This window comes from Prionailurus viverrinus, chromosome D1, assembly GCF_022837055.1.
Source record: "Prionailurus viverrinus isolate Anna chromosome D1, UM_Priviv_1.0, whole genome shotgun sequence".
Lineage (NCBI taxonomy): Eukaryota > Metazoa > Chordata > Mammalia > Carnivora > Felidae > Prionailurus > Prionailurus viverrinus.
In genome coordinates this window covers 33,415,703-34,569,135 of record NC_062570.1, presented here as the reverse complement: position 1 = coordinate 34,569,135, position 1,153,433 = coordinate 33,415,703, and the positions used below count along the sequence as shown (strand labels likewise).

Below are 1,153,433 nucleotides of genomic sequence, written 5' to 3'. Positions count from 1 at the left end.
ACAACTCATCATTTCATCAAATTTTTATAGATACTTCAGGGTTGAACATGTTCTCTAAGGTTTTGTAATCCAACTAATACATGAACTCCTTCTATAACAATACTACCAAAGTCCAGCAGTCAGAGACTCGATTTGAATCCTAATTGATTGTAATGGTGGCAGTCATTTTGATTACTACATATTGAGTTCTGTGCTGGGGATTGTGATAAGCACTTTGTGAATATTGCTTTAATTACTCCTACTGAGAACACTAGGAGGTAGGTAATATAATTATTCCCATTTCACATATGAATAAGTGGAGACCCAGAGAGATTTTATTATTTGTGTTGAGATTCACAAGGAGAGTGGTAGGACATTATGGTCTTTGCTGTAACTGTGCTTGAGTGTCCTGGCCACTAATTAGTTTCCTGACATCTTGTGCAGCTTATTTTACTTTTCTTAGTCACTCCACAATATTTGTTCAGGATGTTATGCTAAGGTACATTTTTTCCATCTTGTATCTATTTTTTTTATAGTGATTGGTATTCTTCTCATGATTGTGTTTCTCACTGGCAAACATCACCTGGCTAGACTTGGCTGATGTAGGTCATCGGGTCCATTATCTGAAAAACATTTCTGACAATATGCCTCTTCCTTATTAATGAAGGTGATATTAATATTTACAGAGTACTCACACATTCAACATTTTATTATCTCCTCACAATAATCCTTATAAAATGGGTGCCAGTGACTGAGTCTTGATTTCAGCTGAGGTCATGATATGGTGGTAAATCAAGCCCCATGTTGGACTCTGTGCTGAGCACGGAGCCTGTTTGAAATTCTCTCTTTCTCCTTCTCTCCCTCTTTCTGCTTCCTCTCTCTCTCTATCTCTCTCTCAGTAAAAAATAATCATAATCCTCCTAACAATTCCCTTCACCCCCTCTGTTTTCCTCCCACTTCACTAGTCACTCACTCTTTCTTATTTGCAAGCTCTTCTTCACTTACTCAACTTCTAGATGTTTGAATATCTGAAGACTTCATCCCGGGCTCCTTTTTCATTTCTATTTATAACCTCTTCCTAACAGATTTTCTCTATCTCCAGGGTGTTAATTCCATTGATACGCTAGAGACTTTCAAATTTGCTTCTTTAGTACTGATCTGTCCACTGAGTTCACTTCCTACACTCAGCTTCTTATTCAACCTTGGATTTTGGGTGCCTAATAGGTATCTCATAATTACAATGTCCAAAAGTGAAGCTTGAGTGTTCCCTCTAAACATTTCACAAATTCCTTAGGTAGGTAATTGAAAATAAAAATTTTTATAGCTTACATACTCCCAGAAATCTAGTACTTAACATGACAAAGACTAGTCACTCTTAGCATGCTAGATAAATGTTAGTGATCTTCAATGATAAAAATATGTGATTTTGTTAAAGTCACAAAGCTAGCAAAGGGGATATGGGAATTCCAGGTGGGTTTGTTGCTGTGTGTTTCTAAGATGGTTCTTCCTTTACATAATCATTTAAAATTGGATTTCATACATTATTATGTTTAATAAATACATGTTTTATGATAAAGTTAATTGTGAAAACTAATCCAAAATATTCTGATTAAACTGCATAAAATCAACTGTAACATCAATAATATAAAATGTTTAAGCACTATTTTTCATTTTATATAGCTTTTTCATAAAACTGATAATAAAGTATACCCAAAGGAATGAATTTAAAAAATTATAATCCTACAGAAAATTACAAAATCTCCCAAATTTCTATCACTGTGAGGCAATCACAGTTTATTTCCTACTTTACTTTCTTGCTTATTTTTTACCTACTTTTCTCTATTTTTTATAGATGAGATAATGTTTGATATACAGTATGGCATTAGGCATTATGTTTTTGTTACTTAACATAAGTGTTTACATATCAAATGTTTATAAATAGTCATTTTTGTGCTACATTAAATTAACAAGTAGGATTTAGTTATGTTAGAAGATTAATAACAAAAATGATTTATTTTCGGTCCCCTTTAGATATACCTCAACTTCAAAAATTCTCGTTGATTCAATAAATATTTAATGAAAAAGAATGAAATTACTAAATAATAATTTCTTTCATATTTCAGGACTTTTTTGTAAAATGAAAATTTTGAATGATAAATGAGAACGTTCATTGATATTCACTATAGGTTTGAATCTACTAGAAAGAAGTATTAATATTTACCAGTTAAGATGCTAAACTAGAAAGGGAATGTGTCACATGCTTAAAGTCTGATAGGCAGTAATTGCTGGACAAGAGTTGGGACCTGGCACTCTGACTTCAGAAGCTGGGCTCCTATTCCATGTCCCCTAAAGGATCCTCAAATATCTTCTCACCATTCTTTTATTTTCCTTTATTTTTCCTCCTATTCTCTCCATCTCCCTCTCCTCTTTTGCTCTCACATACACACAAATATAAATTTTAAAAATTCATTTCATTTATTCATTTCTGAGCATATTATACATTAGCATGCTTTAAAATCAAAATATTTAAAAATGTATATTCTGCTATATTTTCTTTTGAAACTCTGATTCCTTGTCCATTGAAACTCCACACTCAATGTTATAGTTAACTGCTCATTAATTTATATAGATCAATCCAGAATTAATATGGTATATAAAGAAATATATATGTATAATAAATAAATTAATAATAGATAAATATAAATGTATAATAAAATATATAAATAAAAATATACATAATGTGTCTAACATTTTTTATACTAAATCAATATTATACATTTACTCTTATGTTTGAGGTCTATAACATCTCTTAAGCACCATGTCAAAATATAGTGTGTGAGTGCATTTTTTTTTTAATTAAAAAATATATAGGGGCATCTGGGTGGCTTAGTCTGTTAAGTGTCCAGCTTCAGCTCAGGTCATGATCTCACGGTCGTTGGATTTGAAACCCATGTCGGGCTCTGTGCTGACAGTTTGCAGCCTGAAGCCTGCTTCAGATTCTGTGTCTCCCCCTCTTTCTGCTCCTCCCCACATGTGTCTCTGTCTCTGTCTCTGTCTCAAAAGTAAATAAATGTCAAAAAAATAATATATATATATATATATATATATATATATATATATAGTGGCATTGATATATAACATTTTATTATTTTTAGGTGCAAAACATAATGATTCTATATTGCATGTATATACTGCAAATGATAACCATAACAGTCTAGTTACCATATGTCATACAATTACAACTTTTTTTTCTTATGAGAACTCTTCAAATTTAATCTCTTAGCAACTTTCAAATATGCAATACAGTATTATTAACTATAGTTACCCTGTGACTATGCATGAGTTATTTATTTTATAACTGGAGGTTTGTACCTTTTGACCCTCTTCACTTATCTTGCCAATCACCACTCCCCTTCCCACCAGTAACCACCAATTGATTTTTGTCTCTATGAGCTTGCTTTTTGGTTGTTTTTTTTGTTTTTTATTTCTTTATTGTTTTGGTTCCATGTATATATGCCCATCAGTGGATACTTTAGAAGACATACAGATGGCCAAAAGCCACATGGAAGGATGCTCAAAATCACCAATCATTAGAGAAATCCAAACCAAAACCACAACAGCACATCACCTCACACCAGCCAAAATGACTAGCATTGAAAAGACAAGAAACAAGTTTCAGCAAGCATGTGGAGCAAAGGGAACACCTGTGCACTGCTGACAACAATGTAAACCAACACAACCACTATGAAAAACACCATGCAGGTCCCTCAAAAAATAAAAAAACAAAACTACCATATGATCTAGCAATTCTATCCCTGGGAATCCATCTGAAGAAAATGAAAACACTGTGAGGTCTTAATTGTATTGAAACTCCACAGAACCAACGATAGGTAGTGAAGCAATGATAGTAGTGGACAATATAAGCAATAAACATATGCATCATAAGTTAAATAATTCATAAAATAATTAAGGATTGTAATATGCACTATGAAATACAAATATATATAGAAAATGGGATAGATGGTGATAGAATAGATGTCTGTATTTTACATGGAGTAACTTAAATGATAAGGAAGATTGGACACCTAACATTTGCATAAAGTATATCCAAGGGGGAGAGATTACCCGCATTAAGAGTCCAAAGGCCAAAACAAGTTCTATGAACTCAAGAAACTAAAATACCGGTATGGCTATAGCAAAGAATGTTGCAAGAGAAGAGATGAAATCAGGAGTCAGGTTAGAGCTAGCTCATGTAGATGTAAGTGGAGATGTAAGGTCTGAATATGCACCTTCAATTTATAGAAATGTTAAGATAAAATTTTAGGGTCTCAATATATAATTATACCTGTTTGTGTCAAATATTTAACATGTAGTAACATCATACATTTGTATCTAAATCTAAATATGTGTTTATATATATTTAGGTATACATAAGATATATGCATCTTGCTCCTGTCCAACAGTTAAGATTTTAAAATCAAAGCATACAACAAAATACACTAGCATTTGGAATAGAATTTTTAAAATACACAAAATATCTCAATCAATGCAGATGTGGGTAGAATGAAAAATAAAACATATATAACAATGTAGATAATTCAAATAAATTAGAAAAATAGCAAATGTTAGGGCATTAAAATGATTGAATACAACAAGGAATGTATTCATTTATTCATGGTTATGCTGAGGATCTAATTCTCTTCAACATATTTCCTTCAGTTAAAAAAAAGTTTCCACATTTTTCCCCCGTAACTTTTAATAAATGAGGATAATTACATCTAGAAGTGATTCATCTTGATAAGTGCTCTTATAAATTACAGCAGATAATTTTTAGTGAATTAGGTTTATTGGGAGACTGCTGAGTTAAAAGAGCTATGTTTTTCTGTTGAAATTCCTTATCAAGTTAATGACTTCTTGTGCAACTAAAATGACAACTGAAATTATTGCTAACATTTAAAATCTAAACTATTTTGTTTGAACATAAAACACAATTTCTTGTTTCCTTGGTTTGGACCCCTATAACTGAGAAATCTATGTATTTAAAAATATTGTTAAGGAAATATTTGTATACCATTACACCTAACACGAGTAGGCAACTTAGTTTTGCTGATCCACTGTGCTTCCTCCATAGGTGTTCACAGATGCTTGTCATAGACCTGTTTGGTCAAATAACGCACTACTTTGGCTGGATAATTTAAACCTACAAACTTAATTTTCTTTTCTGCCTCCTTCATATTTTGTAAAGTGAAGTGAGAATCTTGGAAAGATCAAGAAAAAGGAGAAAAACTTGGAGAAGCAAATTTGGGAGTAAGATGGCCTAGATATGGCTAGACCTGGAAATCGTATTCCATTGGCTAGAGTTTGATCACATGATCACCACAACTAATTGCAAAGGAGGCTGGAAAATGTAGTTAGCTATGGGCTCAAAGGGAGAGAAACAGAATGCAGATTATGGTGAATCACTTGTAGCCTCTCGTACTACCTAGGTTAAGATTATGGTACAGCAAGTAAGGAAGTATTTTGTATTTGAGAAGTTATTCTAAGTTGTGTAACCCTTGTACTTTCTTTTTGACGATCAATCTATAAATGGTGTTTTTTACTGCTTCTCCCAAAAGGGCATCAAAATGTAGAGTAGCTTCCAGTTAGATCAACTCAGTCTAGTTATTTTTTTAACATCGTTTAAACACTTATGTGTGGAGTCTGCCTCTTAATTTTTTTTTAACCAGAACTTTATACAAAAAATAAAATGAACTCTAGCATCAAGCAAAGTTGAGTTTGTCCTAATCTTTGAGTAGGCTTCCCTAGAACCTTCTAGCAGATGTCAACTATGAAGCTCTTACACTAATGTGTAGTATCTAATATTGTCTCTTACTTCTTTCACTGGATATGTGAATAATGTTCTGGCATAGCCCATAATTTTTCCAGCTTGAAACTGCCAAATTGTCAGCTCCTGTTTAAAGGGCACTTTAAACTAACATCTTCCTATTGCCACTGCTAATTGGATTCAGGTGAGCCAAAGTAACATATCAGAGCTTGACACAAAATGTGAGTTGAGTCACTCAGAGTGTCTTCTCAAGAAATTAAATTGTAAAATTTAGAGCAAATCAAACAATTGAGTATCAGCAGAAGAAATCTTAACTCCATTAGCAACTATGAAACACTGATAATTTTACATCTTGACTCAGAACTCTGAATTATTTTATGCATTGCCAGGAAAAGACTGAAATCTTTTAAAAAAATATTTTTGAGATACTGAGAGAGACAGAGCATGCGTGGGGAAGGGGCAAAGAGAGAGGAAGACACAGAATCCAAAGCTGGCTCCAGGCTGTGAGCTGTCAGCACAGAGCTCGACATGAGGCTTGAACTCGTGAACCACAAGATCATGACCTGAGCTGAAGTCTGATGCCTAACCAACTGAGCCACCCAGGCACCCTAAGGCTAAGATCTTTAAAGTCCTTTTTAATTTCTTTTGAAAGCTGACCCCACATACTTTTCCATAAATACCCCACCCAAATGGACTATCAAACTGAGCTTTGGTCTAGCTGGCGCCTACTTTTCTTTCTGGTTGGAGTGAGGAGTTGATTTCAGGAAAATACTCTGTGCTATCTCTCCATCAAATTGTAGGTCAGCTACCTATCTCCCCTAGAATTATTACCTGATCATCCTAGGTAGAACATGTGTCCTTTGATGACATTTTCACATTTTCTTCTTTTTTAAGTTAGGTATGTGCATGCCTTGCTAGCTTTGTTCTGTGGCAAGTTTTGAACTCATTTAGGCTACTCATAGCTGTTGGTGTTATTGTTTAAGTATACCCATGTCAGAATTTTTGTGAATATTATTGGGGCAAAGTTCAATGGGTTCCTCTATTTTTCCCTTTTACTTCAATCTCTATTATTTGATATGATGCTGTTAGTGTGTACTTATGTGTACTTATTATATGACTATGATACCTAAAATAAAGGATAGGCCAGAGATATTCATTATCATTTTTTATTTGTAAAATTTAAAATTTAGTTTCTTCCCTTTTACCTATCCCTACTCTTTTTTAGGTTTATTTATTTATTTTGAGAGAGACAGAGACAGAATGAGTGGGGGAAGGGCAGAGAGAGAGAGAGAACCCCAAGCAGGTTCTGCACTGTCAGCATAGAGCCTGCCATGGAGCTCAAATCCATAAAACCTGAGATCATGACCTGAGCCGAAACCAAGAGTTGGACACAACCAACTGAGCCACTCAGGTGCCCCCTACCTATTCTTACTCGAAAGGAAAGGAAAGGAAAGGAAAGGAAAGGAAAGGAAAGGAAAGAAAAAAGAAAAAAGCCAACTCCTGCATTTCAAATCTCTATAGTAAAGGAAAAAGGAAGCAGAAGAAAGATAATGTAACCAGTAGTGATGAAAAATCATTGGCTGGGGACCAAGTCTGTGAACCAAGTAGTATAATCATGACTTCTTGAGATTGGTCAGAAGTTGAGGTGGCAGGAAAGGCAACATTCCTAGGAAGTGGTTCACCAGTCTTACATATGTCTCATTGTCTATATAAGATGTTAAGACTTCTCCCAAATTTTATTCCTTAATAGTGTCTAGGACTGTGCCACAAATACAGTAAATGTTCAAAAATAGTTGAATGAACTGTTAAAATGATTCATAAAGGAATTAATGTACAAGTGTGAAAGTAAAAAATGTAAATAAAAAAAGTAGACACAGGTAATAAATGGGAAAAAAGAAAGGTGATGATTAGGGTCCCTAGTAACTTTTGGGACCAAAAAAAGTCTCATCTCCTCATCAAAATACTCAAATGAAAACATGGAAATATTTACTGGTGGATCTGAATTACAAGTTATTAAAGAAAGATTAACTGCTAACCTTTTCCCGTTTTACCTCAGTATGCAATTATGGTGAACTATTCAAAAAGATACTGCATAATCTCAAGCAAATTGTTATTGACGCTTTATTATGTAAATATTTAAAAATTGATTTTAATAATGTAGATTTTGATGGCATTTAACAAAAAATTTACAATAATGTCACAAGTCAGTTTTTGTTGACAGTCAAAATCAGAACTCCAAGATAAACACAAATAGATGTCACTTCTCATTTGTAAGAGACTTGACAATTATAAATTTATAAAATGGGAATTTGTTCTTCCCATTACAGTTTATGTTTATGTATGCATGTAGTATACATACAGAAGTTTATGAGTGAGCTCTAAATAGATTAAAAAATTAGAAAAAGGATAATATTAGGTGGTTTTCTAGGAAGTGGGACATTATCTGGTGACCTAAATATTGTACTTAAAGTTCTTGTTTATGGATCATTAATTTTCTCAGTCTGAAACAGATAGGACTGCCAGCAATATTAAATTTTATCCAATTTGGAACATGAAAGAGAGTGACTATTTAGGAGCTTTTATATTCAGACTTTAAATAACTTTATTAAAATACTTTGTTTTTTCACTACAGAGCATTTCTTGTAAAGTTATATCAAGTTAGAAGTTATCTATTTGTTAGAAATCAGTATCGAGAATGAAGAAAATAATAAAGAAACAAGTTATACAGACCTTAATAATATTGTAGAGTTTAACAAGTAGTTTTAATAGCCTGTTTTCTCCTCTTTTCTCTTTGTTCATTTTTTTTTTGATTCTTACATTCCAAATGAGTGAAATCATACGGTATTTTTCTTTCTCTAACTTATTTCACTTAACATTATAGCCTCTATAATCTACTCATGTTGCAAATAGCAAGATATCATTCCTTCTCATGCTGAGTAAGATTCCATTATTATACATCTATAATGGCACATCACACCTTTATCCATCCATCTATCGATGAACAACACGTGTGTTGCTTCCATATTATGGCTATTGTAAAAAAAAATGATGCAATAAATGTAAGGTTGCATATATCTTTTCAAGTTGGTGTTTTCATTTTCTTTGGGTAAATGCCTAGTAGTGGAATTACTGGGTCATATGCTAATTCAATTTAAGTTGAGGAAACTACATACAACTTTCCACAATGACTGCACCAGTTAGCTTTCCCATTGACAGGGTGCAAGGGGACACTTGCACACACTTCTTTTTTCTTTTTTTCTACTTCAAATTTTGACTTAAATTTTAGTTAACGTACAGTGCAATATTGAATTTAGGAATAGAATTCAGTGATTCATCACTTACATACAATACCCACTGCTTACCATAACAAGTGCCTTCCTTAATAGCCATCACCCATGCAGCCTATCTCCTACCCACCTCCCTCTATCAACTATCATCTTGTTCTCTATCTTTAAGAGTCTCTCATGGTTCGTTTCCTTTGCTCTTTTCCCCCTTCCCCTAAGTTCATCTGTTTTATTTCTTAAATTCCACATATGAGTGAAACCATATGGTATTGTCTTTCTCTGAGTTAATTCACTTAGCTTAATACACTCTAGCTCCACCCATGTCCTTGCAAATGGCAAGATTTCATTCTTTTTGATGGCTGAGTAACATTCCATTTTATATATATGCTGCATCTTTTTTTTTAATTCATTCATTATTCAGTGAACATTTGGGGTCTCTCTGTAGGTTGGCTATTGTTGATAACGCTGCAATAAACATCAGGGTGCATGTACCCCCTTTGAATATGTATATTTGTATTCTCTGGGAAAATGCCTAGATTTGTAATTGCTGGATCTTAGGGTAGTTCTTTTTTTAACTTTTTCAGGAAACTCCATACTATTCTTCAGAGTGGCTGCACCAGTTTCCATTCCCATCAACAGTGCATGAAGTTTCCCTTTTCTCCACATCCTCACTAACACCTGTTGTCTTGTGTTGTTAATTTTAGCAATTCTGACAGGTGTGAGGTAGTATCTCATTGTGGTTTTGATTTGTATTTCCCTGATAATAAGTGATGTTGAGCATCTCTTCATGTGTCTGTTAGCCATCTGGATGTCTTCTTTGGGAAAGTGTCTATTCATGTTTTCTGTTCATTTCTTCACTGGATTATTATTATTATTTTTTTGAGTGTTGAGCTTGCCAAGTTCTTTATAGATTTTGGATACTAATACTTTATCAGGTATGTTACTTGCAAATATCTTCTCCCATAAGATTCCTTCTTATCCATATTCTTGCCAACACTTGTTATTTCTTGTTTTTGATTTTAAGTATTCTGACAGGTGTGAGGTGATATCTCATTGTGGTTTTGATTTTCATTTCTCTGATGATTAGTGGTGTTGAGCATCTTTTTTATGTGTCTATTGACCATCTGTATATATTCTTTGGGAAAATGTATATTTATGTTTTCTGATAATTTTTATAATTGAATTATTATTTTTTTGGCATTGAGTTGTACAGAAGAGTAGATTCTTTTTATTTTTTGAAAACAAACAAACAAACAAAAAACCCAACAACAACAGATTCTTAAATATACAGAACAAACTTGTGGTTACCAGAGGGGAGGTAGGTGAGGGGATGAGTGAAGTAGGTGAAGCAGATTAAAAGTGCCCTTATCATGATGAGCACTGGGTAATATACACAATTGTTTAATCATTGCACCCCTAAAACTCATATGACACTATATATTAATTATATTTTAACTAAAAAATAAATAAATAGACTAGCACTTTTTATAGTTATAAAGGGTAACACTTGTGTGGGCAGTGAAGCACTGAAATGCTTAATCTTACCATTTCACATTTCCAATGCCCTTATTAGTGAGAAAGTATGTAAAAAGATCTAATATGCTTCTCTTCAATGATTTTTTTAGCTTATATTCTTTTATGAGCAGATATGAAACTTACCGTTTTCTTATCTCCACATTACTTTAGAGGGAGAGAAAATTTAAATGGATCTTTCTCTTTTTTTAATTAATTTATTTATTTTTGAGAGAGAGAAACAGAGCATGAGTGGGGGAGCGACAGCTTTAAGAGCTGTCAGCACAGAGCCAAGGCGGGACTTAAACCCACAAACTGTGAGATCAAGACCTGAGCTGAACTCAGACATTTAACTGAGTGAGTCACCCAGGCGCCCCTAAGTGTACTTTTCTAAATGCATCACCTTTACCTTATTCTGAGTAAACATTTCAAAAGGCTGAGCTACATACATCCGTATATTTGGTTTGTGTATATATATTTACCTATATCAACATATGTGTTGTGTATATTTATATATGAAACATTAAGATCTTTTAAAAACTCATAAATATTTTAATCCTTTGATTTGATTTTTAAAGTTTTATTGAATATTCAACCTAAAAAATAGAATACTATTTAAGATGAACTTATACCTAAGGTTTAAAGAGTATACAGCAAAAAAAAAAAAAAGTGAGAGGTTTGGGTCATCTTAATAACTTTTATAAATTGCTTAGAAATTCAAAGTATCTTGAAACAAAATGGGGTAAAATTTAGTTTTATTCTTTCCAGAGGAATGTGTGTGTGGGGGGGGGAGGGGTGTGTATGTGTGTTTAAAGTTCAGGTATATCTTTGGAATCTCTAATATAATCTTTTATTTTTATTTTTTTTAATTTTTTTTAACGTTTATTTATTTTTGAGACAGAGAGGGACAGAGCATGAACAGGGGAGGGGCAGAGAGAGAGGGAGACACAGAATCTGAAACAGGCTCCAGGCTCTGAGCAGTCAGCACAGAGCCCGACGCGGGGCTCAAACTCACAGACCGCAAGATCATGACCTGGGCCAAAGTCAGAAGTCAGACGCTTAACTGACTGAGCCACCCAGGCGCCCCTCTAATATAATCTTTTAAAAACACTTCTTTTTACACATGATCAAGTCTAGTTCCTCTTCTTTTCCCCTCTAAATATTCATAAAGCAAGAATATCACTATGGACACTTGATAATTAATAGTTTTTTCTTCATTTTATGTATGTGTCTGAATATTAATATGATCAATAACTTTCAGAAAATAATTAGTTAATTTGCTTTACAGTTCATAGCTCAGTTGTCCAACTTGCAGGGTGATAATTTTATATATATATATATGTATATATATATATATATATTCCCCCTATTTTATTATTAACAGTTCAGTTTTCCTGCAGCTAATGAGGTATAGTGTTAGTCATAACATTATAGGAATACATTTTTAATAAATACTACTTTATATTTCCCAAGCAAATTTTCAAAAATGTTCATGGTGCCTAAAATATAGTCCTTCCTCAATAAAGATTGGTTTCCTTCATTTTTTTTTTCTTTTTCTTCTTCTTTTTTGTAATGTTTATCCATTTATCTTGAGAGAGAGAGAGAGAGAGAGAGAGAGAGAGAAACCCAAGCAGGCTCCGACCTGTCAACACAGCCAGATACAGGGCTCAATCTCACTGGGACACCATGACCTGAGCTGAAATCAAAAGTCAGATGCTTAACCAACTGAGCCACCCAGGCTCCCTGTCATCATCTTCTTCTTCTTCTCCTTCTTCTTCTTCTCCTTCTTCTTCTTCTTCTTCTTCTTCTTCTTCTTCTTTTTTCCTGTAATGAGTTTCTTTTTTTATATTAGATCTTCAGTAGCAAATGTTTTCTAAGTACTTAAAACCTAGGCATGTATGTACACTTATCATATTAAACTATATTTCCAAAATGCAAAAGATAATTTTTGATCCTTTATATTACATCTGCTGTCTTGGTCTTTTATCTTCAAAGAATCAGTATGTTGCTTGTTGAAGCACAGTCATGTTAACTAAAAAAAAAATCAACATTGCTTTCTATTCTCCATCCATTCAATTTTTTTCCACTTTCAGAAGAATTAAAGTTATTTAGTTGATGTGTAATTCAAGTAATTTTCCTTCTTCTTTAAAATACTCCCTAGAATTTGTATAAGCTTCATGTTCCTCATTCCTATACCCTATCCAGATTTCCTCCTTGCCTCTCAGATTTTTCTTACTCAATTTCGTTGACTTCCCACATTTTAGCTGTGGACATTTCTGAAGTTTGGGGGCATATTATTCTCCATCTATAGCATTTTTTTTCTTAAGACATCAACTATGGAGGAGGTGCTATGGATCCTATTATTTAGGTTCTTCCTGCTTTCCTGGATCTGGTTAAATGTCCCTATTTATACTTTTAACTTAGTTATCTCAATATCATCTAAATCTCAATAACTTTACCATGAATTTTATTACCACTTTTACTCACAAGTTATTTTCTCCTTCCAATTTCTCTATTTCAGTCAGTGAAACTACCAACTTGTATGTAACAAATATTTAAAATTAACTTGAAATAATCCAAGTTTATTATTTTCTTTCATTTTTATATTGTCAGCCAATCTTGTCTGTATACTATATGAATATGCATTTGGAAAGTTCTTTATCTTTTTACATTTATTTATTGATTTTGGGAGAGACAAAGAGAGTATGAGTTGGGGAGGGGGATGCAGAGAGAGGGGGAGAGAAAGAGAATCCCAAACAGGCTATGCACTGCCAATGCAGAACCCCATGTGGGGCTCAACCTTAAAAACTGTGAGATAATGACCTGAGCTGAAACCAAGAGTCAGAGGTTGAACCAACCGAGCCACCCAGGGTGCCCCAGAAAGTGCTTTACTGAAGTAAGATTTTATAAAGATGAATACAATTTTTTATGTTTTTTTATTTTTTTATATTTCTATTTCTGTCACCAAAGATCTTTTGACTCTTAAGTCACTAGGTTAGTATTTTATCTGACTTTCTAGGGCAAATACAGTTAATGTATTCTAGGCTAGTCTGTTTTATAAAACTCTAATTGATCCTTTTCCCTCTTTTAACAAATCTCCAGTACCCATCTCTACTCCTCACCCTGGCTTTTTTTTTTTATATGAAATTTATTGTCAAATTGGTTTCCATACACCACCCAGTGCTCATCCCAAAAGGTGCCCTCCTGAATACCCATCACCCACCCTCCCCTCCCTCCCACCCCCCATCAACCCTCAGTTTGTTCTCAGTTTTTAACAGTCTCTTATGCTTTGGCTCTCTCCCACTCTAACCTCTTTTTTTTTTTTTCCTTCCCCTCCCCCATGGGTTCCTGTTAAGTTTCTCAGGATCCACATAAGAGTGAAACCATATGGTATCTATCTTTCTCTGTGTGGCTTATTTCACTTAGCATCACACTCTCCAGTTCCATCTACGTTGCTACAAAAGTCCATATTTCATTTTTTCTCATTGCCACGTAGTATTCCATTGTGTATATAAACCACAATTTCTTTATTCATTCATCAGTTGATGGACATTTAGGCTCTTTCCATAATTTGGCTATTGTTGAGAGTGCTGCTATGAACATTGGGGTACAAGTGCCCCTATGCATCAGCACTCCTGTATCCCTTGGATAAATTCCTAGCAGTGCTATTGCTGGGTCATAGGGTAGGTCTATTTTTAATTTTCTGAGGAACCTCCACACTGCTTTCCAGAGCATCAGCCTGGCTTTCAAAAACTATTTTATCCAGGGTGTTTTCCCCTATATTCTGGAAATTTTTCTCTCTTTTGAATCTATTATGAACTTTTCCATGTTTTAAGACCAAGGAAAAGTCCCAACCCTTCCTTCACTAGACCCACTTTTATTATGTTCCTCTCTTCTGTGTGCTATAACTAGGGAACATATACCCTGAGGCACACAGACACCAGCTTAGACACCAAATATCATCTTTTACTGACTGTTTAGCCCTGGGTAAATTATTTAAACTTCAAACTTCAATTTATTCACTTATTAAAAGTTTATAATTTTATCAAATCATGGGATTGTTATAGGCATTAATGTTCATATATGCAAAAGAAATGCTGTTGCTTAGTTCTGATGAGAATAAGTTGCTATACTCTCTACCCCACATCCTGGCATTAAATTTAATGCTTTCTTTTATGTATGTTATTTTTAATTTTCATTAAGTACTTCTCAGCTGCTTGTATCCCTGACCATTTAAACATAAAAACTATTATGCAGTTCAGGGTGCCTGGGTGACTCAGTGGGTTAAGCATCTGACTTCAGCTCAGATCAGGATCTCACAGGTTCAGGGTGGTGAGTTTGAGCCCTGTGTTGGGCTCTGTGCTGACAGCTCAGATCCTGGAGCCTGCTTCAGAGTCTGCATCTCCCTCTCTCTCTACCTCTCCCCCACTCTCACTCTGTCTCTGCTTCTCTCTCAAAAATAAACATTATAAAAAAATTAGAAAGTATCTTGCAGTTCTCCTCTATCTCCCTGAGCATTTACCACAATGTTGAAAACATTGAAGACAACTCAAGTTGCCTGGGTTCAATTTCAATTTACTTCTTAACAGCCCTATATCTTTGAAGAGGTTACATAAATTCCCTGTGTCATAGTTTTTTCATTTGTAAAATAGGAATAATACATTTCCTAATCAAAGGTTGTTGTGAAGGTTAAATTAATCAACATAAGTAAAGTATTTTTTAATGTTTATTTATTTTTGAGAGAGAGAGAGAGAGACAGAGAGAGAGAGAGAGAGAGAGAGAGAGAAAGACCATGAGTGGGGTAAGGGCAGAAAGAGAGGGAGACACAGAATCTGAAGCAGGCTCCAGGCTCTGAGCTGTCAGTACAAAGCTCGATGCAGTGCTTGAACTCATGAACCGCGAGATCATGACCTGAACTGAAGTCGGTCACTTAACCGACTGAGCCAGCTAGGCTCCCCAAGTATTTATAAAATACTGGTTATGTGGAAATTGCAAAGTAAGTATGAGCTCTTATTATCATATTTACAGATAAGCATAAGCTGCTTGAATAGATGATTCTAATGATTTTACACATTTATTGGAAAATTTTAAAACTATGAATATATATATAAATTTGCTACATTTATGATTAAATGTGTTAGAGAAGGCATACGTATGCAAAGCATGAGGATGAGGGACTTTAAAAAATTATCCCATGTTGGAAAAAACTGACTGGAAAACATCATTCAGGTTCCTCTAGTGTATTACTATAAGAGATTCAAAAAATGATAAATACAATTTCCATTTACTCTACCTACAGAAAAAACAAATTTATTTGACTACATTAGTAAATAATAAGTTTAGTTGACATAAGCTGTGAAGGGCTAACATCTGTAAATGTGTGCTACTGCTAATTGCTAATGAGTACATCATAAATACGTGCAATTTATCAATTTTTAAACTAACTTGCAGAAAAATAGTTTAAAAAAGAAAAAGAAAAAAGAAGTGAAACTAGTAAGAGCCTAGAGACCTTTCAATTTTATAACATTATATCATTTATCAAGTTAAAAGTAATCAAATATTACTACATTATATTTGCCTATCCAGAGTGAGCCTCTATTCTAAACACTTGCATTGTTTGGTTTCATGAAATTCTGCACATGAAAGTTCCTAGGGTTGATACTTACTCTTGTTATGTCATACAATTCCTCGCTATCTAACATGAGTTTGTCAATATACTAGTGGACACAAAAAGGAACAAAAATTTTCCTGTTCCTTCAAGAGGCTTCCAGTTGTTCAAAAGACTTTTCAGTGAGTTTTCACAGCTTTCAGAATTATGTTGAACATTTTTGAATTTTACTAACTGCACTGAAAGTTCATGGAAAATGATCTTGAACATCAATTTTAATGCTTAAATGAAAGTCATTAGCTAAATAGAAATTATTGAATTTTTGTTGTTCTTCTGCAATCTGTTCCTTCGAACAAAAGTTGAAAATGTTAGAACTAATTGCTTCTTCAAGACTTACACTGTTGGTATGGTTTGAAAATTAGTAACAATATTTGAAATGTCCTTTCCAAACTATCAAATAATGTTCAAGGAATTTGCTGCATTTGTTTTTAATTGCTTATTTCTGTTAGCCTTTCCTATATGACAATTCACCCCAAAACTTAGCGGTTTAAAACTATAATCTATTATTTCTCACAATTCTGTGTGTTAGTTTGAGTTCTGCATTTCACACATCAACTTTTGCCTGTGATTGCCTTCAGTTGTGAGCTTAACTGAGAAGTGGCTCATCTGGGATAGATGGCTTATCTGCATCTTTCTTTATCTCTCTGATTTCTCTCTCTCAAGGTGGCCACACTGTGTTTCCACAGTGGTGGCAGCAACATTCCAGAAGGCAATATCCCAAGCACTTCTCAAACTTCTACTGGTGTCACTTGAGTTCATGTCCAATTGCCCAAAATGGAGGTTTATTTTAGAAATCTTCAAAATCTGAAATGATAATCTTTTATATATTTTGTTACTGAGAATGACTTTTTTTAGACTTTTTTATCTTGGGCTCATAGGAAGATTAAGAGGAAGGTACGAAGATTACCCACAGGCCCTTTGCCTTGACACATGCATAGCTTCGCCAGTGTTAACATCCCCCACATAAGTGTTATATCTGTTACAATCAATGAATCTACTTTGACATATTATAATCTTCCAAAGTCTATGTTTATATCAGAGGTCACTCTTGGTGTTGCATATTCTATGACTTTGGACAAATAAATATCTAATGATATTTATTCATCATTATAGTATCATATAGAGTATTTTCACTGTGCTCAAAAATCCTCGCTCTCTCACTATTCATCACTGCTTACCACCTCCATCTCTGGCAAGCACTGATCTTTTTACTGTCTCCATAGTTTTATGTTTTCCAGAATGTCATCGAGTTGAAATAATGTGGTATGCAGACTTTACAGATTGGCCTTTTTACTTAGTAACATGCATTTAAACTTTCTCTGTGTCTTTTCATGATGACTGCTTTCTTTCTGGTAATTAATTTCACTGAAGTGTCTACTTTGTAGTAAAATTATTTATGAAACTCATCATCTGATAGAGTAGATATGGAATTATTTTTTTTTAATTTTTTTTTCAACATTTATTTATTTTTTGGGACAGAGAGAGACAGAGCATGAACGGGGGAGGGGCAGAGAGAGAGGGAGACACAGAATCGGAAACAGGCTCCAGGCTCTGAGCCATCAGCCCAGAGCCCGACGCGGGGCTCAAACTCACGGACCGCGAGATCGTGACCTGGCTGAAGTCAGACGCTTAACCGACTGCGCCACCCAGGAGCCCCTGGAATTATTTTTTTAAATATTATTTAAATTTAAAATGAATCCCTTCATCCAGACAAGTATTCCAAGAAAAATCAAGATAACTAACCCTATGCTAATGTAAAAAAAAACACTTATACAAAAAAATAGCCATAATTAAGAGAAACAATTCCATATTAGGTAAAAATCCAGAATTAGATTTTTAAAGTTAATGTTAAAATTTTAATTTAAAAGTATGAAGAGAGGCAGCCTAACCTAGCATGGCAGAAAGAATGTGACTACCAGAATCAAAGCATTGAGATTCTCCCTTACTTACTTGCTATGTGTATTTGGGCAAGAACAACCTCTCTTATTTGTATATTTACATTTTCAGAGAACTCTATATATTGTACTCCTATGGTACATAGCACACTCTAAAAATTTACATTTAATTAGCTGATCTATTGTTTAATATCTTTATTTCCCACTAAGCAATAAGATCCCAAATTGTAAGGGAGTACTTGGTTTCACACTACATTACCAATATTTAGTATAAAGTTAAGAACAAGCAGGTGCTGAATAAATAAACAATAACTTAACTAAGAACGGATCTAATGGAGAGTGTAGTGAAGAAAGCTAGTGATTCAAGATGGAAGATAACCAGTGGTTTGAACACAGACTGGTTTTGGCATGAGTTTTCAACAAATGACTCATAATTTTTAAATATAACTATGCTTAATATAAATAATATAATATAATACATAATATAATTATAAATGTATAAAATATAAACATATAATATGTAAATATATATAATTATATAATAATATAATCTGATTAGAATTTTAATATAATTTAATTATTATATAACTCATTTACAGAAGCTTCTCCTTTGTTGCATTTTTTTTTACCTGCCTTAATTTCTTGGGTAAATCACCCATGTGATTAATTTAGATAACTACAACAGTAACAATGGTTAGTGACTGCTAACACACCCTTAGCCACTCTATAGATATTAAACTTGTATAATTCACACAGCAATATTTAAACAAAAATGTATCTGATGAATTAAGAAACTAAAACATGGAAAATTAACTTTATCCTCTGTCAATACCAACTGAGATATACAATGTGGCAGGCATTGTGTGTAATGTTGTATATAAAATAAATATCACAGATAGTAGATGGAAAAGCAGGGCTAAATTCAAATACATTCAGTCCAGTGTTATTCTGCAAAGTTCCTATTCTACTATATCATAAGAACAGTAGAAGAAAATATTTAAATATTTCCATGGAAAACTATATACTGAACTGGAGTGATGTGTAGATTGGTATAGACAGATTTTTTTTTTAGAAAGCTACAGTTATTTTTTTAATTTTTACTCAATTTATTTAAAGTAACAGACCCACAAAACCAGTTAGCTCATTTCTCCCATTCCCCCTCTACCCCCAGCACTAACCAATCTGTTTTCTATAGACTTGATTTTTAATATTTTTAAGATGTTTTATTTATTTATTTATTTATTGGATTTGACATATAAGAGAGATCATATGTTATTTGTGTTTCTCTGTCTGACTTATTTTACTTAGCAAAATGCTCACCAGGTCCATCTATGTTGTTACAAAAGGCAGAATTGCCTTTTTAAAATTTTATTTTATGGCTGACTAATATTCCATTGTGTGTATATATGTACATTTTCTTTATCCATTTACCTATTGATGGACACTTAGGTCATTTCCTATCTTGCATTTTTGTAAATAATTCTGCACATATCTTTTTGAATTAGCATTTTTGTTTTCTTTAAACAAATACCCAGAAGCGAAATTGCTGGATCATAGGATACTTCTATTTTTAATTTTTTGAAGAAGCCCCATACTGTTTCCCATAATATTTGCACCAATTTACATTTCCATCAACAGTATATTTAAAAGGAATAATAAGATTCAGTATGTCTTTGGCACTCTATAATTTTTTATACATATTACTCTATTAATATTCATACACACATAATCACATAGAACAAAACTCTAAATTTGCTACTTCCTTTTTTTTTAAGGATGTGGCAGTGGGATTTTTTAAATGTTTATTTATTTTCGAGAGAGAGAAAGACAGAACATGAGTGGCGGGGGGACAGAGAGAGGGAGACACAGAATCTGAAGCAGGCTCCAGGCTCTGAGCTGTCCGAACAGAGCCCAGTGTGGGGTTTGTACTCATGAACTGTGAGTTCGTGACCTGAGCTGAAGTTGGACACTTAACCAACTGAGCCACCCAGGCACCCAAAGTTTGCTACTTCTATTAGTACTTATATCTCTATCCCATGTACTATGTCTATAGTAACCTAAGATGAGGTTACTAATGAGCAGAGAGTTCATGTAACCAGCCCAAAATTATACTGTTAATAAGCGGAAGTGCCAGGACCCTGCCACAAAGCTGTTTATGTCCATTTCTATTTTCCAGGATATTAAGCACTGTGCTTAGTTTTATAGTTTAGATAGGTAGAGACTAAACAATTAAGTTTGTTGAAAAATAAACAATGCTTAAAAACTTGGCAGTGTCTTAACTCTAGATTTTGATATGAAAATCCATGAAGTTCTTGTAAGACATTCAGGTAAAAGTGTCCAATAGGTGGTAAGAATTACAGAGATGATCCTAGGTGAGAAGTCAAGGCAGGTAATATAAAACTTATAGTGTTATACTTAGAAAAGCTTTAAATGTTTCTTGACAGATTATTGAACAGTGACTCTTGAAGAAAATCAGAGAATAGATATTTCTCACTGACAAAAAGTATTCATGTTGGAAATGTATATATGTAATACATATAGCATACATATGTAATATGTGTATATATAATACATTTACATGTAATGTGTATATATGTAAGTATATACAGTCAATTCTCATTATAAATGATAATGTTCTACAAAGTCACCATAAACACTGAGTTAGTGAATGCTGAATTACTCATTGCTTCTAGAGTAATATATGTATGTCTCAAATGTATTACAATCTTAAATCCTACAAACAATTCATTCTAGCAGATTCTAGTTCTTTATTTTTCAAAAGAGAAAACATAGTTCAGAGGTGTTAAGTGACTTGCCCGAGGTAACCCCATTAACAGGTGCCAGAGGAGGGATTCAAATACCATCCAACTAACCCAAAGACGCAGATCTTCTTCCACTGTACTGAATTACAATCTGTATCTTCAGGTCATCTCTGTATGAGTGTTGAAACAACAAGGCAAAGCATCACCGTGCTTAACCTCAGCTGAGATCATGGTCATGGGGTGACTCAAAATATTTGCCATTCTGCACACGTCTGTGAATGATTGGGAAGGCACTTTATGAGTATTGATTTTAGGATTACAAATAAATTTTAGTGAGCAGGAAAATTCTTAAATACAGAGTTTATGAATAATGAGGATAGACTACATCTAGATAATAATGGTTGTTTGATCATGAATAAATTCAACGGAGCAGAGATAATAAGTGTTAAGGTAACAATAACAGGGAAGTCATAAGCATATGTTATACTTTTCCCTAACATAGTCTCAGAGATTTGTCTCTGCTTTCCCTACCCTAATCCATAAAGTAGTATTAATATATGGAACAAGTCACTTGTAGGGAAAGATGTGCATTATTCTCAGTGAAACCTCAGATCGTAGCCTAAAATCAAGGGGAATGATAAGCAAATTTAAAAGTAATTGAATTACTATATAATCACCTGGAACTATTCCTTGTTGGAATACCTAGTTGTTTACACCACAGTATTTTCTTAGGATAAAACTGAGCCAGAGCATAGCATTCAAACAGAATAAAGTAAATAAAGATTATTCCATGTTACATTACAAAAAATTATAAGGTAAAATTTAGGTTAGCATACTCTAAGAATATAAGGATATCTTCAAAATCTACAATTAGTCTACCATTATTTAAAATTTAAAATTCTTGAGCTATAGAGGGTGGTTGGGTGGCTCAGTTAATTAAGCATCTGACTGTTGGTTTCAGCTCAGGTCATGATCTCATGGTTTGTGAGTCCGACCCCTGTGTTGGGCTCTGTATTGACAGCAAGGAGTTTCCTTGGGATTCTCTCATTTTCTCTTTCTCTGCCTGTTCCCTGCTCACACACACACACACACACACTCTCTCTCTCTCTCTCTCTCTCTCAAAATAAATAAAAGTAAACTTAAAAAAATTTTTGGGGGCTATGCAACGGTTGACAGTTCTATTTAAAAAATTATCTTAAGTTGATTCTCAAATTTCAAACATTCCAAATAAATTCTATCAAATGGCAAATATGTTAGTATTGACTACAAATCAGATTTTATCACATATCACAGTTTTTTTCTTAATTGAAATTATTTTTATATATTAGAAAACATTATAATGGCATAATTATTTTGTTGTTCTGCCTGAAGTACTCGGTGATATATATAAGAAATGAGAGTAGGCTCGGATTTGATGTAAGATATTTATGAATAATATTTTATTTATCTTTTAGACACAGTACCTAGATAAAAGCCTAACATACTATACATACTCAATTTTTTAATTTGAACTAAATTAGTTTCGGAGCCATAATCTCCCTTTGTTTTAATCATTCTATGTAATAAATTTTGCAATTCTAATGACACATCATTAAGTCCCTAGACTCTTTCCATTTACCTTGAAAGAGTAATTCAATAAATGGAGCCCTACCAGACAAACAGAATCAATTTCTTTCTAAACATGCAATTTATTTATTTTCAGGTTTTGCTCCAAAGTAAAAATTGCTATGTGCTGAAACTTCATAGTAATGTTCTAATGCAATTTCATAATATTAAGTATCAATTTTTTAAAGACTAAAGTTAGGATCAAATGGCACTTTAAGGATTATGTAATTCAAAATTTTTGAATTTAAAATCATGAAGCCAAAGACCAGAGACATTTGTTGACTTAAGTAATTGTTATAAAATAGATTAGAAAACAAATTGAAAATGGTAAAATACTATATAAAACTGAAATAATATAATTAATATTTTTGAAATTTACCCAAATATTCAGTGGCTGTCAGAACTAATAAAATACTGTCAATTCTTAGTCCAAAATCCTATACCAGACCAAATCTTCTTTGCATAAAAAAAAAAAAAGGAAAGGAGTTTTATATTCAAACAAAAGTTTTAAAGTAATGAATATAAAGTAATGAAAATAGGGTATTATTTTCCCATTTTGAAAATAAAAATAAGAAATATCTTGCAATTTTGCCAATGTAATCAGCTAAGAAGTGAAGGCCTGGATTTGAAGATGTTATGATATAGTCAGTAATTTCCTATACCAACTATCAGATTCAAAGCAGTTTGTATCCATTTTTTTCTTATTTGAATTAGAACATAAAAGTAGCAAGAAAAAGAAATTGTGTAACAATGTGGGAAAGGAAAGCCTTGGAGAAAGGAAGGAAACTGCAGACGATGGAGAACAATGATTTAGAAATTACTTGAAGCAGTTCCTCTATAATTCATCACTGAAGTCACTTCCTGTAAATTTCCAATAATAGAGACAGTTCATTAAGACATGAACATTTGATTTAATAAATGGAAGATTGAGTCTTTATTTAAAAATTTGTTTTCCTTAATACCTAAACAAAAAGCCAGAACAAACAATATAAAAACAATTAAAAATAATTTAATAACAGTAGCAAATACAAGTATAACCTAAACCCAAATTTCAAAACTTGTGAGCAAAGAAAGAAACAGAAGAATCTGAAGCAAAATGAAATAACAAAATATTGAAAATTATTTGTATTATTCCAAACCTGGAGAGAAGCTAATTTTATATACTTAGACTTCTTTCTTTATAATGGAGCATAATAGGAATGGCTCTGAGAAAGACATGAAAGAAATACGAAGGGACCAAAGAGAATGTCTCTGGTATAAGTGGACGTTGCAGGGTTACCCACTGAATTAATTGAACAAATCTTGAGTATTTCTGTTTGGGAATGGAATAGACCTCCAAGTGTGGATCCTAGTGTGGGACAACTAGGAATTTCTCAGGAAAGGTAAAACAGTTCAAGTACTCTGTAAAAGTTTGTAGTCTTCAGTTGCTATAGTACCCTGACATTCACTTAAGCTATACAAGGACAGACAGTATGAAATACCCAGTTCTAAAACTTAGCTTAAAGGGCTAAGATGTATAGATAACACAAGAAATTATCCATAAGATATTTGATCAAAAGAGATATTTGAACAGAGTTTCTGGGGACACCTGATAAAAAGCAAATTACATTGAACGGTCAAAATATACCATGTGGAGAGAGGAGAAGACAAATGAAAATAGAATATAAAAATATAAACATTCCAAGCTACAAAATAAGAAAATAGCCAAAAGGAAATTACCACAATTGTTTCATTTTATGGAACTACCTGATAAAATAAATAGTCCTAGGTTCATAGTGTTTTTTGGCTCAGGCAGAGGGAAATGCAAATCTTTTTTAGAGAAAAGTAACCCTAAATTTAGCTCTACAGTTTTTCACAAATAAAGATCAATGAAATATGACCCCATGGCCCTCAAGACAAAAAGCCACTAAGATTAAGAGTTGGTAAAAAAAAATATTCAAAGATTTCATTTAGTTCCCAATCTCAAAGACCTTTAGATATTGGAATAACTGAAATAGTATATGAAATGTTCACTTTCCCTAGGTAACTAGTAATAAAAGATAATAATCTAGGAGACAAGACTGCATGAGTAATAATGATTTTTATTTTTCTGGAAGACATCCAGGATTAAAAGAAAAACATAAGAAATAAGTGCTCCCACAAAAGGGGGGGGGAAACAAGTAAAGCTAAGGCAGAGATTGGGGGAATAATCAAGAAAATATAGTGCTGCTGAAATCAAGGAATTTCAAGAGGCAAGAAACAGTCAATACTGTCATAAAACAGGAACCCAAGAACACTGAAAGGCCACTGGATTTAGTACTGAAGTTAATTTAACCTTCTTCCCTTGTGTGAATTTTGCAAAGACTCCTGTATTGCCAGCAAATTCAGCCACATAGGAAAGTATGGGGATGGGGAAGATTTAATTTTCCTCTTAAATTATTGATACCAAGAAAACATAAAAAATACATGAAACATTACCCAAATGAATATTATTTCAAGTCACTAGAGGAAATTTTGATGTTATTTGTTAAGCATCATATTGCTTTGCTTTGCAAATGTGATTTATCTCTATTTGTCCTATAGCCTTTTTGGGGGGGCAGTGTTCTTTGCTTGTTTGTTTGTTTTAATTCTCAAAGGATGATATTGACTCTGCCCATTGCTCATAGCGGGAGGAATTACCATGGCAACCCAGGACTCTGTCAACACAGAACATTTTTTGCTTAAAAGTCCATTTAATTCAGGTGGTGTCTGGGCGGTTCCCTCAGTTAAGCAGTTAACTGTCTACCGGCTGAAGTAGTCAAAAAGATCAAGGTCAGGCTCTGCACAGAAATGGGTTAGGAGTCTCTCTCTCTCTGCGCCCCTCCCCCACTGGCACACATACTATGTCTCTTAAAATAAATAAACACACTTTTTAAAAAAGTCCATTTAGGGACGCCTGGGTCGCTCAGTCGGTTAAGCGCCGACTTTGGCTCAGGTCATGATCTCGCGGTCTGTGAGTTCGAGGCCCGCCTCGGGCTCTGTGCTGACAGCTCAGAGCCTGAAGCCTATTTCAGATTCTGTGTCTCCCTCTTTCTGACCCTCCCCTGTTCATGCTCTGTCTGTCTGTCTCAAAAATAAATAAACGTTAAAAATAAATTTTAAAAAAAGTCCATTTAATTCAGAAAGTAAGTTCTCTAGTTTCTAAAGATAATTTTCATTGCTTTGCTATTATTGACTTTTCTTAAGTTTTTTTCATCCAGATAGTTTCTGAAAATCTTTTATCTCAGAACTCTTGAAACAGTTACATTAGTTTGGATGCAAATTTTTCTAAAACAAAAAGGAGAGTGAATATGAAAAGAAAAGTCAACTGAGAGTACGCTTTCAATGATCATTATGCCACCCACAGAATAGGTGCTTCTCAGAGGAATAACGGGATAGTTTTATGCAGTTCATTCTGATAAAAAATGAAGAGAAATATATATTGCCAATCTATTACTCTTGAATGTAATTTCTGGAATATGAATGAATGCTCAATATCCAAAAGTGAAGCACATTTGAAATATTAAGAACACTTTTTCCAACTATTTGTTCTTTAGTATTTGAGATTGAAAGTACACATTTTTTTAATACCTACTGAACATAATAAAAGCTGCCACAGTATTAAATCACATCAAGTGAATGAATCAATATTCCTAATTATTAATCTATAGCAATAATCCCTCTGAGTTATTTATTATTATTTTAAAGTTGATAACACTGTGTTAAGACATTCTCAAGAGCATTGCTGGATATTTTAATTTAAATATTTTAATAAAATACTTATTGGGTCATTTTATATATTCAACAAATGTTTGAGTAGCTGCTGTACATGATAGGTAACTTTAATAGGATGGAAAAAAGAGACAGTCAAAGCCCTTGCTCTAATGGAATTTAAATTCTAATCAATATGAGATAATACATTTTCTGTGGATTTGCCAACTTATTTGATACTAGTAGGCAATATTAATAGTGTGAAAGGATGATTGAGTACATCAATGTGTACGTAAATAATGCAAAATTCAGCTCTGGTGAGACAAAGTAAATAGTAGTGAGACAAGATGGATACTGTATTATCCAGAAGTAAAGTAAATAATAGTGAACAACAGAGTTTAAAGGAGAGAGGTATTGTCTTACTTGAGGTGATCAGAGGTAGTTTAAAAAAGAAAGATTTGATATGGCTTTAAGAATGGGTAGAATTAGGGCTGCCTGGGTTGCTCAGTGGGTTGAGCGTCCAACTTCAGCTCAGGTCAGCATCTCACGGTTTGTGAGTTCGAGCCCCACTTCAGGCTCTGGGCTGATGGCTCAGAGCCTGGAGCCTGCTTCTGATTCTGTGTCTCCCTCTCTCTCTGCCCCTCCCCCATTCATGCTCTGTCTCTCTCTGTCTCAAAAATAAATACACATTACAAAAAATTAAAAAAAAAAAAGAATGGGTAGAATTAAAGTAATTGGGGAAAAATAACAACTGAAAAGAGCAACTGTATAGGGATAACAAGGTACAGGAATGAAAATCTATTACCTCTGCCTCTAATAGTTTTACTGTTTTGTGGAGAAGGCAAAAATTAAACAAATACTAAAAGATTTTGTAAAATTGTATTCTTGCTTGAATATATCTAAACTGGAATATGCTTTTTATCATGTTTACATAGTTTCAAGAAGTATCCTTTTCAAAGATTGTATGTATTGTTGTTATTAAGTGAAACTGCAGTATCATCTAGAAATTATGGCCAGTGGAATTCAAATATATTAACACTTTAATATTGTTATTTATTTAAAAAATAAATGTTCAAGCTGTCTTTAATAGTTACAAATTGTTAATAATTTATTTTTCACTTTAAATAAAATTTTCATTTAGATGAATATAACATATTTTATTCTTGAAATTCTTCTATTGATGATATTATCTTAGATCTCAGTAACTCTTTATTTCAATATTTCTATATTTATTAATTATTTCTATAAATTATTTATATATTTATTATTGTTGTGACCATTCGTCCCTAAATGTTTTTATGAATTGAGCAATCATTACAATGATATTAGTGCATAATCAATAAAATATATAAATATATGAAATTTATGATAAATTATTAATAATCAAATATTATTTACAATGGATCTCTTAAGGAGATGAATATGGATACGTTTAAGTGGTTTCAGTATCCATGGGTAAGTATTAATTACTCTAGAAAAAAGCAAGTTTCGCTATTAATTCTATCCTTATTTTTAATAGATTTAAGTGTTGAGAAAAGTTATATAAATATGTATGTGAAAAAGGGAATTTTGAAATGTCAATACCACTTAATTCTTCAAAACCCTTCATGTTATATATTAAAAATCAGATAGAGATCTGAGAAAGTCAGAGAAAGACAAATGATTTCACTCCCATGTGAAAGATAACAAACAAAACAAAACAAACAAACAAACAAACAAAAGAGACAAATAAAACACAGACTCTTAAATACATAGAACAACCTTGTGATTTCCAGAGACAAGGTAAATGAGAGGACTGGTGAAATACATAAAGGGTATTAAGAATACAATTATCCTATGAAATAAATTTATATCAGAAGTTTTCATCTAGTTCTTTTGCAGTATATATATGTATATGCAAATATACATATATAGTTTTGCCTTTCAAGAAGAGTTTTTGTGGAAGAAAGGAGCATATGGACAATGGACTCTATGCTAAGTTACTTGAAATCATGTATCTGTTCTCTGTGTAAACATGTTTCAGATAAATAAGTTTAATTAAAGATATTAAAGACAAAAAAAGAGAGTACACTTAATCTGATGAAAACACTGCATAGAATTATTTATCATTATAATGTACACTTGAAACTAATATAACACTCTCTGCTAATTATACTTCAGTAAAAAAGACAAAAAATCAGAGATATATAATAAAAAATCATTTTAATAAGCAGATTACACTCAGCTTATATAAGTTGTTTGCTTTAAAGAAAATTCAAGATGATGAGAGGTAATGCACTTCTTTCAAAAGGAAGAAAAAAGTGAATGTAAGAGAAAGTTAATTGTAAATTGAGAAATGGTGAAGGAAAGTCTATATCTCCATTATTGCTGTGTTGTGTGGACCAAATTGAGTAGAAACTGTACTTGTAACTTGAGGTTCTAAATACTGATTTTCTCAAAACTATCTGTGTGAGCATTCCTGGGTGGCTCAGTCAGTTGAGCCTCTGACTCTTGATTTTGGCTCAAGTCATGGTAATGGTTTATGAGTTTAAGCCCCTTGTGATGCTGTGCTGACAGGGCAGAGTCTGCTTGGGATTCTCTCTCTTCCTCTTTTTGCCCCTGCCCCACTCTCTCTCTAAATAAATAAATAAACTTAAAAAAAAAGCTATCTGTGTGAATACCACATACTCCTTAAATATTTTTGCAAACTTGTAAGGGTACCCATAGATGAATTTGTAAACCATGAGTGGCAAATAGCTTGAGCAGCAAATAATTCCAAGAGAAAGTTAATGAAAAGAAGACTTGAAGTATCTGAGGGATTGACCAAATAAACTTGGGTTGAGGGATGGGTAATGTAGTACACAGTGGATATTGCATTTGTAAGTCTAGAAATTGAGTGAAAACATAATATACTGTAAGAAAGAAGTATAAGAAATCCCATGTCGGGGCACCTGGGTGGCTCAGAGGGTTGAGTGACTGACTTCGGCTCAGGTGATGATCTCACAGTTTGTGAGTTTGAGCCCTGCATCAGGCTCTGTGCTGACAGCTCAGAGCCTGGAGCCTGCTTCTGCTTCTGTGTCTCCCTCTCTCTCTGCCCCTCCCTGACTCATGCTCTGTCTCTCTGTCTGTCTCAGAAATAAATTAACATTAAAAAAAAAAAAGAAATCCATGTCATCTGAGGTAGAATACTGAGTCGAGTAATATAGCCAGAGAGGTATTTGAGACCAGATGATAATAAGGTTTATATGTCAAGCTGTGATATATACTGACTTACCCTGAGGACAATGGTGAACTACTAAAAGGTTTTTAACACAGGAAATAGTTATGTGTTTTTGTCTGTTAGCTTTAAGATTCTCTAGGGGCAATAAGGAAAATATATACAAGTGAGTATTGGGTAATAGGGAGATATCTTAGCAGGTGCTTGGCATTATCAAGAAAAAAATGATAGTTGCTTGAAATGAGCTGATTGCAAAGAAATTGGAGAGGAACAGTTAAATTTGAGAGATACCAAAGAATATAAAATTGGCCAAACTGACGATTAATTGTGGAGGGAGAGGAAAGTGTATTTTTGTCACTAGGTATTATTGAGATATTAGAATGAAAGCAGATTATGGAGTTTGCGGATGCAAGTCAAATGAATGGTGATTCTGTTCCCTAGATATTTGAAAACTTAAGCAGTAAGAGTAACATAATAGAAATCACATTTTAGAAGCATTAATATTTTTGGAATATTCAATTAAAATTTGACTTGAAGAATATGTGGGTAAATGAGCATACTTTTAAGTGGTACCAGCCTGAACTATGTTAGGTTAGGGGAATGAAAAAGATAGTTTTAATTCAAAAAGTGTTACAAAGTAAAGCATGAAATAATATGATGAATCCAACCCTTCAGCATTTTTTTCTTGTATCTTAATTATGTGCTGGTCACTGTGTTCAGACAGAATAATGAACAAGGAAGAGTTTGTACCCTACCTGAGCTTAAGGTCTAGTAGAGAAGAAAACAATGAAATACACGTTTGGATATACTTACAATGGTGATGTGTCTTAGAAAAGAAGTACTAATAAAGTTTCCATGAGAATTGATAGCAAAAAGAAATAAATATTTTGGAGATGTGAGAAGGGTAATTAAGGAAGTTAAATAATGTGATAGATATTGTGAGATATCTATTTGAGATACGGACTCAAAGTTGTCTTGAATTCGATCACAAAAAGGAGGTAATATTACTAGGAAAGGGGGATTTAAAGGAAAAATGGTGTATTTATTTTTGTTCTGTGTGAAGTAGTGTTAGTGCGTCAAAGTAAAAATATTTATTAGATTGTTGGATATGTAGGACAAGATTTTGAAAGCTAAGTGCAGTTACATTCCAAATTAAAAGATGTTGTGTAAAACTAGAGGGAAAACTGGAATTTTCATAATGTGCTTGTGGAACTGTAAAGTGTTAGAAATTTGTATTATGTTCAGTGAGAAAATGAGGAAGAAAAAAGAGCCAGAAAAAAGTGAAGATTTTCTTTTCCATTTCTTTATTTCACATTTGCAAACTACCCAACAAGATAATAAAAATTTCAAGAGAAACATCGTTAGTTCTTTAACTGACATGAATAAGCATTGCACTGATGTACCCTGGAAGAAACACTGATCTACCAGGTTTCACTACAGTAAGTTAATTCTTACTAGCCCCAAGGAGTATTGTGATCTGCAGAGTATAACTATTTGAATTTTACTCTTCTTTCTGAAGAACAAAATTGTAATAATGTCATTGTTACTCAGTGAAGAGAAGACTAGAGTTAATGTCATCCATTACCCTGCTAGGAATTTACCCAAGGGATACAGGAATACTGATGCATAGGGGCACTTGTACCCCAATGTTTATAGCAGCATTCTCAACAATAGCCAAATTATGGAAAGAGCCTAAATGTCCATCAACTGATGGATGGATAAAGAAATTGTGGTTTATATACACAATGGAGTACTATGTGGCAATGAGAAACAATGAAATATGGCCCTTTGTAGCAACATGGACGGAACTGGAGAGTGTTATGCTACGTGAAATAAGCCATAAATATCAGTTTTTAAAATAAAAGTAGATTTATTGATTTTTCTGATCATAAAAATGATTCTGCCCATTGGAATGCAATTAAATAAAAAGTAAAACGAGTTGCGGCAAGATGGCGGCTTAGGAGGACGCTGGGCTCACCGCACGTGCTACTGATCACTTAGATTCCATCTACACCTGCCTAACTAACCCAGAAAACCGCCAGAGGATTAGCAGAACAGAGTCGCCGGAGCCAAACGCAGACGAGAGGCCCACAGAAGAGGGTAGGAAGGGCGGCGAGGCGGTGCGCGCTCCACGGACTGGCGGGAGGGAGCCGGGGCGGAGGGGCGGCTCGCCGGCCAAGCAGAGCCCCCGAGTCTGGCTTGCAAAAGCGGAGGGGCCGGGCGGACTGTGTTCCGACAGCAAGCGCGACTTATCGTCTGGGAGGTCATAAATTAACAGCTCTGCTCAGAAAGCGGGAAGGCTGGAGGACAACCAGAGGGAGAGCTGCTGAGCCCCCTCACAACAGAGCTCAGTTTGGTGGGGAACAAAGGCGCTCGCCAGCGCCATTTTCCCCGCCCATCCCCCAGCCGAAATCCCAAAGGGAACTGGTTCCTGCCAGGGAACTTGCTCGCTCCGCTCAAACACCCAACTCTGCTCTTCAGCGGAGCCAAACCTCCGGCAGTGGATCTGACTCCCTCCCGCTGCCACAGGGCCCCTCCTGAAGTGGATCACCTAAGGAGAAGCGATCTAAGCCTGCCCCTCCTGCCCCCGAGCAACTTGCCTACCCACCCCAGCTAATATGACAGATCCCCAGCATCACAAGCCTGGCAGGGTGCAAGTAGCCCAGATGAGCCACACCACCTCACAGTGAATCCCACCCCTAGGAGAGGGGAAGAGAAGGCACACACCAGTCTGACTGTGGCCCCAGCGGTGGACTGGGGGCAGACATCAGGTCTGACTGCGGCCCCGCCCACCAACTCCAGTTATACACCACAGCACAGGGGAAGTGCCCTGCAGGTCCTCACCACGCCAGGGACTATCCAAAATGACCAAGCGGAAGAACTCCCTCAGAAGAATCTCTAGGAAATAACAACAGCTAATGAGCTGATCAAAAAGGATTTAAATAATATAACAGAAAGTGAACTTAGAATAATAGTCATAAAATTAATCGCTGGGCTTGAAAACAGTATACAGGACAGCAGAGAATCTCTTGCTACAGAGATCAAGGGACTAAGGAACAGTCACGAGGAGCTGAAAAACGCTTTAAACGAAATGCATAACAAAATGGAAACCACCACAGCTCGGCTTGAAGAGGCAGAGGAGAGAATAGGTGAACTAGAAGATAAAGTTATGGAAAAAGAGGAAGATGAGAAAAAGAGAGATAAAAAAATCCAGGAGTATGAGGGGAAAATTAGAGAATTAAGTGATACACTAAAAAGAAATAATATACACATAATTGGTATCCCAGAGGAGGAGAGAGGGAAAGGTGCTGAAGGGGTACTTGAAGAAATAATAGCTGAGAACTTCCCTGAACTGGGGAAGGAAAAAGGCATTGAAATCCAAGAGGCACAGAGAACTCCCTTCAGACGTAACTTGAATCGATCTTCTGCACGACATATCATAGTGAAACTGGCAAAATACAAGGATAAAGAGAAAATTCTGAAAGCAGCAAGGGGTAAACGTGCCCTCACATATAAAGGGAGACCTATAAGACTCGTGACTGATCTCTCTTTTGAAACTTGGCAGGCCAGAAAGAATTGGCACGAGATTTTCAGGGTGCTAGACAGAAAAAATATGCAGCCAAGAATCCTTTATCCAGCAAGTCTGTCATTTAGAATTGAAGGAGAGATAAAGGTCTTCCCAAACAAACAAAAACTGAAGGAATTTGTCACCACTAAACCAGCCCTACAAGAGATCCTAAGGGGGACCCTGTGAGACAAAGTCCCAGAGACATCACTACAAGCATAAAACATACAGACATCACAATGACTCTAAACCCGTATCTTTCTATAATAACACTGAATGTAAATGGATTAAATGTGCCAACCAAAAGACATAGGGTATCAGAATGGATAAAAAAACAAGACCCATCTATTTGCTGTCTACAAGAGACTCAGTTTAGACCTGAGGACACCTTTAGATTGAGAGTGAGGGGATGGAGAACTATTTATCATGCGACTGGAAGCCAAAAGAAAGCTGGAGTAGCCATACTTATATCAGACAAACTAGACTTTAAATTAAAGGCTGTAACAAGAGATGAAGAAGGACTATATATAATAGTTACAGGGTCTATCCATCAGGAAGAGCTAACAATTATAAATGTCTATGCGCCGAATACCGCAGCCCCCAAATATATAAAACAATTACTCATAAACATAAGCAACCTTATTGATAAGAATGTGGTAATTGCAGGGGACTTTAACACCCCACTTACAGAAATGGATAGATCATCTAGACACACGGTCAATAAAGAAACAAGGGCCCTGAATGAGACATTGGATCAGATGGACTTGACAGATATATTTAGAACTCTGCATCCCAAAGCAACAGAATATACTTTCTTCTCGAGTGCACATGGAACATTCTCCAAGATAGATCATATACTGGGTCACAAAACAGCCCTTCATAAGTTTACAAGAATTGAAATTATACCATGCTTACTTTCAGACCACAATGCTATGAAGCTTGAAATCAACCACAGAAAAAAGTCTGGAAAACCTCCAAAAGCATGGAGGTTAAAGAACACCCTACTAACGAATGAGTGGGTCAACCAGGCAATTAGAGAAGAAATTAAAAAATATATGGAAACAAACGAAAATGAAAATACAACAATCCAAACGCTTTGGGACGCAGCAAAGGCAGTCCTGAGAGGAAAATACATTGCCATCCAGGCCTATCTCAAGAAACAAGAAAAATCCCAAATACAAAATCTAACAGCACACCTAAAGGAACTAGAAGCAGAACAGCAAAGGCAGCCTAAGCCCAGCAGAAGAAGAGAAATAATAAAGATCAGAGCAGAAATAAACAATATAGAAACTAAAAAAACTGTAGAGCAGATCAACGAAACCAAGAGTTGGTTTTTTGAAAAAATAAACAAAATTGACAAACCTCTAGCCAGGCTTCTCAAAAAGAAAAGGGAGATGACCCAAATAGATAAAATCATGAATGAAAATGGAATTATTACAACCAATCCCTCAGAGATACAAACAATTATCAGGGAATACTATGAAAAATTATATGCCAACAAATTGGATAACCTGGAAGAAATGGACAAATTCCTGAACACCCACACTCTTCCAAAACTCAATCAGGAGGAAATAGAAAGCTTGAACAGACCCATAACCAGCGAAGAAATTGAATCGGTTATCAAAAATCTCCCAACAAATAAGAGTCCAGGACCAGATGGCTTCCCAGGGGAGTTCTACCAGACGTTTAAAGCAGAGATAATACCTATCCTTCTCAAGCTATTCCAAGAAATAGAAAGGGAAGGAAAACTTCCAGACTCATTCTATGAAGCCAGTATTACTTTGATTCCTAAACCAGACAGAGACCCAGTAAAAAAAGAGAACTACAGGCCAATATCCCTGATGAATATGGATGCAAAAATTCTCAATAAGATACTAGCAAATCGAATTCAATGGCATATAAAAAAAATTATTCACCATGATCAAGTGGGATTCATTCCTGGGATGCAGGGCTGTTTCAACATTCGCAAATCAATCAACGTGATACATCACATTAACAAAAAAAGAGAGAAGAACCATATGATCCTGTCAATCGATGCAGAAAAGGCCTTCGACAAAATCCAGCACCCTTTCTTAATAAAAACCCTTGAGAAAGTCGGGATAGAAGGAACATACTTAAAGATCATAAAAGCCATTTATGAAAAGCCCACAGCTAACATCATCCTCAACGGGGAAAAACTGAAAGCTTTTTCCCTGAGATCAGGAACACGACAAGGATGCCCACTCTCACCGCTGCTGTTTAACATAGTGCTGGAAGTTCTAGCATCAGCAATCAGACAACAAAAGGAAATCAAAGGCATCAAAATTGGCAAAGATGAAGTCAAGCTTTCGCTTTTTGCAGATGACATGATATTATACATGGAAAACCCGATAGACTCCACCAAAAGTCTGCTAGAACTGATACAGGAATTCAGCAAAGCTGCAGGATACAAAATCAATGTACAGAAAGCAGTTGCATTCTTATACACTAACAATGAAGCAACAGAAAGACAAATAAAGAAACGGATCCCATTCACAATTGCACCAAGAAGCATAAAATACCTAGGAATAAATCTAACCAAAGATGTAAAGGATCTGTATGCTGAAAACTATAGAAAGCCTATGAAGGAAATTGAAGAAGATTTAAAGAAATGGAAAGACATTCCCTGCTCATGGATTGGAAAAATAAATATTGTCAAAATGTCAATACTACCCAAAGCTATCTACACATTCAATGCAATCCCAATCAAAATTGCACCAGCATTCTTCTTGAAACTAGAACAAGCAATCCTAAAATTCATATGGAACCACAAAAGGCCCTGAATAGCCAAAGGAATTTTGAAGAAGAAGACCAAAGCAGGAGGCATCGCAATCCCAGACTTTAGCCTCTACTACAAAGCTGTCATCATCAAGACAGCATGGTATTGGCACAAAAACAGACACATAGACCAATGGAATAGAATAGAAACCCCAGAACTAGACCCACAAACGTATGGCCAACTCATCTTTGACAAAGCAGGAAAGAACATCCAATGGAAAAAAGACAGCCTCTTTAACAAATGGTGCTGGGAGAACTGGACAGCAACATGCAGAAGGTTGAAACTAGACCAGTTTCTCACACCATTCACAAAAATAAACTCAAAATGGATAAAGGACCTAAATGTGAGACAGGAAACCATCAAAACCTTAGAGGAGAAAGCAGGAAAAGACCTCTCTGACCTCAGCCGTAGCAATCTCTTACTCGACACATCCCCAAAGGCAAGGGAATTAAAAGCAAAAGTGAATTACTGGGACCTTATGAAGATAAAAAGCTTCTGCACAGCAAAGGAAACAACCAACAAAACTAAAAGGCAACCAACGGAATCGGAAAAGATATTCGCAAATGACATATCGGACAAAGGGCTAGTATCCAAAATCTATAAAGAACTCACCAAACTCCACACCCGAAAAGCAAATAACCCAGTGAAGAAATGGGCAGAAAACATGAATAGACACTTCTCTAAAGAAGACATCCGGATGGCCAACAGGCACATGAAAAGATGTTCAGCGTCACTCCTTATCAGGGAAATACAAATCAAAACCACACTCAGGTATCACCTCACGCCAGTCAGAGTGGCCAAAATGAACAAATCAGGAGACTATAGATGCTGGAGAGGATGTGGAGAAACGGGAACCCTCTTGCACTGTTGGTGGGAATGCAAAGTGGTGCAGCCGCCCTGGAAAGCAGTGTGGAGGTTCCTCAGAAAATTAAAAATAGACCTACCCTATGACCCAGCAATAGCACTGCTAGGAATTTATCCAAGGGATACAGGAGTACTGATGCATAGGGCCACTTGTACCCCAATGTTCATAGCAGCACTCTCAACAATAGCCAAATTATGGAAAGAGCCTAAATGTCCATCAACTGATGAATGGATAAAGAAATTGTGGTTTATATACACAATGGAATATTACGTGGCAATGAGAAAAAATGAAATATGGCCTTTTGTAGCCACGTGGATGGAACTGGAGAGTGTGATGCTAAGTGAAATAAGCCATACAGAGAAAGACAGACACCATATGGTTTCACTCTTATGTGGATCCTGAGAAACTTAACAGGAACCCATGGGGGAGGGGAAAGAAAAAAAAAAAAAGAGGTTAGAATGGGAGAGAGCCAAAGCATAAGAGACTGTTAAAAACTGAGAACAAACTGAGGGTTGATGGGGGGTGGGAGGGAGGAGAGGGTGGGTGATGGGTATTGAGGGGGGCACCTTTTGGGATGAGCACTGGGTGTTGTATGGAAACCAATTTGTCAATAAATTTCAGAAAAAAAAAAAAAGTAAAACCATGTATCCCCTCAAGTTATAACATTGTGGTGAACATAGTGCAGATTTAATGTTGTCTTTACTAATTTCTTAACCAGGCTTGTAATTTTCCTCAACATTATAGCCGACAGATGCAGCTGTTGAAAGAAGACTTGGAAAAACATTGTGGCTTAACTGTTTAAGAGAGTCCACTAAGCGTTTCTCGTACTCTCAGTGTTTTCTGTATTCAGTATATACATTTGGGGAGTATCATATTCTGCCTTTGAGCATAATCACAGTTTTTTTGAAGTGTGTTCATTTTATAAAACTAAACAGCTATTCCATCTGAGGGAATTGGAGATAAACGAGCACATTTCTGCATTGGAAGTAGTTGATATAGTCCTTACATATTCATCTTTTCTTATGAGATGGCAGACTTTCATTTTAAATCACAAATCTACTCATCAAACATTTTCATTGATGGTCTGCTTTCAAGGTATTCAACAAGAACATGTGTCAAAATGAGCAAATAGATTAAATATTTATAACTCAAGATGAGCATAAAAAAAAACAAAACTAAGTTCTTCATGTATTGTGGCTATGACTTCTTGGTCCCTTGAAATATAATGGAAAAGAAGGTAGTTTCCTTAAGTTATAAGCATTGAAATCCAATCTTATACTCTTGCATGTTTTAAAACCTTGACTGAAGTTTATTTATATAGTTTTACTATTACTAACCTATAGGCCGGATATGGAAATTGAAACTATATAAATTTGGATTTATGTGATAAGGCTGGGTTGAAATATGGAATGTTTTTCTCCCGAAACAAATAGTAACCTATGGGAAGTATGTCATAATATTTGTTTAAAAATAGTTAAATAGGGGCGCCTGGGTGGCGCAGTCGGTTAAGCGTCCGACTTCAACCAGGTCACGATCTCGCGGTCCGTGAGTTCGAGCCCCGCATCGGGCTCTGGGCTGATGGCTCGGAGCCTGGAGCCTGTTTCCGATTCTGTGTCTCCCTCTCTCTCTGCCCCTCCCCCATTCATGCTCTGTCTCTCTCTGTCCCAAAAATAAATAAACGTTGAAAAAAAAATTTAAAAAACAAAAATAGTTAAATAAATTGTTAATACTGGAGTTGGTCACTACCTCATTTTATCTCAAAAGTCAAACTCTTAGATGACAAAGTGCACAGCAGTGACCATGGAAACTGTAGTAGTTTACTATTTCATTATGGTAAAATTTGCATTTACAGAGTTTTACTTTCTTTATTTGTCTTATTTGGGATATTTGGAAATAAACACAGAGCTATGCTTAAGATAACTCAAATGTTTTGTTAGAAGATCTTAAAAATAAATCATGATATTGTTTGAGGAACAGAAGACATGCAGAAAATGGATGCAAGACAAAGGAAATATGAACGTAAGACAAGTCAAGGCTTTTAGGAAACTACAGAGAAGTCCTGTCCCAAAGTAGTGAATCTGTGGGCCAAGTTGAAATCTGCCTCACATATGCTTTGTTTTTCTTATCACAGCTCATCTGTGCTCTTCAGTTAATGTTGGCCCTTCAGTTTCTTTTTCTCTCTTCAACACTGTAGCCAACTAATATTGCCATTTAGTGTGCTTAACTTGTTGTTTTTACTTAAAGAAAAAAATATTTTTCTAAACCCTATGAAATAATATGATGATACTGAGCACATTAAGTACTTCCCATGCAGCATATATTTTTAATATTTACATATTAACTTGTACATATATTTTATCTATTAATTTCACTATATTTAACTTCTGAGTTCCAAATAATGTATTAGACTATTATTTCTAGAATTTAAAGCTGATGCATTGTGTCCTTCCACAGATTTAATTCTGTTGTGCTACATGTTATATGACTAGTTTCTAGAATATTGCTTGGTACATAGCAGAAAATCAGCACATTTTTATTAAATACAAGAGTTATTTTGGAAGTAGCACAACTCCTGGAGGCTTCTGGATTTTATTGTCCTGGAAATTCACTTTACCTCTTTCATAGGTTTGGGATCTTTTTTCAGAACTCCATGTTGTATTCTTTCTTGGCATGGTCATCTTTCTTTCATTTTATTATCATTTCATCTTATATAGCTTCCTGAGAAAGACTGCAAAGGGAGGTAATTTTTTCATTAGAGCAGTCTTTGCTACCCTGAAATAAAAAATAAATCCTTACATCTTACAATATCGCAATAAAAGTTTATTGTCCCTGCCATTGTCTAATGCTAAAGGGCTAGGGGGACACAGGGCTCTTTTCTAAACAGTCACTAAAGAACCTATATGCTCCCTCTGATGGTGCCACTGCAATTATGGTCTTCAAAACCACTATTAAAGGGGAAGAGAAAGCTTGGACAATCACAAAGGTCATTTTATTTGTTTGTTTGTTTGTTTGACACAGGAATTTTATATCTAGGCAAGGAAGTGACATGCACATCATTGCCAGTATATTCCATTGGCCAGAACCCAATTACTTGACCTTGCTTAACTGCAAGGAGGAATGAGAAATAAAGATTTCCTATATGCCTGGAGGAAAATGAATGTCTGTTGAACACATAGCATTATCTATGCCACACTCAGTTCTCTGACAATATCTTTAGTCTTCTCACACCTGATGAATAGTTTGGTTAAGTATAGAATTTTAATTTAGAAATGATTTTTCCTCAGAATTTTGAAGGTTATTCCATTCTTCTGTCAAGTGTAGTGCCATTCTTATATTTATCCCTTGTGAACTCTTTGACCTCCCATTGCTTCCACAAAGCATTTTTTAAAATTATTTTTAGCTGGTATGCCAAAATCTCATGATGATATGCGTATTGTGGGTCGGTATAAATTTATTATAAAAGGATTTTTGTGGACAATTGCATTCTGGAAAGACATCATTTCTAGAAATGTTTCTCATTTTTTCTTCTTCTTATATTTTCTTATTTTGGACTCTAACCATTGAGAATTGAGATACTGAACTGCTAAGTTCATGAAAGCGCCTAACGACTGACCCATAGCAAAACTCTCTCATTTTTATTTTGTTATGTTTTCCTTTAAGCTCCATAACCTAATGCATTTGATATACTTCTTTATGTGTTTATGCATTCTTTGTTTCATTAGGTTTTGAGTCAGGATTAGGGTTCTGGTTAGAGTTCTAATATCAACAAAGATTTTATCGTGGAACTCATTTTTTTTATTTGTTAAAACAAAGATAATTTGAATTTACAATATATTTACTGCTCTGTAATTACCTGGCATTCAACTGCTAGTTATTTCTCAGCATGCATTCTGCATATTCTAGTGATATCTATTTCATCACCATAATATCAAAAGCGATGCATCCTTGAGTAATTTTAGACATACCAAATTATGGATCTATGCAAGATTTTCTCTCTAGTCTTCACCGAGGAGGCAATTACAAGCTTTAACTTTGATATAATCATGTCCAAATAATTTTAGTCCTATATCTGTGATTTTTTTCAGATCTTGCACAGTAATTTTTACCTGTTAAAAATGATAAAAATGTTCTTTAGAGGCACCTGGGTGGCTCAGTTTGTTGAGCATCCAACTCTTGATTTCAGCTCAGGTCATGATCCCAGGGTCATAGGATCGAGTCTTGTGTCAGGCTTTGCACTGAATGACAGCTAAGGGGACTTAAGTTCAATAGAGAATGAAATTAATTGACCCTAAATCTTCTTCCCCCCATTCCTAAAAAATCTATTTCTAAGTCAACACTGTGAACATTAGCTTCCTCAAAACAACCGTAATTACTGGTGTCTATGATGGATGGTTCCCAAAGTAACATATATAACCACAGCAATGTTTGTTTACCTTCTTTCCAACTACATTCTTTTTATCGTCTGGATTGTATATTTACCTTACTTTAAATGAAAGTATAAGGTTTCATCTTCTTTTTTTGTATTCTTATAAATAATTTAGTGGAGATATTGAAGAGGATGAATTAAGTGTTTATTGCTAGAAACCATTTCACTTAAATATTTTGTTGGTATTTTTAAGAAAAACTGTTAGGAATCTCATGATATTTATTTGTGATAAGTTGGACAAATGGAGGGAAGAGATGTGAAATTCAAAATTACTTTTGCTTTTCTTTTTTTTTAATTAAAAAAAATTATTTATTTTTGAGACACAGAGAGACAGAGCATGAGCACGGGTGGGGCAGAGAGAGAGGAAGACACAGAATCCGAATCAGGTTCCCGGCTCTGAGCTGTCAGCACAGAGCCCGATGTGGGGCTCAAACTCACAGACAGAGATCATGACCTGAGCCAAAGTCAGATGCTTAACCGACTGAGCCACCCGGCACCCCACTTTTTCTTTTCTTTGATATTTATTCTCTGGCTTTCTCAGCATTGCTGCTATGCTATTTATATGAGAATTATAAAGTTTAAAATTAGTTACTAGTGAACAATTATTTTATTTATCTTTTTTTTTTCAATTTATGTTCCCCACGTAAACTTTTCCAAATTCTTCAACCAAGCTCTCAACTATTCTGACCACCATGGGTCCCACTCTAAGGAAATTAGAATGTGGAGGCCTCAATTATGTCTCAAAATTCAAATATTTGTCTGTATATTTATACTTGTGCTTTTTTTCTTTTCCTCACCTCAATCAAAATACTGTTTCCCTTCTTTCCAATGTGATTGTTCATTTATACTCATAATTCCACCCATCCAAATCATTTTATGTATTTATTTTGTTAAAGGTGAAAGAATGAAAAGACAAGTCTTCAATTTATTTCATATTCTTAGTCTTTCTCTCCATTCGTTTATTTTCCATGTAGAAAATTTTAAAAGTCCTGGGGCACCTGGGTGGCTCAGTCGGTTAAACCTCTGACTTCAGCTCAGGTCATGATCTCACAGTTTGTGAGTTTGAGCCCCACGTCAGGCTGACAGCTCAGAGCTGGAGCCTGCTTTGGATTCTGTCTGCCTCGCTCTCTGCCTGCTCCCCCCCCCCCCCACCTCGTGCTCTGTCTCTCTCAAAAAATAAATAAAAAACAACAAAAAATTTAAAAAAAGAGAAAATTTTAAAAGTCCTCTCATGTACCACTTTGTATAATACATATTTGAGGATGTATTTTATCTCTATCAGCCACAAATAGTACTCACTTCAGGTCTTTGCCCATAGGAGGCACCCAAATTGATTTATTTTAAAAAAATGTGTTCAGAGGCGCCTGGGTGGCGCAGTTGGTTAAGCGTCCGACTTCAGCCAGGTCTCGATCTCGCGGTCGGTCGGTTGGGGAGTTCGAGCCCCACGTCAGGCTCTGGGCTGATGGCTCAGAGCCTGGAGCCTGTTTCCGATTCTGTGTCTCCCTCTCTCTCTGCCCCTCCCCCGTTCATGCTCTGTCTCTCTCTGTCCCCAAAATAAATAAACGTTGAAAAAAAATGTGTTCAAATTATGGATATGAATCTGAACATCCACAATATATAAGTCCATTCTTGGAAATGTGCTTATTACTTTTTTTTTAAATAGGCTCCATGCCCCATGTGGGGCTTGAACTCATGACTCTGAGATCAAGAGTTGCATGCTCTACCAACTGAGCCAGCCAGGTGCCCCGTGCTTAAATTTTTAATTAAAATTTGAAGTATAGAAGAAAAACCAAGGGTTTAAAAGGTTTTTTTTTTTATCATTAACATTATATCTAAATTTTAAAACACTTTCAGAAGTATAGAACACTTCAGAATTTGAAATAAGTAAAAGGTTGGGTAGATCTAATTTGTTGCTCTATGTTTCCATGGGTCAAAGACCCTTGGCATTGCAGAAAGAGCTATCATTGACACATTCAGGTCTGGGTTCAAATTGACAGCTATACACACTGTTAAGATGAGGCATACTGAAATCACAGAGACTTCCCATTCTGATTTTATAAACTCTTCAGATATATTTTTTGGAACCACAACAGCAAGAAATGCATTTTATATTTACAGTAACATTGTTAACAAAAATGTAAAAAAAAAAGATAAATAAATAACATTGTCAAACTTCAATGAAGTAACATAATAATAACTTACAATGATATCCCTCCATAAAATACCCATCTGCTTTCAGAATATAAAATATCTTCTAAACCCAATCAAATTATACAAGCAATCTGCATATCCTAAATTTTGAATCACAGGTGTATTTTAATCTTGTTAGAAATAAAGTCAGTTTTTACTTTTATGCATTTTCTGTGTGAATCCTACTCCCACCACTTTCCTTTTTGCTTGACTAGATACCACCTATCTTTCATGTTTTACTTACTTTGCAAGAAGTTCCTTTCCTGGGATAAATAAGCCATTTCATCAACTAAGAGATTGAGTACAAACTACTCTTTCCTCCAACTCTGCATTTTAGAAGTTATGGCACTTTGGGCAAGTTGTTTAACATCTCAATATCTCATTTTCCTATCCTTAAATGTAAATGATTATGTACTTCATGAGAATTTTTCTGAGGATTACACTATTTAATGTACAACATGCACTTAGAACAGTGCCTTGAAATGTATGTTGTGTGCTAGTAATAAATAATTATGTTCTTCTACAGCACCCTGTACTTCCCTGTCATGTCACTAACTTCTCTATATTTACTGCTTGTTCAATTGTCCCATTGTCCAGAATGGTGATAAATTCCTACAATTCTGGTGGGAACTGTATCTCTATTTGCTGCAGTATCCCCAGTGCCTATTATAGTGCCTAAGACACAGTAAACTGATACATGTTTGTTGAATGAATTAAATCCCTACTATGTTATAGGGACTGAGATAGGAGTTTTACATACATTACCCTTATGAAATTTTAAAATAACCAAGCAACAAAATAGTATTATATTCTATAGGTGAAAAACTGACCCTTAGTCTTCATGGTCATAACACAGGTTTAAATTAGTCACACTCCATATGACAATTTCTCTCTTGCATCTCATTATTTGTTTATTTTACAAAACTCCATGAAGACACAAAGTCAAAGCAACCGAAAGAGAAGGGAAATTTAGAAATCAAGTGTGTTATGTGAGTTTGTGGATTACCAAAATAATGGCTGCCTCATCATTTTCCAGGAATGACAGTTACCTTGAAGATGCTGTAACAATCACCCCTATATTCTAACTTTGTATATGAGATTTTCATAATGTCATCTCCTTTATCTCATCTTGGCACTTTCTTGTCTTAGTATTTATTGAGAATTTTGTGTAGTCTGCTTCACATTATTATAAACTTGCTTCTGTGCCACCTGATAATATATTTCTATGATTATGCTATGTTTTGCACCATACTTACCTCTATCTTTGATCACTACCATTTTTTCTCTTTGTTCCCTGCTTTTAGTTGTGCTTCTATAATACTTCATCTGAAATATTCTTGCAATGACCAAGTTTACAATGAAAATTTTCACTCAAGTGATATCTACATATTGAAAATAGAAACATCATCATATATTAACATATGTCTGAAACCAAATTGCTGTAATACTATAACTAATATGTGTAAACTTTCACTTTCTAAAAAATATATATTACAAATATTGGTTTCAAATGTGTGTACATACATATACATTTTTGAAAATAATTAGAATATATATTTATTTGAATAAATTTACATAATATAGAAAATATTGCATACATTTAAATATATACATGTATATAATTTTTAAAATAGTTTTAAATATTTCAGTGACTATCAATATATATACCTGAGTTGACTGATTTTCTCTATATATGACACAGCTAATGATACATACCTAATCATCAAAAGTTTCCCTGATTTGAAATTCATAGCTCTTTTCACAATTCCACATTGACTCACCAATTAACAATTTGAGGAAGTATACTGCTCCTGAATTAATCCATTTACATATTGTTCACTAGCTCCTCTCAGTGGTTCTCAGTGCCAGCTACCAATTAGAATCACATGGAAAACTTTTAAAAAGTACCTATTGTACTTTTTTTTTTTTTATGTTTATTCAGTTTTTGAGAGACAGAGACAGAGCGGGAGCGGGGAGGGGCAGAGAGAGAGGGAGGCACAGAATCTGAAGCAGGCTCCAGGTTCTGAGCTGTCAGTCCAGATCCTGATGCGAGGCTGGAACTCATGAAACACAAGATCATGACCTGAGCTGAAGTCGAATGCTTAACTGACTGAGCCATCCAGCGCCCCACCCCCCCAATCGTACTTTTTAAACGGAAGCAAAAGGAGAGAGAGAGAGAAAGAAAGAAAGAAAGAGAAAGAGAAAGAGAAACAGAGAGAAAGAGAGCGAGAGAAACCAAGAAACAGACTCTTAACTATCGAGAACAAACTGATGCTTACCAGAGGGGAGGTGGGTAATAGGATGGGTTAAATAGGTGACGCAGGTTAAGGCGTGCACTTGGGTGATGGGGATTAAGGAGTACTCTGTGATGAGCACTCTGTGTTGTATGGAAGTGTTGAACACTATATTGTACACCTGAAACTAATATTACACTGTATGTTAACTAACTGGAATGTAAACTTTTAAAAAAAAATACCCATTTTAGGGCTTAAACTTAACAAGATTTTGACCGAATTAGTCTTGAGTGTTCACCATCCCCCATTGCATTTGTTTTTAAAGCTCCCCAAATAATTTTAATATAAAGGCCAGTGTTGAGAATCCCTGAGCTATTTATAGATAAATCTTAAATAATTTTTGCTAATTAAAATTTCATTTAAAATTTTCATAAGCGAGTATCTAACTTTCAATTACACATCTCTAATGAGGATTTTAAACCATAAGTTTAATTGATGATTCTTTGCCTCAGGAAAGATTGTGAAATCAAGTCAATTGTATCTAGTGATTATTTCAAATATACTTCCTGTATTTACTGGGTTTTGTTGTTGTTGTTGTTGCAAAAGTTACCACAAACATAATGGCTTAAAACAGCACATTTATTTTCTCACTGTTTCTGTGGGTCAAGAGTTTGGGCAAGGCTGAGGTTACCCTCTGTTTTATAATCTTTCACAAGGCTGCATTCACGGTATCAGCCAGGACTGGGTTCTCATGTGAAGAGTGAGCTAGACATGCCCCACTTCTAACCTCATTTTCATGGTTGTTGGCAGGGATCAGTTCCTTCTAGGCTGTTGGATTGAGAGCCTTTGGCTAGAGGCCACCCACAGTCTCTTATCACATGGGTCTCCTCTACAGGATAATTTGCTTCATCATAGCCAGCAAGAGTCTACTAGCAAAATAAGTTACATTCTCTCTTTATATAATCACAGAAGTAGCATCCTATTATGTCTGCTGTATTCTATTGGTTTTAAGCGTGTTTCTAGGCCAGTCCAACTTTCAAAAGGAAGAGATTGCAAAAGGGTATGAATATCAGGAGGAAGGGATCATTTGGAGTCACCTTAGAGTTAACCTGCCACAATTTTCTTTCTTCTCTGCTCCCCTCTCTCCAAAATGGGGATTTCCAACAGTGTGAATATATGGATCATCTTTTCTGAAATGGTTATTCATCCAAAGCAAAATGTAAAATGCATAGTGAAGGTAGTAAAAATATTTTTAAAATTCAAAATAATCCAAAATCATTGAAGATAAACTATTTCAGGAAAGTTTCATGGCTTACTTCAGCCATAGAGTTATGATTTCATGTTTTTAAAAATAGGTATTTCAATGTGTCTGTGTAAGAAAAACCATTATATTTCACAGAGCTGATTTAATCCACACATTATTGTACATCTAAACTGAAAAGATTTTCTATCAAATGTTTTAAATCCCTTTGGTTGGTATAGAATTGTGTTTGGGATTTCTTTTATCCCCTAACACTAAATTGTTTGGATGAGTATAGATAGAGACTATTACCCATATATCATAATGGGTATCATAATGATATCAATATATCATAATTTAATTTAATTTATTAATAATTTAATAATTTAATAATAATTTACAACTTCTATTCCTAGTAAACCTAAATGTACTAGACTTATGGAAAGGAGAAGCTCATTGATTTGTTTTCTATTATTTTATTTCATTCTGGATAATCTTTTATTCTAAGCTTAACAATGTAAAACTTTTGATGGGGTGTCTGGGTGGCTCAGTTGGTTAAATAGCCAACTGTTGATTTCAGCCCAGGTCATGATTTCTTTCATAGATTCATGAGTTAGAGCCTCATGTTGGGCTCCATGCTGACAGTGTGAAGCCTGCTTGGAATTCTGTCTCTCTCCCTCTCTCTCTGCTCCTCCCCCCTTTTTCTTTCTGTCAAAATAAATAAATAAACTTTAAAAAAGTATAAACATGTTGAAAGTAGGAAAAGGAATGATTTTTTCTTAGAGTGAAATTTGAAGGTATAAGCAATTTAAATAATTTAATTAGAAATAAGTAACGGCCATATTTTCCTTGCCTTTAAAATTTAAATCTAGAAATATATAATATTCAACATGCCACTTGGCATAAAGATACTTTTTTTAAAAAAGCAGTTTTGATTTTTTATGTGTTTTATATTTCTAAACATGTCTTTAAATTTTAAGTAATGGAACAGATTCTGTTTCTCAAATTATGCATACTAATACCTTGCCTATTTATATCTACAAAATGAAATTTTATAAATTATGACCTTCATTAAAGATGTATCTTTTTTTTTTGAGATACAGGAAAATAATCATGAATAGTCTGTACAATATTTTAGTTATGTCACTTTAAATTTTCACAGCAATTGACTTTTTTGTCTAGCTCAGTTTACCTTATTAGCCTGAGTTCATTCCCAGAGGCAAAAAGCAAGCTAAGCCCTTTATTACAGGGCACAAAACTTTCATTTGGTTAAAAGGAGAAATACAGCCTAAGGTGTAGAATATAGATAACACATGACATTTAAAGCTGTTAATACTCACCCCTAATCAGATTTGGGATATCTTTGACCTTGACTGTAGATTGGAGCCATGATTTTTCCAGAACACATTAATTACATAATGAAATATGAATTGTTTATGGAAGTATGCCTGTTGATATAAAAAATGCTCTACACAAGTTTAAGTGCTTGCTCTCTGTTGTTTTATCTTTTCCATGCCTTTGCTATACCATTTTCACTATCTGAAATGGTGAACCTTCTCTTCTATAAAACTGCCAATCACTATCAAACATCTGCCTGGTAAAGGGTGTAGACTCTGGAACCAATCATCTGTTTCACATGCATTCAGAGCCATCTTTGGAAGTCTATTTGACCTCTCTCAACATTAGTTCTCTCATCTGTAAAAGGGAGACAGCAAAAGTATTAAGTTCATAGAATTCTTGTAAGGCTTAGGTGATTTAATGTCTGTAAAACATATACAGCAATGGCTGGCATGATTATAAGTATTGTATAGACTTTTGCTAGAAATTTTACACAATTCTTGAACTTTTGCTTATTCTTGAGATTCACTATATGTTTATTCTTTTACCCTTTCTTTACAACCTTGTTTCCCTAACATCTAAAGTGTGTCTAATCTCTGTTATCATCCAAAGCTATAATTTCTAATATATAGTCATTTCTATATATTTCTACCTTTGAACTCACTCTGACCTATTTGACTCTGCCCTATTTCCATTCATGACCTGATACGTCACATGTAATGAAGTTATTCCTATGACTTACCTAACTAATGATCAACAGTGTTAGTGCAATTCCAAGATATTCTTTACTCCACTAAATTCTGAAAGAATCCATGGAAAGTAGCGAATGATTTTGGACTCAATAAGTATTTATCAGGAATACTGTGAAAATAGGCAGCTATGAAATTCATTTGCATGGGTTCTTCAAACCTATGAGGAGAATATTTTGTGTGCACTTAAGAACAATATGTATTCTGCTGCTATTAGGTTGAATGCTCTGTATATGACTGTTAGGTTCATCTGGTCTTTGTGTTATTCATACCTGCTGTTTTATTGATTTTCTGTCTGGATGATCCATCCATTTTTGGAAAGTGTGATATCAAAGTCTCCTGCTACCATTGCACTTATTTCTCCCTTCAGATCTGCAATGTTTGGTTCATATATTTAGGTGTTCTGTTGTTGGGTTTATATATATTTTATTATATCTTCCTGTGGAATTAATCCTTTTATCTTTATGTAATGACCTTCTTTCTCTCCTGTGATAGTTTTGACTGAAAGTCTATTTTGTCTGAAATAAATATAGCCACCCCTGCTCTTGGTTGGTTACCATTTGCATGAAATTTTATTTTGTCACTTCATTTTTATCATATATATGTTCTTAAATCTCAAATGAATCTTTTATAGATAGCACACAGTTTTGTTTTGTTTTGTTTTTTTTAATTAGTGGCCAGCATTCTATATTTTTTGTTTGATGATTTTCATCCATGTATATTTAAAGTACCTAATTAGGTAAGGACACAATTGCCATTTTGTTCATTGCTTTCTTTATGCTTGTTCTTCTGTTCTTCTCTCCTCTTGCTATCTTTCTTGTAGTTTGATCATTTTTTGTAATGATATACTTTGATTCTTTTCTCATTATCTTTTCTGTGTCCACTATAAGTTTTTCTTTGTGTATACCACAGAGTTTGTATAAAACTTCTTTTAGTTATTATAGAGTGTTTTAAGCTGATAAAAATTAACTTCCAATTGCATACACACACAACAAAAAACCTCTACAATTTTACTCTCCATATACACACTTTATGTTACTGTTGTCAGAATTTACTTTGGTTTTATTGGAATATATCTGTTAAGAATTTTTTGTGGTTATTGTTTATTCTTAATAATGTCGTGTTTTATATGAGGTTTAAAAGTGACTGATGCACCACATTGCAGTTTCACTTTTTTGTAGTTGTCTGTGTATTTACCTTTACCAGTGATATTTATACTTTATAAGCGTTTATATTATTGTTAGCATCCTTTTGTTTTCACTTGAAGAACTCCCTTTAACATTTCTTGCAAAGCTAGAAATTTCTTGTAGTGGTGATGAACTTTCTCAGTTTTTGTTTGGAAATTATTTCTGTCTCCTACATTTCCGAAGGACAGTTTTGTCAGTATATTATTCTTGGAAGTTTTTGTTTGTTTGTTTGCTTGCTTAAGCTTTTGGAAATAGCATCTCACTTTCTCCTGGCCTGCAAGGTATTTTTTGAGAAGTTTGCTTATGGCTTTAAGAGAGTTTCCTCGCATATGATAAGTCACTTTTCTCTTGCTGTTCAAAATTCTCTTTATCTTTGAATTTTGACAATTTAATTATGACATGTCACAGTGTATACTTCATTAAGTTCAAACTATTTGGGATATTTTGTGCTTCATGAGTCTGGATGTCTATTCCCCCCCCCCCCCAGATTTGGGAAGTTTTCAGCCATTTTTCTCTAGATGAACTTACTGCTTCTTTCTCGTCTCCTTTTGGAACTTTTATAATGAGTATATTGGTTTATTGTTGTTGTTGTTGTTGTTTTTGATGATGTACAATAAGTCCCTTAGGATTTCTTCACTTTTTTTTTTTTTTTTTACTTTTTACTCTTCTGACAGTATAATTTCAAATGATTAGTCTTTGAGTTTGCTCGTTCTTCTGCTTGATCAAATCTGTTGTTGAAGTTATCTACTGAATTTTTCAGTTCAGTCATTGTATAATTCAGCTCAAGTATTTTTGTTTGGTTCTTTTTTATGGTGTCTCTTTCTTGAACTATTCATTGTGCTCATATGTTGTTTTCTTAATTTTGTTTAGTCATTTGTCTCTTGTAGCTCACAGAACTTCTTTAAAATGATTATCTTAAATTATCTGCCAGGAAGTTTGTAGATCTCCATTTCTTTAAGCTTTATTTTGTCCTTTGCTAATATCATTTTCCCCTGAGTTTTCATGATTATTTTTTATTTACTTTGGTGCATTTGAAAAAAACAGTCATCTCTTCTGGTCTTTACAAACGCTCTGGCAGGGCAAGTCCTTCACCAGTCAGCTTTGCTGGAGGTTCTTGGTGGGCAGGTTGGTGAGATCTATATATGAGCCATCTGCACTGCTTTTGGGATCTGTGGGTAAACTTGCTACTGCGGGAAGCAGGCCATGTGCTGAAATTAGGGAACTGATCATTGAGAGCCTCTGCTAATTTTCTTTGTTCTTAGCTACTTCTAAACAACAGAACTAATTCCTCCATGCATATAGCATGACAAAAGCAGGTTTCTCAGGTAGGAAAAGTCATGTGTCACTTCACTCTCTCTTTCTCCCATAGGAAAATTTATATGCTGAGAGGATCTCTCTTGGTGTTGCGCTGTGCTAACTTGGGTGAGGGGTGACATGGATGAAGTGAAACTATTCTTTTTACTCTTTTCAATGCTTCTGTTCTCATTTATGTACTCTACTGGGATGCTGTAACTTCTCTACTGGATTCCAGAATTCTCATGAAGGTATTGTTATCAATGGATAGTTGTTAAATCAGTGCCTTTGTGGAGATAGGAGCTGAAAGTTTCTATTTAACTATCTTGCTGTCATTGCTAGCATCTTGTGCCTTTTTGATAAATTATTTTTTATGTTTATGTATTATATAACAATTATCGACATCTTCTGATGCCAATCAAACTCTGCCACCATAAATTTCTAAATATTTGCTTTTTTTATCATGGCCATCTTTCTTAGATTACCAAGTTTTACACAAATTATCTTAGATTGTTTCTTCTTAGATTGATATATTCTGATATTTCTAATCTTTTTGTTCAAATTCTGTTTTTCATCTAATTATAGGCCTTTTGCCTTTTTCAGTATTGTATTCCTAGTACCTGGCACTAGACAACAGTAAAATACATTGAACTTAAATTAATGCATTTAGATTATTATTCGCGAAATCTTTTAAAATGCAAAGCCTGATGTTGTTATTCCTCTGTGTAAAATATTAAAACAATTTAATTAGTCAGTATTGCCTACAAATTCATTATGTTGGCATAAAAGACTCTATGAGCTGGCCCTGATTATTGCTCCAAGCTCCCCAATGATTTCCTCCTCTAAGTGTTGACAATCTATCTCACCTCTTCTCAACCTGAATGACTATATTTGGTTTTCAAGACTCATCTCAAATACCTTGTTAATTCATACAAGAGCTAATTATTTTCTCTGTGCTACAGGTATAATCTGCAGCTAACCCTATTATCATCATAGTTCTCTAAAACTGCCATTGTTATATATCTATATCTCCCCTGAAGTGATCATTCATATAGGAAAGAGATTTAATTTCCTTAAATCTTATGTGTTGAAAACATAATCAATGCTCAATAAATGTTATATGACTAAATCAGGAATAAATGAATAAATTGATATACTGGAAAGGTTTGACATCCTTAAGAAATTGTAGGTGATTACATGTAAGAGAAAAGACAATTTTAGAGGATTTTAAGAAGAATAAAAAATCAATAAAAAAGTACTGTTAGCTTCCATGTGAACTGAAAATTTAGTAAAATTAAATTTAAACATGATTATTATAAAAATTATATTAGTATAAAATTTAATTTAAATATTAATGATTACAGTATAGCTTAGGTTTTCTTTTATATACCAAGGAAAATGATATAATAAGAAATAATTGTTATTAAACACATAACTAAGCCTCTTAATAAAAATGCCATTTTTAATAAAAAGTTTTTTAGTTTCTAACAAAGTTACATATTTTAAAGTTTCAAAGAACAACAAAACAATCTTAGGTCTAGTTCTTTAAACTTAGCTTCTTGACCATCACTATCATTTAGAATCTGCATCTATTGTGTGTCTTTATCATAGCTGAGTATTAACTGATATATATAAATGTAAGTTTTTTCAGAAAACCAGAAGAGTTATTTTATTGTTTTCAATAAAATTATATATATTTAAAGTATACAACATGATGTGTGTATATGTGTATGATTACAGCAAAAGATTAGTCAAGTTAGTTAACATATTCATCTTACAGTTGCCTTGTTTTTTTATTTTTATTTTCTTGTGGTAAGAAGACCTGAGATCTACTCTTAGTAAATATCTGGTATACAATACAGTGTTATTGATTATAATCACCATGCTGTACATTCGATCTCTAGAATTTATTCATCCTACATAACTGAGACTTTGTACTCTATGAGCAATATCTTTCCATTTCCTCTACTTTTCTGCCTCTAGTAACCACCTGGAGAGTTATTTTAGAATACTTTAGAATTTAGATTGTGACTTTAATCTGTTGCTTTCCTTTGTTAGAATTATTGATGTGAATTAAAGATGCAAAAATGTAAAACTCATGGAAGATAACATAAGAGAAAAACTAGATGACCCTGGGTATAATGATAAATTTCTAAATATAATACCAAAGGCATCATTAATAAAAAAATAATTGATAGGCTGGACTTCATTAAAATTAAACTTTGCAAAAGACAATCTCAAAATAATGAGAAGGCAAATCACAGATTGGGAGAAAACACAAAAGATATAACTTATAAAAGACTGTTATCTAAAATATAAAATAACTCTGATAACTCAATAATAAGAAAACATACAACCCTATTAAAAAAATGAACAAAAGACCTGAAAAGACACCTCATGGAAAAAAAAATGTAGATGGCAGGTAAGCATATGAAAACATCTTCAGCATCTTATGCTATTGGGGAATTGCAAATTAAAACAACAATAACGTACTACCACACAACTATCAGAATGGCCAAAAAATGAACACTGACAACATTAAATGCTTACAAAGATGTAGACTAACAGGATTTTCATTATTTGCTTGTGGGAAGACAAAATTGTACTGCCACTTTGTAAGACAGTTTAGTAGTTTCTTACAAGACAAAACATACTCTTCAATACATAATCCAGTAATTGTGCTTCTTGGAATTTACCAAAATAAAATAAAAAGGTATGTTCGCATAATAAATTGTGCACATGTATTTATAGCAGTTTTATTTATAATTTACAAAGTCTAGAAATAATCAAGATGCTTCCAGTAGGTAAATGGATAAATAAACCATGGTATACCCTGACAATGAAATATTATCAGTTTTTATAAACAAATCAGCAATCAAGCCATTAAAAATCATGGAGCAATTTTAAATGCATATTACCAAGTGAAAAAAATCAGTCTGAAAATGCTACATACTGTATGAATGCAACTATCTGACATTCTGAAAAAGATGGTAAAAATATCAGTGATCAGAGGTTGCCAAGTGTTAGGAGGTAATGTAGTAGGATTCTTGCATGGAGAGACATGACACCAAGGCTATTCTTTCCAGGAAGCAACTTCATTCCTGCTGGCACCATTCAGTTGGTCTCATACCCAAAGAACTGAGTCCTGAACACCACGTGGCACAGTTTTTTTTATATATTTTTTACTTCTTTGTCTCCCATATATGGTAACCCTCGACAAACATGTAGTCTGATTAAGTGGTCTCTTACAAGGTTGTGAAGGATGTTGTCACCTATGTGTATTGCCCCGTTGCCTTAAGGTTTTTTTCTTTTCTTTTTTTTTTCTTTCCTTAGGGAGGGGACCCTACCACAATGGGAAATATTAATAGGAAGAGCAGAGAAACAACACCCCCCCCCCCCAAATGTCCCCACCGCCCAACAAAAAATGAGTTCCTATCTTGTTTGGTCCAAATTATACATTGTTTGGACAGCTATACAGCCATGAAATTGCCTGCTGTATTCTTTCTTTGCACTTTAAAATCATGGAGGTTTGGGGCGCCTGGGTGGCTCAGTCGGTTGAGTGGCCGACTTCGGCTCAGGTCATGATCTCGCAGTCCATGAACTCGGAGCCCGCATGGGCTCTGTGCTGACAGCCCGGAGCCCGGAGCCTTCTTCAGATTCTGTGTCTCCCTCTCTCTGGCCCTCCCCCATTCATGCTATGTCTCTCTCTGTCTCAAAAAAATAAATAAACATTAAAAAAAAATAAAATAAATAAAATCATGGAGGTTTAATGAATAGAGAATTAACTGTATTTACCCATAGTAAATCATAACATAATCATTTTTCATTTACTTAGTTTGGAAAAACTATAAATATTCTTTCTTTCTTTGTAATAATTAATAATTACACAAGTTGTTTTATCCTTGATTCTATATCTTAGCCTTGTACTTAATATAAATCTTCAGGTTCAGTTACCCCACCGCTGATTATAAGTACTGTCTACTATTTCCCCCAAAAGTTTATTGTTACTGTGTCATATTTTTAGGGAGCATTTGATTTAATTCCTGCAGTTCATTTGGACTTTCTGGCTTGCATGAGCCAAATTCAGTTAATAGCATTTTTTAAATACCCATTGTCATCTTTTTCAGAAGTCTAACCAAATTATTTGTCCTACATTTAACATCATATAAACTTTTTTTGGGTTTTTGTTAGTTAATGTGAACTACAATGATGATGCATTATTTTTCTGTTAACAATGTGTAAAATTGGAACATAAGAGCACAAATTAATTCACTGAATATAAAAAGTAAAAAAAAAAGTTTGATTTTCAAAACAAGTCTTAAAAACTATGACTTTCAAATGCAAAAACTGGACAGTTGACTTTTTTGTGTGTGTTGTTTTAATTTTTAAAACTTTACTTTTTTTATATATTAGTAGAGATCAGAATTTAACCAAAAATTATAGAGTGGGGAAAGAATAGGATACATAGAACTATTTTCTTACTATACAGAGAAAATACTTAAACACAATACTTAATTGGCTGTAAAATGATGGAAAAGAGGGGAGCTACATTAGAGAATCCTTAGATAATGTCAGAGAAGCCAAGGGAACAGAAAAACTGTGTTGGTCTTTCAATCTGGAATTCTGGGAAACGTCAGCCTTAACAAATAACACTACAGCAACATGAGGTGGCCATTAAAGTGAAAATGGCAGCAGACCAGATATTGACAGCAAGATCAAGAAAGTAACTCATTTCTTCTGGGATCTGATATATAATAACGATGCTTAGTTTTTGATTCTGCATATGTAAATGGGAGTGTTCCCACTGTATATCCACTGTGTATTAAGTCAACATGATGATACAGCAAATATTGATGGATTAACAAAATAGATGTAGATGAGAACATGAAGACCATCAGAGGGAGAGATACCCAGTAGGGGAACCTATTCAACAAAGTTGGAAATTATAGCACTCCTAGGAGCCATCTGTATTCATAGTTTCTGCATAGTGTCAAGTTATTTTATGTAGCAGATGCCTGTAAAACAACAACAACAACAACAACAACAACAACAAACGATCACAGAGAAGATGCTTATGATTATATGATTAGATACCAATATCTTATTGGCCAATAATTATTGGATTATTGTGGTGATGAGGCAAATATTCACCCATAACTTGAGAAGCTAGGTGTCCCTGTAGAAGAGTTTATACAATTAGGTAGTTATGCTTTTGAAAGGGGAATGTGATTTTTTTGTGTAAAGGATCCTCATGAAGATTCTTTTTCTTTCTTCATCTTGTTTTTGCTTTTGGTGTCCCTAATTACTGCTTGCTGGTATACAGCACTTGGATCATCTCCAATCTTCATGAAAACAAAATCTAATAACACTAAATATCTGGAATATCTTCATCTCTTTCCAATCAGGATACTCCTTGGATCTTATGAAAATTTGCTTACTACCTCTCCAAAAACTAGCTTCTTATAACAAAATATATTTAAAAAGGCAACTACTAATGAGTTAAAAATATTTGTTGCTCTTCTATTTATCTCAACCAAGAGGGCTCACTAAAATGTCACACAAAAGTGGGACAATATCTCCTCACACTGATCACCTGTCCACCTATGTTTCCACCTACATTCAGAAGTTAGAGGTTTCTAAATGCGCCATGTTTTGGCTTGTCAGGCAGCTTGCTTTCTATTCAGTACTTTCTACAACTATTTTTCTACCCAGTACTTTCTACTACTGTTTTCTTTAAGTCTTTTTTTCTCTTCTCTTGCCATTTCCATCTCTTGTTAGGAAAACAAAGAAAAAAGAAGTAAAACATGCGTATAGTTATAAAAATAAGCACCAAAAACCATAATAAAAAACAAAAGTCTGTTGTCAAATTTCCCCATACTTGGAAAGAAACAGATTTAACTATCTATTTCCTCTTCTTGGTTACCCAATAATGTTAAATAGCATACCTATGCTACAATTTCTTGCATTAATTCTGGACATTATCTATTGACTCTTAGCTATGAAAGATGAAGCTGTGAACCCCTTACATTATTTCCAATATTATTCTATCAACTTCCCCTTATAACTATTAACCTCTTAATTATCCAGTATCACTTGATTCATCTCTATATAAATATGAAAATATTAGTAATACTATCCTTGACTCTACGTCTACTCCTCCCTTTTACATCCCAATGTAAAACTATATCTTTAGTTTTTTAAAACTATATCTTTATTTTCACATCATCCAGGTTAAAAACACTGGTAATATTTTTGTCTTCTGCATGTTATATTATAGCTTAATTCTAAAGGTGAAACGTCTTCTTTTTAAATTCCATAAATTACTGAAATAATTACACATTTTACCTTGCTTCAAATGTTTTCTGCAACTTTCTTGTATATTATCTTTACATTCCCTCCGGAATGCTTAATTGCTTTTCTTTTTTTATTTCAAAAAATATATCTTGCTTTTAGTATATCATTAATATTTTCAGTGTATCCCCATACTGAGTGTTAAAAATACATTTTCTCATAAAAATCACCATCTTTATTTTTCAACATCTTTATTATAAATAAACAATATAAATCAACATTTTTATTATAAATAGTTGGAAATTGAAGCTCTAGGAAGACAACTGGGCAGAGTCGTAGTGGAAGACAGAGGTAACATATTGCCTCCTGAGAGATAAATGACCTTAATTACATTTCTAGGATTGGAAATTAGAGAAGAAACTGGGTTTCAGGTCCCGGTAGGGATTATGATTTTCCATAACTCACATGTTCAGATTGTCACAGAACTCATCAATCAGAGTCAATTATCCCATTTCTATTCAATAGAGCTTCATTAGGTGAATGTATCTGAGATGATTGAAATTAAATGAGGAGTAACATATATCCACTTGTTCTTGTAGTAAAACTTTGGGATCACTGTATTGGATTCTATATTGGCTGCTAAAATGAGCAGTTTCTAAATTTCAGTGGATTAACCAAACACAGGATTACTTTTTAAATTTTTTCCCCTAATTTAACTGTCTAATGCTAGTGAGGAATGTTTCTTGAAACTTTTATCTAGTAGTTATTCTTTTTTTTTAATATTTATTTATTTATTTTTGAGAGAGAGAGAGAGAGAGAGAGACAGAGAGAGAGCAAGTTGGGGAGGGGCAGAGAGAGAGGGAGACAGAAAATCCCAAGTAGACTCCACACTGTCAGCACAGAGCCCATTGTGGGGCTCAAACTCATGAACTGTGAGATCCTGACCTGAGCTGAACTCATGTCAGACGCTTAACCAACTGAGCCATCCAGGTGCCCTCATATAGTATTTATTCTGGATACCAGGATCCTTCTACTATGTGACTTCAACATCTGAAATCCTTTACTTATAGTCATCAGGATGAGGTTCAGCTCCTAGCCAAGGCTCTCACAGGAAATGTTAGGGACCAGGACAAAGTAAGGTATACACTACTGCCCACATCCTGTTATCCAGAACTAGTCATAAGGTACTAATTTAATTACATACAATTGTGGAAAATGTAGTCCCTCTGTGCACTAAATGATGAAACAGGATTGGTGAGAATCAATACAGTCATGTTACCAAAACTCCACACATCCTGATTGTTGCTAAATGCCATGCTGGAAGGATTTTTCTCCTGGAGAATCTGTAATGTAATTAAAAAAAAAAAGACATGTAGGAATTAGTTGACATATATTGATAAATTAGAAAATTAACATTTTTCTGAGGCTTAAAATTCTTTATTATAGAAAAATAATATGTTATAATATCATTTGCAAATATGAATAGAATACCATGTGATACAGACTTTATCATACAAGAGCAGAGAGCTATGATAAGCCTATCTTATGACTTGGCAAGGATAAAATCATATTTTATTTAATCTTTTGTCTAAATATATTTTATTGTCCTTTTTCTTTCTTTTTAAATGCATTGCCACAATTGACTACTTTCTTTTTGTTTTGATTTCTTTGAATTTAGAGACATTTTTGTTGGAGCATGTATGTGACAATCAAATAGCTATTCTTTGTATGCTACTTACTAAACTCTAGGTAACTCAGCCAAGAAGTGGGTTAAATGATGTTTAGGTGAGTTTTCATTACTCTAGAGAATCATGTAACTGGATAAAAATCAGCTCTCAAATGTAATAGAACGTTATTTATTCTGGTGTGTAAGCATGTAAACATGACAAAGTGAAGCTGTTAAAACAATGAAATATTATCCCTCTAAAGATTTCTAGCACAATTTAATATTTTACAACATCAGGTTTACTCTTAATATCTGATTTTGTCATATATATCTTTTAACTTTCCCTCCTCTCTAGTGGTTTCTGTTTTAGGGAATGTCAGTGTTCCTTTGTTTACTAATATTGACATCTATGACTAATGAAAGCTTATCATCTGAGATAGTTTGCTCCCACTGGAACTCCCTACAATATTGTAAAGCATATATATACTTTATGACATGTATTATTTTAACACAAGAATTCAGGTAAGATAATATTTTTATGAATTATGGAGCCAGACATCCATTCTGTAATAAGGAGTCTGCCAAGAGATGATACCACCACAGAAGGAATTTAGGAAAATTCTAGTTCTACTGCAGACCCTTTGCCAGAGAGTGTGGTCGTAGGAAAGGATCAAAGAGCAAGAGTGAGAGCAAGAGCAGGTGAGAGAGGAAAGAGGGATTCATTTTAAATAGAAAAACCTAGAGGTGTCTGGGTGGTTCAGTAGGTTGAGTGTCTGGCTCTTGGTTTTAGCTCAGGCCATGATCTCCAAGTTCATGAGTTCAAGCCCTGAGTTGAGGTCCATGCTGATTGTGTAGAGCATACTTGGGATTCTCTTTCTCTCTGTCTCTCTGCTCCTCCCTTGTGCTTTCTCTCTGTCTCATTCTCTCTCTCTCTCAAAATAAGTAAACTTACATATAAAATAAAATAAAATAAAATAAAATAAAATAAAATAAAAACCTGAAAAAAGGAGGATAGATATTTTTTTTTTATGGTATGAAGGGATTGAAACAAGTTCTGCTCTTAAATTTAAAAATTTAACCTGCATTTAAATCTTTTGTTATATCTGGGCATATTCACCACAGAATTCAGACATATTTTTTTTCACTTCTTAGATTTATTTCTTATAATGGATGGCACATGAAGAGAATTAATAAGGATTTCTTTAAAAAAATTAGTGGGAAATTATATTTAGTATGCTCATAACATTCTAAATAATAACAAATTATTCCATGATGTTATTCTTAAAAATATTATAAAATATGTGCTAAATATGACCATAATTCACAGATTTTGATCAACAATAGATGCCTACTATTTGGGTCTTAAATTATTACATAAAGTAATAAAGTTAGAAAAATCAGTATGATCTATTTAAAAGCAGAATGGTGTTCTAAACATAAAGTCCATACATAATCATTTAGTAGAGAATACCAGTGCTATTTCTGTTCACAGTTTTTACATCTTCAAATTACACTTTCCTTACTTTATTCTTACTTGAGAAATGATGCAATTCAAAAAGGGATTTTTATCTTAGCCTGTGGTGTCTAGAAAGCAAGTCTGAGGCAGAGTGCTTAATTGCTATTGTTTTATTAGGTAGTTCCATCCCAGGGAGTAGAAGTGAGGGACAGGAAAGTAAAATAGGTTAGAGAATATTTTAGTGAATTGACTGCTGCTAAATTATTCTTTTTATCCTTTAGGATGCTCTGATAGAATTCAAATATACTACTTCTCAGTTCTCATAGGCCTGACTATCATGGGATGAGAAAGGCAGAAGAGCTTACCCATGGTTTCACATCTCCTATTAATAAAAGTGTTGCTCAGTGAAGTGTTAGCACAAGACTACTTTTAGGCTGTGCATATATAAAAACCAAGAAGAAGCCCATGAAATACTCCTTAGGAAATCCCCTGGGTAGGAAATGCAAGCAGGAGGCAAGGAGTTGTAAAGATGTCCTTATATGGAGTATGTGAGATCCCACACAGGTCAAATTACCATAGTGGCAGCTACAACAAATCACTGGTAAAGCCTGGAAGATCTGAAGTGGAGAATGTGGGAAGAATGATACATTCCAACTCTAGCACTACAGAGATATACTACTACCCTTCATATCTGGCTTTCATATTATAATATGGGGTCTCCATAATTATGAGGACAATATACCCTCGTTTCTTTTCTGGGCAGAGCAGGGGACGGCTGAGGTAAAATTCAGTTATTTCTAATCTCCCTCAAGGTGCTAGCTTGCTTAATGTCTGAAAGATTTAAGGAACAAGGATCTGTAAAGCAAACTACAGCCTCTGCTGCTTCATCTGATTTGCCCTGACACCAATATCAATATTCACTGCTGCTCTATTCTATTACTCTTCGACATTTCCCTTACTTTTATGCAGTATTTGACTAGTCTTTATGCTTTATTAATGGAATGACCCCACACCTTTATTCTTAGAGTTCTAAAACTTTAGTAGTCTTGTCTTTACCAGGCCATGGTTGCTGTCATTAGCATATGCTGGTTCAATGGGCCAGGCAAAGCAGGAGGTATTGCCACAGTGAACCCCTTGGCTTCCAGGCAGAATCCTCCCTACTTTTATTGTCCTGTCTCCAGAGCAACAAGCCTAGTGTCTCATAGTAATGTGACCATTATCTTACTATCATAGGGGATCCAAAGTGAATCAGTTATATTTGTAACTTCATGCTAAAGGGATCCCTACTAAAATCCTTATTGGAAGTGTTTCTCCCCTAGTAACTAGGCTTTCAACATAGCAAAGTCTGAGTTGGTGAGAATGTGACAACACTTGAAGTTAAGGTGGAGGAATCAATCCTACAAACCTCTTATTTCCAATACTCAATGTTTTTTTTTTTATGAAATTTATTGACAAATTGGTTTCCATACAACACCCAGTGCTCATCCCAAAAGGTGCCCTCCTCAATACATCACCCACCCTCTCCTCCCTCCCACCCCCCATCAACCCTCACTTTGTTCTCAGTTTTTAACAGTCTCTTATGCTTTGGCTCTCTCCCATTCTAACCTCTTTTTTTTTTTTTTCCTTCCCCTCCCCCATGGGTTCCTGTTAAGTTTCTCAGGATCCACATAAGAGTGAAACCATATGGTATCTGTCTTTCTCTGTATGGCTTATTTCACTTAGCATCACACTCTCCAGTTCCATCCACGTTGGTTCAAAAGGCCATATTTCATTTTTTCTCATTGCCACGTAATATTCCATTGTGTATATAAACCACAATTTCTTTATCCATTCCTCAGTTGATGGACATTTAGGCTCTTTCCATAATTTGGCTATTGTTGAGAGTGCTGCTATGAACATTGGGGTACAAGTGGCCCTATGCATCAGTACTCCTGTATCCCTTGGATAGATTCCTAGCAGTGCTATTGCTAGGTCATAGGGTAGGTCTATTTTTAATTTTCTGAGGAACCTCCACACTGCTTTCCAGAGCGGCTGCACCACTTTGCATTCCCACCAACAGTGCAAGAGGGTTCCCGTTTCTCCACATCCTCTCCAGCTTCTATAGTCTCCTGATTTGTTCATTTTGGCCACTCTGACTGGCGTGAGGTGATACCTGAGTGTGGTTTTGATTTGTATTTCCCTGATAAGGAGCGACGCTGAACATCTTTTCATGTGCCTGTTGGCCATCCGGATGTCTTCTTTAGAGAAGTGTCTATTCATGTTTTCTGCCCATTTCTTCACTGGGTTATTTGCTTTTCGGGTGTGGAGTTTGGTGAGCTCTTTATAGATTTTGGATACTAGCCCTTTGTCTGATATGTCATTTGTGAATATCTTTTCCCATTCCGTTGGTTGCCTTTTAGTTTTGTTGGTTGTTTCCTTTGCTGTGCAGAAGCTTTTTATCTTCATAAGGTCCCAGTAATTCACTTTTGCTTTTAATTCCCTTGCCTTTGGGGATGTGTCGAGTAAGAGATTGCTACGGCTGAGGTCAGAGAGGTCTTTTCCTGCTTTCTCCTCTAAGGCTTTGATGGTTTCCTGTCTCACATTTAGGTCCTTTATCCATTTTGAGTTTATTTTTGTGAATGGTGTGAGAAAGTGGTCTAGTTTCAACCTTCTGCATGTTGCTGTCCAGTTCTCCCAGCACCATTTGTTAAAGAGGCTGTCTTTTTTTACCATTGAATGTTCTTTCCTGCTTTGTCAAAGATGAGTTGGCCATATGTTTGTGGGTCTAGTTCTGGGGTTTCTATTCTATTCCATTGGTCTATGTGTCTGTTTTTGTGCCAATACCATGCTGTCTTGATGATGACAGCTTTGTATAGCGGCTAAAGTCTGGGATTGTGATGCCTCCTGCTTTGGTCTTTTTCTTCAAAATTCCTTTGGCTATTCGGGGCCTTTTGTGGTTCCATATGAGTTTCAGGATTGCTTGTTCTAGTTTCGAGAAGAATGCTGGTGCAATTTTGATTGGGATTGCATTGAATGTGTAGATAGCTTTGGGTAGTATTGACATTTTGACAATATTTATTTTTCCAATCCATGAGCAGGGAATGTCTTTCCATTTCTTTAAATCTTCTTCAATTTCCTTCATAAGCTTTCTATAGTTTTCAGCATACAGATCCTTTACATCTTTGGTTAGATTTATTCCTAGGTATTTTATGCTTCTTGGTGCAATTGTGAATGGGATCAGTTTCTTTATTTGTCTTTCTGTTGCTTCATTGTTAGTGTATAAGAATGCAACTGCTTTCTGTACATTGATTTTGTATCCTGCAACTTTGCTGAATTCCTGTATCAGTTCTAGCAGACTTTTGGTGGAGTCTATCGGGTTTTCCATGTATAATATCATGTCATCTGCAAAAAGCGAAAGCTTGACTTCATCTTTGCCAATTTTGATGCCTTTGATTTCCTTTTGTTGTCTAATTGCTGATGCTAGAACTTCCAGCACTATGTTAAACAGCAGCGGTGAGAGTGGGCATCCTTGTGTTCCTGATCTCAGGGAAAAAGCTCTCAGTTTTTCCCCGTTGAGGATGATGTTAGCTGTGGGCTTTTCATAAATGGCTTTTATGATCTTTAAGTATGTTCCTTCTATCCCGACTTTCTCAAGGGTTTTTATTAAGAAAGGGTGCTGGATTTTATCGAAGGCCTTTTCTGCATCAATTGACAGGATCATATGGTTCTTCTCTTTTTTTTTTTTAATGTGATGTATCACGTTGATTGATTTGCGAATGTTGAACCAGCCCTGCATCCCAGGAATGAATCCCACTTGATCATGGTGAATAATTCTTTTTATATGCCGTTGAATTCGATTTGCTAGTATCTTACTGAGAATTTTTGCATCCATATTCATCAGGAATATTGGCCTGTAGTTCTCTTTTTTTACTGGGTCTCTGTCTGGTTTAGGAATCAAAGTAATACTGGCTTCATAGAATGAGTCTGGAAGTTTTCCTTCCCTTTCTATTTCTTGGAAGAGCTTGAGAAGGATAGGTATTATCTCTGCTTTAAACGTCTGGTAGAACTCCCCTGGGAAGCCATCTGGTCCTGGACTCTTATTTGTTGGGAGATTTTTGATAACCGATTCAATTTCTTCACTGGTTATGGGTCTGTTCAAGCTTTCTATTTCCTCTTGATTGAGTTTTGGAAGAGTGTGGGTGTTCAGGAGTTTGCCATTTCTTCCAGGTTGTCCAATTTGTTGGCATATAATTTTTCATAGTATTCCCTGATAATTGTTTGTATCTCTGTGGGATTGGTTGTAATAATTCCATTTTCATTCATGATTTTATCTATTTGGGTCATCTCCCTTTTCTTTTTGAGAAGCCTGGCTAGAGGTTTGTCAATTTTGTTTATTTTTTCAAAAAACCAACTCTTGGTTTCGTTGATCTGCTCTACAGTTTTTTTAGTTTCTATATTGTTTATTTCTGCTCTGATCTTTATTATTTCTCTTCTTCTGCTGGGCTTAGGCTGCCTTTGCTGTTCTGCTTCTAGTTCCTTTAGGTGTGCTGTTAGATTTTGTATTTGGGATTTTTCTTGTTTCTTGAGATAGGCCTGGATTGCAATGTATTTTCCTCTCAGGACTGCCTTTGCTGCATCCCAAAGCGTTTGGATTGTTGTATTTTCATTTTCGTTTGTTTCCATATATTTTTTAATTTCTTCTCTAATTGCCTGGTTGACCCACTCATTCGTTAGTAGGGTGTTCTTTAACCTCCATGCTTTTGGAGGTTTTCCAGACTTTTTTCTGTGGTTGATTTCAAGCTTCATAGCATTGTGGTCTGAAAGTAAGCATGGTATAATTTCAATTCTTGTAAACTTATGAAGGGCTGTTTTGTGACCCAGTATATGATCTATCTTGGAGAATGTTCCATGTGCACTCGAGAAGAAAGTATATTCTGTTGCTTTGGGATGCAGAGTTCTAAATATATCTGTCAAGTCCATCTGATCCAATGTCTCATTCAGGGCCCTTGTTTCTTTATTGACTGTGTGTCTAGATGATCTATCCATTTCTGTAAGTGGGGTGTTAAAGTCCCCTGCAATTACCACATTCTTATCGATAAGGTTGCTTATGTTTATGAGTAATTGTTTTATATATTTGGGGGCTCCGGTATTCGGCGCATAGACATTTATAATTGTTAGCTCTTCCTGATGGATAGACCCTGTAACTATTATATAATGTCCTTCTTCATCTCTTGTTACAGCCTTTAATTTAAAGTCTAGTTTGTCTGATATAAGTATGGCTACTCCAGCTTTCTTTTGGCTTCCGGTAGCATGATAAATAGTTCTCCATCCCCTCACTCTCAATCTAAAGGTGTCCTCAGGTCTAAACTGAGTCTCTTGTAGACAGCAAATAGATGGGTCTTGTTTTTTTATCCATTCTGATACCCCATGTCTTTTGGTTGGCACATTTAATCCATTTACATTCAGTGTTATTATAGAAAGATACGGGTTTAGAGTCATTGTGATGTCTGTATGTTTTATGCTTGTAGTGATGTCTCTGGGACTTTGTCTCACAGGGTCCCCCTTAGGATCTCTTGTAGGGCTGGTTTAGTGGTGACAAATTCCTTCAGTTTTTGTTTGTTGGGAAGACCTTTATCTCTCCTTCAATTCTAAATGACAGACTTGCTGGATAAAGGATTCTTGGCTGCATATTTTTTCTGTCTAGTACCCTGAAAATCTCGTGCCAATTCTTTCTGGCCTGCCAAGTTTCAAAAGAGAGATCAGTCACAAGTCTTATAGGTCTCCCTTTATATGTGAGGGCACGTTTACCCCTTGCTGCTTTCAGAATCTTCTCTTTCTCCTTGTATTTTGCCAGTTTCACTATGATATGTCGTGCAGAAGATTGATTCAAGTTACGTCTGAAGGGAGTTCTCTGTGCCTCTTGGATTTCAATGCCTTTTTCCTTCCCCAGTTCAGGGAAGTTCTCAGCTATTATTTCTTCAAGTACCCCTTCAGCACCTTTCCCTCTCTCTTCCTCCTCTGGGATACCAATTATGCGTATATTATTTCTTTTTAGTGTATCACTTAGTTCTCTAATTTTCCCCTCATACTCCTGGATTTTTTTATCTCTCTTTTTCTCAGCTTCCTCTTTTTCCATAACTTTATCTTCTAGTTCACCTATTCTCTCCTCTGCCTCTTCAAGCCGAGCTGTGGTGGTTTCCATTTTGTTATGCATTTCGTTTAAAGCGTTTTTCAGCTCCTCGTGACTGTTCCTTAGTCCCTTGATCTCTGTAGCAAGAGATTCTCTGCTGTCCTGTATACTGTTTTCAAGCCCAGCGATTAATTTTATGACTATTATTCTAAGTTCACTTTCTGTTATATTATTTAAATCCTTTTTGATCAGCTCATTAGCTGTTGTTATTTCCTGGAGATTCTTCTGAGGGGAATTCTTCCGCTTGGTCATTTTGGATAGTCCCTGGCGTGGTGAGGACCTGCAGGGCACTTCCCCTGTGCTGTGGTGTATAACTGGAGTTGGTGGGCGGGGCCGCAGTCCGACCTGATGTCTGCCCCCAGCCCACCTCTGGGGCCACAGTCAGACTGGTGTGTGCCTTCTCTTCCCCTCTCCTAGGGGTGGAATTCACTGTGGGGTGGTGTGGCTTGTCTGGGCTACTTGCCCCCTGCCAGGCTTGTGATGCTGGTGATCTGGCGTATTAGCTGGGGTGGGTAGGCAAGGTGCACGGGGGCAGGAGGGGCAGGCTTAGATCGCTTCTCCTTAGGTGATCCACTTCAGGAGGGGCCCTGTGGCAGCGGGAGGGAGTCAGATCCGCTGCCGGAGGTTTGGCTCCGCAGAAGCGCAGAGTTGGGTGTTTGTGTGGAGCCAGCAAGTTCCCTGACAGGAACTGGTTCTCTTTGGGATTTTGGCTGGGGGATGGGCAGGGGAGATGGCTCTGGCGAGCGCCTTTGTTTCCCACCAAACTGAGCTCTGTTGTCAGGGGGCTCAGCAGCTCTCCCTCCCTTTGTCCTCCAGCCTTCCCACTTTCCGAGCAGAGCTGTTAACTTATGACCTCCCAGACGCTAAGTCTGGCTTGTTTGGGAACACAGTCCGTCAGGCCCCTCCGCTTTTGCAAGCCAGACTCGGGGGCTCTGCTTGGCCGGCGAGCCGCCCCTCCACCCCGTCTCCCTCCCGCCCGTCCGTGGAGCGGGCACCACCTCGCTGCCCTTCCTACCCTCTTCCGTGGGCCTCTCATCTGCGTTTGGCTCCGGCGACTCCGTTCTGCTAATCCTCTGGCGGTTTTCTGGGTTATTTAGGCAGGTGTAGATGGAATCTAAGTGATCAGCAGGAGGATGTGCGGTGAGCCCAGCGTCCTCCTAAGTCGCCATCTTGCCTCCTCCTGTATACTGAATGTGTTATAAGAGTTATGTTAATCAATGATTGGGCAAATATATTGGGCCAGTCATGCAAAATGGGGATGAGGAAGCTACAGATAGAAATCAGCTGACATTGGGATGCATAGGTAGCTCAGGAGGTAGAGCTTCCACCTCTTGATTTCAGCTCAGATCATGATCTCCTGGTTCGTGGGTTTGAGCCCAGGGTCAGGCTCTGTGTTGGTAGTGTGGTGCCTGCTTGGTATTCGTTGTCTCCATCTCTCTCTTCCCCACCCCTGCTCTCTCTCTCTCAAAAATAAATAAATAGATATTTTAAAAAAAGAAGCTGAAATCTATGGGATGGGTCATGTACATTCATTACTGAAAATTTTCTCTCTGAATAATTCTCTGTAATGAACATTACAATGAAAAACAAAGATTTACATGTTTTGTGACCATACACTTAGGTACATTAATTATCTTTTCTATACATCCTTTGAACCCAATACTCTATTCTTTTTTTCTTCAGGCATCTAAACTGGTAGAGCATTCTTTATAACTCAAGAATCCATGTTTACAACTAATTCAGCAGTCTATTTTTTTCTGGCTTCTTTTGATGATTACTATAACATATAACATTATATATGTATATATATTTTTTCATATATATTTATAAAATGAATCTTTAGTAAATATATGCCTATAAGGAAAATGATTAGTGCTATAGAAATGTGATAGAGTCCAATTTTTAAATCTTTTCCAGTCTATTGTTTATTTATAAGTTTAGTTACATAGTTGATATATGAATTGAATAAAGATGATCTGAGGCAGTTAAGTTTGTTTCCTCCTTTTGGAAGACAAATTAAAGAATATGATCAAATTTGAGGTTAGTTTAAGTCACTGATTCAAAAAATAAAGTCAGAGTGATGATAATGATAACAATCTTAGTAAATTCGAGCACTGTGTAGAGTACTCTCTTTTAGGCTCATTTGATATATTCAACCAACAACCATAGTAAACAACATTATTAATATTTTTTTATTTTATAAATAAAATAGGTTATTTTAACCTATTATAAAATAGGTTATTGAGTATGAGTAATCCTTCACCTTTGTCATTATTAAAGATCACTTCAACCAAAGTTGTCTAATACAGGGCTCCTGAAAATACTATGAGTTTATACATTTAGATAACAAATATTGACTGAGAAATTTAAGTACTAGAGATACAGTAGTAACTAAGTTTTGTTCTAGTGAGATTCAGAATAAACTTGTTAACATGTAATATATCATCAGTAAAAATAAGCATTGAAAAGAAAATTAAGGCAGGATAAAGGGATAGACAATGACAAAGAAGGGTAGCTGGGTGTTCAGAGAAGTTCCCTCTGAGGAAATGATATTTGAAGAAATGTTTGGCCTATATATTTTTTTAGCAAATAGGGAGATAAAAGATTCACTTTTCTTATATGTGACTTAAACTTCTCATTATTGTGATCATGGATTATAATGCAATATTTAAATTCCATAAGATTTCAATAACATTTACTAAATATAGTAAAATTTAAAATAATGCATATGACCATATGAAATTTTATACTCATTCTGATATTGCTGGCTATGCATTACTTACAGGAAGTTTATTACAAGTCATTTATTATGGGAAAAAGAAATATTGCAGGAAGTTATTTTCCTGAGAATCAAAATCTACAGAGGTGCCTACACATTAACTTGATTTGCATGTAGCACCATTCGGAGACATTCAAATCAAAGCTTTAGAGTTCTCCCCTGGAACTGAAGAGACTCACTCCATGATATTCTATCAAATTTAGAAGTAATCAAATCCATGTGGCAAGTCAAGGACTAAATGAAATGTTTCTTAATCTTTAGTGGAATGTGTGTGCTCAATATTTAAGATTTAACTCCAAAATAATGGAATTGTGGTACCCCTTTGCTTTCCTGCCAGGCTATATCATGCTAGTAGAACTAAATAGATTTAATCCTAAACTATATCCATTTGTCTAACAAATTTAATGGCAACACTAAATTCTTGAATCTTTTATCTTAACGGGAATAAATAATTGCTTCACAATACGCTAACATTCTTTATATCTTGAGTTTAAAAGGTGAAGCAAATCTTGTTACCTTCTGGTAATAGGGTCTAATAAGCTGATGTAACTTTAATAGCTTAAAGAAAAACACTTCAGGGGTTCTGGGGGGAAAAAGTCTATGGAAAATAAAGTTTTATACAAAGTTTTCCAGTCTGTTAGTCTGAGATAGTCTGTGAGAATTGGGTTATCACAGATGACTATGGTGAAGTCACATACTTTTTTATATTATTTTTTTTGTGTGTGGATAAACGAATGCAGGCTGAGTTGATGGGCTTGTTCCCACTTCCATCACCAGGTAAAGGTATTACTTAATTTTCTAGTACTTTATATTTATCTTTTTTCACCCATGATATTCATCTCAACCTTAAGGAACTAGGAAATGTAAATAAAAGCCTATTTTTAAGAGTGAAACAATGAATACTTAATAAATGCTTTCACACATTTAGGGGCACCTCAGTGGCTCAGTTTGTTATGCATCTGAGTCTTCGTTTCAGCTCAGTTCATGATCCATGGTTCTTGGGATCCAACCCACATCAGGTTCTGTACTGACAACATGGGAGCCTGCTTAGGGTTCTCTCTCTCTCTCTCTCTCTCTCTCACACACACACACACACACACACACAAAATGAATAAATAAAAACGTAAAAATTTTTTCACACATTTAAAAGAGATGTCCAGTGTTTGTTTATATGGTTATAATTAATCTTAATTAGCACAGAGATAAACATTTTGCAATTTAATGTCTTACAGATAAAATATAAAATAATTGACTCAAGTTCTTAGTAAGTTAAAATTATCATATATGTTATATAATTCCTTTATTGAAATCATGACTTCATTTGTCTCATCTATGCTACAAATAAGCCTTTTGCCATGTATATATCTCATGAAATATGGTGTTTTCTGGAATGTCCATATACAACCATTCTGAATGTGTTATTCACCTAGCACATCAGAGAGAAAGCTAACAGCTAGGACATAAAGACCATGTTACATTATGCTATGAAGTTTGTGTTTTGTCCTGAAGACAATGAAGGATTTCTAACAGTAGAAATCTAGTCAATTAATCCTTTAGAAACAACATTCTCAAACAGGATGGATTGGAGAAGGGATAATATTTCAATTCTGTTAAGCAATTAGAGGATAATGTACCAATCTAGGAAAGAAATAACAAAGGCTTGATCTTGTTTCTTTTCATCTTCTCATTCTTTTTAAAAAATTTTTTTAATCTTTACTTTTGAGAGAGACAGTGTATGAGCAGGAGAGGAGCAGAGAGAGAAGGAGACAGAGAATCTGAAGCAGGCTCCAGGCTCTGAGCTGTCAGCACAGAGCCCAACACGTGGCTAGAACTCACGAACCTTGAGATCAAGACCTGAGCCAAAGTTGGACGCTCAACCGACTGAGCCACCCAGGTGCCCCATCATCTTCTCATTCTTAATATTTAGTATTTTACTGGATACATTAAAAGTGCTCTACATGTCATTAAAGAAGAAATCCAACTTCAACAGTCATGTCTTACTCATTGCAGGTTTCCTATGAGGTATATGGGAACAGGGAATGAATTAACATTTGCAAAGGCATAAAGATAATTCTTAAGATTAGGCTAATGGCTGACTAGCAAGATGCTGAGGAAGTAAAATGCAAGCATTAAACACATTCTGCCTCCCTGTATGTAATCATACAGGATACTCTAGATGAGATATTGAATGATGGATTTGCGGCAATCTTTGTGACGTTGTTGGGAAAATGCCATCGATAACTCAGGCTAGATATAGTGAAAACACTTCCTGCTCATCAATAACTATGGAGTTTAATGTATATTCATCCAAAGTTTGAAAGCAAGAACCCTAACTTTGGGCCCTGCTAATCACAATCAAAAAAAGAAAACAGAGGGGAAGCAGAATATAGTGATTACATATATGAGATTTGTAGTCTTAAAAAGGCCAGAATGCAAGTATAGATTCCAACACTTTGGTTTTGGGTATATTACCCTTGTGGAGCTCAATTTATTCATCTGCAGATGCGAATGTTAGTGCTCTCTACATCACAGACATGGAGAATGAAAAAGAAAATTTTTGTAAAATGCCTTATACAGAGCATGGCGCATGTAAGAACTCAGACTAAGTAGGATATACCAATATTTAGAAACTCACTAGAGAAGAGTATATCAGTCCCAGATAGAGTGATATTAACTTGATATTGATCAATTAATTTTTATGGAAACTGGTTAAGTTTTAATAAACCTATACATTTTCTAAAAATAGAATAGAGAAAACTAGGGAGAAATTAAAATGTTTTGAGAAAATTATTTTATTATATTAATTTAATTTGTTTTATCAAAATAATTGGAGTTAGAAAGCATGGAGTTAAAAAAAACTGAGATATTCAGGAAAGATTGGTCAGAATCCATTTTTGAAAAAAATACAAGAGAACACTGCCTTTCATGGAAGTTCTGGCTGTTAAGAGAAAACATGGTTATAGTTGAAATCAAGAAAAAAACTAGTGAATACAGATAGAAAATTAATCTTTTTCTCCAAGGATGTAGTAGTAGCAAAACCCAGAAAGGAATTAACCCTAGCTCTCTAAGTAAAGGTAATAATGACATGAGTCAGGGCATGAAAACAAAATTAGCTAATGAAGAAGGAGTAAACAAAGAAAAACCTAAAATATCCAAGAAGAGTTGGAATGACATGCATATAACCTAACATATCATACAGTATTAAGATTGTGAGCATGGAAATAAATTCAACTAAATGTTCATTGTTTGATATTACAGATTTCTTTATATAGCTATAAAAAGTGGGATGCACCTGATATGTTATAACTATAGCAAAAAGATGAGGAAAGTTCAAGGTATGTTCCAAATGGTTTCAAAGGCAACAGAACTCTAATAATCTGACAAATTTTCCTGTAGTTGATTGTGATCAGGGATTTCATTTCCACATTGCTAGCTATTGTGCATTTAGGTTCATAGTCTTGGCCATTTTATACTAGTTGCCCTTGTAATATCTTTATATTTACCTAATGGGTCCCCATACAACATAGGGGGTTTAGAGTTAAGAGACTAGGTCCCATTTTCAATGTCTTTTTGATATTTTTGTTCCTTTTCTGTAGTTCTTCTTAAGATCATGCCCTGTAACAGGATAAATTTTTATAATAAGGCATAATGTATAAAAATTATACCGCATTTTCTTCTTATAGCTCTTAATAGCATTATTGAAATTCAGAGTAGAGTCATTGTGCCATTTGTTGTTATAGTTTTAGGCCTCCTATATCTGTTTACCTCTTCATTACTACAGCTCACTTCTTGCTCAAAGCTTTTATTATCTCGAGTATCAGTTATTGCAGTTCTTACCTAATTTTCTTTATTCTAATTCACCATAATCAGAGGTAATTTTTCTTAAGCAAGTCTCCTTATGTTCTACTGCCCTCCATCTAGCTAGCAATATTTTCTACTTTTCAGTTTCCAAAGGAAACTCTACCCTCCACAGTATTCAGACATGAGATCTGTATAAGCTTGACTTCCTGCCAAATGTATGAAAGTAGGCTATGATTTTCTGAAGCCCCCATTGTACTTCATCGCTGTGTCTCCAGTGATAGGCTTAAGAATGTATACATAACACAGTAGGAGACACTGAAGTGTCAGGAGTTTTTAGGGCTTCTCGAGAAAAATGTATTTTTTCTCCTTGCAGGGAGGTGAAAGAAACACGATTTTTCTTCCCGTGGACATTACAGTGAGCGTTGTGAGGCCTGAAACCATTGCAGCCATCTTTATCTATTATCAGGGGAACTAATTTTAGGATTAAACTGACATGTTAGAGTGAGTAGAGCCAAAGATGGAGCTTTGATTGGTATAACAAACTTCCAGTGATGCCATGATTAAAGCCATTCCTACCTCTGATTTTTGCAATCACGTAAACCAATAAATTCCCTTGTTGCCTTAAAGCAGTATTGACTTTCTGCCTTCCTTCCCCATCAAAATCATTTTATCAGATAGAAGATCTTTTGTCAATAATACTACATCCATATTTTTCCAATGCTGAATTTTGTTTGAATTTTGTTTCTACTAAAACAGTTAACACTCAATATTCCAGAATTTGAACTTGGACTACTACCTAGCAATTGATTTTTCTCTTGAATTTTTAACAAAAGTATTAAACCTCCTTAGTATCAATATTGTCTTATATAAAATCTTTACAGGATAGGTTGATGAAAAGTTTTTTATTCTAACAACTAATTAATCCCTGGTAAAAAATTAAATCAACCCAGTTCTGTATCTATTTGACACACTTGTCATATTTTCTTTTGTTTACAATGATATTTTTCTGTTTTATTGACATACAATTGACATATAGAATTGTATAAGTTTAGGGTATATTGCATACAGATTTGATGTATGCTATATTGTGAAATGATTACTACAATAAGTTTATGTAACATCCATCAGCTCACATGACTACATTTTTTATGTGATGAGAACTTTCAAGATTTATGTCTTAGAAACTTTCAAATATGCAATAGGATGTCTTTAGCTATGGTTGCCATGCTGCACATTACATCCCCAGAACTTACTTATCTAATAGCTGGAAGTTTGTAATTTTTGATTACCTTTATCTACCCCCTCACCTGTAGCAACAAACAATCTGTTCTCTGTTTCTGTAAGTTTAGGTGTTTTTTTTTTTTAATAAGTGAAATCATATAGTATTTGTCTTTTTCTTTCTGATTTATTTCACTTAGTATAATGCCCTCAGGTATTATCCATGTTGTCACAAATGGTAGGCAGAGTTGGGGGGGGGAGGAGGGAGGGAAGGAGACAGGAAGGGAGAAAGACAGAGAGAGAGTGCACATTTTTTTGCTCCATTTATCCATTAATGGACACAGATTGTTTGCAAGTCTTGGCTATTGTAAATAATACTGTAATGAACATAGGGGTCCCAATATCTCTTCAAGATAGTGATTTTGTTTCCTTTAGATATAACTATGTTGAATAAAAGTGTTAAGAAAAGACATGCTTGTCCTGTTCCTGACTTTACAGGAAAGGTTCTCAGTTTTTCCCCATTGAAAATGATGTTAGCTACGGTTTTTCATAAATGGCCTTTATTATGTTGAGGTGTTTCCTCCAAACCTACTTTGTTGAGGTTTTTATAAGGAATGCAGGTTGCACTTTGTCACATGTTGTTTCTGCCTTTATTGAAATGTTCATATGGTTCTTATGCTTTTTCTTATTGATGTGATGTATCACTTTGATTGATTTGCAAATACTGAGCCACACTTGCAACCCAGGAGTAATCCTACTTGATTGTGGTGACTGTTTTTTTTTTTTTTTAAGTTTTAATGTTTATTTATTTTTGAGAGAGAGGAAGAGAAAGAGCGTAAGCAGGGGAGGGACAGAGAGAGAAGGAGACACAGAATCTGAAGCAGGCTCCAGGCTCTGAGCTGCCAGCACAGAGCCCAATGTGGGATTTGAACTCACGAACCACGAGATCATGACCTGAACCAAAGTTGGACGCTCAGCCGACTGAGCCACCAGATGCCCCCCCCCCTTTTTTTTTAACAAATTGTTTTGTTGTGAATTTTTGCATTGGTGTTCATCAGGGATATTGGCCTGTAGTTCTTTTTTAGTGGAGTCTTTATCTGGTTTTGGTATCAGGGCTGGCTTCTTCATAGAATGAATTTGGAAGTTTTCCTTGCTGTTTTATTTTTTGGAATAGTTTGAGAGGAATAGTATTAACTATTCTGCAAATATTTAATTGATTTCACTGGACTTTTGTTTCTTGGCAGTTTCTTGATTATAGGTTTAATTTCTTTGCTAGTTCTTTGTTTAAATTTTCTTTTCCTCCCTGTTTTAGTTTTGGTAGGTTATATGTGTCTAGGAATCTATCCATTTGTTCCAGGTCGTCCAATTTGTTGGCATATGTTTTTTCATAATATTCTTTTACATTTCTTTGTATTTCTGTGGTTTTGGTTGTTATTTCTCCTCTCTAATTTGATATTTTACTAATTTGAGTCGATTTTTTTTTAATTGATAAGTCTGGCTACAGGTTTATCAATTGTACTTATTTTTTCAACGAACCAGTTCCTGGTTTTATTCATCTGTTATATTGTTTTTTGTTTTGTTTTGTTTTTAGTTTCCACATCATTTATTTCTACTCTAATATTTATTATTTTCTCTCTTCTGCTGATTTTAGGTTGTGTTTGTTTTGCTTTTTCTATCTTCTTTAGGTGTAAAGATTTGTTGTTTATTTGAGATTTTTCTTGCTTTTTAAAATGGAGCTGTATTGCTATACTTCCCTCTTAGGACCACTTTTGTTGCATCCCAACTATGTTGGATCATCATCTTTTCATTTTTGTTTGTTTCAATATATTTTTTAATTTCTTAATTTATTTCCTGGTTGACCCATTCATTGTTTAGTAACATGCTATTTAGCCTCTACGTATTTTGATCTTTCCAGATTTTTTTCTTGTGTTTGACTTCTGGTTTCATAGCTTGTGCTTAGAAAAGATGCATGATATGTCTTCAATCTTCTTGAATTTGTTGAGACTTGTTTTGGGGGGTAATATGTGATCTATTCTGGAGATTGTTCCATGTGAACTTGAAAAGAATGTGTATTCTGTTGTTTTAGAGAAATGTTCTGAATATACCTAGCAAGTCTATCTGGTCCAGTATGTCATTCAAATCCATTGTCTCCTTCTTGATTTTCTGTTTAGATGATCTGTCCATTGATGAAATGAGGTGTTAATCTCCCCTACTAGTACTGTATTATTATCACTTAGTTCCTTTATGCTTATAATGAATTGTTTTATGTATTTTCAGTGTTCCTATTTTGGGTTCATAAATATTTACAATTATTCTATATTCTTGTTGGATTGTCCATTTTTTATTATTATATAATTTTTTTTATCTCTTGCTATAGTCGGTGTTAAATTTTACTTTGTCTGATATAAGTATTGTTACTCCAACTTTCTTTTGACATCTATTTTCAGGATATATGTTTCTCCTTTACCTCACTTTCAATTTTCAGGTGGCTTTAGGTCTAAAATGAGTCTATTGTAGGCAGCATATAGATGGCTTTTTAAAAATCCATTCTCTCACTTTATGTCTTTTGATTGGGGCTTTTAGTCCAGTTTCATTCAAAGTAATTATTGAAAGATATGTGTCTCGTCATTTTATAGTTTGTTTAGGGGTTGTATCTGAAGATTTTCTCTGATTCTTTCTTGTCTTTCATGATTTGCTGATTTTCTTTAGTGACATATTTATATTTCGTTCTCTTTATTATTTGTGTATTTATTAGTGGTTTTGGATATATGCTTCTGTTAGGTTTGTATATAATGTCTTCTGCATATAGCAGTCTATATTAAGTTGATGGTCATTTAAGTTTGAATCTACTCCTTACTCCTCTCCTTCCCATGTTGTGGGTATATGCTGTTATATTTTACATCTTTCTCTTTTGTGAGTTCCTTACCTCATTTATTACTGAAATATTCATTTTTACTGCTTTTTTGTTTCTTATCTTTATACTGTCACTTTTGCACTCTACTTTCCAAAGAGTTCCCTTTAACATTTCTGGTAGGGCTGGTTTACTGATCATTAATGCCTTCCTTTTTTTTTTTTTTTTTGTCTGGGAAACTCTTTATCTCTCCTTCTATTCTGAATGATAGCCTTGCTAGATAGAGTATTCTTGGAAGGTTTTTCCCATTCAGAACTTTGAATGTATCAAGCCACTCCCTTCTGGCTTAGAAAGTTTCTGGTGAGAAATCTCCTACTAGTATTATGGGTTTTCCTTTGTAAGTTACTGTCTTCTTCTGTCTCGTTGATTTAATTTTTTATCACTGTATTTGCCAATTTAATTACAACATGTTTTGGTGTGGATCTGCTTTTATTGATTTTTATGGGAATTATCTGTGCCTCCTGTCTCTGGATATCTGTTTCTTTCCCTCAGGTTAGGGAAGTCCTCAGGTATTATCTCTTCAAATAAATTTTCTTCCTTTTTTCTCTCTTCTTATTCTGGGATTCCTATATAATGTGAATGTTATTACAGTTGATGGAATCACTGATTTCCTTACATCTATTATAGTTTTGCATATTTTTACCCTTTTGTTCAGCCTGCTTACTTTCGATTACTCTGTCTTCTAGGTCATTAATTTGTTCCTCTCCTTTTACCCTGCTGTTCATTCCATCCAATGTGTTTCATAATTCATTTATTGAGCCCTTTGGCTGTTCCATCGTATTCCTTATCTCTATGTATAGTGGTCTCATTCATGTATTCCACTCTTTTCTCAAGTCCATTGAGTATCCTCATGATCATTATTTTAAATTCTCAGGCATGTTAGTTATATATGTTTCACTTAGATCTCTGGCCAAAGCCTTGTCTTATTCTTTCATTTGGGATAAATATCTCTGTCTTCTCATTTGGTCCAAGGATCTGTGACTGCTTCTATATGTTACGGAAGTTAGCTGTGTCTTCTTTTCTTGATAGTAATGGCCTTATGAAGAAGAGGTCCTGCACTGTCCTGCCATATAGTGTTCTCTATTCCCCAGGGTCTGTGACTTTTGGGAATGTCTCCAATGCATGTTGCATGTGTTCTGCTGTTTTGTCCCGGCCACTTTACCCTTCATGTTAGTCATCTTCCGAGGTTCTCTGCTTATTGTGGGCAGTGTCGTGGGTAGTGTTTGCTTGGCTTAAATGTGTATGTTTAACTAGGTGTGCTGTGCTCTGTTTGTGAAATGTGATCTGTTGTCAACACTGCTGAAACTGAGGCTCTGCAAAATTCTCAGGTTTGGAGACAAGGTGTGGGCAGGGGTTTGGGCTGGCCTTCCTGGGGATAGTGCCTGCTGTGCAGGGACTGAGACAGGTATGAATGGGAAGGATGGTTCCACTGAGTGGGGTGGGGCAGAACTTGGGGTATGTAAGTTAGGTAGTGAGTGTCCATGCTGTGCTGGTTCCCACAGGTCATCCTGTGTTATGCTGAGGGGAAGGAGGAGGAAATGTCACCAACCAGTTCCTTTGTTCTCAGTGGGGGTGTTTCCATGAATGCTGTCTCTCTGGGATGATCTCTGAAATAAGCAAATAACCTCCCCACTGTGGGATGCAGGTGCTCTTCAGATCATTGTTTCCATGCTGTATGTTCACAGAGTGTTGTCTGCCTTCTCTCCAAGAGCAGTCCTAGTATCCTCTGGCTCTTCCCAAGCCAAGCCCACTGCCTTTAAAACTTTAGGCTTTAAGCCCTTCTGGCTGCAAGAACTCATGAAAGTTGGTCCCTCTTGCTTTCCATGGCTATTTCTATGGTATTTGTTTTCCCCATGTGCCCCCCTGTGTGCTAGTTTTTCATCATTCACAACCACAACTGCATCCCCACTGCAGCAACCACAATCTGTTTCTCTCCTAAACCTCATTTCTTCACTTCCTACCTTCTTCAATATGGCCTCTGCTCTACGTTTAGTTGTGGACTTTGTTCTTCCTGTCTTCAGATAAAGTTTTGGGAAATTGAGGATGATTCAATAGTTATCTAGTTGTATTCATGGGATGAGATTAGCCTAGGAGCCTCCTATTTCACCATCTTCCAACTGACCTCTTTGTCCACTTTTAATTAAACTTTTGTATTTTACTTGCTATTGAGTTATATGTGTTCCTTACTATTTTAGATATTAACCCCTTATCATATTGTGTAGTTTGCAAACATATTCTTCATTTTTGTAGATTATCATTTCATTTTACTGATTGTTTATTTTGCTGTAGACAAGCTTTTTAGTTTGATGTAATCTCATCTGTTTATATTTGTTTTTGTTGCTACACACAAAAATCATTGCCAACAACAATGTCAAGGAATTTTGTCTCTATGTTTTCTTCTAAAAATCAGTAGCATTTATTTACATTACAATAACTTATATGGAAAATAAATACATACATACATACATACATAAAATAATACTATTTACAATAGTATCAAAAACAATAAGATAATTATGAATAAATTTAACCAGGAAGGTGAAAAGTCTGTATACTGAAAACTAAGATTTTGATGAAAAAAATAAATGGAAAATTATCTCATGATCATGGATTGGAAGAATTAATATTGTTTTAGTATCCATATTACCCAAAGTGATCTACAGATTAAATGCAACATTTATTAAGATCCCAATGTCATTTATATAGAAATAGGAATAACCAATTCTAATACTTTTTTTTTTTGGAAACACAGAAGACCTCATATAGCCAAAGCAATCCTGAGAAAGAAAACCAAAGGCATTATACTTTCTGATTTCAAACTTTATTACAAACCTGTAGTAATTGAAAAAATATTTGCTGGCATAAAAACAGACACATAGATCAATAGAATAAAATGAAGAACCCCAAAATAAACTCATGCATATATGGTCAACTCATATTTGTTGGAGGGAGGGCAAAAATACCCAACAGAGAAAAGATAGTCGCTTCAATAAATGGTGCTGGGAAAAAAATGGATATTCACATGCAAATGAGTTAAACTACACCTGTATTTTATACTGCTTGTAAAAGTTAACTCAAAATGGATTAAAGCTGAAATATAAGACCTGAAACTATAAACCTCTTAGAAAATGATGAGATTTTTATAATCTTTTAAATTAATACTACAATCAGATAGTTGCAGTTTTCAAATCACATCATTTTTGTTTCAATATCTTTCCTGTGAAATTTAAATTACAACCTAACCAAAATCATACTTTCTTCTTTATGGTTTAGCTGTGATTTAAAAAAAAAAGTTAGGTTTATCTAATACTATAGGATAGGTCAAGAGTATGTGTGACTACCCTTTTCTTTTATGTGCTTATTTTTGACGTAAGAATGGCAAAACTAGCTGATGACAAATATTTTACCATGTCAAGCCCTGGATTTCACTTTCTAATAAAATGAGGAATCTGGGAGTTAAATAAAAGAGAAAATAGGGCAATGAATATAGCAATAGATTTTTTGATAATGAAAGAAACAGTGGCAGAGCATATTCAGTTGTTACCAATTATTTCTGAGTAAAATTACTTTCTACATTCATTTAGAATGCTAACAATATCCCTTAGAAATAGGGCTGTCAGATTTAGTAAATGAACATACAGGACTCTCAGTAAATTTGAATTTCAAAGAAACAACAAATGATGTTGTAGAATTATGAATGTTACAATACACAGTGTACTGTATTTTATCTTGTAACCATAATTGCCACTTAAGTTCTATTAAACATTCTCATAGCTTTTGAACAATGTTTATTTATTTTGAGAGAGAGAAAGAGAGAGTGTGCATGAGTGGGGAAGGGGAAGAGAGAGAGGGAGAGAGAATTCCAAGCAGGCTCAGTGCTGTCAGCACAGAGCCCAACATGGGGCTTGAACTTACCTGAGCTGAAATCAAGAGCCGCTGAGCCATCCATGTGACCCATTCTCATTTTTAAAAAATGTTTAATGTTTATTTATTTATTTGTGACAGAAACAGAGAGGGAGAGAGCATGAGTAGCGGAAAGGCAGAGACAGAGGGAGAGAGAATCTCAAGCAGGCCCCACACTGTCAGCACAAAACCTGACATGAAGCTAGAACTCACAATCCGTGAGATCATTACCTGAGTGAAAATCAAATCAGACACTTAAACTACTGTGCCACCCAGGTGCCCCAATTCTCTTATTTTTTTTAAAAAAAATTAATGCTTATTTAATTTTCAGAATGGGGGAAAGGGACAGAGAGAGAGGGAGACACAGAATCTAATGTAGTCCCAGGCTCTGAGCTATCATCACTGAGCCAGATGGGGCTCAAACTCATGAACTGAAAGATCATGCCTGAGCCAAAGTTGGACTCTTAACTGACTAAGCCATTGAGGCTCCCCCAATTCTCATATTAAAAAAAATACTGGATATTTTTAAAAGTTGTAAATTACTATTTTATTTTTATAACCAAAGGAGCATAAAAATAAAATTATTAATGAAAATGCAAACTCTGGGAATTACAAAATGTATGCTAATATGTTGAGCCTTCATTATTTTAGCATGCTAAAAGAATAAACAGAACAGAACATATAAAAATATGTACTCAAATGATGAAATCCTTCATGGGACAAAAACAGACTTCTTTAATTTAGGTTGTTTGGAGTTTATTCAATTCAAATACCATGATAAGTACTAGACAGTCTGACACAGATGCATAGCTGAACACAAAAGTCTGTTCTCATCTGCCATAGTATTCCATTTGATGTAGGAGATGGTAATTGAACCAGGGACTACATTTTCTATCCCCTTCATAGTGTGATCATTTGAATGAGTGGAGGAGTGTGTGCCACTTCTTGGCCAAGTTCATAAAAGCAAAGAAGCCTCTCCCATTCTCTTTCCTCCTATACCCAATGGATGCAGAATATAACAAGATGTTGGGAGGTACAGTGTGCATCTTGTCCTCAGGGAAATGGTGCCTTTACCCAGAAGTACTAACCACTATCAATTTCCCATATTTAAATATCTATGTGTGATTATAGCAACCTTATTTGAAACCAATAAGAACATACATTTCTGAATAATTTGTGAGAATACTAATAACCAAACATTTTTTGTGTAAATATTATTGTAATTATAATTGAAGAAAGATTGTTGTAAAAATTGGCTCTAATTTGAAACATACTAATAACCTTGAAAATTGTGCTTCAGGAGTTAAAGATCTTCACCTTTAGAAACATTATGCCCTCTTCAGTGGAAGCATTTTCTTTAGGATAATATAGTATTAGTAAGGGGGAAATCAAAGGCTTAACTTGTCAATGTTACCAGTCAAAACTTTTACTGTAGTTTAATTCAAGAGACAAACTAGATAGATTGCTGTGGCACCTAAATATCTTCCAGGAGGAAAAGACATTGGTGAAAGAAAGTTGAAAGTTAAATAAAAGTAGAGACAAAACTATGTGTATTGGTTTTTATCCAGCTGCAAAAGAGCTATTGTATTCAGCCATCACTTTTTTTATTTTCTTTTTGAGAAGACCACTAAAACTGAAACTGCTAGTGACTATTAAAAAAAAAAAAAGAAAAAAATCTTTGTGACCTAACCCACTGAGTTGAAGAACAGTAGTGTGTGTGTGTGTGTGTGTGTGTGTGTGTGTGTGACAGAGAGAGAAAGAGCTCACCTTATGACAAATTCAGAGGTGAAAATAGCATTACAGGGTAAGTTTACTAATATTTTGCAGGCCAAACTATCAAAAAAAAAGGCAACCAAAGAGGTCATTGTTTGAACTTATATCAAAAGCTAAGTTTGTTCACCTGCAGTGATAGTAACTTGAAGCATATACACATATACATTAAACTCCCTTTTAAGTCACTTAGGTAATATTGATGATACCTTCTTAAAAAATATTATAAAACTAACATGCTCATTGAAGTTAAATATAAATAAAATAAAGTGGTCTGAAGAGTTTAAAACAGAAAAAAGAAATCCCTTTTTTCCACAACTCTTATTTTTGCTTCCCAGGAAATTTTCAGTAAAATGTTTATGTATACAGAAAAGAACACACATGTATCTTCTCTTTCTCTCATTCAATATTTCTCTCAAGATGCCTGGATGGCTCAGTCAGTTAAATACCAACTCTTGACTTTGGCTCAGGTCATGACTATATTTTGTGAATTTGAGTCCTGCATCAGGGTGTGAGCTAACAGCACAGAGCCTGCTTGAGATTCTCTGTCTGCCTCTTTCTTTGTCCCTACCCTCTCAAAATAAATAAATAAACTTTTAAAAATATGTCTTTTATTAAATCATTCTCTCTCCCTTTCTTTCTTTCTTTCTTTCTTTTTTCTTTCTTTTTTTCTTTCCTCTCTCTCTCTCTCTCTCTCTCTCTCTCTATATATATATATACAGATAGATAGATAGATAGAGATAGCTACTAAAATCTATCTATATCTATATCATCTATATCTATATGTATTCAATGTGAAACTTGCTATATTGTATAAGAATATATTTAAGATATTATGTGATATCAGTATATGCCATTACTTTTAATGGCTACATAATATTTTGTAATATATAAGCACCACACTTATTTATTTAAGCATATTTTTGTTATTTCCAGAATTGTTTTCATACAAACATAATATCAATGAATATATTCCCATTAAAAGTGTCTTCACACTTATGCTACTCTATTTTTGTGTAGATCACTGAGCTGAAATTGTCAGTATATTCACTTAAATGTTTTAAATATAAACAAATTCCCATCAAAATGTTGAATAAATGTTTAATTGAAACAAAGCCATGTTATACTACCTTTTCCCTACATGCTAATCTGTGCCTTTTGGAAGACAAAAACTTCAGAGATTTTTGTGCATCATTACAATGGTTTATACATATATGCATTATATATATATATATATATACATACACATGTGTTCACGTGTCTGTAAGTATATGTACACACATGCATGCACACACTCATTATACACACAAGTGCACATGCACACACATTATTTTTCTATGGTGTTCATAGAAAAGAAAGCAGAAGTTCTTTCTTGAATCTATTATTCAGCTGGATTATAATTGGAGCACTCAGTGACAAGCTTCTCCTGAGCAATTTTCTTTTCTAGTAATGATGGTTCTCCTGCTCCTTCATGAAATGAATAAGGTCCAGGTCAAGTCAATTATGAAGGGGAAAATATTAAAATTAATGCAAATCACTCAGAATAAGTTTAAATAACCCTAGATTTGTTTAACTAACACTTAATTTAAAGAACACTTGAAGTCTTACTTCCTGAATGAGTCCTTTTCCAAGTAAGCAAACCTGAAAAAAAAAGCAGCCTTCCAGAAACCACTGACAAAGCAATACCTTCTCCTAGCAACTAACCAAACACTGCAGTTGCAAAATAACTGATTTGCATCTGCAACAGCAAGGGGACCCATTCTTAGACTAACAAAAACTTCTGAATTTTATAGGCAGGTAAAAGATATTCTTATTACTAAGAGAATCAGTAATTCAATCACTCATTGAATCTTCCACTTGGCAAGCATTTTTAGTGTGTTATTTCTAGGAGAGCACCATCACCCTTTCTTTGAAATTTGGTCCACCTTATCTCTGGCTGTCTTACTTTCGAGACATCATTCAAGTTCTCAGAGATAAGACCTTCATCTATAAAATGGGGACCCATGACCCGTCCACTTGAAGTACTTTTGTATATAACAAGAAAACATGTAAAAGGCCTGATGAATAGGCACTTAGTAATTACTCTGATCTTTTCCTTTATGTTGCTCATCAGTGCAAATAATTTTCCTGATAATTTGGTTCTCAGCCAGAGATCTCTGCTTTAGAAGTATCCATAGACACAACATTGATACCTGTTCTGAAATTGCTCGTTCATAGTTTCTTTAAAAATATACTTTATTGTCAAATTGGTTTCCATACGACACCAAGTGCTCATCCCAACAAGTGCCCTCCTCCATGCCAATCACTCACTTTCCCCTCTCCCCCACCCCTCATCAACCCTCAGTTTGTTCTCAGTCCTTAAGAGTCTCTTATGGTTTAATCCACAAACTGCAAATGTAGCTGCTTTCCCAATTTGTAACACTACGCTCCCTGAGCACTTTAATCTTGCCTCTATACTTCTATATATACAACAGGAGATCTAATTATATTTTTCTGTCCATTGCTAACAACCAAGTTTGATGGTTTTCATAAGCAGTATATGTCATAAGAGTGAAAAATGGTACACGCTGTAGTGTTCTTTTATCTCATTTTTATTTCTTTAGAACTCTGCTTTTAACAAATATTACTGTTCTTTCTTGTATTCTAATGTCTTACCAATTATTTCTCTAAAACAAACACATAATTCCACTTTAGGCTTCTTATCTTCTTATGGTCCCAATCCGTTCAACTTCCTAGAGGTGAAGAAAAGACATATATATGTCTTACTTTGCAACTCCAACTATGTTTGCCCAAAGTACTTCAAGCTCATCTGTGCTTTATTTAACGCATCATCTCCTTCTTCCCAAAATTGTTTCCTTGAATTTCAGTTCATATTTCAGTCAATGACACTAAAGTGTACTCTGATGGCAAACATGGGAAACTGGGAGTCACCTTGAATTCCCTTTCTCTGATTTTTTTTTTTGAGAAATTATTTAACAGGTTTACATCCTAAATATCTACTATCTATCCTATCCTCTCTGTCATTACTTTTTGCACTTGTTTTCAAGTCCTTTTTAATTTTTACCTGAATTTAACAAGCATGGTTCTTACCAGGGTTATTATAGACATATTCCTTCATAACCTCTCCTCTTTGTAACTCTCCATCTTTCTTCCTTCATACCTTTCACTGCCTCAATATATTTTATTATTCCATGCCTGCAGTGTTTGCACACACTAAGCCCTAGAATGTGAGGAAACCCGAATCCTGTCACCGCTTTCGTTTGTCAGAACTGGCTGACTCATTCTTATTCATTGCTATACAAGCAATGCTTATTACCAGAAAAGATACTGATTTACCCAGGTAAAAGAGGGCAGTTTTTTCTGTTAAGGTGATGATAGGATCCCCAGCCTCCAAAGATCATGCCTCCTTACACACCTAGAAGCTATTATTTTTTCCAAAATTCAGTTCATACATAATCTAGTAACACCCAGGAAGCTTTCCAAGCTTCTATGAATGTGAAATAAGACCCTCTATTGATGTGTCCTAATGTAGTATCAGTCATAGCACAATTGTGGATTTGTCTTTCACCTTTGCTAAACTGCAAGCTACTACAGGACAGAAACTGAATCTTTTATTTTGTTTTCCTCAGCTTCGACTAATACTGTGCCTGGCATTTAACGGATATTTGATATATAGACATACAGATCACTATAATATATAGTTTCTACTTTCCTTGGTATAATCCATTTTAGTTAATAACTTCAATAAATATGAAATGAATTGAGTTAAATTAAGTAATTATTATGGTTTGAATTATAATGCATCTGTAACAAAGACTTAGTTTAATAGGATGACTTATATGTTCCTTTTCTGTATTCATTCTTTGCTTAATATTTATGTGTTAATTTCTATATTAGTTGTATGGCTCACAAGTTTTTCTGCACTGACATTCAAGTTAATGGTTTTGATTCTAAATCTGTATCAAACAGGGGCTGATCAGTTCAAGATAATTTTAAAATGAGCAAGCAACTAAGATTTTTCAAAAAGATTTTTGCTATAACCTAATATTTTGATGAAAATCCTACCACTTAGAGGTTTAGAAAAGTACCTTTTCTCTCATGTGGTCCGAAAGAAATTAAAAGATGGTTATACAATAAGTGACCTATTAACAGTTCAGAACTTTGCTTCAATATTTTTACTGTTTTGTTTTCATGGAAGTCTCTATTTTGAATGGAACTTTGAATTTTAAATAAGTTACTATGAGATCAAATAAAATTTGGGGAAGGTATTATTCAATCTCCGAGTAAAATGTTTTCTGCTTTGTGATACTTCTCTTTGCTGACTCCATAAATTTAACTACTTATTTCTAGGGGCTTCCATGATATTGAGATTGGATTATAGTTTGTTGCCTTTGATGCTGCTTTCCTTAATCAACCATGAACTCCTTGAGTGCAAAGAATGCTGTTTGTTGCTCTAAAAATTCTGAGAAAGGAAAGATGTAAAAATGTAGGGAAGCAAAAAAGGAGGCAACAATAAAATAGTCTCTGAATATTTTTGCAGCCACTTAGTAAATTTTTATCTCAAATCCTATTTCTCCCTTTATTGACCTCTGATTGGCTTTGTATCTACCAGGATAACATCCTATCTGTACTTTTTGTGTCACAATAGTTTTCAATCTTTACAACCATTGATCTATCATTTCCCTCAAGCAGTTCTGCGAACTAGCTGTTTGTAAGGAAGCATTTGATTTAATTAATTCACATTAGGACAGATAACTATTAGCTGTTTTTACATGGTATTCTATTAAAGTTTTAGCATATAACAGAAACACATATTAATACAAAGCAATGAATCTCTATCTTCGCCCATTCAGACTTCTATAACAAAATACCATAGATTGAGAGGTTTATAAACAACAGAAACTTGTTGCTCACAGTTCTGGAGGCTGGAAGTCCAAGATCAGGGTGTCAGTATGGTCTAGTTCTGGTGGGGACCCTCCTCTGGGTTGCAGATTGCCAACTTCTCTTTGTATCCTACATTATGCAGAATGGGCTAGGGAGATCTGTATAAGGGCATTGTTCCCTATCATGAAGGCTCTGCCCTCTTGACCTAATCACCTCCAAAAGACCCACCTCCTAATACTATCACCTTCAGGTTAGGATTTCAGTATATGAATTTGGGAGGTGTAGCAGAATCCAAACATTCAGAGGATACTAATCTCTGTGGAAATTAGCTGTGTAATTATGGGCTAAAGGGCATTGATTATCAGTACCTGTCACTGTCATGCTCTGATTAATATTTTCAGAAGAGAGAGAGAGTATGCTCACTAATTTTAGAAGGTAGTATTACATGGACAGAATAGAATTTTGAGAGATCAAAGGATTTTTTTTCAGCGTAATTTTTGAATAATTCACCTTGGTCATATAAATGGTAGGCCCAAACAGAAAGCAAGCAAAAATTTTGCAATGCAGGATAAACCCAGATTTGGGGACATATTATGGGCCTCCTAGCTGTCTGTTTCTTTATGTATGCAAGTCTTGGAGGCTAGAAGATAACACAATTATATCCTCCCCTCTCTCTAAATAATACAGACATTCCAGTTTAGGGTTTAAAAAATATGTATTATAAAACCTTTGCATTCTTTAAGCCAGTGGAACTACAGGCCTCATTGCATTGCTGAAGGATCTTTCTCCTATCCTCACTTAAAATTTTCTGAACCTGATCAGCAAGAAGAATTTTACCAGGCTCATGGTCATTGGTCCATAAATGAATGACACTTTCCAGACCAAGGGCTAACTAATCACCAAGTCCGAATGCTGTGTGGGTTTACTGTGTGTGTGCGTGTGTGTGTGTGTGTTTACTTTTCAAAGTCGTAACAGATCAGGTGTAGTGGCTCTGCCTTCATATTTGAGCTGCTTGACTAAACAAGAGGTAATCCCTCACCTGAGGCTATCACATTATGCATTCCAGCTTGTTGCTCTGAGTACTTTTGACAGCATTAACATTTGGTAGTGGTGCTTGATCTTGGGCTTTTTGATCTGAGTGGCATGGCTTGTCTTCATGCTCATCATTCCTTGGTCAGCAAAATAGTTTGGGAGTCTTGTTCAGGAAATGGGCCAAAAAATGAACATCTCCCCCCCCAAATTATTTCAATGTTTGTGAATAATCGTGTTTAAGAAGTCAAAATGCTCTCTCAATGTGGGGGCACAAGGTAGTGATTCTTCAATGTTGTAACTGTCTTGTCCTCCCTTTAAAATGTGAATGTTATACAGATTTTTATACATAAAGTCTTTATCTTTTTGAAGTGAAGGCTGGTTCACACCCCTCTCATGCATCCATATTTCCAAGTATCACTGCCTCCTATTTTTCTTAGTATTCTGTGTTGCTATTTGTTTTAGATAGGTACTTTGTATTTTAAATAATAGTCATTGAAAATGTAAGTAAATATATATCAAAAATGAAATAAATATATATATAAAAATATCAAATATATCAAAAATGAAACCTAGCAATAGTGTTTGTGTAGGAAGATTAAAAGTGTTGTTTTCTCATCTGAACTTTCTTTAATAAATCATATTTTATTTGTAGAACTATGAATTTTAATGCAGCAAATAAATATGATTATATAAATAATATTTATAAATGCCATTTTAAAGTTTTCATCTGTTGACTTCATAATAGTAATTCTAGGAATCTACTTGAAGAAAATAAACAGAAAACCCAGCAAAATCATTGGATTATTTAGTATGGTGAAAATTTAAATAATCAAATGCCCCAAGATGAAGTAATTGATAACATCATAGTAGAGAAACCTGAGGAAATATTCTATGGTCATGGAAAATTGTGTTTAGTAAAAGTATCTAAGGAGATAAATGTGCTATTTATATAGAAAGGCAGAATATAACTACTGCCATATGAAATGCTCTAAAATAATTTTATTCAAATATTTTGATCCCCAATTTCAGCAGGAAATACATTGCACATATGACCCTCATATACAGATAAATAAACATAAAAATTAAAAAAAATCAAAGCAGGGCACCTCGGTGGCTCAGTTGGTTAAGTGTCCAACTCTTGATTTCGGCTCACATCATGATCTCGTGGTTTATGAGTTGAGCCCTGCATCAGGTTCTGCACTGACAGTACAGAGCCTGCTTGGGATTCTCTCTCTCCCCTCTCTCTCTGTCCCTATCCTGCTCATGCTCTCTGTCTCTCAAAATAAATAAATAAACTTAACAAAATTCACATCAATCATCATACTAATGCATATAATGCACACTGACATTTTCTTTTATCCTTCTCTTTTAATTTTTTAAAGAATTTTTGTGTTCCATTAAATTGATTTCTTAACCAACAAATGAGTTATGACATGTAAATAACCCAATACTGATCTAAACTATGTAAATGATATATTCTGAAACTATTCTAGAAGGCAATAAGACATGATATTAAAATTTTTATATCTGAGCACCTGGATTTGGTATATTTTAATTTTTTCCTCATTCTGTTCTGAATTTTTAAAAATACAATACTGGTGAAAACAGCATAATGTACATAGTTGTTTAATCACTCTATTGTAAACCTGAAACTAATGTATCATTTTATGTCAACTATATTTGAATTTAAAAAATAATAATAAATATGATAAATAAAATTGCCAAAAATATTGACAATACATGACTCATTTTTCACTTACCATATTTTTTCATCAAGTGTAAATATGTTTTACATTTTAAAGTTGCATTTCCTCCCAGTTTTCAGTAGGGCAGGGAGCTACTAATTCCCATAGTATTTTCTTGGACATAGTAAATTTGAGGTAAATCACTAATACATAAATGAATGAGTGGATGAGTAAGTGGATGAATGGCATTTGTAACAACTTAAATATCTTTTATAATGTAAATATAATATAAATTTTAATTTTTCCATTATTTACCTCATTACAGAGCACCATAAGTTCTACTAATATGGGAATTAATGTAGACAAAAATCCTTGACATTTTCTTGTTCAAAATGAACTGTTGCCCAAAATATGTGTTCAGTGTTAAGACAGAGTTATATTCTGTTGCTACTGTATAAAATGCCATATTCTTATTACTGAAGAACACAGGTGCTGAAATCCAGGCTAACCATAGTGTGAATCTTGGCTATATGACTGTCTAAATATGTCACTGGAGAGTTTATTGGTTTCAGTGAGAGTAGTGTGCTTCTTCTGTTGTAGAATGAAAATAAAATTTGCCTTATAACTTTTTTGAATAATCAAGGAATTAATATATGCAAAATGCCTAGGTTTATGGCTGGCACATATGTTAAATGCCTTATTTTCCTCTTCCTCAACTGCTTAAAGAGCATTTAAAAACATTTCTAATAAAAAAAATTGCTGACATCCAATTTTAAAATATATGAAACCATAGGTTTTAAAAATGTAGGCTTTTAGGTCAACCCATGAATTAGTTGCAGCAATACACAAGGTGAAATTTTAATATAAAAACAGGAGGTGTAAAAATAAAGTGGAAAAAAAAGAAAAAAAACTGCAGCCAATACAAAAACATGTGGGAGATGTTTGTTTACATGATGCGGGGTAAAATTCTCTTAGAAGCAAAAGTAGTTGGTTGAATATAAACCATCATACAGTTACACTTACAAAAAACTGAATGCTCACATATACCTCAGAAATTTAGCTAACGAGAATAGACAGTATTATGTGAGTTCAGTCATAGATTCCCTAAAATCCTCATTTGAAAGTAAGATTGTTGTCATTATTGTATTTTGTTTGTTCTTTTGTTCATTTTTAGTTTCATAAGAAACTGAAAGTCCTTTTTCCAGAGTACATGAAAATTGTTAAAATTTTTGTGAATATTAAAAATATAGCACTTAGTAAAAGAAGAAACTAGGGTTAATATAATACAGATCCCTATGCACTTCCAATATAGAAATGGAAAATTGCTCCTTGTGTTCACTGAAAAAATATATAAGAATATTGGTTATTTTAGCAAAAGGGAAAAAAGTGCTGTTTTATTAATTTTAAAGAAGAAATGAGCAAAATATGTGATAAAAATATTTGGCTGATGTTTTTGAAATCTCATAAATTAATATCATAACGTCCAGAGTTTTAATATATTCTTGAATAATACTCTTTTGTGCGAACAACCAAATATAAACAAAAAGTCAAGAAACCAATGAAAAAATTAAAAAAAATATTATAGATCATTGAATTTTTCTTAATATATTAGGTTATATATTAATTTCATGAGTTAATGTCTTAATGTAGAAAAAGTATTTCCATGATAATATAAAAAACTTGAACAACTTAATAATGAGAGACAACACTGCCCAACAGGTAAGCTCAGAAACACCAGGCATGGGTTCAAATGCTGCTCCATCTGTTACTAGATCCAGGATTCTATATGCAATTTTGCTTAAAATCTCTTTGCCTCAACATTTTTTGAAATGGAGATTAAAATAATACCTGTTTATTTTGTAAGGCTTAAACCAGTCAATATATGCATATTACATAAAATAATATTTGGCACTTGGTAAGTTCTTAATACATTTCAACTGTTATAATTACTAGAGAAAAATAGAGGATGAGCAACGAGTGTGCTCAAAAAGGAATGTAAATGGGACAAAAGTATATAAACTCTAGCCAACCATGCTCATAAACAAATAAATGTAACAATGAAACACCATCTTTGACACACTGATTTAATGACTTCTGTTGATATAAGTATGGGGGAGAGGGACTCACACTCTAGGTAAGAGTGTAAATTGATATAACCTTTCTTGAGGGCAATTTAGAAATTACAACCAAACTAAAGCTCACATGTCTTTCAATCTAGAAATTTTACTTCTAAGATTACTGATATTTAAAATTTCTACAATATTGTTAATGTAAAACTAATGGATGTAATATTGTAATTATAGTATGAGTTGTATATGCTTCAAATACGTATATATACACACTCATACATTATATATATAACATATATATAACATATACATATCATATATATATATATGTTTATATATGCAATGAAATTTACTGGAAAGGTAAACTAAACATTTTAGATAATGATTACTCAGAAAGAGTGGAACCATGGAGGGTGGACCAGCTGTGGTGACAGGAAGGGAGACACAATATTTTCATTTTACAGCTTTAAAAAAATTAACTTGTGCAATTTTCACAGTATAAATAATTACATTTAAACAATTTCAACTATAAATTATCATCACACTGGCTAAGCAAAATAGAAATAAATAATTGAACAAAAAGGACATTTAGAAAACTCTACTTATCTTCAACTTTCTTTTGCTTCAATTTTTATGCTTATATATATTTGTGGAACAAATTATTTTACGTTTTTTCATTAAAAAAGCAATGGAGAGAGGATAACACTGCTAAATGTGGGTCCAGCCCACAATAATTTTATAAAAAAATAATAGTGGTCAAAATTCTTGAGGTTTAGATAATTTTTGGTAAATGTACACAAAACTAGAATTCATATTAACAGCCTGAATGGATTTCACTGAGTTCTGATTAAAAAAAAAATTACCTTGCTTTCTTGAAATCCTCTATAGCTCTACACAGGAGCTCTAGGATCAGAGGAAAAATGTATTTTTGTAGTTTTATGTAAACACTTGATCAAGTGACCAGGATATTGTCTGTGTTTTTCATCATTACATTTTTTGTCTATATTGACATTAGTATTTTATTTATGATGGTATATAATTAATAAAACATAAAATTCACTTAGAGAAAATGGATGCAGTTTTTAAGGTTCAAAGTGGGAAGGAATATCTTAAAAATATGAAAGCTTAAATTTAATCTTCTCCTTCAGTAATCAGTCTGTTAAAATTCTGATTTGCATATTAGGGATCAGCAGTAAGCCATAAATGGCATGCATCTCCTATATGTAATGATGTTGTATTAAAAATATCTTTAAACATAATATGGAACCTTAAAATTAGCTCATCATGTGGTGAATATTTTATATTAATTACTATTATCCTTATACAAACTGGATAATTAACTATGCTTTAGAAGATATTTATTTTTAACTACATTGTAGAAAGTCATGTACTTAAGTCAACACAAATGTGTAGGTTTGTAATTTTTTTAAAGACAATAGAACAAAATTATATCAATATATTGTGCTAAATTGAATGTTTTCTGGTCAGCTAGGTTTTTCTGGCAATTTCCCTATAAAAGAAAATGATTCACATATAATGGATTGTGGTATGCACAGAGCAGTTATTACACAATTTGAGATATCATAAGTAAGAGAATAAAAATAAAAAACACTAACTGATGAGAAAATGGTTAATTTAGCAATGTACAAGTCATAACTCCTATTTGTCTTTTATTCATAAGTTAAAAGTAAAGCTGTAAACAGCAAGACATAACAATGAAAAATTATTTTTATCATTCTCATGGTCTTTCTTATATCACTGTTCTAAACTATAGAATTTTATCAAATTAATAGATATTAAACAATATGTTATATTTGTGAAAATTTCCCTTTATAACCTTGGGCAATAAAATTAATATTTGTCTCAATTTTGAAAAATATTTATTATTTATTTTGAGAAAGCCAGAGTGCAAGCAGGGGAGGGGAAAAAAAGCAAGGGAGAGAGAGAATCCCAAGCGAGCTCCACACTCAGCATGGAGCCGGATGCGGGGCTCAAACCCAAAATGTGAGATAACAAACCCTGAGATCATGACCTGAGCTGAAATCAGGAGTCTGATGCTTAACCTACTGAGACACCCAGATGCCCCTATTAGGCTCAAATTGTTTGCCAAGAAAAGGTCAACTTCATACAGATACTCTAATCTCTGAGATAAACATATTCTTTCAGTTTTGTCTCCTTTTGAAAAGTTGAATGGTGAACAAAATAAAGAATAAGAATCACAGACACCTATACACAAACATACACACATACAGACCTACACATGCCCCTGTCATCCAAACTGTTAACATGAAGCCAATGACCCCAATGAAATAGTGACTCAAAAATGAGAATTTCTTGGGGCACCTGGATGGCTCAGCTAGTTAAGTGTCCAACTTTGGCTTACGTCATGATCTCACACTCTGTGAGTTCAAGCCCTGTGTTGGGCCTTGTGCTGTAGCTTGGATCCTGCTTCAGATTTTGTCTCCCTCTCTCTGTGCCCCTCCCCTGCTTGTGCTCTGTCTCTCTCTCAAAAGTAAATACACATCAAAAAAAAATTTTAATGATAATTTTTCTTTGCTGTTGATAGAATTTTAAAGACATGTGCTTTTAGAATAATGTAAAAATTCCACTTTTAACTGAATCCTGGATTTGAAAAAAAATTTGGCAATTTGTTTTATTTTTTAACAAAATTTAATCTCATGTGCAAAATTTTTGATATTAAAAGATGTAAGAACCTGCATTTTTCCCATTTCATTTGGAATGCACATAAAAATTACACTGTGAGTTACTTGTGTTAGATGGCATTTTGTAAGGGATTTGGTTTAATCAAACAAGCAATATGATTAGCAGTTTATACAATGAAATATGAATTGTCACTAATGTAATTGACATTAAGAGTTTCTCTGATTCTTTTAAATTATCTGATAATTAGAAGAAAAGGGTGAAGGAAGCTAAATCTGAATTTCTCCTACTAGCCTAAACAATGATGGAATCTCTGTAAACACTATCTAAATTTATTCCTTTTAACACCTTAGAACATTTTTCAATCTCTATTTTAAAGATAAAGTATTTAAAAGCAAGGAGGTTAAGTACCAAGTCAGAAATATGAGAGGTATCCCACATTTATCTGTTTCTTTACCCACAAATGCAATTAGTCACCAAGCTCTATTAAATTTTCCTTCTTAGCATCATTTTTATCAAATCCCTTTTTCTATATTTCCTCTATTATTGCCTTTGACCTTCATCACCTCTTGCCTTCATTCCTGCAACAGTCCCCAGGAAATGCAGGCGATTTTCCTCCACTGCCTCTCTATTCCTGCAGTGTAAAACTAATCACATGAATTCTTTGCTTAATGTCCTTCAGTGTGTCTCCATTTTTCATAGATGTATTTTGAAGCTCTTGCCAACCTCTACGAGATTCTCTACATTCTGGTCCCTGCTCATCACTCAAGGTTTATTTTCACAGACTGTGCTGTGATTTTTCTCCTAGACTTCTCAGCCATCCCAAGGTAATTGCATTTCTAAATCTACTTTCTCCTGCTTTACATCTGAGTATTTTCTCACCTGTCTCTGTCTGATGTGAGCTCTCCACCCCCGCCATCCTAATTTATACCTAATAAATTCTGTAAGTTAATGATAATGTTACCTCCTACATGAAGCATACTCTCATCTCTGAGATATCACAAGTCTCTGACCTATCTTACAAGTAAATTGACAACTCCTACCACACACATAATTTTATTGAGGCCACCTAACTTTTGTTTAAGTATTAACTTACATGATTTTCCCCGATTATTAAACTGTGATTTCCTGAGGGCAGACCCATGTTATATTTTGTAGTCAACTGTGATAACCAGCACAGTTCTTGTGACATAGCAGACACTATTGTTTTGCCTGTAAAAGAATATTGTTGGAGGATATGGAGAATAGTACTTTAGATCAAGGGAAGGGCTGATAGTCACTAACACAGAAGGAAATGAATTAGGAGTCATTTAAGGCTACCCCAACAGGAATCAATTATGGACTTTCTTTCAGAGTTTTGTAATTAGTGTGACTTAACCTTAATTGTTCAATATCTGCATGTGTCTCTGTGGTGTGTGTGTGTGTGTGTGTGTGTGCGCGCGCGCATGTGTGTATTACACATTCCAAATTTTCAGGGAACTAAGTCAGGCATGTACAACTGAAATAATAACGATAATTTAGGTTACTCTAATTAACTATGGTCAATATGTGCCATTCACAGGAAAAGAGGATAGTTGAGAGAAAGGCCACCACCTTATGAAGTGTCCACTAAGGCATTCAGTGGATTTTAGCTGAGGCATTCAGTGGATTTAGTGGTTAATAGGAAAAAGGAGCAGGCACATATATAAAATGTTTATCAGCTGAAAACCTGTGTATCCAGAAGTATAAAATCACTGAAACTTCTGCGACTTTAAGCGCCAAAACCACTAGAGACAAACCATCGACTAGCTCTTCAAAATTTTTCAAGACTCCTTGATCCTAAATTATGCATAAAACAATTATGGAAAAATGTTTACTTCCAAAGAAAAATAGCAACAACAAGGTTCATATTTTTATAGCAAAAATAATCTTTCTCAAGGGCAAGATGGCAACAATGGATATATTAAGTATTTGTTCAAATGTAGTATAGACATCTGGTCTTTTTCTTGTCTTATTTTGTTTTTTAAAAGTTTTTATTTAAGTTCTAGTTAGCATACAGTGGAATATTAGATTCAGGTGTATAATATAGTGATTCAGCACTTCCATACAACAGCCAGTGCTCATCACAAGTCCCCTCCTTCATCCCTGTCACCTACTTCACCATTCCCCCCACCCTGCTATTGTTTCTTCTTAGTTTTTTTTTATTGTAGTGAATGACATTGTTTTCCATTTTGTTTACAATTCGAAAAATTTGAAGTCAAACTTGGTATCTTCTTTCTCCCTCCACCACATATATTTTTTTTAAATACGAAATTTATTGTCCAGTTGGTTTCCATACAACACCCGGTGCTCATCCCAACAGGTGCCCTCCTCAGTACCCATCACCCACCCTCCCCTCCCTCCCCTCCCTCCTACCCCCCATCAACCCCCAGTTTGTTCTCAGTTTTTAAGAGTCTCCTATGTTTTGGCTCCCTCCCTCTCTAATCTCTTTTTTTTTCCTTCCTCTCCCCCATGGTCTTCTGTTAAGTTTCTCAGGATCCACACAGGAGTGAAAACATGTGGTATCTGTCTTTCTCTGTATGACTTATTTCACTTAGCATAACACTCTCCAGTTCCATCCACGTTGCTACAAAAGGCCATATTTCATCCTTTCTCATTGCCACGTAGTATTCCATTGCCTCCACCACATATTTAATTCTTCACCAATTTTAATAATCAAGCCTGTATAATAGCTCTAAATATTTCTACTTTGTCCACTTCCACTGTACTTCAAATTGCCATTACCTTTCATCTGCACTAGCGAACTAGCCTCCTAACTTATAATTAACTCGTTTAAATGTATCTACTCTGCCAATCTGAATCTTTTCAATTTTTTTTCATATTTCATCTAGAGTGAAGTTTTGAAAACACAAATTTAACATATTATTATCCCATCTGAAATATTTCAGAGGGGTTCCATAGCTCCTAGAATAGAAACAGAATTCCGTATAACTTGGTTCACTAGCACTCCCACATTACCTAACACCTGACTCTGCCCAATCAAACTAGTCTTGTTGCTTGCCCTGTGTACTCATTATTTTAATACTTTTAACAATAATTTTAATAAATAATTTAATAATAATTTAATAATGGTTTAAATAATGTACCTCTCATTATTTTAGGTGTTCTCTGCATCTGAGATTCTCTTTAATTACTGTTTCAATTCATTAATTTCTATTCATCCTTATCTTCTCAGTTCAAACTAACTTCCTTTTTGAAAAATTTCTTAATGTTAATTTTTGAGAAAGAGATAGACAAAGCTCAAGTTGGGGAGGGGCAGAGAAAGGGAGGGAGACACAGAATCGGAAGCAGGCTCCAGGCTCCAGGCTGTCAGCGCAGAGTCTTATATAGAGCTCAAACCCACGAACCATGAGATCATGACCTGAGCCAAAGTTAGACGCTTAACCAACTGAGCCACCCAGGCGCCCCTAAGCTAACTTCCTAATAGAATACTTTCTTGATCTCCCTGCTAGGTCAAATTGTGATACTATACTTATTCTTACATTATTCTTACATTACCCTTATTTTTTAGCTCATGCTGCTTTCCCAAGAATCTGTCACAGAACCAGTTTTATTTCTTTTAAATGTGATTATTGGGTTACCATCTATATATTACACTATATTTTAAAGTCTGTGAAGGCAGGAGTATGTGTGTTTCTGTTCCTAAGTTATCTAATTCATGACGATAATAAGTATGTGTTGAATGCATGTTTAAATGAATGGGTATTCACTGAAATTTTAGAGATTTCTGAATTGTAAGATATTACTTTTTTATGGTTCATGTATTTAAAAAAAATTTTTTAACGTTTATTTATTTTTGAGAGAGACAGAAAGAGACAGAGTGCGAGCGGGGGAGGGGCAGAGAGAGAGGGAGACGCAGAATCCGAAGCAAGCTCCAGGGTCCGGGCTGTCAACACAGAGCCCCATACAGGCCAGAACACACGAACTGTGAGATCATGACCCAACAGGAAGTTGGTCACCCAACCGACTGAGCCACCCAGGCACCCCTGGTTCATGTATTTTTAAATAATGTATTTATTATATAAATTTTTAAATACAAACAAAGAAAAAAGTTATTTTTAAGATGATTTGAATGAGTCATCATCTTTCTATGAATTTTCTTGTTTGTAATATATGTTCAAAGTAATACACCTACTTTTTATATTCATTAAAAACAGTTATTGACTGATAATGCTAAGTTCTGGATTTAATTCATAAATAGACAAACTTCTGTTTCTTTAAGTGAATAAAAATATGGATTTCTTATTTGGTGTCTATTCAAACTGGTCTAGGAACACACTCTTATAGTTTATGGGGGAAAAATTAGTACTCTGTGTTGTCAATAAAGTTGATATGCTCTAATTCTTACCCTAACTAGGCAGCAAGTTTCTCTGTTAGAGATCATGCATTGAATATGTTGTACCCACCCCCCGCCCCCAAGAACCTGGAGAATTCCAGACTCTAAGTAGATAGTCAATAAATAATTTACTGTATTTTTCTTCCCACATTCATGCTCCCTTAGCTGCTTTAGATTACTTATCTGTCATTTCTGCAACAACCTTTTGTGCCAGTTCACTGAACCAGAATATTTAAATGTTTCCAAGTAGCATTTATTTTATGCTTGCCCTGGTTCTCACAGCGTATGAGAATTCAGTACAACCAGAAAAGTATTTGCTGAATTGAATATCAAAGCATTTATGTTAGATTCTTTTCTTTGGATTTATATAAAGATATTAAAATACCATAAATGTAATATGAGAGTGCTTTCAGCTTTTAAGTAACTCAGAAAATATCTAAACACAGCAGAAACAATTAATAACACTAAATGTTTTGGGTCTCTTCTAGATAACTGCTTTTAGTAAACTGTCATTTCTCATCTTTATTCCCTTTTCACTCCCTCCAACCTCTGCCAATGATGCTAAGGTGATCTTACATGCTTTATGCACAATCACCCTTTTCTCCTACTTCTCTTCCTCCTCCTCTTTCTCCACTCTACAACAATATCATTTATACTTAGAATTCATAGCATGAATGGAGCTTGGGAAAAGATTTGGTTGAGGGTGGACAACATCATTCCTTCAAGCCCCTTTCAGCTTCTTGATGTTGCACTTTCCAGTTAACTTGCTATATGTGTGTCTTTAGCTTTTCTGACAGTACGTTTCTACATGTAAAAAACAGACGCATTACTTCTCATATATAACTCTCAATCTTCATCTTAAGCTTGATACCAAAAAATGCATGTGAAAATACTTTGTAAGCTCTAAAATTACATATGTTTCAGGGGATTTATTTTAATCTTATTAACATTTATGAAGAAAATCATTGTAATATTAATTGTATTCAGTATGTAAAAATTCCAAATAATGAATAAAAAGGTGGTTCATTGTTTCCTTTAGAGGAGAAATATTGAAGCTAGTAAAAAAGAGCACTTTTCAAGAATAAAGTTTACTTAAAGGTAGCTTACTATTTATTTCCTACTATCACCATAGTCCTCCTTCTTACTCCTTAAGTACTGAATCCAGAATATACCTGTTACTTTGGGGGCTATAGATGGTAATGGGTGGCCATAGTCTTTCCTAACTTGTGCAAGAAGAACTCCAGTGAGTATTAGTAACCAATTTTCTCCTTGCATCTTGCTTCCCTTGGCTAGTACCTAACAGTTGCTTTAGAAAATTCACTCAAATACATTTCCCTAGGAATTAGCTTGGGATGAGTTTCTCTGTTACTAGGAAGAAGAATAAGCAACATGTAGAAGCAATTGCTATCTCCTTTACCTTTGTAATAAGTTTCCTTCTATGAGTAGCTTCCTGATATTTAGGATATGAGGATTTGGAACTTGGGTAATGAAGTGAAAGAATAGAAAGTACCGTTTGATGATACTCCCAACCATGAGGCCATCGAGACCCAGGTCACATCATGAGAAATCATCTTGGGGAAACTGAAATATTATGGAGAAGTTTGCTTCTTGTTTTATCTTATGAATTAGAGGCAACAGAAAGAGAAGTTAAAATACAGCACAGAGAAAGAACTTTTCCTGCCAAAACAAACAAACAAGACGTCACTGTGCGACAGACATGTGTAGAAAACATCTATATAGGTAGTCATTGACTTTAGCGCAAATCTATTGTTCTAGAACTTTTGTTACTAGTTAGGATGCTCATCCTAACTCATATAAGCTTTCCTTAATCATACAAAGAACTTCCTGAATTAAATCTAATAGGAACTTTTTGAGTAGAGCATGTCTTTAATCAAAACATCTTCTCCTCTAAATTATAGATATAATTGTGAAGTTAATAGATATTAAAAGTGGATTATTTTTACCAAATTGATAGATTTTCATTAATTGAGACTACCCAATCTGATTTGAAATACCTGAAACTAAGTAGTTATTTAATAACAATACTGGAGAACAAGATGTTAAATATTGTTTGCAAATATGTCAAGTAATGATATTTTAAGAAAGTTTTGCTCTCATTTATGGAAAGGGAGTTTGAAAAAGAAAGAAAAAAGATGTTTCTTGTGAGAAAGAAATTCTCTAGAGGAATTCACTAAAAAAGTTACATTATTTGAAAAATGTAAGTGAATGTTTAATACTTTATAATGCTATCACTGACCTTTTCAAGTTGTTTGGGTATTCTGCTTTTTTTAGAGTCAAAGGATCATATAATTAATATAGTAATAATGCAGGGGCGCCTAAGTGACTCAGTAAGGCAAGTGGCTGACATCGCTCAGGTTATGATCTCACTGTTCCTGGGTTCAAGCCCCATGTCAGGCTCTGTGCTGGCAGCTCAGAGATTGGATCCTGCTTCAGATTCTGTGACTCCCTCTCTCTCTGCCCCTCCCCCATTCACAGTCTGTCTCTGTCTCTCTCTCAAAAATAAATAAACATTAAAAAAATTTAAAAGGTATATATATGCATATATATATATATATATATATATATATATCTTAATAATGCAAAGAAGATTTTTAAAGTCATACTTCCCAGCTGCTAATTTTTCAGGGACACTCATATTTTAAAAACTGACATACATATTTCTCTACTGATATTTTTAAAAGTACTTGAGTATTCATGTAAAGTTTCTTAACTCCTCTCCTGTCAGTAATCTCTGCCCCATTGATTCCATCATTTATATGCTATAATAATCACCTTTCTACATGAATCTGTTTAAGTCACAGTCCTGCTAATTACCATTTAATGACCCTTCCCTGTTTACACAATAAGTTATAATGAAGTCTAAGGCATTTATGATCTAGGTCATAATCAAAATTTTTTCTTATTTCTTTATTCACATTATGTTCCATCAAGAGCAAACCATATGCAATTGCTCACATTCTTTTATACTTTCATATTTTTGTTCTCGTTTCAATACCTGAGATTACTTTCCCTCCTTGGTCTCTTAAAGTCTTTCTTGTCTTTCAAAGCCTACAACACTCAAACATTGACATTCCTCCTGTTTGCATTATGACATATGAATATTGTGTTTACTCATATAATTGCTTTTATTACACTGTACTTAAACATATTGGTAGATTTCTGTCTACACTCTGAAAATTTGGAATGAGAATAGTTGTTTATATTTGTATCCCAAGTACTGCCTACTACAATTCTTGGCATATATTTAGGAAGCACAATTTAGAAAAGAAAAAGCAGAACATATATGGAGTAAGACAGACCCAACAAAAGGTTAATATGCTGTTGCTGTTGAATTATGCTATTGTTTTCCAGAATTTATTTGGAAGTTAGACAAGGATAGACCATTACTAATTTACAAAAGCCAATATTCTCTGAATAGCCCATGGTCTGTTTGTAACTACTTGTCTCCAGAGCTCTACTGAGCCAAAGATAAAGGCTTGGTTTTGTTAGGATTAAAGACATAAAAAGTAACAGAAAAAAAAAATAAAGAAAATAAGGCAGTCAAGTGTTCCTGCTCAATAATTTCAACACTGAAAATATTGAATAAAAATAATTGTCCAAAATATTCTTTGGTAACAGATGTTTTATGATCCTACATGCTATAGCAACAAGTAGAAAATGGTGAGTCATACCCTTTGGTTTGTGTCATTTGTGACTGTGCTTTAACCTGGTCTGCCAGGTGGCTATTTGGGGAAGTTTCGCTGACTAGGTTATTAAATCTTCTGATTCTGCAAGTTTATTTTATATTTCCATAAGATGATCATTTTAAATTAATGTTGTAATGGCATCCTATTTCTTATTTAGAAAGAAAGAAAGAAAGAAAGAAAGAAAGAAAGAAGAAAGAAAGAAAGAAAGAAAAGAAAAGAAAGAAAGAAAGAAAAGGAAGAAAAGGAAGGAAAAAAGAAAGGGAGAAAGGGAAAAAGAATGAAATGGGCATCTGGGTGACTCAGTAGGTTAAGCATCCGACTCTTCATTTCAGCTCAGGTCATGATTTCAGGGTTCCTGAGGTCAGGCTGTATACTGACAGCTCAGCACAACCTCTGTCTCTTTTTCCAAATAAGTAAATAATAAACAAACAAACAAACTTTACAAAAAATACTAAAAAAAAAAAGGGTAGATTAGTGTAGATAGATTTTGTGTAGATTTTTCATCAAGTGTGTCAAATTAAAACTAAATCTCAAAGGTACTGATTAGTAACAGACCATCAAAACTTTTGCAGTATTGGTACAGATAAATCATGAGATAGTGCCTCCATCAATTAGGTATATTTATACCTTTATTTACTCCCCATAAAAAACATACTAAGCTATAAAAATACTAAAACATTTCCATCTTCATATCCTAATTTTAGTCTTTATATTTCTATGATTACATGGCTTTTAGAATGTATTAATCAGACCTCCTTAAAACTAAAATTTTCCGAAGAAATAGTCTTGTTTGAATCATTTAGAGTATAGGGCAAACATGAAAGGGATATTAGTTGATATGACTCAGTCCTCATTGAAATTGTATATAATGAAGTATATATAATATTTATTCCTGTGTTATCTTCATTTATCACAAAAATTTAATTTATAAGGGAAGTTTGTACTTTTTTTCATCAGGAAGACGTTGTCTGTCTATTAGCAAGAAGTTATAACAGGAAGAAAGCAAAATTGAAAACAATAGTTAATGCATCAAAAAGTGAAAGCCAAATGTGACTTTGTAGAGCAATTTGTAATTTAAAAAAATTCACAGGTTGTTTAGAAAGGCCTCCAAATGCTGCTATATTTTTAGAAGTTTTGAATATTTTTAGGTACCTAAGAAGTACAATAGTCACTATTCCCAAGGAGCTTTTAATGCACATATAAAAAGATAACAATACAAGGCTGCAACTGATGTGCTCATATATGGTTGAGATAAGTAGTATAGAAATTTTGAAGAAGTAGAATATACTTTGAATTAGGAAGATATGGGACCACTTACAGGATAAATAGACTTGAGTGAGGTGATACAAATGAGGCAACTGAGGGTGTTCTTGAACTGGCATAAGGAGAATTAAGGTAGAGCTACAAGTTACAACTATTTGAAGGAATGCCAAGACCCTTTAGACTAGAGTAGTAGCGGGTCCACTTTACAAAAGCAAAAAGAAAAATGTAATTTTAGTCAGGAAGAGACAAGTGAAGTCAACAGAGACTTGAATATGAATTTCTGATCAGAAACACAATGACTGACCTGGTATTTTTTTTTTCCCAAAGGCATCCTTAACTAGATTATAAAGAGGGTGATTATTAATCTGATTGCTCTGAAAGGCCCAGAAACACTAGCATGAAACAAACAAAAAAACAAACAAAAATCTACCTTAATTATATTAAAGCCATACTACCTTTAAAAGCCATTAAACTTTTATTTTTAATGTTGTTAAATGTAAATAGCATTTTTCCTTTGAGGTAAAGAGTTCAGCTTACTAGATTTTCAATTAAAAGAATGATAACCTGAAATTCTTTTTAAGCAATGATAAAGGCTACATTAGAGCTTCTTGGTATGTTAACATTCAGTGAGGTCTGTTTCTGCTAAGCCAATAATTTGACTTAATAATAAAAAATAGAAATATATGGAAAGAAAGAAATGTAAAAGAAGAAAAGAAATAGTGTGGTTTCCTCTCAAATGCTTCAAAATAAACCTCTTCCCACTAACATATATCAGACTGTGGGGACCAAACCTGCCAGGTGCTGTGTGGTCTCCTTTGATACTTAGAACTGCCCAAAATACCTCATTCAATTCATTAGATGACTTCATTTCAAAATCATGCTTTTTACTGAAATCTGAAAGCAGAAAGCTCCGGAACTGCTTTACAAAGAGATGAAATGGTTTATGCAAGAATAGCTCAAAAGGAATCCAGAGGCTTCTGGATTGCTTGTGGCTTCAGTGACAGTGATGCATAGATAGTTTGGGGGTATATCTCCCTAGATTAGAGCTGATCTACAAATGAGAAACTTCAACAAATTGCCCCAATTCATAATCATTGGTGTTTGAAGTATGATGATACTTTATTAAGACAAATCAATGGACATTTATTTAGCACCTACTACCTACAAGGCATGACATCATATGTATTAAGGTGTAAATCTGTGTTTACTCTTATTTCTTTACAATAGACACCTATATATTCATCATGGTTGCATTAGTCCCATTCCAAAATGAACTTGATGCTGCATGAATATATAGTGTATAAAATTTAGCCAACATACAGAGAAACACACTGCTGCCGCAATGTCTATTTTCGAGATCATAAAATTCTGCTCTGATGTTTTGGTCACAGAGAGAAACTTTTACACCATTTCCACAATTGGGCCTGATTAAACACACAGGCCATGCATTTGTAATTAAACATGTACAGAGAAAACACAAAGTACCCAATTACCTATGTGCTCATTGTAAGTCTGTTAACATCTCATATGCCTCCTGAGATCCATTGCCCTTTTAACTAAGAGTGAAGCCACCTGTCTCCCCTGGGAAAGCTGGCATGTCTGAAAAAGCTGATTGTTTGCTTTTGAGCTAAATGCCTCTTCTGTTCGCTGCTTTATCTATTGATTGTACTTTAGCTTATGACTGCTTTGCCCTGAGATTTCCCCCAAGGATTATAATCTATCTAACATTTATTTAGCAGAACCAACCCTAACCCTTAGGATTTCCTGGGAGGCTTCTGACTGACCTTTTCTTTCTTTAAGAAATTACCAGAGTATATGCACCAGGGATATGAATACTGTCCCTAGTTTAAATATCCTTCCAATCCCTTTGTGCAACTTCTGTCTTAAAATAAATGACCTGTTAGACAATAAGTGACATTATGCCTTTAAGATACAGTTTCTTTAAAGTTACAAAATAAGTTTTGATCACTTGCAACAAATTTAACAGTATGAAATAATGTAGGGGAAAACAATCCCAAGATTTCCAGTCTGAATATGGCAGAGACACATAGTAATTTTCTCTTTTTTCTACATATCACACAAAAGCAAGAAAGTAAACAGGCAAACAAACAAATAAAATATTCTCTCCATTTTCACTGAAATTTAAAGGTATGTATCATTCATAGACTGGCCTAACAAAAGCAAGTGTGACTTACCAAAGCTATCTATATGGAGTGAGGTGCAACAGAAGCCTTGAAAGGGGAGGTGAACAGAATGACCTTACAACTGCCCAGGAAAAGCTGGTATAATGCAAACCCAGAATTGAAAAATCCCATAATTTTCACCAAATAAGGTCTGCAGGATCTATAGGGAGCAGATAGAGATCAAGCAGAAGCTGCATAGACAGTCGGTGGAAGAAAGACCCACCAACAATGATCAAACAGCCTTGGGGTACAGATGGCAGCAAAGGCAACATAACGTATATTCCTTGGAGGAAACTCCTACAAATAACTGGGCCAGCAAACCCAACTCATCTTCTGATGAACAATATAGAAGAAGTTGAAAAAGAATCAGTATAAAAATATTAAATGAAAGCTTTGCCAGAACAATGATGGCATGAAACAGAAATTATACCAAACATTCTTTTAATTTAATTTAATTTTTTTTAATTTACATCCAAATTAGCATATAGTGAAACAATGATTTCAGGAGTAGATTCCTTAATGCACCTTACACATTTAGCCCATCCCCCCTCCCACAACCCCTCCAGCAACCCTCAGTTTGTTCCTCATATTTATGAGTCTCTTCTGTTTTGTCCCCCTCTCTGTTTTTATATTATTTTTATTTCCCTTCCCTTATGTTCATCTGTTTTGTCTCTTAAAGTCTCATATGAGTCAAGTCATATGATTTTTGTCTTACTCTGACTGGCTAATTTCACTTAGCATAATACTCTCCAGTTCCATCCAAGTAGTTGCAAATGGCAAGATTTCATTCCTTTTGATTGCTGAGTAATACTCCATTGTGTGTGTGTGTGTGTGTGTGTGTATATATATATATATATATATACACACACATCTTCTTTATCCAATTATCCACCAATGGACATTTGGTCTCTTTTGATTGCTGGTCCTTTTGATTGCTGAGTAATACTCCATTGTGTGTGTGTGTGTGTGTGTGTGTGTGTGTGTGTGTGTATATATATATATATACACACACATCTTCTTTATCCATTTATCCACCAATGGACATTTGGTCTCTTTCCATACTTTGGCTATTATTGATAGTGCTGCTATAAACATGGAGGTGCATGGGTCCCTTCAAAACAGCACACCTGTATCCCGTGGATAAATGCCTAGTAGTGCAATTGCTGGGTTGTAGGGTATACCATTTTACCACGACATAGAAAAAGTAACAAAACAATTGTTTCAATGCAGAAATACGAACAAATTTGAAATGCCAGAACTTGAAAAAGATGGTAAGACATTAGTTTACTAAAATGATCTTACAGAACTCAGTACAGGAGAAAAGTTTTAAATAATGAAAAAGAACAAGGACAGTAGAATGGACAATATGAAAAGCACCACAATTACCATGGAGTGTAGAAATAGAAAGGAAAGGGGTGCCTGGGTGGTTCAGTCATTTGAGCATCTGACTCTTGATTTTGGCTCATGTCATGAACCCAGGGTCCTAAGATCAAGCCCTGGGTCAGGCTTTTACTGAGTGTGGAACCTGCTTAAGATTCTCACTCTGTCCCTCTGCCTCTCCCCTCCCTGCTCATGTTCTCTTTCTTTCAAAAAAAAAGAAAAGAAAAAAAACAATTTAAAAAAAGAAAGAGAAAGGAAAATAAAAATGAAAAGAAAAAAGTAAAATAGGATTAGAAAATGTTAAACACATAACATTTACATAATTGGAGTTTCCTATAAAGCTAAAGAAGCCAAAGTATTTAAATATATTTAAAAACTATTAGAGGAATAAACACAAAATGGATTAAAGACCTAAATGTGAGCTCTGAAACCATAAAATTCCTAGAAAAAAATGGGCAATAATTTGTTTGACATCTGCTATAGAAATATTTTTCTAGATATGTCTCCTCTGGCAAGGGAAATAAAGGAAAATTAAACTATTGAATCTATACCAAATTAAACCTTCTGCACATGGAAGGAAACCATGAACAAAACAAAAAGGCAGCCTACTGAATGGGAGAATAGATTGGCAAATGACATATCTGATAAGGGGTTAATATCCAAAATATATAAAAAACTTCTATAACCCAAAACACACACACACACACACACACACACACACACACACACACACCAAAAACAACAGCAACAATAATCTGATCAAAATGGGTAGAGGACCTGAATAGACATTTTTTCCCCAGAGAACATATAGAAAACTAACCAACACAGGAAAATATGCTCAATATCACTAATCACCAGGGAAATGCAAATTAAAACCATAATGAGATATCACTGTAGACCTATTAGAATAACATAATCAAAAACACAAGAAATAACAATTTTTGGCAAGGACATGAAGAGGTGGGAACCCTCACACACTGTTGTTGGGTAAGTATTTGGTGCAACCACTGTATGGAGGTTCCTCAAAAAACCCAAAAACAGAAATACCATATTTTCCATTAATTCCACTACTGATTATTTACCCAAAGAATACAAAAACACTAAATTATAGGGATACATGCATCCTATGTTTATGGAAGCATTATTTACAATGGCCAAGAAACGGAAGCAGTCCAAGTGTCCATCAATAGATGAAAGGGTAAAGAAGTAGTATAAATATACAATGGAATATTACCCAACTATAAAAAAGAATTAAATCTTGCCATTTGCAAAAATATGGATGGACCAAGAAGGTATAGTGCTAAGTGAAAAAAGCCAGTCATAGAAAATAAATGCAATATAATTTCACTCATATGTGCAATTTAAGAAACCAAACAAATGAACAAAGAGAAAAAGAGACAAACCAAAAAAATAGACTTAAATACAGAGAACTAACTGGTGGTTGCCAAAGAGAAGGTTGGGGGTGGGGGGATGGATAAAATAGATAAAGGAGATTAAGAGTACACACACACACACACACACAAATGCACACACACACATACACATTGTTAGAGGAGTATGAGACATTTAATAAAAGCTTTTCTGGATTTTGGGTTCTTGGTATTTATCACTTTATATGCACAATGTGTTGAGGCATTTTTCTCTGACCATATAAACATTTACTCTGTACCTAATTAGGTATTCATAATTGTATAATTGTCTTTTCCTAAAGAACTTGAAATTTTATAAACTCAAGGTCTCCTAACTTCTTGACATGTCCCTAAAGAGTTATACTCCCCTACCTCAAAAGAATATAAATAAAAACTAATGGTCTATTTCTCATCATTTCTAATCACTATTTTGAAATCAGTCTGCAATGAAAAGCTGCAAGTTAGTTGCAATCTAATTTCACAAGGTAAAATGGTTTTAGCATGAAACCAAGAAGGGATTTTCAGATTTTATGGGAATGATTACGGTTTACCTTTACTGAGTCCATAATAACAAACATTTATTAAAGGTCTGCTATGTCATATGGCTTTAAACTAGACAATGTGCAAGAAAAGAGGAGCCAAACTATCCATGACCTTGAACCTTTAGTAGGAGGTTGAAATCAAAAGAATAATTACACAAGTCTGATATTTAACTGGGATACACACTGACAGGATTAAACTAATTGATACTTACAAAGGGGTATCAACTCCTCCTTCTCTGCCCTTCTGTTATGCAGCAGTTTAAGTTCAATACCAGTAATAATAAGCTGTTCAATACCAGGCACAGAATGGGGTCTTTGGTAACCAGCTCCAGTTCTACCCACTTCTATTTTGATTGTTCAGTGTCAATACCACTCAGAACCCCTAAATTCTTCCTCTTTGGCTCTATCATTGGATCTAAGGCTGGTAAAAGAGGGCAGACATTCCACTTTTTGGTATCCAGCCTTGCTCCAAAGAATGGTGAGTGTGCATGTTTGAGGGCTGGGGTCACCACAGGAGCAGGCTGGTGCCTGTAGGCCTAAAAGCTAGCACTCTTCCATTCATCCACCCATAACTTATACTTAGGCCAGTATTTTGGGGTGACAAAAAGAAAGATACCCCTGGGTACTGGTGAGGGCACTGGAAACCCAATGTCTGAAAGTCAATGCTCATGTAGCCCCAAAGGTCTATGCACAGCCATTGCCATCCAGCACTCTAACCATTCCCTTCCTTGTAGAGAAACCATAGCTTCCTTAAAATACTAGCTTTAAGAAGACCCAAGAGAGACAAAGAGAGCAGGGGGTTGATGTTAATGGGAACAGCTGAACATCTAGAAAGCACTTCAGGCTTTGTACACATTGAAAGAGTTCCCTAGGGTTTGATTTAGGGGAGATTAGAACTGGGAATATTGAGAAGGCACTCTTTTCATAATCACTACTAATTCTACCTTTAATGAAATACTTTGTTAAAACCTATCGAATGCCTGCTTTTTTTGACGAATAACAAAATAAATTTGCAAACATAAATGAAAGCTAACTGCTACACTGCTCTCACATATTTGGCCTAAAGGATTAGGTTGAACTTAATTAAATGGATTGTTCCAATAAGTGATTTTGTAGCATAGTCAATAATATAAATTTTGAATATGTTAAAAATATTTTATATAGGATATAGGGGTTAAAACAAATTAAATGTAATATCTATTAATTTGGCAGTAGTTGATTTAGTTCCACGCATACAATTGTTGATATAAAGAGAAACTCTCTGCTTATTGATATTGTCACCTAATGGCTATCATTTTAGTAAAAGCATGGGAATCTCTTAAAAGTTCCCCAACTGATTTTAATGGACAGCTGGACTAAGAATCATTGATTTATTGAGAGATGAGGTTTGGCTGAATTAGGAAGATATAGAAGTGAAATAGCAGGCAAATTAGAGATATTATATAGGTGGTGAGAAATGTTACAAATTCTTTGTAAAACTACTTTTTACCTCTCTCCCTTCCTCCATCAATAACCTGTCTAGATTATAATCAGTTTTTCTTTGGAATAAAAACCCTTCCATATGTGGTAGAGTATGCAATTTAAAATTGTTTTTAATTCACTAAAATTGTGCTTCTTATGTGATTCCCTCTTTTTCTCTTTTTTATTTTTAATTTTAGAGTAACAATGAGAAAAATCAATTAGATGAATTCTAATTAGGGAAGTGTTAGTATACATGTGTGTCAGTAGTTGTCACTTAACCTTTCAAAAACAATATTATGAGCCACACTCTAAGCTATCTTGTAACTTAGATGTTATGTGGAGATCAGGGAAAATGTATGTAGATGTGTTGTGTATGTGAGGGACAGAGAGAGAGACTGAGGCAATCTAGATGAATCTTTTTATTAGTAAGAATTTAACTAGAGTGGAGTGCCTGGGTGGCTGAGTTGGTTAAGCATCTGACTCTTGGTTTCAGCTCAGGTCATGATCTCATGGTTCAGGAGTTCGAGCCCTGCATTGGGCTCTGCACTGAAGGCATGGAGCCTGCTTAGGATTCTGTCTCCTTCTCTCTGCTCCTTTCCTGCTCCTTCTCTATCTCTCTAAATAAATAAATAAATATCTAAAAAATATTTGAAAAATTTAACTAGAGTGACTCTCTGGAATATCTTTCTTTTAGTCTCAGAAGCTAAGTATTTTAAAGTGACATTTATTCAGGTAATGATGCCATTTATCAATTTATGCTCTATATTTGGGGGCATCATTTGAATAGATGACATGGTATCAGCCTTCAATCATAAGCAACTCTTTTCACTGAAATTGCCAACTACTTATGGTTAGTAAATATTTGGTAACTATAGAATCTGTAACAATAAACATGTAAATATTAATTATCTGATAATAGCTAAAAATACAAAGCCCTGTCCTGGAGATGAGAAGATAATAACTCACATTCTCTGCTCTCACAAATCTTAAAAATAAAGAAAGATAGACTGGTTAATAAATAAACTCAATAAAACATTAAATTTATGGAGTGGAATGTAACATAGAAAATCTACAGATAACCAGTACAGCCTTGTGCATCTTAGTCTAAGCATATGAACCAAATAAATGCATCATGCAGAACATCACAATTTAGGGAAACTTGCTCTCCACCTCACATGAAGAAAGAAAAAAAAAACAATACTGTGTTCTAAGCATTAGAAAAAATTGGTATTTATACATGATATCATTAATACTCATAGAAACTCTTTGGAGATTATACTATTATAAACTCTGTTTTGCAGATGAGCAAAATAAAAATAACGCTTAGAGAAGCATTGTCTGAGAGAAATACAAAGTGAATCACAAAATCAAGCAATGTATGGAAATTTAAATTTTCTAGCAGTCATATTTTTAAAACAGTGAAAAGAAATAAGTGAAATATAAAGTAAAATTTAATATATGTGATCTAAAATCGAATCTGTTCAACACACAATAAATATAAAACAAATTACTGTAATATTTTTTTGAAATCCAATGTGTATTTTACACTTAAGTATCTCAATATGTAGTAACCACAATGTAAGGGCTTAATTGCCACATAAGGTTAGAGGCCACCCCAGCTCAGACTTAGAGATTTTAAATAAATTACCCAAGGTTTAGTTACTCAAAAAGTGCAGAGCTGAAATTCAAACCCATAACATGAGTTCTTAAATACTATCTTGTGCTAATTAGGAAGGTATGATCCCAGATTCATAAATGTAACTTGAAATTGTCTTATTAATATAAGATTTTAAAAAACATTCAAAGAATTGTATGTATATTTTTAAATCATCTTTTTTTTTTAAGTTTATTTATTTATTTTGAGAGAAAGTGAGTGCGAGTGTGTGCACTGAGCAGAGGAGGGGCAGAGAGAGAGGGAGAAGGAAAATCCCAAGCAGGCTCTGTGCTGTCAGCTTGAGCCCCATACGGGGCTCAAACTCATGAACTATGAGATCATGACCTGAGCACAAATCAAGAGTCAATCACTCAGGGCATCTGGGTGGCTCAGTCGTTGAGCATCTGACTTCGGCTCAGGTCAAGATCTTGCGGTTTATGGGTTTGAGCCCCCCGTCAGGCTCTGTGCTGACAGCTCAGAGCCTGGAGCCTGCTTCGGATTCTGTGTCTCGTTCTCCCTCTGTCCCTCCTCTGCTCACACTCTCTCTGTCTCTCTCTCAAAAATAAATAAAGATTTAAAAAATTAATAAAAATATTTTTTAATTAAAAAAAAAAGTCAGTCACTCAATGAGCTGAACCATCCAGGAAACCCTCAAAGAATTATGTGTATCTTTATTCACACACAAAAAATAGTCTTGAAGAGGTTATGTAAAATTCTGAAGGAGTCACAATTAATAGATAATATAATAGGTATTGGGTCAACATCTATCTAGTTTCAAATACCATATTTCAGCTATATCATAATCATAAATAACTAGATCCACTGAAGGAGTTTACAGGAAAATTAGGCTCCCTTTGGGTCTAATAGATGGTAATTACAAACAAAGCAGGGTGTTCCTATAATCAAGCATTCCAATATTATTTTTAAAAATTGCCTATGTCTTTTCATTCACTTTAAATATAAAGCATAATCACTATAACCACTACCACCATAACAACAACAAAAAATTCAATTAATAGCTTACTGCCTACAGAGCTCATGCTGTCTTAGGTTTTCTGTTGACAAGCAACTATAAGAGATGTGTAACTAAGCATCTAAGAACCATGCCCAGTATTCAGATTATACATGTGCATTAGGAACACACTACCCAATGAGCATGATGCTGCAGTACTGACACAGCCTTCTGGGAAATGCTAGAGGTAACCTCAGGCAACAAGGAAATGGGAGGATACCTTAATGCTTTATCATTAATGACCTAGAAGATTTCATGTTATGGTGTCTTGGGTTTTAAATTAAATGTCAAATATAATTTGTCACTGAAAATGTGAAGTGTAGAACTGCCCTTAGAGACTCTGAGAACTCAGTCCTCTAATTGGTGTCTGCCTAAAACTGAGTGAAAATAGAGATCATTTGGTAAATTGTCACACTATTCTACAGAAATGTGTGGATTTTTATCTCTTACACTTTAAATCTGTAGTAAATTCTTGAGATAGTATTTAAAATGTGCAGTATTCAGTGCAGTATTAAATACAGTGGAACTGATAAACTCTTCTCTTTGGGATCATGCCACCGTTTATGTCCTGGTCTTTATGACATTTAGTCTATAACATCAAGAATTTTGTGCAAGAAACTGAAGTAACACATAGTCCACGGATACTATTTATGTATTTGTGGGTTTTTCCCCCCCGCTGGCAAGGGTTTATGTTAATAATAGGGCTAATAATAGGATATCCAATCCACTTTAATATGTTAGCATTATATCTTTCTGAACTATCTGTATATTAGGGCTAATTATGAGGTATCTTTAAGTCTAAGAATGCAGCTTAACTTGAAGACATCATTTTTACTGCCGGTTTTAATTAGAAATCTAAAGAAACAAGTACAATTAAATATGCCCATAAAAATAATAGATACATTCCTATAATACTAGTCAATTTGTTGCACCATTAATATCATTCAGTGTGACAGTTTTTAAAACATATTGGAATAATTCAAGTGGAAAATGGCTAAGAACAAAACTACTGGCATTTAACCACCATAACAGTTTTAGAACAGTGAGTACCACTCAGTATCTGAATCAATAGCTATTTTTCTTTGAAGCCACATTGTAAAGTTAACTAGTTGTCTATATCATTATACCCATTGTTTCTAAGAACAATTAATCTTGTTTTGAAAGTATACCGCTTCAGAAGAAAATTAATTTAACTTTAGAAATTCATAGTTGCAAACATAATTTGTAAAGGGAATATTAATGTATCTAAATTTTCCTAATGCCAAGGGAGTGATTTATTTTACTTTCAGAAATATACTCCTTGGCAAGTCTCCTCCTCCATGAAACAGGTAAACACAGGTTACCCTGAAAAATCTTTGCAGATGTCTAATGGGCCATGGAGTAGGCCACACACGCTAGGTCACAGACACTTGACAGCAAACCTAACTGACAGGATGACATAATGAGGTGTACAGTCAGGAATCACTTTTTTCATTTTAATATCAATTTTCTGAATATAACAATGACAAGCTTTCGTATGTACTATATTTCTAAAATATTATCACATTCATAATTTTATTTAATCCTATCAAAAACCTTATGAAGTAGAATATTATAATGCCACTTTATAGGTGAAAGATGCCTTCTTTAATGATTATTTATTTATTCTGAGAAAGACAGAGCACACACAAGTGGGGGAGGGGAAGACAGGGAAAGAGAGAATCCTAAGCAGTCTCCAGGCTGTCAGACCAGAGCCCAACATGGGGTTTGATCTCACGATCTATGAGATAGATCATGACCTAAGTGGAAATCAAGAGTTGGATGCTTAACCAACTAAGCCACCCTGGGACCCCAAGATGAAAAATGTCATATGTCTTATCTAGCACCACAGTACTTACAGTAAGAGAGTATTTTGACATCTGCTAGTTTTGTTCATAGATAACATAGACTTCATACTTTGGTCTGGTCTAAATGATCATAAATTCTTAACTCATAAATGTGAAATTCAGTTTTATCATAATGTTACTGTTCATTGCAAAGTGAAAAAAATTGGTGTTGCTGGTATTATGAGACTGTTCATGACATAATTTTATGTTAAACACCATTTGGTAAATTTAAAAGAAAAATAATCTAAGACTACAAACTTCTATTAAACTGAAATAGTACATTTGAAGTAAAAGCCAAGTCTTCTTATTTTCTCTCTTCTGGACCAAATTATGGTTATATCATGCATTGCTTTGGGCTATTGGCCTCAATCCTCTAAACATTACTAACTGTTCTTTTATACTTAAAGCTTAAGTGAAAAGCAGGAAGCTAGATTAGGGTCAATAAACACTTGTCAAATGCCTACTATATTGTTAATTTTCATTTATGTCATTTAAGTTTAATAAAAGGTATGCAATATCTATTAATAGTAGTTATTATATTTTATATTTATATGAGGAAGCTAGGTGTCAGACTGATTAAAAGTTTTCAATAATATCATACAACAAGCTGAGATTTAAAACTCATGTCTATTCTCTCAAAATCTTATGTTTTTTCAATAATATTACAAATGCTAAAGTCACCTTAGTGAGACTTAAACTGTCTTTAAAAACTTTCTAAATTCTTATAGGAAGTTGTATAACATGGAAGAACTTGCACCATACATTCTATCATTTTTCTCACCTGTAACTCCACTATTTTAATCATCAATTAAACCTGTTAATTTGGAAATCTGACCTAGTATTCTCATTTTTGCAACATATTTTAAATCTTAGATGCTTCCTTTTTCATAAAAGCATGTAACTAATTACACACAATATATCTGAAGCTGGAGAATTTGCCTTGGTTACAGATTCTTTATTCTCCCACCTGAGAAAAGCACATACTTTTCAGTGTGCTTTGCCATTGAGTAAAGTGGCCTGCTTTAATGGATGTTAGGAAAAACAAATTACACAGACTAGGTGTCCATAAAGGAAGAATCTTCTATGTTGGGCAAATTAAAGAAGAGTAAACATAGCACAGAGAAATGCCCAAGATCTAATGATGGCTAAACATAGGCAGAGTTTTCAAGACCCAAAGTGAAGAAATACATGTTTGGCATTAGGGTTTTGCTAATGTTTGAACTGTTGACAATTTGATGATAAATACAATATCAAACATGATCATTTATTGAGTGTCTAACTAAGTCAAGCACTTTGCTGGGTGCTTGGGAAGCAAGTATAGATAAGATATGGCTTATGCCTTCAAAGCATTCACAAGTTTAGATCAGGAGACAAATTTATCTTTGGTAAACTATTATAGGTGAGAACTGTGCTATAAACAAAGTGTTACAAAAGCACAACAAAGTAAAGTGAAGGTCTAGGAAAAACTTTTGAAAGATACCAGACTTGAAATATAGAGAAGAAATTATCAGACTAAGGAAATCTAAAGGGAGTTTAATCATGGGAAGGACATGGACAAAGAAGAAGCATAATAAGCTTAGGAAGGGCAAGTAATACTTAATGACTGTAAGCAACCTAAACACGGAGACTGTGTCCATCTTGTTCACTATGAAATGAACACTGCCCAGCTCAGAACCCTAGCATGTGAGAGATGCTCAGGTGCTCAGTAAGGAATGAATGAAAATTGAGCGTGAGTATGGGAAATATATATAACTTTAGTCTTGAAAGGCACATTATAGCTGATTTGGAAAGATCTTGAAAAGCATGTAAAACAGTATGAGACCCATGGGATGCCATCAATCTATTTTAAAAATAAATAATCAGTTTTGTTTTTTAGCAAAAGCAATGACTATATGTAGAATAATATCAGGGTCTCCCTACCCCTTATCTGCTTACAGATGATACCTGATTCCATATGAAAAATCATGTCAATTCCATGGTCTAAGAGTAATTATGTCCTTAAACTGGATGATTTAAGGACCACAAGTTAACAGTGAAATACTTCCTGACTAAATTCCATGATGTGCACTGCATGCATTCCTGTACCTTCCAATAATGCAGAACTTCCACTGCATTTTACTATAATATTTATTATGTTTTATGTCATGTAATTTTTATCTGCTAAAGCATGAGTTTCTTGAGATAAAGTTCATATTTTGTTTACATGTCTATCTTAGCACCTTGTAAGGTCACTGGAGCATTGTGGATGATTACTAAATATTTACTAAAAAATGTCAGAAATCAAGTCCTTTCAGAAATCAGATTCTTGGCCTGACTTAGAAATTCCAGAAGTTAACACCTGGAAAGACAAAGAAGATATGGGGAAATAGGAATAGGAAAAGAAATGGAATAGGAAAGGAAGGGAAATGGAATAGGAAAGCCCCTGGACCACAGAGCAGCTCTGATGTCCGAAAAGAAAGAGAGGAGGAAGTGGACTGAGCATGAAGATCTTCAGGGAGATCCTTGATAGGATCAAATCTAGGTTAGAGTTTCCCAACATCCACACTACTGAAATTTTGGTCTTGATAACTGTTGCAGAGGGCTGTCCTATGAATTTTATGATCTTTGCTAGCTTACCTGGCCTTTACGACTACATGCCAGTAGCATATCCACTACTTGTGACAATGGAAAGTATCTCCCAAATGTTTCCAAATGGCATTTGGGGGTGCACAGTTACCTCTGGTTGAGAGTCAGTGGCCTTGAGTGTATCCCAGAACAAAGATTGCCTCAGAGGAGTTTCTCATTAGTCATCAATGGCAAGGCCCTTTTTCTCCTACCATGCTCAGTCTTTGTGCCAAGGGTTTCCTGGGAAGCACATGACCTCAGCTCCAACACTGAGCCATATTCTAAAGGTGATCACATCTGGATGCTGTCAGCTAACTGCTCTCCTTGAAGTTGAACAGAAAATGATTTATTGAAAGGAGCTAAGAGCAGCATATCTACATAACTGCCACATAAAGGCCAGCGGATTCTCCTTTGCATTTAATGGCCTCAATTGTGACATGTTTAATTGGGTCTTATTTTATTATTTCTATTAAACTTCTCCAAGACTGGAAATATTTGTTTTGTTACATATTCAAGGAATAACATTCTTTTTGTTTGGTATTTCCCCTGCAACTTTAGCTAGTTCTAGGTTATTACAACCTCACTCTGACTCAACAGAATCATTTGTCTCTGCATTCAAAAGTTGAAATATATAGTTCTTAGACTATGGAAATAAAGTCAGTCCTTCAATTGGATAATAGCAAAATAAAAGAGGACTGTAGTCTCCATTAGTTTTATATAGTGTATTTAGGTCACTGCTCAATTTACACTAGTCACCTATTTCTTGTACTTTCTATTTTTATGATATGCTTCTGGAAAACATTCAAGATATCTGTTAAGTGCATCTTCCTGATGGATGGCCATGCTGACCATCACATCTACTTTCATTACTAACAACAAGTTCAGTTTGATTTTAACTTTGCTAGACTTACTTTCTGAATCTGGTATGACATTTCTCAGAGACTAGGTACATTTCAAAAATTATGTAAGTCATTCACACTGGTGTTAAAATATGAATGCACAATGAACTTATATAAACAATATATATTTATTCAACATTGCTTTACTGGATGTCATATAAGTGAAATAGGTATAATATTAAATTTTAAAACTTTCCAAAAATACTCTGAGGTCATCAGCTATTAAAATAAGAGTATTTAAAAACATTAAAATTAAATGTGCTATTTATGCAGTGTAGAACTTTTGCTGTATATTATGTAAGCACTGTTCTGAGAATATAATGAAATTATGATCTGCTTGTGGAGATGTGCTGGGGATTGGAAAAATCAATACCTTATTTTTTTAAGTATACAAGGAGTTGCAAATAGATGGATAATATCAACAGACTTGGTTGCATAAAACACATATCTAATTAACTTTGAGGTATGATATATTTTGGAAATTGCTTTTTAAGAAGCAGAGTTTGCATAAGCAGAGAAAAGTGAAATAGACATAAATTGTTTAGCTCACAGATGAAAATAATTTAAAAAAAATTAATGTTTATTTATTTTTGAGAGAAAGAGAGACAGAGTGTGAGTGGGGTAGAGACAGAGAGAGAGGGAGACACAGAATCTGAAGCAGGCTTCAAGCTCTGAGCTGTCATCACAGGTGCCCCATCCACATGCCCCACCAATGAATATACTTTTAATTCTCACAACCTATTTGAGCCACCCAAGTGCCCCACCAATGAATATACTTTCAATTCTCACAACTTATTTGAAGTGAATGACACATTATACTAAATATAAGAAAAGCTTCTCTTAGATGACTATGTTATTAGTCAGGTTTATCCAGAGAAACAGATATATATATTATATATTATATATATATATATATATATATATATATATATATACACACACATACATACATATACTCGGAGAGAGAGAGAGATGATAAGAAATTGGCTTATATGATTATAGAGGCTAAGGAATCCCAAGACTTGCAGTCAGCAAGCTAGACTTAGGAAAGCTACTGGTGCATTTCCAGTCCAAATCTGAAGGCCTCAGAATCAGCAGAGCTGATGGCATAGTTCCAATCAAAGCTGGCACGTTTGAGACTAGTCACCTCATATTTCTATGTGAGCCCAAAGGCAGGAAAAAAATTACGTCCTTGCTTGAAGGCAGTTAAACAGGAGGAATTATCTCTTACTTGTGTGAATTATCAGACAATGGTCAGGTTTTTTGTTTTATTGAGACCTTCAAATGATTGAATGAGGACATTCACATTAGGAAAATGAATCTCCTTTAATCAGTCTACTGATTCAAATGTTAATCTATTTGACCAAATGTTTGGGTAAACTGTGGCCTAGTCAAAATGGCATATAAAATTAATCATTACAATTCTCAAACACTATCCTAATTAATTTCTACATATAACTTGGCACTTCTACAAAGGACTTCAAGTTGCAGGGTTTATTCCCATTTCTGAACATGGCAATTGAAGCTTAGGAAGCTTATGTGAATTGTCCCAGCTTCCATAGGTGATGTGTTACTGAACTAGAATTCAAACCCAAAATTATCAACTTTATATATGAATTTATGTTCTTTTAATAAATATTAGGTTGATGTTTCATTTACTCTCTTTTATTAAAAAAAAATGCTTGGACTTTGAGTGTCAGAAAAGGTGGTAAAGACTTAATTTTCCCTGTAGCACTCCTCTAAATACAAGTAAATACCTGGAAATAATTCAACAATCATAAAAGGATTCTGGCATCTAGAAAGAAGAAAGTGAACTGGCTAAGGATCTTAGAGTTTGAGAAAATACTGCAGTGAGTTCCCAGGGATTTCTTTTTAGTTCTAATATATCCTGGTCTGAGAGCCAGAGAAGCATGCAATCTGAACTACCAATTGCCATGGAAAGAAAGAAAGAAAGAAAGAAAGAAAGAAAGAAAGAAAGAGGAAGAAAAAAGAAAGAAAGAAAGCAAAAGAAAAGGCTATTCTTTCCAACTTAAGGACCTGGAAAGGGATATGTTTCTTGCCATATCAAGAACCAGAAAAATCACAATATCAATTGATGTCTATACAGACATGATTCAATTGCTGGAATTTTCTGATGTGGGTAAATCAACCATCATAAACATGCTTTTATAAACAATGATGGATTCTCTTGAAATGAGTGAAAAAAGAAATAGAATATTTCATCAAAGAAAGAGAGGCTGTAAGAAATATCCAACTGGGAATTCTAGCACTGGATGGACTCAATAGTACAAAGGAGATGAGAAAGCTGGGAATCAACGAACTTAAGGATAGACCAGTAGAATTTACAGAATCTTAGCAGACAGAAGTAACCTGAAAGGGAAAAAACAAAACAAAACAAACAAACAAAAAACCAAAAAAACAGAGCCTTGGGGATCTGTCGGACAGTAACAAAGTATCTAGAATTTGTATCATCTGAGTCACAGAAGGATAGAAGAAAGAGTAGGACTGAAAAATCATTCAAAGAGATAATGGTTGAAAAATTCTCAAATCTGACAAAAAGAATAAACCTACAGACTGAAGAGGCTGAATGAACCTCAATTAGGTAAAATCGAAAGAAATTCATGGCAAGGCACATCATAAGTACATTTTTAAAAATTAAAGAAAAAGAATGTCAGGAGTAACTAGAAACAATACACTACCTATAGGGGAATCCCAACTCATCTGAAACCATGCAAGAAGTGGCAAAATATTTTTCCAAGTGCTGAAAACAAAACAAAAACAAATAAAAAAACACGTAGTATTCCATTGTGTATATAAACCAAATACTACATAGCAATGAGAAAGAATGAAATATGGCCTTTTGTAGCAAAATGGATGAAACTGGAGATTGTCATGCTAAGCAAAATAAGTCATACAGAGAAAGATACCATATGTTTTCACTCTTATGTGGATTCCGAGAAACTTAACAGAAGACCATGGGGGAGGGGAAGGAAGAAAAATGGTTGGAGAGGGAAGGAGCCAAAACATAAGAGACTCTTAAAAACTGAGAACAAACTGAGGGTTGATGGGGGGTGGGAGGGAAGGGAGGGCAAGTGATGGGTATTGAGGAGGGCACCTGTTGGGATGAGCACTGGGTGTTGTATGGAAAGCAATTTGACAATTGATTTCATATTAAAAACAAAACAAAACAAAACAAAACAAAACACAACAAACTCTCCCCAAACACTATTGACTGTGAGTCTGTGAGCTCTATATCATTAAAACCTATCTATTAAGAATTCTCAAACAAAGTAAAATTAGGGGAATCTGATAACAGAATATTTACCCTAAAAAAATGGCTGAAAGTCCCTCTATAAACAGAAAATGAAGCAGAAAGATAGGAACTTCAGTAAAGAAAGAACATTCTATGAAAGGGTAAAATAGGATTAAATATAATTGTTAATTTCTTCTCAAGTTCCTTAAATGATATTTGATATTTAAATTAAAAAAATGTAACAAGGGTGCCTGGGTGGCTCAGTAGTTAAGTGTCTGACTTCGGCTCTAGTCAAAATCTCACTGTGAGTCCTAGCCCTACATTAAGCTGTCTGCTTGTCAGCACAAAGCCTGCTTTGGATCCTCTGCCCCCGCCCCACTGCCCCTACCCCACTTGAGCTCTCTCTCTGTCAAAATACATAAATAAACTTAAAAAAAAAAGTAACAGGATTTATGCTGGTTTTCAATGTATTTAGAGAAAACACTTAAGATAATCATATATAAAAGGTAAGAAAAGTAAAGGTGCCTCAATGGAAATAAGATTTTAATATTCCATCACTGTGGTAAAAGATTACATAAGTAGGAAGAAATAAGGCAAAAAGGAATACTGTAAACTACGTAAATCATGAAGCAAATGATATGAATAAATATACTCAAAAATACGTAAGTAAATAAAATTGGAATTAGTAAGTAAAAGAAAGTAAAAATAATTTTTAAATAAAGTAAAAATTATTTTAGTAACTCAAATAAGGCAAAGGAATCAGAGGAGTACAGAACAGAAGAAACAAACAGAAAACACATAATAAAATGTAAATTTAAGCCATATCATATTAGTAATTATTTTAAATATAATCTAAATTCACCAATTAAAACACAAAGATTAGCAGAGTTGATTTTTTAAAAACTGACACAACCATATGTTGTCCACAAGCAACTTACTTCAAACATGGTATAGGTTAAAAATAAAAGTATGAAAGTAGATATATTATGCAAACATTAATCAGAAAAAGCAAGAGTGATATACATATAATATATATTGGATGATGTATGCTACATAACAAAGAAAATTACTAGGAACATAAAATGAATATTACTTAATGTTAAAAGTATCAATCCATCATGAGTACATAGTGATTCTAAATATGGTTGCAAAAAACAAAAAAGACTCAAAATACATAAAGTGAACATTAGTAAAACTAAAAAAAAAATAGAATAACCCACAATTATAGCTGAGAATTCCAACATTTCATTCCAAGAAAATATATAAAATATAAATATATAGAAGAATTGAGAATGATCAAATAACACAACCTAATTGACATTTTAGAACAATTCAACCAACAGCAGAATATATATTCTTTTCAGCTGTCCATGGAACATTCATTAAGATAGAAAATATTTGTGTCATAAAACAAACCTTCTCAGATTTAAAGAATTTAAATAATACAGAGTGTCTGATGATAATGGAGTTGAACTAGAAATCAATACAGAAAGACAACAGGAAAAACTTCAAATACTTGAAAATTAATTAATATACTTTTTATTTTTTTTTTAATTTGTTTAACGTTTATTTGTTTTTGAGACAGAGAGAGACAGAGCATGAACAGGGGAGGGGCAGAGAAAGAGAGGGAGACACAGAATCTGAAACAGGCTCCAGGCTCTGAGCTGTCAGCACAGAGCCTGACGCGGGGCTTGAACTCACGGACCGTGAGATCATGACCTGAGCCGAAGTCAGATGCTTAACCGACCGAGCCACCCAGGTGCCCCAATATACTTTTACATAATTCATGTATCAAAGAATAAGTCTCAAAGGAAATAAAAATACAGAAAGCCATGTTGAGAGGGAAATTTATGCCAATGGATACTTATATTAGAAAAAAAATCTCAAAACAATATTCTAAGTTCTTTGGTCAAGAATTCAGAAAGGATAAGAGAAGATAAATCCTAAAGCAAACAGAAGGAAGGAAATAATAAACATGAGATAAGTTAAAAAAAAATTAAAGCAGGGAAATAGAAAAGTATCAATAAAACAAAAGGCTGATTCCTGAGTGAATGAATGAATGAATGAATGAATAAAACAATAAAAATAAAATAATATAATATAAAATAAGTGATGTACTTCCAGTAAATTTGACAAGATTAAAAGAGATGGCACAATTCACTAATATCAGTAACAAAATAAGAGATATTGTAACAGATACAGTAGCAATTAAGAGATTAATAAGAGAATGCTACGAACAACTTCACATTTATGAATTTAACAACATAAAAATGAGCCAATTTCTCAAAAACCAAAAACTACTAAGCAAAGCACAACCAACATGAAATAGACAACTGAACCAGTGCTACAACTATTAAAGAAATTGAATTTGTAATTAAAAATTTCCCCTAAAATAAATCTTCATGTCAAGATTGTATCGCCATGAAATTTTACAAAACATTTACAGAATAAGCACACATTTTACACAATCTTTTCCAAAAGTAGAAAATGAGGAAACCTTTCTCATCTTATTATATGGGATCAGTATTACCTTGACACCAAGTCAGACAAAGAAAGTAAAAAGCACAAAACAAAATAAGACCAAGGTCCCTCATAAAAATGTAAAGATTCTCAATAAAACATTAGCAAATTGAATAGAACAATATAAAAAGAATTATATATATGGCCAAGTGAAATTGATTCCAGATATGCAAGGTTGGTTCAATATTCTTTTTTTTTTAATTTTATTTATTTATTTTGAGAGAGACAGAGACAACCAGAGCAAGGGAGGGGCAGAGAGAGAGAGAGAGAGAGAGGGAGGGAAAACAAACAAACAAACAAACAAACAAGCAGGATCTGCACTGCTATTGCAGAGCCAGACACAGAGTTTGAACTCACAAAACTGTGAGATCATGACCTGAGCCAAAACCAAGAGTCAGACACTCAACCAACAGCCACCCAGGCATGCCAGTTGGTCCAATATTCTAAAACCAATCAATGCAACCCATTATACCAACAAGCTAAGAAGAAAACCTGTTTGAGCATATCAATTAACCCAGAAGAAGAATTTGACAACATCCAAAATATACTCATTGTAATAACTCTCAACATTGTGGGACTAGAGAGAAATTAACATTAACTTGATAAAGAGCATTCATAACAAAATAAATTATTATCTAACATCATACTTACTGGTGAAAAACTGAAAGCTTTCCTCCTAAGTTGAAGAATAAGGCAAGGATGTCTGCTTTCACTGTTATTCAGCATGGTACTGTAAGTCCTAGCAAATGTAATAAAGCAATAAAAACGTGAATAGGGGAGTAAAAATTGGAAAAGAATAAGCAGAAGTGCCCCATTCACAGATGACATGATTGTGCATGTAGAAAAATCTCCAACAGTGTACTCCTCAAATTCCTAGAATTAACAAGTGAGTTCATCAAAGTCACAGGATGTAAGATTAATTACACTCCTATATACTTAAAATGAATATGTGGAAACCAAAATTAAAAACACAAGGCCATTTACAGTGGCTAAAAAATGAAACACTTACTTATAACTAACAAAATGTGTTAGGATTTGTATGCTGAAAATGTTGTCATATGATGAAAGACACCGAGGAAGAAATCAAAGAAAACATAAATAAAAGGGACATGCCATGATTATTGTGCATACAACTCTAGACACATACACAAAGGCACACATACAAATGAGAGCATGTAAAGTGATAAAACCAGAATAAGCTCTGTAGATTGTACCAACACCAAGTTCGTGGTGTTTATTCTATTCTGTAGCTATCTAAGATGCTAACATTGAAGAGAGGTAAAAGTTTCACAGGACCTTCCTGTACAGTTTTTTGCAACTACCTATGAATTATAACTATCTCAAAATAAATAATATACTACAACCAATTGTAATATATGATATGCCACTTACTTTAGATTATGAAATTAAGTAAGCAATTTGTTTAATTTTTCCCTTTCTGAATTTCTTTACTTCACATACATGAAAACTCAATTTAAGGATGTTTTCCTCAAGCAACGAAGTGGTATCTTGTTAGTGAAAGAAAAAATCTTGATTTAATGCATTAAAGGATTTGGAATAGCCTAGAATAGCATAAATGTCTCAAATGCAAACTAAGGCTAGTATATTAATTCCATGAAAAAGTTACAGTTACATAACCTGATCTTACACTTTCCAGTTCTCTCAGTTACCAGATTATGGTAACCCATTTTTATTCATTTGACTGAAACTGAAATGATGATGGCTCTTGGGACCTCTGTCAGATGGCATGCTGTTCTGAATATCATAGTCCTGGCAAGTTCAAGGCACATGTATAAATTCTCATCTGAATTATTTGGTGGTGAGGAGTAGAATTAATTGAAGTACATCTCTTCCTTAATAACTTACCTGTATCTGCAACTCTATGAATTATCTTGAATGCTTGATTCTGAAACAAAAAATTGAAAATTAACAATTTTCAATGATATTTAACAGATTAAGAGAAACAATATGGGGAAATTACAATGTCCATTGTGGATTTTTAGGGTTTTTTTTATCTGTGATGTTGCAAAGAACTTAACAAAATCAAGTAACTTGCTGAAAGTCAATAAAGACTGGTGCCATCATAATACAAACTGAAGAGGCTAAGGCAGAGAGAGGCAGTTTATCAGGCACATAGTTTTGCCCAGAATTTAGTTTTTCCTATTTGTTTTTTACTAGTCTCAATTGACTTGATCATATTACCTCTCAGTACTTACTGTTTGGAGAAAAAAAAATTGATAGTAGTCATTTGGATTAAAGTTTGGGGTATAAAACATCCCACTGCACATCCCCGTAGTCTCTCTTCTTCATTTCTCATTTTTTTACAACTCCTTTGTCAACAACATAGAAAACCACACTTACAGGTCCTTGTCATACTACTATAAAATTCCACCAAAGGAGCTACCTAATATTTTATAACAACACCATATAAATATATGGGCTTGTTCTCAAGTTTTTGTCTGTTTCTTTTCTTGGTGTAGTACTTTTTTGTGTCTTTTACCATCCCTGTTTTCCTTGGCTTTAGCAAATATAAATATTTCAGGAAAAAGGGTTTATTTAATATGGAAATGAAGAAAAATGTATATGATTCCTGTGAGAATGGATATTAGCAATTTCAAACATTGCCTTGGAACTATCTACTCTTCCAAATTTAACCATGTCCCTACAACAAGACATTGTCTAAATGCATTTTAGCCCTATGGCATTAACTGCCAGATGAAGATAATGATTCAAAATGACAAATTTCTGGGGAGATATAGGTTAAATTTTAGGTAAATCATGAAAAACCCAATTTACCCAAGATGAAGAGAACACAATGACTCTAATTTTAACTGTCTTCAAAAGATTCTGGACTTCTGAAGAAAATAGCAGAGTAAGATGATGCTAGGCTCACCTTACCCCATGGATATAACTAGATGACACTCACATCAGTGTAAATAACCCAGAGAATTACCTGAAGACTGTCAAAATAAAATCCACAACTAAATGTAGAGAAGAGGCCACACTGAAGAGAGTTGGAAGGGTGGAGACATGGTCAGGAACTAAATGGACTCCTCAGACTGTCCATGGGAGAGAGGCACACTGCAGGCATCGAGAGGGGAGACCCCCATACCAAGAAACCTTCACAGGGAAGACAAATTTTCATAATATATGGCTTTGAAAATCAGAGGAGCTGAATTTTGTGAGTTCTTACAACTAGCAGGACTTAAAATGTGGAATTAAAAAAAAAACAGTTGGCTTTTCTCTGAGATAGCTAGGAGGGCAAGAGGAAACTGAGTCCCTGCCATTAAAAAGATAGCAGAATAAACAGCCCACAGAGATAGAAGCATATCTCTGCAGCACAGAAGCAGCAGTTTGAAATGTGCCTGGGGCATATGAGTGGGAGAATTATTTACTAATCTCAAAGCATGTTCTGAGGGACAGAAACCCCAGGGACATTCCTTCAGGGATAAAGGAACTTAAAGGGGCCATTGTCCATCCCAGCTCCCCAGTGTAAACCTAGGATCACCTGTGGAACTCTCTAAGTAACTTGTTAACACTGCTGCTCTGGTCCCCTCCCCCACCAATGCTGTGCTTCCACCAATCTACCCCTTTGGATAGCCTGCCTCAGTCCCAGCACTATAGGGCCCCACCCCCAGAAGACAGGGACATATAAAGCTTGCTAGCACCATTGCCCTGTCACAATGCCCTCCCCAACTGTACTTTGGGGAGCTGCCCTAATAGGCTTTTGGCCAGGGCCCATACAGGACAATACCACAAGACTGGCAGTGTGCAAGCAGTCCCTATAGTTCCCAGCACCATTCCAAAATGACTTTCTCCAGAGAGAGGGAAAGAAAATCACACCCAGAAGTCAGACAGAGACGTAGCAGTGGACTGGATGCAGACAGTTGGTCTGACCACAGGTATCACCCACCAAGGAAAACTCTAGGGACACAAAGGAAAATCACCCTGCAGTTTTGTGCTACTGTATCTCTGCTCTGACTCAACCTAAGCTCCAGGCATCTCAAGACTAGCCCACTAAGCCACAGGGACCAAAAACTGTCCACAACAGGAAAAGAGAACCTCTACAGACAACTGGACTAAAAGGCTCACCACAAGAGAAGAGTGGATACATCAGGCATAGGAGACAACCCTGAAGTGTCAAGTTCTGTTGAACTTGATACACTGTTGAACTGCACACTAGGGCTATAGGACCTCTTCTTCACAAGACCATTACTTTCAAGTGCAGGAGACATAGATGTCTTTCCTAGTAAAGAGAAACAGACACAGAGAGTTAGAGAAAATGAGGAGACAGAGGAATATGTCCTAAATGAAATAAAAGACAAAATTACAAGGAATATAATAAGCAAACAGGAGATAAGTAATAGAGATGACAGAAAATTTAAGATTTAAGTAATATTCATAAAGCTACACACTGAACTTAAAAAAAGAGTGGAAATCATCAATGAGACCCTTAGCAATGAGATAAAAAAGGAGAAATCAGAAATGAAGAGCACAATCAATGAAATTAAAAATACCTAGATGGGGACACATTGGTGGCTCAGTTGTTGAACATCCCACTTTTGATTTCGGCTTAGGTAGTGATGTCATGACTCATGAGACTGACCTCCATGTCCAGCTCTGTGCTGACAGTGCAGAGTCTGCTGGGGATTCTCCGTCTCCCTCTCTCCCTGCCCTTCTCCTGCTCATGTGCTCTCTCACTCTTTTTTTCAATATAAATTAACATACATACATATATACATACATAACAAGCCTAGATGGAGTAAATACTAGATTAGTCAAAGCAGAAGAATAAATCAGTAACCTGGAGAAAAAAAAATGCAAAATGAGGGGCACCTGGTTGGCTCAGTCAGTTAAGCAACCAGACCTTGATTTCACCTCAGGTCATGATCTGAGTTTCATGAGTTCCAGCCCCACATCAGACTGCACTGAGAGCATGGGGCCTGCTTGAGATTCTCCCTCTCTCTTTGCCCTTCACCCCAATTGTACTCTCTCTGTATCAAAATAAATAAATAAACTTAAAACAAAATTTAAATGTAAAATGAGAATAGACTGAGGGAACTCAGCAACACTTCAAATGTAATAACACTCACAATATAGGATCTCAGAAGAAGAAGAAAAAGAAAAGGGAGCAGAAAATGTATTTGAAGAAATAATAACTGAGCACTTCCCTAACCTGAGAAAGAAAGAAGAAATCCAGATTCAGAAGACACAGAGATCCCCCAACAAAATCAACCCATGGAGGTCCACACCAAAACACATAGTAATTAAAATGGAAAAAAAATAATGGTAAAGAGAGAATTTTAAAAGCAGCAAGAGAAAATAAAACAGTTACACCCAATGGAAATTCATAAGGCTATTAGCATATTTTTCAGGAGAAACTTTGCAGGCCAGAAGGGAGTGGCATGATATATTCAAACTGCTTAAAGGGAAAAATCTGCAACCTAGATTATTCTATCTAGCAAGGCTATCATTCACAATAGAAGGAGAAATTAATAATTTCCCAGAAAAACTAAAACTAAAGGAGTTGTGATCAATAAACAGCCCTACAAGAAATGTTATAGGGGACCCTTTGAGTGGAAAAGAAAGACCATAAGCAAGAGTAAGGAAAATAGGAAGCACAAAAGTAGTAAAAATAAGTATATCTGTAAAAATCAATCAAGGTATCCAAAATAAAAATATGTAAAGTATTACACCATATACCAAAAATGTGTGGAGCAGAGGAGTAAAGAATGGTTTCAAACTCAAGTGACTATCAACTTTATATAAACTGCTATATGCAGAAGATGATATATACAAACCAAATGGTAACCAAAAATCAAATACCAGTAATAGATATGCAAAAAAGTGAAAGGAATCTAAATATATCACTAAAGAAGGTCAACTAATGTAAGTGAAGAGAGCAAGGAAAGAAAGGAATAGAGAAGAATTACAAAACAACCATAAAAACAAGTAATAAAATGGCAATAAATACATACCTATCAATAGTTACTCTGTATTTAAATGGACTATATGCTCCATTCAAAAGATATAGGGTGATGGAATATTAAAAAGAAAAAAAAAGACCCATGTATATGCTGTCTAAAACAGACTCATTTCAGAACTAAAAACACATACACAGTGAAAGTGAAGGGATACAGAAACATCTATCATGCAAATGGATGCGAAAAGAAACCTGGGTAGCAACACTTATATGAGACAAAATAGACTTTAAAACAAAGACTGTAACAAGAGTCAAAGAAGGATACTATATAATCATTCAGAGGACAATCCAACAAGGTATATATAAAAATTATAAATATTTATGCACCCATTACAAGGACACCCAAATACTTAATGCAGTTAAGTATCCTACTTATATCAATGGACAGATCATCCAAACAAAATCAACAAAGAAAGTGTGGCTTTGAATGAGACACTGGACCAGATGTATTTAACAAATGTATTCAGAACATTCCATTCTAAAACAGCAGAATACACTCTTTTCAAGTTCACATATAACATTCTCTAGAAGAGACCACATATTAGCCCAAAAAACAAGTCGCAACAAATTAAAAAAAAAGAAATCAAAGTAATTCCATGCTTCTTTCTGACAATAATGCTATGAAACTAGAAATCAATCTCAAGAATATATCTGGGAAGAGCATAAATACATGGAGGTTAAATAATGTGCTACTAAACAATAAATGGATCAACCAAGAAATCAATGAGGAATAAAAAAAAATACATGGAGACAAATGAAAATGAAACCAAACTGTCCAAAATCTTTGATATGTGGTGAAAGTGATTCTAAGAGGGAATTTTATAGGAATATAGGCCTACCTCAAAAAGCAATACACAACCTAACCTTACACCTTAAGGAACCAGAAAAAAAGAAAAAGAACAACAACAAAACCCAAAACTAGTAGAATAAAGGAACTAATAAAGATTAAAACAGAAATTGTGGCACCTGGGTGACTCAGTCAATCATCTGACTTTGACTCAGGTCATAACCTTGCAGTTTGTGAGTTTGAGCCCTGCGTTGGGCTCTCTGCTGTCAGTGCAGAACCTGCTTTGGATCCTCTGTCTCCCTCTCTCTCTCTGCCTCTCTCCATCTCCCATGCACGTTCTTTCTCTCTCCCTCTCTTTCTCTCTCAAAAATAAATAAACATTTAACAAAAAAGATTAGAGCAGAAATAAACCAAATGGAAACTAAAAATGCCAATAGAACAGATCACTGAAACAAGGAGCTGGTACTTTGAAAAGATTAACAAAATTGAAAACCTTTGGCCAGACTCATCAAAAAGAGAGAGAGAGAGAGAGAATGAAAATAAACAAAATTCAAAAGGAAAAGGGAGAAATAACAATTCACACCACAGAAATACAGAGGATTTTTAGAGAATATTATGAAAAGTTATATGCCAACAAATTGGAGAGCCTAGAAGATATGGATAAATTTCTAGAAACATGTAACCTGCCAAAATAGAATCAGGAAGAAATAGGAAATTTGAACAGACCAATTACCAACAATAAAATTAAATATGTAATAAAAAAAACTTTGAACAAACAAAATTCCAAGAGGAGATGGCCTCACAGGTGAATTCTATTAAATAATCAAAGAAGTATTAATATCTATTTTTCTCAAACTATAACCAAAAAAATAGAAGAGGAAGGAAAACTTCCAAATTTATTTTGCAAGGCATGATTTATTCTGGTACCCAAACCAGATAAACACAGTACGAAAATAATATAACTATCGGCCAATATCTCTGATGAACATAGATGCAAAAATCTTCAACAAAATATTATCAAGGGTACCTGGGAGGCTCAGTCGTTAAGCATCTGACATTGTTGGCTCAGGTCACTATCTCAAGGTTCATGAGTTCAAGGTCCACATTGGGTGAGCTGAAGCCCTGCTTCTGGTAAAACAGGAGCCCTGCTTTGGTTAAAAACATGAGCCCTGATTCAGATCAGCCCCATTTCTCTCTCGCGCTCTCTGTCTCTCTCTCTCTCTCTCTCTTGCTCTTTCTCTCTGTCTCTCTCTCTTTCTTCTGTTCTTCCTCTGTCTCTCCTGGGATTCTCTCTTTTTCTTCTCCTCACTCACTTGCACTCTCTCTCTCTCTCTAAAAAAAATATCAAAAGGTATCCAACAATACATTTAAGAAAACCATTCACCACAATCAAGTGGAATTTATTCTTGGGATGCCAAAGTGAGTCAATATTCACAAATCAATCAATGTGATCCATCACAACAACAAGACAAAGAATAAAATCCATATGATCACATCAATAGGAGTACAACATCCATTCATGATAAAAATTCTCAGCAATGTATAGTTAGAGGGAACATACCTCAGCATAATAAAGGCCTTATACGAAAACCCACAGCTGACATCATAGTCAATAGCAAAAAAACAAAAAAATGAGTTTTTTTCCTCTAAAGTCAGGGATATCCACTCTCATCACTTTTATATTACATAGTACTGAAGTCATAGACATAACCATCAGACAACAAAAAGAAATGAAATGCATTCAAATTGGTAAGGAAGAAGTAAAAAACTTACACTATTTGCAGATGTCATGATACTACAATAGAAAACCCAAAAGAATCCACCAAGAAAGTACTAGAACTGATAAATGAATTTATCAGTCACAGGATACAAAATCAATGTACAGAAATCGATTGCATTTCTATTAATGAATAATGAAGGAGTGCAAAGAGAAATTAAGAAAATAATCCCATTTACAATAGAAGCAAAAATAATATAATATTTAGGAATAAAAATAACCAAAGAGGTGAAAGATCTGTACAATGTAAGCAATAAAACAAAATCTAATCATGGATTAGAAAAACAAATGTTAAAATAACCATACTACCCAAAGCAAGTTACAGATGTAATGCAATCCTTATCAAAATGTCAACAGCATTTTTCACAGAATTAGAACAAATGATCCTAAAATTTGTATAGATCCAGAATAGCCAAAACAATGTTGAAAAAGAAAAATATAAATGGAGGTATTACAATTCTGGACTTCAAGTCATACTGCAAAGCTGTAGTAATCAAACATGGTACTGGCACAAAAATAGACACATCAATCAACGGAGCAGATTAGAAAACCCAGAAACAAACCCCCAATAGTTTGGTCAATTAATATTCCAGAAAAGAAGCAGAATATACATTGTGAAAAGGTATTGTCAACAAATTGTGTTGGGAAAAATGGAAAGCTAGATGCATTACAGTATACAAAAATATAAAATAAAAATGGATTAAAGACCTAAATGTGAGACCTGAAACTATAAAAATCCAGAAGAAAATACAGGAAGCAATTTCTCTGACATCAGCCATAGCAACATCTGTCTACATATGTCTCCTGAGGCAAGGGAAATCAAAGGAAAAATAAACTATTGGGATTTCATTAAAACAAAAAGCTTTTGCACAGTGAAGAGAACAATCATAAAAACTAAAAGGCAAACTACTGAGTGGAGAAGATGTTTGAAAAGGACATATCTGTTAAAGGGTTAGTATCTGAAATATATGAAGAACTTATCCAACTCAATACACACACAAAAAAACAAATAATCCAATTTAAAAATGATTAGAAGACACGAACAGACATATCTCTAAGACATACAGATGGTCAACAGACACATGTAAAGATGCTTAACAACACTCATCATGAAAGAAATCTAAATCAAAACTACAATGAAATATCACCTCACACTTGTCAGAATGGCCAATATCAAAAACTCAAGAAACAGTAGTGTTGGCAAGAATGTGGAGAAAAAGAAATCCTTGTGCACTGTTGCTAGGAATATAAACAGGTACGGCGACTGTGGAAGACAGTATGAAGGCTCCTCAAAAAGTTAAAAATAAAACTACCATATGATCTACTAATCACTACACTGGGTATTTACCCAAAGAATGCAAAACACTAATTTGAAAATATATATGAATCCCTATCTTTATTGCATCGTTATTTGCAATAGCCAAATTATGGAAGAGCACAAATGTCCATTCACAGATAAATGGATAAGGAAAATGTGGTATGTGTATACAATGGAACGTTATTCAGTCATTAAAAAAAAGGAATGAGATCTTGCCATTTTCAATGATGTGAATTGAGCTAGAATGTATTGATGTAAGTGAAATAAGTCAGTCAGAGAAATACAAATACCATACAATTTCATTCGTATGTGGAACTTAATAAACAGGGACACCTGGGTGGCTCATTTGGTTGAGCATATGACTCTTCATTTTAGCTCAGGCCATGATCCCATGGTTTGCTGAGAGCACAGAGCTTACTTGGAATCCTTTATTGCCAGGGCTTTCTGCCTCTCCCCTGTGCACATTCTCTCTCTCTCTCTCTCTCTCTCTCTCTCTCTCTCTGTCAAAATAAATAAATAAACTTTGTGGGGAAAAAAGAAACAAAACAAATGAACAAAGTTAAAGAGAGAGAGAGAGATAAACCATGAAACAGACTCTTCACTATAGAGAAGAAACTTAATGGTTACCAGAGGGAAGGTGGTTGGGGGATGGGTTAAATAGGTGATGGGGATGAAGGAGTGCACTTATGATGAGCACTGGGTGATGTATGGAATTGTTGAATCACTTCATTGTACACCTGAAACTAATATAACACTGTATGTTAGCTACACTAGAATTAAAATTAAAAAAAAAAACTTAACGGATTCTTGTTTCCATATTTGAATTAATTAAAAGAAAATTAAATATCAGGATTAATATGAATTCCATCTTTCTTGTTAGAGATCATGAGTCTAAAATCTTATTAATATCACATATGATACAAAAGAAATCTCTGGGACTCAAAAATCCTTTGGGTTTCCTACGTGTTTTCTTGTATTGTTCTACCTGTTGAGCTGTTGGAAGTCCCTCTGACACTAACTTTAATTCATCAGAAAACAAATATATTCTCATCCTGAATTTTTACTACCTCTTACTGTTCAGTATATAAGAAATATATACCTGAAATTATACATATAAAACTCTTTTACACAGAATTTAGTTAATTTACTTGCTCATGTGGAACCCTGGGCACATGCCCTCATTGGTTTGTTTTCCAGAATGCAATAACCCACGTGTCCTTTTTCATTATTTACACATATTGCCCTTCACTGAGACCCTCTTATTGCAAGAAACCAGGCTTAATGTCACAAGTCATTCCTCTCTTTCAGAAGAATCTTTCCTAAAACATGTGAAAATGTCTTCTTAATTCTCCATGTCTCAGTGTAGAATATTTTCTCATCAGTAGAAAATGGTAAAGGCAGTTTGCAGATATTGTTTAGCTCTCTACACCAGGGATCAGCTGGAAGGAAAGCTAATCCTGATGCTGACAGTGAGGTATGTGAGGTGTTAGGCAAGCCCATCACTTTTTATATGTTTGTCCAATCTGTAAAAAATGGAGAGTTGCATGTTTCTATTTAATTTTTTAAGTTTATTTATTTATTTTGAGAGAGAGAGAGAGAGAATCCCAATTAGGCTCCCTGCTGTCAGCACACAGCCAAGGTGGGGCTGGATTTCAGAAACATGAGACCATGACCTGAGCCGAAATCACGAGTCAGATGCTTAACCAACTGAGCCACCCAGGTGTCACTCTGTGTACGTTATATGGCAAAATTAAACATTACTGAAAAATATCCGAGAACTTTAGAAATTGATTTATATTGTAGGAATAATTTATTTGTATTACTATGATGTATATAAAAAAAAATCAAGCTCCTTTCTCAGGCCCATGTATCCTTTAAAATCTAAATATATGCAATTCACAGACTGGATTTCCTATTTCTCCCATCTGGGCATTGGCTTGCAGCCATGCTGGCATCTTGCAGCTTGGATACTCCAAATCCATTCTTGAATTAAGATTTTGCATTTGCCTTTAATCAGGAAATTTAATAATTTGTTTTATTTGTTTCACAACTAGGTATTTTCAAATAAGGAATTTTATTCTGATGGATGAGAGAGTGAGCATTTCTTAGAAAATATACAATATGGAGTAGTTTTGTAGATTAGGTTTGATATTTCATGTATCTGGGCTCCAAACTCTTTGAGGTGGAGCAGTAGATGTGACAACATGCATAGTTCGAATCAAAATCTGATGAGTCTCTAAAGTTAGACTAAAAATTAGATTTCTGTTTTATAGGACATGCCGGAAGTTCTGTATGTGTTATATTCTGTGTAAAGAAGTTTTAAATATATAATTTCTTTTCATCACCAAAAAGTGGGCAGTGGTAAATATTTATGATGAATAGATTTGTTTTCCAACAAATTTCTATTTATTCATCAGTTAACCTAGGAAGACATAGATATTTTATAAAAATTTAAATTTAATATCTTTCTGAATATATATGAACTGTTAAACTATTTAATTTCAGTCACTTATTTCCTTATATATTTGCTACTAGTTTAATATATTTTAACTGTATATTAGCTTTAATTTTTACCATTCAAGATACGATTATTATAGTTTTATTAACAATGTTTTTTATTTCAAACTTTTTCTTCCAGTTTTACTGAGAAATAATTGATATATTCCACTGTATAAGTTTAAGATACAGCATAATGGTTTGAATTGCATATATTGTGAAATAATTACCACAATATGTTAAGCTAAAAATAAAAGAAAAAGAAAATAATTTTCCTTTTGAAGATAATTCTCAAATTAACTCTCTTAACTTTTCTATATACCATACATCAGTGTTAACTTTAGTAACCATGATGTACAAACACCCCTAGTAGTTATTTATCATATAACTAGAAGTTTGTACCGTTGACCACCTTCCTCTAATTTCTCCTTCCCCCATCCTCCACCTGTGGTAACCATAAGTCTGATCTCTTTTTCTATGAGTTTTTTTGCTATTTGTTCTTTTTTTTCTTAGATTCCATATATGAGGCTATACAGTATTTGTCTTTCTCCGACTTATTTCACTTAGCATTAATGCCTTCCATCAATGTTGTAAGATTTCCTCATTTTTATGGTCAAATGCTACTTCATTGTGTATATATATCACATTTCCTTCTTCTATTCATCTATTGATGGACACTAAGATTGTTTCTACGTCTTGGCTATCGTAAATAATGCTGCTATGAACATGAGGATGCAGATATCTTTCCTTTTTGAGTTAGTGTTTTTGTTTCTGTTGTATATATTCCCAGAAGTGAAATTTCTGCCTCATGAGATAGTTGTATTTTCACTTTTTGAAAGGTGCTTACTATTTTTCATAGTAGCTATATTAATTTACAGTCCCACCAACAGTGAATAAAGGTTCCCTTTTCTTCACATCCATGCCAGAATTTGATCTTTCTTGTCTTTTTCAGGATGGTCATTCTAAAAGGTGTAAGATGATATCTTATTGTAGTTTTAATTTTCATTTCCCAAATGACAAGTGAATGCTGAGCATCTTTTCATGTAGCTGTTTGTCTCTCATATATCTTCTTTGGAAAAATGTCTACTCAGATCTTTTGCCCACTTTTTTTTTTCTTTTTGGCTATTGAGTTGTGTGAGTTCTTTATGTATTTGGATATTAACCACTTATCAGATATATGGTTTGCAAATCTTTTTCCCCATGTTGTAGGTTGTCTTTTCACTTTGTTGATGGTTTCTTTTGCTGTGCAGAGCTTTTTAGTTTGATGTAGTCTCATTTATTTGTTTTTTATTTTGTTATTTGTAGTTTAGGTGTGATATTCAAAAAACCTTTACTAACATCCATTAAAACAATCTTTTCATAAATTTGCCCTCATACTGTATTTTTCTGTTTATTTTTTTTTTCCAGACAGTATAGTGTGTTGTTTAAATTCATGTTCATTGAATGGGGTGCTGGGTCAGTTAAGCATCGGACTTTGGCTCAGGTCATGATCTCACAGTTAGTGAATTGAAGCTCAGAGACTGGCTCTGTGCTGACAGGTCTGAGCCTGGAGCCTCCTTAGAATTCTTTGTCTCCTTCTCTCTCTCTTTGTCTTCCCCCTCTCACACTCTGTCTCTCTCTCTCTCAAAAATAAATAAACATTAAAAAAAGTCATAGTCTCTGTACCCATACTGTCTAGATATAAATCTCAAGTTTACTCAACAGCTGTTCAGTCTTAGAAAATTTACCTAACCTCTCTATACCTCATATTTCTCATCTTTAAAATAAGAATATTAGTTTTTTCTCAAAGAGTTATATGTGTTAAATATATCTCCAAAGCAACAATTCCTGGCATATATTAAACATCATGATTCAGCTTTTGTTATGTTCCTTTTTTTTATTTCAGAAATCTCTCTGCAATTATTCTTTTCTTCTATTTTATAATTACTATTTTATAGTATTTTTCTTAGTAAAGATTTATTTTTGACAAACTCTGTTTTTTCCCAGCTTTATTAAGATAAAATTGACCTCTTAGTTTTTGAATAAGTGTCCCTGAAATAAATTTTCACAAGGTTTATAATTATATATTGACTTATTTTTACCAGCTCATTATTCCAATATTTTTGAATCCCATTATTGCTATTATTAAGTCACTGAGAGTCTGATTTTCCTACCTGAACAATTAATGCCTTTTTTTCTCTCTGGATGTTGTCTTTGATGGTCAGCATTTTCATTATGACTTTATCAGTTGTTTATTCTTCTTGCTTTTTTACTGTCTTTCTGAGAGTTAATATTGGTCAATTTCAGAAGTTTTGGTAAATTTTAACAACTATCTCTCTCTTCATATATTTCTTAATCCCAGTCTCTTTCTCTTTCTGAAAATATGATTATGTATATATAAGATATTCTTAGTATGTCCTCCATTTTGTTTACCTTCCTTTCACATTTTCCATCCATTTGCTTTTCTGGGCTGCATTCTAAACATTTTTAATTTTTTTTCTTCTTTTTCATAACACAATTCTTTAGTTTAAAACAAAATATATATATGTACAATTCATGCCTGAAAAGTCAAATATCTAAAGTCTTTTCAGGTCTGATTCTGACTTTTATTATTTCTATTGACTATCACTCATAGTGATTTGTTTTCCTGTACATATTATGAATATTGACTATGAGATTTTCCTTTTTGTTATAGCCTCATGGTTTAAGAATAAAATTTTTCTTTTACTATTCTGTTGGTGGAGTGTCTTTCTGGAGGGGTGTTTTTAGTTCATCCTATGATTTGGAAACCCTTTGTGCTCCTAGATATATGGAATTTCCTATTTAAACATCCACATTTGTGGGCTCTAGGCTTTAATTTTTTGATCTCATACTCTCAGAGAAGCCATGAACACCAACATAAAGTTCACTGAGATTTGATAAATGACCCAACAGTGAAACTTAGCTTCACTTCTCTGCTTGCTGCTTTTATCTCATTTTGCTCTTCAGTAAGTTTTTCCTCCTGAATTAATTCATTAAGGCACTTAAAAGTATTTTATACTTTGTATTATTTTAAGAAGGAAGCTTTGTCATGGTGTCTAGTTTCCAAATTATCAGAAAGGGAAATCTTCTGTTACCTGGCCATAGGATGGTACTCAAGATCCCAGCAAAAGTCCTGTCAGAATTCACATGGAGGCTAGTGTCAGGTGCAATAAGTTAGGGTTCTGTCTTCACAATTTCCTTATACCAGTCACCAGGTAATAAGAATCATGGAATATTTCTGGCACGAGTTTCTTAGAGTTGTCTTTTTCTCTTTTCTGATTCCCATCTCCATTAAGTGCACCCTGTATTATTACATAGTCTTGAGCTGTATTTTCCTCTACTCTTCTGTTTTAAATAAAATTATAAAGTTGGCTTGAGGTCTCAGATGACTAGTGCTGCTGCTTCTTAAATTGTTACTGTATCCCTTTTCATGAGGCAGGTTCTATTGAAGTCAAAATAAGTTTTTGGATTTAAAAGGATGAGAAAACTAGACCAGAACCATGTTTAACTACACACTATAGAAAATCATACCTCAAAATTTATGTAAACACTATGAACTCCATCTTTGATCTACAACCCATAATCCTTTGTCCAGGAAACAAAAGTGTAATTTATTTTCTTGTGACTCTCAATATCATAACTCACTCTGGTTGTGTTTGAGAGCAAGAAGTCTCTCTTCCTGGCATTGCTGCTTGGTCCTCAAAAGATAAATTATAGCAAACCTAACAAGACCAACACATATACTTTTATTTTTTATTCACTTTTTTCTGCTAGATCTTCTGTTGCATCTTATTATCTGTTGTTTTGTCCAGGTGCCACTTCAAGGACATCTAAAATTATAATTCCCCATAAAATATTCTTAATATTTTTTCTTTTTTTCAATGAGTTCTGTCCTGTCCTTGTTCAGCTTAAAAATATATATATTCCAAGCAAAAGTGCCACTAGCTCAATTTTTGGCAGAGTCATGGTTGATATGGAGAATAAGGTACACAGAAAAATGTATACTTGATTATTTTATTGTTTTACCAAAATGTACATCCAGGTCCCTCATATTGTAGCCCTGTCACATGCTAATTAGAGTAGAAAAACTTTTACTCTACTGTACTACTTTGCCAAGTAACACCCTTTATTGTGTCTATAAATAAAAATAATTCATAATAAGTTAGATGCTGACGGTTAAGTAGGCTCATTCCTAGTTTACTCACTGCTGCTGTGTAAGTTGCATGCTTAACAATATTCAGTTGTATTTACACTGTTTATGGAGGTTGTACTTATTGATGTAACTAGGTAATTAAAATAAACATTATGCAGATTAATGACATATGAGTGCACCAGCAGTGGGAGCATTTGGTTCTATGACAACAAAACAAAAGATTTTTTAAAACCACAAAACCTAATAGTCTTGAACAAACAATAAAATAACTGACTTAGGAAATGTTATAAAAGTGGGTGTGTATGAAGCAACTGTATAAAAATAATAAAAATCTTCAAAGAGGCTGTCATCAAGACACTTCACACATCCTTACACCACTTCAAAAAATTAAAAATTATATATGATGTATTACAGGCAGGACTTATGTATAAAAACTCACTATGTTGAGATAAAGAAAATATTTTGTCCATCAGAATATTCATAATCAGAAGAAAACATCTCCTTTCTATATAATAAGATTGGCCAGAAATATAAAGTCAAATCATATTAGTTAAATTATAATGTTTCAGGTATGTCTGTATGATTTTTTTAAATTATTGTTTTAAATGAACTTAGTACCAGTTCCAATTATGTCAGATAAGAGGGCTTCTTGAAATTTTTGTAGAGATTGCTATGAAGTTTTGTAAGAGATGATGTAGCTTAAAAGTCAACATTATTCTTACCCCAGTTATGACTTTTACCAGCTGTGTGATGTTGGGAAAGTTTTCTTCATCAATAAAAGGTGTCAAGTTAATTTTTAGAGGTTGTGTAGGTAGAGTGCATAGGATAATGTCTAGCACATAGAATTTTATAAGTGGTAGTGGTTGCCATGATTAATTTCTTCTTATGTTACTTTGTGCCAAATAATGTATTTACCAGAGATTTCAGTTTATTCAATAATTACTGTTCAAAAATAGCAAGTGTATAGCTACTAAAACCAAACCTGTTCTGTTCTATATGAGGAGTCTACAAAGATACACAAGACAAAACTACTGCTTTTATGGATATCACATCCCACTAGGAGAAAAAGATAATTAAAAATAAAATAAACAAATAGCATAACCTCAGGCACTGATAAATGCAAAGAATAAAAATAAGGCAGGGACAATGCATGGAAAACCAGTGGCAGGGCTAACAGGAAGAAGGTTGGGAAGGGACTTCTTATTTAAGGAGAAGAATTAAGAAAAGCCTGAAGAGCAGGGTCTTCAGGGTTTAAGGTTATCTGTTTGGGAAGAACTGACGATGGAGGGGTCCTGGCAAAGGAAACAATGAGTGCTAGGCATACCTGAGAAGCAGCAAGAAAATCAGTGTGGTGTGAATAGAGTCTAGAGTGCTGGAAGATGAAGTCAGAAAGTTAGGCAGGGACTAGACTATATATCATTTTGCAGACTATATAAGGAATTTAGATTTTAAGAATAAACTAGTGAAACAGGGAAATGATATAGCCTGATTTATGTTTTAAAATGCAATTATGTTTTAAAATAGATTGTAAGGGGTCAAACAGTAGGAAATAATTTCTAGAGAACTGGAAAGAGAGATCAACAGGCAATAATAGAAATCTTTCTTTATATACACTCACATATGAATATCAGTCATAAGGCAGTTTAATATATGCATTAAAAAAACTAACTTCTATTCCAATGCCAGCAATTATCCTTTAATCAATTTTATACAACAAATGTTAGTATTTCTTTTTTTTTTACATTTTTTAAATGTTTTTATTTTACTTTTGAGAGAGAGACAGAGTGTGAGTGGGGGAAGGGCAGAAAGAAAGGGAGACACAGAATCTGAAGCAGGCTCCAGGCTCTGAGCTGCTAGCACAGAGCCCAACACGGGGCTTGAACTCACAAACTGGGAGAGCATGACCTGAGCAGAAGTCGGATGCTTAACGACTGAGCCAGTCAGGCACCACCATGCAACATATGTTAGCATTTCTACTTAAAATTCAACTTAAGATGTGATGCCTTTAAGTAATTATCTACATGATCAACTGTGCAATGCATTTAGTATTTATGATTTATAACTTAATACAAAGATCTAATTTTACTTCAATTGCAAATATATGCAATATTCAAGTAAAAATTTGCAAACTAATATGATTTCATTTCACATATTTTTCTTTAACTATCACAGGTGATAATAGTGACTACTACTAATTGTTACTATCACTAACAGTGATAGTATTTTAAACATTGAAATAAGTTCTTTTAAAAAGTGAGGTTTTTAATGCATTTTTAATTAATGTGATAATATTCTAAACATTGAAATAAGTTATCTTAAAATGTGAGGTTTTTTAAAAAATGTATCCAATTAGTAGTTTCCCAATTAGAATTTATTACTTTTCCAATATTTTGATGAACAACACTCTATTCTACAGCTGCCAGTCTCCATTAGAGCATTTCTAAAAATACATCCTGATGTTCTTTAGTAAAATTTATTAACTGATTATAACTTAATCTGGCTTGTAATAGGGACTTAATATACTGTAATCCATAAAATAATGTAGTTTTATATTATTTTATTAATCTGATACAAGTATTTTATTCAAGTCATGAAAATAATTGTGTTTTCAAGAAAGGCATATAAAAAAGTTTACAAAACTAAAAGACAACAGAATGGAGAAGATATTTGCAAATGACATATCTGATAAATGGTTAGTATCCAAAATATATAAAGAACGTATAGAACTCAACACACACAAAGCAAATAATCCAATTAAAAATGGGCTGAAAACATGAATGGATTTTCTCCAAAGAAGACACAGATGGCCAACAGACACATGAAAAGATGCTCAACGACACTCATCATCAAAGAAATACAAATCAAACTACAATGAGATGTCACCTTACACCTGTCAGAATAGCTAAAATCAACCACACAAGAAACAGCAAGTCTTGGCAAGGACATGGGAAAAAGGAACCCTCTTGCACTGTTGGTGGGAATGCAAACTGGTGCAGCCACTGTGGAAGACAGTATGGAGGTTCCTTAAAAAGTTAAAAATAGAACTATCATATGATGCAGTAATCACAGTACTGAGTATTTACCCATAGAATACGAAATACTAATTGGTAAGGATGTATGCAACACCATGTTTATCACGGTATTACTACAATAGCCAAATTATGGAAGCAGCCCAAGTATCTATAAATATATGAATAGAGACAGAGTGATATTTATATACAATGTGGCATCATTCAGCCATACAAAAGATGAAATCTTGCCATTTTCTACAAACTGGATTGAGCTAGAGAGTATAGTGCTAAGTGAAACAAGTCAGTCCAGAAAAAGCAGATACCATATGATTTCACTCATATGTGGAATTTAAGAAACAAATGAACAAAGGAAGAAAGAGTGAAAAGCCAATAAATAGACTATTAACTATAGAGAACAAACTGATGGGTACTAGAGAGGAAGTGAGGGTGGATAGGTGAAATAGGTGATAAGGATTAAAGAGTACACTTACCATGATGAGCACCGAGTAAGGTACACTACATTGCACACCTAAACTAATGTCACTGTATGTTAACTGTAGTGGAATTAAAATAAAAACAATAAAGAAAAGGAAAAAAAAACATTTTCTTAGTATCTATGTTATTAAGGACTGTTGGGATTTTTTCTTTGTTTACCATAAAAAAAAAGTTTATATATTTCAGAACCTAAAGATGATTTCTCTTACTTTTTATTTGAAAAAAAATAAAGAGAGAGAGAGAGAGAGAGAGAATAAAAAAAGAAGGAAAGCAAAACAAATGTCTTTAGATGTCTTAAAAGAATTATTTTTAAAGATCTATGATTTTTTTGTGTTTTAGCCTCATTAAACAAGCATTGATGCTTGAAAATGAACACACACACACACACAATTTTTATTTGAAGAAATCTTAACATGAAATGGTTTCTTTTAGTAATAAAATCCAGTGTACTATTTTTGAGAATTGAAAAAATGTACCTGGAATATATATATGTATATATGGGATATATACGCATTGAAAAATATATGGAATTGAAAAAATGTACCTGGAATATATATATATATATATATATATATATATATATATATATATATGTATATATGGGATATATACGCATATATATGGGATATATACATATTATTCTATAATGGCATGTTGAAAACATGAGTACTCATCCTCAATTCCTAAATGTCGTCTTATCAGAAATTGCTTCTGTGAACCCCTACTAAAGTAGCCCCTTCTATCCCCTCATTGTCCCTTGATGTGTTAATTACATCATAGTATGGATCACTCTCTGATACTGATTTATTTATTCATGTCCTCATTGTTAGTCTCCCTGCATTATCCCATTCATTCATTTTTAAGATCAATGTGTTCTTGAAATTTTACTGAAGAACCATCTGTTGTATTTACAACTTCTGCCAATTATATGAATAAATCCCTTTTTTGATAGCTCTATATTAATAATATACTTACAGTATCTTGCTTATTTGGCTCATAGCCTGTGATTAACATCCATGTATATGTGTGCATATGTGTAGGTGTGTGTCCTTGTGTGTCTTTGACATTCACAGCTTACAGCATTTAAGTGCTCCGAAAGCATTTGCATTTGTTGATGAAGAATGTTTAACGTAATAGCACACTGTAAATATACAGGGGAAATACCCGTTTGAGAGACAGGGACTGAGCAGAAGCTCATTAAAACAAGTGAAATAAAACTACATTAATATCTCAGAAATAATCTGAGAAAGGCCCATTTCAACACAGATTGAAAATTAACTGATTCAAATTTGCAGTTCTCATAAATCATAATTGTAGTTCTAGCAACTTTAAGTCTCTCTAATGTTTGTGTGTCAAGTGCTAATTTTCTCCTTTTCCTTTCTGGCAAAAAACCAAAACAGTATAAAAATAATAAAAGTGTTTTAAAATGTAAAAAATTGTGATAAGGTCATTTGTGGTGCTTCAAATTGTCTTTGTTTCTGATGAAAAAAATGAAAAGTATTTTTTTAAGTAGATGACTATAATCAACTATTATTAGGTATTATTAACTTTATTCTCCACTCATGATATCTAACCATGTAATTCAAATAGAGTATCAAAAATTAGATTTGAACATACAAGTGAAATGGGACTAACATTAATCAGGTAAAGGATTCACTAACAGATTTCCCTGTTTGGACATGACTATATCAAATTATTACCTAACTAAAGAGGGGAAATACTTGTCTAATTTTTAAGATGTTTTCTAAAAGATAGAGATAACTTGAACCGTTAAGTCTCTAGGAAGGAACCAGTTTACAAGAAGAAATTGCTATTTAAAAATTATTATTACATTACAATTATTTTAATTTAATAACTTTGGGCTAAGAAGGACACCATTAACTGACACCTGAAAATTCAAAAGTTACTTGTCTATTATAGGAATTTCTAATGTACAATTGTCAAGTTCTTGCAGGAAGTTTCATGGTAGAATTTTATGGGGTTTTTTTTTAATCTTTATCATATCTTTCAGTACAAATAATAGAACCAAAGGATATTAATGTGCTACACTAGTCATCTTATCAAAATTCCATTAGACAAAAAATGTTAAATATTCACAAAAAAATTTCCTTTAGATTCTGACTAGTAAAAGACGCTGAGAGAAATATCTCTTCAAAGGAGGGAGCTATAACACAGTGCAGATAATCACAGGAGTTATAAACAAAGGCAGTTGACATTAATAATTAAGTAAAAAATTTTCCTGTGGAGATTTAGATGAGCTACAGGCAGAATGTGTGAAATCACTTGGCTAAGTGATCATTAGTTATGTTCTAGACTAGAGGAATATATATTAATATAACTGTTTTTTCTACCCAATTTTTCTATTCCAATAATTTGTCTAATGTACTAAATAAAGCTATTATACATTCCCTGTGAGGAAAAATCATCCCCATTAGAACCTGATGTTTTTATTATCTGTAGAGGAGTATTCAATATAAATAAATGTGTTAAGGAAAGTTTATCACTTCTCTGAATTTTTTGTATTGTGCATTATTAATTTTAATGGAGATTTTATTATTGTCAATACAAATATATATTAACCTGACCTTTGCAATAAAAGGTGTTTGTCATTTTACTTTCAGATTTTTGGGTTGGTTTGTATTTGTCTACCTTTTTTTTTGTTAGTTTTTTAAAATTGTTATTTATTTCAACAGGGCATTCTTTAATGAAGAAACATCACAGCTGCTAAACACAGTAGGTGGGACACAGGATATCCTAGTAACCAAGGATGGCTTCCTCTTGGAAACTAATTTTGTTTCTGTCAGTAGCCGGGTATCTTTCAGGTAAGAATCCTGCTGTATGTATCAAATAATAAAAATATATTAAAGTCTTCATTACAAAATATCCTCAGGTATTCATTTAAATTTATATCAGAATTCATACTTTTCAACAAAAGAAAGAGAAAACAATTCTTAAACCTTTGTTAGCATTGCAAGAAGTCATGCACAATTCAATATAATAAGGTAGTTAGAAAAATACTATATAAATGTTAATAAAATTAGTATCCATCCCACCTCACTGACTTTAATTTGCAATCTAAAACATTATTAGCCTTTAGAAGATTTATATATATATATATATATATATATAATTTATAACAAGTAATTGTAAAAATGTCTCCTTATAATGCTAAATTTCATGACATAAAGACAGAATCATCCTGGATTTATTACACACACACACACACACACACACACACACAGTCATTTAAAGCTATCTATAGCGCGCTGAATTTTTTTGGTTGCCTCAGTGTTTCTCACTTTGTTTTGATCAATCTTATTGTTCTATATCTTAGACCTAAAGTGATATCTTTTATTCTACAAAAGTAGTTTATATTCTTTGGATTAATAGTATCATACTGCTAAAAATTAATTATGTCACAGTTTTTGTTTTAAGTGTTTAGAAATTAAATTGTAGTGAGGATTTAAATGTTTATACACATAACATTTATAGCTTGATTCAATTGAAGTTGGTGGCTATATTGTGCTATTAAGTGTTATCAGTATAACTGATATATCAACAGTATATTAACTATGTATAATGGATGAGTCCTCTTTTAAAACCAAAGAGGTAGTCCTCAATTTATGCTAATAAAGTTTGAAATTCAAAAAAATGTTTTTATATACAAAGATAAGTTTATTATTTCAGTTATAAATGTCTATTTTATGTTTAAATGTATCTGAATGCTTTGGGAAGATATATAAAAGCCTCTTCTTTTTTGGAATACTAGTAATTAACGGCAAAAACAACAAAACAATAGTTTATTATTATTATGTGTTGAACACCACTGCTTACAGAAAAAATGATTTAAGAAGAGACAGAAAAGGTGGGATTAACCCTGTATAAAATGGTGGTAGAGACATCTGTGAAAACATGAAAAGGAGCATTAAGAGTTAAATGAAAACCCAGGCTCATCAATATTATCATTACTTTAAAAAGAAGTAAAGAGCATTCGAATATTTTATTCTATTTTAGGTACTTTCTGTGCAGTATTAGCATCTTCCCTGCTGATCCAGTTTATTTCTCTTTTATTGTCTCAATATCATCTCTTCTGGAACTAACTAACTGAAGGGAATAGAGATAGGCTTGCAAGATGAAAGAAAGGAAGCACAGTTAAGTTTGAACTTTAAATAAACAATAAATGTTTTAGTTCTACTATGTTCCATGAAGTATTTTATTTTATCCAAAATTAAATTTAACTGGAGTCTAGTGTTTTTATTTCTTAATTTGACAATGATGATTGGTGGAAGGAGAATGGTAGTTTGTAATATCACTCAAAAGTTTTTTTTTTCTTCTACTGGCACAACATAATCCAAATAAACCATAACTTCAAATGAGGTATTCTACTCTGGTTGTGGAAACATGAAAATACTCAGTCTGATATGGAGTCCACAATTGCTAGATTTCCAGATCATAGGGTAATCAAGGTGTTGCTTTTCCCATAGAGTAGAATAAAACATTGAAAAATACGAGTAACAAGGATGAGTCTGGAGGTAAGTTACTATCCAGATATTACAGACAATGCCAAAAAAAGTTGAAAACAAAGGACATTATCATTTTTACATGAGATTCAATTTTTAATTATCTGCATTTAATGTAAAACATCTATGTGTATTACTTTTTAAAACAGACTAAATTCTTCTATACTGCATATATCTGCTTAAAAATTGATTAGATACTTTAAGGATCAGTTATCAAGGATAATTACATTCAAAAACTTTCTCTCACCTTTACATTATTTTAACAAATTATTTTAACAAATTATTATTTTGCTTTTGTTAATGTGTAATATATTCAATATTTTATTCACTATTTTATTATTTGGTATTTTATTCTTTAGTTTTTCTCTGGATATTGCTTTTATTTGTTTTTGAATACCACATTAAATGACCTATTGGCATAGTAACTTGATTATTATTATAGAAAAGGAAGGTATAATTACCTTATATTATCAGCTATGGGTGATAAACACATTTTATATTATTGCTGTATTTGAACCAGCAAACTGATGGAAGAAACAAGAGAAGTCCAAGACTGTATTCTCTCTTTGCTTTATTTATTAATTTTTTAATGGATAATCTTGGGTGTGTTTCATTGAGAAATATAGCACTCTTATACCACCCTATATTTAAAAACTGACTATTGAAAGCAATGGAAGATTTATGACTTGTATAGGATCTACAGTCATATTTAAAAAGGATTGATAATTAAAACAACAGTGAGATACCACCACACATATCAAAATGGTTAAGATCCAGGGAGACACAAGAAGTAAAAGCAATATCAATTGTTGGTGAGGATACAGGAAACAGTAAATTTATTCATTGCTGGTAGAAAAACAAAATGGTCCAACTACCTTGGAAGACAATGTAGCTGTGTTTACAAAGCTAAATAGTCTTACCATATAATCAAACAATTGGACTCCTAGGCATGTCCCTAACTGATTTTAAAATGTATGCTTGTACAAAATACCTGCACAAAAAGAGTTTACCGGAGTCTTATTAATAATAATAAAAAATGTGAAACAACTAAGATGCCCTTAAATAAGTGAATGGATAAACAAACTGTACATTTCATATAATGTAATACTATTCAGTGATAAAAATAAATGATCAAGCCTTGCAAACACATGGATGAATCTTATATGTATATTGCTAACTGAAAGAAGCCAGTCTGAACAGGCTAGATTTTGCATGATATCATTTATAAGACCTTTTTAGTAAGGGAAAACTATAGAGATTGTACAGATTACTGATTGGCAGAAGTTGGGACAGAGAAATGACTAAATGAGTGAATGAAGCATAAAGGTACTTTTTAGGGTGATGAAACTGCTCTATATGATATTGTAATGGTGGACAAATATCATTGTATATTTATCAAAACCAATAGAACTATATGGCAGAACATTAATGTATACAAAATTGAAAACAAAAATTTAAGTGGTTAGAGGATCCCAGGATTTAAAGGCAGAAAGTGACAAACTATGCCACAAATGTATGAAGTAACTTCACTTAGGGGAGTGGGGGACAGAGGTACTGATCTAAGTAACTATGGAAATGAATCTTTAAGACTAAAGCAAAAACAAAGCAAAACAAAACAAAAAAACCTGTATTTTGGTAATATACTGTAGTTAACAATATCATTATTAGCAGTTCAAAAAACACTATACATGGAAATGAACAATTAAGTCAATGGAAGGTGGATGGTGGAATCCAGGTTCCTCACTGTTGGAGTGAGAGGTTGCAGATAAGCAAGAGAAGGATGGAATGATTTACATGGTAATGGATTAGATTGAAGACGTCAGTTGGAACCATGTTTAGCTTCATGTAGATACAGATGGTTATATATAAAAAGTATTTATGAATATGTCTGTATACATAGTTAGGTATATACACATATGCCTTGTGTTGTCATCTGAGAAGGCCTAAAAGCAAAGTACCATAATGGAAACCAACACACAAAGTATCAAGATCTTCATTTCTAATACTTTTCTCCAATTGAAAAGATCAGTATTATTTGCAGAAGGATTAACTCTAGGACTGTGGCAGGAAATGTACTTGACCAGCCTAGAGTATCTTGTAGTACCAGAAAGTAAGGAAGTGCTAAAACAAACAAAGCAGCAAACAAAAACACAATGAGGAAGGTAGGTCAAAAGGACAATGGGAACCAACTGAAAGAGTTCCCAATGGCCCAAATTGGACAAAAAAAAATTTGAGCAAGAATAAAAAGAAGCATGAATTATAACCCAAAGAATAAAATAATTACCCATAAGTCCATATTGATGTAATAAGTAATTAATCAAAAGAATAGACAAATTCACCATGTAGGTTGAACATCAAATAGTTTATAAAATACTTTTTTACTCAAGGAAGTGGAATATAACTCCTCCTTCCTTGAAATGTGGGCTGTCCACAGTAACTTGTTTCCAAAGAGTACAGATTTGGAAAGTGGGGATAAAATAAAGTAACTTGATAGTGAAGGAAAGTGATAAACTTTCTTCAACCCAGCGATGATCAAGGTCAGCATCAGCAGAGATAGCATTTACCCTTGATATGATGTGATGAGAATGGCACCTAACCTCCGTGATTTTCCTCACTAAAACCTATATTCCCAGTCTAATCATAAGAAAAATATGAGACAAATCCCAAATGAAAGACATTTTATGAAATGTCTGGCCATACTCCTCAAAAATTTGAAGGTCATCAAAAACTAGGAATATTGGAGAAATTGTCAAAGGAAGAGGAAACTAAGGAGACACAAAAACTAAATGTAATGTGTGACTCTGGATAGGATCCTGCAATAGAAAAACATTATATAAAAACTGAAAGAATCTGAATAAGTATATACTTTATGTAAAAAGTAGTGGAAACATCAATCTTACAATAGTGAGTTAAGAAATGGTTAGGAGAGTAGGACAATTAGACAAATACTGTAAATTTTGTTTTCTGAGAAGTTGAGCTGAAGAAAAGAGAGAGAAAGAATGGAAGATAACTTTGAAAATATAGAAATTCAAAAGTGTATGTGTCTGTACATTTTCAGATGTGTGTGTTTAAGCATGGAGAAACTACTGTTTAAAGAAATTCAATTCACAGAACATAATACACATGTTAACTGTCTATTGCACTGGTTAGTTGTTACTGCATAGTAAACCACCCTCAAGTTTAGTAATAAACAAACAAACAAGCAAGCGAAAAAAACCATATTATTTCTCACAATTCTGAGTGTGAGGCTGGTGGTTCTTCTGGTTTTGGCAGGTTGAGCTGATCTTTGCAATTCCCGTGAAGTTTGAAAGGGTAGAATTGGATAGAGTATTTAGCCTTACACTGATGGTAATTGGCTCCTGTTAGCAAAGGCAATGGGAATGGATTGATCATGTCTCTGATTTTCTAGTAATCTAGCCCAAGTTATTAAACAGTTACTCAGCTAGGTGAAGCAATAAAAGGGATATGCCCCAATTTGTAAATACTTTTCAAGCCTCTGTGTCATTTGGCTAATGTCTAATGTCTCATGTCTCATTCACCATGGCAAATCACATAGGCCAAGACAAGATTTAAGGGGCAGAAAAGTAGATTCCATCTCTTGAAGAGATAGTTTGCAAAAGCACACTGTAAAAATATGCAAGGCAGTATTATTAACTATAAGCAGTATGCTACACAGTAGATCTCTAGGACTTACACATTTTGCGTAAGTGAAACATTGTACCCTTTGAATAATACCTTCTTGTTCCTTCCTCTGTCGGAGCTCCTTGGCACCCACCATTCTACTCTCTGCCTTTATGAGTTTGACTACTTTAGATTATTTATAGATTCTTTATATAAGAGGCATACTTAAAAATTTGTCAAGAGGGTAAATCTTAAGTGTTCTTATACAACATAAAATAAAATAAAATAAAATAAATAATAATAAAATAAAAAGGGCAGGAAAAAACAATTGGAGATGATGGATATGTTTGTGGAATAGATTGTGGTGATAGTTTCACAGATGTATACTTATTCCAAACTCATCAAGTTGTATATATTAAATATGTACAGCCTATTGTATATCAATCATACCTCAACAAAGTGGCTTAAATAAAGTGTGCATACAGTAATAAGAAATACCCATGTGCACTTTTGAACTCTACTACATATTTATTTATATCTATAAGTATTTTATATCCAAATAATAATTTTGTTTTGGTTAACAATAAAGAAGATGCAAGATTTCTTTGTATCTTTACTTCAGATACAGTGACATTGAGAGCACTGTGACCTAACTTCAAGCTGAGCTTTTTTTTTTTTTAGAGTTTCTTTATTTATTTTGAGAGAGAAAGAGGGAGATAGAGAGGCAGAGAGAGAGAGAGACAGAGACAGAGAGAGAATCCCAAGCAGGCTATACGCTGTCAGCAAAGGAAATTCAATTCTCAGAGTTACCCTGAATTTCTTCCTACCTAAGTACATCTAGTTACTTTCTCCTGAATTACTTTCCGATGCTTCTGATGTAAGCTGTACTGCTTTAAAAACAACCCCCAAAATACATTTTCTTCTCCATCTTCACCTCATTCTGCTTCGTTGGGTTAAATTCATTTTATTGGACAGGTGACAGTTTGTTCCTTCTGCCAAGAAGATGATATACTACTGAACAGAGAATGTCTGTCATTGATAAGCTTATACAAATACTCTCCTTCTTCTTGGCAGCAGTGGGGTAAATAGCACAGAACTTTGTCACTGACAGCCAGTGCTTCCTAAGAACTATAAAAGAAAATGAAAAGAGAAGTGCTACACAAAACAAGCCCTGATAGTATTAAGTCTGACTGGCCTGCTGCAGTTGAGAAAGAGAAATGGATTATGGCTCCTCTGTGATCATTTTGAAATTATATATGTGCACATTGTATTGGTCCCCCAGGAAGTCATGATGATAATAGAGGCTACCTCAGTGCAAAAAAACAAGTTGACTCTTATCAGCTCTGCACTGGTGATATTAGACATGTAATTAATCAGAAGACAATTTAATTTCTTCTTGTCAGTGGAGGTGGGGGCAGATGGAGAAGTGTACATGAATTTAGTTTTATTTATTTTTATCTTAAAGGCAAAGAAAATTTTAAAGGTAACTATACTTGTCAACAAATTCTAGAGTGATATAAAAAGGAAACTATCACCTGAAGAGAGCCAGATTCAACATCCCAGAGAAATGAGAGTAAATATGTTTTCTCAGTGTTTTGGAAAGCAAAGACAAAATTAACTGATTTATTAGGTCATCTAAATTTTGTTTCTCTTATACTAAAAAAATATTTAAAATATTTTCCACTGACTGTTGGCTAAGGAATAAGCAAAACATATCAAAGTGTTTTATAATCAAGAAAGTGCCATGAAAGTTATCTCATGCTTTTTCAACCGGACTGACTCACTGAGATTATCATTTCCAATAATGATAAATCTTTGCTGATAAAAAATTAATCATGCACATTAGTTTTTTTTGTTATTATAAAATAATTCTCATAAAATCCATACTTTATCAAGTGTCCACAAGAACTTGTTAACAAATGTTCACAATATCATTTGTTATGTAATGATAAATTTCTATTATAGTAATAAAACAACAAAATATATCTGTTTATGGTGAAGATTATTTTATTGCTTATCATGAACTTCTGAGGACCTGCTCCTATGTAGTAATTTGAATAGTTTGTCAGCAAGAAAACAGCTACTTTTTCTACATCCCATTAATTCAATACAGGTCTATTCTGCCTATAAAATGTAGAGACAGTTACATTCTGGAGAACCCAAACAAGCTGGCCACAGCTGACATGCAGAGAAATACAGGAAAAAAGTCCTGTTTTACTTGAATTTAAGTAAAATTTATAGGCTTATCAGGACCCAAATATTTAAAATATATCATGTGTAAAATAAATCCTATTTTGTAAGAATAAAGAGGGTTAAGTTTATTTTAGCTCTTCTGGAAAATGTTACTTTGCTAAAAATCAGTCAAGCCAACTACATATTTCTTGAAACTGTCGATTTCTATATTTGGTGATTTTTATTTGATTCAGGTGTCAACCACAATGTTTTTTTCTAGCATTTAAAAAAATGCTTTCCATTCTTATTCTCATTGTAGCTTTAAGACAGAAATTTGACAGGGAACTTAGCTATCTTATGATGTGTTTATAATGGTGTTACAATGCTTACAGGATGACCTTACCCTCCCTGTGGATTTAGACTGTGGTGGAACCATCTAAATGGCCCAGATCAGGGATAAATACAGTTTTAATTGATGATCTTTCCTTTCTTAGTACTTGAATATTTTGCAGTTATAATTTTTAGTTGCTTACATAAAAAATACAGGACTATCTGCTCTATAAAAACAGAGGCAATGTGTGCTTTGTTTGATGTTTCTTATACAAGATTTAAGACAATAATTTCTATAAAGATAGGTATATATATATTAACATTTATTCATTTTTGAGAGACAGAACATTAGCAGGGGAGGGACAGAGAGAGGGAGACACAGAATCTGAAGCAGGCTCCAGGGGCTCTGAGCTGTCAGTACACAGCCTCATGTGGAGCTCAAACTCATGAACCATGAGATTATGATCTGAGCCAAAGTCAGACACTTAATAACTGCACCATCCAGGTGCCCCAATAGGTATTTACTTTTAAATAAATGAAAATAAATTATTACTTACTTGTTTGATTATTTTCTTCTATGAAGAGAAGCATAATCTGTGTTTTTGATTATAACAATTTCTGGTCAGAAAACATCCATAAAGACTAATTTTGGATTTTCTAATCAGATCATTGAAACATCTTTTAATACCGTGAACTAAACTGAGGAATTTTTTTTTTTTGGCATCCTTGAAGTTCTGGGTTAAAGAACTTAGGTTAATTCAGGAGATTGTGAAAGTAGCAATCAAAAATGAAAAAGAAAGAGATGAGAGAGAGAGAGAGAGAGAGAGAGAGAAAAGAAAGCTAAAAAAGTAAGATCTTTGAATCACTAATGTCCTCGATCAGGTCTCTGAAGTATCATGCCACATATTTTCACTCAGCATGCATGTCTGGCAGATTTTGTTTCAAGACTTTCTAAAGGTCTCCAAGAGAACACCATATATGCCTGTATACTTGCTCTTCTGTAATAATTCAGAGAGATGCACTAGCTGATAATGCCTGTGCTAGCCTAGAGCTATTTTTGTTTAATGCCTAAACTAAACAAGAACTATTTCAACCTGGCCCCTGGCTCCATAATCCTGAAGGAATGGGTTGATTTTTGTTTGTTTGGTTGATGGTTTGTTTAAGGAATTCAGCAGAACCCAAGATGGAATATTTGTTTCATTTATAAGTCTATTTCCATAAAGATATCATAGCTGTGGCTAAAAAGTTCCAAGTGGGTATGGCATAAGTAATTTGTCAAAGATGTTTTGTAATAGGGATGAAGATTACAGAGCTAAAAGGAATTTAGACAAAAATATTCTCATTCCTGGTCCTAGTGGCCTAACAAATTTCAAGTATCTTTTAGCTCAAATCATTTGCTATCTGCTAATTTAACAAATATTAATTTAGTGCTTATTATATATTTTGCTAGTAACTAAGAATACAGCAGTGAACAAAACAGACAGATTCTGCATCTTTGAGGAACTCATAGTCTAGGAAAAAAAGAGACAATTTAGTAAGAAAAAATAGTACAAGGTCTGCACAGATAATTCCCACAAATAAATTAAGTAAAGAGATAGTAAGTGATGTATATGGTGATGGGGTTCCAAGATGTTTCTTTGCATAAGATGGCAAAAATATCACGCTGAATAGGTCTCTAAGGAAAGATCTAATGAGTGTACAAAGGCAAGCCATGTAAATTCCTGAAAGTGTCAGTGGCAGAGGAAGGCAAATGTCAAAACCCTCAGGAGGAAACACTTGCTGTGATTGAGGAAGTACCAATATAGAAAAAGATGGAAGAATCTGTATGGATAAAGAGAATGTATGACAAGAAGAGTCATAAGGAGAGAAATTAATAGATAGGCAATGACCAGATCATGTTTTAAGTAGAGATGTAACTTGATAACCTGTTAAAAGATCATGCTAGATGCTTTATGAAGAATAGATTATAGAGTTTAGGCAAGAATGTAATCAGGTTGCTATGTCAAAAGTCTGCAAGAGAGAAGATGGCAACAGGTATCAATAGCTAATTATTGATTTGATTGTGAGTCAGCACTGGTATGTGCTTACCAAAAACAAAAACAAAACCCTAATATTATCTTCAGCTGTATTAACAATGTCAAGAACAAACAAGAGGTTACTTTGCATCTATCATGCTAACAATGGTTGTGATTATTATGTTCAGTTCCGGGCTCAATCATACAATGGAAACATAGATAAACAACAATGCATTTAATGGAGGGAAAGCAAAATGATGAGGAAAAACTTGAAACCATATTATTATGGAAATGATCAAAGGAACTTAAGGAATGAGAACTAAATTAAATATTAGAGCTGATGTTTAAGGAAGTATTGATAGAAGATTCAGGGGAGACCTTCTTCTTGCAAGGTCTTCCCTGAATCAATTAATTGTTGCTTTTTATAAGCCAATGAGTAAAGTATTCAGGGAACTCCAATATACAAATGTCTTAGGGGGTCAGGCAAAAAGAGTTTTTGTAGTTGAACTCTGGGCATGCATTCTGCTCGTATGTAATAGAGTGATTTGACCTGCCTCTCTTAACTCCAGATTAACAGTAGTGACTTTCAATTGCAGACTGTCTTTATTTGTAACATTAAGATGTGGCCTTTGTGTATTGTCTAATAACAAGCAAATATAATTGTTCATGGAATAAAACAAGATATAAAGACTTTGAAAAAATAACCTTTTTTTCTTAACTATCATATAGAAATATCCTTTTCAGTGTCCTGATCTCTTAGTGAGATACAAAAGCATATTATTTCCCATAGCAAAAAAGTATTATCACATGGCAAATAGGCAGGAATCCTGGCTCAAAAGTCAGTATTCCTAAGCTTAATACTACATAAAACTGTTCTCTTTAAATAGTTGAAAGTTTTTCATATATAAGCAGCTTAGACTTATTCTAAAATATCCAAAGGGACAAATCAGTCAAAATACAGAAAAGTGAGAGGTAGAATTAATTTTAGAAAAAGATCATTCTAAGAAGTCAGAGTTGCTCAGTGGGAGTATTAACTCTATCTCAAGAAAGTCTGTCTGTTCTCTATAGAATTCAAGCATGAACTAAATGACCATTATGTGAAGATAATATTAGCATCAAAGAGCTTGATCAATCAGATGATATAAATGTTTTTCCAATTCTTAGATCTATGATTCTGTAAGTTAGACTTTAAGAAATAGTTATGCATTTTCTATTTTATTTTTATCATATTTTAGTAACAAAAGATGTTTAATAATAGAGGATTACTAAATAAGAGAAAGTTATAAATAAGTTATAAATAAGTGAATAGTTATAGGTGGAAGAGCTGAAAATGCAAAGAATGGGTGAGAGGTTAAAAACAATATATAGATACATATAGTAGAGTTGACACTTATTTGATAAAAAGGATAAGAGAGGAGAGAGTAAAACAAGCATGTGAGAGAAGAGTAGAGCCATCAGTAGAAATAGAGACAAAAAAATAGATTAGTTTGAAATTAAAGATGACAAAATATGATGGAATATTGAATTTAAGAAACAAATGGTTATCATCAAATGTAATCCAATGGATTAGGGAGAAAAATTAATACAATGGAAACTTTTTTTCATTATTGAGCATAAATTGGCAAGAACCTAATATGCTTTGGATTCCATCAAAAGAAATTTATTGTTTAAAGTAATAAAATAGATGATCAGTTCTATAATCATATAAAATGGCCTTTTCATGAATTCAGATAATTCCTTTCTGCGAATTTATTCTATCTGATCAGAGCATTGTTTTAAGTATAACTATACTAATATAATTTTAAGTATAACTATCTTAATAAGCTTCCAGAAATGATTCCTTTCAGAAAGAAAACTAGCATATTTGGGGGAAACTAGCATAGAAATTGGAGGGCTATATACTAAATTCAACTTTGCAACAGATTTTGGGACTGTGGATAAGTTATCATCTCCTCTGTAACACAGTGGCTTAGACTATATTATTTTAAATTTTCTTCCATATTCTAACAGTTTTCCAATTGTCTAAGAACTTTTACTAAAGCCTTAAAGTTGAGAAAAATAAATACTAAATATCCTCATATCTGAAGCAATGATACTACACATGTCCATGTGTTATTTACTAAAAAATGTCAATGTATGTTAACTCTACTGGAATTTAAATTAAATTAAATTTTAAAAATGTTGAATATGGTCCAGCGTAAATAATTGAATAATTAGAAATTCAAAGAAAGTCAAGAGAATTGTAAATAAATAAATAAATAATAAATAAATAAATAAATAAATAATACATACATATATACATACATAAGTCAGTCAGTCAGTCATCAAACTATATAAAGCTCATGGAAGCAAACTGAGCTTTTATTTCCTAACCCTCAGGGGAAACTGAAGTCATGAGGTAGATAAGAGGTATCCTTGATGGCCAAAAGAGATTACAAGATCATAGAGAATACACTAAATCCCAGCATTTGTAAGAGCAAAGGTTCATATGGGAACAGAAGTTAATCCTGAAGAAGTAGCCAGGCTTGAGCCATCTTGATGGATTCTAGCCAAAGCTACTTAACAGAAGGAAATAAGCCCAAGGGGGGAAAAAGGAGGGTAGACTCCTAAGGGCTAGAACTGGGAGAGGAATATAACATGATCTATCAATCAGAGGGTAGAAACTGGGTAGCATGATGCATTATAAGGAGCCTCCAAATAACCATCATGTGTTACCCACTAGAGAATCAACATTTGAGCTAGTCTGCTATGCAGATAGTCTTGCCAAATTACAACATTGCCAGTCAACTAGGTCTATTAAGACTTTTGGCCTTTATCTTTCCAGCAGCACCTACAAGATTCATCAAGAATAGGAAGAGGAGAAAAGAAATGCCCCTTTTCTCCTACCACAGGTTTCCTAGCATAGTATAAACCCAATCTAAGGAAAAGAAGAATGACTGATAGAAGTTTTGGTCTTGGCAGGGCTGGATATGTATTACTATCCTAAAAAGCAATCACAGTTACCAAAAAAAAAAAAAAAAAAAAAAAAACCTTGTTCTAATAACTTGAAGTGTACAGAAAGCTGGAGGCCTACTGAGAATGTCATCTAGGACAGGAAAAGGGAAATCTGGCAGGAGATATTTAAAGGTAGTAATTGGAGAAAAATAAAACTTTTCAGTGTCTATCATTAACTTATTACATACGCTTGGATGACCTCTCCTTATTGACATATAAATCTCCTGGTAGCCTTTTGTTGGTGTTTTTCTTTTAATGAAAATGTATTGAATGCCCCTCTGAGTCAGGAACTGTACTGTACTAGATGGGGTGAATAAACGAGACAGAAACGCAAGGCCACACAGTCTTCATTCACAGAAATGATAGCTATTTGGACTGATTAACAAATCTTGAGCTACATCGATGGAGAAAAAATTCCCAGGAGTCTCTATTGTATATAATATACCTTACATTAATCTTAGTTTCAACAGAGAAATTTTTTTGGACTCTCTTCTAGCACATTTATTAAGTAATTCATGCCAAAACTTCAAAGAAAAGACAAGGATTAAGTGGATGGTGAGGTATTGACTGTGTTTGAATAAGAAAAGAAAAGAGGATTAAAATAGAGAGAAATGCACTGGCATATTGCACAGACAGTTCTAGCTCTGCCTGCTTATATTTTTAACATTACAAAGATTCTTGCTCAGTTCCCCTCCCTTTCTGTCAAGCACTCATATTCCATAACTGCATGCTCTAAATGGACTCTTCACATTTAGGAAAATAAATTGAGAGTATACAACTTGTGTATCTGCAAATGATTAATCTTAATTTTGGAGAAAGCATGGAATCCAGAAAAAGAATAGATCTTTGTAATGGATTAATGTGCAGAAGTTATGATATGTATGTTTCTACTAACCATTTTGCTGTACCTTATGTCAATATAGTAGTTTCTTACAGATATTTTGATTTTCACTTAATAAAATGTGAGTGGCAGATAACACAGAACACAGAAAAATCTACTCTCAATGTGATAAATAAAATAGAACAAAATAGCCCATGAAAAGATCACATGATAATTACTATAGACATATATATTCAAAACAAGTTTGGGCAGTCCATCAATTGTACCTTCTAAAATATTTAAAGATGGAGATTAGGGGAAAGATGGAGATTAGGGGAAAGAAAGAGGACCTTAAACTCACGTCATTTGATGGATGCAACTCAATAACCCATCAGCATAAATAACCCAGAAAATGAGCAGAAGACAGGCAGAAAAACACACAACTAAAGGTAGAGAAGAGGCCTTATAGCAGAAGGTGGGAAAGGTGGAGACACCATTTGGGGTGAAACAGATCATGGCTGTCCATAGTCGGGAAGAAGCTGGAGGTGCAAAAAAGGGTAAGAAACTGACTGTCACATCAGGGGCTCCTATACAGGGAAAACAAATCCAGATAATATTTGGCTTGAAAGTGAGAGGGGCCAAATTTCATGAGCACTTACAACAAGTGGAATTTAAAGTCTGGAATTTTAAAAATCAGCAGGCTCAGCTCTGGGAGACCAAGGAAGGCATTAGGAAATGGAGTCCCTGCCCTTAAAGAGACAGCACAGCAAACAGCCTGTGCAGATACAGCATAAAACCAGCAGTTTGAAAAACGCCTGGAACATACAGAAATGAGAGTTATTTGCTCATCTCAGAGCTTGTTCCAGAGAGGCATGGATCACAGGGAGACCCCTTTAGGAACACAGGAGTTGGTAGGCACTATTTCTCTCCCCCAAACCTCACCCCAGCATAAAAAAGGAGCTACCTGAAAGAAATAGCATTGTTCTGACACTTCCTACCTAACTTACTTACACCAAGTGCCTGCACCCCCTCACTTCAGCAGTTCTGCCCTTTCCAGTCATACTTGCCTCAGTTTCCTTGCTACAAGGGCCCTTTCCACAAAAGATGGGCGCAAACTCCCTCCAACAATGCATCTCCTAACCCACATCTTTTAAGGTCTCTGTTGTGGCAGCAGCAATAGTGGCGGTGGCGGCAATTCTCATTTCACAAATAGATCAGCATGCACCTTGTTAAAACATGCCCCATCCCTATGGGGCACCAACACTGCCCACAATAGGCAAAGAGAGACTCAGCAGTTAACCAGCCAAAAGGTAAAAGCATCCAGGACACAACAACAAAGTGCACCCAACACACATAGGAGACACTCACAGAAGTGCTGGGACCTAGGAAACAGGGGACAGTGCACTGCACGGTGCTACAGGACCACTTCTTCATAAAGCCATTACCTCCAAGAACAGGAAACATGAGTTAACTTGCCTAACACACAGAAACAGATGCAGAGAGTTAGAAAAAATGGGGAGAGAGAGGAATAAATCCCAAATGAAAGAACAGGATAAAACCACAGGAAAAGACCTAAGCAAAATGGAGATAAGAAATATGCCTGATAGAGAATTTAAAATAATAATCATAAAGATCCTAACCAGTTTTGAGAAAAAAGTGAAAAACATCAGTGAGAACCTTAAAATGAGATAAAAATAACCAACCAGAAATGGAAAAGACAATAAATGAAATTAAAAATATACTTGATGGAATAAATAGCAGGTTAGAAGAAGCAGAGCGATGAATTAATGACCTGGAAGACAGAGTACTGGAAATTAAACAAGCTGAGCAAATGAAAGAAAAAAAAATAATTGCAAAACAAGAATAGACTTAGGGAACTAAGTGACTCTAGCAAATGTAATGAACATTTATTTGCATTATAGGGACTCCAAAAGAAGAAAGAAGAAAGGGAGCAGAACATTTATCTTAAGAAATAATAGCTGATAATTTCCCTTATCTGGGGAAGGAAAGAGATATCCAAATCCAGGAGTCACAGAGATTCCCTAACAAACTCAACCTAAGGAGGTCCATGCTAAGACACATAGTAATTAAAATGACACAAAGTAGTGATACAGATAAATAAATAAATAAATAAATAAATAAATAAATAAATACATAAATAAATAAATACATAAATAAATAAATACATAAATAAATAAATACATAAATAAATACATAAATAAATAAATAAAAGCAAGAGAAAAGAAAGAAGTTACATAAAGGAAACTCCATAAAACTATCAGCAGGTTTTTCAGTGCAAACTGCAGACCAGAAGGGAATGGCATGATGTATTCAAAGTGCTAAAATGGAAAAATCTGCAGCCAAGAATACTGTACCCAGAAAGCCTATAATTCAGAATAGGAGAGATAAAGAGTTTCCCAGACAAAAACTAAAGGAGTTCTTGGGGCACCTGGGTGGCTCAGTCTGTTGAACGTCCAACTTTGGCTCAGGTCATGATCTCGTGGTCTGTGAGTTTGAGCCCCGTGTCGGGCTCTGTGCTGACAGCTCAGAGCCTGGAGCCTGCTTCCGCTTCTGTCTCCCTCTCTCTCTGCCCCTCCCCTGCTCATGCTCTGTCTCTCTCTCTCTCTCTCTGTCAAAAATAAATAAACATTAAAAAAAAAGAGAGAGTTCATTACCAACAAAACAGCTCTACAAGAAGCAAACCATAAGAGACTTTGAACTAGAGAACAAACTGAGGGTTTAAGGAAGGGAGGTGAGCATTAGATGGACTAAATGAGTGATGGATATTAACGAACACATTTGTTATGTTCAGCATTGGTGGTATATGAGAGTGCTGAATCACTGCATTCTACTCCTGAAACCAATATTACACTATATGTTAACTAACTAGAATTTAAATAAAATTTTTAAAGAGAAAAAAACACAGCCCTAAAAGAAATATAAAAAGACCCTCTTTGAATGGAAAGGGAAAAACCATAAATGAGAGTATGAAAGCTAAGTATGTTTGCAAAAATAAGTCACAGGACTTATAAAATTTTTTTAAAAAATGTATTTTTGGCACCATACACCTAAAACCTGGGGGAAAGATGAGTTTCAAACTTAAGTGACTATCAATTTAATATAGACTGCCATATGCAGAAGATGTTATATACAACACAAATGGTAACCACAAGTCAAAAACCACTAATAGATATGCAGATCATAAAGAGAAGGGTATCCAAATATATCACTAAAGAAAACAAGAAAACCATGAAAAAGCAAGAGAAGAAAAGATGAGAGAAAAACTACAAACACAAGCACAAAACAAGTAACAACATGACAATAAACACATATCTATCAATAATTACTTTGAATGCAAATGGACTAAATGCTCCAATCAAAGAATATAAGATGACAGAAGGATGAAAACAGAACAAAACAAAACAAAACAAAACAAGACCCATTTATATCCTGCCTACAAGAGACTCATTTCAGACCTAAAGAAATATGCAGATCGACAGTGAGGGCATGGAGAAATATTTATCATGCAAATGAATTTCAAAAGAAAGCCAGGGTAGCAGTGCTTATATCAAATAAACTAGACTTTGAAACAAAGACTGCAACAAGAGACAAAGAAGGACACTATATAATAATAAAAGAGACTATCCAACAAGAAGAAATAACACTTGTATTATGCACCTAACATGAAAGCAGCCAAATACATAAAACAGTTAATAACAAACATAAAGGAATTAATCAGTAGTAATACAATAATAGTGGGGGCCTTAAAACTGCACTTACATCAATGGGTGGATCTTCCAAAAGAAAATCAACATGGAAACAGTGGCTTTGAATGACACAGTAGATTACATAGATTTAACAGATATAGTCAGAATATTCCATCCTAGAACAGCAAAATACACATTCTTTTTAAGTTCATATGGAACATCCTCCAGAATAGATCACATATTAAGTCACAAAACAAGTCTAAATAAATTCAAAAAGATTGAAGTCATATCATGCATCTTTCCTGGCCACAATGCTATGAAACTAGAAGTTAAACACAAGAAAAAATCTGGAAAGGACACAAATACATGGAGGTTAAATAACATGTCACTAAACAATCAATGGGCCAACTAAGAAATCAAAGAAGAATTCAAAAAGCACATGGAAACAAATGAAAATGAAACCAAAATTGTGTGAAGTCTTTAGGATGCAGCAAAAGCAGTTCTAAAAGGGAAGAACATAGCAATATAGGCCTACATCAAGAAGAAAGAAAAATTCCAAATAAAAAACCTAAACTTATACCTAAAGGAGCTAGAAAAAGAAAAAAAAATCCACAAAACAACAGAAAGAAAGAAATACTAAAGCTTAGAGCAGAAATAAACCAAATAGAAACTAAAACAAACACAGAAAACAAAACACTAGAACAAATCAATGAAAACAAGAGCTGTTTCTTATAAAAGATCAACAAAATTGATAAACCTTTAGTCAGACTCGCAAAGAGAGAGAGAGAGAGAGAGAGAGAGAGAGAGAGAGAGAATGGGGGGGGAGAGGGAGAGAGTAGACTCAAACAAAATCACATATGAGAGAGGAGAAATAACTACTGACCCCACAGAAATGTAAACAAATATATGACAGCACTATGAAAAATCATATACCATTTAATTGGACAACCTAGAAGAGTTAATAAATTCCTAGAAACATATGACCCACCAAAACTGAAGCAGGAAAAAATAGAATACTTGAACAGACCAATTACCAGCAATGAAATTCAATCAGTAATCAAAAACCTCTCAACAAACAGAAATCCAGGACCAGACAGCTTCACATATTAATTCTAAAAAGCATTTAAACAAGAGGTAATACCTATTCTTCTCAAGCTTTTCCAAAAAACAAAAGAATAGAACAGGAAGGAAAACTTCCAAAATTATTCTATGTGGCCAGAATTACCCTAATACCAAAACCAGATAAAGACTCCATTAAAAAAATTATAGGCTAACATCTCCAATGAACATATTCATAAATTCTCAATAAAATACTAGCAAACTGAATCCAACAATACATGTAAAAAACGTCATTTACAACAATCAATTTTGATGTATTTACTCCTGGGATGCAAACGTGGCTCAATATTCACAAATCAATCAATGTGATACATCACATCAATAAGAGAAAGGATAAAAAATTATATGGTCATTTCAAAATATGTTCAATAAACATTTGACAAAGTACAATATCCATTCATGATAAAAAACTTTCAACAAAGTAGGTTTAGGGGAAACATACCTTCATATAATAAAGGCCTTATATGAAATACCTACAGCTGACATTATTCTTAATAGGGAAAAACAGAATTTTTCCCCTAAGAAATTTCCCCTTATCAGAAACAAGAAAAGGATGGCCACTCTCACCAGTTTTATTCAACATACTACTGGAAGTCCTAGTCACAGGAATTCTACAACAAAAACAAATAAAAGGCATCCAAAGTGGGAAGGAAGAAGCAAAACTTCTACTATTTGCAAATAACATGATATATATACAGAAAACCATAAAAACTCCATGAAACAAAAACCACTAGAACTGGTAAAGGAATTCAGTAAAGTCATAGGATATAAAACCAATGTACAGAGCTTTGTTGCATTTTTATACACTAATAATGAAGCAGTAGAAAGACAAATTAAGAAAACAATCACATTGAGGCACCTGGGTAGCTTAGTTGGTTAGCTGTCTGACTCTTGATTTTGGCTCAGGTCATGATCTCATGGTTCATAGGTTTGAGCCCCACATCAGGCTCTGTGCTGATTCTCACCACCTCCTCCGCCCTCCACCCTTTGTATTCTCTCTCTCTCAAAATTCAATAGGTAAACATTTTTTAAAAATCCCATTTACAATTGATTCCAAAATAATGAAATGTCTAAGAATAAACTTAACCCAAAGAGGAGAGGGACCTATACTCTGTAAACAATAAAACAGCAATGAAAGAAATTGAACACAACAAAAGAAATGGAAAGACATTTCACGCACATGGATTGGAAGAACAAGTGTTGTTAAAATATCTATACTATGTAAAACCAGCTACCAGATTTAATGCAATCCTTATTTAAACATCAATAGCAGCTGCACAATAATAGAACAAATAATCCTAAAATTTGTATTGAATCACCAAAGACCTTGAATAGCCAAAGTAATCTTAAAAAAGAACAATAAAACTGGAGATATCACAAATCCAGACTTGAAGTTATACTACAAAACTGTAGTAATCAAAACAATATGGACTGGCATGTGTGACACAGACATAGACACACAGATCAATAGAACAGAATAGAAAACCTAGAAACAAACTCACAACTACACACTCAATTAATTCGTGACAAAGGTATAAAGATTATCCAATGGGAAAAAACAGTCTCTTCAACAAATGGTGTTGGAAAGATTGGACACCTACATACAAAAGATTGAAACTGGATCAGTTTATTTCACCATACAGAAAACTAAATTCAAAATGGATTAAAATCTAAATGTGCAACCTTAAACCATAAAAATACTAGAAGAGAGAACAGGCAGTAATTTCTTTGACATCAATGACAACATCTTTCTAAATATGTCTCCCAAGTCAAGGGAAATACAAGCAAAAATAAACTATTGAGACTGCATCAAAATAAAAACCTGCACAGTGAAGGAAAAAAATCAAAACTAAAAGGCAATCAACTGAATGGGAGAAGATATTTGCAAATGATATATCTGATAAAGGGTTAGTATACAAAATTTATAAAGAAATTATACAACTCCACACCCCAGAAACAAATAATTTAATTAAAAATGGGCAAAAGACTTGAACAGACATTTCTACAAAGAAGACATAGCGATGGTCAGCAGACATATGAAAAGATGCTCAACATCAGTCATCATCAGGGAAATGCAAATTGAAACTACAATGAGATATCATGTCACAGCTGTCAAAATGGCTAAAATCAACAACACAAGAAACAATACGTATGCCTAAGGATTTGGAGAAATAGGAGTTGTCATGCACTATTGGTAGGAATGCAAACTGGTGTAGCCACTATGGGAAACAATATGGAGTTTCCTCAAAAAATTAAAAATTTTACTATCCTATCATGCAATAATTGCACCAATGGGTATTTACTCAAAAAATACCAAAACAGCAATTCAAAAAGATACATGCACACCTATGTTTATTGCATCATTATTTACATTATCCAAATCATGGGAGCAAACATATGTGTGTGTGTGTGTGTGTGTGTGTGTGTGTACACTGTAATATAATTCATCAATACAAAGAATGAAATCTTGCCATTTGCAACAATATGGATGGAGCTAGAGATTATAATGCTAAGTGAAATGTCAGTAAGAGAAAGACGAATACTATATGATTTCACTCATGTGGAAGTTAAGAAACAAAGCAAACAAGCAAAGGGAAAAAAAAGAGAGAGAGAAACCAAGAATTATATTCTTAACTATAGAGAACAAACTGATAGTTACCTGAGGGGAGGTAGGTGGGGATGGATGAAATAGATGATGGGAATTAAAGAGTATACTTATGGTGATAAATACTGAGTGGTGTCTAGAATGTTGAATCACTATATTGTACACCTGAAACTAATATAGCACTATGTGTTAACTATACTGGAGTTAAAATGCTTCATATAAAAAATAAAATATTTAAAGATGATTCTGCATTCTTGAAGACTTTTATAGTGAAGAATTATTTCCAAATATTTCCATTGTGTTTATTTATTTTTGGCTATGAATTGTAGTCATTAAAATAAAATTAATTTGGTGAAATAGGTCAGAGAATTATTTATTAGTGTTAAAGGTATTAATAAGATGGGGTGCCTGGGTGACTCAGTCGGTTAAGCGTTCTACTTCAGCCCAGGTCATGATCTTGCAGTTTGTGAGTTTGAGCCCTGTGTCAGGCTCTGTGCTGACAGCTCAGAGCCTGAAGCCTGCTTTGGATTCTTTGTCTCTCCCTCTCTCGGCCCCTCCTGTGCTCAAGCTCTTTCTCTGTCTCTCAATAATGAATAAGAATTAAAAAAAATAAAGGTATTAATAAGAAAGATATGATTTCTATTCCAAGATTGGTACACCAAGTTTCTCAAACTAATACTTTTGTTTTAATTTGCAACTCTTAACTTTCAAATTAAATGTTTAAAATTTTCAACTTTGTACAATGCTTTGGGAAAACTATATAGTGTGTTACCAGATTATGAACATTCAGTACTAAAATTGCCTTAATATTATCCAACCTGAAAAATAATTTTACCGCTTTACCTATAGCTTGCCATGCTTCAGTCACACTGGCTTTGGTTATTATTTTATTCTGGTATAGAACTCCTCAAAATATGGGCTGCAGACTTCAGGAACTTACAGATACCTCAGGGTAGTCCATAAAATCAAAACTATTTACATTATAATATAAACATGTTGTGGGACTTTTTACTACCTTGATATTTTTGCTAATGGAGCAAAAACAGTGGTGGCAAACCTTCTACAGCCATGGCTCAACTGAGGCAGTGGCACCAAACAATATTAAATAAAATTTAGAATCTAGTCTCACTCAATAATCCCCTTGATTAAACCATAAAAGATATTAATTTTATTAAATAAGACCCTTGAATTGTAAGGCAAATTAGCCACCCATTTTTTTTTTCATGGAGCACTGTTTTTACTTGAAAGAAACAATGAAAGACCAACTGTTATTCAAGGTTGTATACTTAAGCAGATAATTTGTTATAAATGAATTAAGTAAGTCTGCCATTTCAAGGAAAATAACTGATAGTATTTCTTTCCAATAACAAAATTTATTGTGGGTTTATTATAGTTGTTTAAAATAAATTAATCCATATGTATGTATTTAATTTTGCAATTTTGTTATCTAATATAGTAAAAAGGTAGATAATATAATTCACCTAAAGAAACAAAACAAACAAGCAAAGGAGGAAGAAAGAGATAGAGACAAACCAAGAATCAGACTCTTAACTATAGTGAACAAATTATTGGTTACCAGAGGGGAGGTTGGTGGGGTGGGGAGATGGGAACCTGAATATTTTTTCAAATTGTAAATGAGTACTAAGGGCAAAGGTTTGAGAACAACTTTGCTATAAAGCTGAATGAGTGACAGACACTCAAATATATCTGTTCTTTGAAATGGGAGCAGGAAAGTCTGGCGAAATAATCATTTGTAAGGTCATGAAGGTCATATCTGAAGAACCTTATAATCCATGATAAAGAATTTAGACCTTATCCTATGTGTATCAATAATATATTAAGTAAATTATTAGAAATTAAGATTTCCAAGCTGAAGCAAATGAATGACAGTGACAATGACAAGATGTGGCTATAAAATAAATTCTTCATCATTTCCTTCCTTCTCAACCTCCTCCCTCTGAAAATAGTCATATATCAAGTTAGTTTTCTTATTATATCTCACATAATTTATCCCATCCTTTCTATTTCTACTTGCTTAAGTCTGTCCAGCCCCAAATCATCTAGTCTGCTAATTTCTATCTGGTTTCTGTGCCATCAATATTTTGCTCTTTCAACCCATGAAATCTGCTGACTGAGTAACCCACTTAAAGCACTTAAACTCAGTCAGATATAAAATAAACATTAGTGTTAACCATTAGTGAGATGATATATCTTAAACTTCTCAACATAATTTCTAAAAGCCTAGTAACCTCTCTGAGTATATATTTTAATCTTTCTCTAAATAAAAACTACTCTAATGAAAGCAGTTTATTCATTTTCTCTTTTAAGTATGTCAATCCGTTTCAACCCTAGTACCTTTCTTTATATCAAATTGGCAGCCTGTAAGTAACATCCATAGTCTTAGCCTCATGATATTATTATAGATTGATGCAGATAATTCTTATAAAGCAATTAGTATAGTGACTAAAATGTCAGTTATTTTATTATTTTTTAATGTTTCATTTATTTCTGAGAAAGAAAGAGTGAGTGGGGGGAGGGTAAAGGAGAGAAGGAGACAGAGGATCTGAAGTGGACTCTGTGGTCACAGCAGAGAGACAATGCAAGGCTGGAACTAACAAATCATGAGATCATGACCTGAACCCGAAGTGGGGTGCTCAACTGACTGAGCCACCCAGTTACCCCATTTATTTTTATTCTTAATATTACTACTATAGTGTAAGCTCCTGGAGGGCAGAGACTATGTCCTACATATTTTTTTGAATCTCCATTATATTTATTCATATAGCACAGGTTTATAAAATGTACATGATTTATAATAATGGTTACCTATAGGTTGGCTGAGTTTCTTTAAAGTTTGAGAGAAGAACCACTCAAACAAATCTGCTTAACAGAGTATACAATTTTAGGAAAAAAAATAAAAGTAAAGTATACTCAAATTTAGGGCAACATAAAGTGCTAGCCATGTAAGTCTCTCCAGGAATATTGTATATCTTCATCACCTAGGCAAAGAATCATCAACAATAGGATAGTAATTTTCAAAAGTCTCAACTAACCTAGACAAATGAAGTTCAATCAGTTTAACTTAACAATTTATAAAGTTATTACCATATATTGAGAACTAGGTAGTATCATAAACAAGAAGGTTACATTAGCTGTTGAGAAATAGTGGCTCAGAATTAGAGAACTTTTGTGGTATGGATAATTCTCCTGATGTTGTTCCTCTAACACTAGTTCAGGGTAATCATATGTGTAGTTCCAGTAGATGATATGCTTCATCTCTTTTGAAATACCACTGAGAAAATGTAAAATTTGTGTGGGGGAGAGGGTGTATGTTCTCAAGTTGGAAGCCATTTGCAGATAAAAGAATTATTTTGTGAAAGGAAAACTGTAGATGGAATTTTAAAAAAGAAGGATCTGTTTAGAAACTGGTAGTTGCAATTTCTCTTAACAAAATGGGTAAAGGTGAGACACAGAAAGAATAGAATGGTTCTGCTTAGTAAGGTAGAAGTCGTTTTTTGTCTTGTAGCCAATTTAAGGAAGGAAGAAGCAGAGAGGAGGAATAAAGGAAGAGAACGAGAGTGTATGGAAAGTACTTGGCCAGTGAGAAAGTCCCAAGACTTCTATCTTTTGCCCACTTTCAGTCCAAAATCTATGGTTTAAGATTGTATACCATAAGAGGATGGGGTGAGGGAAAGGTTAAATATGTGATGGGGATGAAAAAGTGCACTTTGTGATGAGCACAGGGTGATGTAACGAAGAGTTGAATTACTATATTGTACACCTGAAACTAATATAACACAGTATGTTAACTAACTGGAATTAAAATTAAAAAAATAAAAGAAAACATATACCATATAAAATCACTCTATGTAAATGATATTTTGTAGAAGTCAAGGAAAAATTATGGTGATCCATGTTTTTGTTATTTTAGGATTAAGTAAAGGAAAAGAAAATATTACTGGGTGAAATTAGGAATTTGGGGGGAAGTAGAACCTTAAGGCAAGATGTAATAAAGAGACATTAAACCCCTAATGAGGTCTCAGAGACATTGTGCATGGCAGGTGGTGGAGGCAGAATGTGAACTTCCCACCCTTTGTTTTTTTTTTTCAATATATGAAGTTTATTGTCAAATTGGTTTCCATACAACACCCAGTGCTCATTCCAAAAGATGCCCTCCTCAATACTCATCACCCATCCTCCCCTCCCTCCCACCCCCCATCAACCCTCAGTTTGTTCTCAGTTTTTAAGAGTCTCTTCTGATTTGGCTCTCTCCCACTCTAACCTCTTTTTTTTTTCTTCCCCTCCCCCATGGGTTTCTGTTAAGTTTCTCAGGATCCACATAAGAGTGAAATCATATGGTACCCGTCTTTCTCTGTATGGCTTATTTCACTTAGCATAACACTTTCCAGTTCCATCCATGTTGCTACAAAGGGCCATATTGCATTATTTCTCATTGCCACGTAGTATTCCATTGTGTATATAAACCACAATTTCTTTATCCATTCATCAGTTGATGGACATTTAGGCTCTTTCCATAATTTGGCTATTGTTGAGAGTGCTGCTATAAACATTGGGGTACAAGTGCCCCTATGCATCAGTACTCCTGTATCCCTTGGGTAAATTCCTAGCAGTGCTACTGCTGGGTCATAGGGTAGGTCTATTTTTTAATTTTCAGAGGAATCTCCACACTGTTTTCCAGAGTGGCTGCACCAATTTGCATTCCCACCAACAGTGCAAGAGGGTTCCCGTTTTTCCACATCCTCTCCAGCATCTATAGTCTCCTGATTTGTTCATTTTGGCCACTCTGACTGGCGTGAGGTGATATCTGAGTGTGGTTTTGATTTGTATTTCCCTGATGAGGAGCGACATTGAGCATCTTTTCATGTGCCTGTTGGCCATCCAGATGTCTTCTTTAGAGAAGTGTCTATTCATGTTTTCTTCCCATTTCTTCACTGGGTTATTTGTTTTTTGGGTGTGGAGTTTGGTGAGCTCTTTATAGATTTTGGATACTAGCCCTCTGTCCGATATGTCATTTGCAAATATCTTTTCCCATTCCGTTGGTTGCCTTTTAGTTTTGTTGGTTGTTTCCTTTGCTGTGCAGAGCTTTTTATCTTCATAAGATCCCAGTAGTTCATTTTTCTTTTAATTCCCTTGCCTTTGGAGATGTGTCAAGTAATAAATTGATACGGCTGAGGTCAGAGAGGTATTTTCCTGCTTTCTCCTCTAGGATTTTCATGGTTTCCTGTCTCACATTCAGGTCCTTTACCCATTTTGAGTTTATTTTTGTGAATGGTGTGAGAAAGTGGTCTAGTTTCAATCTTCTACATGTTGCTGTCCAGTTCTCCCAGCACCATTTGTTAAAGAGACTGTCTTTTTTCCATTGGATATTCTTTCCTGCTTTGTCAAAGATGAGTTGGCCATACGTTTGTGGGTCTAGTTCTGGAGTTTCTATTCTCTTCCATTGGTCTATGTGTCTGTTTTTGTGCCAATACCATGCTGTCTTGATGACTACAGCTTTGTAGTAGAGGCTAAAGTCTGGGATTGTGATGCCTCCTGCTTTGGTCTCCTTCTTCAAAATTCCTTTGGCTATTTGGGGCCTTTTGTGGTTCCATATGAATTTTAGGATTGCTTGTTCTAGTTTCGAGAAGAATGCTGGTGCAATTTTGATTGGGATTGCATTGAATGTGTAGATAGCTTTGGGTAGTATTGACTTTTTGACAATATTTATTCTTCCAATCCATGAGCATGGAATGTTTTTCCATTTCTTTATATCTTCTTCAATTTCCTTCATAAGCTTTGTATAGTTTTCAGCATACACATCTTTTACATTTTTGGTTAGATTTATTCCTAGGTATTTTATGCTTCTTGGTGCAAATGTGAATGGGATCAGTTTCTTTATTTGTTTTTCTGTGTATAAGAATGCAACTGATTTCTGTACATTGATTTTGTATCCTGCAACTTTGCTAAATTCATGTATCAGTTCTAGCAGACTTTTGGTGGAGTCTATCAGATTTTCCATGTATAATATCATGTCATCTGCAAAAAGTGAAAGCTTAACTTCATCTTTGCCAATTTTGATGCCTTTGATTTCCTTTTGTTGTCTAATTGCTGATGCTAGAACTTCCAACACTATGTTATTTTTTTAATGTTTATTTTTGAGACAGAGAGAGACAGAGTGTGAACGGGGGAGGGGTAGAGAGAGAGGGAGACACAGAAACAGAAGCAGGCTCCAGGCTCTGAGCCATCAGCCCAGAGCCCGACGTGGGGCTCGAACTCACGGACTGTGAGATCGTGACCTGAGCTGAGGTCAGAGGTTTAACCGACTGAGCCACCCAGGCGCCCCTCAACACTATGTTAAACAACAGCGGTGAGACTGGGCATCCCTGTCGTGTTCTGATCTCAGGGGAAAAGCTCTCAGTTTTTCCCCATTGAGGATGATGTTATCCGGGGCTTTTCATAAAGGGCTTTTATGATCTTTCAGTATGTTCCTTCTATCCCAACTTTCTCGAGGGTTTTTATTAAGAAAGGGTGCTGGATTTTGTCAAAGGCCTTTTCTGCATCAATTGACAGGATCATATGGTTCTTATCTTTTATTAATGTGATGTATCACATTGATTGATTTGTAAATGTTGAACCAGCCCTGCATCCCAGGAATGAATCCCACTTGATCATGGTGAATAATTCTTTTTATATGCTGTTGAATTCAATTTGCTAGTATCTTATTGAGAATTTTTGCATCCATATTCATCAGGGATATTGGCCTGTAGTTCTCTTTTTTTTACTGGGTCTCTGTCTGGTTTAGGAATCAAAGTAATACTGGCTTCATAGAATGAGTCTGGAAGTTTTCCTTCCCTTTCTATTTCTTGGAAGAGCTTGAGAAGGATAGGTATTATCTCTGCTTTAAACATCTGGTAGAACTCCCCTGGGAAGCCATCTGGTCCTGGACTCTTATTTGTTGGGAGATTTTTGATAACTGATTCAATTTCTTCACTGGTTATAGGTCTGTTCAAGCTTTCTATTTCCTCCTGATTGAGTTTAGGAAGCGTGTGGGTGTTTAGGAATTTGTCCATTTCTTCCAGGTTGTCCATTTGTTGGCATATAATTTTTCATAGTATTCCCTGATAATTGCTTGTATCTCTGAGGGATTAGTTGTAATAATTCCATTTTCATTCATGATTTTATCTATTGGGTCATCTGCCTTTTCTTTGTGAGAAGGCTGGCTAGAGGTTTAGCAATTTTGTTTATTTTTTCAAAAAACCAACTCTTGGTTTCATTGATCTGCTCTACAGTTTTTTAGATTCTATATTGTTTATTTCTGCTCTGATATGTATTATTTCTCTTCTACTGGGTTTAGGCTGCCTTTGCTGTTCTGCTTCTATTTCTTTTAGGTGTGCTGTTAGATTTTGTATTTGGGATTTTTCTTGTTTCTTGAGATAGGCCTGGATTTCAATGTATTTTCCTCTCAGGACTGCCTTCGCTGCATCGCAAAGCATTTGGATTGTTGTATTTTCATTTTCATTTGTTTCCATTTTTTTTTTAAATTTCTTCTCTAATTGCCTGGTTGACCCATTCATTCTTTAGTAGGGTGTTCTTTAACTTCCATGCTTTTGGAGGTTTTCCAGACTTTTTCCTGTGGTTGATTTCAAGCTTCATAGCATTGTGGTCTGGAAGTATGCATGGTATGATTTCATTTCTTCTGTACTTATGAAGGGCTGTTTTGTGACCCAGTATGTGATCTATCTTGGAGAATGTTCCATGTGCACTCGAGAAGAAAGTATATTCTGTTGCTTTGGGATGCAGAGTTCTAAATATATCTGTCAAGTCCATCTGATCCAATGTATCATTCAGGGCCCTTGTTTCTTTATTGACCATGTGTCTAGATGATCTATCCATTTCTGTAAGTGGAGTGTTAAAGTCCCCTGCAATTACCACATTCTTATCAATAAGGTTGCTTATGTTTGTGAGTAATTGTTTTATATATTTGGGGGCTCCGGTATTCGGCGCATAGACATTTATAATTGTTAGGTCTTCCTGATGGATAGACTCTGTGATTATTGTATAATGCCCTTTTTCATCTCTTGTTACAGCCTTTAATTTAAAGTCTAGTTTGTCTGATATAAGTATGGCTACTCTAGCTTTCTTTTGACATCCCGTGGCATGATAAATAGTTCTCCATCCCCTCCCTCTCAATCTGAAGGTGTCCTCAAGTCTAAAATGAGTCTCTTGTAGACAGCAAATAGATGGGTCTTGTTGTTTTATCCATTCTGATACCCTATGTCTTTTGGTTGGCGCATTTAGTCCATTTACATTCAGTGTTATTATAGAAAGATATGGGTTTAGAGTCATTGTGATGCCTGTAGGTTTCATGCTTGTAACGATGTTTCTGGTACTTTGTCTCACAGGATCCCCCTTAGGATCTCTTGTAGGGCTGGTTTAGTGGTGACAAATTCCTTCAGTTTTTGTTTGTTTGGGAAGACCTTTATCTCTCCTTCTATTCTAAATGACAGACTTGCTGGATAAAGGATTCTCGGCTGCATATTTTTTCTGTCTAGCACCCTGAAAATCTCGTGCCAATTCTTTCTGGCCTGCCAAGTTTCAAAAGAGAGATCAGTCACGAGTCTTATAGGTCTCCCTTTATATGTGAGGGCACGTTTACCCCTTGCTGCTTTCAGAATTTTCTCTTTATCCTTGTATTTTGCCAGTTCCACTGTGATATGTGATGCAGAAGATCGATTCAAGTTACGTCTGAAGGGAGTTCTCTGTGCCTCTTGGATTTCAATGCCTTTTTCCTTCCCCAGATCCGGGAAGTTCTCAGCTATTATTTCTTCAAGTACACCTTCAGCACCTTTCTCTCTCTCTTTCTCCTCTGGAATACCAATTATGCGTATATTATTTTTCTTTAGTGCATCACTTAGTTCTCTAATTTTCCCCTCATACTCCTGGATTTTTTTATCTCTCTTTTTCTCATCTTCTTCTTTTTCCATAATTTCATCTTCTAGTTCACCTATTCTCTCCTCTGCCTCCTCAATCCAAGCCGTAGTTGTCTCCATTTTATTCTGCAGTTCATTGATAGCATTGTTTAGCTTCTCCTGGCTGTTCCTTAGTCCCTTGATCTCTATAGCAAGAGATTCTCTGTTGTCCTTTATACTGTTTTCAAGCCCAGCGATTAATTTTATGACTATTATTCTAAATTCACTTTCTGTTCTATTGTTTAAATCATTTTTGATCAGTTCGTTAGCAGTTGTTTTTCCTGGACGTTTTTCTGAGGAGAATTCTTCCATTTTGTCATTTTGGATAGGCTCTGGAGTGGTTCGGGACTGTGTGGCACTTCCCCTGTGCTGTCTTGAATAACTTGCGTTGGTGGGCGGAGCTGTAGTCAGACCTGATGTTTGACCCCAGCCCACCACTGGGGCCACAGTCAGACTGGTGTGTGCCTTCTCTTCCCCTCTCCTAGGGGCAGGATTCACTGTGGGGTGGCATGGCCCATCTGGGCTACTTGCACAAAGCCAGGCTTGTGGTGTTGGGGATCTGGCGTACTAGCTGGGGTGGATCGACAAGGTACACAGGGGCGGGAGGGGCAGGTTCAGCTCACTTTTCCTTCAGAGATCCGCTTTGGGAGGTGTCCTGAGGCACCGGGAGGGAGTCAGAGCCGCTGGAGGGATGGATACGCAGAAGCACAGCGTTGGGTGTTTGCACAGTGCAAGCAAGTTCCCTGGCAGGAACAGGTGCCCTTTGGGATTTTGGCTGGGGTTGGGTGAGGGAGATGGTGCTGGCAAGCACCTTTGTTCCCAGCCAAGCTGAGCTCTGTCCTCCGGGGCTCAACAACTCTCCCTCCCATTGTCCTCCAGCCCTCCCATTCTCTGAGCAGAGCTGTTATATTATAACCTTCCAGATGTCAATTCCCTCTTGCTGTCGGGACACACTCCGTCTGGTCCCTCCGCTTTTGCAAGCCAGACTCGAGGGCTCTGCTTGGCCGGCGGGCTGCCCCTCTGCCCCAGTTCCTTCCCGCCAGTCTGTGGAGCGCGCATTGCCTCTCCGCCCTTCCTACCCTGTTCCGTGGGCCTCTCGTCTGCACTTGGTTCTGGAGACTCCATTCTGCTAGTCTTCTGGCGGTTTTCTGGGTTATTTAGGCAGGTGTAGGTGGAATCTAAGTGATCAGCAGGACGTGCAGTGAGCCCAGCATCCTCCTAGGCCACCATCTTCCCCCAGCTATTCCTTTCCACCCTTTGTAGTGTGGGCCTTTAAGCCATTTTATTCAACACATTAAACAGAGAGGAAATTTTCTAAAGCTATAGGACTTAGAGGAACCCAGCAGTTGACATCTGGGCTAGTGCTGACCTCAGTTTAGTTTAAAAAATTAAGAAATCTAGTATGGTAAAAATGGCAACAGTAGATACAACCAAGCAGATCTCAATACAGACCAACCTTGTAGCAATTTTCCTGATTGTGTTGAGAGCTAAGTAACCAGAACAAATTTCTGTAATGTGATTAGGCTTGCTTAGAATGAATAATTGTCACAGTTGCTGTTGTGGAAAAGTAATTAATTTTATGAAGTAATTATAGTTTTCCCTCAAGTATACTTAGGTTTGACTTTTTTCCTAGAAATTAAAAAAGGAGTATTGGTTGTATCTTGGTAGGTAGTTACGTTGTTCGGGGCCAGAATTGCAGGGTAGAAATAGGCACTGACAGAATATGAAACATGTTGATGAACTGAAGAAGTCTACAAAAATGTTAACATAAACAATGTCTTATTTCAGGGGAATGACCTTGACAGAGTGGGTTTAAAAGTGAGTATCCTTTTGGGGCGCCTGGGTGGCTTAGTCAGTTGAGTGTCTGACTTCAGCTCAGGTCATGATCTCGCGGTCTGTGAGTTCGAGCCCCACGTCGGGCTCTGGGCTGATGGCTCAGAGCCTGGAGCCTGCTTCCGATTCTGTGTCTCCCTCTCTCTCTGCCCCTCCCCCACTCATGCTCTGTCTCTCTCTGTGTCAGAAATAAATAAACCTTAATTTAAAAAAAAAGTGAGTATCCTTTTTGGTACAGGGAAATGCGTTATACACACTTTGCCTGAAGAACAAAGAGGACAGAATGAATCGAAGTCATATCACCTGTGATTTTGCAATTTCAGAGGAAATCACCATGAATAAGATGCATAAATGCATTAATTTGGAACTATGTTCAATGTACATAGTGAAGTCTTTTGATTAATTTCAGCTTAGAATTCAATAAATTCCACTCTGATCATTCAGTATTCATACATTCAACATTCTAAACCACTAAAATCAGAAAAAAAAATGCTTCTATAGTAAAAGGATCTGAAATAAATCACATGTATATTTAGAATATTTAAAAAGTCATATTTCCTTGAATAAATGTTTTAATACAAAGTAAATTAGAGGTGATTGTGGTGATGTTGTCTATGGTAAATTTCTCACCTATTATTTGGAATCACAAATTCCTCTTTACAGAAATGTTTGGAAAGTGCATCTATATTAATAAATCATTATATTTTAAAACTATTTAAAGAAAATATATTTGAGTAGAAAGATAATTCAAACATACATAAGTTTCATGTTAATGTCAACTTAAATATTAATAACTATTAATTATCAGTCAAGTATATACAAAATACATACCATGTCTCCTGTTATGGAACACAATGTTTACAAAGATATAAAACAAGCTTCCTGTCCTCATACTATCCTTAAAATATTCTTGGAGGTGGGGGAACATTAATGAGCAGGAAAATCAAGGTGAATAGTACAAGATAAGTCATATAGTAGGAAATTCACACACTATATAAATGGTCAAGAAAGAAGATTTTATAGAAAAAAGTAATTAAAGAAAGACTCACTGGGATAGTCCTTGAAAGATAACTTTGAAGTATGGAGGAGGGAGGATCATTTATATGAAGGAAAGTATCGTGAGCAAAGACATATGAATCTATACTTAAATGGAAGGGAATCCAGTTAAGGATATGGTGGGGTGAAGTAGAAAAGAGAAAAGCAATGATCATATAAGTCAAGAAAAGTATAAAAAGTATAAAAAGTTATAAAGCATAATTTCAAAAGCTTTGATTAATAATGATAAAAATAAAAGAGAAAAGTCTGATGGATACAGAAATGAGAAAATCATGAATAACCTCAGAGGTTAATAAAAGGAGATTTAGAATTAGAAACCCTGGGTTTAAACTTTGGCATTGTTGCTTACCTGCTATACGACTTTGTACAAGACACTAAACCACCTTGAATTTCCTCAACTTTGAAATGGAATCAGGGTTGCCTGGGTGGCTCAGTCAGTTAAGCATCCGACTTCAGTTCAGGTCATGATCTCACAGTTTGTGGTTCAAACCCCATGTCGGGCTCTGTGCTGACAGCTCAGAGCCTGGAGCCTGCTTCGGATTCTGTGTCTCCCTCTCTCTCTGCCCCTCCCCTGCTCATGCTCAATCTCTCTCTGTCTCAAAAATAAATAAAAACATTAACAAAAAAATTTATTTTTTAAAAAAAATTAATGTTTATTTATTTATAAATAAACATTAACAAAAAATTTATTTAAAATATTGTTTTAATGTTTATTTATTTTTGAGACAGAGAGAGACAGAGTATGAACAGGGGAGGGGCAGAGAGAGAGGGAGACACAGAATCCGAAGCAGGCTCCAGGCTCTGAGCTGTCAGCACAGAGCCTGACACGGGGCTCGAACTCACGGACAGTGAGATCATGACCTGAGCCGAAGTCAGACACTTAACTGACTGAGCCACCCAGGCGCCCCAACAAAAAAATTAAAAAAAAAAATAAATGGAATTATAACAGTTTATTCACAAAGTGGTGAGGTTAAAATAGGATAACACTTCTCGGATTGAATGAAATCCAGAAAAAATTTTTCAGACCTATGTACAAAATGTGTGTTGTAAGTATATGTTAGTGAAAAAAATGGAGTAATATTCAGGAGCTCATGACATTTGTTTGATGATTTGGTTTATTTGTTTCCTAAACTATAAAAACCAGGCATGTGTGAAATGAGCAAAAAGCCTTTTGGAGAAAGTGAGAGGGTTTAAAGTAAGAGCAAGGGAGAAAGAGAGGAAAGACAGAAAAATTAGAATACAATGAAAAATTCTTCAAAAGCTGGAAAGGAACAAGATTGAGGGCATGTTTGTAGTATGGAATATAATTTTCTTTGATATAGAAAGAAAACATATGTAGATGGGATAAAGTACAGATAATTCAAAGTTCAGTGGTTGTTGTTGTTGTTGTTGTTTTCAAATGCTTTCAGTCTTAATGTCTTGGAGTTACCTATTCAGAATCCAGATAGTGGAGATGAAATAGGAGTATCCAAAATTGCCACTGATGAGTTTGCTTGCTGTCAACAGTAGGTGATTGACAGGACCACTGAGCAGTGGCAAATACACTATTCAGATATATGCCAAATTGTTGCTTATATTATGCATATTTTAGATATATGCTAAGCTTAGATTGCTTGATTTCCTTTTCTATAATCTAAGTGTGTGTAATATTGGTATGGACCTGAGTGTCACTTCATCCACAAGGCTTTCCTTGACCATATTATCTAAAATAATATAGCTTAAAAATTAAAATAAAATAATATGATTTTCCTCAATACTCTTTATTGCTTACTACCTAAATGTTCTCATTGTATTTATTTCCAAATGACTTGTTTACTTGTTTTGAACCTTAGCTCCCCCACCTCTACTAATTTATAAAATCTACAGGAACTTAGATTTTGTCGATATTGCTCACTGTCATATACAACACACTGAGAAAATTGAGATGGAGAGGTCACTTAATGTATAATGTTGACTGAATGAATGCCTACTATTTTCATTATTTTATTCAGAAATATTTATTGTGATAATACTATGTGCCAGATGCCACTCTAATATTTGGGGGATATGATAGTGAGCAAAAAAGTCTAGATCTCCATATTTCTATTTAGTGCTAGAAGATTATGAATAAGTACACAAACAAACAACAAAATAAACATATTTCAAAGAGTTATAGGGTGATGGTAGGGGTCTGGGAAGCACTGCTTAAACCAGGGAGATGACATTTTGGAGAGATGAAACCTAAAAAACACAATGCAGCCACTACACAATGAGTCAGGGCAAGAACATTCCAGAGGGACCTGCAAATGAAAAGGCTGAGGTAGGAAAGAGTTTAGAGTAAGAAACAAAAAGGAGGTGAACATGAAAAGAGTATAGTGGGGTAAGAGGAGAGTGGCTTGAGATAATTGTAGAATAAGACAAGTATCAATCATCTTATTGCTAATCTATTCTGTAAAATACCATAGCATTTATTTTGTAAAATACCATAGAACCAATAATTCTGGTATATGGTATATATAATGTATGGGATACATTAAGAAAAGGTGTTCAAAATTCAGTTTTCAAAATGCCTATAAAATATTTACTATATTTCGTATAAAATATAAGCATGTTACAAAACATTAAGTAGAAAAGAAACTAATCTATAAACAGAAAGAATATCTCTTTTCATTCATACATTATGAAATTCTAATGTTTCTATTCTTTTTTGATTTCAGTCCTCTATGCCTAGGGATTACTCTGAAATACTGCCTCTGATATAACTTCTCCACGTTTTCTCATGTCTTCCTGCTCTGGCTGGGGCTCCCAAGAGGACCTTAGTAGATCTCCTCCACTAAGGAACTCATCACTGGCCACGAAATTTGATTTAAACTCTTGTTAATCCTAGCAGGAAGGGAGCTCCATTTATGATGGATCTACCCATTCCCCTCTCTACCAGACATCTGCTTATTTCAAAATGTTCTTCCTACATTACTCAGCAAAACCTTTTCTTTTGGGATGGAGCAGGGGGAAGACAGATAATAGGATGGATGACAAGTTTAATTGGAGTTGTAGGAGTTAATAGAGTATAATGAGAGGCTGGGGGGCTTGTGATGAAGATTTCAAGGATGAAGGTAAAATAAAGGTATAAAAGGAAAGGGTGAGAAAATTATTGAGAGGGCCAGAAACTTGATAATAAATATCCAAAATAAACTATTACACAAACAGAAGTACCCATATTTTGACACTTAAAAATTACTTAATATAATATTGTAATGAAAATCACTATTAAAATCACAAAGAGAGAGGGGGAAAGATGATACATTTAGTTCAAATTTTGTAGATGGATCTGAGAATAAGGAAACAAGAGAAAATATTGATGTGTTAAGTTTTTGCTTTAAGTAGTTTAGCATAATAAAAATTACTTACCAAATTTGTCAAAAAATAGGAAAGTATGAAATTTAGTAAAAACTAAGAGTTCTGTTTGAAATATTTTAAGTTTGTGATGCTTCCATATAGAGGTTGATTAGGTGGTTGGAAATAGAAGTCTCGAGTCTCAGGGAAGTCAGGGCTAGAGATATAAAGTTGAGAATCATTGACATATCTTTTCCTTTAAAGCCATGGAACTTGATGAGATTACCTAGAAGACAGTTAGTAGGTGAGAAAGAATGGAAATTCTAGTAAAACCTGGAGGTTAGGGGAATGGGCAGAAAGAGAAACTCAGGAAAAAATAGGAAGTAGTGAAGTAGGAAGAGAGTGAGGGGAGTATAACTCAGAGAAACCAAAAGAAGAAAGTGACCTAAAAAAAAGGAGATCAATGTATGAAATACTGCTATGATGACAAATATGGTGGAGATAAGGACATGCTCATTGGGGCTTGATAACATGGGAAGACACTAGGCTAATGTTGCTAACAGAGTGAAATGGGAGTGAAGGACTGGAGCTGATGGGAATTCTCAGAAATTTTGGGTTGAGAGTGACAATAGAGAAAGGAGAGAGAAAGCAAGAAAGCAAAGAAGGAAGGAAGGAAGGAAGGAAGGAAGGAAGGAAGGAAAGAAGGAAGGAAGGAAGAAAAACAAAGGGAGAAAAGAAGAAAGAAAAAGAGAAGTGAAGAACGAGAGATTAAATGGAGAAGAATGTGAAGCATAGGATAGTTTTGTTTTACTTTTTTTAATTGAATTAGAATAAGATCATATTTTTGTGTTAATTGATGTGGTCCAGTAGAAAAAGACAAACTGATAAAATGCAGAAAAGTAAGTGAAAAAGTACAGGAGTAATGTTCTTTATGGCTTTGACAAAGAGAACAATGTAAGATCCAACAGATAAGTAGAAGAGCTCACATAGAGTAAAAACAAGGGCTTCTCTTGAATTGTAAAAAGAATGAGAAAATAATACTAATAGAATGACATGGGTTTGCAGATGTGTTGGAGTATGATATAACTAATTATGAGTAGAGGCATCCAATAAAGTACAAACAGTGTAAAGAAAGTGTATGTGTGCAATTTAAGGAGATTGAAAAATATTCACAATAGACATTTTGGAGAGTGTAATAACATATATAAATATTTGAGAATAAATTTGAATTTTAAGTTCTTAAATTTAAAAGGAAATCAAGCAGTACAGTTTTGTAGCTTTCTCTAGCATTTCCCAGCTAGTTGGAGGTAGATGTAACATAAGCAGTTATTTGAATTAACAGGAGCTGAAAATTAATGGACAAGTACAATGGAGTGGAAGTGAGGAGCACAAGGAAATGGATGTCCTCAAGACTGCAGAATTTAGTTTTTTTTTTTTTTTAAAGAGGAAATTAAGGGAGAATGAGGGGGCATGCATATTAAAAAAAAAAGTGGGTTTGATGAAGTAGAGGCTAAAAATTCTTGGTCCCAGGGTTCCAAAGCAACTTTCTTGGAAGGATAGAAGGTAGCTGTTAGAAGGATGTTGCTTGAAATTGATATTTTGGTAGGAAGTTACTAATCATAAGTTTCTGACGTGCAACTGTGAAAACATATTGCTGATTTAGTATTGAAGAGTAAACAACACTTACACATCTTTTCTTGAATATTTGTCCTGGTTGAAGCTATCACCATTAGGTCTTTGTTCTTTATACCTGACTCTTCCCTGATTACTCTAGCTTTCTTTATCAACTAGAATATCTTTTTGACTGTCTACAAAATATGTCATTTGCATTCCCACATCTACCACTTGGAACATTCCAGTACTTCTCCCTGACATGACTTCTATTTTGTTCTACCTCTTCAATCCTTATATGTTCTTCAAGAACATTGGCTATCATTAAAATGAAGATTCTCCTAAATCATCCAACCTGGAGTAATATTTCCCCCCTTTTAATCCCACTGAATATGTAGCACCATTCATTTGGCACAAATCAGATATTCACTTTCAAAATACCTTGTATTACCCTGATATATCATGGTGATTTGTTCAGGGTAATCTAACTACCGAAATCACCACCAAATATCCCAATAACTTAATCAGATGAAGTTTATTTGTCATTCAGGTTACCATTCCATCAATGTTGTTGTGGTAGATAAAAGGGAAGGAAGGCATCAGGGACTTATATTTCCTTAGCCTAGTGGCTAGCGGCTTTGCAGTCTTTTAGGGCCTGGGGAATCCTCCAGAGAATCGTGGCCATCTGTCCTAGCCTTCTAAAGCACAAGATGAGAAATCAAGGAAAACTGTGTCCAAACCTAATTGTGTAGGACATTTAAGTCACTGTAACGATTTCAGTTTTCATTCTGAAATATGGATTCATTGCAATATTCTGACAAAGAAGGAACACAATTAAACTTACACTTTACAAGGAACTTTAAGGAGCACCTGGGTGGTTCAGTCAGTTAAGTGTCTGATCTCATGATCTCATGGTCTGTGAGTTCGAGTCCTGCTTGGGATTCTCTCTCTTCCTCTCTCTCTGTCCCTCCCTTGCTCGTGCACAGTCTCTCTCTCTCTCTCTCTCTCTCTCTCTCTGTGTGTGTGTGTGTGTGTGTCTGTCTCTTCCACCCTTCCAAAATAAAAATAAAAACTTAAAAAATTCATTTAAAAATAAATAAATAAATAAATAAATAAATAAATGGAACTTGAGAAGGTAAGTGGGGAACAGTAAGGAGGCTAATATGGTAGTCCAGGTAAGAAACAATGGTGGGTTAGAACAGCATGGTAACAGAGGAGGTGATGATAGTTTCTGAGCATATTTTACTGTATTTTATTGTATTTAAAAAAATTTTAACCCCTGTTTATTCATTTTTTGAGAGACAGAGACAGACAGAGCATGAGCGGGAGAGGGGCAGAGAGAGAGGGAGACACAGAATCTGAATTAGGTTCCAGGCTCTGAACTGACAGCACAGAGCCCAACGTGGGGTTCAAACTCACGGACCAACCGGATGTGAGATCATGACCTGAGAAGTCAGACACTAAACCCAGCCACCCAGGCAACCCCTGGGTATATTTAAAGTTACAGCCAACATTGCTCAATGATTTGCATGTGCAGTGTGAGAGATGAAAAAGGAATCAAGGGTAATAGGAATGATGACACCCAGAATCTGACAGATAAGTTTAAAAAAAGAGTGAGTAAATATGTATATACATTTTTTTCCCTACCAAGTGTAGCTTTTACAACTAATTTAGATATCTCTCCAACTTCTGGCACTAGATTTTCTTGCATCAGTGGGGAGTACTTTCTCCTGCTTGAGAACCCTTAAACCCAAATGCATATTTTATGTATTTATGGATTAAGAGCATAAAGATTTTTGATATTCTCTTGTAATATCCACCTGATTGATAGAATGCCCAGAGGATACATAATCAAAAGACAGCTTTTTGTTACAGGCCAACAAGGATAAGACATAAAAATTGATTGTAAACCTTTGTTACTAGTATGAAAGGGACTGTGAGTTGTTTACAGATTTTATAAGTGATTCTGTCAGACACTGGAGATCCCCATCATTGCAATTTCAACCTTTAACTGCCTTTGTTAAATGTACATATCATAATGTGGCCACAAAAGCATGATAGAACATAATTTTATTTTATTCTTTTATCTGCACTGTCTTCATCATAGAAAATAGTTGTATTTCTTTGGCTGCAGGAACTAATTAATTCTTAATGAAGCAGAAGGAAGAATAGAGACTTATTTAGATATGGTTAAAACAAAATTAATGTTTTAACATATTTTTATGTTGTTTCATTCTTCTCATCAAAAAAATCCCACCATATAAAAGCTGTTCATATACTATTGTTTTCAACCTCATGTGTTCTCATCTATCTATGTTTACAGAGGATCTGGAGCAGAATATGCAGCTTCTGCCAGATCTCCATGATTTGGATTATGCTCATCCCTACTTTTGAGTGTTTTCCAGAGTCTTTCTTCTATTCCCAGTATCATGCCAAGATGAGGTCAATCACTGGAGTGTATTAATTAACTTAGTATATATCTTTGTCAGGCATTCGTAAGGTGAAGTGCAATCTCTCTTTTATGTGTTTAAGCACTTTAACTAGAGTTTGCTACACATATATCTGATGATTATAATTACTACTCATACTGGATTGTTGATCTACCCAGAATAGTCTCTATTATATATGATTAATATATCTAGTATCATAGTATACTTTTCAGTGGATTCAGCAGACAACTTTATTGTGAAGAAGCATTTTAGTCTCAAACTTATATGATCTACCCTTGTAGATAGTGCTCTAGCACTGTGGAAAGTAGTGTTTATTTTATTTGTTACGAGTCTTTGATTGGTAACAACATTCCTGAGTGGGGTGCTTTGGTTGGTAGCTTTTTCCATTAAGTAAGGTAGTGTGAAAAGCTCCAGTTAATGCAGACAAGTGTGGCTTTAAAACTCTGCCTGTCTAGGGGATGTTGTTGATATCTAAACAAAGCTTTCACTCAGAAGATAGCCTTGATCTATTTTTTTCGTATTTATGTCATTTTGTAAACTCAATTCCTATTGCTGTTCTTTATCTGTGCACTGTTAGGAAGAGCTGTGCACTTTAGGAGCAGGTAAAGATTAACTATAGTGATGTGGTCACTTTATAATAGGATATAGAGGGATAGGAGGTTTGCCTTGGCCTGTTCTATCAATATGAACTCTTAACTTGGAATGCAACTGTGAAAAGAAGCGCTTTAGTTACAAAGCAATAGGTAACATCAATTTTGCCCAGCACAAAACTGTAGGTGGTTAAAGTTGGCTTGCCACACCGCTGCTAATGGTAGCACTTTAGATCAGTACAACTCTGTAAGTGGTAACATTTAAACTCAGCATAATAATGTAAAAGGTGGTACTTTCATCTCATTAAAAAGATTCTGGTATGATTATCCTCACTTTCCAGTTGATTTTTGATAAGACACATAATTGATAATGTAAACTATTTCCATTACGTTTCTTCTCAAGTCATAGGATATTAAATTAATATTAAGTAAAAATATTTGTAGAAGTTTCCTCACTATCAATGATTTTCTTAAATACATGACTCACTCTTTGTTTTAAAATAAGTAAACTCCACATGAAAATAATATAAACCTCTCAAACATGTTTCTTTTAAACAAATGTTAACAAAATATTAGTGAAAGTAATAGGTAGAGTGCAATTTTCAGAAGCAATCTGTAGAAGGGAAAAATTAAATATACGTTAGGAATCAGGAGCCTAGAAGCTATAGAGTAAATAGATGTATGAAATACCAATGTTTTTCTCTAAAATACATTCTTCTAAATAAATTATAACTAGTAACACTGTGTCTATGATGCTATGAATATCAATTTTTAAAGCTTCATTGAATTTCTCCTTTTTCTTCCGAATATGTACTACTACATTGTATATTTACTATTAGTTTCAGATGACATTATGTTTTTTCTCAGTAAAATCAATAAATATTGAACTTCAGTGTAGTACAACCCATGCCTGAAAAGTCTCTTTAGCCTTTAAAACCTTTAGGTCTTAGCCCAGCCGCGTCAGTATCACTTGAGATTTGTAGGAAATGCAGAATCTTACTCCCAAACTACTAACACAAAATCTGCATTTTAACAAGATACCCCTGGGGCGCCTGGGTGGCGCAGTCGGTTAAGCGTCCGACTTCAGCCAGGTCACGATCTCGGGGTCCGTGAGTTCGAGCCCCGCGTCGGGCTCTGGGCTGACGGCTCGGAGCCTGGAGCCTGTTTCCAATGCTGTGTCTCCCTCTCTCTCTGCCCCTCCCCTGTTCATGCTCTGTCTCTCTCTGTCCCAAAAATAAATAAACGTTGAAAAAAAAATTAAAAAAAAAAAAAAAGATACCCTTGACTTATACATGCTTTAAAGTTGGGAAAACTGTGGGCTAAATGACCTAGATAATCTTTAGGTTCTTGCCTTATGAAGATTCTGTCCAGGACCCAAGCATCACAATCAAAATTAGAGCTTCTGTAGGATAGATCAAAGAGCTATTAGCGAATTATGCCAAAGACATGATTTCGCCTTTGTTTCACTTTTTTGAGCCACTTCAGGACTTTTATAAAATTTCCAGAAGTCACCCACTTCATGGCTGAGAAATGCTGCCTTCTACCAAAAGATAGGATTAGGATATCATCAGTTCCATAACCTGGAATCCTACTAGAGGATCTGAATTCAGTCACTGACTATCGTACAGTTAGAACAGTAAGATCAGGAGGTTCTCATGTAAACTCAGAAAAATGGAGAGATTTCTGTTCTCGTACATGAAATATCAACAAAGGATCACAGCAAACTACCAAAGTTTATCTCTTGTATGAATCTTTCATTTAAAATACATACATTCAACTAATATTTTAATAACTAATATACATGCACCAAAAATTTTTAATTTGGGGAAAACTCATACACTTTAATAGGTATGATGCTAAAGAAGCCTAAAGAAAATTATCTTAAGTCAAATAAAAGTCTTATTATGTCATTGCTTCAAAATTAAAATTAGCATTGCATGCTTATTAGTATATTTATGAACTATGGAGATAAATACTAAATAAACTTGCAAGGGGGAAGAAAAGAACTGTTTCAATTGGGTTTTTAGTATTAGTTTATAGCTAATTCTCTGTTCAGATTTTCCCTATGGAAATGATAGAAGTTGACTGATTATTCCCATGCATTTACAAAATATAAATTTCTGGGCAACTATGTGGCTGAGTTGGTTAAGTATTGGACTCTTGGTTTCCACTCAGATCATGATCTTATGGTTCATGAGATCAAGCTCTGCGAATGCTCCAAGAATGCTTGGCATTATCTCTCACTCTCATTCGCTCTCTCTGCCCTTCCCCAACGTGTGCTCTCTCTCTCAAAATAAATAAACTATATATATATATATATATACATATATATATATTTCAATATATGTGTGTGGGGGGCGCCTGGGTGGCTCAGTTGGCTGAGCGACCCACTTCGGCTCAGGTCATGATCTCACAGTTTGTGAGTTCAAGCCCCACATCAGGCTCTGTGCTGACAGCTCAGAGCCTGCAGCCTGCTTCAGATTCTGTGTCTCCCCCTCTCTCTGCCCCTCCCCCACTTATGCTCTCTCTCTCAGAAATAAATAAACATTATAAAAATTAAAATATATATATGTGTGTGTATATAGTTTCCCATGTTGTGGAAGCAACATTTCATCAATATAAAAGGACTATTGTTTGCCAAAACTGAAGCTGCTTATCAGACAAAATAATTAAAAATTTTGTAAATGAACAAATCATAATAATCACAATTAATTATATTGTGTTGAAATTGTCACCTTTATAAAGCTAATATAATTGAAAAAATATTACATGCTCGGGTCCATTATCGATTCTGTCATAAGTGAGAAGTTTTCTTAAACCAACAAGCAGCAGAAAAAATATATAATGTTTAGTTCTTGAGAGAACTTTTCTCTATATATCTCAATTTTGAAATAATAAACACAGTATTTTTTATAGCTCAACCACATGATGATGCATTAGAGTTAAGAAATGATTTCTCATCTAGAAGCTTCTCCCATTGTATATATTTTTTAAAATACAATTTACATGATTAATTTGAGTAACAAGTAGAATTGAGCATCTACAGTCAGATATAGGCAAATGTAAAACTTGAGTGTCATGAACTGTTCTTACCTCTGAAGCTTTGATCTTCTCATATAGCAAGTGGTTGATTCCAACCAAATCAGTTCAATTCAGTCTACTCCAGCAATATTTTCAGTCACTTCAGGTTTGAACAGTCTTATATAGAATAGAGATTTGGAATATCTAACTATTTGTAATCTTTCCCCTTCCAATGTTAATGACTTCCAAAAGACTTCAAGCTCACCCAAAAATAGGACAGTGAAGACAGCTTGTAGGGAGTGAAGCCTGTGTTTATGTTTAGGACTCTCTGAGGAAAAACAGTGTTGTCTTGGTTTGTGCTCAGTTACCTACTGGTAATCAATTACCAACTCCTAGTATCGTCACCCGTCTGTTTTCTGGCACTAGTGTTATCCGGCTGCTTATTGTCACATGCTTGGCTTTGCAGCTCACATAATATCTTATCCTGGCCCTTCTGTGTGGCACGAGTGCTCCTCAAGTGCCCAGCTGGCCACTCCCTCATGGCTGACTAGAATTCTATGGATAAATGACCAATTTTTTCCCTAGGTCCTCAGTGGGTGATTTGCCCCACAGCTTTTTGGGGATTTTTCACTTCTGGATGTCTTCTTGGAGTGAGGCAGGGCAGTGGCAACCCAGTGATTGCCCTAGCATCTACCCTTAGTTCTCTGAGTCTCTAGGCCACTGATTCCTTCCTAAGCCACCTCAGTGCTTCAGGCATAAGAAGCTCTCCCTGATGTCTTTCTCATTGTTATGGCAATCTGCTGTCTCTTTATGGTATTTACCAAAAATTCTGAGCCATTAAGATGTGTCTGGAAATTATATTGGTGACATGAATCTATGCAGGGAATATGATGTCGGTCTTTCTTCCAGATATTCTTGCTTATTGTGGGAGTTATGCCAAGAATCACAATTTCAGACTCTCCAATTATTGCTCTCTAAAGCTATTTATGCTACTTCTATTCTGCAGACCCTTTTCATAGTGTGTGTGTGTGTGTGTGTGTGTGTGTGTGGGTGGGTGTGTGTGTGGGTGTGTGTGTGTGTCTGAGAGAGAGAGAGAGAGAGAGAGAGAGAAAGAGAAACTTTTGGTTCTTTAATACCTTAGTGGAAGATTAGAAAAGTGTGACGTTTGGAAAGGCATTATTCTTTTTTAATTTAGAATAAAAAAAAAACTTTTATTTTTCTTAGGTGTGGCTAAAAGTCCAGCACTTCTTACGTAGCAGTCAGACTGAAAGAGAGTTGATAACCTCCTGGAACAGGGAAGGACATGTCTAGGTGATACTTCACATCATCACATTATATGTGATCATAAAATATTACTAATATTACTGTAGAACTTTAAGACTTTCACATTAGGGAACAATTCACATTTTAATATACATGGAAAACATCATTTTTACTGACAACCAATGATATATTTCATTTTTACCCATGATAAATGTTAGTTAAAGTCAATTATTAAATGCTATAAAACTCAAACTGATGCCTGTGATATATATGCCATTAAGTGTCCTTTATTAATCAAATATGATTATGGAAGTTGAATACAATTAAGTTATGAAAAGTAACATTTAAGAAAATTAAAACTATATCATAGTTGCACTTTGAATTTATTTCTGAAATGCTGCAAAATAGATAGTTAATTATTTTCAAAGAAGGAGAACATTGTATCCTCCTAATAAAGACTATATTTAAGTAAATATCCTTAAATCTCAATTGGTCATTTTGAGATTTTTTTTATGTAAATAAGACATCTACAGTCTGGAGGCATTGAGAGTTGGAATTTTTTCAGATAACCATAGCAACCCTCTATAATCATTTTACTTTAAAAAGTGTTTTTACTTTTATAATCTACATATCAACATGTAACTTTAGAAGAGAACGGCTTTTTGACAGGTTTTTAACATTTATTCACCCATGTAAGAAATCAATTTTGACCTGCCATTAATTTGCCTATTATTTTACTTATTATAAGATAACAAAAACTGAACTTGCTTTAAAGATTTTAGTTGCCCATTAAATGACATTTCAATTTGAGATTGTTTGGGGGTTTTTTTTGTTTGTTTGTTTGGTTTTTGATTTTTTTTTTCCTGTGCAAAAAGGTATTTTTATTAAAGCACAAGGACAGTACCTGTGGGCAGAAAGAGCTGCCAAGATTGTTTTGATGTTATTTCCAAATACAGTGTTTTGTGCTAAAAGGCACAGATGTTATTCCATTATATATTTTATGGTAAAGAAAGATGGGTTATACTTATTATATAGAAAGCATGTTTAATCTCATATTAAACTGCTCATTTTCCCACCAAATACCAATGTTGATATGCTTACATCCAGACCAAGCCCTATGTGCAAAATATTTCTCACAATCCATAGGTGGCCATCTCTAATGCCTCAATCACACAAGATTTAATTGAACGTTTACAGCATATTTAATGGTGTGTTGATTTATAAGCAGACACTCTGACAAAAGTTTAAAATCCAAAAGGTTAAAATTACAGACTTACAAAACATTTAGAAATCAATAAAAATAAATAATAAATAAGAAAACTCAATGAGGGTTATACTACTTTAAAATTAGGGAGAAAAAAATCTTCCTAATTATGGCAGGACTTAAGATTGACAATTTTTGAGGTTAACTTTTAAGAACTGATAAAAAAACATAATGTCTCTAAATTTTGAAAGTTTAACAAATTACTTTCTATGTGAGTAAATTAAGACCAGCATAGAAGGTTCATGTCTCCTTCTTAAATAGAATGTCATGATACCATACCATGATACTGTATACCACAAATTAAGGTACTATATTAAATTATTTGCATAGTCTTTATTATACTTTATGTTAATTAGGTTTAAATTGTAAGGGAAAGGCCGGTGACTAACTTTGCCCCGTTCAAATGTTTCTGAGCACAAGTTGGCTAAGGATCCAGTCACTACACATAATTTATCCCAATTTTCTGGGACAAACTGTCCCTCCTCACACCCAGAGTGAGTGGTCAACCCAGGAGGATTAAGGGTACCTTATTCTGGATCACCTGCCAGCTTTCTGCAACTATAGAATCAGCTCAAGAGGGAGATAAGCAGAAGCCAAAGTTTTCAAGGATTCTCATAGAAAGAGTTCTCCACCAGTGTTGAAACATCTAGCCGACTCGAAGGATGGTTCTCCATCTCAGAAAGATGGATAAAAATGGTACATTACTTACATTGTAGAAAATCAAGTCAGAGTTTTTATGCCCTGTGTCATTCCACTTGGTTGCCTCATGAAACGTGGGACAAAAGAGAGACTATTAAAATGAGCTCAATGAGAAAGTCTTCATTGCCTTTGGGAAAAAGCTGTGATCTCTAATAAGGAATTTTAGCTTCTCTTTTCCCAACTCTTCATATTAAAGGAAAATTCTGTTTCACATAGAAATAAATAAACTAAACTAAGCTGAAAACAACCCAGAATGGCATGTTTTCAGGAAGCTCAAAGGTTTTGGTTGTTGTTTTCCCAGTTGATCATTTTTGATCATCAAGATACTCTTCACATTGTTTCCTTGACACTGAACTTCTGCTATATGGTCACAATGTAACCAGCTTAGTGCCCTTTTCTCTATATCTTCTCTCAAATACTTTTTTATTTAGTTTTTGTGTGTCTGTCTTCCCCACTAAACTAAACAACCAGAGATCATGTCTATCTTATTTCCCATTTTATCTCCAATTATTTTGGCACTTGATAGATATTTGATACATATTTGTTAAACAAACTTCTGACTTTATTTGCCAACTGTCGGTGATTTATTCCCAAATTTATATCCTTAGTTTTTATTTTATCCAACATGTTGAAATGGGACTTATCGATTCTTATATTTTCTACTTTATAATGTCAAAGTAAACTTAGTCAACCTTCAAGTTTTATACACACACACACACACACACACACACACATATATATTTTTCTTTTGACTCTCTTCTGTATACTTCCTTTTCTTTCTGTTATCAACTCCTGCCAATAGCTTGTTGAGCCTCAAGTATCTTCTATATATTAATAATAGAAAAGGTCCTCAAAATGTCTCCTTCTAAACTGTGTCCAAAAATGTTTCTTGCTGCTAAGAAAGGAATTTAAATTCACTTGATATTTAAAGTATTCCACGGAAATTTCTGCCACAATCTTTTGAAATCTACTATACATTAGCTCTTTGCCAAAACACTTTGTTAAACAATCTGTATTTCCCCTTTGCTAATGCCACACCCTAAAATTTCTCTCTCCTTTAAGTCTCATCCTGCTGAGATTAATCACTCCCATTTTCTCTGTGGAACTCTTCCAGATCTTCTTCAGTATAGTGCTGCCTTCCTCTCTGAACTGCCATGTTGTTTTCTCTCTGTGCCAGCCATTGGGCAAGGCTGAATATGATATTTACATTTATATGCAAACTTCACACTTCTACACTTAAAGTTAATTTACTCAAAGAGAGGGAGCATGTGCTATACCCTTTTAGGCATATAATATTATGTACTAGCTTATATCTACAAAACGCATAGTTGTTTAATCTATACACTAATAAGTGTTTTAAATATGACAAATTCCAAATTTGTTAGATAAAATATGAGTTATTAAGAATATAATAGATATAAGTGATATAGATAAATAAGAAGATGCAGATAAAAGAATTACCATCAGTTAGAGAAAAATTCTTATAGGAATATATATCACATTATGTTTAGTAAATAGGAAAGTCTCATTTTGTATGTTCACTTCTAGTTTCTATTATGATTACTTTATTGAGCAATAGTAATCAAAAGAGAAATACATTTTTATTGAAGAATAGAGATAGGCATAGTTGATAGAAATATAATTTGTTAACTTATTGAATTCGTGGGAAATATTTAAAGGGAAAATTCAGTATTCATACTCAAGCCCTCAAGAATGAGGCAAGCCAAGAACCCTGCTAAGATTTCAATAAAAGGAGCAAATGATCCAGTGGAGATTATACTGATCAGGCACCATTTCTGGTTATACACCAGCTGAGAACCCTATCCATATATTAATGATATTATAGGGGAAAAAATCTAGCTCAAATTAACTATAGATAAGTAAGGTAGAGCTACCATCTAACTACCATCGTACTATGAGAGGGTTTGGGGAGGGGGTTTGTGCAATGTAATGAAATGATCTCAAAAGTTTATGTGAATTCAAAAATTTATTTATTTATTTATTTATTTAATTTTATTTTTTAAATTTACATCCAAATTAGTTAGCATATACTGCAACAATGATTTCAGGAGTAGATTCCTTAATGTCCCTTACCGATTTAGCCCATCCCCCCTACCACAACCCCTCCAGTAATCCTCTGTTTTTTCTCCATATTTGAGTCTCTTATGTTTTGTAGCACTCCCTGTTTTAATTTTTTTTTCAACGTTTATTTATTTTTGGGACAGAGAGAGACAGAGCATGAACGGGGGAGGGGCAGAGAGAGAGGGAGACACAGAATCGGAAACAGGCTCCAGGCTCTGAGCCATCAGCCCAGAGACTGACGCGGGGCTCGAACTCACGGACTGCGAGATCGTGACCTGACTGAAGTCGGACGCTTAACCGAATGCGCCACCCAGGCGCCCCTGCCCTCCCTGTTTTTATATTATTTTTGCTTCCCTTGCCTTATGTTCATCTCAGAACTTCTTTATCCTACAAACTATTATATTATCTGCTGAAAATAGTCTTAATTTTTAATAAAATGTTTAATGAATCCACGTTACCATACCTAATAGCTAAGCCACATTCTAGGAGTTGGAAATCTTTTTTGGTTGCTGGTAATTGCTGCAAGCTGATCGTTCCTTGCTTGTTCAGCAAATTTTCTCAGCAAGGAGAAAAGGCATACCAAAACAACAGGGTTAGAAGAAGAGGTATGGATAGTGACTCGGGTTGGATTGTGTGCCCCCCAAAAAACTATGTTGAAGTCCTAATACCCAGTATATTGGAATGTAATCTTATTTAAATATGTTTTTATGGAAGTAATCAAGTTAAAATAGTTCATTAAGGTGATCCCCAATCCCAATATGATTCGTGTCCTTAAAAAAGAGGAAATTTGGACACAGAAACAGACATACATAGGGGAAGACATAGTGAAGACACAGAGAGAAGACAGCCATCTACAAGTCAAGGAGAAAGCCCTGGAACAGATACTTCTCTCACAGCCTTCAGAAAGGACCAACCAGTAAACACTTTTATTTTAGATTTCTAGCCTCCAGAACAGCAACACACTAAATTTCTATTTTTTAAGCCACCAGTTTATAGTTCTTTGTTACGGTAGCCCTAGAAAACTGGTAACAGGCAGTAAATTTACCCAACTAAGCTTTTCATTTTTTATGCATATATATATGCAGATTATTACAACTGGAACAGTGTATTTCTATGTGAGTGTTAAGTCTCAAGGTAATAGTCATGAATATTTATTAAGTGGAGATCATAGAATTGTAGGAGTATTGTAATTTTGCAATGGTAATAAACATTAATTATGACCTGTTAAAATTTGTTTCAATGCTATTCTCCTTTCTCACTGATGAATCTGGAGCTCCATTTCTTAAGCCTGTCCTTAATCTTCCCATGTCAGTTTCACATGATTATTCCAAAATGTCCACCTTTCTTCCTGGAATTGACATTGGTATGACAAATGATGCAAATAGCTTAGAATGGATGTTTTTAGATCAATCAATATATAAAAATCCAGGTAGCATTCAAATTTCTGTCCTCTTGCTCTTTGCTTATTCATAATTATAGTTATATAAACTAGCCTTATGTTAAAATACTGATATCTATCTTTAAGGCATCCATTCTGTGTGATTTTTCAGTCTAAGGGTTTTTTTTTTCCTCCTAAAATTCTCAGCTATCTATAAAGAAATAAAGATATGGGGAAGATGTATTTTTTTAAAAAAAAGGAGCGTTAAAACACATGGAAAAATTTAAAGGAAATATTTAATAGCTAGTTTTGTTTCAATAGAAGCATATCCTATTAGCTCAGAAGTGAAAAAAATACGTCCACTTGAAAATGTTAATTATGTACTTTCTACATGAGAATCTAATACAGAAATTTTACTCAATGCAGTTAAAGTTGATTAGTTGGAATTTAGGAATACTTTTGTTAAAGGAAAGATCTTGGACACAGAGCTCTCCATAGTAATGGTTATTAAAAGATATTGTATTTTCCAGAAATACTGATTTCTGATAGGCCATTTGTCACCTCTATATGTGTGCCTGTTATAGTTCTACATTCCCAAGATTTCCCATGTTTATTCCTTAGATATTATGCATATAGCTGTGGGATTATATATAGAGACTATTGGTGACCTGTCCTTTGATAACAACAAATTATATTTGAGTGCTTAATCTGGGATTTGAGAGTATTGAATCATAATTCAACACTGGCTCAGGCAGTATTTGGATAAAGTTATATCAGAGAAAAGAAAAATCAGGAGTTCAGAAATGCTGACAAGATTATGCAAAATTCTAAAACTTCAAGATTAGGCTAGGGCAAAATAAAATATGAGTATCACTATTAAAATACCCAAACCAAATCAAGCACCCAAAAAAAAGGAGAGTGCATGAACATCACCAAAAAAGTATGCATTGCTTATCTTCACTAATGCCAGGCATCATTAAAGGTATACTGCACGCTAGGTACATATTAGGTAGTTCACATATATCTTGTAATGCATAGTCTTAGAAACACCAATATAGGACTTACCCATATTCAAACCATGGAGAAGGCTCTTTAAATAAAGTTCTGCCCAACTTCAAGGTGGATGTTTTTCATGATAACAGAAGGGAATCAAGTGATCAGTAGTCATACAAATGGCAGGTAATCAGGTCTAGATAAATGTCTTGCTACAGGTTTGGGCACACAGTAAGACAGGGGCAGAAATCTTGTAATAAATGGAGATTAAGGAAGGCAGTCATTGGTTGTGGGTCCAATGATTAGCTGTGCAACATTTAGGTTAGATATTCTGTCACTGATTTACCTGGAATGGTACATGATGAAGAATCCACCCTCTTTGTATTTGGTAATGAACCACAAAGTCAGTATAGAGAAACAGGGATACATGGACCCAAAGAGATAGTGATAAGCATCTGGACTGAGCATATGACTAAAGGCTTTTCATAATTTCATAAGACGTGATTATAAGTAACATCTGTACATATCAGAAAGACATTCCCAAATAGGTATTTTTTCCTTTCATTAGGTTATAGCTGCTGCATAGTATGATTATAATTATATTCAGGGGACTGTGGAATTTATAGAAAAGTTCAGGAGGGACTGAATTTGATTGTTAGATTGTTATCCTCTTTCAAGTTGATGCAGCAAATAGAATTTAGGGACGTATTTTGAAGGTCATTCACTTAAGAACTCTAGATTGTTGAAACAAGGTGTGTATCACCATCTCTCAGAGTTGTTGTAGAGGTGATGTCTCTATAAGATAGAAGATTATAGTGAAAAGATAATGAGCTCTAAAAACAGAAAAAAATATTAATATTCTGGCTTCACTGCTTAATACTTGTCTTTCTTCATGTTCTTAATTTTACTGATGGCATTTTCCTTTTCTTGGAGTATTGGAAAGAATAAGTAAGATAAGATTTAATAGTTACACATCATGTACTATGTACCAACACTGTGTATAGTAGCTAACATATGTTGTTTTATTTAATCCTCATAACATACTTATATGGCTGGCTGTACTGTTATCTATTTTATACAAATGAGGACATTGAGACTTGGTTCAATACTATAAAAATAGTAAGTGGGAAACTTTGGCAATCTTATTCTAAGGTCCAAATATTAATTCTTCTCTCTACATTGTCCACTCCACTTAGCATGATAGTTGACACACTGAAGCATTAAACAAATATTAAAGTTCTTTAACTAACTCTAAAATATTAAGATGGTGGTATCTTGTTAATAATTATTTTAATCTGTCAACAGGAAAATTTCACTTATGTAATGGTCTGATTCTGGGGTTGATATATCCTATTCTTGGTAGCTGTTTATTATTTCTGATCCATGTATAGATTCTCAGTCCCACACTAAAATTTAGGACCAGTTTTGGACATAGATTTGATGATAAAGAATAATGAGAATAAAAGCTGAATTTATGGAGGAAGGTGGAAATGATGTCTACAACATATTTTATTTTACTATACAGGTCTAACATCAGATTCAAAAACTAAAGGATAAATTTAAACATGGTGGGAGCTTTGGTTTAGAAGTTAAACTGGTATATAAGACTTGGAGTTTCCATTATTTGGGGAAGTGGGTTTCTGTAAGACACCTGTTTAATATCAACTGAAAGTTTAATTCCTGCAAGGAGGTAAGAAGAACTACAAAGAAACATATTGTAACACCTGACATTAAAGGAAGCAGGAATTCCAGTGGCTGCATGTAAGGAGATAATGGAAGGCAGATGCAGAGGTCTAACGAAAGGCAGAGGGTTTAGTTTAGATGGCTTTAATTAAATATTCCAGGTAATAGCAGCAGGTCTAAGAGGTTTTCCCAAGGTAAGTGTATATCAGGGACAGGGGCGCAATGGTTTGTGAAACAAAGTACAAACAATTGTTAAAGAGAGCAACAATAAAGCAGGGCCCCATACCTAGAGAAAAGCAGTGAATAGGAAAACAATTGTCAGTGCACAAGTATGCACAAATAAGCACGTGATTGAAACTGCTCATAGATGTAGTTAAGCCTCCATAGTTAACAGTAAAAATAATAATAATAATAATAAATAAGCTTCTCACTGCTTTCTTTAAGGTGATGCAGACTATTTTATATCTTTATTTTTCATGGTGCTGGCAAACACAATGCATGCAGATGTTCATTTTATTATAGATACTGCCATAGCTTCATACATCAAAATTTCTATTGGAATATTTACGTCTCATCAACGTTATGAAATAAAACATCTGCTTCTTCATATCCATGGTATTTCTTATCACAAGAGTTCTCTAACCCATAACAACTATATCAAAAGATGCTGAGCTATAGTATATTGCATTTTAATAATGTAGTCAGTTTGATAACAGATACATTCGAAAAGCTGTTTAAATCCACCAGTATTTAGAGATCCCCAATCCAGATATAATTCATCTGAATAAAATATATACAGCTGTAATTTATTAGGTTGACTTAAGAGAGATAAATCTTACTAAAGACATAAAATTAATCACAGTGCTTCTTGTATTTATCTGACAGTTAGGAAAGTTAAATATAAGAGTTGGCTTAGATTATATAAGCATGATTTTAATACAGTCTTTGGTTGAGAGTAAGTATATAGTTGAAAATAGACTAGTGTTCCATTTCTTTTCAGGTAAAACTATACTGAAATCAGTAGCCCTATTAAACTGAATCTGACAAATTCAACTATGATTTTTGTGTAATAGAATCAATCCAAGCAGTTGAAAAAAGTAGGAGATATGCATAATCTTCACTATAAAAATAAACCTGCTTCCTTACTCTATTAGTATTTTTCTATATCTCCATTTAACTAGGAAGCAAAATGATAGGCAAGAAAGTTGTTTGTAACCAATGGTCCAGGGTAGCAGCTTTGTACCTTTTGATGTTATGACTTTTAGCAAACATTGAGAAAAAAACCTTCAAACTCTTTACAAATATGGATAACATATTTCTGTAACCCTACCATATAAAACATGGTTCATGAAATTTACTCATATGGGAGAGTAAGGACAGAGGACACGTTGAGTTCTCTTGCATACCCACTATTGTAATTTGCATTTTCAAGGACATATAGACCTTCAAAGAAGGTCTATAACATTACTTATCTAATATATAACATTACTTATCTACTAATACGTAGCAGGCACTTGCAACAATATTTTCTCAGTCTTTATAGAAACCCTGGGAGGTAGATTATATTATTTAGACTGCCCCTATGAGGAAACTGAGACTCACAATTGTCAAGCAGAATGTTTGGACTCAAAAAGTTGCACAACTTAGAGTCTAATCCAAGTTTCCTCACCTCAAAACTAGTGTTTTTTCTACTTGATGCAGAAATAAATAGAAATAACATCTGTATTGGGAGTTTTAGGTCAGGTTGTTTTAGGTCTGTGTTGGAAAGACTCTCCCACTTATTAGTCATGGACTCAAGACTAGTAGCTTTATCTCTCTGCTACCATCTTCCTTCTCATCTGCAGAGGGAAAGTAGCACTTCATCCCTGCCAGAGTTGTTACAAGGTTTACAGACAATAAATACACATCTCCTATTCTATATAAACTATCTATTGAATTTTATTCTTGGTACATTGAACAAGCTTTTTAGTATGTAGTTATTCAACTTACATTGTCCTCTACCTGTTTGGAACATTTTTGATCTAGATGATCCTGAGTTTTTCATAAATCAACAATGTAGTAGTCTTGACTCTTAAATGCAGCCTTTACAAAATGTAAGATATTCTTTATTTTCTGAAAAACATAGGCATTATAGTTGTGCCAGATATTCTCCAATTTATCATAATCCTGTCAACATGCATTCCATGCATCCAATCAGTCATTTTTTATTTTTATTTATTTATTTTTTTTAAATTTTTTTAACGTTTATTTATTTTTGAGACAGAGAGAGACAGAGCATGAACGGGGAGGGTCAGAGAGAGAGGGAGGCACAGAATCTGAAACAGGCTCCAGTCTCTGAGCAGTCAGCACAGAGCCTGACACAGGGCTCAAACTCATGGACCGCGAGATCATGACCCGAGCTGATGTCAGACGCTTAACCGACTGAGCCACCCAGGCACCCCCAGTCATTTTTTTAAATATTAGTTACTATTTAGAAGTATCTATTATTTTAAATACATTCTGAAAGCCAATGAAGATTCAAAATGCCTACGACAAAATTATTGCATTGGAGATGTTAATACCGTAATGAGGTTGACATGTAAGTAGACACATGAGTGCTTTTATAAAGAGGAGTAGATGAAGAACTTGGAGCACTAGCCACAGGCAAGGAAGGACTGTGGTTAGGATGTCTGTGTAAGTTCTGAGTTCAAGAAAATGGTATGTATCAGAGCCTACTAGACTTCAGGAAGTTTGAAATCTGGATGGCAAGGTAGACCAGTGGCTCAATATCATTAATTCACAGTCATTATGGTCACAGTACAATCAGAACAACAGAAAGTCAAAGAGGGTGACTGCAGAAAATAAAGCAAAAATAAAGTCAGTCAAGAAAGAATCAGGCAATAGGTGTAACTGACAATGGAAAAGACAGAGAAAAAAATGACTAAGAAAGAAAATTATACTTTTATTCTAATATCAAATGATAAATAAAAACACCTAGAATAACCAATATAATACTGAAAGAGAAGAACAAAGTTAGAGGGCTGACACTATATTATTAATTTTTACTCTATATTGTGTTTGGTTACTTATATATCTGCAAGTTTCATTCCAATCTCCAAATTTGCTAAAAGTGTTGGAATAAAAGCCAAAAGATATTGTCCTAGCTTTGTTTTCTACATTGTTATAACTATAGACCAATTATAAATATCTATTAGAGTTAGGAGGAGGGGCCAACATAGTGGAAAAATAAGGGGATCTGAAGTTCCCTCGTCTTTAAAACAAAGCAGTGTTGAAGCTAAAGGACTTTGAACTCCTAGAGTCCAGGAGACAAAGAGACAGTTGCTTCCAGGGACCCATCAGGACAACCAGACAGGACATATAGCTACTTCAATGAGCAAATCAAACCACACCTAGCGGAAGTTTCAAAACATCACTATGAGAATGGAGATAAAGTAACCAAAGCCACAACAACAGAGAGCAAGTGAAACTCTCTAAAAAGCATCTCCTGAAGGGCCAGGCTCTGGACAGTGTATGACTCCTCTTTAATATAATAGTACTTGCAGGTTCAGGGCACATAACAAGCTTTTAAAACACATAAGGGACAGCAAACTAGCCTAAATGATGAAACAGAAGAATTCTCCTCAAAAGACATCCCAGGAAAAAATGACAGCTAAAGAATTGCTTGAAACATATATAAAAAATATAACTGAACAATAATTTAGAATAATAGTTATAATATTAATTACTGGGCTTGAAAAAAGCATAGAAGACAGCAGAGAATCTATTGCTGCAGAGATCAAGGAAATAAAAAATAGTAATGATGAATTAAAAATGCTATAAATGAGGTGCAAAATAAACTAGAGGCAGTGACAGCAAGAATTGAAGAGGCAGAGGGAAGAATAGGTGAAATAGAAGATAAAACTATGGAAAAAGATAAAGCTGAAGAAAAAGAGATAAAAAAATTCTGGATCATGAGGGGAAAATTAGAGAACTAAGTGATTCAATCAAATGAAACAATATTCGTATCATAGGAGCTCCAGACGAAGAAGACAGAGAGAAAGGGCCAAAGATATAGTTGAACAAATCATAGCTGAAAACTTCCCCAATCTGGGGAAGAAAACACGTTGAAATCCAGGAGGCACAGAGAACACCCTTCAGATGTAACTTGAATCAATCTTCTGCATAGCATATAATAGTAAAACTGGCAAAATACAAAGATAAGGACAGAATTCTGAAAGCATCTAGGGATAAACAGGCCTTAACCTACGAGGGTAGACACATAAGGGTAGTATCAGACCTATCTACTGAAACTTGGCAGGCCAGAAAGGAGTGACAGGAAATTTTCAATGTGATGAGTAGAAAAAAATATGCAGCCAAGACTCCTTTATCCAGCAAGCCTGTCATTCAAAATAGACAGATAAAGGTTTTCCCAAATGAACAAAAACTGAAGGAATTCAATACCACTAAACCAGCCATACAAGAGATCCTAAGGGGGATCCTGTGAGGGAAATGTTGCAAGGACCACAAAGTACCAGAGACACCACTACAAGCATGAAACCTACAGATAACACAATGACTCTAAACCCATACCTTTCAATAATAACACTGAATGTAAAGGGACTAAATGCTCCAATTGAAAGATATAGGGTATCAGAATGGATAAAAAAAACAAGACCCATCTCTTTTCTGTCTACAAGAGACTCATTTTAGACCTGAGGACACCTTCGTATTGAAAGTGAGAGGATGGAGAACTATCTATCATGCTACTGGAAGTGAAAAGAAAGCTGGAGTAGCCATACTTATATCAAACAAACTAGATTTTAAACTAAAGACTATAACAAGAGATGAAGAAGGGAATTATATCATAATTACAAGGGCTATTCATCAAGAAGAGCTAACAATTATAAATGTCTATGCACCGAAATTGGAAGACCCAAATATATAAAAGAATTAATCACAGGGCGCCTAGGTGGCGCAGTCGGTTAAGCGTCCGACTTCAGCCAGGTCACGATCTCGCGGTCCGGGAGTTCGAGCCCCGCGTCGGGCTCTGGGCTGATGGCTCGGAGCCTGGAGCCTGTTTCCGATTCTGTGTCTCCCTCTCTCTCTGCCCCTCCCCCGTTCATGCTCTGTCTCTCTCTGTCCCAAAAATAAATAAAAAACGTTGAAAAAAAAAAAAGAATTAATCACGAACACAAGCAAGAATGTGGTAATTGCAGGGGACTTTAATAGTCCACTTTCAGCAATGGAAAGATCATCTAGACAGAAAATCAATAAAGAAACAATGGCCTTGAATTACACTGGATCAGATGGACATGACATATGTATTTAGAACTTTTCATCCTAAAGCAGCAGAATATACATTGTTATTGAGTACATATGGAACATTCACCAAGACAGATCACATACTAGGTCACAAAACAGCCCTCAATACATATAAAATAATTGAGATCATACCATGCATACTTTAAGATCACAATGCTATGAAACTTGAAATCAATCACAGGAAAAAGTTTGGAAAACTTCCAAATTCATGGAGGTTAAAGAAAATTATGCTAAAGAATGAATGGGACAGCCAGGCAATTAAAGAAGTAATTTAAAAATATATGGAAACAAATGAAAATGAAAACACAGCAATTCAAACCTTTTGGGATGCAGCAAAGCAGTCCTAAGAGGAAAATACATTGCAATACAGGCCTATCTCAAGAAACAAGAAAAATCCAAATACAAAATCTAACAGCACACCTAAAGCAGCTGGAAGCAGAACAACAAAGAAACCCCCAACCCAGCATAAGATGAGAAATAATAAAGATCAGAGCAGAAATAAACAATATAGAATCCAAAAACAAACAAACAAACAAAAAAAAACAGTAGAACAGATGAAACAAGAGTTGGTTTTTTGAAAAAATAAACAAAATTGATAAACCCGTCAGACTTCTCACCAAGAAAAAAGAGAGGATCCAAATAGATAAATGACAAATAAAAATTGATTTATCACAACCAATCCCTCAGAAATATAAGCAATTATCAGAGAATACAATGAAAAATTATATGCCAACAAACAGGACAACCTGGGAGAAATGGACAATTTCCTAGACACCCACACACACCAAAACTCAGACGAGAAGACATAGAAAATTTGAACAGACCCATAACTAGTGAAGAAATTAAATCAGTTGTCAAAAATCTCCCAACAAATAAAAGTCCTAGACCAGATGGCTTCCCTGGGGAATTCTATCAGACATTTAAAGCAGAGTTAATACCTATCCTTCCCAAGCTTTCCAAAAAATAGAAATGGAAGGAAAACTTCCAGACTCATTCTATGAAACAAGCATTACCTTGATTTCTAAAACAGAGACCTCACAAAAAAGAAGTACAGGCCAATATCCTTGATGAGCATGGATGCAAAAGTCCTCAACAAGATACTAGCAAATCAAATTCAACATTATATAAAAATAATTATTCACCGTGATCAAGTCGGATTCATTCCTGGGCTACTGGCTGGTTTCAATATTCACAAATCAATCAGTGTGATACATCACATTAATAAAAGAAAGGATAAGAACTATATGATTGATTCTGTCAATAGATGGAGAAAAAGCATTTGACAAAATACAGTATCCTTTCTTAATAAAAACCCTCAAGAAAGTTGGGATAGAAGGAACACACTTAAACATCATAAAAGCCATATATGGATAGCTCACAGCTAATATCATCCTCCTTGGGGAAAAACAGACAGCTTTCCCCCTGAGATCAAAAACACGACAGGGATGTCCATTCTCACCACTGTTGTTTAACATAGTGTTGGAAGTCCTAGCATCAGCAATCAGAAAACAAAATGAAATAAAATGAATCAAATTGGCAAAGAAGAGCTCAAATTTTCACTTTTCACAGAGGACATGATACTCTATTTGGATAACCCAAAAGACTCCACCAGACTGCTAGAACTGATACAAAAATTCAGCAAAGTAGCAATTCAGCTAAATCAATGTACAGAAACCAGTTGTATTTTCATACACCAATAATGAAGCAAAAGAAAGGGAATTAAAGAAGCTAATCCCATTCACAATTGCACCAAGAACCATAAAATACCTAGGAATAAACCTAACCAAAGATATAAAAGACCTGTATGCTGAAAACTATAGAAATCTTATGAAAGAAATTGAAGAAGATGCAAAGAAATGGAAAAACATCCCATGCTCATGGACTGGAAGAATAAATATTGTTAAAATGTCAATATTACTACAAATGTGTTGAATGCTCAACACATTCAATGCAATCCCAATCAAAATTGCACTGGCATTCTTCTCAAAGCTAGAGCAAACAACCCTAAACTTTGTATGGAACCACAAAAGACCCTGAATCACCAAAGTAATACTGAAGAAGAAAACCAAAACGGGAGGAATCGCAATCCCAGACTTTAGCCTCTGCTACACAGTTGTAATCATGAAGATAGGATGGTACTGGCACAAAAACAGACACATAGACCAAAGGAATAAAATAGAGAACCCAGAATTGGATCCACAAATGTATGGCCAACTAATCTTTGACAAAGCAAGGAAGAGCATCAAATGGAAAAAAGACAGTCTCTTTAGCAATGGTGCTGGGAGAACAAGACAGCAACATGCAGAAGAATGAAACTAGATCACTTTCTTACACCATTCATAAAAATAAACTCAAAATGGATGAAAGACCTAAATGTGAGATAGGAAACCATCAAATCCCTAGAGGAGAAAGCAGGCAACAACCTCTTTGACCTCAGCCACATCAATTTCTTACTTGACACATTTCCAAAGACAAGGGAATTAAAAGCAAAAATGAACTATTGGGACCTCATCAAGATAAAAGCTTCTAAAAGACAACCCATCAAATGGGAAAAGATATTGGCAAAGGACATATCAGATAAAGGGCTAGTGTCCAAAATCTATAAAGAACTTACCATAGTCAACACCCGAAAAACAAATAATCCAGTGAAGAAATGTGCAGAAGACATGAATAGACACTTTCCTGAAGAAGACATCCAGATGGCCAACAGACACATGAAAAGATGCTCAACATCACTCATCATCAGGAAAATGCAAATCAGAGCCACTCTGAGATAACACCTCACACCAAAGTTGCTAACATAAACAACTCAGGAAACAGCAGATGCTGACGATGATGTGGAAAAACAAGAACCCTCTTACACTGTTGGTGGGAATGCAAACTGGTGCAGCTGCTCTGGAAAACAATGTGGAGTTTCCTCAAAAAATTAAAACTAGAACTACCCTATGACCCAGCAATAACACTACTTAGAATTTACCCAAGGGTACATAAGTACATAAGTACAGGAGTACTTATGCCTAGGGGCACATGTACCCCAGTGTTTACAGAAGTGCTCTCAAAAATAGCCAAATTATGAAAAGAGCCTAAATATCCATCAACTGCTGAATGGATAAAGAAGATATGGTTTATATATACAATGGAATACTACTTGGCAATGAGAAAGAATGAAATCATGCCATTTGCAGCAATGTGGATGGAACTGGAAGCTATTATGCTGAGTGAAATAAGTCAGTCAGAAAAGGACAGATAGTATATGTTTTCACTCATATTTGGATCTTGAGAAACATAACAGAAGGCCATGGGGGAAAGGAAGGGAGTAAAAACAATTACAAACAGAGAGAGAGGGAAGCAAACCACAAGAGACTTAAATACAGAGAACAGTCTGAGGGGGATGTAGGGGTGGGGGATAGGGGAAATTGGGTGATGGGCATTGAGTAGGGCACTTGTTTGGATGAGCACTAGGTATTGTATGTAATCCAATTTGACAATAAATTATATTCAGAAAAAAATTAAGGTAAATTATTGATATTTATATTCAAAAAATATACTAGAGTTACATAGATGTATTTTATATTTTCAGAAGATCAGCAGTTATATTTCATATGTGTGAAATATTTATTTATTGTTGGTTGTCATAAGTTTCCTATAAGTAGAAAACTTTAGGTGAGGGACTTTACTTATTATGGTCTTTAATCCAAATATATTAACTAGATATAATTCTATGTTTTCATATAAGCAATATGCTCTTTATGTTATTGTTTCTATACATCAATTTTAAATATCTATATAAAGAATGTTCATCTACTGAGATTTACCTTTTGCCATACAAATATGATCATTTCTCAGTTTTTGGAATCATTTCATAATAGTGGAACACATAAAGTAAATGAAAATATAAAGTTATTTACATTTTTCTCGTTTAGGTTTTCATAATTTCTTTTTCTTTTTTTTAGTATAGTTGAATGGAAGAATAGCGGGAGCAGCAAAGAGCCAAATTAAGTGTCCTGACTCTTAGGTAGGCCTGTCTCCTTGACTTAAGACAGCATTACCTAAATTCCCTAGTAATTTAAGAATGAAAAGGCACCGGGTTGAATTAGTGGTTCTTAGCGCCAAGTGGCAAGATATGTTGTGGGCTGAAGGTGGGAAAGAATCCAGTATCCACTGTGTATCACCCAGTTCTCTGGACTTCACTGGTTGTCTCCTTGGCCACTGGTGCAGGCCTTTGTTCCTTAGTCCAGGAGCTTAAATGCTAAATTGGAAACATCTACTTTGTGAGAATGAAATTGTAGAAATGATGGGAATCTGTCCTATTTTACTTGGTCCGTTATCTTATTTCTTTTTCTTGTGCTTCACTTAATGCTAGTAATACATAATACAACAGCCAGTAGCTATATAAAGCACCACCCTATAAAGAAAGATCCTCTTTATCTCTAAGCTTACAATTGTCATGTAATTTCTCAATACAAAGCTGATATGTAAACCTGTTCTTTGATTTTGTTTTCTTTTTGAACAATGGTACACCTCATTTTACTGTGCTTCACTTTATTGCAACTCATGTATGTTGTGCTTTCTACAAATTGAATGTCTGTGGCAATCCTACTTTGAGCAAGTCTGTTGGTGCCATTTTCCCAACAGCATATGCTCACTCTGTGCCTCTGTGTCAGTTCAGCATTCTTGCAATATTTCAAACATTTATATTATTTATTATATTTTTTATGGTGATCCCTAGTCAGTAATTTTTGTTGTCACTATTGTAACTGTTTTGGGGCACCTTGAACCACCTCCCATAAAGACAAAAAACTTCACTGATAATTTGTTGTGTTTGTTCTGATGTTCCACCAACCGGTTTTTCCTCCATCTCTCTCTTTCTCATCAGGCATCCCTATTTCTTGAGACACAATATTGAAATTAGGCCAATTAAGAACCCTACAATGGCTTATAAGTGTTCAAGCAAAAGGAAAAAAGTGTGCACCTCTCACTTTAAACCAAAAGCTATAAATCATTTTATTAAGTTTATTTGTTATTTTGATTTACAGAAAGCATGAGTGGGGGAGGGGGGCAGAGAGAGAGAATCCCAAGTAGGCTACACAGTGTCAGTGTGGAGCCTGATGTGGGGCTTGAACCCACAAATAGTGAGATCATAACCTGAGCCAAAGTCAGATGCTTAACTGACTGAGGCACCCAGGCACCCCAAAAACAGCCACAGCTTTTTTTAAAGCCAAAGTCTAATCCAAAGTAAGGCCCTAACTCTCTTCAATTCTATGAAGCCTGAGGGAATGGGGAAGCCACAGAAGAAGTTTGAAAGGAGCAGAGGTTGATTCACAAAGTTTAAGAGAAGAAGCCATCTTTATACCATAAATGTACAAAGTGAAGTAACAAATGCTGATATAGAAGCTGCAGGAAATTATCCAGAATATCTAGCTAAGTTAATTAATGAAGGTGGCTACAATAAACAACAGATTTTCAATGCAGACAAAACAGTCTTCTATTTGGAAAAAGACGCCATCCAGGACTTTCACAGCTGGAAAGGAGAAGCCAATGCCTAGATTCAAGTGGTTGAAGCCTCAAAGAACAGGTTGATTCTCTTGTAGGGAATAATGCAGCTAGTGACTTTAAGTTGAAGTCTATAATCATCTACCATATCAAAAATAAGAAGAGCCTTAAGAATTAAGGTAAATCTACTTTGCTTGTGGTCTATAAATGAAGCAACACAGCCTCAATAATAGCATCTATTTATAACATGGTTTATTGAATATTTTAAAACCATTATTTAGAGCTACTGTTAAAAAAAAAAAAGATTCCTTTCAAAATATTACTGCTGACAATGCACCTGTTCACCAAAGAGCTGTGATGGAGATACCCAGTGAGATTAATGTTCTTTTTGCACCTACTAATACAATATCCATTCTGCAGCCATGGATCAAGGAGTCATTTCAAATTTCATATCTTATTATTTAAGAAATATATTTCATAAGACTGTAGCTGTCATAGATAAGGATTCTTCTGGTGGATCTGGACAAAGTAAATTGAATACCTTCTGGTATTCTAGATGCCATTAAGAACATTTGTGATTCATGGGAAGAGTAAAAATACCAATATTAACATAAATTTGGAAGAAATTGATTCCAACCCTCATGGAGGACTGTGGGAGGTTCAAGCCTTCAGCGGATGAAGTAATGGCAGATGTGGTAGAAATAGCAACAGAACTAGAATTGGAAATAGAGCCTGAAGATATGAGTAAATTGCTGCAATCTCATGAGAAAATTTTAACCAATGAAGGGTTGCTTTTAATGGATAAGCAAAGAAAGTGGTTTATTAAGATGGAATCTACTCCTGGGGAAGATGCTGTGAAGATTGTTGGAATGACAAGCAAGAATTTAGAAAACTACACAGATTTAGGTGCTGAAGTAGTGGCAAGTTTTGAAAGGATTGACTCCAGTTTTGAAAGAAGTTTCACTGTGGGTAAAATGCTTTAACATGAATGTTGATTCATGTTACAGAGAAGGAGTTTGCAAAAGGAAGAATTAATCAATGCAGCAAATATCACTGTTGTCTTATTTAAGAAATTTCCAAACAAAAACACTAATTCAAAGGGATATATGCACCCCTATTTTTATTGCAGTATTATTTACAATAACCAAATTATGGAAGCAGCCCATGTGTCCATTCATAGGTGAATGGATACAGAAGATGTGGTACACACACACACACACACACACACACACACAATGGAATATCATTCAGCCATAAGAATGAAATTTTGCCATTTGCAACAACATGGATGGATCTAGAGAGTATAATCCTGACTGAAGTCAGTCAGAGAAAAGCAAAAAGTGTGTGATTTCACTCTCTGTGGAATTTAAGAAGCAAAACAAACAAGCAAAGGAAAGAAAGAGAGAGATACACAAATCAAGAATCAAACCTTAACTATAGAGAACAATCTGATGTTTACTGGAAGAAGGTGAGTGAGGGTTAGGTGAAATAGGTGATTGGGATTAAAGAGAACACTCATCATGATGAACACTGAATAACGTATAGGATTGTTGAATCACTATCTTGTACAGAAACTAATACAATGCTGTATGTTAACTTACTTGAATTAAAATTAATAATTAAATTAAAAATTAAAAAAAAAAGAAATTGCCATAGCCACCCCAACCTTAAGCAACTTCCACTCTGATTAGTCAGCAGCCATCAGCATCAAAGCAAGACCCTCCATCAGCAAAAGATTACAACTGGCTGCAAGCTCAGAAGATGGTTAGCAATTTTTAACAATAAAGTGTTTGTAATGAAGGTGTGAGCATTATTATTTTAAGTATAACGTTATTACACACTTAATATATTACAGACTATAATGTAAACATAACTTTTATATATACTGGAAAAACAAAAAAAATAATTCGACTTACTTTATTGTATCTGCTTTATTTTGGTGGTCTAGAACCGATCTCATAATATCTCTGAGGCACGCATATACACATACATACATACAAATTACATACATACATGTATAGGAGAGAGAGATATAGTAATGCTGAGGAGGAGGTAATAAGTAAGAAACACTCAACTTACCAAAACTAATTACTTGGGAATCAAGGTGGGATAAATAAAAGAAACTATTATTTATATTTTGTTTTTTATGAGGCAAATAAAAGAATCTGGCTCATTAAATAGTTAATTTTTTTTCATTGTCTTTCTGTTTTGACTTTTGGACCTCTTTAGTAACATATTTTTGAAGTTGAAATATTTTAAGTTTTGTTAATAGATTTATTACAAAATCTGAATTTAACCTCATGTTAAGTTAGTATAACCCACCTCTTTAAGAAGAAAAAAGTTTAGCTAAAAGTGATTTTATTTATGAATAATGATTTTATGGTATTTTCCATAAATATTATTTTGTACACAATTTTTCCACCTTTTTTTTATTAGTGATATTCCTGTTTCTGATTAATAAAGTACAACTACTGAGACTGATTTCCTTTATTCATTCTTTAAAATTTTATTTGCTATTGAATTTTTAAATTTTGGAATAATTATAGATTCAAAAGAAGTTGCAAAAAATAATATGGAAAAGGTATTTCACCCAGTCCCCTCAATGGTAACATCTTGCTTAACTATAATAGCACAACCAAAAAACTGACATTGGTAAAATCCACAAACCTAGTCAGATATCATCTTTTTTAAAGTGTGCTTTGTGTGTGTGTGTGCGTGCACGCATGTGAGTGTGCTGTATTTAGTTCTTTGCAGTAAAGACTAATAAAATTATTTTTTGAAAATACATTTTAACTCTCTTATTTTCATCAGTGACAACCTATGAAATGGACCTAAGTTCACTATTGCTCTACAAGACATTTTCCTGATGTGCTGAGCAATATTGAGATCAACACATATCACCCTAATCTTGTGCATTAGCCATTGGGAAGAAAAGGATTGAACACATAAAGAAAATCAAAAGGAAGTATGGATAAATAAATTTGTAAAATGAAGCCACTGTTACTAATCAATCTGTTTAAATGAATGTTGAGAGGAGAAAATGAGTCAAATCTGACAGTTCTTTTATAATGTCCTATGCATAGTTTTATTACTGAACTTAGCACCTGCTTTGTTCACCAGGAGCTTACTATTCTGTGTCCTGTACTGGAGAACAAGTTACTCAACAAGAAGTCCCAGTCAGATTTTTCTGTAACTATAGTAGCTAATACAATGCCTCACACAATAACTTAAACTTGGCAGAGGTAAATTAAGAATAACAAGAACAAGTGTTGAAAATTGAATAGTCTCCATGAAGTTGTTATATTGTAAACTAACTGAATGCAAGAGGATGATGGATGGAAAGAAGTTCATTTCTTTGAACTTATGAGCAATGACTTCATGTGCCAACCACTGTACAAATACATTGGCCATTTTGATTCTTCACTCACTCTTTCATGTGTCTAATCTTCACCTTAATCTACAGGAAGGCAGATATTATAGTTAGCAGTTGTTTGGCGCCTAGCAGAAGAGGAAATGGATAATATCTTTAAAATCTCTGTCTTCAACACAGACTCACTCAATGCATGTTATTATTATTTTTCAATAAATAATACTAAAGGCAACTAAAATCACTAAGCTGGTCACCAGCTCTTTTAAACTATGGCCTGTAAATAAGGTGACCATATATTCTGGTTTACCTGAGACTGCTCCTGTTCACTCTTATTATAGTGTAATTAATAATAGCTCCTACTCTCATTCTCAAAATAACTGGGTTTGTATAATAAATTATTTGGTTAACCTACCATTACACATGATTCCAGAGTCTAAAAAATCAATAAGTCTGACTTACAGTTCATTCCAGATGGGTATGTATGATACCTAGATTATGCAATTAAAAGAAAAAAAAAACTTTAAACATTTCAGTTAGGGCTTATGAAATCATTTAATTGCCTATGATAATGCCATGAAACAGACAAGCAAGAAAGTTCAGAATTGCAGATAGAATGCTTGTAGTGGGGCGCCTGGGTGGCTCAGTTGTTTGGGCGTCCAACTTCAGCTCAGGTCATGATCTCACAGTTTGTGAGTTTGAGCCCCGTGATGGGCTCTGTGCAGACAGCTTGGAGCCTGGAGCCTGCTTTGGATTCTGTGTCTCCTTCTCTCTCTGCCCCTCCCCAACTTGTGCTCTGTCTCTCAAAAATGAATAAATGTAAAAATTTTTTTAGAATGCTTGTAGTAATATTGTCACATTTGTCAATTCAATATGATCAAAACTCTATATAAATTCTTAAAAGCCGTGTACTTTTCTTGATGAAAGCAAAAATATTACAAGACTATTTTAGATTTCAATAATGTTTCTATGGGATCTAAAATATTCCTAGTGGAAGATCAATATAGCATATATTAAATTCTAAATCTGTCACAAAAATAAAAACAACTTATTTTCATTTTGTGAAAAATACTTTTATATCTGAATAAGCAACAAATTAACCTCATGATAAGTAATGTAAATTTTTGTTTGGCATTCTCTTAGGTTTTTTATTTTGGTTAAATACAAATAACATAACAGTCACATTTTGGGGTGTGTGGGTGGCTCGGTTGGTTAAGCATCCAATTCTTCATTTCGGCCTAGATCATGACCTTGCAGTTCATGAGATCGAACCCCAGTTTGGGCTCTGTGCTGACAGGGCAGAGCTTGCTTGGGATTCTCTCTCTCCCTCTCTTTGTCCCTCCCTCACTCGCACTCTCTCTTTCTCAAAATAAACATTAAAAAAAGTCACCATTTCACCACTTTACCATTTTTAAGTGTGAAATTTAATGTCATTAAGAGCACTCACATTGCCATGCAACCATCACCATTATCCATCTTCAACTTCATCTTCCAAACCGACACACTGTCCTTTCTTTTTTACAATAGAAGGATATTTTAATTTATTATTATACTTTTTAGAGCAAAATGAAGTTTAAATAAGTTACTCCAAAAATGAAACACTTTAATTTATAATCTCTGTGATGTTGGTATAAAATGTCAGATAAATGTTTTTGTCTTTCATTAGCATGAGTTTTATAGTTTCAAAAAGTAATTATTTTTCATGATTTGATAGCCTGTAATAGGTAAAATACTAAGAAATAAAGCTTAGTTAGATCATTTCGGAGCCTTGAGAAATTTTAATCTTTAATTATTTTGCATTACACATAAATGTGTATTTTCATAAGTATTTTGCAAATGCTTAATGTGAACCTACAACATGCATTTCGATTAATAGCTGAGAAGAATTATTTAGCATTATAGTTTTAAGCATTAGGTCTGTCCTCAATGCTAAATATAATCATTCCTACTTTTTGTGATTATTATTTATTTTATTGATAATGGACTCTACAACTCTTTCACAGTATTTCTTGTTCTTAACTTTATCTCAAAATCTGCATTTAGAATATTTTAGTATTTTAAAATTAAAGGAATACTGAAAATATACATTCTTTGCATGTTTCGCATCTTTACATGTTTTAACACTGGAAAATTCTTATGCTTTTCTTTTGAAATTTCAGAAATATTTTGCCTTCTAAGTGAAGAGGTAATGACTTAGCAGGATTTTAAAGCACCTTTATTTCCTTTGAGCTTTTGTCACACAGAACTTGAAGTGAATAAAAAGTTATGCTTAAAAGAGTTAACTACATGCCTCATTTTAAAGATTGATGGCCCAGCAGTTAGTACCAGCTGATATCCAAGTAAAGCTATATATGGCATATCAAATTATGGACACTGTGGGCTTGGAAAAGCCAGGCAATGGAAATTTAGCCTCTCAGCAGCATACAGTCTCATGGTGCTTTTCATTCTCAGACAGACATAGAAACTACTCAAGAATCAGAAGGCACATTTCCGACCCTATGAATTATCAAGTTAAAAATTGTAAATTAATTAAATAAAATACTAAAGTATATACCAATAGACAGAAAAATAATAAAACAAGATTGGAAAATGTAAATTTAACTATACTTAGAATTATTTTTCTCTAAATTCTTCCTGTAAATTTTCTTCCAGCAAATTCATTCAATAAATATTTGAACCCCTAATTTGTGGAAGACACTATACTAAGCAAAAGAGATACAAATGCCAGACAAAATATACTTTTTACTTTCAAGGAGCAGAGGCTGGGGGTGGAGATCAAAAGACCTTTATTGCAATGTATATAAATGTATCAAAGCAACATATTGTACACATTAAACTTACACAATGTTAGATTTCGCTCATATCACAATGTGAAAAAAGATGTTGATAAAATAGCTGCAAGGGCTATGATGATAGTAGGCACAGGGTTCTATGGGGTATACATAGGACTGGACCCATTATTCAATCATGGCCAGGATTTAAAGGTTTTGCAAAGAATTGCATTTAAGTTGGGGTCTTAAAGATCAATTTAACCAGACAGAGATGAAAAGAATATGACAGGGAACATGACATGCAATATACCTGGAATCAGAGAGGGCTTAAATATAGTCAAATCAACAGATAAGCAAACCAGTTGTCCCGACTAATTAGGTGAATTATATTTTAAATTTCAAGCTAACTGAGAAAAAAATGTGGCATTATTAAGTGGTGGCTATGTATAACTAAGTGTACAAAAAGATGCCAAAGTTATCAAAAAGGCTACAAATAATAAGGGCTCTTTAAAAATTTTAAGAACAATGAATATCACATATTCATTGTACAAAAAAGAGGTTATTGTGTGGCAAATAAATATTTATTGATTAAATTTGCTTATTATTTTGGGAATAATGTTTATACTTTTTTATATTATATTAAGGGGGCTTGGTTCAAGCAGGTGAATCCTTTTTATTTATTGCATTGGTTATATAAAAGGATAAAATTATACTACTCAAGATTGCAAATGTACCATTTCTTTAGTCATTTCCTTCTTTCAATAGGCAAGTTATGCTGAAAATTAGGAAATTTGATTAATTAGATATGCAAAAACATCTGCCTGATATGTTTACCACTGCCCACATATGTCTAGTGGAAAATATTACAGAACATTTTTCAGTGACGATAGAATTGCATAGTATTGCTCTATGGCACAACTTTTTCTTAAGTGGAAATATTGATGACATTTTCTCTCTAGACACTGCTATTCACTCAGCATTAGAAAGTTATTATCTTCTATTTCCTAAATAGATGACTGATTTCTCTAACATGATGGACAAAACTTAACTCATTTTATCTGGCACCCTTCAGAAATGCACACAGTTGGGTGGTTTATACCTGATTCAGTACAAACACTTATGCCATGAATCGCTTTAAGAGTGGTCTGTGGCACTTTTCTCCCCTACCAAGGTACTCACTGAACAAATCTTATTTTTGTTGCCCAGTTCCTGGACATGTGGAGATTCTGCTTCGTTAACATAACTTTTCCTTGGTGTATGGAATTCAGCAAGTTAATAACTGGATATTTTCAACAGCAGGAGACTCCATCCCCCCTAATTTTGTTGGATCATATATTCCAACCTGTTAAAATAAAATTTATAACATCCTGCTGTCTTAAATGTAAACGAGCCTGCAATCAATTTGGTTTAATGAAATTAAAGCCATACAGTATGACTAGAGAGAAGGCCTTTGGTTCTCTGCTGAATTCATAATGGAAACAACTGTTATGGTCTAAATAGATCATGAGAAACATAGTTCTTCCGAAACACTAAAAAAAGATTTATTCTGTATCAATCAACAAAGTAGAAAATTCTAATTATCTTATCTAGGGAAGATTTAGAGATTGCATTTTCAACTGATGTGTTTTTAAGGTACTTTGTAATGCCTCCTGTTCATTTAATTGAGCAGTGGAATAATATCAATCACTGTTTCTTTTTTTTTTTTTTTTTTTTTTTTTTTTTTTTTTATGTTGCCACGAGCCAGGGAACCCTGGAGCCACCAGAAGCTGGGAGAGGCAAGGAAGTATTCTCCCCTAGAGCCTTTGGAGGCAGCCTGACCCTGCTGAAATCTTTTTTTTTTTTTTTTTTTTTTTTTATGAAATTTATTGACAAATTGGTTTCCATACAACACCCAGTGCTCATCCCAAAAGGTGCCCTCCTCAATACCCATCACCCACCCTCTCCTCCCTCCCACCCCCCATCAACCCTCAGTTTGTTCTCAGTTTTTAAGTCTCTTATGCTTTGGCTCTCTCCCATTCTAACCTCTTTTTTTTTTTTTCCTTCCCCTCCCCCATGGGTTCCTGTTCAGTTTCTCAGGATCCACATAAGAGTGAAACCATATGGTATCTGTCTTTCTCTGTATGGCTTATTTCACTTAGCATCACACTCTCCAGTTCCATCCACGTTGCTACGAAAGGCCATATTTCATTTTTTCTCATTGCCACGTAATATTCCATTGTGTATATAAACCACAATTTCTTTATCCATTCATCAGTTGATGGACATTTAGGCTCTTTCCATAATTTGGCTATTGTTGAGAGTGCTGCTATGAACATTGGGGTACACGTGGCCCTATGCATCAGCGTTCCTGTATCCCTTGGATAAATTCCTAGCAGTGCTATTGCTGGGTCATAGGGTAGGTCTATTTTTAATTTTTTGAGGAACCTCCACACTGCTTTCCAGAGCGGCTGCACCAATTTGCATTCCCACCAACAGTGCAAGAGGGTTCCCGTTTCTCCACATCCTCTCCAGCATCTATAGTCTCTGGATTTGTTCATTTTGGCCACTCTGACTGGCGTGAGGTGATACCTGAGTGTGGTTTTGATTTGTATTTCCCTGATAAGGAGCGACGCTGAACATCTTTTCATGTGCCTGTTGGCCATCCGGATGTCTTCTTTAGAGAAGTGTCTATTCATGTTTTCTGCCCATTTCTTCACTGGGTTATTTGTTTTTCGGGTGTGGAGTTTGGTGAGCTCTTTATAGATTTTGGATACTAGCCCTTTGTCCGATATGTCATTTGCGAATATCTTTTCCCATTCCGTTGGTTGCCTTTTAGTTTTGTTGGTTGTTTCCTTGGCTGTGCAGGATCATAAAAGCCATTTATGAAAAGCCCACAGCTAACATCATCCTCAACGGGGAAAAACTGAGAGCTTTTTCCCTGAGATCAGGAACACGACAAGGATGCCCACTCTCACCGCTGCTGTTTAACATAGTGCTGGAAGTTCTAGCATCAGCAATCAGACAACAAAAGGAAATCAAAGGCATCAAAATTGGCAAAGATGAAGTCAAGCTTTCGCTTTTTGCAGATGACATGATATTATACATGGAAAATCCGATAGACTCCACCAAAAGTCTGCTAGAACTGATACAGGAATTCAGCAAAGTTGCAGGATACAAAATCAATGTACAGAAATCAATCACTGTTTCAATGAAAGGATGATTGGAGAATAGATGCTGATCCATCTTTTCTAAGCTTTGTTTTTAGTAGATTGTGAATAAACAGGGAGATGGTAATCTAAATTTCACTGTATGCTTAGATTTGAGAACAGGTATAATAGCATTGATTATTCAATGAAATGACCAGTTCCCTTGCAATGTCCCTTGCACATGACTTTTGTTAACTTGTTAATATATTCTCCCCCCACCCCAGTATTCTTTTTCATCTTTTCATCTAAAGACTAAGACAACTACCAAGTGAACACAAATGTATACAACCTAATACTTTTTTGCAAAAATTTTAACTGTTCTCCAAATGTAAACATTCACTATATTGAGGTTGAACCTGGTCCTTTAATTCTCATCAAACTCTAAATTACCTCTGTCTCTTCTAATCAGAACTATTTATCTTTCTGTTAAACACACCCCATACTTCCCTGATGCCATCCTTCAGGTTAGATTTGCTTTTTTTGACTTTAAAAAGCAGTGAAACTTGTACATTATTTAAGACCCACTGGATCAAGCTTTACCTGATAATCTCCCTTTCATGGAGTAATTAACCTTCCTCTGAGTTAAAGGTGTTTTGGGTGTCTATTTGCCAGTTGATAGTGTATTAGTCAATGTTTAGCTGCAAATGACAAAAATCCCACTCGGAAGAGTTCAAATAAGAAAGCTTACTAAACAAGGGGGGTTATTGGTTCCAGTGAATGGGGAGTTCAGGGATTGGTGATAATTCTGGACTCAATTGGATCCAAGTCCTCAAATTATGCAGCCAAGGTCTCTATCTTTATATTTGACTTAGTTTTGCTTTATTTGAATGGGCTTGATTCAATCTTTCTATTGCCAATGAGATGGCATTGATACACACCAGTCTCTCCAAGCTTAAATTCTTTAATGCTTCCAAGGTAGCATTTTATTACTATTGTTATTGTTACTGTTATTATTACAATTATTATTATTATATAACTGTATATAACATTACATTAGTTCCAGATATATAGCATAATGATTTGATATTTGTGCATATTGTGACTTGATCACCATAGTAAGTATAGTTAAAATCTGTCACCTTATATGATTGCAATTATTTTTTTCTTGTGATGAGGGCTTTTTAAGATCTACTATCTTAGTAAGTTTTAAATATGCAATATATTATTATTAACTACAGTCATCATGCTGTAGATTATATCCTCATGACTTAATTTATTTTACAACTGGAATTTGGACACTTTGACCCCCTTCACCCATTTTACCCACCCGACTCCCCAGCTCTGGCAACTACCAATCTGTTCTCTGTAACTAAGAACTTGTTTTTTCTCTGTCTGTTTGTGTTTTAGATACCACATTTAAGTGAGATCATATCGTATTTGTCTTTGTCTGATTTATTTCAGTTAGCATAATATCCTCAAGACCCATCCATGTTGTCACAAATTGTAAGATTCTTTTTCATGGCTAAATAGTATTATTGTGTGTGTGTGTGTGTGTGTGTGTGTCCTTTTTTTATCCATTTATTTATTGGTGGACACTTAGGTTATTTCTTATTTTGGCTATTGTAAATAATGCCACAATGAACATGAGTGCACTTATCTCTCAAATTAGTGTTTTTATTTCTTCAGATAAATATCTAGAAATGGAATTGCTAGATAGTATGGTCATTGTATTTATAGTTTTCTGAGGAACTTCCATACTGTTCAGCACCAATTTACAATTTTAGCACCACTGCACAAGGGTAATTTTGTCTCTACATTCTCACCAACACTTGTTACTTATTATAATTTTTAAAATTATATTTAGTGATGTTGAGTATATTTTCATGTACCTGTTGGTCATCTGTATGTCTTCTTTGGAAAAATGTCTATTCAGATCATTTGCCCATTTTTAAATCAGGTTGTTTGTTTGCTATTAAGTTACATGAGTTCTTTATATGTTTTGAAACCACTATCTAATTTTAAAGTAGTTTCACTGCCCTAAAAGACATCCCATATCCTTTTTTTTATGTTTATTTTCAGATAGAGAGAGAGAGAGAGAGAGAGAGAGAGAGAGAAGTACGTGTGAGCAGGGGAGGGGCAGAAAGAGAAGGAAATAGAGAAGCCCAATCTCTGAGTTTATAGCACCAAACCTGATGTGGGGCTTGATCTCAAAGACTGTGAGATCATGATATGAGCCGAAATAAAGAGTCAGAAATTTAACCAATTAACTCACCCAGGTACCCCAGAAATCCTATATCCTATTCTATCTTTATATATTTTGGATATTGGGCCCTTGGAAGATATATTATTTGCACATATTTTCTGATGCTCATTCATTTTATTGATATTTCCTTTGCTATGTTGAAGCTTTTTAGTTTGATATAATGTGGAATATTTATTTTTGCACTTGTTAACTTTTTTTTAATCAAATACCAAAAATCACCACCAATACTGATGTTGAGGAGCTTGCTGTCTACATTTTCTTCTAGGAATTTCGTGGCTTCGGGTCTTATATTCAAGTCTTTAATCCACTCTGAGTTAATTTTTTGTATGGAGTAGGATAGTGATCTAGTTTCATTCTTTTGCACATGGGTTTCCAGTTTTCCCACTGCCATTTATTGAAAAGACTGACCTTTTCCCATTGTATATCCTTGGCTTTTTTATTATAAATTAATTGACTATATAAACATCAGTTTATTTCTAGAATCTCTATCCTGTTCCACAGATCTATGTGTCTATTTTTATTACTATAGCTTTGTAATATAGTTTGAAGTCAGGTCATGTGATCCTTTCAGCTTTGTTCTTCTTTTTGTACATGGTAGTATTCTTTTTAAAAAAATAATTCCAACAATGCTTTCAACAAAATTCATGATCATATTTGCCTATTTTGCGTTATCCATATCTCACTCCAGATGAATCATAGTGAATAAGACAATGGAGAACCTGTCCTTACCCATTGAACCATAAACATCATATGGATTGAGAAAGGGGAAGCTTACTTACATAAAATAAATCTTAACTACTTTGCCAAAACAGGGTGGTGGAGAGATGGGATGTTGAGCTGAGAAAGTAAAAAGATAAAAACTTTGATTTATCAACTGAGATTGAGATGTATATTTTATTAATGTGGATATCCATCAAAAGCTTGATATCTAACAAACATTCATTTAAATAACTAGAGTTCTCTTTTTAAAATAGGGCTAAATGAAGGTTAATAACACAAAGAATGAATAACACAGTGTTAATTCAAACTTATAAATGAATAGTGAGAGGTTGATATTCTGTCTTCAATTGTTCAATTTAGTAATCAAAAGATAAACATGGATCTCAATATATTAAATTAAGAATGAAAGAAAAGTCAAAGGGGAAATTTTGTGGTAATCTTCTGAATTCTTATTTCGTAATAAATGAAAGACATTTGTTAACAATGTCTTTCAGTTGCTGTATTTTCCTTACAATAGTGTAATGAACACATTATGTCTTGTATACTTGATAAGAGAGGGGGGTAATTGATGGCAGAACCTGTTTCTTTGTGCTATTCTGTGTATTCATTGTCTAGCACAGTACCTTACATATAGTATTTGCTTTAAAATTATTGTTTTAATCTTTATAAAGGCAAAACTTTTAAAAATAAAAGTACTGGCCCTTTTGAAAGATTGTTCTATTTACTTTGACCTTAAAGTCTGTCTGCAAACATTTGAGCAGTACTTTCTTTATAATCTTTCCCTGATTGACTAAACAGTCCCTTCATGTCTACTTATAATTTGAAAATTTCATTTGCTTTTTGAGCTCATTTCAGATAATCAGTATGAGTTTCTCAGTGAACATTAATTCTCTTTGTCAGATGATAAATTATTGTTTTTACCTGATAGTATTCAGTAAGAATTGCTTGATATTTCACATATATTTAAATATTTTGGCCTTCATGTACACTTTCTGCAAAATGATTTTTTAAAATATAGTGTACCATCATTTACAAAATTCCCTAAGTAAATTTATTAAATGAGACTGTTGTTGAGGTGAGAACATAGGAGGAACTCGAGGACAAAAACAAATAAGTATTTGATCATGCATAGCTAGAACATGTTTTTGCTTAGTCCATGCAGTCTAAAAGACATTAAATAGTTACCTGGAATTATAAATCAGTAATAATTAGTTACATTGCAGTGCCTTGGTGGCTCAGTCAGTTAAGCATCTGACTTCTGCTCAGGTCATGACCTCATGGTTTGTGAATTTGAGCCCCAAATTGGTCTTTCTGCTGTCAGCACAGAACCTACTTTGGATCCTATGTCTCCCTCTCTCTCTCTGCCCCTTCTTCACTCACTGTCTCACTTTCAGAGGTAAACATTTAAAAAAATAATAATTAGTTATATTTACTTATTTTCAATAAAAACTCTAACCCTCTTTATATATGAGAAAGTGTAACATGATGAAATCCAGTTCTGAGAAGAATCTCTTATAGGCAGCAATATTATTAGGCTATTGAACTAATGTAATCCTGATAGAGATACTTTCTTCCATGTACACAAACCTCATCCTTATGCAAATATAGCCCATTATTTCTGCAGTTACAATCCATCAGTTTCAGGGAGAGGACATGGAGATAGTTTAGAAACCAATCATCATAAAGGAGAAATGTTGAAAACAGTTCAAACTATGCCTGCTGCTGTTACTTATTTATTTTCATTTGACAAGATCACTATGTTATTTTACTTATGTGAGAGTTTGTTCTATGATGCAAAATTGCTCTTTTATTCTCCCTGCCACCTATTACAGTGTCTGATACGTGGTAAGAGGGTTAAATAATTGTCCAGAATTAATGAATGGGTACGTATTTATTAAAGCCATCATGGGTGAAAGGTAATCGACTCCTAAGTGCCTTTTTCTTTTATACTCACCTGCTATTGAATTTCCCAGTGATCTGATGTTTATCCAAAATCCATTTCATATTTGACTTCTTTACCAAATAACTGGTATTCACTTAATAGAAGAAAGTAGATTGATGCAATGAGAATTAGGTGCAACAGTACTTTTATTCCTCTTATAATAAGTTTGAAAACAAGCGTGTCTCAGGGAAATAACATTCTTTGGATGGTCGTGAGACTAAATAGAACAGAAACTTCACCAGTAGCATGATACTTTCTTCCCCAGTAGTGGCTCTATAAATACTAGTTCTTTCCTACCATATTTGAATTACCCTTTAATTTATGCTTATTTTGTGAGATTCAATATAAAGGAAATGTCAATTGGCAACAATGTAAAGATTGTACTAAATAGTTTCTTATTTAATTGCCAAAATAAATTAAGAGGATGTACATATTTCATCTATTCATTGAGGATAATTTTTATAACCCCTAGACTTAACAGCTATTGATAACAAATTATTGTAGAGTTGAATCATTAAATCTTATAAAGACTTCCCACTCTGCATGCATCCCTTTGCTTTCTTTCAGGCAAGGTAATGAAACATTGACTTCCTTCATTACATATATTCAGTTCAAAATATATTTACTGAGAAGCTATTCAATACAAAGCAGTTTCTTAGGGGATTCGTGGTGAGGTAGGGAGTGCAAAGATGGGTAATATATAATATTTTCATCAAGTGTCATATGAACTCATGGTAGGGGTAAGCTAAAGCTACAAATTAATCTAATCAAAGTCAGAATTAATAAGCATATTCAAAACACAAAAGGTGAGTTCAAAATAGGAAATAATAATAGTAGGGTGGGGACTTCATAGTAAAAGAAAGACTTCATAGAATTTTGAGGAAGGCTGAAAAGGAAGCTTGGGATTTATTATGTGGAATGCAGAATGAGGGAAAGAGATATAGCAGTTGCAAGAAGAACGAGCTCTGTAAGCAAAGACATGGGTACAAAGCAAGACTCAGATTGGCTATATACATACTGGGATTAATTCAACCTGCAAGAAACATAATTTTTATGTAGCTTAATGAGAATCAATACTGGAAAGTTTGGTTGGGTCTACATTGTGCTGTCTTATACCTGGTGAGGAGTTCATAAGGAATTTGTAGAGACATGGAAACTATTGAATATCTTTAAGATCAGAGAATCACATGATTAGAATGAAACTCTAGGAAGACTATTTTAGCAGCAGTGTTAAAAATATTTACAAGATTGTCTTTGTTCATTAAGCTTGATGCGCTGAAATGCCTCTTCTTTCCATCTTTGTGTGTTCAAATCTTATCCTTCAAGTCCAGCACAAATATCACCTCCTTCAAGAAGTCTTCCCTCACCCTTCTGGACTAAAGTAATTACTCTTAGCAATTGCAATGCTGGTTATTCCATTTAATTTTTTATTGTTAGGTGTGCTATGTTATTTTTAGTAAAAACTAACATATTTGTGATGGGTAAAATAGACATGAAACAGTTACATCTTAATAGATACCTAGAAAGTACTATGCCATATTAAAATTTTAAATTGAGAAAATTTGCATTTATTTAAGAAGCTTAATTAATTCCACAGTGCTCAAAAGAATGAAGAAAGTGATGATCAATAAAGCACCATTTCTGTCCTACATTATGAATGGTCAACTCAGCATCATCATGCAGTGGTTCACAGTCCCTTAGCATTGTCAAGAATAATACTGGAAGGACATTTACTAGAATCGCTTTTCCTAATATAGTTCCTGGGCAGAATCTGAAAAGCATAAGCATTTGGAAAGCAACAAAGTGGGGGGTCATGTGTAGACAGATTTATTGGTAGAGAACTATCTCCTCAGAGCCTCTTACTTCTGTGTTCTAGGCAGAAAAAAAATGTCATTTACTATCTTTGATATTGCTGAGATTTGGCACAGATCACAAGTATCACCTCAATCTCGTGGCTATGTCCCTGACCTTATTTCCCTAGTCCTTTCAACATTTAAACAGGTTTGCATTTCCCCATTTTGAATATTTCCAACTTGAATTATGTACAGTATCTTTTGTTTTCTTGATGATAACTTGATCGATACATCTTCTATTGAAAGAATAATTCCTACCCTACTTAAAGATTTAGATTTTGGGTTGGTGAACAAGTGGAGGTGCAGAGAGAGTTACACTCCTGGAGACGGTATCGAAACTCTGTGTCCCTTTCCAAATATCTTACCCAGCATATCTCTTGCATCTGGATGCTCATCTCTATACTTTTATAATAAATTGGTAAACATGACCCTAGGAGGAACAGAGATGCTTTATGGAACCAAACTTTCAGGAAGATTAACCACAAATGAGAGGGGCACTACAAATATGGAGGAGGGAGGGGGCAGATGACATACCAGTGACCCTAGACATGGGGGACCTGGGTTGGAAGACATTCCCCCCATAATATTTGGCTTTGAAAACCAATGGTGCTTAGCTTCATGATTTTTTATAACAAGTGGGAATTAACTTTGGGTAATTTCAAAATCAGTAGGCTCAGCAGGCTTAGTTCTGGGAGAGCTGAAGGGCAATAGGAAACTGGGTCCCTGCCCTTAAAAAGACAGCATAAAAAACAGCCTTGGTAAGATACAGCATAGAAACATCAGTGAAATCACTGTGGGTATATGTGAAAGAGATTTGTTTACTAATCCCAGAACATATGCTGGAGGGGCAAGGATCTTTAAGAGACTTCTCTAGGAACAAAAGTGTTGGTAGGCACCATTCCCCTCTCTCCACAAGCCTATATTGCCAGACACTTGCAGGAAACAGCACAAATGCTTTCCATAAAGTTTGGTAACATTGTGCCCTACACCCACATTCTCCAGTGGATCCACACCCATCTAACCTGCTCCATTCAAGTTGGAGTTCCTACAAAGAGGCTCCTACCACATCTCATCCTACAAACAGCTCCTACAGGAACCATCCCTGGACTGGGACTCCCGCCCTGGAGCAAGAGATCTCGACACACATCAGTATACTCACAGTCCCAGCAGCAGGTATCAAGCCTTACTGAAATCCACACTCACTGACAAAACCCTCTCAGAGGACAAGGCAGTGAGGACTACAGCCCCAACAGATGAACTAGAGGCAGGCTTCTGTTCTAACTGCAGACACCACCCAACTACAAGCCCACAGTGGCCCCAGACTGGCCTCTTAACAACACAGGGACAAGACCCTATTCACAAGAAGAAAAGTGGGAAAATATAGCTAACTAGACATAAGGCAAACAAGAAGTAGTCACAATAGTAGAGCACATACACCTGAAGTTCTTGTTTCTGGTTAACAGGGGACATTATGCTACAAGACACCACAGGACCTCTTCTTCATAAGGCCACTACTTTCAATAACAAGAGATGTAACTGACTTTCCTAATAGGTAGAAACAAACACAGAGAGTTAGACAAAATAGGAGGGCAGAGGAGCATGTCTCAAATGAAAGAACAGGACAAAACCACAGGAAAAAAAGCTAAATGATATGTAGGCAAGCAATATGCCTGATAAAGAATTCAAAGTAATGGCTAAAGATACTTATTACACTTGAAACAAGAGTGAAGGATCTCAGTAAGACCTTCAACAAAGAGATAGAAAATATAAAAAAGAACCAATCAGAGATGAAAACCTCAATAACTAAAATTTAAAATATACTAAATAAAATACACCCATTTTAAGGGTAAAATTAAAATAAAATAAAATAAAATAAAATAAAATAAAGGGAATCGATAGTAGATTAGAAGAAACGAAAGCATGGATCAGTGAGCTGGAAGACAGAGTAATGGAAAGCAACTAAGCTTAACAACAACAACACAAGAATAATAAAAAATGAGAATAGATTAAGAGAACTATGCAACATCATCAAGTGTAATAACATTTACATTATAAGGATCCCAGAAGGAAAAGAGAGAAAAGGGGAGCTGAAAATATATTTGAAGAGATAATAGATGAAAATTTTCCTAATTTAAGAAAGAAACAGACCTCTAGATCCAGAGGGCACAGAGATCCGCCAATAAAATTAACCCAAGGAGGTCCACACCTAGACACATAGTAATTAAAATGGCTAAAAAGTAGCGATAAAGAGAGAATTTTAAAATCAGCAAGAGAGGGTCACTTGGGTGGCTCAGTCAGTTAAGCATCTGATTTAGGTTCAGGTCATGATCCCACGGTTCATGAGTTTGAGCCCTGTATTGGGCTCTTCACTGGCAGTGTGGAGCCTACTGGAGCTGTTATTTCTCTTCCTCTCTCTCTATCCCTCCCCCAACTTCTCTATCTTTCTCTCTCAAAGTAAACAAATAACACTTAAAAATAATAAAAAATAAATAAAAGCAGCAAGAGAAACGAAAACAGTTACATACCAAAAAACTCCATAATGCTGTCAGCTGATTTTTCAGCACAAACTTTGCAGGCCAGAGAAGTGGCATGACATATTCAAAGTGCTGAAAGGAAGAAAAAAAAAAAAAGTAAAGCAAACAAACAAACAAGAAAAATTTCTACAACCAAGAATACTGTATGCAACAAGTCTATCATTCTGAATAGAAGGAGAGAAAAAGAGTTTACCAAACAAAAGTGAAAGAAGGTCATCAAGACAAAACCAGCCTTACAAGAAATATTAAAGGGAATTCTTTGAGTGAAAAAAAATCATAATCAGGAGTAAGAAAATTAAAAGAAAAACATTTCACAGGTAAATACAAGCATAATAAAAGTGGTAGATTAATTGTTTACAAAACCAGTATAGAAGTTAAAGAACAAAAGCAGTATAATAAATTATATCTATAAAAATTAGTCGAGGGATTTACAAAATAAAAGGATGTAAAGTATGAGATCATATACATAAAATGTGGGTGGGGAGAGTAACATTTTAGTACTTTTACAATGGGTTCAAACTTACGCAACTATAAATATAGATTGCTATTTGCATAAAATGTTATATATGAGCCTAATGGTAACTGCAAATCAAAAACCTATGATAGATGTGCAAAACATAAAGAGAAAGGAATTCAAGCATATCACTAAAGAAAGCCACCAAACCACAAGAGAGCAAGAAAATAAAGGATCAGAGAAAGGAGCTCAAGCATACCATTAAAGAAAGCCAATAAACCACAAAGAAAGCAAGAAAAGAAAAGAATGGGAAAGATCTACAAAAACAGTCATGAAACACATCTACGAATAATTACTTTAATTGTTAATGGACTAAATGATCCAATCAAAAATATAGCCTGACCAAATGGTTAAAAAAGCAAGACCCATCCACATGTTGCCTATACCAGATTTACTTCAGACCTAAGACACCTGCAGATTGAAAATGAAGGGATGGAAAAACATTTATCATGCAAATGGAAGAAAAAAAAACCTGGGGTAGCAACATCTATAATTGAGAAAATAAATTTTAAAACAAACACTGTAAGAAGAGAGAAAGGACGGGGCACCTGGGTGGCTCAGTTGGTTAAGCGTCCAACTTCGGCTTGGGTCATGATCTCACAGTCCGTGAGTTTGAGCCCCGTGTCGGACTCTGTGCTTACAGCTCAGAGCCTGGAGCCTGTTTCAGATTCTGTATCTCCCTCTCTCTGATCCTACCCCGTTCATGCTCTGTCTCTCTCTGTCTCAAAAATAAATAAACGTTAAAAAAAAACTTTAAAAAGACAAAAAAAAAAAGAAGAGACAAAGAAGGACCCTATGCAATGATAATGGGAACTACCCAACAAGACAATATAACAATTATAAATATTTATGCACCTAACATGAAAGCTCCTAAATACATAAAGTAACTAATAACAGACATAAAGGAAGAAACTGACAGTTATACAATACTAGTAGGGAACTTGAACACCCCACTTACGTCAATGGATAGATCATTTGACAGAAAATCAACAACGAAACAATGGCTTTGAATGACACATTGGACCAGATGGATTTAACAAATATATTCAGAATATTCCATCCTACAACAGCAGAATACACATTATTTTCAAGAGCACATAGAACATTCTCTTGAGAATAGATCACATATTAGGCCACACAACAAGCCACAAGAAATTTAAAAAGATTTAAGTCATATCATTAATTTTTGACAATCATGATGGTATGCAAATCAACCACAAGAAAAAATATGGAAAGAACACAAATATATGGAGGTTAAATAACATGCTACTAAACAATAAATTGGTCAACAAAAACCAAAAGGAAAGAAAAAAAAGGGACAAATGAAAATGAAAACATAGTAGTCCAAAATCTTTGGGATGCAGCAAATCTGTTTAAGAGGGAATTTTATAGCAATACAGGCATACCTGACAAAGCAAAAAAAGATCAAATAAACACCCTAACCTAACAACTAAAAGACCTAGAAAAAGAAAAAAAAAATGAAAAGCCCAAAACTAGCAAAAGATAGGAAGTAATGAAGATTAGAGCAGGAATAAAGGAAATAGGGACTAAAATTAACAATAGAAGAGATCAGTGCAAACAGGAGCTGTTTCTTTGAAAAGATCAACAAAATTGATAAACTTTTAGCCAGACTCATTCAAGAACAGGAGAGAGAGAATTAAAAAAAAAAAAAAAAGGAAGAAGATTTACTTAACAAGTAGAATACAATTATAGTAGTATCAAACTTGATTAAGGTTAAAAAATGGCAAAAATATGGTTTGTAAAGTGAAGGGAAAAATGAAACACTGCATTTTAGAAACTAAATTGAAGTTTCTGTTAAAAATGAAAACTATTTTAAAAAGGCATCTCAAAATTCCCAAGCAAGAGGTGGGATTAGTTGAAATAGTCATAGAAAAATACAGAGTTAGAAAGAGGGCTTAGAGTAGGGGTGATTTTTTTTCTAAAAATACACTCAGAAATGGAAAAATCACTGACAGATTTTACTTTTTTGAGACTGCATCTTTATTATTTTTAAAAATTAGCTATTATTGTTTGATTTTTAAATTTAATGATTAAATTTCCTTTATTTTATCTTGAACAGTTTTTAATTAATTTTTACTAACATTGGAATGATAATATATGTTTAACATTTATGTTTTCATAAATGTATATTTTCCTTACATTTTTTACTACATTTATACATTTTTATACTTTAAATATATTAAATGATTGGCTTTACTGATTTTTTTTTTAATTTTAAGGTTTATATCCCTGCTCTTATAAATTAGGTCTTTCATAGCAATATCTTAGTTTGGGTCTTTCCAAAGGAAGTTTCTGAAAAAAAAATAGTTTAAATGGTTTAGATAGTTTATTTGGGAGTTGATTCCATGTTTGCAATAGAAGAAAGATGATGTGGGACAGTAAGGGCAGAGAGTTTATAAATCTCGGGGAAGAAAGTGTTATTTGGCTAGTTACCACTGTACACACATGAGCATAATCTCAGTGGGGAATTCTAGAAAGCACATGTTCATCAGTTAATTGGAAGGACAAGAATGAGGCAGTTCACACCAGCTCCTGTCACCAAAGTTAGCTAAAGTGACACTAACTCCCATGCACTTCCCTAGGTCCCAACTGGAAGCTAGCAAAAATCCTCATGCATGTGTTCTTTGATGTGTGGGCTACCAGGCACTCTGACAATAAGAACTGAGAAGATATAAACAGGGCTTTGAAAACATCTGGTGCAGTCAGCTTGAAGCTTGTATTTTTCTCAGGATTCCCCCTTATCACCCATACGATTTCCCTGTTTCCAGGTTTGCTGACCATTCACTGAAAATAAAGTTCTATGTCTAATGGGTCACCTTGACTTCTAGATGAGAGAAGCACATTCAACTGCAAATTTTAGGCATTTTATTCTTTTTTTAATGTATTTATTTTTGAGACAGAGAGAGTACATAGGAGGGGCAGAGAGATAGGGAGAGAGAGAATCCCAAGCAGGAGTAGAGAGAAAGGGAAAGAATCCCAAGCAGGCTCTGCACTGTCAGCGTGGAGCCCAATATGGGGCTGGAATTCAGGAACTATGAGACTATGACCTGAGTTGCTATCAAGAGTCAGACAGTTCACCGGCAGAGCCACCCAGGCGCCCCAGCATTTCATTCTTATTTGTATCAGATTGGCTGTAGTTAAAGGAACACTTTTGGTAAAATGAACTCTGGATGATTTGATCAGACAAAAGTCCCAATCTTTTTATTGCTTACACTATTGCAACCTTAGAAATAGCAATCAGGGTATTCCTTTCAGTATCAGCTTGTTTCAAATTGCAGGCAAGTTAAGGCCTAAATTATTCTTCTATAATTATATCAATATTATTATCATTTACAATGTAACTAGTAAGCCGTATTAATATTTTTAGGGTAAACATTTGACCCATCTAGAACTCTCCTTACCTCGTATTCTGTTTTCCTTTTTCATTTTTAAAACATGCTATTTGAAATGAAAAACAACTCTAGGTTGAAACACTACAACTTTAATGAAAACAAAGTCTCATTATTTCTGGTACTTAGAAAATTATGCCACTATTTTATATTTATTTATTTTTTTAACGTTTTTATTTATTTTTGAGACAGAGAGAGACAGAGCATGAACGGGGGAGGGTCAGAGAGAGAGGGAGACACAGAATCTGAAACAGGCTCCAGCCTCTGAGCGGTCAGCACAGAGCCCGACGTGGGGCTCGAACTCACGGACCGTGAGATCATGACCTGAGCCGAAGTTGGACGCTTAACCGACTGAGCCACCCAGGTGCCCCTATGCCACTATTTTAAAGTAAAGCAGCTATTTTAAAGTATTCTCAAGATATTTGTTCATTACTCAAATGGCACCTATGGTTTTTAATAACCTTAAACTGGTCCCCAGGTTGGTGACAATGCACTACTAAATATAAATGTTACTAATTTAACCAAAATGGAAATAAGAGATCTGCATAAAAATTTGAATTCTATTTATTTCCATGGGCCCAGAAACAGAACTAATTACTTTAGACACATGCATACATACACATGGAAAGAAAGAGAGTGAACACATCTACAATGATTATATATAACTTCTCAGAAATAATTCCTATAGCTAAGAAAATATTTACAGAGCTAACAAAAGACATGGAGAAAGATTAAAAAACATCGAAATCAATTACTTTTGTTTCCTTTTTTCAGCTTTGTTAATGAAATGGAATTGCACCTGAATAATGGCCCACCCTTGGACTTTTAAATCAGAGCTGTTTACAAAAGCTCAAACAAGTAAAAGCTGGACCAGTTAACTTGTAGACAATTTACTGTTGAGATAATTGAGATAGTGGCACTTGCTTGTGACAGCATTATTGGAAAAAATCTGGTGGACTCAGCACATATTCACAAGTACAAACTGAATACTAAAACAAACAAAGAATCAACTTCTTAAAACTATTCACTGCTCCTGAACTTTGGCTTACTAAATACTCACAAATTGAATAATAAATATGTGAGAACTATGCCAAAAAAGTACAGGCCTTCTAATGAAAGAAACTCAGTCTATTAATGTTAGGATAATAAGTGCCCACATAGTAATCTCCTTTTAATTTTTTTTTTTACCATAGAATCATAGGAAGTAGTAGTTAAACAGCATAACACAAGAGATTAAATTCATGTAGACATATAGTTTGTTACTTTGCTTGGGAAACTTGAGACATAAATAATTTCAAATAATGATACTTTATTAGCAGGTAGAATGAAATTTTTCTTATTGCCTCCATTTGGGCTAGAGTCTAAAAGCCAAAGAATTTAATAACAATGTTCCTCTAAATTCTAAAAACTCATTCATTCATCCATTTTTTTTAAAGGAATTCACTCTTTGGGGGAAAGCAGTTCCCTAGTACCCATTAAGAAGTTGCCCAAATATCCCTATTACCTTACCATTATCTCAACATCCTTCTCCTCAGCCTATCTTGTAAAATATTAATATACCAATAGAATTAGAGAGAAGTCATCAGGGGTACATGATTTATGGGAAAAGTATATTCAAGTAAAGTAATGGTGGTGTCACTGAATTATTCATAATGATTAATCATAATTAATTTTTAGTCATGTCTTCAAAAAGGGAAGATAGCATCTCATTCTTCTTGTTTATCTGTAAGTTTGCATTCAGTTTGCTTATTATTTCTGTAAATTTATTTAAGTAGGATTTTCAAAGAAATAAAAAGGAGTGACTGAGTAGAAAGAATGGTCTATAATGAGGCAATGTGTACTTCCATCATTAGGTGAGGCAAATGAGCATCTAAAAGGGAGCTATTGTGTAGTCCATTGTCCAGTAAGACTATATTTGGGTAAGGAATCCAGAAGCAAGATTGTATGTAGTGAACTTCCAAGGGCTGGATGTGAAGGGAGAAAAGTCAAAAGCAGTCTAGGCAAAATTGATTTCTCATTTCAGGGAACCAGGCATTTAGGTAGCTCCCATAAACCTGTCTCATGTGGTTTCCATAAGATATCCACCAATTCTGTGATTGACTTGTGGAAGGCATCAACAACTAGAGAAGGCTACATTGGCACCAACAGTTAAAAGACAGGTATCATTTTTTTCCTTCTACTTCTTCCCTGCATCCTCCCAGGGAATCCAAGCCTTGAAGAAATACTCGGAGAGGGAGTAAAAGAGAAAAATCCCTTGGTCCTAGGGTCTCAGGCCTAGACTTAGCTGGGCCTGGCTATTAAAAGATGATCATGATGTACATATTAAAAATAAATAAATAAATAAATAAATAAATAAATAAATAAATAAGGGGAGCCTGGGTGGCTCAGTTGGTTAAGTGTCTGACTTCAGCTCAGGTCATAATCTCGTGGTTCATGAGTTTGAGCACCACATGGGGATCTGTGCTGATAGCTCAGAGCCTGGAGCCTGCTTTGGATTCTGTGTCTCCCTCTCTCTCTGGTCCTTCCCTGCTCACACTCTGTCTTTCTCTCAAAAATAAATAAAGATTAAAATTTTTTTTAAAAAATGAAGATGGTCATGATGTTGAAAATGGGATTGAAACTTACAACTTGACCACACTTCCTAGACTTGAAACTATTCAGGAATCCCCATATGTCAACGAATATGTGAGAGAGATAGCTTAGGTGAAGGTGGTAATTAGAATAAATACATGAATGAATAAATGACAAATAATATTTCATTTTGTACCCCAATAAATTCAGAATATCCAGTGAGCTTGATTGTAGTCAATAATCAAACTTCAATATATTAGGCAACTAGTTAAAAATATCTTAAACAGTTTTCATAACAATAAAATAAAGATACATCTAACAAGCACTGACAGCTTGGGAAAAAACAGCCCAGGCTCTCAGATCCCAAGAGGGCCCCACTGAGGTGTCATTCAACCTTTCTCCAACAGCCATATATACCCTTTTCTTCTAAACTTTGGTGTGTGCCTCCTCTGCCACTGCTTAAATCATTAAGCTGCTTTTGCCGTCTACAAAAATGTCCACATCTATTTTAATACTGAGTCACTGCCCTGAAGTGGTGGAAAATAGTTTCCTCCTCCTGTGTTTCACTTATGTTATGGGTAAATACACACCTCTGTTCATTATCAGATGCTCATAATGCATCTACTGACAAAGCATTTTTATTTGATTCATTTCTTCAGTCCTTCTCTTTCTACCAGTTGATAATAGTTACTAGTTACTAACTAGTAAGTAGTTAATAGTGCCATGTCTTTTTCTAACTGTATTATCTATGTTAACTCCATCTGTTAACTCCATTTATTTCATCCTCACAACAACCCTTAGTGGTATGTATTTATTATCCCCTTTTCTTTTAGGAAAAAAAAAAGGAAACAGAAAGGATAACCAACTTTCTATAGGTTACACAGCTACTTAGTAGCAGAACTAGAATTTAAATCTGGATAGACCTCCACTAAATGTCCTTGGGACTAAGCCAGAAAATATGTCAGTCTTACCATTACTATGCTTAAATTTGCTCTTTGCTCTGAATACTAATTGGTCTTCAGACCAAGCATAGGTACTATATATCTCTTTTTTGGACAAATTCTTTCTTCATAAGTCAAGATAAATTGTGGCCTTTATGGAGTCTTATCTTCAGCTATCACCTACATATGAAAAAATTTAAAAAAATATCATTTGGTTCTTTAAGCAAATAGCTCCCTGGCCAATTGGCTTCTCTTGGGGTGGAGAATAGAAAGTCCCCTGGGCTAATTTTTGCAAAAGGTTGTTAAAGTTTTAGAAAAGGAATAGTTTGTTAAGGAGCTATTGCAGAGTGTGTGAGAATAATTTAGAGTAATGTTTGAGAGATGAAGAAAAAAGTGTTAGGACATTTAGCCTTGGCTTTATGCAAGTACTCAGCTTTAGATTGTTTTGTAAAACATTCTAAGAGTCAAATTCCAGTTCCTCTTTTTCTCGCTGCATGAAATTTCTTTGAATATGATATTGTGATAAGACTGGACCATGAGGAGCTGGTTTTATGCAAATTGCACTGATAGCTAATACCTGCTTTTTAGTTTAGATTATTAAACTTCTTATCACATGGACCACTTGCTCACTAGACTGAAATGTCATCCTCTGTATAGTGGTTGCACTCTATCTTTATGTAACATATGCAGGGGTAATAGTAAATATCATATAATTCTGTTAAGTTGAAATAGATTGGAACAAGTAGAGTTTTACAATCTTTCAGACTAGTGTAGCCATCTGTAGTATACATTTTACTCCTTAAAGCGGTGCTCAGCAGATTAAGTAAATTGGGCATTTTAAATGTCTGAGTCTTAGTAAAACAGATTTTTGAAGTGAATATTTTCATTTCTTATCAGTACTTAAGCTCATGTTTTAAAATAAAGAAAAAAAAGCCTAGAATGTATTTTATTTTATTTTGTCTGTTTGCAAATGCAAGGGCACAGAGAAGCAGAATAGTTGATGTATCAAGTCATTATTCAGCTGGGCAAAAAGTAGGCAAGAAAAAAGAAATTAAAATAGGTGATTTGTTTGGCTAAGAGGATATTATATTTCTTAAATCCTTAACTTTGTTGTTGTTGAAGTAGTTTAAAAAAAGATAAAGAGAGAAAAAATCACGCTGGGAGTCTTTAGCTCAGTTAGTTGATCACCAATTGCAAATAAAATAAAGGCAGAGACCACTGCCCCTGATCCAGACAGATGTTCACCCTAACCTGGAGAAACTGGGTTAGAACAAGGAAATGGTTTTCACATACTAATAACTCCCTTGCTCTTAGCAAATTTGCCTGGTCCTCTTCATCTGTTTCAGAATGCATTCAGCCTCATCACATTAAAATGGGATGTATTCACAAGTGCCTTGTAATGCACTCTTGGGCACATTGCTCCTCTTCGGATGTGAGCCTAAGAAGCATTCAAGGGGCTGAAGACTGGTTTTTGAGGCCTTCTTGGTTGGGAATCTTGAAGGAACTCCATTTCAGTATCTATTACCATAGTTTAACAAAATAAATTTCAGTACAAAGCAATAATAATAATAATCATTAAGGACAAGACAAATCAACATCTGTAGGATCTGTAACATCTGCAGCAACCTGGCCCTTAAACAGTTACAATTTCATGGATTGCTAAATTAAGTCCATGAGAATACAGAGGTTTATGATTTCCCTGGGCAACTGAGAACACATATTGGAGAGCACTAGCAGGGGAGGGCAGAGAGAGAGAATCCCAAGCAGGCTCTACACTGTCAGCACTGAGTCCAGTGTGGGGTTAAACGCACGAACGGGTGAGTTCATGACCTGAGCTGAAATCAAGAGTCTGATGCTTAATGACTGAGCTACCCAGTCACCCCCAGAAGTAGGTACTTCTTTTTTAAGACATAAAATTGCAAACATTAAAATTCATAAAATGTTAATTTAAAAATAAATGGAAATAATTGAAAAATTTAGTAATTTAATAAATGTCTGAACTAATTTTGTTTTAAGGGAGCTATCTGAACTCTGCCACTATCAGTTTTGGCTCACACTTTACTTTTTAACCATTGTTCATACATAAAATTACTGTGGAGCTGGTTAAAATTATACCAGATATGATGATTTTAAAATGTAGATTTACTAATAAATCATTATTTCTGTATAATAATATTAGAGACATTTCAGTTATTGTGATAAAATTTGAAAAATTAAGTTATAAAGAATTTACAACCCATTAATTATCAAGTTGATGGGTAGAACTTTGTATAAACATGCCCAAATTACATTTTAAACAATTAAATTTTCTAGAAAAGTTATAAACACTAAATATGATGAGTCAAACAATATTTTTTCCAGAAATTGTCGAGGCAAACTTTCAGGTTATTCATGTATATTTTAAAACACAAACACACACACACACACACACACACGAATAAACGTCATGAAATATACATATATACATACACATGTATATTTGAAATATATATATTTACAAAAGTACATATTATGATTCTGATTATGAGATATAGTAGTTTACAGAAAAATACAATTATATTGAGTTACGGAAATTTTTTTTCTCATTTATATTGATGGAAACCCATATGATAAATACCCATTAAAAATTAAAAACTAAAGCAAAATAAACCTCACAAAATAAAATGGTAAACACATTATCAAAGAGACAAAAGAAAAATGTAAGTTCACAACTAGACTGTATTGTGGAGAGTATCCAAGAACTCCGAATATTTGCTCTATTTCGTCATTAATATATTCGTCTTTATCCAAATGTTTTACCTGTCTGAACCTCCACACTTTTGTCTACAAAATAAAGATGAGAAGCAGAACTCCAATATTCCTTTAAGGCCAAAAATTCTATTATTTTTTTAAATGTTTATTTTTGACAGAGAGAGAAAGAGAGGCAGAGAGAAAAGGAGACAGAGGATCGAAAACAGGCTCTGCACTGAGAGTGGAGAGCCCAACACGGGGCTCGAACTCATGAAATGTGAGATCATGACTTGAGCCAAAGTTGGATGCTTAACCAAATGAGTCACCTAGGTGCCCCTCAAAACTTCTATTATTGGGGTTCCTGGGTGGCGAAGTTGGTTGGGCATCGGACTTCAACTCTGGTCAAGATCTCATGGTTTTTGAGTGCGAGCCCCGCATCGGGCTCTGTGCTGACCGCTCAGAGCCTGGAGCCTGCTTAGGATTCTGTGTCTCCCTCTCTCTGTGCCCCTCCCCCACTCACACTCTGTCTCTCTCTCTCTCAAAAATAAAGATTAAAAAAATTTAAAAAATAAAAAATAAATTAAAAATTCTATTATTAATAATTTAAAAATTGTTTAAATATCTACTTCTTAAAAGTACTTAAAAGTAGTACTTCTTGATATGCATTTTATTTAATCTTTGATGACTGAATAAGAGTTACATTTTAATTAAATGTAAAATTTGTTAAATACTTTTTATATGTAATTTTATGAAATGAGTTGTTTTAGAGAAATCAATGCAGCATTAATAAAGATAAAATAGGTCTTTCATCTTTTGGAGAGTATATATTTTCAAAGAATATTTTATTCATCAAAATGACTTTTGCCAGAAAAACTGAATGGACAGAGTCAAGAAATCTTATTTTTAAGGGTACCTGGGTAGGTCTGTCAGTTAAGCATTCCAGTCTTGATTTTGGTTCAGGTCATGATCTTATGGTTGGTGAGTTCCAGCCCCACATTGGGCTCTGTGCTGACAGCACAGAGTCTGCTTGGGATTCTCTCTCCCTTTCTCTGCCCCTCCCCCACACACACCCACGTGTGCTCTCCCTCTCTCAAAAATAAGTAAATAAACATTAAAAAAAGAAGCCTTATTTCTAGCACCAACCCTTCTGTTATCTATGTCAAGTGTTTTACGTACATGTCTTCATGATTAAAATGAGGAGTTTTGAAGATCTCTCATAACATATCCAATGTCTTATAGTGTGGGTTCTCTGTGTTACAAAAAAATCAAAGACATTTAACTACTAAAAATTACCCCTTCAGGGAGCCTAGGTGGCTAAGTTGGTTGAGCATATTACTTTAGCTCAGGTCATGATCTTACAGTTCATGCGTTCCAGCACCACATTGGGCTCTTTGCTGTTAGCACAGAGCCTGCTTTGGATCTTCTTTCCACCTTTCTCTCTGTGTCCCTCTCCCACTCACACTGTCTCTCAGAAAATAAATAAACCTTTAAAAAATTACTCTCTCATTAGCAAAATATCCATTAGCAATACTATTTGATTTATATGAAATTTTTAAGGAATACAATCATTGTAAGAGTATAAAGTTTATGTAAATATTTTGTTGACACAATATACAGCTGGGTGCTGTAAAAAAATATCAACTGAGTTCCCCAGTACATTTTGTGACACTTTGTATATTTCAGTTTTGAAAACTTTTACAACTTTTCAGACACATAAATGATAAAAGAATAACTGATTTTGATTAAATTTGAATATAGTAATATTTGATATATAATATCTAACATTAATGTTCAAATTATTATTAAATAAACATTGTCCAACAGACATTTTCAAATAGGTTTTAATGTAGTTGAAATTAATTGATGGTATGCACATATCTACACTGTAGGAAATTAATTATAATTCATTAGGTAAATCATTAGGTAAATTCATTAGGTAAATCATTAAATAAGTTATATTACATTTAAATATTTCATTAGAAATAAGGAAAATAGTTTTATGCTGATAAAAATAATAATCACCCAAATATTCAGTTGTAGTGAAGACAAGTTTCAAAACACTGTTTTGTTTTTTGGATGTACATATATACGTCTATAATGTTGCTGGGAACATCCTTAAAAGAATCGCTAACAGTGATCACACCTCGGGAAGGAGTAACAGGACATCAAGATGTGAGGAGAATGAGGAAGATTTTCTCTATATTCCTTACCTTCCTCTATTTTTTAAAATTTATTTTAAGCATGTGAACATGGTTTGCATTAATTTTCTTTCTATGCTTCTTTGGTGGCTCAAATAATTACAGTAAGTATCTTTCTCTACACACTGATACACATACCACCACCACCACCACCACCACACCTTGCTTCCCACTTCCGACAATTAAGGTTTATGATCACAGATAATAGAAAACATGGGTTTTCTGGGGCTGCTGGGTGGCTCAGTCAGCTCAGCTTCCTACTCTTGGTTTAAGCTCAGGTCATGATCTCATGGTTTGTGAGTTCAAGCCCAATGTGGGGTCCTGTGCTGACAGCTGAGAGCCTGCTTGGGATTCTCTCTCTCTTCTCTCTGCCCCTCCCCTAATCTCTCTCTCTGTCTCTCTTCACCCCTCACAATAAATAAATAAACTTAAAAAAAATCATTTAAAAAAATGTCATTTTTTAAAAAAATGTCTCAAACAAAACTGTCCCATTTCTTAGTCATAATTCAGACCTGCAGTTAATATCTAACCATTAATTCTATGTGTTGGAATTGACACTTCAACAGTGTAACATAAAGTAGTAAATTCCCATATCCAGAGATATACTCCTGGGTTTTAGTAATATGTAGATTAGAGAGTAGAAATTTTATATCAAGCCTTTGACCAATCTCTTAATTATTTACCATGTCAAAGATTCTTTAATGTTGTTGTTTTTATTGCACCCTTGTGGATCATTTGCTAAAAAGCAATTTGCTATTTTGGAGATAAATTAGCTTTATAACTTCCTGTTCATGTATATTGAAAAACACTGTGAACTGTTTTTTCTTTACCCCATCTCCTATTCCTAGCATCAATGTACCTATTAAATCTGAAAGTTTATATTTTTCACATTAATGAAAGGTAGAGTTAGATTATTTCACCTTTCTAAAAGCACACAATATTTTCACAAATTCAATCCTAGAGAATTACTAATTTTTATTCCCATAAAATAAATCACACAAACTGGCAGAGGAGGCAACACATAGTGCTTCTCAGAATATTGAAATAAAATTTTAGCTTATTTTTTATATATGTAGAAGATCAGAGTTTGAGATTTAATACTATACTAAATATCCAGAAAGAGGCACATGGAATTACTAGAACATTTTATTTCAATAAGAAAAGAAGACAATAATGGATGAAAGAGTATTCTTCTTCCCATAAATAAATGATATGTTTAGAACCACATAGTGACCAACTTACTTAAGTGTAGGGTAATATCAACATGTGTAGTAATAGAATTAGTAAATACAGAATGGATTTTGTAAAAGTTTTCAGGGTAATTGAAAAATTATTAAAGTTAGAGAACGAAATGAGCTGTCAGCACAGAGCCCAACGCGGGGCTCAAACTCGCGAACTGTGAGGTCATAAGCTAAGCTGAAGTCAGACACTTAACCTACTGAGCCACCCAGGAGCCCCAGTAAACTATTTTTCAATAAAAAAACGTTTTAAATAATTATATAATTATAATGTTATACAGGCAGTCAAATCTATCTAATTTTTATTATAGACTAGAAAAACTATCATGTTTTGTCCATATTCAGTGCCTTTAGTTTAGCTATATTATTTTTTCATATTATTAGTTTTTATATTATTTTTTATAATTAGTAATGTGATATTGCTAGGCAATATTGAGTAACTAACTGGCCTACCTGAAATGAAGACTAATATTTTTCTGATTGTACAAATCACCTTATTATGGTCTTCATCTTCATATTATGATCTTCATATGAGTGCCCATTTTTATGAATTTAGCACTTTAATGCAATGACATAAAATATAAGTATGTACATATAATATAATGTAGGTAAAGATATATTTATATTAAATAATTAGGATAAAATTTACTCATAGTTATTATAATAATTAAATTTATAGTAATACAAATAACTTTTTAGCTTTACTCCAATTGAACTGCAGCTGGAGCTCTGTGATTACTTTCAGAGTAAACATGTCACCTCTCCCATGTAAGGCTCAGGGGTTGGAACACACTGTCAAGGTGGAGAAATGATTTAGAATGTCTCCAAAGGCCAAGAATTGCACAGAAATCTATGGATTGGATCTGCTTGGGGGCTCCTCTACTCTTGACATGTCTCTCCTTCTTTACCAGCCCCTAAAACTGATTTCTACCCAAATACCCTAGGCATGTGGACTTGTTATTTTTTGCTTCACAAAAAGTGGAAGTAGAGAACCTGTTAAATCAGTTTTATACAGATATTTAACAATATTATTATTAACAGCTAAACTAAGAGTCTATAGGTTTAAAGGACTCAGGATTCAATAAGCCTTAATTTTCTCACTAAATGCAGAGGAAAGTCTCAGGGAGCTAATTGGCCTTGCTCAGCACTCAACTTTGAGATTAGAAAATTTATTGGCTCTTTAAATTATTAAATTTCCTGTAATCAGGAGTATTTTATTTAAATGATCACTGATGCACATACTCATTTAAGGTTATCTTCCAGATACCACTAAAATGACCACCTTCTTTTAGATCTGAGACAGAATATATTACAAAAAATAATTGTTACATTCTTAGAAAGAAATAATCATTATTGTATTCTTTGCCTGATTGTGAATGGAGATGTAACTGGATGCTAGGAAAATGTGCCCTCCCTAGGTAGTCCAGAATTTGTATGTACTTAAGACTGTAAAAGAAGTATGGGTCAAATTTTAGTGAAATGAGGAACAAACTTCAATTTGAAAGTTCCAGAAATTACTCTCTCCAAGTAAATGCCTACAGATTCTTAAAAAGAAAAGGGGGGAAAATCACTTGAGTTTCTCAGTGACCATTTTTTTAGTGTGTAATGAACCTGACAAGAATAGACTCCTATTCCTAGAATTGTCAATTTGGCACATTTCATGAATACAACGTGTTCTATTTAAAACTGGCACATATAGACATTGCTCCTGCTTATGTCTGCATTCTACAGTAATAACATACTTAGAAATATTATAAAGTAGAAATATTGCCACTAATTTTCAGGCCTAAAAATGAGGCATTTCTTGATGAAAAATAAAGAGCAGGATTGTCCTACATATTTAATCAGAAATTAAAATTTACCCAGTGTAAGTTAGAGTTGTAATACATACGTATCAAGCAACTTTCACAAGCTAGAGTACCTTCTAGGTACTTGCTATGGAAGGTGAATAGGACAGCCACTTTCCCCATAAGTTTTATCTGATACAAAAGATAAAACCACAGTAAAAGCAAAACCTATACCGCTCAGAAAAGTAAACACTTTAATAGATATATGCCCTCCATGATATAAACCACAGAGGAAAAGCACATTATTTTCTCTTGGATGGGAAGAGAGCAGTGATAAAAGGATATTTTCAAAAAGATTTCATTTAAAATAGGAAGTTTAGGTCTTTTGAAATATTGTGAGGAAGAATGGGCCAAGCATGTTAGTCATGAATCATCTAAAATGCATACAAGCATGGGAGACCATGACCCATTTGGAAGACAAGTATTTCAGTAAGAGAGAAGAGGGCACATACGCTGGGGAGGTTACAGGTCAGGTAGAAGAGGAAGGTGAGGCCCAGATCAAGGAAAGATTTTTGACATTGCTCAAGAACTTGGTGCAAACGTTGTTTCAATCCAAACAACAAAGTGCTTTAAGCAAAGAGAGGGTCATCTGATCTGTATTTTTAAAATTAATCAGGTAGTGATATGCAGGACATATTAGAGACGGAGTTTGGACTATGGGGAATGGTCCAAGAAACAGTTTTAAGGACGCCAATCAAAACCTTGTTAACATCTACACTTAAAGTATAATTGGAAGATGGATGCCCACAAATAAGTGAAAAAAGAAATGGTTTTGAAAGAAGGAATAAAGGTGATGAAAATCAATGGAAGAAAGAAATTTAAGAAGATACTGTATTCAGTGCAAATACCACTAAGAAGTCAGATAAAATCAAGAAGGAAGTCATAATTGGATTTGGAAATTCTGAGGATACTAATTATTGTCAGAGGAATTTCAGTGGAAAGGTAGAGAAGGAAGACTAAATGTATTGGGCACCATGAGTGTTGTAAACTTAATTATTTTGCACTCATGAAGAAGATACACTGAAATAGTTCACTTGCATTCTAATCCTGGTCCTGATGTTTACTACTTTATTTTTTCTATCTAACGGGAAGCATGGATAGGTTAAAGTATCCTAACATTCCTGTTAGTCAGAAAGAGGTATAGTTAATATTTGATACTGTGACAACTGCAGAATTCATCCAAAGAGAATAAAATATGTAAATATTTTCTAAGTAAATATTATAGAAATAGTCAAGTATACTTGAGAATGTGGTATCAGGAGCCAGATTATCTGGATTTATATTCAGATTTTGATACCAGTGATATTACTTTGTACAAGCAATTTAATCTCTCCTTTCCTCCTTTTTCAGAAGTGATAAAAAATTATTTAACTCGGGTATTGATGTGAGGTTTAAAAACATAGATTGGTGGTAGTAGCTATCTATAATGATTTTTTTTTATTTAAAGCCCTTACAGTGTTTCCATTGGGGATTTCTTTGCATCAGTTGTTACCACCATTTACAGAATTATCCCATTAAACTTCTGTTCTGATTCTTTCAAACATTAATTTCTCACCTCTGACTATTTTGTAGGCAATTTTAGCTGCATGTCTTAGTCAAGACTGCCATAACAAAGTAACACAGACTGGGTGGCTTAAACAACAGAAATGTATTTTCTCATGATTCTGGAGCCTAAAAGTATAAGATCAAGGTATCAACAGGGTTGATTTCTTCTGAAGCCCCTCTCTCTGGTTCGTGGATGACTATCTTCTCCCTGTGTCTTCCATCATCTTTCTTCTGTACTTGTTAGTTTTGTAATCTCCTTGATTTATAAGGACATCACTTACATTGGATTAGGACCCATTCTGATGACCTCATTTTAACTTAATTATCTCTTCAAAACCCTACTTCCAAATAGTCATGTTCTGACATACTAGGAGTTGGGACTCAACATATGAATTTTGTGGGGGTACAAGTCAGCTCATTACACTGGATATCCATTTAGCAGATCACAATTAGTAGACTCCAAACCCCTCCAAAATCTGCTCCTCTCCTCATAACAATGTTTATCAAAGTCCATTTACAAATTTTGGAATACTTATGATGATCTTTGATGTTTCTTTCTCTTGTACACTTATATCTATCCAATTGCAATGCCTTCTTGATTTATAGCCATATTATTTTTCATTGTCTTCATCTTCAGGATGATATTTACTTCACTCTTAGAAGCTGTTGCTACTTCTTATACAGTTTCATATTTTTTTTCTCTGTCTCTAGTCTCTATTACTTGGTCCTATTTATACACTGCTTCCCAGGTAAGTATCTTAAAACATCCTGCCTCTGTCAAACATCTTCCATTTTTAAATATAATGTATATCCCAATAGATGAAGACCTCTGTCCCATCATTCCTTATCACTCCACCTTACATTTTTCTGCAATAATATTGGTCATTAACAATGATAAATTGGGAATAGAAGTAGGCAAGATAATAACTATCCTGGAGGGCAGCTACTCTTGTCAACACTAATCCCCTCAAACACCTGCCTGAACCACCTTACTGCCTAGTAGGAGGAAGCTGCACAACTTGAAATCTTAATCTCTAACCAGTATAATGAAGGTATAATGAATTGGTTTCACAATGCAATCAGGGGATATATGGGTAGAAAACAGAATATATACATAAATGTGTGTATAGACTTGAGAAAAATAAGAAGGTATGTTTGCTTCAGTATTAATAACCATACCAGTACACAAGTAGAGAGGGGACATGAGTTTGGCTATAAAGAGAAGAAAACTTTATATCTTACTTGTCATAATTTGTTTTAAGTGTGGAGTTTTAATAAGGATTTTTCCCTTCTTAATTTTCAGTATTTTTCTAATAAAGAAATATTTAAAATGTAATTTATGCATGTCAGTGTATAATGTGAACATCATAGGGTTTTATAAGGATCCAGAGCAATAAACTCAACAACTATAGAGATCAGCATATTCTCATTAAATAATATATTTAGCTGTTTTGCACTTTGCAAATCACTTAAATTCTTTGAGACCTACCTTTTTTCATTGATATAAGAATAATACTACCAAAATTTCACAGTTCTTATAACATTATGTATTTTAACCAGTCTGGACAGCATATGGCAGATGATAAAACTAGAAATCATAATAGTAAGTAATATAAAATTTTAGCCCAGTACTTTTATTACTCTACCCCCTCCTTTTCCACCTGCCAGCTTCTAAGGGTAGGAAGGTTTTTGTTTTCTGAGATGTAACCTCTGCAGGGAAACTGAATCTCAGGGATGTGGTAGCATTTTTACTTTTACAAATTTATTTATTAGTTATGTATACAGCTGTGAAAACAAAGTAAAGAGGGGGGGGAATGTCCTTTAAATGACAACAACCCTAGGGAAAATTATAAGCTCATGGTTGGTAAATAAATTATGTTTATATGTTTGTATGTTCATATCAGTTTTGTTACAATTTTCAAGCTGGCACTTGGGGGTTCACAGCTTTCATTTTATTACAGTCACATTATATATAAAAGTATAAAATCCAGGCAAAAGAAAGTCCCAAGTGATATACTAAAACAGTATTCTGAAACAATAAAAAGCTTTTGTCTGCTTTGCTTTTCGATAGAAAATAAACTTAAAAAAAATTTAGAAGCTGTTAAAACGGATACAATTCAATTAAAATCTATTTTAAGTTTCATGAATATGTTTCATCCTTAGAAAAGTACTAAACAAAAATGTTATATAAATAGGAAAGAAATGTTTTTATGTTCTCTAAATTCCCAGGTTAGGAGAATACACATATTCATATAGCAGTGAAACACTTCACAGTTCACCTGAGAACAAAATTTTAAAAATTGTAATTCTATTTGTTTTTAATAATTTTTATATTTTCATTATCATAGCTATTTGGATGAGGTAGATGGCCTAATTGAATAATTAGTGCCTAAAAAAATTGAAAAAAAGCACCTTCCCTACCATTTACCAAAATATTTAAACATATTTGACACAAACACACAAGGAGATTATTAGGGCAATTGGGTTTTTGTTCTGTTTTGTTTTGCTTTCTATTCCATATTCTTTCTCCATTATTGTGTGTCCTGTCCTATCTCTGTGTTCTGGCAGGCTGAGCCTTTGGGCTGGACCAATAACCTTTCTTTCTTTCTTTCTTTCTTTCTTTCTTTCTTTCTTTCTTTCTTCTTCTTTCTTTCTAACATTTATTTATTATTGAGAGACAGAGAGACACAGAGCATGAGCAGGGGAGTGGTAGAGAGAAGGGGAGAGACAGAGTTCCAAGCAGGCTCCAGGCACTGAGCTGTCAGCACAGAGCCTGACATGGGGCTGGAGCTCACAAACTGCAAGATCATGATCTGAGCCGATGTTGGCCCCCCACCCAACTGAGCCACCCAGGCGCCCCACCAATTACCTTTCTTTTCCTCCAGCTTGTATCTGGATTGAAACTATCAGAGACACAGATAGAAGAACAAAGGAAAAGTGACATTAGATTATTAGTTTCCTGGTGTCTTCTCAGTCAGATTGTTGCCTGTATCCTCTACCAAAGGTAGAAAGTTACTCCATCAGGTAACTCTTCATGCAGCTGCATCTTCCAGCACAGTAACCTGGTAGGTAAAAAGTAAATGACTCTCCACTATTGCTATCTGTAAATTATTGAACTATTGCTTTAAAGTTTTCCTAAACCTTGATAACGCTTTGGCAAATTGTCCGATTACTTAAAAATAATAGAAATCCATTCCGATTTAATTGTTAATTGTCCTATCTGATCCTGTACAAACCCTGATACAGTTTATAATAAAAAAAACTTTGGAAATAACTGAATCTGCTATCAATTGGATATCAATAGACAAAATATGATAAAATCACATGAATAATATATAGCCATGTAGAATACCTATAACATTAAAATGAATAAAGCTGATCTATATAGATCAGCATGGATGAATCACAACCTCATAATGTGGAAGACAGTAGTAAATTTCAGAGTGTTGTATAGATGATAATATTTGTATAACTTGAATAAACACAAGAAAACTGATACCACATGGTCAACTCCTGGTAGTAGATATCTTGGAAAGGGAATAGCATGTGGTTGACAAAGGAGAATATAGATCAATTTTACTTGTAGAATTATACAAAAAGAAAAATGTTGCAATAGCAAGAAAATTGAAACATAAAAGCAATAGCAAGTATTTTTTCTGGTGGTGAGAAAAGGAGTGTTTCTCCTATTATTCTTTGTACTTTTCTGTTTTAAAATTTCTGAGAAATAATCTGTTTTGAATATGCTCACATCATAGTAGCAAGAACATAAAAGCTGCTCAATAAATTGTAACTATTTTTTATTTTAAAACAACTATCATATCAGTATTTTCTGTACATTTTGTAACTTCTTGGTTGTACTCATTATTTGTATTACTTATACATTTAATGTTAGTCCTCATATAGTTATTATTCAAAGGACATCATTCAATATCCATAACTCTAGTTCCTATCCCCCTATGTACTTGAGACAGCCTCTCTGTATTTCCTCTCCTTGACCTACTTTAATAGTAAGAGTTTAGAGGTCTCTGATAGAGTTGTTTTTAATTTTTAATTATTTTTTAAGGTTTAGTGTTGGCCTTGTCTGTAAATGTAAAATTCTTGTTCTCAAAGATTTGGTCTCTTTTACTTGCCTACCTAGTGTTCCTGAAAATGTGTGGCTTAATATAGCCAGAATCATAGATAAGCAGATAGGAACATAGGTATATAAATGAGTTACAGTGATTAAGAGCATGGATCTGTAGTCGTATATAACAAAATTGCAATGTATAAGGTACTGGGAATATATATAAATTATCCAGACTTATAAATATTATATAATTATAATCATAATAATATCTACCACAGTTTGAACTCTTACTATGTGCCAGGTGTATGCTAAGCACAACTGGTATATTTTGTTAACAGTCATCTGTACAAACCATATGTAGGTACCAGCTCTATGGACTTCTAAATGGAACTGAGTTTCTCCAGAGACATAATATTATTTTTTATAACATTTTATGAATTTAAATATGAATATTTATAGTTTACAATAATTGTAATTAAAATAATATTTAAAAGAATATTAACTTCTTGAAGTTTAATATGTGGTTTTAATGCATTTCCCTAGTTTTAAAATAAAACAAATTTTCTCAACATTTCAGAGATCTGCATATCATACATAGCCCTATTCCATAAGCATGCACCACAATGAGTTTGACATTAAAATATTTTTGAATGAGAATTATAAATATTTCCATACATAAAAACATATATAGCTATACATAAAATTATGTATTCGCCTCCAAAAGGGCCCATATTTCACTGAATCTCCAAACACCACTTCTAGAAAAGACTTTCTCCAGAAATAAAGAGTAGGGGATAGTATTGTATATTGCTCTTGTCCATTACTCCCAGATGAAATGTGAGCCATTGCTCATTTTGCCACGAGTTCCAGTTAAGAACTTCTGAACACATCTGAGAAGGAACTGAACTTTTTTTTTCTTTTTGACCTTTTTTTTTAGATGTCTCACAATTGGCAAGATATTAGTTTCTTATATTACATTTAGATTGCACTGTCATTGAGATCTGGGAAGAGTTGAAGAAGGAAAGTAGGAAAGGTTCAGGAAGGAGAGGAAAGGGCCAGTTTCTGCCCTATATCACTGTGTAACTCATAATTAAGAAAAGATTCTTAAGTCTAATAATTAATGTGCTTTAAGTAATTGATTCTTCCCTATCTATAGTAGTTCAAATGGGCAAACTTGATATTATTAACATTAGAATTCAGACTTTTAAGATATTTTCAATCACAGTTTCTTATTGTGAAAAATATTCAAAAATATGTCTAAAATATTAGGACACAAAGTAGTTAAAATTTGCCACTTATAACCATTTTACTTGATCAATTCAACTAAATTTGTTCAACAAATCATTAAACATTCACTAATATAACAACTTAGCAAAGCACTGCAAGTTATGGATACGTTAGTGTAGTTCCCTATTTTAGCAAGATTATTATTGTAAGATGTTCATTTTTTTGATGATAGTAGAGAAAAGAGACTAAAGGAAATTATATAATATGATTCCTTTTAAAGCACTTAGTTTCTTTCATCTAATAATAAATGGACAATTGTACATCCTTAGATCCTTAAATGTAATATCCTGATTTGCAGTTTAAATATATTTTAGGAAGTTTGTACCAGAAACTTTGACATTACAAAGAAATAAAATAACAAAGAAAAATTTTGAGATAAAAGCATATGGATTTCTGAGACTATACTACACTTTGATTTTACATGCTATAAAGTGTGCTAATGAAAGAATCAGTTAAATATGTTATCTATTCCTTGATTTGATTGTTAACTCAAAAATGGTTAAACAACAACAGAACAAAAGTTTGCAGAACAAGGCCAAGTCACCAGTACAGTTAATTTGTTTTTGTGGAGTCCATTTCTCAGTATTGATTTTTGATCTGGGCAATACTTTGCCAGGGGCTGGAGTTATTTGTAGTTGAAAGCATTTGCCCTGTTTTATTTCATTGGGAAGCTCATGTCTATGTAAAATCACTGCCTGAAAGAAAAATTGGAAAAGCATGTTCAAAAGTAAATACGCTTGATAGCAAAGTGGACTATTACCAATTTTGTATCTACCTTAATATTCATATGTAATTAAATTTGTATCCCACTCTTATTATCAGTTGATTGTGGAAAACTCATTCTACTGACACTTTGCATGCATCTTCATCAAGAAAGACAAGTTTCTTTATTGTGATTGTCTTGGTATACTATATCACAATATGGAATGCAAGGATCAACCAAAAGGTAGAATGCAAAAATTCAAAGTAGTATTTTTTAATGTCTGTCAGTATATTCAACACATCTGCTCAGCTATATGCCTACTTGACTATTGAATATGATTGCAGTTTAGGATATAAATTTCTCATGCAATTAATTTCTTATATATGTCCCTTCACTAGTATCCTGAGAGCTTTTGAAGAAGAATACTGTATCTTATTTGTCTCTGAATTCTGATCTTATTGTCCATCACATAATAGGTACTTAAAACACATTTGTTGAATAAACATGAGCCAATGAAAACCATTAACATTTTTATTGAACTAAGTAACTCCCAGAAAGTAATTTGACAAAGACTGAGCAAAAGAATGTATTTTTAAAAAGTTTTTATTTACATTTTAGTTAGTTCATATACAGTGTTATTAGTTTTGGGTGTACAATTTAGGGATTCAATACTTCCATACATTACCAGTGCTCATCACAACAATGTACTCTTTAGTCTACATCACCTATTTAACCCATTCCCCCTACCCACCTCCTCTCTGGTACTCCAAAGTTAAGAGTATGTCTCTTGGCTTGCCTCTCTCTCTCTTCCTCCCGCCTTTGCTCATTCATTTTGTTTTCTAAATTCTACATATGAGTGAAATCATAATGGTATTTATCTTTTTCCAACTAAATAATTTTACTTAGCATAATACTTTCTAGTTCCATACATGTCATTGAAAATGACAAGATTTCATTCATTTTTTATGGCTAAGTAATATACCATCATGTTTGTGTGTGTGTGTGTCTATATACATATACATGTGTATATATACATGTGTATATACACATATATATATATCCCATGGTGTTTGCATATATATATATATATATATATATACACACACGTATATATATATATATATATATATATATATAGACACACACATATATATATTTATATATATATATATAAAACATCTTTATCCATTCATCATTTGATGGGCACTTTATCCATTCATCAGTTGATGGGTTGTTTCCATAAGTTGGCTATTGTAGAAAATGTCACTAGAATTATTGGGCTGCATTTATCCCATTGAATTAGTATTTTTGTAGTCTTTCTTTCTTTCTTTCTTTTTTTAAAATTTATTTCCAAGTTAGTTAGCATATAGTGCAATAATGATTTCAGGAGTAGAATCCAGTGATTCATCTTCTATATATAACACCCAGTGATCATCCCAACAAGTGTCTTCCTTAATGCCCCTAATCCATTTAGCATATGCCCCCCCCCAAAACCCATACAGCAACTTTCAGTTTGTTCTCTATATTTAAGAGTCTCATATGTTCCATTTTCCTTGTTTTTACATTATTTTTGCTTCCCTTCCCTTATGTTCATCTGTTTTGTATCTTAAATTCCACATATGAGTAAAGTCATATTTGTCTTTCTCTAATTTCGCTTTGCACAATACACTCTAGTTCCATCCATGTTGTTGCAAATGGCAAGATTTCATTTTTTTGATTGCCAAGTAATACTCCATTGTGTATGTGTGTGTGTGTGTGTGTGTGTGTGTGTGTGTGTATATATGCGACATCTTCTTTATCCATTCATCAGTTGATGGACATTGGGCTCTTTCCAGACTTTGGCTATTGTTGATAGTGTTGCTATAAACATAGGGGTGAATGTGCCCCAGCAAAACAGCACACCTTTATTCTTTGGATAAATACCTAGTAGTGCAATTGTTGTGTCATAGGGTAATTCTATTTTTATTTACTTATTCTTTTTGAGGAATCTTCATACTGTTTTCCAGAGTGGCTGCACCAGTTTGCATTCCCACCAGCAATGCAAAAGGGTTCCTCTTTCTATGCATCCTTGCCAACATCCATCGTTACCTGAGTTGTAAACATCAGCTATTTTGACTGGTGTGAGGTGGTATCTCATTGTGGTTTTTTTGATTTGTATTTCCCTGATGATGAGTGACGTTGAGCATTTTTTCATGTGTCTGTTAGCCATCTAGATGTCTTCTTTGGAAAAGTGTTTACTCATGTCTTTTGCCCATTTCTTCACTACATTATTTATTTTGGGGGTGTTGAATTTGATAACCTCTTTACAGATTCTGAGTACTAACCCTTTGTCTCATATGTCATTTGCAAATATCTTCTCCCATTCTGTTGGATGTCTTTTAGTTTTGCTGATTGCTTTCTTTGGTATATTTTGTCAAATGCTTTCTCTACTTCTATTGAGAGAATCATGTGGTTATTTTCTTTTATTAATGTCATATATCACATTGATTGATTGATTTGCAGATATTGAATCTGCTCTGCATCCCATGTATAAATCCCACTTAATCGTGGTGAATAATTCTTTTAATGTATTGTTGAATAAGGTTGGCTAGTATCTTGAGGAGAATTTTTGCATCCATGTTCATCAGGGAAATTAATTGTAGTTCTCCTTTTTAGTGGGATCTTTGTCTCGTGGAATAAAGGTAATGCTAGACTCACAGAATGAGTTTGGAAGTTTTCCTTCCATTTCTATTTTTTGGAAAAGCTTCAAAAGAATAAGTATTAACTCTTCTTTAATGTTTGGTAGAATTCCCTTGCAAAGTCATCTGGCTCTGGACTCTTGTTTTTTGAGAGATTTTTTATTACTAATTCAATTTCTTTACTGGTTATGAGTCTGTTCAAATATCCTATTTCTTCGTGTTTCATTTTTGGTAGTTTATATGTTTCTAGGAATTTGTTCATTTCTTCCAGATTACCCATTTTATTGATGTATAATTGCTCATAAAATTCTCTTGTTATTGTTTGTATTTCTGCTCTGTTGGTTGTGATCTCTTCTCTTTCATTCTTGGTTTTATTTATTTGGGTCCTTTCCTTTTTTTTTTTTTCTTTTTGATCAAACTGGCTAGGGGTTTATCAATTTTGGTAATTCAAAGAACCAGCTGCTGGTTTCATTGATTGTCTCAATGTTTTTATGATTTTGATACATTGATTTATGCTCTAATCTTTATTATTCAACATCCTTTGCTGGTTTGGGGTTATATTTGCTGTTCTTTTTCTAGCTTTTTAAGGTGTAATGTTAGGCTGTGTACATAAGACCTTTCTTCCTTCTTTAGGAAGGCATGGATTGCTATATACTTCCCTCTTATGACCACATTTGCTGCATCCCAAAGGTTTTGGGCTCTCATATTATCATTTTCATTGGCTTCCATGTACTTTTTAATTTCCTCTTTAATTTCTTGATTAAACCATTCATTCTTTATTAGGAAGTTCTTTAATCTCCAAGTATTTGTTGTCTTTCCAAATTTTTTCTTGTGGTTGATTTCAAGTTGCATATCATGGTGGTCTGAAAATATGCACAGTATGATCTCAAACTTTTTGTACTTGTTGAGGACTAATTTGATTCCCAGTATGTAGTCTATTCTGAAGAATGTTCTATGTGCATTTGAGAAGAATGTGTATTCCACTGCTTTAGGATGAAATGTTCTAGGTATATCTGTTAGTCTATCCAGTCCAGTGTGTCATTCAAAGCCATTTTTTCCTTGTTGATTTTCTGATTAGATGATCTGTCCATTGTTGTAAGTGGGGTGTTGAAGTCCCCTACTATTATGGTAGTACTATAAATGAGTTTCTTTATGTTTGTAATTTATTTATTTATTTATTTGTGTGTGCCACGTTGGGAGCATAAATGTTGATAATTGTTAGATATTCTTGGTGGATAGACCCTTTAATTATGACATAATGCCCTGATTCATCTCCTGTTACATCTTTACTTTAAAATCTAGATAATCCGAGTAGATGTATGGCTACTCTGGCTTTCTTTTGGCGACCATTAACATGATAGATGGTTCTCCATCTCCTTACTTTCAATCTGAAGGTGTCTGTAAATCTAAAATGGGTCTCTTGTAAACAGCACATAGATGGATCTTGTTTTCTTATCTATTCTGTTACCCTATATCTTTTGATTGGAGCATTTAGTTCATTGACATTTATAATGAGTACTGACAGATATGAATTTATTGCAATTGTGTTGCCTGTAGAGTTGGAGTTTCTGGTGGTGTTCTCTGGTCCTTTCTAGTCCTTGTTGCTTTTGGTCTTTTTTGTTTTGTTTCTTCTTTTCTCTCCTCAGAAAGTCCCCCTTAAAATTTCTTGCATGGTTGGTTTAGTGGTCATGAGCTCCCTTAATTTTTGTTTGTCTGGGAAACTTTTAATCTCTCCTTCTATTTTGAATGACAGTCTTGGGGTGCCTGGGTGGCGCAGTCGGTTAAGCGTCCGACTTCAGCCAGGTCGCGATCTCGCGGTCCGTGAGTTCGAGCCCCGCGTCAGGCTCTGGGCTGATGGCTCGGAGCCTGGAGCCTGTTTCCGATTCTGTGTCTCCCTCTCTCTCTGCCCCCACCCCCGTTCATGCTCTGTCTCTCTCTGTCCCAAAAAATAAATAAACGTTGAAAAAAAAATTGAATGACAGTCTTGCTCGATAAATAATTCTTGGCTACATATTTTTCTGATTCAGCACATTGAATATATCATGCCTCTTCTTTCTGGCCTGCCAAGTTTCTGTGGATAGGTCTGCTGTGAACCTGGTCTGTTGACTTGGAGGTTAAGGACTTTTTTCCCTTGTTGCATTCATGATTCTTTCCTTGCCTGAGTATTTTGTGAATTTGACTATGATATGCCTTGTTGATGGTGGATTTTTGTTGAATATAATGGGAGTCCTTTGTGCCTCCTGGATTTTGATGTCTGTATCTTTCCCCAGGTTAGGAAAGTTTTCTGATATCATTTGCTCACATAACCTTTCTACCCATTTTTCCTCTCTCTTCCTCTTCTGGGACACCTATGATTCAGAAATTATTCCTTTTTAGTGAGTCACTGAGCTGTCAAGTTGTTATATCATGTTCTTTTGCCTTAGGTTTCCTCTTTTTTTCTGCTTCATTATTTTCCATAATTCAGTCTTCTATATCGCTGATTCGCTGCTCTGCTTCATCCATCATTGCTTCTGTGGCTATTCATGATTGCATCTAAGTTATACCATTTTTAATTTTGTCCTGACTAGATTTTACTTCTTTTATCTCTGCAGAAAGGTATTCTATGCTTCTTTAAAACCCAGCTAGTATTCTTATTATCTTAGTCCTAAATTCTAGTTCTGACATCTTGCTTCTATCTGTGTCAAGATCCTTGCTGTCATTTCTTTCTTTTTGGGGTGAATTCCCTTGTTTGGTCATTTTGGAGAAAGAAAAAGAATTAATAAAATTAAAAAAAAATAAAAATTAAAAACAACACAAAAAATCGAATAAAGGAAGTTAGATCCTAGGTATGCTTTGGTCTGGTTGTGAAAAAAAAAAGCTTAATAGAATAGAGAAAAAAGAGAAAGGAAGTTTAAAAAAATTAAGAAGATGTTTAAAAATTTTAAAATTGTATACAATAAAATAGAATAAAATGAAATGAAGTAGGTAAAATAGAATTTAAAAACCATATTTACAAAAAATTTAAAAATATAGTAAAAATTTTAAAGAGATTTATGTAAAAACAGAAAATAAAAATAAAATTTTCTTTCGGTATCCAAGAATAGGAAAATAAAGGAAAAACAAAAGAAAAAGGAAAAAAAAATGACCAGATGGACCAGTGAACATAATGAAATCCGAATAAAATTATATCCAGTTTCGCCTATGAGTCAAACTACTAAGTACTTTTTAGTCTATACACTAAGCAGGCGGAGAGACTTGTGGTGGTCCTCTAGGGCATGTGCTTGGAGTGTGCAGTTGGACAGGGCTTAGTGTAATGGCTCCATACTCCACGTGGTGCTGCTTAGCTTGCTGGCGTGGATCAGTATGGTGCACATAAGCATGTATATGCATGTGCAGGAGAGGTGAAAATGGCATCACCCAGCCTCCCAGTTTCTAGCACCAGACCTCTGCATTCTCACCATTTAACAATCAAGCACCCTCTTTTGTCTCAGGTTTCCATCCACACTGTCTGTGTCTAAGCCATCAGCTTGCCAGGCAAGTACTTTACTCTTGAATTTTACCTTACATGGAGTCATGTTTCCAAACCCCTCACTTTTGAAGGCCCTGAGGCTTAGACCCCTTCCACCCCTCTGGGGAAGGGACACCCCAAGCAAAGGCAATGCTGGCTTTCCCCTGGGAATATTCCTGTGATCGTGCTGCAGCAGAGGATATTGTGGCCAGGTGCTGGCTTGTCCCAGGATAAGTTTGTGAGATTGAGTAGTGGCAGTGGTTCAGGGATTACGGTGAATCACAACACACAACCAGTTCCAGGTTTTACCACACCCTGGTGTCTTTGTTTCAGTACCAGCAATTGTGTTCTCCAGGGTCTGCTGGGAACTTTGCCTGTGGGGAGACCATAGAGCCTCTACCAAATGCTCTCCTAGCAGGGGGACCACTTCTCCTGGTGTGGCCCTCAGACCCCTTGGACCTCTCTGCCTGCTCCTGGGGATTCATCCTTCCCACCAGAGCACTTCCAGGTATTGAGTTCTAGAATTTCTGATGCTGCTCTGTTTATAGAGTCCTAATGGTTTTGAAACCCTCTCCTTTCTCCTTTCTTGCTTGTTCAGTCACTTGTGGATGTTCCCACTCTTTCTCTTTCCCTGTAGCTACTTTTGGAGGAAGTGTTTTTCCTGTACTCTCCCCCCTTTCTCTGTTCTGTCTCCACAAATACAGCTCCCTACCCTCCATGGCTTCTCTCTTCCCCAGTTCACTTCTCTGCACTGTGTACTTGCTGAATTCTGTGTCTCAAGTTATGCAGATTGTTGTATTAATCCTCAGATCAATTTTCTAGGTGTGTAAAAGTGTTTGGTGCTGATCTATTTGCATTTCAGGGATGAGAGAAACAGAACTTCCATGCTGCTCCACCATCTTGGAACTTCCCCTCCACTGCCTTTTTTTTTTTTTTTTGGTATTCTTTAGGTAAATAACTATCAGTGAAACTGCTGGGTGATAGGGTACTTACAACTGTACATTTTGAGGAAATTCCATACTGTTTTTCACAATGGCTGCACCAGTTCACATTCCCAACAACAGTGAGAGAGGGTTCCCCTTTCTCCACATCCACACTAATGCATATTGTTTATTGTGTTGTTGATTTTAGCCATTTTGACAGGTGTGAGATATGTCATTGTAGTTTTGATTTGTATTTCTCTGATGACCAGTGATGTTGAGCATATTTTCATGTGTCTGGTGACCATCTGTGTGTCTTCTTTGGAAATAACAATGTCCAATTATGTCTACTGCTCACTTCGTGATTGCATTTTTCTTTTTTGGGTGTTGAGTTTTATAAGTTCTTAATATATTTTGGATACTATTTATCAGATATGTCATTTGTAATTATCTTCCCCCATTCCATAGGTAGCTTACAATTTGTTGTTTAATTTGCTGTGCAGAAGCTTTTTTCTTTTGAAGAAGTCCCAATAGTTTATTTTTGTTTTTTTCTCTTGCCTCAGGAGACATATCTAAAAAGAAGTTGCTACAGTCCATGTCAAGAAGTTACTGCCTGTGTTCTCCTCTAGGATATTTATGGTTTCAGGTCTCATATTTAGGCTTTCTTTCCATTTTGAATTTATTTTTGTGTATGGTGAAAATAGTCCTGTTTCATTCTTTTCATGTACCTGTCTAGTTTTCTAAATACCATTTGTTGAAGAGACTTTGTCCCATTGGATATTTTTTCCTGCTTTTTTGAAATGTAATTAATTGATCATATAGTTGTAGGTTTATTTCTGGATATTTTATTCTGTTCCATTGATCTATGTGTCTATTTTTTTTTGTCATTACCATACTGTTTTTATCACTACAGCTTTGTAATAGAACTTGAAGTCCAGAAGTGTGATACTCCAGCTTCATTTTATTTTCCAAGGTTGCTTTGGTTATCCATGGTATTTTGGGGTTCCATACACATTTTAGGATGGTTTGTTTCTGCTCTGTGCAAAGTGTTATTGGTAGTTTAATAGGGATTCATTACATCTGCAGATGGCTTTAGGTAGTACAGATATTTTAACAATATTTGTTCTTCCAATCCATGAGCATTGAAGATTTTTCCATTCATGTGTTGTCTTCAATTTCTTAAATCAGTGTTTTATAGTTTTCTGCATACAGTTCTTTCACCCCTTTGCTTAGGTTTAATTCAAGGTATCTAATTGTTTTTGGATAAGTTGTAAATTGAACTGATTCCTTGCTTTCTCTTTAGGCTGCTTCCTTATTGGTACATAGAAATGCAACAGATTTTTGTACATTGATTTTGTATCTTGTGTCTTTATGGAATTCATCTATTAGGTCTAGCAGCTTTTTCGTGGAGTCTTTTAAGTTTTTTATATAGAGTATCATGTCATCTGCAAATAGTGAAAGTTTGACTTCTTCCTTACTGATTTGGATGTCCTTTATTTCTTTTTGTTGCCTGATTGCTGTGGCTAGGACTTCCAGTACTATGTTAAGTAACAGTGAGAACAATAACTTCTTCTTGACCATAAATAAAATGCTTCAGTTTTGTCACATTGAATATGATGGTCATCGCAGATTTTTCATATAAGACTTTTATTATGTTGAGGTATGTTCCTTCTAAACCTACTTTGTTGAGGACTTTTATCATGAATGGATATTGTACTTTGTAAAATGCTTTTTCTGTGTCTATTGAGAGGATCACATGATTCTTATACTTTCTTATATTAAGGTGGAGTATCATGTTGATTGATTTGTGAATATTGAACCACCCCTGCAGCATAGAAATAAATCCCATTTAATGGTTGGGGACAATTTAATGAATTATTTGATTTGGTTTTGCTATTTTATTGAGAATTTTTGCATCCATGTTCATCAGGGATATTGGACTGTAATCTTTTTTTAATGGAGTTTTTATCTCGTTTTGGTGTCTGGATGATGCTGGCCTCATGGAATGATTTTGGAAGTTTTTCTTCCTTTTCTATTTTCTGGAATACATTGAGAGGAATAGGTAGTAACTCATTTTTAAATGTTTGGTAGAATTCTCCTGTGAAGCCATTTACCCTGGACTTTCGTTTTTGGGGAGTTTTTTGATTACTGATTCTGTTTCTTTGCTGGCTAGCAGTCTGTTCAAGATTTCTGTTTCTTCCTGTTTCAGTTTATATGTTTCTAGGAGTTTATTCATTTGTCCCAGTTGTCCAGTTTATTGATGTATAGTTTTTTTTCTAATATTCTCTTACAATTTATGTATTTTTGTGGTGTTGGTTGTTATTTATCCTCTCTCATTTGTGATTTTATTTATTTAGATTCTTTTTCTTTTCTTTTTTATAAGTCTGGCTGAGGTTTCTGATTTTTTAAATTTTTTTTCAATGAACCAGCTCCTTGTTTCATTGATCTGTTTGTTTTTTTACTTTCTATATGATTTAATTCTGCTTTAATCTTTGTTATTTCCTTCCTTCTGTTGGTTTTTGAATTTTTTGTTCTTTTTCTAGTTCTTCCACATGTGAGGTTAGGTTGTTTATTTGAGATTTTTCTTGCTTTTGAGGTGGGCCTGTATTGCTATACACTTCCCTCTTTGCTGCATCCAAATGATATGCATCTTTTTTTTTAATTTTGTCATTTATTTAATGTATTTTTAAATTTCTTCATTTGTTTCCTTGTTGATCAATTCACTGTACAGTAGCATTTTGTTTAACCTCCATGTAATTGTGGTATTTCCAGATTTTTCTGAGGGTAGACTTTTAGTTTCATAGCTTTCTGTTCAGAAAAGATACATAATTAGATTTTAACCTTTTTGTTTTTGTCAAGGCCTGATTTGTGACCTACTATGTGATCTTTTCTGGAGAATGTCCTGTGTGCACTTGAAAAGAATGTGTATTGTTTTAGGATGGAATGTTCTGAATATATCTATTAGGTCAATCTTGTCCATTGTGTCACTCAAAGTCATCGTTTGCTTTTTGATTTTCTTTTGAGATGGTCTATTGATATAAGTGGGGTGTTAAAGTACCCGACTATTATTGTATTATTATCAATTAATTTCTTTATGTTTTTTATTAATTATTTTATTTTCTTCGTTGCTTCCAGGTCGGGTACATAAATATTTACAATTGTTAGATCTCTTTGTTGGATTTTCCCCTTTATTATGATATAGTGCCCTTCCTCATCTGTTACAGTCTTTGTTTTAAAGTCAAGTTTGACCAATATAATTATTGCTACTCCAGCTTTCTTTTGACATCCATTTGCATGATAAATGTTTCTCCAACCCCTCACTTTCAATCTGCTCGTGTCTTTAAGTCTAAAAAAGAGTTTCTTGTATGCAGCATATAGATGGGTCGTGTTTCATTATCCATTCTAACACTGTATGTCTTTTGGATGGAGTGTCTAGTCCATGTACATTTATAGTATTTTTAAAAATTTTAATGTTCATTTATTCTTGAGAGAGAGAGAGAGAGAGAGAGAGAGAATGAGGACAAGTGGGGGAAGGGCAGAGAGAGACAGAGAGAGGGGGAGAGAGAGAAAGAAAGGCAGAACTGAAGCAGGCTCCAGGCTCTGAGCTGTCAGCACAGAGCCCAATGGAGGGATTGAACTCACAAACCATGAGATCATGACCTGAGTAGAAGTCAGATGCTTAATTGACTGAGCCACCCAGGCACCTCAAAAATACTTATGGATAGATATACATTTACTGCCATGTTATTACTTGTTTTACCACTGTTGCTGGAGGGTGTTTTTTTTTTTTTCCCTTTCTTGTCTTTGTCACTTTTGGTCTCTCTTTTGTACTCAAAGAGTCCTTTTTAATATTTATTAGAGAGCTGAGTTAGTGGTCAAGAACTTTAGTTTTTGTTTGTCTGGGAAATTCTTTATGTCTCCTTCTATTCTGAATCATAGCTTTGCCAAAAAGAATATTCTTGGCAGCAGATTTTTCCCATTTAGCACTTTGAATATATCAAGCCACTCCTTTCTGGCTTGCCAAGTTTCTGTTGAGAAATATCCATCTAGCTTTGTGGGTCTTCCCTTGTAAGTAAAAGAGTTCTTTTGTCTTGCTGCTTTTAGGATTTTTTTCTTTATCACTGCAGTTTGCAAATTTAATTACAATACGTCTTGGTGTTTGGCCAGCCTTTATTGATTTTGATGGGAGTTCTCTATGCTTCCTGAAACTGAATGGCTGTTTCCTTGCTTATATTAGGAAAGGGTTCAGCTATTATTTTCTCAAATAAATTTTCTGTCCTCTTTCTCTCTTTCTTCTTCTGAGACTCCTATAATACAAATGTTATTATGTTTGATGGAGTCACTGTGTTCCCTAAGTCTATTCTAATGTTGCATAATTCTTCATTCTCTCTTTTGTTCAGTTTCATTACTTTCCATTGCTTTGTCTTCTAAGCCACTAATTTGTTCCTCTGTTTCTTCCAGCCTGCTGTTCATTCCATCAAGCGTGTTTCCAATCTCATTTATTGTATTTTTCATCTCTGAATGATACTTTTTTCATTCTTTTATTGCTGTCATAAAGGTCTCACTGATGTCTTCTATTCTTTTCTCAAACCCAGTGATTATGCTTATGACTGCTTTTTAAATTCTCCATCAGAAACGTTATTTATATCAGTTTGCTTAGAACTCTAGTTGTGTCCTTATCTTGTTCTTTCACTTGCGATAAATTCCTCTGTCTTTGCATTTTGTCTAAGTGTCTGCCTTCTTTTCTGTTAGAAGAGCCAGTTATGTCTCCTTCTCCTGAAAATAATGGCCTTACGAAGAAGAGGTCTAAGTGTCCAGGGCCTTGTGCTTCGGGGAGTGTGTCTGTTGTGTGCTGCCTGTGCTCTGCTCTTGTATTTTGGCCTATCTATCCTTCAGGCCAGTTATCTGCAGAGGCTCTCCTAGCTTGCTGTGGGCAGTGTTTGATCCCTGGCCTCAATGTGGTGACTTTTGACTAGATGTGCTACGGTCTGCTTGTGAAATAAGACCTGATAGCCATTCCACCAGAAATGAGACCCTGCAGAAGGTTCTGGCCAGGAGGCCTGGTGTGGACAGGGGTTTCCGCTGGTCTTCTGTGGGAGGGACCAGCCAAATGGGGCTGAAACAAGCTTCACTTGGAAGGACAATTCTACCAGAGCACAGCTGGGTGTAGATTGTCAAAAGCAAGTTGGGAAGCCAGTGTAGATATTGTTCTCTTTCCTGTAAATGAGTCTGTGTCTTTTCTGAGGGACAGGGGAGGTAAATGGCACCAACCAGTTTAGCTCCTTTGTTCCCAGAGGCATCTTCGTGAATGTTGACTTTCATAAAAGTGCTCAGAAAAGAGCAAATAATCTCCCTCCTGTTGTTCTCAGGCATTCTTCAGTTGGCTGTTTCAATGCTGCCTGCCTTCTTTCTAGGAGCATTGCAGTGCCCTCTGTGCTCTATCCTTTCCAAGCTTGCTTACCTTTCAAACTCCATACTTTAAGCCCTGCTGGTTGTAACAACTTATAAAATTCAGCCTCTCTCATTTTCCAAGCCAATGGCTTTAGGAACAGGTTCTTATGTGTTCCCCTATGTATTCCTCTCTCTCTTGCCTGTCTCTGTGATGACAGTTCCTTTGCCTATGCAATACCTGTGATTTGTTTCTTTCCTAAACCATGTCTCCACACTTCCTACCTTCTTCAATGTGGCCTCTTCTCTCCCTTTAGTTATAGAGAGTGTTCTGTCAGTCTACAGGTTGAATTCTGGGGTATGTAGGATGATTTGATATTGTCTAGTTGTGTTCATGGGACAAGAGGAGCCTATGTTCCCCCTACTCTGCTTTCTTTCCTTTTTTCTTCCACTTTCTTTCCCTTTTTCCTGTGATTCTTAATTGGCAAATGAAGAATACTTTGTGTCTGTAGCCTATAATTTGGTCAAGTTCTGCACTGAACAGAGGATATTCGGAGCATTTTTGATGTCAAGTGGTCACCAAATTTTGCCCTATGTCCCACAATGCCTGTTACATTCTGCATGAATACAGTTATTTGAAGCTTCTTCTTATGTTGACCCTTCACACAGGGTTGATGTATAAGTCAATTAGAATATGCATATGGGAGCATTTCAAAATCTCTTCTGCATATTGAAGATTTTTCTGTCTCGTATACCTTTAGTACTTATTACAATGAAGATTTATGGCTGGAGTAAAGATTAATGGCTATTCATTTCTTCATAAAGTTCCGTGTCCATAAATGCCCATGCAGAAATAACTTTGTTTTCTACCAAAGATAACTGCTTACTCACCTTACAAAATAAATCTTGAAAAATACATAAATTCCTTCAAATACATACCCAGTATTCCAGATATCTTTACCGGGAAAATTATTAAAATACTTTGTCCAGGTTTATAGAATATTTCTTGGAATCTTGTTTGATTTCCGAAGGAAAACATAGAACATGTGGGAAGTTCCAAGTACAAATTAATGTACTTGGAATGTAATGTATGTTTTTTTAAGCATGAATTCTTTTATCAATGTCAGTTTTCTAAAAAATAAAAGACTTCATACTATTTTCATAAAAGTATTTTTCAAATTACTTTTATTATTTTAAGCTTATTAAAATATCTGGATAAATGTATTCAATGATTTACTTTGTTCCTGGTCAAAATTAATAAGCATCCCTCTGGAATTCTGAACTAGGGGAACATAAATAATATGAAACTGTTATTAGTAGAAAATTCAGAATATATGAATATATATCTGTACTGCAACATTATTCTCTCTAGAATAAACTTCAAGTGTTCTACACATAGAAATGGACACAGAAATAGATGAATAATGAAAAGATACTGAAAGAAAAAATATTTCTTTGTGAACTGAAGAACTACCAAAACTTCAGTATATGTTGCAAACTTGCTTTGGCTTTATTCAAATTTATGGAATATTATAAGATATTTATTACTTAAAAGAGAAAAAAAACTTAAAAAATCAGAACCATAAGTCAAATGTTTTACCTCCAACTAGGAGAAGAATTTAGTACCATTATGTATGGCGCTCATTCAAAAAGTCAATTCTTAATGTAAATTTGAGGGTTTTTTTTTCATTTTTGTTTTCTATAGAGTAAATAAAGAAATTTTGTAGGGAACAGTCTTGAGATTTGACTCATTTGGTTTTATTTATTCAAAGTTATCTGAGATATTGGCAATACCTTCTCTTTGTTAGCACTATATAATTATTTACAAATAAGCATTGCTTTTATTGAACCTATACTATTTTTTTCATTTCCCTAAGAGTGATTTTTTGGAATACATATGTGTATATCATATTTTTTTCTTCTGTATAGGCAAAGCTATAATCTACCTGAAATGATTTTTTCCCTTGCATTTGGAACATGCCATGAACATAAAATAAGTATTTTTATTAATTGGTGAGTTATGTGCCAATTTGAAAAATTAAAGCTATTTTTATAATGAAATTGGTAGTATGGGACATTTTTACTCAAGAAGAAACTCCATATTACAGGGCCATAAGAGAAATATAAAACAAGGATATCAGTGAAATAATTTATACTGAGAAACATATCAAGTAGGCTATTCATGTCCATGGTCAGTGTTTTCTTTCCTTATCAGCAAATCTAATGGGACATCAAATATTATTCAGAAGGATGTTTGTAAGCATGAACTCTGATCAAGTGGATCTAGTTAATTTATTTGAATAGTTGATTAAACCAAGCTGAGGTAACATAATACATCCATCTCTATTATACAAATTCTGTGCTGTAGTAATAAGACCCAGGCTTAAGTAGGCCAGGCTACTCCCTCAAAGAGAGGACCATAAGAACACTACCAAAGTTTTTGTCCTAATTATAGACTTCCTATAGACTACTCATTTAATTTGATTCACTCTTTCTTCAGTTTAAAAACAAAGCAACTTTTTGGAATAAAAAATATTCTTAGTTATAAAAATAGTATTTAGTTACCTTATCTGAATTTATACTATCTCATCTTATGTGAATTGTGGCCATTCAAAAACAATGAGATTTGAAAAATATTTCAGAGAGTTTGCTAAATTCCATCATTGGCAGATAGTTTATTCTAAGATTACAAAAAGAAAAAGAAGCAGACTTATTTTTATCTTTCTCCTCTCCCAACCTCTATAAGCCAGAGTAGGGAAAATAACAATGAAGGACGGAGACTGCTCTGTACTCTTTAGCAGTTATGTGGACAACACTGACAATCTTCATAACTCCTCTTCTTGGAACGTTAGTCACTGAGCTCTGTCTTAGAGTAAGTGCTTGAAATGTTAACATATTCAGTTGGGAGTACCCGTGGAATGGGGAATTGGGATCCATGATTCTCAGGTAAATATTTTTTAGCCCAATGTAGGAACCCAGTCCTTCTCATCCAGTGTCTCTCTTCTCTAGAAGCTTTGCCTTAATATGTTTAGTCAGCTTGCCTCAGGCTGTCTCCAATTGCTTAAAAATGCTTATAATAATCCATCTTTATAAATAATAGATTCACAATAATCTCACTACAAAGGTTGATTTACAATAAAATACTATTAATAAATAAGAATAATGAATGTTTTCCTCAAAATGCATTTAGGGCAAGAAGATAAAATGGTCAATTTTTATATCTCACTGTTTCCATGAGAAAGTCTCATATCACCCATTCCTTGGTACTTTTTATAAAAATGTTACTATATTCTGTTTAGACATCTGGTTCTAACTTTGACTTAGTAGAAATCATTATGTCACATCCTGGTTGATCTTTAAAGAACACCAAATGGAAAAATGCAGTGTGTCCAGGAAAGTTGTCAGTCCTGCAGAGGTCGTAGGGTAGGTTCTTGCCTATAAAAGTCCCAAAACACAGCTTATATAATATTTTCATCTACTTCTCCAAACTTAAGGCTCTAAAGGGACAAGGTTTCTACTTTCAGAAAAGACACTAAATGTGGACATTAAGAGAAACTTTTTTATTTTTCTTTATTTAATTCTCAAAAATATGTTTCAACTCAAGAAGTAAACTTTAAAGAAGTAAAGTTTAAAGAAGTTACTTATTATTTAGTGTGTATAGTCAAGATGTGATCTGCACTTCTTAAAAAAGAAAAGTTGCTTAACATAAAATACTAAGGTTGTTAGGTAAATAAATTTAACACATATATCTCAGCTGATAAGGCCTGAAATTTGAAAGTGAGACATCAAAAACAATTATCACAAATTCAGTAATTTTCATAAGGTAGCTTCTTAGATCATTCTATTAAATATTGATTGCTCATAGTGATTGGATGGTTCAGAAAGAGGAAAGAAGTTGAGGAGCTAAAATAGGGAGAAAGGAAAAGATGAAGGTATTGAAAAATAACTGTGGTCTGTGGATCTGAAGTCTGTCTCAGGTTAGCTTGTTCCTCTTCTCAAAGTCAAACTAGGATTCAACAAACTTGATAAACCTGTAACCAGACTCATCAAAAGTGAAAAACAAAACAATACAAAAAAAGGGACACAGAAAAAGAAGGAAAACTCAAATAAACAAAATCAGATATGAAAGAAGGAATATAACAACCAACAACAGAAATATAAATACAAAGAGGATATAGCAACCAACAGAAATGCAAAGATTGTAAGACAATATTATAAAAAAAAATGACAATTTGGACAACCTAAAAGAAATGGGTAAATTCCTGGAAACATACAACTTACAAAACTGAAGCAGGAAGAAATAGAAAATTTGAAGAGACTGATTACCAGCAATGGAATTGTATTAGCGATCAAAACTGTCTGAACAGCGGTTTAAGACAAGATGGCGGCTTAGGAGGACGCTAGGCTCACCGCACGTCCTGCTGATCACTTAGATTCCATCTACACCTGCCTAAATAACCCAGAAAACCGCCAGAGGATTAGCAGAACGGAGTCTCCAGAGCCAAACGCAGACGAGAGGCCACGGAAGAGGGTAGGAAGGGCAGCGAGGCGGTGCGCGCTCCACGGACTGGCGGGAGGGAGCTGGGGCGGAGGGCGGCTCGCCAGCCAAGCAGAGCCCCCGAGTCTGGCTTGCAAGAGCAGAGGGGCCTGACGGACTGTGTTCCGACAGCAAGCGCGACTTAGCGTCTGGGAGGTCATAAGTTAACAGCTCTGCTCAGAAAGCGGGAAGGCTGGAGGACAAAGGGAGGGAGAGCTGCTGAGCCCCCTGACAACAGAGCTCAGTTTGGTGGGGAACAAAGGCGCTCGCCAGCGCCATCTCCCCCGCCCATCCCCCAGCCAAAATCCCAAAGAGAACCAGTTCCTGCCAGGGAACTTGCTCGCTCCACACAAACACCCAACTCTGCGCTTCTGCGGAGCCAAACCTCCGGCAGCGGACCTGACTCCCTCCCGCTGCCACAGGGCCCCTCCTGAAGTGGATCACCTAAGGAGAAGCGATCTAAGCCTGCCCCTCCTGCCCCTGTGCACCTTGCCTACCCACCCCAGCTAATACGCCAGATCCCCAGCATCACAAGCCTGGCAGGGTGCAAGTAGCCCAGATGAGCCACACCACCCCACAGTGAATCCCGCCCCTAGGAGAGGGGAAGAGAAGGCACACACCAGTCTGACTGTGGCCCCAGCGGTGGACTGGGGGCAGACATCAGGTTGGACTGCGGCCCCGCCCACCAACTCCAGTTATACACCACAGCACAGGGGAAGTGCCCTGCAGGTCCTCACCACGCCAGGGACTATCCAAAATGACCAAGCGGAAGAACTCCCCTCAGAAGAATCTCCAGGAAATAACAACAGCTAATGAGCTGATCAAAAAGGATTTAAATAATATAACAGAAAGTGAATTTAGAATAATAGTCATAAAATTAATCGCTGGGCTTGAAAACAGTATAGAGGACAGCAGAGAATCTCTTGCTACAGAGCTCAAGGGACTCAGGAACAGTCACGAGGAGCTGAAAAACGCTTTAAACGAAATGCATAACAAAATGGAAACCACCACAGCTCGGCTTGAAGAGGCAGAGGAGAGAATAGGTGAACTAGAAGATAATGTTATGGAAAAAGAGGAAGCTGAGAAAAAGAGAGATAAAAAAATCCAGGAGTATGAGGGGAAAATTAGAGAACTAAGTGATACACTAAAAAGAAATAATATACGCATAATTGGTATCCCAGAGGAGGAAGAGAGAGGGTAAGGTGCTGAAGGGGTACTTGAAGAAATCATAGCTGAGAACTTCCCTGAACTGGGGAAGGAAAAAGGCATTGAAATCCAAGAGGCACAGAGAACTCCCTTCAGACGTAACTTGAATCGATCTTCTGCACGACATATCATAGTGAAACTGGCAAAATACAAGGATAAAGAGAAAATTCTGAAAGCAGCGAGGGGTAAACGTGCCCTCACATGTAAAGGGAGACCTATAAGACTCGTGACTGATCTTTCTTTAGAAACTTGGCAGGCCAGAAAGAATTGGCATGATATCTTCAGTGTGCTAGACAGAAAAAATATGCAGCCGAGAATCCTTTATCCAGCAAGTCTGTCATTTAGAATAGAAGGAGAGATAAAGGTCTTCCCAAACAAACAAAAACTGAAGGAATTTGTCACCACTAAACCAGCCCTACAAGAGATCCTAAGGGGGACCCTGTGAGACAAAGTCCCAGAGACATCACTACAAGCATAAAACATACAGACATCACAATGACTCTAAACCCGTATCTTTCTATAATAACACTGAATGTAAATGGATTAAATGCGCCAACCAAAAGACACAGGGTATCAGAATGGATAAAAAAAGAAGACCCATCTATTTGCTGTCTACAAGAGACTCAGTTTAGACCTGAGGACACCTTTAGATTGAGAGTGAGGGGATGGAGAACTATTTATCATGCTACTGGAAGCCAAAAGAAAGCTGGAGTAGCCATACTTATATCAGACAAACTAGACTTTAAATTAAAGGCTGTAACAAGAGATGAAGAAGGACATTATATAATCGTTACAGGGTCTATCCATCAGGAAGAGCTAACAATTATAAATGTCTATGCGCCGAATACCGGAGCCCCCAAATATATAAAACAACTACTCGTAAACATAAGCAACCTTATCGATAAGAATGTGGTAATTGCAGGGGACTTTAACACCCCACTTACAGAAATGGATAGATCATCTAGACACACGGTCAATAAAGAAACAAGGGCCCTGAATGAGACATTGGATCAGATGGACTTGACAGATATATTTAGAACTCTGCATCCCAAAGCAACAGAATATACTTTCTTCTCGAGGGCACATGGAACATTCTCCAAGATAGATCATATACTGGGTCACAAAACAGCCCTTCATAAGTTTACAAGAATTGAAATTATACCATGCTTACTTTCAGACCACAATGCTATGAAGCTTGAAATCAACCACAGAAAAAAGTCTGGAAAACCTCCAAAAGCATGGAGGTTAAAGAACACCCTACTAACGAATGAGTGGGTCAACGTGATACATCACATTAACAAAAAAAAAGAGAAGAACCATATGATCCTGTCAATTGATGCAGAAAAGGCCTTCGACAAAATCCAGCACCTTTCTTAATAAAAACCCTTGAGAAAGTCGGGATAGAAGGAACATACTTAAAGATCATAAAAGCCATTTATGAAAAGCCCACAGCTAACATCATCCTCAATGGGGAAAAACTGAGAGCTTTTTCCCTGAGATCAGGAACACGACAGGGATGCCCACTCTCACCGCTGCTGTTTAACATAGTGCTGGAAGTTCTAGCATCAGCAATCAGACAACAAAAGGAAATCAAAGGCATCAAAATTAGCAAAGATGAAGTCAAGACTTTCGCTTTTTGCAGATGACATGATATTATACATGGAAAATCTGATAGACTCCACCAAAAGTCTACTAGAACTGATACATGAATTCAGCAAAGTTGCAGGATACAAAATCAATGTACAGAAAGCAGTTGCATTCTTATACACTAACAATGAAGCAGCAGAAAGACAAATAAAGAAACGGATCCCATTCACAATTGCACCAAGAAGCATAAAATACCTAGGAATAAATCTAACCAAAGATCTAAAGGATCTGTATGCTGAAAACTATAGAAAGCTTATGAAGGAAATTGAAGATTTAAAGAAATGGAAAGACATTCCCTGCTCATGGATTGGAAGAATAAATATTGTCAAAATGTCAATACTACCCAAAGCTATCTACACATTCAATGCAATCCCAATCAAAATTGCACCAGCATTCTTCTCGAAACTAGAACAAGCAATCCTAAAATTCATATGGAACCACAAAAGGCCCCGAATAGCCAAAGGAATTGAGAAGAAGAAGACCAAAGCAGGAGGCATCACAATCCCAGACTTTAGCCTCTACTACAAAGCTGTCATCATCAAGACAGCATGGTATTGGCACCAAAACAGACACATAGACCAATGGAATAGAATAGAAACCCCAGAACTAGACCCACAAACGTATGGCCAACTCATCTTTGACAAAGCAGGAAAGAACATCCAATGGAAAAAAGACAGCCTCCTTAACAAATGGTGCTGGGAGAACTGGACAGCAACATGCAGAAGGTTGAAACTAGACCACTTTCTCACACCATTCACAAAAATAAACTCAAAATGGATAAAGGACCTAAATGTGAGACAGGAAACCATCAAAACCTTAGAGGAGAAAGCAGGAAAGGACCTCTCTGACCTCAGCCGTAGCAATCTCTTACTCGACACATCCCCAAAGGCAAGGGAATGAAAAGCAAAAGTGAATTACTGGGACCTTATGAAGATAAAAAGCTTCTGCACAGCAAAGGAAACAACCAACAAAACTAAAAGGCAACCAACGGAATGGGAAAAGATATTCGCAAATGACATATCGGACAAAGGGCTAGTATCCAAAATCTATAAAGAGCTCACCAAACTCCACACCCGAAAAACAAACAACCCAGTGAAGAAATGGGCAGAAAACATGAATAGACACTTCTCTAAAGAAGACATCCGGATGGCCAACAGGCACATGAAAAGATGTTCAGCGTCACTCCTTATCAGGGAAATACAAATCAAAACCACACTCAGGTATCACCTCATGCCAGTCAGAGTGGCCAAAATGAACAAATCCGGAGACTATAGATGCTGGAGAGGATGTGGAGAAACGGGAACCCTCTTGCACTGTTGGTGGGAATGCAAATTGGTGCAGCCTCTCTGGAAAGCAGTGTGGAGGTTCCTCAGAAAATTAAAAATAGACCTACCCTATGACCCAGCAATAGCACTGCTAGGAATTTATCCAAGGGATACAGGAGTACTGATGCATAGGGCCACTTGTACCCCAATGTTCATAGCAGCACTCTCAACAATAGCCAAATTATGGAAAGAGCCTAAATGTCCATCAACTGAGGAATGGATAAAGAAATTGTGGTTTATATACACAATGGAATATTACGTGGCAATGAGAAAAAATGAAATATGGCCTTTTGTAGCAACGTGGATGGAACTGGAGAGTGTGATGCTAAGTGAAATAAGCCATACAGAGAAAGACAGATACCATATGGTTTCACTCTTATGTGGATCCTGAGAAACTTAACAGGAACCCATGGGGGAGGGGAAGGAAAAAAAAAAAGAGGTTAGAATGGGAGAGAGCCAAAGCATAAGAGACTGTTAAAAACTGAGAATAAACTGAGGGTTGATGGGGGGTGGGAGGGAGGAGAGGGTGGGTGATGGGTATTGAGGAGGGCACCTTTTGGGATGAGCACTGGGTGTTGTATGGAAACCAATTTGTCAATAAATTTCATTAAAAAAAAAACAGTTTAAGGAAAAAAAAAACTGTCTGAACAAAAGTCCAAGACCAGACAACTCACAGATGAATTCTAAAAAAACATTTAAAGAAGAGTTAATATCTATTATTCTGAAAATTTTCCAAAAAATAGAACAGGAAGGAAAATTTTCAAATTCATTCTATAAAGCCAGCATTACTCTGATAACAAAACCAGATAAAGATATCACAAGAATAGTACTACAAGCCAATATCTTTGATGAATATAGATGCAAAATCTTCAAATGATTAGCAAAAAAATTCCAACAGTATGTTAAAAAAATCATTCACCACATTCAAGTGGGATTTGCTCCTGGGATGCAAGTGTGGTTCAATACTCACAAATCAATTAACATGATACATCACATCAATTAGAGAAAGGATAACAACCATATGATCATTTCAATAGATGCAGAATAAGCATTTGCAAAGTACAATATCCATTCGTGATAAACCCTCATCAAAGTAGGTTTAGAGGGGACATACCTCAACATAATAAAAGCCTTATCTGAAAAGTTCACAGTGAACATTATACTCAGTGGGGAAAAACTGAGCTTTCCCCCTAAGGTCAGGAACAAGATAAGGATGTGCACTCTTAGCACTTTTATTCAACATAGTACTGGAAGTCATAGCCATGGCAATCAGACAAATCATTAAGGAAGAAGTAAAATTATCACTATTTGCACGTGAAGTGATACTATACATAAAAACCCTAAAGACTGAACCAAGAAGCTACTAGAAGTGATAAGTGAATTCAGTAAGGTCACAGGATACAGAATCAGTGTACAGAAATCCATTGCATTTCTATACACTAATCTCATTTGTAATTGAACCAGAAATAATAAAATACTTAGGAATAAACTTAAACAAAGAGGAGAAAACCATGTACTCTTAAAACTATAAAACATTGATGAAAGAAATTAAAGACAAAAAAATAAATTGAAAGATAATCCATGCTCATGGGTTGGAAGAAAAATATTGTTAAAATGTCTACACTACCCAAAGAAATCTACACATGTAACGTGATCTCTATCAAAACACCAACAGTATTTTCACAAAAGTAGAACAATCTTAAAATTTGTATGGAACCACAAAAGACCCTAAATAGCCAAAGTAATCTTGAAAAAGGAAAACAAAACTGGAAGTATCACAATTCTTGACTTCAAGTTATATTACAAAGTTATAGTGATCAAACAGTATGGTACTGGCACAAAAACAGACACATAGATCCATGGAACAGAATTGGAAACCCAGGAATAAACACACAATTATGTGGCCAAATAATCTTTGACAAAGGAGGAAAAGTATCCAATGGGAAAAAGTCTCCTAATCAAATGGTGTTGAGAAAACTGGACAGCTATGTACAAAAGAAAGAAATTGGACCGCTTTTTTAAGCCATACACAAAAATAATCAAAATGCATAAAAGACTTAAATACGAGACATGAAAACATAAAAATCCTAGCAAAGAAAATAAGCAGTAATTTCTCTGACTCGGCCATAGAAACATCTTTCTAGATATGTCTCCTCAGACAAGGGAAACAAATGCAAAAATGAACTATGGAGACTACAGAAAAAGTCAAAACTTCTGTACAATAAAGGACACAACCAACAAAACTAAAAGACGATACACCGAATGGGAGAAGGTACTTGCAAATGACATATTTGACAAAGGGTTAGGATCCAAAATATATAAAGAATTTGTACAGCTGAACACACAGAAAAAAACACAGACAACCTGACAAAAATGGAGAGAAGGCATGAATAGACATTTCTCCAAAGAAGACCTATAGATGGCCAAGAGACACATAATAAGATGCTCAACATCATTCATCATCAGAAAAATGCAAATCAAAACCACAATAAGATATCACTTCACACATGTCAGAATGACTAAAGTAAAAAACACAAGAAAGAAGTTTTGGTGAGGATGTGAAGAACTCTTTTGCACTGTTGCTGAGAATGCAAACTGGTGCAACCACTGTCAAAGACAGCATGGAGGTTCCTCAAAAAGTTAAAAATAGAACTATCCTACAATACAGTGATCAAACTACTGGGTATTTACCCAAGAATACAAAAGCACTAATTTGAATGGATATATCCACCCCTATGTTTATTGCAGCATTATTTACAATAGCCAAATTATGGAAGAGCCCAAATGGTCATACACTAATGAACAGATAAATAAGATTTGGTAAACACACACACACACACACACACACACACACACTGGAATGTTATTCAGCCATAGAAAAGGAATTAATTCTTGACATTTGCACAAACATGGATAGATCTAAAATGTATAATGCTGGAGTGCCAGGGTGGTTCAGTCGGTTAAGCAAGTGACAATTTCGACTCAGGTCAGGATCACATGGTTTGTGAGACTCTGCCCTACGTAGTTCTCTGCTCTGAAAGTGCTGAGGCTGCTTGTGATTTTCTCTCTGCCCCTCCCCTACTTGCATGCTCTCGCTCTCTCTCTCTCTCTCTCTCTCAAAATAAATAAATGAACATTAAAAAATAGGTAAGTGAAATAAGCCAGTCATAAAAAGACACGTACCATAAGATTTCACTCATGTGGAATTTAAGAAACAAAACAAATGAACAAAAGGGAAAAAAAGGGACAAACCAAAAAACAGACTCTTAACTATAGAGAAGAAACAGATGGCTATCAGAAGTGATGGGTGAAATATGTAAAGGGAATTAAGAGTACGCTTATCTTAGCACTGAGTAACTTATGGAATTGTTGTACCACTCACTACATTGTACACCTGAAACTAATATGACACCCAATGTTAACGATACTGGGTTAAAAAAAAAAAACAAAAAACCTCAGAAGGATTCAATTAATATGTTGTAGGGGCTGAAATCTCATTTCTCATCTGAGGCCTGGGGTTCTCCTTCAGTGCTGTTCAGACTGTTGGCAGAATTCACTTCCCTGTGATTATAAGACTGAAGTCTCCATTTTCTTGCTGGCTGTAAGAGAGGTCACTTTTACCTCTTAAATGCTTCCCCCAGGTCATCATTATGAGGTGGTCTCCCAGTATGTCAACTTACTTCTTCAGAGCATCCAAGAGGCTCTGAAGGGGTATACATTCTAAATTAATCATTGGAGTGACTGACTACTCCATTGTATTTGTCATTTGGCATAATGTAATCAAGAGTGGCATCCCACAATATTGACAGGCCTGCCCACATGCAAGAAAGAGCATACACACCAGGGAGTGGGATGCTTTGAGTCCACCTAAGAATTCTGCTTACTGTAGTGATTTGTTACATGTCTACCTACAGTTACTTATCTCTAATTATGAAGTTCAAAAGTTCCAAACAGTGAAACTTTCCTGATGTATTTGATGACAAAATTTGAGCAGAACTGACAAGTAATTTATAGATCTTTTTAATCCACTTATGGATGTGTTTTGCCAAAATATTAATATAACAGTATAGTGTATATTACAAATACACTGTTATGTAAATGTATATTGTCATGTGTATTTTGTAGCACTCTGTTGAGGGTGTTCATTAATGTACTTTGTTCATATTACCTTTCTAAAGTCTAAAAAATCCTGCATTCTAAAGCACATCTACTCCCAAGCATTTCAGATAAGAAACCTTTAGATTTGCAGCAAATGTACTAAATTTCTCTGAAAAGGAGCTCAGTGGGAAAGGGATTATTTCAAGGATAACAACCTCAGGGTAGGTTCAACATCTGATAAATTAAATGAACTTCATCAGAATAAGGGTGAGAAAAGGAACCAATACTGTTTGTTTATACTTTAATGCTAAATCCACTGGTTCCAGTTTCATTGGTGACACCTTTGAAAAACAGGGAAATATCAACAGATAGACATAAACATTACATAAAAGGTGAAGGTAAAGTTTTTTTCCTTTATTAATTTGTTCAAGCTAGTCAACAAATGACCTTATAAACTGATTAGATTTGCACTACTAAACTGTAGAACAAAGGATTGTCTCTTTTATTTTCTCAAGATATATATGTTAAAAACAAGACTTATTGGGGCTCCTGGGTGGTGCAGTCGGTTAAGCGTCCGACTTCAGCCAGGTCACGATCTCGCGGTCCGGGAGTTCGAGCCCCGCATCAGGCTCTGGGCTGGTGGCTCAGAGCCTGGAGCCTGCTTCCGATTCTGTGTCTCCCTCTCTCTCTGCCCCTCCCCGTTCATGCTCTGTCTCTCTCTGTCCTAAAAATAAATAAACGTTGAAAAAAAAAAGAGTTATTTTATAAATTTGTTTATCTCATTCTCTCCCTTAGGCAAAACATCTGGTTCTTGGGGCAAAAACTGTTATACTTGAGGAATCCGTTTTATCCATTCAGAGTTTTAGTTAAATAATAAATATTTTGTATGCTTATATCTTCCTCCTTTCCCCCAGATTTCAACCTTAGATCAGTAAGCAGTTATATTTACTAAAGGAATTTTACCATATTTAAAAGAAAATAATGTATATCTTGGTGACAATAGCTAGGAAAACAAAAGTCCTCTATCTGTATCTATCAATTCTAATGTAAAATGTGAGAAGGGAAAAAAAATGTTTAAAGCCAGAAAAAAAATGTAAATTGGACTGTCCCCGAACTCTCTCTCCTCTGAAATGTCTTATAATTTACATGTGATATATGTGAATTTACAAGCAACACCGTAACATGTACTTGAAAGCAGTGCTTGATTTAATTGAATGAGCTCCTAGGAGAGCACAGATCTCATTTCATCTTTGCTATAGTCAAGTTGGACTTTGAGAATTTAATTCAAGATATTTCATTCTTCATAATGAATACAGTGATCTTACAGAACCTTTTTTTTAATGTCATTTCTGCAATGGATTGTTATGCAGCTTCTAAACTTCTAGTTAAAATGATAGATCCCTATTTGTCTAAACAGTGTCAAAACAGTCAGTCAATCATGTCAGTTAAATCAAACTATTGTTATTTCCATTAAAAAAATAATAAATCCATCAAGTTAAGTACTAAATAAAACAAAGCAAAAGGCTGTTAATGCATGTTTTTCACTGTCCAATAGTAATATAAATAATTAACTGTCATGTAAAAAAATAGGTGAAGGAAATCTCAAAAGGAAAATTTTCATAACTAGGATATTGCTTTTTAAGAAACCACCCCAACCCTTTAGATAAGAGTGAATTGTGAGTCATTACTAGGTACTTCAGAAAGATCTTCATATGGTATAAAATGTAGCTGTCCAGTTTTTCTTTTTTAATGTATGATGTGCCCACAAATACTAATGTATTATCATTGTTTAGTTTATCGAACTAAGATATATGGTAGACAAAATCTGAACAATTACAGAACTTTGGGATTGGCTGCTTCCTCTGCCAAAGAGAGCAATGTAGTTAGGAGTCCCTTAGATTTTTACACAGGCAATTGTCATTCTATTGAGAAGAAACATGAATGGAATTTGGTAAAGGTGGAGTTTCATTTAGTGGTTCTGATATTGTAAAAGAGACGGGGTAAAGGCAATTAGGGGAACTGAATGATATATCCTGTAGTATTACAGGGATGATATTAAAATTTTAAAGGTTTCACTTGGATCAGATTTTCCATTAGAAACTTACTGTTAACGTTATTGGGTTGGGTGAGTAAAAATGAAGACCGCTGGTTTTAGATATTAACTGCTAATTCTGTAGGCAAATTTCATGATGCTCACTAAGGATTGAAAAGGTCTGAACATTAGCAGCATTTTCTGCAGTGCTTGTTTGAGTTAAAAAGAAATTAAATGTATCATCCATATTCATCAGGGATATTGGCCTGTAGTTCTCTTTTTTTACTGGGTCTCTGTCTGGTTTAGGAATCAAACTAATGCTGGCCTCATAGAATAAGTCTGGAAGTTTTCCTTCCCTTTCTATTTTTTGGAATAGCTTGAGAAGGATAGGTATTATCTCTGCTTTAAATGTCTGGTAGAATTCCCCAGGGAAGCCATCTGGTCATGGACTCTTATTTGTTGGGAGATTTATGATAAGTGATTCAATTTCTTCGCTGATTATGGGTCTGTTCAAGTTTTCTATTTTTTCCTGTTTGGAAGTGTGTGGGTGTTTAGGAATTTGTCCATTTCTTCCAGGTTGTCCAGTTTGTTGATATATAATTTTTCATAGTATTCCCTGATAATTGCTTCTATTTCAGAGGGATTGGTTGTAATGATTCCATTTTCATTCATGATTTTATCTATTTGGGTCATCTCCCTTTTCTTTTTGGAAGCCTGGCTAGAGTTTTATCAGTTTTGTTTATTTTTTCAAAAAAACAACTCTTGTTTTCATTGAGCTGCTCCACAGATTTTTTAGATTCTGTATTCTTTATTTCTGCTTTGGTATTTATTATTTCTCTTCTTCTGCTGTGTTTGGGGTATCTTTGCTGTTCTGCTTCTATTTCCTTTAGGTGTGCTGTTAGATTTTGTATTTGGGATTTTTCTTGTTTCTTGAGATAGGCCTGGATTGCAATGTATTTTCCTCTCAGGACTGCCTTTTCTGCGTCCCAAAGCATTTGGATTGTTGTATTTTCATTTTCGTTTGTTTCCATATATTTTTTTACTTTTCTCTAATTGCCTGGTTGACCTATTCATTCTTTAGTAGGGTGTTCTTTAACCTCCATGCTTTTGGAGGTTTTCCAGACTTTTTCTTGTGGTTGATTTCAAGCTTCATAGCATTGTGGTCTGAAAGTATGCATGGTACGATCGCAATTCTTATATACTTATAAAGGGCTGTCTTGTGACCCAGTATGTGATCTGTCTTGGAGAAGGTTCCATGTGCACTCGAGAAGAAAGTATATTCTGTTACTTTGGGATGCAGAGTTCTAAATATAATTGTCAAGTCCATCTGATCCAATGTATCATTCAGGGCCCTTGTTTCTTTATTGAGCCTGTGTCTAGATGACCTATCCATTGTTGTAGGTGGAGTATTAAAGTCCCCTGCAATTACCACATTCTTATCAATAAGGTTGCTTATGTTTATGAGTAATTGTTTTATATATTTGGGGGCTCCCATGTTTAGCGCATAGACATTTATAATTGTTAGCTCTTCCTAATGGGTAGACCCTGTAATTATTACATAATGCCCTTCTTCATCTCTTGTTACAGCCTTTAATTTAAAGTCTAGTTTGTTTGATATAAGTATGGCTACTCCAGCTTTCTTTTGACTTCCAGTAGCATGATAGATAGTTCTCCATTCCCTCACTTTCAATCTGAAGGTGTCCTCAGGTCTAAAATGAGTCTCTTGTAGACAGCTAATAGATGGGTCTTGTTTTTTTTATCCTTTCTGATACCCTATGTCTTTTGGTTGGAGCATTTAGTACATTTACATTCAGTGTTATTATTGAAAGATATGGGTTTAGAGTCATTGTGATGTCTGTAGGTTTCATGCTTGTAGCAATGTCTCTGGTAGTTTGTCTCACAGGATCCCCCTTAGGATCTCTTGTAGGGCTGGTTTAGTGGTGATAAATTCCTTCAGTTTTTGTTTCTTTGGGAAGATCTTTATCTCTCCTTCTATTCTGAATGACAGACTTGCTGGATAAAGGATTCTTGGCTGCATATTTTTTTCTGTTCATCACATTGAAGATTTCCTGCCATTCCTTTTTGTCCTGCCAAGTTTCAGTAGAGAGATCGGTCACGAGTCTTATAGGTCTCCCTTTATATGTTAGAGCATATTTATCCCTAGCTGCTTTCAGAATTTTCTCTTTATCCTTGTATTTTGCCAGTTTCACTATGATATGTCATGCAGAAGATTGATTCAAGTTACATCTGAAGGGAGTTCTCTGTGCCTCTTGTATTTCAATGCCATTTTCCTTCCCCAGATCCGGGAAGTTCTCAGCTATGATTTCTTCAAGTACACCTTCAGCACCTTTCTATCTCTCTTCCTCCTCTCGAATCCCTATTATATGTATATTATTATGTTTCATTGCATCACTTAGTTCTCTAATTCTCCCCTCATACTCCTGGACTTTTTTATCTCTCTTTTTCTCAGCTTCCTCTTTTTCCATAATTTTATCTTCTTTTTTTTTTTTAAATTTTTTTTTCAACGTTTATTTATTTTTGGGACAGAGAGAGACAGAGCATGAACAGGGGAGGGGCAGAGAGAGAGGGAGACACAGAATCGGAAGCAGGCTCCAGGCTCTGAGCCATCAGCCCAGAGCCCGACGCGGGGCTCGAACTCACGGACCGCAAGATCGTGACCTGGCTGAAGTCGGACGCTTAACCGACTGCGCCACCCAGGCGCCCCCATAATTTTATCTTCTAATTCACCTATTCTCTCCTCTGCCTCTTCAGTCCAAACTGTGGTCACCTCAATTTTATTTTGCACCTTATTTATAGCATTTTTAGCTCCTCCTGACTGTTTCTTAATGCCTTGATCTCTGTAGTAATAGATTCTCTGATGTCTTCTATACTTTTTTCAAACCCATCAATTAATTTTATGATTATTATTTTAAATTCATGTTCTGTTATATTGCTTAAATCATTTTTGATCAGCTCATTAGCTGTCGCTACTTCCTTGAGTTTCTTTTGACGAGAATTCTTCCATATCAGCATTTTGGATAGTCCTGGAATGGCGCAGACATGCAAAGCTCTTCCCCTGTGCTGTCTGGAGTAACTTGTGTTGGTGGTCGGGGCCGTAGTCAGACCTGATGTCTGCCCCCAGCCCACTTCTGGGGCCACAGTCAGTCTGGTGTGTACCTTATCTTCCCCTCTCCCAGGGGCAGGACTCACTGTGGTGTGGAGTGGTGTGGCCCCTGTCTGGGCTACTTGTACACTGCCAGGCTTGTGGTTCTGCTTCTATGGGATCTGGTGTTTAGCCAGGGTGGAACTGCAAGGTGCACAGGGGCCAGAGAGGCAGGTTCAGCTCTCTTTGCCTTTGGTGGTGAGAGGGGCCCTATGGCATTGGGAGGGAGGCAGACACGTCAGAGGGATGGATCCACAGAAGCACAGCATTGGGTGTTTGCGTGGTGCAAGCACGTTTCCTGAGGGGAACTGGTTCCCTTTGGGATTTTGGCTGGGGATGGACAAGGGAGATGGTGCTTCCCAGCACCTTTGTTCCCCACTAAGCTGAGTGAGCTCTGTCCTCCGGGGCTCAGCAACTCTCCCTCCCATTGTCCTCTAGCCCTCCCAGTCTCTGAGCAGAGCTGTTCACTTACAACATTCCAGATGTTAAGTCTCTGGCTGTCAGAACTCACTCCATCTGGCCCCTCTGCTTTTGAAAGTCAGACTTGGGGCTCTGCCTTGCCTGGCAGGCTGCCCCTCCACGGCCCCGGCTCCCTCCTGCCAGTCTGTGTAACGTGCACTGCCTCTCCGCCCTTCCTACCCTCTTTGGGCCTCTCATCTACGCTTGGCTCCAGAGAGTCCATTCTTTTAGTCTTCTGGTGGTTTTATGCATTATTTAGGCAGATGTGGGTGGAATCTAAGTGATCAGTAGGACGCGGTGCCCATGCCACCATCTTCCTCGGAAATTAAATGTATCAAATAAATCTTGGAAGTTGGATTACATTAAAAAATTCCAAACATTTATTTATAGTCCATAAATATAGATTGTATAGTTTACAAATTAAACATGTAAACTCCTTGGGGAGTCTTTCCTCCCTGAAAAAAAAAAGTCTTATATGCTTGCTTCCAGGCTACTTGTTTATCTCCTCTTGTTCCCAGGTTCATGGTCTTCTCATAAAGATCTGAATCTCTTTGGATTCTGTTACAGTGTCAATAACTCTCTTAAACTGATCTTGGACACTATAAGGTTAATTTGATTTAGTAATCTAGTAATCTACTGAGTCATCAGTCTTGCTTCATCTATCTCTCTCTCTCTCTATCTATCTATCATCTAGAGAGAGATGGGGGATTGTTGTGGGAACTCTGCATAACCAACGAAGTATAAAACAAAAGTTTATTTGGAGTCATGAATAAAATTATTCCTTTATTCCATCCTACCTCTTAACACTGCTATATATCATCTTCATCATTTAAAAGTGAAATGTGAATTATGAAAAACAGGTAGATAAAAATAGGTGTGCCTGGTTAAGCTTTTGAGATATTAATTTTCATTTTATACCATTTCTCTCCTCTCTTAATTCCAAACATATAGGTAGAGTTTCATATTTACTTTCCTCAGGAAATTTTACAGAACACAAAGTAGAAAATTCTGAAAGACAAAATCTCCACTTTTCTATGACTTTAAGGTCTTAGAAAAGATGATGTAAAGTAACAGAGGTAGGAAGAAACCTGGATAACTTCATTTTGTTTACTTTAATTTTTAAGTTTATTTATTTTGAGAGAAAGAGAGAGAGACCAAACGTGCATGGGGTGGGGGGCAGAAAGAAAGGGAAGGCGAAGGATTCTCAAGGAGACTCCACACTGTTGTCTTGGAGCTCAATGTAGGGCTTGAACTCACAAACCATGAGGTCAAGACCTGAGACAAGGCCAATTGTCAGATGTTTAACCAAATAAGCCACCCAGGCACCCATGGATAACTTCCTAAGGAGGGGATATGTGGACATTAGGAAGGGAGAAAGTTCAGCATATTGGCCAGGATTCATGCCCTGGTCTATGGACTTCAGGAAGGAACTGGTAAATTCTTGGAAGGTGTAGTTATATAGGATACCCAGGTAAGATAGACATCTCTGCCCAGATATTCTCAGCCTCAGAAAATATGCCTATGCCCCATAAGAGACATGGAAAATTGAAAGTAAAGAGAAATATGGCTTTGAAAGAGCACAAAAATAGGAAGTCAGCAATAACCACAATCGGCTGGAGAGCAAAAACCCTTCCTTAGGTTTTCAGGCACTTTGTAAGCTTCTTGGATTCTGTAAAGGGCCTCCAAAATACTTAGTACCATATTTTTCTCCCATCTCAGAGGATAATTCAGCATCTAATTTTTATTTTTATATTTTTTTTTAGTTTCAAGTTTTTATTCAAATTGAAGTTAGTTAACATACAGTGTAATATTAGTTTCAGGAGTAGAATTCAGTGATTCATCATTTATATATAACACAACTGGTGCCCTCCTTGATACCTATCACCCTTTTAGCTCATCCTGCCACCCACCTCCCCTCCAGCTCTAGCAACTCTCAGTTTGTTCTTTAAAGTTAAGAGTATGCTTTATGGTTTCTCTCTATCTCTCTCTTTTACCTCCCATGTTCATCTTTTTTGTTTCTTAAATTCCAAATAAGAAGATGTGGTATATACAACAGAATATTACTCAGCCATAAAAAAGAATGAAATCTTGCCATTCATAACAATGTGGATAGAGCTAGAGACTATTATGCTAAATGAAATAAGTCAGTCAGGGAAAGACAAATACATATGATTTCACTCATATGTGGAATTCAGCATCTAATTTAATTTGATTTGATTTAAATACAATTGTTTTCAAGGGAAATATTTCTTAAATATTTCGGACTGAAAAACATATTCCCTTAACAAATGTTAAGGATCAAAAATGAAACAATACCAAACAAATATCCAATAAATACAGATAGAAATTGATTGAAAAAATAATAAACAAATAAACACATAAATAAATAAAATATACAAAGTCTACACAGAAAGTCCCACCAAACCTTTACTGTAGATCATAAAAATAAATACCTCCACACCAACTATGAGAGTGGGTAAGGGACATTATAAACAGAGAATATTTCCAAGAATGTTGAAAACATCACTAGTATCATCAAAGCACATAATGGATATAACAAATAGTACCAACATATGTGTAAAAAATGTACACTTTTATCTATTTTGGAGGATTGGAGTTTGGGGAATTGTCTATATGCAGTTCATGGATGACCTAAGGTCTGAAATTAAGCATCAGACAGGGGCTGTATGGTAATTTCATTGAACCAGTCTCCATGGTACCCATGATTGCTTCACAGTGTGACAAAAACTCATTTTATATTATTGTAACTTGAAAACAAGTTTGCTCACTGCTTAATACTACCCAATAATGACATTTTTTAAGAAAAATATTTTAACTTTCCAAATGTTTTATAGGATTTTTTTAAAACTATGAATATCCTTATAAAGAGGCCAAGAATAATTTCTGTTTACTTGACAAGTTGCATGGTTGTGCTGTCAATTATGACATTATAATGAATGGTAAGACAAATGAAACATCTGTTTGATCACTCACTGACTACATCTGTTCTGTCACACTTGACACATTGAGCAGGGGTACATGAAAAATTCAAGGAAAATTTGTAAATGGGAGTGCTAGATCACTGATTTTGAAGGATGAGATGAGTTAAGATGACTAGACCTTTTCAGAATGTATTATAAAAGCACCGGCTCCTCAGTTTGGCCTTTTTCATCACTCACACCCTTTCAATAATGGACCCTGTGTTTGTAAATGCATTTACATGCTTTTAAGAAAACATGAAAATATAAAGGATCATAATTTATATTTCATTATTAAACAATGAATCCTTAATTTGCACCAAGTACTTTTTTAAGTGCTGGGATATAGCTATAAACAAAACAGCATAGCCCCACCCATTGTGGAGTTTACATTCTTAAGTACAAACACAAAACAAAATAAAATACAGAAAATAACAAATAAATACTACAAGTTGTGACAAGTAATATGAAAAGCAAAGGCAGATAAGGAGCTGAGCAGAGAAGAATTTGACAATTTATACAGAGCGGTCAGAGAATGTGATCTCTACACTAAATCCTGCAAAACTTTCAAGGAATTGATAACACAAAATGAAATCAAATAGTCTCATACAGTACAACTAAATGGAGTCAGAGCCAAAAGTCTGATTTGGATGAAGCATTTTGTATAGACTCTCTGGATAATAACATTGAACTTAAATTTTATATTCTGATTTGATCTTAATGTCTGAGACAGACAGAATTGACATTTTCCACAAGCAATCAAAACTAGAGTTTATAATACGTTGATTACTTTTGCCTCAAGTTAAAAATTTAGAACTTTTACTGCTTCTGAAAATAAATATAGTGAATGCCATTTGCCTGTCCAGAACCTTCCTTCTTTATTATCAGTCTCATCTTGCAAATCATCTATGTGGTTCCAGGATGAATATCCATTTTATATTTTGTCCCCACTTACAGCTACAATTGACTAAACACACCTTGCCTAAGCTGGCCAATGAGATTCACCCATTAATTTTTTAGACGTATGGATGGAAGATAGTCACTCTTCAAAATAAAAAAAAAAAAAGAGAGAGAGAGAGAGATAAATCTCAGGGACCACCAGAGCCACATTTCTGCCTTTTGGATAGTTCTGTGGAGCAGAGAAAGGCAGTCTTTCTGAGTGACAGAGAGAGAGAGAGAAAAAAAAAAAACACTGAAAGGAAGAGAATCATAAAAAGTATAAAGGGTGCTCCAATGACATTTAAATCCCTGCTTCCAATTGTTCTTGAGACTACTGTGTTTGGAAAAACGCTAGTAACCATAACTTTTTTTGTTGTTGTTAAACTAGCTTGATTAGGTTAAGTATTTGCAAACAATGCCCAAATTAAGAAAAGATATTGTATATTACTATGTTAGCCAGAGTTCTCCAGAGAAACAGAACTAAGAAGAGATAGAGATGTTGGTAGGTAGATAGATAGATGATAGCTAGCTAGCTAGCTAGCTAGATTCATAGATAGATAATAGAGATTTATTAGGATTATTTTAAGAAATTGACTCACATGACTAGGTTGCCAATTCTAAAATCTGCAGGGTACGCTGGCAAAATGCAGACCCAGGGAAGAGTTGATATTGTAGCTTGAATTTGAAGGCAGAATTTCCTCTTCCTCTCAAGACCTTAGTCTGTTTTTTCTTAATCCCTTTTACTGATTGGATGAAGTTCTCTCATTATTATTAGCTTTAGTCAGTCTACAGATTTACATACTAATCTTATATGAAAAATTACCCTTAAAACACCATCCAGACAATGAATTTGACCAATTATCTAGGTATCATGTCTTAGCCAAATTGACACATAAAATTAACCATTACAAACACCAACTCCAGTAATTATGACACTTGGCTGTTACTGGACTAAATACAATTATGAACCATACATAAATGGGAAATTGACTTTTTACAAAGGTGAAAAGGCAATTCAGTAGAGAAAGTTTAGTCTTTTCAACAATTTGTGCTGAAACAAGTAGATAACCAATATAAACTTGATTCATACTTTATTCCACATAAAAAATTACTCAAGATATATCATAGACTTATAAATAAAACATAATGCTATAGGAGCATCCAACTCTTTGGTTTCAGCTCAGGTCATGATCTCACAGTTTCATGAGTTTGAGCTCCACATCAGGCTCCACGCTGACAGTGTGGAGACTACTTGGGATTCTCTGTCTCCCTCTCTCTCTGCCCCTTCCCCACTCACATGTCTCTATATCTCTAAATAAATAAACAAACTTAAAAACATAACGCTATGAAACTCTGGAAGAAAAAATATGAGAGAAAAATTTTGGGATTTGTCTTAGGCAAAGAATTCTTCAATAAAACACCAAAGGCATGATTCAAAAAGAAAAAAAAAATAAATTGGAATTTTCAAAATTCAAGTCACCTCACTCAAAGATGCTGGTAAGGTAGTGAAAATGTAAACACCAGACTAAGAAGGAACATTTATGAATCACATACCTGATTTAAAAAAAAATAACTTGTATAGAAAGAACTCTAAAAATTCAATTAGAAGAAAACAAATATTTTTTAAAAGGGGGAACAGAAGTTTTGAATTCCTTCCTCCCCAAGAAAATATAGAGATGACAAATAAACACACAAAAAGATGCTTAACATCATTTGTCATTAGGGAAATGCAAAATTAATACCATAAAGATCCCACTACAAACTATATATATTCTAACAAATTTAATCATTCTAGATTTAAATTTAAAAGACTGATCATATCAAATGTTGGTGAGAAGTGGAAGAACTTCATTTCTCATACCCTGCTAATAGGAAAGTAAAATAGTACAACCACGTTGGAAAAGAGTTTGGCAGTTTTTAAAATGTTACATATTCACCTACCACAAAATCCAGTAGTTCTACTCCTAATAATTACCTAAGAGAAAACAAAGCATATGTTCATGTAAAGACTTGTATATAAATTTTCATAGCAGCTTCATTTGTAATACTCCCAATCTGGAAACTATTCAAATGTCCATCAGCAGGATAATGGATAAACAAACTGTGGTATCTTCATGCAATGGAATATTCATCTGCAATAAAAAGGATGAATTTTTGATACACACAAAAACATTGAGTAATTTCAAAATAATCATACTAAGTGAAAGAATACAAACTAAAAGAGTATACACCGATTCTATTTATGTAAACTTGAGAAAGTGGAAACTAATGTATCTTGACAGAGGGCAGAAAAATTGATTGTGTGGAGATGTTGAGAAGTGAAACAACAGAGGATTACAAGTGGGCTGAGGAACCTTTGCAGATGCGGGGTATATTCACTCTCTTCATTGTAGTAATAGTCTCACAATTTGATATATGTATCAAATTTTACATAGTGAACACATGCAGTTTTATTTTATGTCCATTGCACCTCAATAAATTTGTTACAAAACAGAGAAAGTCTAAATGATAGATGATTACCTGAATTAGTGTGGTGACAGGGATCATGGAAATAAAATAGACTAAGGATATATTTTTTTATGGTAGAGCTAGCTTGATTTGTTGGAAGTAAAGGAAATACTGAGATAAAGGTTTAAGGCTTGAGAACCTAGGTAAATAGTTGTTCCACATCAAAAATATATTTTGTATTCTTTGGAAATCCAAATTCTATACATAGGCTTCAGTAGTAATTATAATGGAAATACAAGCTTAATGAATAAAGTCTCACCTACTAGCCTCTCTCTTCCTGTCCACTCTTCAATGATTATATCTTTTTTTTTGTGATTTTTTTAAATAATATTTTTGCTAAAACAGAATAATGTCCATTACTTCCAGATTCTATTTTCAACCTTTTAAATGCATTACATTTTACTCTTATAGTTATGTAATATGGGTAGTATCGACCCTAATTTACAGATAAAGAAACAGGATCAGAGAGATTAATTAATTGTCCAAGGATGAAAGCACACAAATAGTTGGGATGATATTTAAACCAAGTCTAACAAGAAAGTTTATGTCGTTTCTTCTACAGCACAGAAAATCCCCCAAGACTTAATCAGAAAAGTTTTAAGTTATATTTCTAAATATGTATCTTTGCTGCAAATCAGTAATAAAATTAAAACAAGAACTTAGTAAAGTGTTTTACCGAGGAATCACATTAATTTTGAACTTCTTTGAAGTTACCAGTAATGACTAAGAGCATGTTAACTGTTTTACAATTTATGAGTTACTGCTTGTCAAAAGAAAATGATAATTTGATAACTAAAGTTCTTTTTAATATTTGGATACATTTATTATAAAGTACACTGTTTCCTTTAAAGTTATTATAAACACATATTACATGTATGCATTTGGGATGGGACACGTGGATTTCAAATAAATCTAGAAAATTCTTCAGAAAATTAATATATGTACTCTAGGATCCAAAACCTTAAACTTAGAAGACCCACTATAAGAACATATATACTTTTAATTCATGAAGAAGCAAAATATAAAGTTCAATAAAGAATATCAAAGATCTCAGACAAACTGTCATGAGAACAATAAGCAAATTGATTATTTGTCCATATATTGTTTTTCTTCCTAGTTTTATAACAGGTAATACTTTCAGGTTTATAGGCATAATCTAAATACTCCAAATGTTAATGGAAGAAATTGGATTTATATAAACCAATACCATCTTTCATAATTTGTTATTAATGGGGTTTGCTCTTCTAAGCCATATACTTATAAGCACTAAAAAATGCCTGCTTCATTGAAATATTTCAAAGAAACTTCAGACAAAGTTGTTCATTACAACATTGTTGATAATCACATAAAATTGGAAACAATACAAGTGACTAATAAGTGGTAATTATCTAAGAATATTTAGTATATCCATATGATAGAGTAATAAGCTGCTATTAAGCATTGTGTAGACACCAATATCAGAAAATGGGTAAATGTTTACAACATAAGAAGATGAAGGAAAACTATTGCAAAAACAGTATTTACAATACTATCAAACTTCTATTAAAACAAGCTGAACAGCAATAGTATTAGACACAAATACGTAAAAATGCAATGATGGTTTATGTTTGGTGGAGTCACATGATGCTCATTTTCTCATTTATGCTTTCCCTTATTTTCCTGAATTGTTATAGAAAATATGAATTTACATTCAGAAAATATTTTTAAAGAAGTAAGTTAAATACTTTAAGTTAAATATAGAAATAGTAACAGTAATAAACTATTAGTTTATAAGCTCAAATACTTCAGTGTGCATTTTTAGCACCATCGATTTCTAATTTGAGGAGATCAAGTACATTGGAACACCTTTGTCATGTAGAAGTTTGTGGCTCAAATTACCCAGAGCAGCATCAACATCACCTGGGCACTTGTTAGAAATGAGAATCTCAGGCTCCACCCAGAGCTACTGAGCCAGAATCTACATTTTTAACATGCTACACAACGGTATACATATTATACTTTGGGGAAGAATTAGGCTAGAGGACAAAACCTATGTTGTCTAGAAACAGTTTTTCCTGATTTTGACTAAATGAGTACCAACGATACAATGTAGCCTTTAACAAAATACGTGAAACAAAACACTAGATAGTATTATATAAGAAACTTTTAGGTTCACATGTCTATTTGCAGAAGGGGAGTTGCATTCTGAGTCATCTTTTAGCAATGTGAAGTATACATTCATATTGTTATCCAGTAGAAAGCCACAATGTGAAAAATATAGGCAATTTTACATTTTCTAGGAATTATACCTAAAAAATAAAAAGATACATGTAAAATTAATTTGGTAATATATGTAATTTAGTCCCACATACTCAAAATATTAACATTTTAAGTTGTTATCAATACAAAAATTATTAATGGAATACGTTACATTATTTGTTTTTACTTAGTGTTCAAACTGCGGTATGTACATCTTAAGACTAACAGCATTTCAAATGCTCAATATTTATATATGACTAGTGGCCACTGTATTGGGCAACGTATACCATTAGCTTAATTTGTAAGCAAATGAAATTCTAGTAATATTGTCTTAGGTCTTTCAGTTTGTAACCTATAATTGGGTTAGTCATATTTTTTGAATGTGATAAAACATTCTTTTTATAAATGTCTCAAGCAGTTTTCATATTTTTAAGGATATTAAGATATTTCAACTACATTTAACAACTACAATATTGTTTTTATGTTTTGTGCTTTCTCAGTTCCTACTCAATGGTCCAAAAACACCACTACCATCAAAATTCCATCTCCATTATCCTAGCTGTCCAGATTGAATTTTACATGTTGTAAGTTGTAATGATTTCTTATCTCTCCACCAGTAGGATATAGATATCTCTAGGATCCAGAAAGAACTGTGCTTCAGGGTCATCAGTATGGCAAGAGCCTAGGGCAGCATTCTCAGTAGTAGAATTTTCAATAATTCTTGTACTAGGAATTGCTGTGCCTTTGGCAGTTTTGCTGTAGCAATTGTTTTAGAACAATATTTTTTTAAATTAGGATTATAATCATCCCTCATATTATGTTAATTTGAGGAACAAATACAGACATTTAAAGAAATAAGCACTATATTGGACTACTGTAACTATTTATTATACTGATTATAAGTTGAGAAACATGTTTAGTTGATTATCGAGATGCCACTTTTTCTTCCATTTATATAATTTGAAAAAAAAGTTGTCCTTATTTAAATTTATGGGCCTTGCAGAGCACTTTATTAATTTTAGTTTATTTTTAAGTATAAAATATGATGTTCACATTGTAAAATCTGATTATACGATGTAATGTGAAATGTCAAATGCCAAATTCCCCATGGAATATCTTTCCTAGTAGTACAAGAGTCACTTTCAAGAGGCACTTTCATACTGTTCTTAAATTTCAAAATGCAGAATAATTTAATAACAACTGTGTAGAAAAAATGTGTAAGGTATATCATTAAATATATAGTTTGGTTATAGGAAGGATTCTGATTCAAAAGTGTAAAAATGTGAATAATAGGAGGGAAAATGTTTTATTTCAGGTCAATAAAAATAATGTATGTACTGGGAAGTTAATACAGTACATACATCATTAACAGTTAATACACTACATACATACATTAACTGGGAAGTTAATACAGTAATAGGTGATAATTTGCATAATTAGCCTGGCTATGTTCTAACAAAACAAATGTATAAAGTTCAAGATTGAAAGATTTTGATGTGACCTTGAGTTAGGAAAGTAAGAGAGAATGTGCTTACTCAAGGAGAAGAGACTGAACATATGTGAACAGTGGTAAGCATAGTGGAGAGAGGACATAGGTAACAAGAAAGCAAGACAGGACATTTGGGATAAAAAGTATAGGAATATACTTTTTATATTGTGAATATACTTTTTATATTGTGAATAAAAGTATAGGAACAATGGGATCTTCAAAGAAAAAATCTGATTTGATTACCTGAGCACTGATTGTACCTAGATAGAGACAGTGCCCAGACCCAGAGTATCAGGGTGGCTGTTGAGGAAGAAGGAACTTCTAGGATGTATTCTACTTTACCATGCTTCACTCTGATCAGAGAGCTAAGTTGGACCCTATCTTTGATAGTGTGGTCTGAAATCTACAGACACAGGAAACAGTAGGGAGAGACTCAGTGGATCTCAGTCCTAGAATGATAGTGCCCATATCCTTCATGTGGATCAGAAGAGGTGATGACCAGCATCCATAGGAAAGAGTAACTCATGTGGACAGTTGTGGACAGGGTCAGATCATAAGTCAGTCAAGGGTGTTGTTAAAACCAGGAGATTGTGGAAAAAGCTGGTTTCTTGCCATGTTGCAAGTAAGGCTTTAATTAGAAAAATATATTAGTTAACATTACCACATTCATTGTATTCTCAGATTGTTAGTATATAACTTTATTACCTTACAAGGTGGCATTATTAAGGACAAAAAAACAAAATCAAAATAAATTATCTTGCTTCATTCCATGTTTCATGACTCACCAATTTTAAAATGTTCCAACTGGAAGACAAAAGTTAATTTTATTTCTCCATACAAATTACAATTTTGGAATATACACTGGCTATTTCTTTTGGAATTTGATGTGTATATTAATATTCATGTTTTCCTTTTAAAATCATTTATTCTCTATTTTCTCTAATTTCACAGAGTATCTTCAATCCTGATAACTTCTACATTTATAATTTTGTTACTGTTGTGACATGGTTTGAAAATGCTTTTTTTAGTCAGTGAAAAGAGACAGATGAGAACATTTAGTTATGCTTTAATCAAGGAAATAAGACTAAAGTGAATCCTAAATGAGGAATTATAAGAGATTGAGTCCTAGAATGGAGATCAATAAATTAATCCTTGTCCTGTCATTGCTACTTAAATTATCATAGTTGACTTAATTTTTCACAACTGTGCTTTTTTTTTTTTTTTATTTCTCACTGAATAGAGGTTGGTCCAGGTCAGCAGTCTTGCCTTGTTTTCTCTTGGCTATAACACACATTGTGACAGATGGCATCTATAGCCATGATAAACTTTCATGGATCAAGGATAGCCCCATTTTATTCCTATTTTGAAAGTGAAAATAATTGACAAACTTAATGATAACTTATTGTTAATAAAGACAACTAATCTTACCACACTTTTGTGGTTTAGCTTCACTAGAATATCTTATCCCTATATTTCATACAGTTCTATAATTATGTGATTTTAATTTACTTCCTTAGCAGAATGTTTGAGCCTAAGCCATCTCTTTATAAAGCAGTATAAGAATTAGTTGCATAGAAATGTCATATCCTTCTTAAGCACCTTGTTTATTTGATGCATCTGTTAAATATTAGTGAAATATTTAGTTGCCTAATGGGAGTTTTGAGAATTCCACAATAAAAGTCTATGTACTGCTTTGAAAATTTGAGACATTATTAAACTTTATTCTTTTAAATTCATCCATGTATAAATAAATACATTTTTCTTTACCCATGTATAGATAAAAACTTTTTTCTTTTAAATTCATCCATGTATAGATAAATACACTTTATGTTCCATGTTTGTAAAACTTAAACTCTTTAGGTAGTGTTTTATAAATATTTCCAGTTCTTATTCTGGTACTCTAGAATTCTGTGTCATGTAATTGACACTTTATATAACTGACATAACTATCCTCTAAGGGAGGTTTTGTTAAATACTTTTTTCCATCCTGCAGCCCCCTACTTATGTATAACTTAGTAGGAATTATTCTGAGGTTATGGAGTCTCCCTATTGAATATTCAAGGGTAACCCAACAGACAGAGTAAGATGGGTAACATAACAGAGGCTGTTACAACAGAGATATGAGTGGTGGCAAGTTTTTAATTTCCATTATGCTCTTTAAAGAAATTTCTATAGAAAAATTATGACCCTTTGCTGTCCCTGAAACACCAGGAGGCATCTATTTATCTCCATTCCTAGATCAGGCATCAATACTTCATACCTTGATTACTGCAAAGACCTCTTGACTGATGTCCCAACACCAGCCTGATCACTCACCTATTCTGACATCTGCCAGGGGATTGGATTGAAGACATATGAGAATACTCTGCATCAAAGACTTGACTATCTGTAATAAAGGCCAGATCACTAGTATCTAACACACCTTCCTCATCTAGAGTCTGCCTATCCCTTCACTCCAGTGACTCTCAGCTCCTGTCCTCTACCAAAGACAGACCGAGTCAGAAAGATCCCACAAACATACACTCGAGTTTCTGAAGGCTTGGGGCAGGTTGGCACTGCAGGGTGGCAAAAAGCACAGTCCCTGAATCCCGACTGTACATTTGAATCCTGGCTGTGGGACCTTCTAACTCTGACACTGGGGAAGTTTCTGTCTCTCTGTGCCTCTGTTTTCTTCTTTGTAAATTGGTAAATAAATAGTACCTAATTGATAATTCATGCATATAAGGTGATTAGAATCCTGCCTGGCATATAGTGGCCACTGTGTAATAACTGCTATTTCCCTTATTGTGAAACACGCTTCACTCTCCACTGGCTGGCTGTAACTCTATGACGCTTCCTTTAGCTTCATCTTAAATGTCATACTCTCATTACATTAAGAATTTGTTTTTACTCTGTATTTACCTCTACTTATCATACTGTATAGCAGGACACATTTTTACTTGCCTACTTTTCCCAACAAATTATAAATGTGTGAACACAGAGACTGTGTTCTTGCCCAGTGTGGGACTTCTACTGCCCAACACAGTGCCTAACATGCATGATAGATAATAAATATTTGTGGGCAAATAAATCATTAGTGATTTCATTAATACAATTATTTAACTTTTAAAAACAAAATGAGCATCCATAGAGATCCTCCTGTGTACAACTGCACCATAGGTGAAATATTGGTGAGTGTGTCTGTGTGTGTGTGTGCATGCATATCTGCTAGTGGAACAGGTGCATATAGTGCATTATTAAAAAAAATCTAAGTCACCTGCTATGTAAAAATAGGAATTAGCAAAAATATTTAAGGCAATGTCCAAACAAACAAAAATGTGGAAACTTGGTGGGTTAAAGGTGCATATAAACTTCTGAGTTATCATTTTATATAAAACATAAAAAGTGTTGTCAGGAAAGTACCTTGCCGAAAATATTATGTATGTATTATTTAGTTTCTACCCCATCTCTGAGGTATTCCACAGAACTCTTCAGAATTAATCTATTATATTTTTGAATGAAATAAAAACTACTTCTGAGAATTTCAGTTGCTTATTGGTAACAGTAATATATTAAGGTGGAAAGGAAATTTTAATTTAGAAGCATAATATCACCTAAGTTAAAGAAATATGTGTGTGTGTTTGCAATAATTTATACACTCACATAGACACACACACACCTGGTTTGCTGAGAACTCTCAATCTTTGAAGGTGTACACATGAAAACTGTTAATTTCCTGGTACATATTCTCTGAATACATTGTCACAATCCCCTTTCTTTTCCATCAGCTGTTCTCTGAATAACTGTGTAATCAGATTCTATAACTTTTTGTCACTTGTTCTTTTACTAACAGTTCCTTTCTGATTCTAATGATTCAATGTTGTTGTTGTTGTTTTTAACATTAATCTCGTATCTGTTTCAAAACTCTAATCTTACCCCTCTCAAGCACCTGTTCCATTTATCTGTGGTCTGTACTTCACTCAAACTTCTTTTTCTCTGCTGCTTTTATGTGCACTACCTCTTCTTATATTAGGCTAGGGAGGAGGAAAAAGGAAAGGATAAGTGTCACCACCCTTCACTGTCATTCTTTCCTTGTTACTTTTGACATGCTGATCTAGAACATTGTCTGTGAGCTCATGTACTTGAGTGCTGGCTGTATGTGATGGTGGGGCCCATCCAGATGCCTCATATAAGTTTTATTAATCTTCTGAGAGGTTTATCCCCCAGAGCTGGCCTGCAGGCTTCATTCCTTTATTATGCATCTCAGGCATGAGCAGCCCAAGCAAAGCCTATCTCACAATCTCACATAGTCTTCACAAGCAATGGACTATACCCAAGATCCATCTTAACATTAGAAACATTTAATTAGAAATTAAGTTAGAGTTCAAGTCCTGCGTAGGGCTCTGTGCTGACAGTTTGGAGCCTGGAGCCTGCTTTGGATTCTGTCTCCCTCTCTCTCTAACCCTCCCGATTGTGTTCTCTCTCTCTCTCTCTCTCTCTCTCTCTCTCTTTCTCTCTCTCTCTCTCTCTCTCTCTCTCACACACACACACACACACACACACACACACATAAATAAAAAAAAAGAAACTGAGAAAAGAAACTGAGAATTCTGGCTGGATATTCCTAGAGACTTGCAACCCAACATATGCCTCTATGTCATCTTTCCCCAATTTTTTCTTCCTTTTCTAGTGTCATTATAAAGAAAGTCATCAAGTTCTTTGACTAGGCAATCTTTACTAGAAAAATAAAATTCTCACTTGTTGTAGACTTGTGCAGTCTCTACTATTCTGTTTCAGCACCTCTTTGCTGTGAGGAAGAAAAGCAATCCCAAAAAAAAAAACAAAGGAATAATTTCTTTCCACAAGTGCTGCAGTCGATAACATTTGAGTTTCCCCATTCTAGCTCTTCTTTTATATTGATCTAGAAGATGGTGGCAGGAACAGACTTGGGAGACAAGCCACTGGTGGTGCATGGTGGGTCCCATTCTCTGAGCTTAGGTTGTTTAAGAATCTGCCAGAGCGGTGGTTGATCCCAGCTGGGGATGGGTCTCAACATAACATGTGAGACCCTTAAAGCCCATTCTACTCATCTTATAACTTTAGCTGCAGTTCTAGAATAAATTGAAATATCCCACTCAATAGCTTCCTATGTTTCTAGCTATACCTACAGCTATATATATCTCAGAGATGATAAACATTTGATGAGCTTTCCAGGGACAGTTCCATCAAAAAAATTGAAAAATGTTGAAGTCTTATTTCATGGATAGCATAACATAGTGAATGGAAACCCTGATTCTAGTCCGATGGCTCTAGTATATATCAACAATTCTGTACACCTTATTAAAAGAAAGATGATAACAGTAGTGACTGCATAAAATTATGGTAACAATTTGTATAAAGCACTAAAAAGAGTGTCTGATACCATATGGGTGCTTCTTCTGCTTGTTATTATTGTTCCACTGGTTACTTTTCATTCCTACTTTTCACAACTGCTTCAAACTGACCTCTGGTTGCTGTGAATGCTTCTGCAGTGTCCTTTGCTTTGGGTGGTTAGATGAATTGTCCACTCTACTAATTAATTGTTAGAGTCAAAATTGCTTCATGCCCTAAAATATTCTGAAAGGTTACTGACTAACAATTGCTTAATAGGTATAATCCTTTAGGACACTCATTTTAATGGAAAGAAAACCCTTAAACTCAATTAGAATTGTCACCTACCAGTACAGGGTAAGTAAGTTTGGACTTTGTTGATTTCTGAGCCTTTTTAAATCCTAACACTAGAAAAGTCATCGGTAAGAGGGCAAGAAAACTAGCCACACATCATTCTAAGTTAATAAGTGGATTTTTATTGAAGATTAAAAAAGGAGCAACTGCCAATAAAAATAGAAACACATTATCCCAAATGGAACTTCTTTAAAATTAAAGTTGTACAAAATAATGGAAGGAGAACTGGAGAAGTTGCATAGCCCCTGGGTACTAAATTCCAACTCTCCCCATACTAGTGGGAACTTTCTCTGCTCCTTGCAAAATTGAAATAATTATATCTGACTTATTACCACATAAGGCTGTGTAAGATTAAAGGACATATGAGAAAATACTCTGAAAAGTGTAAAACTCTCTCTAGATAAAGTTATTAATAACAATTTTCAGCCTTCCTCTCAGAGCTTTGACATTGTTTGAAGATGCTGCTCTTGTCTCATTTCTGTCTCCCAGAGATGGTGTGATCTTTGAATAGAATAATAAATATGTAAAACTTTAAACAAAGTGTCCTGCATATAATAAATACTGAATGATTACTTACTATTAGTATAATTGTGTTTTGTAATTACTACTTAATTACCTAATTCCCATGCTAGATCATGAGTTCTTTCACAACAGCTACTCTGTTTTAGTCAGCTTTGTACCCCCAGTGCCCAGAATATAGGAAAGACTTAATAGATGGTCATTTAATTATCATTAATAATTACATTGAATACAAAAAAAATGACAAAAAAACAAAAACATCAAGTATCACAATGGAACGGTATAGAAGGTAAAAATTCAGAAGTGTTCTGGTGATAGGAACCTAAAACTAAGGCAGAAATAAATATATTATACACTTTTTGTCAAGTTACAAGATTTTCCAAGAAATATATTTCTGTCTCATAGGCCTTTTGCCAGACCACTGCAGTCCCGTATGCTATGCTGGCATGTGTGAATAGCCTGCTGCAATAAAATTACAAGAGCTTCGCCTATAAACTTTTATATACTGCAGACTTTGAATCTGCATTACTTTGCAGGAGCAATGGATTTTTTTTCATAACTTGGTGGTTGTTAAGAAAAAAGAACTTAAGGAAAAAATTAGTAAGTTCTTGAACTTGCCACTGTGAAAAATGAAACTATAGACTAAAGTCTTAAAACACAAATCATTACAAAGGAAAATTTATTAGTTGAATAAAAGTGCTATAAATTAAGTAATTCTGCAGTATGTAAAATTCTATGGCTGTGGGATCTTGTATGCTAATGACACATTTAAAGCTTTTCACAACATGCAAGAGTGGTGCTAGGTCTTTACAATATGTACATGACATGTTTGACTATGCTTTTAGAAACTCAAACTCATTATTAAGCTGAAAATGTGTTTAAATTTCTATCTCCTGGCCAATGCTTTTCATTTTTCAATAAATTAAAACATACATATAGAAAAACTACCAGCAAAACAGATTTTTGTGAGATAAAACTATGTTTTATAATGTTGCACAACAATAAATTGATACTAAGCCACCTAGAGTATTAGGCAAAGATGTGCTTATTGAGTTCCAAAAATTATATTTTCTTGACCATTGCTCAAAGAGACAGAGAGAAAAAGAACACAAAAAAGAAAAGAAAGAAAAGAAAAGAAAAGAAAAGAGCAACAATAAAAAAAAACTGTCCTCATTTCTTTAATTATCTTCTCGGCTCAAGCTTAGCTCAGAGACCTAAGGTCACTATAGTGAGTGTGGGGAAGTGAGTTTCTTTGCATTTTGATGAGAACAATTTTTACAATGGACATCTGAGATCATATATGTTGCTGTAAGCATGAGCATGATAAAAGTTCTGATCCAAAAGGCAAGTACATGACTAAAAGTGGGACACCTTTCACCCTGTAAGGAATGTAAGGACATTGACTTCTGAAACTACTAGTCAAGTTTACAGCATTTATTTATTGTTTCTTAGAGTCTTATTTATTTAAGTAATCTCTACTCCCCACGTGGTGCTGGAATTCATGACCCCAAGATCAAGAGTCACACGCTCTTCTGACTGAGCCATCCAGATGCACCTTATTTTATTTAATACATACCTGTGACATTTTGGGGGGCCTTTCAACATGTAATGCCGTCCTGCTTCTAGTTACTTTTGCAATAACAATATCTTTGTTTTTAATGTTTATTTAATTCTGAGCAGGGAGGGGAAAGGGAGGGAGGGAGACACAGAATCCCAAGCAGGCTCCAGACTCTGGGCTGTCAGCACAGATCATGACCTGAGCCAAAGTCAGAGGCTTAACAGACTGAGCCACCCAGGAGCCCATCCAATAAGGATATCTTAATTCCAGTTTTCTCTTATACTGAATCTATTACAGGCATACCTTGGAGATATTGCTGGTTTAGTTCCAGACCACCCCAATAAAGCAAAAACCACAAAAAAAAAAGAAGTCAAATAATTTTTGTTTGTTTCCCAATGCATGTAAGTTATAATTACACTAGGGGCACCTGGGTGACTCAGTCAGTGCGCATCCAAGTTAGGCTCAGGTCATGCTCTCATAGTTTATGAATTCCAGCCCCTCGTCGGGTGTTGTCAGCACATAGATCACTTCAGATCCTCTGCCCCCCCTCAAAAATAAACATTTTTTAAAAAGTTGTACTTACACTATAGTCTATGAAGTGTGCAATAGCATGTCTAAAAAAATGTAAACATCTTAATTAAAAAATACTTTAGTGCTAAAAGATGCTAACCATCACCTGAACTTCAGCAAATCATATCACTGATTATAGATTACCATAACAAATATTAATGATAATGAAAAAGCTTGGCATATTGCGAGAATTACCAAAATGTGACATAGAGACACAAAGTGAGCAAAAGATGTTGGAAAAATGGCACCAATAGTTATGCTTGATGCAGTATTAACATAAACCTTCAATATGTACAAAATGTAATGTTTGCAAAGTACAATAAAGTGAAGCACAATAAAATGAGGTAAGCCTGTATTCATAACTTCACCTAAACAAAAGGAGACCTCAAAAACTACATTGAAGTTGAGATTACGTTTCTTAAAAATAGGTTTCCTTACTTGTTAAAAACTGTGTTGATTTATTTTTCACTATTATTTCTCAGAAATAAGATGGGTTTGTTATTTGGGCAAAAATGCTTGTGTGTGTGTAAGTGTATTTATAGTGATTTTTATTTTTTTTTACTTTTTTGGGGAAGGCATTCATCATCAACTATATGATGAACTTGCAATTACCAAAAGCATGCATATGGAGAATATTGTTTCCCAAACATATCAGACGCTTTCACATTTCTGTTTTTGCCCTTCTTATTACTGAAACATACATTCTCCTTATCACTCTCCCATAACTAGATTCTAACTACCATCCTTCTATTGATGTACTTTCTTTGTCCTTCATGCTTTGATAACACGTTGATTTATATGTTTTTGGTACTTATGCTTTATTTCTATTATTGCTATTTGGGTACATTTACCTACCTCCCATAGAATAGGTACAAAATATATAAGTAACTGTTGAATAAATTATATCACCGGATACATGTTATAAAAATATTCAACTCAGGGTGCCTGTGTGGCTCAGTCAATTAAGTGTCCAACTCTTTATTTCAGCTCAGGTGATGATCTCACAGTTTGTCGGTTTGAGCTCTGCATCATGGTCTGTGCTGACAGTGCAGAGCCTACTTAGGATTCTATCTCCTCTGTCTTTTCCCCTCCCCACCTTGTGCTCTTTCTCTCTCAAAATAAATAAATAAACTTAAAAGAAATATTCAAGTCTTGTTGATTTTCTTATTATTCAACTAATTTTTAATATGTCTTTCCTAAAAGGAACCATGGTTATCCAGCAAGTGAGCTTTTCATTAAAAGAGAAGTTAAAACATAGGCAAAAAATCATTAGAAAAAACAGTGACAAAGGATTATGGAATCTAGAGACAGATGATTCTTATAACTGGCTGCTCAAAAGAATCATATTTAAATCATTTTTGATCAATATTTTAAGAATATGAATTCCTTAATGGTATCCACATGAATAATTCTCCACACATCCTTCTTCCCAAACCGTAAATTGTACAAGGAATGTGAAAATAAAACAAAAGCAAAAACACATGTGTGATCAACCATGTCAACATTTCTATCTAAGAGACAGAAAATAGAATGAACTTTAAATTACCTGTAAACAGAGATTCCCAAAGGAGAAGTGGTAAAAATGAAAATGTAATAAGCGATATTAAAAAGGCATATAAACAACCAAGATAATGAGATTGAGATTATGTAACCTGTTTTTGATTCATATTCCATTTCAACCACTATTTCTATGACCACTTTAAGTTTTTATCTTATTTTCATTATTTTTATTATTGAATATTATATATTCCCTCAAAAAGATGACAGAGAAAGAGAACTAATTATATTTCCATTATAATTTATAAGACTTTCCAGAAATAAGAAAAAACATACATATACATATTGAATACATATTGAAAATATACATATTGAAAAGCCACACTATGTATGCAAGCAGAAGTAATTAATTCAAAGACATATCTAGTAAAACAATTAGTATTTAAAGATAAAGAAAAGTATCCTTATGATCTCCAGGAAAAACAGATCAAGTGACTTATAATTACTTATAATAGTAAGAAATTTCACAGGCTATAGACTTCTGAAGAACAATGTACAGAGCAGGGAAACAATGGAGAGGCAATTTTAAGAAACCCAAGAAAAGAAAGTGTGAGTCAAGGATTGTATGTCAGGCAAACTTTTCTTCTTCAAGGATCAAGAATATAGATTAATAAACAAACAAGAACCCAGGGAACACTATACACAAAAGCTGTTTCTGAAGAATATATTATATGGGCTTCATCTTATTGAAATACAGCTGAAAACAGGTTCAGCAAGAGAGCTGTTGATGAGCATTAATATATCTAATTCCAGAAATAAGCCTAAAATAAGAGTGAATATATAAGCAGAAGCACAATATGTAAATGTTATCTGTTCTGGCAAAGCGAAAGTATTCAAGTATAAAGTGAAAGAAGAATGGAGATAGAAAAATGAAAACGGAATGAGATAATTAAATGTTGTGTACTAACAGATGTGAATTATAGGATACAACCTAAAAATGAAAACCGGAACGTAAAATACTAAATAAAGGGGAAAAAGAAAAAAGCAGAGGTGGAGATTTAGGAATTATGAAGTACAAATACAAAGGTAATCAATGGAACAAACATGCTAACTTTCCTAAATACCAAACTAAATGTTAAAAAAGAGAAAAAAAAATGACACAATAAATTGAGAAACACAGTAAATAAAATATAGTACAGAGTAACTATCCCCCCCAAAATGACAGTTAAACTCAAGCATTTCAGTTATATCATTGATGTGAATAGTTTTGATTTTTAAACTTTTTTTTAAATGTTTATTTTTTACAGAGAAAGACAGAGCATGAACGGGGGAGGGGCAGAGAGAGGGAGACAGAATCCAAAGCAGGCTCCAGGCTGAGCTGTCAGCACAGAGCTCTCACGTGGGGTTCGAACTCACAGACTGTGAGATCATGACCTGAGCCGAAGTCGGAGGCTCAACCGACTAGGCCATCCAGGCACCCCTTGAGTCTATATTTCGATTTGGGGAAGAACTGACAGTTTTAAAATGTGGAGCCTGCCAGTCCATAAACATGGTGTATTTTTCTTTTATTAATTTAAATTTTGTCTTCTTTAATTTCAGACAATAATAGTTTATAGTTTTCTGTGGAGAGGTATATTGCATCATATGTTAGATCTTTTTGTTCTATTTATTCCTGGTATGTAGACATATAATTGATTTTGTTTATTGAATATGCTATTCAGCAATATTCTTAAATACATTTATCAACTACAATCATGTTATCTGTAATTGCAGGAAGTTTTATTTCTTTTCTTCTAAGCATTCATTCATTCATTCATTCGCTCATATATACCTTATTCACTGCCTATAATCCCCACCATAATATTATAAAAATGCTAACAGCTCACATCTTTGTCATCTTGCTGAACTTAGCTAGTATTTGTTCTTGGTTTTCTTTCCAGTTATCATTTTTATAACTGATAAACTTATTCTATATTCCTGGCTACCCATTTTTATCATAAAAAGATTATTTTGAAATTTTAAATTGTTTATTTTTTAAATATTTTCCCACATACTCCAATAATATGGTATATTAAATTGAGTTTCAGATATTAAAATAATCTTGTTTTCCTTAAAAAATCTTACTTGGCCTAAATGTCTTCTATTTTTTAAAAATATAATATTCTGTTGTTGGTTTGGTACTATTTCATTTAGGATTTTTACATATATATATATATATATATACACACACATAACAGAGTGGCATTTTTTCAATTGATATAATATCTTTTTAGGTATAATGTTATGTTGGTCTCATAATAGTAATTGGGAGGCATTACTTCCTTCTCTTTTCTCTGGGAGAATTTTATTAAGATATGTGCTATATCTTTTATAAGTACTAGGTAGAATTTAATGATAAAGCCATGTGAATCTGGAGTTCATTTTATTGGAATGCTTTTAATTACATATTCATATATTTTAATTAAAAAGACTAGCCTTAATTTCAATTGTCTTTTGTTAGTTTTGTCTTTTTCCCTGGAATGTGTCCATTTCAAGTATATTTTTAAATGTATTGCAATATCTGTAATATTCTTTCCTGGTATTTAATATTTGTAGGATTTGCATTGATATCCCTATCTGGTTCCTGATACTGGTATTTTACACTTATCTTTCTCCCTTTTCTTTCTTGGCTCTTCTTTGAAAATTTTATTAATTGTTCAAAGAACCAACATTCTGCTTTGCTGATCTTCCTCTTACATATTTGCTTTCAATACTATTACTCCTGCTGTTATTTTTTTATTTCATTCTCTTTTTATTATTCTTTTTTCTAATTTGAACATATTTCTTTGATAATTGATTTTTAGTCTTTCTTCTGTCCTAATATATGCACTTAGCATAAATTTCCCTTGATGTATAGTTTAGCTTTATCCAATAACTTTTTGTGTCACATTTTCATTATTATTCAGTTCACTATTTTTTTCTAGTTTCCTTTAAGAGTTTTTTTTTTTTTTTAAACCCTTGGGTAATTTAGAAATATATTACTTGTTTTTATATGTCACTTAGGTCATTCTGTTTTTTTTTTTTTGTTTGTTTGTTTGTTTTTAACGTTTATTTATTTTTGAGACAGAGAAAGACAGAGCATGAACGGGGGAGGGGCAGAGAGAGAGGGAGACACAGAATGGGAAGCAGGCTCCAGGTTCTGAGCCATCAGCCCAGAGCCTGATGCGGGGCTGGAACTCACGGACCGCGAGATCATGACCGGGCTGAAGTCGGACACCCAACCGACTGAGCCACCCAGGCGCCCTGGTCATTCTGTTTTAAAGTGCTGTTCAGATCTTCTATATCTTTTCTGATTTTGTTTGTTTCTGTTTCTTTGTTCTATCACGTAAAAGAGAAAGTGTTTAAAAATATTCCACTATTGTTGATCCATCTATTTCTATTTGTCAAACTTTGGCTTTCTACACTTAATATACTATTGGATACATACTAATTTAAAGTTATCACATCATTTTATTTAATGACCATTTAGTGAAGGTCCTTATTCATCCCTGGAAACATCTTACTTGAAATCTACTTTCTGATATCAGTAGATTTCTTTGCTTGGTGTTGATATGGTGTACATATAATTTATTCTTTCATCATTTCATTCTTTCATTTTCAAGCTTTCAATATTACTATACTTAAATATCTCTCTTGTAGGCAATATACAGTTGTGTTTGCATTTGTTTTTCCAGAATGACAGTCTTTTATTTTTTCCCATTCAATTTGATATATCTTAACATATTTAGGTTTGGATCAATTATCTTTCTGTTGTACTATTTGTCCCTTCTACTATATATTTACTTTTCTTCTTTTTATTTAAATTGTTTTAGGGGTCCCAGGCTGGCTCGGTCAGTAGAGCATGCAACTCTTGATCTCATGGCTGTGAGTTCAAGCTCTTCATTGGGGGATAGAGTTTACTTCATAAATAAAAAATTTAATTCTTTTAAAGTATTTTTTATTATTCCATATTTCTCACTTTATTATTTTAGAGATAACATAGATCTTAAAAAGTGAATCTTTGATGTGTTAAACCCCATTAAAAATTAATACTATTTTTAAATCCCACTGTGAAAATTTTAGAACATTTTCCTGTACTTACTCCAAAATAACTATTTTGATTTATTTTTTAATTATTTTTTTTGGGGGGGGAGAATTCTTCCGAGTTTTTTTATTGTTTCCCATTGTTTTTATCTTGGTGTTTTGATGTATATCTTGAACTTGCTCTTCTAAGCCTTAATAAACTAACATACTCTCCCTTTACAACAGCTACTGAAATTTTTTAGTTGGAAAATTTTGTTTTTCTAACCCCAAAATCCTTCGGAAGTGCTGTTTTTCAAATTTTCTTCAAACTGTCTCTCATGTACTCTTTCAGGATAATGCATACTATGACTAATTTCCTTCTTCCCAACTCAGGGAGGTTGTTACTATTTTGTTGGTTCTTTAGGGCTCCGATGAGTGTTCTTGGGAACTCCAGGTGGCAGCCTACCTACAAGTGGAGGGAATGTGTGGGCACTCTCTTCCTAAAGTCAATGATAGAGAGCAGGTGGGCTGCTGTTTTCCTACCTTAGAAGTCCTATACGCTCCCAGCTCAGAAAAAATTGGAGGACTCAGCTCATTGGTTCAGATCCTTTTTGGTAGCGTGGGTTGTTACCCTCATCTCAGCCAGCCAAATTCTTCCCAGGACCTTGATTCCACAGCTCAGATAACTGCTTTTTGTTCACACGGCCCAGAGGTGAGCAATACTCACACCAATTATTTCTGCCTAGACTTCCACAGACTAAGACCTCAGGAACCATTTTACTCAGGAGAAACAAATAGACCGACATTGTTAGTCTACGTGAAGGGCAATGTTCCAGTCATCATCTCCCTAAACTCCTCCACAGTTAATTGCACAAGAAAGTCTTGAACAATTCAAATTCTGCACCTTTTTTTTTTTGCATACTGTTATTTGTTGGGTACTACAATTTACCTTCCCTGATGGGGAATGTCCCAAGAACCCCTCAATTCATAGAGATACTAAATATTATGTTAACAAAGTCAATATAATACTATTCAGAGTACTGGAACTATAATTTACTAAGTAATTAGATGCCTGAAAATATGCTATTCTTTGTAAGCTTAACCCTAGAGAATTTTCTCTATTGTATGTAAATTCTTCTTAAAAACAATAAAAGAGTTTTAAAGTAAAGTAATTTTCTAGATAGTTAAGTTGCTACTTAACCAACTTAAAGTGTCATAGTTCTTATCTTATGGTACATCTTAAAGGTCAAGACCAGAAGGCACACATTGAATTTTCAAAATGCTCACTTAGCCATACTTTATGGGCTGTAGCTCATTCTAATTCTCAAGTTACATAGTAGTTACTTCATGGTATTCTTCCTTGTGCTTTAGGAAAATGAATACTATATTTAGGTAGCTCAGTGATAACTGATGCCACCAGAGACACAGATTATAGGGAACATAAGATTCTGCTGCTTTTATGTACTTGTACATTTATCATAAAATAGATTTAGTTACTTGCAAAAGTCTTAAAATATGTCTTGATGTAGCATATTGTATTTCAACAAAAGTAAAAGTAGAATCAGGTGCTGATTCTGTTCTTTGACATAGAGTTATATTTCTGGTTTTATTTTCCTCAATCTCTAGGCCCATATCTAATATTCAGAAGTATAACTCTTATCAGCAGCATTCTGAAATATAGCTTTGAATAATTATCTGGTTACTTGGATTCTTTTCAGGATTTCCAGAAAGTATAAGACAGATATAAGTGATATTTTGATTATTATACTGTTTGTTTTCTAAATCAGCAGTTGATTTAAGTTGTGATATGTTCACTGTAGTTATTCCTTCTTTACTTGAAGAATCTGTAATTTATATGACTATGTAAAAGAAAACAGAGTAGTTGTAATATATAGTAAATCAAAATAACAGAAAAGTCTATTCAAAATTTATCTTGAAAACAATTACTGGACCATTTCAATTTAATTATAGAATGCAAAAAAATTATTTGAACATGAATTATGTACAAAGGCTTATACAAGTAAGATTGGGTGATAAAACAGCATAATTCTACTCTCAAATAGTTTAATATTAAGTAAGGGGTCACTCGTGTCAAATTTGTATATATAATAGGTAGAAAGATAAAAGTCCTAAATAAATTGATATGTGGTCAAGAAAATGGTTCCATGCTCAAATAAGTTTGGAAACATGATTAGTTTTGGCAATTCAAAACGATTTTGGTATATTAAAGTCTCTTAAAGTAAGGAAAAAATGTATGCCTTATTTAACACTGACCTTCATTAACCATAGAAGCCTTGTCATGACTTATTTTTTGTTTCAAAGTACTAATGTCCCTTGGAAAACTACACTTTTGTGCAATACTTATCTAGGTAATTAGTATACCTAGGGGAAGTAATTAAGTCTAATGAATCCTGATTGTGGCGACTACAACTATATCATATAAGCACTGGTTTTGAGCATAGAATAGTGAGAAGAATATTGTGATAGGTGAATCTATAAATGATAACAATATATAAATATAAAAATATTTCAAGACTTAATAACCACATAAGCAAGCATTTGAAGAAACATGTATTTTTTTTAATTTAATTTTTTGTTTATTTACTTATTGAGAGAGAGACAGAGAGAAAGAGACACAGAGAGAGAGCACAATTAGGGGAGGGGTAGAGAGAGAAGAGAGAAAGAATCCCAAGCAGGCTCTGAACTGTCAGTGTGGAGCCCCGTGTGGGGCTTGAACTCACAAACTCTGAGATCATGACCTGAGCCGAAACCAAGAGTAGGACACTTAACCAACTGAGCCACACAGGTGCCCCTTGAAGAAACATTTTTGAAATAAAGCATAAATATGTGTTTCTAGCTTTTTTGAAAAGTAATATACTCATCAAGCAGTACAATTATTGATATGTGTGTATAAAGCATTAAAAACACACATAGATATGACATTTTTGACATCAAAGAGGAAACAATAGTTTCAAAATAATATTGCAACATGGGAAATAGCTGAATTATTACACTTTTAATAAAATTATGGCAAATGAAAATTACAAAGTTGAAATTGATCATATATTTATTCAACACATCCATTGAGTTTCTACATATCAGGTAACTTTTGAGGTGGTGGAGATATCTAAGTGAGTCAAAATAAAAGTAATAAAAGTGCTTTCCTGCATGGAGATGAGAATTCAATTCACTTTTTAATAAAAAAAATTATAGAAACAAATATCAATTATAAAACATAACACAAAAAGTACAACTTATGATAACTGTGTTTAAAAGGAGGAGAGTTTTGAATTGATTTTGAAAGATAAGCAGGAGTTGACAAGGTTAAAGTTACAAAATGAGGCATACCAGGTAGAGTGCACAGAGGCCCAGTGGAGGGTGAAACAGGTGTGCTCAAGGAAGGAGTAAAAGCCAGTGGGGCTGGGGCAACCGAGAATAGCAGGAAACATGGAGTCTCTGCACACACAATGCCCAGATTTAGTTGTTGATAAGAAAATAATTCTATTTTGTAAGTGGAAATGCCAATATATTAATAGGTTTTTGATAAACTAGAATGCTACTTCTACTTAAACAACTATGACACAAATGCTTTTTGTAATGGATAATATCTGATAACATGAAAGTTCAGTTTAGCTCAAAACTATTTATTGAATCAGGTTCTAAAGGTAGGAAAATGAATATGATAGAATTCTTGTTGAAGGAGACAGATACATATATATCTGTATGTACCTAAAACCTTTAAAAGGTGTTTTGAATGAGATGAAGCTTGAGCTGACACATGATGAATAAAATACCAAAAATATCTGAAATAAGGAGGGTAATCAAGATAGGAATAACTGCATAAGCAGATGTGTGAAGCATGAAAAAATACTGTTGCAGAGCACCATTAGTAGTTTAGTGTTACTAAAATGTAAAATGTGAGACAGGAAGAAAAGAGAGAAGAAGCCAGGGAGGATAAACAAAACAAAACAACATGTATTATGTCACAGGCTCTGTAAAAGCCATTCTAAGGGACTAGGATTTCATAGGTCAAAGATTGGCAAACTATGGCCAAGAAGCTAAATTTGGCTTATTGCCATTATTAGATAAATAAAGTTTTATTGGAACAAGGCCAAAACCCTTCACTTAATATTATCTACGGCTGTTTTCACACTTCAGTGAGAGTTGAGTAGTTTGCAACAGAAATTGTATGGTCCACAAAGGCAAAAATTATTATATAATATTTTACAGAAAAAAAAGACTCTTCTATAGATAATGTATCATATACAGTTTTCAAGAAAGAAACTGTCACTTTTAGATTTTATTTTAACCAAAATATAGGTACAACTTTTTTTGTATCTAATATATATTGGGCACCAGACTAGGTTATTTAAAATTTTTTTTTAACGTTTATTTATTTTTGAGACAGAGAGAGACAGAGCACGAACAGGGGAGGGGCAGAGAGAGAGGGAGACACAGAATCTGAAACAGGCTCCAGGCTCTGAGCTGTCAGCACAGAGCCTGACACGGGGCTCGAACTCACGGACCGTGAGATCATGACCTGAGTCGAAGTCAGGGGCTTAACCAACCGAGCCACCCAAGCGCCCCCAAACTAGGTTATTTAAAGATATTAATCATACCTCAAAAAATTACCCTCATAGGTAGAGTAATATCTCCCATTTTACTGATGCAGATACTGATGTGTAGGAGGGTTATGTTACTTGCCAAGGCACAATAATTTTGATATTTTGGAAGCATTTTTGAACCCTATTCTGTCTGACTCAATGACCTATACTTTTTATCAGTCTGACAGTGGATTGGAAAAATAAGGACAAGTATGGTTATGAGGAAATTCCTGTAGGAATCCCATTAAATGATGATTTGGAACTGAATGAGGTAGAAGAATGAGAAACTTCAAGAGCTTTGTATGAAAAAGATACAGATCTTCTAGACTGAATTATTAATCATTGATAGATTAGGTGGAGTAAGGGAAAAAGGAAGTGGTAATAACTTCCGTTTTTTGGGTCTGGTTGTTTGGTAGGATGACAGATTTATAGAAACAGGGAATTCAGGACAGACATTCATATCCATAGGTGGGGTAGGAATTATAAGTAATGTTTTGTACACTGTGTATATTTTCAAGCACCTGAAATAAATATAATTGATGAAGGACACCAGGCTGTTGACTACAAAAGGTTAAAACTTAGAAGAGACACAGAGCACGTGCTAGACATTCATTTGGTTTTAGCAATGAGTACATAAATAAAGAAGTTTCTTTTAAATCATTTCATCAACTATTATTAAATATATATTCTACACATCTTATAAAAGTCCTTTGGATTTAGAAAGGGGTACAGTATTGTAGTCCTTAAAACCATGTTAGAAAGAGACTGCCTGTGATCAAATCTTGCCTCTACCAATTTCTATAACCTTAAGGAAACTTGACTTCCCCATACTTCAGTTTCATCTTCTGTAAAATGACAACACTTATAGAAATGTCGTAAGTATGAAATGAGTTAACACATGTAAAAGTTTTAAACTAATGCTTGACATGGTTAGCAGCATATAAGTGTTAGCATCTTTTATATTTATATGTCTATTTTATTTTTTTATATAATTTATTGTCAAATTTGTTTCCATAGAACACCCAGTGCTCATCCCAACAGGTGCCCTCCTCAATGCCCATCACCACTTTCGCCTCTCCCCCACACCCCATCAACCCTCAGTTTGTTATCAGTATTTAAGAGTCTCTTATGGCTTGCCTCTTTCCCTCTCTGTAACTTTTTCTCCCCTTCCCCTCCCCCCCCACCAGTCTTCTGTTAAGTTTCTCAGGATCCACATATGAGGGAAAACATATCGTTACTGTCTTTCTCTGCCTGACTTATTTCACTTAGCATAATACTCTCCAGTTCCATTCACGTTGCTACAAATTGCCAGATTTCTGTTAAGTTTCTCAGGATCCACATATGAGTGGAAATATATGATTATTGTCTTTCTTTGCCTGACTTATTTCACTTAGCATAATATTCTCCAGTTCCATCCATGTTGCTACAAATGGCCAGATTTCATTCTTTCTCATTTCCAAGTAGTATTCCACTATATATATAAATCACGTCTTCTTTATCCATTCTTCAGTTGATGGGCATTTAGGGTCTTTCCATAATTTGGCTATTGTTGAAAGTGCTGCTATAAACATTGGGGTACAAGTGCCCCTATGCATCAGCACTCCTGTGTCCCTTGGGTAAATTCTTAGCAGTGCTATTGCTAGGTCATAGGGTAGATCTATTTTTAAATTTTTTGAGGAAACTCCACACAGTCTTCCAGAGCAGCTGCACCAGTTTGCATTCCCAACAACAGTGCAAGAGGGTTCCCATTTCTCCACATCCTCTCCAGCATTTATAATCTCTTGATTTGTTCATTTTAGCCAGTGAAGAAATGGGCAGAAGACATGAATAAACACTTATCTGTCTATTTAAAAACAATTTCCGTACCACTTAGTGTATTCAAATAAGCTTTTGCTGGATAATTTAGAATAAACATTAGTTTATTCTAAAATGGAAAAAGATGAATGTGAACTAGAAAAAGAGGATGATGACTTGAATTCAACATTTTCTGCAAATGTGCATATCTCATCTATTTTCACCTCTCTTTAAAAAAAAATCCATTCTTAAAAGAAAGACAAATGAGAAAAAAAAAATCCTTTCTTTTAGAGGCCCAGTAGCTAACAACACTCAGTTTTTGATTTTGACTCAGGTCATGATCTCACAGTTTTTGAGTTTGCACTGATAGCACAGAGCCTGCTTGGGATTATCTTTCTCCCTCTCTCTCTCTTCCACTTCCCTGCTCATGCTCTCTCTCTCTCAAAATAAATAAATAAGTGAAGTTTAAAAAAGAAGAAAAACCAGCCATGATTCTGGAACATTGTATAATGTTAGAGAGAAGAAAGTGCTACAAAGAAAGAAAGAGACACAATCATTGTGATAAAAGAAATGTTCTAGAGTCCATACAGATGTAAATAAATGATTGAATAAGTAAATGGAGGATAAGAGACAAATCTAAAGAGAATTCCAAATAAATTATGTAGATATTCTGTAATTAAGGAGGTGGCGACAAACTCTCCACATTTTGAATGTGTAGTGTGCAAAGTGACTTTATCCAAAGAGTATAAAAAGGGAGAGAAATGGAAAATAACAGCAACAAAAAGAACAACCTATAGTGGAAAACCTGAAAGCACTACCTCAGTATGGTGATCAAAGTTAAGGCCAACAGTAACTCATGTTGAGGAATGAGTTTTATGTCATCGCTCTCCCTAAACCATAAAAACACACTAATCATGCAACAACAACAAAAAATCAGACAAATCTAAGTCATTCTACAAAAGACTTGACCAGTTCTCATAAAAACAGTCAAAATCATCAAAAATAAGGAGAGTCTGAGAAACTATCACAGCCCAGAAGAGCTTAAGGAGATGTAATGAATAATGTAAAAAGTATTCCATATGAAATCCTGGAACAGAAAAAAAAAATTCATTAAAAAACAAAACAATTAGGGAACTTGAATAAAATATGGAATTTAATTAACAATAATGTACCCATATTGGTTCATTCATTGTGACAAATTCACCTTACCAAATGTAAGATATCAACAATAGAAGAAACTGGGTGTGGGGCATAAAGAACTCTCTATATTATCTTTGTAATTTTTCTCAAATATAAAATTATTCTAAAATAAATAGTTTATAAAACAAAAGAATCACCATATTATGTAACATTGTAATCATGAAGATGTTCATTTTAGTCTAACATTCTAGTAACTTTACAGTGTCTTTACATGAGAGCACTTGCTCTTATGATAGTTTCTTCACGGATGAGGCTGATCTGTTTTTCTTAAAAAGTAAAAATAGCGATTCAGCAATAACCATCATTGCCATTGTTTCACTGAATGTTTTTTTTTTTATTTTATGCACAAAAGTCATTTATATTTTCATACTTTTTTAAATTTCTGGAATAAACTTATTGGGCTTTTACTACATAATTTCTATGCTCATAGATCACTGTTGTAGTAGCCACTGAAAACTAGGAAATTCTAAATTGTGTTACTTATTGAAAATTCTAAAGTGTGTTACTTATTAGCAATTTATAAATAAATAAATAAATAAGCTCAATTAAGAGTAATTTTTTTAAATTTTCTTCTTTATTTTTTAAGTAGTTATTTGTTTATTTTGAGACAGAAAGAAAGGGAAATAGAACACTTGGGTGCATTGGGCATGTGAGCAGGGGAGGGCAGAGAGGGAGAGAGAGAGAGAGAGAGTGGGGGGGAGAGAGATCGAGAAAGAGAATCCCAAGAAGACTCTGTGATGTCAGCACAGAACCTGACATGGGGTTCAATCCAATAAACTTTCAGATCACAATCTGAGCAGAAATCAAGACTCAGAGTCTTAACTGATGTAGACTACAGGTGACCCTATAATTTGATTCTTTGAAATGATGGAATGCCTGGGGTTCTCCATTCGTTCAGCATTGGAGTCTTGTTTTGTCTTAGGTCATGATATCGAAGTTTGTGGGATCAGTCCCACAGTCTATGTGCTGACAGCGTGGAGCCTGCTTGGGATTCTCTCTCCCCCCACCCCCCCCCCCCCCCGGCCTCATTTCCTGTCAAAATAAATAAATAAACTTTATCTTTTTTAAATAAATGATCAGCTAAGGAGAAAACTGTAAAATTCAAGTACTCACTAAGTACAGTTTTCTATAAATATTCCCAGATATTTAAATTCCTAGAATCACTTTTCAATAAATTATATCTGTTTTCAGTGCATAACTATATCATCATGAAAATACACAATGTCACCAGCTTATTCATATCTTTCTTGGGTCAAATGAATTTAGTGACCCTAGTTTTATATACATTTGGTGACAGAGACAATTTTTTACTTTAACACCACCTACATTTTCAAATGTTAATACCTCTAAAATGCTTTTCATATAACAATTATTTCCTTTCAACATATTGTTTTAGCAATTGCATGATGGAGTTTCCTGATAAAATAACAGTTCCATTTTGTTTTCTTTATAGAGAAGTGTCTTTAAAATTAACTAAATATTCTAGGGCGCCTGGGTGGCGCAGTCGGTTAAGCGTCCGACTTCAGCCAGGTCACGATCTCGCCGTCCCTGAGTTCGAGCCCCGCGTCAGGCTCTGGGCTGATGGCTCGGAGCCTGGAGCCTGTTTCCGATTCTGTGTCTCCCTCACTCTCTGCCCCTCCCCCGTTCATGCTCTGTCTCTCTCTGTCCCAAAAATAAATAAAAAACGTTGAAAAAAAAATTAAAAAAAAATTAACTAAATATTCTATCACACTTTCCCTTAATTATAAAATTAAGGCAAAAATTAAAAAATGATTATTGTTTTTGTGATACTACAATCAATAAAATATAAAAGTATTCTGTATGGAAAAGCATAGATCTTTTCATTTCAGTTAGATATTCATTAAAATTAAGTTGTATAAACAGCATGTAAGGAATAAGAATACAAAAATATATACAAAATCCTTGATACAGTGTTGAAGAAAATTTCTAAAGAGGGAACTACTATTGTGAGCACAAAAACAAAATCAAATCAACATTACCTTTTCTGAGTCAAATGCAAGAAGTTATTAGGGACATAAAATTAGTGAAAAAGTAGATCACTTTTTGATCAAGAAAATGATATTCAAGCTTCTCATCACTAAGTTTTGGAAATATGTAACAAATCATTTATTGGTTTGTTCCCAATGATTCCCTTACAAAATCTCTTGCAAAATCACTCTAAGCAGTTTTTTTTTCAAATATAGTATTTCCTAAGAAATATCATTTTAAGACTGACTGAGAGAACTAAAATTTAAGGTAAATTTTATTATGTAAAATATCGTTCCTTAGAGAGAGAGAAAGATGGCAGTGGAGTAGGAGGATGATGAACTAGGTTTATCTTGTCCAATTAACACAACTAGATAATAACAAATCATCCTAGATACACTAAAATTTGACCTGAAGACTGACAGAACAAATGCTATAACTAAAAGGAGAGAAGAGGTCACATTGAAGAAGTTAGAAAGTGTGGAGGTGTGGTTTATGGGAGAAGCAAATCACAAGTGCTACAGAGGGGAGAGGGCTGTGGTCACAGAGACAGGCAAGCAAGAGAGGAATACACAGGGAACACATAAAGAGAATATGTCCCCAAAGCCATTGGTTTGGAAAATGAGAGGTGTTGAATTTAGTGAGTTGTTGCAACCTGCAGGGTTTAAAACCTGAAGTTAAAAAAAAAAATGTTTTTTAATGTTTATTTACTTTTGAGACAGAGCGAGACAGAGCAAGACAGAGCATAAACGGGGGAGGGTCAGAGAGAGAGGGGAAAGACAGAATCTGAAACAGGCTCCAGGCTCTGAGCTGTCAGAACAGAGCCTGACACAGGGCTCAAACTCACAGAGGGAAGATCATGACCTGAGCCAAAGTTGGACACTTAACCTACTAAGCCACCCAGGCACTCCTAAAAGCCTGGAGTTTTAAAGGTCTGAAGGCATGGCTGAGATAGAGCCCAGACGGCACTGCACTGCTTCTGGAAAGAAGGCAGGCAAATAGCTCAAGGGCAGAGAGCATGGGAACAGCAATCTGAAGAATGACTGGGGAACACAAGAGGGAAATTATTCCTTCTTTTCTGAGCACTTCCATGACAGTCAAAATTCACGGGGATGCCCCTGTGAACAAAGGATCTGAGCTGGCTGGTACCATTTCCCTCCCCTGTCCCTCAGTATAAACACAGAGCCACCTGTGAGAAGCAGAGCAGCACCTACACTCGCTTCCCAACTTTCTTATGCCAAGCCCCTACCAGCTGTCCTCTGGTGGAACTGCCCTTCCTAGTCAAGGTTGCTTCAGCTCCATTTTGGCAGGCCCCTCCCACAGAAGACCAGTAGAAACCCTTGCCCACACCAGGTCTCCTTACCAGAGAGCTCTGCAGGGCCTCACTTCTGGTGGAAGGGCTATCAGGTCTTATTTCACAGGCGGACCAAAGCACACCTAGTCAAAAGTCACCACATTGAGGCCAGGGACCAAACACTGCCCACAGAAAGCTAGGAGAGCTTCTGCAGATGACTGGCCTGAAGGATAGGCCAAAGGATAACAGCAGAGAATATGCAACACACAACAGACACATTCTTCAAAGCACAAGGCCCTGGACACTATATGACCTCTTCTTCATAAAGCTATTATTTTCAGAAGGAGACATAACTGGCTCTTCTAACACAGAGAAGAAGGCAGAGACTTAAAATGCAAAAACAGAGGAATTTATCCCAAGTGAAAGAACAAGATAAGGACACAACTAGAGATCTAAGCAAAAAAGATAAAAAATAATGTGCCTGATGGACAGTTTAAAAAGTAATCATAATTATAATCACTGGGATTGAGAAAAAATAGAAGACATTAGTGAGAACTTTACCACAGAGATAAAAAAGTTAAAAAGTAATCAGAGATGAAAAATACAATAAATGAGATTGGAAACAGGCTTGATGGAATGAACAACAGGTTGGAACAAGTAGAGGAATGAATTAGTGACTTGGAAGACAAAACAATGGAAAGTAATGAAGCTGAACAAAAGAGAGAAAGAAGAATTATGCAACATGAGAATAGACTTAGGGAACTCAGTGACTCTTTCAAACATAATAACATTTGTATTATAGGAGTCTTAGAAAAATAAAGAGAGAAGTGGGATAGAATGTATTTGAGAAAATAATAGCTGAAAACTTTCCTAATATGAACAAGGCAACAGACATACACTTCCAGGAAGCACAGAGAACTTCCGTCAAAATTATTAAAACAGGCCAATGCCAAGACATATTGTAAATAAATTTGCAAACTACAGTGATAAAGAAAAAATCTTAAAAGCAGCAAAACAAAAGAACTCTTCAACTACAAGGGAACACCACAAGTTAGATGGATATTTCTCAACAGAAACTTGGCAAACCAGAAAGGAGTGGCTTGATATACTCAAAGTGCTGAAAAATCTGCGGCCAAGAATACACTATGCAGCAAACCAATGATTCTGAATAGAAGGATGGAGTGTATTTATTTTTTTTTTAATTTTTGTCATTTTATTTATTTTTATTTTTTTCATATTTTTATTTAAATTCTAGTTAGTTAACATATAGTGTAATATTGGGTTTAGAAGAAGAATTTAGTGATTCATCACTTAAATATAAAACTCAGTGCTCAACACAACTGCCTTCTTTAATACCTGATGGAGAATTTAAAGCAACAATCATAAGGATACTAACTGGGCTTGGGACAAGAATGGAAGATTTCAGGGAGACCCTTACCACAGAGATAAAAGTTAAAAAAGAATCAGTCAGAAATAAAAAATTTCCATAACTGAAATTGGAAACAGTCTTATCCAATGAACACAATCATGGAAGTAGAGGAATGAATAAGTGAAATAGGAGATAAAATAATGGAAAATAATGAAGCTGACCAAGATAGAATTATTGAACATGAGAATAGACTTATGGAACTAAGTGACTTCATCAAACGCAATAATATTCATATTATAGGAGTTCCAAAAGAAGAGAGAGAAAGTGGGGCAGAAAATATATTTGAAGAATTAATAGCTGAAAACTTGCCAAATTTAGGGAAGGAAAGAGACATCCAAATCCAGGAGTTCCCTAATCTGGGGAAGGAAACACACACCCAAATCCAGGAGCCACAGAAAACTCCCATTAAAAGAAAAAAGAAAAAAAGAAAAGCAGGCCAATACCAAGACATATTGCAATTTACTTTGTAAAACATATTGATAAAAAAAAATCTTAAAAACAGCAAGACAAAAGAAGTCCTGAATTTATAAGGGAAGACCCATAAGGCTAACAGCAGATTTATCTACAGAAATTTGGCAAGCCAGAAGGGAGTTCAGTGTGCTGAATGGGAAAAATCTGCAGCCAAGAATGCTCTATGCAGAAAGGTTATCATTCAGAATAGAAAGAGAAATGCAGTTTTCCAGACAAACAAAAACTAAAGAAGTTCCTGACCACTAAACCAGGCCTGCAAGAAGTATTAAAAGGGGCTGTTTGAGTAGAAAGGGAGACCAAAAGTGACAAAGACAAGAAAGGTTAAAAAAAAAAAAAAAAAGAAAAATCTCCAACAACATGGATAAACCAAGTATAAACTGGCTTTAAACACATACTATCAAAAATTACTCTGAATGTAAATGGACTAAATGCTCTAACCAAAAAGACATAGGGTGTCAGAATGGATTTAAAAAAACAAGGCCCATCTGTATCTATATGCTGTGTACAAGAGACTCATTTTAGACTTAAAGTCACCTGTAGATTGAAAGTGAAGGGATGGAGAAACATTTATTATGCAAATGGATGTCAAAAGAAAGCTGGAGTACCAATACTTATATTGCATTCTAAAAGGTTTTCATAATCCTCCCCTTCACTACCCCTAAAAAAATAAATATGTGGCATGCTTCAGGGTCCACAGGAGGGTGAAGAGAAGAAGGCATAGAAAGAGGGGTTACTGGAGAGGTAACTATCATCAACTTTGATGACACCAGAATAGAAACTGAGTAAGAAATGAAATACCAATTTAAGGATTATTTTAATTTATCATCCTGAAATATATGTGTTCATTCATACATTTTTTTCATTTATTCTACAAGCATTTGTAAATGCTGTACCTATACACTGAATCAGTCAAGGTCATATAGAAATCAAAGGAAAAATCTTGGTCTGCTCAAGTAAGTAAACAGAACACTCGGTTGAAAATCGAAGACACAAATAATGCAAATGAACTTCCAGAGTGAGAGAAGAGTAGAAGAGAGAGCAAAGTAGAAGAGATATAACCTCAATAGTCATCTCAAAAAACTAAGTTTTGAGAAAAAATATGAGAAAAACATAGTTATTTTTGAATACTGCTAGTCACCTTATATTTTTATAGATGACAGAAAATAAATGGTTCTTGTAGAAAGGAGGACAGAGTTAATTTTGAAACTCTGACATATTCCAAATGTCCCATTATTTTCAAAGTAGTACACACACTAGAAAATTTTAATGAAACAACATAAAAATAATTTTATGAAGAAAGAAACATTCCAAGCTGAATTCATGTTCTACATCTGTGTGTAATATGTGGTCTATTTTGCTTTAAATATGCATGCATACATCCTGAATATCTTTAATATACAATATGGTTACCTCCAATGGAAAGGAATAGACAACATTTGATTTTCATTTTTGTTTTTAGCTTTCCTACAATAAATTTGTATTACTTTAAACTAAAAGATATACCTTTTTAATTCCACTTGTCTAGAATTGTTTTCTGAATATTATAAACATAATTTGTTAAACTTAAAGTAACTATGAACATGATTAATAGATTCTGTTGCTTTTGGCTCTTTCTCCTTGACTTGGCTTTTGAAATTACTTTGCTCATATTATGCTATTTCACTCCTAATTTCTTCACACAGCTATGTCTGATTCTACTATTAAAGCATTTCAGAGTCAGTTGGCAACAAGTAATTTGTGATCCGAACCAAGTCATTGTGAATTTTTTTTGTTCTGTGTTAGAGATACAGTTATTGATAAAAATAGCATATTCCTATTAACTCCCCATTTTATATAATTCATCAAATTTGATTTTTTTAAGAACAAGACATTATAAGAATGCAGGTGGATGTCTAAATATACATTTTTATTATGCAAAAGCTATTTGCAATTATTTTTTATAAATATTGCTACCATATATTTTAGGTACGTATTTTAGATTGGCAGAAAACACTAGCAATAGTAAAAAATCCAGGAATATGAAGTATCATTTTCTATTAATAGCTTCACAGACAAAATCTACAACATTGTATTTCTGTTTCCCATCTTAAACTTATTTGCAATACAATATCAAATGTTAAAATGAATAAAATGTCATAAATTAAATAAATGGAAAATATCCTAAACATTTTAAAATGGCATGTTTATTAATATCATCATAAAACTATTATGCAATTTTGCTATAATTATCATCATAATGATTTTTTATAATATCTTAGATTTTTTTTTCTGATTGAAAACTAGAGACATATGAGTCATTCTTCTGATATTTGCTATCTTCAGCAAAAAATATTTAATTATTGTTGGGATTATACCCAAACCAACAGCATCAATGAAGTATTTATCAATCTTTTTTCAGAATATTTAAGTATTCAAAATCTATCCTTGTATCCTTATATCAAAGCTGTTTGATCTGTTAAGATTCAGCTTAATTCATGAATTGTCCAGAAGATCCAGCTGTTTCCTATACAAGTGTTGAAACATTGGCTTGAAAAGCTTTGCTAAGACTAACAGTAGGCACCATCTGTACAGGAAAGAAGAAATATTCTTGTTCATTTTTGTTGGTATGATAACATCTGGAAATGAGAATGACTCAATAAAGTATATAAGTATGAATTGTACTATAACTTTCCTTTTAAAATAAAGAAATTTCAATACAATGAAACAGTTTATAAATATCAAATAAAGAGGTAGAACATCTTTGAAAAGATACAAGAAGACCTTTTCCTCCAACACACTGAGTGAAAAAGACAACCTTAAGCAGCAGACATATAACTCATATTTTTAAACCCTTTAAACTGTGAATGATTTTTATAGTCTCTAATCTTTATTTAATTTTTTAAATTTTAAGTCACTGCCTGGTTTTATATCAATCAACTATATGTCAACAGAATCAGGCTGTTTGTGTTTTCTGACCTAGATTAGGACAAATAAATCATTATTTAGATTTATTTATAAATAATCTATTTATTATTAGATCATTTATAATTATAAATAAATTGCATTTATTTAGAGGATAATTTTTATTAAGTTTCATTCAGTGCTCACATAAAGTGAATATATATAATATATATACATATATATGTATATGTATATAGAGAGAGAGTAGAATGAATATATATATATATATATATGTATAATTTATATATCATTTCACCTTGATAATGTTTTTACTGGGCAAATGTTCCTACAAAGAATGCTACATGTAAGTGTATTTGTCATTTATTGAGTGTGTAGGATTTGTTAAGCATTAAATGAAGTTCCTTATGTATAGACATTATTATTTCTATTTTGAAGTTGAAGAAATCTGAGACTCAGAGAGTTTAAGAAACATACTTAGATTGAAACAGCTACAAAATGGTGAAGGCATGATTCAAATTTAGATCTCTTTGATTCCAAAAGCCAAATGCACACTTAATCATGCATCTTTGCAATTCTATTAATACCTTCATTGATAGGACTTCAATATATAAAGATGTTGGTCATCAATTAATTTAGCTATTCATTTAACATAGATATCAAACGTTTGAGTAATTCTACTAGAACTTTCACTATCATTGGACTACAGCAACTTTGAGATTTTATTGCTAGAAATGATCATGTATGATATTACCAGTGTGCAGGGTTATAAATAGGGAGTGTAAATAAATAATCCTGAAGTTGTGACGGACATATTGGGAACAGTAGTGAGCTGCTGAAGCACCATTATAAGTGAAATAAGATAAAAACTAGAATAAACATGTATATATAATATAATATAATATAATATAATATAATATAATATAATATACATAGATATAGTTTTCTGATTCCCAGTGACTAAACCCACTCATAACTTTGAGTTCTTTCTTGTCCTATCAACATTTGAGTTCTATCAACAGTTCTACAAGAGTCCCTGTGCTGTCCCAAACAAAGCAAGCATGCTCTATGTACATAGGGACTTAAAAAGTGCTATGATTAATCAAATAATTATGAAATTAATATGAATTGAAAGGTGAAAATTATAAGCCAAGGTGTTTATTTATTTATTTCTTGTATATTAAGAAGTGATTTTGATGAGTAGACCTAAGTTACATCTTGTTCCATTTAGAATGTCATTGTTTCTGAATGAAGGTGACAAATAAAACACCTATTTTTACCTATCAAGATGAAGAATATATAGTAAGAAACAGAAAAATTTTGTCCTTTTTTACTGTCAAATGTTGATCAATAAAGATCTCAATATACTAACTATGTTATAAAATAAAAGAACCAGATTTTATTTCAGTTCCAGCTTGTAAGGAAATGTTCACCACATACTCACTATATTTAAAATATTAAATATCACCACAATGTTTTATCTATGTACACACTATATATAGATCCCTTCTGTGTCATGCATGCTACCTCTGAAGATAAAATATATATGGTTTCAAAGATGCAAAAATGAGGATTAAAAAAATAAAAAATGCAAAAGTTAGTCCCAGTAGAAGACTTTTCTCTTTGTCAGTAGTAACTGAGTCTTTCTCAAAGACAATGTATTTATTTTCTTTAAAATGTGTATATATTGCCAGGAAATTTTTATGCTTATAGTTTCCAATTATTTCAGTAATCATTTACAAATAACATATTTCATTTTAATAAGATTTAATTCAATGTAGGTGATAATTATGGCTTTGGCAGTAGTTGCGGTTTATTTGGTGAAAAGCCAATGGATTAATCACAGAAGGTGAGCTGATCCTCCAACACCCCAAATTCCACTAACTTTCCACTCTAGAGCTTGTAGCAACTTGTACAAATCTCTCTTGAACATATTCGTATTCTTACTCTGTCCCCTTCTGAGGATTGTATGTTTCATTAACATTTACGTAAAATTGTACTCCCTTTATACGTCCTTCAGAATTGTAAGGATTCCCTCCAGTTCTGGTATCCTAGAACAAGGTCAGCGAGTCCAGCTGTGATCTAAGAAGAGCTGTTGAAATGTTTTTCTATTCTAATCATAGCCAGTCTTAGCTTTTGCCATTACCAACTGAAGATTCCTTAAATTTTCATTCTTTCTTCCTCTGGAAACAACTCCATGCTTTCTGATCAATTATATGATATAAAAAGTGGATACTAGAAAAGTGGTTGCTTAATGTGTGTACTTAAATTCCTATAGTCTTGAGAATGTTCACACTGTAGTTGGTAGGTTATAAGAAACTTAATTTAATTAAGCAATCATGTGGCCCTATTTTCTGGCTTTAGGAGAATTTGTTTATTCCAGAGTATCTTATTTTCCTTGATAAGTAGACATCTAGGCAAAAAGGAATGCAGTTATTTATGGAGTCATACATTAGTATGCTTAGAGGTTGGAAAACCAAGGGCCCATTTAGGGCATGGAAAAGTGTGTAGTTTGGCTGGAAAACAAAATGCAGAAGGAGAAGCAGACTGTGATGAGCTTGAAACTCCAGGTTTTTAATTAGATTAATAGCAATGCCAAACTCGGCAAAGTACTTTGAAAGCTCAGCTGAATTTCACCTTAACAAATGTGGAGAAAGATATCATGAAACCTTTTCTAAAGGGAAAACTTTTAAGGGAAAAATAATTCATTAAATATTTAGTAATTGAGCTCTGTTGAATATATGGATTAAAAGAAAAATAAAGTTAAGATAATGGTAGGGGCACCCGGGTGACTCAGTTGGTTAAGCATTCAACCCTTGATTTCTCCTCAGGTCATGATCTCAGGTTCGTGAGATCAGTCCCCATGTGGGGCTCTGGTGGTGCAGAGCCTGCTTGGGATTCTCTCTCTCTCTCTCTCTCTCTCTCTCTCTCTTTCTAACCTCTATCTCTCTCTCCCTCACTAGTTCTCCCTCTGTCTCTAAAAATAAATAAATAAATGTTTAAAAAAGATAAAGTTTTTGTTTTGTTGTTGTTAACTACTTGACTGTTAGAACTGCTATGGATTAAAAGAGGGAGTGATATAGACAAGCACATTTGGTGAGTACATAATGGGCTGGGTTTCACAAATGTATATAGGTTGAAAATTATCCTACATATTGGGAAATGTTGATGATGAAGTTGAAGCATTAGGTCTGGAGATTTAGATTTGGTTAATTTAAAGGTATAAAAATCATAAAAACGTGATAATTCAGGACTCCATATATAAATATATATAATCATGATAGAAAGGGACAACAGGAATACTTAGGGAATAAGTACAATAATAATAACAATAGAATTCACACATGTATGTTGTATAGAACTTTATGATAAAGTATGTTTTTAGAACATGGCTTCACACCTACTTTTATTAAAATATTTTACTTATTACATTACACAGGTAATAGTCTTTACCTGTGCATTTATTTTAATTTATTTAAAATAAATATGTAATTATTATTATCTGACAAGAATTAAAAAATAATAGATGGTGACTGAATAGCTTTCTTGCTCTTTTATTGAGTAGATAAATGTGTGTTTGAAAATACCATGATGAAAAAGTATTCATTATTTAAAGCAGTAAATTGCTATCCCTATCCATTTTGCAAAATAACAACAACAAAATCCTGTCCTTATTAATTAAACCTCTTGATTTAAAATTTTCATTTCCTAAGTTTTTGTGTGTTGATGTCAGAAACTATTTTCTCTCCTGAGTAAAATTATATTTTAAACAATATACATGATTATGGACTGAGTTTCAAAAAATTTTATGAGTCTACCTCTGTATCTTTCTTTCTTTCCTTCCTTCCTTCTTTCTTTCCTTCTTTCTTTCCTTCTTTCTTTCCTTCTTTCTTTTCTTTTCTTTTCTTTTCTTTTCTTTTCTTTTCTTTTCTTTTCTTCTTTTCTTTTCTTTTCTTTTCTTTTCTTTTCTTTTCTTTCTCTATCATCTATCCTTCTACCTATCTACATTTAAAATTCTTCTTGGGGCGCCTGAGTGGCTCAGTCAGTTAAGCGGCCGACTTCGGCTCAGGTCACGATCTCGGGGTCCGTGAGTTCGAGCCCCGCGTCGGGCTCTGTGCTGACAGCTCAGAGCCTGGAGCCTGTTTCAGATTCTGTGTCTCCCTCTCTCTCTGCCCCTCCCCTGTTCATGCTCTGTCTCTCCCTGTCTCAAAAATAAAAATAAAAGCGTTAAAAAAAATTAAAAAAAAATAAAATTCTTCTCTCTCAGGAAGACCTTTACATTCTTTTTAAGTGACCTGCTTAATGACCTAAGGAAAGAAGAGTTCTTCTTATCACAATAAAAAGTTAATTTATTAATTTTATAAAGATATAATATTAACTATGAAAATTCTGGTATAATCAGAGTAGCCTGAAATTCACTATATGTAACCATCTGCTATATATCTCAATTAATCTGGCAGGCTGTGGCTAATCACATTCCCACCAGGCAGGATCACACAACTCACAGAGCCAGGATTATTAAAATCCATATTTCACATTAACAGCCATGTGGATGAGATTACTTCCTAAGTAGTAATGCATCTGCCACTAATTCCTCCTTTCTGTTATCTTCTGAAATACTGCTCTGTCAGAAGGTGAAAACTACATGATGTGCATTCAGAGCCTGTTTACAATCTTTTTTTTTTTTCTCTATTGGTCAAGTAAAATTTATCTTCATCCCTCGCTGATTTGAAGTAACTCCTATGTGAAATGTGATAAAGACCAAAGTGATCAGGTTTTCTTATAAAACATTAGCATTGTCACTTTAAATTATTGTCCTAAGTGACCCTAAAATAAATAATAATTAAGGATTACAGTTTCAAAAAACAATTGCCTATTTGAGTGTCTGACTTAATCTTTCTTCCAAGAAATTAAAAATTAAAAGTTCCTGAATAACCAACACATTTCACTGTGCATGAATTCCCAATGAAAATGAAATATACTAGCGTGAGGATAATAATAAAACTGAAAACCAAAACACCTACGACTTAGCCTTTGCTCTGTTATTAAGTGAATAATTTAGAGTTGGTCACATAGTCTCTCTGTTTCTCATAGGACTGGCATAAAATTTACTTTTGGCTTTGCTGTCTTCTTCAATCTGAAAATTAATCATTTGGAAGAAAATGAAAGATCAAGCTCAATCTTTATTAATCTAAGTGTGAAATATGACTATGTGAGAAATGCCTGAAAACATTTATTCCCTTTGTTAAAATATAATATCTCCTTATGATTTTCAGCAGTTTTATTTAAAATATTATGGGGGCGCCTGGGTGGCTCAGTCGGTTAAGCGGCGGACTTCAGCTCAGGTCATGATCTCACGGTCCGTGAGTTCGAGCCCCACGTCAGGTTCTGTGCTGACAGCTCAGAGCCTGGAGCCCGTTTCAGATTCTGTGTCTCCCTCTCTCTCTGACCCTCCCCTGCTCATGCTCTGTCTCTCTCTGTCTCAAAAATAAATAAACGTTAAATTTTTTAAAATATTATGTATAATAGTACTTATTTGGTGAATATTAAGGAAAGTTTTAGAAATGTCCCCAATTTGGGAAGTCTATTATTTTTGTCATTATTAGTAAAATAGTGGTATATATAAGTACTTTGAAAGATATAAAGTGTTTCCATGAGCCCTCTAAGAGAATCCTTAAAATGTGTGCCCTATATACGTCCAAAGTTATTATTAATATAGTTGATTTGTCACCAAATCTTTCTCTACCCTTAAAAAAAAACTTTAAATGTGGAAGTGAGCAACCTTCAGAGGGCAAACTTTAAAAGCTAGAGAGGAAATTATGACCTACCTATACCACTGTTCTTGATGAATAAGTATAGAGAAATGTTCTCTGGCTTGGTATAAAATTCACATTTTTCCTACTATGTAAAATTCAGGGAAAATATTACAGCTATGAAAAATGAATACTCTTGTACAACTTACATTTTCAGACCTTTTAAGAAGATAGATATTAATCTTTTCTATTGAATTATTATAGTTTTTACATGTATATACATAGAGATATCTTAAGTAATTTTGTCTGTTTAATCTAAATAATCTAATAATCTGAATTTTTAATTACATGCATTTGATAATTGCATGATACCCACAAACGTGTTCATACCACTTATTAATATCACAATCAATCAACATTAAACTGAAAGATTAAAGGACCAAAGTAAATAGAAACATAAAAGTTGACAGATACATTAACTTTCCCTTTTGTACATATTGTTTATAATAAGATGCTTTCAAAATTGTAATTAGATATCAGAAGAAGAGCAAACCTCTGACTTCTGCATTGCCAAGCAATCCCATATAGCTAAATATTATATCATCCTTCTTCATTTATCTTCTAAGCAATTTTTTCTTCCTATTTTTCGGGGAGTGCATCTATTCTTGAAGCTAAGGGGAAAAAGTGCTACAGACTTCCTTCTATTAGTATCACCAATATTCTTGCCATCTATGGGGCCGAAAAACTCTAAGTCACTTTGACTTATCTTTCCCTTTTCTTTAGTTCAGCCACCAGTCTGTCAAACAGGGGTTATCTCCCAAATTTGCCATTTCTCCTGTTCTGTTATACCATTCCTGTTCATTTCACACAGTTTAATTTGCTTTCAATTAGATTATGGCAAGAGCCTTCTACTTACCTTTCTGTCACCCTTCCTCCCCTATTCAAGCCCATCTTCCTCAAGTCTCCCTACTGGTAATGTTTTTCAAACACAAAACTATAGTGCCCTCCCTTCCCATTTAAAACATTTCAGTGGTTTCTAAGTTTTCCAAAATAACATGTAAATTACTTATTTAGCTAACCTATTAGCTACATCATCCTCTTCCTTCTGACACAAACTTGTTGTTTTAATTGTAATATTATGTTGTTTACAAGGGATTCTTTTACATTTTTGTAACTTTTTTTTTTTCTAGCTGGAATACTCAATTTGCCTAACTTATTTTACCTATTTTGGCTGTTCATCAGAATCCCTTTAGATGCTTGTTAAGCATTCAGAATGTCAAGCTATTATCTGGGAATCTGGTTTTAACAATTGTCTGAAGAAATTCTAATGCAGCTGCTATGGAATTCAGGAATCTTTTGCCTTTTAAAAGACCTATCTATACTACCTAAAGTAGACCCAGCCTTTGTTCCTCCTGGAAGCCCTTTCCCACAGAGTTTCAGTGTGGGTCAACAAATTGCTTATAACTTTAAGTATTGGTAGATCTTGTCATTGAGACTGAAGTCAGTCTGACTTCATAATTCATAGCCTTTTTGTGATTATATGTTACCCACCTACCCCAAAATAGGACTTCAACCCAGAATTAGTGTTTGGTCAAGTGGTAGAGGGATAGCACCCCAGATGTTCTGGAATTTCCATCTATTCTCTGACCTCCCAAGCTTTGCAATTTAAGAAATTTGCTTTTTCTTATTATTATTACTTCTCTTTCTATTATTCTATCTTTTTTCTTCTGTTTTCAAAATCAAATTCAGAATATAATTACTGGTTTGTAAATTAATCTTGCCAATGGTTTTCTGAAATCCTATAGCTTTAAATTTTTGAAAAACTTAGAAATTTAGTTTAAACATTAATTGATACTTTTCAGACTTTTGTGGGAGAAAATATAGGAATGATCTGTAATATCTTAGAGAAGATGTCAACTGAGATTTTTTATTTTAAAAATGGGCTCATTTACCTAGAGGTATTTAAATAAAAAGTAATATGATTTAATGAAATGAGCTCAACACACCTGGGTTTGATTCCCATCAAGCTAGAAAATTTATTATCAGAATATACTTGAGTAAATTACTTAATTTCTCTTAGCCAAATATTTTCATCTGTGAATGTAAATGATTTCTACTTTGAGTTATGGAGTTTGGCAATATATGTAAAGTATCTTGTGCAACAGTAGACCATTTAAAATGATAGTTATAACTACTTAGATGAGAAAAGAAATAAAACACAAGTTGTGCTCTTCATAGTTGCAATGGTTTAAATGTAACAACTTTTCATAAATCCCCAGAGGAGAAAATCTAAACCCTTGCTACAATGTGACAGTAATTCTTATATAATGCAAAGATTACAGGAATAATGGTCAGTGGGATTGGGTTTGAATTTAGATCTACCATTTAGCAGCTGTTATTACCCAGAGAAATTCCTTTTAGCGCTCTATGCTTCAGGTATTTTTCCATTTATAAATTAATAATAACATATCCTCACAGACTTGTTGAAAGAGTAAATTAGATAATGCATGTGAAAAGGGCCTAGCACAAGTCATAGCAAACATATGAATATGTTTCATGACTGTATTTTTTTTTTTTGCTAATTCTGATTTTATTGCATTCACTATCTGATTTGTTCCCAAGAAGCCATGACTTGGTGTTTCCCTTTTCTTGGTAAAACAATAAAGTTTACAAATGATTTCATTGTACTTACCATGTACCCAACACTGCTTGATTATTTTACAAATGTAAAATCATTTAAAACCTAAAACAGCTCTATGAGAAAATGTAAATTTTGTCACCATTTTATTGATGAGGAAATTGAAGCATAGAGAAGTTAAGCAACTTGCCCATGACCAATTATCTGGCAAATGGCAGAACTGGAACTCAAGCCCATGAAGTTCCAGACTGCTTGTTTCAATAATAAATGCTTGTGCCTTGCTAGATTATAGCAATCTTCCAGCCTGGGCCTGCAATGACTAAATATTTCCCCTAGACCCTTCTTCTAGTGAAGAAGTCTCCCCCCACCTCAAGGATTTAAAGGAAGTTACATTTTGAGTGATTAACTTTCTGATCTATTAATTAACCAAGGAGCATGCATTGGGCTGCTTTGTTTTAAAAAAATGACCCCTCTAAATTCCTTTTAACAGACTATGGTGAAAATCTTGTTTTTAACAAAATTTCTTTTTGTGAATGAACATGCAATCCAGGTTGTACATTTTTTTTTCTGTAAATTACTCAACAACTGCATTATTGCCAATAAATTTTGGGTTCTATTGAATAAACAATATCACTAAAAATTAGATTAAAATAATGACAAGATTTTGCCCTAAATTTTTCAGTGGACCATTATATCAAAACTTTACATAAACCTTTATGTAAAAAGATTTTTTTCATATGTCCAAATTCTAAATATTTGAATTATTCAAAAACTATGTTAACATTTATGTGCACATTCATGTAATTATTCTTATAAAAATAGTTACGCAAACATACAACACATGTTTACAGTTGTATATATAACCTCACCAAGACAATAGCTATGTTTCGGAAAAGTAGTTTGTAAATCAAACATTATTAAATTGAGTAGTATTTCAATTAAACCAGTACATGTGAAAATTAACAGGATTTTAGTAAGTAAATAATGCTTTTATATATGGGGTAAATTCTAACCAATATTGGAATAGGAGTTATTAAGGTGTATAACATATCACACTAGTTTGGATTTGTTAGATTTTTATTAAGGAAAGGATATTAAAGTGAATCCAAGCCTTTTGGGGGTTCTACTGAAAAAAAAGAAGATTAGAGAAGAGTCTTTACTTAGGCTTAGAGTTCTGTAGTAGATAAGAATTTAAAAAGTTGATTTGCTAAGTTTCCTTGATGTTTATTTTACATTGATACCAATGACAAAAGCGCAACTGGAATTTCTGCATTTGCCATATCTTTATTGTGTTCCTTCCTCTTCCAGATATGCTTTCTCTCAAATTCTAGTTTTATTGCTCTACTACTATTCTTTTGTTCTAAAGACAAAGAATGTGCATTCTAGGCAAAGATTGCTGAGTCTATCCGTGAGCTCTGCTCATACATGCAGCAAACACTTCCACAGCTGACACTTTTCCATATACAGTCAGGGCACTTTCTATAACTGTTGCTGTTGTTGTCCATCACTGCCCAGCATCCCTATTTTGTGGCCAGAATCCCACATGTGCTCTTCCACAGAGCTTTGCCCCATTCATTCACTGGGGTCCCTCTTCTAGCACTCAAGGATGCAAGAAAACCCAAACTTCCTACACACGTGTCTCTATTCACTCTCATAAAACTACCACGATCACACTGCTTTAGCAGAGAAGGAGAGAGAGAGGGAGGGGAAAGAGGTGGTGGTTATTGTTTGTCAATCTGTGTTGGAGAGGATGGGAGGACCGTGAGACCGAATAGAGCACATAACGGGGCATAGCGCTACCCAAGAACCCCTGTTTTAATGTGTGTGTGCATAACAATTGCTTACATCCCAACTCTAACACTCTTAAAGTAACAACCTCACACTTTGGGGCAAAAAATGATGCTACTCTTAGGGGATTAAGAACATATTTCAAAATCAGCAAAGGATTCTGGATTATTAAAGGTGGAATAGGTATGTTCAGTAAAAGAGAGGAAAAAGGAAGGAATTGCTAATTTTGAATAATCAAAAAAACAAAAATACATTTTGCTTATAAATTCATTTATTAGTGTATCTAGTTTATTTTTGCATCTCATTTATAGAATGTCTTAATTCCTCGTGACTATCATATGTCTTTGATCTCTGCAGCAAAAGATTCTCTTCTGTCTTCTATGCTTTTTTTAAAGCGCAGCTATTACCCTTATGACTGTTATTCTAAATTCTTGTTCAGGTATATTGCTTATATCTGTTTTGAGCTATTCTATGACTGTAATTTCTTTCTGGAATTTCCTAAGAGTAGAATTCTCCCATTTCATCATTTTGGTTAGGTTTCTCTTTTATGTTTTAATAGCTTGTTGTGTGTCCGGTACCTGCGAATACTACTATATTAAAAAGGGCTCCTACACTGTTCGGGGCCTGGCACTTCAGTAAGTGTGCATACATTCTGTTTTGCGTATTCGGCTGTTCTATCCCACTGATCACTCCTCTACAAAAGTCCTCCTCACTCGTAGTGATGGATTGCTTGGACCTTCCACCAGGTGTGCTTTGATTTGTTCATTTAAGTAATCATACAAAACCACAGGACAGTTGTCTGTTGATGTTTGGGTCCAGTGGCTGTGCTGGTCTGGAGGAGAGGCCCTCTGGTTTGCTCTGGGTCAGTCCTACTACATTAGATAAGCAGTTACCAGTCATGGAGGGGCGGGGTTTGGTGTAGGTGGTCCCGCCTCCACTGGGGGCCTCTTCGCCCTTGCCTGAAGCCCCGTGGTGTTGATTGGTGATGGGGAGAAAAATGGCGACACCCCAATCTCTCCTCCCTGAACCAGGTGTCTGAGACCAAGCTGTTCAGGTAGCCCTCACAGAGTAGCACCGCCAGCTAGCCCTGCTCCACAGTCTCCAGCGCCTTGGAGGCACTCAGGTGGGATTCAAAACCTAATGCCTTATGGGATCCTGCATCACACAGACCCGGTTCTAGAGTAGCACCACTCTGCCCAGCTGACAAAGGGCCCCTGGCTGGCTCCTGCATCGTTTTTTGTCCTTGGGGAGGCAATAAACCTTCTTCCCACAGTACTTGAGGAAGGGGACTGTTCTCTGCCTTGTGCCTGCCACTGAGATCACTACCACGCCCTGGGGCTGGCTCCCTGCCTGCCAGGGGCAGGCACATCCTGGTGGCTCACATCCGGAGAAAGGCCCACAGCCCTGAAAACTTCGATTTTCACTCTTAAGGCTTTTTACCAAGTAGAGACTGGCACTCTTTGTATTTCTCATTCCCCAGTGTGTGATCTGGAGAGGTTTTTCTCGTGTCCTAACACAATACCACACTTCCACAGCCTCTCTTTCTCTTTCTTTTGTCTAGCCACAGAAGTAGTTCCCTCCCCTCCATGCCTACACCTGTGTTTTATCTCTCCCAATTCGCATATACGCATCTGTGTCCCTCCAAAGTGTCTCCATCCACCTGTGGAGATTTTTCTGTAGCTCCACAGACTGATTTCCTGGGTGTCTCAATACGGCTGTGTTTGAGGGAAATCCCTGTCCCCCTACTTCTTGGCCATCTTAACTGAGATGTTCCTAAATTGATTTATTAAAAATATTTGGACCAGAACTAAAAAATAAGTTGGAATTTAAAGTTATTACATTAAAATATAAGATTCCCAGTTAAAGCAGAATTTTAGATAAAGGTTTTGTTGCTTTGTTTTTTTTCAGTATTTAAATGTACCACATACCACAATTGACATTATTTATATGAAGGAATTCTTTATTTGTTAAATCTGGCATTTCTAGTGGGACATATCTCATATAATAACTTTTAAAATTCACAGTGAGGTCTTAGCAACTATTTTCAAGCTGTTCTTCCATCATATAAATAAACTTTGATTTTCATTAAATCAATTTTGATACTTTATCTTTTTAAAAATAGGTAATGTTGATCAAATCAAGTCTATGAAGATACCTAATATTAACAAAACTCTTGTTTGACCTTTTATAATTCCTATAGTATATTCTTAAAAAAAAAGTAACATGTTTGGGGCACCTGGGTGGCTCAAAAGGTTAAGTATCTGACTCTTGATTTACGCTTGGGTCACGATCTCACACTCCATGCTATCAAGCCCTGCATCAGGCTCTGCACTGACACTGTGGAACCTGCTTGGGATTCTCCCTCTGTCTCTCTCTCTGCCCCTTCCCAACTTGCTCTCTCTGTCTCTGTGTCAAAATAAATGAATAAACTTTAAAAAAAAAGTAACATGGAGAGGTGGAGATGATTTGTGGTGGTTTTATTGTTATTTCATGGTTCAGTTATAGCTATATCTCATAGTGCAATTGCTTTTTATTAAAATTCGGCAAAAGTATACTAAAACAGTTTAACTTTCATACAAGATATTTCCTACAGAGTGAATATTCTACATATTCTCTTATTCATATTTTTAATAGACAATTTTGAACCTATCCTCCATGTAAATGCTGGGTTGGTGTGAACTACAGAGCAAATTGTTGAAGTGGAAACAGCTTTCTGTATCATAAATGTGTACATATGTGCACAGACAAATATAGAACCCAATGTACTGTTAACCATCAAGATATCATCTTTTTCATTCAAAGGTAAAGCCTACAGATTCACAGAACTAGGGAGCAATTTAAATCCTCGTACTTTGAGTTTGAATGCAGCCAAAATCAGGGAATTTTATTGCAGAAAGTAAACAATCCATTTTCTCCCTTCATTTAGAGAATGAATTACTGAAAAACAAAATAATTCTTGCTGGCCATGTACATTGTAAAGGAACAAAACCTGGAAAACTGAATTACCTGCATAGCTGAGCAAAAAGCTATTCTGTACCTGATATGAGTCAAGTGTTTTTAATAGCAGACTTACATTTTGTAAGCAGAATTAGGACAATGTATGACATTGAAATTTCTCTTTAACAAAAAGTAATTTGTATTGCAGCTGACCCAAAACTGTTTGGGAACATATTTCCTTTTAGTCTTAGAATTTAAGAATCAGGCATTATATATGTATTAGATCATTATATAATACAATACAAATTTTTATTTGTACTTCTGAACTTCAAATATAATCAATGTACTAATATTATTAGGTAAGTAAAATATATTTTAATATAGTTATAGAAAAATTATTACATAAAAAATAGAGTCATTGGTAGCAGTAGTTCTGTAGTATTTTACCAAAGAGAAGTATTACATTTCATTGTAGATTCTTTCTGTGTTCTACAGATCACCTGTGCATATTCACTCTAGAAGAAAACATTGGTATTCCAACTAGCATAGCATGGATTTAAGTTTTAATTTTACTGGTAGCTAATAGCAGAAAATTGTTTTATAATGTACAACATTTAGGATCTTAGCTGAACCATCTTCATCATCGTGAGCTCTACATTACAAAAGTATCTAATGGCTTACCTATTTTTTTTTTATAAAGAAAGAAGAATCTAATAGTAACTGGAAGCCTGACAGGTGCTCTGTGCATCATACTGGTTTCTTTACATATATTATGTTACTTACTCAAAGAAGAATAGTCCTATTTTAAAGATAGTCATCATCATCCATTTTTACAGACGAAGAAATGGGGCTCAGACAAAAAGAATAGTGACATTAAAGCCAAGATACAAGTACTACATAATTCTAAATCTAATGTTATATTCACTATATTCTACCTAATTCAGAAGAGGTTGTCATTTGATGAAAATATACATACTACTAATGTATAAAACCATTTAGTCTGATTGACCTATAGCTCATGTAAGGAACTGCTTTCAAGCTGCCTCATTCCTAGAGATTATTTTTCCTAATGAGAGACACCACTGAGAATGGTGAAGAACAAGGGTTATGGAATCTGAAAGCTTGCATTTGAATTCAGGCTCTATTATTAATCTTTTTCTATTGTAATAACCTGACTGGCAAAATGGAGATAATAATAATACCTAACTTAACGTTATAATTATGAATGAATGAAATAATGTAAAGTTCTTAGAATGATTCCTGGCATATAGAAATGATTCAATTTTATTGTAATAGTTCAACTAATTAACTACTTTGCATAGAAAATTTTACATTTTACCATAAGAAAGAATAAAAGAGCTTTGAGGAAAGAGAAGCCTGAACAACAAAGAATGGAGTAGAATGGTTACTGAGAATTAGTGATTAGATAGTGAAAGCCAGCATATGAAAAAAGATGATTTTTTGTGTGTGGTTTATGGGTTTTTTTTAGAGTCTTTACATAAAGTCAGCAGAAGTATCTCTCTATATTCAGTTGAATATAGGCAAGGATAAGGCCATTTTTTCCACCTTCTCATGAATTTAGAACTTCCCAATATTATAAAGATTGGCAGCTTGAGGGCATCAAGAGATAGAATCATCAGTGGCTTCCTTTAGTAGTGATAATCATGAGGCTCCTTCAACATATGATCAGACAATGAATATCGTCCAGGGAACCAGAGCAAGACAGAAGAAAAAGATGGACCCAAAAATCTGGTTTATACCTGTATACTTTCAGGAGCTTTATATTCCCCTAAATTCCCAGGGTGATTGTGAAAGGAAGAGTGCATGAACAGAAAGCAGGAGTAGAAATTTTGTATTACCAATAGTAACATGGAATAAAATTGTATCATCAGACTGGGAAAATATAAAACTGATAGATTTTACTATTTATATTATATGATACACAGATTTATATAGATGATACACTTTAATCATAATCTCTTTATTCTGTATATTCTTAAAGTATAATTACAATTCATAAAGTATATTTACAAAATAAAATTACTGTCTAATATGTTAGGAAAGTGCATTTTGTCAAGAAAAAATATATTTAAGTAACAGAACCATTGACTTCCAAAAATTGCTTTTGTTGTTAGAGATAAAGGAAAGAAAGAATATGAGCATAGGAATTCATTTCCCAAATAATATGAACAGTTTTGGTTTCTACCTGTGGTTTTAGTCATCTAATTTCAAAGAAACATATTTTGAAGTCTTTCATTAGCAAAATGATTTTGAGAAGATATGTTGAGCACTTATACTCTATATCTTAGAATTTAACATTATATTGCAATCATTAAAATTTCATATTTTTTCTTTTGTCTTTTCACTTGTGAACTCTCTTGGGTCAGCAACTGTTTTATCTCTTGTGAGCCCGTAACAATCCCTAGTAGAACAATATAGCCATGGAAATTTATTTTAAAATATTAATTGACTGAGACACTATCACATCTTCTGTCCTCTTCATGTTTAGACTTTGCTATGTCATTTTATTTTATTTTATTTTATTTTTTAAATATGAATGGAATGCTACGGCATTTTAAACTACTGACTTCTTTTTTCTGAGAATTCTCTTCTGTTTGAAAGCCTCCTATGCTTTCAATGATATTCTGGCCTCTTTGTTTCCTATTTTTCTGCCATCTCTTCTCATTATTCAAACTGGACCTATCTTCTTCTACCTTTAGCTGGACACTTCTGTGTGCAGGCATTTATTATCTGCCTTTCAAACTGCTCCCATGCAAGTTCCTTAGTCCACTTAACCTCAACACAACCCCAGCAACCAGCTGAACTTAGCCTCAAACTTTCTCCTGTTCCTCTTTACATATTCTCTATTTCAAACCATATACAGCCTTTACAGATTGTCATAAACCTTCCACTCACAGTGTTTGCAGAATTAACATTGCATCTAAGTCTTGTATACAGGTAAAACTAGACCTCGATATTTTTAGAAGCTTTTAGTTTATGTCTCCTAACTCTAAAGGAGGAATGTATCCTAAGAATATGTTAGTAGAATTTTAGTCAAAATTTTGCTTTTTATATTCATCCATTCTATAATTTTTAAAAACAAATATTTTATGTTCATGAGTTGTTCTCAATGCAAGTGTATGTTGGAGAAAATAGAAAACAATGTTTAAGATATTTCAGTGTTTCACACTCAAAGCATACCAGGGGAGCAAATAAGTGAATTAACTATGTTTTAATTTTTATACTTATTTTGGTTGTTTAGTAGCATTGGTGAAATTAAAAATGAGTGTTTCTTCTTCCAATTGTTTGTTTACTTTATTTATTACCTTATTGACGTGGAACTCACAAATTGTACACCTGCATCTGCTGCTAGATGCCTTGCCAATTATTTTTCTTTCCTTTTGTAATAACACTTACAAGCCTCTACTATTTGTAGTTTTATTTTTCAGCTTTGCTTTGTCTATTGAACTTTCTAGATAAAGAGTAAATCCTAGGTTATTATTATTCTGAATATATAAGATTAAAGGCAACTGTATCGTATAGGTTAATAGTAATTACACATGTTTTTATTTCTATTTAAAATGTCAAAATAATTTTGCAGAAGACCCATACCTGTTTATGAAAAAATGTATGGAAGTTATTGCTAGGGATTATAGGTGTGCACTACTAATACAATGCTCTTAGAAATATAAAAATATATATATAGAAAAAATTAGAGTACAATTTTTCCATTGTGTCTTCTAGATGAAGAAGAGAGGTGTATGGGTTTTTTTTTTTGTTTTTTGTTTTTGCTGTTTTGTTCTTTATTTTTTAATTAAACAGGTGTTCTAAATCAAACATTTTTTAATCAACACTTTTAAGGCAACAATTGTTTAATTAAATGCAGATAAATCAGAGGTAACATACGGATGTATCTACGACGTGGTTCCAAATATAAATGATAACAAGATCATAGAAAAATGGATCCTACCAATATCTAAGTGTTCTTCAAGTATATGTACAGGGGTAAAAAAGGATCATGATTTATGTGGGGCATAAATACTTTTAACATTATTCTGAAAGGAATTCTTTTAGAAAATATCCAAAATGATCCTGCAATTGAATATTTTATTATTCAAAGAGGAAAATATCATTTGAGTTGCATGGATTTAATTAATCCATGACAAGTCAACACTCAGAAACCACCTTCTACATTTACTAATTTTGCTGTTCCTCATCTCTAATTCCCATTCTTATGTTTTCATTTCTGTATTTTATTAATCCTCTCATTTTGGAATGCTGAACTTTGCTAAAAAATATCACTTAACTCTTCTAATGGTCTTCAATGTTGTCATGCCAACAAATCATCTTCTAGAGTCATCATGAATTTTCCAGAGTCATTTCACTTATTTCCTGTTAATGACTTCATTATTCATAATTGTTTTTCCAAGTCTTTTCATTGCCTTCTACATTGTATTCATTATTTCATTTATTCAATCAGTAAATATTTATTAATCACTTACTATGTGTCAGGCACCATTTTAAGTGCAATGGGGAAAAACACTAAAGCCAAAAACAAAAATGCAATTTCTGACAAACTAATCTGCTCATAATATATATCCTTAGTTTTGTAATACTTCTTGGCATCAGTGTAATGATAGAACAGATTCTGTTCTTGGACATTCTGATCTTGGAGAAGGTCTAGGATATTTAGAAGATTTCCTTAGTAACTCTGATATACAGCCACTTTGGGAACCAAATGTAGATAAGTAGAACATATTTGAAACTGGGAAGAGAAATTTGAGAATAATTGGCTTGGAAATTCTTGTATCTGTATGAATATGAGTAAAGGTATGAGAAAGAGAAAGTGCAAAAGGAAAAAAGATGAAGACAGAAGCATGAAACGTGTCTGGGTGGGTCAGAGGCTTGGAACAAAATATGAGAATGCAATATGCAGCATAAAATGCTATCGACAGCACAATGACTAAAAACAATTTTAATTGTCATTCACTGGCCCAGACACTGTGCTAAGTGTCACAAACATTCACATGTTTAATTCTACAATAGCTGTATAGGAAATTAAGGTTCATTATGCATTATGTATTTTGCTCAACATCCTACTAAGTATTAAAGCCAAGGTTAAATCCCCTATCTGCTCCACTGGTGATAAGTTGGTTATCTGAACATCTTCCTCCTTAAAGATTTTCACCCATAATAGAAATGAATGGGTATAATAGAAATGAATGGGTTTTACTCAAAAGAGAAAGCAAATAGTTGATATTGTGAAGTTCCAAAGAAGAGAGTAGGGAACTAGATCAAGATCATGATACACAGTCTTATTTAAGAGGCTATTTTTTCCAAGTAACTTGTGTGACCATATATGAAAATATGTGTAAAAATGTACTTATAGGTAAAATATATACAAATGTTAACTCTGGTTCTCTTATTGTAGCAAAAGGGGAGAAGAGAAAAAATATAAAGATGAAGCAACGTTTTGAGGCAAGGGAGATTAGGAGTTTAAGGAAATTCAAATCGGCCCTAGTCTTCTCAAAAATTGCTGGGACAGATGAGACAAGTTTTGACCAGACAATTCCAAGTGCTTCTATCTTTAAATGCATCTGCAACTCACAGACCTCAACTCTTAACCCTCATTACAAATACTCTGTACCTGGAGATTAACAGGATTCCCGGTCATCCATTATCCTTGCATTCTGATCTCCACATGAATTTGCGCATCCTAGCATCCAATTCCATTCTCTATACTCCTAAAACCCTTTTACCCCTGAAACTCAAAGTCAGCAGCAAACCCCCTAAATCCATCACCTCTTCTATCGATATCCCCTTAAACTTCATGCTCTAACTGAAAGCTGATAATCTCCTAAAGGCGCATTTTCCCCTGCACCCCTCAATCTTTTAATTTTGCTATTATTACCATCATTATAATTATCAAACATTCTTTTCTTACTTTGTTAAGTGAGGCAGCCCTGAAGAATCTATCATGGAAACTGGAGAAGTATCCTCTTTATTTCTCTGTGCTACAATTAATCCCTCTACCTCCCTTAAAAAAATAAGTTTGAATGTCATGACATCAGAAAGCACTACCTATCGGTCCTTATTGAAGTAAACTTCCAACTCCCCATTTGTCTCCCTCATATCTGAAAGATGTAAGCACCTGGCTTACTGTTATTTTTTCTAATAATACTCTTGTAGTAATTCTTAGTGATTTCAATATCCACATAATCTATTAATAGCCAGTCCTATTAGTACCTTGTTTTTTCTTTTAATCACCTTGTCCTCCAACTTTCCTCAGATACACCTTCCCATTGTTGTATACTAGGTGTGGTCACCAATAATCTTAATCACTCTCCTATTTTTTTTTTCCCAAATCATGCACTCTAGTGTTCAGTTCCAACGATCTTTGACTCTGTTGGAACCTACAATTTATTATTCCTAGCACTTTTTCACTGTCCGTCAATACTTCCATGCCTTCACTTGCTTCCTTACTTGGAATGTCATAATCAGTCACTTGAATACACCTCAACTTTCTTCCTCTTGTCTCCTTTCAATGTTGTTCCCATTCTAGAAAAATTCCACACTGGCCAAAATCTTCTCTCTATCTACTCCATGCTTCCACTTGCACAGAAGAGCATGACTGAAGGCAAAAGTAAAATCATGCTAACTGGTCTCACTTAACTGTAAGACCCAACTTCAAGTGGCCTTTTGGTGCTTCTAGGCAAGGATATTGTATCCCCCTAGCTATTTATTTTCCTCTCCCATTCTCCTAGACAGTCATTTCATGCCTTCTCATGTACAATTCAACCTCCAACTTCTCCATCCCCATCCTCATGCACAGCTAATAACTCTGCTTCCCATTTCCCTGATAAAATAAAAACAAACATAAGAAAATTTCCATAAGCTCTCACCACCGCATGTATCCTGAATTTGTACCCTGTTTATTTTTTTCCTTAACAGTAGTGCCATCTAATATGCTATATATTTTTTCTTAGATGATTTGTATATTGTGTATTCCTCACCCCTCTGCTGCCATTGTAAATACCAAGTGGGTAATATTTTTATCTTTGATATTTATCTCTGTTCTTTCTGTACCTAAAACAATGCCTGGCAAGTAAAATGTATAATAAATACTGTGTGTGAATGTGGGTATGTGTACATATATATACACATTTATTTAATAATTTTATGAGATAGATCTTATAATTTTCATTTTACAAATGATTCAGACAGTTTGACTTTCTAAGGACCACTAGATCAATCAAATGTTAAAGCCAAAATTCTATCCCATGTCCCCATGTCATTCTTTTTTCCCCCATTGGCTTAAACAATTCAAATTTATTACCTTACACTTCTTTTTTTTTTAATTTTTTTTTTTCAACGTTTATTTATTTTTGGGACAGAGAGAGACAGAGCATGAACGGGGGAGGGGCAGAGAGAGAGGGAGACACAGAATCAGAAACAGGCTCCAGGCTCTGAGCCATCAGCCCAGAGCCTGATGCGGGGCTCGAACTCCCGGACCGCGAGATCGTGACCTGGCTGAAGTCGGACGCTTAACCGACTGCGCCACCCAGGTGCCCCTACCTTACACTTCTTAATGTCAGAAGCTTAAAATGGGTGTCACTGGACTAAAATCACGGTATTGTCATCACTGTATTCTTTCTGGAGACTCTAGAGAGAGTCCATTTCCTTATTGTTCCCAGCTTCCAGAAACCTGTTTCCCTTGTTTCTTAGCTCCTTTCTTCATCTTCAAGGCCAACAATTTTGGCCAAGTCCTTTCCACACTGTCATTTCTCTGATTCTCTCTTCTGCTTCCCTCTTCCACTTTTAATGATCTTATTACTACAGTCCCCTTACCCTGACAATTTAGTATAATCTATTTTAAGGTCAGCTAATTAGCAATCTTAGTTTCACTTGCTGTCTTAATTCCCCTTTGCCACATGACCTAATATATTTTATCAGTCATGGATATTAGGTTATGGACATCTTTGGGGCAGAGAACGTTATTCTTCCTACCACTGGATTTAGCTGTTATACCGTCAGTAGTGGTGCTTAGTGTTTGTAGAGGAAATACTTAGGACATTACATTTAAAAGGGAGGGGTGATTAATTATGATGAGAAAAAAGTCATTCCCAAAGGTTATATGCTATAATTTTACATTTATATAACATTTTTAAAATAAAAAAGAATTTAGGAATAGAGGGCATATTGCTAGGGCAAATGGTGGCCAGAAGTTCACAATGAGGAAGTGGGTAGAGGAAAGTGTATAGGTTATAAAAAGGCAACATACACAACCTTTGTGATTCTGGAACTGTTGAGTATCTTAACTGTGGTGGTGGAGATATGAAGTTACACAGGTGATAAAATTCTATAAAACTTAATACATAAGCACCCACACACGAATATCAGTAAAACTAGGAAGTATGAATATGACCAGTGGAGAGTATCCATTTTAATATCCTGGTTGTGATGTAAGGAATTCAAAGTCAATATATATCTAGAGCTCTTAAAATTTTCCTAGTTAATTATTTTTAGGGGGAAGATGAGAAGTGCTCGGTTTAATTTGTATGTGAATCACAGTGTCCCTGAAGACAGCAAGATATTTTAAGACAGTGATAATTTCTTTAGTTTAGGACCTTAAAAAGTGGTTTGCAGAAGCAGGAGGAAGGTGGATATAATTACAAAAGGGCAACATGGGGAATCCCTATAGTGTTGGGACTATAGAGTTATCTTGACTGTGGTGATGGATACACAGTCCTGCACAGATGACAAAGTTATATAAAACTCAAGGTACGCAGACTAGTACACACATAAGTCCAATGCAGCACATGTCATTCCAAACACAAGGCTTAAATATGTACTAAATTAAGTATAAAATATTAGTTTTAATAATCTGAATTCTTGGTATTTGTGCCTCAAAATACCTTTCCAGGTTTATCTTGCACACACAGTACTTTTTAATCAATCTGGAATATGTGCTTCAATGTGCCCTGAACTGTGCCAGCTTAGTCGCTGGTGTTCTAATTTCTGCCTGTTGAAATTCTGTTTATTCTTAAGGACCTATGTAAAATATTCTATCTCTCTATTATCTGTCATCTATCTATCTACCTATCTATCTATCATATATTATCTATCCTTCTTTCTAAAATCCCTTTCAACTGGATTTTCTCTTCCCTTATTTTAATTATTAACAATATCACCATCCTTCTTAGAGTGCCCATTTAAATTACAAAGGAGAAAAAGACATTCATCATACCTATGTTTCAAGTTCCTCCAGACTCCATAACAGATCATCAGTTTTTTGCAGTCTTATTCATTTTTATATTTTTTATACAACAACATCATTACATGCTTTTCATCTGACAGTTATAACTAACACACTTTGAATACTTACTGCTAAACATTATTCTAAGCCATTACATGTATTCGTTAATTCAGTTCTCACAATCCTGCCAAAACAAGTGCTACCATTATCCCTAATTTTCAAATGAGAAAGTGAGGTACAGAGAACGAGGCAAAATCTCATAACTTATGATTATTTGAGCTGGGATCTGAAACCAGGCACCCTGGCTCCAGACCACTTGTACTTAACCATGAAGAGATATTATCTTTCAGCTACTGATTGATAAATTCACTGTAAGTATTGATTGAATCCCATAAGCTAAAATATAGCATCTTAAAAAATTACAAAAACACAAGGGAGACTGGAGAAACGGATGTCATCTTGGGCTATCTTATCTGGCCATTTGATAAAAAATAGGTCATGGTAATACAAGCTTTATCGATGTTGCTTATTAGGAGAGATCACAAAGAGCTCATTAAGGCTAATTGTATTGAATTAAGATGAAATTTGCATTGTACATCAAGTGATAAAAGATTGCATACGTCAGGCAAATGCTAAGTTTTTAATGTATGCTTTCAAGATTAAGTAGAAGAACTGATCACATAGAAATAATCTGAAAATCTACTCTAGAATCTTAAAGAGGTCCAGTAAAGGTGGTGGGGGTGGGGAACATCTGAATTTTCTATTTGCTTAATTGCCTGTGAGAGTTAATGTGAAACTTGCCTTTCACAATCTTTCCTCATCCTCTGGCTAGCCTCTGGAAACGGTGTTGTCATATTCTTCACATTTGGCATGAGAAGATCTGAGGTTTGTATGAGAGATCCTGAACTGCAGGGAATGAAAATAAAAATGAAGTTAAGTGAGGGGCGCCTTGGTGGCTCAATTGGCTGAGCTTCTGACTTTGACTCAGGTCATGATCTCTAAGTTCATGGGTTCCAGCCCTGCGTCAGACTCTGTGCTGACAGTTCAGAGCCTAGAGACAGCTTCAGATTCTGTGTCTCCCTCTCTCTCTCTCTCTGCATGCTCTCTCTCTCTCCCCCATTCATGCTCTGTCTCTCTCTGTCTCTCAAAATTAAATAAAAGTTAAAAAAATTAATAATGAGGTTATGTGAAATCATTGTAGCAACTGAAGTTTTAAAAAATCAAAGAGTAGATATAATTTGAAAATTGTGCAAGGGCCCTCTGGCTGGCTCAGTTGGAAGTGCTTGTGACTCTTCATCTTGGAGTCGTGATGAGAAGATTCCCTACTTTGAGTGTACAGATTACTTAAGTAAATAATACTTATAAAATAAAAAAGAAAGAAAGAAAATTTTGCTAGACAGCTATTTTCAGAGAAACTATACTAAACATTTTCAAACTATCTCCATAAAGATAAATTTTTAACATGTCACTGGGAGTTTCTTCTTAATTAAATCAAACTTTGCTTTAAAAAGATAATTTTGGATATTTATGTACTGTAGGCAGTCCTTTGATCCAAAACAAAATGTTCTATAAAATCACAATGAAATAAGTATTCCACATTTTAATTACTTCCTTTATAACATGTTCTTCCCTTAAGTTCTTAGAAAAATAAAGAAGAAAAAAATATATGTGTTAAAAACTGACTATGGTCAACAAATTTTAATTCATTAATTTTAAAAAATGAAACATAGTTTTGATATTTCAGAAACATGCATTATATACACAACCCCCCTGAGTGTATCTACATGTCCTTCAGGCTCTGCTATTTAGCAATTTCCTCCAAGCTCATTAGTTTGCCTTGCATTTCTGCCATTTTAATAGTCCAATAGTAAATTTGTGTGAGCTTTATTAAATATGAGCAACACACATGCAGATTTTCATGATCAGACCTTCTGTGGCTTTTCAAATCTGATGATTGGGAAGCAATCTCCAATTCTTCTCCATTAGACTTATTTAAAGATACAAGCTACTTCAGTTTAGTCAGATAAAGAAATCCAGGGCAGATTCAAGGAAATGTGATACTCTTTATAAGCAATATTCACTTTTGGATGTGATGGCACTAGCACCTCCAAACTTTTCCTTCATCTCTGGGACCACTGCTACCACTACTTATTTAATCACTTATGAGTATATTCTGGGGTAACTGGAAAAGAATCCCCATTTCCTTCAAATGGAGTACTGACAAAGTAGAAGGAAATAGAAACAAAGCAAGAAGTTACTTGTCTGGGAGCTCTGATGTGTGACCTATCCTTTCTCATGTGTGTCAGAGTTAGGAAACAATCATTAGCAGAATATTTTATATATTAAGACTTTGTTTTATAATCTATGCACCATGCTGTGTTTACCTCAGTGTTGTTTTATCCATTATTATAAATTTTGTATTTAATGCCTGAAACAAGAACTTGATAAACCACAGAACGTAATAAAGGTTATTCAGCAAGAAATAAAGCAATTCTTTTGAGAATTATTCTGGAATACTTAATCAGAGCTATACTCTTTTCTTTTTTTTAACTTTAGTTATTTATTTTGTGAGAATGAGAGAAAGAATGTGTGTGTGTGTGTGTGTGTGTGTAAGTGGGGTAGGGGCAGAGAGAGAAGGAGAGAGAATTCCAAGCAGGCTCCATGCTGTCAGCACAGACCCTGATGTAGAGCTTGAACTTAGGAACCATGAGATCAAGACCTAAGCTGAAATCAAAAGTCATATGCTTAACGGTTTGAGCCACTCAGTCTCCCCTACTCTTTTTTTTTTTTTTTTTTTTTTTTAAGAAGGAAGGACAGAGAGAAGGAAAGACAGAATTCTAAGCAGGCTCTGCACTGTCAGCAAAGGGCCAGATGCAGGGCTCTAACTCATGGACTGTGAGATAACAACCTGAACCAAGATCAAGTGTCAGACCCTTGGGGCAACTGAGTGGCTTAGTCAGTTAAGCATCTGACTCTTAGTTTAGGCTCAGGTCATGATCTCACAGTTTCATTAGCCAGAGCCCGGCATCTGGCTCCATGTTGACGTTGGGGAGCCTGCTTGGGATTCTCTGTCTCTCTCTCTCTCTCTGCCCTTCTCCCACTTGCCCTTTCCCTATTATCTCTCTCAAAAATAAAATAAAAGTTAAAAAAAAAAATAGAATGAGACACGTAACCGACTGAGCCCCCCAGGTATGCCCATGGTGCTACACTCTTTATATAATAGTAATCATTGACACGTACTGCTTACCCTACTTCACAAAATATTATAAGTATTTTAATATATAATTTTATTTTTCCTCACAAAAATTCTTAAATGGTTGGAACATTGGCAAGATTAAATTTATTGCTTAAGAGGGGCGCCTGGGTGGCGCAGTCGGTTGAGCGTCCGACTTCAGCCAGGTCACGATCTCGCGGTCCGTGAATTCGAGCCCCGCTCGGGCTCTGGGTTGATGGCTCGGAGCCTGGAGCCTGTTTCCAATTCTGTGTCTCCCTCTCTCTCTGCCCCTCCCCCATTCATGCTCTGTCTCTCTCTGTCCCAAAAATAAATAAACGTTGAAAAAAAAATTTTTAAAAAAAATTATTGCTTAAGATCATACAATAAGTGGATGAAGAAGCTAAGATATTTTCACAGATATTATTTTGGATACTTAGGAGAATGTTAAATATTGTGATTATTGTCTGCAACCACTATACAATACCAACTCCCTCCCTACTATAAGTTTATAGTTTTACCATTTAATCAGAACTGAATTTGTGACAAAATTCTGTGAATTGTAATATAGCTTTAAAGGCAAGAGTAATAAAAATTTGTACTAGAATCAAGCTCAAAGTAATTTACATTAAAAAGTCACTCTCTTGATCTTTTCTTCACAAATTTAACATTTGTTTTTATAAATATCTATAAAATTTCAGTGTATGCTGCTGCTACTTTGTGTTATTAATTATCATGTAAATAAACAATAGTGAATCTGATTATAACTTTTCAAAGCTCTTTTGCTTTTGCTATGACAGATATCAAAAACCCAAACTTTTCATGGAATATAATCTGCATAATTGTTTCATTCTTGAAAATTGCTTCAGTGCTGCATGCATCAAATGTTCCCAGAAACTAAATATTCTCACTTCCAGGTTGAATTTAAATTATCACTATCCTTCAATGAAAGAAAATCAATTAAGGGACATTACTCATTTTTCAAACTTCCTACCAAAACATTTTTTGGAAGAAAATGAAAAGATGTGGGTTTATTGATACTGAAAGAATGCTAAGTGATGCCAGCATATACATGAATAACACCCACCATAAAGTCATTTACAATGATGTCAAATTTAGACCATTTGTGCTTTTGCCCATTTCAAATAAAATATTAGCTGGTGCTTATATAGAACTTACTACTTGCCAAGCACATTCTAATTGGTTTATATTTATTAAGTCATTTAATTTCCCCAATAATCCATCATTATCTGTTTTATATAAAAAACTGAGTCATAAAAAGTTTGTCATTTTTCTAAACCATTAAGTTTGATTATTAAACTGCTATACTAATCCACCTCTGACAAATCAATTAGGTCAATTATTTTATTTATTCAAGATAAATGGAATCAAAAGAATTTAAGAATTCTATCTCCTATAGTTTAGAATCAGTGAGGAAAAGAGTTTTAAGAAATAGTATATTTATAAATACACTGAAAAAGATGTAGTTTGCAATATACATGAAAAAACACACAGTGGAATCTGATTGTATATTAGAGACACAGAGAGATTTTAAAAAATTCCCAACTGACAAAGAAATTAAAGCTATTGTACAGTAATCATGGGATGTTTCTCTAATCATTAATGTTTCTCTAATCATTCTCCAACTGAATAATAAATTGAAAACTATACAGAAACATTAACTAAGGTAATTTTAGGAGAACTGATAAACTTGTCTGTAAACAAAAGTGATGGCTATGAAAAAGACGAGTCACCAAGTTGGTATCTTGGTACATTTTTGCAATAGTTCTTAAGAATAAAACCTTTATGAACACAAATATCATATATGTTTTCATCCATGCATATATGTTACTATCCAAGATATTATATACAAATCATATATATATATATAGTATTTCTGAATGATTTAAGGGATTTTAAGGGTAAATTTTACCTAAGGTTTTGAGAAAATACTGCAGCTCTAAAATACTCTGAAAATATGCAACTCTAGTAAAATTCAGGTTAATTAATCACATGCCTTATATTCTGAAAGGGTCATTAAAGCAGGAGCAAAGTCAAGAGAAACTTTCTTGTTTTAGTAGTTATTGATTATAACATAGAAAGCTACTTGATGTTTCTAAATTTGTCAGGGTTTATCTTACAGAAGGAAATGTTTTTAAGAAAGAAATAGATTATAACCTGCTGCCAAGGGCACTGTTTTTTCTTTAGTAGTAGCTAAATAGTGATGCAGAGCAAAGGCACCATGACAGATGGCTGGTTAGGTGGCTTGAACTTTTCAGATCATGACTGTGGGAGGGGTATAAGAGAGAGTTGACTCTGAAAGAGAATGAGTGGTGACCATGAGTCACTGAGATCAGAGTGGATACAATTTTGGTCTTATATGTTAGCCTTGATTGAAAAGAAGAGAAAAAAATTGAGAGCTGGGGAGTTGGAAAGAGTCAGTAATCAAGATCCATCTCAAGCAGAAGGTAGAGAAAAAATGTGGTCAGAATACATAAGAGCCAGAGGTCAACTTGTAAGTGGAGGATATAGTCACATCCAGGAGAAATGCTTTAAGGAGCAATATAATTTTTCTTCTTGATAAATACAGGTTTTATTAACTATACAGTAAAAGAAAGAAAGAAAGAAAGAAAGAAAGAAAGAAAAAAGAAAGAGAGAGAAATAAAGAGAGAAGAAAGGAAAGGAAGAAAGGAAGAAAGAGAGAAAGAAATGTAGGCTCTTGAACCACCTGGATGGTAGGATGATTTCAACATTAAATGCAGCACTTCAGCTACACTAAGTAAGGAGAATTCAGTGATGAACAAGGCATGTCCTCCTTCTCAAAGAACCTCTACCTCAGTGGGCAGACATACATTTTTATAGCTTTACCTAAAATATGTATGAAAGGATAACAAATAAGATGTAAACTTTCATGTGGGTTTTAGGAGGATGACACCAATTCTAGGTAGGACATAAGGTGAGAAAATCTTCAGAGAGGGCATTGAGATTGGACAGAAAGGAAAATTCAATGCAAACTGTACACAGTTACTACATTATGTTGAATTAGTATATTTATCTGTATGCCTCTTTATTCAAGCTGTTAAGAACTAGAAGACTAAGATCATGCCTTATCTCTTAGTATATATATCCACCATCCAATGACTGGAAAATAGTAAATTCTCAGTAACTGCTAATTAAACAGAACCAAATTTGATAAGCTAGCTTCTGTGTTCTATTCCTCAAAAACAGGCAGGTTTCTGCTCAAATTGGCTTCTGATTACAGCCAAAGAAGTCTAGATTTTCAAGAGAAAACAAGGTCTGGGTTTTGCTGAAATTATAAGGAATCCTATATTGACTTTCTAAAAAAAAATCTGTTAAAAATGATATTGAATGAAAGTCATCAACTATCTGGCCATAGCCTGTAACTCCAGTTTACCACTCTGTTTTTCCCCTTTTAGTCATACAAGACCATTCATGAAAACACATCACTGTCTCATGCCTCCTTAGAGCTAGCATTTGTCTGCTGTTGAACTAAATACAAAATCATTCATTCAACAAGTATTTATAATATGCATAAATCCAAATGTATGTTAATGTTTATGGTATTGGGATTTCTAATATGTCATTGTTCTCTTTTGCAATGATAAAAAGCCATATTAATTATTACTGTTTGATTGTAATTCTTCATTGCCAAATGAGTATTGAGTCAGGTCCTCAAACCTTGCAAATAAGCCAATTGGAAGAGGAAAAAACAATCACATAGAACTAGAAATCTGAGCATTCTAAAACAGAAGTCAGATTTTATCTTTCTTTATACTGGTAAGGATCTCCTTAGTTAACTTTCTTTGTCATGCATTTAGAAGTCAAGTTCTTACTCCTTGTTCCCAGGATGGCTCCAACCATTGGTATAGTGATCAAAAGGTGAATACTGCACCCTGGCCTTAAGCCCTCATTTTGGGACCTCAAAGTTCCAAGGGTGGTAGTTCTATATCAAAAAGAAAAATTTTAATGTAAGGAATTGACTAAAGTTTTTGTTTTGTTTTGTTCTGTTTTGTTTTGTTTGCTTTGTTTGTTTGTTTGCTTTTAGAAATGGGCATATTCATTCCTACTAGTGTCAACATCCCCACTGCCTCGCCCCCAATTTAATTTTGACCTCAGATGAAGTCCTTTTTTCCAAGAAACATTCCTTAAACCCCAAGGCTAGGATAGCTACCCCATAAATTACTCTGTTCCTTTAGCACCTTCCAGAGCTTCCATTTCAGAGGCTGGCCCACAAATTTGCACCAAATCACTTCCATCACGTTCTATTGGTTAAGTTCAGTGTAAGACTAGCCCAAAGGCAACAGGAGGAGAAATAAACTCCCTTCTTGTAATTTTACTTCCTATAATTTGTATTTATGAAAATATAGTTATGGAGCAGCATATAAGTATGGATCAGGCAAATATTTGAATTCAACCATCTTTTGAGCTTTATAAGACAAGGAAATAAAGATATAGCAGAAAAGGAGTTAAAGATATACACAAGGAAATTGTTATAGCAGACAAAAAGTCAAGAAAAGAAATACACAGGAATAGTGGATAACGAAAAACTGTATTAAGGGTCTTTTGAGGTTAAAGAATTATTGATATGGAAGTAATAGAGTTAGTGGGTTAGAATGATATCAAGGATGATTAGAGGGCATATATAAAGAACTGTAAATTATTGATGATAATAAGGAGACAAAACATAGAACCAGAAATAAACTAAAGCAGAAAACAAGACAGAATAATAAATAGCACATGGTAAAAGTTCTAAAAATTAGCCTGATAATAATTAAACACATGGTAACAGTTCTAAAAATTAGCCTTAATTTCAGAAGAGAAAGTGATCATTGCAGGCTGAAGTGGAAAGGATGCATGGAGGAGGTGTTAATTGAGTTGAATCTTGGAGACGGGAAGGAATGAGCTGAAGAGGGGTGCAAGAAAATGTGCAGCTGACATTTGGTAGCACTATTTGCCTGAGTGCTTAGGGAAATAAGGGCATATTGGGTTTTTACACTGTCAGGTGAGGAGTTTAGAATTTGATCTTTGAAAAGTCAGTGAAAATCACTTTGGGAGTCAGTCAAAATATAATTTAGTAAGAAAAATATGATAAAAATAATAATTTAGGAAGATTAATCTAACATGAGGAAAACTATGCAAGATTAACTTCAGTAAAACTGAGAGGAGAGAAACCAGCTGAGAAGCTAATGCAATAACCTGTTGTGATGAAGCATTTCTTTAACATGTGCTTATTAGATGTACAGAATTAAAAGCTTTTCCACTTACATTTGGTTGGGGGAAAGTTGAGCATAAAAAAGGGAAGAGAGAGCTCTCAAAAATTGTTTTTGAACATATGATCAAAAAGACATGTCTGCAGATGGTCCTGGACCATGGCTTGAATGTGGACATCACTTATGGGCACTCCTGATGGTTTGTGTTTTATGGATCTTGGAATTTCCCTCACAAAGTTCAAGAAGGTGTCTAGCAAGTGGTTTAGAAGGCAGTTGTAAAAAAATCAAAAGATAACTTGAAGAGTCTATGGCAACAGAATAAAGAAGGAAGCTGAAGCAATAAGTGGGCCCATTTCAAGCAAGTGTTATCTCAGCAATCTCTTTCCTAACTGGAGAAACAAGGTGTTGTGTTGTCTCAAAAATGCCCATTTACAAAAATACAAAGTGCTGCAATAGTACTGATTGCACAGTTCACATCATTAGACTCCTCATTTGCTTTAAAAAGAGACTTCTAAAAGATATTGATTTTGTTTTCTGGACCAAGTGGCTTCCGATGGTTCCTGGCCAAGGAGGATGTGTCCCTATTTACATTGTTTTCGCCTGCTTCCTATTGGGTATCAATAGCCCTTAATTCTCACTTGAATTAAAAAAAAAGAAAGAAAGAAAGAAAAAGAAAAACACCAACTATACTATAGTCTCTTTAAAATCTTTCCAGTGCATTATGTTATGATATAAAGAGAATTAAGCTGTCAACATCTAGGATCCATTCATTTATTCAGTGTATGTTCACTGGCACCTACTATGCATTAGGCATTGTTTAAAGATCTTGTCCTTACAGAGCTTACTTTATAGCAGAATTTACACTGTCAGTTATGCCAGGTTAACAAACTGTCCCCTGAAAAAGCTATTCCAATGAAGGATTGTATCAGAATTCTCTTCTTTATAAAACATAAAGAAAGTAAACAATGGCATGATTCCTCCAGGTGCTTCTTCCTTATTTGCATCCTACCTTATATGTTTTCTCAACAGTGAAAATTGAGACACCAAGTAAATCCTTCCCACAAAGCAGAAGCTATATGTTTATTTTTCACAGCCACTCATATTTCTCAGTTTGGGTTCAATTTTCATATGAATGTTGTGGGCTTTAAGAAGGCTGAGCAAGGAAGATTCAATTCATTAACTCACAAAATTGTTTGATGCTGAGTCTGTGTTAGGACTTGTGTGCCAAGGTCATCACTGGTACTTAGTAAAAATAATTAAATATTTACATAATTAAAGTGAAATATACCAAATCTTGTAAAAATGAAAAGCCTCCTTCAATAGCTTATTTTAAGATGTCTTTTTCTCTGGAGGTGTCTGGGTGGCTCAGTCGGTGAAGTCTGTGACTCTTGGTTCCAGCTCAGGTCATGATCTCATGGTTTGTGGGATCGAGCCCTACTTCATTCTCTGTGCTAACAGTGCAGAACCTGCTTGGGACCCTCTCTCTCCTCTCTCTATGAACCTCTTCCTACTCTCTATCTCAAAATAAATAAACATTAAACAAATTTTTCTTCTGTTTTATTTTTTTCTTTTATTTATTTTTTTCTCCTTGTCTTTCTCTTCTTTCTTTTTTCTTTCTTTTTATTTTTTCTTAATTTCTTTTCTTTTTTTTTTAACTACTGAAAATACTAAATGGACTCGATTTATCAGATTTAGATTTTTTTTTTGATTGTGGGACACAACACATTGACCCTGAGCAGTATTACTTATAGCTTTGAAAAAGAAAAGGCTGCTAAGCAAAGCCTCACAGGGGCTACACCCTCAGGGACAATGGAAGAGCAAGCCAGATCTGTGGGGAAAGCTTATGTATGGCAAGAGGAATGAAGTAGGCTAGGTTCTCAGGGCTTCCTGAGGGTTGGTTAATTTGAATAATTTCATCAGGTTCTGGAGCCTCATAGCTATTTCCATTTGTGTGGTACCAGGCCCTGGAGTGATTAGGACTGGTGCAGAGTGGCCCAGAGTGTAAACGTTTGATAAGAGAACGGATTGGGATGTGATCTTAATCAGCTTCTAAGGAAAGGATACTGACAGGCCTCTAGCCAGCGCCAGAAAACTAGGCCAAGATAGCATTTTAAAGAAGCTGCACTACATGGCTATATATAATGTGTTTGATCAGGTTCATGTAAGAAACAGTTTTCTTTCATTTAAGATCTAACAGGGATAACTTTATTACTCGTTTCAGATCTCATACACAAACACAACACAGGTCATGATTTAGCAGTTCGTGGGTTAGAGTCCCACATCGGGCTCTGCAATAACAGGGTGAGACTGCTTCAGGTTCTCCCCCTCCCTCTCTCTCTGCATCTCCCCCTTCTCAAAAGTGAACATTAAAAAAATACTTAACAAAAAGAAAGAAAGCATTCAACGCAGAAAAAAATACCCCTAAATGGTGGAATATGAGGAAAAGCAGTGTACTCATAAAACAGCAACAAATATGTGTATAAAAGTTATATTAAAATACATTACATACATTATAATATATACAATATATATATAAATATAAATAAATGTATATAAAGTATAACTATTAAAATCTTCTCTAGCCAATATTTGGCACAAATATGAGAATAAATAATAAACTGTGTACATGTGTATGTGTAAGAAACTGCTTCACAAGGTTCAGCCATAATAAAAATAGAGGTTAGATTAAGAGTTCAAACATTTTTAGTCTCCTGGAGCATATTTTAACTCTGTCTTTTAATTTTACCACCTTTTCCTATGTCGTTTGCTCTCAGTGAGACTTTACTGTCATCCCCCCTACAGTGGCCTTACTGCTCTTCTCACACATGACATAATTTTATTCCTACAATGACTCTACATTTTCATTTCTAGGTATATAAATTTGGAAGTTCACATACTTGGAAATTCACTTAACCTAAAGCTTAAAAGCCAACTTTGGAAATCACAAGTTATCAATATTTTTCATATCACTATATGGTGAAAATGATAGTGATGAAATAAATTATTAAACACATATATGTTTAATATATAAACTATATTATTTTGAAGAAATACCTAGTAAGATGTGTATAGTAACATAAAATTTCATTTCAAAACGTTACATTTTTGAGAAATCTTTTACACATGAGACGTACATTGACATCATCTTCAACAAAGATCGTGTAAATACAGCTTAGGAAATGTAAATATTAATATATTTATTAATTATGAATGAATAAATAAATAAAACACCTTTCTATTTGAAAGGTACTGGGATTCACATTTGACCTGAGTATGTATCTTAGTACTGGGGAGGTGGATGGGGTGTTGCTCAACAGGATCTGTGGACAGAGGGATCTAAGTTTTAGTCTGCATTTGATTACCAAGTCAGGATTGCACGATTTTGTCTTCGTTGTTGTTTCTGGTTAAATAGATTTTTATGGCAATGCATCAGTTTTACTATAGAGTCTGGCACACAGTAAGCACTCAAAATATACAGCTAAATTCAGTTGAAGTATTGAATCTAGGCAGAAAGCTTTTAAAAACTTCAACTGGCACAAGTGACTGGGTGTGCTAAATGTGCCCATAACGTTGGTGCATTGTCTGTAGGTTAAAATATATTGATTTTTACATTTTAGGCACTTGGCAAATGTTATTTCCCTTATTAATTTACCCACACTTAGAGATAAATACTCCCTTAATCTGCAAATACTATGAAATACTATAAGACTATTCCAAAAGTTTGAAGACAATATAATTCAGTCATATTTAATTCAGTCAGACCTTGCACAAGAATAATTCCAATCATAAAGCAAGTGTTTTTCAAACAACAGGAAAAAAAGGGGTATTGTTCAGTTCTCTGTTCTTTACTCGGTTTATAAATATGAAACACACAAACTGAAGCTTTTACTTCTCTAAAGGGGAATAGAAATGTGAAATAAAGGGTACTGAAAAAGTAAGGAAAATTAGTATTTCTAACACCCAGAGTAGTTACCTGGAAAGAATTTACCCATTACTGTGGTCTGAATGTGTTGTGCCATCAATATTCATATGTTGAAATCCTAATTCCCAATATGGTGTTAAGACATGGGGCCTTTGGGAGGTATTAGGTCATAAGGGCAGAGCCTTTATGAATGGGATTAGACACCCCAGAGAGTTGGCTCACAAACTTTGCATCTTGTGCCAGGGAAGAGGGCCTTCATGTGACTATTCTGGAACCCTGATCTCAGACTTCCAGTTCCCAGAACTTTGAGAAATAACTTTCTGTTATTAGCCACTCAGTCCATGGAATTTGGTTACAGCAGCACAAACGGACTACGGCACTGCATCTTACTAATAGCCATGGTTGTCAGTAAAAGGTAACATGCTAGTTTAGGCTTATACATTATGATAGAATTTCCCATCTATCATATAAATAAAATTTATTTCATACTTTGAGAAGGTTAAATGAATAGGGTAGGGATGAAGCTGTCCATTTTTGAAGTAGAAGAGAAGAAAGAAGCTGGAGAACCTATTTGTGTCAGTACTGGCACTGATTCAGAGGCTTTGTGTGAGTTGATACAGCTCCCTTCCCACCTGGTGCTTACAGTCCCAGCGTGGTGAGGAGACACACTAGATTTCAGCCCCTGGTGGTGCCCTCAGCAGACATCATGTGTAGTGATCAACCTGCATCAGCAGAAGTGGTGGCAAATGTTTGCTGGATACGTACCAAACACTGTAGTGAGTCTGAAATTCTTTTAAGTAAAGAAATGTAAATATCTAGTATTAATAATATTTAATCTCCCCTGACTCCCCCTCCAAAGAAACCATCAAACCATATGGAGTGGACTGCTCTTGTTTTGCTGAATATGATAATTATGGTGCCAAACCACATGTTACACTGTTTGTTGCTCACCTGCAACACTCTTCATTTCACATTATTTTATTTTTTACCTATTCAAATTCTCTCCATTTCATTGTTTCCAACTTGAATTCCACATTTGCTAAGAACATTTTGGCCCAGGATATCATCTTTGTCTTTGGAATTCTGATAGAGTGTTTTTGTCTGGAATTGTTATGTGAGTCAGATTACTATTTATACTGCTTATTAATGTATTATCCACTTCCTTCTATAAGGATATGAGGCATCTTACAGTTCAATAAGTTAAAAATTAATAGGTTTGGGGAAATAATGGTAGAAGAGTATATTAGTAGGGATTCTCCAGAGAAACAGAACTAATAGGTTGTGTGTGTGTGTGTGTGTGTGTGTGTGTGTTATAAAATATAAAAAGAACAGAAAAAGAGACAGATTTATTTTAAGGAATTAATGTCATGTTATTGTGGGGACCAGCAAGTCCACAATTTGTAAGTCAGGTCAGCAGGCTGGAAATACAGGCAAAAGTTGATTTGCAGTCTAGAGTACAAATTCCACAGAACACCAAGCTGGGAATTCAGGCAGAGTTTCTACACTGCAGTCTGAAAGAGAATTCCCTCTTCTGGAAACCTCAATCTTTTCTCTCAAGACTTTCAATTGATTAGATGAGGCCCACCCACATTGTGTAGGGTAGCACTCACTGAGACAAAATAATCAAGCAATAATAATATATAAAATAATTCAAGTCACCATATTAACTAAAGCTTACAAGGGACTAAGTTCAGTCCCTTGTAAACTGTGTGACTTTGGCTAAATTATTCTATATAATGAATCTGTTCTCTCCTGTAAAGTGTCAAAATGACAATGTTTATTCTCTAGGATGATTGACAATTACGCAATTATTTTGTAAATTCTAGAGTATGTTCCAAATTTGAAGTATATCAGGTGGTATTTATTTAACATGATAAGATAATACAGTAAAAATTCTAATTAAACCAACATTTACAATAGTGTTGTATCTATCAATACATTTATGTAAATCACTAATTTCATTATGTTAGAGGCTAGCATTAAATGACCAGAGTAAACTCTTTTCTGAGTAACTATAGTATTTATATTTTGATAAGTTGATATTCTTTTTCTCCTTGTGTTATTAAATACTGGGATTCTGATTTTATGAAAAACTCCTTTGGTTTTTTTTTGGGGGGAGGTTGTTTCTTTTTGTTTTTTGGTTTTTGTTTTGTTCTATCTACTTAGTGTGTCTTAAGGTAATACAGGACTGCTACATAAGCTGTCCTAAAACATACAGGGGATATTTCTGTTTTACCAGAGTTAATTTTGGAAAAATCAAGTCCACATGTAGTTTTGCAGCTGTTCAGACTATTACCTCACTGACATGTGTAACAAATGATCTTACACTTTTACTAAGTATATGAACAGCCACTTACTTTATTCAATGAACTTGGCCACTACCAAGAAAGAACTGTCCTAAAACTAACCTATCAGGACATTTCACTTCTTACACTTGCTTTATCATTTAAAAATAAGCCCTTCAAAAGCTTTCTACTTTCCTGTCTTACTCCATTTAACAACAAATCATTAAATGAGAACTTTACAAGTTTTATCAACCTTAAGACAAGTTAAGTATTTTCTGTCTAGTATACATACAAATTATATCCTGCCGCTATGTGACTGTCTGATATTAGAAACTATTATAAACCATTGAATGAATTCTACAAAAAAATGTCTGGTAAAGGTGAGCCCTTTCATCTGTTTATGAATCCCCCAGGGTCTCCTCTCACTAAGGATGCCTCAGTTTACTAACCAGGATAAAAATAGCTTAATTTCATGATTTATAAATAAGGAAAATAACACTTTCAATAACAAAAATAGGGATCTATGAAAGAAAAAAAAAAGAAATGTAACTACTAACTGCTGTGGGAAACAATACAAGGATTAGTTTATTTAATTAGAACATAACACAATTATGGTATTCAGGAAGTACTTTAAACAGCTATTCAAAGTAGAATGAAATATAAAGACAAAATGGTGAGCTCAGTCGCTTGTAAACCGTCTGACTTGGCTAAGTTATTCTAAATCTAATGAATCTATTTTCTCTCTTGTGAAGTGTCAGCATGACAATGTTTATTCTCTAGGATGATTGAAAATTATTCAATTGTTTTGTAAATTCTATAATATGTTCCAAATATAAAGTATATCAGATAGTATTTATTTAACATGCAGGTTTTTTTTCTGATAAGATAAGACAGTAAATACAGGACAGGAGTGGGAAGCAAGAAACCTGGGTTAAATAACATAATTTGCTCTATTTTGTCAACTAGATATTTTGGATGGCAGCTTTAAATTGGGTTGTGTTAGGAAGAAAAATATCTCTTGGGTCTTTTCTAGCTCTAAAACACTGTAACACTATCATTTATTGCTTTGTTTTAATTAGCTAGGTAGATATCTTCTGTTTATTTTTTATATCAATAAATTGGTTTCAAGAAAGTATTAGTGACTTGTGCAAAATGCCATAGCAAGTCAGCAGCTGTGTTGAGATAAGAAATTTAGAAATTTAGAGACCATAATTTTGTCACTACTGATTAGTGTTACTTCTTCTGAAATTCTGCCTTGATAATACTTCTAGTTCCTATAATGTTATTTTTTTAATATTTATTTATTTTTGAGAGAGAGAGAGAGAGAGAGCATGAAGTGGGAGGAGTAGAAACAGAGGGAAACACAGGATCTGAAGCAGGTTACAGATTCTAAGCTGTCAGCACAGCCCAACATGGGGCTCAAACTTGTCAACCGTGAGATCATGATCTGAGCTGAAGATGGAGGCTTAACTGACTGAGCCTCCCAGGTGCCTGCCCTAATTTCTATAATCTAATTTATTCCATTCATTTACACCATTAGGAAAAATAATGATATATTGATATGATATATAATGATATATATTGATGTATTGGGTATGCTTTGGTTCAGTATTTCAGACCCCATGCTAATGGATTGAAATAACCAGAAGCATAAGGCATAGGTGCTGCTCTCAGGAAACCACAGTCTTGCAAAGGACCTTATGCACTGCCATTTTTATGCTTAGTTGCATGGCTAAACTCGGTAATGTACAATGTGACAATTAGACAGCAACAGCAACCTTCAACATTTGCTATGAGGTACCTCAAAGAGAAGGATAAGAAAAATTCATTACTTTGCTCACTAACAATATAGTGAAGAAAGAAATACATCATTTTGAAAGAATAATGAAGAATTCCAATTATATCAGGAATTTCTACATTAGACATGGCATTTTAAAATCCTGTGCCTGGTTATATATGCATGTATAACAAATATAAATCATCTTCTTTATATACATTTTTTACTTAATCTCCATGACAAACCTGTGGGATAGATTTATTCCAGTATTTCAAATGATGAATCTAATGTTCAGATATTAGAAAGTATAATTTTGTTATTTGTCTTCCTCATTAAATTGTAAGTTCTTAAGAGAGAGCATGGAATTGTGGAAACAACTTGCTTATCCTGAATTATCTGTTCCAATGAAAGCTATGTGCCCTGAGCAAATTACTTAGCCTCTCTAAATCTTGGTCTCCTGGTTTATAAAGCAGAATTATGTAAAAAGCATATAAAATCTTGAGAGGGTGTGGTACATATTAGTAAAACAATGGATGTTTCTTACATGTAGGACACCATTGTATATAGCAGAGACCCCAAGAACAGACTTTTAGTAACCGTGGGGAAGGATGCTATCTGGTAATATTCTGCAAGAAAGCTTCTTTTTTTAAAATGTTTGTTTATTTTTGAGAGAGAGAGAGAGAGAGAGAGAGAGAGAGAGAGAGACAGACAGAATGTAAGTGGGGGAGAGGCAGAGAGAAAGGGAGACGCAGAATCTGAAATGGGTCCCAGGCTCTGAGCTCTCTATACAGAGCCCGACAGGGGGCTCAACTTTGCAAATTGCAAGATCATGACCTGAGCCAAAGTTGGTCATTTAACCAACTGAGCCACCCAGGTGCCCCTCTGAAAGAAAGCTTCTAATACAACAGGTTACTTAGCAGTTCCAAACAGTCAAACCCATTTATTATTTGTATGATCATGTTAAAGTATAAATAACTTGCAGATGATAGAGGCAAATTCTTTTAGTAACCCAATGAAATCTTAAGAGATTCTTGCCTAAATCCAGGTAATTATTAGAGCATGCCACTTCAACAGATATTTTCTTTTAATTCTTCTCATTCCATTACTCAAATACATACAACACAGTGATGCAAAAAAAATGGTGAAGGTTGAAGAAAACTTAAACACACAAATGACAATCTTTTTTTTTATACTAATTTTTGTAAACCTTGGCCAAACCTAGCATGTAATATGAAAGCTTTCACCTCTAAAAAGGAAAAGCCCACATGTTGCAATTTGCCGAGTTTCGCCAAGGGGTGGGAGGAGAATACAACCTCTGAGTTGATAGAAGTCATATTTGATCACCAGGATAGCACCTACACCAGAATATTAAGGCACATTTAATTACTATTTGGAACTGAAGTGACCAAATGTCAGTTCTACTGCTGATATACAACTGACCTCTTTGTCACAGAGAGACCAGCATTATCCACTCTTAAAACAAAGTTGCTTTGATTTACAAACATTATAAATCTGTGACAAAACAGAGCAACAAGTTCCTTTTGGAAGCAGGACACCTAGTGGATAAGGTTCTCCTTAAAAAACATTGGAGATGCTCAAAACAGGTATAACTGCGATATAAGACACTCTTTAAACACAAAATGAATAAGGCAAGTACTATCCCTCAATGTGGGAAAATGAAGAACTGTTGACTTATCTGCCAATGCAAAAGCTATATTTTAAGACTTAGATTCCAGGGGCGCCTGGGCGCCTCGGTTGAGCATCTGGCCTGGGCTCAGAACATCATCTCGCGGCTTGTGGTTTCGAGCTCCGCATTGGGCTCTGTGCTGATAGCTCGGGCCTGGTTCGGATTCTGTCTCCCTCTCTCTGGTTCTCCCCGGCTCATGCTCTGCCTCTTTCAAAATAATTAGATAAAATAAAGTTAAAAAAATACTTAGATTCCAAAACTTTAAGGGAGGTCTCATTTTTTCCTTTCTATACCTTCCATTCCCTTACTACTCAGTTTCACAGTTACAAAGATCAATCCTTCCAGGTAGTGGATTGATTGCCATCATTGATCTTGTACACAGAAGGTGGGGAAACACACACACACACACACACACACACACACATAAGTCTCGCTCGGCATTTTAGCAAAATTCCTTTATTAAGTGTTAATATTGGCAGAATTAAATTTACGTTCTTGGCTTGGAAATGGTGCCTTGATGGGCATAGATTGCTCGTCATCCTCCCATTCACCCTTATAAATTTCTTAATTACGACAGTGGTGAAAAAGTACTGAAGAAAGATGGTACAACTTTCTAAATGCCAGAGGAAGAAACAAAAATAGAACTTTACTAGGGTCAATGTAAACTGAATCTAAACTTTTATAACCTTTCCAGAAGTATCAGCCAACATTTTTATCCCAAATTTATTTTCTTTTCTAAAGCCTCAATATTCTGTTTCTACAAACCTTCTTCCAATGGAATCGAGGTGTTCTTACCTTGAATTGAGACCGTTTGGCTAAAGATTGAAAATAGTAATACTATGCTCAGCTGAGCAGTTTTTGCAGTGCTAACCTAGGTTGTAGCCCTGTGAAATAGCTCTCATTTTATGTCAGCTTCTATTGATAGACAGAACCTACCTGTGCTAGATAGGATTCTCTAGGCTTAGGACAAAAAATAAATAAATAAAATAAGATGATTGTTATTTTTATGTCTAGTATATGGAACAAAAGGGAATAGCACCACGTGTTTCAAATATTTGCTATCCTTCTTTGTGCCAGCCCCAATCAATTGCTTTTCTATATGCTGTGAAGACATTTGATTCAGTTCAATAAAATTTTATTGAAATGGCTAATACTTTGTCAGGCACAGGGAGCACAAATGTCAAAGACATGAGCACTGCTTTTAAGGAGATTATATATATATATATATATATATATATATATACACATATATATGTGTGTGTTTTTACATTTTATTTATTTTTGATAGAGAGCACAAGTGGGGGAGGGGCAGAGAGAGAGGGAGACACAGAATGTGAAGCAGTTTCCAGGCTCCAGGCTGTCAGCACAGAACCTGACGCGGGGCTCAAACCCACAAACCACAAGATCATGACCTGAGCCAAAGTCGAACACTTAACCGACTAAGCCACCCAGGCGCCCCCTTTTTTTTATTTTTATTTTTTTTACATTAAGGAGATTATAAACTATTACGGAAGAAAGTCATGTAAATTAATATAATCAAGTGTGGTAAGTGAAAGGAAAGGACTATAATACATTTATAGAAGTAAGAAAGAAGCAATGATGAATCCTTATACTGGTGGAAGTGAAAAGTATGATCAGGGAAGCTTTCCCAGAAAGGAAACCCAAGTTGAATTTTGAAACATTATGGGGTCTTGCCTTTCATAAGATCAAAAATGGCCATTACCTGGTCAAGGTTTCCTGGAAATATTTAAGTCTTAATTCAAGAGAAAAACTGTGGTTTAATCTTGAAGTTTCCTCTCCTGAAGAAGAGTAACTCTAACCCTATCCTACTCTTTGCCTTGCTACCTTTTTTCATGGCTTGTGAATAACACTTTCTCTGCTCAGCTTGATAGCTCAAACTCTGCTATATACTATAATCTGTCTCTATTTTTGCCAATGCTTCTATATTAAACTAGAACTTTTTGTCATCTTTTTTTTTAACATTTATTTATTTATTTATTTATTTATTTATTTTGAGAAATAGAGAAAGAGAGAGAGACTGATCCTGATGTCGGGCTTGATCCCATGAACCATGAGATCATGACCAGAGCTGAAATCAAGAATCAGACACTAGGGATGCCTGGGTGACTCAGTTGGTTAAGCGTCTGACTTTGGCTCAGGTCATGATCTCACGGTTCATGGGTTCAAGCCCTGGATCAGTCTCTACGCTGACAGCTCAAAGCCTGGAACCTGCTTTGATTCTCTCTCTCTCTCTCTCTGCCCCCCCCCCCCCCCCGCGCTCTCTCTCTCTCTCTCTCTCTCTCTCTCTCTCAAAAATAAAATAAACATTAATAAAGTAAAATAAAATAAAATAAAATAAAAAGAATCAGACGCTCAACTTACTAAGCACCCAAGTGCGCCAAAACTTTGCCCCATTCTCACATTTTTTTCTTTCTTTAATGCTGCCTTAGTATTAACATATTTTATTTTTATATGTTTCATTAACTTCACTTATTAAGTATTTCATATGAAAGTATTGCACCCCACTAAGTTTCAAAACCTCATCTCCAATGTGATGGCAACAGTATCACTTCAAAGAGTTCTTGTAAGGATTAAGTTACTTACTATGTACAAAGTGCTTAGAACAGTGCAAAGATCATTGTATATACTCAATAAATATTAGCTGGTATTAAAATATTCAAGAAAAGTACCTGATATTTCTGTGGCTCAATCCTACCATTTCAGATAAATTTTCTATTTCTCCCCCTTGGAATATTTTCCTAGTTTGAAAGAATGTAGAAAGCATTTGGGGCCACACATTACTTTTCTAAATGCAACAGAACTTTCTCAAGTGCGGGTAAACAGTTTTTATTTATTACAGTCTTTTAAATCTAGCATTCATTTTTTTTTCATCTAAAGTAAGTATATTTTGGCTATATATTATTTTATGATGATTTCCAATTGGAGTCATTGGGGAATGGCTTAGAGGCTGCAAGTCTCCATACGCAGTCTCCCCTATAGCTAAGTGTAGCCATTTAACTAGTCTCTGGGAATGATTATCACTACTAGTTCTTGATCTTAACACCATAGGATATTGACTTCCCTGCTCCCTTTCTCCTTCCTACTGACTGGGAACAGGTGGAAACTGGACTGACTACCTGTCATAAATGAACAAGTGAAAGTCAAAAGTTAAGAATTGCATACCCAGTTAGCCTCAGAAAGTCTGGCCATCTTTGGATACATGAGGAAAAAAAAAAAAAAGTCCATTTCAGGCATCTCAGTTATAGTAGGTTAGTCAGTACCCACAGAAATGCTAATTTATTTTAATTTGCATATAAATAATTTAATCTCCATAGCAAGGCTAAATCTACACTGAATTAATATGCTTTGAGTTATTTTCCCTCCATACTAAAATTCTGAGTCTTTCTACTACAAAATATTTGGAGCTTTTAACATAATATTTACTATTTCTCTGACTTCTAAATAAGAAATTTTTTTTTGAAAGTGAGGGAAGAGAATTTCAGTAGTTATAATCTTTATACCTACTACTTTATACCTTTACTACTGTTTTAGGTTAGTTGTAGAGCACAAACCTATAAGCAGTCATTACAGCAGTATCATAACTCTATCAGACTAATATACTTCAACACTGTCATATACAGGCTCCAGAGATCATGTGACTTAACTTTGAGAGACTTAAAGTTGTTTTCTTCTACCTGATAGCTAAGAACCACTTTTACCTCACCTATCAGTTAAAAAAAAAAAAAGATAACGTATTAAATTATGTTTTCTCAAAAAGAAAGACTGCTTATTGCCAAAAATCTAACTAAATATACTATATAGATATTCCTTTAGAGGCAGAAAAAGTATAAATATCATCTGCAATAAGTGAAATTAAATGTGAGCATTTATGCTCATCACAGGAACAATATCTTTCTAAACATAATCTCTGAGAAAATTCCCTCTTAAAGCATCAGAGATAAGGTGCAATTTATATTCATACTTTTTCATCTCATTAGAATCTTTTGTGAGCAATCTTTAGCCTGAAGCATCTGTTTCTGCTTCAAGAAATGCAGTTAGAAAGCAAAATTGAACTATTTGGGCTATCAAAGTTTGCATTAAAGCTGGTAGACAAAATTCACTTTGGCCTTTCAATTAATTAACCAACTTAACTGTTAACCTCATCTCTTACAATGTTAAAGGAGTGAGTTGTTTGTTTCTCACAATTATAACTAAAAGCTTGCATGGGACAAGATGACAATTTTCCTCATCAACTTAATGTCCTGTTCACAGAAGAGAAATATGCATTTATGGGAAATGTGGGGTGTATCACACAATACAATAACTTCTCTTGGACTTTTCAAAATTTTCTATTTTCACCCTAAGGGAAACTTACCCATATCTCCCTTTGTAAATCAATTGATAAAACATGTACAAAATTTCTTATACAAAGTTATATAAAGTCCCTGCACCACCACATCCTTAAAGCTGCATATTAAGTTATTACTATCTAAACCCTTTCTGCCCAATATAATAATACAGGCTGCATTTCAATTATTGGCATCAATATTTTTGAGGTTTTCCACTAAGCAAGGTGCAGTTTCCATATATGTATAATTGATCCTTCCCTGCCCTCAGGAATAAATTAATATTTCCTATTTCACATATTTAAAGGTGTTCATGATGATCACCTTTATTGGGGATTCACTTAGGCTGTTTTCAGGAAGTTTTATGAGAGTGATTTATTGGAAATATCTTACCCTTTCCTCTATACAGTTTACTTAAGATCTAAAAGAGCAATTGTAGTATCAGTTTTAAGTATCATAATTTGTTTGTTTAAAAATACCCCTCTAGGGGTGCCTGGATGGCTCAGTCGGTTAAGTGTCCAATTTAGGCCGAGGTCATGATCTTGCAGTTTGTGAGTTGGAGCCCCGCATCCGTCTCTGTCCTGACAGCTCAGAGCCTGGAGCCTGCTTCAGATTCTGTGTCTCCCTCTCACTCTGCCCCTCCCTTGCTCATGCTCTGTCTCTCTCTGTCTCTCAAAAATAAATACATGTTAAAAAAATTTAAAAAGACCCCTCTTTTAGAGATTTTTTAGAGTTTTATGTTCACATTAAAATGGAGCTAAAGGTACAAAAATGTTTCCGTCTTTTCCCTTCACCTCCCCCTCCCCATACAAAATTTCCCCACTGTCAATACATAATCTGGACTTTTTTTTTAATTGTTTTTTAATGTTTATTTATTTTTGAGACAGAGAGAGACAGAGCATGAACGGGGGAGGGGCAGAGAGAGAGGGAGACACAGAATCGGAAGCAGGCTCCAGGCTCTGAGCCATCAGCCCAGAGTCCCACGCGGGACTCAAACTCACCGACCGCGAGATCGTGACCTGAGCTGAAGTCGGAAGCTTAACCGACTGAGCCTCCCAGGCGCCCCTACATAATCTGGATTTTGATAAAATAATTCACAATTAGGAATATGACAACAAGAAAAATGGTATAATACAAAGTAACCATGGTATGTTACTTTAAGACATTCAATATTCATATGTATTAGTGTTATTTTGATATCATTCTCTAAAGTCCCCAGATAGGAACCCTATTTATAGACCATGGCCCTCAAATACTCTTATGTATATGTCCAAAAAGAACTTCAGAATGAGACTAACTGTGGCATTTCTGCAATACAAGCCCCAGGAAGAAATCTTTATTTCATATACATTTATTCTTTTAACTAATAGTTAAAACATAGAAATCATACTCCTTTTGACACTTCACACCACCCATCTATTTAGAACCAATTCTAATATGTTAACGTTTCCAACTCTTGGAAGAAACATCTGAGTTAAAAAAGACAGAACACACAACACTTTTGTCTGTCACTACTGCATATTCACATTAATGATATCTTCTGATTCATGGACAATATCTGGAGACTGCTAGATATGTTGTTTGTATACTTTACTGTCATCTTAAACTCAGTGTATCTAAAACTGTATCATCACACTGCACCACCTATAAGCCTAATTCAGATTCTTTTAGCAAAATTCCTATCTCTGTCGCTCATATCCCTATTTTTAGTCCTACATGGCTTGAAATATTTTAATCATTCTTCACGTTCCAGTAGCCAACTAATTTAATGTTAGGTATTTTTCACTTTTAAGATTTCTTTCTTTATTTCTTTAAACAAATTCTATCTGTTTTAGTCCTATTGCCAACAAACCTCCCACCTATACCATTCCTAATTTTACTTACCACAGATCTGGGGTCATCACTTTGTACCTGAATTGGTACAGTAATGGTTTCCTTCTTAAGTTCTCATGTTCATTTATCTCAGTCAAATAGAACTTATCTAAAATCTATTTTAACAATATTATTAATTTCCTGAGAAATTATTACCCTTCTCAAGTATTTTCACCTTTGTCATATCTGTGCCTGTGTTTATGGTTATATGCCTTTATAATTCGACTGCTAACTATATATCCAGATTAATTTCAGTAGTTTGGTCATTTATTTTACTGATTCTACAAATGTATCATACTTATTTCATTCTAAGAATTTCCTCTAAGATTTTTTTTCATAGTTCCTATATTCATCCATGACACACACATATATCTCTCACAATGTCAACATTTGAACAAATCACATATTGTCATTTACCTGGGGTATGACTTGGGCAAATGTCTTGACATCTTTGAGCTAGTTTTCTTCTCTTCAGAATAAAATCCACCTTGCACGTTCACTATGTGGATTATATGGAATGATGCATTATGCAAATACTTTGTATCTACATGAAGTATGGAGCCAATAAATGTTAATTTCCTCAGTTATCCAACCATCAAAAAATTCTCTTGGAACTCTTGCAATTCTGTTTGTCTGTACAGATAATATAGAATCAAATCCTAATATATTAAAAATGCTTCAAGCTCTGGCCTTGCTCAAGACTCATTGCATGACCTTTCTCAATGGTACCTTTTAACACTATCAGTCTGAAATGTGAATAACTTAAAGTGTTATAAATTTTTGGCCCCTGTGCATTTTCTCACAAATACTATTTCCTGTTCCTCAAAATTTCTTATCCTGTCTTCTGTCTTTCTCTAATGGAGTAGCTACTACTAGTCATTCAATGGTTAATTCAATGTCACCTTTTCCCAGAAGCCTTTGCACCCTCTTATTTTGATATGTTATTCTTTTTCATTATACAACATTCTCTCAGAACTTTATCCTTAAACTTACAGCATTCTATAGAAATGATCAGCTCACTCTTTTGTGTCTCTTACTGCTCTGAGAGCACATTGAAGAAGAAATCATTTTAGTCATCTTTATGTACCCAGTGTCCAATACACTGCCTGGCCCAATATAAGAATTTTTTAATTGTAAACAGAAAATAGATTTGTTATTGAAATTATATAAAGGGCTTCTGGGTGGCTCAGTCATTTAAGCATATGACTCAATTTTGGCTCAGGTCACGATCACGTGTTCATGAGATAGAGCCCCACATTAGGCTCCACACTGACCACGCAGAGCCTTCTTGGGATTCTATCTTTCCCTCTCTCTCTCTCTCTCAAAATAAACATTAAAAAAATAAACACATAAAGAATTCCATGTGAATATGGAGGAAGAGATTTGAGTGATGTGTCTATAAACAGGAATATTAAGGATTGTGGACTACACCAGAAGCTTAGAGAAGGATACAAACAGATCCTGTCCTAGAGCCTACAAAGAGAACATGGCCCTGTTAACAGTTTGATTTGGGACTTTTTAAGCCTTTCACTTTGTGGTAATTTGTAACTACAGTCCTACATTACTAATATATTTTGTTATAAGTAATATAAAATATAAAAATGTTATTGCTAGAAATTTTGATATTAGCAGATATTATTTCAGTCACATATATCCCAGAAAAAAACTCTATGGCTTTCTATTTTACTTTTGGTCATATTAAATTTTAGGTTACTAGTTACTTTTTCTTCTTTTTGCTGATACATGTCTTAAATAACACCAAACATTTCTTCATCAGAAAAAAATCATAATTTTATAATTGGAAATTTCTTACATAAAAAGAGTATGCTTGAAGGAGTTAATGAAAATACTTCTAAAAGATCTGGAAAACTGTAAAGTTTAAATACCTTGAGAATGGGTGACAATGCTGAAATTTACCTAAGCTGCTGTGTAAATGTTCAAAGTCTTAACCACAGAAAGTGTGGTGAACAGACCATTCCTTCTGTTTATTTAGTGGGGCAACTCTAATCTTGGAAGACAGAAATATCTTCAGCTCAGTCATTGTGCTTCGATTTGTGACAAGATGTAATCTACCTTTCCTTAAGCTTCTTCTTACTTTAATAGCCTTTGGTATTTGTATTGGCAGGAAAATAATAGAAAAATTGCCAGTAAAAAGGGTAATGCTAATCTATGCAAATAATACAGAATTGATGTGTTTATAGTGTGGTCCTCTATCACATGCTTAGAAGGGACCTATAAAAAAAGTGTAGGTAGAGATCTTACTTAGGAAAAAAAAAATGATTGACCACAATCATTCTTCTAACCTCTATTTCACAAGTTATCTTTAGAAGTCCCATTCTGCAGTTTTTATGTAGAGCCAATACTTCCTCACTGAGAAAAACATTCAAGAAACTAAACAGGGCAGTCTGATTTCATTCGTAGTATTCTTGTCTCTCACATTTTAATAATGACAACCGGAAAAATACGTTCTCAAACCACAGATATTTTTTTTAGCCCAGACTGTTCTTGTTAGCTAACTTTTGTACCATTATACCTTAATGGTGTGCTAGTAAAACATTAATGCATGGGGAAGATATGATGGTTTTCATACCTCAAAAGAAAATCTTAAGAAACTCAGTAAGCTAATTGAATGCTTTTACACATCTATGAGTTGTTAGTTTTTATTTATGTTATCACTTTGTGGTAAGTTTTAATGTCAAATTCCATTCAAAAAATACACTTCTGAAGGTGTTAAGAATTGGAGAGCAGCTTAGAAATAATCTGGAAAAATTCTCTCAGGGTCTCTAATTCCCACAACAGAAGCTATCATAGAACTATAACTGTAAGGAAAAAAAATACAAAAAAAAATCTGTCAGTAGAATAATGCAAGCCACAGACTGAGATAAAATGTTTGCAAAAATATATTTGATAAAAAAAACTCTTATCCAAAAAACATAAATAACTCTTAAAACTTAATAATAAGGAAAAAACTCAAACAAGTGGGCAAAAGAACTGGAGATGCCTCATCAAAAAGATGAAAAGATGGCAAATAAGCATATGAAAATATGGTAAATTAAAGCAAAAAATGAGGTACCACTATTAACCTATTAGCATGATAAAAATCCAAAACACTGAAAACACCAAATTCTGGCTAGGATCTAAAACAACAGAGTAACCATTTATTGCTGGCAAGAATACAAAATGGTACTGCCACTTTGGAAGACAGTTTTGCAGTTTCTCATAAAAACTAAACATTTTCCTACCATGCAATCCAGCAATTGCAATCCTTGCAATTTACCCAAATGAGTTGAAAAAATATATCCACACAAAAACCTGTATATGGATGTTTACAGAAGCTTTATTTCTAAACATGAAAACTTTGAAGCAACCAAAATATCCTTCAGTAGGTGAATGGAGCCAACTTTATTTCAGACAAGTCTTCAGAGAGAAAGCTAATGTGCATATAGTATGTATTGTGGTGTACTAATTATTACAAGGATAGTAAGATCACATACAGTGTAAGTAATACAATTTATTTTTCTATACCATACATATTTTATAAAATTTAGTGTGAAAATAGTATATGTCCGATTTTGAGATTCAAATTATTCAAATAATTCTATTTGTCTGGAAGGTTCCTTTCTATGACTTTCATTATTTGTAATGTTAGCTTTATAAGCAAGCAAAACAGAAACAAAAGCAAGGATCAGAGAAAGCATATTTTAATATTTAGAAATCTTTGTTCTTTCTGGATAATGGTGTTTTTATTTATTTCTAATGACCTGAATTTAAATAGTGACTGGACTTTCTCTTTTTTTCTTGCTGGGAAGGGCAATATCTTCACAGCAATTAAAGTCTAAGTCACTTTTTATTAAATACTATTGTCATTTCCACTTTTATACAAATAACATCAAATCAATAATTTTTGTTTCAACAGAATAGTTTTTTTCTCTCTTGTTTTTTTTTGTTTTGTTTTGTTTTTTGAGAGAGAAAGAGAGAGAGAGAGCAGGAGCAGGGAGGGAACAGAGGGAGAGGGAGAGATAGAGAGAGGGAGAGAATCTCATGCAGTCTCCACACTCAGCATGAAGCCCAACATGGGGCTCCATCCTGACCCTGGGATCATGACCTGAGCTGAAATCAAGAGTTGGGCTCCCAACTGACTGAGCCAACCAGGAGCCTCTAGATTTTTCTATTTTTAGAAAGTTTTATTTTTGAACCTACAGGAAAGTAAAATGACTATCCATACAAATACTCCCTTAGATCAGGAGTCTGCAGTTCCATGGACGATTTCAAGTTGTTAACTGCTTTTGTAAATAAAGTTTTATTGGAACAAGGCTATGCATATTCATTATGTAGTATGTATGGCTTCTGCACTACAACTTCAGTGTTGAGAAGTTATAGCAGACACCATATGAGCACAAAGCCTAAAATATTTACTATCTGACCCTTTGGAGTAAAAGCTCTGATTTATATTCACCCATTATTAACATTCTGCTATATTTGCTGTGTCTCTTTATCCACATAAATAAATATAGATGGATAAATTATAGACATATACATACACACATATACACACGTGCATATACATGTATACTTTTTTCTGAACCATTTGAAAATAAGTAGCTAATATGACACTTCAACACGTGTACCCTAAGATCAAGGACAAACTCCTGTATATTCATGACATTATGATACTCAAAATATTTAATAGTGATATGATAATATTATTTAATATACAATTCATAATCAAATGTCTCCGATTATCCCAATCCAGCATCCAATAAAAGATCATGTAGTACATTTGGTATCATATCTATTGAAACTCCATTCATCTATAATGCCCCTTGATTTATCATTCACAGCAATTACATTTTTTACAAAGTCCAAGACAACTGCCTTGTGTTTTACAGTTTTACAGTGATGGTTTCCTCTTGAATATATTAATATTTCTGACAAGGTTATTATACAGGCAATGATTCATAGTTCCCACTTCATCATATGAAAGGGTTTATGATGTCCTTTTGTCCCATGATTGGTGGTTTCCATTACTTGAATAAAATGAGATTTTGTCCATTATAAAGGTATATGTATTTTTTTGATATTGATAATCAATGTGTGGAATGATATCTTGAAACTATGTGAATGTACTGCACAACCACAATTTTACATAATGATTTTATCATGCATTGTTTATCTTGACCTTAATAAATTACTACATTAGGGAACACAAAATGAAAATTCTCTAATTCTATTATTCCTTCTACATGTATGCCCTAGCATTCCTCTGTAAAAAGAGAAGTGCATTCCTTCTCACACTCTTTTCATTCTTAAATTTAATATATATATGTATACATATATATGCATATATGTATACATATGTATATATAATATATATTTATTATATATTACATATTTTATAGATATTTATATATTATTTATTTATATATACATGTATGTATACATGTGTATATATACATATATATATATATATATATATATATATATATACTTGGACTAATGGATTTTTATTTATTCAGTATGAAATTATAATTGTAATATTTTTGATACTTAAATTATGTCAAAGTTATTATTGGAAATCTCTTCAAATTGGCACTTTTGCCCTTTTTCCTTCTCTATTAATTTGTGATATCCTTGCATTCTGAGACAACAGAATATTCTAGGCTTAATTTTTAAATCCTCTCCCCCAAACTTGGTATCTGCTATCCCTCCAATATTCCAGGTTTTAGTGAAAAAATTATTTAGCATATTTTTATTTGGTAACACCAATATCTGAGTGTTGGGTGTACTTATTGATACAGAAGATTTAAAACAGAAATTAGGGATGGGAGCACCTGGTTGGTTCAGTGGGTTAAATCCAACTTGGGTCAGGTCATCATCTCACAGTTTGTAGGTTCTAGCCCTGTATTTGGCTCTCTGCTGTCAGCACAGAGCCCTCTTCAGATCTCTGTCTCCCTCTCTCTGCTCCTTGCCCCCCCTCTCAAAAACAAATAATGAAACATTTTTAAAAAGCTGGGGAATACACAATCTTAGTTTAATTTTTTTAATAGAAATTCTTACCCTTATATCAAATCCGATGATACATGGTTCTTTTTCACCTACTCCCATTCTATAATTTTATCCCCCTTTTCTTACACTGAGACTTAAACACTCAGTAGAATGTGGTCCAAGAACAAAAAGAGCTGCAAAATAAATCTTCAACTTTACTGAATAAATTTGCTTTTGATAGTGGTGTTGATAACATGATCCTTGTCTATCTTGTAAGGTAAATCTAATAAGTAAATACACTGGTTATTTTGAGAATCAAAAACTTTTTTTTAATGTAAAACATTTACATAGTTCAATAGTTAGAACTATAAAAATATACATTCCAAATAGTTTCATTCTCATATCTATTCTTCCTTATTCATATGACCTCAAAAGTGAACATTTTTATTAGTTTATAATTTACCATTCTTTCTTTTTTTAGAAAATATGACTGCATTTGTGTATTTTCCTTGATTTCTTACTAAATTAGCATATCACAAATACACCTTTCATCTTGCTATATTAGCTTGATATTTATCACTTTAATAATATATCCTAGAAATAACTCAATATTAGTTCATAGAAAAAGATTTTCCAATGCTTAAAACCCCAATAAGGGATGAACCATAGTCTATTCAACAAGATCCCTGTGAATTGGTATTTAGGTCATTTCCAATATTTACTGTTAAAAATAATGATGCAATAATTAACTAGTGTGCATTCTATGTCAGATTTATGGAATTATGTACTTAAGATAAATTCCTAGAAGGGAGTCTACACAGTCAAAAAGATAAATGTTCTGTTAGATTTTTTTCCAAATTTTCCCTATATTGTTTCATCATTTCAAAATGCCACTTATTAATGCAGGAAATTCTTATTTTCCCATAACTTCATTACTGTGTTGCTAAATTTTTAAATTATTTCAATCTTACTGGTGAGAAATGGCATCTTAGTCTTATACGTAAATTTATATGTAAGTTTTTCATATGCGAAAGCCATTTTTAAAGCTTCTTTTGAAAAACAATATATAGATACATATATATGTGTCCATGTAATATGGTGTGTGAACCTCAATTGCATAATTTATTGTATATTCGTGTTGTATTTAACCAACTTGCCAAATTCATTTATTAATTATAATATTTATTTTATAATTCTTTAAATTTGTTCATATAATCATTAACACCGGCATAATGAAAGTTTTACTTCTTCCCTTACAACTTTTATTAGTTTTCATTGCCCAGTGCTGAAAAGAGATGGTGGGAATAAACAACATGAAATCAGAGTAAAACATTAAGTATTTCAGAATTATATATGATACCAAGATGTAGTGGGGTCTGGTTCATTTTTTTTTTTATTCAGACTTGCAACCTTTTGTCACTTAGTTCCAGTGATTCATCTGTTTACATTTAATCTAATAATTAAATAATTCTACCGTCTATCTTACTATTTGTTTTATTTCTACTCTCCTGAATTATCTTTGATTAGTCAAGTTTTTTACATTTTTATCATTTGTAGCATTCATCACAATAATGGGAAAAAAAACAAGGCATTTGGGAACTTTTTAGTGGTTAGTTTTGAAGAACTTCAGGTCATTTTCTGATGTTAAAACTAAATGTGCTTGTCCTCAAAAATGTAATTAATCTGATTTTCCTCCCTTCATTTCTAAAAGTTTCCATGTTTCATGAAATATTAGAGCTTTAAAAAAATCATAGTGATCTAGGCCAAAATCTTCAGCAAATTCTTAAGAGAAAAATTTTATTTTATGTTATAGAAACTAGTTAGACGTAGAACACTGTTCTGTTCTGTTCTCCCATCAGAGCTAAGAAGTCTTAATTGTATCCCTAACTGTCCGAAGAGTAGCTGGAGGTAGGCAAGCAAGTCCTCTTGCTCTGTGAATTTACTTCACTGTTTCACTCTTCCCTATAACTCTACATGTTTTGCAATGCCATTACTCTCTATAAATGAGCAGGATGTCAGTTCCTTAGAAACATAAGTCTGGGTGCACCTGGGTTGCTCAGTCAGTTTAGCATTCTACTCCTGATTTCAGCTCAGGTCATAATCTCATGGTTCCTGAGACCGAGCCCTGTGTCAGGGTCAGAGTTGACAGTGTGAAGCCTGCTTGGTATTCTCTCTCCCTCTCTCTGCCCCTCCCGTGCTTGTGTTCTCCCTTTCTCTCTCTTAAAAATCAATAAGTAAACCAAAAAAAAAAAAAAGAAAAAGAAAAGAAAAAGAAACATGAGTCTGGTCTGTCTACCCATATAAATCTGCTTTCCAGATATAGGCTTTTCTACTATATTAAACCCATTGTAATCAAATATAAAATAAAGAAAATAACTTTCTTCAAAAAAACCAATAAACCATCTCTCTATTTCTTGGCGATTTGGCTTCAGTTTAAAGAAGTTTTATTTGGAGATATACTTTACAATCACTTAAAAGTATCACTTTAGCTTGAATCATGTCTATAGACCTGATATAAATTAACCATGCTTTGGCATAGTCATAAGAAGGGAATTGTGGCCAATTTTCTATATCTTTGCAGATGCTCTGTAGCTAAGTCAATCCAGACTGATGATTATTGTGGCCACACTGATTGGTTTTACTGTGCCACTGGCATAATGTTTGGCTGTCAAAAGACTTGCCCTTGAATTATAATATTTTATATTTTCAGCTAGCATAGTCTCCTATATCCAATGATACTAGGAAGTAAAACATCTTTTTTTTAATATGTAATTTTCATTTATATATGATTTATTATCCTTTAACAATGGAAAACCATGCAAAATGATATAAAGCTTCTGAGATTATATTTCCTGGATCTAGATAGATTTAATCTTACGAGAGGAAGGATCAGAAAATAATTGTTTTAAAAACAATTCCAAGAGTTATTTTACCTGTTACATTTTATGCACTCATAGATTTAATAGTATATATATTTAATATATTAATATTAATTATTACTATTATATAAATATACAATATTAATATAAATATTTATATTTGTAATATATATTATATACACTCATATTTTATTTTATTTTATTTATTTATTTTTTTATATTTTATTTTTTTTTCCTTTCTTTTTTCTTTTTCTTTTTTTTTTCTGAAATTTATTGACAAATTGGTTTCCATACAACACCCAGTGCTCATCCCAAAAGGTGCCCTCCTCAATACCCATCACCCACCCTCTCCTCCCTCCCACCCCCCATCAACCCTCAGTTTGTTCTCAGTTTTTGACAGTCTCTTATGCTTTGGCTCTCTCCCATTCTAACCTCTTTTTTTTTTTTCCTTCCCCTCCCCCATGGGTTCCTGTTAAGTTTCTCAGGATCCACATAAGAGTGAAACCATATGGTATCTGTCTTTCTCTGTATGGCTTATTTCACTTAGCATCACACTCTCCAGTTCCATCCACGTTGCTACAAAAGGCCATATTTCATTTTTTCTCATTGCCACGTAATATTCCATTGTGTATATAAACCACAATTTCTTTATCCATTCATCAGTTGATGGACATTTAGGCTCTTTCCATAATTTGGCTATTGTTGAGAGTGCTGCTATGAACATTGGGGTACAAGTGGCCCTATGCATCAGTACTCCTGTATCCCTTGGATAAATTCCTAGCAGTGCTATTGCTGGGTCATAGGGTAGGTCTATTTTTAATTTTCTGAGGAATCTCCACACTGCTTTCCAGAGCGGCTGCACCAATTTGCATTCCCACCAACAATGCAAGAGGGTTCCCGTTTCTCCACATCCTCTCCAGCATCTATAGTCTCCTGATTTGTTCATTTTGGCCACTCTGACTGGCGTGAGGTGATACCTGAGTGTGGTTTTGATTTGTATTTCCCTGATAAGGAGCGACGCTGAACATCTTTTCATGTGCCTGTTGGCCATCCAGATGTCTTCTTTAGAGAAGTGTCTATTCATGTTTTTTGCCCATTTCTTCACTGGGTTGTTTGTTTTTCGGGTGTGGAGTTTGGTGAGCTCTTTATAGATTTTGGATACTAGCCCTTTGTCCGATATGACATTTGCGAATATCTTTTCCCATTCCGTTGGTTGCCTTTTAGCTTTGTTGGTTGTTCCTTTGCTGTGCGGAAGCTTTTTATCTTCATAAGGTCCCAGTAATTCACTTTTGCTTTTAATTCCCTTGCCTTTGGGGATGTGTCGAGTAAGAGATTGCTACGGCTGAGGTCAGAGAGGTCTTTTCCTGCTTTCTCCTCTAAGGTTTTGATGGTTTCCTGTCTCACATTTAGGTCCTTTATCCATTTTGAGTTTATTTTTGTGAATGGTGTGAGAAAGTGGTCTAGTTTCAACCTTCTGCATGTTGCTGTCCAGTTCTCCCAGCACCATTTGTTAAAGAGGCTGTCTTTTTTCCATTGGATGTTCTTTCCTGCTTTGTCAAAGATGAGTTGGCCATACGTTTGTGGGTCTAGTTCTGGGGTTTCTATTCTATTCCATTGGTCTATGTGTCTGTTTTGGTGCCAATACCATGCTGTCTTGATGATGACAGCTTTGTAGTAGAGGCTAAAGTCTGGGATTGTGATGCCTCCTGCTTTGGTCTTCTTCTTCAAAATTCCTTTGGCTATTCGGGGCCTTTTGGGGTTCCATATGAATTTTAGGATTGCTTGTTCTTGTTTTGAGAAGAATGCTGGTGCAATTTTGATTGGGATTGCATTGAATGTGTAGATAGCTTTGGGTAGTATTGACATTTTGACAATATTTATTTTTCCAATCCATGAGCAGGGAATGTCTTTCCATTTCTTTAAATCTTCTTCAATTTCCTTCATAAGCTTTCTATAGTTTTCAGCATACAGATCCTTTACATCTTTGGTTAGATTTATTCCTAGGTATTTTATGCTTCTTGGTGCAATTGTGAATGGGATCAGTTTCTTTATTGTCTTTCTGTTGCTTCATTGTTAGTGTATAAGAATGCAACTGATTTCTGTACATTGATTTTGTATCCTGCAACTTTGCTGAATTCATGTATCAGTTCTAGCAGACTTTTGGTGGAGTCTATCGGATTTTCCATGTATAATATCATGTCATCTGCAAAAAGCGAAAGCTTGACTTCATCTTTGCCAATTTTGATGCCTTTGATTTCCTTTTGTTGTCTGATTGCTGATGCTAGAACTTCCAGCACTATGTTAAACAGCAGCGGTGAGAGTGGGCATCCTTGTCGTGTTCCTGATCTCAGGGAAAAAGCTTTCAGTTTTTCCCCGTTGAGGATGATGTTAGCTGTGGGCTTTTCATAAATGGCTTTTATGATCTTTAAGTATGTTCCTTCTATCCCGACTTTCTCAAGGGATTTTATTAAGAAAGGGTGCTGGATTTTGTTGAAGGCCTTTTCTGCATCGATTGACAGGATCATATGGTTCTTCTCTCTTTTTTTGTTAATGTGATGTATCACGTTGTTTGATTTGCGAATGTTGAACCAGCCCTGCATCCCAGGAATGAATCCCACTTGACCATGGTGAATAATTCTTTTTATATGCCATTGAATTCGATTTGCTAGTATCTTATTGAGAATTTTTGCATCCATATTCATCAGGGATATTGGCCTGTAGTTCTCTTTTTTTACTGGGTCTCTGTCTGGTTTAGGAATCAAAGTAATACTGGCTTCATAGAATGAGTCTGGAAGTTTTCCTTCCCTTTCTATTTCTTGGAATAGCTTGAGAAGGATAGGTATTATCTCTGCTTTAAACATCTGGTAGAACTCCCCTGGGAAGCCATCTGGTCCTGGACTCTTATTTGTTGGGAGATTTTTGATAACCGATTCAATTTCTTCACTGGTTATGGGTCTGTTCAAGCTTTCTATTTCCTCCTGATTGAGTTTTGGAAGAGTGTGGGTGTTCAGGAATTTGTCCATTTCTTCCAGGTTGTCCAATTTGTTGGCATATAATTTTTCATAGTATTCCCTGATAATTGTTTGTATCTCTGAGGGATTGGTTGTCATAATTCCATTTTCATTCATGATTTTATCTATTTGGGTCATCTCCCTTTTCTTTTTGAGAAGCCTGGCTAGAGGTTTGTCAATTTTGTTTATTTTTTCAAAAAACCAACTCTTGGTTTCGTTGATCTGCTCTACAGTTTTTTTAGTTTCTATATTGTTTATTTCTGCTCTGATCTTTATTATTTCTCTTCTTCTGCTGGGCTTAGGCTGCCTTTGCTGTTCTGCTTCTAGTTCCTTTAGGTGTGCTGTTAGATTTTGTATATGGGATTTTTCTTGTTTCTTGAGATAGGCCTGGGTTGCAATGTATTTTCCTCTCAGGACTGCCTTTGCTGCGTCCCAAAGCATTTGGATTTTTGTATTTTCATTTTCGTTTGTTTCCATATATTTTTTAATTTCTTCTCTAATTGCCTGGTTGACCCACTCATTCGTTAGTAGGGTGTTCTTTAACCTCCATGCTTTTGGAGGTTTTCCAGACTTTTTTCTGTGGTTGATTTCAAGCGTCATAGAATTGTGGTCTGAAAGTAAGCATGGTATAATTTCAATTCTTGTAAACTTATGAAGGGCTGTTTTGTGACCCAGTATATGATCTATCTTGGAGAATGTTCCATGTGCACTCGAGAAGAAAGTATATTCTGTTGCTTTGGGATGCAGAGTTCTAAATATATCTGTCAAGTCCATCTGATCCAATGTCTCATTCAGGGCCCTTGTTTCTTTATTGACCGTGTGTCTAGATGATCTATCCATTTCTGTAAGTGGTGTATTAAAGTCCCCTGCAATTACCACATTCTTATCAATAAGGTTGCTTAGGTTTATGAGTAATTGTGTTATATATTTGGGGGCTCCGGTATTCGGCGCATAGACATTTATAATTGTTAGCTCTTCCTGATGGATAGACCCTGTAACTATTATATAATGTCCTTCTTCATCTCTTGTTACAGCCTTTAATTTAAAGTCTAGTTTGTCTGATATAAGTATGGCTACTCCAGCTTTCTTTTGGCTTCCAGTCGCATGATAAATAGTTCTCCATCCCCTCACTCTCAATCTAAAAGTGTCCTCAGGTCTAAAATGAGTCTCTTGTAGACAGCAAATAGATGGGTCTTGTTTTTTTATCCATTCTGATACCCTATGTCTTTTGGTTGGCGCATTTAATCCATTTACATTCAGTGTTATTATAGAAAGATACGGGTTTAGAGTCATTGTATTGTCTGTATGTTTTATGCTTGTAGTGATGTCTCTGGGACTTTGTCTCACAGGGTCCCCCTTAGGATCTCTTGTAGGGCTGGTTTAGTGGTGACAAATTCCTTCAGTTTTTGTTTGTTTGGGAAGACCTTTATCTCTCCTTCTATTCTAAATGACAGACTTGCTGGATAAAGGATTCTTGGCTGCATATTTTTTCTGTCTAGCACCCTGAAAATCTCGTGCCAATTCTTTCTGGCCTGCCAAGTTTCAAAAGAGAGATCAGTCACGAGTCTTATAGGTCTCCCTTTATATGTGAGGGCACGTTTACCCCTTTCTGCTTTCAGAATTTTCTCTTTATCCTTGTATTTTGCCAGTTTCACTATGATATGTCGTGCAGAAGATTGATTCAAGTTACGTCTGAAGGGAGTTCTCTGTGCCTCTTGGATTTCAATGCCTTTTTCCTTCCCCAGTTCAGGGAAGTTCTCAGCTATTATTTCTTCAAGTACCCCTTCAGCCCCTTTCCCTCTCTCTTTCTCCTCTGGGATACCAATTATGCGTATATTATTTCTTTTTAGTGTATCACTTGGTTCTCTAATTTTCCCCTCATACTCCTGGATTTTTTTATCTCTCTTTTTCTCAGCTTCCTCTTTTTCCATAACTTTATCTTCTAGTTCACCTATTCTCTCCTCTGCCTCTTCAAGCCGAGCTGTGGTGGTTTCCATTTTATTATGCATTTCGTTTAAAGCGTTTTTCAGCTCCTCGTGACTGTTCCTTAGTCCCTTGATCTCTGTGGCAAGAGATTCTCTGCTGTCCTGTATACTGTTTTCAAGCCCAGCGATTAATTTTATGACTATTATTCTAAATTCACTTTCTGTTATGTTATTTAAATCCTTTTTGATCAGCTCATTAGCTGTTGTTATTTCCTGGAGATTCTTCTGAGGGGAATTCTTCCGCTTGGTCATTTTGGATAGTCCCTGGCGTGGTGAGGACCTGCAGGGCACTTCCCCTGTGCTGTGGTGTATAACTGGAGTTGGTGGGCGGGGCCGCAATCGGACCTGATGTCTGCCCCAAGCCCACCACTGGGGCCACAGTCACTGGTGTGTGCCTTCTCTTCCCCTCTCCTAGGGGGCAGGATTCACTGTGGGGTGGTGTGGCTCGTCTGGGCTACTTGCACCCTGCCAGGCTTGTGATGCTGGGGATCTGGCGTATTAGCTGGGGTGGGTAGGCAAGGTGCACGGGGGCAGGAGGGGCAGGCTTAGATCGCTTCTCCTTAGGTGATCCACTTCAGGAGGGGCCCTGTGGCAGCGGGAGGGAGTCAGATCCGCTGCCGGAGGTTTGGCTCTGCAGAAGCGCAGAGTTGGGTGTTTGAGCGGAGTGAGCAAGTTCCCTGGCAGGAACCGGGGTTCCCTTTGGGATTTCGGCTGGGGGATGGGCAGGGGAGATGGCGCTGGCGAGCGCCTTTGTTCCCCACCAAACTGAGCTCTGTTGTCAGGGGGCTCAGCAGCTCTCCCTCCCTTTGTCCTCCAGCCTTCCCGCTTTCCGAGCAGAGCTGTTAACTTATGACCTCCCAGACGCTAAGTCGCGCTTGCTGTCGGAACACAGTCCGCCCGGCCCCTCCGCTTTTGCAAGCCAGACTCGGGGGCTCTGCTTGGCCGGCAAGCCGCCCCTCCGCCCCGGCTCCCTCCTGCCAGTCCGTGGAGCGCACCGCCTCGCCGCCCTTCCTACCCTCTTCCGTGGGCCTCTCGTCTGCCTTTGGCTCCGGCGACTCTGTTCTGCTAATCCTCTGGCGGTTTTCTGGGTTAGTTAGGCAGGTGTAGATGGAATCTAAGTGATCAGCAGGACGCGCGGTGAGCCCAGTGTCCTCCTAAGCCGCCATCTTTCCGCCGGTCTCCCACAATTTTCTATACACTCATATTTTAAAAGTAGAATCTTGAATTGTCTCTTTGAATTATGGTAATTAATAATGTTCATCATTTTTTCACTATAGAAATTTATTGATTTCACTAGAAGAATGCTCTTTTTATTTTTTTGCATTCTCTTTTTTTTATGTCAAGAAAGAAGGAAAGGAGAAACTCCTTTAAATCCTTAATGAAGACAGCATAGACTTACCAGAATATGTATTGTTCATAAATCATTTGCATCTCTCCATGCTAAGGTCAATTTGGAGAAAATTCAATAAATCTATTGGTGATATCTTCATAGAATTTATATTTTTATCACTAATTTGGTATTCTAGGTAAAAATTTACTCTTCTCTTGAAATGATTTTTATTTTTATTAGTTAGCCCATTGATTATTTATTCAATATGTATTTAATGAGCAAACACTCTGTGCCAAACTTTGGTAGAATAATGACACTCACCTCATAAAGGCTACAATTCATTAGACCCCCAGAGCATTTATGTAACCATAAGAGTGAAAGGAGCCATGTGTACAGCATACTGAGGGAGCACAGAGGAAGAAACTAACACTCTCATGAGAGAGAGAAATGTCAGGGAAAGTTTTTCATTAGGTAAGAACATTTAATTTAGGTTTTAAAAAATTAAGTTTAAGGGACATCTGGGTGGCTCAGTGGGTGAAGCATCCAACTCTTGATTTTGGCTCAGGTCATGACCTCACAGGTTCATGAGCTCAAGTGCCACCTCAAGTATGTGGAGCCTGCTTGGGATTCTCTTTCTGTCCCTCCCCATTCCCTCTCTCTCTCTCTCTCTTTCTCCTTCTCTCTCTCTCAGAATAAATAAACTTAAAAAAATTAGTTTAAAAAACAAATACATACTTTTTACAAACCATGTATAGATAAAAATCCCTTTGAATATATTTTCTCCCTTTTAGTTGTCAAATATGTTTTAATTTTCTCAAATCATTTTTTGGGAAAACAAAGTGGCTGGTAATGATTTTTATACAATTTTATACTGAGATTAAAATATACGTTAATATTATGTTTAAAAGTAAAATGTTATTCTCAGTGTTCTTTACCTTCCTCTCTCCCCTACTTCCTCTATGAAGCCAGTTTCTTTGTTTTGACAATCCACAAAGAATTTTCTCTGTTAGCTTTTATTTTTCAAGTCTTAATGTCCAAGTGGGGTTTGGATAAATATACAGCAGTGCCCTCTACTGGAGAGAAGCTCTCCAACTCATGTAGAAAATGCCTCTTTAAAGAGTATTAGGAAGAATATATATCTTATTATAGGAAACTAAATGACCAATAAAAAATAAAATAATAAAATAAAATAAAATAAAATAAAATATGCCTACTAAAAATAGTATCATATTATTTTAACTGGACATACTTACAGCAAAACTACTTTGACCTTTTTCCAAAGGCCAGTAAAACTCAGGTACTGAACACAGCTTAGTTTTATATCTCCAGTATGAAGATGAAGTGTAAACAAACCTTCTGCTTTCTTCAGGAATTCTCTTTTGTAAAGGTCTCTCTTTTATTTCTAACAAAATTTCATGTTCAGTTTTTGTTTTTCATTTTATTTACTTTTAGAATGCTCTTCTTCAGTGGAACAACTACCATTCTACTTCCCAGGTAGCCAAATTTTGATGATTATTATTACAACTTTAAAAGTGTTAAATTGAGCAGATTTTTATCACAGTGAATATTATATTCACTGCAATATTTATACTTTTTGACAGTTTTATATTCAAGAAAGGTAAGGTTTACAGTAAGGCAAGAATATATTTTGAAGTTCATCATGGCCTTTAAATAGCACATTTACATACTGCCATAGATATTTAAATTTTGTCCATGGTTAGAAATGTTCTGCATCTCTTTTTTACAGAAATAAAAGTCCTGTTCTCTCATTTAGTTTTCTTATTTTTTACTTTTTTCTTTTACCTTTAAGCATGAAACTTAATATTAAATGAACCGGTATGACAACATAAATTATAAAGTGCAAATGCAAAATTGAAGAAATAAATGATGCCACACCAAGGTCTGAACTTCAAAAATGACATATTAAGAATTTATTGTTTGCCACTGAACTTTTCTAGTACTGAAAACTACTTCTTAGAGATCTGATAACATTTTTTTTGCAAGCTCAATAAAAAATTATTAATTCTTAAGAGAAAATACAAAAAAATATTCTTGACAGTTTTGTTCTATTAGACTCGTAAATGTGTGGTTGCCAAGGGTATGTTTCTAAATTGAGAACTCCAAATTCTCTTCTTTGAATACTGAAGAAACATCAGGTGAAGAAGAGTTGATTTTTACTGTCAAAACATTTCAAACTGAGTAAGAATAATAGTGTTAAGTATACCATTTCACATTTATATGACATTTGATAGTTCATGGATTGCTTTCACATATATATGTACAGGGATACATAATCACTCCATACACAGTTGTTATATAGATTATATATAATACTACATGTGAAAGCAATTTGTTAACTGACAGCTCTATCAGACACAAAGAAGGAACTGGGTTTTTGTGACATTGTTAAACAACCCTAATATGCTTACTCTTACACCAATTCTATCTCTGCTATCTTAACTTACATAATTATATATGACTTTATAGTTTAATTTAGCTAGAATTAGAATACTTTTTTTCCTTGCAAACCAAAGTGTCTTGCCAAACGCAATAATCAAATCCTGGGCAGTGCTTGGATCAATCTGGCCCTTTATAAATACAATCTTTGTCATAAAACTACTGAAATCAAAGGTGAGAAACTTTATTAGTGATATATTTTCAGGAATAGTCTTTGGATATGTCCTGAATGAATGCACTAAACAGGTTTTCAGATTTGTTTAGTTGAGTCTGTGAAACACTGAGAAATGTTATCTTGATCAGCTTGAGGAATGATTAGGTAGGTATAAGTCTATGAAGGTCTTATTCTAAAACAACAGTTAATTAAACTAATTTTGTTACTATTCTGCTTACTTTAAAAAATTTATATTTCTAAGTGTCTATCAGAATCATTTAACCATTGTATTCTTTAAAAAAAAAAAAACTACTATATGGGGAGCCTGGGTGGCTCAGTCAGTTGAGCGTCCGACTTTGGCTCAGGTCATGATCTCGCAGCTCGTGGGCCTGAGCCCTGTGTCAGGCTCTGTGCTGACCGCTCAGAGCCTGGAACCTGCTTCTGCTTCTGTGCCTCCCTCTCTCTGTGCCCCTAACCCACTCTCATTCTGTCTCTGTCTCTCTCAAAAATAAATAAACATTTAAAAATTTTAAAAATTAAAAAATTAAAAAAATATTATGGATTGGATTCAATGGATAAAAATTTGTATGTCTCTGTTCTAGGAATGGCTTGATGTTATTATCCCTCACTTAACTGTGGAGAAAAATAACAGCTCTGTTGAATGCTATATAAATAAATTAGTCTCTTCATATCCATAGTTTCTGTGAATATATGTCAGAAAGAGGCAGCCAAACTAAAGTTCACAATAGTTTAAGAGCATAATTGAGAAAGCAACCTGCTGTTTTATTATGTGACCTGAGTATTTCTCCAAGAGCAGGTAATAAATTGAAAAACAATTAAATTCATTACTGTTGTTATTATTACTTTGCTATGCCGTTGAAGAATGATGAGTTCAAAAGCAACTAAATAAATAAAAAGTTCACTATTTTTTGAACTTCATTGAAATTAATATGAATGGTTATAAGTCTCAATTTGATAAATTTATAAAAGGGTTTGGAAATTAATATTATTACTTCATTTTAAATATTCTTAAAGGAACCCAGAAGTTTTTTTTTTTTTTAAGTTCATTTATTTATTTTGAGAGAGACAGATAGAGTAAGTGGTGGAGAGGCAGAGAGAGAGGAGAACAGAGGCTCTGAAGTGGGCTCTGAGCTGCAAACTCATGAACCGTGAGATCATGACCAAAGCTGAAGTCAAATGGCTAACCGACTAAACCACCCCGGTGCCCCAATTTTGTTACTTCATTTTAGTTGAGTCTCAAAACATTCTGGATAGACAGATATGTCATGTTTCTCAATATCTAGATGAATAGGAGAGACTGTAAATGTGTTTTTAAAAACAAACAGAGCTACAATTTCATGCCTCATGACAAAAGAAAAATAAAATATCCACTGCCTTCTAACCACTTAATCCAATTTTAATCCATTGTCATTTTAAAATTGAAAAATTAATAATTCTATACAAATATGCACATTAAGAAGAAAAAGTTTGTTTTTTAAAAATGATTTCTTTATTTTTTTAATCTGTAGACTTTAAGGCAACAGAAGAAGTGAAATAATTGAGTTTATCACTGTGAACAAGGTATTTGTTTATTTTCTCCATTCAGACTGGATTCAGATGTGAGAAACAGAATTTTGGATTGATTTCAGTTGGAGCAGTTATAAACTAAACTGTCTCATGAATATAACACTAGGACTTCCAGATTCTCCTTCTTGTGGAGCCAAACAAACTGGCAATCATTCTTTGGTCAAATTTACTTAGAATGTGTGATTCAAAATCTGATTCAATGTTACCTTTCTAGTAGACTGGTAAATTTCCAGCTTGCTTTAGAATAACTATAGTGATAGCTGAGATTTATTGCCTGCTTTTCATATGTCAAGCATTATTTCTGATTCAAGTGTTTTATAAGTATTATTTCTTTAAAGTCTTATAAAGAATAGGGTTCAATTCCTGGTTGTACTGATGATGAAACTGAGGCATAGGAAGGATAAGTAATTTATCAAAAAATATTTTGGCTACGTATAAACTTAGTTTACTGCTCAAAGGAAGTTCTTATTACAGCAGTATGTGGACAAAAACAAAATTCTTGCACATGGCCATAAAAGCAAACTATGCAAAGCTACAATCTCTCCAGAGGCCACAGAACCCACAAAGAACTTTTTTTATACTCCTTTGTTGATTCAGCAGTCACCTCAGCTGCAACCCTTCCTTATCTTCAGGACCCTCACTACATCTTAGAACATGTTTTCATGGCACATTGATCCTTTTGTCCTTACCTTCAAATTGCCCAGAGTTTTTTGAAGTATCTGTATGAAAAGGGAAGAGTGGAAGTTCAAACCAGGAGGAGTCTGGACATGGATATGATAAGGACTTCCTTGATCCATAAAAATCTTTTGGCAACATTTCCTCTTCTCTTACCTGCAGTAAACTACTCGTATTTTCTTTCACCATTGCCTTCAAGTCGTCCTTTTTATAGTTTTGGTTTCGTTTTCAAGGTGATTAATTATGCCTTATACATGTAGTCTCCTTTTCTTTTAACAGATTATATATTATTAGCACTTTATATATTAGTAAGCATAGGGGCAGATGTGTGAATATGAATATATATATATGAATATATATATGAATATATATATGAATAAATATATATATATATATATATAAGCTCAAGGCAAGGGAAAAAATGGCTAATAAAAATTTCAAGTGCAACTGATCAGAACTGGGGTTAGAAAACAATGTTGAATTTAGCTGGTTGGAAAGGAAACGCATTGCAAAGACATTTTAAACCAGACAATGTGTTGAACAAAAGTCGGTGAGAGATTTTAAGACTAGGACTCTCAACTTATTTAGCAAAATGCTCAAAAGGCCAATGAGATTGAACCCACATCAATGGAAGACTGAGTGCAACCTAAAAACATTCATAAGGATTAGCTCTGTAATCTGATGAGCAATCTTAAAATTCTAAGAAAAATTTGCATTTCTTGTTCATAATATATCTGCTTTTATTATCATCTAAAAATAATACTTTAATTAACCTTTGTGCTTAAATCTGTCTTTGAGTAATAATAACTGAGTTTAAAAAGTGTAACTTCAAGGAAAGTTTGTTAAGTATGGTAGGAAAAAATGAGAACTGACCCTTGGTTAATAAGTTGGATTTAATATACAAATGATATTGAATGTCAAACTTAGAAAGGGGAGTTTTGGAAACATGTAGCATCTTAGGAAATTTGAATATGCAATGTTTCAGGTGTCCATCAAATTTTATGAAAACAATATTAGAAGAACTTTTTAAAAATGTTTTTACCTTATTTATTTATTGTGAGAGAGCGAAAGAGAGCATAAGAGGAGGAGGGGCTGAGAGTAAGAAAGACAGAATCCCAAGCAGGCTCAGCACCATTAACACAAAGCCCAATTTGGAGCTCAAATTCATAAACCTAACCTTGAGATCATGACCTGAGCTGAGATCGAGTCAGATGCTTAACTGACTTTGATACCCAGGTGCTGCTAGATGTTAATTAACAACATTAAGCATCTTGGCACTTACTCTAGTTTTCTATATTCAAAACATTGTCTTAGTCTGTAATCAGCACCTCTTCTTGAGAGGATATTTGAGCTTATATAATATTTTTAACAGTCAAATAGTATTCAGGAGTCGCTTTTCACTGTCCTCAGCACAAGATTACACATACATTCAGTGCTCAATAGCTGTATCTTTTTAATGGGTATTTGCTTTAAGACAGGTACCTAGGCACTAGAGTAAAAGATAGTGTAGCACCTAAATGTTGTAAAGTAACTATTATTTCCATATTTTTTGGAATATTTCAGCCAAAGAACCATTTGTTTTAAGACACAATTTTATTTGTACCTTAATAAAAGCTTTTTAAGAATGAGAAATGAAAAACACTCCTCCCAAGCCAAGTGACATTATTGAAGTTAGCATCAATCTTTATGAATATCTTCCTTAACCCCTTCTCATTTTGCAGGCCTTTTATATATATGTATTTTGCATTGCCTTATATTATAATGAATATACATACATGTTAACCCTCTCCTATCTCCATTTGCATTCTCTTGCAAACACATTGAGTTGGAGCACTAAACAGAGCTCCTGGTACCCAGGAGATATGCAATAAATTTTCATGGGTTTCTGTTGAATCAAAATACTTTTCAGCATTCAAGAACACTACATATCTATAAACAACTGTTTGAAAATACAAAGTGCCTGTTTTTGTGTGTCCTTGGCTTCTATAAAAACTTATTGTATGGAAGTTTTGAATCAATATATATATAACTAATATTATACTGTATGTTAACTAACTGGATTTTAAATAAGAACTTAAAAATCAAATCAAAACAAAACAAAATCTTGATAAAAGCTATGTATGGCTCTAGTAGTCTCATCTCTCCTCAAGTGCTATATGCATAATATTTTACAGATGATTTTAGTGGTATCTCAGAATCTCTGAGTTACCAATAGATCCAGGTTACCAACTTCCATACAGAATGGTGGAAAATTGAGGAATAATCTGTATATTTATTGATAGGCAAATCATATTTTAAATAACTTGCTTCTCACAAAACATATTGACATAAGAATATGAACCTGCCGGGGCACCTGGGTGGTTCAGTCAGTCAAATGTCCAAATTTGGCCCAGGTCATGATCTCATGGTCTGTGAGTTTGAGCCCCATATCTGCTTCGTATTCTGTGTTTCCCTCTCTCTGGCCCTCCCCCCACTTGTGTTCTGTCTCTCTCTCTCTCTCTCTCTCAAAAATAAGTAAATATTAAAAAAATTTTAAAAATATAACCCTTCTGATTTGGTGGTATTGTTAAATATGTTCATACATATATCTTAAATATTATGGAATAACTAGTTTTCATTTGCTTCTAAAAAATAAATATGAATATAGATTTTAATTTTTTAACATTTATTTATTTTTGAGAGACAGAGAGATACAGAGCATGAGCAGGGGAGAGGCAGAGATAGAGGGGGGACACAGAATCTGAAGCAGGCTCCAGGCTCCAGGCTCCAAGCTGTCAGCACAGAGCCGGACAGGGGGCTCTAACTCAGGAATCGCGATATCATGACCCAAGCATAAGTCGGATGCTAAACCGACTGAGCCACCCAGGCACCCCAATATGAATGTTGATTTTAAAAGGATGAGAATTTTAGCCAGGGAAGAAATAAAGAAGAGTGAGGCGTACAGTGAAAAACTGTTAATAAATGTACTTAAAAAAGAGGAGAGCCTGTGTTACATTGAATAAAAACTAGAGTTTGCTTATTCCTTTAAGACAGTGATCATGAAACTAATATCCGTTCAAGTTTTTGTAAATTGTTATATTTATTTTCCATGATAATAATCTTTTTATTTTGCCATGTAAAATGAATTTTTCCAAAAATGTCACTATAAGATTTAATGTTAAATTTGTATTTTTATAATTAGATTATATTTGAAGTTATGACTTAAGGCTATAGTTCCACACAAAACGTAGTTTCTGGATTAAGTAGGCAAGATGGCGGCTTACGAGGACGCTGGGCTCACCACACGTCCGGCTGATCACTTAGATTCCACATATACCTGCCTAAATAACCCAGAAAACCGCCAGAGGATTAGCAGAACAGAGTCGCCGGAGCCAAACGCAGACGAGAGGCCCACGGAAGAGGGTAGGAAGGGCGGCGAGGCGGTGCGCGCTCCACGGAGCCGGGGCGGAGGGGCGGCTCACCGGCCAAGCAGAGCCCCCGAGTCTGGCTTGCAAAAGCGGAGGGGCCTGACAGACTGTGTTCCGACAGCAAGCGCGACTTAGCGTCTGGGAGGTCATAAGTTAACAGCTCTGCTCAGAAAGTGGGAAGGCTGGAGGACAAAGGGAGGGAGAGCTGCTGAGCCCCCTGACAACAGAGCTCAGTTTGGTGGGGAACAAAGGCGCTCCCCAGCGCCATCTCCCCCGCCCATCCCCCAGCCAAAATCCCAAAGAGAACCAGTTCCTGCCAGGGACTCGCTCCGCGCAAACACCCAACTCTGCGCTTCTGCAGACCCAAACCTCCGGCAGCGGATCTGACTCCCTCCCGCTGCCACAGGGCCCCTCCTGAAGTGGATCACCTAAGGAGAAGCGATCTAAGCCTGCCCCTCCTGCCCCCGTGCACCTTGCCTACCCACCCCAGCTAATACGCCAGATCCCCAGCATCACAAGCCTGGCAGGGTGCAAGTAGCCCAGACGAGCCACACCACCCCACAGTGAATCCCGTCCCTAGGAGAGGGGAAGAGAAGGCACACACCAGTCTGACTGTGGCCCCAGCGGTGGGCTGGGGGCAGACATCAGGTCTGACTGCGGCCCCGCCCACCAACTCCAGTTATACACCACAGCACAGGGGAAGTGCCCTGCAGGTCCTCACCATGCCAGGGACTATCCAAAATGACCAAGCGGAAGAATTCCCCTCAGAAGAATCTCCAGGAAACAACAACAGCTAATGAGCTGATCAAAAAGGATTTAAATAACATAACAGAAAGTGAATTTAGAATAATAGTCATAAAATTAATCGCTGGGCTTGAAAACAGTATACAGGACAGCAGAGAATCTCTTGCTACAGAGATCAAGGGACTCAGGAACAGTCACGAGGAGCTGAAAAACGCTTTAAACGAAATGCATAACAAAATGGAAACCACCACAGCTCGGCTTGAAGAGGCAGAGGAGAGAATAGGTGAACTAGAAGATAAAGCTATGGAAAAAGAGGAAGCTGAGAAAAAGAGAGATAAAAAAATCCAGGAGTATGAGGGGAAAATTAGAGAACTAAGTAATACACTAAAAAGAAATAATATACGCATAATTGGTATCCCAGAGGAGGAAGAGAGAGGGAAAGGTGCTGAAGGGGTACTTGAAGAAATCATAGCTGAGAACTTCCCTGAACTGGGGAAGGAAAAAGGCATTGAAATCCAAGAGGCACAGAGAACTCCCTTCAGACGTAACTTGAATCGATCTTCTGCATGACATATTATAGTGAAACTGGCAAAATACAAGGATAAAGAGAAAATTCTGAAAGCAGCAAGGGGTAAACGTGCCCTCACATATAAAGGGAGACCTATAAGACTCGTGACTGATCTCTCTTTTGAAACTTGGCAGGCCAGAAAGAATTGGCACGAGATTTTCAGGGTGCTAGACAGAAAAAATATGCAGCCCAGAATCCTCTATCCAGCAAGTCTGTCATTTAGAATAGAAGGAGAGATAAAGGTCTTCCCAAACAAACAAAAACTGAAGGAATTTGTCACCACTAAACCAGCCCTACAAGAGATCCTAAGGGGGACCCTGTGAGACAAAGTCCCAGAGACATCACTACAAGCATAAAACATACAGACAATACAATGACTCTAAACCCGTATCTTTCTATAATAACACTGAATGTAAATGGATTAAATGCGCCAACCAAAAGACATAGGGTATCAGAATGGATAAAAAAACAAGACCCATCTATTTGCTGTCTACAAGAGACTCATTTTAGACCAGAGAACACCTTTAGATTGAGAGTGAGGGGATGGAGAACTATTTATCATGCGACTGGAAGCCAAAAGAAAGCTGGAGTAGCCATACTTATATCAGACAAACTAGACTTTAAATTAAAGGCTGTAACAAGAGATGAAGAAGGACATTATATAATAGTTACAGGGTCTATCCATCAGGAAGAGCTAACAATTATAAATGTCTATGCGCCGAATACCGGAGCCCCAAATATATAAAACAATTACTCATAAACATAAGCAACCTTATTGATAAGAATGTGGTAATTGCAGGGGACTTTAACACCCCACTTACAGAAATGGATAGATCATCTAGACACACGGTCAATAAAGAAACAAGGGCCCTGAATGAGATTTTGGATCAGATGGACTTGACAGAGATATATTTAGAACTTTGCATCCCAAAGAAACAGAATATACTTTCTTCTCGAGTGCACATGGAACATTCTCCAAGATAGATCATATACTGGGTCACAAAACAGCCCTTCATAAGTTTACAAGAATTGAAATTATACCATGCTTACTTTCAGACCACAATGCTATGAAGCTTGAAATCAACCACAGAAAAAAGTCTGGAAAACCTCCAAAAGCATGGAGGTTAAAGAACACCCTACTAACGAATGAGTGGGTCAACCAGGCAATTAGAAAAGAAATTAAAAAATATATGGAAACAAACGAAAATGAAAATACAAAAATCCAAACGCTTTGGGACGCAGCAAAGGCAGTCCTGAGAGGAAAATACATTGCAATCCAGGCCTATCTCAAGAAACAAGAAAAATCCCAAATACAAAATCTAACAGCACACCTAAAGGAACTAGAAGCAGAACAGCAAAGGCAGCCTAAACCCAGCAGAAGAAGAGAAATAATAAAGATCAGAGCAGAAATAAACAATATAGAAACTAAAAAAACTGTAGAGCAGATCAACGAAACCAAGAGTTGGTTTTTTGAAAAAATAAACAAAATTGACAAACCTCTAGCCAGGCTTCTCAAAAAGAAAAGGGAGATGACCCAAATAGATAAAATCATGAATGAAAATGGAATTATGACAACCAATCCCTCAGAGATACAAACAATTATCAGGGAATACTATGAAAAATTATATGCCAACAAATTGGACAACCTGGAAGAAATGGACAAATTCCTGAACACCCACACTCTTCCAAAACTCAATCAGGAGGAAATAGAAAGCTTGAACAGACCCATAACCAGCGAAGAAATTGAATCGGTTATCAAAAATCTCCCAACAAATAAGAGTCCAGGACCAGATGGCTTCCCAGGGGAGTTCTACCAGACGTTTAAAGCAGAGATAATACCTATCCTTCTCAAGCTATTCCAAGAAATAGAAAGGGAAGGAAAACTTCCAGACTCATTCTATGAAGCCAGTATTACTTTGATTCCTAAACCAGACAGAGACCCAGTAAAAAAAGAGAACTACAGGCCAATATCCCTGATGAATATGGATGCAAAAATTCTCAATAAGATACTAGCAAATCGAATTCAATGGCATATAAAAAGAATTATTCACCATGGTCAAGTGGGATTCATTCCTGGGATGCAGGGCTGGTTCAACATTCGCAAATTAATCAACGTGATACATCACATTAACAAAAAAAAAGAGAAGAACCATATGATCCTGTCAATCGATGCAGAAAAGGCCTTCGACAAAATCCAGCACCCTTTCTTAATAAAATCCCTTGAGAAAGTCGGGATAGAAGGAACATACTTAAAGATCATAAAAGCCATTTATGAAAAGCCCACAGCTAACATCATCCTCAACGGGGAAAAACTGAAAGCTTTTTCCCTGAGATCAGGAACACGACAAGGATGCCCACTCTCACCGCTGCTGTTTAACATAGTGCTGGAAGTTCTAGCATCAGCAATCAGACAACAAAAGGAAATCAAAGGCATCAAACTTGACAAAGGTGAAGTGAAGCTTTCGCTTTTTGCAGATGACATGATATTATACATGGAAAATCCGATAGACTCCACCAAAAGTCTGCTAGAACTGATACATGAATTCAGCAAAGTTGCAGGATACAAAATCAATGTACAGAAATCAGTTGCATTCTTATACACTAACAATGAAGCAACAGAAAGACAAATAAAGAAACTGATCCCATTCACAATTGCACCAAGAAGCATAAAATACCTAGGAACAAATCTAACCAAAGATGTAAAGGATCTGTATGCTGAAAACTATAGAAAGCTTATGAAGGAAATTGAAGAAGATTTAAAGAAATGGAAAGACATTCCCTGCTCATGGATTGGAAAAATAAATATTGTCAAAATGTCAATACTACCCAAAGCTATCTACACATTCAATGCAATCCCAATCAAAATTGCACCAGCATTCTTCTCAAAACAAGAACAAGCAATCCTAAAATTCATATGGAACCCCAAAAGGCCCCGAATAGCCAAAGGAATTTTGAAGAAGAAGACCAAAGCAGGAGGCATCACAATCCCAGACTTTAGCCTCTACTACAAAGCTGTCATCATCAAGACAGCATGGTATTGGCACCAAAACAGACACATAGACCAATGGAATAGAATAGAAACCCCAGAACTAGATCCACAAACGTATGGCCAACTCATCTTTGACAAAGCAGGAAAGAACATCCAATGGAAAAAAGACAGCCTCTTTAACAAATGGTGCTGGGAGAACTGGACAGCAACATGCAGAAGGTTGAAACTAGACCACTTTCTCACACCATTCACAAAAATAAACTCAAAATGGATAAAGGACCTAAATGTGAGACAGGAAACCATCAAAACCTTAGAGGAGAAAGCAGGAAAAGACCTCTCTGACCTCAGCCGTAGCAATCTCTTACTCGACACATCCCCAAAGGCAAGGGAATTAAAAGCAAAAGTGAATTACTGGGACCTTATGAAGATAAAAAGCTTCTGCACAGCAAAGGAACAACCAACAAAGCTAAAAGGCAACCAACGGAATGGGAAAAGATATTCGCAAATGACATATCGGACAAAGGGCTAGTATCCAAAATCTATAAAGAGCTCACCAAACTCCACACCCAAAAAACAAACAACCCAGTGAAGAAATGGGCAGAAAACATGAATAGACACTTCTCTAAAGAAGACATCCGGATGGCCAACAGGCACATGAAAAGATGTTCAGCGTCGCTCCTTATCAGGGAAATACAAATCAAAACCACACTCAGGTATCACCTCACGCCAGTCAGAGTGGCCAAAATGAACAAATCAGGAGACTATAGATGCTGGAGAGGATGTGGAGAAACGGGAACCCTCTTGCACTGTTGGTGGGAATGCAAAGTGGTGCAGCCGCTCTGGAAAGCAGTGTGGAGGTTCCTCAGAAAATTAAAAATAGACCTACCCTATGACCCAGCAATAGCACTGCTAGGAATTTATCCAAGGGATACAGGAGTACTGATGCATAGGGCCACTTGTACCCCAATGTTCATAGCAGCACTCTCAACAATAGCCAAATTATGGAAAGAGCCTAAATGTCCATCAACTGATGAATGGATAAAGAAATTGTGGTTTATATACACAATGGAATATTACGTGGCAATGAGAAAAAATGAAATATGGCCTTTTGTAGCAACGTGGATGGAACTGGAGAGTGTGATGCTAAGTGAAATAAGCCATACAGAGAAAGACAGATACCATATGGTTTCACTCTTATGTGGATCCTGAGAAACTTAACAGGAACCCATGGGGGAGGGGAAGGAAAAAAAAAAAGAGGTTAGAATGGGAGAGAGCCAAAGCGTAAGAGACTGTTAAAAACTGAGAACAAACTGAGGGTTTTGGGGGTTGGGAGGGAGGAGAGGGTGGGTGATGGGTATTGAGGAGGGCACCTTTGGGGATGAGCACTGGGTGTTGTATGGAAACCAATTTGTCAATAAATTTCATAAACAAAAAAAAAAACAAAACAAAAAAAACGTAGTTTCTACCTGGAAAAAATAAAAAAAAAAATAAAAAATGACCACATTATGGCATAGTCCATGCTTCTAATTAAGGAATTACAATTAGTACCAAACTAAAGTGAGAAAAAATTTTATACAAACATGTTTTACAATAATTTGCAATTCCATTTTCTCGTAGAGAAGAAAAATGTATTAACAAGTATACATCAAGTGTAGAAATATAAATACATTGTTTGTCTCCCACCAGCATTGATCAGAGCCAATAAAGAAAACAGATCAGATATGTGCCATACCTATAGGTAAACCTTTAATACATAACTCAAATTCTCACTCATGACCTCATCCCATATGGCTTAAATTCCTAAAGATTTCTCCCCAATCTTTGCCAAAATGTGGAGGTAATTAGACCATCTGCAGATCTGATTCCAATTACTATTTACCTCATATAGCGTGATTTCTTTGATTATAATGCTGCAGCAATGAGGTATGGATGTCTAAATTATATCGCCCTTACCAATAGCTTAATTTGGATAAATTCCCTCTGTGCTCCCACTTCATCTCACTTTAATAATCAGAAGAAACAAAATTTTCATAACTCTGCCTTGTTTTATCTCCCAATTCTCTCTTCCAGTTTTTCCAGTCTGCCTTTCTATAGGTCTCTGATATAGCAAGTCGGTATGGTTTCCCCTGTACAGTTTCAGGTTCCCCTGAAACCCTGTATGGTTTCAGCTTATTTTCAGCTCTCCTAACCTCAGTATCTTTCTCTCTTAATTTCTCCTTTAATTAATACTCTCCATGCATCAAGTTTCACTGCATTTTATTATCATAAATAAAGCTGTTTTTAATAAAACATAGCCATAAATTCATAAGGCTATAGAGGCCATTTCAAAATAGATGTTCAAAAACTGTTTTTGGCAATAAAAGCCAGTAGCACTAAGAGAAGTGAATACTTTAAAAGATGGGACTTACTTGGATATATAAATTTTGGTACAGCTGTAAAAATATCTCTTTGTATAATATATGTAATATACATACCTCCTTATATTATATATATATTATATACAAAGTATAATATTGTATAGCTCATTAGCAAATTGTTATTTTTATATTATTCCTTTGTGTGATGAGAAATTATTGAAATCAGATCATTCATTTAGCTTTTAGGTTTCTTGTCTATTCAACAATACTTAGTACTGACCATATACAAGGCATCGTTGGTAAGCCCTGTGGGGGATTAATTCAACTTTTTATATTATTGCAGCAAATGAGAACTCTTACCAATTATGCACATTCTGCTAAGAACTCCTGTGAGAAAATGTTTATGATAACTATCACTAGCAAATGTAGTTATTAAAATTTTTTTCAACTACCTCTTGGCCAGATTAAATTTCTCAATAGACATAGAAAATAATTCAATTCTGTCATGTGTATTTTTTTTCATCTCTCAGTTCTAAAAAACTTATTCTTTCAGGTGGGGGAACACTTTTACTAAAGGAACTCAATTTCAGATCCATCACTGGAGATACTTGAATAATGTATGTATTAGATAACTTTTTGATGAGAAATTTCAATTAAAAGCCCCCAAAATCTAGTGGCTTAATTTTTTTTCCTAAACCTTTTTTTAACACTATGGTATAAAACCTAACACCTCCCCCAAATAGAGCTAATTAACCTGAGAGTCTCCACTGTCCTAAGAAAACAAAAATATATGAGCAAAAATATAAAAAATACTTCCAAATTACTTTGAAAAATCTGTAGATGCCTATCACATTTGATTTTAATTCCAAGCTGTTATAGTACTATTATGTTTAATAACAATGATAAAAATAATGATCATGGTAAAATTTGTAGACTTCCTCTTTTGTGCAATATACTTGACAATTCATACATATTATCTCAATCTTCAGGACAGCCATTGTGAAGTAGTTAATTTTATCTTGATTTAACACAGCATTAGAGAGGTTCAGTAATTCATGCAGTCAGGAAGGTAGTGAATGACAGAGTTGGGATTTGAAGTTGAGGAAAACAGCTTTGAGGAGTTGGAATTATGTCATTAAAATATGTTCACATGCAGTGATACAAAATACGGAATACATCACACTGAATTGAGACTGTCAATAAAGAATTGTACAGTTTACTGCAGTAACAATGGGCAATTGGATAATCATCACTTACCTTCCTTTGCTTCCAAAAACTTCCAGATTCAATGAAATTTTTATCATCTTACTTCATGTTGTTGTATTTTGAAAGTTTTTTTTTTGGTGTTTGAAATATCAAATATTTTTAAAATTTTTATTTTTCTAATATATTGTCTTCTACCTATCAGGTACCAGCATGATACTTTCTCAGTCACACTGTGAAATGTCTCCTGATCAAATGAAAAACTGAGTAAATTCTTAGTTGGGGTTTGAAATCTTTCTCACCACAAAAATTTCATAGCAGCACACATGAGAAAAACTCTGAGTAAAAAAATGTACCCAAATTTTTACTGCTCTTCCAAAATGCATTTTAAACTTATACCTACCAGATCAAGTCTCCTAATTCTATGGGTTCACCCAAACATTACTATTATATTTAGACACTTATTTTTTTAATGTAACAAAAAACTCTTAGTAGAGTACATATTTTGATATTTAGATAGATTTAGTTTTGTGGGGTTGTTTAACATATTTTAAATGATATAATAAAAGTAATTTTATGCATTAAATATATTTGATTTTTATTTTTTAATTGGAATTAATTATTATATACAAAATAAAATGATTTATGAATCTTTGTAGATAAGTGATTATTTGTATATAAATGGAATACCCCTAAATTGCATTTTCATAAAATATTCCCTAATTTCTAATGAACACATAACAACATTAGGGAAATAGCAATGAAAAAGAAACTTGGATTGATTGAGTTGAGAAACTGTAGCTCTTCATTATTAATTGATTAAAATATGGAGAAGGAAGACAAGATGAAGATGTGAATTTACACAAATGGATGAGAATGGTCTTGTCACTCAGAAGAAAAGTTCACTTTACCTTGACTGTTGAAAGGAGTGATTGCAGTATTTTGGGCAGACATGTACCATTATCAGATTTCTGTGTTATAAATGTTATTTTCATGAAATTGTGGATCATGGACTAGAAGGATCAGGAGAGAATTTAGAAGAGAGAGTTAACTAGGGCAGTGCTTCTGGGTATGGAGAAGGGTGAACTTGGAAAGTATGGAAGGCTGCAAATACCGTGAAACATCCAAGAGGTGATTTCACCCAATCAGATATAAAGATCTGAAGGTGCTAGGAGAGATCAGAAAGCTGAAACAAACTATCCCAAGTCTATGAATCCCTTATTTGTACTGAGAAAAACCAATCAGAGCTATTCTTTGGCATCACAAAGACAAACCAACTTGTTAATTGAATGGATTTTCACTTTTCAACTAGTTGTTTTGGCAGCTTGTAGACACAGCCTTATAAACGCTGCTCATTAGGATATTGGAACTATAGCTCCCCACTCTCTAGGGAAGCAGTATGATTTCATAAACAATGGTAACTGAAGAATGGATACTTTCAATATGATATAATTAAACATTATGGGAAGGAATAGATTAGGGTTCTTTGTGACATTTGGCTAAACATGCTAGCTAGCAAAAATACACAAATGAAGGTCACATTTGCAATTATTATAAAAGTTCCACATTTTAATTAGGTAGCTGATAAATGTCATTGAGCCTTAGCCACTGACCAACTGTCATTAAAAAAAAGAAGAAGAAAAGTGTAACCTAAAAGTCAGAATTTTTGTACTGTCATGAAATTAAAAGTTATAGCCACAATAAAGTGTTTTCAGCAGTAAGATGTTAAGTGGGCTTAGCGACGATCTCAAAATTTAAAAAGGAAACATTTTGACAATGTAGAAGATGTCACTAATATTACAGGTTTCCAAGTATTGTTTTATAAAGCAGATCTGCCTTTACCGTTGAACAAATGGGACAACACTAGTCTTAAGAGGTTCTTCTCCATGTAAGTAAATAGCATTTTTTGACCTGTGGATCTGGCTTAAATGCATTCTTTATTAATTTGGATTAAATATTCACTGGCTTTCTTCCTTCCACAGCTAATCAATCCTCTTAACTTCAGGCAATGTCATACCTGACATAAGAACAAAAGAAATTGGTATCACCTTTTAGATATTCTAAAACTACTTTGAACTTTACAATAATATTCAAAAATTTTTGTTCCCTTCCCCTGAAAAACCAACAAGTAAAATTTGCATCAATCAGCCATTGCATCAATGACTTTCCTTTTAAATTAACATTTGAAAATCGCATAAAGTTAATAGATATATTGGTTTTAGCGTGGATCTGACTAATGTTTCTAAATCTAGAATCTTAAAGTAGTCATAAGTAAATTCAAGAAGAAATCCAAAAGTCAAAGTAAATAAATATGAATGAAAGAAAGAAAATGATCAATAAACTTGCTTACATAAAAATGTATTTTTTTTCTATAGTACACTGTCATCAAATAAAAATTACCATTAAATGGGATTATTAATAGTCATAGTGTACAAAAGTATTTTAAGAACCCAGAAAAAGAAATCACAAGTCTAGAGGAAAACCAATGTATATATAATTTAATTAGAAATATGTGCATAAAAAATATATGATTAATAATCAAACTGCAAACCTAAGCAATGATGTAATAGGTTTTTTGTTATCATATTTAAAAGGGTAATTCATATTATCATCATCTAATAAAATGGTATATAAGATATCATAATGAAATGTTAAAAATTTATTGCTGCTTCTTGATGAAAACAAGAGTATAATTAAATCAAAACTCTTAGAAAAAATCAGCAAGAGCTATTTTCATGTTCAGAAATTCCACTTATATGATGCTTTTCTAAGGAAAATATTAGTTATATACACAAAGATGTATGTACAAGGATATCCCTGAAACATTATATATAACAGATAAAGTAATCTGATCCTGAGGAAATAGCTAAATACATTTTAACAGATCACATACAGTGGGTTGTTATGTAGCCAATAAAATGCCTTTGAAGAACATTTGGAACATGAATAAATAATCACAATATAATATTAAATAAAAATTAGAGGATTACATCCTTAAACTGATCTCAGTTTCCTTCAAATAAACCAAAAAAAATCTGCCTATGTCTCTATTGGTATATATGTCTATACATGAGATAGACAACATCAGAGATAGTTTTGCAAAAGATACTCTCTGGATTTTAAGTTTACAGATGACTTTGAGGATATATTTATTTTCTAATCAGAGGGTTTAAAATTAGAATTCATGGGAAACTTAAGGAACCCTTATTCCTTTTGAATCTGAACCCTGTAATTTATTCCATAAGGAAAGGATTAAGAGAAAGACCCCTCTGATCCAGAAGGCAGTAACAAAATGAGTAAAAGGCAGTTGAGTTAAAACACTCCACAGATTTAGCAAATTACCAGATGTCTACTCCCTTGAAACTTAATTCATATGTAAGTAAGTCTTTGAGTTGGAAAGTAGAATCTGTGCTCTGTAAGTACCTGAGAAATAACAGTTTCACAGTTGGGAGTTGCTTTCTGGAAATTGAGTTTGTTAGATATTGAGTAAGTGCCACAGATGAAGCAGATGTGGAAACCCTGACAGTGAGAGTGACATTCTAAATCAGGATGCAGCATTTTAACCTGCTTGATGTCTTTATCTTTATTTAACTAAGTAGCTGGGCCAAATGAGCTGTCAGTTTAGGCTAGAATACCATAACCACAGCAGATGAGAAAATTTAAATGATTTACAGGTATTTCTTCTGTTAAATGAGAATTCATCTAACCTTGCTAAAATGTCATTGAAAAATTATTTTTTGATGTCTTCTTTAAATAAATTGCTGTTAGTTGCACAGTTTCTGACTATTCCGGTATGTGTCTTCCTAGCATGTAGTTATGAAGGTTAAAGGTGTAGGACTGCCTTTGAAGAAAAATCTCCTTATAAATGAGGTCATTTGGGGACTTCAATGACTAAAGCCCCTTGAAGGGATTCTTAAGCAACATGTGCTAAAGTCACAAAATAAAAGTCATAAACACATTTTCAAATGCTTATTTTTCATTTGTGAAATATGAACAAAGCTCAATTCAAATTCCATCTCCAATGTCAAGTCCCGTTTGATTGGTATCAATTGCTTTTTCCTAGATGTTCCCCTGCAACTTAAATTGCAGTAACCTACTATGTACATATTCCACTCTCTATTAACAGTGTGGCTTGTGGCCTGGTCATCCCAATGAGCTGTGATTGCTGGAAAAACCAACAGCTAAAGGACAAGAATGTAGGGATTTCTTTAAAGGTTAAATATAAGGAAATTGATGGGCTCAGAGTAGCTGGACAAGGCAAGAACCAATACGCCCATCCAAGGGGGAAAGCGCAGCTTGCTTGGAACCTACCAAATTCCTTACAGAGAATATACCTAAGACAGTGCCCATGCAGAGTAAGGATTCCACCAGGCCTGAGAAAAACCATATTTTCTTAATGGGGAGGGTGGCTTTGTACCCTGTTACTTGCTTATGCAATAATTAAAAATCACTTTCCACATATCCCGTCTTTGAAAAGAACTAAACCCAGGGAAGACCATTTCTTTAAAACTGTCACTATATTTTTATCTGAGAGGCTATCAGTATCAGATTGAGGTTTATTCAAATTCCATGATTATAAAGTGGCTTCCCTGAAGTTTATATTATTCTTCTCTTAGTTTTTAAGAAATTTTAAAGAAATATTTTATGTTTTATTGCTTTTGTATTTCCATGGTTAACTTATGATTTGGGATAAATAATAATAGATCATTTTCTGTGTATTAAATAAATGTTAAATCCTGTATTGCATTATGTATGTCTATGTAGCCCACACACTTCAAGATAATTCTTAGCTATCTAAAATTCCATTAATGTAATTGGCCATCTTGAATTCCATTTCTAAATCCACAATAGACTGAGTACATCCACATTCTATAGATTTAGAAATTCTAGTATTGATATTGCATCATTGGAAGCACTGGACATAATGAAACACACTGTTTATTTATTTATTTATTTATTTATTTATTTATTTTAATGTTTATTCATTTTTTGAGAGACAGAGACCAGAGCGTGAGTGGGGGAGGGGCAGAGAGAGAGGAAGACACAGAATCTGATGCAGGCTCCAGGCTCTGAACTGACAGCACAGAGCCCGACAAGGGGTTCAAACTCCCAGACCATGAGATTATGACCTGAGCCGAAGTCGGATATTTAACCCACTGAGCCACCCAAGTGCCCCCACACTTGCTTATTTTTTATATGTACATATAATGAAAGCTTAACTTTCCCAAGAGTATTTTCTAAAATTGAGAGGAAGGATACATTTTGTTTAATTATTTTTAATCATAGCATTTATTGCTAAATAATGTCAGCTTTATGTGATTTATTGTCAGATACTATCTGATCTATCTTAAACATACAGAGACAAAGAAGACAAATAGCCTAATATAATCATTGTAGACGTAAAACTTCACCGAAACCCTTAATTATCCAAAACAAGAGGGAATTATTTAATCACTAAATTAATTTGGTTATATTTCACAACTAGCTCCTGCCCTTACTAATTTCCTCAGTGATTAGAAAACAACAGGCGTATCAGTCTTAGACACTTTAGTCTTTTGATAGCTTAACGATGAATTATCTAAATACTATTGATTTTTTAAAACTTATAACAATAGTGAAAAAATATACAAAACAGAAAAACTATGAGAAAGTGTGTCTTTCTCTGTCTCCACTCTCTCTTTCAGTAAAAACATATATAGTATCCAGATTAAGGTGAAGAAACTTTCATGATCTGTGCATACAACTAAACATTTACTATTGAGAAAAAATAAAGTTTTCTGCGTCTTGAATCATTATGACTTCAAATGTTAAATAGTGTATCTGAATAGGAGTGGTAGAAATAACTTTTAGAGCTATGTTTCTTTTTACCCTGTAAGTATGCCTATCTTTCAATCTTATGCAAAGAAAACTAGAAATGCAATGCTGTTATTTTTTTTTCCTTAAATCTTAGGAGTAGTACAGTTTAGATGCCTGACTTTGGTGCTTTAAAAATGAATTTAATCTTCTGCATATCCTTTCTCACTTCTCCAGCTAAAAAACTATGAAGTTTGCACATAATGCAGTTCTTGAAAGTGCTGAGCTGAGATATAGAGTACATTTGACTTGAGCTATTTCAAACTCTCCTCTGCCATAGATGCACACAACTAAATTGAAATGATGCACATTATTTATAAATTATTAACCATTTCTAAATATGGTTCACATGACTGGCTTCACTGAGGTGTTACATCCATCCTTGCAAGCTTCATAACTTTGGCAGGCTAAAGTTGCACAGTTAACATTAATTCTCATCAAAGAGAGGACAGCCTTAGCAATTACCCTGAAAAAGGTCAGATATCAAATTTTCTTATGCTGATTTTGATGCCAAATTGAGTCACAGTGCAGGTTTGGGTATTGTATGACTTCTTCATTTTTGATATGCTGTGTCATCAATATATGGTGTCACTCTTTGCTCCTCTGACTTATGAGTGTATGATTAAACATTATTCTTCAGAGCATCACATGTCAACCATTTGATTCTATAGTTTATTTATATGTATTATTGCATGGGCTTAAATAAATATTTAAAACCAAACTAAAACTATAGGAAATAAATGAATTTATACAAAAGTGTGTCCTTTCATAAATTTTTGGTGTTGCTTGGATTTATTTGGTTGTAAAAATTGTGTGGGGAAGTGACAGAAAAAGATTTAATACAGAATGCAGTAGTGATATTTTAATTATATCATCAATATTTTAAGAGCTTTAAATTTCATTTCAAACATGTTTTTCATACTAAGGGACAAAGATATAATTCTGAAGTTGACTTGATATCAGAAAATTCAGGAAATTTTAAATATGATAGGGATTAAATATTTTAAAATGTATCCTTTATCATATTAACACTTTCATCCATATTTTTTCATAAATATTGCCATAAAAATCCTAGTTCTACTAATTCTAACCCATTATCTCATGAATATTATTTACATTCAATGGCAATGACATCTATAAAGTGACCTTTTAGGTAATGGAAAAGAAATGCTATTAGTCCCAAGACTGCAAGTGGTGGCAATGTCATTCTAATTTAATAGACTACAATTTTATTAAATAATATAGGTTCAGTGGTCCCAGGGTCATTTGATTAGGAAATATTTAATGAAGGCATTAATATTTACTCCTACCCAAACTCCAGCTGGAATTTCATGGTGTGAGAGCACCAGGTTAATTGAGTTTTATCACCAAATCTCTAGACCACTTTAGAAATAACTATAATACACATCCCCTAAGGTCTGATCTATGAGCAGTGAGAAAATAGAAGAAAAAATGATTAACGTATAACTAGATTCTGCTGACATCTTCAGCATAGATATTCAATAAAAGTTTGAGCAACTGATGAAGATTTCTCCAACAAAGAATTATTAGTTACTTTGCCTTTCAAACCTTAAATAAGAAAACAGAGAAAAAATGAGTAGATCTTGGTTTAGCCAATAGAAACAAACAAACAAACAAACAAAAACAAAAGACAAACAAACACGAAAACCGATGTGTTTTCTATAGATTTATAATTTCCATTTGTCGCCCAAATTTTTTCTTAAGAATGTACTCATAGGAATACACCTGTCAGGAAAATGAAATTGCAACTATCCCTCTTCCATTTGCCAGTCTTTTAATTCCTCAAAGTCAAATGAATATTAAAATTTGGTATTTATATTTTCATTTTGTATCCCAATCAAATCTGGGAAGCCTAAGCCCATTATTCAATTATGTCCACCAGAGGTAATAACTTAAGTGCAGATAATAATAAAAAATACTATAGTTATCATTTATTTAGTTCTTACTGTGAACAAGCAAATTTCTAAGTGCTTTACATGTATTACTTTATTTGATCTCTACAATAACAGGAAGTGCAGTTGTTATTTACATCCATTTTAAATATTTTTTTTCAACGTTTATTTATTTTTGGGACAGAGAGAGACAGAGCATGAACGGGGGAGGGGCAGAGAGAGAGGGAGACACAGAATCGGAAACAGGCTCCAGGCTCTGAGCCATCAGCCCAGAGCCTGACACGGGGCTCGAACTCACGGACCGCGAGATTGTGACCTGGCTGAAGTCGGACGCTTAACCGACTGCGCCACCCAGGCGCCCCTATTTACATCCATTTTAAAGGCAAGGGGAAACAGAGTTATTCGTTATTTTGCCCAAAGCCATAGATCTGCTATGATGTAGAGTACAGATTTAAATCCAGGCAATCTAACTTTGGAATTTATATTGCAAATAGGTTTACTGACAAAGCTGCTCTTATCCAAAATTCTGAATCAATAAAATGAGTGGCCAAGGTGTAGGAGGAAGATGTATACCAGAGCCACGAGAAGAGTTTTCCTGCCAGAAACTGAGTCATAATGGCAACAAAGTAAAAAAATAAGATGTTGGCAAGTATCCTCCCAAGGCACTTTTTCTTTTCTTTTTTCCTTTTCCACCCATTATATGTGTCATAATTCTTAGTTTTATATAGTTTTAGAATAATTTTATTTAATGTTCCTCTACTAATGTTTTGCCAATTTGCATTCCCTTACCAAAGTCCTAGATTGTAAATTCCATGAAGGCAGGAACCATTTGTGATTTACTCACAATTGTATCCCCAGTTCTTAACACATAGTAGAATTTCAATGAAGAGTTGTTGAGAGAAATTAATGAATCCTGAATGACAAAGGAGTGAATTAGGGAGCAAATGGTGTTTAAGTTTGCTTAAAGAAACCAAGGACTTAATGTGTAGAAGAAAACCAGTCCAGAGCCCGGCAGAGTGCCACTTAACATTTATGTTTCACTGAGCTTTTTTGAAATCCCAACCTATGCTCCTACTTTCTTTTCCCCTTTTTCCCTCCTTCCCCTTGTCCTTCCTCACTTCCTTCTTTCTTTCCTTCCTTCCTTTTCTTCCTTCCTTTTTTCTTTCTTCCTTCCTTCCTTTTTCTTTTTCTTTCTTTCTTTCCTTCTTTTTCTTTTTCTTTTTTTATTTTTAATACTTCCATTTCTTAAGTGACAATTCCTTTTTTTTTTTTTTACATTTTATTTATTTTTGAGAAACAGAGTGAGTGAGACAAAGCATGAGCAGGGGAGGGGCAGAGAGAGAAGGAGACAGAATCTGAAGCAGGCTCCAGGCTCTGAGCAAGCAGTCAGCACAGAGCCTGATGCAGGGCTTGAACTCACAAACTGTGAGATCGTGACCTGAGCCGAAGTCGGACGCTCAACCGACTGAGCCACCCAGGCGCCCCTTAAATGACAATTCTTGAAGTGATGACTAAAAACATATTCTGAATCCTGAATAAGATTTATCAAATGATTTATCTCAGAAGGTGCTTTCTGTGACAGAGGTCAGGAAATATTTAGAAGCTGAGGCAGAAGCATAGAAGAGAGAATAAAGAGCTGTTAACTACAAGTGGAAGTTAAAATAAGCATAGGAAAACATTGGAATATGAAAGACAGAGCTGGTTAAAGTTACAGACCAGAGTAAAGGTCTGCTCACAGGGATGGAACTAATGTTCATGAATAAGATCATCAATACAGTTGCTCCAGTTGCTGCCTTCATGGAATTTACAATCTGGGAGTATTGGTAGAAGACTACAAACTGGTAAAGTATTAGTAGAGAAACATTAAATAAAATTATTCTAAAACTATGTAGAACGAAGGACTATGATATATATATGTATATATGTATATATATGTATATATGATATACATATCAGTATGTATATATATGTATATATGTATATATGATATATATATATATATATATATAATGAAGAAAAAGGAAAAAAAGGAAAAGGAAAAAGAGTACCTTGAAAGTATGGTAGGGTACCCTCCCTAAGGAGAAAAAAAAAAAAAGAGATAGAAAACTTCAAGCTGTCCGGGCTATGCGCCTATGTGACATCACTCATGACCTTGTAAACTGAGACTACTTAATCAGACTACATATACGTGTATGTTACCACGTATGGGAGACAAAAAAATAGAAACTGTATTTTAAAAATATGTCACGTGATGTTCGGTTGTCAGTTCTTCGGGTATGAACCCAACGAGTGGTGCCAGCACAAATAAAGTTGCTTCCTGGAAATTAAAAGGCCTCGGTGTCACGACTCTCTGTGTGAGAAACCTGCTACAAAAGGAAATTTTCCAACAAGCTTTTTTTTTTTACCTTGTTGTCATCATGACTCAATTTAAACCAGAAAATATTTTCTCTATAGTGCACCAACATTTAGAATTTAGAAGCTGAGAAGACAAAAAAGGAGTAGCCAGTGATATAGGAATAAAAACATGGTATTATACTATACTGGAATCATATGAGGAAAATGTTTAAGGGAAAAAAAAAGAATGGTTAACCATGGTGAAAGTTGCTCGTAGATTAAAACTGATCTTTAGATTTAGCAATGAGAAGAGAGTCATTGTGGAGTGTTATAAATAAGACTGTTTACAATAGGCTCAAGGGAGAATGGCAGGAGAGGAATTGAACACAATGACCACTGATAGCTCTTTTCAAGAAGTTGTTAACAAAAATCATCAGAATGAGTGGTAGGTTTAGATACCTTTTTAAAAAAGGTTAGATCAATATTTGTACAGTTATGGGAATAATCTAATGGGGAGAAAAAATTGGTGCTGAAGGAGAGCTAGAGAAGATTTTCTAGAAAGACATCCTTGAGAAGTCAAGATGAGTTGGAATGAGATTCAATGCACAAGATTGGAAGAGCTGGCTTTTAATAGATGCACAGACAATTCATTCACAGCAAGGCAATGAAAGCAAGGTAGAGTATATTAACATACATACAGGTGGGTGTGCATGTGAGGGACCCACTCTTCTGATTGCTTCTATTTTCTTCATGAAATAGGAATATCATCATCAGGAAGGCCAAGAAGGTGTGGCGCTTGGGGATGAAGGATAGATGTAAATTATTCATCCAAAGGGATGGGATATTAAATGGATTAGGGAAATGTGGTAGTATTGCTGAGGGACTAGAAAATTTCACTCGCTCTTAATATCATGAATTATGACCTTTACGAATGATTTTCTGTTCTTTTCCAGATGCATTCAGGAACACAGCATGTTGATAATTGAATTTAAACTAGACAGAGAGTTCAGTCTGTGAAAGCAAGAGAGGTTAAAGGGCCAGTGTAAGTGAAGGTACACTGAAGGGACTAAGTAATGAACAACAAACTCTAAACTGGAGAGGAAGGGGATTGAGGACAGCAGGTGGTGACAGGGTGTTAAGATAAGTAGCTTGTAAATCTTGAAGGGGCTGAGATCCTAGAAAGAAGTAAGCAATAAGATGAGATGGATAGAAATTCAAATACCTTAATTTAAACTTAGGAAGGTGATGCAGTATTTTTCACCCCCAAGAGAGCCCCATATGTGTTAAATCAATTCAGTCTCTCAAAGTTGGGGGTTAATCAAAGTCTTAGGATGGAAACATCATTTTCCCTTTTATTAATACTGAGGGATCTATTTTCCAGAGCTGAAGGTCCCCAGAACTGGGAATGAAGAGTGGGGAAATTAGAGATGTCATAAAAAGAAGCTGGACAGCTAGGAGGGCAACAGGTAGAAGTGCTAGAACTGCCCCCAAGAGTGGGAGACCTCACTGAATTGAAAGTTGCTTGCACCCAGTCCAGGAGACTGTTGGAGATTACAGGCTAAGGCCAGTATCTTTTTTGTCTAATGTAATGGAATTGGCAATGTAAGGGTTTCAGACTCTCTTCCAGAGCTCAGAAACTCTTCTTCACTTCCTGAATCTGACCACTTACACATTCACTGTGCATGATATGTGCAGCAGTAAAGCAGTTTTGCTGCTGTGGGGCACCCCTTCACTGCAGACCCAGCCTTTCAACACTGTCAACTTCTGTCTCATCAGCCTTGAAAGACTCTTCCCCTCTTTTTGGTAACTTCACACTTTTCTTCTTTTCCTCTTTATAGGTTTCTTTACCTCTGCTACTCTCTTAAATACTGGTGTTTGTCAGGGTTCCATTTTTAACACTCTATTCCTCATTTTATGTATTGCCTTGGCAAACGCAGGTATTCTCATGGTTTAATAACTATCTATTTGGTTACTATTTAATAATCTCTCATGAGTCTGTATCTCCCTTGTGTTTACAGAATTTTCTAATCAGAATGAATGTCCTAAGAAGTCCCTCAACCTCTCCACCTGTTCCAAATTGAATTCATAAGCTTTCACTTCAAGCACATGCCTTTTCCTGCACCCTTATCCATCTTCTTGTAGCGCTGAGTATCCCTAGATTTATTTTCCCTTCTTTGATTCAAATCCAATCAATCAGTAATCTTTATTCCCATCCGCATTATATCACCTCCTCATTCGTGACTAATATTCGCCTTCATTACAGCTTTAGACTCTTGATTAGTCTTCTTTTTCCTTTTGTCTTGTTCCAAATGACACTGCAGCCAGGAAGATGTTTCTAAAATTTATATTACTCTTATTTCAGAGTCCTACCATTTTAGCATGGCATCCTAGGCCTTTCATCATTAATCCCAGTTTACCTATTCAGCTGTATTTCTCCTCCTACCTCTCTCCCTCACACACTGAGATCCTGATTACTTAATCTACCATCACACCCTATTGCCTTTCCTTTCCAGATATTCATGTACTTTCTTCCCTTTGCCAGAATATCTTTCCTTCCCTACTCAGAGCTTTGCTGAACTAGTCACCAATTGTCTTTCAGGACTCAGATTAGATAGAATTCATCTGGAAAACATTTTCTGATGGACCATAGACAGGATGAGAGGATCCCCTAAATCCTTGAATTTACTTTTATATCACGTTGGAATAAAGTTCATGTATAGTTGCCTTTCTTCATCACTATATCATAAGTTCCTTTAAGCCGAGTGCAGTACCTGCTTCACCTTTGTATCCCTAGCATTTAGCCCCTACCGAGTTCTCATTACATGTTTGCTGAATACATGAATTAATGAATAAATTTTCAAATTTCTAGCAAAAGTTATGGGTTCACTTTGATGAAAAAGGAATCTCCATTGTAACAGATGCAACTAATTACATGACAAACAAAGCCCTGGTGTGGAGCACACAGCCACATTAACATTTGGTTCATCTCTATTTATGTGGGGTGGAATAAGACAATTACTGATGCCTTTAGCCAGTATGTATTTTGTTAATATATATTATATTAATTATATTTTATACATAACATCTATACGGTAGGGAATATATATATATACATATATACATATATATACATACATATATACATATATACATACATATATACATATATATACATATACATATATATACATACATATATACATACATATATATATACACATATATATATACATACATATATATACACATATACATATATATATACATATGTGTATATATACAAATATGTATGTATATATATACAAATATGTATGTATATATGTATACATATATACAAATATATATATGTATATATATATTTCATATCCACAGTGATGATCCTGGCTTTTGAACCTCATTGTGGCCCTTCTAGTTTCACTGATTATCCTTCTCTAGCTTTAAAAACTATAAGCCACATTCTCACACTCCATTTTAATTTTTGATACTAGCATGGTACACTTCATATACACACACACACACACACACACACACACAAAAGCAAGGTAGGCAGCTAAAACACAAAGCAACACACTGCACTAAGAAACAAATAAGTTCAGAGACAACAATTACAAAGTACCTCTAAAGGAAAACTCATTCTCTTTTCATTACCTTCCACCTCTAGGTGCCAAAACTTGCGTTTAATTCCAGGTTTTAAAGGAGATTTTTATGTCTACTCATAATCTATTCTCATATAGTTTGCCCAAGAGAGGTTAGCTATTTTCACTTAAAATTGATCCACCTTCACCATACTTGTAAGTTGAACACAAGGACTAAAGGACATGAATCTCTTAACAGCTCCTGATAGGCTTTGATTATACATATCATACTCAATTTAAATGTAGAGAACATCTAAAAATATATTTTTTTTGAGTTTCAGAAAAATCATATTTATGATTTCACAAAACAGAAAATGTTATACTTAATTTGATGCTTAACACCTACTAAAGTGTTATTCTCAATTCACAGAAATGCTTCTTGCATTCAGAAATATCTCTATGAGGCAGTATAATGATTCTAAATAATTTTCATTATGAGAAAGCTTACTCACAAAGATAAATTATTTTTTGTCAAATTAAGGTAACATCCATTAAGTTCAAATATCAGATAGTCTGAACAAAATTGTGATTTTAAAAAATATTTCCAAGATCAAGAAATTGTCAAATTCAATTGATATTTGCCATAGAAAACAATTCCAGTTCCTAGTTGTTTTTTAGAATTCATCATAATTAGTTTGTTTTTAAACACTAACCTGACTCTCTCCTACGGACATAAAAGTGTTAGTCTATTCTACTTCAACCACTATCTATACATTTTCTATTGAAAAACCTTGGGAATTAAAGTAAAATATGGTCAATACATTTATCAATAATCAATGAAAGTAGGAATTTCACAACAGCACCCCCACTTAATAATTAATATATTATATGGATTATCTAACAAAGTCTACAAAACAAATTTTATTCAAAATTGTTTATTTTCCATGGTGAACTTGATTGTTTTCAAGAACATGGAGCATAACTTACAGCCTTATCAAAATATATGCTGTATTAGATGCATTTTTTCCTACTAAGTGATAAATTTTAGGTCATGAAGATTCAATCTATATTCATAGAATATAATTTAAAATGTGTGTTTTTCCCTTTTCCTTATTTTTTAAATAATAAATAAGGAACTGATCTAATGTATGTGAATGGATACCTTAACATTAAGACAAAAAAAGTTAATTCCCAAACATTCCTGACAAAGGAAATAAAGACTTGAATTTTTGGATGTGTTTCTTCCTTTTTTCCTTTTTTCTTCTTCCTTCCTCCTTTCCATTCCATTCCTTTGTTCTCTCTCTTTCCTTTTCTTCTTTGCCTTTTTTCTTTCTTTCTCTCTTCCTTTTTTTTAATATTTAAGAGATTTATTAAAGCATCTTATCACAAAGATGGAAACACATACAAATTAGAAACATGCAACCGTCATCTTCCACAGTCAAGTTAAAATGGTGTAGATTTTTCCTGTTTTCATAGCTAAAACTTCAGATCTTATACCCAACTTACCCTGAATATTTTAGTCATTCTTCCTGAAAGTATCCAGGGCAGCAAATAACCAAAATGCAAACTATTATATAAAGTGCAAAGTTACACAACAAAATGTGTAGAGAACACCACCATTCCTCCCCCCATTCAAGGCAAACATTGGCACTTTGCTCTTGCTTAACCTAGATTGTCTTCAAAAACACTATTAAAATGTAATAGACATAATGATTAAAAAAAAACCCGACTTTGAATAGATGTCAAAAAAAAGCTTGTTAGTGTTTGAAAATAAATGCTTAAACAAAGGAAAGTGTATTTTATATCAAACAAGTTTGAAGAGCCCTGTATTGCAGCATTCTGTAAAATAAACAAGACAAAAAGCTGGTATAGGGTTTATTGACAAAGGCAGAACTTCTTCAGGCAGGTATGTAAGGAGGCCGTGGCTCTTTCTCAGGCATCTTCACTGCCATTTCATAGGTTGGCAAAACATACTGTGGAGGTGCTTCGAAGGCAGGGTACACAGCAATCTCCGGCATGTTCCTGTTGTTGATGTATTTATAGCAGTTCCAAACACAGTTGATTAGATATGCCTTAAAAATGATGAATAAGGCAAAGAACACAAGAACAATGAAGAAGAGGCAGCTGGAGTCCAATGCCAAGAGGTCATCTTTGTAGGGAAAATCAGGTAATTGATCCAGATACTCTGATTCTTGGCAAGTAAGTGAGAGAACTGACTTTACTAGCAGAATAACTGTAACTAGCAGAAATTTCCAGAAAATACTTTAAAATATAAAAGTAACATTTTATTTTATTTTATTATCACTCTCTGTAGTTTGCATTTGGCTGCAGCTCCAAAGGAAGTTGTTCACAATGTCTTTAGAAAAAAAAAATTCACAAGAAAAAAATAAATCTCTCCTCATAATTCACGTTTTACTATTGTTTTTCTTTTACAGAATATTCTGGAGCTCTTCCTAATTTCCCTACTTCATATGCTGCTTTGCTAAGAATTAAAAAGAGTTCATCTTCATCTCTCTTTGGTTCAAAGACTAGACCACGATATAACAATCCTTCATTAGGAACACTGAGTGTTTCTTCACCAAGCTGGCGAGGGACAGCTCAACACTATTATTCCCCCATCAATCTTTATCATTCCTCAGATGCCTTCAAACAAGATGGTAAGTATCAAAGAAAACTGTACCTTTTGGAGTTAAACATGCAAGGAACACTTTTTTCAAGACTATTGTCATTGGGGTCAAGACTATTATAATAGGGGAGAGAGGTGAAAAGTCAATACCCTTAAAACAGAAAGTGGCAGAGTGTTTAAGATCTGGAAAAGTGGAGGATGTTAATGGAGAGCTTAACCAATGTGATTAGAAAATGTATGTGTGGAAAAATTTTTCTTTCCAGTCTTTGGCTGACCTAATAATTAATTTGACATAAAAGATATTAACAGGGAAAAAAACTAATTTCAAAATTAAAAGCAGGCAGCTATTATACCTTTTAGACAAAGAATCAATAAATTTGTGAGGAATTAGCAGGATAAAGAGGTTTTGACTTGAGGTAATATATTAGTGAACAAGTAACAAAATTTGTTTATATAGTCTTCTTGGCCCTATATTACCTATTTCTGGTGGTAAAGATGCCTTGTACTCTCCTACCATTTTACATGGCAGGTTGGTTTCCTGCCTTCAGGACAACGAAGGAAGGCTGGAGTGTCCTTCTTGCCCCAGCTGTTTCTTAAACTTTAATTCAAAATAATCAATATGCCAAAATGGCATACTTTCAGGTGGCATATTCTGCTCTCCTTTCGCCGTGTGAGTTTATTAATTGGTGCTTATTAAAGTGAATCTCTTATCCTTCTCTATCTTGATAATTACATTTCAAAGGAATGCGTGCCAGATCCTGGAGAAAGAGTATATTTAGCATTATTTCTGAGTGGAAAATAAATGATGCAAATTTCCAACATTAATACATCAGTTAAAGTAAGGACTTCTGAGTAGCTATTAACATTATGTTTGAACAAGATTTGCTAGATATTCTCTAACTCCATTGTTTTTAAATATATCAACAAAACAATATAAGGAATTAGCAGTCAGAGATAAACACTAAAAACCAAGTATTAGCAGGCTCTGTGCCAGACTGTTTTGTATGGCTTATCTCAATAATCCCCTCAATAAATATTTGAAGTGGATATCATTACTCTTCTATGTAAGTGGAAAATCAGAACAGATAAGTATCTTTGATAAGATCAAATTGCTAATAAGTAGACATTAAAAAAATTAATGTTTATATTTGAGAGAGAAAGACAGAGTGTTAGCAGGGGAGGAGCAGAAAGAAAGGAAGACACAGAATCCAAAGTAGGATCCAGGCTCTGAGCTGTCAGCACAGCCCTGATGCAGGGCTCAAACCCATGAACCGTGAGATCATGACCTGAGCCAAAGTTAGATGCTCAACTGACTGAGCCACCATGGTACCCCATAAGTAGGCAATTTTCATTTACGTATATCCAGATTTTAAGTCCAATACACTTTGGACTACAGTTCAGTTATGATTGATGAAGGGCTAAACATGCAAAGAAACATTTTGCAAGAACTAAATTATTGGAAATATTCTAGAAATATCATGTTAGGTTGTGGTGCCAAGCACAGGAAAACATGTTTATACCAGGAAAACTGGTATAAACACTGTTCATACCAGTTGTTGCCATGTGAGCATCATCTCATAGAGTTGGCATTAAATTTTATTTAAGTATAATGTTAGCTCCTTGATCATGTTTTATTTTTCAAATTACTTATTTCTGGTATAATTTTAAAATTCCCATAATATGCTCTGTGAATGACAGTATCAAAAGAATTAGAAGAGAAGCCACAGACTGGGGGAAAATATTTGCAAAAGACATATTTGAAAAATGACTGTTAACAAAAATATACAAAGAACCCTTAAAACTCAACATAAGATAACAAACAACCTAATTTTTAAAATGGGCCAAAGACCTTAACAGACACTTCACCAAAGAAGATAACACAAATGGCAAATAATCATATGAAAAGATGGACCACATCACTTGTTATCAGGGAAATGAAAATTGAAACAACCATAAGATACCAGCACATACATACCTATTAGAATGGCCACAATCAAGAACATTGAAAATGCAAAATGCTCATGATAATGTGGAGGAATAGGAATGTTCATCAATTGCTGGTGGGAATACAAAATTATACAGCCACTTGGAAGACAGTTTGATGGTTTCTTACAAAACTAAACATATTCTTCCCATAAGATCTAACAATTGCACTTCTTGGTATTTATCTAAAGGAATTGAAAATTTATGTCTACATAAAAACTTGCACATGGATATTTAGAGCAGACTTATTCACAAATGCCAAATCTTGGACACAACCAAAATGTCCTTCAGAAGGCGAAAGGATAAAGTGTGATACATCCAGACAATGGGATATTACTCAGCATTAAAAAGAAATGAGTGATTAAGCCATGAGAAGACATGGAGAAACCTTAAATGTGTATTACCAAGTGAAAGAATCCAATCTGAAAAGTCATATATTATAAGATTCCAACTATATAACATTCTGAGAAAAAAAAAAAAGATGGAGTGAGCAAAAAGATTAGTGGTTGCCAGTGATGGTGTTTGGAGAAGAGATGAGTAGGCATAGACAAAGAATTTTTAGGGCCATGAAAATACTCAGACTATCATAATGATGTATATAAATCATTAAACATTTGTCTAAACCCCCATAATATACAAGAGTGGACCCTAATGTAAATGATAGATTTTGAGTGATCATGATATGTCAATTTATGTTTATCTTTGGTTAAAAAAAAAGAAGTGGTACCATTCTGGCAATGATGTCACTAATAGGGGAAGATCTGCATGTGCAGGGGTGAAGGTTTTATGGACCTTCCTCTTAATATTTTTGTAAATCTGAAATTGCTTTTAAAAAAATAAGTGTTAAGGTGCCTGGTTGGTTCAGTCAGAATAACATGTGACTATTGATCTTGGGGTCAAGAGTTTAAGACACACTTTAGGTGTAGAGATTACTAAAAAAAATAATTAAAATAATAAAGTCTTAAAAAACTTCCCACTATATTAATTCCAATATCACAGTCATTAGGCAGAGATGTTTTGGATTTGTGTTCCTGAGGCATCATTATTTCATGAGACAACAACAAAGTAGAATCTATTCAGTAGTCAGAACTATAGGAGTCTCTTGTTTTTGGTATAATTTGGTACCAACTAGTGTTCTACTCCTTTTTCTCTTGTTCCAAGAGTAAATTAATATAGCTCACAATGATAAATACAATACAGGTAGTAAATATGAGTTAAAACACATGAAAATGATGAAACAACAAAAATAGGAGCTAAAATAGAGCCAGGCTTGACATTAATTCAAAGTGTCTACTGTAAGCGCCTACATACCTGCTATAGGCTAGTCCCTATTTTGGGTAATTAGCAGTCAAGGAAAAATAAACTCTGGCCAGTTACATATTTTCCAGTGTTCCAAAGAATACAGTGAAATAGTCATTCAGTAGAAGCACCGCTATATCTGACACTAAGACCAGACAAATTTTTTTGGAGGGTCCTCATTAAGAGTTTCTTATTTGATGTAGTAGCCAGTGATCTGAACATTATTCTTATTGTGTACATAAGAATTTTTATCAGATTTAATAAAGGTATACTTAGCCCAAAAATCAACCACAAAATGAGAAATAATTATCTAAAATTGTACTTCTTGTCTTTAATATGCATACAATCACTTGGGAACCTTGTTAAAATAGATACTCTCAGTAGACCAGGAGTAAGGCCAGATAATCTGCATTTATAAAAAGTTCCAATGTGATGTTGATGATGCTACTTGGTAGACCATGTTTTCATTAGCAAGTCTCCAGGCTGTGGACTAGTGCCATGTAATTTAAGTCCTTTGCTGCTGTAGTTTAATTCATATTTAGAGAATCAGAAAGAATGGAGAGTCTGAGTATTTTCCAAGTAATCTTCCATAACTATTGTTTTCTCATCCTAGAATTTGATAGATCTTGGCTAGATGTGACTTTGAGTTTGTTCTCTCTGATAAGACCCTGACATATGGCTTTTGTCAGGTAATTGCCTTTAGCCTTAATAGAGAATAAAGCCGGGGTTGACGTGCTTTTGTGAAAAATGAGAAAACTAATAGAGCCTGAATAGAAAGTCATACCACTCCTGCTCAGAGGTAAGCCCAGGAGTACCCCAAGATAGAGCTAAGATTTTTCTGAAAAATGTAAAAATCTCATTTGCAAAGAAATTTGGGAAAGAAATTCTACTTTTGTATATAAAACCTGGAGAACTCTCCCACACATACACAAAGAAACATAAAAGTATATTCATTGCAGTATATGTTTAATAACAAAACATTGGAGACAACCCATATTCATCAGAAAAGAAATGGATACATAAATTGTAATTTTTCATTAATAAAAAATGATTAAGGTGAATAAATATATATAAATAAATATAGTGTATAAGTATATATAAATAAACTATATATATGTATATAATTTGACAAACAAAATGGATATATCTCAAAATACAATGTTTAGTGAAAAACAAAGTTACAGAGTACTACATATAATATATATATATATATATATATATATAAGAACTTAAAAATGAAAACAATGGATATTATATATGGGTATATATGCGGTACAATTTTAAAAACATGAACTTGAGGGATCAAGCTGACTATAACACTTACCTCTAAGGATGAAGGGAGAATGAGAGCAGAGAAATGATACCAGAATTGGGAAGGTAGATGACCTCAAGTGTGTGATACTTTATTTCTTAAAATAAAAAAATCTGAAACTAATATAATTAAGCATGTGGTAGGTAAAATCTAAACTGACTCACAATGATTCCCATCTCCTGATATTTACAGTGTAATTCTTTCTCTTCAGTAGTGGGCCAAAGCTAGTAGCCCATTACTGCAGAATAGATTGTGGAGAAAGTAATGGAATATGACTTCCAACATTTGGTTACAAAAGACTCTGGCTTCTATCTAACTTCCATTCTGAAGGAGAATGCATAATCAGGATCTGGATAAACAAAGTTTGATGGGCTATAGGGATTAGCTTGCCTAGAAAAGAATACCAACCTGTTGAGATGATCACAAGATAACACAGAAAATTAAAATAGATGGATGTTAGGAAGACAACCCTAAAATTATGATATTGTAAGAAGAATCCTCTGTAGAAAATGTAGAAGTATGGTGAGGATACTAACAGAATGAACAAAGGTTATTGTTTATTATCTCACAGTTTCTGTGAATCAGGAACTCACTGATGTGGTTCAAATGGATCCTGTGTCTTTCACAAACTGGGACTGCTATTTCATGCCTACACACAAATGGGTATGGGTCCACTTGTAAGCTCACTTATATGTTGTTGGTAGGATTCAGCTCCTGATAATTGTTGGACTGAGGGCTTTAATTATTCATGGACTGTTGGCCAGAAGCCATTCTCAGTGAAACTTTCCACAGGGTAGCTCACAATGTAGTAGTCAACTTCCAGCAGCAGGAGAAAGCCAGTGCAAAAGAAGGAAGACTTCAAGAAAAACAGAATAGTCAGTCACTAAATACTTGATTCAGTCAGGAAGTAGAGATAGTTAATGAAGAAAAATATTTGAGCTAAAATCATGAAGCAAAAAAGAGAAATGGAGCAGTACTTTGAAGGGAGAATGTTGCTCACTGGAGTCAAGCAGAGAACTCCTCAGAAAGTATTTTGCTTTCAATTTGATATTATTATTTTGGGTAATAATTGTAATCACTTCAAATTTTATCACTGCAAATGTTACACCCAAGAAGAGGCATTATCAAGTTTTAAAAGACACGAAGATGTTAATAATTACTCTAAAAGTAGTTGTTTGAATGTGTCACTTAATTGATTTAAAAAGTTGACTAAGGTTTAAATTGGAAATTCTCATGGTAATATAGGTTAATTGAAAGCCCTTATGAGTCAGCACCTCAAACACCTGCAGCATATGCACTAATTTTGGATTTTGTGATGTGGACAAGGATTGTTTACTGCTAAAGTTACCTTCTCCGTTTATAAATGAATAGCCAACAAACTGGTCTTTGACTTCATTTCTTTTTGTTGTGGTGGTGGTGTTAGTAGGAGTAAACAAGTGTAGAGAGCATTTCATTCTTTTATTTGTGACAAGATGGTTAGCTTAAAATCGGTGTCAAAAATAAACAAACATTTATAAATAAATAAATAAATAAATAATAAATATTTTATCTTCCTTGAACAGAGGCAGGTCTGGATTAGGAGTAATGCTGACACAAAAGCTCAGATTTTTACTAGGGAAGTCCATTCCTGAGCTTCAGAGACTACAAATGCTATATCAGATGGAAAAGTTACAATCAATTGAAGCAGATTATATTTTTACTATGATTAAGCATATAATTATGCATTTTTTACATTTCCTCAATGATAAACACAACTTGTAATTTACATAACACTCTGAGTCTACCCAGCCTTTGGAGTTTCAACCAGTAGCTGCTGACATGTGGAAGATTCCCACACCTTACCAAATTTGTTGCCTCATATCCTCAGTACCTTGGGCTGAATTTCATTGTTGACATGGCTTATTTCCATATTTGATTTGGCACATGTGCAATGGCATCATAACTCAAAGCAATCTCTGTGTTAACAATTTTCTGTTGTTTCTTCAAAGCAACCTTTGCTGATAAATTGTTTTGGAGGTTCAAATACAAAATTTAGATGATCTTTTATAAGAATAAGAATTCCCTCTAGGAGGGGAAATGGTATTTCACTTGGGTTATATACTCCTATGTAAAAAATCAGATCACTCCAGTTTCTCTTGCTTTAAAAACAAATATATCCTAATAAACGCCTTAGAATTTTATGACCATTCATTGAAACTTTGTGACTTTATTCTTTATTTTATTGTTAATTTTTAGAGCTGCTATTATTGTTTTACATTAGTATACTATTCTCTCCAATTTAACTGTATGTCATTTGTGCAAAAAGCATCTCATATACTATTCTTTATCTGCTTTCGTCACTTAGAGTAGTGCCAGCTTACTAGGAGCTTAACAAATATTGTTGAATAAAGAGGTATCTACTTGAGGAAACTTAAATCTGAATTAAGGGTGAATTTATATACCATGATAGAACATTTGACTGAATATTGTTTACCTAAACTTTGTATTCTGCATTACAATTGAAGAGGCAAAAGCAATGTCCTCCTTCTGTTGACATGGTAGCATAGTAGTTTGGCATCTTCTGAAGGTTGTATGGAGTTGGTACACTTTGAACATTCTCATAAGTGATAGCATCTCTGAATCATCTGACCTTCCTTTTATAGCTACATTAGAAAATGACAAAAAAATCTATTAGACTCTCAATTTATATTATGTGCACAGCATAATGTCACTACCCATGAAACATTCATCACAATGCTTTTTAATAAATAATGCTCTTCAATTCTTAGGAATCCTTGAAAGTTTTATAAAGACAGTTTACACTTGTTTAACTTTTATAAAGAAACAATTTTAAGTTGAAAAGAAACTTAAAGGAAGTTTTGGATATTTTTTCAAGAATTCATTTTAGATGTTCACATGGTGTGAAAATTTTTTCTCACATTTGTAATTACGAATGTCATCATAAAGTGTAATTTCTAATAAAAAAACAATTTAAAATTTCTGAGGAATATCATATAAAATATATTATGATATTAAAAGTGCATTTTTTTGTAATTGTGTTTGACATTATAGGCTGATATTTCTTCTAGATGATATTACTGAGATACTTACGCCACATTACATGAATAAACTAGACAAAGCCATAAATTAGAGCTATCAGCAGATAGAAAGTGTTGGGGTCTGACATTGGACCTAATCTTTGAAAAAAAATAGACATAGAACAATTGTTTAAGAGAGGATTACAGTATAAAAAACAAGTTTAAGTGTCTGGTCATGATCCAGGAAACAACTGGAAACAGAATGACCCAACACCAAGAAGCATGGCTTCCCTAGGGAAACTAGCTGTAGGACTTTCAGATGAAGTGACACTTAAACCATCTTGGCAGGAAAAACGTTAGTATGTGGGTGGCCTATCGATAAGTGACAGAAATTTCACAAGGAGTTAGAATGGGATACCAGCTTGATCCTAGGACAAGACTCTACAAGGGAAACCATTGTGTCCATAAACAAATAACATGCCAGTGCTTTAAGAAACTCCACTGGGAGGAAGGCAAATGGGTAACAGACTCCTCATTTCACGGTAGAGCTTTATCTTCCTACTCAGACATCTCTCATGGAAGATTACGGCCAATACCATGTTAATTTTAGGCATCCATGGTTTCATGTTTATTTTCTCCTGTCTAATGATTCTAAGAAGAGGTGACTACTTCCCAGATGTAGGAAGAAGTGAGGTAGTTTGGGTTGTCTCAGTAATTCAATGACATCACTTCAAGTTAGAGAGTGGAGACCAGGAATGTTAAATAACCTATAATTATAATGCACAGGGATCTTAAATGTCCTTCCAGGCATTCACATGAGAAATTATTAAAATTCTCTTTAGAATTTTCTGTGACAAGACCCCAACTTTGTATTATATTACGTACAAAATCTTTTTGAAATATAATGGGCATGCCAATGCAAAATCATATAAATTACATGAAGATTATATTTAATTTTGTTAATAGTTTTTCCAGGAGTTGTTGACCATTTCAAAAATCATACCACCTAATGATAATGCCACTCAGAATATTTCAGCCACCAATACCATACTTGGATCAGTTTGTAATTGTGGGGATTTTATGAACAAACTTTTGATTAGTTTCTTATATCTTTTATTATAATTGTTCCTGAGAATTTACATAGCAAATTAATACTATTCTATGTTAAATTACTTCCCTTTGATTTGTTCTTTCATTAATCAGAAAGATATATGTATGAAGGTATCCGTTAATTTAAGAATTATAAAGGGTGAATAATAAAATATTTGTTATTAAAATAATTTGAGAGCTACTTGCCTAAACATGGAGATGAAGCACATGTCCCTCAATTCCATATTGTTTTGGGGGCTTGCTGAGACCATGGTGGGTGGGATTGTCACTAAGGCTTATAGATAACAAAAGGGAAAAGGAGAAAAAGAAATTTTATATTTATATTTATATTTATATTTATATTTATTTATATGATTTCATGATTTACAAATGTAATTTAAACATCTGTAATTTATGCCATGCTATATGATTGCCTCCAAACCTAGACCTGGCTTATCTCCATGGCTGGGGTCATTGTGACCAAACAACAACATATCTTGTTTTCCTGACATAAAGCTAAGAAAAACCTCTCTCAGGGGAATTCAACAGTGCCTTTCTCACATGTCTACCTTCTATATTTTAGTTAAAGGTTTGGAGACCTATTGCTTCCATGGGTGAAAATCCCTTAGGAGGAATGTTTTCCTTAGAGAAAATTCTGTTCTCTATGCAGATGACTGAGCCCTAACTTGTTATGTGGTTTCCTTGCAGAGAGTAAGATCAATAACTCCACAACCCAAAATTGGTTCAGGTACAGATTGATGATGCTACACATATGCCAGAAGGACATGAAAAGATTTATTATTCATGTCATGAGGCTTGCTGATAAGAACATAATAGGTTGGTCTGAAAATGGCTTGAGCAAAGGAACAAATGAGTTGCTTTGGGTTTTATTGTGGCTGGGGAGTGGGGACTGGTGAAAATTCCAATGTGGGTCAGGGTTTGTAGAGTGTAAATTTCCCCACCTGAGTCAAGGAAGGGATGTTTTTCAGATATTTAGCCTGGCTTATCAGCTTTTCCTGAGATGAAGAAGAAGGGGAAAATTTACTGATGGGGCTTGAAAGCCTTTAGTGGTCAAAGATAGAAAAATGGAGTCAGACTCTTGGTCATATGACAATATACTGTAAGTCAACCTCGTGTGAAAATACAAAATAAGAAACAGCATTCATTAAGTAAAAATATCTACTACATAATAGCTTTAGACTTTCTAGAAGGATTAACAAAATAGGATTTATAAATAAAGACATAGGATGAAAATCTATTTTCAGAATTTGGGTATATGAAAAAGTACCAGACCTGAAGGATTAATTAGAAAGCAGTTATAAAAATTGTAGCACTATAACTGATAAAGTTATATTTAAGGTTGAGTGGTTGAATAGCTCCTGTCTTAAGCCTTAGGTCTGGGATTATACTTTAACTAGGTAGTAATCAAGAGGTTTGAACTAGGGAAGAGGAATAGAAGCCAGGTCCTATAATCTAATGATTATACGTATTTCAGTGAACATGGCTTACTAATCAAGCTATATCCTCTTTAAAAGCTTGAAAATTATTTTGCTTTAAATGTAATACTAATTATGGAGCACCTGGGTGGCTCAGTCGGTTAAGCGTCTGACACTTCAGCTCAGGTCATGATCTCACCATTCATGAGTTTGTGCCCCACATAGGGCTCTGCACTGACAGCTTCAGATTCTGTGTCTCCGTCTATCTCTGTCCCTCCTCTGCTCGTAGTCTCTCTCAAAGATAATAAATAAACTTAAAAAAATAAAATAAATGTAATATTAATCAAGTAAATTCTGAATGTTATAACAACTTCTTAACACAATACATATTTATTTCTCATTCAGATCACATTTGATTTAGTTTTTAAATGAATGCCTTTCCATGTGGAGAGTTTGGGTATCATTAGATTTGTCCCATCTAATAGCTTTGATCTCTATTAGGTCCTCACTGGCATCTACTGCTATTTTACCTTCAACTAGTTGATAAAGAGGGGATGGAGAATTGTGCATGACTTTTTGTGACTAGTACTGGATTTCACATACATCTTTTTGGTCCAGAAGGAAATTACATGGCTCCAATCCAATCATAAGAAAGGCTAAAAAAGTTTCCAGTGTTCCTAGGAAAAGGAAATGTGATTAGTAAGCAATTAAGTAGTCCCTGCCTCATACGAATAAGCAAAACCTTATGAAATATAACTTTGTACTAATAATGGCAAAAAGGTTTCATGGAAGCTGATGTATAAAAGGGCTCTTAAAGTATACTTCTTCATTTATTAATCAATTGTGGTTAAAATGGTTCAAAACCAGTTCTTTTCATTATGTATGGTTCAAAACCAGTTCTTTTGATTAAGTGGAAAATTAAAAAAAAACCATTTTGGTTAAATTAATTTCTTATTATCCATACTATTCTATCAGCAGAACATAAATATCCTTAATGAAACCTTCATATTCTAATCTTATAGGAAATTTCTGTAAACTAAGAAAGGAATTATTAAGGTACTAATCAATTCAATTATAGGAAACCTTGAGTAAACTATATGTATTCTAGAGCAGAGATGATTAAAAAGCTGTCTTCATCTGGGACACAAATTTCCTTTTTATTTCAATATGAACTTTATTTTAAGATAACTCCAACAATAAAACAGTAATTTGTGAAGACTTTATGTATTACTACAAGTGATCAAGCTAAGACTGGATAAATATCCCAGAAATTTTTAGAAAGAATGCTTAAAATGAATGGAGAATTATTCTAATTCTCTAAGTGTATGGCTATAGGACAGCATTCCAATGAAACTTAAATTAAGCATTTTTAAAATATATATTTAGAGAGAGAGAGAGAGAACATGAGTAGGGGAGAGGGATAGAGGGAGAGAGAGAGAATTCAAGCAGGCTCCGTGTTGTCAGTGCCCAAAGTGGCGCTCAATCTCGTGACCCTAGAATCATGACCTGAGCTAAAATCAGGCGTCAGGTGGGTGTTCAACTGACTGAGCCACCCAGGAGGCCCTAAATTAAGCATTTTTATTTTCACAAGTACCATTATTTGTAAATGACACTTTTATCCTTTATTTTTCCTGGAAAATTCAAATTTCTCATTGTTACTATTTTTCTTTAATTCATTTTATCATAAGTAATAGAGGAAGACAAAAATAGTTTATTAATTATTTATATGTAAAATATATCTCAAAACTGAGCAACTTAAAAGACCCTTTCATTTCCTCACAGAAACTGTGGGTCTGGAATCTTGAATTGGCTTAGCTGGATAGTTTTGTTTAAAGGTCCCTCCTGAGATTTTAATCAAGATGTTATTGTAGTTGCATTCTCATTTGAAGGCTTGACTCATGGAATATCTACTTAAAAGTTGACTCATATGGTTGTTAGTAAGCCTCAGTTTCTTGTTCGCAGCTGGTTAAATCCAGATTCCAGTTCATCAGATGTGGGCCCCACCCATAACCTTGAACAAGTATCTTCCCCTAGAGAGAGTGACTGACAATCACAGGGCTGAAAACATTTTAAAGAACAAAAATGTGAAATCAAACTAAATATGATGATATAATACGTTAAGAAGTAAGTTTTACAGCTCAGGAAACAAATGGAAAGCAAAATAAAACCATTACAGAATTGAAAATCTCATTAGTGGTAATATGGAAGCAACTGAAAAGATAGGGATATAGCTATAATATTTCAAAAAGTTAACAAATGAGAAAAGAATAAGGATATAAAGTTGTTGCACAGATGATAAAAAAGACTTAAAATATATCCCTAATTGGTATGAGGAGAATTGAGCAAATAAAGAAGAAATCTTCCTGAAAAAGAATGTCTTGAACCTACCAGTTATACAAAATGATTAATACCAAGACATATTCCTAAAAATTCTTAAAAAATCAGAATGAGGAAAGAGACCTATGGACATCCAGGTGGAAAATCCAGTCGTTTAGGAGTGAGAAAAGTCAGGCTGGACTCTGACTTTACCTTGGTAATGTTAAATGTGGTCAGAACGTGGAAAAATATCTCCAGTCATTAATGAAATTAATAATGAACACATAGGGGTGTCTGGGTGGCTAAGTCAGTTAAGTGGCTGACTTCAGCTCAGGTCATGATCTCGCGGTCGGTGAGTTCGATCCCCACGTCTGGCTCTGTGCTGATAGCTCAGAGCCTGGAGCCTGCTTCTGTTCCTGTGTCTCCCTCTCTCTCTGCCTCTCCCCCATTTGCGTTCTGTCTCTCTCTGCCTTTCAAAAATGAATAAATGTTAAAAAAATTAAAAAAAATAATGAACACATAATTTGTGAGCCAAGTTGTCTTTCAATTGTGAAGACAACAAACAGATATATATTTTTTAATGCTTATTTATAATTTATTTTGAGAAAGGATTCTCTGCACTAACAGCACCTGGCTTGATCTCACAAACCCTGAGATTATGACCTGAGCCAAAATCAAGTTAGATGCTTAACCAACTGAGCCACCCACACATCCCAACAAACAGATATTCTTAACCATAAAGCAAAAAAAAAAAAAAAAAAGAAAGAAAGAAAAATTAGGGAGTAAACTAGCAGGAAGTGAAAGAAGGCATGTTAATTTCATCCTTCTTTGTAGCAGAGAATCAACAGATCAGTTTTAAAGTGAAACAATTATCTTCTGAGGAAAGACTTTCTGCAGGTATGAAACTGATATTTTACAGAGAATAACCACTAGCAATATAAGTTTATCCAACTATACCTATCCTGTAGTCTGTTCACTAAAAAGTTGATGTTAAGAAAAAAATCCCTCCTATTACTCCTATGAGAACATTACTCCTATGAGATTTAGATTGTGTGTGATGGCATCTGTCTGTTACACAACTATCTCAAAGATTCCTACTTTGTTAAATAAAGATTTTGATGTATAGGTTATCAAGAACTTTGTGATGATTGTCATATATGTTTTGAAGTTCACCTCTACAAGTTAGGCTAAAAGCTGCAAAATGTAAAGGCATTGCTTACAGCAATTAATTGTCTCCACCAATAGATTTAGTGTACTACTTCAGGAGAATGAATCAAATAATCTGAGTTTACCTATAATCATACATTCTTGGTATGAAATCTTAAAAATGAATCTCTTTAGAGATAGAATCATCGATTACCCTTTGCTGGGGACTGGGAAGCTCTACATAGACATGTGTTCTTCAACCCCTTACAATGAACTTTATTTCTAGGAGAAATATAAGAGAGAGAAAGAAAGAAGAGGGCAGCCAATTGCTTGCTAAAATGCTTTTGGAAGTGACAGTGAACAACAAAGAGATAGCTGACAGAAGATGAGCAGCCACAACAGAATATATGTTTGTCAGACCAGTCTTTTATTTTTTCAATGTGTAATTTAGCAAATCTTACCCCTCTGCTTTTCCCCAGCCTGACAACCTTTATTTCTCTTGTCCTGTCCTGACAATTTTCAGAAGATTTAGAGCCACAGATCCTTAGTTAAAATCAACTGTTTACTTTGCCACTAATTTTGCAGAAGTTTCCTCTCAGAACTTCAGAGTTTTTATCTTCGAATTCTCTCAGCTCAGATAATTAAATAATAATATATATTAAAGTGCTTTATAAATGTTATAACAAAATAATAATAGTAAGAGTAAGAGTAGTGGTAATCGGATTCTAGATTCTGGATTTGTATCCCAGGTTTGCCACATATTGACTACATACATTTAGTTCATTAATTTCAGCTCGTTTTGTCATCCATAAAAAGGGAGGATTAATTTTAGTCACATGGTTGTTGTGAGTGTTTCATGATATAATAGATATAAATTCTTCAGTATAATGCCTGGCGTGTAGTAATTATACTAAAAGTAAATGTTAGTTGTTGTTATTATTAATTATAATTTATTGAGTACTTGTGATACATTAAGTATTTATAAACGCTGATGTCAATCAATCCTCAGATTATCAGGAGACATCATCCACAATAATAAATGGAGTAACAAGGATAAAAGTAGTTGTTTCAAGGCTAGAAAATGATAGTACTATAATTTGAACCTAAGTATGTCTAACTCAAAAGTTAAAGAGTTTTGAAATATATAAAAATATAAAATATATTTATTAAATGTTAATTTTTAAAAACAAGTTTTTAATTTATTTTGAGAGAGAGAACATGAGTAGGGGAGGGGCAGAAAGAAAGGGAGAGAGAGAACCTCAAGCAGGCTCCACACTGTCAGTGCAGAGTCCTATGTGGAGCTTGACTCATGAACCGTGAGATAATGACCTGAGCCGAAATCAAGAGTTAGAGGCTTAACTGACTGAGCCACTGAGGTGTCCCTATTAAATGTTAATTTTATGCATCATGATTATTTATAATGTTGACTTAAATGATCATATTTATAATGTGTAAACACTGGAAGGGATTATATTTTCATAACTTCATCATACAGATTAACTGTAACTGAGAGTTTGACAAGGTTTCATGGGCTTTTCCAAATTTTTATAAATATATTATAATGCAACAATAGAATATTTTGACAGTAATTTTTTGTAGTTATTTTTATTAAATTTTTTTGAGTAAAAGTTTTAAGTGATAGCAATGTCATTTGGTATAGAGAAACAAATTTCAGTTATTTTCATGTCATATTTTATTGTTTGTAACTTCAAAAAAAGAACCTCAGCTAGGTTATCTAGGACTCAAAGAAAATACTTGTCAGTGCCTGCCCATTGTGAGTGCTCAGTTATTATTGGATGAATGTTTAGAGTGCCATGAACACTTTTGCTTTTCTTTGCCCAAAAAGAATGACTACATGTTTAAAGAAAACAAACAAATTTACTCTAAATATGGAGGTGTATATATTTTTCAGAAATAATTTTTTTAAGCTTGAGTTTCCTGGGACATGATTCTTGTTATTTCTTTCCTGATATTTTCTTGTGGTTTTCCACAAAGAAAGTGAACTTCCAACTGCTTAGTACAGACATTAGAAATACATCTTTTCTAAAATCTTCCTTATTCAGTTTTCTTTCTTTTTTTAATTTTTTAATGTCTATTTACTTTTGAGAGAAAGACAGTGTGAGCAGGGGAGGGGCAGAGAGGGAGACACAGATCTGAAGCAGGCTCCAGGCTCCAACACAGCCCTACACAGGGCTGGAACTCAAGAACTGTGAGATCATGACCTGAGCCAATGTTGGAGGCTTAACTGACTGAGCTATCCAGGGACTTAATTCTCTCTTCATTTTTCAAAGGCAGTGGTTTTAAATGAGAACAATTTTGACCCAAGAGGACATTTGACAATATCTGTAGATATTTTTTTACTATTACACATTGTGTAGGGGTGCTGCTAGAATCTAGTGGGTAGGGACCAGGGATGATTATAAATATTTCACAATACACAGCATATTCCACACAACAAAGAATATCCCAAAATATGCTTGTGCAAAGTTGAGAACCTTGATCTCAGGTCACTATGGAATCAAATTCACAATTAATAAAAATAAAGGACAAAATTTTACTTCTTTTTAATTCATAATTCAAGATGCCAAAGCTCCTAACTTTGCATATAATTCTGTGAGTTCTTACACTAGTACAAGCTACTAAGACTAACACTACCCCAGCACATTTACTCATCATTTCTCCAACAGAATTATCCTACATTCTTATCAATAATGGTGCTTATGTTTGTGAGTAATTGTTTTATATATTTGGGGGCTCCTGTATTCAGCGCATAGACATTTATAATTGTTAGCTCTTCCTAATGGATAGACCCTGTGATTATTATATAATGCCCTTCTTCATCTCTTGTTACAGACTTTAATTTAAAGTCTAGTTTGTCTGATATAAGTATGGCTACTCCAGCTTTCTTTTGACTTCCAGTGGCATGACAAATAGTTCTCCATCCCCCCCTCTCAATCTGAAGGTGTCCTCAAGTCTAAAATGAGTCTCTTGTAGACAGCAAATAGATGGGTCTTCTTTTTTTATCCATTCTTATACCCTACCCTTTTGGTTGGCGCATTTAGTCCATTTACATTCAGTGTTATTATAGAAAGATATGGGTTTAGAGTCATTGTGATATCCATGGGTTCATGCTTGTAGCGATGTCTCTGGTACTTTGTCTCACAGGATTCCCCTTAAGATATCTTGTAGGGCTAGTTTAGTGGTGACAAATTCTTTCAGTTTTTGTTTGTTTGGGAAGACCTTTATCTCTCCTTCTATTCTAAATGACAGACTTGCTGGACAAAGGATTCTCGGCTGCATATTTTTTCTGTTCAACACATTGAAGATCTTCTGCCATTCCTTTCTGGCCTGCCAAGTTTCAGTAGAGAGATTGGTCACGAGTCTTACAGGTCTTCCTTTATATGTTAGAGCATGTTTATCCCTAGCTGGTTTCAGAATTTTCTCTTTATCCTTGTATTTTGCCGGTTTCACTAGATATGTCATGCAGAAGATCAATTCAAGTTACATCTGAAGGGAGTTCTCTGTGCCTCTTGGATTTCAATGCCTTTTTCCTTACCCAGATCAGGGAAGTTCTCAGCTATGATTTCTTCAAGTACACCTTCAGCACCTTTCCCTCTCTCTTCCTCCTCTGGAATACCAATTATGCGTAGATTATTTCTCTTTAGTGCATCACTTAGTTCTTTAATTTTCCCCTCATACTCCTGGATTTTTTTTATCTCTCTTTTTCTCAGCTTCCTCTTTTTCCTTAACTTTATCTTCTAGTTCACCTATTCTCTCCTCTGCCTCTTCAATCTGAGCCGTGGTTGTTTCCATTTCATTTTGCAGCTCGTTTATAGCATTTTTTAGCTCCTCCTGGCTGTTCCTTAGTCCCTTGATCTCTGTAGCAATAGATTCTCTGCTGTCCTTTATACTGTTTTCAAGCCTAGCGATTAATTTTATGACTATTATTCTAAATTCACTTTCTGTTATATGTTTTAAATAGTTTTTGATCAGTTCATTAGCTGTCGTTATTTCCTGGACTTTTTTTGAGGGAAATTCTTCCGTTTGGTCATTTTGGATAGTCCCTGGAGTGGTGCGGGACTGCAGGGCACTTCCCCTGTGCTGTCTTTAATAACTTGCGCTGGCGGGTGGGGCCGCACTCAGACCTGATGTCTGCCCCCAGCCCACCACTGGGGCCACAGTCAGACTGGTGTGTGCCTTCTCTTCCACTCTACTAGGGGTGGGATTCACTGTGAGGTGGGGTGGCCCCTCTGGGCTACTCACACACTGCCAGGCTTGTGGTGCTGGGGATCTGGCGTATTAGCTGGGGTGGATAGGCAAGGTGCAAGGGGGTGGGAGGGGCAGGCTCAGCTAGCTTTTCCTTCAGAGATCTGCTTCAGGCACCCGGAGGGAGTCAAATCCCCCGGAGGGATGGATCGGCAGAAACACAGCATTGGGTGTTTGCACGGAGCAAGCAAGTTCCCTGGCAGGAACTAGTTCCCTTTGGGATTTTGGCTAGGGGATGGGCGAGGGAGATGGCTCTGGCGAGCACCTTTGTCACCAGCCAAGCTGAGCTCTGTTGTCCGGGGCTCAACAACTCTCCCTCCTGTTGTCCTCCAGTCCTCCTGTTCTCCGAGCAGAGCTGTTAACTTATAACTTTCCAGATGTTAAGTACCGCTTGCTGTCAGAACACACTCCGTCTGGCCCCTCCTCTTTTGCAAGCCAGACCTGGGGGCTCTGCTTGGCGGGTGGGCTGCCCCTCTGCCCCGGCTCCCTCCCGCCAATCCGTGCAGTGCGCACTGCCTCTCCACCCTTCCTACCCTGTTCCTTGGGCCTCTCATCTGCGCTTGGCTCCGGAGACTCCGTTTCTGCTAGTCTTCTGGCAATTTTCTGGGTTATTTATGCAGGTGTGGCTGGAATCTAACTGATCATCAGGACGCAGTGAGCTCAGCATCCTCCTACGCCGCCATCTTCCCAGAAGCCCCCAGTTTTGATATTTTAATTGTTATTTTACTTTTTTGGGGGCATGTCTCATTTATTTTATGAGAATATATTTACTTGTATTACATAATTTATTCTTTACAGCCCAGCATTATTAGGAGTAAATAGTGCTTGATTGAATGGTTGAAGAAATGAATGTATGGACAATACGTGACAACAAATGTTTTCATATCTGTAGAACCTAAGTAGTTACACAATATTAATTCATGACTTTTTATGTATTATATATATACATGTTTAACATTCTAGGAGTTTACAAAGTTTTGGGTTTTAAAAAACTTTTTATTTAGTATTATTTTCTTTAGCTCTGCTTCAGATGAATACAAAGATACATATTTTAAAATGTACAGCACCAATATTTGATATGTTTGTTTTTTATCATATATGTCATATTTTAAAAGAAATCTTAGTCAACTAAGAAATTCTAGTCAGGTCTTTAATTCATTAAAATAATGTAATTTGCTAGTTATAACTAGGTCTCTAATTCACTAAAATAATGTAGTTTGCTAGTTATAACTTTCTTTTGGTAATATGCCTCTGAATACAAGGAAAGAGAAAAAATTTAAATACTAAAATAATGGAAAAAGAATCTTGATATTTTGAGAAATTTTAAAGTGTGTCCTTTTGGCCCTTACAGAAAGTGTGGACTATGGGCCAGTGTTTGTACAAGAACCAGATGATATAATTTTCCCGACCGATTCTGATGAAAAGAAAGTAGCCCTGAATTGTGAAGCCCGTGGCAACCCAGTTCCCAATTACAGGTAGAAATTCACTATTAATCGTTTTTTTAAAGTCTTAAGAATTCCTGCCAGTGAGATTCTGACACTCTCAGGGAGTATTATAATATCTCAAGTAATTTTTACATATATTTCTTCTGATTTTTCCTAAGGTGGCTTCGAAATGGAACAGAAATAGATTTGGAAAGTGACTATCGCTACAGTTTGATAGACGGGACCTTCATTATAAGCAATCCAAGTGAAGCAAAGGATTCTGGTCATTATCAGTGTTTAGCAGCCAACACATTTGGAAGTATTCTTAGTAGAGAAGCCATACTTCAATTTGCCTGTGAGTAAAGTATTTGCTTTTTTTCATGTACCTGTATATAGTCTATATACATGTAATTTTAAAGTTTAGTTAGGCAAAAGCTTAATTTAGACCTCAGATTTTAAAATGTGGTAAAACCTTGGTCAAGCTATACAAAGAATGTGTTTCTTTTTTTAATTTTTAAAGATTTATTTATTTTTGAGAGAGAAAGAGAGAGAGAGTGGGGGAGAGGCAGAGAGAGAGGCAGACACAGAATCTAAAGCAGGCTCTAGGGTCTGAGCTGTCAGCATTGATCCCGCAGGGGGTGCTTGAACCCACGAACTGGAGGATAATGACATGAGCCGAAGTCAGACACTTAATTGGCTGAGCCACCCAGGCGCCCCCAATGTGTTTCTTTTGAAACTTCCTGAAATGTTGTCCTCTTCAAATAAACCCAACACACTATTCTGGGAGGTTAAAAATGCTATTCATGAAAGCACAGAAAGTTTTGAATTCAATTATTTTTTGAGATCTACTTAAAAATAGATTTTTAATTCTTTCCCCTGCCTTCTAAAATATCTACTTACCTGCTTTTATTCTTCTATAGTTTATTACAGTAACTATTTTCTGTAGATTCTTTTGTTTATATGATCACATATTCTAAAAATTCTGCTTGTAGGCAAGAAGCTAAAGAAATGCCTCTGAAATGCTAATGTTTCCAATTCCAACTACAACTTCCCTGTCAGATGTCCCAAATTTTTAATTAGGAAAAAGTACGACATACTTATAATCATACATATATACTAGAATATAGACATTTTCTAAAATAGATATTTATTTAATTAACTGTATGCCTTCTTAAAAGTCATGAAGTTATTTAATTTATGATGAAATCTTGTACCAAATTAAAATAAGCTACTGAGTAAAAACACAAAACAAACAAACAAACTTAGTACCAATCTTTAGTAAGTAATCGTACTTGAATATAAATTCTTGAGGATTACAGTATCTAAAAAATAGATAGGTGGGTAGGAATATTTGTGTTAATAATTTATATGTATCTTATATTGGCTCTGTAATTCATCACACAATGATTTTTTAATTTAAAATTACATCCTGAAGAATGGAATAATTGATTTTCTCTCTATAATCTCCCTTACATATTTTTTGCTAATTAGCCCAGAATCCAGACATCCTATTACAGACTGTGAAGGAGAAAGAAGAGAATAAAGGAATGATAATGGATATACTTTGGAGAACATTGAGCTAAGTCCTAGAAAAATCTAAATATTATCTTTAAAATAAATTTGCTAAGGAATTCATACAGGCACTTTATAATCACCAAATATACCAAGATAGTAGTCTAAATATACTCCTTTTAATTTAGAAAATATTGTGTGGTGTAACACAGAATGTAATACTTTTCAGCATGCACATCAAAGGAATAACCTAATAAACAAAATAAATATCCCTCCTAATTGCTCCTCTCTAAATGGAGCAGTCCTTCCAAGACAGATATAGCAAATCCAGAGAACTTGATGAACAAATACTAACTGGCTTATACTTTTCTCTTTGGTCTGCTATCTGACATAAGTACATCAATTCATAATAGCTTGTATACCAATTGTTTGTACCCCAAATCACCAGTGTCGACAAAATATATGCAAAGTTTTCTGTATGCCTCAGAGCAGAAATCTATATACTGTAAGATCCTATGTGTCTATATGACTGCACCATCTTAGAATTTCTGCAAAGACCAGTCACAGCTGTCAGATACTCACCACAACCCACAGTGATCACATTGGTACCAGCATTTACAGTTCAATGACCAGGCAAGGAAAGTCCAATGCATCTATCTTACTTATTCAGCATCCAGTTGTCCCAAACTTGGTTTAGAGCAATATTTACTTTCTTCCTAATTTAAACATATGGATTAATATACATATGCATTCATTAGTGGTATCTTATGACTTTGCCTTTCCTCATTCCCATCTCACCAGACTCAACTGTGTTCTGAAGCCCATATATACATATAATGTGCCTGGTTGAAACAGTAACTTACATAGGGAAGGGTACTTCTGCAACAAAATTACTCCCCTACATAGAGGCCATTAGGTCCATTTGATAATATATATATATATATATATATATATATATATATATATATATATAATGTTCTTTAGTTTAGCTCTATCTTCATCCCAGAAGATCTTTGGGGAAAAATGCAAATATAGGTGGTAGAGAGGAGAATGAAGACTCCATCAACTTGCTTCGCAGTATATTTGGATATGAGCTTGGGTGTTATGGGATTCTAGGAGTCAAGGTAGTTTTGTGATTAGGGGTAAAATGATGTAGGAACTTGGAAAGTAAAAAGCAGTTTCTGAAACTAAGTGAAAGGATACAAAGGTGAAGTAAGTTTAACAACTTAGTCGTACCTTTCCTTTATATCATGATTTTCTGTTTACCTTATAGATAGATAGATAATGTACTACTTATTGTTGATAGATGGTTAATGTTTAAAGGTTTTTTGTGGGTAGAGAATGTTTATTACTCTTCACACATTTAAAGCTGAAATCATTAATCCTTTATATCTATCAGCCACTATTTATATAAAAGTTTAAATATATAACTAATATTTTAAAACTAATATATTTAGTAAGTTTAGATAATTATCAAAACCTATTTAATCAAATTAAATATTCCAAGTCTACTATATGAGTCGATTAAACATGTTAAATGTCATAAAATTAGGCAAAATTTACAAATTATCGAATTGATTATAAAAATTTTTATTAATACTTATGAGTAAACTCTGTCCTGTGCTTACTCTTAAGACATATTTTTGTGCTTTACTCAGTTTATAATATTTTTGTTATATAAATATTTTTACCGTTTACACATCAATTTCATCATATATAATCCAGTAATTTCATCAGATATATTTTCTACACTATATAGTGCTCTTGTGATCTAAAATTCTCCTTTCTAATGAGGATCATATTACCCACTCTAGAGTTTGTTTCTGAGTTATAAGTCAAATTTTGGTTACTCCATTCAAATGTGAGATGTATTTAACAGACTTGGCCTCCTATATAATTTGAACATTATTTTTGTTATATCAATAACACTTTATAGCTTTCACATGGGCTTTGCCTTTTGGAATATGACATAATTGTTCAAAATGTTGTGATTCTAAGACTTATTGGACAGTGTTAAATAAATATCAAGTGAGTTTCCCTTAATTATATTAATAGAAAACAGACTAATCTATATTTTATAGATGGATATGTATTTAATTGAAGAAACAAGTATCCATATGCTAACAATCCCATATTCAATAAAGATAATAACCTTAAACATATAGGGGCGTCTGGGTGGCGCAGTCGGTTAAGCGTCCGACTTCAGCCAGGTCACTATCTCGCTGCCCGTGAGTTCGAGCCCCGCGTCGGGCTCTGGGCTGATGGCTCAGAGCCTGGAGCCTGTTTCCGATTCTGTGTCTCCCTCTCTCTCTGCCCCTCCCCCGTTCATGCTCTGTCTCTCTCTGTCCCAAAAATAAATAAACGTTGAAAAAAAAAATTAAAAAAAAAAAATATCTTATTAGAGTCACTTTCTCTTTTTATTGGAAATTATATATGCATATTAGACACAAACACATCATATTAAGCTTTCTGATTTTGAGTATTAGAATTACATGAGATTTTGCAAATCCAATTTATTTATATACATATACAAATATACATATTTATATACATATACATATACAAATACATATACATATACAATTTGTATATGTATATAAATACATATATGTATACGTATATGTATATAAATACAATAACCACAATTTGGTTATTGAGACTCACCTAATCCTAGCTTTTTTGTCCTCTGTTAACAAAAAATATATTTTAAAATAGTCTAGCTTTCCACTAATGATATTTTGATAACCTGCCCACCTCCCAAGTCAATCATAAATTCAGCTACTTTTCATTTACCACATGCGTAATACTATAGGAGACTAAAATCTAGATGTTAGAGGTGTATATAAAACTGTTCCAAATAAGTTCTGGTAGTGAGTAGGATGACATTATTATTAAATCAGTTTAGTAAAAGAGAGTTAAAATGAACATCTTTTTTAAGGCAAATGATACCTCTTATTTAACTCTAATAGTACTCAATCCTTCCCTATTCTAACATAAATATGTATTATATTCACTTTGACATAATCAATTTGATTTTCAACTCCTCTCTCAAACTATATTTATATTGTAGTTTCTCAAAATTCTTTGTATGTTTGCTTCATCAACCACGATTTTATAATCACCTTATCAATACTTATATGATATAACAAAAATAAATATTAGCAACAAAAATAAGTATGTAATCATTGTGCATTTCTTCTCATTGTTCAAATTTTAGTCAGTGAGCCAGTTGCTTAATTTTTATGTAAGTTTAAAAGTTTAAGTATCTGCGTGTCTCTTTGTAGATCTGAAAGTTGGGGATGTATACTAATTTTGGTATATAATTATTTTACTTCTTTTCATATTTTCTCTTTTAATAAAATTTTTTCCTCATAATTATCTTTATGTATTGGATAATCTAAGGTTAGAACCTGGAAAGCTAAGTTTTCTAAATGAATTTGAGACAGCAAAAAGATGACTATGGCTATTATCAGTAGCTGATAATATCATTATAGATCCTGGCTTTTGAAGGGAATGGGGATAAGGAAGTAAGCATTGGCACTTTTACCTGGTGATGTAGCAATATGTCGAAAAATTTAGTGTAAAATAATCTTCTTTTAAAGTTTTGTTCCTCTTCGCTTGTCACCCAACATATTAAATATGAAATAGCAGAGGTATATTTACATAATATTTTTTTCCAATATATTTTATCTCAATCTCATTCCAAATGTGATTTGATTGACTTGCTTCATAAAATTATGTACCATAAAAAGTAAATATGTAAGTAAATAAATACAGCAACAAGAAAAAATACATTTCATAATAAGAGGTCAAGATAGTGTAGGCCATAATATCTCAAAATCTTGTGGTCAAGACGTAAATATTTCCTTGGGACTCCCAGCAGTCAGAGCAAACGGAAAAAATACAGACATTTAAAGGACTCTAATTTCCCCCAAGTTCCTTAAGAGGAGAAAATACTTTCTTGACATTTAATTATCATGGAAATTTCTTGTTTGAGGCTTATAGAGAGATCTTAACAACGTCCCTATATCAGTTCAATAGCAAGTGTAATTAGCCTGACATAAAACCGAACCAATTATTTAAGTGTAACTACAGTGTAATCATGAAGCTATTCAATTCATTCACTTATAGTTTTTTTTTTAATTTTGATTTGAGGAGCTAATGGATTTGAGAAACTGCTGTAGTCTTGCTCATTTCCCCTTTTAACTCATCCCTTACATGTATAAATGTCTATCCATGAGGACTTTTTATTTTAAGTTCTTCCTAAATGAATATTTATAAATGTGGTTCAGCTTCACTCATGTTAAAAATATACTTTGGCATTAATAAATATATACCTCATAAGGGCATAGTAAAAATTAATGATATAAAGAAGTCATGCCTGTGAGCTGTTTTTAACTTCAGAAAGACATAAATCAACACAAAATTGGATAACTGTCACTAGTACTGATTGTTACTGGTTATCAATAACATTGATAATGACTATTTTTGACAGAGTGTACTTTATTCCTGTAGCTGATGTTCATCATGAGGATAATTTCCTCACCTAGTATAGTGATTTCTCTTCAGTGACATGCAAGAATATACCATATAAAACTTTGTCACTCTATTAGCTTATTACCATGCTGATGAGACTTTGGAATTGATAATGTGACACCACACACTTCTAAAACATCCTTCAGATATCTAAAGCTCATAGCAATCTCTCCAAAATTTGGATTTTTAGAAATAACTCATACTAGTAAGTCAAACATAAAATGAATCAAGAATAAAATCTCCTCATGCTGTCTCTTGCTTCAAAATATCTTTATATGCTATCCCTGGTAAATTGATAGTTCATATCTAAATTCGACCATACTGCTTTCCAGGGCATTTAGATGGTTTAGATGCAGAATATTCCATTAGTTTTCCTTGAAACAGTTGATTAAAATAACCTCCTTAATTCTTTGAGAGATTATATGATTTTTATAGACTTTGTATTTAAGCCCTTTAATTTAACCTTTCATTTTTATATAAAACTCAAAAATTACTTCTCTAGCATTTCATAACTTCTTCACTTAAGGTAAAATTGACCTTAGATTTTAAAACCACATTTAACTAGCATTTATAGCTAATGAAATTATTTGAATAATTGCTAACTCCACAGTATATTCAAAGCTTTATTTCATTAGTCCATGATATTTTGTCCATAATAACTTCATTAAATCATTTGAATATCAATTTGAATGAATCACATTGACATGGATAATTTTATTAGTTGTAAAATTATCTAATTTTATTACAAAATAAGTTGATGTACTTTGTAATTTTGTTTTCTATAAACAAAACAATTATGTTTTTCTTTTATAAAGCTTTTACTCGAAGAATATGGTTTAAATCTTCCTTTTAAAGGACAATTCTTCTGATCATAATAGATATAATAATTGTGAGTGTGTGACTCCTTTGGATTCTTTGAGATCACAGAAAAAAATTAATTAAAATATGTAATTTTGTGCTTTAAATGGAAGTTATAATGAATGAATCAAAGTTGAAATCTGTGGCAGATTGTCCTCAAATGCTTAATTCTATGACATAATGTTTTTGTAAGTATTTTATTTATTAAAGTTCATTCAAACATATATTTTAATTATTAATGGAACTCATGAATAACTCTGTCCATATGTGATAAATGCCCTCTAGCAAAATGAACCACTTGCCTGACTTGACCTTTGGTCTTCCTGCTCTTCTTCTTGTTTTTAAAAATGCAGAAAGGCAGTTCTTCACTCACGTTATGTAAAGTAACCCACAAAGACTCATATCAGGAATGTACAAATCTTCTGACCCTTGCTATTCAAGCTTATTTTACCAAAGTTACATGGCTAGTAATAAAATAGCAGCTCCAACTCAAATCTAACTTTGAACTCTATACTTACAATCTGCCTTTTTTACCCTATACCATACTTCATCATGCATTTTTTTGTTTTGCTTTGCTCAGCATCTTTAGTTATTTTATTCATGGAATATTTGCTCAATATCTTCTCTCTCTTGGGCATTATTCTAGATATTAGGGGGCCAAAATGAACAATGCATATTCTCATAGACTTTAATGCTAACAAAATCAGTACAAATCTCCCAATTCCATATATATTTCCTTAGTGTATATACTCATTATCTCCCTCAGAACTACTAGAAAAATTGCTTGCCTATATTTTCTACTCCTTAACATCTCTCTTCATCCTACCCCAGCTCCACTAAAATCTCTAAAATGATCTATGTAAAATACAACTCTGACCATGACGTCCCTGCATACATTTCTGATGGTTTATCATAAATGCAGAGAAATTTGTAATTCACTCTACACACTCATAGAGCAGGCAGAGATGATCAGACAACTAACTGCTCTAGGGAAATGTATCCAAGAAAGTTCTATTGTGAAGGTCAAGTTAGGAGGTCATTTCAGTAATCAAGGCAAAAGTGACTTGAATCTCTTATGTATTGAATATAATAGAATAGATATCTATAAGAGACTCTAAAACAAATGAGAACTTGCAAATGATTAAATGGATGGGGGTAGAAATGTAAAAGATAAGGGAAAGTTAGAATGATACCAAGAATCTGGGACTTGATTAATTCAACTGAAAAATCCATAATATTGTTACATAATAAAGTAACAATGAGAATATGAGGTGATTTTATTTCAACTTTAAGAAGAAAATACATAATATTTTATTTCTTTTTTTTATTTTTTTATTTTCTTATTTATAGTTCTATAATTTTATCAGTGACTGTCATTTTTTCTTTTTTTTTTTAATATATGAAATTTATTGTCAAATTGGTTTCCATAACACCCAGTGGTCATCCCAAAAGGTGCCCTCCTCAATACCCATCACCCACCCTCTCCTCCCTCACACCACCCATCAACCCTCAGTTTGTTCTCACTTTTTAACAGTCTCTTATGCTTTGGCTCTCTACCACTCTAACCTCTTTTTTTTTTTTTTTCTTATTTCCTCACCCTCCCCCATGGGTTCCTGTTAAGTTTCTCAGGATCCACATAAGAGTGAAACCATATGGTATCTGTCTTTCTCTGTATGGCTTATTTCGCTTAGCATCACACTCTCCAGTTCCATCCACGTTGCTACAAAAGGCCATATTTCATTTTTTCTCATTGCCACGTAATATTCCATTGTGTATATAAACCACAATTTCTTTATCCATTCATCAGTTGATGGACATTTAGGCTCTTTCCATAATTTGGCTATTGTTGAGAGTGCTGCTATGAACATTGGGGTACAAGTGGCCCTATGCATCAGTACTCCTGTATCCCTTGGATAAATTCCTAGCAGTGCTATTGCTGGGTCATAGGGTAGGTCTATTTTTAATTATCTGAGGAACCTCCACACTGCTTTCCAGAGCGGCTGCACCAATTTGCATTCCCACCAACAGTGCAAGAGGGTTCCCGTTTCTCCACATCCTCTCCAGCATCTATAGTCTCCTGATTTGTTCATTTTGGCCACTCTGACTGGCGTGAGGTGATACCTGAGTGTGGTTGTGATTTGTATTTCCCTGATAAGGAGCGACGCTGAACATCTTTTCATGTGCCTGTTGGCCATCCGGATGTCTTCTTTAGAGAAGTGTCTATTCATGTTTTCTGCCCATTTCTTCACTGGGTTGTTTGTTTTTCGGGTGTGGAGTTTGGTGAGCTCTTTATAGATTTTTTTTTTTTCAACGTTTATTTATTTGTGGGACAGAGAGAGACAGAGCATGAATGGGGGAGGGGCAGAGAGAGAGGGAGACACAGAATCGGAAACAGGCTCCAGGCTCTGAGCCATCAGCCCAGAGCCCGACGCGGGGCTCGAACTCACGGGCCGCGAGATCGTGACCTGGCTGAAGTCGGACGCTTAACCGACTGCGCCACCCAGGCGCCCCATATAGATTTTGGATACTAGCCCTTTATCCGATATGTCATTTGCGAATATCTTTTCCCATTCCGTTGGTTGCCTTTTAGTTTTGTTGGTTGTTTCCTTTGCTGTGCAGAAGCTTTTTATCTTCATAAGGTCCCAGTAATTCACTTTTGCTTTTAATTCTCTTGCCTTTGGGGATGTGTCGAGTAAGAGATTGCTATGGCTGAGGTCAGAGAGGTCTTTTCCTGCTTTCTCCTCTAGGGTTTTGATGGTTTCCTGTCTCACATTCAGGTCCTATATCCATTTTGAGTTTATTTTTGTGAATGGTGTGAGAAAGTGGTCTAGTTTCAACCTTCTGCATGTTGCTGTCCAGTTCTCCCAGCACCATTTGTTAAAGAGGCTGTCTTTTTTCCATTGGATGTTCTTTCCTGCTTTGTCAAAGATGAGTTGGCCATACGTTTGTGGGTCTAGTTCTGGGGTTTCTATTCTATTCCATTGGTCTATGTGTCTGTTTTGGTGCCAATACCATGCTGTCTTGATGATGACAGCTTTGTAGTAGAGGCTAAAGTCTGGGATTGTGATGCCTCCTGCTTTGGTCTTCTTCTTTAAAATTCCTTTGGCTATTCGGGGCCTTTTGTGGCTCCATATGAATTTTAGGATTGCTTGTTCTAGTTTCAAGAAGAATGCTGGTGCAATTTTGATTGGGATTGCATTGAATGTTTAGATAGCTTTGGGTAGTATTGACATTTTAACAATATTTATTTTTTCCAATCCATGAGCAGGGAATGTCTTTCCATTTCTTTAAATCTTCTTCAATTTCCTTCATAAGCTTTCTATAGTTTTCAGCATAAAGATCTTGTACATCTTTGGTTAGATTTATTCCTAGGTATTTTATGCTTCTTGGTGCAATTGTGAATGGGATCAGTTTCTTTATTTGTCTTTCTGTTGCTTCATTGTTAGTGTATAAGAATGCAACTGATTTCTGTACATTGATTTTGTATCCTGCAACTTTGCTGAATTCATGTATCAGTTCTAGCAGACTTTTGGTGGAGTCTATCAGATTTTCCATATATAATATCATGTCATCTGCAAAAAGCGAAAGCTTGACTTCATCTTTGCCAATTTTGATGGCTTTGATTTCCTTTTGTTGTCTGATTGCTGATGCTAGAACTTCCAGCACTATGTTAAACAGCAGCGGTGAGAGTGGGCATCCCTGTTGTGTTCTTGATCTCAGGGAAAAAGCACTCAGTTTTTCCCCATTGAGGATGATGTTAGCTGTGGGCTTTTCATAAATGGCTTTTATGATCTTTAAGTATGTTCCTTCTATCCCCACTTTCTCAAGGGTTTTTATTCCAGCACTATCTTAAACAGCAGCGGTGAGAGTGGGCATCCCTGTTGTGATCTCAGGGAAAAAGCACTCAGTTTTTCCCCGTTGAGGATGATGTTAGCTGTGGGCTTTTCATAAATGGCTTTTATGATCTTTAAGTATGTTCCTTCTATCCCCACTTTCTCAAGGATTTTTATTAAGAAAGGGTGCTGGATTTTGTCAAAGGCCTTTTCTGCATTGATTGACAGGATCATATGGTTCTTCTCTTTTTTTTTGTTAATGTGATGTATCACGTTGATTGATTTGCGAATGTTGAACCAGCCCTGCATCCCAGGAATGAATCCCACTTGATCATGGTGAATAATTCTTTTTATATGCCATTGAATTCGATTTGCTAGTATCTTATTGAGAATTTTGCATCCATATTCATCAGGGATATTGGCCTCTAGTTCTCTTTTTTTACTGGGTCTCTGTCTGGTTTAGGAACCAAAGTAATATTGGCTTCATAGAATGAGTCTGGAAGTTTTCCTTCCCTTTCTATTTCTTGGAATAGCTTGAGAAGGATAGGTATTATCTCTGCTTTAAACGTCTGGTAGAACTCCCCTGGGAAGCCATCTGGTCCTGGACTCTTATTTGTTGGGAGATTTTTGATGACTGATTCAATTTCTTCGCTGGTTATGGGTCTGTTCAAGCTTTCTATTTCTTCCTGATTGAGTTTTGGAAGCATGTGGGTGTTCAGGAATTTGTGCATTTCTTCCAGGTTGTCCAATTTGTTGGCATATAATTTTTCATAGTATTCCCTGATAATTGTTTGTATCTCTGAGGGATTGGTTGTAATAATTCCATTTTCATTCATGATTTTATCTATTTGGGTCATCTCCCTTTTCTTTTTGAGAAGCCTGGCTAGAGGCTTGTCAATTTTGTTTATTTTTTCAAAAACCCAACTCTTGGTTTCATTGATCTGCTCTACAGTTTTTTTATATTCTACACTGTTTATTTCTGCTCTGATCTTTATTATTTCTCTTCTTCTGCTGGGTTTAGGCTGCCTTTGCTGTTCTGCTTCTATTTCCTTTAGGTGTGCTGTTAGATTTTGTATTTGGGATTTTTCTTGTTTCTTGAGGTAGGCCTGGATGGCAATGTATTTTCCTCTCAGGACTTCCTTCGCTGCGTCCCAAAGCGTTGGGATTGTTATATTTTCATTTTCATTTGTTTCCATATATTTTTTAATTTCTTGTCTAATTGCCTGGTTGACCCACTCATTCGTTAGTAGGGTGTTCTTTAACCTCCATGCTTTTGGAGGCTTTCCAGACTTTTTCCTGTGGTTGATTTCAAGCTCATAGCATTGTGGTCTGAAAGTATGCATGGTATAATTTCAATTCTGGTAAACTTATGAAGGGCTGTTTTGTGACCCAGTATATGATCTATCTTGGAGAATGTTCCATGTGCACTCGAGAAGAAAGTATATTCTGTTGCTTTGGAATGCAGAGTTCTAAATAGATCTGTCAAGTCCATCTGATCCAATGTCTCATTCGGGGCCCTTGTTTCTTTATTGACCATGTGTCTAGATGATCTATCCATTTCTGTAAGTGGGGTGTTAAAGTCCCCTGCAATTACCACATTCTTATCAATAAGGTTGCTTATGTTTACGAGTAGTTGTTTTATATATTTGGGGGCTCCGGTATTCGGCGCATACACATTTATAATTGTTAGCTCTTCCTGATGGATAGACCCTGTAACTATTATATAATGTCCTTCTTCATCTCTTGTTACAGCCTTTAATTTAAAGTCTAGTTTGTCTGATATAAGTATGGCTACTCCAGCTTTCTTTTGGCTTCCAGTCGCATGATAAATAGTTCTCCATCCCCTCACTCTCAATCTAAAGGTGTCCTCAGGTCTAAAATGAGTCTCTTGTAGACAGCAAATAGATGGGTCTTGTTTTTTTATCCATTCTGATACCCTATGTCTTTTGGTTGGCGCATTTAATCCATTTACATTCAGTGTTATTATAGAAAGATACGGGTTTAGAGTCATTGTGATGTCTGTATGTTTTATGCTTGTAGTGATGTCTCTGGGACTTTGTCTCACAGGGTCCCCCTTAGGATCTCTTGTAGGGCTGGTTTAGTGGTGACAAATTTCTTCAGTTTTTGTTTGTTTGGGAAGACCTTTATCTCTCCTTCTATTCTAAATGACAGACTTGCTGGATAAAGGATTCTCAGCTGCATATTTTTTTCTGTTTTGCACATTAAAGATTTCGTGCCAATCCTTTCTGGCCTGCCAAGTTTCAAAAGAGAGATCAGTCACGAGTCTTATAGGTCTCCCTTTATATGTGAGGGCACGTTTACCCCTTGCTGCTTTCAGAATTTTCTCTTTATCCTTGTGTTTGCCAGTTTCACTATGATATGTCGTGCAGAAGAGCGATTCAAGTTACGTCTGAAGGGAGTTATCTGTGCCTCTTGGATTTCAATGCCTTTTTCCTTCCCCAGTTCAGGGAAGTTCTCAGCTATTATTTCTTCAAGTACACCTTCAGCACCTTTCCCTCTCTCTTCCTCCTCTGGGATACCAATTATGCGTATCTTATTTCTTTTTAGTGTATCACTTAGTTCTCTAATTTTCCCCTCATACTCCTGGATTTTTTTATCTCTCTTTTTCTCAGCTTCCTCTTTTTCCATAGCTTTATCTTCTAGTTCACCTATTCTCTCCTCTGCCTCTTCAATCTGAGCCGTGGTTGTTTCCATTTTCTTTTGCATTTCATTTAAAGTGTTTTTCAGCTACTCGTGACTGTTCCTTAGTCCCTTGATCTCTGTAGCAAGAGATTCTGTGCTGTCCTGTATACTGTTTTTCAAGCCCAGCGATTAATTTTATGACTATTATTCTAAATTCACTTTCTGTTATATTATTTAAATCCTTTTTGATCAGCTCATTAGCTGTTGTTATTTCCTGGAGATTCTTCTGAGGGGAATTCTTCCGCTTGTTCATTTTGTATAGTTCCTGGCATGGTGAGGACCTGCAGGGCACTTCCCCTGTGCTGTGGTGCCCCTGTGAGTTGGTGGGCGGGGCCGCAGTCCGACCTGATGTCTGCCCCCAGCCCACCGCTGGGGCCACAGTCAGACTGGTGTGTGCCTTCTCTTCCCCTCTCCTAGGGGCAGGATTCACTGTGGGGTGGAGTGTCCCGTCTGGGCTACTTGCACACTGCCAGGCTTGTCATACTGGGGATCTGGCGTATTAGCTGGGGTGGGTAGGCAAGGTGCACAGGGGCAGGAGGGGCAGGCTTAGAATGCTTCTCCTTAGGTGATCCACTTCAGGAGGGGCCCTGTGGCAGTTGGAGGGAGTCAGATCCGCTGCCGGAGGTTTGGTTCTGCAGAAGCACAGTGTTGGGTGTTTGCGCAGAGGGAGCAAGTTCCCTGGCAGGAACTGGTTCTCTTTGTGATTTTGGCTGGGGGATGGGCGGGGGAGATGGCGCTGGCAAGTGCCTTTGTTCCCCACCAAACTGAGCTCTGTCTTCCGGGGGCTCAGCAGCTCTCCCTCCCTTTGTCCTCCAGCCTTCCCGCTTTCTGAGCAGAGCTGTTAACTTATGACCTCGCAGACGCTAAGTCGCTCTTGCTGTCGGAACACAGTCCGTCAGGCCCCTCCGCTCTTGCAAGCCAGACTCGGGGGCTCTGCTTGGCCGGCGAGCCGCCCCTCCGCCCCGGCTCCCTCCCGCCAGTCCGTGGAGCGCGCACCGCCTCGCCGCCCTTCCTACCCTCTTCTGTGGGCCTCTTGTCTGTGCTTGGGTCTGGCGACTCCGTTCTGCTAATCCTCTGGCGGTTTTCTGGGTTATTTAGACAGGTGTAGGTGGAATCTAAGTGATCAGCAGGAGGCGCGGTGAGCCCAGCCTCCTCCTATGCCGCCTTCTTCCCTCCCCCATAATATTTTAAAATATTGTTTGGTGCTCAGGAAAGGCAGTGAGGAACTGGCCACAAAACACAATGACAGACTCATTGAAATCTTAAGGATATTTCATCCAGAGAAGTTGAACTGGAAAAAAGAGGGCTAAGGACCTAACCTTCAGGAGTATATTCCCTTCTCTGGTAGAAAGATAGTGAAAGGTAGAAAGAAAGGAGTTAGTGAAGGAGACAAGAATGGAATAAGCCAAGAGGCAGAGGAAAAAAGCTAATAAAACAGACTGAAGTATAAATGACATTCAGGGTTTTTAAATGACATTCAGTTTTAAGGTGACAACTGTCGTCCATGTCAAATGCTATAAATAATACTCAAAAATTTTTGGATTTTGAGACCTTTAAAAACCAGTTTCAGTGATTATAGAGACAAAGATCAGAATCTAAGTATTTAAGTGTAAAATATTATGTGGATTTTGGTTTTGGACATAATATAAATGAGAATGTGTAACAGTTTTACCTGACATGCCATGACAGTGTAACATGGTAGTATTTGGTGGTAGAAAAAAGGGAGTCTGTGTAGAAGATTCTGAAAATACAAAATAGGGTCTAATTACTGAGATGAATTTCTCCTTTCCAAGTAAGGTATAGGTATTCTCTAGATTTTAATCTCCTTCCAGGGAAATATTCTGCCATATAGAAGATACTAAGTGCTGTAAATACTATGTTAGCTAGAACAAAATTCAGGGTTTAGACTCTCACTCTTTGACTAACAAACTTAAATTAACTAAAGGATCTTAAAACCAGACTGAGAACTACACAATTTCGAGAAATATTTTTCTGATCCTTTCAACATGAATTCTCATTCAATATCCTCTAAAATCTTGATTTTTTCCCCAAAACATACAACTATTATCTCCAGAATTAGAAACCACTTTACTCTTCTCATAATTTTATAACACCTAGTGGAAGAATCACATGATGATTAGGTTTGGCTGATATTTTTCTCCAAAGAATGAAAAGGAGAGGAACTGAGAGAATAACCCCTAATCACTACCAACTAATTAGCTGTGTATAGCTGAGAAGGGCCTCAGCACCTGTGAAGTCATGGCCCCAGTTTCTATGTGAGCTTTCTGCAGCATTTTTTTCTTTTTGTTTCTATTTTTGTTGTTGCTTTTTGTTTGTTTGTTTTGTTTTCAATCAAATTTAGTACTTAAGGCAAATTCTGTGAGTGCACATTGGTTTTCTAAATCCTTTTATAAATCCTAATTATAAATCCTAATAAGTCTTCGTGTGTATCTGAAACAGGAGCTTTTTAATAAAAGTCCTCTTCAATTTAGTGCAATGGAGACTTGTTCACACTGTAAATGGTGTTGCATGAGTCTGAGTAGAAGGTTCAGATTAAAATGCTTACCATCTTTCATAACTTTGTTTGGGATATCCTCAGACATTGTCCATTTAACCTAGTTTATAAATTAGATGAGATACTCTATCTAATTTATGGTGCTTATACTCTAAGTTTAAACTAAGTTGGGACCAGAATAACTTCTCTGTGCCAAGGTTACATTCTATCCACTTGATAGGACTTAAGTGGCAAGTATGGAGTTTACTGGGGCATTACGTGATTAAGCCTGACTGTATGGACACAGATGTATATAGATAAAGGGTTACTATTCTTTATCTTTTTCCCTTTTCCTCTACCCAAGGAATACTAATATTATCTGCTGGTCCCTAAAACATTTAAAGTCTTCTAATGCATTCTAGAATAAAGTATAAACTCCTACAAATGGTCTCAAAGCCATTTATTATTTACATTCTGTCTGCTTTTCCAGTTTTCTGTTACTCAAGCTATAGTGAACTATACACTGTCTTAAGATCATTTCATTCTTATTTATATCTTTACATATGACAGTCTATTTGCCTGCTGAGCTACCATTTAACAACTAACCTCCCCCCACAACCTTCTTTCTGTCTCTGTGTCTCTCTATATATGTATGTGTATACATACAGATGATATAGATATATAGATACAGATATAGATATAGATATAGATTAGATATAGATATACATATAGATATAGATATAGATATGTGTGTATATATAGATATCTATATGTATATATAGAGAGTATAATATAAAATATTACATATATATATATATGTATATACATATAATCTCACATGGTCTTTATTATATTTGTTTCTTGTTATATTGAAGTACAAGTATTTATGAAAATTACCTTGGTTCCCAAGAGCCATTCTGAACTTAAGCATACCACTGACTCTACAAGATTGTGAATTCACTGAAGACATATTTTATGTATCATTTATCTATTAATTTACTTTAGTTTAATCCCCAACGTTTAACATGCACGGTCATAGCCAACACTCAGTGAATACTTGCAGAATGAGTAAGGGAATGAATGAATATCCTCCAGTACCACAGTGGCCACTACCCTCAAAAAGAACTCCCTTCTGAGACCTATGAGAAAAATGATTCCTTAAGAGGTGTATACACAGTCCTCTCTAATAAGCATAACAGCAAATCAAAATAAGTAATACAATTTTTGCAGAAATATTTTATAAATTATAAAGCTCCATAAACCCAACAGTTATATTATTAGTAAATGGACATTAATACCTATAATGGTATTTGTGGATATAATTAATATTGATGTCATAACAGATGTTAATATCCAGTTTAAAGTTATTATATCTTTACATATTATTTTGTACACTATTGGTAATATCTTCCATATTGTAATAGATGCCTAAGGCAAACTAAGATATTCCAAGAAAATATTAAAAAGTAACATTTTTATAAAAGTATTTTTAGTTTTTGAAATGCTTATTTATTTTTGAGAGAGAGAGAGAAAGAGAGAAAACATGAGCAAGGGAGGGGCAGAGAGAGAGGGAAACAGAAAATCTCAAGCAGACTTCGCACTGTCAGCACACAGCCTGATGCAAGGCTTGAACTCAGGAAACATGAGGTCATGACCTGAGCTGAAATCCAGTCAGATACTTAACGGACTTAATCACCCCAGCATCTCTATAAAAGCAATTTTAGATGTTTCCTTGACTGCAGACAAAAGAAAGCTCTCTAAGTTTACTTTTTAAAAGTGATTCTAGAATTGTAGCAACATCTCTCTATTGATCCCATTAGCAATGAATATTCATTTCATATCCTATTCCTATTCATATCATAGCTTAATTGGGTTGTAAACTTAGAGTCAGGACATAGTGATAGAATTTGTCAAACTAAGAAACAAAATTTGCTCTCAACTTCTTTAAGAATGTATATATAAATGTTATTTTATTTTAGTTGTCAACATTAGAGTGTCTACCCAGTGTCACTTCCATAATTCATGTCAAAAAATCCAGAAATAATATTTAATACAATTTATTGCTTTATATTTAATATAATTAATATTTTAAAATCTTGAAAAGAAATAAAAAAGTTTAACCTTCAATTCTTAATAGGTAAATGAATTTAGAGAATTGTCTTCCATAAATAGTTAACAGGAAATTAGACAATATTTTGAAAGGATCACATCTGCCATGAGAATATAACCAAAAGTATGTCTGTAAATTGTCAGTAAGAAGATTTATGTTATTTTGTATTTTAGAGAATTTTCCCAGTTTTTTCTTAAAATATTCTCAATATTTTTTATCTTAGTTGATTCACTCACTATGAGATTAAGAAAAGCAAGGCTATCTTTGTTCATAAAATAAACACTGTAATGAAAGTATATCAATTTGTACAATCAATTTATTTTAACTGTTAGATACTTATATAGTATTTATATTTAATGATATAAACATTAACAGTATATAATGAAAATGCTAACAATAAATGCTAAGATTTATTAAGTGATTATTATGTGCCAGAAACTGGAGTAAACTTTTTGAATATAATTTTATATTCAATTACAAAGAAAAAAATGCCATAACTTATCATTATCCACATTTAAACATATTGAAATTCAGGAAACTGTCTGAGGGAGGGAGCTCACTTGTCCAACAGACATAGTTAACAAAATGTGAAAGTGAAATTCAGGTCTTATTCTAATTCTAGATCCAGATTTCTTAATAATATTTTTGCAGAGTTTCTGCATATGATATCCCATTAAACCACCCAAACAATCCTGAAGGTTGCTGAATGGTCTCACAGACTCTCTGAGATCAGAAACTTGCAGTGATAAGGGTCTTATATTCTACTTGTGGCTGCACAGCTGATTAAATACTTGAATTTAACCTATGTAAAATATATGATGTACTTACATTCTTATCATTCTTGCTTTTAATTTATACTTCAGTATATTCACATAGACTACTTTTTGGTCTGTTTTATCTCAGGGGGCTTATCTATTCAGAATGGTTATGCCAATACTGTGCTACACAGAGAGCACACATGCTAACTGCTTCACTCTAATGCTACTTTTTGCAATAAATCTAATGATGCATAATTTAATATTATGTTGAGAACATCTTATTGGTTTTTATTAATATGCAGGTGAAACTCAAAATAGCCCTAATTAGAAAAGAGGTAAAATGAATAGAATTCAGACAATTTGACTATCAATACCGGGTCAAACTCCATTCAGGAGATACACAGCTAATGGTTGTCTCAGTAATGTCTTTATTATCCAAAATAAGTTCCATTCAGTCTGTTGCAGTTGTACTCACTTTAGAATAAGCCTAACCTTATGGGGTGCCTGGGTGACTCAGCCAGTTAAGCATCAGACTCTTGATTTTGGCTTACGTCATGATCTCAGGGCTGGTGAGATCAAGCCCTATGTTGGGCTCTGTGCTAACAGTGAGGAGCCTGCTCGGGATTCCCTCTTTCTCCCTTTCTCTGTTTCTCTTCTGTTCTCTCTCTCTCAAAATAAATAAATAAATAAATAAATATATTTTTTTAATTAAAAAAAAGAATGTCTAACCTTAGAAATTAAGGATATCTGGTTAGTCTATCTGTTTTTCTTTTTCCTCTCTTGAAAATTGTACTGGTCCTTGGGAAAGAAAGGTAAGCAGCCCCGCCTCCTGCCAGAGTTCCCGGTAGCTCTCACTGCTTCCAGATTCATTAATAGGCTGATTCTGTGTGGGGGAAGAAGCTAGGAAGGCCTTGAGTTTGGACAGGCATCAAGGCAAACCACTAGGCTGAGAGCAGGTGTAAGGAACCCAGGCAGCAGGCAGCAGGGGCCAGGACCTGATGAAGCAGCAACAAGCAAAGGAGATCTGGTTGCCCAAGATGAAGGCCTGGTTCTCAGACAACAGTACCTTCACATCCTCCTCCTTACATGTCTCCTTGTTGGTATAGATGAGGATGAGGTATTTGCAATGAAGATCCTCCATGCCATCATTCACCACATCCACCAGGGCCACCTCCCGCTGGTCCTTCCCATAAAGGCCAAGGGAGAGGCCCAGATGTGGCAGAATGGCAGGTAAGGTCTCCATCCTGGAACCTGGGAAGCTGCTAATAGGGATAGGAGTTCTTGAGTGAGCCCTGCAGCCAGGTCTTCTTGGTAACCACCTCCTCCTAACAGCTCTGCCCCTGGTCAGCCAGCAGCATGGGAATGGCCTCGCAGTGCCCTTAAACAGGGAAGTAGACAATGATGTCGGGCAACGGCAGCAGGGGCAGCATAGTGGTGGCAGAGCCCATTTAGCCTACTTTGGTTCAAACTCTTTTGTAGCACCTAAATTTATAGCTACGGCTACTGTTGTGGACATAAACCATAATCAGTTGAAAAGCTAGTAGTTATGAGTGTTTTTCTACTTTCAAAATTAATGGAAACAAGCTCTAACTATGGTCCAAATTTTACTATTTGAGTTTTTATATTTTAGAAATACTAGTAATATAAAATTTGTGGATATTAATCTAATTACATTGGGTTCATTTTTTTCCTAACAGAATCTGGATGGCATAATAAATATGGATGAGGCTAAATGAGTATTTATATATAAAACATAAAAATTAATTGTCAACATAATCTTGTTTACTTTTACAAGTCTGGCACCTCTGCATCATTTTGAATATAAAATTTTCTTAGATCTTATTAAACACATTTATGTATTACTAGCCAAGGAAAAATAATATATTTTAATACATATATTTTACATTGTCTTTCTGAACTAGAAATGCTTGTCCTTACCTAGGGTCCATTAAAACTCTTCAACCACAAAATGATATCCTTTATCTTTACTTATAACAGATTCCAACCCCACCCCACTGGCCTCTGCCATGGAGACAAAATATCATCTTCCTATAAAACTATAAAATAGAATTGCTTTCCTTTATTCATAGATTACGTAGGACTATTTCATTCCTAAAATTTATAACCTTATACAGAGTGGAAAAAAAGAACAAAAAAACCCCATCATTTATATTTAACACAATTCTGTATTAAAATTTAACTTTCATAATTATATCTTTCTTTTAAAATGGATTTAAAATATATTTCATTATTTAGTTTAGAAAATATTATTGATTATAAATCATATGTAACTTTTCAAGTTGGTAGTCACTAGTAAATGACAATAATAGGAAAATCACAAGGCCAGACAGATGATTAAAATGATTAGCTTTAAAAGGATCTTAGAGAAAAGCAGCTCACCAGACTTTCCACTTTTTCACAAATATAATAGCTTGTTAGAGAAATTTCCACCTCCTAAAACCTCATTTAATAAAGGAGCTGGCTTTTCTCAATTGCATAATAAAGGCATATAACCAGGTGATTCAATTTACCTTAATGATGATAAATTCTAAAGGTTGATGTGCAGGTGTGTGTGTGTGTATATCATGTGTGTTTGGTTAAGAAGTGTTTTTGCTTATGCTAAAAAGACTGAATACTTAATCTAGGCTATAAACTTGTGCTCCTTTATTATAAAATATTAATTCTAATAAAAATTAGAAATTCACATTAACATAAGAAAGGAAATTGAGAGTTAGCATAGCTTGGGACCCTTTGATGTGTTTGAGATAATATATCTATCCTATTTATGACTTCTCTCAAGTGAAGGGTAAAGTAGAAAATAGATTAGTTGCTTTTTTTTCCATCAAAGTGGAGCCTAATGCAATGAGAGAGAGAGGAAAACACAGACATTTTTCCTTTATTTAGAAGAACTAAATCAATGAGAGCAGTTACAGAGTAGAAGGTAAAGAAACTGAATAGTATATCATGGAAAACAATGGAGGATAGATTTTCCAGTACAAGATTTGCCAACCATTTCAAATGCATTCACTTTATTTATAGGTAATAAGGGTAAGGAAACTGTATTTGTCAATAAAGACAGCAGTGTTGAAAATAAAGACAGTACTTCCATTAGAAGAATGAGGTAGAAGTTAGTATACAGGTATCAAGCATAATGTAAGAAATTGAAAAAACAAAACAAAACATTTGTTTCTTTGAAAGTTAGGCAGTGGATGGACAGTGGAATTTAAATAACAAGTTAAGAAAGCCACACATCGTAAACATTATATTCTATTGAAAACAATAATTTAAAATGCTTTTTGCCCTTCAACAGTAAAATTCATGGGTGTTCTAGCTCCATCTTTCTCCCCATTGTACACTCAATTAATTTTTAACAATATTGAGGTCTCCTGAGCATACAATGCTCAGTGTCAGCATTATATAGAATATAAGTCCTTCCTTGAATTATACTCACATGTATAATTAAATGTAAATGGCAAAATTTACAAAATATTAACCTTCATCCCATTTGAAGCTTATAAGAATCTCTAACCATCCAATATTGTGCCTTTGCAGAGAGCTGCAGTGGAAATATTGACTTTGATTTGATTTACCCATTGCCTGAGGATATGACCTACAGTCCCTATCTCAACATTTTCTTTGATATGATGCTCAAATATCTTAAAAGTACTTAATTCCTAGATTAGTAGTTCACATATGAGGTTCAACAGCTTGAGAGAAGTTACTTTTATGCAGCACATTCTTTAATGTCTTTCCTCCCCAGTACTCCACAACATATAAAATATGTTTTCTTTGTTTCTGTTTGTAATCCTGTTTTTACTCTGTATAGACATTCCCAAGTTTTGGGCAACTCCCTCTTTCTATCATTCTCTCTCTCTCTCTCTCTCTCTCTCTCTCCCTTCTATAAACTACCTCAAACACTGTCTCAGTTTTCAACTATTAGCTTTATGGAGTATAAATTCATATCTCCTAGATCCATTTCTTTGTTTCTGACTCTATTTCTAATAGCTACTGCCATTCTACCTGTTGAAAATCTCCTTCAGCACCACAATTTCAATTCATATTCTTGACATAATAATTTGCCAGGCTTCTGAATTTCTATTTTGTAAGTTGTGTCAATGATATCAGACTAGATAACTTGGGAACATCACTGTTTGCCTGTCTTCATTATCTCCTAATACTCTCCATATCCAACCAATTTCCCAATAATTTTCACATGTCCATCCTTACCTTACCGAAGTGCAACAGCCCCAGTTGAAGTCCTCAATGTACCTTCTATCTGGACTATTGTGATAGCTTTGTGAATGGTTTGATCATCACCCTTTGTTTTCCGATATGTTAATTCTTATCAAGACATCCCTCTGCTTACAAGCTATCATGCTCCACTGAGTATTAACACAAATTAAGAAATTCCACATCTGGACTCAACCAACCTTTCCAGATATCATTTTCCACTTTTTTTTTTAATTTTTCTAAAGTTTATTTATTTTTGAGAGAGAGAGAGAGACAGAGTGCAAGCATGGGAGGGGCAGAGAGAGAGGGAGATGCAGAATCTGAAGCAGGCTCCAGGCTCTGAGCTGTCAGCACAGAGCCCGATGTGGGGCTTGAACTCACAAACTGTGGGATCATGACCTGAGCTGAAGTTGGACACTTAACCGACTGAGCCACCCAGGCACCCCTACCATCTCCCACTTTTGATGCACATTTATTATTTACTGCAGTTAATTTACAATATCCCCTCTTCTCTCTTCCTCATACAGATATACGGACCTGTAGTACCTTCCTATTTCTATAGCTATTGACATCCCACTTCTCCCTTGTTATAAATTGCATGCCCTGTTTTCCATTAAATTTTTCTTGATTTTCTCCAGAATCCTGAGACCTCTCTATAATGGCAAATATTTTTAAAGTTTATTTATTTTGAGAGGTGGAAAGAGAGAGAGAATGCAAGCAGGGGAGGGGCAGAAAGAGAGAGAGTAAGAAAGAGAGAGAGAATCCCAACCAGGCTCCACACTGCCAGTGCAGAGCCCAGTGCGGGGCTTGAACTCACGAACTTCAAGATCATGACCTAAGTCAAAATCAAAAGTTGGTCATTTAACTGATGGAGACACCCAGGTGCCCGTGCAATGACAAATTTTTTAAACTCTTGTTTATGTGACTTAAAGCCCAAAACTCTGGACTCAAATAAAGTCTCCCAGTAGGAAAATTTAGGGCAATTTAAAGATTGCTTTATTTTAATTTTAATATTAATATTATTAATATTCAGGACTATAGTTATTTACATATAGTTTTGTTTCTTTTACCAGACAAAGAAATCTTACTTCTACTATTTATTGAACACTTACAATCAAGTAGATACTATCACAGGATAGTATCTGTTATTATTCCTGCTTTTTTTGTCTTCTCTTCTGGCCTGTGATTCTCTGCTATCTTCCTTCATGTTTTGGTACCTAATAGTCCATTTTAGCCCTCTTCTGACCTCATTCTGTGCACACTTCTTGAATGATATTATTACTTTTGGGTCCCATCTGGTACTATACATCAGCCCTATATATTCTTTCCTTGATGTACAAAGCCACCTGCCCCACAAGGTCTTGTTAAGAGCCTTGTTGATCGGAATTCTCATACCCTGTATCTTCCCAAGTCTCCCTATTTGTCTTCATCACGTCTCAGCCACAAAGTCATTTTTCTCAAAGACACCTGCCCTGAACTTCCTAATTAATTTTACAATTTATTTTCTTTTAATGTATATCATAATGAAACTTTTATCACAAAGTTTTCAGGAACTGGATCTGCTAATATATCATCAAACTAATGATAAAAGACAATAGATTCTTTTCTATTATAATACAATGATTCACATATAAACGTATGAAAATGTACAATCTTCTCTTGAAACAGAGTCATAGACCACAATTATTGTTTGCCTCCACTAACAGACATAAACACTTCAAATATTTGTGAACCCTTAAATGTAAATACAATATAATCATTTTCATATAATAAACATGCATTAAGTTAATAAATGAATATCAATTATAGAAAGAGGAATTAGTTGCCTCTGCCTTGATCTACATAACAACATTAACAAAACACCTATTTTATGCCAGCTATTGTGGTAAGTGTCTTCCATCTCTGTCTTGAGAACTTTTATTTCTGTGAGATGTGCTGCAAATGCCACCTTCATTTTTTAATACCCTCTGTATATCCTCCTCCCCTCTATGCTTCAGTAGCATATTATACATTGCTATATTGTTCCAGTTTTCATATAACCTAATTACTATATGTCTTCATTATAAAAATATTAGTGCCTTAAAGTTCAGTTTAAAATCTTTGAATCCTTAAGAATAAAGAGTTCTCACTGGGACATAACAAATGTGTATTAGATTAACAAAAGAGTGCCAGATACCAGAAAAAGAATTCAAATAACCTTTCTCTGTATTTATGGGATATACGTATTATGAAAATTGTAATAATATATCCTCCAATCAAATTAATTCTTCTAACCAGAATATTTATGGAGAAAATATTTATGACTTATAAGTTTATAAATTTAATATTTCTATATCAAGATGAATATAATCTGATACAAAATAATTGAGAAATAATTTATGTATATAATTTCATATAAGGAATTGGGAAAACATGTATTTAAAGTAATCTAAATAATCATTTATAATAAAGCAGAAATATCACAGTTTTTAGATAAAAACAGCTAAGATAAATTATACTTATCTCGTAATTACCAAAAACCTTCTTTCCAAAATATAAAATAAGAATTATTTGCCTAAGCCACCTGGAAGTCTTTTACAGACCATTAATTAATAGTAATGTGTGATTTGTTTAGTTTATTACATTTTCCACAACTCATTAAATCTGGGCTTATATGTAGTTGTAGGCTGCTTTGATTTCACTTGTTTTAATTACTTTTTGATGATTTAAGACAATAGCCATATGGATTCATGATTTTTTTTTCTTTCCCTGCATCACACCATGGTGGTAGTATTGCTTTTCCTAATTCTGTATATTTTAAAATGCAACAGTCCTTCTTGAGAATGCTACTGGTTTTTATATTATACTGCCACAGTTCAGTAATTTCACAGCCTCCAGAGATGTGTCAAGCTAGGTACTCTAGCTTCTGGAATGTTCTGATGATGTAATTTGTAATAAGAAACAATGTGATCTCACACACTATTTGGGTGGTTTTCAAGTGGCTTGTCAGGAGGGGTCTTGCTCTGGAAGTGCACTTCTGAGTATAGAAAGCGAATAAACTCTCCTTTCTTCATGCACTTAAAAACTTAGGGAATGACGCAGCTGAACAATTTCCTTGGCACATTTTATGAGTACAGAAGTACTGGTTCCTTCTCTTGCATTATTAGTATTTGCTCCATTTAAAATAAAAGCTTATCTTTTAATAATTACCTACATTATGCTTAGTACAGTATTAGGTACTTAAAACAATTTTAATTCTCAGTATGAATTTGCAGGAAAACCATTTTTATTATAGTTTGCTGCTGAGAAAACTGAGGCCCAAAGAAGTTGAAGTTCTTACTCATGGTTTCTTTAAAATCTTCCCCAAACTCAGGATGCCTACCATCCCTGGTGGAGTTAAGTTTCTTGGATACTTGGTGCTAATGCATGCATTTTGTGCCTTCCAGCCACTGGACACCATCATCAGTACTGAGATTTGGGAACTAGGGCTAAAATGAGTTGAGTAAGTTTCTACTGTTATGTGAATTAGAGTCAGGGCTATTAATTTACTGCAGTGGCCATTTGTGGAGGAAATCTCACAGGGAGTTGGATCCTGCTGGGTTCAGCCTATGAGTATTAAGGCCAGGTTATATTTCAGCTCCTTTGGCTCCTCTTCCCTGTGGTCATGTCTTTTCCCCTAAAGGCAAATGGTACTACAGTATTTATCAACCCGTATTACGACTTCCTGTATCATCTGTAGAAAGAAATATGGTTCCTTGGGGAACAGAGATTTATAGGCCACAGGGAATTGTGTAGATATTTGGGGACTTATATAATTTTGGTGACTAGAACCTACATGAGTTAAATGCGACATGGAATATATTGTATAAGGCTCCAGTCCCAAAGGGCATACAGATATTTAGAAATAAACCTAGGATTCCAACACTGATCTAGCTGATTCTAAAGCTTGTGTGTTTCCAACTTATTCTTTTTTAAAAAAAAGTGCAATAAACATATTACTTCTTGTAGTCAGGATCACTGTTTTCTAGATCCAAGAGCTGTAAAAACAGACTGTTCTCTTATCTTTCCCACCCTTAAAACACACATTCTCTCTCTCTCTCTCTCTCTCTCTCTCTCTCTCTCTTTCTCTCTCTCAGCATGACAAGGAATCAGCATAAATGTGGTGTTTTAAATACACATGCATTTATTCAGTACCTATTATATTGCCAGTACCATGCTGGTTGTTATTGCATAAGACTGGTCTAAATGTTGTCTTTTGCTGCTGTGACAAATGACCACAAATGTAGTGGCTTAAGCAGTGCACCTTTATTATCTTACAGTCCTGCAGGATAGTTCAACATGGGTCTCACTGAGGTAAAACCAAGGTTGAGCGGGTCTGCATTCCTTTCTAGAAGCCCTAAGGACCAATCCGTTACCCTCCCCCCTACCCTGTCTCTAGAAGCCACCTAAATTTCTTGCTTTATGACCCCTTTTCTCCATCTTCAAAGCCACAGCATAATATCACTCTGACTGCTTCCATCATCACATCTGATTCTCTTTTTCTGCCTCTTTATGTTTAAGAACCCTTTTGGTTACACCTGAATAATCCAGGAGAATCTGCTTATGTTAAGATCAGTTGATTAGCAGCCTTGATTACAGGAACAACTGTAATTCCCCTTTTTCCTGTTACCTAATATATTCACAAATTCCAAGATTCAGACATGGACAACTTTGGGAGAATGTTATTCGCTCATCATACAGAGAAGGAGAAAACCACTCAAGATGTACCAGACATGGTATATAAGAGATAACACACAATAAATGTACCTAAAACAAAAGAATCATGTAAGAAAATATGTAATTATAACAATTATAATCATATCTAAAATCAACATTTATTGAAAATTTATTATGTACCAGGCAGTGTGCTCAGTGTTTTTTATATAATTGTCTACATTTTCAAAACAACTTTTAAAGGTAAGAAGCCCTAATCCTATTTTGATAAACAGGCTTAAACTTGCCCAGGTTCTCCTAGCTAATAAGTATGGAAATGGAATTTAAAGTCAGGTCTCTGATTTCAAAGTCTATGATCCAGTTTGTAGAATATTCATAGATTGAACAGGATTTAGAACAAGATGATTCCAAGTTAGTGCACAGCACTGAAAAGTGCAGTTACTATGTAGTTTGCAGCAAAACAATAAGGAGACATAAAGGGGATGGAGACAAACTGTCTATCACAGTAGATGGCAAGCTGCATAATGTGAAGTGGGGAAGATGAACTGTAGTGGGGCCCATAAGGTTTGTACTGAGGAGTTGGGTAGGTAAATATTGAGAGGAAAAATGAAGGAGATTTTGGCTGGTCTGTAATCTCTTGAGTCTGTGCTTAAATGGATTAACAAGAGCGACACCTACAGTTTTTAAATAAGCTGGAGAATTGATGAAATTATCTTTTAGGGACACCAGTCTGAGCAAAATGAAGGACGATTGGAAAAAAAATAGATTAAAACACACAAACAGGCAATTGCAGTGATTTCAACATCACATGACATTGGACTTTCAGGGAGTGGGTCCAGTGACCAATAATTGACCTACAATATCCTCTTATTGACCACCACTTGTTCCATTGACCTATATGACATCTCAAAATTAGTATTTTGAAAACTTCTTTTACCTCAAAAAAAGAAAACAAGTTTTAGGGAAATTTAAGAGGTTAATTTTCTCCATACTTTTCTGGGTGTAGGACGTAAAGTGTTCATAAAGTATTTTTACAAATATTTTCATATCTGGACCTGTCAATTCAGTAAGGCATAGTTTCATACATGTTATTGAGAAGAAATAGACTCTGAGAAATGGCGATTTGTCAAAATCCACTGATTATTTCAATCCAGAACTTGCTGTAAAGACTTTGCCTTTTACTTCTATAGATGTTGTATTATAGATAAATATAAATAAAATTTAAAATATTTAACATATCTTACATGAAATAATATCCTGAGTTTTATTTCTTTCTTATGAAATTGGCATAATATTAAACTTTAAATCTTTAAAAATATTCTAATGTTTATTTATTTTTGAAAGAGAGAGAAAGACAGAGACAAAAAGAGAGAAAAGATGAGGGGCAGAGAGAAAGAGAGACACAGAATCCAGAGCAGGCTCCAGGATCTGAGCTGTCAGCACAGAGCCCAGTGCGTGGCTCAAACCCACGAACCATGAGACCATGACCTGAGCCAAAGTTGGACACTTAACCAACTGAGCCACCCAGTCATCCCAAAGTTTAATTCGTTAAATAAGAACTCTAGCAAGCATTAAAATGACCTCTTCAACTACTTCCTAAATCTCCTTTCCATTTGCTAAATTTGCTATCTTATTCCCTTCCTTAGAACAACATTCATTATAAATACATGGCTAAAATCCACTCATTTCTTCAAACTACACACCAGGAAACAGGATCACCAGCTGCAACTTTCTAACAAGGCAAAATGTGAGGAATTGGTAATATGCAATCAAATGATCTGGATAGTGCAGAATGTAGTATATACTATGACAGGCTGATTTTCATAGACTTTATCTCTATTCAGTTTGCTTCTGCATTCCAGGTATTAAATCTGGATCTATATGGCAAAGATGATTAGAAAAGGGTAACTACTCCCTTAGGGATCTATTTTAAAATGTCACAATTAATATTTTCCAAAAAGTTTCAAGCAATTTCAGCCTCCTAGTTACTGCACGGTATTGAGCAGCACTGTTAGCTTCAGGATGCTATCTGGAAGTGGAAATGCAGATTTATCTTTGCCCCCTGCCATGCCACCTAATTGGAAGGCACTACTCTCAGTGGTAGACACACTAGTACGTGATTTTGCCGGTGGAACTGGGAATAGTATAATAAATGGCTTTGTGATTGGGGATGTATGCTGTGCCTATATTTGGAAGGAGGAAAAAGTTTAATTGCTCTCTAAATAAATTTGATTGCACAAATGTAGCAAGAAGTAGAGAAGTGGTATGTTTTTTTTCACCCGACAGCAAAAAGTATAATAATTTAACCTCCAAGTTTATAATTCAACCATAAGAGGTAATCTTGTCCAGGGTAGAAACAATGATTTCCAAACTACAATGTCACCTCACCCTTCCATTCCTTACCCCTCACCTCCAGCCAGAGTCTTAAATATGTGTTTGACAACAATCATGAAATCTGTATAGCAGATCAGAAACTCTTCTGTTAGAGGATGGGTACTATTACTGTAATTTGTATGTTTTAAATCTTAATGAGACGTGATAAAATATGGCTAAACATAAAAGAATAACACTTATGCACAATGGGAAAATCAGAAATATATTTATTATTACTGTGTAAGCAAACCAAACTAGTAATTTCCATCACTAAGTTTAGTCAGAAGTAATCATTCTACCATGAAGAATTTAAATATAGATCCTTGGGCTAGAAAATTGAATTTACATTTTAGATGGTATTTTCCTCCACATTTTCTTCATAATTACAGACAAATTGAGAGCTGCCTTTGGGGGGTAAAATGAAAGGCAATAAATCCACTGAAACATTCCTTGTATTTACCCTCCTTATTAGTATGGAAAGAGGAGTGACTTATGTGTTAACTGCATATACCCTTAGAAGAAATTCAATAACCATATTGTATTTGACAAGTTTTTATCTGGTTTCTCAAACTTTAAAGTGTCACAGTAAGAACATAGAAATTGGAAGTGAATATATTTGTAATAATTCTGTACGTTCTTCATGGCCAAATGCATTCCTTCTTTTAGGCCTAACTAATTGTAGTTAGAACCAGTCTGGATTGCCTTTAAAACATGGGAACAGAGAGTAATATTTAATTTCTTTACAACTAGAAATTTACTAATAATAGGGTCAAAGCAATCCTAAAATTATTGAGTTTAAGAAACTATCAAAGGATTTAACAATTATATGCCATTAATACTGAACCCTTGAGAACAGAACTAAGCAAATATACTCTGTAAACTCTAGATAACAGAATGAAGTTCTTGAAGAAGATATGAGTACAAAGGAGAATAGTTTTCAGTTTTATAGAACATTGTCAGCTTACTAAATTTTAACTAGTAGAGGATTTTAAATATCAGAACTCTACAATTCCTTAATGACATTGATTAAAGTACGGACTCTGGTTAATATAATGAGTATTCAGAATATTTTAATATTAGCCACCCCAGATCTAGATTGCTTAAATTATATATAATTACTGGTCTTAACTTTTGGCTATTAATTTAGAAAAAAAGAATTTCTTTTTTTAAAATTGACTATCAGCCTGTTGTTAAGAGCTGGAACTCAGATCCTGATGATAACAAATGGAGAGATGTTTCTGTTACAGCTACAATTACCCAGCACATGCTTAATGTCAGGCATTGAGAAACACACTTTATATACATTTATGGTTTATAAAACAAAACAAAACAAAAAAAGGACATATATATAAAGTTGAAGGAAAAGGAAATATGACAAAGAATTTTGTGGATTCATTGCCTCCCCCTGGCCTTTTTTTCCAGCAATGGCTTTTGTCCACAAATGTAAAAACAACATCAAAGTCAGAACAAAATCCAATTGAAGTGGAGTTGTTTTTCTCATCAAGAGGTTTATGTTTAAATATTTGATATCTACTTCCACTGGTTCTTATTATTAGTTTGTTTGGCTTACACAATAACAGATATATTTCTGATTTGGCCATGATGTATAAATATTATTATTCTTTATATATTTAAATATAAATATAATGTCACTACAAAAGATGGTAGATTAATATTATTAAATAAATTAATATGTAATTCAAGTAACTAAAGAATGAGTCATAGTATTTAGAGACAAATAAAGTTGAAACTATGATTACACACAGTAAGGCAATTTAAAACAAATTGTAAAGGACACGCTTGTAAGTACTATCTTCTTTTATTTCTCGTTAGCCCATCATCTGCACAGTGACAAAAGTTATGTTTTCAAATGAACCAAAGTATTTTGTTATCTCCAAAGTCTCTCTCATCTTTTAGCAAGTGATTTTAGTGTTTACCAGTAAAATTTCTGATATCCAAATACACTATGGATTGAAAACATAACTCGAAATTTAGCTTTTGCTTCTTGGCTTTAATTCAAATATGTTTGGTAAAGAAGTTCATCCATTTGAATTACTTTTTTATTTCCAATAAAATTACTAGAGTATGTGTTTTTTTTTTATTTTTTTTTCAACGTTTATTTATTTTTGGGACAGAGAGAGACAGAGCATGAACGGGGGAGGGGCAGAGAGAGAGGGAGACACAGAATTGGAAACAGGCTCCAGGCTCGGAGCCATTAGCCCAGAGCCCGACTCGGGGCTCGAACTCACGGACTGCGAGATCGTGACCTGGCTGAAGTCGGACGCTTAACCGACTGCGCCACCCAGGCGCCCCTAGAGTATGAGTTTGACTTACAAATTTCTATTCTGATTCTGAAGGCACAGTATTTAATAAAAATACATAAAACAAACAGCTATGAACTGTAATATTAAAATGTTAAACACCTATTTGAAAGGCAATTTCTAGCTTCATGCCCTAATGACAGTTGAGTTTGCTAAACAAGTATAAATAAAATATATCACATTTGAAGATACCTTACAGAAGAAAACAAAACAAAACAAAACAAAACAAAGTCCTGCCCCTCAGTTCTCTAAAGATTGAATCTGTAAATTATTATCAGTAGATTTTATGTACTAACATGGGCCAGTTTCTCAAAACATTCGACTTAAAGATTTATCTCTACTGTTATGTCTATCATATGGCCCTTAACACTCTCCCCATTTAAAAATTACTGCATATTTGAGATTAAATACTTTCATAAAAATCCTAAAAAATGAGACTAATTGCATGTAACAAATGATATACTAATGAACAATGTAGCCAAGCTTAATAGCATATTTTGATAATAGGCCATGTCAATCTGATGTTTTGTTTTATGTTTAAACATATACTCTATAATACAGGCCCCAAAACACCTAAAAACTTTATAACAATGAGCTATTATAAAATAAATATCTCTGTGACTGTAGATATCTCACCCAGAATAAGAACTAGAACCTTGTCAGTGATTCCAGAAACTGTGCCTCATCATAACCTCAAACCTCTCTCTACACATAAATAGCCATTTGATTACCCATTTGATCATCCCTATAGCTTGCTTTTGAACGTCTTTTAAAAATACGACTTTTTAATTCCCCCTTCATCCTTTTCCTTTCTTTACAACTCATCTGTTGAAAAATCTAGGTCATTTCACCTGTAGACTCTCGTATAGATTAGAAATTTCTGATAGTACATTCATTGTAGAGTTCAAAATGGTGCTGAATCTTCTGTATTTTTCACAAATGGACAGCTGGATCCATAGGCTTGACCAGATTTAAGTGTGGCCCTTTTGAAGATGGTAGTATACTCTTTCCTCTGAAGGTAGACAACGTTTGTTAGTCCTTCTTTTGGTGATGTTAGTAGTTATTGACGGACAATGTCTACATCCATTAATATATTGGGTTTGCAAAATGAAAATATTCTAAATCTGTCATTTATATTTCATTTGTTATTTGGAACACTTCCTCCTTATCTGCTATTAGGTTACCTGGGTAGAATTCATATAGAGAAAGGAGGATAAATGCTTGATTCTTTGCCTTTATTTACCAGTTTCCAAGTTAACAAATTGTTTCTCTTTCATTCTTCGAAGATAAACAATTTTTTGATAACAAAAGAAATCATGAATTTAATCATATTGATAAATTCAGCTAATTGCCATTATTATTTATCTTGAAACTCAAATTTTCCTATTTTAGCTAGTAGAAGCCCCTTCAAGTTGGTTCCTGGTATCTATCAGAATGATCCTATTGATGACCATCTAGTGTGACAAGTCAGATTTAGATTGATCATTTCTCCTAAAACTTCTGATTTTTTTTAATTGGGAAATGATATTATCAACAACACAGGTTACTAGAACTGCTTATTGGTACAGTATTCATAAGAATAAAATATCTCACAAATAGGTCATACCAATACTTAATTATCTGAATTCAGGGTTATAGTGGTTTTTATTTACCCTTTTTCAGAACAACACCTGAATCTGCCATCTCCACATTTAGAATCCTGGTTCTTACTACCAGGGATGATATAATTAGAATATTTATTAATTATTCATTTACTTTATCTCATATTATGCATATGAGGCTCAGAATAACAATACTATGGGCACTCAAAAATAATAACAGAATAATTTTTCTTTCCACATACTGGTTTGATTTTGGTTTGCCGAATAGATTTGTTTGAATCTAGATTTAGTCATATGCTGAAAGTTGATTATCAGAGGGCTTTCTAGATTTGGGTGAAGAAAAGTAGCAAACTATCAACTTTCTTCTATTTAATTATTTCTGAATAATGGAAAACTCGCACACTTGTCATAGCAATTAGGAATTAAATTTTTTTAATTAAAAAAATTTAAAAAATGGCTAATGTGTGTGTATTCCTAGTTCTAACTACACTATATTCTTACAATACAGCTCCAGCCAAGCCTCAGCTTCCTCAGATATGTTTCTCTTTTTTTTTTTTTAAGAGAGAGAGAAAGAGAGAGAGAGAGAGAGAGAGAGCAGGGGAGGGACAGAGAGAGAGGGAGACACAGAATCTGAAGCAGGGTCCACACTCTGAGCTGTCAGCACAGAGCCTGATGCAGGTCTCGAACCCATGGACCAGAAGATCATGACCTGAGCTGAAGTCAGATGCTCAACTGATAGCTGAGCTATCCCTATGCCATGCAGCCAATATCCGTTAAAAAATCTCCTGCTTTAAATTGTTTAGGGTCTCCGTTTGGAATCCCACTGCATTGGCTTGTCTTGCAGGCTTTCCTGACCTCTTATTGATACCCTCAATTCCTAACTTCTTGCTCTATCGCCTGATAATGCCTTTATACCTGCGTCTGACATCTGATGATTGATTTGGTCTAATCCTGACTCCTGGTCCTCCTCAGCGATTATGCTTAGTTCATAGACTGTGGTTCTCTCCTTTGTTCTAGGCAACACTGGATCCTTATTCAGCTTCATCCTCAAGATCCCACCACACTGTACTTAAGGCTGGGGTTCCAGTTGCATTAAGGAGTGTGATGAGGAAATGGTCTGGATACATGCACTTTTTAAATTGTACTGTTATAATAAACATGAGACATTCAATCTTCTTGAGCAGGTGACTAATTAGATGACTAATTGTTCCTACTTGAAAGACTGTAGTTAAAAGTTAAAAATGAAATATTTTATAAACAGCATTTTATAACTTAGTAAACCCTGAATTATATATTTCAGTGCTCCTGAAACTTGCAGTCCTGCACAGGAAAGATGATTTAGTTTTATACAGAATTGATGAGGCTCAGAGACATTAGTAATTTTCCAAGATCACACAGAATTTAAGTGGAAGAATATGACTGAATCTCATCACCTTATTCTTCCACCAAGTAATAAATGTCATTATTTCATCACAAATTGTATACTAGTGACCAAACTTCTTACCTTTTATATGCCCCAGTTTCTTTTATCTTGCTAAATGATTTTCTCTGTCAAAGTAAGATAACTATGTAAATTGCTTTGAACTCCTAGGAGGTGGGGAAACCTGTAGGAGTGATAATTAGATGCCATGGTATTACAGATGTTTTTAAATAGAGTTGAAAGTTTCATGGAATAAAATTCTTCCCATATTTTCATTAATATGGATTTTTAATACCCTTTGGAAGTTAACCTGAAAAACGTTTTCCTTTTAATATAATACAAAAAGAACTTTATTCTCATTGAGTCTGAAATCCATTAGAAGAGAAAATGCTCAAGTTTCACAAAACCCAAAAGGATGTGCAATAGTTTAAATAGGCCATTTTGCCAGTGGACATATCTGTCTCTAATTTAACTTCTGATGCAGACCACACTGGGAATAAAATCTAGTGTTTCAGTCACTGGAAATTTTGTTTGTGAATTCAGGTCCACTGGATCAACAGTCTTATGCCCAAGTGGAAACTAGTTCTGCTCATTTATTGTGCCTTTTGAACTTACCAAAACCAAGTTATCTGTTTCTAAATGACAAGTAAGTTGTTTTCTGTGGATTTTGCAGCATTAAAATAAATCTAGACACAAGGTAATTTTATATGTGCATTTATAATCAACCATTCATAATGAGTTAATTTTTATGTTTATCTTTTAATGATATTTAATATTTTTATCCATGTATAGCTAGGGCATTTTCCCCATAACTGAGTCTTGCTTAATTGCTTAAAATTACAAGCCATACTAGTGTACAACTCTGTGCAGCTTTATACAGTACAGTATCTGCCCTTGCATTTCGGATTTTCAGTCCACCTATTTATTTATTTTTTATTATTTTAACATTTATTCATTTTTGAGAGAGAGAGACAGAGACAGAGCATGAGTGGGGAGGGAGCAGAGAAAGAGGGAGACATAGAATCAGAAGCAGGCTCCAGGCCCTGAGCTGTCAGCACATAGCCTGACGCGGGGCTCTAACTCACGGAGCAAGGGATCATGACCTGAGATGAAAACGGATGCTTAACTGACTGAGCCACCCAGGTACCCCAGTCCACCTATTTATTAAGTTTATCTCGGGACTATTAAATCTGTTCATATTGCCTATTGACTTTATAAATAATGTTTGTCTTTTCTGTGTCAGTAAAATTAATTTAGTTCATCATTTTCCATCAAGAGTTTCTAGACTATTCACAAAATTATCTTCAATTTTATTACTTTGAAAGGTAGCATTCTGTGACACTACATGGTAATGAACTTCATACTGAGCAGTCTACTCCAATGTAGGCTACCTTAATCATTGCTTATTAAGAAATTTCACAAGTTCCACATCAGTTATTTTCTGTTAAATAAAAGACATACATTATATACTGCACCCAAATGTAATCACATTTAGAGTGGAAAGGAACTTTGAGGTGATTTGTTCCAACCCCCTATTTTAGAGGTAGACAAACTTAGATCTATGTAATTAAGTCTTTTCTAAGATGACAGAGCTCACTGGTGAGGCCTCTGACACTACGGTTAAATCTCCTGGCTCCTATTCTTGTCTAATTTCTTCTTTTTCTTTTTCACTACCTTTCCAATGTGTTTTGTTACAAAAGATAGATGAGCTGATTTTCTTGCATTTGGTGAAAGCTACTAATGGCATGAGGGAAAATAACCCGAAGCAGGGTGAATTATTACTATACAACTTGGTATTTTTCAAATTCTGAACAACAATGCAACATAGTGATGACTTGTATATAATAACGGGCAGTAGGCATTTAAAAGGACAAAGAAAATGATTTAAAAAAAAGAACACTCTTAAACACATTTCTGCTTTGAACCAATATTTTTGTGATTATTTAAGAAAAGACTTCCAGAAAATGCTGGTGATGATGATTTCTGATAAAGCAGTAGGAAAGAGCAGGGCCCTTAGTAAATGGCCTTTTCTTCATAAGGAAAAAAAAAACAAAACAAAAAACAAAAACAAAAACTTGTGCTAAAGCTCTTCTGCCCTGTCATTATAAAGTTCAGTTTTCCTAGGCACTGATGAAATATGTCATCAGACCACATAGTACACACTGATAGCTTTTAGGAGCTGTTGGGAATTTTGAAACTGGACAGGGCAGATAAACATAGATGAAACCTGACACCATCTAGAGACTTAGATGCTGCAGACTTAAGAAACTTCTATCAGCACTATTTCCACACACAGACGTGGCAGAAACTATTTTTTACTTTTATTTATTTTTTTAACTTGTGGCTCTGTGTCCTAAATTTTAAAAATACTACTGGGAACCATTTACTGACTTTATTAATGTGCTAGACATATGTTAAATACTATGAACAAATTATTCCATGTGATGTTCGTGACAACTTTACATGAAGTGGTAAAATTACATGTTAGAGTGAATTATATGGATGAAAGAGGGTAAGAAACTGGCCTAGGATCTAGTTAATTGTTGGAACTAAGATTCGATACTTAGTACATCTAGCAGAAGTCTGTGATCTTATGGACACCACAGTGCTGCAGATGAGCAGCAACCACTGGTACACTTGCTTTCAGGAGAAGCAATATTTATTTGCTTAAGTATTTGACTCTCTTAAAGATAAAAACTAAAACTAAAACTAATCACAGTATGTGAGAACTTCTCTCAGTATGATGCAGGTTCCCTAATGGCCAGCCAGTTCTCCCCTTCTTTTCAGTTTTTAAATTAGGTTCATGCACAGTTGAAGAAGTAAATTATACTTGGTTATATATTACATTTCCCCACATATGCATAGAATGTGTTTATTAATATCTCAGATATGATCAGTGAAGTCACTGAAAATATTTTTAATTGTGGGAAACTGTTAACTTAAAATATAAATGGATAAGACATTAATATTGTCATTGTTCTATTGGCTCTTTCCTCTAAGTTAGAAATATTTACAGAGATGTATGTAGCTAACAGTTGTTTAGACAATGATACTCATGGAATGAGAAAATTAAATGTAAATACTAAGAAGAATCACTCTCTTCCACTGCATTCATATTCTTTTCTTTTCTTTTTTTAAAATATGATTTATTGTCAAATAGGCTTACATACAACATCCAATGCTCATCCCAACAAGTGCCCTCCTCAATGCCCATTTTCTCTCTTCCCACCCCTTTGATCACCCTCAGTTTGTTCTCTGTATTTAAGAGTCTTTTGTGGTTTGCCTCCCTCCCTCTCTGTTTTTAACTATTTTCTTTTCCCCTTCCTTTCTCCCATGGTCTTCTGTTAGGTTTCTCAAGATCCGATTATGAGCGAAAACATGATATCTGTCCTTCTCTGCCTGGCTTATTTCACTCAGCAAAATAGCTTTCAGTTCCATCCATGTTGCTGCAAATAGCCAGATTTCATTCTTGCTCATTGCCAAGTAATATTCCATTGTATATATAAACCACATCATCTTTATCCATTCATCAGTGGATGGACACTTAGGTTCTTTCCATAATTTGACTCTTGTTGAAAGTGCTGCTATAAACACTAGGGTTCATGTGGCCTTATGCATTAGCACTCCTGAATCCCTAGGGTAAATTCCTAGTAGTGCTATTGTTGGGTCATAGGGTAGTTCTATTTTTTAATTTTTTAAGAAAACTCCACATTGTTTTCCAGAGTGGCTGCACTATTTTGCATTCCCACCAACAGTGCAATAGGGTTCCCATTTCTTCACATCTTCTCCAGCATCTGTAATTTCCTGAGTTGTTCATTTTAGCCACTCTGAAAGGTGTGAAGTGGTATCTCAGTGTGGTTTTGATTTGTATTTCACTGATAATGAGTGATGTTGAGCATCTTTTCATGTGTCTGTTGGCCATCTAGATGTCTTCTTTGGAAAAGTGTCTATTCATATCTTCTGCCCATTTCTTCACTGGATTATTTGATTTTGGGGTGTAGAGTTTGGTAAGTTCTGTATAGATTTTGGATGCTAGCCCCTTATCTGATTTTTTATTTGCAAATATTTTCTCCCATTCCGTCAGTTGACTTTTAGTTTTGTTGCTTGTTTCCTTTGCTGTGCAGAAGCTTTTTATCTTGATGAGGTCCAAAAAGTCCATTTTTGCTTTTAGTTCCCTTGCCTTTGTAGATGTGTCGAGCAAGAAATTGCCATGGCTGAGGTCAAAGAGTTTTTTCCTCTGCTTTCTCCTCTAAGGTTTAGATGGTGTCCTGTCTCACATTTAGGTCTTTCATCCATTTGGAGTTTATTTTTGTGTATGGTGTGAGAAAGTGGTCTAGTTTCATTCTTCTGCATGTTGCTGTCCAGTTCTCCCAGCATGATTTACTAAAGAGACTGCCTTTTTTTTCCATTGGATATTCTTTCCTGCTCTGTCAAGATTAGTTTGCCATACATTTGTGGGTCCAATTCTGGGTTCTCTATTCTAACCATTAGTCTATGTGTCTGTTTTTGTGCCAATACCATACTGCCTTGAGGATTTCAGCTCTGTAGTAGAGGCTAAAGTATGGGATTGTGATGCCTCCCACTTTGGTTTTCTTCTTCAATATTACTCTGGCTATTTGAGGTCTTTTATGGTTCCATACAAATTTTAGGATTGTATTTTCTAGCTTTGAGAAGAATGCTGGTGCAATTTTGATTGAGATTGCATTGAATGTATAGACTGCTTTGGCTACTATTGACATCTTAACAATATTTATTCTTCCAATCCATGAGCATGGAATGTTTTTCCATTTCTTTTTGTCTTCTTCAATTTCCTACATAAGCTTTCTATAGTTTTCAGCATGCAGATCCTTTATATCTTTGGTTAAGTTTATTCCTAGGTATTTTATGATTCTTGGTGAAATTGTGAATGGGATCAGTTTCTTTATTTCTCTTTCTTTTGCTTCATTATTAGTGTATAAAAATGCAATCATTTTCTGTACATTGACTTTGTACCCTGAGACTTTGCTGAATTCATGTATCAGTTCTAGAAGTCTTTTGGTGGAGTCTCTCGGGTTTTCCATGTAGAGTATCATATCATCTAAAAAGTGAAAGTTTGACTTCTTCTTCGCCAATTTTGAGGCCTTTTATTTCATTTTGTTGTAGGATTGCTGAGACTAGAAATTCCAACACTCTGGTAAACAACAGTGGTGAGAGTGAACATCCCTGTCATGTTTCTGATCTCAGGGGAAAGCTCTCAGTGTTTCCCCATGGAGGATAATATTAGCTGTGGACTTTTCATATATGGCTTTTATGATGTTTAAGCATGTTCCTTATATCCTTTCTTGATGATTTTTATTAAGAAATAATGCTTTATTTTGTCAAATGCTTTTTTTGCAACTATTGACAGGAGCATATGGTTCTTATCCTTTCTTTTATTAATGAAATGCATCACATTGATTGATTTGAAAATATTGAACCAACCCCCCACTTGTTTGTGGTGAATAATTCCTTTTATATGCTGTTGAATTCGATTTGCTAGCATTTGTTGAGAATTTTTGCATCCATGTTCATCAGGGATATTGACCTGTAATTCTCCTTTTTAGTGAGGTCTCTGGTTTGGGAATCAAGGTAATGCTGGCTTCATAGAAGGAACCTGGGAGTTTTCCTCCTGTTTATATTTTTTTGGAACAGCTTGAGAAGGATAGGTATTAACTCTCCTTTAAATGTGTGGTAGAATTCCCCAGGGATTCTATCTGTCCCTGGATGGACAGGGCTCTTTTTTGTTGGGAGACTTTTGATAACTGATTCAATTTGTTCACTAGTTATAGGTCTATTCAAATTTTCCATTTCTTCCCATCTGAGTTTCAGTAGTGTGTGGGTGTTTAGGAATTTGTCCATTTCTTCCAGGTTGTCTAGTTTGTTGGCATATAATATTTCATAGTATTCTCTGATAATTGTTTGCATTTCTGAGGGATTGGTTGTGATAAATCCATCTCCATTCGTGATTTCTTTTTTTTTTTTTTAATTTTTTTTTCAACGTTTATTTATTTTTGGGACAGAGAGAGACAGAGCATGAACGGGGGAGGGGCAGAGAGAGAGGGAGACACAGAATCGGAAACAGGCTCCAGGCTCTGAGCCATCAGCCCAGAGCCTGACGCGGGGCTCGAACTCACGGACCGTGAGATCGTGACCTGGCTGAAGTCGGACGCTTAACCGACTGCGCCACCCAGGCGCCCCTCGTGATTTCTTATCTAATTGGGTCCTCTCTCTTTTCTTTTTGAGAAATATGGCTAAGGATTTATCAATTTTATTTTTTTCAAAAAAAATAACTCTTCATTTCATTGATCTGTTCTACTGTTTTCTTTTGAAGTCTGTATTGTTTATTTCTGCTCTAATCATTATTATTTCTCTTCTGCTGGGTTGGAGATTTCTTTGTTGTTCTGCTTCTAGTTCCTTTAGGTGTGCTGTTAGATTTTGTTTTTGGAATTTTTCTTGTTTCTTGAGATAGGCCTGGATTACAATGTATTTTACTCTCAGGACTGCCTTTGCTTTATCCCAAAGGGTTTGGATTGTTGTATTTTTATTTTATTTCTTTTTTAAAAAAAATTAATATATATTTTTGAGAGAGAGAGAGAGAGAGAGAGAGCACAGACAGGGGAAGGGCAGAGAGAGAGAGGGAGACACAGAATCCGAAGCAGGGTCCAGGCTCTGAGCTGTCAGCACAGCTGTGAGCTCATGAACTGTGAGATCATGACCTGAGCCAAAATTGCCCCTTAACTGACTGAGCCACCCAGGTGCCCCATTGTAATTTCATTTTCATTTGTTTCCATATATCTTGTAATTTCTTCTCTAGTTGCCTGGTTGACCCATTCATTCTTTAGTAGGATATTCTTTAACCTCTATGCTTTTGGAGGTTTTCCACTTTTTCTTGTGATTGATTTCAAGTTTCATAGCATTGTGATATGAAAGTGTGCATGGTATGATCTCAATTCTTTAATATTTATTGAGGGCTGTTTTGTGACTCAGTATATGACCTATCTTGGAGAATGTTCCATGTTCACTTGAGACGGGAGTATATTCTTCTGCTTTAGGAAGAAAAGTTCTAAATATATCTGTGAAGTCCATCTGGTCCAGTGTGTTATTCAGTTCCATTGTTTCTTTATTGATTTTCTGTCTAGATGATCTGTCCATTGCTGTAAGTGGAGCATTAAAGTCCCTTGAAATTACCACATTCTTACCAATAAGTTTGTTTGTGTGTGATTAATTGTTTTATATATTTGGGTGCTCTCAAATTTGGTGCATAGACATTTATAATTGTTAGCTTTTCTTGGTGGATAGACTCTAATTATTATACGATGCCCTTCATCTCTTGTTACAGCCTTTAGTTTAAAATCTAGTTTGTCTGATATAAATATGGCTACTCCAGCTTTCTTTTGACTTCCAGTAGCATGATGGATAGTTCTCCATCCCTTCACTTTCAATCTGAAGGTGTCCTCAGGTCTAAAATGAGTCTCTTGTAGACAGCAAACAGATGGGTCTTATTTTTTATCCATTCTGAAACCCTATGCCTTTTGATTGGAGCTTTTAGTCCATTTATATTCAGTGTTATTATTGAAAGATATGGGTTTAGAGTCATTGTGTTATCTGTAGGTTTCATGCTTGTAATGATGTCTCTGGTCCTTTGTGGTCCTTGCAACATTTCACTCACACAGTCCCCCTTAGGATCTCTTGTAGGGCTGGTTAGTGGTGATGAAATCCTTCAGTTTTTGTTTGTTTGGGAAAACCTTTATCTCTCCCTCTATTCTGAATGACAGGCTTGCTGGATAATGGATTCTTGGCTGCATATTTTTCTGTATTCATATTCTTTTCCCTCATAGTCAATAAAACAAGCAAACAAAAACAAACAAACAAAAAACACAAGACTGATACCATAACTGACATAATATCACTTTAAATAAGGTTCAAAGTCAGAGTTAATGGAATCCTTACTTTATGCCAAAAGCATGTCTGAAGAGAATATTTGAGCTGCTTGCTCAATTTTACAAAAATACTTGAAATTGAGGGCTTATAAAAATACTATAAACAACAACATCTTATATAATATTATGAATTGGCTTTGACCTTTGTAAAATATTGTTTTCTAGTTTTGACAAATAATAATTTGTTTAAATCACCCTCTCAGTCGAGAATTCCAAGGACATTATTACACAATATTAGGAATAATAGAATTGTCACTTCTGTTTAAGTATGGAAACTGTTATTTCAAAGATTGTAAAAAATTATATCTACCAATTCAACCATCTATTTATGAAGGAGTACAGGGAAATCATGACTGTTTTTAATATTAAAAGAGTAAAGTGTCATGCTTTGAAACAAAACATAAAGTACACCTAAAATTGTCATGCTTCATTAGAAGCTACTCAGTAAGAAAACTAAGGCCAAGTATGAAGATATTATTTGACTTTAAGAGTTGCGAGCTAGTTTTAATTAAAACTGGCAGTAATTATTTAGCGTACATCTGTGACTTAGCTGAATTTCTGACAGATTGTGCAGCAGCGTGAATATGGCCATGTTCTTGGAATTGTTGTAAGTATAAGTGAGATCTCCTTTTTACTGAAGGCAGTCTAGAAACAAAAGCTGCTAGAAAATGTATTTGATCTATACAGTACAGATGCAATAAAATAGGAACCACAGTACATGAAACTGTTTTTGTGTTCCAACAGGTAAGTTATAATAATTACACCAAATTCCTGCCCCAAATTTTTAAAAATTATAGCCTGAAAGGAGGATGATTCTAGGTTTTTATGAAATGATTTGTATGTGTCATTGTTGTCTTTTACATGAGGGAGCTCTGGTGCATTTCCCAGGGAAAGGCACAAGGCACTTTGAATCTACATTAGCTATATTTTTTTTTTTTTCAATTCATTGCTTGAATCTATTATTAAGAATTACAGGCCAATGCTTTCATGCCACTAGTGTATATTATGTCAAAAGAAGTTTAAGTGCTGTTTAAAAAAAAACAAAACAAAAAAAACGCTTGATTCCTCAGGTAGAGTATACTGATTACACTGTCATTATTTTTAAAGGAAAATCAAGAGGAAAGCTTACCTGGTAAGTGCTGTGTATAAACTAAGTTTGCCCTGAGGCAATGACTTTTTTTTTTTTTTTAAACTGGTGTGGAAGCTGCTAGTGCTAGGTTTTCAGTCATTACTGTGATTTGTAGCAAAGGCAGATCCCCCTCTGGCCACGTTGTGCAGAGTGTGCATTCAGCAGACCACTATCTGAGAGATACACAGCATTGTCTGATAACATTCCACAGTTCCCCAGTAAGTTCCTCCTATCTCATCTTGTTCATCACAGATCACAGTCTTAGCTATTACTGGTAATCAAGCCCTGAGTTTATAACCTCACTGCCTGAATGGGGAACAAGAAAACCCTGACATATAGGCCCAGATAGTTTAGAACTGAAAGTGTAGATGAGCATACCATCTGAGAAACAGGCTTCAGGGATGGCTTAGCTTCATTAGCAATGTTGATAGGCTGTGAAGCCCCTAAACAAAATGCGAATAATGTCCATTGCTGAAGATAATATTAACTGCAAAGTGACCTCATACACAGATCACACTGTTAATGGTCATAACATATTTTAGATATGAGTGTTCATCAATAAATTCTCTAGACACTCCTGAGAAGCTCTCCAGTTAAAAGACACTGTACTCTTCATAAAATACAGTTAATGTTGGGGCACCTATCTGGCTCAGTTAGTTATGCATCTGACCCTGGATTTCAGCTTAGGTCATGATCTCATGATTTGTGGGATTGAACCCTGCATTGGGGTCTGTGCCTTCAGGGCAGAGCCTGCTTGGGATTCTCTCTGTCTCTGTCTCTCTCAAAATATAAACTCAAAAAAATATAATTAATGTTCATGTTGTATGAAGTTGGACACAGCTCTAAAAACACACTGCCCCTAAGCCACTCACCCCCCTAAAAGAAGAAAGAAGCGCTTTGTTAAAAATAAGAACTGTGAACAGTAAGCACCTGATAAAGGAGATCTTGTTTGAAGGTAAATTCTGCCGTCAATAATAGGTTCAGACCTCAGTTTTGGCCCAGCAACAAGACTTTCTGAGCAAATCCGAAAACAACTTTGAGAAACAGAAACCTGTAACATCTGTTCCTGTACAAGGAGAACCTAAAAGAATGACTGACCCAGATCCAGCTTCCATATAAACATGCTTATGGTGTTTACTACCAGAAAGATTATGGAGAGTCCCTATCAAAAAAACAAAACAAAAAACAAAAAGGTCTCTAATCAGTTGGGATATTAATTAAATACAATTTTTTTCAGCTTTCCTTAATATCAGTGTTTCCGCACACTTTTCAGAGTCACCATCTGTAAATCAGAAACCAAACGTGTCTTATTGCAGGGAAAAAATAATAAAAAGATAATATGAATAGGAAATTGTGTCTGAGGCATTCAGGTTTTTCCAGGAAGAAATACTAACTCTCTATAAGACATTACTTGTATCTTTTGAATCATTAGTCAAGTTGGTATTGGGTAAGATTTACAGTTCAAGTGACTCTACTTTGATACTTTGTGTTAAAAAAAAAAAACTTTGAGGAGACTGAAATGGCCTCAAGATAGGAGCACCTCCTAGCTTTAAGCAGAAGCAGATGGAAATTCTCTCTAGAGGAGAGCATCCTGATTCAATATACAGGAAAATGTTAAAAGTAAAAAATCAATTTGGAAAAATATCAAATTTTACCCCTAACACTTAAAATAAAATAACTTTCAGGTACAGAATATGAAATAACTACTTATTAAATGCTTAAAGAATATTATAATATAATAAAAAATAAAAAAATAATCAAGACACTATCCAAATTGACCAGAACTTAGAAAAAAAATCTTTTAAATTAAATATATTAATTGTTTAAAGTATACAACAGTCATTTAGTTTTCTTTTTTTTTAACGTTTTATTTATTTTTGAGAGAGTGAAAGCAGGGTGGAACAGAAAGACATGGGGACAGAGGATCTGAAGTGGGCTCTGTTCTGACAGCTGAGAGCCTGACGTGGGGCTTGAACTCATGAAGTAGGAGATAATGACCCGAGCCAAAGTCGGATGCTCAACCGACTGAGCCATCCAGGTGCCACTACGATAGTCATTTCTGAAAAAAAATGAATATAAATAATAAGGAAAAAATAGAAAGTAAAGACAAAACACTTATAAAAGAATGACAACTCTTCAACAGCAACAATAGAAACCAGAAGACAAAAGGATAAAATCCTCCAAGTTCGACAGAAAAAATAGCTGTCAACCTAGAATTGTGTGCTCAGAAAAATGTCCTGTCATGAACAAGAGTTTAAAAAAAAAAAAAAAAAAAAACTTTGCAACTAAACATAGCTACCTACTGCTTAAGTATCAGCTGTACCTAGTGCCTTCCTTCCAAAGAGTACAGTATGGAACAAGGAGGTAAAAGGGGTAAGTCTGCTGAGGAAAACCCTAACAAACCTCATCCAGGAAATCAAAGGAAACAACAGTGATAAGTCGTGGTGATAACATGTATACTTGACATGCTGTGATCAAATGGCAATTTAGTCTGTGGTCTCCTCCTCAAAACCCATAACCCCAGTCTAATAGTGAGAAAAACACCAGACAAATTCCAATTGAGGGACATTCTTAAAATATCTGACCAGTACTCCTCAAAATTGTCAAGCCCATCAAAAAACAAGGGAAGTCTTGGGGCGCTTGGGTGGCTCAGTCGGTTAAGTGTCCAACTTCGGCTCAGGTCATGATCTCATGGTCCGTGAGCTCAAGCCCCGTGTCGGGCTCTGTGCTGACAGCTCAGAGCCTGGAGCCTGCTTCGGATTCTGTGTCTCCCCCTCTCTCTGACCCTCCCCCGTTCATGCTCTGTCTCTCTCTGTGTCAAAAATAAATAAACATTAAAAAAAAATTAAAAAAAAAAAAACAAGGGAAGTCTGAGAAATTCTTGGAGCCAAGAGGAGCTTGGATATCTTGGATGGAATCTTGGAACAGAAAAAGGACATGAAGTAAAAACTAAGAAGATCTAACAAAAGTATGGACTTTAGTTAATAACAATGTATAAATATTAGTTCAGTAAGGGTGAAAAGCATAGCATACCTATGTATGATATTAATAACTGAGGAAACAATTTGAGATATATGGGAACTTTCTTTGCAAGCTTCTCAGCTTTTCTGTAAATCTCAAAGTATTCTAAAATTTAAAAAAAAGTTTAATTTAAAAAGCAATATAAGTGCTAAATACATGGCATGGGCATTAAGTGCTATTGTTCAGAGGAGGACTAGTCTTTTCATCTGGCAGTTAGTGGTGAAATTCACCATTTCAGTTAAAATTTGGGCTTGAGGTTTAAATTTTACCACTTGAGGTTGAGGATTGGGCTCAGCATTAGAAGTTGAAAGTTAAACACCTCACAGCATTTTCATTGTAGTGTCTCTTCCATGTAATAAATCTTGAATATTTAAAGTCCTGAAAGTACCATTTTTTCATGGTGGTACCTCTAATATAAACAAGGAATATTAAGGTGCCATTTTTCTGTCCTAACTACATATCAAGACATCCTTAGGAGAAGCACAAGTCACCCTTACTTGGCATTACTATGGAATTACTACAATATTACAACCTAACACTTAGGTGAATGTGCAAATAAAAACTGGACAATTTGGACTACGTCAAGAAAGATGCCAAAATTTGTTATTTTTCCTCTGATAGAAACCTGAGTTAAGAAAACTTAGCAACACTAATATTTTCTTTGCTTATTAATAGCATCACAATAATATATTGCTTTATTCAACAAACATTTATTGAGCACCCACTATATGCTAGACAATGTGTAGACACAGACAGATAATACAATAATAGTTAAGTCTCTCACATGCATCAGCTCCAGTGTCATCAGCAGTGTGCTACAGTAAGGACACAATGAGACATGGACTAGCACACCAGATTCTTTCTGGTTCAAATTTGTTTGCATCTGATGACTTGTCTCCGCTAAAATGACAATGTGATACTATATGTTCTGATAATAAAATCAACACCATTTTGTTCATTCCTTCACATTAAACTATCCAAATCCCATTGTTTTTACATGTCTCTCAGATACATATTTGTGTGTGTGCATATAAATATATGTATATATAAAGATTTTTTAATTTACTTACCTAGAACAGATACTATATTTTTAGAAAACTATGTCTGGCTTTACACAGTTAAAACATTTTAGGCTAGGGATCAAAAGAGATAGAACTACTGTTTTTTTCCCTAGTGTTTGTGCAGTGGTTGCCATTGCTTTGCCAGGGTCTTTTGTTGTTATTGTTGTTGTTGTTGTTGTTGTGTGTGGTGTGTGTGTGTTTCCAGGAGGATGCTGCTGGTATCTTTAATGCCAACTGGCTGCATTCTATTATTAAGCAAGATTAAAACAAAATTACCTGTTCCTGCTGCTGTATCTATAGTGACTGTTGCACTCCATCTTTACCATATTAGGTAGGTTTTCCCGAAGTCCAGTTTTAGTCCTCATGGTGGCTATTTCACATTTCAAACAGATGCTTCCTTCTTCAGTAAACTCTCCAGTATTTACAAGGAAGGTGATCTTTTTTTACCCTCATTTTCAAAGAAACAAGATTTTAGATTCAACAACATCAATAATCAAAATCTCAGAGTTTAATTTCAAGATTGTTAATCTCCATTTAATCTAGAAGCCTATAAAGGTGCCAGAGTCACGAATGTGTTATGAATAGTTTTGGTTATCCAAAACCTAAAGAAAGATTAAGGAGTTTCATATTTTATAGGGCTGTTTTCTTCACAGTTTTCTGTGTGTTTTTTCACCTGCAAAAAATGTAACTATAACTGAGGGGGAAAAAAAGAATTCCAGTGTATTATGACAGGTACTGGCAGCAAGAAAAATATGAATTCACAGCAGTTGGATCAATAATTCTTCAAAAGTGTACACTTATAAACACACACACAAGTTGGAAATGACTGCTAACCATTCTTTGAAGAGTCTTTCTCACCTTACTAGTAAAATATCAATGATTATGCAGAAAATCACAAGTGGTAGCTTATAACTCTAATGTCATAATAATCTGAAAACCTCATGTCAAAGTGTGGAGTAAATCATATGAAATACAAGCAACATGTTGCTAGACTTAGGAACACCTAAATTTTGCCTTATAAAGCAGAGTAGTTCTGCTTATTGTAAAAAGAGAAGAAGATATATTATCCTTTTCCCAAGACATAAGATTACTATGTGAATACTGCTGTCCAAAACCATCAGTGTATTTTTCTCTACGTAACCAAGAGTTTGCAATAATTTGTAGATAGCACTTTCTGTAAATCTATAAAGTAAAAAAACAAAAAAATGAAAACAAAATCAGAAGTAGGCCTAGAGGAAGTGCATTGCTTCTAAATTATACAATCCTAATGCATCAAGTGGTTATGGTAGGACCTAAAAATACAAACAATTAGGTAGGACCTAATAAAAATATGGTAGGACCTGAAAACGTTGGATATTAAGAGTTGTCACTTTTGCTGTTCCCAATCAGTTTAGTGGCAGAAGTAGGCAGTCAAGATAAGCAAGCTCAACTAAGTCTAACAGAGCTACCCTAAATGAATGTCTGTTAGATCTTGGAACTGGGTAAAGCTTTGTAAACATTGACATGCCCTATAGTAAGTAATATAAGAAAGAAAATTTGTCTGCATAATAAGTGAAATGAAAAATTAATGTACCTTATCTGCTGGCAAATATCAAGTGTGGAGATCTGTCTTCAAGAAAGAACAGAAAAAAAAAAGAACAGAGAATTGAACACATGAACAACATAAATCTTATTGAAAAAAACTATTAAACAAAGGGAAGATAAAGTCAACCTGAATAGTCTTAAGTGGAAAGAAAGACAATTAGTATAAAAAGTAAGAAACAGGGGTGCCTGGGTGGCTCAGTTGGTTGAACGTCCAACTTCAGCTCAAGTCATCATCTTGAGGTTCCTGAGTTCGTGCCCTGCATCGGGCGTGGGCTCTCTGCTGTCAGCCTGTTAACACAGAGCCTGCTTCAGATCCTCTGTCCCCACTGTCCCCCTCCCCCACTTGAGTCCTCCTAAAAATAAATAAATATATATATTTTAAAGTAAGACATTTTTTGTCTAATAAAATAAACTTTCAGAATCACAATAGATTGCCAAAATGTGCCATTTATGGAAGAGAGGGAAATAATGAGGAGTAAACAGGCAGAATTACATAAAGGTGCAAACTGAAGAGAAGGACAAGGAAATAAAAATGAGAGAGAAAATAACTGATAAAAAAAACCTAACCTAAGAACCAAAAGAGAAATCAAAACAAAAAATGAAGGAATTAACACAGACAAAATGAGATGAATTTTTTTAAGTTGAAAAAAGGAGGTAAATGTGTAGATCATACTGGGTTCACAATATTCTGTGAGAAATAATGAATAAAGATATATAATCCGACATATCATGGCAATTTTAATGACAATGATGAAATTATTTATAACTATTTCATTGAAAAAAATTTTAAAACTATCCAGTCGACTGCAGTCTTCCTTTCTGTATGCTAAGTGCTAAATAATAATGAGCAATGTTATATTTTTTTAATACTTTTATTTTATATTTGACAGACAGAGACAGAGTATGAGCCAGGGAGGGGCAGAGAGAGAGAGGGAGACACAGAATGTGAAGCAGGCTCCAGGCTCTGAGCTATTCACACAGAACCTGACACAGGGCTTGAACTAATGTACTGTGAGACAATGACCTGAGCCAAAGTTGGATGCTTAACCAATTTAGCTATACAGGTGCCCCACAATGTTCTACTTTTTAAGGAAAGCATAACAAAAAAAATATATATAAATCATAGAGGTTGATATTCATATCTGAATGTAACAACAAGATACCTCAGTTGTGAAAAGTTCTAGGAAGAAATATCAGATAAATTTGAGGATCAAAAGAAGAATCACAACTTTTTTAAAAAAATGTTTATTTTTGAGAGAGAGAGAGAGAAAGAGAGAGAGAGAGAGAGAGAGAGATTGTGAGTGGGCAGAGAAAGAGGGAGACACAGAATCCAAAGCAGACTCCAGGCTTTGAGCTGTCAACCCTGAGCCAGACGTAGGTCTTGAACTTGTGAACCACAAGATCATGACCTGAGCTGAAGTCAGATGATTAACCGACTGAGGCACCCAGGCACCCCGGATCACAACTTAGAACTAAAAAATGTTGAAGTTTTGCTCTGAGGAGCTACATATTTCACTAAAAGCAATTTTATCATAAAATTACTTCAGGGGAGAACGTTAAAAATGTTTAAAGCAGAGATACTTAACATAAACCACACACAATAACTTCATAAAAACAGTTTTGACTCTAAACCAAATTATATTAATGTCAAGAAAAGGAAATGGGTAGATAATTGAAAAGCTTTCTAAGGCCCTCCTTTTGAATAGAGAAACATTAAAAAAATTGTCAGACTCTTCTTTATTAATAAAAATGTCATTATTTTTTCTTTTTGAAAAAAACATGAGATTTTTAAAAGAACATAGATGATAGATAAGTGATCCAGCCTGACAGATACAACTTTATATGTATATGAATATATTATGCTATACCAAAGTTAACACAAATTATTCCTTTTAAAAAATAACAGAAAAAAGGAATCAATATTAAAGCTAACATGACAAAATAAAATCAGATATGTCATATGTGACAATAAATGTAAATTTACTAAATTACCCAGTTTGAATTCAAAGAATATCAGATTGTTAAATGTTTTCTATATATATGAAGTTTAAATTTCCAGTTCTATGCACACACATGTGCACACACATGAACGGATTATATATAAAGGAATAGGCAAAATATGTTGTAACAAAAAAATACAGTAGAGATGGTTAATAGTAATGTTAGACCAAGTACAATATAAAGGATAAACATTCATTCATTGGGTTCTCAGTATGTGCTAAGTATTCATTTTGATGCTGGGGATATAGCACTAAATTGTATAGACTTGGTACTTGTCCTTGTGAAACTTCTTGAATAACCCAAGTATTTAGCAAATAATTACACAAAATTATGTGCAGTTAAGATAAAGGAAAGAGTAATCAGTCTGTATGCATATAATATTGGGAGAGAGGCTTTGTGTGGAGCCATGGCTAAAGAACTGGTGTTTAAGCTAACACCTAAAAAATTAAAACTTCAATTCACATATAGCAGCATATGTGGGTGTGCTTGCTGATTTGTGAGTGTGTATGGATAGGTTGGTGAGAAATAGTTCTGCAGGCAAAGAAAATATGAGTGAAGGTTCCAAGCAAGAAGGGAGATAGTAATTTTATATTGATAAAATATGTTGTCAATAATATATATGTAAAATTTGTGAACCTTTCTTTATGCATTAATGATAAAATAAACAAAGCAAGCACTATTGTAATATCAACAGGAAATTGGCAAAAGAGAGCAGAAGTGAACAATTTTGTCATTTATCTTTTGGTTTTTTATATTTTTAGGAATCTAAAAATTATTTGGTATTAGGAAATTTACTTAACATAGCACAGAAATAAATACATTAAAGTTTGATTGTATTATCAGATATTGAAAGTTTAATGGATTACACTTAAATTCTATATGTAATTTTAAAAACAGTTGATTGAAATATAAATTATTGGTGAAACTCTTTTATTTTTTCTATTTAATTTTAAAACAAATATTATCATATTTGAGAAACATTGAGGTATTCCCTTCAAAGAAGAGAAAATGATAAAATTCTCAATATCTCATAGTGTATCTTAATGTTAATCTTGAAATTATAACCAATTTAGCAAAACAAGTGAAATATAAGATTGATTAAAAGTGACAAAAATAAACAGTATTTGGGAATACTATGTTTTTATGTGTAGAAAATTCAGAATGATTAAGATAAAACTGACAAGATTTAAAATAGTAGCTAGGCAGAAACTGTTTAAAAAAAAGAAATGATAGCATGCAAAGAATGTATAATTCCTAGGAATATTTTCTATAAACCAAATAAAACAAAACAAAATGAACCCAACGTTTGTTATTTGTAAGGCATATTCAGTATTTTCATTGCTATATCTACAATGCCTATAAGTGCCTGGAATTAGCAGGAATTTAATTTATATTTGTTGAAAAAAAGTGAAAGAATAAGTGAGCCTCTTATAGCAGAGTCTGTGTGTTATTGGTCTTACATTCCCAGAAAGCTTGTACAGCTTAAACATAGAAGGTATTCAATTAAAGTTTATCAAGGTAACTAAGAATCAATCAATAATGAAACAAACAAATCAATCTTCAGGGATTTTCCTTTATATCTTATTACTCTGTGTTTTTTTGTTCTGTTTTGTTTTGTTTTGTTGTTGTTATTGCTTTGTTTTTTATCACTCTGTTCTCCTGCTAGCTTCACTCATTCACCTAAATTTTATGTCAGTATCTTTTTGGTGAAAATGTCTCTGTAGTGATTAAGAACATGGGCTCTGGACACAGATGTTGCACTTGGAATTCCATTTCTATTGCTTACTACTATATAATGTTGGGTAATAGTATATAAATTCTGTGGGCCTCAATTCCTCATTACAAAATAAATAAACAAAAATTTTCAGTAATGAGTACCTAATAAAAAAGATATTTTGTAAGAACTAAATGATTAAAATATATACAAAGCCCTTAGTATAGTGGTTGACAGGTAGTGGGTGTTCAATAAATATTATCTATCATCATCATTGTCATCATCATCATCATCATCATCACCACTGCCGCCACCACCACCACCATCAATATCTTGCTTCCCTTCTCTGTATTTTTTTTTTTTACTTTCTATTTATATTCATGTTATTTAACATACATTATAGTCTTGGCTTCAGGAGTAGAACCCAGTGATTCATCTTTTACATACTCTTACCCAGTGCTCATCCCAAAAAGTGCCTTCCTTAATGCCTGTACCCATTTAACCCATTCCCCCTCTCACCCACCTTTTCTAGCAACTCTCAATTTGTTCTCCGTATTTAAGTCTATTGTGGCTTATCTCCTGCTCTGTTTTTATCTGATTTTTCCTTCCCTTATCCTATGTTCATGTGTTGAGTTTCTCATATTTCACATATGAGTGAAATCATATGATCTCTGCCTTTCTTTGACTGGCTAATTTCATTTAGCATAAAACCCTCCAGTTTCATCCATGTAGTTACAAATGACAAGATTTCATTCTTTTTCTTTGCTGAGTAGTATTCCATTATGTGTGTGTATCCATTCGTCAATGAACATTTGGGCTCTTTCTTTAATATTTGGTTTGAGATGCCATTTGAACTATGAGCTGCTAAGATAATCACAATATTTCTATGAACTATTATTGGCCATATCTTCTCTAATCAAGAACATAAAACGACTTACTTTTCCCTAAATCTGAACTCTGCTTACCAGTTAAAGTTTATTCATTCAACAGTGTTTATTAAGTAACTAACATGGTGCCTTACACATAGTAGCCATGCAATGAGTAGTGTATAATGAAGGAAAAGGAATGTATGAATGAATAAATGAATGAATCAATCAATCAAAACGAATAAAAGGGGCGCCTGGGTGGCGCAGTCAGTTAAGCGTCCGACTTCAGCCAGGTCACGATCTCGCGGTCCGTGAGTTCAAGCCCTGCGTTGGACTCTCGGCCGATGGCTCAGAGCCTGGAGCCTGTTTCGGATTCTGTGTCTCCCTCTCTCTCTGCCCCTCCCCCGTTCATGCTCTGTCTCTTTCTGTCCCAAAAATAAAAAAAACGTTGAAAAAAAATTAAAAAAAAAAAAACGAATAAAGATAATGAATAAAAATAACTGCGCTTTAGTAAACATATTTAGTAAACATGGTGCTAGATTCTGGATATAAGGATGAATATGTTACCTCTTTACATTAAATAATAATAGCTAATACTTATAGAGGATTCACTGTAAGGCCTACTGATGGATAAACTGCAGGCATTGTCTCCCGATAGTAATTTTGAAGTATTTTATTTCTATTATACAGGTAAGAAAAATGGGACTTAAAAAAGCGTGTTCAAGATTACATGGCAAAAAATGGAAGAGACAGAATTCAAACTCATGCCTTTCTAATTCTAGAGGTTAAGCTCTTGTATTTTGCAAATATCTTATTCCCCTATAATAACTTGAAGAGACTGGATAAAAAAGTCATTGGCTCTCTAGTAGTTAAATATTATCTATTAAGCCTTTCTATTCCTCCTAATTCCAGTGGGGTAAATCAGGAGTCAGCAAAATATAGCTCACATGCTGAATCTGTATTAATTTATAACCCATAAACTAAGGATTTATTTTTACATTTTAAAATAGATGAAAAATTCAAAAGATAATAGTTTGTGACATAAAAATTGTGTGACAGTACCTATAAAATGTCTTTAATTGTTGCCTTTTGTCCTGTAAGACCTCAAATCTTTACTGTCTGACCCTTCACAGAAAATGTCTGCCTTGCCTTAAACTAGACTATGTGGAATGCACTCAACAATGTGGGCAATGCGTATACCATAGCAAATTTACAAAAAAAAAAAAAAAAAAAGTACCATTGGCAAAAACACCCTATGAATCAACCCTGTGAAGTCTCTGGGAAATGTTTTCTTATATTTCAATGAAAAAGAGCTAAAGCAACTACAAAATAGAAACAAAAATTGCAAGACTACTAGTATGTTGAACTTATACATATAGTAATGTGACAACCGATTTTATTTTTTGAAGTATTTCTTCATGTACTTGATGGAAATTTTCACACAAAAGTATTGTGTTTTTAATACTGATTTAAATGTATATTCTGCCTTCTAAAAAACTTTTGTCTAGTTTCATGGGGAAAAATCATAAAAAGAGAGAACAGTATTTGAGGTTTACAGAGGTCAACAACTTCTCTGCAACAACTGCCTTCTTAAGTGCATTACTTATTCATTCACTTAACCAATACCAGGCACTAGACTAACTAAACAGAGGGATATACTGCCAATAACCTGGTTTCTGACCTGGGATAACTTGTGGCTTGTTTTTTTCACCATTGACAAACTGTACAAAAAGTGAGTCACTGTATGTAATAAGCTGAATCTTCCCTAAAATTTGAGTATTACCCAAAGACCACTTTATATATTAGTTTAGCCTAAATGAAGATCACAGGTTAAAATTTGCTGAGATAATTAATGTTGGAAAAGGAAAAACTGCTACAAGGGCAGAGGGGAGAGATTTACTCTAAGGCAAGACATGAGGATTTTTAACAAGATCTAAGAGAGATTGAAAATTGATCACTGATCAGCTGAGTTATGAAATAAAGCCACCTCCTTAGATTTTTAAATTAAACAGGGTATAAATTATTCAGATAGAACTGTTGAGGTTATAGCTTGTACAGGAAAAAAATGCAAATCTGTGGTATTTAATTTAACTATACACCAGCAAATGAACTAAGGGAAACAAGAAGGTAAACAATTTATATCTTTAAGCATTTGATCAAGGGGCCAAGACTATTCTAAGTGCTCTGCAAAACACAGCAGTTGAAAACAAATTTGGAAGAGCAAAACACTCAAACATACATATCATCTAATTATCAAAAGTACTGATATAACCCAGGTAAAAATCAAAAGAAACCAATACAGACATTCTCATGCAATCTGGAACTGTGTTGAATTGGGGATGGGAAAACCCATTATTTTGCTACTATTTAGTGCTAAGATTAAAAAGTATAATTTTATAGTCAGAGTCAAATAAATTTCTATAAAAATCTACTTGCCTGGGTGCCTGGGTGGCTCAGTCAGTTGGGTGACCAACTTCGGCTCAGGTCATGATCTCTCAGTTTGTGACTTAGAGCCCCGTGATGGGCTCTGTGCTGACAGTTCAGAGCCTGGAGCCTGCTTCAGATTCTGTGTCTCCCCCCTCTCTCTACCCCTCCCCTGCTCACACTCTGTGTCTATCTGTCAATAATAAATAAACATTAAACAGTTTTAAAAAAATCTACTTGCCAGCTAATTATATTTTTTCATTATATATATGGAAAATAAATAATTGTACAGTCCAGAGGAGCCATTCTAAGTAGAAGCTAGTGGAGCTAAAAATTGCCTTAGAGGGGTAGAAGATATGCATCAGAGGGAAGTTTCTCTGTAGAAACACGGTAGTGTCCCATGAATTCCAGATACCAATAGAAATAAATTAAATGTTTAAAATTAGAGCCACCATGAGTTCACATAATGTAGAAGAGCAGACATTTCTATGAAGCTTAACTTCTGATACAGTTCTTCAAACCACAAAGACCATCTAGTGGCTTGGAAGTGTTACTGCATTCTAGTTTTTTCTACATTATGAGGGAAACCATTGTCCAGTGGTCTGTTATTTCTCAAAAAGTGTAATCATGGAATAATCTCACTTATTCTTATCTCCTATACTAAAAAGATTGAAGCTATATATATATACATTAAAATACAGTATATTTTAAAACACATATTGTCTATTATGTTCCAGAAACTATATAAAAGGTTTTAAAATATAATTCACTGTGACTTGAGCAGGAAGTCTCCTAATGTATAATTGACACATTTTCTCAATTATAATCAGTGATTATTCATTCCAGCAACTTTTTCCCTATGTTCCTTTTCCTTAGATCAATCACCATAAAGGTACAAAAAATGTAGCCTTTTAAATACATTTTCTGCCAATAAAAATGATTTCTTATTTTAGTTTTTCAAGCCAATCATCAAAATATAAATAAAATAATAAAATCTGTCTCTTTTTTTATCCAGTCTAGTAATGGGTATTGATTAGGAATATTTCATATATGTCTTTATTACATTTATTAATTGTATAATTATGTTTACAGATTGGAATACGTTCTAAATAATAGGCCATTATATAATTACATATTAAAAATAGTTTCTGAATGAGAGCTTGAAGTTAGAATCCTAGGTACTGAGTTAAAATCATAGAATGTTTAGCATTTTAGAGATCATCTAGTTAAGCTTGAAAAACTACTCTCTTTCAGGCTAAATCTGGCTACAATTATTTCCTTTGACCTGCACAGTGTTTATTAAAACACATAAATGCCTTTGTGTGATGCATACTCTCTTCAGTCTATGTCAGTTACCACCATTGTTATACTTGCAACTCCACAGGCATGTGAGCTTATTTTTCTTGAGCAATCAAAATCCCTAATTTATACATGAAGAAACAAACCAGGAAGATTAAATTTTGCTATGAATACAGAGCTAACTGGTAGAAGAGTTAAGATTAGAATTAATGTCTCATGATTCTCATAACAGCATTTTTATAACATTAATAGTAAAGATGATAATTGCTTCCATTTATTTTGTTGTGCCATATGTTGTACTAACTTCTATATATATATTATATTTAAGTCTTACAAATACTTTATGGTAAAGATTTTTTAAATCGTCATTTTACCAATGAATAAGCTGAGATGTGAGGGGTGAATTAGCTTGTCTAAATTCACCACTATGCTGCCATTCCCCTCCCCTGCCCCAGCATAAACTCAGAGCCAACTGCTGAGGGCGGCTTACCCCAACACTGGCTGCCTAGCTTGCCTACTCCAAGTCCCACACCCCTGTGCTCTGGCCTGACTGTCCTTCTCTATCAAACCTCCCTTAGTCCCAATATAATGAGAAACCTCCTCCAAAAGACCAGTACAGGACCCCCTGAAAAACACATCCCTAAAGTTTGGAGTTCAAAAACTTAGCAGGCTTGGGTGGGATAGAGCATGGAGTACTCTGCACTGCTCCAGGTGAGAAGGCAGGCAAACAATGTAGCGACATCCTAAAATTGGCGATCTGAAAAAATACTTACAATGCCCACGGGGAGATTATTCACTCTTCTAGTAGTGCTTCCCTGGGAGCAGCAAGCACAGAGACCCGTGTCCAGAGACAAAGGAGCTAGCTGGTATGATTTCCCTCCCCTGGCCCTCAGTATAAACACTGAATCACCTTCAGTAAACAACACAGCATCAACACTGGCTGCCCAACATGCTTTCACCAAATCCTGCCCCCATGCTTTCTGCTAGTACTGCCTTTCTCAGGTCAGTGTGCCTCAATCCTAGCACAATGGGACCCTTACCCAGAAGACCAAACAGAAACCCCCACCCACACTATATCTCCTGACCAGAGAGTTCTACAGGTCTTCAATTATAGTGGAAGTAGCATCAGGTCTCACTTAACAAGTAGACCAGAGCACAGCTAGTTAAAACTCACCAACACTCTGGCCAAGGTCCAAACACTGCCCACTGCAGAGGCTCTCCTCTGCAGACCACTAGGCTGAAGGATAGAGCAGCCAAAACACAGTGGCATAGTACATGCAGCACAACCGGAGACATTCCCTGAAGCAGCAGGCCTTGGACATTCTTCATAAAGCCATTATTCTCAGGAGTAGGAAGCATAACAGGCTTTTCTAACACAAAGAAAAAGACAGAGACTTAGACAAAATGCCCACAGGGAGGAATTCATCCCAAATGAAATAAGATAAAGTCATGTCAGAGATCTAATCAAAATAGATATAAGTGATATGCCTGAAGTGGAGAATTTAAAGCAATAATCATAAGGATACTTGTTGGGCCTGATAAAAGAATGGAAGACTTCAGGGAGGGCCTTACTACAGAGATAAAAGAGTCAAAAAACAATCAGAAATGAAAAATGCAATAACTGTGATTCAAAACAGACTGGATGTAATGACCATAAGGATGGAAGAGACGGAGAAATGAGTAAGTGATATATAAGCTAAAAATAATGGAAAATAATGGAGCTGGACAAAAGAGACAAAGTTCCCTAACTTAGGGAACTTAGTGACTCCATCAAACATAATAACATTCATATCATAGGAATCTCAAAAAAAAAGAGAGAGAGAAGGAGAAGAAGTCATAGCTGAAAATTTCCCTAATCTGGGGACAGAAATAGACACCCAAGTCCAGGAGGCACAGAGAATTCCCATCAAAATCAACAAAAGCAGGCCAACACTAAGACACATTGTAATTAAATTTGCAAAATAGAGAAATGCAGAAAAAAGCTTCAAAGCAGGAAGACAAAAGAAGTCCCTAACTTATAAAGGAAACCTTTACAACTAGCTACAGATCCCTCAACAGAAACTTGGCAGGCCAGAGGGAGTGGCACAATATACCCAAGACGCTGAATGGGAAAAATATGCAGCCAAAAATACTCTATCCAGCATGGTGATCATTCAGAATAGAAGGAGAGGTAAAGAGTTTCCCAGACAAAGGAAAACTAAAAAAAGTTTTTAAACCAGCCCTCCAAGAAATATTAAGGGGACTCTTTGAGTATAAAGGAAAGACCAAAAATGACAAGGACTAGAAAGGAACATAGAAAATCTCCAGAAATAATAAGAATACAAGTAATAATAGGCACTAAATGCATGTATAGCAATAATTACTCTGATTGTAAATAGACTAAATGCTATAATCAAAAGACATATAATCAAAAGACAGAATGGATAAAAGAAAAAAGAAACTCACTTTATTACTTTTAATTTTTTTTTCAAAGTTTATTTTTTTGGGACAGAGAGAGACAGAGCATGAACGGGGGAGGGGCAGAGAGAGAGGGAGACACAGAATCGGAAACAAGCTCCAGGCTCTGAGCCATCAGCCCAGAGCCGGACGCGGGGCTCGAACTCACGGACCGCGAGATCGTGACCTGGCTGAAGTCAGACGCTTAACCGACTGCGCCACCCAGGCGCCCCACTTTATTACTTTTAAAAATGTTTTAATGTTTACTTATTTTTGAAAGAGAGAGAGAGAGAGAGAGAGGGAGGGAGAGAGAGAGAACAAGTAGGGGACGGGCAGAGAGAGAGGGAGACAGAACCTGAAGCAGACTCCAGGTCTGAGCTGTCAGTTCAAAGCCCAATATGGGGCTCAAACCCATGAACCATGAGATCATTACCTAAGCCAAAGTTTGATGCTTAACCAACTGAGCCACCCAGGCATCCCTACAAGAGACTCATTTTAGACCTTAAGGCACCTGCAGATTGAAAGGGATGGGATGGGCAAACATTTATCATGCAAATGAGAGTTACAAGAAAACTGGAGTAGTAGTAGTACTTATGTCAGACAAACTGATTTTAACCAAAAACAGCAAGAAGAGATGAAAAAGGGTACTATATCATAATAAAGGGGACCATCCAGCACAAACATCTAACAATTATAAATATTCACACACCCAAAATGGAAGCACCCAAATATATAAAGCAATTAATAACAAGCATAAACGAACTCATTGATAATAATACAATAAGAGTAGGGGACTTTAACACCACACTTGCCTCACTGGATGGATCATCTAAGCAGAAAATCACCAAGGAAACAATGGCTTTGAATGACACACAGGACCAGATGGCCTTAACAGATACATTCAGAATATTCCATTCTAAAAAGGCAGAAAACACATAGTTTTCAAGTGCACATGGGATAGTTTCCAAATAGATCACATGTTAGGTTACAAATCAGGCTTCAACAAGTACAAAAAGAATGCGATCATTCCAGGCATATTTTCTGATCACAACTCTATGAAAAGTGTACGACTTCAGCTCAGGTCATGATTTTGCAGTTTGTGAGTTTGAGCCCATGTCGGGCTCTGTGCTGCCAGCTCGGAGCCTGGAGCCTACTTCAGATTCTGTGTCTCCCTCCCTCTCTGCCCCTTTCCCACTCATGCTCTGTCTGTCTCTCTCAAAAATAAATAAACATTAAAAATTAAAAAAAAAAAGAAAAGCAAACACAACCTAAAAACAGCAGGAGGGGGGAGTTGCGGCAAGATGGTGGCTTAGGAGGACGCTGGGCTCACCGCACGTCCTGCTGATCACTTAGATTCCATCTACACCTGCCTAAATAACCCAGAAAACCGCCAGAGGATTAGCAGAACAGAGTCGCCGGAGCCAAACGCAGACGAGAGGCCCACGGAAGAGGGTAGGAAGGGCGGCGAGGCGGTGCGCGCTCCACGGACTGGCGGGAGGGAGCCGGGGCGGAGGGGCGGCTCGCCGGCCAAGCAGAGCCCCCGAGTCGGGCTTGCAAAAGCGGAGGGGCCGGGCGGACTGTGTTCCGACAGCAAGCGCGACTTAGCGTCTGGGAGGTCAGAAATTAACAGCTCTGCTCGGAAAGCGGGAAGGCTGGAGGACAAAGGGAGGGAGAGCTGCTGAGCCCCCTGACAACAGAGCTCAGTTTGGTGGGGAACAAAGGCGCTCGCCAGCGCCATCTCCCCCGCCCATCCCCCAGCCGAAATCCCAAAGGGAACCGGTTCCTGCCAGGGAACTTGCTCGCTCCGCGCAAACACCCAACCCTGCGCTTCTGCGGAGCCAAACCTCCGGCAGCGGATCTGACTCCCTCCCGCTGCCACAGGGCCCCTCCTGAAGTGGATCACCTAAGGAGAAGCGATCTAAGCCTGCCCCTCCTGCCCCTGAGCACCTTGCCTACCCACCCCAGCTAATACGCCAGATCCCCAGCATCACAAGCCTGGCAGGGTGCAAGTAGCCCAGACGAGCCACACTACCCCACAGTGAATCCCGCTCCTAGGAGAGGGGAAGAGAAGGCACACACCAGTCTGACTGTGGCCCCAGCGGTGGGCTGGGGGCAGACATCAGGTCTGACTGCGGCCCCGCCCACCAACTCCAGGTATACACCACAGCACAGGGGAAGTGCCCTGCAGGTCCTCACCACGCCAGGGACTATCCAAAATGACCAAGCGGAAGAACTCCCCTCAGAAGAATCTCCAGGAAATAACAACAGCTAATGAGCTGATCAAAAAGGATTTAAATAATATAACAGAAAGTGAATTTAGAATAATAGTCATAAAATTAATCGCTGGGCTTGAAAACAGTATACAGGACAGCAGAGAATCTCTTGCTACAGAGATCAAGGGACTAAGGAACAGTCACGAGGAGCTGAAAAACGCTTTAAACGAAATGCATAACAAAATGGAAACCACCACAGCTCGGCTTGAAGAGGCAGAGGAGAGAATAGGTGAACTAGAAGATAAAGTTATGGAAAAAGAGGAAGCTGAGAAAAAGAGAGATAAAAAAATCCAGGAGTATGAGGGGAAAATTAGAGAATTAAGTGATACACTAAAAAGAAATAATATACGCATAATTGGTATCCCAGAGGAGGAAGAGAGAGGGAAAGGTGCTGAAGGGGTACTTGAAGAAATAATAGCTGAGAACTTCCCTGAACTGGGGAAGGAAAAAGGCATTGAAATCCAAGAGGCACAGAGAACTCCCTTCAGACGTAACTTGAATCGATCTTCTGCACGACATATCATAGTGAAACTGGCAAAATACAAGGATAAAGAGAAAATTCTGAAAGCAGCAAGGGGTAAACGTGCCCTCACATATAAAGGGAGACCTATAAGACTCGTGACTGATCTCTCTTTTGAAACTTGGCAGGCCAGAAAGAATTGGCACGAGATTTTCAGGGTGCTAGACAGAAAAAATATGCAGCCGAGAATCCTTTATCCAGCAAGTCTGTCATTTAGAATAGAAGGAGAGATAAAGGTCTTCCCAAACAAACAAAAACTAAAGGAATTTGTCACCACTAAACCAGCCCTACAAGAGATCCTAAGGGGGACCCTGTGAGACAAAGTCCCAGAGACATCACTATAAGCATAAAACATACAGACATCACAATGACTCTAAACCCGTATCTTTCTATAATAACACTGAATGTAAATGGATTAAATGCGCCAACCAAAAGACATAGGGTATCAGAATGGATAAAAAAACAAGACCCATCTATTTGCTGTCTACAAGAGACTCATTTTAGACCTGAGGACACCTTTAGAATGAGAGTGAGGGGATGGAGAACTATTTATCATGCGACTGGAAGCCAAAAGAAAGCTGGAGTAGCCATACTTATATCAGACAAACTAGACTTTAAATTAAAGGCTGTAACAAGAGATGAAGAAGGACATTATATAATAGTTACAGGGTCTATCCATCAGGAAGAGCTAACAATTATCAATGTCTATGCACCGAATACCGGAGCCCCCAAATATATAAAACAATTACTCATAAACATAAGCAACCTTATTGATAAGAATGTGGTAATTGCAGGGGACTTTAATACACCACTTACAGAAATGGATAGATCAACTAGACACACGGTCAATAAAGAAACAAGGGCCCTGAATGAGACAATGGATGAGATGGACTTGACAGATATATTTAGAACTCTGCATCCCAAAGCAACAGAATATACTTTCTTCTCGAGTGCACATGGAACATTCTCCAAGATAGATCATATACTGGGTCACAAAACAGCCCTTCATAAGTTTACAAGAATTGAAATTATACCATGCTTACTTTCAGACCACAATGCCATGAAGCTTGAAATCAACCACAGGAAAAAGTCTGGAAAACCTCCAAAAGCATGGAGGTTAAAGAACACCCTACTAACGAATGAGTGGGTCAACCAGGCAATTAGAGAAGAAATTAAAAAATATATGGAAACAAACGAAAATGAAAATACAACAATCCAAACGCTTTGGGACGCAGCAAAGGCAGTCCTGAGAGGAAAATACATTGCAATCCAGGCCTATCTCAAGAAACAAGAAAAATCCCAAATACAAAATCTAACAGCACACCTAAAGGAACTAGAAGCAGAACAGCAAAGGCAGCCTAAGCCCAGCAGAAGAAGAGAAATAATAAAGATCAGAGCAGAAATAAACAATATAGAAACTAAAAAAACTGTAGAGCAGATCAACGAAACCAAGAGTTGGTTTTTTGAAAAAATAAACAAAATTGACAAACCTCTAGCCAGGCTTCTCAAAAAAAAAAGGGAGATGACCCAAATAGGTAAAATCATGAATGAAAATGGAACTATTACAACCAATCCCTCAGAGATACAAACAATTATCAGGGAATACTATGAAAACTTATATGCCAACAAATTGGACAACCTGGAAGAAATGGACGAATTCCTGAACACCCACACGCTTCCAAAACTCAATCAGGAGGAAATAGAAAGCTTGAACAGACCCATAACCAGCGAAGAAATTGAATCGGTTATCAAAAATCTCCCAACAAATAAGAGTCCAGGACCAGATGGCTTCCCAGGGGAGTTCTACCAGACGTTTAAAGCAGAGATAATACCTATCCTTCTCAAGCTATTCCAAGAAATAGAAAGGGAAGGAAAACTTCCAGACTCATTCTATGAAGCCAGTATTACTTTGATTCCTAAACCAGACAGAGACCCAGTAAAAAAAGAGAACTACAGGCCAATATCCCTGATGAATATGGATGCAAAAATTCTCAATAAGATACTAGCAAATCGAATTCAACGGCATATAAAAAGAATGATTCACCATGATCAAGTGGGATTCATTCCTGGGATGCAGGGCTGGTTCAACATTCGCAAATCAATCAACGTGATACAGCACATTAACAAAAAAAGAGAGAAGAACCATATGATCCTGTCAATCGATGCAGAAAAGGCCTTCGACAAAATCCAGCACCCTTTCTTAATAAAAACCCTTGAGAAAGTCGGGATAGAAGGAACATACTTAAAGATCATAAAAGCCATTTATGAAAAGCCCACAGCTAACATCATCCTCAACGGGGAAAAACTGAAAGCTTTTTCCCTGAGATCAGGAACACGACAAGGATGCCCACTCTCACCGCTGCTGTTTAACATAGTGCTGGAAGTTCTAGCATCAGCAATCAGACAACAAAAGGAAATCAAAGGCATCAAAATTGGCAAAGATGAAGTCAAGCTTTCGCTTTTTGCAGATGACATGATATTATACATGGAAAATCCGATAGACTCCACCAAAAGTCTGCTAGAACTGATACAGGAATTCAGCAAAGTTGCAGGCTACAAAATCAATGTACAGAAATCAGTTGCATTCTTATACACTAACAATGAAGCAACAGAAAGACAAATAAAGAAACTGATCCCATTCACAATTGCACCAAGAAGCATAAAATACCTAGGAATAAATCTAACCAAAGATGTAAAGGATCTGTATGCTGAAAACTATAGAAGGCTTCTGAAGGAAATTGAAGAAGATTTAAAGAAATGGAAAGACATTCCCTGCTCATGGATTGGAAAAATAAATATTGTCAAAATGTCAATACTACCCAAAGCTATCTACACATTCAATGCAATCCCAATCAAAATTGCACCAGCATTCTTCTCGAAACTAGAACAAGCAATCCTAAAATTCATATGGAACCACAAAAGGCCCCGAATAGCCAAAGGAATTTTGAAGAAGAAGACCAAAGCAGGAGGCATCACAATCCCAGACTTTAGCCTCTACTACAAAGCTGTCATCATCAAGACAGCATGGTATTGGCACCAAAACAGACACATAGACCAATGGAATAGAATAGAAACCCCAGAACTAGACCCACAAACGTATGGCCAACTCATCTTTGACAAAGCAGGAAAGAACATCCAATGGAAAAAAGACAGCCTCTTTAACAAATGGTGCTGGGAGAACTGGACAGCAACATGCAGAAGGTTGAAACTAGACCACTTTCTCACACCATTCACAAAAATAAACTCAAAATGGATAAAGGACCTAAATGTGAGACAGGAAACCATCAAAACCTTAGAGGAGAAAGCAGGAAAAGACCTCTCTGACCTCAGCCGTAGCAATCTCTTACTCGACACATCCCCAAAGGCAAGGGAATTAAAAGCAAAAGTGAATTACTGGGACCTTATGAAGATAAAAAGCTTCTGCACAGCAAAGGAAACAACCAACAAAACTAAAAGGCAACCAACGGAATGGGAAAAGATATTTGCAAATGACATATCGGACAAAGGGCTAGTATCCAAAATCTATAAAGAGCTCACCAAACTCCACACCCAAAAAACAAATAACCCAGTGAAGAAATGGGCAGAAAACATGAATAGACACTTCTCTAAAGAAGACATCCGGATGGCCAACAGGCACATGAAAAGATGTTCAGCGTCGCTCCTTATCAGGGAAATACAAATCAAAACCACACTCAGGTATCACCTCACGCCAGTCAGAGTGGCCAAAATGAACAAATCAGGAGACTATAGATGCTGGAGAGGATGTGGAGAAACGGGAACCCTCTTGCACTGTTGGTGGGAATGCAAATTGGTGCAGCCGCTCTGGAAAGCAGTGTGGAGGTTCCTCAGAAAATTAAAAATAGACCTACCCTATGACCCAGCAATAGCACTGCTAGGAATTTATCCAAGGGATACAGGAGCACTGATGCATAGGGCCACTTGTACCCCAATGTTCATAGCAGCACTCTCAACAATAGCCAAATTATGGAAAGAGCCTAAATGTCCATCAACTGATGAATGGATAAAGAAATTGTGGTTTATATACACAATGGAATATTACATGGCAATGAGAAAAAATGAAATATGGCCTTTTGTAGCAACGTGGATGGAACTGGAGAGTGTGATGCTAAGTGAAATAAGCCATACAGAGAAAGACAGATACCATATGGTCTCACTCTTATGTGGATCCTGAGAAACTTAACGGGAACCCATGGGGGAGGGGAAGGAAAAAAAAAAAAAGAGGTTAGAAAGGGAGAGAGCCAAAGCATAAGAGACTGTTAAAAACTGAGAACAAACTGAGGGTTGATGGGGGGTGGGAGGGAGGAGAGGGTGGGTGATGGGTATTGAGGAGGGCACCTTTTGGGATGAGCACTGGGTGTTGTATGGAAACCAATTTGTCAATAAATTTCAAAAAAAAAAATAAAAAAAAAAAAAACAGCAGGAGGGAAATAATAAAAAGGAGAAGACATAAATGATATAGAAGCTAAAAAATCAATAAAACGGATTGATGAAACTAGAAGCTGGTTCTTTCAAAAACATTATAAAATTGATAAACCCCTAGCCAGACTTACCAAGAAGAAAAGAGAAAGGATCTAACTGAATAAAATCACAACAGAGAAAGGAGAAATAACAAGCAACACCACAGAAATACAATTATGACAATATTATGAAAAACTATATGTCAAAAAATTAGACTAACTGGAAGAAATGGATAAATTCCTAGAAAGATATAAACTGCCAAAACTGAAACAGAAAGAAATAGAAAATTTGAACAGATTGATAAACAGCAGAGAAATAGAAAAATATCCTAACAAGCAAAAATCCAGGGCCAGATGGCTTCACAGGGGAATTCTATCAAATATTTAAAGAAGAGTTAATACCTATTCTCAAACTATTCCAATAAATTGAAATGGAAAAAAAAATCCAAATTAATTGGGCCAGCATTACCATTATACCAAAACCAGACAAAGACTCCACCGGAAAATAGAACTACAGGCCGATATCCCTGATGAACATGGATGCATAAGTTCTCAATAAAATATTTGCGAATCAAACCCTACAGTACATTAAAAGAATCATCCACCACGATCAAGTGGGATTTATTCCTGGGCTGCAAGGCAGTTAAATATTTACAAATCAATCAATGTAATACACTATATTAATAAAAGAAAGGGTAAAAACCATAGGATCCTTTCAATACATGCAGAAAAAACTTTTGACAAAGTACAACATCCATTCATGATAAAACCCCTCAACCAAGTAGGGTTAGAGGGATTGTACCTCAACAGAATAAAGGCCACAGGTGAAAATCCCACAGATAATATCATCTTCAATGGGGAAAAACAGAGCTTTTCCTCTACAGTCAGGAAAAAGATAGAGATGTCCACTCTCTCCACTGTTATTTAACATAGTATTCGAACTTCTAGCCTCAGCAATCAGAAAACAAAAAGAAATAAAAGGTATTCACATTGGCAAGGAAAAAGTCAACCTTTCACTATTTACAGATGACATGATATTCTATATCAAAAACTCAAAAGACTCCACCAAAAAATCGCTAGAACTGATACACGAATTCAGTAAAGTCACAGGATACAAAATCTGTTGCATTTCTATATGCCAATAATGAAGCACCAGAAAGAGAAGTCAAGGAATTGATCACACTCACAATTGCACCAAAAAACATAAGATACCTAGGAATAAACCTAATCAAAGAGGTAAAATATCTGTAGTCTGATAACTGATGAAAGAAATTGAAGATGACATAGAGAAATAGAAAGACATTTCATGCTTATGGATTGATAGAAAAGTATTGCTAAAATGTCCATACTATGCAAACCAATCTACACATTTAATGTAATCCCTATCAAAATACCAAGAACATTTTTTACAGAGCTAGAACAAACAATCCTATAATTTGTGTGGAATCACAAAAGATGCCAAATAGCCAAAGCAATCTTGAAAAAGAACAGCAAAACTGGAAACATCATAATTCTGGACTACAAGTTATATTACAAAGCTGGAGTGATCAAGACAGTATAGTACTGGCACAAAAGCAGGCATAGATCAACAGAACAGAATAGAAACCCCAGAAATAAACCCACAACTCTATGGCCAATTAATCTTCGACAAAGAAGGAAAGAATATTCAATGGAAAAAAGACAGTGTCTTCAACAAATTGTGTTGGGAAGACTGGAGGGCAACATGTAAAAAAATGAAATTGGACCACTTTTTTACATCATACACAAAAAAATAAATTCAAAATGGATTGAAGACACAGGCAATAACCTCTTTGACAGTCATTGTAACTTCTTACTAGATGTGTCTCCTGAGGCGAGGGAAACAAAAGCAGAAATAAACTACAGGGACTTCATCAAAATAAAAAGCTTCTACACAGCAAAGGAAACAATCAACAAACCTAAAAGCAACCTTCAGTATTGGAGAAGATTTTTGCAAATGGCATGTATGATAAAGGGTTAGTATCCAAAATATATAAAGCACTTATCAAACTCAACGACCCAAAACTCAAATAATCCAGTTTGCAAACAGAGAGAAGACAGGAATAGATATGTTTCCAAAGAAGACCTACAGAAGATTAACAAACACATGAAAAGATGCTCAACATTACTCATCATCAGGGAAATACAAACCAAAACCATGAGATACCACCTCACAACTTTTGGAATGGCTAAAAGTAACAATACAGGAGAGAACAGGTGTTGACATGGGTGTGGAGAAAGAACCCTCTGACACTGTTGGTGAGAATACAAACTGGTGCAGTTACTGTGGAAAACAGAATGCAGGTTCCTGAAAAAGTTAAAAAAAACTACCCTATATTCTAGCAATTACACTATGAGGTATTTGCCCAATGATACAAAAATAATAATTCACAAGTATACATTTACCCTGATGAGTATGGAAGTTTTATCAACAATAGATAAATTATGAAAAGAGCCCAAATGTCCATCAACTGACGAATGGATAAAGATGTGAGATACACACACACACACACACACACACACACACACACACACACAATGGAATATTACTTAGCCATACAAAAAACAAAGTCTTGCTGTTTGCAATGACACGAATGAAGCTAAAGAGTATTGTGCTATTCAACTCTCTTTTTCCCTCACTCTCTGCCCCTCCACCCTCTCATGTACACACTCTCCCTCTCTCTCTCAAAATAAATAAACTTCACAAAAGGGGGTAGCCTGGGTGGTTCAGTCAGATAAGGCTCTTACTCTTAATTTTATCTCATGTCATGATTTCATGGTCTGTGCAATCGAGTGCCGTATCAGGCTCTTGCTTGAGATTCTCTCTCTCGTGTTCTCTCTGCCTCTCCCCCACTCATGCTCTTCAAAATAAATAAATAAACTTCAAAAAAAAGTATTATGCTAAATGAAATAATAAGTCAGAGAAAGACAAATATTTATGATTTCACTTGTATGTGGAATTTAAGAAACAAAACAAACTAGGAGGAAAACCAAGAAACAGACTCAACTATAGAGACCCAATGGGTGGTTACCAGAGGGGAAGTAGGTGGGGGGATGGGTTATATAGGTGGTGGGAATTAAGGAAGGCACTTGTGATGAGCACCAGGTGTTGTATGTAACCGATGAATCACTAAATTTCACACCGGAAACTAGTATGTTAACTAACTGGAATTAAATAAAAATTGGAGGGGGAAAGAGAAGAATAAATTTGGAAGGGCAATGTAGTCATGGATTCTATGTGTTACTACATTTTTAAAAGGTTAAACCATAAATAGGTTAAAAATTATCTTATATTTAATGCAAAAAGTGATAAGTTCACCACTGTGCTTGTAATGATTCTAGTGAACTGCCTCTTTACAAGTGTTATATCTCCTGTTAATTTGAATAACTCTGTAGAAATTCCCCAAATATTATAAGTTGAGGACACATAAATCTATAAGCTCGAAGTATTTGGAAAAAAAATAAAAAATTATTTATATTTATAATTAGAAGTTGATAAGATACATCTTTCTGAAATTTTAGAGGGAAATGATATTTATCAAGTGCTTACTATTGGCCAGTTGTGTGGGTAAGATATTTTCATTTGTTAGGAAATTTTTTGCAGTAGTCCTCTAAGACATGTGTAATAATTACTTCATTTTGAGTAGAAAGCATATGGAAATAAAATAATTTTCCTAAGGTTACCATTAATAAATAGTGATGCTAGAATTTGAACATAGGTCTTTTGCCATCAAAGCCTTTATTTTTAATAGCAATATTTTTAAGTATAATTTTAAGGTTCTCTAGTTATAGCAATATTTTTAAATATAGTTTTAAGGCCCCCTGGTAAGTTATTAGCTTAAATAGTTTATATTTAAAAAAAGCCATGGAGGGGCACCTGGGTGGCTCAGTTAGTTAAGTTTTTTTTTTTAAACGTTTATTTATTTTTGAGACAGAGAGAGACAGAGCATGAACGGGGGAGGGTCAGAGAGAGAGGGAGACACAGAACCTGAAACAGGCTCCAGGCTCTGAGCGGTCAGCACAGAGCCTGACACGGGGCTCGAACTCACGGACTGTGAGATCATGACCTGAGCTGAAGTCAGATGCTTAACCGACTGAGCCACCCAGGTGCCCCAAGTGTCTGGCTCTTGATTTCAGCTCAGGTCATGATGTCATGGTTCATGGGATCGAGCCTTACATGGGGTTTGTTCCATTGACAGCATGGAGCCTCCTTGGTACTCTCTCCACCCCTCTGTCTGCCCCACCCCTCTCGCAGTCTCTCTCTTTTTCTCAAAATAAATAAATAAACATTAAAAATTTTCTTTATAAAATAAAGCCATGGATGTATAATATTTCTCTTAAAATATTTGCAGACAAATTAATCAAATATTTACTCTTGAGAACATTTTTTTAAGTGTCATCTTTATTTAGTAGGAATAGTTTTCAGTGTGGTTGTGTAGACTGCTGTGCATAAGAGGTTTGGCTGGGAATATCTTCAGATGCCATAAAAAAGATTATGATTACTTGCATCTAGAAAATTTAATATTTTTGGAATTATTACATGACCAAAAAAAAGAAATTCTTTTTAAAAAATAATTTCTATCATTCACCTTCCATCTCAGTTAAAGATTGAAATGGTATACATAGGACCTTTTTACTATTAAAATAATTAATCTTGAGTGAACATTCTGCTATAGAAATAGCATTATAATGCACGCATGTTTTGGTGTTACCTGTCAGGCTCAATATTTAATGGGAATTTTGGATCTCATAGGATTATAGTTTTGAAAAGATATAATAACATAATATTTGGAAAATATCTCAACATTTGGATATTTTAAAACTAAAATTCATCAAATATAACTGTATGCTAAAGACACATATGCAATTGTTTTATTGACTAAGTACTCAACAAGAATAATGCATTAGGCATTATTTTAAGCAGTGATAAAACAAAGTGTTTATTTAAAGATTATATTCTAATGGATTGGGGAAGACAGTACTTTTTAAATCCCATTATATAATGTGTCTGCTGATCATAAGTGTTACGATAGAAAATGAATCAGAATAAAAAGAACAGAATTTGGGAAAATGGAAAGAAAGAATCTATTGCTCAAGGGGGTCCTCTCTGCAAAGGTGACATTCCAGCAGAGACCTGCACAAAGTTGGGGAGACTTGTGCAAATACCCAGGAGAGACAGTATCCTAGACAGAGAGAACAGCTAGGGAAAGGGTCTGGGAATATTACAATGAACATTGCAAACAAAAATCCCTGTGTCATAGACTTTAAATTCTACGTGTGAAGGCACAACAGACAAGAGAAATAAATAATAGTTTGTTGGAGAATAAATACCAAAGAGACAAATTAATTAGGGAAGGGAGATAAGGAATATATATTGGATAATGAGGTTGCACTTTTTTGGTAAGATGCCCAGGGAAGACTCTCCATGAAGGTGACACTGAAATAAAGACCTAAAGGAAGTTTAGGTGACAGCCAAAATTATATCTGGGGAATGGAGGTAGGAGATATTCTAGTTGGAGGAAGCAGCAAATACAAAGGCCCTGAGGCAGGAAAACACTTGACATATTTTGTTTGATTAAAAGCAAGAAAGCCAGTGTGTTAGTATGGAAGGAAGGAAGATGAATATAGTAGGAGATGGCATCAAGGAAGCAACAAAATCAAGATGGTCTAAGCCTGCAGGGCTTCATAAGTGGTTTGACTTTTCCTCTGAGTAACATGGAAAGCCATTTAGGTCAGGTGGCCTACCTTCATTTTAAAATAAGGGGGTACCTGAATGGCTCAGAAGGTTAAGCATCCAACTCGTTTCAGCTCAAGTCATGAACTGAGTACAAGCCCTGCATCAGGCTCCATGCTGAAAGTGCAGAGCCTGCTTGGGATTCTCTCTCTCCCTCTCTGCCCCTTCCTCACTCTCGCTCTCTCTCTCTTTTTCTCAAAATAAAAAAAAATATGGGCGCCTGGGTGGCGCAGTCGGTTAAGCGTCCGACTTCAGCCAGGTCACGATCTCGCGGTCCGGGAGTTCGAGCCCCGCGTCAGGCTCTGGGCTGATGGCTCGGAGCCTGGAGCCTGTTTCCGATTCTGTGTCTCCCTCTCTCTCTGCCCCTCCTCCGTTCATGCTCTGTCTCTTTCTGTCCCAAAAATAAATAAACGTTGAAAAAAATTTTAAAAAATAAAAAAATAAACTTAAAAAAAATAACCAATTTTTGCTGCTGTGCTAAAAATGGACAAAGAGAGTAAAGGAAGTGCAGGGAAAACAGTTGGGTGATATCACATCAATCAAGGTGAGAGATGCCTATGAAAGCTATAAAGAAGGTTAGATGTTGTTGGATTCTGTACATATTATGAAATAGTATCAATAGGATTTGCTCATGAATTGTATGTGGGATGTGAGAGACATTGGAAATACAGACGATTTTTGCATTTTATCTTATCTGGAAAAATGGAATAAAAATTTACTCGTATGGGAAATATTATGGCAGTGGTAGGTTAGCAGGTGGGAATGGGAGTTCCATTAGGATATGTTCTGTTTCAATGGCTATTAGATATGTGAATAGAAATGTCAAGCAAACTGTGTGTGTGTGTGTGTGTGTGTGTGTGTGTGTGTATTAGTATTCAAGGGAGGTACCCAAGAAGGAATACATTTTCTAATTCTTTGGTGTATACATGTTTATTTTATTTTTTTTTTGCTATAAGAGGTTAAATATAAGATAAACATAGGAAAGGTGTGGATTGATAAATGAAAGGGTCCAAGGACTAAATTGAGGCCCTGGAATATTTAGACGTTGGAAATATGAGGAAGAATAAGAAAATGAAAGCAGCCTTCATTAGGGCACAGTAATAGTGGCTAATGAAAGTGGCATTCACACAGAGGAGGGCACAGTGAAGGAGCAGAAATTCAAGCAAAAAAATTTTTTTCAGAAGAAAAGTGTAAACAACTCCATTAAATGCTTATTGTAGGTCAAGCAGATGAGGAATTGGTCAATAAATTTAACAACATGAATATCATTGGTTTCCTTCATGGTAGCATTTGGTCAGTGTTAGGAAGACAGCCAGATTTGAAAAGTTTTTGAGAGAATTGGAGTTGTCTGCAGTGGTTGTTGATTTGTTTGTTTTATGGGTGGAGAGAAATGGGTTGGTACTTGGAATGAAATCAGGTCAAAGAGATATTTTTCCCTCCTATTTTCTTTTAAACTTTGGGGAAATACCAATATTTTGAACATTATTGATGATGCAGAAGGGAGAGGTTGGTCTCTGATTAGATCAAAGACAGTTCATTTATGATAAGATAATCAGAAACAGTGTAGATATAGACAAGTTGACAACTATTGTGGTGATGTTACAGGTTGACTTCCCTGGGAAACAGCCTCCATGAGTGGAGTTTAGTGTGGATGATGGTTATTAAGAAGTGACCTTTTAATTCACCCACTGGAAGGGAGGAGGAAGGAGCAGTGTGAGAAGAAGAATAACTGGCACTCTGATGTAGGTTTACCAGTAATCCCAGCTGATGCCAAGGAGGGTATTTAAAGTTAGAATAGGAGGATATTAAAGTTAGAACTCCAGGATTGTCTGGAGTTGTGCTAAGGTAGTCAGGTCATTATATTTACTCACTGAGCAGTTGCTGTCTGTTTGCTACCCAAGGAACGTGTATAATAAACTTGGTTGAGTGGATTCTCTGTAGCAAAAGCAGTCCATAATGGTGCTAAGAGCTAAAAGCTGTCAGTAGGACCCCCAACAGTTGGGACAAATCCTTCACTGAAGGGGATCCTGGACACACATTGCAGTGACCACCATAGGAGGAATGTATATCAGTGATTTAAAAAAAATTTGTTTAATGTTTATTTATTTTTGAGAGTGAGAGAGACAGAGCAGGGAGGGGAAGAGAGAGAGGAAGACACAGAATCTGAAGCAGTCTCCAGGCTCTGAGCTGTCAGCACAGAGCCTGATGTGGGGTTCGAACCCATGAACTGTGAAATGATGACCTGAACTGAAGTCAGATGCTTAACTGACTGAGCCACCCAGACACCCTATAAAAAATTTTTTATTACTTCTGTTTTTTCCAGGAAGTAGGAGGAAGAAGTGGGGGAAAGGGCAGGAGGTTGTTTTAAAAGAGAGATGTGAAAGTATTGTCTAGAGGATGGAGAGAATGGACTCCATAAATGTACTGGGTTTAGGTAGCACAATGGTCCTACTTTGGGTAGGATGGATGAATCTAGAGCAAAACTAGTCATGATCATTGATGCTCTTCTCCATTCACATTCCCTTGCCAAGAGCACAATAGGTAAAGAGTTTAATTTAACTTAGGTTGAAGTTGTGCTAGAGTAATAAATAAGAGGGAGAGAGGAGTAAGGAGTCATGGTTGTAGGCAAGGAAGTATTAACCTTATATAATGTAAAATAGCTGAAGAGAATAGTTAGGCCCAAATCTTGAGAGACAATCAAAAGATATATGAATTTTAGGAATACTAAATGACTTGCTGGTTTTACTAAATGACACCTTTCCCCTATCTCTATGGGTCTATAATACTCAAAATCTATGTACATTTTCTATTTACTAATATTTTGATGATGATCATGATGATGATGATTTATGTTTCTATGCTCAGTTTTATAATTTCCTGAGACTTTAATGAACTAAGACTGATCTGAGATTGAAAAACCAAATTTGAACTTAGAAGTAAGAAAATAATAGTTTTTTATATCTTAACGATAGAGAACAAACTGATGGCTACCAGAGGGGAAAAGGGGAGTTGGGTGAAATAGGTGAAAGAGATTAAGAGCACACTTACCATGATGAGCCCTGAGTAATGTGTAGAATTGCTGAATCACTATATTGTACACCTAAAACTAACATAACAAAATATGTTAATTATACTGGAATTAACTTTTTAAGTAAAAAAAAGAAAGAAGCATTATTTAAGTGGACAAAAAGAATTATTTATATAATTGCTCACCCAGAGTGTAGAAAGTTATGTCACATGTATAGAACCTGTGCCAGGATTATAGACTATCATCACATTAGTCAAACAAATTTATATATATAACTTTATCTTTTGAGATTATTTCACTGTATGTATTATTCACCATAAAAGTAACTTTTTGTAGCATACATCAAGATATCAAAGGAAAGACCTTAAGATCAAAAACATTTTTATCACACTCTGGATAATTGATGTTTTTATAAAAGCAATTACAATTTACTGTTTTACTTGCAATGTAGTTAAAATTGTCTCTTTCAAGGCAAACATACTCTGGTGTACTTTGGTTTCCTCTTAATTAGTGAAACCTTTGGCTGGATGATTAATATCTGATAATATGCCAAGTGAAAATGGCAAGCCACAGCAAGAGATTATTCATCGGACCTGTTATATATAAGAAGGAAAAATGAGAATGAAGAAAGTTTCATTGTAGCTGTCATGATCTCTTGTAGATTTGCCTCACCATACCTCTAGCTGCATCTCAATTCTTATCTTCATGTAATAAATAGGAGTATATTTTTTGAGATATCTCTAATTAACCCAACTGATATTTTCAAAAGCATTATTAAATAATTAACACATTTAAAGGTGATATGATGTTACATTCATGGACTTATAACAATTATTTTAAAGAATTGTAGATTACTTCAGGTGGTGTAATAAGTAAGTATTTAAAGAAATAACCACATCTATTAAAACATTATAAAATAAGAGTATTGTAATAACTCCTATTAACATGGAAACATGCTAATTCCAGAAATGAATTTGTCATCTTAATGGTTCAAATACTGGCTATGAGTTTTATTTCTGTTATTTAACCTTAGTGAATGCCAATGTCCCCTCATAAATCAGTGGGGATAATAAGCCTTTGCCCTCTGTGCTTACAAATTGATCATAGGTTTATGAGCTCACATTTGCCAATAAGAACACCACAAAGCTTCAAGTTACTATGGCTTTCAGTCAAGGTACCAGTCAAAAATCAATTTTTTATTTTAGAAACTATTATTGATAATCATATTTTTTGTAGAGTGTCTTAGGAAATATTTTACCTGCAGTCAAATGACTATGTACGAGAAATGCTAACTCAATTCTTGCTCAAAATAAATGTAAGAATTATTTTTCCATTCTTCAATATTTTCATCTATAGGTCTATCATCTGTCAGAAAATGATTTTTCATAAGAGACCCTTATGAAGATTATTTTTAAAATCCTGAAATCAACTTAGTCTAACTTCTAAATATTGAATTGGTTTTGTGCTAATACATTATTTTAAACAACCACGTTGATTTTGATTTGCCAACTCACTACTTATTAACCGTGCAATCATTGTCAAGTTGCTATTTGCTCTTCACATATGTTTAGTAATCTTTAAAATGGAGAAATTAATATTTAATCTCCAAAAGGCCTATCATAGAGTGTGTATGTTAGTAGCTAGTGTGATTATTATTCATCTATCTTCATTTCCTCTTTTTTATTGTTTTAGAATGTTAAAGGTAGTTTCTGAATGAGCTACAACCAATTTATATTACAGGATATTTATATGAGACACAGAAATTTGACAGTGATCTGAGTAATCCTAATGATAACAGAAACAACAGTAACAATAAAAAATAAAAGTGATAAAAGAAGACTTCAATATGCAACAATTTTGCAGGTGATGCAACAAGTATTAGAAAATCTGTAAGCCATTTCTATAGAAATCACAGAAGTTAAAGCTGTGATACCCCTCAGAAAGAACACCTATCTTAGTTCTTCAATCTTACATAAGAATCTAATACCCAAATGTTAGTGATTAATAAAACTCAAGTGTCTCACATCTAAAGTGTTTTACTTGTTTTAATAGTTAAGTTTTTGTAAAATTTAAACTTAATTTTATGAACTTTATAACTCATAATAAATTAACTGGTTTCACCACACCTTTAAGGTTAGAGAATTAATTGAGAATGCCTGGAACATTGACAATCTAAAACTTACTAGCACCACCTACAGGACCAACTGCAATTTAAATAAACACTGGATTCCCATTCCTTCTTCCAAACCCACAACTCCCATACACCAAACATTGTCACTTAGAACAGATTTAAGACTAGGAAATTAAAGCCCAAGAGACAGATAAACCTCAACACTTTACTCCTAACTGTATAAGATTTATCCTGGTGCCTTGACCCTTTTTCCTCATTTCTCCCTAATAACTAACCAATCTACTGTATTTAACATATGATCATAAGATCAGTGTCCAGAACCCATTATGCACTTTCCTTCTTGCCAATTCTTGCAACTTTCTCTCTCCAACTCTTTAAACTAATTCACTTTTCTAGGCACTGGTTTTTGAAATGTGTGTGTGTGTGTTTGTGTCTGTGTGTGTTTGTGTGTGTGTGTGTGTGTGTGTGTGTGTGTGTGTGTGTGTGTGTGTGTTTATTTACGGGGGTGAAAAACCTTCCTGTTTCCAAATTTACTCAACCCACTATACCAACCAGGGTTTATCTTTATGAAGTATTTCAGGAGAGATCCCTCTTAGACCTTTCTATCTGCTAACATTATATACTTATGATTGTTTTCTATTAAAATATTCTTTTAACTATAATAGGTTAATTTGAAATGTCATAATAAACATAACAAAACGTGTAGTAAATGTATTGGAAGTTACATATATGTTTCAGAAATCATTTCAGAAATTCAATTTTAATATATTAATATCCAAATAGCCTTTTAGAGTTTATAAATTCAGTGAGGATGAAAAAAGGAAAGTAAAGCCATATAATCCCTAAAGAGATATCACAGCCTTAATGCAACCACTGCCTCACAGTGTGGTTCCTGTGCTGTGTCCAGTAGTAGAGTCAAAGGGAGTCAAATTAGAAACCTTGACATGCTTGTTTTCATATTAAGATTATTTATTGGGAAAAAGACAGCTTCTATCCCTAAGAATCAATACATATGAATTTAAAGCCCTGAGTCACACATATTTGAAAATGAGTAAACTTATCTTTACCAGAAGTTATTGTGTATGTTCTTAAACCACCACCAAAAAAAGTAGAATTAGAAACTCTTTCTTTTTTATCTATACAGTTTGTGAAATGCTTAACTATTTATAATGAAACATAGAATTATGTGTAAAATCCTAACACTTTCATCAATAACGAATACTTCTGTATTTATTTGCCGTTAGGCCTTCACTGTTTGTTAGTTCTTTGTGATTTGGAATGTATTTAAGAAGATTTGAGGGGCACCTGGGTAGCTCAGTCGGTTAAGCGTCTGACTTCAGCTCAGGTCACGATCTCGCTGTCAGTGAGTTCGAGCACCGCGTCTGGCTCTGGGCTGATGGCTCAGAGCCTGGAGCCTGCTTCAGATTCTGTGTATCCCTCTCTCTCTGCCCCTCCCCCGTTCATGCTCTGTCTCTCTCTGTCTCAAAAATAAATAAACGTTAAAAAAAATTAAAAAAAGATTTGATTGTACATTCACTAAATCAGTAAATTATTATACATATCTAAAAAAAGTAAGGTATAGAATCCCTCTTAGGATATTAAAGTTAGTGATTTATCTCCTTCATATAATTTCAGTATATTTTGTTTACTGCTTACTCTCATCTTTTGTCAGATTAACAAACATTAAATTTGAGAGTCTACATTGGATTACTATGTAACATACTATTTTAATATGAAGTAATGGGAAGTTTCAAAAAAAATCTCTCTTACAATTGGTGAATAAAGGAAAGAAAAGGAGAACATTTTCAAGAAGCATTCTTCACCATGGGGATATATTTCATAGACTGATAATTCTGGAGCAATGTTTATTTATTAAAATATTTAACTCCTACCGTTTCTAGGAAACTATTCTAAAAATCACATCATTGATCAACCTAGCCCAAGAAGAGGAAAGGGCCATATATACTGAGCTATGAATAGATTAATAAACAATAATAGAAATACAAATAATATATATCATTTTGTTTTTAGGTCACTTTGTTTTTAAGAAAGTATTTTCAATTTGTGCAAGTGCAATATAATTTAAGGAAAGACAGTTGAACCCCAATCAATGCTATACTCTTTCATACTTACAGTGGAGTATTTTGATAATTACAATATTTGCAGAGTAACCAAAATGGATGAGTATAATTAATTTGCACAAGCCATTCCAGGCTTCTATAAAATGAAAATAGCATGGCTTTTTCCCTCATACTTATAGATAAAGAATACTTTATATCTTCGTTATATTCTGCTAGAGCACACAAGTCTCTCTACTTTGGAAAATTCATGCTTGGTTTTACATGCCATTCCTAGCATTACATAATGAGGCAGCAGGTTGGACACCAGGTACCCCTAACCACTTCTATTTCTCTTCTCACTATGCATGAATGGGTTCTAGTAACAGTAGAAAAATTAATATGTAGGAAATATTATAAAGAAATAAAAGGACTATTTAATGGGTTATAAATGTATTGTCTATTTTCTTCCTACATTGGCCCTTGTATGCACCCTCAATAGAAATAAAGAGTGTACAGTTGCATATAATCTGAAAATTGTGGTATTTAAATTGGATGGTATGTATTTATTTTTAAGGCCTTCCTATCACAGCTTAACAAATAAAAATAAACCTTGTCTGGATAATGAGAGAAAAGTAGGCACAAGTTATAAAAGTAGTAATTCTTTAAGTTTTCCCCCCACTTTTTTAGCCTTGCATCTAAATCCTGTGTTATGTTGACAGATCTGGGAAATTTTAGTGGCCGGACAAGAAGTGCAGTCTCTGTGAGGGAAGGCCAGGGGGTTGTTCTGATGTGCTCTCCTCCGCCTCATTCACCAGGTACAGTAGGATCCCATTCTGTATTGCTCTTTTTTACTATATGCTCATTCTTTTAGACAGTGTATTGACTAGGAAACATTCCAGGTGAAATATGCATGACTTTTTCGAAATGTATCAGAGTATCAGCTGAGTAATTAAAAATCATATACTCTAAATACCACCGGACAGAAGACTACTCTCCTATGACAAGATTATTTTATTGCCATTCTAACTGTTGATTGTTGTGGCTATGTCTCTGCCTACACTGGGGTTGTGAGGAGTGACTGAGTATATTCTCTCAAGTTTGTGGAGGGAGTGGAGATATAGATAACTTAAGTCTCCAAGGAATTTCTGGATGCTGAAAGCAGGGTCTCACAGGACCCTGAAGATGTAGCTATTGTCAAGATAAGCTTGTTTTTAGTTTTTAAGGAAGTGTAAACTTTAAGTCATTAAGGCAGCCATAAACTTTTTGGCAAGTGTTACATGCTGCAGATCTCTGACATCTATCAATGGGCCGCAGGCTGAATGGGAATTCAATTTAAACCGCATTTTTCTTGCCTTTGTTTCCTTCATCATTAATAATTGAGTAAATAAATAAAAATGTGATATCTGATTGAGATCAGTAAGAGATATCTGTAATGTGATATCTGATTGAGATCATCTGGTGTTAACCAGATGGTTGCTATTGTATATATGTCATAAGAAATATTAGAATGGGGGTACATGGCTGGCTCAGTTTGAGGAGCCTCCATACTGTTTACCATAGTGGCTGCCTCAGTTTTCATTCCCACCAACAGTGTAAGAGGTGTTCCCCTTTCTCTACATCCTTGCCAACACCTGTTATTTTCTATGTCGGTAATTTTAGCCATTCTGACAGGTGTGAGGTGAGATCTCATTGTAGTTTTGATTTGTATTTCTCTGATGGTGATGAGTGATGTTGAACATCTCTCCATGTGTCTTTTAGCCTTCTGAATGTCTTCTTTGGAAAAAGGTCTGTTCCAGTCTTCTCTCCATTTTTTAACTGGATTATTTGTTTTCTGGGTGTTGAGTTTGATAAGTTCTTTATAGATTTTGGATAATAACACTTTATCATTTTTGTCATTTGCAAATATTTTTCCCATTCTGAAGGTTGTCTTTTAGCTTTGTTGATTGTTTCCTTCACTGTGAAGAATATTTTTATCTTGATAAGTCCCAATAGTTCATTTTTGCTTTTGTTTCTTTTGCCTCAGGAGATGTATGTAGTAAGAAGTTGCTACATCCCGTGTCAAAGAGGTTACTGCCTGTGTTCTCTAGAATTTTGATGGTTTCCTGTCTCACTTTTAGGTCTTTCATTCTAAATGTGTATGTGTAGGAATTTTATTTTGAATTTATTTTTGTGTATGATGTAGAAAAGTGGTCTACTTTCATTATTTTGCATGTTGCTCTTCAGTTTTCCCAACATCATTTGTTGAAGAGACTGTATTTTTCCCATTGGATATTCTTTCTTGCTTTGTCAAAGATTAGTTGACCATATAGTTGCAGGTCCATTTCTGGGTTTTCTTTTCTATCCTGTTGATCTCTGTGTTTATTTTTGTACTAACAATCATACCATCTTGACCATACCACTGCAGCTTTCGAATATACCTTGAAGTCAGGAATTATGATGCATCCAGATTTACTTTTCTTTTTCAAGATTGCTTTGTCAATTCTGGGTCTTTTGTGGTCCCATACAAATTATAGGATTGTTTGTTCTAGGTCTGTGAAAAATGCTGATGGTATTTTGACAGGGATTGCATAAATGTATAGATTGCTTTGGATAGTTTAAACATTTTAACAATATTAATTCTTCCAGTTCATGACCATTGGATGTTTTCCCATTTCTTTGCATCCTCTTCAGTTTCTTTCATCAGTGTTCTAGAGTTCAGAGTACAGATATTTTACTGCTTTGCTTAAGTTTATTCCTAGGTATTTTATGGGTTTTGGTGCAGTTATAACTTGGATCAATTACTTGATTTCTCTTTCTCCTGATTTATTATTGGTGTATAGAAATATAATAGATTTCTGCGCTTTGATTTTCTATCCTGCGACTATTGAATTCATGTATCAGTTCTGTCAATATTTTGGTAGAATCCTTGGGTTTTCTACATAGAGTATTATGTCATGTGTAAATAATGAAATTACTTCTTCCTTGCTGCTTTGGATGCCTTTCATTTCTTTTTGTTGTCTGATTGCTGAGGCTAGGACTTCCAGTACTATGTTAACTAACAATGATGAAAGTGTATATCCTTGTCTTTTTTCTTGATCTTAAAGGAAAAGCTCAGTTTTTCCCCATTAAGGATTATATTAGCTGTGGGTTTTTCATATGTGACCTTTATGATGTTGAGATATGTTCCCTCTAATCCTACTTTGTTGACTGTTTTATTAAGAATGGATGCTGTACTTTGTCAAATGCTCTTTCTGCATCTATTGAAAGGATCATATGGTTCTCATCCTTTCTTTGATTAATGTGGTGTATCACATTGATTTGCAAATATTGAACCCAGGAATATATCCCATATAGTATGGATGGTGGTGAATGATTGTATTAATGTACTGTTGGATTTGATTTGCTAATATTTTACTGAGAACTTTGCATCCATATTCATCAGACATTGGCCTATAATTCTGTATTTTTAGTGGGGTCTTTGGTTTTGTAATCAAGCTAATGCTGGCCTCATAGAATGAGTTTGGGAGTTTTCTTTCTATTTCTAGTTTTTGGAACACTTTGAGAAGAATAGGCATTCACTCCTCTTTAAATGTTTGGTAGAATTCTCCTGGAAAGCCATCTGTCCCTGGACTTCTGTTTGTTGGAAGAGTTTGGATTACTGATTCAATTTCTTTGCTAGTTATGGGTCTGTTCAATTTTTCTATTTCTTCCTGTTTCAGTTTTGGTAGTTTGTATTTTTCTAGGAATGTATCCATTTCTTCCAGATTACCCATTTTTTGGCCTGTAATTTTTCATGATATTCTCCTATAATTGTTTGCATTTATGTGGTATTGGTTGTGATCCCTGTCAGTCATGATTTTATTTATTTAGTTCCTTTCTCTTCTTTTTGGTAAGCATGGCTAGGGCTTTAAAATTTTTATTAATTCTTTCAAAAACCAGGTCCTAATTTCATTGCTCTGTTCTGTTTTTGTTTGTTTGTTTCTATATCATTTATTTCTACTGATATAATAGTAAACTGATACTGATATAATAATAAACTGATATAATAATAAACTGATCTTTATTATTTCTCTTTTTCTGTTGCCTTTAGGCTTCATTTGTTGTTGTAGTTGTTGTTGTTGTTGTTGTTGTTTATAGCTCCTATAGGTGTAAGTTTGGGTTACATATTTGAGATTTTTCTTGCTTCCTTAGGTAGGCCTGTATTGATATATACTTTCCTCTTATGACTGCTTTTACTGCATTCCAAAGGTTTTGGATTGTTCTGTTTTCATTTTCATTTGTGTGTGTGTGTGTGTGTATATATATATATATATATATATATATATATATATATATATACATTCTTTAATTTCCTGGTTGACCCACTCATTCTTCATTAGGGTGTTCTTTAACCTCCATGTGTTTGTGGTCTTCCCAATTTTTTTTTCTTGTGGATGACCTCAAGTTTTGTAGCATTGTGGTCAGAAAATATGCATGGTATGATCTCAATCTTCTTTTACTTGGTAATGCCTGATTTGTGACCCAGTATGTGATCTATTCTGGCGAATGTCCCATGTGCACTTAAGATTGTGTATTCTGGTGCTTTAGGATGAAATATTCTGAATATATCTGTTAAGTCCATCTGGTCCAGTGTGTCATTCAAATTCATTGTTGTCTTGTTGATTTTCTGCTTAGATGACCTGTCCATTGATGTAAGTGGGGTGCTAAAATCCCATACTATTATTGTATCAATTATTTCCTTTTTAAAAATTTTTTTTAATGTTTATTTATTTTTGAAGCAGAGAGAGACAGAGCATGAATGGGGGAGGGTCAGAGAGAGGGAGACACAGAATCTGAAACAGGCTCCAGGCTCTGAGCTGTCAGCACAGATCTCACGGACCGCGAGATCATGACCTGAGCCGGAAGTCGGACGCTTAACCAACTGAGCCACCCAGGTGCCCCTCAATTATTTCCTTTATGTTTGTTATTGTTTTGTATATTTGAGTTGGGGGCATAGATATTTACAATTGTTACATCTTGTTGTACAGACCCCTTTATTATGATATAGTGCCCTTCTTTTCATCTCTTGTTAGTCTTTTGTTTAAAATCTCATTTGTCTGACAAAAGTATGTCTACTTCTGGCTTTCTATTAGCACAATAAATGTTTCTTCATCCTTTCTCTTTCAATCTGAAGGTGTCTTTAGGTCGAAAATGAGTCTCTTGTAGGTGGCATATAGATGGGGCTTGTTTTTTGGATCCATTCTGATGCCCAGTATCTTTTGATTGGAGCGTTTAGTCCATTTACATACAGAGTGATTATTGATAAATATGAATTTAGAGTCATTGTGTTACTTTTCAAGTCGTTTTTTTCTGGAGATTTTGTCTGTTCCTTTCTAGTTTTTAATCACTTTGGGTTTTCTCTCCCATTCAAAGAGTCTCCTTAATATTTATTGCAGGGTTGGTTTAGTGGTCATGAACTCCTTTAGTTTTTGTTTTTCTGGGAAACAATTTATGTCTCCTTGTTTTCTGAAAGATAGCCTTGCTGGATAAAGTATTCTTGGCTACATATTTTTCCCATTCTCATGCTGAATATATCATGCCACTCCCTTCTGGCGGCTGTGAAATTTCTATGGAGAGATTGCTAGCCTTTTTTTGTCTTCCCTTGTAAGTTAAGGACTTCTTTTCTCTTGCTGCTTTTAGACTTTTTTCTTTATCTCTATATTTTGCAAATTTAACTATGCTCTGTCTTGGTGTTGGCCTGCTTTTGTTGATTTTGATGGGAGTTTTCTGTGCTTCCTGGACTTTGGTGTCTCTTTCTTTCTCCATATTAGATAAGTTTTCAACTATAATTTCTTCAAATAAACTTTCTTCCCCCTTTTCTCTGACAGTTATTATGTTTGATAGAGTCACTGAGTTCCCTAAGTCTATTCTCGTGTTCCATAATTCTTCGTTCTCTCTTTTGTTCAGCTTTATTATTTTCCATTATTTTAGTTTCTACATCACTTTTTCCTTCTTCCGATTCTTCCATACTTGTGGGTAATATGTCCAGTCAGTTTCACATCTTGGTTATAGCATTTTTTTTTATTTTGGCCTAACTAGTTGTTAGATTTTTTTTTTTTTATCTCTGCATTAAGGGATTCCCTCATATCTTCTAGTCTTTTCTCAAACCCAGTTAGTATCCTTATGATTGTTGCTTTAAATTATCCCTCAAGCAATTATATTTGGATTAGACTCCTAGCTGTGACCTTTCCTTGTTCTTTCTTTTGGTATGAATTTCTTCATCTTGGAATTTTGTCTAGGTCTGTCTTCTGTGTGTTAGAAAAGCCTATTATTTTTCATGTTCCTTAATGTAATGGCTTTATGAAGAAGAGGCCATATACTTTCCAGGGTCTGGTCCTTCAGGAAGTGTCTCTGGTGTATGCTTTGTGCTCTCTGCTGTTGTGTTTGGCTGCTCTTTCCCTCAGGTCAGTCCACTGCAGAGTTTCTCCTTGCCTGCATTGGTGAGAGTTTGGCCTTGTTCAGAGGGTGGTGAGTTTTATCTAGGTGTGCTCTGATCTGCTTGCTGAAAGAAACCTGACACTATTTCCTAGATAGCTGAAGCTTTGCAGAATTCTATGGTCAGTAGATATGTGTGTGGAGGGAACTTGTGTTGGTCTTCTAGAGGAGGTGTCTACTACCCTGTTTCTCATCACACTTGCCCTAGGAAAGCAGCACCTGCTGAGTGCAGTAGGTGGAGCTTTGTGTAAGCGGTTTAGATCACCACTATTGGTGCTGTTCTGCTCACTGAAGTCAGCTTATGCCAGGGGTGGGGAAGAGAAATAGCGCCAGCCCTATCTCCCATCCTGGATAAGGGAGTTCAAACCCATAGCTGTCTGGGAAACCTTTCCAGAGTAACAATCTCCCCCTCATGTTTCCCAGGCTTCTCTCAGATCCCTCCCTCACCCTGACTGTGTCTAGGCCATCTGGCCACCTGGCAATGCAGTACACCTGTGTTCTCTTCCAGGGAGGTTGGCTAAGTTTCAAAACTACAAACTTGCAGGAATCTGGCCTCGTGGGGACCTATGCTGGGGAGGGTCTCTCCATGCTGGGACTAATGCTGGTTTGTTCCACAAGGGCTGTTGCACCAAAGCACAAGGGAATGGATTTGAGAGTAAGTGCAGCAAAGAGCCAGTGTCCAGGTTAGCCTCCTCCAGAAGCCATCTCTGCACGTATGTTAAGGGGAAAGGGATAGTAGTGGCACCCATTAGCTCTTTTGTCCCTAGAGAGGCAATGCCACCTCACCCAGATCCATTCCAAGAAGGGGGGGACCACCTCTCCCAGTGAGTGCCGGAGATCCTCAGATCTCACCATCAACTACTGGGCTATTTTCCCTCCTTCCACAAGAGCACTATAACACCTACTGTGCTCCATACCAGCCATGATACAGACCCCTAAAATTCTAGTCTTTTAGCTCAGCTCCTTATAAAATCTCACAAGAATCAGACCCTCTCATTTTCCTAGTCCATGTCTTAGGGAAAGTGTTTTCCTTTTGTGGTTCCCCTTGTGTTCCCCTCTCTCTCTTTCTTCTTTCTCTGTATCAGGACTCCCTCCCCTCTGCGGCATCTGTCATCTTTTTCTCCTTTCCTTCCTCAATTTTCACCTTCACACTTTCTAATTTCCTTTATGTGGCCTCTTCTCTCCCACTAGTTGTGCATTTTGTTCCATCAGTCTTCAGATTGATTTCTTGGGTATTCAGAATTATTTGATATTTATTCAGATGTTTTTGAGGCAAACCCAGGCAAACCTTCCTACTACTTCACCATCTTACTTCCCAACAATTTTATCATAATGTTGTTATGTTAAGTAAAATGTTGGAGGTAAAAGTTTGCTGATATTTTTCTCTACTCCTACAAGATTATATGTTCTTTAGGGTACAAAATTTAGCACACCTAACAGCAGACATTCATTAACTTCATGTTAAATAACTAAATAAGTTTGCTTATTCTAACAATTGAATTTTATAGTGCTTTAGACAGTTTCTATCAGCATCATGCTGTTAGTTTATTACAACCCATATTTATTACAGATATTTGGGTGACCTAATTCAAATATTACTATTTCAAAGTATAGCAGCTACTATAATGCAGTAATGCTACATAAAATTACAAAACGTTACGTTTCACAGAAGATTAAATAGTATTCAGAATAAGCCCAAAGATACATGTTCTCATTACCTTAAACAGATGTACAATGCACATTTTTTGTGTGACGTAAAGTAAAAGCTAGGATTGATTTTTTTTTTGCAAAATATCTGTTTACTTCCCAAGAGAACAATATTAACTCCTGTCAGTAACGTCTGTGAATGAAAACATCTTGATTGGATACTGAAGTAGTTATTCATCTATGAGAAAATAAATATAAATTTTTTTCTAGATTGTTAACCACACCAGCTGAAAAGTATATTGGTTGCTAAAAAAAAACAACAAAGGGGCGCCTGGTTGGCTCACTCGGTTAAGTGTCCAACTTCGGTTCAGGTCATGATCTCACAGTCTGTGAGTTCAAGCCCCACATCAGGCTCTGTGCTGACAGCTCAGAGCCTGAGGCCTCAGATTCTGTGTCTCCCTCTCTCTCTGACCCTCCGCCGTTCATGCTCTGTCTCACTCTGTCTCAAAAATAAATAAACGTTAAAAAAAATTTAAAAAAAAGAATAAAAAAAAAACAACCAAAAAAAAAAAAAAAAGAAACCTCTGTAAGTTTAGTAATTTTGAAACTCAGGGTTGTATTGTAAAGTAAAGATCTGTTAAAATGAAATAAGCCTGATAAAACCTATAACCATACATAGACTTATTTTATGATTTAGAGGTTATCATCATGGATATTTTTAAATAAAGAATGCAGTAAGTACTACTTTACTTTATGTTTTGTTAATATTATGTGCATTAACATTATCTCAGCATCTTGCACTAAAGTGGGACTTAAAATTCTTAAATGAAGTATTAGGCTATAGTTAAAAATACCACTCTACAATATAATAATCATATTTTCACATTCACTGTAACAGGTAACCCTTGCAAAGTATCTGAGAGTTAGAGATTATTGTCATTACTCTTATATCTAAGCTTCAGATAGATTAAGTGAAACACTTAAGTACTTAGTAAATGATGGAACAAGGATTTCAATCTTTGATACGTTGTTTACCATATAATTTACATTTTGGTTAAAGCTATACTAAAACATTCATAGTATGAATAGAAGCAAAACTTTTTTAAAAATGGAATTATAAGCCTCTCAAAAATGCTTATTGTATTATATAAAAATTTTAGTATTTTTTTCATTCAACAAATGTTTATTGAGTACCTACTGTATTTTAACTATGAGTTTAGTCTATTTATATTTGTTTGTATCATCTAAGTTTGTACTACTTACTATGCTTTTTCTGTTTTTTTTTTGTCCTTTTTTTCATGTCCACTACCTTCTTTAAAGGGAGGGATTAATTATATTTTTCCCTTCTACTCATTTCAAAATTACAATGAATCAAATGAATCAAATGATTCATTGACTATTTAAATATTGTATTACTGTGGTTCTCAAACATACAAGATCTTAGAAGAACCAAAATTTAATGTATCTATCTTCTAGATGCCCAGAAAACCAGGGGCTCTGTGGTTGTTAAAAAGAGGAATTTAGGGGCGTCTGGGTGGCGCAGTCGGTTAAGCGTCCGACTTCAGCCAGGTCACGATCTCGCGGTCTGTGAGTTCGAGCCCCGCATCAGGCTCTGGGCTGATGGCTCGGAGCCTGGAGCCTGTTTCCGATTCTGTGTCTCCCTCTCTCTCTGCCCCTCCCCCGTTCATGCTCTGTCTCTCTCTGTCCCAAAAATAAAAAATAAAAACGTTGAAAAAAAAAATTAAAAAAAAAAGAGGAATTTATCCTTAAGAGAAGATAGCCAGAATCTTTATTTGGCATTTCTGTTATTTGCAGAGAATTCTAACAGGTCTTGAGACAAGGAACAAAAAAACAAAATAAAGGTTGCAAGCACTGTCCCAACAGTCTTTGAATTCAATAGGAGAAAAACCAGAGTACATAAAACTACTTGTAGCCAGGGATAAATCATAAGAAACATATTTCAAAAACCTTTTATCATTTTTCCTATTTACTATCTAGACCCCTAACTTATTCTCGATTCTACTAGTCTAGTACCATTTTTCCTTGATGATCTTATTAAATTATGTGGGAATGAGTCCCAGACAGAATAAGTCCCCAGTCTTCGATATATCAGCTTTCTTGAAATTCCAAATCATGGACACAGGTCCAACTCTCTCAAACATGCTCTCCATGCCAACCAGTCCCTCTACCATTACTCTTTTGATCACATGTCACTCATGAGGAATGCTAGTGCTGAACTGGTCTCAGAGAAAAGGATAATAAAACCATAATAATTGATTACCAAAGAATCACAAAGGAAAGTGGATTAAGGCATTATGAGAAGATTTATAGACAAAAAATTATTTTCTTTCTTCATACTATGTGTTTTCAGCCATCATAGACTATAGCTGAATTTAGAAAATAAATGAACTATAGAAAAGCCTATGTCTGAGCATACACCAAACACAGGAGCATAATGCATTTGGTTGTCCTTTTAATACTTTCTAATTTTAATCTTGTTGTAACATAATTTATTCAATTAAAAAAAATACTCAAACAGCAGTTGACACTGGAGGATTAAGGGCCCCCCCTGGTCCTGACCCAGATGCTAAACCCTAGGAACACTTCAATGCCCCATAGGCCTGAGACTCCTTCCCTATGAAGTATTGGTTATGATAGATCTAAGGAACCCTTCAGTTCTCCTGTCTAAGCTGTAACATTTTAGCTGAAATGTTTTCTATTAAAGAAAAAAAAGAGTTTTTGTTTTCTCTAGATTGAATACATTTTTACTTCACTGTAATTTAAAACAGGTAGGTTCACCAGCCTCAAACCCATGGAGGAAACTGATATTGTACAAGTAAACAAATAAGAAAAATAATAATGTTTATTTACTTATTGAGAGAGAGAGGAGAGAGAGAGAGAGCGAGAGAGAGAGCTAGAATCCCAAGCAGGCTCTGCACTATGTGTGCAGAGCCCAACAAATTTAGAGAGCCCCAGCAAATTTAGAGAACATAAATACATGCCCCCCCAAACAGTGTGATGAAGAAATATGAGATAGTCTCTCCTTTCAAAGAGTATACTAACCATAATGTTTCACCTGGGATTTGGACTCAGACAGCCAGGGATTCCCATCCTAGCTCTGAAACTTTCTATTGACTTTATTTGTTAAATGAAGCCTTATCTTAGCTATAAAGAAGGAATAATAAAAATTGCCTCAAAGAATTGTAGCAAGAATTAAGAAATAGTTTATGTAATGCAATTAGCCCAATGCTTGGAGGATAGTGAGCATTAAATTCATTTTTGTCTTGAAGATCTGTCTTAAAGAATCCTCTTTAAAACACAATTTCTATGAGAGAAGTGACACCTTAAATCATTATCTGCTAACATTAATTACCATTTGGCATGGATTAGTTGACATCAAACTGACAAAAGGCAATTGTAAGATGAGGAGGGGCACTTGGAAATGTGAATCTGAAGGTCTGAGAAGTGAAAGAGATCACTGAAAGGAAAAATGAATCCTGACAATAAAGTAAAAGGACACTAGGTATCATTGCTATCTTCAGAGAGCCTATTTATCCTAGGATTTCTGGTACCAGAAATTATCTCCTTAGGGCACATCTATATAAAATGGGAACAGAAATTTTACAAAAGTGAAAATGAAATATTTTGGTTGATACTTTTTTATTAAAAAAATTACATATTACATTTTAAAATCTGTCTCATAACTTTAAAATTCTGTAATAACCATAACTATTAGGAAAAAAACCTCAAGTGTTTTTGGCATTCTTTTTCCTATAAAATAGTAAGATAGATTGTCACTCCATGCTTCATATTTAACTTTGTGCCAGGATCACAAGTAAGTCTGTTTTTTTGTTTGTTTGTTTGTTTGTTTTAATGTTTACTTATTTTGAGACCGAGAGAGATAGCGTATGAGCGGGGGAGGGACAGAAAGGGAGACACAAAATGTGAAGCAGGTTCCATGCTCTGAGCTGTCAACACACAGCCCTAAATGGGGCTTGAACCCACAAGCCATGAGATCGTGACCTGAGCCAAAGTCGGATGCTCAATCAACTGCGCCACCCTGGCACCCCTCATAACAAGTAATTCTTAAAAAGTAATTGGCTCGAAAATATTTGATAAGTTCAACAATTTTCTCAAGACTTCTCAATTATTTCCAGTCACTATTATGTTGAAACATGTGGAGTCCATATTCTTGCAGTTTCTGGTACTTCATCATATCTTCATTGATTAGTAAATAAGGTCTAATGAAAGGAGACACTTTTCAAACGTATCTTTATTAACTTTGTGACAGCCACAATTTTGCAAAATGTGCAGTTTCACTTTGCAATATATTAGTGTTGTATTCTAATGTGTTATAAATAACTGACCAAAAAGAGATTAGCAAGATGGAAAAAGATAGATTAAGTACCTAAAATGTTGTGATTAATTTTAAAGGTAACCAATCTGTCTTTATTGTCATGGGATTATGATTTTTCTTTCCTAAAAAAATCTTGTAATCAAGTAGACTTGAGTTAAATTATTAGGACTCAGGGAATTCTATTATTAAATTCTGAAGAGGGTCAGCTATCTCATTAGGATAAAGATTAGGAATGAAAACCAATTTTTTATATTTTCCATGTAGTGTCTTATTTAATCTTTATCCCTGCTTTGTAAGTTTATTATTGTTACCTTCATTATACAAATGGGGATTTTGTGCTCAGAAGTAACTTGTCCAAAGTTTTACATCTAAAAAATAAAATGCCAGAGATTTGGGCTTGTGTAACTCTAAGCCCGATGTCCTTTTGACTATATCATATGGTCTTTCCACAACATCATTGTGAAATTTTATTGAAAATTCATTTTCTGTCTACAGAAGCCACTGGTTAACATGTTTATTACATTAATTCAAATGAATTAGTAATTTCATCAATTACTTTTATTGACTTGGCCAAATTGTTAGCTGAGTTAAATATTCTGTACTGCCAAAATCAAGTGTATAAATAATACATGAAAATAAATTATGTGTATGTAAACATTTTAATATTTTTACCATGTCTCTATCTCAACAGTAATTTAAATTTTTTTTTTCAACGTTTATTTATTTTTGGGACAGAGAGAGACAGAGCATGAACGGGGGAGGGGCAGAGAGAGAGGGAGACACAGAATCGGAAACAGGCACCAGGCTCTGAGCCATCAGCCCAGAGCCTGACGCGGGGCTCGAACTCACGGACCGCGAGATCGTGACCTGGCCGAAGTCGGACGCTTAACCGACTGCGCCACCCAGGCGCCCCTCAACAGTAATTTAAAAGGCAGACAGAACAGGTGAATATTCAAGTACATTGAATAAAATGATAGAGAAATGAGAAATTTTTATTTTTTTATTATTCATGTTTTCCTATGTGAGTATTAAAATAATAATACAATTTTTATACCCTTAAATTACACACAAAAATACTGTTTCAACCCAAAGTACGTTATCTGGTGAAGTATTTGTTACAAAAGGTTTAATTAGTTTCTGAACTTGGTGCTTATCAACAGGTACAAATTGACATTCCCTTAAAATTTTCACAAATCTGTTTTAAAGTATATGCCTTTATTCTTTTCTTGCATGAACTATTTTTTGTTTCAATATGTCCTCTAGATGTCACTGGACAGGAAAATTCAATGTGTTTTAGAGTATTTGGTTTTTTAACTGTATCTGACAAAATTTATACACAAAAAACCAAATATCAGAAAGCAAACACTTCAACCTGAGTTTGTTGCAGAATATTTAGGCACAGCAGAAAAGATTTAGAAACTGAAATAACTCTGATCTTGTTCCCTATATTTGTTTGGGATTTCTACATGCTAAACTTGAGTTTATTTAATTATGTTTGGTTATTTAATTGGATTTGACCACATATTCCCAATTTGTTAACATAGTCTATTTTTTCCCTCTCTATGAGATACTCTACACAGAAGATGTGAGAAACAGTGGTTCAGGAGAGCAAGCTGCTTACTCCTTTAGTTTGGACAAGGCAGTAGAACAGTCAGTGAAATTAGTGTGACAAAATACAGCCACGTTAGATTAAATTGATGAGTTTATAAATTTAAGGCCTTACATTTTTTGAAAAATTTAATACTCCTTTTTTAAAAAATTTTTTAAATACTTTAAATTCATTTTGAGGTAGAGATAGAGAGAGTACGAGTAGCGGAGGGACTGACAGAGACCGAGAGAGAGAATCCCAAGCAAGCTCCTCCTGTCAGCGCAGAGCAGGGGTCAAACTCAGGAACCATGAGATCATAACCTGAGCCAAAATCAAGAGGTGGATGCCCAACTGAAAGAGACACCCAGGCATCCCAATACTCCCCACCCCCCCCGTTTTTTTTTTCAAATTCTGTGATGTACCAAAGAAATTTTACCTTCTCATTGACTCTGACCCAATAAAGGAAGATGGTAAAAAGAAACACATAATGGAGTCAGATAGCTGGATGTGAATCCCCATTATACTAATTGCTAGAAAGTTGGTTCAGAAGGGAAGGAATAAAATTTACCCTAGCTTCAGTTTCTACCCTTGAAAAACGGTAGAATAAGAGCCTTGAAATTATAGAATATTTTGAAACAAAATAATATATTAGTATTATTTTCCCCAAACTTCTTCTCAGGTAATTAAACAATATAATAGACCTTTGAGAGAAACAGACAACCATCACATTGATTCAAAAAAGAAAAGCCAAGGAAAACAAAAGCAGATGCCGGCTTTAGATGAAGACTCTTTAGCACAGAAAATAATAGTTAAGCAACAATGACAAAGTCCATTTCTTTGCTTTCTTCTCTGGGAAATCTTACTATTCTTTGTTCATACTACATTTAGCTCACTCAACTAAGCACAACTTTTCAAAGTTGAATTCCTCTCAGTCAGGGGTTAGCAGCCTTTTTATATTAATAGCCAACTAGTAAATATTTTTTTTTTACTTTATGTTCCATATGATCTCTGTCACAGCTACTCAACTCTGCTTCTGTAGCATAAAAGTAGCCACAGATAGGACAAAAATGTATGAGGCTACCCATGCTGTAATAAAGCATTATTTGTGGCATATAATTATAGCATTTGAAATCCATATACTTTTCATTAATCTCTTCCATTTTTCTCAGCTATTTAAATATATAAAATCTATTTCTAGCTCATGGTCCATAAAGAAGCATGCAGAAAACCAAAATTATCTTCCCAGGCCTTTTTTTTTTAAAAGATAATATCACTTTTCCCCTAATTCTTTGTGACCCTTCCTTCTTTTTACAATATCTATGCTGGTATGGGGGCAGGGAATGAAAATACATAATATCATCATCATCATCATCAATCATCATCATCATCATAATATACATTATTAGCACTTCTCGGTTGCACATGTTACAAATCTAACTCAAAATAGCTTAAGCTTAATCCAAACAGGGAATGTATTGGAGGATTTGGCTCTGTCACTTACCAGCAGAGTGACCTTGGGGAAATAATATAGTCTGCTTTTATCATAATTCCTTATTTTCAAATTTGCACCTATATGTGGTAGTTGAAAAGTTTCAATGAGATAACATATGTATGGTGCTTAACATAGTGCCTACTGCATTGTAAATATTCCATAACCTAGTGATTGTGATGATACTTCCTTTACTTTATCTTTTTATAATCAACTAAGAAAAGATTCATTCTTTTCTTGCCTATACCTTATCAGTATTCTTAAGTGCCTACAAATTTTCCTCTCTTGTCTGATTCCTATCACATACTCCACTGCATGAAAGTCATTTCTGACATCTTTCTTACTTTATATGGACAGCTGAGGCAGTCTTTGCCTCTTTGTATCTTTTATATGTCTGCAAACATGGTCTTGAATGTATCAGGTGCTCAATAGATACAGCTAACTAACCTTAAACCAGTTTATAAGGCTAGTTAAAAACACCCATCTTCAATACCTCATTTCTGCATTTTTCAGAAGGTAAATTATCATTCTTTATTATTTTATTTTCAAGAAATGCAGTGATGTTGTTACTTAATCATATTTAACATAAATCTTACTGTAGAAAAATACAAATAAATAGACAATGTTATCATCATTTTAGGAATTTTGACTAATGCTCTTAATTGGAAAATTTGAGTCATTAATACTTTTTCTCTTTATTTTATATCACTTACTAAATATAGATTACTTTAATTAGCTATATTAATGTATACATTAATAAAGTTAATTAACATATAATGAACATCAACAATTTTGTGTACAATTCAATGAGCTTTAAGAATACAGAATGGAGTGGCACCTGGGTGGCTCAGTCAGTTGAGCATCTGATTCTTGATTTCAGCTCAGGTCATGACATCACAGTTGTGGGATCAAGCCCCAGGTCTTCAGGCTCAGTGCTGACACCGCAAGTCTCTGCTTGGGATTCTCTTTCTCTCTTTTTCTCTCTTTCTGTTCCTCCTCCCTCATGATCATGCTCTCTCTCTCCCTCTTTATCTAAACAAACAAACAAACAAACAAACAAACAAACATTAAAAAAGGGTAAAGAATGAAGTTATGTAACCACATTCATAATTTTGACAGAATATTTCCATCTTCATAAGAAGTTCCCTGATGTTTCTTTATAGTCAATTTCCTCCTCCAACTCTCACCCCTGACAGTCATTGATCTGCTGTCTATTCTTAAATTTTGTGTTCTCCAAACATTATTTTAAAGAAAATCATATAGCATGTCATCTCTTGAGCGTGGCTTCTTTCATTGAACATAGTGTTTTTAAGATTCATCCATGTTACTGAATCAGTAGTTCATTTTGATTGTTGGATATCCCATTATCATAAAGTACCATGGTTTATTTATCCATTCACCAGTTGATTATGGGCTGTTTTAAAATTTATATTATTGTGAATAAATTTTCTGTGAACATTAGAATATAAATCTTTGAGTGAATAATATATGTTTTGTGTGATTTTTAATTTTATATTGCAAGTATATACATAATATACATTTTCTTCATGAACATAAATTGATTTTAGTATTTATATTTGTGCAGCTCTGTGAAATTCTTGTTCTTACTCTTGTTATGTTGCTATCATTTTATGCTTGAAAAAATATCATTTTATTTAATGCTAATATCTATTGTTTGCTTCCTTTTGTAATGCCATGTACATTTTTCTTTTCTGTACATACGTAGTCTTTATAGCACACATATTTATATTTTCTTCTTTTCATGGTTAAGATTCCTTCCATTTCTACTTGGGAAAAAGTGGAGGGTGATTAATGTTAATGCCACTTAACTGATCATACCAATAACAGTGACACTGTGTATTACATTAGTTTCAGGTGTAAAAGTGAGTGATTTGACAAGTTAATTCATTATGCTGTGTTCACCACAAATATAGCTACTATCTGTCCCATTACATAGCTATTACATTATCATTGACTATTCCTTACATTCTCCTTTTTTATTCCTGTGACTTACTCCTTCCATATGGAAGGCCTGTATCTCCCTCTCCCCTTCACCCATTTTGCCCCACTCTCCTCCAATCTGGCAACCATTAGTTTGTGTTCATAGTTCTGATTCTGCTTTTTGTTTATTATTTTTTTTGGAGGGGTTCCATTTATGAGTGGAATCATATGGTAGTTTTCTTTCTCAGTCTGATTTATTTCACTTAGCATAATACCTTCCAGGTGCATCTATGTTGTCTCAAATGGCATGATCTCATCATTTTTATGGCTGTTTAATACTGCATTGTGTATATATACCACATTTTCCTTAACCATTCATCTATTGATGAATACTTAGGTTGCTTCCATGACTCGACTCTTGTAAATAATGGTGCAATTAATGTAGAAGAGCATTTATTTTTTTTTTTTAATTAATGTTTTCATTTTCCCTGGGTAAATATCCAGTAGTGGAATTATTGAAACATATTATATTTATATTTTTAATTTTTGAGGAATTTCCATACTGTTTTCCACAGTGGTTGTACCAATTTACATTCCCACCAATAGTACACAAGGCTTCCTTTTTCTCCACATCCTCGCTAACACTAGTTGTTTCCTGTGTTTTGTATTTTAACCATTCTGGTAGGTGTGAGATGATATCTTAGTGTGGTTTTGATTTGCATTTCACTGATAATAAGTGATGTTGAGCATCTTTTCATGTGTCTGTTGGCCATCTGTATGCATTCTTTGAAGAAATGTTTATTCATGTCCTCTGCTCATTTTTTTATCAGCTTGTTTTTTTTTTGTTTTTGTTTTGTTTCAATGTTCAGTTGTATGAGTTTTTTATATATTGTGGATATTAACCCCTTATTGGATATATCATTTGAAAATATCTTCTCCAATTCAGTACATTGTCTTTTTGCTTTGTTGGTTATTTCCTTTACTGCACAGAAGCTTTTTATTTTGATTTAGTCAGAACTATTTATTTTTGCTTTTCCTTGCCTTAGGAGACACATTTAGAAGAATGTTTCTATGGCTAATGTCAAAGAAATTAGTGCCTGTGCTCTCTTCTAGGATTTTTGTAGTTTCAGGTCTCACATTTAGTCCTTAATCCTTTTTGATTTTATTTTTGCATAGGATATTAAAAAGCCACACAGTTTTGTTCATTTACATGTAGCTGTCCAATATGTGTGTCTATTTCTGGAGTCTCTTTCCTCTGCTATTAACCTCTGTGTCTGTTTTTGTGCCGGCATCATACTGTTTTGATTACTACACCTTTGTAGCACACCTTGAAATCAGGAACTATGATACCTCCAGCTTTGTTCTTTCTCAGTATTTCTTTGGCTTTTGGGGGATCTTCTGTGGTTCCATACAAATTTGAGTACTCTACTTGTTCTAGTTTTGTGAAAAATGTTATTTTGACAGGGATTGCATTTAATCTGTGGATTGTTTTAGGTAGTATGGATATTTTAACAATATTAATTCTTCCAATCCATAAGCATGGAATATCCTCCATTTGTTTGTGTCATCTTCAGTTTATTTCATCAGTGTCTTATAGTTTACAGAGTACAGATCTTTCACTCCTTTAGTTGGATGTATTCCTAGGTATTTTATTCTTCTTGATGCAGTTGTAAATAGTGTTTTTTTTTAAATTTCTCTTTATGCAACTTTGTTGTTAGCATATAGAAATGCTACCAATTTATGAGTATTAATTTTGTATCCTGCCACTTTAATGAATTTGCTTACTCTCTCAATTTTTTGGTGGAATCTTTAGTATTTTCTATCTACAGTATCATGTTGTCTACGAATAGTGACAGTTTAACCTCTTCTTTACAAATATGGATGTCTTTAATTATTTTTAGTGTCTTATTACTGTAACTAGGACTTTGAATAGATGTTGAATAAAAGCGGTGAGAGTGGACATCCTTCTCTTATTCCTGACCTTAAAGGGAAAGCTCTCAAATTTTCACCATTGAGGAAGAGGTTAACTATGGGTTTTTCATAGATGGCCTATATTATAGTGAGGTATGTTTCCTTTAGCCCCATTTTGTTGAAATTTTTTGTCATAAATATGGTAAACCTTGTCAAATGCTTTTTCTGCATCTATTGAGATAATCATATGATTTTTATTCCTTGTTGTGTTGATGTGTTATATGGCATTGATTGATTTGTGAATATGGTATCATCCTTGCATCCCAGGAATAAATCCCACCTGATCATAGTAAATGATCTTTGTAATGTATTGCTGTATGTTGTTTGCCAATATTTCGTTGATTTTTGTATCTAAGTTCATCAGGGATGTTGGTTGTAGTTTTCTTTTTTGTGGTGCCTTTGTCTGGTTTTGGTATCACAGTAATGCTGCCCTCATAGAATGCATTTTAAAGCTTTCCTTTTCTATTTTTGGATTAGTTTGAGGAGAATATTTATTAACACTACTTTAAATTTCTGGCAGAATTCACATGTGAATCCATCATTCATGGACATTTATTTTTTGTTGGTTTTTGATTACTGATTCAGTTTCATTATTTTTAATCAGTCTATTCAGATTTTCTATCATCTTTGGTTTAGTTTGGAAGATTGCATGTTTCTATGGAATTTATCCATTTCTTTTAGGTTGTCCAGTTTGTTGGCATATTTTTTCCAGTATTATCTTGTAATCCTTGTATATCTGTGGTATCAGTTATTAATTCTCTTTTCTCATTTCCAATTTTACTTATTTAGGTCCTTTCTCTTTTTTCTTGATGAGTCTGGCTAATGGTTTGTCAATTTTGTTTATCTTTTCAAAGAACTAGCTCTTGGTTTCATTGACTTTTTTCCTGTTATTTGTTTAGTCTCTAGTAATTTATTTCTGTTCTGATCTTTATTATTTCCTTTCTTCTAATCACATTGGGCTTTGTTAGTTCTTTTTCTAGTTAAGTGTAACAGAAGTTACACTTCTGTTAAGTGTAAGGTTAGATTGTTTATTTTTGGTTTTTATTATTTATTGAAGTAGGCCTGTATTGCTACATACGTCCCTCTTACAACTGCTTTTGATGTGTCCCAGAGATTTTGGAGCATTGTATTTTCATTTTGATTTGTCTCCATGTATTTTTTAATTGCTTCTTTGATTACTTCATTAACCCATTGAATGGTTAGTATTGTAGTGTTTAGTCACCACATGTTTGTGCTTTTTTCTGATTGTTTTCTTGTGATTTATTTGTAATTTTATACCACTGTGGTTGGAAAATGTTCATGGTATGATTTAAATCTTATATTTACTGAGGTTTGTTTTGTGGCCTAATATGTGATCTATTCTGGAGAATGTTCCATGTATATTTGAAAAGAATTTGTTTTCTGTTGTTTTTGGCTGGGATGTTCTGTATATACCTGTTATGTCCAATGTATCATCCAAACACCTTGTTTCCTTATTGATTTTCTGTCTGGATCATGTATACATTGATGTAAATGGCATGCCAAACTCCCCGACTATTTATTGTAGTACCATCAATTTCTGTCTTTATGTCTGTTAATATTTGCTTTATATCTTTAGTTGCTCCAGTGTTGGGTGTGTAGATATTTATAGTTATATCCTCTTGTTGTATTGATTCCTTTATCATTACCTAATGCCCTACTTTGTCTCTTTTTACAGTCTGCTTTAAAGTCTATTTTGTCTAAGTATTGCTACACCAGCATTTTTTTCTTTAATTTCCATTTGAACACTGACTATTTTGCTATCCTTTCACTTTCAGTCTGTATTTTAGGTCAGAGGTGAATCTCTCATCGGCAGCATGGAGAAGGCTCTTGATTTTTTTTGAATCCAATCTACCACTCTGTATGTTTTGGGGTTTTTTTGTTTTTTTTTCTGAAATTTATTGACAAATTGGTTCCATACAACACCCAGTGCTCATCCCAAAAGGTGCCCTCCTCAATACCCATCACCCACCCTCTCCTCCCTCCCACCCCCCATCAACCCTCAGTTTGTTCTCAGTTTTTAACAGTCTCTTATGCTTTGGCTCTCTCCCATTCTAACCTCTTTTTTTTTTTTTTGCCTTCCCCTCCCCCATGGGTTCCTGTTAAGTTTCTCAGGATCCACATAAGAGTGAAACCATATGGTATCTGTCTTTCTCTGTATGGCTTATTTCACTTAGCATCACACTCTCCAGTTCCATCCACGTTGCTACAAAAGGCCATATTTCATTTTTTCTCATTGCCACGTAATATTCCATTGTGTATATAAACCACAATTTCTTTATCCATTCATCAGTTGATGGACATTTAGGCTCTTTCCATATTTTGGCTATTGTTGAGAGTGCTGCTATGAACATTGGGGTACAAGTGCCCCTATGCATCAGTGCTCCTGTATCCTTTGGATAAATTCCTAGCAGTGCTATTGCTGGGTCATAGGGTAGGTCTATTTTTAATTTTCTGAGGAACCTCCACACTGCTTTCCAGAGCGGCTGCACCAATTTGCATTCCCACCAACAGTGCAAGAGGGTTCCCGTTTCTCCACATCCTCTCCAGCATCTATAGTCTCCTGATTTGTTCATTTTGGCCACTCTGACTGGTGTGAGGTGATACCTGAGTGTGGTTTTGATTTGTATTTCCCTGATAAGGAGCGACGCTGAACATCTTTTCATGTGCCTGTTGGCCATCCGGATGTCTTCTTTAGAGAAGTGTCTATTCATGTTTTCTGCCCATTTCTTCACTGGGTTATTTGTTTTTCGGGTGTGGAGTTTGGTGAGCTCTTTATAGATTTTGGATACTAGCCCTTTGTCCGATATGTCATTTGCGAATATCTTTTCCCATTCCGTTGGTTGCCTTTTAGTTTTGTTGGTTGTTTCCTTTGCTGTGCAGAAGCTTTTTATCTTCATAAGGTCCCAGTAATTCACTTTTGCTTTTAATTCCCTTGCCTTTGGGGATGTGTCCAGTAAGAGATTGCTACGGCTGAGGTCAGAGAGGTCTTTTCCTGCTTTCTCCTCTAAGGTTTTGATGGTTTCCTGTCTCACATTTAGGTCCTTTATCCATTTTGAGTTTATTTTTGTGAATGGTGTGAGAAAGTGGTCTAGTTTCAACCTTCTGCATGTTGCTGTCCAGTTCTCCCAGCACCATTTGTTAAAGAGGCTGTCTTTTTTCCATTGGATGTTCTTTCCCGCTTTGTCAAAGATGAGTTGGCCATATGTTTGTGGGTCTAGTTCTGGGGTTTCTATTCTATTCCATTGGTCTAAGTGTCTGTTTTGGTGCCAATACCATGCTGTCTTGATGATGACAGCTTTGTAGTAGAGGCTAAAGTCTGGGATTGTGATGCCTCCTGCTTTGGTCTTCTTATTCAAAATTCCTTTGGCTATTCGGGGCCTTTTGTGGTTCCATATGAATTTTAGGATTGCTTGTTCTAGTTTCGAGAAGAATGCTGGTGCAATTTTGATTGGGATTGCATTGAATGTGTAGATAGCTTTGGGTAGTGTTGACATTTTGACAATATTCATTTTTCCAATCCATGAGCAGGGAATGTCTTTCCATTTCTTTAAATCTTCTTCAATTTCCTTCATAAGCTTTCTATAGTTTTCAGCATACAGATCCTTTACATCTTTGGTTAGATTTATTCCTAGGTATTTTATGCTTCTTGGTGCAATTGTGAATGGGATCAGTTTCTTTATTTCTCTTTCTGTTGCTTCATTGTTAGTGTATAAGAATGCAACTGCTTTCTGTACATTGATTTTGTATCCTGCAACTTTGCTGAATTCCTGTATCAGTTCTAGCAGACTTTTGGTGGAGTCTATCGGGTTTTCCATGTATAATATCATGTCATCTGCAAAAAGCGAAAGCTTGACTTCATCTTTGCCAATTTTGATGGCTTTGATTTCCTTTTGTTGTCTGATTGCTGATGCTAGAACTTCCAGCACTATGTTAAACAGCAGCGGTGAGAGTGGGCATCCTTGTTGTGTTCCTGATCTCAGGGAAAAAGCTCTCAGTTTTTCCCCGTTGAGGATGATGTTAGCTGTGGGCTTTTCATAAATGGCTTTTATGATCCTTAAGTATGTTCCTTCTATCCCAACTTTCTCAAGGGTTTTTATTAAGAAAGGGTGCTGGATTTTGTCGAAGGCCTTTTCTGCATCGATTGACAGGATCATATGGTTCTTCTCTTTTTTTTTGTTAATGTGATGTATCACGTTGATTGATTTGCGAATGTTGAACCAGCCCTGCATCCCAGGAATGAATCCCACTTGATCATGGTGAATAATTCTTTTTATATGCCATTGAATTCGATTTGCTAGTATCTTATTGAGAATTTTTGCATCCATATTCATCAGGGATATTGGCCTGTAGTTCTCTTTTTTTACTGGGTCTCTTTCTGGTTTAGGAATCAAAGTAATACTGGCTTCATAGAATGAGTCTGGAAGTTTTCCTTCCCTTTCTATTTCTTGGAATAGCTTGAGAAGGATAGGTATTATCTCTGCTTTAAACGTCTGGTAGAACTCCCCTGGGAAGCCATCTGGTCCTGGACTCTTATTTGTTGGGAGATTTTTGATAACTGATTCAATTTCTTCGCTGGTTATGGGTCTGTTCAAGCTTTCTATTTCCTCCTGATTGAGTTTTGGAAGAGTGTGGGTGTTCAGGAATTTGTCCATTTCTTCCAGGTTGTCCAATTTGTTGGCATATAAGTTTTCATAGTATTCCCTGATAATTGTTTGTATCTCTGAGGGATTGGTTGTAATAATTCCATTTTCATTCATGATTTTATCTATTTGGGTCATCTTCCTTTTCTTTTTGAGAAGCCTGGCTAGAGGTTTGTCAATTTTGTTTATTTTTTCAAAAAACCAACTCTTGGTTTCGTTGATCTGCTCTACAGTTTTTTTAGTTTCTATATTGTTTATTTCTGCTCTGATCTTTATTATTTCTCTTCTTCTGCTGGGCTTAGGCTGCCTTTGCTGTTCTGCTTCTAGTTCCTTTAGGTGTGCTGTTAGATTTTGTATTTGGGATTTTTCTTGTTTCTTGAGGTAGGCCTGGATGGCAATGTATTTTCCTCTCAGGACTGCCTTTGCTGCGTCCCAAAGCGTTTGGATTGTTGTATTTTCATTTTCGTTTGTTTCCATATATTTTTTAATTTCTTCTCTAATTGCCTGGTTGACCCACTCATTCGTTAGTAGGGTGTTCTTTAACCTCCATGCTTTTGGAGGTTTTCCAGACTTTTTTCTGTGGTTGATTTCAAGCTTCATAGCATTGTGGTCTGAAAGTAAGCATGGTATAATTTCAATTCTTGTAAACTTATGAAGGGCTGTTTTGTGACCCAGTATATGATCTATCTTGGAGAATGTTCCATGTGCACTCGAGAAGAAAGTATATTCTGTTGCTTTGGGATGCAGAGTTCTAAATAGATCTGTCAAGTCCATCTGATCCAATGTCTCTTTCAGGGCCCTTGTTTCTTTATTGACCGTGTGTCTAGATGATCTATCCATTTCTGTAAGTGGTGTATTAAAGTCCCCTGCAATTACCACATTCTTATCAATAAGGTTGCTTATGTTTATGAGTAATTGTTTTATATATTTGGGGGCCCCGGTATTTGGTGCATAGACATTTATAATTGTTAGCTCTTCCTGATGGATAGACCCTGTAACTATTATATAATGTCCTTCTTCATCTCTTGTTACAGCCTTTAATTTAAAGTCTAGTTTGTCTGATATAAGTATGGCTACTCCAGCTTTCTTTTGGCTTCCAGTCGCATGATAAATAGTTCTCCATCCCCTCACTCTCAATCTAAAGGTGTCCTCAGGTCTAAAATGAGTCTCTTGTAGACAGCAAATAGATGGGTCTTGTTTTTTTATCCATTCTGATACCCTATGTCTTTTGGTTGGCGCATTTAATCCATTTACATTCAGTGTTATTATAGAAAGATACGGGTTTAGAGTCATTGTGATGTCTGTGTGTTTTGTGCTTGTAGTGATGTCTCTGGGACTTTGTCTCACAGGGTCCCCCTTAGGATCTCTTGTAGGGCTGGTTTAGTGGTGACAAATTCCTTCAGTTTTTGTTTGTTTGGGAAGACCTTTATCTCTCCTTCTATTCTAAATGACAGACTTGCTGGATAGAGGATTCTTGGCTGCATATTTTTTCTGTCTAGCACCCTGAAAATCTCGTGCCAATTCTTTCTGGCCTGCCAAGTTTCAAAAGAGAGATCAGTCATGAGTCTTATAGGTCTCCCTTTAAAAATTTTTTTTTTCAACGTTTATTTATTTTTGGGACAGAGAGAGAGCATGAACGGGGGATGGGCAGAGAGAGAGGGAGACACAGAATCAGAAACAGGCTCCAGGCTCCGAGCCATCAGCCCAGAGCCCGATGCGGGGCTCGAACTCACGGACCGCGAGATCATGACCTGGCTGAAGTCGGACACTTAACCGACTGTGCCACCCAGGCACCCCTATAGGTCTCCCTTTATATGTGAGGGCACGTTTACCCCTTGCTGCTTTCAGAATTTTCTCTTTATCCTTGTATTTTGCCAGTTTCACTATGATATGTCGTGCAGAAGATCGATTCAAGTTACGTCTGAAGGGGGTTCTCTGTGCCTCTTGGATTTCAATGCCTTTTTCCTTCCCCAGTTCAGGGAAGTTCTCAGCTATTATTTCTTCAAGTACCCCTTCAGCACCTTTCCCTCTCTCTTCCTCCTCTGGGATACCAATTATGCGTATATTATTTCTTTTTAGTGTATCACTTAATTCTCTAATTTTCCCCTCATACTCCTGGATTTTTTTATCTCTCTTTTTCTCAGCTTCCTCTTTTTCCATAACTTTATCTTCTAGTTCACCTATTCTCTCCTCTGCCTCTTCAAGCCGAGCTGTGGTGGTTTCCATTTTGTTATGCATTTCGTTTAAAGCGTTTTTCAGCTCCTCGTGACTGTTCCTTAGTCCCTTGATCTCTGTAGCAAGAGATTCTCTGCTGTCCTGTATACTGTTTTCAAGCCCAGCGATTAATTTTATGACTATTATTCAAAATTCACTTTCTGTTATATTATTTAAATCCTTTTTGATCAGCTCATTAGCTGTTGTTATTTCCTGGAGATTCTTCTGAGGGGAGTTCTTCCGCTTGGTCATTTTGGATAGTCCCTGGTGTGGTGAGGACCTGCAGGGCACTTCCCCTGTGCTGTGGTGTACACCTGGAGTTGGTGGGCGGGGCCGCAGTCAGACCTGATGTCTGCCCCCAGCCCACCGCTGGGGCCACAGTCAGACTGGTGTGTGCCTTCTCTTCCCCTCTCCTAGGGGCGGGATTCACTGTGGGGTGGGGTGGCTCGTCTGGGCTACTTGCACCCTGCCAGGCTTGTGATGCTGGGGATCTGGCTTATTAGCTGGGGTGGGTAGGCAAGGTGCTCGGGGGCAGGAGGGGCAGGCTTAGATCGCTTCTCCTTAGGTGATCCACTTCAGGAGGGGCCCTGTGGCAGCGGGAGGGAGTCAGATCCGCTGCCGGAGGTTTGGCTCCACCGAAGAGCAGAGTTGGGTGTTTGCGCGGAGCGAGCAAGTTCCCTGGCAGGAACCGGTTCCCTTTGGGATTTCGGCTGGGGGATGGGCGGGGGAGATGGCGCTGGCGAGCGCCTTTGTTCCCCACCAAACTGAGCTCTGTTGTCAGGGGGCTCAGCAGCTCTCCCTCCCTTTGTCCTCCAGCCTTCCCGCTTTCTGAGCAGAGCTGTTAACTTATGACCTCCCAGAGGCTAAGTCGCGCTTGCTGTCGGAACACAGTCCGTCAGGCCCCTCCACTTTTGCAAGCCAGACTCGGGGGCTCTGCTTGGCCGGCGAGCCACCCCTCCGCCCCGGCTCCCTCCCGCCAGTCCGTGGAGCGCGCACCACCTCGCCGCCCTTCCTACCCTCTTCCGTGGGCCTCTCGTCTGCGTTTGGCTCCGGCGACTTGTTCTGCTAATCCTCTGGCGGTTTTCTGGGTTATTTAGGCAGGTGTAGATGGAATCTAAGTGATCAGCAGGACGTGCGGTGAACCCAGCGTCCTCCTAAGCCGCCATCTTGCCGCAACTGTTTTTTTTCCCAATCTGTATGTTTTGATTGGAGCACTGGGCCATTTACCTTTAAAGTAATTATTGATAGGCAGGTACTTATTGTCACTTTTAATTTTTTGCAATTCTTTTTTGTTCTTTTCTTCTTTCCTTGCTCTCTTTCTTTGTGATTTATGAATATCTATAGTGTTTTGTTTGGCTTTCTTTCTCTTTTTGTGTATTTATTATAGGTTTTGAGTTTGTGGTGGCAATGAGGTTAATATACAACATTCTAAGTAAATAGCAGACCATATTATTTTGATGGTCATTTAAATTCAAATACATTCTAAAAAAAAAAAAAGAAAAAAGAGAAAAGAAAAGAAAGTTTCTCTTTTTTCCCTTTTCTTCTCTTTTTATTCCCTTCTGCACGTTTTATAAATCTGTTGTCATATTTTACATTTTTATTCATATTTTTATATCTAATTATGGTCATTTCTTTTTCCTTAAAGAAGTCCTTTTAACATTTCCTGTAAACCTGTTTTAGTGGTGATAAACCCCTTTATCTATTGTTTGAGAAAATCTGTCTCTTTCCTTCATTCTGAATGATAACCCTGTCAACTAGAATATTCTTGTTTTTTTGTTTGTTTGTTTTGTTTACTTTCAGCACTTTGAATATATTACGCCACTCCCTTCTGGCTTGCAAAGTATCTGCTGAAAAATCAGCTAGTGGTCTTATAACTTTTCCCTTGCAGGTAGCTTTTTGTTTCTTCTTTCTGCTTTTAGGATTCTCTGTTTACATTTTTTTAAGTTTATTTATTGATTTAGGAAGTGGGGAGGGGCAGAGTGAATGGAAGTGAGAGAATTCTAAGCAGGCTCTGTACTGGTGCTGTCAGCATGGAGACTGACGCAGAACTCGATCCCATGAACTGTGAGATCAGGACCTGAGCCAAAAATCAAGAATTGGATATTTAACTGAGTCACCCAAGTGTCCCTCCCACCTTACCTTTTACCTTCGACATTTTAATTATTACGTGCTGTGTTTTGTGGACCACCTTGTATTCATTTTGTTTGGAACTCTCTGCTCTTGGATTTGGATGTCTATTTCCCTCACTAGTTTAGGGAAGTTTTCAGTTATGGTTTCTTCAAATACATTTTCTATACCTTCCCTCTCGTTTTCTTCTGGGACCCCTATAATGCAATAGTTTATTCAACTGATGTTGTCCAAAAGATCTCTTAATCTATCCTCATTTTTTAAAAAAATTCTTTTCTCTTTATGCTGTTCAGTTTGTCTGCTTTCCATTATCCTGTCTTCCAGATCACTGATACATTCTTCCACATCTAATTTACTGTTGATTCCCTCTAGTGTGTTTTTTGTTTCAGTATTTTATTCTTCAGCTCTCATTGGTTCTTTTTAATACTCCCTATATCTTTATTGAAGGTCTTGCTCAGGTCTTCCATTATTTACTCCATCCCGGTGAGTATTTTTGTGATCATTACTTAACATTATTTATTGGGGGGGGGGAGCCTGTGTGGCTCAGCCTGTTAAGCATTTGACTCTTGATTTCAACCTAGGTCATGATCTCATGGTGTACGAGATTAGATCCCTGCGTTCTGGTTCTGTGCTGACAGCACAGATCTGCTTGGGATTCTTTTTCTCCTTTTCTCTCTGGAATTCCCCTATTCATACTCTCTCTCTGGCCCTCCCCTGCTCTCTCTCTCAAAATATGTAAGTAAGTAAGTAAGTAAGTAAATAAATAAATAAATAAATAAATAGTTTTTTAAAAAATAATTATTTTTCAGGCATATCGTTTGTCTCTGTTTCATTTAATTCTTTCAGTGTGTTTTTTTTCTTGTTCTTTCTCTCAGAACATATTCCTCTGTCTCCCTATTTTACTCAAATCTCTGTGTTTGTTAGGCAAAATGGCTACTTCTCCTACAGTTGGAATGGTCTTATGTATGGTGACCTCTATGAAGACTGTGTGTGCTTGGTGACTTTTGCTGGCTAGTTGAAGTAGTGGCTATATATGCTAGTAATTCTTTTAAACTATGGCTTTTTACACACAGAATAAAAAAAAAGATAAATAATAGTAAAAGAAAAATAAAATAATAAATTAAAAAAAGAAAAGAGGAAAGAGAAGGAAAGGAAAAAAAAAGAGAATAAGAAAGCAAAGAACAAACTCAAAAAGGAAAGAAATAAAATAAAAACAAAACAAAACAATTCTAAAAAATGAAAATAATAATGGTGTGCCTGGGTGGCTCAGTGAGTTAAGAACGTCCAAATCTTGATTTCTGCTCAGGCTATGATTTCACCGTGGTATGATCAAGCCCCACATCAGGCTCTGTGCTGGACATGAAGCCTACTTAAGATTTTCTCTCTCTCTCTTCCTCCCCCACTCATGCTTTATCTTCTAAATAAATAAACAGTAAAATAAAACAAAATAAAATAAAATAAAATAAAGGAAAATAAAATAAAACAGTAAATTTAAAAAATTAATAAGAAAAAAAATAAGATACTAGCTGGTTTTCTGAGCCCCAGTACCACAGGGTGGCTGGTATGGGCTTGTGGACACTGGGCTTTCTGAGGTCACAAGCTGTGTGTGATGACCAGACCCAGTTATGGCATTGGGACCACCGGTAATGTCATTCAGATCCTCCAATTATGGCATCCAAACCTCCTCTTATGGTTGCCAGACACTCCTCCAATCTGGACTTTTAAGATGGTGGGGGAGGGAGCATTTCTGCAATTCCTTGGCCTTAAATCACAGCTTTTTATCTGTGCCTCAGTGTAATCAGGGCTGCTATAGGCTTCAGGACCCTGAGCTTGCCAAGACTGCAAGCTCTGTGTGAGGAATGTACCCATTTGTTACGGAATCTGAACCTGCCCCTATGACAGCCAGGCTCTGCCGCAGTCTAGGCCCTTGATGTGGAGGGCAAGAAAAGCGTTCCACAGTTCTTCGGCCCTTGTAAGCCATAGCTTTTCCCTGTGTCCTAGTGCAACCATGGTTGGTGTGGGCCTGTGGACCCTGGGTTTCCAGAAGCTGCAAGCACACCAAGAAGACCAGACCTGCTCTGCATGGTGTCTGGACTCTGCTCTGGTCCAGGTTTCCAGGGTGGGGTGGGAACATCGATCGTGCTGTTCTCCAGTCCCTCTGACCCGGAGAGCTTTCCTGCAGCTCCTCCACCATTTGGCAGAGTTCTGGTGTTGTCTCTTTAGTATGCTAGTTGTTATTTTAAACTTTTTTTTTTCCTGTTTCCCTTATGCTCAAAGACAGAAGGATCTGTTTCTCAGTTCCTGGGTAGTACCCTTCCGGTTTGCAGCACTGGGGGTGGGAGTTCCCTTTGCTACTATCATTGTCTCTATCTTTGATTCTTTACTAGCTTTTCAGTCAGCCCTCAGTCCTTCTTTAGGAGGAACTGCTCCATGAAGAGATGCAATGTGATGTGTTCTGTGGAGGAGGTGATTTCAGAGTCTTCCTACATCACCATCTTAAACTGGAACTCTCTTATTTTATTTGACAAATCTTTGTCTTAACCCAGAGAGTTTTGCTAATCAATGCAGTCTCTGTACAAAATCATTTGAAATTTTAACCAACTAACCATATCAACTGGCAAACGTTTCAGCTTTTTACTACAGTTGGTAAAAATTCCAATTTACATTAGAGAAACATGACATAAACCATCAAGATATAGTTGTTATAATTTGTCCCACATATATGTAAACATATTATTGCCACTTTAATCCCTACTTCCAATCCTTTAAAAGACAGCAGAAATAGTTATTATATAAAAATTGTTCAAACAAAATGGATAATAATCTATGATGAAATATATTATATATATGTATATGTTATTCATTCTGAAAAATGCAAATGTTTATGTTGCAAAAGTAATAATATCCAGAAAAGGAAAAGTACATCCACAACCCATATTTATCTTTACATATATGTATGCTGACATCTGTATCTGTATCTTTATATTTACAAGATATAATATATCTTTATATTTACAAGATATGAGATTAATATATCAGTAACAGCCTGATATTCTTTGGATTCTATAAAAATATGACCTGAAAATAGTATGCTGAAGCTAGCATTTTTCAGTCAGAATTCTATAAGCAAACTAAGCCTTTTTTTCTCAGTTCTTGCAAGAATGATACATAGGTAATACAATTCTAAATGAATAGAAGAGAAATTAATTCATTATATATAATACATGCCTTAAGGCATTAGAGATTATATTTTTTCAATAAGAAAAATATTGGAATCATTGCATATCAAAGTTATTTAATCATCAATGTTATTTTAATGACTACATAGCATTCCTGAAAAATAATATGTTTTATTTAACCTTGACCCTGAATTTTGATATTTGAATATTTAAAGGATTTATTGCTATAAATGGTTTTGCAATGAATCTTAGTAGATATATTAGTAGTGTATATTACTTATATTGGTATTGTATATTCTAAATTATATTCTAAAAATTAGTATATTCTATAAATTAGTAGTGCATATTCTAAATTATTTCTTTTTCCTAAAAAGTTTTTAGTAAAAATTTTTACTAAATTCCTAGAGGTGGAATTTCTTTGTGAAAGAGTCAGCAGTCATGGCCTTGATAAGTATTGTCAAAATGCTGCCCCAAAAAAATACAACAATGTAAGTTAGCCGCATCTAGTCATCTGTCACTAGTTGTGAAGCTCTGTTCTTAGTCCACTTGTGCTGTTTGGTATTATCCTTTGCCAAACCTCTGAACTCCAGATTACTGGACCTTAAGAGTCCTCTGTGGAGGAGGTCGTGTATGGAGCTGGAAGAACAGGTGTATTCCCTGGCTTCTCTTTCATCCTGCCTTACTGGAATCAAGTTCTCTTTTACTTTTGGAAAGGACATTCACTTCCTTTCCCTCACATGCATTTTGACTGCCCTTCTCTAGGTTTTGTGTTTCCATCAAGAATAAAGATTCATATTCTTCTATCAAACCTATTTTAAGAAAGATACTTTGCAAAGTACAGGGCTCCAACTTCACAGCTCCAGCCTCTCTTACATGTTCAGAAGGCATGGTCATTATTTTTACCTCCTGCGGAAGATATTTGCAGAGTGGGGAAAAAATATTTACCAAGGATGATAAAGAGCAGGGAATACAGAAATAAACATCTGTCTGCCCATTGGCTGATTCACTAAAAATGCAATTAGCATGTTGCCTAAGCAAATATCCAATGAGTTTTCCTTCAGGTGTTTCAGGGTAGTAAAGTTCTAAAACTAGTTTGCTTTTTTTTTGTTTTTTTTTTTTTATTGCTTCAGAGAATAATAGGAACTAGGCCAGTATTATCCAATTAATCCTCTGAATGGCTTCACCTTGTTCTTTTCCTTTCTTCAAAAAGACACTGCCTGCTGTTAAGTGTTTAGCTGCAAGTAGCATTTTTGGACTAGATGAGAAGAAATCCAGACTCTCCCATAAAGGGTTATATGTGAGCCTTATTAAAATGCCCAAACAATATCAAATATCATAGCCTTATCTCTCTCTAGCCTGCTGATCTGTTGGCATCCTAGTGAGGGTCAAGTCATGTGGAGGATAATAGTCTCTGGGGATCAAGCAGCCAGATGTGACTAAGAAAGTGAAAGAAAGTTAAACCTAAAGCACCACTGTCATCTTTGTCTCACTGTATGAATAAATAAAACAGCCTTGGCTAGAATGGAAGTCCACTGTCTTAAATGTGGGCTTTTCCTTAAACACAGCACAGGCAAAGCAGAGAAATGTTATAGAAACTTATTATTTCATTAACAAACAAACAATAGAAAACTTTTTTAACAATAGAAAACATTTATAGAATTCTCACATGAGAGGCACAGGACTAAGCTTATGCATAGATTAATCAAACTCATACGATACATATAAAATAATTTTTCATATTATTTTATTTTGCAGATGAAAACATTGAGAAAAAAAGGAAAAGATTCTTCAGTTATTCTGTGATCTTTCAAAGTTTATTTGTATATTTAAGATAGACTTTGCCATTTTTTTAATATCTTGTTAAGCAGAATTCCTTTAAATCCATAAGAATATAATCTGTGTGACTCTAATTAGAAAATACCCATGTTTGATGGGGGAGAAGACAAATCAGCTGCTAAGAGCTGCAGACCCAAGCTTACTCTACAAAGCCGGTCTGGAGGTTAGTGATATAAATGCTTTCTCTTATGCTGTTCTTACATATTGCAAAGAGACATTAAGCTAACAAGCATCGAAAATGGGTGCCCTTAGACATGGCGGATCATTCATTGGAACCGTTCTTCCCCTCAGGGAGAATGAAAGTCTGGAGAGAGAGAACTGGCTGACCTCTCCCAATTAACACAGTACCGATGCAGGCAAGAATGGCTGGCAGTGACAGGACTGTGCTTCAGGGATGTGTGTTCCCGGGCTGCGGTCCAGGTTATGTCAACAAGGATCATTCTGTGTGCCATTTCAGTGGTTCTATATTGGACATAAGAGAAAGACAGAAGGGGAAAAGATAAGGGAAAAGTATGGGCTATTTTTTTTAATGTACTTGAGAACTTTGCTTTTCCCTTAGGACATGAGCTCTTTTTTGAGCCTTTGTGCAGCTGCAGCCTGAAGCTTGCTAACCAGGTCAGTAAGATAGGAAAATACTCAATAGCAGCACTGTTTTTCCAATGGAAATTGATACTCCTAAATGTTGCAACACTTCAGTCTGAAGTTTAACTAACAGAAAATCTTTAATCTAGAAATTGAACCAGGCAGCAGAAAACTGTAGAAGGGGTTAGCCTGCACTGAAAATGCACATCATTATATTTTATGTTTTTCCTTGTGTTTAATAAAGAGTGAAAATCTCCAAAACCCTATTGTTAAAGATGTAGCACCCTGCCTTCTGTTTTAGGGTAATATTTGTATCATGCAAGTGAATTCTAAAGCTTTTAAGATAAATACTGTCTCTTTTTTGTAAGAATGAGATCCAACAAAAGAAATAAAAGACTCAGATTCTGAGAACTTTTATGGAGGAGGCAGTGTGATTTGTGCTAACACAATTTCTGAGCTACTACAAGAGTTTCTGAATCTGCAGTTATGTAGGCCAAGTGACGCCCTTTATCAAGGAAGTATTCACAGTTTTAACTATTCCCTGAGCTTCTAGTTGCAATTATATTTGTGTCCTTTTCTCTCTGTCTTGTACAGGAAAATATCTGCCTGATTTTATCAATCCTTAGTTTTATTATATAAAAGTGAAATAAACACAAATAGTATTAAAAATAATAGAGAAGGGTTATCAAAATACCTAGCACATAGTGAGTGCTTAATATATTTAAAAGTACTAAACACTAACTATGTGATACATAAGAGAAAATTTCATTCTTTGGAACAATCAGATTTTGCATTTCCTTTGGGAATCAAGATATGTGATGGGAAGTGAAAGAAGCTACTAGTCCCCAAATTATTTTAAGTCAAGTCGGATGGGAGAAAATACATTACTAGCTCAATGCCAATTCAATTGGGATAACTTTGGAATTTATATACTCCTATATACATTGGTGTTGTCTTAGAAATCTTCTTTAGCGAAAAGATATTCCAAATTAATAACATAACTTCATTTAGTGAATGGTTTTAGGCCTCAAGCATGTACCTCACTTAAGTCACTTCTATTTAATATTTACAAAATAATGTGAAGGAAAGCATATATCCATTTTCAAACAGGGCAACAAAGACTGAGGAACATGTCGGGTTCCATAGAGAATAAGTTATAAAGGCAAGGTTTAAAAAATTAAGAGCTAGAATTCTAGCTGAAAGAAATTATCTGCCTTGTATCTGAATTAGTATATACATGATTTGACTCATTGTAGATTGTGAGTTCCTAGAATTTATTACTTTTGGTAAACACTAATGTCTGTGTAGCTTTGCCCAGAGTAGACTATCTTCTGTGAATTAATTCACCAACAATCCAGTGTTTCTACAGTAATTCTATAGTCTGAAAAACTAACGTCTGTAGGATCTTGTAAGTCATTCTAATAAATGCCTTAAAACAGTGATTTAATAATATGAAAATTTCTCTAACAATATACAAAACCAATTCCTTTATTTTCTATTTAGCTCAGATCCCATGCACCTTAATATTTTTTTTAATTTTTAATGTTTATTTTTGAGAGAGAGAGAGGGAAAGAGAGAGAGAGAGAGAGACAGAGAGAGAGACAGAGAGAGAGAGAGAGAGAAAGAAGGAGTGGGGGAAGAGCAGAGAGAGAAGGAGACAGAATTTGAAGCAGGCTCCAGGCTCTAAGCTGTCAGCACAGAGCCTGATTCAGGGCTTGAACCCACAAACAGTGAGATCATAACCTGAGCCAAAGCATCTGCTTAACCAATTTAGCCACCCAGGCACCCCCCATGTACATTAATATTTACTAAAATTGTTTTCTCCTCCTTTGTTTACCATATATTTGCATTTTGTTGAATTCATTTATGTGGACTTCATTTTAATACAATTAAATAAGTTCTGGAAATACATATTTCATTATTTTAAAAATGTGTGTGTGGGGAGAGAGAATACCCTAATGAATGAGTAAAAGAAGTGAATTAAATATATTGTTTCAGATTTCACATATAACTTACAGGTAGGTCTGCATGCTAGCAAGGTAAATTAATTATGCAGAATCAAACAACTGTAAAATTCATGTAACTGAAATTTCTTCTGTACCGTTATAAACTTTTATATGAAGAGAAAAGTGATATTCAGATAGTGTCAATGTTGTGTCATTGTTCCAAAATATAGTCAACTCAGTATTTGACACATTTTTTATTTTGACAGTTAATTTGAAAAATGGCCTGAAACAGTATCAAAATATTACGATGTGTTTGATTCATTAAATAAAAAGTAAATAATGTTCCTTATAGTTCTGTGCTATGAGTATGATTGGTCCTAATTCTAATTCAATTCAGCAAACTTTACTGAACTTTTTCTTTATGTATGTTGTACAACAAAAATCATGAAGGAGGTAGAGTACTCTGCCCTTAAAATGAAAACTGAATTGGCAAAGATGAAGTTAAACTTTCACTTTTTCCAGATGACATGATATTATACATGGAAAATCCGTAACACTCCACCAGAAGTCTGCTAGAACTGATACATGAATTTAGCAAAGTTGCAGGATACAAAATCAATGTACAGAAATCAGTTGCATTCTTATACACTAATAATGAAGCCACAGAAAGACAAATAAAGAAACTGATCCCATTCACAATTGCACCAAGAAGCATAAAATACCTAGGGATAAATCTAACCAAAGATGTAAAAGATCTGTATGCTGAAAACTATAGAAAGCTTATGAAGGAAATTGAAGAAGATACAAAGAAATGGAAAGACATTCCCTGCTCATGGATTGGAAGAATAAATATTGTCAAAATGTCAATACTACCCAAAGCTATCTACACATTCAATGCAATCCCAACCAGAATTGCACCAGCATTCTTCTCGAAACTAGAACAAGCAATCCTATGGAACCACAAAAGGCCCCGAATAGCCAAAGTAATTTTGAAGAAGACCAAAGCAGGAGGCATCACAATCCCAGACTTTAGCCGCTATACAAAGCTGTAATCATCAAGACAGCATGGTATTGGCACAAAAACAGACACTTAGACCAATGGAATTGAATAAAAACCCCAGAACTAGACCCACAAACGTATGGCCAACTAATCTTTGACAAAGCAAGAAAGAACATCCAATGGAAAAAAGACAGCCTCTTTAACAAATGGTGCTGGGAGAACTGGATAGCAACATGCAGAAGATTGAAACTAGACCACTTTCTCACACCATTCACAAAAATAAACTCAAAATGGAGAAAGGACCTGAACGTGAGACAGGAAACCATCAAAACCGTAGAGGAGAAAGCAGGAAAAGACCTCTCTGACCTCAGCTGTAGCAATTTCTTACTTGACACATCCCCAAAGGCAAGGGAATTAAAAGCAAAAATGAACTACTGGGAACTTATGAAGATAAAAAGCTTCTGCACAGCAAAGGAAACAACCAACAAAACTGAAAGGCAACCAACGGAATGGGAAAAGATATTTGCAAAAGACATATCGGACAAAGGGCTAGTATCCAAAATCTATAAAGAGCTCACCAAACTCCACACTCGAAAAACAAATAACCCAGTGAAGAAACGGGCACAAAACATGAATAGACACTTCTCTAAAGAAGACATCTGGATGGCCAACAGACACATGAAAAGATGCTTAACGTTGCTCGTCATCAGGGAAATACAAATCAAAACCACACTCAGGTATCACCTCACGCCAGTCAGAGTGGCCAAAATGAACAAATCAGGAGACTATAGATGCTGGAGAGGATGTGGAGAAATGGGAACCCTCTTGCACTGTTGGTGGGAATGCAAACTGGTGCAGCCACTCTGGAAAACAGTGTGGAGGTTCCTCAAAAAAATAAAAATAGACCTACCCTATGACCCAGCAGTAGCACTACTAGGAATTTACCCAAGGGATACAGGAGTACTGATGCATAGGGGCACTCGTATTCCAATGTTTATAGCAGCACTCTCAACAATAACCAAATTATGGAAAGAGCCTAAATGTCCATCAACTGATGAATGGATAAAGAAATTGTGGTTTATATACACAATGGAGTACTACATGGCAATGAGAAAGAATGAAATATGGCCCTTTTTTGACATATGGCAACGTGGATGGAACTGGAGAGTGTTATGCTAAGTGAAATAAGCCATACAGAGAAAGACAGATACCATATGGTTTCACTCTTATGTGGATCCTGAGAAATTTAATAGAAACCCATGGGGGAAGGGAAGAAAAAAAAAAAAGAGGTTAGAGTGGGAGAGAGCCAAAGCATAAGAGACTGTTAAAAACTGAGAACAAACTGAGGGTTGATGGAGGGTGGGAGGGAGGGGGGCGTGGGTGATGGGTATTGAGGAGGGCACCTTTTGGGATGAGCACTGGGTGTTGTATAGAAACCAATTTGACAATAAATTTCATATATTGGAAAAAATCTATAAGAAAAAAATGAAAACAAATTAAATCAGCTAGCTTCCATCTATTATCCATCTATCTACTATCATCTATATATCTAATTATTTATGAAATGTAATAAAAAGAAATAAAGTAATTACCAGATATTTCAAATAGTTGGTTAACCAAGATATATCACTTCTTAATTAATCTAGATCAGTGGTTTTCAAACAGGGATGATTTCCACTCCCAGGAGGCATTTGACAATGTCTAAAGATATTTTTGATTGTTATGGCTGGTATGGAGGCAGGCAGGGGGTGATAAGATGCTACTGGCATCTAGAGGGTAGAGAATAGAGGCCAAGGATACTGGTAAACATCCTACAGTGTACAGTACTGTCTTTCACAACAATTATCTGGCCTTAAATGTCAATAGTGCTGAAATTCATAAATCTGGATCTAGATCATAGGAAGGTTACTGCATTAAGATAAATTTTATATAAACAATAAGTTTATATAATATTTACAGTTTAGTTTATAGATCCTCAAAATATTAATTAGTATTACTGGAGAGTACTCTCAGACATACATACAGTTCTGAATAAATTAAAGAACTATTATTTGACGCAAGTAAAATTGGAAAATAGATTTATAGGAGATGAACAAAGAAGAGTATGTTATTCCAACGTTATTAAAATTGGAATGGCCCCATATAGGCCAGCACCCTAGTATTCTCATAAAGATACTACTACACTATCTAATCATAAAGTATTTATTTGGGCACAGTATTACAACAATGTCAACACTATTAAGATCTCCTTGGTCACCTTCCACATATGCCTTTTCATTTTTTTCCCTGATGCAATCATTGGTGGAAATACCAGTATAGGAGAGGGCTTGCCCACTCATAAAGCACAGCTATCATACTGTGTTTTAAAATTGTGGTAATCCTATCTCAGGACTTCATTAGAGAGTTAATAAAATCAATGTGTTGTTGCCATTCCATAGTAAAGCTCCACCACTGGAAAGTATGTGTTCTTTTCCCTGGGTAGATTAAACATTCATTTTGACAGTATTTCTTTGTAATTAAAATAAAAGCTCAGGCTAAGTTAAAAGTAATAAGACAAAAACTGTATAAAGAGGCAAAATCCCCAAAATAGTGGTCTGATAGCAGAAGAGCAAATAATAATACAAAAGAAACCAATGATGGCATGTTTTTTATTAATAAGCCTTCACCACAAACTTCGAATTGGTGGTCTCCAGTAAAATGAACAAAAGAAATAGAACTGTGTTTACAGGTTCTCCTAATTCATCATTTAAAATTTGTGTTTCATTCATTGCCTCTCCCATTTCCAACATTTGTATAAACAACTATTTATATTATTACTTCTATAAATTCTCTTTATAAAATCCAGCCAAGTGGCTGGAATATTGGTATTTGCTCAAGTTTCATGTCCTTATCACAACATTTTCTATATATCACCTACCTATAATAAAATGCATATACTCCCAAGCCTTCGGAAAAAACTTCTTCATAAATCACTTGAATTATTTTTGATTTATTTTTTAATGTTTATTTTTGAGAGAGAGAGAGAGAGAGAGAGAGAGAAATCAGGCAAGGGGTAGAGAGAGGGAGACACAGAATCCAAAGCAGGCTCCAGGCTCCAAGCTGTCAGCACAGAGCTCAACGTGGCACTAGAACTCACGGACATAGTGCTCATGTCTTAAGTTGAAAATTGACATCAAGGACAGTGTGGCTGGGATGGATTGAAGAAAGGAAAGATGGTGTTAAGGTTGAAGGGATAGCAGGGGTAAATTCATGGAGGGCCATAAATTATAGAACTATAAAACTCTATTACCAAAGATATAAGATATATAAGAACATATCTTATTTCACTAATTATGAAATAATAGAACATTGCATTTATCATAAGAAAGAGATTTATCAACTGCTTGCTGGGCACTCTCGTGAGTTGGAAACTATTTTAGATGACTAGAGCAACTATAAGTGGTAATTCTTTGGGGTAATTCATTATATCCCCAACTACCTTTAATGTAAACATGACATACGTCTTAAAGGTTCTAAATATAAATGAATTTAAATAATTTTACTTCTTAAATGGATGACATATTTGTACAGTAAGCATATAACACAACCCCTGCTCTAGATGAATATATAGTCTGGTAGGGAAGATGATATATACACATAGAACAGAAAACAATGAGAGAACATGGTTAATACTGATACAGGAGGAATGTGTTGTGTGTATGATGGAAGGTAGGAAGACCATATAATTTATTTAATAACCAAACTGGAACATTTCTTTTAAATTTTGTTTTTAATTTTTTTAATGTTTATTTATTTTTGAAAGAGGGAGAGACAGTGCAAGCTGGGAGGGTCAGAGAGAGAGAGGGAGACACAGAATCCAAAGCAGGCTCCAGGCTCCTAGCTATCCGCACAGAGCCTAACATGGGGCTCAAACTCATGAACCGTGAGATCATGACCCAAGCTGAAGTTGGATGCTTAACCGACTGAGCCACCCAGGCGCCCCTAACTGGAACATTTCTGAGAGTAAAGTGGGGGTACAATTAATAATCTGCTGCAGGGGCGCCTGGGTGGCTCAGTGGGTTGGGCGTCTGACTTCGGCTCAGGTCGTGATCTTGCGGTCCGTGAGTTCAAGCCCTGCGTCGGGCTCTGTGCTGACAGCTCAGAGCCTGGAGCCTGTTTCAGATTCTGTGTCTCCCTCTCTCTCTGACCTTCCCCCATTCATGGTCTGTCTCTCTCTCTGTCTCAAAAATGAATAAACGTTAAAAAGAATTAAAAAAAAATAATCTGCTGCGAAAAAAGGTGCAAATTTCACTGTTCCAAGTAAATTAGGACAAAACTTAGTGCTATGTATCTATAGAATTTCAGAGGAGAGGTAATTGTAAATTAAAACGACTCCTGAAGTCTTGTTCAAGAACATGACACCTGCACTTGGCTGTGTCTAGGCATGTAACTGGGCAGAATGAAACTGAGAATAAATTCTAGCCTAGGGAAATAATATTATAAGAGATATATTGATTTATGAATCACCCTAAGATGAAGCATTGTTGATTGTGAAGATTTGGAGATAATATTGGATGGTTAAGAAAGATGGATTGAGGAAAAAGAGTTGAACAGACTAATAGATTTGAAATTTCATGAAAAAGTCTCATAAAGTGTGTCATTTAAGATCAATTGATAGGCATATGACATAAATAGAGTAAAATTACTTCTAAACTCCAGTTTGATGTGAGATGGGAATATTGCAGAACTACATAGAGTGAAAAAAAACATAGTTTAATTCCACATAATTGATATGTTGCATGATATATTGGAACAAGAATAGAATATGGGTGTGTTACTGGCGTGCAAAGTTAAGTACCACTTTTATGCATAAATGTATTTTTAACTAAGATGAAATGTTTTATGAGATTTTTAGAGTGACTGCTGGTTTATTCTGCAAAGAAGATAAACATAAAATTATATATATAGATAGATAGATAGATATAGATATATCTATATAGATAGATATATGTATATATTTATGTGTATAGCTGTGCTAGCATTTTATATAATAACCATTTATGAACACTTTCTATATTCCTAAAATTATTTTAACACTTTTTATAAAATTTCTCCCAGAATTTTCTAAGTTAGGTGTTTTAATTATTTTATAGATGAATAAACAGAACTGAAGAAGTCAGGTAATTAGAAAAGCTAGGTAATGGTGAAAACATTCAAGTACATTTTTTTTTTTAATTTTTTTTTCAACGTTTATTTATTTTTGGGACAGAGAGAGACAGAGCATGAACAGGGGAGGGGCAGAGAGAGAGAGGGAGACACAGAATCGGAAACAGGCTCCAGGCTCTGAGCCATCAGCCCAGAGCCCCACGCGGGGCTCGAACTCACGGACCTCGAGATCGTGACCTGGCTGAAGTCGGACGCTTAACCGACTGCGCCACCCAGGCGCCCCTACATTGGTATAAAGTCCATGAATTTTCTATGGTGCCACATTACCTAAACATGTGCTCACTGAATTGAGTCCCATGTGGCTTAGTTCTTGCACAGAGGTCCCTAATGAAATAGGAAGCTGGGTGTTTAATAACACATCTCATTTCATTCTATTGTGATATGATTGGTGATAACACTATTTAAACTTTTCCTTCCCCTAAAAATAAGGGATGAGTACTAGAATTTTAAAAAATCTATCTTCCTTCTCTGCCCATTCTCTAATATGATGCATCCGGCTCTTTATTTTTTTATTTTTTTATTTAAATTACAGTAAGTTAACATACAGTGCAAAATTAATTTCAGGTGTACAGTATAATGATCCAACACTTCCATAACAACACCCGGTGCTCATCACAAGGGCATTCCTTAATCCTCTTCATTTACTTTACCCATCTGTAAACCCACCCCCTCTCTGGTAACCATCATTCGTTCTCTGTCGTTAAAAATCTGTTTCTTGGTTTGCCTCCCTCTTTTTTTTTCCTTTGCTCATTTGTTTTGCTTCATAAATTCCACATATGAGTGAAATAATGTGGTATTTGTCATTCTCTGACTGACTTTTTTCCCTTCATATAATATTGTAGCTCCATCCATGTAGTTGCAGATGGCAAGATTTCATCAAGTTGCAGATGGCTGAGTAATAGTCCATTGTATGTATGTATATACACCACTTCTTCACTTCTTTATCTGTTCATTAGTTGATGCACACATGGGATGTTTCCATAATTTGGCTAATGTAGACAATGCTGCTGTAAACATTGGGGTGCATGTGTCCCTTAAAATCAGTATTTTCTTTTGGGTAAACACCTAGTAGTAAATTGCTGGATTTTAGGGTAGTTCTATCTCTAATTTCTTGAGTAAGCTCCATACTGCTTTCCATAGTGACTCCACCAGTTTGCATTCCCACCAACAGTGCAGTAGGATTCCCCTTTCTCCAAATCCTTACCAGCACCTGTTTTGTTTGTTTGTTTTTTTGTTTGTTTTTATTTTGGCCATTTTGACAGGTATGAGGCGATATTTCATTGTAGTTTTGCTTTGTATTTCCTTGATAATCAGGGATGTTGAGAACGTTTTCATGTGCCTGTTGGTCATCTGTATGTCTTCTTTGGAAAAATGTCTATTCATGTCTTCTGCCCATTTTTTAACTCCATTATTTGGTTTTGGATGTTGACGTTTATAAGTTCTTTATATATTTTGGATATTTAACCCTTTTTCAGATATTTCATTGCAAATATGTTCTCCCATTCCAAAGGTTGCCTTACAGTTTTGTTAATTGTTTCCTTTGCTGTGCAAAGCTTTATTTTGATGAAGTTTCAATAGTTTATTTTTCCTTTTGTTTCCCTTGCCTTTGGAGACAGATCTAGAAAAATGTTGCTACAGAAAATGCCAGAGAAATTACAGCCTGTGTTCTCTTCTAGGATTTTTATGGTTTCAGGTCTTACATTTAGGTCTTATATCATTTTGAATTTATTTTTGTGTATGGTATAAGAAAGTGGCCCAGTTTCTTTCTTTTTCATGCTGCTATCCAGTTTTCCCAACACTATTTGTTGAAGAGATTGTCTTTTTCCCAATGGATATTCTTTCTTGCTATGTCTAAGATTAATTGAAACTTGTGGGTTCATTTCTGGGTTTTCTATTCTGTTCTATTGGTCTATGTGTCTATTTTTGTGCCAATACCATACTGTCTTGATTGTCTTGATCACCACAGCTTTGTAATATAACTTGAAGTCTGGAATTGTGATGCCTCCAGGTTTGCTTTTCTTTTTCAAGATTGCTTTGACTATTCTGGGTTTTTTTGTGGTTCCATACAAATTATAGAATTGGTTTTTTTAGCTATGTGAAAATGCTGGTGATATTTTGATAGGGATTGCATTAAAGGTGTAGATTGCTTTGGAGAGCATAGACATTTTAACAATATTTGTTCTTCCAGTCCATGAACATGGAATATTTCCTCATTTCTTTGTATCCTTTTTCAATTTCTTTCATCAGTATTTTAGTTTTCATAGTACAGTTCTTTCACTTCTTTGGTTAGGTTTATTCCTAGGTATCTAATGGGTTTTGGTGCAATTGTAACTGGGAATGATTCCTTGGTTTCTCTTTCTACTTCTTCATTATTGGTGTATAGAAATGAAACAGATTTCTGTACTTTGATTTTGTATCCTGTGACTTTATTGAATTCATGTATTAGTTCTAGCAGTTTTTTTATTGGAGTCTTTCAGATTTTCTATATAGAGTATTCTGTCATCTGCAAATACTGAAAGTTCCTTGCTAATTTGGGTGCCTTTTATTTATTTTTGTTGTCTGATTGCTGGGGCTAGGACTTCCAGTACCATGCTAAATAACAGTGGTATAGTGGACATTCCTCTCTTTTTCCTGACTTTAGAGGAAAAGCTCTCAGGTTTTCCCCATTAGGGATGATATTAGCTGTGGGTTTTTCATATTGTGTTGAGTCATTTTCCCTCTAAACCTACTTTGTTGAAGGTTTTTATCATGAATGGATATTATACTTTGTCCAATGCTTTTTCTGCATCTATTGAGAGGATCATATGGTTTTTACCCTTTCTTTGATTAATATGATGCATCACATTGTTTTGCAAATATCAAATCACCCTTGCAATCCAATTATCCCATTTGATGGTGGTGAATTATTATTTTAATGTATTGTTAGATTCAGTTTGCTAGTATTTTATTTAGGATATTTCTTGAGTTCCATTTGAACAATTTGTGTTCAGCCACATTTCTTCAGGTGATCCCTATAAATCAAAATATTTTATCTTTACCCATAGCAGTAACCTCCTAACTCAGTGGTTTCCACCAAAACAACTGGCTCATATTCCTGGAATTTGCAGCAATCCCTAAAGACATATAGTTTTCCTATTTCTAAAACTATATTTTTAAAATATCTTAGATTGCTGTCTATTTTTAAACTTTTTTTAGATTTATTTCAGCTATTATAATTCCTACTAGTCTTATGATTTTGGAAAATATCACTGAGTCAATCACCAGAAATATTAATTAACCAATAAACTAGAAACAAAGGTTTTAGAAGGAAAAATATACCATAGAGCCCACATTTCTTGAAAATATCTAAATAACCAATATTAAACAAAGAAGTCCGAACCAGTTGGGTTACTTTTAAGAAATAGATCCCTTCTCTATTCAGGAATTAGAATTGTTAAAGATAAAGACAATAGGGCACTGACCAAACCAAAGCCAATGTAGAAAATTGGATGACCTCTGGGCAAATAAGAAAAACAAAAAAAGATAAATATGGAAAAGTAATTAAATCAGGATAACCAACATATTTTCCCATTCATATCTTTTATGTCTACAATATATATCTGCCATATATCTCTGAATATCTAACATTTGTATCTAACATGAATATTAGGCTCAAGATAATGATCTCAATTCATTATTTTAATGACATTAGTGTTTAAAGGGCATTTTCTCTTTTTAAAATGTATTAATTGTTCAAAACCCCCTATTATTCAATACTGGACTCTATCATAACATCTAGCTCACAATTAGATTTTTGATAATTTAAAGAGATTAACTACATGAAGGCTAAGATAATTATAAATATAAATAAATATAAACATGATTATGAAAATCAAAACCATTTGATTTTTAAAGAAAAATCCCTTGTAGAATTAGAAAGAGTATAAATTTCAAATAATTCTTGGTCCATTTATATTATTAATATAAATTATACCAACATTTCTGTCTTTTCAAATAAATCAACTAAAAAATGTCGAGCCAAAAGTTTCATGATATGTGAATTTGTACAAATAGAAGTTTGAAGATTTATTACGGTGACTATATGTCAGCAGAGATGTATTTTATGATTAGGATTTTTTTCTGAAACAGGTGAGCCATAGGGACAAACCCCCAGAGCAGAAAATAAACCATTTCAGTGCCTTTTGATAAGTAGATAATATCCACTATTTCTATATGGTGCATGAGAATGTGACAAAAATTATCTTCATTAAAGATTTGAATGAAGGAGTAATGAGCATTAGTTAAGCCATATAAGCACAAAGAACATTTATGTAAAATTACATTGAATGTAAGAAGAAGGTGAGAGGGAGAGAATAATGTTATAATAGTTTATCTGACCTGAAGATTGTCTATTGTAACCATATGATAAATGTAAACCAAAAGCAACTAAAGTTCCACATTTAACATGCAAAATTTAGGCAAATCACAACTCTGGAGGCTTTTGTCCCCTGTGATTCACCCACTAGAAGGGGATAACTCATAAAACTCATATTTGTTTCTGTTAATATTTATCCTGCAATAAATATTCAAATTTGCACCATAAAATTTGTATCGCATAAAATTAAAATAAGTACAGATATCTTTTAAAAATTCATCATCACAGGGCACCTGGATGGCTCACTCAGTTGAGCCTCCGACTTTGGCTCAGGTCATGATCTCACTTTTCTTGAGTTTGAGCCCCTTGTCATGCTCTGTGCTGACAGCTTGCTCAGAGCTTGGAGCCTGCTTCGGATTCTGTCTCCTTCTCTCTCTGCCCTTCTCCAGCTCGCGTTCTGTCTCTCTCTGTCTCTCAAAAATAAATAAATGTAAAAAAAAATCACCATCAGTAAAAGATATAAAGTTTTTTGAATACTGACCTTATGAATTTTCATTTGCTTTCAATACATAGAACTAAATTAAAGCTTAATTATTTTAGTTATGTACTTATATACAAATGACAAACACCTTCTGGATAAAAGCTAATATTTTACAAAATAACACAAAAATTGAGAAAATTTATTTTTTGACCAAGGTTTCAATTTCCTTCCCTTTGGAATATTACCCAAGAGGTTTCAATTTCCTTCCCTTTGGAATATTACCCAAGATTAATACTATCTACTCATTAAGGACTGCCATCTTGCGGACTCCTGTTAATTCTAGAAAATACTGACTAATTTAAAAATTATAATGTATGGGACTTTGGAAGGGTTTAAATATTTTGAAAATTCTGTAAATTCTAATGTCAGGGGAGATCAGGAATAAGTATCAATATTTGTAATCATGCAATAATATTGCTTTTATCCCTATGGGCATCTACATTTTCGGTATACTCTGCTGCTATTTTACAGTAATATTTCTATGCCAGCAAGATAAATCCTTACATTTCACATAGTTAAGACTTGTGTGGCTCTGTGACAGTTTAATTAGGTTGTCACCCAATGGTTATTAGGAACATCCAGAAATCTGCTATTGTCTGGTAAGTGGAATTTAAACTTTGTCTGATTAGTTATTATTTGAAACATGGAAGTTTTAGTTGGCAAAATTAGACCCCATATCATATGTAACTCAACCTAATAAATATTTGAAATCCCTATGAGGCTTTTATTTTTCAAATAAAGATTTATGCTCAGTAAAGATAAGATAAATATCTTAAATATAAATATAAAGAATTCTTGGTTATGTTTTGATCCCTGTGACTTAATTCCTTCAACATAAAATTGTGTTACCTATCCTTGTAAGGATTCAATAAATTAATATAGATAGAGCACACTGTCTGGTACATGCTAAATGCTATCTATACAAGCTTAATAGATGCTACTGGTGCCACACTCAGATCTCCTTTACTTGGTTAATGTAACCATCTGGCAGCTGCCTCTTCTCCAGAGAATTTCCCTTATTAAGGGAATTGTGCTCCCCACATTTATGGCACCTGACCTACCCCAGCTAGCAGCTAATACCCAACTGATGCAGGGGAGAAGGGTACAAAATGCTGAATCTCTGCTTTCCATTGCCACACTCACCAAATCTGCAGTGAAATTTGTCTTCCAGAGTCACAAGTGAGATAGTAGGATTAGTCCTAAACTAATCTCTGGTAGGAACCACATCTTTGCTTACCTTCTCCCTCCTCCTCCTCCTCCTCCTCCTCCTCCGCCTCCTCCTCCTCCTCCCCCCCCCCCATTCTTCTCCTTCTTCTTCTTCTTCTTCTTCTTCCCCTCCCACCCCCTACTGTTTCTTATTTCCTACATTTCTTAATTGTCCTGGGAACACTCCATCAATAAATCACATTCAAAGAATCTCCTCAGATTCTGTTTCTACAAAACTGACCTTCACTATTATTGTGGTGGCAGTTATTATTATTATTATTAAGTGGTCTAATGTTCTGATTTAATGAAGACAAACTTAAATTACCTTGGTTATGCCTAATGGCTCACAGTCTTCTGATAATTCTTCATGCATGTCTTTTCTTTAAGGTAAACTCTTTACAGTTTTGATAAGCACATCAAGGTCTTCTTCCTGAGCAACATTCTAAAGGACATATAGTCTGTTGTTCAGAGCTAGGATTTCTGGGCTTTAACAATGAATTGTGGGAAATCTAAAGTGAATGCTTTTTAATGCAAAGCTCCAAACCTAAATTGAACTTGTGCCACTGACTATAATACACTGGTGAGTAAATGCTCGTCCCTGACCTGATGGAGTTTACAACTCAATAAAAATAATTTAAAAATCCCTTAGCAAAGCAATAAAATAGGCTGTTTTTTGAAATGAGTTATCAATGACCTTTATATCTAGACCCAGGAATCTTGGGATTTAAAAACAAAAAGTACTCTGTTGCGTGAAGCATTCCACAGAGAAAGTAGAAATAGCTACTGTCACCCAGGTGGTGTCATCACTTGAACTCTATGACTTGTAAATCACTTACTCAGATTCATTTGAGTTGTGGATCATAAGAGAATGCCAGTTTACTACTCTTTCTATTATAAATATACTTTATCTTTTATTTTGCTAAAGGCAAATATGCATATAAAATTTTATTGGTCACATATTATAATTTTGAACAGAATTCTGGTGTTTCTGACTCTAGATAACAAACTAATAAAATACATGTCTCACAACTTGTAAAAGGGGAATTAGTACTTTTGTTTGTTCAACCAAGATAACTGAATTTAAAGTAAAAATACAGCCTACCTTTATACTGAAGTAATTTCATTTTTTAAACATGACAAATATTCTCTCTTCTATTATTGAGAACATCCTTAAAAATATCTGATCCCCTATGCACTAACCAAGTGTCAGTTTGATACCTTTATTCTGTTATTCTCAGGATCTTTGCCTCTGGCTATGTTTTATAGATGCAACTCTTGATACTTGTAGAAATTAAATTCAACTGTACAAAGTTCAAGGTGAATCTGCCTTGTATCACATTACACAAGGTCATTTATCTTGACCTAACAGCTTTTCTTACTGAATAGTTCCTGCATGTTGAACACTCTCATTTAAGTGGTTTACATAATCCACAGCACAATATATAATATAAACATTACTATCCCATTTTATGGGATGCTAAAGCTGAAGTTCAGAAAGATTAAAATGTAATAAATTTTTAAGCAATATGATATAATGATAATATATAGGCGTAGAGTGAGTCAGACAAATTTGAATTTTTCTTCTGACACTTAGTAAGCTGTAATTTTCTACTGGTTCCTTAAACTGTTTGAGCTCCAGACCTTTGATTATGAAGATGATTATAATGATAATAATAACTGACTACATTTAGTTCTGTAGAAATAACCTTACATGTAATATCTCATTTAACCTACAATTTCTTCAATTTTACAGATGAGAAGACTAATACTTTAGTAAAGTTAAATAGCTTGCCCAAAGGTGCAGAGTCAGTAGATCACACTGGCATGTCTGAAACTCTGATCTTTGTGATTCCAAAGTCCATGGGTCTTATTCACTTATGATGCTACCTTCTAATCTGGGGGTGGGGGTCGGGTTGTGGGATTGAAAAAATGTGTAAAGTGTGTGACTCATAGTAAAGTCTCAAGTTAGTTCCTTTCCCAGTCCCACTTTATATCCCCATAATACCCTGAGTAACGTTTTGCATATAATAATATAATAATGTATCATTACTGTTGACACTTCCAGTTATCTGATCTCAGTCCTCATCCTATATCTAGCAGCCGAAATAATTTTTACATATTATTTATTTAATGACTTGAGCTGCCAAGTCAGCTTCTTCAACAAAGTGTCAGTGAACATGTTCACGAAATGACTGACCATTGTGGACACTTTAACCTGAGAGAAGTTGGGGCCACCTCAAAATTTTTTTTTAAAGGAAACCTTCATTTATTTATTTATTTTATAATTTTTTTTTCAACGTGTATTTATTTTTGGGACAGAGAGAGACAGAGCATGAACGGGGGAGGGGCAGAGAGAGAGGGAGACACAGTATCAGAAACAGGCTCCAGGCTCTGAGCCATCAGCCCAGAGCCCGACGCGGGGCTCAAACTCACGGACCGCGAGATCGTGACCTGGCTGAAGTCGGACGCTTAACCGACTGCGCCACCCAGGCGCCCCCCACCTCAAAATTTAATGCACCTTCAATCTTCATCCAATTTGTCCAGTAGAAGAAATCATGAAAACACTTCATAGTAACTTTGTAAACATGACCCTTTCTCTTTTGTTCACTGACAATACATTCCAGATTGTTCAAATTGCCTACATTATTTCTCAGTGGCTGCATTTAGCCCTGCCTGAAACACCATCTTTGACATTTATATTCTGAAGGCTAAATGAGTCTATGTAGATCTTAGAAAGTTTCAAGTGAAATTTAAAATGTGAAAAAAAACCCACATTTAAAATGTAGCAACTTGAAGTGTAAAGGGTTAGGTGGTGAGACCACCTGGAGCTGGCAGGGCACCCTGTAATCTCTACACCCAACATGGGGCTTGAAATCATGACCCTGAGATGAGCAGTCCCATGTTTCAGTTGGGCCATCATGACAGAGAATTAGGGGGATCCATACTTCCCACATCTCCCAAACAAAGAAGGGTTGAAGCTAAAGGACTTTGAACCCCAAGAGTCTAGGAGAAATAGAGACTGAATCTACCAGGAAGAAAATGGGACAACCTAAGAGACCATAGGGCTACTTCAAGGAACAAATCAAAGCACAATTGGTGGAGGGTCCAAAACATCACTACAAGTAGGGAAATAAATAAAAAAAGTCACAACAAGAGAGAGAAAGTAATACTCTCCAAAAAACACCTCCTGAATGGCCAGGCGCTGGACAGTGTATGACCCCCTTTTAATATAGCAGTGTTCACAGGTTCAGAGCACATGACAAGCTTTTAAAACTCATAAGGGACCGAAAACTAGCCAAAATGATGAAATGGAACAATTCTCATCAAAATAAATTCCAGGAAGAAGTGACAGCTAAAGAGTTAATCAAAACAGATTTAAGCAACATAACTGAACAAAAATTTAGAATAATAATCATAAAATTAATTGCAGGTCTTGAAAAAAGCATAGAGGACAGCAGAGAATTTATTGCTACCGAGATCAAGGGACTAAAAAATAGTCATGATGAATTACAGAACTCTATAAATGAGGTGCAAAATAAAATGGAGGAAACCACAGCATGGAATGAAGAGGCAGAGGGGAGAATAGGTGAATTAGAAGAAAAAATTATGGAAAAAGAATAAGCTGAGAAAAAGACAGATAAAAAAAATCCAGGATTACAAGGGGAGATTTAGAGAACTGAGTGATTCAATTAAATGGAACAATATCCATTAAATAGGAATTCCAGAAGGAGAGAGAGAGAGAGAGAGAGAGAGAGAGAGAGAGAGAGAGAGAGACTGAAGGTAGACTTGAACAAATCATAGCTGAGAACTTCCCCAATCTTGGGAAGGAAACAGGCATTGAAATCCAAAGGCACAGAGAACTCCCTTCAGACATAAGTTGAATCAATCTTCTGCACGACATATCATAGTAAAACTGGCAGAATACAAGGATAAAGAGAGAATTCTGAAAGCAGCAAGGGATAAAAGGGCCTTAACACACAAAGATAGACACATAAGGGTAGTAACAGACCTATCTACTGAAACTGGGCAGGCCAGAAAAAATGGCAAGAAATCTTCAATGTGATGAACAGGAAAAATATGCAGCCAAGAATCCTTTATCCAGCAAGCCTGTCATTCAGAATAGAAGGAGAGATAAAGGTTTTCCCAAACAAACAAAAACTGAAGGAATTCATCACCACTAAACCAGCCCTACAAGAGATCCTAAGGGGGATTCTGTGAGTGAAATGTTGCAAGGACCACAAATTATGAGAGACATCACTATACCCATGAAACCTACAGATAACGCACTGACTCTAAACCCATATCTTTCAATAATAATACTGAATGTAAATGGACTAAAAGCTCCAATCAAAAGACATAGGGTATCAGAATGGATAAAAAACAAGACCCACCTATTTGCCGTCTACAAGAGACTCATTTTAGACCTGAGGAAATCTTCAGATCAAAGAATGAGGGGATGGAGAACTGTCTATCATGCTACTGGAAGTCAAAAGAAAGCTGGAGTAGCCATACCTATATCAGACTACCAGGACTTCAAATTAAAGGCTATAACAAGAGAAGGGAATTATATAATAATTAAAGAAGAATTATTATAAATAAAGAATTAATTATATAATAAATGAAGACGGGAATTATATAATAATTAAAGGGTCTATCCATCAGGAAGAGCTAACAATTATAAGTATCTATCCACCAAATTTGAGAGCGTCCAAATGTATAAAAGAATTAATCACACACAAACAATCTTCTTGGTAAGAATGTGTAATTGCAAGGGACTTTAATACTATAGATCATCTAGACAGAGAATCAGTAATGAAACAATGGTCCTGAATGATACATTGGACCAGATGGACTTGACAGATATATTTACAACTCTTCATTCTAAAGCAGCAGACTATACTCCCGACTCGAGTGAACATGGAACATTCTCCAAGATAGGTCATATACTGAGTCAGAAAACAGCCCTCAGTAAATATTAATGAATTGAGATCATACCATGCACACTTTCAGATCACAATGCTATGAAACTTGAAATCAACCACAGGAAAAAGTCTGGAAAACCTCCAAAAGCATGGAGGTTAAAGAACACCCCACTAAAGAATGAATGGGTCAACCAGGCAATTAGAGAAGAAATTAAAAGATATATGGAGACAAATGAAAATGAAAACACAATAATCCAAATCTTTTGGGATGCAGCAAAGGCAGTCCTACAAGGAAAATACATTGCAATCCAAGCCTATCTGACGAATCAAGAAAAATCCCAAATACAAAATCTAACAGCACAACTAAAGGAACTAGAAGCAGAAAAACGAACACACCCCAAAACAAGCAGAAGAAGAGAAATAATGAGGATCAGAGCAGAAATAAACAATATATAATCCCCCCCCAAAAAAAAACAGAACAGATCAATGGAACCAAGAGTTGGTTTTTTGAAAAAACAAACAAAATTGATAAACCTCTTGCCAGGTTTCTTAAATAGAAAAGAGAGGGGACCAAATTAGATAAAATCACAAATGAAAATGGATTCATTACAACCAATCCCTCAGAAATACAAGCAATTATCAGGGAATACTATGAAAAATTATATGCCAACAAACTGGACCACCTGGAGAAAATGGACAAATTCCTAAATACCCACACACTACCAAAACTCAAACTGGAAGAAATAGAAAATTTGAACAGACCTTAACTACTAAAGAAATTGTATCAATTATCAAAAACCTCCCAACAAATAAGAGTCCTGGACCAGATGGCTTCCCTTGGAAATTCTACCAGACACTTAAAGCAGAGTTAATATTTATCCTTCTCAAGCTGTTCCAGAATATAGAAAGGGAAGGAAAACTTCTGGACTCATTCCATGAAGACAGCATTACTTTGATTCCCAAACCAGACAGAGACGCAGCAAAAAAGAAAACTACAGGCCAATATCCCTGATGAATATGGATGCAAAAATTCTCAATAAGATACTAGCAAATCGAATTCAACAGCATATAAAAAGAATTATTCACCACGATCGAGTGGGATTCATTCATGGGCTGCAGAGCTGGTTCAGTATTTGCAAATCAACCAATGTGATACATCACATTAATAAAAGAAAAGATAAGAACCATTTGATCCTCTCAATTGATGCAGAAAAAGAATTTGACAAAATACAGCATCTTTTCTTTTTCTTTATTTTAAATTTTTTTTAACATTTATTCATTTTTGAGACAGAGAGAGACAGAGCATGAATGGGGGAAGGTCAGAGAGAGAGGGAGACACAGAATCTGAAACAGGCTCCAGGCTCTGAGCTGTCAGCACAGAGTCCGACGCAGGGCTTGAACTCACGGACCGTGAGATCTTGACCTGAGCCGAAGTCGGACACCCAACTGACTGAGCCACCCAGGCGCCCCTCAGCATCTTTTCCTAATAAAATCCCTCAAGAAAGTCAGGATAGATGGAATACACTTAAACATCATAAAAGTCATATATGAAAAGGCCACAACTAGTATCATCCTTCATGGGGAAAAACTGAGAGCTTTCTCCCTGAGATCAGGAGCACGACAGGGATGTCCACTCTCATCACTGTTGTTTAACATAGTGTTGGAAGTCCTAGCATCAGCAATCAGACAATAAAATGAAATCAAAGAAACAAAATTGGCAGAGATGAAGCCAAACTTTCACTTTTCGCAGACAACATGATACTCTACATGGAAAACCTGAAAGAGTCCACCAAAAGTCTGCTAGAACTGATACATGAATTCAGCAAAGTTGCAGGATGCAAAATCAATGTACAGAAATCTGTTGCATTTTTATACACCAATAATGAAGCAACAGAAAGAGAAATAAAGAAACTGATCCCATTCACAATTGCACCAATAACCATAAAATACCTAGGAATAAACCTAACCAAAGATGTAAAGATATGTATGATGAAAACTAGAGACAGCTTATGAAGGAAATTGAAGAAGATACAAAGAAATGGAAAAACATTCTGTGCTCATGGATTGGAAGAATAAATATTGTTAAAATGGCAATACTACCCAAAGCTATCTACACATTCAATGCAATCCCAGTCAAAACTGCACCAGTATTCTTCTCAAAGATACAACAAACAATCTTAACATTTGTTTGGAACCACAAAGTCCCCAAATAGCCAAAGTCATATTGAGGAAGAAAACTAAAGTGGGAGGCATCACAATCCCAGACTTTAGCCTCTACTACATATCTGTAATCATCAAGACAGTATGATATGATCACAAAAACATACACATAGACTAATGGAAGAGACTAGAGACCCCTGAATTGACCCACAAATGTATGGCCAACTAATCTTTGACAAAGCAGGAAAGAGTAGCCAATGGAAAAATGACAGTTTCTTTAACAAATGGTGCTGGGAGAACTGAACAACAACATGCAGAAGAATGAAACTAGACCACTTTCTTATACCATACACAAAATAAACTCAAAATGGATAAAGGACCCTAATGTAAGACAGGAAACCATCAAAACCCTAGAGGAGAAAGCAGGGAAAAGCCTCTTTGAACTCAGCCGCAGCAATTTCTTACTTGACACGCTCTAAAGGCAAGGGGTTTGAAAGCAAAAATGAACTATTGGGACTTCATCAAGATAAAAACTTCTGCACTGAAAAGGATACAATCAACAAAACTAAAAGGCAACCGACAGAATGGGAAAATATATTCGCAACTGACATATCAGATAAAGGGCTAGCATCCAAAACCTATAAAGAATTCACCAAACTCCACACCCGAAAAACAAATAATCCAGTGAAGAAATGGGCAGAAGACATGAATAGACACTTTTCCAAGGAAGACATCCAGATGGCCAACAGACACATGAAACGATGCTCAACGTCACTCATCATGATACTACCTCAGACCAGAGTGGCTAAAATGAAGAAATCAGGAGACTACAGATGCTAGTGTGGATGTGGTGAAACAGGAACCCTCTTGTACTGTTGGTGGGAATGCAAACTGCTGCAGCTGTTCTGGAAAATAGTGTGGAGGGGCCACAATAAATTAAAAATAGAACTACCTGATGACCTAGCAATAGCACTGCTAGGAATTTACCCAAAGGATACAGGAGTGTTGATGCATAGGACACATATAACACAATGTTTATAGCAGCACTTTCAACAATAGCCAAATTATGGAAAGAGCCTAAATGTCCATCAGCTGACTAATGATAAAGAAGATGTGGTTTATATATACAATGGAATACTAGTTGGCAACGAGCAAGAATGAAATCATGCCATTTGCAGCAACGTAGATGGAACTGGAAGGTATTATGCTAAGTGAAATAAGTGAGTCAGAGAAAGAAAACCATATGCTTTCACTCATAGGTGAATCTTGAGAATCTTAACAGAAGACCATGGGGGAGGGGAAGAAAAAAAAGTTACAGAGAGGGAGGCAAACTGTAAGAGACTCTTGGATACTAAGAACAAACAGAGGGTTGAGGGGGGAGGGAAAATCGGTGATGGACATTGCGGAGGGCACTTGTTGGGATGAGCACTGGGTTTGTATGGAAACCAATTTGTCAGTAAATTATATTTAAAAAATAAATAAATAAAATAATAATAAAATAAAATGTAGAGACTTATAAAAATACTTACATATATATACATATGTATTTTATAAGTATATATATATATATATATATATATATAATATCCTGACCATTTATACATCAAATATTTTTGAGCAGAAACATGTCAGGATCCTGTTAGATTCTGAGAATATAGTGATGAAAAAAGTAGATTTTGTCTCTGCCCTGCCAAGAGTAATTGATGTGGCACTTGTTATCACAATGAAGGTATAAATCAGCAATATAAAAAGATATTTCCTACTAATTTCAGGTTGCATCTCTTTGTGCTTAGTAGTAATGGATGATTGATAGGACATTTCTCTATAATTTCCTTCATGATGTTATTAATTTAAAACCAAAATGCTGGGGCGCCTGGGTGGCGCAGTCAGTTAAGCGTCTGACTTCAGCCAGGTCACAATCTCGCGGTCCGTGAGTTCGAGCCCCGCGTTGGGCTCTGGGCTGATGGTTCAGAGCCTGGAGCCTGTTTCTGATACTGTGTCTCCCTCTCTCTCTGCCCCTCCCCCGTTCATGCTCTGTCTCTCTCTGTCCCAAAAATAAATAAACGTTGAAAAAAAAATTAAAAAAATAAATAAATAAAACCAAAATGCTGCAAGCTTTCTATATAAACAAAATAATTGTAGTTCCAATTTTTAAAGCTGTACTGTTTCTGCCAGTAGTTTACAAGTTCTGCTATTCGAGTATCTTCACATCAATTTGTTCATCCAAAGAAGAAAAAGGAGGGAGAAGTGTCATAATGGATGATGTAATTGTTCAAACAAATTATTACAAGGAAATTAAAATGCATATGACAGATACTTTACCAAGCAACATTCAGTAAAAAATAATGCAAAAATTATCAAACTATAAGTATAAAACAAACAATTTAAGAAGCAAACTAAAAATTATACTTTTGTAATAAAGAACAAATTGTAATTATAGTTCTTTGACAGATATAACATTAAATCACTTATTACAGGAATAGCTACAATAGGTAGGGTAAGATCAGGGATTTTGGTAAATAGTATCCATCATTTTGAAAAAGTTACCTCAAACCATAAAATTGCACATATCATAAAAATAGAGAAGCTTCTGGTTTTAAGGTTTTCCTTTTTATGGCTGACAAAGATAAAGAAAGTTGGCTCCTAGGAGAGGGACATTAATTGGGTCAGCGAACAACTCAGATACTATATCCATTGTGTTCTCTCCAATACTTTGACCCAGAGCTTCTAAGGTGTACGTACATCGTTAGGAAGAAAACTGGTAGTTATATTAAAGGATATTGAAATGAATCATATAGATTACTCATTGAAATTGTTTCAAGGACTTCAGAGTCTAGTACGTAATTTCATTCCCTTTCTCAAACTTGTTTCATTAATGGCACTGCAGTTTTGAAAAATGAACATTGTTCCTCATGCGTACTCATGTTTTCATACTCTGTAGACGTGGAAATATATCATTTAAGTAATCATCTTATTTTCCAGGGGCGTAAAGACAAGATAGTCTGTTTTGTGACACTGAATCAGTTACGGCAATTGTGTTGAAAGTCTGCAAGGCATAAAGCCATGAAACCTGGACCTTCAATTAGGACAATAGACAAAACCCACCTAGAAACTTCCCTGTTACCAAAATTTTAAAAATGACGAGTATAATAAAGAAAATTTCAATCTAAAGTTAAGATCACAAGAAGAAATGGAAATCCCCAGGTGTCAGAAACAAACAACGAAAATACAGGGCTGAAATCCTAACTAAGATCTAGGAATAGTGTTAATCCTGAGGAGATCCGGGAAGCCTCATAAGATTATTTGTGTTATGGAAATAGACCTTAGAGTCTAGCAGCTCGAAGATAAATGCTTATGTTGAGACAAAACACAAGTATTTGGGTCTGCCTGAAAGGGGATGTTAGAATAGCAATGTCTCCACCAAGCCAGGCCTGTAATTGGCTTTGCCCTCAGTGAACTAGAATGCCTCTCACTGACTTAGGAAGAAAGACAAAAGTCCCCCATGAGAACCCGAACTTTCAAGCTTTCACAACACATGTGCTTGTAGGCCAAATGTATACTATCACATAGTATCAAAAATGAACTAGTGAAAATTAACATAAAGATGATCTCAAGAAAGTATATCCAAAATGTGGCCCTTGGATGAATCTAATAAAGAAGCATCCTTAAGAGAGACTCTCATAAACTAGGGTGCAGAGGATATCTCAAAAGGTAGTCTTGTTTGTTAAAATAGTACTCACTAAAGAATTATATGAAGAACTTCTAAAACATTCTTAATTGTCTTAGTTAAACATGCTATTAAAGAGAACCTTTTTACAAATGGGAAAACACAATTGACCAACTAGTCTCAATATGCTTCTGAAATGAACAACAATATTAAAATCTTAAAACTTAACAAATCAACTTTTATTGATTTTTTAAAGGCAAAACACAATTTACATGAAACGAAGTGGTGTGTGAAACTAGACTATGACACCAAAGCCAACTCTTTCACTATCTTACTGAATTTTACAACCCTCAGGCCCTGATATGTTAATAAAAATATAATTAATGCTTGTTTTTTTTTATGATAACAAAGGAAAATTTGAAAAGGATATTTTAAAAATGCTAATAGAAAATAAAAATCCTTATAGGAGGAAGTAAGTAGTCATCTTAAAAGATTTAACCTAGTTCAATATTTCCACTTTTGGCACAGTGAGGAAATTCAATCTAAATTCAGGTTGTCGGGTGCCTGGGTGGCGCAGTCGGTTAAGCGTCGGACTTCAGCCAGGTCACCATCTCGCGGTCCGTGAGTTTGAGCCCCGCATCGGGCTCTGGGCTGATGGCTCAGAGCCTGGAGCCTGTTTCTGATTCTGTGTGTCTCTCTCTCTCTGCCCCTCCCCCGTTCATGCTCTGTCTCTCTCTGTCCCAAAAATAAATAAACGTTGAAAAAAAAAAATTTTAAATAAATAAATAAATAAATTCAGGTTGTCACCTTTTCTATTGTATACCATTTCTACTTTTTATCCTTCTTGGCATTGTGAAATGCTTTGTTATGCAAAACTGTAAACTTATTTTAAGAACTAAATAAACATTTTTAATCCCCAAGTACTCATTTACTTGTAAAATTTGAGAAAATGTCAGTTTTATATACCTTTTTCCTATTGTGAAAATATTTTACAAAATATTGACTCAATAACATTATAAGAAATAGTATTTCAATCAATGGTAGTCTTTAATTGTTCACTGCTTTCTCTTTCCCCAAATTTCAAGTAATACAAGCCAAAAGTTGAGATAACTCCAATAAAATATAATTTAAAATAGATTGAAAAATATCAAAATGTATGTGAGTGATATGTGAACAACAAATGAAATTCTTACTATAACAATTAGAAGAACTCATATTGTTAAATGTGAGAAGTCCTTGAATTTAGAATCTAGTTGAGTAATGCAAGAATAGAATGAAGTACTTTAATTATACTCTGGGTTTTCTTTGAGTAAAGTCACATGGATGCCATTAATAAATTCTTAAAAAAATATCAAGTGGACTAAAGACAGTCAAATGGGTAACTGCAACTCTAAAAAACAGTTTGTGTTGTAAAACATTTGATAAAATATTTTAAAGTTTTTATATTGTATATGTGTACTGTAATTATAAGTTAATGTGATATAACATTTCAGAATTTTCAAGCATCTTTTAAAACTGTATTATATGACTTAGAAATAATAAGTATTTGCTAATTTTTAGAATTAACATTCAATCATAATTGAAGTTTTTCTATGAAAAACAGACTAATATTTAAACTAAAATAAATTAAAATAAACTAAAATAAATTAAAAATATTTAATTCTTTCAGTGTTATTTTAGATCCTCTTTGATCTTTTCCTTATATTTAAGTGAAATACATTAAAAAAAAGCTCCTAACCTAATAATGGGGGGAGAGGATATCAGAAATGTTAATTTTCACATATCATAAATACTTATTGCTTGGTAAGTGCTTGGTTAAATTATTTTATTTGCAAATTTGTGAAACAGACAACATTATTCTCATTGTAGATGACAAAACTGAATCTCAAAGAGTTAGCTGGATATTTGCTTAATTTAAACAAATTATAAATAGCTGAGTCAGGACTTGGCTACACTGCCTCTGAAAGTCCTAATAAATTTAACTAAGTGAAGAAAATACATGGGGGAAGGGGAAAATTTCACGACAGAAGAAATACCATTTTTAATGTTTATTAACTGATTGTATAGAATACCTCTGCCTAAGATGATGCCTATGAAAATGTTTTTTATCCCTCTCAAAAGTTAGTCTATGATGACACCACCTTTCTTAAACACATATTCATGAAAATTAATGACTTACTTTACTGTAAATATTGTATTGGTTCCATTAAGATAAAAATTAAATAATAGTAATAAATTAGGAGAGTAATAAAAGTTAATCATCAACATATAAAGTTTCAAAATTAGTTACACTGACTTTCAATATGAATGGGTAATCTTCAAGTCTCTGCTTGAGTATCCAGAAAGGCTGAATAAATGCCAGGTTCCCCATTGGAAAGTATATACGGCCAGACTGATGAATTTATTTTTAACTACCCATGGTAGGTAGGTAGGAGAAAGGGGGCCTTGGAATCTGCTCTTTCAATCATAACATAGATAGTTCAAATGCTTATCGAGATTTGAATGCTATTGAAGTTGCTATTCAGTGATACCCCAAAGCCAATCTTTAGTAAAATTTTTCTTTATTGGGCTTTTTTTCCTTATTTGACATTATTTAATCTTGTGGAATTGGTTAAGCCATTGGCACCTATAACACTGCATGTTTTTCCCTTTGAGTCTTTCCAACAGTTTCTGCCTTTTACCCTTTGAACACTTTTGTACCATTATTTAGTTAATTCATTTTTTTAAGTTTGTTTATTTTGAGAGAGAAAGAGAATATGAGCAGGGGAAGGGCAGAGAGAGAGAGAGGGAGAGAGAGAATCCCAAGCAGGCTCCTCACTATCAGAGCAGAGCCCGATGTGGGGCTCAAACTCACAAACCATGAGATCATGACCTGAGCCGAAATCAAGTCAGATGCTCAACTGACTGAGCCACCCAGGAGCCCCTTCTTACATTTATTTAGATGTTTGTGCTTCCCAGAGTGTCTTCTCACCATATCTACTCTTCCTGATTAATCTCATCCCTTCTTGGATTCAAAAATACCAATATACTGACAACTCCCAAATTTAACCTTCACCTCAGATTTCCTTTCCTGTGTTTCAAACACCTATTTGCCAACTGCTAGAACTCCTTGACCAGATTTTCCTCACAGACTTCCAATTCAAAATGTCCTGAAAATGAACCAATTATCTTTCTCCTCAAACTAGTTTGACTTCATGTATTTCCATTGAATTTCTTGTACTATGCTCTTCCCAATCACTCAAGTGAAACGTGAGAGTATTCCTGAACTATTTTTCTCTCTCTTTGCCTTCCCTCTGCTATATTTCTTGGATCAACATCTTTCTTCTCATTGTTATGATCATGGTTCTGATTCAGATTTCTTCAGCCTTCACTTTCAGTATGCAATATTGTCCTATTGTTCTCTGCTGCAACCTTCCTTTTAATTAAATCCAACTTTTGCAGAATCACCAGAATAACCTACTAATATATGTATCTATGTCAACCCTTTCTTGAAAAACATCCAGTGGTACCACATTACATGTAAGATTGAGCACAAGTTTCTTAATATAACAGACACACACCATGTTAATCTGTGTTTAGTAATTTGGATTTACCACTAATCTCCCCAACCTTTCCTCTTACCACTCCCTTCCTCAAAATTATGAGTCTAATAACACAAAACTGTTTGTGGTGGTCCATTCATACTATCCAATTCCTTGTGTGAATGAATTTTCTCATTTGTCTTCTCTGACTGGAATACATTCAGCACACCATACACTCTTCACCTGGCCAAGTCAAACTAACCTTTTAATACTCCAAATTTATAACACAAACACAAATTCCTCTCTTGGTCTCTTTATTCAAATGTATGACTGCCTTATCAATTCTCTAATTTGACACCAGATATTATGTCAAATTCAATCTGCCAAAACTAAACTCCTGGTTTTATTCCACCCACGTCTCTAAAGAACTGCCCATTTAGTAAAAGTCTGCCCATTTTAGTAAAAGCAAATACATTCTTCTAGTTGCTCAGTGACTCAGGCCCAAAACTTAAATCATTGGTCCCTCTTTGTCTCACATTTCATAATGAATCCATCAGCAATTCCTGTCAGCTCTACTACCAATTTTTTACAAGAAACAATAGCATCACTGCCACTACCATTCTAGTGCAAATCATTTATATCTTTCATGGCTATGTTGAAAATAGCCTCTTAAGCTAGTGGACATTATTCCTCCTGCTTCCCCTCCTCCTGGTTCCTGCTTTGTCCTCACACTGTGTCTTCTCTATCCAATTGTAAGTGAAAGACTTTAAATATAATTTCACATGTCCTTCTCACCCTTATAACTCTCTCTTTTAATATACTTTAGTTTTCTTCACAGCACTTATCACCACTTGATGTTTATTTGTTTGTGTATTCTTGGTTTCTTCCCACTATAATGAAAACTCCAGACTGAGAATACAAACTTCTTTCCTTCTTAGAACAATATCTGGGGGCATTTGGATAGCTCAGTTGGTTGAACGTTTGACTATTGATTTCAGCTCAGTCATGATCCTAGGGTCATGGGATCAAGCCCGACGTCAGGCTCCACACTGAGCATGAAACCTGCTTAAGATTCTCTCTCTTTCTCTCTCTCTCTCTCTCTGTCTCTCTCTGTCTCTCTCTCTGTCTCTGTCTCTCTCTCTCCCTCTGCCCCTTTCCCCTGTTCATGCTCTCTCCCTCTCACAAACAAACAAATAAACAAACACAACAATACCTGGTTTCTATTGTGACCATAAGCCAATATTTGTTAAATAAGTGAGTAAATATTGTAGCTTAGTGTCTCTTATCTCCGGAAGTTTTTACTGACCAATATGATTGCTTAAGTATCCTGTTCCCATGCCTTCTTTAAAACAGAGTAAATATCTCTATTTCTTTATTCCATATTGATTGATAGGTTTGCATAAATCTCCCATTAGTTTGATCTTTTAGAATGGGGAACTGTCTTTCTCATCTTTTTAATTTCAGTGCTATCACAGTGCCAATTATCTAATATGAATTCAGTACACATTGGAATTGAATGGATGGATGAATCGATGAATGAATATAGGCTAAGCATCCTTAAGAAATATTTTTGATCTTCTTGTAATCATTAAGAATAACAGTCTTTTAGCATAAAATGCTAAATTATATAGATATGTGGATCCAATGTGTATGGCCTTGCAATATACCTAACACTTAGTAAAGGATTTTTTGTTTGAGTTTTAACTGCTATTAAAATAATCTGTGTCGGGGCGCCTGGGTGGCACAGTCGGTTGAGCGTCCGACTTCAGCCAGGTCACGATCTCGCGGTCCGTGAGTTCGAGCCCCGCGTCGGGCTCTGGGCTGATGGCTCAGAGCCTGGAGCCTGTTTCCGATTCTGTGTCTCCCTCTCTCTCTGCCCCTCCCCCATTCATGCTCTGTCTCTCTCTGTCCCAAAAAAAATAAATAAACGTTGAAAAAAAAAATTTAAAAAAAAATAATCTGTGTCTTTCAACAATTGAATTTTGTGTATTTTCAGAGATCATCTATAGCTGGGTATTTAATGAGTTCCCTTCCTTTGTGGCGGAAGACAGCCGGCGGTTCATTTCCCAGGAGACAGGCAACCTCTATATATCTAAAGTCCAAACATCAGATGTTGGCAGCTATATTTGTCTGGTGAAAAACACAGTGACAAATGCTCGAGTACTTAGTCCTCCAACACCACTCACTCTACGTAATGATGGTAAGTTGCATAGCCTGGATTAAAATGGTTCAGCCACCTAAAATGTGAAAAATAAAGATGTATTATTGTTTTTCTAAACATTTAAGCCTAATGCAAAAATCTTTTAATTACTAAATTTAGGAACTCTACAGTTTTAGTCTGTGATTATGCATACCTTAGGATAAAAATTTTGGCATAGGAAAGTGATGATCTTTGGATGAGAGATATTAACCATAATGCTATCCTAATGACAAAAAAAAAAGGAGCATCTGAAAAGATCAACTGTAATAAAGACTAGTTATTTTCTTTGCTCTTTAATGCCTCTATATAACATATGCGTATGAATTGCAAACATTTTATAGGTTCATTTTTCATTACTTTTTTATTGTAGCTACCTTCAAATTGAATGTTCAGCTTTTAATACTTCATGGAATAGTTATAATTGTTATTATTACTTTCCCAATAATGGAAGCAGGTGGAACTTTAACTTTTAAGTGCAATTCAGGCAAAATTATGATTTTCTAATTATAGGTATTGCCATCTATCTAAAGTATCTTCAAATTTAAATGCCTCATTTGTAGTTATAGACATTTACAGTTAAGAATTGCATTAAAGAAGTCAAATACTATATTACAGTTGATATATGATATGTGGCTTGCTCTGTCATGCAATAAAAAATCCATGAAGGCATTATTAAGAAGTGAGCTTGAGAATCCTGATTGATTGCCAAGCTTAAAAAATCTATTTCAACATTACTTTTTTATATGCTTAGTTTTAGAATATATGCCGGTGGAGTGTATGGCCAGAGTTTCATCACAAGATTTTTGCTTATTGCTTAGTTTCTCATTTTATACATTTAGACTTCATTATATGTATGTATATATATGTATATATATGTGTGTGTATATCTTACTGCTTAGTTTCTCATTTTATGTATTTAGACTTCACTATATGTATGTATATAATATACATATAATACATAATATAATAATATATAATTATTATATATTATATATAATATAACATATGTGTGTGTGACACACACACATCTTATTTGGTAGAGAGAACAAATACAATATCCGGTCTAGAGATGAAGAAGCTAATATTAGATACATAAAGGGACTTGCCAAATTCACACAGCTAGATAATGGCATGGAGAAATAGCTTGGAAAAAAGAAGAGAAATTGGGAAACCAATTCAGACTATTGAAATTCACCAGCTGAGAGGTGACAAGGGACAGAATGAAAACAGTGGTAATGTCATTGAAGAGAAGAAAATATGCAGGATGTTAAAGAGGGAAAATTACTAAGATTTAATAATTAATTAAATGGCAAGTTCTAGAGTAGGAGGAAATTTAGGCACAGTTCATTGAATGTGTGATGATTCACTTCATAAGAAGAAATAACACAGATGAAGGAATAGATTGCAGTGTTGATAAATGTGAGTAATTCAGGTTTTAATATGAAGAGTTGAAATCTTGGGAAATCCATGTGGAAATATGCAGTAGGAATTTAGATATATATGTCTAATACACATAAAAGAAGGCTAGAAAAATTTTTTAAAGTCATCATTGTGCATTCCCTCACTACAGTTAAAGCCATGTTTGTGAATATGGTATGTCAACTTCAAGATTACATGAGAATGTCTAGGGGGTGAAAAGCAAAAAGGAAATAGATATGAGTTTTAAAAGTACTTAGTTAAAAGTTTAGAATTGAGGTGATTCTCTATATTTCCATAAAATTTCTGAGCATTTTTTCCTTAATTACTTAAGAATTTAAAACATCTTTGCCTGAAAATTGTAAAAATTTGCTGCCTAGTCAATAACTAGTTCCATTAACACTATCCATTTATGTAATAGTAATGTACACTTTGATAGTGGCTGAGATTGACAGTGGCTGTCTTATTTTCACGCAATTGTCCTAAACATTACACCAACCATATGAGCAAGAGTAGTACATGTACAAATCCAGTTTCACTAGTACTTAAAAGTTCAGTACCAAGGGGCGCCTTTGTGGCTCAGTCGTTTAAGCATCTGACTTTGGCTCAGGTCATGATCTCACAGCTCTTGAGTTTGAGCCCCATGACCGGCTCTGTGGTGACAGCTTGGCTCCTGGAGCCTGCTTGGGATTCTGTGTCTCCCTCTCTCCCTGAACCTCCCCTGCTCACACTCTGTCTCTGTCTCTCTCTCAAAAATAAATAAACATTTTTAAATAAATAAATACATAAATAAATAAGCTCAACACCCATGTTCAACAGTCACTTGTTTGTCTTTTATTATTTCATGGCCCAGATGTATCACTTAACTTTACTTTCTACCTTCCATGGTCAAACATTTCAAGAATAATTAAAATAATTTTTTGTTGCTATTCAAACTCCCTTGCCCCTCTGTCTTCTATTGTGATTGTGTGGCAAAATCCCAACTCCTAATGAATTCAGCTATGCCCTTAATCTGTGACTGCTTTGAGAATCTGAGAGCTGCTAGAGAATTTCAGCCATCGTTGATTCATGATCACCAACTTCAAATGGGCCTTCAGCACTTCCTCTCAATCCTACTAAGACTGCCCGACCAAGAACACTTCACTTCAAATTTATCTTCCTACTAATAAAATTAAATCTAACTACATCTCTATCCACACTGTGTCTCCTCCATCCTATTTCAATAGAATTACTATATTGTCCCTTTTCCTATCAGCACCAGTCCCTCCATTCATAAACTGTTTCCTTTGGCCTTTACAGAACATTACACTGTTTTTTAAATATATATAACCAGTACTGTGTCTACTAAAATTATATATATATATATACACATATACAAATATATAAACATATATATGTATACAAATTTGTATACAAATATGTATACAAATATATATACATATGCAAATATGTATATATATATATTTCATAATACCTGAATTTACTAATGCAGTTGACATTGTTGACTACTTTTTAGTCTTTTATGAATATCTGTATTTTAAAAAATCATTATTTGAGCAGTACCATACAAAAAAGTTATTAAAGCAAATAAAAATAAATAAAACAAACTGTTATATTAAGGTTCATATTTAAGTTAAAAAGAAACAGGTGGAAAACATTTCCTGAAGTTCAGTTATATTATTTGATGACAGAGTTATGTAAGACTTTACAAGAGAAGTTAGAAGATTCACATTTCTTCTTTCTGTAAATTATCTAAGGTTATTTTTCCTTGGTAGTTATTTGCCTACTGTTTATTTTTTTAATAAAAAATATCAAATGAATGTAATGGTTTATAAGTGCAGATGGAGAAAAAAAAATACATCTCCCTCCCATCAAGCCCCACTTCCTAGAGCCAATTTTTTAAATTCTTTTTTCTTTCATGAGGTTCTCCTATAATGCTAGAAAATATCTGTTTCTTATTTAATCAAGTTTAGACAATAATTGTTGACTCCTTCATACATATGAGTATATATACTTCTATCCTCCTCTTGTATTTATATAACAGTTTTTCATTGCTTACCATTAACAGTTTTACCATTAACTTTAATAAGGTACTTAAATCTTTACTGTTCTCTTAACTCTTGAAAACAATTGACTTCTTATTACACAACATGAAGATATTTTTATCTCTACTTTTTCTTTCACCCTGTCTACATTACACTTATGTCCTTTTTTCTGCCACCTTTATCATTACACTTTTTACAAGTATTCTAAACTTTCCCATAACCTGTGAAAGCTGAAAATCAACAGACATTTATAAATTATTACTATACAGTTATCATTTAATATCATATTTTTATAGGTTTTGAGCTATTTTTAGATGTGTATGCTGCACAAGATGTGTTTTTAATAAGTGAAACTTTGAATTGAATATAACAGGAAAGCAGGCTGGTAGCATTAATAAGAGTTTGATACACTTTGAGTGTGACTTTTCTTAAAATTTTTCTAAAATATAATTAATAGTTTTAATAATATTATTGAAATATGAACATGAGTAATCACAATGCACATGGTAAATGAAAACATTTCTATGATTAAGAAAGTCCATGGAAAGAGTGTGAAATGAGGAGATGTGAGCTTAGGAACAAGCCTTGCATAATCCAAATTGCATTGAAAGAGTAAAGAATAAAAATCCCACAAAAGATAGTGAAAAGTCAGAGAAGTAATAGGAAAAGTAGAAGTGACATATAAAGAAAGTCTATGGAAATGAGTATTGAACAAGAAGATGTGAGCATAGAGCTCAAAATGGTGGATTAGGTTCATGTATTTGTTGCCTGTTCCCTTCCTGAGACCCTATGAGAGGAAATCCACATCATCAATAAGAATGATGAAGGAGAGGAATATTTGATTAACAAAGGAGACATTGTGATATATTTCTGAAGAATAAGGGAGGATGTGAATTAAAAGACTTAACAGATGGAGAAAACTAAAACCTAGAATAAATTTGAAAGGATTTAAAGAAGGGGCTGAGGACCATGTGCCTAGTGGAAGCTTAAAAAGTTTTGAAATCAGTTGAGGAGGGGGGCATAAGACTGGCCAAAGTGCGGTTGAAGGTATGTATGTTGAACAACGGTGTCAGTGAAATATCAGAATCCTACTCTTTCCCTGTACCTACATGCAAAAAGGGCAAAGGACATATCTCTTAAAATATAAACGAATTTTTCATGGAAGACTGAAGTACTTAATGTTATGGTGACACACAATATGAGACCTTCTCATTCTGGCATTTGGGTGTGTGCAGCCTGAAAACCAGTTTCTTTTCCTCACATCAAAGCAGAGCTGTCTATCAACACACCTCATCTGATCATGCCTCACCCCTACTTCAGAAGGGAACCAATTCTACAGTCAATCCATACTAACTTCTAAGCTTCCCAGACTTAACATTTATATGCAACCTAAGTTAACAATTTCTATTAAAAAATAGTGAGCTAACTGAATGGCCATAGAATTCATACCAGGATAATGTGTGAAAAACAGGAAACTTTTAACATTACTCCAAGAAAGGCATAGATTAGACTGGAATCGTTTTTAATTCAAAACTTTCATATCACTATTTGATATCTCTTCAAAAAGAAAATAATTGAAAAGTATATTCATAATAAAGACATATCCCTGAGTGTTTTCCCAAGTAGGTGGCATATATTCAACAGTTAGTTTGAAAATAAAAATAGAATCCAATTGTGGATGAATCCATTTATTGCAGCACGGTCAGCTGTAATTCCTGCTGGGTTTTACAAACCTCTCAATGCAGAGACAGGCATTGTAATGGATATATCTGCAAACTTGGCAAACACCTCTGCAGGGGTTTGAATATAAAAATTATGTTTAATCTGCTGTAACTGTACAGTTAGCTATGAAAATTATTTCAAGAACACTGTGTTTTTATACTTCTTTGAAAAAAAAAGTAGACCTTTCTAAAAATAATAGAAGTTATATATATATATATATATATATATATATATATATATAGGCACATTATTTCCTTTCAAGTACAAGTAAAATTTTACTTTATAAAATGTACTGTAGAATTTACTGCCTTAGCTTGGGTTTTCCTAAAGCACACCTTGAAACAAATTTGCTTATAAGTGGTAGTTAATTGTAATTTATCCCAGAGAGCAGAAGTGAGGGATGGAGTGTAGTTGAGAAGTGAAACAGTGTAAAGGAGGTTGCATTATAGACATGACCACTTTTACAGGCAGCTGGAGCATGATCTTGCATGAACAGAACCTTATGAAATGCACTCAGAACAGTCTCCTTTGTGGAGTTATCAGTGACCTTCCATCTCCCAGTCCCTAAGGGTGGCACTACAGGCAGTTAATTCTGCACTTGCAGGTTGTCCTTAAGTTGCAAGTGTGTAAAACTTGTTCCTGCACAGAGCTGTTTGCAGTGGCAGTTCAGGAAGTAAAAAATCTGGCCAAGATCATTTGAATTGGCATACACATAGAAATGTATGTATCTAAAACATAGATGATGAAGCTTTAGAAGCTCTGAAGTGCATGAGTAACATTATCAGATTTCCTTGGCTGACACTGTATGAAATCACCCTCACACATTCACAAATGTGTATCCTATGCCTACTATGTGTTAGATAATTTGTGAGATACTAAAGCTATAATGGAGGGCAAAACAAATACAATAACCATCTTGTATAGTTATGAGAGAGGATGATATTACCCTAAATGCTGAATGTAATTTGTATCGTAGGATCTGCCTGTTCTCATTGAGTGCCCCATGAGGCCAATCTCACATATCACTTCATTAAAAGCAAAACAAACATCTAGTTTCAAAAGCATTTATGAGTAATATCAATTTTTACTAATGGTTTGTAGGGTAATTAATGGTTCTGGCATTCCATATAACACAAATTTATTGAACACTCCTCTATAACCACATTTATATTTTGCCAAGTTTTCATTCCTACAGCTGCCACATCTCTCCCTCAAAACTCTCCTGCCTCTTTCTCACAGCACTCTTCCCTCTAGTCTCCCTTCAGAGTCTTACTATCTCTGTCTTAATTATGGCAATTTCATACTTTTATTTCTTCTCTCATTTGTGTTCCCAGCCCAATTTTGAAGATAGTTTATTTTTATGTAATCAATATTTACATTTAATTGCTACATGTAAGGCACTGTTCTAAAAACTTTATAAGGCTTAAAGTGAAAAGATAGAATATATATATATATATATATATATATATATATAATATTAACCAAATATTAACCAAGTAGTAACCAAAAAAAATTGAGCTTGTTCAACTATATCATACAAGATATTAAATGTATTTCTAGGGATAGAGAGAACCACCACTTTCTGATAATAGGTTTAATTCTTCAAGAAGATATAACAAAGCAACTCCCCACAGTCCACTATGTACAGGACCAGGCTACTCATTCCTCTTCCAGTCCAGATGGGATCTTCTCCTATTCTCTTCTCTTATACCCATCTTTCCTAAGGCAACATTCCTCCAGTCCCTTTCCTTAGGGCTATAATGGCTCCATCGTGGTACAGAGAGGATAATTTATAAGGAGAAATGAAAGAAAGAAAGAAAGAAAGAAAGAAAGAAAGAAAGAAAGAAGAGAGGGAGGGAAGGAGGGAGGGAGGAAAGAAGGAAAGAAGGAAAGAAAGAATAAACCAACTGGTCCCTAGTCCTTTTCCCATTCTTGGAGTTGGAAAGTACAATAGAAACAAGAATAATTGAAGAACCAACTTGAGAAAAAGAGAGGGAATAGATTTAGAATGAATGCAGAAAGATTGGCTTTTGTTAGAGATTTCATCAGTTGTTACAGTGAAAAGAAAAGTAAAAGGATTGTAGATGCAGATAACTTACTATTTGGTGGCGGGAAATCTGATGGCATTTTTTTTTTAATTAAAGTATAATTAGCATACAGTGTTATATTAGTTTCAGATTATAATGTAATGATTCAACATTTCTATAAATTTCTCAGTGCTCATCAAACTAAGTGTACTCAATCTTTACCTATTTTACCCACCATTATTTTTTTTTTAATGAGCTACAGGCAAAGTCATAAGCTGAGAATTTATGTGTGGATAACAGGTTTACTTTAAGACAAGAATTGTGCCAACAAGGAAATTATACATAGCTTCATTAATTTATTACTAAATAATACAGATTCCATGAACAATGTAAAGATATAAAAAATGGCATGCCCTTGAAGATTGCGGTAGGTGGAATAATAACGTCCCAGTTCTAATTCCTAGAAACTTTAAATGTTATTTTGTATGGTAAAGGGACTTTGCAGATGTGACTAAATTAAGGATCTTGATATGGAGACATTAATCTTGATTAACCTTGATTATTCTGGATGATTAGTATCAGCCCTAAATACAGTCACCTGGTGCCCTCATGAGAGGAAGGCAGAGAGATTTATTTGAATACAGAAGAGGAAAAGGCAATGTGATGATTGAAGCAAAGTTTAGAGTGATGTGCTTTGAAGATGGAGGAAAGGCCAGGAACTAAGGAATGCAAGGAATGTAGTGCTAGAAGCTGGAAATGAGAAGGAAATGGATTATCTCTAGAGCCTCCAGAGGGAAGGTAGCCCTGCCTTCTAGAGAGACTTGATTTAAGTCAAATGAAACTTTAATCTTCAGGTTTTAAAGTTTGACCTCCAGAATTTAAGAGAATAAATGTGTATTGTTCTAAACTACCAAGGTCGTGGTATTTTGTTATAATGACCATCAAAAACTAATGCAAAGACCAAACAGAAATCTGGATAAAAATATTATTACTTGTCTTGTGCAATATTTGTGATTATTGAAGCAGTGTGTTAGAGCTGGCTTATTCCTGTTTGCAAAAGTTTGTTGTGTTCATCTCTTCACTTCTTGGTAGTTTGAACTTTTTGTTCAGATTTTCAATTTACAGACAGTTCCTAGGGAACTTGAAAGCTTTGTACAAGAACACTCCTACTCAAATATATTTATCTACATAAAGGAAGCTGAATTCTGCAGGAATATAGAAATTTATTTGGTTTTTATTAATCTTTTATTTATTTTTCTGTGTCTCTCTGGAAAGCTTATCGTCTTGATATGAAACAAATGAAACAAAGACATCAAGAAATCACTGGGTAATTTACAACAATGTGGATGGAGTTACAGTGTATTATGTTAAGCAAAACAAGACAGTCAGCAAATGACAAATACTATATGATTTCACCCATATGTGGAATTTAAGAAACAAAACAGATGAACATAGATAGGGGAAGGGGAAAAAAGAAGAAGGAGGCAAACCATAAGAGTGTCTTAATTATAAAGATCAAACTGAGGGTTGATGAATGGGAGGTGGGTGATGGATAGGCTAAATGGGTAATGATATTAACGAGGGTGCTTGCTGTGATGAGCACTGGGTGTTATATGTAAGTGATGAATCACTAAATTCTACCTTTGAAAACAATATTATATTATATATTAACTAACTAGAATTTAATTAAAAACCTGAAATAATAAAAAATAAATCAATGCATAAATACATAAATAAATGCATAAATACATGAATAAATAAATATCTCAGGACAAAAAAAAGAGAAATTATTGGATGATTTCTGAATAAAATGAATATTTGGTTTCCTTAGATGTCCTTGATAATCAGTCATTCCATACAATTCAATTTCTCCTCAAACAGACTTATAAAAACAATTTGAAATTTTATCTAAAGATAAGAATTTTTTTAAATTTATTTACATTCAAGTGAGTTTACATACAGTGTAGTAATGGTTTCAGGAGTAGAACCAAGTGATTAATAAATTATATATATCACCCAGTTCTCATCCCAACAAGTCCCTCCTCAATGCCTGTCACCCATTTATCTCATCCACCCACCTCTCCTCCAGCAACACTCAGGTTCTCTGTATTTAAGAGTCTCTAATGGTTTACCTCCCTCCATGTTTTTATCTTATTTTTCCTTCCCTTCCCCTATGTTATGTTTGTGTTCCACAAAGGAGTGAAATCATATGATATTTGACTTTCTTTGACTGACTTGTTTTGCTTAGAATAATACTTTCTAGTTCCGTCCGTGTTGTTGCAAATGGCAAGATTATATATATATATATATATATATATATATATATATATGTGTGTGTGTGTGTGTATATATATATATATATTAATTCATTTTTATTCATTCAGCAGTCGACAGACATCTGGGCTCTTTCCATACTTTGGCTATTGTTGATAGTGATGCTATAAACATGGGGGTGCATGTGTCCCTTCAAAACAGCACACCTGTATCCCTTGAATAAATGCCTGGTAGGACAATTGCTGGGTCATAGGGCAGTTCTAGTTTTAGTTTTTTTAGAAACCTCCATACTGTTTTCCAGAGTGTCTGCACCAGCTTGCATTCCCACCAACAATGCAAAAGAGATCCTCTTACTCCGCATCCTCGCCAACATCTGTCGTTGCCTAAGTTGTTAACGTTAGCCATTCTGACAGGTGTAAGGTGCTGTCTCATTGTGGTTTTGCTTTGTATTTCCCTGATGATAAGTAATGTGGAGTATTTTTTCATGTGTCGGTTGGCCATCTGGATGTCTTCTATGGAGAAGTGTCTATTCATGTCTTTTGCCCATTTCTTCACTAGATTATTTGTTTTGTGGGTGTTGAGTTTGATAAGTTCTTTATAGATTTTGGATACTAACTCTTTATCTGATATGTCATTTGCAAATATCTTCTCCCATTCCATCAGTTGCCTTTTATTTTTGTTTGCTGTGCAGAAGATTTTTTATCTTGCTGGGGTCCCAATAGTACATTTTTGCTTTTGTTTCTCTTGCCTCTGAAGATCTATCTAGGAAGAAGTTTCTGTGGCTGAGGTCAAAGAGGTTGCTACCTGGTTTTCTCCTCTAGGATTTTAATGGTTTCCTGTCTCAGTTTAGGCCTTTCATCCATTTTGAATTGATTTTTGTGTGTGATGTAAGAAAGTGGTCTAGGTTCATTCTTCTGTATGTTGTCCAATGTTCCCAACACCATTTGCTGAAGAGACTGTCTTTTTTCCATTGGATACTCTCCTTCTTTGTCAAAGATTAGTTGTCCATATATATGTGAGTCCATTTCTGAGTTGTCTATTCTGTTCCATTGATCTATGTGTCTGTTTTTGTGCCAGTACCATACCGTTTTGATGACTACATCTTTGTAACATAATTTGAAGTCTGAATTTATGATGCCTCCAGCTTTGCTTTCCTTTTTCAAGACTGCTTTGGCTATTTGTGGTCTTTTCTAGTTCCATACAAATTTTAGGATTTTTTTGTTCTAGTTCTGTGAAGAATGCTTGTGCTATTTTGAAAGGGATTGCTTGAATGTGTAGATTGCTTTGGGTACTATAGCCATTTTAACAATATTCTTTCAATCCACGAGCATGGAATGTTTTTTTTTTCATTTCTTTGCGTCTTCTTTAATTTCTTTCATAAGCTTTCTATATTGTTCAGCATGCAGATCTTTTACCTCTTTGGTTAGGTTTATTCCCAGGTATTTTATGGTTTCTGGTGCAATTGTAAATGCAATTGATTTCTCTATCTGTGCTTCATTGTTGGTATATAGAAATGCAACCAATTTCTGTACTTTGATTTTATATCCTGCAAATTTGCTGAATTCACATACTAGTTCTAGCAGTTTTTGGTGGAGTCTTTAGGATTTTCCATGCAGAGTATCATGTCATCTGTGAAGAGTGAAAGTTTGAGTTCTTCTTTGCCTATTTGGATGCCTTTTATTTCTTTTTATTCTCTGAATTTTGAAGCTAGGACTTCCAGTACTATGTTGAACAACAGGGGTAAGAGTGAACATGCTTGCCTCATTCCTGATCTCAGGAGAAAGATCAATTTTTCGCCATTGAGGATAATATTAGCTGTAGGCCTTTCATATATAGCTTTTATGATGTTAAGATATGTTCCTTCTTTTTTTAAATTTTTTACTGTTTATTTACTTTTTTGAGAGAGAGAGAGAGAGACAGAGACAGAGAGAGAGAGAGAGCAGGAGTGAACAGGGGAGGAGCAGGGAGAGATGGAGAATCCGAACAAGCTCCAAGCTCTGAGCTGTCAGCACAGAGCCTGATGTGGGGCTCAAACTCACTAACCATGAGATCATGACCTGAGCCGAAGTTGGACGTTTAACTGACTGAGCCACCCAGGAGTCTTTATTTTCCTTCTATCCTGACTTTCTTGAGGGTTTTTATTAAGAAAAACGCTATATTTTGTCAAATGCCTTTTTTTGCATCTATTGACAGGAACATATGGTTCTTATCCTTTCTTCTATTGATGTGGTGTATCTTATTGATTGATTTGTGAATATGGAACCAGCCCTGCAGCCCAGGAATAAATCCTAGTTGATCATGGTGAATGATTCTTGTAATGTTCTATTGAATTTGATTTGCTAGTATCTTGTTGAGAATTTTTGCATCCAGTTTTATCAGGGATATTTGACTATAATTCTACTTTTTAGTGGGGTATTTGGTTTAGGAATCAAGATTGCTGCCTTCATAGAATGAGTTTGGAGGCTTTCCTTCCATTTCTAATTTTTGGTGCAGTTTGAGAAGAATAGTTATTAACTCTGCTTTAAATGTGTGGTAGAATTCCCTTGGGAAGCCATCTGACCCAGGATTCTTATTCTGCAAGAGATTTTTGATAACTGATTCAATTTATTTACTGGTTATGGGCCTGTTAATTTTTTTTATTTCTTCTTGTTTGAGTTTTGGTATTATGTGAGTGTCTAGGAATTTCTCCATTTCTTATAGATTGTCCAGTTTGTTAGCATATAATTTTTCACAGTATTCTCTTATAATTGTTTGTATTTCTGTGGTGTTGGTTGGAATCTCTCCTCTTTCATTTGTGACTTTATATATTTAGGACTTCTCTCTTTTCTTTTTCAGAAGTCTGGCTAGGGGTTTATCAATTTTGTTCATTCTTTCAAAAAACAGCTTTTAGTTTCATTGATCTGTTCTAGTGGGGCTTGGGGGGATTGTTTATTTGTTTGTTTGTTTCTATATTATTTATTTTTGCTTTAACCTTTATTATTTCCCTTCTTTTTCTTTGCTGCTCCTTTTCTACCTCCTTTAGGTATAAGTTTAGGTTGTATATTTGGGAGCTTTCTTGCTTCTAGAGATAGGCCTGAATTGCAATGTACTTTCCTCTTAGGACTGCCTTTGTTGCATCCCAAAGGATTTGGCCTGGTGTGTTTTCATTTTCATTGGCTTCCATGATTTTTTTTAAAATTTCTTCTTTAATTTCCTTTTAACCCATTTATTATTTAGTACAATGTTCTTTAACCTCCATGTATTTGAGGGCTTTCCACATTTATTCTTGTGGTTGATTTCAAGTTTCATAGCATTGTGATCTGAAAATATGCATAGATTGTCTCAATCTTTTTGCACCTGTTGAGGGCTGATTTGTGACCCAGTTTGTGATTTATTCTGGAGATTATCCATGTACACTCGAGAAGAATGTGTATTCTGCTGCTTTAGGATGAAATGTTCTGAATATATCTGTTAAGTCTATTGGTCCAGTGTGTCATTCAAAGTCATTGTTTCCTTGTTGATTTTCTGCTTAGATGATCTGTCCATTGTTGTAGCTGAGTATTCAAGTCTCCTATTATTATGGTATTGGTATCAATGAGTTTATGTTTCTGATTAGTTGATTTATATATATGGGAGTACCAAGTTGGGGGCATAAATATTTATAATTGTTAGATATTCTTGATGGATAGACCCATTCATTATGATTAAAATGTCCTTCTCCATCTCTTGTTACAGTCTTTGTTTTAAAATCTAGTTTGTCTGATCTAAGTATGGCTACTCTACCTTTCTTTTGACCTCCATTAGTACGATAGATGTTTCTTTATCTCCTCACTTTCAATCTACAGGTGACCTTAGGTGTAAAATGAGTCTCTTATAAGCAACATATAGATGAATCTTATGTTTTTTGTTTTGTTTTGTTTTGTTTTGTTTTGTTTTGTTTTTTGTTTTTTGTTTTTTGTTTTCCATTCTGATACCTTAAGTCTTTTGATTGAAGCATTTAGTCCATGTGCATTCAGAATGATTATTGAAAGATATGAATTTAGTGCCATTATGTTGCCTGTGGAGTTGGTGTTTCTCGTGATATTCTCCGGTCCTTTGTAGTCTTTGTGGCTTTGGTCTCCTCTTTTTTTTTTTTCTTTAGAGTGCCTCCCTTAAAATTTTTCACAAAGCTTGTTTCATGGCCATAAATCCCTTAGTTTTGTTTTTTAAGGAAAATCTTTATCTCTCCTTCTATTCTGAATGACAGCCTTGCTGGCAGATAAAGGATTCTTGGCTGCATATTTTTCTTAGCCAACACATTGAATATTTCCTACCACTCCCTTCTGGCCTACCAAGTTTCAGTGGACAGGTTTGCTACTAATCTGATGTGTCTATCCTTGTAGGTTAAGGGTCTTTTATCCCTAGCTGCTTTAGAATTCTCTGTTTATGTTTGTATTTTGCCAGTTTCAGTATATGTCATGGTGTTGACCTGTTTCTGTTGATTTTGAAGGGAGTTCTCTGCCTCTTGTACTTGGATGCCTGTTTTCTTCCCCAGATTAGGGAAGTTCTCAGCTATAATTTGTGCAAATAAACCTTCTGCCCCTTTGTCTCACTCTTCTTCTCCTGGGACTCTATAAGGATATTGTTTTGTTTCATGAAATCTCTTAGTTCTAAGTCTGCCCTCATGCTCTAGTAATTTCCTTTCCCTCTTTTTTATCACTTCATTATTTCCCATCATTTTATCTTCTATTTCACCCATTCATTCTCTGTTTCATCAGTCCTTGTTGTTACTATATCCAGTTTATTTTTGCATCTCAGGTACAACATTTTTTACTTCATCATAACTCATTGTAGGTCTTTGATCTCTGCAGCATGGGGTTTTTCTGGTGTCTTCTATGTTTTTTTCAAGACTATTTAGTAGTCTTATGACTGTTGTTCTAAATTCTTGTACAGATATATTGCTTATATCCATTTTCAGCAAGTCCATGGCTATGATTCCTTCTTGACCTTTCATATTTTGGAAAATTCCTCCATCCTGCCATTTTGGCTAAGCTTCTATCTTTTGCATGTTTAAAAAACTTATGTTTATGGAAGCTGGGATTACTACTATATTAAAAAGGGGTCATACACTGTCCATATTCTGGCACTGTAGGATGTGTTTCTGGTGTATGATATATGCACTCTATTGCTGGAATTTGGCTGCTCTTTCTCACTGGTCAGTCCTTTTCAGAGTTCTTCTCGTTTGCAGTCATGATGTGTTTGGAACTTTAACTAGGTATATTTTTATTTGTTTGTTGAGGTAACCCTGGAACAAAAAGGGGGGAGGGGAGGCTGATTCCATAAAAAGGGAAAAGGAAAGGGAACATACACACAAGAAAAACAGAGAATCAAAAGCTATAAGGCTGATTCCAAAGAAGAAAGGAAAAAAAATGCAGAAGAAAAGAGAAAAGAAGGAAAAAGAAAAGAATAAAAAAGCCTGATTCACTATGAGCCTTATCCCAAAAGGAAAGAGAGAGAGAGAGAGAGAGAGAGAGAGAGAGAGAGAGAGAAGTCAGAAAAAAATGGAAAAATAGTTGTTTGTTAGTGCTGTGGGTTAGGAGTAAAGTAGTCTGTGCTGGTCTGAAAGTGAGGCTGGCTGCATTGGCTCAGAGCCAGTCTTGCCCCAGTAAATAAGGAGCTGCCAGGCATGGAGGGGCAGGGTTTGGTTCCACTTCCACTAGGGGCTGCTGTGTTGCTCTCTGAAGTCCAACTTTGTATTGGTAGGAAAAATGGCTCCATCCCAATCTCTTGTCTCTGGACAGGGGATCTTAACCCCCTCTCTTCAGGCAGCCCTTACAGAATGGCAAGGGCAGTCGATTTGCCCTGAGCCACAACTCTACTGTGTTTTTTCTTGGGTGCATGGCTGGGATTCAAACCCCAAAGTCTTAAAGAACCCAGCATGCCTTGGATCCACTCTCTTATTCTGGAGTAACATCTCTCCACACTGCTAATAAAAAACCTTTGGCTGTCACCTGCAGGGTCCTTTTTCCTTTGGGGAGTCAATAAACCTTCTTCCAAAAGTACTCCATTAAGGGGATTGCTCTCTCCCAGTGTGCCCTGATCACTACACCATGCTATACACTCTGAGGCCAGCTCCTTCCTCCCCAGGCATGCATGCCCCAGCTCCATTCTAGAGAAATTCAGGCCCTTTCAAAACCTCAGAGTTTGAGCTCCAAAAGCTGTTTGCAGAAAAGAAATGAGACACTCAGTATTCTCACTCCCCAGTCCAGGGTTCAGAGAGGTTTTCTTCTTGTGCTAACTTGATGCCACACTATCTCAACACCACTCTCTTTCTTTCCCTTTTGTCATTCCAAGAAAAGGGTTCCCTCCCCTCCATGGAACAACCATTTTTCTCTCCCCCAGTTTACATCCATGCACCTCGCAATTGCCAAACTGTCTCCTTCCAACTGTGGAGCTCCTTCTGCAACTCCACATATCAATTTCCTGGTTGTTTCAAGTAATCTGACCTGAATACAGCAATGTTTAAGGATAAGGAAGACCCATGGTCCCCCTACTTCTCCACCGTCTTAATTCCTCCCCTAGAAATAATAATTTTTACCAAGAAAAACAATGTTCATCATTTCATTAACTGTCAATATTTTTTAGAAATTTTGAAGAAATATTTAATAAATCCTTACAAATACTAAGATAAAATTATTCAATATGTATCTAACCTATTTACTTGTTTCCTACATGGCTATTTACTTGTTTCTTACTTGGAAACATGTTATTGTAATTTAGAAAATAAGATCCCAAAAGATGTAAACTTTTGATAACTAGCATTGTAACACTGAATATATCATTCTTTATATGAGAAGGGAGCATGAACTTTGAGTTATTTTTTGTAAAGGTGGAAGATGTATGTTCAGTTATGTTAATCTGACTTCCTTTTCTATTGTCATACTACACTATCTCCATTGCTACACTATCTTCCTTTATTTAATAACCTGATATCTGGCATTTAGTCTTACCACACCATTCAACATGTGTTCTCCAAACTGGTTACCTGTTAGTCAAATGTATCAGTATTTTTCAGCCTTCACCATTCTTGACCTATTTGTGGTTTCTGTTTAAATCTGAAAATATTTTCTTTTCTAGACTTACCTGGCAGTAGACTCTCCCACAGAGTTTCATCTGGAACTTAACTGTCTCTTCTCAGTCCACTCCCTAAATCAATCATTCTATTTAGCTCTCTACCTGTGTCTATTCACCCATTTGTCTGCCTTGTTTACACTTGGCATTGTTTTATAAATGATTTAAGGACAGTTAATCTTATAAATACAGATATTCTTACAGGATTCTACTCCTGAGGCCCACCTGCATTTTTTATTTTTTTTTTTAATGAGCACTTCAATTTCTCTGTTTCCAATTTACAATCTTCCTGAAAACTAACTTCTCCAGCTGTGTTGTTAGTAAAATCATCTTTATTCTAAATATCTAATATAATTGTATCGGCGTAAGTGAGAATCCTCCAAATCTCATGACCACATGAATAGGTTCCATAGGTTTGGCAAGCCCTGTGAATTCTACATCTGTGATGTTATTCTCATTCATCTCTTTCTTACAATTTCTAATTATAATACTCTTTACCTCTTGCATAGATCAGTGGCTTTGACCACCTTTACTACAATTTACATAAGGTGAATAGTATCTTTATACAAAACTCACTTTCAAAAGCATTGGCATGGTCTGTACTATAGAAGAAAAGAAAAGCTGCAGGTGCAATGCCAGTAAACTAGCTGTTATACCATCTCCTTTATCATCTATCAAAAACACTTACAGGAAGCAAGTTCATAAGAGTAGCATCATTTCAGAGATTTAAACTAGAATCCATTTTGATTTATTTTGTTCAAGTAAATTGGTCACAAAGTTGGGTTTGATTTACTACCTATATTATCCTTGGAAAAGATATTTAATCTGTCTGAACTTCAGTGTATTCATCTGAACACGGGAATAGCATGGATACTTGTCTCATGGGATTATTGTTAGGACTCATGCATTAATATGAATAAAGTGATTAGAAAAGTGCCTGTAATGTAGTAAGCTTTAGTAAAAGTTAATTATTAACACAGTATTTATGACAAAATCTCCACTGTATTTCACTAGTGTGTGGGTCATTGAAGATAGAAACTACTTTCCTGGTTCCACAACTGTAGTGCTTGTTGCTGCTGTTATTGTTTACTGTGCAAATTCAAACTCTTCAGACATTTTAATGAAATTTTGTGTGGGGGAGAGAGTAGCAGGGGAAAAGTTTATATTTTGTCACTTGCCTTCAATTATTCTTTATTTAAATCCTACACCAGAATTTTCTGACTCAATCCTTTTGTCCTTGCTCTCTCTTCTTGAGAAGCCTTTCTGACTCCTCATTCTGTCTACAAGTATTTGAGTGAATTGTCAAAGATCCTACAGCTAGTTAGTTACAATAAACAGGAATAGAATCTGCCATATAATAAGGATAGTTTGGCTTTATTCAAAATCACGTCCTTATGTTCATCTGTATTGAAAATCATCTGCCACTTTCATAATTCCCACCCACACAACCTTATGATATCTTCATGGAAATTGTATTTTCCAGCTTGCTATTTAACTTTTCTAATTGCTTTGTATGTAGTAATCCATTTAATCTTCACAATAACCCTTGGAGACAAGTATCCATGCTATCCTCATTACCTGAAAGTTTAGACACTTTATCATCCCCGTATTAAGATCCTTTCTATAATAACATATTTTACAAAATGGTTAACAAATTCCAGTTCCAATTCACCTCCTGAGGTCTTTTCCATTTCACCAAGATATTGTTTCCAATACCTAAGGTACTTCACTAGCCATGACAAAACATCACTTCTCCACATTATTTAATTCAGCATAATTTTAAATAGCCAAGATATGGAAGCAACCTAAGTGTTCATCAATAGATGAATAGAGAGTTTTTGCAAGATGGCGGCTTAGGAGGACGCTGGGCTCACCGCACGTCCTGCTGATCACTTAGATTCCATCTACACCTGCCTAAATAACCCAGAAAACCGCCAGAGGATTAGCAGAACGGAGTCGCCGGAGCCAAACGCAGACGAGAGGCCCACGGAAGAGGGTAGGAAGGGCGGCGAGGCGGTGCGCGCTCCACGGACTGGCGGGAGGGAGCCGGGGCGGAGGGGCGGCTCGCCGGCCAAGCAGAGCCCCCGAGTCTGGCTTGCAAAAGCAGAGGGGCCTGACGGACTGTGTTCCGACAGCAAGCGCGACTTAGCGTCTGGGGGGTCAAAAGTTAACAGCTCTGCTCAGAAAGCGGGAAGGCTGGAGGACAAAGGGAGGGAGAGCTGCTGAGCCCCCTGACAACAGAGCTCAGTTTGGTGGGGAACAAAGGCGCTCGCCAGCGCCATCTCCCCCGGCCATCCCCCAGCCAAAATCCCAAAGAGAACCAGTGCCTGCCAGGGAACTTGCTCGCTCCACGCAAACACCCAACTCTGCGCTTCTGCGGAGCCAAACCTCCCGCAGCGGATCTGACTCCCTCCCGCTGCCACAGGGCCCCTCCTGAAGTGGATCACCTAAGGAGAAGCGATCTAAGCCTGCCCCTCCTGCCCCCGTGCACCTTGCCTACCCACCCCAGCTAATACGCCAGATCCCCAGCATCACAAGCCTGGCAGGGTGCAAGTAGCCAGAGGAGCCACACCACCCCACAGTGAATCCTGCCCCCTAGGAGAGGGGAAGAGAAGGCACACACCAGTCTGACTGTGGCCCCAGCGGTGGGCTGGGGGCAGACATCAGGTCCGATTGCGGCCCCGCCCACCAACTCCAGTTATACACCACAGCACAGGGGAAGTGCCCTGCAGGTCCTCACCACGCCAGGGACTATCCAAAATGACCAAGCGGAAGAATTCCCCTCAGAAGAATCTCCAGGAAATAACAACAGCTAATGAGCTGATCAAAAAGGATTTAAATAATATAACAGAAAGTGAATTTAGAATAATAGTCATAAAATTAATCGCTGGGCTTGAAAACAGTATACAGGACAGCAGAGAATCTCTTGCTACAGAGATCAAGGGACTAAGGAACAGTCACGAGGAGCTGAAAAACGCTTTAAACGAAATGCATAACAAAATGGAAACCACCACAGCTCGGCTTGAAGAGGCAGAGGAGAGAATAGGTGAACTAGAAGATAAAGTTATGGAAAAAGAGGAAGCTGAGAAAAAGAGAGATAAAAAAATCCAGGAGTATGAGGGGAAAATTAGAGAACTAAGTGATACACTAAAAAGAAATAATATACGCATAATTGGTATCCCAGAGGAGGAAGAGAGAGGGAAAGGTGCTGAAGGGGTACTTGAAGAAATAATAGCTGAGAACTTCCCTGAACTGGGGAAGGAAAAAGGCATTGAAATCCAAGAGGCACAGAGAACCCCCTTCAGACGTAACTTGAATCGATCTTCTGCACGACATATCATAGTGAAACTGGCAAAATACAAGGATAAAGAGAAAATTCTGAAAGCAGCAAGGGGTAAACGTGCCCTCACATATAAAGGGAGACCTATAAGACTCGTGACTGATCTCTCTTTTGAAACCTGGCAGGCCAGAAAGAATTGGCACGAGATTTTCAGGGTGCTAGACAGAAAAAATATGCAGCCAAGAATCCTTTATCCAGCAAGTCTGTCATTTAGAATAGAAGGAGAGATAAAGGTCTTCCCAAACAAACAAAAACTGAAGGAATTTGTCACCACTAAACCAGCCCTACAAGAGATCCTAAGGGGGACCCTGTGAGACAAAGTCCCAGAGACATCACTACAAGCATAAAACATACAGACATCACAATGACTCTAAACCCGTATCTTTCTATAATAACACTGAATGTAAATGGATTAAATGCGCCAACCAAAAGACATAGGGTATCAGAATGGATAAAAAAACAAGACCCATCTATTTGCTGTCTACAAGAGACTCATTTTAGACCTGAGGACACCTTTAGATTGAGAGTGAGGGGATGGAGAACTATTTACCATGCTACTGGAAGCGAAAAGAAAGCTGGAGTAGCCATACTTATATCAGACAAACTAGACTTTAAATTAAAGGCTGTAACAAGAGATGAAGAAGGACATTATATAATAGTTACAGGGTCTATCCATCAGGAAGAGCTAACAATTATAAATGTGTATGCGCCGAATACCGGAGCCCCCAAATATATAAAACAATTACTCATAAACATAAGCAACCTTATTGAGAAGAATGTGGTAATTGCAGGGGACTTTAACACCCCACTTACAGAAATGGGTAGATCATCTAGACACACGGTCAATAAAGACACAAGGGCCCTGAATGAGACATTGGATCAGATGGACTTGACAGATCTATTTAGAACTCTGCATCCCAAAGCAACAGAATATACTTTCTTCTCGAGGGCACATGGAACATTCTCCAAGATAGATTATATACTGGGTCACAAAACAGCCCTTCATAAGTTTACAAGAATTGAAATTATACCATGCTTACTTTCAGACCACAATGCTATGAAGCTTGAAATCAACCACAGAAAAAAGTCTGGAAAACCTCCAAAAGCATGGAGGTTAAAGAACACCCTACTAACGAATGAGTGGGTCAACCAGGCAATTAGACAAGAAATTAAAAATATATGGAAACAAATGAAAATGAAAATACAACAATCCAAATGCTTTGGGACGCAGCAAAGGCAGTCCTGAGAGGAAAATACATTGCCATCCAGGCCTATCTCAAGAAACAAGAAAAATCCCATATACAAAACCTAACAGCACACCTAAAGGAACTAGAAGCAGAACAGCAAAGGCAGCCTAAACCCAGCAGAAGAAGAGAAATAATAAAGATCAGAGCAGAAATAAACACTATAGAATCTAAAAAAACTGTAGAGCAGATCAACGAAACCAAGAGTTGGTTTTTTGAAAAAATAAACAAAATTGACAAACCTCTAGCCAGGCTTCTCAAAAAGAAAAGGGAGATGACCCAAATAGATAAAATCATGAATGAAAATGGAATTATGACAACCAATCCCTCAGAGATACAAACAATTATCAGGGAATATTATGAAAAATTATATGCCAACAAATTGGACAACATGGAAGAAATGCACAAATTCCTGAACACCCACATGCTTCCAAAACTCAATCAGGAGGAAATAGAAAGCTTGAACAGACCCATAACCAGCAAAGAAATTGAATCGATTATCAAAAATCTCCCAACAAATAAGAGTCCAGGACCAGATGGCTTCCCAGGGGAGTTCTACCAGACGTTTAAAGCAGAGATAATACCTATCCTTCTCAAGCTATTCCAAGAAATAGAAAGGGAAGGAAAACTTCCAGACTCATTCTATGAAGCCAGTATTACTTTGATTCCTAAACCAGACAGAGACCCAGTAAAAAAAGAGAACTACAGGCCAATATCCCTGATGAATATGGATGCAAAAATTCTCAATAAGATACTAGCAAATGGAATTCAACGGCATATAAAAAGAATTATTCACCATGATCAAGTGGGATTCATTCCTGGGATGCAGGGCTGGTTCAACATTCGCAAATCAATCAACGTGATACATCACATTAACAAAAAAAAAGAGAAGAACCATATGATCCTGTCAATCCATGCAGAAAAGGCCTTTGACAAAATCCAGCACCCTTTCTTAATAAAAACCCTTGAGAAAGTCGGGATAGAAGGAACATAGTTAAATATCATAAAAGCCATTTACGAAAAGCCCACAGCTAACATCATCCTCAACGGGGAAAAACTGAGAGCTTTTTCCCTGAGATCAGGAACACGACAAGGATGCCCACTCTCACTGCTGCTGTTTAACATAGTGCTGGAAGTTCTAGCATCAGCAATCAGACAACAAAAGGATATCAAAGGCATCAAAATTGGCAAAGTTGAAATCAAGCTTTCGCTTTTTGCAGATGACATGATATTATACATGGAAAATCCGATAGACTCCACCAAAAGTCTGCTAGAACTGATACAGGAATTCAGCAAAGTTGCAGGATACAAAATCAATGTACAGAAATCAGTTGCATTCTTATACACTAAAAATGAAGCAACAGAAAGACAAATAAAGAAACTGATCCCATTCACAATTGCACCAAGAAGCATAAAATACCTAGGAATAAATCTAACCAACGATGTAAAGGATCTGTATGCTGAAAACTATAGAAAGCTTCTGAAGGAAATTGAAGAAGATTTAAAGAAATGGAAAGACATTCCCTGCTCATGGATTGGAAAAATAAATATTGTCAAAATGTCAATACTACCCAAAGCTATCTACACATTCAATGCAATCCCAATCAAAATTGCACCAGCATTCTTCTCGAAACTAGAAATAGTAATCCTAAAATTCATATGGAACCACAAAAGGCCCCGAATAGCCAAAGGAATTTTGAAGAAGACCAAAGCAGGAGGCATCTTTAGCCTCTACTACAAAGCTGTCATCATCAAGACAGCATGGTATTGACACAAAAACAGCACATAGACCAATGGAATAGAATAGAAACCCCAGAACTAGACCCACAAACGTATGGCCAACTCATCTTTGACAAAGCAGGAAAGAACATCCAATGGAAAAAAGACAGCCTCTTTAACAAATGGTGCTGGGAGAACTGGACAGCAACATGCAGAAGGTTGAAACTAGACCACTTTCTCACACCATTCACAAAAATAAACTCAAAATGGAGAAAGGACCTGAATGTGAGACAGGAAACCATCAAAACCTTAGAGGAGAAAGCAGGAAAAGACCTCTCTGACCTCAGCCGTAGCAATCTCTTACGTGACACATCCCCAAAGGCAAGGGAATTAAAAGCAAAAGTGAATTACTGGGACCTTATGAAGATAAAAAGCTTCTGCACAGCAAAGGAAACAACCAACAAAACTAAAAGGCAACCAACGGAATGGGAAAAGATATTCACAAATGACATATCGGAAAAAGGGCTAGTATCCAAAATCTATAAAGAGCTCACCAAACTCCACACCCGAAAAACAAATAACCCAGTGAAGAAATGGGCAGAAAACATGAATAGACACTTCTCTAAAGAAGACATCCGGATGGCCAACAGGCACATGAAAAGATGTTCAGCGTCGCTCATTATCAGGGAAATACAAATCAAAACCACACTCAGGTATCACCTCACGCCAGTCAGAGTGGCCAAAATGAACAAATCAGGAGACTATAGATGCTGGAGAGGATGTGGAGAAACGGGAACCCTCTTGCACTGTTGGTGGGAATGCAAATTGGTGCAGCCGCTCTGGAAAGCAGTGTGGAGGTTCCTCAGAAAATTAAAAATAGACCTACCCTATGACCCAGCAATAGCACTGCTAGGAATTTATCCAAGGGATACAGGAGTACTGATGCATAGGGCCACTTGTACCCCAATGTTCATAGCAGCACTCTCAACAATAGCCAAATTATGGAAAGAGCCTAAATGTCCATCAACTGAGGAATGGATAAAGAAATTGTGGTTTATATACACAATGGAATATTACGTGGCAATGAGAAAAAATGAAATATGGCCTTTTGTAGCAACGTGGATGGAACTGGAGAGTGTGATGCTAAGTGAAATAAGCCATACAGAGAAAGACAGATACCATATGGTTTCACTCTTATGTGGATCCTGAGAAACTTAACAGGAACCCATGGGGGAGGAGAAGGAAAAAAAAAAAAAGAGGTTAGAATGGGAGAGAGCCAAAGCATAAGAGACTGTTAAAAACTGAGAACAAACTGAGGGTTGATGGGGGGTGGGAGGGAGGAGAGGGTGGGTGATGGGTATTGAGGAGGGCACCTTTTGGGATGAGCACTGGGTGTTGTATGGAAACCGATTGTCAATAAATTTCATAAAAAAAAAAAAACAAAAAAACCAAAAATAAATAAACATTGCAAAAAAAAATAGATGAATAGATATACAAACAAAACAAACAAACAGAAACAGAGTCATAAATACAGAGAACAAACTGATAGTTGCCACAGGGAGGATAAGCATAACAGGTTAAGGGATTAAGAGGTACAAACTTATGATTACATAATAAATAAGTCACAAGAATGAAAAGTACAGTATAAGAAATATAGTCAATAATATTTTAATAAATTTGGCTACAGATAGTAACTACATTTATTGTGGTGATCATTGTGTAAAGCATAGAATTGTTGAATCACTATGTTGTAAATTTGAAACTAATATAAATTATAAGTAGACTTCAATTAATAATAATGAAATAACATTTAATAAAATTTCTCAAAACTTTTTGGAAGTCTATAAAATTGCATCTAATAGGCCAGCATTTAGTAGTGTGATCCTCAAAACCTAGCATGAAAATCATCTTGGATTCTTGTAAAAAATGGAAATTTGGGCATACCTAACATCCATCCAATCAGAATTTCTGAAGTGGTACTACAGATCAGTATTTTCAATGCCAGAAATGTATGGTGAACAAATTACTAATAAACACTTCTTTGTTGAGACACAAGGAATGTTTTTTCTCTCCTCCCTCCCCAGATGACCCCATTAGCTAGCTGTCTTCCAACTGAAAGTACTAGCAAGAATTAAGTCCACATGATCTTTCTCCCTGAACTGGAAGAGTCTGGGGAGTCCAAAGAGTCAGCAGCCCTGTCCAAACCACATCAGCTAAGAGATGGTGCAGTGTCTTTAAGAATGTTTTTCTAGCCTCTAAAGGCTGACCCTTCAGGAAACTTCCAAAAAGAATCAAGTCCTAGACTTACTCTTTCCCTGGCAGTTCTCAGGATAACCTGGTCTCCAAATGTTCCACTTGGAACCCACTAGTGAAGTCGTTCTATTCCAGTTGTCCTTCAGAGAGGATTGGAAGAAAAGCGTAATTTGATATCTGTGTGCAAGTTTCCTCACCCTGTAAATCCCAGGAATCTTCATTTTCCATAGCACTTCTCACATATTTCATATTACATACAATTGGGAACCACTGCCCACTACACTAAAACATATGCTGAGGTTTTTTTTTTAATATTATATACCTCTTCATATTTTTTAAGTTCTTTTTTATACCAGATAGGATTTCCAAATGAAACCTGGCTGAAAGAATATACAGAATCATGTTGGGAGAATCCTGTTAAAAATTCAGATTCCTGGGTCCTTCCCTTAGCTGCTCTGATTTAGTAAGCCAGAAGTTGGCATTAGAGATTTTTTTTTTTTTTTTTTACTACATCACTAGGAATTTTTATGTTCAATCAGGTTAGGGAATGTCTGACATTTTATTCTATCTCAATTAGCAACTGTGACTTTAAAGTGATCATAAAGCAATGAAAGTATTTCTGCAATTGGTTGATTGCCTTTGGAATATTTTTAAATGTATTTAATTAATAGTTTTAGACCACCTTTAAGATAATTATTGAAATTTAGGTTAATAAACTGTTTCTTGAAGAGTGTCCTCATAATTGAGCTGCCATGGGTGCCGTAGGTCTTTTCACTTTATTTAGACAATCTTTCTATTATTAATAAGATGCCCATTTCCCTGTGCTGTCTGTTTTCATCTTGCCTTGCACTGCTATTCTTAATATGATCCACCTGATTTTTTTCTGAGTATCCAATAAGGTTTATAAAAATAAACTTAAGTTTCCTTACAAATCATTTTAAATAATTTCTTTCCATTTTTTTCTCCTGAACCAATTTTAACATTTTGTCTTAGTTTAGTTTGTCTAAAATTGAATAATGTTATGATAGATATTTTAATGGTTCTCTTATCCTGCAAGGATATTGAATATATGTCTTTATTGATACCCTTCTTTGTTGAATTATATTTTTATTTTGTGATCACTTTTGTTATTCAGTGCTGAAATTCACATCCAGGATATTGAGGGTTCTAAAACTGCTTCTGGAAAACAATTTATAATATTTAGAAATGTTTCTTTCACAGTTCATCCCAATGAGCTATTTTGCAAATTTTTCAGAAAAATAAATTCTTATTTTTTAAATAAACGTACTGAAACTAATATGTTCAAATAAATGTGTTCTACAAAGAAGACATACTGGGAGACCATTTACATTTATAAGTATGATTTCACCATTATTCAAAATAATTTAAAACTCAATGATTCATCTTACTATTTTATAACCCATATATTTCAGTGCTGTGTAAGGAAGATAGCAGCTACATTAGTGGAAGGCTTCATAATGCTTGATATTTTTCCTATGCATCAGGCACCTGTGCTGAAAACTTTTCATACATTCTCTTATTCGTTCTTCACAACAAAACAGCATTTTGAGCCTATCTTTCTTTTATAGTTAAAGAATCTGCCATTTGGACAGGTAACAGGTCCTCTTACCTATGTTTGTATGACTCTAAAAAGTACATTGCTAAATGTTATGCTTCATTGTTCAGTTGCCAGCCCATTAAGGACCTCACTCAAGGTCAGAGTTGGTAGGACATGTGGAACTAGACCTCTAACTCATAGTAAGTGTGTTTTCCATTGTATCATTAGGCCTCACTTATGACATCATTGCCAAATCAAGGGTTTGAATTACTTCAATATTACCTATTTCAAATTTAAAGGGTATACTTAGAGATGATCTTCAGTATGAGTAGCATGTTTATAATAGAACCAATATTTGCTTCTTCTCAGTTTCATTGGAATAGACATTGTGAGGATTTTTTTTCTCAATTCATCAAGAAAGCGAATCCATCAAATGTATTAAATTAGAGTGTAACGAGTAACCCATATAAGTAAAATTGGGGTTATGCTGATTTTTGGGAATGACACAATTCATCTATGGAGAATGTAAGGTTGACTGTTATATAGTGTGTTAATTATCTGACAAAATATCTGTCAAGAGAATACATAGCCTAATTTCCTTAATAATTAGTAGGTTTATTTGATATTACAGCACACTTTTTTTCCCTTAAATGTAGGCTTTCTTTTAAAATGTCAGAGTACTAAAAGAAAATAATTATGAAGAAGAGAAAATGAAGACTATATCAAATTCAGAATCTTACAGAATATTTCTGTCACTCATTGGTTTAATAAATTAATTAAAAGTAATATAAAGAAAATTTTTGCTGTCATCCTGACATCCAGATAATGAAATAAATGTAGTACATATCTTACATATAGGCAAATTAGAAATTATTCCTATGTATGAATAGCTGTCCTATTGGTCACTGTAGGACCAATAATAGTTGGTCACTGCCACAGGCCCTTCTGACTTTAACTTTATTTAAACAAAAGATGTATCCTCAAGCAGTTTTTAGAGAATTTGAAATTCAGAAATGAGTGAAAGCAGAGAACAAATTTTAAAAATAAACAATGAGAAAAACTTAGAGGCTCTAATCTCAGAAATGGACTCTCAGGCAGATATGGCTAAATGCAATAGACCCACTATCTACAACCTATTCCCCCTCTGTGGCATTATACTTAAACAACTCAAGCTAAAATTCCACCAATTAAGTAGTCATTTAGGTGAATAAGCATTGTGCTTTAAAAAATAAATTTCCACAAAGAGAATTAGAGGTCAGTAATCTTTAATTTTTAAAAATTTTAAATTTTTTTAATTTATTTTGAAAAAGAGAGAGAGGCAGGAGACGGAAGCAGAGAGAATCCCAAGCAGGCTTCATGCTGTGAGCGTAGAGCCTGATGTGGGGTTTGACTTCACAAATGGTGGGATCAAGACCGGAGCAGAAATCAAGAGTCGGATGCTTAACTGACTGAGCCACTCAGGTGCTCCAGTCATTTTTACTTCAGAGCATATATGAGTTAAATTATATCTTTTTTACCTTTAACATCTTACTGACACAATTTCCTAGAAAAAAGGGGTTATAAGGGAAGACAGTTGGATAAGACTATGAAAATAATAAAAAGGAATTTAAACTCTCTCTATATACACACACACACACACACACACACACAGAGACAGAGACAGAGAGAGTCTGGCAGAGATCTTTTGAGGCCGACTTAATTATTTTGCAATCCCAGTACTGCCTCATTTTAATTACATGATCCACCTTTTCAAACCTTGGTTTCTTAATTCATGTAACAGGGATTATATCTGCCTTCATATTGTAAATATTAGAATAATTATGCATAAAAAAGATTAATGATGCATATAAAGAATATGCCATAGCTCACAGTTTTTTTGGTTCTTGGTTTTCAAGATAAGTAATATACCCTTTGATCCTCAAAGAACGCATCATTTAATAGGGAAGATAGACAAGGTGATAATTTTGTTAAGTAACACCACAATGTGTGAACAGTAAAATAAAGAGGTATCATATGTCAGATGTGCAAAGAGAGCAGGAACCAACTCCACAGGGCCATCAGGAAACTGCAGAGCGGAGTTGACATTTGAGTGCAGTGTTGAGGAAGAAAAATGTTTGTAAATTGCCCCAGTTCTGGGCTGGCATTATAGACAGATGGAAAAACATACACAAAGGAACAAGGATAGAAAAGTAAATAAAAAACAGAATATGAAAAAATAAGCAACTTTCTTTCAAGTTTTTGTCTGAGTCTGTCTCTGCATCCATGAAGAAAGCATATGTAGAAAGGAGAGGTGATTTATTTTCCCCACTCTCTTAACCATAAGAATCCTTGCTTCTAGGACCCTGAAGTCCAAAGAGCTGTGTTAGTATTCTAGATCACTTATTACGAGCTAGGCAGCATTTTGTAAGTTAAATAACAACCAAACCATACTTACAATTTTCTATGGAAAAATGTCTTTGGCTTCAAAGTGTCTTTGGCACTGATTTAGTACAGAACACATGGAATACAATTCATTCATTATATAAAATTGTGGAGAACATCATGGACTCTGGAATCAGACTTCCTGAATTAAAATTCTGCCTGTAGTGTTTAATAACCATGACTTTGGACAAGTTTTAACCTTTCTAATTTAGTTTTCTCAGAGGTAAAATGAGGAAATTACTAGACCAATTCTAAGTGTTCCAAGAATTACAGTTGACATATCTAAGGGACTTGGAGAGGTACCTGGTACATGGTAAACTCCAAAGAAGGACTGAGTATAATTTTCATTACTATATTAAATTTACACATCCAACAGTGATTAGTGCATGACCTGAAATGTCACACTAGTTCTACAATTGTAATTTTATTATTTTTTTATTTTTTTCCTCTAAATATAATTAATTATCCAGTTAGCTAACATAGAGTGTATACAGTGTGCTCTTAGTTTCAGAAGTAGATTCCCATGGTTCATCGCTTACATAAAACACCCAGTGCTTATCCCAACAAGTGCTCTCCTCAATGCCCATAACCCATTTTTCCCTCCCCTTTCCCCCATCAACCCTCAGTTTGTATTTAAGAGTCTCTTATGGTTTGCCTCCCTCTCTGATGAAACCATTTTTTCCCCATCCCTTCCCCCATGGTCTTCTGTTAAGTTTCTCAAATTCCACATATGAGTGAAAACATATGATATCTGTCTTTTTCTGAATGACTTATTTCACTTAACATAATACCCTCCAATTCCATCCATGTTATTGCAAATGGCAAGATTTCATTCTTTCTTATTGCCAGGTAGTATTCCATTGTATATATAAACCACATCTTTTTTATCCAATCATCAGTTGATGGACAATTGGGTTTTTTTTTTTCATAATTTGGCTACTGTTGTTAGCACTGCTATAAACACTGGGGTATATGTGTCCCTATGAATCAGCACTCCTGCATCCTTTGGGTAAATTCTTATCTAATTGTAATTTTATATTTTAATTTATCTCTACAACTTTAGAAATCTTGTAAAAAAAGATGATAAAAATAACAGGGGGAGTGGGTTATAACCTACAAAAACTATTCACAAATTGAATGACCAGCAATATAAACAAATCATATTAAAACTAAGAAAGAAGACCTTACAGATCATATTTGCATCTATCATTAAATTGCTTACTTCCCCAAGCCATTATTTCACTAAACCAATTTAAACCTGGGAACAAATTTTTTGAGCTGGAATAAGTTGATGTGTAATTTATTTTTTTTACATGTCCATCAATAAATGAATGGATAAAAAAGTTATGACATACAGAGAGAAAAAGAGAGGGGGAATATTATTCAGTCATAAAAAAAGAATGAAATCTTGCCATTTGCAGCAACGTGGATAGAGCTAGAGAGTATAATTCTAAGAAAAATAAGTCAGTCAGAGAAAGACAAATACAATATGATGTCACTCGATGTGGAATTTAAGAAACAAAACAAATGAGCAAAGGGAAAAAAAGAGAGAGAGAGAAAGAAACCAAAAAACAGACTCTTAATGATAGAGACCCGATGGTTACCAGAGGGGAGGTGGGTGGAGGGATGGGTGAAATAGGTGATAGGGATTAAAGAGTACCTTCATCATGATGAAAAATAAAATAAATTTTTAAAAATCAACAAAAAATAAAACAAAAACAAAACAAACAAACAGATTTCCAAAGACTTTTCAGTGTTAGAAATCCAACATGTGTATAACTAGCATGTTTTCAGTGAGCACTTACTCACTGAAAGTGAGAAGCCCTGCTTCTGGTTCTTTTTAGGAAGCATTTACCCACACCCAAGTGGAACTAGGAAAATTTGCAAAGGAAGACACCCTGTCCATTACAAATTCTTTTTCTGGTTCACTCCCTTCTTTTTTCAAAAAAACAAAAACAAACAAAAAAAAAAGTGTACCCTTTGCAGTCTATTAAATACCAGTTCCTAGTTGTTGTTGCTTTTTAATGTGAATAGTTATATTCAATAATTATAATTATTTTGTGGTTAAATTCTTTTTGTCCTGTATTTTTTTTTAATTTTTAAAAAAAATTTTTTTTCAACGTTTTTTATTTATTATTTTGGGACAGAGAGAGACAGAGCATGAACGGTGGAGGGGCAGAGAGAGAGGGAGACACAGAATCGGAAACAGGCTCCAGGCTCTGAGCCATCAGCCCAGAGCCCGACGTGGGGCTCGAACTCACAGACCGCGAGATCGTGACCTGGCTGAAGTCGGAAGCTTAACCGACTACGCCACCCAGGCGCCCCTTTTTGTCCTTTATTTTGGCTTAATACTGGATAATATGTTCAAAAAAGAAAAATAATAAAGCAACTTATTAATGTAGTCCTGTTGATCTGTATTCTTTTGTGACAGACATGAAAACTCAAATACATTGTGGTTTAATCTATCCATCATTAACAGGCTTCAGAATCTCCATTTCATCAGTATTAAAACCTAAGATAATTTTTTTAATGACCAAGATAAAACAGTATCATAATATATTAATGGGTTAATCATTTTTTTAAAATATTGTATCTTTCATTTATATATCTATAGAGAATAAAACTGGTAAATTTAATTTTTCTCCCCAAATGATATTAAAATCTGAAATTACCTATAAGGATTTGGAGCAAATTCTGGATTATGATGTTTTCCCAGTCTTGAGTAATGAAAAATTTGTAAATGAATTTGAATTTTCTATGCTATATGTATAATTCATGCTCAATAACTATCCCTTATCACTTGGCTTATAGTAAACTAAGACTATCTATGTGTATGAAACTACAATGATCTGAGTTTAATAAGTCAAAAATAAGTGTAAGGCATGGTTCTAGCCACAAATAAATTATTTATCTCATTAGAGAAACAGAACATGTAAACATTAAACACTAAATAAAACATGACTAAGTAGAGATGATAAATGTAAGTGGTAAGTGCTATTAGAATCTAGGGAATGGAGCCATCATTTTGAGTACTGTGGTTGTGGAAGGTAATCCTGATGAAAGAAACTTAATCCATCTTTCTTAATGTAGAGTATTTTAATGGATATATAGGCTTATAATTTAAATATAACACAGGAATAAATAAGTGCCATTTTGGAGACAGTCTAACCAGAGCAGTGGGCTTATTCTAGTCAAGTGAAAACTAAGGTTGATAAATTAGGTTTGGAGCAGATTTTGAAGGCTTTACATGACAAAATGAGGAGTTTAAATTTTATCAATAAGACAATGGGAAATCACTAATTTTTTTAAGAGAGGAAAATAAATGATGACAATATTATTTTATGAAGATTAAGCTGGAGTTGTTTCCAGAATAGATTGGATGGAAAAGATAGCAGAATCAGGGACCAAATAAACCAGAGATTAAGGTCAAAGATTTAAATTACATTATGTTTATGGAAAGAAATCAGAAAAGACATGAACATGAAATCCTAGAAAGATTATGAGGAAATTCCTTGGTTTGCTCCTGGAACACTTTCAAGCTTTAAATGAGGAACAAAGAAATGTTTGTAAGAACCAATCCAAGATAGTGAATCAAAATTTTAGTAGGAAAATGAAATCAAGAATTCAATGGGAGAAACTATGAACCAAGGAACCCAGGCTCATCCAAAGAATGACATGTAGCCAGATAGAAGTTCATCAATTTATACATTGGCACTGCAGATACAAAAGAACAAACTCCATTTCCTCATTGCTAGAAACCATAATTCAGTGAGGAATATAAAAAAGTAAACATTGGGGCGCCTGGGTGGCTCAGTCGGTTGAGCGTCCGACTTCACTCAGGTCACGATCTCACGGTCCGTGAGTTCGAGCCCCGCATCGGGCTCTGTGCCGACAGCTCAGAGCCTGGAGCCTGCTTCAGATTCTGTGTCTCCCTCTCTCTCTGGCCCTCCCCCCATTCATGCTCTGTCTCTCTCTGTCTCAAAAATAAATAAATGTTAAAAAAAAAAGTAAACATCATTAAAATGCCATGAGATATGCACTAAAATAATGTTTTGAATTGTGCACTGTGAAAACAATACAGTGAAATTAATTCTTCTAAAGATGGGGAGATGAAATTGGGGAATGATTTTAAAAACTGAATGTTAGTTTATTAAATAGAGGGAGAGGTTACATGAAGTACAGAAAAAGGCAAAAGCATGTGGTTGTAAAGTGCCATGGTTATTTTGAGAAATGGAGAAAAGTATTGTGTGGCTACAGAGTAAGATTTGTGAGAAGAGTTACTAAATACAAGATTAAATGGAGAGGAAAAGTACAAATTAGTAAGGTTTTTCAATGCATTGCTAGAGGGTTCAGATTTTACTTTGAAGCAGAGAATTAGCATTAAATATAAAATATTTGTTATATTTGCTGTCTGCTGTTCTTTGTTTATTTGCTTGCTTGGCTCAGGACAATAGCTCTTGTATTAGTAGTAGGAAAGACAAACCAACAGATTCAAGTGTTGATCTGGAATCTTGAATGGCTTTTTCAAGAAAAGACTGGATTGGCAGTATGTCACAGCTCTATTCTGCTGAGTAATGAAAGCCAAGTGAATATTATAAAGGAAAATGCACATTACTTTTAGATGACCAGTTAGAGTAAGGAGTTAAAACAGCTATACAAAAAGATAAGTTTGCTTATAACAACCTGCAATTTTGAAGGACACGTTTCAAAGACATCAGAAAGACAGACTAGGGCCAGATAGCAGAATTCAGATTTGACCATGATGCTTTCAACTAGTAAGATAATTGGAATAGCTGTATATAAAAAACTGTAATGAATGGTATAACATAATTAGTATCAAAAGAAATAAGACACCACAGTAATCCAGAAATATGGGACAAAATTTCTTTCTGGGGTTATTATAGAAGTTGTTTGTGTTTTACTAGGAGGGTGGATGTTTTCTTGTTTTCTTTTTTTGCCTTCTCTCTTGCTTTTTATTTATCCTCCTTTTCTTCTTCCTCTTTCTCTTTTTTCTTCTCTTTCTCTTTCTCCTTCCTCTCAACTGTCTTTTCTTCTTCCTCCTCCTCTTTCCCTTCTTCATCATCACCATTGCTGTCATTGTCTTCTGAGATGGAATGTGAAGTGAAGTTTACTGATAGATAAACTTTAGTGTGCATGGGATGATATTAAGGTATTTTTAGATAAGAGCACACAGCATGTGGATAGCTCATAACCAGTTACAAGTAAAGTTTATTTTTGAATATAACAAGCATTTTTGTTACATAGAATAATCATGCATTCTTAGGACTAGAACATTGAAGTCTTTGAGTGGAAAACAAAGAAATGAAAACATCAGTAAATTAAGAAAAAGGATCATGGCATGTTTTTAGTAGTTGCAATGAACTTTATTGCAGTAATGTTTCATCCTCTTAGTTTAGTCTTCCTCCTTTACCAATGTTACTCTGTCTGGGTAACATCCACATTTATAACAATGATCCATTCAACATCCTGACTTCTCTGTTTCTTAACCTATTTGCCTCCCTTGAATTTGCACTCCATCTCACCTTCGCCACCCATTACAAAAGTTTAAAAACCTGAATTTTGTGAATACCAATGATTCTGCCTTCATCTAAAAAAAGATTCTTTTTTTTAAGTGTTTATTTATTTTTGAGAGAGAGACAGAGACAGAACATGAGCAGGAAAGTGGCAGAGAGAGGGGGCGACACAGAATCCAAAGAGGCTCCAGGCTCTGAGCTGTCAACACAGAGCCCAACGCAGGGCTGCAACCCGTGAGATCATGACCTGAGCAGAAGTCAGACACTTAACTGAGTCACCCAGGTACCCTAACAAATAGATTCTTTGGTTAAGGTATCAAGTATTCTTGAGCACTGACTTTGTACCAGGTACTGTTTGAATTACAAAGGTAACAAAACAATGTGGTCTCTGTCCTGCTTAAACTTATAGATTACAAGAGAAACAGAAATTGAGCAAAGGGATACAGTGTGATCAGATTGAACAATCAGTTACAATTGTAATTAGTTTTACAAAAAAAGAAACAGTTCTATAATATACACTATATATATTATATATATATAATATATATAGAAATATAGAGAAAAATAGAATATATAGAGAAATCAAATATATAGAAAATATTATAGTACTATTTCTCTAATATATACATATATGTATATATTAGAGAAATGATATGGGTATTGATATACATATAGATAGATAGATGATAGATAGATAGATAAAGATAATTAGAAATGGAAAGAGAGAGATACAGACAGACAAAGAAACAGAGATTAACCTGGTTGGATGGGGAGGGGGAGGATGTAGAGGGTAAGAAAATACCCTGTATTTGAATTGAAATTTAGTTGTCTACAAAATTGGAAATGACTAAATGAATTCTGCTTTGCAAACAGTGGGAACTTTTCTTGGGGAGCAACATAGAATAAGGAGGGAAAGTTGGCTTCAGAATTAATGTAGTCCTAGATTTGTAGCTCTTACCTGTCATTTAATAGCTCAGTGATGTTGAACAAGTTATTTAACCTTTCAAATAATCGGTTTCCTCTCAATTAAAATGGAGATAATCATGCCTACTTTGTTGTGTTTGTAAGATTTAAATGACAATATAGTTACATACACTTACAGCACTAGGCTTACAGCAGGTGTTTAAAAAGTTTTTTCTTTCTTTACATCTAGAATCTTTAATGCACATAAAGCCCCATGATGAAGCTGTGATAATTGGCATCCCCCCCCCTCTGGAAAGATTTATCTTTTGAACCATATCATTCACAAAGCCTTTGAAACCCATAAGAATTTTTATAAAATAAAATATGTGGTGAATTGTTTACAAAGTAAATCAGGGCCTGGTATGTTTAGTATCTCAAATCTGAGTGCTAACAGCAGGAATGCTGGCATTCTCAATAACAAGACTGAAGTGAGAAAACAATCTGTGCAGATTAAAGTGTAAAAATAAACTTTTAACAATAGTTAAAACAACCCATTTGTCACATTTTTCCCCGAGTTATGCAACTAAGCAGCTGATCAAATGAGCTAGCAGAACTAATTCCTCCAAGGATATTTAAGTCCCATGACCTCTCAGTGATTACTGTATGAATAAATAGACAGCTATGGGTAAGAAACTTTTCTGGAAGGAGCAATTTCTCTGAATAATGCTAAAGAATCTAGAACTAAAAGGTAATGTGGTTTTCTAGGTAGTTATAAGGTATAGAAGCTCACTCCAGTGAACCTAAATAAGAGACTTTTGTTTTCAGGAAATACATGGCATGGTAAGCTAAAGGAGAGATTCGAAAATTCCAAGATTAGGGTTTGCAATATGGCCCAACTCCATGGGGACTAAGACTGTAAAATAGCTGAATCCAAACAGTCCTAGGAATCTTAGTAATAGGATTATATGGCTATTTCCTTTATATATTTCCCAATAATGCAATTAAGCTCTTATACATAGTTTTTATTTTTTTTATTTATTTAATTTTATTTAATTTTATTTTATTTTACTTTCCAATTGGCTTAGTCTTACCTTCTGATTTGAATAGATCTTCTTTACCTTCCAGATAGTGTGTGTGTCGAAACTGCTTTCTCATAAATAAACCATATAGAAATACAGCTGCTAATCATAGCAGGTACCAATATTTTTTTTTCATATTTGAAAGGCACACACAGACAGATAGACACACAGACATAGACACACATACAGACACACACACACACACAATGCACAAAGTCAAAGAAAACTTAGTAAGAAAATCATGCATCAGAGTTTTAAATTGGACTTATGTTTTTGGTTATGAAGATATATTTACAGTGAAGTTTCTGTAATTGTATTTGTAAATACAAATTTATAAAATAGCAAACATACTGGGGCACCTGGGTGGATTAGTCGGTTATGCTTCTGACTCTTGACTTTGGCTCAGGTCATGATCTCACCATTGTGAGATGAAGCCCCATGTCGGGCTGAACATGAAAACGCTTAGGATTCCCTCTCTCCCTCTCTCTCCTTCTCCTTCTCCTCCTCCTCCCCTGCTCATGCTCTCTCTCTCTCAAAATAAAATAAACATTAAAAAAATATCAAACATACTTAATTTCCTAAAAATGGAAAACTTTTTTTTAATAAAAGGAAAGCTTTTAACATACTTCTCATAGTGAATATTCAACTCTTTGTTAAACTTTTAAAATTTTCTCTATCGAGACTATTGTTTTAAAGCTAGAGAGCTTATTGTTTTGTTCAGAAAAAAATATATAGTTGATTTCTTTAGACTTTACTTTTATAAATTATTTTTCCCAGTTATTGATGCACATGGGTTGAGTCTTCAGATTATGGTGGAGAGAGATGCATATATTTCTCTAAATCACAATGTCAAGAACAGGAGAAGAAAATACGTCTTAAAATTCAGTAATCAATGGAAACCAATTACAGTGTGAAGCATCCCCTTGATCAAATTTTTCTTGGTGTGTGGAAAGGGAAACAAAATCTATTGGTCTCTCTGATTTTCAGAATATATGTAATAGTCATGAAAAACATCTAATAATAAACACTTCTAGTTCTTTTCAATCTCCTTAGATAAATACTACTCATAATGGTACATTTATTTGAAGATAACACAAATTATTTATTTCCTCTTGCCAAGAGATCCATCAATCACTTTATTTACATAACAATGATTCATCTTGAGAAAGTATGATTCAGAAAAATATATACTTTTGAAGAGAGAAAACAATATGTTGTCTATCTAAGCTTGTGAAATTGTTGCTTATCAGATAGGACTCCATTTTGGAATTGAAAACACGGCATCTGGATAACATTTTCAAAGATTATAACTTTTAATTTATTTGACTACAGTAGTAAAGAGGAACATATGAATGTGCAATATATATTCCCTAACATACTTCTAGATTTTTAAATCATTAGTAATATTAACATTCGCATTGTAGAGAAGAAAATTGACCCAGAGAGGGTTTGTGATTGCCTCAATGTTTCAATAGAGCCAGGGCTGGAGCTGGGATTTACATCACTTATCTACAAATCACAAGTTGATATTCAGTGTGTCCCAAAAAGATGAGTACATTAGCACAAAGTCTATTGGCACAATGTGAACTATTTAGTCTTTTCCTTTCATTCCATCTCATATTTGTCATCATCATTATTGTTATTATCATTATTATTTACTGGTGTTGTGTTGTTGTTGTTGTTGTTGTTGTTTATTTGGGCTTTTATTTCCTTACCAGGTCACTTACACAGCACAACACTTACATATTTATATTCAAATTGCTAAAGACAGTTAAAAAAGATATTTACAAATGAAACATCTGCAAAGATTGATTATCACTAGGCTTAGAGTTGAAACATGTACAATGAAATTTTTGTAAGTTTTCCATTTTTTTGGATGTTGTTGGCTCTCTAGTCTGCAACACACTTAAAGAAACAGTACTTGAAATTACATTCCACTTAGGGAAAGCACCTTAACTCTTTGCAAGTAATTGGAATAAACAAGAAAATCAATGGTAATGCAAGCTGGTGCAGCCACTCTGGAAAACAGTATGGAGGTTCCTCAAAAAACTAAAAATAGAACTACCCTATGACCCAGCAATTGCACTACTTGGCATTTATCCAAGGGATACAGGTGTGCTGTTTTGAAGGACACATTCACCCCCATGTTTATAGCAGTACTATCAACAATAGCCAAAGTATGGAAAGAGCCCAAATGTTCATCGATGGATGAATGGATAAAAAAGAAGTGGTGTGTGTGTGTGTGTGTGTGTGTGTGTGTGTGTGTATATATATATATATATACACATGTATATATGTGTATATATGTATACATGTGTGTATATATATATATATACACACAATGGAGTATTACTTGGCAATCACAAAGAATGAAATCTTGTCATTTGCAACATGTCGATGGAACTGGAGGGTATTATGCTAAGTGAAATTAGTCAGAGAAAGACAAAAATCATATTACTTCACTCATATGAAGACTTTAAGAGACAAAACAGATAATCATAAGGGAAGGGAAACAAAAATAATATAAAAACCGGGAGGGAGGGGGACAAAACAGTAAAGACTCATAAATATGGAGAACAAACTGAGGGTTACGGGAGGGGTTTTGAGAGGAGGGATGGGCTAAATGGGTAAGGGGCACTAAGGAATCTACTCCTGAAATCGTTGTTTCACCATATGCTAACTAATTTGGATGTAAATTTAAAAAAATAATAAAACAAGTTATAAAAAAGATGATTTATCATAAATAAAAAAATAAAATTTATATTTGAATTGCCAAAAAAAAAAAAACAACCATGAAGACATAGAAGGAGAATAATGTTGTCTCAGCTGGAAGACCTTTGTTTATCAGGAATTAGGGTAATTTGGGGTCATCTTCTAATGGCATGTAATTTTAATAGGGCAGCCTACTATCCAAGAAAAGGTATGAAGAAAGAGATGAAGACATGTACAGTGTCTCCAGGGAGAAAAAATAAATAAATAAGTGAAATAAAAAAAATAAAATAAAATAAAAATAAAGGAACTACCTTGAATAAAGAGATAGGCCTAATATTTTGATATTTAACTAAGTCTCTTATAGGACTGCTTCTCTTTCCTTTAACATCAAACCCTACCCAACAAAACAAATTACAAGCTACACCACATATGACTTGAAATAATAAAACTTGAAATTAAAATATGGATATGGATATTAATCCGTGACAGACAGTCAATGATTGATGTAGTACATGTGGTTATGCCTGAACTGTTGTGACTGAAATCCCTCAATAGAGTGATGTCAAGCAAATAGCTGTTAAACACCTAAGGTCAGAAAATTCCTATTTTTGCCATTCTGCCAACAGCATTCTATAGGAACTTGAGCCAGTTACCTGACTTCTTTGACTTTTAACTCTCTCATCTTAAAAAAAAAAAGATAAATTATATACACTAACATGGACTTCAGCTCTAACATAATTGTCCCATGAAATGTAGGGCAAAACTTAATTGCTGAATGTAATCAATTGTCAAAGAACAAGAAAGGTGAAGAGCTTTCTCATCTGTCCTTATATCTTCACCATAAGAGTAAAATTAGAAAGAGTTATACCTTATAGTGCAGCTCAAATTAGATAATGTAATTTGAAGCTTCTTATTCAAACCTTTCAATTTTATATTTCATATATAGTTGAGAAAAGAAGTAGAAGAGGAAATAGTGTTGAGAAAGAGAAGTGCTTAAACATTCATTTTGATAAAATAAGACTAACCACTCAATTCACTTGCTATATACAAATCAGGCTCTTGGTTCAGTGAACACTGGACTAGAAAGCAATCAAAGGAATCAGCGTATTGGAGTAATACATTACATCAATGGTAATTCTCTTCTGTTCCTCAGAGTATGGATTAGAAAAATGAGACCTGCAAGTCACTGACCTATCAGAGATGGAACAGTCTAAGTCATTAGCAAAGCTACGTTCAGAAGCCAATCTTTTTGGTGCAAATATCAGTGATATTTGTCTATGATTACTTTGAAAAACACTAACAAAGAAAAAGCAAAGATAATCTTCTTGTCCTCAGTGAATTTGAATACTTTCCATCTAAAGTGGGCCACATTCTTTCTTCAAGGCCCATATCAAATTAATAATTGATAGATAGATGATTGATGATAGATGATAGATAGATAATAAATACATAAAAGTTTTCTTGCCAAAGGTAACCTTTTCTGTCTTTGTACATCCAGTATATTTTGCCTTTATATCTTATATCACTTTTCTTACTCTTTCTAGTTTTCATCTCTCCTGTCCTTTTTCATCTCACACACATACACAAAGAGGGATTACACATAGCACTATCTATACATGCACATGGGCCTAGATGTGCACACATGCCCATAAACACAAACATCCCCAAACACATACAAGCTGCTCAGAGAAACATCTGTACTAAATTATAACTATCTCCTCTATACTGCTTTATATACAGGATCTCCTAAAATTTGGGGGAGGAAATTAGCTCCTCGGTTGCTAGTTGAGAGCACTAGCACAGGAATTCACCAGTCCTCAGCTAGGTCTTTGTTTAGGTGAAAGTCATATCCAATCTCAGAGTTTCAACTGCCACTTCTAAATGATGACATTAAATATCTGTCACTTGTCCAGAACTCATTCCGAGCTTCATTCCCTCATTGAGTTGTCTACTCATATTCTTCTGAATATCTTACAGGTATCAAACTCAGTACTCCTAAACTGAGTGTCATCAGCTTTTCCACTGTAGCTGTGTTCTTCTTCCTTTCATTCACATCATCATCCAGCCCCGAAGCTGAAAGCCTTAGTGTCATTATTGAAGAGGTCCACACCCTTGTCTCCAGCAACCACCCTCAATGTGTGCCAAGCTCACTTATTTGTTGTTGTTGTTGTTGTTGTTGTTGTTGTTGTTGTTGTTTTTGTCTAGTGCCTCTTCTCTCTCACTCTCTCTCTCTCTCTACCACTGTAATTCAAGTTTGGACCTTTATTCCTTCTATCTTGCATTATTGAAATAATGTTATTGATGTACTGGTTTCTGCTTCCAATTTCAGTATATACATCTCAGCAGAATACCACTCCTCTATTCAAAACCCAAGTGGTCCAAATTATTTACAGATTAAAGTCTGAATGAGTTACTCTGGTCATCAAAGCCCTCTACTTTTTGTACTCCATTTATATTTCCAAATTTGCCCAGTATCATTTCTCTTCATATACCAAACATGCCAGAAAAGCTGATATTCCTACTTCTGGTAGTTTCCCACCTTTTTGTCTTTATTCCTAGAGTTTCATTTGCTTTCTCTCCTATCTTTTCCCTACTTATTCAAATCCTAACTATTCTTATATATATATATATATATATATATATATAGTGCTTCAAATGTACATAATAGTTTAAGGATATCTTGTTCATAGCACTCATCACTTCCTATCTTGAATTACAATAATTTTATATATATTGCTCTTCTTCCATACTTGAGTCATTGTCTAAGAATACACTTGCTGAGTGCTGGAGAGCACAGCCCATGGTTGATTTATCTTAATAATCCCCACAATGCCTAGCAAAATGCTTGCATATGATAAATATTCAATAAATATATGTTAGTGGTTAGCATAGCTGTCCTCCAGTAAATATATGTTGACTTAATGAATAAGCATTCATTTTTATGACAATGATAAAGAAAGTTTTTACTTATTTAGAAAAAAACACAATCATTTATCATGGGAAATGTTCATAGTTATTTATTTCCCATGGAATATAATCAGTAACAAACTAGCAGTGTTGATTAACATTTCTAATAATTATTACTTGAAATAGTATTGAATATACATGCAACTTCAGACTGAGTCCAAGTGTACTTCTTACTTCAATGCATTAAAAATTTAGCAGTCATCAAACAGACATTAACAACCAAACCACGGTGCTTTTCAATGTAACATCTCCAGAATTGGAAGGAAATTGTGACATTAATTTTATGCTTAAAGAATGCTCTCTATTTGCCAGGTGTGATGGGAGAATATGAGCCGAAAATTGAGGTCCATTTTCCTTTCACGGTTACAGCTGCTAAGGGAACAACTGTTAAGATGGAATGCTTTGCACTTGGCAAGTAAGTACACATTCTTCCATAATTAGATACAATTATTTATTAAAGTGTGATATATCTTATTTTTGGATCACTTATTTTGCTAGATTTAATTTTCCCAGAAGCTCCTTGGTAGCTATTCATAAAAAAGAAAAGAAAAGAGAAAAAAACAGGAAGATGGGAATTGATGAAGTAACCAATTATAATTATCTTTCTAGTGATTTCTATGAACAGTAATGTATATAGTCTTGCTATTTTAACATGAAGCAAACTTCTCTAAGTAAAAGAAGAGCTTTACATCTCTTTGCCTATATGTCTTAAATTTTCAATGTCATTCTTAAATATCATTCAACAATGATATAAATAAAACATGGATAACAAGATAAGGTGTTATCTGCTTTTTGTGCATATGATATAGATTCTGATAAGATATAATGAGACAACAGTATAAAAATCATAAAGATAGTAGTTACAGTGAGTCAATTGATTAGTATTTTCTGAAAGAATGATAACATGATAGCACCAGCTGTCAATATGTACAATATGCAATCATTCCCCAAATGAAAAAGATGTTATATATCACACTATAATGACTGCTAGACTTAATGATTCTATTTCTGAGGGCTTAAATCCTATAATATATATAATCACTTGTCAATGATGTTTATAATATGACTATTGAGCATAGAGGCAGGAGTAAGATTTTGATTATATTTGATTAGAGTATTATGATTTATTTTAAACAGAGTGTTGTTTTGTATTTTTAAGGTGATAAGACCTCAGGGTCCTTTCTAGACTCTGTAATTATAATTTACATAAATGCATCTCTATCAGAGTTACTAATCATTTAACTTCAGTTGTGGTGAGCTAGCTCCCACAACATAGCTATAAAGTACTTGGAGATAAAACATGCTATATAAATGTGCTTAAAGTAGGTTTAGCTTATGGGTGAGAAAAAATATTAGTAAATTTGAAAAATTCATATTTATAGTAAATTTATATATAAAAACTCATAGTAAGAAGAGGTTTAAGGAATGAACATAGTGAACATCATGCTTTTTTAAAATTTAAAACTGATTAAAATAACATACACATGTGCAATTCTGTTTAAATCTGAGTAGAAGCATGATCATAATAGATTGAAAACAAAATAAATTGTTATGTATTCCATTTGTAAGCAAAATATGCCTGTAAGTAGAAATATATTTCAAGAACTAAAAATTCATCTAGGGGGTATTTGGGATGATATCTGAGGAAGCTTTCCAAACCTAAATATACTGGTTAAATGGACATGATTAAATCAACCTTAAAATTATTGTTTTTCACTATTTGCCATACTGAGGTGTCAATTGTGCCTGAAAATGTCCTGAGTAATCAGCTGGATTCTGATAAATACAAAAATAATATATTTTGACTTAATGTCAAAGGTTTTAGTATATCCTGCAGTTAAATAATTCTCTTTTTTTTCCTTCAGTTAAGTCATTCCTAAATGCCAGAATTTGCATTAAAACTACAAACAAAAGAAGGTCATATTGTAAAACATATTACAGAAATGGATTTATAGAGGAAAAAAAATAATTTGGGATATTTCCCCAGGCAGGCTTATTTAATAAGTTAGATGTGTTTGCTTTTGGAATTCTTAAAATATGTTTAGTAAATTGATCCTTAAAATCCCTTTCATTCTAGGTGGAATCCAACAGTCAAATTATGTTATTTTAATACTTTATTTTCTTCATCTTTTCCACTCCTTTGTTACTCCTTCTCCCCATTTTCCCCCAACATAAGTAAGCAAAAGGGAAGATAAAGACACACAGCCTATCAAGAAAGTCTGTTGCTCACTTGATATCCTTTTTATGAAGTGTCATAATTATGAAAAAAGCATGTATGAAGAGTTTACCTCTACCTAAAGATTAACCTACCACTGATGAAAGTAAACAAAATTTAAAAATAACATCTTTACATGTGTTAATTATTTTAAAACACTTTTTTAATGTTTTTTTTTCTATTTTGAGAGACAAAGAAAAAGATAGAGGATGAGCATCAGGGGGGGCGGGGGGAGAGGGAACAGAGGATCCAAAGTGGGGCTCCATGCTGACAGTAGAGAGTTCGATTCGAGGCTCAAACCCACAAACCTTGAGATCATGACCTGAGCCACGCAGGTGCTAATTTTTTTAGAGTACACAATCATGTGGAATAGATCCTTATTGCATCCCAACATAATCATAGAAATTTCAAATTAATACCTGAGCATCTGCTTACTTCCCACAGCCCACTTGAGCTGTTTCCCACCTTAACAAGGACATTCTCTGGTGGATCTTTGACTGTCTAAGAACTTTATTATATACCACTAGATACTGATCAGGACCTTGCCACTCAAGCTGATATCCCCTTTCAGTGTGTTCACATAGTGTTTTAAACAAATGTTCCTCATGGGGTATTATAACCAAATTCTGGCATAGAGGATACCAAACTCTTTGCTATCTCATGGCCTTTACAATTGCTTTCCCTCTATAGGGAAAACTCTTTCCTGTTCTTTCCATGCTAGCTCCCACTTATCCTTTGGCCTCAACTTAAATATAACCTTCTAAAGAGAAAAGCTGTTACTACTTTATGTAACTCACACTCATTATTCTCTATCTAAATATTTGGGGTATTATTCATCATAACCCTTATTATTTATATTATTTACATATAAGTTTCTCTGATTATTTCCCCACTGGATCAGGCATAAATCCAAGTGGAAACAGGATACAACTCATATGGTTCAAAAGAGTTTACTAAAGGCACGCATTCAATATCCATGAGCAAGGTTAAGGTAACCAAAAAAAAAAAAAACCTGAGGCATTTGTAGACTAGTGATACCAAGAAGTCATTCCCACCCTTAAGCCAGAATGAAAAAGGAGGAGGAGATAATAATGTCACCAAAACCAGAAAGAGCTGGATATATGGAGTGGGCTGTGGCCCCCAAGGCAACTATAGACACTGAAGAAATGCATTAAAAGAACACGGCTAAGGAAAGGGTCAGGAAATTCATTTCCTTATTTCTTTTTCTTCATGCCTCCCCATCTCTGGTGGCTCACATGGCTAAAGGCAACCAGAAGCCTACCTGCAAGCCCAGAGGAGCTGTTGGCAGTACACAAAGCAAAGGAGGGAGTCTGGGGGAAAAGGAAGATGACAGATAAGGGAGGCAAATGGAATAAGTTTTAAACTCCATGAAAGCAGGAATCATGAGTACATTCTTTACTTATTCCTAGTGCCTACCACAGTGCTTGACACGTAACAGCACTCAGGAAATATTTGTTGCGGGAATGAATAAAGTCAGAAAGATTCTGTCTACTTAATACAATTCAAGTCTTTATTAGTAACACATAATAAATAAACAATAGCCTTTTATGCATAAAATCTTTTGATTAACTCCTCATCTCCCAAACAAATCCACCTACATTCATACCTCTACTTCTTGCCCTTTCATCTTTTCTCATTTATGTCTACATTTACACTTATATTTTAGTCCTCACTTTTCCTGCTTATTCTTACCTCACTCCACCAGTATCTCTCTTAGACCTACAATTTCTCCTTCTCATTTTATTTTATTTTTAAGGCATGTTACCATGTCCAAATTATACTTACTATTTTAAAAAAATGATCCCAAAATCTTTCCTTTACCTATTGATTCTTAGGAAAAGTTTGGTTGTTTCCTTTGAGGGATAAAATGAGGTTAAAATGAGGAAGATTTATCAAAGAAGCCAATCTAGAAAGGCTATTTATTGCATGATTCCAACTATATTACATTCTGGAAAAGGCAAAACTATGGATGCAGTAAAAATATCAGTATTTCCAGGGCTAGGGTAAAAGAGAAATGACTAGATGAAGCACCGAGAACTTTTACAGTAATAAAGCTATTCTGTGTGATACTATAATGTTGGAGACACGTCATTATGTATTTTATCAAAACCTATAGAATAAAACAAGAGTGAACTCTAAAGTACATTATCATCTTTTAATGATAATAATTTGTCAATATAGCTTCATCAATTGTAATACTTGTACCACTTTGATGAAGTGTTTGATAACATGGGGAGGGGGTCTGTTGGGTATATGGGACAGGAAGTATATTGTACCTGTACTTTCTGCTTAATTATGCTATCTGTGAACCTAAAACTGCACTTAAAAAGTAAAGTCTATTTTTAAAACATAATTAAAAAATAAATCAGAAAATAAATAAATACCAGTGTGAAGGACATAGTGAAATACATATGTCAGAGAGAGTGATATTTGATGCAATAATGGCATGAAGGACAAACAAGGAGATCAAAAGTACAAAATTTGTTGTTCCCACTTTTACCTTCTCCCACCCTTACTGGAGCAACTCAGACTTCCGACCAGAAATCACCATTTATATAATGTCATTCATTAAATCCACTACTTTCCTAGATACTCCTCTCTCAAGGAAAAATAATTAATTCATTAACGCAAAGGAGCCAAAAAGCAAGAAGTGTGCTTGTATAGCTCATCTGGTAAATGCAAATGGGCTAACGTACCTTGAAAGGACCTAGAACTGAGTACAAGTCTGGAGATTTTAAGAAATAACTATGCTCCAGGTACTGTACTAATTTCTAAGTATTTCCATCATCCTTATTCTCATTCTATCATCATACATTTAGCTGGACTTAGCTGGACTATTTTCAGTTCAGTCTGTCATTAAATAAGCAACAGTATACACTTTGACTTCAATTTTTATCTTTAGAGTTACATTGCCCATCGGTTTTGTTCCAGTTTAAATTGAGACTTAAATACAATAAAGACAGATTCCACCTCTTGAATTTTCTCTGACCAATGATATCATTCATGAATATCATAAGCCATACTGGAAATTTCTTTGATTGTTAACAACTTTCAAAACATATCAGAATACTGATCCATTGCTCACAAACTACATTTTTATTCATCTTAAAAAGTAAGTACATCTACTTCTATATAATCTGTTTCTAAAGGTATTCAGTTCTTATAATTTAGAAGATGTAAATTAATGCAGCCATAGTTTCACAGATCATTTAAAAATATATAAGCTGATATTTTTCTTTATTCTTAAAGAAAAACAGCAGCAGTAAAAATATTTTAGGTTATCGAATTTCACTATATCATAGAATCACACCAGTTCACCAATCTGCCTAATGTGAAGTTAAATACAAAGTCAATACGAGAGCAAAAATCTGCAAGTTGTCTTCTAAATAAATCTCTATTTAAATCTGAATTTAGGAAAAATCAAAGGGTTTCTCTGTAGGCTACTGCAGCAGAATGCAACATGGGAATGAGTTATACTTGTAGAAATCTTTCTGCAAATAGAATTATACAATACTGAGTACAGAAAATATGGGTGAAGTGACTATGACACATTCTGTTTAGTACTGGTCAATTCTGCAAAGGTAGAATCCCCCCCCAAAAAAATGGGAAATGCTTAAAAAGCATCCATAGGGCAACAAAGGTATGCAAAGGCCTGAGAAATACAGAAAAGTGAAGAAAAAAAAAAGAATGGGGATTAATTGCTTTGGAAATAAAAAGGCTGTTGCAGAATGCTATTATCAAGAGATTGCTCATACACTGTTCTCCAGTTTCATCGAGGTGAGAGAGCTTGAAATTCCAACAGTTTGGGACTAAACTAGCAGAATTAGATTGGGTCTAATGTAGAAGTTTGTGACAAAAAAAAAAAAAAGTTGTTACAGGGAAAAATGGATTATCAGCAGAGGCAGTAGAAACTCTACCCACACTAATGGAAGAATATAATATCCATTTGTCTCCCAATAATCTAGATGGAATGTTTCCTGAAAAGAAAGAAATGGTCTGGGTCAGGATTGGAAATGAAAATTTTAAAATAAACATTCTTTTTTGCTGGCCACTCATCTACTCACGCTGAATATTAAGAGTCTAGAGCCAGGCAGGCTTAATTAGCTGCTTTTCTTAACTACATTATTGCATAATATTTTAAAGTAGCTTATGCAGGAAGTAGAAATGGAGAGTGTTGCCTTTTCTTGCTCAGCATTCAGCTCAGAGACATTAGGGGAGAAGGGGTGTCTTTGGTATCTATCAGGTCTGCTTTAAACACTGAAAGGAAATGAGAGATAAGAGATCAAGGGACAATGCAAGTAAGAAATCCCGTAGGTCCCTAGTTCATACTTCATTTCAATGGTCCTCTCCAAATGTAATTGGAGGTTGATGATATTTTCAACTGATAGTGCTCAGTTTTTAAGTCTCATCTATATAACTTGTTAACAAGACAACACAGAGTAAAATGGGAACTTTAAAGTATGGGACATTTAGTAACTGCAGAAAGCAGCTATCATCTCTAGGGTTGTGGGGAAAAACAAGAAGAGCTGGAATTACTTAAAGCTGAAAGCTCAGAGGTTCCCATCTTGTTTTCATCATCAGCCCTCATATCACAAAACAGAGTAAGAAGGGTGGACTGACACAAGTTCCACTTTACATTTTCAAACTTATCTCTACCTCTTAATCAACCACACCTCTTCCTATACCTCATCCGTACATACTTTTCCACTTCTGTGGTCTTGTAACTCACTTCTGCCAGTCTAAAATATCCTGCCCTCACAATTCTATTTGGTCTTTGAAACAGGTCAAATGCAGATTCTCTGCTGAATCCTGCCTACTTGAAATCCAATCTCTTACCATTGGAACTGTATCACCATCCATATTTTAACATTTAGAGTGCCTTATGGGGTCAGTTGTGTATATCTGTCTTCCTTACTGTGCTAAAGTTTTGTATCCCTAGAGTATTTTTACATGCAGTAGATGCTGGCTTTATTTATTGAATTTAATTCAGGTATGAGAAATGTGGCCAATCTTTCATAACAGGAAGTATGTTACTGCCTTGGTTTGGTCAGACAGAAGTCTCCAGATGCCTTTCATGTGTCTTGGCCCTGAAAATTCTGACCATATTACATTAGCTACAGTTTTCTGACAGATTTCATTTCATCATGTGACCTTTTGCAGACCCCAAAAAGATCACTAGATATGTCACATGGCTACCAACAACAAAGAAGAAAATTTGGTCATTGATGCTTAAATGACCCCATGCACAAGGGCAAACTTGGGGTTATTCTGTAATAAAAAAGCCATATGCCATAAAGCAACATCAGTTTATCTGCTATGACAATTCTACAAGGTAATAGTGTTACAGGGAGATCTTTTCTTTCTTTCTTTCTTTCTTTCTTTCTTTCTTTCTTTTTTTTTAACTTTACATGTTCCTTATCTTGCTTTTGCAGCCATTAACACACAATCAGATCAGCTGTGCTCAAAAGGCCTTGAACCAGTTACTGTAATAATTATGTGGATGACCTTTCCAGGATCATCTGAAACCTGGCAGTGAGGTGGGAGGGAAGAACACATTCAATTTCCTGCCTTTCTTAGTTCCTGATTATCTCTCTTTCAGATAGCATTTACAAACCATCTTTTGTTACTCCATCAAATGTCTATTAAGAAACCAGAAGGTTAAGTATTTTTTTTCTCTTTTTATATGTTTATTGCAAATACGAAAGTGCCAGTTATCAATTCATAAAGTCATTTTTGCTATAGTTTATGTTTTACTTTTCTTAGTCCTTAGCCAATTTGTCTCAAATGGCTGCTCTTGTGTCCCATTGTAACTGTGAGAATGACAAATATTCCCCTGAGACTTCCCATGGTCAACAACTGGCAAATGTTCCTGAAGGAGCCTACTCTTTAGTTACAGATTGATAATTTATTAATACTGTTTATTTGGAACTGCCGGTCACTAGGGGCTGTAGGAATTAAAAAAAATTAGAGTTGATAGTATTTGTCTATCAAACCAAATTCAAATTACTTAATCATTAGATTGACAGAAGATCTAGGGATGGGAGTTAGTCATTGTGTCTAGGAATTAATAAATGTTTAGCTATCATAGGACAGTGGTAAATTATGGAGTGAAGAAAATTACCTTTCTGAGCTATTGGTTTCTTCTTTATTATTGAGACCAAGGATGCATCCTCATTTCAGGTGGTACCCAAAGGAGATATGTGCTGAAACAATCTTAAATATCATACAGCCCAGTATCAATTTGTAGATGAGAAACTGAGACTTCACAGGAACCAACACTTGTGGACTTGCTGGACAGGCTAATAGTTTATGCTTCTTCACTTGGTGCTCTTTATATTTTCAACATCTTTCCATAGTGCCAACTATGTGTTTTGGTTACTTATGTATTTTGCATTCAAAAATGTCAACTATTTCTAAGAAAACAGAGCCAGTAATTTGCATAATTATTCATTTTTGGAGTCACTGTTAGCTGGCATCATATTTCTAGCTTTTCTAGGGAAACCGTAGACCTAGTTAATTTGCCTCAGCAGAAAAACCACATATTTGTACAAAGCGTCACAGCTAGCAAGCTATAGAAGGCAGAACCAGGTTCTAAAACTAAATGCTGTTCTCAATTTAACATACTGATTTTCAGTCACTGAGGGTAATTACCACTTTACTATAGCAAATATTTTTCTGAATGCACTTAAGTATCTCAATGATCAAGAATTGGGAATATTAGTATGAAGGACAAGCCGCCAAGGTCATAAAGAAGAAGATTATCCCAAAATTACATATTTTTACTTGGTTTAGTGAAGGGTCATCTAACAGCTTTATTTTGAGTGAATGTTCCTGGAGTTTTCATAGAATAACCTCTTCTACTGGATGTTGACTGTGAGATGAAAAACTGGTAAGCTATTAATATTCATAAAGAGATTATAAAGAATCAATATATCCATCAAAGGTTTCCAACTCCTTTGGAAACTAAGCCCCAAAAAACTCACCAGATACATAATATTGATATCTGAGTGAGCGTTTAGTGGAGCAAAAGTAAAAGAAATCTTAACCAAAAAGTTGTCCAAAAATCTCAGCATACTTAAAACTGACCTCTATCTCCTACTGGATGGTTTCCATATCTCCCTTCAATTCTAACCACATCTCTGACATGTTTGCTCAATCGATTAAAAACAGCAGTAAATTTAGGAAAATTCTTTATTCTCCTCACCTCAGTTTCCTTATTTTGAATTCTTCCAGTGTATATTTCTATATGTTTTATGTAATTGATTACCCCAAATTCCCATTGAATGTTCTAGAAATTTAAATTTTGTGCCCAATGATTATCTCTTCTAATAGTAATTTTAATATCCATAATACCACTTTTAAAGTGGATGTATGTCAGAGCAAAAGTGCTATAGTCTCTTTATTTGAGATATTCTGGCTGATATGTTTAATGGGAATACTTACTTTTTAAAGCTATCACAGTACATTTCTAAAAAGTGGTAAGGGTCTTACCGATTCATTGTACTATGAACTAAGCCTATCTAGTGTAAGTTTTTTCTTGCCTTATTGGTATTGTTTGACCAAGGGCAGCATCAAAATTTGTCCACTAAAGATTAATTTAGAATTTTAAGATGTTTTCATATGCAATACTCAGAATGATTTGATGCTAAGTTGGAAATTTAGATACAAACATTGGTAATATGCATAACATTAGTATTATGTTTTTACATTTTGCACTTTGCATTTCAATATCTGTCAATATCATGATCATGTATGATTTGCTCATATGATATTCCTTCCTTGATACTTCCCTGTCCCTAACTTTAGTATCCAAGTGTCTCCCATCAAGCATCATCATTGTCTTCCCTCAAACCTTCTGTCCCAATCTCTCAGCCACTTAAAAATCCCTCAGTTCCATTTCTTCCTTCCTATTCTATATGCCAAAACCATAAAGTCCGTTATTATTAAGACAATTTGGCTCTCTTATTTCTGCTGCGAAGTAGATTAGAGACAGCCTTCAAAAAATTCACCATACTAATGTTCTACCAGTTTGGGGAATTTCTCCAAGTGCTGCTTTATATCAAGCTCTGCAATGGGCACTTTATCATTTCTGTTTTTACAGGTCGCAGGGATTTACTCCTGGTTTTCACATAACTTCCTATCCCATTAAGCCTAATACTTCTTTTGGACTTTTAATTTGGTTGTTGATTCCAACTTCGACTCTTAATTTTCCCACTTGAGGTTTTTCAGTCCCTTGTTCCACAGCCTGTAGGTCCAGACTGGGTTCCTAGAACTCCAATTCACATACAGCTATCATACCCAGACCTCATTTGCCTACATAAGTAGTTTTCACTGACACTGGAGGTAACCCCTGAGGTAGTTACTCAAAGCATAGAGTCTTACATTTTATTTCACTCTTTCTTCCTTTTCAACATCATCTGTGTAATCACTGTGTCTTAAATTCATGCCCACTTAGTTGGGACAAAGCGAACATTCATTTACTGAATTAAATCATCATCATTATAATAGTTATGCGTATATGCTCACAAGGAAGCAGAAATAAAATAACATATTAAGGAATTCTAAGTCTGAGACCACATATGCCCAGGCATATAGATTATAAAGCTAAAAGTTGAGAGTCCCTTTTAGGCTGCACGCAGAGGATGGTTTCACCTTGGTGCAGTTTCATGCAGTCATGTATACTCCTTATGTCCACATTTCAGAAACACATTTTCTGCAGTTGAAACATGAGTTCTAGCAAGATTGAATTTTCCTACCAAAGTCACTCTGATGAATCAGAAAAGAAACTGTGATAATTTGCTAGTAACCAGGACTGATTTTCTGTAGAAATAAATAATGGGCTCAGTAGAAATATGACCAATCAGAAAGCTGATGGACTCAAAGCAAAGTTAGAACAAAGAGGGTGGAATCCCCCATGCACTGTAACTCTAAAGTCACTATAAATTGATGGATTAGCCTTTTCCTCTCAAAATATTACTGTATTTATGGCACTTGTCAGGGTAATGTTAGGAAGAAAGTAATTTTATTATTACTATAATTATTATTCTCCACGTTTCCAATATACTTTGTCAGTTGAAAATACAAAACTTTTATAATACAAAATCTATTAGTTTTAAACAACCTCATGACTATATATAACAATTTCCAAAAGCACAATTTTTATTTTATTAATTACATATTTAAATTGGTGGCTTCTTTCAAGTTTTTAGGGAAACACCTTAGCCTCAGTAGTCACATATCCAACAATTATATTCAATGCTGTGGTGTCTGAAATATTTCTGTGAATACATAATCCCATCAATTCTAGTATGTCTTTTTCTTCTCAATTCATAATTTTTGTTGGCATTTGGAGGATGCATCATACTTCTGTCTTTAGTCTTTGCTTGATATTTGATATAGGAAAAAAACTTTCCTTATATTTTGATTCCCACGGGACCAAGACACAAAAGTTCATTTAAAGTTCATTCGTTCGCATTAATGTTCTTAACAAATGAGGAATCAGAGACATAATTCCATCTTGGTCTTTGGAATATCCCACTCAGGGCCTTCTAAAACTTGGAAACGGGTGTCATTAAGATAAGACAGATGGAGGGTGAAGTCATAGGGAAAAGGTGTTAATTGAACCATCTCAAAACCATCTCCTATGCCTTTACTTAAAGGTAGCATTAGCTAGTTTTCATTTATCTCTGCAATAATATTTATTGGAAAACAATTTACTGTGAAGTTAAAACACTGCAATTTCATATTCTTCATTTCTATGTTGTGAATCTAATAGTATTTTTTAAATATGCAATTAAATGAAATGTATCTGTATGCACAATGTATAATCAAAGTGGTCCTGAATTGTCTTATAGCTCATGCATTGTTGCCTTAGACAAATCATTTTATGATACTTCATTCTATCTAAGTATTTTCTATTTCATATGACAGGGAAGTAAAGTTTCATTCTTTATTGATTTGATACTTTTTTCATTAATTGTTCATAGCTGTATGGTCGATTTTCAGTGGTGGAATCATGTGTATATGTTAGCATTTGGTGCAATTAGGTTTAATGTATTGTTTGTACATATGAAACATGTTAAGTGTGTGCATGTATGTGTATGTAAGTGAATAAAGTATTAAAACCACATAAAGGATTTCTCAAGGCAGAAAATGTTAAGACATAAACTAAACATCTGTCATCCTGTTTTTTTCTTCTTCTTTTTTTTTATTTGCAATGCAATATAGCAACACCTACCTTCTGTTCCTGTGATTGTTTTTGTTGGTAGCTATATGGTGCAGAATAGTTTCATGTCAAGCATTTATAATAATATTTTTTATTCTGAAGAATAATTTTAGCTGATATTCAATAGCTACAAAAATGATACTCAGTGGGGACATGTGTCAGCTGCTATTATAGGACAAAAGGCAAATGATAAGTACTTTGGGTCATTTATGTTCCCTTATTTTCTTTACTTTTGGGGATTAAATCAATTTGGTCACAACTTTAATAATGTCTTATTTATGGCCATTTTCTCAAAGGAAGGGACATTATGAATCAGGTCATTTGTTTTATACATCCCTACAGAGAAATGTAGCCCTTTCCACATTTCTGAAAGAAGAGCACATATCAGTGTTTCTTACACAGACACAAAGGGAAGGAATATCTTCTAATTTCCACCTTCATGTAATGCCATTACATTCAGCCACACTCTATTGAGAGAAAGTATAAATATAATACACCCCAAAGCACACATTTAAAAAAAATCTATGGGGGCGCCTGGGTGGCACAGTCGGTTAAGCGTCCGTCTTCAGCCAGGGCGCGATCTCGCGGTCCGTGAGTTCGAGCCCCGCGTCAGGCTCTGGGCTGATGGCTCGGAGCCTGGAGCCTGTTTCCAATTCTGTGTCTCCCTCTCTCTCTGACCCTCCCCCGTTCATGCTCTGTCTCTCTCTGTCCCAAAAATAAATAAACGTTGGAAAAAAAAATTAAAAAAAAATCTATGAAATCCAGATGTATATTACAATTGATGGTATGTCATAGTTAATCAGCAATGTTTTCTTTCTTAGCAATTCTTAAAATAATGGTGTATCTTACAATTGGTGGTATCTTGGATATGATGAATTAGAGTAATTAAGATTAAAGTGACATATGCTCAACCCTAACATAGTGATCAAGTCAGTCAGAACCTGAGTGATGACATGTTCTTCCTCCATTTATATGCAGTATTATTGTTAAAATTTGAGTTAATAAAAAATGTTTCCCCTATAGCATTCAAAATCTATTAGAAAGATGATTGTTGACTGCACATTTTTATTTTTTTAAATCAAAAGTTATTCTAGCACCAACAGTCTCAGTTACTTCCAGCCATGTTATCAGTGAGAGTCAACATACACACCTTTTAAAATTGGGGATTAAAATACAAAGGAGTCTAGTCCAAAAAAATCCTTCTGCCCATTGCCTTAATCATTTCTTCAGTCTCTGGATCTTGTTGACTATAAGTCATAAATAGCAGAAAATAGAAAAGACATAAAGAGTTATATCTAAAGAAATTATACATAAAATGATTACCCCCATTAGTTTCTTATTTTGTTTTCATTTTTGGAATTAAAGGACTATAATGGAAAGAACACATAATCTTTATTTTTTCAACAAGAATTTTTTTTTACTTGAAGCATATTTAAGAATGCATATTCTAATACATTTTCAATGATTTAAATGTGTAAAGACAATAAAATCTATGAAGTCAAAAATCCAATTAGGTAAATTAAATGTACTACTCAAGTATTTCTTTAGACTGCTTCTTGTGGCACCTGCGTGGTTCAGTCAGTTAAGCGTCGGACTTCAGCTCAGCTCATGATCTCACAGTTCATGAGTTTGAGCCCCACGCTGAGTTCTGTGCTGACAGCTTGGAGCCTGGAGCCTGGAGCCTGCTTCAGATTCTGTGACTCCCTCTCTCTCTGTCCCTCCCCTGCTCAGACTCTGTCTCTCAAAAAATAAATAAATGTTTAAAAAAATTTAGACTGCTTCTTTAAAGCTTGATTAAGATCTAATTGGCACGTGACAAAATGTTTAAACTATGCAAAGCGATACATTTTCACATATATATACATCCATGAAACTTTCACATAGCCACATAGTGACCATATCTAGTACCCATGATAATTTCTGCATGTACATTTATCGTATTTCCCTTCTTCTTAGCTATGCATTGCCAACCTCAGGAAACCACTTATGTGACCTCTATTCTGTTGCTATACATTAGTTTGCATTTTTTTTAAATTTTTTTAAATGTTTATTATTTTTGAGACAGAGAGACCGAGAGCAAGCAGGGGAGGGGCAGAGAGAGAGGGAGACACAGAATCAGATACAGGTTCCAGGCTCTGAGCTGTCAGCACAGAGCCTGACCCGGCTTGAACTCACAGACTGGTGAGGCCTGAGCTGAAGTTGGCCGCTTAATGGAGCCACCCAGGCACCCCAATTAGTTTGCATTTTCTAAAGTCCTATTTAACCATAATCACATAATATACACTCTTTTGTCTGATATTTTTCACTTACAACAATTATTGTGAGATTCATACAAGTTGTTGAGCATGTCAATAGTTGATTCCTTTATATTGCTGAGTGGTATTCCATATTATGGCTCTATCATATTTTGTTCATGTATTCATCTCTTGATGAACATTTTGGTTGCTTCCAAGTTTCATCTATTACCAAAATGACTTCTATGAACATTTCAAATTTTGTATACACATAGTTTTTATTTTTCCCTAAATAACATGTTAAATATGTCCTCTAGGTTCTTGAACATATATAACTTAATTGAAGTAACTGCTTATGCGTTCTGGTCTAGTAATTCTATCATAGGTATCCTTTTCGTGGCCATTTCAGTTGATTAATTTTGTTCTCAACATGAGTTATAATTTTTGATTCTTTGCATACCCAGAATTTTTTTATTGGTGCCTGATATTTGAATTTTACATTATTAGATGTTGTGTATTTTTATATTCTTGACCTTTGTTCTGAGATATGGTTAAGTAACTTGGAAACAGTCTGATTCATTCAGGTTTTTAAAAAGACCTGTGCAGCATTTCATTTAGGGTTATTTTTTTCCTCATTACTGAAGCAAGACTTTGTAGTACTCTAGCAAATGAGTCCTAAATTATGAAATTTTCCACTCTGGCTGTCAGGATAGGAACTATTCCTTGCCTGGGCAGATTCTGAACACTGCTTCTTCCAATCCTTTCAAGACATCCTTTTCCATCTTGAAGTTGTTTTTTCATATGCACATGCTGATGAGTACTGAACTGAATACTCAAGGAAAGTCTTCTGCGCATTCCTAGCATTCATCTGAGTGCAGCTCTCCTCTTTCAATACTGTGAGTTCTAGCTGCCTTAGCTTCTCCAGACTTCCAAATCTGTGTCCTCAGCTCAGGAAGGCAGCCAGGCTGAGTCTTCCCTCCCATTCCTGTTGCTTGGAACATTTATACAGGTAGCAAATTAAGGCAGTGAATTATATGCTCCGTGTGCTTATTTGGCATATTTCATGGACATTGTCCTTCACAGCCTGATAGCCAATATTTTGAGATTCACTTTTTTCCCATATATTTTATCAATTTTTAGCTGTCTCCCACTCAATCATTTTTAGTTAGTAACAAGTAAGTGAAAAGTCAAATGTAAAGCTACCTTAATCATCTTTATCAAAGCAAGAAGGTAGAAATAAAGCAATCCCCATGTGGAATATAGTATGTTTTACTTGTATTTATTAGAAAAAATTATGGCCAAACTCTGGCAATAGAAAAGTAATAGAATGTTTCCTCAGAGAGAATGTAAAACAGGGGAGGTAGAACAAAGGTAATTGTCAAATTTAACCTACAATTCTCAAAAAGAAGAAGAAGAAGAAGAAGAAGAAGAAGAAGAAAAATTTGCCAGATTAAATTCACAGAGACCTATAAATATTTTAAAGTTGAATAAGATGTATTTTCAGTGCCAAGAGACAGGACAAGAACAAAGGTTTGGTAGTTTGAGATACTTAATTTCAAATATCAACTCAATAATTTACCAGCTATATGATATCAGATGACTTACTCTCTTCGAATCTCATTTTCAAAATCTATAAAGTGGAAATAACAATACCTACTACATAAAATTACTATTAGGTTTCACTAAGAGACTCAATATTTAAAGACCTATCAGTAACATGTTAATTATTTCACCCTAGCTCTCTGGAATTTTTGTGAAGCATTGTTTATTTTATAAAACAATTGCCTATGACCCAATGTTCTGCTTCTTTCTGAATTACCGACCAAGACACAGTCCTTTTCTGAAGCTTTTCCTAAACCAAGATGCTAGCATTCTACAAACTCCATTCTCCCTGATACCATTTAGCTTTTCATAGTTTTAACTAAAAATGAATTGTAGAAAACTCAATCTCTGCCTTTCTGCTAATAATATATATTGCCATGTGGCTTAACAGTCCAAAGAAACTCTGAATCTACAACAATATTTCCATATATATGAAATCTTGGGATTGTTTTTGTCAGTTTTATCATTCCCAAATATGCTTTCAGGTCAAAATCTTTCTTTTTTTTCCCCCATGAGTTTAAAGACTGTTTCCTAGAGTTGATTTTACATACTAAGTCAACATTTTACTTTCATAATATTTAATATATTTTATATGATTGTTTCAGCATCTACTTATACATGCTAATTTAGAGAATGACAGGAGGCCAAAAGCTTTGCAAAATATAAATACCAAGAGTCAAATATTTAGAAAAAATATATATATATATGTACAAAATAGATAAATACTGTTCCATCACTAGTAGTAATGGCCTCATAACTATTGCTGTAAGATCTATACGATCTGAATGTAGGGAAAAAATCAAAGAAAATAGCTTGCACCATATTCTGGTTTTAATTACAATATTGGCTGGAATTGTCTTACTTAGAAAGGACCTCAGCAACTTTAGAATCTGTATATAATACAATTATTTTTAAAAATGCAACTGGAATACAGATATCAATACAACTCAATAAAAAGACACTGAAAGGCAAGTGTGAAACTCTGTTTCTCCATAACCGAGGTAGACTGTGGAATAATCTACCCCTTATATGATTCATTGGTTCTTTGTGCATCAATGCTTTTGTGAGTATTTTTAATTAAAAAATATTCTAATAAATAATGTAAATTTTAAACATGTAAAGATTGGGAATAAACATTCATAGCCTTTTCACTCTTTTTTAAAACAAAATAATGAGTAATATTTTCTTTTAATTCATGGTTCAATATCTGTATATGTCTCCTATTTTAAAAAATCAAGTATTAAGACTTGTTTTGCCCTTTAATTGAGTAGAAATTCATTCAAAACATTGTATTACATAAAATCAAATTGAATAAGTATAAACCCTCACTAATTATTTTGTGCTTTGCTTTGAGCTCATAGTACAGGTGAGGGTAGGGAGTAATAGAATTAATTTGTACCAATGTAACCAATCATATAATCAGTAATATATATTTTCATGATTGGTGTACTTAGCACTATCCACCTAATGGTAAAGAATGTAGCTGTAGTAAAGAACAGAATTTACTATCCTAAAAGTAGGTGAAAGTCACAGCCTTCTAATTAGCATATTATGTCACCAGCAGGCGTTTTAATCATCGGAGAGATTATGCCACAGATTCATATAATCTACTGTGACAAATAACTACAAATATGCCATGTATTCTGTAAATCACGTTGTCTGTCCACTTCTGTCCATGTCTTCTTTATAAATATCCTAGGATCCAAAGAGATAATATTCATGAATGTGTATATTTGACATGTATAAGAATAGTGACTTCAGAGTTATCATTCTTTTCAGATAGAGGATTGCTTAATTTTTTTTTCCTGTAGATTCAAGCTTTTATTTAAATTCCAGTTACTTAACATACAGTGTAGTATTAGTTTCAGGTGTAAAGTTTAGTGATTCATGACTTACATATAGCATTCAGTGCTCATTGCAACAAGTGCCCTCCTTAATACCCACCACCCATTTAACCCATTCCCCCATTCAGCAACCCTGTTTGTTCTCTATAGTTAAGACACTCTCTTGTGGCTTGCTGCTCTCTTTTTGCGCCTTTGTGTTCATTTATTTTTTTTTCTTAAATTCCCCATGAGTGAAATCATATGGTATTTGTCTTTTTCTGACTGACTTATTTCACTTAGCATAATACTCTCTAGCTCCATCCACATAGTTGCAAACAGCAAGACTTCATATTTTTTATGGCTGAGTATTATTCCATTGTGTGTGTATGTGTGTGTGTGTGTGTGTGTGTGTGTGTGTATGTGTGTGTATATATATATGTGTGTATATATATATATATGTATATATATATATGTATATATATACATATATATATATATATACACACACACATACTGCTTCTTCTTTATCCATTCATCATTCGATGGACACTTGGGCTCTTTCCATAATTTGGCTATTGTTGATAGTGTTGCTATAAATATTAGGGTGCATGTATCCCTTCAAATCAGTATTTTTGTATCTTTCTGGTAAATACCTAGTAGTGCAATTGCTAGATTGTAGGGTAGTTCTGTTTTTAACTTTTTGAGGAATCTCCATACTATTTTCCAGAGTGCCTGCACCACTCTGCATTTGGACCACTCTGCAGTTTGCATTCCCAATAACATGTGAATGCATGCATTCCTGTGTATAAGTGTCCTCCTTTCTATCAGTTTACTTACCCATGAAATAGACAAAATAAAACATACATCTTAGGCTTCTGTGAAATTTAAATGAGATACTAAAAGAAAATTTGAGAACAAAGTAAAAGCACAGTTAATAATGGCTATCTAGATTTTATGGTTCAAGAATCATAGATGAATGAAGGACCAGAAAAGCCACACTTCTCAAATACAATCTTGGCAAATTAAGGCCTAACTATAAATTAAATAACTGCCAAGAGTTTCCCATAAAATCACAAAGCTAGGTCTAGAATCCTCATCTTGTTACCATTTACCTATTATACTTTCCACTGTATAGCAGCATATAGACACTAGCTTTACATAAAACTCTGGTGGCTACTAGCATCAATGTTATTGTATTTCTAACTTATTGATGAAAAAATTCACAGGAAAGCGGAGATTTTCCTTTCCTCCTTTATTGTTGATAGAACTCATAAGGTTAACCATGAACACGTGAACTATATACTTCAATATCTTATATGCTAATGTATCTAACCATATACTCAATTCAACTTGAAACAGTGTTTCAAGAACTTGGGAAGATGCAGGAGAGCAAGAGATACAACTTTATTTTGAGATATTTTCCCCATGAAGACCTGAGGGCAGTCACTCTGAGAATGTTATTATAAGATCATTAGACACAGAAAATCAGGTTATCTATTCAAATGTTCTAAATGCTATTTTTTTCCTGCAATGACATTTAGTTATTGTATGTTTGTGGATTGAGTTTAACATATTAAGGAATTATGATTGATTTTACCATGACCTACTTTAAGTATTATTATCAACTTCAAACTAATCCCTAACCTAGCCAAAACAGGAAATGATTCAAAATGACAGGGTTACAAATAAGAATAACTAGGAAAAAAAAGAATAACTAGAAATGTTCTAGAGAGAAAATGCATGATGTTTCTTATCCTGTTGTAAAATTAATTAGGAAAGAAAACATATTAAGTAGCTTTAGCTTTTCTCTTAACAATGCATTACTTGGAATAAATATTACTGGGAATTTTATCACAAGGACATATATTTATTATGATTACATATTTATCAAAATTGAAAGTTTAAAGAGTTAATAGAAAAGACTGTCTGACGATGTTTGTTATTCCAGCATTGCTGCATCCAAATGGAATTCCTGGGGTGTCTTGGTGGCTCAGTTGGTGAAGTGTCAGATGCAAAACCAACTGAACTAGGCACCCAGTTCTTAAAATTTTATTTTAATATAACTTTTTTTTTTTTTTTTAAATTTTTTTTTTCTGAAATTTATTGACAAATTGGTTTCCATACAACACCCAGTGCTCATCCCAAAAGGTGCCCTCCTCAATACCCATCACCCACCCTCTCCTCCCTCCCACCCCCCATCAACCTTCAGTTTGTTCTCAGTTTTTAACAGTCTCTTATGTTTTGGCTCTCTCCCATTCTAACCTCTTATTTTTTTTTTCTTCCCCTCCCCCATGGGTTCCTGTTAAGTTTCTCAGGATCCACATAAGAGTGAAACCATATGGTATCTGTCTTTCTCTGTATGGCTTATTTCACTTAGCATCACACTCTCCAGTTCCATCCACGTTGCTACAAAAGGCCATATTTCATTTTTTCTCATTGCCACGTAATATTCCATTGTGTATATAAACCACAATTTCTTTATCCATTCATCAGTTGATGGACATTTAGGCTCTTTCCATAATTTGGCTATTGTTGAGAGTGCTGCTATGAACATTGGGGTACAAGTGGCCCTATGCATCAGTGCTCCTGTATCCCTTGGATAAATTCCTAGCAGTGCTATTGCTGGGTCATAGGGTAGGTCTATTTTTAATTTTCTGAGGAACCTCCACACTGCTTTCCAGAGCGGCTGCACCAATTTGCATTCCCACCAACAGTGCAAGAGGGTTCCCGTTTCTCCACATCCTCTCCAGCATCTATAGTCTCCTGATTTGTTCATTTTGGCCACTCTGACTGGCGTGAGGTGATACCTGAGTGTGGTTTTGATTTGTATTTCCCTGATAAGGAGCGACGCTGAACATCTTTTCATGTGCCTGTTGGCCATCCGGATGTCTTCTTTAGAGAAGTGTCTATTCATGTTTTCTGCCCATTTCTTCACTGGGTTATTTGTTTTTTGGGTGTGGAGTTTGGTGAGCTCTTTATAGATTTTGGATACTAGCCCTTTGTCCGATATGTCATTTGCGAATATCTTTTCCCATTCCGTTGGTTGCCTTTTAGTTTTGTTGGTTGTTTCCTTTGCTGTGCAGAAGCTTTTTATCTTCATAAGGTCCCAGTAATTCACTTTTACTTTTAATTCCCTTGCCTTTGGGGATGTGTCGAGTAAGAGATTGCTACGGCTGAGGTCAGAGAGGTCTTTTCCTGCTTTCTCCTCTAGGGTTTTGATGGTTTCTTGTCTCACATTCAGGTCCTTTATCCATTTTGAGTTTATTTTTGTGAATGGTGTGAGAAAGTGGTCTAGTTTCAACCTTCTGCATGTTGCTGTCCAGTTCTCCCAGCACCATTTGTTAAAGAGGCTGTCTTTTTTCCATTGGATGTTCTTTCCTGCTTTGTCAAAGATGAGTTGGCCATACATTTGTGGGTCTAGTTCTGGGGTTTCTATTCTATTCCATTGGTCTATGTGTCTGTTTTGGTGCCAATACCATGCTGTCTTGATGATGACAGCTTTGTAGTAGAGGCTAAAGTCTGGGATTGTGATGCCTCCTGCTTTGGTCTTCTTCTTCAAAATTCCTTTGGCTATTCGGGGCCTTTTGTGGTTCCATATGAATTTTAGGATTGCTTGTTCTAGTTTCGAGAAGAATGCTGGTGCAATTTTGATTGGGATTGCATTGAATGTGTAGATAGCTTTGGGTAGTTTTGACATTTTGACAATATTTATTTTTCCAATCCATGAGCAGGGAATGTCTTTCCATTTCTTTAAATCTTCTTCAATTTCCTTCAGAAGCTTTCTATAGTTTTCAGCATACAGATCCTTTACATCTTTGGTTAGATTTATTCCTAGGTATTTTATGCTTCTTGGTGCAATTGTGAATGGGATCAGTTTCTTTATTTGTCTTTCTGTTGCTTCATTGTTAGTGTATAAGAATGCAACTGATTTCTGTACATTGATTTTGTATCCTGCAACTTTGCTGAATTCCTGTATCAGTTCTAGCAGACTTTTGGTGGAGTCTATCGGATTTTCCATGTATAATATCATGTCATCTGCAAAAAGCGAAAGCTTGACTTCATCTTTGCCAATTTTGATGCCTTTGATTTCCTTTTGTTGTCTGATTGCTGATGCTAGAACTTCCAGCACTATGTTAAACAGCAGCGGTGAGAGTGGGCATCCTTGTCGTGTTCCTGATCTCAGGGAAAAAGCTATCAGTTTTTCCCCGTTGAGGATGATGTTAGCTGTGGGCTTTTCATAAATGGCTTTTATGATTTTTAAGTATGTTCCTTCTATCCCCACTTTCTCAAGGGTTTTTATTAAGAAAGGGTGCTGGATTTTGTCGAAGGCCTTTTCTGCATCGATTGACAGGGTCATATGGTTCTTCTCTCTTTTTTTTTAATGTGATGTATCACGTTGATTGATTTGCGAATGTTGAACCAGCCCTGCATCCCAGGAATGAATCCCACTTGATCATGGTGAATAATTCTTTTTATATGCCGTTGAATTCGATTTGCTAGTATCTTATCGAGAATTTTTGCATCCATATTCATCAGGGATATTGGCCTGTAGTTCTCTTTTTTTACTGGGTCTCTGTCTGGTTTAGGAATCAAAGTAATACTGGCTTCATAGAATGAGTCTGGAAGTTTTCCTTCCCTTTCTATTTCTTGGAATAGCTTGAGAAGGATAGGTATTATCTCTGCTTTAAACGTCTGGTAGAACTCCCCTGGGAAGCCATCTGGTCCTGGACTCTTATTTGTTGGGAGATTTTTGATAACCGATTCAATTTCTTCACTGGTTATGGGTCTGTTCAAGCTTTCTATTTCCTCCTGATTGAGTTTTGGAAGCATGTGGGTGTTCAGGAATTTGTCCATTTCTTCCAGGTTGTCCAATTTGTTGGCATATAAGTTTTCATAGTATTCCCTGATAATTGTTTGTATCTCTGAGGGATTGGTTGTAATCATTCCATTTTCATTCATGATTTTATCTATTTGGGTCATCTCCCTTTTCTTTTTGAGAAGCCTGGCTAGAGGTTTGTCAATTTTGTTTATTTTTTCAAAAAACCAACTCTTGGTTTCGTTGATCTGCTCTACAGTTTTTTTAGTTTCTATATTGTTTATTTCTGCTCTGATCTTTATTATTTCTCTTCTTCTGCTGGGCTTAGGCTGCCTTTGCTGTTCTGCTTCTAGTTCCTTTAGGTGTGCTGTTAGATTTTGTATTTGGGATTTTTCTTGTTTCTTGAGATAGGCCTGGATTGCAATGTATTTTCCTGTCAGGACTGCCTTTGCTGCGTCCCAAAGCGTTTGGATTGTTGTATTTTCATTTTCGTTTGTTTCCATATATTTTTTAATTTCTTCTCTAATTGCCTGGTTGACCCACTCATTCGTTAGTAGGGTGTTCTTTAACCTCCATGCTTTTGGAGGTTTTCCAGACTTTTTTCTGTGGTTGATTTCAAGCTTCATAGCATTGTGGTCTGAAAGTAAGCATGGTATAATTTCAATTCTTGTAAACTTATGAAGGGCTGTTTTGTGACCCAGTATATGATCTATCTTGGAGAATGTTCCATGTGTACTCGAGAAGAAAGTATATTCTGTTGCTTTGGGATGCAGAGTTCTAAATATATCTGTCAAGTCCATCTGATCCAATGTCTCATTCAGGGCCCTTGTTTCTTTATTGACCGTGTGTCTAGATGATCTATCCATTTCTGTAAGTGGTGTATTAAAGTCCCCTGCAATTACCACATTCTTATCAATAAGGTTGCTTATGTTTATGAGTAATTGTTTTATATATTTGGGGGCTCCGGTATTCAGTGCATAGACATTTATAATTGTTAGCTCTTCCTGATGGATAGACCCTGTAACTATTATATAATGTCCTTCTTCATCTCTTGTTACAGCCTTTAATTTAAAGTCTAGTTTGTCTGATATAAGTATGGCTACTCCAGCTTTCTTTTGGCTTCCAGTCGCATGATAAATAGTTCTCCATCCCCTCACTCTCAATCTAAAGGTGTCCTCAGGTCTAAAATGAGTCTCTTGTAGACAGCAAATAGATGGGTCTTGTTTTTTTATCCATTCTGATACCCTATGTCTTTTGGTTGGCGCATTTAATCCATTTACATTCAGTGTTATTATAGAAAGATACGGGTTTAGAGTCATTGTGATGTCTGTATGTTTTATGCTTATAGTGATGTCTCTGGGACTTTGTCTCACAGGGTCCCCCTTAGGATCTCTTGTAGGGCTGGTTTAATGGTGACAAATTCCTTCAGTTTTTGTTTGTTTGGGAAGACCTTTATCTCTCCTTCTATTCTAAATGACAGACTTGCTGGATAAAGGATTCTCGGCTGCATATTTTTTCTGTCTAGCACCCTGAAAATCTCGTGCCAATTCTTTCTGGCCTGCCAAGTTTCAAAAGAGAGATCAGTCACGAGTCTTATAGGTCTCCCTTTATATGTGAGGGCACGTTTACCCCTTGCTGCTTTCAGAATTTTCTCTTTATCCTTGTATTTTGCCAGTTTCACTATGATATGTCGTGCAGAAGATCGATTCAAGTTACGTCTGAAGGGAGTTCTCTGTGCCTCTTGGATTTCAATGTCTTTTTCCTTCCCCAGTTCAGGGAAGTTCTCAGCTATGATTTCTTCAAGTACCCCTTCAGCACCTTTCCCTCTCTCTTCCTCCTCTGGGATACCAATTATGCGTATATTATTTCTTTTTAGTGTATCACTTAATTCTCTAATTTTCCCCTCATACTCCTGGATTTTTTTATCTCTCTTTTTCTCAGCTTCCTCTTTTTCCATAACTTTATCTTCTAGTTCACCTATTCTCTCCTCTGCCTCTTCAAGTCGAGCTGTGGTGGTTTCCATTTTGTTATGCATTTCGTTTAAAGCGTTTTTCAGCTCCTCGTGACTGTTCCTTAGTCCCTTGATCTCTGTAGCAAGAGATTCTCTGCTGTCCTGTATACTGTTTTCAAGCCAGAGATTAATTTTATGACTATTATTCTAAATTCACTTTCTGTTATATTATTTAAATCCTTTTTGATCAGCTCATTAGCTGTTGTTATTTCCTGGAGATTCTTCTGAGGGGAGTTTTTCCGCTTGGTCATTTTGGATAGTCCCTGGCGTGGTGAGGACCTGCAGGGCACTTCCCCTGTGCTGTGGTGTATAACTGGAGTTGGTGGGCGGGGCCGCAGTCAGACCTGATGTCTGCCCCCAGCCCACCGCTGGGGCCACAGTCAGACTGGTGTGTGCCTTCTCTTCCCCTCTCCTAGGGGGCAGGATTCACTGTGGGGTGGTGTGGCTCGTCTGGGCTACTTGCACCCTGCCAGGCTTGTGATGCTGGGGATCTGGCATGTTAGCTGGGGTGGGTAGGCAAGGTGCTCAGGGCAGGAGGGGCAGGCTTAGATCGCTTCTCCCTAGGTGATCCACTTCAGGAGGGGCCCTGTGGCAGCGGGAGGGAGTCAGATCCGCTGCCGGAGGTTTGGCTCTGCCGAAGCGCAGAGTTGGGTGTTTGCGCGGAGCGAGCAAGTTCCCTGGCAGGAACCGGTTCCCTTTGGGATTTCGGCTGGGGGATGGGCGGGGGAAATGGCGCTGGTGAGCGCCTTTGTTCCCCACCAAACTGAGCTCTGTTGTCAGGGGGCTCAGCAGCTCTCCCTCCCTTTGTCCTCCAGCCTTCCCGCTTTCTGAGCAGAGCTGTTAATTTATGACCTCCCAGACGCTAAGTCGCGCTTGCTGTCGGAACACAGTCCGCCCGGCCCCTCCGCTTTTGCAAGCCAGACAAGGGGGCTCTGCTTGGCCGGCGAGCCGCCCCTCCGCCCCGGCTCCCTCCCGCCAGTCCGTGGAGCGCGCACCGCCTCGCCGCCCTTCCTACCCTCTTCCGTGGGCCTCTCGTCTGCGTTTGGCTCCGGCGACTCTGTTCTGCTAATCCTCTGGCGGTTTTCTGGGTTATTTAGGCAGGTGTAGATGGAATCTAAGTGATCAGCAGGACGTGCGGTGAGCCCAGCATCCTCCTAAACCGCCATCTTGCCGCAACTCCTAACTTTTGTTTTAATAAAGTAGTTCCTTTGCAGTATTTTAGAAGAATGTATGCTTTACTAAAACTTTCTGTGCAAATGAAAACAGAATGAAATTAAATAGGAGGTTAATATAGAGTGAGTGATCAAAAGATTTGTAGTCTTTCTGCACAGCAAACCCTTCCGCATGTAAAGTTTAATCCAACATTTCTATTTTTTACGAAACATACAAAGTTTTAAAGATGATACTGTGTAGGGGCACTTGTGTGGCTCAGTCCAACACTTGATTTCAGCTCAGGTGATGATCTCATAATCATGAGACTGAGCCCCACATTGGGCTCTGTGCTGGGCATGGAGCCTACTTAAGATTCTCTCTCTCCCTCTCCCTCTGCTCCTCCCCAACTCGTGCTTGAACACACACACGCACACACACACACATTTTCTCTTTCTCAAAAAATAAAAAAAAAAAACAGTAAAATAAAAATCTTAAAGATAATACATTGTAATAAACTCAGACAAGGAAACACTGAAATGTTCTAAACTATAAGCATCAAATTTGGAAGAGGAGCTGGGAAACAATTCAATTTTTCTGGTGCAAACAGGAAAAGGAATTATATTACATTTGAAATAACAAAATCAATTATAACACTTTATATTACTTCTCATCTTTACAAATATTTTACGTGTTACTGGCAATTCTATTCAGTCTTCGGCCACATCAAAATTACTTTATCCATGATTTCTAATTTCTCCTTTTTTATTAGGACCTCTGTCTTTATCTTTTACCCTATATAAACTAAGATACATGGTTTACTGTTTCAGTCACTTTCTGTTACATCTTTAATTCTTTTGCCACAATGTTCTTTCATTATATTCACTCTTTGAATGCTTACTGAATCTACTCATTTAATATCTGTATCTGTGTGCCTCTACTCAAGCTGCTTAGTATTACTGAAGAATCTGTGTGCCTCTACTCAAGCTGCTTAGAAAGCAAGGAACTCCACAGAATGGTTCCACTATAATGTATTGTCCCTAGTCTTACTTGAGCCCTCACTGCCACTAACCTGCTATGTCTTTATAGTGACTAATTCCAACACTCACCACTCTCCTCAAACCTCCATATCCTGCTTCAGCAGGCAATGTCAGATGCTATTTTAGAGAGATAATTGAAACTGTTGGACAAAATGGTCTTGACTTCTTGACTCTAAACCTACAAACCTCCCAAATGCCCTACACACCCTTTTTTCCTTTTTTTAGCACAACAACATCAGAAAAGGCATCCTTATCACTGATGCAAATCCACCTTCATTCTGCATCTTATCCCTTTCTACTTTCTCAGCTTATTCACTTAATTGGTAACTTTTCCAATATTTTCAATATCTTTCTCTCTACTGATTTGTCCTTACCTGCATTTGCATATAATAACATTCCTGCTGTCTTAAGAGAATTCACTCCAAAGTTCTTTTTCTGTACTTCATGTGTAAATTTGACAAAATGGTAATTTCTAGTTCATGGAGTTGTTACAAAAATGGAAAGCCCTGGACCTTCCTTCACCCCACAGGATAGTAATAGCAGAAAGATGGCATAATGGAAAGCCCTGGACCTTCCTTCACCCCACAGGCATACTGATTCAACAACAGTACACAGAGTAATGCCCTGTGTGAGAAATCTGGAAACTAGATGAGAGGCTGTTGCATCCTGAACAAGAGAAAAGCCAGTAAGAATATATGAGACTCGTTCTTTCCATAAGCTTTTTGGTGGAGATAGCATCATCCAATTGGAAGGAAAACTCCAGATCTCAGCTTCTTTCTTAGAATTGAAAGAAAGGACTGGAATATATCTTCAACATCAGATCTTTCAGGCTACTGGCTTCAGTGTCACCTGTCCCAGAGTGCTAATGGGATCTGGCACATGCTAGTAACTCCGGGACCATGGAGAACAAAAGCTGTACTTTGAACTAGCAAGCTAGTTCATGCCAGACCCCACCCCCTGACTTACTGCAAAGTGAGCAAGTGGAATACAAACAAATAAACAACAAAAAACAAAAAACATTCTCCATTTGATATGATTAAACACACCAAACTAAAGGCCTACAGTAGTAGTTGAATGGGGGAATAAAAAACTAAATCCAATCATATTCTTTCTACAAGACATCCACTTTTGATTTAAGGACACACATAGGTTGAAAGTGAAGAGATGGAAAAAAAAAATATTCCATGCCAATGGCACCGAAAAGAAAATGTAGGGTTATATTTATATCAGCCAAAATAGACTACATGTCAAAAACTGTCAAAAAAGACAAATATATTACAAATAATAAAAGGTATAACAATTATTTTTAAAAAGATATAATAATTACAAATATATATGCACCTAACATCAGGGCATCTAAATACCTAAAGCAAACACTGACAGATCTGAAAGGAGAATTAGACAAGAATGCAATATTAAGAGGAAATTTCAATACTCCACTTTCAATAATGAACATCCAGACAGAAAACCAACAAGGAAACAGCAGACTTGAACAGCATGATAGACCAGATGGACGTTTGGTCCTGCACATATACACACTTCTACTCAACAACAGCAGAATATACATTCTTATCAAGCACACATGGAATGTTCTCCAAGATAGATCACACGGTGGACCACAAACCAATACTTAAAAATTTAAGAAGATTGAAATCAATTATCTCCAACCACATTGGAATGAAACAAGCAATTAATAACAGAAGTAAAAAGTGGAAAATTCACATGTATGTAGAAATTAAACAGCACACCAAAAACAACCAATGGGTCAAAGACAAAACTGAAAATAGAAATTAGAAAATGTCCTCAGATAAATTAAAACAAAATAAAATATATGAACACTTATGAGATGCAGAAAAAAGATTACTAGGAAGGAAGTTAATGGTGAGAAATACTACATTACAAAACAAAAAAATCTAAAGTAACCATCCTAATTTCAGAGCTCAAAACCTAGAAAAAGTATGAACTAAACCCAAAATTAGCAGAAGGGAGGAAATAATAAATATTAGAGTAGATATAAATAAAATAAAGAACAGAAAACCAGTAGAAAAAATCAACAAAACTAATGGTTGGCTTTTTGAAAAGATAAATAAAATTGGCAAGCCAAGAGCTAGACTCAGAAAATAAGAAAAAAGATTCATATGAATAAAATCAGAAGTGAAAGAGAATACATTAAAACTGATGCTACAGAAATAAAACAATAACTAGAGACTAATATGAACAATTATATGTTAAACAATTGGATAATCTAGAAGAAATGGATAAATTTCTAGAAACATGCAACCTACCAAGACTGAATAATAAAAATAGACTATCTGAACAGATCTATCACTAGCCAAGGGATTAAGTCAGTAATCCATAACCTCCAAACAAAGAGAATCCCAGATACATGACTTCAGTGGTGAATTTTATCAAACATTTAAAGAAAAATTAATTAAAATACTTCTCAAAGTCTTCTAAAAAATTGAAGAGGAGGAAACACTGGCAAATTCTTGTTAGGACAGCATTACCCTGATTGATACCTAAGCCAGGAAAGAACACACAAGAAAATTAAAAGAAAAAACAGGTCAAAATCCCTGATGAAGATAGATATAAAAATCATGAACAAAATATTAACAAACCAAATTAAACAGCATATTAAAAGAATTATACAACCTGCCTAAATGAGATTTATCTCCTGGATGTAAGGACGGTCAAACATAAAAATCAATTACTAAGAGGCACCCCATTAACAGAATGAGGATGAAAACCACATCTTGTTAGATGCAGAAAAAGCATTTGACAAAATTCAACACCTTTTCATGATAAAAACTCTCAATAAACTAAGAATCAAAAGGAATTACCTTAATAAAAATAAAGGCTGTATGTGAAAAACCCACAGCTAATGTCATACTCAATGATGAGAAAGTGAAAGTTTTTTCCTCCAAAATCAAGAAGAAAGCAAGAATGCCCATTTTTAAAACTGTTTATGTTTTTACTTTTGAGAGAGTGGGAAGTGGGATGGGGGGGGCGGGACAGAGGAAGAATGTGAGAGAGAATGGAAGACAGAGAATCCCAAGCAACTTTGCACTGTCAGCACAGAGCCAGTCACAGGGTTCGAACTCATGAACCATCAGCTAATGACCTGAGCTGAAATCAAGAGTCAGACCCTATTCTTGAGCCACCCAGGCCCTCCAATTTTTAACACTTCTATTCAACATAATACTGTTATTCTCAGAGCAATAGGCAAGAAAAAATAAGTCTTCGAAATTACATAAGGATAAGCAAAACTATCTATCTACAGATGACACAATTTTATATCCTTAAAATCCCTAAAAACTACACACACACACACACACACACACACACACACAAAACAAATGTAATAACCAATAAAGGAATTCAGTAAAATTGCAGGAAAGAAAATCAACATACAAAAATTAGTTGTATTTCTGTACAATAACAACAAGCAATCTAAAAAAGAAATTAACAAAACAATCCCATTTGCAATACCACCAAAAAGAAGAAAATACTTGGGGGTAAACTTAATTAAGAAGATAAAAGACTTGTACATTGAAAACTATAAGACATTTATGAAGGAAATTAAAGAAGACACAAGTAGAAAGATGTCTCGTAGTTTAGAAGATTTAAAATATCCATACTTCTCAAAATAATCTACAAATTCAGTGCAATCTCTATCAAAATCTCAATGACTATTTTTTATAGAAATTGAAAAAAAAGCATTTTCTAAAATTCACAAAGGACTCCAAATAGCCAAAACAATCCTGATAAGAAGACCAAAGCTGGAGGCATCACACTTCCTGATTTCAAATTATAAAATAAAGCTACAGTAACTAAAGCTGTGGTTCCAGCATAAAGACAGACATATAAACCAAAGGAACAGAATAGAGAGCCCAGAAATGATGAACTGATATTTAATGAACTGATCTTAGACAAGAGCGCCATGAGGGCACAATGGAAAAAGAATAGTCTCTTTAACAAATGGTGCTGGCAACACAATACCCACATGCAAAAGAGTAAAATCTTAAACCATTTACAAAATCAACTCAAAATAAATCAAAGACTTAAATCTTAAGACCCGAAACTATAAGACTCCTACCAGAAAACATAGGAGAAAATCTTTATGACATTGATCTGGCAATGATTTCTTGGATATGACACTAAAAGCACAAGCTATAAAAGCAAAATTGATAAGCAAGATTACATCAATCTAAAAAGCTTTTGCATAGTAAAGAAAATAATTAACAGAATGAAACTGCAATCTACAGAATGGGAGAAAATACTTGCAAATCCTGTATCTGATAATGGACTAATACCAAAATATATAAAGCATTCCTTTAAGTCAATAGCAAAATCAAATAAAGTAATAATAATAATAATAATAATAATATTTAAAAATGGGCAAAGGGCTTGAATAGACATTTCTCCAAAGAAGACATGCATATGACCAACAGGTATAGGAAAAGATCCTTAACATCACTTATCATCATGAAACACAAATGAATAACACAATGAAATATGATCCTACCCTGTTAGAATGGCTATTATGAAAAAAAAAAAAAACTAATGTTGGTGAAGATGTGGAGAAATTGAGACCCTATACATTGTGGGTGGGAATGTAAAATGGTAGAGCTATTGTTAAATACACATTAATAAGTGAATGGATAAGGAAAAGGGGGTATATGCATATAATAGAATATTATTTGACCTTAAAAAAGAAAGAAATCTCGCCATATCAATTAACCTTGAGAACACTATGCTAAGTAAAAAGCATCACAGAAGGAAAAATACTACATGATACTACTTACATAAGGCATATAAAATAAGCACATAGAACCAGAGGATAGAATAGTGGTTGCCAGGGTGGTGGGGGGAAAGAAAATGGGAAATTGTTATTGAATGTGCATATAGTTTCAGTTTTGCAAGGTAATTAAGTTTAGGAGATTATCTATACAACATCGTGCTGATACTTAACAGTACTGTTTTGGATACTTAAAAATTTGTTAAGAGAGTAGATCTCATTTTAAGTGTTCTTACCACAATATGAAGGAAGGTAGTAAGGGGGGGAGGGAGAAATGAATAAATAAATTCAATGAGTTAATATATATAAAGTGCTTAGAACAGTGTCTGATGTATAGTAAGACGCTGATTAATATTCTTTCCTTGGGTGCCTGGTTAAGGGTCTAACTCTTGATTTCGGCTCAGGTCATGACCTTGGCCTACGTCGGGATCTGTGCTGACAGTGCAGAGCCTGCTTGGGATTCTTTTTCTCCCACTCTCTCTCTGCCTCTGTCTCTCTCAAAATAAATAAATAAACTTAAAAAAATATATATATTATCTCCTGCTATCACCCAGTCATAAGAGCCACATGCCCAGAACCTAGTCACCTTTTCTTTCTCATTAATATTTCATATTTCACCTAGTATCAAATTCTGTTAGTTATACGTCTTAAATATTTTAAATATTTACTTCTTATTCCCACTCCATTACCTTTGTCCAGACCAGAGTCATGTTTCATAGAGATTTCTTCATGCCTCCTAGTTTTTCTCCCTACTCCCAATAGTACTTATATTCAGTGCATTCTTCTTACTGCATACAGATGATCTTAAACCAGGGGTTGGCAAACTATGGACCACAGACTGATCACCTTTATTTTTTTTATGTTTACTTATTTATGTTGAGAGAGAGAGAGAGAGAGAGAGAGAGAGAGAATGAGAACGTATGCATGTACAAGTAGGAGAGGGGCAGAGAGAGAGACAGGGAGAAATCCAAGCAGGCTCTGCTGTCAGTGTAGAGCCTATGTGGAGCTCAATCCCACAAACTGTGAGATCATGACCTGAGCTGAAATCAAAAGTCAGGTACCTAAACTACTGAGCCACCCAGGTACCCCCTGGTCACCTTTATTTTACAGTTTTTTTTAATTTATTTATACAGTTTTATTAGAGTACAGCCATACTCATTCATGTGTGCATTGCCTATGTCTGCTTTCACACTATAATGGCAGAGTTGAATTACTACTTACATGTGGTCTGCAAATCTAAAATGCTTAGTCTCTTTAAAAAAAGAGACTCTCTCTCTTTAAAAAAAGTTTGTAGAGCCCTTTCCTAAACTCAAATATGAATATTACACACCTGCTTAAAAAAAACACATCAATGATTTTTCAATACCACTGGGAAAAATACTTTAAAATTGTTTTTAAAGCACTTCATACTCTCCCTTGCCTGGCTCTTCAGCCTTGTCACCAGCTACCTCCAACCAAGCACCAGTTTATTAAATACATCATTTTCTCTCTTACTCCCAATGAGGCAGCACATGCTATTAACTCTTCCTTGAAGTTATTGTCTCTGCCTGGATAACTCCTACTCATTCTTCAACTATGAACTAATTACTTGCTTAAGGAAATGTTTTCTGCCTCCCACCATACTCGATTGGGTGGTCCTATCTCAGCACCTCCTCTAAATCATGTCTTTAAATCATTACCTATTTGCATGAAAGTTCCATACTATCATGTTCACCAGTATAACCTTAAATTCTATTGTAAATCCTAGCACATACTAGGTATAATCATGTATAATTGTTTAATGAATGAAAGAATGAATGAATGAATATACCATAATTCCAGAAACTTCCTTCAGGCATTTGCATACCTAATCATGTTCCTTGGCAAAGATAACCTGGCATGTGATTCTTCTGAGTCCTCCTTGTATGGATGGATTCAGGAGTCTCCTCTGATTTGAAGGATAAGAAGCACCTGGCAGAACTGAATTTAGAAGGGAAGGCATCCAACTGCCTCTATTTGGGACACAAGTTGACCTCAGAATGGACTGTTTTCACTGTAACATTATTATTTTTAATAAAAAGAAAATTAGTAAATTTTATAAAATAATGAGAAAAACATAAAGGTTATGCCAGTCCTTGATCTCAAAGAGACTATTGAGATTTTTACCTAAATTTTGTCCTTCACCTAAGATAATTAAAAATGATGGGACAATATTTCTGACCTATGACTCTAAGGTCCTAAACAGAAATAATACAATGAGAGGGCTATGAGTTAATACATTGGTCAAGAATCAGAAAGCATAGGGGCACCTGGGTGGCTCAGTTGGTTAAGTGTCTGACTTAGGCTCAGATCACCATCTCACAGCTCATGAGTTCAAGCCCTGAGTAAGGCTCTGTGCTGACAGTTCAGAGCCTGGAGCCTGCTGAAGATTCTGTGCCTCCTTTCGCTCTCTGTGTCTCTCCCACTTGTGCTCTCTCTCTCTCTCTCTTAAAATAAGTAAACATTTTTAAAAACCAAAGAATCAGAAAAAAAAGAGTCTAGAGCATATATTTAAATTAAATGCAGTTAATTTCTTCTCAAAAAAATTCCAATTAGTGTGATTATTTGGTGGCTAAGATAAGGGTCTCTTGCCTCAAGAAAACATCCAGGCATCACATTCCTGGAAAGTTTCCAAACTTTCACAAAGAAAATTTTTGCCTTCAAACATTTTGCATATTATGTAGCTTGCAGTGATCACCAACAATAGTTGATTTTGTTCTTTTATTTATTTATTTATTTTTTTTGGATATGGAATCATAAAAGAAAAAAAATACCTTTGGCTCAATAGCTTTTTTTTTATGATGGTTTTTATGTGCTTTCTTAGAGAAAAGTTATAAAACTTAGTTCTTTCAGTTTCAATCAAAGATATACAATGTTTCCTTCTTTTTTTGTGCAAGTCACAAAGGAGCCATAACTGTATATATTTTCATATCAGATGTAAAATTCATGTCTCACTTGTGACTTATGCAAGGAAAATAGGAAGCTCCATTAGACAGACCTACAATTTGTCTATAAATGGTGATTTGCAGTTGGGGAGTACTTTCCTTTGAAATCATTAAATCTTTACAGCTAAGTATTCTTTCTGCCTTGACAGATTCTACACATTACCTTATCTTATGTATAAAAATGATCTTTAAAAAATACCTTTAATGACTGCAACAATGGCCAAAGTTCATCCAACACTTTTCTTACTTTCTAGAACTACATTTGGAGGCACTTTTTATCCTGTCACTTCAATACAATAGTACCTAACAAAAAGCTTGTGTCAGAATTTCAATGTGGCTTCACATCATCTTTTACTGTTATTAACAGATATTTTTGAGCCAAATGAATAATGCCATCCTCTGTATAACATTAGATAAAATCTCCTTTATCTTCTTTAAGTTGCATTGCTTATTCTACATGAAAATCAAATGTGGAGTTGAACAGATATAATTTCAACAGACTGAAATAGGGAAAAATGTATGTTCTGGCTTACCATCAAAGCTGATTTTTCTACTCATCCTTTCAGTATAGCTAAAATCAGTCCTCTTTTTAAGCAACAACCTTATATCCATGTTATTATTGAAAATAAACTTGCTTTTAAAAATAATATCAAACAAATTAAAATCTTACTCTACTCAAAATTTTTATATCCCAAACACCTACAAAAAATGAATTAATTCTTCCTGATTACAAATAAGTTTTTTGAAAGCAGTAAAAATTATTTGATTACCCTGAGTTGTCATGGAAAAGGTAAATGATAATGGGGTATCCAAAATGCCTATAAAAAGTGAGCATGGCCAGTAGATTCAGGATCACTATTTCATCTTATAATAGCATATGTATTCCATTGCATACAGAAATCTTTCCAAATAAGCTCTATCAATACTTTTCAAAATATCCGCAGTCCAAAGCTTCTAACAATTTAGAGGCAAACATCTTAGGATACTCGTCTTGAGGATATAAGAAAGAAAATTGGAAGTAAACAGCATTAAAACTTTCATAATTTGAAGATATCTTTGTTTTTAAAGGGAAAATGTGTACTTTCAATAAACTTGCCAGTCCTTTCCTGCACACATCATCCAATGTAGGCTACCAAGCTATGTGAAGTTCCACTAATCTGCCTGCCATGCTATCTGACAGTTTTCTGTGTTCATGTACATGGATTTTACCGCCAAGAATGTGCTTTTGCTGCCTGGATGAATTTTCCTCATCCTTGATGGTGCATCTCATGTATCATTCCCAGACCCTCCAGTCTGAAATAAATAGTCTTCTTTAAAAAAAAAAAGTTTATTATTTTTGAGAGAGAGAGAGAGAGACAACACAAGCAGAGGAAGGCCAGAGAGAGAGAGAGAGAGAGAGAGAGAGAGAGAGAATGACAGAATTGGAAGCAGGCTCCAGGCTCTGAGCTGTCAGAGCAAAGCCTGATGCAGGGCTCTAACTCATAAACTAGGAAATCATGACCTGAGCCAAAGTCGGATGTTTAACGGACTGAGCCATCCAGATGCCCCATAAATAGCCTTCTTGACTGCATTCTCTTAACACTGTCCCCTTCTGTATTTGAATCATTCGGTTCATTTTTTTCTCTTTCTAATTGGGTTATAGATTTCTTAAGGCCAAAAATAAATATTTTATTTATATTCACTTCTAATACAGGTCTGGCATATAGTTAAGTTCTCTTGATTTTTTTACTTTTTAGATCTCCTTTTTTCTTATGTCATCAAAGCACAATTTTGTCCATCTACTACCAGAAGTGTTTTCTCCTGTCCTTTGCAATTTCTTATCTTGGGTGTACTCATCCTTATCCCACAGTTTTGCCTTCATATGCAGTTTTGTTTCTGTTCATATTGGGTTTCTTTCCCTGATAGATTAAATGAAAGGAAGTAGAGGAATTGAGATTTTATTACAGTTAAGGAAATAAAATAGCTTAAAATGGTTCAAGCAGGAATCATAAAGTCAATGGAAAACTACTCAAAACTAAGACATTAAAAATTTAAGGCAAGTGGAGAATAGCAATTTTAATTTTGGTCATGACTATTTGAGGTAGTGTGTTCTTAGGTAAATAACTGCCAGCTATAATTCTATTTACCAAGCCCCTAGACACAAACTAATGTAGAAGTGATATAAAGATTAAAGACGGAAGAAAAAGATGCCATGAAAAGTATTTAGTAATTTTGTATTTTTTGAGAAAATATAGAAATCTAGATTTAAGAAAATAATATCAAGCCAAAAGTGATTATTTTCATATGAAAATTGTATTTGATAGGCTTAATAGCATATTAGACACTGTAGAAGAATAGATGAATGAACTTGAAGATGAAACAAAAATAAAATACAAAATACAGTATATAGAGAGCAAAAAACTGAATTATGCTAAAGATCTGTGAAATAATAATTAAATCATCTAATGTATATAAAAATTTCAGAAGACAGGGGTAGACAAGCAAAAAAAAAAAAAAGATTGTGACCAAAAGTTATCACATTATTGAAAAACATAACTTCACATACTCCCAAAGTTCAATGAAACACAAGAAATTTAAACACAAAGAAAAATACATCATAATCTAATTATAGAATCCCCACAAAGGAATGAAGAGCAAGAAATGTTAGATATACAGAGAGATGATATACATAGATGATATAGATGATATAGATATAGATATAGATATAGATATAGATATAGATAACATAGATATAGATATAAATATGTGCAAATATAAAATATATTTACTTTTTAGTTTCTCAATATTCTAATTTCCACTTTTTCTCTAAAGTAAAAATAATAACAATGTATCAGAGGGTTTATAAAGTATATAGAAATAATGTGCAGGATAAGTATAGCACAAAGGATGGGAAGCGAGACATGTTAGTGTAATGCTGTCAGGCAAATATTGCAAGCTTTACAACAATGATGCACACATAAAACAGCTATACCTAAAAACCAGTAGAGGAGTTTAATGAAATACTACAATAATAATAATAATAATAATTAACAGAAAACAAGGAAAAGAAGGGAAAAAAGGAACAAAAAAACTGATGGGATAGACAGCAAGCTCATAAATCTACACTTTTTGCAAATAATTATATGAAATGTAAATTCACTAAGATACACCAAAGGGACACAATGTCACACTGGATAAAAAGCAAGACCTTATAATATACTCTTTGCAAGAATTCTATTTTAAATCGTGGTGTGTGTGTGTGTGTGTGTGTGTGTGTTTGTGAGTGTTACTAAATCCCAAGTTCAGCTGCTTGTTTCTGGAAAAGCCAATATTCAAGAGACAAGTTTTGACCAGAAAGGAATTTGATCTTTACTTAGGAGGCAGGGTACCTGGAGAGAAGGTGGATGCCTGAGGTTTTCAAAGGGGTTTAGGGTAGCTAGTCAGTAAAGGGAGTGCAGTGGTCTGCAACATTTCTTGATTGCATACAGACTTGTTGATGTCAGATAACAAATTTTATCTCAGTGCCTTGGAGTTGTGCAAGGGCAGGGGGCTGGTTCTTATTTCATGATGTGTAGGAGTACTCTGTTCTGTCTGTAATGGGAAAAGGAGGTTATTAAAATCATTTGCATGACCTGAAAAAAGAAAAACAGTTTGCTAAAAAAAAAAAATGGCTGGGCTAATCAGAAAGCAGAGGCAGCTTCAAACAGACTTGCTGATCTCTGCTGCCCAGGAAAGTTTTGGACATTTACTCCTCAAGGCCAGTGATCTATCTGCCATGGATTCAGGGTTTAGGTCAGCAAGTAAGGATTGTGTTATCTTGAAGCAAGTTAACCCTTTAGACCCATTGGAGTGCTGTTACATGTGTTACATGTATAGACATATAGATTTTGCTAATCTGTTAAGTACGAAATGGAATTTCATTGAGGTTAAATTTGTATTTTTCCAATTATTAAAAAGATTTAATGCATTTTGATTATATATGCTTCTTCTTTTGTCTTTTGCTCATTTTTACAAGTTGACTTTTCTTACAGATTTGTCAGAGTTCTTTATTTAATCTATTTATTAGTCTTTGTTAGAAATTGTGTGGCAAATAAGTTCTCCCTAGTTGTGTCCTTTAATGAAAATAAATTGTTAATACTAATTCAGTCAAATGTATCAATATTTTTTATGAATAGCAATGTTTTAAACATTGAAAAAATCACTGCTTCCCTGTAAGGATAGAAAAACATTTTCCTATATATTTTTCATCAAGAGTTACCAATGATCAGGGAAAAGTGAATTTGAAGTGGAGGGTTTGGTATCTGAATGATGTTTGGTACATTAATCTCTCCTTATTCTATTGGCCAGAACTCAATCACATTCCCCTGACTAAGGGACTAGTAAGGAAGAAAGGGAAATGTGTTTTTTTTAACACTTAGCCAATCTATCCTTCTGAAGAACATTTGAATTCTCCCCACACATTGAATATACTCACCCCTTCCCCAAGAAAAATAAACCAAATCCCATCTGGTCTCTGCATCCCCTCAAGTCTTCTAGATCTCCATCAGGGCCAGATATGGATTATCCTGATTCTGTAACTGTGTACTTAAAAGATAAATTGTGTATCTTCACATAATGGTGGAACAATAATTGGTTATCTAGAGAAAATACATTACTTTTTTAATCTTATGTATTTATATTGAGAGAGACAGGGACAGCATGAGTTTGGAGGGGCAGAAACAGAGGGAGAAAGAGAATCCCAAGCAGGCTCCACACCATCAGCATGGAGCCTGATGCAGGACTCAAACCAACGAATCCATGAGGTCATGTCCTGAGCTGAAACCAAGATTTGGACGCTTAACCAACTGAGCCACCCCGGTGTCCCAGAAAACATATTCCATTCAGAAAATAGAATGAGAGAATCAAACCAGCCACTTGTCTGTCACAAATAAAAAATTCTTCTGCAAAATCATTCATGTTAAAGCCCCTCTCCTTTATGTGTGTGTGTGTTGGGGTGGGGGAATGTGACAGGGTTCTTAATCAGAAACTGATATTACTCTTCGGAAGAAATTGCCTTGTTTACCCTTCAGAGTATCTTGGCTCTACTCTCTAACATTTTCCTTGTTTTACTCCATGGTCATAATTGAAATGTATGTTGAGGAGCATTCCCTCCTTGTGGGCTCAAATTTTGTAACTCAAACTCCTGTTGGTCTACATTTTGAAACCTAAAATTTGTTTTAAGACTCAAATACTCAAAGTTTTGTTGTTGCTTTAAACTCAGACTCTTGGTTTCTTTGGCAATGCAGTTATCTCAAAATCTAACTGGCTTCTGATCTGTTTGCTTCCACACAATTCCATGTACTAGTAACTCCATTTAAAGTTATTTGCTGGAAATAATTAAGTCCCCAAGCCTCTTTTTCCTCAATATAATGGCAGCTACCTTGATATCATCAGGTTTGGTTGAGAATATCAAAACTCTTAATTTTGCCATGAGATTGATTTTTAATAGCCCCTTGTTACCCTTTGTCTTTTTATTCTTATTTCCTACTCTCTAGGATCTATAAAAAATGAGATTTTCTAACTGTATCAATTATGTATTCCCATAGCAATGCTGCATTAAAAAAAAACCAAAATAGCACCTTAAATCAATAACCATTTATTATTTATAACAAAGCAGAAATGGTTGTGTATTTCTGCAGATTTGTCTCAGACTGGGTTGATACCAGCTGAACTAGATTATAAACATGTCAGCTAAAGAGTCCATTGGAAGTTGGCTGGCCTGGAATGTCCTTTGCCTAGACAATGTGGCTGTACTCCATGTGCTCTTTCATTCTCCTGAAGGCTAATTTAAATGGTTCTCATGGCAAAGGCAGGCTTCCAAGTGAAAGAGCAAAAGCACACAAATCTTTGTAAAGCTACATTTTAATACCCAAAGCAAGTCATAAGACAGCCCAGATTCAAAGTACTTGTCAACAGACTATCTTTTTTTTCTTCCAAACTCCAATTATTTTTTAAGTTTACGTATTTATTTTGGGGGAGAGAGAGAGAAAGAGAGAGAGAGAGAGAAAATGTGCTCAACTGGAGGAGGAACAGAGAGAGAAAGGAAGAGAACGATTCCCAAGCAGGCTCCACACTGTCAGCTCAGAGCCACACACATGGCTCAATCCCAGGAACTGTGAGATCATGACCTGAACCGAAATCAAAAGATATGGATATAGAGAGTGATTAAGAATAGAGGCCATTTTTGCAATTAATCTACTTAATTGACCAGGGTCCCACGTTTTGCAGTCTTTCTATTCTCATTAATTCTACTGACAATCCATCCTGTATTTTCCTGACTTAATCTCTTTTATCTAATATTTTGGTAAATAAAGCTGGTAACAATCCACACACACTTTTAGTATTCTATTTTCCAATTCCTTGACTAGGCTATGTAAGCATATGGATGACCTTTCCAAACTATCAAAGGTATAAGTTTTACCAGATATTTTGCCACTACATAAACAGGATCTTCATTTTCTTATTCCCCAGTACCAGATCCTTATCTCTTTCATCCTGACTGTTCCAAATATTTTATGTCTTGTTATGACAGTTATACATTTTTATATGCCAATTTCTATGCTAGTAAAATAATGCTAGTAGGTATAATAAATAAATCTTCAGATATTAGGGTCTTAGCAAGGATAAATATTTATATATCATTCACATAGTATCCAAAGAGAATTTTTGATTGGCACTGGTGAAATAGTAGTTTGACACTTTCCTCCACACAGTCATTTAAAGACCTAATCTCTGCTATTTCAACCATTGACTTCCAAAATTGCCCTGGGCATTAAGATCCACTTAGTCAACAGGGAAAGACTGAATAGAGACTTGTTGGGGAATAATTCCACTACATTTCATGGTCAGAAATCAGTATCATGGTCATACATATTTGCATAGAAAAAAAAAACAAACATGTACCCAGGAGAAAAAAGGAATGGATTCTGGGAAGGGTTGAGCTTCCTACTTTTTGCTATATGTTACATTTGTTTGGAAAATTATACTGCTTTTAATAGTTACCCTATTAATTTTACCATGCATTCCTAAAGTCTGGAGTTCATATCTTAACCATCTTCCCCAAAGTAAAAGAACTTTAAGACATTTTAACTCTATTCGCTCCTTCTTTTTAATTACATGGTTTCTTATTTTATCATTACAAAGTTCCACAGATTTATTTTGACATAAGTTAATTTTCTTTAAACATTTGGAAAACACTAAAATAATATTTTTAGTGTTTTACACTTTATTTATTTATTTATGTACACTTTATTTTATTTGTTTACACATTTAGTGTTAACAAAAAATACCTAAAAGCTATTTTAAACTTTTATTATAAATAAAATATACCTTTTTATAGACATGCGACTTTCACAATAATTCATCCTATGTTTAGCTATAAAGATTGACTCAACAAATTCTAAAAAGCAGAAACTGTACAAGTCACTCTCTCTACCTATCAAAACATATGGCTTGTGGCTATGTCTGATATCAGAGGAAAAGACAGCTTTAAATGATTTTATTATTAACCATAAATAATAACTATATTGATCATTCGCTCAAAAAGCTAGAAGTACAATATAAATGTACTGATCAAGAAAGAGGAATAAATAAATAAAAAAATGGAAACTCCTGAATTAAAATACAAAAGTAAAAACTCAAAATTCTTATTTTAAAGACCAATAAAATAGACAAACTCTAACAAAGCTAATCATTTAAAAATCAATACATGTAATATTTATTGGGTACTCACTATTTGAAATGTGTTTTGCTAAGTAATTTACAAAAACATAGATCATTTAAAGCTCAAAATAATATGAGAATCATTATTTAATAAATTTATTAAATACTAATTATGTGCCTAGCACTCTATGAGACACTGTGAAAATATTGACGAACAAGAGTGATAATGCCATTGCCCTCAAAATATTTCCATTCTTGGGGCGCCTGGGTGGTTCAGTCGGTTGAGCTTCTGACTTTGGCTTAGGTCATGATCTTGCAGCTCCTGAGTTTGAGCCCCGCTTTGGGTTCTGTGCAGACAGCTCAGAGCCTGGAGCCTTCTTCGGATTCGGTGTCTCCCTCTCTCTCTGCCCCAACCCACTCACATTCAGTCTCTGTCTCTCTCAAAAATAAATAAACATTAAGAAATTAAAAATATATATATTTCCATTTAAGGAGCAAATATCTCCATTTTACAGATGGAGAAATTAGATTTATTAACTTAGATAACTTTCCTAAGATCACATAACATCTTTGTGTTCAAACTGTATTTTAACCTAAATTGTATTCCCTGAATTCCATGCTCTTAACCAACATGCAAAGCTAAACAAGTTGGGGGCAGGGGATGACAGCATATACTACTAAAATTATAAAGTAAATACAAACATCCTTGCCATATTATTGCAAATATTTTTTTGTTCGCTTGCTCTGTGCTAAGCTCTTTAAATAATTAATGTACACAACTACTCTCTGAAATAGATTGTATTATTTCCACCATATTTTACATTTGAGGCAACTGAAGGAATAAGATGTTAAATAACTTCTAGTTCCAGAGCTTTTTTATCCCCAGGAAGTCTAGCAATGGATCCCACATTTAACTACTACTACAATGTGCAACCACTCATTACTGACGAATTTTTAAATAATTTTAAATCACTATTTATACAGTTTATTGCTAAAATGTTGAAATTATGGATGGAGTACTTGATTTTCTAGGGAAACCTGAATTGCCAAAGTTGACATAAGTAGAACCCAACACAATTAAAGAAAACCTAGAAGAAACTGCAATCATTGTAAAAAAGACTAACTCCACTAATGATGGCAGACCCAGGTAACTTTTTTTGAAAATGCTATCAGTATACTAAGGAACATATAATTTCCCTACTATTTAAGCTATCAGAGAGAGGGGGATATTCTGGCATGTTCACTAAGCTATCTTCCATCACTGATACCAAATCTGTCAAAACTAGCTTGTAAACAACCAACCACTAAAAAGTAAGCGCACACACAAACGAATAAACCTAATAAGCTGAAGACACTCTCACCTTTGAATATAGATGTAAAAATCCTCATTTAAAAAATCACAAATTAATTCTCATACATATTAAAAGAATGATATGCCATGCCAATGTAAAGATTATTCTAAAGTGCAAGGTTCATTCCTCCTGGATGTTGGATATATGTACCTACCTAAATAAATAAGAAAAATTGTCAAACTCTAATCCAGAAATTTCAATACTACGCTTATTCCTAAGGAACTAATCAAAAAGGTGTTCAAAATACATAGCATTGTTTATATTAGTGAACATTGCTATCTCCACTATAAGAAAAATTAGTGTAAAAAACTAATAATTAGCAATTACAATCTGTGGTAGAAGGTTATAAGAGATGTGAGTTATAGGAGATACACAAAGCACTTTGTTATTTAACAGAAAAAAAAATCCCTGCAGACTTTGGTAAAGACTTTACTGAAGAGGAGGAATTTAGGATGGGCCTCAGAGGATTAGTAGGATTTTAACAGATATAATTGGAAACACACAGAGATATGTCTCTGGGTCACGAGATATGGAAGGAAATAGTGAGAAATCAAACTGAGAAAGTAGACTGGGTCCAAACCATAAAGTGCATTAAATATAGATAGTAATAAATAAATCAGTGGAACAGAACTGAGAAGCCTGAAACAAATTCAAGTATGTGAGAACCAATTATATGACAAACTTAAGATACCAAATATTGTGGGGAAAGGAGTTTTACTGTAATGATGCTGCAATAATTCCCTATCTCACACCAAAAACATGAATATATTCCAGGTGGATTAAAGATCAAACTGTTCAAAACAAAAACAAAGAAACAAAACACAAAATACTGGCAGTAACAATGCATAAAATATGGACATAAACTTAGGTGTACATATAATTTTTTAAACAAACAAAAATTTAGAGGTTGTGAAGGAAACTATACATATGTTTGTTTCTTCTAAAACTGTATATAAAAGTGTATTGTAGAAGCCACCATAAACTATTAATACCTGAGGGAGAATTTTTCTGAGAAACAAAGTCTTAGTGGCTCTAATACACAAAGAACTCTAAGAAATAAATTTTAAAAATGCAAATAGGCAAATAGAAAAATGAAAGAAAAAATAAAAAAATAACATAAGCAAACAATTCAAAGAAAAGTAGATGCAAATAGCCAATAAAAATATAAAAAAGTTTCAATCTTCTTTGAGTTCAGAGAAATATTAATTAAAGTAGCAACAAAACATCATTTTTTACCTCTCAATACTGACAAAAATTAAACAGATTGATCACATAAAATGGTTGCAAAGATATGGGGTAACAGCCTCATATGTTACTGATAGATATGGAAACTGCTACTATATTATTGAAAAACAATCTGGTAGTACTTATTAAAATGAAAAATGTGGGTGCCCTTTGATCCATCAATTTCACTTTTGTGAATGTCTGCTGTAGAAAATAAAAGCTATAGTATATGATATATGTGCAAAGTTGTTTGTAGCAATATTGTTTCTTAGTGGGAAAAAATAAAAAGGAAAGGAGAGAAACTGGGACTACACTTAATGTCTAAATATAGGGGCTGGTTGATTAAATTCTGATATGTTTATATAATGGAATAATATATAGCCATCAAATAGAGTTAGTCAGGAGTTTATCTTGATTTTAATTTTTTTAGTAAATATCAAGTATATGACTTACATTTTTAAACAAAACAAAAATAAATCATATGTGTGTGTATATATATATATATATATATGCATCATTAAGACAAGGTAGGAGATAACAAACAAATTGCATTTGTCATTGAAAAAGAAGATACTTGCAGAGGTTGGAGCAAAAAGAGTTCTTAGTTCATTTAGTTCATGAGTCATTTGTTCAATGTATTGGAATAATCATACATTACTTTTGTAATTTCATAAATTACCTTTGCCATTCAAACAATCTTAAAATGTTTTTTTAAATAAAGCATAATGTTTTAAAATGTATAAAATATTGTCTCTGAATTGCCTTCCTGAAATATTAAAGACAAGGAAACTATCTTCCTTGAATTTAACTATTTACCAGACAATACACATGGAAAGTGAAGTATATCAACCAGTACGTGGACTTTAATTGTGATTACACTTTATTGCACTCAGCCGATTAAGTGCTTAAATTACCAGATAATAGAATCTATGTTCCTAATAATGGAAAGTGTATTAACAGTATTTTTGCTCTTTATTGTAGCCCAGTTCCAACAATCACATGGATGAAGGTTAATGGTTATATTCCTAGTAAGGCACGTCTGCGGAAATCTCAGGCAGTGCTGGAAATACCCAACGTGCAGCTGGATGATGCAGGCCTATATGAGTGCAGAGCTGAAAATTCACGTGGAAAAAACTCCTTCCGTGGACAATTACAAGTATACAGTAAGTGTTCTCAGCAAAGCATAATGGTCTAGTCATTCCCAAGGGTCAAATTGAAAATGCAAATTAATTTTAACGACATATTGTTTGTTAGGTAGTACATAAAAACCAAGTAATAATTTATAATCATACTATTTTTGCATGGTAAAACATCATGTAAAATTACGCTATCCACAGAAGTGCTTTGAATTAAAAATGAATGGGGAAATAGTAGGTTCTTTGTATAGAATAGAGAGTGGCTATACTTAAAAATGAGATGTTTTCCTTGCACCAAAGCCATTCTCTGATAAATTAAAAATCTTGTAACCTTTATTAATTTATTCTTGCCATTGGCCTGAATCAGGAATTTCAATGTATTGCCCATGCACCAAATCCTGCCCAGATGTCACTTTTTTGAAAATAAAATTTTAGGGGCGCCTGGGTGGCTCAGTCGGTTAAGCGTCTGACTTTGGCCAGGTCATGATCTCATGGTTCATGAGTTTCAGCCCTGCGTCAGGCTCTGTGCTGACGACTTAGAGCCTGGAGCTTGCTTCAGATTCTGTGTCACCCTCTCTCTCTGCCCCTCCCCGACTCACACTCTGTCTCTCTTTCTCAAAAAAAATGAATCAACATTAAAAAATTTTTAAAAGAAAGAAAAGAAAATTTTACTGGAACACAACCACACCCATTTGTTTACATATTGTCTATGTCAGCTTTTACACTGCTATGGCAGAATGAGGCAGTTGAGACAGAATTAAGTAGCTGATTTGCAAAGCCTAAAATATCTACTATCTGGTCCTTTACAGAAAAACTTTTCTGACCCCTGGCCTATATTAATATATCTGTATGATAAATAGCCTCTACAACATACAAACATTTATATATCCAAAAATGCCAAAGAACCAACCAGGTTGTGTATAAGAACTGGGAAAATCTACTTCAAAAAATATCTACAATTTCATCTTTACTTCTGAGGATCATAAGTTGTATCTACTTTTCATATTTGCTTTTATAATGTACATTAAACATAATGGGTAAGTGATAGTATTCTTATTTCCTATATGAAGACATACACACACACACACACAAACACACACACATACACACAAAGAGGAACACTATAATCTAGAACATTGATATAAGAAAATTCAAATGCTTTCAATATAAAACTATCCAAATTGCCTATTTGGCTGAACCCACCAAACAACTACAACTGTCACTGTATCTCAAGATCCATTCACCTAAAAAGCTTAATGCCCTGCAAAGGAACTCTTAAAGAACAGTTTGAAACATTAATATCTGAATTTAAACTGGTTTTTCTTTCTTGATCTCTAATAACTCCTTTAGGAATTCAGTAGTCCAACCTTATTACTCTACCATACATATTTCATTCATTCATTTATTCAATTAATGTTTATTAAAAGCCTATTATTGCTCTACATACTAGCAGTAGAACTTTGAAGGAATTCGTGGTCCACCAGATTAGATGAAATGCAAACCCCACATTAGAACAGAGCATGTTGTCTGCAGTGATAAAGGCATGTGCAAAGGATTGTGGGAGCAGATTCTACTGCATCTACTGGGATGAATCAGAGAAAGCTTTCCAAAGGATATCTTTAAGCCTTTCTTTAAAGGCTAAACAGGGGAAAGCATCCTGAAGAAAAACATAGAGCCATTTAGAAGTTTGTAAGATTCAAGTACTAGCACTGGTTTGTTTATTTAGGCCATGGGTATTATAGTTTGATGAAACTCACAAAGCAAACTGTTCACAATTTCTTACTACATCATTAAGTCAACTGTGTAGCCATAGGGGTAAAAATTCTTGCTTCTGTACCCCAATGAACAATAATTAACATTCAAATACATTATGTTGGTTTATACTCCAAAGTGTGAAGTTATACCAGTTTCTCTCTACAAATAAAAATCTGATACTGAAAGACAAGTGTTCAACCAGAGCATTGTCACTCAAAACCACACAAAGAAGGCAATTTGGGAAAATTTCCAAATCTTTCTGGGTGGTGAAAATTGGCCCACACCTAAGTTATAATTAGATTTACAGTACAGGACAGAACCTCCCACATGGCACTACTCCATTGTACCTCTCTCCATTCCAGCTACTTGATTCATAGTAGTAATGATTATTTCCAAGAAAAAAGAAATAAAATTGATTTCACTCAATATTACTGGTTTACCTTCTGGTAAGAGAATGTACTACTAAGAAACAAACTGTGAACTCTCCTTGTCATGCACAATTAGATGTACGATGCAGGCCAGCCAGGTAAGGACAGACCTTCCCAAAACATGCATCATTTTGAATAGAGAATAATTAAGATTATTGACTAGAAAAAGAAACTGGGCTAGCTGGCTACTCTGGTATATAACATCTGACAATTTGGGAAGGTATCTTGGAAGAATTTGGCCTTTCACTGTAGCCCATTTTTAGGGTAGTTTTTCTACGCTGCTCCTGATTTTGCCCAAATAGTTCCAGTTTATGTCTGTAGCACTGGGACAATAACAAAAAGCTCTATTTCACTTCCGGAACTGTCTTGGTTATTACATAGTCACCCAATTTGTACTTTTAAATCTGTTGCCTTTGACATAAGGGCTTTTCTCCTCACCCCTGAAACTCTGTAGAATTTAAAGATCTTGGCTAGCATTTCCTCCTGACAGTTGATACAGAATAGCATGATGCATGAATATTTCACTGTATCCATGGTTTGTATTTGGAATGTTCTCCTTTTAGGAGAATGGATTTTTGTTGGAAGTTCTGTAACCTGATCTTCAACCAATGAAAAAAGTAGAGGCTGACACTTTAACCTATATGGTCAATATTCACTGAGTACTGAAAACATATAGTTTTTCTTGTGTTCTCACTGTCTTCATGAAAGTGTAATTATGGGAATGTTTTACATGTTCAGTTAGTTGTTTAGCTCAATGGATGAGCCAAGGTTTTAAGACAACCTTTCTAGTCTCTGTTTTTGTTGTTGTTGTTGTTGTTGTTGTTGTTGTTTTTGGTCAAATCATTACAAAATGAGTGCCAACATAGGTGGTAGGCATAAATTTAAGCCACACGGTATTTATAATTAAGAATCTGTAGGGGGTCCTTGGGTGACTCAGTTGGTTAAGCCTCTGACTCTTGATTTCAGCTCAGGTCATAATCTCACAGTGTGTGACATCAAGCCCCATGTCAGGTTCTGCACTGATAGTGTGGAGTCTGCTTGGGTTTCTGTCTCTCCCTCTCTCTCTCTCTCTGTCCCTCCTCAATGCTCTCCCCCTCTCTCTCAAAAAAAAAAATAATTTAAAAAAAATATCTATATTGTAAACATAATGCAACAAATAACACAACAAAAAGTCCATGGTACTAAAATAATAAAAATAAAGGTAAACTTACAGGTGTTATTTAACCAATACATTCGAATAACAATACTCATGAAATTGAAAAAAAAATTAAACTACAAAAAAACATAATTGAATAAATTGAAAAAATAACAATTGAAACTTAGAAAAAAACTACATATGTATTCTATTAAATATGTCTTTTTTATAACATATGGTAGTTTTATAGGTGAAATAATTTCTTTGATTATTTCTATGTCTTTTAACTTCTGATGATTAATCAAAGACTAGTCACACAAATTTACTAGACACACAAATTTTTAGTCTTTATATTTCCAACATAAATCGAACCCTATTTGTTAAAGTTCTCAATTAAGATGAAAAGAAACAATGAAAAAACAAAAAGAAGAAAGAAGTAAGGAGGATAGGAGGAAAAGAGGAAGGAAGGAAGGAAATTAAACAATTTTAAGCAGTTTTATATGCAAGGATATCTCAACAGGAGGTACTTTGTGTAGAGAAAAATATTATATAAAGATATGTGATCTATGAATTTAAATATGTATCATGTGCCCCACAACTAATAATTTCCCCAAATATCCAATAAGAAATAGAATTTTATTTTCATTGTAGTGTAGTATTATAGATTTCCTTATTTTTAAAAGATCTCTGGAGAGTGCCCTCACAAATTTTAATGCCTTCCAATGTCTACAATTTGATTATTAAGCTTTTCCAAGACAAAGATTTGCTTTGTTTTGTTTTGTTATTTTTCCTATCAAGCATTCTGTTCAGCTGAATGGATAAACAAGATGAGATACACACACACACACACACACACACACACTATATATATATATGTTATATATGTTATATATATATATATATATATATATATATACACACACACACACACACACACATACATATGGTATATATGGTATACATATGGTATACATATATATATATATATATATATATATGGTATATATACATAACCACAGAGTATTATGCGGCAATCAAAAAGAATGAAATCTTGCCATTTGCAACTACATGGATGGAACTGGAGGGTATTATGCTAAGTGAAATTAGTCAGTCAGAGAAAGACAAAAATCATATGACTTCACTCATATAAGGACTTTAAGAGACAAAACAAATGAATATAAGTGAAGGGAAGCAAAAATAATATAAAAACAGGGAGGGGGAAAAAACAGAAGAGATTCATAAATATGGAGAACAAATTGAGGGTTACTAGAGGGGTTGTGTGGAGGGGGGTGGGCTAAATGGGTAAGGGGCACTAAGGAATCTACTCCTGATATCATTGTTGCACTATATGCTAACTAATTTGGATGTAAATTTAAAAAAATAAAAAATAAAATTAAAAAAAGGAAACCTTATATGATTTAGACTCAAACTTGAATTATTATTAGAATTAAAAGAGACAAAGAAGAAAAGTAGAACATTCCAGGTGGATTTAACAATTTGAAGAAGATGCAGGGTGTTCTTGGGAGACAGTAAACCTGTGTGCTTGGATTACAAGGATCATGAATAGTATGAAGTAGACTGGCAAAGCAGGGTAGTAAAGTTTACAGAAAGCCCCAATGAGAAAGTAGAGTTTAATGTTACTTTTGTATCTTACCATTCCTATCAGCATTTTTAGCATGCATGAGAGATAACTAAAAAGGGACTCATTTTAAAAGACAGGCATGAAAGTCATGAAAGCTAATATTTGAAGCTCACCATGGCACGATTTTTGCTTGATAGCTCCTAGGCTGATGATATTGAATCAGATGTTGATGTTGGATCACATAATGTGTTCAAAGGCCTACAAATTCTGAATATGCCAAAGTAAGGCTCCTTACAGTCATTATCTAGAAGACCAATGAGCTATTGAAAACAAAATTCCCATTCAGAGATCAGGAGAAGGCAAAACACACTAGGAATGCAATAAATGCTTCCAATTCATGTTTTAATGTGCCAGAGTAGAATGAAATAATTGTATGCTGCCTGGAGTCAGAAATATCTGACTTTGAATGTGGTTTCTATGCCTTATTAATTGTGTGACCTTGGGTAAATTTTTTTTAACCTCTCTGAGGCAAAGTTTCCTGATTCATAAAATTAGATGTTTGTTTTCAGGATCGATGTAACAGGGATTAATTGATAATGTAGCTCAGTGTCTAGGACTAGCGATTAATAAATGAGAGTTCTTTCTCTCTCCCTCTGTTTCCTCCCTTTTAAACTGCTTAGGTTTTGGACCCACTATTGTCCCTTTAGACCCACTATTCTAGTATTCAGGTGCAGTTTCCTTTAGTACATCTTCTTTCCTTTCTTGTGCTACCATATCCTATAGCATTGACGTTAGGCTTCCTCTACCACAATATAAACTCCTAAAAAAGAAATGACATAGATGCTCCTATATCCTTAATAACTTCTAAGACCAAGAAAGGACTAAATAGTATGAAGTGAATGAATCAGTGATCAAAGTCCTCACTGTCACAAAGTAAAATATGTTATAGATTAATGCCAAAAAATTTGCTAGAGAAAAATAATTGTTCAATATTTATAACGATTGTTTCAGTTTTTTCAGTGTTTTTGTGGACAAAGAGTCATTTGTTTTTAGTAGTTTTATTTTAAAAATTATCCAATGGAGGAAAGACACTATTTTGTGTCTTACAGGTTGTAAACAAGTACATTATCTCTTTCTTGATAAAGTAGTTTTTCTCTGTTGTAATTTTGAAAAAGGATTTTAAAAAGTTTTGAAGAATGTTAATAAATATATAAAAAATTTTGCACCAAGAGAAATTTGAATTAACAAATTATTTTTCCTATGCAATTCAATTTATTTTAGAAAAAACAAAAATAAAAAAGCAAAGCAATTATTCAATAAATGGTCTTTTTGTATTATATCACCTTGCACTAACGCTGCCTCAATGTCTGGAAAAAAAGGATGCCTCTAAGCACTTGATTTCCTATTAAACAAGTTCTGATACCTTGGGGAGACTGTAGCCACTTGCTGTAAGTTGGGTAAAACAATAAGATATACTTGACCTAGCTTACAAAAGTGTTTTAAATTATCAAAATATTATCACTGCTATATCTTTTTACACAGGATATAGAGTTCTGTGTGCAATGCAATGTTGTGCTTCTTCTGAATACCTACAATTATGTGAATTGATAAAAAAAATTAATGCAAGTAATATTTCCACATGAATTTTGCATTTGGTAAAGTGTTTGAAAAATGAAGTCATCCTTCTTTAATTCTTAAACTCTTACAGCTTACCCACACTGGGTAGAAAAACTGAATGACACTCAGTTGGACAGTGGGAGCCCTCTCCGATGGGAATGTAAGGCTACTGGAAAACCCCGACCCACATACCGTTGGCTGAAGAATGGAGTGTCCCTCTTGCCTCAGGTACTGTTGGTAACTGTTAATCTGTTCCAGTGTAATTTTAACAGGATTTCACACAGGATATGACAAACTATCCTCCTTTTGTCTTATTGAAAGTCATTTCTTATATATGCCTCCTAATGTAGTGAAGTGAGAAATAAAATGTATTTATAAATAAATTTTTTAACGTTTATTTTTATTTTTGAGACAGAGGCAGAGCATGAATGGGGGAGGGTCAGAGAAAGAGGGAGACACAGAATCCAAAACAGGCTCCAGGCTCCAAGCTGTCAGCATAGAGCCTGACGCAGGGATCAAACTCACGAACCGCGAGATCATGACCTGAGCCGAAGTCAGACGCTTAACTGACTGAGCCACTCAGGCGCCCCTAAAATTTTCTTTTTAATTACCTCATTCATTTTTGAGGAACATGTTGTTAGTTTAAGTTTTATTTGATCCTATAAATTCATGGGAAAATATCAATTATTATCATAGATTCATTGCTGTCTCTAGCTGACTTTTAGATATCATCTAGCTTGTTGTGTCACTTTGCAGATGGTGGAATTTGCCCCAGAAGTAAAGTGACTTGTCCAAGATCATGTATCTGGTGAGAGACGAGACTATTATAGAATCCTAGCTTTCTGTATCTTGGACAGGTTCTGTGACATCCTACTTAATAGGATTTAAAAAACTAATTTTTTTTTTTAGTAACTCTGCATATTTTTGAAACATGTACTGGATTTGAAAATAAATCAATTACTGTTTAGTTTTAAAATGATGGTAATAATTTTAGCCAACTCCCTTGTATGGCCTTTGCAGAAAGGAGGGCAAGGCGAGAATAGTTCACTATTTATGGCCAAAAATGGAAGGGTGGTATATGAGGTTGAAATTCCGAACACAGATTATGCCCAGGTCCTACCACTACCAAGAGGTCTCTTGTCTGTCATTCACCTCTTTGGGCTTCAGTTCGTTCCTTTATAAAATGAAGAGATTGGATCATATCATCCCCACAGTCCCATCCAGCTCCAACATTCTCTTATAAAACCGGTTAGGCCAAAACAAAACACAATTACAGAAAACGAATACAGAAATACAAATAACTATAGAGCCATTAAAACTGAGGGTGTGAGAATCCTGAGTCATTGATTCATTGTCTCTTTCTCTCTAATTTCCTGGGGATACCAGATAAACCTTGAGAAAAGACTATGCTGGTCGTATTTTCTTTCAGCATCCCAGTAAATTCCACTGGCAGATAATACTGTTGCAAAGTGAATGGGCTTATTTTGAAAATTATGTAAACTTACTTGGCATCTCTGTTGATAGGTAAACCACTGATCACTAAAATTGAAAGAATTATTTGTTTGGCATTAAGTAGACAGGATACTTTAACAGCATTTTAAATTTCAAATTTGTTTTTGAAATGAGCTCTTGGCTTCAGTTGACCTCAATTTGCACATGCTCGGTTTTCTGAGTTCTATATTAAATTTTATCTGATAATGAGTTTATATTTTTTGGTCAATAATTTTGTACAGAATCCAGTTGCAGGGCAGTTTTTTTATTTGTTTTAGTTTGTCAAGAAGTGAGAAAAGGTAAACTTCTGATCACATTAATATAACAAAGGGATTCTTTTTTATTTTTATGTTTATCTATTTTGAGAGAGAGAAAAAGTGTGAGTAGGGGAAGGGCAGAGAGAGGGATAGAGAGAATCCTAAGCAGGCTCCACACTGCCAGCATGGATCCCGATGCAGGGCTTCAGCCCACAAACCACAATATCATGACCTAAGCCAAAGTCAGACACTTAACTGAGCCACACAGGTGCTCCTAGCAAAAGGATTCTTCGTTTGACCTGGGCTGGTTTTAACTTTGATCTTACTTGTCTAAAATCACAATTTTTTCCACATGTGAACCCCTTCTTCTTATGTAAAATGAGCTCAACCAAAAGCATTATCTGCGGATTATATTTTATAGGCTGATCTAGTATATCAAAAAAAAAAAAAAAACCAACTGCTCAGTATAAAAACAAAACTGAAACTAAAACTCCTAAGAGTAACTACAGTAAAATACTGTTATGATGTCTTTTTTGACCAAGAAATAGTTATAACTTACAAAAGACATTTTATCATAAAATAATGAACAGTAAATTTGTGTTATTAACTTGTCAAATAATGTTCAACTGCATTCATCGGAGGCTTCTTTCCCTCAGCCTAGAAGAGAGTAACTGCAAAATCTGTATGATTTATTCATTTTCTTTATCTATTTATTTTTATTTTATTACAGAATAGGATTGAGATGGTTAATGGAGTATTGATGATCCACAACGTGAATCAATCAGATGCTGGAATGTATCAGTGTTTGGCCGAAAATAAATACGGAGCCATTTTTGCGAGTGCTGAGCTGAAGATTCTAGGTATGCAATCTAAGTAAATAAATAGGAAAAATGTGTTGCTTCTTTTCATGCTTTAATTCTTACCATACTGAAGTTTTATGATGTAATTGTAAAAATCTAGTTTATTACTTTAAAAGAAATGATATGTTTTCCTGATATGTTTTTAAGCTTTTGCAGGACAAGTTTACATTGCATACAGTTTGTCCCATCACTTCTTTTATAAGGTCTTTTCAACTTTAGTTTTAATAGGTTTACACACTATCTTTTTTATGGTATATAAAAATCATGTAAGAGATATGTTAATTTTCATAAAATAATATCTTGAGGGCAGGGGATCATAATGCCGATTTCTAGCAGCCTCTCCCTGCTTCCATAGCAATGCTAATATTTACCCACACAGCTCTTACTTACCAATAGGCAAGACAACATTCCAAGGGAAAGGCAGCACTCCGAGTGAGGTAAAGCACCCTCTCATCATGGGGTATCTACCATTATTAGCCTTACCTGAAAGGGAAAGCCTTTCTGAGACTAAGCCCAGCTGTCTCAGAGGGTTACACCCTTGATAGTAGTGTAACCAGGACACTAGCACTTCATTATTTAAGTACCACAAGAAAGATTCCATCCAGTGGAACAGGCTACTCAATGGAACATGTTTGGGCCACAGGAATGGATTTTACTTTTTTGCATTCTAGTTTCCTAAACTTTGCTCTGGGATATTTGTAATACAAAGAAAGAGACTTGAGTGATCAAAATTCAGTCTCCCAAGGTGGGTAGGAGCCCAAGTGTACTTTCTTGCTCTGCACTAAAATTCCCATAGCACAATATTAACAGAAATACCCAAGATCCCAGGAATCTGGAAACTTACCACTTACATATCAGCTAAATGTAACATTCTATAAATCACTTTATTGAATTATGAATGTTTGTACTTAGAACTTCTCCACATTGTGATAAACCCACTTAGAGTAGATACAGGAGCCCAAATTTCCATCTCCTACAGTATAACCAATCAAATATGAATGTACTTTCATGTCAGCTTACACTCCAATATTTCTGGATGAAGAACCTAATTCAGCCTTAATTGTTTACATATAAATATTCTCAAATGTGTCCTTTTCTCATTCACTAGACATATTTTCAAAAGAACCTCTTATAAGTTCTACTCCTAGTAGGCATACAAAATTATTTAGCCTAGTAGGCTAGGATTTTGATGGTTTCCTGTCTCAATTTAGGTTTTTCATCCATTTCGAATTTACTTTTGTGTATGGTGTAAGAAAGTGGTCCAATTTCATTCTTCTGCATGTTGCTGTCTAGTTCTCCAAGCACCATTTGCTAAAGAGATTGTCTTTTTCACATTACATACTCTTCCCTGTTTTGTCAAACATTAGTTGCCCATATATTTGTGGGTCCATTTCTGGGTTCTCTATTCTATTCCATTGATCTATGTGTCTGTTTTTGTGCCCCTACTGTACTGTCTTTTTAAAAAATATTTTAATGTTTATTTATTTTTAAGCGAGACAGAGAGAGTGCGAGCAGGGGAGGGGCAGAGAGAGAGGGAGACACAGAATCTGAAGCAGGCCCCAGGCTCTGATCTGTCAGCACACAGCCTGATGCAGGTCTTGAACCCACAAACCATGAGACCATGACCTGAGCCGAAGTCAAACGCTCAACCAACTGAGCCACCCAGGCGCCCCATACCATACTGTCTTGATGATCATCGCTTTGTACTACAGCTTAAAGTCTGAGATTCTGATGCCTCCAGCTTTGGTTTTCTTTCAACATTATTTTGGCTATTCAGGGTCTTTTCTGGTTCCATATAAATTTTAGGATTGTTTATTCCAGCTCTGTGAAGAATGCTGGTGTTATTTTGATAGGGTTTGCATTGAATGTATAGATAGTTTTGGGTAGTATTGACATTTTAAAAATATTTGTTTTTCCAATTCATGAGCATGGAATGTTTTCCATTTCTTTGTGTCTTCTTCAGTTTCTTTAATAAGCTTTCTATAGTTTCCAGCATACAGATCTTTTACCTCTTTGGTTAGGTTTATTCCTAGGTATTTTGTTTTTTGGTGCAATTATAAATGGGATCAATTCCCTGATATCTCTTTCTGTTGCTTCACTATTGCTGTATAGGAATGCAACCGATTTTTGTACATGGATTTTATATCCTATGACTTTACTGAATTCATGGGTCAGCTCTAGCAGTTTTTTTGGTGGAGTCTTTCAGGTTTTCCATGTAGAGTATCATGTCATCTGAAAAGAGCTAAAGTTTCACTTCTTCTTTGCCAATTTGTATGCCTTTTATTTCATTTTGTTGTCTGACTTCTGAGGCTAAGACTTCCAACACTAAGTTGAAGAAGAGTGGTGAGAGTGTATATCCCTGCCATGTTCCTGATCTTAGGGGGAAAGCTGTTTTTCCTCATTAAGGATGATATTAGCTGTGGGCTTTCCCATATGGATTTTATGATGGTAAGGCATGTTCCTTCTATCCCAACTTTCTTGAGGGTTTTTATCAAGAAAGAATGCATCTATTGACATGGTTATATGGTTCTTATACTTTTCTTCTATTAACGTGGTGTATCATATTGATTGATTTGCTAATATTGTACCAGCATGCAATCCAGGAATAAATCCCACTTGATCATGGTGAATGATCTTTTAATGTACTATTGAATTCAATTTGCTAGTATCTTGACAATTTTTACATCCTTCCTCATCAGAGATATTGGTTTGTAATTCTCCTTTTTAGTGGGGTCTTTGTCTGGTTTTGGAATCAAGGTAAGGCTGGCTTCATAGAATGAGTTTGGAAACTTTCCTTCTATTTCTATTTCTTGAAACGGTTTGAGAGAATAGGTATTAACTCTGCTTAAATGTCTGGTAGAATTCCCGTAGAAGGCTATCCGGTTCAGGACTCTTATTTGTTGGGAGGTGTTTGATAACTGATTCAATATCTTTGCTAGTTATGGGTCTGTTCAAATTTTCTATTTCTTCCTGTTTGAGTTTTGGTAGTGTGTGTCTAGGAATTTGTCCATTTCTTAAAGATTTTTCAGTGCATATAATTTTTCAGAGTATTATTTTATAATTGTTTATATTTCTGTGGTATTGGTTGTGATCTTCCTCTTTCATTAGTGATTTTATCTATTTGAGTCCTCTCTCTTTTTGAGAAGTCTGGCTAGGGGCTTATCAATTTATTTATTCTTTCAAAAAAGCAGCTCCTAATTTCATTGATCTGTTCTACTGTATTTTTGGTTTTGATAGCATTGATTTTTGCTCTAATCTTTGTTATTTCCTTTCTTCTGCTGGCTTTAGGCTTTATTTGCTGTTCATTTGCTAGCTCCCTTAGATGTAAGGTTAGGTTGTATATTTGGGATCTTTCTTGCTTCTTGAGATAGGCCTGAACTGCAATGTCTTTTCCTCTTAGGACTGCCTTTGCTTGCATCCCAAAGGGTTTGGCCTGTCATGTTTTCATTTTCCTTTGCTTCCATGTAATTTTAAATTTCTTCTTCAATTTCCTGGTTAGCTCATTCATTATTTAGTAGGATGTTCTTTAACCTCCATGTATTTTGGGGATTTCAAAATTTTTTCTTGTGGTTGATTTAAAGTTTCCTGGCATTGTGATCTGAAAATACGCATGGGATAATCTCAATCTTTTTTTACCTATTGAAAGATGCTTTGTGACTCAATATGTGATGTATTTTGGAGACTGTCCCATGTACACTTGAGAAGAATGTGTATTCTGCTGCTTTAGGATGAAATGTTCTAAACATATCTATTATGTCCATCTGGTCCAATCTGTCATTCAGAGCCATTGTTTCCTTGTTGATTTTCTGCCTAAATGATCTGTCCATTGCTATAAGTGAAGTATTAAAGTCACCTACAATTATGGTATTATTATCAATAGTTTTGTTTATGTTTGTGATTAATCGATTTATATATTTGGGAATCACACTGGGGGCATAAATATTTACAATTGTTAGTTCTTCTTGCTGGATAGACCCCTTAATTCTGATATAATGCCCTTCTTCATCTCTTGTTACAATCATTGTTTTAAACTCTAGTTTGTCTTGGGGCACTTGGGTGGGTCAGTCAGTTAAACGTCTGACTTCAGCTCAAGTCACGATCTCATGGTTCATGAGTTTAAGCCTTACATCGGGCTCTGTGCTGACAGCTTAGAGCCTGGAGCCCATTTTGGATCTGTGTCTCCCTCTCTCTCTGCCCCCTCCCCCACTCATGCTCTGTCTCTCTCTCTCTATCAAAAATAAACATTAAAAAATTGTAAGAAAATAAAAAATAAAATCTAGTTTTCTGATATAAGTATGGCTACTCTGGCTTTCTTTTGATGTCCATTAGCATGATAGATGATTCTCCATCCCCTCACTTTCAATCTTCAGGTGTCCTCAGGTCTAAAATCTGTCTCTTGTAGGCAGCATATACTTGGTAACTAGATCTGTTTTGTTTTTGTTTTTGTCTTTGTTTTTTGTCTGTTTGTTTTTAACGATCTGATACCCTATGTCTTTTGATTGGGGAATTCAGTCCATTCACATTCAGAGTGATTATTGAAAGATATTAATTTAGTGACATTTTTTTATCTGTAGATTTTATATTTGTTGTGATGTTTTCTGGTTCTTTGTAGTCTTTGCTGCTTTCGATTCACAGAGTCCCCCTTAGGATCTCTTGCAGGGCTGGTTTAGTGATCACAAACTCCTTTAGTTTTTGTTTGTTTGGGGAAGTCTTTATCTCTCCTTCTATTCTGAATGACAGCCTTGCTGTATAAAGGATTCTTGGCTGCATATTTTTCCTATTCAGCACATTGAATATTTCCTGCCAGTCCTTTCTAGCCTGCCAAGTTTAAGTGGAGAGGTCTGCTACTAACCTTATGTGTCTACCCTTGTAGGTTAAAGACCTTTTGTCCCTAGCTGCTTTCAGAATTCTCTCTTTATTTATTTATTTATTTTGCTAGTTTCACTATGATATGTCATGGTGTCCTGTTTTTGTTGATTTTGAAGGGCAATATCTATGCCTTTTGGACTTGTATACCTGTTTCTTTCCCCAGATTAGGGAAGTTCTCAGCTATAATGTGTTCAAATAAACCTTCTGCCCCTTTTTCTGTCTCTTCTTTTTCTGGGGCTCCTATGATACAGATATTGTTTTGTTTCATGGAATCACTTAGTTTTCTATTTCTCCCCTTATGATCTAGTAATTTCCTTTCCCTCTTTTTTTCCAGCTTCATTTTTTCCATAATTTTATCTTCTATTTCACCTATTCTCTCCTCTGCTTCTTCCATCCTTGCTGTCACTGTATCTAGTTTATTGTTCATCTCAGTTATAGCATTTTTGCTTCATCCTGACAAGTTCTGCTGATCTCTGCAGCAAGAGTTTCTCTGGTGTCTTCTATGCTTTTTTTAAGCCCAGCTATGAGTCTTATGACTGTTATTCTGAATTCTTGTTCAGATTCATTTTTTATATCTGATTTGAGCAATTCTCTGGCTGTGATTTTTCTTGACCTTTCTTTTGGGGAGAATTCCTCTGTACTGTCATTTTGGCTAAGTTTCTCTCTTTTGCATGTCTTAAAAGCTTGTTATGTGTCCTGCACCTGAGAGTACTATTATATTAAAAAAGAGTCATACATTGTCCAGGGCCTGGCACTCCAGAAAGTGTTTTTGGTGAATGCTGTTTGCACTCTATTGTTATGTTTTGGCTGCTCTATCCCACCAGTCAGTCCTCTGCAGAGCTTCTCCTCACTTGTAGTGGTGGAATGTTTGGACTTTCAATCAGATGTGTTTTGATTTTTTTGTTGAAGTAACCCTGGAAAATAAAAAGAAAGAAAGAAGAAAGAAAGAAAGAAAGAAAGAAAGAAAGAAAGAAAGAGAAGGGAACCTTGACCTCATAAAAAAAGAAAAATGAAAGGGGAGAAAAAAAAGAGAATCAAAAAACCATGAGGCTAATTACAGACAAGGAGAAATGAAAATAAAGAAGAAAGAGAAACAATGGAAAAAGGATAGAATGAAAATGCATGAAAATGCATGAATAAGAATTGACCAAAAATAAATCAGAAACTATAAGTCTGATTTAAAAAAAAGGAAGAGGGAAGGAAAATGTAAATAAAATAATAAAAGAGAAAAACAGTTTGTCTGTTGGTGCCTGGGAACGGTGGCTGTGCTGCTCTGGTGGAGAGGCTGGCTGCATTGGATGAGTCAGTCTTGCTCCAGTAAATAAGCAGTTGCCAGGCACAGAGGGGCAGGGTTTTGCCCTGCCTCCACTGGGGGCTGTTGTGCTTCTCTCTGAAGTCCCACCATATTGATGCTGAGGGGAAAAATGGTGACATTCCAGGCTCTTCTCCCCATACCAGGGACCTCAAACCATGCTGTTCAGGCAGTCAGTTTTCCCTGCTCCACAGTTCTGCACCTTCTAGGTGCTAGGCTAATCAAAGTCGTAAAGGACCCAACTCTCCCCTGTTCCAGAGTGGAGTCTCTCCAACCTGCAGATAAAAGACCACTGGCTGGCACCTGCAGGGTCTTTTGTCCTGGTGGAGGCAATAAACCACCTTTCCAAAATACTCCAGGAAGGGACCTGCTCTATCCCAGTGCACCAAGAGATTGCTACACTGCGCTATGTGCTCTGGGGTCAGGTCCTTTCTCCCCAGGAATGCACACCATGTCTCCTGGCTTCACTCTGGAGAAAGCTGCGCACTTTTGAAAGCTCCAAGTTTCAGTTCGAAGAGCTGTTTGGAAAAAACCCAAACAACAACAACAACAAAAAAAAAAACAGAAAAAAAAATGACATTCTCCATATTTCTCCTTCCCCAGTCTGTGGTCCAGAGGGGTTTTCCTCTTGTGCTACCTCAATGCTGCACTTTCACAACCTTCCCTCTGTCTCTCCACAGAAAGGGTTTCATCCCCTCCATGCCTATGCTGTTTTATCTCCCCCAATTCACATACCCACACCTCGATCCTTCCAAGCTATCTCCGTCCAACTGTGGAAGTCTTTCTGCGACTCTGCGTATCGATTTCCTGGGTGTTCCAAGTGATATGAGCTCAATACAGCTGTGTTTGAGAGATGAGGAAAATCCCGGTCCTCCTATTTCTCCACTGTCTTAACTCCTTCCTCCTTTTCTCTATCAATTCTTATCTCCTCTCAATTACAAGCACATATCTTTTTTGTTATATACATATCTTTTAATGTTTTTGTGCCATGCATTATACTGCTGTATAATGGACATAAAATAATTATGTCAAATTGGTTAAAATAAATCCCTCAGATACAGTAGACTTGTAGACATATCTCCCAGGTTCTCTTTTAGATTCAAAAGTGTGTGTGTGTGTGTGTGTGTGTGTGTGTGTGTGTGTTGGTCTCTATGTCATGTGTTCTTTTAGTCCAGGGTCCTCAACCCACAGCTGCCCACCAGAATTACTTGGGGAACTAATCAAAAGTATCTTCACAAAAATCGAGTGAAAGCAATATTAATATTAATGAAGTATCAGACCTAATTGAATAATTGCTACCAATGAAGTGAAATTTTTAATTGAAATTTAAATAATTCAATTTTTAAATGTATTTTAAAACAACTACAGTTAATTTTGTATAATGTTAAAGTAAAATATGCAGTAAAACTCTAATATAGGAAGTGGATGACACAAGATTACCTTCTCTACATGTAACCTCTATTTTTCCAAAGGAAGCCCCAAATAGACTTTCTTGCCAGCACCTTCACCTTTTGTTCAAGGTGCTCATATTAGTGTTTCAAAATTAAAATTGATAATCATAATTAAAGCATGTCATTTTTTGAAACAGTCTGTCTGTGGACCCCACATAATATGAAACCATTATCTGCTAATAATTATATGTTTAAATTTTGAGTTAGTGCCTTTTGCATGTGTAGATAACCTGTGGTTTTATTAGAAATGTATCCCATGAATGGATAAAGAAGATGTGGTATATATATATACACAATGGAGTATTACTTGGCAATCAAAAAGAATGAAATCTTGCCATTTGCAACTACATCGATGGAACTGGAAGGCATTATGCTAACTGAAATTAGTCAGTCAGAGAAAGACAAAAATCATATGACTTCACTCATATGAGGACTTAAAGAGACAAAACAGATGAACATAAGGGAAGAGAAATAAAAAAAATATAAAAACAGGGAGGGGGACAAAACAGAAGTGACTCATAAATATGGAGAACAAACTGAGGGTTTCTGGAAGGGTTGTGGGAGGGGGGATGGGCTAAATGGGTAAGGGGCATTAAGGAATCTACTCCTAAAATCATTGTTTCACTATATGCTAACTAATTTGGATGTAAATTTTTAAAAATAAAAAAAATAATAAATTAAATAGTAAAAAAAAAGAAAAGAAAGAAAAGAAATGTATCACAGAAAAGTTGAAGAATTTTGATTTATTATCATTGCTTCTGGTAGAATTAACATTTTCTTTTTCATAGCTTCAGCTCCTACTTTTGCACTGAATCAAATGAAGAAAACAATAATTATTACCAAAGACCAAGAAGTCATCATAGAGTGCAAACCCCAAGGCTCTCCAAAACCAACCATTTCTTGGAAGAAGGGAGACAAAGCAGTTAGAGAGAATAAAAGGTTAGAAGTCTATTTCATAATTCAAACTCTTAACATCAAACATTTTTTTGAAGTTTCAGGTGATACAGACAGAGTATACAAGAAAGAGTTTTTGCAGTTATAATGAACTATATTTCATGAACAGATTAAAATATGGTTTGTCTATATAGCGATTAAAAAGAATTCAGATTTCTACTTCAATATGATCAGATTTCTTTGCCTCTATGGTGTTTCAGTAGTGATGGGAATTTCACCAGGTTATGAAGAAATCACACACTTTGATTAAACTAGTTATTTTTGCTTTCATTTAGGGTCTGCAGATTTGGAGACTCACAAGTTATCTATAATAATTTACTTTAATGTTAATATTTAAATGATATAAACATGAATCTTTTGGGTAATCACTTTATGGCAGAGTATTTTCAGGCAAGATTTGTGTCTAGATTTGTACTTCTTTTTTCAATCTCGTTGAGGCAAAATAATATAGAATTACTTCAGTTGCCATAGACAAATGAGAAATGTTCAGAGGAATATTTAATGTGTACAGATTTGGTTTTGGTAAGCAAAACCAAAGGACATCACAGTAGTACAAATGGGAAAAAAAATGATGAGAGAATCAAACCATCATAGGACTGTGTTTGCCAAGTTCAAAAGCCCATGCTCTATTAATTATTACCATATTTGTGTTGTAAATGATGATTCAGCTTTGAGAAAATAATATCCTCTAATATGTTGAAATGAGGTTGCATAGGTTGTTTTAAAGTGTTATTTATCATTTTATCGATAAGTATAAGCAGATCATGCTTTGTTTTATATCTGCCTGGATCTAAGTAATCATATAGAAAAATTAATTGATGTCAGTATTAGGGGTCCATTTGAATAATTCTTTAGGTAATTTTGGAATATTTTGAAATATTTGAAAATTTACTATAGAAATTTTTCTTTCCCCTTCTAATCGGAGAATCACTGATTTAAATTGCCTGTCTCAGATGAGGTAACTTACAGACTAATTGGTTCAGTTCAGGCCCAAGGATGATATATGATGCCTGAAAAGGGTGATCATCTATAATTAAAATGGGTTATACTGATCGTCTTGTTTTGAAAGAGAATTTATCTTTGTTATTCAGGCAGGGTGGGAGGTACAAAATCATAAATATGTGTATATATGGTTAAAATGCATATGATTGAATTGAATTTTTTGTATTGTTGCTCATAGAAATTTAAACAAACAAAAACAAAACCTGGCACAACCCTTATTAAAGCAGAAGAAAATATTTTTGTAGAATTAGATCAAAAAGTTTATCATGTTTTTTAATGCATCAAAGATTTTTATATCATCAAAATGTATTTGCCATATTGGTACAAACCACTACATTTGAAATGCATTGTGTTGTTCATGGGTGGCATGCGAGTCTTATCCTATTTATTTCAGTTCACCACCAGAGAATTTTCCTCAGAAAATATACATAGACATCACTGATGAGTTTAAAAAATTAGATAACATCTCATTTGTTAAAGCAAATGTATTGAGAAAGGAACAGGATTAATGAATTTTCTGTTACAACAAATATAAACATACTAAACTTTTTTTTTTCCAGAAGTTGAAAAACAGTTTGTGAATTTTCCAGTTTTCTTGATTCCTTTTCTCCTCACTGCTATCCCTTCAGGTTAGTGAGACATATACACTGGCTTCAAACTCAGATCACTCAGTTTTCCAGATGTCAAATACTCTGGTCAAAGTGCTATTCAGGAAGGAGGCTAAAATGTGAAATATTTGTGTTTTTATTTATTCAAGTAAAAGCAAGACTGGGCTACATTTAATCAGCCTTTTGCTACTCTGATCTGTATGTTTATGTTTGTAAACTCTGATCTAGATGTTTATGTTTATAAACTGATTTAATTTAATGACTACAGAGGCATTTTTACACTTAAAATTGACAGGCACACTTGCAAAATATTGTCTTTACTAATGTACAGTATGTTACCTTATTTTGTAGTTCCAGGTTTCATTAAAAATACATTCTAAATAGAAATTTAAAAATATTAAGCATCAAGTATTAAAATAAAAGGCTAAGACTTAAATAATAATAGAAAGAATTCCATAAAGTAATGTAAGAAGACATATGTAGATATTTGAAAAAATTGCATGCCAAACATATGAATAGAAACTTGAAAATTAAAATTTCCAATGTATATATTATACATTCTTAAATAGAATTTCAGTTTCATATGACACCTTATTTTCTTATAGAAATTTTAGGTCACTTCTCTGTTATAAAGCACACCAACTGATAAGAGTTGTAAATAAAAATTTAAGTGGAGGTGTTAGAAAACTGTTAAGGGTTTGATATCTTTGTGTCTTGCATATTTCACATTAGGGTTACAAATTCAAATCATGTTTTATTTCCTTGGAATACAAGTATATTCACCATTCGTGTGATCTACATCAAATAGGTTCCCCAATCACTCAACCCCCAATAACTGTAGGTTATTCTTCTAATAAGAAATGTTAAATGAATTAGTCTTGTCCTTCATTCACAATTTTCACAGTTATTTTGGATCACTTCAAATTAAAGATTGAAACAGCAAATGGCAATTTCCTATATGGACATATAGAGATTAGTATTATATTGGAAGAAAGGAGTTAAAATAATATATATTATAAAAGAAACATGTAAATATGAAAAATAAAACATTTTAAATGCATAAAATGCATAAAATTATGTCCATAGCAATAGCATAAAAATGTAATGAAAGATGTTAATTGCAGAAAAATATCATTTAATTATCTGAAAACTAGTCAGAACCTCAAAAAAAAATAATTGAAAGCTTGGGTCAATAGCAATTTAACTCTAAATTGTAAATGCAATGTTGTAACAACTGAAGTTAACAGTTAATCATTTGTTTTATCAACAGAATGTCAAATTACATACTGACTTTTCTTTTTCTGTAAAATTTTGATTGAATCTTTCAGATTTTGTTTGGTTTGTTTTGGAAGGGGATCTTCTTTGTCTTTTTTTTTCTTTTCTTGTATTTATCTGTTCTGCTAAGGAAGTATATAAATCATTATCCTAAAATTTACAGTCCAGTAGGTAATAACTAGAGCATAATATGACTTTTAGAAGAATTTTGATTAACAAGTTGTTATCAAAATATATTTCAAAATATTTCATTCATTTGGTCCTAAATTATGCACCTAAAGTATATTTTAAAATAAGTTATATTAGAATTTGTGAGTGGTTTGTAGTTATTTCTTGTTTATATCACAGAATGTTCAGTATGAATTGATGCTTAAATAGTAAGTCACATTATTATTGACAATGATGATGACTGCTATAGCAGTCATGAAGTTATGAAGTTATGAAACAGTTCAACATTGTGAGTAATAGTATATAATCCAGTGTATAAATCAAGACTTCATTTCCTGGCTTATCATGAAAACTATGAGCTTTCAACAAGTTGCTTAATTAATTAATTTATTTATTTTTTGCTTATAAAACTAGAATTCAAAACACTAACCACATTGGATTGTGAGAATTGAATGAAATTTTGTAAAATACACTGGCTGGTGTATAGCATTTAATAAACGCTCAATGAATGTTATTTGTGATGATGATGCTGTTGCTGCTGATGGTTAGTGGTGGTGGTGATGATGGTGGAATCAGTTGAGCCTTTGAACCTTTGAATACTGACATATATTTTTGTTACTAATAATTCTGGAAAGTTTTACCACTCCCTTTTTCTTTCTCCAGTAATTCTAGAATGAATTCTAGAGATTTAAGTTATTATCTCGGATTAAAGGAGTCTCCATGTGATAAATATGCTGTTCATTAAATCTGTGCCTCTAAAGTGATATTCTTTGTCCATCAGAGCCTGAAATCTTCACTTCTCATCATTTATGGCATGACTATTCTCATCAACCTTACCTACTCCTAGTTCAATATCTCTTGGATAGTTTCTGATAGCAGACTGAACATTTACTTCTGTAATCAGTATTATAGGCCATGTGCAAACAGATGAATGTATGTGGAGAGTTAATGGAAACAGAAAAGGCTTTTAAAGGATTTTTTACTTTCTCTTTTTTTTTTCTTTTAAGGAAACTTCACATTTGCCCCATCACTTTTAAAGATCACTAGCACACATTCATTTAGATTTCTTAATCAGTCATGTCCATTTTCATACTAAACTAATAAGCTCCAGGAGTACTAAGACGTGAAATGTTCCATGGAGATTTTCTCCTCTAGTATATTTTCATTCAAAATGTTCTGCTCATCAAACTTATATTGGATTTTCACTTCAGCTCATTATTTCCATTACTTAGCCATTAACTTTTGTTAAAATATAATCACCCAGAAGCACTCCAGCAGTGCACAAATATTAAGCCTTCATTATTACATGTTCAATTTCCTGTACTTTTTGTGGGCAAAGACAATCTTGGCTAAAATGAAAAATACTTAGTTTTTGGTTAAGACACAGTTTTTGTTGTTGTTTTTATTGTTCTGTTTTGTTTCCTTTCCATGTGCACATATATAAATTATTATTGAACCCCATGGAATGTGCCATTCATGTTTAAAAATTATTTACAATTATTGAAATATTAAAATGGTTAAAGTACAAATTTTCATTTCTAGGCAGAGGGGATACCAGTGTTAGAAATATGGACTATAATCCAAATGGGTGCTAAAGAAATCCTGCATCCAAAAAAATAAAACTTATCCTATGAAGGGACAGGATTATAGTGTAATTTCTCTTTTATGGTACTGTCCAAAATCCCTTGTAATATTCCCCTGCTCACCAAAGGAGCTTCAGAACAATGCAGTTTTCAACTTATTCATTTAACACACACAGAAAATTGCACTTGAAGTACCCATTAGTTGGCTTCTAGTGGGAATTCATGTTGTGTTTATTAGGCAAAAATTATCAGGCTTACATATTGACTCATAGACATATGGAAAAATATGTTTGTAGTGCAGGCCCTAAAGGACATTGTTACTGAGGGGAAAATAGGGTCTTCTTTTTCAAAGGAAGAAGAAGAATTCATGGGGATAATTAGAGTCTTGTTTTTGTCCCTTTGTTTCCACCTACATGCTGTGTTTGCTAATGAACAAGCTGTTTTGTTGTTTCCTCTGTGACAATGTCTTTTACATATTAAGAACATAAAACAATGTAGACCCTAGGTATCTTGTTTTTTTTTTTTCAGTGTCTAAGAAATTATATAATGAGAGAAAATGAGCTTTCATATACCAAGAGTATATCAGTTCACTTCCTTTGTAGATTAAAATCTATGCTTCAAAGGAATAAAATGATCAAAATGACATTATTTATCTAAAGGAAGAGAAGGTTGATAACTGTCTTCATAAGATTTAATACCTATGAACAGCTTACAATATACGATATGTTATCACTTGGGGATTCTTACTCGCTATTCCAAAGTTCCACCAAGTTTAAGGGGATGAGAAGAAAATGGCCTCACATTCATTGTGATGAGGTTAGGAAGCTGACTTCCTGGTTTCCATGAAAACTAATGGCAGAAGGCTCTGCCTAATTTACTTTCACCACCTTCCTTTTAAAATGCCAGTAGAAACACAAAAGAGGAAAAATGCAGTCATAGCAGCATTGGAAATTATGAATATAGATCAACAAATTCTTGGCTCCTAAGAAGAATCACCCTTTCAAATAAAATGGACCCAATTAAGAAATGATCAATAGCTTGTTCAAGCCTGGACCTCTGAAACTCAACAAAATCAATGTAAGAGCTGGTAGAGGGAGTCTTTCACTAACCTCTGCTTTATTTCCATATCTACCAAATTCAGTAACTCAGCCTCACTACAATGTTTGACTTGAAAACCTCTATTACATAGAAGCCACTCTTTAAGGTGGCAAACTATTACTATCCCTATTCTATCCACAATAATTCAAAATAAATTTGGAGATTATGAATCCAGCAATAGGATGAGAGAAGACATAAATGCTAGGATTTAAGTGATTCATAAATAAATAGGATGAGAGAAGACATAAATGCTAGGATTTAAGTGATTCATAAATAAGCAATGATGTCAATAATTAGTGATATAAATGAAAAAATATTGAATATAAATGAAGAATATTGAAATCCATGGATACTGGCAATCATATAATTCTATGTACTACTTCTGGCCAGAGGGGCTATGCACTGTTTCAAATTTTCCAGGAGGCACATTACCTCTACATAAGATGTGAGAGGTGGGAAGCAATATTTTGCCTCAGTCTGAATGAGTTGCATAGAGCCTTACTAACCTCAGAACAATTTGACATGGGTTTGTTCAACTGACTGGTGTCAAGATTGATGTCTGAGGAAAAGACTCTGGGACACTGACAGAAATACCAAAGGGAGACAAGGAAAACTAAGAACATTTCCAACAGATAAAACTAAGCCCGTAAACATGGGAACACAAAAGTATAAAACACAGAGACTATCAATATAGTATACACTATTCACAAGTTATCTCTAAGAGATGGATTATGTATAATTCTAATTTTGTGCTTTTCTGTATTTTACAAGTTATATGTAATTATTGTCTATAATTATTCATATAGAATTGTATACACAAAGAAATTGTATATAATTTTTATGCACTGTCCTTATAATCAGTAAGTAAAGTTAAGGTAAACACCACAAATTTGTAGTGTTGTAGGAGGAACTTTCTTAAGATAATATATTTCTAATCGCATAATTCAAATAGTTTAGATTTGATCAGAACATATGAAAAGATAAAAAACACTAATCCTCCTGCTACATTTTTTTTCCATCTTCAGAGAGAAAAACTACTTGGTATTGAAAACAATTCAAGCTTCTTGGCCTAATCTTTTAGAGGTGTATTATAGAAGAATTTATGTAATTTACCCTAGATATTCAGTTGTAATTCTATAAGAATAGGCCCCTCTCTTATTCTACCATCATTTCAATCAACAGGCCAATTGAACATACCTTCACTCAGTAGAGAATTAGATTTTCAAATGAAATGAAGCATATGGTTAACCATTGTACCCTGGGTTTCCCTTTCTTTCCTTTTCTTTTTGACAATGCCCAAGTTTAGGCCCTTAACATGTCTCAAGTAGCAAACATCCTAAATTATACTTTTCATTTGTGTCCATTTTCTCTCCCCATATAAACCATGCTTCACCCTATAGCCCAAGGAATCTTACCAAAGCACAGCTTTGAGTGTGTCATCCTCTTGCTGAAGCTACTGATCTGAATCTTCTATTGAATACAACCATAATTCATGAGTACATTTGAAATTCTCCATTTTATTTCCACATTTATTCACTAATCCATCTGACAAATATAAGGTTGAACTATATGAAATTGCCATTTTTTGTCTGTTAGAAATGAGTGAATAACAAAAATTTCATATGGTTCTATCTAATATTTTAAGTGCCTATATATGTCAGTGCTTGGTGCCAGGAACAGAGTTATGAATGAAACACAAAGGGTACTACCAACATGGAGTTCAGAGTCTATACCTGCCTTATTAACTGTTCAGCTGTCTTTCTCTCTCCATGTGTCTGTCTCTACTCATTTCTGCCCTCCTCCCAAAAAACCCTAAGTATTCTAACCTCAAACTGCATGGATGCTCACAATTCCCTCAAACAGGTTCTTCATTTTCTCACCTGATAACCTGTACTCAAACATCCCTTTCTCTCTCTCTCCTCCTTTCCTTATAGCTTGTTGGTCAATCTCGATGACATTTGAAATCCTAACTCAAAGGAAAAGACTGTCTTATACTTTCTCATTATTGAAAATGCTCAAACTGATATAATTGCTAAGAAGCTGAGTTAGTGGGAAGTTAGATAAATGATATGTCAACTTCTAACTTTTATTTAGTTTCAATATGTGCCAGTTCACAACCCTGTTATTTAGATATTGCCATCTTTGACATATAAGTTTTCAGTTATAAACTCAAAGAGATTGTGACTTGTTTAAAGTCGCCCATCGCAAAGCTGAGCTTTAAAGCCAAGCTTGCTGCTAGTCAATGATTCTATGATGATTATAGCAATCAAATTGTTTAGCAGTGATGCTGCATTTCAATCTACATGAAGAATAGTGATAGACTTCCTTTTATGTGGTAAAGATTTAGCTCCCCAGTTTGTACTAAAAAGCTGTATGATCAACTTTATCAGCTATTTTCACACACACACACACACACACACACACACACACACATGTGAGTGCACACATACATACACACACATCCCTCACAAAAGGCCAGAAAACCTTCCAAATAAAGAACTTAATTTAAATCTAATTTTACTTCCAATAAAAGATGCAAACTGAAAAACTAAGACACAGTGGCCAAAATTTCATCTTACTTTTACTTTTCTCTTTCTTACTCTGTGGTAAGTTAGACTACATTGATGTTGATTGGCCATCTAATTATAAGAAATATTTATTGTCCTTTTTATCAATTACACATTAATCAATTGATCAGATGCTATTGACAAAATAATTCTAAAGATTGCATTATAGGATGTTTCTTGGCTGTGCTTTTATACTTTTCCCCTTGTAGATCTCCATTGTTTTGAGACGTATTCAAGTGTTTCTAAACTTGATCTACATTAGACAATGAATAAGCACAAATAATTCAAACTTACTGAGTAACAATGTGCTCACACCATGCCAAATAGTTTAATGCAAGTGGAAAAACAAAGGGATTCTCACATTTTCAAACATTCTACTCTTAACAGTATGTTTAGATAATATAACATTTGATTTCAAATCTTCAAATTGACGATATCCATTCGAACACAGAAGATGTGCATGTAAAATGTCTTTAATTATTTGTTGCTCATATATCCCAAGTTTAAGATTCCAGAAAATCTATAAAGATTTCTTTTCAAAAGCCTTCATCTTTTTTTCCTGATCTTACCACCAGTTTTTCTTGTTTCCACTTAAAAAAAAAAAAAAAAAGAATGTTATACGTAACAAGACAGACCATAACTCACAAGGGAGATAACACTAAAGAAGTCAGTTAATAGACTGTAAACTACAAGATAATCCTGGCTCTGTTGTGCTATGAACACCTCCAGTTTGTAGCATTGCATCTCTAGCTAATTACCAATTTAACAAACAGTTCATAAATTTTACTTCTGACTATGGTTCATTTACCCCAGTTACTATAAATTGCTGCACAAGGTGCCTGGTTATGCTTTCCACATAGGCACAACTTGAACAATCCATTAATTGTTTAAAGACTTTTCTTATCCAAAAGCCCCCCAGACTACAACTTCCAGCTTAATTTGTCCTTAATACAAACAACATCTAAAATACATGGGAATTCAAGCATCTATGTACAAGTTGGTGGCTGATCCTATTATCTCCCCAAGTGACTCTTCATTGAATATAAAATAGTGAAGAGAGAAGATTCTGAGAATGTTTAGAAAAAAGTATTTTATAATGGAGATTTTTAGCTTCCTTTGAGAGTTACATAGTCACTTCTTTTCAGTTTTTGCATAAATCACAATCTAATTTAACTATGGTTGATTAATGATGGGAATTAGAGGGCTGGTTACAAAATTAAGGCATAGACCTAATAACCTTGATGACAGTGAAAAACAACCTGCAGATCATTTTCATAAAAAATAATCTCAGAGCTGCTGGGTGGCTCAGTCAGTTAAGTATCCAACTCTTGATTTAGGCTCAGGTCATGACCTCATGGTTCTTGAGATATAGCCCTGCATGGGGCTCTGCACTGACAGTGTGGAGCCTGTGTGGGATTCTCTCTCTCTCTCTCTCTGTCTCTCTCCCTCCCTCCTCTCTCCCCCCTGACACTCTCTCTCTCCCCTTCAAAATAAATAAATAAACTTCTAAAATTAAAAAAAAATAACCTAAACAAATTTTATCATTAGCATGCTTATTTTGTTTGGGTAACAGAATTATTTATGAATATATAGATGATAGATAAATGATAGATAGATGATTGATAGATAGATAGATAGATGATAGATGACAGATAGATATAAAAATATAGGATGAGTTCTATGTTTTTAGTTGTATCAGGAGGTTTCAGGGTACCAATTTATTTTTGTTTCTGTCTTTTTCTAATTGTAAATGGTAGCTCCACTTCTCCTTTCCCTAATACTATAATATCTAGTACTTTTCTATTAAATTCATTTAGTGAAAACAAAAATTATTAAATATTAAATGTAAGGCATTATGCCAGTCATACCAAGAAAAGTAACAGATACTCCCATTCTCAAAGGAGGCATATGCCTAATAGGCAATAAAACTAATGCATAGATAACTATAACACAAGATATTTATGGTAATAATGCATAGATTTATTAACACAGGATACTTAATATACATTATGTAAGTATTATTTAGGTACCTATTATTATTAGGTAAAAAAACAATAAAATAACTACCCTTTATTGAGAACTGGCTCTTTTATGTCTGCATTACTTTATTTCAATCCTCACAATAAGGTAATATTGTAAGGAAGATGTAAACATTTCTGTTTTAAATAAAGTAAATGAGTCACAAAGAAATTAGAAAATCAGAAAGAGAGCCGAATTCTCTTTGGATTCAAAACCAATTCTTGGTCTATTCCACTATAAAAAAAATAATAATAAATAAATAAATAAATAAATAAATAAAATAAACTTCAATAGTTAAGAAAAGAGAACCTAAAATCTTGATGGAAGGTGAGAGAAAACTGGGATCAACTGTCATTTGAAATGGTTAGTCCTTGGGGTGCCTGGGTGGCTCAGTAGGTTGAGCTTCCGACTTCGGCTCAGGTCATGATCTCATGGTCTGTGAGTCTGAGTCCTGTTTTGGGCTCTGTGCTGACAGCTCAGAGCCTAGAGCCTGCTTCAGATTCTGTGTCCCCCTCTCTCTCTGCCCCTCCCCCGCTCATGCTCTGTCTCCTTCTCTCTGTCAAAAGTAAAAATAATAAACATTGAAATGGTCAGTCCTTGATTAGGATTTTGACATGTAGAGGTGGATTGTATTTTAGAAAGACCATTCGGAATTTGCAAAAGCAGTCATGAATCCAGGACACTTTTGTGAAAAGTTAAGTACTATTATATGGCCATGGTACACATTTTATAGAAATGGAAATAAGCTGGAAAGGTTGAATAGCTGAGGACAAATTATTGAGAATTAGAAACACAGTTTGCATTTATACTTAATTTAGTAGCCAAAAAGTAGTCTTTGAAAGACTCAATTACATCTATTCTTAGACATCCTACTTTTATTACATAATTTTAAAATCTATATATAAGTTTTATGTAACAGAAAACTAAACCAATCTTCTTAAATTAAATGATGACTGAAATATAAAATATATAAATAAATATGATTTAAATTTCTTGATTTTATCAATGAGCTAGCAAGAAAGTTAGGAAGAAATGTTAAAGCCAAGATCTGAGCTTATTTTAGTGATGAAGCCATGCGTGGAATCTGATTTTCACTTCCAAGGCATTTGCTGACATTGAGCATTGGTTTTCACAAGTTGGTGGTGGGCTGAGGAGGAAAAAGACAAAGCTTAGGGCAAGCTCCTGGTAAGACTAGGCCCAGAAATTGGTACCACTGCAGCATAAAACTGAACTTTATATAAATCAATCCACTGAGAAAACCATTAAAAAAATGATCGATTTTGTGTCTTAGTTCTGAAAGGAAAGGGCAAGTCTTCCACTTAGGTGTTGTAATTAAGGGCCAGTAACCCTAATTTATACTACCTAGGTGGCCTGAAAAGTCCAATGTAAGGCTTTAGTTAAGGTAGTCCCAAACAGGAAGCGAACCCAGGTGGTTGAGGTACAACAAAGAATGAAAAGTAATGAAGGTATCAATATGTAGGTAAAAGTAAACAAAAGTTGTCACATAAAACAATACTTTTAACCTCAAAGCTTCAGGGGAAAAAAGACAAAGATATGAAAACAATAATATGATATATATACATATGTATTATACATATATATATACAGAAAGTGAGGGATAAGCAGAAACCATGAAATAATTTAGTAAAGATATCCTAATCATTAAGATATTAGTATAAATATTGAACTAAAATAAAAATCTAGCAATCAACTGCTTATAAGAGATATGTTTAAAGCATAAGAAAATAGGAAAGTTGGAAGCTAAAGATTTATCATTTAAGTACAAGCACAACAAAAAACGTGCTTAACAGTATCAGTTTCAGAACCATGGGGTGCCTAGGCGGCTCAGTTGGTTAAGTGTCTGACTCTTGATTTCAGCTCAGGTCATGATCTCATGGTTTGTGATATTGAGTCTCTTATCAGGGTCTGCAGTGTCAGCTTGGGATTCTCTCTCTCCCTCTCTCTCCATCTGTTTCCTACTCATACACGTGCTCTCTCTCTCTCTCTCTCTCTCTCAGAATAAATAAATAAACTATATATATATATATATATATATAGGTATATATATATATATATATATATATAGGTATATATATATTTTTTTCCAATACCTGTTGTTTCTTGTGCTGTTAATTTTAGCCAGTCTGACAGGTATGAGGTGGTATATCATTGTGGTTTTGATTTGTATTTCCCTGATGTTGAGCACCTAGAAAAATAGACCATAAAAGAAGCATAAAGATGGTCACTATATAATACAAATTTAAGGTGATCAAACATAAAAATTTTGATCTGTACATATAATATTTCCTCAAAATATACAAAATAAAAATTAATAGTTTTAGAAGAAAAAATATGTGAATCCAATATCATAGAATAATTTAACATATCTCCCTTGTATTCCAGAACTTAAAGGAAAATTTATGGCTCTAAGTACTTACATTAGCAAAGTAGAGGTGTCCCTGGGTGACTCAGTCAGTTAAGCAACCGACTCTTGATTTCGGCTCAGGTCATGATCTCATGGGATTGAGCCCTACATCTTCAGGCTCCATGCTGAGAATGTAAAGAGCCTGTTTGGGATTCCCTCTCTCCTCTCTCTATCTCCCCCTGCACATGCACTGTCTCTCTCTCTCAAAATAAATGAACTTAAAAAAGAAAAAAAAAGGAAAGTGAAACTTGAAATTAAAGACCTAAGCATCTATCTTAAGAAGTTAGGAAGGGAACATGAAACTAAACTTAACAGAGAGTAAAGATGGTAATAATAAAAGCAAAAAGTAATTAAATTACAAACAAATATCAAGCACAATTGGAAATGGACAAATCCAAATATTGGTCCTTTAAAAGACTACAAAAAGAGTCCTACATCTCTAGTGATCTAGAACATGAAAGCAGATATAAAAAAATAAGAGGAAAAAATGGAAACATAAGCACAGATTCTGCAGACGAATTGAAAAGGTAATAAAACAATGTGAGGAATAATTGAATGTCAACAAAGTTGAATGCTTACATAAAATGAATAAATAAAACTAACTTAAACTAACTGAAAGAATTGGAAAATACAAATAGTCTACTATTATATGAATAGTTAAAAACATTTACATACACACACTCAATGTACAGTCCTAGATGTTTTTACTGGAAAGTTCTACCCAAGAATAAATGATTCCAATCTTACACAACTATTTCATAGTGTAGAAAAGAGACAAAATAATCTTACTAACTAAATCTAACAAGGGGATTTTGTGAAGTAAGAATACAAACCAAGCACTCTCATGAGTATAGATATAAAAGTTCTAAACAAAACATTTGCAAATAGAAAACAGCAGAATTTAAAAAAAAAGATACTGTGTAACCAAGTTGATCTTCACATAGCAAACCAAGTTGGTTTAACATGGGAAAACCAAACATGGTAATATAATTTACCACATTAATGATTAAACAGGAAAAATGATTAAGTTATCTCAATAGAACAGAAAAACATTTGGGGCGCTTGGGTGGCTCAGTGGGTTAAGCTTCAAACTTCAGCTCAGGTCATGATCTCATGGTTTGTGACTTTGAGCCCCCTGTCAGGCTCTGTGCTGTCAGTTCAGAGCCTGGAGCTTGCTTTGGATTCTGTGTCTCCCTCTCTTTCTGCCCCTCCCCCACTCATGCTTTGTCTCTCTCTGTCTCTCAAAAAATTAATAAATGTTAAAGAAAAATTAAAAAAAAGAATAGAAAAACATTTGATCAAATACATTTGTTTATGTTTTTAAAAAAATCTTAGTGCCTATGGGGGTATAAAAGAAACTTCTTAGACCTCTAAAGGTATCTTTAAATAGATGATGATACATCAATAGATGGTTAGATAGACAAACTTAGAATAGCAAAATATTAGAAGCATTATTCCCTTTGAGAGTGAAAAATAGATAAGAGTTCTGCTATAGCATTCCTTGCCAGCACAGAAAGACAAGAAAATTGAGAAGTAAAAACAAAACTTTTATTTTTGGTAAAATATCTAATTGTATGCATAGAAATTCCAAAATAATCTATAGCAAAGCTATTTGAATTATTTAGAGAGCTTAAATAAATTTTTAAATACAAAACAAAACAGAAATAAATTTGCATTTCTATACACCAAAATAAAGAGTGAGATATTGACAATGGCATCAAGGAATTACTTCTGAACAGGAGGCCTTGGAATTATTTTAGGAGGGAGAAATAGCATGCTTTTAGGATTAGTATTTTTTTTTTATTATTTTGATTTTGATTTAACTTTATCATTTATTTTTAAAAATTTACATCCAAATTAGTTAGTATATAGTGAAGCAATGATTTCAGTAGATTCCTTAATGCCCCTTACCCATTTAGCCCATTCCCCCTCCCACAACCCCTCCAACAACCCTCAGTTTGTTCTCCATATTTATGAGTCTCTTTTGTTTTGTCCCCCTCCCTGTTTTTATATTATTTTTGTTTCCCTTCCCTTATGTCCATCTGTTTTGTCTCTTAAAGTCCCTATATGAGTGAAGTCATATGATTTTTGTCTTTCTCTGACTGACTAATTTCACTTAGCATAATACCCTCCAGTTCCATCCACGTAGTTGCAAATGGCAAGATTTCATTCTTTTGATTGCTGAGTAATACTCCACTGTATGTATATATACCACATTTTCTTTATCCATTCATCCCTTGATGGACATTTGGGCTCTTTCCATACTTTGGCTATTGTTGATAGTGCTGCTATAAACATGGGGGTGCATGTGTCCCTTCAAAACAGCACACCTGTATCCCATGGATAAATGCCTAGTAGTGGAATTACTGAGTCATAGGGTAGTTCTAGTTTTAGTTTTTTGAGAAACCTCCATACTGTTTTCCAGAGTGGCTGCACCAGCTTACATTCCCACCAACAATGCAAAAGAGATCCTCTTTCTCCGCATCCTCGCCAACATCTGTTGTTGCCTGAATTGTTAATGTTAGCCATTCTGACAGGTGTAAGGTTATATCTAATTGTGGTTTTGATTTGTATTTTCCTGATGATGAGTGATGTGGAGCATTTTTTCATGTATCGGTTGGCCATCTGGATGTCTTCTTTGGAGAAGTGTCTATTCATGTCTTTTGCCCATTTCTTCACTGGATTATTTGTTTTTGGGTGTTGAGTTTGAGAAGTTCTTTGTAGATTTTGATACTAACCTTTTATCTGATATGTCATTTGCAAATACCTTCTCCCATTCTGTTGGTTGCCTTTTAGTTTTGTTGATTGTTTCCTTCCCTGTGCCTGTGCTGAAAGCTTTTTATTTTGATGAGGTCCCAGTAGTTCATTTTTGTTTTTGTTCCCTTGTCTCCGGAGATGTGTTGAGTAACAAATTGCCGCGGGCAAGATCAAAGAGGTTTTTTCCTGCTTTCTCCTCGAGGATTTTGATGGCTTCCTGTCTTACCAATTTAAAAAATTATATTTAGTTAAATTATATAACTGAATTTATTTGAATAAATAATGAATAACTTTTCCTAAATTATATTTCACACAAGGCCTATATTCTAAAAGTTATCTATTTCCCCTTTTCTGATGCCAGAAGAGCAACCTTCCTTAAATTCCATACAAAGCAATTACAGAGACAAATGGCTTGCGTTTGGGATTTTTTGCATTCTCCATCATTGCACCCAGCAGTGTCATTGGATTGAGAGAACTAATAATAATAAAATAATAATAATGAGTAATAATACCAATAAACATCCATTGTGTACCAAGGTGTATTACTTAGTAATGTAGAGAAAGAAAAATTCCTACTTTACCCTTTGAGGTCTTCCATCTGGACTAAGTTAAATTTACATAAAACAGGTTAATGAGAAGAAAAAAACCAAAGTTTTATTATGTGCATACAGAGGGCCACTAATGAAATTGAGACCTAAAGAAATGGCCAAGGCAGGCAATTTTTATACATTTTAGACAGAGAAGAAATTTGTGAGGAATTGACAGAATACAGGAAAGAGATGTTCCAGAGTTTTAATTAGTAAGGAATTCTAAGTGGAATTTAGGCTAAAGTAGTAGACTAGAAAAAAAAATAACAAGGTTTGTTTCTACAGCTTTCTCAGTTTTAAAGTTCTTATCTCTGGTGACAGGATGTTTTTACTTCTTTTTTTTTTTAATGTTTATTTTTGAGAGGGAGGAGGGGCAGAGAGTCAGGGAGACTCTCTGACAAAGAACCTGAAGTAGGCTCCATGCTGTGAGCTGTCAAGGCAGAGTCTGACACAGGGTTGGAACTCAAGAACTGTGGGATCATGACCTAAGCTGAAGTCAGACCCTTAACTTACTGAGCCACCCAGACACCTCTGATATCTTTTTACTTCTTAATATAAGGACGTGTTATTCATATGGGAAATTTATTTCCTGTTTTCAGGGGGACAGAGGAGAATCTGAAAGTCCTTACACCAGCTGTTTCTCCAGTAACTTTTATTTAAAACAATTAATATGCTAAAGTGGCACATTTTGGGGTGAACTGCCCTTGGCCCCTACAGTACTTTATAGATGTTATTTATTTTAAAGGTATTTTCAGCACACTGTGGGATGTGTGTGTGCCTGTGCATACAAGTGAGTAGAAATGGAATAAGGGCAGACAGTGTGAAAATGTTTGCCTATAAATTTGATTATGGTATTTTTCTAGAAAAATGTGTAGAATATTTGTGCTTTATCTATAATTTTGTTTTCTGTACTTCTGTTTTTTCTGTTGGAATGCATCGTTTTATATATGCATATTTTGAGGCTTTTCTTTGTTAACATCTATTATAAGATACTGGTTGACATATACTTTAAAACTGACTAAACAAAGAACATGAAGAAAGTTGAAATAATATTTAAGAAATTTGGGGCCTCTGATTTCATTATAGTTATTGCTAAATAAACAAAATATAAAGGAATTGCTTGTTTATTTGTAAAATGATTGGTTGGGCCCCAATTATTTTTTAATTATATCAATTAAGTAATTAATTAAATTTTAGTTTACATACATGTTAGTTAGCATATAGTGCAATAATGATTTCAAAAGTAGATTCCAGTGATTCATCCCCTATGTAAAACACCCAGTGTTTATCCCAACAAGTAGCTTCCTTAATGCCCCTTACCCGAAATGGTAAATGGCCCATCTCCTACCCACAGCCCATGCAGCACCCTTCAGTTTGTTCTCTGTATTCTTATGTTTTTTCCCCTTTCTTCTTTTTATATTATTTTTGCTTCCCTTACCTATGTTCATCTGTCTTGTATCTTAAATTCCTTATATAAGTGAAGTCATATGATATTTGTCTTTCTCTGACTGACTTATTTCACGTAGTATAATATCCTCTAGTTCTATCCATGTAGATGTAAATGGCAAAATTTCATTCTTTTTGATAAACATATATATAGATATGAGTATCTATATCTTTATATCTATATCGATATAGATGACATAGATATCTATATCGATATAGATATAGATAGATATATCACATCTTCTTTATCCATACATCCATCTTTGGACATTTGGGCTCTTTCCAGACTTTGGCTATTATCAATAACACTGCTATAAACATTGGAATGCATATACCATTTTGAAACAACACACCTGTATCCCTTGGATAAATACCTAGTAGTGCAATTTCTGGGTCATAGGGTAGTTCTATTTTTAATTTTTTGAGGAACCTATATATTGTTTTCCAGAGTGGCTGCACCAGTTTGCCTTCCCACCAGCAGTGCAAAAGAGATCCTCTTTCTCCATATCCTCGAAAACATCTGTTGTTGCCTGAGTTGTTAATTTTAGCCATTCTGACTTGTGTGAGATGGTATCTCATTGTGATTTTGATTTGTATTTCCCTGATGATGAGTGATGTTGAGCATTTTTTCACGTGTCTGTTAGCCATCTGGATGTCTTCTTTGGAAAAGTGTCTATTCATGTCTTTTGGCCATTTTTTCCCTGGATTATTTGTTTTTTTGGTGTTGAGTTTGAAAAGTTCTTTATAGATTTTGGACAGTAACCCTTTATATAATATGTAGGACCTCATTTTTTTATATTTATTATTTGTTGATATCATTATTGAAATTGAAAAACTAAATAGAAGTTAACATCACTGTTTACTAGTTGTATGATTTGAGCAATAATAATAACAATAATCAATAACATTTTTTACAGGTTTACAACAGACAAGGAATGTCTGAATTACACGTATTAGCTCATTCACTCCCACAAGGTTGGTTTTTGAGTTATTGTCATTTTACAAAAAAAAGAAAAAAAAAGAAAGGAAAGAAAGAAAGAAAGAAAAAGGAAGAAAGAAAGAGAAAGAAAGAATTCAAACTAGGGACCTGTGAAATAATTTTACGAGCATGTAATAAAGGGTGGTGGCAGTTTTTACATTTTAGAAATCCAGCCATAGTTTATGCTCTTAAACATGTAATAAAGAAATGCTGCGTCTCCTGTTCAAAGCTTGCCTATCTTTCTGAGCTTCAATTTCCTAAACTGTAAGGTGAGACCAGTGATAACTAACTCAGAGGATTTTTGTGAGACATTAAGTTTTTGCATATTGTCTTATGTAGTGTCTAGCACATGGGAAAGCTCAGTAAATATCAACCATCTGCCTTACTAGCAATATCATTAAAGACAGCAATAGTTACTATGTTAAAGGAGGCCAATTATCATCCTCAACTGCAGAGAGAGGGTGAATCCTTGCCTTTTTACATTTGAATTTCACTTTTTAAAAGAGGTAAAATTGGACTTATTTATTTTGTCCTTAATCATCTATTATTTACTTATATTCTGTGCACTGCCCTAATTATTAGTCATTTTATACCACAGAGGTAAAATCCATTGAAATGTTCAAAGTAGTTTTATCTCTCTAGCTATCCACATAATCCACACTATGTTCTCTAGCTTATCCTCTCTAATAGCCTCCAAACTGGTCTCTTTTTGTCTAGTCTTGAACCCATATAACATTCTCTATCTAGACAGAATTTAAATGAAAACCAGAATTTTCATTTAAAATAGAATTTGAATCATGCCAGTTTACTTTTTGAAACTTTCCATTGGGTCCCTCCTTTATTTAGAATAAAATTAAAACTTCATACCATGACACATGAGATCCTATATGAGCTGCTGCTTCTTCGTTATTTTTCGTCATCTCATTACTCATCTCATTTCATTAATCCTAGTCCTGAAGGTCCAGCCCCACCATCCTACTTCCTATTGTGTGTACAGAATAGATGCATCCCTGTCTCAGGGCAATCTACCTCTTATTTCCTCAGCTTGAAACACTATTGTTGCAGTATTATCTTCTAAATATCTAGGTCTTGGGTCAAATGTTGCCTTCTTAGAGGCATTCTTGACTTTCTAGTAATAGAACACCCACCCCAATTTTCCTTCTCACATCACTTCATCTTATGTTCTTATCACATTTGGATATGTTATTTGTTTGCTCATTCATTATTTGTTTCTTTCCCTAGAATGTAATTGCTGTGAGTCAGGGACCTTGCTTGTCTTTTATTCAGTAACTCCAGAGCCTAGAATGGTGCTCTGCATGTTGTAGAAACTAATAAATACTTACAAATGAATTTATTGGTACAACACCTGTGCCCAAATCCTCTGCAGCTCATTTGCCTTTTATGTCCCCATGACTTAGTCTCCCAAATGTGAGTGAAGATGATAATAGTTCAAACTGATTTTTAAAGGATATTATCAGGATTAGAGGAGAAAGCATCATATAGCACTCTGACACTCTTTGAAGGAAGATGTTATAATAAGGGAAGTGATCATATTATGACTACTCTTGTATTATTCTCATAAAGATCTGAGGCTTCTCTCTTATATGATTAAAATAGCATCGACTCTTAAAAACTGAGAACAAACTGATGGTTGATGGGGGGTGGGAGGGAAGGGAGGGTGGGTGATGGGTATTGTGGAGGGCACCTGTTGGGATGAGCACTGGGTATTGTATGGAAAGCAATTTGACAATAAATTTCATATTAAAATAAATAAATAAATTAAATAAATTAAAATAAAATAGCATCGAATTGAATGGAAAGTCATAAGAAGAGGAAGGGTCAATTCCCTTTGTTTATTTAAGAAAATTAACCAACTGAAGTTGGAGTTCCAAGATAGCTTCTTTAATGCTACTTTAAACTCTGACTCTCTGGTCAACCCAGTTTGCAGGTCAGTCACTAAATTAAAAGTAGCAGCTGTGAGGTGTGAGCTTCCTCATCTCTACCTCATTTACCCAGTGAAGCATCTGCAAAGCCTCTGTGGGTGGTTTAAATGCTAATACTTAGAAAAGCAGTCTTGGAAGCAAATACCCAGCTGTATTTAAGGCCTGCATTTTCCTAGTGAATGTGTCTCTAGGGGTGTACCTTTCCGGTGCCCAGACTTTTAAGCACCATCCATATTAAGCACAAATCAGAACACTTTTCACAAACCACTTAATGCTGTTTAAAACCCACAAGTAAATCATTTTAACTAAACCCTTTGATATAGCTTTGCTCTCCAAATTGTCCCTGTCTGGTTTTAAACACTATTATAAAATTGTTTTAAAAATTTAGAGGGTGGCACACCACATTAGTGCTGTTCTGTCTGTATAAATAATGTGTGTGCAGTAGGACTGTGTTCTTCCCTCATACTGAGATTCAGACTTAAAATTTTATGTGATTGTCCTCTTTGCATGTATGGGTGTTCTGGGAGGAGAGAACAGGGGGGTCGGTATGTACACAAGCACCTGTGCATAACATTTTAATGCAATGCAGTGATTTCCAACTTCCTTTCTCTTGGTTAGAGGCCCAGATATTTAAAATGAATTAAAACAAGATGTGCTTTTTAACATATAGGTTGGAAGTGGCATTATTTCTGGTTTTCTCAGGACACCCACTCACCCTGGTTTCTTCCAGCATGCAGAGTTCTTGGGGTACACAGTTATGTTTGAATGAAAAAAGGTAATTCCTATCCTCCTGCCTCATTATAGGGGTCATTTATATAATGTATATGTATATAGGCCTCTTCAGCATTGATATGCAGCATTTCCTCCTTCTTGCACAATGAACATCATTGAGTCCCTGATTAGTCTTACATATTTTGTAGCACTGCAGGGTTTATCCAAAGCCTGTGATGATTCATAGGGCAAAGGAATGGCCCTTTTCTTCCTCTAGTTCAGACCTCACAGACCTGATTTAGCAACTAGCAGCCCTATCTTCCCTGAGGTACACTCCAGCCTATAGCTTGTACTTGTTGATTACTTCTGAAAGATGCAAGTTTTTAAATGCACTCCTCTCTTTAATTGATGCCTTTTATGAACATAAAAATAATAAAGCAAGTCTGGATTTTGTAGTTCTTTCTGCAGGCTGTGTAACCATAACTTGAGTTTGGGGCACAGTCATGATCTCATGACCATTACTCAATAATTTCTCCTAAAGTGGTGACTGTACATGGCTCTTATTAAGAATATAGAAAAACAGAACATTTCCCCTGGAAATTCTAATGCAACAGAACTGGAACAGATACCCACAATATAAAATTGTTATTAGTACACAGATGATTCTCAAGAGCAGGCAGGTTTAAGAAACAGTTGTTCAGGATTAACATTTCCCCTCAAGAGGCATGCATCTTTCAGGGAAAGAAGGAAAAAAAGGAAAAAGCAGGTTAGGAACCAGAAAGAGACTGAGTTGGTCAGTTATCCTAGATCAGGCAGATCCAGAAACTTTATCAGCTCTGGTCCTTACATCTAACTTTAGTGTGCTCCCACCTTGACTAGAAACTTTCTCCTTTCTCCATTTGTGCATCTTTTTGTGTGTCTCCTTGCCTCTCCTCCTGATCCCAACAGGATCATTATTCACACTCCACTCTGAATCATGTTGAACTTAATCCAATCTATCTGCCCCTCCCACATCCACTGCATAAGTAATTAACTTAAAAGGGCATTTTCAAATCTCATAGCTTTCACTACCTTTGATTTTTGAAGAATCTATTTGTAAACACTCTAAAACTTAAATTTAGTTCTGGAGCTCCTGGGTGGCTCAGTCAGTTAGGAGTCCAACATTGAGAGTGTCTTCTTGATCAGTTCAGGTCATGATCTGATGGTTCCTGAGTTTGAGCTCCATGTCAGGCTATGTACTGTCAGTTCGGGGCCTGCATGGGATCCTCTCTCTTCCTTTCTGTCCCTCCCCCACTTGCACTCTCTCTCCCTCTGTCTCAATATAAATAAATAAATAAATAAATAAATAAATCCTTAAGTTTAGTTCTGTGAAATGTTTAAATCATAAAGTTATTCTTCTAACCACTGGAGTAAAGACCAGTGCTGTGCTGGGAAGAGGAAAAGGTGATTCAGTGTCCCCAGTTCCAGCACATCTGTTTTCTAAGTGTTATCTCTCACTTCCAGCTTCCCGCATGACATACACCAAAGAAAGACAGAGGCAGGGACAGAGACAACGACAGAAAAAAGAGAGAGAGAAGAAGGAAAGAAGTAAGGGGGGGGGGAGGGAAGGAGGAAGGAGGAAAAAAAGAATGGCAACAAAAAGCATCATTTGGCTTCATGTTTGATAACATACTTTTTATGAAAATTTATTGCTCACCTTGCATAAATAGAAACACTAGTGTAAGTCAAGACTTTTATTTGGAAGCCAATATATTTTTTAAATCTCTTTGGGCAAATATGCTTGAAAATAGTGAAAGTAAGCAAATATAAAACACTTTCATTTGAATGATCTGAATATTTTAGCAATACTGTATTTACCAATTTTGTATTGTAACATGATTTCTCCACTTTGCTAATTAGATGAAGATATTCCACAAAGAACTAACAGACTAAGAGGGTATAAAATAAAAAGGAAGATTCCAGTATAGAGAATGATATATACTATTAAATGTTTCTTTCTAAATTACAAACTGCCTTAGTTTACACTGAGTCTCCGACAAAAACTTAGAATTAAAATTGTTCTTTATTCATTAAGAATTCATAATGTTTTTGGAACCATCTAGTGCATGCCCACATTTAGTTTCCTGCTGTGTAGAATTGCATGACTAAAGGCAACATCATGCACATCTCAGTTGATGTTTATACTACATATGGACATACATCTGTAATGTGCATGGGTTCATTCTGAATAATTTCAAATTTGTCTTTCTCTTTAAAAAAAAAAAGCTCATCTTAACTAAGAGGCTCTATTTGAAAATTGCAGGGCAAGATGATGTTTGAAGTGGTTAAACAGGCTGGCTTCATGGGCATTCCACTTGTGCAACTGCATAGACCATCACACTTAGAAGCGTTCTGTGCTTGGGTTAGTGTTTTGGTGACAACCAAATTGAAATAATTTTTTTAATTTAAAAATTTATGAGCTTTTTCACATGCAGCTTTTACTATTGCCTAATAAATAGACATTTCCCACATATCACCCTTTGAAATCTGATCTCCCTCCATCCGGAGCTCTGTTGCTATTGCCATCATTCTTCTTTCATCCATAGACTTAAAATAATAGTCCTCTTGGCAGGTTGTTCTCCTTGACCTCATTCCTCACCGAAACCTATAAATCCTGACAACAGCACTCTTGAACTATCTAAACCTTTAACTTAAATCTAGCTTCCCAGTTTACCTATACTAAAGTATAAACTACATAACTTACCATGTAAAATTAATCTGCCCAGAACATTTTTGGTCAGTAAATTTTACTGGTCTGTCAGGGCCATAAGTCCCCATCACTTAGCATGTAACCACATGGTAAGAGAAGAGAGAAAATAAATTTAAGTTCTTTGCTTATGTTTTATTTATTTATTTTTTATTTGACAGAAGGGAGAGAGAGAGCAAAAGAAAGAGACAGAATCCCAAGCAGGCTCTATGCTGTCAGCACAGAGCCTGACGTAGGGCTCCATCCCACAACCATGACATCATGACCTGAGCTGAAATCAAGAATTGGATGCTTAACCAACTGAGCCACCGAACTCCCCCCTCCTTTTTTTTTATTTGAGGAAGAGAGATTTAAGTTCTCTGCTTATTTTGAAGGCAAATAATAAACTGCACAGTTGATAGGAAAAGCTTCTTCAAACTGCTAAACACAGTGCCTAGGGAAGAACAATATGTCCACAATGTGGTTTTCCCAGTACCCAGGTTTTCCCCCAGAAACCCAGCTTTCACCAAGGCTTTGCTTTTCCCCTCATTCATTTTTCAATACCATGCTGCATTCTTTAAAGAAATGGGGGTCGACAAACTTTAACTGGAAAAAAAAAACTTGGTAGATTATTTTCCCTTCACCATTTAGGTATTGTGGAAATTCACTTTTTCCTGAGCCACTCTGGGGCAGGAAATACCTATATAGTTTTAATGAATTGTTATCTCCTCAGTGCCTTCCATAATACTGAGGAAGCAGAGTTTTTCAAGGTGGAAGGAATCTTAGACATCAGCCAGTCCAACTTCCTCATTTTACAGGTAATAAAAATAAGATTCAGAGAAGTAAAATGATTTTTACAAATTCATGAACCTGCCTCTCCTAAATTTCAACCAAGTGTCTTTCCCAGAATGCTTTATGCCCTTGTATAATGAGAATCAGGTTTATTTTCCATGAGAATAAAGGAGGTCAGAGTTGAAAGAAGAGGTTTTCTGGATGCAGAATGTCATTATGCCTATGTGGAGGAATGTTAGTAAAAACGGGGGAAAAAAACAACAACACAGAATAAAATAAGTTATTCCTGGCAATTTACTGAAAAGAGAAGAAATAATAAAAAGCTTGCATGACAGACAATGAATAATGTGATGAAATAAATCAAATTTTGGTACTACTGAGATCAAAAGGAAGAGTATAGGGAATGAAAGATGTGTAGATTTAACATTCATTTGGAAATTATTTAGAAATCTTGAGATAAAAACTTTTCTACCAATAATAAATGCAGTGTTACTTAAAAATTTTAGGAACTGAGAGATCCATGTGTTGTCACAAGATGTTATTAAAATAGCTATTCCTTTTTCATGTAATGAGACAGAATGTACATTCTGTATTGGAGGCAAAATTACACTCTTAATTTTCCCCATGTATCTTCCTTCAATACCAGGTCAATTAAAATTGTGAGTGACTATCAAAGAACAGAGTAGAACACTGTAAAAGAAATTTAATTGGAGAGTATTAAAAAAATCTTCCATTTATCCCATTGTCATAATTATTATCAACTGTCTGATAGTTTAGCTCTATGAGCTAAAAGTCATCTTCTAAAACTGGACCGAATATTTTTTTTCTGGTCCATTTCCATTAATATTTATTTAAGTATAGTCAGACTTCTTCAGGATTGTAAAGCTTGTGTCCAATTACCCAGGGACGTCTCAGCATGAATTATGGTTATTATAAGCAAAGAGATTTTATGTCATCAGACTAAGAAGTAAGTACAATATTATTCATCTTTTAATATATTCAAAGATGACATCAGGAGTAATGATTACTTGTATTACATAGATATAAATTTCTATCATTACCCCTGACTTGCAGTATACTTACAAAACATGAATAATATTACAATACCAAGGATATGATATTTTCAGATGAGGGAGCCCACTTCTGATTAGGATTGCCATATCCTCAACTGCAATTTATGTTGTGTTGTGTTTGTCTGTTTCTTCATGTTTTACATTTACTCTATTGAGAAATGTTCGTCCCAACCCTTATCCCTACAGGTCTCCTTGCTGGAATATCATCCATTTCAGATAAGAATAGTGTACCTTGGCACCTCCTTTACCTTGGATTTAGAAATTCTCTATTGTTGTCTCTATTGTTGTTTAACTAATTACTTTTAAATGCAGTTGTTTCAAATGATAACCATTTATTATCACTCAGCAGTTTTGGGGGTCAACAGGGTAGTTATTTTTCTGTAATCAGCTGTATATTGGATCAGAAGTTTTCTTGATTGTAGTTTTTTTTTTAATTAAAAAAAATTTTTTTTTAATTTTTTTTTCAACGTTTATTTATTTTTGGGACAGAGAGAGACAGAGCATGAACGGGGGAGAGGAAGAGAGAGAGGGAGACACAGAATCGGAAACAGGCTCCAGGCTCTGAGCCATCAGCCTAGAGCCTGACGCGGGGCTCGAACTCACGGACCGCGAGATCGTGACCTGGCTGAAGTCGGACGCTCAACCGACTGTGCCACCCAGGCGCCCCTAAAAAAAATTTTTTTAACGTTTATTTATTTTTGAGACAGAGAGAGACAGAGCATGCACGGGGGAGGGTCAGAGAGAGAGGGAGACACAGAATCGGAAACAGGCTCCAGGCTCTGAGCCATCAGCCCAGAGCCTGACGCAGGGCTCGAACTCACGGACCGAGAGATCATGACCTGAGCCGAAGTCGGCCGCTTAACCGACTGAGCCACCCAGGCACCCCTTGATTGTAGTTTTTATACTTCTCTCATAATATCTGTCTCATCTGTTCAGGACAACTGGGCTGACTTATCTCTGGCCCACATATTCTGTCATTTTCTAGCAGATTATCTAAACTTGTTCACCTGGTGGTGAGCAGCATTCTAAGAGAATGAACAGAAATCTTACAAGTTTTCTTAAAGTCTAGCCTCAAAACAAGCTCAGCATCACCTTCTGCTGTTTTTTGGTGGTCAAAAAGCAAGTCATGGAACTAGCCCAGATTCAGAGTGGGAAATAGGTAAATGGGAGGAAGTACAGAGTCACATTAAAAAAAGGAATGGATAAAAAGAGAGGAATATTTGCAGCCAGTTTTGTAAATAATTTATCATAGACTTAGAAGAGTTTCTACAGAAAATTTATTTTAATTTACTTTGATTATAGCTAAAACAAATAAAAAAAGTGAAGCCTAGAGAAGTCAAGTGACTATGACAAGTTGATGGCAGAATTAAGGTGGCCAATCATCCTATTTTACCCAGTACCATGCCAGTTATAGAACTGAAAACAACCACCCCCCCCCCAAAGTAACTGAAAATTCCATATCCCAGGCAAGCGAGGATGAATGGATACCCTAGAGAAGGACTAGGATTTCCTAACTCCTAGTCCTATATTCTTTTCAGTACACTAAAATTGGTCTTAACACTTGATCAATGTAAGATCAGCCTATCCTCCCAACTACATCCTCCACTAGCATACTTGCTTATATTTAATTAATTGGTTTATTTAGTTAGTTGGTTTATATCCTGCTTTTTTCCAAAGGGGTATAAAGCATCTTACAAAGCACATCGCATCACAAGATGATAACTACAGAAGCCTATGTTGCCATTCTTTAAATATTCCCTGTACTTTAAAGTTTCTGAATGTCTATTCTTTCTGGTTTGTACTTATTCTACCTCTCTGTCTAGAATACCCTTCACTTTTATTTTTTCTCTCTGCTAAAATCATTAGTACCCAATTACGTTCTCTGTGATGTCTCCCCACCTGCGGAATTAATCACTACCTCCTCTTGTGTTCCCAGGATATTCAGCCCATATTTTGTTCATAGTACTTATCACACTGTTTCTGACATGTTAAGTGATTACTCCATTGTGTTTTTCACTTTTTATCTCCTTTATTTAACCTAATCTTCCACATCCAGTAAGCACTTAGTAATGCCTCTTGCTGTCACTTTTTGTTGAATAAATGAAGGAACAAACTACTTCTTGGGGGCTATTGCATTGTGAGGACTTTCTCTTTTGGTACTTAAAAGGCCTTTTTTGGGTTTTTTCAGCTCCGGCTATGTATTTTATACATTTATATCTTTTATCTCAGTATAACTCCTGCCTCAAGTAACATAGCTTCCCTTCTTAACTTACTCATGTTTAATTGTCTGTGGGTTCCAAAAGTAGGAAATTAGTTTCATTAATATTATTTCTAATCCAATACAATATAAACTCTACATGGGGATGTGAAGTGCTTTTGTTTGAAGCCTTGGTGTTTTTGTGTTTGTACTTGGCAATACCTATTCTGGCTTAGAGACTCCACAGTGTCAATACTGAGTACATAATAGGACTCTTCTTGGAACTCATCCCTCTGGAAAGCTTTCCTTGACCAAGTTCCTCCCTTTTCTGTTGGCATTCTACACACTCTGTCATTGTCCTATCTTTTTTTTACATTATCAGCAAATGCTTAATTATGCATCTTTTCCGGGGTGCCTGGGTGACTCAGTTGGCTAAGCGTCGAACTTCTGCTCGGGTCATGATCTGACGGTTCATGGGCTCAAGCCCCGTTTTGGGCTCTGTGCTGACAGCTCATAGCCTGGAGCCTGCTTCCAATTCTCTGTCTCCCTCTTTCTCTGCCCCTCCCCTACTTGTGCTCTGTCTCTTTCTCTCTTTCAAAAATAAACAACATAAAAAATTTTTCTAAATAAAAATAAAAAAATATGCATCTTTTCCTCCACTATTCTATAAATTCTTTGAGGCCAGATATGTAGACTATTTGCTTTTGCCATACCTGGCTCATGGTAAATACCCAAATAATCTTTGTTTATTTTATTATTAGTTAATCATATCAATAAGTTAAGCCAAAAAGAGTTTCTTAGAAGAAAATTATATAAAGGAAAAGAATATTTCAGACCTCTTCTTGGCTTGTGGAATAGCTTTTGCATGCTTAGACCAACCCATGTCTTTTCCAGAACCTGACAGGCATGTGTAATTATAAGACTTGCCAAGTGAGAAGAGGAAGTGTCCAGCTATTCATTTGCTGGTCTCTTTAATTTGCTTTACCTAAATTTGTAACTTAAATTTATACAACTTCCCTAGAGGAGGTTAGTCTAGATTATGAGTAAAATGGATTTCCCACATTGCTTATATCAATACTGATAAGACATCTACAAGTCATCAAAAAGATGTCATGTAGGATGTGAAACTTTAGACTTTCTTGGAATGAGAAATATGATGTAGTTTAACAGAGAAAAAGTAGAATATTTTTCAGATAAGGAAAATAAAATAATATAATGAATGAAATGGAAATAACACAGAATTTTCCTGCAATAGTGTGGACTTTCACATGAGTAGTATATAGGACCAGGACAGGTAGGATTGAAAGGACCTAATTAAGCAAAGCTGAGAGATATAAGCTTATTATAATAATATAGGTGAGTAGAAGAGGAACATGCAAAATATCATGTGTAAAATATTAGTGGACAGAGAAACAGCTTGGGATCTTTTACTGTTAAACATGGTATCCTGGCAATGAGAATGAGGAAGAAGGCCCATGTCCAAAAAAGCATATGAGATTAAAGTGAATTTATATTTCTGAATCAGGAAAAATTCACTTTTTCTAGGCTTACCTTTTACCACTGAGTCATGTCATTTATGCTCTAAAGACTCAGAATTTCTTATGTTCATTGAATTTATTATATCCTTTTGGATTTCACTGTCTTTTCTCATGTGGCTTCCTCTACCTTACAGTTACCCATTTCTCCTAAGAAATTCCTACTTATCCTTCAAGATCCAGATTCTTGTTGCCTTCTCCAAGCTTCTAAAAGAGCCATCACTGTATCTCTCTCTCTCTCTCTCCCTCTCTCTCTCTCTCTCTTTTTTTTTTTATAACTAGGACCAAGTACAGTGAGTGCTGCTCACTGACAGCCTGCTATATACTACTAATAATAATGAAAAAGTGAGTGAATTAAATGGATGGGTTCTCCTCTTTACAAAGAAAGCACAATTGGAAGGAGTTACTGTTTCGATGGAAAATATGATAAGTAATTTGGGAAATGCTAGAGATAGGTTAAGAGCAAGAGCTCCATCTTGAAATATCAGTCACCAACTAGTGATTCAAAACAGAATCTCTGGTAAAAGGCAGAAACATGAACATAGTTGGCCTATACATAATGAAACACAGTGTAGAGCAGAGTTTGGATGAAAGCCTGCATTTGGGGGAAGAAGGGAAGATGAAGAAACAGAAAGAAAGCACAGGCTGTGGAATAAGAAAGGTGGGATCAGGTCCTGAAAATATAGTTTTTCAGAGGTCAAAAAAAAGAGTTTCAAGAAGAAAAGAGATAAAACAGTTACAAATGCAGTAAAGAGGTTAAAAACTGAAGAAAATAATATTTAAAATGTATCAAGAATCTAATCATTGATAGGAAATATTTAAAAGAATAATTTTAGTAAAAGACACTACTAAAATGTGTATTGTTATTATATATTTTATTTATTTTAGGGAAGAAAAATGTACTCAGGAGAAGAAAGACATTTATTATTTATTTATATTTATTTGTTTATTTTACTGTTTGTTTATTTTTTAGAGATTGACAGACAGAGCACGAGTGGGGGAGGGACAGAGAGAGAGAGGGAGATACAAAATCTGAAAAGCAGTCTCCAGGCTCTGAGCTGTCAGCACAGAGCCTCATGTGTGGCTCCATCTCACAGACTGAAAGATCATGACCTGAGCTGAAGTCAGAGGCTTAACCAACTGAGCCACCCAGGCACTTGGAAAAAAAAGATTTTTAGTTAGTGTTAGCAATCTGTGATCATAGTATATGATATTTCTCCCTTCTATAATACCAGCAATCTTAACATTGACACCAGATATAGTGTGATGAATTAAGAGACATGGATTCTGTCTCTAGTTGTGTGAATTTTGGACAAAACATAGAATAGAATCTTTAAGGTTAAAAGTCATTTTACTCTCATCCAATATATGAATCCCTCCAACAACATCCTGGACAATTAATTTGCTTCACCTTCCTAAATGTCTGTCTTCTTGCCTCTAAAAGAATGCATTTGGGCTTCCAGCTCTAACTCCTGATTAAATGAATTAGAGGATAAAGTCACTAAGTCAGATGCCTTCAACTCATATTTAGCATATACACTGTACAATATTTTGATCTGTATTTTGTTTATAGTGTAAAATATTTTTTAATGTTCATAAATGCTTAAAATCAATAAGTAAAGAGTAATTAGCATGGGCACATTCTTTTTGCCCTTCAGACCTGATTTCAATTTAAGAGAACATTCTGTTAAAAAACAGTCATATTTTTATTGACACTTCAGTAGTTGCAAATGAGTCCTTGCCAGCTTTCCTCCTGATTCCAGCATTTTGCCTAATTCTGATTTCATGCATAAGTAAATTCTGAACAATCCGTGTCTTGGAGTGCATCATGTACTAATTTTGCTCTGACAACCTTGTAATGGTAATTTTCATAACACTATTCTATACTTGGTGCTGCATGTTTCATCTGTGAACTCACTCACCTTTGGAAACAGAGCCATAAGCCTAACAATCTTACTTTGATCCAGTCAGTGAGGTATTGAAGAGTAGAGTCTATCTTAATTATTTACATTCTACCTAGAAGTGCTTTCAGATGCTACAACAGACATGGAATCTATTATTAGACCACCTTTTTCAGTTTGGGGGAAATTTCTACTAGAAAGGAATCCATGAAGAATTGTTGACTCACACTTAGCAACTTTCATAGGCTAATGATGATTTTTTCCAACATATGTGCAAGAAGTTACAGAGATCTTTGACTAGTCATACAGGAGTATATAGGATTGAAATTATGAAGTAAGTAGAACTTTGAAATTATTTTCCAAGTCACATATTTTATTTTGTCAAATAGAACTGGAAATTGTCAAAGTATCTGCTTTTCATACATTACTTTAAAACAAGACAAACACAAAACTCCAAAAAACAAGGTAGAAAATGTTATGTTTTAAACAAGTAATTCTGGGGCAGCTGGGTGGCTCAGTCGTTTAAGCATTGACTTGATTTTGGCTCCAGTCATGATCATAAGATCCAAGCCTCATGTCGGGCTCAGCACAGAGTCTGCTTGGGATTCTCTTTCTCTCCATCTCTCTTCCCCTCCCCTGGTCTCACTCTCCCTCTCTCAAAAATAAATAAAATAAACTTCAAGCAAGTAACTCTCAGGCATCATAGTATAGTCAGATATAAAAGCAGGAAGTTCCAGGACAAATAGTCACGTGTAATATCTTTTGTTGAGTAATCTTTAGAAACCAAGTACTGCACTAGACACTTTGCATATATCATCTTATTTAATCTTGATCCCATTGAGGAAAATTAGGAATGGTTTTTCCTAATTTACAGATATTAAAACTTAGATAAGGTTGCATAACTAGAACTAAGTAGTAAGACTAGTTGGTGGCTAAACTCAAATCTGATGCTTGGTTGCCTGAAAAACCTGTGCACTTCTCAGAGCGTTATATAGCCTTATTTGAGTGGGAATTCACAAGATAGACAAGGGAGATATTGCATTTCATCCAGAAACTGAAACAGAAGTTTCCAAGGCAAAGAAGCTTAAAGAAAGCTGGAAAAGGATATGATGGGGCAAGTTTGGGGTGAGGAGTTCTGCAACTTAATAGATGGCAGGAACCTAACTTGGGGGTACCTGAATATCATGTGAAGGAGTTTGGACTTTGTTTTGATGGCTAAAGTAAAACTCTGAAAAATATATACCCTAAATATGTAAAAGTTAATACACATTGAAAAAGAAATCACCAATATTTAGAAGCAAAGCAAGTACAGCTTATGAACAGGTAATTCAAAAGAAAAGAAATTAAAAATCATGTATACACCCAAAAACAATTATTATTCAGGCAAAAGTAAATATCGATTTACATTTATCAAGTTAGCAAAGAGTTTTTGAAATATTAGTGCTTAGTTGCTGGTGAAAATGACATTGAGAAGGGCCCCTAATTTTGCTAGAGGGAAATTACATCGTTAAAACATTGTTGGGATTGGAAATATGTGTCCCAATATTTTTACTTCTATGAATTTATCCCTGAAAACACACACCAATATTTATTTCAAGAATGTTTATAGAAGCATTATTTATTGTAGAAAAAAAAGGAAAAACTAGATTTACAAGAATAGGGAGATGAATAAACCTCATGTGATTATTCAGCCATTGAACATGTTTTTGGAGTATATTTAAAGCAGAGACTGTTGGGGCGCCTGGGTGGCGCAGTCGGTTAAGCGTCTGACTTCAGCCAGGTCACGATCTCGCAGTCCGTGAGTTTGAGCCCCGCGTCAGGCTCTGGGCTGATGGCTCAGAGCCTGGAGGCTGTTTCCGATTCTGTGTCTCCCTCTCTCTCTGCCCCTCTCCCGTTCATGCTCTGTCTCTCTCTGTCCCAAAAATAAATAAACGTTGAAAAAAAAAATAAAAAAATAAAGCAGAGACTGTTAACAGGTAATGTAAAGGAAATATTTGACTCCCAGGCATATTTTGTTTACTCTCCATATTGATTTTAGAAAAAAATTTTAAATGACACTGCAAAATCAGAAAATTTATACCTAAAATTCAAGATTTCCAGTTTCTGTTGAACAGCTGTAACATCCAGGATGGTCATAATTGGCAGGTCTAAGTCATGGCTTTTTCTTTCAATAGGTCATGAAATCCCACTCTGTGAAAAACTTTGCCACTCCCTGTTGTCTCAAACACAATTATGCCTTGTTCTATTTGTTTTTTACATTACCTTAGGTGAAGATTCAGTTGCCTCTAGATACATTTACTAGACAGATGAGATGACTGGATGGATTAGATAGGTAGACAAATAGAGAATGGCCTCAGGCATTTTCCTTTGAGAAGAATGGGCAACTGGTAATATCTATCCAAATAGTTTGATCCCTCCATTTTTTTTTGTTTTTGCCATATGTGAATGTTTTCCACCATACTTTAACCTCGAATATTCATGTTATATTTCACATGGACTAGGAAGAGAGCTACCTGACATAGGCAGTAAGAAACAAAGAAGGATGCATGTTGCAAAACTCCAGGAACAAAGGCAGGACAATGAAGAATTAGCCTTATTGTAGCACTTCTTTGTATCTCGCACTAATTTAGGCAGATATCTTCACAATGAGAAAGGCAGGTTTTATAACACTTATTTTGCAATTGAGGAAACTAACACTAACCAGGAGTTAATATATCTAAAAGAGTTACTTAAGTGAGAAAAGTTTCATAAACTCTGTCAGGGTTACTCTGATGCTAAGAGAGGGAGATAGAATTGGAACTCTGGAGTTACTTGACTTCAAACTCCTACTACTTCTATCACATCCCTGTCATGAAGAATATTCCAGGCATTAGAATACCCAGGTTTTAGCGGATGCTTCTAGAAGAGATACATGAACTGTAACTGTAAGCAGAGAATATAATATATTGCACCTGTGTGGCCACAGACATAGTGCTTTTTTTGCAAGAAAGAGGCAAATGTTGACCTCTGTGACATTTACAGAAAATTAAATAATCTTTTGGAGTCTGTCTTCTGGAACAACGTGTATACCACATAGCAACAGAGCTCAAGTGTCATGTTGGCATATACACCCCTCAAATATGCATACAAAGTCTGGAGCATTCACATGTACAAATGTTTACCAGAAAGAAAAATGTCATACTATGAAATTACTGCAACCTTAATACTTTTCCTATTGAAGTGCCTGTTGTTCTGAAGCTGCCTTTGATAAGTGTCCAGGAGCTTATTTTCACGTGGCCTCCTCCCTTCTTCTTCTTTTTCCTTTTTTTTTTTTACATTTTTACTGAGGTTGACATATAACATATTAGTGTCAGCCCTATTCAATATTTGTATATATTCCAAAATGATCACCACAATAAGTCTAGTTAACATCCATCACCACACATAATTACAAAAATCTTTTTCTTGTAATAAGAACCTTTAACATCTACTCTCTTAGCAACTTTAAAATATGCAATAATACAGTATTATTAGTTATAGCTATTATTAGTCGCCACACTGCACATTAAATACCTATGACTAATCTTATAACTAGAAGTCTGTACTTTTTTTTTTAATTTTTTTTCCCAACGTTTATTTGTTTTTGGGACAGAGAGACAGAGCATGAACGGGGGAGGGGCAGAGAGAGAGGGAGACACAGAATCGGAAACAGCCTCCAGGCTCTGAGCCATCAGCCCAGAGCCTGACGCGGGGCTCGAACTCACGGACCGTGAGATCGTGACCTGGCTGAAGTCGGACATTTAACCGACTGCGCCACCCAGGCGCACCAGAAGTCTGTACTTTTTGAGACTGTTAACCCACTTTACCTATCCCACTGCCCTGCCTCTGGCAATGCCCAATCTGTTCCCTCTATGACCTTGGTTTGTTGTTGTTTCTTAGATTCCACATAAAAGTGAGATTATACAGTATTTGGCTTTCTCTGATTTATTTCACTTAGTATAATGCCTTCAAGACCCATCCATGTAACAAATAGCAAGATTTCATTCTTTTTTATAGCTGAATAATATTCCAGGGTGTGTGTGTGTGTGTGTGTGTGTGTGTGTGTTTTCTTCAGATAAATACCCAGAAGTGGAATTGCTGGACCATATCGTAGTTCTATTTTAAGTTTTTAAGAAAGCTCCATACTGTTTTCCATATTCTAATTTACATTCCCACCAACAGAGCACACAAGGGATTCCCTTTTCTTCACATCCTTGCCAACACTTGTCATTCCTTGTCTTTTTGGATAAAAGCCATTCTGACAGATATGAAGCGATATCCACTTATACTTTTGATTTGCATTTCCCTGATAATTAGTGATGTTGAGAATCTTTTCATGTGCCTGTTGGCCATCTGTATGTCTTCTTTGGATCTATCTTGTCTATTTTTTCTATTCAGATCTTCTTCCTATTTTTTAATCAGATTTCTCTTTTTTTTTTTTTTTGCTATTGAGTTGTATGAGTTCTTTATATATTTTGGATATTAATTCCTTATCAGACACATGATTTGCAAATATTTTCTCCCATTTATTTTGTTACCTTTTTATTTTGTTGATTATTTCCTTTGCATTTTTAGTAACCCAACGTATTTTTGCTTTTGTTGCTTCTGCTTTTGGGGCTTCCTTCTTTTTCCTCCACTCCAGTGTACTCATCCAGCAGACCTCTTAGCCCTTTAGTTGGTTCTGATTCAGGACAAAATTCCTCACAGCCAGAACTTCATGTTTCCTGGAAGTGCCCAAAGATTCACACAACAGCAAATCCTTATGCGTAAAGGCAAATCTTTAAAACATGCAAATTCTTCAAAGGGAAAATATGTCAAACAATTCTTTCTCTCACAGCATTGCCCACCTTTTATAGTAGAACTTTTGATCCTTGAGTATACTAAAAAAGTATTATTTAATGGAACACTACCTGAATAAGAGGTTAGCTCTCAAATCACAAGGTTCACCATGATTTCAGCTCATATAAAACTCAAGCCAGTGTTGCTGATAAGAAGGTAGTTCCCTTGCAAATGGTGACTCAGGGACTCTAGGCCCTTGTAAGTTGTGCCACTGCTGTCTTTGCCTCAAGCTAGAAAAAGAAAGAAAGAAAGAAAGAAAGGAAGAAAGAAAGAAGAAAGTGAAAGAAAGAAAGAAAGAAAGAAAGAAGAAAGTGAAAGAAAGAAAGAAAGAGAAAGAAAGAAAGAAAGAAAGAAAGAAAGAAAGAAAAAAAGGAAAAGGAAATGATATGGGAAGTTTGAAGAGGCCACACCTGGAATGGCAGATGTCACATCTGCTCACAGGCCTTTAGTGACACCTAACTACCAGTAAATCAGAAAATAATAGCCACCAAATGACACAGCATTGTATAAAATGTATTCTTAACTAGAAGCACCATATAATGGATGTCCAGCTAAAAAGGGTGTTTGCGAAAGAGATTGCTAGACTATGCAATACAAAATTTTGTCGCTTTCTAAAGTCTTACCAAAGGGTCCCTTTCTTTACGATTGGGACATCTTGGAGGGGAATAATAGGGAGAAGAGGTTAAAAGAAAAATAGAAAAAGAGAAAGAGATGAAGGAAACTCTTCAATACTGGAACAATGACACATGCTAGAAACCCTTTATAAAGTAAATTTGTAGCACATTATATGGGTAAAATCATCATATAACACAGTAAAGAAAGGGTCTGTCATGACCTTGAAAATGTAAAAATAAAATGCATTTGTTTGGGAGATGATAAGAGCCTCCAGATTTGAGAATAAGATTTTGCCTATTTGCCTATGATATTACCTTAAATCATCTGTTTCCAGGGACTAGAAGAGGTAATAATGGCCTTCTCTGTCTAATAAAGAGCACATAAGGACGTTATGGTATTTATATAAAATAGTGTCCCACCCAGACAACATAAAATCAAACTTCCTACTGTTGTCAGAATCACCTAAAATAGTCTGCATAGCATTACTTCCAAGGGGGCTCTCTGACCACCTCTGGAGCTCAGTCAACTCTAAAAGCAATTTTATTACTTTGGCAGTTTGAAGATATAGTAACTACTGTCATATTCATTTATGCTTAGGTCTAAAGTTGCAAAAAATAAATAAATTCACCCAGAATTGGTAGATTTGGAAACTGGATTTAGTGAATTTGGATTCACTCTTTTCTGAACATAGCTCACAATAAAGTGGACAAATAATAGACTAATAAAATTATCCCCAAGACGACTTTTCTCTCACTCCTGCATTGCTTACTCACATATCTGTAAATTAAAGTTTCATTTCCTTCATTCCAGGTATCCTGCAGATTTTGAGAAAAATAAAGGCCCCTCATGGAAAATTCAAGATTTTATGACAACTAATAAATAAATTCTTATTTATTAAAAATAATTTCTTTCTTAGCATGAGGTCAGTAAACTTAATGAAAAAAAATTATTGTATAAACAATATTAAAATGTACTAATTATGACAATTCGAACAAATCCCAGAGTGCACTGTATTATAGAATAAAGAGCTTGTTCCAGATGCTGCAAATATCTCAGTAGTTACTAAAATCAGGCCAAAGTACAATAGGATCAAATGTTTGAAAACCACACTGACTACAAATTTTTAGAACTGAATTGAAGGCTAACTAAAACTAAAAGCCAGAAAACACTATTATACAGATAGGTTGAAGTATGATTCTATCATCATACAGTTTTTTTCTCTATTACCACAAATTCATCAATTAACAAGTTGTTATCAAAAATTTATGTATACAACCATACAGTTTATAAAAGTAAAAGAAAATCTTTATGTTCTATTACCTAATAATCTCTATTTATAATATATATATATATAAGGTATATTTAACATATAAGATTTTGTACATATGCATATATTTACATGTGTGTATGTGTGTATATATGTACTTTTAATATCAAATTCTTCAAAAAAAGTAATGTTACACAGTCTATAGAAAATACAGTTTGTTTTACGTGAAACAGCTGGAAAGCTGAGTAGGATTTATTTAAATAGAGAATAGTAGAGAGACCTTTCCTTGTTAAAAAAAAAAAAAAAACCTAGATAAATTTAGTAAAGGGCATTCTGAGCAGATTTGTTTGACTGCAATGGAAGTTTTGTATTAAGAATAAAGGAATAGAAAGGTTAGAAAAAGAGGTGGAGATCACAGAGGGGAACCCCTGAAGACAAGGCTGAGGATAGCATTTGATCTTACAGAGAATAGGGAGATAGCATAGATTTTCAGCATTGTGTAACAAATATTATTGAGGTTGGATAGAAATCAATGGAAATGGTGCTATGCAGCAAAATAATACATAAAATACAATACACATTTGGTTTATGAAGACATCACTGGGTAGCCCTGTGTGGAATAAAAAGGAGTGGAAAGAGACCAGAGGTAGGAAGCTGATGCAGTATCAGATGTGTGATGGGCAAGGTAGAATGAAGAATGAAAAGAAAGGGCCAAATGAGACAGATATATAGTTCTATCACAAAGCTCCAATGAACTAGTAAATCCACATATTATTTCAACTATTTACATATGCAGTATTTCTCTTAGTTATATCAAGATTCCGTGAAAAAACAAGGAGCCAGGGTACAAAAATTAAACTTTGAGACTTTTTCTCCTTGAGCTCTATATATACTCTCATAAATACTCTCCTTGACTCCACTATTACATATTTTCATCATACCTTGTATTTTTCTTTTGTAGCATTTATTAACAGTTTGATAAATATTTGTATTACCTTATATGAAATATGAATGACCACACTACTAAAACATAAATGCTATAAGAATGCAATGTACATTTTCTCACCATTGTGTCCAACATATATTAAAGATCAATAATTTTTAACATTTTATTAGTTTATTTATCTTTTGAGAGATAGAGACAGAGAAGGGGAGGGGCAGAGACAGAGGGGGAGAGAGAATCCCAAACAGGCTCTGCACTGTCAGTGCAGATCTCGATGTGGGGCTTTAACCCACAAACCATGAGATCATGACCTGAGTGGAAATCAAGAGTTGGATTCTCAATCAACTGAGCTACCCAGGTGCCCCAAAGTGGAATATTTTTTTAATCTGATTATCCATTGCCATGTGGAGGATCAGAGTCATTTGGCAGCTTATTAGTTCTATGGGTTTTTTAAATAAATTTTCATAGTCATATCTGGCTCTGGAATAAATGCAAAATTATTATGGAGGAAGACTTCTTCTTTTGTAATGATATTCCAACACCTTTGAGCAAATTCTTGTCTTCAGCATCCAGTACGTTCATGCCACTATGGTCTTCTGTCATCACTAAAGAAAATCCGATAAAGTTAAATCACACATAATAATAAGACTACTTGCCTTTTAAAGATATCCAAAGAGAACAGGTCACTATATGATGATATTTGGGGCATTCCTGAGGTACACATTCCTAGAACCCACTCAAGCAACAGCTGTCCCTTATCATATTTATTATTTTTTCTAATAATAAAATAAAAATTACTAACTAAACTTACCTCAGTAATGCTTTGTAAATAGTGAGAAACAGATGGGCTATATGTCAACTTATACATCAGATAGATTTTCCTGATTGAATGAACATTCAGAATGAACAACAAAAGTATAACAAGGGCACAACTTACCAGTCCAAGGTATAAGGAAAAATATAAAGATCTGCTTTATTCATCTTCAAGGTGAGATATAAGGAATTCATCTTGTATTTGATTTCTGCTTTGGAATCATCTCATTCATTTACATATTTTGGCTGTCTAAATAGAAAGCTAGAACATAAGCAGAACAGAATTTTCTCTATAAATCCTACAAATAAAAGAAATAATGCTGGGGTGCCTTGGTGGCTCAGTCAGTTAAGCGTCTGACTTTGGCTAAGGTCGTGATCTCATGGTTTGTGAGTTCAAGCCCCACATGGGCTCTGTGCTGACAACTCAGAGCCTGGAGCCTGCTTCAGATTCTGTGTCCCCCTCTCTCTGCCCCTCTCCTGCTTGCTCTCTCTCTCTCTCTTTCTTTCTCTCTCTCAAAAATAAATAATAAAAAATGAAATAATGCTGAAATTTTGTCATTTAAGTAAATCATATTATGGTGGTCAGTTTACTAAGGAACATTACTTGAATATGAACACCTCTGAAGATAAGTATAACATTTTAAGTGCAATTATAAGGAATTCTACCCAAATTGATATTTTCCAAAAATATAGAATTGTTTTTTTTTCCTGATACATGCTTAAGCTATTTTCTGAATTAAAAAAATGCATTCTAGTTTATAATGAAAATGTAAGTTTAGATATAAGTTTTCTCATTAGATATTAAAAAATGCATTAGAGAAAGAAAAAAACAGAGCAATGTTTTTACAAATTATATAATGTAAAACAAAATACCCTTAATCTAAATTATAATCCATAATAGAGACTGTAATTTTCTACAGGAATAATGACTTATATTTGTTTATAAATAGTACCTTGAAGAGTTCTGTATTTAACTAAATGTCCAATGACAAATTTGATTGCCCGGATTGCATCTTCAGAATCTGATCGAAGACACAGGGTCAGGAGAACCATTTACCATGGTGATAGTGAAAGGTGGGATTGATGTGGCTTTAGCCTGGGATGTTTTAACTAAAAATGCTTAGTGGTAGCATCAGCAATGATATTTTATTATCTTTCAGAATTAGTGCATATGCTCCTCAAAGTGCTGTAGCCCAATGAGTATTGAATTAAAAGGGGGAATTTCAAGCCATATCCTTCACTAGAATATAACTCTTCCCAAAGTGTCAGTGTGAAAAATGTAATGCCAAAGTAAATTTGTAACCCTAAATTTCTTTGGAACAGAACATGCTTACATAGGTGTACCAAGGGAGAGAGAGAGAAATACATTAGATTTAAATGTAAGACCTTTCAATATCAACACTGGTTATAAATGACACCCAAGGTCATATATCTGAGATGTGGAAAGGGGAAAGGTTAGACTAATCTTTTACCATTTTCCTGACTTTTGTTGGACCTTGCGGATTCTGTTTAAAAACTGGTGCCATTTTCAGTTTCAGTTAAATTTTCCAGTTAGCAATTTGCTTTAGAAAGTGACAAAATTACAAGGTCAGAGAGATTGAATGAAACAGACTGATGAGGCAACATTTGAAAAAGGCAGGACAGATAGGATGAAAGGCATGTATCAGACAACCAGGTTATCTTTGTGATCCAGAGGCATAGCATAGAGATATATGTCCCTGATATAGCCTTCAGAATGAGAAATTTGGTTAATAGGTAAAGCTAGTGTAAGAGACCCAACCTTCTATTATTCATCATCTCACTGACAGAAAAGACAATAATATTTGTTAACCTCCTGCAATGTTATCTTTTTCTTTCTTGCAGTATCTTTCGTTTATGAATTTATTTTCTTACCTTATTCTTTCTCTCATTTTTATACAAAGTTGTATGGACAAATATTTCCCCAAATGCTGCATTTCCCTTTTGCAGTAGTCATTCTAGATGTTCATAAATATTCTGACTCTATCCTCAGGACATGGTGGGACTATACCTCCCTGCTGTCTTGAAATTAGGTATAGCCATGTGACTTGCTTTGGCCAATGAAATGTGGGCATAAGGTATCAGTGTCATTTCTTGGGGGAATTTTAATAACCAGAGACAGCTTTCCCATGTTCTCATACCCTTTGCTACCAAGACCATGAGAAGCAACTCTTACAGCCTAAGTAATGAGTTTGAAGACAGTGAATACCAGAGCCTCCAGCTATTCTTCAATCAACATGTATAGGAGGAAGAGGGAAAAGGCCCTTTGTGGTTTTTAGATATTGAGATTTAGCGTTCACGTGTTATTGTAACCTGGTACATATGACCCATAATAACTACACTGATGCAATGAATAATAGAGATATATATTCATTAATAGTAGAGAAATTCTAGCTTAAAACATAAATTTATGATTCATATTACTAGACACAAATGCAGCAAGCATCACTGCATTGTGATGCTTGCACTGCATTGTGCAATTCAGTTTCTTCTAAATTAGTCCAGTGTTAAAACTGAAAATTTTTGAAATCTGCTTAGAGAAATGATCGGATACCTGCTGAAATTATCTTTTTTGTATAGTGTTATGAAACTTTGGCAATTATATTTTCTATTCTTCATGATCAAGGTAATAAAAACATAAGAAGATGGAAAATAAGTGGAACACACCTTTCTTTATTTGAAACCGTTTAACTCATTTTGAGATTGCTCAAATGGCACAATTAATTTTAAAGATTTTTTTTTTCAACGTTTATTTATTTTTGGGACAGAGAGAGGCAGAGCATGAACGGGGGAGGGGCAGAGAGAGAGGGAGACACAGAATCGGAAACAGGCTCCAGGCTCTGAGCCATCAGCCCAGAGCCTGACGCGGGGCTCGAACTCACGGACCGTGAGATCGTGACCTGGCTGAAGTCGGTCGCTTAACCGACTGCGCCACCCAGGCGCCCCACACAATTAATTTTAAAGATAAGAAGATTGAAATTTTCAACTTTATAGTTATGACATAATTTTAAGCTGAATACAAAATAATACAATTGGAGGGTGAAGAGTGCCCTTATGATGGGTAATTTACTAACACCTCCACTTAATGATACCTTGAAAAATTAAGTGCACTGCAAGCATCAAGTGATGTATCTATCTCAAACAGAAGACAATCAAAACAACATTGGAACAAATTTTTTTTATTACTTCCACGTTAGCCATTATAGAATAACATAGAGAACTATATTCCTTATTTATTCTGATTTGAGTCTTTTATTCTTGCAGTCAAATCTCATCCTCTCTCCAGTGTTATCCAAAAGATCTTTCCGTGATTAGAGAGATCTTTTCTACAATATTGTGGCTACTGTTAAGCCCTTGGAATGTGGCTACTGTTACAGAAGAACTGAATTTTTAGTTTTATTTATTTTAATTAATTTATATATTGCTAGCGATGACCATGTCAACAGTGCAACCTGAAACTAGGGATGGGTCTTGAAGGTCACAAATAAAAGTTTGAAAAGTACCAGCACCAAAATCTTCACATTCAGAGCCTCAGAACTGCCTAAAGTTTAGTTAAGGGTATGAGGGGCACAATTGAAGGAGGTTTTGCCATTGGAGAATTATTATATTGCAAATAACAATACTAAATTTATTTTGCCTCTTGCAGTTGTTTTGGGTATGGAATTTAAACTGCGAGCATAATTTTCCCCATTTCTTTTTAAAAAGGAGAGGCCATGTTCTTGTCAAGAAACAGACTCCCACAGTCCTTAATACATTTTTTTTTGCAAACATGACATTATAAATGTTTCAAATTACTTTTACTTTTACTTCAAATAAAAATTATATTGGTTCCCTAGATTTTGTTTCTACCCAAGTTCAAGAGTCTTCATGTATGTAAAATTTGGAGGATTTTTTAATTTTTTTTTTGCCAAAAAAATAGTATTGTGCATAGTATTATGTTATCAACTAATGAATGTCACCTTACTAGACTTCTGAAATCTTTGCCTACCTCCCAAATTTTCAAGTAGAGCCAATTGAGATATAATATGTACCTTTCAGTCTACCTTGGATCTGTATTCTTGATCTGTTTGAAACTGCCGTTCATGTGAGTATCTACCCTATTTTCCCACTAAACGTTGAAGGATAGGTAAAAGTGTTTTATCTTTGGGTAGGCACCCAAGGTTTTATATTTTAACAATTTAAATGAAACTACTAGGTGTGGTTCATGATGTCAGATCAAAAACAGATATTGTTATATTTGTGAGACAACTTCAAAATTTGGAACATAATATTTGTATAAAATTATTTTCTTGATTAAGTGTATTGTTGTGGGAAACTCACAGAAAGGATTGGACACTTCATAGTAATTAATATTAGACCTGCAGGCTGTAGTTGATCTGGCACTGATACACATTTGCTGATATCCATCTGTTTAATTTATTTGTATTTGGATCACCTTCCAAAGTGTCTGTTTTATGTCAAAGTGTCTGTTTATAGTCAAAACAGTTTGTGGCAGGGTAAGTTTTTAAATATTTTCCTTAGCCTCCATCTTAAATAACTTGATCTTCTAAAAATCATGTCACATGTTAAATTTTATTTTATCTTTTTTAATAGAATTTTTATTTGATAAACTATCACATTAACAGAATACCCTCAGTGGCTTCCTTGCTGCCCATTTTTTATAACTGCTTAGTGTGATGTGTAAAAAGTTCTTCATACTCGAGACTAACCTTACTTTCCAGCCCCCTGTTACAGCCGTTCCCTCATTCTTCTCAGAATTTACCTATCAGTCCTTGAAAACTTTTCTGTCTCAACTATTTAGAGAGTTCTACCTCTTCCCCCATTTAGCAAATTCTCTCTCATCTTTCAAGACTAAGATTGTATATCATCTAACCCATTCATTCAGCAAAAAAGATAATAAATATTTGCTTTGTGTGTCAGGCACTCTGCTTAGTGCTTTATAAATTATATTACTTAATCTTCACAACTGCTGTATGAAGTAGATGTTAATGTTATCATGATTTTACAAAGATAAATGACCACCACCCATTTTTCCTTACCACTTTCCAAGAACTCCCAGTCACCCACCCTCCAATCTTACTGTCTGGGGAAGCTCCATGGATATTATGCCTCTGTTATTGGATGGCACGGATAATTCAACATCTACCACCAGTCAGTTCCTCTAGAATCTCCTCATCTCCAGCAGTCAAATCTCAAAGACTAAATGAATATTGTAGACTGCTATAGAGTTAGAGTAAGAAAGAAAGCTCTGATTAATGTGACACAACCTGTTTTCATCCTAAAATCCCAAGTTGAAGTTCAGGTCAGTTTATTAACAAAATGGATTTGGTTACTGCTGTGCATTTCCTATGCACCAGTTATAAGCTGTCCTGTCATTTTACTCCAGTCAACTATTAGGGATAATTAAGGAGCAAAATATTATTCATATTCACATTTCATATCACAATCAGTGACATAAAACATTTATTGACCACTATATGTGCAAGAGCATCTGCAATATATATCTTATTATATGTATAGTATGCACATACATATAATGTGATTTGTGATTGAATAACAAGAAATCAGAAGCCTGGAGAGAGCACTGTGTTGGGAGAAGTTGAGAAATATGTTTTGAGACATGTTATTTCTGGACTGTTATGGCAGATCTAACAAAAGGTGATGTCCTAAAGATTTAACAACAGCAACAACAACAACAAAAACAGAAACATTGGGGCCAGAGAAGTAGAATGCTCTGTCTTGTTTCTTTCCCCCAATATGCCAAGAAACTGTAAAATGTCACCTTTATACCAATAAAGCTTTGGTAAAAGACCTATATTTTAATGTTATAATATGATTTTTAAATAATATAACTTTGGTGACATGAGAGATTGTTCTCTTTCTTTATACATGATTTAAAACTATTGTTTAAATGGAAAACTGGATTTGTTTAAAATGATATTATGAAGGGTTTTTTTTTTCGTTTCAAAGCACAGAAGCAAGAAATCTATTCCTATGTGCACCAGTGAGGTTTGCATGGAGAAAATTCTGGTTCTACATTCTACATTCACATACTATCTTGAGCCATTCATATGAAAAATTCAGGCCAATGGCCGCAAGAGAGATGGAGGAGAGAATGTGTTGGATAGATCTGTCTGAAGCCATTACCACTTTTGAAAAAGAAAAACCTCTGCCTGATCCTCCATTCTGCCAGTGCCCTGAGATAGTCCCTCAGCCAGTATAACAGTAAAACTTCCTGGCATCTGGCCCAATCTTGGACTCCAGACATGTATTGTTCTGATCTGAAAAAGTCACATATGGAATCTATCAGTACAGCAAGCAAAGGAAAGAATGTAAGAGCATTAGTCCCCCTGACTGATGCGTCAGCAGAATTCATTCATAATTCATTCATCCAACACAGTTTTATATAAAAGAGAAAGCACATTTTAAATTTTACCTTGCTGGAAGAGACACTAAAGTTATCAATGAACCATTTAAACAAAAAGAAGTCACCCCTATATTTATGATATGTAATTACAACTTTTAAAACACCCCATGAAATGTGGGAGATTTTCTATCAAATAAAAAATAAATTTAATGGTTATAAATTAGACTTGGATGAGTGCAAACATACATAATGTATTCAGGTATCACTGGTTACTAGTTTAAATATAAAAGTTAATTTAAATATATATATATATATACACATATATATGTGTATATATATGTGTATATATATATATATATATATGAACTTGGTTATCTGTGAAGAGAAAGAATAAACTTTTTTCCTGGGCATGAACAAAAATAACCTCTGGCAGCCAAGTAGAAAGTATAATTGCCTATTATAAGTTTACTTTCCTCCTTATAATAGTAAAATAATATACTTTTGTGTATATATATTTATTTTTGTATATTTTTGTGTAATATGCTTTTGTTTGTTATTATTCTTGACAAATCTCATCTTTGAGAGAAAGTCCTAAATTATTTTAGTTGTAGATTTTGCATATTTCTTCTGGCAAGTATGAGTGGCTGATAGAAAGCGAAATATAAGATTTAAGGTAACTTTAAAGAGAAAGCATTGGCATATAGCAAAGCAAATGGATCACAAATTCCAAGTAGCTCTTTGGGGATAACTGAACAAATTGAATTGCCTGCCTTAAAAACACATCACAGATGGCAGGTGAGGAAATTCTGTTTCCTTGACATTTTTTTAGTCAGTAAATGTGTCTATCAAAGTCACATAATTACAACACTATTTCATTGGCTGAGCTTGTATTCAGTGGGAAAAAAGTAAGAGCATGCTGAGATAAGCAAATGCTTGTTTTCTCTTAGCAGAGGAAATTCTGTCTTATTTTTTCTTAGATTTTATTCAAGAACATACCTATTAGAATTACTATGCACCAAGGGGACCAACATGTCAGAGAAGTAGGGGGATCCATACTTCCCACGTTTCTCAAATGACGAGGGGTTGAAGCCAAAGGACTTTGAATACCAAAGGTCTGGGAGGAAAGGGACTGAGTCCACCAGTGAGACACCAGGATAACCTGATGGGCCATAGGGCTACTTCAAGGAACAAATCAAAGCACACTTTGTGGACGGTCCAAAACATCACTAAGAGTAGAGAAATAAAATAACCAAAGTCACAACAACCAAAGTGAGCAAGTTATACACTCCAAAAAATAACTCCTGAAGGACCAGACCTTAGACAGTGTATGATGCCCCTTTGATATAGCAGTGCTTGCAGGTGCAAAGCACGTAACAAGCTTGTAAAACTCATAAGGGACAGAAAGCTAGTCAAATGATAAAATGGTAGAATTCTCTTCAAAAGGAATTCCAGGAAGAAATGACAGTTAAAGAATGGATCAAAACAGACATAAGCAATATAACTGAGCAAGAATTTAGAATAATAGACATAAGATTCATCGCTGGAGTTGAAAAGAGCATAGAAGACAGCAAAGAATACATTGCTGCAGAGATCAAGGAACTAAAAAATTGTCATGATGAATTAAAAAAATGTTAAATAAACTAGAGGCAGTGACAGTGCGGATTGAAGAGGCAGAGGGGAGAATAGGTGAATTAGAGACAAAATTATGGAAAAAGGAAGCTGAGCAAAAGAGAGATAAAAACAATCCTGGATCACAAAAAAAATATGAGAACTAAATAATTCAATCAATGGAATAATATCTGTATCATAGGATTTCCAGAAGGAAAGAGAGAAAAAGGGGCTGAAGGTGTACTTTAAATCATAGCTGAGAACTTCCCCAATCTGGGGAAAGAAGCAGACATTAAATCCAAGAGGCACAGAGAACTCCCTTTGGACATAACTTGAAACCATCTTCTGCACAACATATCATATGAAACTGGCAAAATACAAGGATAAAGAGAGAATTCTGAAAGCAGCAAGGGATAAATGGGCCTCAACATACAAAGGTAGACACATAAGGGTAGTATCAGATCTATCTACTGAAATTTGGCAGGCCAACAAAGAATAGCAGGAAATCTTCAATGTGATGAACAGGAAAAATATGCAGCCAAGAATCCTTTATCCAGCAAGCATGTCATTCATAATAGAAGGAGAGATAAAGGTTTTCCCAAACAAACAAAAACTGGAGGAATTCATTACCACTAAACCAGCTCTACAAGAGATCCTAACGGGGATTCCGTAGGTGAAATATTGCAAGGACCACAAATTATGAAAGACATCACTGCACCCATGAAACCTACAGATAACACAATGATTCTAAACCCATATCTTTCAATAATAATACTGAATGTAAATGGACTAAAAGCTCCAATCAAAAGACATAGGGTATCAGAATGGATAAAAAACAAGACTCACATATTTGCTGTCTACAAGAGACTCATTTTAGACCTGAGGGCATCTTCAGATTGAAAATAAGGGGATGGAGAAACCTATCATGCCACTGGAAGTCAAAAGAAAGCTGGAGTAGCCATACTTATATCAGACTAACAGGACTTCAAATTAAAGACTATAACAAGAGATGAAGAAGGACATTATAAAAGGGTCTATCCATCAGGAAGAGCTAACAATTATAAATATCTATCCGCTGAATTTGAGAGCACCCAAATATATAAAACAATTGCAAACATAAGCAATCTTATTGGTAAGAATGTGGTAATTGCAAGGGAATTTAATACTCCACTTACAGTGTTGGATAGATCATCTAGACAGAGAATCGGTAAATGAAACAATGGTCCTGAATGATACATTGGACCAGATGGACTTGACAGATATATTTAGAACTCTGCATTCCTAAAGCAGCAGAATATACTCCCGACTCGAGTGAACATGGAACATTCTCCAAAATAGATCATATACTAAGTCACAAAACAACCCTCAATAAATATAAAAGAATTGATATCATACCATGCACACTTTCAGATCACAATGCTATGAAACTTGAAATCAACCATAGGAAAAAGTCTGGAAAACCTCCAAAAGCATGGAGGTTAAAGAACACCCTACTAAAGAAGGCATGGGTCAACCAGGCAATTAGAGGAGAAATTAAAAGATATATGGAAACAAATGAAAATGAAAACACAGCAATCCAAATGCTTTGGGATGCAACAAAGGCTGTCCTAAGAGGAAAATACATTGCAATCCAAGCCTATCTCGAGAAACGAGAAAAATCCCAAATACAAAACCTAACAGCACACCTGAAGAAACTAGAAGTAGAAGAGCAAACACCCCCCAAACCCAGCAGCAGAAGAAAAATCAGAACAAAAATAAAATTCAGAACAAAAATAAACAATATAGCATCAAAAAAACCCAGTAGAACAGATTAATGAAACTAAGAGTTGTTTTTTTCTTTTTTTTTTTTTTTTGAAAAAAAAATGTATGAATCTCTAGCAGGCTTCACAAAAAGAAAAGAGAGAGGACCCAAATAGATAAAATAACAAATGAAAACGGATTCATTACAACCAATCCCTCAGATATACAAGCAATTTTCAGGAAATACTATTAAAAATTATATGCCAACAAACTGGACCACCTAGAAATGGCCAAATTCCTAAACACTAACACACTACCAAAACTCAAACATGAAGAAATAGAAAATTTGAATCAGCCCATAACTAGTGAAGAAATTGAATCAATTATCAAGAATCCCCCAACAAATAAGAGTCCAGGACCAGATGGCTTCCCTGGGGAATTCTACCAGACATTTAAAGCAGAGTTAATACTTATTCTTCTCAAGCTGTTCCAGAAAATAGAAAGGAAAGGAAAACTTCGAGATTCATTCTATGAAGCCAGCATTACTTTGATTCCCAAACCTGACAGAGACCCAGAAAAAAAAAGTGAGAGAGAGAGCTACAGGCCAATATCCCTGATGAATATGGATGCAAAAATTTTCAACAATATACTAGCAAGTAAAATTCAACAGCATATAAAAAGAACTATTCAGCATAATCAAGTCAGATTCATTTCTGGGTTGCAGAGCTGGTTCAATATTCTCAAATCAGTCAATGTGATACATCACATTAATAAAAGAAAGAATAAGAACCATATGGTCCCATCAATAGATGCAGAAAGAGCATTTGACAAAATACAGCATCCTTTCTTAATAAAAACCCTCAAGAAAGTTGGGATAGAAGGAACACACTTAAACATCATAAAAGCCATATATGAAAAGCCCACAGCTAATATCATCCTCCATGGGGAAAAACTGAATACTTTCCCCCTGAGATCAGGAACCCGACAGGGATGTCCCCTCTCACCACTGTTGTTTAACATAGTGTTGGAAGTCCTAGCATCAGCAGACAACAAAATGAAATAAAAGGCATCAAAACTGGCAAAGATGAAGTCAAATTTTCACTTTTCACAGACGGCATGATACTTTACATGGAAAACCCATTAGACTCCACCAAAAATCTGCTAGAACTGATACATGAATTCAGCAAAGTTGCAAGGTACAGAAATCTGTTGCGTTTTTATACACCAATAATGAAGCAACAGAAAGAGAAATAAAGAAACTGATCCCATTCACAATTGCACCAAGAAGCATAAAATACCTACGAATAAACCTAACCAAAGATGTAAAAGATCTGTATGCTGAAAACTATAGAAAGCTTATGAAGGAAATTGAAGAAGACACAAAAAAATGGAAACCATTCCATGCTCATGGATTGGAAGGATAAATATTGTTAAAATGTCAATACTACCCAAAGCAATCTACACATTCAATGCAATCCCAGTCAAAATTGTACCAGCATTCTTCTCAAAACTAAGACAAACAATCCTAAAATTTGTATGGAACCACAAGAGACCTCAAATAGCCAAAGTAATATTGAAAAAGAAAACCAAAGTGGGAGGCATCACAATCTTAGACTTTAGCCTCTACTACAAAGCTGTAATCATTAAGACAGTATGGTATTGGCACAAAAAAAGACACATAGACCAATGGAAAAAATAGAGAACCCAGAACTGGACCCACAAATGTATGGCCAACTAATCTTTGACAAAGCAGGAAAGAGTAGCCAATGGAAAAAAGACAGTCTTTTTAACAAGTGGTGCTGGAAGAACTGGACAGCAACATGCAGAAGAATGAACCTAGACCACTTTCTCACACCATTCACAAAAATAAACTCAAAATGGAGAAAGGACCGGAATGTGAGACAGAAAACCATCAAAACCCTAGAAGAGAAAGCAGGAAACAACTTCTTTGACCTCAGCAGCAGCAATCTCTTACTCGACACATCTCCAAAGGCAAGGGAATTAAAAGCAAAAATGAACCATTGGGACCTCATCAAGATAAAAAGCTTCTGCACTGCAAAGGAAACAATCAACAAAACTAAAGGGCAACTGACAGAATGGGAAAATATATTTGCAAATGACATATCACATAAAGGGCTAGCATCTAAATCTATAAAGAACTCACCAAACTCCAAACCTGATAAATAATCCAGTGAAAAAATGGGCAGAAGACATGAATAGACACTTTTCCAAAGAAGACATCCAGATGGCCAACAGATACATGAAGTGATGCTCAATGTCACTCATCATCAGAGAAATAGAAATCAAAACCACACTGAGATACCACCTCACACCAGAGTGGCTAAAGTGAAGAAATCAGGAGACTATTGATGCTGGTGAGGATGTGGAGAGAAGAGAAACCTCTTGAACTGTGGGTGGGAACACAAACTGGTGCAGCCACTCTGGAAAACAGTGTGGGGTTTCCACAAAAAATTAAAAATAGAACTCCCCTATGACCCAGGAATAGCACTGCTAGGAATTTACCCAAGGGATACAGGAGTGCTGATGCATAGGGCACATGTACCCCAATGTTTATAGCAGCACTTTTTTTTTTAAATTTTTTTAATGTTTATTTATTTTTGAAGGAGAGAGAGAGAGAGACAGAGTGTGAGTGGGGGAAGGACAGAGAGAGAGGAATACACAGAATCTGAAGCAGACTCATGCTCTGAGCTATCAGCACAGAGCCCGACTTGGGGCCGAGCTCACAAAACACGAGATCATGACCTGAACCGAAGTCAGACGCTTAACAGACTGAGCCACCCAGGCGCCCCTATAGCAGCACTTTCAACAATAGCCAAATTATGGAAAGAGCCTAAATGTCCATCAACTGATGAATGGATAAAGATGTGGTGGTTTATATATGCAATGGCAATGAGAAAGAATGCAATAATGCCATTTGCAGCAACATGGATGGAACTGGAGGGTATTATGCTAAGTGAAATAAGTCAGTCAGAGAAAGAAAACCATATGCTTTCACTCATAGGTGGATCTTGAGTATCTTAACAGAAGACCATGGGGGAAGGGGATGGGAAAAAAAAAAGTTACAAACAGAGAGGGAGAGAGGCAAACCATAAGAGACTGTTAAATACAGAGAACAAACTGAGTGTTGATCATGGGGATGGGGGAGAGTGTATAGTGGGTGATGGACATTGAGGAGGGCCGTTGTTGGGATGAGCACTGGGTGTTGTATGGAAGCCAATTTGACAATAAATTATATTTAAAAAAAAGAATTACCATGCATCAGTGCCTAAGAATTTTGGGGGTGAGCATTCAGGACCTGGGTTCTAGTGGGTCCTGATCCAGAATGAGTCCAACTTGCTTTTTTACCTCGAATAAATCACTTTCTCAAATGTCCACTGCTTGTTGTGCAAAACGAAGAGGTAAATAATGTTCTTCCCAACTGTCAAGTGTTATGAATATACTGTCTTATTTACACCATAGAGTTCTTCTGTGAGAAGAAAAATACTGAAATACAAAACCTATGAAGTTTCCTAACCTAACACTATCTATCTCAAAACAATGTTTTTGACAGGATTACATGAAATAATATGGCTAAAACATCTAGCACATAGCATATACTAAGCAAATATTAATCTCTTTCCCCCAATATCTTATTCTAGTAAAATCTCTATCATCTGAAAAGATCTTTGTGCCAGGTCTAATAGCTGCCACTATGATTACTAAAGTTGAGATAATAGGATTCATGAGTTCTCAGTCTAAAATTATCATTGAAAAAGCAGTTCACTAACTTTTGCAGGACATTTTTGTTAAGAATAGTATTCTATTTCAACATACTAAGTGTTATATTGCATCTACACTTTACTTAGCAAAATAATGATTTGTTATTCAAAAAGTGAATATTATTCAGTTGGAGAAGGGAATGAAAGAGTTGATTGAATAGAGTGCCTCTCTGGTCAATCATTAATATATATCTCAGGCTGTGGGTTTCATTAGACTACATTTGAGAACCTGACTCTTGTTACTGGACCAAAGTGGGTTCTCTCCTTGGTGAGTTATAGATGGAGACCACACCAGGTGGAGTTACCTCACAAGTCATGTTTATTTATACAAATAAGGAGATTATAGCAAATAATATCTAAAGCCAGGGCTCCAGGAACAGTGGTAAGCAGGCTCCTTTTATTTGGGCTTGTCATGAATATTCAGAAGGGCATTTTAAGATCATAATAAAGCTAAGGTAACTGTCAGACACTTTCTGATTCGTCTACACAGGCTTCATCCTTAAGTGTTTCTTTTTCTGTTGCAGCTATTTGTTAGTTCTTTTCTTAAAGATGAAATTGACAGCTAGGCAGAAACTTCTGAAAGTATTCTGAGTTCAGAGAATCAATCCTGAGTTCAAGGGGTGGAGTGTTCCCAGTGATACTCTCTGTGATATTGACTTGAATCTCTGTAACAAAATCCGATTATGCATTCAATATGAACTGGAAAAATTTTCCTAACTAGTTGAACCTCAGGGTTGTTTTTTCCCATCCTTATAATGGGCATAGGAATACTTTATAGAGGTTTGTCTACATTGAAGATAATATCTAATGTGTCAATGCTATGATATAAAATAATATGGTAACTACCTTTACATTTTGTGTTATTTTGAGGATATCATGTGCCACGTGTTGTTCAAAATAACTGCTTTAAATTGATTTATGTATTGATATCTCTGAACATATGCTTTTGGGGGATTGCAGGAGATTCCCTCACTATCATTGGACTAGACTCTTATTTATAGCAGAAGGAAGGTTGCTGACCTTCATTCACTATGATTCTGAATTCCTTGCGATCAGTACAAAACAAAGATGGGAAAGGCTATAAAAGCAGATATAAAGATAGCACTGCTTATTTAGACTATAATATCTTTTAACCATGCCTATCTGTTATTATTTCGTGATGGACATATGGAAATGCTATTGATATAAAATGCAAATGACTCTTTGAGTCAATAATAAATTACCGGTACAAGCTATTCAATAACAGGGAATTGATTTGAAACCAGGGAGCATTTTAGACTTATCTATTCTCTTCAGCTGTGCAGAATTAATGGGGATTTGTAATTGCTTTGAATTTTAACTAATACATCTTTTTCATTTGGAAACTGATTTATATTAGTGTCATATTTTATAGTTTGCAAAATTACCTGAGCATTCATAGGTTGACAGAATTGACCATAATCAAAGGCTTTGGAATACAATACATCATTTTAGTGGGTAGAATGTGTTTCTCTATTCAAGAATGTCCTTCTTGTCTTTAAATATTTCTTATATATAATTGCTAAGAATTTCTATTTTAATTGTAAAATGGACATGGAAATAGCTTTTAGTAACTAAAAAACATCCACATGTACTGTTTATATTTTTTCCAATTACGTTATTTGTCTAGGAAGAAGTTGAAAACCTGTGGCTAGCATTTTAAATCTCTATTTCATAGACCATAGAAATGTTCCACATTAACCATAGCAGAATGTGAGCTTCTAGTTTCCTTTTTAAAAGACTGTTAAAAAAAATCTGATACATTCTCTGAATTTCACTCACCAAGTAACAGGGTAATATTTTATGAAAAACAAGAGGCACAAGAATATTCTCCAAAGAGATAATTCTAAACTGTTATTTGGCTTGGTTTGGAACTGTCCAATAGCATAAACAAAGTATTATGCTATTTTCAGCTGAAAACAGGTTAAGTTAGAAACACATATTACTACAGCAAAAACAGATCCATTTGTCCATGGTTATTCATTTACATTTCTCCTTGGGGGTTCCTTAGAAGCAAATAATATGCAAACAGCTGCAAGCTTATTGTTATGCTATTATTGTTATTTGGTGATTGCCATTTACATGTAAATTACTACTGGAAAAGTACAACTTCTCTTCACTAGTAACCAGACAACAAAACAGTTCTTACAAAGCTGTCCGGGATTGGTTATTCAAAACTTCTTCCTTAAGGATTCATTTTTTAGAGTATTTTTCACTTTTGCATTTCCTAAAAAAATTTTTTTAAAAGCAATTTTGGAGCGAATAAAATAAGAGAACAACTTCATCCTGATTCTGAGGTGGAATAAACCATTTTAAATGTTTTTTTTTTTATTTTATGTTTAAAAACATTTAAAAAATTTTTTTTCAATGTTTACTTATTTTTGGGACAGAGAGAGACAGAGCATGAACGGGGGAGGGGCAGAGAGAGAGGGAGACACAGAATCGGAAACAGGCTCCAGGCTTTGAGCCATCAGCCCAGAGCCCGACGCGGGGCTCGAACTCACGGACCGCGAGATCGTGACCTGGCTGAAGTCGGACGCTTAACCGACTGCGCCACCCAGGCGCCCCAATGTTTAAAAACATTTTAAAATGTTATGTTTATTTTTGAGAGAGAGACAGAGTATGAGTGGGGGTGGGGCAGAGAGTGAGGGAGACATAGAATCCCAAGTAGGTCCAGACTCTGGGCTCTCAACACAGAGTCTGATGCAGGGCTTGAACTCATGAACAGTGAGATCATGACCTGAGCTGAAGTTGGATGCTTAACCGACTGAGCCACCCAGGTGCCCCCCGCCTTTTTTTGTAATTTTAGAGATGAAAAAATGCAAGGAATGTGGAGGGCAGAGGGACAGAGAGAATCTTAAGTAGGCTCCATGCTCAGCCTGGAGCCCAACATGGGGCTTGATCCCACAACCCTGAGATCATGACCTGAGCTGAAATCAAGAGCTGACTGAGACACCCAGACTCCCCTATAACAAAAAATTTCAGAAAAATATGTGGAAAATTTTTTAAGAGTAAAGTTCTTGGCATGAGAACTAATTTTACAAAATGGAAAGGAAAAGAAAGCCATGAATCTAGATAAATCACTTAAAGACACTTGAGAAGAGATCAAAGAAGATACTGCTTTATTTCCAAATTTTATCTCTGGGTCAGTTTAAATAAAATCCCTCTGAACCTTTAAAGTGTTTATGCCTAAAGATTATCATGAGTATAGCTATCATTAAACTGCCATGAATTAGACAAGGATAATTTTGAAAGAATTCTGCATATTAGTGTTAAGTAATACTTTGACACTTTTTTTTCTACAAAATTAAAGCACTTTTATTTAAAGATATGAATGTTGATATATTTACAACTGGAGCATACTCTATTTCAATTTTGAATGCTTTACACTTAACATTTTACTAAGGGTCATTTTCCATATTAATTTATGTAACCACAGCAAAATTTTAATGACTGTATAATGTCTCCTTTCATGTCTGTACTATTACTTATTCAAGCAGTTCTCTTTAACAAATGTGCGTTATTTTTTATTTTTTCACTAATCAGGCCACTTTAAGATGGAAATACTTAAGCATACAACTCGGCCTTGTGTGTTCAGTTATTTCTAGAATCAGAACTTCTACATCAAACAATATGTATGTGATTGAGGATTTTTATACGTATTGACAAGTTGCTCTGCAGGGAAGTTGATCAAATTTACACCACCATGATAAGTATAAGAAGATATCAGTTAGTTCATTTGATTCCATTTAAACTGATCAAAGTGTCAACAGTCAACTTAAATTTTGACTCTTTTCTTCCTCCAGCTTCATGTTTCAGAGGATTTTAATCAATCCAAAGGAGTTCAGGTCACATTAGTATAGTCAAGAGAAGAGCGGAAGTGGAAGACACATGATACCATAGGAGAATCATAACCCATTTAATCCAGGGCTTTTCAATACTTTCAATAATTTCATTTAATCCAGAGCTTTTCAATACTTTCATACCTATGATTATAAACCATAGATATTGGGAGAAGAGAAACTATGAACTTAAGAACACTTGAAATGTACAAACAAAAGTTTATTTTATAGGTTTTGTACACTTGACTGATTTGCTATTGGTTTGGGTATGGAGTGGGAGAGAAATAAAGTGCATTTTTCTCAGAAACATAAACTTGATTCCAAGGAAATAGTTTAAGGACCAAAAAATATCACATAAACAGCTTACCAGAAGTATATTCCTACAGGTTTTTGATTCTTATACCCACTTTTTTTTCATTTTAATATTTCTGAAATGGAATATCTCCTCCCACCCCACCTATCCTGAACGTCCTATGATGAAATACTATTTTGCTTAAAGGAGACTGCTGTTGCTTCAGTAGCTCTTTTTCCCACCACACCCAACCCTAATGTTAGACAAAGAATGAGTTAGGCAGAGATGTAGTCACAGCTTGTGTTGTTGTTGTTTTTTTTTTTTTTTTTTTTTTTTTGCTTTCCCTTCCCATCTTTACATATTTGTCCACCTTCCTAGTGCTGAGTTGTCTGTGTGAAAGGACTGTTGCAAAGATATAGGGTGCTATTTCATCAAGCAAATTTGAGAGTCAAAAGAAGGGAGATACCCCATGTTGCATTATGTATAGTACTACATACAATATAGAAGAAGTACATGCAATATATGAGTTTTTATGTAAACATTGTCAATATACACTAACTGAAAAGTACATATTTTTCTCTACTTGGTCACTATTTTTAAAGCTAATGTGCGCTTATTTGTTGCTCAATACACAACCAGTTAATACACCCCTGGAAGCCAAGGATTTACTGTTGTATTCATGAATATCTTTTTTACAAGATCCATCCCTTAACTTAGCTTCTAGCATCATTGAAAACTAAAAGTAAAATGTCCAACTCTTGCCCTAGGTTGTTTTTTCCCCTGAGAATGTTCTCATCTTTGTCTCATATTTCAGAAGTTTGACAGAAATAACTACTAAGCTTTAGAGTTTGTGGAATAGTATAAATAAATCAGTCCAACATAATTTCTACCCTTTAAACATGAAATGTTTTGCCACTAGGTTTTTCTATTACTGTTAGATGAAAATCAGCACTTCTCTTTACATCTGTATATATCTAGTCCTAATATTTCATGCAGAAAGAAGAATCAAATTCATAAATAATACATCTTAACCTTCTAGGTGGAATAAATATGAATATAGTGAATTGTGATGCTAATAACAAATTTAACATAATGTAAAACACCTTAATGTCAAACACCTTGGATGCCATTTAACTGATTAAAGTGCCAATAGTTCATTTAAATGTTGAAATTAACCATCATTGCTAATTTAAAATTATTTTCTAAAAGTTTTGTTTTACTATTATTCAAATTCTTAAGGCAAATGGAGATAGTTTTTGAACTCTGACCCAGAATGGAAAATCAAAATAAATTATGTGACTCAAGATGCTTTGAGGGACAGGAAAGATGTTAAGACAGAGAAAGGTGTCCATCTTTAAGAATATCAATACTCAAAGTTAATAAAAATGAGTGACTGACATGCAATTAAAGAGGTTTATTGGATTTTATATGATTAGAAAAATATCTCTAAGTAAAACTGAGTTAATCAATATTTACTATCACTCACTAACATTAAGGTGGTATTTAAATTATTTGCTATGATGATATATGACAAAAAAAATTAGGTCTGGAAATTACTATGTCATCACCAGCTTAATTTGAATCAGCAGTGAAGAGTTATTAAATAATAAAGAATAATGACTTTAGGACATAGCATAGAAGGCATATATACTGCTGTGATCTGAATGTTTGTGTTTCTCCAAAATTCATATTTTGAAAATGTAATGCCCAAGGTAATAGTATTAAGAGCTGGGACCTCTGGGAAGTGATTAGGTCATGAGGGCAGAACCTCCATTAGTGTCCTTGTAAGAGTCCCCAGAGGGATCTCAAACCTTCTTTCTGCCATATGAAGACACTGAGAATTCTGCAGTCCAGAAGAGGGCTTTCATCTGAAAAGGTTGGCATCCTAATCTTGGGCTTCCACTCACCAGAACTGTGAGAAATAAATTTCTATGGTTTACAAGCCACATAGTCTGTGGTATTTCATTATAGTGGACCAAATGGACTAAGACATAAACCAAAAGTCCATTACCCTCTTTATAATAATAGTCAATACTTACTGAGTGTTATCATGCAACAGGTACTATGCTGAGTACTTTATGTGCAATATCTTGTTTAATACCCTCAGGAAACCCCTGAAATCAGTACTATAACTGTCCCCATATTGAATATGGAAGACCTAATGCTCAAAACTGTTAAAAGAGCATGTTTAAGATCATACATGAAGTAAATGATAGAGGTAGGACTTAAGCCCAGATTTTCTGACTATGTAGCCCATTCTCTTGAAACTTGGACATCTAAAAATTGGTGAAGGTAGAATTAACATCCTTCTCTTATATTATATTGAAAATATCCATTTTTTTCTATAGCTAAGAGCCATAGAAATAAACATAGGTATAAACTAAATGCAAGGGCAAAGGCTTGTAAATATGTGTCAAGAAAATTATTATAGAACCCGGCAAAGAAGTCATAAAACAGAGAAAACTAAACAGCATGAAATTAAAAAGTATAAGAGAAATAAAGTTGAGAGGGAAGGATATAGAGCCAGAAAAACTTTAAAGAAATATCTGATAAGAATGAGTTCAGAAAGACTGCTGGCTCTGAAGCCTGGGATGAAAAGGAGTTAATTTGAGTTCATTAGTACAGTTTACTGTACTGTGGTTTATAGTCGGAATGCAACAATAGTACTTGTATTACTAGGACCTGTAATCCTCACTTTCCAATAGTCCTGAAACAAATAGTAATAAAGGTGAGAATGTGATCAAAACAAGATGAGATTATGTACAGAAGCCGTGTTTATGGGACCCAGATGAGAGATGTGTCAGGGTTAAGAAATGGTACTATTCTAATAAGCTTCTCTCTTGAACACTACAGTTTATAAATTAAGATTCTTCACATGCTAATAAATTAGCTCTTGTATTATAAACCAGTGGTTATCAAACTTCAGTGTGCACAGCAATCACCTGGAAGGCTTGTTAAAATACAGATTTCTAGGCTCCATCCCCAGAGTTTCTGATTCTGTAGATCTGGGGTGGAGTCCAAGAACTTGCATTTCTAACAGATTTCTAGATGGTTACTAATGCTGCTGGCCTGGGACAGCACTGCTCTGTTAAACAGCCAGTTCAGTGTTGCCACTGCTGAGACTTGAAGACAAGATAAAATAGAGAGTAAGAAGGGAAATGCTTACAGCCCTTCCTTGAAAGCAAGCATAATTTTCTGCTTGGCAGTCCCCTAGTTTTCATAATGCTTTGCTATGTTGTTTTGCTGGAAAGATAACGTTGCCATCATTACGTGAATGGTTAGTCATATGATTGTATAGCAGGACAGATCTGTGTTAGATGTGGCAGGAGTTTCACTCCCTGGAAAAACTCCCTGGAAGTTGTTAAGATCAATATGTATAATTTATTTTTCTAAAATATGTTACCTGAATTTCTACCTGGAGTCAAGAAAGTGGTAAGCTAGATGAATCTTAATGGTTCACAGACTTTATTAGGATAGAAATAATGGCCACACTCAGTCCTAGGCTTTCTTCTTGTATGTCCTCTCTGCTTGTGATCTCTATTGCATTAATTAACATCCATGGATCAGCCATGGATATCATCAAAATTTGTATCTCCAGCCTAAACATGTACTCTGAGATCTATACCCATGTATCCAACTGCCCGTTCAACATCTCAATGTGGCTGGTTGTCTCACTTTAACGAACCCAAACCTAAACTCACAGTCTCAACTTAATTCCTAAACTGACTCTTACTTTCTTGCTATCTTAGTAAACAAAAGCACCATATTTGCCATATGTTTAAAGTCAGTCTTTATACTTCTATTCTTATCTTTCACCACATATAATCAATCAGTATTAAGCCCAGTTTATTATTTATACCTATAGATTTTTTTCATGATTGTGGTAAACAGGAAAATAGCGCCCTCAAGATAACTGGGTCCTAATCCCGGGAATCTGTGGGTATATTACCTTACATGACAAACATCTGCAGATGGGAATATGCCTGCTATTTAGCTAACCTTACATTAAAAAATATTTCCTTAGATTATCTCTGTGGAGCTCAGTATAATCACGTGTCCTTAAAAGTGGAACACAGAGGCAGAATAGGAATTAGAGGATGGTATGACTTCAGGAGGAAGGCACAGAGAGATACAACTTTGCTAGCATTCAAAAAAGAGGAAGGGCGCCTGAAGCCAAGGAATATGGGTAGCCTCTAGAAGCTTCAAAAGGCAAAGAAACTGTAATGGCATATGTTCCTTCCTGCCTCAGAGAGATATTTTATGTGCTTTCCCCTCTTTCTGGAACACTTTCTTTCCACTGTCACTCCTAGCCCACCCTAGTTTACCCAGCCAACTCCTTTTGGCTACCAGATCTAAGGTAAGATAATACTTGCCCAAGGAAAAATTCTCTGAATTTACATCCAGGTTGGATAATGGTCTCATTTTTCACTTCAATAAGAATTGTACCACTTGCTACAATTTGAATTAATATTTGTGGAACAATTTAAGACTTACATTTTCTCCAGTAGACTATGAGCACCAGGGAATCTGAGGCAAAGGAATATGTTTCCTTTTTCCTTTGTAATATGCACAGTACCTGGTACAGAATAAGTTCTCAGAAAACATCTGTGAATAAGCAAATAACTAAAAAAATGTATATATGGATGGATAGGTAGGTGGACTGATGGAGATACAAAATTTGTTAATGGAGAGTCATGTGATTATAAAGTGGCTAAACTGCTGTGGGATGGCTTCTTTTCTGTTCACAGCTAAAAATTTGACAAAAACTTGCAAGATGTATTTCTAATGTAAATTTTTCTTAATCCTGGCCAAAGAACCATTAAAAATCCCAACACATGAGAGTCATTTGTCATTCTGTGACCATTTTTCTATGCTTCCATTTTTATACTTACACACAGGCATTCATCAAATCAAAATTCCTTTGAAGATTGAGAAGAAAAATTGCAATCACAGATAAAACTGCAGTTGCTTAGAAATGCTACTAAGGCCCATTTTCATCAGGTCTTCCAAAGAGTGACATAAATATATAGCTGTTTGAACGTGAATATTTTCTGATTTTCTTGGGAGCTACAGAATTTCTTTTGATCTCTCCATAAGCATTTACATTTATCAGTGAAAAAGACTTCCCCCAAAATAAACAGTTAAACACCATAAAGCTGCAAATCACAGAAGATTATCATATTACTGAAAAAAAAAATCACAATTAAAATCCATACTCTTTTTACATAATTATATATGACACCTTCAATTAGTATGTAAAGAGAGAATCTTAAATTACTCCCTGAAATTTAAATATATATGTATATAGTTATATAATTAATATATTATATATTTAATATTAGTACAACTGATTAGTAAAACTTTCCAAAATAAGAATCTAGAATGGTAATCATGAATTAAAAATATATTCTAGTTTTCACAGATGTAGTTCCATTGGTTTTGACCAGGGTAAAAGATAAAAGATATACATAAATGGAATAAGTAAGTGACCTTTCTTCCTCCTCCACCTCTTCTTCCTAATTCCCTCCTCCCCCTCTTCTCTTTCCCCTTCCCTTTCCCATCCCCTTCTCCTCCTCCTCCTCCTCCTCCTCCTCCTCCTTTTCCTTCTAACTGAGAACAGGACAACTTGACAGGGAGCACACTCAAATTCAAAGGTATTATGTTAAATAACTTTTATTTTATCCTAAGGACAATAGTGAGGGAATTAAGCACAGTAGTCACCTGATCTTATGTAGAGTTCAGGAATTTTACCCAGGTTGTGTGGGATGAGTTGCAAAGAAGCAAGTGTGGATACAGAACCACTAATTAAAAAGCTATGTTAATACTTCAGGAGACTAAAGATAATGGTGTGGACTAGAGTGCCTGTGGTAGAGAAAGAATAAAAGAAAAATTTGAGGTTTACCTTGGAGGTTAACACAGCATGGCTTGTTATAGATTTGACAAGGAGTGTGACAGATTGAGCAATTAGGTAAAGAGTGTGGCCTTTGCTGAGATGTGGACATGAGAGGAAGAATGACTCTGGGAGGAGGTGAGGAGGAAGATCAATGGTTAAGTTTGGACAAGTTAAGGATAAGATATCTGTGAGTTATATAAATGTCAGTGGGCAACCAAGACAAAAAGATGGGGCTGGACTCTGGCATTAGACAGCAGTTGAAGCAAAGCAGGTAGGAGAGAATGTCTCAAGAGATTATAGATGAGAAGGGAATAAACCCATAAACTCAAAAAAAAAAATAATGATCAAAGAAATTGGAGGAGAGAACAGAAGACATATTAAAAAACAAAAAGCCAATGAAGTTGTCTAGGAAAATGGTGGAGTAGAAGGACCCTAAGTTTGTCTCATCCACTGATACAACTAAATAACACTAATATAAGAGTAAATAACCTAGAAAATGACCAGAAGACTGGCAGAACAAACTTCACAACTAAATGTAGAGAAGTCACATCAAAGAAGACAAGAAGGGCTAAAATGCAGTCTGGAAGCACAAAGGAATGTGGCCTTCCATAGTGGGGAGTGAGACAGTGGTGCAGAGAAGGGCAAAAACCAGACTTTAACACTGGGGAGCCCGTGAACAGGGAGGATGAATACCCATAACATTTGGTTTTGAAAGCAAACGGTGCTGAATTTCATGAGTTCTTACAGCCAGCAGGACTTAAAATGTGGAATTTTAAAAATTGGCAGGTTTAGTTCTGCAAGAGTATGGAGGATGTTAAGAAGCAGAGTCCCTGCCCTTACAGAGACAACACAACAAATAGCCATTGCAGATACAGCATAGTACCAGCAGTGTGAAAAACACCAGGCCAGATATGAGGGAGACAGTGATTTGCTCATCTCAGAGTATCCCCCAGAAAGACAGGGATCACAGAGAGACCTCTCTAGGAACAAAGCAACTGGCAGGTGACATTTCCTTCCCCTGCCCGCTGCATAAACAACAGCCACTTGCGGGAACCAGTGCGGCACTGATACTTGCTACTTAATTTGCTTGTACCAAGTCTCCCAACCCTTCACGATCAGCAGATCCACCCTTCCCAGTCACTCTTACCTTAGTTCTCAGACTGTAGGTTCCCTCCCCTAGATGACCAGCACAAACCCTGTCAAAACCAAATCTCTGACCTGTGCATTTTGCAGGACTTCAAATCCATTGGTAGCAGGGGCAAGTATTGTTTTGCAAGCAAACCACATTGCACCTTGTTAAAATGTGTACCACTCTGTTAGGGACCTAACAATGTCCATAATAGGCAAAGAGAGTTTATTCAGGCAACTGACCTGAAAGAAAAAGAAGCCAAGATTTAAGATCAGTGCATGTGCAACACATGTATGAGACACTCCCTGAAGCTCCAGGCCCTGGGGAACAAGGAACACTGCACTGAAGGACACTACAGTAACTTTTCTTCATATAAAGCTACTATCATTAAGAACAAGAGAAGTAGCTGACTTTCTAACACACAGAAACAGACACAGAAAGTCAGACAAAATGAGAAGACAGAGAAATATCTCTCAGATGAAAGAACAGGACCAAATCACACCAACAGGCAAAGTGAAATTAATATAAGTAATATGCCTAGTAGAGAATTTAAAATAATGGTCATAAAGATACTTATTGAACTTTAGAAAAGAATGGAGGATATCAGTGAGACCCTTAACACAGAGATAAAAAAACAGCCAATCAGAGATCAAGAACACAAAAATGAAATTAAAATACACTTGATGAAATATATAGCAGGCTAGATGAAACAGAGGAACAAATCAACAGCGGGAAGAATGAGTAATGGAAATAAAAAGCTGAACAAAGAGAGGAAAGAAAATTGTGCAAATTGAGAATAGTCTTAGGGAACTGAGTGACTCTATCAAGCATAATAGCATTCACATTATTGGGATCTCAGAAGAGAGAGAAAGAGGGCAGAAAAATTATTTGAAGAAATAATAGCTGAAAACTTTCCTAAACTGGGGGGAAGAAAAAGATATCCAGATCCAGGTGGTACATAGATCCCCCAAAAAAAATTCAACCCAAGGAGGTCCTCACCAAGACACAAAGAAATTAAAATGTCAAAAAGTAGCAATAAAGAAAAAAAATGAAAAGCAGACATAGAAAAGAAGAAAGTTATATTCAATGGGAAACCCCATACAGCTATCAGGAGATTTTTCAGCAGAAACGTTGTAGGATAAAAGGGAGTAGTATGATATATTCAAAGTGCTGAAAGAAAAAAAATGTGCAGCCAAGAATATTCTATCCAGCAAGCTATCATTCAGAATAAAAGGAGAGATAAAGAATTTCTTAGACAAACAAAAATTAAAGGAGTTCATGAACACTAAACTAACCCTACAAGAAATATTAAAGGTAATTCTTCAAGTGAAAGAGAAAGACCATACATGAGAGTATGAAAAGTAAAAAAAAAAATGAAAGCATAAAAATTAATATTTCTATAAAAATTAGTCATAGGACTCCTAAAATAAAAGAATGTAAAATATGACATCATATACTTAAAATGTGGGGAGGAAAGTAGTAAAGAATGGATTTAAACTTAAGTGACTATCAACTTAATACAGACTGCTATATGCAGTTATATATAAACCTAATGGTAACTACAAATCAAAAGCCAGTAATAGATATACAGAGATAAAGAGAAAAGAACCCAAGTGAAGAAAGCCAACAAATCATGAAAGAAAGCAAAAGAAGAAACAATCAGAGAAAACCTATAGAAATGACCACAAAACAAGTAACAAAAATGGAAGTAAATACATATCAACCAATAATTACTCTGAACGTAAATGCACTAAATGCTCCAATCAAAAGACATAGGGTGACAGAGTGGATAAAAAAATAAGACCCACCTATATGCTGTCTGTAGGGGACTCATTTGGGACCTAAAAACAACAGATTGAAAGTGAGGGGGTGGAGAAACATCTATCATGCAAATGGATGTCAAAGGAAAGCCAGGATACCAATACTTATATCAAACAAAATACTTTAAAACAAAGACTGTAACAAGAGACAAGTAAGGACACTATGTAATAATAAAGGGGACAATCCAACAAGAGGATATAACGACTGTAAATATTTATAAAACCAACATAGGAGTACCCAACTACATAAAATAGTTAATAACAAACACAAAAGAACTGATAACAATACAATAATAGTAGATGGCTGTAACACCCCATTTACATCAATGGACAGATCATCCAAACAGAAAAATCAGCAAGGAAGCAACTGCTTTGAATGATACACTGTACAATATGGATTTAACAGACATATTCAGAACATTCCATCCTAAACCAGGAGAATATACATTCTTTTCAAGTGCACATGGAACATTCTCCAAAATAGATCATATGTTAGGCCACAAAACAAGTATAAACAAATTTTTTAAAAATGAAGTCACACCAGTCATCTTTCCTAACTACAACGCTATGAAATTAGAAAACAACCACCAGTGGGGCGCCTGGGTGGCTTGGTCGGTTAAGCGTCGGACTTCGGCTCAGGTCATGATCTCACGGTCCGTGAGTTCAAGCCCCGCGTCGGGCTCTGTGCTGACAGCTCAGAGCCTGGAGCCTGTTTCAGATTCTGTGTCTCCCTCTCTCTCTGCCCCTCCCCTGTTCATGCTCTGTCTCTCTCTGTCTCAAAAATAAATAAACATTAAAAAAAATTAAAAAAAAAAAAGAAAACAACCACCAGAAAAAGTGGACCACTTTCTTCCACCATACACCAAAGCTCAAAATGGATTAAAGATCTAAATGTGAGACCTAAAACCATAAAAATCCTGGAAGAGAACATAGGTAGTAATTTCTCTGGCATCGACTGTAGCAACACTTTTCTAGATGTGTCTCCTGAGGAAAGGGAAACAAAAGCAAAAGTACACTATTGAGACTACATTAAAATAAAAAACTTTCACAGGGAAGGAAACAATCAATAAAACTTAAGGCAACCGATGGAATGGGATAAATGATATTTGCAAATGGCATAAATGATAAAAAGTTAGTTGTATAAGTGCTTTATACAACTCAACGCCCCAAAAAACAAATAATACAATTAAAAAATGGGCAGAAGACATGGATAGACCTTTCTCCAAAGAAGACATACAGTTGGCCAACAGACACATGAAAAGATGCTCAACGTCATTCATCACCAAGTAAATGCAAATCAAAACTACAATGAGATATCACCTAACACCTGTTGGAATAGCTATGATCAAAAAATACAAGAAAAAACAGGTGTTGGCTAGGGTGTGGAGAAAAAGGAACCCTGGTGCACTGTTGGTGGGAATGCAAATTGGTGCAGCCACTCTGGAAAACCGTATGGAGCTTCCTCAAAAATTTTTAAATAGAACTACACTACAATCTAGTAATCGCACTACTGGGTATATACCCAAAGAATATAAAAACACTATTTCAAAGGGATACATGCACCCTTATGTTTATTGCTGCATTATTTACAATAGCCAAATTACGGAAGCAGCCCAGTGTCCATCGAGAGATATTCATCCCAGTCAGGGAAAGACAAATACCGTATGATTTTACTTATATGTAGAATTTAAGAAACAAAACAAATGAGCAAAGGAAAATAAAAAAAGAGAGAGAAGCCAAGAAACAGACTGTTAACTATAGAGACCAAACTAATGGTTACTAGAAAAGAAGCAGGTGAAATAGGGGATAAGAAAAAAAAAAGTCAATGAATGAGAATGCTTCAAGAAGCAAAAGTGCCATAACAGTGTCCTCTGCAATGGGGGTCTAAACATCTAAAATTTACATTCCTGCTTTATACTCCATATGAGTGAGGCTGGGGAAGGGGAGACATAGAGATTACTTCAACACAATAGTGATAAATATCATAATGGAAGTACATACAGAGTGTTCTGGTGATCTTAGAAGGAGAATTTAATTCAGCCTGGAACAGCAACTAGAGAGAAAGGGGGAATCCAAGCAGAGGGACTAGCATGTACACAGGCAGTGAGTTTAGAGAGATGATAATAATAGCTCAGATTTATTTCTGATAGGACACCTTGAGGCAGGAATAACACTGAGTATCTGAGGCTATTGAAGAAAGGAAAAGCCAAATCATGCATAGTAAATTTGGCCTCCCTCAATGTTCTAGTTGAGCCTGGTTGACATCACTGGATAACTTCACTCTAAATTAGACTAAGAGCTCTCTAAGGGCCACAATCGATACGTACGCAGCTTTCTAAAAACTCTGTAACCATGAACTATTTACCTACCTTCTGTACATGTTTCCTTACCTTTAAAAGTAACACCCACTGCTATGGCCTGAATGTTTGTGTCTCCCCAAAATTCATATTTTGAAAACGTAATTCCCCAGATGATGGTATTAGGAGGTGAATCCTTCAGGAAGTGATCAGGTAATGAAAGTGGAACCCTCATGCATGTGATTAGTGCCCTTATAAAAGGCCAGCTTTCCCCTTCTGCCATGTAAAGATACAAAAAGTCAGCAGTCTGAACATGGAAGATGGCCCTCACCTGATCATGCTGGTACCTTGATATTGGACTTCCAGCCTCCAGAACTATAAGCAATAAATTTCCACTCTTTATAAGCCACTAGGCTCTGGTATTTTGTTATAGCAACCCGAATGGACTAAGATAACCATCTAATAGAATTATTGTGAGAATTAAATAAAAGTAGTAACGGATGTAACACACCTCATCAAGAGCCTGCCTGACACATATTAAAGGCACAGCATGTTGTAGGTGCTGATAGTGATGGGGCTTGCGTTAATATTGGGGACAATAGGAGTAGCAATTATACTAACAATTGAGGAAATAGAATGAGCTGCTCTTGCTTATTTACTGTTTTCTCCAAAACTTTAGAGTTTTTAAGATTTTTTGACATTCATAATTTAATTTTACATAGAGATTTCATGGATTGGTCCATTATGCACATTCCTATAGTTAACTTGTCAGTGAAGACATTTTAGTAATTCGGATGAATCATATATATCTTCTGAGAATACCATGAAACATTTATGCTTAAATTTTGAATAAGCAATAAAACTCCCAAATGTATCATATGCACTTTTTACAAATGAAATCAAGTGATGCAATATTGTTAATGCACCAAAACTTCAGTTTCTAAAACTGGACCATTTAAAAGAAAGTGTTATCCTTGAAAGCAACCCACTTGCCTTGGTAAATCTAATATTTATGAACACTCCAATTTTTTCTTTGAATATGGAGCAAAATTAGTGTTTTTGATTTATGCTCTGCAAATACAGAACCAACTGAAATTTTCTTTTTCTTAGCATTAATTTGTCAGAAGGGTTATTATAGACTTTAATTGTGTGCTGTAAGTTACTTAATCAACTTTATAAAATAATGGAAGTGTATTTTGCTATTAATTATAATTATATTACAAAATGAGCAACATAAATGAAAGATATTTGGAAACCCTTCAGTGATTTTCTCAAAGATGGCCACATAGACTTAAAAGAAATTATACATACTGAGGTTTATTTTCATTCATTGGCAATAACCTTAATGATGACTAGCAACTTACATATGCAGTTCATGGACAGTTCAACCCCTGTCACCCCTTCACATAGGTTGTCTACCTGCAGATATTCCCTGCTCAAAATGTACTGTCACCAACATATATGGAAAGAATTGCCAAAATCAAAGGATTAACTATTCCATTTAGGAGTTCCAGCTGGCTAACGGGATTCACTTTGATTTGCTGTCAGATTTAGCCTCACATGTTTATTTTTTCTTCTCTTAAAAATATAGTTTTTCATAGAGATTCTGCTCACATAATGCCAATGAAAAGTTTCAAATTCCAGATTTCCTGTTTTTCTGTAGCAATACAGACAGTTACAAAGAAAATCTAATCATACTTTTGCATAAGGAATGTACTCATAAGGGCTTGTTGGACCCAGAATAGATAATTAGACCCTGATGTAATTCACCAAGAACCATGTAAAGTTATAAATGTTATCATAATTCCTCTCCTTTACACATTCACTCAGTACATATTTATTAAGCTATTCTTTGTTCTGAGAAGCAATGAGCTTGATCTCCTTTACCATGTAATCTGGGAGAGGAGAGATGATTTGGCCCTGTTACTGGTATTAGTTCCATTGGAAAGTTATGAAGGGCATGTAATCAGGTATTTGCTGGTAACTGGAGTTAAAAATTGAACAATACACTTTTGTATCTAATTTCAAAGATGGTTCACCCTCAAATTAAATTTATAATGTCATTTTATTTTGATTACTTTTTTAATGATACCAAAGATGGATTTATAGATGGGGATACCACCAAAAGCAAGAGTTGGTTCAGTATGTGAAATGTCAGAAAATAACAAAGGATTGTGAGGATAGAAATCAGAAAAGCTAAATAGAAAAATGAGATAAAAACTGTGAAAGATGCAGGTAATAGATATTTTTAAACTCCTTAAAAATATCAACAAGAAAGATAAAGAAAATGTCTTTTCACAGTTGATAGAGAAAAAAAGGGTTCATAACTGCTTCCAGCAATTCAATTCCATATAAAAATGAACTTACTGAGCATGACTTTTCCCTGTAAACTCAGTTTTTACCAAAATAAGTAAAATATTACCTTGGAGGGTCAGACTATAAACCCTCCATAATCTGTTTAGAGAAGCTCTTTTTCTTTTGTGTTCCCTTAAATGGTGGTATTGCCTGATGAAATTCAGCCTCCACATCTTACTGGCTATTTGTCCTTGAGAAAATTAACTTTTCAAGCCTCAGTTTCACAAATTATGAAGTGCATGGTGCAGATTTAAAGGAGATAATGAATATAAAGTGCCTATGCCTGGTATATGGCTAATGTCTAATAAATGATAAATTGTAGTTTTGTTCTTTTATTAAAAGTATCTGTTTATCAGCCAATTGACTTCACTGGACTAGAAGGAATCTTCAAGTCAAGGGTTATATATTATTCATTTTTGTATCCTTAACACACAACTGATGTCTAGCACATTGAAGCTACTCAGAAAATGTGTGTGCAGCAAAACTGCACATTCTGATCATCTATCAGTCTGAAATGCCCTTACTAACACCTGCTGATTTGCCTAACTTTGACTTAACTTTCAAGATCCAGCTTAAATGATCATTCCCCAGAAAGGCTTCCCCATGGCCTTAAGTCTGCTTACCCAACACAAGCAAAGAAAGTTGCCCCCCTGCACTGTGTTTCAAGAGTATTGTATTATCTTACACACCATTTCAAATATGAAGATATTGTAATTATTTGTTTCTGTTTCTGTTTTAATCTGCTTATCTCTTCATAGTTAGCACTTATACAGTATCTGGCAAGTGGAAAAGTCTCAATATATATCAGTTTAATTAATTGTCAATTAACTGATTTTTTACATTTATTATAAAAATTAATTACTATATTTTCTCTAGGGATACTAAAGACATAAAGAGACAATATGCTCCAAGTTGTAATGAGGAATATTTAGTTCTCATGATGAACATAATTTCTTGTGTTATGCTGGACATAAGAAATAAAATAAAATTGTGTTTACATCTCCCAGATTAAAAAAAATATATACTTATTACCAAAAAGCTATAAGAACTAGTCTTGATCATTTTTATAATTTCCTTTTATTGCTAATATTTTTATTAAACCAGTAACATACTTATTAAACATCAACTACTTGCCCAGCACAGATCTTAAAGAAAAAATAAAATTACCCATGAATATTACCCCTCCTACTGCTTTATAACATTGGTTAGAAATAAATATGGCTATAGTCATACTTGCAGTTGCTGGTATTATTTCCTAATGTCTTCATCTCATTTGAGTTTATGATTTCTGGTTTCTATTTAGTTTCAATCATAACTTAGAGGTTGGTTCTAAATAATGCTTCACCATCCACTTTGTTAGATATATCTCTCCTGTTCCCTGAGTTAGCTCAGTCCTCATCCCTGCTCATAATTTATTGAATACTAATATGTGACATTATTTGTCATTTTATCTAAAATGTCAGTTCAGGGTATATAAAAGCAATACTCTCAACCTGTAGATCACTCAGTATTCTTTTAACTTTAGAATAGTGTTTTGTTGAATTAGGAAAACAGATGTAGCTAAATCATCCATAGCTTAATAAAGATGAGATTAAGCCTAGGATTGTTAAAGTAAAGGTACAAAATAACAAGCATCATGATAATAATGGCCTTGAGAATTCGAGGTAACTTGCCCTTGAATATGGTATTCAAGACATGCCATTTCAAATTCTTCTATTCAATATAAATGGAAATAAAATTTCTTCATATATCACTCCTTATGACAGTGGCATTTCCCCATCTTTTTTTAAAAAAATCACATATTCATCTGTATTTGGGCTTAGAGCCTGCCAAAAGTCTGATTTACAACACTTCTTTTGCTTTTCTCCTAATTTACTTTTAAAAAACGAAACTCGATGCTCTACACTATTGAGGCTTATATCTTCAATTCTGAAGGAAAAATAACTATTTTAGATGTGCAGCCATCTTTTAATTTTTTACAGTTATTTTTGTGGTTATCATTAATCCAACTAATGATAAATTGTATCAAAAATAGCATAGAAATTATTACTTTTTACAATCTGGAAAGTCATGGGTAGATCCTTCTAAACAAAGATAACATATGATTGTTTATTTAAAAAAACAAAATATGTATTTTTTAAACCAGGAGGAATTTATATGGACAACTTTAAGTTATAAATATCATGAAAATAAACATGTGCCTAGTTTTTCAAACTTGAAAGAAAATAGGGCAACACACAAGAAACCAAGCAATTGAGATAAAAGAAAAACAATATATCCCCCCCCATTCTTATTTAGATTGCACACCAAGAAGAGCCTATGGTGATGTCCCTCCATGTCTATACCTGCAGGGAAAAGTGAAGAAATTATAAATGGGACCAAACATTTTGATTAAATTAACATTTTTTACTAAAATATATACAATTACTTAAATATATGTAAATGTGTATGTATGCATATATATGTAACACATATATAAATGTATATATTTTTTCTATGACTTAGAAATGTATGGTACATAAAAGATTTGGAGTGGAAGAACTTTATATTTTACTAAAGGTTTTACTTATTCTCCATTTTGCTTTTATATATAAAACACTATCTCAATATATTTGTATAACAGAGAAGTTATATAAAATAAAAATTAAATCTCCATTTGAATATTCAGTCTGCTTTGCCTATATGGGAAACTCTTAGTGTGAACCAGTAAGTTCACAGAGTTTAAATGTGAATTTTATTTCACACTGGAAACATTTCAGAAACTATTCAGTTATTCATTCATTTAAAAATATGTTTATTGAGCACTATGTATCAAGTAGTATTCTAAATACTAGCACACTCATGGAAAAGAAAAATTAGGGGCGCCTGGGTGGCTCAGTCGGTTGAGCGTCCGACTGCAGCTCAGGTCATGATTTCTCGGTTCATGAGTTCGAGCCCCGCGTGGGGCTCTTTGGTGACAGCTCAAAGCTAGGAGTCTGCTTCGGGTTGTGGTGTCCCTCTGCCTCTCCCCTGCTCACTCTCTATCTCTCAATAATAAATAAATGTTAAAAAAGTTTTTTAAAGAAAAGAAAAAATAAAATCCTTACATAATAAATCATTGTAATGTAAAATATCCAGATGATTATATTAAAAGATGAGGATTTTTTTCTTGTTAAATAGCTATGTCAACTTATCCATTTAATGCTACTTAATTAAAATTTTAGTCATGAAGAAAAAATATATATATATATACACACATATATATATATATATATATATATATATATGAAATGTCCTGAAGTAGAAATCACAAACCTGAAATCTAATTCCTTACTGGGAATTTAGGCAAGCCATTTCATCACTATGAGCTTCGGTTCCACTGGTAAATTACAGTGCATTATCAAGTTGATGGGAAAATACAATCAGGAAAGAATTGAAATACACTGAGAAGTACTTTAACAAAAGTATGCAAAGTACTTGGGAGTAAAAAGAACATAGCAGCGCCTGTATTTGTAATAAATACAATTTGAAGGATGGATTTGATAGAGTTGGGAAGAAGTCAGAGATATCAATTAAAAGGGTATTATAGGGGCTCCTGGATTGCTCAGTTGGTTAAGCATTTGACTTCAGCTAAGGTCATGATCTCGGGGTTTGAGTCCCGCATTGGGCTCTCTGCTGTCAGCACAGTTTGCTTCAAATCCTCTGTCTCCCTCTGTCTCTGCTCCTCTGCTCCCTCCTGCATGTATATGAGTCATCTCTCTCTCTCTCAAAAAAAAATGTATTATAAATATTTACATATAAAATAATGGGTCCCTAAGCGTTGACACCAGTAGTGAACTTGATAAATAAAGACTGACTTGAGGGATATTGAAGAAGTAGAATTAACAGAACTTGATTGCTAAACTGGATAATGTAAAGTGAGATTGAGGAAGAGAGAGTCATCTAAGTTCAGATTGGTTTGGGGTGCCATTAACTAAGATAGAAATAGGAAAGAGAATATACAATAAGAGAGATAAGAAAATGAGCAGGCTAGGAAGGGATTTGACTTATGGGTCCTTTTGGAATATCCAGCTGTAAAAATCCTTTGGCAATTGGATATATACATCTGGCACTAATGAAAAAGAATGATATGATAATAAACATTTTGAATTATTATACATTTATTCCGTAAATATTTATGAAGTACCAATCTGTTCCTCAGTGGTGGGGACTCAGCAGTAAACAAAGAAAAATCCCTGCATCAAATATTTTATATTTTATTGGAAGAATCTGGACAAAAAAAAATTTAAATATGTAATTTGTCAGATTATGTTAAGTACAAATGAAGCAAGAATAAAGCAGGATGAGTGGGATAAAGAGTGCCAGAAAGTAAGGGTAAGGGTTTTTAATTCAGATAATGTGAACAGAAAAGGCCTGCATATTGGAGAAACAGCAAAGAGATTAATACTGCTAATATTGAGTGAGTGAAGGGAAATATGATAGGAATTATGGTTATAGAGATAGTAAGAGAACAGAATATGTAGGGTCTTAGAGGTCATCAAAGTACTTTGAATGTCACTATGACTGATAGTAGGAGCCCTTGGAGAGGTGGAGGAGAAGAGCACGATCAAACTTATTTTCTAAAGGATTGTTATGACTACTGAGAAAAGAATGAGCTGTAGAGTGTGATGGTAGCAGCAGGAAGACAGCCTAGGATGCTATTATATAAATTTAGGCAAGGAAAAGCCAGGTTTGGAACAAAGTGTTTGGCTGTAGTTAGGGAGAAGTAGTATGATTCTGGACATGTTTTAAACATAGAAATGACAGGATTTTCTGATTGATCTGAATTGGAGTGTGAAAGAAAGAAGTATAGGATGACTGTAAGGATGTTGACCTAAAGAATTGGAAGAGAATATTGAGGCCCCTGGGTGGCTCAGTTGGTTGAGCGACTTACTTTGGCTCAGGTCATGGTCTCACAGTTAGTGGGTTTGAGTACCACTTCAGGCTCTCTCTTCTCAGTGAAGAGCCTGCCTCAGATCTTCTGTCTTCTTCTCTGTCCCTCCCTGTGCACTCTCTCTCTCTCTCTCTCTCTCTCTCTCTCTCTCTTTCAAAAATAAAATGAGCATTAAAAAAAAAAAAAAGAATTGGAAAAAAAGAATGGAATCGGCTCTTAACAAATGGGAAAAGTTGTAGCAAAAGTGGAAGCCCTGGAAATTTAAGTGAGAACCCCATACAAATAATAATGTACATAGATTTTTGATATAGGAGATGGGAACAGGGATGAACTCTAAGGCTACAGAGACTAAAATACATAAATTGAAATCAAAGTCATGAGACCAGATTAGATCATTAAGGAGTAAATGTTGGTGAGAAATAGTTTGTAGAAGAACACACTTAAAAACTTGGAGGTCTTTGAAGTAAAGAATCAGAAAAGAAAATTGATTTGACCCAGATACTTAAGTAGGAGGGAAAAAAAGAAGAGGAAGAAGAAGAAGAACAAGAAGAATGAAGGAGGAGGAGGAGGAGGAGGAGGAGGAGGAGGAGAAGGAAAGGAAGTCAAGAAAAGAAAAAAGTACTTTAAAGTGGTCCCTTGTGTCAATGATGCTGGTTGGCCAAGTAAGATGAGGACAGAGACCTGACCATAAAATTTTAGTAACATGTAACTCAATGGTAACCTTGAGAGGTAACCTGACAAAAATAGTTACAGGAAGTGTCAGGGGCACAAGTATAATTAGACTGTTTTCAAGAAGAAATGAGGCAGAATTTTTAGAGAAAGCAAATAATAGATTTTTTCCCAAGAAGTTTTTCATAGGGAAAAAAAAATGATAGTTACACAGAGAGAGGAGAGAATTGCTTGAGCAATACCATACCAATCTATGGCATTTTGTTATAGTAGCCTGAACATTCTAAGATTCATGAATTGTTGGTCCTGATGAGATTGAAGTGTTGTTAGAATCAGAGTGCAGAGGAAGGTAAACTGGAAGGGTGGGGTTGAGGTTCAAGAGTAAGATATTTGTTTGTAGTTGAGATTATGAAAGGGTTTCAATGTTTTAGTAATGACAAGGTCTAATATATGACTAGTGGGATGAGTTGGAGGACAAGATCACTGAAGCAGAGGAGGGAAGAAACAGAAAGTGCCAGAGATGTAGAGTAGTTATCTTCACGGGCATTAAAACTACTAAGAATCAAGACAGGAGTACTGTTAGAAAATTAGATGAACTAAATTTATAAACTAAAATTTTCAAGATATGAAAGTGACTGAGCTGAAGTTCTATATAATTCTAAAATAAGGGATCAATGCAGATATGGTCTGGCAACAATAGTCAAAGCTGACTGTTTCAGTGAGCAGAAAATGAGATATTCTGGAAGGACAGTGAGAAACCAAGAAGTCCCCTGTTCCACATCCATTGTCCCTATGACATGAATATTGATGTAGGAAATATAACCTCCACATCAGAGAGCTGCAAGCAAAATAATGTCAGGAGGGGAGAATCAGGTTTCCAGTGGAGCAGAATGGGGAAAATAAATTGAGTGAAGTATAGAAGACAGTGCTGATGATTGGCTGCATTTCCATAAGGCACATGTACAGATTTTAGAAATTGGAGAAGGGTGGAACTGGGGGTCAGAAAGAGCAAGATAAATAACCATATGGGGATTAGAGTTTATGGAATAAGTGAGGGCCTGAGAGTCTTGGGATTAGTGTAGTGACTGAAAGAGACATGAAAGAGGGCAATATGAGATTAATTTTATCCTGAAGTTTCCAAGGCAGGGAAGGTTGCTTACTTTCAGGGTAGGAAGGGGTGGGATGCCTTTTCAGGAACACACTGAGATTTGGGGCTCCTTCTGAACTTCCATTTCATGTCCAGCAGAGGGACAGTCCCATTGTGGGTATAGGAAGGGACATTCTTTTGATGCCTGTGAATAGTAGTTTGCAGAGGGAGTTGAATTTAGCACAGTCTCAAGGATAGAATAACTATTTACCTCTATCGAGCCCTTAAATCATTTTGTCCTAATTGTGTAACTGTCACCTCAGAGTGAAACACTTTGAGAACAAGCAATATCTATCAATTTTGTATCCCCATGCTTGTCAAAGTGCTTGGCACAAAGTATCCTCTAAATCAACTTTTTTTTTAAGTTTATTTATTTATTTTGAGGGAGAGGGGGAGAGAGAGAGAGAGATCAAGAGGGGAAGAGAGAAAATGAGACAGCGAGAATTCCAAGCAGGCTCTGCACTGTCAGCACAGAGCTCAAAGTGGGGCTTGAGCTCACAAACTGTGAGGTCACAACCTGAACAGAAACCAAGAGTCGGATGCTTAACCAACTGAGCCACCCAGAAGCCCCTAAACTCATTATGTAAGTGAATAAAATAGTATAAAATTGGCAACCTGGCAGTATTATTTAAATAATTGTTTATACATTATATGTATTACTCCTGGTAATACGGAAATTTTTATATTTGTATACTACAATGTTATGTGTGAACGATTCTACCTTAGTTCTATGTTTTCCCTAGTTATATTTGAAACTGGGTCTAACACTGAGATATGTTTCCTTGACAACATTTGTAAGAAAACGGCACCCTTCTCCTCCTCATTTTCTAAGTGTTAAACTCTTCAAAGAGTATTCTGTAGGGTGCATGGGTGACTCAGTCGGTTAAGCACCTCACTCTTGATTTTGGCTCAGGTTATGATCTCACAGTTCGTGAGTTCAAACCCGAAGTCTGGCTCTGCTCTGACAGTCCAGAGCCTGCCTGGGATTCTCTCTCTCTCCTCTCTTTCTCTCTCTCTCTCTCTCTCTCTCTCTCTCTCTCTCTCTCTAAAATAAATAAACTTAAAAAATATTTGAAGAGTTTTATGATTATTAGAGCTGGTTGAAGCTTGAAAATTCTGAACACCAGTCCCTGACTAGAAGACTGGGTCTTCCTTCTAGCCAACTTTAGCCACTGAAAAATGTGAACTAAACAGAAAAATGGAACTCACAGGATAAAATCTTGTTATGCAAGAAAAGAGCATAGGTCTCATTTTCTCTTGGATCAGAAATTAAATACTCCATCTGTGCAGGTCTGCAGTCATGCTTGGACAGAATGACAATGTGCAGCTGGACCAGTTCCTGGAATAAGCCCTCTCCAATTCAAAGAGAAGAAGAGGGTGATGTCAATTAACCCCAAAGTTCAAGCTGTATTCTTCTATACCAGATTGTCAGAGATCTGGCACCCATTCTTTTAATGTATGTCCCTTTTGTCTTTCAAATATGTACATATATTTAATGTGAGCCTTTTCCTAATGGGGCAAAAAAAAAAATTAGGGGAAGCCATGCTTGCCCATTTGTGAGTCAGAGTTTTCAGGGGGTAGGGATTCAGTGAAGCCAGAATGGTGCTAGCAAGGGAAAAATCAGTCAGAAAAAGTCAGGAAAAATCAAATATGATTCTGGATTTTTTTTTTCCTCAGCAAGGCATGAACTCAACCTGTAAATAGTCCAAAGGCTTTTATTATCAAGCTCATTCTCATTTCCATACTTACATTTCTGGTGTTATCTTGTTAAGAAAGCTGGCATTTCCATGCGTCATCCTCTCTAAGGATTCTCCATAAATAATTCCTATTCAAGTTTAAAAACAATATATTTCTAAGTGGCCAATTCATGTTCAGTCATGAATAAATACAGAATTTTACTAAATACATTTTAGCATCTGCATAGATCAGTGTTTCATAAACCCATTCATCAGAATATTACTATATGTACTGATAAAAATGAATTTTCCGGTTAAGCAAGTTTAAAAACACCGGGTTACACCATTAAACCAACTTTTTATATCAGAACTTCTTAGAACATTTAATATATGTATTTTCTCTATGACTCTCAAAAAGGATGTATAGCATGAATTTCTAATGCTTTTTTAATCCCAGAAACTCCTTTCTTGGAATCCTTACTAACAATCTAGATGTAATTCACAAAATACAACTGAGAAATGCTGATCTAGGTGATATATATATATATATATATATATATATATATATATATATATATTTGTTTAGTCTACTGATGTGTAGAACTATAAAGTTATCACTTTTGAATTTTGTAATGAAGCACTCTACTTGGATATGATGTTAAAAAACTTTATTCTACAGAACTCAGTTTGCTAGTAACCTCTGTCTGTATCTATGTATATATGTATCTATATCTATCTACCTATCTATCTATCATTTATCTGACTATCTAATGGTGGTCCATACCGTCTTCATTCATGCTCTTTTTGTCAAGTTTGGGTGTCAGGATGATGCTGTCAATATCACATAATGAATTGGACATCCTCCCACTTGAGGCATCATTTTAAAGTACAGTTTTGTTAACATTCAGTGAGTCTTTTGACCTAACTAACTGGCTGTATGACCGTGATTTTTGTGTCTCATTTTTTTATATATGCCAAAATGGGGATATTAGTACTTACTACATAGAGTTCTTGTGAAGAGTAAATGAAATTATGCCTATAAAGCACTTAAATAACATGGCAGATTAGCTATTGTCATTGTTACCATTCAGGACAATGTGAGGCTAGTTTCTGTCATCAATCATCAATCACATATGTTCTCATTGAAGACAGTCATGTTTTTGGCATGCATTGGAATGGTATTTTCAAACCTCTGACCCATTTGTTCATTGACCACTAATCTCTTGGCTCAGCAAGTGCTGATAGATGTAAACTTCTGAAGAGTGACTCTTATACTGGGAGATGTTTGTGTGCCTGGTAAGCAACATGTGTGACGGTTTGTATTTAGATGGAAAGCATGACTTGACAGGAGCCTCAGGGGAGTCATCATTACCTAATAGGTTTCCTTAATGACCAGTCAATTAAGAACTTGTATTTGCAAAATGCTTTGCCATCATTGTTTTTCTTTCAATTCTCTGAGCCATTACTATCATCTTACTGATGAAACAGAGACAGGAAATCTTATTGACTTGCTTTTGGCCAAATGGTCTGAAATTCCAGGTACTCTTGGGATTTAGGTCTCAAGAGCCCGCCGTTTTAAGCAAACAGAGTTTGGTTCTCTCAGAAGATGCACTCAAGAGACAACAGGACTGAGTGTAGCCTGATCACAAACCATGAGAGGCTTTCAGGGCTTTCAGTATATAAAACAATTCTGTGATTGTACCCAAATTACTCCATTAATAGCCGTTCTCTAACAGGCATGATTGTTTACTAAACTATTGGCCAGTACCAGAATCAGACACTATGAAGTAGAAGAACTGTATTTTACTACATGAGATATTCTAGCATCAGCAGCATAAAAACCAATCTTTAAGTAAAAATTAAAAAAAAAAAATCCTATAGCTTTTTGTAAACATGGTAAATATAGCTGTGCAGATAGAAAAAAATCAGACATTTTATAACCCACATAAAGGATTTGGGGTTCCTTGTGAAAGAAATAGCTATGAATAATGCTTAAAGGTATTGAGTTTGAGACTTGTTTAAGGGTGACTATTAGAATTTTTCTCATATAAATATCTTTTATTAAATATTGGAAAACATAGCCCAAAACATACAGTCATTATACCTGGAATAAAAATTATAAAAAATCTTTTTCTTCTATGTACAGTTTACTTTATATATATATATATATATATATATAGTAATGAATATCCATTATTGCTAAATTTTTTGAGTAGGAATATGCACACACACACACACACAACTTCAAATAGTACTTATGCTTTACCTATTATTTTATTGTGAGGAGGGCTGAAACTATAATTATAGAAACAGTCTGCTAACTTCTATTAGAACACATTCTCTCAACATTTGAAGATTTGTTCTTTACTCTCGGATTTCAACTTGTTAGTGACAAATGAAATAAGTTGTATGTCAGTCTGTAACAAATTTTGCAGTTCAAAATAAACATGTAAAGAATGTGTAATTACTATTTTCAGCAAGCAGATAATATTTAATGTTGAAAATACTGTGATATAGTTAGAAAAACTATCTAGCCATTTTACATGCAAGATAAATTCACTTTTTCCTAATATATTTTCCTTTTAGCTAATAAAAAGGGATATAAATGATTAATCAAGTTAAGTTATACATGTGATGGATAATATATGAAAACATATTAATAAAAATTCATCAAATGTCATCTCCATATGAGGTACTACACTAAACAATGTGCCAAATTAAATATAAGATATAGTCTCCATTGTCACCATTGCCTATAATCTAGATTTTCCTTATCTTTTGCCTGGGCTATTTCAGTAACCTCTTAAATGATATCTTTGTTAGAATACCACTATATTTAAAATGTAAATGCAATCATGTCTTATAAGTCTTCTCAGAGTGACATCAGCATGATGGTGGCATGAGGCATTCCTTTTTTCTTTCCCCTTTGATTTACAACTAATGAGAACTCATAGTGGTAAAAAAGGTGCTTCTGCATAGCGTACCAAGACACCCATGTGTGCATCAGCAAGTGTGTGTATAGGAACAGAAGGTGGTAAAGCAAGCATAGTGGCAGTGGAATAGGTAGCAGCAGAACAGTGATGGCAGAGAAGGCAGAGTCCTGTTGACAGTGAGCTAGCACACCCTTTCTGGCAGAGGAGGTGGAGAGTAAAGGTGGTAAGCGAGGGCCTACCTGGCCACATGGCTTAAGAGTACAATCCTCAAGTTGAGTTGGTCTCAGAAGACTATGGACTGTCTCCTCATCTCCTGGAGTAGATAGCAGAAGACATTTTCCTGCAGTTCTCTTTGCTTACTTCCCTTTTCTCCCCTCCCCCTAGTCACTGAGGTCTCTCTCTTCAGATGCCTTCAGCTGCAGCACATGTGATAAATAATCAGCAGAATTGGAATATGGTAACTCTTTCTTAGAATAGTTCATTAAACTCTTAACTATAGCATAAAGGTTGAAGTAAAAGAGCATTACAAACAACTACAGCTACCACAACTTGGTAACAACATCACAGCATAAAAATCGATAATTTGTGGCACTAAAAAATACAAAAGGGAAACAGTAAAATGATGGAATCTTTATAGCAAATAAAGATAAACTGCTATCAACAAACTGTTTTCTCTGTGAGATGTTTTATGTAAACCTCATGGCAACTGTCAAGCAAAAATCTAGAGCAGAGGTATGAAACAAAACAAAACAAAACAAAAAAGGGAAGATTGAACAACTCACTGTGGAAAATTACCAACTTACAAAGGTAGACAGAAACAGAAAGGAAAATAAACAATGGACAAACAAAATAACCAGACACAAAAGATAAAATGGCAATAGCAGATCCTTACACATCAATAATTAACTTATATAGAAATGGATTGAGCTCACTAATTAAAAGACACAGAATAGCTAGACAGATTAAAAAAAAAAAACTAAATGCTGTCTACAGAAAATTCATTTCAACTCTAAAGACATACATGGGCTCAAAGTGAAAGAATGGGAGATGGTATTCCAAGCAAATGGAAATGAATTGAAGGTGGGCATAGCCATACTTGTATCAGATAAAATAGACTTCAAGCCAAAAAAGGTACTAAGAGATAAAAATATATCATTATATAATGATAAAGGGGTCAATACACCAAGAATACATGACAAGCATAAATATATATGCTTCCAGCACCCAAACACTGAAATATATCAAGTAATTAATAACATCTTAAGGGAGAAGGAGACAATAATACAATAACTGTATGGGACTTTAATAACCTACTGTCAGCAATGGCTAGATCATCCGGTGAGAAAATCAACAAGGAACCATCACATTTTAAAACAAATGGATTTAATAGACATATACAGAACATCCCATCCAACAGCAGCAGAGTATACATTCTTCTCAAGTGCACGTGGAATATTCTTCAGGATAGATCATATATTAGGCCACAAACAAATCTTAACAAATTTAAGATTAAAATCATACCAACTACCTTTCCTTACTAATATGGTATAAACTAGAAATCAACAAAAGAACAAAGTGAGAACATATAAAAATATGTAGAAACTAAACACATTTCTAAACAACCATTGGTTCAGAAAAGATATGAAAGAGAAATAAAAAACTATCTTGAAACAAATGAAAATAAAAACAAAGCATATTAATATTGTAGAATGCTTTAAAAGCAGTTTCAAGAGGAAAGTTTATATTAATAAACATATATATTAATAAAGTAGAAGGATCTCAAATAAACAACCTAATTTTCCAAATTAGGAAACCAGTGTGGAGGTTCCTCAAAATATTAAAAATAAATCTACCCTATGACCCAGCAATAGCATTGGTAGGAATTTACCCAAGGAATACAGAAGTGCTGATGCATAGGGGCACTTGTACCCCAATGTTTACAGCAGCACTGTCAACAATAGCCAAATTACGGAAAGAACCTAAATGTCCATCAACTGATGATGGATAAAGAAATTGTGGTTTATATACACAATGGAATACTAGTTGGCAATGAGAAAGAATGAAATATAGCCTTCTGTAGCAACATGGATGGAACTGGAGAGTGTTATGCTAAGTGAAATAAGTCACACAGAGAAAGACAGGTACCATATATTTTCACTCATGTGGATCCTGAGAAACTTAACTGAAGACCATGGTTAAGGGGAAGGAAAAAAAAAGTTACAGAAAGGGAAGGAGGCAAACCATTAGAGACTCTTAAAAACTGAGAATAAACTGAGGGTTGATGGGAGGTGGAAGGGAGAGGAAAGTGGGTGATGGGCACTGAGGATGGCACCTGTTGGGATGAGCACTGGGTGTTGTATGGAAACCAACTTGAAGTAAATTTCATATAAAAAATAAAATAAAATAAACATTAAAAAACTAAAAATAAAAAGTGAAAACAAAAATGAAACAAAACAAAAACAAAACCCGAACAGCTTCCCAAGACAGAAAGCTCCAGGACCAGGTAGCTTCACTGGAGAATTTTACCAAACTTGTAAAGTAGAATTAACACCAATCCTCCTTAACTTCCAAAATACTGAGGAAGAGATAATACTTCCAAATGCATTCTACAAGACCAGCATTACTTTGATACCAAAACCAGATAAGTATATTGCAGGAAAACTATAGATTGATATACCTGTTGAATCTAGATGCAAAAATTCTCAACAAAGTATTAACAAATCAAATTCAAGAACACGTTAAAAGGATTATACACCATGGCCAAGTGTGATTTATCTGTGGGATGCAAAGATGGTTCAAATACACAAATATATGGTTCAACATACAGAGTATAATGAATATAGACATAACATTGTACTATAATTATGTAATGTGATAAATATTGTTACATTGGCAATATTACAATATATCTTTAAAGTAACATTCCATACACCTTAAATTTACACAATGTTTCACATTAAATTTATTCAATACAATATTTTTAATTAAAAATAAAGTCTCCCCATCCCCCCCTACCTATAGAATAAATGACAAGTAAGATGGTCTCTGATCTGGCCCACTTTTCATCTTCATCTTTTGCCAACCCATCCCAAAATTAACTGCTGGAGCTCTCTCTAGGCAGTTCCACATCTAAGCATCCACCTTAGAGGATTCCTTCTGCCTTTAATGCCTTCACACTAATGAGAGAAAGGGGTGAGCATGTCTGATCTTTTACTATACCCTCTTCAAGAGATGAGGAGTGGCTTATCTGATTGTTAATGAGAGTCAGAAATGCATTGGGTCACTGGTCATATGTGACTTCTCATATCTCATGGTAGCTTGCCTCAGTTCTGCACCCTTAGGTTTAATGAGTTTGAGAGATATATCCTACACTTACATGCTAAACCTGAATCAATGTATCAGTCTAGGATTTTGTCAGTTTATTGGAAGGCCTGCTTTGTACTTACACCACCATCATATCCTCTAATCCAGTTCTGCTAAAGAGCATTTTATTTTTTGGGAAAAATTTTTTTTTGTTATGTTATGATGCTATGTTAGGGTGTTATGTTATGTTATGTTATGTTATGTTATGTTATGTTATGTTACTAGCATCCTTTGCCCCCTTTCACTTTATTCTTGACCTTCATTCTCTATACCTGAACCAAAAATGAAAATGAGTAATAGAATTTGTGCACCAAATCTCACCCTGAATTTGTAAAGATCTTCCATTCTCCATGGAGTGTTAATTTCCATTTGTGGTAGTAGTAGGAAGGCTTGCCATGATTACAATCAATCAGGCCTTCTAGAAATAAAGCTGATTGCTGATACTTGGGTCCTCATTTGGCTCCTAATGCATATTTCTCAATTGTTTAAACCTGGATTGAAGGTGGTATGTGTTTGCTATCCTAGAAATGTTCCATTAAATGTTTAAAAATCAGTTTACTATTAGGGTGCCTGGGTGGCTCAGTAAATTAAGTGTCTGACTTTATCTCAGGTCATGATCTCACAGCTCCTGAGTCGAGCCCCGCATAAGGCTCTGTGCTGACAGCTGACAGGCTGGACCCTGCTTCAGATTCTGTGTCTCCCTCTCTGTCTGCCCCTCTCCCACTCATGCTCTGTCTCTCTCTCAAAAATAACATTAAAAAATCAATTTCCTATAAATACAGCCTTTCCAAATTATAATTTTTTGAAACCTTCCTCTCTGTCTCTCTTCTGGAAAGTGCCAATTCTAGTAACTTTTTAACTCATTCATAAGCTCTGGCATTTCTGTTAACAATACTGTATCCATATTCTCATGATTTCTTTACTGTTTCCATTTGGGTCAACCACTTGGGAGGGCTCCAGAGTGGTTAAAAAGCTGCCTAGTAGCTACAGGGAGAGGTTTAGGCAAAAGCCCTGATGCTAGGGGTATGCGAGAGGGGGCCCTAAAAGGCTGCTGGGCTCTGGGGGCTTATAATCATGCTTAAGGGTAAGCCTTTCAAAGATACTAACCCAACACATCCTGGAGGCACTCAGCCTGTGAAGGGAGGTGATGCAGGGGGAGGGGTGTTAGGTGTTCACCATCTTCATTTTTTATTTTAAATTCCAGTTAATATACAATGTAATACTAGTTTCAGGTGTACAATATAGTGATTCAATGCTTCCATACAACACCCAATGCTCATCAGAAGTGCCCTCCTTAATCCCCATCACCTATTTCACCCATCTTCCCCCCTACCTACCCTCTGGTAACCATCAGTTTCTTCTCTATAGTTAAGAGTCCGCTTCTTGGGGAGCCTGAGTGGCTCAGTTGGTTGAGTGTCTGACTGCAGCTCAGGTCATGATCTCACAGTTGGTGGGCTTGAGTCCTGCTTTGGACTCAGTGCTGATAGAGCCTGGAGCCTGCTTTGGATTCTGCTTCCTCTCTCTGCCCCTCCCCCACTCACACTCTGTCAAAAGTGAATAAATGTTAAAAAAAAATTTTAAGAGTCTGTTTCTCTTTTTAAAAAAGAAAGTCTGTTTCTTTGTTTGCTTCTTTTTTTTTTCCACTTTGCTCTTTGCTTTTCTTAAATTGCATGTATGAATGAGATCATACATTCTTTGTCTTTGACTGACTTCACTTAGGATAATATTCTCTAGCTTCATCCATGTCATTGCAAATGGCAAGATATTATTCCTTTTGATGGCTAAGTAGTATGCCAGTATGTATACACTACATCTTTATCCATTCATCAGTTGTTGGACAATCGGGCTGTTTCGATAATTTGGGTATTGTAGATAATGCTGCTAATAAATACTAGGTGCATGTATCCTTTGAATTAGTATTTTTGTTTCTTTAAGTAGTAGTGCAACTGCTGGATCATAGGATAGGTTTTTTTTGGTTTTTTTTTTGTTTGTTTGTTTGTTTGCGGAACCTGCATACTCTTTTCCAGAGTGGCTGCACCAGTTTGCATTCCCACCAACAGTGCAAGATTCTCCAAATCCTTGCCAACGCCTGTTGTTTATTGTGTTGTTGAGCTTAGTCATTCTGGCAGGTGTGAGGTGATATCTCATTGTAGCTTTAATTTGTATCTCCCTGATGATCAATCATTTTGAGCATCTTTTTCATGTGTCTGTTGGCCACCTGTATAAGTTCTTTAAAAAAATGTCTATTCAGATCCTCAGGCCATTTTTAATCAGATTTTTTTTTTTTTCTGGTGATGAGTCGTGTTAGTTATTTATATATTTTGGATGTTTACTCCTTATCAAACATACAATTTGCAAATAATTTCCTCCATTCGCGTTGCCTTTTTGCTTTATTGGTGGTTTCTTTCACTATGCAAAAGCTTTTTGTTTGGGGATAGTCCCAATACTTTAATTTTGCTTTGTTTCACTACTTACATTTTGTTTTAGCAGTTTTGTGGTTTCAGGTCTCATATTCAGGTCTTTGATCCATTTTGAGTTTATTTTTGTGTATGGTTAAGAGCATGGTCCAGTTTTATTCTTTTTCACATAGCTGTCCAGTTTTCCCAGAACTATTGACTGAAGAGACTCATTGTGGTTTTGATTTGCATTTCCCTAATGATTCGTGATGTTGAGCATCTTTCCATGTACCTGTTAGCCGTTTGTATGTCTCTGGAGAAATGTTTATTTAGGTCATCTGCCCATTTTTAATTGGTTTGCTTGTTTTTTTGATATCAACTTGTGTGAATTTTTTATATATTTTGGAAATGAACCCTTTACAAGCTATATAATTTACAAATATCTTCTCCCATTCAGTAGGTTATCTTTTTGTTTTGTTGATGGGTTCCTTTGATGTACAAAAGCCTTTTACTTTGATATGGTTGCACATGTTTGGTTTTTTATTTTTGTTTTTGTTTTCATTTGTTCTTGTCTGAGCAGACAGATCCAAAAATATATTGCTCAGATGATGTGTAAAGGCTTACTGCCTATGTTTTCTTCTAGGAATTATATGGTTTTCAGTTTTACATTTAAACTTTTAATCCGTTTTGAGTTTACTTTTGTGTACAGTGTAAGAATGTGGTCCAATTTTATTCTTTTGCATTTAGTTGTCCAGTTTTCTCAACATCATTTATTGAAGGGATTGGCTTTTGCCCACTGTATGTTCTTTTATGCTTATATTACCTTTAAATTCCATACAATAAATACTAAGATTGATTAATTTAGGTTTTGCCTTAATGTATATGGCCATATGCTTTGTTGCATTTTTGAAAGAATTTTATTTTTGAAAATGTATTTCAAATAGAACTATTTTATAGGTCCACCAATATAAAAATATCAATGACTGACAATCTATAAATATTTCAAAAAAATCTAATTTTAATGATTTTTTGTACTTTTCTTCTCTCTTAATACTGTCCAAATTTGGATTATAAATTTTATGATCAGTCTCCATATCCATGGAATACTGAGAAAATCAGTAAAATATGATGAACACAAGCATAACAGTTAACAAAACAGAATGTAATTACCTGGCTGCACTTGCTAAGTCTTTTCACCTAACCTGTGAAAGAAAAAAACAGACATATTAACAGAATTGTATTGTTATGAACTGAATTTTTGTGAAGTCTGAAAAATCTACATATGGAAGGCCTAACCTGAAATCTGATGGTATTTGGAGGTGGGACTTCTAGGAGGTAATCAGATTTAGATAAGATAATGAGGAAGGGGCCACCATGATGGGATTGGTGTCCTTATAAAAAGAGAAAGAAAAAAGGAGAAAAACTGTCTCTCCTCACCATGTGAGGACACAGTGAGAAGACAGATTATCTGTAAGCCAGGAAAAATGCCCTCTCTAGGAATCAAATCAAGCACCTTCATCCTGGATTTCCAGCTTCTGAAACTATGAAAATTAATGTCTGTTGTTTAAACCACCTACTCTATGATAATTTGATATAGCAGTCTGAGTTTACTTAGACATGCATTTTATAATGAATATAGTTGCATGTAATTGTACTTGTATATATAAATGTACATTATTCTCATTCAACAGTGTATGTGAAGTTCATAAATTGTACATACTATGTTCCAGGTACTGACTTAGGAAAATAGCAATGAATGAGAGACAAAAAATCCTTATCCTTACTGACTTTGCATTCTAGTCTGTGTATGAAAGAGTTGAGGGAGGCAGATAATCAGCAACACAAAATAAAATATGGAGCATTTTTTATTATAATAAGTGCTAGGGAAAAATAAAATAGAGATGGGATAAAAACAAAAAGCCTGAATAGCAGGGATTGTGCGTTTAGATACATTGGACAAGGGAAAGTATTGCTGAGAAGGTTCTGAAGGCACAAGCAGGAAGACCAAGCAGGACACTATTGTGGTAATCCAAAAAAATATGGGGATTTGGCTTTATGGTATGGCAGCAGAGGTAAAGAGAAGTAATCAAATTCAACATGTATTTTAAATGTCCAGTCAGTACAATTTGCTCATGGATTTTAATATGGGATAAAAGAGAAGAAAGCAGTTCATGTCCACTGTAAGTCAGGAAATAGAAGAACGGTACTAACATTTTACTGAAATGAGTAACGCAGCAGGGGAACAGGCTTCAGAAAGAATCAGGTCAAATGTGAGACATCCATTAGACATGTCAGTGGAGAGGTACTGTAGACAGATGAACATATGAGATTAAACTTCAGAGAAAAGGACCAGTCTGAACAAACAAATCTGGAATTTATTTGCAAGTAGACTGTCTTTAGAGCAATAATCCTAGACAAAGTCATGCAAGGAGAATGTAAATAGAAAAGAGGTAGCCAAGAACTAAGCCCTATGAAATTCCAACATTTAGAGTTCAGGGAGATGAGGAGAAACCAATAAAGGGGATGAGACTAGGTAGACAAAGAAATAGGAAGAATACTGAGAATATGTCATGCCCTGGAAGCAAAGTAAAGGATGTGTGTCAAAGAACAGGGAGTAATCACTGTGCCTACTGTGCACAGCAAGTAGGATGAGGAAAGATTTAATAACTTAGAATTTATTAGTGACCTTCCCAGTAGCAGTTTTAGTGGCATATTTGGAGGAAAGACACACTTTAAGGAGTTTAAGAGAAAGGGAGGAAAGAAATAGGAGATGGAAAGTATAGAACACTAATTTGAGGAGTTTTGCTACAAAGACAGGCAGAAAAATAGGACAGTTGCACAAAGAACAAGTGAATTGAAAGGTGTTTCTTCTTCTTTTTTTTTAATAGGAGAAATATAAATATGTTTATAGACTGATAAGGAAGAGCCAGTAGAGAGGAGGAAACTGATAATGCAGGAGAGAGGAATGTTGCCAGAGTAACATCCTTGACTTGGTGAGGAGGGGTGTGTTGAAGGGAATAGAATCTGTGCTCTTGGTCCAGAGCAGGCGCAGTGCAGACTCAGTAACAGAAAAGAAGTCAGACCTTAGGATCCAGAAGGAAAGGGGGTTAATATGAAATAGGAAGTGATTTCATCAGGTAGGGCTATAGAATAATGTTTGGGAATTTTGAGGGGAAAGTTTTGAAATATAATTTAGGACAGAAGCGACCAGATAGCTCTGAAGACCCACTTAATATGGGCCATTATGAATTTAAGGTGATATCAGTTGTCAGGTTTATGTGTTTTATTTACTCCAATTATGTTCAATTTGGTGGACAATGGCAAAGATTCATGGTTGACTGGATTTAACCAGAAAAGGGATTTGTGTATGGGGCATAATAAAAAGAAAGAGAGGACAAAGCTGTGTTCATAAGAAGTGATTGTAATGATTGATAATATATCTATCTAAATTGAAGGATGAGGAATGTGAGGAAATAAAGGTGAGGGATAGTAAAAAGGTGGTAGGATCAACATATTGTAGACATCTATGCAGTTGAAAGAGTAGCAATTTTAGAGGGACTGAGCTGAAAGGATAAATGGTGCCCCTAGGGTTGTTTGCTTGAAATTGAGATTTGGGGGAAGCCAAAGATCCTAGATGAATATTGTAGTGGAGATTTCTGATCCCAAAATGCAAGCCATCTAATGAGAATCCCCTTGTGGGAATGGTGCTTATCTTGATTTCCTCCTGATGAGGCAAGCTACCTGGTACAAATATTTTATGCAATTCTCAGTGGTTTCTATACATTAATTTGAGTATATGTCACCAACTTAGTTTCTTCACTTTTATTCTCATATCAGGTCTTTAGATCTGTTCTGGCTATGCCTGTTTTCCAGATTTTATTAAACAATCTGAGCAATTTGGAGAGAAATGTTTTTCATCAACTCAAAGCAAATGAGTACATTTTTTTCCATAAAAGATTGACTGTTACTTAATTTTTTTGTATACCTCAAATATTTTGAAATATCTTCTGCACATTTATAATGTTTGGGAGTCTTAGCTTCCTGGATATAATATGTCTTTATTCCTATGTGAAAAGCTCTTGGCAGGTGGTTAAAGCCAGTCCTCTGACCTCAGCTCTATTTAATAATATCTTTCAGTCAGAATTCTCTCTTGATTCTGTCTGCTGGTTTTTCTGAAACTCTTAGAAACTTCAAACCACATCTTCTTTAGCCATTATTTTTTTCCTTGAGGGAATGTGTGATCTTTAGCCCTGACCCTCTAAGTGAAATCACCAATCAGGCTTCTACCACCCTCTGCCCTAAGCTGTGACTTGGCTGCCTGCCTGAATTGTTGTGACTTCTATAGCATCTCATTTGTCTCCTTCTCCTCCTTAACCCCAAAGTTTTCTTTTCAGCTGATGCTGTATTTTTAGGTGATGCTCTTGCAACAAGGCTCATTGTAGTCTGTGAAATTAACAAGGTAGCATTATTAGAAGCAGAGATACTGATGCCTTACAGTGATCTGCTTAAAGCTGGAAGACTGATTACTGGCAGACAGACCTGAAATTCAGGTCTCCTGACAACTTGTTACAAGCAATTTTGAATTTATTTATTGCCAAAAAACAAAACAAACAACAAATACACACACACACACACACACACACACACCAAATAAAAAACACTTATCCCTAGGCACAGAAAAAGTGAACCTAATCTCAGTGTGATCCTGAAAGCAGGGTGGTCTAATTAGGCTGATGGAGCACTGATGAAAGGTACTTAGTGTATAATCAATAATAATCTATTAATCTATTGGCTGAAAAGAATTGACTCATCATTCCCTGTGATTTTTCTTCAGTGAAAACTCCATTTTTGGTCCCTTCCCTTAAGTGTGTCAGAATGTCTTCAGTACTACAAATAACTGTCAGAAGTTTTTGTACTGTTTTCAACGTTTATTTATTTTTGGGACAGAGAGAGACAGAGCATGAATGGGGGAGGGACAGAGAGAGAGGGACACACAGAATCGGAAACAGGCTCCAGGCTCTGAGCCATCAGCCCAGAGCCCGACGAGGGGCTCGAACTCCCGGACCGGGAGATCATGACCTGGCTGAAGTCGGACGCTTAACCGACTGCGCCACCCAGGCGCCCCTGTACTGTTTTAAATATACATTTGTTCTTATTAATCAATGACTATTTCTGAATGACTACTCTGTATGAGTAACATCATGTATAATATAACATCCTTTAAAGTAGGTTATAACATTCTTATTTTGCAGGTGAGGAAACTAAAATTCAGAAAGATTAAGCAATTTGTCAAAAGTCAGGGACTAAGGATTTATTACCTCCTTTGCATGTCCATGTCCTTCCCAAAGAACAAGATTGCTATCATGTTAAGACATCATGGATTGTTTTTATCTATAATGTATTAATTTTAACGCATCAGTCACAAAAGGTTCTCATAAAAATAAGCATAAAAATAAGAAATAAAAATGTAATTTTCTATTCCATCTGATTTATGAGAAACAATTAGGGATCATAGTAACTGAAAAGCATTTTAAAATTAGAACCCAACTAGAATTTCAAATAATCAAGCTCTAATCAGCAAAATCATTTACATGATATTTAGGATCTTGCCAGTTTCTGTTGTCACAATATTGCAGCATTAACAGTATTAGACACCAAATCTGCACAATCAGTTAAAAATCAGTCAGAATTGCAGACTAACTTAAATATTACTTATGACTTCCTGGATAATAATAATGTTGATTTCTTCGATAACAAGTACTTTAAAAAGTATTCATTTTGGGGGCACCCAGGTGGCTCAGAGGTTGAGCATCCAACTTTGGCTCAGGTCATACTCTCATGGTTTGTGAGTTTGAGCCTCACATGGGGCTCACTGCTGTCAGCACTGAGCCCATTTGAGATCCATTGTCCCCTCTGTCTCTGCCCTTCCCCAACTCATGCTTTCCTTCTCCCAAAAATAAATATGCATTAAAACAAAGTATTCATTAAAAAAAAAAGTTATGTACCATCTTTGATAATAATGTATACATTTAAAATTTTCAAAATGTTATTAACTTAGTTAAATAGGAGGAATGCTGCTCTTTATTATCTTATCCCCAAATTGGCCAAACTGTATGACAGATACAGTTATACAAATACAATCATATTTATTTGTTTTGGTTTGTTTATTTGTTATTTATTTATTTGTTTTCATTTTTATTTGTTTTGATTCACATTATATTCATTATCTAAAAGAAATGATAAAGATTTGTGAACTCTATAGACAATTATAAAAGCAACATGACTTTACAGATCAAATGGCATGAATTCTAGCCTTTCTTCTTTGGTCAATAAATACATCCACCTGAAAAATGAACGTGCAATTTTGTAAGTGTAAAAATTCTTTACTGAGGAAAAACTATGCAAACATATTTTATCTGGCATTAGTGGTGACTGTATTTTCTAGCATCAAAATATTTAAATATTTTAAAGAAGCTAACCAATAATTTGATAACAACATGTAAATTATATTTTATTCTAACTTTTGTTCAAATATGGAAAAGAATAACAGTCAATAAAGTGTTCCTTCTAGTGCATGTAGGTTTCAAATCTGTCAGGCACATGTTTTCTTGAAATGTTCATCTACCACTGAATTAAATACTACTTAATAATTAGATTATATTTGAACATAGCAATTTTAATTTTTTTTTAAATATTTATTCAGTTTTGAGAGACAGAAACAGAGCATGAATGGGGGAGGGGCAGAGAGAGAGAGAGAGAGAGGAAGACACAGAATCTGAAGCAAGCTCCAGGCTCTGAGCTGTCAGCACAGAGCCTGATGCAGAGTTCGGACTCAAAAACCATGAGATCATGACCTGAGCCAAAGTTGGTCACAACCAACTGAGCTACCCAGGCGCCCCTGAGCATAGCATTTTTAGTATGCTTGTTTAATAAATGCTATCACATGTTTCTTAATATGTATATTAGTTGAAGCAAGATAAAAAAACAATAAAATCCTCTTAATGTTAAATTGCTAGTGTATAATAAAGTATCAAGACTGAATAAGGGGAAAAAATAAAACTCATTTTTGTATTAAGTAATTCAAATATTGAAAATCAAAAGAGTATATAATTACTAGAAATAAGGGAGTTTAGCATGATTGTAGTTCTGTATAATAATAAAAACAAATAGTTGTAAAAAATGTTTTAAAGAGGTACCATATCAAATAAAATGTTTTAATTATTCAGAATAAATTTAGGACTAAATCTAACCAAAATGGGCAAGATTTTCTTGAAAGAAAATAATCTTTTTTCAGAGGCATTAAAGAAATTCCAATTGTGAAATATACCATGTTCACAAACTGAACAACTCAATTTTACAAAGATAACAATCTCAATCAATATTGCAACCATGTTTTAACATTGGTCATAGACTTTTGCCTTTGTGGAATTGACAAGCAATTTCCAAAAATTATATGAAAAGCATAAAAAGTCAAAAATTGCAAAGATTCACATAAAGAAAATAAAACAGGTGGAGAATTTGCCTTATGATGTCAATATAACACAGTCTTATAAATGTATAGAATTTAGATAATGAAATCCTGACATAAATTAGCTTATAGACAAATGGAACAGAATAGAGAGACTGAAATAAGATGCGCATATTTATGGAAACTTAGGGCAGAGGTGACATTGAAGATCAGGGGAAAATTTAAAAACCATGGGGAAAAATAATTTATACCAACTTCACAACATACTGAAAAAATATATATTCAGGTGGATTGAAGCCCTAAATACATAAAATTTTAAAAGATAATATAGGAGGCAAACCAAGAAACAGACTCTTAACTATAGAGAACAATCTGATGGTTACTAGAGAGATGATGGTGGTGGAGGGGTGGGAAATGGTTTAAATAGGTGATGGAGATTAAGGAGTGTACTTGGAATGAACACAGGGTATTTTATGGAAGAATTGAATCACTATATTGTACATCTGAAACTAAAACTACACTGTATGTTAATTAACTGGAATTTAAGTAAAAACTTAAAGAAATTTAAAAATAAAATAAAAGATAATATAGGAGAATATCTTCATGACTTTGAAATAGGGAAGGGCTTCTTTAAAAATAAGATAAAAATAAGATAAAAAAGATAAAAATAAAATAAAGCATTTGAAAAGGTTGATTAAAAAAAAAAGAATGCATAAAGACAATGTGGTGTATATATGTACACATAAGGGAATATTACTTGGGGATCAAAAAGAATGAAATCTTGGGGCACCTGGGTGGCTCAGTTGATTAAGCATCTGACTTTGGCTCAGGTCATGATCTCACAGTTTGTGAGTATGAGCTTCAAGTGGGGCTTTGTGCTGACAACTCAGAGCCTGGAGCCTGCTTTGGATTGTGTGTGTGTCTCTCTCTCTCTGCCCTTCCCCCACTCACATTCTGTCTCTGTCAAAAATGAATAAATTGTTAAAAAAAAAACCGAAATCTTACCATTTGAAACAATGTGGATGAACTAGTGTGTTATACTAAGCGAAATAAGTCAGTTAAAGAAGGACAATATCATATGATTTCACTCATATGGAATTTAAGAAACACAACAGATGAACATAGGGGAAGGGAAGGAAAAAATAAGATAAAAACACAGAGGGTGGGAAACTATAAAATACTCTTAAATACAGAGAACAAACTGAGGGTTGCTGGAGGGAAGATGGGTGGCCAGATGGACTAAATGGCTGATGGGCATTAAGGAGTGGCCCTGTGGGGATGAGCACTGGGTGTTATATGCAAGTGATAAAACCCTGGGTTCTACTCCTGAAACTATTACACTGGATGTTAACTAACTTGAATTTAAATTTTAAAAATTATAAAATAAAATAAAAAATTAAAAAAAATTAGAGATAAAATTATCAAATTCTGTCTATCAAAATACACCTTAAAGGCAGTGTCAAGAGAAACCCAGGAGTGGGAGAAGATATTTCAATCACATAACTAAAATAAGATTAACGGGTGCCTGACTGGCTCAGTCAGAAGAGCATGTGACTCTTGATCTCAGGGTTCTGAGTTCAAGCCCCACTTTGGGTGAAGAAATTACTAAAAAAATAAATAGACTTAAAAAAATATTTAAATAAGATCTAGTATTCAGATTTATGACCAAACAAGACAAAACAAACAACAATAAATAAATAAATAAATAAATCCAGTAAAAAGATTGCAAAAGTCTTGAATAGAGTTTCACAATAGAGGCACTGCAATGGGAAAAAGTGTTCAACTCAATTAGTATCAGGGAAATGAAATTAAAAAAAACATATGGTATTCTTACAAATCCTTCAAATTTGGGCAAATATTAATAATCTGACAATACCAAGATATAATGGAGAAAAGGGGATCTTACACGTACTGGAAAAATTGTATATTTTCACAACCAGTCTAAAAGCAATTTGGCATTATGTAGCCAAGATGTGCATAACCAAGAATTTCACTCTTCTACTTCTATTATATACCTAGCTGATCTCTTACACATGTTCATCAAGAGATGCATACGATAGTGTTTATAGCAGCACTGCTGGTAATAGCAAAAGCTGAAAATAACCCAAATATCCATCACCAATAAAATGATAAATTATAGTATATTGACATAAGGGAATGCTACTCAATAATATAAATTAATGAAGTACAGCTACATCCTACACTATAGGTGAATCACATAAACAAGGTTGAATGAAACGAGCAAGGCACAAAAACATATAATGTGATTCTATAAAGTTCAAAATGGGCAAAATTATGGGGCACCTGGTTGGCTCAGTTGATTAAGCGTCTGACTCTCCATTTTGGCTCAAGTCATGATCTCATGGTTCATAAGCTTGAGCCCCACATCAGGCTCCGTGATGACAGTACTGAGCCTGCTTAGAATTCTCTCTCTCTGTCTCTCTGTCTCCATCTGCCTCTGTCTCTCTCTCTCTCTCTCTCTCTTTCTCTCTCTACCCCTCCCCTACACACACTCTCTGTCTCAAAATAAATAAATGAAGTTTTTTTTTTAAAAAAAAGACAAAACTAAGCCATATTGTTGAGAAATTCATATCTAGAAGTTAAAATTAAAAGGAAAGCTAGAGAATGATCCATCATCAAAGTCAGAATAATGCATAAGGCTGTGACCATGGTGGGCCATAAAGTAGTTTTGGAAATTCTGGCAATACTCTCACTCCTGACCATCATAATGGCTACATTAGCACTGACATCATAATTTTTCTTTAAAGTATATACAAACGGTTTATGCACAATTTCTCTTTGACATAATATAACTAAATTTTTTACTTCATCTTAAAAATATATATATACTTTCCACCAAAAGCATTATATTACTGCTAAATCGCCTAGGTTGTAGACTGCCCATATGAATATTTTTTTTTACACTTCTGCCATTTATTTTTTTTCTTTAAAACTTTTTGTTTTTTTTATTGCAGAAGGAATCTGTGTGACAAAAGTAATTAGGTTCCCCCACCCCACTAAGGGTAGAAGTGTACTTTCACTGAGAGGAGACAGGAGAGAGAGACAGAGAGACAGAGAGAGAGAAGAGAAATTCAGGCTTATCATCACCCCTTAAGTTGGATAATCACAATCAGAAACATCAGAAATGTGACAGAAACAAGAGAACTGAAGGGTTCAAACATGCTATTCCATTTATTGTTTCCCTTTTCACCCTTAGTATTAATAGTAATAAGATCTTTGAAAATAATGCATGCGTCTTGGAAACTGCCTTTTTTCTCTAGTTACTATACAATATTTCACCTTTCATAAGAGAAAGATAGATTGTACTTTCTTTCTAGAATGCTAAATGAGGTTTTATTCTCATTTAAAACAGCCAAGAGAGTGTTAATAAGACACTAGTTGATTACTGCCTTCATGCCTCCAACCGCTCTAGAAATATGCTAGTGAGGTATCTTTTAAAACAACACTATGTGTACAGCATTTGGCAAAAATTATCTTCCAAAATTTCGATAAGTTTGGATATTTTGGCAAGTTGAAACAAAATGAAAAATAGATATCACACTTAGAGTTTAACTAGATAGATCCTTTGTTAAAATTAATTTAAAGAATCTTTCTTTTTAATGTTTATTTTTGAGAGAAGACAGACCGAGCATGAGTGGGGGAGGGACAGAGAGAGAGGGAGGCACAGAATCTGAAGCAGGCTTCAGGCTCCAGGTGTCAGCACAGAGCCTGACTCCGGGCTTGAACGCACAAACCGCGAGATCGTGACCTAAGCTGAAGTCAGATGCTTAACTGACTCAGCCACCCAGACGACCTTAATTTTAAAAATCTTAAGATTGAGGGGCACCTGGTGGCTCAGTCGGTTAAGCATTGGACTCGTGATTTCGCTCAGGTCATGATCTCATGTGTTCGTGGGTTCGAACCCCACACGGGGCTCCATACACTGACAGTGCGGAACCTGCGTGGGACTCTCTCTCTCTCCTTTTCTCTCTGCTGCTCCTATGCATGCTCTCTCTCTCTTAAAAAAAAACAAACAAAAAACTTAAAAAGAATCGTAAGATTGAGACACAACAGCTAATAAAAATTAGAAACTGGGATACAAACCAAGTCTCATTATAAAATTACCTATTTTATTACATTTGTAATTGTTTATATTGTTTACATACTTGAAATTGTTTATATTCTTTACATTGAGTCATTCAGCCTGGTGCACTTACCGCAATGTTAGCAGTTTAAATGAATGCTTTATGTAACAAAGCAATATATTGACAATTACGTGATCTGGATAGTTAAAGATGTAGGTAGATGTGAAAATATTTTTGGGGGAAAAAAATTCCCCTGGGCATCAATACTACCAATGTTCATCTAGCAACTATTGCCCTAAAGTTAACATATACAGTTAATTGCATTATTATGCATTAAATGCATTATTCCTGCATTATTGCTTTAGAATACCAGAGATCCTGAATAATTCCTGCATTCTTGCTTTAGAATACCAGAGATCCTGAAATCAATCTGTAAGCCTACTGCTTACCCCACACTTCTTATTTCTCCTGGTTTTCTTTATACAGTATAATTTATGTACTCTCTAACCAAACAATTTCCTCTCCAGCTCAGTGATTATTTCACTTTCCCTGATTTAGTCTTCTCTTCTTGGAATAGTTTGCCTCCCTAGGACCTTCCAATTTCCCAAAGAAACTTTTCTAAGTGAAAACAGCCATAATAATTGCTATTTATTATTATGTACCAGACATTGCAACTAACATTTCATATGCTTTATGTCACTTATTACCCAAAATAAAAGGAAACTTGTTATTCTTTTTACCGATAAAACAACAGAGATTTAAAGAAATTGCATAAGTCACCCAAAGTCAAAATGTTGTCTCAGTCAAGGCCATAGTCCTAACAACAAGGCTAAATTTGGAAGATCCTCTAGGGCTAAAACTACCATCTTTCTGTTAACCTACCCTTGTAGATTGCTTGCTCAATGCTGTGAATATGCATAGATCCTTATATCCTTATTCAGTTGAAATCATGAGCTTGAGAGATTAAGTTTGTGAGTTCTCTATGTCCAACACTTGTCATTAATGACATACACGATCAAAGCCAAAAGTCCACTTCTGATAACAACAGAATCATTAGGATAAGCCAAAGTATCTAACTGATAATGTATATTTTTAATGTGATTCTGTATTTCTCCATTCTTTGACTCTACTTTTGCTTTTAATATTGTTATTTTGCTGTATTTATTATTTGCTGTTATTTGCTCTAAGTTAAAATACAGTCTTATTAAAAGTGATAGCTATATCTTTTTTATTCTATATTCTAATCCCCATAGAACCCTCCATGGGCTCAAGAATAAATATCAAATTAAGTGGAAAAATCCATACTTTACTTATAACTAGATGAAGTACAGAAAACATAGAAAGAATAGTATAAAAGAGAAATTAGAGGGAGGTTCCAAATAAATGACAAAAATATCAATTTCCCTATTCTTATTTTCTATAGTTTATTATATTATATACTATAACATAAGCACTAAATATTTATCTGAATCATTAAAAGACTTGGAAGGAAATGATAATACTGTTGATAAAAATAAATATTGGATAATTAAGTAATTAAAATCAATGTGATTTTTGTAGAAATCCATCAGAAAACTAACAGGTAATAGTGACAAGAGCATAGAACTTAGCCAGAAGATTCTGATGGGTTCTGAATTATCTAGTTACTTGCTTGCAGAAGTTGCTTAATTTTTCCAACTAATTTTTGAAGGGATTATGTAATTCTTTAATCTACTACATTTTTAAGAATTAAGTGAGATAGCATACATGAAATTAAGTCATAAAACCACAAAATACTGTATAAATGTACAGCTTATTTTATGAATTTTCAAGCAATCCACAAGCAATCTAGATTTCTAGCTGGTGGTTTTCAGCCAAGGAGTAGTCTAATAAAAGCAGAACTGTAAAGGAGATGAATTGGAGGTAAAGAACAAAGTGATAAGGGTCAAGACTAGGTTGATGGCATCAGGCATAGCAGAAATTTAAGGAGGCAATGAGAGCCAAATGAAAAAAGCCATATACTGTGTGATTCCAACTATATGACATTCTGGAAAAGGCAAAATTACAAAGATAGTAAAATAAAAAAGTGGTGGTTGTTAGAATTTAGGGGACAGGGAGGGATGAATATGCAGAGCACAGAAGATTTTTATGGCAGTGAAACTAACCTGTACCTACTACAGTGGTGGATACATGTAATAATACCTTGGTCAAAACTACGTATAACACCCAGAGTGAATCCTAATGTACACTTTGGACTTTGGAAGCGTCAATGGAGGTAACAAATGTACCACTGTGGTGGGGGATTTTGACAGTGGAGAAGGTGATGTGTTTGTGGAGACAGGGTGTATTTGAGAACTCACTGTACTTTCCACTCCCTTTTTCTGTGAACCTAAAACTTCTCTAAAAAATAAAGTTTATTAATATAAAAAAGGGACATTATGAGAGATATTCTGAAGGAAATCTAAGACAAATTATCATCTATCAGAAATAAATAATTAATGTTAAAAATAATTTGATAGAAGCATACTGAAATAAGAGTCGAAAGATTTTGGTGCCAGTTCTGCCTCTACTTCATTAAAGTGTGTACTTCATATGATTTGTCCCCCACATCTGTTATGAAGCCATAACACCCTGGCACCTAGATAGACACCTGGCACATAGGAGGTACTAAATAAATATTTAGGAAATGAATAAATGAATAAATGACCCATACTTCCCTCAAAGGTTGTTGTATCAAATGAGATAATGTATCATAAGTGCTTTGTGTACTATAAAGAAATAGATATATGAAAACATTATTACCTAATTGGAAGTTCAATTTAGGCTTTTTTAAAAAGTTCCAACACAGCTTTTCAGCAGTTAAATGGATTACTTTCAGAATAGTGAATTCTCTGTCAAAGCTAAGTTAAACGTTAGAGTTCAGTGATCTTCTATCAGATAAGCAATAAAAGTAACTCTTGCTGTGAGCATAGGGTGGAATGCAATTTTATAATTCTATAATCTTTTATGAATTATAACCAACATTTATTGAATGTTTATCAGGTGTTAGACACAGCGCTAACTGTGCATCCCACCAGAATCCTTTGAGATACACAAGACTAGTACATCCACAAAACAGAGGCTCAAAGAAGTTAAGGCACTTGTCTGCTTCACAGAGTAGGAAGTAACTAGGGAATGACTTGAACCCAGATTTATCTAGCTCCTGGGCCTTCCCTTGAAAGTCTGTATCACATTACACTGCCTCATAACAGCAATAGTGTCTCCTTTACTCATTACTGTGGCAATCACTAATTCTTAAATCTTTGTCGAATTTATCTGTTAAATGACTGTTAGTAGCTGCTTGGTGATTCAAGTCTATTTTATCAGTCCTAGCAAATCAGAAGTGGCATTTCTGATTTTGTTAATTCCTCTACTACAAAATGGTATATTATACAGGAAAAGGAAGAAAAATTTAAATAGTTTTTGGAGTAACAAAAAAGTAACGTTTTTAAAAAATAAGGTATCACTGAGACTTCATATTCCAGCAGCACTGCTGAAGACTATGAAACCGATTAAAGAATCAAGCTTCATCTGACCAGACATTATTACAAATCTTATAATAACATTATTAGATGATTGCTGCCCCAGGCATATGAAAATTTTCCAAGTAAACATCTAATTACCAGTCCTAAATTTTAAAGATGCATATTCCTCTAAAAGGCACTCTGTGCTCCAGGATAGTATGGAAATATGCTCTTCATTTCACATTGCTCAAAGTATTGTTTATCCTGACTATATTTGGGCTTGGTTCTAACTTAGGCTACTACTTATTGACCCTTAATAATATACCAAGAACACTTGTTTAATTAACCCAAGCCCTCCCAAATACTCATTTAAGCCAAAATATAAGGATGTTTTAGAATTAGTGAAAAATAGCTTTGTCCTTCCTTTTAGTTGAGTTTGTCGCCAAATCTAATGCAGAACAGGCAGTAAAGGGGAGTAGTTATAACTTTATGTGAATGATCTAAATTTGTGTACACTTGTCTGATAGTATCTTTAAAATTCTAATAGATTCCGTATTTGGTCAGATAACTAAATTAAAACAAAAATCTTTCTCCCTGGGTTTCCTGAATGGGTTTCCTTAGTTGTAGATTATACATGATGCTCAGAACTGAAAGAAACCTTAGAAACCACTGAGACTAATTCCTGCATTTTATAGGTGAACGAAATTGCCTCTAAGTGAAATGGCTTACATAATGGCACATAACCATTGAGGCAGAAGATGACTTAGATCCCAAGTGTCTTAATTCCTAGCTTGTCTTCCTAGTTCATGTTTCATAGAAGAGATCTTAATTGTACTGCGGGGTAAATTCATGTCATTTTCAACCTTTTTAAAGTGGCATTGCCTGCCCCAATTTCCAACGCCTGCTTCTAAATTCCAGTCAAAACAGACTACCAAGGTATTCATCAAATGAATCAAGAGAAAATATTACATTGATAATGTAATTAATCTTTTATTGCGATCTCAGAATGTGATTAAGACATACCCTGCACATCTGTAAGATACAGATATTATTTAAACACGTCTTTAAATTTCCAGTATTGTTTAAACTTAATTTTAATAGTAGCAGGCAAAAAATTTGAAGTGACTGATACAATACTTTTCAAGCAAGGCAACATATTTTCTTAAGAAAATTCACTCAGCCATGCATTTATTCACTCAACACTTTGGTGACACTTAATCTGAGCCAGTCCCCATGTTAGTTACATAACAGGTACAGTGACGAATGTAAATAGACTTGGAATTGCCCTCATGGAGCTTATACCATAGTGGGAAAGGAAACCTCAAATAAATATCACACTAATTAATAATAACAAATTGGATTAAGGAATTTACTTTCCTTTCCAAAGGACAGAAATCTAATTCTGTGCATGTGAATAACAAAACAAACAGACCTAGACAAGGGCTAACGGTAGTCAGGGAAAACTTCTCAGAGGAGGTGACATTTAAACTGAGAACTGAAGGATCGATATCAGGATTGATTTCTGTCCTTTGGAAAGGAAAGTAAATTCCTTAACCCAATTTTTTATTATTAATTAGTGTGATATTTATTTGAGGTTTCCTTTCCCATTATGGTATAAGCTCCATGACGGCAATTCCAAGTCTATTTACATTCATCACTGTATCTGTTATGTATCTAACATGGGGACTGGCTCAAATTAAGTGTCACCAAAGTGTTGAGTGAACTGAAGGACCAATATCAGGTGACTAACCAAACAACAGTGGAGTGAGGGAGTATTCCAGACCCAAAGCCTTGTGGCTAGCATTAGTGTGCTGCATTTTTGCGTTCAAAGAACAGAAAGACCATTGAGAAATTTGTATCTGAAAAAAAAAATTATTCCTTTATGTAGAACAAAACATGAAACAATGGCTGACATATGGTAAGTGCTCAACAAATATTTAAGTGAATAAAAGGCATTTGTTAGTACAAGGCAATGAAATTGAAGTACCAGTTGAGCCTTCTCTGAGTCCAAGAGGTGTCAAAGTGTCCTAAAAATAGCAAGAAAAACTAAATTGCCTTGTTTAAAAATGCCAAAGGTGGCACGCCTGGGTGGCTCAGTTGGGTAATCATCTGACTACAGCTCAGGTCATGATTTTGTAGTTTGTGAGTTCGAACCCTGTATCTGGCTCTGTGCCGACAGCTCAGAGCCTGGAGCCTGCTTCAGATTGTGTGCGTCCCTCTCACTCTGCCCCTTCCAGCATTCATGCTCTGACCCTTTCTCTCAAAAATAAACATTAAAAAATAATAGTAGTAATTTGAAAAAAAAATTAAAGATGCCAAAGGTAATAATGTGCTTTTAAATGGTCATCCTTCAACTAAAACACCTGACCAAGATTATGAAATTTTTAAAAAATAATTTACACTATTTCAGCTAATTTTATGATACTATATAAACATTATTACTTTTAAAGATATGAATGGTCCCAATTTGTCTCCCAGGTAAAATGAATATCATTTAAGTAATTAGATCTGTTTGCACAACTCAGATTATTCTCACTGAAGAAAAAAAATAAATGTTTCCTTTTTTCCCCATAGTAGTTGGATTTAAACTGATTAACTAATCTACTTAACTGTTTCCAATAATATAAATATCTACCATACTTACATTCACCCCATACACTCCTTTCACACTGTCCTCTCTGTTGCTAGGTCCTAACTCATTCTAGTGTTTGGCCTTTGAGCCTCGTATTCATTCTGACAAGAATATTCTCTCCCAGATTCTGCATGGCCATCTTCTTCTCATCACTTAGATCTTAGCTTAAGGTCACTGTAAAAAAAAAAAAAAGGATTTCCCCAGCTTTCCTAGGTAAGAGAACATGGTATAGTGCCTAGCCCATGCATGGTAAGCACACCACAAGTGGTAGCTGTTATTATTTTTAATGTTAAATAAAACATACCAACTGAATGCTTTCTATTAGCCTCAACACAGTGAAAGACATTTTACACACTTTTAATTCTTACTACTACCAGATAACTATTATCATTTTTCATTTTAAAGTGGATTACTCAGAAAGAGTAAATTGCTTAGCCAAAGTCACTGAAGCCTTAAGTTGCAGAACATTTGTCTAAAATAAACAATCAAAACAACAATAACAAAAAAGGTATGTAATTTTTTTGCAACATATACATTTTGATTAAAAGAAACCAAATGCACAAATGATGCAGTTATATTGTACTTACACTGGAAAAATTAAGATGGTTGAGTAACACACTTTTTCTGATTGGATTACTGTGACAGTAGCTTCACATTTCTCTAACTTGTGGCATGGTTTATGCCCCAAACTCAAATGAACTCAATTGAAAATTTACTATATGCTTGATTTCTTTACATTTTCTTGTCAGTACTGACCTAAAGTTCCTCCAATATTTAGAGTTATTACCCACCACCCAAATTAGCTCTTGAGACTTGTTATTAACCAGGCTGTTTCAAATAGGTGAAACACAGATTAGTAAGTATCTAGAGGGTGCCAAGCAATGTTTTATATTACTGTATGTTATCCCCTGAAGACGACAGTGCCCTGCATGTCTATGGCTAGGTAAAAATTAGAAGTTGGAAACTGGGAACCTGTCTTGTTTTGAGGCAGCTCTTGATGAGATAGAAACTTCAAGGCAGCTTCCAGAAAAAGAAATACAGACAGATTCTCTGGGTTCACTGTAAGATGGAAACAAAACAAAACAAAACAAAACAAAACGTGGAATGTAGCTTGAGACTGAGAAAAAAAACCTTGAAGTTTGGGTAAATAAGTAAAAAGTATCTTGAAAATCTAGTTTAGACTTCATTTTAGAGATGAGGGAAAGGAGGCATAGAATTAAAATAAAGTTCAATTAACAGGTGAGATCAAAAGCATTTGTACTGACTGCCCAATGCACTTTAGCTTACCCTGCACTGCCATACACAAAAATCAATTAACTGATGTTGATTTGACTCAGCTCAGCAAGTAACTTGAGGTAAATAGTGGAAAAGCTGCTCTATAAGAGAGAATTAATACAAAAAAATAATAAAGTGCATTCTTTTAATATTAAAGAGCTTAGCCACAGTCAAGCTTTCTAATTAGGTCAGGATAATTTAAAATGGACTAAAAACTATCCCAGGTGGGAATATCAAAAATTCATAATTTTGCCCTGGATACTATCTCTGTGACCTTAGAGGTTTTAGAAGAGCAATAATTTTCCCCAGCTCCCATGAAATTTAGATATTTATACAGGCAGTAGATTGAAAAGAAAAGCAAAAACTCACATAAATTCAAGAAGCAATAAGTATTTCAGGTCTTTATAAATACCTGCCCTTTTCCTTTTAAGTCTGCATTAAGAAATACTGACAGGTTTCATGTCCAAGTTAATGTGAAATGACAGATTATTCAGTTCAGAACACTGTGAATAGACACAGGGTAAATTATTCAATGCCACCTCAACTATGTTTTTAACTCAAAAAAATATCTGTTTGAGGCTGTATCTGTTTCCACAGCATTTTTCAGTTTTCGAAACATCTCACTGGAAGTTTAGAATTCAGTGCACAGTCACTCCAAAAGCATTTACCTAGTTCTATTGTATTTGGTTTTAATTTCTCTCTCTTTGCATTGAGTTTACACAGGTTTTTACCAAACTGTTCAAGAGCCTATAAGGAAGAAATAACTTTTAATATAAAATAGAAAGAAAATGTTATAAATATATACAAGTTTATACCTGGCTAATAAATAGTGCTTTTCAAAGTATGGTTGAGGGAAGAGCATCCATTAAATTTTTAGTAGCTTTGTATTGTTAATAAGGAAAAACTGACACATTCATGCTAATAGATGCATGATAACACTGTGAAATATACCTTGAACCCATGAAAATAATGAAACATATTTTTACAGTAAAAACAAAGACAGGAATTTCAATACTATCAAATGAAATTAACTCAAAATTCTTTCCACTCTCCTTTACAGTGTTACTCTTTGCCTCTCTACTGTGGTTAAATAACCAGACCTGTTTTCATGGACCTTCGAGGAAAAAAAAATGTGGCTTGATAAGTTAATTGACTATAAAATGTAGTGATTAATCAGATATTCTGATGAGGAACTTGAGCACTATTTTACCATTTGTTGATTTATTGTGTTATGATGCTTAGTTCTTTCCTCAAGAAAACATTTATAACATAATATTCTGAGATCTGGGATACTGAGAAATATATCAGAAGTATAAAAGGAAGGGAAATCATGAGTTATGGGTAGGAAAATAGTAACTGAGGATCAGAGAATATCATACCAATGGGATCTGAACAGTAACAACAACAAAAAGCTAAAGAATATTTAGTAATTTACCAGACAGATGGGAGACTGGGAAACAAGAAAAGTCTTATGCAGATGGAAGAAAACTATTTGAAAAGACCTAAACATAAACTCTTCAAAGAATGGCAAGTAGCTCACTGATGGAAGTTAGGATGGGTGTAGATATGAGAAAGCAGCTAGGAGTCTGAGATGAGATTAGAAAGGCAGAGAGAGATTAAGATTATGAAAGATATCATTTGTCATGCTACAGAGTATGCATTTTATCCTGAATGCAGTGTGGAGACATGAAAGGGCATTAAGTCGGTTGGTAACATTATTGTATGGTACACTGAAGGCAGTGGGATCACTATGTAGGAAGTGGCCTGATAGTGAGCAGAGGTAGCAGAATTGCAATAATATAGATGAATTCTGATGAGAAGCTCAAAGGTTGTGATAGTGAGAGAAAGTGGTAATGACATGTTAAGCCTGGGCCCAAAGCCAGAACAAAGTTACATTAGGCACCTAGTATTCTGAAGAGACTCCTATAAATTTGTCAACCAGATAGTTCCTCCAGGACCTAGATAGCTAAACCGGTTCTGCTTATACAAGTATCTCCTTAGCATAATGTCATCTTCCCCACCCACACCACTCTTTGCTCCTCACCTCTGTGTATATAAGAATATTAGGGGGTGCCTCAGTGGCTCAGTTGGTTAAGCGTCTGACTTTAGCTCAGGTCATAATCTCATGGTTCGTGAGTTCAAGCCCCACATCAAGCTCTGTGCTGACAGTGCAGAGCCTGCTTGGGATTCTCTGTCTCCATCTCTCTGCCTCTCCCCGAGTTGTGCCTTCTGTCTCTCTCAAAATAAATAAATAAACTTAAAAAAAAAGAGAATATTAAACAGAGAGAAACATTCTTTGCAACCTTTGTCCAAGTGGGCAGTAGGCTTTTCTTACCCATCCCTCCTCCAAATTCAAGTGACAAGAAGACTCAAAGGACTCACTTAGAGAAATTATAAAACTGGTATCTTGTTTCTTCATTGAACATTTTCTTAAACAGACTTGCTTTTTATTTCCTGGCTCTGGGGGAAAAGATAACTCAAGAGAGATGAAAGGCAGAAAAGAGAGTGACAGGAAAGATATACTATGCTCCCACCATTTAGAAAGGCAAGAGCAGGGGCGCCTGGGTGGCACAGTCGGTTAAGCGTCCGACTTCAGCCAGGTCACGATCTCGCAGTCCGTGAGTTCGAGCCCCGCGTCAGGCTCTGGGCTGATGGCTCAGAGCCTGGAGCTTGTTTCCGATTCTGTGTCTCCCTCTCTCTCTGCCCCTCCCCCGTTCATGCTCTGTCTCTCTCTGTCCCAAAAATAAATAAATGTTGAAAAAAAAAAATTAGAAAGGCAAGAGCATACAGGGTTCTCATGGATTGGTTGGAGTTTGGAGAAGGTTGGAAAGCATAAGCTTTCTGGGATCTATAAAAAAGTGCCAGAGGTGGGAGCTTCCAGAAAGTTGGAAAAACCGGTACCTAAAAGGGAGGTTACAGTGGGAAAATCTGCAGTCAGGAAGCACCAAAGACTAATTTGATGTGCTTACAAAAGCCAGTCTTCTGGAATTCTGCTTCAACAATGGCTCGGTGGACAATAGCTTTATCCAGATTAGCAGCTATATCCCAGTAAGGGACAGTAAGTAGTTTTGTTTTAGTTTAGTTTAGTTTAGCTTAGTTTAGCTTAGTTTAGTTTAGTTTTGCTCACTGTCCAATTTATTAGAGTGGTCTCTTCAATGTAAAAAGAGAGAGGGGCAGCAAGGATGTGAGGCATAGGACTGCATACTAGTGTTGTTTGGGGCCAGCAGTGGCTGCACAGTTACAGAGGCACTCACAGCCCTGGGCTGAACAAGATAGCATCCTGTGCCAGAGAGACTATGCTCTATATTGTCACACACCAGACCGTGAGGACTGAGCACACAGAGCCCCCAGTGAGAATAAAGACACACAAGGTTTGCAGTTTCATTGTGTTTTGAAATCAATTCAGCCATAAAAATGAGACTGGGGTGTGGAAAGGCAAGAACGAACCAGAGAAAAGGCACCCATCTTGAGGTAGGGACCAAAGATTTGCAGTAATAGTCCCATGGCAAGGGATCCCACTGCGGATAAGAATATTGCACTGAGCCGGGTAATGGATGGAGGAGTGGGGAGAGGAAGCAGAGGACGGAGACTGGCAGGGGATAAAGTTGGAAAAGTTGGATAAGTAAGAGACACTGGGTTCCTTTCCAGATCTCTCCTCCCTACTCTAACACACAGAGGAGAAAGAGAACTGGGAAGAAGAAGGAGAAAAATGTGAAGAGAAACAATTCTCCACTCTCCTTGAGTGCAGGGTCCTGGGTCAAATCATTTGTCAGTGGTGAGGTAGGGAGAAAAAGAACAGGAAATTAGAGATAAATTTTATCTTTATAAAAATAGAGAATTATCTAAAAGCTATGAGACCTTCTTGGATGTCTAAAGGAAATAGAAAAATTGATTTGACAGAACATAGTTAGAGGCAATCATTTAAAAAAGTAAAGTCACTTCGTGTTTGTTACCCATTGCATTTAGAGTTTCCAATAGGCCAAAAAAAAAAAAAAGGAAAAAGGTCTAAGAGATATGTGCAATAGATCTGACTTGACCACTTTTTTATGAGAGAAAAAGAAGAGTATATGATGACTTCTGAGTTAGTAGTCTGAATTATGTCATTAGCTTAAGAAAAAGAATTACTCTAGACTTTTCTTCTCTGGGCACAGCTACCTCATCTATAAAACAAAGAATTTTATGGTGGCTCTTAACCTTATTTTCCTCACAGACTTCTATGAGAATCTAAAGGAAGTTATACACTGTCTCCACAAAAATAGGTACTTGAACACTCAGAGTTTTCAAACAAATTCATGTAAAAGAGGGAACATTGGAGTGAGAAGCCAATTTGAGGAAAAAGATTGTAGTTCTGAATATGTTAAGTTGGATGTGTCCATGACAAATCCTTGTAGAAATGTCCTTCAGAAAGAAGACAATACAAACTTGTGCTTGGGTTGTTTTGTTTTGTTTTCATGGCAAGCACCTTCTGATGTCCAGCTCTGAGAAAAAGATGGTCTCCTTCTCACCCATGCTTCAGAGCCGAAGGGTCCTGAAATTTTCAGTGGCTCAACACAGAAGGTTCTGGAATTTCTTTAGGTTGCCTGTAGATATGCTCAGAGCCAGGCATAGGGCCATTAATTAAAATAACTTCTTCATTGAAGCTTTCTCTCTCACTTTCTAAAAGCTGTCATACGTGTCCTTCTGGGTCTTCCTTTCAGCTAAATTGCATCTAAAGAAAAGAGCATGGTAACAGACCAGCCTTCCCTGAGTGAATACTGTTCTTAGCTTTTTAAAAATTACTGATCGAGTTAAGGAGTATTAGTTTCTTCCTTTTCTCTCATCTATAGAAAACGTGTGTCTTCTCTTGTTACCCTTGAATTTCCTCTTCTATCAGCTTTTATTTTAAGTCAGAGCTTCCCCTAAGTGTGTGGTTTTACACAAAGCTTTCTTTTGATGTTTACATTGGGTTAATGTCTGGTAGCTAAAAGTGCACTATGAATTTTGGAATCCAGCAGGGCCTAGTCTAAAATCCTGCTAGTTATGTCAGTCCTTTCTGCCTCATTCTCTTCTTTTTCCTTTATCAAATGAGTATAGCAATATGTTGGGATCTTTATAAGGGCTAAAATAAAGTAATGTATTAAGAGAGCTTTGTATAGGCCCTGGCATATTGTTGGGGCTTAATAAATGTTATCAAAACAAACTATATGAAATTTCATTTTTTTTAATTTCATTTTTTTTAAAGTGATTTGAACTGCTTTGTGCTCAAATTCTTCATCTACAAATTAAATTGGTTAGGGTATATTTAGTTCAATCCGGTCCCCATTTATTGAGTACAAGCTATTATGGGGCTAATGAAGAAAATAAGTGAAGGAGGTTACAAATCAGTCAGGAAGATACTGGCAGGAAAACAAATAACAAATCAAAAAGCATGACTGAAATCAGGGTTGTACCAATTGCTGTTAGTCTTGAGTAAAATAATAAACGTTGATGGACCACAGTTTTCTCATCAGTAAATGAGACTAACAATACTCAGCTCACACAGTGCTTAGAAATATTTTATTAAATAGCATGAAGACTGGTGTGATGCCTGACACATAAAAAGTGGTCAGTGAATGTTTATCATTAGTAGAATCTTTTCAAGACTTTCACAGGTGCTGAACTCCCTTATTTTTTTCTTTTTTTTTTAAAGTTTATTTATTTATTTAGAGAGAACTCATGAGCAGGTGAGGGGCAGAGAGAGAGGGAGAGAATCCCAAGCAGGCTCCACGCTGTCAGAGCAGAATTTAATGCAGGACTCAAATCTCACCAATCATGTGAAATCATGACCTGAGCTAAGAAAGAGTCAGACGCCCAACCAACTCAGCTAACCAGGTGCCCACTCTTATATTTTAAAGATCTCATCCTAGATTTTATCTAGAATAATAAAATGTATCTACATCCCATATAAAATGTACTTTTTGCCATATTTTGAAATAATTTTGTAACTTTCATTGAAAGTGTTAATAGTACAATTTGTATTATATTGTAACTTATTAGTAACTTTTTTGTATAACAATGGAAGAGGTAAGTTGAAGCTGACCAATTATTACAATATTCCTTTGCATTATTTTCAATTCTGTAGCTATTTTTGATTATTAGAGCCAATAACTTTTTTTCATGTCTCAAATCATAAAGCATCCCCTTAAAGATGCTGAGACTGTGCTCAATGGATAAAACACCCCAGCTGTTGGGTACTAAGGTAAAATATGACAGATGCTCTAGTGAGGTTCTGAGGAAACAAAAATAAAAGAAGGAATAATTCTAATTAAAGAGAATTAAGGAGGAGTCCAGGTAAAATATATACTTGAGCAGTGATAAATAGGTAAGAGTCTGACCATTGAATAGTGTGTGATCTCATATGACCAGAGCAGTAGTCTCCAAATACAGGTTTGAAAATTTCTGAGATGTGTAAGACATCCATTAGGGGACATGAAGAAGGAAAGGAGAAAACTGGCATAACATATTTGCTTTTACTTACAATCATAATTTCTAATTATTCCATGTTCACAACGTACTTAATATATTAGTATAGTACTGTGTGTGTGTGTGTGTTTGTGTGTGTGTGTATGATGGTGTATGTAATTATAAATAAAATATGTATATTGAGAATGCATTAGAAGACAATTTGGAGGCCTGCAGAGCACAGGGTAAAAGATTAAGGGATGATAGAAGTTATGGACATTTGGTGAAGACTTTGGACTGGTCTACTAAGGAGTTAAGTACATTATTTTGTAGGCCATGGGGAGCCATAAAACATTTAAGCAAAATAGTTATTAAATCTGTGATTTAGGAAGTTAAATCTAGAGGTAATGTGCAATTTGAATAAAAGAAGTGAAATAAATTATGGAAAAAAATCAATAGGCTTATTAATAGGCCATTGTGCCTAAGACCCTCCCAAAGCAAGGTATGACTTCCTAATCTTCAACCCTCCAATGAGATGTCACCTCTTCTTGTATGCCTTCCCTAATCATGATCACAACTCCCAGGCTGGCAAGCTGTCCCTCCTTTGTACTCCAAATAGTTCCCTGTACTTACTCCTTTCCAGAGTTTATTACACTGAATGTCAACTTTCTGCTTACTTGTCTCATGCTTCTATTCCCTGTGGTTCCTAAGGGTAAGAGCTGGAACTTATCCATCATCATATTCCATATGACTTCCCCACTGCTTGGAATACAAAAGATATTCAATAAGCAGTTGATGAATCTAACTAAGGTATTTCACTCTTTCCTCACCTTCCAGCCATTCACTGGACTAACTCCTACTACTCTTCCTGGTCTCAGTTTAGATATCACTTTCTTCAGAAAAGTGTGTTTCCATTTAGCTCTTATCTCCTTTAAGCATAATTGTATAATTGTCTTTTTTATTATGAGGATGGCTATTTCACTTACCAAAGCATGGAACCAAGGTAAGTAGATTTTAAGTTCATTCAGTGCTAAATTTTGTATATCCATCCTCATTGGGGACTGTGGTGTTTTGATGACCTTCATGTTCAATCCATATCACCTCTAACTAAGGCTGTGAGTTTTCTCTGAGATGAGAAAAGCCTCTGTATATCTGTTCTCTTCCTGGCGTGAGTGCTCGCCTTTGACCTCATTTATAGACATATTCCCATCCTATGATCAGTGTAAAACAATCTGTAGGAGTTCTCATGAGAGAGTGTTCTGTTCAGAGTAACTTAGTAGAGCCAAAAACAAAGGGTACTAGTATTTATGTCAGCTTCCATGATCCCACCTGTTCTCTGGATCATGAACCCCATGACAATGTACTGCAGCAAAACACTCAGCCCACAGGACAGTGGCACTTCTTTTTATTACTGATTAGTGGCTACCAGGAGTACTGTTGCCATGATGCTTCTCCAAACCTTATTAGTAATTTTTCCTAAAAGCAAAACTGCTGCTCTGGTTTATTTAATCTCATCTCTATTTATAAACATATCATGCCCTTTTCTTATTTTTTCCTCCTTTACTATTTTGTTCATTTTTTCTAAAAATATTTTTCTATTTCCTTCTACATATCCATTTTTTAAGATCCATATAAATTTTGTCCCCTTGTAACAACTCTTCCAGTTGGCTTTATTGCTTATCTTCTCTTCTGAACTACACAAGAATTATAGCCAGACACATAAATTTATCTCTCTGTAGTCCTTGTGAATAATTAAATTGTTCACACATCATGGACAGAGATTGTGTCTTAAAATTTATTTTACATTGTCTGCCATGTTTTGCATAACAGAAGAAATACAGTAATCATTAATGCTATTGATCATATATTGGTAGTTCTTCTTCTAGACACATGGTAGGATTATACTTCCCTGTTATTTTGAGGCATTTGAGGCCAGGTGTTTTGCTTTGGCTAATGAAATATCAGTAGAAGTGTTGTGTGCCACCTCCATGTAATAACCGTATAAGTCTTTGTGTAGTTTGTCATATTCCAATTTTTTCTATCTTGGTAACTGGGAAACCATTTCAGCCTGGATCCCCAAAGAAACATGACATGTTGAAGAATACTCCAGCTGCCTCTCGATGGATGGCATACAGAAGATCCAATGTAATTTGCTACTTCTTGAAAGAGCCACGTACTAAGTGCAGAGAAATTGAATAATGAGCATCAGATATTTGGTCAGTTGAGGAAAAAAGCAGAGATAATGAAGACAGATGTGCAACTTCACTCCTAACAGAAGCAGAACTTTCTTCCTTCAGCAGTACTTCAAGAGTACAGGTGCACAAAAATATAACCATTAGGTTGAATCAAGTTATATTGCCATTTTTGTAGCATAAAAATAGCCAAATATTGGAAATTTCATGCAGTTCTAGCAGATAGAAATAGAACTACAAGAAGAAAATAAGAAAAATATCTGTGAGAAGAAATGTAGCATCTTTCAATGAACTATTGAATTTTATAGTATCTGATAAAAATAAGACCTGAATTTTCCTGAATATATCGAAGAGAGTTGATGTTATACTAGAACCTGTGACTAGATTCTAACCATATTGGACTAAATACTTTATTATGACTAGGAATAACTGAAAAATTATAAGCGAAAAAAGAAAAGCAAATTTGCACAAATAATAAAGGAGACTTGTTTTTTACAAATCTTTACCCAGCTTAATAATCTTTTCTGAGATCATTCAAGAAGTAAATAATCTGAATGCCTTATATATTTTTAAAAGTTAAATTTATAGTTTAAAACCTTCCCACAAAGTCTTTATTGCAGAATTCTAACAAACATTTAAGAAGTAAATAATATTAACTTCACACACACTCTTTCAGAAATTTAAAGGGGAGGGAATGTTTCCCAATTCATTCTATGAAATCACCATTACTCTGAAAACAAAACCAGACCAAAAAAGTTAAACAAAAACAAAATTACAAACCAATATCTCTTATGAAAATAGATGCAAAATCCTTAGCAAAACTATCTTAACAAAGAAGAATAAAGTGACAATTATTACTTTTCCTAATATTACAGATTACTATATAGTTATGGTAAATGAGACAATTTGATATTGGCTGAGAGATAGACATATAGATCAATAGAGCAAAATAAGGTGACCAAAAATAGACCCACACAAAAATGCTCAACTTATTTTTGACAAAGTACACAGAATTTTGAAAGGTTAGCCTTTTCAAAAATAGTGCTATGGCAACTGTACATCCTGAGGAAAAAACAAAAACAAAATACAATAAATAAATACTAAGTTAGATTCATACCACTGGAGGGATATGCAAGTGGTGGAGTAGGAAGACCCTAAGCTCACCCCTTCCCACATTTACAATGATTATTACTCACATATGAGTCAATAAACTGGAAAGCAATCTGAAGACAGACAGAACAAACTCCACAACTAAATGTAGAGAAAATAGTCCTATCTGATAGGTTTGGAAGATCAGAAATAGTGGTTAAGAGATGCCCACATGAGGGAGGGAGCTCGGGGTATGGAGAGGGGAAAGCACCAGGGAGCCCACACAGGGAAAACAAAATCCCCATAACATCTGGTCTTGAAAACCAAAGGGGCTGAAATCTGTGAGTTGTATAACCAGCGGGACTTGGAACCTGGAGTATTAAAAGTCAGCTGGCTCAGCACTGGGCAAGCTAAAAGGGGGAATGATAGCAGGGTCCCTGCACCTAAGGAGACAACTGCCCAAGAAGAGGCAACATAGAAGTGGCAGCTTGCACAAAGGGAGGAAGATCTGTTTACAGTGATCACAGAGCATGTTGGGGGATTTCTCTGGAAATAAAAGAGCTGGCAGTTACCATTTTCCTACACCACACCCCAGCATAAACACAAAGCTACCTAAGGGAGGCAGCATTGCATAGGCACTGGTTACCTAACCAGCTAGCAGTGCACCCCACCCACAAGTTCTCTTGAGATTCACCCATTCTAAGCCTGCTGGCCACATCCCTGGGCTCAATGTAAATTTTGTTAACACTACATGTACCCACCCAGCTATTGCCTCCTGGTGTCATGTGCCTTGTGGCCACTGAGCTTCAGGGGATCTATCCCAGGACCAGTGGCTCAGTGAAAATTTTGCTGATGCCTTAAGTACCCCATGCATGCACCTCACACACAGACACAGTATGTCGTATCCAGCCACTGGGCACAGAGATGCCACTGATCCTGCTGCATGCTGTACCCCCAACTGCTGATGTATTTGGGGGGATCATCATGGGACTAGAAGTTTAGCACATATTTTGCTAACACAGTGTGCCATGTGCTATGCTAAGCTGCTTCTGCACTCTGGGCCCAGCCTCTACATGTACAGATGTGGTATGTCACACCCAGTTGCTGGGCTCCCATTGCCCCCACCTCAAACATGCACCTTACTCCTTGGCTGTTACCACTAGTTCATGCTAATCTTATGGCTCCCACCATGATTCAGAGAATCTGGCTTAGGACTAGTGACTCAGTGCAAAAGTTGCTAACACAACTGCCCTGTACCCAAGCCTTCCTATGATCATGCTTTTTCACAGCCAGTGTGCATGAGTCTCACTAAGAGCACAGAGAGCAAGCACACCCCTACTGAAAGACACAATAGCAGGATGCAGGCAGCACACATAAGAGGCTCCCCTAAAGTGCCAGGTTCTGGTGAACAGGGAACTCTGCACTGTAGGACACTGCAGAACCTCTGCCTCATAAAGTCATCACTTTAAAGGCAGAGAACAAAACCTCTGGGACAAAGCAAAGGCAGTCATAACAGGGAAGTATATAGCAATCCAGGCCTTCCTAAACAAAGAAGAATGTTCTCAGGTACACAACCTACCCTTACACCTTAAGAAGCTGGAAAAAGAAATTTTATTTAAAAATAAAACCCAAAACCAGCAGAAGACAGGAAATAATAAAGATTAGAGCAGAAATAAATGCTATCTAAACCAAAAATACAGTAGAACAGATAAATAAAACCAGAAGCTGGTTCTTTGAAAGAATTAATAAAATGGATAAACCACTAGCCAGTTTGATCAAAAACAAAAAGGAAATGACCCAAATAAATAAAGTCAAGAATGAAAGAGGAGAGAAAGAATTAGAAAGAATTAGAAAATTTGAACACATGCATAACCAGTAAAGAAATCGAATTAATAATCAAAACTCTCCCAAAAACAAGAGTCCAGGGCCAGATGGGCTTTCCAGGTGAATTCTACCAAACATTTAAAGAAGAGGTAACACCTATTCTCTTGAAGGTGTTCCAAAAAAACAAAAATGGAAGGAAAACTTCCAAACTCTTTCTATGAAGCCAACATTACCTTGATTCCAAAACCAGGCAAAGACCCGACTAAAAACGAGAACTGCAGACCAATTTCCCTGATGAACATGGATGCAAAAATCCTCAACAAGATATTATCCAACTGGATCCAACAATACATTACAAAATTATTCACCATGACCAAGTGGGATTTTTACCTGGGATACAGAACTGGTTCAATATCTGTAAAACAATCAATGTGATACATCACGTCAATAAAAGAAAGAACAAGAACCACATGATCCTCTCAATAGATGCAGAGAAAGCATTTGACAAAATACAGCATCCTTTCTTGATAAAAACCCTCAAGAAAGTAAGGATAGAAGGGTCATACCTCAATATCATAAAAGCCATATGTGAAAGATCCAATGCTAATATCATCATCAATGGGGAAAAACTGAGAGCTTTCTCCCTAAAGTCAGGAACAAGACAGGGATGTCCACTCTCGCCACTGTTATTCAGCATAGTATTGGAAATCTTAGCCTCAGCAATCAAACAACACAAAGAAATAAAAGGCATCCAGATCATCCAGGAGGAGGTTGAACTTTCACTGTTCACAAATTATATGATACTCTATATGGAAAACCCAAAAGATTCCACCAAAAAACTTCTAGAACTGATACATGAGTTTAGCAAAGTTGCAGGATATAAAGTCAGTGCACAGAAATCAGTTGCATTCCTATACACCAATAATGAAGCAACAGAAAGAGAAATCAAGGAATTGATCCCATTTACAATTGCACCAAAAACCATAAAATACCTAGGAATAAATCTAACCAAAGAGGCGAAAAATCTATACACTGAAAACCATAGAAATCTTATGAAATAAATTGAAGAAGACACACACAAAAAAAAGGAAAAAAAAGTCCATGTTCCTGGGTAGGAAGAACAATATTGTTAAAATGTCAATTCTACCCAAAAGAATTTACATGTTGAATGCAATCCCTATCAAAATAACACCAGCATTCTTTACAGAGCTAGAACAACCAATCCTAAAATTGATATGGAACCAGAAAAGACCCCGAATAGACAAAGCAATCTTGAAAAATAAAACCAAAGCAGGAGGCATCACGATCCTGGACTTCAAGCTGTATTTCAAAGCTGTAATCATCAAGACAGTATGGTACTGGCACAAAAACAGACACTCAGATCAATGGAACAGAATAGAGAACCCCCAAATGGACCCAGAAACATATGGCCAACTGATCTATGACAAAACAGGAAATAATATCCAATGGAATAAAGACAGTCTCTTCAGCAAGTGGTGCTTGGAAAACTGGACAACGATATTCAGGAAAATGAACCTGGACCACTTTCTTACACCATACACACACACACACAAAAAAAACCCTCAAAATGGATGAAAGACCTAAACATAAGACAGGAAGCCATCAAAATCCTTGAGGAGAAAGCAGGCAAAAATCTCTTTTATCTTGGCCACAGCAACTTCTTACTCAATGCGTCTCCAGAGGCAAGGTAAACAAAAGCAAAGATGAACTATTGGGACCTCATCAAAATAACATCTTCTGCACAGTGAAGGAAACAATTGGCAAATTAGCAACCAATAAAATAAAAAATTTAAAAAAAAAAAAAAAGGGGGCGCCTGGGTGGCGCAGTCGGTTAAGCGTCCGACTTCAGCCAGGTCACGATCTCGCGGTCCGTGAGTTCGAGCCCTGCGTCGGGCTCTGGGCTGATGGCTCAGAGCCTGGAGCCTGTTTCCGATTCTGTGTCTCCCTCTCTCTCTGCCCCTCCCCCGTTCATGCTCTGTCTCTCTCTGTCCCAAAAATAAATAAACGTTGAAAAAAAAAAAATTAAAAAAAAAAAAAAAGGCAACCGATAGAATGGAAGAAGATATTTGTAAGTGACATATCAAATAAAGGATTAGTATTCAAAATCTATAAAGAACTTATCAAACTCAACACGCAAAAAATAAATAATGCAGTGAAGAAATGGGCGACAGACATGAATAGACACTTTTCCAAAGCAGACATCCAGATGGCCAACCGACACATGAAAAAATGCTCCACATCATTCATCATCAGGGAAATACAAATCAAAACCACAATGAGATACCACCTTATACCTGTCAGAATGGCTAACATTAACAACTCAGGGAACAATGGATGTTGGCAAGGATGCAGAGAAAGAGGATCTGTTTTGCACTACTACTGGGGATGCAAGCTGGTGCAGCCACTCTGGAAAACAGTATGGAGGTTCATCAAAAAATTAAAAATAGAACTACCCTATGACCCAGCAATTGCACGACTAGGTATTTATACAAGGGATACAGGTATGCTATTTCGAAGGGGCACGTGCACTAAATGTTTATAGCAGCACTATCAACAATAGTCAAAGTATGGAAAGAGGCCAAATGTCCATCGAGGGATGAATGGATAAAGAAAATGTGTTATATACACACACACACACACACACACACACACACACACACAATGGAGTATTACTCATCAATCAAAAAGAATGAAATCTTGCCATTTGCAACTACATGGATGGAACTGGAAGGTATCATGTTAAGTGAAGTTAGTCAGTCAGAGAAAGATAAATATCATATGACTTCACTTATATGAGGACTTTAAGATAAAACAGATGAACTTATAGGAAGGAAAACAAAAATAATATAAAAACAGGGAGGGGGACAAAACATGACAGACTCTTATATATGGAGACCAGAAGGTTGTGGGAGGGGGGATGGGATAAATGTGTAAGGGGCATTAAGGAATCTACTCCTGAAATCATTGTTGTAGTAACTTGGTTGCTAACTAACTTGGATGTAAATTTAAAAAATAAATTAATTTTAAAAACAGGAATGGTAAACAGAGAAAAAAATAAATAAATGAAGGCAGAGAACATAGCTCACATTAACACACAAAGGCAGAGAAAGATGGATGAATTGAGTAAACAGAGGAATTTGTCCCAAATGAAAGAACATGACAAAATCATAGCATGAGATCTAAGCAAAACAGAAATAAATAATATGCCTGACAGATAATTTAAGGTAATAATCATAAAGATACTAATTGGACTTGAGAAAAGAGTGGAGGATATAAGTAAGACCCAGATGAAGAACCTAATAAATGAAATTAAAAATACAATAGATGGGATGAACAGTAGGATTCAGGAAGAATAAAAATGTATCAGTGACCTGGAGGTTAGTTATGGAAGGCAATCAAGCTGAACAGATAAGACATCCATATCTAGGAGGCACAGAGAACCCCCAACAAAATCAACAAAAGCAGATCCACACCAAGACCTATTGTAATTAAAATAGCAAAATGAAAAAAAAAAGTGAAAGAAAAGCAAAAATATAATGATAAAGAAAAAAATTAAAATCAGAAAGACAAAAGAAGAAAATACCATACAAAGAAAACCCCATAAGGCTATCAGTGGATTTTTCAGCAGAAATTTTGCAACCCAGAAAGGAATGCCATGATATATTCAAAGTGCTGAATGAGAAAAATCTGCAGCCAAGAATATTCTATACAGCAAGGCTATCCTTCAAAACAAAGGAGGTATAAAAAGTTTCCTAGACAAACAAAATCTAAAGGAGTTTTTGACCACATTTCTTGCAGAGCAAGAAATATTAAAGAGGACTCAGTACAAAAGAAAAACCAACAATATGGAACTAGGAAACTCAAGAGAAGTTAAAAAAATGAATATTTCTGTAAAAAAAAAAACAATCAAAGGAACTCATAAAATAAAAGGATGTAAAATATGAGACCATGTACCTAAAATGTGGGGAAGAGAGGAATAAAGAATGGGCTTAAACTGAAGAGACCATCAACCTAGTATAGACTGCTGTATGCAGAAGATGTTATATTCAAACCTAATGGTAACCACAAATCAAAAACCACAAATAGATATGCAAAGAATAGAGAAAGAAATCCAAATATATCATTAAAGAAAACCAGCAAACCATGACAAAGAAGAATAGAAGAAAGGATCAGAGAAAAACTACAAAAACAACCACAAAACAGGTAATAAAATGACAATAAATACATATCAATCAATAATTATTTTGAATGCAAATGGACTAAATGCTCCAATCAAAAGACATGGATGAAAAAACAAGGCCCATCTATATGCTACTTACAGAAGACTCATTTTGGACCTAAAGGCACACCTACAGATTGAAAGTGAAGGAGTGAAGAAACATCTATTATGCAAATGGATGTGAAAAGCAAACCAGAGTAACAATACTTATATCAGACAAAGTGGACTTTAAAACAAAGACTGTAACAAGAGACAAAGGACAGTATATGATAGTAATAAACGGGACAATTCAACAAGATAGAACAATTGTAAATATTTATGCACCTAATGAAAGCACTAAAATACATAAAACAGTTACTAACAAATTGATAGTAATGCAATAATAGTAGGGGATTTTAACACCCCACTTATGTCAGTGGACAGATCATCCAACCAAAAAATCAACACAGAAACAATGACTTTGAAAGGCACATTGGACAAGGTGTATTTAAGATATATTTAGGACAGTCTATCCTAAAAGAGCAGAGTACACATTCTTTTCAGGGGCACATGGAATATTCTCCAGAATAAATATTAAGTCACATATTAGGCCACAAAACAAGTCTCAACAAATTGAAAAAGAGTGAAGTCATACCATGTAACTTTTTGGATCACAATGCTATGAAACTAGAGACCAACCACAAGAAAAAAATCAGAAAGATTACTAATACAAGGAGGTTGAAGAACATCCTACTAAACAAGAAATCAAAGAAACAAAAAGTACATGGAAATAAATGAAAATGAAAACACAATATTCCAAAACCTTTGGGATGCAGCAAAATGATTCTAAGAGGGAAGTTTATAGCAATGCAAGCCAATCTCAAGAAGCGAGAAAGATCTCAAATAAACAAGATAACCTTACACCTAAAGGAACTAGAAAAAGAACTGCAAACATCACCAAAAGCCAAGAGAAGTGAGGAAATAATAAAGATTAGAACAGAAATAAATGCTATGGAAACAAACAAACAGTAGAGCAGGTAAAGTCAAGAGCTGGTTCTTTGAAAAGATAAATAAAATTTATAATCATCTAACCAATATTGTAAAAAAAATGAAGAGAAAGGACCCAAAAAATTACAAATGAAAGAGGAGAAATAACAAACACCACAGAAATACAAACATTGTAAGAGGATATGAAAAACTATATGCCAACAAATTGGACAATCTAGAAGAAATGGTAAATTCCTGGCAACATATAATTTACCAAAACTGAAGCAGAAAGTAGAGAATTTAAACAGATTGAATACTAGGAAGGAGGAGATTGAATCAGTAAATAAAAAATTTGAAGTTCCTTGACAGCTCAGTCTGTTAAGCATCTGACTCTTTCAGTTCATGTCATGATCTCATGGTTGTGAGATTGAGTCCTGTATCATGTCCATACTGGCGTTGAGCCAGCTTAAGATTCTATCTCTCCCCCTCCCTCTTCCCTTGCCCCACTTTTTCTTTTTCTAAAAAAACAAACAAAATTCACAATAAACAAAAGTCCAAGAGCAGACGGCTTTATGGGTAAATTCTACCAAATATTTAGAGTTACTACCTATTCTTCTCAAACTATTCCAAAAAAGAAAATAGGAAAGGAAACTTCCAGACTTATTCTATGAGGCCAGTATTACCCAGATTACAGGGCCAGAAAAAGACATCACGAATAAAGAGAACTACAAGCCAATACCTTTGATAACCATAGATGCAAAAGTCCTCAACAGAAGACTAGCAAACAGAATCTAACATTTAAAAAATCATTCACAATGATCAAGTGGGATTGGGTGTATGCCAGTATGCAAGGGTGGTTCAATATTTGTAAATCAATCAGCATGATACATCAATAAGAGAAAGAATAAAAACCATATGATCATTTCACTACATGCAAAAAAAAAAAGCATTTGACAAGGTAAAACATCCATTTATAATAAAAGCCCCTCAATAGAGTAGGTATAGAAAGAACATAACTCAACATAAGAAAGCCATATATGAAAAATCCCCAGAGAACATCATCCTTAATGGGGAAAAACAGAGCTTTCCCCCTAAGGTTATGTGTAAGACAAGGATGTCCACTCTTAACACTTCTTTTCAACATAGTGCTGAAAGTCCTAGCCACAGCAATCAGACAACAAAATAAAATAAAATGCACCCAAATTGGTAAGGAAGAAATAAAACTTATACTATTTACAGATGACACGATACTAATATACAAAACCCTAAAGAATCCATCTAAAAACTCCTAGAACTAATGAATAAATTCAGTAAAGTTACAGGATACAAAATCAATGTGCAGAGATCTGTTGCATTTCTATATACTAACAATGAAAGAGCAGAAAGAGAAATCAAGAAAGCAATCCCATTTACAAATGCACCAAAAATAATAAGATACCTAGAAAAAAAAAACCAAAGAGGTGAAAGACCTCAACTCTGAAAACTATAAACCACTGATGAAAGAAATTGAGGACAACACAAAGACATGGAAAGACATTCCATGCTCATGGACTGGAAAAACAAATATTGTTAAAATGCCTGTATTACCCAAAGTAATCTGCATATCTAATTCAATCCTTACAAAAATATCAACAGCATTTTTCATAGCACTAGAACAAAATATCCTAAAATGTATATGGAACCACAAAAGACCCCAAATTGCCAAAGCAATCTTGAAAAAGAAAAGAAAATCTGATGGTATAATTCCAGACTTAAAATTATATTACAAATTTGTAGTGATCAAAACAGTATGATACTGGCACAAAAGATAGACACATAGATGAATGGAACAGAATAGAAAACCCAGAAATAAACCTACATTTATATGGTCAATTAGTCTTCAACAAAGCAGGAAAAAATACCCATTGGGAAAAGACAGTCTCTTCAACAAATGGTGTTGGTAAAACTGGATAGCTTCATGCAAAAGAATGAAACTGGGCCACTTTCTTTCACCCTACACAAAAAAATAAACTCAAAATGCATTAAAGACCTAAGTGTGAAACCTGAACCCATAAAAATCTTAGAAGAGAACACAATCAGATAGGTCTCTGACATTGGTCTTAGCAATGTTTTTCTAGAAGTGTGTCCTAAGGCAAGGAAAATAGTAGCAAAAATACACTATTAGGACTATATCAAAATAAAAAGCTCATGCATAGGGAAGGAAGCAGTCACAAAACTAAAAGGTAACCCATGAAATGGGAAAAGATATTTGCAAATGACATATCCATTAAAGGGTAGTATCCAAACATCTATAAAGAACTGTTACAACTCAACACCCCAAAAACAAATAATCCAATTAAAATTGGGCAGAAGGCTTGAATAGACATTTTTCCAAAGAACACATCCAGATGGCTAACAGACACATGAAAAGATGCTCAACATCACTCATTATCAGGGATATGCAAATCAAAGCTACAATGAGATATCACCTCACACCTGTCAGAATGACTACAATAAAAAATTTAAGAAACAACAGGTATTGGCAAGGATGTGGAGAAAAAGGAACACTGGTGCACTGTTGGTGGGAATACAAACTGGTGCAGCCACTCTGGAAAACAGTATGGAGGTCCCTCAAAAATTTTTAGATAGAACTGTACTACAATCTAGTAATCGCACTACTGGGTATATACACAAAGAACACAAAAACACAGATCCAAAGCGGCACCTGTACCCTGATGTTTATAGCAGCATTATCAACAATAGACAAATTATGGAAAGACCCCAAGTGTTCATTGACTGACTAATGGATAAAGAAGATGTAGTATAGATGATAGATAGATAGATAGATAGATAGATGACAGATAGATAGATGATAGGTGATAGATGGATAGACAAATGACAGATAAATAGATAGATGATAGATGATAGATAGATGGATAGATAGATAGATAGATAGAGAGACAATTGGATATTACTCAGAGACCAAACCAAAAGAATGAACTCTTTCCATTTGAAACATCATGGATGGAGCTAGAGTGTATTAATGCTAAGTGAAATAAGTTAGAGAAATACAAATACCTTATGGTTTCACTAATGTGGGATTTAAGAAACAAAAGAGATGAATATATGGGAAGAGGAAATAAATGAGAGAGGGAAGCAAACGATATGAGACTCTTAATCAGAGAACAAACTGAGTGTTAATGAAGGGAGGTGGGTGGGGGATGGGTAAATGGGTGATGGACATTAAGGAGGACACTTGTGTTGAGCACTGGGTGTAACATGTAAGTGATGAATCACTAAATTCTACTCCTGAAACCAAAACAACAAACAAACAAAGAACTTTTTGTGACCTTAGGTTAGGTAAAGATTTTCTAGTACAACCACAAAAACACAAAGCATAAAATAAAATCAATATGTTGTACTTCATCAAACTTAAGAACTTCTGCTGTTGGAAAAATGTTAAAACATGCTATAAACTGACAGCAAATATTTGCCATTATCCTTCCTGAAAAAGGAGTTATATATAGAATATTAAAAAAACTGTCAAACCTGAATAAGAAGACAATTTCATAAAAAATTGCTAAAATATTTTATTACTTCACCAAAGAAGATTTATAGATGGGTAACCAGCACTTGAAAGATGCTCAACATCATTAGTCATTAAAGAAATGTGACTTAAAACTCCCGTAACATTCTACTACCTAATTATTATAATATCTAAAATTAGGAAGACTGACCATCTCAAGTGTTACAAGAATTCTCAGATGATGCCATGAGGAATTTAAAGTGTGGTGTAACTGCTTGGAAATGGTACAACATCTCCTTTAAAAAGTTAAACATTAAGCATGAACATAAACCAAACGATCCAGTAATTAGTCCTAAGTACCTATCCAAAAGAAATATAAGCAAATACCCATAAAATACTCTTTACACAATGTTGATAGCAGCTCTATTTGTAGTAGATCCAAGCTGAAAATAGCTCAAGCATCCACCAAAAAGTGAATGGATAAACAAGTAGTGGTATATACACCCAATGGAATACTATTGAGCAACAAAATGGATTGGATCATTTATCATTGCAACAATACAGATGAATCCCAGCTATGCTGAATGAAATAAACTAAACAGAAAGGATATATAATGTTATGATTTCATGTATATGAAGTTATGTTAAAGTTAAAACTTACTATGGGGACAGAAAGCAGATCAGTAATTGCCAAGGGATAAGGGTGTGATACGAAGAGATTATAAGTAGAGAACACAAAGGAACACAGAAATACTTTGGGGGTGATGTATGCGTTGACTCTCTTGACTGTGGTAATAGTTTTGTGTCTGCATCCATTTGTGAGGACTTTTCAAAGTATGTGCTTTAAACCTGTGAACCTGTTATATAACTATAATACCTCAATATAGGTTTGTTTGTTTTTTTAATGGTAGCTTCCCTTTGCCCTTAAAATAAAGAACAAATGTTTCCCATACTATTCTAGGTCCTACATGATCTTGTTCCCATCTGCCTCTTTGGGCCACTCCTGCCCCTTTTATATGCTGTCATCATAATTGGCCATTTGATTCTTTAAGGTTTTGTGGTTCTTCCCACCTCAAGGCCTTTGCAAATGCTATCCCCTCTCCTTTCCCCACTCTTAACTCCTGGTTAACTTCCTCTGATCCTTCAGTTCTTATCTCAAATATCACTCCCTCAGAAAAGACTTACTGATTCACCCTAAAATACTTGAGATTTATAACTTTCTGGGTTTTTTTTTCCTTTTTAAAATTTGTCACAAACTTTACTTATATTTTAATACATTTTAAATTAATGGCTATCAACACTACTAAAGTATATAATTTATATATATTATCTAGTTAATACTTTTGAAGAACTAGTTATATATATTTATAAAATTTTACATATAAAGAGATTAACTGCTTAAAATCACACACATAACAGTCAATGGCAATGACTTAAACTCAACCATCTATGACTTGAAAGCATATAATCTTAAGTAATGATTAATGATTTTGTAATATTATATCCACTATGATATGGTACCAAAAGAAAGCTAATCTGGAAGTCAAAGCGTGATCTCTAAAGTGAAAGTTGGTAAGTAGGTAGTATCTCTAGGCTGGCAGTCTAACTGGAAGAACCTAAGCTAACTTGTGAGTTATCTGACAGGTAAGCCAAAAATGGAAGTGGAAGGTCCAGAAAATGGCCCTGAAATTTGGAAATCAAGATCGCACCAAGAAGTTAGCTATAGGGGTGCCTGGGTGGCTCAGTAGGTTTAGTGTCCAACTCCTGATTTCAGCTTAGGTCATGATCTTACAGTTCGTGGGTTCAAGCCCCATGATGTGGGTTGTCCGTGCGGAGCCTGTTTGGAATTCCTTCTCCCTCTCTCTCTCTCTTTCACTCAAAATAAATAAATAAGCTTATAAAAAAAAAGAAGTTAGCACTAAATCCTTGCAAGATAAAGGTAAGTATGATGTTTTCCTAGATAGACTGTGGTATTAGGCAGATTAACAAGGCAGAGATCCAGTAATTTAGTGCAAGATGTGAATCAAGACATCTCCAGGTCTAGGCAAAAACTCATGGAAAAGTTTAGAGATAAGAATATAGTAAGCATAACTTGGCACCCAATGCTAGAATGTTGGTTTGCATTTGTAAAATCTCTCCTTACCCCCAACAGACCTTTACTTCACTACTCCCTTACTACCCTGCTCCAATTTGTGGACTTCTCAGCAGAATGAATCCCCAAATTTGAAAATGTCAAATGTAGGAGTTACATAGTAATAGAAGAGGAGAGAAGATAGATAAAGAGGCTGGAAATTGCTAGAAAACATTAATTAAATATTCAGTTATCTAAGTAATTATGTATGAAATAGCCAGATATTATAATGTAAATCACATTCACAGTCTCATTTAGTTTTTCTTTTTACATTAAAAAAATGCATATGAGCTCATCTGATAAAGATTTGTCATTTGAATCGGTAGACAGGCTTTTGGTTAAAAGACATTGCCACTTGACAGATAAAAAAATCATGATATTCAAAATTCTTCAGCCCCCAAGTGGCCTAAAGTACAGGGGTGTTCATAAACTATCTTTAAAAGGAGAGTATAATGTATTGCCTCCTGTCAGTGAGAAAAGACTTATCTTAAATCAAGAGCTGAAATACTGCCAGTGTCTAAGATATATTTATTTCTTTAAAGGAAGTGGATTTTAAGCCAAACTTCCCACCTACTAGGTTAGAAGCAGTAAAATCCAGATATATTAAAGATATTAGTGATCTGAATAGATTATAGTAATTTAACTAAATTTCATTAAACTTTGTAATTCTCATAAGATAATGCCTATTTGTTTGGATAAAGTATGTTTTACTTTCAAGTTTATCTTTTTATAGTATGTTTATCTCTGGAGTTTAAATGGAATAAATATATTTCATTTTTATAGAAAATGAGTACTATTTAAATAATGAATAGAATTTTGTATTGACCATCTTGAATGGGTTTATATAACTTTTAAAGGCACTGTGTTTTCCAAACGCCTCAAGTTAGTTATCTCTCCTAGACATATATTACAAAATCAAAGTCTCTATTCCAAGTTTGGCTTGTTTCTAAATTTGTCTTCCTTATACATTATAAGGCAGGTTTGATGTATATTGAAAAGAATATGATGTTTTTAAACTAGTATCATTATTGATGATAGTATGTAGTTATAAATTCATAAGCAATAGTCAGCAACCTAGAATCTAATCCAATTGTTACAAAGTTCAATGCTTTTAATAACTCAGTTCTGGGTAATTGGCAAGATTGAATACATACCTTAAAATAACATGAAGGAAGTAGACAAAACATATTCTTGTTTCTTAAATAGTTTAATATTATATTAACATGGAATACATTATTCTTTTCAGAACCTAAAAGACCTAATTTTAGGATTTTAAGTTCACTAGGGCCACTAGTTCTTATCAAAAGCTTGTTACTTCCTCTCCCAAAAGTCAATTCAAACTCTAGTGGCATAACAAATAAAATGACACTGACAGCTTCTATTTTACTTCAGGTTGCTTGAGGAGATTGATGCATTGGTGATGTAATGGGTTATATTTCAGGAGCAAAAAAGGGAGAAAAGGACAAAAGTACTAATTAATTTTGAAATCCATATATTTCTGGGAGGATGAATACACAGGATAATATGATAATCCCAAATGTCAACCTTTCACTGAACTTCTAAAAATTTTTTTAATAATGCTTTAATTTTTCACCTTCATGTAAGTCTCAAGGTCCACTTTTAGCAAAGGTCTCGAAAAAGCCCAAATGCAAACTCAGGTATCATGTTTTTATATTTAAAAAGTGCAGTGTGAGCAGCCCAGGTATCAGGTATCAGGTCTCATTTTCATACCCTTGCCGCACTGGTGGCACTGTAGAGAAACCACCATAAATCATCTCTTGGCTGTATACAATTAATTTTATGTTCTGCACTTGTCCTCCCATATGTTTTTATGCTGTTTCTTTCTATATTTGATTTTTGAGGTCACTCTGGGTTTGAAGTAAAATACTCAAGCTTCATATTAAAATATCGCTGGGTGATATTATAAGTTTTAATAACCAATTTCAGGGTCACCTTTTCCCATAAGTTTTAAAATGAACTGTCAAAAAGTGTCAAAAAATAACCTTTAACTCTCTGACCCTTTTAAATATAAGAGGATATTAAGTGGGTTTATTGCATAATTTCTTAAAGGGTAAAACATTTCTACTATCACATATTTTCACAGTGATCCCTTTATCTTATTTATTATTACCTTGGAGGTGGTTTCAGACGTCATCAGAGTTTTTTACTACTTAGCTGATTTGCAGTAAAAGAGGCAAAAACCTTTTTTAATAATTTTCAGAATAGCTATTCTTCCAGACGGAAGTCTACGGATCCTAAATGCTTCTAAATCAGATGAGGGAAAGTACGTTTGCCAAGGGGAAAATGTCTTTGGTTCTGCTGAAACCATAGCTTCAGTATCTGTAAAAGGTAAGAAAATGTGGCTAACTGTGTTACAAGCATAGTTTCACAGCTTTGTCAGAAAGCAAATAAATACAATATGCATGTAAATTGTGTTTGCGCCTATGTGTGTGCATGCTTCTATTGATAAGATACACTACAAACATAGAACTAACACATCCAAATTGTCCCTTCCATTATTTAGGAGACCATAAAGAAAGGAACACATTGTTGGTAGAAACTTAAATATTTTGCTTTGAACAAAATATGTGAGAGGATAAAGAAATCTTTCTGAAGTTTTACTTGATGTCTCAAAATTTAAAAGTATTCCAACAGTATAAAAATATTTTCCTCTATCAAAATTAATTTTAACATCAATCAGTAATATTCCTTTGTCACCGTGGGATCTGGGGCAGAAAGGATAGCAGACAGAGGACAGGAATGTGTGGTGTTTGAGTGTGCATCAGTTAAATGGTTACCTGACCTGCTCTTTGGTGCTTGCATCAATGGAATTTTTTATATACTGTCATTTTTTAGTGTTATAAATATTGTCACTTAAATGTTTCTGTTAGTTTTCTAGTTCTAAAGTGAACTAGATTTTGGCCTAGAACATTTTTTTGAGACTACGTATCATTGTTTATTACTAAGAATATCTCATATGTTAGGCAGAAAAATCTCATCAATTGGCAAAGAAATATTTTTCACAACTGCACTATATCCTTGATTGATTTTTTCCATGTGGGCATGTATTATATAGTGAATCAGGCTTTGGCTACAAAAAAGTAGAAATGTTTTCTTTTTCTTTACAAATAAACGTGTCATTAAAATCGCCAGCACTCTGATATTTTAGAAAAGAGGCAAACATTAAGAGAAAGAAGGAACATGATTTAAATGATGTTTTCATTTACAGCATACATTATGGGAATCCAATTCAGTCTGCTAATCTGTGTCTTATTGTGCTATATAATGTTTATCATAATGAAGCAATGCTGGATTCACAGACTTTTTTGTAAATAATATCAAAAAAGTTTTCTGTAAATCACAAGTTAAATGGAATATTTAGTTACCCAGAACATTCCAATTCTCACAATGCTTAAACTATAATATGCTGTGATGATCTGTCTTCTCTGATGAAGTCAGAATTTAGAAAGCCACACGGAATATCTGACTTTTAGAATGTTAATATTTACATTCATTTTCTCTCTGACTGCTTAAAAGGATGTTGCATATTAAAGGATCTTATCCGTGGTTAAGAATGATGTTTCATCAGACTATGCTACTGCCAATAATAGAGCTAAAATAGGAAAATTAGCCTAATTTTTAATCATTTGTGTCAGTCTTCTTGAGGTATCTACAACCAGGAATCTAGGAAAAAAGACTAAATCAAAATCCTATCTCTATCACCTTCCTACTTCATTTTAAAAAATCATATTTCAATTATCTGATCACTAGCTTAAATAACCCTTAGATGAATAGCAGTATTAGCCTTTATGGGTTCAAACTTATTTTAAACACAGTAAAAATGTATCTATTTTTAAATTTTTAATTGAATCCTTTAGTAATTAAACACACATTTTTTTCTCAAAAAATTTTCCATTCAATAATTTGCCTTTCTTTCTGGATCTAAATTAAACCATCCACAATTTATCAAAATTATTTTATAATCAGCTAGAGAAGTGCATTTTCTATTCATAAAAGGGTTTTGTAGTGTATAAAGCAAATATAAGTTGGCATAGTTGTAGTATTATATTTTTGTCTGTGTTAAAATAGTAATTTGAGAGGAGCTGACTTCTATAACTTTTAAAGAAGTGAACTCACCTGACTTCTTCCTCCTTAGATATGGAACATATTTTATTGTTAAAAAAAAATCCTTTTATTTACACTTGATGATCCTTGAAGGTAGACCAGGAGGTTACAACTTCTTTTTTTCTAATTTTCCTTCTTCTGGAATGCCAAATGCTGCCTATAGTTATGTATTTTCTTGTCTTTTTCATCCATGCTTACTTCTTAATAGGAATAGCAACTTTTAAACCATCAGTCTCCTACAAAAGCATACTAAAATGCCCTAGCATACAAAAACAGGTAATATTTCAATTAATAATAGTTTATTTAAAGATGTGTATCCAGAGCAACTGCATTGTATAGATTATTTGCTTAAGTTTTTCTCTATTATTTAAAATATAAGATACAGGGAAATACTATGTGCTGATTATGTTAATTAATGCATTTTTATTTCTATAGAACCTACAAGAATAGAACTTACTCCTAAAAGAACAGAGTTAACAGTGGGAGAAAGCATTGTCCTTAATTGCAAAGCAATTCATGATGCTAGTTTGGATGTCACTTTCTACTGGACACTAAAAGGACAGCCTATTGATTTTGAGAAAGAAGGTGGACATTTTGAAAGCATCAGGGCCGTAAGTTAATACACTTCTATTTGTCGAGTACTATAATTTTTAAAATTTACACTCAAATGTAAAACTTTATTATTTATGAAATGCTAAGGAAAAATAGGGAAAAATAAATTTGATTCAAACTATTACTTTCTTTCATTATTATATGTTATGTCAAATTGAAAGGAATTTTGTAAAGCTCAGTAAGTAATTGGAAATACTTCATCATGCAAATCTGGTTTATTTCTCACTTTTATTTACTTGATTAATTTTGTCAACATTTACACATTACTTCTTAGAAGTTCTATTGCTACATACTAGTGTTATTTAAAGCACTTTAAACAGTAAATATGATACAATAAATAAATGAAATAAGCCTGCCTATCCTACTCCTCAAGAAATAGTAATTTTGAAGATTCTTTAACTCCACAAGGGAATTAAACATGAGCTTAAGCAGACCTTAAACATCAACCAATAGTCATAAATACATGTCAGCCTTAGACAAGGCATATTCATTTTTTGTCTACCAAGTCATTCCCTTGTAATATCTTGTCCTATATTACACAATTTTGTGGCAATCAACTAACTGAAGTGGGAATCTTTTGAGCCAAATGCTATAGAACATCAGTGTTCTCAACAGACAAGTGAAAAAAGACTTTCTTCCCCCAAGTTCTTGTTTAAGATAAAAGAATGAAATAATGATGAAAGGAGAGAAGGATGATGGAAGTAGGGTAACAGAGAGAGATTTTGCCTAAAATATCCCTTTTATTTTGGCTGAAGAGGTGAATCCAAATGTAATTTATGCCTGAAAATCCAACTTAAAGTATTTCCTCAGGGCACTTCGGTGGCTCAGTTGGTTAAGCATCCGACTTTGGCTCAGGTCATGATCTTACAGTTTGTGAGTTCTAGCCCTACATTGTGCTCTATGTTGACAGCTCAGACCCTGGAGCCTGCTTCAGATTCTGTGTCTCCCTCTCTCTCTGCCCCTCCTCCACTCACACTCTGTGTCTCTCTCTCTCTCAAAAATAAATAAACATTTAAAAAAATTTAAATGTTTCCCCATACTTGTTAATATCCATTTATTCTTCTGTAAACAGTTTGGGAAATACTAGAAAACCACAGCTGTGGTAAGACCAAATATATATATAAAGCTCAGTTTATATTGAATTTTATTTTACAAGTAATATGATACAGTGGGGGAAAAAAAAAAAAAAGTCCAGATCCAAAGTCAGAAATTTTCTGGATCCAGCCCCAGGTCAAGTCCTAATCAGCTTTGTAACAAAAAGCCAGCCACTTGGCTTTCCTGAGCAATAATCTCATAGACAAATGAAGTGAGTGGATTAAACCAGAAAATTTCTAATGTCCTTTCTCACTTTAGAATTTAATATTAGTAGAAGAATAAATATGAACTGTCTTTGTTACATTTGCCAATGTAACCAAAATTAAACATTTCCTCTAAATGTTTCTTTTCATCCTGATTTACTTTGAAATTAATGGGAGAGATAATATATATAAGAAATAATTAATAACCACATCATTCACATCTAATCAAATAAATTAATTTTAATTATTAATGGTTATGTTATATGCAAATAATTTAGATCATGTTAAATTAAACTCATTTTCCCTAATTTGTGACTTTCCTTTTTCCTTTACCTGGGGTTAACAGTTCCTTCAAGATTGTGAACAAATAAAACAGAACCAGAAAAATGTAATACAAAAATATCACATTTCAAAATAAAAATATACTAACAAAAATATATTTTCTTAAGATTATCTGTAAAAATTCACTCTGAGTGATCAGATACATAAAGTAAAAATATGTCTAAAATGAATATTGGGTTTTCTTCATGTAAACAGGACCCCTTTTTGTTTAAAATATCGAGAGAAATTAATGGTCCTGGTAAAATTATTCTTATATAATAAGAATTCTTATTTTTGTCTCTTAGACATTACCACTTTAGTTTGATATCATTCATTTGTAGCAATAAATACCTTTAATCTTTTTTTATACAGTTGGAAGTTGACAATACCTGCCGTATCCCTCTTTGTATATATGCTGTTCTTGCCTTTAAGACATAAAAAATTGACTCCTTACTCCATGCAAATCCATATGATAAAGGCCATGTTAAACGTAGGCTCTGGATTGTATACAGTAATAAGAGGCTATAGAATAAAAGAAAAGAAAGCACATTATCATACTGAGAGGTGAGAATAATATTTAGTTTTAAGGTAATTTAGCACTCATCATTTTTAGTATATTTAGAATAATTAATAGAAATACATATGTCCTTAAAAATATTTGGAAGCTCTAAAACTACTATAAAGAAATTATCTATCCCCTTCCTCTTAATTACTTCCGACTCTCATTGAGTCCTGGCTGGCTTCAAGGATATATACTGGAGAAAATTCCATTTTATGACATTGATAAGGCAGAGAAAAAAAAAGCATGCTATCCCCCAAATAATATATTTTAAGAGGAGAAATGAAAGTTTTATAAATAAGGGAAATTTGGGATGCCTCTGGACTTGTGGGCTACCTCCTGTTTAAGAGGACAACTGAAGACTCTGGTGATAATAAGGACAGGATAGGACTCAGAAGAGAAGATGATTTATGAACTGCTGTGAGTTTTAAGGGAAAGCCATTGAAGGACCATGGGGACGTAGGCTAGCACAGCAGAGTAAGAAAGCCAAACAGATTCAGGGACTGCTTAACCAGGAACAGAGTGTGCCTTTGACTGAATTAACTGCCCTAGACCTAACCTACCAGCGGGCAATTGAATAGGGGTAAATCAGAAAAGGAAGAGGGGTATACTTTTTGAGCACATTAACACTGCATAGCATCAAGTGAATCAACCAAATCTCTGGGAGAAAAAATACCAATGGTGTTGATATTTAGCATCTCGTAGGTGGCAAAATATAGCTTAATGGAATTCTTTACTTTTCAACTAATTGTACTGGTGTCTTTTATACACAGCCATTGTTTCTTAGATAAAACTGTAAACAAATTTTTAAGTGTATCTATCATACATCTATATATAATGTTATATACACGGTTTTGTTTTAAATAAAATAGCTTTCAGACTGCATTACAAGAGAATGAAAAAACATAAAATCACATCTCGTTAAAAAAATAATAACTATTGCTTTGAAATTTAAATTAAAACATCTGTATTGAAAATTCTTCTATTTCCCTTGCCCCTTTTACTTATGCCAGGTTTTACAAATCCAGGATTTTGACTGATTTGAAGTGAATCCTAATTACCAATGCCACAGTTAAAAGGGTCAAAGCAATCAAATAAATATTGGATCCCATTCACCCAAATCACTTTTTTTGGCGATGATATGAATTAACTAAATGTGACAAGTTAGAGAGGCTATCCTTAAGATATTAATTTCAGTTCATCATTACAAGTTAAGTGCTGTGGATGAAAGTAAAATACACAGCCCTCCATCCATAAGAGAGCACAGTTTAAGGGAGAGACCGCAGGATGAGCTAGTGATCTATCTGCTATAACAGTGCTATCACCAGAGAACTTTGTGCATATGGCTGTCAGGAGGAGATGGTTTCTGAACCTGAGCTGGAAAGGTAGGATTTTGCCAGAAGGCTAGGAGAGAAAACTATATCTCAGACAGAGTGAGCAGATAAAGCAAAGACAGAAGGGACAGAAGAGTTTAGAACATGTTTCAGGAACAGTGAGGAACCACTAGACCTAACAACATAGTGAGGGCACATAGTACACAATAAGTGAATAGTTTTTGAATACATTTAAAGAAAAGCAGCAGAGACCAGTGTAAAAGGCACTGACTTTCAAGCCATGGAATTGGGGTTGTATTTGGAAGGTAGCAGGGAGTCATGTGATTAAGATTTGTTTTTTGGGGGGAGACAATTCAGACAGCTGTGGGGAGCAGGAATTGAAGCTATTGTGGATTTTATATTCACTCTAGACTGATTAAGCAATGAGGAGTTGACCATTACAAGTTTGGCCTTAAATAACCATCCTCTTATCAAATAAGGTATTTACAATTGTGTTCCAACACAATTGTTTATGTTGGTCAGAGGTCTGCAAGAACCTCCTAATACTCTCAGGTTGTCTGGACAGTACCTGAGCATGGCCAGGTAGCCCCAAAGTTACAATCTTAATGGAGAACTGTGGTTATCCATTGTTTTTTCAGAGACTTGAAAGTCCTAATTATTCATTAGAGATATAAGCTAGTTTTAATCTTTATAATGTTAAAGAACAGTTACACTGAATATACTGGAAGCCTGAAATTTGCTCTGTTTTTTGGAAGAGAAAAAACTTAAACATTTGTAATCAGGATACTCCACTAAAGAAGAATTGCCCTTTCCATTCTGAATTCTCCAAACATGCTAAATTGTAACTAAATGGACAATAACCAAATGAAAGTGCAATATCTGAATGGTCCTTCATATTTACTGAATTCTCTGGTTGTAACAATATACCCAGGAAGGCATAGTAGAGATATTTGGCATCATTTTTTAATGAGGAAACTGAAGCATAAGACTTTTCCAGGGCACATGAATACTAAATTGGGGTTACAAGATTAAATACAGCGTGATTTTTAAACTGCATTATTTATTCTTTCTTCTTTGTAAAGCGTACATTTTCCATATTCATTGACCATATGTGTTCATCCCTTCTCTATAAACTGTGGGAAATAAAAGTAAAAAGATGATTTCGTTCTAGTCTTTAAGAAATAAAAGATAACATAGAATATTAAGCAATTCAAGAAAAAAGATGGCTATAAAAAACAATTACTATTTTTTATTACAGCCAAATATCATTGGCTGTGTGTGTGTGTGTGTATACACACGCACATATACATATATATAAGCTATATACATATATATAAGCTATATATATATATAAGATATATATATATCATATATATACACACACATATATATAAGCTACATATACAACTCATCATAACAATTATATGAAGTAATATTATTTGGGGAGAAGGTGCTACCTGACCTAGACCTCATTAGGATAGGAAAAGAAGAAAGAGAAAGGCAACCTAAAATGAGAAAAGATATGGTATCTCAGGGCTGTGAGAGATCTTGGAAATTATAGGGTTTGTCCTAGGCTGATACTCCATCAGTATATTAGCGTCTGCTGGAACCGTTTTAGTGATGAGGAACTCACTCCTATGAACTACTCCATTCCATTATGAATCAGACCTGAATGTCAGAGTGTTGGAAAATAGGAGAAATTGTGATAATCTGTATACCAAGCATAGGAATCATAAAGGAACATACCTGCTTCATATCTATGATTTTTGTGGAGTATTAGGTAGATAAAAGGGGCTAGAATACAAATTCTTTAGTATCATAAAGATTTGACATTCGTTGAAATGTTCTAGCCTATGCCAGTCTTCATATTATAGTTACTTTTGTTCCTAGCTTATCTTCTTGGGAATTAACATCTATTTCCTAAGGATTGTAAAAGTCTCAGAATGGAAGACAGTAAGTGCTTAACTGGCACCATTCTCTTTCCCAGTGGAACAATGCTAATGTTGTAAAAATGAATGAAATCATTGGACACATTGTCAGGGTTTACTAAGGCATAAAGTTCTGAGGACCTCTAAAGCATCTACTGCATCTTCTTCATCACATTAGCAGGTCTTGGAGGCATTTCATAATTAATCAGAAAGTGTGTGAAAGGGCAGAGGATCAGTAGCTCTATCAAAGGAACACATTCTCTTTGGTTCATTATACTCACTAGTAATATTTGTACTTTTAAGTAATAAGGCCTCCTAAACTCTGAGCCCTAACTTCTCCCTCCCTGACAAAGGGCTTGTCTTTCCTCATCACTTGATTACTTGCCTCCTAGATCTAGGTCTTGCTGTAAATCCCAGCATCCTGGTAACTCACCAACTTTCTGTTCTCTGCTATAAACTTTTGACTTGCACATATTTGTTTTACCACCACTTTCCAGGTCTTTCATCTAACTTAAGAAAAGAAGCCAATTTGTAATTTTAATAGGAAAGAATAATCATCAGTCAAACTTGGTCTCTTAAGAAAGAGAGAAATTACCCTAAAAGGCCCTAGAATTTTCAGACTATTCTTGGAAAAGTTACCACAGCCATTCTCCCTGCTTAAAGAAAAATTCCTCCACCCACTATCTTCAAAGTAGTAGAGCTTCCATAGCAAAAAAGACTGCCCATCTTTTTTGGTATGTGTATATGTTTCATGCAGTCCTATGAACAGGAACAAAATATGCCATTAAAATCTATTATTCTATAACATTTTATATATTCATGAAACAACCTAAACTGTGGGGTCCCTAAAAGCAGAAGCTAATACGCTGTTTTATTTTTTATTATGCTTCACTATGGATGTCCACAGAATAGCCACTCAGTCAATCTTTGCTGAATAAAAAAATAATTTGAGGGGCACCTGGGTGTCTCATTCAGTTGAGCATCTGACTTCAGCTCAGGTCACAATCTCAGGGTTCCTGACTTGGAGCACCACATCAGGCTCACTGCTGTCAGCTCAGAGCCCACTTTGGATCCCCTGTCCTCCTCCCTTCTGCCCCCCCTACTCATGTGTGCTTTCTCTCAAAAATGAATAAACATTAAAAAACAAAAAAGACAATGTCTACTTAAAAAAAAACTAATAATTTGATGTAAACCGTTTTCTCGACTTAGCCAACTATTGCATTATTTCAGAGATTTTAATATAGTTAAATACTGCATAAAATCCTGTTAAAACATTTTCTTATAACAGGATAGTTTATGTACTTGCTTTTTTACTTTGACACAAAATTGGATATTCACTTGAGCAAAATTTGGAACTGAATGAAAGGTGACTGCCTCGGTGACATCTAAGCAGTCAATTATTGGGAGAGTCTTCCTTAAATTCTGGGTATGTTACCTACATAATCTGTGGGCCATAATACCACCAGGATCACAGCTGAGTAGTAATACCATGTTGATTATCCACCTCCATTTACTCTGATTAGCAGGGGGTCCCACAAAGCAAAATTTGTTCATAGTTGGTCAAATGTAGCAAAATCAGTTAATGCTTCCAACATTATCACATATAAAAAGACGTTACTCATTCAAATCACAGGACTCACTTTGTTCATTTAAATATAGTCCACCAAAACAAACTTTCTGGGTGTGGTAATATGGTGAAGATACAGAGATTTTTTTGCTCATTTAAAGGTCCATTGTTGGTAGCTGTTTTATCTTTATAATACATTTATATAGCGTGTGGGTGATATGAAAGTCACTAGTTTCTCTTCAGTGGTTTTTTTTTTTTAATTTTTTTAACGTTTATTTATTTTTGAGACAGAGAGAGACAGAGCATGAACAGGGGAAGGGCAGAGAGAGAGGGAGACACAGAATCTGAAATAGGCTCCAGGCTCTGAGCCGTCAGCACAGAGCCCGACGCGGGGGCTGGAACTCACGGACCGTGAGATCATGACCTGAGTCGAAGTCGGACGCTTAACCGACCGAGCCACCCAGGTGCCCCTCTTCAGTGTTTTTAGTGAAGAACTGTAAGTTTACTTTTTTGTTATTGTTTTTCTGAAAGAGAGAAAAAAGAAAAATAAAGTTTCTTGATAGAGAAAGTCAATTTTAGTGTAGGCTATGGCAGGAAAAATCTGATCAACATAGTCTGTGTTCTGTGATCTCTGAGGGGATGAAAATACATACTTTCTAGAGATTTTCATCAGAACCAATTAGGATATTTCCGGTTATTGCATTGGGAAAGGGGGAGAATGAGAAATATAAAGCACTATTTACCTCTTAATAGAATTTGCTTTCCTGGATTGTAAACTCCAGAAATTAAATATGCTATTAGCTCACTACCTCCAGAGATTAAGAAGTGCTTACATGTTGAGGACTCCATAATTTTTTCCTTTTGAAAGTTGTTTTTCTCCAAAATTATTTTTCCCTGTATTAACTCAGGCTGGATTTCTATAATACTACATTGTCCTTGGGTTGGTTGTTTTTAATCCAACCAAAGGATGAGTTTAATCTGGAATAAAGTGTCTGTTTCTTTAGAAATGTGACCATTGGTAGACCCCAGTACGTGTTTGCAAAATCACGTCATTGTTTTTAACTTTGACTATTAAGTCTATCTGATTATTTCAGTGACTTCATGAAAATACATTCTTACCTAATTCTAAGTCATTTTCAATAATGAATTACTTACTTAGAACTCACTAGTCTTTTTAATACACATAACAAACCTCTAATATAAATTTTCACACAAAATAACACTCCAAATACTTTGAGTTTCAGTTGAGAATTTCGATTGTGCTTATCCGTTATTACTTTAAATTTCTGTCAGTTGTCCTGCAACTGCACACTGATGAATTATCAAATGGACCTTGACTCTGGAACTCCTTCCCTGTTCCAATCTAATAAAGATTTATTTTTATAAGACAGCAAATATTTTTTATACATATATATGTACTAAATAGCTTAAAATAAATAAGTAGATAAAAGTTAAGTTATAAAATTGTAGTTTTCCAGGTGTGTCAAATATTCAAGTCAAGTTACTGAAATGAGTACCTAAATTACTATTAAATCCTAATACTCATCTTTTCTCAATACTCCAATTTTGTACAGTATTTGATTTTATTTGTTTCCTAAGAGGATGCTATTCAAATCTCGATAATTTTTTTTTTTAATTCCCATTTTCTTGTTTTCTTGTATTCCTCTCCCTTTCATTATTCAAATTGATTTGTGGGCCTATTCAAATGAGTTGAATTAGGAAGGATAACTAATTGTGTCCATTTTAACTGAGGCTACCGTAGGCCACTGTAGTAGACACCATGGTGTATTGCCCAGATTGCCTTTAAAAATTGAGGTACTCTTTTCCCAAGCCACTGAAAGTATTGGTGGCTGCTCGCTTCACCAAAGTCCCTCTCTGGGAATTGCCCGCAGCCAAAAAGAGTTGTCTGGCCCAAGTTATGCCCCAGCTTTTCCGTCCATGACCAAAGGTAAGGATGATGAATGCTTAGGGATGGTTATAAAGGATAAGCTGAAAACTTTGTTGTGAATGCATTTAAACAACATCCTCTGCTCAATTCTACTTTCTTCATTTTTCACAAATATTGATCCCAAAGGCATTCCTTAATGGAGTCTCCATCTCAGAGACTGTTTCTCTGAAATTCTGACCTGAGAGCCGTAATGGCAAATGCCATCACTTAGAAACATTGGAAACAGAGATGAGTAATAATAAAAATAATCATAATAGCTCTCATCCACTGAATGCCCACTAGGTACCTGGCAACATGCTAAACTTTTCAAATGCTACTTCATTTAACCCTCACAAATACCCTATGATATAATAATTGGTTTTGTTTTTATTTGTGGTAAAAGGGAGATGATGTTTTAAATTTCCTACTTTCTCAATAAGTTTAATGTGAAATTATAATAAATATCCTTCATTCAATTTAAAATTTGTGGGTCAATTATTCTCATTGCTGGTAAGATTTTCATATATTCATCTAAAATGACTCACCTCCTGTAAAGTTTATACTATGATTATGTGGTTACATTTATACTATGCAAGTTCTTTTTCCTAATATTTGCAAACTTTACTATCATGAACTATCTCCTGTAACTTTACCAAAAATATGTTATGTATATTTTTAAAGGCAAAGGTATAAATCGGACTCTTTAATATTTAGTTAATCGTTTCAGATTAACTAATTGAAACAGATTCATTATCTGATTAAGATCTAGGCTAAAATATATAAATAGAATTTACATCATAAAGAGAACTTTTACCCTTCCTCTTTTATATGAATTATTTCATTTGATTCCCACAATAACATTGTGTCAGACAAGTTATACGTAAATAAAGAAACTGAGCCCCAGGAAGGAAGAGGCATGGAGGGGACATCATTGCTGAGATTCTAGGCAACACAAGCACATTTATAACACAGCCACCATTATCATTTAAGCTTCTTTGAGCTTAAAACTTCGTTGCCATGAATGCTATTCCAAATATAGTTTGATGTTTTTGAAACAAAGACATGAAGAATGAAAACTACCCATGATTCTTCACAGTAGCATTTTGAAAATTGAAGACAGAGAGAGAGACTGTGTTTCTTTTCTGTAGTTCTGCCTCTCTAGCTGGACAACTCAGCCTATTTTTACCTGACTTATTTGAACACTATCAAAAAATTAAACTAAAATATTCTGTAATATCAAATCACCAAATTGTGTTAAAAAATCCTCTCACAAAAATTACTGATGATGGATTGAAAAACATCTTAAAATATCCTCCCATACTTGCCTTTTCAGATGTTCTGTGGGTGTGTTTTCCTATTTATAAAAGCTCACTCTTCTGGCTGCTGTAATTGTATCAGTGTATAATGTATCAACCCATTTTTATCAACTTCACTTTTTAGTCTTTTGAAGATTCTTTCAAAATGAATATGAGATAAATTATGTTACATTGCTTTTGCAGCTGAAGATGAGACAATGAATGTAGAGTACAAGAGTTGCAACATTCTTCTGAAGAAAATATTGTTTCCACATTTGAGACATTTACAATTCTGTTTTCGGGGCGCCTGGGTGGCGCAGTCGGTTAAGCGTCCGACTTCAGCCGGGTCACGATCTCGTGGTCCGTGAGTTCGAGCCCCGCGTCAGGCTCTGGGCTGATGGCTCAGAGCCTGGAGCCTGTTTCCGATTCTGTGTCTCCCTCTCTCTCTGCCCCTCCCCCGTTCATGCTCTGTCTCTCTCTGTCCCAAAAATAAATAAACGTTGAAAAAAAATTAAAAAAAAATAAAATTCTGTTTTCCTACTATATTACTTACAGGACTGTTGGTTTCATGTGAGTTTTAGACTACCAAAACCCAGTTTTCAAGTCGGATAGCTGGTAGGGTTTCAGATTCTTCCTTTTTCCTCATATACATTCTCCCAGTGCATCCATTATACCTTTCCCATCCTTCCACCAAAGCAAGTATCAAAATCTACTGTAAATTAGTACTTGATTCTTTCCCTTCTAGCCTCTACATTTCCAGAAGTTAAGTAGATGTTTATTTTCTGAACTTAACACAGTACCTGGAGTACATTAAAGACTAAATAAATATTTGTAGAGTTGCTAAAGGAATCAGTGAAGATAGGAGTAGATGAACTAAAAAAGCCATTTAGAGTAGACCATTTAGAAACATATGTTAACTATACTATCTAAATAGCTTTTTTATTATTGTTAACCAAGAAAAATTTCTAACTTCTATTGAAGTTATAAAGAATATCAGTAACCAATAGTTTTATTCATTTTGCTTCATATGAAAACTTAAATATTCTTGATATTGTGCTAAAAGTAATCATTTTCTTTGGAAATAATAACCACAGGAGTTGGTAATAAAAGAGAAATATTCAATGGATTCTAGTTACCATGTTTAAGCAATGTCGATATGTTTTATAGGGTTTTTTTCTTGTTGTTATTTTTAATTTTTTTTAGTGTTTACTTATTATTGAGAGACAGAGAGAGAGAGAGAGAGAGAGAGAGAGCATGAGCATGGGAGGAGCAGAGAGAGGCACAGAATTTAAAACAGCCTCCAGGCTCTGAGCTGTTACCACAGAGCCCAACGTGGGGCTTGAACCCATTGACTGTGAAATCATGACCTGAGCTGAAATCAGGTGCTTAACCACTGAGCCACCCAGGTGCCCTGTTGGTGTTATTTTTTAAAAAGTACCTTATGTGTATCTATGTATCCAGGAGATATAATTTAACCTGCAGAATGATGAAATTCATAGTAAAATAAGGCCCTTGATATTAGAATTTCCAGCTTGTAGGAATAATATATAAAAGACGATTATTTTTTTTTTTTGGTTTTTAAAAGCCTTAGTAAATAAAAGACTGTCCTTATTCTCTAATACCACATAAGGTTTAGGATTTTATAAGCAAACATGGTTCAGTTTACATTTTGAAACACTATTGATATGTAAGTATTGTGTTTTAGACTGACTCCTATATTATTTCTTAAAGTGATTTTCAAAGACTTGGTTTTTGAGAGGCCATTATTTTCAAGACATCTTTGAAATTCTACTTTTATTTTGAAATTTCTCTTTCTACATCTGTTTTGTATTAAAGTCTAAAGCATGCCTAAGTGTTATGATGTGTTTAGCTTTTAGCTTTTCAAAATCCTCTAGTTTCTTACATGGACTATTTTATCATATTACAATACAAATGTGCACTTTAAGAGTCTAGAATTAATAACTCAGTAGGTAGCCTCTCAAAGATGTTTTTTTCTGTTGTAAAAGGAGGAAGAGAAATTTTTGGAGATAACTATTGGGCTATTATTATTCACTTCCTTTCTTCATTTGATATCCCTCACATAAAAGAAATGGAAAAGATCAATTTAGAGAATTTGGAAAGCACAATACTTTTATGTTTACCAAATAATTAATGGCTCTACAGAGTATTTTATCAATGAACAGCAGATGAATTCAGAATTTATATCAGTTCCATAAAGATTTATTGAGCACCTATATACTAGATACCTGTCCAGGAACTGAAGGTTCTGTAGTAATCAATAACAAACATTCTATGGGAGGTATATGAATACAACTGAGATAGAGTGTTGCCTTTGAGGAGCATTGGGTCTTAACAGAGGAACACACATATAAACTGGTATGTGGCAAGAGCAATGGAAGAACTGTGTTTAGGAAACTCAGTCCAAGTTGCATATCATCCAATGTGTGGAAGCAAAGCATACTTTCTGAATCAAATAACACCTGAGACTATTCTTACAGGAGAATAACATACGTATTGCAGGCAAAGCAGGAAGAAGAAGGGGGAGAAGACATTCCAGGTAGGGACAGAGCATGAAAAAAATATGAAAAATACTAAGGTTTTGTATACCAAATCCCAATAACAAACAGTGGTCTTACAGTTTAAGCAAATTACATCTAATATTACTACAGAAGTTCCATTTTAAAGAAAGCTGCCCATATAACCTTGGAAAGTTAAGCAAATAGTTATGATTATTCTTGGTTCCAATTAAAGCAAGTTACATATTCCTGGTAAAAGTAAAGCTGCCAGATTTTTCCAAATTAAATTGTATGTTTCTTGGCATCAGTATATGTTTTACATAAATTTACACGTTGCTTGAAGCAGTCTATGGAGTATATAAAAAAGAAATTAATTATTGCAGTGTTAAGATTCAATATTCAGGGTCATGAGGTAATTCCCTGAGAAGTACTATGTGATTTTTTAAGAAGTCTGCTTGTTATTCTAGAGGCAATTATAAGAATACAACACAGTTAAGGAAACAGGCTAAAATCAGAATTTCTGCTTCCATCCATATTTATTGCTTTAGTAAATTATATATTTTTGAAGATAGGAATCATATCTACCTTGCTAACCATTTTGAGTACTTGATATCATTCCTGGCAGATTATTTGCTAAATAAAATATTTGTTAAATGAGTTATCATATAAACAAATAGAATTTTATGCTCTTATATATAGTGACTTTCTCATTTCCCTGCTCATTTGTTAAATTACCATACCAAAAATAATAAATAAATAAATAAATAAATAAATAAATAAAGGAATATACCAATATCAGGAAAGATTTTAGTCTTTTTTTTTTTTTTTTTTTTTTTTTTACTTTACAAAACTTTAGTGGTTACCTGTAATATGTATAGTACTACATGAGGGCAGGGAATATATGGTTGAGTAACATGTGATTTCTCTCTTCTAGAACTCCTAATCTAGATAGAGTTTTAAATAACTATTTAATGTAATAAGTGTTATAGTATTGAGATATTATACTGTTGAGAGAGGTAAACTCTGGAGGAAAATTTTGACTTATTAACCAAGGATGTCATTGGCAGAAAGACTTGTTCTTAGAATTAATATTCAATTTAATTTATTACTAAGTTCATTACCAAAGGTTTTTCAATCAACTAGTATAAGGTAAGGTAATAATCCAACTGATAATTTTTAAATTATCCTAAAATTAAATTTTTTCTCATTATATAATTTACACGTCTGCAAAACCAAAAGGATTAACTATCTTGAAGCAAAATTAGCTAAAATAATTTAGAATGCATAAACTGTGAAGATATTATGTTGTACTAAACAGTTGAAAGATTTCATATGAAGAAGCCTACTTGAAACTAAAAATATTATATTTTATCCTTTTTAACTGGTGATAGCCCCACAAATAAATAAGCATACTGACAAATTTGTTTTAAAATACTTATTAAATATATGGTATTTTGCACAAGCATTTCTGAAATCTGCAGTCTAATTGCCATAATCCATCATTTAAGTAGTAAGGAATACTGAAAGACTGGCTTTCCTGAAGTAAGAGACCTCTGACATGCTTTGCTCACAGTGCCCATCACATAGGTAATGATTCTGAACAGGCTACTAGAATGTCTTCAATGTTTAAACAACTTTAGCTAATGTTAGAGATGCAAGAATTTCAATAAGATGTTTTTATTTGTCTTTAAGAATAATCAGGCAAAAGACATTAAAGATCACTTTTTCTTAGTTAACTTGTTTTTGCGGGGGAGGAGGGGAGATGTTGCCCAGATTGCTGTTTCCAGCCACATTTAGTCACATACCAAAATTCTGACTGAAATAATCCATTGGTGTGTTTATTTTTATATTTTAGATGTTGATAAAGATGTTGATTATATATATATATATATATAGAGAGAGAGAGAGAGAGAGAGAGAGAGAATATTTCACAGTTTAAATATCAATGAATTCTTTTTGTATATCTACTTTTGTTTCCTAGTTATTCAACTATAGAAAAGTAATTAAGGAGTAGTTATCCTAAATACATAGAGATGAACATTAAACGAACATAGTTTGTATTAGTTAGTTTTTGCTGCAAAATAAATCACTCAAAAACTAAGTGCCTTCAAACTATCATTTATTTAGCTCATGATTTTATGAGTTGGCAATTTGGGCTGAGTTCAGCTGGAGATCATGGTCTCAACAAGACTCATTCATGCCTCTGTAGTCAGCTGCCAGTCAACTTTGAAGCACTAATGTTAAGGGCTGGCTCAGGCTGGCTATAGGCTAAGGATACAGGGGCAAATGAGCCACATGTTTCTTACTGTCCAACAGGCTAGCCCAGACTTGTTCACATGGAGGTCTCACAGTTCCAAGGTCCAAGAGCAGAAACAGCGTGGTCCCATAGGCCTAGGCTCAGAACTTGTTCAATGCCACTTCTGTCACATTCTATTTTAAGGCCATACCAGATTCAAAGGGTAGGGAAACAGGTTTCTGCTGGGAAGAACTGCAAGGTATTGCAAACATTTTTGTAATCTACCACCATCTATCCTCCGGCCACATTTTTTTTTTTTTTTTTTTTTTTACATTTCTTCAACTTGGAACCCTCTTCCCAGGATTAACAAAAGTCTCATTCAATTATGGTTCCAGTTTCTTTTTTCTTAGCTTTTGTTGCAAAAAGAATTTCACAAAATTTATGACCCAACTCTATGGGTCAGTAATTTGAGATGGGCATTTGAGCTGTCTTTTCTGCTGTTCTCACTTGGGCTTATATATGCATCTGCGGTCAACTACCAGGTCAACTAAGAGCTGTTTGGTGGGGAGAGGGGCGGGGAGGCACCTAGGATGGTAGGTCTCTGGGGTTTTTTTAATTGTTTTTTAATGTTTATTTTTGAGAGAGAGACAAAGTGTGAGCAGGGAAGGAGCAGAGAGAGAGGTAGACACAGAATCCGAAGCAAGCTCTGGGCTCTGAGCTGTCAGCACAAAGCCGGACGTGGGGCTCGAACTCATGAACTGTGATATCATGACCTGAGCCGAAGTCGGACGCCCAACCGACTGAGCCACCCAGGCGTCCCCACTTTAAGTGGTTTCTCACTCTATAGTGGGCCAGCCCAGGTTATGACACATGATTGTTACAGGTTTCAAAATAGCAATCTCCAGTGCACGTGTACATTACAAGCATCTGTTTGTTCCATGTTTGCTAGTATCTCATTGACTATTGCAAGTCACTTTGTGAAGTACAGTGAGTGTGGGTGGGGGTTACCCAAGGGTGGACTCCAGGAAGACATAAAAAAAAAAAAAACTTTGGGACCATCACTGCAACAGTCTACCACACAGTCAATTATCAGTGCTAAATGATCCTTAACTTCAACTATGGTATCATTTTTAAGACTAACCTAAAAACTAGATTACACATGTGGTGTTATATAAGGGAAAAATAGTCATTTGCACAACACTAAAACAACATATGCTGTCACTACCAACACAAACTAGGTTAACTGTCTATGTAGTCACTGTCTGGTTTGGTCTTTTTTTATTGTGTTAAGTAAGTCAAAGTGCTTGATCTGGTTATGCAAAGTCATTTTTCCATTTTATATGACTTGTGTTTTCTTTTTTAAAATATTAGGGAATTTTAACACTTTGCCTTTAAATAGAAAATTGGCAACAGTTAGAAAAAAGTAATTAACAGGGAAATCTTACTTGTTTAATTAAAAAATGAATTAATTGTTATTTCAGGAAAATAGCATATTCTGAAGATAATTGTAATATTAGCTACCTTATCTATCCTAAAATAATCCATGTTATATGTCTCTTCCAAAAATTGGTTCTAGTGATTTGTGTGTTTGAGTTCTATCTTGACAAGAACAAATGCAGGTATATTTATTAATGAATGCTGAAAAAGATTGTGGATATATCTAAAAAAGGAACATACTGAATATTCCATACCCAAAATAAATTCATAGACTGTTTTAGCCAGCATTCCCAGTTGTTTCTCATTAAAGAATGGTTGGTATAGATTTTTGTTATCACTGATTTTGCTACAGCTGAAACTCTTGAAGAGAATGGAAATATTTATAAAACTGTTCACAATCTAGAATTAAATAAACAGTTTATCCTATAAGGCTGTGATAACAGTAAAGTCACTTAAGGAAAATAGTAAAGATGAAAAACTAATTAGTTCAATTTCATATCATTTTCAGGTTCTACATTCAATAATTCTGTTTCATATGAAATATACTGATATAGATTACTATTATTGTATTTATAATTGTGGCTTTAAGGTACAATAAAGGAATATAGATGTAGGATGTGAATGTGTTCCTCAAGTGAATATTAGACTTGATAATTCAAAATATGTTAAGAGCTTCCAAAATATATTGGAAGATAAAAAAGATGACTAAGGTATATTAAGACATGCAAAACTTGACAAAGTTTATAATGAGTACAGTGCACATTATGCAGTTTTGTTGAAATTCTTGTACTCAAAGGTAAAGATTCCATCATAAACAGAACGGCAGAAAATTAACTCTTCATTAAGTTTTTTTAGCTGGTAATATGTAAGAATACCATGAATACCATCAAAGTCCTTTCGGAAATTCTTCAAGAATTTCTTATGTAGTCATGATTATAATCTCAATATGGGACTTAAATAAAGGACTTAAAAAATCGACTCAACTGGAGAGCTTAATATACCAAAAGGTAATTCAAAAATAGGTTGCATTAGGTCTGCTTAAAAATCCCATGTGCAGCCAAGATAAATTTAAAGACATATTACTGAGTGTTTCTAAGTGGCTTACACATAGTGCAGTGTACTTGACCAAGCCAACAATAAAGATTAAGTCTACCAACTAGGAACACCCTAGTGACATCAAACTCTAGTCAAATCTGAAGATCTGAAGAGCAGTTATAAAATGTCATCTTCCATGTGTTTAGAAGTTCTTAACCATTCATTGGGGTCTCATATAGCATTGTAAGTTTTACATTTACTCTGACATCAACGTTACCCACTAATAGTTCTTAATGTTAAAAGTAAAATAACATAGGTTTGAGGTTTGAATGCAGTTGCCAGCATTTATGCAATTGTGCTGGACTGAGAAGCATGGAGAGCAGATAATAGCAAGACAACACTGAAGCAGTTTCCCCAAGATTAACTAAAATATTACCTTTACAAAGAGACTTTAATAGAATATATAGAGTAATATATCACACGAAGACCAGTATCACTCAGCTATAGACTGTTAACGTACAACCATAGTGCTAGACCACTCTGACATTTAGCAAAAGAAAGTTTGAAGACTCTTTGTTAACAGATGCCTCAAAAAGATAATAAGTCAATACATGTACATATGTGTGTATACATATATACATATAGATTATTTGAACATATTGAAAACTAGAAAAAAAAAGAATAAATATTCCTTGGTATCATACTAACTTAAGCACCATTAATTTTTGTAATCATGTTTTCATGCACCTCTTCAAGTATACTTAGACACATGTGTTACACCAGTGAGATCATATCATGCATACTACTTTTATTATACATGCATAATTCCTCTCTACTTTTCTGCTCCCATAACAGCATTTACCATACCTAGTTAAGCTTGTCAATATTCTAATATATGTCCCTTTATATTTTGCTCTGCACTAATGTAATCCTAGACAAATTATATATGTACAGGAAAATTATGATTTTTTAAAAAATTGAAACATATTTTAAATACTTTTTCTGCATCTCATTACTCTTATTTAAAAATGTTGAAAATTCTTCATGTTACCTGATATATCTCTAATTCATTCTTTTTGATACATGCATGAGTCCATGGTATGACCATACCTCAATTTATTTAGCCATTTCCCTATTAATAAATATTAACTTTGTTTTCTGTTTTGAGAGATTTATGAAGAATGTTACCAAAAACATCTCTATACATCTATATCTATGGGTAGTAACAATTTCCTTTCTATGGCATGAGTATACAGGAATGGATTGCAGAGAAAAAGAACAAAATTATTTTTATTTTAAATAGATGCTGCCAGGATTTTCCCAGAAATGATAGAATATCAAATCATGTTACTGAGTGACATTATTGTATAGCAAAAGATTACAAGATAAGGTTGAGAGAGGGTGTCAAAAGTTTTTGATGTGGGCCCAGATTTGTCCCCACTTAGCTGTATTACTTTGGATGAGTCATGTCACCTCTCTGAGTCCTCATCTTCAAAGTGAAAATGTTAGTTGGTGACTCCTAATGTTCTAATTTTAAAGTTCTATGATTTTTGAAGGTTATATTTGAAGAGTAAAATCCAAAACACTCTCCTGATATGGTATCCAATATCAGTGATACCATTTGAAAAAATTTTAATTAGCACTAACCATTTTTTCAGGAAGGAACATTGATAGCTCCAAAATCACATTTTCCTTTATTAAATATTGCATACCTATTCAATTAATGGAAGATGTTTCAAACTCTCATGATGTCCTTAGAATTGGAAAATTCTTAATGCAAAAGGATTTCCAAACTGGAAAAGTAATCTCAAATCTGAATTCTTCCCTATGGCTAAGAATGTATTCATGTATATAATACCATGATAAATGATAAAAATGTCTTCTAAAGCTAAATAAAGATTTCCTCTAAAAGCAACAATAATCTTAGAAAATGGAGCAGTGTACTTTTATCTGGGTAAGAGATCAGCATGCCTTATTTTGTAAAACCAGCATACAGGCACACACACACACACACACACACACACACACACACACACATTCCATACACAATGGAACACTCAAGCCCTACTAATAGGAAATCTTAGAACAAAATATATATGCATATATGATTATTGGTGTTGCTGCCAATCCAAAGATGTGCAGCCTTGAAGAGTCTTGTAAATATTCTTTGAAATATCAGAAGTTGTATTCCATAGTTAAGGAAGAGTTAGAAGTGGTAGAATATTGATGATTTTTAAAAGATTTTGATAAACTCTGATTTTTATATGTTAAATAACTGGTGATTTCTCATTGATAAAATTGCAAAGCCTTGTTATTAAAAATGAGTTTTCTGTGATAAAATGTCTTGACTAGCTTTCAAAATGTCAGCTGAATTTGACTGAGAGTCTTGACCTTGAACTTTTCATAGTTGGCTTTTGATTGACACATTTTTTTCAATTTGACCTTTTCTTTTAAGGGAACTATTCTTCTGGTTAATATTCACTGGAAGATTGCTATTGTGGCTCAAAATATAAGCAATAGTTTGAATAGTCTTTTCTGATATTGATGTGTTTGAATTCCTTAGATTCTATTTTTGATGTTGATGAGAATCTTCATGTCTGTGAAACACAGCACTTAACTGGATGCTGTGACCCAAACTGAATTCTTTCACACTGAAGTACTTTTTCATTCAGAAACTTGTTCATAAACATTAGTAACTATCAAATTAGGCTAGGAAAAGAATAGTATTTGTTCATGAAGCTCATAGTTGAAATAATATAACTACTTGTTGAAGATTGTAGTTGCTAAAATATGTAATAATATTGCAAATAAAATGTGAATACCTTGGGGCTCCTGGGTAGCTCAGTCAGGTAAGCGTCCAACTTCAACTCAGGTCACGGTCTCACAGTCCATGGGTTCGAGCTCTGCGTTGGACTGTGCTGACAGCTCAGAGCCTGGAGGCTGCTTCAGATTCTGTCTCTCTCTCTCTCTCTGCCCCTCTCCTGCTCACACTTTGTCTCTGTTTCTCAAAAATGAATAAACATTAAAACAATTTAATGTGAATACCTGAAAAACTTGAATTGTGAAGGAAAACTTGAAACAGCTAGATCTTAAATTTGCAAATTCATCTTTAGAAATTCTTATATAAAATTAATTATTCCATTTGGAATATTATGTTTTTGCAAAAAGGTTAGGTATAAAAGTTTTCCACTATTCTTGCTCATTGTTTTCTTTCAAAATGTCTGTAAACCCACAAATTCCATAGAAAGCCATATTTTTTTCATATATGTGAAGAGGCTTCTATATGCCAGACACTAGGTATATTAGTAAACTGAATATCACCTTTATTTGTCATCTTTATTTATAAGAATGAATTCCAATTATGGTTGATACTCACAAGATCAAACTATAGCTAAACATTTCTTTAGGTGATATTTATCCAATAGATACAAAGGCCTTTTCTTGTTATAAGTTCATTTATAGCTCAAGAAGATGAAGTGAGAAATAAGTTTATTTTTCAACCCAGCAAGTTCTAGGTTGAAAATATTTCCTCTAACTTCTCTCTAAGAATGAAGATCTTATTTTTTTTAACTCAAGTCACTTCTCTCATACACTATCACAGACAACTAAAAGAAGCCAGTCAATCAATACTTTCAATACTCATTTTCCCTATAAATACCCTTAATCAGATCCATAATTTCATTAGGAACCCTTTGTATCTCCCACATTAACATAGGCGAGGGGTTTGCTAATTCTTCTGCTTGTTAATAACTCAGGCACTTTTGTTCCAGCCTCCAGTTACAATCTCCTCAATGTTTTCCCATCCTTCAGTAAGTTTCTTTCGTTCTTCTATGTCTTGGACTGAAGGTCTGGTCACTGGAAAATATTCTGGTATAAACATGGTGTCTGTCTTATACACACACACTTGAGATCTTTACCCAGGGACAAACTTTATCTGATAGCAGCCTGGATTGATGTTTGCCAAGCCCATTTCTTATTTTGTTAGTCCTTTCCCACCTGATGAGGGTGGAGTGAGAAGTAGTTTTGTTTTTGAATCTATAGTCCTGGCTCCTTCGGATTTTCTGTGTATGGTGCTACAGAAATGAGTGCTTCTCTCTTTTCAGCTCGTTTTTCTGTATTCACACCTTATTATACACAGCTAAAAGAAACCTGTTGGTACTTTTAATTTTCTTCCTAAAAAAATCTTAAGCAAATTCAGTTTGTTCACTGTGAATAATGTGCTGTTCACAATATCTCAGGTGACAGTGCTACCAAACTTTCCAACACTGCATATGAAGGATCATCTTTTCTTCAGTACGCAATAAATATTTCCTCACTGTTTCTCAACCCTTTAAAGCCTTTATCAATAGTCTCCTTGTGATCCTTCCAGCTTTCGTTTATACTGTCTTCATTGCCTTTTCAGCTTCTGTATAACAACCCCAAAGCCAATGCCACATGTTTAAGCTTGGGTTACAGCAGCACCCACCTCCCGGTACCAAATTATTTTATGGTTATTCACTGCTGTACGACAAAGCACACCTAAGATTAGTGTTATAAAATGACAACTGCTTTTTCACTGCTCACAGTTTTGTGTGTCAGGATATCAGACAACGAACAGCAAGGATGGGTGGCCTGAAACCCAAGGATGGCTTGAATCTGTTCCACAATAGCTGAGCCTTCAGCTGGGGTAGCCAAGTGGCTGAAGATAGCCTGCATGGCTTAGTAGTTACTATGTGCCATAAGTCTCCAATCTGGATGTTAGAAGGATTGCAAGTTCTTTGTTGTATTTCTTCCAGGGTTAGAATGCCCAAGATAGTTTCTTTGCTTGCAAGTCTGGTGGTTGGACTAGAATGGTTAAAACTTAGAATATCTGGACTTCTGTCTCTCCATGAAGTCTCTCCACATAAATGCTTGGCCTTTTTATAGAATGACAGCATCAGGAGAGTCTGACTTTTTAAACAGCTGGCTTCTCCCAGAAAAAATGTTCCAGGGGGCCTAGGAAGAAGCTGAAAGTCTTATGATATAGCCACAGAATTTCCAAGACATAATTTCTGCAATATTCTGCTAATCCAAAAGTCATTGACATAAGTCTAGATTCAGGGAGTAGGAAATTAGACCTTGATTCTCAAGAGAACAAGTAGAAAAGTCTATGTGAGCATCTTTAATCTACCACAGTAAACAAGAGGCAAAGTCTTAGACCTAATAAGTTCTTTGAGCAGCATTATATGCAAGCAGTGTTATCATAAAGCATAGAAACAAATGTAGTATAAAAAAGATTATGAGAGACTTGCTAAAGTATAGTGTTATGGTTAGCCATAATAAAATAGAGTATGTTTCACCATTGGCTCTTGGAATAAATTTTAAATACCTCATAGTGCAATGTCTTGCTGAAAGAGAGAAGGGATAACTAAGGTAGAAGTGAAGAGAATCTCAACATATTAAATTTAATTCATATGGAACATTAATGCTTCATTCCAATTATTGGCAGATATTGTACTGTAGGGAGAGGTTGGGGATTAAAAATCAGGGGAAGAATCAGTCCCCCAGAAGGAGTAATAGTTATGATCATAAACAAATGGGTCATTAACCAATGACACCGAAAGGAGGCAAACAGAAGCAGTAGATTATAGCAGGTAGATCTCTTCTCATTTAGTCTTCTAGACTCAGCATTAGCCTCCCTGTCCTCCCCCATCATGCCAGAGAACAACAGTGGTAAATTGCTTAACTCTAAGTGACCCAAGTAAAACAAAGACATGCAAAGAAGTGGCCTAATTCCAGAATCATTCCTAAAGTTCTGTGTGAAAATCAATGAAACACAGAGTGGCTTACTTATTCCCAACATTTTAGGACCCTATAATAATACCAGATCAACACTGGTCCTAACTAATGAGTGAGATGAGAGCTATTATATTCTGGATTCCTGGCCTTTGATGATTTCAGGGAAGAAATAGAAATTCCACAGATAACTGCCTGATCACTCTTCCCATAGCCAGACTTGCATGTAGATATTGACTTTGCTGCAGTGTAAATCAGTAGCAGAATAAAAGCAACTTATTCTGGAAACCTGTATATTATGGTATAACAGAATATTGTTAACCTTAAAAGATAAATTGAAAATATTCCAAGACTAAGGAAAAGAGAACAGAAATGTTGATGTATCAGTAAAATGTTGATCCATCTAGATTACATGCTTAGGTTAAGAAGTCAAGTTTGGCCAGTTCTCCTTCAACTAAAGATATGCCATTACAAACTGCCAATGTCTTCATTTAAAAAAAGTTAGCTGAGGGCCATATATATAAGATTCTCTTGATGCTGAATTAGCAGTCAGAAAAGGTGGATAATACCATGAACAAATGAGGGTGACGGATCATGTGTATTATCAGAAAGGTGATTCTAGGGGCACCTGGGTGGCTGGGTCGGTTGAGTGTCTGACTTTGGCTCAGGTCATGATCTCGTGTTCCGTGAGTTCGAGCCCTGCATCGGGCTCTGTGTTGACAACTCAGAGCCTGGAGCCTGTTTCAAATTGTGTCTCCCTCTCTTTGCCCCACCCCCAATCATGCTCTCTCTCTCTCTCTCTCCCTCTGTCAAAAATAAATAAATTAAAAAAAATAAAAAATAAAAAAAGGTGATTCTAGCATTTTAAAGCGAGATGTAGCATTTCATGTCTAGATATGGTTGATGAAAAGCATAAGCTGTCAGAATAATTCTGTGGCTTATTTAGAAAAGTAATTTCTAATAAAAGCAATTTCTAATTTCATGGTTGTAACTACACAATGAAACCATTTTATTTTTATACATTTGCCAAATTTTGTTTTAATTAGTACTAGCGAATCAAATTACCTACAGTTTAAACAGAATAATAAGGATTAGTTTCATACACAGAATAGTAGAATGGAAAGATCTCTTGACTGAGATTCTGGTACCCAAGGATCTTCTATCTCCACACTTAACTTGCCCTTGAATAAGCCACCTACACCTCTTAATCCTCAATTTTCTCAACTGCTATAGGAACTAGTTAAACAAGACGATTTGGTAATTATCTTCTCATACTAAAATAGGTATTTTATACAATGATTTTTTATACTACTAAATTCTTTAACATATAACATTGTATTATAGCTATTTGTCTACCTCACACATTGCATTGTGCATTTCTCCAAGGCATACTTTTTCTCTTATCTTGTAGTATGTGCAGCTCAGACATGACAGATTTTGTATCTTGTACAAATTCCAGTCAACTGAAGCTGTGTTGAGCAGAATGCATAGGTTGGGTCAAATCTCAAGTATATTTTCTATGAGTAAAGGAAAAGGGCATAACTTCAAAGGTGCCAAGTATTTGCAATTTCCTGTTTAGACAAAATAGTTACTCTAACAAATGATTGATAAGTAAATGAATGAATAATTTTATAACTGTGCATGTGCCATGAGTTCTCATAAAATAAAATATGTATCTACTGTAAAGTTTTATTATTCTGGAGCTTTCCTAGTGGTCATGCCATTACTAGCTGTAATCAAAGCCATGTTAATGCGTGGATGAACAAAATTTTTCCTGACTAGTTCAGGATACATAGTTCTGTATGTAACACCAGTGAGAAGTAATTTAAGAAGCATAAGCTTGGTAAAAGATAGTAAGATTATTCCATTACTAGACAATGGTATGATTCACTCTAAAGGAAAACATTTTCTCTGTCTTGATTAGTAACATCTTTCTAGATCACTGTATTTTTAACACAAATGTAAGAAGATGCAATCTATTCTATTTCTATTTTCTACACTGAATAAAAGTACAAATCAAGAATATAAAAGAAGATACAAGGGTGCCTGGCTGGCTCAGTGGGTAGGGCATGTGACTCTTGTTCTCAGGGTCATGAGTTTAAGCCCCACAGTGGGGCTTTTAAGAAAAGATACAGACATTAAGGCAGAGAAAGATAGGCATTATACAGTTTACGAAAAGATGCCAACTCCTGTGGTATTTATTCCAAAGAGCACCATTGCCTATAATGTTCATATGTGTTCCAGTAGATCACAGACAATATCAGTGTGGCTTGGAGGGTTGGGCACACTGAGAAAGGCCTTGTGCTTGGTGTAGTGCTCCGCTGTCATCATTTTGAAATTCTTAATAATTTTTGGACAAGGGGATCTGTATTTTCATTTTACACTGTGACCCACAAATTATAGTCCTAGTAGTCAGTTAAGTTTTGTTTTGTTTTGTTTTTTTAAATAAGAAAAAGTCCTTAATATGTGAGACAGCATTTGGAGATTTTGGCGGGTCACTGAGGAACCACTTGAGGTAAGGTGCAGAGAGTACATTTTCTGTTATGGTGAGAGACAAAGTAGGCTGAGTCCAGCCTTAAATACTGATTAAGAAGTTGGACCACCTTGTAGGCCATAAGTAAAGATAGCCAGTGAAGATTTTGCGATTGTAAATAAAATCAGTTTTGGGGAAAGACAAATCTAGCAATGGCATGTCAGATGGGTAAGGGTGAGAGAGAGATAGGGGATAGCATGGAGGATATAAACAGCTGGTTTGAAAGCTACTATTTAAAACCTAAATTTAGAAGTCAATGCTCATGGAATGATTGTTAAAACTATATGAAGCACACAGAAAGAGAAAAGCTACTCCACACACTCCTCTCATGTTTTTTTTTTTCCATCAAAGCTGCATTAAACTAGACAATCACGTGCAGAGTCTATATATGTATACCCAAAACTTCTTATAGCCCGTAGAAATAAGTATTGAATTAATTAGCGATCATTTCATTAATAATAGAAGGTGAATACATCAGATATTATTAGCAGGTATGTAAAAGAAACTTTAGCAACAGTTAGAAAGGAGCTAAGAGTAACTTCAAGAATGAATATGCTGATAATTTGTGTGACCTCATCTATTTCATGTCTCCTTTAACTTAGAGACACTGGAATAGTATAGAAAAGACACTGTAAGCACTTAGAGCGTGTGTCAGTCCATCAAGGCTGCTATAACAGAATATCCTAGTGTGCGTGGCTTATATACAACAGAAATTTATTTTTCACAGTTCTGGAGTAGGGGAAGGCCCAGATCAAGGCCCTGGCAGATTCAGTGTCTAGTGACAGATGGCCATCTTCTCACTGTATCTTCACATATTAGAAGGGGTAAGAGAACTCTCTGGGGTCTCTTTTGTAAAGGCACTACTCCAATTTGTACTCTACCTCCCAAACACTTCACCTCCAAATACCATCACATTAGGGTTTAGATTTCAATATGTGAGGGAGGGGGGTTACACACACAGTCTATAGCAGACCCGTTTTGCCTTGGTCATTTATGTTAATCTTAAATAAAGGAATGCCCATTTACCTTGCCACTAGAAAACAGAGAGTCAATGCACATACTTTCAGATAAGAGACATTTGGGATCAAACATCTGGCATCCACTGACATGTTAAATGTCACATTCCCTAGTCCTATATGTCTACGTGGGAAAGAAGGAACATTAATGTGCCACACATGGCATTTTGTCATTCATTCAGTATTCTTCATATATTCAAGTTTGTCATCTAGGAAATGAGTATGATTTAACATTTTTATTTTTAAATTTATTACACTAAAATTTAATTGTAACTTGTCTTGCATATTCTTGCTCTGAGCTGCTTAATAATGTCTAATCTTCATTTTAACCAAGACAGTGGACTGTTCCCATGAATTCCTGACTTTGTGCTTATAATACTAAATAATCCAGCTTGGATATCTGGGTATTCTGAGTTCATCAGAGTTATCAACTCCTTCCTCTTAACCTATGTCACTAAGTAAAACTGTTCCTGCATTTTTCTTCTTACTTAAAAATACATTATTAGTATATGTGTTGAAAATTGAATACCAAAGTCCTAGTAATGGGATGTAAAAGCCATTTTTACCTATTTTTAGTTTTCAATGCATAGTCGGATCCATTTAGTATTTCACCATTATAGCCATAAATGTTTCTGTCAAGTAGTTTTTTGGCCAGTGTTATTTCACTGGCAACAATTAATTTTTCTATTTCAGATAATATGCCAATTATTTAGGCATGCACGTTAATGTCATCTTTTTAAAAAATATATTAAAACCTACGCCATCATGAATATAAAACCTATTATATAAAGGTTTAAGAAAAAACAGTTATAAAAAGAAAACTAATGTGTGTATATATATATATATATATATATATATATATATAATTTCCTTTTCATGGTAGGATATTTTAAATCATCCTCTGAAAAAAAGAAATACTTAACAAGGAAAATCTTTCCAGTATTCAAGATTTTATGTCAATAACATCAATCATATCTAATAATCCATGTCTCATAACTGATACCCAGTTTTTTTAAGTTAGAAAAGATTTTTTTATTGCATCTCACAGAATTTATATGCTATGTTACTTTTGCTTTGGAGAGGGGAATGATTTGTGTGTCTGGCAAGGGCTGCGGAAGCTGGAAATACCCTATTTGAGCCCCTTGGGAAAAGTTGAATGAACCCTAAACAACGGCACAGACTGCCATCTCCAGCAGGTTTCTGAGTCCACTATTTACAAAAACATTCAATTCAAGTTACTTGTTGTTTAGATGATTCATTCCCTAAACATTCTCAGAATGCTTACTATGTACACAGCATTCTGCTAAATACTGCTGGGAAAAAAATGTTTTAAAAGTATTTTACACTTTTGAAGCATTTCCCAATAGTTCATGTGTGTACTTTGTTTCACTTGATTTCCCTCATGAGAGAGACAGTGCAGTTGTTATTATCCCAATAAAGTGACTTTTCCAGAGTTGCAGGGCTAAGGAAGTCGCTAAACTAAGGCAAGAATTCAGGTCTTCTTATTCTGAGTGCAGCAGTTTCCTTATAAGAGAGAAAGAGGGATATATATATATAAAGCTAAGTACTTATCAGAAACCTTACTACAGCTATGCAAAATTTTGATAGACATTTGTTGAAGGAGTGAATACCAATTAAAGAAAGATTCGTCTTGGCTAAGAATGCAATTACAGTGCCCTGTTAAAACAGATAACATTTATCAAACACTTACTATGTGCCAGACACATTGCTATGGGCTATCCCTGCATTATCATATTGCAGCTGTGAGAGAAGTTCTTCATGACAGGGTAGTTTTCCCAAGTTAAAAATTTAATAAACGGTAGAACAGGGATTCACACAACTCAGTCTTTCCAAAATCTGTATATTACTCCTTACATATTTTTCCACTATCTTAATGTCTTTCTCCAGTCTTTTCTTACTTATCTTACTAATTTCTTTGAAAGATAAAAAAAAAGGGGATGGAGGAGGTATGTCAGGCACAGAGAAGGAAGGAAGCAAAATGTCCATGCATTCATTAGCTCACCCAATGATTGTTGGCTACATCAGCACCTAGCTCAGCTCTGGGACTGCCCATAGTAGATGTTGGGAGCATGAGTAAAATGCTATTGAAGCATAACTAAACAGTAGAAGAATTAAGGAAGCCTAGACAGTGTCCAGAAAGACTTTACCAAGGAGAAGTCATTTCAGCTATAACCAGACGTATCTTCTCAGGCAAAGAAAGGAGAAAGAGCATCTGCAACAGAACAATAGGCAGAATTATGGGAAGTATTCCCATGGATGTGGAAATATGAAGGTAAGGCTGTAGAAGCACAAGTTGCTGTCATAGGAGGTGGCATCATGTTTTGAAGAGTCTTCTGTGTTCAAATGAGGAAACTGGACTTTATCTTCAAGGCAATAAGAGCCAGCCAACACTTTGAACAGCAAAGTTATATGAGTTTCCATTTTTAAGAAGCTTAACTAATATTCTTATGTTGGATGAGCAGGAAATTTAGTCAAAGTGAAATCCAATAAAGATCTGGACTTGAGTGGAAGGATGACATTTCCTATATTATTTCAAAGTCATAAATAAAAATTATAATAATCTAGCAACTGCTCTAGTGAGACTCTGTGAACAAGAAATGTAAATGAATTAGCCATGTTGCTGCCCTCACAGAAAATGAAAATACAACCTCTTTATTCATTTTTATCAAAGTATAGTTGACATAAAATGTTACATTATTTTCATGTGCACAATATAGTAATTCCACAAGTCTATGCATTAGGCTATGCTCACCCATAAGTGTGCCAGCCTCTTTCTTAAAGAGGCTTCATTTATTCATACATTCAGCAAATACTTGTTGAGCTCCCACTATGTGGCAATCACTATGCTAGGTGCACAATGCTTGTGCTATGTACAGGTTGTGGGGAAGTTCATTTGAAGTAACATGTAACACAATTTCTTCATAAAGCCAAAAAAAAAAAAGCATGAAAGACAAGATATAAAGCAAGTGTCAAAGAAAACAAGAGAAGACAGAGTAACTCCTGAGAGAGAAAAAGTGAAAATGAGGTTTATGCTTAAGAAAGCAAGCATCTGCTGTAAGTAACCATTTCATTAGAAGTGCACTAAATTGTGGAGGTTCTCTCTCAGGAACTACATACTGTGGGCTGAGATTGAGTATAATGGGCTCCCACATGAATTCTTCTCATTACTTCTCTTGAAAGATCAGTAAATCTACTGAAAGGGTAATTTAGGCTTACTGTTCACAATCCATTAATTTCATTTTTAATCTTCCCTGTTTATAATTGTAAAAATACAACACAGATATAATCCAAAAGAGAAGGGATGAGCCCAAAATGAGACAATTTCAACTCCTCAGTCTTGACATTGACATAAATGCAATAGGGTGTAGACTTTTTATTCCTGATAGATGGTGATGGAGCCTCAGACAGTTAATAAAGCATTGCATACTATTAATTGTGGATATCAAGTAAAAGACAGCATAGCAAAGATAATCTATACTTCATCCTCCTGAATTCCTTAGACATTTATGTGATTTTCAATGAAGACTCTTCTTAATCCCATTAAGCTTTTCTTTTACTATAAGTCAACAGAAAGGACAAAGGTTTGGGACTTTCATCCAGGGCAAAAAGAAATCAGTGATTTGAGAAGATAAAGTTCCAGATATTAAGACAATAAATTATTTAATCACAAGAATGTTATTTTACACAATAATTTTCCAATAATGTGAGTTTGAAAACTGATGTAAAATCATTACTTTTTCTGCCATTAAACTACCACCAATCAGTTTGTGATATTGAAAAATAAACAAATAAAAAACAACAAAGCAAAAAACACCAAGCACAGTCTTTCAGAACTATTATTTATGGAAATAATAAAGTCCTCTCTGATTTTCAGGGCCTCTCCTTGGCTTTTCCATTAGACATAGAGCTCATTCTGGATTTATAGTGTGCATATTGATTCCCGATTGATTTCAGTACCCTATAAAGAAAACTTCAAAATCCAGGGGGAAAAAGAAATTTTCACACCTAAAATGTACCCATGCCACATAAAGTCATAAAAATATCAGTTTATTTATACAATATTAAATTATATTGATTTTAAGCTGAATTATGGCTTATAATGTCTACAATTTGCTTTTGTTTACCTATATTAAACCAAAGAGATTTAGAGTATAAATTTCCTTTTCAGATTTGAAAGGAGTAAGTGCTTATTCCAATAGAGATGAGAAAATGAAATTTAAGACTATCAATTTATCCTAAGGAAATTAGGAGTGTAGGACATTCACTGGACAAATGTCACATTCCTTGAAATAATTATTATGATATTTTAATGCATTCTCACCATGAAGCTTTCCTTTATTAATGACTAAAACCGACTATGTCTTAACATTTATTTCATGAGAGAAACTTTCAATACCCTTAAAAGTTCCTATAATAAGACTAATAGAAAAAAAAACAGAAATGAAATACCATAAAGAAATGGTTTAAAACATAGTATACAGTTAAGCATTTCATTTAAATAAAGACACATAATTTGAGAGGTAAAAACTTCCAATGACTTCACACACTTTCAATGATTGCTATGGATAATGAAAAGAATCCAAAGAATTTCTAGAAATTCTTCTTACTTTTATGATTTTTATATAACCCATTAGTCTGTATCAAAAGAAGATACAGACCAATTTATAAAATGAGATAAAATAAGATTAAAAAATTAAAATGAACTCAAATAATCAATGGGGTACTCCCCTCTAAAGACAAATGCATCATTTTTTTCAGGTAATTTGCCTATTCCAGCAAAAAATTAAAGATTTCTAATCTGAAGTGCTTCTCTGTGGCTTGCATTTAACATTCTTTCCTATGCTCAACTACTATTGAAGAGAAGTGTTGAGTTTTTAAAAAAAATGTCATTTCAAGCTATGTGCTTCTACTCTCATTCCAGTCAATTGTTTTTTATTGCAACATGAAAACTGAAGAGGGTATTGGAGTTTTGCTATGTTGTTATCCAAAAAAAAAATACTTATGAGTTGTGAATTCCATATCTTTGCATGTTCACACAAAAAAGAAATCTATCTTTCCTGATAGAGTGAATGAAAGCCAAGATTAAGTAATGAAAGGTTTGTACCTGTCGTTCTAATGTGTAGGGTCATCATAGTTCCCATGAACTGATACATCTAAAAGATATTCTCCCTGGAACTTATTGATCTCCTTAACTGCAGTTATTCTTCAACTATGTTCTAATCATCTTGCTCCCAACAAGAATCAAGTGTTTTGAACATCCTTTGTGTTTTGTAACTACGTTGATTAACAGAGATTCAGGCTGACCCTACTCCCTGATGGTGGTGGTTATGGGAGGAATAAATCTTTGTTAAGTAAAGATGCATGGCTTTGGGATCAGCAATCTGTAACCTAAACCCTCTCTTTCTGTTGCCTACAGTGTACTCACAAAAGCAGCCATTCAATAAAGCCACACAGCGTAATCTTTTGACTGCTATCTTCTCATAATTAATTTTCACAAGTTTCTATTCCTTTCAAAACTAATGTCTTGCCACAATATAGACCTGTCTCTAAATATCAAAGCAATAATTTTGGCTCACTGATTATTTTTCCTATCCTTTTAAATATATTTTTTTTAATTTTTTTTAACGTGTATTTATTTTTGAGACAGAGAGAGACAGAACATGAACGGGGAAGGGTCAGAGAGAGAGGGAGACACAGAATGTGAAACAGGCTCCAGGCTCTGAGCAGTCAGCACAGAGCCCGACGCGAGGCTTGAACTCATGTACCGTAAGATCATGACCTGAGCTGAAGTCGGACGCTTAACCGACTGAGCCACTCAGGCGCCCCTCCTTTTAAATATATTAATGTTTGTGCATATTTAAATATTTCTTAAGTATTGTAGCTGCTAAAACATTATATGCAATATAAGTGTTCAAACTCTATATTAGAAATTGTTTGAAAACAACTTCCATGTGTTCCTTAAAATAGGGTATGTTTGGTTTCTGTATTGTTGTCATATAAATTGTAAGGACAAAAATGGGCCCTTTGACTGAATGTGCAAAGTTCTCCTTAAACCACCTTGAACTAGGCAGATTTGCAACATTTTAAACTGGCACTTCATCCCTCTTTCAGCAAGCATCCTCTGCAGATTTAATGATCAGGAACATCCTTCTGATGCATGCTGGGAGATATGGCTGCAGGGTACAGACCACAGCAGACAGTGTGTCAGATGAGGCAGAACTTCTTGTTAGGGGTGAGTATGCTAATAGTGCAGTCTGAAGACATGATCACCATAAATTATCATACAAAGGAATTTAAATGCATGGACTTTGAGCACATCAGTACTGTGCATTTTACTTTCAATTTTACAATATATGTTATTTTTGTTTAACCTTTTGCCTTTGAAAAGATTACATGGAAAACTGCTTCTTAGTAACAGACAAAACCTGTAGATTCAACTTCAGGGTCTAAAACACCTTTAGTAATAAATGGTCACTTAGTGTGTCACAAACTTAATGTAAAACAGAAATTTTAAACAGTTGAGCCACAGATATTGGGACTACAGGGATAAAATTTGTGTGTGTATAGATGTGGTTTTCAAATGCAAAGTTAGTGGAAGCCCTAGGCACTTTTTTTCCTCCAGTAACTTCTAAATTCTGCTTCCCAAAAACAGGAAAAGTGCGTGCCTAATATGGTGGCATTTGTAAGTTTTCAATGACAGGGTTTTTTAAGTCTGAAAATGTCAAACAGAATGTGCAGAAATGACAGTTAAGTGGTTTCCACCTATGAACCAGGCTACCAAATTCTGCAGCCCTATAAAGTTACATCTTATTTGAATTGAATTAAATAAATGACTACAGCACCAATTTCCTTTAGCACATTATTCTCCAGTATGGGAAATACAGCTCCTAGCATGCATATTCCCTTTTTTTCTTCTTTCTTTCTTTCTTTCTTTCTTTCTTTCTTTCTTTCTTTCTTCTTTCTCTTCCCTCCCTGCCTCCTTCCCTTCCTTCCTTCCTCTTCTTTTTTTTCTTTTCTTTTAGCTTGCAATACAATATACCTACAGAAAATTCCACAAATTATTTGTGTACTGGTGTATAACTCAATAAAACAAATGTGAATTCACCATAAACTAAATTCAAGATAAGATATAGAACTTTGCCAGAATCGTACCTAGTGCCTCTCCTTTTTTGATCTTAAACAATTACATTTTGAGTGATGAGAGTATTGCATGCTAAGACACTTTGCATGATCTCTGAAAGTAAAAATTCACAATCCATAGCAAAAACATATTTTAGATCAACTTGCCTTTTATCTACTTGGACTGTTTTCCATTCATAATTTTTAAGAATTCATTAATATTATAAAAATCTTGAATAAGAAACATAAGGCATATAGTAAGCTTCAACATATCTTTATTTTAGTTGTATAAATTATTACAGGTTTATTGATTTTTGGTAGTGCATCCATCATTGGTCCAAGTAAAATGTTGTTTTTGAAATAAGTGGGTATCTGAGTGAGTTTGTTCATTTTGCGGTGTGTTTCTGTTCAAAAGGCTATTTGAACTTTTCTCCAAATTTATCTGAAAAATGTGTATCTGTATTACCCTTTTATAAAACATCAACCTTTTAAAGTGCTCATCCTCTCATGATATTCCATTTAGCTAAATTTTTTCCTTTGTGCATTTTGAAGTTATAAGGCTCATGGAATTGCAAACACCGTACTGCGGTCAAATTTATGGAAAATCACTTTCTTCTCTTGCTGTGGTCTGCTTTAGATTATGTATATTTATTGGGTAGCACTTGCCTAGTAATTTATAATGATGCTCTTAAAACTGGAGCTTTCCAAATGAATAACACAATTTGGAGGCTGATAACAAGAAACTAGGTATTTTTACAGGGTTGTGAGGGGCAAATTTAAGTGGCAAACCAACATTCTGCTTTGTAAGTAAAATTAAACTCAACAGGGTTTAGAACATAATTCAGGTTCAGCTTTTTTGTGTTCTGCTCTTTTAGCCTTTGGCTTTATGCCTAGGAGAAGATAAAATGCATAAATTTTGGAATTATGTCCAAAAGAAATTTCAGACAGGTTTCTATTGTCTGAATATTCACGTAACATTCAGCTCAAGCTTTCATTTAAAGTAAGTTTGATCAAGTCACCAATTTTCTATTATATATTTGCATTACTTTTCTAAAATTACTAAAAATAGCTTGCTTTTTCTGCCTGGTTGGTCATGGATTTAAAACCTTAATGGGATTTTTGTTCTTCTTTTTTTATTTTTACTATTTTTGTTAACAGTTCCTGGTAATTGAAGCAGCTTGGATGTTTGACTATTGCTGTTTTCATGTTGGCTAGTGAAATAAAACTTAAAATAGTTTTACCTTGCTATTCTTTCTCCTATTCCCATTCATTGGTTTATAAACTTAGAGAATTCTAATAGTACAGGCCACAGGGCCAAAATTGAGCATTCTAAATGGAGTTTTTCTAATGATGGCTATAATTCCAGCAGTAGAATCCTTAAAGTACACTTATTCAAGTATGTGTCACATAAAAATGGGAACAGTAAAGACAATTCCATCATACATCTTCCTATAGAATACCATCATTGGATTGTCTCAGCAGTTCACTTTGTTCATTTTTGAGCACGAGGAACATTCTTGGGTGGCAAGGGATATAGTTCCATAACCCTGTAATTCTATTTCAGTGGAGATTCAGGGGACTAAAAATCTATGTTCCCCAAGACTGATGGAAGCTACTTTTTTATCATCTCCTGTCCCATCAGAGACAGTCTATGAAATTCTTTTGTGCATGTTACCAAATCCTGAAATTCTTCTTCTGGCCCCATAAGCATATCAAATTGGAGCTCAGGGGTGTAGCCCTAAAACTTCATATTGCCTGTTTAGAATCTGAGTGTTCCTGACTAGTAACGCCTCCTGCTTCTCTTCCCATTCTCTACTTGAAAGCTACATTTCCCCCAAATGCTTGTTTCCACTGTTGCTTCATTTTGTTTGTGAATGTCACTCTATTATTATCTTCTTTTCCACTATTTTATTATCCTTCAAAAATTGAATTTTCCCATAAATAATCTTCTGAAGCATAAAATCACTTGTTCTCACATACTTAATATTCAGTGAACCAGCATTATAGCACCACCATGAATAATTTGCAGAATGATAATAGAAGTAATGAATATGTTAAAATAAATTATTTTGCTGAAATACAAAAGGATGTTAAAGCCACACCTGGACATCTGTGCACAATTTAAGTCACTTATTCAAGTGTGATATAGCAACAAAACAGAAAGTAAGGCTAGACAATGCTATAGGGAACCTCTTTACAGATAGATAGAACTGTACTATGATCCAGGGTAAAGGAAATTGATCATTCGGAGATAACACTAAATGAGATACACAATTTGTAAGGAACCAATACTCTCCACAAATATGAGAGATGATTGAACACAATATGAAAGATTCCAGAAAAAGGAGTGTTAGCTTTTTGTTACCTTATTTTACAAAAATGAATGTTATAAATATGTTTCCCAAAGCCAATATAATTGTAGGAAACTATCATGGTTCAAAGAATAAAATGTGTTTAACTAAGCTGCAGTGACTGGGGACCAGAGCATTGAGTTCTGTTTATTCTGCCCAGAGGCAGAAAAAAGAGTTTAAAAATTCACTTCTTCATGCAAATTTTATACTCATAATACTCTGTTTATTAATACAAAACAGCAGGTCAAGAACTCTTGGGACAGTCAAAGAAGAATCAATAATCTTTTGGTTCTTCCTGAATGCATAACCCATATGCACTCCTTTCTCCAAACATGGACACAATTTTCATTTCTTGGGTTACAATTTACAGGATTAATCTCATGTGTATTAAATTGAATCTGAGAAGAAACAGTCCACCTGAGGATGTAATTTGTTTAAAGATATCCCACTGTTTATAACCACTCACCTTCCTCCCACCTATCACTTGTTCAACTTTGGGATAAACCTGTCTTTCAATCTTATTTCCTTTACACTTTCCATCAATTCAATTTCGTTTATTCTTTTCAAGAAAGATTTTTCCTTGAATATGTTACCTTTAACCTCTCCCAATCACCTAGTCACTAAGAATCTAAAACTATTAAAAGTTTGACTGTTTTGTCTATTAAATAAATCAACAGGTATCTGTTGATAATTTGCTATTCATTTACCTCATCCATTCATTCAGCACCTTCTCTGTATCAAGCACTGAGCTAGGCATTTGGAATGGAAAGATGACAACACCAAGGTCTCACCCCTTTGTGTGGCTCTATGGCCACTAGTCTGCTAGTGTGAGAGGCATCTTTAGAAATGCATGTGAAACACTAAAAAAGTAAATCTCTCCGGATAACTTTCAGTCTTTTAGGGGAAATTATGAAATACTAAGTGACAGTGTAGGCATATACATAAGCTCTGCAACCCAGTGCAAACTAAAAATGCAGAGCCCTTGGGTCAAAACTTTGTAAAAATTTCAAGACTATGACAGCAGAACACTAATCCACATATGGAGACCTTCTAAAGTAAGGACCTGAGTGATTGTTCAGGTTACACAGCCATGAAGACAACCTTCTATAGCTATTAAATTATGTATTACTATTTATGAAGGAAAGGAGTTTAGCAAAGGATATTAAAATATCTTATTTTTTTGCAATTACAACAAAATTGTCTAAATCTTAGTATTTTTGTCTGTAAAATTAGCCTATAAGAGCCTTTTCAGAGGTTTTATCAGCTTTTTGCATGAAATATCTTTTTAATTATTCTACCCCATTTTGAAAGATTTTGTTTATTGTGTTAAACATTAATTCATATTTCTATTTTATTTCCCACCAAAAACTCTTATCATCATGCAGTAGCTGGTATTACCAAACTAGTTGATTTAAATGTAGCCAATAACAGAGACATTACATTTTAGCTGCTTGTGAAGTGTTACCAATTTTGTTTTCTTTTGTTTCGTTTTCAAATAGCAGAAGATAACCTAAAGATGTCAATTACTACCTGATGGAAACCAGTTTGGAACTTTTGATTAAATACTCTACAAATTTTCTCCAAACTATAGTTTTCAGTGATTCTCACTAACTAGAGAGAAAAGTTGGAGAATTTTCTGTCTTTTGCCCTTGGAAGGATACAAGTACTATAACTTTCCCAATACAAAGAGAAATTCAGTGAATTCTCTTGAACATAAGTGTTCAAGAGAAACACCTGTGAAAGAGAAACTAAGTGAAAACCTTGAACATATTTCTAATTTGAGAATCTGATCTGAGAATAAAGCAGTATTAATGTGTTAATGGGCTCTATCTTTACATTTCTTAAAGAACTACCCTTGTGAACCATATAGATTCCAAACTGATATAAGTGCTTATCTTTAGCATCTGGCCACTTCTGAAAGTTTCAAATTTTAAAATGTACAATTATTTAACACAAGTTTCTTTTGGAAAATAGAGATTGCATAGTTTTTCTTTCCCATCATTATATACTGACCTTATACTTCCAGATTGCACAAGCTTTCATATGGTGAAGCAATGTTTTGGACTCAAAAGAGTCTCTAGTAAATAAATAAATAAATAAATAAATAACAAATCTAGTGCAAAGAAAAAGACCAAGTAGTCATAAAAACAAAGTTGGGTTGGCCAATATTTGGGGATCACAGGACAATGACAAATGTTTTCAGTGTAATTTTAATTTTAATTACTAGTAATGGCAAATAAATTTGCAAATAATTTATGTTTTAGAGCAGAATGGAGGTTATTCAGTTAATATAATTACATTTTTTAAACATTAATAATCTTTAAAATGGGTAGATAAATATCCTCCCTCTTGAAGAAACTCTAATCTCATTCATTCAGTGTCTTATTGAAACATCCTACACCATTGTGGAAATTTTAGATCACTGCTATCAATAGTACTGGATAAGATTATGTAAATAATTTATACCAATGGCTTGCTTCCCTAGCTTAGACTTTATCTACAGTAAGTAGTTTGACATTAAAATTTGTTGGTCAATCATGTGTTGGATTCTCTGCAGCACATTTAGTTTGGTTCATTGAAGTGATGGTTGATAATTGACTTGACTATGGAAATGATTAAAGCAATGTGTGTGTGTGTGTGTGTGTGTGTACCTGCAAATTAAAAAAAAACAAAAAATTGTTATCATGTACAGACAACCAATTGATGGAGACTAAGTTTGTGTTTTGTTCACTCAACAAACATTGAGAACTGCTAGAAGGCACATTTTCTTTGACACTGATATTTCAGTCAAGTGACTTTGACTTTCACAGGTTTCTTGATAGGAACATTTTTCTATTTTGAAACAGTACTCCAACTTCACTCCTCCATTTTGAGAAAAATTCTAATCAGCTGGATTTTATATCTTATATATTTTTGAGTCACAAACTATAAGGTGATCAGATTTCACTACGTATTTTGTCCCACAGACTTAAGCTATTTTTCTTATATATCCATCTTGATATAAAAATGGCATTTACTATCACTTCACATTTGTGTAAACTTGTTGAGGTAAGTTCTTGGTGTGTGGACTGTGTGTTAAGTTCTTATTTTATTCATTATTTAGTGAGTACCTACTGTATGCCACGACAATTCTAGTATGCAAGAGGGAGAAGTGATGAGATGGGATTGGGTATAAGTACCTTCTAATGCCATGAGAGAGAGATTAACCTTTATGCTTAAAGTTATGGATATCCATCAAAAGACCAAATCAGGAAAGGGATGTGAGTATATATAGACTGTAAGAAGATAATTCTGAAAACTGCAGAGGGTGTTTTCGAGGAGAGTAGACCAGTGGCTGCTAATAGACCAAGTAGGAAGCTATAGCAATAATCTTCACAAGAAATAAAAAAAGGTCTGAAAAAAGGCAATAAGAATGGAGATTTAAAAGAGTGTACATATTGAAAAAAATAGAAGGACACAGAATCAATAGAACTTGGTGGCTCACTGTGAAAAATGAGAAGGAAGAGTCAAAAATTAATGCCAGTTGTGAGGCTTAATTTAGCGGTCAATGGCAGGGAGAGCATACATTCTGGCAAGACTAAGACAGTTCCGAATTAAACTAGGAGTGATAGAGTAGTTATTATTGAAGCCCCTTCACTTTCAAAATTTTCCTGGTTTTGATGATAAATTATGTAACCTCCCTAATGAATGATCATGCTTTTCATGTAGTCTGGAAGGTAAGGAGAGAAGTGGATTGGGAGTAAAGGGACAGCATTTAAGATAAGGCTCCCCAGAGAGAAATATTCTGTAAGCAAATAGATTTGTGGCAATGGAGCTAGGAGAGAAACATTGAAGTTAATATGTAGATTTAAGCACAATCAGATGGAAATGAAAGTACAGAGATAGTATGTAAAGAATGAAAAGATAAAGGCTCAAGATAGAAACTCAGGAAACACTAATGTTGAAGAGGAGGAAGAATCTACAAAGACTGAGAAGTGGCTGCTGGAGAAAACAAGCTACTGGGAAAAATGCCAAGGAAATCAAGTCCTAGGGACAAAGAGAAAAGAGAATTTCAGAAAGGACAAAATAGGCAACGGTGTCAAATGCAAATAAGATAAGAACCAATATTTACCATTATATTGAGCAATTTGAAGGTAATGATAACCTTGGCAAATGCAAATCCTGTGGCATGATAGGTGTAATAACCAAATTACAGTAGGAGCAGAGAGGTGAGCAATCATACATAAAAGGAAAGCATGGACTTTGAAGTCAGACAGACCATTTCACATCCTCACAAGCTTTTACTGGTCATGTAACTTTGGGCAGGTTGCTTAACTTTAACCTTGCTCACCTTTCATTCACGCATGCAACACTGATTCATCAGACATTTAGAAAGCATATAATACGTGGCAAGTGCTATGCTAAGAACCTGCTAGCCATGAACAGCTTGTGTCCATGACATAGAGGAAGGTATCTTTTTACAATGTAATATAAGGAAGATATCTTTTTACCATGTAACATTTTATACATAAACTGGATGAAGGACATTTGTTAATCCAAGAAAGAGACAAAAGATAGTGTAGCTTATCTTGCAAATAAATACAGATGTATGAGCAGCACATTTTACTCTCTGATCATAAGCTCCATTAATAATAAAACAACTAAAATTTATTTAGTTCCTATATGCCAGGCACTGTGCTAAAGGCCCATATGAATTATTTCACTTTATCTATTGAGCGTATCATATAAAAACAATGAGAGGAATACAATTTTAATTCCAACTTGCAGATAAGGAAACTAAGGCTCAAGGAGATTTAGGATTTGTGGAATAGTGAATAGGCAGAGTAATTTCAAAGTAAGCAATTTAAATTACTATACTGCCCTCCATCATCACTTGCCAGATCATTTTCGTTTTATTCATTATTGTATCCCCTGGACCTACTTTGTTCCTGACACATTATAGTTCCCCGACAAATAGTAATAAATATTTGTGGAAGGAATGAGGAAAGAAAGAGAAAGAAAGGGGAGAGCAGGGAGGAAGAAAGAGAAAAAGAAAGAGAGAGAAAAGGAAGGAATAAAGAAGGAGAGGGAAAAAAAAGAGTCCTATAAGAAGGGAATGGAGTGGACAATCTCTGTGTTGGAGTCAGAACATTTGATACATGAGCTGGATGAAAGACATTTGTTAAGCCAAGAAAGAGATAGAAGATAGTGTAGCTTATCTTGAAAATAAGCAGTTTTTCACTCACATCTGCCTTTAAGAATAGGTCTCACACTCTGTAATCCTCTTAAATTTCTAATCTTGGACCACATGACCAGGAAGCTCAACATTATTCATCACCACTTTCTGTCTTATATTTTCGTCTAAATGACCACCAGACAAATCTGAAATTTCTCTGACCCCCATGCCTTGCCAATCATATAAGATATCAAATTCTAATGACTATTTTCTGAGGACATCTTGTGGGACTTCCTACCCAGACACTCTAGGTTTTGGTAGAAAAGAATCACTTCTGGACAAAACGTCACCAGGATTACTAAGCAATAATAAAGATTCAGACCTCTGTTTGCATGATCTCTTCTCATTCTCTCATTTTAAACTTTCTTATGATCGCCACAATTGTGAAGGAAAGATAAAACTTCCAACTGCTTTAAAAAGCACCTGACTTTCATTTCAATTGTTACTGCTGATCTTTCAAACCTTCGATATTCATTATTTCTTACCTATTTACGGGTAAATTATGTCAAAAGTCATGAAAACAAAACAACACAAAATGAAAAACGGTGTTTAATGTTCAAAAGGTTGTCTTAAACTCACCGATATTATTACTTGGGCAAAATACTGGAGTACTTATACCTGTGTTCATTTGTTTTAATTGTTTGGAAAAATTATCTACTTACTCCCTTTTCATAGTTTTTATAGACACAACCTAAACCAACCAGCGATCCTTTGTAACATGTGATCTTTTTAATTTCTTCAATGCATTTGTTTTCTGTGACTGTTACATAGATTGTTTTAGCATGTCTTTTCAGTATTGGGTAGTAATTTGTTTTCCCATAAAGCCTAGAATACAGTTTCACACAGCATATAAATACTACATGGCCCTTCTTTCATAACCTGTATGTGGTAACCAAGCATCTGAATTCCAAACAAAACATCTGTGGAATATCAGCCCAATGACTGCTCACACCTCCAAAAACAATGGAAAATTGGTAAGTTCACTTTAGTCTCTATCCTAAAATCTTGTTTTATTTCAACCTATGTTCCAAATACTCAATTCTTAATTATTTTCTTGATTTTGTGTAACATATGACATGTAGCCAAGTCTCTGAATGATTCTTCATTGAACAACACAAAAATCCATGAATATTGAACAGAGAGAGGACCAGCACTGATTGGAAGAAACTTTTGCTGACTTTTACTGAAGATTAGATTTTGTTCTCCCAAGCACCTGGCAAAGGTAATGTCTCCGTTTCACTAAGTACTCCTTAATTTGGAATTACAAAGGCAATTAGCTCTCTAATGAGTTAGAGGAACTGAGGTAAAAGAGTAGGGGAGAAACTGAACAGCAGATGATGTCTGTTAATGTCAAGAAAGAAAAGAATCAGTGAATCATTCTTGGTAAAAAATATTTCATATAAATATCTCTCCCTCTTGTTTTTATTTTTTTAAACTAGAGTATGTCTAACTTTATTTTTTAGTATGTATTAGGAAAATCTAATTTGACACTTTATGTATAAATATTGGCAGTCATGAGCACATGGGCCTCTACTCTATGTTGTTGATTGAGTATCAGTAGGTCTTACATTCAGAAACTTCTGGATCATTGCTGAGGTACCTAAAAACTGAGGAGGAAAGGGGGAAAGATACTTCCTGGCTTTATAGAAACAGTTCATTAAGATAGAAAATAACCACTACAAGATTCAAAGTGGGCAGGCATTCAGAAGCTGAGATGTAAAAGTGACAGCTGCAAGGTTATTTATGGCAATGAGAAAATAAAATTGCATAACTTTAAGGTGTATAAAAAGTAGCAAAGAAAGGTCTTCTGTGTTTGTGCTTCATTTGGAAAAGCAGTATGTTTGGACAACCCAAGCACTTAGTACTAGACCTAGTTTATAGCTGGTGCTCAGTAAATGTTAGTTGAATCTCAATAGCCTGATTTAAAAATGATTCAAATTGTTTAAAATGGCTGTGTAACTAGTTTGCACAGCCAATACAGTGTAGCATTATAAAAACAACCCAGCCCCAGCTCTCAATCTCACTCTGACACTAGCTGGATAACCATAAGCAAGTCATTTTACCTCTTGGATTCTTCATTTGTAAAATAGGCATATAATATCTAATCTGAAGATTTAATAGGAGACTGAAATGAGATCTCAAATGGTAGAATGATTCTCTGTAAATGGTAGATATTATTGTTGATATTCTAAACTAGAGAAAGAATTTTTATTTCTCTAATCTTTAAGGAAATGAATCATTGTTCTTCATGGTATATATGGGCAGAAAAATGGTATACATTTCTCCAACAGTTAATCTTATTTGATTATCCATTGACTAAAATATCCAGTTATTCTGATTGTTTTGCCCATTTTGTTCAATTAAATTTTTATAATACATGCTAAAGGTGATTGGGAGCATTTTGACTGTTTCTCCTTCTTCAGGGTCAAATCAGCATGTTTATAGGTTTGTCATAATTTTGCTCTCTGCTGGTTTATTGTCATTAGGATAAACTGAAACACCATCAGGACCATCTCAGTATATTCAGTAAACTGAAGCAATGACAGCTTGTATCACTTTCCTGAAGCGTGAAATATGAGCTCATATTAACACATATTTACATGTATTAAAGATTCCATTGTGATGGCTTCCATCTTTGAGCAAAATGCAATAGCTATCTTAGTGTACAAAGGAATTTCCCAAATGTGAAATAAATGCTGAAGGGCTTCAGATACAGAGAAACCAAGATGATAAGACAGAGTTTAAAAAAGAAGTTAAAAAGTTAAATGCACAAATTATACTTCATTTTAGAAAAAGTGTGTAGATGAGCCTATGATGGATAGTTCTAAGGTACTTTTTTTATATAAGTAATGATCATCAATATCTGCATATCTAATAGCTACTAACTTGATATCACACAAAATACATACTATAAAATTGATTTAAATCATAGTATTCAATATTTTTAAAACATATATTCATTCTATGAATGTTTATATAAAACTTTGCCATACCTTCAGTTTAATTGACAATGAAACAATGCAGAAATTACAATAAAGGTTAGAAAGCTGTTATAAGCCACCAAGGGCACTAAAGGATTTGGAAGTACTGCACTTGTAAAATAAATACTTAAATTTTTAAAAATTGAAACCAAATAGTATAAGTGATTTTAGGTTCCCTGGAAATTATGTCTTAGATTTTAAAATATCCTAGGTAAAAGTACAAAATTTCAAATGACACAAATATTTTTTAAAACACATAAGGTAATCATCTATGCCAAAGCATTAGCTTTCTCATTTGTCAGCATTCTGATTTGGCTAATTTAAGTGTTCATTAATCACAGAAAACTATAACATAAAACAAGTCTCTTTGAATTATGTGCTTTGTTCAGGAGGTTATTGGTTCATATAATTATTTATTTTGTGGCAACTCAAGAAATAGAACTGTTATTAGTAAACTTCATTTGAAATACCTAATCACTGTTTCAAAGACATTTTATCACCTGATCTGTATGTATCTGTAAATCAAGGCTCATATATTTGTCTCACACCCTCAGCTCACAGAATGTTAAGTCAGGCTAATAAGCAGCATCAATCATACCCCACTGGATGAGATAGAGTGTATTACAGACACTCTCCCTGTAATTCATCCATTATATGGAACATCTGTTACAAGCTATCCAACCTTCAGGACTGCTCTATTTAAGTGTTCTGCAAGAGCCCACTGTCTCCATTTCTCCAAATGAGGTAGATGGTGGCATCAGGATTATACCAAATTCACTCTCACCATTTGACAGCAGTCATCTTTCAGTCTGTGCCGAGCTCTTAATGTTACATTGCATAGTGGTATATGTCTTCTTATAATTGTATAGCAAAAAATCCTCAGAGTATAAAACAACAACCATCAAGATAACCCTAACACAGTTCTTTCTCCATTTTTGTCAGCCATTGCCAGTAACTTAAGCACTTAGGAGTAATACTTTTTTTTTTTCAAGTCCTTAATGGGCTACTGATTTGCTCAGTTAAAGTATGAAATTAATGACCCTAGATACATGTTTGTCAACTTTTGCTCATTTCCATGGCTGTGAAACATGTCCCTTATCTTAACAGATATCTTGTAGAACATATTGTTGGTATCAAGGAAAATCATGAAAGAAAATCTAAATAAACGACAGTAAGCATAAATGGATACTTCAGAAAGAAAAAAAAACATATTAAGGAAAGTTTTTAACTTACTGTTTAGTCATAGTACTGTCAAAGATGCACCCATCTTAAAGAGAATGGGTTTATAAATATGTTCCCTAGTGTGTCTTTGGAAATAATAATTCTAAATTCACTTCATGGTATAATTGGGAACATAAGCCACAAAGGTATCTATAAATTATTCATAAATGAATAGTGAAAAAATTTAAAACTCCATGTGTTATTTTCCTGATCTTAATTTGCATTGCAGGGTTGTAATGACTCATACACAATAAAATCAATATTGGATTTATAGAAAGCTTTGCAGAAACATGGCACCTTGCATATTTTAGCACCACATATATTTTTTCCTATAGGTTTTCTTTAATTTATTTTTTTCTTAGGATTTATGTAATATTAACTTAATAAATTAACTTCAGAATAGCATGGGTTGCTTAAGATTTTGTAGTAAACAAGTTGATTATTTTTATTTGTTCTTGCAATTTATACAATAGATCCTCAAATGTCTATTTTCCATTTCAGAAAGATCACCTTCGATGGATGGACAGTATTATTTTTCTATTGGAATATACACAGTGTGCACAACTTCAACTCATGTAAAACTACATTAAATATTTATGCCTACTGAACTACCTGCAATTGTTGCCTAATTTACCTTTCATCTGAATTTTCTGATAATTGACTAAGAAGTGTTTATACTTTTCTGAAAATAAGCATAGAATTCTTTAAACATCTTGACCATAGTGATGAGGAGAGTCTCACAATGGTAATTATATGCTTCGGCCAAAAATGGAAACAGTCATTTTAGCTCATAACTCACTGGTCTGAACCAGTCACACAGCTCCATCTAATGCAAAGGAGTCAGAGTTCCAATAACAATCACATGTTCACAAGTTATATTTACTAGGATAAATGTCATGAAATTCCAACTTTATAAGACTGGTGTAGGGAAGGGATAGTGTCGTTTTGTTGTGTTGTGTTTTGTTTTACTTACAACATAAGTAGAAGAATCATCACATCCTCAATAAGATTGCCAGAAACTGGTGGGCAAAACATCTTTAGAGACTACCACTGTCATTGAAACTACCCTGGCAACTTCAACTGAGCAACAATATAATAAAACAACATTGGAAAAGTGATTTACTGAATCATTGCAATTTACTTACATTTGCTCCCAGAATGTTACTGCAAAGGTTTTGCAATTTTAGCATTAACATTGATCATTAATTTTTTTTTGATCATTAATATTTTTAATGATTAAATAGTCCCCAAAATTTTCCTACAGCCACTGAGGGTTTGGTCTATGATTTCAATGGCTTCTTTCCTTTGACTTTCTCATGTGTTATCAAACTCATTGCCCTCAAAACCCTCTGTTGTCTGGCGCCCACTTTCCAACATTTTCACCCTCTTCTGTATTCTTTCTTCACTTTGATTCAGCCACACCAGAATCCTTTCTGTTCCACAAATGTGCTGAACTCATCAACACTTAGGAATTTTGTCATTGATACACTTTGCCTAGAAAACTTGCTCATAATATATATGTGGTTAGCTGGCTCCTTCTTATTTATTTTTCAGTGTCTCATCTAATGTTTCTCATGTCTCTTCCACCTGATTTTCACCCTTTATTTTCTTCTTTGCATTTATTATTATCTGAAACTATCTCATTCATTTGTTGTTCTTCTCTCTAGAAAGTAATCCTTACCCCTAGGGTATGGCATACAGTAGATATTTCTTCAATATTGTTAAGCAAATTCTTAAATGTATGAATGAATGAATGAATGAATGAATATCTAATTATCTTTCCCAAAGTGAATAATTACATTTTTAAAATTAATTTATTTATGTTGAGATGGTTGAGGTGGGGGGGGAGAGTCAGAGAGAGAGAGGGAAGAATCCCAAGCAGGCTCTGCACTGTCAGCACAGAGCCCTACGTGGGACTCAAATCATGAACCATGAGATCATGATCTGAGCCCAAATCAAGAGTCCAACACTTAACCAACTGAGCCACCCAGGTGCTCTAGTAACTACATTTTTAATAATCAGATAAATAGGGAAGACTGGGAAGGGTAAGGAGTAGTAACTGAAAACAATAATCATAAGCACTTAATATTAAATATATTCCATGTCATATAAAGCAGAGAGACACAGTGAAATAGGAGGTAAAACTATGTGGGAATGATGTGGTAGGAAAGGGTTTTCAGAAGTTTCTTACAGATGCAATCACAAAACAGTCCTTTGAAGCTTGGCATTACCATCTTTATAAGTACCTTAGAATTTTTTTCATGAATACATCCTATTTTTTGCAGCAGACACACATACACTCATTTTTACAAGAAATGTTGATTGAAATGCGCCTTGGTGACTCAGTCAGTTAAACGTCCGACTTCAGCCCAAGTCAAGATCTCACAGTTCACAAGTTTGAGCCCCACGTCCAGCTCTGTGCTGATAGCTCAGAGTCTGGATCTTGCTTCAGATTTTGTGTCTCCCTCTCTCTCTGCTGCTCCCCTGCTCACTCTCTCTCTCTCTCTCTCTCTCAAAAATAAATAAAATATTTTTAAAAATTTAAAATAAATCCTTTTTTAAAAATTTAAGAAATGTTGATTGAAATATTAAAATGTTGAAATATTTTTAAAAATTTAAAACTTGAAACAATGGATAAATCAATTTAAAAATCTGATTTAGCTTCCTGTCATGAGAGCCAATAAATTTCCTTCCTGTTTCAGTGAATTTGACTTAGTTTTCATATTCCTCGTAACTGGAAGCATCAAAGGCGAAAGATAACTGAAATGTTTTTAAAAATGTAAAATAAATTTTGGTTTGTGAAAGATTAACACTGGAATAATTCCTCATCGATGCAAAGACTTGTTATATTAGCAAAATGATCTGGAAAGAGAATCATCAACAATATCTAATTTTCAAACAAACCCCTTGGAGATGAAAACAACAAACAAACAAACAAACAAACAAAAAACAAGTCAATTGGGAAACTGATAGAACAGCTGGCCAAATAGAAGCAAACAGCCAGATAGGTAAACACATAATGCAATGAAATTATTGAAGTGATTTCAAAATTTACCTGTAGGGTAATGGAATTTACCTGTAGGGTAATGGAATGATCACTTTTTGATAGAGAGTTGGGGCTTATTAAAGATGTACAATATTAACCAATGTATTCCTATGAAAATAAAGTTCAACAAAGTATTAAAAATCAGGGAATTTTAGAGCAAAGTTGAAAAACCTAATTTTAATTAAACCTATAATTTTAATTAAAATTTTAATTAAGCCTATAATTAACTATCTTCTGTGTTTCTCATTGCTACACCCCCTTAAAAAGAGGAAAAAGAAAAAAAAAAGAAGAATGGGTTGGAGATGTTACCATGTAAAGATAAAAACAAAAAGCTTAATATGACAGATTTGAATGATGAAGGCTGACTGTATACCATGAGACCTCCTTCTCATATAGCCCTTATCATTTTTCAACTAAAATGACTCAGGAATGTACTTTGCATCCCTAGGTTACAGACAGTTCTTTAGATAGTGAAGCTGAAAGGATGTTTTTTTCCAGTGAAGACTTCAAGATGACTTCCTCTGGGCTAGTACTTAAGATGGGACAGGTCACTTTATTATTATTGTGTTTTGGTAGTAGAAGGGGATAAATAGATATACTAAAAGACTGGAAAATACAGTCTTTTGAAGAAAGGGAAAGCTGCTTAAGTTTGGTCAGAGTAGCAGAAGTCTATAAAAACGGAGAAAAGTAGGTTGATGGAATACCTTGAAGACCAGGACAATGAGTTTGAACTTTGTTATGTAGATAGTGGAGAGCCCGTAATTGTTTTTAAATGGGAGGTGGACTAACACATTAGATATTATAGGGGAAGAGAAAAATGAAACATTATTCCAGAATTTCATGGATAAATTAGAAGAATAATGGGGAATAAAGGGGAAATCTGAGTCACCATTGTTCAAATAAATTGTTTACATGTTATGTTTTTTCATAACCAGAAACAGTGGTGACTGAGTTTGAAGGTTGACATGATAAGTATCAAGGAAGTTACACTCACCTATCAGGCAGGTAGATTTCAGGTATGAATTGAACTACGTATAACTGGTGACCATACAAGTTAAGTGGAGTTCATGAGAAATTCAGGGGAAGATTCAATAAATGTAGGGATGTACCTACTGCAGTGGATTAAAGCTACTGTTAGAGGTTTCATGTCCCAAGTAGTAGATCAAAATATACATGACAGAGCTTCAGGGACACAGGTTAGGGCCCCTACAGTTCCAAATAAGGCAAGATAATAAGGTGCTGGGCTGTCAGCTGGCTAATGTATCAACTGACTGTATAAAAACTTACCTCATGGATGTAGAATCTTAGTGGACACATAAGCCTTTTCTTTATCATTCCTATTTAGTTTCTTCCTATATACTCTATGTAATTAGAATCTAACTAATGAATTTTTCTTTGTTATTTTCATTTAGTTTTTAATATTTCAATCAACATTTCTTTTTTTTTTAATTTTTTTTCAACGTTTATTTATTTTTGGGACAGAGAGAGACAGAGCATGAACGAGGGAGGGGCAGAGAGAGAGGGAGACACAGAACCGGAAACAGTCTCCAGGCTCTGAGCCATCAGCCCAGAGCCTGACGCAGGGCCGAACTCACGGAACGCGAGATCGTGACCTGGCTGAAGTCGGACGCTTAACCGACTGCGCCACCCAGGCGCCCAACATTTCTTTTTTAAAAAAGGATTTATTTTAAATTTTTTAAAATATTTCAGTTATCTTTTGCCTTTGTTGCTTCCAGTTACAAGTAATATGAAAACTAAGTCAAATTCGCTGAAACAGGAAGGAAATTTATTGGCTCTCATGACAGAAAGCTAAATCAGATTTTTAAATTGATTTATCCATTGTTTCAAGTTTTTCCCAAAGACTCAGGTTGATTCCATCTCTCCACTGTTGTCTACAGTGCTGGCCTCACCTTCAAGCTCATGGTAGTCATAGGCTGGCTGCCAAGAATAATAGAGATTTAGTGCTTTCTTATTGCCATACAACAAGCAAAAGAACTAGCATATCTCTACAAGTGTCCATCTCTTCATCTGGTTTTGACAGTCTAGACCATGAACCAACACACCACATAAGAGGATTGTCATGATATGATTGACTTTTTCCTAGCTTCCTAAACAAATCACCACAGGAGCAGGTGAGATCGCCAAAATGGATAGACTAATCAAGGCCACCTATAGACTTGTAGTTAATTCCCTATACCACATTAGTGCAAGTAGAGTAAATATTAGGGAGTCAACCACAAAGTCTACTTCATTTCTATCATACATTTCTGCCTTTAAATCCATTTTCAAGCCATAAAAAATTTGCCCCTGTCAATAATCATTTTAATGCTATGAAATTTACATTTTATGTGTCTGTGCTGAATTATGTGAAGTAGTCTTATGTAATAAACAGAATGGAGGGGCGTCTGGGTGGCTCAGTCGGTTAAGCAGACGACTTCATCCATGATCTCGGGTCCGCGAGTTCGAGCCCCGCGTTGGGCTCTGTGCTGACAGCTCAGAGCCTGGAGCCTGTTTCAGATTCTGTGTCTCCCTCTCTCTGACCCTCCCCTGTTCATGCTCTGTCTCTCCCTGTTTCAAAACTAAATAATAAAAAAACATTAAAAATTAAAAAAAATAGGAGTTGCGGCAAGATGGCGGCTTAGGAGGACGCTGGGCTCACCGCACGTCCTACTGATCACTTAGATTCCATCTACACCTGCCTAAATAACCCAGAAAACCGCCAGAGGATTAGCAGAACGGAGTCGCCAGAGCCAAACGCAGACGAGAGGCCCACGGAAGAGGGTAGGAAGGGCGGCGAGGCGGTGCACGCTCCACGGACTGGCAGGAGGGAGCCGGGGCGGAGGGGCGGCTCGCCGGCCAAGCAGAGCCCCCGAGTCTGGCTTGCAAAAGCGGAGGGGCCTGACGGACTGTGTTCCCACAACAAGCGCAACTTAGCGTCTGGGAGGTCATAAGTTAACAGCTCTGCTCGGAAAGCGGGAAGGCTGGAGGACAAAGGGAGGGAGAGCTGCTGAGCCCCCTGACGACAGAGCTCAGTTTGGTGGGGAACAAAGGCGCTCGCCAGCGCCATCTCCCCCGCCCATCCCCCAGCCGAAATCCCAAAGGGAACCGGTTCCTGCCAGGGAACTTGCTCCCTCCACGCAAACACCCAACTCTGCGCTTCTGCAGAGCCAAACCTCCGGCAGCGGATCTGACCCCCTCCCGCTGCCACAGGGCCCCTCCTGAAGTGGATCACCTAAGGAGAAGCGATCTAAGCCTGCCCCTCCTGCCCCCGAGCACCTTGCCTACCCACCCCAGCTAATACGCCAGATCCCCAGCATCACAAGCCTGGCAGGGTGCAAGTAGCCCAGACAAGCCACACCACCCCACAGTGAATCCCACCCCTAGGAGAGGGGAAGAGAAGGCACACACCAGTCTGCCTGTGGCCCCAGCGGTGGGCTGGGGGCAGACATCAGGTCGGACTGCGGCCCCGCCCACCAACTCCAGTTATACACCACAGCACAGGGGAAGTGCCCTGCAGGTCCTCACCACGCCAGGGATATCCACAATGACCAAGCGGAAGAATTCCCCTCAGAAGAATCTCCAGGAAATAACAACAGCTAATGAGCTGATCAAAAAGGACTTAAATAACATAACAGAAAGTGAATTTAGAATAATAGTCATAAAATTAATCGCTGGGCTTGAAAACAGTATACAGGACAGCAGAGAATCTCTTGCTACAGAGATCAAGGGACTAAGGAACAGTCACGAGGAGCTGAAAAACGCTTTAAACGAAATGCATAACAAAATGGAAACCACCACAGCTCGGCTTGAAGAGGCAGAGGAGAGAATAGGTGAACTAGAAGATAAAGTTATGGAAAAAGAGGAAGCTGAGAAAAAGAGAGATAAAAAAATCCAGGAGTATGAGGGGAAAATTAGAGAACTAAGTGATACACTAAAAAGAAATAATATACGCATAATTGGTATCCCAGAGGAGGAAGAGAGAGGGAAAGGGGCTGAAAGGGTACTTGAAGAAATAATAGCTGAGAACTTCCCTGAACTGGGGAAGGAAAAAGGCATTGAAATCCAAGAGGCACAGAGAACTCCCTTCAGACGTAACTTGAATCAATCTTCTTCACGACATATCATAGTGAAACTGGCAAAATACAAGGATAAAGAGAAAATTCTGAAAGCAGCAAGGGGTAAACGTGCCCTCACATATAAAGGGAGACCTATAAGACTAGTGACTGATCTCTCTTTTGAAACTTGGCAGGCCAGAAAGAATTGGCACGAGATTTTCAGGGTGCTAGACAGAAAAAATATGCAGCCAAGAATCCTCTATCCAGCAAGTCTGTCATTTAGAATAGAAGGAGAGATAAAGGTCTTCCCAAACAAACAAAAACTGAAGGAATTTGTCACCACTAAACCAGCCCTACAAGAGATCCTAAGGGGGACCCTGTGAGACAAAGTCCCAGAGACATCACTACAAGCATAAAACATACAGACATCACAATGACTCTAAACCCGTATCTTTCTATAATAACACTGAATGTAAATGGACTAAATGTGCCAACCAAAAGACATAGGGTATCAGAATGGATAAAAAAACAAGACCCATCTATTTGCTGTCTACAAGAGACTCATTTTAGACCTGAGGACACCTTTAGATTGAGAGTGAGGGGATGGAAAACTATTTATCATGCGACTGGAAGCCAAAAGAAAGCTGGAGTAGCCATACTTATATCAGACAAACTAGACTTTAAATTAAAGGCTGTAACAAGAGATGAAGAAGGACATTATATAATAGTTACAGGGTCTATCCATCAGGAAGAGCTAACAATTATAAATGTCTATGCACCGAATACTGGAGCCCCCAAATACATAAAACAATTACTCATAAACACAAGCAACCTTATTGATAAGAATGTGGTAATTGCAGGGGACTTTAATACACCACTTACAGAAATGGATAGATCATCTAGACACACGGTCAATAAAGAAACAAGGGCCCTGAATGAGACATTGGATCAGATGGACTTGACAGATATATTTAGAACTATGCATCCCAAAGCAACAGAATATACTTTCTTCTCGAGTGCACATGGAACATTCTCCAAGATAGATCATATACTGGGTCACAAAACAGCCCTTCATAAATTTACAAGAATTGAAATTATACCATGCTTACTTTCAGACCACAATGCTATGAAGCTTGAAATCAACCACAGAAAAAAGTCTGGAAAACCTCCAAAAGCATGGAGGTTAAAGAACACTCTACTAAAGAATGAGTGGGTCAACCAGACAATTAGAGAAGAAATTAAAAAATATATGGAAACAAACGAAAATGAAAATACAACAATCCAAACGCTTTGGGACGCAGCAAAGGCAGTCCTGACAGGAAAATACATTGCAATCCAGGCCTATCTCAAGAAACAAGAAAAATCCCAAATACAAAATCTAACAGCACACCTAAAGGAACTAGAAGCAGAACAGCAAAGGCAGCCTAAGCCCAGCAGAAGAAGAGAAATAATAAAGATCAGAGCAGAAATAAACAATATAGAAACTAAAAAAACTGTAGAGCAGATCAACGAAACCAAGAGTTGGTTTTTTGAAAAAATAAACAAAATTGACAAACCTCTAGCCAGGCTTCTCAAACAGAAAAGGGAGATGACCCAAATAGATAAAATCATGAATGAAAATGGAATTATGACAACCAATCCCTCAGAGATACAAACAATTACCAGGGAATACTATGAAAAATTATATGCCAACAAATTGGACAACCTGGAAGAAATGGACAAATTCCTGAACACCCACACTCTTCCAAAACTCAATCAGGAGGAAATAGAAAGCTTGAACAGACCCATAACCAGCGAAGAAATTGAATCGGTTATCAAAAATCTCCCAACAAATAAGAGTCCAGGACCAGATGGCTTCCCAGGGGAGTTCTACCAGACGTTTAAAGCAGAGATAATACCTATCCTTCTCAAGCTATTCCAAGAAATAGAAAGGGAAGGAAAACTTCCAGACTCATTCTATGAAGCCAGTATTACTTTGATTCCTAAACCAGACAGAGACCCAGTAAAAAAAGAGAACTACAGGCCAATATCCCTGATGAATATGGATGCAAAAATTCTCAATAAGATACTAGCAAATCGAATTCAACAGCATATAAAAAGAATTATTCACCATGATCAAGTGGGATTCATTCCTGGGATGCAGGGCTGGTTCAACATTCGCAAATCAATCAACGTGATACATCACATTAACAAAAAAAAAGAGAAGAACCATATGATCCTGTCAATCGATGCAGAAAAGGCCTTCGACAAAATCCAGCACCCTTTCTTAATAAAAACCCTTGAGAAAGTTGGGATAGAAGGAACATACTTAAGGATCATAAAAGCCATTTATGAAAAGCCCACAGCTAACATCATCCTCAACGGGGAAAAACTGAGAGCTTTTTCCCTGAGATCAGGAACACGACAAGGATGCCCACTCTCACTGCTGCTGTTTAACATAGTGCTGGAAGTTCTAGCATCAGCAATCAGACAACAAAAGGAAATCAAAGGCATCAAAATTGGCAAAGATGAAGTCAAGCTTTCGCTTTTTGCAGATGACATGATATTATACATGGAAAATCCGATAGACTCCACCAAAAGTCTGCTAGAACTGATACAGGAATTCAGCAAAGTTGCAGGATACAAAATCAATGTACAGAAATCAGTTGCATTCTTATACACTAACAATGAAGCAACAGAAAGACAAATAAAGAAACTGATCCCATTCACAATTGCACCAAGAGGCATAAAATACCTAGGAATAAATCTAACCAAAGATGTAAAGGATCTGTATGCTGAAAACTATAGAAAGCTTATGAAGGAAATTGAAGAAGATTTAAAGAAATGGAAAGACATTCCCTGCTCATGGATTGGAAAAATAAATATTGTCAAAATGTCAATACTACCCAAAGCTATCTACACATTCAATGCAATCCCAATCAAAATTGCACCAGCATTCTTCTCGAAACTAGAACTAGCAATCCTAAAATTCATATGGAACCCCAAAAGGCCCCGAATAGCCAAAGAAATTTTGAAGAAGAAGACCAAAGCAGGAGGCATCACAATCCCAGACTTTAGCCTCTACTACAAAGCTGTCATCATCAAGACAGCATGGTATTGGCACAAAAACAGACACATAGACCAATGGAATAGAATAAAAACCCCAGAACTAGACCCACAAACGTATGGCCAACTCATCTTTGACAAAGCAGGAAAGAACATCCAATGGAAAAAAGACAGCCTCTTTAACAAATGGTGCTGGCAGAACTGGACAGCAACATGCAGAAGGTTGAAACTAGACCACTTTCTCACACCATTCACAAAAATAAACTCAAAATGGATAAAGGACCTAAATGTGAGACAGGAAACCATCAAAACCTTAGAGGAGAAAGCAGGAAAAGACCTCTCTGACCTCAGCCGTAGCAATCTCTTACTGGACACATCCCCAAAGGCAAGGGAATTAAAAGCAAAAGTGAATTACTGGGACCTTATGAAGATAAAAAGCTTCTGCACAGCAAAGGAAACAACCAACAAAACTAAAAGGCAACCAACGGAATGGGAAAAGATATTCGCAAATGACATATCGGACAAAGGGCTAGTATCCAAAATCTATAAAGAGCTCACCAAACTCCACACCCGAAAAACAAATAACCCAGTGAAGAAATGGGCAGAAAACATGAATAGACACTTCTCTAAAGAAGACATCCAGATGGCCAACAGGCACATGAAAAGATGTTCAGCGTCACTCCTTATCAGGGAAATACAAATCAAAACCACACTCAGGTATCACCTCACGCCAGTCAGAGTGGCCAAAATGAACAAATCAGGAGACTATAGATGCTGGAGAGGATGTGGAGAAATGGGAACCCTCTTGCACTGTTGGTGGGAATGCAAATTGGTGCAGCCGCTCTGGAAAGCAGTGTGGAGGTTCCTCAGAAAATTAAAAATAGACCTACCCTATGACCCAGCAATAGCACTGCTAGGAATTTATCCAAGGGATACAGGAGCACTGATGCATAGGGCCACTTGTACCCCAATGTTCATAGCAGCACTCTCAACAATAGCCAAATTATGGAAAGAGCCTAAATGTCCATCAACTGATGAATGGATAAAGAAATTGTGGTTTATATACACAATGGAATATTACGTGGCAATGAGAAAAAATGAAATATGGCCTTTTGTAGCAACGTGGATGGAACTGGAGAGTGTGATGCTAAGTGAAATAAGCCATACAGAGAAAGACAGATACCATATGGTTTCACTCTTATGTGGACCCTGAGAAACTGAACAGGAACCCATGGGGGAGGGGAAGGAAAAAAAAAAAGAGGTTAGAATGGGAGAGAGCCAAAGCATAAGAGACTGTTAAAAACTGAGAACAAACTGAGGGTTGATGGGGGGTGGGAGGGAGGAGAGGGTGGGTGATGGGTATTGAGGAGGGCACCTTTTGGGATGAGCACTGGGTGTTGTATGGAAACCAATTTGTCAATAAATTTCATAAAAAAAATAAAATAAAATAAAATAAAATAAAAACAAAAAACAAAAAAAAATTAAAAAAAATAAACAGAATGGAGTTGAATCTCTGATATATATGAAATTAAGAATCAGAAATGAACCTCAGGTCCATCACTGGGGTCATGTGACCTTGAATGAGTCGCTTGAACTTTCTGAGTCTCTGTTTTCTCGTTTGTGGAAAGGACGTGTTAATACATGATTTGCTGTAAAGATTGGAAAGTACATAACACAGTGCCTTAAACTTGATAGGTGGACATTTGAGTCATTGTTTCTGCATTATTTTTTTTTCATTTTACATTAAAAGCTCCCCAGAAGATATTGTGTGTTGAATCTGCCAATAATGGTATTTTTTTCTTTTTCAAATTATTTTCATTTTCTGTCTTTCCTTTTGATAGAACCAAATGTGTTACACAGGTTCTGGTTTTATTGGTAAAACATGAAGCATAGTGAAATCATATGACATTGTCAAAGTTACCAAGCTACTGAGAGGCCCAACCAGTGCTAGTCTAGCTATTTACAAAGTCCTTTTTATGTACATTACCCTATGTAATCCTCACAGTAATGATAAGATTGATATTATATTTCCCTTTATAAAATGTTAGGAAATTGAAGCTTAATGAGGTTCAAAAATTTGCCCAAGTTTCAGAAACTTATACACAGCTCTTACATAAAGATCCAGACCTGGGATAAGATTCTTCAGACTCTCTATGAAATCTTTTTTCTTTAGATTAATTTTACTTGAAATATAAGGTGCATAAAATTTCCTAGGAATTTTGTACAAAATACAATTCTGAGGCTCTAGACCACAAAAATTGAAATTTAGTAGTTATTGAGTAAAGAAAGTAAAACTTGAGCAGAGATTTTGAAATTTGAAGACTAAACAGGTATTAAATGGTCAAAGTGAAGAGGGACAAAAACTTCATGCCATTGTATAGATGACAGATAATAATAATAATAATGATAATGATATATAGAAGATAGATAGATAGATAGATAGGAGATAGATAGGTACCGAAAGAAAGAAAGAAAGAAAGAAAGAAAGAAAAGAAGGAAGAAAGAAGGAAAGAAGAAAAGAAAAAAAGGTGAGCTTTAATAATTGAAAACTAAATTGTTTTTGAAAAAAATAATTAGAACTCTTTATCACTTGTTTCCATCTTTATCTGCCACTGGTAAAAATAGAGTTGGTTATTTTCATAGAATTGAGAACAGTAGGAAAGGGTCACTTAAGTTAGTAAATATTAAAGAATTCTAAGAACACCCTCTAGATGTAATGAAGAACATAATGGTGCTAAGGAAGTATCCCAGGAGAAAGAAGGAAAGATGCAATACTATTCAAAGTTGGACGTTGTCCATCGAGTATAACAAGGATACATCAGGATACATTTTCTTGTATAAAAATAAATATATTATCAATAAAATCATACCTCCTAAATAGGGCATGGCATAAGTCTTTATACCTAGTATAAAGATGAAAAATTCAGCAACTAGCTATTAATAGGCATGAGTATGTGATGTGCTACAGAAAATCTATTCACGTTATCGACTATTACTTTTTTAACTTACCTTTTACTTTTTATTATTTTTTTTAATTTGAGTATAGTTGAAACACAATGTTATATTAGTTACAGGTGTACAACATAGTGATTCAATATGTTAATAGGTTATGCTATGGTCACCATAAGTATGGCTACATCTGTTATCACATAATGCTATTACACCACTGACTTATATTCCTTACACTACACCTTTTATTCTCATGACTTATTTATCCCATAACAGGAAGCTTGTATCTCCTACACCCTTTCACCCATTTTGCCTATTCCCCCACATCCTCTTTTCTAGAAACTATCAGTTCTTTGTATCTATAGGTCTATTTTTATTTTTTATTTGTTTTGGATTTTGTATTCCACATATAAGTGAAATCATATGTTATTTGACTTCCCTTGTCTGCTTTATTTCACTTAGCGTAATACCCTCTATGCCCATCCATACTGTAGCAAATGGTAAGATCTCCATCTCATCCTTTTTTATGAATAAGTAATATTCCTCTCATTCCTCTGTGTGTGTGTGTGTGTGTGTGTGTGTGTGTGCATGTGTGTATCACATATTCTTTATCCATTCGTCTATTAACACTTAGGTCACTACCATATCTTGGCTATTATAAATAATGCTGCAATAAACATAAGGGTACATATACCATTTTGAATTAGTGTTATCATTTTCTTTGGGTAAATACTCAGTAGTAGAATTACTGATTCATATGGTATTTCTATTTTTAATTTTTTGAGGAACCTCCATATTTTTTTTCCACAGTGGCTGCACCAATTTGCATTTCCACCAACAGTGCACAAGGGTTCCTTTTTCTCCACGTCCTCACCAACACTTGTTTCTTATCTTTTTGATATTAGCCATTCTTACAGGTGTAAGGTGATTTGCACTTTTATTTGCATTTCCCTGATGATTAGTGATGTTGGGCATCTTTCCATGAGTATGTTGGCCATTTGTATGTCTTCTTTGGAAAAATGTCTGTAAGTCTCTCTGCCCATTTTTAGTTAGATTATTTTTTTTTGTGTGTTTAACAGTGTAAGTTCTTTATATATTTTGGATATTAACTCATAACTGAATATATCATTAGTGAATATCTTCTCCCATTCATTAGGTTGACTTTTCGTTTTGTTGATGATTTCCTTTATTGTGTAAAAGTTTTTCATTTTGGTGTCTTTCATTTTCTTTGCCTTAGAATACATTGCTAGAAACATGTTTTTATAGTTTATGTCAAAGAAATTACTTTCTATGTTCTCTTCTGGGAGTTTTATGGTTTCAGGTCTTACTCTGAGGCCTTTAATTCATTTTGAGTTTATTTTTGTATACAGTGTAAGAAAATTGTGCAGTTTCATTCTTTTTTTTAAATAAAACATAAATTTGTATGAATTACTTTCACAGGGACCATACTAATCTTCTATGTATCATTCCAGTTTTAATATATATGCTGCCAAAGGAAGCACCAGTTTCATTACTTTGCATATAGCAGTCCAGTTTTCCAAATGTCATTTATTGAAAAAACTGTCTTTTGTTTTCATTGCATATTCTTACCTCTTTTTTCATATATTAATTGACCACATAAGCATGAGTTTGATTCTGGACTCCCCATTCTGTTCCACTGAACTATGTATCTGTTTTTGTGCCAATACCATACTGTTTTGATTATTACAGCTTTGTAGTAAGTCAAAATCTAAGACTGTGATATCTCCAGCTGTGTTCTTCTTTCTCATGATTGCTTTTGCTATTTGGGGTCTTTTACTATTTTATACAAATTTTAGTATTATTTGTTCTAGTTCTGTGAAAAAATGCTGTTGGTATTTTGATAGAGATTACATTGAATATGTAGATTGCTTTGAATAGTATGGAAATTTTAACAATATTCTTTCAATTCATGAGCATGGTGTATCTTCATTTGCTTTTGTTGTCCTCACTTTCTTTCATCAATGTTTTACAGTTTTCAGAGTGTATGTTATTCATCTCCTTGATAAACTTTATTCCTAGGTATTCTTTTGGGTGCAATGTGAATGGAATTGTTTTCTTAATTTCTCTTTCTGCTACTTCATTATTAATGTATAGAAATTCAACCAATATCTGGGTATAATTATTTTCTTGCAACTTTACTAGTTATTAATAGAATTCATTTATTACTTCTTTCAGTTTTTTGGTAGAGTCTTCAGTGTTTTCCATGAATAGTATTATGTCATCTACAAATAGTGACAATTTAACCTCTTTCTCACTGATATGGATGCCTCTTATTTCTTTTTGTTTTCTGATTGCTGTGCATAGGACAAGTGGTGAGAGTGGACATCTTGTCTTATTCCTGACCTTAGAGCTATAGCATAGCATAAAGCTCACAGTTTTTTACCATTGAATATGGTGTTAGGTGTGGGCTTTCATATATGGCTTTGTTATATTGAAGTATGATCCCTCTAAATCCATTTTGAGAGGATTGAACTACTATTTTTAATGAAATGTTTTGCTGTTACTTATATATGGGCTTTTAAGTTGGGTCTATGCAAAATGGTCCTTTGTGCTGGTTGGTTCATTTCATATAATTAAACTACATGATAAACATTAAAAATATTCTTTGTGTCTTGAGTTATTGAGCTTATTACTCTGCATTAATCTAATCTTTCAGACAATAGCTGAATCTCCTCTTCATGTTAGAAAATCATGTTAGAAAATCACGTTCAGGACTTTGTTGCCATGAATGACTGCCTTTTGCTGCAGCATAGTCCTGCATGTGTTTAGAAAAGGTGTTTGTCCCCAAGCAATATTTATGGGATTAGAAATAGAACTGATTTAGTATACCATGGAATATTTGCTATCAATTTTTTATTATAGTTTTAAACAATATAAGCCAAAGATCTGTTTAATGTTTTAAATCCCAGCAAGTTTAATTTTTCACTTAAAAACTCTGTGTGAAAAAAAAAATGACATGAACGTCCCCCAAATCAAATAAAGTAAAAACAATGTGAGTCTGCATAAAATGTAAAATATAACATGTAACAATAGGGTATTTGTTGAATCAGTAGGTGTCAGATTCAGGCAGAGAAAGTAATGCTTTCTAGAGAAGAAAGGGTCAGTAAAAAATGATTGGCATGGGGAGTCAGTGGCAGTGTTAGGGGATTTTTTTTAAGAATTTTTCCTCAAAAGAGGTTGGACAATCACATGACAAGAACTCAGCCTGGATCCACCAGTTGTTGTCTGCAAGGAGAATGGGTAATGACTTCACAAGAAGTCATTTCCTACTTATTACCACATTATTTTGTTATAATTTACTTTGAACAGGAAATACCAGTCCTCTGGTTGTTGAAAGTAAAGCTGAACCATGTTCCTACCTTTTTCCCCAAAGCAGGAAGACTCTTTGGGTCCTGTTTTTTTTTTTTTTTTTCTTGAGGAGTTTTCCTGTTTCAAGTACTCCTTCCTCATCTGAAAAATAAGAGTTGAATGACATCACTGAAGTTAATTTAAAAATTCCAAGGCTGTATACTATTACTTAACTATCACATGAAGTCTTAGATCCTTGTTCCCAGCATAACGATTAACAGCTTTAGAGGTTACAAAGAGATATGTTTTATTTGTTTTTCAGCTTTAAAAGTCACTGTCTTCTCAAGAGAAGAAAATTGTCTAACTGAATATTAGGCCAACAAAATGAGTTGATCTGATAGCAACCTAACAACAGTCCTAGGGAGACTTTGATTGAGGATAAATTAAATTCATGAGAACATGGCTTCTGCCAGGGGACTTTGTGCTTTGTCATTTGCTCAGCAGTCCTCACTAAGAAAAAATGAAGAGACTCTGTCCATTTTTCTAAATTATCTATTTTCAAATAAAATATTTATTTTAGTGATCCTATATAATGGCATTGTTGGGGAATGAGGGAGAATTTCCAGATTCCTGCCAATCATATACTGAATTATTACAGCTAAGTAAAAAGTTAATATTGACTTCTGCTAAATGAGAAGCATTTGTATAACATTCAGACACTAGTTGCTATCACACATTTGTCATCTGTGAGATATTTATTTCTTATTAATCTATTTTCAAAGATGTATAATGCAGATTAGCAGTAAAAGCCTTTGAAGAGAAAATTTACTCTCTAAAAAAATGTCAAAAAAGAGCAAAAATATCACCATTATTAACAGGCCTTAAAAACAAAGGTATTGATTGTATTAATATAATTTTAATGTAATTCACTCCTCAATATAGACAGGAAGCTGATTACAGCCAGCATTCAGTATATAATGTCTAAAAATGTATATTTTTCTGTAGATGGAGCATTAATAAGCCAGTACTAATATAATATCCATAAATCTTATTTTCATTTGTATTATGGTTGAAAATTATATTTAACCTGTCATAAAAGGTAAATCACATCACTAATTTTTCAGAATATTTTTACAGTAATATATTTATAAAAATATTTAAATTTATATGGAATTATAAAAATTATCTGTCCACAGGCTTTAATAGGCTTTAGTAATTTATTGAATTATTCAAAAATGCTTATTTGCTTTCATGGAGCTATTCTCTCATTTTTATTACCATTTTATTCAATTGAAAAGAAAACTGTTAAGTATATTTTAATTTAACAAAAAAAGAAGTTACTATATTATATTGAATCTTTGTCTTATATGGTAATGACTTAATTTAAAACATTCTTTTACTTATTATTACACAATATTCCAAATTCAGAACACAACTCTTCTGTCCTTTCTTACCTTCTTTTTTCTATCTTTCATCTCTCCTTGTAAAAATATTTATTGGGGGCCTAATAAATGCCAAGTACTGTGTTGAATATTTAGTCCAGTGGAAATTATAGAAAAATAATTATAGCCAACTTAAGATCTGCTATAATGAGATGTAAAATATACTCCCCAGACACTTGAACATAACATTATCATTATCTGGCATTTGTTTTTTGTAAAAGATCTGTCTCTGCCACAGGATTTTAACATATTTAGAGCTGAAGCCCTATCTTGTCCTCCTATAAGGTATTTGCCCCACTCATCTCTCACCACTCAGCACTTTGCTTTATGCACAATGTCAGATAAATGTTTGGTTACATGGTATATACTTACAATAGAACATAAATACAACATTGGAAGCTTTCTTTAAAGTAATGACTTTGGGGTGCCTGGGTGGCTCAGTCGGTTAAGCGTCTGACTTCGGCTCAGGTCACGATCTCACAGTTTGTGAGTTCAAGCCCCATGTCAGGCTCTGTGCTGACAGCTTGGAGCCTGCTTCGGATTCTGTGTCTCCTTCTCGCTCTGCCCCTCCCCAACTTGTGCTCTATGTCTCTCAAAAAATAAATAAATGTAAAAAGAAATTAAAATAATGACTTTAAAAAATAATTTTACTTGCTTGTTGTGCAGAATCAGAAAATCCAAACAAGTAAAGAATAAAATTTAAATCATCTACATCCTCATTTCCAAGCAATAAACACCATACATACTTTAATGCATTTCTTTCCAGTCTTTTCATTATGTATTTGGGAAGTAACTATACACTTAGATTTACATATAATTTTGTATTCTATTTTTTTCACTTATTATAATATGAACATTTCCCACATCAGTAAATAATCTTAAATATTAGTCAGTTTAATGGCACACACTCACTGTGTGCAATTATTTATAATACAAACCATTGTAAATAAGTAATTGTCCAATAATCATGTAATATTTAAATCATTAAATTTATTAAATGATTTAATTATTTAATTATTAAATTAAATTTAATGATTTAAATATTACATGATTATTGGACAATTACTTATTTACAATGGTTTGTATTATAAATAATTGCACACAGTGAGTGTCCTGAATACATGAATCTTATTCACTTTCACTGATTATTTTGCTAAGGTCTATACTTGGGAAAATAGCCACATATAGAGAAAAATACTTGGGTATTTATTAATTATGTTGTAAATTCCTTTTTGTTCTAGCTGAATTTTTTAAAATTATTTAGAATAAATATTACCTATTGTTAAAAGAAATATACCTTTCTTTAAGAAAACTTAAACATTTTCTAGAGCATTAATACTCATAAAGGCCTCCTCAAAACTCATGTAGTGTTACTTCTACCATTGTCTTTTGGGTCAGATACTGACAAGCCAGCCCAGATTGAGGAAGGTGAAAGAATAGGCTCCACCTTTCAAAGAGGGAATGGCCTGCATGTACAGGAGAAAGAAGTGATGGTGTCCGTCTTATACACAGACTGCCTCAAAGTCCTAAATGCTGTCTTCAAATGCCATCTATATATCTACCACATAATTTAAATGTGCTTTTCCTTAACATACACTTTTTCTCTGTCTTCCCTTCCTTCAGTTAAAACTACTTTCTATATTAACAGTGAAAGGAGAAAGGATCTGTGTACTCCTTGCTTATTTGAACAAATAAGGCATTAAAATCAGATCCAAATTCATATCTTAGCTGTGCCATTCACTAACAGAATGACTTGAGAAAAAACTTCTCCTCATAAGAATGGATTTTCTGATACACACTGCCTACCATAACACCTAACATATAATAAGATTTATTGACTAAGAAATTTATTTATTTATTGACTAACCAATGTCTGAGATTTCATTATAACCTCTATGAAATAAGAATAATGCCAATCTCAAAGTGACATAGAAATAAATGAACAAGTTAATGTTTGAAAAATACTTAGTACAGGGCCTTAATACAGTGACATGTGGATATGGTAGCTATTAGTAATATTATTACAGTTAATATTCTTATCATTATTATGTTATCATCATTATAGTTGCTCTTCTATATTCGTGTCACCCGACTAACAACTTGTTACACATCTTCTTCAGCACCTGGACCTCATTTATTTACCTCATCTCATCTTTAGCCACTGTTTTAGTGCTTTGCACAGTCATACAGATGACACATCAAACATATTCTTCCATAAGTCCTTCTTACATAAGGCTGACCTTGTCAGCCTTAATAACCATATTCCCCACTCCCCTCCAGATAAACACAAATTCTCATTCAAAAGTATTCTACTGGAATTTTCTCTTCACAAATTCCAATTCTTATATCTTTCCATCATAATAATGTGATTTCCTTGATTCCTTTCTTTTACTCTAGTCTATCAGCACCTTTCTGGCTTTACTTGACTCCCTAGTCAACCTTGACACCATGGCTATTCACACCATTGGCATCTTTGATGATAAACAAAACCAAATTATAAATTCCTAAATCTGAATGGAATCAATTGATAAAAATTTTCACTTCTTGTTTCCTGAAAATGTCATTTGCTTCATGAGGCTTTTAAAATTCTTTTTCCATCTCCTTGTTCCTTCCTCAAAATTCTCTACCCAGAGGTCTTTACTAACTGCCTCCATTTCTCCATCCCTCCACTATTTCTTAGCTCCTTACAGACTAGGTCAGGCCCTCCTGATCAGATGTTGTAATCACCAAATCTGATTCAGCAAAGTTAGACTAGAAATCCAGGACCAGAGCCAAAGAAAGTAGTTAAAAGATCCCATTCAGATTTAAGAATTTGTAAATTTGGTTTGTCATCAAAGATGTCTGGTGTGAATGACAATGAATCAAGGTGGACTAGGGAATCAAGTGAAGCCAGAATGGTACTGTAGGACTAATTCAGAAAATAACTTAAAATACTTAAGAGAGGTTTTTATTTTTTTTCATTGAAAATAAAACATCCTTACAGCCTGAATTGTCCATATGAGGGAATAGAAAAATATTAATAAAAAACATAGCATGCTTTTCAGCCACTAAAATAAACCAATAAAATAAATAGAGTGTTTATAAACACTCTACAGATCTTTAAATGTTATTAGATAACACTATTTTAGAAGTGATACTACAAAGGTATATTTCTTCTATATCACAGTTGTTTCTTGAAGGTAGAGTCTATGTGCACATAGATTATCACTATTCTATGCCAATTTTTCATGATCATAAGGAAAATAATCTTCTCTGATTCACCACTTTCCCACCCTCGCTCAAAATCATCATCATCATCATCATCACCACCACCACCACCAGATCACACCTTCCTTTTTAACCCCTCACAAAAATTTTCCATGCCTAACTTCTAGGGTATACCCTTCTCTGGACTAAACTATCATTATTTCAGAGCTTTTTATATCTCCCTTGTTAAAGTTTAAGCTACCTGAGAGTTACATTACAGTATGTGTACACTGCAGGTTTCCAGAATGTAAAAATTAAGCCCATACACCTATAGAGCTTTAGTAATAATGGGATCATTTTTGTTTCTGATACCTTTCAGAACAAAGGTTTCTGATTGCCTTTCAATCTATTGTTGCCTCTGTAAACTGTGATATATTTCAACAGTCATAGTTGATATTGACATTCATATTCTTGTGTGTGTTTCTCTTTTTGTTTCTTTTCCTGTACAATATAATGCTAATGGGTAGTTTCTTCCAAGCACAAAATGTTAGGCGAAAAAGTCAAATCTATAATTCAGTTACCGTAGAAATCATGGAAACTGCATCTCTTTTCTCTTTACTGTCAATTTTCATTACTAAATATGCATTTCATCAGGATGGTTAGATAGTTTGATTGGATCTTTATTGGAAATACATTTTCCAACAGCTCCTCTTCATGGCTTGTACTTAAATTTATCCATTCCCTTTTGTCTATAGGTCCCCCAGGCCCACCAGGGATAGTGATTGTTGAAGACATCACGGAAAGCACAGCCACACTCTCCTGGAGTCCTGCATCTGACAACCACAGTCCAATCTCCTCCTACAACCTGCAGGCTCGCAGCCCATTTTCGCTGGGCTGGCAAACAGTAAAAACAAGTAAGAGTCTCTAAGACAACATCAGAGGCAACCTGAGTAGCTTCCTATGTCATAAACTGTATTGGCTAGCAATCTCAATAGGATCATTTTGGATTCTGGCAACTGTTATTTATTACAATACTAACCATTGTTTGCCTCCTTTTATAAAGCTACCTTGCTTTCTTCTCTCAATTCCCAAGAAGAAACCATATCATTTATATTTGTTTGTTTATTGAAATAACTTTAGATTCAAATGGAAATTGTAAAAATAGTACAAAGATTTCCTATGGACCCATTCCTCAGCTCTCCCTAATTATAACATTTTACATAACAATGGTACAATTCTCAAATCAGAAAATTAACATTGGTACAATGTTATTAACTGAGTTACAGACTATTCATATTTCACCAGTTTTTATATACAAATTTTCGGTGTGCAGTCCCATAAAATTTTATGAGATATTATTTTATAGACTCAAACCACCAAGACAATCAGATATAGAATTTTTCCATTATTCTAGTTCCTTGTGCTACCTCTTTATAGTCACACACCTGTTTTATTTCCTTTTATTTTATATGTGTTTCATTTCCAAAAGGAAAATCTAACATAAAATTACATTATTTAAAATACTGTGGCATTTTAATGTTTACTTTAAACATGCTTGTGTAATAATTGCCCTATTTTTAAAGTCATTTTCTTCCCTGATAGTTTGCTTTTAATGTTGTAACCACACTCCTATCTCTCCAAATGTGGCAGCCTGCAGGCATATGGGAAATTACAATCACTTGATAGTTATTAGAAACTTATATAGCATATTAGTATTTAAAAGTATGTAATATATATAAAATACAATCTTCAGAAGTAGTTGCCCATCCTGAGTAAGGATTTGTGATTTTGTTTTATTTTATATATAAATATAAAACTTACTCTGTTTAGAAGTAAAATATAAAAGTAAAATTTCTGAGTGCAGTAACCATAAAACTCAGTTAACCAGAATGTTACAGAAGTAGAGTGGTCCATTTTGCTGCTTAAATAAATTAAGTTTAAACAGAAATTTATTTTTGTATAAAAATTCACAATTTGGGAGACAGGAAGTATACTCATCTGTATGCAAAATACTATTAACTTTTTTTAAATATTAGTTTCTTACATTAACTTATAGAATTTATTTTATCATTATAATGTATTATACATATATACATATTAATTTGTAACATATATAATGATGGGTATTAGCTTCATTTCTGGCTCCATGTCAACCCTGTGATAGCTCTATAGATTCAAGAAACTGTGAGACTTGGGGTCCCTGGGTGGATCAGTCAGTTAAGCATCTCTCGGTTCAGCTCAAGTCACGTTCTCATGGTTTTGTGAGTTTGAGCCCCGCATTGGGCTCTGTGCTGACAATGAGTCTGCTTGGGATTCTCCCTCTCTCTCTCTCTCTCTCTGCTGCTCCCCAGCTCACGCTGTCTATGTCTCTCTCTAAATAAATAAATAAATAAACAAAAAAAAAGAAATTTGGGGAATCTCTAGGTTCAACAGATAATTCTGGAAAAATCACAAAGTCAAGCCACATGAACAGGTTTATTCAAGAAAACTTATAACCTCTGCCACAGTGCTTTATGTTTTCATTTGTGTGACAGCCCAAACTTTTTGCTTTGCAGCCAAGAAATGGATTCACCTTAGATCTGGTGTTGTGCACTCACCATGTGCATTTTCCCTCCTGTAGCTATGCTACATGCCCACTCTTGCCACACTGCCCATACTTCGTGGGACATTTTCCTTATGAGCACATTGCAATACATACAAATGTTTTCTTGTTCATCCCATGCCCATGTTTTTGTCCTTCTTACCTTAACACATGACATGGCAATCCAGGACATCTAATCTTCCTCCTATTACAACCAGTTTCCTAGTCACTTGTATCTTGATTTCTTACATCTTGATTCACCTGCTTTAATTTTTGTTGTTTGACAGATAGAAAGAATAAAAGTGTATGTATGTGTGTATATAGATACATATATAAAATGTAGAATTTTTTGGCAAAGGGAAAATGAAAGAGAGATAGTGTGTGTGTGTGTGTGTGTGTGTGTGTGTGTTGCATGTGCATGTGTGTGTAGGGCTTAGGCATTTGGACTAAATGTTATTTTGGGGGGTTACTTGTTTGAAAAGTCTCTCCTATAAAGTTGCACTGTAATATTTCTAATTTAACTTGAGCACTGGAACATTTTTAAGTTGAGAGTTCTTTTAAAATTCGGTTCAGCAAGTACTCATTAAGAAATTTATGTTTGTACTATAATTATAAGGAAATACATATTTCTCAGATATATATTTTTATAAATGATCAATTTTATTTGCTCTTGATAAGACTCTAAGTAATAGAGTCTAATAGATAATTTTCTAGAGTAATTATTTAGAGTAATAGATAAGTAATAAGATTCTAGCAAGATGACTCCTTATCTAATGAGGTCACTCATTTCTCCATTTCTCCATGCCATCCTCAAGGCAAGCATGCCCAGGAGGAGTACTCAACTTTTACCTGCTCTAAAGTACAATTTTAAATGGTTTTAGTCCCCAGCTAAATCTGACCACAACTTTTTTTCATGCCTATAATAAGGAAAGAAGTCCCTTTGGAACCACATTAGTTCCCAGTGGACCCAAAAGGCCAGTGGACCTTTTGTTTTGATAGTTGCTTTTCATCTAAATCAACTTCAGTAGAGATAAACTCTAATGCAGAAATATCTATTAGAAAGAAGAAATGGATCTGGCATTTGAATTCTCTGATAAAGTTAATGCAGTTAATAAGTGAGTATTTAAAAATTACCTAAGATTCTTTATACACAAAATAGTGAATTACTTATTTTTGCCAAGTGATGAGTTGCATGCATATGGACATTCTAACTAATGATACTTAAAATCAACTTATTAATATTGCCTGTTCAACAGACTAAAATGTGACTGTGAATGTGACCAATTCATTCATTTTGAAGGAAGTATTAAAATAGCCATAGGAAATAGACAATTTCACTTGCAGACCCCTTTTCTGTTAAATAAATGGTTTTTGATGTGGAAACCTGATTTTTTTCTTTATGTTATTGAATAGTATTACCCAGTTTACTATTTTATTGTGTCCTCTTAGGAATAACAAAATCACCTATAATCATAGAATGTATTGGTCCTTGTTTACTTAATTCACATATGTTTCTTAACTATTCTTTCAGTGGATATGTCTTCTATCTGCATATATTTTCTACTGATTGGTTGATTAAATTTGTCAACAAGACAGACTTATTTACCTTATTAAATTATGTAATTAAATTCTAGGATGCAATTCTTTTACAAACAAAGTCATTTTAACAAGCTTCTCTCCCTGAATCAATATGGGATTCTTCACTATTTTTAGTCACTTTTTAATCATTTTTAATCACTGTATTCTCACTGAAGCAGATATTCTCTTTGAAAATATCTTGTTCCCATACTTCTAGAAAAAAAAAAATCTTTATAACAAGTACCTTCAAGGTTTTAAAAATATATATTTTAGGGGCGCCTGGGTGGCGCAGTCAGTTAAGTGTCTGACTTCAGTCAGGTCACGATCTCGTGGTCAGTGAGTTCGAGCCCCGCGTCGGGCTCTGGGCTGATGGCTCAGAGCCTGGAGCCTGTTTCCGATTCTGTGTCTCCCTCTCTCTCTGCCCCTCGCCCATTCATGCTCTGTCTCTCTCTGTCCCCCAAAAAATAAATAAACGTTGAAAAAAAATTAAAAATATATATATATTTTAGCATACATTCACCACTATCTTTTATCTCCACAATATTGCACTTGAAAACAAAATCCTAATTTTATAAAAGTTTGTTTTTAATTTATTTCATAAAATGTTATTTCATCAAAAATATTAATATCTTCAGTATATACTACTTACAAGTAGCAAAAAATTAGAATTTATAAATATTTTTATTTAGTTTTTAATGAGGGATTAGATTTAGAATATAGGGTGAGGGAGAGACTTTAAAACCTACAGTTAGAAGATGGCGGAATAGGAGGACACTGGGCTCACCGCGCGTCCTGCTGATCACTTAGATTCCACCTACACCTGCCTAAATACCCCAGAAAACTGCCAGAGGATTAGCAGAACAGAGTCTCCGGAGCCAAGCACAGAAGAGAGGCCCACAGAAGAGGGTAGGAAGGGCGGCAAGGCAGTGCACGCTCCACGGACTGGCAGGAGAGAAACGGGGCAGAGGGGCGGCCCGCCTGCCAAGCAGAGCCCCTGAGTCTGGCTTGCAAAAGTGGAGGGGCCAGACGGAGTGTGTTCCCACAGCAAGCGGGACTTAGCATCTGGGAGGTCATAAGTTAACAGCTCTGCTAGGAAAGCGGGAAGGCTGGAGGACAAAGGGAGGGAGAGTTGCTGAGCCCCAGGAGAACAGAGCTCAGTTTGGCAGGGAACAAAGGCGCTTGCCAGCACCATCTCCCTTGCCCATCCCCCAACCAAAATCCCAAAGGGAACCGATTCCTGCCAGGGAACTTGCTTGCTCCGTGCAAATAACCAACGCTTTGCCTCTGAGAAGCCACCCCTCCGAAGCTTGTCTGACTCCCTCCTGCTGCCACAGGGCCCCTCCTAAAGTGGATCACCTAAGGAGAAGCAAGCTAAGCCTGCCCCTCCTGCCCCCGTGCACCTTGCCTACCCACCCCAGCTAATATGCCAGATCCCCAGCACCACAAGCCTGGCAGTGTGCAAGTAGCCCAGATGGGCCACGCCGCCCCACAGTGAATCCCACCCCTAGGAGAGGGGAAGAGAAGGCACACACCAGTCTGACTGTGGCCCCAGCGGTGGGCTGGGGGCAGACATCAGGGCTGACTGCAGCCCCGCCCACCAACTCCAGTTATACACGACAGCACAGGGGAAGTGCCCTGCAGTTCCGCACCACTCCAGGGACTATCCAAAATGACCAAACAGAAGAATTACCCTCAGAAGAATCTCCAGGAAATAACAACAGCTAATGAACTGATCAAAAAGGATTTAAATGATATAACAGAAAGTGAATTTAGAATAATAGTCATAAAATTAATTGCTGGGCTTGAAAACAGTATAGAGGACAACAGAGAATCTCTTGCTACAGAGATCAAGGGACTAAGGAACAGTCAGGAGGAGCTAAAAAAAACGCTATAAACAAGCTGCAAAATAAAATGGAAACGACCACGGCTTGGATTGAAGAGGTGTAAGAGAGAATAGGTGAACTAGAAAATAAAATTATGGAAAAAGAAGAAGCTGAGAAAAAGAGAGATTAAAAAATCCAGGAGTATGAGGGGAAAAATAGAGAACTAAGTGATACACTAAAAATAAATAATATACGCATAATTGGTATCCCAGAGGAGGAAGAGAGAGGGAAAGGTGGTGAAGGTGTACTTGAAGCAATGATAGCTGAGAACTTCCCTGAACTGGGGAAGGAAAAAGGCATTGAAATCCAAGAGGCACAGAGAACTCCCTTCAGACGTAACTTGAATCGATCTTCTGCACAACATATCATAGTGAAACTGGCAAAATACAAGGATAAAGAGAAAATTCTGAAAGCAGCAAGGGAAAAACAGGCCCTAACATATAAAGAGAGACCTATAAGACTCGTGACTGATCTCTCTTTTGAAACTTGGCAGGCCAGAAAGGCATGGCAGGAGATCTTCAATGTGATGAACAGAAAAAATATGCAGCCAAGAATCCTTTATCCAGCAAGTCTGTCATTTAGAATAGAAGGAGAGATAAAGGTCTTCCCAAACAAACAAAAACTGAAGGAATTCGTCACCACTAAACCAGCCCTACAAGAGATCCTAAGGGGAATCCTGTGAGAAAAAGTACCAGAGACATCACTACAAGCATAAAACATACAAACATCACAATGACTCTAAACCCGTATCTTTCTATAATAACACTGAATGTAAATGGACTAAATGTGCCAACCAAAAGACATAGGGTATCAGAATGGATAAAAAAATAAGACCCATCTATTTGCTGTCTACAAGAGATTCATTTTAGACCTGAGGACACCTTTAGATTGAGAGTGAAGGGATGGAGAACTATTTATCATGCGACTGGAAGCCAAAAGAAAGCTGGAGTAGCCAAACTTATATCCGACAAACTAGACTTTAAATTAAAGTCTGTAACAAGAGGTGAAGAAGGGCATTATATACTCATTACAGGGTCTATCCATCAGAAAGAGCTAACAGTTATAAATGTCTATGCACCGAATACTGGAGCCCCCAAATATATAAAACAATTAATCATAAACATAAGCTATCTTATTGCTAAGAATGTGGTAATTGCAGGGGACTTTAACACCCACTTACAGAAATGGACAGATCATCTAGACACACATTTAATAAAGAAACAAGGGCCCTGAATGATACATTGGATCAGATGGGCTTGACAGATATATTTAGAACTCTGCATCCCAAAGCAACAGAATATACTTTCTTCTCGAGTGCATATGGAACATTCTCCACGATAGATCATATACTGGGTCACAAAACAGCCCTTCATAAGTTTACAAGAATTGAAATTATACCATGCATACTTTCAGACCACAATGCTATGAAGCTTGAAATCAACCACAGGAAAAAGTCTGGAAAACCTCCAAAAGCATGGAGGTTAAAGAACACACTACTAAAGAATGAGTGGGTCAACCAGGCAATTAGAGAAGAAATTAAAAAATATATATAAACAAACGAAAATGAAAATACAACAAGCCAAACGCTTTGGGATGCAGCGAAGGCAGTCCTGAGAGGAAAATACATTGCCATCCGGGCCTATCTCAAGAAACAAGAAAAATCCCAAATACAAAATCTAACAGCACACCTAAAGGAACTAGAAGCAGAACAGCAAAGGCAGCCTAAACCCAGCAGAAGAAGAGAAATAATAAAGATCAGAGCAGAAATAAACAATATAGAATCTAAAAAAACCTGTAGAGCAGATCAACGAAACCAAGAGTTGGTTTTTTGAAAAAATAAACAAAATTGACAAACCTCTAGCCAGGCTTCTCAAAAAGAAAAGGGAGATGACCCAAATAGATAAAATCATGAATGAAAATGGAATTATGACAACCAATCCCTCAGAGATACAAACAATTATCAGGGAATACTATGAAAAATTATATGCCAACAAACTGGACAACCTGGAAGAAATGGACAAATTCCTAAACACCCACACTCTTCCAAAACTCAATCAGGAGGAAATAGAAAGCTTGAACAGACCCATAACCAGCGAAGAAATTGAATCAGTTATCAAAAATCTCCCAACAAATAAGAGTCCAGGACGACATGGCTTCCCAGGGGAGTTCTACCAGATGTTTAAAGCAGAGATAATACCTATCCTTCTCAAGCTATTCCAAGAAATAGAAATGGAAGGAAAACTTCCAGACTCATTCTATGAAGCCAGTATTACTTTGATTCCTAAACAAGACAGAGACCCAGTAAAAAAAAGAGAACTACAGGCCAATATCCCTGATGAATATGGATGGAAAAATCCTCAATAAGATACTAGCAAATCGAATTCAACAGCATATATAAAGAATTATTCACCATGATCAAGTGGGATTCATTCCTGGGCTGCAGGGCTGGTTCAACATTTGCAAATCAATCAACATGATACATCACATTAATAAAAGAAAAGATAAGAACCATATGATCCTGTCAATCGATGCACAAAAGGCCTTTGACAAAATCCAGCACCCCTCTTAATAAAAACCCTTCAGAAAGTCAGGATAGAAAGAACATACTTAAACATCATAAAAGCCATTTATGAAAAGCTCACAGCTAACATCATCCTCAATGTGGAAAAACTGAGAGCTTTTTCCCTGAGATCAGGAACACGACAGGGATGCCCACTCTCACTGCTGTTGTTTAACATAGTGCTGGAAGTGCTAGCATCAGCAATCAGACAACAAAAGGAAATCAAAGGCATCAAAATTGGCAAAAATGAAGTCAAGCTTTCGCTTTTTGCAGATGACATGGTACTATACATGGAAAATCTGATAGACTCCACCGAAAGTCTGCTGCAACTGATACATGAATTCAGCAAAGTTGCAGGATACAAAATCAATGTACAGAAATCAGTTGCATTCTTATACACTAACAATGAAGCAACAGAAAGACAAATAAAGAAACTGATCCCATTCACAATTGCACCAAGAAGCATAAAATACCTAGGAATAAATCTAACCAAAGATGTAAAAGATCTGTATGCTGAAAACTATAGAAAGCTTATGAAGGAAATTGAAGAAGATATAAAGAAATGGAAAGTCATTCCCTGCTCATGGATTAGAAGAGTAAATATTGTCAAAATGTCAATACTACCCAAAGCTATCTACACATTCAATGCAATCCCAATCAAAATTGCACCAGCATTCTTCTCAAAACAAGAACAAGCAATCTTAAAATTCATATGGAAACACAAAAGGCCCCGAATAGCCAAAGTAATTTTGACGAAGAAGACAAAAGCAGGAGGCATCACAATCCCAGACTTTAGCCTCTACTACAAAGCTGTCATCATCAAGACAGCATGGTATTGGCACAAAAACAGACACATAGACCAATGGAATAGAATAGAAACCCCAGAACTAGACCCACAAACATATGGCCAACTCATCTTTGACAAAGCAGGAAAGAACATCCAATGGGAAAAAGACAGTCTTTTTAACAAATGGTGCTGGGAGAACTGGACAGCAACATGCAGGTTGATACTAGACCACTTTCTCACACTATTCACAAAAATAAACTCAAAATGGATAAAGGACCTGAATGTGAGACAGGAAACCATCAAAACCCTAGAGGAGAAAGCAGGAAAAGACCTCTCTGACCTCAGCCGTAACAATATCTTACTCGACACATCCCCAAAGGCAAGAGAATTAAAAGCAAAAATGAACTACTGGGACCTTATGAAGATAAAAAGCTTCTGCACAGCAAAGGAAACAACCAACAAAACTAAAAGGCAACCAATGGAATGGGAAAAGATATTTGCAAATGATATATCAGACAAAGGGCTAGTATCCAAAATCTATAAAGAGCTCACCAAACTCCACACCCGAAAAACAAATAACCCAGTGAAGAAATGGGCAGAAAACATCAATAGACACTTCTCCAAAGAAGACATTCAGATGGCCAACAGGCACATGAAAAGATGCTCAATGTCGCTCCTTATCAGGGAAATACAAATCAAAACCACACTCAGATATCACCTCATGCCATTCAGAGTGGCCAAAATGAACAAATCAGGAGACTATAGATGCTGGAGAGGATGTGGAGAAATGGGAACCCTCTTGCACTGTTGTTGGGAATGCAAATTGGTGCAGCCACTCTGGAAAGCAGTGTAGAGGTTCCTCAGAAAATTAAAAATAGACCTACCCTATGACCCAGCAATAGCACTGCTGGGAATTTACCCAAGGGATACAGGAGTACTGATGCATAGGGGCCCTTGTACCCCAATGTTTATAGCAGCACTCTCAACAATAGCCAAATTATGGAAAGAGCCTAAATGTCCATCAACTGATGAATGGATAAAGAAATTGTGTTTTATATACACAATGGAGTACTACCGGGCAATGAGAAAGAACGAAATATGGCCCTTTGTAGCAACGTGGATGCAACTGGAGAGTGTGATGCTAAGTGAAATAAGCCATACAGAGAAAGACAGATACCATATGTTTTCACTCTTATGTGGATCCTGAGAGACTTAACAGAAACCCATGGGGGAGGGGGAGGAAAAAAAAAGAGGTTAGAGTGGGAGAGAGCCAAAGCATAAGAGACTCTTAAAAACTGAGAACAAACTGAGTTTTGATGGGTGGTGGGAGGGGAGGTGATGAGGGGAGGGTGGGTGATGGGTATTGAGGAGGGCACCTTTTGGGATGAGCACTGGGTGTTGTATGGAAACCATTTTGACAATAAATTTCATATATTGAAAAAAAATAAAACCTATAGTTATTTCTAAGAAAATATAAATATATGTACCTTTGGGAAGAAGGATTTTTATAGTTTATATTCGTTTTCTTTTTTAATGTAAAGCCTGAAATAATTACATCAAGGTTAAAACTGAAATTAAATGTAATTTTTATCACACTTGGCAATTTGAACTCCTGTTTCATTCATTCAATATAAATTTGTCAAACACCTTCCAGGTAGCATTCATGGCCCTATCCTTGCAGATATTGTATTCTCATGGGTGAGGACAAGCAATAAAGAGGGAACATAATAAACAAGTACAAATCTATAGTCATCAAGACAGTATGGTATTGGCACAAAAACAGACACATGGAACCATGGAACGCAATAGAAAACCCAGAAATGGACCCACAACTGTATGGTGAAATGATCTTCAACAAGGCAGGAAAGAATATCCAATGGACAAAAGACAGTCCCTTCAACAAATGATGTTGGGAACACTGGACAGCAACATGCAGAAGAATGAAACTGGACCACTTTCTTACACCACACACAAAAATACAAAGTGGATTGAAGACCTAAATGTGAGACAGGAAACCATCAAAATCCAAGAGAAGAACACAGGCAGAAACCTCTTTGACCTAGGCCACAGCAACTTCACCAGTCACATCACCGAAGACAAGGGAAACAAAAGCTAACATGAACTATTGGCACTTTATCAAGATAAAAAGGTTCTGTGCAGCCAAGGAAACAATCAATAAAACTAAAAGTCAACCTACAGAATGGGAGAAGATATTTGTAAACAACAAATCTGATAAAGGTTTAGTATTCAAAATCTATAAAGAACTTGTCAGTCTCATCACCCAAAAACAACCCAGTTAAGAAAGGGGCAGAAGACATGAATAGACCATTTTCCAAAGAAGACATCCATATAGCTAAAAGACACATGGAAAGATGCTCAACATCACTCATCATCAGGGAAATACAAATGAAAAGCATGATGAAGTACCACCTGACACCCATCAGAATGGCTTAAATGAACAACATAAGAAACAACAGTTGTTGGTGAGGATGTGGAGAAAGGGGAACTCTCTTGCGCTGCTGGTGGGAATACTAACTGGTGCAACCACTATGGAGAATAGTATGGAGGTTCCTCAAAACACTAAAAATAGAACCACCCAAGGATCCAGCAACTGCACTATTAGGTGTTTACCCAAAAGATACAAAAATACATATATGAAGGGGTACATTCACCCCCGATGTTTATGGCGGCATTATCAACAATAACCAAACTATGGCGAGAGACCAAAAATCCATTGACTGATAAATGAATAAAGAAGATATGGTATATATACAATGGATGATTATTCAGCCAACAAAAAGAATGAAGTCTTGCCATTTACAACAACATGGATAGAGCTAAAGTGTATTATGCTAAGCAAAATAAGTCAGAGAAAAACAAATACCAGATGATTTTACTCATATGTGGAATTTAAGAAACAAAACTGATGAATATATGGGAAGTGGCGATGAAAAGAAGAGAGGGAAACAAAGCACAAGAGACTCTTGATAGAGAAGAAATTGACGGCTGATGGAGGGAGGTGGGTGGGGGATGGACTAGAGAGGTGATGGGTACTAAGGAGGGCACTTGTGATGACACTGGTTGTTGCATGTAAGTGATAAATCACTGAATTCAACTCCTGAAACCAATATTGCACTATATGTTAACTAACTAAAATTTAAATAAAAAATAAAAACGAAACAACACAAATAAGTTAGTGAACAAAAAAATTAAAGAAATATTGTAAGGAGGATCAGAAGTATTATGGTATAGGCAGTGTATTTGTCTGCTGAGGCTACCATAACAAAAGACCATAAACTTGGTGGTTTAAATAACAGAACTTTTTCTTTTCACATTTCTAAAGCCTGGGAATTCTAAGATCTTGGTGCTGGCCAATTTGATTTAATTCTTGGTGAGAACTCTCTTCCTGGCTTGCAGCTGCAGCCTTCTCACTGTGTCCTCACATGGAAGAGAAAAAAGGAAGTGAGTGCTCTGGAATCTCTTCTTATAAGGACACTAATTCTACCAGATAAGAGCCCCATCCTTGTTACCTCATTTAAGTATAATTACTTCCTATTTTTTTAAAGGTTCTTTAAATTTTTTTCAATGTTTATTTATTTTTGAGAGACAGAGACAAAGTGTGAGCAGGAGAAGGGCAGAGAGAGAGGGGGGACACAGAATCCGAAACAGGCTCAAGCCTCTGAGCTGTCAGCACAGAGCCCGATGTGGGGCTCAAACCCACGAACATTGAACCATGAGATCATGACCTGAGCCAAAGTCAGACACTTAACCAACTGAGCCACCCAGGCGCCCCCTTCCTATTCTCAACATAGTCTGAACTAATGTATTAAAGATAAGACTTAGAATATCAGTCTTCCAGTGTCTCTCCATTTCTTTCAGAATGAAAACCCAACTCCTATGTGATTTGGTCCTATCATCTTCTATCATTCTCCACTCATCTTTACCATTTTCCCCAGAGCTCACTTTGCTCCTGACTCACAAATATTCTAATGTTCTTACATATAATGCTTCTAATACCTTTACACTAGTTGTGCCTTTTACCTGACATGCTTCTCCCCTAGATATCGGCATAACTAAATCCACATTTCCTTTAAAACTTCACTCAACTGTGTCTTCTCAATGAGACTTATCTTGATCATTTTATTTAAAATTGAAACCTGCCTGATGTGGACTGAATTGTGACTCCTCCAAAGTTTATATGTTGAAGCCTTAACCCCCAGTGAATACAGGGGTTCACTGTGGTTATAGGGCCCTTGTATGTGTGGATATAGAGCCCCTAAGCATAGGCAATTAGATACATGAGGATTCAGTATAAGAGAGAGGTTTAGAATAAAGATATAAACTGGAAAGTTATTGGCATATAAATTTCTTTTATAAACATAAGATTGCATGTCATGTAATGTATATGGACTTTATGAATGAAATGAATGAATAAAGAAGAAAAAAGTAGGAAAATTGAGCCCTGGAGCATTTCAATAGTAAGAAGTTGTAGAAAAGAGGAAAAAGACAAAGGATACAAAAGAAAACTAACCATTTAGTTAAAAGGAAAACCAAGACAATGTGATATCCTGGAAGACAAAAGAATAAAATTCATTAAGGAAAAGGAAGTAATCAACTGTGTCAAATGCTACTGACACGTGAAATGTGATGAAGATTGAGAATTTATCATTGATCTTAGCAACATGGAGGTCATTGGTTACCTTGACAATAGTAATTTTAGTAAAATACTAAAGACTAAAGTCTCACAAAAATGGGTTCAAAATAGGAGGTCATTTGCCACAATAAGTGGGATGCACCGTGTTTCAGTATTTGCAAATCAAGCAGTGTGATATACCACATTAACAAGACAAAGGATAAAAATCCTATGATCATCTCAATAGGTGCAGAAAAAGCATTTGACAAAGAACTACATCCATTCATGATAAAAAAAAAAAACTTAACAAAGTATTGAAGGAACATATCTGACAACATAATAAAGGCCATGCATGAAAACCCCATAGCTCAATGGTGAAAACTGAGAGCCTTTCCTCTAAGATCAGAACCCAAGACAAGGATGTCCTCTTTCACCACTTTTATTTAAAATAACACTGGAATTCCTAGCCACAGAAATCAGACAAGAAAAATTAATAAAAGGCCACCAAATTGGTAGGAAAGAAGTAAAGCTCACTATTTGCAGATGACGTGATACTATATAGATACTACCCTAAAGACTCCACAAAAAACTACTAGAACTGATAAATTAATTCAGTAAAGTCAGAGGACACAAAATTAATATACAGAAATCTGTTGCATTTCTATATAATAGTAATGAAGTAGAGGAAAGAAAAATTTAAAAATAACAATTCCACTTATAGTTGCACCAAAAATAATGAAATACCTAGTCTAAAGTTATCCAAGGAAGTGAAAGACTGGTACTTTGAAAACTATAACGCTGATGAAAGAAATTAAAGATGACACAAACAAATGAAAAGGTACTCCATGTTGATAGATTGGAAGAACCAAAATTGTTTAAATGTCCATTGTATCCAAAGCAATCTACAGACTTCAAGTAATCCCTATTAAAATTCCAATAGCATTTTTTCACAGAAATACTAAAATTTGTATGGAACAATAAAAGACCCTGAATAACCAAAGCAATATTGAAAAAAAAAAAAAAAAAGAACAAAGCTGGAGGTATCACATTCCCAGATTTCAAGATATACTACAAAGCTGTAGTAATCAAAACAGCATGGTACTAGCACAGAAGTAGACACATAGATCAATAGAACAGTATAAGGACCCCCAAAATCAACCCATGCATATATAGTCAATTAATCTACAACAAAGGAGACAAGAATATACAATAGGGAAAAGATACCCTCTTCAGTAAATGGTGTTGGGAAAACTGGACAGCTACATGCAACAGAATTAAAACTGGACCACATTCTTACACCATACACAATAATAAACTCAAAATAGTTTAAAGACCTAAGTGTAAGACCTGAAACCATTAAATTCCTAAAAGAAAGCATAGGCAGTAATTCCTTTTATATCAGCCATAGCAACATTTTTCTAGATATGTCTCCTACGGAAAGGGAAATAATAGCAAAATTAAACTATTAGGATTACACCAAAATAAAAAGCTTTTACACAGTGAATTAAACATTAATAAAACAAAAAGGCAACTTACTGAATGGGGGAATATATTAGCAAATAATATATCTGATAAGGAGTAAATATCCAATATATATAAATGCAACACCAAAAAAAAAAAAAAAAAACCAAATAATCTGATTTAAAAATGAGCAGAGGGCCTGAATATACATTTTTGCAAAGAAGGCATACAGATGGCCAAAAGACACGTGCAAAGATGCTCAATATCACTAATCATCAGGGAAATACAAATTAAAACCACAGTGAGATATACACGAGTCAAAATGGCTAGTATCAACAAGGTAAAAAATAATAAATGTTGGCAACAATGTAGAGAAAATGAAGCTTTGGGCACTGTTGATAGGAATGCAAATTGGTGCAGCCACTATGGAAAACAGTATGGAGGTTCCTCAAAAAATTAAAAATAGAATTACCATATGAATGAGTCATTCCACTATTGGGTATTTACCCAAAGAAAAAGGAAACACTAATTTAAAAAGATATACCCACCCTTATATTTATTTTAGCACTTTTTTATAATTGTCAAGATTGGAAGCAACCCAAGCGTCTGTTGATAGATGAATGGATAAAGAAGATATGCTACATGTATATAATGGAATGTTAAAAAGCCATAAAAAGAATGAGATCTTGTTATTTGCAACAATATGGATGGACCTAGAGAGTATAATGCTAAGTGAAGTCAGTCAGAGAAAGACAAATACCATATGATTTCACTTATATGTGGAATTTAAGAAACAAAAACAAACAGAAAGAAGGTATAAACAAACAAACAAACAAAAAAATAGAGACTCTTAAATACTGAGAACAAACTGGTGGTTGTCAGAAAGGAAGTAGGTGGGAGAAAGGGTAAAAAGATAAAGGGAATCAACAGCACATTTCTCTTGATGAGCACTGAGTAATGCATAGAATTTTTGAATCATTATATTGTACACCTGAATCTAATATATCACTGTATGTTAATTCATTAAAAAAAGAAAGAATGAAAGAAAACATAGACAAAACTTTTAAGAAGTTTTGTTGCAAAAGGAAGTGAAGAAATCATATTTTGATATCAGCAATTTTATAATTTGCCTATGGGTTAAAGTGAGACAAGGAGAAAAGAAAGGAATCCAGGATAACTCCAAGATCTTGGCTACAACACCCATAAGAATACAATTATCATTCACTGAATAGGGAATACTTCAGAAATAGGAGGTGGAATTTAAGGTTGAGAACCCTATCCAAATAGAAATGTCCATTAGGCCATTGGACAAATGAGTTTGGAGTCTAGGGAAGAGGCTCATGGATGAAAATAATTGGTGTCATAGCACACAGAAGGTATTTAAAACCATAAAACTAGATAAGATCACCAAGGAGTTAGTAGAACTGGGTAAATCTAAAAGATGAAAAGAAATCAGCAATGGTGACTAATAAGACATAGTCATGTCAGAAAAAACAGAAGTTATGTTTTAAAAAGTATTTCAAAGAAAAAAGAATGTGTCAAAGAATGATGTTAGGTCAAGAAAGATGAGGAACAGAGACCTGACAATAGGGTTAGTAATAAAGACCATTGGCAATCTTGACAGGAGTGGTTATGGGAGAAAGCTGGAGGTAAGAGCTTAAAGGTAGGATATCTTCTTCCCATCTTTATGTTTAGAGTGAGTAAAAAGGAAAATAATTAGAGAGAGCAAATAATAGCACAAACAGCTCTCAAGAAGTAGAAATTGGATGAAGGCTAGAAGGAGAGGAAGTTTTGAGAGAATTTTGTTTTGTTTTTGCAGGGTTTTGGTGGAGAAAATACCTTCATGCTTATATGCTAATGGAAAAAATCCATTGGAGACAAAGGAGAGGGTGTACACAACCAAGATGGACTGGTTACTCTTGTCTACTATATCTTAAGAGAGCCATCCCTTCAGAGGCATAAAATTTCCTTACTGGGGATTCAGGATTATATTAAAGTAAAAGTTGGAAGGATGTTCAGGAAGGAAAATGATATACAGGAGATTTTGCTAATAAAGGATTATGAATTCCAGAGGTCACAGTAAACAGATTTCACAGAGTAGAGAAGGAGGGGAACTAGGGCAGAAAAGGATATGTGCAGAATTCTATGGGGATTAGAATAAAAAGGATGAGGGATGACTTAGATGTCTAGAGTTGCTTGAGGTGACTGACGTAAACAGAAGTAAATGAAACAGTGAGGTAAGTCTTTGATGGATCAAAGCAAGTATTGATGATACAGTGTAGGCTAGGAGATAGGGAGGGCTAAGTGTCTGGAGAAATCTTCCCATGTTATATTTGGCAGGCAGCATCTCACCAAGCTATGAACTGAGCAGTGGCCTTTTTTCCCCTATGTCTTAGACTCCAAGGACGTTGCTCAGCTGCCAGTGCAGTCAGGCAGACTTTTCTCCAGGTCTTCATTTCACTGCCTCAAAAAAATTCAGCTTTGCAGTAATATGACGTTTGTCAGGCAGCCCACACTGCCAATGCTCTGATCATTCACCTTTCACAGAACTGATTATTTGTTAACATTCTCTTGACACATTTCAAAAGATATTTTCATGTAAAATCCAAATTCCATATTGTCATAGTAAAATTGAATAGTCATCAAATCAAGAGCCTCCCCCATCTTAACACGCTTACACAGAAATCCAGTATTGACATAAATCCAGAGGATCTTTGCATATCCTAAGGAAGGTTCTCCTATTTCCCTATTTCCACTGTTCTTCCCAAAATATTTCCTAGACAGCAGAGCTGAATGAACAAGAAAAGCAGTCCCAAATATAGCATATATACTAAGTAAAAGTATTTTACTCCATGATAATTGTATTGACAATTTTGTGTTTTAATAAAATCAAACTTTAGCACAAAAATCATTCCAAGAAGAGTGCAGAGCTTCTGCTTAGATTCCACAAACCTGTTTTTAAATTAGAGGGGTTTGCAGCTTTGAACTACCAAGTGGCTAAGCATGCTTGCCAAAACTGAGAGACGCAAACTGCTCAAGAAATTTCCCTAGAAATTTAAGAACTATTTGCTTAAATTATAGCACTAGTAAGCCTCTTATTTGAGGCTGAGAGGTTGACAAAATGATTTTTAGTGTAGATAATGGCAAGTTATGTTACAGCAATTTATGTATAAAGATGAAATGAAAGAATTCTAATTAACTACAACAATCTTTGATATGGACAAGTGCTTACTTCCTAAAGATTGATTTTCATTTTACTAATGAGACCAGAGATGACACCATGACCTTGTGTAATAAGGGATTATACATCAGTTTACTGATTCTGTTATACCTGTGATATCCTTGATCGCCATTTGTAACTGTTTCTGAGTCCTCCTAATGCCATGAAATCTCTTTCCTCTCCATAGTCCCAGAAATCATAACAGGTGACATGGAGTCAGCCATGGCAGTGGACCTTAACCCCTGGGTGGAATATGAATTTAGAGTGGTGGCTACCAATCCAATTGGGACCGGAGATCCAAGCACCCCATCTCGAATGATCCGTACAAATGAAGCAGGTAAGAATTTTGGAGAATCAGAATTCAATTTAGCATGCGCTAATCACTTTGAAAGCAAGTTGAATTAACCATGATTGCTTGCTTTAGTATAATTTTTTTTTCTGGATTCACTTACCTAGACATCATAAAATTATTTCCTTTAAAATAATTATTTCATTTTATTTGTTTTCAGATCTTTTTCTTCTTTTTTCTGCAAATGCATCTAGATGCTTCAATTTCTTCCCAACCCTAGCACTCATCTTCAAGTTACCATGAAATTGAAGCAGTTAATTTCTTTTTCTAATTATGTACTCATTTGATATAGCAAATCCATAAAATTCAGAATAGATATGCCCACCTCTTTTTCTCCAGTGGTTAACAGTAAACTTTAATTTCAGTGTACTTCCTTAGAACTCTATATTGCCCTTCACCACCTACATGTCATAAATTATACTCTGCAAAGGCAAACATCATCTTAAGTTGACTTGCTGCCCCCTTGACACCTATGTGTACAATAAATATCCATCTCCTTCCTGACAGAAAATACAGCACTCTTCTGGTCTTTTGGAATGAATTATCTCTAAAATGTTTTTAATGGTCACATAGAGGAATTAGCAATTTTATTTAAAAACAAATTTTAGGGACACCTGGGTGGCTCAGCTGGTTAATCATCCAACTCTCCATTTCAGCTCAAGTCATTATCTCATGGCTTACAGGGTTTGAGCCCCGCATAGGGCTCTGTGCTGACAGAATGGAGCCTGCTCAGGATTCTCTTCCTCTTTCTCTGCCCCTCTCCAACTTGGGCGGGCATGCTCTCTCTCAAAAATAAACTTTAAAACAATTAAAAATATTAAAAAACAAAACTTAAATATCTAGCCCAAAATCTGGAAAAAGAAAAAAATAAAGAAAAAATTTTCATAAAGTTTTTATTACTTTGAACAAAGTTTTATTGACTTATCAATAAGGACTTATCTCTTTTAAGGACTTATCTCTTATGTCCTATAAAATTGTCTACTAAAAAATGTCTAGTAGGGCACTAGCTTAGGCAAACACAGATGTGAATAATGCTGATGAGACCAATCCGAAAATAGAAAAAGGGGTAAATTTCAGATACAAGGAGGAAAAAAAACAAATAATTTTAATATTTTTACACTCTGATAATATATGAATCTCAATCATTAGAATTTCAGTGCACTGAGGATGAGGATTTTTGTATAATGTTTTAGTGTTATATCTTCAGCACCTAAGAATATTTTGGCACTGGTACTCTGTATGTTTTTGTTGACAGATTAAAGGAAATATTCCTTCTATTTCCTTCAAATGCCCCTATCCAACCAGTACCTAGGTAAGAGATACATATAGATAGAAGACTGAGAATTAATTGTTCATTTTGTGTTATGGTTATAGAATTGAACCAAAAATGTGATTTGTAAATTCTTACAAATTGAATGAAGCTTATAATAATTAAAATAAACTATCAAAAGAGTTGATTTTTTCCTCTAAAACACACTAGGTCTAATCCTTTGGAAAAAAAAGACAAAAATACCAAATTGTTAATTTATTGCACTAAGTGGGAATAGCTATACAAAAGTTATTCAAATTATTTCTATATAAGAATTAAGCAATCAAGAAAATAAAAGATAAAGTAGCCTAAATATGTTGGAAAAGATTCATTCACAGAAAATCCAACTTTTCTGCTTTTGTGATTTGCCTAGTACAAGTTGTTTTTTTTTCTGCTATTTTTTCAATAGTTTGAATTTTAAATTGAATATTAATTGCCTGGTTAGATTTTCATGCATTCATAAATCAGCCATGCTTTCATTGTGTACAGGTGTTCACTAATTAAGAGTATAACAGGTCACTCATTTCTCATTTTATGCAGTCACTATGTAGATATTGAAATGACTGCCAATATTAGTACTTATGCTCACATATTTTCTAAAAAAACTGCCTTATTTTGCATATTGTTAATTGTGTTTAAACAAAGGCAAAGATTGCTGCCTAATTCAGAGGCTCTCTATAAATATTCATTTTGAAAATAAATAATCTGTTTCAGATGAATAATCCTTTTAGACTTTTATAGTATAAATCTCCTTGTACAATTTAAAAACACTTCAGCAAAAGCACTTTTATTTTTCAAGCTAAATTGCATTCAGATGATACATTCTGAAAGACCTGACCCTCATCTCTTCCTGCAGCTACCTCAATCATATAACTCAAGCCTTTCCATTCTATCATTAGTTCTATATACATGGCATACTTCATTTAGTCTGTTAAAATCTCATGGAAGAGAAAAGAAATAGCATGAAAACTGCATGCAATGCACCCCTTTGAAAGTTAGTTGAAGAAGGCTTGTACAGTCTACTTAATGCTTCTTGTACTTTGGTACCACACAGGGCTAAAACTACTAACGGTGCTGAACCAAGTGTTGAGATTTGTGTCTGTTTTATCAGGCAGCACAGATTAAAAGGGACACAAATATCCTGAGATGCCCTCTCAACTGACATACTCTGCCTCTTTTAAGTACATGTTCTGCATTTTAAAAGATGATCCTGCTCTAACGGACCAAGTAATCTCTGAAAATCAACAGAGCTACTTGAGAAAGAGAAGCTCTTGAGAAAGAGAAAGGTCTCACGTTCAAGATATTGAGTTGAAAGTTTTATGTTCCTTTAAAAGTATCCTATTTACTTGAATATTCTAAATCCCAATGCAGGTTTAGTAAAGCATTTTTACCTTGGGATTGTTTCTTTCCCACACACCAAAAAAAAATAATTTTTCTTTGCAGTTTCCTCTAAGATATATTTTGAATTTTAGACTCATCAAAATACTCTTAACAGTCAATAAATATAAGATAAATTGGGTCAATCTGACTTATTATTAGAATATCAAAATAGTAATATACATATGTTTTTTACTTTAATGCACATTTGTATTTATTTATTTATAGTATAATTTTCGTACAAGTTTTTGTAGATGATATATGTAGATAGATGATAGGTAAGTAGATAGATAAATAGATGATAGATAAATAGATAGATTATAGATAGATAGGCAGATAGATATAATTCTGTTTTATTTTGGAAATGTGTTACTATCATCAAACCCATATATTATTTTGGGTTGGGTAAAGGAAATGCTTTCTCTATCATTTAAAAAGAGAACACAAGAGAAAAAAAATCACATTTTAGGAAGTGAATGTAAAATATACACTGCAGTAGAAATGGAAAAATATGTAAAAATGAATACAACAGCAATTTTCTTATTTAATTGAACTTTAATATTCCATAATTTATGCATTTATAACACTAATTGTTGAATATAAATGAAAAGGACATAAGATAGAGTTAACTATGTAATCTATTATTTAGATAGGTTTGGTTTTCTCTGTAGTATAAAATGTTTATTATTATCAAAGCTCTTAGCATAAATCTCAATATCTGCAGTTCTTTATTTCAAATAATGAAATAACAGAAGAGCACCTGGGTGGCTCAGGTGGTTGGGTGTCTGACTTCAGCTCAGGTCATGATCTCATGGTTCCTGAGTTCAAGCCCTACTCGGGCTCTGTGTTGACAGCTCAGAGCCAGGAGCTTACTCTGGATTCCGTGTCTCTTTCTCTCTCTCTCCCTCCCCACTTGCACTCTGTCTCTCTCTCTCTTTCTCAAAAATAAATAAACATCAAAAACAAATTTATGATGAAATAACAGAGATTGAGAAAGAAAGAAAGAAAGAAAGAAAGAAAGAAAGAAAGAAAGAAAAAAGTAAGGAAAGAAAGAAAAGAAGGTTCTATCTTCAACCTGTAATTAAAAATTTGAGTTTTAGAATTAGGCAGATCTGGATTAATGTTATCTGCTGTTTATTAGCAGTGAAATAGATAAGATATATAAATTGCTCAAGGCTCAATTTTCCCACTTATAAAATGGAGACAATCACAACCTACTACATTGGCTGTTTATATTAAATAATATAATGCATGTAAAGAGCTTAACATAGTGCCTGGTACATGGTAAATGCTTAATATTAGCCACTTATCATCATCATCATCATCAATGTAAATGAGTTATTACTTTGTTCAATGGAAGTTTTAACAATAGTAATTATGCATAAGTCACTTTTTTCACATTTAGGAAATATTTTCAGGTTAAATGTATGTCTATTGATACAATAAGTATCATCCACTTTCTTGGCTTATATCTGGCTCCTCCAAGATGCCCTCCTATTGAGAAGTCTCTGCCACAGACTGCACCATCAAGTCTGGCCACTCAGCCCACCTGATGGCTTGGGAATCAAGGGAGCCTTTCAGAATGTGGTGCACAGTACACATGATGCCTCTCCTCTAAATCTCCGTCTCTACCCCTGTCTAGCTTTCCATGCTGCATTTGTTATCTAGCCAGATACCAGTCTATAAGTAGATTGTGAAATTGTACCAGTATATGGCCATTTTCTGTGTTTCTTATAGCATAGACAAGACAAAAGGAGCAGAAAAAGAGAAGTGTCAAATTAAAGAACTTGTTTAAAAAATTTGTTTCACATTCATATAGTTTTCCAGTTGCTTGGCACATTGTATTCTGACCTGCCATTCTTTCTTCACTCTGAAATGGAAAAGGACACACACATATTTCTGGCCACAGAAAGCAAAATTTTTTTTCTACATTTAATAGGTAAATGCTTGGCCAGATAAATGAGTGTCAAATAGACAATCAGATGAAAATCTTTCCTAGTCTTAGCATTTTCTGCACTGCATCATAGTTGAACTCTGTGTAATTTTAACATAAAATAATTTTATTTTCTCCATTATGCTTCCTCTGATCTCTGACTTCAGCCCCAACTATATACATCCAAGGCACTTTTAGATATTAGGGAAGTATCACTTTCAGGTATTAAAAACTTCCATTTTAATTTAATTTAAATAAATAAAATAAATAAATTAAATAAATTAAATAAAAACTTTAATCTCACATCCAGTTCATGCTTTCTCTTGTTCTTTCCCAGAACAGGCTTGAACCAAGAGCTCATTTGTCTTTTCTTTCTTTCCACTTCTTCCCTCACCTTCCAGCTGCTGCTCCAGTCACTTTATAGGCAAGATAAGAAGAAGGAGGAAAACTACTTAGGTAGTTTTCACATGGGTGTAGTACTCACATGGGTGTTGAGTGCAATGTGCAACAGCATTCGTCCACATGCTGCTTCTTTCTCTCATAAGACGCACTGAGTTCTTTGGAGACTATCCTGTCCTCTAGCAGGAAGTTTACTTGGGAGTGATCCCAGCCAGCCTAATTAAACTTACCTTCCATAGTGTCCATTTGGCCCCCTGTAATCACATTCCTGAGCTGCCAAACTTGATGTTCTAAAGAGCTATTTTGGTCTCCACTCTGGTAAAATAGCATCAGACTGGGCCATATTGCAAAATTCTGAAGCTTGACAGCATTCAGCCAGGATGTGAGATGTAAGCATCTGTACTCTGTAGCAGTGATTTCCTCCTCTTCTCACTTAGCTTGAGAGGGAAACAAGATTCCCATTTCCCTTCTATTGACAGCTAAGGATGTAAGGAGATGCCACAACACATTTTTCTACTAAACTTACAATATTTTTTCCAAAACCTTCCTTGTGCTAAAATCATATATATATATATATATATATATATATATATATATATATATATATGAGCTAAAGGAGGGTAACGGAAAAGGATCATAAAATTTCATCTCTCTGATTCTTAGCAATTCTGTGATTTTGTCTGGCCAATCTCACTTTAACAATTGAGGTTACATTTGACTCATCCCAAGTCCAGAAGACTCATTTAATTTCCTATTAAAAGTTCTTTCAATCTCCATTACCTTCCTACTTCTGAAAGGATCTTGCTTTGTTCCTATTTATACCTTCACAGTTCTTGTTCATGATAATTACTTAGGAAATTTCATTGAGTTCACAAATTATGGAATAAACACAATAAAATTAATATTTTTGTATTGGTTTTCTCTAGGGTTATGTGTATTGGCCTTGTAAATGGCATTTAATGGGGCTTTGAAGACCAGACCAAATGGGACTTGGACAGAATTACTTATAAGAGACAATTAGAAAATCTACTGTTGTCAGGCATTGATGTGTGCAGAGAAAAGACAACACGTTGTAGGGTTCACAAATGTCTCTCTAGTATATGTTTCTAAAAAAGATTTATTAAAAAATTAAGCATTTAGTTGAAGTAATTAAGAAAGCCTAAAAGAAAATACTATTAAATGAAGCAGACAGTATTTTTAACTAACGAAGCTACTTTGGCCTACGCAAGTTTTTTCTGCAAAATATATTCAAGAAATAGGTCTCCATTTTCAGAGGCACTTTGCAAGCAGAGATAGTAAGTAATTTTAGCAAAAGCCTTTATAAAAGAAATCTGGCTAATTTTTAGGCATGTATTTTTTTTAAATGTTTATTTATTTATTTATTTTGAGAGAGAGAGAGAGAGAGAGAGAGATTGGCAGAGGAGGGGCAGAGAGAGGAGAAAGAATCCCAAGCAGGCTCTGCACCATCAGCACAGAACCCTATGCAGGGCTCAATCTCACAAACCATGAGATCATGACCTGAACTAAAATCAAGAGTCAGATATTTAGCCTACTGAGCCACCCACGTGCCCTGGGGCATGTGCTTTTCTGATTAATAGCAAAATGATGGAAGAGTTGTAGAAGTCTTGAACATGAAAGATAAAAGAGTGATGAAAGGTTATCAACCCAGGAGTAAATGTAAGACACTCAAGTATGACTTTTCATATCTTCCTAGTCCCCATAATACTATATATCAGTCATAAATCATGAACCATGTTCAAGCTCTATGCTAAGTACATGTCCTTTATCATATCATTTCATTGTCATATCAACCCTCTAAAGCAAGAAGTGTTTATCCCCATTTTACAGATGAGAAAACAGAAGTAGAAAGTTTTAAAAACTTGTACAAGGTCACCACTTAAGAAATAAAGCTGGAATTCTAGCCCTTCACCAAAGATAGTGATTTCAAGTTATCTCCCCCCCCCCATTTCCTTCTTCCTCTTGCATTTTCAATATCCTCTTTTTACCACATACATCAACAAATCTCTTTTAAAGATTATTTTACCCATCCTCTGCTTCTACTTCCTTGGGGAGCCATATAAATAAAGCTAAGAGAATATGAGTTGAGGTAAACATCATTTATTGTATATATTAACCTACTGTGCTTTTGACTATTGCCATTTACGAGAAGGTTCATAAATCAGAGAAATCTTACATTTTCTAAAATATCCTCTTTTGTAAATAAAAAATAGCATCTTGCCTACATTTCCAAGTTAAAACAAATTTGAAAGCGTAATTCCCATGGTACTATCAAAACAATATTATCCAGATTTCCAAAAGAATAATTTCTTTTGAGATTATATATGTATAGACTCAATGCTAAACTTTTACTGTTTATCATAGAACACCATTTTCTCTTTTTGAAATCTAAGTAGATAATAACATTACATAGTATTTATAAATTATAGTTCCAGGTACTATGGTAAATAATTATGAAAAAAACCTTAAAGTGTAGGTACTATTATTATCTCTGTGAAGCAGCTGAAGGACAAAAAGTTAAGAAATATTTTCAACTAATCAACTAGAATGCTAAGCTTGAGATCCAAACCCAGATCTTTCTCATTCCCACAAAAATGTATTTCAATTTGTGCACACACCTTATCTATCCTAGTGATAGGAGTAAAAGCATTATTTGAACTTTTTAGGATACACCACTAGTACTTTTTTGTTTTAGAAAGTATTTAAATTTAACTCTTTTTATCAAGTAAACTTAAATGATTTTGAGTTAACTGAAATATTTGTGTGCTACATACTTCAATTCAGGTAGGTATTTTTTTTTTAATTTCCCTCTTGACTTCCACCATTATCTTATAAACAATGTCCCTTCCTTCTTTTTATTCTTCTGTATCTTGGTTTTCAAATCAGTTGCTGGATTACCATTAAGTTCTTAAATTATATAGCCTCTCCCAGATCTCTAAAGACCTGTATCATTTAATAGGCTATGTAAGCATCTACTGTAATAAATATTAGAAAGTTTTCAGGAAAAAAGAAGATTGGCAAATGATTTTATACTATCTTATTTTGTTTAGTTTAACGTGAATTAAAGCATGATATTAGCATGATTGACTTTTACAAACTACTGACTTTTTCATAGTATTACACTTATAAAGAGTTCTTGGAGATTCATGCCTAAAGTCATGCATGCTTAAATTAAAGTACTATATTTTGGTCTCTTTGAGTGTTTATAACAATATTTCTAATGTATAAGTTGAAACGTGACAATAATCTACATTTCAACATGCCAAATAAGGCACTAAAACAGCAAAGCATTTTCAGCTTATGAGAAAAATATTAATTACATTATCCATTTATGGAACAGCATTGCTCAGATAGAAACAGAAGAATTAGAGTTGAACCCATTAACCATGCATGTAAACTTGATTCTCTAATCCAATAAGCTCATGACATTTATCAGTAGCAAAACAAGGGATAAAAGCATCTAGCTGCTTAATTCTAAACCAGGTTTTTGTTAACCATATTGAAAATGTATTTAATTTTTCAACAAATACATATTTGTCTCCACTCAATGAAAGCATTTATTAGATATTAATTTTATACTTCTAACAAGAATTATGGAACTTGATACCACAAGGGCTCTGAAAGATTAAGTCAAATATCTACATACCATGAATATGTTTTTTTGTAAATAAAAGGATATAATTAAAATAAATGGACTCCAAAGTGTTGACTGAAGTGATGACTGTGTCTCACCAACTTCAAAAGGAAATGAATGAGCATACGTTCCACTGATCATCTGTATACAATTAGGAAATTTAAACCATTAGAATTAGAGTACCCAATGAAAACACTGGGATCTTGACAACAAAATACAATGTCTGATGCCTAGCTATTAAAGCCTTAATATTTCTTTTTTGTGTGTTTTCTTTTTTGGTTTTATTGAGATATAATTGGCATATAACACTGTATTAGTTTAAAGTTACAACATAATGAGTAAGTTAGCATCCATCACCTCACATAGTTACAATTTTTTTCCTTGTAATAAGGATTTTTAAGATCTTTCAGCAACTTTGAAGTACACAATATTGTTAATTATAGTCACCATCCCATATATTACATGCCCAGAACTTTTTATTTTATAACCGGAAATTTTTACCTCTTGACCACCTTCACCCATTTTTCCCACCCACCATTCTCCACCTTTGGCAACCATCAAATCTATTCTGTTTCTAGCAACCCCATTTTTTTTTAGATTCCAAACATAAGTGAGATCACACAGTATTTCCCTGTCTGGCTTATTTCACTTGGCATAATGCCTTCATTTCTGGCAAAATAATATTCAAGCATGTGTATTCTATTTATCTATTCATCTTAGGATGGACACTTAGGATGTTGCTATGTGTTTGAAGACTTAACTTTTCTATGAGTAGTTCCTATTATAGCTAGTGAGCTTTTTTAAATTAAGAACAGTTGATTTTATAGACATATACCATTAAAATTTTTTAATGTTTATTTTTGAGAGAGAGCGCATGAGCAAGGGAGGGGCAGAGAGAGGGGGAGACAGAATCTGAAGCAGGCTCCAGGCTCTGAGCTGTCAGCACAGAGCCCAACATGGGACTCGAACCCAAGAACCACAAGATCATGACCTGAGCCGAAGTCAGATGCTTCACTGACTGAGCCACCCAGGTGCCCCTAGACACATATTATTAACACAGTGAACCATAATACCTTCTTTGTGCCATTTATTATACGTTAAAATTGGAGATCAGATGAGAAAGAGCAGGATCTTATTCTTTATATTAAAATGATATGGGCTATCTTCTCTTGAAAAGAATTTAGCAGTAATAGGAAAACTTCAAAGATTGATTTCAAATAATAAAAGAAATTTTCCAATATGGATCATTTATGGGTAATTTGATGATGAAATTACTCATAGAATTTATTGCTTATATTGCTTTCTCATTTCCTCAAAGTAGAAATTTTCACCAAATATTTTATTAGTTTGTTTTTATTTTTTTAATTACAAAGTTAAAATATTTGAAAAATATAAATATATTTTCTAAAAAATAAAAGCATTAATGGACTGTGGAACAATATTACCAAGGCTTCAGAAGAAAGGATCGAATAGTCACTTGTGTTTTATTCTACTTGTATCTTTTAAATGACTTTCAAGAGATGTTTACTGGAGAGCTTACAGACTACTCTCCAGCTCTAAGCTAAAGGTTACAAACATCCTCCTTTTGGGTGATGTTTGATAGCTGAATAAAATGGAAAAGAATACTCAGTGCCTATTATTTCCACAAAATCCATGATTATAGGGAAAGTATCCTCAAGGAAGAGGATTCAAAATCCTAAGTTTAGGGCATAACTTTAATTATTCCAGTGTAATAGACAAAGTAAATATCTCTGGTAGATAATACTCATAATATTATTTAACTGTTTGTTGTCAAAAATGAATATGAAGTGTGTGTGTGTGTGTGTTCATTCATTTTTTACAAACAAATGGTACTATGAGAAGCCATAGTAACATTGTGTCAACAAAATAATTTGCTTATCTATTTATTTGACTTGCATTGATGATCACAACATTCATAACTCTGAGATTAGCCACTGAGGGAATATTTGGAACCTTAGATCCCTGTTCTTTTATGCATACAGTTAACCCAGCTCCACTCCTGTGTGCCTTACCCTATGCCATGGACTAGAAGATAAATTTAGAACTAGGACTATATAACAGTGTCTTGGGGACTTGGTGTCAAACAGATATGTCATAGGTTGCTATATCTAGCAATAACTATGACTACTAATAAAAACTCAATTTAATAAATGATTTGCTTGCTCTTTATATAAATTAGTACATATCACAGTTATTGCTCTGATACCATCATTTTTTTCTCAGTTGAATATTTTGTGATTTCTTGAATGAGAGACAAAGGGGTATCCAATTCCATTTAAATCTCAGGGAATTCATGAGAGTGAACTCCACATATGAATAATTTTAATATATACATCACTGTGAAAGAAAGATTGGTAACTGCTGCTGTATATATCCTTCTACTTGTGCATGAGCAAGATGAGGACTCATGTTCATGGAGGAAAGTGTCCAAAGATACTGAATTTAAACCCTGGTGAATAAAAGTCTTTATTCAGTGGAGCCAATTATATATTCACAGACTATTCTCTCCCACCTCCTTTTTTTTCCTTTCTAGTGGAATATAAATTCTGCACCAGTTTTTCCTGTACATAAAATGCTGTATGAATATCTACCAGTAATTAATAACCTTTCATCCAAGTAGGTAATATATGAGAGTGAATTTATTGTTTATGAGTTTATCGATATCATTTAAAAACTATATGCAAGGATATAAAGGCAATGCTGAAGTGTAAAATTTTTAATGTGGGCTCATAGCTTAGAAAATGATTTCTTTTAATAGTTTTTTTCATTTAATAGTTCTTCATTTGAAAATGTTCCCTTTCAACTGCAAGTTTTGTGGTTTGGTGCAGTGAAGGAGAAATTTATTCCTTTGACACATTTATTCTTTTAATAGTTATTCATTTGAAAAAATTTCATCGGGTAGTTATATATTTTACAATTTACAGAGAGATTCACTCTTGATAGTTTTTTTTAATGTTTATTTATTTAAATAGGTTCTCAGTCTATGGAACTGTTGCCACATTTCCTTAAATTGGAGCTTCCTGGGGGTTCTGGTAAAGCAGTAATAAGACAACCTGTTTACTTTCTAGGAGCTCTTCAAGCCTTGAGACCACAGGAGAGTCACATCATTAGAAAGGAGAGAATTTTTAGAATGAAATTTAACCATTAGTAGATGTCCTTAACTATAGTGTTAATTACAATCTCAATCTTACTACCACAGAACGTTTACAATAAGATTAGTTTGGTAATGCATTGTGTGGCCATGAAAAATATATATAAAACTCTCCCACATAGATTTGAAATCAGGGTATCTGTCACAGACATTTTGTTTTAATTAATATGGAATATGACCATTCTAACTTCAAATTTTAATTGTTTGTTTTGGGATTTTTCAGAACATGAGTAGTGTCAAAATATATTCTTACAAGGACTCTCAAATTAAACATCTATTTATTGTCCTCACTCTGGCCTATTTTTAATCCACAGTTCCAAAGACAGCACCCACCAATGTAAGTGGAAGAAGTGGAAGAAGGCATGAGTTAGTCATAGCCTGGGAGGTAAGAAAGTCTGTACTCAGATATCAAAACTTGTTGATTCCTTAGAAAACAAGGCTACATATATGTTCTGTACTTGGTACAGAGAAACTGAAGAATTTTGGTTTGAATGAGGTTAAGAAACACTTTGATCATATATTTCTCAGATGAATATTGCCAACGTGAACCTGTCTCATTTCATATCCAGCACCAGTTGACTTTTCTTCAAAACTAAAGAAGTATGTCTTCCTGTCATATAGCTATCTCAGAATAAAGTTTGGATAATTAAAACACATCCTTCCATAAACTACTTCAGATGTTTGCTTGGTTTAGTTTGACATTTAACTATTTCACAAATAGTACACTTACTAAAACCATTGGGGAAGAAGAAAATGACTGCCACTGAATTTGTGGAACAGTGCCTCGGCTAGTAAGGATAATAACCCTATTAATAAGGATAATAATTTTTCTTCATTTTAAAAATTATGAAACTGAGGCACAGTATTTTTCCTGATAAGTAGTGAAATTAGGACTTTGATTTTGTTCTCTTGTCTCCCTCACTATATGATCTCTGATTTTTCTTCTATAAAGGAAGCAGGGAAGAGGGGTGTGAGAGATACATTTATTTCCTGTGAAGCTACTATCCTTTTATTGATGCTAGATTACCTTATTATCAAACATAACTATATAGGTCACAGAACTGTTCTTTAGAATATGAAAATGTAAAGTAAATGGAAATGTCTACTGGAACAAACTGAACAAATACCTGATAGTCTCTAAAAGCAATGATAAAATGTACAGAAAAACATTTCCCACAAAGTAATCTCCATGAGCATATCCTCTGTCCTGTTATCCTGTCCATCCCCTTCTTCCTCAGTAAAAAATTATTTCTTATTTTAGATTTCTGCACAGGAATTAACTTCCCAATACCTGAACTTCACTGAGATCAAATCTCTTTAAGTAGAATTCCCATCCTTATCAGCTTTGTGTCTCAGACCCAGCTGCTAAAAGAAGCATACCAAAGACTGGGAGTGCCAGAAATTTATTTCTCACAGTTCTGGAGCCTGGAAATTTAGGATCAAGTCACCAACAGATTTCAGTCTAGTGAGAGGCTGCTGTCTGGTTAATAGATGGCCACTTTCTCACTTTACCCTCACATAACACAGGAGCTAAAGAACTCTCTGGAGTTTCCTTTATAAAGCACTATTCCCCTACATATGTCTCTGCCCTCATAACTTGATAACCTACCAAAAGCCCCACCTCTTAATACCATCGCATTGGGGATTAGGATTTCATCATATGAATTTTGGGGAGATATAAACATTCAGTATTTTGATATAATAGGCTTTGTCTCTTTTCCTTTACTGTATACACTTTTCCCTTAAATCAAAACTCAAAAGAAAAAAAATGTTCAGTCAAGTATTTATTGGGTATCTACTATGTATCAAGCATTACCTAGGCAGTGTAGTAACTGCTACTTTGACTAACTAGTCAATCACAATTACTCCTTTCTATAGTGTACAGTTTATGTCCGTTTTATATGTAAGCATATAGTAAGAGTTATTTGAACAAATACTATTTTGTAATGTCTTCACATTAATAAGCCCAAAAACAAATGAAAAAGAAAACACTATAAAAAAAAAAAACTTACAGGGGCGCCTGGGTGGCTCAGTCAGTTAAGCGTCTGACTTCGGCGCAGGTCATGATCTCACCGCTTGTGAGTTTGAGCCCCACATTGGGCTCTGTGCCAACAGCTCAGGGCCTGGAGCCTGCTTTGTATTCTGCGTCTCCCTCACTCTCTGCCCCTGCCCCGCTCACACTCTGTCTCTCTCTGTCTCTCAAAAATAAATAAACATTAAAAATAATAGAAAAAAAAAACTTCTTATGTTAATATCTCCTATCTTTTCTGTGCAATGGGCTCTGCAGAGCATTACCAACAACCAGATTTTTCAGACCACCAGACCATATGACAGTTTTCCCCAACATGTTGCATTCTAGTATGGAATGTTAATTTCATATACATGACAAAGTGGTTTAAATTTGTTTGATTTCAAGAGTTTTCAGTATCCTTGATACTCCTCTTAAATATCAACTGATATTATTTAAGTTTTTATCTTTTGCTTTTAACCCCTTTTAAGTTTCCAAAGACTGTCAAGTGATTGTGCTATATATTGGCTTCCAGGGGAGCATTAGAGATTTGAAAGTCTTCTTTTCTCTGGTTATCCATAATTTGAAAAAAAAATGAAGTTTGGTAGAAATGGCTTTTTGAATCAATTATTTTACTGATAATTAACTGAACTTTTCTTCTTTAGCCAGTATCTGAAGAGTTTCAGAATGGGGAAGGCTTTGGCTATATTGTAGCTTTCAGGCCCAATGGAACACGTGGCTGGAAGGAAAAAATGGTGACATCCTCTGAAGCTTCAAAATTCATTTATCGGGATGAAAGTGTTCCTCCTCTTACTCCCTTTGAAGTGAAGGTTGGAGTTTATAACAATAAAGGAGATGGACCTTTCAGTCAGATTGTGGTTATCTGTTCAGCTGAAGGAGGTCAGTTTCTTTATTATAATTTACATGCAACATTTTATTAATGCATGTTATATGCATGAAACATTTTTGTACGTATATTAGAAAGTACAGTCACACAAAAAGAGAAAATAAAACTTACCCATAGTTTCATTACACTTTTTAGATGTATTTTTTTCAAAAATTTTCCAAGTAATTTTTATTTGAAAAATTGAGCAGTCTATATGTGTTGCTTTATGTCCTTCACTACCTAACAATATATGGGAAATATTTTTCCATGATAATAATGATATTAATAATGCCTATAGTGTATTCTGTCCTCTGGATGGACATTTAACCAGTCACCCCTGTTTTTTTAATCTAGACAATTTTATATTTTAACCCACTAAATTTAAATGTATGTGAACTAAATTTAAATAAATACTTCATTTACATGACCAATAAATATTTATTATTAACCTCATAAACAAAATATTATACTGATAAAGAAGTACCAGACAAGGACTTCATTGGAAATTCTTCACATGATATGATGAAATCCTGATGACAATCTTGTCTAACAGACATTATTATCCCCATTGTAGAGAAAGAAATTGATGTTGAAAAGTTAAGGAACTTGCTAGAGGTTACATACTTTGTAATTGAGAATTAAACCCAAGTCTGTCTAATCATTAAATCCTTGATGTTTCTCTAACATGTTGTTTTCATATACATAAACACATTTAATTCTCAAGATAAAACTACTATGTAGGCAGGACTAATTAAGCAGGATACCCATTTTACAAATGAGCAAACTGTAAAACCATGACATATTTATGGTTACAGTCAATAGGTGGTGGTGCTCAGGTGTGAACTCACCTTCCTACCTCAAAATCCAGGGTTAAGTTTTAATACAAAAATGCACTTTTCTGAAAAAGAAAGAATGATAGACCCAACCCCCTTAGGTGAGTTTTCTCGTTTTTTCTTCTATTCAAGTGCCAAATTTCAATTTGCCTTACTAGCAAAAACAATGCCTCACATTCCCTAAACGTGACAAATGATTGAAAAAATGTTCCACCAAAACTAGCACTCTTTCACCTTCTAACAAACATTATCGATATAAACTGACCATTTTACTTTCTTTGTACCCACTCGTGTAACTTATTTAAATAGCTCAAAAGAATTATCTTTTTGATACTATGAGCTACAAGACAGGGGATGGGGTGTTAAATACAGTCATTTGAATATTAAAGCACAAGGATAGTGTCTGATTTATGTAACATGTAGTTTTCAATACAGGCTGCCCTGAGTTTTTTGTTGTTTTTTTTTTTAAATATAGAGTCAAATTCTGAAGCAGAAACAAAAAGCTTATCCTAGTATAACAATAACCAGGAAGGTGAAGAATCAAATAATAACAAGGAATCATAGGTCTTCCAATGAGATACTCATGCCTTAGCATCTCAAGTTTCGTATGAGTTCCAGATACAGATGATTTACCATAGTACTTATATTACTTAATTTAACTCTTACAACCAAATATGAGGTAGGAATCTCAAGCTTCAATCTACTTTTCAGGAAGCTGAGGCTCAGGTAAAGTAACACTCTCAAATTCACTTCAGTAGGTGAGAGTGTTGTAAGTAACTACAGTAAGTGACAGAGCTGAGATTTGAACCCATATCTATCTGACTCCAAAGTTCATACTTTTAACCACTATCCTATACTGTGTCATCATGGATTTCTATAATAATAACATTTTGTTTTTCATCATATATAATGATGTTTTGCATTATTTGTTACTGTAAAACTCTATTTTGAAGTACATGTTTTATTCAAGAAATGCATTTTCTTATTGCTTTAAAATTTCTTCCACCTAATTATCAAGCACATAACCTCACAGGTCACATGAGATAAATTGGAGAGGTTTGTGAACATGCTTTGTGTAGTAACACCAGTGTTGACTTTAAGAAATCAAGATTTAGGGGCGCCTGGGTGGCGCAGTCGGTTAAGCGTCCGACTTCAGCCAGGTCACGATCTCGCGGTCTGTGAGTTCGAGCCCCGCGTCAGGCTCTGGGCTGATGGCTCAGAGCCTGGAGCCTGTTTCCGATTCTGTGTCTCCCTCTCTCTCTGCCCCTCCCCCGTTCATGCTCTGTCTCTCTCTGTCCCAAAAATAAATAAACGTTGAAAAAAACAAACAAACAAACAAACAACTACTCTCCATTCAAACATCTATGCCACATATCTGTTCTGTATGGTCTCCATCATCTGGAAAAAAAAAAAAAATCAAGATTTGTACATTCTTCTTCAACCTTTGCTTTGAAATTAAATTATAGTAACCACCATGGGTTGTTTATACTGTGTTTCCTTAAACTTGAAATAGCTTGCCTTTGGAGATTACCCTTTCAAGCTAGATAGGAAATATGTGTATCTTCTTTCAAAGGCACTGAGGTTGCTGTTATAATAGATTTCATAGTATCATTTCATTTATTTTGGTAGACTGAAATATGAATGATACCAGGAAATTTAAATCTAAGTAGTCAGCCTTTGTTCTGATAACAAAATTAAAACATATATTTGGCATTGGCTCACTAATTATATTTACTAATTTGGAACTTTATATGTAAGTATGAGTAAAGTGTTAGCATCATTAAATTGTGTCAACTAGGAAAGGCAGGACAATGGAAAGGAAGAGCATTTTCCTGGAATTGGAGACTCAGGGTTAACCTGCTCACACTAAATGTAAAATATTGCAGTCTATCCACCTCTCTGAGACTTATCCTCCTCTACTTTAATGTTTATTTATTTTTGAGAGAGACAGAGACAGAGTGTGAGCAGGGGAGAGGCAGAGAGAAAGGGAGACAGAATCCAGAGCAAGCTCCAGGCTCTGAGCGAGCTGTCAGCACAGAGCCTGACATGGGGCTCAAACCCACAAGCCACAAGATCATGACCTGAGCCAAAGTTGGATGCCTAACCAACTGAGCCACCCAGGTGCCCCAATACTCCGCCACTTTAAAAATGAAAATCCCGAATTAGAACATCTCTAGAAGCCATTACAAATCTGAATCACAAAGCTTGTCAATTTATTCTGTATTTTTACATACTCTAAATTCTAATTTTCCTAGAATAGGGAAATTACTTTAAAAGAAGTGAATATTTTGAATATTAAACTACTTTTTAAAAGAGTCAAGGACTGTAATGAACTGGTAAAATAATACATTGTACTCATTCCAGCGCAGGTTCCCCTTCTCTACATCTGCAGATGTTCATACAGATTCAAAGTGTGCCTTTGTTTTTTTTTAATATTCAAAATGTGGACTGTTTATTAATGGTAAGTTTCATCCTCAACATATATCATGCAAAATGTGCCTTTGTCATGATACTCTTGCCCAAAGTCCAACTGATCTGAGACTGTAGTTCTCCAAAAGACAGATTCTGTCTTTGTTCTTCCATTAACCTAGTTCACTTCCTGATCACCTCAAAAGCCCTCCATATTCTTAGATAAAGTAAAGAACAAGGAGTAGGACTGACATTCTATCTTTGTTCACCAGCATAGTTCTTCCTCTTCATATCAAGGTAAATAGCTACATTCCTGGAGTACCATAGAGAAGACAGCTTTTCACAGCTGACAGCAAGTCAGGAAGAAAACATATGCCAGATGCTATGTCAAATGTAGCTACCAGCATTCATGTTGTTTGGAAGAAGCAAGGACCTCAAGACAACCTTACAATACTGGCCCCAACCCATTTTCCTGTGGTCCATCGATGATGGATGATATTCACAACCAGAGCACACTTCTATAAGTGGTTATATGAATTCCTCATACCTTCCATCTTTTTCCTCTCAAGACAGTAAATTGGAATGAGAGTGAAAATTACATTATTATAGGGAAATTTTTGAATGTGATAATTTAGTAAAAGCACTCATCATTTGTAAGTATTGAAACTTGATAAATCACTTGTGAAATGACCTTTACTCTTGCGACTCTGACGTAGACTGCGGCCCTAGAATACTGCCGAAAAAGCTCCAAATAGTTCTTCTGCTAAACCTCTTGAGGCTTTGAAACCTTTTAAAATTTTATAACAGAAGTAACCCTAAATGACTCTAGATAACCCTGGAAGGAGAGATATTTCCCTGTTAAGACTCTCATGTCTTGCACCTTGCACATGTACCAATTATCTATACCATTTAAACCAAGCAAGAATTATGTGCATTATAATCTTGATTTGACTTCAAATATCTACGGTATACTATAACCCTCTACAATACCCTCATTCTGGAAACAATTCTATTTTTTTTTTAAATAAAAGCGAAGTTGCAACATATGGGGTTTATAATGCATGGTAGAAATGAAAAAGAGTGATTTTTCTCCATAGGAGAAATCCAATTGGCTTTCACTTCCATATATCTAGAAATACTTATTAGTCGAACTTACATTCATCTTCCACTTAGTCCTTGTTACTATACTTTTGAAAGGAAAAGAACCTGAGCATTCAATTACATCTAATAGAGGGAAATTCATTATAGATTAATTATAGTATAAAATATTTGTTTATTTGTGATATATTTTAGCCTTTTCTAGTTTATTTGGCTTTTGCCTTGCATGTAAAAATTGTGCTGCTTTTATTTTTATTAAAACCAAAGATCCTCTTCTCATTTGCAGAAAATGATATGCAATTATCTTATTGCAAGTGGAGCTACCACAGCTCAAATTAAAACCCAACATTCATGAGGTGTTATTCTCCAGATCAGTTCCTCGCTGAAACTGCACTCAGTAGGATTTATGTGAACTTGAAAATTAATAAATTGGCATATTAGTTGTAAAATACAAGGAATAATTTCATGTCTTTGCCAGATGATCCATTTGGATTATTGCCTGTAAAAGTTCAACTACAGCTGTCTTCACTGAATTTTTAAATAATGAAACCATAACCCTTCTCCCAAGGAGTTTATTAAACTCTCCTTTGATTAATGCTGTTGCTCACCCCTCCTGGGAAGTCAGATGTATAATCAATATTACAAACACATCCCCCATATTAGTTGGAGAACCCCAGCTGTTAAGTCACTTAATAAATATGTATTATCTAAATTCATGAACATGGTAATGCTGTTCACAATGTTTAATCTGACAGAAATTGAAATCTCTCAGTCAGCTTGTTCACTTTATATCCCAAGACTGGAGTGAAAGAGTTAGCCATGGCCTAATTAATATCATAATAAGTGAAAGAAAAAAAATCTTTTTACGTTTCTGAATCTATTAGACATAACTAGTATAGTCTCTGAAATAAGTCACTGAATTACCTGAGTCTAATAGTAGTGAGAGTGGCAGGAAACTTCCTATTATTTACAGATCAGGAGAGTTTTAGAAATGCACAGGATCTATGACAAGCATGCAGCTGGCGTTCAACTTTATCAAAAGCTCTATGAAATGGAAATAAGGGGCGCCTGGGTGGCGCAGTCGGTTAAGCGTCCGACTTCAGCCAGGTCACGATCTCGCGGTCCCTGAGTTCGAGCCCCGCGTCAGGCTCTAGGCTGATGGTTCAGAGCCTGGAACCTGTTTCCGATTCTGTGTCTCCCTCTCTCTCTGCCCCTCCCCCATTCATGCTCTGTCTCTCTCTGTCCCAAAAATAAATAAACGTTGAAAAAAAAAATTTTTGAAATGGAAATAAAAGAAGCTGATCATAAGCCTGTAGTGGAGTTAAATAAAATATGACAGGGATTTAGGTGCCTTCTGGCAAGACTTAAAGTAGAGAGCCCAAGTGGAGATCCCAACATCAATATTGAGAAAAGTTAGTAGGTGTGGTGGAGCAAGGAGAAAAGAGAGCGATAGCACAGGGAAAAGCATTAGGTGTGTAAACACAGATACGTGCACAGAAGCAGAACAGCATGGTAGTTAGGATTGCCCTGCTCAAATCCTCTCTACATTCTAGCAGCTGTGTGATCTTGGGCAAGTTGCTTACCTCTCTGGCCCTCAATTTTGTATCTGCAAAAATAATGATAGTTATAGAAAGGTTGCTGAAAGGATCAATTAGTTCATGTAAGGAATTTTGAGTAAGACTATGAAATCCTCAATAAATGGCAATTATTATTATCTTTGGTTGTTCCTCTCATCTATTTGCTATTGTTGTTGTTTGTTATTCCATCTATTCTTCTGTCAGTTATTTGGAAGTAATTGAACAGCAAGAAAATGAACTACCTGTGTTTCCTCTAAAATCTCTTCTGTGCCTCAGAACTGACTCTAAGAAATGCAGAATGAGCCTATTGCTGCCTGGTGCCAATTTAAAAGCAACACAGAAAAGATGAGACCTGAGTTCTAGTTGGAGTTGTTTCAGAGCTAGAAGCAGAGTTTGGATAAATCAACTTGTGTATAGGTCACATTTTCATCTGCAAAATGAGAACATGGATCTAAAACATATGTCCATAACTCAAAAGCCTATAGAGATCAGGTAAGAGATATAAATCAGTGAAGTAGTCCCAGTGTGAGATAATAGGTAGTGGTAGGGACTCTGGGCAACCTGAAAAGACTATGCCCTGACTAATGGGACAAACTGCTAATTCTCTCATCTATCAACATCCATGAATTCAGGCTTAGTATTGCCACTTTTTTTTCCAAAATAAGCTAGAAATTCTTATTTTTATATGAAATGTTGAAATAATATATTATTGGGACATACAGAATATGACGAAAGACTCATTGACCATCCATTTATGACTTTTGCTCTAAGTGACTGTCTAAAATTCTTTCTAGGTACTTTCCATTGTTCAGTTACAATGGGATACCCAAATAGAACAGTTAGTTCCTATCCAAAACACATTCTGTGATAGTTACTCTTGCTTACAGAAAAACCTTTCAATCCATGTGAAAATGTTCACCCAGCTGTGACAATACTACTGAAACTACTGGAAGTAAACTGACTGAGGTCAGTTTTTTTACATGCTTAAATTTCAAATTTAGGTCGGCATAGGTTTACTTCTGATACTATTTACTATTTTAATTTGTTTCCAAATAAAAAATGACTCTTCAGTTTTTGTTTGACTCATTTACCTTCATTCAATTAGATGTAACTATAATATTTAGCTCCCAAGAATGCATCTATGAAATGTCAGCTTGGGTCTGATTCTGAGTTAAAGTCCTCAGAGCTTTTAAATAGAAACTGGGGTGCTTGTTTGAGAAATAGTTCTTGATATTTTTCTTGTTTTTTAAACTTTACTTTTTAAAACTTTCTTATCTCCATTTGAGAAGTTCTTAAGCTTGTGCAGTGCTACAGAAAGCTGAGAGAGAAGTTATTTCTTTCTCTGGAGATAAAGGTAGAAAGGCTTCCACCCAACCACATATTTTTTTCTTCTGAAATTATTTATCTCTGTGCAAACTTTTCTGACAAAGATATAATTGCTTCAATAATAAAAAAGCTGAAAGAAGGCCTGTGACACACAAATCTCTGCAATGCATTCATTTAAAAGAGAAGCAAAACTGCTTGCTAGTAACAAGCGATACCCAATGGGTGGCTGTCTGTCAAATACATGGTACCTTAAATCTGGAGATTGGGTTGCACACACCATAAGAACATCAGCATTTCCTTTTATTTACTTGCAAAATCAAGAATTTTGACTCCTATTAAATAATAATGAAAAAAATCTTCATTTCTGGAAAATCTTTCATTTTCTGGAGAAAAAGTTTCTCCAGATAGATGGGTGACTACCTTCCATCAAAACAAGAAAGATCTCAGTAAATAGTTATAATTCCTTTAATATCTCTAATAATTATTTTTAAATATCTTATTTAGAATTTTGTCATATTTGGTTCCCTGATTCTAAAAGGAAAAGGTCTGGGGGAGAAAGAGAAAAGAAACTTCAATAGATTAAACTCTTACCAGTTACATTTTTAGTATTTAAGTCTCTACAATTTTTATACAGCAGGGGTTCTTTAAATCAACTTTGTACAGAACTGTTTGACTAATATATGGCCTTTATTCTGCCATTTCATTTAACGTGTGTTTGTGACATAGTATTTATGATTCAGCAATGTCAAAGCTGAAAATATTTTGTTACTCACATACAGTGCAACCTCAAGTAAAGTGTACCTCTTGATGGATGCCAGTCAGACACGGTGTATTTGGAAAAAAAAATAGTGAGAAAGGTCACTAAGCATAGGAATGGATGAAAACATACTTTTGAGCAGTAAGACTGAGACATTCAGGGCCTTTCTTTTTCAGTCCATACCTATCTTAAAAGTCAACGCATGCCTTTTGAATATCATGATTCATATCATATTATATATACAATCATGGAAATGTAGTTTTGTGGCTGGAACAACAACAACAACAACACATGAAATTTTGACTCTATTTGTGCCTACAGGGGTAAAAAAAAGTAAAGTAAAATAATAACAAGTGATATTTTGTGAGTGAATGCTTTAAGGGCCAAGCATTGTGCTAAATATCTTGTATGTATTATTCCACCTAAAACTAACCTTAAAAACCTCTGAGATAAGTACTCTTATTATGTCCATATTACAGATGAGGGAACTGGGGCATAAAAAAAAAGGCAACTTGCCTCAAGGTAAATAATTCTTTTGAAGGCAGAAAACAACAGCAGCAACAAAATAGCCACACCTGAATCTCTAGTCCATGCTTTTAATCATTGTGCTAGACTGGCAGACAATTTAAGTCAGACAATTTAACTTCTCCAGGAATGTCGTGGTCAATCCAAGGATAAAGATCTTCTTTGTTTGCCTTGCTAGATTTGTCATTTGTCTTGGTAAAGACATGAGACTTGACCCAAGTAGAAAAATACAAAAAAACCATCTTTTTATCTTTTGTTTTTCACAACTACCACAACACTTCATTTCAAAAAAAGGTAGAAGGAAGTAACACCTGACAGATTCAAGTGCAATGCTTTGATAGACATAACTTGTTACCATCAGAGTTTATTATTTCCATTTTCCTTTGTACAGAACCCAGTGCTGCTCCCACAGATGTCAAGGCTACAAGTGTGTCTGTGTCAGAGATTCTTGTTGCATGGAAACATATTAAAGAAAGTCTAGGAAGACCACAGGGATTTGAGGTATGAACAGAATTATTGAAAATAAGCCTTGTTATTTTTGCTGCCACTGCAATCTCCAAAAGAAATAGTTTGGTGACACTTCAACAGAATTATATTCTTTTGAAATTTTGTTCCATGGCAAAGAAAGTAAGAAATATGCTATTTTACTGACATGTTGTTCATTAGTTGGCTTATTTTTTAGCACAGTATTTTCCATAGTACCATGTAAAGAATTTTTTAAAGAGATGAGAATAAACCATTATATAAAAATCAGGAGTTACAAATGGATATTTACTGATATCTGATTTATTGGTAGTTAAAAATGTTTTTGTGGATAAAAATGTTTTTGTGTATTTTCTTCCAATAAGTTAATGTATAAAACAAGTTTTCCTATTATACTGTCTTGGCAGATCATACCTCCTATACTGACTTCTCAAAATTTGCTTGGACTTCGTGGTCTATACATATTCATTCAAATGACTTTTTTCCCTTAGTTTTTTTCTATTTTCAAACACAATTATGCAGACCTTTTAATGGTGAACATTTCATAACATTTCAATGACTTCAATGAAATTTTAGCCTCCACATGAACTAGAGGATTGTAGGCAGTCTATGAACTTGAATATTCTTCAAAAACAAGATCTCTACTTCTTGTGTTGGTTTGTCAGGGGGGGATAATTTCTAAAATCAGAAAAATAGTTACCATCCAGCGTCCTATAAACTTAAATAATTATCAAATATAAGACTTGTACTCCAACATGATTTCAGGCTGAAAACACATTTTTTTAATTCTATCTGAGGTTTGAAATAATGCCTGAGAAATATTTGATTAATATACTGCCAGCATTAGATAGTGATTGATTACTATGATAAAAAAATTCACACAATTTTTCTTAAGAGTTACAGCAAGGACCAGTTATGAGAAACCATTATCTATGCAATATCATGGATTTGTTTCTGTAATATTGCTTTGATTTACTATTTGAAGTAATAATTCACTATGTGCCACATCATGATTGCATGTTTATTTGACTAATACCTCCTTGTCTCCCTACCCATGCTGCAAAGACCATATCTATTTACCAAAGAATCTCAGCATCTGGTAGTTCTTGGACCATGAGAGCTACAATAAATATTTGTTCAATGAATGAATATCTGTACTTTTAATACCACTGTAGAAGACATTGGGGTAGCCTGCCTTGTTACACTTCAGGGGCCAGTACACATCTCCCAGCTTCTGCGGGTTTTGTTTGCTCAATTTCCACCTTTGGAGAATTGCCTTCACTCAGGAATGCTGCTTTCCCTTAAAAATCCCCTTCCCAAAATTAGGCAACCCAAAGCCAATGATTGGCTGACACTGGTCCCTTGACTGAAGAAAAAAACAACTTTATGGTGTATTTTATGGTGCATTGTCTTTGCTGTGTGCATCAGGACAAGGCTGGATTACCTGAGGCCACACTCTTGCTCAACTCCCTCTCCTTCCTTATCCTTCTATCCTCCCTTCTTTACAGATTTACCTGAAAGCACTATCAAAATAAATCACATACACTTGTATCTATGTCTCGACCTCTGCTTCTAGGGAGTCCAGCCTAAAATAACTACATAAGTACAGACTAGCTTAGACCTCTGAATCAAAACATTTGATGTGCATACTTTTAGAAGGCCACAAAGTATATCCTGGTGAACAGAAAAGTGAGGGATCCATGCTCTCACATCTCCAAGTCGTGCTCCTCTCACCTAGCCAGCCACTTTCCTTTTTTTTCCTGCATGACAGTCATGTTCTCACTGCAACTCACTTATAATAATAGCTCTTTTGGAGGTCCTGCAAATATCACATAAGATTTATATCTGTGAATAATTATTCTCTTTCTAAATATAAATCATTCATTCATTAACTCAACAAATCTTTATTGAAGACTTACTAAGTACCTACCAGAACTAGATTCTAGGGATAAAACCATGAGCAAAATGAATTCTCTGCCTTCATGAAGCTTAATATTGAAGTAAGGGAGGCAAGCAATAAACAAATTAGCAAATAAATGTGTGGCATAATTTCAATTATGATAAATACTGTGTAGAAAAATAAAATTGGATACGAAGGTAGAGAGTCAAAGACTATGCTATTTATAAAGATTTGAAAAGTCACCCTTTCTGGTATTGTGACATTTGAGTTGACACATGACTGAATGAGAGAGAAAGAGACAGAGAGAACAGCAAAATCAAAGTCTCTAAAGTAGTAGCATGCTGGCCCTGTTCAAAGAACAGGAAGGGAGTGATTTGGGTGAGATAGCAGTGAACAACAGAGAGGGTTGGGTTGCAAAATGGTGGAGAGAGCACCAAGACAAAGACCAGGTTATGTAGAGTGTTGTTAACCACAGAAAGGAATCTGGATTTTATCCTATGAGGAGAAGGCATTAAAAGATTTTGAACAGAAAGAGTCAAGTCAGTATCTGACTTATATTTAAAAGCCTCCCTTAGTCTAGAGGGTGGAGAATAGACTCTAGAAAAGACATCAGGGATAATAAAGGCAATTGTTCCAATCTAGGTAATAAAGAAGTTGCTTTTCACTAGAGCAGTCACAACGTAATCGATGAGAAATGGACTTTTTAAAATACATTTTATATGGATACGTGATGGGATTTGGAAATGAATGTGGTGTCAATTAAAACATGAAAGGAATCAAAGATAATTCCAGAGTTTTTTGACCGAAGAAATTCGGTGAATAAAATATCGTTCACATAGATGAGGTACTCAGAAAGAAGAGTGGGTGTTAGTGCAAAAAGTTATGGATTCTGGTTTAAATGTGTTTACTTTTAGGAGCCTTCTTATATCCAAAAAGTGTTGTCAAGTAAGTCTTATATTAAGAGATAGGGTAGATATGGAGCTATAACGCCAAGGAATCATCAATATATAAATGGTTTTTTATGTATATACTGACTGAATCACTGAATGTTGATTAAAAAGGTGTTTCAGAATTGAACCCTATGATGCCTGACCATTTGAACCTCAAGAAAGAAAGGGAGTCTGACCAAAGAAACTAAGGGAGACAGTGAAGGAATTCAGAAGCCAAGAAAAGAATTTTTCTGAGAAAAAAATGCTGCTGAGAAATTCAGAAAGATGAGGCCTGAAATTGCAAAATGGATATTGCATTGCAGAGATCCTAGTGACCTTGGTGAGAGGACTTTTATGGAATGCCGTGATCAAGACTTGACTGGAGATCAAAACAAGACCACCCATGAGTAACATTCAAGAGTGCCAGAGCACATTTTTGCTAAATCTATTTCATTTAAAATGGAAAGTTATCCAAAAAACTGGAATATACTTAAGAACAGAATGTTAATGGGAATAAACCAAATTCTGCAATAATCATCACAATGACTGCATTTTTAGATTCAAATAAGTTAACACAAATTCTGACAACTATTTTTATACTTAGAAACAAAATCCATAGGCACAGTAATCTTTATATCACTTTATAGTTCCTTATAAATTATGTTTAAAAATATGGCATTTCGTCAAATAAAGAAACCTACAATAAAAACAAAAAGTAAAGAGAAAGAAATCCAAGCATAACACTACAGAAAACCATCAAAGCACAAGAGAAGAAAGGAATAGAAAGAAATGAAAAAACCACCAAAGCAGTTAATAAACACCAATATGTACATACCTCTCAATAATTATTTTTTAAAATTTTTTAATGTTTATTTTTGATAGAGTGTTAGAGACAGCATGAGCGGGGAAGGCTGAACTGTCAGCACAGAGCCTGAAGCATGTCTCAAATACATGAACTGCAAGATTATGACCTGAGTGGAAGTCAGACACTCAACTGACTGAGCCACCCAGGTGACCGTCTCAACAATCATTTTAAATGTGAATGGACTGAATGCTCCAATCAAAATTATTGAAAAAAATAAGAACCATATATATGCTGCCCAGAAGAAACTCACTTCAGACCTAAGATACATGCAGACTCACTTCAGACATAAAGACACATGCAGATTGAAAGTAAAGGGCTGAAAAAATATATACAGTGCAAAGGGGAGCAAAAAGAAACATGGAGTAGCAATACTTCCATCAGACAAAATAGACTTTAAAACAAGAAACAGGGTGCCTGGGTTGTTCAGTCAGTTGAGCTCCTGACTCTTGATTTCAGCTCAGGTCATGATCTTGCAATTCCTGCATTTGAGCCCCTCATCAGGCTTTGCACTGGTGGTGTGGAGCCTGCTTGGGTTTCTCTCCCTCTCTCTCTCTCGGCCCTTCCCTTGCTCCTCTCTCTCTCTCTCTCTCTAAAAATATAAACTAAAAAGAAAGAAACAAAGAAAGAAAGAAACAAAGAAACAAAGAAAGAAAGAAAGAAAGAAAGAAAGAAAGAAAGAAAAGGGCATTACATATAGATAAAGACAACAATCCAATAAGAGGATATAACATTTGTAAATATTTATGTACCCAACACAAAGCACCTAAATACATAAAGCAAATATTAACCGACATGAAGGAAGATGTGGACACTAATACAATAGAAGTAGGGGACTTAACACCCCATGTACGTCAATAGATAGATCATCCAGACAGTAAATCAGTAAGAAAACAGTGGCTTTTAATGACACATTGGACCAGTTGGATCTAAAAAATATATTCATAACATTCCATCCCAAAAGAGCAAATTGCACATTTTCAACTACACATGAAACATTTTCTAGAACAGATCACAAAAAAAGAAGTTTCTAGAACAAGTCATAAAAGAAATTTCAATAAATTCAAAAATATTGAAATCATATCACGGACCTTTTCTGACCATAGTGGTATTAAAGTAGAAATCAATCACAAGAAAAAATCTAGAAAGAACGTAAATATATGGAGGCTGCTACTAAACAATGAATGAGTCACCAAGAAATCAAGAGGAAATCAAAAAATACATGGATACAAATGAAAAGAAACACACAATAGTCCAAACTCTTTGGGATGAAGCAAAAATTGTTCTAAGAAGGAAGTTTACACAATATAGGCCTGCCTCACAAAACAAGAATTTTCTCAACCTAACTTCACACACAAAAGAGCTAGAAAAAGAACAAACAAAGCCCCAAACCAGTAGAAGAAAGAAAATAATAAAAATTAAGGAAAAAATTATCTTGTTACCAAATAAAATCAATAATAATAATAATAATTAATAATAGTAATAATATACTATTTGTAAAAGTAAAAGTATACTTACTTTTTATAATCAGAAAATGAAAACTTTATATAATTCAGTGGCCAAAACACTTTCAAAAATATACACACAATGCTATGATTACTGCAGTATTATTTACAATAGTTAGGATATTACAGCAACTCAAGTATCTATCAATAAATGAATGCATACATATATATGTATATATATATATACACCATATGATTTCACTTATATGTGGAAAAACAGAGCAAACTAACAAAGAAACAATAAAGCAGAATCTTAAATACAGAGAACAAACTGGTGACTGACAGAGGAGAAGTGGTTAGGGAGATGGGTGAAATAGATAAAGGGGATTAAGAAGTACAAACTTCCAGTTATAAAATGAATAAGTCACAGCCATGAAAAGTACAACATAGGGAATATAGCAAAAAATATTGTAATAACATTGTATTGTGACAATGGTGACTACCTACCATGGAGAGCACTGAAAAATGTATAGAGCTGTTGAATCAATATATTGTACACCTAAACCTAATATAACATTGTATGTCAATTATACTTCAATAATGTAAATGATAAATAGATAAATAAATAAATAAATAAATAAATAAATAAAGTTTAACTGAAGAGGAAAATCAGTAAGGGGATTGGGCAAGGAGAGATCATTTTAGGAGAGGTGTGACAGGTTTCAAAGAAACTGAAAGAGCTGATTTTAAAAAAAAAACAATTCAGAGTTCTTAATCCGGCAACATCTTTATTTGCTGTAGAACCATCTAAGTCTTACCAGGATACCAAGATGTTTTGATATACATGAGAATCACAACTCTCCAATGTTTGTATCAAAAATGGTTAAGGGTCAGACCTGAATATGTTTTTGCACTACTCAAGGATTATAATAAGTGAATCTAATTAATTACTGCAGAAAACTATTTGCACCTCAGACAAAAGCAATTAAAAGAAGCGAAGATAAGGCTTTTATATGGGAAGTTTCCTTTGATATACCAGCAATAACAGGGGAGTAAGTGAGAAATAAGAAATCATTTCTGAAGTCACATACACAGATTTATGTCCTTCTAAAATGTGGTTTTTGTCAAGTACATTCTTACCTACAATTTTAACATCAATGAACTGTATCTCTAAAGTACATACTAACGACAACATCTCAGTGCATTTTCCTTAACGTATAATCAAAATTAAACTTGTGGGTGGCTTACAGGACTCTGAAACCTTTGTATTTTCTCTTCTACTAATCATGGGATGCTATCCTTGAGCAAGGGTCATTTAAAGATAGACTTCACCTAGCGAAGTATAAAGTCCTTAAGGCTCTTATATCCTCCTTATTTGATTTCCCTGACCCAGATCCCTTTCATTGTGCTTTCTCTCCCTGTTCCTCAATTGACTTGCAGCCTGGCTCTGTGACCTGGATTGGCAGTCAAATTTGGATCTTGTAGTCCCTAAACTGCCTGTATGTTTCATTTGAATCTCATTTATTTATTCACCTAATATTTATTGACTGTCTACTATGTTTTGGTGAAATGCATGGGATAAAACAATAAGTAAAATAGACAGTGTCCCTGCCCTATGAAGCTCACACTCTAGCAAGGAAGATTCTGTTTCTTTTGTTTTTGTTTTTTGGCTTTTGTTTTCTAATTGCAACCTGACCTCTTGACCTAAATTCCAGGTAGCTCCTTTTGCTTGATGACTTGATCTTTTCCTTTTCTTTTTTTAATTTAAATCCAAGTTAGTTAACATAAGTGTAATAATGATTTCAGAAATAGAATTTAGTGATTCATCATTTACATATAAAACCCAGTGCTCATCCCAACAAATGTCCTCCTTAATGCCCCTTGCCCCTTTAGCCCTTCCCTCCACCCAACACCCTGCCAGCAACCCTGTTTGTTCTCTGTATATAAGAGAATCTTATGGCTTATTGCCCTGTTTTTATCTTATTTTTGCTTCCTTTTCCCTATGTTCATCTGTATTGTTCCTTAAATTCCACATGAGTGAAATCATATGATATTTATCTTTCTCTGACTTATTTGGTTTAGCCTAATACATTCTAGTTCCATCTACATTGTTGTAAATGGCAAAATTTCATTCTTTTTGATCACCAAGTAATATTCCATTATATATATATATATATATATATATACACACACACACACACACACACATACATACACACACACACATATATACATATACATACATACATACATACATAACATCATCTTTATTATCCATTCATCAGTTGAGGGACATTTGGGCTCTTTCCATACTTAGGCTATTGTGAATAATGCTACTATAAACATTGGGATGCATGTGCCCCTTCAAATCTGCATTTTTGAATCCTTTATATAAATGTCTAGTAGTGTGATTGCTGTGTCATAGGGTAGTTCTATTTTTAATTTTTTGAGGAACCTCCATACTGTTTTTCAGAGTGGCTGCACTAGTTTGCATTCCCACCAACAACACAAAAAGTTTCCTCTTTCTCCACATCCTTGCCAACATCTGTTATTTCCTAGTTGTTAATTTTAGCCATTCTGAGAGGTGTGAGGTGGTATCTCATTGTGGTTTAATTTGTATTTCCCTGATGATGAGTGATGTTGAACATCTTTCACGTGTCTTTTGGCCATCTGGATATCTTCTTTGGAAAAGTGTCTATTCCTGTCTTCTACCCATTTCTTCACTGGATTATTTGTTTTTTTGATGTTGAGTTTGGCAAATTCTTTATAGATTTTGGATACTAGCCCTTCATCTGATATGTCATTTGCAAATATCTTTTCCCATTCTGTTTGTTGCCTTTTAGTTTTGTTGATTGTTTCCTTTGCAGTGCAGACCATGTTTATCTTGATGAGGTCCCAATAGTTCATTTTTGCTTTTAATTCCCTTGCCTTTGGAGATGTGTCAAGCAAGAAATTGCTGTGGCTGAGGTCAAGGAAGTTGTTGCCTGTTTTCTCTTCTAGGGTTTTGATGGCTTCCTGTCTTACATTTGGGTCTTTCATCCACTTGGTGTTTATTTTTGTGTGGGGTGCAAGAAAATGGTCCAGGTCCATTCTTCTGCATGTTGCTGTCCAGTTTTTCCAACCCCATTTCTTGAAGAGACTGTCTTTTTTCCACTGGATATTCTTTACTGCTTTGTCAAATATTGGTTGGCCATATGTTTATGGGTCCAATTCTGGGTTCTCTATTCTGTTTCATTCATCTGAGTGTCTGTTTTGTGCTAGTGCTATACTGTCTTGATGGCTACAGCTTTGTAACACAGCTTGAAGTTTGGAATTATGATGCCTCCAGTTTTGGTTTTCTTTTTCAGGATTGTGTTGGCTATTCAGGGTCTTTTCTGGTTCCATACAAATTTTAGAATTGTTTGTTCTAGCTTGGTGAAGAATGTTGGTGTTATTTTGATAGGGATTGCATTGAATAGTAGATTTTTTGGGTAGTATCCACATTTTACCAATATTTGTTCTTCCAATCCACGAGCATGGAATGTTTTTCCACTTTTTTGTGTGTCTTCTTTAGTTTCTTTTATAAGTTTTCTATAATTTTCAATGTATAGATTTTTCACCTCTTTGGTTAGGTTTATTCATAGGTATTATATGGTTTTTAGTGCAATTGTAAATGGGATTGATTCCTTGATATCTATTTTGCATATTGCATTTCTGATCTTAAGGTATGCTTCTTTTATCCCTACTTTCTTGAGAATTTTTATAAATATAGGGTGATGTATTTGTCAAATGCTTTTTCTGCATCTATTAAGAGGATCATGTGGTCCTCATCCTTTCTCCAAACGTTCATGGTCTTCACAAAATTTTTCTCATGGTTGATTTCAAGTTTCATAGTGTTGTGAGCTGAAAATATGCAAGGTATGATCTTTGTGACTCAATACATGATCTATTCTGGAGAATGCTCCATGTGCACTCAAGAAGAATGTGTATTCTGCTGCTTTAGGATGAAATGTCCTGAATTTATCTGTTAATTCTTGATGACTTTATCTTGACATTCTTTTCTCTGATATAGCCAGGCCTATAAAGCAGCTTCAAGAATCTCAATAGGATGCTTCCCCTGATACCATCTTTTAATAATCAACTCACATTTGTCATTTTTGCCTTTACAAGGAAGCCTCTACTACATCTTAATTGTTTTTAAAAAATAATGAACCAGGCATTTTTACTTAAACTATGTTCATCTGCAATGAACTTAACACTTACAAATACATTAACCACTTAATTAAATTCAAACTAATTTGTATTATTAATTTACTAATTGCTTTATCTAGTAAAATGGTCATGCCAATTGAAATTGTAGGAATACCTAAGCATAAAAATAGGGTCAGAATGATGACATCCCCTAGCCCACCAGAAAAAGACTTCAATGGTAGGGGACTCAGGACATTTTAGTAATATTATCTCTTTTCATTTATAAATAGGCTCAACCATGGACATTTGTAAATGTCACAATTAGACAAGATTAGGACTCTGTTATCAAAAGAAACAAGATGGTCTTGTTTTTTCAAAAGTTTTTAAGATTGCCTTCTACAAGTCTAGTACTACTTCACAAAAAATGACAGACAATCTAAGGAAATAAAAATGAATATGAAATCACAAATGTAGACACTAATCCATCTAATTGTATTTTACATATATTTTGAACAATTTTTTTGATGTTCTCTTAGAACCACCAATTGGGAATTTGGGTTACCTACATGGAAGTTGCTTCAGATTTCATGGCTGCATAGACTAACTTTAGAAAGCACTGACATTGACATATGTGAAATTCTACTTTATGACATGCAGCATAGTTGACAATTGAAACTGGACTATATTTATCGGGCAACTTTGACTCATGAATAACCATGACTATCCCATGTGGATTGTCATCCCTGTCATTGGCTTATGCAAGTAAATTATTAGGTTCAGTTTTGAATTTATGAATCCACCAGCATTCAGTGTCTTGTGAATGGTAATGCCTGAATCCTAAAGTAGAGCCTCTCAAGCTTTTCTGAGAAAACTAGGATTTTTATGTGCATACAAAATCAGAGCAGAAGCCAGTCTGGCAAGAAGGGGGACTAAAGAAAGTTAAGGCCAAATTTTATCATGTTTTCTTTGATTTTTCCAGATCAGGCAAGATGAAGGAAAAATGTGTGATAGTGGAATGTTGGATGATTCATTTTTTTTTCATTCCTTCACTCAAGGATTTATTTAGCATCAGGCACTGTGCCAGGCAGTGGAAATGCAAAAATTAATAAGATCTAGTGCCTGCTCTCAAAAATCTCATAATCTAAAATTAAAGGATGTTTGTGGGAAATTTAAGTAAATAAAAGAAAGAGAAAGACACCAGAACAATACAATTACCATGCCCATAATTATCTAGGGATTCCTTAGCATCCTGATTCCCTCAAGAAACATTAGTGAGAATAAACCCATTCCAGTGCCCTATATGGGTATCAGTTTCTGCTTGTGTTGGTATACATCTATCCCTACAAAGTGCTCAATTTTCTTGAATAAAATAATAAATACAAATAAAATTTTTACTGAATAAAATAAGAATAATTTTTTGGACATAATTTTTAAAAAGTATTATGTCCAGTATGGTCTGCCTGTGAAACAAAATCCCCCATGATTACCAAATTTATGGTACTTGTATTTTTTTTGTATCCCTTTTATAACAGCATTATTAACTGTATTTTTTTGTATCTTGTTAATGGCTAGAATCATTTAATAATAAGCAACAATGTATTTTTGTAGCAAGGGGTGCACAGTGTTCCAGTTTTAGTTCCAAACTTTTTGATGCTTACTTTTAAGAGAAACAAAACATAAAACAACTTGTCTCATTTTACAATTCTCATTAAAAGGCACCCCTGACAACTCCTTTTCCTGGACTATGTTCAACACTTGTATGCATTTATCTTAGACCTTTCAGAGGATATGTAACTAAGAAGTTCATTCTAAACATGTCACTAAAGCCATTTTCAGTTATAGATGGCACTGAAAAGACACCAGTTGAGGTTTGCTGTATAAAATAAGTCGTGGGGGGATTTCTTAAGAGGAGAAAGGATGAGATTGTTGTTCTATATTTTATGATCTGACTTTCTAATCATCAGAGCATAAGATAAAAACAGATAGGCCTACTCCTGTCTTACAATAACTCCTGCCAGGCAGATTGCCTTTACTTTGTATAGCAGGAGGTGGGAAAGAATGTGTGTGTGTGGTGAAAAATGGAGTTTCAGATACACATTAAACGGGAAAAGAAACCAAAATATAGCCAATCACCAAAGGCTAAAACAAAGGCTATTTTATTTTCTATATGGTGTGTGGGTAGCTGCTATTATACAGATTCTGTTTGGCTTTTCATTTTGACTATATAAAAATAAGAATATTAAAACTAAACAGCAAAAAGAAAAAAAAGATGCCAATTCTACTTTTTTTTCTGAAATTCTGCAGACTTGATTTAAATCAAATAAATTCCATGTTGCTATCATTAGATTTCTTTCTTAGGTTATTTTCATAGATGGGGAGGTTAACTAAAACTATATTTTTCAAAAATCAGCAGATTGAAGGAAATTGAAAAAGGAACATTTCAGGTACTTGTTCCTTCTGCTGTCCTATTGAAAGGCAACTATATAGTTCTTATAGAGCAATTAATAACTCAGTTTACTATGTTTCTGTTTAATTTCCTTCTAGATACATTGCTTCATGAAAAAATTCTCTAATCCAAACCACTTTCTCACAATTTTTTTACTAAAATTTTTACATAAAACATTTTATTTTTGAGAATGTAAGAATATTTACCTGAATGTATTGTTTTATACACATAAAGGACCAAAAGGATATTGATGACATCCTTTATCATAGTTTATTTCCCATTTTTCACTCTTCTACACAAATGTGAATTTACTGTACTACCTCTAAGCAGGAGTTTTCTCAGTCCTAAATCCAGCCATCCTCAGTTTACCATATGTCCATCCACAGTCTCACTTTATGTAATATAGCACACATTTGTACACACAGAACACCCATACAAACGATGAAACCACAAATGTAGACATCAACCCATTTAATTTTACAAATACTTGGACCATTTTTGCTGGAATTCTCTTAGATGACCCATTTGATAATTACCAAATTGCTAATTGCTCCTTTTGAGCAATGGGTTTATATCTTAACACCTATGTATTGTGGTCTAGAGGTACTAAATGAGTGTTGAACAGATAGATACAGCCATGGTCTTGGTTACTATACTAAGAAATTGACAAATGTTATAAAGTGCTTGAACATAAACACACACAAAAGGAAGCTTTAAAAAGGACATACTAAGCATTATAAAAATGTCTATTACTAATTGACCACTATTTACTAAATGACTGACACTTAATTTACAAAATAGCAATATTTTTAAATCTGCATATAGGAAAGAGCACAAATTATAATGTACAATTCAATAAATTACCACTAAGTAAGCATACCTGTGTAACTACAGTCCAGGTCACGAAACAAAACATTACTAAGAGCTAGAAACCCACCTTGTTGTTTACTATAGTTTTTTTTTGTTTGTTTTTTGTTTTTTTGTTTTTTGAGAGCACAAGGCGGGGAGGCAGAGACAGAGGGAGAGGGAGCATCCCAAGCAGGCTCTACAGTGTCAGTGCAGAGTCTGATGTGGGGCTCAACTCAGGAACCCTGAGATTATGACCTGAGCCAAAATCAAGAGTCAAAGCTTAACTGACTGAGGCACCCAGGTGCCCCAGTACTGTCACTATCCTTATTCATACTCTCTTAAAAACCAACATCTTCACTTCTGATTGGTTTTCATTGTTTTTGAAATTATAGGGAGATTTTTATATCTTGTATTTTTTACTTAACATTATATTGGTAAGATTCATTCATATTGTTACAGACTTTCTCTCAAACTACATTGATTGAGTATCCCACAATTTATTTGTCATTCAATCATTGATGGATATTAAGGCTGTTTCCAGTTTGGGTCTATTGTGAATAGAGTTGTCTATAAAGACAATTTTGGAAGAATTATCCACTTGCAATATTGTCTCCTAATCCATGATTATTGTATACTCCCCTTGGGGTTTTTTTAGGTTTTCTTTGATCTTTATCAATATAGATCTTACACATCTTTTCTTAGATTTATCGCTATTTTATTGTTTTGATTCTATTGTAATGGTGATCTTTATTTTTATTTTTATTTATTTTCTTTAACTTTGTAATATGAAAATTATGTGAAATATACAGAGAAGCATAGTAAATTTCTACATACTCAACCTGCACCTTCAACCAATATGAACTAATGAATGACGTTTTACATGTTACACCATTTAATCAATTCTTCTAATTATTTTAAGGCAAATCTCAGAAATTACATCATTTCCCTCAACATATTTTATAATAAATTTCTAAATATATGCATTTAAAAATTTCTACGTTTCTGTGGGGCCTGGGTGGCTCAGTCAGTTAAGCATCAAGTTCTTGATTTCAGCTCAGGTCATGATCTCATGGTTTATAGGTTTGAGACTTGCATAGGGCTCCACACTGACATCATGGAACCTGCTTGTGATTCTCTCCCCCACTTGTGCACTCTCTCTCTTCTCTCTCTCTCTCTCTCTCTCTCTCTGTCAATAAATAAATAAATAAATAAACTTTTAAAATGCCACATTTCTGTTTTCTAAGGACATGCATGTTGAAGAATGCACTCAGTTTAAACAGCAGCAAACTCAAAAATCTCACCCAATACAGCTGCTTTAAGGTTGGGTAGATTTTTCTTGGTTGCTGACTACATTTTTACCCAGACTTATAGTTATTCTCTCTGAGCAAGCATAGCCAAGAACTTGAACAGAGTTTACTCTGGGATTTTCAGTCTTACTGTTTTTGCAGTTCTCTTATTTCTTGAATTTCTCTGTTAGATTTCCAGTTGTTCCTTCTGCATCCAACTCCATCCTTTGTTTCCCCAGCTGGTAAGGGGGCAGTCATATTCTGACACCAGAGTCATATTTTCAAACAAAACAGCTGTAACTTACCTGTTGCACTTTCAGGTTTCAAGAGTAAACTCTCCTCTGGCTTCTGGCTTCTTTTGGATGCTTGCCAATTTTTTTCAATTCGCATCTAGGGCAAGATTTGCATGACCACTTTTCTGAGCCACCATTTATTTCCATCATTGTCTTTAATATCTCTCTAAGATCTGTGGTATTAGTGTCTATCAATAATTTGTATATCCTCTCCTCTTTCTACTCTCTCCCTCTCACCCTTTCTCTGATCAAAAGAGGCTTACAATTTTTTTTTGTCTTTTCAAAGAATTAACTTTGTTTTTTTTTTCCTTTTTCTTTATTTGCACTTTTTTTCAGTACATTGAATACCGCTCCTATCTTTATCATAACCATCTTTCTAGTTTATTTGGGTATTTTGGCTTTTTGTCTTTTCTAATACATACATTAAAACTATGCATCTCCAAACTCTGCATTCCTAGTACCTTATATAGAGGAAACCGTATAGTATGGTTAAATACATAATATATTTTTTAAAGATTTATATTATTCTACCTAAAAATATTAACTTTCATATCAAAACTTTTGTTTTTTCATTTAATTGGTATGCATTAAGAGGCTATAATGTTCACAGCTCATCTCACAAAACATATTTATGCACATTAGTTATAATAAAATATTCCCAGAATTTTCATTATTCAACATGCTGCATTTTACAACATTTGAGTAAAGGGAAGAGAACAAACATTTGTAAAACACCTGCACTAAACTACATGCATTAAGAACAAATTCAATTATATTTATAACCAATCTTCTTTAGTATATTTCTAGATAGTAATAACAGTTTCTAGGAAAAATAAATACAAATTTATTCAGTAAATTATATTCTTTGTTATGTTCTTGCTGAATTTAAACCTCCTCACCTCATATCCTCTAATCACTGTTGAACTGCCTCATAAATATTCAAAAGTTTAACTAAGCATTGTTTATTTATATTATTTGATTCATTGAATTGCATCCTTTATAGTAAAATTACTGCTAGGCACAAAGCAACTACTATGTATGAAATCTAATAATACCGACTGCCAGCATATCTCAGAGTATTGATTGTAAATAGCCAATTTAATAACTATCCCTAGTGCTAAACTCAGGAGATTAGGAAGCTGGAGATCAACTAAATTGAGGCAAGCAGAGACGTTCCTGACTGAAACAAATTCATCTTCCATGGGAAGTGTGTTCCTCATATATAAGATTTAAAGCTCTCAGTAAGGACATGGCTAAAATTAGGAGTTACATAAGAAAAGAGGAATGTAAAAGGCAATTTAAGCATTATTAGGGAAAAGATCATAGTGTTTCAAAGTTTCTCTGAAGGTGAGGAATTACTAGAGAAAGCAGCCTAGAAATGAAATGTCTGCCTTCTCATTCTCAGTTTACATTAGTTACAACTTTTGAATTTAGGAATGGCAATGAATTAAATTGAGACATATAAAACTAGCTTTTCTTGATTTCTCTTAAAGTAACCTGAAACCATAAGAAAAAAAGACAATCCTTATTGCAATTGCAATGAGGGAAATGAAACAAAAATATTTGTAGCATGTTCTAGGTTTTTCTTTCCTTTCATCTTTATGCAATGACCCAGCCTCAAAATCCCATTTTCTAATGTTCAAGCAAAGAATGAAATCACCTCTGGGCCCCTTCCCCTTTATCTTTGTCTTCAGTGAAACAAAATAAAGTCACACACATGAAGCTTTGTCTCTCAGATCAGGCCTCAGTAGATTTCTTTGTGTTGCTTGGAGAACAGGAGTGGAAGCTTGTACTAACACTGATAACCTAGCATCTACCTGTACAGTATAGGCCACTGGTCTGGGTTATACAGTTTAGAGATGGATGTCTCCCCTTTCAAATAAATTTTAATTCCTTTTTAGAATACCATTAAAGATCTGTTAGGTAAGATTCAGGTATGATTAAGCAGAAGAAAACTCTCTGAAAGAAAGAAAGAAATTATAAGGTTCAGCATGAATTCCTTCCCCTATAAGAGATTTTCTTGTAAATCAGAAGAAAAATTTTAAACGAGTCTAGATAATGATGAGAAAAGAATATTTCTTATGTATTTAAAGAGTGATCCAGAATATGAAAAGAAGGCAATAAAATAAAAACCAAAGTAACTAAAATAAAATATTCATTAGAAACAATAAAATGCAAATTTAATACTAGTAAATATTTAAACCAGTGCTTTAGAATACAAACTTGAGAAGTTATCCCAGAATACAAAGTAAATGAATAAGGAAATTTTAAGGTGAGAGAAAAGATGGCAGACATGAAAGACAAAAGAAATTTGGTCCATAAGCAGTAGATATCTGCTAAGAGGACTGAATATATAGAGCAAAAGCAATAACAACAACTAAGAAAATAAAAATAAAAAATAAATAGTCCAAAATCGAAGTAACTAAAATATATTCCACAGAGTTTCAGGAAATATTAGTCTTAACAACTCATTCTTTGGCATTCCCATAACTATCACCAAAGTCTGTTGATTTCATCTTCTAAATATTGCTTGACTCCCTATGTGTCTCCACATCCACCACTATAACCCTTGTTCAGGCTACACTTATTTCTTACCCAGACTCTGGTAATGCCTTCCAACCACTCTCCTGTGTCTACACTAGTTCTTTTCCAATTCAAAGGCTTTTTTGACTCACCATTATCCCAGTTGCCTACAGACAGTTCTTGATAAATAATACATATTCAAAAAATATTTTAATGAAGAATTGATAATCTTTAAAAATTCAAGTCCTAGTAAAATACTTACATTTCAATATGCATAATCAAAAAAACTACACTCCCTAGAAGAAAGAGTAAGTTACTTTCAAAGGTGAAAAAATCAATTACTCTTTGCAACATTAAGTAACAACACAAAATAGAGCTATGTTTATTACATTCAAGGAGTACAATATTGAATTAACAGTGATCACCGAGTGCAATTAATGATGTAGAAATAAGTGACTACTGGAACTAAGAAAAAAAAGTATTTTTTTAAATCTAACAAGCTAGCAAAAATCAGGATAAGATAAAATATTAGGGAGACTTCTTCACTGATTTTGTGAATTGTATATAATCACAATTCACCCAGTAACTGTACACTACAAATGGCAAAAATCATGGATTTTAGGCCTTGCAACTTTATGTAAGAGAACTGGATTGTGTGTGACATGAATATCTTAGAACTATCACATCAAAAAAATGAAATATACTATCTGCATAGTTAAAATTGTAATTATCCTGGAGATCCAACTTTGGGGAAAAATGGATATTTACTAAGAAGAGCTATCCTGAAAATTTAGGCTCAAATGTACACTCTTACAGGTATTGGCTGAGTCAGATAATAAGAATTATTTATCACTGATAATATCATATGTTATTATAATTTTAAGTAAATTTTTTGGGAGACAAAATCAGAAAATCAAAACAATATGAAGAATTTGAAAAACAGGATACTAGTAGACTTACAAATAATAAAAATCATAAATATTAAAACATCAAGAAAAAAATATTTCAAGTAGTTGAGTGATAACAAGGGAACTATCTAAAACCGATTCATAAAACTGAGGTAAATAGTATTTTGCCTGTTTTATAAACAAGGATATAGAGATTCAGTGGTTAAGTAATTTGTTCCATTATATCCAGCTTACAGATAAAAAAAGTAAGTTTCAAATATAGCCATTCTGGCCCCAATCCCATGATCTACCTAGAGCTTACAATAATATGGTATATCTCTTAGACTCATGTACTTTTTTTTGAAATGAAAATTTGTACAAACTATTTGAAAATGAGTGTGACATTTTATGTATCAAAAAACACAACATTTTTCATATCTTTACACCCCATAATCTCCTATGTGGGATTCTATTCTGGGGAATTAATCCAGTATGCAGAAATCAATACAGATGAAGACATTCATGGCAATACTTTGATTAAAAGAGCATCAGTTGGAAACTACCCAAATGTTCCACAATAGGACAATGGTTAAATATTTGGTACACAGGGGCACCTGGGTGGCTTAGTCAGTTAAGTGTCTGACTCTTGATCTCAGCTCAGGTCATGATCTCATTGTGAGTTTGAGCCCCTCATCAGGCTCTGTGCTGACAGCATGGAGCCTGCCTAGGATTCTCTCTCCCTCTCAATCTGTCCCTCCCCTGCTCACAGACTCTCCCTCTCTGTCTCTCTCTGAAAAATAAATAAATAACCATTTTTTAAAAATAATATTTTACACAGACATATGATAGAATTTTACTTTGAAAAAGTGAGAAAATATGTATATGTATATGTAGCTATAATGTTAGAAAACAAAAGTAGGACATACAGTTATAGGTATATAACAATATTCAATATATGTAATGAAAATATAGGGAGAGATACACACACACACACACAAAAGACAATTATCTGAAGTTGGCAAAATAGTCAGTTATCTTTACTTCTGGTTTGTGATATTTATATCTTTTTTAACGCTTTTAACCTAATGTTTCAAATGATCTCATTTGGAGTTCAAAGTTTATGGGTTGATGAAATCTATCATCAGGGTGGAAATCGAATCATGGAGAAAGAAATCAAATAAAGAAATTTCAACTTTAGAAGGTGTGTGTGACTTGTGAATACTACATTACCTCCACTCTAACTTAAGAATCATGAGAGAAGCATAATGGTAAACTCCAAATATTTTTTGGTTTTGTTTTGCCCTTTTTCCCATCAAAAAAATAAATAAATAAAGGAAAATAATTATCATTTCACTGTGAAAGTAACAACTCCTCCTATTCCTGTTTTTTAAACATGATAGAAAGAGAATGTATGCTTTTTTTTTTAGGTTTCTCTATAGGTTTTATTTTTTTTTTTTTTGGTGCTTTTTTATTAAGCTTTTTATTTTAAACCTAGTATAGTTAACATACAGTGTTATGTTAGTTTCAGGTGTACAATATAGTGATTCAACAGTTTCATACATCATTACTCAGTGCTCATCACAATAAGTGTACTCTTAATCCCTTCACTTATTTCACCTACCCCCCCTAATATTCTTTGTTTTAAACAAGTACCCTTAGTTAAAGTTATTTTTTTTTCAGCAAGAACATGTTTTACTTGATGCATACTTCAGAATACACTCTAAGTTTAGCTGATGCAAGAAGAATTTCTGTTTTTTTCACATTCAGTTACTTAAGAAACATTTTATCTGTCACTTAGGATGCTTTATTTTAGGGTGATTAATCGGAACATTAAACATTCAATATTTAGAATTCCAAAATTTATAGTTGAAATCTGTATCAAATCTGTATCAAAATTTGTCAAATTTGACCATACTCATCTCCCTCAAGTACGTATATTTAATCAATTTAAAATAATCTACCCAATTAAAGTAAATTAAAATAGAAAAGCAAGAATCAGATATACCACTGGAAAGGAAAGAGTCTGCTCATCCAACAACATCTCAGCCAATTTTGCAGTTTGAAAATAACTTAGATTTATTCAGTTAAAATATTCTCAAACACCAAGCAAGATAAGCTAGTTCTCAGAATTGGGAATAATGAGTCCATCATCATATAAAAGATAGGATTTTAGAGGAGTCCAGCTTTAATCAAATAGCTTTAATCAAACAGATATTTGAAGTTCAGTCAGTTCAAATCTGTGAAGAGACAGGGATGAGAAATAAGAATGCAATTATCTTTTTAGGCTTTAAAAAAAATAGAGAGATAGATATATACATAGATATACAAGATCTGTGTAAATGTATCAGACAGTTTTAGTCCCAAAGGACTAAACTACTCTAAATAGTTTAAGAGGTACTTTATTATAGTAATTAAATGCTTTACTAACTTATCAAGTTAAATTAATAGACTCCAGGGTGACTTGAAAGACCAAGAATGACTCTTAAAGTCAAACTATAGAATCAACACAAAGGAAGATGTCTTTTAAGCCACCAGCCCCAGAAGCACACTCCACTACCATGGTTAAGGAAGCCTCTATAATCAGGATGGTGCCACATTCAGGAAGCGGCTGTGATCTGGAGAGCTCTGCTACTGTTGCCGGTTCCAGAATCCCACCATGCCAACTACGATTTGTACCAATGAAATAAACATCCTGCGCCCTACTTCTTGACTAACAAAGCTGATGGTTAGACAATGAATCACTTATTAATGCTGCCTGGAGGGGCAGGGAGTGGAGGATAAGTAATGACTCCCTTAATGTGCTTACCAGCAGAAAAGAAGAAGCAGAAGTTCAATCTCCATCTCACTTTTATTTTCAAATGCCAGGCATATTCATCTGACTGGCTGAAGTTAAAACACATTGAATCCTAACTACAAAGGAGTCTTAAAAATAGTATTTTTAGCTCTCCATCCTCTTCAGTACAGGAAGACAACTGGAACGAGAGGAAATGGATGTTGAACACTAATGTACCATATCCCTTTGGTTACTCAACATACATACACATCATTTTCCACATTCAACAACCCTAAAAAGTAACAATAAGCAACAACCATATTCCAAACTGATATGGTACAAATGTAGCTTTTTAAAAATTTTAAACGTTTATTTATTTATTTTTTAGAGAGAGAGTACAAGCTGGGGAGGGGCAGAGAGAGAGGGAGAGAGAGACTCCAATACAGGCTCTGTACTGTCAGCACAGTGGCCCATGTGTGGTTCAAACCCACGAACTGTGAGATCATGACTTGAGCTGAAGTCAGACACAACCGACTGAGCCACCCAGGTGCCCCAACAAATATAGCTTTTACAAATGAAAATATATGTACCCTTTCCCCAAACAAGATTCAAATCTGTCCGTGTCAGGGTGAAAGTTTATTCTTCCTCTAATGAACTATATTAGAAAGTTACCTATGTACAACACTATATAAAATATCACAAGAAATAAGGGGCCCAAGTCATTTAATATGTATATACAAAACAGTACATGGAAGAAAGTATGGCTATTATAGTCTTCATTTAATAAAATTGCAGTTACAATTTATAACTTCCTTCTTCCTCTACCCATTTCTTATTCCCTTTGCCTTCAGCCAGCACCTAGGCTGGTAAAGACCTTTTAATTTGATATGGCGACTCAAATGTTTTTTCCTCAGAGATGAGAGCCTATAATGACTTCCTATGGCTACAGATGGAAATGGTAGTCTTTGGCATGCTCCAGAATATTTCAAATAACAAACCCCTTGCTGCCCACAATGTATGGCAGCACCCTTAGCTGAAAGAACATCTGGAAAATATGGTGTTTGGCTTTCTAGCCTCTACAGTAGACAAAGCACTTCAAGAAGCATGAAATGGGTGCAGTGATCCACTTCTTTCACCACAGTAATGAATAGGGGAAAAAAGCACTACTGTTCTATTACTTTTACCATAGTAAGTAAGTAGAGAAATAAAAACTACCCTTTTATCTACTTCTACATGGTTATGCTCTAAGGTCTGAAACAGCGTTAAGCTTTAGGTATATAAAGACAAGACAAAGTCACAAAGAAATTAAGTTTGGTACAAAAGCAGCCACCACAAACTTATAGTCAGGAAAGGTCATTTCTGCCTCCCTCCCAGATCCTAGCAATGTGACTTCTCTACATTTAGACCACTCCCAAGTACCATGAGTGTTATTAAACCCATACAGCTTAGGGGCACCTGGGTGGCTCCATCAGTTGAGCGTCCGACTTCAGCTTGGGTCATGATCTCACAGTCTGTGAGTTTGAGCCCCGTGTCGGGCTCTGTGCTGACAGATCATAGCCCGGGGCCTGTTTCAGATTCTGTGTCTCCCTCTCTCTCTGACCCTCCCCCATTCATGCTCTGTCTCTCTCTCTGTCTCAAAAATAAAATAAAACATTAAAAAAAAATACAGCTTGTATGATTCATCTTTATGTGGGGCCCAGGAGGAAATACTGTTCATGTCGATTTCTCAAATAATTCATTCAAAGCCCCATGGCTTTGAAAGGTAAAGTTTCTGATAACTTATGAGGGAAAAGCACTTCTTCAGTTTCTTTGAATAATTTTTCCTTAATGTCAGGATGTGTTTTTGACTCTTTCCAAGCAATTCATGCTACCAAGCTAGAAGATAGCACCTTTTGTGGCTCTGTTGAGTACTGCTAAGATGCACACAGACACAGATCAGGCAATGACTGACTGATTTTTGCCTCATTAGTAACACCTGTTAATGTTTTGAGAAAACATCAAAAAAGAAAAAAATCAAACAATCACAATCATAGGAGAAACTTCAAAGTTAATCTGTCATGTAATAATTTGTTGACAGGTCAGTTATCGGAAAGACATGGAACAAGAAGATGCAGCAGAAACAGTCAAAACTAGAGGAAATGAGTCATCTGTCATTCTAACAGGATTAGAAGGAAATACTTTATATCACTTCAGAGTGAGGGCTTATAATGGTGCTGGATATGGGCCACCTAGCAGTGAAGTGAGTGCAACCACCAAGAAATCCCGTAAGTGACCTGGGCTTTTTGTTTGTTTCAGACAAAAGGGGATATATCTGTTAACATTTCTGAAAGCCATGTGAGATACATAATAAAGAGAGCTAAAGGGGAGTTTTGATTCTTAGTCTTGCTTCAATGCTTAGATCTGAATTCCAAATCTAGCTCAAAAAATTTTGTATTCACAGTAGATAAAGGTTATCTTCCTGTGAAACAAGGCCAAGCAATTTTGACACAGAAAGAAAATAAAAGGATTCTGGTTCAAAAGCTCAGTAGAGTAGCCATTAAAATGACACTCCTGGAGCAAAAACCTTCCTTATCTGACTCCAGCTGGAAAGAAGCCTATGGTGTCAGCCAACTACTAAACACAAGAAAAGACTGAAATACAAAGATTTAAGTGAAGAAATGTAGTTAAGACTCCTTATCAGTTCACTTTCACTTTTTATTTTGCAGCCCCTAGTCAAGCACCTAGCAATCTCAGGTGGGAACAGCAAGGTTCTCAACTTTCTCTTGGCTGGGAACCTGTCAGACCATTAGCCAACGAATCTGAAGTCATGGGCTACAAGGTCAGTGTGCTTCTTCACTCTCTGGTATATTCAGCTCAAAAACTGTTATTATGAGGATGTACAGTTAATAAGGCATAAAAAGACCCATTAGCATACCTGTTTTTTCCCAATAATTTTTTACCTATAATGTAGGAAAAAGTCTCCTTCCAATGGGAAAGCCAAGGCAGTCAAAATCAATTTCAACTGCAAAAGATACAGGAAGGGAAGAAGTAGGAAAAGCAGCAACAATTTGAACACAGGATGAAGATGGCTCCGTGAAGCACATGTGAGAGGGCCAGCAAAACTTGGTCAGAGTCCTGGAATTCTTTCCCAGTAGACAAACTTTTCTGGCAGATAACAAAGACTGGATGACTTAATTTGAGTGGAAAGACTATTAGCAGAAAAAAGAAGAAATGCTAAGGTCAGCACTCTGGGTTAAGAAAGAGTCCATGGAGAGGCAGCAAGCTCCAAAATAGACACAACATTTCACATACAGTCATCCTGCAGTGTACCAGCAAGAGGGCTGGGAATATAAAAACATTTAGTTTGTTTTTGAAAAACAACTTTGGAAAAAAAAAAGAAAAACAACTTTTTCTCTAATTTTAAAATATATATGTGGTCTATGTATTGAATTGGCTGAATTTAAAATTCTTTTTTCATCAGATTCGATGGTTGTCTTAAACTCTATATAGAATCATTAGTTGAATATTATTTATACAATAAACTTTAAGCATTTTAATGATAATATTTAGACTGAAAATCATCATTAATGTGGCTTTTCAATCATCAGAAAGGGTAACACAGTATTTTATATATAAAGTGCTAAAACTCTGAAACTAACAACTGAAGAAGTTATAAATGGGATATATTTTTAAGGTAGGCAATTCCCATTAAGCATATTTTAAGATACACATTATATTATTTCTTACAGACTGTAATTAATGTGGATTGCAGACACTTTCATTACTCAACCACACACACTGAAATCTGTTCTCATTCTCAGAGATATTGAATTTGATCTTTTGGGAGAGGGCAGGTGAGCTATTTTTTTTAATCCAGCTAGAAGTATAGTATGCAATTACTTATAAGTGTATATCAGATGCGTATTTTTCCAGCATGGACTTGCATTTGTTAGGTATAGTGGGAAAATACTAGCTTCTGAGTCAGACAGACTTTTGTTACTTTTGTGTTACTCTGAGCAAGTTGCTTGATCTCTCTGGGTCTCATTTTCTTAACTTCAAAATGGCAAAATAAAAATAAAATAATATCACACAGGATTGTTTTAAGGGTTAAATAAGATAATTTATGTAAAATAGTACATAGCTGTTAGCATATAGAATGTGCTTACTTAAAAATAGCTACTATTTATTCTAATTTTTGGAGGAAAATACTGGTTAGGTGAAATTTTAACAAAAGGAACTGATCTTTGAAAATGCTTGCCATTCTGTCTACAGGAAGACAGTACAAGTCACCCTAGAATACCTTCTTGTTGGGGGAAGAATCACTAGCTTGTTCCATCTTAGGTGTGTAAGTTAATGACAAGTAGGTACACATTGACAGAGGATTTTTCTTTCTTTTATTTCCTTGAAATAGTTATACTTTCTTATGTCCTTGAGAAGAAACAGCTGCTCCCTAAGAGAGGAGTCTGTTGATAACAAATGGAGTGAAACCTCAAAGCCTGTTCTTTTGCAACTAAATATTTTTAGAATTTCTGACCGACAGGATAATCCCCAATGAGAGATTTATTGGCAGAAATGTCACTAAGGGCCCCATGAGGGAAAGAAGAATTTAGGCTGATGACTGCAGCTTAATGCAGAGCCTGGATTCTCCTGGGAAAGTCCAGTTTTCACAGAGCAGGTAGCTCTGGCTGAAATCTCCTCCTGATGCAGGCACAGGGACTCCTGGGTGGCTCAGTCAGTTTAGGGTCTGACTTCGGCTCAGGTCATGATCTCATGGTTCATGAGTTCAAGGCCTGAATCAGGATCTCTACTTCAGCATAGATGCTCTTCAGATCCTCTGTCTCCCTCTCTCTGCCTCTCTCTCTCTCTCTCTCTCTCCACCTCTCAAAAATAAATAAACATTACAAAAATAGAAACAGTAGGCACACCGGGGTGGCTTAGTCTGTAAGCATAGGACTTCAGCTCAGGTGGTGATCTCACAGTTTCTGGGTTCGAGCCCGCATAGGGCTCTGTGCTGACACCTCAGATCCTGGGGCCTGCTTCAGAGTCTGTGTCTCCCTCTCTCTCTCTGCTCCTCTCCTGCTTGCACTCTCTTTATAAATAAATAAATAAATAAATAAAACATTAACAAAAAAGAATAGCTGCAAATTTAAACTAAACAATGTAACCCAGAGAACACAAGCTTGTAGCCCCCTTTTCTGAGTATGACTCTGAGGAAAACTCCTCTAGTCCAGACAAGGATCTGCACTGCAGCTAAAGAGCTGTGCCCCTGCAGGGAGGTTCACACAAGTGTGGAATGGCCAAGGCTGAGCATGAAACTCAGAGGAAAATGATCTCTTTGATTCCTACTACATCCACACAAATTACTGCCAAACCAAGAATGACCTAACCTCTGGACCAAGAATGCCAGTACAATAGTGGGCCACCTAATTAGTGTATGGCAGTCACAAAGACTAACTAAAGTAGGGACAAGTCAGCACACTACTTCCCTATCCACAAGGTAATTTGAGGTAGAGGACTTCCTGCTAAACAGGGTAAGAGAAAGCTTCCACTATAAATTCCAATATCAAAAAGAGAAGTAAATTTATTTTTGCTCCTTATCTTTGCTAAGTTACTTTACTTTTATAACCAAAAGACATCACTAGAAATGTGCATCGTATCTACATACGTAAGTTTCAGCCTGTGACAACTTGGAGTCAATGCTTAGATTTAAAATGCAAAGATTACATATTCCACCTTTTGTATTAAGTCCAGTGTAAAGTCCAGATGAATTCATAAAGGTCTTTAGCTCAAAGTTTTCCGGATTTTGAAAATTATCGAAAGATGATAAAAATGGAGAAAAATAGATTTGTTCTCCAGACTTGACCCATAAATAATACACTCATTTTTTTTTTACTTATAGTTAGGATACTATATATGAGATTTAACTCATCCTTTGAAAACAAACCACAAAGATAGCATAATAAAATAATAATAAGTTAAAATAGTGGAATTTGACTAATCCATTTTCTAAGAAGCATGTATCTGGCTTGTTTACTTAACTTCAGAATTGAAGTGTGAATATATATATAAGGCTAATACATTAACAGAGAATTATATGAGACATTTTGTGCAAGGTGTTAACAAGAAAAAGGAGGTCTCCTCATCATAAATCTTATTGGAAACTTGACCAAGAATGTAGTGGAAGAAGGATAGAATCAACCCATATATATGATTGTGTCAGAGGTGACACATTAGAATTAAGTCCATTCAGATAAATATGAAGTATTACCTAGCTGTGAAATTTCTTACTGCATTTTTGAGATCATCCAAGATATCCTGAACTTCCTGAGATTTTGTTTAACAAGCCCAGATTTGACAGTAATAGTTTCAAGACATCACAGTTTTTCATTTAAAACTAAGAGAAATACAAGCTTGAAGAACCAGAAGAAAATTGGGGAATTCCAGATATGGCTACAAAATAATGTCACTCATTATTATCATTCAAATAAATCTCCATTTGAAAAGTTGAATCAAATTTGGGCATTTATTTGTGTATTTAGGACTTCTTCAGGTCAATTATTATTATTTTATTTTCTTGTCTTTACATTTTCAAATTCAGAAATAATAACCTATATTACTAATATATTATTTATAAGTGATCAGGAAAATGGAGCAAAAATTTCAAATAATTTTTTCTAATTTAATGTATTTTTCCCAAATAAATTCTTTTCAAAGAAGAAAATTTCATTTTTGTAATTCCTCTAGTGTGAGGTCTATATGTAGAGTCCTTACTAATTTGGGCATATCTGTTACTGGCATTCCTAAAGAAATACCAATACCAATAACAAAGCTGTGGTGTAAAGCATATTCAGCCATAATTCTCCTTAATAATCTTGAGCATGGAGGAACTTTTTCTTTATATTCTGAAAGAAGCTTACCAAGATTATAAAGTAAAACAACCATCTTATCTCCACTTTATTCTTCTCACATAGATTTAAGTTCAAGTGAAAGGAAAAATAATTATCAAATCCCGAGGAGCTATACTTTCACTTGTGCAAATATTACCTTCTCCAGCAAAAGAAACTTTTATATACTCAGAAAATAATGCAAGCAGTTCAGAAGGAATTCAGGACAAGGACCTCAGGCTACATACCAAAAAAAATAAGGTCTTATTTTTCTAGTCTACATCTACAAAATATCCTTTCCTAGATATACAACTACTTTTCCGTACATCTCCCCCCATCACCTCTACTTTCTGCCTATTTACAGAGCCAAAGAGAGTAAGGGAAAATCAGGCTCAAAGTTTACATGTTATTATGTGATCCATCAATATAAACAGAGGTTTATATTTATTTATCTAACTTAGCAAGGCCTTCCAGACTCCTGAGATATATGTACACTTGGATTGATATTTTATTCCACACCCTACAGAATTCTGAAGCCCACCTCTGTATTTATCCAGGAAGCCAACCTCTATATTTATCCAGCTTCTCAGGGGACTTAATGTCTATGATCATTCTAGTCTCACTGATTTCTGGTATCTTGCAGTTGTTCCTTCATGTTATATTCACCCTATGTATGGACACAGCCTCTTTCTTGTGATACCCCAAAATTTAAAAAGACTCATATATAATTCTCTTACATGTAATTATGCTTGAAATTTTTCATTATAAAATATTTTTAAAATGAAAACAGAAATGACATATATTATTAAATATATGCATGTACAAAGCAGACTTGATAGAAATGTTGGCGGGAGCAGGCAGAGTGAAAAGCACACCTTAGATGCAAGGATCTGAAAATTGTCCATAGGAAGTCCTGTTCTTAAAAGTGCATCTGGCTATACTCCAGTCAGTGGCTTCTTACTGGGACTTGTGCTTGCCAACTTTTTTCATCTTGCTTCTACCATTTTGCTGACTTGTCCCCACCCTCCTCTTTCTACTAGAGCTCCAGATTCCTTGCCCTCTATTATGAAGAGCAGCTGTCCCCATTGACTATTCCCAAGATGCTCAGCTGCTGAATAGGCCCTCCTTTTAATTGGATCCATCCTTCTCAGGGGGCACTTATAGTAAAACCAGCAAAATTTGTTGTTATATCTTTAAGCATACTCATGCCATTATTCTGTTAGCATCAGACATATGGACTAGCCATTTCCAGACCATGCCTTTCAAAATAGCAGTACAGCTTTAATTTTTTTTGTTTAGAATTACTTCTTTGAATAACTCACTCCTCCCAGCTGTTAAGGAGAATTTGAGAATAGTCTTGAAAATACACTTTCCTTTATGCCTAAAGATAGCTGCCATGGTAACTGCCATTCTGTAAATGTCCAGATTCGCAAAGTATTCTCTGGCCTCCTTATTGTCAATAACTATTTCTGACATGTCTTGACTTAGCCTTGACTTAACTCCTTAGCTAACTCACACATTCCTCATTCTAATTCATCTTTTCTAAATCAGGATTTTAAAATAAGCCAAGATTCTCTAAAGTATCTAAGACTAACCATTAATTTAATGTATCTTTTCACTTAGTATACCCACTTACTGTCTCATAGCATCACATGTCCCTGGATGTATTGGTAAAAGCCACATTTAATTTCAAACTCCTTTTGCTACCATTAACTGACATTTTTCCTGCGTTTACCTTTTGTCTCTAAATCTCAACTGATCCACAAATTTTTTTTCAACTCTGGATTTTAAAGAAGCATTAGATATGCATTACTAGCTGCATTTTTCTTTGTCATAAGAATTGTAATTTATTGAACCATAACAAAAATGTCCTCTAAAACAGTCACTCCCCTGCCAATCCCCACCAATTTACATACTTTCCCATTGCCATAAATTTGCTTTCTAATTACCTCATGTGGATGATTAGAATTCTAATTCATTACACTGCTACAGTCAAAATGAGAAACCTAAATTCTGACACAATTATAATTTTTTAAGCCGAAATAACCTGCTATGGGCATGCTCTGAGAAATGTTTCTGATTCCTCAAGTCTTGACCAAGTACCCATGCTGTGCATTGCTATCTCACTAAGCACAGTTCCTATTGCAGTATATATCACACTTCATTGCATTGATATCTGTCTCTACTGTTATACTGTAAGTGCCATGAGAGCAGGAACGATGTGGTCTTGTTCTCTTATGAATCTCCGATACATAGCACTGTTCCTGGCCCACATGATATGCCCAATAAATATTTGATGATACTCCTATCATTCTGAAGCTACGCTGAGGCTATGACTTCCTTCCCTATAAGTATTTCAGTACATACAATTATTGCACAGGTTATATACTTTTCAAGAGAAGTTACTTCTCTCCTGAAACCCTGAAGTAAACTTAAATCTGTGAAAGATAAAGGAAATGAAATTGAGGGGCCATATATTACCAGAATGCAAAAGGGAGAATCAGATGCAGGCAGACTTCAATATATATCAATATTGTTCTGCTAAAGTTTATTCCCCTCTATGTACATTGGTTCAAGTGCAAAACATATTTTTAGAAGGAAAAAAAGTATAAATTTTTTGTCTAACTTCCTAAGACAGTCCATCTTTTATGATGCAATTGAAATACTGACCACTGACAAAGAACAATAATGGCAACAGAAGTAGCTTTCTCTTATTAAGCTTACCATGCACCAGGTCCTATGATGGGCATTTTATATGAATTCTCCCATTTCATTCTCCTAACAAAGCCATGAAAGAAAAATTATTATCTTTATTATATACCAGAGGCACTCGAGGTTTAGAAAGATTAGAAACTTGCCCAAATTTGCCCAGACAGGAATATGGAGATTGTGTTTTGTTTTGTTTTGTTTTGTTTTGTTTTGTTTTGCTTTGTTTTGTTTGTAGGAGATTGTTTTGAATTGGGATCTGTAAGTACATACAATATAATATAGCTCTGAAACAGCTCTTAACTGATCATCAGAACACTAACCTTCCAATGCAATATTTTCCCTAACTAGCCACATGATCTTGTATAAATTGCATAACTCCTGTGTTCTTTGCTTCCTAAAATGTAAACATGGGATAATTCTATGTCCTAATTTGTAATTCTGAAACTTCCATGAATACATGTTCTATTCTAGCACCACGGACAGCTGTTGAAAAAGCCTTCCCTCTACCGGCCAAAGTATCCAAATGCCAGTTCACAGAAAAGCAAACAACAACAAAAGTAAAAGTAAAAACACTAAAATGTTAACTTCCAGCCATTTCTTACATTGTTAAGGATTTATTATTGATGCGTTTAAGAAATTATCACTTTAGTCCTTTCAATTGAAGAGGACAGCTGTGAGTACTCACTCGGGATACTATCCATTTCAATAACCAAGAGTAAAAGACTTTTAGTGATATGCTCCCTCACTACCTACTGCCCTAGTCTCAATATCACCATCTCCATATATCTTCTGTTTATTCCATACCTAATGCTATGGTTTTGTACTGCTTGGGTGTATTTTTTAATCTTCTCTTATCTTTTCCTAGAATTCTCATCCTTTTCTCCAACTGGTGAACTCTATTTATCTTCACATACTTAGTTCAGGCATCTCCTCCTCTAAAATGTGTTTCCTAACCCACAGACAGAATTAAATTCTCTCTTCTATATTTTCATAGCATCTTTTTACACTTCCAATGCTGCACATAGCACATGCATTATATTTGCTTACATATCTGTCAAAGATGTAAGCTCCCTCTGCTCAAAATGTGACATACAGTAGTCAGTCAATAAACATTTGGAATCCTCAACTGAATAGCAAATGTTTAAACCTCTGCTATTATTTCCAGGTTTTTTACAGGCAAGAGGGGCACAGCAACAGTCAAGTTATTGAAACACAGAAACCTCAAGCAGTAGTACCACTCCCTGATGCTGGAGTCTATATTATTGAAGTTCGAGCATACAGTGAAGGAGGGGATGGAATGGCTAGTTCCCAAATCAGGGTGCCATCTTATTCAGGTATGTTTTGATTGACATAATAGGCTTAATTTGATGACTACCAACAAATAGTGTAAGCCTCACCAAAATTAATATGATGAATTGCATGGTTCACATGAAGGGTCTCATTTCTCACTCTGATTTCCATACCATCCTCCAATTAATACAAACCATGGTAGTATGTCCATAAGTGCAGAATTTCTACAAATCTAGAAAGGGGTTGATCTTTTCATTAGAATGTGCTTATTTGTGAAATTTCCTTGCCTATCATGGTCTCAAGCAGCACCTGCTGGCTATTTCAACTTTGCAATATTTTTTTACATGTTTATTTATTTTTGAGAGAGAGACAGAGACAAAGACAGAGTATAAGCATGAGCATGAGCAGAGGAGGGGCAGAGAGAGGGGAGAGACAGAATCTGAAGCAGGGTCCAGGCTCCGAGCTGTCAGCACAGATCAGCACAGAGCACAACACAGGGCTTTAACTCATGAACCGTGAGATCATGACCTGGGACTTAACTGACTGAGCCACCTAGGTGCCCCTGCAATATTGCTTTTAAACTGCCATTGCACTATTTTAACATACTCATTTTTCTATTATCTTGGTCACCTTTATCATTAGATAATGGAGAATGAGGTACAGGAAAGTTTAAAGGAAATTCTTCTTAAAATTAAACTTTGATCATGTTTATTGATTTCAAAATAAATTGTAAATTCTATTGTGTATTATTTTTGTATTGCTTTGTCAGCTTTACTGAGATATAATTCATACATAAAATTTTGTAAGTTTAAGGTATACAACTTGTTGATTTGATACACTTATACATTGCAAATTTATTACCACCATAGCATTATCTAACTAACACCTTCATCACCTCATATAACTGCCATTTATTTTTGTAGTGAGAACATTTAAACTTTACTCCCTTAGCAACTTTCAAGTATATACTACAGTATTATTAACTGTACATTAGATTTCCAGAATTTATTTGTGACTCATTGTTATTATTAACAATATTAATAATTTCCAGCTTTTACTGAGCCTTTATTATGTGTTAGGCACGATCATAAGTCCCTTAAATACATCATCTTATTCAGTCTTAGTAACAATTATATGAAGTAGATGGCATTATTCATATTTTACAGAGAAATTTTAAGTAACTTGCCTAAGATCTAAGTGGAAGAACCAGGATTTGGACCCAGGTATGGTTGTCTCCAAGGCCACATATCTTTACCTCTTTACCACTACCATCATTATTACATCAGCAAAGGAATTATAGGACAAAAACTTTACAAATTGAGTAATGAATAACCATTTCATTGATGTAGTCAAAAAAGGAAACAAAAGATTTAATAAAGTATGCAAATCTCTCATTAAGAAAATATTAGACAATTTTCATTAAGTCCTTGAATAAAAATATGTAATGTGCATTTAATTAATGGGAAATTATGAACATTATTTATTATCATTCTCAAGCAGAATTGTAAGCCCAAAGGGAGGTATCCAGTGATATCCTATAGGACTCTGTATGTGGCTTCATTGTATTCAACATATTTATCAATTTGGATTAAGACAAAGGCATTATATATGAATTTTTTTGATGCCAAAAAATGAGGTAGAAAAAAAATAAAAATAAATGAGGTAGAAGGCAAATATAGGGAAGAAAATAATTAGAATGAAACTTTGAGGAAAAAAAAAACATTGACATAATATTTGATAAGTAAACTCTTACATAAAAATACAAGATGAGGGGCACCTGGGTGCCTCAGTTGGTTTAATGTCCAACTCTTGATTTTGGCTCAGATTATGATCTCACACGTTGTGAGATCCAGCCCTGTGTTGGGCCTCGTGCTGATTGTGCAGTCTGCCTGGGATTCTCTCTCTCCCTCTCTCTTCCCCTGTCCCTCCCCAGCTCTTTCTCTCTCTCTCCCTTTCTCGCTCTCTCTCTCTCTCAAAATAAATAAATAAACATTTAAAAAATACAAGATGAGATAAAGGATATTATTGGGACAATTGATAAAATTTGAATAATGTCTATAGATTACATTATATATATATATATATATATAAATTAATTTCCTCTTTTAAAAAATTCTGTGGCTATATAAGAAAATGTCTTATTTTTAGGAACTATGCATTAAAGTATTTAGGGTGAAAGGTACATCATGTCTGCAAGTTACTTTCAAATGGCTCAGGAAAATGTATATATTTATAGAGAAAATAATAAAGCAACAATGATGAAACAAACATTTAAGGAATCTGGATGAATTCTTTGTTCTATTTTTATAGCTTTTTGACACATCTAAAATTATTTCAAAATGAAATGTTAAAAATAAAAAACACGGGGCGCCTGGGTGGCGCAGTCGGTTGAGCGTCCGACTTCAGCCAGGTCATGATCTCGTGGTCCGTGAGTTTGAGCCCCGCGTCAGGCTCTGGGCTGATGGCTCAGAGCCTGGAGCCTGTTTCCGATTCTGTGTCTCCCTCTCTCTCTGCCCCTCCCCCGTTCATGCTCTGTCTCTCTCTGTCCCAAAAATAAAATAAACGTTGAAAAAAAAAATTTAAAAAAAAAAATAAAAAACACAAGATATAGGAAATCTGACACTTTTCAGAAATTCAGGTGAAAAGGCCTAAGAATTTAAATATATTGTGGCCCCACAAAAACTTAATACACTTTATGATTCATTTATAAAAGTATAGTTTCAAGAGCAAGAAAGGTAATAATGTCTCCACACTGATTAGTTCACAATTGAACTGTTCATATGTGAGTATAAATTTTCAAGAGCACCTTGACAGATTATTTCCACAAAATGAAAAAGATGACAACTCTCTTCTTTATTTGCTTCATAAGTCTCAAATTTCTAAAAACAACAATACAATGAGCATTTACTGACCCTTGATCATATTCTTGGCATTATGCTAGGTGTTTTCTATATATTATCTTATCCTTTTAACAAACTTCTAAGTATTTTATTATTCTCCAAATCCCCAAGATTCCTTTCAACTCTAAGACAGAGTGTAAAGTGTCATCTGGACAATATCAGCCCCAAGTTTGAGAGTACTTATTAAAGACCTTGATTCTCCCATTGTACTGTAACTTCTATTCCATGAAAAACAAATTGTCAACTTTTATGTTTTAGTTAAAACGATATGGCTAGTGCAACACGTTTCTGAGTTTTAATGAAGTGAAAACATAACATTGTCTATCACAGACCCATAAGCAACAATTGGTTTCTTTCTTATCATTTTCCAAAAACCGAAAGCTCCAAGAAGTTCAAGGACTTGCTCAAGTGAAAAAGCTATTGATTTTGCAGTTGGGACTAAGATATAATTCAGTGTAGTTGTTTGTATTTTGTTTTGATTTGCTATACTAAAATAATGTTTTTTCTTTGTGGATTCTATGTGAAATTTGAGATATAGTCCCCACTTAGCATTCTGAAAGTGAGATGTTTTTGTAAAAGTATCATGTTAGTGGATTTGACAAGGACTCAGTCACTCTCAAAAAAAAAATAGAAAAAACTATTTTCACAGCTTTTATTATTAAGCATGCATATCACTCCAGTGAAGCTTTCTCCTTATGCCTTTCTTATAGCTCACATGTAGCCATGCACTTCCTAATAACCTCTTTTGTACAAGTTGAACTACATGTAACATTCTCTAATATGTTGATTAATAGTTTCATTAGCACCTTAGCTGTAAAAATTTTCAAAGTAAAGATTTGCTGCTGCTGTGTGTGTGTGTGTGTGTGTGTGTGTGTGTGTTACCAAACAAATGATTCCTCAGCTCTTAAGTAAACATCTGGGGAAAATTAGATACTATTTCCATAACAAAAATTATAACCAGATCCCATTAACACTCAACTCTAGCCAGAGAAGATAACTTGACAGAAGGATGATTCCAAAAATTGAATGATACATTTGTTTTATTATTAATCTATCATTAAGGTCTCAATCAAGGTCAAGGCCAGTCATTATTTTAAGAGAGACAATACATAAGAGCATCTGTTTCCACTAATCCCAGCTCAGTGACTTCAAGCAAGTTCTATTATCTAAGCTCCAGTTCCCTCAACTGCAACAGGGGGATAAAAACAATACTTACTGCATAGGTACATCATAAGGATTGAACAAGATAATATGTGTAAAGAGCTCAGTACAGCACATTGCATATAGCAAGCATTCATTAAATATCAATCATGATGATGATACTTCAGACTTCTGGCTTGAGGAACCATTAGTAAAGTTAAATCTAAGGGTAACATTTAGTTTATGTGGAGCTTAGTTATGTGGCATTACCTAAACTACTTCAAACTAATCAATTCAAATCAGTAAGTTTAATCTAACAGCCAACCCCCCTAATTCATTAACTGCATACAATAATTTGGTCTCAAGATGGAAGAATTTCTACTGGATGTAGGGAAGAGTGACGAAAGATGGCTCTCCTTTGCCAAGTTAGGTATGAAAATCTAAAATTTAAGCCTGGTCAACTTAAACAGTTAAATAAATGAATAAGCTATGAGTATAATAAATTAAATAATTTTATTACTAAATTCAAAAATTGACTGAAGTAATTGAATTAGGAATTCTTTTTGCCACAAACTTTTGCTAATTATTCTTGTTCCCTTTTCTGAACAATGTACTGTAGAAATTGTTTTATAATTCACACCTGGAATTTGGGATGTTTCCCATCAGTGAAATTTACATCATTGGTGAAAATTACACTAAATTTCCTGATTAGATTTTTTTTTTATTTGACATAGCCTTTTATCACAGTATTCCATATATAATTCTACCTTTCATGTAATTTTTGGGAAACCTTTATTTTATAAGCACACCTTCATTAGAAACAAACCCATGTTGCACTCATTAGTATTACATACCTAAAAACAATTCTTTCCTAGCTCAAGCAAAACCAAAATAATTTGCTCCACTTAATGCTTCTCTATTTTCACAGGTGGGAAAATCACTAGTGCTCAATCGACCCTCCACACACTCTCTCCATCTTCATCATCGGTAACATTACTCTTGGCATTGATGATTCCCTCAACCTCTTGGTGAAAACTGCAGCTTAAATTTGCTTTGCTTTGCTTTGCTTTAGCGTGAAAATAGCGGTGAATAGAGTATAGTGTAAGTGGAGACCCAGGACCCTGAGATGAGCTTTAAAATTTTGGGACTGCACATGGTGCACTTACAAGAGGTTGGGGGGAATATGACTTATCCATCAGGTTTCTCTTTGATTTTGTAAATGGAGAGGACAGTTCTTGGTCCAATAAAAATATGCAGATTGTATGTAATGATTTTTTTTGTAAGTAAAAGTAATTTCTGTCAAATGTATTCTTTACTTTTTTAATATGTTGGAATTTGATTTTATACCTGATGATCCTGAATGTGTGCCATCCATTTGTTAATTAAGTGGTCTCTAGCAGATCTGTTTCAAACACAAATACAAAAAAAAAAAAAACTGAGAATGAAAAGTTTGCTGAAGACTCTGCAACTATCATTTTTCCTTTGGCTAACTACCCCAATTGACAAACTGGTAGAAGATATGAAAAAAATAACTCAGCTGTGTGATCCATTATAGGATAAGTACACAAAAATTTTCTCAAAAAATTATTAGTTACTGCATAGAAAAATAGCAAAATTTGTCAATATGCTATTCTATATGCATCCGTAGGGCAAATTATTAGGGTAGGGAATAAGCCATTTACATTAGCGCAAGGTAAATAGAAAGTGATCCCAAATGAATTTAAGTGCTATTGTTTTTCATTAATTACTATGTTATCCAGCTGCAAATATAGTGTTTATTTTAGTTACAAAAAATATTAAAGTCACACGCACAAATATGGTCACTAAAAACGGCAGACACTAATATGCTGCCAAAGGTGCTAACTTGGAAAAAAAAATGAATACAGGACACAGCTTTCCCATTTCCCTACCTATTGCCAAAACAGATGTTGAATTAGGTCCAGGGCTTTCTTCTAATTGTCACCAATTTTAAGGACAATCAAAATTTGTTGTGCAAATAATTATGCATACAGATAGTCTGTGGATTAAAGTGGTTCAAGCGTAACAAATAAATTTTTATTTTTAATATACTTCCATGCATCACATACCACTTATAAAATATTAGCAACTACTAAAATAAAAAGAACATCTTGAATAAATTGATCTTTGAATTAAGCTGTGGAAATACGGCCTAAGTATAAGGGCTCAGCTAGTCTAACTAGCCATACACTGCTTGGGAAATCATCCCCATTTGCAATTTTGGGGAGTTACCTTGAATGGAAGTGACCCTAGAGAGTTTGAAATTGTAGTGAAAGTTTTCTACTTGATGATAATCATATAGAAGTTCCAACTGATATAAGAATATGCCACAGTTCACCTAATACCCAAGAAGATGCCTGAAGGGATAGTTATTGCAAAGTCAAATGCCAAAAAAAGAGCTTGAAGAAACTAGTTTTGCAGATGATGTTAATATAAAAGAAAAGTAGTTTCTTTTATTTTATAAAATCTAAGCCTGTTAATTCTGTTTGTACCATCCTTAACAGCAAGCAAAATGAAGCATTACTAAGTTCACACTGCTGGCTCTAGAGGTTAATCTTTACAGAATCAGGATATATTGGAATTGTTGTTTTGAACATCCTAAAAGATTGGGTTCAGAGCCATAGCACAACTATTTAAGTTGCTTACTCATTCTCTTTGGGGGGGGGGAATTATATCCAAGACACCCCTAAACAAACAAGAAGTGATTTACAAGACTATTTTAGTTAACTGATTACTACAGTAAATGACTAAAGATGGTGAATATTAAAGCCTGTGAATTATAACAACCAAGTGGCCTTCTTTCAGTACCCCTATGGAGTGGGACAGGCTGGACTTTGCAAATAGAGGAATGCAAACTGTTTAGCAAGTAAAAATATAAAGATATAACTCTCATGAATATAGTGTAGCTTGCAGGAACAAATTTTGCATCTGAAAAAAAAGATGCAGCAAGAATATAAGAGAATGGGCAATAATTTCTATTCCATATTGATTAATCAAATAATTTTCTTTATTTTCTGTGATGTTTTATACTAGATTTAGTGAAGGACTTTAAGAATTAAATTATTACTGAAACTCTTATAAAATGAAGTCCAGTAAAATATGTCAGTTTGTGGCAAATTAAAATTAACCAATGTTTTCAACTAGCTGATGGATGGTACACATCTGATAGAATATTTACAAGTAGAATGTCTGATGTATTCTTACAGGAATTGGAGATAAGGGATGTTTTTACTCAACCTGCAAAGAATATGTATTTTGCATCATAAACTATAAAAAACACAGGTTTTAAATGTTTATGTTATGTTTTTCTGTATTACATACTTGTTACTTTGTAGAAAACAGAACAGCATTCCTTATCAAGGTACATTATTTTTCAGCTGCAGTACTGAGTGAGATTTTTCTTGGATGGGATAATAACCACACAGTCTTAAGTCACTAAAGAGACTGTATTTTTGTATAATGACAGTTGAACTATGAAGGAAAAAACACTTCATAAATAAAAATTTCATGAAAGTAAATGTTTTGCATACCCAAAATAAGGTACTGTGGACTCCATGTCAAACCGTTAAATATATTGTATACAATCTGTATATATACTATATATAATGGTATATATCATGTGGAAGGCACAGTCAGATAATAGTTCTGTGTACTGTTCTTGTAACACTAGATCTTTTTAATAAATAATTCTCTTTTTATTGACTTTTATCTTCTGTCCTGTGAGATACATGAATGGCATTATTTATTTCATTCACACCACAGTATGATCATGATTATGGTAGTGTTTTTATGCTGAAAATATCACAATGTTAGTACTTTCTTAGTACTTTATGTTACAATTTTAGGTTCAAAAATCTCCATAGATGTCCATGGTAGTTCCAATTCAAAAAGTGGAAGCCACATCAAAGAATAAACCAAAGAAGAATTAACAAATGGAATACATTTAGAATTAGACTCATGATTTATTTCTTCTCAAGAAAGGAGACTTTACCAAATGAGTTTTGAAAGAAGTTTGTTAAGTGCATAATTATGCTTTTATTTGGAACAGTCTGTAACAATCTATCCTAGGTACAATTTGCATAGATACACTTATTCATCTTTTGTGTTCCCTTAGCACCATGTATACATTTTTATTATACAAGCAATCACATGATTTTACAGTGATTTGTTTATGAATGTTTGTTTCTCTTCCAGTTCCTAGGCTATGGATCCTCCAAAAGAGACTATCTTATATTTATCTTACGATTTCTCCCACCAGTGCATAGCACAGGTACATATCAAGTGAGCAATTAGTTGGGTTTAATTTAATGTTGCCCTTAAATTTTCCTGTAGAACAGGCTTCCTACACCTAGGTGTTCATCTAAGTCACCTGGGAACCCAGATCTCAGGATTCTGATTCAGTAGGTCAGAGACTAGGGAACTTTATTTTCAAAATCTTCTCAAACACAAAATGATACACCCCTACTGAAGGGAATTTGGCAATAAGTAGTACCATTTTGCATGAATTTACCCTTTGACCTAGCAATCACATGTCTAGATATCTATCCCTAAGATAGACTAGCAAAAATATGCAATGTTGAGGGAATAAGAATAAACAAGGCGCACCACAACTGAAAACCTCTGGGACGCAGCAAAGGCGGTCTTAAGAGGAAAGTATATAGTAATCCAGGCCTTCCTAAACAAGGAAGAAAGATCTCAGATACATAACTTAACATTACACCTTAAAGAACTGGAAAAAAAATAGCAAATAAAACCCAAAAACAGCAGAAGACAGGAAATAATAAAGATTAGAGCAGAAATCAATGCTATCAAAATAAAAAAAAAATGGTAAAACAGATCAATGAAACCAGAAGCTGGTTCTTTGAAAGAATTAACAAAATTTATAAACCACTAGCCAGTTTGATCAAAAAGAAAAAGGAAAGGACCCAAATAAATAAAATCAAGAATGAAAGAGGAGAGATCACAACCAACACAGCAGAAATAAAAACAATAATAACAGAATATTATGAGAAATTATATGCCAATAAAATGGGAAATCTGGAAGAAATGGACAAATTTCTAGAAACATATACACTACCAAAACTGAAACAGGAAGAAATAGAAAATTTGAACAGACCCATAATCAGTAAGGAAATCGAATTAGTAATCAAAAATCTCCCAAAAAACTAGAGTCCAGGGCCAGATGGCTTTCCAGGGGAATTCTACCAAACATTTAAGGAAGAGTTAACACCTATTCTCTAGAAGCTGTTCCAAAAAAATAGAAGTGGAAGGAAAACTTCCAAACTCATTCTATGAAACCAGCATTACCTTGGTACCAAAACCAGACAGAGACCCCACTGAAAAGAAGAACTATAGACCAATTTCCCTGATGAACATGGATGCAAAAATCCTCAACAAGCTTTTACCTAACTGGCTCCAACAATACATTAAAAATTTTTTTCTCTACGACCAAGTGGGATTTATACCTGGGAAGCAGGGCTAGTTCAATATCCACAAAACAATTAATGTAATTCATCACATCAATAAAAGAAAAGACAAGAACCATATGATCCTCTCAATAGATGCACAGAAAGCATTTGACAAAATACAGCTTCCTTTCTTGATAAAAACATTTAAGAAAGTAGATATAGAAGGATGATACCTCAAAATCATAAAAGGCATATATGAACAACCTAATGCTAATATCATCCTCAATGGGAAAAAACTGAGAGGTTTCTCCCTAAGGTCAGGAACAAGATAGGGATGTCCACTCTCGACACTGTTATTCAACATAGTATTGGAAGTTTTTACCTCTGCAATCAAACAACATAACGAAATAAAAGGCATCCAAATCGGCCAAGAGGAGGTCAGACTTTCACTCTTCACAGATGACATGATACTCTACGTGGAAAATCCAAAAGATTCCACACAAAAAAAAAACCTGTTAGAACTGATTCATGAATTCAGCAAAGTTGCAGGATATAAAATCAATGCACAGAAATTGATTCCATTCCTATACACCAACAATGAAGCAACAGAAAGACAAATCAAGGAGTCGATCCCATTTACAGTTGCACCAAAAACCATAAAATACCTAGGAACAAATCTAACCAAAGAGTTGAAAAATCTATACACTAAAAACTATAGAAATCTTATGAAAGAAATTGAAGAAGACACAAAAAAAATGAAAAAAAAGATTCCATGCTCCTGGATAGGAAGAACAAATATTGTTAAATGTTGATACTACCCAAAGCAATCTACATATTCAATGCAATCCCTATCAAAATAACACCAGCATTCTTCACAAAGCTAGAACAAATAATTCTAAAATTTGTATGGAACCAGAAAAGACCTTGGAACCAGAAAAAACTCCGAATAGCCAAAGCAATCTTAAAAAAGAAAACCAAAGCAGGAGGCATCATAATCCCGGACTTCGAACTATACTACAAAGCTGTAATCATCAACAGTATGGTACTGGCACAAGAACAGACACTCAGACCAATGGAACAGAATAGAGACCCCAGAAATGGACCCACAAACATATGGCCAACTAATCTTTTACAAAGCAAGAAAGAATATCCAATGGAATAAAGACAGTCTCTTCAGCAAGTGGTGCTGGGAAAACTGGACAGCAACATGCAGAATGAACGTGGACCACTTTCTTACACCACACAAAAATAAACTTAAAAAGGATTAAAGACCTAAATGTAAGACAGGAAGCCATCAAAATCCTTGAGGAGAAATCAGGCAAAAACCTCTTTAATCTTGGCTGCAGCAACTTTTTACTCAACATGTCTCTGGAGGCAAGAGAAACAAAAGCAAAAATGAACTACTGGGACCTCATCAAAATAAAAAGCTTCTACACAGTGAAGGAAACAATCAGCAAAACTAAAAGGCAACTGACAGAAGGGGAGAAGATATTTGCAAATGACATATCAGATAAAGGGCTAGTATCCAAAATCTATAAAGAACTTATCAAACTCAACACCCAAAAAAAAATCCAGTGAAGAAATGGGCAAAAGACATGAATAGACACTTCTCCAAAGAAGATATCCAGATGGCCAACTGACACATGTTGACAAAAAATGTCAACTGACAAAAAATGTCAACATCACTCATCATCAGGGAAATATAAATCAAAACCACAATGAGATACCACCTCACACCTCTCAGAATGGCTAACATTAACAACTCAAGCAACAACAGATGTTGGCAAAGATGCGGAGAAAGAGGATCTCTTTTGCACTGCTGGTGGGAATGTAAACTGGTGCAGCCACTCTGGAAAACAGTATGGAGTTTTCTCAAAAAATTACAAATAGAACTACCCTACGACCCAGCAATTGCACTACTAAGTATTTATCCAAGGGATACAGGTGTACTGTTTCAAAGGGACACATGCACCCCAATGTTTATAGCAGCACTATCAACAATAGCCAAAGTATGGAAAGAGCACAAATGTCCATCGAGGGATGAATGAATAAAGAAGATGTGGTATGTAGGGGAACCTGGATGGCTCAGTTGGTTGAGCGACCAACTTCGGCCAAGGCCATGATTTCACAGTTTGTGAGTTTGAGCCCCGCGTTGGGCTCTGTGCTGACAGCTGGGAGCCTGGAGTTTGCTTCACATTCTGTGTTTCCCTGTCTCTCTGGCCCTCCCAGATCTTGCTCATACTCTATCTCTGTCAAAAATAAATAAACTTAAAAAAAAATAAGATGTGGTAGGTATATATACAATGGAGTATTGCTCAGCAATCACCAAGAATGAAATCTTGCCATTTGCAACTATGTGGATGGAACTTGAGGGTATTATGCTAAGTGAAATTAGTCAGTCAGAGAAAGACAAATATCATATGACTTCACTCATATGAGGACTTTAAGAGACAAAAATGATAAACATAAGGGAAGGGAAACAAAAATAATATAAAAACAGGGAGGGGGACAAAGCATAAAAGAGTCACAATATGGGGAACAAACTGAGAGTTACTGGAGGGGGTGTGGGAGGGAGGATAGGCTTATGAGTAAGGTGCACTAAAAAATCTATTCCTGAAATCATTGTTTCACTATATGCTAACTAATTTCAATGTAAATTAAAAAAAAATAAAATTAAGTATTATGTTGAAAGAACATAATTAAATATGAATCTGCAAAAAAAATAATAAATAAGGTTCAGAACAATGAATACATGCTTCCTTTCATGTAAGAAGTAGGAAAATACACTTATTTACTAATACTGTCTAAAATAAATAATGGAAGAGTAAACTACAGACTAAAAAATTATTGTCTATTAAATAGGGAGGGAACAGAATATAGGAAAAAATATGGAAGCAAGCTCTTTTTCATGTACTTATTTTATAGTTTTGACTTTGGAACTACATAAATGTTTTACATTAATTTAAAAATTAAAGGAAAAAAAACAAAGTAACTTCCAAAAAATAAGAATAAATAGAAAATAATGGTTGATCAACCATTGATCAACCAAATGGTTGATATGTTAAAGATTCTCCTTATAGAGAAATTATAATCGCATGGACAAGTACTTCAAGTATTTTGACAATATATTCCTAATTGGACATATATATCAAGGACAACACATACACACATACACCCCAGAAAGAAATCTTAAACTACATTCATTGGTCTCCTTGTGAGTAGCATAACTAGTATAATTATTTTTCAATTTAGCCCATATGTGAATATACATGTTAAAATATTAAAAGAGTAAGTTTTAAAGTTAAATAAAACCTGTAAACTTCAATATAGAAATATTAGTATGAATTCATATTTTATTTAACCTTCTTAAACATAACTTATTTCTAGCTTTGTTCTGCAAAAGCCTAGAAGAGCAATAGCCTTAATAGAAAAATAATACAAATATAAATAAATAACACATAAATTATGTTCTCCAAAGTCCATTAATCATTAAAAGGAACTTTCTTAGATAAGTGGCTGCTTTAAAGTCTCAAGTAGGAAATGTATGAAATGAACCTTGGACTTCTTACTGTGCCTATAAAGGTTATCATTTAAGTGGAGGCTTAAACACCTCCCACTAGCAAAGATGGGATAGTTTAAGCTCAAAATGAACAATGACAACAATGTATAGAAACACATGTAATATCTACAAATCAATGATTTCATACTAATAAAGACACAAATTAGTGGTTATCTTTGCTAGATGCAAGATTCATTATTCTGATAATGTTATGAAAATATAAAAAGGTCAAAAATTGAGTATTCTGCCTTTCCTGTAAGAGCTGGGTGTCAGGAAAATCAAGTAGTTGATAAAGAATAGCTCTACTTTTTAAAAGAATCACAGATAATAAATACAAAAGGAATGATAGAATTAAAAATTTACTCAGACAATGATTCTGGTAAATGTTAAAATCATTAGTGAAAATGCTGATGAAGAACATTGCAATAGAAATATCAGGTTGCCATCATCTGAACCCACTATTTTAACATCACTGAAAAGGCGACACGGAGATATTAATATGATAGAATAGGAGGTACACAGCACTACTTCTTTAATATTCTTGCTATAAAATTTTTAACATGAACCTGAATTTATCAAAACTCTTGGCCTGAAATTAATATTACACAGTATTTTAACTAACTGGAATTTAAATAAATAAATAAATAAATAAATAAATAAATAAATAAAACTCTAAGCCTAACTGCTGGTTAGCAGGAAATACTAGGGAATAAAAGAACCTAAATTAACACCACAGGAAGAAATTATCTAAATGCTGAATGTGGTGTATTCTACAAGAACAAAAGACTCAATTCTTCCCAAATAAATGGCATATGGATTAAAAGTAGGGAAAGGAACTGTTAAAGCATTAAAATAGACTGAAAAGCAATATCAGCAGAATACAATGTGTGAACCTTGTTGAGATCCTCATTCAAACATATAAACAGTAAAATGACAGCTTGGAGACCATGTGGAAAATTTGAATGTGAACTGAGTATTAGGATGAGAAGAGGAAACCATAGTATTACTAATAGTTATTTTTTTTAAAAAAAGTCTTTATCAGAGATCCAAACAGAAGTACAAGTAAAAATAATATGATATCTGTAATTTGCCTTAAAATATTCAATATCTTGAATACACTTTTAAATATTCAATTAAAATAAATTTTGAGGAGAATATATGAAGCAAGAATGGAACAGTTATTTTTGAAGTTAAGTGATATGTTAGTAGACACTTATTATACTATTCTGAACATTTGTGTAAGTTTAACATTTTGTATAAGAAAAACTTTAAAAGGTCTGTTTCAGATTCTTTGGCAGGAATAGCTACCTGTGAAATATAACTAAAACACTTTAACAGGGACTACAGACATGTGTCTTAATCTTTACCACTTATAATGAAATATCAGATCATTTTCTCTTAAGGTAATTTTAATGAAACGGGAAGCTTACACCAAATAAAACCTATTTTAATTTTCTGTGCTTTTAATAAAAAAAACTTAAATTTTTGTAATGTTTCATTTTATTTTTTAGAGAGAGAGCATGCAAGTGAGTGGGGGGGGGGGGGGGCAGAGATAGAGGGAGACAGAATCTGAAGCAGGCTCCAGGCTCCGAGCTGTCAGCACAGAGCCAGGGGCAGGCCTCAAACCCAAGAGCTGTGAGATCATGACCTGAGGGGAGAGGTCAGATGCTTAAACCGACTGTGACTGCACCACCCAGGTGCCCGATAAAAAAAACACACTTTTGTTCCCAGAAAAAAATTTATAACATAACACATTGATGTATTCTACTTCATTTTCTTTTAATTTTTTTTTTATGTTTATTTATTTCTGAGAGAGAGACAGAGTATGAATGGGGGAGGGGCAGAGAGAGAGAGGGGGAGACACAGAATCCAAAGCAGGCTTCAGGCTGTCAGCACAGAGCCCCATGCGGGTCTGGAACTCACAAACCCTGAGATCATGACCTGAGCCGAAGTCGGTGGCTCAACCAACTGAGCCACCCAGGTGCCCTCTACTTCATTTTCCAATATTTATGTAAAAATAATAATACTGAGTAATATATTTGTGAAATATATATTGTTAGTTATTTATAAGTAGGCAAGAATAAATTTTACATTGAATTACAGTAAATAGATAAAAATAAAATTCATCAAACAGCTGGTGACTCCCACCAAATAAAATTAAACTTCAGTTTTAATAAGCAAATTAATCATGGCTTACATTGCCATTACTAACATTATAGAAAGTTAGCAATATCTTCTTGACCTGAATGTCAGAGTAGACTAAGAGAAGTTAGTAACCCAAGTTTTATCAATATGTGATTCAGCTGTAGCAAAACACAAATATTTCAAGATGATCAGTTTCCTATCTTTCTTGCTTCATTTTTTTTCTAATTTTGAATTAAATCCATGACAGTTGTCAGAAAAATTCTACATCTGCCCAAAAATCTGGATCCCTTCATCAATTATCTTTGTGGCATATTACAAACTAGCTTCTAACAGTAGTTGAGTAACCAGTAACTACCTAAGAGAACATCAACAAAATATTTTAGAAATATTCCAGTGCTAAACATTACCTATGTGGCAGAAACTGGCTCACCAAACTTGTTTCCTCTTCTCCCTAGGATTACAGCTAAACCACATTCCCCAGCCTCTCTTTAACTTTGGTATGAACAAATAACTGAGTTCCAGCTAATGGAATTGATGGCATGGTGCATGCTCTCTAGCAGTATCCCAACTCATACAGCTTATGTTTTAATTTCTAAGAGTAATATATTTTTGCTAAAAGATGGATCTTTTCAAATTGAAGAAATAAATCTCAATTTTTAAAATTGACATATTTCTATATCAAACATATTTTATGTACCTCTCCTGACTCCCTTGGCCTCACCTGTCTTCTAGACCCTGGGATGCTTGCTGCACCTCATCTGCCACCCAACTAACTGTCTTTAGTCTTTCCAGTGCTTGGAACCAATCAACACATTGATCTGGAACACTGAGTAGTATGCTCTGCTACAACTCTCAAAGCCAAGGCCAACCAGGCATACTAGGGCTCTCGTGCCTGTCACAACTTTCGTATGCAGATCAAATGTCACAGTTCAAGGCATAGGATCTGGCTTCCTGACCAAGTCTTAAAAGTATTGGTTGATGCAGAACAGAAGTACAAAAAGTTAATTCCCAGGGGGTGAAATTTGACCAATGGGAAATAAGAGATAGATGGAGCCAAATAGATTAACTTACTTCTCTCTTTACTATGAATGTCACCAAAAAAATAATTTCTTCATATAGTCTATCAGGAGACATCTTACATGGTCATGCAGACATATTTGGCAAGGCTGTGGCTCCATTAAAGCTTAGAATAAAGCAATAAACCAAGTATACATTATCTTACCTTGCTTTGCATTCTTTCCTGACTCACTTTCTATTTCCTTTACTCATGCTGCCCTGAGACCACATCAAATTCTATTTACTAGGGAATCTGGTCTGAGACAGTCTCTGTTATTCAATAAAGGGAACCATGGCTCCCTAAAGAAATAGTTGATTTGAGGCCTGGGGAAAGCATTACACAATATAAGCCTGCATTATCTAGTCCCAGAAAGCAAGGAAGTTATAAAGACAAATCATGTCATGACAAAATCGTGTCATGACAAATTCAAGGAGATCTACCTTGAAAATATTCCTAGGGAAATATGGAGAATAAATAAGATTTGGAAACTCACTTTTTTGCTACACTTAATGAAACATTGACCTGAACAGCATTTATCATTAGATGCTAAAACAAGCCATTACAAGAATGATTAATGAGGAATCTGACATTGGATAATCACCACCTGAATCTACTAATTAATTTTATCATCATTAAAGTGAGACAATCATATGCTGTTGACCACCTGATGTGACATGATATGAAATATATAATGCCCCTATGTAGCATTCTTCATCAGAAAAAAAAAATCTTGAATCCTTAATTAAATCAAATTCTATATCTATCAGTTGCAGAAATCATAAGAAATAGAAACTCTATTATATGAGACCATGAAGAAGTAATTGGCCAAATCCAAAATGTGGAACACTCTTCAGGATAATGATCCAGTTTATTTCCTAGATCAATATCATTTAAAAAAAAAAGGGGGAAAAATGGGGCTTCCTCTTTAAATGATACTTCAGAAGTTTAACAAATTACCAAGACCTTGTTCAAATTCTGATTTAAGTAAACATTTATAATAAATTATATTTGTTAAGTAACCAGGGGAAACGGGATATGGACAAGATAAAATATGATATCCTAATTTTGCTAATTAATATTTTAGATATTTTTTCTAGAAAAAGATGAAATCATATGATTGCAGGGATTTACTTTAAAATATCGCAGAAGGAAAAAGAAAGGAAGGAAGGAAGGAAGAAAAAATAAAAGGAAGAAGAAAACTTTAAAAAGAATAGAAGTGCGCTCAACAACACATTAAACTACATGAGGCAAAAAACAAATACAACTGTAAGGAGAAACAGATGAATCCACTATCATAGAGACTTCAACACCCATTTATCAGTAATGGGCAGACCAAGCAGGCAGATAAATCAGTAAGGACATAGGTGAACTCAACAGCATCATCCATCAACTAGATGTAATTGACATCTAGAGAATAGATGATGATCCAGCAACAGAAGAATATACAGTCTTCTCAAGATCACATGGAACATTCACCAAGATGGACCACATTCTGGGACATAACACACACCTGAACAAATGTAAAAGAATAGGAATCATACAATGCCTTTCTTTCATCCTACAATGTAATTTAACTAGAAAAAAAAATAGCAAGGATAACTGAAAAACTCCAAAATACATGGATATTAAAAAATACACATTTATATGATATGCATCAAAGAAAAAATCTCAAGATAAATTTTAAAAATATTTTAACTAAATGAAAATACAACCTATTAAAATTTGAGGGATTCAGTAAAAGCAGTGCTTAGAGATAAATTTATAGCATTGAATGCATATGTTAGAAAATAATAGGGATATAAAATCAATAATCTAAGCTTTCACCTTAGAAGAAAGAGAAAAGCAAAGTAAATCCAAAATAAGTAAAAGAAAATGAATAAGAAGAAATACAGCAGAAGTCAATAAAATTGACAACAGGAAATCAATAGAAAAAATCAAAAAGCAACAAGCTGGGTTTTGGAAAATATCAATAAAATCAATAAGCCTCTACTCAGGATAACTAGGAAAAGAAAAAGGATACAATTATTAATGCCTGAAATATAAGAGGTATCATTGCTATAGGTCTTATAAGCATTAAAATTATAATAAAGAAATACCAAGAACAACTCTGTACCCACAAATTTAATAACCTTGATGAAACGAATCAATTCTTCAAAAAATATAATTTTCTGAAAGGCATACAAGAAGAAATAGACAATCTGCATAGGCCTATTTCTATTAAAAATATCGAGTCAATAATTAATAGCATCCTAAAACAGAAAGCATCAGGCCCAGATGGCTCACTGGTGAATTCTACTAAACATTTAAGGAAGAAATTTTAACAACTATTTATAATCTCTTCCAGAGTATAGAAGCTAAGGAAATACTTCCAAATTCATTCTATGAGGCCGGCATTACCTTAATTCAAAATCACAAAAATATTACAAGAAAACTAGAGATCAGTATCACTCGTGAACACAGATGCAAAAATCGTGAACAAAATAGCAAATGAAATGCAATAATATATAAAAGAAATTATACACCATGACAAGTGGGATTTATCCTCAACATTCAATAATCAAATAATGTAATTCATCATATTAACAAGCTGGAAAAGAAAAATCATATGATCAAATCAATAGATACAGAAATATCTACATTTGACAAAATCCAATACCTACTCATTATAAAAACTCTCAGTGAAATAAGGATAGACTAACTTCCTCAACTTGATAAAGAATATCTACAAAAAAATCTACAGTTAACATCGTACTTAATGGGGAGACAATTGAAGCTTACCCCTAAGATTGAGAACAAGGCAAGGGTGTTTCCTCTCACCATATTAAGAAAGAAAAATTAAATTGTCTGTATTCATACATGACATGATTGTCTATGTAGAGATTTTGAAATAACCAATAACCTAAAAACCCTTGGAACTAATAAGCTATTAGGGCAAGTTTTCAGTATACAAGGTTAATATACAAGGTTAATCACTTGTCTATATACCAGCAATAAAAAAGTGGAATTTGAAATTTAAAACACATACCATTTGCATTAGCACCCCCCAAAAATGAAATACTTAGGTATAAATCTAACAAATATGTACAAGATTTATATAAGGAAAACTACAAAATCCTGATGCATAAAGTCAAAGAACTAAATAAATGGAGAGTTATGACAAGAAGACTCAATATTGTCAGGATATCAATTCATTCTAAGTTGATTTACACATTCAATACACTCTCAACCAAAATTCTAGTGAATTATGTCATGGATATTGACAAACTGATTCTGAAGTTCATATGGTAAGGCAAAAGACCTAGACAGGAGCCTGGGTGGCTCATTCGGTTGAGAGTCCAACTTTGGCTCACGTCATGATCTCACGGTTTGTGAGTTCAACCCCCATGTCAAACTCTGTACTGACAGCTCTGAGCCTGGAGCCTGCTTTGGTTTCTGTATCTCCCTCTCTCTCTGCCCTTCCCTGTCATGCTCTGTCTTTCTCTTTCTTAAAGATAAACATTTTTAAATAAGACCTAGAATGGCCAGTACAATCATATATATATATATATATATATATATACACACACACACACATATCTCTTATTTCAATCATATATATATATATAATATAGATCTCACATCTTGTATCAAATATATATATATCTATCTTGTATCGTATATATATGTATATATAATGCCATTATAATATAATAATAATAATAATAACAATAATAATAATAAAGTTAAAATTCTTCTTCACTCTTGGTTGGGCCCTTTGGTAAATGGGAAATTGTGGTGCATGAACATTATCACAGTTTCTGTCCTCTTTTCTTCTGACCTAAGCTTTAACTCCCTCTCTCTTCCCATTTTTTATAACCTAAGCTTCTGCCCCTACCATGTTCAAAGAGGTGCGTTTGGGAAAGATAAATTAGAACAAGAAAACTTCTTACTGAACTAGCACTAATATAAAATGACTTTCTGCTCTCTTAGCTTATCAGGTTTAAAACTCATTCTTATATCATTGATACTTCCATGGATTCAGAGAACACAGTAGGTAAATTTGACTGCAATTTCTATGTTGTGAGAGGTGTATTTTCCTCTTCATAGTTATTTCCCCCTCAATTTCATCATTAGTCATTGTGATATTATTGGGAAGGATTTAAAATAGCTTAAGGACAGTTCTCTCTCCTACATGGCTTACATCTGGTATATGTTAAACACACACAAAACCTTTGCTGCATTGAAATCTGCATGCATAGACCAAACCCAAAGCAGTGAGCTTTAACTCCAGCATCAGCAACTTGACTGCCTAACTCTAGCCCTTTCAGTTTCTCAGCTGGGAGTTAAAAAACAAAGCAAAACAAAACAAACAAAAACAAAAACAAAACACAAGTTTACAGTTTCATTCAGTCTGTAGCTATCTCTGAATGGTCTCAGTGAAGTACCCTTATTAGACAATTGGAGGTGGGGCACTCATAGCCAGGTTCTTCAGAGCATGCCTCTTCAAAAATCCTCTTCATGAGTCTTCTTCTTGTCTCAAATTTCACCACTTGATGTGAGTAATATATATTATACTAATGTAACTGCTATTTTTGAAATATCTAAAGATTTTCTGTCTTACAACTCCCTTTGCTATCTGATGGCTATTAACTCAAACACTACTTTTAACATCCTACTATAAACAGGAATGAAAATAGGAAATGAAATAGAATTATGCTTTTAAGGGATTACTGTGGTTGTTCTATAAAAATAGACTGTATAGGGTGGAGGCAAATGTGGAAGCATAGAAAGGGCTACTAATGTAGCATAAGTGAGAAGTAATGAGGACACAGACTAGAAGTGTGAAAAGAAGTTACATGCCAGATATATTTTCAAGGCAGAACCAGGAATGGGGCTCCTGGCTGGCTCAGCTGGAAAAGCATGTGACTCTTGATCTCAGGGTCATGAGCTTGAGCCCCATGTTGGGTATAGAGATTATTTAAAAATGAAATATTTTTAAAATATAGGATAGAACTAGGAATGCTCATGAATTCTATAAAAAATATGAGGAAAAGAGAGGAATCAAGGATTCCAGATTTTAATCCTGAGGAACTATGTGAAGGGTATGCCATTAACTAGATAAAGACTGCGGAGGTCAATTGTCTAGAGAGGTAAAGAATTAGGAGTTCAATTTTAGACCTGCTAAATTTCAAATGACTATTAAATATTCAAGTAGGAATCCCAAAGGGACTTTTGGATATAAAGTCTAGTGCTCAAGAGAGGTCCAGACATCAAGACTAAAAACATGTATTTGAAGATTATCAACATTTAGGAAATATTAAAAACTATAGGACTAAATGAGAATACCTTTGAATTGAGAATAGCTAGAATAGAAAGAGAACAAAACCTTCAGGCACTTCAAATTCAGATATTAGGAAGATGAGGAAGACCCAGCAAAAAAGATTCAGAAAGGATGGCCACACCCAAAAAGTCTGAAAGGGAAAGGAAAATTTTAAAGGGTGGTCATAAGGTAAAATGGTAAAAGGCATAATCTCCATTTCCACATATTAAAAACTTAAGAACTGAGGGAGGCAAGCACATATAGTTGTTGGTTCAAAGTACAAATATTTCATGCCCTATTAGATAGCTGGTACTCCCAAGATGTTTTCTCATAGTGATACTTTAGCTGAGACTGTAATCTGTTTTCTCTTCAAAGAAGAACATTCTATGGACAATGTTTATTTTTAAAGTTGAGTTACCAGATTCAAGCTTTAATGTACTCCCCAATTAACTCTAACAATGTTTTCAAAAGATGGACTTTGACTTTTCCCATTTAATGAACAAATCCAATCAGTCACCCTGTTAGTGAAAATGGAAAATAGATGTCTTTGAGAATGATAAATAGCTAATTACTGAGGGAACTTGCAAAGCATACTACTATAGAAGCTATTTTATATTCAATCTCATAATTGATTTTTTAATGGATTGATAATAGTTTTTCTTTGCCTATGACAAATCTCCACCTCAAATTCCTAGGAAAGAATCCATCACACTAGAATTTTCTACTCTCAGCTAAGTCCATGGAATCAGATTTATGAGAAAATAAATGTCTATTGTTCAAATTATCTTTTTTTGATGGAAAGCTGAGGCATTACCCACCTGTATAAGTTATATCCATGAATTTCTTGTGTAAATGGCCTTTGGTTCACTTAAGGTTGTCTTTGAATACTAAGGCTAAGCAAATAGAAGCTGAATAATCTCTGTTCAAGTCAATAGAGAAACATACTACATTATAGAATCAGAGGGTTAAATACAGATCACTGGAACAGGTCATTTGATCATACCTTTTTGTTTGTTGGTTGGTTGGTTGGTTGGTTGGATTTTATGAAATTTATTGACAAATTGGTTTCCATACAACACCCAGTGCTCATCGCAAAAGGTGCCCTCCTCAATACCCATCACCCACCCTCTCCTCCCTCCCACCCCCCATCAACCCTCAGTTTGTTCTCAGTTTTTAAGAGTCTCTTATGCTTTGGCTCTCTCCCATTCTAACCTCTTTTTTTTTTTCCTTCCCCTCCCCCATGGGTTCCTGTTCAGTTTCTCAGGATCCACATAAGAGTGAAACCATATGGTATCTGTCTTTCTCTGTATGGCTTATTTCACTTAGCATCACACTCTCCAGTTCCATCCACGTTGCTACAAAAGGCCATATTTCATTTTTTCTCATTGCCACGTAATATTCCATTGTGTATATAAACCACAATTTCTTTATCCATTCCTCAGTTGATGGACATTTAGGCTCTTTCCATAATTTGGCTATTGTTGAGAGTGCTATGAACATTGGGGTACAAGTGGCCCTATGAATCAGTACTCCTGTATCCCTTGGATAAATTCCTAGCAGTGCTATTGCTGGGTCATAGGGTAGGTCTATTTTTAATTTTCTGAGGAACCTCCACACTGCTTTCCAGAGCAGCTGCACTAATTTGCATTCCCACCAACAGTGCAAGAGGGTTCCCGTTTCTCCACATCCTCTCCAGCATCTATAGTCTCCTGATTTGTTCATTTTGGCCACTCTGACTGGCGTGAGGTGATACCTGAGTGTGGTTTTGATTTGTATTTCCCTGATAAGGAGCGACGTTGAGCATCTTTTCTTGTGCCTGTTGGCCATCCGAATGTCTTCTTTAGAGAAGTGTCTATTCGTGTTTTCTGCCCATTTCTACACTGGGTTATTTGTTTTTCGGGTGTGGAGTTTGGTGAGCTCTTTATAGATTTTGGATACTAGCCCTTTGTCCGATATGTCATTTGCGAATATCTTTCCCCATTCCGTTGGTTGCCTTTTAGTTTTGTTGGTTGTTTCCTTTGCTGTGCAGAAGCTTTTTATCTTCATAAGGTCCCAGTAGTTCATTTTTGCTTTTAATTCTCTTGCCTTTGGGGATGTGTCGAGTAAGAGATTGCTACGGCTGAGGTCAGAGAGGTCTTTTCCTGCTTTCTCCTCTAAGGTTTTGATGGTTTCCTGTCTCACATTTAGGTCCTTTATCCATTTTGAGTTTATTTTTGTGAATGGTGTGAGAAAGTGGTATAGTATCAACCTTCTGCATGTTGCTGTCCAGTTCTCACAGCACCATTTGTTAAAGAGGCTGTCTTTTTTCCATTGGATGTTCTTTCCTGCTTTGTCAAAGATGAGTTGGCCATATGTTTGTGGGTCTAGTTCTGGGGTTTTTATTCTATTCCATTGGTCTATGTGTCTGTTTTTGTGCCAATACCATGCTGTCTTGATGATGACAGCTTTGTAGTAGAGGCTAAATTTAGTCTGGGATTGTGATGCCTCCTGCTTTGGTCTTCTTCTTCAAAATTCCTTTGGCTATTCGGGGCCTTTTGTGGCTCCATATGAATTTTAGGATTGCTTGTTCTAGTTTCGAGAAGAATGCTGGTGCAATTTTGATTGGGATTGCATTGAATGTGTAGATAGCTTTGGGTAGTATTGACATTTTGACAATATTTATTCTTCCAATATATGAGCACGGAATGTTTTTCCATTTCTTTATATCTTCTTCAATTTCCTTCATGAGCTTTCTATAGTTTTCAGCATACAGAGCTTTTCCATCTTTGGTTAGGTTTCTTCCTAGGTATTTTATGCTTCTTGGTGCAATTGTGAATGGGATCAGTTTCTTTATTTGTCTTTCTGTTGCTTCATTGTTAGTGTATAAGAATGCAACTGATTTCTGTACATTGATTTTGTATCCTGCAACTTTGCTGAATTCCTGTATCAGTTCTAAGAGACTTTTGGTGGAGTCTATCGGATTTTCCATGTATAATATCATGTCATCTGCAAAAAGCGAAAGCTTGACTTCATTTTTGCCAATTTTGATGCCTTTGATTTCCTTTTGTTGTCTGATTGCTGATGCTAGAACTTCCAGCACTATGTTAAACAGCAGCGGTGAGAGTGGGCATCCTTGTCGTGTTCCTGATCTCAGGGAAAAAGCTCTCAGTTTTTCCCCGTTGAGGATGATGTTAGCTGTGGGCTTTTCATAAATGGCTTTGATGATCTTTAAGTATGTTCCTTCTATCCCGACTTTCTCAAGGGTTTTTATTAAGAAAGGGTGCTGGATTTTGTCGAAGGCCTTTTCTGCATCGATTGACAGGATCATATGATTCTTCTCTTTTTTTCTGTTAATGTGATGTATCACGTTGATTGATTTGCGAATGTTGAACCAGCCCTGCATCCCAGGAATGAATCCCACTTGATCATGGTGAATAATTCTTTTTATATGCCGTTGAATTCGATTTGCTAGTATCTTATTGAGAATTTTTGCATCCATATTCATCAGGGATATTGGCCTGTAGTTCTCTTTTTTTACTGGGTCTCTGTCTGGTTTAGGAATCAAAGTAATACTGGCTTCATAGAATGAGTCGGGAAGTTTTCCTTCCCTTTCTATTTCTTGGAATAGCTTGAGAAGGATAGGTATTATCTCTGCTTTAAATGTCTGGTAGAACTCCCCTGGGACGCCATCTGGTCCTGGACTCTTATTTGTTGGGAGATTTTTGATAACTGATTCAATTTCTTCGCTGGTTATGGGTCTGCTCAAGCTTTCTATTTCCTCCTGATTGAGTTTTGGAAGCCTGTGGGTGTTCAGGAATTTGTCCAATTCTTCCAGGTTGTCCAATTTGTTGGCATATAATTTTTCATAGTATTCCCTGATAATTGTTTGTATCTCTGAGGGATTGGTTGTCATAATTCCATTTTCATTCATGATTTTATCTATTTGGGTCATCTCCCTTTTCTTTTTGAGAAGCCTGGCTAGAGGTTTGTCAATTTTGTTTATTTTTTCAAAAAACCAACTCTTGGTTTCGTTGATCTGCTCTACAGTTTTTTTAGTTTCTATATTATTTATTTCTGCTCTGATCTTTATTATTTCTCTTCTTCTGCTGGGTTTAGGCTGCCTTTGCTATTCTGCTTCTAGTTCCTTTAGGTGTGCTGTTAGATTTTGTATTTGGGATTTTTCTTGTTTCTTGAGATAGGCCTGGATGGCAATGTATTTTCCTCTCAGGACTGCCTTTGCTGCGTCCCAAAGCGTTTGGATTGTTGTATTTTCATTTTCGTTTCTTTCCATATATTTTTTAATTTCTTCTCTAATTGCCTGGTTGACCCACTCATTCGTTAGTAGGGTGTTCTTTAACGTCCATGCTTTTGGAGGTTTTCCAGACTTTTTCCTGTGGTTGATTTCAAGCTTCATAGCATTGTGGTCTCAAAGTATGCATGCTATCATCTCAATTCTTGTAAACTTATGAAGGGCTGTTTTGTGACCCAGTATATGATCTATCTTGGAGAATGTTCCATGTGCACTCGAGAAGAAAGTATATTCTGTTGCTTTGGGATGCAGAGTTCTAAATATATCTGTCAAGTCCATCTGATCCAATGTCTCATTCAGGGCCCTTGTTTCTTTATTGACCGTGTGTCTAGATGATCTATCCATTTCTGTAAGTGGGTTGTTAAAGTCCCCTGCAATTACCACATTCTTATCAATAAGGTTGCTTATGTTTATGAGTAATTGTTTTATATATTTGGGGGCTCCGGTATTCGGCACATAGACATTTATAATGGTTAGCTCTTCCTGATGGATAGACCCTGTAACTATTATATGATGTCCTTCTTCATCTCTTGTTACAGCCTTTAATTTAAAGTCTAGTTTGTCTGATATAAGTATGGCTACTCCAGCTTTCTTCTGGCTTCCAGTCTCATGATAAATAGTTCTCCATCCCTTCACTCTCAATCTAAAGGTGTCCTCAGGTCGAAAATGAGTCTCTTGTAGACAGCAAATAGATGGGTCTTGTTTTTTTATCCATTCTGATACCCTATGTCTTTTGGTTGGCACATTTAGTCCATTTACATTCAGTGTTATTATAGAAAGATACGGGTTTAGAGTCATTGTGATGTCTGTATGTTTTATGCTTGTAGTGATGTCTCTGGGACCTTGTCTCACAGGGTCCCCCTTAGGATCTCTTGTAGGGCTGGTTTAGTGGTGACATATTCCTTCAGTTTTTGTTTGTTTGGGAAGACCTTTATCTCTCCTTCTATTCTAAATGACAGACTTGCTGGACAAAGGCTTCTTGGCTGCATATTTTTTCTGTCTAGCACCCTGAAAATCTCGTGCCAATTCTTTCTGGCCTGCCAAGTTTCAAAAGAGAGATCAGTCACGAGTCTTATAGGTCTCCCTTTATATGTGAGGGCACGTTTACCCCTTGCTGCTTTCAGAATTTTCTCTTTATCCTTGTATTTTGCCAGTTTCACTATGATATGTCGTGCAGAAGATCGATTCAAGTTACATCTGAAGGGAGTTCTCTGTGCCTCTTGGATTTCAATGCCTTTTTCCTTCCCCAGTTCAGGGAAGTTCTCAGCTATTATTTCTTCAAGTACCCCTTCAGCACCTTTCCCTCTCTCTTCCTCCTCTGGGATACCAATTATGCGTATATTATTTCTTTTTAGTGTATCACTTAGTTCTCTAATTTTCCCCTCATACTCCTGGATTTTTTTTATCTCTCTTTTTCTCAGCTTCCTCTTTTTCCATAACTTTATCTTCTAGTTCACCTATTCTCTCCTCTGCCTCTTCAAGCCGAGCTGTGGTGGTTTCTATTTTGTTATGCATTTCTTTAAAGTGTTTTTCAGCTCCTCGTGACTGTTCGTTAGTCCCTTGATCTCTGTAGCAAGAGATTCTCTGCTGTCCTCTATACTGTTTTCAAGCCCAGCGATTAATTTTATGGCTATTATTCTAAATTCACTTTCTGTTATATTATTTAAATCCTTTTTGATCAGCTAATTAGCTGTTGTTATTTCCTGGAGATTCTTCTGAGGGGAATTCTTCCGCTTGGTCATTTTGGATAGTCCCTGGCGTGGTGAGGACCTGCAGGGCACTTCCCCTGTGCTGTGGTGTATAACTGGAGTTGGTGGGTGGGGCCGCAGTCAGCCCTGATGTCTGCCTCCAGCCCACCGCTGGGGCCACAGTCAGACTGGTGTGTGCCTTCTCTTCCCCTCTCCTAGGGGTGGGATTCACTGTGGGGTGGTGTGGCTGGTCTGGGCTACTTGCACCCTGCCAGGCTTGTGATGCTGGTGATCTGGCGTATTAGCTGGGTTGGGTAAGCAAGGTGCACGGGGGCAGGAGGGGCAGGCTTAGATCGCTTCTCCTTAGGTGATCCACTTCAGGAGGGGCCCTGTGGCAGCGGGAGAGAGTCAGATCCGCTGCCGGAGGTTTGGCTCCGCAGAAGCGCAGAGTTGGGTGTTTGCGTGGAGCGAGCAAGTTCCCTGGCAGGAACTGGTTCTCTATGGGATTTTGGCTGGGGGATGGCCAGGGGAGATGGCGCTGGCGAGCGCCTTTGTTCCCCACCAAACTGAGCTCTGTCGTCCGGGGGCTCAGCAGCTCTCCCTCCCTTTGTCCTCCAGCCTTCCCGCTTTCCGAGCAGAGCTGTTCACTTATGACCTCCCAGACGCTAAGTCGCGCTTGTTGTGGGAACACAGTCCGTCAGGCCCCTCTGCTTTTGCAAGCCAGACTCGGGGGCTCTGCTTGGCTGGCGAGCCGCCCCTCCGCCCCGGCTCCCTCCCGCCAGTCCGTGGAGCGCGCACCACCTCGCCGCCCTTCCTACCCTCTTCTGTGGGCCTCTCGTCTGCGTTTGGCTCCGGCGACTCCGTTCTGCTAATCCTCTGGCGGTTTTCTGGGTTATTTAGGCAGGTGTAGATGGAATCTAAGTGATCAGCAGGACGTGCGGTGAGCCCAGCGTCCTCCTAAGCCGCCATCTTGCCGGGTCACATCTTGATCATATCTTAATAGCCCTTGTAAAATCTGAATCCAAGCATTCCCCTAAATCCCACTAGAATAAAAAACCAATTGTTTATATATTAGCATTGATGGACTTGATTGCTGTGTAACTAAGGAAAGTTGCCTGAGAAACTCCTCATCATTTCTCAATTTCGAGTTCACATTTCAACTTCTCCATGAACTTTTTAAATTCCCCATTCCTAGTTTCTCTCTTTCCTACTTGCACAGATTCACATCACATTGATAACACCTATTCGCATTTTCCTGTAATTATCTCCTTACAAGTCTATTGCTCACAATCTGTAAAATTAATCGTTACTTTATTCCCAGGGCACAGGTTAATTCCACGACATAATCAGTCTCCCTAATCATCTCTGGCTTGAATGACTGAAAGAACATTGCCAAGTGATGAGGTGTAAAGAATAATGCTGGGCAGGCAGCATTTAGTTCTCAGCCCCTGGTTAAGCCTTCAGCTCTACCAAGAAAGCATTTATGTTTCTGCCATTCTTACTGTAGTGGTTGCTGTTGGTGTCTTTTTTGTAACACTTCCAGTATTTGGTATTCATACACACATCTCAACCCCAACCCCCTACTCCTGTGAGTGTTGGCTAAAAACACCTCGAAGCCAATATTTTCAACAGAGAAGGAATCTCCCACCTGCTCCCCAGTGCAGACCTCACTTATTGCTTGGAACAAAGGGAAAGCAAGAGAATATGAAAGGCCAGCAGTCTTCACTAAAAGTGGGACAAACTCTGTTACAAACTCTATGGTACAATACATGTGCCAGAGCTTTCCTGAGGATTAAGAGTGAAGCCAGTCTCCAGCTAAGACTGCTATTTTGCTTAGTTTTCCTCCTGCTTAGTCCTATTTTGCTCACTTTCCTCCTCTTCCAATGAATCACTTGAACAAAGATCTTCATCTTAAGTTCTACTTCAAGGTGTTTTATCCAACATAGCTGGTATTTGAAGTGGTTCTAAGAAGCAGACCCTATGGCTGAGATTCTGGAATGGTTTGTTCACTGACAGGATGGCAATAAGGACCTATCAGTTATGGTAGGAGTTGTATTTATAGTTCACGGCATGTGTAAAGGTGCAATTCTAAGACCTTCATCTTTTGTAGACTGCAACAGGAGAGAGACAAAAGGAAAACATTAGTTAGTACTGTCTTTTGGATTTGAGACTTTAGGGAGAAACAGCAATTATAAGGACCATGAAATTTGGTGGCTATTCTTAAATGCCACCGATTCTTGAAGAAAGAAATGACAGACTCATATCTATTAATCAAAAATTTAAAGCAAATTATAAGTGTCTGAAGGCAGAATTTAAAAAGATGTTCATTTCTTGCAGCCAGAGGACAAACATAATCAATCTTAGGACATAAAGAGAAGAGGTTCAGAGAAATTTGGATTCCCAGTCAAATCTCTTTGCCAAAGTAAGAGCCATGATAGAGAAGGAATAGGATTCTAAGGCCTTTGATGGGGATATCTAGATAAATGAAGATCATAATGATATTTCAAGAATTAAATGTGAGAACCCGAAAAATTCTAGGGGAGATGGCGGTGTAGGAGGACACTGGGCTCACCGCGCGTCCTGCTGATCACTTAGATTCCACCTACACCTGCCTAGATAACCCAGAAAACCACCAAAAGACTAGCAGAACAGAATCTCTGGAGCCAAGCGCAGAAGAGAGGCCCACAGAGGAGGGTAGGAAGGGCGGCGAGGCAGTGCACACTACACAGACTGGCAGTAGGGAGCCAGGGCGGAGGGGCGACCTGCCTGCCAAGCAAAGCCCCTGAGTCTGGCTTGCAGAAGAGGAGGGGCCAGACAGAGTGTGTTCCGACAGCAAGCAGGACTTAGCATCTGGGAGGTCATAAGTTAACAGCTCTGCTAGGAAAGCGGGAAGGCTGGAGGACAAAGGGAGGGAGAGATGCTGACCCCTGGGACGACAGAGCTCAGTTTGGCGGGAAACAAAGGCGCACGTCAGTGCCATCTCCCTCGCCCATCACCCAGCCAAAATCCCAAAGGGAACCGGTTCCTGCCAGGGAACTTGCTTGCTCCTCAAAAACACCCAACGCTGTGCTTCTGCCGAGCACCCCTACGCAGTGGGTCTGACTCCCTCCCGCTGCCACAGGGCCCCTCCTGAAGTGGATCACTTAAGGAGAAGTGAGCTAAGCCAGCCCCTCCTGCCCCCGTGGGCCTTGCCTACCCACCACAGCTAATACGCCAGATCCCCAACACCACAAGCCTGGCAGTGTGCAAGTAGCCCAGATGGGCCACACCACCCCACAGTGAATCCCGCCCCTAGGAGAGGGAAAGAGAAGGCACACACCAGTCTGACTGTGGCCCCAGCGGTGGGCTGGAGGCAGACATCAGGGCTGACTGCGGCCCCGCCCACCAACTCCAGTTATACACCACAGCACAGGGGAAGTGCCCTGCAGGTCCTCACCATGCCAGGGACTATCCAAATTAACCAAACGGAAGAATTCCCCTCAAAAGAATCTCCAGGAAATAACAACAGCTAATGAACTGATCAAAAAGGATTTAAATAATATAACAGAAAGTAAATTTAGAATAATAGTCATAATATTAATCGCTGGGCTTGAAAACAGTGTAGAGGACAGCAGAGAATCTATTGCTACAGAGATCAAGGGAATAAGGAATAGTCAGGAGGAGCTGAAAAACGCTATAAACGAACTGCAAAATAAAATGGAAATGACCACGGCTCGGATTGAAGAGGCAGAGGAGAGAATAGGTGAACTAGAAGATAAAAGTATGGAAAAAGAGGAAGCTGAGAAAAAGAGAGATAAAAAAAATCCAGGAGTATGAGGGGAAAATTAGAGAACTAAGTGATGCACTAAAAAGAAATAGTATACACTTTATTGGTATTCCAGAGGAGGAAGAGAGAGGGAAAGGTGCTGAAGGTGTACTTGAAGAAATAATAGCTGAGAACTTCCCTGAACTGGGGAAGGAAAATGGCATTGAAATCCAAGAGGCACAGAGAACTCCCTTCAAACGTAACTTGAATCGATCTTCTGCACGACATATCATAGTGAAACTGGCAAAATACAAGGATAAAGAGAAAATTCTGAAAGCAGCGAGGGATAAGCATGCCCTAACATATAAAGGGAGACCTATAAGACTCGTGACTGATCTGTCTTCTGAAACTTGGCAGGCCAGAAAGGCATGGCAGGAGATCTACAATGTGATGAACAGAAAAAATATGCAGCCAAGAATCCTTTATCCAGCAAGTCTGTCATTTAGAATAGAAGGAGAGATAAAGGTCTTCCCAAACAAACAAAAACTGAAGGAATTTGTCACCAGTAAACTAGCCCTACAAGAGATCCTAAGGGGAATCCTGTGAGACAAAGTACCAGAGACATCACTACAAGCATAAAACATACAGACATCACAATGACTCTAAACTCGTATCTTTCTATAATAACACTGAATGTAAATGGACTAAATGCGCCAACCAAAAGACATAGGGTATCAGAATGGATAAAAAAACAAGACCCATCTATTTGCTGTCTACAAGAGACTCATTTTAGACCTGAGGACACCTTTAGATTGAGAGTGAAGGGATGGAGAACTATTTATCATGCTACTGGAAGCGAAAAGAAAGCTGGAGTAGCCATACTTATATCAGACAAACTAGACTTTAAATTAAAGGCTGTAACAAGAGATGAAGAAGGGCATTATATACTCATTACAGGGTCTATCCATCAGGAGGAGCTAACAATTATAAATGTCTATGCACCAAATACGGGAGCCCCCAAATATATAAAACAACTACTCATAAACATAAGCAACCTTATTGATAGGAATGTGGTAATTGCAGGGGACTTTAACAACCCACTTACAGAAATGGATAGATCATCTAGACACACATTTAATAAAGAAACAAGGGCCCTGAATGAGACATTGGATCAGATGAACTTAACAGATATGTTTAGAACTCTGCATCCCAAAGCAACAGAATATACTTTCTTCTCGAGTGCACATGGAACATTCTCCAAAATAGATCATATACTGGGTCACAAAACAGCCCTTCATAAGTTTACAAGAATTGAGATGATAGCATGCATACTTTGAGACCACAATGCTATGAAGCTTGAAATCAACCACAGGAAAAAGTCTGGAAAACCTCCAAAAGCATGGAGGTTAAAGACCACCCTACTAAAGAATGAGTGGGTCAACCAGACAATTAGACAAGAAATTAAAAAATATATGGAAACAAATGAAAATGAAAATACAACAATCCAAATGCTTTGGGACGCAGCAAAGGCAGTCCTGAGAGGAAAATACATTGCCATCCAGGCCTATCTCAAGAAACAAGAAAAATCCCAAATACAAAATCTAACAGCACACCTAAAGGAACTAGAAGCAGAACAGCAAAGACAGCCTAAATCCAGCAGAAGAAGAGAAATAATAAAGATCAGAGCAGAAATAAACTATATAGAATCTAAAAAAAACTGTAGAGCAGATCAACGAAACCAAGAGTTGGTTTTTTGAAAAAATAAACAAAATTGACAAACCTCTAGCCAGGCTTCTCAAAAAGAAAAGGGAGATGACCCAAATAGATAAAATCATGAATGAAAATGGAATTATGACAACCAATCCCTCAGAGATACAAACAATTACCAGGGAATACTATGAAAAATTATATGCCAACAAATTGGACACCTGGAAGAAATGGACAAATTCCTGAACACCCACACTCGTCCAAAACTCAATCAGGAGGAAATAGAAAGCTTGAGCAGACCCATAACCAGCGAGGAAATTGAATCGGTTATCAAAAATCTCCCAACAAATAAGAGTCAAGGACCAGGTGGCTTCCCAGGGGAGTTCTACCAGACGTTTAAAGCAGAGATAATACCTATCCTTCTCAAGCTATTCCAAGAAATAGAAAGGGAAGGAAAACTTCCAGACTCATTCTATGAAGCCAGTATTACTTTGATTCCCAAACCAGACAGAGACCCAGTAAAAAAAGAGAACTACAGGCCAATATCCCTGATGAATATGGATGCAAAAATTCTCAAAAAGATACTAGCAAATCGAATTCAACAGCATATAAAAAGAATTATTCACCATGATCAAGTGGGATTCATTCCTGGGATGCAGGGCTGGTTCAACATTCACAAATCAATCAACGTGATATATCACATTAATAACAGAAAAGATAAGAACCGTATGATCCTGTCAATCGATGCAGAAAAGGCATTTGACAAAATTCAGCACGATTTTAATAAAAACCCTTCAGAAAGTCGGGATGGAAGGAACATACTTAAACATCATAAATGCCATTTATGAAAAGCCCACAGCTAACATCATCCTCAACGGGGAAAAACTGAGAGCTGTTTCCCTGAGATCAGGAACACGACAGGGATGCCCACTCTCACCGCTGTTGTTTAACATAGTGTTGGAAGTGCTAGCATCAGCAGACAACAAAAGGAAATCAAAGGCATCAAAATTGGCAAAAATGAAGTCAAGCTTTCGCTTTTTGCAGATGACATGATATTATACATGGAAAATCTGATAGACTCCACCAGAAGTCTGCTAGAACTGATACATGAATTTAGCAAAGTTGCAGGATACAAAATCAATGTACAAATTAGTTGCATTGTTATACGCTAATAATGAAGCAACAGAAGGACAAATAAAAAAACTGATCCCATTCATAATTGCACCAAGCAGCATATAATACCTAGGAATAAATCTAACCAAAGATGTAAAAGATCTGTATGCTGAAAACTATAGAAAGCTTATGAAGGTAATTGAAGAAGATATAAAGAAATGGAAAGACATTCCATGCTCATGGATTGGAAGAATAAATATTGTTAAAATGTCAGTACTACCCAAAGCTATCTACACATTCAATGCAATCCCAATGAAAATTGCACCAGCATTCTTCTTGAAACTAGAACAAGCAATCTTAATATTCATATGGAACCGCAAAAGGTCCCGAATAGCCCAAGTAATTTTGAAGAAGAAGACCAAAGCAGGAGGCATCACAATCCCAGACTTTAGCCTCTACTACAAAGCTGTAATCATCAAGACAGCATGGTATTGGCACAAAAACAGACACATAGACCAATGGAATAGAATAAAAACCCCAGAACTAGACCCACAAACATATGGCCAACTAATATTTGAGAAAGGAGGAAAGAATATCCAATGGAAAAAAGACAGTCTCTTTAACAAATGGTGCTGTGAGAACTGGACAGCAACATGCAGAAGGTTGATACTAGACCACTTTCTCACACCATTCACAAAAATAAACTCAAAATGGATAAAGGACCTGAATGTGAGACAAGAAACCATCAAAACCCTAGAGGAGAAAGCAGGAAAAGACCTCTCTGACCTCAGCCGTAGCAATCTCTTACTGGACACATCCCCAAAGGCAAGGGAATTAAAAGCAAAAATGAACTACTTGGACCTTATGAAGATAAAAAGCTTCTGCACAGCAAAGGAAACAACCAACAAAACTAAAAGGCAACCAACGGAATGGGAAAAGATATATGCAAATGACATATCAGACAAAGGGCTAGTATCCAAAATCTATAAAGAGCTCACCAAACTCCACACCCGAAAAACAAATAACCCAGTGAAGAAATGGGCAGAAAACATGAATAGACACTTCTCTAAAGAAGACATCCGGATGGCCAACAGGCACATGAAAAGATGCTCAACGTCACTCCTTATCAGGGAAATACAAATCAAAACCACACTCAGATATCACCTCATGCCAGTCAGAGTGGCCAAAATGAACAAATCAGGAGACTATAGATGCTGGAGAGGATGTGGAGAAACGGGAACCCTCTTGCACTGTTGGTGGGAATGCAAATTGGTGCAGACGCTCTGGAAAGCAGTGTGGAGGTTCCTCAGAAAATTAAAAATAGACCTACCCTATGACCCAGCAATAGCACTGCTAGGAAGTTACCCAAGGGATACAGGAGTACTGATGCATAGGGGCCCTTGTACCCCAATGTTCATAGCAGCACTCTCAACAATAGCCAAATTATGGAAAGAGCCTAAATGCCCACCAACGGATGAATGGATAAAGAAATTGTGGTTTATATACACAATGGAATACTACGTGGCAATGAGAAAGAACGAAATATGGCCCTTTGTAGCAACATGGTTGGAACTGGAGAGTGTGATGCTAAGTGAAATAAGCCATACAGAGAAAGACAGATACCATATGTTTTCACTCTTATATGGATCCTGAGAAACTTAACAGAAACCGATGGGGGAGGGGTAGGAAAAAAAAAAGAGGTTAGAGTGGGAGAGAGCCAAAGCATAAGAGACTCTTAAAAACTGAGAACAAACTGAGGGTTGATGGGGGGTGGGAGGGAGGGGAGGGTGGGTGATGGGTATTGAGGAGGGCACCTTTTGGGATGAGCACTGGGTGTTGTATGGAAACCAATTTGACAATAAATTTCATATATGAAAAAAATAATAAAAAAAATAAATGTCAGAGCCTATGGAAATCATTTAACCAGGTCTGGGACATGGGATATACTTGAACACATAGCTGGTGGTATTTTTACTTAAACAAATAAGGTCTGGTTTTCTTTTAAATCTATGTGCTTTGGGCAGAACTGATTTGGAAAGATGGCACAGGATGGCTGGGAAATTATGTTAGTCTAAAACTTTTACAAGAGATATCTCTGCACTACACGGTCCAATACAATAGACTGGAACCACATGTGGCTATTTTAAATTAATTCTACCTAATTAGAATTTAATTTAATTTAAAAATCAGTTGTTCAATTGCACTAACTACATGTCAATAGCCATATTTGGCTCAATGACAGCATGTGGTTCATGGCTAATGTGATGGACAGTGAAAATAGAGGATATTTCCATTATCACAGAAAGGTCCACCAAATAGCTCAGCTTCAAATTTTGCACAGCTTGTGCAAACTTTGCAAGATAAAAGAATGCTCTTATTTGAGAGTGATTTATAAGTATAGTAGCTAATGGCACTTATGCCTACATTGGGGTGGGTTGTCGTGAATTGTCTGCCTTCTGATTCCTCACAGACTAAAATTTAAATGAACAACTCCTGCAGAACTTTGATCTTGTTGAGTGTAACAAGAAGTGTTAGTCTACACGGCAGGGTTATTAATGAGAATATCACTTACAAGATCTCTATAGTCATTAAAAAACTTTTACATTAAACTGAGTTTGCTAATTTCCATTGGGATTTTCCCTAATTATAGTAACACAGTCCTTCAACTATAATTTGAATATAGTGACAATGCAGAGACCAGCTTAAATCATTTTTCATTTATTTTGTAATATCATACTAATCCTTTTCCCATTTAATACTACCTACCATTAATTCTGAATCCTCCGGGCAACTTCCTATATGTAGTTTGCCATATTTATGCTATTTGCAGATGATCACACGGCTTCTTATCTCAGATTTAATTTCACAAATAAAATATAGCTTTCCTACTTCATTTGCATTTACTCACAGCATCTTGAACAACTGATGTTCAATTACTGCTATTGGTTACAGGATGGACTTACTAACAGACAGGTTCTGTGCCTGGCAATATTATAAACTACAGAAGTAATGCAAAAACTTGCTTTATGTTTAAGATGATAAGGCCAATCCTATCTCTATTCTTTTCTCTAGTCTAATCTAGTTATAAGAGCTGTTCTATGTCATCATTATTTATTAATTGTACCAATTTATATTAAACAGCTGTGATGTACTATTAGTAGGACAATTATATTCAAACCACCAAAATCAGAACTTTTTCCTTAAAATCACTGGATACTAAATTTCATTTGACTGCATTTTTCATTTTCTAGCAGATACTTTGGTGTAACAAAGGCAAGGACACAGCACATAGTAGATGTTATCCTTGCCTTTGATCGGTAATAAGTCAAAGGCAAAAACTAATCTATAGCATAAATATCAAAAATTTACATGTTGCACATAAGGACATAAAATTCAAATATAGGAAACTATGAAAAATAACTTTAAAAAACTAGATGAAGTAGAAAAAAAATTAGATGTTCATTCACATAATGGTTTATTGTTTTGATGGATGGGGAGTAACCATGTACAATCCCAATGTACAAAATCTTACAAACAATGAATTGAACAACTTTATATGGCGCTCCCTTCAAACCCACAAAATCTGGATAAATATAGACTTAACAGAGAAACTTGACCTATTAGGTTATATAATAATTGCTTACATGGTATGATTTAACACTATTAATCAGTGAGGCCAGGCTATGTTTTGCTACCCAATAACAATCCAATAATCTTAATGATTTGTAACACATGTACATATCAGGGTCATCCACTGCTCTGCCATACATCATCTTCATTCTAGGACCCAAGTTTATGGAGCAGCCTCTATCTGGAATATTGCTTGTCATGATGACAGAGAGAAGAGAAATATGGCAAACCTCACAATGGCTTCTAAAGATTCTATTCCACTTCTTCCCTCATTTCATTGTCAACATCAGCCATGTGCTCACTCTTAAGTTTAGTAGGACAGAAATGTATAAAACTCCCTCAAAGAAGGGCACACTGTGGAAAGAAAAGAAAATATTGCTTCCAGTACTGCAAACTACCACAACTACCAAGTGGCCAATTCATTCCAAAATATGTATATACATCACTAGCTGTCCTGACTGATTGTTTTCATTTCATCATATTATCTTTAGATGATTTCCATTAAAATTTAAATACGTTGCTTTTCAGATTCTTAATCTGAAGAGAATTTATAGTTTTCCAGCTGTTCTGCAGCAGAACTTTCCAGTGAAGGTTTACCAGTAATAAAATTGATATTTTAAATTGTTCCATGTCTATTTCCTCTTTCTTATATGGACCAGAACTTAAAAGGGAGATCAGAGTGACTGAGGATAGCCTTAGGCCCCAACATCTACCTGACCATTGCATTCATAGTGTCTTGGATCAGAGAATACCTTTCTTTGAAAAGGAAAAGCATCCAGAAGAGGATTTCACCTGCTTTATCCCATTTAATCCTCATAAGAACCCTGTGCAGTAAGCATTATTATTGTCATTTAACACATAATGAAACTGAGACTCAGATAACTTAAGTCAATTGCTCAAAGCAAGTTTTTAAACCTATGCCCTGTCAGCTATCTTACTTTGTTCATTCCCTTTAGTGCCGAAAGCACCATTTAAGACCCAAATCTGATACCATATTCGTATGAAAATATGCCTCATTGTCTATCTTCCAAACTGAGTTAAGCACCATCCTTCCTGCTATTGTGTGATTATCTCCCCTACCAGGCTGTTAGTCTCCTTAGAGCAAGAAATTTATTTGTCTTTATATCTTCAGGGCTTACAGCAATGTTTGTCATCAGTCTCACCATTAATATTAATATTTATAAAAATCATAAATGACTGAACTGTGCAGGTAGCTTTAAGCTTAGTCAAAAAAAGAAAAGTATTCAAATCAATGTATTAGATTAGATATAGTGCATATACAGTTAGATCTAGATAGCATTGAAAAACTGAAAGATAAATAGTAAGGATTCAATTGGCCTAAGTCTTAAATGTGGCTGAATCACTATATACTATTGTCATCTTAGTGCTTTAGTTTTCTCAGCTATTCAATAAAAGGATAGGATGGGATGATTTTTAAAGCCCCATCGGATCTGAAATTCTTTGGTTCTGGGAGGAAACTCCTCTTCATCACCAAAAGCAACCCTGTGGATCCCTTTCCTATATCAACTAATGTCAAGACCAACCAGTCAAATCAATCTTTCTAAAATACTTCTTCACTATGTTACTTGCTTATTATAATATATTCATTAGGTTGGCCATTACATTTCATCCATTAGCTGGCCTATCAATTTAATGCTATCTCTCGTTTCTCATGAGAACACAAATAGCAAAGTTGTATAAAACAGCAAGTCAAAAATTTGACTGAGAACATAAAATGAATGCAGGAATAAGGCAGAAAATAGATATCAAGGTGAGTTTGGGAGAGGTATAGAAATTAGGAAACAAGATGTCCATGGGGAGGGGAGATAAAAATTGAGCCAAGAGGGGTGCTTGGTGGCTCCGTTGGTTAAGCGTCTGTCTCTCGATTTCGTCTCAGGTCATGATCTCACAGTGTGTGAGTTCAAGGCCGTGTAGAGCTCCACGCTCTGACAGTGTGGAACCTGCTTGGAATTCTTGTCTCTCCTTCTCTCTCTGCCCCTCCCCTGCTTGATCTCTCTCTCTCTCTCTCTCTCTCTCTCAAAATAAATAAGTAAACTTAAAAAAAATTGAAGGAAGACATGCCTTAAGCAGGAAATCTTAAGTATACTTCCTATTGAGATAGAAGTGTCATTCTAATGAACTAATCAATTCACCAAATGTTATAGTGTACATACTATATGCCAGGTACTTTCCTGGATATTGAAGACTCAAGGAGACAGAAAAGAGAGGGAAAAAAGAGAAAGTAAATAATTAAAATACAATATATGTGCTATAATGAGGATACAAGCATAGGACTAAGACACCAAAGAGAGGAGGCAGTTAACTTTCTGAGGAAGCCAGAAAAGCTTTCATAGAATTTGTGACATGTGAGCCAAGTTTTCAAGAATTATTAGGAGCTTTTCAGGTGTGAAAAGTTCTTCCCAGAGAGGGAAAAACATAGGAAATGATAGAAAGAATGAAAGGCAATATGTTTTGATGAGAGACCAAAAGTTTTAAGGACACTAGAGATTAAGATGGGTATTAAGAAGATGACACTGGAGAGGAGGCCACACGGTGAAATATTTCCTTTGCTAATCTGGTAACAATGAAAAATTTATAAGGAGGGAGTTCCACCCATAGAACCAGACAGTGGTCACTTTGCTCTAGGCCCCAGGTTTCAGAAAGCTTCCCTTTGACCTTTGTATAGTCATTCACTCCCTATGGTACAAGAAATCTGTGGGGCAAAGTGAATATTCCCACCTGAAGCCCTTCCCCTGACTTTTCCCCCACGTTCTCACCCTTCCAATGCCCACAACCCCATTCTATTCTTCCATTCTAAACAATACTCCAGGTATTCTGAACCTTAAACCCACTTGCCCAAATCCCCACAAACCCACTTCCAGGGCCTGTACAGTTCCTTCTGCAGCTCCATGCTCTCATGCATAGACCACACTGTTGGTGTGTGCCCCTCTAGGCATAGGGAGAAGGCCAGGGGCCTCTGTTGGCAGAAGGAAGAGTTGTGGATAAAGTTCAGACATCCAAGTGTGAAGCAGAACCAGGGTTTGAAGAGAAGCAGGAAGAGGGTAAAGGAGTCATAGGTCAGAGAAACAGTTTCTCTCTGTACCTTTACCCATGCAAATGTTAGGGGAAGGCTTATAGGCAATTCCCAACTTGTAACCATTTCACATAATTGTAATTACCATAAGGATAATTTGTCTCCTATATATGAAATGTCATAGATATTTGCACTAAAATTAAAATCTGGTGTTTTTTCTAGTTCCCATGCTGACTTAGTTTAATTGCTTCCCTGCACTAACAAGAAAGTAGACCTTAAATTCTTTAAATATTTTTAAGAATGCTAGGCCTCCAATATGTTAAAAAGTCCACTCATCTTGAAGAGGCAGAGCATCTCCAGAAGATGCTTCATCATAACAGCACAAGTGAATGGATGTAGAGTGAACAAGTATTTTTCTACCTCCCTGACAGATTTTAATCTGGCTTCCTTCTAGAACTCTTGACCTAGAATTCTTCTAGAATTCTTGACCTTGGCTCTGCTGCATTGAATTGACACCTTGTTGCAGCTGCCTCTTGACTCTGCTTTAATTTTGAATACTAGACTGATATACTGCAGATTCTCCTTATTTCCCACCATCTAACCCTATTATCCAACACAAACTCCACCCCCTTTTTCAGATTTTTCATTACTCCAAGGCCATTGGCAGCTGTTGGTGCCTCATCTCCCTAAACCTCTTAACATAGGACACATTCATCATTGCCAATAGCAAACATCCAGTAATATAAGCAAATAATTAAGTTTTTGCAAAATTCAATATCTTCAGCAACTTCTCCATAATGAAATACATTCCCTCCACTCAGTTTCAAAAGAGCAAAGAAAGCTTTTAGTTTTCTCCTTAATTTTTAGAGGAATAATTCTCACATTTGGGAGATGAGAACAAGGCATCTCTTTACAAGGCAGCAAATGCACAGCTTATAGTAACTGGAGAAAAGCAGTAGCTGGAGACTCACTGGGAAGGCACAGATGGGCTCTGTGAGAGTTTGATTTCCTTTAACATCCTGTGTGTAGTTGTCTCAACTGGCTTCAAAAAGTCAGTTGTTGGAAATGTAGTTTATGATTCAACTAAAAGTATTCACTGAAGCATATGCTCTTGGTTGTTAATAGTTATTTCAGAAAAAAAGAAGATGTGTGTATTCATTCTTAAAATACATTTGATTGTGGTTGTAATTTTTGACTGCACAATCCATTCAATGGAAAAACAAGACAGATAGCAAAGATATCTGTGATTTTTATGGCTTCCTATTTATTCACCAGGATCCTAATTTCTTTTCTGCCTACACAGTTACTGAGGGGAATTAAGGTTTCTGCTCAATCTGGCATGCAGGAATAACTTCTTCAAATAGGTTTTGCTTTGTGATACTGAAAATGCATCACTGGTGTAACTTTTTAATCAAAACTTATTTCCAAAGTAATTTTAAGGCACAAATTAAACCAGTCTAGATAATGGGACAATTTTAACATTAGATTGTCTTTCAGAGACCCGGTGAAATGAAACGGAACGCTGAATCTTAGCCCTAAAAACATCATTGGTTAAATGAAGCAGGATCCAACAATGGGGAGGTGAGCATAGTATTTCACAGCAGGGTGAGTCAGGGAATTCTGTCCTTAGAGTTTCCAATCCAATTTTTAAAAATCAATTTAAGTATATTCTATTTCAGAGACTTAGGAAACCTACTGATATTCATTAAAATTACTTCCTAAAAAGAATAGGGTGAGTGTCTGGTTTAGTTCTTTAAATAAAAAACATGAACCTTTGAAGGAAAAGCCAAAAATCGACTTTTAGTTTTGAAATCAGCTTTATTGAGACCTGCTGAGTTGATTTTTACTTGCTAATGAGGTGTCAGACTTTAAAAGCTCCTAAGTAGTCAAAGTGAGTGCCTACATTTATCTCAATTCCAGGCACAGTCCCAGCTTCCCATTCTCTGTATTAAAGAGAAAAACATCTTTCTAAGCTTAAAGCCCACAATGATAACAGCTCTGGCTTTGCCACAAGGCCAACGTGCTGAGCAGACTATTAAGCAATAAGGGATAAACCCACCCTAAGGTGATGACTCTGAGTTCATACTGAATTCAATTAGGCCAGCTTCATTTTCATCATTAAATTATTTTGATGGGAGTCCTAGAGCTGCTAAGGGAAGAGCTAGCCTTCAATATAATTCACGGAGGAAATGTCCTTGTTTAGTAAGTCAAGGAATAAGTGGAGTTAGAAGGAACTTCTAGCGTAACATCTCATCTATTGCTTACCATCCCTACCACCTTATCTCAGTGAAATGGATTTCATTATTCCTAAATCATGCTTGACAAATTGATATCAAATCTCTCCTAGAGCATGTCATATGACAATTCGCTGGTGCAAGGGTATTCAGTAAGCTTGCATAAAATACAGATGAAGGAATACCCCGTGGCCATTATTGTAATAGATGACTGACCTCCAAGAAGCTGAAGCATATTAATAACCAGCCCAGATGACTTATTTAGAAACCACTGGAATTTCCCTGTATGCTGGACACCTCACTGTATCCAAGAATTCATGCTCTTTATGAATTTATTGTGTATCCACTGAATGCATGTGAACATGGCCTTTTCTGTAACTTAACTAATAAAGGACAAAGTAAACATAGCCCCCACTGGTAGCCAACATTAAGAAAAATGTGCAAAAAAGTTTGTGATATATCAAAGAAAATAGTACTCTCAAATTCTCTGTGGAGTCAGGTGAAGTAATACAAATTAAAAAGGTCATATATACATATATCCATACAACCTGGCTAAATACACCTATACATATTCAATATTTACTATGTTCCAACTATTTTAGTATGAGTTATTGAATACAATATTTCTTATAATCCTCTCATCAACCTTGTAAGGCGTATACTTACATTACTTCACAAATGAAAGGGATAAATGATTCACTGAAGTCCACATGGCTAGAAAGTGATAAAACTAGGATTGACGCTTTATCTTCTGATTTCAGATTTCATGCTTTTTCCCCTACATCTTATGGATTAAGTTAGGCTATTCTACCTAATTAAAATTAGTTATTTATGGGTCACCAATTTTCCAAGGATTTAGAAAAATATACTTAACAATAAAGCCTGTGATAATTGAAAATATATCCTTTATGATGATCTGGCTCTTTTGGAGCTTAGTGTTACATTTGAAACATGGTTCATCCTGCCACAATCCTGTAAATGTAGGTATTACAGAATACTTAAACAAATGCATACAGGCGCAAGACATTCCGTAGTAATGTGACTGCATTTTTCTTTATTTTGAACAAAATCCAAATGCCCACATTTATTTATCATTGGCAGAAAAATCAAGGAGTATAGAGTCCAATTATTCAATTGTTTCCATTACTCAAACGCTAGACAAATAGAAATGTAAGCAGCTTGAAGCTGAGGATCTTGTCTTATTTTTCTTTCTCCCCTTGTGTCTAGCACAGTCTTAGCTTATAAAAGATGCTAAATTAGTATTTTTGAATGAATAAACATGGAATCAGTAGTGTAAAGTCCTAGTTGGAACCTCATGAGAGTCCGTGAATGAACAAACATTACATGCAAAGGAAACTCTATAGTCCCCTAGCACTTGAACATAATTAAAGCTTATTGTAAAATTAAAAGCAAACATTTACATAGTGTGTTTTATTTGCAAGGCACTTCTTTTAAGCCATTTAAATACATCTATTCATTTACTCCCTGAAATAATCTTATGAAGTATATATTTTAATTATGTATGTATATGTCTCTCCTTTCTTCTCCTAGATATTAGGATGCTTTAAAGGGACTACACCTGATTTATCTTATAACTCAAGCCTCTACAACACTGTTTAACACATAGTATATGTTGGAAAAGTAAATAAATTCATGAATAAATTGTTTTTCTCCATTGGGCAGGTATTATAAATGTCAGGTCACATCCATGAGTGCCTTCCTTCTACACTATGCCTAGCAGAAGACTGCTGTTTGACTATCAGCCACCACTATAACACTCACATTTATTTCTGAAAATCTGCAAATTGTTCAAGGTCTGAGCCACTCAGTATTACTCCCTAACCTACCATCATTGCAAGCCCTTTGAGTCTATAGTCTATAGAATCAAAAAGCATTTCTGCCTGTAAGAATGCAGCTTGTACTTTCATAGGATAAGACTAGAGTTAATAGTTAATGATAAGGCAAGAAACCAGGAGCCACACTGAAATTCTTAGGTATGTCAGAGAATAAGAAAGTTGGGAGATTAGACTGATCTTGGGCATGTGGCCAGAGTTTGCTTCCTGGGAAGCTAAGTGAATATATGTCAATATTTGAGTCGACAAATATTAAGAGAAAAAATTCCTGGGGTGCCTGGGTGGCTCAGTCAGTTAAGTGTCTGATTTCAGCTCAGGTTATAATTTCACAGTTCATGAGTTCGAGCCCTGCACTGGGCTCTGTGCTGGCAGCTCAGAGCCTGGAGCCTGCTTTGAGCTCTGTGTCTCCCCCACACCCTCTCTCAAATAAATAAACATTAAAAATATTTATTAAAAAATTAAAAATAAAAAAAGACAAAATTCCTGGGTCTATTTTGAAGTCAAAACTGAGAGGGGCACCTGGGTGGCTCAGTTGGTTGAGAGTCTAACTTCAGCTCAGGTCATGATCTCACGGTTTGTACCCCGAGTAAGTACAAGCCCCGAGTAAGGCTCTGTGCTGACAGCTCAGTGCCTGGAGCCTGCTTTGGATTCTGTGTCTCCCTGTCTCTCTGGCCCTTCCCCGATCTCACTCCATCTCTCTCTGTCTCTCAAAAATAAATAAACGTTTTTTTAAAAAACTGAGAAATTCAACTGAATTATTAGATCATGAAATTAACCATGAGTAGATGTGGATAATTTCTTTAGGCAGGAGGAATTGTGCCACCATTTAGTGGCAGAAGAATCTCTAACTGGATGCAGAGACATAACAGCTAAAAAGCTATTATAGAGATATTATAGATGTGATGAGATAAAGAACAGACAAATGAAAGAATAAGTATTTGGTGAATGAATGAAAATAAACTGTGAAAGGGGAATGGAGAATCAAAGACGATTCCAGTAAAACTGCAAGGACTTTTAAGTCTTAGTGATGGCAAGGAGTGGCAAAAGTAGTGTAACTGAAAACTCTGGAAGAAATGCTATTTAAGGAAAGATGAAAGCGACTATATAAATATGAGTGTGAGATGATCCATCCAAAAGCAGAGAAGGCAGAAAATCAGAAGGCCTGTTATCCCTTGGAGTCCACAGGAAAATGAAGGCATTTTAATGTCATCTAAGTCAAGGGAATAGCAACTTCAAAAATTTTCTCAATTTTCAGATGCATATTTTCAGACCAATAAATTTTTGAGGTGTTCAGATGATGGACACTAGTATTTTTGCTTTAGAGGAAATTGGTAGCCCTCTAGGAACCTTGACCACTCTAATCTTCCACCTTGCTTCTAATTGAATATAGAAATCCCGGAGTCAATGACATTTCTTGTTCTCCATTATATCCCTAACATATATACTATCACCTGGCACATAGTAAAACCTCTAAAATATTAGTTAAATAAAAAGAAAAGGTGTGGGGGAGTGGATGACGGAAGGCAGGGTGGGAGGAAAGGGAGGGGAAAATATTACAAAATGCTATTGATTTGCAGCAGACCATGAGACAGAAAAAATAGCAGCTGCTTCTACAAAGTTTGTTTTACAGATTTCCTTATAGGATAAAAATATCCATAGCAATGTCACACTAAAGATAAAATAACACTGATTGCTTTAGAAACAGAAACACATGTGTTTTTCACACTTTTTTTCCCCCTCCAAACGCACACTACCCTCAGAGGTCTGCTGTTCAAAACGGACAAAAAGTGACAAATAATAGTCAGGCTCTTAAACCATTTTGAAGAACCTCACTTATTTCCTCTTTCCTCATATAATACATAAAACATGCACAAATACTGATTCTGAACACATTTCATCCCTCAGCTATTTCATTATACAATCGGGACAACTTAAGGGGATTTAAAGGTGAAAAACGAATTTTATACTATCATAAAAAGTTAAAGTCAGCCCATCCATGGCTAAGGTGATACAACTGTAGGTAGTAAATATTCTTTTTATTAATCTGTTTAAGTGATCTGGAGAGGAAACTGTCCCACAATAATCTTACCTTTGTTCATTGGATTTTATGATTGCTTCTTTTAGCCACTAGTCATTAAAGTAAATACAAGATCTATCTCATCTTTACCACATGGCAAATTATTCAATATGAGGACAAAGTGTTCTAGAAAACAGAAGTTACCTCCTTCATCTAAAAACTCTGAAAAATTATAAGTTCCAAATTCCTTGTTTAATGAAATGTGTGAAACTCATGTGTAATGTCTTTTTGTTAAGTAAAGGTTGTGTTTGCAATTTTTGAAATATACTAAATTTGCTGCAGTAAAATCTTCCTTTCTCAGAATTTAGCAACCAAGAATATTCAACGTATTCATACAGGAAATGTTCATACAATGTTCATACAAGAAATTTTGTTTGCCCTCAACCTTCATGCTAAAGAAACAAATAAAAACAAATTACTTAGATTCTTGGTGACCAGGGCCCTACCTAGAATAGCAGAGAGAATTAAAAAAAGCCAGCAAAAAATAGGTTTAAGGTGAAACTTTTTCAGGCATGGGGAACAATCCACCTAGACTGGAGAACTGAGGGTTTGTTTCAGAAGGAAAAATAAATTGAAACTGATTGAGGATTGGAAGTGGACTTCAGAAAATTATACTATGAAGCTCCTGAAAGATATGAGAAAAATTAGTTACGGGTACAAAGAAAACTGTGCAAATGAATAAATAGGAGATTATTTTTACCTTCAGGGAAAGAAAGCATAACAATGGTACACTGTACCACTCAATTGTGAGTAGCATTTGTATAAGCATAGTATAAAGACTTAATATTATTTTTGCCAATAATCATAACAAAACTATAATAAAAGCAAGTTTTTATATTCCCTAACAGAAAATCAATAGATAAGGTGGCAAAGTAATTAATCAAAAAAACAGACACATACCCACAGGCACCAAATCCCAATGTTAACATAAGGAAAGATTCCTTAAGTGGAGAAAATGGAAGAAGAAATGCATGTTGAGAAATAAGTGTGACCAAAATAATGGTACTGAGAATATGCAAGTCATGATAAAAAATTACAGGAAATGAGGCAATCATTCTGTGGACTGTCTTGTATGCTAGGGTACAGGAGTTGGAATATTATCCTTTAGGCCACAGAGAGCTAATGAAGGCATAAACCGTGGAGTAACATGATGAAATTGATTGTTTTTCAGAATCTGAATTTAACTTCAGTATGTTAAATGGGTTTGGGGAGAAGAGAAACTATAAATTGAAAAATCAGTTTGAAGTTAAGAAAATAGTCCAAGTAGCTGATTGGCTCTATAGGCCTGTCCTTTCATTAACATATAGTTATAGAAAATTGAGACTTACAATATACCTTTAGGGGAGCCTGAGTGGCTCAGTCGGTTAAGCATCTGACTTAGGCTCAGGTCATGATCTCATGGTCTGTGAGTTCAAGCCCCGCGTCCGGCTCTGTGCTGACAGCTCAGAGCCTGGATCCTGCTTTGGATTCTGTGTCTCCCTCTCTGACCCTCCCACTTCATGCTCTGTCTCTCTCTGTCTCAAAAATAAATAAACATTAAAAAAATTTTTTTAAATAAATAAAAATTTAAAAAATATTGTACCTTTATAAAAATATAAGTTAATCAATACTTGAGGGGCACCTGGGTGGCTCAGTCAGTTAAGCATCCAACTTCAGCTCAGGTCATGATCTCGTAGTCTGTGAGTTCAAGCCCTGTGTCAGGCTCTGTGCTGACAGCTTAGATCCTGGACCCTGCTTCAGATTCTGTGTCTCCCTCTCTCTCTCTCTGCCCCTTCCCCACTCAAAAAACAAATAAACATGAAATTTTTTTTTAAATACTTGAGAATTTGTTAGTGAAGTGTTTGACTTCCTGCAACAGAGTACCGGTTAAAGAGTTTAATGCTGTTAACCAAACTATTTAGCTTGCTCATCCCCTGATCATCAGGTAACATCTGCTATGAAAGAAGAATTATGTTTGTTGTACAACTTCTGACCAAGTTGGCAAAATAGGTAGGGTTCCTGACACCCCTCACAAGAAGAACTAACAGCTATTCAAGAATAAGATACCACTGAGAGAATCCTAGACCATGAGGGTGAGGCTAAAGCATGTTCCTGCACCTCAGAGACCCAGACAGACTGAATTAGAAGGGTAAGAGAAACAGCTATAAGTTGAACACATTGTCCCTCCCCTAGGCCAATGCAGCACCATGAGGAGAGGTCTCCCCTGAGTCTCCAACTTCTCTAGTGGGAAAGAGAACCCAGGGAAGACAAGCAGACCTCAACATTGTGGGTTGCTTTGTGGAAGCTACTGCACTACCAAATCCCATGGGGATTGCAGGGGACTCTGTGGGGGTCAACCACTGGCAATCTGACTGCAATGAAGAAGGGGAGATGGGCTTGCAAAAACCAGCACATGGATCTCAGCAACTGCATTCACACCTGCTGTGCCCAAGTAGTAATTCCAACCAACAGTTTCGCTCAACTGCAGAACCAAGTTGGAGGCACTTTCTGACAAAGTATTTGCAGGATGCAGATCTCCTCAATTCAGATTCTTAAACAAGAAATTTTGTCAGACCTAGAGCCCAGTTTACCCACACCCAGGCAAGGAGCTGATTTATAACCCCACCAACTGTGGAGAGTGTCTCCTGAGAAGAGAGGCTAGTGGAAACATGTGGAAGCCCTGTAGCTCAGCAATGCTTAAGCTGAAAGGTGGGTGGGTAGAGCTGATAACCCCCGGAACAAAATCAGTACCAGATATGGAAGATTCCCATGGTATGCACAGGGAGAGGCATTACAAAAGCTTATTGCCAAGGTTGTGGGTAGCTCCTAGCCCCTCCCAACTGGAGAGCCATTTAGGAAATTGGAAGTTGCCTGGAGCAGCCCCTCCCCTTTGAGCCCAGACAAGGGGGCTGAGATACAGCCCACCCACTCACTTTGCCACAGCCCCATCTGACCAGAAGGGCTGGCAAGAATGCCTGGAAACTATGTGGCCCAGCCAAGAGAAGAGCAGGAAGAGCTAACAGTTTGCAAAGCAAAACCAGGGAACCTGTTCAGCCAGGGAACTTGGGGTGCAGGTTAGCTTGAGTTAAGATAATGAAAAAAGAGCTTTACCAGCCTTAGAGCTGCTTATCCTACAGCATGCTGTCAGGGAAACTAATATGCAGCCCAGCTCATTACTGAATACCACCTCTCACCTGCCCAACCAGGGAACCTAACCAGAGTACATGGGAACCTGTGTAGCACATCCAACAGCCCTGTTTACAGTGGCACTTTAACAAAGAACACAATCTGTGGCTTTCCCCATCTGCAGAGCAGAACTGGTAGTCTCACAAGACCAGGGAATTCAGTACACACTCTTGCCTGATTTGGGTCCTCAAACAATGAGCTATACAGGCTTGGGTCCATCCTGCTGCTCTGCCAGGCCTGACCAGAGAATCCAGACAACTATGGAGCCCATCCCACTGCCTCACGTGGGTAGAAAACCAAGTCAGAAGTCCTATCCAACTATTCTCAGCTATTCCTCATTTCCATCCTCAGACCTCAAACATTTGCCTCACTCAAAAATAGACCATAATAGCAGGCCCCACCTCCCCAAGGATATTACTAGACGATAGCCTAGAAACCCAAAATGAGCTGTCTGGTGAAAATTCATCTCTGCCAAAAAGTGTAAATCTGGATTCAAATACAGAGATACAAATGTAATAAATGAAGGATCATTAAAGGCCAGGTAAATATGACACCACCAAAGTAAACTAATAAAGTCTAATAACTGATCTGAAAGAAAAGGATATCCATGAACTGTCAAACACAGAATTCAGAATAATCCTCTTAAATTTAATGAGCTGCAAGAACACACAGACAACTAAATGAAATTAGGAAAACAATGCATGAACAAAATGAAAAATTCAAGAAAGCTATAAAGACCATCAAAAAACTCCAAACAGAAATCCTATAAGTGAAAAATACAATAACTGAATTGAAAAATTCAATAGACAGTTTGAAAAGCAGACTTGACCATACAGAGGAATCAATGACCTGGAAGATAGGACATTGAAATTATACAGTCAGAGGACCAAAAAGAAAAAAGAACTAAAAAGAGTGAAGAAAGTTTATGAGACTTAAAGGACAGTGGAAAGAAACAATATTCACATTATGTTCATTCCAGAAAAAGAGAAAGAAAAAGGGACAGAAAGTATATTTAAAGCAATAATGGTTGAAAATTTCCTGAGTCTTCTACAGAGAGCAATGGGCATTCTGCTCCTTGAGGCCCAAAACACCCCAAATATTTTGAACCCAAATAGGACTGCAACTGAGACACATTATAATTAGTTCAAAGTCAAAGACAAAGAAATAATTTTAAGAACCGTAAGGGAAAAGAGAGAAGTTATATACAAGGGAACTCCCATAAGACTACTGGTGGATTTCCAATAAACATTTCAGGTCAGAAGAGAAGGGAATGATATTTTCATTATACAGGAAGAAAAAAAAATGGTCGTCCAAGAATACTATTCCCAGTGAAGCTGTCCTTTAAAAATAAAGGAGGGAATAAGATTTTCCCAAGCAAAGCTGAAGGAGTCCATTATTATGAAGGAACCCATTACCATTATATCTGCCTTACAAGAAATGCTAAAGGGATTTCTTTGATTGGAAGTAAAAGAATGCTAATTAACATCAGAGCAATATAAAAAGGTAGAGTAAAACTTACTGGTAATGGTAAATGTATAGTCAAAATTAAATCCTGTAATTTGGTAATGATGGTATATAATTCACTTACAACTTGAGTTTGAAAGTTTAAAAATGAACATAATAAAATAACCATAATTACAATAATATGCTATTAGTTATGCAATATAAAAATACATAAATTATAACAGCAGTAAAAATAAAAGTATAAAGTTTTGGAATTCTACTGAAGTTAAGTTGCTATCAATTTAAAGTAGGATGTTACAAGTATTTTATATAAGCCTCATGGTAACCACAAGAAAAAAAAACCTGTAGTAATTATACAAAAGAACATGATAAACAAAAAAGCCAAGGTATACTCATAATCGAAGTCATCAAAGCACAAAAAAAAGCAGGATAAAGAACAAGGAAAACTGGATCTACAAAACAACCAGAAAACAAAGAATAAAATTGTGATATTAAGTCCTTACCTATCAATAATTACTTCAAATATAAGCAGATTAAGTTCTCTAATAAAAAGACATAGAATGGCTAAATGGGTTTAAACAACAACAAGGTCCAACAATATGCTGCCTACAAGAGACTCACTATAGTGTTAAGGACACTCATAGAGAGTCCTTGAAAGTGAAGGGATGGAAAAAGTCATTTCAAGCAAATGGTAACCCAGAAAAAAGCAGGAGCAGCTATACTTATATCAGACAAAATACACAATACCAAAAATGCTAAAAAGATACCAAGAAGTTCATTACATAATGATAAAGGGGTCAATTCATCAAGAAGATATGACAATAGTAAATATTTATGAGTCCACCATCAAAGCATCTAAAGATGGTCAAAAGGTAAAAATTTCCAGTTATAAAGATAAATAACTACTAGACATGTACTGTACAACATGATGACTATAGTTAATACTGATATAAGATATATAGGAAAGTTATTAAGAGGGTAAATCCAAAGAGGACTCATCACAAAGAGAAAATCTTTTTGATTTTCTTCTTCCCTTTCTTTATATTATATCTATATGAGATGATGAATGTTACCTGAACCTATTGCAATAATCATTTCACATTATATGTAAGTCAAACCATCATGTTGTATGCATTAAACTTCTACAGACATAAATGCCAATTATTTGTCAATAATATTAGAAACTATGTTTAACAGAACTCATACATTAAACAAGAAAAAGTTATTATAAGTATTATTTTCTGATAACAAGTAGTTTATAGTATTTACTATATAGTGGGCAGCATTCTAGGTTTTAAATATATTAAGAGATTTAATCTCTAAAACACTATGCAGTAGATAATACTCTTATTCTTTGTTACAAGACAGTAAGATACACAATGCTTAAATAACTCACCCAAAGAACAATAGCCAGTAAGCATTGAAAGTCAGATTTGGATTCAGGCAGTCTATTGCAAAGAGTTCACACTCCTAGCCACTATACTAGGTTGCCTCTAATTCAAATAAGTGAAAATGAAAAGTAAAAAGATTTCTTTGACCTCTTATTTCTGTTAATCAGTGTTTTCGTATAAGAAAAAACATAAACATGTGGGAACTTACATCAACTGAGCTTCATTTCCCCTCATTAATAAAATGACAAAAAATAATAACTGTCACTGATGTGATTTTGTTAGCCTTGTGGTAAGTTAGCACCTATTCCTTGCATCTCCTTCTCTCCATGACTTCCCACTCTACCTCTGGGCTTGTTCATGTTTTATGGTCTAAATTGTGTCCTCCCCCTAAAAATTCATATGTGGAAGCCCTAACTCCTGTACCTCAAAATGTGACCGTATTTGGAAATAGGGCCTATAAAGAGGTAATTAAGTTAAATGAGGTCATTAGAGTGGACCTTATCCAATCTGACTTGTATCCCTGTAAGAAGGAATTTGAATACAGAGAGATACCAGGAATGCAAGCACACAGAGGAAAGACCACATGAGTACACAGTGGGAAAGTGGTGATCTGCAAGTTAATGAGAGATGCCTCAAGAAAAAAAAATTAATTAAAAAAAAACCCTGGCAACACCTTGATCTTGGACTTCTAGCCTCTAGAACTATGAGAAAATAAATTTCTGTTTTTAAAGCCTCTAATCAGGGATATTTTATTATGGCAGCCCTAGTATACTAAGGCACCATATAACTAACTTTGCCCAATAGGATGTTAGTATATATGATACAAACAGAAACTGAAAAAGCACTTTCCACCTGCTCTCACTCTTGTTCTCTGCCTCACCTTAAGAACATGCTCAGTACCTTCTAGAAGAATGAAAAATAAATGGAACAGAGTTGAGTAACCATGGTTAAGTCAATCATAGGTCATCCAGTAGCTAGTCAACTCCAGATAACCAAAATTAGCCAAGACCACATCCTGCTCAGTCCAGCCAAAAGCACCAATAGACATACGACCAAAACTTTTGATTATTGTTTTAAATCACCGTTTTGTGGGGAGCATGTTATTCAGCATTATTATAGTGATAGATATTTGATATAAGCATCAAATAAAATACCCAGTCACCTGGCACACAGTAGCAACTGAAAATTTAAATTCAGTTTCTACATTTCTCATATGTTTTGAAGGAGGTCAAAGTAAACAAATAAGTCCTATGCCAATTTACTCATATCAGATCTGTAGACCAGGCTCTAGTCTTTCTAGAAGAAAGTGTAGACTAAAACATTCATTTCAATGTAAGGGAATTAATGAGAATATAAGATTTTCTTCTTTTAAAGGATGTACATGTCCACTATACACTATTTTAAATGTTAACAGTCCTCGTTTCCCTAATTTCATTAGTAAGTAAATTCACAATTACCTGTAGTTTCATTAAATAAATCAATTTTCTAAGTCTCTCAAATAATTATCATTAGTGCAGATGATTTCTGTGGCCACAGTAAATAAAGCTATTATCAACTGCCAGCCATGCTTCTGTCAAAGCAAGATTTGATTCCATTACTTTAAAAAGGTACACTCAGAAAAACACATAGGCTTGGTATGAGAAAAGATTAGAAATAATCATTCAAATTAACTCTTTTCTCAAAGAATCTAATGCTTGAATACTCCCTGTATTATCCCTAAATTTTGTTCCCCAACTCTTGCAATCCAAGTCCACACAGGAGACAGAAGCCATAACATAATATAAAAAGAATTTTATTATAAAGAATCATTAGGAAATAATAAAAGAGATACTATAATATATAAAGAAAACTCTATAGGATAGTCTAGGACTGAAAGAAAATGCCCAGATAAAGACAAACCTGGATGAAGGTACCCACACTTAGGAGAGGATTCAAACTTTGCCAAAAGAGCTATAGTTGTAATCCAGTAGGTAGTGGAAAAGTTATCTGTGTTGCCTAAACCCCAATCTGGTCCACAGTAACCGGGCAAATAGGAAACATTCTTCTGAGGCACAGAAGAGCTCCAGCCAGTGGGCTAGCATGCATATAAACAGAGGAAGTCGAGGTGCCTCTGTGGGCAGGAGGCCTGGAGCACACATTGTCCATGTTGGGAGAGCCACAGAAAGGTGATTGACAAACTGGACCAGGACTACAATCTCAAGAAAGATCATGTGTTTCAGCTGCATGGCTGAGCAAGGCATCACTGGATATCCTCACACTCACATGGCTGTTCAACTGTGTAGCCTCTGGATCTGGTAAGAGATGCCCCATAGGGGATTATTCCTGCAGCTCCCTCTACTGAGGAAGCTTAACATTATGCTCATGGTAGAGGAGAAATGGCTTAAGAAATTCCATCCATTACAGCAAAGCAAGTTGTAAGCAAAATGTGAGAGTGAATGTGGGGCATAGAGGCAATAAATTGATAATTGGCATACTTACCAACGCTTAAACATTCACTGTGAAGGAGGGTTCAACACTTCCCAAGCAATGAAATTATTTCAAAAGTAATTATAGATTTTATCTGATTTCAGATTTTTTAACCAAAAAGGAAATTAACCAGTTAAACTGAAGATAGTTTCTTACTATATATTTAATGACCTTCCTAAATACAAACTCATAATATAAATCAAATTAGCAACTCCTTTTTGAATGATTCTTATTTAGTAGCTAAAATTTTCCATCAGTAAAGTATTAGATATGATCATAACAGAGATGAAGAGATAAAAGAACACCCTTCTGAGTGTGTTGAAACATATCTAAATATTTTTTTTAAATTAACTACGAATGTCTATTTCAAATAATAAACCTTCCTTAGAAATATAAATGTAAGGTCCTCCAGGACAAGTTCACTTAGTATTCCTTGTAACTAAACGCTTTTCTCAGAGAAGCTAAGTGCTAGAGTCTTAGAAGTGAGAAATAGGATTTCTCCCTGAAATCTCTCTGTGTTAGTTTGATAGGGTTGCTCTCAAAAAGTACCCTTTATTGCATATTTCCAAACATGTATGTCTGGTATTCAACTACCTCAAATTCTATTGTATTGAAAACTATTTTCCCCACCAAACTTGCCCTTCTTTTCCCTTCATTATTACATGTGATGACTTTATTATGTAACCAATTATTTAAGGAACAGAACTCTTTCTAACAGAGTCTTTCTAAATTAACTCAGCATTACCAACTACTTCTAGTACTCCAAAAATATTCAAATTTCTTCACCTTGATATCATGACACTTGCTGTGTCTTCTCCATGAAATGAGATTCTCTTCCTTGTCTTGCCAGTGAACTCCTACCTATGTTTCAGGACCCGCCTCAAATTCTCCTCCTCTCTAACATAGGAAACTCACTAACAGCATAAGGAATCAATTGCTGAAAATATCCCTACTGATCCCCTGCCCTTTCCTGTTTTTTTTTTCTGCTTTTCTTTGAAAACAATAAAAAGAAAAAAATATTTCTTATGTCTCTTTTAGAAGTTCATACCAAGTTCTAGAAACTTTCCCAATATTTCATAAACCTTTTATTTAAGATCGTTTATTAAACGATCTGCCTTCCCCATGAGATAATGAACTCCCTAACCTAACATAGCAAATTATAATGGATAAATATTGAAGCAAGTGGTTCTGTTGAATAGTTTCCTACTAAACAATTCCCTATCATATCTTTCCCTTTCTGGAAGAAATATCTCAAATAGTTTTTCTTAAAAATTTCAGCTGACATTTCTTTAGAGAAATATTCAGATAGGAAATATAGCTTAAGGAAGATGGCAAGAGATAAAGGCAGAGAGATAGACAGTGAAGGAAACTCTTGTACACCATCATAAGGAACTGGGGTATTAGCCTATGAAATCTGCAGAACTCTTAATTCAAGAGAGTTACATAAGCTGATCTATATTTTAAAAAGAGAACTCTGCTATATGAAAACTGGATTTTAAAAGGTCTCTACCAGGTATAAAACTGTTTCAATAAATGATAGCTGGTAGCAGTGGAAAGAGAAAGATATAGAAATATAGTATATTTTGTTGGTGTAACAGATATGTAGGTGAGAAAAAGGAGACATCAGAGATAACTACTACTAGTTTTCATTTTGATCGACTAAGTGAAGAGTGATGCCATTTACTGAAGAGGGAAAGAGAGGATGAAGAATCATTTCAGAATAAAATTAAAAATTGCATTTAGACATATTAAGTTGAAAATTACTAATAAAAATGAAATATGTCAGTATATCTCTATATCAAGCCAACAGCTCAGGATGAGGTAAAGGCTAAAGAGGTACACTTGGGATTCATTAGCATTTGGACGGAATTAAATTTATGATGGTGGATGGAATTGCCTAGGAAGAGGTGAGGAGGAGAATGGATGGAAGACTAAAGAACAAACTCTGGGGTCCCCAATATTTAGACACAGGCAATGAAAAAAACTGAGAAGGAAGGCACAGTGAAAGAGGTGGAAAACCAAGGTAAAGAAGTACATCAGAGCACACTGCTTAGCTCTGCAAAGCAACATTTACACAGTCATGACCATGTTTTCAACATTTAGAATCAGTGTCTAGAATATTTGGCTATGGTTACAAGACAGAATGTTTAGCTTTTTAATCTTGAAAGCATAAATGTAGGTTTATAGAAAGCAGAAAGTGGGAGTTGGTTGGAAAAAGAATGGTAGAAAGTTGTGAGGATGCTAAAAATTCTTCATTTATAAAGTGGAAAGATATGCACTACTGTGGAAGCAGGACATGCAAACTATTTTGAAGTGCTGATGTAACTAGAACTATGACCAAAAAAATTAAAATCCTTTCCAGGGGAGAAATAGAACAAGGGTCTGTTCCTTCTCATATTAAATACTTCCACACTATTTGACGTTTTAATCATGTGCACATTTTACCTTGGCATAAGCAAAAATTTTAATTTAAACAGTGATTGCAGAGCCTCAATGGAGATTTGTGATGAGGTGAGGAATAAAATTAAATTGAATTGATAAGGTTGAGATATTCTGACCCAGAAATTCTACTTCTAGTAATATTCCCTATGGAAACATTCAGAAATGAAGGCAAAGATATATGTACAAGAATGTTTGCAACTGTATCAATTATAATAGTAAAAGGATGGAAACTACCTACATAATAAATATTTGGAGATGATTTAAATAAATTATAGTTTATCCATAAAAATAGAATATTAAACAGCCATTAAATCATTTTTGAAATTACTTAGGAACATACATAATGTTCATATCACGTTATTATCCTAAGTAAAAATCCAGGGTTAAAAAGCTGTGTGTGTGTGCATATACACATGCATAGTATTGGGTACCCAGCAAATATATGGTTCAAGAAGAAGAACTGAAGTTCTGTACAAAACTGGGAATTTACTATCAACAGGTATTTTCTAAAGAAACTTTTTAAATGTAGACCCCTAAAGGAAAGAACATTCTAGAAAGGAGATCTAAGAAGAGTAATGGTGAAGAAAAAAAAATTGTTAATATTTAGATAAATCCAAGTGAACATTGATAGTGAACTTTAAAAAAAAGAAAGAAAGTACTAAAATCCTATGGGAGAAAAATGTACAATTTGGGAATACAAGATGAGTTAAAATGTTCTAAATTGTTTTAAGAACAAGGTAAAATTATTTAAACATTTTGGCATATGCATACTAAAATGTCTAGGCTGTTAACAAAATACATAAGAGTTTATAGGTTCTGAAATAGCATTGGGGGGAAAGGACAAGATAGAAATTACTTGATTAAGAAGTAGGCAAAAGAAGAAAAAAATTAAATTTTTTTCAACATTTTTTATTTATTTTTGGGACAGAGAGAGACAGAGCATGAACGGGGGAGGGGCAGAGAGAGAGGGAGACACAGAATCGAAACCAGGCTCCAGGCTCTGAGCCATCAGCCCAGAGCCTGACGCGGGGCTCGAACTCCCGGACCGCGAGATCGCGACCTGGCTGAAGTCGGACGCTTAACCGACTGCGCCACCCAGGCGCCCCAAGAAGAAAAAAATTAAAATTGGGGAAAAACAGGATTAAATAGAAAGTACAAAATAAAACAGTAAAAATGTATAGATATATCAGAAATAGGTCAAGGAGTTATAGATTTACTATTGCGAAGGCTCATCTCAGCTATTTATTCCTTCTTGATATATAAATAATCATTTATGTGATTTTAAATATAAATGTACTAGACTCAACAGTTAAAACACAAAATTGTGAGACTGGAATGTTTAAGATCTATCTAAAACCCCTTTATGAAAAACAAAACATAGTGTCCTCACTCTAAAAGGAATACTATGAGAGTGATTTGAATCCCTAAGCTTTTGCATCAACCTTGATCCTGTGTCTAGCAGTTCTCAAAACCATTCACTTTTCCCAGTGCACAATTACCTAAGTAGATGACTAAATCTCTTCAGGAAAAACTGGAGGAGTTAGCCATGATGTTGCAGTGTCCTTCCTCAAGCGGTATGATCACTCACTATGGTTCTGAGTGTGAAAACTGGCTCATGTTGGAAATTGGTCAAGGAGTCATAGATTTACTATTGGGAAGACTCATCTCGGCTATTTATCCCTTCTTGATTTCTTTTGATTATATATGTTAAGCAGTATGCTTATAGACTGCCCATCTATGTTGGTTCTAGGAAAACCTTGTTCTCTGAGACATCTTCATATAACTCTTGAATCATGATGCTCTAGTTGCCATTCTAACCTTGCTGCCCATTTTGGTAATTAGGCCCACCTTGGTTATGAAAATAAAGTGTGGCTACCTGTCCTCCATTATTCCAGGTTCCTATCTCCCCCCTGGTTACTAAATAGCATCTCCTACCATGTGAACCACTCTTGAGCTTTTCAACATATTTGTCCCCTCACTAGTACATTCCTTACCACCATAGAAAATGGAGTGATCTTTGGGTACTTCCAAGGAAAACTGTCAGCAAAATGGGCCCAACTGAGCATGACCAATGCTCTGAGACTTTTAACTGCCTCCTTCACAGTTATCCATAGCAGTTCTGGTATCTTTATTTCATCTATGAGAATTATTGTTTTTTTCCATGCACTCAAGAGCCTTTTTCAGCAACATGTTAAAACAATAACCCACAGCCCAAGCCAGGAATTCAATGCATAGAGTGTCCTAGATTGACATTGTTCTCTTATAGTTGCCCCAAGTGTCCAACACCGTCAGGATCAACTCTTCTTCTTGCCAGTTTACGTTAACTAGGTACCATAGCTCTTTTAGTGTATAATCTCTCTCCCTTAGCAGTCCTAACATTTGCCTGATTAGTTTATGCTAAGATTTTACATTATTGGTGGTATGGTGGTCAGAAGTGAAGTCAGTGCCTGAAGTGAAGGATTGTCAGACAGGGCATTGGCCTCTTTGGAGGAATTTGCTTAGTCTTCAAGCAAGGAGAGGATGCTATGTCTTCCAAAGGAATGAGTGGGATACTTTTGCAGTCCAAAAGGATTCAGGAGAACTTAGGAATTCAAGATTTCAAGTACATCTACTCAGATATCCCAGGTGTCAGGTTCCACTTTTTCCCTATCAGGGTGCTGGTTTTGACAAAAAGAGCTTTCTCTGAAGTTCTGTGACTTTACACATTTACAACTTTTAAAAGAAAATACAGGTTATCTCTATGACTTTGGAGTAAGTATGGGTTTCTTATATAATATACACACACAAAGAAAAAAAAACTCAAGGAATTCCAAGAAAATTGACTTTATGAAGAAAAGGACTTTTATAAAAGCAAAAATAACAAATCTAAAATGGGCATGGGAAGTCATATTCATGTAGGTAAGAGTACATTGTTTTTCTTTCATTCCACTCTTTTCTGTGACCCAACCCCAACACACAGTGCAGCAGTGCCTGGCAACCATGAACAAAAGCAGGCCATGGGAGCAGTGAGTGTGTTACTGAACTCTGAAATCAGATTCCTGTGTCTGATGCACAGTAAGGCAATCTCTGAGTCATCAGGTTTGAAGCAGAGAAAGTTTTATTATCAGAAGGGCAGCTCAGCAAGAAGACAGGGGAGCATTCCCAAATCTGCCTTCCTGGCAAGTTGGAACAAGTTTTTTTTTTATAAACCTAGGAGTTGGGGTTATATACCAGTTAATGAAAAAGGTAGGGAAACTTATGTCTATTCATAAGAAAAGATGGAGCATACAGATAGAGCAAACATGTATGTAACATATACCCCATGTTCACTTTGGGGTAGAGACTTAACAACACAACAAAGCAAAACTTAATCCCTGACATCAGGAGGTTATCTTAGGACAATGAGAAGAGGCTATGGGCATAAACTGGATGGGGTCACGGGCTCTTATCTGGGGTAAGGAATGCAGATTCTTGTTTGTGCATAGGCAAGAAGGAACCACATCAGTTGACCTGGAATCCAGGCTTCTGCAGAGACAGCTAATGGATTTGTTAGTGGAGTCTGAAAAGAAACAATAGTTGATTAGGGAGAAACAGTTATCTGAAAAACAAGCTTTAACTTTTCAACTAGTTTCAACCTCATTAACCCTATGGTTCCTGGTTTCACTTAGAAGACTTCATTCTGCAACTCTCAGGATGACACCACTGCATCGACTCTGGGCACCCTTCTCCAGTTAAGCTCTGCAGCCCAAAGAGCACACCCCCAGTGCACTTCATTTCTCCCCTTGAACGTAAGGCTTCACATTTTAACACATTCAAGGACCCAAGGGTGAGTCTATAGTTTACAGTACATGAGAGTTCTACTGCTGGCCAGGTGACAGAGAACTTTGCACATAGACATGTTACACTGAACAGTGTTTACAAATATTTTAGTTCATAGAAAAATGACTACTTTAGATAAAGTGATCAGGAGATGAACATCAGCAAGTTTGGGACTCCAGTCTAGCATTTATTGACAGGTTAGATGTCTGGGACTGACCAGGAAGAGGATGCATATGGAACTGAGGGTGATAGTGCATCGGGTTTAGAGTGGCGTCACTACAGCTGACAAGGAAGCTGCCAGCCTCCTCAACAAATAGGTATGCCCTTGCTGTCACCCTCATGGCCACGCTTCCTGCTGCCACTCTGAAAACAAACAAAATTAAAGCAGGATGTTAAGAGATAAGGAAGAAATATTCAAAAAAAGAGTGGATTACAAAATTAGGAAACATTAAAGCTAAAATTGAGAGTGGACTAGGAAAAAATAGAAATTAAGAATGAATACATGAATGCAAATAAAGATAAGAGTTTAGGAGTTTTAAATAATAGGCTAAAAAAGGTGAAATTAAAGATAAATGTCAACAGCATTAGAGGATCAAAAGCCATCAGTGTAAAGAACATAAAAGGTTATTGTTAAAAGCTAAAACACATTAAATAAAAAAAAATGCAACAGGGAATTGAGGATTAAAAAATATGAAGTATGACAAAAATAAAACTAAAAATAAGGAATACCATAGAAATGTTGGAGATATAATACATACAAAATTCTTGAAGACTTAGATGAATACACGAGAAAATAATATAAAGGGGTGGAGAGGAAGACAAACCACACAGAAGCAGAGGGTTTCCTCCTTCACTTCATATATCACCCTCTTTGTTTTTGCTGTTCCTGCCATGAGATATACCTTCCTACCTTCTATACCTGGCTAATGACTCTATACCCTTCAAATCTCAAGTATCACTTTCTTCAGGAGGCAACACACACACACACACACACACACACACACACACACACCTTTCTGCCCAAGCTGGGTTAAATACTTCTCTGTAACTTAACAGAATCCTGCATGTACTTCAGATCAATATTTCTGTCTCTTACCCTACCCTCCTCAGAAACTTACTTTGCATTCTTTGCTATACAAAGAAGTAACATTACAACCACTTCTTAAAATAAAATAAAAAATAAGGAGTTTTATCAAATCCTGGGGTTCTTTTTTTTTTGGACTATATCCATTCAGCAAGTATTTCCTAAATACTAATTCTGTGCCAAGCTCTGTGCTAGGATCTGTGAATATAGAGATCAATAAGACCGGTCCTCAAAGAATTGATAAGTGAGTTAGGGAGATCAATAATAAGTAAGCAAAAATTATACCAGAATGACCCTGAAAAACATATGAGTTTTATGTTTCAATTAGTTCTTATTGACCTCACATCCACATCAAGTCTCTCTACATTAGTAACATTCTCTGTTTCCAGAGCTACATCCTAAAAGGAATTTTGAGTGTCCTTCAGTAAATATTTTATAGCACAGTAACAGAAAAAGAAGTCTATTGGAGCCATCCTTAAGAAAACACTGAGTGTTAAGCAAGACATACATTTGGTCAGCTACCTCATTTCACCAGGGTGATGCATTTTGGGGCTGGACCATTTGATGGAGGTGCTCAGGACAGGAAGTCTGCAATTCTTGTTAATAATTTTAAGATACATTTGCCTCTGAGCACAGGCACAAGAGACAAAACCGCACAGTGTATCTACATATATAAATTCTACTTTATGAGATGTACTTAGGCTCATTTTGTGGCTAGAGGAAAAATCCAAAATCTAAATTCCAAAAAATAGTTCTTTAAATAATAAAACTTCTGGGGCACTTGGGTGGCTCAGTTGTTTCAGAATCCAACTCTTGATTTCAGCCCAAGACATGATCTCACATTTCATGAGTTTCAGCCCCACATTGGGCTCTGTGCTGACAGCATGGAGCCTACTTGGAATTCTCTCTCTCTCTCTCTCTCTCTCTCTCTCTCGCTGCCCGTCCCCACACTTGTGAGGCTCTCTCTCTCTTTTTTCTCTCAAAATAAATAAATAAACAAAAAATAAAAGTAAATAAAAACGAAATTTTTCTTCTCCTCAGATTGAAATTTTTACCAAAAGATCAGTATTAGAATAGAGCTATAAGATCTGTGTTTACCAACAAGCTTTGCATTGTCTTACAGGGGTTTATTTTCCATAGCAAAAATAAACTCCTCCCTCCTATGATGGCTTTAATGGGATAGGAATTATTATAACTTTCTTTTTTTTCAAATTTTTATTTAAATTCTAGTTAGTTACACACAGTGCAATATTGGTTTCAGGAGTAGAATTCAGTTATTCGTGATGCATACAGCACTCAGTGCTCATCAGAACAAGTGTTCTCCTTAAAATCATTCACCCATCTAGCCCATCCCCTATCCACCTCCCTCCATCAATCAGTTTGTTCTCTATCTTTAAGAGTTTGTCATGATTTGTTTCCCTCTCTCTCTGCCTCCCACCCTCATATTTTCATCTGTTTTGTTTCTTAAATTCCACATATGAGTGAATCATATGGTATTTGTCTTTCTCTGACTGACTTATTTCACTTAGCATAATACATTTTAGCTGCATCCATGTCATTGCAAATGGCAAGATTTCATTCTTTTTGATGACTGAATAATATTGTATTCTCTTTCTCTCTCTTTCTCACATGTATATATACCACATCTTCTTTAATCTTTCATCATTTGATGGGCATTTGGTCTCTTTCCATCATTTGGCTATTGTAATAATGCTGCTATAAATATTTGGGGTGCATGTACCCCCATTTACCCCATGGGGGAATCTGTATTTTTGTATCCTTTGGGTAAATGCCTAGTAGTGCAATTGCTGGATACTAGGGTAGTTCTATTTTTAACGTTTTTGAGGAACCTCCATACTGTTCTCCAGAGTGGCTGCACCAGTTTGCATTTCCACCAGTAGTGCAAGAAGATTCCCCTTTCTCTGCATCTTCACCAATACCTGTTTTTGTTCGTGTTGTTCATTTTAGCCATTCTGACAGGTGTGAGCTGGTATCTCATCGTGATTTATATTGTATTTCCCTGATGATGAGTAAGGTTGAGCATTTTTCATGTGTCTGTTAATCATGATGTCTTCTCTGGAAAATTGTCTGTTCATGTCTTCTGCCCATTTCTTAACTGGATTATTTGTTTTGGGGAAGATGAGTCTGATGACTCCTTTATAGATTTTGGATACTAACCCTTTATGAGACATGTCATTTGAAACTATCTTTCCCCATTTCATAGGCTGACTTTTATTTTTAGTGATTATTTCCTTTGCTGTGTAGTTTATTTTCATCTCGATGAAGTCCCAATAGTTCATGTTTGCTCCTGTTTCCCTTGCTTTCAGTAACATGTCTAGTAAGAAGTTGCTGTGGCTGAGGTCAAAGAGGTTGCTGCCTATGGTCTCCTCTAAGATTATGATGGTTTCCTGTCTCACATTTAGGTCTTTCATCCATTTTGAGTTTATTTTTGTGTATGGTGTAAGAAAGTGGTCCAGTTTCATAGTTATGCATGTCGTTGTTCAGTTTGGCCACACCATTTGTTGAAGCAACTGTCTTCTTTCCATTGAATTCTTTCTGCCTTGTAGATCAGTTCACCATACAGCTTTGGGTACATTTTTTGGTTTTTTATTCTGTTCCATTAATCTATGTGTCTGTTTTGTGCTGATACCATACTGTCTTGATGACTACAGCTTTGAAATCCGGAATCATGATGCCACCAGTTTTGTTTTTCTTTTTCAGGATTGCTTTGGTTATTTGGAGTCTTTTGTGTTTCCATACAAATTTTGGGACTTTTTATTCTAGCTCTGTGAAAAATGCTAGTGATATTTTGATAGGGATTGCATTAAATGTGTAGATTGCTTTGGGTAATATAGACATTTTAACAATATTTGTTCTTCCAACCCACCAGCATGAGATGCTTTTCCATTTTTTGTGTCCTCTTCAATTTCTTTGTAAGATTTCTATATTTTTCAGAGTATAAAAGTTTTACCTCTTTACTTAGGTTTATTTCTAGGTATCTTATGAGTTTTGGTAATTGTAACTGAAAGAGATTCCTAGATTTCTCTTTTTGCCACTTCATTATTCATGTGTACAAATACAACGGATTCTGTATGTTGATTCTGTATCCTGCAACTTTACTGAATTCATTTATTAGCTCTAGCAATATTTTGGTGGAGTCTTTGAAGTTTTCTATATAGAATATCATGTCATCTGTGAATAATTAAAGTTTGACTTTTCCTTGTTGATGTGGATGCCTTTCATTTCTTTTTGTTATTGGATTGCTGAGGCTAGGACTTCCAGTACTATCTTGAATAACAATGGTGAGAGTCGATATCCCTGTCTTGTTCCTAATAGTAGAGGAAAAGCTCTCAGTTTTTCCCCATTGAGGAATATATTAGCTGTGGGGTTTTTTGTGTATGGCCTTTATGATGTTGAGATATGTTCCCTCTAACTGTACTTTGTTGAGGGTTTTTATCAAGAATGAATGCTATATTTTGTCTAATGCTTTCCCTGCATCTATTGAAAGCATCATATGGTTCTTACCCTTTCTTTGATTGATGTGATGTATCACATTGATTGATGTGCAAGTATTAAGCCATCCTAGCAGCCCAGGAATAAATCCCACTTGATCATGGTGAATGATTCTTTTAATGTACTGTTGAATTTGATTTGCTAGTATCTCGTTGGGAATTTTTACATCCAGCTTCATCAGAGATATTGGCCTGTAACTCACCTTCTTAGTGAGGTTTTTGCCTGGTTTTGGAATCAAAATAATGCTGGCCTTGTATAATGAGTTTGAAAATTTTCTTTCCATTTCTATTTTTTGGAACATTTGAGAAAAATAGGTATTAACTCTTTTTTAAATATCTGATAGAATTCTCCTGGAAAGCTATCTCACCCTGGACTTTTGTTTGTTGGGAGATTTGGGGTTACTGTTTCAATTTCTTTGTTGATTATAGGTCTGTTCAAATTTTCTATTTCTTCCTGTTTCAGTTTCGGTAGTTTGTATGTTTCTAGGAATTTATCCATTTCTTCCAGATTGCCTAGTTATCTGGCATATAATTTTTCATAATATTATCTTATAATTGTATTTCGGTGGTGTTGGCTGTGATCTCTCCCCTTTTATTTGTGATTTTATTTATTTGGGCCCTTTCATTTTTCTTTTTGATAAGTCTGGCTAGGGGGGTTTCAATTATAGTAATTCTCTCAAAGAGCCAGCTCTTAGTTTCATTGATTTGTTACACTGTGGTTTTTTTTCTATATTGTTTACTTTTTCTCCAGTCTTTATTATTTCCCTTCTTCTGCTGGCTTTAGGCTTTGTTTGCGGTTCCTGTTCTAGTTCCTTTAGGTTTAAGGTTAAGTTGTGTATTTGAGACCTTTCTGGCTCCTTGAGATAGGCCTGAACTACAATGTACTTTCTTCTTAGGACAACCTTGGCTGCATCCCAAAAGTCTTGAACTGTTTGTGTTTCATTTTAATTTGCCTCCAAGTACTTTTTATTTCCTCTTTAATTTCCTGGTTAAGCCATTCATTTTTTAATAGGATGTTCTTCAACCTCCAAGTATGTGTGGTCTTTCCAAATTTTTTCTTGGGGTTGACTTCAAGTTTTATAGCATTGTGGTCTGAAAATATGCATGGTAAGATCTCTTTTTGTATGTATTAAGGGCTGATTTGTGACTCAGTATGTAATCTATTCTGAAGAATGTTCTGTGTGCACTTGAAAAGAATATGTATTCTGCTGTTTTCGAATGAAATATTCTGAATATATCTGTTAAGTCCATTCAGTCCAGTTTGTCATTCAAAGCCATTGTTTCCTTATTGATTATCTGTCCATTGATGTAAGTGGGGTATTAAATTCCACTACCATTATTGTCTTATTGTCAATGAATGCCTTTACGTTTGTTATTAACTGATTTATATATTTGGGTGTTTCAAGTTGGGGGCATAAATTATTACAACTGTTAGATCTTCTTGATGGATAGACCCCTTAATTATGATATAATGCCCTTCTTCACGTCTTGTTTTAGTCTTTGGTTTAAAATATAGCTTGTCTGATATAAGTATGGCTACTCCAGTTTTCTTTTGGTGTCCATTAACATTGATGGATGGCTCTCCATCCCCTCACTTTCTATCTGCAGGTGTCTTCAGGTCTCAAATGAGTCTCTTGTAGGCAGCACATAAAAGGGTCTTATTTATTTCTATTTTTGTCAAATTCTGATTCCCTATATCTTTTGATTGGAGCATTTAGTTCATTTACATTTAGGAAGATTATAGGAAGATATGTTTAGTGCCATTTTGTTGCCTATAAAGTTGGTGTTTCTGGTGATACACCTTTCTAGTCTTTGTTGCTTATGATCTTTTTCTCCCATTTAAAAAGTCCCCCTTAATATTTCTTGCAAGGTTGGTTTAGTGGTCGCAAAGTCCTTTAGTTTTTGCTTGTCTGGGATACTCTTTATTTCTTGTATTCTGAATGACAGCCTTTCCAGATAAAGAATTCTTGGCTCATATGTTTCCTATTCAGCATGTAGACTATGTCCTGCTCCTTTATGGCCTGCCAAGTTTCTGTGGACAGATCTGCTACAAACCTGATCTGCCTTCCTTTGTAGGTTAAGGACTTTTTTCCTTGCTTCTTTCAGGATTCTTTCCTTGTCTATGTATTTTGTGAATTTGACTATGATATGCCTTGGTTATGGCCAGCTTTTGTTTAATTTAATGGGAGTTCTCTTTGCTTCTTGAATTTTAATGTCTGTGTCCTTCCCCAGATTAGGGAAGTTTTCAGCTATAATTTGCTCACAAAAACCTTCTGCCCTTTTTTCTCTCTCTTCATACTCTGAGACTCCCATGGTATGAATGTTATTCTGTTTTAAAAAGTCTCTGAGTTCCCTAAGTCTACCAACATGATCCATTACCTTTGTTTCTATCTTCTTTTCAGCTTCATTATTTTCCATAATTTTATCTTCTATATCACTACTTCATTCCTCTTCTTCACCCATCCTCTCTGTCATGGTATCCTTTCAGGTTTGCATCTCAGTTATAGCATTTTTAATTTCACCTTGACTAGATTTATATCTTTTATCTCTACAGTGATTCTCTAATGTCTTCTATGCTTTTTTCATGCCCAGCTAGAATCCTTATAACTGTTTTAAATTCTAGTTCAACCATCTTACTTATATCTGTATTTATTAAATCTCTAGCAATCATTTCTTCTTGTTCTTTCTTTTGGAGTGAATCCCTTCGTCTTGTCATTTTGGAGAAAAAAATAATAATAAAATAATTTTTTAAGTTTTAAAAATTAAAAATTTTTAAAATAAAGGAAACTAGAAACTTGGTGTGTTTTTGTCTACTCATTAAGAGAAGCTTGATAGAAAAAAGAAAAAAGAGAAAGAAAAAAATAACAAATCAAAATATAAATAAATTAAATTAAAAATCTGTTCTTTCTGTATGCAGGGAAAAAAATAAAAACAGAAACAAAACAAACACCCAAAGAGAGCTAGATCCTGTTTCATCTACAACTGAAGTTTTGTAGCACTCTATGATCAGTAGACTTAGTAGGTGCGAAGAATTTGTGCTGGTCTTCTAGGGGAGGCGCTCTGATTCTTAGGCTGATTTGCCTTAGTGGAGATGTGCTTGGAGGGTACAGGGGAGCAGGGGCTTGGTGGAACTGCTCCATTCTCCACTTGGTGGCACTGTTTAGCTCACTGAGATCCATCGGTGCTGGTGGGCTAGGTGTGAAAATGACTTCACTCTGCTCTCTAGTCTCTGGAGCGAGAAGTTCACACGCTCACAGATCAATCACTCCTCTTATGCCCCCTGCTTCAACCAGATACCTGCTTTCCCCCATCTGTGTCTGAGCTATCTGCCAAGCAGCACTGCCTTCCTAGGTTTTATTTTCGGTGGGGCTGTGTTTCTTTAAAAAATTTGTTTAACATTTATTCTTTTTTGAGAGAGAGACAGAGAGAGACAGAGTATGAGCTAGGGATGGGCAGAGAGGGAGGAAGACACAGAATTTGAAGCAGGCTGCAGGCTCTGGGCTGTCAGCACAAAGCCCGACCCAGGGCCTGAACTCACAACGTGACTTTGACCTGAGCCAAAGTCAGACGCTTAACGGACTGAACCACCCAGGCGCCCGTAGGTGGGGCTGTGTTTCAAAACCCCACACTTCAGGGACCCTCACAGCTTGGACTGGCACTCCTCTGGGAGAGGGTCTTGCTGCTCTCTGGTCAGTGCCAGCTTGTCCCTGAAAATGGTCACGCAATTGCGCAGCAGCAGCAGTGGCCAGGAGTCGACGGTAAATCGCCAACACACAACAGGCACGAAGGTTTGCTGCTCTCAGCCAGTAGCTTTGTTCCTATACTGGCAAATGGGGCAGCTCTATAGTGCCCTCTGGGTCTTTTGCCCACAAAGACATCATTTCCCTCTACCAAATGCACTCCAAGCAGTGGAACTACTTCTCCCCCATTTAACCCAGGTGATCTCAGACCCTGCTGCCTGCTCCCTTTCTCACTAGAGCACTGTCAAAAGCTGACCTACAGAAACTTCATACTCTCCTCTCTGCTGTTTATAAAAAACTGGTAGTATTGAAACCCTCTCCTTTTTCCCCATCAATTATTTTGGGGATCAGTTTTCTTGTGCAATCCCCTGTGCATGTTTTCACTCTTTTTTTTTCACTTTCTCTCTAGCTACTGTCAGAAGGAATGCTTTTCTTGTGCAAACCTGACGTGCTGCTCTTTCTCTGCTGCTGTCTCTCTCCTCTCTTTCTCCTCTGTGCAAAAAGTGCTCCCACTCTTCCATGACACCATAGCTTTTCTCTCACCCAATTCCCCTCCCTCACCACATACCTGCCATGTTCTCTGCCTCAAATTGTGCAGATTGTTCTTTTAATTCTCAGATCAATTTCCTAGGTGTTCAAATAATTTGATGTTGATCTAGCTGTGTTCAAGGGGTAATACAAGCCCAGGGTTGCCCTACTCCACCATCTTAACTCTTCCTCTATAATAAATTTCTTTTTTTATTTTTTAATATTTATTTATTTATTTATTTTGAGAGAGAGAGAGAGTGAAAGTGCCCAAGTAGGGGAGGGGCAGAGAGAGAGAGGGAGAGGGAGAGAATTCCAAGCAGGCTCCATGCTGTCAACATGTAGCCCAACATGGGGCTCAATCCCACAAATCCCATGAGATCATGACCCGAGCTGAAATCAAGAGTCAGATGCTTAACCAACTGAGCAACCCAGGTGCCCTTATTATAACATTCTAATATAGGACTTTACTTAGGATGATAATTAAGAAAGTATTTAGAATTTTATTTCAAGATACATAGTATACCATAACCTCCTTATGTTTTAAGTAATTGGCACTTATCATTATTCATCCTTTTTGAAAAGGGAATTGAGAAAGAGATTCAGGACCTAGGACATGGAGTCAAAAGGGCAAGGAGTTCCAATTTTGTGTCTTAACAGCTTAGTTTTGACAAATTAATCAACCTGTCCTGTGAAAAGTAAAGATGATGTCAATATCCATTTTACCAGGTAGTAAGGATCACATGTAATTACATATATTAAATCCTGTAAACAAAATATCAGTACACAAATATAAGGAGGAATCATCTGAGTTAAATGATAAAAAACAGTACAATTCTCTAGTCAGAGCTAACGTTACCCATTGGCATAATAAGAGTTCAAAAAAAATCCTTTTTCCACAAAAATATTATCAACAAATTGCTGCTTACTATTGATATATGATCCTTTATTTTTAAAATAAGAATAAAAAGCCTTTATTCTATAATTAAAAATTCAAAACTGAAATATTTTTGATAATAAGGTTGAATCCAAGGCACCTTGGAAAAGACACGGTAAGTATATTTAAGTTCAAAAACTAATAACAAAACTAAAATAAAACAAGACAAAATTATCTCAGCACAAGAGAAAGTTTGGTTGGAAAAAAGGAAAGACTTATTTATATAGAAATGATGGGGGCGGGGAGCATTCCATGGTACAAGGAGAAGGTACAAGTAAATTTAGCCTAAGGACAAATCTAACAAGTTTGGAAGGTGTAAGAAATGTTATTCATCATCACTCATATGTTCCAGGCATTATTCCAATGTCTTACTGTATATTAATTCATTTGATATTTTAATTCATTTAATCTTTGCAACAAGTTGAAGATTATTATTATTCATACCATTCACAGATGAAAAAACAGAGGTTCAAAGTCTAAAATAATTTTCTAAAGAATGTTGTCATGATCCCTTTGAAATACCAGGTATTAAGCTGATAACGTTTCCCATGTATGATTTTGAGTCATTGAATTAGAGATTGCCCAAATATTAATTTAAGATTTGTTTCAAGAGCTAAATTAATAGTTCAGCCAACCAAGAGTGAGTCTACATTTCTAATGCCTGGGCCACCAAAGTAAATTAAAGCAAGGAATTTTTCCTTGACTTAAAATGAATTAACCTTGGTGATTATGGACTAGAAATCACCATGATCCTGCTTCTGGAAGAAGAAAAAAAGAAGACTACATAAAAATAGTCTTGAATAGACTCCAGAGAGGCAGTGCTTTGTTCCAATGACAGAATTTTTCTGGATGATGCCCTAAACCTAACCTCACTTTCGCAGCTCCGACTGATGTCAACCACAGCTTTAGTTCAGAAGGAGCCAATACCAACCATATGTTCTAAAAGTCCGCTTATTATCATGGGAAATTATCATGGGGGATGGGAATGATAAATTAAAGTAGGAAAGAAAATAAGTCTTTTCTATTCTCAAAATGTATATCTTCCTATCTTCTTATGATTCTAGTTCTCAGTCTTGCACACTAAACTAAGAGATGATACTCCACCGAAGCCAACAAAGGTCCAATCAGAGTCCTAAAACCGAAGACTACATTTTTTTAAAATTCATATTCTTTCAGATATTATAAACATAATTTGTGCTTTTATTATAATTATGCAACATCCCCCACAGGGTCTGGGGAGCCCCATAATCAAACACACTAAGGAACACCGGGGTGGCTCAGTCAGTTAAGTGTCCAACTCTTGGTTTCCACTCAGGTCATGATCTCACAGTTGGTGAGATCAAGCCCTGCATTGAGCTCTGTGCTGACAGCACAGAGCCTGCTTAGGATTCTTTCTCTCCCTTTCTCTGCCCCTCCCCTGCTCACTCTCACACACACACGTACCTGCTATCTCTCGCAAAATAAATAAACTTTAAAAATGCATTAATATTTTTATAGCAAAGTGTTTAAATAGCCACACAAAGTCATAAAATAGACTTTGATATAGACTTTATATTTTATGTCTATAAAATAGACATAATATAGAATCATAAAAACTATAAATCTATCACATAAGAATGAAAATTTTGACATAAGATGAATTTCCTACACACTTAAGAAAAAACTTTTGGTTTTTGTATTTCAATTTTGGACCTTTTCCGTTATTGCTTGAGCCTAAAACCAAAGAATGTGATATAGTGGAAATTTATGACCTCCAGGAGACTAGTATTAGAATATAAAACTTTCTAAATAAGGCTAGCTACTAGAAAGAGTGGCCTCTGGCCTTCGTTTTTTCTTTCCCTCTGCTAACTTTGGGCTTAGTTTTTCTTAATTTCTAGTCCTTGAGGTACAAAGGTGGGCTATTAGATTTTTTGAATTTTTTTTTCTGCATGTACGCTTTTTAAATTTTATTTTAGAGAGAGAGAGACAGCACAAGTAGGAGAAAGATGAAGATGGAGATTAATAGTTATGAACTTCCCTCTTAGCAGTACTTCTCCAGCATCCCATAAGTTTGGTATTTTGTGTTTCCATTTTCATTTGTTTCAGGGTAATTTTTTTATTTTCCTTTTGATTTCTTCTTTGACCCACTTGTTCAGGAATGTGTTGTTTAATTTTCATGTATCTAAATTTTTCAGCTCTCCTGCTACTATTGATTCTAGTTTCATATCACTGTGGTCAGAAAAGACCTGGTACGTTTCTTTATGCTTTCTGCATATCAATTAATAAAACAATAATGACTTCTTTAGTGAGATGAACATCCTAAGGCATCATAACAGAATTGAGGGATTTCATAGAAGTGTTCCTCCTAGAGAATCTGTTATTCTTTCCCGTGCCTCTACCTGAGTTCTGTTTCTATAAAACTTCAAAAAATTCTCTTTTCTATAAACTGCAAGTGACCTTGGAGACAGAAATTGCTTTGTCTATGTAAATAGACAATTATTTTACTCATCTGAGTTAATAATGGGTCTATTAGTCTACTACAGGGTCTATAAGTCAGCTGAGACAATAAAGTAGCAGTAGGGTATCAATCTAAAGAGAGCATCTTGCCCTTGCAGGCATTTCTTCATTTGAATGCACAGCTGTAATTACTATTACAATAGGAAAATCTTAATTGCACTCAACCAACAACAAGGATATTTCCATTTATGATCTGTCCAAGGTCATTTATTTTTGCTATTATACAACCTATGTTAAATATCCAAAAATGAAAAGGTTTCTAATTCTTTGGATATACACATACCGCATATATATATATATATATATATATATATATATGGGTGTGTGTGTGTGTGTGTATTTTTCTTCAGACTGGTTACTTTGTTACAAAATAGCTCATTAAATTTGTAAGATCTGCTTTTTCAAAGCTATGCTTATTAGTATACTTTTTTCTTTTCTTTTAAAAAATTTTTAAATGTTCACTTATTTCAGAGAGAAAGAGGGAGAGAGACAGAGCACGAGAGGGGGACGGGCAGAGAGAGAGGGAGACATAGAATCTGAAGCAGACTCCAGGCTCTGAGCTGTCAGCACAGAGCTGGACGTGGAGTTCAAACCCACAAACCGTGAGATATATATATATAGATATATAGATATATAGATATATATATAGATATAGATATAGATATGTATATGTATATACACACACACACACACACACATATATATATATATATATATATGATCCAATAATCTACGTAATTGGATTTTAAACAGAAAGAGATGCCAGAATGGCTAACACTAACAACTCAGGCAACAACAGATGTTGGCGAGGATGCGGAGAAAGAGGAGCTCTTTTGCGTTTTTGGTGGGAATGCAAGCTGGTGCAGCCACTTTGAAAAACAGTATGGAGGTTCCTCAAAAAACTAAAAATAGAACTCCCCTACTACCCAGCAATTGCACTACTAGGCATTTATCCAAGGGAGACAGGTGTGCTATTTCAAAGGGACACATGCACCCCAATGTTTATAGCAACACTATCAACAATAACCAAAGTATGTAAAGACCCCAAATGTCCATCGATGTATGAATGGATAAAGATGTTGTGTGTACACACACACACACACACACACACACACAATGGAGTATTATTCGTCAACCAAAAAGAATGAAATCTTGCCATTTGCAACTATGCGGATGGAACTGGAGGATATTATGCTAAGTGAAATTAGAGAAAGACAAAAATCATATGACTTCACTCATATGAGGACTTTAAGAGACAAAACAGATGAACATAAGGGAAGGGAAACAAAAATAATATAAAAACAGGGAGGGGGACAAAACAGAAGAGATTCATAAATATGGAGAACAAACTGAGGGTTATGGAGGAGTTGTGGGAGCGGGGATGGGCTAAATGGGTAAGAGGCACTAAGGAATCTACTTCTGAAATCATTGTTGCACTATATACTAACTAATTTGGATATAAATTTAAAAAGGTAAAAAATAAAATTAAAAAAATAGAAAGAGATGATAACATTATAAAGGTTGTAGAAGCAAAAGATTTTCTCTAAAGATCGAATCAAAACTATATACTATAATTATTTCATTTTTCTTCTATATTGTAAGCCATATTTAGAAAAAAAGTAGGGACACGTGGGTGGCTTAGTTGGTTAAGCATCCGACTTTGCCTTAGGTCATGATCTCACGGTTTGTGGGTTTGAATTCCACGTCCAACTCTGTGCTGACAGCTCAGAGCCTGGAGCCTGCTTCAGATTCTATGTCTCCCTCTCTGTCTGCCCCTCCCCCTCTAGTGCTCTGTCTCTCTCCCTCTTTCTCTCTGAAATAAATGAACACTTAAAATTTTTTTAAAAGAAAAGAAAAAAGTATACTAATAAGCATAGCTTTGAAAAAGCAGATCTTACAAATTTAATGAGCTATTTTGTAACAAAGTAACCAGTCTGAAAAATTGAAGGAACTATGTAAAATACATGCCCAGATATTGGAAATATCATCTGTTTTCTTTCCTTTGGTTTCTAATTGAATCTTTATTTATTGAATATTTACTGTATGCCAGGCATTGTGCTAGGAACTGGAAATAATCAAGAAGACAGTGTCCCTATCCCATTAAATATTCACAATGAGAAAGATATAGATAGATAGATAGATATAGATGATATATAGTTATAGATATAGATATAGATATAGATGATATAGGGAGAGATAGAGAGAGAGATAAGTTTTATTTAAGTGTTTATGATTTCCCAACAAATTACAATTTTAATGACAAAAGTACACAGAAATTGATATTTTCGTGTATTCCTGAAAGGAATATAAGTTGATTGAGGTAATTCTTCTTAGAACGTATTTTTGTAACGCTTATCAAAAGACTTCAATATATGCTTACTCAAGCAAATCCATTTCTGGGAACTCATCCTAAAAAAATAACCCTGAAGCTGCACAAGAAGTTATCTAAAATGAATTCATTACACAATTTTTATAATATTACAAGATTGGCAACTACTTAGAAGGCAACAATAGAGAATCTGGACAAATTATTTCACACTTATGAAATAGCGCATAGCCATTTAAAATAATGTTATCAGTGATATGAAGAAATGCCAGCTATGTTGCAAAGTGGTTTTTTTTCTAAACAGAATACAAAGTAACACATTCACTATAATGCTATTTTTACAAAAACAATTTTATATGTGGTACGATGAATTGGCAAGCATGACTTCTCATTGTTTCCATCAGTGGGAGGCCAATAATCAAAATAATTTAATCATAGTTGGCACCATTCCACCTGGTGCCAAAGAGAACAGCCATTGACAACCAGTATGGTTGTTCTTGTGATTCAGCCAAGTTTCAGGTCTGGCAAGGAAGATCAAAATGCTTCTCAGCACAATAATAGAGCCGTCTGTTGTTCACAAAGGACAAAATACAAAATCCAAGTTGATGGGAAAAAGGTCCTTTCTTCATTACCAGACCAGCCTGTGTTTTCTCGGAGTAAAATTAATCCTTGTCTTGGTGAGAAGGATGTACTCTACATGTCATTTAGTTAAGAAAAACTGTTCTCAAAAGTGAAGAAGCTGAACTCCTACTAAGAGACTGGCATTTACACTTCACAGAAGTGAAGGTGACACATTGTCCTCTGTCATCTGTTATGTCACAAACCTATGGCCTAAGGGCCAATTCCAGTCTGCAGCCTATTTTTGTGTGGCACATAAGCTAAAAATGTTTACATTTTTAAATGAGTGAAAGAAGTTATTTTTTACAACAGTGTCACGTGACATGAAATTTACATGAAATTCAGATGTCAGTGTCCATAAATAAAATTTTATTCGAACACAGCCATATTCATTTATTTATACAGTGTCTATGGCTAAACCTAAACCTAAAATATTTACTATTCAGTTATTTTTTTATTAAATTTTTAACGTTTATTTATTATTGAGAGACAGAGAGACACAGAGCATGAGAAGGGGAGGGGCCCAGAGATGGAGAGACACAGAATTGGAAGCAGGCTCCAGGCTCTGAGCTGTCAGCACAGAGCCCATCACGGGGCTTGAACTCACAAATTGAGAGATCATGACCTGAGCCGAAGTCAGACGCATAACCGACTGAGCCACCCAGGCGCCCCTATTTAGTTCTTTCCAAAAAAAAAAAAAAAAGGTTTACTGAACCTGATCTAGTAAAGAGATCTTCAGTGTATTTCTCAGCAAAGCTCAGGTGGCATTCAAGTTTGCAATACCTTCTATTGGGAGATATGCAGTTTGCCAAGTAAACACTTGCATTTCAGGTTAGAACAACTTAAAGCATCCCTTCCTTTCTTTCTTTAAATGGTGCAAAGAAAACTGTGCATGTTGGTCACAGCAAAAATTACTCTAACTTTACAAAGATTCTTTGCTTCAAGACCTAAAATGGGAGGGAATCATGCCACACTCAAGGTTACATATAGATGTAACACAAGCACTGATGTCCACCCTCACCCGCACCTCTCATTTCAACATTCAGCTTCCTCTAAAATACCCTAAAAAGTTAAGTTTTCTTTAAGTCTGTCTCAAGCTGTCCACTCAGAAGTTCCTCAGGAGCAGCAATGTCTCCTGACTTAGCCATTGACCACCTCTCTGCTGCTGCTCTTCGTCTGGAACTCTTGGACACTGACTCTTATTTGGACACCATCTCCCCTCTGCAGGTACTAGCTGGAGAAGACAGTGTGCAGCACTCTGCCCTTATATTCTCTGCAAAAACATTAAGCAAGCCTAAAAGATACAAATTATTTTCTGCACCTAGCTTTTTTGCCTCCAAGTGTACCTTTATCTAAACTTTCCCATGCAGAGCTCCTTCTACCTTCCAGAAGACTCCACTCCTTGCAAATAAGGATTTTTCTTACTCCAGAATCCATTCCCTGTCCCCTACCCCCAAGCATGCAGAACTTTTCTCCAAGTCTTTTCAATGCAGTCTATAAGAATGGAGAGGGGAAGGATGGGGGTTAGTGACTTCCAATAGAATGAATGATGATGGCTATGACATCTCATCATGCAGAGAATGGTGGGTGGCTTTGAAAATCCAATTTTCAAATAGAACCATAAGCCCTCTGTTATGGACTGAATATTTACATCCCCTGAATATTCATGTGGTAAAGCCCTAATCCCCAATGTGATGGTGTTTGGAGATTGGGCCTTTTATACAGTAATTAGGTCTAGATGAGGTCATGAGAGTGGGGTTAGTGTCTGTACAAGAAGATGAAGAGAGAACAAAGCTCTCTCTTTCCACCATGTTAAGATACAGTGAGAAAACAGAAAAAGTGCTCTTTCCAAGAACTGAATCAGCTGTTATCTTGGGATCTGGGCTTCCCAGCCTCCAGAACTCTGAGGAATAAATGTCTGCTGTTTAAGCTATGCAGTCTATGGTATTATGTTATGGCAACCCAAGCTGATAAAGGAAGGCACCCTCCAGATAAAGTCACATTCTCAAACTCTTAGTGAACTACATATGAATATGTTTAATCTGCCCAATCTTTTCTAGTGAGTAATACTGGAACAAGTACTACATACTAACACGCATTCACACAGCACACACACACACACTCACATGTTCTCAAACAATACACCTGCACGTACTTACCACACATCTCCCAAGGACAAAAACCACTTGTCAAAAACTAAAATATTTTTAAAGTTGTTTACATTGCTGCAGTGTAACCTCCTTTTTCATCTCTTCTCTGAAAACTTTATTAAAGTCTATATAAGCTCATTAAAGTTGATAATTCATGGTAAGTAGAGATTGCTGTGAAGGGACTGTTAAAGGTGATTCTGGTGAGACTCAGAAAGAAAAGAAGAGAGCTATAGAGAAAGCTTCCATCTTCTTAGAGAATACATAAATAATAAGGAACAGAATGTTGGGAGAAATATGAATAGTGAGAGCCTTTCTTGGTAAGGTCTCCAATGTTACTGGACAACAGAGAAAAGGCGATCCTAGTTATAAAGTGATGAAAGACTTGGCTGAATTGTGTTAGTGTTCTAGTGTTTTGTGGTAGGCAGAACTTTCGATTGATAAAATTAGATATTTAGCTGAAGACATTTCTAAGGAAAGTGTTGAAGGAGTTGCTTGTTTCCTCCTAACTGTTTATAGTATATTTCAAGAAGAAAGAAATGAATTTAAGAAGGAATTGTTAAGCAAAAAAGAAACCAGAACTTAAAGATTTGGAAAATTCTCAGCCTATCCATATTTCAGAGAATACCAAGAGTGTGGCTGAACAGCCATTTGATAAGAAGATTAGCACAGGTGTGAACCACAGACCTAATCAGCCATCCCAGTGGAAGCACTGCCAGTTTGAACTGAAGGGGGCATAAATGGGACAAAATGAAGTATCTTAGTCAGTATGAGCTACTAGAACAGAATATCATAGTCTGGGTGTCTTATAAACAATACAAATTTGTTTCTTAGTTCTAGAGCCTGAGAAGTCTAAGATCAAGTCAACCACAGATTCAGTGTCTGGTGAGGGCCTGCTTCCTGGTTCATAGACATCTGTCTTTTCACTGTAATCTCACATTGCAAAAGGGGTGAGGGAGCTCTCTATGGGGTCTCTTTCATAAGGACACTAATCTCATTATGAGGACTCCACATTCATGACCTCCCAAAGCACCACCCCGCTCCAAATATCATAACACTGGGGATTAGGTTTCAACATATAAATTTTAAGGAGACACAAATATTCAGTCTATAGCATGAAGGAAAGCTATCAGACTTCTTTAGATACTACAGGACCAGGTTATATGACAAAGTATTCAAATGCAAACTTGCATCAATCTTCAAGACAGGGGAAGAATGACCCTTGAGACAAATTCAAAAATTATGAGAACACCCTTCTCAGTTTCTCAATATAGGGCTATCACCTCAAATTCAATATGCCAGAGGCAACTTCCCTGTAGCTGTGGGGGGGCAGGGCTGCCAGGAGGGTTGGGGGACTAAACCCAGTCCAGCAGAGTCTTGGAGGCATAACCCCCACCAGGCAGAGATGCACAGGCAAGTCTGCTACCTCAGTGGGTCCTGAAGGAAGAGCATGGAACCAAAGAGGATTGCTCTCCAGCCTTAAGCATAGAACTTAAGTATTTGCATTGTTAGGTTTGGGACTTGCTTGGGGCTTGTCATTCCTTTCTTTCTTCTGATTTCTCCCTTTTGAAATTATAATGCCTATCATATCCCTGTACTATCATTGTATTTGGGAAGTACATAACTTATCTGGTCACACAGGTTAATGGCTGAAGAGTAATTTTCTTCAAAATGAATCATGCCTCCACTTGCACTCATATCTAATTTAGATTTATTTAGATAAGACTCTAGACTTCAGACTTTGGACTTTAGAGTTGATGCTGGAACAAGTTGAGATTTTTAGGGCTATTGACGTAAAATTAATGTATTTTGTATGTGAGAAGAACTTGAATTTGGGGAGCCAGAGACAGAATGTGATGCACTAAATATGTCCCTCCAGAATTTATGTTAAAACCCTAAACTCCAATGTGGAGCATTCAGGAGGTATTTAGTCTTAGATGAAGTCAAGAAGATTGGGTCCCTTTGATGGGATTAACATCATTAAAAGAAAAGAAGAGACACCAGAGCTTCCTCCGTCAGCATGTGAGGTTAAGGTAAGAAGGCAGCCATCTGCTAGCCAGGGAGAATCCTCTTCTTGAGACCTGAGTCTACTAGCACCTTAATCTTGGACTTCACAGCCTCCACAACTGTGATAAATAATCTGTTGCTTAAGCCACCCAGTCTGTAGTGTTCTGTTACAGCAATCCAAGCTAAGACAGGCTGCAAATATAGCATGAAGTATAATTTCAAACAGGTTGAAACGATTAGGATATTGATTATCTACATTAATGGAAGACCAGAGGTATGATGCTATTTGTCCAGTACTATTAGGCCGATCAATTCTGTTATCAAAGATAATGGGCTCTGTCTTTCTCTCTACTCAACTATCATCAGTGTCAGCTTCATCCTGAGTTACCTCTCTTAAGTCCAATTTGGCTATATTTGAAAATTAATACTTCATGCTTTCTGTTTCATATTGAACAGGAAAAGAGAAAGACCTCTCCCATACTTGGGGAATACGCATCCTTTTCTACAACCTGAATGGTCAAAATAAGTCATGTATCAACCCTTGAGTCCCTAGTAGTCTTCAGAGGAAGATCATATACTAACTAGCTTGGATTAATGAGAACCCATCTTCGAGGAATGAGGTGAATAGTAAACTAAGGTTCTATTAGAAAAAAGGAAAACAGCAATAAATAAATGCCATGGAGGCAACAACATTATACATTGCACAGTAGTATATGTAACTCTTATTAGAGTCCAGTTTTATCTGTGAATTCATATTCTGAAGTTCATTAATCATCCATAGAAAATAACTGCCTAAAAAGTTTTCATATACCCATACATCAATAAAAAGATCCCTCAGATATCACATGTCACACAACAGAGTATAATTACATGCTCACATAGGTGACTTCAAATCCCAAAATAAGTTTTAAAAATCAACTCATTGTTACATATATAAGTACTAAGCTAAAAGTCAAAAAAAGTCTACAGTTTTTATACATAATTATAAATATAATTAACTAAATTAATTATAATATAATATATATATTAATATATGTTATATATAATTATAATACAATTATAATTCACTGTTTTCAGTACTTGACCATAGTCTTTCAGTTAACTTTCTCCAAGTTATCCCAAAGTCAGTATATTTTTTTCCATCTTCCTCAGGGCAATCTAACCTTGATTCTATCCCACTATAGTGAATATAAAATAATAATAATAATAATAACCATTATTAATGGACTCTCGAAATCTTAACCTCAACCCAGAATATGGGGAATATTATTTATGAGTACTCCCATAATCACTGATGACCTCAATCAGAATTTGAACTCAGTAAAAGATTTGATCTCTAGTATATAACACACCTCCACAATATAAGTCAAAAGATTTAAAATAACCCAAGCAAACTAGATTGAAATATAATGGCAATCATTTAGCACTGACCCTTTCCATTGAACTCTTGAGGTTTCTGCTGATAGAAATTACAAGTACTTTGATATCTTCATGAGGTTTTTTTGACCTTTGTGTTTATACAAGTTCTTATAATTATGAGCTGGTGCACCTTTCTCTTCATTCATTATCATATTTAAGTTTAATTGAAAAAGTAATATACTTACAATTTATAAATGGTCTTTTGACAGTACTTCACTACAGTAAAGCAATTTCCTGACTTTCATTAATGGCCAGACTGATATCTGTTTAAAACTGAACAATAGATCTGTTAAAATTACTATTCACCATCTGGGTCTCCTTGAAAGCTTGTTTGATGCCAAGCTGTTATTGCTATAGAAGAAAAGAAAATAGACTCAATAGTCCATAGTCCTGGAAGCACTCAATAGGCCTATAACACATACGTATAACAATTTTTCAAAGAAAGGGCATGCATTTGATTAGCATCTAGAAGTCAAATATGTAGGAAATAGAGATAAATACTTAGCAATTTAAGACAAAAATTATAAATTTAAAAAGAAAAGATGATAACAACTACCTGAAAAGTGAATCAAAGGCCAATCATATCTGACACACATCTGTTTAAAAGTAATTATAAGCCATCAAGGAACCACTATTTTGAGCAGAACCAGTCACTGAGTGATTGTGTGACTCCAAGTGATTATTTTCCCAAGGCATTGTCAAGGCAGAATCTGTAGAAGGCTCCCTGTTCTTGAGTCCCCATCCAAAGCTCAATGACTGTGTGACTTTGAGTAAGTCACTTGACTTCTCTATTCATCATGTTCCTCACCTCAAAGTTGGGATGGTAATAATTATAATACCTGCTTTATAGTCATTCGTAAGTATTAAATGAAGTGGTATATATAAAGCACAAAGCTTAGCAAAGTGTAACCCGTTTCTACATATTACCTATTATACCAATTTGGAGAAAGAGATATATCACTTATATATTAAATTAAATTGTTTCAAATTGTCTTTATTAACAATAGAAATAATAAGTAAGGCATATGTTATAGGGAGTGATACACGCTATATATAAAAATAAAATGGGAAGGGAAATAGGGAGAATCAGGGAAAAGGTAAAGGTTATAGTTTTAAGTGGGGTAGTCAGGGAAGGTCTCATTAAACAGGTGACTTTTTTTTAATGTTTACTTATTTTTGAGACAGAGAGAGAGACAGAGCATGAACAGGGGAGGGGCAGAGAGAGAGGGAGACACAGAATCTGAAACAGGCTCCAGGCTCTGAGCAGTCAGCACAGAGCCCGACGCGGGGCTTGAACTCACAGACCGTGAGATCATGACCTGAGCCGAAGTCGGACGTTTAACCGACCAAGCCACCCAGGCGCCCCAACAGGTGACTTTTAAGGAAAGACTTGAATAATGTAAAGGAGAAAGTAATAAGACTACCTGGAGGAAGAATGTTCCAGGCAGATGGAATAATCAGGGTAGTCATGTTAGTTTCAGGAACAACAAAGAGTCCAGTTTGGATGGATGGGCATAGATATGAGAAAATCAGGTTAGAGGAGAAATGGAGAGCATATCATAGAGCCTGGAAGATCATGAGAAATTGGTTTTTACTTGAACTAAGTGCAAAGTCACTGAATGGTTTTGACCAAAGGATTGTTCTGGTCATCTTGTAAAGAATAGACTAAGAGAGAGGCAAAGGTGGAAGTAGGCAAATTAGGTAGGCTTTTGTTGCATTTTGGGCCAAAGATCATTGTAACTCACATCACGATGGTAACAGTGGAAATGGTAAGAAATGAAAGAAACTTACAGATTTCCTAAGGGATTGGATTTGGGTTTGAAATAAAGAAAGATATCACGCATGACTCCAAGGTTTTTGTCCTTAGCAACTATAAAGATAAAGTTATCATAAACTGAAATGAAGGTCATAGATGAAGTAGGTTTTGGGACTGGAGGAGATATCTGCTATTCAGTTTTAGTCATGCTAAATCCAAAGTGTCTACAAGATATCAAAGTGGAGATACATGATTTGGTCAGACAGTTTGATATATGATTCTGATATGTTCAGGAGAAAAGTGCAGACTAGAGATATAAATTTGGTAGTAATCAGGTGTGGTATCTAAAGCCAGAGAGTGAATGTAGATAAAGAAGATGACCAATGATTGAACCCTGGAGTACTCTAATACTAATAAATCAGGAATTAGAGAAGAAGTGAGCAAAGGAGACTAAGAAGGTATAGTAAGGTGGAGAAAAAAACACGAAAATGTGGTTCTTAGGACATATGTAAAGAAATTCTACTGAAGAGGAAGCACAGCTACTGTACAAATTCTGCTAATAGGTCAAGTAGGATGAAGACTGAGACCTGACTTTTAGATTCAGCAATATGGAAGTCATTTGTGACCCTAACACGAATAGTTACATAGTGTAATGGGGACAGAGAACAATATGAATTGAAAAGAGAATTAGAGGAAAGGAATTAAAGGCAGCAAGCGTAGATAAATATTTCTAGGAATTTAATCATTAATCATAAACCTTCAAGACAACCTTGGAAGGTAAGTATGTGTGTGTTCATTTTACAGATAAGAAAACTGAGACTGAGAGAGACTAAAGATTCAGCCCAAAATGAAAAAGCTAGCAAAAGGAAGAACTGGGACCTAAACACAAATGTCTAACTTCAAAGATAGAGTTCTTACTCATTCCATGCATTTAGCAAACATATGTTTATATACTGCAACATATGCATATGTACATATACTACATGATACATAGTATTGATAAATGTTTATCTGAACAATTATCTACAGTGTTTCTTGGAATAGTACAAGGAGGACCTGCATCAAAATTAACCAAAAAATGTATATGCCTGAACTTTATCCCAGACTCAGTGAATCAGAATCTCCAGGGATTTTAACATTCCAAGGAATTCTTATGCCCACCAAAGCTTAAGAGTTGCTCATCTGGTGAAATATGTTTTATTTTCATCCTAAGAATAAATTTAAGATATACATAATTTTTAAAAATTTTCCACTATCTTTTCTATATCTCACTTGCAGCAATGAAAATCCATTTTGTAACTCATCCCAACAAATTTTCAATGTTCTATTTCATAACATTTTTAAAAACTAAATAAATTTCACTGGAATAATAAATCCTACTTTTTTAATCCAAACCTTTCAACATAAGTTTCCAGAATTTTGGATGATCTCTTTAAGGTGGGGTTTTGCTTGATGGCAAGTTAATTAGTAAAGAATCTGCTCTTTAAACCAAATTGCTGTGCTTAACAAAGGGTATGAACTTGGGTTTTTGACTCCAAAGGAGGGGATTCCATTTAAGAGTGTTTTAGTGAAGGGAATAATGCACATATTTATTGTATATGTCAGGTTATTCACTGCTAAAGTTATTGATTGAGATAGTAGTTCCACTGGAGTTTCTGAAAATCACCCTATTGTAAGCCTTTGATGTCTCTTTTCTAATAATTCAAGAACATTGGTTTGCTGCACCTATTCAGAGGGTGCTTTATTTTGTACCAGTTCTTTGCTTTCTATCCAGAAACAGCTGCTCCATCTCCTGTGACACAGGATGTAATAAAATGGAGTAAATGGAGTAGAGTATTTTGATAGATTAATCGCTGCGGGGTGTGCAGCGTTCACAGCACTCATGGTGAAAGGGAAGAGATTACACCAGAATTACATCTGTTTTCTTCTATGTAAATTGCTAGACTTTGAATCTGCTGTTATTTAGCAGATGTGTAGATTTAATTATTAGGATTGCATAACCACTGGGGAAAGCACAGAATTTTACTGATAGCTTTCCACCTATGGCAATTGCAGAATACGTAAACTGCCTTTGTCTCCTTTAAATCTATTGGGGATGTGTAATTTCTTATTCCTAAAGTGCATATGAACTAGTTGTGTTTATACCTATGTATGATTAAAATTCCAACAAATGGGAGTAACTGTTTGACAATTATTTTTCTCATAGGCTGCAACCAAAGGCCCACTTTCAATAAATACTTCAGAGATGTTTATTCATCCATCATCTGCAAGGCTGAAGGAAAGGAAAGGAAGGAAGGAAAGGAACATAGGAAGGAAAGAAACATAGTATCTTCTAAGCAAATATTAATCCTCAATTTGCTGACTTTCATCCTGGTGCTCAGAAGAGAGTTTGTTAGAAGACAGACTCAAATCTGTTCACAGGTTCCCCATAGAACACCCTGAGGCTTTGCCTTCTCATTGTTTGTGGTTTTATCCTCCTATGGTAATAGAAATAGTTTCAAGGCAATGTTGGAGAAGGTTATCAAGAGGACATGACCTCAATTTGACCTGGTAAATGACCTAGGGAATTAGAAGTCCCTCCCCCATCTCCTGTCCTTGGAATATATGTTCCACTCATACTTCCTACAAGGGGAAGTGGGATGCAGCCTTGAGAGAGCAATATGTCCTTGAAACCATCTGGATGGTATACATGAATGAACACAGTTAAGGCCTCTCTGTCAACTTCTAAGTTTCTGACAGGTGAGTGCAGAGATCTACTTGTCTTGCAGGCACCCAAGACTGTCTCTTAAATTCCCTTGATTATTAAACCTGCAACCTACCAACCTGAAGTGATCTGCTTCTTTCTTCAGTCTCTCCTTGCCTTTCATGTCAGGGGCTAGTTCAAATTTCACCAGGGAAATTCCCAAGGTTGCAAACCAACAGGCAAATGGAAGATATTTGACAAAGTTTTAGAGACATTGTTGCTCTGGATGCCAAAGGAGCACAAAACTCAAGATTCCAAGACTCCAGGATCTGGTCTTGGCGTGAGCCACTATGTGATCTGTGGCCTTGGCCACATCTGTTTCCTCATCTGTGCAGTCATTGGTTAGCCTGAGAAACCACTCCCCTGCAACATTGGGGTTAAAAAATATTCCACTGACTCTTCCAATATATAATACTCTTTCTTCTTCTCCCCAAATGCTCTTGAAATTGTTGTATAAAGTAAAGGTGCTAGATGATGAACTTCACTTGTCCAGAAAGGGTAGTTCTTCATGACCATCTCTTTCAGAATTTCTATGTTGATCCATTTGAACAAGTTTATATAGATTGAAGAGATTTAATCACATCCAGGAATTAAGTTCATATAGGATCTGCTTCTCTTCCTTTTTAAAGTGGTGATTTAATATCTATAGGATATCAGGCATATATAGTGTCAGCCAAAACAGACAAAGGCAAGTCTTTAACATATCAAGCACATTAGATTTTTTAAAATATGTTTACAAAGGATTTGTCCAAAATAATGAAATCATCTGAATATTTCAAAACCATCTGGAAAATTAGTTGAAGTTTTCCATTTTGATTCAGATATTTTGGTATTATGTAAATAGTTGATGTAGAGATATGGAACTTACCTGACTAAATGATAATGGGGTGCCCACTATATGATATTAAATAGAGTTCACAGAGAGTGGCCCACAGAGTCACACATCCTATGGATGCCACTGTGCAAATGCTGCTTCCACTCTACTATTACCATAACTGAACCAGGAACCCAGGGATCTATGCCTAGCTTAGAAATTTACCATTTTCCATCATCCCACCCTCACTGTCATAAATTTTCAAAAAACATCACACTCCACCCTGTGCATTCCTTAGTTGATGTCCCATTATCTGGACTCTTATTCACATGGATATGTATATCTCCTTAATTTGACTGAAGGGTCTACCACTCACTGACCTCTCTATCTACTATACTCTCTAAGGCTCTCTACCTGCCATTGACAAAACATGTTTTATACTTAATTTCTTCTCCAAATATTCCCTCCAATCCTAATAAAAATCTGTTCTCTAAGAATTCTTCTTTGCATGTAGCCAACTCAAGTGGCATCTTTTCTCTCCCATACATCTTGTTTCACTGGGTCTATAGATGGTGAGGCTATTTTATTCCCCATTGCCAGTCAAGGATAGTTATCTCTGCCTCCTCCCTAAAACACCATATGTATTTTGTAGCTCAAACCTTCAACCATGTCATCCTTGTCCTTCCTTGTTGCATTCATACCCACATCTCCAATTCATTCTCCTTGTTCCTTGAAGAATTTAGCAACTGCTCACCATGTCCTTCTAAAGAAAAATTCTTGTCAAAATTTTTAATACTATTTGCTCCTTTTTTAAATACCACCATGAACAGGAAGAATTTTCAAAATATTTAACAAGTATAGAACAGGGACCAATCAGCAGTAAAAACCTGGTACACATGTGTGTATACTTGCTATCAGTCCCAAGGTAGTTACTCCGGGCACCTGGCTCTCAGTTGCCAAATCCACTTCTTGTTGCTCATTTTATACATCCTCTTCTGACTGGTTTATATAAATTAGCAACACCTGTCCACAAATTGCCACTTTCTAATAGCTTACCTTTTCCAAAACACACATGACATGTAATATATTTATGAATTTACTAATGTATCATCTTTCTCTTTTAACTAGGATATAAGCTACATGAAAACATGTGCTTTGTTCTTTCCACTGTTGTTATCCCAGTGCCTGGAGGAGTTCCTGACACATAATTGGTGTTCAGTAAATCTTTGTTGAAAAATAATTTTGGACCAAAGTAGCAATATTAGAGGTAGAATTACCAGATTTCCACTTTATGCTATTTAGCTTTTGAATGTGAATTAGTCCTGCAGTATTTGAAATAATTTTACATGAATCAGAAAATAACATAATACCACTCACTTGGGAAAAGAGTAAATTTAATGCAGGTATGCTAGTATGCACAAAATTTCTCAGCAACTACCAATATCCAAGTCTATCTGTACTTACTACGATACAGGGACTTCAAATCTCATGAAATAAAGTGGCTCATGAAACATCAGAGGTGATATTTTGGGTCATCATATAGACTTATAGAAATAACATAATTTCAACCTAGGATGATATAAATGAAACCTAGGAATATATAAATGAAAAATAGGATTCACTCAGTTAAAGCAACACTAAATTTATGCCTGTGCCATCGCATAAGTTTCCTGTCTTCCAGAAAATAGCATTAGGAGAAGTACAATTCATTTATTCATTTGGAGATTTGCCATATAAAATAGAATATATGGCATGAATTGCAGTAAGGGGTCTATTATTCTAAAATTTTCTAACAAGCAAGCCAAGTTTGCCAGGTTCCAAATTAGCATTTAGTCATTTGTCCTATGAGAAAAATGCAAAATTATTTATTTATACCTCTTACAACTTTGCTTGGTTAAAGTTGTATCTGCATAATAGGCAGTGTGCTAGAAGGGGAAGAAAATATGTTTATGGCATCTGCCATAAAAAGAAGCTATTAAAATGACAATGTTACTGATTTCTTGAATGTTGAAAGTAAGTACTCCATGAAAACATCATTCTGCAATAACTGGCTAAACTAGAGACTTTTATTAACAGAACCCTCACAGTTATTATTCCCTGGACCAGAAGACAGTTTGCCACTGACAAAAGGGTTGTCATCTCTAACTATAAGCCCACTCTGGCGTTGCTTGATGTAACAGCTGAGAACACAGTCCAGCTGAGATGAGGGAGCAATGATTTGCCATAACCTTTCAACAAATTCTCATTAAAAGGAGAAAAATAAAAAACAAATTCCCAAATAATGGCAAAATTTAGAACTATATTTTGTAATAGATTCATATTCAACAAGTCAATTTTAATTTGCAAAGGGTACCAGTAACTTATTTTATTAAAATATACTAGATAAAAATACGATCCATAATAAGCACCTTTAAAAAAACATTTTTATACATTGTCATTTACAATTTTTGCCAAGCATTGCTCTATGTTCTATTTTCTTCATAATGTTTATTATTATTATTATTTTCTGGGTCTTGAAGAGCCTGATATCTCCTCAAGCCTGAGCCTGAATGAGGTCACATTTCTCTAGTGCTAAACCAGTTACTAGCAAAGTCATTAAGATTGCCCCTTAGACCATTGAGGCCAACCTCTAGAGCTGGGTCCCACTTAGCTTGCCACAAAGCACAAGGCTTTGTGTAGCCAGGGTAGATACCTGGACAAAACTGAGTATCCATGAGGAATAGAGATGGACAAAAAGCTACTCTTACTATAAAAAATATAAAGAATCAAAGTCAGGGTGCCTGGGTGGCTCAGTCTGTTGAGCATCCAACTTTGGCTCAGGTCATGATTTCGAGCCCGGCCATCAGTCTCTGTGCTGACAGCTCAGAGCCTGGAGCCTGCTTCAGATTCTGTGTCTCCCTCTCTTTCTGCCCCTCCCCTGCTTGCACTTTCTTTCTCTCTCTCTCTCCCTCTCTCTTTCTCTCTCTCTCTCTCTATCAAATAAATATCAATAAACATTTTAAAAAAATAAAGTCAAAAATAAAGTCAAAAATAAAGTCAAAATTTGAAAAATGTCTTCAAAGCACCTCTCTTTATGATTTACACTATTGCCACATGATATCAAAATAACTTGAAGTTTTTTTTAAATATTCAAACCATGATTTAGTCAAACCTAAGGATAAACTTTAGTTTCTACTCACTTATTTCCTACAATGACATCAGAAAAGTCAATTTGGTATATTGGGATCGGCATCAAATTGTATCATATAGGAGCTCTGCCCTTTACTGTTTGTATAACCTTGGTCAAATCACTAATTTATCTAAGTTTTTATGGTTAGCAGGTATAAAATATTCATGATATTGTCAACTGTATAGAGTAGTTTGAAGCCTGAATAAGATAAAGTAAATATAGGATTCTAAAATATGCTAAATTATCTAGTTTTAGGATATAATAAATGCTCAATAAATATTATTGAATCTATGATTAAATATATAATATACACAATACACAATATATTGTATATATTATATATATGTATGTATATATACATACATATATATGTATATATTGTATATATACATATATCGAATATGTACTTCAGGAAAACAGTGAGAAAATAGTGGCGAAACCCAAAACTAAGTACTGGCATTATAGGCTTAGAGATTGTTAATGGGATGAAGGCTCCTAGACTATTAATCAATACTGTATTAGAGCAGCTCTATAAATAATTACAATTAATATTTACAAAGCCTTTGTTATAAGCCAGGCAGAGTGTTCACCACCTTACATTCGATATCATATTTAATCCTCTTGACAAACTTATTTACAGTTGAGGGAACAGAGTCTCAGACTCATTGAATTATTTGCTAAGACCTCAAACCAGTTAAACTGGAGAGCCAGAGTCTGAGTTTAAGTCTGCTGAGGAAATCACACTCTTAACTACTACTACCCACTACCTTATTCTGTGTCTCTAAAATGTGGGTTGTTGTATGCCCATTAGCGTTTTAGAATCTGGCCCTCCTTGTGCAAGCAGGTACCCAGTCACTTCATTAACAAGTGGGTATGCTAGTGGGTGCTAGAAGCCTGTGCTCATTCATCTCTTTTCAGAAACAATTGGTGAGTGAAGGGAAGTAAGGGAAAATGTTAAATACCAAGGCTTATACTGTTGAGAGTTTCCTATTACTTACTAAGTAATAGGAAAGATGTTCCAAATAGTTGAGTTACAAGGGAGCTCAAATTTCCTCATTGGCCCTGACAACCTACATCCCAAAAAGCATGCACAAAAAGAAATTTCCAGGTGTTTTCTAAAATATTTTTCTAATCACATGGACTTAAATATCCCTCTGACCAATATGCCTTATCAGTCATAATGCCCTGTTCTTCTGTCATAATTTATTTGTAATCATCCTTGACTTCTGGTTTCCCAACAAGGCCTGTAGGTAACCCTTCCTTACCCCATGCTTGCTTTACACTGTAATGACAGAGGTGTCACTGAATGTCCCCACTCATGTGTCTCCAAACTACTGTGTATAGGAGTTCCCTCTCACTCTTATCTAACATAGGTTCAGGAATGTAACTTCATCACACCCCTGTCAGATGAGCAAGGTGCCCTTTGGGTTTGTGGGTTTCTTAAGGCATGAAGGATGGGCATTGTTTTATGAGTTTGGGCAAAGCCTCACACTCTAAGCAGACTGCAGCCTATGATGGTGGTCTTCTGCAAGGAAACCAAGGAGTAGCAGACAGCCCTGAGTGCTGGCTCTAGAGTGATATCACTGCTGATAGTTCAGAAACCTGAGACTCTTAGGCACATGAACAATGGCCCTGAAAGAGTTCCTCTAGGTTCAGTCACCTCACTCACCAGAGAAACAAAGCTTCCATGAAATTGGTTTCCCAAGTCCATCTGTCTTTCTACTTCTTCATCTTCTACCCTACATCTACCTTCTACCCTTCATCTACCCTACATCTCCTTTTATCTTCATACCCAAAAATCCATTGTCTCATCTTTTTCTCTGATAAGATCTCAGTGGCCCATGAAAATCAAAGATAAGATCATTAGAAACCAAAAACTTGGAGCTAAGATGGTGGCATAGTAGGAGGACTCTAGGCTTTTCTCATCCCTTGAACACAGCTAGATAACTCTAAAATCATTCTGAATACCCAAGAAATCAATCTGAGGACTGGCAGAACAAACTTCACAACTAGAGGCAGAGAAGAGGCTATATTGAGGAAAGTAAGAAGGCTGGAGATGTGGTTTGGTGGGAGAAACAGATCACAGGTACTGTGGGGGAGAGGAAGCCCTGTCATACGGAAAGGCAAGAAAGAGAAAGATAGGAATGCACAGGAAAATGCACAATGAGAACACTTCCCCAAAGTCATTGGCTGGGAATGGTTTTAATGAATTTTTGTAGCCAGCAGGACTCAATGACTGCAGTTTTAGAGGTCGAAGTCTCTGCTGGGATAGAATTCTTAGGGTGCTGCCCTACTCCTTGAGAGAATACAGGCAAGCAACCTGGGGGCAAACGGTGCAAGGTGCACTGGGAGAGATTGTTCCCTTTTCTTGGAAGGCTTCTGTGAGTGTCATCTCTTAAGGGACAAAATGTATCATTTCCCTTCCCTGCCCCTCAGTATAGGTGCAGAGACACCTGCTAAGGGAGGCTAACTCAGACTGGCTTTTTAGTCTGCTTTCCCCCAAATCCCACACCTTTATACTCTAGAGTGACTGCATTTCTCAGTCAAACGTGCATCAGTCCCATAATGGCAAGACCCTCCCCCAGAAGACCAGCACAGCTCCCCACTACACCATGTTCCTAAAGTTTGAAGTTTTAAAAGTCAACAGGCATGGCTGGAATAGGGCCCAAACTGCACTGCACTGCTCCAGGCAGGCAAGCAACCCAGAGATAGCATGAAAACAGTGATTTGAAAAATGCCTGTGGTGCATGAGGAGAAATTATTTGCTCTTCTGGGTGTGCTTCCCTGAGAGTAACAAGCACTGAGTCCCCTCTCCAGGGACAAAGGAGCTAGTTGGTACCATTTCCCAGGACCCAGCCCTCAGCATACACCAACTTCAGTAAATAGCACAGCACTAATACTGGCTACCTAACCTGCTTAATACAAACTCTCACCCCCACTCTCCTGCACTCTGCTTGTATTGCTTTTCTTGGGCAAGTGTGCCTAAGGATAAGCAAATATGACCCTTTCCCCAGAAGACCAGCATAAACCACCATTCATACCTTGTCTTCTGACCATAGAGCTCTACAAGGCTTCAGTTCTTGTGGAAGTAGCATCAGGTATCATTTAACTAACTAACTAGAACACACCTACTTAAAACTTGCCACACTTTGACCCAAGTCCAGACACTGCCTGCTGCAGTCAGAACCTCTGTAGATGACTGATCTGAAGAATAGAGCAGGCAAAACACAGCAGCAGAATGCATGAAGTACTCACCAGAGACACTTCCTGAAGTGCCAGGCCCAGGACACTGTATGGCTTATTCTTCATAAAGCTAATTACTCTCAGGAACAGGAAATATAACAGGCTTTTCTAACCCAGAGAAGACAGACACCTAGACAAAATGTCAAGATGGACATTTCATCCCACAGAAAGAACAAGAAAAGGTAATGGTCAGAGATATAATTGAAACAGATATGAATAATATCCCTGATGGAAAATTTAAAACAACAATCATAAGGATACTTGCTGTGTTTGAGAAAAGCATGGAAGATATCAGGGAGAACCTTACAGCAGAGATAAAAGAGCTAAAAAGCAATCAGGCACAAATAAAAAATGCAATATCTGAGATTTAAAACCAACTTGATGTAATGACCACAAGGATGGAAGAAGTAGAGGAATGAATAAGTGATAGAGAGGATAGAATTATGGAAAATAATGAAGTTGAAAAAAAGAGAGAAAGAAAAATTATGGATCACGAGAATAGACTTTGGAAACTCAGGGACTCCATCAAACATAATAACATTTGTATCATAGGAGTCCCAGAAGTAGAGAGAGAAAAGAAGGCATAAGAGTTATTTAAGGAAATAATAGCTGAAAACTTCCTTAATCTGGAGAAGGAAACAGACATTCGAATCAGGAGGCACAGAGAACTCCTATCAAAATCAACAAAGGCAGGCCAATACCAAGACATATTGTAATTAAATTCTCAAAATATAGTGATAAATAAAAAATCAAAAAAAGTATCAAGACAAAATAAGTCCCTACCTTCTATAAGGCTACAGTAGATTTCTCCACAGAAGCTTGAGAAGCCAGAAGGGAATGGCATAACATATTCTATGTGCTGAATTGGAAAATCCTGCAGTCAAGAATACTCTATCCATCAAGTCTATCATTGAGAATAGGAGAGATAAAAAGTTTCCCAGACAATAAATAAATAAATAAATAAATAAATAAATAAACAAAGTCATGGCCACTAACCAGCTCTGCAAGAAATATTAAAAGGGACTTTTTGAGTGGGAAAGAAAGCCCAAAAGTGACAACGACTTGAAAGGAACAAAGAAAATCTTCAGAAAGAACAACAAAACAAGTAATAAAATGACACTAGATACTTATCAATCAATAATTACTCTGAATGTAAATTGACTAAATGCTCTAATCAAAAAGTATAGGGTGTCATAATGGATTAAAAAATAAGATCCATCTATACACTGCCTCCAACAGTCTCATTTTAGACCTAAAGACACCTGCATATTGAAAGTGAGGAGATGAAGGGCCACCTATCGTGCAAATGGATGTTAAAGGAAAGCTAGGGTAGTACTTCTATCAAACAAACCAGATTTTAAACCAAAGATGTGGTTTATATATACAATGGAGTACTACTTTACAATGAAAAAAAATGAAATCATGCCATTTTCAGCAACGTGGATAGAACTGGAAGGTATTATGCTGAGTGAAATAAGTCAGTCAGAGAAGGACAGATATCATATGTTTTCACTCATATGTGGATCTTGAGAAACTTAACAAAAGACCATGGGGGAGGGAAGGGGAAAAATCATTACAAACAGAGAGGGAGGGAAGCAAACCATAAGAGACTGTTAAAAACAGATAACAAACTGAGGGTGGATGAGGGGTGGGGAAGAGGAGAAAATGGGTGACGGACTTTGAGGAGGGCACTTGTTGGGATGAGCACTGGATGTTGTATGTAAGCAATGAACCACAGGAATCTACCCCAAAAACCAAGAGCACACTTTATACACTGTATGTTAGCCAATTTGACAACAAATTATAAAAATTAAAAAAAATAAGTAAACCAGACTGCAACAAGAGATGAAGAAGGGCATTATGTCATAATAAAGGAGACTATCCAACAAGAAGGTCTAACAACTGCAAATATTTAAGTACCCAACCTAGAGTACCCAAATATATAAAACACTAACAAACATAAAGGAACCCATTGATAGTAATGCAATAATGGTAGGAGACTTTAACATCCCACTTACATCAAGGGGCAGATCGTCTAAACAGAAAATCAACAAGGAAACAATGGCTTTGAATGACACACTGGACCAGATGGACTTAACCAGTATATTCAGAACATTTCATCCTAAAGCAGCAGAATACACATTCTTTTCAAATGCATATGAGACATTCTCCAGAATAGATCACAAATGAGTCCTCAACAAGTACAATAAGACTGAGATCATACCATGCATATTTTGTGATCACAACACTGTGAAACTGGAAGTCAACTTCAAGAAAAAATTTGGAAAGACCACAAATTCATGCAGGTTCAAAAAATGTTACTAAAAAAAGAATGGGCTAACCAGGAAATTAAAGAAGAAATTTAAAAATATATGGAAACAAGTGAAAATAAAAACACAATAATCCAAAACCTTTGGGATGGAGCAAAAGCAGTTCTAAGAAGGAAGTTTATGGCAATAAAAGCTTATTTCAAGAAAAATCTCAAATAAACAACCAACCTTACACCTAAAGAAGCTAGGAAAAAAACAACAAAGCCCAAATCCAGCAGAAGAAGAGAAATAATAAAGACCAAAGCAGAAATAAACAATATAGAAAATAGATAGATAGATAGATAGATAGATAAATAATAGTAGAACAGATCGATGAAATCAGGAACTGGTTCTTTGAAAAAATTAATAAAATTGATAAAACCCTAACCACATTTATCAAAAGGAAAAGAGAAAGGACCCAAATAAATAACAACACAACAAAAGAGGATAAATAATAACCACCACAGAAATACAATAACTATAAGAGAATATTATGAAGTATACGCCAACAAATTGGACAATCTGGAAGAAACAGATAAATTTGTATAAACATATAAACTACCAAAACTGAAAAAAGAAGAAATAGAAACCTTAAGCAGACGGATAACCAGCATAGAAATTGAATCAGTAATCTAGATTTTGGTTCAGGTCATGATCTCACGGTTTCGTGAGTTTGATCCCTGCATCAGGCTCTGCACTGGCAGTATGGACTCTACTTGGGATTCTCTCTCTCACCCTCTCTCTGTCTCTCCACAGTTTGCTCTCTTAAAATAAATAAATGAACTTAAAAAAATTTTTTTAATCTCTCAACAAATAAAAGTCCAGGGCTAGATGGCTTCCCAGGGAAATTCTATGAAATACAAATGGAAGAGTTAATACCTATTCTTCTCAAACTATTCCAAAAAATAAAAATGGAAGGAAAACTTCCAAACTCATTCTATGACACCAGCATTACTTGGATTCTAAATCCAAACAGACTCCACTGAAAAAGAGAACTACAGGATAATATCCGTGATGAACATGGTTGCAAAAGTTCTCAACAAAATACTAGCAAATCAAATCCAACAATACATTAAAAGAATAATTCATCACAAGCAAGTGGGATTTATTCCTGGGCTGCAAGTGTGATTCAATATTTACAAAACAGTCAACATGATACACTACATTAATACAAGAAAGGACAAGAACCATATGATCTTCTCAATAGATGCAGAAAAAGCATTAGACAAAGTATAACCTCCATTTATAATAAAAACCCTCAACAAAGTAGGGGTAGAAGGAATATACCTCCTCAACATCATAAAGGCCTTATACTAAAGACCCACAGCTAATATTATTTCCAATGGGGAAAAACTGAGACCTTTTCCTCTACAATCAGGAATAAGGCAGGCACGTCCACTCTCACCACTGTTATTTAGCATAGTACTGAAAGTCCTAGCCTCAGCAACCAGACAACAAAAAGAAATAAAAGGCATACAAATTGGTAAGAAAGAAGTCAAACTTATACTATTGCAGATGACATGATACTCTATAGAGAAAATCCTAAAGACTCCTGCAAAACACTAGTTATAAATGATAAATGAATTCAGTAAAGTTGCAGGATACAAAATCAATGTACAGAAATCTGTTGCACTTCTATACATCAATAATGAAACAGCAAAAAGAGAAATCAAACAATTTATCCCATTCACAACTGCACCAAAAACCGTAAGATACTTAGGAATAAACCTAACCAAAGAGGTAAAAGATCTATATTCTGAAAACTATGAAACACTGATGAAAAAACTTGAAGATGATACAAAGAAATGGAAAAACATTCCATGCTCATGGATTTGAAGAAAAATATTGTTAAAACGTCTATGCTATCCAAAGCAATCTATACATTCACTGCTATTCCTATCAAAATTACCACTAGCATTTTTCACAGAAATAGAGAAAATAGTCATAAATTTTGTGTGGAACCACAAAAGACCTCAAATAGCCAAGGCAATATTGAAAAAGAAAAGTAAAGCTGGAGGGGTTACAATTCCAGAAATCAAGTTATATTACAAAACTGTAGTATATAAACATTATGGTACTGGTGTAAGAGACACATACATCAATGGGACAGAATAGAAAACCCAGAAATGGACCCACAACTATATGGCAAACTAATCTTCGATGAAACAGGAAAGAATATCCAGTGGGAAAAAGTAAATTCAATAATTGATGTTGGGAAAACTAAACAACAACATACAGAAGAATGAAACTGGCCTCCTTTCTTGTACCATATGTAAAAATAAATCCAAAATGGATGAAAGATCTAAATGTGAGACAGGAAACCATCAAAATCCCAGAGAAGAACACAGGCAGTAACTTCTTTAACATTGGCCACAGCAACTTCTTACTAGATATATCTTTTGAGGCAAAGGAAACAAAAGCAAAAATAAACTATTGGGACTTCACCAAGATCAAAACTTCTGCAAAGCAAAGGAAACAATCAATAAAACTAAAAGGCAACCTACAGAATGTGAGGAGATATTTACAAATGACATATCTGATAAAGGGTTAGTATCCAAAATCTATAAAGAACTCATCAAACTCAGCCCCCCAAAAATAAATAATCCAGTTAGGAAATGGGCAGAAGACATGAATACACATTTTTCCAAAGAAAACATCCAGATGGCTAACAGACATATGAAAAGATGTTCAACCTTACTGGGTGCAGCCACTCTGGAAACAATATGGAGGTTCCTCAAAAAGTTAAAAATAGAACTACCCAATAATCCAGCCATCGCACTACTAGGTATTTACACAAAGAATACAAAATATTAATTCAAAGGGATACATGAACCCCAATGTTTATAGCAGCATTATCTACAATAGCCAAATTATGGAAAGACCCAAATGTCCTTTGACTGATGAAATGGATAAAGAAGGTGTAGCATCATATATATATAACACACACACAATGGAATATTACTGAGCTATCAAAATCTTGCCATTTACAATGACATGGATGGAGCTAGAGAGTATTTTTTTATTATGAAATTTGTTGTCAAATTGGTTTCCATACAACACCCAGTGTTCATCCCAACAGGTGCCCTCAATACCCGTCACTCATCCACCCCTCCTTCCCACCCTCCCCCATAAATCCTCAGTTTGTTCTCAGTTTTTAGGAGTCTCTTATGTTTTGGCTCCCTCCCTCTCTAACCATTTTTTTTCTTCCCCTCCCCCATGGTCTTCTGTTAAGTTTCTCGGGATCCACATAGGAGTGAAAACATATGGAATCTGTCCTTCTCTGTATGACTTATTTCACTTAGCATAACACTCTCCAGAGGTAGAGAGTATTATACTAAGTGAAATAAGTCAGTCAGAGAAAGACAAATACCACATGTCCTCACTCACATGTAGAATTTAAGAAACAAAACAGATACAAACATATGAAAAAAGAGAGAGAAAGAGTCAAACCAGTAAACAGACTCTTAGCTATAAAGAACAAGCTGAGTGTTGAGGAAAGGTGGGTGAGGGGTTGGGTTAAATAGATAATGAGTCAAGGAGGGCACTTGTGATGAGCACTGAGTGTTGTAAGTAAGTAATGAATCACTATATTCTACACTGAAACTAATTTGCACTATATTTTAACCAATGGGAATTTAAAGAAAAATATGGTGAAAAAAAAGAAACCAAAAATTTGCCTACTTTTCCTTTGAGGAAAAAGAGGTCTTAATCTACAAAGCTTCCTTTAAAAGAAAAAATATTTTATTTCCATTATTTTGGAAGGACTCGTTTACCTTTTCCTTCCAATGGTTTGGAAGCATTTGTCTTCCTAACGTAGAAGACAAAGGAAAATAATCCAATGGTTAAGTTTCCATATTGAAATAGACTGATGATTCATTATTTCCCATTGCATCATTTTCAGTGCTCCTCTGCCTTACCCTGTCTCTCATCTTCCCATTCCAATCTATTCCACTCACCCCTCTTTCCAAAATTCCACTAAAAAATATATACAGATATTGGTCTTCATCTAATTACACTTTCTCCTCTTTAAACCTTGCAATATCTTGACTTCAGTGACAACACACCTGTCCTGGAAGTCTACTAGGATCTCTGGCTGTTATTTTTCAGTACCTTTTACATCATTTTTTCCTCTTTTAAACACTAGGATCTCCCAGGACTCCATTCTGCTCCCACTTCTCTTTGAACTCTACACCTTTCCCCTGGGTAATTTTATCTATTATTTTGATAACACCCTAATGTGTATCTATAGCCCAATCTTTTCCTGAGCTGCTGATGCACATATCCAACTACCTGTGATCCTCTCCACTTGTATGCATCATGGACACCTAAAATTTAATTATGTCCAGAACTGAAGTCAGTGTATCTCTATTCAACTGCTCTCCCATCTCCAGAAACAGCATAGTCAACTCAGTTTCTCGAGGCTCTATCCTGGAATGGTACCTATTCTTTCACCTTCTCCAGGCCTCCAAATCCAAATAAAACACCAATCATTTCCCTCCATACCATCATTGCCAAGTTTGGTCCTCCCTTCCTCTTCTCTGGGTTATTACTGTAGTCTCCCCATCCATCTCCCTGCCTCCCATCTTAATTGCCCTCCAGGAGGACAGTTAGTGATCTTTTTTTTAAAATATAATTTATTGTCAGACTGGTTTCCATACAACAGCCAGTGCTCATCCCAACAAGTGCCCTCCTCCCTGCCCATCACCCAGTTTCCCTCTCCCCCACCCCCATCTACCCTTAGTTTGTTCTCAGTCCTTTTATATATACAGTTACTGATCTTTCTAAAATGCATATCTAGGGGCACCTGGATGTCTCAGTTGTTAAGCATTCCACTTCTGCTCAGGTCACCATTTCACAGTTCGTAGGTTCGAGCCCCACATTGGGCTCTCTGTTGACAGCTCAGAGCTTGGAGTCTGTTTCAGATTCTATGTCTCCCTCTCTCTTTTCCCCTGCCCTGCTCTCTCTCTCTGTCTCAAAAATAAACATTAGAAGTTAAAAATAAATAAAAAAGAAAAAGAAAAATAAAAATAAAATGCATATCTAATCTGTCATTCTCTTGCTTGATGGAGTGAATCCTTCTTTTGCCCCCACCACTGCTCTTAGAACTTAGTTCCCAAATTTACAAAATCCTTCATAATCTGGCTCCAACTTACCACTTCATAGGACCACAGTTGGCCCAAATGATACTTCAGTGCAAATTAGAAAAGATCCCTTTCTCAGAGCAGATTTAGCCTCATGCCAGAGTGAAAGGCTTGGTGAGAAGAGTGTTGGCTGGACTTAATCCACCCTCACCTGATGTTTTTGGACAGAGCCTAAGATGCATAATCTTACATGGTGGCCTAGCCACTCAATCTCCTGGATCAATTCCCCAAATGTGCCACTTTTTCCTCTGCATTTTTGTGTATGATGTCTCCTTTAATGCCCCTGCCCCACATATACCCCTCTTCCTTCACCTAAATCCTCCACATCTTTGATTCATAATTCACTTTCTCTAGTTCTCCTCCCTGTGCTCCACAGTGACTTCCACTGCTACAGACCATACCACAGTGTGTCATTGTGAATTGTGTGTCTTATTCTTACTAAATAAGAAATTCTGGTAGGGCAAAGGTATCTCTTTGGCCCATTTATTCCCAGTTCTAAACAGTTGCCCGGCACCTAATAGATACTCAAAGTTGACAGAGATACGTGCTGTTACTTAAACATCTAAGGTTCTGACTGCCAAAGCCTATATCTCTCTTTGTTTCTCATTTCTTTCTTGAAAGCTAACAGTTTCTTCTTAACGTTTTGCCTTGAAACCAAATGCTGACTTTCTATATAATTTTAAATATACAATTAAAATATATAATTAAAATTTTAAATATATAATTTAAAATTTTTAATATTGATTTGATCAAATTGGGCTATATTCTGCACTTTCAGAAGCATGTTGAGAAATGGCTCAATATCTGTATGTCTTGTCTGCTTAGAAAATAGACATGACAACTAAACTTTAAAAAACATTGTATGGGTCCTCCTGGGCTTTTTAGGTCCCTCTGGCCATACTGGGTTCATTTGTAATGGAGCTTTTGTACAGACTTTGCAAGCTTTGCTAATCCTCTCTGCAAGAAAAATGACCTTGGAGCTTTCAGGTTGACAAGTGGAGTTACTACAAATTTTGTCAATGTTTTTTAGAGCTTGTTTAAGAAACCATGAACTACAACAGTAAACTCTAAAGTTAGAATTATTTTTCTAGGAAACTTTACTATAGAAGGAGAACCAGCTCTCACAGGATAGGGTGTGGGTGTTTTAAATAAAATACAAGACACAAAAGGCAACAAAGAATATTGCCATGAGACAGTAGTAGGCTCACAAAAATTAACTTTAAAAAATGGATTAATAACTTAAGTGTACAACCTAAAACCATGAAATTCCTAGAAGAAAACATAGGAGAAAAACTCCATGACATGGTCTTGGCAATAATTTTTAGATATGACACCTAAAGTGCAAGCATTAAAATCAAAGATAAATAAACAAATAGGGCTACATGAAAGTAAAAGTACCAAACAAAAAAAAATTCAACAAAATGAAAACCATAGAATCAGGAAAAAAGTATTTGTATATGATATATCTAATAATAGGTTAATAACCAAAATATATGAAGAATCTTACACTTAATAGTGAAAAATAATAATAATAATCTGATGTAAAAATGGTCAAAAGACCTGAATGGACAATCTTCCAAAAAAGATACACAAATGGCCAGCAGGTATGTGAAAAGATGCTTAATATCACCAATCATTACAGACATGCAAGTTAAAACCACAATGAGGGGTACCTGGCCAATTCAGCTGGTAGAGTGACTCTTGACTTCTGGGTTGTCCATTTGAGGCCCATGTTGGGCTTGGAGATCACTAAAAAAAATAAATAAACTTAAAAAAAAAACAATGAGATATCACCTCACCCTGCTAGAATGGCCATCATTACAAAGATAAGAGATAATAAATGCTGGTGAGAATGTGGATAAAGGAGAACCCTTGCGCACTGTTGGTGGGAATGCAAACTGAGACAGGCACTGTGGAAGACAGTATTGAGGATCCTCAAAAAGTTAAAATAGAATCACCAAATGATCCAGCAATTCCACTTCTGAGAATATATACAAAACCAAAAAACAAAACCAAAACCAAAACATATCTGCACCCTGATGTTCATAGCAGCATTATTTACAATACCAAGACACGGAAATAATCTAAGCATCCAGGGATGGATGAATGGATTAAGAAGTTGTGATACACACACACACACACACACACACATACGCACACACAATGAAATGTTATTCAGCCATTAAAAAAAGGAAATCCTGGGGCGCCTGGGTGGCGCAGTCGGTTAAGCGTCCGACTTCAGCCAGGTCAGGATCTTGCGGTCCGTGAGTTCGAGCCCCGCGTCAGGCTCTGGGCTGATGGCTCAGAGCCTGGAGCCTGTTTCCGATTCTGTGTCTCCCTCTCTCTCTGCCCCTCCCCCGTTCATGCTCTGTGTCTCTCTGTCCTAAAAATAAATAAACGTTGAAAAAAAATTTGAAAAAAAAAAAAAAGGAAATCCTGGCATTTATGACAACATGGATGAAACTTAAGGGCATTATGCTAAGTTAAAAAAAAGTAAAACAGAGAAAGACAAATACTATATCATTTCACTTATGTGTGGAATATTTAAAAAACAACATGAAAACCTCATGAGAAAACATCAGATTTGTGGTATCAGAGGTAGAGTGGGAAGGGAGGGGATTGAAGGAAGGTGGTTAAAAGGTACAACTGTCCAGTTACAAGATCAATAAGTACTAGGGATATAATATAGAACATTATGACTATAGTTAACACTGCTGTATGATCCATATGAGAGTAAATCCTAAGAGGTCTCATCACAAGGAAAAAATTTTGTTGTTTTTTTTCTTTTTATTGTATTTGTGTGAGATGATGGTTGCTAATTAAACTTACTGCAGCAATCACTTCAAAATATATATGTTAAACGATTATGCTCTATGCCTTAAACTTATGCAGTGATGTATGTTAGTTATATCTCAATAAAACTGGGAAAAAAAGAGATTGGTGGTCTTTCATTTATCTATTCACCCCACACAATTTATTGATTGTTTAGTATGGGTTAGGCATTATGCTTGATGCTTCAAGGATATAGTAGTGACTATAGTGACAGGTCCCTGACCTAATGGATGTTAGTTACACTCTATTAGGCAAGAAATTAGTCCCACTGTTGATGGGATATTTCTCAGATCAGATTGCTCATTCATATCCTAGTAGGTATTAAAAGAATACTAGAAGATCACATCTCCGAGATCCTTATTCTCTTTTCGTTTCATTCCCTTGTAGCCTTATTTCATTAGCACATGTTCTAATTGTTGACTCTAAGTCAGCACTCTCTGGTTGGGATGGGAAGGCATTTTTCTCATTAGGACTCAGATCTGGTGTTGGAATCTTACAGAGGCTTGACAAAATGGCTTCTCATCTCATGAGCCAATAGTGTAAAGATAAGCTGTCAGCTGCCTCTTGGGGTCAGGAGACCCAGTATTCTCATCCTCTGCCTTCCCAGTCCTAATCACTAAGCTCCATCACTGCTTTCAATGTGCCTGTGGCCCCATTTGGGGTTGGGGAAGCCTATCCAATTCTATGCAAGGTCTTCAGCATAGCCCAAAACCTTAACCACACAAGATCACTTCAAGTCTGAGCACTACTTATCTCAGGAGAGATATGTAGTCAGTCTTGGAACTTAGGAGTAGAGTTAAATAGGAGGAGAATAAACATCTACATTTCCTAGAACTTCGTCAGATTCTCAAATCTTCAAATAGGTGGACTGTAGACATTCATTTTGAAAAAATTATGTTGTTGAAAATACTATGAATTATAATACTACTATGAATTAACCAAGTATTATCTTTAAGAAATTCAAATTACTTCCTGATTATTTCCTGTTCTGCCACTAAGAGAGTGACTATATGATCATAGTAATATCAAGCATCCCCCTGTACCAATTTCTTCTTTATATATTAAGGAGATTGGAGTATCAGATTACTAAAATCTGCTTTTAAGACTCATGGAATGATCTTCCAGCACTCTTTGGAGATGTAGAACCTTTTAGCTGATTATAGTCCCTTAGAATCTGATTGCAAACTTCTTTTCTGGTTGTGTCTTTCTGACTTCTCTGAGGGACCCTCTACTGCAGTTAAACTGGCAGATGCTAACTCTACAGAATTTGCACACCTTTTTTTCTTCTTAGAATTCCTTTATCTCTCCTATTTCTTTGGAGCATGCTCTGTCAGGAAAAGCAGTCCACAGGCCCTGAGAGTCCATGCACATTATTGCTGAGTGTGACAAACTTAAAAGACAATGCAACTTACCACACACATAACATTTATCTGGGGCTATTGTCTGTCCCTATGGGACTTAAAGGCAGGGAAACAGGATGCTTCTTTCTTGTGCTGTGAGATTTCAACTGTCTTGCTCTTATCCATTGTCTAATCATTTATGGAGTGGTAGCAAGTTACTCCTTACCCTCCTCTATGAGATTGGAGTTTTTCCCTTACATACACACTCACAAAGATCAAAGGAAAATTATGTCTCCACCACAAATACCCAAAGATCCAAGGACTTCTCCATCATCCTCTGAACATCTATGTGTTAAAGTTAAAAAGAGTTGCACTACAAGGAAGTCAGGGAAACTGGGGGGGGGGGGGATGTTACCATGGCTACAGTTCTAATCTTAGTTTTGAAAGTGCAGTATTACAACCTTTGTCATAAATTTGATTAGGTACAGGGAAAACGACTCCAGCAAACCAAACACACAACTGACTGAATTATAGAGGGGGACCCAATTTGTTAATTTTCAGTAAGAAACAGAACTGTTAACGTTCATCTGAAATGTATCTGTCGGTATGACCAAACATTGTCTCACCACAGCAGATCTATTTGAGAAACTAAGTTGTAGTCATATGGTTTCTTGGTACGCATGGAATCAGAGTCAAGGGAGTTGGTTAAGCAAGGCCAATATTTACGGGTAGAATCAGAGTAGGAGTGCTTAAGGACCCTTCTCACTTTGTAGATTTACCCACCACAGAGAGGACAAATGAAGTTCTTGGTGTAGGACAACATTTCCCAGAAAGCACTTTTCTTTTTATGTTCCATTGCTATCTATCTATCTCCTTCCACCTGGGTGCTTCCTCTTTACTGAAGCTTTGGAAATTAGACCTTAAGTTTAAATGTAGTGGGGACAGACTTGATATTTGTTGTCTTAAAACCTCAAGAACTTCCCAGATGGAATTTGGCGCTTATACACAGAAGGCAAAGAACAAAGAAAGAGGCAGACCACTCCAGATTGGTAGGTGGTAGGTTTAATACACAAGGGAACTTACATAGGAGGCTTGTCTTGGATAGTCACAAAACAAGTAGATATCTGTACCCTCTGGCCAAAATCCTAAGAGTTTATAAAGTTGTTTGACCCTTAAACAACATGAAGGTTGGGGATGCCAAACACCAATTCAGTGTATAGCTTTTAACTTAACTTAAAACATAGAGCTTTTAACTTCCCCAAAACTTTACTAATAGCCTATTGTTGACTAGAAGCCTTATTGATAACATGGACAATCATTAACATATAGTTTGTATTTTATATGCATTATATACTGGATTCTTACAACAAAGTAAGCTAGATAAAGGAAAATGTTATTAAGAAAATCATGAGAGAAAATACACTTACAGTACTATATTATATTTATTGAAAATAATCCTTATGGAAGTGGACCTGTACACTTCAAACCCATGTTGTTCAAGGTTCAACTGTATAGAGACTGTCACTGGATTCAGTAAGGTATACCATCCAAGTTGTCACAACACATTACTTTCTCAAATCTGAATCCTTGAAAACAGCTCCAGCTTTATCAAAGTACATTCAGCTTCAGTATCAATCAGAGCCACTACCTTATATTTATTTCTTGGAAACCAGTGAATACTGAGCTCAACATAAGGCCTCCAATCTCTTCCAGTGGACCTTATCTGGAGACAATACTGGCCTGCATCTTATACCTGGGCATAGGAGACACCAACCCCAAATAACACTCTGCTATATCAGGCAGGGCATTAAGGATGGTAGAGGCAGATGAGGTATATCTGACTAACACAGCACTGGGTGCTGGTTTATCTTTTCAGGTAGGGTTTTTCATAGGCAGACCAACACAGCACTGGACACTGGTATATCTTTTAAGGTAGGGTCCCAGCAGCAATGAAATCAAACCACATTAGCTTCCAGTTATTTTTACTAGACTCTTTACAGCCAAGCCTTTGACTTTTTAAATTCCCTCTTTGTCTTGGGTCTTTCCCACAGTTCATACTCATCCCTAAGATTTGTCAGTTTCTCCCAGATCAACAATAGATTGCCAAACATCATAAATGTCTTGTCCCACAACTGGGCTCAGCATGGATATCAGTGCCCCTTACCAGGTCCTGTGGGTGGACTGGAGTACCTTGGCTTTCATTTCTGGAGTGAATGTGGCCTGAACAGATCCCTCAAAGACAGGGACATAGATAGCCTGTCTCATTCCTAACGGCTTAAGCAATTGTTGTATGTCCTCTATAGATTTCCAAGGCCCTCAGGGAGACCTGCTCAGGGAGATTCCCCTCATTGGACCAAGCCTCCATGAAGGCTAAAATAATTCAATCTGTAAGGGAGTGAGTATTTTGAATTCCCCAAAAGCCATAGGGCTGCTACTGGAAGACAGAATGTGTTGCTCATTTTTTCTGCTTCCTACCTGGCCAGAGAAATGCCATCCCATTCCTATAGCTATGCCAACCATGTATGGATACTGTCCCTGGTTTTTGCTGAAATTTGGCAGCTATATAAATAAACTTAGTGGAAGTATATTCTCTCATCGTTAGCATTTCCTGAACTGGGGGCTGACCTTAGTTTTAGGGGTCAGATGGCACAAAGTGTTTTGTTTGTTTTGTTGTCAATGGCCAAAAAATCTTCCTCTTTGTTCCTACCTTCCCGGGATTCCACTTCTTTTTTTTTTTAATTTTTTTAAGTTTATGTTTTAATTTTGAGAGAGACAGAGACAGCATGAGTGTGGGAGGGGCAGAGAGAGAAGGAGAGACAGAATCCTAAGCAGGATCTGTGCTGCCAGCATAAAAAGAGATGCGGGAGTCGAACTCACAAAATTATGAGATCATGACCTGAGCCGAAACCAAGAGTGGGACACTTAACCGACTGAGCCATCCAGGTACCCCTCAGGATTCCACCTCTTAATGTCCCAATCAGGCTTTGTTACAAGTGCTCCAACCTTAATCTGTGGCAGCATGCACACTCTTAGCTTGTCAAAATAGCATGCTAAAGTCTCCAGCTCATCCTGCTCTCCCACCTTATCTGCCAGCTCCAAGCTAGCAGAGTAATGGACACCTTCACATCCTTCTCCAAACTCAGCGCTTCTAACTTTCTAACCTGAGCTTCAGCCTCTAGTTGGGCATTGGCAGCCAGCTGAACTGCCCACAGTAGAGGCTAGCCCACTGCGGAGGCAAGCATTTCACTTCTTTGCCACAATGCACTATGCACATTCCTCAAACAAATACATTAAACCAGTCAATATTTGGGGGGTGTTCCTGTATTCACATGGCAATCCACAAGCATCTAACATACAGGCCACCATTCCCCACACGGAGGTTGATGGACAGCTGAGGATTTTCCCCATAGGTATCTCTTTCCAAATGCCCATTCCCTCAGTCTCCTGGCTGGCTCACCAACTGTTGGTTCAAAACCTTAGGAGTTTCCTAGGTGAAATCTGAAACTGGCCCCCATAACACAGAGGGCAGAGAGACACAGAAGAAAGGAAACAAGCCAATCCATATTGGTAGGTGGCAAGTTTAATAAGCAATTAGGCTTGAACAGCCACAAGATGAGATGTCTACACCCACCAGTCAAATCTTAAAATTTTCTATAGAGATCTTAACTGGGTTCCGTCTTGTGTGTATGTCCAGGTGGTCTCAGCAACACCTTGCCCTCTTCAGGCTGCATCCTTGAAAATTGACTCCTTTTTCCTCTATCTAATCTATCTCTGTATAAAGTTTAATTCCAATCAGAGCATGGAAAGTGAGGGTCTGTACAGGAGAGTTACTGAGATACCCTTTCAACATACCACAATGTAAGAAATTACAATTATTTTTAAAGTATATACCAACTTTTAACCTCCATGATTTTGTGGAATCAAACCAGAGACCTAAGATCAAGCATGAGAAGCCTATCATTTAAGATCTTTCAGTGCAGGATGCAGAGAGTAGGGGTATATTAGGAGAATGCTTTCCAATGCTTACCCCCAAATATCAAATTACTCATTATAGCCTTGCCTCTCAGTTTCTGGAGGTGATTTCTGTGTCCTCTGCCATAATATTTATTAATAACTAACTTAGCACTTTCTGCCTAATGATAATTACCTCATTAAACTTTTTTTTTATGAGGGGAAATAAGGCCAACAGAACACTGGCATGGGGAAGGGGCTAAATGAATGTGAGAGTTCAGGGGATAGGAAGGTGGTACCTGGACCACTAAGGAAAGTCCACAAGAAGGCTGACAGTTTATCTCTGGGTCCCAGGACAGATGAGGAAGAGTCAGAAGACAAATGACAATAGAAAGGACAAATGAAAGAGGCACCAAAACCCTCAAAGAACCAGGACCATTGCCCCAGGTTCACCAGTCAGGACAGCTCCCCTAAGTTGTTGGAGGACTATAGAAACTAAGTCCCAAACTTTGCCTGATTCCACTAGCCTCAAGTTGTCCCCTCTTCAAAACAGGACTGAACTGTAGAAGAAAAAGAAAGAAAGAAAGAAAGAAAGAAAGAAAGAAAGAAAGAAAGAAAGATGTGCAGGAGCCACCAACGCAAGAAATGCTCCAGCTCCAGTGCCACAAAAGTAGCCTGCACATACACAGACACTCTAACCTCAGCATCCCACCACAGACAACTTAATTGCCTTTTCAATGCCTGAGAATGATCTTCCTGAGGCCTGGGACCAGGACTCACTCAAATCTTCTCTTCACTTTACAGAGAAGGCTTTATCTCCAAATAGACCCCTTCTAAATAGGTCCCTCCTCTCTAGCACCATCCCACCCCTTGGTCTACACCTCTACTCACTTCCTGTTCATTTTCTTCATAGCACACACCACAACTTAAAAATCTATATTCCTTTGTTTCTCTTTTTACTGCCTGTCTTCTTGATAAGCTTGGAAGCTCTTTTTACACAGTAACTGTATTTATTTGCCATGCTTATTCAGTATCAAGGACAATATCAGGCAAAAATAGTATAGACTTCATAAAGACTTGTGAAATAAATAAAGGAATGTTGATTATCCTATGCCATGGTAGAAAGTGTTGGAGATGACTATTGTGTCATCCCTTTAATTCAGGATAGGATCTTATCTTCAAAGCCATGTCTGAGCTTGGCACTGGGAATAAATAAGGGCTGGAGGACTCCTGTTTTCTGATGCCTAATGCATAATTGGGAAACGGAGGTAGTTAAAGGGACTGAGTAGGATTTGTTGATTAGAAATGGAGTACAAGAGGGGCGCCTGAGTGGCTCAGTTGGTTAAGCATCCGACTTTGGATCACTCATGATCGCATGGTTTGTGAGTTCAAGTGGTTTGAGTTCAAACCCCGTGGCGGGCTCTGTGCTGACAGCTGGAGCCTGGAGCTGCTTCGAATTCTGTGTCTCCCTCTTTTTCTGCCCCTCCCCCACTCACTCTCTGTCTCTCTGCCTCTCTCCCAAAAGTAAAGATTAATTAAATCTCTATTATTAAAATGTAATAGAAGAAATGATAGAAAAACAGCTTTTGCAGTAATCCTCCTTCATTCAATTTTTATCTCAGAATGCTTTAGAGTTTTCCATATGTATCCTATTTTTAGTTCTTAGTTTTTAAATGCATAATTTACACAGCTTCAAAAGAATAATTGTAACATATGAATATGCATGTGCATACTTATGATAGTGCATCTATCAGCACAATATTACCTTTTCTCCTGGCTTTAAAATGTATACCTTTGCACCTTAGAATAATGAGTCTACATGGATTGGTGTCAAACAAATGGCTCTACCATTCTTTATTAGTTTTCCTGTTGTAGTCCTTTATATGAAGAAGAAAGACTATTTTTTAAAGGCTGTTTTTATAGAATGCTTCCTCAGGTAATACAAAAAAGAAGAAAGGGTTTGCTTCTGAATAGGACTACATATACTAGGTTAAGTCTTTTGGGGCAATACTGTCAACAGTATAACAATACCTTTAATGTATTCCATTCAAGTCTGTAAGTTTCTCAGATTGACCTGTCAACCACTCAGACTTTTTACCCTATAAGTGAACACTAGTCCTCTTATATCATCAAGCCAGTCATCTGAGTCTCCCTTACACTAAATTCATTTGCTAATGACTTTTCTGCTTACTTCTGTTTATCAGCTCACTATCATCTGACTTCTATCCTTTCTGCTTTCGTTACACTCAGGTCGCCCTTCCCAGAATTAATGTTGATTGAGAATGTACATGCTTAGTATATGTAGTCTTACTAACCCTTACAACAACCCTATGAATGTTGTATCAGAGTTCTCAGGTTGTCAACAATGGAAACCAGCTCTGATGAAATTCAGCAAAAGGAAGTTTAGGGGAAGTATACTGAAATTCTCAGCATCAATGGGAAGGACAAAAATCCAAGCTCAGAAATGAGCAGAAGCTAAGATATTTCTAGAGAGCTAAGAATCAGCAACTACAGCAATAATTTGTGCTCAGAACACTGCTGCCAAAATAAATGAGCAAATGCTCACACTGACATGTTGTTAACTATGTACTAAATACCATTATTTTATATAACACATATGCACATATCACAATTTGTAATAAATATCATTTTTCTCTGTTTTGTATCTGTGTCTCAAAGTTTAAAAGCCCCATGAAGGCAGAAACAATGTGTGTTTTATTAACTGATGCATACCTAATGCCAAGCACAGTAGCTGGAACTGGATGAAATAGGTACTATTATCATTCTCATCTCATACATGAGGAAACTGAAGCAGAGGCAGGCTAAATATATCCCAAAGCCACACAGTTGGCAAGTGATAGATTCAGGATTCAGATGTAGAAGACCTGTCTCTAAAATCTGTGCCCTTAATCACCATCACACAGATTCCATCCATTTTAGTCTTTTTATTCTTGTGGTCAAGATTAGACTTCCAAAGTTCCCATCTAGCTGATATTCATTGGGTCACATACATGCCCATCACCTAAGGAAGAGGGGGCCCATGATTATCAAGCAACTAAACTCAATTCACTGAGGAAGCAATAATTCCTTCAGAAGAAATCAGGGTATTGCAAAGAAAATAAAATGAGAAACCAAAGAACAACAAACATCTTCTCACAATGACCTTCAGAGAAACTATTATCTTCCCCATTTTAAAGATGAGGAAACTGAAGCATGAATATAAACTATAATGTTTTATTCTTATAGAAAATATACTTACAGTACTGGATTAAATGGTATTTCCCAAAATTCATATGTACCCAGAATCTGTGAATATGAATTTATTTGGAAATAAAGTCTTTGTAGATGTAATCAAGTTAGGATAATATCACACTGGATTAGGGGTGGACTCTAATCCAATGATTGGTGTCCTTACAAGAAGGAAGAAATGTGGATTCAGACACACAGAGTGGGAGTCTGCCATGTAATGATGGAGACAATGATTGGAATGATGTGTCTACAAGCCAAGGAATGCAAGGATTGCTGGCACTACCAGAAGCTAAGTAAAGATAAGGAAGAATCTTCCCTAGAGCCTTCAGAGAGAGTATGGTCCTGCACACATCTTGATTTCAGACTTCTGGTCTCCAGAATTGTGAGAGAATAATTTCCCTTGTTTTAAGGTCCCTAGTTTATGGCAGCCTTTGGAAACTATTACACTCAAGCTCAAAAAACATGAACTTATCTTAAATAACAGAACTCCTGAGAGGAATATATTGTATTATATTTTCTTCCAACCCTCATGCCCTCACTGTACCTCTAATCCTCAACTACCAAGTTCTCCCCCCGATTGTCTAATCTATCTCCCACTCCTACCAAATAGGACATAATTTTGAGACTTATTCCTCCTATAATCGTGACCACTAATCTCCCTCTGGCCACAATGAACCTAGGTAGTATTACATTGCTTCCCATCCTACTCAACCTTGTGTTAATAAGATAAACTAGTATACTAATTCAGAAATAGAGCACAATAATGTAACATTTCCATTTAAAACAGCTTTATGAGGACACAGGCACCATGATCATAGGAGATGAAGGCTGGGGGGTGGTATCTAAAAGCATTCTATCCTTTGGTTCACACTTATGTGCCTAACGACTCTGTTCCCTTTTTCTAAAAGTATTGACATTTGGCCTTTTAAACACTTTGAATCAATATTCCTTCTTTTAAAACCCTATCTTCCTGGGGAAAAAAATTTTGACTTTCTGAAACTAGCCACTTTGGTTTATCATCTTTATTATAACCTAATGACTTCCACCACGCTAAGCCAAAAAATAATCTGATTTCTATTACCCTTATATCAGTAGTAAATTATGATCTTCAAATAAGCAGAAGATCCATCTTACAAACGGGATGCTATTTAGCAACGGAGAGGGTATGGCAACAGTTGTTCACTCAACCAACCAGTAATGTCTCCCCTATGCCTCTATGTGGTAGGCACACTTCTAAGCAGTTAATACTTATTAACTCACTTAGTCTTCGTAAAAACCCAGAAGGTAACTATTATCATCACTATCACTTTATGTATGAGGAAACTGAGGCACAGGCAAGTTAATAAGAACCTTGTGTATTAATTCTCTAAGGCTGTCATAACAAACCACCACAACTGGATGACTTAACAGAAATTCAGTGTCTCACAGTCCTCAAGCCTAAAAGTTTGAAATCAAGGTGTCAGCAGGATTGGTTCCTTCTGAGACTGTGAGGAAGAATCTGACTCATGCCTCTCTCCTGCCTTCTGATCGTTTGCTGGCAATCTTTGGTGCTTCTTGGCTTGTAGATAGATGCATTACCCCAATCTCTGCTTTCATCTTCACATGATTTTGTAGTTGCTGTTCATGTTTAATCTTTATACTTATCTTGGCTTTGTGAACTATGAATGCTGATGTGAGTTGGTATAATCAGAAACATCCTAACAAACAATGTGGGAAAAGGATGTGAATAAAATTATCCTGTGTAAAACAGTAGGAAAAGAAAGAGAAAAGATTATAAATTGTGTGTGGTCTCAGTCTCTTAAAAGTGTTTTGAACATATGGGGCGCCTGGGTGGCGCAGTCGGTTAAGCGTCCGACTTCAGCCAGGTCACGATCTCGCGGCCCGTGAGTTCGAGCCCCGCGTCAGGCTCTGGGCTGATGGCTCAGAGCCTGGAGCCTGTTTCTGATTCTGTGTCTCCCTCTCTCTCTGCCCCTCCCCCGTTCGTGCTCTGTCTCTCTCTGTCCCGAAAATAAATAAATGTTGAAAAAAAAAAAATTAAAAAAAAAAAAGTGTTTTGAACATAGCTAAAGGAATATTGTATATAGCATATTCAGTCTCATTTGACAGCATGCAATTAATTGTGTGAGTTATGTTTACTATTTCTTATTTCAATTATACAGTTTAGAAAAGTTCATGTCCTTTTGAACCACAACATTTCTTCTGCCTTCTTGTATATCATACTTGCAATAAACTACATCTTTCACTTCCAGTGAAGGACATAAAGGATAGATGGAAAGGACCCATTTAGGAAAAAAAACATTTAAATATGATGACCATTTGGTGAAATTACTGAAATGAAAATAATAGGCTTCCATTTCTAAAGTAATAAAATCCATTTTACTAGACTACCCATTTGCCCCATTGTAGATGTTAGACATAATAAAAGGTTGTCAGTCCTTAGAAATAAGAAGTGATAATCCACTTCTAACAAGTAGACTCACCACACATTCTTTACATTATCTGACAGTCTTGATTGCATCAAGAATCTCTAAAGTAATAATTATCTATAAAACAATATACAAACTACTAGGTTAAGTAAATGCATAACTTAACCTTTAGTAAAACAAGGAAGATATCAGAACAAAGTTTACTATTAGATTTTTTCCAATATTATTAAATTGACCTGATGACTAAATTCACTTTAAAAGCCATTATAACTAGAATTAACCTAGAAACCTAACTTAGGAAATTTGATTTAAAAACGATCATGTTAGCTTTTATTTTATTGATGTATATCCAGTAAGTAGAAGTTTTTTAATTACACAGCACATAAGAAAGGGGACAAGGAGTGTTAGATGGAATATGATATTTATAATTTTATATGTTAATACCCCCCTTATGTTATTTAAATAATTCAGAAACTTATTTTAGATTGATACATGGGGAAACTGAGGCAGGAAACAAATGTGAGAAACCGAATCTGTATTGGTCACAGAATCTCTTTTTCCTTAGGATAAGTTTTAATTTATTGCAGAAGATGCCTGGCAGGCCTGCCCCCATCAAATCTGTCAGAATTGCAATGGAAAAACACAGTTTAGACTCAATACAGGCAGGACATCTGTACTACATATATCCTCTATAGTGTCTTTCTTGAAATAGAAGACACATGCTAAGCTTAAGAGACAATCTTGGCAGGCCATAAGACAGTTCTAGGGTAAATTAGCCTTCAGTTATTATAGCATGCAACTAGAGGAGCTGAGAACGAACAATAGCATATGCCTTTGGGTAAATCTATAAATAGATAGGTAGTTTTCTAGGGCTGGAGTGGGAACAGGGATTAACTGTTAAAGGGAGGAGGGATCTTATTGGAGTGATGGAAATGTTTTATTTTTTTTAAGTATAATTTACTGTCAAATTGGTTTCCATACAACACCCAGTGCTCATCCCAACAAGTGCTCTCCTCCATGCCCATCACCCACATTCCCCATCCCCCCCCCATCGACCCTCAGTTTGTTCTCAGTCCTTACAAGTCTCTTATGGTTTGCCTCCCTCCCTCTCTGTAACTTTTTCCCCCTTACAGTCCCCCATTGTCTTCTGTTAAGTTTCGCAAGATCCACATATGAGTGAAAGCATATAGTATCTGTCTTTCTCTGCCTGACTTATTTCACTTAGCATATTACCCTCCAGTTCCATCCATGTTGCTGCAAATGGCCAGATTTCATTCTTTCTCATTGCTAAGTAGTATTCCATTGTATATATAAACCACATGTTCTTTATCCACTCATCAGTTGATGGACATTTAGGCTTTTTCCATAATTTGGCTATTGTTGAAAGTACTGCTATAAACCTTGGGGTACATGTGCCCCTCTGCATCAGCACTCCTGTATCCCTTGGGTAAATTCCTAGCAGTGATACTGCTGGGTCATAAGGTAGTTCTAGTTTCAATTTTTTGAGGAACCTCCACACTGTTTTCCAGAGCAGCTGCACCAGTTTGCATTCCCACCAACAGTGCAAGAGGGTTCCGTTTCTCTACATCTTCGCCAGCATCAATAGTCTCCTGAGTTGTTCATTTTAGCCACTCTGACTGGTGTGAGGTGGTATCTCAGTGTGGTTTTGATTTGTATTTCTCTGATATGAGTGACATTGAGCATCTTTTCATGTGTCTGTTGGCCATCTGGATGTCTTCTTTGGAAAAGTGTATAGTCATGTCTTCTGCCCATTTCTTCACTGGATTATTTGTTTTTCGTGTGTGGAGTTGGGGAGTTCTTTATACATTTTAGATACTACCCCCTTATCCGATGTGTCATTTGCAAATATCTTTTCCCATTCCGTCAGTTGTCTTTTAGTCTTGTTGATTGTTTCCTTTGCTGTGCAGAAGTTCTTTATCTTGATGAGATCCCAATAGTTCATTTTTGCTTTTAATTTCCTTGCCTTGGGAGATGGTTGAGTAAGGAATTGCTGCTGCTAAGGTCAAAGAGGTTTTTTTCCTGCTTTCTCCTATAGGGTTTTGATGGTTTCCTGTCTCACATGCAGCTCTTTCATCCATTTTGAGTTTATTTTTGTGTATGATGTAAGAAAGTGGTCTGGTTTTATTCCTCTGTACATTTCTGTCCAATTCTCTCAGCACCATTTTCTAAAAAACACAGCACCATTTTTTTTTGTTTGTTTGTTTGTTTTATTTTATTTTTTTATTTATTTTTTTTATGAAATTTATTGACAAATTGGTTTCCATACAACACCCAGTGCTCATCCCAAAAGGTGCCCTCCTCAATACCCATCACCCACCCTCTCCTCCCTCCCACCCCCCATCAACCCTCAGTTTGTTCTCAGTTTTTAAGTCTCTTATGCTTTGGCTCTCTCCCATTCTAACCTCTTTTTTTTTTTCCTTCCCCTCCCCCATGGGTTCCTGTTAAGTTTCTCAGGATCCACATAAGAGTGAAAACATATGGTATCTGTCTTTCTCTGTATGGCTTATTTCACTTAGCATCACACTCTCCAGTTCCATCCACGTTGCTACAAAAGGCCATATTTCATTTTTTCTCATTGCCACGTAATATTCCATTGTGTATATAAACCACAATTTCTTTATCCATTCATCAGTTGATGGACATTTAGGTTCTTTCCATAATTTGGCGATTGTTGAGAGTGCTGCTATGAACATTGGGGTACAAGTGGCCCTATGCATCAGTGCTCCTGTATCCCTTGGATAAATTCCTAGCAGTGCTATTGCTGGGTCATAGGGTAGGTCTATTTTTAATTTTCTGAGGAACCTCCACACTGCTTTCCAGAGCGGCTGCACCAATTTGCATTCCCACCAACAGTGCAAGAGGGTTCCCGTTTCTCCACATCCTCTCCAGCATCTATAGTCTCCTGCTTTGTTCATTTTGGCCACTCTGACTGGCGTGAGGTGATACCTGAGTGTGGTTTTGATTTGTATTTCCCTGATAAGGAGCGACGCTGAACATCTTTTCATGTGCCTGTTGGCCATCCGGATGTCTTCTTTAGAGAAGTGTCTATTCATGTTTTCTGCCCATTTCTTCACTGGGTTATTTGTTTTTTGGGGTGTGGAGTTTGGTGAGCTCTTTATAGATTTTGGATACTAGCCCTTTGTCCGATATGTCATTTGCAAATATCTTTTCCCATTCCGTTGGTTGCCTTTTAGTTTTGTTGGTTGTTTCTTTTGCTGTGCAGAAGCTTTTTATCTTCATAAGGTCCCAGTAATTCACTTTTGCTTTTAATTCCCTTGCCTTTGGGGATGTGTCGAGTAAGAGATTGCTACGGCTGAGGTCAGAGAGGTCTTTTCCTGCTTTCTCCTCTAAGGTTTTGATGGTTTCCTGTCTCACATTTAGGTCCTTTATCCATTTTGAGTTTATTTTTGTGAATGGTGTGAGAAAGTGGTCTAGTTTCAACCTTCTGCATGTTGCTGTCCAGTTCTCCCAGCACCATTTGTTAAAGAGGCTGTCTTTTTTCCATTGGATGTTCTTTCCTGCTTTGTCAAAGATGAGTTGGCCCTATGTTTGTGGGTCTAGTTCTGGGGTTTCTATTCTATTCCATTGGTCTATGTGTCTGTTTTTGTGCCAATACCATGCTGTCTTGATGATGACAGCTTTGTAGTAGAGGCTAAAGTCTGGGATTGTGATGCCTCCTGCTTTGGTCTTCTTCTTCAAAATTCCTTTGGCTATTCGGGGCCTTTTGTGGTTCCATATGAATTTTAGGATTGCTTGTTCTAGTTTCGAGAAGAATGCTGGTGCAATTTTGATTGGGATTGCATTGAATGTGTAGATAGCTTTGGGTAGTATTGACATTTTGACATTATTTATTTTTCCAATCCATGAGCAATCCAGGCCTATCTCAAGAAACAAGAAAAATCCCAAATACAAAATCTAACAGCACACCTAAAGGAACTAGAAGCAGAACAGCAAAGGCAGCCTAAACCCAGCAGAAGAAGAGAAATAATAAAGATCAGAGCAGAAATAAACAATATAGAAACTAAAAAAACTGTAGAGCAGATCAACGAAACCAAGAGTTGGTTTTTTGAAAAAATAAACAAAATTGACAAACCTCTAGCCAGGCTTCTCAAAAAGAAAAGGGAGATGACCCAAATAGATAAAATCATGAAAGAAAATGGAATTATTACAACCAATCCCTCAGAGATACAAACAATTATCAGGGAATACTATGAAAAATTATATGCCAACAAATTGGACAACCTGGAAGAAATGGACAAATTCCTGAACACCCACACTCTTCCAAAACTCAATCAGGAGGAAATAGAAAGCTTGAACAGACCCATAACCAGCGAAGAAATTGAATCGGTTATCAAAAATCTCCCAACAAATAAGAGTCCAGGACCAGATGGCTTCCCAGGGGAGTTCTACCAGACGTTTAAAGCAGAGATAATACCTATCCTTCTCAAGCTATTCCAAGAAATAGAAAGGGAAGGAAAACTTCCAGACTCATTCTATGAAGCCAGGATTACTTTGATTCCTAAACCAGACAGAGACCCAGTAAAAAAAGAGAACTACAGGCCAATATCCCTGATGAATATGGATGCAAAAATTCTCAATAAGGTACTAGCAAATCGAATTCAACAGCATATAAAAAGAATTATTCACCATGATCAAGTGGGATTCATTCCTGGGATGCAGGGCTGGTTCAACATTTGCAAATCAATCAACGTGATACATCACATTAACAACAAAAAAAGAGAAGAACCATATGATCCTGTCAATCGATGCAGAAAAGGCCTTTGACAAAATCCAGCACCCTTTCTTAATAAAAACCCTTGAGAAAGTCGGGATAGAAGGAACATACTTAAAGATCATAAAAGCCATTTATGAAAAGCCCACAGCTAACATCATCCTCAACGGGGAAAAACTGAGAGCTTTTTCCCTGAGATCAGGAACACGACACAGATGCCCACTCTCACCGCTGCTGTTTAACATAGTGCTGGAAGTTCTAGCATCAGCAATCAGACAACAAAAGGAAATCAAAGGCATCAAAATTGGCAAAGATGAAGTCAAGCTTTCGCTTTTTGCAGATGACATGATATTATACATGGAAAATCCGATAGACTCCACCAAAAGTCTGCTAGAACTGATACATGAATTCAGCAAAGTTGCAGGATACAAAATCAATGTACAGAAATCAGTTGCATTCTTATACACTAACAATGAAGCAACAGAAAGACAAATACAGAAACTGATCCCATTCACAATTGCACCAAGAAGCATAAAATACCTAGGAATAAATCTAACCAAAGATGTAAAGGATCTGTATGCTGAAAACTATAGAAAGCTTATGAAGGAAATTGAAGAAGATTTAAAGAAATGGAAAGACATTCCCTGCTCATGGATTGGAAAAACAGCACCATTTGTTAAAATGCTCTTTTTCCCATTGGATACTCTTTCCTGCTTTGTCAAAGGTTAGTTGGCCATACATTTGTGCATCCAATTCTGGGTTCTCTATTTAATTCCACTGGTCTATGTGTCTGTTTTTGTTCCAATACCATACTGTCTTGATGATTACAGCTTTTTAGTAGAGGCTAAAGTCTGGGATTGTAATGCTTCCCGCTTTGGTTTTCTTCTTCAATATTATTTTGGCTATTCAGGGTCTTTTGTGGTTCCACACAAATTTTAAGATTGTTTGTTCTAGCTTTGAGAAGAATGGTGGTGTAATTTTGATTGAGATCGTATTGAATGTGTAGATTGCTTTGGGTAGTATTGATCTCTTAAGAATATTTATTCTTCCAATCCATGAGCATGGAATGTCTTTCCATTTCTTTGTATCTTCTTCAATTTCTTTCGAAGCTTTCTATAGTTTTCAGCACATAGATCTTTTACATCTTTGGTTAGGTTCATTCCTAGGTATTTTATGGCCCTTGGTACAATTGTGAATGGGATCAGTTTCTTTATTTGTTTTTCTGTTGCTTCATTATTAGTTTATAAGAATGCAACTGATTTCTGTACATTAATTTTATATCCTGCAACCTTGCTGAATTCATCAGTTCAATCAGTTCTAGTAGACTTTTAGTGGAGTCTATCTGGTTTTCCATGTATAGTATCATACCATCTGCAAAAATTGAAAGCTTGCCTTCATCTTTGCCAATTTTGATGCTTTTGAGTTCCTTTTGTTGTCTGATTTCTGATGCTAGAACTTCCAACACTATGTTAAACAATAGCAGTGAGAGTGAACATTTCTGTCATGTTCCTGATCTCAAGGGAAAAGCTGTCAGTTTTTCCCCATTGACAATGATAATAGCTGTGGGCTTTTCATAAATCACTTCTATGATTTTAACTATGTTCCCTCTATCCCAACTTTATTGAGGGTTTTCATCAAGAAAGGATGCTGTATTTTTTAATGTTTGTTGGTTTGTTGGTTTGTTTGTTTGTTTTTTAGTTTTATTTTTTAATTTGCACCCAAATTAGTTAGCATATAGGGCAACAATGATTTCACGAGTAGATTCCTTAATTTCCCTAACACATTTAGCCCATCGCCCCCTCCCACAACCCCTCCAGTAACCCTCTGTTTGTTATTCACATTTAAGGGTCTCTTATGTTTCATCCCCCTGCCTGTTTTTATATTATTTTTGTTTCCCTTCCCTTAAGTTCATCTGTTTTGTGTCTTAAAGTGCTCATATGAGTAAAGTCATATGATTTTTGTCTTTCTCTGACTGACTAATTTCACTTAGCATAATACCCTCTAGTTCCATCCACATAGTTGCAAATGGCAAGATTTCATTCTTTTTGATTGCTGAGTAATACTTCATTGCATATATCTTCTTTATCCATTCATCCATCTATGGACATTTGGGCTCCTTCCATACTTTGGCTATTGTTGATAGTGCTGCTATAAATATTGGGGTTCATGTGTCATTTTGTTGGTGGGGTTCATGTGGGGTTCATATTCATTTCATTGGCATATAATTTTCCATAGTATTCCCTAATAATTGCTTGTATTTCTGAGGGACTGGCTGTAATAAATTCATTTTCATTTGTGATTTTACCTATTTGGGTCCTCTCACTTTTCTTTTTGAGAAGCCTGGCTGGAGGTTTATCAATTTTATTTTTCCAAAAAACCAACGCTTGGTTTCATTGATCTGTTCTACAGTTTTGTTGTTTTTTTTCTTTTTCTTTTTTGGATTCTGTATTGTTTACCTATTTTCTGATCTTTATTATTTCTCTTCTTCTGCTGGGGTTGGGGTTGTCTTTGCTTTCTGCTTCTAGTTCCTTTAGGTGTGCTGTTAGATTTTGTATTTGGGATTTTTCTTGTTTCTTGAGATAGGCCTGGATTGCAATGTATTTTCCTCTTAGGACTGCCTTTGCCGCATAACAAAGGGTTTGTATTCTTGTGTTTTATTTTTCATTTGTTTCCATATATCTTTTTTTTAATTTTTTTTATATATATGAAATTTATTGACCAATTGGTTTCCATACAATACCCAGTGCTCATCCCAAAAGGTGCCCTCCTCAATACCCATCACCCAGCCTCCCCTCCCTCCCACCCCCCATCAACCCTCAGTTTGTTCTCAGGTTTAACAGTCTCTTATGCTTTGGCTCTCTCCCACTCTAACCTCTTTTTTTTTTCTTCCCCACTCCCATGGGTTCCTGTTAAGATTCTCAGGATCCACATAAGAGTGAAACCATATGGTATCTGTCTTTCTCTGTATGGCTTATTTCACTTAGCATCACACTCTCCAGTTCCATCCACGTTGCTACAAAAGGCCATATTTCATTTTTTCTCATTGCCACGTAATATTCCATTGTGTATATAAACCACAATTTCTTTATCCATTCATCAGTTGATGGACATTTAGGCTCTTTCCATAATTTGGCTATTGTTGAGAGTGCTGCTATAAACATTAGGGTACAAGGGGCCCTATGCATCAGTACTCCTGTATCCCTTGGGTAAATTCCCAACAGTGCTATTGCTGGGTCATAGGGTAGGTCTATTTTTAATTTTCTGAGGAACCTCCACACTGCTTTCCAGAGTGGCTGCACAAATTTGCATTCCCACCAACAGTGCAAGAGGGTTCCCGTTTCTCCACATCCTCTCCAGCATCTATAGTCTCCTGCTTTGTTCATTTTGGCCACTCGGACTGGCGTGAGGTGATACCTGAGTGTGGTTTTGATTTGTATTTCCCTGATAAGGAGCGACGCTGAACATCTTTTCATGTGCCTGTTGGCCATCTGGATGTCTTCTTTAGAGAAGTGTCTATTCATGTTTTCCGCCCATTTCTTCACTGGGTTATTTGTTTTTGGGGTGTGGAGTTTGGTGAGCTCTTTATAGATTTTAGATACTAGCCCTTTGTCCGATATGTCATTTGCAAATATCTTTTCGCATTCTGTTGGCTGCCTTTTAGTTTTGTTGGTTGTTTCCTTGGCTGTGCAGAAGCTTTTTATCTTCAAAAGGTCCCAGTAATTCACTTTTGCTTTTAATTCCCTTGCCTTTGGGGATGTGTCGAGTAAGAGATTGCTACGGCTGAGGTCAGAGAGGTCTTTTCCTGCTTTCTCCTCTAAGGTTTTGATGGTTTCCTGTCTCACATTTAGGTCCTTTATCCATTTTGAGTTTATTTTTGTGAATGGTGTGAGAAAGTGGTCTAGTTTCAACCTTCTGCATGTTGCTGTCCAGTTCTCCCAGCACCATTTGTTAAAGAGGCTGTCTTTTTTCCATTGGATGTTCTTTCCTGCTTTGTCAAAGATGAGTTGGCCCTATGTTTGTGGGTCTAGTTCTGGGGTTTCTATTCTATTCCATTGGTCTATGTGTCTGTTTTTGTGCCAATACCATGCTGTCTTGATGATGATAGCTTTGTAGTAGAGGCTAAAGTCTGGGATTGTGATGCCTCCTGCTTTGGTCTTCTTCTTCAAAATTCCTTTGGCTATTCGGGGCCTTTTGTGGTTCCATATGAATTTTAGGATTGCTTGTTCTAGTTTCGAGAAGAATGCTGGTGTAATTTTGATTGGGATTGCATTGAATGTGTAGATAGCTTTGGGTAGTATTGACATTTTGACAATATTTATTCTTCCAATCCATGAGCAGGGAATGTCTTTCCATTTCTTTAAATCTTCTTCAATTTCCTTCATAAGCTTTCTATAGTTTTCAGCATACAGATCCTTTACATCTTTGGTTAGATTTATTCCTAGGTATTTTATGCTTCTTGGTGCAATTGTGAATGGGATCAGTTTCTGTATTTGTCTTTCTGTTGCTTCATTGTTAGTGTATAAGAATGCAACTGATTTCTGTACATTGATTTTGTATCCTGCAACTTTGCTGAATTCATGTATCAGTTCTAGCAGACTTTTGGTGGAGTCTATCGGATTTTCCATGTATAATATCATGTCATCTGCAAAAAGCGAAAGCTTGACTTCATCTTTGCCAATTTTGATGCCTTTGATTTCCTTTTGTTGTCTGATTGCTGATGCTAGAACTTCCAGCACTATGTTAAACAGCAGCGGTGAGAGTGGGCATCTGTGTCGTGTTCCTGATCTCAGGGAAAAAGCTCTCAGTTTTTCCCCGTTGAGGATGATGTTAGCTGTGGGCTTTTCATAAATGGCTTTTATGATCTTTAAGTATGTTCCTTCTATCCCGACTTTCTCAAGGGTTTTTATTAAGAAAGGGTGCTGGATTTTGTCAAAGGCCTTTTCTGCATCGATTGACAGGATCATATGGTTCTTCTCTTTTTTTGTTGTTAATGTGATGTATCACGTTGATTGATTTGCAAATGTTGAACCAGCCCTGCATCCCAGGAATGAATCCCACTTGATCATGGTGAATAATTCTTTTTATATGCTGTTGGATTTGATTTGCTAGTATCTTATTGAGAATTTTTGCATCCATATTCATCAGGGATACTGGCCTGTAGTTCTCTTTTTTTACTGGGTCTCTGTCTGGTTTAGGAATCAAAGTAATCCTGGCTTCATAGAATGAGTCTGGAAGTTTTCCTTCCCTTTCTATTTCTTGGAATAGCTTGAGAAGGATAGGTATTATCTCTGCCTTAAACATCTGGTAGAACTCCCCTGGGAAGCCATGTGGTCCTGGACTCTTATTTGTTGGGAGATTTTTGATAACAGATTCAATTTCTTCGCTGGTTATGGGTCTGTTCAAGCTTTCTATTTCCTCCTGATTGAGTTTTGGAAGAGTGTGGGTGTTCAGGAATTTGTCCATTTCTTCCAGGTTGTCCAGTTTGTTGGCATATAATTTTTCATAGTATTCCCTGATAATTGCTTGTATTTCTGAGGGATTGGTTGTAATAATTCCATTTTCTTTCATGATTTTATCTATTTGGGTCATCTCCCTTTTCTTTTTGAGAAGCCTGGCTAGAGGTTTGTCAATTTTGTTTATTTTTTCAAAAAACCAACTCTTGGTTTCGTTGATCTGCTCTACAGTTTTTTTAGTTTCTATATTGTTTATTTCTGCTCTGATCTTTATTATTTCTCTTCTTCTGCTGGGTTTAGGCTGCCTTTGCTGTTCTGCTTCTAGTTCCTTTAGGTGTGCTGTTAGATTTTGTATTTGGGATTTTTCTTGTTTCTTGAGATAGGCCTGGATGGCAATGTATTTTCCTCTCAGGACTGCCTTTGCTGCGTCCCAAAGCGTTTGGATTGTTGTATTTTCATTTTCGTTTGTTTCCATATATTTTTTAATTTCTTGTCTAATTGTCTGGTTGACCCACTCATTCATTAGTAGGGTGTTCTTTAACCTCCATGCCTTTGGAGGTTTTCCAGACTTTTTTCTGTGGTTGATTTCAAGCTTCATAGCATTGTGGTCTGAAAGTATGCATGGTATGATTTCAATTCTTGTAAACTTATGAAGGGCTGTTTTGTGACCCAGTATATGATCTATCTTGGAGAATGTTCCATGTGCACTCGAGAAGAAAGTATATTCTGTTGCTTTGGGATGCAGAGTTCTAAATATATCTGTCAAGTCCATCTGATCCAATGTCTCATTCAGGGCCCTTGTTTCTTTATTGACCGTGTGTCTAGATGATCTATCCATTTCTGCAAGTGGGGTGTTAAAGTCCCCTGCAATTACCACATTCTTATCAATAAGGTTGCTTATGTTTATGAGTAATTGATTTATATATTTGGGGGCTCCAGTATTCGGCGCATAGACATTTATAATTGTTAGCTCTTCCTGATGGATAGACCCTGTAACTATTATATAATGTCCTTCTTCATCTCTTGTTACAGCCTTTAATTTAAAGTCTAGTTTGTCCGATATAAGTATGGCTACTCCAGCTTTCTTTTCGCTTCCAGTAGCATGGTAAATAATTCTCCATCCCCTCACTCTCAATATAAAGGTGTCCTCAGGTCTAAAATGAGTCTCTTGTAGAGAGCAAATAGATGGGTCTTATTTTTTTATCCATTCTGATACCCTATGTCTTTTGGTTGGCTCATTTAATCCATTTACATTCAGTGTTATTATAGAAAGATACGGGTTTAGAATCATTGTGATGTCTGTATGTTTTATGCTTGTAGTGATGTCTCTGGGACCTTGTCTCACAGGGTCCCCCTTAGGATCTCTCGTAGGGCTGGTTTAGTGGTGACAAATTCCTTCAGTTTTTGTTTGTTTGGGAAGACCTTTATCTCTCCTTCTATTCTAAATGACAGACTTGCTGGATAAAGGATTCTCAGCTGCATATTTTTTCTGTTTTGCACATTAAAGATTTCGTGCCAATCCTTTCTGGCCTGCCAAGTTTCAAAAGAGAGATCAGTCACAAGTCTTATAGGTCTCTCCTTATATGTTAGGGCACATTTACCCCTTGCTGCTTTCAGAATTTTCTCTTTATCCTTGTATTTTTCCAGTTTCACTATGATATGTCCTGCAGAAGATCGATTCAAGTTACATCTGAAGAGAGTTCTCTGTGCCTCTTGGATTTCAATGCCTTTTTCCTTCCCTAGTTCAGGGAAGTTCTCAGCTATTATTTCTACAAGTACACCTTCAGCACCTTTCCCTCTCTCTTCCTCCTCTGGGATACCAATTATGTGTATATTATTTCTTTTTAGTGTATTACTTAGTTCTCTAATTTTCCCCTCATACTCCTGGATTTTTTTTTATCTCTCTTTCTCTCAGCTTCCTCTTTTTCCATAACTTTATCTTCTAGTTCACCTATTCTCTCCTCTGCCTCTTCAAGCCGAGCTGTCGTCATTTCCATTTTGTTTTGCATTTCGTTTAAAGCGTTTTTCAGCTCCTCGTGACTGTTCCTTAGTCCCTTGATCTCTGTAGCAAGAGATTCTCTGCTGTCCTGTATACTGTTTTCAAGCCCAGCGATTAATTTTATGACTATTATTCCAAATTCACTTTCTGTTATATTATTTAAATCCTTTTTGATCAGCTCATTAGCTGTTGTTATTTCCTGGAGATTCTTCTGAGGGGAATTCTTCCGCTTGGTCATTTTGGATAGTCCCTGGCGTGGTGAGGACCTGCAGGGCACTTCCCCTGTGCTGTGGTGTATAACTGGAGTTGGTGGGCGGGGCCACAGTCAGCCCTGATGTCTGCCTCCAGCCCACCGCTGGGGCCACAGTCAGACTGGTGTGTGCCTTCTCTTCCCCTCTCCTAGGGGCGGGATTCACTGTGGGGTGGAGTGGCCCATCTGGGCTACTTGCACACTGCCAGGCTTGTGGTGCTGGGGATCTGGCATATTAGCTGGGGTGGGTAGGCAAGGTGCATGGGGGCTGGAGGGGCAGGCTTAGCTCGCTTCTCCTTAGGTGATCCACTTCAGGAGGGGCCCTGTGGCAGCAGGAGGGAGTCAGACCAGCTTCGGAGGGGTGGTTTCTCAGAGGCACAGCGTTGGGTATTTGCGAGGAGCAAGCAAGTTCCCTGGCAGGAATTGGTTCCCTTTGGGATTTTGGCTGGGGGATGGGCAAGGGAGATGGTGCTGGCAAGCGCCTTTGTTCCCCGCCAAACTGAGCTCTGTTCTCCTGGGGCTCAGCAACTTTCCCTCCCTTTGTCCTCCAGCCTTCCCGCTTTCCTAGCAGAGCTGTTAACTTATGACCTCCCAGATGCTAAGTCCCGCTTGCTGTGGGAACACACTCCGTCCGGCCCCTCTGCTTTTGCAAGCCAGACTCAGGGGCTCTGCTTGGCCGGGAGCTGCCCCCCTCTGCCCCGGCTCCCTCCCACCAGTCCCTGGAGCTGGCATCGCCTCTCCGCCCTTCCTACCCTCTTCCGTGGGCCTCTCAACTGCGCTTGGCTCTGGCGACTCCGTTCTGCTAATCCTCTGGCGGTTTTCTGGGTTATTTAGGCAGGTGTAGGTGGAATCTAAGTGATCAGCAGGAGGCGCGGTGGGCCCAGCGTCCTCCTACGCCGCCATCTTCCCCCTTCCCATTTCCATATATCTTTTAATTTCTTCTCTAGTTGCATGATCGACCCATTCATTCTTTAGTAAGATGTTCTTTAACCTCCATGCTTTTGGAGGTTTTCCAGATTTTTTCCTTTGGTTATTTTCAAGTTTCATAGCATTATGATCTGAAAGTATGCGTGGTATGATCTCAACTCTTATATTTATTGAGGGCTGTTTTGTGACCCAGTATGTGATCCACTTTAGAGAATGTTCTGTATGCACTCGAGAAGAAAGTATATTCTGTTGCTTTGGGATGTAGAGTTCTAAATATATCTGTCAAGTCCATCTGGTCCAATTTATCATTCAGGGCCCTTGTTTCTTTAATGATTCTGTTTCTAGATTATCTGTCCATTGCTATAAGTGGAGTATTAAAGTCCCCTGCAATTACCACAGTCTTATCAAAATCACTGTTTATGTTTGTGATTAATGGTTTTAAATATTTGGGTGGTCACAAATTTAGTGCATAGAAATTTATGATTGTTAGCTCTTCCTGATGGATAGGCCCTGTAATTACTATTTACATCTTGTTATAGTCTTTAATTTAAAGTCCTGTTCGTCTAAGCATGGCTATTCCAGTTTTCTTTTGACTTCCAGTAGCATGATACTGGTAGTATCATGATAGTTCTCCATCCCCTCACTTTCAATCTGAAAGTGTCCTCAGGTCTAAAATTAGTCTCTTGTAGACAGCAAATAGATGGGCCTTGGGTATTTTTATCCATTCTGATACCCTATGTCTTTTGGTTGAAGCATTTAGTTCATTTACATTCAGTGTTATTACTGAAAGATAAGGGTTTAGACTAAGTTTGTTATCTGTAGGTTTCATGCTTGTAGTGATGTCTCTGGTACTTTATGGTCCTTGCAACATTTCCCTCACAGAGTTCCCCTTAGGCTCTTGCAGGGCTGGTTTAGTGGTGATGAATTCCTTCAGTTTTTGTTTGGGAAAACCTTTATCTCTCCTTCTATTCTGAATGAAAGGCTTGCTGGATAAAGGATTCTTGGCTGCATATTTTTCCTGTTCACCACATTAAAGATTTCTTGCCATTCCTTTCTGACCTAAGTTTCAGTAGATAGGTCTGTTACTATCCCTATGCTTCTACCTTTGTATGTTAAGGCCCATTTATCCCTGCCTTGAGAATTCTCTATCCTTGTATTTTGCCAGTTTCAGTGTGATATGTCGGGCAGAAGATCGATTCAAGTTACATCTGAAGGGAGTTCTGTCTCTTGGATTTCAATGTCTGCTTCCTTCCACAGATCGGGGAAATTCCCAGCTATGATTTGTTCAAGTGCACCTTCAGCTCCTTTCTCTCTTTTCTTCTTGAAATCCTATGATACAGATATTGTTCCATTTGATTGCATTACTTATTTCTCTAATTCTCTCCTCTTGATCCTGGAATTTTTAATCTCTTTTTTTCTCAGCTTCCTCTTTTTCCATAATTTTATCTTCTAATTCACCTATCCTCCCCCTCTGCCTCTTCAATCCACACTTGGCTACTTCCAGCTTATTTCACACCTCATTTATAGCATTTTCTAATTCATCATGACTATTTTTTAGGTCCTTGATCTCTGCAGTAATAGATTCTATGCTGTCTTCTACGACTTTTTCAAGCCCAGTGATTAATCTTGTAAATAGTATTCTAAGTTCTTTTTCAGTTATGCTCCTCATATCTGTTTTCATCAATTCTTTATCTGTCCTTTGTCCCTGCAATTTCTTTTGAGGGGAATTCTTCCGTTTCATCATTTTGGCTAGTTTTCTGTCCCTTATGAGTTTTAAAAGCTTGTTATGTGCTCTGCCCCTGTGAGTACTGCGATATTAAAGGGGCAATCAGGGTCTGGCTCTTCAGGACGTGTTTTTTGGAGAGTGTTCCTTGCTCTCTGTTGTTGTAACTTTGGTTATTTTATTTCTCTACTTGTAGTGATGTTTTGGACTCTCCACAGGCATGCTTTGATTTGTTCCTTGAAGTAGCCCTGGAAAGGAAAACAAACAAACAAGAAACAAAGACATGCAAACACACAAACAAAACAAACAAAGATACACACACACACACACACACACACACAAGCAATCCAAAAGAAAAAAACAAAACAAAAACAAAAAACAGAAACACCATCTACAAGTAAAGAAGAGGGTTGAGGCAGTGCTGATGGAAGAGCGCCTACAAAGAGAGAAATGACAGGCGTGGGATGGAGAGAAAAGAAACATTGACCAGGCAGAAAGACTAAATGGCTTAATCCAGAGAGAGAGAAAGGAAAATAAAGAAGGAAGCAGGGGAAACAAAAACAAGGTAAAGTTACCCAGAGAGAGACACTATATGGCTTGATTATTCCAGAGAGAGAGAAAGGAAAGTATAGAAGGAAGTGTAGAACATGAATCAAGCAAATTAATTAAATATGTCTGCTTAAACAAACCAACAACCAGAGTAACCAGCCTAGAGGAGGGAAGCTATAAGAAGGGAGAATATATAAAAATAACAAGAGATGTCCTGTAATTTATCCAGGCTATATAGCAGCATTGGTCTGGATGATGGAGCCATCTGGTTCTACAGAATCTATCCTGCTCCAGCAGATACGCAGTTACCCAGCATGGAGTGGTGTGGTTTGGTGTAAACTGGTTCTACCTCCACTATGAGCCCCCAGAGACTGATTCCTGAGGCCCCGCCTTGGTGGGGGGGTTGGGGGGGAATGGAATCCCCTGGTCTCTTCTCCACAGACCCGGTGGACTCCATTCCAGTCATCTTCAATGTGTCACAGGTGCAGATGGAGCAGTCCTTCTTGCTCCACTAACTCCCTTGACCCAGCACTTGGCTAGGATTCAAAGTCCTGCTCCATGCACTCTGGCACTAGGGAAGCACGCCTCTGTGTGGCCCAATATGTGGTCCTGGCTGGCTTCATCTGTGCTGCAGGACTTCAGGGAGGACTGCCTTTTCCTGCTTGGGACTGCCCCGCTGACCTAGCCACTGAGCCCAGGGGTGGCAGATGCAAGCAGGCTTTGTACTGTCTCACAGCACTCCAGGGAAGTGGCCACTTTCTCCTACTGCAGAATGCGCTCAACATACCACTGAACACAGGGCTGGCTCCCCTCCTTCCCAGGTGTGCAAACAGGGCAGCTGGCCCCAGTCCATAGAAAGCCCCATAGTTAGAAATGGGATCCCTCTCAGTCCCAGTCCGAGGTTTATCTCTTGTCTAGATACAGTCCTACACTTCCCCAGCCACTCTTTCTCTTCCCTTTGTCTCTCTGAAAAAGGGGATCTCTCCCCTCCATGCCTACGTGGCCCATTTTATCTTCCCCAGTTCATAATCACCCACCTATAGCCAGTCAAGGATGCCCTGGTGTCTCCCTTTTAGACTCAGTCTCTTTTCCTCCCAGGCTCTTGGGGTTCAAAGTTCTTTGGCTTCAGCACTTCTTTTTGGAGAAATGTGGAAAGTATGGATCCCTCTTCTTCTCCACCATGTTTGGCCTGCTTCTGTGAAGGAAATATTTTAAAACTGCATCATGATGATGGCTGAACAATTCAGTAAAATTACTAATTCAAAATAATTGAATTGTACACTTGGAATGAGTGAATTTTTATAGCATTCAGATTATACCTCAAGAGAGCTTTCTGTTTTTTAAAAGAAGATTTTAAGATAAAACCATGGCACCTCTGGGCCTACATCAAATTTATACATGGCTGTGGTTTCAGGAAGTTTCTAGGCTAAAGTATGAGTAGTAATATTGAGACTATTCTTCTCCTCCAACATTCAGGAAACAAGCAGGAGACTAACTAATATCTGATTCAAGTCACTAAAATAACATCAATAGCTCAGATCCCTAAAATCTATTTCCCTTCCTTTTTGATAAAAATATCCAATCAATAAGGGAACCTGGGTGGCTCAGTGGGTTAAGTGTTTGACTCTTGATTTTGGCTCAGGTCATGATGTCAGGGTTTGTGAGTTTGGACCTCATGTCAGGCTCTGCGCAGACAGAAATGAGCCTGCTTATGATTGTCTCTCTTTCTCTCTGCCCCTCTCTTGCTCTTGCACACATGAGCTCTCTCTCTCTCTGTCTCTCTCTTTCTCAAAATAAATAAATAAACATTTTTTAAAGAATATTCAATCAATAACAACATAAGTTGTAATTTCTCTATAAAAATTCCATTTGGATTCTAAATATTACGATGCTAGTGACCCAAACTTGTTTTCCCATGCAGGTTCAAAAAAGAAATTGGTTTGTGTTATCAATCTAGGTCCATCATTCCTAATGCAGTTAGGAGGCAGTGCACACCAACAGCAGTCCCTGATATAGAAGGACATAATATTCCAGGTCAAAAACTAGAAATCATGGTAGAACTGCTTGGTGATCTTTGTTCCACATATGCCCACCATCTCTAACCTAGTCTTGAGCTGTGAGACTATTAGAAAATTTGCCTTGATTTCTAAACAGCCTTGATTTGTATTTTTTCTTTTCTTTCAGCAGAGAGTTTAGGCATTATATGCCCAGCTTTGGTGCCTGTTATAGACTGAATTATTCCCCCTTATGTTATGAACTAAATGTTTGTGTCCTCTCAAAATTCATATATTGAGACCCTAACTTGCAAAGTGGCTATATTTGCGTATGGGGCCTCTGAGGAAGTAATTAAGGTTAAACAGGGCCATAAGGGAGAATCCCTAAAGTGATAGGATTAGTGTCTTTATAGAAAGAGACCCAGAGAATACCCTCGCTCTCTCCTGCCTCCACCCTTGCCCCAACCCAGTGAAGACACAGAAAGAAGGTAGCCATCTACAAACCAGGAGGAGAGGTCTCACTAGAAATATACCTGGGTGGCACTTTGATCTTGGGCTTCCCAGCCTCTGGAACTATGAGAAATAAATGTCTGCTGCTCAAGTCACTCAATTTGGCATTTGTTACAATAGCCCTGGCAAACTAATACAGTGTTTTCCTCAGTTTTCTTCAGCTATTTTTTTTCTATCTCAGGCAGGAGAGAAAGGTTTGAGATATAAGATAAAATCCAATATTAGACACTTTGGAATTTTTCTGGCAACAGTCTCAAGACACTGTTTTTGCAAGAATACCTCATTGTCTCTAGATCCTCCCTTTCACTTTACCTGCTGCCAGAAATCCTCTTCTGTGCCTGTCTTAGTCAGTTTGGGCTGCTATAACAAAATACTGAGTGGCTTATAAAAAAAGAAATTTATTTCTTACAGTTCTGGAGGCTGGAAGTTTGAGATCAGAGTGTGCCAGTATGGTTAAATTCTGATAAGAGCTCCCTCCCAGGTTGCAAACTACTGACTTCTCATTAGACCCTCAGGGGGAAGATGAGAAAGGAATTTTTTAGGGCATTTTTATTTATAAGGGCACAAATCCCATTCATGAGGGCTTCATTCTTATGACCTCACTGCCTTGCAAAGGCTCCACCTTCTAACATCATCACATTGGTGTTAGGATTTCAACATATGAATTTGGTGGGTACACAGCATTTAATCCATTGCATGTCCTACTGTGACTTACCTCTTTACCTCTTCCACAGATCGTTATTTTTCTATGCTTTTCTGACTCTGCTTGCCTCCCCACCCAGCTAAATCTCAGGGACTGTTATTTCAGGCATGCATGCACTATAATTGCAGTTTCCCCCTCCTCTTCCTTGGCATTCTGTCTACCCTCTATTTCGTTGTTCCCAACTCCAGTTGCCCTGTATGCCACAGTTACCAGGGGTGCTGCTTAACAATGAAGATTGCCTGTTCCAGTCCAGATCTTCTGATCCGAAAGAAGCTCACTGAGGGGAAAGGTCCTGGAATTTGGATTTTTTTTAAAGATTCTCAAGTTATTTGTATGCCAAGCATGATTTGGGAGCTATTAACAATTCTCTAACCAGAATGACCCTAATAGTAATTTTTCCTACTTAGCTGTGAAGCATTTCAACAGAACATCACAATGCCACACTGGTTGGATCAAACCACTTCAACCACTTAATGAAATTTAAGCCTTCTGACTCCTCAAAACATTTTCAGTATAGTTTATTGACCTCCCTTTAAGTTTTCCCAGTCACTTAAATTATCTTTCTTCCAATCTGTGTCTTGGAAGCAGCAGGAAGCATTGTTGCCATGTTACTAAGAAAATATAGGCCAGCAGCTTTCAACTGTGGCTGCACATTCGACTCATCTTGGGAGTGTTTAAAAATACTGGGGTCTGGGGGTGCCTGGGTGGCTCAGTCGGTTAAGCGTCCGACTTCAGCTCAGGTCACGATCTCGCGGTCCGCGAGTTCGAGCCCCACGTCGGGCTCTGGGGTGATGGCTCAGAGCCTGGAGCCTGCTTCCGATTCTTTGTCTCCCTCTCTCTCTGCCCCTCCCCCGTTCATGCTGTGTCTCTCTCTGTCTCAAAAATAAATAAACATTAAAAAAAATTTAAAAAAAATACTGGGTCTGGATTCTACCCCTTAGAGGCTATAATTTAATTGGCCTAACATGGAATCTACATATCCGTATTTTTTAAAACTCCCCAAATGATTCTAATGTGCAGCCACTGATCTAGGCCATTTGACACCAATTATCTCAACTTCCAACAGCTTCCCCCAGTCTACGCACACACACATACACACACACACACACCCCTCAACATTTTTTTCTAACTTAACTTACACTTTCTCCTTTTCACAGAACACATGCCTATTTACTTTCAAGACTCCTTCAGAAACTCACTTACACTTTTTCCCCATTCTCTTCTCCATCTTCAACCTCACTCTTATATGTATTTAAGCAATTTCCCACTGGTTTCAAACATATATGAATCTCCTCTATCTTATAAAAGTTCTACTACCACCAGCAACACAACAATGACAGCAACATTACATTTTCTTCATCCATTCAAAGTCAAACTCCTCTAATAAGATCATGTATTCCCATTTCTCCACTCTTTCTCTGGTTCCTCTAACTTCCAACTTCAGTTACTTCCCACCCCACTAACCTAAATACAACCAACAGATTAATTTCCCAGTATACATCTGACCATGACACCCCTTTATTTAAAAACTCCCCAGTGAGGGGCCCCTGGGTGGCTCAGTCGGTTAAGCATCTGACTTCGGCTCGGGTCATGATCTCGCAGTTTGTGGTTTTGAGACCCACACTGGGCTCTGTGCTGACAGCTCAGAACCTGGAGTCTGCTTTGGATTCTGTGTCTCCTTCTCGCTCTGCCCCTCCCATGCCTATGCTCTGTCTCTCTCTGTCTGTCAATAATAAATAAATGTTAAAAAAAATTTTTTTAAACTCTCCAATAAATACTACTTTCACTAGGAAAGATTTATTTGGCAGAGTGCAGGGTATTGGAGATACTAGGATACTGGAGATACTAGGCACACAGAGACCAATATAGAAAGTAAACAAGATTACATCTTCCAAGAATTCAGAGTGGTAAGGGAATTTGTACTTTGGTGACCATACAATTAATTCTACTTGAAAATTAAAGTTTTTATATTTGTTTGGCCATTTGAGACCACTGATATTGGATTTATCCCTCCAACTTGATCTTTTTTTTTTTTTAATTTTTTTTTTTTTACATTTATTTATTTTTGGGACAGAGAGAGACAGAGTATGAACGGGGGAGGGGCAGAGAGAGAGGGAGACACAGAATCGGAAACAGGCTCCAGGCTCTGAGCCATCAGCCCAGAGCCTGACGCGGGGCTCAAACTCACGGACCGCGAGATTGTGACCTGGCTGAAGTCGGACGCTTAACCGCCTGCGCCACCCAGGCGCCCCTAACTTGATCTCTTAATAAAGCACTTGCTATAAGGATAAGTAGGACAATTAGAACAGACATGTGAACCTAAAACTGATTCCAAAGTCTTGCCACTTGCCACTTAGTGCAAAGAAAAGGAAAGAATTAATTACAGTTCTGAGGTTCCTTTTCAGGATGACTTGGAAGACAGTGAGGCAACAGGCACTCCACAAAATCAAGGCTGCTTTGAGAAGAAGACTAGATCAAAACCTTAGAGCATGTGAAACAGGGAGGGATGAACCAAGAATCTACAGAAATTGAAAGGCCCAGGACCTAGGTTAGTGGGAAGCCTCGTTACAGTTCAGTTTCTTAAAAATTAGAAAATATAGGGTACCGGGGTGGCTCAGCCAGTTGACCGTATAACTCTTGATTTCAGCTCAGGTCATGATCTCATGGTCATGAGATCGAGCACCACATCGAGCTCCACACTGAGCTTGGAGCCTACTTGGAATTCTCTCTCTCCCTCTCTCTCTCTGCCTCTCCCCCACTTGTGCTCTCTCTGTCTCAAAATAAATAAATAAACTTTTTTTTCTAGATTAGAAAGTGCATTTATGTACCTGAAAGATGTTTCTGATTGTAAGCAGTTTCTTCCTTAGTGCAAAATAACTGAAGATTGAGAAGATTCATTCTATTTTTCTTTGTGCGTTTTGGATGGAATTGTAGCTAACACACTTAAAATCTTTTTTCTCATCATTTACATTTTTGAAGGAAAAATTCATATGTTGCAAGGACCGTGAAACAAGGGAGAGAAAAACAACTCCACAGACCAGAAGTTACCTTCAATACCTATTTAATGGTTCCATATTTCTATTTTGTTCTATACTTTCAAATACATTTTATGGACCTGTTCTGTTATATGTGAATGATGCTATAACTTCAGACAAGGAAATACATATCTTATTATGTTTTATTTTACATAATTGAACCATCTACAATAGCATTGTTTCAGAAATAAAGACAAATGATTTAACTTTTTAATTAAGCCTTAAAACCCTAATTAAATGCCTAAATTGCAAAGAACCATTTCAGCCTAAATTGTCTTTAGATTGCTGTGTGTGGATTTTTCCTATTGCTTGGTTGCTAACAGAAAAAGTAACAAAGAGCTATAAATCAAATTCACACTTTGTAATTTGTACTGTTAATACATCTTTCATTGTCTAGCAAGACAAGAACAGAGAACATACAATGCTTCAGGTAAAACACAAACTCACTCAAATTGGCTGCAAGTGCCTTTTCTTAAGCTTGAGACTTTGGGAGTCTATTGGGCAACATGTACCTATGTATGTAGGGCCTGAAACACTTATTAGGATATGACCAAATGGCTGCTTGGGTCTACCTGGGTCCAGGTGTATTTTACAGTGTTTGAAGGTGTGGTTTTTAAAAGATGGAATTTTGAGAACAGAATCAGTTGAGAAAATTAATGAACACCCACATTTATTGAGTATCTACTATATACCAAACATTGTAAACTCCTTTATGTAATTCTTGCATTTAACTACATACATGTCACTCCTGCAAAATAGAGAATTTTTTTGTCTATTTGAGAAAACTGATGTTTTGAGAGGTTGGATAACCTATTGAAGATGACTTAACTAGAAAGTGACAGAATAGATATTCAGAGTTAGATTCTGAAACCTAACTGTACATTAAAACATTAACTTCAGGAAAAATACAAATTAAAACCATAGTTAGATGCCACTACACACCTATTAGAATTGAAAAAATCTAAATAGAGACACTACCAAGTGACGGCAAGGATGCAGGACAATTAAAATTCTTACGCATTGTTGGCACCAAAGGAAGGGTGCAAAATGGTGCAGCCATTTCGGAAAATAGTTGGGCATATTTTTATAAAGTTAAGTCTACATTTAGACCCACTAGTTCCATCCCTAAGTATTTACCCAACTAAATAAAAATTTATGTTCACACAAATTCCCATATACAAATGCTTATAGCACCTTTACTCATGAACACCTAAAACTGGAAACAGTCCTTCAACTGATGAATAGAATATAACACAGCAGTAAAAAAGAATGAACTACTAATACATGCAACAAAATGGATAAATCACAAATGCATTATGTTAAGTGAAAGAAACCAGGCTACGTATTTATTATTTCTTTTATATGACATTCTGGAAGAGGCAAAACTATAGGGACAGACGATAAATCAGTGGTTGCCAGAAGTTGGGTATGTAGGGAGGAGTTGACTATAAAAAGACATGGGAAAATTTGGGCGTGAAAAAACTATTCTATATCTTGATCTCATGGGAAAGGAGAGGTATTAAATCTGAACTATTTAAGCATTCCAACTGTTTCTAATGTACAGCCAAATTTGGAAAGTTTGCACTAAGGCAATGGTTTTCAACTGTGTTGTTTCCTCACTTTGATATGTCATAATCAGGCGTGTGTACTTTATCACAATTAATATGTTACTAATAACAAGTTAAGAAGTTTATAGTTGATATTTTAATATTTAAATTAGAGATGACTCAAATTTAATTCTAAAATAATGTCTTTTGCTTTTTTTTCTTTCTTCCTTTTCTTTCTTCCTTGCCCATAAAAAGCCATTTTCAGTGGAAAAGACAAAAAGCAACCATAACCCAAGAAATCTAGGTCTAATGTGCATGATAATAACCACTAAGCTATGCAGAATTGCCCTTTCCACAAGAACTTAGTGATAAGATCTAAATCTGCAACATTACATACAATAATAGCTAGCTATCCACAATCAGAAAAAGCATTTTAAAAACCTCTCATTTTATTTTATCCAAACTATGCATGTTTTGCAGAAACAACAAAATGTAAATATAGTGAGATGGCACATGAAGCATTCCTATCTAAATGTGTTTGTGGGAATATGTTGTATGCGAGATATGTCTGTATATATGGTATGTGGGGAGGAATGTGTGTAGTGTATATAGAGTGTGTGTGTGTGTGTGTGTGCGCGTGTGTGTGTGTTAAGGTAAGAATCAGTATATCTCTTTTGAAAATAGAATATATTAATGTTTCTATTTCAATTGTGATCACTTTTAACCTCTAGGTAATTTACTGAACAAAACTATGACTGAAATTTGAAATAAAGAAAATAGTTCTTGTTTAAAAAAAACTTTTCAAAAAACATGAAGACAGAAACAGTTTGCTAAAATAAACCGAAAGGGGAATATAAATCAAAACTGGACATTTTCCAATGATACTAAGGAAAAATATTTTAAATTTTTTTTAGTGTTTATTTTTGAGAGACGCGGACAGTGATCAGGGGAGGGGCAGAGAGAGAGGGAAACACAGAATCTGACACAGGCTCCAGGCTCTGAGCTGTCAGCAGAGTCCAAGGTGGAGCTCAAACCCATGAAGTGCAAGATCATGACCTGAGCAGAAGTCAGATGCTTAACCTACTGAGCCACCCAGGTGCCCGAGGAAAATGATTTTAAATTCACAGCTGAAAAATGTAGAGGGCCCCCCCTAAACAAAGGGCCATTATTAGGTATAAAAATCATCAAAAAATTCTGTCTGTACTGTATGCTGTGGTATGTTGCCCAGATTCCACCTTCTGGATAGATGCACTCATTCTCCCAGCTGCTAGCAGTATTGGCTGTTGATAATTCACAGCTGAGTCTCTCTCCAGGAGTCAGTTGGCTGACTCAAGGTTATATCCTTGGATATTGCTAGCAAATGGCAATAAGCTAATGCAAACTCAAAAAGTGGTAGTTTCAACTGAGCTTGTTTGCCAAATGTGGTATTTCTGCTTCAGCAGATCTGCATAGCCTCATGGGCATTGTATGTTGCCCTTGATCTGGCCAATGCTATATTTTCCATTCCTATCCAAAAGAAGGATCAGAAGCACTCTGCATACTCATGAGATGAACAACAAAATGCATTTACAGTAATGCCCAAAGGTCATGTTAACTCTCTTAGTCTCTGCCATGATATAGTTCAAAGACTCCTGCATCATTTGAACATTCCACAAAATATTTAATCGGTACATTATGTTCAGGGGATCACGGTCATCAGACCAGATGAGCAAGAAGGGGCAAATATAATAGAGGTACTGGTAAGAATCATGCACTCCAAGATAAGAAAGATAAACTCTATGAAGATTTAAGTGTCCACATCTTTGACATTTGGGGGATGGGGAAATTTCAGTGTTCTGGGGCATGCTGACACATTGCCTCAAGAATAAACGAAAAACTGGGGCACCTGGGTAGCTCAGTCAGTTAAATGTTGACTTGATTTTGGCTCAGGTCATGATCTCATGGTTTGTGAGTTCCAACCCTGTATTGGACTTTGTGCTGACAGCACAGAGCCTGCTTGGGATTCTCTTTCCCTCTCTTGTTCTAACTCTCTCAAAAATAAATAAATAAACTTTGAAAAAAAGAATAAATGAAAAATTATTACACCTCAGAACTTTCATCACCAGATAGGAAACACAATCATCTGGCAGGCCTTTGGATGTTCTAGGTACAGCATATTTCACACTTAAAAATACTGTTTTAATCCATTTTCCAAGTACTACAGAGGCATATAGCTTTGAATTTGGCTCAGAGCAAGAAACAGTTCTGCATCAAGTCCAGGGTATCATACAAACAGTTCTGCTACTCTGGCCACAATTTCTGGCAGATCCTATGGGACAAGAGGCATCTATAGTGGGAAAAGATGCTTCATTAAGCTTATGGCAATCTCCAATAGGACAATCACAATATAAATCTTCTAGGGATCTGGTGCAAGCCATGTCATCTTCAGCAAAGAACTATACATCTTTTAAAACATCTTCCCTGTTGCTGAACTCTAGGGAAAATGTAATCTCTGATCTTGAAAGATCAAAAGGCCATGGAACTAGAGCTGCCCATCATAAGTTGCATACAGTCAGATATACCAAGTCATAAGTAGACACAATAACAATATATCATATGAGGAAACAATAAATCTAGACAGCATACTGAGCATGGGTAAGGCCAGAAGGTGGAAGTAAGTACACAAGCGGTGGTCCAGACTTCCATGTCATCCACCACTATTCTATTTGTGCCTCTCTAACAGCTCATACCAATGACAATGGGGAGGGGGGTGGAAAAGGTGCCTTTATTACCAGGTGATGAATGAGAAAACTGATCTAGGTCTTCTCAGTATGTGTAAGCAAACTGAAGGTAGATGGTTGCTGCATTATAGCCCCACTGAGAGGTGGCTTGAAAGATAGCAGTGAGGAAAATCCTCTCAATGGGCAGAGATGTGGGTATGTATCTAGTCAACCACTTTGTTGGAATACAAGTGAACAAAGTAAGAATGTACATGAACTCATGGGCAGTGGTGAATGGCCTTACTGGTTGGTCAGGGCTCAAAGGAGAAAGATTTGAGGATCAGAGATATGAGGTGTAGGAAAGAGCTTATGGAAGAACCTAGAAGAGTGGACACAAAAATATGATAATCATTGTATTGCATTGTAATTCCTCCTGAAGAGCAACCACCTTAAAAAAAACAATAATCAAATATACCAAATGACTCAACCAGTTAACATCAGTCAGATTCTATCATCAGTCACCCCACTGTCATTGTTAAAGGGATGGAAACTGTGAGCCCAGCAGCACAATTTCCCTTCCCCTAAGGCTGATCTAGCTATAGCCACTGCTGAATGTCCAACCTTTGAGAAGCAGAAACCAATTCAGCACAGATACAGTACCAATACAATACAGAGCCCTGATACAACACAATACCCTACAGAGATCAGCTGCCCACTTGATGGCAAGTTGATTATATTGAACCCTTTCTTCCAAGTGTGTTTGTCTATCCTGCTAGCAGGACCTCACTCAGCATCACTATCTTCAGGGTTACAGAGTATTAGAGCCAACAACACATTTCACTGCAAAATATTGTCTCAGACCAAGGGACCCACTTTACAGCAAAGATCTGTAGCAATGGGCACATGATGATGCAGCCTATTGGTTCTTTCACTTGTCACACTACTCAATAGCTTTCAGCATGAGATAGAAGAAGGACTTTTTGAAGATACAGCTGCAACTATAATTGCCCCTGACCCTCGGCACAAGGTAGAACTGCTATTACACAGTGGGGTCAGGGAAAAATTATTTGGCAGCTAGGTGATCCATCACGGCCTCTACTGGTACTTCTTTCCTAATTTTGCTAGTAAATGTACAAGTGCAGCAATCACAGCCTGAGAAGAATATAGTGACCAGAGACTCAGACTCCTCAGCAATGACAATCTAAGTCACACCACTAAGTAATCCCCCTAGCCTGATAGAGATGTTAGCCAAGGTGATGGGAATCTAGAATAGAAGGTTGAGGAAGGAGAGAATGTGTATTTGTTGCAGTCTCAAGGGTATTTTCAGTAGGTGAGGCTATAATTCATCTCACTAACCTTCCTCTTATAAATTTTCCCAGAAAAAAAAGACAAACCAGAACCCTGGGGGAAGTTTTACCAAATGGGATGAACTTAGTAGATGACCCATACATATTTGCCTAGTGCAAAGGATAGACTATAGTGGTTGCTGTGGACTGAGACATTCATGCCTCCAGAAACCAGGAATATTGGCTACTGATATGGATGATTACAACTGTTCTTTGCTAAAGGAAACTGTTCCTCCCAACGTTGCACTCCCTCCCCAGCCCATATTCAATAATTGTTCAATGCAAAAATACAAAGACCTGGTCCCTTTGCCTCAGTTCCTTGCAAATCTAAAGGGCCCTAGCTCCACACTTTTCTGTAGAGTTGCCTGAGGTTTCTGCTGCTATACCCAATTCTGCTGCCCTCACTCCCTTACAAGTGCTATATCTGAAAGCAATCCCCCAATAAAATTTCAAACCCAAAGTTTTGTCTCAGAGTCTGTTTGTTGGGGAATCTGACCTAAGAAACTCTTACAACTGCAAATTTCTGCCCAAACCTCCAAAACTAGGATCAAGAAATCTACAATTTTAATAAACACCCCAGGAGATTCAGGTACAGTTGGCCAAGGACCATACTTTGAGAAACAGTGCATTTAGTATACCCAAACCTATTGATTACCTATAACATAGTACTGAAAAAATAAACTTTCTGTCATCCTATTACCAGAACCCATGAGGCTTCCTCTATATCCTTACATTCAACCTCCAGAAGACACATGCAGTGAAGTCCCAGGTATAGTGCCCAAATTAAGCCCATGACTTTTCTAGAAGAATGTGGCCTACTTGAGCATCAGACTAATCCCACAACTCCCCCTGATTTCTGTAACCATGTTTCTTCTGACCCGATAATAGAGCCACCTTCTCAGATGGAGGAATTCCAGTGTCAAAATTTGGACATTATTATTTATTATTTGTCTTCCCATTCACAAGCTACTGCTATTAGAGCTTCAGGTAAGCCAGCTAAATCCAAAATATAAAAACAGAGTTATAGTTATATGTCCCCATCTTTCATTTTCCAATTTACTTTCCCCAGAACACCTAAGAGTCTCCAGTTCCAGCCTACAAGGTCAATTACTGCCATTGACCCTTCCCATTATTACTGCTAAGTATCTGAAATATCAGCGTCTTAATTTGGGTCTATTAATATTACTGTCTTTTCTTAGTCATTCATAAAGTAACTGTTTTTTCCATTTCTCCTTCCTGGGACTCTGATCTTATGTCTTTTGTCAAAATTGAATAATCTCCATTCATTCTCACAAAATCTTAGTAGATAAATTTATTCATACATTCCTGAGCAAAGAGGAGAAAAATAGGGTCCATCTTTAATTTCTGAATCCAGAGTTTCTTCAAGGCTATATCTTCCTAACATTTCATCCATCATGACATATTTGATTATTTAAAACAGAAAGTGTGAAACTATGAGTGAGCTGTTAGTGATTCCTTAACTATTCATTCCAATCCCAAAAGACTAATATGAGGAGAAAGAGAAAAGCTATCCAAACCACAGAATTCTCATTCAAGTCATCTTTCAAAGGGACAATCATTCTGGATTGGCAACATCCATTTTTTTCATAATTTTATTTACTTCTTACTTACTTTTCCAATCTCTTGCTTATTTTAGGCAATGACCAGAGTGATACATCTCAGGTTGATCCATTCAACTCATGCTTTCTTTGTGGGAACAGCATACTGATGAGAACTACAGGTTTTCAGGGGCACCTGGGTGTCTCAGTCAGTTAAGCATCCGACTTCAGCTCAGGTCATGATCTCACGGTCTCTGAGTTTGAGCTCCATGTCAGGCTCTGTGCTGACAGCTTGGAGCCTGGAGCCTGCTTCAGATTCTGTGTCTCCCTCTCTCTCTCCCCCTCCCCCATTCGTGCTCTGTCTCTCTCTGTCTCAAAAATAAATAAACATTAAAAAATTTGAAACAAAAAATAGTACAGGTTTTCAAACAGACAAAATTCAAGTCGCAACTGTGCCATCTTAGACAAGTTAATTAGTCCTATTTTCCTCTTTCTCAAATGGAAATATGGTATTAGTATTTAGTATTAGTATAATAAAGTAATACATATAATGTGTGTACCACTGACATCTAGTATTTGGGTGTTTTAATAAATAATAGCTGTTATTATTGTCATCTTACAATACTTACATCTTGTCAATACTTACAGCATTGTCATCAAGAGAACACCTGTCAAAATTTCATTAAGGAATGAATGAAAATCACCTGCAAAGAAACTGGGACAAGATCCCTGAAATCATTTTTAGAATGTTATCAAAAGTGCTGCTGAAGTCTGTAGGGATGGTACAGCTTCACAAAAAAGTCCTAGATCCAGTTATTTTTTTTATTTTTAATAGTTCATATATTGGCAGTGCTTTTCTGTCCCCATTTTACATTCCTATAAGAATTTTTAAATTGCAGTCATCAAAGATATGCCCTCATCTTTTCATACGTTTTGGCTTTTAGTTTTGTTGAGAAGAATAAAAACTTTTAATTATTCATTTAAGATTGTCTTTAATGCAAGATGTATTTAATGAGAAACCATCTGAATCAGAGTGTCTAAATACTAACATTTTTTTTAGTAAGGTCTCATCTCTTTTGCTGGTTGGAAATTAGCACAAATTCAACCAAGAAAATCTAAGGCATGATTTATGTAGACATCAAGAACATATTTGATTCAGTACCACCCCAAACAGAATCTGCAAGGCCAGCAAGTCTATTTGGCCATAAACTACTTCAGTGAGTAACACACTCTAACGAAGGATGAAGATGAATTATCTCGGTTAGTGGTAATGCTTCAGCATGGAGAGCCGAAATAAGTACCACTACAAATGACTATTAAGCTTACTTTCTTTTCCCCACTTTAAGGGACTGAAGAAAATAAATATTTAATGAAAGAAGAAAATGGGACACTATAAAACCAAGCTGGGAAGCTAGCAGAGCTTATTGAGAAAAAGTATTGGGTTCTAAAATCAAATACAAGCCAAAGCAATTCACACACTGGTGAACAGGAGCCCTGTATTTTCAATATCTTTGTAGCTCTTATTACCACTAGGGCAAAGTTGTATAGGCATTCATCAAATCATGGACACTGAAGTTGGAAGAATCATCTGGTCTGGTATTTCTAAACTTTTATTATTCTATAGCAACTTTTGTCACATCTGCATATAATATATATTCTGATTTGCTCAATATTTTACCTTAAATCGACCCTATTTTTTGTTTTTAAAAGTTTATATTCAAGAGAAAACATATATTTTTGTTTTGAATATAACATATAATATGTTAAGGTACTAGTTATTTTGTACTAATACACATTAAAGCAAACACTTAAGATTTATCCATTCACAATCTACCTAAAATTATCATGTATGAAACAAGTGGCGCTTGTAATAGACATTGGAAAACATTGGTCTAGTTCAACCCTCTATATGTGTAAACTACATCAGACACAAATTTGTATAACTTCCCAAATTCCCTTGGAGACACCTGTTTCTTAGACACTCAGCTACTTGATCTACTTCAGCCATCACTGCTTATGCCCATGGGATTCTTCCACCCGAGACCAACAAGCCACATGCTCAGGAGTAGCTGCTTCCCACATTTGGCCACCTCAAAGCAACATGGCTGACCAACCCCACACATGGAGTTATTGACTCCAACACTTCCAGATTTAGAGAAACCTCACACACAAGGCATGGGATCTGACACTGACCAACTTTTAGAGATGTTGCATGATAAAACCTAAAGATGCAGGGAAGTTAACCTATAGAGCAAATTTTGACCTATAATTCCTCTATTTTTTGTCCCCACAAACTAATCTAGGCAAAAATTCTCTTTAAAGCCTATCTTAAAATTTTCTCACACAAAAGAAGACTCACTAGTAAGCACCTTACTGTGTCTTTTTGAGGTCTGTTTTGAACTTTTACCTGATTTCTCATTGCTTCACAGCCCTCCTTGCCTCACTTGTCTTTTTCCTCACCCTCACTCTCTGCCCTAGTTTGACATCTCAAAGCATTAACACTTTAACCCTTTACTTGAGGTCTGTTTTCTAGATTAAGATCCAGATTAAGAAAAATGCCCTTTCAGTCCTTCTTGGCAAGCCACTTAATCTCTGCTTGAAGATCTCTAAAGACATACAATTTATTGACACGCAAGTGATTCTTTCCAATTCACACAGTTGTCATTAGTAGAATGTTCCTGTAGTGAAATGTAATCTATTACAATCTCATTGAGTCTTTTCTCTGAGTCCAGTTCAAGTGGGCACTGACAGGGAGAATGAGAAGAATTTGCTGTGGTATTGGCCCTCACAAAGCATGCTAGGAAGGCACAATAAGTTTACATGAAATCACTAAGGCATAATATTTGGCTAGTACCAGTCTGTAAAAGCTTGTCCCAGGGTGCCTATAAAATGAGAAAAAAGTGTGGAGAGTTTTTTTTTATAAAATTAAGTTTATTCTTTTGTAGAACTATCATTTATTCTGAGATTATGCCCTTCCTGCCTTTTTGGTATTTATTTAGAGTGCTCTTTCTTTTATTAAATGATGACAATAATAGATAAAAATAGCTTAAATGTTCCTCACTGACTATATAAAAATTGTGTTTTTAAATTTAAGGGTCTTAATGACTGAATAGACTATTAAATTAATAAATTTAAAAGTAAAACAGAATGAAAGTTGAGATATCAGATAAGCCAAACCGGGTATCTTATTATTGATATTAATATCCACGGCTAAGAGATTAGGCTGGATGTTCTAGTATATGTTCTAGAAAGTCTTAGTTGATATTTTCCCATCTAGATCCTTAAATATTTACCCAGATGAGAAATATTTGATCATAGTCACAGTTTTATGAGCAAACTTCAGCCCTCCATTGTTACTTATACTGGCATTCCAGTTTTCTTTTCAGCTTCATTTAACACTTGTACATGTAAGACAACTGTCATATCAGATTGTCAACAGTACACTTGTTATCAACCTGGTAATCATTTTCTTTACTCACAAAATTGCTATTGAATTCCTCCAAGAAATGATTGACATGCTGCATCTTGTTTTGACATATCACACTAATGATGAAGGGAAACAGTGAAGAAAATAATTTTACTGATGCATTCTAAATGATGGAAATGTAGCTGCAGGGCAATGGGAAGTGATTACTGGCAATATCTGCTTCAGTTTAGACTCAGGGCACATAGGCAGGTCAGAACTTCCTCCAAAACAGATTCTCCTGATGCCAGATACCAAGACAGTTTCTGAGGCTGATGAGGTAAGTGACCTTATCTAAAAGTACAGCAATGACAGGGAGCCTGACCCCAAAGGCAACAGAGTCCAACTGCACTCATCTAATAACAACATAATAATAATAACAGTAATTTATTTAGCACTTATTATGTGCCACGCCATGTGGTGAGTGCTTTGCATGCATTATATGATTTAACCCCATTGTATATTGTCTATCCGCCTCATAACAATGTAAGTTCCAAAGAGCACGGACCTGGCCTACTTTGTTCACGATGTATCCTAGATTCCTATAAGAACATCTGACACACAGGATAGTCTCAATAAATATTCATTTATAAAATGAATGAATGACCATCCCTTTCTTTTTTAAAGTTAGCAGTCAGGGTCTTCAGATAAAACTTGAGAATTCTGCAGAGAAATCTGAAAAACCACTGAAGAAACTGAAAACAGGTTAGGCAAACTATGTTTTTTAAAATCCTGTAAAGCTATAAGAGTTTTCCATCAACCATAAAATCTGAATCAATAGTGAATTTACATTTCAAACTAATTAAAAAATATTTTATTGTTATTTGTCATTTGCCCCCTATATGGATGCAAGAAGAGTTTTTAAACAAAGATAATCAATGATGTAATGAGAAGCTGGGATCATGTAACAACAGTGGACAGAACAGCTGCATTTAAACATGCAAAGTTTTCCTAAAATTGTTTGAAGAAGCAGCCCATTTGTCCTAATTCTTGTGAATAAGATGCTCAAAAAATATGGGTGTCAACAAGCCTGGCTGTCTCCCAGACCTTCTCTATAAAGAGTACAACCAAAGCTGCCAGTTTATAGACATTTCAGAACCAAGAAGTTACCTTTAGATCACAGACAAAATGAAATCTTCATAAATGATTTTGATGATGAAAAACTAGAGCTAGTGGTAAAATTAGCCACACTTGTTTTCAGGATTCCCCTCAAGATCATCCGAAGGTTACTAAGGGGTAAACATTGTCAAACAATGGGGTTATATTCTCTAATTATTGGGATATCAATTTAACCATTTCTGCTAGAACATTTGCTGTCCCTGCCCACACATTCCCATTAGGCCCAGGGGCCCTCACCTGGAGTACAGGCATCTTCCCTCAAAATTGCTCTTAGTTCTATCTGCCAAAATGTACCCTATGATCCTTCTCCAGTCTTGCCACCACCATAAGCAGGGAACATAGAAGCATATCTTCCACCTCAGTCAAGCTATCATGATTGCAGTGCTAACTGACATCTTGACTACCATCTCACAAGGGATTCAGAGACAGAACCACTTAGCTAAAGTCTTCACATAGCTTCCTTTCTGTAACAGTGGAATCTTTTTTCAATCCAGGGGAAATCCTTTCTTTCCTCCTCTCTTTCAATAACGAGCTGGTTATTCCCATGCATCTGACCCCTTTTTAACAACTCTGCAAATTCCCCCAAATTCTCCTAAACCTCCAGCTTTTGGAAACCAACAACCAAAAATAATGTGTTGGCTACGTCTATTCTCTTTGCCCCATATCCCCCTGAGGCAACTGGGACATAACAAAACATGCTTGATGGGAAACAATGGAGAAGGAGAAAGAGATACAAAGGGAAAATGTCCCAATCTGACCCAATCTGACTTTGTCAAATTTCTATTAAAATAGGTACATATAGTTAAGTTCTGTTGATTCTTATTATTTTTAATTTCTTCCCCCTTTTTCATTTTATTACCACTATGTTGGCTCGGCTGTATCATTTACCTGGAGTACTACAAAAACTACCTAGTTAGGCCTCCTTGGGCTAACTTTATCACTGTTATCAGAGTGGTCTTTTTAACACAAAAAATCAAATTCACCACATTCACTAGCCTGTCTGAAATGGTTCAGAGCCCCAGAGTGGCTCCCATCCAAACATGAGACTCTTCATGACCCGGTCTCATCTTTTGCTACTCCACAGCACATACTCTAACTCAAAGCTGTAACCAGGAAAGAATATGCTGTTCCATTCAGAGTCTTCCTGCATTTATCCACTCTGTTCCCTCTTTATCCATTCCATTCCTTCCAATGTTCTCATGTTGAGCTAAATTATTCTTTCAGACTTACTTTCCTCTGGGATCACTCTTCCAGTAATTTTTCCCTGACCTTCCCTCATCTGTGATTGGGAGCCTCTTTTCTGAGTACCTATAGCACTCCATGCAAGCCACACCATTGTAATTGTGGTTTGCTAATCTCTCTTCCCCAGTAGTCCCTGAGCTCCTTGAGGTCAGGAATTCTCTTTCATTTTGTATCTCCAGGACCTAGCACAGTAACCTAAAAATAGTTAATGCTCTATAAACCACTCATGAATTATTATGTAATCACATAATTTATGCTATTATGATAAGGCTGGTTTCTACATTATGTATCTAGCACAATAGATATTTGTGTCAAGCAAATTAAATGATAATAATAAGTTTTGCTGATCAATTCTAAAGTGTTAATATTTTAATTTTTTCTAAGAACATTATTCTCATATTAGCTTAAATATCTGGAATTCTTTAATTCATCTTTGATATCAGTAACATGTTCTATTTTCTGACATTCCTAGGGAAAAATGCAGTAAGTAAAACACATATGAGCATAACTTATACGTTATACTATACCTTAGTAGAATCTTACCCCTTTGGGGGGCAGCTGATTGATTGAAAATTAAGTGAGAATAGACATTTAAACTTATACTAATGGGAAGTCAATGGATTAAAGACATTCTCATATCAGACTGCCCTTGATTGCACAGGACTTTTTTAATCGTCACTACATTACACTTTTTAAATGGCATTGTGCACTGTATATTTTACTAGATGCAATATTGTGTGATTATAGAATTATAGAATGATCACGATTTGGTTAATTATTTCAGATATCATATTAGGTAAGCTAAACAAAGAAATTCAAATGAAGGTCTTGAAACACTATCTACAAGATATTAAATTTAATTTAAAAATTAATTTGATCTCTTCTTACATCTTTTATTCTTTGTTTATTAAGCCTTTAAATTCATTATCCTTGGATTAGCTGTTAGATATTCCTAATTAAAGTTATCCCTAAGTATAATGCAGGTAGAATTTTCAATTCATGATATAGTAAAAGGAGTATGGCTTGTATTATACACGTATCAGTAGCCTTTTAAGTATACACAGCAAATTTTCAGCATTATTGTGGGGGTCAGAAAGCATCTGCCATTAGACAGAGGCTGACACCTGTGTATAATTATCTAGTGTGATTAGTGAAGAAGGAGATCAAAGTTTCATGCAATTTTAATTTTATGCTCTGGGCTTGATGTGCAAAGGATTTGTACTGGGTAATAAAGGAATATAGGTTCATTCTTATAAGCATGACAAATGAATGTTTTAAAATGAGTCTGACTCATTAGCTAGGTGTCTATAAACCTGTGTGACCCCAGTGCCCTTGCAGAATTTGGGGATAATCTTACTGCCTAATTATTAGTTGTGTGATAATATTTCAACAAATTAGTTCCTTTATAAAAGGCAAATATACATACAACTATTCATGCTGAGGTATGACCAAAACCAAAATGCTTTATAAAGGAAAGCATCTTTAGAATCAAAAGCTAAATAATATTAACAGCAATTTTCCACAAGGCTACATTTTTAACATCTACTATGGGCCTCTGTAGACACTTTGACAAGAATGACATTTTGACAAAATTTACAAACCAGGGAAAGAATGTGCTCTAGTCGTGACATGAGTGCTATTGAAATAAAAACACAGACAACACCGGATGCTGTGTTCAGCTACAAATTGCATTTCTGAGTTGTTGCTGATTCAACTTGATCTCAAGGTCCGTATTATAACAAGCTGGTCTGGTGCCTCCAGAGAATAGTATGAAAGTTCAGTAACTTAAATTAAGATAAAGTTTTCTTTTAAATAAGATCCAACGGATCTCCACAGTGTGAAGGAGAAAATTAACAAAAACAAAACAAATACAATCTGAAATTCTAAATAATAGAATATGGAGTAGGAAACAACTTCTGGAATTTTTTCTGAGAATGGCTACTTGGCACTTTTTAAAAATAAGTCTCTGGTTGTTTGTTTGTTTAAGGAAACTCTTTTAAAAATCTTTTTCAAGTGAAATCATGGAAGCAGGGACTCAGTGATCAATAAGATTGTCAACATGTTCCAGATCACGCTTGACCAATGTCATTGTTTTTTAGTTTCATTTTGCAGCATATACACCTTCGGCACTTACACTATGCTAAGTGCTGAAGGAGTAATGTATGAACATAGGCTTCATCTTCAAGAAGTTCAAAAACTGGTCAGGGAAAAGAAATGCAAACATGTATAATGAAGGGCGGTCATGCATAAGTGCTATGGGAAAGGAACTAGCTAAGTACTGTGAGAATCCAAGAACACAAAGGAATTAGCAATTAATTCCCAGGCTTGGCAGACAGGAAGTTTTGGAGAAGATTTTAGGAAGAATATGCATTCATTCATTCATCAATGAAACATGTATTGAGTACCAATGGCCCAGGCCTCTATTAGGCACTGACTGTACACAAGTGAATGAAATATAATTCCTGCCCTTAGAGATATCACGGCTCCACTTCCATTCTATCAATGAATATTATTACTTGGGCTTAAAAAATATTATGATGAGACAATCAGGAGTACAGACCACGGAGTTTACAATCTGGAAGAATATACTGACAAGTAAAAGGGCAGTCCTGATACTAGGAGATAATAATACAGCTAACTAACATTTATTTTGTGCTTAAATGAATTAGCTCATTTAATACTCTACACTGACCACCTGAGATAGATACCATTTAAAGCCCCATTTCAGGAAGGGAAAAACAAGAACAGAGAGGATGTGTCACCTATTCAAAATCAAATGTCTAGGAAATGGCAGGGCCAACATTTGAACACAGGCAATGTAGTGGCAAGGCCTATGCCCCAGCCATGATGTCACATCCGTTCTCCAAGTTTCATGGTGGAAGAAGTACATGTAGGTGTGGTATAGAGAGATATAATCTAGGAGTGTGTAGGGTGTTAAAGACTACCTGGAAGAAGAAAGGTCCACGTTGAAACTTGTTAATAATAGTGACAAATGCTTTTTAAGAAATGAACACATGAAGCTAGTAGACAGTCCCTACTGCATCTGATCCAAAACTATAAAGGAGGAGTAGAATTTGGACAGACAGAAAAACAGAAGAGCATTCCAAACTGAGGGAACATTATCGGCAAATGAAGGGAAGCTGACTTGACTAGTTTCTCCCTTTGGTAAAGTTCTTATACTTGCTGTCAAACTGCAGAATAACTGAACTTGATTGTCCACCATAAAAAATTCCGTGATGTCAGATCTTCCTAAAGAAAATTGAATCTATGTAAATGACTGTTTGATTCTTGAACACCTCAGTTAGCCCATCAGGATTCCAGAATTACTTAGGACTATTTATTGTAGCATTTTTCCACTGCAGAAGGCTCTAACCACAAAAAGTGGCCTCAAAAAATTTGGTTTTTTGGATGTAAACATAAAAGAAATAGCTAATACTTATTAAGCAATAACTATGTGTCTGGCTTATACTTCATCATTTAATTGTGTGGTTTAAGTGAGATATGTACTATTATTTTCCACTTTTTGTGAGTGAGGAAACTGAAACTTAGAATGATTAAGTAATTTTCCAAAGTCAAAGGGATGAAAGAGCTGGGATGGAGACAAGGTCAGATATTAACCCATGCCCCTAACATTATGTTATATGCAGCTCGGTTCCACAAAATTTTTTACCTAAACTTTAAGTTGACACTGATGAGTAGAAACTGTATTATTTATTCTTTTTCTATTTTTTAATAGTGTAGTAGAGAGTAAAGAGAAGAAGGAAGTCTTGATTTGAGTCCCAGCTCCACAACTTTCTTCTCTGTGACCTTGGGCAATCAAATCACCTCTCTGAGCCTCAGTAGCTCATCTTTAAATTTAAAGTATTTGACTACAGGGCCACCTGGTTAAGCAACCAACTCTTGGCTTCAGCTTAAGTCATGACCTCATGGTTAGTGGGCTCGAGCCCCAGGTCATTCTCCACGCTGATGGTGGCACTAATGGTGCAGACTCTCCTTGGGATTCTCTCTCTCTCCCTCTCTCTGCCCTTCCACTGCTTGCATTCTCTCTCTCTTTCAAAATAAATAAATAAATCTTTAAAAAAACAAATAAAATATTTGACTACATGATGTCTAGACTAAGATCTAGAATTTTGCTTTTTTAAAAGAAAAGAGCCATAAAAATCACTAGCTATTCTCACATTTTTGAAAAGAGAATTTAAAAATAGGCAGGATATGTTGAAATCTTAAAGAATTAAAATTTAGGTTTTTTTTGTAAATACAGGTTAAAATCATTTGAGGGGCTGACATAACATTTCCAATATGCTGAATTATTTGCTGCAGTATGTGAGGCTAAACATCCACCATATTTTTCACTCATAAGTCTGAGGGCTAGTGACACAGTTCATTTCCTCATTTCAAAAAGATTAATTTCATCCCCAAGAAAAGTTGCACTCGGAAAAATGAATGTTTATGGGAACTGGGAGCATCCATTCTCATTCCGTTAAAGGATGAACTTATGTTTCACTTAAGCCTTGCTTACTAAATTCAAGGTTGCTCAGTCTTTAGGATAACATGTGTTCATAGAAAGGAACAAGCTGTCTATTTTAATCCAAGAATGAAATGTTCAGATTCTTCAAGTGTCAGTTTGAATTTTAGTGCTCATGATCTTAAAGCACTTGGATTGTGTCTGCTCAGGGCTATGCCTCCAAGAGCTCCCAGTACACCTAGGTCTGGAGTCATAGGAACAGCAAAATAAACCAGAAAAATGGTTGCCAGAGGTGACTCTTTGACTCAAGAATCACTTCAAGGTCCACTTCCCACCAACCTCTTCAAACTTGATTTCTTGTCAAGACTCTCTGTTTCATATACCTCAAGCCCTCTTTCAGAGGGTTTCATTAAACTGGAAATCAGACCGAACCCTTTCCTGAGATGCAGCTCTTTTTTTTAATGTTTATTTTTAAGAGAGAGAAACAGAGAGCTAGCGGGTAAGGGGCAGAGAGAGAGAGAGGGAGACACAGAATCCAAGGTAGGCTTCAGGCTCTGAGTTGTCAGCACAGAGCCCCAGGTGGGGCTCGAACCCATGAACCATGAGATCAAGACCTGAACCAAAGTCAGGCATTTAACCAACTGACCCATCCAGGCACCCCCTGAGATGCAGCTTTTAACAGCTGCTTTGACATCACAAATTGCCAGCTAGAGCCATCGCCTGCTTAATCATGCCCCATGGAGGCTTTCAAGAAGGTAGTAGAAAGACAACAGATAAAAGCAAAGTATGATAAGAAAAAGAAATCAAGTGAATTTCTTCCAAATCTATGTGGAGCAAATTATAATAATATTCTTACATTTATGAGTTGTTTTCCTAAACATGAGCTTTTCTGATTTTCAGAGTTAGGCATTCACAAGTGCTTTTAGCCCAATCTTAAAATGAGAAAGTTGGGGCGCCTGGGTGGCGCAGTCGGTTAAGCGTCCGACTTCAGCCAGGTCACGATCTCGCAGCCCGTGAGTTCGAGCCCCGCGTCAGGCTCTGGGCTGATGGCTCGGAGCCTGGAGCCTGTTTCCGATTCTGTGTCTCCCTCTCTCTCTGCCCCTCGCCCGTTCATGCTCTGTCTCTCTCTGTCCCAAAAATAAATTAAAAAAAAAAAAGTTGAAACAAAATGAGAAAGTTGACATTCAAAGGAGTAGTATAAGCTCCTATTGTTTTGTGAAGGCTATTTAATTACTGTGGCTGCAGATCAAGGTCTCAAGCACAGTTTTGAGCAATAGAACCAACAGGATTGTAGGATCTCATATCCTAAAATTCATACCAAAACTGATGCAACTTCGTTCTTATATTAAAGTTTATTTAATCTTATTCACTTAAATATTTTCTCAGCCACCAACTTCCCCATCCTCAAAGACAATACAGGCTAAGTCTAGCTTTCTGTCTACTTCATTTTTACTTGGAAATTACTGACAGCTCAATGATGCTGAATAATTGCACCTCCACTAGCCCAAAAGTTGACTTTGTACAAATTGTTATACACACCTTCTTTCAAGATACTTTGTGATATATGCCAGATTATCATAATAACACTCCTAATATGATGACCATAATATAAAGGGTGCCCCCTGGAGTTACACAAAATGCAATTTGCAGAACAGAACAGAACAGCTTTGCCTCAGGGAAGATTTCACAACTCAAGAAAGAAAACTGAAAGGAAGATACCTGTTCCATAGACAGATGAAGAGGGAAAGTGTGAAGGAATAAGCACAATCTAGGTGAGGCTAGTGCACAAGTGGACTTGAATACAGCAGCCAATAATACAAATAATGATATAATAATAAACATTATTCATGATACAATAAACATTATTTATTGAGCATTGAATATGTGCCAGTACCTATGTTTTCCATGTATTGATTTATTTAATCCTCAAAACAGTCCAATGATAAAATCAATTATTATGAATGAAGAAACTAAGGTACACAGAGAGTTTAAGTAACAGAGACTATGTAGAAGGTATCACTGACTTCAGTTGCTTTGTAATCTGTGTATAAAATTATTAATAATAAAGAACTGTTTAACCAGGTCTCCTCAGTTATCTGTTTATTTGGAATAAGTAATGGGGACAACAGAACTTTTTTTTCTTAATGCTTATTTATTTTAGAGAGAGAGAGAAAATGAGTGGGGAGGGTCAGAGAGAGAGAGAGAGAGACACAAAATCTAAAGCAGGCTCCAGGTCTGAGCTGTCAGCACAGAACCCCACACAGGGCTCGAACTCATGAACCGTGAGATCATGAACTGAATTCAGATATTTAACTGACTGAGCCACCTAGGCTCACCTGTAATTTTTTAATATTATATTTTTATCAACATTCATCACATTGAAAAATTATCTAGGCTGAAAATATCTATTTCAACAAGCTTATATGAGCAGACTATAAATTAATTCCTTTTTCTTTTTTTTTTTTAAAGATCTGATTGGATTTATTCAATGATTCTTGAATCAAGCAGATTTCAACTAGCGAGTAGAAAGGAACTCTGGGAATTGTACAGAATGGAGGGCTTTTATAGGCATAAGGAGGCAGAAAAAGGAAGTTTCTTTTTTTAATTACATAATTAATATTCATTTTATTTTCTTATTTTGTGCTTATGTATTTCTAAAAATTACACACCTCACTTTCATTATAAGAAAATTGAAAGAAAGAAAAAAATACATTCTACTATATTGTCCTTGCCTGAAGAATATAAACTCTTCCTGTTTTCTTTGTTTTTGTAATTATTATTATTTTTTTTAATTTACATCCAAGTTAGCATATAGTACAATAATGATTTCAGGAGTAGAACCCAGTGATTCATAATACCCAGTGCTCATCATAAAAGTGTCCTCCTTAATGCCCCTTGCCCATTTAAGTTACCCTCAGTTTGTTCTCTGTGTTTAAGAGTCTCTTATGTTTTGTCCCCCTCCCTGTTTTTATGTTATTTTTTGCCTCACTTCCCTTATGTTCACCTGTTTTGTATCTTAAATTCCGCAAATGAATGAAGTCATATAATATTTCTTTCTCTGACTGAAATTTCACTTAGTATACCTTCTAGTTCCAGCCACATGGTTGCAAATGGCAGGATTTCATTCTCTTTGACAGCTGAGTAATATTCCATTGTATATATATACCACATCTTCTTTATCCATTCATCAGTTGATGGACATTTGGGCTCTTTCCATACTTTGGCTATTGTTGATAGCACTGCTATAAACATTGGGGTGTATGTGCCCCTTCAAAAGAGCACACCTGTATCCTTTGGATAAATACCTAGTAGTGCGATTGCTGGGTCGTAGGGTAGTTCTATTTTTAACTTTTTTGAGGAAGCTCCATATTGTTTTTCAGTGTGGCTGTGCCAAGTTTTCAGTCCCACAAACAGTGTAAGAGGTTTCCTCTTTCTCTGAATCCTCACCAACACCTGCTGTTTCTTGTGTTGTTAATTTTAGCCATTCCGACTAGTGTGAGGCAATATCTCATTGTGGTTTTGATTTATATTTCCCTGATAATGAGTGATGTTAAACATCTTTTCATGTATCTGTTAGCCATCTGGATGTCTTCTTTGGAAAAGTGACTATTCATGTCCTTTGCCCATTTCTTCACTGGATTATTTGTTTTTTTGGTGTTGAGTTTGATAAGTTCTTTATAGATTTTGGATACTAACACTTTATCTGATATGTCATTTGCAAATATCTTCCCCCATTCCATCGGTTGCCTTTTAGTTTTGCTGATTGTTTCCTTCACATTGAAGAAGGTTTTTGTTTTGATGAGATCCCAGTAGTTCATTTTTGCTTTTGTTTCCCTTGCCTCCAAGACATGTTGAGTAAGAAGTTGCTGCTGCCAAGGTCAAGGAGGTATTTGCCTTCTTTCTACTCTAGGATTTTGATGGCTTCCTTGTCTTACATTTAGGACTTTGATCCATTTAGTGTTCATTTTTATGTATGGTGTAATAAAGTGGTCCAGGTTCATTCTTCTGCATGTCGCTGTCCAGTTTTCCCAACACCATTTGCTGAAGAGACTGTCTTTATTCCATTGGATATTCTTTCCTGCTTTGTCAAAGATTAGTTGGCCATATGTTTGTGGGTCCATTTCTGGGTTCTCTATTTTTTTTTTAATTTTTTAACGTTTATTTATTTTTGAGAGAGAGAGAGAGACAGAGAGAGAAGCAGAGCATGAGTTGGGAAGGGGCAGAGAGAGAGGAAGACTCAGAATCCAAAGCAGTTTCCATACTCTGACTGTCAGCACAGTCTGATGCAGGGCTTAAACTCATGAACCGCAAGATCATAACTTGAGCTGAACTTGGATGCTTAACCAACTGAGCCACCCAGGCACTCCTCTGTGTTCTCTATTCTGTACAATTGATCTATGAGTCTGTTTGTTTGCCAGTACCAGACTGTCTTGATTATTACAGCTTTGTAATGCATCTTGAAGTCTTGGATTGTGATGTCGTCAGCTTTGTTTTGTTTTGTTGTTTTCTTTTGTTTTTTCAGGATTTCTTTAACTATTGGGGGTCTGTTCTGGGTCCATAAAATTTTAGGATGGTTTGTTCTAGCTGTGAAGAATGCTGGTGTTATTTTGATAGGGATTGTATTGAATATGTAGATTGCTTTGAGTAGTATCAACATTTTAACAATATTTGTTCTTCCAATCTATGAGCATGAAGTGCTTTTCCATATTTCTTGTGTCTTCTTCAATTTCTTTCATAAATTTTCTACAGTTTTCAGTGTATACATTTTTCACCTCTTTGGTTAGGTTTATTCCTAGGTATTTTATGGTTTTTGGTGCAATTGTTAAGGGGATTAATTCCTTGATTTCTCTTTCTGTTGTTTCATCATTGGTGTATAGAAATGATTTCTGTGCATTGATTTTATATCCTGCGACTTTGCTGAATTCATGGATCAGTTCTAGATGTTTTTTGGCGTAATATTTTGGGTTTTCCACATACAGTATCATGTCATCTGCGAAGAGTGAATGTTTGACTTCCTCCTGGCCAATTTGGATGCCTTATATTTCTTTGTGTTGTCTGCTAAGGCTAGGACTTCCAACACTATGTTGAATAATAGTGGTGAGAGAGAACATCCTTGTCATGTTCCTGACCTTAGGGGGAAAGCTATGCTTTTCCCCACTGAGGATGATATTAGTGTTGGGTTTTTCACATATGATCTCGAGGTTTGATTCTTCTATCCCTACTTTCTTGAGGGTTTTTATCAAGAAAGGATGCTGTGCTTTGTCAAATGCTTTCTCTGCATCTTGAAAGGATCATGTGGTTCTGATTCTTTCTTTTATTATTGTGATATATCACATAGATTTATTTGCAGATATTGAACCAGTCCTGCATCCCACTTGGTCATGATGAATGGTCGTGATGAATAAGCCTTAATGTATTGTTGGATCTGGTTGGCTAGTATCTTGTTGAGAATTTTTGCTTCCATGTGTATCAGAGAAATTGGTGTGTAGTTCTTTTTAGTGGGACCTTTGGTTTTGGAATCAAGGTAATGCTGGCCTCGTAGAATGAGTTTGGAAGTTTTTCTTCCATTTCTATTCTTTGGAACAGCTTAAAAAGAATAGGTGTTAAGTCTCCTTTAAATGTTTGGTAGAATTCCCCTGGAAAGCCATTAGGCCCTGGACTCTTGTTTTGGGGGAGATTTTTTTATTACTAATTCAATTCCTTTACTGGTTATGTCTGTGTTCAATTGTGCTATTTCTTCCTGTTTCAGTTTTGGTAGTTTATATGTGTTAGGAATTTGCCCATTTTTCCAGATTGACCAATTTATTGGCATACAATTGCTCATAATCTCTTATTATTGTTTGTATTTCTGCAGTGTTTGGTTGTGGTCTCTCCTCTTTCATTCTTGTTTTCATTTATTTGAGTCTTTTCCTTTTTTCTTTTTGATCAATCTGGCAAGGGGTTTATCAATTTTGTTAATCTTTTCAAAGAACCACTTCCTGGTTTTCTTGATCTGTTATTTTTTTTAATTTCAATATTATTGATTTCTGCTCTAATCTTTATTATTTCCCATCTTCTACTGCTTTGGGACTTTCCTTGCTGTTTTTTTTCCAGCTCTTTAAGGTGTAAGGTTAGGTTGTGTTTCTGAGAGCTTGCTTTCTGCTTTAGGAGGCCTGGATTGCTATATACTTCCCTCTTATGACTGCCTTTGCTACATCCCAGAGGTTTTGAGCTGTCATGTTATCATTTTCATTGGCTTCCATATACTTTTTAATTTTCTCTTTAATTTCTTGGTAAACCCATTCATTCCTTAGTAGGATGTTATTTAATCTCCAAGTATTCGTGGTCTTTCCAAGTTTTTCCTTGTGGTTTATTTCGAGATTCATAGCATTGTTGTTTGAAAATATGCACGGTATGATCTTGATCTTTTTGTACTTGTTGAGGCTGATTTGTGTCCCAGCATATGATATATTCTGGAGAATGTTCCATGTGCACTCAAGAAGAATGTGTATTCTGATGCTTTAGGATAAAATGTTCTGAATATATCTGTTAAGTCCATCCGGTTCAGTGTGTCATTCAAAGCCATTGTTTCCTTGTTGGTTTTCTGCTTACATGATCTGTCCATTGCTATAAGTGGAGTGTGTTGAAGTCTCCTACTATTATGGTATTATTAACAATGAGTTTCTTTGTGTTTGTGATTAATTGATTTATATATTTGGGCATTCTATGTTGGGGACATAAGTATTTACAATTGTTGGATCTTCTTAGTGGATAGATCCCTTGATTATGATATAATGCCCTTCTTCATCTCTTGTGACAGTCTTTATTTTAAAATATAGTTTGTCTGATGTAAGCATGGCTACTCTGGTTTTCCTTTGGTGACCATTAGCATTATAGATGCTTCTCCATCCCCTTACTTTCAATCTGAAGGTGTCTTTAGGTCTAAAGTGGGTCTCTTGTAAACAGCACATCAATGACCTTGTTTTCTTAGCCCTTCTATTACCCTATGTCTTTTGATTGCAGTGTTTGGTCCATCGAAGTTTAGAGTACTGAAAGATATGAATTTATTGCCATTGTGCCGTCTGTAGAGTTGGTAGTTTCTGGTGATGTTCTCTGGTACTTTCTAGGCTTTATTGCTTTTGGTCTTTTTTGTTTTGTTTTGTCTTTTCTCCGCTCAGAGATTCTCCCTTAAAATTTCTTAGAGGGCTGGTTTACTGGTCACAAACTCCTTGAGTTTTTGTTTGTCTGGGAAACTCTTTATCTCTCCATCTATTTTCAATGGCAGCCTTGCTGGATAAAGAACTCTTAGCTGCATATTTTCCCAATTCAGCACATTGAATATATCCTTGCCACTCCTTTCTGTCCCGCCAACTTTCTGTGGATGGGTCTGCTGAGAACCTGATCTGTCTTCCCTTATAGGTTAAGAATTTTTTTTCCCTACCTACTTTCATAATTCTTTCCTTGTCTGTGTATTTTGTGAATTTGACTATGATATTGCCTTGTTGATGGTCAGTTTTGGTTGAATCTAATGGGAGTTCTATATGCTTCTTGGATTTTGATGTTTTTGTGTTTCCCAAGTTTAGGAATGTTTTCCACTATAATTTATTCCCATAATCCTTCTATCCCTTTTCTCTCTCTCTTCATCTTCTGGGACTCCTGTGATTCAGATGTTATTCCTTTTTAATAAGTCACTGGGTTGTCTAATTCTTATATCATTCTCTTTTGCCCTTGCTTCCCTCTTTATTTCTGCTTCATTATTCCCCATAACTTCATCTTCTATATCACTGATTTGCTTCTCTGCTTTATCCATCCTTGCCTCTGTGGCATCCATTAATGATTGCATCTCAGTTATAGCATTTTCTTATTTTGTCCTCACTAGATTTTACTTCTTTTATCTCTTTAGAAAGAGATTTTATGTTTTTTTAACCCCAGCTAGTATTCTTATTATCATGATTCTAAATTCTAGTTCAGCCATCTTGTTATATATGTGTTGATTAAGCCCCTGGCTGTCATTTCTTCATGTTCTTTGTTTTGGGGTGAATTCCTTCAATTTGTCATTTTGGAGGAAGAAAATAAAATAATATAATTAAATTTAAAATTAAAAAAATTTAAAACACAAAAAATCAAATAAAGGAAGCTAGATCCTAGGTTTGTTTTGGTCTGTTTGTTGAAAGAAGCTTGATAGAATAGGGGAAAAAGAAAGAAAAGAAAAAAAAGTAAGAAAAAGTTTTTTAAGTGTATAATAATAGAGAATAAAATGAAATGAAGAGAATGAAACAGAATTAAAAATTTACCCAGAAATAAAAAACATGGTAAATAGGTTTTTAATTTAAAAAAAAGGAAAATAAAAATAAATTGTTCTCTCTCTGTGTCGAAGAAAAAGAAAAGAGAAAAAAATAAATAGGTGGACCAGCAAATAGAATGAAACCCGAATGAAATTACATCCAGTTTCCCCTAGAACTCAAACTATGAAGCACTTTACAGTCCATATACTAAGCAGGTGGAGAGACCTGTGGTGGTCCTCTAGAATGTGCTTGGAAGGGTACAGTTGGTCGGGGCTTGGTGTAATGGCTCCATTCTCCACCAGGTGGCGCTGCTTAGCTAACCGGGATCTATCAGTGTGGGGTGTGTGTGCATGCGTGTGTATGCACATGCAGAGGAGACATAAAGATGGCTTCAGCCACCTTCCTAAGTTTCTGGCACAGGAACTCTCTACTCTCACTGACCCACAATCAAGCACCCTTCCTTTGTCTCAGGTTTCTGTCCACTCTTCACTTCTACACTGTCCGGTTCCAAGCTGTCAGCCTGCCAGGTGGCATCTCCCTCCCAAATTTCATCTCAGATGGGGCTTTGTTTCCAAACCCCTCATGCCAGAGAACCCTGCAGCTTGGACTTGAGAAGAATCTTCCTGAGCAATGGCCAGGTACCGACGTGCCCCAGAAAACGTTTGTGTGATCACGCAGCTGAAGAGGTTCAGGTATTATGGCAAATCACAACACACAGCCAGCATCAGGTTTCACTACATTCTGGCGTCTTTGTTCCAATACCAGCAAATATGGCTGTTCTCCAGGGTCCACAGAGACCTTTGCCTGTGGCAAGGCCATATGACCTCCACCAAACACCCTCCATGCAGAGGAATTGCTTCTCCCTGTGTGGCCCATCGACCCATTGTACCTCACTGCTTGCTCCTGGGATTTGCCCTTCTTCCCCACCCAAGCATTGCCAGGTATCAAGCTCCAGAATTTCCAACTGTGCACTCCCCAGTTTATAGAATCCTAATGGTATTTTTCCTTTCTCCCTATCAATGATTTTGGAGAACAGATTTCTTGTTCAGTCCCTTGTGAGTGTTTCCACTCTTTCTCTCCAGCTACTTTCAGAGGAGTGCTTTTCTTGCTCTCCAGATGCACTGCACTCTCCCTTCTTTCTCTGTCCTTTCTCTGCAAAAATAGTTCCTTACCCTCCGTGGCTTCTCTCCCCCAGTTCACCTCTCCAAACCATGGACCTGCCAAGTCCTGTGGCTCCAGTTATGCAGATTATTGTATTAATCCTCAGATCAGTTTTCTAGGTATGCAAAATGATTTGGTGCTGATCTGGCTGCATTTCAGGGACAAAAGAAGCTGAGAACTTCCATGTTCTTCCATCATCTTCACCATCTCACAGAAAAAGGAAGTTCTAATTTCCTTTAATGATAATTTTAGGTGACACATTTCAAAATAATTAATTTTCACCGAAAATTATTTGCTTTATACACTATTTGAATTCATTCAAACATTGGGAAACAAATATATATATATTTTCTTAATTTTCAATATTGAGTGTTATAAGTTACAGATTGCCCAAATTATAAACCTTTTATAATAGTCCTACACCAAAAGCCAGATGATTCCATTAACATAGATGACTCGATACAGAGTTGTCTTGTTTTAATAGGCTAACAAATATTTTGATAAATTTTAAGCCTTTTTTAATCTATTTTTAAATTTAGAAGTCAAGGAAAGGCAGTGTAATTTTGAAGTTTCTGCACTCAACAGGGCAGTGCTCCCTTAAAGCTACTATAATGGTACTAGTTAAATTTGTAAAATTACAATACTGATTCCTACAGACATTCCCCAAATTCTAAGCCTTCCTCTTCCCTACACCTCTGTTTACTGGGAAAGATTATCACTTTGTAAATCTTTCCTTCACAAAACCCAGCTTCAGAGATAGCACACAAGAACCTAAGAATTGAGCTTAATTTAAGGTGCTCATAGTATATTATTAGTTCTTGAAAATTAGAAGAATTTGCTGAATGTATCTACTTAAAAATATGCGTAAATATGTTGCAAACACTACTTGAAGGAACAAATGGTCAGAAATTGTAGGGTAGACTTAGTCTAAATATCTGGCACAGAATTTTGCCTTCAAGCAGCTAAAGTACTCTCTGTTTTGTAAAAATGAAGGTTTTAATGCACTTTAAAAATGGATTCAATTGACTCTCTGAAAAGCTAGTAGCTATTAAAAACCAAGATTTTAATTATTTAATGGTAAATGAACCATACTTTTATTGACTTTATTGCTCTGTGAGGGCAAATAAAGTTAAAATTTAAGACAAAATGTTTTTCACGATTTATGAATCCACAAAGCTACTTAATAGGTACAGATATTTGGCAGTGGATTGACTAACCACCTGGAATCATGAGGTCCTATATCTGAGGACAGAACCTCACAGTACTCTTAAAACATCAGGGGCAAGTAATTATACTTCCAAATGTCATATTCTTTGGGAGTTTTTAGTTACAGAAAGTATGGTTTAACTCAGAGACAATATTTCTTACAAGCTGCTTGATTCCTCCTTACTGTCTACCAACCCTACAGATCTGTAATACAGAAAAGCATCATATTAACCATCCAGAAACTCACCCTCCTCCATTCACATACTGCATGCAATGGAGCCAACCCATGACCCAGGGCAACATACAAACAGCTAAGCCTTTTAGTTTTAAGTCAGGCTTACTGTCCCACTCTGGCCTCTGGCCTCCAGTCCATTGTCCACATTCCCTTCATCTGCCTTGGCTTTTTGGAATACTCCTCAATCTCTGTTGCTGGATCTTCTGTGGGCTATTTCTCATGTAGACCTTAGCCTGGGACTCATCTTTGTGCAGACTAAAATAACATGGCTATTGGCCCTGATATGATCCAAGTCATCTTTAGCCTATGTTTCCATTGCTCCTTCTGGTTATCTGCCTAGGGCAAATCTCTGCTATAAATTGGCATTCCAGGCTCAAGGCCTTAGGGCAAGTATCTTTATAAATGATTCCTAAGTGTGTTTTATATTTAGACTCTGACACCTGAAATCTCAGCACTGGTTTTCCAAATCCAATGGGTCTCACTATGTGAGTCTCTGATGATGGTAGTATGAGGAGGTCTGGGCTTGTTTGGGATCTATTTGGCCAAATAAATTTTTCAGGGAGTAGTCAGGATTTGATTGCGTTGAGGTCCCCCTTCTCCTGAAAATGTTTGCAAGAAAGAAAGAGTGACAGTAGAGCATTCAGGAACAGAGGCAGATAGCTGCTGGAAGAATGTTATTGAGGAAAACGGACTAAGTTACATATTCATAGGGTTAGAGTATAAAAAGAGAGTGAACCTCCATCCATGTGCTCTTCTATTTTTATTAGGAATATATTTTTCTCTTTTCTCTTTCTTAAACTTAGAGATACTCTAAGGATAAAGCCATTGTTTGAACTTTTTAGAGATTCTCTCTTCTATTCATGATGTTGTATTAGTAACATTAGTAAAGTGTTTGCATTATGGACTATAAGTTCCAAGGGTGCTTACTCATGCATTTTTGGGAGGTGGAAGTGGGGTGTAGCTAGTAAGAGACCATAGATGTGAGAGCAAAAAGAGGAAATATAGAAACAGAACTCAGAGTCTTGGTAATAGCTTCTAATGGTCAGGAAGCTAACTCTTTAGTGGACATGAAGGTGGAGAATCTTGATATGGTTACAAAAGTATCATTCAGTTACAAATGTTAGGACAAATTATGAAAGACTTTGAAGTATGCAAAAGATCACTGAATGTCCTCATAATGAAATACTGGGTGTGGTCTAGCAAATCCTTTGGAGGTACCTGATGCTATAATGGTCTTTATTTTTTATTGTCTTTGACTAGGCAAATGATTCTTGTCTGAAAAATGCAATTATATTTTGTCTAGTAGGGATAGAATAAATATCAACCCTATAGCAAAAATGGTTCCAAACATTACCTTAGTGCCCATAGGATGTTGAGTTTTGCATCTGTTAGCAAATCCATTTCATCATTCTAGATTGCCTATAGAGGTCTGTTTGTGAGGTTCTCCTTTGAATGAGTTGTAACATTTTAATGGTTCCTTCATTAATTAATAAGTTTAATAAAATCTTGGCATGTGTTCATTTTATATTTATATAAGTGCAAGATTTTTTATATTTTGAAGACTATAGTTTTTTTTAAGTTTTTTATGTTTATTTATTTTTGAGAGAGACAGAAGCAGAGTGCAAGTGGAGGAGGGACAGAGAGAGAGAGGGAGACAGAATCCTAAGCAGGCTCCAGGCTCTGAGCTGTCAGCACAGAGCCCAGCATGGGGCCAAACTCTCAAACCGAGAGATCATGACCTGAGCTAAAGTCAGCCACTTAACCAACTGAGCTACCCAGGTACTCCTGAAGACAATAGTTTAACAAAAATATGACTATAGAATTACAGTACTGTAGGGAGAGGTGGAGGAGTTAAAGAAGAGATTTGTGAGTTCTGTTGGATTTTTACTACATAAAAAATTACATTAATTATGTATTTTTATTACACAAAAATTTTATTACATAAAATTAAAGAATTGAGCATCTTTTCATTTCAAAAGTCCAGATAGGCAGCAATCTGTTTTGGCAGTATCTTGCTATCCCCCTAATCAATCTCTACCACTATTTCTTACTATCTTGTGAAGGATGTTCAGTTGAGAGATATTAGAAATTCTGTTCCAACTAAAGCTTGGAAGAGAGTGGCCAGCTATTTTTCCACTATACTTTATCAGTATAACCAATATTTCTTTGCACATGCTTATTCCCAAGCAAAAAGAACTTGATACCAACTAGATTCTTGTAGAAACCATTTTTCTGGTGATAGCCGAGAAAGATAAAAATCAGTAGAGGAAGACTGAGTAGAAAGATGAGTTATAGTCCATATAATGGCAATTGCCCTAGTATAGTGAAAAGGTTGGAAAATATCACTTTGCTACATAGAAGGTAACATTGTTTAGGGTCTCACTGAATGTAGTTGAATTATCATCACACTGCTTGCCCTCAATGGAAATATCTTATTTTGGCTAAGGTGGACATCAGATTTAATCACAAAGGATGCTGAAGAGTATTAGACAGTAATGATTCAGCAAATTTTATTCAACCATCTTATTAATTATTTTTTAATAATGAGCACAATTAAAAAAGGAAACAACAAAGGGATTAGAATAGTAAACAACCTAAATCAATACAATTCCTAATATACTTTTCTATCAATGACATTTTAGTGCACTACTGTGCACTTTGTTTAATTGAATCAGTAAAGAAATATGGATCACAAATAGTTATAGCCCATAGTATTGCTTGTTTCAAACTTTTCAATAGGAGGCAATTCATTAAGCACTTTGTTTTGCAGAACTTCTTTTTCAATGAAAAGCACGGATTTAATTTGTTCTAAGTTATATTTTTCTAAAATTAAAAGGCATAAGTCACATTTCTATATTTCACAACCAATTCACCACACACATCCAACTGGGAAAGATGGAAGAAAGAATGGCACATTTCAAAATAACTGGAATCAACAGAAATCTATTAAAAGTCATTATGAAATAAATAAAATTTTCAAATTAGCTAGCTGCTCTTTATGATCATACCAATTTCAAGTGCTTTTAAAGTACTCTCTTATTGATTTATATATCACCAAGAAGTGGCTAATAAAAGTACTAGACTAGTCTGAAAATTTTAGCACCAAGAAATACAAACCTATGCATCTCATAAGATGTAAGCTTTTTAAAAGCTTGACACTTTTATTCTCCTCCTAGCTCTGAGAATGTCTGATCAAGACAGAAAACGGAGGAGACGGAAGAATGTAGAACACTAGGGGAAATGAATGCCAGGCACTTAAGGTACCCCTGCAAGAATTATGCTTGTAGTGGTAAGTCAAAATTTTGAATAGCACTTTTTAAACTAAAATGTGCTTCCATTTTTATTATCTTGTTTTGTGCCTCACAAGTAGGTAAAGCAGGGATATTTTCTTCCCATTATATAGATAAAAAAACAACTTTGGGGAGATTCAATGACATATGCTTCTAGTGGGGAATTCAGAATTTGAACTGCACGCATCTGAGTCCAGGTTTTTTCCTACTACACCTGCTGCTCCACCACCTCCCCCATCCCCTATACCCCTTTCAGAACAAATTGCCATTTGGTAAATGGCAAAAAACTTGGTAGCAACTTGAACTGCACTTGGCACTCTAATAAATGACCCAGGCACTTAATTGGGATACTTGCCAAGGAACAGAGTTAGTGCAGTGCATTTCCAATGGCTCTAAACAGCAGATGAATTGCACATCAATTTATTTAAGTAGCAAGACTGCGAGCCTATTCATGGCCATTACCAGGTGCAGATTGATGCCTGCTAGCAAGGATTTCCCACTGTGAAGCCCTTTAGTCACTCCATGTGGCTTCCCTACTCCATTATGTCTGTTAAATGAATCAATCTTACCTTAATATAATTCGTAAATATTTAATGCCAAGTTTCAATGCCGCCTTTCAAAATCAGTTGGTAAAATAAAAGCAAAGATTGTTCAGCAGGATGCACCCCACCTCATCAGCCTCCACTCTTCCACATGATTATTTACTGGGGTGAGCTGTTTGCCTTGAGGGTGGGCCAATTAAAAGGATTTATTTGCTTGTGTAACAATCTAAGCAGCAGCAAAAGGAACTGTGGTTACAAAAAAAAAATAGCAATTTAAGGCTTACTTTTCTGGTGGAATCCATATTTGTTGTAATGCAGAGCTTGACCCAGAAAATCACTTCCAACACTTTCTCAGTGTGCACTCCTTTGTGAGAACTATACTGGGCCCTGGGAGGAGAAAGAGAGACCTCCCTTTCTGAAAGAATTTTCAGCCCTGCTTTTAGGCGATGTTAGATATTCAAATGATTAAATTGCTGGACTTCTAGACAACAAATATACTCAAGCCAAATAATTGAAATCAGCTCAGTTGTTCCAAAGAGTTGATCTGTGATTCCACACGGGGATATGGAGCTCTATGTTATCTTTCCTTCTTTCTACTTTACATCTGGCATTATTGAAATATACTTTTCAAAGTCTTTGCCTCTGTGTGTTCATTTGCTCCTGTGATGGATAGAGCAGTGTTTTAGTTCACAAACCTTTCCAATCCTTTCTTTCTAATTGTTCTCATTTCACTATTTTTCTTTATATGTTTATGTATTAATATTCGTGTAAAAGAAGGACACCTAGTTATAAAATATGGGTTTTTTTCCAGCTATGTGGTTTGCCAAAGATCCTACATATGTGGTTGAAATTTGTAATTTCTCAATTTTTTTTCCTATTTTTCCTATTAACTAAGGCATTCAGAAGTAATCAAGCACCTTTTAGTTAAGGAAAATATGAAAACAGTTCTATCTTCTAAGAAAAAAATGTTAATGAAGTAAAATTCTCCAACGATTATAATTCACACCCTTTAGCATAGGTAGTAAATTGGATACCTTTATAATCTACACATATCGAGACTTAATGATGTTAAGTTTTGGGGATATGACAAGGAGAGAAAGGATGTTATAAAGTATTTAGCAAAGAGAAACAGTAAATCTGGCTTGTCAACTATCTACCTGACTGTAAGCAATCCTTAAACACCTATAAACAATGGGTTAAACTAGGCGCTTTTTAGTTCAAGTGTGGTCACCCTAGATCCTATTAAACGTACCAAAGAACCTTGGGCCTCACTCAGATGCGCTGTATTAGAATTATTTGTTTGGGAAAACCTTTATCTCTCCTTCTATTCTAAATAACAGACTTGCTGGATAAAGGATTCTCGGCTGCATATTTTTTTCTGTTCATCACATTGAACATCTCCTGCCATTCCTTTCTGGCCTGCCAAGTTTCAGAAGAGAGATTAGTCACGAGTCTTATAGGTCTCCCTTTATATGTTAGGGCATGTTTATCCTTTGCTGCTTTCAGAATTTTCTCTTTATCCTTGTATTTTGCCAGTTTTACTATGATATGTTGTGCAGAAGATCGATTCAATTTATATCTGAAGGGAGTTCTCTATGCCTCTTGGATTTCAATGCCTTTTTCCTTCCCCAGATCCAGGAAGTTCTCAGCTATTATTTCTTCAAGTACACCTTCAGCACCTTTCCCTCTCTCTTCCTCCTCTGGAATACCAATTATGCGTATATTATTTCTGTTTAGTGCATCACTTAGTTCTCTAATTTTCCCCTCATACTCCTGGATTTTTTATCTTTTTCTCAGCTTCCTCTTTTTCCATAACTTTATCTTCTAGCTCACCTATTCTCTCCTCTGCCTCTTCAATCTGAGCCGTGGTTGTTTCCATTTTATTTTGCATCTCGTTTAAAGCGTTTTTCAGCTCCTCCTGACTGTTCCTTAGTCCCTCCATCTCTGTAGCAAGAGATTCTCTGCTGTTCTCTATACTGTTTTCAAGCCCAGCGATTAATTTTATGACTATTATTCTAAATTCACTTTCTGTTATATTATTTAAATCCTTTTTTATCAGCTCATTAGCTGTTGTTATTTCCTGGAGATTCTTTTGAGGGGAATTCTTCCGTTTGGTCATTTTGGATAGTCCCTGGAGTGGTGCGGACCTGGAGGGCACTTCCCCTGTGCTGTGGTGTATAACTGGAGTTGGTGGGTGGGCCGCAATCAGACCTGATGTCTGCCCCCAGCCCACCGCTGGGGCCATAGTCAGACTGGTGTGTGCCTTCTCTTCCCCTCTCCTAGGGGCGGGATTCACTGTGGGGTGGCGTGGCCCGTCTGGGCTACTTGCACACTGCCAGGCTTGTGGTGCTGGGGATCTGGCGTATTAGCTGGGGTGGATAGGCAAGGTGCATGGGGGCGGGAGGAGCAGGCTTAGCCCGCTTCTCCTTCCGTGATCCACTTCAGGAGGGGCCCTGTGGCAGCAGGAGGGAGTCAGACCCACCAGAAGGATGGATCCGCAGAAGCACAGCGTTGGGTGTTTGCCAGGAGCAAGCAAGTTCCCTGGCAGGAACTGGTTCCCTTTGGGATTTTGGCTGGGGGATGGGCGAGGGAGATGGCGCTGACGAGCACCTTTGTTCCCCACCAAACTGAGCTCTGTTGTCCTGGGGCTCAGCACCTCTCCCTCCCGTTGTCCTCCAGCCTTCCCACTCTCTGAGCAGAGCTGCTAACTTATAACCTTCCAGATATTAAGTCCCACTTGCTGTCGGAACACACTCCGTCCAGCCCCTCTACTTTTGCCAGACAGACTCGGGGGCTCTGCTTGGCCGGGGGGCCGCCCCTCCACCCCGGCTCCCTCCCGCCAGTCCATGCAGCCAGTCCATGCAGCGTGTACTGCCTCTCCGCCCTTCCTACCCTCTTCTGTGGGCCTCTTGTCTGCCCTTGGCTCCAGAGACTCTGTTCTGCTAGTCTTCTGGCAGTTTTCTGGGTTATTTAGGCAGATGTGGGTGGAGTCCAAGTGATCAGCAGGACAAGGTGAGCCCAGCGTCCTCTTACGTGGCCATCTTCCCTAGGTCCTGTATTAGAATTAGAAAGTGATGCACATAGCTAAATTAACCAAATCAGGAGGTCATTAGACCAATGTGACTCTAATGCTGTTGTGACCTCAAAGTTTCTAAATCAAAAGGCTAAGGACAACCGATCAAAAACAGCCATCTTGGCTTTAAGCTATAGCCAATCAATAATTTCCTGACTCTGCTTCCACCTTTTCTCTATAAAAGTCCTTCTTCAAGCTCCTGTTGGTAGAACACTCCTAACCACATCCAGTTTTGGCACTGCCTGATTGGAATTGATTTAGGGTCAAATAAAGTCTTGAAATTTTAATATGCCTCAGTTTATCTTTTAACAACATGCATGGAAAGTCTGAGAAGCACTGAACTCCAAAGCTCTGTCCTAAATCTAAAATTCTGGGTTTTTTTTCTCATTTTAAATTAGTATCTTAGATATTGTTGTTGATGTTTGCAAAACCAATTGCTTGTATCTTTGGAAGCATACCCATGAAATGCCAAAATATGACTCCAGTGACCCCAGGTGGACCTGTACATGTTAAAGCCACCTGTTCTGTGAGATTCTTGTCTGGAGCTATTCAGAGTCATGAAACTTCCCATGGGAATACTGGTTCATTACAGCTTCCCAATTCAACAGAGCTGCCTTAGATTTGGAGACATGAAGATAGCATGAGAGTCACTGTCTGCACCAGCTGCTGACTTATAGAAAATGTTTCTCCTCTACAGGTTCAGTCTGAGGAGGACTCTGGGAGCCAGGCTAAAGAAGTTCCCTTCTGCTCTCCTTACTATTTACTCAGTCCCACGGGGAGAATGGGCTTCTCCTGACACCTAGAGAAGACTCAGGCAGAATCATTCTTCAACTGCAAAAGTTCAAGGTGTCATTTCAAATACTTCCAATAAATCAGAACAGCAGAACTCAAGGGAAAAAGAAAAAGGAAGTTCAAAAATCACACACATACAGAGACTGCAGATTTATTATCCAGAGGTATGACTAAGGAAACATAACAAGGAGAATGCAATCAAATCTGAAACTCAAGATAGAATTACTTTGATTGACATGATGGGAAGGTCAACTTGACTTTTCAGAAAGTGACATGCAGTTGTAAAAGAAAACTGTAAATTTTTAAATTTGTAAAAGAATGATGTTTGAAAGTGGAATTTGTTTCTTAGAAATTATTTTTATACATTCTTTCTTACCAGTTCCAAGTTTAAGAATGCATCCAAAAAGAATGCACAGAGGGATTTATACCACAGTGGGATAATTTCAATTTGGTTTTGCTCTCTTTTTAGGTAGACTTTGTTCCACTTGCTTATTCAGACATTGTGCAAGCAGTTTCTTCTATTGTTTTTGCTAAAATCTAATGTTTCTCACTTTTCAGAACTTGCCAATGCAAAGCATGCTCTTTGTCTTTGCCACCTTTTTAATTCAAATGTTGTGGCTTTATATTGGTGTCTAGTGAATCTCCTGGTTATGATTCCACTTATGTATGGTCCGTTAAATTTCACTGGAATCCATTTTCTGAATCTTTAGTTTGGGAGTATCTGGGAAGTATCTGTATCAGAATGTGATTCTTTTTTTTCTGAGTGACCAGAAAATAGTTAATTTTTTCCCTTCACTCTCAGTTGGCACAGAGCTCTTATTAAACAGTACTCATAGACCCAGGCCAGCAGCCTGCACTGACATGGTTTTCCATTGCCCAGAGTTCTGTTTGTGTTTTACAAAGAGTGGGAAGTACTTTCTGAAACATGACAGTAAATCAGCATCCTACATATGCCAAACAAAAAAAATTATTGTTAGTCATATTGTGGATATTTTTAATAGCTTTTGGGAATAAGAATATCTCAAAGTTGATGAGTTCTTCTATTTGCAGATTCTGTGACTGAATTCACCTAGAAAGATAATAATAATAAATGAAATGTTATAGCTATGAAAACTGAAGCTCACCAAAGTATTTTGGCAACCATAGAGGTTTAGGACCTTAGGTGTCCTCTACTCCAATTATCTGTTTTTACAGATATGGAAATAAGTCCATAATAAGCAATTTAGGCTAAGCAACAAAAATAGTTTTTCATCTGTTTTGCCACATTGCTTTCTCTAGCTTCTGAACAACTATTATATCTGTTATCTGTACCTCTAGAATGTAATTACAGATAAAGCTTTGTGACACTTTTTGTTTGTGAATTGTGGCGAGCTGGCTCTAAAACTCATCAGCTTCCCTGTCCCTACTTCACAGTTGTGATCCCCAGTTCTTAGTACTCATGCCCCTGTGTAATTCCCTTCTGTTGAGTAAGAACAGGACTTGTGACTTGTTTCTAACCACTGGAATGTAGCAAAGATAACAGAATATCATTCTGTGATTTCATTACATAAGATTGTAATTTCTGTTCTGCTAGTAGACATTCTTTATTGGTTCTCTCACGCCAGCTTTGATGAAATAAGTGTAGAGAAAAGAAAAAAATTCTCTCTATTCTCCTAGGTTTCCCAGCTGGAGCCCTATAAATTACACTGACAAAAGACAGATTAACAAGAGAAAAACAAGTTTATTAACATGTGTATTGTACATACACATGGGAACACTCTGATAAGTAACTCAAGGGAGTGGTTAGAATTGGAGCTTATATAGCATTTTAACAAAAGAATAATATTTTTTAGAGAAATGACAAGATAGAGTAAGATGAATTAGAGTTTCCAGAGGTGGCAAATTGTGGGTGGTAAATGCATGGAGGAACTAATGGAAGAAAAGGGCTAGTTAGTAGGATTTGTTATGTAGGTTTCTCTGGTGCCACTTTTGAGTTGATAAAGGTCTAGAATTCTTTATGGTTTTTTACTTCTAACTTTACTGGTAGAGAGGAGAGGAGAGGACAACTTTACAAATTTATGGTCTTCTTTTAGGCAAATGGGGGAGGGAGGAAATCTTTTCTTGTATCTCCTTTACAATTGCCTTCAGCTCAGAATAATCCTTATGCTAACATGGCATAGGATGGGGTGAGGGGTGTGTGTTTGTGTGCATATTTTTGCTACCCTTCATTAGCCACCAGAGAAGACAGTGTGACAAGGAACTGAGGGTGACCTCCAAACAGCATCTGGAAAAGAGAGTAGTCCTTCAGTCTGACAGTTCACAAGGAACTTAATTCTACTAACAAACACATGAGCTTAGAATCAGATCCTTTCTTATTCAAGCCTCAGGTAAGACTGGGTTAAAATCTTGACTGTAGCTTCATGAGAGGCCTCAAAGCTGAGAACCAAGGTAAGCCATGTGCAGGTTCCTCACTTGCAGAATGTGTACAATGATGTGAGGTCTCAAGTGAACTGTCAAGAAAGAATTCTTGGGACACTTTTGGTGCAAAAAAGGTGTTTTTATTATAATAAGCAAGGGGACAGGACCCAAGGGTAGAAAGAGATGCACTTTTGCCATAAGAAGCAGGTAGTTATATGCTTAGTGTTTAAGGGGAAGGAGACATGCAGGAAGTATTAGATCATAAATGTTTCCTTCAAATTTCTACTCATAAAACTACTTTCACAAGATTTCTTTGGTGTCTATCATTCAGTTCAACATTAACTATCAGCGAGATGTCAGGCAGTCAGGAGACCCTATAAGGATTGTAGGAGCCAGCACATATTTGATCTTTATTGAAACTATGCAGGCTATAGGTCAGCCTTCTAGGCTAAAGGTGAACATTTTTTGGCTTCTATCTCTCATTATATCATAAATGTGTTTTAAGCTGGTAAATTTGTGGTAATGTGATAACTAACAATAGATAACCAATAATCATAGAATGATTTTTATCTAGTCAAATAATCTTTTCAGGGAGATAGCACTGCATAGAACTTCTAAACCAAAACATGAGATTAAAATAATTAGGCTCAAGATCTTGGATGCATCACTCTTTACAGCACTCTGTTATATAAGGCCTTTAAGGGTAAACCTCTGTATTACACTTCTTTGATCCCTAAGTACTTAGCAATGTTTTCTCAGAACATGGCAGCCACGAAAGGGATATTTTGTTAACAAATTAACTTATTCTCAACCAGAGTAATGTGAAGTTACACACTGAATACTCTTGAATAACTTGTTTTAAGGAAGATTACATTAAATAAAAAGAAACACATATAATAAAGAAAAACTGAGACATTCTGAATATCCATCAATGAGTTAGAAAAAGAGTTAAATTATTCTACATCCATACCACGGATTATCATGTCATCATTTCAAAGAATGAGAGAGCTGTTAATCTACCAACAAGATATATTATTGAATTTGGGAAAAAGGAATGGAATATTTTGTACATATGATCTAATTTTTTAAAATAACATTTCACATATATGTATACACACATAAACTGACTAGGAGATACATGCCAAACTGCTTACAGTGTTAGTAGGGAAGACAGGGGGAGGGAGGGAATCACCATTTAATTGTATAAAGAAAAAAATACTCAATTATTAAATGTATCTATATTATGATTGTAATTTTTAAAAATCAGCAAAAACTAAATTAAAAAACCCCAAAGCTCTGTATTCTTCTGATGTGCTTCTTTGCACTCCCCTCCATACTACTGAATCTGGAACAATAGACTATTTCCCCCTACTTTGCATGGAACTCTTGGAAAGAAGTGAGAAGGAACTATATTCTGTGAGGTAGAAGCTATAAACATAAAAAAAAATGTTACAAGCTATTACAAGCTATTCTTTGTTATATCTGTGTACTACATTTAACTAATACAATTTTTATTTTTTGGAAAATGTTTAGAAAGTGAGAAGTAGGCAGATAGTTGAAGTCAATGGTTTATAATAGCTATTTTTAATATGGTGTGATTGATTATATGATTTCTGGTTTAAATATAATACTTCAAGTTCTTATTTAAAAGTTACATGCTATTGGCTTGACCAAGTGGAAGTCATCTAGCAACAAAACAAGATCTGATTGTGAAGTGGATAAAATCTTACCATTTCTAAAAATAAATGCACACAATTCTTTCGATTGAAGGTTAACAAATCTGACTCACTATTATAATAAGTAAATTTCAGTGGATCTTCTGCAATTTCATAAGATATGAAATTGTTCAAATAAAAACTTTGAATAAAAAACCCAAGGTTGGGCTAGAAGACCTAAAAGTTTTCAGCTGTGACACTCTGTGCTTTCTTGATTCCACAGTTCTGTCTCTATGGTGATGTATTTATAATGTAGATCATGATTCCACTTAGGTGCTCCTGCACTTTTGACATACACAACCAAAGCTCCCAAGTTTCCATGGCTACTAGTCCCCAGTCTATAGTACACTATACTAAAATTAAAACATTTAGATTTGTTATGTCATTAAATAAGAGGTACTAAAGACTGGGGACTGTCCTGTTACAAATTCCAGACTCCTCTCTATGTAAATCATTTTTTTCAAGTTTTTATTTAATTCTATTTAATTAACATATAAGGTAGTATTGGTTTCAGGAGTACTATTTAGTGATTCATCACATATATGTAAATCATTTTCTTAATAACACTAGTATAAAACACCATCTTTTATGCAACAATTGATTCGAATGCCATCTGAAATGAACCAACTTAACCATATACACGAGAACTTCATGAAATGTAAAATCCCTAAGACAGCTTTTAAAAGTAAACACAGTGCAATATATATTTAATTTATCTAGAAAGGCATGGTAGAACAACTCTGAGACTAGTATTTTCATTGGCACAAACTGGGTACAGATGAGTCAATATTAATAAGTGAGAGTTAATATACCTACATAAAGCTACTGCCACTGGAAAAAGGGGGCTATTTTTAAGATCTTCAGCTAAAATTTTGTAATAAAAAATAGTTATTTCCAATGATATTTACAGCTTGAGCAAATCATTTTTATATGGGAAAAAAACCAAAATCTAAGTTAACATAGTTGCTAAGTTGAAATACCAGAAAAAAAAATCTTATATTTTAGATGCAAGGATTTCATTGGAAAATATTATATCTCTGTATTTAATCATAGGTTAAATACTTTGTGACACTTTTTGTTTATGAATATTAGTGAGTAAATTCTAAAATGGCCCCGAGAAATCCACACCTCATTCATGCCCCTGTTTAATCCTCTCCCCTTGACTATGAGTAGGACTTGTGACTTATTTCACAATTGATTTTGTTGCTTATGATTCTAACTTCTGTCTAGTTAAAACAAACTAGTAAAATGTAAAAATGGATACATCATTCACATATGCCTTAAGTGCAGGAAATCATCAGCTATTGTGGTAGTATAAGGAAGTCACTGGAAACGCTTATTATTATTATTATTCTGCTTTGCAGTGTAATTTTTAAATCACTCAATAAAATGAAAACAGGTAAACTAAAGTTAGAAATGTTATCAGGATAACACCATGCCAATATCTATAAAAGAGCATTATTAAAATACATTTTGGTGTTAATGTAAAAAAATCTAAAATAGAAACAGACTTTTAAGCTCACAAACATGATGAAATATCCCTTACTGGAGGGATTTTAAATAAGGAAACTTTAAAATCAGGGTTTTTTAGCCCATAGGAACAGGGAAAAATAATTTCTTATTAGAGAGTCTCATTTTTGTGTAATTCTTTGAGACAACACCATCTGCCAATACCTGTCCTTGAAGATGATATCACAGCAGCAGGAATCAACCTCATCTGGTATTTTTGCAGTGGACTTTGGCACAAGTTGTAATAATTTTTTCGCCTATAAGCTCTCTTTATTTTAAAGTTAAATGTCAACCCCCTGAATTGTTAGATCCTGAGGTTTAAACTGTAACGAAGCAACAGATGCTTACAAATGGAACTGAAAGTGACTGGAAGATTGCCTGGTGACCTTGCATCCTTGGAGTTTATGAACCTGCTTTGTGAAGGATATTTGAGTTTTTGTTTTTTGTTTTTGTTTTGGTTTTTTTTTTCAGCATAACCTACTATTGCTGTTCTATAACCAAGCAATGAACTAGGAGAAAAGAATTTTGCACATTTGAATTTCTGACTTAAAAGTTAATTGGGAATAAGAAGCTCTTAAATGTTGCAATCAGAGAATTTCAGAAGAGGACTTTGAAGAAGAAACTGAAAATTTTAATTGTGGGAACACATGTAATTCATTTTATCTTAGAGGAAAATATGACCAGAGAAGTTAAGTGATCTGTTCAAGATAGCAATGCTATTATGTCAGAAAGCTATGATTCCAGCTTAAATCTGACTCTAAAACTCTAAAACTGCCCATGACACCATTTTGCCTTTCATAAAAATCATCACAAGCAAGGATATGGCTTACAGAGATCCAAGAAGAGAGCTCTTTAAAAGAGAGACTAAAAAGACCATGTGTCAAAAATATAACTCATTAATGATGGAACCAACAGGGTGGGGAAGCTGGTTCAAAGAGCACTTGCAGAACAGAGGTTTATACAGTCAGGAATGTAGTGATGAAACAAGTCTATAAATTAGATTTTTGAAAACTGGTTGATATCCTAGAGGGCAATAAAACCATAATCTCTTGGTGGTTTTTTTCTCCTACTGGAAACAACACATTACATTTCTACTGGTAAAAATCATTAGTAATTTATCAGTCTTCTAACTATACAGAGTTCAGGCTCTAATTAATAGCAAATAGTAAATCAAACAAATGTATATTTCTCTAGAGAGTTAGATAATTATTCAGTAAACCTGATAAATAACATTCCAGAATGATAGTGAAATGACATATAATCATCATTTTGCCTATTTCTAAGCTTTGATAACTTTTTTTTCTTTTTTTAAATGTTTATTTATTTTTGAGAGAGACAGAGCAGAATGTGAGTCGGTTAGGGGCAGAGAGAGAGGGAGACACAGAATCTGAAGCAGGCTCCAGGCTCTGAGCTGTCAGCACAGAGCCTGACACAGGGCTCGAACTCACCAGCTGTGAGATCATGACCTGAGCCAAAGTCGGTCGCTCAAACGACTGAGCCACCCAGGCACCCCTTGATAACTTTTCTTAGCAGACTTCTTTCCTGGGGACCAGAGACTGCTGAAGAGGGGAAGTACTGCATATCTATGGGCCATAAAGAGCAGCCCAGGTCCTAAACCCAGAGAAAAGTGTAAGTACTTGGAAAGAGTTTGAAATGATGTGAACCCAATGTTCTTGTGCCAGAAAAAGCTTGGTTCAGTACCCCCTCCTCGCATGGCAAAAAGGATTGAGGCAAAAGGCCTGAATCAATCAAACTAACCAGTTATCTTTTATTCAGAAAGAACATATGTGATCTGATTATGCCAACATACACACTACACAGCCAGCACCTTAAGGAAAACAGTTAATTCAATAAAAGCAGTTCTATAGGAAGCCAAAGATAATGGTCGAAGAAATTATTCTTTGATGCAATGATAATGCAGAAAAGGATTTTAAGTTTCTATTTATGTGTAGAGCATGTCCTTCTGGTACTCCTCAGAGTTTTTGTTAGCTATCTGGAAACTGTTTATATTTCTTGAGCAGCACTTAAGGTAGAATTTTTTTATGTCAATTAAGTATAGAGCAAAGTATACTGATAATTAACTGTGTTGAGGATGGAGTTGACCTCATAAATGCTGTGGAGCTAAATAAAGATACGGACCATGCTACCTCCTGCCAGAGATGATCCATAGAAGCAACTTCACACAAGGCCATAAATCTGCTCTAAAAGTAATTTCGTGCACAACAGAACACAGTAAGTTGGAATTTAGCACCTGATAAAAAGTTCTGGGAACCCCAACACTATTTTCAGGGAAAATTGGTCCTTTTACTCAATTTCCGTCTTGTTTCTTGCCTTAAAATCTGTTCTTGCATTAAACAATCTAATCTCTGATCTTTTCTCTTTACCCTGATTCCTAAATGAGGCCCTTGAATCTCCTAGCAGATTTGACCTACACTGTTTAAAATCATAAAGCTTGAAGGAAGAAAAGTCATCCTTTCCTTTTACCTCAGCCAAGACAAGGTTGGAACTTTTCAAATGGAACATAAATTGTAAAGTAAAAGAAAATCCACAAAACCATACCAAAGAATGTTTATAAAGCATAGTCAATTTCTGATATGGCTTTAATTAACTTAAACTACAAATAATATTGCTGTTGGGAATGAAAGCCCCTTTTCCCTTTTCTCAGGTTTATCTGGGGGACACTGCCTAAAAAATAAAATAAAATAAATCAGTTCCTCCATCTTTACACTTTTCCCTTCCCCATTCCTTTTTCTACCTCCTATTCCTTTTCCCTAGCATGGTGTCAAAGAGGCTCCAGTGACCATTCAACTGTCTTGTCTTCTTTTCATAGTTAATACATTCAAAGGAAGTCACTAGATTCATTACTCTTTATTAATGTCTTAGATGAAAAAGAGAAGTAAATGCAAACTCCACAGACATGTAACTATCTATTCAACTGCTCTTCTAAAACTAGTGTAACTCTCTATACTACCAGTAGAATTGGGCCCAATAATGGTAATTGCTCCTGAAAAGCAGACTGACAGAAGTCTATCTAAACTTCTTAATGACTTCCTATTGCCCATCGATGTACTGACCTTTACAACAACTAGAAAAGATAAATATCTATTTCTAAAAGTATACAACATAATGACTGAGGAGTTTGAAGATTTGAGACCACTGATCAAGATCCATTAGTGCCCTGGGGCACCTGGGTGGCTTAGTTGGTTGAGCTCAGGTCATGATCTCACGGTTCATGAGTTTGAGCCCCACGTTGGGCTCTGTGCTGACTTTCAGAGCCTGGAGCCTGCTTCAAATTCTGTGTCTCCATCTCTCTCTTCCCCTTCCCTGCTCATGCTCTCTCTCCCTCTCTGAAAAATAAACATTTCAAAAAAATCCATTAGTGCCCTAGTAAACATTTATTGGCAGTAAATATAGTAGCAATCTTAAAACTTGATAGAATAGGGCACAGACCAAACACAGGCAGTCACACTTGAATTTCAAGGCAATTAAATGGGTAAATTTAGGTTTATAGCCCATACACAAAATGTAAAAGAATCTACATATGGTCTCTTTTCCCCCTGGAAAATTTTTTGTGTGTCTTAATAGAAAATGAACTCAACCTAGAGACTTAATACATCCACTTTTATTTGCCTATAAATATTAGTTTAATTCAAAATGGTCTCCCTGTATCTTTAACAAATTGAGTGAGTAAAAAAAAAAATAAGTGAAAAATATGACAAGTCATCTACAAAAAGCTGATATGTTTACAAGATCTTCCTTCTGAAGTGGCAACTGTTAACTAAATTTTTAGTGAGCTTTTAAATTTTAATAAAAGGTGTGTATTTTTTAATGTTTATTTCTTTATTTTGAGTGAGAGAAAGCATGCAAGTAGGGAACAGGGACAAAAGGAGAGACAGAAAGAGAGAGAATCCTAAGCAGGCTCCACACTCACCATGGAACCTGACACATGGCTCCATCTCATAATCACGAGAACATGATATGAGCTGATATCAAAAGTCAGACACTTAACTGACTAAGCCACCCAAGCGCCCCAAAAGTGTGTAATTTTCATGCTTAATTTAAAATATTTGCAAAATACAGAAAGTTTAAAAAATCTTTTTTGAGGAAACAATTCTCAATCTTGCCTTCTTTATTACTATATTGGTCAGTGCCCTGCCTCCTCCCTGGCATTTAACCCAATAAATGTCCCACATTGTAGATTCTTCCAGCTGGAGAATCCTCAGAGAGTTTCTAAACTAGGGTTACTGTTTGATTCTTTGTTCTTCTTACACCAAAATTAGTGAGTCCTAGACAATACACTCATCCCAAAATCTCATCTTTTATGTTTGTTTGTTGGAAATATTTCCAGGCCCTGAACAACATTTATTAAGTTAATGAAATTGCCAAGTCCATAAGTTTCTAATATCTTTTCTTGCTCCAGCAAGGTATAATTCTCTTTTTAATGGCACTCTATTTCTCTGTAAGTTTTTCTCTCTTGTTCATGCAGTTTCAAATGAATGTTTTTGTTTTTGTTTCTTTAAACTTAAACTTGCCCATTGGAGAGCAACACCTTTTACTACATCAGAGTATATTCCTGTTTCTCTTCATATTTCCCATAATACTTATGTATTCTGTTTAAGATGTTCTTGGTATCAAACACCAAAAACAGGCTCCCTAACTTAAGTGGAAGGAAGATTTTATTGAAATGATCCTGGGGTATCTCACAGAATTGAAGGAAGAATTGAACAATTAAGACAGTAAATCAAGGAATCAAGATCTTCTCTGGATTACTACGTTTTGGATCAAATAGGAAAACAAGTCACTGTGCAACTGAAAAAGATATATTGATAAGAGGAGAAAAGAAGCTAAAAACTAGAATATACAATGAACCCAGTTTTGAAAAAGAAATAAAGAATAGTGTTACCTTAAGTGAACAGCATATAGAGTAATGGCTTCCTTCATTACATTTATTCTCAAAATACGTATTTTTGTATAGTCTTAAAATTTTAAATTAATTCATTGTGGGATTAAAAATAAATGACTTACTGAAATTAGTCAGTCAGAGGAAGACAAATATCATATGACTTCACTCATAGGAGGACTTTGAGACAAAACAGATGAACATAAGGGAAGAGAAACAAAAATAATATAAAAACAGGGAGGGGGATAAAACATAAGAGACTCATAAATATGGAGAACAAACAGAGGGTTACTGGAGGGGAAGTGAGAAGGGTGATGGGCTAAATGGGTAAGGGCCATTAAGGAATCTACTCCTGAAATCATTGTTGCACTATATGCTAATTTGGATGTAATTTTTTTTTTAAATTAAAAAAATAAAATAAAAAAAAAATGGCTTACTTTCCAAAAGAAAGCCAGAGCAGCCATACTTATATAAGACAAACTAGATTTTAAAAGAAAGACGGTAACAAGAGATGTAAAGGGCATTATATCATAAATAAGGGGTCTATCCACCATCTAACAATTGTAAACATTTTTGTTCCAAACATGGAAGCATCCAAATATATAAATCAATTAATCACGAACATACAGAAACGATTGATAATAATACCATAATAGTAGGGGACTTCAACATCCCACTTACAACAACGGAAAGCCCACCTAAACAGAAAATTAACAAGGAAACAATAGCTTTGAATGACATACTGGACTAGATGGACTTAACAGATATATTCGGAACATTTCATCCTAAAGCAGCAGAATACACATTCTTCTTGAGTGCACATGGAACATTCTCCAGAAGGGAACACATACTGAAACACAAATCAGCTCTCAACAAGTATAAAAAGATCAAGATTATACTGTGCATATTTTCAGACCACAATGCTATGAAACTCGAAATTAACCACAGAGAAAAATTTGGAGACTAAAGAACATCCTACTAAAAAATGAATGGACTAACCAAGAAGTTAAAGAAGAAATTAAAAAGTCATGGAAGTTCATTGACATGGAAGTCAATGAAAATGATAACACCACAGCCCAAAACCTCTGGATGCAGCAACCTCTGGTTTAAGAGGGAAGTATATAGCAATCCAGGCCTTCCTAAAGAAGAACGAAAGGTCTCAGATACACAGCCTAACCTTACACTTTAAACAGCTGCAAAAAGAACAGCAAATAAAACCAAACACCAGCAGAAGACAGGAAATAATAAAGGTTAGAGCAGAAATCAATGGTATTGAAACCAAAAAACAAAAAAACAAAACAAAACAAAACAAAAACAAAAACAAAAAACAAACAAACAACAACAACAAAAATACATTAGAACAGAGCAATGAAACCAGGTTCTTTGAAAGAGAAAAAAATTGAAAAACCCCTAGTCAGTTTGATCAAAAAGAAAAAGGGAAGGACCCAAATAAGTAAAATCAAGAATGAAAAAAGAGAGATCACAAACAATATTGAAGAAACACAAACAATAATAAGACAATAGTATAAACAATTATACATCAATAAATTGGGCAACCTGGAAGAAATGGACAAATTCCTAAAACATGTAAACTACCAAAACTGAAACAAGAAGAAATAGAAAATTTGAACAGATCCATAGCTAGTAAAGGAATTGAATTAGTAATGAAAACTCTCCCAGGGTGCCTGGGTGGCTCAGTTGGTTAAGTGTCCAACTTCAGCACAGGTCATGATCTCACAGTTTGTGAGTTTGAGCCTCTCATCCAACTCTGTGCTGACAGTTTGGAGCCTGTAGTGTGTTTCGAATTCTGTGTCTCCCTCTATATCTCTGTCTCATCCCCACTCATGCTCTATCCCTCTCTCAAAATTAAACAAATTAAAAAAAATCTCTCAGGGATGCCTGGGTGGCTCAGACAGTTGATTGTCAGACTTCAACTTAGGTCATGATCTCACAGTTCATGGGTTCAAGCCCCACATCAGGCTCTGTGCTGATGGCTCAGAGCCTGGAGCCTGTGTCGGATTCTGTCTCCCTCTCTTTCTGCCCCTTCCCTGCTCACACTTTGTCTCTCTCTCTCTCAAAAATAAATAAACATTAAAAAACATTCCCAAAAACAAGAGTCCAGGGCCAAATAGCTTTCCAGGGGAATTCTACCAAACATTTAAAGAAGAGTTAACACCCATTCTTTTGAAGCTGTTCCAAAAATTAGAAATGGAGGGAAAACTTCCAAATTCATTCTATGAAGCCAGTATTACCTTGATTCCAAAACCAAAGATCCCACTAAAAAGGAGAACTACAGACCAATTTCCCTGATGAACATGGATGCAAAAATCCTCAAGAAGATACTAGCCAACCAGATCAACAATACATTAAAACAATTATTCATCACGACCAAGTGGGATTTATACCTGGGATACAGGGCTGGTTCAATATCTGCAAATCAATCAATGTAATACATCACATCAATAAAATAAAGGACAAGGGGCACCTGGGTGGCTCAGTCGGTTGAGCCTCCGACTTCAGCTCAGGTCATGATCTCACAGTCTGTGGATTCAAGCCCCGCATCTGGCTCTGTGCTGATAGCTCGGAGCCCGGAGGCTGCTTCTGGTTCTGTGTCTCCCACTCTCTGTCCCTCTCCCCCTCATGCTTTGTCTCTTTCTTTCTCAAAAAAAATAAACATTAAAAAAATTTAAAGAAAGGACAAGAACCTCATGATCCTCTCAATAGGTGCAGAGAAAGCATTTGACAAAACACGGCATCCATCTTTAAATTTTTTTAACATTTATTTATTTTTGAGAGACAGAGTAAGACAGAGCATGAGTGGGGGAGAGGTAGAGAAACAGGTGGGCGGGACACAGAATCCAAAGCAGGTTCCAGGCTCTGAGTTGTTAGCACAGAGCCCAGCGCGGGGCTCAAACTCACGGACAGCGAGATCATGACCTGAGCGAAAATCAAACACTTAACTGACTGAGCCACCCAGGCGCCCCTCCAGCATCCTTTCTTGATAAAAACCCTCAAGAAAGTAGGGATAGAAGGATCATACCTCAATATCTTAAAAGCCATATATGAAAGACTCACCAGTAATATCATCATCAATGGGGAAAAACTGAGAGCTTTCCCCTTAAGGTCAGGAACAAGACAGGGATGTCTACTCTCACCACTGTTATTCAGCATATTATTGGAAGTCCTAGCCTCAGCAATCAGATGACACAAAGGAATAAAAGGTATCCATATTGGCAAGGAGGAAGTCAAACTTTCACTCTTCGCAGATGACATGATACTTTATATGGAAAACCCAAAAGATTCCACCAAAAAATAGCCAAAACTGATCCATGAATTCAGCAAAGTCACAGGATATAAAATCAATGCACAGAAATCAGTTGCATTTCTATACACCAATAATGAAGCAACAGAAAAAATCAAGGAATCGATCCCATTTACAATTGCACCAGAAACCATGAAATACCCAAGAATAAACTTAACCAAAGAGGTGAAAAATCTATACACTGAAAACTATAAAAAGCTTATGAAAGAAATTGAAGAAGATACACAAAAAATGAAAAAAACATTCCATGCTCATGGATTGGAAGAACAAATATTGTTAAAATAAAGCAAATCTACATATTCAATGCAATTCCTAACAAAATAACACCAGCATTCTTCACAGCTAGAACAAACAATCCTAAAATTTTTATGGACCCAGAACAGACCCCAAATAGCCAAAGAATTCCTGAAAAAGAAAACTGAAGCTGGAGGCTTCACAATCTTGGACTTCAAGATGTATTACAAAGCTGTAATCATCAAGACAGTATGGTACTGGCACAAAAACACACACTCAGATCAATGGAACAGAATACAGAACCCTGAAATGGACCCACAAACATAAGGTCAACTAATC

The 1,153,433-nt window shown here is 35.2% G+C and overlaps 1 protein-coding gene and 1 pseudogene across 1 annotated transcript; one reads left to right on the top strand and one right to left on the bottom strand.

The window, feature by feature from the left end:
* The first annotated feature begins 418,784 nt into the window (after positions 1-418,784).
* CNTN5 (contactin 5) lies at positions 418,785-970,945 on the top strand. The gene is made up of 23 exons (XM_047879464.1): positions 418,785-418,845; positions 419,086-419,307; positions 438,492-438,615; positions 438,744-438,919; positions 520,460-520,555; positions 584,304-584,507; positions 627,123-627,225; positions 672,945-673,126; positions 679,708-679,844; positions 682,095-682,224; positions 690,645-690,795; positions 822,481-822,608; positions 824,820-824,995; positions 857,885-858,005; positions 892,448-892,606; positions 910,583-910,732; positions 922,901-922,971; positions 925,260-925,494; positions 934,397-934,506; positions 956,929-957,115; positions 957,557-957,669; positions 965,589-965,757; positions 970,682-970,945. The coding sequence occupies exons 1-23, from the start codon at positions 418,785-418,787 to the stop codon at positions 970,783-970,785; spliced, it is 3,309 nt and encodes a 1,102-aa protein (XP_047735420.1). The 3' UTR covers positions 970,786-970,945.
* LOC125147255 (uncharacterized) lies at positions 885,160-885,257 on the bottom strand (annotated as a pseudogene).
* Positions 970,946-1,153,433: the final 182,488 nt, after the last annotated feature.

What these genes read in the sequence shown, in the direction of transcription:
- CNTN5 (XM_047879464.1), top strand. Translation starts at nt 418,785, where the DNA reads ATGCCAAGAGGTCATCTTTGTAGGGAAAATCAGGTAATTGATCCAGAT. An exon ending in AGTTAGTCATAGCCTGGGAG is followed by an intron (nt 922,972 to 925,259) that starts GTAAGAAAGTCT and finishes TTTCTTCTTTAG; the next exon opens with CCAGTATCTGAAGAGTTTCA. An exon ending in CAGGGTGCCATCTTATTCAG is followed by an intron (nt 965,758 to 970,681) that starts GTATGTTTTGAT and finishes CTATTTTCACAG; the next exon opens with GTGGGAAAATCACTAGTGCT.